Genomic DNA, 1,081,826 nt, shown 5'->3' on the forward strand with positions numbered 1-1,081,826 from the left:
AAGCAAGCAGGTAGTTCTCGAAGATGCGGAACCATTCCGGCCACGCAACAGCAGGTCGACCAGGCACAGGCAGGAACGGGGGCGGCGGCGCGAGTCCACAAATGCTCATGGCGCCGGAAAGCAAGCGGCGAAAGTTACGCCCCCCGAAATGGTCCCATCTTCGTCGCCAATGTTGTAGCGGCGCGTGCCGCCCAAGTACACGAACTGCTAGCAACCAAACAATCCCCGGTTTATTGCCACATACAGTCATATATATACACATAGCGACACTGGTGCCTCTGGCGGCAGGTGATCCCCAAACCGGAACCGAAACCACATATACAACAGTTTTCATGCGGATTTACACGATTAATCAGCGTACACGCGTAGTTTGGACAGAGCGAACGTAAGAGAAAAAAGGTAAGGCTATAGCCCATTAAAATGTTGGCCCAGCCAGGTCCTATCATTCTTCTTGAAAGTGATGGTTCGGCGCATACATCACTTGCGATGGACGTTTTGAAACGGATTTACACGATTAATCAACGGACACGCGCAGTTTGGACAACGCGAAAGTAAGACAAGAAAGGTAAGGATAAAGCACATTAAAATGTTCGCCCAGCCAGGTCCCATCATTCTTCTCGAAAGTGATGGTTCCACGCATACATCACTTGCAAAGGACGTTTTGATGCGGATTTACACAATTATCGAACGGACACGCGGGGTTTGGACAACGCAAAAGTAAGACAAAAAAGGTAAGGATATAGCCCATTAAAATGTTCGCCCAGCCAGGTCCCATCATTCTTCTCGAAAGTAATGGTTCTGCGCATACATCACTTGAAATGGACGTTTTGATGCGGATTTCCACGATTAATCAACGGCCACGCGCAGTTTGGACAGCGCAAAAGTAGGACAAGAAAAAGAAGGCTATTATAGCCCACTAAAATGTTGGCCCAACCAGGTCCAATCATTCTTCTCTAAAAGCGATGATTCGGCGCATACATCACTTGCAATGGACGTTTGGATGCGGATTTACACAATTAATGAACGGACACGCGCAGTTTGGACAGCGCTAAAGTATGAAAAAAAAAGGTAAGGCTATAGCCCATTAAAATGTTGGCCCAGCTAGGTCCTATCATTCGTATCATTCGTGATGGTTCGGCGCATACATCACTTGCAATGGACGTTCTGATGCGGATTTACACGATTAATCAACGGACACGCGCAGATTGGACACCGCGAAGGTAAGACAAAAAAGGTAAGGCTAGGTCCTATCATTCTTCTCGAAAGTGATGGTTCAGCGCATACATCACTTGCAATGGACGTTTTGATGCGGATTTACACGATTAATCAACGGACACGCGCAGATTGGACACCGCGAAGGTAAGACAAAAAAGGTAAGGCTATAACCCATTAAAATGTTGGCCCAGCCAGGTCCTATCATTCTTCTCGAAAGTGATGGTTCGGCACAAACATCACTTGCAGTGCAGCTTTTGATGCGGATTTACGCGATTAATCAACGGACACGCGCAGTTTGACAGCGCAAGAGTAAGACAAAAAAGGTAAGCATATAGCCAATTAAAATGTTGGCCCAGCCATGTCACATTATTCTTTTCGAAAGTGATGGTTCCGAGGATACATCACTTGCAATTGACGTTTTGATGCAGATTTACACAATTAATGAACGGACACGCGCAGTTTGGACAGCGCGAAAGTAAGACAAAAAAGTTAAGGCTATAGCCCATTAAAATGTTGGCCCAGCCAGGTCCTATCATTCTTCTCGAAAGTGACGGTTCGGCGCATACATCACTTGCAATGGACGTTTTGATGCTGATTTACACGATTAATCAACGGACACGCGCAGTTTGGACACCGCGAAGGTAAGACAAAAAAGGTAAGGCTATAGTCCAATAAAATGTTGGCCCAGCCAGGTCCTCTCATACTTCTCGAAAGTGATGGTTCGGCACATACATCACTTGCAATGCAGCTTTTGATGTGGATTTAAGCGATTAATCAACGGACACGCGCAGTTTGTACAGCGGAAAAGTAAGACAATAAAGGTAAAGCTATTATAGCCCATTAAAGTGCTGACCCAGTCAGGTCCAATCATTCTTCTCGCAAGTGATGGTACGGCGCATACATCACTTGCAATGGACGTTTTGATGCGGATCTACACGATTAATCAACGTACACGCGCAGTTTGGACAGCGCGAAAGTAAGACAAAAAAGGTAAGACTATAGCCCATGAACATGTTGGCCCAGCAAGGTCCTATTATTCTTCTGGAAAGTGGCGGCTCCGCGCATACATCACTTGTAATGGACGTTTTGAAGAGGATTTACACGATTAATGAACGGACACGCGCAGTTTGGACAGCGCGAAAGTAAGACAAAAAAGGTAAGGCTATAGCCCATTAAAATGTTGGCCCAGCCAGGTCCTATCATTCCTCTCGAAAGTGATTGTTCGGCGCATACATCACTTGCAATGGACGTTTTGATGCGGCTTTACACGATTAATCATCGTCCACGCGTAGTTTGGACAGCGCGAAAGTAAGACAAAAAAGTTAAGGCTATTTAAGCTCATTAAAGTGCTGGCCCAGCTAGGTCGAATCATGCTTCTCGAAAGTGATAGTAGGGCGCATACATCACTTGGAATGGCCGTTTTGATGCGGATTTACACGATTAATGAACGGACACACGCAGTTGGGACAGCGCGAAAGTAAGACAAAAAAGGTAAGGCTATATAGCCCATTAAAATGTTGGCCCAGCCATGTCACATTATTCTTTTCGAAAGTGATGGTTCCGAGGATACATCACTTGCAATTGACGTTTTGATGCAGATTTACAGAATTAATGAACGGACACGCGCAGTTTGGACACCGCGAAGTTAAGAAAAAAAAGGTAAGGCTATAGTCCGATAAAATGTTGGCCCAGCGAGGTCCTCTCATTCTTCTCGAAAGTGCTGGTTCGGCACATACATCACTTGCAATGCAGCTTTTGATGTGGATTTACGCGATTAATCAACGGACACGCGCAGTTTGTACAGCGAAAAAGTAAGACAACAAAGGCAAAGCTATTATAGCCCATTAAAGTGCTGACCCAGCCAGGTCCAATCATTCTTCTCGCAAGTGATGGTACGGCGCATACATCACTTGCAATGGACGTTTTGATGCGGATTTACACGATTAATCAACGTACACGCGCAGTTTGGACAGCGCGAAAGTAAGACAAAAAAGGTAAGGCTATAGCCCATGAACATGTTGGCCCAGCAAGGTCCTATCATGCTTCTCGAAAGTGATGGTTCGGCACACACATCACTTGCAATGGATGTTTTGATGCGGATCTACACGATTAATCAACGGACACGCGCAGTTTGGACACCGCGAAAGTAATACAATAAGGTACGGCTATAGCCCATTAAAATGTTGGCCCAGCCAGGTCCTATTATTCTTCTGGAAAGTGACGGCTCCGCGCATATATCACTTGTAATGGACGTTTTGAAGAGGATATACACGATTAATGAACGGACACGCGCAGTTTGGACAGCGCGAAAGTAAGACAAAAAAGTTAAGGGTACTTAAGCTCATTAAAGTGCTGGCCCAGCCAGGTCCTATCATTCTTCTCGAAAGTGATGGTTCGGTGCATACATCACTTGCAATGGACGTTTTGATGCGGCTTTACACGATTAATCATCGTCCACGCGTAGTTTGGCCAGCGCGAAAGTAAGACAAAAAAGTAAAGGGTATTTAAGCTCATTAAAGTGCTGGCCCAGCTAGGTCCAATCATGCTTCTCGAAAGTGATAGTACGGCGCATACATCACTTGGAATGGCCGTTTTGATGCGGATTTACACGATTAATCAACGTACACGCGTAGTTTGGACCGCGCAAAAGTAAGACAAATAAAGGTAAGGCTATAGCCCATTAACATGTTGCCGCAATCAGGACCAATCATTCTTCTCGAAAAGCGATGGCTCGGCACATACATCACTTGCAATGCAGCTTTAGATGCGGATTTACGCGATTAATCAACGGACACTCGCAGTTTGGACCGCGCAAAAGACAAAAAAAAGGTAAGGCTATAGCCCATTGAAATCTTGGCCCAGCCAGGTCCTATCATTCCTCTCGAAAGTGATTGTTCGGCGCATACATCACTTGCAATGGACGTTTTGATGCGGCTTTACACGATTAATCATCGACCACGCGTAGTTTGGACAGCGCGAAAGTAAGACAAAAAAGTTAAGGCTATTTAAGCTCATTAAAGTGCTGGCCCAGCTAGGTCGAATCATGCTTCTCGAAAGTGATAGTAGGGCGCATACATCACTTGGAATGGCCGTTTTGATGCGGATTTACACGATTAATGAACGGACACACGCAGTTGGGACAGCGCGAAAGTAAGACAAAAAAGGTAAGGCTATATAGCCCATTAAAATGTTGGCCCAGCCATGTCACATTATTCTTTTCGAAAGTGATGGTTCCGAGGATACATCACTTGCAATTGACGTTTTGATGCAGATTTACAGAATTAATGAACGGACACGCGCAGTTTGGACAGCGCGAAAGTAAGACAAAAAAGTTAAGGCTATAGCCCATTAAAATGTTGGCCCAGCCAGGTCCTATCATTGTTCTCGAAAGTGACGGTTCGGCGCATACATCACTTGCAATGGACGTTTTGATGCTGATTTACACGATTAATCAACGAACACGCGCAGTTTGGACACCGCGAAGGTAAGACAAAAAAGGTAAGGCTATAGTCCAATAAAATGTTGGCCCAGCCAGGTCCTCTCATTCTTCTCGAAAGTGATGGTTCGGCACATACATCACTTGCAATGCAGCTTTTGATGTGGATTTAAGCGATTAATCAACGGACACGCGCAGTTTGTACAGCGGAAAAGTAAGACAATAAAGGTAAAGCTATTATAGCCCATTAAAGTGCTGACCCAGCCAGGTCCAATCATTCTTCTCGCAAGTGATGGTACGGCGCATACATCACTTGCAATGGACGTTTTGATGCGGATCTACACGATTAATCAACGTACACGCGCAGTTTGGACAGCGCGAAAGTAAGACAAAAAAGGTAAGGCTATAGCCCATGAACATGTTGGCCCAGCAAGGTCCTATTATTCTTCTGGAAAGTGGCGGCTCCGCGAATACATCACTTGTAATGGACGTTTTGAAGAGGATTTACACGATTAATGAACGGACACGCGCAGTTTGGACAGCGCGAAAGTAAGACAAAAAAGGTAAGGCTATAGCCCATTAAAATATTGGCCCAGCCAGGTCCTATCATTCTTCTCGAAAGTGATGGTTCAGCGCATACATCACTTGCAATGGACGTTTTGATGCGGCTTTACACGATTAATCATCGTCCACGCCTAGTTTGGACAGCGCGAAAGTAAGACAAAAAAGTTAAGGGTATTTAAGCTCATTAAAGCGCTGGCCCAGCTAGGTCCAATCATGCTTCTCGAAAGTGATAGTACGGCGCATACATCACTTGGAATGGCCGTTTTGATGCGGATTTACACGATTAATCAACGTGCACGCGTAGTTTGGACCGCGCAAAAATAAGAAAAATAAAGGTAAGGCTATAGCCCATTAAAATGTTGGCCCAGCCAGGTCCTATCATTCTTCTCGAAAGTGACGGTTCGGCGCATACATCACTTGCAATGGACGTTTTGATGCTGATTTACACGATTAATCAACGGACACGCGCAGTTTGGACACCGCGAAGGTAAGACAAAAAAGGTAAGGCTATAGTCCAATAAAATGTTGGCCCAGCCAGGTCCTCTCATTCTTCTCGAAAGTGCTGGTTCGGCACATACATCACTTGCAATGCAGCTTTTGATGTGGATTTACGCGATTAATCAACGGACACGCGCAGTTTGTACAGCGAAAAAGTAAGACAACAAAGGCAAAGCTATTATAGCCCATTAAAGTGCTGACCCAGCCAGGTCCAATCATTCTTCTCGCAAGTGATGGTACGGCGCATACATCACTTGCAATGGACGTTTTGATGCGGATTTACACGATTAATCAACGTACACGCGCAGTTTGGACAGCGCGAAAGTAAGACAAAAAAGGTAAGGCTATAGCCCATGAACATGTTGGCCCAGCAAGGTCCTATCATGCTTCTCGAAAAGCGATGGCTCGGCACATACATCACTTGCAATGCAGCTTTTGATGCGGATTTGCGCGATTAATCAACGGACACTCGCAGTTTGGACCGCGCAAAAGACAAAAAAAAGGTAAGGCTATAGCCCATTAAAATCTTGGCCCAGCCAGGTCCTATCATTCCTCTCGAAAGTGATTGTTCGGCGCATACATCACTTGCAATGGACGTTTTGATGCGGCTTTACACGATTAATCATCGTCCACGCGTAGTTTGGACAGCGCGAAAGTAAGAAAAAAAAGTTAAGGCTATTTAAGCTCATTAAAGTGCTGGCCCAGCTAGGTCGAATCATGCTTCTCGAAAGTGATAGTAGGGCGCATACATCACTTGGAATGGCCGTTTTGATGCGGATTTACACGATTAATGAATGGACACACGCAGTTGGGACAGCGCGAAAGTAAGACAAAAAAGGTAAGGCTATATAGCCCATTAAAATGTTGGCCCAGCCATGTCACATTATTCTTTTCGAAAGTGATGGTTCCGAGGATACATCACTTGCAATGGACGTTTTGATGCTGATTTACACGATTAATCAACGGACACGCGCAGTTTGGACACCGCGAAGGTAAGACAAAAAAGGTAAGGCTATAGTCCAATAAAATGTTGGCCCAGCCAGGTCCTCTCATTCTTCTCGAAAGTGATGGTTCGGCACATACATCACTTGCAATGCAGCTTTTGATGTGGATTTACGCGATTAATCAACGGACACGCGCAGTTTGTACAGCGAAAAAGTAAGACAATAAAGGTAAAGCTATTATAGCCCATTAAAGTGCTGACCCAGCCAGGTCCTATTATTCTTCTGGAAAGTGACGGCTCCGCGCATACATCACTTGCAATGGACGTTTTGATGCGGATTTACACGATTAATCAACGTACACGCGCAGTTTGGACAGCGCGAAAGTAAGACAAAAAAGGTAAGGCAATAATAGCCCATGAACATGTTGGCCCAGCCAGGTCCTATCATGCTTCTCGAAAGTGATGGTTCGGCACACACATCACTTGCAATGGATGTTTTGATGCGGATCTACACTATTAATCAACGGACACGCGCAGTTTGGACACCGCGAAAGTAATACAAAAAGGTACGGCTATAGCCCATTAAAATGTTGGCCCAGCCAGGTCCTATTATTCTTCTGGAAAGTGACGGCTCCGCGCATACATCACTTGTAATGGACGTTTTGAAGAGGATTTACACGATTAATGAACGGATACGCGCAGTTCGGACAGCGCGAAAGTAAGACAAAAAAGCTAAGGCTATAGCCCATTAAAATATTGGCCCAGCCACGTCCTATCATTCTTCTCGAAAGCGATGGTTCGGCGCATACATCACTTGCAGTGGACGTTTTGATGCGGCTTTACACGATTAATCATCGTCCACGCGTAGTTTGGACAGCGCGAAAGTAAGACAAAAAAGTTAAGGGTATTTAAGCTCATTAAAGTGCTGGCCCAGCTAGGTCCAATCATGCTTCTCGAAAGTGATAGTACGGCGCATACATCACTTGGAATGGCCGTTTTGATGCGGATTTACACGATTAGTCAACGTACACGCGTAGTTTGGACCGCGCAAAAGTAAGACAAATAAAGGTAAGGCAATAGCCCATTAAAATATTGGCCCAACCAGGTCCAATCATTCTTCTGGAAAAGCGATGGTTCGGCACATACATCACTTGCAATGCAGCTTTTGATGCGGATTTACGCGATTAATCAACGGACACTCCCAGTTTGGACCGCGCAAAAGACAAAAAAAAAGGTAAGGCTATAGCCCATTAAAATGTTGGCCCAGTCACGTCCTATCATTCTACTCGAAAGTGACGGCTCCGCGCATACATCACTTGCAATGGACGTTTTGATGCTGATTTACACGATTAATGAACGGGCACGCCCTGTTTGGACAGCGCGAAACTAAGACAAAAAAGGTAACGCTATGTCGCATTAAAATGTTGGCTCAGCCAGGTCCTATCATTCTTCTCGAAAGTGATAGTTCGGCGCATACATCACTTGCAGTGGACGTTTTGATGCGGATTTACACGATTAATCAACGGACACGCGCAGTTTCGGCACCGCGAAAGTAAGAGAAAAAAGGTTAGGCTATAGCACATTAAAATGTTGGCCCAGTCAGGTCCTATCATTTTTCTCGAAAGTGACGGCTCCGCGCATACATCACTTGCAATGGACGGTTTTATGCGGATTTACGCGAATAATTAACGGACACGCGCAGTTTCGACAGCGCTAAAGTAAGACAAAAAAGGTAAGGCTATAGCCCATTAAAATATTGGCCCAACCAGGTCCAATCATTCTCGAAAGTGATGGTTCCGCGCGTACATCACTTGAAATGGACGTTTTGATGCGGATTTACACGATTAATCAACGGACACGCGCAGTTTGGACAGTGCGAAAGTAAGAGAAAATGTGAGGCTATAGCCCATTAAAATGCTGGCCCAGCCAGGTCTTATCATTCTTCTCGAAAGGAATGGTTCGGCACAAACATCACTTGCAATGCAGCTTTTGATGCGGAATTACGCGACTAATCAATTGACACGCGTAGTATGGACAGCGGAAAAGTAAGATAAAAAAGGTAAGGCATTAAAATGTTGGCCCAGACAGGTCCGATCATTCTTCTCGAAAAGCGATGGTTCGGCACACACATAACTCGCAATGAGCGTTTTGATGCGGATTTACACGAATAATCAATGGACACGCGCAGTTTGGACAGCGCGAAAGTAAGACAAAGCAGGTAAGGCTATAGCCCATTAAAATGTTGGCCCAGCCAGGACCTATCATTCTTCTCGAAAGTGATGGTTCGGCACATACATCACTTGCAATGCAGCTTTTGATACGGATATACACGGCTAATCAATGGACACGCGCAGTTTGGAGAGCGCAAAAGTAAGACAAAAAAGGTAAGGCTATAGCCCATTAAAATGTTGGCCCATCCAGGTCCTATCATTCTTCTCGAAAAGCGATGGTTCGTCACATACATCGCTTGCAATGCAGCTTTTGATGCGGATTTACGCGATTAATCGACGGACACGCGCCGTTTGGACAGCGCGAAAGTAAGAAAAAAAGGTATGGCTATATAGCCCATTAAAATATTGGCCCAACCAGGTCCAATCATTCTTCTCGAAAAGCGATGGTTCGGCATGTACATGACTTGCAATGCAGCTTTTGATGCGGATTTACGCGATTAATCAACAGACACTCGCAGTTTGGACCGCGCAAAAGACAAAAAAAAAGATAAGGCTATAGCCCATTAAAATGTTGGCTCAGTCAGGTCCAATCATTCTTCTCGAAAGTGATAGTTCGGCGCATACATCACTTGCAATGGACGTTTCGATGCGGATTTACACGATTAATCAACGGACACGCGCAGTTTGGACAGCGCAAAAGTAGGACAAGAAAAAGAAGGCTATTATAGCCCACTAAAATGTTGCCCCAGCCAGGTCCTATCATTCTTCTCGAAAAGCGATGGTTCGGCACATACATCACTTGCAATGCAGCTTTTGATGCGGATTTACGCGATTAATCAACGGACACGCGCAGTTTGGACTGCGCAAAAGTAAGGCCAAAAGGTAGGGCTATTATAACCCCTTAAAGTGTTGGCCAAGCCAGGTCCAATCATTCTTCTCGAAAGTGATGGTTCCGCGCATACATCACTTGAAATGGACGTTTTGATGCGGATTTACACGGTTAATCAACGGACACGCGCAGTTTGGACCGCGCGAAGGTAAGACAGAAACGGAAAGGCTATAGCCCGTTAAAATGTTGGCCCTGCCAGGTCCAATCATTCTTCTCGAAAAGCGATAGTGCGGCACATACATCACTTGCACTGCAGCTTTTGATGCGGGTTTACACGACTAAGCAATGGACACGCGCAGTTTGGACTGTGCAAAAGTAAGACAAAAAAAGTTAAGGGTATAGCCCATTAAAATGTTGCCCTAGTCAGGTCCAATCATTCTTCTCGAAAAGCGATGGCTCGGCACATACATCACTTGCAATGCAGCGTTTGATGCGGATTTACGCGATTAATCAACGGACACGCGCAGTTTGGAGAGCGCAAAAGTAAGAAAGAAAGGTAAGGCTATAGCCCATTAAAATATTGGCCCAACCAGGTCCAATCATTCTTCTGGAAAGTGATGGTTCCGCTCATACATCACTTGAAATGGACGTTTTGATGCGGATTTACACGATTAATCAACGGACACGAGCAGTATGGACCGCGCAAAAGTAAGACAAAAAAGGTAAGGTATTATAGCCCATTAAAGTGCTGGCCCAGCCAGGTCCAAGCATTCTTCTCGAAAGTGATGGTACGGCGCATGCATCACTTGCAATAGACGTTTTGATGCGGATTTACACGATTAATCAACGGAAACGCGCAGTTTGGACAGCGCAAAAGTAAGACAAAAAAGTTAAGGGTATAGCCCATTAAAATGTTGCCCCAGTCAGGTCCAATCATTCTTCTCGAAAAGCGATGGCTCGGCACATACATCACTTGCAATGCAGCTTTTGATGCTGATTTACGCGATTAATCAACGGACACGCGCAGTTTGGACAGCGCAAAAGTAGGACAAGAAAAATAAGGCTATTATAGCCCATTAAAATGTTGGCCCAGCAAGGTCCAAGCATTCTTCTCGAAAAGCGATGGTTCGGAGCATACATCACTTGCAATGGACGTTTTGATGTGGATTTACACGATTAATCAACGGACACGAGCAGTTTGGACGGCGCAAAAGTAAGACAAAAAAGGTAAGGTATAAAAGCCCATTAAAGTGCTGGCCCAGCCAGGTCCAACCATTCTTCTCGAAAGTGATGGTACGGCGCATGCATCACTTGGAATAGACGTTTTGATGCGGATTTACACGATTAATCAACGGACACGCGCAGTTTGGACAGCGCAAAAGTAAGACAAAAAAGCGAAGGCTATAGCCCATTAAAATGTTGGCCCAGCCAGGTCCTATCATTCTTCTCGAAAAGCGATGGTTCGGCGCATACATCACTTGCAATGGACGTTTTGATGCGGATATAAGCGATTAATGAACGGACACGAGCAGTTTGGACCGCGCAAAAGTAAGAGAAAGAAGGTAAGGTATTATAGCCCATTAATGTGCTGGCCCAGCCAGGTCCAACCATTCTTCTCGAAAGTGATGGTACGGCGCAGACATCACTTGCAATAGACGTTTTGATGCGGATTTACACGATTAATCAACGGACACGCGCAGTTTGGACAGCGCAAAAGTAAGACAAAAAAGGTAAGTCTATAGCCCGTTAAAATGTTGGCCCAGCCAGGTCCAATCATTCTTCTTTAAAAGCGATGGTTCGGCACATACATCACTTGCAATGCAGCTTTTGATGCGGTTTTATGCGATTAATCAACGGACACGCGCAGTTTGGACAGCGCAAAAGTGGAAGAAGAAAAATAAGGCTATTATAGCCCATTAAAACCTTGGCCCAGTCAGGTCCAATCATTCTTCTCGAAATTGATGGTTCCGTGCATAAATCACTTGCAATGCACCTTTTGATGCGGATTGACGTGAATAATCAACGGACACGCGCAATTTGGACAGCGCGAAAGTAAGACAAAAAAGGTAAGCCATTAATATGTTGGCCCAGCCAGGTCCAATCATTCTCGAAAGCCATGGTTTGATGCATACATCTCTCGCAATACACGTTTAGATGCGGATTTTCACGATTAATCAACGGGCACGCGCAGTTTGGACAGCGCGAAATTAAGACAGAAAAGGTAAGGCTATAGCCAATTCAATTGTTGGCCCAGCCAGGTCCAGTCATTCTCCTCGAAAGCGACGGTTTGGTGCTTACATCATTTGCAATGGATGTTTTCAGGCGGATTTACGCGATTAATAAACGGACACGCGCAGTTTGGACAATACGAAAATAAGACAAAAAAGGTAACCCCATTAATATTGACACGTGTGCTTGTTTGTCTTTATGGCGTGACATGTTTCAGTGCCTAATAAATGTTATGGCACCGCGCAGGACGCGCCTGCATGTATCGGAAGTTTCTGGAATGTTATCGATGCTTCCATCCGCTGTCTGTGACCAAACCTTGTGTGATCTGATTGCATGTGTGCGCGATGACAATAAAGTAGAACTTTGTGGAAGGCACGCGGGTCCCAGCGATTACTCTGGAACATTTGACGACTGATGCATAAAAGCCGACGCGCTTGACCCACTGATCAGATTTTTGACGATCGCCGACCGTGTTAGCCGCTATCGCTGTGTTATAAGTGTAGCCTGTTTTGTAGGCACAGGTTCGCCCAATAAAGGTTAGTCTTGTCTTTGACAGTATTGCTATTGTGTTCTTCAACGTCACCACCGCGTGACATCTGGTGGAGGTGCTTTGCGTTCATGTACCGGACGCCCCCACAAAGCCGTGGCCCAAGCCCGCACGCGGAAGAGAGCACCAACGTCGCCAAGAACCAGCGAGGTAGCCGCAGGCTGCAAGGACTGCCCCGGGAGCACGGACTTTTGCCTGAGACGACCAGCAAGATCGTCGCCAAGTCAACCAAAATGGCAGCCCCAGCGTCCCCCATCGTGCTGCAACAGCAGCCTATCGAGCCTCTGACGTTCCGCGGTTCAACATTCGAGGACCCGGAAACCTGGCTTGAGACCTACGAGAGGGTTGCTGCTTTTAACAGCTGGAACAGCGACGACAAACTTCGACATGTCTTTTTCTCATTAGAGGACGCCGCCAGGACATTGTTCGAGAATCGGTAAGCCACCTTGACGACGTGGGACCTGTTCCGAGGCGGCTTCCGGCAAACATTTACAAGCGTCGTGCAAAAAGAGCAAGCCCAAGCTCTACTGGAGACCAGAGCGCAGCTGCCGAATGAGACGATCGTGATCTTAGCAGAGAAAATGAGCCGTCTGTTCCGCTACGTCGACCCCCAAATGTCCGAGGGGAAGAAAGTCTGCCTACTGATGCGTGGTATAATGAAGGAAATTTTCGCCGGAATGGTAAGAAGCCCACCGAAGACCGTTGACGAGTTTCTTCGTGAGGCGACGAGTACTGGAAATGCGTAACCGGCAATTCGACCGCCGCACCAAGTCAATAAACTAAGCCGGAGTTCAATTACTGGCCACTGACGACCTGCGCGAGACTATAAGCGCAGTCGTACGAGAGGAGCTTCAGAAGATCTTCCCTTCATCGCAACCTCAAGTGGCCTCAATCGCCGAAATTGTCAAAGAAGAAGTCCAGCGACCGCTTGGAGTTCCCGAGGTCCAGCCACAATCATCGCAGCCCCAGCCAGAAGCGATGACCTACGCCGCCGTCACCCGCCTTCAAGGTCCCCTTCCACGACCGCGCCAGGGCCCTGTAACGCCGCAGTTCCGTCGACCACCGCCTCCGCCGCCAGCACGCCCACCCGTCGCCCAGCACAGCTACCCGAGGAAGACAGACGTTTGGCGCGCTCCTCACGCCAAGACATAACTGTAACGCAAGACAAATAACCACCGACCTCGACGTGCTTCTCGACGGCCACGCAGTCACCGCCTTAGTCGACACAGGAGCCGATTACTCCGTCATGAGTGGACACATCGCCGCCCAGTTGAAGAAGGTTAAGACTGCATGGGAGGGCCCTCAAATTGGGACCGCTGGCGGACACCTCATTACGCCGACTGGAATCTGCACGGCAAGAATTACCGTTCATGACCGGACTTACCCTGCCACCTTCGTTATCCTCCAACAGTGTTCACGAGATGTCATTCTCGGCATGGACTTCCTGAACCAACACGGCGCAATCATCGACCTGAAGTCGAAGTCGATAACGCTGTCGGAAGATCGAGCGATACCGCCGGAGAGCTCTCGTAGTCACCATGCCTTAAGCGTGCTCGAATGCCAAGTCAGCATCCCGCCTCGCTCCAGCATTGTCATTTCCGTAGGCACCAAAACACCTGCCGACGTAGAAGGCGTCATCGAGGCTGACCAACGTCTACTGCTAGACCGTGAAATTTGCGTCGCAAGAGGGATCGCTTGACTGCACGAAGGAAAAACTAAAGTGTTGCTGACAAATTTCAGCCAGGACTTCAGACACATCAACAAGGGCTCTACAATCACGTACATCGAGGAAATTCTGCAAACCAGTAATGCGTTTGTTTTCTCCGGTTCTGCCGCATCTACCCCGATGACCATAGTTCCCGAACCAGACTCCGACGTAAATCCAAGTCTCCCCATGAGCAAGCAGCAACAGCTCAGAAGTCTTCTCCGACGATACGAGGTCTGCTTTTCGACGTCATCGAGGATTCGACAAACACAAGTTGCAAAGCATCGCATAATAACCGAAGAGTGCGCTCAACCACTCCGCCAGAGCCCTTACCGAGTTTCGACGCGAGAACGTGAAGCTATTAGGCAACAAGTCGACGAAATGCTCCGCGACGACATCATCCAGCCGTCGAAAAGCCCGTAGGCATCTCCTGTTGTCCTGGTGAAGAAAGAGGACGGAACCCTACGTTCCTGCGTCGATTATCGTCGACTGAACAAGATCACGAAGAAAGCCTATACCCCCTTCCACGGATTGACGACACATTGGATCGGCTCTGCAACGCTAAATACTTCTCGTCGATGGACCTCAAGTCTGGCTACTGGCAAATAGAAGTCGACGAGGGAGATCGCGAAAAGACTGCCTTCATCACGCCAGACGGCCTCTAAGAGTTCAAGGTCATGCCATTCGGACTGTGCTCGGCGCCTGCAACGTTCCAGCGCGTCATGGACACGGTGTTAGCTGGATTGAAGTGGCTGACCTGTCTTGTTTACTTGGATGACGTCGTGGTCTTCACCGGAAATTTAGTACTAGAGGCCATCAAATCATCCGGGCTCACTCTGAAGCCAGGAAAGTGCCGCTTCGCTTACTATGAGCTTCTGTTCCTAGGCCACGTCATCAGCAAATCCGGAGTACGCCCCGACCCGCAGAAAACAGCTGCCATCGCAAAGTTCCCGCAGCCCATCGACAAGAAGGCAGTGCGTAGATTCCTTGGTATGTGTGCCTACTACAGGCGCTTTGTCAAGTACTTTTCTCGCATCGCTGAGCCGCTAACGCATCTAACCAAATCTGACGTTGAGTTCAAGTTGCAAACTCCGCAGTCCGACGCATTTCAAGAACTAAAACGACGCATGCAGTCACCGCCGGTACTTGCACATTTCGACGAAGACGCCGATACCGAAATCCACACTGACGCCAGTAGCCTAGGCCTCGGTGCCGTCCTAGTCCAGAAGCAAGACGGACATGAACGTGTGATATCTTATGTTAGCCGGTCGCTGTCAAAAGCGGAAGGCAATTATTTAACGACTGAAAAGGAATGTCTCGCCATCATTTGGGCTACAGCAAAATTCCGCCCATACCTATATGGCAGGCCATGCAAAGTCGTCAGCGACCATCACGCGTTGTAATAACAATAATAATATTTGGGGTTTTACGTGCCAAAACCACTTTCTGATTATGAGGCACGCCGTAGTGGAGGACTCCGGAAATTTTGACCACCTGGGGTTCTTTAACGTGCACCTAAATCTAAGCACACGGGTGTTTTCGCATTTCGCCCCCATCGAAATGCGGCCGCCGTGGCCGGGATTCGATCCCGCGACCTCGTGCTCAGCAGCCCAACACCATAGCCACTGAGCAACCACGGCGGGTGCCATCACGCGTTGTGTTGGCTACCTAACTTAAAGGACCCTTCAGGACGGCTGGCGAGCTGGAGCCTTAGACTGCAAGAATATGACGTCACGGTAATCTACAAGTCCGGACGAAAACACTCAGACGCCGACTGCCTATCACGCGCCCCCATCGATCCCCCGCCGGAAGACGACGAGGATCACGACGCCTTCCTCGGGATAATAATCGCAGGAGACTTCACTAAATAGCAACGTGCAGACCCGGAGCTAAAAGGCCTCGTCGAGTATTTGGAAGGGAACACCGACGTAGTACCCAAGGCATTTAAGCGCGGATTATTTTCGTTCATATTACAAAACAACCTGCTCGTAAAGAAGAACTTCTCACAAGTCCGCGCCAGCTACCTTCTTGTTGTTCCGTCAGCGCTGAGTCCAGAAGTACTGTACGCCCTACATGACGATCCAACCACTGGGTACCTTGGATTCGCCGGAATGCTGCCGAGGATACAGGAAAGGTATTACTGGCCGCGTCTGACCGCCGACGTCGCCCGTTATGTCGAGACATGCCGAGACTGTCAGCGACGCAAGACACCGACAAGACCAGCAGGATTACTTCAGCCAATCAAACCTCCTTGCTGACCATTTCAGTAGATCGGTTTGGATTTGTTGGGACCGTTTCCGGCATCAACATCCGGAAATAAGTGGATCGTCGTGGCGACGGACTATCTCACCCGCTTCGCTGAAACTAGAGCTCTACCGAAAGGCAGCGCAGCCGAAGTGGCGAAATTTTTCGTCAAGAACATTATGCTGCGAGATGGTGCCCAAGAAGTCCTCATCACCGACAGAGGAACAGCGTTTACAGCAGAGCTCACCCAAGCCATTCTGCAGTACAGCCATACAAGCCACAGGAGGACAACTGCCTACAACCCGCAGGCGAATGGTCTCACGGATCGCCTGAACAAGACCCTCGCCGACAGGCTAGCAATGTGCAGTCGCGATCAATATGAAGGTGATCGCGCGAGCATCGACCGGTGGGCCTTTCCAGCTGCATAGCGGCCGATATCGGAACTGCGACGATAAGGATTGCGTTGCCTTCTTTCACTCGTAGGCTCTTCCGGGCTACAACCGTCACTCCTATCACTACCTCGCCACCTTTTTCCTGTGTTTGTTCTCTGGGCTTCGGTTTATCTGCATTGCTTATCATTTCTTTTTCATTGTTGCCGATATAGCAGGGGCGGGTCTTTCTGCCGTCACAGGTTTTGATAACACTGTCACTGTTTCTACGGCCCACATGCGCCGGACTGGTAATGCATAGAAAAGAAAGTCACCGGGCGTCCTCAGTGTGCAGCTTCCGAAGAGCATTTCAGACTTATCAGAGCCTCTTCGTGACACATAAATGTCGTTTCTTTTGTTCCCGCCTTCAGTCGCTCTCAATATGCCACGGCGGTTAACTGCGGAGGAAAGGAGCAAAATAATCGGTCTAGAAAAGGCAGGCTTCTCTCAGAGAAAAATTGCTTCCATAGTAGGGCGTCTACAGACAAATTTAAACCGTACCCTCAATGCCTATTTGAGAGAGAACCGTGTAGCGGATGCCCCTCATCGTCGCAGGCCCAGGAAAATGACTGAAGATGAAGACCACCTCATCGTAGCTGCAGCCGTCCAAGACCCCTTCACAACAGCAAAACAACATTGCCGAGCAGCTCGACGTTGATGTTAGTCTGCCCACTATTCGAAGGCGACTTCATGAGGCAGGACTGAAGAGTCACGTAGCCGCAAGGAAGCCCGTCCTTACAGCAACTCACCTTCAGAAACGGTTAGAAATTGCCAACCGTCACAGAAACTGGACGTCGCACCAATGGCAACAATTCAGCGACGAGTTCACATTCTCCACTTGCTGCAATCAGCGCCTCCGCGTCTGGAGGGTCTCCAGGTCCAGGTAAAATAGTAAGATAGGAATGCGCATGCTTTTTGAGCATTTCAAAATTCACTTTTTTTCTTTCTCTTTTCCTGAAGGTACGATGAGGACAACGTCCTGAACTTTGCTGCCAGCGGACCTGTCTTTGTGAACGTGTGGGGTGCCATCAGCTATGCAGGTCTTGGCCCGCTGTACCGCATTCCGGGGAAGCTGACAGCTGAAACTTACATAGAAATTTGTAACAGCATTCTTCTCCCATATGCTAGTAATGGACCCTTCCCGGATGGCTGCTTTTATTTTCAACATGACGGGTGCCCTGTACACACTGCATCTGTAGTGCAGGAGTACCTGAAGAGCAGTGGTATCGCACAGCTGGAGTGGCCACCGCGGAGTCCGGACCTCAACATAATTGACAACATTTGGGGGATTATAAAAGCTAACCTCGCTCGCATGCATCCGGACACAAGGAGTCCAGAAACATTGTGGCAGGCGGTAGAAGATGAATGGAATCGCATTCGAGGAGACTCGGCCATAGCAGAGTCACTGTATGCATCTTTGCGCAGGAGAATTGAAGAACTCCAAAGGAATGGAGGGCGCCCTATCAAGTATTGATAGAAAGTCAATGCATGTCTGAAGCGGGCATTATTGACAGAATTTATGTTGCATGTTATGGATGAGTGCAGCGTGCTCAAATTATCCCGTTTTTGCAGTGAATAAAATATTGATCAATGTTATGCCTTAATTCGTTTTGACTCTTTAATAGCAACTTTTGCGGCTGCAGGCAAAGAATAGAAACGAATGGCAGTGTTAAACACCGAAATAGTTGATAGCATTATAATACTGTAGTATTGTAGTTACAGGAAAATGAAGGCGCAGTAGATGTCACCCCTGGTACAGAAGGGAGTGAAGAAAAGGACGGAGAAATTGCGTAGTAGAGGGCACCGGAACGATACGGGGGCACTTGAGACTATTTTTGTGCTCTTAATGTGAAAGTGCAGATTCGAGATGTCATAGATCAGTATCTGATCTTTATTCGGTTGACTTAAGTAATCCCAATCGTAAGTCATGAGTATTCAATTATCACCCCCCCCCCCAAGAATGACATAGATCATGCCTTCACTTTCTTGATTTTCCTCCATTCACTCTATTGCTAACCGAAATTCAGGTGTGCAGTTAACCCTTATAGCGAAGTATCGGAGCCCACGTAAGCAATGGGCTAGAGAAAGCACCTTTCCATTCCTATGACCGACTACCTTGGGCGGTTTTCGGTGTCATTTTTTTTCTGGACGCTGCCACGTCCGCTGCTTTCTCCTGCCGATTACTCATGTATCACTTTTGCGTTACTAAATTCGATCAGCTGGGAGCTTCAAAACATGCTGCCCTCGCAGAGCTAATAGATGCGGCAGTGTGCAGTGCAAATGAGGAATTAAAAAAGTGAAACCTGACACTATCGTTACTGAGAAGACTGCCCGCTCTTTGTGGAAGAGCCTGAGCAATGGAAGCTAGCGTAACTTTATTCCTGAAAGATAAAAAAATGCCGCGCAAGGCGGCTTTTTCTAGCATAGGTTGACGCTCGCACGATTAACTTCCAATTGATTGCGTCCGGTCTAGCAGTATGCACAAGATAACGACACGTGCGTATCTGCCTGCTGACGCGTAAAAAACAACGAAATTTGGGACTTGCTAGAAGGGAGTGACAGCAGTTAAAGGAACAGCGAAAAGAGAGAGGGAAGCTACTCTGATGTTCCCCTCGCCACGGAGGGTGATGACGTAACGTGGCGCTGCTCCTTTCCTCGGTCGCCGCTCGAACGATCACCTTCATATTGATCGCCACTGTACGTCGACGTCGAGCACAAGACGTGGGACGCGGTCCGGCCGTACGTAACCTTTGCTTAAAACATGGCGGTGCAAGAAACAACACAGATTACGCCGTTTAAGCTGGTTTACGGCAGGAACCCGACCACGACGCTCAACGCCATGCTGCCGCACGTCACCGACGAAGACAATCTTGACGTCGCGACCTATCTCCAGCGCGCCGAAGCCCGACAGCTAGCCCGCCTACGGATCAAGAACCAGCAGCGTACGGACAGCCGACACTACAACCTCCGACGACGCTTCGTCGAGTACCAGCCCGGTGACCGTGTTTGGGTTTGGACCCTTATAGAGAACGCCAGGTAGCGTCGAGGTGTGAGGACGTGTTTACGCCGGCTCCGCGAACAACCAAGGATTCTGGTGGTTTTTCTCGCAAAATGATCTGCGATAGTGCTAAAATCGATTTCCGGAAGTGACAAGGACCCTGTGGACAGAATTGTTTGTGCCTGTGAGTCAATTTTTAGTGATTTTACGGCTAAGGGAGAGATAGAAATAACGTTTATTTGCACCCGCAAAAAGAGCCCCGAGGAGTCAAGAGTCTTCCTGGCTCTTCGGCTTGCTCCTCCCCTTTCAGCTGGCTGGTGCTCCTTGGAGCTCAGCGGTGTCCAGGGCCATGCGGATGACTTCTCTTTGGTCATCTTCCTTTGAGCTGGTCATTAAAGTCTCCCAGGATTGTCTATCCCTATGTGGTTTATTGTATCTAGGACATGTCCATATTATGTGGATCATGTCCGCCTTTGCCCCGCAGTGTTTGCAATTCATGTTCTCAATGCTATCGTGCTATCGCTTCAGAATGTAGGGGTTGCAGATCACCCCCGCTTGGAGTTGCCTGCATGTTATCTCTTCTTGCTTACTTAGTTTCTTATGCGCCTCTGGCAGTGTTTTCCTTCCCATTCTATAATAATCGAGAATTTCGCTGTAAGTGTTTATGCCTTCTTCTTTTTGCAGGGGCTTCCTGGCTGTAGAGGCTGCATTTGTGTACCGGTAAATAAGCTCTCGGGCCAATGCGTGCGCTTTCTCGTTGCCAGGCAAGCCTTCGTGGGCAGGAGTCCATATAAGGTTTACTAATTCTTCTGGAATTGATCCTTTCTCAAATATGTTGAGCGCCTCTTTGGAGATTCTCCCTGCGGTATAATTCCTGATAGCTGTTTTGGAATCTGACACTATGATTTTGACCCCTTTTTGAGTCAAAGCTAGGGCTATGGCCACCTCCTCTGCAGCCCCCACTCTGTTTTGCGGGGTACTGCAGCTCTTTGAGTTCTCACCGTTAGCCTGTGTCGTCACTGAGACAAAACCTGGTCTCCTTTCATATTCTGCTGCATCCGTGTAGAACACCCCTTGCTTTTCATCTAGTGATATTTGTAACGCTTTAACCCTGTCTTTCCTCCTGTCATTGTGGTGACTGGGATGCATATATTCTCTTGACTCCTCGGGGCTCTTTTTGCGGGTGCAAATAAACGTTATTTCTCTCTCTCTAGACCCCCATACGCCGACGAGCACTGAGCGAGAAGCTTTTGCGTCGCTATTTCGGATCGTACGAGATCATACTATGTATTGGTGCACTGGACTATGAGGTCGTGCCCGTTGGCATTTCGCTATCACAGCGGCGCCGCTCACGACCTGAAATAGTCCACGTTGTGCGACTCAAGCCGTACTACCAGCGTTAATGAACTTTGGGACTTCGCGTAACTGACCTTTGGACTTTGTTTCTTTTCGTTGTTTTGTCGCTTTTGTTTAATAAGTGTGCTTTTGTGTTTCGCTCTCTTATATTTGTAGCATCGGGACGATGCTTTTTAAGAGGGGGTAATGACACGTGTACTTCTTTATCTTTATCGGGCGACCACTTCTCACCACCTAACAAATGTTATCGCTCAGCGCAGGACGCGTCTGCATGTAAAAGAAATTTCTGGAATGTTATAGATGGTTGCATCCGATGTCTTTCCCCGCAACTTGTGTAATCTGATTGCATGTATGCGCGACGTGAATAGTGTCGAACTTAGTGGAAGACACGTGGGTCCCAGCGGTTACTCTGGAACGTTCGACGACTGATCTATAAAAGCCGACGCGCTTGACCCGCTGATCAGATTTTCGACGATCGCCGACTGTGTTCGCCGCTATCGTTGTGCTTTAAGTGTAGCCTGTCTTTGTAGCCACAGGTTCGCCCAAGAAAAGCTAGTTTTGTCTTTCACAGTATTCCTACTGTGTTCTTTAACATCACTACCACGTGACAATATATATACATATATATATATATATATATATATATATATATATATATATGTGTGTGTGTGTGTGTGTGTGTGTGTGTGTCACCTAACACCTAGTTTCTTCATATATACGTTGCGTTCCACTGTTACGTAGCTCTCGGATAGCCGTTTGAGCATATTGAAGTTCTGTGACATCTTTTTTCCAGTAAACATAGAATTTCCAAAACGTCAAGAGAAATTTAATACTAAGGCTATGAAAATTCTTTCTTTTTGCTTTGAAGTACAAGAATAGTGTACTTAAATTCGTTTTATTTCCTGAAGAGTCTATCCACGCACAACAAAAGGCCGGGACCGCACTTTCTTTAATGCATATGAAACGCAGAAACACGTTGAACAACAGCTGAACCAATTTGTGTGAATGAAGCATTCGAGGAAGATAGTTATATTCTAGCTACTTGTAGGTAGAATAAAACTATATTCCGGAAATTGGCAATGCAACAAGCTCACCACTCTTGAATTCCGCACCAAAACAGCCATCGCATTTATGTAAACTGCCCATGTTTGAAAGTCTGAAACGGAGAAATATAACGCAATTATTGTGAAGTCTTAGGTTCGTTGATGTGAGCTGTGTAATAGTTTTGTTGGCACTATGCTAGCGGTATATTTCACACCAGTGTTTGAATGAATGATTAATAACTTTATTTTGGTGAAGGCTGCAGCTGGGGATTAGGTGGGAAAGTACATAAACTTTGCCCGCTTCTTCACGTCTTATTTGATGGAGCTCGCGGTATTGTGGAATTTGTTTTGTTCTAAACGTGATGCTTCTGATTTTGTTGCTCGATATTCCGTTTTTCGTGCGAAAATGAAGCACCTAGAAAGTATCACGCCTTTTAACATTTGCGAGAATTCGATATATAGAGCCAGTGAAAGAAAAACACGTCAATAAAATCGCTTCTGCAGTGATCAAACGAGAACAGTTTGATATTTGCCGCATATTGGTACACGAAAGCTCCAAGCTAGTGGTAACCCTTAAAGTTGGGGAGTTACGAAGTGCAGTGCGTATACGTTGCCAGGGCCCATGATGCGGCCCGAGCTCGAGGCATTCTGCAATGAGGACGCCTCTCCAAATCTTCATTCGTGTAATAAACATGTTTATTCTCTCTCTCCAGATGCAAGTGCAGAATACACGTTGGTGGGTTACGCGGCCAATTATTTCATAATTATTGCTGTTTACGCATTTCTATAATTGTTGCTTGTGGGCAAGCGTGCGCTGATGTTAGGTTACTGGGAAATCTCACCGCGTTCACAACCGAAATCTCACCGAAATCTCGCAACAGGATAGACGGAAGCCTGAAGCACATACTTGCCATGCTGTTCGCTACACCGCGTTTCAGTGGTGTACGCAACGAGTCACTATAGTAACAGACGACACTTTCCTGGTAACATGTACTTTTATTCAGATCAGCAATAAATAAATAGGTGAAGTGTAGAACATCTCTTATATTATTTGTTATGTACATATATCTCACACGGAGAGACACATTTAATTATCGCGAGAAGATATAACAGGGTTCCAATAAATAATGAACAAATAAGAAATAATAATAATAATGTGTCTTTAAACAACGCTCCAGGTAGGGAACAATGGGAGATAACAATTAGACGTAAAATCCCGCTGTGGCTTCTGGCGCTGCGAAAGTGTTACAGGAAAAAGAAGCTGCATGCGGAGAAGAGACAAATGCTGCTGACTACCGCAGCTCCGCTTCACAGAGTCGCCGGAACAGCGGTTATTTCTTACTACAAGAACAGCCTCGCTCGCCCCCACGACAGCGAGCGCGCACAGGACCAAGAAGATACGTTGCGCTGACGCATACTTTGGTCCAAATACACTTCTCCGAGTTTAAGTACACACACTACAGGCTTAATACAGTGTCCAGTAACTATTAGGGAAGGAGAGGGGAGACGAATCTAGAGGCTTGGCGCGACGCGGAAATCTGGTGTAAATTCCACAAGCTTGACAATGCGACAAGTATCGGAACAATAAGTCTCCCACGTATAGGAAGAAAGGTAGAATGACTTGTGAAAAAGCATGCCGGAATAGATTATAGCTCAGAGAGGCCCTGACGAATCATTTTTCTTCTTACTTGGACTAAGAAAATGAAGGAGTACGCCACCGGAATGGTGCGTGCTTGCCTCTCTTCTTTATTATAGGTGTGTAAAGTGGATCTTCGTCTCCTTAGACAACGCCGGCTACTATTCCTTTCTGATCGGTTACAAAATGAACAGAGTTACAAAGAAAGGTTGTAATGAAGAAGAGGAGAAAATTCCGCAATGCAAACGATTCCGGGGATGGTGCATCCTCTCAGTGTTGCGCAGTCGCTACATTCCAGAAAAAAAGAAAGAAGAGCATAGTCCTTGTAGCGCCACTGAGGCATTAACCCGAGAATGAAAATAAGTTGAAATGCAGTTTTGGGATGTGTTTCAGAATTCCCTGAAAGTAGTGATAATGAAAGCCCCAGCAGAAGCACAAAACGCGGCCGCGTGGCCCAGATAACGTGTTCCCAAGGTTGGCATCCTCTTTCCGCTTGCTGGTACATAGAGACAACAGTAGCGTTGACATGGCGGTTCTCCTACAGGCGAATACGGAAAAAGACGTCACAGAAAGCCGTTTGCCAGGAAGACGGCGTTTCTAAATACACTGAAGGCCAACGGTTAACTACAGGGTCTCATGCGCGCTATACGAAGGCAGACAAACGACAAACTTTTGCAAGTGACAGGAAAGTCATACACAGTACTGTGTACAGAATACCACTACGGCAGGTATGATCAAAGTAGCGCAACTTGTTTTTTGTCATCTTCGATATACATTGTAGATATATATATACATATATGGGTGTACCACTGTAACTTTCGGAACGACATAAATCGATATTATATTTGTATGTATGAAGTCGTGGGAGCGTACACATCCATGCACGCAATGTTGAAGTGCATTGCTTGCCTATGTATACGTATGTACATAACATTACGTACGTACACAGAGCTATATAAAAAAGTAAAACTGTTGAGATAGCTGCGACTGTTCAGAAACTCTACCACTACAGCGATAACTGGTAATTCTCACACCTGTCCAGGGAACACCTGTGCCATTTCTCAGGATATCGTCCCGCCAACGAGATTTCATTAATTGCGCATTATACGGAAAGCCTCTGCGAAGCCTAGCATTGCTTTTCCAGTTCTCAGCTCCTTCGTATCTGACTAAATAAACTGTTACTGCTTTCTTCACGCTGTCGCAGCGGTTAAAGTTGTCCTAGACATGCAAAAACATAATGGCTTTGCACGTTTGCAGAGTTAGACGTAATGTGATAAACTTCACAAGAGATACTACGCATCCGAGAACATGTATGCTATTCGCACAAGCGCTGATTTCTTCAGAAGGCTATCAATGCGAAATAAAAACCTAAACCTGTTAGATTTTCGTCAGGATACGCGAAGCAGAAAAGAGAGATTCACATGCACTGCAAAAGCGCTCTCGATTGCGTACACTTTGCCCTATAGCTACGTAGAAATGGTCTCTCTACAACAAAGAACCGTTGGAACGCGAGGATGGGGTCCTTCAGCTTTCCGCGTCATGGCCTATGCTTTGCGATAGGGAATCCTGCGCTTCACCGACGGCCTATGACTTCATAAGCAGGGCTTGTTAAGTTGTTCAAAAATTGGTGCTGAGTAAAGGGAAAACGACGTGAACAGAAGGCTTTTGTACCAATTAATGTGGATGTCACACGCGAATGAAATACACGGCGAATGAGATACAGGGCGAATGAAACACACGTGTGAATGAATTAAATTGCATTCTTTTTTCTGATCGATACTTCATAATACACATGGTAAATGGCTTTCTGTGCTCCATACATTTACAATAAACGATACAGGGTACCTCTGAACTAGAAGTACGGGCTTTTTACGATTGCCGTTTGAAAGAGATCCTAGGGAACCCATGTATTAAGACCTAGCCTGGCCCTCTATCAACAATGGGATCATACATTCACAGGGTTCGCAGTGTGACTACATAACGACATTTAAGTTAGCAGTTGACCGTATTTACCTTGCTGGAGATAATAGTGCAGCACGGGGTTCATTGCATTAACATAACAGTAAAAACTGAAATAAGAAGACAGAAAAAGGTTGCGCGTTGTTGCAGCTCGGAGACATATATACCACACTCCTTGACACAACGTGAAAATGACGGACTTATGCAAAACTATATGTATTTATATTTTTTCTACGTACATGATATGATTAATTATTTATCATCGCTGTTTAAGCTTTCATCGTGCGGTCTGTTCTCACTAGCGCTTGAATCAAGATAAATATATTTTACACGATAGAAATGCTATGTATATATATAAACATATTTTTTTTCTCCGCAAACATGCACATGAACAGCACTTCGTATGTAAATAAGTTAACAACGCAGTCATTAAAAACACGCCACGCCCTCACTCACCAGCAAGTGCGCACCTCAGCTGGCTCCCTTGTGGAGCAATGGCTACACAAGACAGCAAGTACTAAGGGTGCGGTGCCTTCGTACATCAGCAAAGACTTCACTTGCCGCTACAGGTCGTGGGACATCGCATAGGCGGCTTTGTGGCCACGCCTCTTTGTGGGTACCTTTCTAAACCTGTGTTCGTACTAAACTACTTGCAGTTGAGAGTATAACTAGAACCAGCGCATGCGTTAGGATTTCAGTTTTCATGTGTTCTTTTTCTTATTTGCTGCCTCACAACTTGTGCACCCTGGCAAGGAAACAACCACCGTGCCATTGATGTCGAAACTAGGACAAACCGGCCGTAGTAGCTCGGTGACTACGGCATTGCGCTGGTGAACTCGAGGTCACGGGTTCAATCTCGGTAACAGCGGCTGCATTTCGATAGAAGCGAAATGCAAAAGTGCTCGTTTACTTAAATTTAGGTACAGACTAAAGAGCAACAGCTGCTCAAAATTAAACCGGAATCTTCCACTACGGCTTGCCTCATATAGCTGTTCTGCTACGTAAGACCCCAGAACTGAATCTCATGTAAATAAATAACTAGAGCGGGACAAAAAGCCTCAACTGTTCGCGGAATTCCTGTCACGATCTCGTGGGTTAAGGTATGGCACAAGCGAGCAAGTTTTCGCCATTTAATATGGACCACTTGGGGCATTAGAAATACCGCAAGAACCTCTCTCCCCGATGCCGCAAAACATGTGCTATGACCAGCCTGTTGCCGCGGATAAATGATATGCAGGTGGTACCACTCTTATTGCAATACAAACAGCGAAGCTGACAGAAACCAAAGTGCAGCAGGTGATACGAAAGCCTGTGCGAGATAAACTTTGCCGTGGGTGCACATAATTACGGTGCCAGTATTTTACCTGCATCAGGCAGTACTTTGCCTTTTCCGAGTTTGCACTATCACTTCCCTGCTCTGCTTTCATTCGACCATTACGCTTCATTCAAATGTGAAAGCGCGCTGAAGTACAGGTAAGCGATCATATACTGCGATGTCCCGCGTTCCTGGGTCCTAAGCATGTGTATTTTCAACAGTAGTGCAAAGCAGGCGAAAAAAGAAAACACACGCACACACACAGCAAAACGCTGCGCAGCAAGTAAGAAACGTATCAGGCTGGTCGTTGGAGACCACGGTGGAGCTTTCGAGGCTACTTAGCCTTCGCTACCGAGCAAAATGTGGTCATTACATTATGCACTTAGTGTGGCTTGAAGAGCCTATAGAATATACACGTGTCTCTCACGTGAGAAATGTTCCTTGGTGTATGTACAGTAACGGGTGCAAACCATGTGGACGTGCAAAGCTGCAGCTAAAGAGACGCCGCGCAAAATCGCCGTTCATATATTGCGGACTTCACTCGCATCTACAACGCCACCCCGCAGAGCAGTACTTTGTGAATGTCAGCTTTCTATTCCGTCTCCCTATTTTCGACGAGTGAAAGCAATCGTCTGCAAGATAAGACGCTGCTTTTATCCGAGATTAAGTCTACCAATAGCATGCTACTCCCGTGCAAGGCAAAATAAAGGCCATTCAGAAGAGATGAGTATCTCGTGAATGTCAACAGACTGCGTCCCGCAATCTGTTTCCCAATCCTTAGATACCTAGGACGGCTTCTAGTGTCAGCAACAGGCTAGAACTCAGCACCAACAATATTGTACTTGCCCGCTAAGTTAAGACCACGGAGAACGTTTACAAAAGGAATAAAATAAAGGACGTCGCAACCACGTCTAAAGATCAATCACTTTAAGAGCTAACAGGAAGCAAATTATTCTGAGATATGAACGTTCACATGAGAACGTAGGGCTTAGCAACACAAACAAAGAGACGTTTAAAAAGTTTTGTACACGCTTTCACTAAGGCACGATATATAAAGAAGCCAGCTTTAGAAAGCCTTCCATTTCAAACATCCAAGGTAGTGTGTACATCAAGGTGGACATACTATGCATAATGAAGCTTTACCGGCGACCGAATCACACGAATGAAAATTAAAAAAAAAAAACATTTTTTTTCCTGTTGAGGGGCTCGTGAGAGCGTCTCTACGTTTATTTTCACCACACTAGTTTTCTTAGAGATACGTGGAGTCATCATTTTCAAAGTTATCGAAAGTACCTAGATTCTTAGTCTTCTCCCATTTTTCTTCCATTAGATGCGATGGAAAAATTTTAAGAATGATAAAGTGGGTAGGGTCATAGATGTTGGTCGGTGGCGTCCAGAAGGTGACCATACACAACGGTGGAGGATGCAAAAGCTGAGATTCACAAACTGGTCCGCTAAGGACACGATCGTAGCACACTGAAGAAAGCACAATCATTCGCGAGGAAAATCGGATATGCTACAACAGACAGAAACATTCTTTCAGTTGGTGGTGCCCAAAATGAACCGAAGATAACCAAACATGGCGCCACAGCCGGTTCATGGGAACCTTCTGGCGCGTGTACATTTTTCTCTGTGGGCCATGACCAAGGCCAAGGGGCGTTTCGGAGTACGCTTTCGACTGCTCGCGCATTAGACAACAAAAAAGCTTGCCCACAGCAAAGAACTGGGCTTCGGGATGCGCTTCACCTAGCGGCTCGAGGAAAGAGATATTAGACTCGTCTGCCCAGAAGCCGTGGCTACCACTGTATATGCCGAGATCACTGGGCGATGCACACCGCGTCGTAATGACAACGACATAAGGCGCGATTTCGGATGTCACATAGCTCAAACTGTTGCACCTGCAGAGTCACCTCACTGTTATGAAGTTGCAGAGCGCTTAAAAGGCGAATATATGCACGACACTTCCTAGTTTGTTTTAATACTAAGGCCAATCTAAATCATAACGTGTATACTTATCGACAATTACTTTTCCACCTTTAGCTTCTCAGCGCAGTTTGGGCGCCACTTACATCACGCATAAGATTGCAACGAGAAAAAATATTTCGCTAGTTTGCTTACGTTAAAGAAAGCCCATATTGTATATACGCAGTTTACGGAGCAATCGTACGGGAACATTTTTGTGCGTACTAAAGAGAATATAAGCGGTAACGTTAAACTGTGTAAGAGTTCATTATGCAAAAAAGTGAAGTGTGCAGACAGGACACAAGAGACGAGAAGTAGACAACACATGTTTTCCACTTCTCTTGTGCCCTATCTGCACGCCTCACCTTTTTGCACAATGAATCCTTACCAACCAGCCAAGCTTTCTGTAGTTCTAAGGTGTAAGGGTTAATAATAAGTCATATACATGTATAGAATACAAAATAAATATCATAGAACGCGCGCGAAGCAACTCGAATGTTTTATATTCACATTTCTGAGACTTCAATGGATTAAATAATGAACAGGCGTTGCTATCAAGTGGCTCATGGTGCAGTAAAATGAAACGAAGCGTGGCGCTTGATTCCACGAAAAGTAAGCTTTCGAGATTTGCTCTGTAACGTTTACCAGTCTGTACACATCTCGTTTTCCGTTCAGGCGCAGTCATAACAAAACTCAACAAACGTTTTGTCACTCAAATAGCGCAGCGGAACTCGACAAACGCGCGCACAGTTCCACATCGCTATTGAGAGCAAATCGTTTTAACACGCATAAAAGCACGTGCCCGCACGTTCACAGGCAAACACGCATCAAGCAGCAGCCAGCGAGTGCACATGGAACGCCGCTAGGACCCTGGTCAAGAAGGTAAAGCGCCGACGAATGGGCAATGTCTATACAGATGTATGTACAAGGTATAAATAAGTTAACAGGATAACGCGTCAACTAAATGCAGTCTCTGTAACCGACAACGGCTCGGGAGCCGATGTAGGTGCACAAGAGTGGCACGACACGTAACGCGCGAACCTCTGCTCCAGTCACGAGCAGCAACAACGACGCCAATGAGCAGCTGCCGAGAGCGAAAGCAGTGGAGGAAAGCGGCGGAAGATGGCGCTCCCGTCTCCGGGCGAGAATCACGACTTCCTGAAGGAGAAGAAGGGGAACCTGGACTTGCTTGTCGGGGCTGGCGCCATGAGCATGGGCATCTGGTTCTTGTGGGTTATCTGTATCTGCGAAAAGCAAACACACAAGAGTGCGGAGCACTCTGAAGGAATACTGTCGCATATATTTTAGAAGCTTCAGAAACTCTACCACACAATTTTCAGCACGTAAAAAAGAAGATACTTATATATGAAGGTATTGGAATATAAATACGCGGGCATTCTTGCACTTCGTGCCCATCAAAATGAAGCCCGGGCGGCCGGTATCGAAGCCGCGACCTCAGCAGCGCAACACCATAGCCGCTGCGCAACCGCGCCTTGTGTATCGTAATGTCATAACGCGTGCATCTCCAGTGTACCGAATCCAAAACTGGTCCGTAGACACGAGTGAAATTATTTTGGGCGGTCTGACGCCTGCCAGTACACTTCCCTTAAAGGCGTAGGACCTTCTTTCGAAACCAAGAATAGGACGCCAAAAAAGCAATACAAGGACCACTTTAAGGTTATCTAGCGGTAATCCACAACCTCAGTTAAATTAATATGATTAAAGATCCTTTAAGCAGTGAACGCACGCACTCCGCTAGTGGCACACACGCACACAGACACACGCAAACACACGCATGCATGCAGCGCGCACATTCCTGATATCATTACCCAGGGTATATCGTCTAGTTGTCTCAAAGTGGCAAAATATGCAAGCCTTTAAACGTCGAAAGATAGGCAGTTTCACAACACTGCTCTAAAGGTCAGGTACTTACAGCGCCTAAAAAGGAATTCGAAGAATAATTAATACATGCTAATACTTTCATTAAGCAGAACACAAATACGCTCTGAATGTTGCTATAGTCTAATAGCACCTTTAGCTCCATCCGCATAGGAGGATTTGATTTTTTCTTAGTTTTCTACAAGCTAGCTGTGTCACCTTGTATAATAGCTCCCCCCCCCCCCCCCTCCGTGCGGTGTAGTAAACCAGACTTATTTCTTGTTAACCACCCTGCCTTTCATTTACCCTTTCTTCTTTCTTTTTCACTCAAGATATCGAAAAACGAAAAAATTAAGTCATGCCAGGCAATCTCGACTTGCCCATTTGTTTTCGTGATCTCGTTTTGTCTATTCTTACCGTGCAAGGTGGCTGTACCCAAGGCTCACCGTCAATTTGCATCGGAAACCTTTTCCTTGTCCTGCAAGTTTAAAATGAAAGTCATGTGTCACAGTGACCGCTGAAGAGTCAATAAAAGCAACACATTCATGGACAAAAATAACCGAAAATAAAGAAAAGAGCATGAAAAGCTAAACTTCATATTCCGTGCGTTAGATAAGACGCTTAAGAACAAACTATTCCATTTTCATATACAGCATGGCAATCATGCTTTGCTGCTACCGGTTGATGATTGGCGAGCCAAACAATGTGCTAGCGCTACAAAGAATAAACAAACGAAGTCAACGAGATTTGGAACTGAGTTCTGAGCAAATCCTCTACGTATACCAGGAAGCTTTAGCAAAAATATAAGTTGAAATCCACCTGACAGCATGTCGAAATTACTAAAGAAGTGTATTATATGATTAGATGAGAAAAACAAGAACCCAAGGGGTGCATACACATGTCGTGGTTTGTTTCACAAGTTTGCACACAAGACGTGGTACAGTTCTATACCAACACACATACAGGGTGCTTCAGAGAACGCTTTCAAAATTCTTAAATGTTGCCTGTGGCAGATAGCACAATTCTAGTTCATGACCTGGTCTACTGGAATAGGCGGACATTACTTGCACAAAAAATTGAAATGCATATTCGACTAATTGAAAAATTAACAAATTACCTTCCAAACGAATTACCCATATTGCAGTTTACAAATTCTAGCCGTGTAGTGCAGCAAGGCCGATCCACTTGGAACGAATTCTCAGGTTGACACCAGTTTCGATATAGGAATTCCCGAACTTTAGGGAGAAATGCATTGGTGTTGCCGTCACTTTTGTGCTTGAATGCATAAAACGACGTTTTGTTAAGAAAGTAACTGGAACGCCAATGCATTTCTCCACAAAGTACGGGAATTAATATCTCGAAACTGGTGTCATCCTGAGAATGCATTCCCAGTGCATGCGCCTTGCGAACTCTACCTATGTAAATTGTAATATGGGCCGTAAGGTAATTAGTGAGGAAGTTAATTAGGGAAGTTTTGTTAATTAGTTCAATATGCATTTCAATTGTTTGTGCAAGTAATGTCCGCCTCTTCGAGTAGACCAGCTCAAGAACTAGAATTGTGCTATCTGGGAGACAGGGAACCTTTAAAATATTTCGAGAGTGTTCACTCAAACAGCCGGTGTACCGATATAATAAACAGGTCCGCTTAGCCCCATAAACGCAAGAAATCAACTTTTGATGTAGCGTGACCTGCTCCACTACTACCTAAAGTTCACATAGAATATTATGTTTTATAGATGCCAAGAACAATAGCACTAGCTGATTAAGATAAAACGCTGGCAATGAGGTAATGTTTGCCTTTTTGTGCCTGCAACGTATAATTGACAACGGTATAAAGTGAAAGGGTTTTGAGCTGGGCAAATCAGTTCACTTTCAACATGGCGAACAGGGCAGATGTCAGGACACGTGAATCTTGTCGACGGGACACGACGGAGCAGCGCCTCTGTCGCTCACTTGCTCCGTGGTCTGCGCTGCTAGGCACGTAGAACGTAAACAAATTGCGGCGGAGTTCTCGAAGGCCAGAGGAAGCTGCTCACCGTATGACCACCGAAGAGCACTGCGCCAGTCTGCGACCCGAAGCTCGGAGACCAGCCTTGACTTGACCCATGTGCATGCTGCTCTCCAGGCCGATCACTTCAATCAGCCGGTCGCCGATGTCTGCGCAGAAAAACGCCATCAGTCGCAAAAAGGGAAAGCACACAGAATCACAGCACATGGCATCGGTGATACGATGGACAGTGCACGCTAGTTATCTAGGCTGCTTTCAAAATTTAGATAACAAAACAGCGAGAGAGAGAGAGAGAGAGAGAGAGAGAGAGAGAGAGAGAGAGAGAGGCTGTGACAGTTTGTCGCTATTTAAAAGCCAAGCGACAGCTCTAGATCGACTGTTAAGCTGAAGCACGCAAAATAGGCTGTCGAAAAGAGCAGACTCGAGCGCGCCCAAATAGGTGAGTAAATTAGCCACCCGATAACGCCACACTGCTGATAAACCTTAGATGATGAAAGCATGCGAATTCTGAGACACAGTTTTCCGCCGCACGCTGATGAACCGGAGTAACGCGGCGGATAAAATAGAGAGGACAGGGAGCGAAGCATGGATACAGAAGAATGAGTCGCATTCTCGGTCGCTCACTCTGGCGAACACTTTTGCTTATGCGTGATGTGGAAACTGACCCAATGGAAACTGACCCTTGCAACGTTTAACACCCGAACCCTCTCGAGTGCGGCTAGCTTAGCAGGACTCTACGAAGAACCATCAGACATTTTTTGGGATATTATCGGCCTTAGTGAGATTAGGCGAACTGGTGAGGCTTACACATTGCTGAATAACGGCCATGTCCTCTGCTATAGAGTTCTCCTGGATCAGAAGCAATAGGGGTAGGATTCTTAATCCATAAGGACATAGCGGGAAACGTTCACGAATTCTACAGCATCAACGAGAGAGTAGTAGTAGTCGTAATGAAACTGAATAAGGGGTATAGATTAAAGGTAGTAAACCTACGCTCCGACGTCCAGTCTCGACGATGAGGAAGTAGATCAGTTTTATGAAGATGTTGAATTAGCGATGAGAAAAGTGCAAACACGGTATACAGTAGTAATGGGTGACTTCAATGCAAAAGTGGGGAAAAGGCAGGCGGGTGAACAGGCAACTGGCAACTACGGTGTCGATTCTAGAAACGCTAAAGGAGAGATGCTGGTCGAATTAGCAGAAAGGAATAAGCTGAGAATAATGAACACCTTTTTCAGGAAACGTAGTAACAGAAAATGGACCTGGAAAAGTCCTAATGGTGAAAGAAGAAATGAAATAAATTTCATACTTTCTGCCGATCCCAGCATAGTGGAGGATGTAGAAGTCATAAGTAGGGTAAAGTGAAGTGATCATAGGTTAGTGAGGGCCAGGATTCACCCCAATTTGAACAGAGAAAGAGTAAAATTGGTCAAGACAAAACAGGTCAACTTAGAGGCAGTAAGGATAAAAGCAGTCAAATTTAGGGTGGTACTTGCAAACAAATATGCAGCCTTAGAACAGAGAGAGGATGATGATCACATAGGGGTAATGAATGAAACCGTAACGAGGCTAGCTTCATAGGCAGCAATTGAAGTGGGAGGCAAGGCACCAAAGCAACCAGTAGACAAGCTCTCCCAAGTAACAAAGGACCTAATAAAGAAACGACAAAGAATGAAAGTGTCCAACTCAAGAGATAAGATAGAATTCGCGGAACTGTTAAAACTGATCAACAAAGCGAAAATAAGGGATATTAGAAATTATAACGTAAGACTGAAGAAGCTATAAATAATGGACACAGCCTGAAATCAATGAGAAGGAAATTTGGCATAGGACAAACCAAGATGTATGCACTGAAAGATAAGCAGGGTAATATCATCAGCAATCTCAAATGTATAATAAAAGCAGAGGAAGAATTACATACTGACCTGTACAGTATCTAGAGGACTCAGGAGTACTCTATTCGAAACAATAATGAACAGTATACAAAAACTCCTATAACTACAGATGAGGTCAGAAGGGCCTCAAGCCATGAAACGGGAAAAAAGCGGCGGGAGAGGATGGAATAACAGTCGATTTAATCAAAGATGGAGGAGACTTAATGCTAGGAAAACTGGCGGCTCTCTATACGAAGTGTCTATCGACTGCAAGGGTCCCAGAAAACTGGAAGAATGCGAACATTATACTAATCCACAAAAAGGGCGACGTTAAAGAACTGAATACTTATAGGCCCATTAGCTTACTCCCAGTATTATATAAAATATTTACCAAAATAATCTCCAATAGAATAAGGGCAACATTGGACTTTAGTCAACCGAGGGAGCAGGATGGATTCAGGAAAGGGTGGATCACATTATGAGAACAAAGGATCACATCCATGTCATTAATCAGGTTATCGAGAAATTCGCACAGTACAATGATCCTCTCTATATGGCTGTCATAGATTACGAAAAAAAACATTTGATAAAGTAGAGATACCAGCAGTCATAGAGGCATTGCGTAATCAAGGAGTACAGAGCGCTTACGTAAATACCCTGGAAAATATCTACAGAGATTCCACAGCCACTTTAATTCTACACAAGAAAAGTAGGAAGATACCTACGAAGAAAGGGGTCAGACAAGGAGACACAATCTCGCCAATGCTATTCACTGCGTGCTTGGAAGAAGCATTCAAGCTATGAAACTGGGAAGGTTTAGGAGTAATGATCGACGGCGAATACCTCAGAAACCTTCCGTTTGCCGATGACATTGTTCGATTCAGCAACACTGCGGACAAGTTACAACAGATGATTGAGGACCTTAACAGGGAGTGTGTAAGACTGGGTTTGAATGTTAATATGCAGAAGACAAATATAATGATAAACAAATGGGCAAGGGAACAAGAGTTCAAGATCGCAAGTCAGTCTCTAGAGCCTGTGAAGAAGTACGTTTACCTAGGTCAACTAATCACAGGGAACCCTCACCATGAGAAGGCAATTCAGAGAAGAATAAAAATGGGTTCGATCGCAAACGGCAGACATCGTGAGCTCCTGACTGGGAGCTTACCGTTATAATTGAAAAGGAAAGTATACAATCGGTGCACTTTACTGGTGCAGACATATGGCGCAGAGACTTGGAGACTGACAAAGAAGCTTGAGCACAAGTTAAGGACCGTGCAAAGAGCGATGGAACGAAAAATGCTAGGCATAACTTTAAGAGACAAAAAGAGAGCGGTTTGGATCAGAGAGCAAACGGGTATAGATGATATTATAATAGACATTAAGAGAAAAAAAATGGCGCTGGGCAGGTCCTGTAATGCGCAGATTAGATAACCGTTGGACCATTAGGGTGACAGAATAGGTACCAAGAGAAGGGAAGCGTAGTAGAGGACGGCAGAAGATTAGGTGGTGCGACGAAATGAGGAAATTTGCGGGTGCTAGTTGGAATCGGTGGCACAGGACAGCGGTAATTAGAGATCGCAAGGAGAGGCCTTCGTCCTGTAGTGGACATAAAACAGGCTGCTGCTGCTGCTGCTGCTGCTGCTGCTGCTGCTGCTGCTGATGATGATGATGATGATGACGACGACGACGACGACGACGACGACGACGACGTACTTTCAAGCGTGACACCTCACTAGAGAGACCGTGTCTTGTCGATATGCCATCGGGCACTACACGACATGTAAAATTACGCTCATGGCGTCCCCTTCTTCAAATTCACTTCTGTTGCATAAGACAGTTACAGAACAATGTCCTCGAAGTGATCGATCATCGATCGACGTACGACTTCCACTTGTTTGTTACGAAGTACAAATAAATGGAGCACAAACTGTCTACACGTTAGCATCCCGCGGTCAATTTCAAGTAAAATGCAGGCGATACCTTGTACGGCACTGCTAAGGTCGATCGAGTTGAAGCTGTTGGTGGAGATGTCCCGGTCGTGTTTCTTGCGTCGCTTAGAACGTGAGCGCCGCCGTGACGAGGCGTTGTCTCCCCACAAGTTGGAGCCGCCGTAGATGCTGGGGATGTTGAGCACTGCGATGCCCTGCAGCGACGGACCGCTGGACAGTTCCAGCGAGACGCCATCGCACTGCGTGTGCAGAGAGAACAGTGCACCCCCTTCCCTTGGAGCAATCGAGGCTATAGAGAGCGGCGCTTACAGGGACACCGTGGCGGAGTGCTGCGTTTTAATTTTGACCGCTTGTGGTATACGTGCCTTAACGATCACAGACACATCGGTACATACTAAACGGGAGTTGGTACATTTCGCCAACTTTTGAATGCGGCCGCAGCATAGCCTGTTCTCGATGACGCTACCATTTCTTGGCTATTTTTTACCCCACGCGTGCGCTGCTAGACTCTTTTACTGCTTTTTTGTTTTACGATGCAGCTCGGCTTCACGACAAACCCTTAAGAAGAAGCAGAAAAATTAGCACTATAGCATGGAAAATATGGAGCTGACTACGGGGCAAGGCGGACACTATTGTTAATTACTTTTTGTATACGAACTAGAGCTGCCCAATTGCTCGACAATATTAGCGCGTCAGCGTCTTGCGGAGTGGCAGACGTGGTGGAAGTGAACGGAACAGCCTCGCAGACGATGTGGCTCACGTGCTGCCACACCTGCCTCCTAGCAAGGCGCTAACGCGTGGGTATTATTAAAGGCGCTTATGTAATAAAATAACTGAGCGGCTGTAAGTGTCAAGACAAGCGTTTCGGTATGATGATGTGTGTGCCTGAAAAGAAGCCTACGGCAGCCCGCTGCCATAGTCGATTGTGCAGTTGACGAGCAGTGAATGAAGCGACGCGAAGGTGCGAACGCAAATGACAGCTGCCGCCTGTATGAACAGGCCCCAAGGACGGTTGCGCGTGATTAAGCTAACTGGGAAGCACCGCACGTGCACTTCATGCACTCGGCTTCTGAAACAGTTCGCGTACAATGTGCCGGCACAGCGCTTGCATTTTATTGATGAAATTGGGGAAGGAACTGACGCATCAAGGCGCACTGCTCCTTCCTGGAACCCGCCGCTCAACGAGTCATGCAGCGAAAAACACTCTTCCCTAATCATACGAGATGAGGGGATGGCGTTTCACTTGTGTACAAACTAGCTCGATCTGGGTGGGCTGAAGCATTATTTCGGATGCGAAGAAACAGCGCTAGAAAAGAAGAAACTCAAAGGGGACAAAATGCGCCACTAACTGCGATGCAGAAGCCCCTCTACCCCCCTCCCCCCGAGAATAAATAAATAAAGAAAACGGGCGTCTCGTCAGTCTTGTATGTTTATCCCACACTTCAACTGTTTCGTCGTGACCGAAGAATATCCTCCAAGCTTTGATTACAGTGACTCCTGCAATCACCATTTAGACAGCCAAAACTAAATAAATATTACATTGTGATGACAAGCAAAGGTTTCGCTAGGAATCGTATCAGTCAATAGAACGGCCGAGAGATTCGGCATTGATATGCACAGACGCGAAGATTAAAAACTGCATTATGGGGTTTTACGTGCCAAAACTACGATCTGATTATGAGGCATGCCGTAGTGGGGGACTCCGGAAATGTGGACCATCTGGGGTTCTTTAACATGCCCCTAAATCTAAGTAGATGGGAGTTTTCGCATTTCGCCCCCATCGAAATGTGGCCGCCGTGGTGAGATTCGATCCCGCGACCTCGTGTTTAGTAGCCTTAGCTGCTAAGCACGGGTAACCTTAGCCGCTGAGCAAGCGCGGTGGGTACGCGAAGTTTCCTTCGTCACTTTGTGCGTTTGAAATGAGAAAGTCTTACCATGGTCACGATCGCCAAACCACTAACTTCCCTTAATTTGTGCATAACAATTTAATCATGGGACTTCAGACCCCCCTCCCCCTCAAAACACGCAGGCACACGCGCGCACACAGACACAAGGAAAAGGAACAATAATAAGATCTTGCTCTTATGTTGCAGCGCAATAATGGCGCTTGTAACCTATTTACGTTAGGAATACTCAACAGTCATGGCGTTTCAGCAATAGTTATTGTTCCTTGCACTGAATCTTAAGTAGACTCACCATGATGTCAACGTCGTCGTGGAGGTTTTTACATGTTGCGAAGAACGTCTCAGACGTGGCGAATTCGAAATACCACATTTTGTTCTTCATCCTGTCAGTAACAAAAGAGAGAGCGAGGTCGTTACCCAACTTACAAAAATAACGGCCACAGTACGCTTAATTTTCAATTTATTGTAGCCTTCTTCTTGCTTCATAAGCAAGAGATTTATTTATTTATTTATTTGTTTATTTATTTATTTATTTATTGTAGTTATCAGTGCTTAGCCATCACAACCATGTGTGCGTGAGTTGGTGGCAGTAATGTCAAGGCTACCGTAATATAAGACAGTTCAGGAAACATACCTGCTGTTGAACTTTTCAGGATGCTTTTCCCTTTCCAAATGAAACTTGATCGCTATGGATGCGTCCTGCACAAAAGAAAATCGGGGCGAAAGAAAATAGAATTAAATGGTTGCTTAATTTCGTTGCGTTAAACTCTATGAGAACGCGTGGACTTTCTGTAATTGTATTGTGTAGGTGTTCGGTGAATGTACGATTCAGTGAAATACTAGTATGTAATAAGAGAGAGGCTACATTCTAAGAAAAAAAGTAACAGTTTCACCCGAAAGGCGAAGTATCGATTGCGATATCAAATTAGCAGAGAGCCATACGAATAAGGACAGTACTAGTATCGGCCGTATCAACTTGCAACCCTTCGCTTACTAAGTAAATCGAAAGGCATGGTGTCAGCGTGCACAGCAAACATTAATACGCCACACACAATGACCGCGGTCAAAACGCTGGCGTGAGGAAACGGATCAACACCAGCGAGCGAAGTGACCTTCGCGCTGTCTATTGCTTCAACGCAAACTAAGCTCGCAGAACACACCGCACGCACAAAGCTACGAGCCGCCGACGCACCTAGACTCTGCCCCGAACGCAGATCGCTCTCCAGATACAGCTATAAGGCTGCGCTACCGCGCGCAGCCGCCACATGCGCAGTTGCAGCCGGAGTATAAATCCAGCGCCCCTCCCTACCCTTCCCCCGGTGTCTCACAGGGTTGGGTGCCTCGCGCGTGACTGAAGACAGCGCGCTTCCTCCCTGCTTTCCTCCCTTTCGCGCAGGCGAGTCTGAGCCGCGATCGTCGGCTCCGTCGCATGTTTTCACTCGCAAATACAGCGCAGGGCGCGCGGCGACGGTGTTATCACCATTGGACTTTCTGCGGAACATCACGGCGGCGGTAGAAATGCGTCTGGAGTGTCCACACGATTGCTATCGCAATAAAGTCACGGGCCTGCGCGGCGCACGAAACACACAGCATAAGCTGGAGGAGCGGCTTCATAGCAGCTCCATTTTCGGCATCACGCACAGCAGGGTCTTCGCGGCGAATTCTTCCGGTCGTTTTCTCGAGAACGACCTGAACCAATGTATGAACTGTTCGCCCGGCGTCGACGGCGAGCTGGGACTTGTGCTGCTTTCTGCACAGCGATCTGCTGAGCCCGACGTTGGCTGGTTGCAGCCGCGCGCGTAGCTCTACGATTCGCTTCTTCAGCAGCAGTTGGTATCTCGTGAGAAGGCGCAATAACGAGTACCGAAGAGTAAACACAGGTACCCAGACTACGTGGTGTACATGTCATATTCCTTTACCCGCGGCATGATACGGCGGTGTTGTTGTTGATGATGATGATGGTTTATTGACATCTCCTTCGAAACGGGGTTTTGACAATTAGTCACCTAGCCTGCTTGAGTTAACCAGGTCAAGCTACTTGCATAATGCAACTGTTACATGCAACTGCTACATGTCAGGACACCTGGCGGAATATAACGCAACTGCAATGTAAAGTTTGAACGTATATCGCGCTTGCACGCGTTCATAGGGCATTTTACCGCTGCAAGCTAGCAAGCGCTGGCGTGGCTCAGTGGTAGAGAAGCTGACAGGCAGTAATTTGGTCTTTTTTTATCATTCGCGGCGATAGCTGCGACAGACACCGGACATTGGTGGCGGCGGACACCATCGCCAACCGAAACGGCTATTGGAATGAGCCCATAACAGCTTAATTACGCCATAAGAGAAACAGCAACATGTTCGTAAGTGTTGAAGTCTGCTAAGGATGTGCAATCAGGAAGCTGACGAAGTAGCACTGGTGTTCTTATTTACTTTAACTGTGCACCATGGATAGCCACAGAACTTTAGCGTCCGCTGTACGGTAATGAAGACGATGGAAAAGGATTATGCGGATCATTTGCACACTGTGGCAAACACGTGCTGTAAATGTATAAGATACATAAACGAGATTCAATATTTATTTCATACTTCGTTTACATGAAGTGAGGTTTTTTTTCATGCTATTCAGTAAAATTGCACTTGCGCTTAGGCATTAGTCCACATGTTTCCACTAGCACGTGCGTGACAAGTAAGACGGCATGAAGACGACGACCATTGCACTTTGTTTTCACTGCGGCTCGTTAGCCAACGCATTGAGAAGTCAAATGTAGCTGGATCGAGAAAACTTACGAGCCGTAACTGGCCGTGCTTTCTATGTCCCACCTCCGGCACTGCTTCACTTAGTTTGCCACCTGCCCCCCGAGTATTTTTGAAGAACACCGCCGAGAAAGCGAACTGCCGATTCGGCACCACACAGCAGGCATATCGGGAAAGCTTGGTGTCGGGAGAGGTCAAAGCGGTACAAAACACCATCCATACATAACTTGTGGGACAGCGCGACCTCAAGGGTAAAAGCGGGACGTGGCCCGCCTGAGTCGGGACGTATGGTCACCTTACCATGGCACGACTTGAATTTTTGTCTTCAACGCAGTAAGAGTGTTAAAACACAGTAAATACTCGATGAATACATGAGGCAGACCGAGAAGAAGAATACGTTTGGGCTGCTTAATAACAAATACTGGTTCGTAAAACAGCACTATCGTCAGCCTAACAAAGTTTTACGAAATGCCTACGTGTAATAGCGCACTACCTAAGTGCTTCAAGCGCTGTGTGCACTCCCGGAAGGAAAACATGTATAGTCGAATTATTTCCAATAAAAGAAAAAAAACATCTTTAGTTTTCCAGTGTGGCCTGCAAACAAAAATTACAAAAATAGATGAATATATATATACGCATTTCCGACTCTTGCCTTGCAAGAAGGCCTAACAAAGTGGGTGACTCACCACGCCTATGGAAAAGTAGTTGTTGAAGATGTTGCAGGGAATAGGGTCGCCACGCTCGTCGGAATTTGCCGTGTTACTGATGTCGATCTTCCAGCGGTCCATCATGACCGTCGTGGATTTCTCAACTTTCTGCAGTATCTTCTCTAGGCTCTCGTTTTCGTAACCTGAAGAGGGGAATAGAGAATAAAATATATGCAAGAGCGAGAGACACAGAAGACAGTAAAAGCAAAGAGGCTAACCCAGACCGGTTTGCTACCCTTTGCTGGGGAATATAGGGAATCTCCTTTTAAACATAGTAATGACCGTTGGCAGTGTACGCGTAACAGGCCCACGAAGATTTCCAAATGAAACGTCTAGCTGACTTTGGAGCCTTCGGAAAGATCACTTAAGTGCGCAGAAGTTTACACCCAGAGTATTAGAAACTCCCAGGAGGCCTTTCTTCCGTTGCTGGGGCGCCCAACCGAAGTACAAGGTCTATTTCAACTTCCGCAATTAATTACGAGCTTTAGAATTTCGACATTAAAGTTCTTTGTCCGTCTGTCTGTTTAGAATTTCGAAACTCAATATTCATGGTATTATGTCATATTTACCCAAGCTCTACTCGTTTCCTGCCTTTCGACCTCGGTATGTCGCCTCGTCTTCCTGTGGCGATCATTTGAGCCCGCAGTATTTCCCCAACGAACCTGCATGCGCTCCTAGGGGCTGATGCTACCACAGTCCCTTGTCACGTCACAGGTATGTACAGGTGAGTAGGCACATCGGACGGGGGAGCGGCGAGAAAGAGAGAATAAACTTTTATTTTGAGCAAGCGCAGTCTGCGCCCTAGGTGGGCGGCCTCCTTATTCTGGGTAGCCGCGGGCCACAGCCATCTCCCGTGCCCGTTCGATAAGGCTGCGCTGTCTCTCCGGGTCCGGGTCCAACAGCTTGGCCTCCCACTGCTCTTCGGTTAGTATTTGGGTCTCTACGGTGCCATTTTTCCCGACACATCCCCAAATTATATGGCGTTGGTTGTGGGGGGCATTACAGTATGTGCAGAAGTATTAAATGCTGAGTAGGTGAGATTCAGTGAAATAGGATACCGTGGACGTAGCTGCTGGTTTGTAATTTCCTGAGCGTTACTGCCTCTTCTCTAGTTGTACTCTTTCTGGACTTCATCCAGTCTGCTTGGCGCGTCCTGTCAGAAAGCCTGGTCAACGTGAGCTCGGGCGGAGGAATCGGCTGCCTCATTCCCAGCAGGGATTCGTGCCCAAGTGATGTATATTTCTGGTAGCTTCCTCTTTGCTGTTTCCGTGAGGATTTGTAGGGCTTACCTGGAGATTCTCCCTTTCTGAATATTGCTGCAAGCTGCTTGTGAATCTGTGAGTATTATTGCTCTTTTCTCAACAGGTTGAGATGGTGAAGCTAGTGCTGTTTCTTCTGCCGTATCTATTTCTCTCGTTAAGATGCTAGCTGCCTTTGCTAGCTGTCGACAACACTCATCGCATGGGCCGGAGTTCCTGTATATTTCGATTTCATAGAACACGTATTTTATGACGGTCCTTCAACGTTTTCCATTATTTTGCCCGTTGTCAATAGCTTGCACAAATTATGCCTCGCCACCGCTATTTCCGGGATCGGCGATAGTGGCAGGAGAGAGAGGACATTTATTATTCAAGGACTGTTACAGTAGTCCTTGCTGTCGAAGTGAAGCCGGTTTCAAACGACCGGGGGTGTAACATCATCGGTCATTTGGGAAACAAGAAGTAATGGCAAGGAAAAAAACCCACTTCATATAAAAGAATCACTGAATTAACTGTGTTTGCAGACCCAGCAACTGTGATATGGACCACTTCCTCAAGCCACTTCGTACGGCAATTTCTCCATGCTTTTATTTAAATGAACAACTACGCTTCACGAAAGAAAAATTCAGCAGACTGCCTCTTTCAAATGGAGTGGCTTCAACAACAGAAATCTGTGTTCTCTCAAGCAGTGGCTCCATTGCTGTTGACCGAGAAGTTCTAAATGTATAGTGCATTGGGTCTTCGGAGTCATACAGACCTTAAATCAAATTCATGTGCTTGAGTTATCAGCAGAAGAGATATTTCGATTTCTTTGGCACACTTTCAAAATGTATACATGCTATGGCGATTTTGCATGGAATGCGTATACCGAGGCCTTACCTGGCCCCCACCGAAGACACCGCGCCAAGTCGTTCCCTGTTCCAAGAGGGAGGATTCCTACTGGAGGAAGCTGGGCGTAGTTTAGCTTGTCTGTTGAGGAAATTGACAAGGACGTCTGTTACTACACATGGAACCAAACAATCGCGACAACAGAGAACAGTACGCTCACCATCACACCTTTCAACCAAATCAAAGGCCCGGAGAAGGCTAACCACGTCTACAATTATCCTTAGGTGGATACTGTGTCATTCTAACCGAGCACGCATGCATGCTCAGCATGGATTCTGTCCAGCTTTGAGAAGTTATAAACGAAGCATGTTCATTTGAAAATATTCTCCTATGTCTCCGTGTTTTCAGACAGCCACATGTGGCTTCAAAAAGCAAGGTAGGGCCCCTTGAAATATAATAAAAATTTCATAGTATGCTCACACCTTTGGCTGATCTATATAGTTCCATGGCTGGCTTCCTTACCATGGCGCCTGCCCAATACACTGTTTCTGCATTTCTGATTTTACGTCTCACACGATTTCCTGCCCTGTTGTTTGCATTAGCGTTTTGTTTATTGTTCAGTTGCTGGTTATTTCTTCTCCCGCTTGAATAAACGTTTCTTCTGCACAGATAAATACTCGTCTCTACGGGAGCGCGACAGCCTTGCGCTTGCTGTGCCAGTGTGTCTATAAAACTGTAGATACAAAACGTTAACTTAAAATGCTAGAAAGCGAGAAATTTTTAAGTTCTAACAATACAATAAATACTGCACATATACGCGTATTGAACTATTAGTTCAGAGAATATATTTAAATAAATAGTATAGAATCCGTAGGCTCACAAGTTCCGGCCTCGTATACGAATTTTTTTCTGCCTGGTAACATAGCAATAGTAAATCTTCCCGTTTTACGCCCGAGAAACTCTCGCTCATCAGCGCACAACCAGAAAAAATACCCTCCCCATGACTCGCAACTCAGTGGAGAGGACCGGGGTATTCCACCATCTTAAATCACAAAATGCCATGTTCTTCATTCGCTACATGACTGACTGCCCGTGGTGCGGCGGCATACCAACATTACAACACATTACACGGGATTGTGAATCACACCCGTTTGATAAAACACGCCACACAATGGAGTAATGGGAGGCGCAGCTAACCAGCTCAGACCTTGAGGGACAACAGTCCTTCATACGACAGGTCAAGCGGGCGGCCGAGGCCAGTAGGGCCCTGGACTAAAGCGGCTCCGACCATTCCGCCAAACTTCTTTTCAACAATAAAAATTTTCTCTCTGTCTCCCGTTTTAGAGCTACGAGTTCAAAAAATATATAACCGCTCCTCAAAACAAGGGTCAATGTATCGTTCAATCCTGGTGATTTGCGTGAGGTTAGAAGAACAGGCGGCCTACAACAAAATTCTTTACTGACGTGTCGAGTTGGTCAGTCCAGACACGTGTGAGCCGATATCCGTCCCTTCGATGGACGGCGCTATTTGAAATCGCAAGAAATCCGGCTGCAAGGAATGGTCCGTTAATCCGGAAAAAAGAAGCATCGTGCGCGACAAAAATGCTAAGTTGCATTAGTGACTCGCGCATGTTCAATGGCGACGCCATATACATTTCTTCTGGGCCCGTATTCTGAAACTCCCAAACGAACCAAATGTAGTATTCAGGGCCCGCATCACGAGAAGCTCTGACGCTTGCAGGCTCGTGAGAGAAAAAGAATTGCAAGCAATCCTGATGCTGGACATATTATCAGCGAAGTTGGCCAACCAATGGCAGAGGGCGCTTACGAATGAAAAGCGTTGTGAATACGGCCCCAAAAAGGAGTGAATAACTTTAGTTCAAGAAAACGGCGATTCCTCGGCGAGAAATCATTATGATGACTTACCTATGGTGTCTAGTACCCAGCCCACTGTACCGTCACCTCCGCAACACAAGACGCGGTAATTCGAGATGTCCTTAAAAAACTGAAGCCTGAAAATAGTAGGAAAATATGCGACACGTAAGCAATGCCCTTCAAATATTTAGTGTTGTATCTTCAACAACGTAGCAATAGCACGTGTGGCGACAGCAAACGCGGTTTTATGGTGAAAGGGCCCAGTGAAGGTCAAAGGCCGCAAAGAAACGGTATCATATAGTCGAGGGTGTGTTCAATGAAAAAGGACATTACAAAAGGTGCAGAAATAAAAAAAACAAATTAAAGTGCGCAGCATCAATGCCCTTAAACGCAGTTTCTTCAACACACATGCAGCGCTTCTCGCGACACCTTGGTGGACGCACTTGTGTTTCGTACAAATTTCGCTAAGTTAATGACAAGCCTACAAGATTCATAGATGGCAATACATGAATGTAACGTAAGTGGCCACCGATATGCTTTCAGTTTCAGTTGATTGTTAATTAAAGATGCATAGTTGGTTGTTAGTAGTACACAGGCGAGGGTTTCAAAGTCGGACGACAGCAGCGGGACCCTCGGTTAACAAGAATATTGGTACGAAATGATTATTTGATACAGCAGTGTAAAATTATGCAATCTACAAGTAAATAAAAAGTGAGCCAAGTAGTAAAAAGGAATACATTCGACACTTATACAAGCAGTCATGTAAAATAAAAAAACGCACATTATCAATCTGAATTGTATAAACCTATTTAACAAGTACACACTTTATATACAAAGTAAATTAATCAGGGCAACTAGTTATACAAAATGAAATCTTTAAGTTAACATCTGAATGCATGCAAAGTTGTTGATGATTTAAGGGCATGGAGTAAGTCATTCCACAATTTAATCGCCGAGAAGGAGGAAGTAGTTTTGCAATAGTTCGTGCTGCATTCAGGTAACAGGAAGTTCTGATTATGGGCAAACCTAGTGTTATTGGTATTTGTGAGCCAACTAGAGTCTATTATTTGACACGCGAGCTATTCGTTAAGTAATTTAAGTACAGTGATAAGTAAATGAAATTTAAACAAGCCAGATATAGGAAGAATGAAGTTAGCCTGAAGGTGCGGAGAATCATTAGAATAAAAAGAACTGTCGGTAATAATGCGAATGGCCTGGTTCTGAATGTTCTGTATGGACAAAAGGTGACAGTTATATATATATTTCCCCGCGAAGTAATGCCATATGTGGTGTAACTATGTACGAAGGCAAAGTATAAAGACAATAAGGCGAGAACAGAAAGAAAATGGACGAGATTTATTGGGAGCTCTTATACGAAAAGCAGTTTTTTGTTCAACATAAGCAACAGGATTATTAGGCTTCAAAGTAGGGTCTAATTTTATGCTAATGAAAGTTACATAGTCAGCCGCTGGGATTAAATGATGGCCTATGGATACTTGCAGTAGATAAGGGAGAACTTTTTGAGATGATCTAAAAATCATGAACTGGGTTTTAAGTGGCTTCAAAATTAGGTTGTTTAAAGAACATCATTGATTGACTGGTTAATTTATTGTTCAACTTAATAATTAGCGTTGCTAACGATTTATGTGACATGGAAATGGTGGTGTCATCAGCGTAAAGGACAACTTTAGGAAGATTAATGCACTAAGGTAAATCGTTAATGTAGATACAAAACAATAAAGGTAAAAGTATTGAGCCCTCTGGTACCCATTGGTTAATGACCTTAACATTTGAATAAACGCCACCTATACAGCCTGATTGTTCGGGATCAACTAGTATCTTTTTTTAAAGTTATATGTGGACCAGTTATACCCAATGATTCTAGTTTAGTAAATAAAATATTCTTATTAACGGTGTCAAAGGCTTTAGTAAAATGAAGAAATACAGAACCGACGAAATCGCCGTTGTTGATGGAAGATTTTAAGAACTCGGTTAATGATAGTAAAGCGAAATTGGTTGAACTACCTGCACAGAAACCGGATAGGGACGGTTTTAGCAACTTAAATTTGCCAAGGTACATGTTAATACCTTTCAGAAATAATTTTTCCATAATTTTGCTAAGTGATGACAGAATAAAGATAGGGTTGTAGTTTAGGACCTCTGTAACATCACCTTTTTTATGCACCGAGATTAACTTTGCCTTCTTAAGTGAGCTCGGAAAGGTACCACATATAAAAATGAGATTAGTTGTATCGATTAGTACTTCCGCAATTTGTATGAAGCAGCGATCTTTAAGTGATCAGCATAAATATGATCTAGCCCGACAATATGGATTTTTTAGATTTAGGATTGTAGAACACACTTCATCAGGGGTGACAGGTGTTGTGCCATATCACGTGCCTGTCATCGAGGCGACGGGAGCTGCCATACTACGTGCACCACGTGCATAATCAGCGAGGCGACGGGAGCTCCCACTTCTCCGCGACGAATCAAGAATTCGACACAGGAGGCGACTTCAAGAAGCGCCGAGCCATTTCCTCGACGAATCAAGAATTCGACGCAGGCTATGTCATCACCCCACCCCACCTGGTTCCTGCCGACGAGGTGTTGCCGAAGGGATTTAAGAGAGAACCGGCCCATTGTGAGAAGAGAGAGTCCCTTCCAGCCGCCCAGTCAGTCTGATGCGCTCCTACTGCTACCTGTACGCTATCATCCACTATCTGTAAATATTGTATAAAGTTTTCCGTTTCGTCTTCGTCTGCGGAAAGAGACCCTCTCTCGTCCTCCACTCCGAAGTCACAAAAGTGGATGGCAAGCTGTAGGATTCGAAGACAGATAACGCCCGCTACACCGCTCAACGGCAGCCACGAGGACCACCGGCGTCACCTAATTTGGAGGGGTGAGTGCCTGAAGTTTGCCTTTCGCATCGCCAGACGTTTGTAGCAGACGTAAATGCTAAGGACCATTGATCAAGTATTCTGAAAGGGTTGTAGTGGTTTTGTCTTAGTTCGCTTCAGGCCTTGCATAGATTTCTGCCTTCGGAAGCAAAGCTGAGTTAGAGGCAAAACCGGAGACGAGCCGTCAGATCGCGATGGAGCAGCTCAGGATACAGGATTTTCTCGATGTTTGTCAGGAGATGGGCATTTCGGTTGCCGCGGCAAGGCGAAAGAAAGTCATTATGGACGTTATGAGGGCACAAGAGGTAACTGAGGAGGAAGTCGAAGACGCTTGGGGAGAAATTCTTAAGAGAAGAAGCGAGAAGAAAAGGCCAGAGGAGGCAGAGGTGAAAGAAAGGCGCGAAAAGCGAGATCATGCTCTTAAAGTGAGAGAACTGGAAATAGAGGAAATTCGAACCGGCTTGGCGCGCTCAAGTCTTCTTTCCGGTGGAGACGATACGCCTAAACTGAGAAATACGTTTCTGATGCTACCGAACAGGATAGGCGGTGATATTGCACTTTTTCTCGTGTATTTCGAACGTACGTGAGAAAAGACAGAACTGGACGAAAGCCTTTGGTCTCAAAAACTTCTTTCGGTTGTTCCAGAAGAGGCCGCGGAAGTTCTCGCACGCTTGTCTAAAGAAGACTAAGAGAACTATGGAAAGGTAAAAGCCGCACTCCTTCGCAAATACCGCCTCTCTGCCAAGGCATTTCGACAGCGGTTTAGACAGGCAAAAAGGGGCAGCGAGTCACACACTGAGTTCGCGTACGAGTTAAAGTCTAGCTTGAAAGAGTGGCTGAAAAGTGCAGAATTGTATGGCAACCACGACAAGGTGCTTGAATGCATAGCACTAGAGCAGTTTCACCGAATTCTTCCAGAAGTTAGACTCTGGTTGCAGGACAGGCTCCCAGAGGTACACACCTAGAGAAGGCAGCGCAGCTCGCGGAGGAATATTACACGCGCCGAAACTTCCAAGGAAAACCGATTCAGGAAGATAGGCTAGAAACAAAGGACTATTCTGTAAAGCGGTTTTCCCCTCGCAACCCAGTTTCGCCGAATAAGAAATCATCCACGAGCCACGACTTCAGCAAGGGAGTATATACGAAGGCTGAGGTGGCGAGGGAAGGGTTAGCAGAGCGACCCCAGTCAGCTGGGGTCGCTAAATCTAAGGCAGACGTAGAGCGCGCGTTCGAGGCCCGGATACTAATTATCTGCTTCTGTTGCAACAAGGAAAGCCATATTTCCTCAAATTGCAAGGAACAAATCGCGTCCGCCAGCATTACCCATTCAGACGAAAATTGGAGGCTGCTGGAGCCATATATGCAGGATATCGTGGTAAACGGGAAAATGTGTAGGGCACTTCGCGATTCCGCCGCCACCATTGATGTCAGTCATTCGTCCTGTGTTTCTCCCGGCGACTATACAGGGGAAAGCGCCTGGATCAGACAAGTCGCAGAAAAGCACAGCGCGTGCTTTCCAGTTGCCAGGGTAACTCTCGAGGGCGCTTTTGGAACGTTGCAAACGCAAGCAGCCGTGAGTCCAAGTTTACCCGAACACTTTTCATATCTTTTTTTCTCCAACAAATCGGAGCAGCTTTAAGAAAAGGAGGGTCGGTCGTTCTCTACCAGTCTCGCTTGCATGGCATTAACGCGATCGCGGTAACGCGCCGTCTCAAAGAAACGTGAAAGCTCAGCTTCAAACGAAGAAACTGACAATGTAACGTCCTCACAGCGGCAGTCTAGGCCGGGAGGTAGGGCTGATGAAGAGAAGAGGACTCAGAGTTGTGACGGATCATATTGCCGGATCAGTGACAGTTGGTGAGGAGCCTTTCGATATTCGGGAAAACGGGGCGCCTAGGGCTGAAGTGAAAGGTTCACTGCTTAGTCCCGCATCCTTTTGCTGGGAGCAGCTTAGTAGGGTTGAACGAGCGGCGCTTATCGCGGCACAGAAAAGTGACCCTTCGCTGACTGTGCTGCAGGCTAATGTAAATGAAGGAGTGACCCGAAAGAGCTCCCTGACTCCCTGAGAGGCCTGACTTACTGCTCCGAAAGAGCAGTAAGTCAGGCCTCAAGTACCGGGAATATCAGGATTCCAAGGGTCGGACATACAACCAACTACTCGTGCCAGAAGTATCGACCACAGCCTTTAGAGTTAGCGCAGGGGAATGCTTGGGCGGGTCACTTCGGTGTCAAGAAGACAAAGCCTAGGCTAGCGCAAGATTTCTATTGACCATGATGCTGGAAAGAGGTTGAAACACTTGTTAGGTCATGCGATGCATGTCAGCAAGTTGGCAAGTCCAATGACAAGTGACAGAATTTCGCTTGGAGCGAGACAGGGCAAAATATAAACTTTGTTCGATCGCCTGAGATGTGTCTTGCCTGCCCGAATGACTGTTAGGAATTGCTTTGCAATCTATTCTATAGCTGTTTATTCTCTTTGAATGTGTCTTCTTTGAGAGCACTATTTGTGGAAGTCTGTATCCCGGGCTCTGTATCAGGTGCGTGTTCCGCGCTGAGTACAATAACCATGATGGCGCTTTTGAGAGTTTGTTGTCATGTAGTTTGGTCTGGCGTTGTGGAGAGCATTGGGAGGGTGCTCACTTTTACCGAAGTGGCCGGCGTTGATATTCGTCATTCCGTGAGCTTTCTCAGATCCAAGCAAAGGAAAGACCAGCGGATGAAAGGGCGGCAAAGCCATTTCCTTAACCCCATCAAGGACGTCACTCAATCAGTACATCGCATACGTCGAGCCGCGTCGAACAGCTCGACTTCTGGATGTATTATCTGGCGGTGGGGGTTCTGTTGTGCCATACCGCGTGCCTGTCATCGAGGCGACGGGTGCTGCCATACTACGTGCACGCCGTGCATATCAGCGAGGCGACGGGAGCTCCCACTTCTCCACGACGAATCAAGAATTCGACACGGGAAGCAACTTCAAGAAGCGCCCAGCCATCTCCACGACGAATCAAGAATGCGACGCGGGCGACGTCATCACCCTGACCCGCCTGGTTCCTGCCGACGAGGTGTCGCCGAAGGGATTTAAGGGAGAACCCGCCCATTGTGAGAAGAGAGAGTCGCTTCCAGCCGCCAAGTCGGTCTGATGCGACGTTACCGCTACCTGTGCGCTATCATCCACTGTCTGTAAATATTGTATAAAGTTTTTCGTTTCTTCTTCGTCTACGAAAAGAGTCCGTCTCTCGTCCTTCACCCCTAAGTCCCAACACAGGAAAGAGAAAAAAAATGCATGGTTATAACGTGTACGGTGAAGCTACAGGCCTATTATTGTGCATCTCATAGAAGTAATCACTAAACGAGTTAGCAATGCCAGATGCCTCAGTGTAGGTGTGTTCTTTATAAATTCATTGATAAATTATTCCACTAACCTCCGGTCTATTCAGCAAGTAATTCAAGAGTTTCCATTTTTTTCTTGTGGTTATTTTTTGTCTTACAGAATTATTTTTCATAATGAAGTCGTTTTGATTTTTTTAGAAGGTTATTCAACAAATTACTTTATCTTTATAACTAAGTGTTAGACTCACAATGAATGGCTGTTTTCTAGTTTTCCTATATAGATCATCTTTGTTTCGCAAGCTAGTTAACAAACATTTTGTTTACCAGGGACTACAGGGGAATTTAAATATTTTCTTGCATTTGACAGTTCTGGTGTTTGCATACACTGCTTTGGGAAATAAGGAGCAGAATTTCTCTAGTGCTCTTTCAGGATCACGCAAGTTGCCAATGGAAGTCCAGTCAGTGCCAAGTATTGTTTTGATAAAGTTGTCCTGATTTAGGTCAGAGGTAAAATGGCACGTGTTATAGCGAGGTAGTTTTGCGGCGAAAGTTACAAGTTTCAGTTATCCTAATAACTGTACTTAAACTCTCACAAAGGTTATTCTTAAGCGCGCGATTGCAGCATTATTACACGCAATTCATCGCAAGATCATGCATAGCAATATTATTTCAGGAAGTTCAAGTGGCATACGCACCCTTGAATTGGTCCCCCTTTGGCAACATTGTACACTTGTCGAGGATTCAGCAAGTACTGAAATTTTCTTAATATTCTGCAAATAGAAATGCACATGATGGCTACAAAGTATTGGAAGGGACGTGACACTTTGATCAGGGTTGAAATGCAATATGTCACACAGCGGTTTCTGCCATTTTTCGCAGCACGCAATTAAGCATATGCGACACTGCTCTGCTAATAAGCAGTTGGCCTAAGCATGAATGAAGTCAAAGGTAGACGGTATGACTTGTACACGTTTGGCGATGACTACAGCTAGCTACATATTAATGTAGGTAGAACTCAGTTTGATCCCAGTTTCACGAACCGCAAACTTACCCGCTTTTCAACAGACTTGCATCGTTAACGAAACGTCGAAAAACAAAGTTTTTATACCAGTTATGCGAACGACAAACGCAACAGGTTTTTTTTTATTGCCTGTTATAGCTATACCACTAGCGGACTAATTTGTTTTCTCGTTTTTTACTAGTACAGTCTCCTAGCAACTAAACATTTTTTATCAATTAAGCTTTATGAATAGTTTAATATTATCACAGTGTCACTATTGAGCATGCCAATTTTCCTTCTACCATGTATGCAAGCGTACTCGCTTGTGCTATCCCCGCAAGAAGAAGCCATGTACTTACAATGCCAGCGCACTATGCGAGTCATTTACGATTCACCTCTGCTGTGTAGTCGAACCATTCTATGGCACCGTCATAATTTCTGCCTAGTATTTATATCCCGGCGTGTCGGCGTCGTGTATTTGTGTCTTTTTGTTAGCATTTTTAGTAATGCAGTTCTACAATTGCTTTTCTATATAATACACTGCCCCAGTTCATGTTCGAAATATGTCGAATTATCAAATAAATTTTGCTTTCTGAAAGAAGTTCTATAAAAGAAGTATTAGGTGTCCCACTAAAGTAGATGTCCGGTTGGGAAGACCAAATAGACTGCACTGACCTCATGCCCTGCCGACCTCCACTCTTGGGGTTGATGAGCACTAGAAGAGGATGGGTTCCAGAGACGGGTGTGACTTGGAATGACATGGCAGAAACCTGGGTGGCAAGAACGGCGATGCTCGCACTGCGCCCTCCAGGACAAAAATGCTGAGCAGCTGAGCTCTCACAGTGCAAATGTCATCTACTCACATTGCCTTGGCCGCTGTCGGAAACTTTGTTGGAATCTGACCTAGACAGCTGTTTCTTCTGGCCACTGCCGACACTTCGTTGCCTCTCCTGGAAGCCGAAAGCGCTTTCAGCTTGCTGCCATCACGAAAGCCGCAAGACGGAAGACTGAATGAAACATTTAATTTTGCCTCACAACAAGCATTAGGCACGCTTAAAAACGTTCGCACATAGTGCACGTCTACGTAGCACTACAGAATTAACCTCTGCTCTTCGACGTTTCAACGCACTCAGTGGTGCCTTTCACAGGGGCAGTTTCAAAATAACCCTATACGAAGAATATGAACAGCATCTGCAATCGCAGCATTGAGCGCTGGCATTCCGCGGAATGATTCAATGTGCGAGACCTGCCGTGACATTTCATTGTAGCTGCGAGATTTCTCTGAAAGGACTAGTATTTGGAAAGGGAACATAGATATAGTTGTGCGGAAACACCACTTTTGTAAAATAATGGACCCGTGGCAACGCTATCATTCATCACTGGAACTCGCCTGTGGAATTTCTGAGAGGGAACCTAGATTCTCATTAAAGAACGGCTTGTGCTGCAACAAAGTTGCTCAACGTCGTGCTTACCAAAACAGCGGGGCATATAGACGTTGGCGGCAAGATGTGGTCTCGGTGTGGTCCAAGGCCGCAGTCGGGTTTCACTTGTGGAGCGCAATGGTTGTGAAGCTGCAACACGAATGTAAGGCGAAAAATGTACACCACGAATAACGAACACGCGGAGCAATAATTCCGTTGATCGTACACGGAGGCACACGTGCCTGTCACTCTGGTCTTGCAACGCTTGCGAAGGGAAGCTATTTTGAGCACGTTGGCGCTTATTTTGACACCCTCTGCGAGTTTGGCGAGTTCCCGTGTATCCTCTGAAGCAATAAGTGTGCATTGTGAAGCAATAATTCCGCTTAACGTGCACGGATGTACCTGTCGCTCTGGTTAAGCTCTTTTAAGCCCGTTGGCGCTCATTCTGATGCTCTCCGCGTGTTTGGCGAGTTCCTGTATATCGTCTAACACGATAAATCAACTTAGTTGTTACATGACTATAATAAAAATGATTAATATCGTGTTGTCATATATTAATAGGCCTGCGTGCCATGCAATCACCTAAAACATGAATATGTAATAAAAGGGTCCTATGTGACTTATTGTTGGAGCATGCAGGACAGAGATGCGCTCCCTGGCACTACTGTGTGGGTCAGAATTCCACATTACTGAAACTTGCATTTCCTGCGCGAGCACTTTGCTCGCTAGTGTGTTGGATTCTTTGTGCTCTGTGCATGCTCTGTGCATTTCGCGGTTGCAAAGAGCACCTGCTCGAAGTCTTCGAACGGGGCACGCGCTGGCCTTGCGTGAGGAACGATGCCGTTAAATTCTGCGCGCGGGGTCGAACTGGTCAAGAACAAAACACATGCGGTTGAATTCACGTGCGTTTTCTCATGGTGTCGGTTATTAAAGGACTAGTGCTAACTAGTTCGGATAATTCCATGTCACAGGATGCCACGAGTGCGGAGCGAAGTCCTCTTGATTATGAAATACAGTTCTGATGAGTTCACATGGCTTTTCGCTCCACTAAAGCGACAGGGGCCGGGAGCTTTATGAGAACTACTGAATAACAATTATTCATGACGACGCTTGAGTGGAGTGACTGTTGTAACGATTTTCTTAGCGCTTCTGTGGCTGCATTTTACAGTGTTTTGCTGACCAAGGGAAAATGAACGCGGAAACTATGCGAGCTGACGCTCTGGTGTTTCTACAAGAGAAAGACAATGTACACATTAGCCACGTTTGACGCTCTGTGCGAAAGCTGAACATAGCAGACTGCAGGTGCTGTCTGCGTAGCAGACAGCAATTGCATTATTGTAGACATGTTTACCGAATAAAAAATTGTGGACCATTATAAAATTACCGTCATAAAACATTTGCAACAAATGAATCTTATTTGTAAATTACAGTCATTTGAGGAACATAAACTTATCATACTGTGTCCTTGAATCCCACATAACCAAAACCAAACTACTATGGCATTACTATAGCGGTTTCGACTGACTTCTATGCCATGTACTTCTATACTTTGAATCATGCAAAAGGAAAAGCAAGCTACTATGACATTGTTAAAGTGGTTCTAACTCATTTCTATGCCATGTACTTCTATGCTGTGAATCATGCATAATCAAAAGCAAACTAGTATGGAATTGCTATAGTAGTTTTGACTGACTTCTATGCCATGTACTGACATAGCAGCACAATGGTTACGCGCTTCATTTCATTTCATTTTTATTTCCTTAAAGGCTCCGTAGTGGGGATATTACATAAGGGGAAATAATAGGAGCCGTCTCTACGTGCTTCGCTGCATATGGGGCGTCAGTGCCCACTGCTTCACCTGTTTCGGCGCGCCGGCAGCCAGCCTGCGAGCGTAAACAAACTCGACCCCACTCCCGAATACCGGCACGCCTAAGGACAAACGCATACAACACGAGCAAAGCTTTTCCTCCGTGATGCCAAGGCAGAGTCAGATTTTCAAGGAGCAAAAGCCCCCACATTTTCGCTCTCACACCCGCTCTTACTCACGCATGCACACAAACGACCGGCACCTCCTGAAATGCGACGCCCCGCTGTACTTACTAACAATTGTAAAGCCGCTACCCGGTTTTCCAGAACCTTTCTACGCTGTACACACCGCCTAGACGCCTAAAATAGAGTGGTCAATTCGCTGCAATGGCACCTGACCACGCCGAGTCCTGAACAAAAATTGCACAACAGATGCATTGAAGTGTGCCTCTGAAGCAAGCTCTCGTTATCGCAAAGCCCGAGAAATGGTGGTGTTTATTTCTAATAGGAAGTAGCTCGCAAGGCTTATCGATGGGACGGAGCGATTAAAGCAGTGCGGCTGAGCTGGCAGCGTGTATGGAGGAGAAGTTTTATTGAACCGTTCTGTCTTTTTCTGTCGAGAGGCGCGGCGCTGAGCTACAATCGTAAAATAAAATAAAAAAAGCTTCACATCTAGGCCCGTTTGCGAATACCAGTCCCAAATGCAATTTTTTGTTTCTATGTAATTAACTGGAGATCGCTGTGGAGGTCCTATTGCAGCAGGCATAATGATTATGATGGTGGCGATGTAATTGGTGAGGTTTAATGCCTGAAAGCTGCGTAATTGGCTTCCGCACAGGGTTAATTTGGAATAGTTTTGAAACCAGGGTTGTAAACTGGAAGAGACATGAAATACAAATATTATTTTCTTTTTTTTTAACAGGAACCTAAAACTATCTTTTTACTACTCTTATGTATCTACGCGTGTCCATTACCATATAAAATTTGGTATTCCATCGGGCCGGACAAAGAAGTACTCTGACTCGTTTAACCCAAAGACTAGTCAACACGGGAATAACCTTCCCACTACGAACGTTTCCATTATGGACCAAGATGTTTCGGAGTCCGCAATTACCGCTCATTTCTTGCAATGCGTATTTTATGAAAGTACATGTATTTTCTCGACTCCTCTCTGTAAATGCTCAGCGACCCTGAGAGAAACTAAATGTATAAATAAGAAATAAGTAAAGCCGTAATAAAGATCATACAAGCCAGCGTCACAACGAACGTACAGTTTGGTATGAGAAAGAACACGTAAATAAACAAAGACAATTGCCTTTGTTTGGCGACACCTTATCAAAATTTGGTATATCTCGGCATTGTCTGGTCAAGGCTAGCTGATTCATTATGAAAAACAACAATTTTCAGTGCATCTTAACAATAAAACAAGCTCCGCTCAGCTTGGCAACTTTGCATCTTAGCTTCAATGAACTACGCGGACATACAGGCCACAAATGCGTTTACGTAGTGCAAAAAACGTGCTTACGAAATTGCTAATCCTATAAAGACGGAAATGACGTTCAAGGTGCCTCAGTATTTCTTCAATGAAAAACGAAGGCCGAAAGAACACCTCTGCGCTCGTACATTTCTCTGGGCGATTCTTCATCTCAGCAGCTCTCTTTCTACAACTTCTATTTGCTTTTTCAATGCGCACATGTTCAAAATGTAAGAGGACTTGTGCTGCCTATGAACTAATGGCAGTTGCTGACTTTTATAAGCATCAATAAGAATCTAAGACAGAAATAAACTAAAATGAGAATCTTCTTAATAAAATGTTTATTTTTATTTTTTTTTATTTTGCTGCATCGTTGATAGTGGGAAGGCTCCTAGTGAAATTTTTCAATCTAGTGAAGAATAAAAAGAATGCGTACGCTTAGGGAAACAGCTTTTTTGAATCTTTCTTTCTTCTTGTCTACAACATCAAGGCGCGTAGCGTGACATATAAGAGACTTAGTGATCTTAGCCACGTATTTTTATGTGAGCACGAAGACATCGTGTGTTTTCCGAGCATGATTGTCTTACTGAGCGTGAAAGAAGCCGGCAAATGCACGCAAAGTTGGCCCACGACTGGCCGCTCCAGGCACTTTGCGTGTATTCGCGGGCTTGTTTCACGCTCGGAAAAACTCTTTAATATAGCACGTATCGAGAAACAGAAAGCTGTTTTGTAGAGTTTTTCATCTTGCTCCACAATTTTCTCATTGACACTTTTCATCTGATTATAATATATGAGAATTTGATTAATTAAATGAGGATACATAATTAGGCGCAATTAAAAAAATACTTTGAGTACCTCCAAGCGACTGCAAGAAACACTACCGTGGTTTTGCCCAGCTACGCGGTATTTGCATATTTGTAATGTTTGGCTGAAGTTACATGGGAGACCCTGTAACGTGCCTGCACCACGCCGAAATGACGTTATCGGACATAGTAACTGGGCAAATATGCTAAGTGAACCTCATGAGAAGCTGGCTGAAAATGAACAGTAACGTTGTGGCATTGTCTGCAGTGCGTGCACAGCGACTTGACCCACGCACTTACCATCCCTTACCGCCTCGAGCACGTTTGAAGGTGCGCCCGCGCCTGCGTGTACGTTCGTGCGCGTCGGACCGTTCCTTAAGTTGGTGCAGGTCGTCGGGGAGTTAAAGCAGCAGAGGCCCAGAGAAGCAAATCCGACGGTTCTTGGGCGATTTCTTCGCATGAGGCATTGGCGCTGATCACACTCGTGGCCAGTAACACAGTCGCGTGAACACCGATTTCCGCAGCGTAAAAATCGAGCGTAAGCCTGTCGGCGACGCTGTAGTATCACGTTCACTACCGAGGCTCCAAGTGCAAGGAAAACAACGCGCTTAGAGGAGAGAGCAGCAAGAACTCGCGCAGAACATAGCGCAGCCGGAGGGGCGGCTGCCTCCGTCATTCATCACGGGGCAATGTATCAACGTCATCGCTCGCGTGGGTGGCGGCAACCTTATCCCCGGAGTCGGTGCGAAGGCGAGCTCTGCGAACCCGCGGCCTTCCTCGGCGCAGATTGTCGACGAGGAGAGAGCGAGTGCCATGCGCCGTTGTTAATTGAGTCGATTATGTGAGAAGGCGTGCGGTCGCGCTTGAACGGCGCCACAGACAGACGTGTCAGGATGTGCACTATATAAATGGAATTGATGACGATGATGATGATGATGATGATGACGAAGCCTCAATTAATGGCACAAACCCACTGTGGATGACAGACCAAGAACCGGGCGGTAAAATGATTGGAAAATGAAATGAATTAGTTAATAAATAAATAAGTAATAAAATATGAAAACAAGTTAATAATCGAAGACGAGAAACAACCTGATAATAAATGAAAAATAGTAGTGTATAATACGGTAGTCAGCCTTGCCTAAATAGGAATAGTAACACGAAATTATTAATAAAATACATAAATCAGAGAATAGACGTAAAAATGAGCGAGCTAAATTTTGAATATAATATTAATAATATTGTAACTGTGAATTTGTATTTTGACTTACTAAATTTTCTAAATCTATATATTTCTTGAAAGAGAAATAAATAAATCCTGGAAAATGCGAAATATTGTTACGTGTGGAAAAATACAGATGAAAGAGGCTATACACAGGGTATTTACACTGGAGCCAGACCACCAGGCAGACACTCGCCCGCGCCAAGGGCACACACCCACTTCGTCGTCGTTCTCGCGGCGGCTCGTCCCTTGAGCGTCGCTCGGTGATATCGTAATAACATTACTAAAGGAGTCTTTCGGTGTCACAGAGAAAATTACAAATGACTAGGGAAACGTTCCTGTGGCTGTATCCTACCGTTGCTCCAAGTGAGAGCTTAACAGTAGTGCATAAAAGCAGTCCTAGATTTGGAAGCGGAATTTCTAAACATCGTTTTCGATGAGTAGAAGGCCGCCGACACGGTAATAAAAAAGTGATCGATGAACTCCGGCGCACTGCAGAGGGGGCACCGCCAGACCGCGTTTGTGCAAGTAAATAAATTACCTGGTGGCATACGGCAACGCAGCTTTGTAAATGATACCTCGAATTGCCGATTAGGACGCCATTGTCGGCTCCAAGAATAATTTAGATGCATGAAGTCTGAAGATATCACAGGACATCTTAAAGAAGCTCGTGCTAAAAAATCGACTATTTCATTAAGATGAATGTCTCGAGGGCCTGGCACCCATGCTAAATGAACTAAACTTAAGTGCGGCGGAGCTCATGTATAAAACGTCTTCAAAGCCATCTAATTTGTCGACACGTTAAGAGCACGCTGCGTACAGAAAGAGGATCTGTGACAATAGCTTTTGTAGCATGAACGGATAACTTTCGCAAAGCAAGAACTATTGCCAGAAGTACGGCCTGAAAAACTGATATGTAATCTGGTGGGCAATGTTAACAAGACCAATAGAGGGATCGTTAGTCGATACCCACGCCTGCCTACTCTTCACACGAAGAAGCACCAGTCCCTATTACATCTATATAGAGAAATAGGCCAAATAGTCTTCCAAAAGGGTACTTAAATATGTTGGGGGCAGCAATTTTGCGTTATTGGGAAAATGTCTGCAAATTCAATTTTGAGCGACAACGTGGACCTATCAAACGGAATGATTTACCTAAGGCGAACATTAAACTCTTTCCCACCCATGGGTAAAATAGGTGTTTCTCGCAGCTTACGCCAGATATTTTTTTCTGAAGGAACTGCTGTACTGAATATTTTGTGTAATACATAACCAAAAAGCAGAGTGAATGCACTTTTCAGGCATAAATGTTTTGTTAACGAGATGTGTGTCATAAAAGATATAAATTACCAGAATCAAGATTGTGGGATAAAATTGAACAAAGTTATTGTTGCGGGACATAGGAAGTGATGATGTTTTTCATACTACTCGTCTTTGGCATTCGATAGTGTTCTCTTAAATGTAGCAGCTGCGAACTTATAATTACTCCGGTTACTCGGACATTGATTGTAAACTAACATTTTACAAGCGGCTTTTCGTCGTCTATAATCCCACGTACACTCCGAATTCCACCAAGGAGACATTTTAACACAGAGCAAAGCATCATGGCTTTGATATCATCCGGTAGCGTTATCTGGAAGTTGAGGACCATTCTCAAGACTTTCTGAAATTTCTGGTAACTGACAAAAGTGCGCGCCGGAGACTCTGAAGAAATAAGAGCGCATAAAATATCAAACCTAACAGGTAGATGATCACTTTTTCAGGAAGAGTCGACAGTAGACCTGGAAGTGACGGAAATCCGTGAACTGGCAAATGTTAGATACAATGCTGATTTAGAAAGACCTTGAATATAAGTAACTACTTTCGTGTTTAAGCAACACAAAATTTGATTACTTGCCCAGTCCGACAATCGCTTTCCACATGAGTTCGTTTTAAAACCCCAAAACAGATGATGCGAATTAAAGTCTCCGGCTATCAAATTTATTTTTTTGACAACTGTATCAAGGTAACGTATGTCCTCAACACCTGTGGGAAAATACTTATTAACTAAGGAAAATGGGTAACAAGCAGGAATTGTTACATCTATTGCTAATATCTCGCACTCCGTAAACATGTACTGATAGGATATTTGGGCTTTGTGGCAAATTCTAGTTGTTATCAAGAAACCAAGTCCTCCGCCTGGACGGTCCAATCGAAATAAACGATAATTTCTTATGTGAAAATATTTGACATATGAAAGCCAAGTCTCCTGCAAAAGAATAATGTCGGAAGAAAATTGTGAACAAAAATATATTAAATCTGCCGCTGCAGAAATAATGAAAGGGCAGTTCCACTGTAATACCTTTGAGTAACCTATGATGAATTATTGCCTACATTAGAAACCACATGCTCTAAAATACTTTCTTTTAAAAGATCTGTCTTCGAAGGACTGTCTTTACCGTACTTTGTGGGTTTTGATTGAGAGACAAAGCTGGAAGAATTATGATTAGCACCTGTCTTGGAAAGACTATCTTCAACAAACTTTTTGGTTTTTGAGGGCGGGACAGAGATTGATGAATTATCATTAGGTGATTTTTCGCGTTTAAGCATCAGAAAAACCATTTCTACACCCTGGTTGTTTTCCGACACTGATTTGGAGAAGCACCCGATGTTGGTCTGCTGTGTCGAAGCTGATGGCCTCGCAATTTCAGCGTTTTCTACAACAGCTGGCAAAGGATCGATCAGCCGCTCAGGTTCTATGTAAGAGGATGAGTAGGAATCTGCGATCTAGCATTATAACTCGCTACATAACTGAAATTATGAATAATATAGTATGAGGTAGCGTCTCCGACAAGCTTGATGTTAGTCGTTCCGCACCTTTTGACAACACATCGCGTTGGAATTCCTTGCGTGACCGGTAAGCACATGCCTTTTTCTTTTTTTCTCTCTCTCTCTGTCTTTATTTGCCTTACTCGCATATACATGGCCGTTCGCTCTGGACCCACGAGGTGCGGATATTAGCTTCCATTTTGACGGCATAGCATTGAGGGGCCAGATTTCGCAATGAACTGATAGTGCCATTTGCAGGGAGGAAAACAAACATGGAAACAACAACAACAACAACGACAAATAGACAAATGAATAAATAAGCGGACATCAACAACAACAAAAGAAAGCAAATAAGGCAAATAAAGCTAACCGTCATTTGGCACCAGCGGCAATGCAGTCCGGTGATGCCATTGTAGCTTTTGATAGCCTTTTTGCATTTGCTGCATTTTCCCGTGCAGTTACCTTCCGTCCAGTGATGAACTAGAGCCTGAAAAAAAAAAGGACAAATAAATTCAAGGTGCGCGAAATTTAAAAGATTGTACTCCGAAAAAAAAGGCAAGTGCAGAGAAAAGATGCATTTTCTTGACACTAGCCGCTCGGCTTTATAATAGGCGCAGGCAGAACATAGAAACGACAACGTTTCCCTGAGTGCTACCACAGCGTGCCCTTCCCGAGCAATGGACAGCGTTGAAATCACATTCTATTGTCATCATCGGCACCCTTAAAAATCAGATTGCTTCCAATACGCTCGATATCGGACTCGCTCTTTCAGAGCACCTTGAGGCTTGTCTCTACAGTACAGCTCGGACGCGCCGTCAACAAGTGGAGCCTCTTTGATATCCGTGTTTCTCGAACCATTATCCCCGTTTACTAGAACCAGCCATAATTGTCAGCGTTTTGCATGCGACGCCTACAGGGAGCCCTGTGCCGACAGGCATTAACAACTGACATAGACACCCGGTATCCTCATTAGGCGATCGATCAAGCGCCTCTTTGAGAATTCAGAAGACCGACGTTGGATACCTGTTGATGTGCCGTCATCCGTTGTTGCTACGGAAAGTGCTACAGGGTACGCGTTCACATCTATATTTACTAACCACGGCCATATTCCAAACAAATAGCGTTTTTTATATTAATTTTCTTCATAGCGGCCTTGTTATGTGGAAATGCCAACCTTGAGCAACAGTCTTTGGTGTCATGCCAACAAATTCATGCATGCGCTGCAAGTACTCGAGGCCTGTCACTACTGACGTCTGCAGAAAACAACGCATGTATAACAAGCCGCGCTTTTATGCTAGGTCATAACACGTCAGAAACTATGATGGCTAGTGGCACACAAGTTCTCGTTCTTGTATACCGCTACGGTATGACTCACGTGGAGACCAAACAATAGCGCAACAAGCTTTTTCTTTTATGATGCTGATGATAATATATGAAGTTTTATGGAACAGTTTCCGTTTTAAGAGCAGAAGCAATGCGCCCGAAAGACACAATACGCGTTACACTAGTAAGCGTAAACTTGTACTAAATAAGTATCTCAGTTATATTTAGTTACTCAGCATTAAGGAATTGCATACTGAGTGAGAAAATGAGCGTCTGTCAAGAATATTTCGCGGATATTTATTCATTGAGTGAAAGCACAATCTGTACTTAAAAGGGGCAAATCAAATGTGACACTACCGGTGACATCCTAGTTAGTTGCTAACTAGGCCTCGGAAATGCGCTACCTGTCACGAGGAATTTCGGATCATTTGTGGAAGTAAATTCCGAACGTGCACAGCTAGAATTCATCAGTAGCAAACTTTGAAAACGAAGCGATCATATATATATATATATGAATAGCGCAACACATCATATAAGTGATGCCTTTTTTCCTTTTATTTTCTCATGCAAATTTGTCTTAAATCTCAAAAAGAGAAAAGTGCTGGGTACTTATATTGTTAGAAAGTCGCGCGTTCGTTATGCATTTGCTTTTGATGCATTTACAGTTGTTCTTGTTTTCCTTTGTTTAGTTGCTCTATTAGCCAGGCAAATTTTTAGTAACCAGTGTGGACCATTTCTTGTACCATATTTTCCTTGACTTTTGCTTGCTACAGAAGGCTAAATATATTGCCCTAATTCGTTCTGATACCGGAAGCTGTAGCAGTTTAGTTTCGTATACTGTTGGAGCTAATTAGCGAAAGATAACAAGTTCAACTTCGTCACAACCAAAGTGAGCCCAACCCTGATCATGGCTCTGAATGTAACATGAACGATCTTTGCTTGGCGCTCCACGAGCGTTGTCGGGAGTGCGGCGTGAAGAACACATATGCGTTATACGGCGACGTAAACTTAAAATTAAGAGAATAGTCAATCAACATAACAAACGGTGTGTGCCAACCGCAGCTGGCTTCCTTCGAGAAAGCGTGCTTTCTATCCAACCGCGGCAACCATGCGATGGTGCGCGTTGCACATGGTCCCATTATCCACATCTTTGGTCGCAAAAAATATGGCTGCAGCATGCCTATGGTAAAGTAGTGCTTGCAAATTATTTAAATGCGTCACGTTCTTCGACCATGACCTAGATCCAGACAGTGAGTCAGTTATAGGTATTCGAGCACCCTAACAGGCCGCCATGCATGTCTCATCGGGTGGCGGTGGCCATCAATAAAACAACAACGCCGAAAAAAGTACACAACATTCGAGCAACGAGAGCCAATCTCAGAACTCGTAATTACTGCGATAATTCACTGGCACCGTGCTGTACCGGAACCGGCTGGCATCGCGAAATTATCAAAGCGAGAGGGAAAGGGGACCAAATTCCGGAAACGAGAAGAGAACCGACCATGAAGGGAGCGAGGGGAGCACAAGAAGCCACAGGCGGGAACAGGAAAAGAGACTGGAGTACGGCATGAAACCGCGGCAAGTGCACGAGAGGATAGTGCGCTCGCCAGCTGCCTGCCGTAGCGATGATGAAATGCTAATGGGTTTCCGAAGCACTCGCACGTGCCACCATTATATCCTCTACTTAACATAAATTTCAGGTTTTATTTTTCGTGGGGTTCGCCTTCTGCCCTGTTACAACCTTCTTGGGCAAAGAGCAGGTATCTGTTTTCCGCTGTAAGGAGTCACGGCGGAAGATTAACGTAAGTCCGCGGCTTTAAACGGGAGTCAAGAGAGCTTAAGATGTTGAACTGACGGGCGTGGAGCGATCGCTCCAAACAACGCGCGTTCTCTTGAGCTATGGAGTTTCACGCCCCGAACCAACACGGGTGCTATACGGGAAACACTGTCGTGGAGTGCTCCGCATTAATTTTGACCACCTAGTATTCAACGCGTACGCAAAGCTTGGTACACGAGAGTTTCGGCACAAAGCTTTCCCCGGAACCTGGCCACCAAAGCAAGGAACTGGATCCGCTACCATGACTACTACATGACAATATACAAATATGGAGGAGAGGCGGACACTGTACTAACGTTTCAGTTCACCGAGTTTGCGTTTCCGGTTGCGCAAATGATCAAACACTGGCACGCTGCTACGTTCGTGATTAAATTAATTATTTCTGACGAGCAAACCTGAAGGAAAGGAAAGTATACATAACTTCTCACGTAAAGCACTTTAATGCTCTCGTTACGCGATCCTTTAAGCTGAAGTTTAAAAAAAAAGAACACGCTATATTCCAGTGTTGCTGACCTATTGAAGTCGAGAACTGTCCAGATAAGTTCCTCGAAATTTTGCAATGTTCTTCAACGGTCTGTAACATTTTACATGGCCTAAATCGAAATTGTCTGGCCATTACTTTACTGGAACCCGACTTTTCTGCATCGAAAGTGTTTTCATCCTAATTCAGTGAATGCCTGAAGAGTATTGGTGCGTTTCATATATATATGAACGGTGATACCGAACTTACTCATGACATGACTTTCCACGGAGAGCCGTCAACCTTAAACCACAACAACAAAGTGGCGATGTTTAGCGCATGTGTTCAAGGACATTGTACAGAGACAACGACACAACATTTGAGGGCCATTCTGAACTACCGCTATCTCGACAGACAATCTAATTTTAAAAAAGTGCGAGTGCCAAGTGCGCAAATTGTCGGTTTCACACGTACATCCTCATACTTAACTCGTACAACCTTATCCTTCACACGTACATACTCATCGCCTCTGATCTTTGTTTTCACGTCCGGTCGCTCGCACGTTTTCCAGATGAAGCATTCGGTCGCCATCCGTCTTTCTGAAGAGGTGGAAATGCTCCTCGATTCCGACGTCCTCCTAGTTTGGATCTTCTTAGAGCTACGTTCTGGCCGCTTTTAAGCCCATACGTCAACCGCTTGAGAAACCGAGACCAACGTAACGCCTTACTTGAAGAACAAGTGAACGCCTGAACGCTATGAAGAAGACCAAGGGCGATTATGATAACGGCTAACTACGTGTGCAAGCGATGATGAAACAATCAGCAATGTACCTGCGAGCTCTTCTTGGACTTGACGTAAGTGTTAATGCACGATGCAGGGGCCCTCTGCACGCAGCGTTCATGGACAGTATACCTGCAGACTGAAAAAAAAAGCGACAAGCACTGTGATCGTGTCTTGGAGCTTAGCGTGTTCTGTCGCGGTTGTAGACATCTAAGCGCACTAGCAGGTAAAGAAACTTCTGGGGTCTAATTCTGGAGATTGTTGTATTCAGTCATATTGTAGAATTCCGCCATCTTGTCTACCCTTCTTAGCCCACGGGGCTGCTACGGCCTATCTGAACGGGTCAGAATACTGCCATTTCAGAATTGCACAATATGGTAGAAATTGTCTAAGTCCGGAATAGCACCCATAAGTCCGCGTACAGACACCACCTTGAACACGTAGACCACACGTGGGGCCAAATATAAAAAAGGTATAATGTGTCAGGTAACAGCGCTATAAAAATTCAAAGCCCCTTTCTTAAAGAAAAATGGTTGAACGCGAAGCCTTCCCCCAATGCAAACTGAATCAGTCAAAGTCCGAAGCCAACGACCACGCAACGAACCGAAGAAATGCTGAGCGACCCGATGCTATGCATATGTGATTTGATTGCTTGTTTAGGGTTCTATTTTTTTAACGAAGACACATTTAGTTAAGTTGCAAAGCCTTTATTTTAGATCACGTAGCCGCATTCACACTTTCACGGACGACTCTACACTTGCACAGTATTGCCTTGTGATCGCTGTGGTAGATGGTCAGAGACTCTGCCATCGTAACGTTACACAGCCTGCTAGCAAACGTGAGATCAATGCAGGAACAGTGTTGCGCCGTGGGTCTCTGTAGCGTCTTGGCCGAGCCAGACAGAGCACTGCCGGGCCGTCCTACGCAAGATAGGATGGCAAGTTGAAGAGCAACCGACAACGGAGCCACTCCCCACAACGCGGAGAGACATTATTAAGAGGAAGCTTTAGCTCGGGCCCAATTCCGACGCGGCCTATTCAAATACATGTAAAACGCAAAAACGTTTTTATGAGATAACCCCTGGACCGATTTTGATGAAATTTCTTGCATTGGAAAGATAAAGTTAAATTCTAGTGACTGTTGGAAGCGGAATTTCGATTTAGGGCTTGAATTTTCTTAAAACGATTTTCAAATATTTGACCGTTTGAAAAAAATAGAAGCACGAAGTTTGCAAATTCATAGCTCTGCATCAAAAACTGATATCGTGGTTATGTAAACGGCATCCATTAGATCATTCAAAGCGGACAAATTCAATATGTCATTTTATATTTTACATGAATTTGTTAGGTTGGTTACAACGGTTTTACAAAAGTTATATTTCCCTATGATTAAATTTTTTTTATATTCATGTGTAACATATCAATTTTGTCCGCTATAGATGTACTTTTAGATGCTATTCATAGAATTGTATTATCATTCTTAGTGGTTGAGTTACAGAGTTGTAAACTTGATAGCTTCGTTTTTTGAAAATTTTTGATTTTCGCCAATTTTTAATAAAAGATTGACGACCTAACTCGAAAATTCGAAACCAACAATCACTAGATTTTAAGTTTTTCTTATAAATGCAACAAACCTCGTCAAATTTGGTGCAGTGGTTGCCGAGAAAAACGAATTCTCCTTTTACATGTATTTAGATAGGAGCACCCGAGCTAAAGCTTCCTCTTAAGACCAAGCCCCTCCCCCGGAACATGCAGCCGGGGAGGAACGACGAGAGACGCTCTGCGCAGGCCAAGGCACTGGCTCGAAAGCTGGAAGAGGACCCCGAAGTACTCTACGCAGACACCTCCCTTCCCAAACACGACACCAGAACGACGGCGGTCGTCACCACCATCGATAAACTGGTCACAGGCGCGTCGCGTCGATACAGACGACGAATACAGCCGAAGTAGAAGAAATGGCCGTGGCCCTCGCACTTGCACAACCGGGAGTGAAGACCGTGGTAACAGACTCCAAGACCGCCTACGCAAGTTACCGCAAGGGTAACATCTCTCCCGCGGCACTAGCGATCCTCACAAAACGCAAATCACCGGGACGGGCTGTTGAGCTCCTGTGGGTCCCGGCTCGCTCGCAAGTGGAAGGCAACGCACGCGCCGACCACTATGCCCGAGAACTGTAAATCCGGGCCGAGGACGAGCCAGAGCAACCGCACCCCGTGACAAATTACAAAGACACCACCCAAATGTACAGAGGCTGCAGATGTAGGCTTCCCCGTCCGCATCCTCAACTCAGCCGAAGGCAGCAAACAATCGTGCGACGCGCGCAAGCGGGGTCGCTAGCGCATCCCAGGCTCTTGCACAAGATGTTTCCAGCAGAGCATGACACGTCATGCCCGTTTTGCAGACGATCGGAAGGCACTCTATAGCACACATCCTCGCAGAGTGCCCTAAGCTCAAGAACCTACCCAACCCTACCTTACCCTATCCCTACCCCCCACCCTCCCCAGCCCCAACACCGCCGAGCGATGGGAGACCTTGTTGTCCAGCCCCGACCTGCCGACCCAGCTCGTGCTGGCGGCTAGGGGCCAGGAACTGCTGGACACATATGGGACCTGAGAAGAAGGTTCCACGCCATCTGGTGCCAGCGCGCACCAACCTTTACTAAGGTCTCAGTAAAAGTTGATTCAGTTTCAACGAGTACCGATCTAGCGTGAAACTCTCGATCCATTTACTGTGCTCTTTCGCCACATCGATACTAAAGTAACCGCACGCAAGGATCGGCGTACTATGTGGCTTTAACATCTTCATCGTTTCTGTCAGAAACATTTCCGCGTCACAACGACACGTGTTTGGTCTGATGTACACGCTGACGATCCCAAGACCAGTAGGCATCTCCCCTGCACGAGCGTCTCCCACATGGCTTTTGAATGAAGTTGCCAACACACCGGATCGGCTTTATGGGCACGATCGCACTCGCGCTTACGCTCGCGTACGGCAGCCTCTTCTGCCGTGCGCTGCAGCCGCGGCCTACCCATGGTGACGGCCGGCAATGCATTACGTGACGTGTGTAATGCGATGCAGATATATACAGTTCCTCTGGGTAGTGTGGCGTTCAACCATCTTTCTTTAAGAAAGGGGGCTTTGATTTTTTTTTTCCAGATCTTAATACGAGCCCGCGTTCACGCGCACTTGCTGTCTCCGATAAGCAGGGAAGCTCAGTTAATCGCGACAGGGGTGGTGTAAATGCCTAGCAGACACAACTTGCGCTTCCAGTGAACTTGTGCGCATGCACTACTCTTGCTGAGCTCGTCGCTTTGGGCCGTTATTAGGCCCTGACCGGCTGGCCAGTCGACGCTGGCGTGGTACTGCGAATGTAAACTGTAACGTTCTACGCAGATGTGAAAGTTGGCTTTCCTGCAGTGGGATTTTTCGGCGCTCACGGATGAATTAGAGAGGCACAGAAAGCTTCGCTTTAATAAAAGGTTATCAGTCAGGAGAAACGCTGTAACTCACAGACGCAGCAGAGTCCCTTCTTTCCGAGCCCGACAAGCATGTTCAGGCAGAGATTGCAGTAAGCAGGGCGGTTGAAGTGCTTAAGGCGCCAGACGTGGTTGCCGTCATCTTTGACGTTCTGCAGAGAGGGAAGAAGAGGCAAGATGGTTACTACGAACAAAGCAACTGGCAGCCCGCTGTTCACTGCGCATTTAGTACGAAATTTACAGGGAAGAATAACGCAACGCAAGAAGTATACACAAGAGGAACGCTACACTCACAATTCAAGTTTATCACGAAAAGAAGGATCTGAACAAGCGTGGAAAGCAGCAAACATGGACAAAAGCAAACGTAGCAACTCTTAGAGATTTATTTCTGTCCTTCCTTGTCATGTCGCATGTATTATATACATGTCCGCTATAGTTGTGAATATATACGAGTGCCCAGCGCTCCGTTTTCTTTCATCGCGTAACGTGCTACTTTCGCCACACAACAGCTGCGAAACTGGTGTTACCTTCTGCGATGTGACTTAACGTGCTCTTTTGAAGCGGACAATGCAACATTACGCAAACGCTGCACCCCCCCCCCCCAATTCTCAGAAAAAATTTAAGCTTGTGAGTATTTTCACTACTCGTTGTTCAAACGTATGTATGTATGTATGTATGTATGTATGTATGTATGTATGTATGTATGTATGTATGTATGTATGTATGTATGTATGTATGTATGTATGTATGTATGTTATGTATGTATGTATGTATGTATGTATGTATGTATGTATGTATGTATGTATGTATGTATGTATGTATGTATGTATGTATGTATGTATGTATGTATGTATGTATGTATGTATGTATGTATGCTGAAACGATTACTCGCGTGGTTGGGTGTTGCTCATTCATCGACGCGAAAGCTGATCACATGGTCGAAGTGCGATACAAATAATTCTGAAGCATAACTGCGAGTCGGCCTAGTTGGAACAGATTCATCTTAAAACTTTTTGTGCGCAAACAAACAGGGACACAGAATAGAAGAAACACAAGGATGAGCGCTCGTTCGTCCTTGTGTTTCTTCTATTCTGTGTCCCTGTTTGTTTGCGCACAAAAAGTTTTAAAATAATACTGCACTCGCATTGCGATACAGCTGCTGCCTACACGTTGATAACGTTGCTGAAATACGGCAAAATGGCCTTTCGCAAGATGGTGTTGGTGGCTCGTGGAGTTGCACCTCTTGCAAGGTCTCAAGGCTTTGTTACCACGTGTACGTCGACGGGAAAGACAAGCAGAATGCGCGACGTCTCACGTATAATCACTCTAACCTCCGAAAAGCAGTAGTTGTCGCATGGAGACCGGTCATGCGTGAAATGTCAAGCTTCAGGGGCGGAAAACGTTTTTGCACAGTATATCGAGCAATGTTTTCTTACTATGTGCACTTGTTGAGAAGCCACTTGAAACCTGACTCGCAAACTACTACGCAATATGGACAAAAACAATAAGCTAGGACTCGGAATAGGTTTTCAATCATGCATAAATCAAAATTTACGCTATATTTGCAAGCAATAAAGCAGAAGTAGACACCATGTACGCACTGTTGGCGCATGTTAGTGTTAGTGAGGGTATCTCCATAGATGACGAATCAACTGAGGCACAATGTGCGCTATATTAGTTGTAACCCAGCGTCAGCGTATATAGTTTCGAGAAAGAGACCACTCACAGCGTCCAGCCCGAGCAACACAAGCAGCGGGATGGTGGTCATGCCGCCACGTTTCCATTCTTCTAGTGACACAGTGCCGTCGGCGTCGTAGTCGATCTCCACCATCATCTCTTGAAGGATCTGCGTAGAGAATTGTGAATCTTGAGAGACAGACATATAGGTCACCCATATACGCACCCATCCACACCCATGCCAAAGAGTTCATGGTTCATGGCTTTTATTCTGCAACGCTCCCGCTTAGCCTAGGTGGAGCACGTGCAAGTGAATCATATCGGATGCATCTACAGCTGGCGTTACAGTAGAATTTACTTTCCCTTATCAGTTCACTTTAGCGCAGTGCATATCACGCATGTCAAGCGTGCGAAACGTTTGTAGAAGCATACTGTGAATTTCTCCGCGTCTGTCACAGACAGAAGTTTTCTAGTTTCGCCGTATTTCTCGCGCCACTGAATATCAGCAGCATCAGAATGAATGCAAATGAAAGCAACCATTCAACGGCGCACTTACTTGATGCGACGCCTCTTCTTTCGTCTGCGCTGCGTAGCCAACAAGACGTCTACCTGGATAACGTCGTGCGCATAGGAGAAAGAACTCCACCGCAAATGTACGCGGCCATGCAGGTTTAAGGACTTCCAGGTATTTTAGCAGTGATCCGCGACCGCTGATGCGTGCATCTAATGCTCTTTCTCTTCCTTCTCTCTGTCTCGTTTCACCCTTTCGATTTCCTCCATTAGCGCAGCGTATAGCAAACTGAGCGACCGACCAGTCCCCACCAGGTTGGTTTCGCGCACGTGCGAATTGTTGGCTCGAGAAATTTCCCCACCGTTAGTCTGCACACCTTCACAGACTACTCACGTTTCTGAATCAAACGTGCAACACGGCAGCGGCCATTTGTTTTCCGAAATTCAGCCTTTTAACAACCTTCCTTGTGGAGCACGCAGTACCTATTTCCGTATTGATAGTCGCAACTTCTCTTCTTTTTCGAAAAACATTTTCAAGATCCATAGTCAGTCATTTATAAAGGTACGTATTGAAAACGTTTTGAAAGAGGGTTAGTTCACGTGAAACACCCCTTATGTTAAACTGAAGAACATGAATGATGCCATGTTATGGTGGTTTTGTTTAATAGATTATTCAAGAAGAAGAATTACTGAATAGACTTCGCGTTCGTGCAACGCAAATTTAGATACGAAGAACTACGACTTGTGCTGTCTCTGCAAATTATGCTATTCTTTTTTCATTTAGAAAGAAGCTCATATTACAACCATAGCTATAATGAATTTCTTATCTTTCTTTTTTTTTCTCTTAATGAAATGCAAATGCTATCAGTCGTCAACCTATGCGAAACCGTTGGATCCATAAGCATTTTGATGCACCTGAGCTCGGTCTCTACTGCTTGCAACAAACTTCATTGGCATACATCAGCGGCGCACGCATAGTTTTGGGTCGAGGGAATGCCCCTAGCCGCTGGTGCGAATCAAGCGGGCACGTTGCGTACGGAGAGAAATGCTGGGCATAATGGCTGGACTTCAGTGTGAACAAACATATAAGCGAAACGTGGGCACAGGCAAGAAAACAGGACAGCGCACTGCACACAACAGCCGACTGCGTGGACTCGCGAGAAACAATGTTCGCTTGATTGCACTTACCGGCTTCAGTTCTGACACGTCCCAGCCAAGGTACTCGGCGACGCTCATCATTTGATTCACTATGCATTCTGTCTCCTGGAAAGCAGGAAAAAATAACACAAACTCAGTCCACTTGTTATTTTTTTGCTAGCGACCGTTTTAGAGCAGGCACATTCTAAACTTTATTTGCTTCAATGTCTTAGTACAATAGCTTGCAAAGGAAGCAGGGAAACAAACGATAGTAAATTAAAGCTGCATGTAAGTGACATATAATGCAGCGCGAGCGTTCTACTTGCGCGCTTATTTTGTCGTCTATAAACAGCGCCGCTTCACTCAACACCTAGAACCAAAGAGTGGATGCGAAGAGAACTGATTATCATGCAGCTAATCAAGTCAGCGCCGCCGAGCTTCATGCTAATATGTGCCTCTCTTTTTGTAACTGTTGCACCGTATTGTATAGACTGTAAGCAAGCAAGACTTCTCAAATATTGGCATATGTCGCTGCGCCCCAGCGTCGAATTCCAATCGTGCGGCATGAACTCTAAGCGAATCGCAACCTCCACGCGTGCGATCTGTCACTTGACTGCTAACAAAAGGCTTTCTAGTTTAGTTTTCTTACATATTTACTGAAACTCACTGTTGTCGTTGTTCAGGAGGACAGAAAAAAGCGAGAACAAAGAACTGACAATGACTGATTCTTTTCTCCCGTTTGTCGCAATAGTCATCATGCCAGAATAAAACCAGCTCACAAGAAAGTCATAAGCTAAAAAGAATACAAACATCGCTGTAAATGCAATTGCAAACTCCATACGTGAAAGAAAGCAAAGTGTAATTTCTGTAACAAAGAACAAGCGGATCTGGGGCTGAATTCACACACTTTCGTTCTTAATTGTTTGCCACTGGACGGCCGCCTTTGCTGTTGACATGTCAAATAAAACTTGTTATTAATAGCAGTTGCAGGGTCGAGTGTTTCTGTGAACATGGCCCCTGCTCTGTTTTGGGGGACGCCATCGCTCGCAGACGTTCGATTCGAGTACGCCAGTACAGCTCCCATATATTCGCGTTGCAGGTCGCATTGCTGACAACTACGTCGCCGTCACTGCGCTCGCCGCAGGCTTATCGGTTTTAGATCGAGCTGAAATCCCGCTCGTTCAGCATTCTGCGCCGATAAAACCATGCGCGATTATGGAAGCTGCAGGTGACATAAACGAAAACGGAGAGCAAAGCTATAAGTGGGCGGCGTTGCTTCAGGTCATGCGCACAGAAGCTACGCTGTCTGCTCACTGGAACAAAAACATACGACGGCGAAGAAGCCCACCTTCAACGGGTGACAATCGTAAAGCCCAAAAAAGAGAAATTAAATGAAAACTAACGAGTACTTTGCCATTACAGAATTTATGTCCAAACGAGAATAACGCGACACTATCATTCGATGCACAGAAACCGCCTATACTGCTTTCACAACACACTACTGCTTTTTACAGGCTTCGTCTCTTCCCTCCCGCGTCTCTCTCTCTTCTGGCGCTCATCCATGCTCTCTAAAGATTTGCGGAAAGTAGCGCCTGTGCCTCTCCCCAATCACTTTCTCTCTTTTGCAGCAGGCGCAAAAGCCACTGCAAAACATCTGCAACAGCGTCCCCAATTATCGAGCTTCAGCCATCATGCGAGACCAAGAGGTACTGTTTTACGAAGATGCAGCAGCCTGCTTGAAGTGGACGTCAGACGATGTCAGAAACTAAGCGCCTTCATTAGAGGAGGACGACGAGCGTAGCATGAACAAAGCGCACCGGTGAGGTAGAAAATGTTTGGCGCTCAACAAAGATACAGATATTTCGGATGACAGACAAAAACGGTTTCACCAAGTTTAAAGATGACTTGGCAGCGGAGGAATACCTGACTTCAACTAGGCAACGCCTAGTTTTTAAGATCGCGCACAGATTTTAAAGTTGGGTTAAGAAAACCCGACGTCAGAACATGCTACACGTTCAGTAGCGTGTAAATCACCAAAACGACCACTTGGTAATAAATTTGGTCAGGATCTGATCACGAACACCTCCTTACGCTTTTCTAACAAAACAATACTTGTGGTTCAAGATTACACATTACCAGACGCAGCAAAGAAAATAGGAAAACCTGTATTGTCACAGAGTACTTACATTGTTGTCAAGGTAACCGTTTCCATCTGTGTCGTACAATCTGAACATGACTGGAACGAAAGAACGCGCGCAGAAATAGTATCAGCAAGCACCTCAACCAAGATCAAAAGAACACGCGTCTGTCATTTTGTCTTGTTGCCATTCAGAACAATCGGAACACATCTTTAATTGTTAGTCCGTTAGTCTCGAGCAACAGCAGAGAGATAAATGCATAACGTTAGTTTTACGCTTGCGTAAAGACAAGGGTAATAGGGGCAGCACGTATGCTCTATGACCGCCAGCAACAGCCCAGAAAGGCGAACAGTCTCGCAACTTCTTGCGAGAGTAAGCGCTCACCTCAGCAGGCTCGGTGGAACGGCATAAATGTGCACAACTCAACTGCTAAAGGCGCTTATACCACGCTTTTCTAGCAGCGGCATCCGACGTTCATAAAAAAACAAAAGACTTCCCCTAAGCGTACCATGCAAAGAATTGCTTAAACGAGTGATTCGCTGTGCCAAAAGCACAATCCTGGATAGTTCATGTCAAACTACGCAAACACGGCGCAAGTACGCGCTGACAAAGGGGACCAACACGGGATAGGCGAAAGCCCACTGGCGACTACATTCACTCAAAGAAAAAAGAAAGCGGAAAAGAACAAAGAAAACATGCACAAAAAGGCTTTGTTTGTATGTGGGAGATCCAACGAGCACGTCACTCGACAGGCATAACTTGTGGGGCTCCAGTAGAATATCTATACACAGCCCTATAAAGGCTTAAATTCAATTTAGTAAACCTTTTGGCATGGACGAGGGTCATTACATATCAGCGTCGTGTCGAAGTCTGTACCAAACAGAACTCCAGCCTTCATTTATATAACTTTTTTATGTTGGTGTCTTCTGGGGTGTCAAAGCATAGCTTACGCTTGCTTTGTAACACGCTCTGTATAGCTTTTGCACAAGTTAGCGTAGGTGTCTGCGCATACTTTTTTTTTTTTTGCGAACGAAATCATTTGCAAACTAGCGCGCGTCTCATCGTGTGTCACCGCGTGCGCTTGTGACACCTTTATGGAGAGACCCACGAGGCACGAACTCACATTCTAACTTGTCCTCGGGCCGCCCTGCTTCCATGAGCGAGAGGTAGCATATGATATCTTTCAGGGGGACGCGCACAGTGTGAACATCGATGTGGCTGCTCGTTTTCCGCAGAGGCTTCAAGTCCACTGTACCGCAAGAGAGAAAAGAGTTTGGCAGCTCGTCCAAATAAGAATTAATCTCACAAAATATTGAAGAACAGCTCCTCACTCTAGGAATCTTTAGAGATTTCAGTAAGGCATTCGACACCATAAATGTTAAGGCGCTTTTTCCTAAACACGAACGCTACGGTATCCGCGGTCATGCTCTTAATTTAATAATATCGCATCTCAGTTTCAGACAACAATATATAGTAATAAACCACTTCATTTCTGGCCCTTCGAAAATTTCTATTGTGGCGTTTCCCAGGGCATCATCTTAGAATCCCTCCTCATTATTATTATTATTTTTTTTTATTTGAACGTCAAGTGCCCCAGACGGGAATATTTACAATGTCAACGACAATGTAAATATTAGTAATCTGGCGAAAGTGAATATATACGCTCATGGTTGCACGATTCCGTTAACCTCCTCTGACTTAAACGAAATAGCTAATAAAGTAAACAATATATTACACGTACTATAACAATGGGCCGCAGCGCATTCTTCTCACTATAAACAAGAATAAAACTAAAGCGATGACTTTCAACCTAAAAGGTAAATGCATGAGCAGCGCGGGGTGACGACGCTAGCCAAGTGGTGGTTAACACTGATTTCTTCTCGCCACCCTCGGTTTCTTCTCCAAAACTGAAATAAAAGGATAAAATGAACTGATAACATGAACAGATAACATGAACTGATAACATGAACTGAACTGAATTTAGCATCAGACCCCATTTCAAGGTAAAATTTTCTGCATCTCTCCTTCAATACTACTAGCAACTGAAAGAAACCTTTGAATTAACCTTACCCGCTGGCATTTCCGTGCAATCTAGTTTAGTAGGTAAGTCGCAAGTGTGGCTGCGTGCGTCGCTGTACACACACAATGAACTCAAACACATGCTCAGAGATGCTCAACGCAATGAGGCAATCTCTGAAACTAACTACCACGCGTTTTCTACCACAGTGGAAGGAATCGTATTGCCTTTCTGCTGTGTTAACCTTGAATATTACGAAATCGACATCCGTAGAAACACAAATTCACTGGACTACACGGTGCCGCTTGTAATCGCTTTAGAGCGGCACTGTAAACAGAACTCAGAAGCTGGGTGCTGCAGTATTTGGCGGAAGACTAAAATGTAACGCTAAGAATGACCAAGTACGCCTGTTGAAGGGCATTTAAAGTATTAGCTCAAAGGAGACTGAGCTGTTTCCCTCACACCTTTGCTACAACACTCCACCCTTACCCCTCTCAGGCGCTCTTCCCTCCTCGCCGCATTCCTTCCTAGTAAACACATTAATACCATTCAATACTACGTCAGTACCGAACGCTACGTTGCGCTGTATTTTCGTTTGAAAACTTCACTTATCGTGATATGGTGCTCTGCACTTTTCAGCTGTACGCTGTTGTCGCCGCACGCGGAGCAAAAGAAAGGCTGCTCGAATCTAAATAAACTGATTGCGCACGACAGGAGCAAGCCGAGGAAGAACGGCTGTGCGACTGTGTGGCAAAGGCGTGCTAGCAGATAGATTGGAACTGGGGACGTATCCTCGGATGATCGCTTTCGGCGATGCTATCGCCTTTGCGTGACGCAGTGCGCAACCAGTCAATCAGCTAATCGGGTTTCAATCAACCCGTATCTAAGCGCGCACCGAAAGTGATATCGCCGAAAGCGATCGTCCGAGAATACGTCCACTTATGTCCCTCGTATACCTGGTGATGTTACCTGCATGACCCTGTTGGTGTCACAACCTTTGCAAAAAAGGAGCGTAAAGGGACCCGAAGAGGAGCACGCGATTGTATTTTGAATTATCAGAGTTGGTTTCGTCACCATCATCATAATCATTCTCATATACCGTGTGTCCCAAGTAACATTGTGGCCAAGCTGTTCAAAGAAATAAAAAAATATTTTAGAAAGACACGGTGCAAGATCTTATTTTAAAACCTAGGATATTTGGTTGTCAGGTCTCTGACGAGGGAACAGCGTATGTATCAAATACGAATCTTCCACCATGTTTTTTTTTAATTTTTTTTTCTTTGAACAGCTTGGGCAACTTTAGCTGGGGCCTCCTACATAGGTCCACTGCAGGACGAAGGCCTCTCCCAGCAAACCCTAATTGCCCTATCTTGCGCCAGCTGATTCCATCTTATGACTAATAAACTTCCTCATTTCGTCGCACCACCTAATTCTATGCCACCCTAGAGTGCGCTTTCCTTCCCTTTAGCTCTAATAGACAACCGGTTATCTTCATTAAAACTTCTTTCTGCGCGAGTTGGTGCATACTTGACATAAAGACACAGCGCTTGTGTCTCGTCTTTGGTACTTTGTGGTTGCATGTGTTTGCGCTGTTATAATTTTTATGTCAAAAAAACCGGTTATCTGCTGTATGCATTACATATCCTGCCCAAATCCATTTTTCCTCTTAATCTCAACTTGACTATCAGTTAACCCTGTTTCCTCTTTAATCCACACCGCTGTCTTCTTGTCTTTCAACATTAGCTTGACAGTTTTCGCCCCATAATTTTTTGAGCGGTCGTTAACTTGTTCTATTGCCAGGCTACTGAACATTACCTTTGTCTTCCACACATTGAACTTCAGCCCTATCTTACACTTTCTAGGTTAAGTTCCTAAACCATTTGTTGCAAGTTCTCATTTGCATTGCTGAACAGGAAAATGTCATCTGTAAACCGTAGCTTGCTGAAATATTCACCATCAACCCTCACTCTTAATCTTTTTCAGTGTAATAGCTTGCATGTCGAGTGTGCTCTCTCTCTCTCTCTCCATCCCTATATGCCCTTCCCCCATAGCAGGGAAGCAAACCGAACGTGTGTCTGGTTAAGCTCTCTGCCTTTACTCTCATGTTTCATCTCTCTCTCTCAGCACGAAGTAAAGAGCATTGAAGAGGTTGTGTCTTCAAGCATCACCCCTTTCTCGATCAGAACTTTTCCGCTTTCTTTGCGGAGAATTGAAGTAGCGATGGAGTCTTTACAGATATTTCCTAAGATATTCAGGTATGCTTCCTGCACTCCTTGGCAAGGCAATGCCTTCATTACCGCTGGTATCTCTATTGAGCCAAAAGCCTTCTCGTAATTTAATAAAGCAATATGAAGAAGTCGGTTAATTGTACTGCGCAGATTTGTCAATCACCTGACCGGTGACACGAATACATGACGACGGCGAGGTCGCACACTGAGCCAAGCAATGCTCCCGCATCGAAAAGGCGCCATAGCAAACACAAGGCAGGCTCACCGCTGTGCACGAGCAGTGAGCTGTTCGACTTTCTGGAAGAGTTCCGCGACACTTGGCTCTGGTTGGGTGAGGAGTCGGTCGAGTCGCCGTAGTTCTGCGTCACCGTCACCACCGGGTGGATAGAAGCACTCCCTGCGTTTCAAGGACAAACCATTCGTCACTGCACGTCGGCCGATCATAAAGACAGAAGCAGAGACATGAACAATACTGGGCTGTGCGAGAAAACGTTGTTTACACACTAGGACTAATACCCGCGCTTCGCAAGATGACGTCGTAAGAATAAATATTCATGCACATAGCAATTCGTCTTTGTCGACAAGGAACAGCTCATAAAATGTAGCACTATTATTTTATTAGGGAAGCAAATTCTACGTGAGAGAACACAGCTTAACTGCGAAACAAATCAGTGAAAGCTACAAATTGATAATGTATAGTAAAAGCGGGATCGTCGTTCTCAATGAAATGAAGCTGTTAAGACAAAACTGTTGGTGATAGTAGCATTAAAGTGTCAAATCACTGCTTGCCATCCCAGTTCACAAGCTAGCTCGCTGGTTATATCAAAGCAGCGGGTGTCATATTTTTACAGAAATAGATATGCCTTTGCTAATAATGCAGCACGCCTTTTGTTTCCCTGATGTCCAGGGGCGTTTCATACTAACAATTTTTGTACCGTGTGCGTTCAGTTACAAGAAATCAAGCAATCATTGGGAAGTCACAAGTTATAACACACTGAAATACGCTGGAGTTAAGGTCGTCACAGCTAAATATTTTGTAATTATGCAGCTTAAAGAAACAGTGACTACTTTCAGTTATTGACTTCGCACGCAAAACTGCCGCGCGACTGGCCCCTAAAGGAAGTTTGCTTGTATTCGGGGGCTTCTTTCACGCTCGGAAAAACACTTTTATGTAGCACGTACTGAGCAACAGAAAGCTGCATCGGGAGTTTTTCATGTTGCCCTACAATTTTCTCATTGACACTTTTCGTCTAATTATAATATTTGAGAAGCGGGCAGGACTAATTATGTAATTAGGTAGAATAAAAAAAAATAATCTGAGTATCTCCAAGCGACGGCAAACAACATTATCGTGGTCCAGCTACGTGGCATTCGAATATTTTTAAAGTCTGGCTAAATTTAGCTGCACTGTAAAAAATTTCCGTAATTTTACGGGGGATTTCTGTCATTATACGGAGAACTACAGATAAAAATACGGAAAGTATGTCATATTTCAAAAATACGGCAAAATCTGCCGTTAATATACGGAAAGTGCTCTCCGTATTCAGCTTTACGGACATTTTCACTGTAATCATATAACGGCTATACACTGTTTTGGACGAAACAGAGAGAATTCCGTATTTTTGTTATCTGAACATCCGTATATTGTGAGAAAATTTAAGCTGTCTGAATGAGCGCTCGTACTCATAAAGTTTCAGCTAACAATACTTTATTGAACACGCAAACTGTACGCATTATGAAGTTGCGTACAAATGTGAGAGCTAGCCTTCTACCAAAAGCTGCAATAACAGATCGTATAAATATATATACGCATCTTCTATTCCGGTCGCAGTTTGCCGCGCATACGGGCTTTGTAACGCTGATCATATGCGCAAATATATGCGTGTTCTCGCAATGTTCTCAAATTAAGCGCTTTTATAGTTAATAACACAGCATATATGTTTAAGTGAATGAAGAGCCGGGGACATACGTGCATACGTAAACAAGCTTGCGGCACTCAGGTGCTGGTGCATTTACGCCAGCATTTACGCCATATACGCCAAAAATTGTGCGCACTCTAAATCAGTACCGAAACGCAGGGAGTGGTATAATGACCGTAACTGCGTTTACATTTGGCAATAAATGGTCTCGAAGGGGACTGGCGGCCTATAGATCCAAGTACAACGGTCGGAGGAAATTTTCGAATGCGGCAAGCAATTAAACCAAATGTCAAAGGGCACTGCTGAACTGCAATGTAGTTGGTTGAACTCATTCCCATGATATTTACCAAATATCTCGTCTCTGACAATAACTGCCCATTCATTGAGACAAATCGATTACGCATAATCTTCACTGTTCATGTGTTAATTCTTGCGAAAAGAAGTAATCGCAAACATTTGGCGCTTCATCTTGAAACAAGACCGGTAAGCGCGCTCGTTCTTGTACGGTAGAATAAAAAGAACGCGAACATGCACCGACATGTGTGAACTACTGGAAGGTGACTGAAGATGAAGGACCTATTACCGTGCTAGTACTGTGTATACTGTCAAAAAGAAGAAAAAAATAATACGGAAAGACAGAATGCCCAGTGTCGAGATGTAACGATTCAAGCTTTATTTCTTTTTGACCTAGAATGCAACACCATTAGTTCCATGTGCTTTATGCATGGGTAATGTTATGACACAACTCATTATTTACCCGTTCATTACATGCACCAACCAGCCCAAATTATCACTGTACTAGAGCTTATGGACGCATCGCAGTGCAGTGCTTTGCACTTTATTGTAGCACAGGGGTTTGCTATCGCCAGTAGCGAATGCTTTGGTTGACCTCCCTGCCTTTCAGCTTTTTGAATTCTCTCTCCCTTTGTATAAAACGCACTAACTTGTGGGAGAGAAAGCGTTCTCCTCTTTTAGAATTCAATTAATTGTCAAGCAATTATATTGCAGTTCGAGTAACTAGAGCACAAATGCGAAAACGAAACCGATTCTGTTCGGTTCTCCGCGCTCAGAGTGCGGCACCAGGGGGCAGCACGCGCTGCGCGTCCGTTGGAGTGGCGGACGGAGCTGCACATGTGTAGTCAGCCGGCATTTTTCGAGTCGTGTTGTAAGTGTTGTTAATTCGCCGTAAATATCTCTTGATTTGTACTCAAGAGTGGAGCAAGACCCCAAGGAAGAGAGATTGACGCATCGGGAGCGAAGAACAGAAACGATGGATGGTTACGCTGCTTGGGTCTCGGCACGTTCGAATTGGCAAAGTTCCGAATTTGTCGCTGTGTCGTGTACGCTTGTGCGCTCGTCATTTGCCGTCATCGCGCGGAGATATTTGCGCTGGATGTCTTTCACTTCGTGTACAAAACTCTGCACGCTGCGGCATCGAAGAAGTTGTCCTGTGTTTGGGTGCACGTATGCGCTTGGACACGGATAGCCTGCTTGCTCTCAACGGGTGTTCAACAGTCTACGCGCGCTCGTAACTTGCTCATGAGGTAAGCCCATTTTAATCTTATTTGGTTTGCATAACGTAGGTGTTAAAATGATGTGTGGTAAGCCGGTGTCGCGAACAGAAATATTGTTTCAAAAGACCACTATGCAACGTCTTAGGGCAAAAATGACGCATGAATGGGGAAAGGGATCACCCTATCTTTTCAGATCGATTCCAGTCGTAGCGCGATTGGCTCGATCGCAATTTCCGTGAGGTGCTTCTAACCTTTTGTTCACTCGCGTTAAAAGCGTAAAATAAAACTGCGTTCAGTTGAGCTCTTGTATTGACGCTTGTATTGGCTTGAGAGCATACTGTATCCGATACAAGAACTTCTGTTAAAATACGGAAATAAATGTTCGAGGCAATAGCAGTCGCTCACTACCTGTGATCGTTACTTTCTTGCTTGGGTGCACGTTTTAATTGTGACCAGAAAAAAAAGTTCTTTGCTCTGCTGTGTTTCCTTGGTGCAACTTTTTGCGGTGCAGCAAGACGTGTTCCTTCGAATGATGTCTGGGCAGTTAAGGCATTCGTGTCAGTAAGCAAGCAGTAAACGGGGTATCAGTGCGAAAAAATTTGGACCTACAAGAGAAGCGAATGGTATCATCATAGACTCTTTTATTTGACGAATAATTCAGTTGTGTTACTAAAGCGGAGAGTGGATATGCATGAAAGTCAGATTGTATTGATACTCAGCAAAAACAAGGTAACTTATCATTACTAATCAATCCTTTTCTTTTACTGAAAGGCAAGTTGCTGTTGTGCTGGAGCTGAGAAGAGGTCTGCTGCCTGCAATGGGTCCATCTCTCTCAAGTTATTGCAGTATAGTAGCTCTCAAGGTGAGTGGATTTTTTTTCTCTTAGCTATTTGCCACCTGAATCATGACCGTTTACTTAGCTGTGTAGGTGATCACTGTTAGTGACATTGGAGTGCTGGTGGACCAGCACTCCTTTATGATTGCAACGCATATGACAGAGTGCAGCTATGGCAGTATGCAAAGGTGTTAATCTATAAGCCAAATTAGGTTCTTTGAGGTAATATGTTAATATATTGATGACATTGGATTGTGGTCTAGCAGGCAAAAATGCTAAACAAGAAGAAATTTTAATTTGCACTTGGTAAGATGTGCAAGCAATTCAGGCTGTCATACATGAAATGGGACATTTGTAGATGTCTTCTACAGTGCTGCAGTCCTGAATTGCTTCAGAGTTGAGTGATACCACTATAATTTCTCTGTAGAGCATGCAGCACAGTTTAGCATTGGGGGAGGCTGGCATCAACAGGCGTCTACTTACTGTGAAGTTCAAGTGAGGTGTTACTGTTAGGGTGAATATATATAATTTATGGTTTAATTCTAATCTTGTGTCAGGCAGACATAGTTTACCCACTTGGTTAAACAATAGAGATGTAATATCTATGTATACAAGTATTACCCATTCATTTATGCCATTTAGACAATGGCATAAATGCGTGGGTAATACTTGTGTACATAGACAATACATCACTATTGTTTAACCAAGCGGTGCCCCTGCATGCTAAATTTTACAGGGCTATTATTAAGTAATGTCAGCTTTTGTTGTAACATTAAGGCACCTTTTATATTATTACAGATTACCACCATTGTGCACTATCATAGTGTGATATTTACACTAAATGTATTTGACTTTGCTATAAAACCCTGCACAGCAGTGCATCATGAAATTTTTTTTTTATAGTTTCTGGCCTCAGAATGCACTTCACGTTATATTCTTGTTTGCAACAAGACTATAATGCAGGTTTCTCTCCTTATGTTTTGTGGCACTTCAAACTGCGGCGAGCTAAACCACTGGGCAGCAATACTGGATACGCTACTGCGTGTGGAGCTGTCTTCAAACACACACAAGGAATACATCATTGCTTTTTTAGCTCAAAACAACGGACACAAGAAAGACGACAGAACAAGGTGCTACTCTCAACTGACATCACTTTATTGCGTCCCTCCTTTGTAGACAGCAGAATCTAGAAGAACATGCGCTGTGAACACCCATGTGCAGCAACCACCAACATCTGATCAAAAAAGCACACTCATGCGACAGAATCCAAAAAAAAACATATTGAGCACTGTACGAGGTTAAAGAAAGCACACTAATGCACTGTGACCCCAATGACTGTATGAAGAAAACTTCCGATAACTCTCTGGCGGAGGTATCACGGCTCTTTTTCAAAATCATAGCATCACGAAACATTGCGAACCTAAGCGATCCATACCAACAGGCACAGGTTCCCATTTGGCTCAACATTGTAAAATATGGAAGTGCAAAGCCATGTTTCGTGATACTTCGATTTTGAAAAAGTGCTGTGATACCACCGCCCGAGAGTTATCGGAAGCTTTCTTCATACAGTCATTGGGGTCACAGTGCATTAGTGTGCCTTCTTTAACCTTGTGCAGTGCTCAATATGGTTTTGTGGATCCCGTCGCATGAGTACACTCTTGTGATTGGTTGTTGGTGGTCTCTGCACATGGTGCTCACTGCGCATGTTCTTCTAGATTCTACTATTTATAAAGGAGCGACGCAATAAAGTGATGTCAGTTGAGTGTACCGCCTTGTGCTGGTCGTCTTTCTTGTGTCCATTGTTTTGCGCTTAACAAAGTATTTATGGATTCACACCAACTAGCCCGCCAACACATTGTGTTGCGGGCACTTCTGAAGTACTGTCTGTCCAATAACTTTGGTGGCATGGAAGCGCCGTCCACTTCTATGCGTTGCTTTCTGTTTCATTGTGGCATCACATCACATTATAATCATAATGTGTATGTACTTTTTCCAAGAGACCCATATTCCTATCCTTGTGTTACATTTGCTGTCGCATTATTTATGTGCAAATGACTGACCAGTGCTCCAAGCTCCATTTTATCGCAAAGTAAACTACTAGTACCTAAACAGTTCTGTATATCAGAAAACCAAAGCTGAACTGCCGAACAGTACCAAGCGGCAGCCTTAGTGCAGTGTCAAGTAGTCAGATTTTATTGGTCATGCAGAGGTGCACAGGATAGCTCTTTATTACTTGCTGAATAATTAAGCTGTGTGAAAACTGAGTATTTACGTAGCTTCAACCACATGCTATTGGCCATTGCTCCTGCCCTCATCAAATGTGGAAGATTATCACGGAATTTCCTATTCTCTTTTTCCTTATTACAGTGGGATTACTGCATGCGTAAGTAGGAAACGGATCACATAGGCAATCAAAAGCCAACAATGTGTAAACATGGAACATTGATTGTACAGTTTGATGACCCAGAATAAGTAGAAATACACCATAAATGATTGACAATTAACTTTTACTTGACACAGGGCTAGAGCATACAGTAAGCATACTGTATGCTCATACGGTGTCACATCAATTTAAATTTTAGTGTAGCTTTCCAGTGTACGCTTCTATTGTTGCTTTCTGTCAGAGGAATGGTAATGTTTCGCGTGTATAGCAACTAGACTGTCTATATACAGTAGTAAAAATGTGTGAACTGTATTTTTTAATGATTTGATAGAATGTGTAGCACAATAAAGCCAGACAATCAACGCACAGTGATGTGACTTTCTCTGCACATGTTGCAGGTTCAAAAAAAGTATGGTGGAAGCTGTTGCCAAGGTTCCGACCAGAAAAGACAGCCAGTATAAAAGGGTACACGCCACTGATCTCTACTACAGGGGATGAACAGCACATCGAGCGCCCTCGACTGAAGCTGGCCTTGTCCCGGAAGTTGGTGCTTCACAACTTTGCGGCAGCACTTTGTTGCACGGGTGTGTGGCATTTCTTCCCCTAACATGCCTGCCTGATGTGCCATAACCTACCCAAGCAGTGTTTCGAGGTGTCCAGAATTTTTCCATTGTAGTGTCTACAGTGTCGCTAACATAAGTGGCTTGCAATGGAAACACTGGTAAATCAGAAAAAACTTGATGTAAGAGAACACTATCGTATACGGGTTCAGATTGTCATAAAAGTGCTTACCAGACATGTAGAGACCTCCTAAAATGTGAAAAACCACAAAGAAAAGTTTTTCGGCAGCAATATTATCTGATCGCACGCACTAGTTAGTCCACCATATGCCTTGCTTCCAGGACAAGCGACTGCATGACATCGCATTTCCACTGGCTTCACCTGCATCCGGTGCGGTGTGCTGCATCCAGCGAAACATGTTAGAAATCAGTGGTGCACAGTGTTTTCTGTCCCTTTTCTAGACGCCTACTGAACACATGTTAAACTGTTTCCAAAGCAGACAAACAGAGGGAAAGGGCTCTGAACACATTGCATTTTAAAGTGGCTGGTACTGGCTAACGCAAGTACTGTGGCATAGTAGATTTGCACCAGGCAACCTGGGCGCCCAAAAAGGCTGCTGTTTACTTGCAAATGGCCAACATATTGTGAGCATGTTGAAGTACATTTTTTATTCTCATCGCTTATTTAGCTAATGGAGACAGCTTTCACAACTGAAGAAGCCTTGGAAGCATGAAACACTTCACAAAACCAGCTTCAATATATCGTGTCTGCATCACAATTTCATGGCTGCATGAGTGAACCCTCTGGTTAACATGTAAGAGAGTTCATGATGTTTGCCATGCATTATCCACTTTATTTAGAGGTCAACCCTATCTTGAGATTTAAGCTGATGTTGCGTTTAGAGAAATTATGGCCGAGAGCCAGCTTTTGAGAATACAGATTGAGCTTGACAGATTAAATGCCAGAACAAGTCGTTGAGGATTTCAGATCAAGAATCTTCAAAGGCCAGTTCATTTAGTGGTGTTAATATTCTGCTCGAAGTTGTTGATTGTTACATTCATATGGTGCCCAAGCATTGCGGTAACAACTTCACTTGGAGTACATAGCAAGGGTGTATTCGTTGTAAGCTTCTGGCTTTTTTTCTGTGTTTTCAAAAACTGGTTTCTTGTTCAGTTTAAATTTTCAAATTTTGCATTGTTGATTAGGTGTTGTGTCCTGTTTCCTTTTCCTGCAGCTTCTTAGTTAAACATCTGAATAGTGAACACAAGTTGACCTTTTGCTTGATTGTCTAGATTACATGCCCTCGATGCAAAACAATTTCACTTCAAAACTGCTTGTACCATACTGAAAGAATAACTTTGAAGCAGCCATAGCCACCAATAACACGCAAGAGATGATTATGAAAATTTTAATATTGTTTTTGAGGGTGTCTTAGCTATCATGCACCAAGATTTAGAAATATGTAAATGCGATGTAACTAGACAAAATGAAGGTGATGTTTGCCATCGCTTGGAGATACTCTGATTATATTGTGCATTCTGCCTAATTACATAATTCTTAATTAGTTATTAAATATCTCAAATAATTAAATGAAATGTGTCAACGAAAAGTTGTAGAGCAATATGAAAGCCTCCTGATACACTTTTTTGTTACTCTTACTGATTGTGTGCTACATAAAAGTGTTTTTCCAAGGAATAAGCCTGCGAATACACATAAAGTGTCTTGAGTGGCCAGTCATGTGTCAGTTTTGTGGTGCAAAGCCACGAATACAACTTAAATGGGTTCTTTTAAGAAAAAGACTTAGCTCAGCAAATTATCTTTCTATGTGCAGCCTGTGGAGACAAGGTTTCTTAGACATGGCCATGGCCCTCAAGGAAGATGCCGAGGCCACAGGCAGTTCCTCCAGTGACCGTGAAAAGGTCCCCTGGGGCACAAGTCTGGTTTGGCACCCCCACCTTTCTCCTGCAGCTTTTCTGTCTACTTAGCTAACCAGGTGGGTCAATGATGGCAAAGGGAAAAAAGAATCAACAGCATCAAACGCAGAACTTGCTCAAGCTCAATGCATTTTTGGTGTGAAGTGTTTCCCTTATCATTTATCAAAAAACGGGTAATAAGTATATGATATGGTCTTCACACGGACACCTCTTTCCCACAGAGCTGTAAAAAAAAGCAGCTTATGAAGGCTTGAATATTAGCGAAGATGATGTGGCATAGATAGGATAATGATTATGAATGTTTCTAATGAAGGTAGTGGTAGTAGAGTGAATAATCAGAGTTTATATATAGATTAAAAGACATTTCATTCCAATGCCAGAATTTTAAATCATCCCAAATAATTCTTGCATTTTATAGTCTTCATTTTATAGTTCTTGACGCTTGCTTCTTGCTGACATCATTCTTATGCTGCATAATTCACCTGTTATAAATTCCCTATTTCTCCCGTTCAAGCAACTTTACATTCATCATAAGAAACCTCGTAGATGAGTTCCAGAAACTTGCTGATGAGATTAGGGGGCGGCGTGTACCCCAGGCTTAGATATGCATTCAAGAGCCTCATATCTTGCAAATGTTAGAAATACTCCTGCTAAGCAAGTTCTTGGTGTCATACAAGGTTATTTGCGAATACGAATTTGCCTAAATTTAGGAAACAGTCAATATAAAACATGTCAAGCGATATCGCTGACGATACACACACATTCCAACTGAACTAAATACAAATAAATATAGCACCAAATGCAGAATCATTGGCATGATGCCATTCTTTCAGTGGAATAAAATCTGTCCTGCATTGTAAATCTGGAATCCTTTATAATCCAGACTACTAAATACTTATGAGGGCTGTGACGTAAAATATGCATGTATTTATTCCTCGTTTTTTTACTTTAGGACCCGATAATGCTTAAACAGCAGTGAAAGAACTGGGATCACAGTACCTAATACTTTATATTGCTCCAGAAATCCGTTTCTCTGCCGATCGCAGCATTCGACACTAACAAGAAGGCACATAACACTTAGGGTGGTGCTATTCACTTTGATTGTTTGGGAACGAAACCCATAATGTACATGTTATGGCCCTGCGTGTCATTACGTTTGAACAACAAAAAGGTAGGGGGTTTGCGTTTTGCAAAACTGCATGGAGGTTTTCACTGTGTGCAATTAAAATTAGGAACCTTCCCAGCTCATACTAAATGCATTCTCCAAAGCTTTAGGTTATACAGGTGCACTACTTTACACAGAACACACTCTTTTCCCTCGTCACGGCTCACACTCTTAGGCAGAGTTACACCCTTTGAAGTGCCCCTTCTTCCACACAACGATAATTGTCATCTGCCTTTATGCATTTCCTTTCTTTAACGCTGCGAGCCCTGTGCTTTCCAGTAACGAACGGCATGCGCGTTATCAGCATGATAGCATTCCCGACAGCAAAGTAGCGGGCGTGGCGTTTTCAAGAAAGGAAACGCATCAAGGCAGATAACGATTATTGTTGTGTGGCAGAAGGGGCACTCCAAAGGGTGTAACTTTGCCTAAGAGTGCAGGTGGTGATTCAGATTCTTCAAAGGTGTTTCATTGTATGGGTGGCACATCGCGCTTCACTTATTTGCAGAATATTGCATTCCAATTGTGTCATATGAGATAAATCCATTAGAGAGCTTTAGCTTGCCCTAAATTTATTACAGCTGTGTACTGGTAAACTGGCCGCAGCTTGCAGTGCTTGTGGAAAAACAATTGTAACTGCCATATTATATGTAACTGTTAGTGCACAGGCATCGGCAGCAGCAATGGTTAGGGTACACTTGTTTCTTCTATTCTGCGGTATGCATCCTCCACCAGAAAGTAGTTTTTTTCGTCTTCCTCTTCTACCATATTGGAATGTGAAATGGGGTGTAATTTGTAGGATATACTCTTGCATAAACTTCATGAGCATTTATTCTTGTCTGTGCCACAGATTATTGTTGCTACCACTGTAAAAGCAGGGTGCCTGTTTACAGCACCCGTAGGGAACAATCTGTGAATCTTTAACGAACAGTAAGGATAATGAATAATCGAATAATTTTTAGTAATTTTCAACAAATTTAGCACTCTTTGCTTTCCACTATGGTGTTTTTAAAACTCTAATCTTGGCACAAGGTTTGAGTGCAGGATGTCATTTTGTGTGAAAGAGTACACTTGTGCGCATAACACCTCATCGTCAACATTCTGCTGCACAGAATGTCATTAGCTTTCGTATGCATTGGTCACTATCTCACAAACCGGTTGCTCCTTTGTTAGTTGGAATGTAGCATTTATGTAAAGCACATTTGATGTTCTAACAAAAAGCATTGTGCCCTCTTATCCCCTAATTCTCCTCATTTGATGCCTAGTGTTGTAATAGCATGGTTGACACCATAAGAGTCAGTGTGGTGAATAATTGTGTCTGGTGGAGTAGGGGGTGTACGTTAACTTAAGCAACTTTTCCAGATGACTTGAATCAGTATTGTGGAATGCTGTTTTTTTTGTTCAATCACTGTTACCAAGTTTCACTTTGGTTGTGGCAACAAGTATAATGTAGTTCGCTAGCACTCCTGTCAACACATATAATGTGCAGGCATCTGTGTTGAAAAAAAGACCAGCTAATGGTTTGCCAGGAGCTAAGGTCCATTTAGACCATTAAATTTTGAACTTGCACTGGTGGAAATAACTGGTGAATGAAAGCACACCCAGGAGAGCTGACCATAATATTCTCTTTCATTATAACACTGCTGAAGCTTTGAACCGCATTTGAACTGGCTTGTTTAAAAAATGACCCATTTCCTTGTTCAAGTAAGACAAAGGTTCCACAGGAAGACAGAAACTTGAAGCCGTTACAGCAGCATGAATATAAACAGCGTTCGACGTTTTGCAATCTTGCACCTGGTTATATTATCCATCCCATTTTTTTCCACAGGCTATTCTTTACTGTTTTATGGTCATACCCAGTTTAATTTTAATGTCCCTATTTTTTAATATTTGGTTAATATATCTTTTCTTCATTGGCTTTCAACAAAATATATATTCATAATGTGGCTTCATTTACCATTTGCAGTGATCTTAACCAGATGCATCTTGATACAAAATTTATTTTCCTTAATTCTTCGTTTTCCTTTTCCAAAAGTGCAAGCTGTTTATCTTGATACCTATTTTGTCTTCTGGGAAGATTGGGTCTACTGGATTAATGACTGCTTACATGTGTACATCGTTTTCTGTTTTGGTCACCCCTACTCTTGGCAAGTACTGACAGCGTTGCTCATACCCGCTCCATCACAATCACCACTGCTAAGCACACCCTTCCTTCCTTTATTTTAACACTTTGGCTTCTCTTGACCTATTATATGCACCAGTTACTTCTCCCCCAATGAGGCTAGGGGCCAGTGAGATATGCACAATCAAAAACAACACAGCCAAGGAAAACATTTGCTACCCTAATGACAAGCACCTATGTCGAAATGTTGGCTACAGCAACATCCCTTGTTCCAACAATGTTGATCTACTTACATGTTTTTCTAACACAGAAGTTACTGCTTTGTCGTGTTCTGTGATTATACTTTTTTGCCGCTTTCTTTAGGATGGATATTCACGAATACTATTTGTTTCTCCTAACAGCAGCAAGTTTATCCTTGCAAGCATTTGGAGTCAAGAACAACTTTCACCAGGAAGAAGTGCAAGACGAGTGATTGAAGAAAATAAAGTTGCTTCTGTGATCTAAGAACTTGAGGACTGAAATGTTGCACCTTTTTGTATATATGCTATGCAGTGCATTCATATCACAAAGTGCAAAGTGTTTTATCTCTGCAGCCATGTCAGTGTGTTGGCAAGACAATTTTCTCAATGGTGACCTGCTGCTTTGACTATGAGCTGCCTTCATGACATTTGCATTAAAGGAGATGTACTATCGTGGACAAAAGTACCCTGGAAGTGCGAGCGTTGACCAAATTGCATTTCTGCTCAAGACTGCTGAAAACAGTGGGTCACGTATGCACATTCCGAACGCAGATGGTGGCACGGCTGATCCCAGCAAATAGCACACCAATAAAATTCGGTCAACTCTCGCACGTCCTGGGCAATTTTGTCCCCGATGGCACATTCTTCGAATAATGGATATGCTCTGCAAGATGAAATACGGGAAGCACCTGTACTTTAACGGATATAGTACAGATTTAGCATACGGAGTCTTTCGTTTTCTGAATACGGCAAGCACCTGTTTTTTAACGGTTATAGTACAGATTCAGCTTACAGTGTGTTCCGTTTTCTGAATACGAGAAGCACCGTACTTTAACGGTTATAGTACAGATTCAGAATACAGAGTCTTCCGTTTTCTAGATACAGAAGCACTCGTATCTTGTATTACGGTCTCTTTTTTACAGTTGTCCGTTCTACGGAAATGACCGTTCTTAATTTACGGAAGAGTGTTCGGTCACAAATTACCAGCAAATTTTCTGTAAAGTAAGGAAAATTTTTTTTACAGTGTGGGCCACCGTGTTTAAAAAAAAGGAATCTGCAGTTTGGGCGCTGTCGGAGCAATGAAGAGGCAACTAGAGTGCACTAGGACATTTTGCCATGTTAGAGCGGCCATAATTCAGATGGTGCTACCCCTGTTGCCTTCGAACTGGTAAATGCTAGGCCCGACTTGTTGTGCCCTAAGTATCACAGGTTTTCAATAAAGGCATTTCTATCAAATACACCTGGCAATCTTAAGAAGCGAAAGTTGATTCTTTTATGACGCTAATTAAGTTATATTTAAGGAAGTTCAGGTTTTTTCTGTATGTGAAATCGAGTAGCCTTTTCTGACCTCTCCCGTTGGACTCCATTCAACCTTGTCAACGTGCCTGCAGAACTGAAAGGTCTCTGGCCTCAGTGAAGAAAATGGCGGACCAGCTAGCCTAGAGCGATAAAACATATTGTAGCGGCTTCGCGAAGCGAGGTTTACTGACATAACGGGCGGGATGGCTACATGACAGGAAGAGTGCTACAAATCACCTTTGTCGCCGACCAGGAAGGACAATGGGGCAAGGGTGCATAACAGACGTCGTGGTGGATGGAAGTGACGAACTTTCGCGGCGAGAAGTCTGTTTCCCATGTGCATTTCGCTTGTCCGTTTCTTGCGTTTTGAGATTGATTTAAGTCGGTGATGTCTGTGATAAATGATAAGTGAACTACTGCATGAAATGCGTGGAGTATGATTCACCGATTCGTTTAATATATAGAATGACGGCACTGTGGCTTCAGTGCTATCATTCTTTCTAATAAAAGGAACCAATAAATTGATCACTCGTATCCCGCATGTTCCATGCAATACTGTACTTAACATTAATTAGTTTTAAACTTGTTTCATTGCGTAGCCCACCACGGTTTCATATCAGCCCGAGGTCGGGTGGCCTGTCTACCGGTTGGTGAACTGTCTCGCCTGCGATACTTGTAGCCTATACTGGCCTATACAGTACCTAGGACACTGCTTGATTATCAACAAAGTTGAGCCAGTGAGCGCAGCTGTGTTCTGCGTAAACGAGTAATAAATCACGACATAAAATCTGCAAGTTTAATGCCAGCTCATAGGTATATCTCCGAAGCCGACATATCTTTTAATGAAATGGCGCATTATTTCCAACGGCCTTTCGTTATTTCAATACACTTCTTATTCTCGGGCCACTGGGTACGGTGCCACTGGGTATGCGCCCATTCTCGGCACACGGTACACTTCAGCGTGGAAAATTTCGTCAGCGCAGCACTGCAGTACGCCGTCAGCAAATAGACACACGGTTTTTACAGCTTTGCCATCCTGAATAATAAGGTGTTCTTCCTCTCTCCAAAATCGGCACACGCCATCGTGACACAAAGAATGTGGAAGCCTTAAATTTGTTTACACGTGTGTGTCATACTTCTCTCTGCGTGTACCTCTCTCATCACCATTCCACTCTCGACAAACGTCCAATATCGCCTTCGTCCTGGTGACGTCATTGCGTCCAGTCCCACATTGTACATCCGAACCAGTTGCTGTTTCAATTTAGGCATATCTATCACGCCTATCTCGTGAAAGGTGTAGTGCGCAAACATAAAAGTTGCATGGCATTAAAGTTGTAACCAGTGTTCGGCGCAGATACATAAACACTGCACGAGGTTACACGTTGCATAGGATGAAATTAGACACAGTTGCACGCACCGCATTTAGCTTTAGAGACTTTAATTAAACGCACTACAAAAACTTCGCTTCAGATTGATTACAACATGTCTATTGCATTAGCATATTCCTTTTGTCTTGTTTGCTAAGCGTCTGTAGCGCTTTCAGACGTACACCTTAAAAAAAAACAAGAAAAACTGCCATTTGTTTCTTTCTTCGTGAGTGCTGCTATTTGGCGAGTGCTGTAGTGCAATATTACACATGTCAGATTACTAATGAGTGACAAAACGACCAACAAGGGTATGAAAAGCATCCTTAAAGTAGGTTAGCACATAATAGCAACCCTCCCCCCCCCCTCAATGCACCTTCCGCTACAGCAATCTCCAGCGTTGGCGCGCCAAGTGCGCATGCGTACATACACGGTGTGGCGCATTATTATACCGCAACGTGTATCGGAAATGGCAACGTGTTTGCGGTTACTCACGTATATCTACAGGAAAAAATCGACAAAGAAAATTTATTTCTGACATATTTATGTAAGTGCACCTCATAGTAAGATTGGCACCATCAAAAGGTTATCAAAGCACTCTAGTACTATAGTAAACATATCTAGTATGTGTCGCCGTTCTATTCTTGTCTCAGTTTTATCCACGCGCCCTCCGCAATCTTGAATTTCATCAAGGCGAAAGCTTTAAACGCCTGATCAAACGGTGGCCCTGAAAATGCGGCGTGCGGTACAGAAAGTCGTGTGAGCTCGCCTGACGCAGACACGCGCTTTCACCGTCGTCTTCTCCCACAGCTGGCTCGGAGCTGGCTGGCTTTTTTGGCCTCATCATGCCAAAAAAATAAAAATGGCCAAGTTAATAAAGATAGAGTTAATTCGGGCACTCGAACATACGACCTTCGGTAAGAGTCGAACCAACGACCTTTGGTGTTAGGGCGAAGATAATAAGACACATCTAATTAAAATAGAGTTAAGGCACTGGGACCCACAACATATGGTGTTAATTAAGACGAAGCTAATTACAATACAGTTAATTAAGATACTGTCCATTAAGGCACTCTAACCCCCGACCTCTGGTGGGAGAGAACAAGTAATAAGAAGTAACAACGCATTCGAATGAGAATATCAAGTTCTATAATTAATGTCACTTGAGCACGCAGGCTTTGGCATTCACCCTATTTGTCGTATGCTAAAAGTGACTATCAATTTTTTTTTAAATTTCTGTTTGACAACACCCTCCCACAAGCACCTTACTGGCTATATATAGTTAGTTGATGTTCATAAAGCCTTATAGATGATTATAACTAAGCTCGTTATCGCTTCGCACAGCTGTTTTTTTTTCGCAAGCGAGAGCTATCATCACCACTATCGTACTTTCGTTCCCTAGCATTTGCTACTCACAAGCTGAGCCCTTTAGTCGCGAGGCTGTTATAACTCCAGCAGCGCATGGCTCGTTCCGCAATAGGGGTCGTGTATAAGTGCGACGTCAGAGCTACCCACATAGTGACTCACCTTCGCTCGCAGCGCTATACGTCGTGACTGCTCTTTCAAGCTTCTTCTAATCCAACCACAGAGGCAGTATCTCGATATGGAGACCATTAGTTCAACCAGCTGCAAGAATCTGCCGGCTCAGTGCGCGCGCCGATTACACACAGCTGCACTGCTACATCGCTCCTCCGCACGAGCAAAAAGAAAGAAAAAGGACTCCGCGCTGTAACAACGCCGAGCATTTGTCCGCTTCACATTAGTGCAGCAAAGGAATAAATACAGCGCTAACGCAGCGCGACGCTATGAATCGGACGAGCAGCCACTTGTGCGACAAGTGGTGGGCGGCATACGGCACGCCGTCGACGGTGCTCACCGCGCCTGACACATCGGCGGCCGCGACTGCGCAGCCTCGGTCGAGCTCCGCCTGCAAGCAAACACACGGAGGCAGAGCGGCGCGACTTCCTTCGCGCTGGAAAGGCCTGTGGTCGACTCTCAATGAACAGCGCACACGCCGGCGCTTGGGTGAAGAAATATCATTCTTTACGTCGTGAACAATGCTCGCGGAACTACGCCGAGCGCTCGTTGTTTTCATCGCTATTGTATAGTGAAACACAGCTGCAGTGTGCATCTCGGTATCGTGCACGTAGCGCGCGAGCGGTTCATTTCTCTCCCTCAACAACCCATGCATTTTAACTTCGCCTATCCTTAGTTTGCTGTGGCTCACAGACCCCTTATAAGGAGTAATTTATTTCTGTTCAACACACCGCCATGATCTAACGCACCTGGAAAGTAAGTACACACTGTAATAGTAAACGCGACAGGCGGTATGTTCGGTCAACGGTCCGGCACAAAGGCGAACTGCGCAAGCGGAATATCTGCTTCAGTTGTATCCCGCGTCAGCGATAAACAACTTGTAAAATTGAGCCCTTGAGCTGTCCGAGCTCTATTCGCGCCTTTGCAGCAGAGGAAGAAGCACGTCATTGTTCACATGCATAGGTACTGACTAATAGCTGGCATTTCTCGCTGGAAGAGCTTCGTGGGCGTTAAAGCCCCCTATTCCCGTCTAAGTGTTTCTTCACCGCGAGTAGCTCTACAGGATTAGGGTTGTCAATTTCCTTCTAGCTGTCGTATACCTAATGGCACTTGCAGGCGTATAGAAGGTTAGAGAGCCATCAACTAAAGCGGAGTCAACTGCATTGGCAAGTACCGGTGTTAAAATAAATGAGAACAAGAAAAAATTGTGTCTTCAAGTCAAAATGCGTGTAATCTGAATACAGACTATCACCTCCTTGGCCTGCGGTGTACGACACTCGACGAATGTTTGTACCCCAGTGGTTGTGCGTCTAAACGTGACCAGGCTCATCGCGCTCTACTTACTTTTCTAGAGTTAACTAACTTAGGTTCACGTTTGTAGCGTCGAAACTCTTCTATTCAACGTTCTGTAGTAGCGTGACCTTCAGTGATCGGCCCTACTGTGTGTGATCTGTACTGTGTTCTACTTTATTCTTTCGATTTGTCCTGTTGCTCTTCTTTTCCTCTTTCCTCGCCTCCTTCCTATCTTCCATTTCTGTGTTACTGTCACCTCCATTCTGAAGAGTAGCAGGCGTTGTGTCCCTTCCGGTGGCAGTTGCCAGCCTGCTCCTCGCTTTCCCTTTCCTGTTAATTGTATATATGCGTTCAAAACAAATAATAATAATAATTTCAGTAGAACATTGTGCGGTGGTATCGCGTGCGGAGTCCTCCATATCTGAAGGAGTTGTGGCCAAAACACCATTCCTCGGCGAGATTTGCAGTTTTCGTTACTGTCGCCAGAAAGTAGGAATTTGATTTCAAAAGCGAAAGTGGAACCAAAATGTTGGCCTTGGAGATTTGAGAGCGCAAATAGAATCACTATTACCACGCGTGCCGTCCGGCTTAACTCAGCGTGTAACCGTCAACAGGCGCAGACCTGTGTTTTAAAAAAAAGAACGAAGAAGCACGAGTGCGTCTTCGCGAACGCTATCGAAGGACGAGGACACCTTAAAGGGACACTAAAGCGAAACAATAAATCAGTTTGGACTAATGAAGCATTGTTTGAGAACCCTGCAGGCAGTCATTAAAAAAAATTGTTTGATTATTAGATGAGAGAATGATGGTCCAAGTATCAGTATTTGAATTTCGCGCCGAAACCCCAGCGCCGGTACGTCAGCGTGACGTCAGGGATTCCAAAGTATGTTTTCGCATTTGGGCCACGTTGGCTGAATAAAGGTTCCCGAAACTTGCCGTATTTAACACTTGGTTCCTTTAGAACACAATGTAGTCAATTTGTACCGCTATATATAATCGGTAGGCCCTAGAAAATGCCATCAAAATCCAAGACGTCACAGCCCCCAGGTGCGGGAACTAAGTAGGCGTCGCCACCCGTATTTCGTTCTTACGCTTTTTCTGGCTTACCAAACGTCTTATTGTTGTAAGAGTGGTGTTTTTGGTGTTGCAGAACGGTAATTTGCTGATGCACAAGAAATCATTTTTCACTTTAGTGCCCCTTTAACAACCGCCGATAAGAACGCACGTTGTTTTTATTCATGCTGCAGGGTTCGGCAGTAGCCTAGCATTCGGTATCGACGTCGGCACAAAAATGAAGTGGATAGAATCTTCTTGCCACTATCGACACTTCCGTATTTGTTGTGCTCGTCTTGTAAACGTTTTTTAACGTTGCGACCTTATCTCCTTCTTCAGAGGCTCTAAGCTCCGTCAAGATTCAGTGTCTACCTCCTTTTTTTGAGCAAGAGGTCGCGGGTGCGATTTCAGTGCGCGGAGGCCTCATGTTTATGGGAACGGAATGCAAGGACGATTTGGGAGAGCCTGCCTTTGCGGCATCTTAGTCCTGTAGACAGCGTTGTTTGATCAGAATGTCGTTACTTTCAGACGTTAAACCCTCTCACTCACACAATTTCGCGGCCGCGAAACGATGTTAACATGACGAGACATGCATCCTGAATGCATCTTGCATTGGTGTTGGAATTTCAAAATGGCGGATGGACAAGGACCACGGGACAGCACTTAAACATTTCAGTTTTCGCGTATAGATATATTCCTTGTTACGCGACGAAATTTTCGTTATGATTCAATACGCAATAATGAGCTCAGCGCCCGTACTGTGAAGCTGTCGTGTCTGCGACATCCTTCAGAATACCTGGAGCATAGCTTAGAGAACACAGACCGCTCCCTCATTCCTGTGGCATATACCAAGAACGTAGTCGGAAAGAACAATGCTGATGGCGACGCCAATGGCTCTGCCTCTAACCAAAATATGCAGAAGTGTCATTACAATGAACAAATATGAGCAAATGTGTTTTAAAAATCTGCTAGTGTAATGGCAGCGTTCATGAGTGTATATATGACTTCCTAAGTTCTGCTTTTCTGCAAGGAGAATAGTACAAGACATTAAATCGGAATAGAGACCCACAACACGTCGCCACAAGCGCCGCTATTCTCGTAAGTATCCCTTGTATCTGGTAATCATTCAGTAAGGGCACCACATGCATCTCGGATTGAATGTATGCAATGACTAAATTATGAACACCCAGTGACTAATATCTTTGCCCTGCGGCCCGGGTGGCATTGTGACCGCCATTATCAAAGTACGGCAGTATCTTTGTACCTGTCCTGACACCAATCTTTAATAACTGTTGGAATAATTCCATATTTCCGCATGCTTACAAAACCGCTCGCGTTTTCCCGGCTTCTCGCGTTTTCCCGGAATATCAATCAGCCGATTTCTGTGCTCTGTGCAATTTCCACGTTTTTTTCGAAGGACCTATTCACAGTGTATAGTTGTATAGCGAAAAAAAGTTCTTGCTAAATGTCAGCCCGGATTTCGTCCTGGCCGCTCAATGACCACCAGCCGCGTCAGCTTTACGATGCAGGTTTCCACGCCCGTACGTAACGCAAAGGGGGCAAGTTGTTGCTGTGTACTGAGACTTCAACAAGGCCTTTGATGCAGTCAATCATTCCCTACTGCTAGAGAAGCTTGCGCACGACGGTGTTGAAGCTGCTATTGTAGCTGTACACTGCAGCTATCTCCTCGATGCGTCCTGCTTTGTGATCGTCAATGATCAATAATTGAAAACTGTTTCTTTTGTTTGTACGGTATCTAGCGTGTGCTCCAAGGTTCCGTGTTAGTTACGGTTCTCTTTCTAATTTTGATCAATGACGTTTCCTCAGCAATCCAGAAGTCTTCATTTCTTCTTTGCACTGACGACATCAAAATATTTAAGGAGGTACACAGTATAGAGGACTGCCACGCTCTGCAGTCCGACCTATCCTCATTCTCTGAATGGTGCCAGCAAAACGGGCTCGCTTTAAATTAATCAAGACCGGAATTTCCTCACGTTCGCGTAAAACCCATAATATAATCTTCCTTTCAATTCCTTTCACATCATCTTGCCTTCCCTTCACATAGACAACTAGAGTTGTCTAAGTATGTGTAAGCATTGTGCCATTTGCTCATCTACATGCAGCCCGGTGTCATTATCAATCTTATCAAACTTGATACAACCAGCATAAACATTTATCAACCCTTATCGGTCGTTATCAATCTTCTCGGACTAGATCTGAACATTATCAACCATTGTCGGTTGTTATCAACCTTATCGGACACGATCTGACCATAATCAACCATTATAGGTCGCTATCAGCCTTATATGACATAATACGACCATTATCAACTACTATCGGTTGTTATCAACCTTACCGGACTCGATCTGATCCTTATCAACTCTTATCGGTCCTCATCAACCTTATCAGAATTGTCCCGATCACTCTACAGATAGAGAGAGATAAACGGGGTCGGAAAGGCAGGGAGGTTAACCGGAGAAGATTCTGGTTTGCTACCCTGCACTGGGGGTCGGTAATACCGTATTGCTCTTTAGCACCTGATCCATCCGCCTCGAACTGTTATTAACCGTGATGAGACCTATATAACCTCTCTTCACTCCTTATCATCCTTATCAACTCAATGACTGCTTATCTGTCTATGTTGCACTACGTTAAGCACATGAGCCTTCAGAGATCGGTGGCATGTTGGTCGGTCAATAAACGCCCCAACGGAAAACGCATCCCGGAAGGCGATCACCGAAACGCATCGGGGATGTGGCGTGCTTGTCATTGAATTTTTGCAAAATAGGAATTTTTCTAGTGCTCCAAGCCCGTTCTATGTGTGGCCCTAGAGATGAATTTTATTCCACCATCACCAACTCTTTCAAGAAGGCCTTCATAGAAGCTGTTCTCCTTCGAAATTTGTTTTTTTACCATTGGTACAACACATTTATGTGGTTTAGATAGATTCGACTTCTGCAAGTGTGGATGTTTAGCCCAGGAAACAATGGTTCTATGTTCTCCCTTATCGTGCGCCTTATTTGGAATGTCCTTACCTAGATGTGCTTGAGCGTGAGTGAGTGAGTGAGTGAGTGAGTGAGTGAGTGAGTGAGTGAGTGAGTGAGTGAGTGAGTGAGTGAGTGAGTGAGTGAGTGAGTGAGTGAGTGAGTGAGTGAGTTTGTGAGACAAATTTATTCGTTCCAGAGAAGACACAGGAAGACCCCGCGCCACCCGACTAGTCCCCCGGAGGGACCGCCAAGCCGAGCTTGACCAGAATGCCCGATCGCGGGCATTCTGGACGGCCAGGGCTTGGTCGTTGAGCTGCCCGTCGAATGGTCCGTCCTCCAGGGATCAAAACGTTTTTCTTTAAATTACACTCGGTAACCCTTCTTGTCAAAACCTGGTTAGAAAAAAAGGGCTGCTTCGTGCCGTGGTCGACAAACTTCTGCTTGCGTCCACATGCTGAAACAATTGATCACTGTTTTGTAGATTGTAGGCATGCCATGTCCTTCTGGAACATTCTTGAAAGAACACTTAAAGAGGATTTAGATGCCACGCCATACACAATTCGTTTCCTACCTTTTAAAGATCCCTGCGACCGACCATGTGACATTTTCATAGTACTTGGCGCAGTAGAATGTGTGACAGGCGCGCTGAACCAGCGCGAAGCACTCGGTCGTTTTTCAAGAATCTGTTGCCTACGTTCGCAGTGTGCACGGTGCACAAGGAAGTGCGTCGGACTGGATGTCGTTATGGGACGCTTGTGCGAATGTGATTTCAGTCCCCTGAAATATCTGTAGCGCTTTGTTTTTCTTATTTTGCTGAAGATTCTGCTCCCACGTAATAAAGAAAAAAAAGTGGGTGCTTAGCCTTGTGGGTAAGACACTCGATTTCTATGCGTGGGTCGTATTCTCGAAACTTACCACTTCCAACGTTATTCCTTTCGAACTTGTTTTCCTTATGAATATATAGCGGTTTGTCTTACGTGACGGACGGACGGGTTTCCTCTTTGGGTAGGCATATAAATGCTTATGCATTCAGTACCGTTTTATGACCTCACACGCCAACAACTTTTCAAGTATGAGTGATCACACTACACTCCAATCACGTAGTTGCAGAGGCAGTCGGACTGTCTTCTTTCTTTTATATACAAAATAATTCATGTAATTATAAGGTGTTCGGATCTACTAGCTTCTGTTTCACTGTGGTTTCCGTAGAAGCCTACCAGGGGAACATCGGCCCTTCCACGTTCCCGCGTCTCTCAACAGACACGTCCTACTCCATGCAGAGAATGCAAAATGCTCACAACGGCCATTTTTTTCATCTTCTTGATATCTTTCAGGGCGTGCTTTCTTCTTTATGTTCCGAGCTTCGCACTTTCTCCTCAACCAACCGTAGTGGCGGAGTGGCTTTGGCGCTGCGCTGGGAAGCCCGAGGACGCGGGATCAAACCCGGGCCGCGGCGGCCGTATTTCTATGGGAGGCGAAATGCGAGAACGCTCGTGTAACGTACGCTGGGTGCACGCTAAAAAATAAAGAAAACCCTCGTGGTAAAAATTAATCCGCACTCTCCCTGTGCGGCGTGCCTCATAATCATGTCGTGATTTTGGCACGTAAAACCCCAGATTATTTTACTTTTTTTTAGCCTTCTTTCTTGCTGCGCCCCTCTCCTGTCTTCTCATAGTTCCTCTCTCCTTCCGTACTTGTTCTCCGTCTTTAAGTTGTGTGTTATTGCTGTATCGCTCTTCATTATGCAACTGCTTGTCCAGTTCTTTATTCTACAAATATGCTATAACATTTCGTTGTAGTTTTACATTCTCACTTATTTGTTTTTACATTTTTAGCCAGACCTTAATGTTGTTCCTGAGCACATTAAATAATTGACCGACTCAACGATTGATCGATCAATCGATTGATTGTTTGATTGATTGATTGATTGATTGATTGATTTTGTTACTGCACCCATGAACCAGTAGTCAAATTATAGGGTTCTTCCTGGAAACGAAAAGTAAACAGTTGATTAATAAATTGATTGATTACGATTATTATTATTGCCTGTACCCCGTGCTCCAACCTCTCCTGCAAGGAGCCATGCAAAGTTGTCTGCCACAATTCTATCAGCGCGCAGAAGGCACTAGCTTGCAGGCTAGCAGCGAATGTGGCCGGCGTTTATTTGGATCAATTAAGTTGCCAGACGCAACGATGCGTGTTCGAGGCCATAAACAGTTGCTTCTACATCCACCTTGCTCAAGAATACGATGGTAAATGACGAGAGGAACGTTAAATCGCTCATACGCGTATGTGGGAAAAACGCAGGTGTGCATATTGACATGCTGAAAACTACAAAGGCTCACAAAAACAAATGGCTCAAGGGGACGGCAATTTCGTGCACTTCGTTGTGAGAACAACAATGATGATTGAAAATTATAGACGTTGTAAGTGAAGCTCACTGAAGGAGCCAGTTCTTTTGGTTCCGTGGGGATAAGACTCAAGGGTCAGTGGTGAAGACTGAACGGAAATAGAAATGCGGCGAAAGCACGTAGGAATTCCCAGCTAAGGTTTGTTATGGCTCCGTACTTAAGAAAAACAAAGAAAGAATAAAAAGAAAAGGAAAAAGGAAAATAAAAAAGAAACAATTAATAATGAAGGATAAAGGCAAATAAAAAGAAAGAATATAAGTTCTCACGATAGAACTGCTCCTAAGAGCAAGTTCCAGCCAATTGTGACGGTAGACATGTTATTAGCAAAGGGGGCCACCAACTGAATACTTCTTACGAATGATCAGCCTTGTGAGTTCCACCCGTGATTTTAGGCCACAGCAGGTGACGCACTATAAACAATGCCGCAGTTACGCCCTAAAGGCTAAGCATCCATGGCGATGGATAGTAGTAAGGATAGTAGTTTACAGGCCATGTAATTCTCAACATTCGCTTACTAATTAACAGCCATGGCGTCACGCGCACACAGGCAAACACGAATACCGCTCGCTCGAAGACCGCGAACACTTGCTGTCAATAAGCTGGCGTGAGGAAGAGCGGCAGCAGAGGCGAGGGAATTGACCTGTCGCTTCAACGCGAACTAAGCGGAGAGAACACAGCGCACACGAAGCTAACAGCCCTCGGTGCGCGTAGACTCGGCATCCATCGCAGATGACTTTCTAGACAGGGCCCACGCAGCCGCGCTTCGCCACGCCATACGCAGCCACCGCCGAAGCAAAACGCTTCTCCCCACCACCCCCTCTCCGCCAGTTGCCTTGCGCGCGATGGAACACGGCACGCCTTCTCCTTGGGGCGCACGAGAGCGAGGCCCCATCCTTAGCCTCACATCCATAGCATACGGCTCGCGGCCACGATCTTATCTTTATGCGGAACATCACGGAGACGCCGACGGCGGTGGCCTAAATGCGCCGGAATTTTCCATATAGTTGAATAAAACAAAAATTTCCAAGGCCATTGTAAATGCGTTTCACTGCGGCAGCAGCGTGGTAGGTACAAGACCGTGGAAGGGGATGACACCCACAAAGCAGGAGGAGTACCTGTGCGCCCCCTGGTATCAGAGCCCTCTCCTCGCAGGTGGCTGTGCAGCTTCTCTGTGAGGCCGTGCAGCCGCTCGGCGAAGCCCAGGTGCAGGTGCGGTCGCTCCTCGGTGCGGCGGGGCGCCTGCTGCGGCTGCTCCTGGCCGGCACCGTGCGCTGTCGCCTGCGCGATGCCGGCCTGCGCGCCCTGTGCGGCCTGCTTGGCCAGCTCCGGAAGGGAGCCGCTGTGCGCCGCCGTGTGCGAGGTGATGGGCGCGCACGCAGTCGTCGACGTCACCGCCGCCATCTGCGCGCATCAAGCCAACAAGTGAGAACGGCGTCACGCGTCACTCTCAGAGACGTTTGCTTCCCGTGCCATCCACACATTCCACGTGGCACTGTTCGAAGATTGAATTGCGAGTGCTGTCGCTAGGCTAAGATGGAGGAGGTTCTTCTGAAGCTACCTTTAGTTTTTTTTTATGTATATACGATCGTATTGTATGCCAGGTTCCCAAGAGAAAATCTGTCCCGTATATACGTGCACGGAAGAGTTCTGACGGCTTAAAGTAATCATGTGAACAGATAAAAATTCTGTAAAACACATTACTTTGTAGTTGTTGACAAGTCGGAGAACTGCAAGTTAACGAAAGACAAACAACGACTAAGAAACGTTCCATCAGCGCAGCAAGGACTTGACTCCATCCTTTTCACAACTCCCCAACAAATATCTGGACAAACGCTGCAAAAGGAGCTTTAGTGGCTGCCAACGTGGTGGTGTTGTGCAGCTCGCTGTGTTCCTCCTGCTTGGAAGTGCCTCGTACACACGACCTTGAAATCTCAGGCGCTGTACCAGTGTTATCATAAATTACTGATGCCGACAGTGCCGCCGCGACCTTCGACAAAGCCTGCAACGAGTCTGCAGTGTATCCATTTGCAGCGTCTTGGAGGCAAGAAGCTACATATGATGATGACTTTACAAAACCCTATATTGCTTATTAGACCGGCACGAAATATCTCTATTAAAGTGTAACCCGTAACGAAGACTTTGTTATTATAACCAACCTAAACGAGCGACATTATTTTTTCACCTGGTCGTTGGAATAATCCATGCGGTCTTTGCATTTATTATTTGGAGCTCCACCGGTATTTAGCTCCCCCCACTTTACGCGTCAAAAGGTTCTTCTTTTTTAATGCATTTCTAACATTAAAAAATACACAACATACACGTGTATGGTAAAGGTCCGTCTATATTTTCCATTACAACTATTGAAAGACGCTGGTATGACCTACGAATGCACATGTTTCTCTGAGTTCCGATTGCCAGCTAAATGTGACATATATAAAAAAAAAAACAAGACCAGAAATTTCAGAATAATGCGGAAACCGGCGGAAAATCTGTCGATCAAATTTTACCATGTTTAGTTAAGCAACGCCTTACCAAGCATTCGCTGCAAGTTAAATAACTTGAGACCACCTGGATTCACGAGTATTTGAATGAGACGGTTCATGTTAAGATGTTTAGGGAATCTTATATCATAGCGGCGTTTCAGCGTAACAAAGCCGTGACTTACATCCTGAAAAAAACTCACTATTGCTTGCCCAGAGTTGCAGGCAGAAAGAAAACAAGCGATAGGCCAATATGAACTCGCAGTAGCAAATAAAATGGTATGACCGACTGCCCAAAATTATGATTCCAGAGAAATAGTGTACTGTTTGAACTGCTTAGCACCGGAGGGAAAATTCATCGTCGTATGAAAGATAAATGCGCACTCTACCTATAAGCAAGAGAAGAGAGACAAATAATTTTGGCTGAAATAATTATTGCGGCCTCGGTAGATGATAATTAAAAATCACAGCATGGTGTTGCAGCCGCCTGAGAGTCAGGCGCCGCATCTTAAAACCCGACGTATAGCGTCAACTATAAACAAGCTCAGGATACACCAATCTGGAGACGCCAAAGAGGCGTCCATTAGAGATACAGCTATGTTCGAACATTCCGCATCAATTACTCTTGCGGCCACCTTACCACCCTATGCTTTTTTGTAGCATGAGGTTGTGACCCCCGTTAATGTATACTGGTCCTGGCAGGATAATGGAAGACCTGGGCGTGGCCGACGCCTGCTCATACGCAGAGGTCCAATACAAATTGATTTTTATAGAGCCCCGCAGATGCACGTACAGGCATTTTTTAACAAGAGGGTCATTCGCTTTAATATGTATCGTGGACAGCTTTGGAAAAAAATTTAACGGGGAACACGCTTGTGTGCTTCAATCAAAAACACCGCTAGAGAGCCCTAGTCGGTACTTATTTCTTAGATGCTGTTCATCAAGACGGAGTAACAAAATCTAAACCAGGAGTGACATCCCGTAAGGAAAAGCATTATAAAAGAGACCTCGTTTGCATAATGACAAAATCAATTTCGGATCGAACGGCGTAGTGGCCAACCCTTAAGCATCGGTTGCACATATCCAAAACTGGGAGCATTGTTTGCGTAAGCCAACGTCCTTCCATCTAAGGGTAAATGCAATGAGCCCGTTGTCCTTGACCCCCCACTGAAGCAAGAGTGCACTTGAAGTTAAGATTGCTGCATCGAGCACGTGTGATGTAATCAACCACGACATAATGAGGACGTTTTGCAAATGAATGCCGAAGCGCTCTCACAGGCTACATTTAATAGTCGGCGTAGCGTCAGATGTATGTACGTATCAGGTCACGTGTGTAAGCATTAGAAGGTAGCTCCAGATCGAAGCCAACTCCGGTCTCGATATTCGCATAAATGCAACACAAAGAAATGCTTTCGTAAGTTCTCACCAGGTAACAGGCTTCAATGAAGTTTACTTATGCAAAAGAATGAATGAATGAATGAACTTTATTTCCTTTTTAAAAGAAAAATAAGTTAAGCCGACCGCTTGCAGCAAGTTCAGCGTTTTATCAGTAAATGCTCTATCAAAATTACAAAAGTTGCGAGATCAAAAAAAAAAAGAAGAAGCCCACCTCCACGTTTACAAACTTCTAACCGTGCGCCTAAAACAGAGATCACAATTCCCTATACATACTGCGTTCATTAGAGCACCTTAAGCGGACAAAAGCAGCCCATTATTGCAGAGACTACTTGAAATCATTATTTCATATGATGCTCGAGAGTTACAAAAGTCTAGTTTGGAAATTATTGGCAGGTTAACGACACATGTGTCATCAACGACAGCCGCTAACTGGTAGCCCTGCGTGCGGTTTTTCATTTCCTTCAGGAGGAACCACCCCATGCATGGTCAATCTTCTGTGATTCCAAGGCACCCCTACAGAGTGTACTCTCAGCACTGCGCCATGTATCACATGAGCAGCTCATCGCAGAGATCAGGGAAGTCCGCAGTCTCATAGTTTTCAATCTCAATCTAAATCTCATAGTGACGAAGGACTCGATATAGTATATCAGTGGTTGCCTAGTCCCTGAGGCATACATGGAAATAATCGAGCGGACGCAGCTGCACGATCTGCCCATGACGGCGTCAACTGCGTTGCCATTCCTCTTTCGAGAGCCGAAACAGCGAAAAAACTTTCCGCACCTGGGGCGCTATAACGTAAAACTATTCCAAACTTTTCTATTCCAATTCTGCTATCAGCCCTCCACGATTGGTCAAAAACTTTTTTTGACCACCCCCACTTCACCTGTCTGTCACGCGACGTCACGAAAAGTGCGACACCTCCCCATCTGATATGATGTGTACACACTGATTATGCATCGTTTGCCAGAAAAAAGAAAAAACAGTTATTTCTGATTCGACCCCTTTTCGCCATTAGCCCTCGGCTATTGGTAAAAAGTTTTCGGGCTGCACCCACTTCACCTGCCTGTAACGCGACGTCACAAAACCGCAAGAACTCACCGCGTCAAAGTGACGTGCACGCGATAAAGATGCATTAATATGCCGAACAAAACTGAATTTTCTTCGGAATAGCCGCAGGCTGCCCCGTTCCGAAAGGAATAGAAGATCGCTGCCGCCGATCGCTCAGACGCTGGCTGCTCGCACCTGCCGGAGAGCATGGGTGTATTTGCGTATAATAAAACTTCTTGCGTGGCCGTGTAACGTTTTCGAGCACTTTCGGCACGTTTACCCCGTCATTCTGCCAACTCTTCTTTGCTGAGGGTCCGTTTTAGCAACATTCTTGAGCTTCCGTTGCATGCCGCCGCGATTTTCGTCCAGCCACCGCAAGCTAAGTAAGGGAAAGCCGACCAATCGTAAAGGCCGGCACCACCCTCTTCATCCGGTTATCGACTTTCAGTGCAGTGGCTCGGCCCCATCGAATCCCTCTCCACTTGAGCGTTCTCCTCGCCTCTTGTCAGCCAATTAAATACGACAAGCCGCTCAGTGTAGGCAATGTTATTCGTTTTTCAAGCAAACAAAAGTGACATCTTATGAACGAGGAGAGCGTTTGATTGGTCTGTTCAGACGACCCCGCGGGTGACCGCCCGGTGCTTGCGTTGGTGGTTACGCAAATTTGACGTCAGGAGATTGGAATAGAAACATATTGGAATAGTTTTACGTTATAGGGCCCCTGCATGCTAATTAACATTGGCTCAATGGAATTCATCCGAATTCACAAGTTCATGCCTTCATACCCTGAACCCCAATTTACAGCTCTGTATTCCGCCCGAGCTTCCACGACGTAACTGCACCTTTCTAGTCCTTCTATGGCTTGGAGTACCATTTTCAAATGCGTGCTCCTTTCTTATCGGAATGGCCAACAGCCAACTTTGTGACTCCTGCGGATTCAACTAAACAATCGCACACTTTCTTTCTGAGTGCCCTTGTTTGAACCCGCAAAGAGCGGCCCTCTCAGCCACCGTAGACCAACTGGACAAGCGTCCAATAACGGAAAACGTCTTTGGAAATTGGTCTAAGCGAACATCACCATGATCTGCTATGAAGGCCCTGCTGCGTTATTTAAAAGACACGGGACTTTGTGGCAAATTGTGACTGCACACTGTGTGACGTAGGATTGGACGGCGACAATTCGTAACACTAGGAACGCCTTCGCAGACTGCGTCACAGTGCGCGGGCGCGGGCACGTGTGTGTGTTGTGTGTGCGTGCGTGCATGTGTGTGCGTGTGTGTGTGTTTTCTCTTTTAGTTCTGTTTCTCCCCTCTCACCTATCGCATCACTTTGCCCCTCCCCCGATACAGGGTAGCCAACCGCAGATAATTTCTGGTTAACCTGCCTGTCTTTCCTTTGCCTCTCTCTCTCTCTCTCTCTCTCTCTGTCTGCATTGACCGTGTGGCTCTTTCATTGACGGAGTTTTCGAAATTATGATGCTTAAATTTATTGCGATGTTGCATGGTGGTTCTAATTTTTCAGGTTCAATTCCTATAGAAACGTAGTGCAAATTGGGAGTTTTAGAAAAAACTTCCTTATAAAAAAAATATTCTGGAAGCAGTCGATGGAGTTAATCCTTGCTTTCGAACGTAACAGCTTTAACTAAAATCGGTTAAGCATTTGCCAAGTACTTCAGCACCTAACAGGCATATGAAAGGAAAGAGTAAAAGCTACACCTTTGTCCTAAAAGAACAAAAGCCGCAGTGCGCTAATGCTACCGAAGGACACATTTCCACAATTGTTCGTTTCTAGTATAAGAAACGAATTCCTTATCTACAGTCTAAACGAGTATATCAACGTCATCACTACACTTACGTTTCCATTTCTTATATGTACAAAATTAACTAATACGAGCCTCCCCCCTCCCCCCCCCTCCATCTTAAGCCTCCACCTCCGCCATAGTTCTCTAATTTACCGTCTATTTTTGCACATAATAAGCTTCACTGCTTGAGAGGCTTTTGGACGGAAGTACAATTAAAGAAGACAGAGCGAAGCTGTTACTTCATCGAGGAGTGTTGCATGTTACTGGATGAACGAAATGAACAAAGTTCAACACTAGGGGATTGAAAAACTTGGAGTCCAGTAAAAATAATCGCAATAAATAAAAACTAAGAAAAGTTATTCTGGCTTGCAGTCTTGCTTGATTTCTGGGTAAATATGAAAGACGCTAAATTACTCATTAATTTCTTTTCGGCCTCTTGCATGCGTAATCGTCGAGACTCATTCTGCACAATTCTTGCTTTATTTACTTGGGCACTTCCCTGCTTAAGCGTGTTGCTGATTCCTGGTTCCCTTCTGCGTGGTGTTGTCTCAAACAAGCGTGAACCGGGTGACATGCCGAAACTTTTCTTAATGAAAGTGCAAAAAACACAACTTCATACTGCAATGAATAATTGCTACGCAGTTTCGTGCAGAAAGAAATTCTATTGGAAGCTGTACCAGCTCTCATCAATATTACCACCACGCATGGTTCACGTATGAAAGAACACGTACGTAAAAAAAAAAAAGAGCACTGGCGTTCGGGATATGCACTATGCACAAGCATAGGGAACTTGAACGAACAAACGGAAACGATGCAGAAGGCGCCCGGACACCGCCCGAACTGCAGCAACGACAGGCGCGAGTCCGTGCCCCGACGTCACGCGAGTGGCGCTCGCAGCGCCCCTGTAGGTCTCTTCTCGGGGCTAATAGGCTTTCGCTGAAATGCAGACTCAACCTTTCTCTCTTTGTTTCTCTCTCTCTTAAATCGCAAGGCTTTCGCTCTTATCCTTGCTTTAACGAAAAGGGTATGTGAAAGCAAACGGCCCTACTGCGGCTTCACCTCCCTTCCCCCCACTGCTATCCCCACACGTTTATGCCATCTTAGTACTAAGAGCATTAGTATATACCATAATGTGACTGGAAACTATATGCAAGCTCGCTCAATGCACAACCGCAATAGTTCAACCTAAGGTAAACGCGGTTCTGCATTACAAAATTAGGCTGGTCAACGTGACTAGGCTTACATGTGTGCCATTGAGCATTCGAACGCTCCCACTTCAGATTAGGAAAGAGACAACACACAAGGAAAGGGGAAGAGACTGCCAATCGCTTTTCCAAGCGCGTTTGAGAAAGGCGACGCGCCGCCGTTTACATGTAGCACATTAACTCGCCTGAGAACGTAGCGCCACATGCGTGAGTGGAGCCACGCCCATAAGTCTACCCTCGCCTGGCGAATCAATGCGAAGCGCCTTCTTAGCGCACTACCGCTGTTTACAGGAATGCGATGCGCTAGAAATTCGATGCGATGCGAAACTCGCATTTATGTAAACGAGGCTATTGGGGCTCTTCCATCTATTTCTTGATTGCCTTCGTGTGTGCTTGAAGGCCAGTTCCCGCAGTCCATATTAAATTGAGACGGAGTTCGCTTTTTCCTTCCTTTTTTGTGATGCTTACAATAGTAAGACCATTAGCATTATCTCGAAAGATTAAAACAGAAAAACATATTAAGAGAGGGACTGCTCTGAAGACTGTTGTATGTAGTCTTCAAGGAAATCAAGAATGGATGTAATACAGCACACACAGAGAGATAGAGAAAGAGAGAAACACTAAAACGTGAGGCGTACACAAAGCAGGCAAAATTCACGAACAAGAAGAATGATGGAAAGACACAAACACACGATACAGTGGGAAATCTAATGTACACGAGATGGTTCCTAAACGGGTTAGAGGAGCTTCTCGGCAGCAGTGGTCAGCGATTGCCAACACGTACGAAACCTTCCCTTCGGATCGGCCGTTGTTCCGACGCTTTCCAACGCGGCGGTATTGAGATTCGACAAAAGGTATGCCCGCAATCGGCACGAGCCAGCGCAATAAAGACACCGGCGGCAAGCGCGGGCACCTGCCTCTACGCGCTCTGGCAGCTACCGAGGAAGCGGCAGTGCGCGTTGCTAGACACCAGGCGTTACTTGGCCGTCCGTCCACAGCCTAGAAGTACCCGTGTTGAATGGTTGATACTTTCAAGTCGCGCGGTAGGGTCAACATTTTGTTTGCGCATCAGTAAGTTTATCATAATCATATATGGCGAGCCACGGTGTACCCGAGGGCTCAATTCCTGAGCCTATTTTTTAAAATTTGTTCATGAATTATCGCGTTCCTTGCATCCCAAATGTCAGACTGATACAGTATGCTGACGATATAGCACTGTTCTCTCCTGTTAAAGACAGCAGGTACCATCTTGCTTTACAAATTTATTTATTTATTTATTTATTTATTTATTTATTTATTTATTTATTTATTTATTTATTTATTTATTTATTTATTTATGCATACTGCAGCCCCTGGTGGGGCTATAGCAGGAGTGGATAATACACTATAATACAATAAAAAAATACAATAGGCAACAAAAAAGAAAGTTCAAGTGCAATGTTGAGGGAGCACAGACAAGAATTCATTTAATGGGAGAGAACGGTTGATTTCTGGTAGCGAATTCTATATTTCAATTGTTCTAGGGAAAAAGCTATACTTAAAAGTATTAGTGCGTGTAAAAAAATGGTGTAATGTTAAGCGGGTGATGTCCCCTACTAGAAGAGATTTTTGCAAAGGTGATATATTCATTACTGAAGAGGCGACAAGATAAATGAATAATGCCATGAAAAAATTTTAAAGAATTAACGTGTCGCTGTTCGGCGAGAGATGTTAGGTTGAGTGAGGACATTACTGATGATGGTGAGAACTGGTGGTCATAACGTCGGTAGACAAATCTAATGGCATTCCTTTGGATGGCCTCAACTCTATTTCGTACTGCTAGTAGGGATTCCAAACGATACTACCATACTCAAGTATAGGGCGAACAATAGTTTTATATAAATGTAATTTAGTGTCGCGCGGAGAATTAGAGTACGACGTAAATAACCGAGTTTCTGTAGAGCTTTAGTCGTAATGGAATCAATGTGCTTTGACCAGGACAGGTTAGTGGTGAACGTGAGACCAAGATATTTATATTAAGAAACGCGTTGAATTAAATTATCATTAAATTCGTAGCTGAAAAAGAACGGGCTAGCTATATTAGAGAAGGACATAACGACAGTCTTACGGAAGTTAACATTCATTTGCCATATATGTTAATTCAGTGGCGAAGTGCTGCGGCTCTAATAGCTTACTTACAAATGCAGAAAAAGACAACGTCTTTAACTTCTGCTACTAGAAAAAGCTGCCCTCTCCATTTTGCGTACACTTTGGATCACACACTGTTGAACAAAATGTATGTAACTAAACATCTAAGTTTCTATTTTGATAGTAACCTAACATTTGCTGAACATGTTAACCACATCGTAAGCGGGTGTATCTTTTAGCGTTCTTGGGTTTGTATCCCAAAGAACTTGTGGTTTTAGTGGTTCTTCATTTATTATTATATTGTTTCAAGCTTTGGTTGTTAGTAAATTTGAATATTGTTGAGCCGTAAAGAATAGCATTGTCGTTGTTCTTCATAAACAAAAATTGAAGAAGTGTAACACAGATCTATTAGTATATGTTTTGAAAGGTTCATGGGCCGTTCATATTATTACAGCTACATGAGATTTCTTCATAGGTGTACCTTGAAAACATTGAATCGGTGATGAAAAATTAGGGGTACAGTTCGAAATCTTTGCAGAGGTGCATTCATGGGTATACTTAATGTGCATTTTTGATTCAATCTATTTGTTTTTCTTTCCCGGAAAGGCGATCTAGGCGGAAACATTTGCTTAGAGCAAATAAAGTAAGTAACCCGAGTCCCATAATGCATTTGCGATATTTATTTACCTGTGTGAAAAACAATGACAATGCGGACATTTACATAAATAATACCTATACTATTAAAGTACTATTGAATCATGCTTCCATCTTATATGTATTTTGGGCATGCTGTATGTATTTTGTGATATGTATTGCAGCAAAGCTGTATACCGCTACCCCCTAATGCATTTGTCGTGTCCGTGTGCAAGAACTCAACCAATCACAGTGAGAGGCGTGCGCTACTGGGTTTCTAGCACCACCACCAGATGGCGCTAGCCTCCACGCATCCGCGGCAGCGTCGTCGTCGTCCGTGCGGGCGAAAGAAGGAAAGAACAGAAAGCTCGCCTTCGTGTGCAGCGTTCGCTGCAAGCGTTTCCCGGTAAAGACTATGGTTGCGTAAGCTGCAGTTACCGGGAAGCGGCAAGTGTAGCATACGAACTAAGGAGTGACGTAACTAGACTTTCGTATGTAAAAGAACCCGCCTAGCAACTAATTTCATCTGTGTTCTGATAGCGCTATGGAAAGACCACGCATAGTTAGGACTCCCGAAGAGCAGCATGAACACGATGAGCGGCGACGGCAACAGCAACGTCGATATACAAAACGGCGTCGTGCCCAGGCTAGGTAGGCGGCAGCGGTTCTTGCCCAAAGCAAACCACGTACGGTTAGGACGCCTGAAGAGCAGCGCGAATACGATGAGTGATGAAAGAAACAGCAACGTCAATATGCACAACGGCTCAAGCTCGGCATGACCTAGTTCAAGGCAACGTCGCACTTGCCCATCGGATCAGGGGATAGTACAGTTTCGCTGGCCAAACACCTTCACAAAGTGGATAGGAGCCTCCGAGTGGCGAATGAAAACAGGTCACCTATTAAGCTATGGCTAATTTCAATTTATTTGCATCAAACACCAATAATCATGCGCGTTAGTTCCGTTTGAAATGTTTCTTTAGCGTTGACTTTCACACCTAGTGAGGGCTGCAAAGCATTACGGAGAATAGAACGGTTGGTGTGAGCAGTATTCACTGCGAGTGGCCTGACTTTTTGCAGTTGGCGATAAAATGATGCGAACGGCTTCACGGAGTAGAGACTCATGAATTTGACATTTTCTCTGCCCAAATGAAGCGGGAAGTGTTGAAAGGTCAACTCCTCAGCAACTAAAATAATTGCATAAACGCGGCCACTTTTACGCCTACCTCTGAGTGGTCATTGCTATAGCTTTCGTTTAAGAACAGGTGTGATTCTGATGACATTGACATTTAGACAATTTATCACCGCTCTAAAGGTCAGTGGTCACAGAAGTGATAATATGAGGCCAGTCTCTTTCAGACGCGTAAGATACCTCTGCACGTAATGATTTGTGCTTTACTTACCTATGCAAGAATTTCCACAAGAATTCCTAAAGAAATATTCACAATTTGTTCGCAGTTCACAGCAATACACGAATACGCATGATTACAACAAGGCGTGTGGAAGTGCTTGCAGGTTCACTATGGAACGCGGGTGCACTCAATGCATCATTGGGTGTGAAAACAGTACGATACTTATGACACACACGTTTTCACACGCAACACGTAATCTTGTGGCGGTCAAAAACGTTGTAGTTGCGGTAAGAAACGAGCGCTCGCAGCGGCACGAGGGCGGATGCAAGACAGTTTCCGAGAGTGAACATTGTTGGCTTTGCCGGACGGGACACCAGGAGGGTTCAACGTCGACGAACCAAGCAACACAACGGACGAATGCAGCAAAGAGGCTGTGCACGCAAACAGTGGCTGAGGATCAAAACAGACGACGTGTCAACAAGCACGGGGATAACGTATGCCACGTCCAGGGTCGCCACTGGCGGGCACAGTGCGCGAGCAGCAGCGCGCCATTCGGTACACACAACACCACTGTCCGATGACAGCAAACGCACGCGGGGCCGGTGTAGACGCGCAGTGTTCGGCAGACGGGCCACAGAAAGAGACAGAGGGTGATTGTGAAGAGGCGCTACTTTCTGCAACCCTTTAAGGAGAACGACTCAGCGCCTTGGGGAAGGGGATATAAATAAGAAAGAAGAGAGAGAAGGTCGAGGCTGCCGCAGTGCCCTTTGCTGTCAGCGATAGCTAAGCAGTGCATTCACAAGTTACGCGACAGCCCCACGTCCTCGAGGAACGACAGAAGGTGCCTCAATGGTAGGCCATACGAAGAAAAAAGAGGACGCCGCGAAGGAGAGAGGAAGGCACGAAGTAGGGAGAAGAAGAGGAGGCCTTACCTTGGCGCTTTTGTCAAGGGAACCGCCGGTTAGCGTCCTATGCAACACGGCCGTCGTCTTCCTATCATCTAGCGCTTCGTCCTTCTGAAATTTGCCCGCCACCAGATGACGGAACTGAATGAGGAGGAGGAGGAAGGCGAGGAAGAAGGAAGGAAGGGCAAGGGGGAGAGGCAGAATACACGTCAGTCACCGGTGGCCCACACACGCGCACACACGCACGCACAGAACGACTTCCTGCGATTCGAGCACAAGCGGTATCACTGGCCCAGGCAGCAGCGGCGCCAGCAGCAGAAGCAGCAGCAGCAGCAGCGACGGCGACAGTGGAGGACGCGGTGTCCCCCTGCCTCGGCTACAACAATGGCGTTCTGATGCGTAGGCTTCGGCAAAACGCTTCCGGAGACTATACCTGGAGGCGCGCAACTACCGAGCGGGGCCACCTATTATAACGCGGGCTAGGCGAGAGCAGCAAGCATCCAGACACAACCACGAGCAGCGTTCACGAAGTGCAACGCCATCAGATTACAACATGCAACGGAGTGTTTCATACGCACTCGAAGCTTGCACAAAACGGGAGACAAGCAGTAACCCTGCAAAATGTTAGCATACGTCCGCGTTAGAGTTCAGGTTAGTGCTCGTTCTGGGACCTTTATTTTGTAAAATGATCTTGTTGGTTGCTACCGAGGCTAGCGCACCCAACTGTATAATTTACCCCTTGCCTTTTACTGCATTGTAACTTTTGTGCATTCTAGTGTACTATACCTGTTGCATAGCGTGAAAGTTTTTGGCCTTCATTTTGTCACTCGTCGTTTTCATTTCACGCAAGTAAACTACTTTGGTGCTGTAAATTCGCCCACATCTTGAAGTTCGTGTTTTCCTTTGTTCTGTGACTTCATTCCACGTCATCTCTTTGTAACAATTAAACAAGCATGAGTGTTAGTAAATGTTGCTCCTCTGCCTCAGCTCTTTTGTTTCGTTTGCCAGCTGATAACTTCTATTCACTGAAGGAGGTCGAAACCGAGTCCGCCTACGATTGGCGTCTCTCAGTTCTGCCAACTAGGTCACATTCCCTTCTGATATCACTGCTTCCGACGGGTTTGGTCCACTACGCTCTACCACTCGTCCGCTCCTGCTGTAGGGCTCGAGGCATTGAGATTTTTCGCAACAGCCTAATGCAACATTATCTTATGCCGCCGTCGCCTCCTTTCGCCACCGGAATCGAACCGATACTGACTTTCTTTGTTACTCACACGAATAAATACCACTTCTTACTCCGGTTGTTGGTATTTAATTTAAAGAAGTACAGCGCGGTAGCGATGAACCTGGAAGCAAGAACACGACCGAACTCTATTCCATCTGTTTTCTTATAGTTGTGTTTTCTACTTCCGCGCTATGATCTTCTTCAGAAAGCTTTTTCCAAGGGGGATCTAAATTTTTTTTTTTATTACTATGTAGTCGAAGAATCTTTTGAACGTGCCTTCCCGTGTATAAAACATTTCTGGGAGCATTAAGTATAGATAAACAGCATGTTGATTCCTGTTGCGACCAGCTGTTTCTCGCTAGGTGCCCACAATTTATCTACCGAAAACAACGAGCATTCGACATTTCGTCTTACTACAGCCAAGTTCATGGTACTCTTGCACTCATTATACGTCCTGACATGGAATCGCTCTTCGGCCTACAATCAAAAGAAATGTTATGAATACGCGTACAATAGTTGAAGTCCCATGCCATCGAAAACCTAGAGAACAACTGGCGTAGAAGCTATTGGCGGTTGGCACACGCCATTCTTGCACGAAAGACTGAGATATGAAAGAGAAAGTACAGATGAGGTTCGTATGTTTATTTTTTTGGTTTTAGTTCTGATTGAGGCTTGTGCGAAAGAACTAAAAGAAAATGGCATGTAGTAGCTATGGCACGAAATATGAAGTTATAAAGGGCTGCCGGAGAGTAACAGGTACCGTTGTAATCTGAAGCCCACTGGCCCTAACCATCGTGCGCTCTATTCGAGGCTGGTCAAGCTGCCACGAGCAGCTTTGTGCCCCACTCTCCCGCGGCAATACTGTGTTTTGTTTTGTGGAAAATAGAACTTATATATATATATATATATATATATATATATATATATATATATATATATATATATATATATATATATATATATATATATATATATATATTGTTACGTGCGGAAAGAGCTCGGTGTAGAGACCGCTGCGGAGCTCTGTGGCGAGATCGGGGATCGCAAACCTCCATAAATATGTTACGTGCGGAGAGACACAGAAAAAAAAAAAAGTCTATTTACACTGCATTTACTAGAGCAACGCAGCCAGAGACTAAGATGGTGACCAGCACGTGCTAAGCCGAGATGACCGTATTCGTCTTCCTTTGGCAATATATATATATATATATATATATATTGTAACGTGGTAGTGACGGTGAAGAAAGTAGCAATACGGTTAAATACAAAACTAACTTTTATTAGGCGAACCTGTGCCCACAAAAACAGGCTACACTTATAGCACAACGACAGCGGCGAACACGGTCGGCGATCGTCGGAAATCTGATCAGCGGGTCAAGCGCGTCGGCTTTTATACAGCAGTCGTCGAATGTTCCAGACTAATCGCTGGGACCCGCGTGTGTTCCACAAAGTGCTACACCATTCGCGTGACGCGATGAAATCAGATACCACAAGTTTCGGCGCTAACAGACAGCGGATAGAAGCATCGATAACATTCCAGAAACTTCCTATACATGCAGGCGCGTCCTGCGCTGTGCGATAGCATTTGTTAAGCGGTGAAACATGGTCACCCGGGAAAGATCAACATGTACACGTGTCAATATATATATATATATATATATATATATATATATATATATATATATATATATATATATATATATATATATATATATATATATATATATATATATATATATATATAATGTGTTAACGAACAAAAGCGTAACTGAAAGCTAAAAGAGTTACACTGCAGAAAATAGATACCTAGTTGATATGAATGTCCATTAGAGTGCTGTAGTGTCTGCACATGAGGGTTATGATATCCTATGTTTCCTAACCATGTTGCGAGTAAAACAAATGGGAACACAATTACCGTTTTTAATATGAAAACGCCTCGTTGGTCTTTTCTGTTACAGGCATGTTTCCTTAGAGAAGAATTGAGGTAACGAGTGCCTAGGATACTCCTTCTCTGTGTTTTCATAACAACAGCACCGCGAAGTGATGTTAGGGTAGTTAAACTCTAGCGCTGCAATCACTTTCTCGCTTCATGACTTCTTGCGCACTTAACTGCGAACTCTACTATTACAGTACACTGTGAAAACCAGCCGCCAACTTAACGTTCATGTTTTTATCAGATACACGTTTCTCTATCGCCGTGAACAAAAGGGGTGACTGTTACCGTGAACAAAGTGGGACGAATACCACCAGGAAAAGAAAGAAACGATTGGCTCGTGATAATAGCGCGATTTAATTGGCTGCCATTTGCAGTACATTTTGGTACAGGCCTTACAAGATGACGGCCTGTTGTCCATTTAACGCTCAAATGATTGGAAATCGAGCTGCCGCCATATTTCCTGTCATTTACAGCATTTTTTCTTACAGCGCGTGGTTGGAGGCTAAGTGCTCGCGTTTTCACAGTTCACGCATTGGTTCACATGACATGTAATATTTATACTTTTGTAAACCGCACTATTTACTTATTAGGCAGTTATATTTGTACCTTACAGCTCTGTTCTTAGTATGCAGTTTCGCTAGGGAGGCTTCTTTTTCTTTCTTTTTTTACTTGCTTCGGCTTGAAAGGTTTTCGTAATTTCCTTATTTCCATATTGTTTTCTTGTTGAGAGCTTTGTTTACATCTACAATGTCGCGACAGCGGGAACTTAGCCAAATTTCCCATTTTGCCGCAGCTAATAAACAACGACAAGTTTCACTTAGACATCTGTTCATACGCACAGAATCACTCTATTCGATAAATAAAGAAGCCCAAAACGCCAACGCCTTGCGTCGATGCCTGAAAGCTGCCCTCACCACAGAGCAGACACGGTACGAACTCGTCTGCACCGCCATTACGTACGCAGCAACGTGCATACCTTTTACGCGGCAAAGAATTATTTGCGGGAAGCTTCGCCCTTGACCCTTCTTCACACCCTTTCCCTATGCAGTGTAACATGCCAGAGGTCATATGCTCGCCGCCAAAAATCTCTGGTTTTGAATAAAAACATTCTCTCTCGTCTGTTCTAGTGCTCGCAAATCTTGGGCGTAACCATCACCCTGAGTATACGATTGAGTATAACCACAGATAAGTGCCATGGGAATTTATAAAATGTCTCTGCGTCCTACTGACGCGAGAAACTTCCGCCGCTGACAAAGAACAACAAAAACCACAGCAACATGCCGTGTCCTCTTTTCTCAATCATGATGCACAAGCGTACAATGGCAAATCCATCTTGCGGTAAGCTCAGCTGTTATGGATGCACTTTATCGTCAACCACTCTATAAGCCATTTGTCAACACGAAAGTTCAGTTGCCCCAGATATTTCTTTAGAGATTCCTGTGCTGTGCTTTCGTGGAGCTTTGGGATTTCGTGCTGTGAGACCGGGATTCAAAATTCTCCATCGGAATTTTTTTTCATAGAGCGGCTGTTTGCGTCATAAGCCATCGAAGCGAGAAACTGACCACCCATTGAGCTACATGTCATCATCTATTGTATAAGAAGGAGGAGAGGCCATGTGACAAACGGGCGAAACACCCGCCCGCAATATAAAGGGCTGCGGCACGAAGGCTTTTTACTCCGACGACTAAAAAAAATAAATTTCCACATATTTCCACGTATTTCGTATTGGGTACATGCCTTTGTACTCAATTTCTCGATATTATACGTGTGATCAGTACGCTAACATGCGTAACACAGGGGCAACTGTAACTTAAGGAAACTGTCCCTGTCAGTTCTCGTTTTCCCAATAAATGAATATCTCCGAGATAGAAGACCCCAACACAACTCCTTTTTCATCGCCAGTGTACAACTGTGCTACCTTCTGTACAAGCACAAGAACAAGCTGGATGGTCTCTTCTGAATCTTTTCAAGTTTGTTTTTCTTTAATTTTTCAAGGGCATCCGAAATGGTACAAGCACTTTTAAAATGTGCCAAGCGCATGTAAGGTAGGCAGAATTTGACTCAACGTAACAGGTTGGGCGTCACAATTGAATACACTTCTAAAGTTCTCGCGTTCCACGCCGTTGCTCTTTAGGTCACTGAGCCATGCTTGTGATTAAAGCTCATTGTCTCTCATTTCCAAGCACCTGCGCGTATTGGGCTCAAGCCTTACTCAGACTGAAGTTTCGTGCAATATTTCGTATTTATGCGAACTTTTAATCTCAACGACGTTGGTGCCGCGTATTTGTAACAAAAAAGAATAGGTTTCTCGCCTGTGGCAAAGTCTAACGGCAACACTCAATAATTGTGGGCAATGCAAAGCATCTCGTGTACTTCGCTTATTTCGGAATCAGAAAGGAAATTTCCGCAATACTCGAAACGAGCCATAACTTACAGTCAAGTGCGAAATAGGCGCAATGTTTCATACCATACTCCGAAAATGACTCGGGCAGGGACTACACAACAATTACGCGGAACGCGGTCTGTTTTCTTTCTCTTCTACCAGAAGGGTAGCCTACAAGATAAAGCAGAAGAAGACAGGCAAATGAACGGCGCGGAATTACACGAGGCTTCGCCAAAAGTAAGAAATTTTTCAATACATCAGTTTTCATAGCCGCGATGCCTTTCCACCGAAGCCGCCCACGAAACAGTCATTAAAGAAGGAGTGAAGCAGAAGTTTCCTGCTGCGAGAAATCTTACCTCGGCGCAAGGAACTCGGCAAATACAAGTGCGCTGCTCTAATCGCTACAATCGGCAGGCGGTTATCACAAAGGGCGCCGTGAAGGGGGACAAACTTGTCAGGCTTCTTTCGTTGCGAAGCCGCGTCATTGTTCGGAGCAGCTGTGATGAAGGAGTGCGAAATGAAAGAAAATAAACTGAAATTGATTGGGGCACACAGAAGTGGTCCTAACGTAAGCCAGTGGCTACTGCGCCCCCATAAATCCGTCGGAAACTGCAATTCAGCGCAATGCCAATAAGAGCATCCAGCATGAAATCATTCCATCCTTTGCTCCGCCGCGGGCCGCGCCATTTGTCAAACGTAATCCCACTCCTGGCGTATTCCCTTCATTTTTCCCACAAAAGTACGCGCATCGGCTTTTATTTTGCCGTTTACTTTTTTCTAAATCGCGGCGCTCATTTTGTTCCGTGACACGCGCGCCTCGGGCCACGGTTCCGCCCATGCACTGCGCTCGTGGCGCAGTTTTTGCGATGAGCCTCTTTCGCAGCTCAAACCTGAGGCACTTGTGGTCACCTGTTTTTGACATTAAGCTAAATACGCGAATTCGAATAGCGCGCTCATGCGACAATCTCCTTCACAGCACTAGGGGATGGCTCGGTCGAAACGTCTATATTCAACATCAGGTTGCTAGGTGACAGCGCGTGGGAGAGCTGCCACTGAAGGGGGCCAGTTTATAGGTGCAGTTTCGACTGCGTTAACACCGATGTCGGACATCGTAAAGAAGCACGCACGCACTGCCTGCTCATTAGCTCTCGCGTGAACTTGTTGTCCCGCGCTGATTGGCTCGTCTGCCCCATGGCCACATTGCGTTCTTGTAACTGACAGTGGTCGCTTCCTTGCGGACGCGTTCAGACTACGTATCTGGCAGAAGCTGCCGCTTAGATTATGCGGAAATGAGAGCCTAATTGTGTATAATATTAGTGAGGGAGTAATTTCTCTTAGCGGGGAGCTTTTACAGTTGCTAGTCGGCAGATGTGGCGTTTCCTAAGTACACCACTGATTAACTCGTTCTATTGGGAAGCCTCCTTTGCCTATACACTTCACCAGCCCTTGGCGCGATTCGTCGGTTTCTCGCCTGATAGGCGCGTGAGCCAGGCTGATGTATACAGTACTGACTGTCGACCGACGAATTAGCGCCAGCAAGCGCTCCTCTGTTCTCAGTAATCAAGCAATAAATAAGGCCATAAAATGTGTTCATATAATGACACATCATAGGTATCTGCAATGCACACATTATATTCAACGGATTCCTCGATTTTCATAAATTTCTTACACTTATAGGCTACATAATTTTGGGAAAACTGGGTGTATGCTACCATCCATAAAACAACTCCTCTCAAACTTTCACGTTACAAATGAACACGAGGGTTGCAATGTGGCCTTGTTGGTAATGCATCTTCAAGGGGAGTACGGTAGCGCGATTAAAAGACGAGACAAAAGAAGACACACAGGAACACACACAGCGCTAACTTAAAGAAAATTGCCCGCCGAGGTAACACTGATATGGTTTTTTCTGCACCTAACAAACTAATCAGCCTGTGCAGGAAAATAAGGCCAGAAAAGAAAGAAAGTGCTCCTAGCTTCCAAGTTAAACACAGGAAGAAGTTTAGAGATTGTAAGACATTAATTATATATCGATACCCTTATCGTGTGAGAAGTATTACGTCGGACAGTCGGGAAGATGCATTCATGATAGACTGCGCCAACACAAAAATAAAGTCGACAAACTTGTTTCAGATGGGTTTCTCTCCCTTCATTGTAAGCAACATACGTGCTCCCCTCTCTTCGAATCAACAATCATTACCGGTAGAAATAAGTGCGAACTCACTAGACTTATAACAGAAGCCGAGCAGATTGATGCCCTAGGAGATTCATGTATCAGCAAACCGTCATTGGCTCTCTCTGAAAAAGAGCTGAAATTTTTGCGCATAGCTTAACATATCACAAAAATGTGTCACTCTGATTTTTAATCTGTTCACGTGGCTGTGACTCATGTTGGCTGAGTGTATAAGTACGACCTGCTTTTCGATAATAAACATTGTTGGAAGTTAGCGCTGTGTGTGTTCCTGTGTGTCTTAGTTTGTCCCGTCTTTTAATCGCGCTACCGTACACCCCTTGAAGTTACCAATGACGCCATTTAGTTTTCACATTTTATTCCCGTGCCCTGCAATAGTGCCTACTGCCTCGAATTCCATTTCACCACTATCACCAGCAGCGGCAGTTCAAGACAGCTTTTCATTCGCGTAACAGTAATTCCATCATTTAAAACCACGGGCTTTGTTCCCTGAGTCTAGGCCCATTTTGCAACTCTCCTCAGTTTTCTTTTTCTTTTTTTTGGCTGCTTATCAAGCTTTGTGAATCCAACTAGCCGCTCATTGCTATTATTGAAACGTTTTGTGTTTCCGCCGCTACCAGGACACTATACGTTAAATCAAAGCATTTAGTCATTGCAAGAGCAATGATACATTTCATAATTTCATCTCTTGTCAATACCTTTTGCGTTCAGGTATAGCATTTGTGATTTGTATCTGCAAGTACATACCAGCATCTTCGCCCACAAAACAACAAATAACGAAACGAACAGCTGTTGACTTCTTCATCAGCTTCTGTCAACAGACAATAGCGCTCGAGCATGAAACACTGGCTGCGCTTCCGGGCGTGTTGGGTTCGCGTGCTTGTTGCGGTCTTGCGAAACGGATGCCTGCCGCTCATAAAGCCACGTTGCCCTCAATGCAGCTCCCCCATTAGCCAACGGGGCTGCCGCATCCAATGACTCCACACGAGAATGAATGCTCAAGCGGGCGTCCGCTGCATCGCGCACACAAACAAAAAACGACCTTGCTGCAACGGTACATCCGGTTTTCGAGTCGGACTAAACCGACTTAGTGTGCAGTTCATGTTTCCATGACTCGCGCGAGCAGCGCGCAGGTGTCCCAGCGGCCGCTGTTTAATGCGAAAATATTGCAACGGCAGAGAGCGAACAAATTCTGTATGCCGTATAAGTCAGCATTTAGGCTGCTTTAGTTATACGCATGCCGGAGCTCCATCTGCGAAAGTCGGGCCATTACGTAGGAAATTACGTCGCTTTCCTGTGTTCGCTTACTTCCGCGAATAATGTCTTCTGTAGCCTGCGTTCGATATTCGCTAAGCCTTGAGCTCACAACGATCTGTGATATTAGTGCGCCTGTCGGATAAGCACAACACTTTCCACAGGCCATTCAAGTGTTCGCCGAGGAAGCGAGAAAGTATTGAATGTAGGAAGGACAGCTGGAACCGTACCCTGTTTTCTACCCTACATTGAGCGAGGGGGCACATTCCTGCCTCGAATCCAACGTTAGGTTTGTCTCTATTTCCGGCCTGAATGCAGATCCTTCCTGACAGCACCACGTTCAATTAATAAGCGGACGTATGCAGAAGTTCAACTGAATACAGCTTCTGGCGCAAAGCGGAGGGCCAAATACATTTCAGGGAGACGAAAGAATGTCTTTGGGGGGACGAGATTGCGACGCAGCACCGTGCCGTCGAACGGGAGAAAGAAAAAGAGAAAAAAAAAAACTCTCCAGTAGCGGTCTCCAGCGTATTGAAAAGGAAAGTGGTGACGCGTGCGATAATCGATGCGAAGAAAAATAAATAAATAAAACAAAAATCACTCTCGCCAAGTGCTCGTCACAAGGGTCTCTTCTCCAGCGCCCAGCAAGAAACAGCAGCTGCGCTGACACAGTCTCGACGATTCTATGAAATTGAAAGAGCTGACGCCGCATCGAGGCATCTCATTATTTTTAACGAAGCCCAGCAGGCAAACGTTATTCAGCGAGATGCCTGCGAGCTCTCTGCATTGTTACGCCGTTTCCTTGCTTCTTTCAGTTTTATTTTATTTTTTCATTTATCTGCACGCTTCGTAATTGCCGTCTTCACACCCTTTCGCTTTTTTCTATTTATTTTCAAGTGTGCTACATGAAAAAGGCGATGAAATTTCAACCACTTTCGTCAAGATTCATTCGCAGTTCTCAGAAGGATTGATCGTTACCACAATAAACGCATCGCGCATATAAGCCGTTAACTACAAACAAGATTCGGAATGTCGAGTGATGAACACGACTTTATTGAAGAGCAGTGAAGATTCCTGCACTGCTCTCAACGCGTTCTACTTAGACAGGAAAGGCCGGGATTCCCGACTTGATGCCACATAACGAGGTTGGAACAAATTATTAACTTTTTTCGAATCCCAAAGTTGTACTAAAAGTCAGGGCACTACTGTCAAATTACAAGCTTCTGCATGTCGACGAGCGAAAGTTCATTTAGTTTTTCTACACAGGACCGCTGAAGGCGTAGGTTTCGTAATGGTTTCTCGAGAAGAAATGCGACGGCGAATACCAATTCTGAAGTTTTCAGTTATCGCCCACTCTTGACCCATTCCCTAGCTACGCCTCCGCTCATTCACTGTCAGCTCCTCAGTAAAAATTACGGCGATCGGCGAGCGAATAGCGCTCAAAAGCCTCACTGACTCCCTAAAACCATGCTGCATTGCGAAAGCTGTGGTCGATATCAGTCACTCCGGTAGGCTTGCCCATACATATGCACATAATTCATTCAGTGTCTATAAGATGTAGCGCACGTGGCGCGCTCTTTGCAGTTGAGAGGGCTGTGCCGGCTGCGAACTCCGGGCTCAAGGTCAAAATATGTCGCGCACGACAGAAAAAGCAGCACATCCGAAACGCACTTCGGTGACACACTATCACACTATTCTTGCTTACCGTGAAAGAGGGAAAGCATCTTACACGACCCCATCCATAACACCTAACTGCTTTCACAGTGTAACACGGTTGTATTGCTAGATATATCTATAATTTATGGATCAGCAGCGCCATGAAAACGCTGTAGGGTTCTACAATGTCTACAGGCCTCAACAAAACTGTGTGAAAAGCTTTACAGCGCATGTGTGTGTCTGTGGGCATGTGTGTTGTACCATATTTACCACCCGGATACTGAAATGGCATGCCAGGCTAGCCCACCCAGCTTCTCATTAAAGTCAGCATCTCTGCAAACAGATGTTCGGGAACGATTTAAGGCCCCATTAAGGCCTGTAAAAGTCTAATGCCCGAGAAACAAATGATTAGCCTCGTTTTTCGAACTCGCCGACTTTACAGCGCTGCGCCTTGCAATTACAGAGGTTCAAACGTTCGAAATCACTTTGTTTGCATCTGCCCCCTTGCCTTCGTTCAGTTCCGCTATGCGAATACCTCGTTATCGAATTCATAGATCACATCCATTCTTGGCAAACACGACACGTACACGCATGACCGTATTTCACGGCCTGCACCAGAAGCGATGCCGTAAGCTTTCGTGTTTTATACGGCTGTCTCGTTAGAGCGCTGAGCGTGTCTTCGGTGAAGCTAAACGCGCCAGATAACGGCGTTCTTCTGGGACTCGCAAACGCACACAAACGACCGCAAGAGAACGCCGTACTGAGCGCTTGTTGGAAAAGCGCATTAACGCGATACATGGATATCGCGAACGCGTCAAACATGCCGGCATCACACAATGGCGATTTGTTTTGTTCGTAGTGGGTGGCGCTTTAGCGCCGCTAAAGGCATTTGTGGATGTTCACGAGATGGCGGGCTATGGGCGCCGACGAGGAAGCGGGGGCGCCCTATTCACGCCAACGACGTCGGTATGTAAACAAGACGCGCCCGTACCATGTTTCACAACAACCGTGGATGCAGTGTCACCAAAGGCATGGCTGGTGTTATAAGCTGAATACCTAACACTAACGATAGGTGATAGGTCGGCGTCTGTAAGCAAGCCAGTCAGCAGCCAGCGTTTGCTGTATAGTAAACATACAAGTCAAACAGAACGAGCCGTTTAAAACGTTGATTCCTGTGAATGCGGCCACTGATTGGTCGATGTGTCCTGAGATCGTTATATCACTTTGCATTATGCGTTTTTCTGGGTGTCACTGGGTGTAGTTCTCACTCACTTTCGTAAACATAGTCACGCTAAAGGGTAAGCTTAGAAGCGGGCGCTTTCCTTGGAAGCGGAAAGGAAGTACCGAAGAAGATACCATAAGCTTTGTCATCAGATTTGTGACGATGCATACAACTATAAGATACTGAGGAATGGAGTACACATGAGGCAGCTTAACAATCTTTTCGCACTACGTCTCTCATTAAGTTTTACCCGCGAAGACAAATCTATACTGTGCCTACGAGGAAGTCGTGAAATTACAAACGCGTAAATAAGGAGAATGCACGCAGACAGATAGACAGGCACTATTCTTTACATTTCCCTGCGTCATCGCCCACCCGCACACCACATACGTAAATGTGCGTGTTTTTTGTCCTTCTCTGTGAGCTTCTTGTGTTCATGCTTCCTCACAAGCATTGTTTATGCTTTACACAATGTAAGGATTTCTCGAGTAATGAAAACACAGGCAAGCGAACCTTTCTTGCACTTTAAGTAATGTATGTCTTGTAGGTTGGTTGTGCGGTACAGCGAAACTTCAAGAAAACAGTTGGATGTCAAATGAGAAGGCTAGGAACACGTAGGATGTAACACAAACGGCGGAATAGCGGGGCTCTCATTCTTAGCATATTCAATATTCCAGACAACAAGGTCGCAATACGTGTCAAACGGAAAGGCTACAGGAACATCGCGTACGACCACCGCGCCGCACGACTACAGTAAGTGGGCAAATTCTCTGAGATGCACAGGACGTTCACGCACTCCAAATTGATACGTCAAACGTGAGTGCGTTGCTATGAGCGCAGAGGCCGTAAAGTGAGAGTAAGAAAAGTATAAAGGTGAGGATGATTTCACCAAGACGCTAGTTCAAGTGAAAGTCATAGCTGTAGTATGTGATTTTGTTTAATTGCTGTTGTTCGTCGCAGAACAAAGCTTGGTGCTTAATAAGCAGACAGGCGATACACCTGAGACGTCGAAACGATAACAACGGCAACATTTTTGTGTTCGAGCTCATTGACACTCTGGAATCGGTGGCTCCAACGACCATTGATTGAAACATTGTCGGAAAATCGTTCTTTTCAAAGTTCTAAGGAAATGAGATAGAAGACAAGCATACTAACTACATTCTACGAAGTTTTGTCCACAAGCAAAAGAACAAAAATGAACCCAGGAAAAAGAAACAATGCACTACTCACGTCGCTAAAACAGCTTGAAATGAATGCAAGCTAGGAAGCATGGCCTAAAAGGAATCAATCAAGGCACTGCGAATGCTACTCTACCGCTAAGACTGTAGGCATCCTCGAGCAGCGCGGACGGTCAGCAGGCGATGCAAGCTCGAGCATTCGTCACGGGATCAAGCTGAGTCGGCCGCATCAACACTGTCACAAGGCCGGCGCATAATCACACCGCAGCTTGAAGCATCCTTTTCAGCGAGTCAGCCGTGCTACAAGGCTTCATCCAAAGATCCAGTCGTTTGCCGCTATGAGACTTCACGCAGAGATTGTTGCAGCCGTGTTATGCTTATTAGCACAAGAACCACACGCACGCGTCTTCAGCGCGCATCATCACTCCGCAAATGTACGAGTATGTGTGTACGACTATCTTCGCGCAGTGCAGACGCGAACAACCGTGCCCCATTACTAAATCGTTGTTGCATCGTTTTCTTCCTAAGAGCTTAGATAGTTTGCTAGTCTGACCATATGACAGAACTGTGCGATATATATATATACCAGAGAAGAAAGGGATAATTTATTTATTTACAAATGCTGGGACTGATTGTTTTATTAGTCACAATCATAAGCCAAAAAACTTATGCTTATAATTGTGACTATATACCTGTACATACGTCTGCTCACCAGGCCCAGCAGGCTGATGCATATATATGAAGTCGCATGCTGTTGTGAGATGCTGACGCGTGCGTGTGGTAACCTCTTAAACTTGCATTTCCTTAAAAGTAGAAACACAAAAATTTCAACTTTTAATTCTTGTAAGACTGGCATAACAAACGTTTAGTTCCTTGGCACCACAAGTCCGCTTGATGGGCAGTGGCACTCAAACACTCCGAACCGTGTTTGTTGTTCATCATCACGGTGATTGGAAGCCCCGCAGGTGAAGTGAATCGAATCAATAAGGACAAAACGGTGAGTTATTTGTATACATTTTCGCTTCACTTATAAACACACAGTATACAAACACTGATCGCACAATCCATTCTTGAAACTGCGGCTGTGCAGCAGCAAGCAATTCATCAATTAATGCCAAGCATACAAAGAAGCGCTGCGCCTTTTGAATACGTGCCACCATCGTTCCAGAGAAATTCCCGAATACAAAATTTGCTTTCCTTGTTGCCAGATTTCCGAGCCGTTCACCTTTGCGTTTCGTTCCAAGTTATTCAGTTTGCCAACACATTGTTCGCTGTTAAGATTAGTGAAATTTTATTTCGCTTACGGGTGGGTGTATACAGGGTAGAGTACGCTATGTAGAACTGTAATGCGATCTCATCATTAGCGCTGCCAGTAATGGTGCATGCCACAAGGCTCCAGATAACAAGTGTAGCATTTCCGTGCATATCTTGAAGTGAGTGTTTTAAAATGCATTTACGATCCCGTTCTGATGGAGGTGAGATGCGAAGGCACTCGAGTACTTAGATTTGCGTGCTGACTAAACAACCCGGGTTGGCCAAAATAAATGCGGAGCACTTCACTACGGCGTCTATGATAGCCTTTGTATAGGTTTGCGATGCTGTACTACATTTTAGGTTAACTTAATTTACTTGAGTTACACACCAGCAGCGACTTTTACCAAAAAAGCACTCGACTTAAATTAACGTTTAACAACACATGCTCTAGCCGCACAGTGAACGCTCTCATCAAACGATGACGCCAAATCGCGCACTCCTCAGCTATTTAGGCCACAGTTGCCGCCCTGTGCTCACGGCCGAGCAGCCACCACTTCTTTGCATAATTTAATGGTTCGTACGTTCAGCAAATGATACCGCCATGGCGCTGTAGCTAGCGACAACCCCCTCCTTTTCTTGAAAAGTTGCTTAAATGAGCTATGTTGAACGAGATAGCCTGCCTAAAGTAGCTTGCGTCGTGTAGTAATTTATTACGGGGTAAATACCACACCACATCATGAGGAACTTACTTTCCAGATTTTAGGAACTAACTCAATATTTGCAACGCAAGACTGCCTCCGTTAGCTCCACAGCAATTTTGCTTCAGCCAACGATTAAAAAAAATAATTTTGTATACTTGAGAGGCAAAACAACGCATAATGTCCCTGCAGACCAAGTACGATTTGATTGCAGTTGTGACTCCTGCAGTTTGAGTTCATGAGCGACAAAGCGGGCAGAGCCGGGCGCATACCTTGAGCAGCCGTCCGTCGGCGATCTGTGGCCGCGGCGGAGCCGGCTTTCGGACGAACGAGAGGAACAGGTGTTTGACGAGGTCCCGGGGAGTGTCCATCTCCAGGTAGGTGTCCATGAACGCCTGGAAACCCTCCAGGTCGATGTCCTGCGGGAAGGGGCGGGAGTAGGCTTCTGAGCTTGGGAGCGAGGCCATGGTTTGGAACGCGAGCTAAATAGTCGCTGGTGCCTCGTGCATTAGCACCCGCCACGGTGACTCAGTGCTCAGCGACTGCTACTGAGCACGAGCTCATGGGCTCGACTGCCAGCCGCGGCGACCCCTTTCAGACGGGAGTGGAATGCAAAAACGCTCGTGCACGGTGCTTTGGTTACACGTTAAACAAGCCCAGGTCAAGCTGCTCGGCAGCCCTCCACTACTGCGCCACACATAGGCCCCTGGTTACATGGGGACATTAAAATCAATCAATCAATCAATCAATCAATCAATCAATCAATCAATCAATCAATCAATCAATCAATCAATCAATTTAAGCATAAAAACAGCTTGAGCGAAGGATGATGGGGAGTGACAGAAGTTTCTGCACGGCAAGGGCACGAGAAAGAGATTTTATTGATAGGAAAGATAGAAGCCTAGTGTGCTATAGTCTGCTACTCTGCAGTGGGGAAGAGGGAAGGGTAGTGAAAGCACTGTGATGGATGAAAATGATAACAGAAGTGGTGAGTGCTTATGTACGCCCGGGAGTAAAAGTACACGCATCACAGGGTCGCCGGAAAAACTCTATTTCTTTGTAATTAACACGTACAAACGGAAAATGACGAGTGCACTAGAAAGTTCGTAATGACAAGTTTGCACTGCAGCCTTTAATTTCAGATTGCATTCACAGACAGAAGAGAAAATTATATTTATGGCGCCATCCCTTGTCCACATATTTTGCTCACGATTGTACATTAGACAGTGGCGCCACTAGAGTGAACGTAAAGTCCAATGTTATTAATATACGAATTACAGCTCCTTAACACCAGATACTTTCTCGATACCACGCACCGAAGCATCGGGAGCGAACCATATGAGTTGAGTAGAAGTAGCCTTCTAGCAGTGTGCGGTCAGCCAACATGGCCACTTCTCTTTGCCGGCAACCTTGAACACTGTTATTGCCCGAGTTTCACCAGAAATGAGGAGCTCCAAATACGATGCCAGCTGTGAGGAGAAAAAATTATTTTTTTTTCATGAGTATTTAAACAATAGTTTAAACGCTTTGGAGTGTTGACTGGTGTTGACTGGTAACGCCGTTGAGAAACTCGAATTCCAGCCGTCCAGTGAGCCCCTTCAGAATGAGTGTTCATAAAGGCTGCAGTGACAATTCTACGTTACCTCTACGCCTGTGAAGCGACGGACGCAGTTATGAGACTAGCAATAATTCACATGGACGTAAGAGAGCAGCAACATCATCAGACTTGCAAAATGAAGACGTCCTCGCAGGTTCTGTAATCGACGACTTCGTGGTACAGGAACCATGCGCGACGCGGCGTATTTCAAAAATCTTGACTCGATACTTTCTGCCTCCTCGGTTACTACGAAGCTCAGGTGAAAACAAAATTATGTGCGAGAGCACGCGCAACACAAAGCAGGCAACCAGTGGGGTCGGCCTACAAATCGGGATTCCGTGATACTGGCGAAAATTATCTCGCGAACTTGAAATCGTTCAGGAAGTATAATCACGATGAAAAAGATTTATAGGAATGTCATTCTGCCACGTGCAACAACGTGGCCACGTTCTGGTTCAACAGCGTTTTTTGCTGTTATCTAAATTTTCGACACACGACCTGATGTTGAACTTTGGCCTTGCAATGAACATTATGAAGAACCAGAGAAACTGACCTTTCGTTCTACACCCGGAAGCACGTAAACAAGTAAAAAACTATTTTCTTGCTCCTTATTCAAGCATCAACTGTACTTTAATGCTTCATCCAACTTCTGACTACCTGCAGAAACTTTTTTTGTACGTTCGTTAAAGCAAGACGTGAATTAACGAGCCTTGTCAAGCTCAATGCAACGCGCACACGTAAATCAATGCACAGCTTCAATCTTCCCGGGCAGGTCCGCACGACTGTCGATGAGTGGTTCGTCTATGCCCTCTATATATTATGGTGGACCCGTACCAGCGCGAAGGTATACCTAGATGTTTAGGACAGTCCCGACTGCCGACTCGTAAGGATTCGGGAGGTTTTATTCAGCCCATTATAAGTTCTTCAGCATATCACAGTGGTCCATTTGGAATTAATTTAGTGCGACCGCGGCTACATTTTACACTAGTCATCGCCATTTAAGCTAGCAGAGAAGCGGTGGCTGCTGTGTGCCGAAAGAAAGTGATGAACTCATCCAGCGTGGGTCTGGCGACAAGCCATAAGGTAAAAGACTCGCCTAAAGATTCGCGTAAGTATACGACCACCTCGGTTGAGAAGGACTAGACTACCTCGATAAGTGTGTTTTGTCGAGACATCAAAACCAGTGCAGTTGCTCGACGCTAATTCTATCCAAGAGCTCGCTACAGACGCCGGGCACTCCAGAGCCTCCTGCGCGCAGATAGCGATGAAGAAGCACTGCACCAAGCTCGGCTTCATTTGGTAGTCTATTCGCCTCGCTTAAACCCCGGCCGCTTGGGTGCTGCGTCGGAAACAGCGGCTCTGGCGCCGATGCGATAAATCGGAGCGCCAGCAGCCAGCCTACGTCGGTGCTTGATGAAAGGCAGGTCCCACGGGCCGTTCTCGTAGACTGAAACGGCGGCTCATTACATCAACATAGCAGCATAGAGTATACAGCTGGACATAGAAGCCTGCGACCGTGTCTGCGCGAAAAATTAGGACGTGCCCAAAAAAAGTATGCAGGAGGTGTGATAATAAAGCTCTTCAATGCAGTTATAGAAAACTGGACCTCAAGAGCAGGTTTTTGTTTTTCCTGATCCGGCGCACTCATGAGACAGTCCAGGAAAATTCTGCAGTGGCCTAGTTAGTAGTTGGACAGTGCAGTATAGTAGCGATATGGTTGCTGTGTGCTGGTTGTCATCTCTGCAATAAACCCCGTTGTAAAGTTTGTACATATATGACCACATCAAAGACTGCTAGAAGCACAGCATCCAATTTTTCTGTTAAAATCAACGGCGACTTCACTTGCGAAAGTACTAACATCATCTATCTGCTTGAACGTTCAGTGTGCCATATGTACTATATCCTTTAGACCGAAACATCTTTTCATATCAGATTCAACAACAACAAAGCAGACGTTAACAGCTTACTGCACCTTCCATTATCTAAACATGTTCGACTGCCAGGTCATACCTTTAAGAGCATCAATACGAGCGGCAAGAGCAGCAATACAATCAGGTTTCAAATCGCACCATGATCGAGAAGTACGAGAATCCTTTCTCATCCATAAATTTAACACTGCGTCATCCGGTATCAACGAGAGCGTAGGAAAAATGTCGTGCCTTTCTGCTATATCTTGATGTGTATGTTCTTGTACAGAATTGACAATCAATTTGTTCCCAGTTTTGCCATGTCGCAATTCATATTATTCTGTAACTTCATGTTCAATCACCGTGACACCATAATGATATTTCCTACATATCATTTATCGTGCTTAAGTTATACTTGCTGCTGCACTTTTTTTCTTTTATTATATGCATGCAAGTGTACACGTGCACGTACTGCTGATTATGCCCGCGTGCGCATGCTCATAAAAGTGGCTGCGCGCTTGTATCTGTGTTTATTCTGACGAAGGCCGTGCCACGGCCGAAACGGTAAAACATTAAAAATGCAATTTTCGTAAGTGTGCGCTTTCGTTTCTTCATCGATCTATCTATCTATCTATCTATCTATCTATCTATCTATCTATCTATCTATCTATCTATCTATCTATCTATCTATCTATCTATCTATCTATCTATCTATCTATCTATCTATCTATCTATCTATCTATCTATCTATCTATCTATCTATCTATCTATCTATCTATCTATCTATCTATCTATCTATCTATCTATCTATCTATCTATCTATCTATCTATCTATCTATCTATCTATCTATCTATCTATCTATCTATCTATCTATCTATCTATCTATCTATCTATCTATCTATCTATCTATCTATCTATCTATCTATCTATCTATCTATCTATCTATCTATCTATCTATCTATCTATCTATCTATCTATCTATCTATCTATCTATCTATCTATCTATCTATCTATCTATCTATCTATCTATCTATCTATCTATCTATCTATCTATCTATCTATCTATCTATGCGAGTATTTTTCGAATACCTTTTCAATATTTCAGACTATCAACTGCGCGCACATAAACATACGATTGCAGCAAAAGTACGGCACATTTCCGCCCCCGCGGGCATAAAATAGACACATAAAACAGGAGAACTCGTGTAGTGCAGCAGGCTACGTCATTTAAGTAGCCCTACTTTACATGCTATTTGCACTCTCTAGAGCCCTGTGGACGCGAAGGAACTACTTGCTTCCTCTTAATGCTCAATTTTTTTTTCAACAAATAACACTTTGTAACGTACTATGTAATAACAGAAAGTTGCTAACATGAGGAATACTGGAATGTACACATCGTTTTATATCAATTGTAATAAAGCTGTCCACTATTCGGAAACCATTCGAAAGGTGTTCGATATTCTATTCGATTCGCTCATGGCACTACTCCATTCGTATTCGATTCGGTCTAAAATATCACTATTCGCACACGCCTACAAATTCGTGAGTGCCACTTTTTCAATACCCTGGCAAGCATTGTAACAATTTCACGTAAGATATAACTTGATACACCGAATTGCTCGTTTTAGATGCTCTAATAGACGTAGTGTACAGAATTGTGATATCCGTTATTGGTGAAGAGCTACCGATTTGTAAACTTCGTGCTTATATATTATATTTTCTTAGCTAATCAAATTTGTTCATCTTCTTTTTTACGTAATTTACAGTCCCTATATCAATATTCTGTGTAAAGAGGAAAAGAACCGCAACTTCACACGGGACGTGACGAAGGAGTGGACAGGACGAACCAGGACCCGCGTTGAGGGCGAGGGTTCACACACTCACTCCCGCACCTTTGTTCCCTGAACACGCCGAAACGAGGGGGGGGGGGGCTTCGTAGACAGGGCTTGTCATGCTTGACTCAAGCTGGCACGTCTTGGTTCCTGGGGTGACCCAGCAGTCAGCTGGGGCGGCTGTCAAGCGACCGTGGCGGTTACCGGAGTCCGTGAGGAAATGCCTTAGCATACCCTTTTCCAGGAGTTTCTTCCTCCCATTGGTCCGTGAAGGCGACAGTGAACAAACAAGAAATACTCGGTCCGCCAAGCGTGTCTCGCCTCACTTACGTCACACGCCTGTCCAAAGGGGACGCTTTGTTGGCTTCACGAAACGATTGATCGTTGCGGGGCAGGAGAGGCTAGAAGGTCACTAGCCCCGCTGGCCGATCGTAACACTGCATTGACGGCCCGAACTGCAAAACCTCTGTTGACCTTTGCTCACATACAGAACCTAACTGAAGCTTTTGTTGACGGTGTGCCTGTTAGAGCTTCATTGATACCGGAGCTCATGTGTCAGCAATGCACTCAGATCTTCGTAGTCGTCTCCGGAAAGTTCTGACACTTGCCGACTCGCCTGCCGTGAGAGTAGCCAACGCCAGCACCACAGCCGTGTTGGGAATGTGTACAGCCTGCTAAACCACTGTAGGTCACCCAACATCCGTTCTTTTCTTTGTGCTCACCGAGTGCTCTCACGAACTGATTCTTCGAATGGTCTTCTTGACCGTCCACTCTGCGCTAATTGATTGTTCAACCAACGTTCTCCGCCTCGAACTGCCCGAATACTCTTCCGACACTGCCGCAGGCGAATCCCGACTTTGGTGCGTTGAATTCGTCCGGCTGCAACTTGATGCTGTGACCTACGTCCCCAAGTCTCCTTTTCCACGTCTTCGCGACGGTCACTTGTACCTGTGTAGCTTCTTTTGCTGCTGCTGGCGATTGGTACCACCCTGTATGTTTTGAAGCGTTGTTTTCTCCATCTCTATCTGTCACTCTCTCCCCCCCTCCATCTTTCGTTGTGATGCCATGGGGCGCTGTAGGTATGACGCAAATGCATAAATGAACAAATACAGCTTATTCTCAGAGACCGAATTCACAAAGCTTTTCTTTCGTAAGTATTCTTTGCCATTGGCTGGTCGCCTTCGCTACTGATATGTGCAGTATCAGCATCGGCTGGAATTTGCTCTTACAAACAATTCTAGCATAAGAGTTTTTCTTCTCTGAAATATTGGGCCCAGATTTTTTTTATGTCCCAGAAAACGCAGTCAGGTGTTAAGGCCGCACGCAAAAGCACGACAAGCTTTGCCAGTTCAGGCATATAATATCGGTCGGCTGTTGCACGGCTTTGATGACACCGAGGGTCGGCTCCGCTAAACTTGTCGCTCCTAGGTGCTGCTACGAGATTAGCGATCGGTCCTAATGAGCAGCTCTGCGAGCGAGCGCCCTTCGGCTATGTTTAGACGCTTAGAGGCGGCGCAGATATACGAGTAACGCCAGTAACAGCGCACAGTCAATACCACGCGCTATTATATCCCAGGACGCGACGGGATTTGTGTTGTGTTGTCAGGACGTCAAAAAAAAATAATATCGAATTCTGGAAAAGCTAGACATTATGCCCCTATGTTCTTTTTTTTTCATTTCTATAACAATAACGGGAATGTGTAAGGCCAACCGATAACGGTGGTGTTAGCCCCTATAAAACCGGGGATGCGAGAGAGACGAAGAGCTTGCGGGATGAGGAATATTAATGGCTAACACACTGGGCCCAGTATACGAGTCGATTATAGTTTTACACTGGAATGAGCTTGGCGAAAGTTTAGTAAGACGATCTGAAGCGTTGTTAAAGCTCTGGCAATGGGACAAAATTATTTTGTTCCCACGCATGTATCTCAGTACACATTCGCGGAAAATATTGTGTCTTGCCACAAAACGCACTCAGCAACAATAAAATGAGTCAATGAATGAATGAATGAATGAATGAATGAATGAATGAATGAATGAATGAATGAATGAATGAATGAATGAATGAATGAATGAACGATATTTTTCGGTTGTAAAGAAAGGTTCTGAATATGCTCTATGAAAATGTATAACTCCGAAATTTCACGACTTCTTGTTTTTGTCATGGCTCTGGACTCATAAGAAAAGAGCTCAACACTCATAGCATGGACGACTGTCAACGGCATGATGACTGCTGCGCAAGGAATGACAGAAAAGCAACACCTATCGGTTAAAAGGAGCATTTCATAAGACTCTATTCCAAATCTCAGGTCTTTAAGGGGAAGCTTTATCACGGAACCAAATCCAATTCTCTCATCGAAATACATACATGAAACACAGAAGTGATCTTACCAGATTACTGCTGAATCGATATGAAGGTTATTCATTCAAGTTGAGAGAGAAAGCTAGCTTTACTGACTTATAGAAGTATAATTTTAATTTAAGGTCTGGAATGCTTCCCAAGATCACCGAAAATACGTACATTTAAAGAAAATTCAACTACGAAGCTACAGCTCTGTGCCAAATACAACTATTGCAATCTTGTAAATACATCTGTTAGAGCGTCTGCAGCGGGAAAATATGAAGTAAGCAATGTAAAGCACAACTTGGATAAAATCGTTAAGTTGTTTCACGGAGCTTTTCGCCAAAGTAATATTCTAAGATTACTGATATATTTCAAAGCTTTTAAGGTGTCAGGGCCAGTATAATGTGGCGATTCCTCTCGCTCGATTGTATCTTTCCCTATCAAGCACTATTCAGGACTCTGAGGTTATGGTGACAATGTCGGCTGAGAGCCCCTGATACACTGACAAGAGAAAATGAAAAAGAAAAATTGGAATATAACCGTTATATTATCCCGGCTTGGCTTTTCTCCCGCTTTATATTTGCCAATAAATGAAGTTCAGGGGTTTCTGATACTTGTCTTTTATTGCTGACTCGCAAGCTTAAAGGGACACTAAAGGTTACTATTAAGTCAACGTGGACTGTTGAAATACCATCACAGAAACCTCGAAACGCTTGTTTCGTGCCAAGGAGAGACTTATTTTAAGAGAAAATGCGTTCTGAAGCGTCCGCGTACCTCTAGCGCAGTTCAAATCGCCCGCCCTCCGATCGAGGAGTACTGACATCATGGTCTCATAGTGACGTTGCGCCATCGGTGAGTAGAACGGCGTCCGCAGACGGCGCTACGGCTTTTCTGCGCAAAACGCGAACGCGCGGCCAGAAACAGAGCCAAGACAGAGCCGACAGCAGAGCGAAAGCGGGAGTATGGTGGCTAGTGGAAGGAGAAACGAATTACGTCCCACATTACGTCCCACGGCACACGGAGAGTCCGTTTGCGTTAAACTATAGGCTGCGGCGAGCTCGCAGCGTGGTCGGCGTGGTCTATGAGAAGCGACGAGCCTTTTCGCACTCGCAACAGGGCATTAAAATGTGCGAATCGACGCAAAACTCGGCCTAGAAACGTGCTTCGCCACAGCCAGGGCTTAATACGACCCAAGCTGGCACGACCCAGATGTCGTTTCCCGCACCGCCACCAGGCGCCGCTACTATACCTCAAACTCCAGCGCAAGACGCCCATAAGCTGGTACTTCATTTTATGACGCTAACTTCGACGCTCGTCGCAATGGACCCTGACACCGACAGATTGGCTCGCGATGGTGGGCTCAACTTCAGCGATTTGAGCACCGACGAGCGCGACCTGCTGCTGAGGGCTCGCACTGCCGGCGTCGTTGCGTACTACGACGGTGGCCTCGACACCGGCTCTCCGGAGCGGGAAAGCAACGAGGGCTTCCCACGACATCACATGGACGTGGCATTCTCGCTGCTTGTTCCAAATGAAAGTTTCGCGAGCCAGCAGAACCCTCACAGCACGACGCGATAACGAAACTACTGAAACTCCAAAGCGTGCGCGGCGCAGAGTCGAGCGAAAACGAAACCTTTTGAACACCCATATTACTGAAGGGTAACGTCAAAATGTTATTTTTTCTTAGAATCGAATAGACGTAGACAAGTAGCATTTTTTTCCGTCTTATAATCGAATGAAATGATATTTTTAATACGAGTAGTTGAGTATTAGTAACACAAATTATGAGGAGTCCTTTCGTCATCGGGCTAGTACCGGAATGTCGCTGGGGGGTCTCAAATCGTGTCATGCATTTACCTCAATTTCTCGGTTACTAAAGCTCTGTTCGCGATTATATTGACGCCTTAGACGTTCTAGAACATTGCTCTACCACTTTAACTTGAGTTTCTGGTAACCTTTAGTGTCCCTTTAATCCTTCAGGGACCGAATTCGTCGAGCCTTTCGTTCGCGAGTGCCACCCTTTAATTGGTTGTCGGCCACCTTCGCTAGCGATACGCCCAGCAACACGCTCGGCTATTCTTATAAGTGATTCTAATGTAAGAACTATTTTGTCAATGCGCACCTAGCTCTTGAAATTCTTAAAATTTTCAACAATTTTCCTTAAATGATTACCTAAATAAATATCAGAGCCCGTAGTTGCAACAGCACGTTCTTACTCTAAAATTGTTCGTAAGAGTAAACAAATGCCATCCGATTCCAGGCCCGTATTCGCACAATTCTCTTGCGCTATGATTATTCGTAATAGCAAATTCCAGTCAATGCTGGTGCTGGGCACATCATCAGTGATGGCCGTCCGGCAATAGCAAAGAGCACTCACGAACGAAAAGATTTAAGAATTCGGCCCTTAATCCCGAGCAACCGGTGTATTTTGCTCTTTCTCTTTTAAGAGCCGCTACCCTAATCAAGTACTGCGATGCAATGGCGGCAGATCAAAGCTATTACTCCGTTCTCATGCATTTAGATAGGAGCCCTCGCGGGGAAGCTTCCTCTGTACTCGTGTTCGTGCCGTGTGCCGAAACAAAACTAATCGCGCATTCGACTGTTCGCCTCGCTCCTCCGGATCAGGGTCCGCACGTCTCTTGCTCTGAATCCAATCTAGTGGGCTATTATGCAAGCGTACTGTGCGCCGCAGTGTCAGGAGGAGGAGGAGGAGGAGACAAAGGAGAGGAAAGACAGGGAGGTTAGCCAGTGTAAGTACCGGCTGGCTACCCTGTGCTGGGGAAAGGGGTAAAGGGAATAAAAGGAGAAAGAAGAAGAAGAGGAAAAAAAGGAAACCACAAAAATTCCTTTTTTTCCCGCAGTGTCAGTGTAGCCAGATGAGTAAAGCAGAATTGCGAAATACTTCCCATCTTGTGCCGGAGCCGCTCAGAAGACAATGCAAGCGTTTCGCACAGGCCGACAATAGACTAAGGACGTAGTAAAGCATGACGAACATTGGCGCTATTCCCAAGTATCGAATATTTAATGAAGAAAGAAAAGTGCATAAGTTGGGCGAAGGGCACAACCGCGTATGCACCGATGCTACACCATTTTAATAAAATATAAGGTAAAACACAAGTGAAAGGAAAAAAAAGGAAATTCGTAACCACTCACATAAAGTACATTTGAAGAAATTTACCTCATTAGAAGCCAACGAGGCAAAAGTGCGGCTGACGAATTGACCATCCTTCGTAAGGATACTGTAAGCTACGATTACTTCTCGTGTGGCTCCCTGCTTTCCCCTTGTCTGTTCGAGCTTTGTTTTGAAGACGAGCGTATGCCAACTTTTCCAGGCTCTTTTACAATGTCTAGGCACCGGGCCGAGCAGACTGTTGACAGCGCAGAAGCAGGGGCTATAACCGGAGTTCAGCAAAGCCGGCACACATTAGAGTGAACTCAAGTAGTGATGTCAAAGACGCGAGTTCACAAGATAGCCGCAAAAGCAATAAGGCATTTAGAACGGTAGGGCTTGGTCACTTGATTTTCACTCGAATCCCGCCAACCCCTCCAAAGGTCAGAGTGCCCTGTGACAAAGGCTTGCGCTAAAAAATCACCTGTCCATTAAATTACGAGCGTCACGCTTCTGGCAGTCAAGGAGCAATTGTCTGGCGAGAGTTCTCAAGTGCGATCGAAAACGAAAAGTCAGATAATGTATAATTGACGCTGTTGCAGACCACTTGAGGGAGGCGAAATTAACTTGAAGATGACTTGTTTGACTGGGTAGATGCTTTCGGTCAGAAACCTCGTAAGTATGCGAGCTCCCCAGACGACTCTATTCAATCTCATTAGATTCTATTCAATTTATCAAATATAGCGATACCTCAAACATCGACTCAGTAGAAAGGAGACTTCAGTTACTGCTTCTAAAATTCAATTCTCAAACATGAGAACAATGGAAATAATTGTTGTAGGGAGCCTATCTCCCCCTCAGATCTCACCCGACCTCCACGAGTATTCTTGCCTCTTCGAGGATTACCAAAAAGCACCTGTGCTGGTCAGAATCTCGGAATTCCATCTCACCTCGCTTAGAAGAAACCACATAAATGCACGAAGGGGCCCCGGATGAAGATTACAAAATCAAGCAAAAGTTACTAGGCTGATCAATGTCATTTTCACTGGAAGTTCGCCATACATCACGATACGAGCCATCATGAAATGTCTTCTTGCAGTTGCGAAGAAAGATTTTATTGAAAACCCGCCATAGACAAATTTATTCACACCAATACAAGAGTGCAAATGTGGACTTACCCCTTCGGCGTTGTACTTGGACAGGGCTCCATTCTCCTTGAATTCCTCAAGAACATCTGGAAGCTTCTTTGATGAATCTGTGTACAGGATAAAAAAAGACCGCAAATGAAGATCAGATATGCATGCATCGTTCGATTACGTAAGCACGGAAGCTCGCGTATGGACGAACACTATAAACGACTCGTCTGTTCTCAGCGAACGTCAGTCAACCAAAAGCTGCAGTATAAACATTATTAACATGCGCGACTGTCGGCTCTAAACATCGCCTGCGGCTGATGGCGCCGTTCCGCCTCTCTATAGGTGGATTAGCTGGGGCGGCAATAACTACAGCAGTCAGGTGTCAGTGGCGACAACCGCTCAGCAGTACTGTAGATGGTCCGGACTGCGCCGCCCCGACCGAGAGAACAGCAGTTTTACTGACTGTAACAAAAAAATGGAAGACAAAAGCTTCGCCTTCAAGAGCAGAACGCGATAGCGTTATCGCACCCCGTTCGCACGGCCCACTCATTCGCTCGGCATGCTCTTGACGAGACGAAGGGGAGAAGCGGGCGAGTGGCGCGCCACCTGTCGGGGCAGCGCCATGCATGGCGAGGAGGGGGTCTTCTGTGTTTGCCGCAAGATAGCGCTGCGTCTGCGTGTGCGTGAAACAGTGATGCATGCAATTAAGAATATCCATGAAGATAGTGGGGACAAACTAGGAGAGCAGTGAGAAAGTTTTATGTAACAGATAAAAATTAAAGCGATAGAAAGATCCAACATTTTATTCTTTGAAGCCAAAAAGAAAGAGAAAGGGCTCAAGATGATTTTTGAAAAGCTAACAGCGCTTGAATGCCAAACGCCAGGTGTGTATGCCGAAGATCTGCGTAGTATCAAACAGAAACTGGAGCATTATGATGAGAACCGTTATCGCGGAGCGCAAGTGAGAACAAGGGCAGACGCGATGGCTATAGATGAACGTCCAACAAAATGCGCCCTTGGACTCGAAAAAAGTCGCGCCCGGCGGAACCATATAGATGTTATTGAAGATAATGGGATAGTAATGACAGACAAGGACAGCATAGGACGTGCGTTTGCTCGACATTACGAAGCGCTTTTTGCTTCTAGACCTGTGAATGCAGAGAGGTTTAAAGAAGAATTTCTTGAGAGAATGCCACGGCTGCAAGATGACACCAGAACGGAGTTGGAATCGCCCGTATCACAAACAGAATTAGAAAAGGCTACAGATAACCTGAATCTCGGCAAGTCGCCAGGGCCTGACGGTCTGAGCGCTTCGTTTTACACGATATTTAAAAAAAGAATTGTCTCATCTGCTTACAGTTATTTTTAATGAGGCTTACGAACTAGATGTCCTGCCCCGGTAATTTGGGGAAGCATATACTGTACTAATACCAAAGACAGAAGAGACAGAGAAGTTAAAATTGGTTTTCTCATACAGGCCTATATCACTAACTAATTGTGATTATAAAATCTTGATGAAAGTGGTAGCAAGGTGGCTACAGAAAGTAATTAAGGAATTGGTTGGTCCTCACCAAACATGTGGAATTATGGGGTGTTCGATTGTGACTAATATACAAAAGATGCGTTGCGTGTTGCACTGCTGCGACATTATGCAAGCAGGGGTAGCAATTCTGCAGGTCGATCTTGAGAAAGCATTTGATTGTGTACCTCATGGTATGTTGCTTGCCATCCTAGACCATATTAATGTCGGATCCATCATTAGAAATGGGGTAGCTTTGGCGTACCGAAACTGCACTACGCGTTTAATTGTTAACAAGTCAGTGCTCATTGGTCAGTCAGTGGTCAGCAGTATTCACGGGCCCCCATTAACCTAAAGCGTTCTGTACGCCAAGGCTGCCCCCTGAGTCCCCTTCTGTTCTGTATATATATATAGAAACAATGTGCCTAGCGATAATTGAAAACAGCAGTATTCACGGCTTCAGACTAAATTTTAAATGCATCGGAAGTTAAAATTCTGGCGTATGCGGACGACGTCGCAGTTTGTTGTACAGATAAAGAGAGTGTAGCTGCAGCTATCGCTGTAGTGATGGGTTTCGGCAAGATAACTGGAAGCATGGTAAACTGGGGAAAGTGCCTTGGCTTCTGGCCCGGAGAATGGGCTTCTGGCCCGGAGAATGTCCTTCCACCCCGGTCACTTTCCCCAACGTCAAGTGGCTGACGACACCCGTTAAATACCTAGGCGTCCGGCTGGAATATTACAAAAATAACGATGAATATTGGCAAGATCAAACAAGAGAAACACAGATGAAAGCGCACAAGTGGAAAGGTGGACATCTGTCAATGTTTGTAAGAGCGACAGTTTGCAATCTACTTTTTGTCGCAAAACTCTGGTATGCAATGCAGGTATTGCATTGTTCAAGGGTAAATATACAGAAGTTACACCGAGTCTTCGCAGTATTTGTGTGGGCTTCGAATTGGGAACGATGAAGTCGAACGAATTTGTTCAGGCGAGTTAAAGACGGAGGTTTGGGAATGATGCACCTTTTTATACGACAAGTCACAAACCGGTTTTTATTTTTCCACGACTTAAGCGATCCTTTCTTGCGCACGGTGTTTCAAGTGAGGCTAAGGAGCGCGTTACCTGGCTGTGTAGTCTGTACAGAGAATATGAGCGGTCCTGTTTATGGATTTCTTAAAGAAGTTATTTTAAGTGCACGGTTCTTGTCCGTTAGAGTTTCAAATGAGCACCTTTTTTTCAGTGAAACATAAAACTCTGTACAATGATGTATGCGATGTAGTTCTCCCTGTGTCAATGTACAGGGCCATATTCAGTGAAGGCCAGGGGCAAGACGTGCTTAAGCGGGTGAAAAGAATGCAAGTAACGCCAGGGACCAAGTCTTTCGTTTCTTAAGCTTCACACGGGTACGTTGACTGTCAGAACCTTTTTAGAAGATCGTGTCTTTTTTTTTACCATGGGGCTCGCATTGCTTGATTTGTAAAAAACCAGAAACTATAGATCATGTATTTCTAGATTGCTGGGCGGGTGTTTTCTTCTGGGATGTACTTCAGAGAACTATCAGAAAAGACTTTCCTTTATATCCACGGGGTATTAGATATTTACCTATAGAAAATGATGATGGACTGCCGTTTGACCTTATTATGCTGATTGGCCTTCAGTCTACGGCGCACCCGTATGGCGGGGTATCACTGCGATCCAGATGCTCGGCCAGCACGAATGCTTTTTCGAGAATGCATGTCGAGATTTGTGGAAATTCAGAAAGCACAAGATTGTGTACCTGCGTGGCTTTCAAGGGTGGAACCATTGACCACGCTCAAAAAATTCTAAAATATTCAGCCCTGGAAGGCTGACACTCGGTGCTGAAAACTTGCTAATTTATCTTGTTTTCTCAAATGTCATTTGTTGTTTTATATAGTTGTACGAAATTGGCAATAAATAAAAATAAACTCATGACTGAGTGGTAGAGTCTCCGTCTCACATTCCGGAGACCCTGGTTCGATTCCAGCCCACCTTGCAAGTTGTTTTTATTTATGAATTGCCTTCCAGAATTTTTTGGTCACGGCCAACGCCGCCCACAACACCGCCTTTTCTGCGACATGAGCTCCTTAACGCTGTCACATTAAAACCGCCCCACAAGCAGAAAAAGGAAGTGCGCAGTAAGCACCGACGATGATTGCCAACGTAAACAAATAGCCGAACGCTATTCCCTGTATTAAATGAACGATGCGTTTGCAGGCGATTATTCGTTGCTTAACGTTGCAGTAAGAAAATTTCTATAGCCTGCTCACGGCGGTCGCATTTCGATATCTGCGAAATGCAAACGCGCCTGTGTACCGTGCATTGAGTGTACGTTAATGGCCCCAAGTGGTCAACAATAATCGGATGTCCCTCACTGAGGCGTACTTCATGGTCAAATCGTGGTTTGGAACGTAAAACCCCAGAAATAAAAAAGGCTAATAAGAAAAATAAAGAGAACATTCAGAGCCCCTCCACTATGTGAATATGGAAGACAAGCGAAGCTGTATTGCTCAATAGCTATATCAAGTTCTATATGCTGGTTATGCTATATCAGTTGAATAAAGGCACAAGCGCATAACTTCGTTGTTTCGTCTTTTTTTCGTCTTTCGTCCCAGGTGACCGAGAGTATTGAAGAAAGGTCCGAACATACTTAATGTCCTAATCTGTGGTCATCGTCGCGATATAGGTACGCACATGCATTCGCGTATCAGCTCTTGTTACGATAGGCCTGCAAGGGTACCGACCTGCGAACCTTTCCCAGCCCGCTGCAGCTGTTTCGATCGACCTGCGGGGGTAGTGACCTTCGAACCTTTCCCAGCCCGCTGCGACGAGTCGCTTTGGAAAGCCAACAATACGCCTCCTTCGGACAGCCAGCGACGCCAACAAGGAAAGCCAAGTTCGGCGGACCGAATATTGTTAGTTGGTTCGTTGTCGCCTTCATGGTCTACTTGCAGCAAGAGAACTCCTGGAAAAGGTTTTTTGCGATGCGTTTTCGCTGGCCCTAGAATTCGTCACAGTCTGCTGACAGTCGTGGCGGCTACCTGAGGAGTCAACTCTGGTATCAAGAGGCACCAGCAGGGGTCAAGCGTGACAACCTATGTCTACGGGGGCCCGCTCCACTGGGTGTGTTCTGTGAATCCAAAGTGCAGATGTGAGTGCGTAAACCCATCAAGGGCGGGTCGACTATGCCTCCAACCACTGTGGACGGTCCGATTGGACGAATGTTGGACGGCAGTTTATCCTCACCTAGGGGTCTAGGAAGGACAGAGGGTTTTTAAGTAGCAGTTTTCGTGCTTCGCGCTGGGTGCTTCGTCTTTCGTGCTCCATTTGGCAGTCATGCTAGACTGTTGATATGTATCTCCTGTCTTAATGTAAATATTGTAAATAAATCGCGTACTCATAGTTCTCGATGAGAGCGAGTTCCTCCCTACAACCACGTCCCAAGCATGGGTGAGTTGGACGACGGCATGGGCCAGCTACCACTTATTTCGTGTCCGACCACAAGCCGTACAACTGGATGCCAGCGGCGCCATTGCCCTCCAACTCTTACACTCTGTTATTAAATATGTTATTAAATATTAAATGTCCGTCGCGTCGTGTAAGACAATGAATGCCTCATACGCCCTTAAGCAATGGTTCATGCCCCCGTAAACGGGGCCTCCACATTACGACGACAGAAGTGAAATTCTACGTTGGAATGATGAGCGGCAACGGACCCAGCTGTGGAAGACGACGACGCTCGAGCCACTGCTGATGATGATCGTTTTTTGCACTACGGAGCCAGCTGTGGAACAAGACGACGACGAACGCGCGAACAGTGGCACTAGCAAGTTTGCGCGGTCGGCGCTGAATATGTTTTAGGAGTCGTTGTTTTGAAAAAAAGTTGTACAAAGCATTTTTTTTTTCAAATATATCTCTTCTTACCCTTGTGTCTGGAACCTCTTTAAGTCCCACATGTGACAAGGGTAGTTAAAGGGCGTGTAACAGGTCCGCGAGCCCACAGGGTTACGTGCCATTGATCTTGGACCATTTCTGCACTACCACCAGGATCGGTCCACATGATGATTTGTTTTTGTCAACATCTCAGGCACAACTTTTTTTACAGATCCTAGTCATAGACAGCTTGGCTATAAAAATGTCGCAGTATCGCTCGAAAACCGAAGCATTGATTGCGACAGCAAATTAGCAGACAGCCGTACGAAGTAAAGACATTACTTTATCAGCCGTATAAACTTGTAAATATTCGATTGCTAACTAAATTAACAAGCATGGTGTCAGCGCGCAGCAAGCATGAACACATCACGCTCGATGATCGTGAACAGTCGCTATCAAAGCGCTAGCGCGAGAAAACGCGGCAGCAGCAGCGAGCGAAGTGATCTTCGGCCAGTCTATGGCTTCCATGCAAAGTGAGCGCCGAGGACACATAGCACACAGAAAGCTACAAGCCACCGACGCTCCTAGACACTGCCCCCAACGCAGATCGCTCTCAAGATACGGCCGCGCGACCGCGCGCAGCCGCTACATGCGCAGTACAAGCCGGAGTAGAAGTCTCCCCCTCCCTCTCTCCCCTTAACCCGGCCCCTCGCAATGTCGGGTGCCTCGGACGCGACGGAATACGGCGCGCGTTCTTTTCGCTTTAGTGCCTTTGGCGCGGCAAAGACTGAGCCGTGATGGTCGGCTCCCCTTGCACGGTTTCACCCTCACATACAGCGTAGGGTGCGCGGCCACGGTGTTATCACCCTTGAACTTTATACAGAACCTCACGGCGACGGGGGCCGATGCCAACGCAGAAATGCGTTTGGAGTGTCCATATAATTGCTATCGCAATAAAACACATATATACGTGTTGTCTCCGACGTCGCGAGCACCGGCGTTGGAAGCCGACTTACATGGCCCTTGCAACCACCACAGGGGGAGAGGGCGGAGGGAAAAGAGTGGGACCGACGTGACCAGCTTCAGACGCCCCAAAGGCCTCGTGCGACAGCACATGCGTCTCAAGCAGCTATGCGAATTGGCGTTTGGCAACGAAGGTGCTCTGCAATTTCATTGCGCGAGAGCACTGTCCGAGAACATCGGTGGTGAAAGTGCGACCACAAAGAACTTCGAAAACGGGCGGGAAATTTAAGGCAAAGGAAGAAGCCATTCTATTTAAGAAAAAGAATTTGCGGGATTACCCAGCACTGGTACATTAGAGGCCTGCCTCTGACGGTCTGTTTCTGTTCTGAAGGCCTGTCTCAGTTTTCCAGACTACGAAGCATGTAAGGACTGGTTGACCTCAGACAGGCAGCACATATATTGAGGCCTCTATGCTATTACGAGTAATCTACGGTATTAACGCTCTTATACTGTGGACTCTGAATCCCTTCCTTATTATGCATTTCTTCTTCAACTTTGCCTCCTAGGCCTGGCGGAGTCGAGCCTATGACAACAAGGTCGTGCCGAGAAATATCTATAGCCGCGATTACATAAATTACACAGTGTCGCATCGCATTTCTAGCACATCGCATTCATGTAAACAGCGGTAAGGCGCTAGCAAGGCGCATCGCATTAATGCGCCAGGCGAGGGTAGATTTACCGGCGCGAGTCGACTCTCGCGGAGCATGTAAACGCAGGATCGTCACACTAAGAATTATGGGAAGGAATTAGCTGCGGGACTGCCGCGCTGGTGAAGCTGCGAGACAGCAACGTCCGAATCTGTAGCAAAATGGCCTCCCCCACGGCAACTTCGCTCGCCGCTGCGTGCTCTACGCGACCCTATTTCTCTGCAGAGGAAACCACTGATTTCCTTGCCATCATATCTGAATTAAATATTTAAAATTGCATGGCAACCAAATCGTTGACGGCAGAGCATGTCGCCAACCTTCTCGCGTGCAAAAGTCCTTTCATGTAGGCGGACCGTATCCGAAGACGTCGCTGCTGATGCTGCATGCAGGCAACAGCGTACAAAATGACGTGAAAGTTAGTCCATGCCGACAAAAGTAGCATAAAGTGGAGACGGAACGCTGCATTCCCAAGCGTTTTGCACAAGCGTCAGGCTCTCGGTAGTCTGTACAGTCGGCACTCAGCCACCAACGTGCACTCGGCCCACTACCGGAAACCCGTTACACCGGAAGTCGGCTGCACTTCACTTATACGACACCATGTGGCACTACGTTCTCGCGAGGGTTAATGCACTACATGTAAACGGCGGTGCATCGCCTTTCCCAAATGCGCTTGGAAATGCGATGCGCCACTGTCGCATGCATGTAAACGGGGCTTATCGCTGCACTTACATCAACCAAACACGAGCGGGTCGAATCAGGAATCGTGCTCACCGACGTGTTCTCGCTTACATGAACTCGCTTCTGACAGGTTTGGACAAAGGAGGCACACAAAGTCGAGCCGAGACATCAACGCATTGGAACTGGGTTTCCCGTTCCCGCTGCCATCTGCAACAGCTCCATTTTATAGGCTTTATCGCTACCATGAAGTTGCTTGTCTTGGACTTGTCCTGATACTATTCCCGCTGCCGGCGCATAAATCGCGACGCCATAATGGTCCCGTGCAAGTATCGGTTCTATCGAACCCGAACCGTCTAAGTTTACATGCACGCTGCAAACGGGTCGCGCTGGGTCAAGCTACCCCATGCAGTCGGGCTGAGTCAGCCCGACTGGACGTTCGTTCAGCTCAACCGGCAAGCGTTTCCATGCACTCGACAGGCATATTCCAGCCCGACGAGCCGACTCGACCTGCTTCTGTCTGGTTCATGTAAACGCCCTGAATATTGAAGCCTGGTCCACACAACCAAAATTACAGCCGTAGCCACAGCCGCAAACACTGCCACAGCCACTCCTGCAGCCACTGCCTCAGATACAGCCGATGCCTCAGTCGATGCCACAGACGGAGCCACAGCCACTTGAACTGATACAGCGCACCACCATTGAGTCCACAGCGCTGACTCCTGTTGCGTACTCCAGGTTAGCGTACCGTACTGCTGCCGAGAAGTAGCAGCGCCTGCCTATCGAAGCTCTACCGACATTACTTATTGGGTAGCGTGGCTGCAGGCATCCGGTAGATCATGGCGACCAAGCAGGGGCGAGACGATTTGCTAGTGCGAAACTTGCACGGTTTATTCAAAGGTAGTTGAAAGAAAATGAGAAAAGCATGAAGTATGAAGTATGAAGTATATCACAAGTACATTTCGGAGCCCCTTAAATAGGCTCTCTACAAGTGTGGGCGGGATCTTGCTTCCGTCGATGACACGGGACAGGCACAGAGAGAGGGCCCCTCCTCCTGCATTACCGAGCACGGGCAGGAGAAGTCGATCCTCTTTTCGACGAATCCGGGAAGAAGGTCGGGTGAATGACCTCTTCGGCGCCGTGGGGTCCGGCCAAATAGAAGGTAGGGGGATGACGTATCGCCCGTGGTGTCCGACCAAGTAGAGGGTAGGGGGATGACGTATCGCCCTTGGCGTCCGACCAAGTAGAAGGTAGGGGGATGACGTATCGCCCTTGGCGTCCGGCCATACCTAACACTCCCGATAAATTGACCGAAGACCACCAAATGGCTGTGATGCTTCGGTCCCTCATGAATAGCTTTCGGTTACTCTGGAGCGAATTGGATACTCCGTGAACGCGAAGTCCAGCGCAAGTGCTGGATGATCTTAATCCGGTGCTTGCAAATCTCGAGTAAGCCCCGTGGCTCACCCGCGGCCTTCCATTCGCTCTGAAGTAAAAAAAATGCTTGCGATTTACTGTTAATGGAATACTACCACGTGCTGCGAGCGACTACTCCCCCTTGGGTTATACCAGTTGATTTCAACACACGTAACCAGCTGTTGGACTTCACTTTGGTGTCACCACGCATCGGTGCACACAGTGCAGCGTGCGCACACAGTGTTCACTCTCTCCCTCTTTCCTCTTTCTATTTCCTTTTCCCCTTAACCACAGTACAGCGTAGCAAAACGGATGCTCGCCCGGCTCAATTCCTCGCCTTTCTGCTCCTTGATTTCTCGCGCTCTCTCCCTTCAACTTTATTTTTTATCGGAATAAATAATTGTAATTACGCAATCATGTCGATTACTTCAAAGTGCATATTCAATTTCCAGGAAGAAGTGTAATGTATAAATAGCTGATGAACGAAGTTGCAATGAACATTTTTATTGTATTACATTAAAGGGGTCCTGAACCACCCTTCGAGATTGGTGGGGAAGAAACCAGTTCATGGATAGCATACGCTGCTGTGAACATCTCGGCCAGGTTTCGCAGTCCTGCGGGAAAGCGGCGGAGTGCGAAGTCTCCTTTCTCTCAAAAGCTCTCTATTCAACAGAAGCCTGCTGCTCCCTCTTCTCTGGACATTTATAGCAGATTCCCATGCACGGCGGCTGCTACTGGCCAATAGCTGACATAAACCAAGAAATGTGTTTGGACCAGTGCGCCTCTTCTTACTGTTCCCTTGTGTATTCATTGACGTAATTTAATAGAGAGGCTGAAGTAAGCGAAAATCTGCTTTAGAATTTCGATAATAATTACGCCCTTCCGGAAGAAGCTGTCTATCGCGTCTGCTCACGTATGGCCGCGGCCGCCCTCGTAGGCATTAAACTTTGGCCACTCCAATTATCGGTGTCGTAGCCGTCGGGTCTCGCTAATTTCGACTAGTTTTGAACACTTAACTAGCTTGTAACCACGTGAAACTTAAGGGCAGACCAGACGCACGCTTGCCAGCGCGCACTCACTCCTAGCTGCTCCTGGTTAGACGCCTGGCAGATTTTGCTACGCATTGATAGTGCTTCAAAATGCGCAAGTTGGAAGTGGCTACTATCCGTCAAGGTGGTGCAGACCAAAGCCAGTCCGTACCATGTAGCACGGCCAGACTGGAGCACATGAGCGCGAGCATATTCAAGCCCTTTCGTGCACAAAACAAACGCTGCGCACAACACTGCAGTTCCGTGTAGCTGCGGTCTGCTACGTAGCGTAGATACCGTGACCGCTGCGAAGTGCCGCGATGTGTCCGCTGGCTGAACGCGCAGCGGCTCGCTGAAGACAACCGCGTTTGGTTACGTTTGGCGCTTCGGAAATAGTGGTGTCTCCGTGCGCATCCAAAATCAAATGCTAACTGCGCGCCACGGTGACGTTCAGTAGGCGTAGCGTTGTTGCCACGCCCCGCTCCGCCGCAGCCTTCGCAGTGGAAGGCATTGAAGAAGGAACGGAAGCACCGCTAACCCGATGTTTGACTGGCAATAACTCCGATTCTGTTGAACGCATTGAAATATTTTTCGTGGTAAATTATTTCTCAAATAGTAAATTTAACTAAAAATGCATTTCTCGGCTTCGATAAAAAGTGGCTCATGGCACCTTTACGGCTCATTTTGCATTCGCGGAGCTGAGACCAAGCAAAAATAAGCTCAACTGCTTTCAGCAGATATCATGGAACTATAGCGCCACTAGTTAATCACTAGACAGCGACTGCATTTTTTTTTTGCGTATACCCTCGCCAAATTTACCACCCAGTTATAGTAGGCCCAAATTTCGCAGTAGAGATGCCTAATTACGCCCTATGCACTAAATGACGAGAAAGTGTACAACGAAAGCGCACAAGAACATCAAGTCGTCTCGAGTTCCAACACTGAGTTTAAACAGTATTCGGGCCGACACCACATACGCAGTTACTTTGTCATTTGGGCGACTGAGCGAGACACACGCGTTACTCTCCGTCTTTACTCTCTGGCGAAGTTGTTCCCGCTTGCAGGCGCCTATATACCATTCTTTGCCACATATCGCAAGCAAAGGTCTTTGTGAGCAGGACGTCACATTATTCTCATTGAAGCGAGCGACCAGACGCGCGATGAGCTTGCAGCGTTCTCTCTCAGTTGAAACAGTCGCCGAGATTCACGGCGGCTAACATCGAGTTTTCATGGCGCTGCAGCGAAAGTTTATATACACCCGTTGAACGCAGCCGCAGGAACTGGCCGCGGTGTACTACGCACTCGAACAGAGGAAAGGGGGCCCCGGGGACCCATTACTGCGGCGCGAACCACCACGTTCCACAGTATCGTTGGCGGCGCGGAGAGTGCGCTGAAAAGAGTATTGCAGTGGCGCCCGAGGGAGGCGGCAACAGCGCTGGCGTGAACACAACGGCTGGCCACGCGAACAGCCCACTCAGAGCGGCCGTCTACATAACGCGCGCGAGCGAGCTATGCATGCACATCAAACGAGATGCTCCGAGTCTCGTTTCCGTTCTTTGCTGGCGTCCTTCCTCTGTCCATTTCCGGACACAATCGATCTCCGCCACCGTACACGTGGACTCCTCCCTGGGCGCGAACGCCGTGCTCTTTGCGCACTTCAACTGCCTTCCGGCTCGCTCTGTATCCGGCTGAACGAGTACGCACCTCAGCGTCGAAAGAGAGCAGCCCCTCGAGGGGCGGGCCTCATTGGACGGCTCTCCTGTACACGAGCCTCATTGTAGGGACGCCGCGAACCGAAGTGGAGAGCGGGGCAAACGTTTCCGAAGTTCAGTCGTGCGCCTTTTCAGTTGGCGGAGTTTGGCTATACACTGAGAGGAGGGAAATTTCGCTTCAGTCTCATTAGCTAGTACCACAAATTGGAGGGCCGATTGCGAGACTTGGCGTCTAAAAATAAAGGTCGCGTTCCGCGTAATGAGGCGTTGAGAACAACATTTTCAGGTGAGGTGCCAAGCGTTTGTTAAGAGTCAAGTTTAATGTAGCGATAGTTGCTATGGTAAATGACTTTGTTCGAGCCACGGGAGAATACTTGTCGGGCAGTGGCAGATTGAGAGCTAGCTCGACGAAACAGGCTCGTGAGCATGAGCAACTATGGTACAGTGAGAGACAAAACCTCGATTGCTTGTAGTTACTTCGGTGCAGAGGACTTGGAATTAATTTTCTATGAACAGAGTTTTTTAGTGTGTGCGGCGGTCAGATCTGTAACGCTGCAGAGGGTGCTAAGAATACCTGGCTCCGGACAGGCCGCCATTGGAATCTGAACCTGGCAACGTTTAACGTTAGAACGCTATCTAGTGAGGCGAGTCTAGCAGTATTATTGGAGGAATTAGAGGGTAGTAAATGGGATATAATAGGGCTCAGTGAGGTTAGGAGGACAAAAGAAGCATATACAGTGCTAAAAAGCGGGCATGTACTGTGTTACCGGGGCTTAGCGGAGAGGCGAGAACTAGGAGTCGGATTCCTGATTAATAAGGAAATAGCTGGTAACATACAGGAATTCTATAGCATTAACGAGAGGGTGGCAGGTCTTGTTGTGAAACTTAATAAGAGGTACAAATTGAAGGTGGTACAAGTCTATGCCCCTACATGCAGTCATGATGACCAGGAAGTCGAAAGCTTTTATGAAGACGTGGAATCGGCGATGGGTAAAGTCAAAACAAAATACACTGTACTGATGGGCGACTTCAATGCCAGGGTAGGCAAGAAGCAGGCTGGAGACAAGTCAGTGGGGGAATATGGCATAGGCTCTAGGAATAGCAGAGGAGAATTATTAGTAGAGTTTGCAGAACAGAATAATATGCGGATAATGAACACCTTTTTCCGCAAGCGGGTTAGTCGAAAGTGGACGTGGAGGAGCCCGAATGGTGAGACTAGAAATGAAATCGACTTCATACTCTGCGCGAACCCTGGCATCATACAAGATGTAGACGTACTCGGCAAGGTACGCTGCAGTGACCATAGGATGGTAAGAACTCGAATTAGCCTAGACTTGAGGAGGGAACGGAAGAAACTGGTACACAAGAAGCCAATCAATGAATTAGCGGTAAGAGGGAAACTAGGGGAATTCCGGATCAAGCTACAGAACAGGTATTCGGCTTTAACTCAGGAAGAGGACCTTAGTGTTGAAGCAATGAACGACTATCTCATGGGAACCATTAAGGAGTGCGCAATAGAAGTCGGTGGTAACTCCGTTAGACAGGAAACCAGTAAGCTATCGCAGGAGACGAAAGATCTGATCAAGAAACGCCAATGTATGAAAGCCTCTAACCCTACAGCTAGAATAGAACTGGCAGAACTTTCTAAGTTAATCAACAAGCGTAAGACAGCGGACATCAGGAACTATAATATGGATAGAATTGAACAGGCTCTCAGGAACGGAGGAAGCCTAAAAACAGTGAAGAAGAAACTAGGAATAGGCAAGAATCAGATGTGTGCGTTAAGAGACAAAGCCGGCAATATCGTTACTAATATGGATGAGATAGTTCAAGTGGCTGAGGAGTTCTATAGAGATTTATACAGTACCAGTGGCACCCACGACGATAGTGGAAGAGAGAATAGCCTAGAGGAATTCGAAATCCCACAGGTAACGCCAGAAGAAGTAAAGAAAGCCTTAGAAGCTATGCAAAGGGGGAAGGCAGCCGGGGAGGATCAGGTAACAGCAGATTTGTTGAAGGATGGTGGTCAGATTGTTCTAGGGAAACTGGCCACCCTGTATACGCAATGCCTCATAACCTCGAGCGTACCGGAATCTTGGAAGAACGCTAACATAATCCTCATCCATAAGAAAGGGGACGCCAAAGACTTGAAAAATTATAGACCGATCAGCTTACTGTCCGTTGCCTACAAAGTATTTACTAAGGCAATCGCAAATAGAATCAGGAACACCTTAGACTTCTGTCAACCAAAGGACCAGGCAGGATTCCGTAAAGGCTACTCAACAATAGACCATATTCACACTATCAATCAAGTGATAGAGAAATGTGCAGAATATAACCAACCCTTATATATAGCTTTCATTGATTACGAGAAAGCGTTTGATTCAGTCGAAACCTCAGCAGTCATGGAGGCATTACGGAATCAGGGTGTAGATGAGCCATATGTAAAGATACTGGAAGATATCTATAGCGGCTCCACAGCCACCGTAGTCCTCCACAAAGAAAGCAACAAAATCCCTATAAAGAAAGGCGTCAGACAGGGAGATACGATATCTCCAATGCTATTCACAGCATGTTTACAGGAGGTATTCAGAGGCCTGGAGTGGGAAGAATTGGGGATAAAAGTTGATGGAGAATACCTTAGCAACTTGCGATTCGCTGATGATATTGCCTTGCTTAGTAACTCAGGAGACCAATTGCAATGCATGCTCACTGACCTGGAGAGGCAAAGCAGAAGGGTGGGTCTGAAAATTAATCTGCAGAAAACTAAAGTAATGCTTAACAGGCTCGGAAGAGAACAGCAGTTTACGATAGGTAGCGAAGCACTGGAAGGAGTAAGGGACTACATCTACTTAGGGCAGGTAGTGACCACGGACCCGGATCATGAGACTGAAATAACCAGAAGAATAAGAATGGGCTGGGGTGCGTTTGGGAGGCATTCTCAAATCATGAACAGCAGGTTGCCACTATCCCTCAAAAGGAAAGTGTATAACAGCTGTGTGTTACCAGTACTCACATATGGGGCAGAAACCTGGAGACTTACGAAAAGGGTTCTGCTGAAATTGAGGACGACGCAACGAGCTATGGAAAGAAGAATGATGGGTGTGACGTTAAGGGATAAGAAAAGAGCAGATTGGGTGAGGCAACAAACGCGGGTAAACGACATCTTAGTTGAAATCAAGAAAAAGAAATGGGCCTGGGCCGGACATGTAATGAGGAGGGAAGATAACCGATGGTCACTAAGGGTTACGGACTGGATTCCAAGGGAAGGGATGCGTAGCAGGGGGCGGCAGAAAGTTAGGTGGGCGGATGACATTAAGACGTTTGCAGGGACAACATGGCCACAATTAGTACATGACCGGGGTAGTTGGAGAAGTATGGGAGAGGCCTTTGCCCTGCAGTGGGCGTAACTAGGCTGATGATGATGATGATGATGATGAAAATATCCGTACGCGAGCGTCGAGGCCACTGCGGAAGTTCGACGCTCGGCTTTGGGCTACAATGACATACCGGGAGCATCTTTTAGAAGGTGCAAAATTAATAAAAAATTACCTGTGGCACATAGCACAATTCTAACCCTTGATCTGAATGACCCGATGAGGCGGCCATTAGTTCTACGACAAATCAATGAGCTTAATTGAATAAACAACATAATTATGCAAATTAACCTTAAAGTAATTACATTAAGGCACATATCTAAATCTCATAATTATAGCCGGCGAGTTCGCAAGGCGTGTCCACTTGGAATGAATTATTTGGACTGCATTAGTTTCGAAATATTAATTTTAATAACGTCCGACGAAATGCACTGGCGTTGCAAGTACTTCTTTTAAGAGAACGTTGTTTTATGCTTAAATGATATTGCGCGACATAAAAACGACACGGACGCGAAAGAAGACGACACACCAAGCGCAAGGTTTGCGCTTGGTGTGTCGTCTTCTTTCACGTCCGTGTCGTTCTTATGTCGCGCAATATCATTTAAGCAATGGATTACCAACTTGCCCGGAATGCCGCTCTCATTAAGTTGTTTTATGCATTGAAGCAAAAAAATTCTGGAACTTAAGAACCTTCAAAAAGAACACCCGTTATAAACACTGAGGCGCATCGGCTACCTCACGTTCTTACAAAGCGCGAATCAAGCAGAGAAGATTGAACGAAGCAGCACTTTCTACCGGATGACAAACGAACGACCGAATAAGAAGCAGAAAGACAATGGACGACGTTCTTCTGTTGTTCTGGCTTGTTTACGTGCTCAGCTTTTACCTGAGGGCCCGTACCAACTAGCCCAGCACTCAGTTTAGCTGAGCACGGAACAATAGGTTGAGGAAACAAGACGCAGCGCGTGCACAAATCGTTTTCATTTTGTTACTTTTTGTTGCCAGTTGTTATCCTTCCTGTTCCCTGCCACTTTTCTTGCATATCGGTGGGCAGATAGAAAGTGATCGCTGTAATAGGTTGTTATTCGGGAGTAAAGAAAAAGAAAACCAGCGCTTTGCACTGTATCCTTAAGCTGTTCGTGCGTATAGTCAGGCTCGTAAACATAGCCGCAAGGCACTATACAAACGTCACAGATCGTGAGTGCTCTTCAATAGGAAGCTATCTCACCTGTTGTCTCTGTGACATGACGAAAACTTTGTGGCCGCTGCAACTTCATCGCATCGTATGTGCGCTACAAGATAACTTTTAGAACTTATAGCAGAACATCTCCTAGGAAGTAGCTGGTTGGTAATAAGACACCGAATTATTTACTTGTGCGTTTTCAGTTGGGAAGAGCACTGTTCTCATTCGTCGGCTACCATTTTTGTGTAAGTGTCTAGCCCTTTATTGCAAAACTAGCAGAACTCTCTATGGTGACGGATATCAGATCAGCATCACTTCTGAGGCTGTCCTTTTTTGCCAATTTCTGAAGGCCCTTAGATTACGCTGAATCTCGACCTCATGTGCTCTATTTTCTTTCTACCAAGTATCCAATTTTCGGCGCTACTTTTGATTTGTTGGATCACGTCAAAAACTCATATTCCATAATAGCATCTTTTTACCCAATATCGTGGCTAATGAGATTCCCCATCTGATGTGATTTCCAGTCTGATGTACTCCGGCATCGGCTGCGTATGGCGCGGCTGAGCACGACCGCGCGCGCCCTATCTCGAAAGCAATCTGCGGTGGGTACAGAGCCAAGGCACACCAAGGGCTCATGGCTTCGTGTGCGCTGTGTTCTCACTGCTCAGTTCGTGATGAAGCGAGAGGCAGCACGAAAGTCATTTCGCGCATATTCTTTGTCTGTAGCGCGAAGTGACACACACAGACTAGAAGAAGACAGGACGAGCGCTAACTCTCAACAGTGAGTGAGTGAGTGAAGAAACTTTGTTATGAATGGTTGCAGAACGGTTAGCCTTCCAGGGAGCCGTCACCGTGACGCCGCCATGACATCTTCGCAGCGTGTGGTGCCTCTACTTCGGCCGTGGCCGCACTACTCCCTTTGGTTGACCGCGCCTGCCCCTCTTTTGGGGTGGCAGCCTAGCTCCCTTCGGTTTCGCTCGGTCGTTGCCCTTCGAAGGCCGCCGGGATCTGCTAGACGGCCTGGGCTTGGAGATCTTGATCACAGCACCACGTTGCGGCCTCGAGCCGCGGCGGCATCCTTGTTATCGTTGCAGCTTCGCGCGGATTCTTAGCACAGTCCCAAAGGATGTGAGCTGCAGTGGCTCTTTCCTTTTGGCACACACAACACAGGTCACTTAAACACTTGGACACACGTGCCTCATACGCACCGGGGTGAATGACGACCCCGCTTGAAGTTGTCGATATAGAACCCCTTCCTTACGGGTCAAGCCGGGATGAGGTGGCGGTATAGACCTTCGCTCTAGTCTGTACCGCTTCACAATTTCGTTGTAGGAAGTCATTTTGTCCTTGGTTTCCCATCACCACGACGGGTCGACCGCAGTACCAGCGGCACGGTTGATTATTCCTCGCGCCGCCGCGTTCGCCGTCTCGTTGTGATTTGCGTTGCCGCGATCCGACACAGAACTGCCCATGTGGGCCGGAAACCACTTTATCACGACACACCGGCTTTCACTCGCGAGATTGACCGCACGCAACATACGCGCGGCTTCACCACACACCCTTACGCTGGCGTAATTTCTCACTGTCGTCCTAGAATCACAGAGCACAGTCGTGCGCTCGGGGTCTGCGATGGCCAGGGCAATGGCCACCTCCTCGGCTGAATGCGCCCCTCGAGTCCGCACACTCGCCGCTGTTCTCGTTGCACCGGTCGATGCCCCAACTACTAAAGCGTCGAATGCCTTTCTGTCATGTGAATACTCCGCCGCGTCCATAAACACAGCATGGAGATCGATGAGTGCCTTGGCCCTCGCCGCCCGCCGCTCTTTGTGGTACTCGGGGTTCATGTTTCTTGGCACCGGACATACCCGTAGCCGTCTGCTAATTGCGTACGGTACAGGCACTTCTGTATTTTCGGGTCCTCTTTCCATTGGCCCCAGGCCTAGGTCACGCAGCACATCTGCCCGTTCTTGTTTCCGATAGCTGCGCGAGCTGAGCGGTCCTCTGCGCCTCCGCGATTTCCCCCAAGGTGCTATGCACTCCCAGGACCAGGAACTTGTCGGTGCTTGTGCAGTCGAGAAGTCCGAGTGCAGCCTTGTACGCTTTGCGTATGAGCGCATTGATCTTATTTCGCTCGCACTGCCTCCAGTTGTGGAAAGCAGCAAAGTATGTAATGTGGCTTATAGCGAAAGATTCCACTAGCCGGTTCAGGCTTTTTTCCTTCATGCCTGCTGTTCCGTGTGACACCCTCTTGATGAGGCGGATGGCCGTGGTGGCTTTGGCCGCGAGACGGTTGACCTTCTCGCCATTGACTCGTTTGCGCTCAGTCAGCATCCCCAGCACACGGATCTTCTCGACAACCGGGTAGTGTGACCGCCGCTCGTCTTGATCTCTATTGTTTCTTGCTCTCTCGCAGGTTCGTTGCGTTTCGTCTTCCTAGCTGCTCTTTTCGGAGGAATCACCAACAGTTCAGACTTTTTGGGGGAGCAGACGAGCCCAGACCCGTCCAGCTGCTCGTCGATAACGTCAACCGCCTCTTGCAACGTACTCTCGATGTGTCCGTCGCTTCCTCCTGGGACCCAGAGCGTTATGTCGTCGGCATAGATGGTGTGTCGGACCCGCGCGAGTTGGGAGAGGCGCTCGGACACCCCTATCATTACAAGGTTGAAAAGTAATGGCGAGATGACCGAGCCCTGGGGGGTTCCGACACTGCCGACCTTCTTCTTTTGGAGCCGCAGGTCACCGGCGATGATTTCGGTAGTCCGCGCCGTCAAAAAATCATTGATGTGCCCATATGTTGTCTTGCCCATGTTTAGCCGTGACACCTGGGCCACGATCGCGGAGTGTCTTACTTTGTCAAAAGCGCTGTGCAGGTCCAAACCCAAGATGGCTCACTTGTCTTTCGTGTTCGTAGTGTCATCGAGGATTTCATTTTTCAGTTGTATCATGGCGTCCTGAGTTCCGAGCTTGTTTCGGAACCCGATGACGGTGTTTGGGTAGAGCCCCGAATTTTCGAGGTACCTCTGCCACCTGTTCATGAGTACATGCTCCAACGCTTTGCCCACACAGGGCGTAAGCGAGATCGGCCGGAGGTTCTCAATGTTGGGTGGCATGCCCGGCTTGGGAATCAAGAGGGCCTCGGCTGCTTTCCACTGCCGGGGTAGTGACCCGGCTCGCCAGCAAGTGTTAAAATATGCCGTGAGGTTCTCGATGGCCGCTTCGTTAAGATTTTTTAGCGCTGTATTCGTAACGCGGTCGGGACCAGCGGCGGAGTTGGTGTTGAGATCGTGCAGGGCAACCCTTACTTCCCATACTTCAATGTCTCGATCTAGCCACTCGTTTGTTTCGCCTAGGTAGTCCAGGTGTGTTTCTGTGGGAGTGACCGGCAGGTACTTCTCGTCGAGGCGCTTCTTCCCTTCGTCTTCCCCTTGCTCGGTAGGCGCCCTGTGGATGATCTTGGCCAGGTTGTGGTGCTGCTGAGACTTGGTCGTGGTCGCATCCAAAAGATGCCTCAGCATACTCCACGTCTTGGCGCAGTGCATCTAGCCGTCCGCTGCGTTACAAATCTCATTCCATTGCTCAGTGCATAGCACTCTGCTGTGGGACTCGATCTCGCGGTTGAGTTCGGCGACCTTCTTGCGTAGCTTTCTGTTTGTCCGCTGCGTCTTCCACCTTGACAGGATGGACTGCTTGGCTGCGATGAGATGGGCCAGGCGGCTGTCGGCCCTGTGGACATGCTCATCCGTCTCGACTTCCTTGGTGGCTTTTTCTACCTTGTTTACAATCTCGGTGGACCACTCCTCAATGTCTGTAATTTCGGTCTGCTCCTCGGGTAACAATCCTCGAAACGCGTCCCAATCAGTAAATCTATGTTTCCGAAAGCTTCTGCCGACTTCGTCGTTACCGCCGAGCGGGACAGCGACCTCCTCAATGTAATGGTCACTACCCAATTCGTGGGCCGTGTTTCGCCATTCAAAGTCCGCCATACCGCCGCCGTTACCCCTGACGAAAGTGAGATCGGGCGTTGTCTCTCGGGTGATCGAGTTGCCGATTCTTGTAGGGTACGCTGGGTCGGTGATTAGATTTAGTCCCAAGTCGGTAGCATCTTGCATTAAGTCCCTGCCCTTTACCAATGTTTTGGGGTAACCCCAGGCTTGATTCGACGCGTTAAGGTCCCCGCAGATTATCAGCCTGTTGTCGGGCCCCGCGACATTGCACGCTTTGTGTAACAGTGCTTTGAATTTCTGCTTTGCGTATGACGAGCTACTGTACACGTTTATTGGAAAAGCGCTTACCGGGAAAAAGCAGAAGGAAAACAGTGAGTGAAATAACTTTAATAGGTCCAGAGAAGACGCAGGGGAGACCCTGCGCCACCCGGCTAATCCCATGTAGTGACCGCCAAGCCGAGCCTGACGGCCCGACCGCGGGCACTCTAGACGGCCAGGGTTTGGTCGTTGAGTTCGGGGCTGCCCAACAGCGCAGCCCACCTATCCTCGCTGGAGAAGCCGATGGCTTCGCATTCCCACAACACATGGTCCGATGTTGCCGTTAGTCCACAGGCAGCGCAGTCCGCACTGGGTTACCTTTCAGGGTATATTGCGTGAAGAACCGCAAGGTTACGATACGGACGCGCCTGTAAAAGTCGACGGGTCACCGCCCGCGCCCTGCAAAAGGCGGGGTGCGGGAGGAAGAATGCCCGTCTTGACAGATAGTAGTGCGTGGTAACCTCATGGAACGTGAGCAAGGGTTCCCCGCGGGGAACGGCGACTGCGGAGGCGGCGCGATCAGTGAGTCCTCGCGCGGCCTCGTGCGCGCCCTCGTTAGGGTTAGAAGGAGAGCCCTGAGTCGAACCCCAGTGAGCGGCAAACCAAGCGATAGAATGCGGAGAGATACTTTTGGCGCTTTGGAGAATGCGGAGGGCCTGAGGAGAAAACATCCCGGTTTGTTAAGCCTTAATGGTTGCTTTGAAATCGCTATATATTGCTTCTCTGCGACCATCGAGCACAGCCAGCGCGATTGCAACCTCTTCGGCTACCACGGGCCTCGAAGTGCATATTGTAGCGTAGCAAGTGAGCCTGGAATTGGAGTTGACGATGGAGACGGCGAATGCTTCTTGATGGACATATGCCGCGGCATCCATGAGGCTTGCCTCAACGCGGTTGTTGCGGGCATGCTCGAGTAGAGCTGTACCCATGGCCCGACGTCTGCCGACGTTGTTTGCTGGGTGCATATTGCGGGGAATGGGCGCGATGTGCAGTTGAAACCTGATGTCGCTAGGAATCCGCATGGTGTCGGGGCACTGGTCGACAGGGTTGAGGCCCATCTCGTCGAGTATCTTGCGGCCCGCCGGGATTCTGGATAGCCTGAGCAGCTGTGAGCGCTCTTGTGCCTCAATTATTTCTTCGAGCGTGCTGTGCACTCCGAGCTTGAGCAGGTTTTCGGTGTGGGTGCTGACAGGTAAGCCGAGGGCATGCTTAAAGACCTTTCTGATGAGGAATATTGAGCTTGCTCCTCTCTGCAACATGCCAATTATGCATGGCCTCCGAGTATGAAAGGTGGCAGAGAACAGAAGCATGTATAGTGCGGATCAGATTGTCTTCCTTTATTCCCCGGTGTCTGTTGGCGATCCTCCTGACGAGGCCAAGAGCATTCTCCGTCTTGGCGGTGATCTTTCTGAGTGCAGTACCATTGGCTCCGTTAGACTCGATATACATCCCCAATATTCGGAGCGAGTCCACTCTGGGCACCGGGCACCCGTCACCAGTGAAAAGCCGTATTTCGCTTTCGGACGCTGGTTTCCAATCACGCTGGCCGCCGCCTCTGGGCCTTTTCTTGTAGAGAAGTAGCTCAGATCTGGACGAAGAATATCTGAGCCCAGTGGGGCGGAGGAAGCGCTCGGTCGAATCGATGGCGCTCCGCATGGCGGCCTCAACTTGGCTGTCGCTCCCACTGACGCACCAGATGGTGATGTCCTCTGCGTAGATGGTATGGTTGATTCCATGAATCCTCGCTAGCTCCCTGGAAAGCCTGATCATTGCGATGTTGAATAATGTTGGCGAGATGACCGAGCCATGAGGCGTGCCGCGTTAACCGAGGTTGGTCTCTTGCGAGAGGTATCCTTCGATCTTGGGCTTGGCAGTTCTTTGGCTAAGGAAGGGTCGGAAGAAGTCGTAGGCCCCCTTCCCGAGGCCGGTAATAGACTGGAGAATGAATTCGTGTGAGATATTGTAGAAGGCCTTCTGCAGGTCTAATCCAAGGATGGCTCTGGTATCTCCCATGCTCCGGTCGATAATCTGATGCTTTATCAGCTTCATGGCGTCCTGTGTCGAGAGGCCGGCTCTGAAACCAATCATATTGTAGGTGTACATCTCATTTGTCTCGACATGCACCTTAAGCCGGTTGAGCAAGGCATGCTCTGCGACCTTACCCTCACAACACGTTAGGGAAATTGGTCTTAGATTGTCGATTCCTGGTGCTTTACCAGGTTCGGGGATGAGTACCGTGCAGGCCGTCTTCCATTGTGTGGGGACCTGTCCTCTGAGCAGGACTTCATTAATCATATCAGTGAGGAAGTCGATCGACTCATCATCGAGATTCCTGAGCATCCTGTTAGTGACGCCATCCGGGCCATGGGCAGATTTGACGTTCAGGGAGAAGAGGACATCTCGGATCTCGGCCGCAATAAAGTCCTGGTCCAACTCCGGTACCGCACACCATGTGTAGTCCGGAAAATGGGTAGGGGCAGAGCTATCCGCGACTCGCAGGTACTTGTCTATGAGCCTGTCGACAATCAACTCGTCCTGAGTAGAGCCCGTAGCGAGGTGGATGGCTCGCGCGAGGGATCGTCTCTGGCTGGATCTGGTGCTGCCCTTATCGACAAGGTGTTTGAGCAGACCCCAGCTCTTGCCTGATTTGAGTTGACCCTCGACGGACTCGCAGAGCTCCTCCTCTTGTTGTTTACACAGGTTCTTGCAGTGCTGTTCGATCTCCCTGTCAACGTCGCGAACCTTCTTGCGTAGTCTCCTGTTATGCTTCTGCCCTTTCCATCTCGTGAGGAGGGCTTGCTTGGCTTCCAGAAGGTGTGCCAACTTGCTATCCATCTTTTCAACGTCAAGGTCAGTGACGACCTCCTTAGTTGCCGCCGCGGCGTGATCGCCGATCCCTTTACACAAACGTTCAAAATCTGTCTCGGCCGTCGGTGAGCGCTCGGCTCCGATCTTGCGGAAAACGTCCCAGTCGGTCAACTTCAATTTCCTCGTCCTATAGGAGGCAATCGCGAGGGAGACTTCGATGACACAGTGGTCACTTCCGAGATCTAGAGCCATGCTGACCCACATGACCTCCCCTACGTTCTTGACAAAAGAGAGGTCTGGGGTAGTGTCCCGGCATGCGGAGTTGCCTCTCCTAGTGGGGAAATCCTTATCGGTGATAAGGGTCAAGTCCACTTCCATCGAAGTCTGCCGCAGCTCGCGTCCCTTGGGCGTGTCATGGGTGTACCCCCACACCCTATGTGGGGCGTTGAAATCCCCGACGATGACACGGGGGTGCCCATCGGCCAGGCTCACGGCCATCTTGAGGAGAGAGGAGAGAGAGAATCCACGACGACGCACAATGTATGGGTTCATGAACCTTTCAGCACAGTACTTATTAGCCGTGAGATGCTGGCCACCACAGAGTTTACACTTGGGGGTACACTTATCCGGCTCATCGGGACTATGGGCACCACAGCCACGGCAACTATCGTCCCCGGGACTGGGACACACGTCGGCGCTATGACCGAGGCGGCCGCACGTATAGCACACGTCGATTTGCTTGCGGTAGAGCGAGCACTGCATGAGTAACGCTCCAAACCTGAAAAGGTTCGGTACACGACGCCCGTCGAACGCGACAATCACCCTGCCGGTTTGGGCTATTCTCTTCGCTGCTAAGGCGAGTGGATTATTGGCGTTGACAGTCTTGGCATCGAGGACGTCAGGGCCGTCTTGAAGGGGGATGTTGCGGATCACCCCCTTGCACGTGAAATGCGGGGCCGTCTCGTAGGCACTGAGCTCATATACCTTGCCCGAGATGAGTATCTGCCTCATCCGGACGTAGCGGCTCGCATTCTCGCGCTTGGGAGTACTGCGACCATAATATTCTGCTGCACATTCGGGCATAGAGTATCTTGGCATGGATTTTCCTGACTGATGCCAGCGGCAGCGAGTATTGCGTCAGCCACCGTAACAGCGCCATTCTTGGAGATATTGAGTCCACCTCGCGGCCTGATCACAACCTTGATATCATCTCGAGGAAGTGAGTGCACCCTTCGCGCTCGTAGTACCTTGGATTTTAGCGCAGCACCGCCTGATTTGCCGCGACGCGCTGCCGGCTGCGGCGATGGCGCATAAGTGTCAGCCGTGCGCATTTTGGCGCCAACACTTCTGGCCCCAGCGGACTGCCAACCTTGATCTTGAGTATCTTCTTCCGGAGACATCTATATCCTCCCCCTTCACTTGATACTCCATCTTGAGGAAGAAATTAAGCGTATCTCGACTTCAAGGGGCCAGTACGCGGCGGGCAGGTGTTCACGAGGCGAAAAGCTCAGCCTCAAAGCTCGGGCACGAGCAGGAGGCTCGTGGCCTCGGGGAGCAAAGCTTGGCAATCCTCCGTAGGCTTAGCTGGGCGGCCACCGCCTTGCTGTTGTCAAAGTTAGTAAATCTGTGAAAACTGAACTCACGGCGCTGCCGATGGTCTGTCTGAATGCCGCTTCTCTAGCTGCGTCGAATGATGCAGACGTTGATGCAGTGCGCCCTGTATTTCACCATCTGAGCCACTGAATGCCCAGATGGTGATGTCATCAGCATAAAGTGCATGCCTAATTCCGGATGTAGCATCCAGTAGTGGAGGTAGTCTGCTCAAAGCTATGTAAAATAGCACGGGGGAAAGCACTGACCTTTGCGGCATGCTTTTTCCCGCGATAGGGATGGAGTCCAAACTCCATCCTATACCTACACCTAGTCCTATACCTATAGTTGCAGTGCGATCTTTGAGAAACGCCCGGACGTAATTGCATATACGTCAGCCACATTTGGTTGCCACTGGATTGGAGAGTATGAGGTCATGAGCTACGTTGTTAAACGTGCTTTTGAGGTCTAATGCAAAGATGTATTTGGTTTGTTGGGTGCTGATATGGTCAGCTATCTCTTCCTTAATTTGGAGTACTGCGTCTTGAGTAGATATCCCCGGTCGGAAACCGAAAATTGTGTGCAGCAATAAGGCTTGCATTTCTAGGTTCGGCTGAAGCCTAGCCAGGACGACGCCTTCGAATAACCTTCCTATGTATGATGTTAGCGAGATGTGTCTCAGTTAGTTTAGAGACGGCTGCTTGCCTGGTTTTGGCATCATTGTAATATCGGCGTACCATCGAGTTTTTAAAAGCCCATACTGTAATTCGTCTGCTCCCGCGGCGGTGTTCCGTGCATTGCCGCTCTAACTTCATGTTGTGTGATGTCTTTGCCTAATTCCGAAGGCTCCGCATATGGATAATCTATGTAAGCTGGTGCGGGACCTGTACCTATGTAAGAGTCCTTTAGCTGTTCTATTATGGCCGCATCATCCCCAGGTGTCTGTCTCAAGATATTTTGAAGGGTTTTGCTGCTCCTTGCTTGGTTTGATTGGGGTCGATGAGATTTCTAAGCAGTACTCACGTTATGGCGGTAGCCAAGGTACCCTACAGTTGATTGCATAGGTTCGTCCAATTGTTTCGCGTTAGTTCAGTTGCGTAACTTCTCGCCTGGGCTGTTAAGGCGGCTATCCGTTGCCTGAGAGTGCGATTGTGTTTCTGCTTTTTCCACGTTTGTTGCAGGCAATGGTGAGCTTCCCAAAGGCGTAATAGGTGTCTGTGGACATCGGGATATCCTGGTGACGTGTCGATGATTTTCGTTGTCGCACGGAAGTCTGTCTGAATTTGTCGGATGCATTCCTGCAGATTCTCTGGTGTTGCTTGCGCCGCTTTCGGAACTTGTCCCTATCATCCATCTGTGTTTTACGTTCTTTGATTTTTGCTCGGGCTGTTATAAGATGCGTTTCTATTATGTTGTGGTGCTTACGGAGGGTCTCATCAAGGTTGTGCCAGCTCTGCCACCTGATGTTTTCGATCAGCGTAAGGTTCGGGCAAGTAGCGATTATAAATCGCACAATTCTAACGTCACCGTAGCTAAATCATTCCCTCTATAATTTGTGATGTAAAGCTTCTTGGTCAGCACTTTACGACTTCGTGTGCATAACTGATATTTCCGACTGGGCCTATACAAGGGCTCCCTTTAACCAAAAAAACTTACTGCTTCATATCTGCAACTATTTCCACCTCTGAGACAGAAATCAAAGGAAGACGGAGACGAAGGGAAAAGTAACGGTCAAACAGTTGGCCGATCCTCCGTAGTGCGTATGATTCAGTGTTTGGACACAACAATAAGAAGCCAAATCCCTTTGTCGAAACGTTGGTTCCTACTACAACAATTGTTTACCACCCCTGTTGATTATTTCTATCTTTATGATACGTTAACTAGGCATTTGAATATTCCTGTTTATTGGTAGTGTTACGTGTTGTTAAATGCAGAGGTTTTCTGTGTAATCTTTGAAACACTGCTACGGGGAATGTCTCGTAGCCACCCCAGAACAATGCCAAGATAAAGGGTTTCTTGAGGTGAGGTGTGAAAAGAGAAACCCCATGCTGCCCTCCATATAATTTGTTTCGTACTGCCTGTTCTTCGCGGAGCGGCGAAAGTGTGCAATGAAGGGCCAACTCACATTGCGCCCGCGTGGTGAGATTCTTACGAGTAACAAATAATAGGGGCCAGAAATGTAGCGCCGGGATTTGTGCAATACGGCCAGGCGACTTTCTCCAGCACATATGGAAAGTGAACAATCGCATATCCATTATCCGACTTACCTCCCATTTACTAATTCACGAATGACGCTTTTGGCCAACGGATATATTCATTTATTCTTTCCGAATGGCGCGAGAAAAGTGTGACTTTCCCTATTACTCAACAGGAAAGCAAAGAAGCCACCTTTGCAGGAGTTGAGTGCACGTACGTTGCAGCGTTCTTCAAGGGGAAGTAAATTTGGCGCGATGCAAAGATAGTCGGAACTGGCTTCTGATATGCGATACATTGAGTGGTAGAGACTCACATCTTTAATACATCTGTTGTAGAACAAATGGAAGTTGCTGCTTTAATAAATATACGTGTGCCTAATGTTCAACTGAACCTCAGTAATTAATGAGCTTCAGATGAGCACTGTCCAAAGTCCGCGTCTGCCACACTTTTCCAATAACTGTAAACTTAAGCATTTTTGCTTAAGTTCATCCAAGTCACTTACGCACGGGGCGCACGCTGAGTAAAGCTGTAGGAAAAACAGTGAGCGAGGCAGATTATATTAGATTAAATTATGGGGTTTTATGTGCCAAAACCACTTTCTGATTATGAGGCACGCCGTAGTGGAGGACTCCGGAAGTGAACGAGGCAGTAGGCGATGCTAATGTGCATGACTGTACCCATTTAAACACACGTGAGCCGTATGGTAATATTTGCTACAGTAAGGCGAAGGGTGGCTTGCGCAACAGGTAGTTTGAGTCCCAAGTTTACGAAGCCCTTTAAAGCCACCTGTGAATTCTGTCGTAAAAGATTGCATATGCCAGAGACAGGAAGTTTCGCATGAACAGAGTGGAGACATGAAAAAAAAAGTTAAAAGGAAGTGACCTCTAGGAACATAAAAGGAAAGCACACGAGCGTGCCCACCCATAAAGACTCGTTTTTTCTAGGAAAAGCAAAGCAGATGAGCGTGCCGCCCATAAAGACCGTCGTTTTAGAGCTACCATCTCCGTTGCACGAGATAAACTGAGCACTAAATCCCACGGGAAGAGAACCCCATCAATACACACGAGGTTCCGCTGCTTAGGTACCTACAAGGCAGGCCAGCTGCCCCAGAAATGCGAGGGTTTCGCAAAACAGTCCTTTTTGTTGAAGCCATTCGGTGCGCGCCAAGCAAAGAATAGGCTCTCAGCTGTATAGCGATCAAATTCCTTCTTCTTAAACAGCAGCACTGAACATCCCGGTTGACCTGGATAGTTGTAGACATACTAAGTGCGCACTGTGGTTAAATTAGGCAAGGAATGGCCAGGTTATGCAATCGAGTATCTGATGGACTTGGTCGAAGTTCAAAGTAGTTAACAGACACAACCTCAACTAAAGTAAAATACTGTTACGCTAAAGTTACTGGAAGAAGGGGGAAGAGGAGAACGAAGTGCGCTTGTCATTGCAGCGGCTCGGTTTCGGCGCGGCCCCTTTTGACCAATTCATCTTTAAATAAACGCACCTCATCGTAACAGGTTTGGTGGACGGTGTGGGGTAAAAGAACGGCGCCCCGAAGAACGACGACGAACCGCCCGCCGAAACTCAATCCGTAGAGCTTTGCCGAAGTCGCCAAATTGCCGGTCTGCCACCACACATGGCTTCCGACGGCGACAACCCGCCACCTTCTTCCAGCTACCTAAGGCAGCCCTACATCGAAACACGAACCTTCGCCGGAAAAGCCGGGGAAGACGTGGGTGGATGCCTCAGCTTTTACCAACGCGCAAGTCGGTTCAATGATTGGAATGGCACCGCCCAGCTTAATACCGTTGCCTTCTTCCTCAAAAGAACCACGTCCGTGTGACTTGAAAACCACGAAAGAAGCATGACGACGTGGGAAAGGTTCGTAGACGAAATCAGGAAGTTTTTCGGAGATCCGGCAGCTAAAAAGAAGCGTGCAGAGCAAACCCTAATGCAGCAAGCCTAGGTTCCTGTCGGAACCTGTACGATGTACATCGAGGAAATGCCGAAGTTGTGCAGGGCCTCGGCCTTCAGATGACAGAAGAGGACAAAGTTGGTCATCTTTTAAAAAGGATCGCCGAGTATGTGTACCAGTTCCTCATCGGAAAAGACAGTCTGGACGCCTTAAGTGACGTGATTCATCACTGCCGTACATTTGAAGCCTTGAAAGCTCGACGTATCACACCGAAGTTCGGCCGCCTGGCCAAGCTAACTAACGTCGCCAGTGTTGACGTGGTCCCAGCTCCATCCGACTTTGCGTCAGTTATTCGGCAAGTGGTGCGCGAAGAGCTTGACCGACGTGAGGCGGCTTCCCTCTCGACTCCGCGGGCTCGAGAGCCCTATTCTCACTGCGACTTCCGTGAGACTTCCATCAACGCTGCCTCCGTAGACGCCAACAAGTTCGCTCCTCGTTCAAGAGCACCAAACGCTACTATGAACGCGCATCCCAGTTATCAGTTCCACGACCGTTACTAACCCAGACTACCTGCAATTTCTCAAGAGTGGGACGGCCGTGTGAGTTATCTTGGTACTGACAATTTCGGTGCGTTCCGTGAGCGCCCCATCTGCTTCCAATGCGGTATTCGCAGTCATGTCGCCAGATTTTGTCCTCATCGCCGTCGCATGTCGCCACCGTCCCATGAACAACAGCACACTCTTTATAGGCGTAGCAATTAGCACGGTGATGGGATACGCTGGCCTTCTGAGTCCTATAACAGAACAAACAACTGGGCGAATTACCGTAGCGACTCACCAAGCTTCTATGCGGAGCTTGACGCCACCGCCTTCACGCCAGTGCAGGTCTCCATCTCCACGACAACGTCTCACGTCACCGCCGCCGGGAAACTAGGCGGCGCGACCAATGGAGGTGAGGTCGCCAGTCATCATCAACTACAGGCCCCTATGCCTCCGCCCGTCCCCATGTGTCATAATAAGATTCGTGTTTTAGTGGACAATGTTGCTACGTTGGCCTTAGTGGATACAGGAGCGAGCGTCTCCGTTACCAGCCTGGCTTTAAAAACCCGACTAGGCCGTAAAGTGACGTTTTGCTGGGATAACGCTAATGCATTTCGTGCTGTGAGTGAAGAGTTGCTCCGACCTATTGGAGTGTGCACCGCGAACGTTTATTTCTCCGATAACGTGTATCAAGCCGAATTTGCTGTGCTTGATCAATCCACTCACAACGTAATTCTTTGCCTCGATTTCCTACAACAGTGCGGTGCCACTGTTGACTGCGGTACTGGCGAGCTTTTCCTATCTCCTCTTACCGACCTACCTACTACCTGTTCACGCGCTCTCGCCGTCATTGAATATGCTGTCTTACCGGCAAGTTCCTTATCCAGAGTTCGAGTTGCTGCTTGCGGTGTCGATGCCGATACATTTGATGCAATTGTTGAGCCTATGCCTTCGATGGTTGTGAAGAAAAGTGTGCTCGTACCTCGATGCGTCCTCTCTGTGGCCTGCGGAACAACTACACTGTGGGTGTCAAATTTAGCCTGCCATTCTGTTGTGCTACCCAGCGGTATGCGACTTGCCTCTCTTGAAGTGGATACCAGTCTCAGCAGAAGCGCTTTAACTGATGACACGTCATATGAATACCGAAAGCACGGGGCTGACCACAGTGTCCCTGAAGACTCGTCGCCTTTTTTAAAAATGATCAACAAGTCACTGTCTTCAGAGAAGCCTCAAGCCCTGGTCAGCGTCCTTAGCAAGATGCGTCATTATCTGATTTCGCGCAGAACGCTAACAAAGTTCCCGTTCTAACTAAGCGGGTTCGCCACAGGATCGACACGGGGTTTGCGCATCCCATGATCCCCTCATGCCTTACCGCGTGTCCGCGTCAGAGCGCAGGATCATCGCTCAATAGGTCAACGACATGCTAGTCAAGGGCGTCATCCAAGATTGATCTAGCACTTGGGCAGCGCCGGTCATCCTCATCAAAAATAAAGATGGGCCTTGGAGGTTTTGTGTCTACTACCGGCGTCTCAATCCTGTGATGAAAAGGGATGTGTATCGACTTCCCAGGATCAATGACGTTATTGACTGCCTTCACTCTGCATCTTACTTTTCATCTGTAGACCTCCGATCGGCCTACTGACAGATACCCATGCATTCAGCTGACAAAGAGAAAGCCGCTTTTGCGACCCCAGACGGCTTGTTTGAATTCAACGTCATGCCATTTGGCTTGTGCAACGCGCCTGCAACATTTGAAAGGTTTATGGACCCGGTACTGCGCGGCCTGAAATGGGAGGTTTCTTTGTGCTTTCTAGAGGACGTCGTCATTTTTGGCCGCACTTTTGCAGAGCACAACTATTGACTGGACGTTCTTTTGACGTGCCTTGAAGAAGCTGCCCTTACCCTCAACTCCGAGAAATTTCACTTCGGCCAACGAGAGGCGCTAGTACTTGGACATCTAGTGGGCAAGCAGGGGGTGCGCTGCTGTTAGCGGCTTTGAACAACCACAGTAACAACACAAGCTGAGGCACTTCTTGGGCCTTTGCTCGTACTTCCGACATCTTGAACCCAATTTTACCGATAGTGCTTACCCTCTGACTTCATTGCTGCGCAAGAATAACCCTTTCACCTGGATAGCAGATTGCGATTCATCGTTTCGTCAACTAAAGTTCCTGCTCTCTTCCGAACCAATACTTCGCCATTTTGACCCCTCTGCCACAATAGAATTGCACACCGACGCGAGTAGAATCGGCGTCGGTGCCGTTCTCGTCCAGCGTTTTGGTGACGCCGAGCATGCCATTGCCTATGCCAGCTGTTCGTTGAAAAAGGCCGAACAGAATTACACCGGGACTCAGCTAGAGTGTCTCGCTGTCGTATTTGCAGTCCAGAAGTTCCGCCCATCTCTTTACGGGCGCCGCTTCACAATCGTTACTGATCACCATTCACTATGTTGGTTGGTTGGTCTCCGCGACTCGTCTGGCCGCCTTGCTCGATGGGCGCTATGTTTGCAGGAATCAGACTTTGCAGTCCGTTACAAGAGTGGCCGACATCATGTGGACGCCGACTGTGTTTCGAGGCTCCCTCTACCAAGAAGTGTATGTGACGCCGACAATTTCGATGGGTTTCTGGCCACCGTCGACGACTTTTTTTTTCCCGACCTGGCCACTTTCCGGGAAGAACAGCGTGACGACCTAAGCCTGGATGCCCCCTTCGCCTCAGCTGCTCAACCAACAGGTAAAAATGGCTTTGTCATCCAAGATGGCCTACTCTACAAGAAGAATTATGCGGCTGATGGCACCCGCCTCCTTTTAGTGGTCCCTAAGAATTTGAGAACCCACGTGCTCCGTGCTATGCACGACGACTCGAACGCAAGGCACCTAGGTTTCACCAGAACATACCACCGCATTCAGGGCCGATTCTACTGGACTAGTATGCAACGGGATATAGAACAGTATGTGGCCAGATGTAACAAGTGCCAGCTGTTCAAACGCCCTAATACTGCTCCGGTTGGACTCCTTTACCATGTGGCGTCACCATCATCTGGTTGAAGTGGACCTTCTCGGCCCATTCCCGCGCTCAACAAACGACAACCGTTGAATTATAGCCTGCGTCGACCATCTGATGCGTTATGCTGAAACCGCAGCGATGCCAACGGCCACGGCTATTGATGTTTCGAGCTTCCTCCTGTCCTCCGTTATACTGCGTCATGGACCCCCTCATGTTATTGTGAGCGATCGTGGTCGCCAGTTCATGGCCGACGTAGTCGAAGAACTGTTGCGTCTCTGTGCTTGCTAGTTTCACCACGCGACCCCGTATCACCAGCAGACAAATGGTCTCGTCGAGCGCACTGACAGAACTTTGACCAACATGCTTTCGATGTACGTCGATTCTAGGCACAAAAATTGGGATATCTTGCCTTTTATCACATACGCTTTCAGCACTGCAAAGCACGAAACTACCGGGCTACAGTTCTTCCCATCTTCTTTACGTCAGACCGCCCCGCAGCTTCCTTGACACCATTCTACCTTATACGCCTCATGCGGGCTCTTCTATTGTCCAGACTCTCTGCTGCGCTGAGGAAACACGCTGCATAGCTTAGCTCCGTACGCTGGCATACCAGGACCGCTCCAAGATCAGCTAGTATTCATGCTATAATAATGTTTCGTACGACAAAGGGGACATAGTATGGCTTTGGTCACCACTTCAAAAGCGCGGCATGTGCCAGAAGTTTCTGGCTCGTTACACCGGGCCTTTCGTCATCACCAATCGCCTAAGTGGTGTGACCTATTCGATTGCTCGTCTCGTTTTTAATGGCTACCGGTCTAAGAGGCAGCTTGTTCACGCCGCCCGCCTGAAACGCTGTCAACCCCGTGACTCCAAGTGGACGTAACAGTTACTCGCCCAGCGGGCTTCGTCTGTGAAGGCAAGAGTGTTACGCTAAAGCTACAGGAAGAATTGAGGAAGAGGAGGACGAAGTGCGCTTGTCTTTGCAGCGTCTCGGTGTCGGCGCGGCTTTTTTTCATCAATTCACCTTTAAATAAACACACCCCATCGTAACAATATGTTGAAAGACACTGTCTTCCTCACGGGAGCTTTGGTCAACAAATGTTACCTTGGTTTATTAGCTATGTCTATCAACTATGAAGACGTCAAGTTAACTTCAATGAAATAAGCATTTTCGGATTTAACAAAGAGCCTCACATGTTAAAGAAAATTGAAGGATGAAGCCTCGCCTTTAAGAGCGGAACGCAAGAGCATTCAAAGATGCCCGACGCTTCCCGACAACTACAGCTCATGTAACCGTAACGTTCTCCTGGAAACGCTGGCGGCGAACGCTATACACGAAGGCGAGTTTTGTGGTAGAAACGCGGCTTTTTATTTATTTATTTATTTATTTATTTATTTATTTATTTCAGCATCAGACGAAAAGAGAGCCTGATGCAGGGACGGAAGCTAAACGCTGATGGAGCCTGGCGAGGCCTCTGACCCTAAACAGTCTACAGCGGTTACAGATACAACACAAATCTTAGAAACAAAGGAAATAAAGTAAAATAATAAAGTAAATAGAGTAAAGTAAAATAAAGTAAAATAAAGGCCGATCCCGGATGTCGTGCAAAGCCGCGTCAAAAAAATTACATCATTTTCAGGTTTATGTTATCGTTTGCCACTTTTAATATTTAAGCCTGAGAAGATTTATCATAACAGCCGTGCGCTGTTGGTGTTTTGTTTCATGAGATCTGTTTATGGGCTGATCGAGAAGAAAGGGAACAGAGGGGTCAGATTTCTATTATTCCTATCATAAGAAGCCAACAGGCAAGGACACCAAAGATCACATAGGCGAAATTTCTGGAGCAATTACTTACTGACTTCAAGAAGTGATAAATTAATGGTAATGAAAAAGGATGAAAAAACAACTGGCCGCCGGTTGGGAACGATCACACTTTTTCTCATTATGCGTGTCATAGAGTTTCTCACAATATTACCTAGAGGGAAATCTGGCGCTGCTGCGCTGTGGTGTGCATGGGAATGCCGGTATATTGTGACTTCGTATTGGCACCGTTCTCGGAGAGCCTGGCAAGCACCGTTTCGTCTGTCCCAATAATTCATATTCTACTAAAACTGCACGTAAAAAGCTGCTTTAGCTTTATTATTACGCAGAAACATGTATTGTTTAACTATAAGGACTTGTTATTGCATGTGCGATTATATGAAACGTAAAAGGTATCAGCGGGCCGCTAAAGTTGGAGGTCAGACAACAAGATTCGTGCTCGCTTTGAAACAGTTTATCGTCTGTTCTTACTTTTCTTGGCTTGGTCCTGCATTGTAGGTGAGTAACGATGTAATGTGCGTGAATGGAAGCATTTTCTGCAGATTTTACTTTGAGAACACGTTATTTGTGTAGCCATATCCGTTTTTAGACGAAGCCTCTCAACACACCAGCCAACGCAAGCCTCGCAGACAGATATACCGTGATTCCCATGACGGCACGGCGCCCCTTAAGAAACTCGCATAGACGGTGGCGCCAGATTTCCCTCTAAGTGTTATAGTGAGGAACTCTATGATGCGTGCAATGCTCTTACCAATTGAGCTGCCGCGGCGCCACATTTCCATCCACTTTCTGGGGTATTTATTTTATTTACAGAATACTGCAGGCCCGAAAGAGTGCCCAAGCAGGAGGGGTAAAAGTACATAAAGATATATCGAAGCTACGCGTACAAATATTATTTATTTATTTACTGAAAATACCTTACAAGCCCCTTGACAGGGCATTGAGTAAGCGAGGTAATAAAAGTGCAAAGTAACTTGACAGAGTACAAGTACACAGCTCAAATTCGCAATTTAACACAAAGAAATGGAGGAATCTATGATGAAGTGGTGTTACGGCAAGATAAGGTTGGGTAGGAAAGAGGATAACACGGAAAAAATATATGTATATTGGCTGACATTATACATATGGCAAAACTGCACATAAGAACTATAAAGCACACCAATCACAATGACGACAGTAAAAAGAAAAGTAGCATATAACAAGATCATATACCTAGCAGCAAAGAAGAGTAATAATTGTAAAAGCAGAAAAATGAAAACAAAAAGGCAAGAACGATACAAATATTAGCATTAGTAAAAGTATTAGTATTTATCTTTTACTACTAGAACTACCACTGGGAGTGTTACTGCGGGATTATCGGCAATGAACGGGCGGATCACGCTGCCGCTCAGCCCGTACTGAGGAGCGCCACGTCCCAACTCCTCTTTCTAGAACTGACGCAGCACGGAAGCTCCGCCTACTTGCTCGGCAACGCACCGCGTCGCAGTGGAATGAGCCACATTTAAGAAACACGCGACTGTACTCACTTGATCCCACACTAAGTCTTCGGGCGCCATCACAGCTTCGCCGTAGAGACACCAAGCTTTTATATCGACTTTGGTTGGGCGTTGCCTTTACCAAAGCCTATGCATTCCCCATAGGGATGACCGGCAGCCCAACCTGTGACAACTGCGGCCATGAATGATCAATTGGCCATATTGTGTGCGCCTGCCCGCAGTACAGTCCACAGAGGGCATGCCTTCATCACGAACTTGACCAACTGGACGACCAACCGCTATCCGAAAAAAGAATTCTACAACATCGAAAGGACCTACCGTCACAGAAGAAGGCCGTGCTTGCAAGCGCTATTGCGGTTTTTGCGATCTATCGGCCTGTGTGAACGACTTTAACTGGAACGCCTTTTATGTGTGTGTCTGCATGTGTGCCTGTTTCTTTTTCTTTTTTGCGTTTTCCTCTCTGTCATCTTTCTAACCCCTATCCCCCATCTCCAGTGTAGGGTAGCAAACCGGAGACTCATATCTGGTTAACCTCCCTGCCTTTCCTTTTCATTCTCTCTCTCTCTCTCTCTCTTAAGCCAGGGTTAGTTCTAGCAGTTTCCAGTCATCTACATATCTAGCATATTGTCACGTGGTAGTGACGTCGAAGAACACAGTAGCAATACTGTGAAAGACAAAACTAGCTTTTATTGGGCGAACCTGTGCCCACAAAGACAGGCTACACTTAAAGCACAACGATAGCGGCGAACACAGTCGGCGATCGTCGAAAATCTGATCAGCGGGTCAAGCGCGTCGGCTTTTATAGATCAGTCGTCGAATGTTCTAGAGCAACAGCTGGGACCAGCGTGTCTTCCACAAAGTTCTACACTATTCGTGTCGCGCGTACATGCAATCAGGGGCCCTATAATGCAAGACTATTCCAGTATTTTTTATTCCAATCTCCTGACGTCAAATTTGCGTAACCACCGACGCAAGCACCGGGCGGTCACCCGCAGGGTTGTCTCAACAGGCCAATCAAACGCTCTCCTCGTTCATAGATCACTTTTGTTTCCTTGAAAAACGAATAACATTGCCTACACTAAGCGGCTTGTCGTATCTAGTTGGCCGTCAAGAGGCGAGGAGAACGCTCAAGTGGAAAGGGACTCGATGGGGCAGAGCCAGTGCACTGAAAATCGATAACCGGATGAAGATGGTGGTGCCGGTCTCTGCGATTGGCCCGCTTTCACTAACTTAGCTTGCGGTGGCTGGTCAAAAATCGCGGCGGCATGCAACGGAAGCTTAAAAATCACGCTAAAACCGATCCTTAGCAAAGAAGAGTTGGCCGAATGAGGTCGTAAACGTGCCGAAAGGGCTCGAAAACGTTACACGACCACGCAAGAATCCTTATTATACGCAAATAAACCCATCCTTTCTGGCAGGTGCGAGTAGCCAGCGCCTGAGCGATCGGCGGCAGCCATCTTTTATTCCTTTCGGAACGGGGCAGCCTGCGGATATTCAGAAAAAAATTCAGTTTTGTTCGGCATATTAATGCATCTCTAATGCGTACACGTCTCTTTGACGCGGTGAGTTTTCGCGGTTTTGTGACGTCGCGTGACAGGCAGGTGAAGTGGGTGCGGCCCGAAAACTTTTGACCAATAGCCGCACGCTAATGGTGAAAAGGCGTCAAATTAGAAATAACTGTATTTTTCTTTTTTCGGTCACATCATGCATAATCAGTGTGAACACATCATATCAGATAGGATCATTGCGGTTTTCATGACGTCGCGTGACAGACAGGTGAAGTGGGGGTGGTCAAACAAGTTTTTGACCAATCGCGGAAGGCTGATAGCAGAAATGGAATAGAAAAGTTTGGAATAGTTTTACGTTATAGCGCCCCAGATTACACAAGTTACGGCGAAAGACAGCGGATGAAACCACCGATAACATTCCAGAAAGTTCTTTTACATGCAGGCGCGTCCTGCGCTGTGCGATAACATTTCTTGGGTGGTGAGAAGTGGTCGCCCGATAAAGAAGTACACGTGTCATTACCCCCCTTTTAAAAAGCATCTTCCCGATGCTACAAATATAAGAGAGCGAAACACAAAACGACACTCATTAAACAAAAGGGACAAAACAACGAAAAGAAACAAAAGTCCAAAGGTCAGTTACGCGAAGTCCCCAAGTTCATTAACGCTGGTAGTAGGGCTTGAGTCGCACAACGTGAACTATTTCAGTTCGTGAGCGGCGCCGCAGTGATAGCGAAATGCCGTCTGGCACGACCTGACCAGATCATCCGACGCCAATGCGTCGGATATCATGTACGCTCCGAAATAGCGACGCAAAAGTTTCTCACTCAGTCCTCGTCGGCGTATAGGGATCCAAACCCAAACACGATCACCGGGCTGGTACTTCACGAAGCGTCGTGGGAGGTTGTAGTGTCGGCTGTCGGTACGCTGCTGGTTCTTGATCCGTAGGCGGGCGAGCTGTCGGGCTTCTTCGGCGCGCTGGAGATAGGTCGCGACGTCAAGATTCTCTTCGTCGGTGACGTGCGGCAGCATGGCGTCGAGCGTCGTCGTCGGGTTTCTGCCGTAAACCAGCTTAAACGGCGTGATCTGTGTTGTTTCTTGTACCGCCGTGTTTTAAGCAAAGGTTACGTACGGCAGGACTGCGTCCCACGTTTTGTGCTCGACGTCGACGTACATTGCTAGCAATTCGACGAGGGTCTTATCCAGGCGCTCCGTGAGACCATTCGTCTGGGGGTGGTAGGCAGTTGCCCGCCTGTGGCTTGTATGGCTGTACTGCAGAATGGCTTGGGTGAGCTCTGCAAACGCTGTTCCTCTGTCGGTGATGAGGACTTATGGTGCACCATGTCGCAGCAGAATGTTCTCAACGAAAAATTTCGCCACTTCGGTTGCGCCGCCTTTCGGTAGAGCTTTAGTTTCAGCGAAGCGGGTGACATAGTCCGTCGCCACGACGATCCGCTTATTTCCGGATGTTGACGCCGGAAACGGTCCCAACAAATCCATCCCGATTTGCTGAAATGGTCGGCAAGGAGGTTTGATCGGCTGTAGTAATCCTGCTGGCCTTGTCGGTGGTGTCTTGCGTCGCTGACAGTCTCGGCATGTCTTGACGTAACGGGCGACGTCGGCGGTCAGACGCGGCCAGTAATACCTTTCCTGTATCCTCGACAGCGTTAGGGAGAATCCGAGGTGCCCAGCGGTTGGATCGACATGTAGGGCGTACAGTACTTCTGGACGCAGCGCAGAGGGAACAACAAGGAGGTAGCTGGCGCGGACTGGTGAGAAGTTTTTCTTTACGAGCAGGTTGTTTTGTAATGTGAACGAAGACAATCCGCGTTTAAATGCCCTAGGTACTACGTCGGTGTTCCCTTCCAAATACTCGACGAGGCCTTTTAGCTCCGGGTCTGCCCATTGCTGCTTAGTGAAGTCTTCTGCGCTTATTATTCCGAGGAAGGCGTCGTCATCCTCGTCGTCTTCCGGCGGGGGATCGATGGGGGCGCGTGATAGGCAGTCGGCGTCTGAGTGTTTTCGTCCGGACTTGTAGATTACCGTGACATCATATTCCTGCAGTCTGAGGCTCCACCTCGCCAGCCGTCCTGAAGGGTCCCTTAAGTTAGCTGTCCAAAACAACGCGTGATGGTCGCTGACGACATTAAATGCCCTGCCATATAGGTAAGGGCGGAATTTTGCTGTAGCCCAAATGATGGCGAGGCATTCCTTTTCAGTCGTAGAATAATTGCATGCCGTTTTTGACAGCGATCGGCTAGCATAAGATACCACGCGTTCATGTCCGTCTTTCTTCTGGACTAGGACGGCACCGTGGCCTAGGCTACTGACATCAGTGTGGATTTCGGTATCGGCGTCTTCGTCGAAATGTGCAAGTACCGGCGGTGACAGCATGCGTCGTTTTAGTTCTTGAAATGCGTCGGCCTGCGGCTTTTGCCACTTGAACTCGACATCAGATATGGTTAGATGCGTTAGCGGCTCAGCGATGCGTGAAAAGTCCTTGACAAAGCGCCTGTAGTAGGCACACATGCCAAGGAATCTACGCACTGCCCTCTTGTCCATGTGCTGCGGTAACTTTGCGATGGTAGCTGTTTTCTGCGGGTCGGGGCGTACTCCGGATTTTCTGATGACGTGGCCTAGGAACAGAAGCTCATCGTAAGCGAAGCGGCACTTTTCTGGCTTCAGAGTGAGCCCTGATGATTTGATGGCCTCTAGTACTGTCGCTAGCCGCCTAAGGTGACCGTCGAAATTTTCGGCGAAGACGACGGCGTCATCCAAGTAAACAAGACAGGTCTGCCATTTCAATCCAGCTAACACTGTGTTCATGACGCGTTGGAATGTTCCAGGCGCCGAGCACAGTCCGAATGGCATGACCTTGAACTCGTAGAGGCCGTCTCGGGTGATGAAGGCAGTCTTTTCGCGATCCCTCTCGTCGACTTCTTTTTGCCAGTAGCCAGACTTGAGGTCCATCGACGAGAAGTATTTAGCGTTTCAGAGCCTATCCAATGCGTCGTCTATCCGTGGAAGGGGGGTATAAGTCCTTCATGATCTTGTTCAGTCGACGATAATCGACGTAGAAACGTAGGGTTCCATCCTTTTTCTTCACCAGGACCACAGGAGATGCTCACGGGCTTTTCGACGGCTGGTTGATGTCGTCGCGGAGCAATTCGTCGACTTGTTGCCTAATATCTTCACGTTCTCGCGTAGAAACTCGGTAAGGGCTCTGGCGGAGTGGTTGAGCGCACTCTTCAGTTATTATGAGATGCTTTGCAACTGGTGTTTGTCGAATCATCGATGACGTCGAAAAGCAGTCCTTGTATCGTCGGAGAAGACTTCTGAGCTGTTGCTGCTTGCTCATGAGGAGACTTCGATTTACGTCGAAGTCTGGTTCGGGAACTATGGTTGTCGGGGTAGATGCGGCAGAACCGGAGAGCACAAAAGCATTACTGGTTTCCAGAATTTCATCGACGCACGCGATCGTAGTGCCCTTGTTGATGTGTTTGAACTCCTGGCTGAAATTTGTCAGCAACACTTTAGTTTTTCTTCGTGCAGTCAAGCGATCCCTCTTGCGACGCAAATTTCGCGGTCTAGCAGTAGACATTGGTCACCCTCAATGACTCCTTCTAAGTGTTTAGGTGCCGAAGGAAATGACAATGCTGGAGCGAGGCGGGATGCTGACTTGACTTGACGCTTAAGGCATGGTGACTACGAGAGCTCTCCGGCGGTATCGCTCGATCTTCCGACAGCGTTATCGACATCGACTTCAGGTCGATGATTTCGCCATGTTGGTTCAGGAAGTCCATGCCGAGAATGACGCCTCGTGAACACTGTTGGAAGATAACGAAGATGGCAGGTTAAGTCCGGTTATGAACGGTAATTCTTGCCGTGCAGATTCCAGTCGGCGTAATGAGGTGTCCTCCAGCGGTGCGAATTTTAGGGCCCCCCCCCCATGCAGTATTAACCTTCTTCAAGTGGGCGGCGATGTGTCCACTCATGACGGAGTAATCGGCTCCTGTGTCTACTAAGGCGGTGACTGTATGGCCGTCGAGAAGCACGTCGAGGTCGGTGGTTCTTTGTCTTGCGTTACACTTAGGTCTTGGCGTCGGATCACGGCTACGTCTCGTTGACCTGTGGCTGGTACGTGGCTTCGTCAGGTCGTGTTTCGTCGGCGTATTCTTTGCTTCCAGGCGTCGTCCGGACGGCGGCGTGTCGTTATGTTGTCGAGGTAGTTTCTTTGGCGTCTGCGTCGGCGGCGGATCATCTTCGTCAGTTCGACGAGCAGCAACCGCACCTCCATCGGTTTCTGCTTTTAGTTCTCCGAATATGGGCTCGCTTACCAGCCCGGGCTGGGCTATGCACGGCGCTGGGGCAACAGGTAGCGGCCTGGTGACGGCGAACGGGACGGTCGTCGAGGGCTCCACTGAGTAGCGGCGAGGTAGTCGGCGATGTCACGAGGGCGTTCACCTTCCCTCGGGCGCTGTGCGTTGACGGCGAAACCTCGCCATCCCAGGTTGCGGTATGGGCATCGGCGGTACACATGGCCGGCTTCGCCGCAGTGGTAGCAGAGTGGGCGGTGGTCGGGGGCGCGCCAAATGTCCGTCTTCCTCGCGTAGGTGCGCTGGGCGATAGGTGGCCGTGCTGGGGGCGGCGGCGGCGGACGACGGAATTGCGGCGGCGTTAACGGGCCCTGGCGCGGTCGCGGAGGGGGACTTTGACGGCGTGCGACGGCGGCGTAGGTCATCGCTTCTGGCTGGGGATGCGGTAATTGAGGTTGCACCTCAGGAACTGCCAGCGTTCGCTGGACCTCATCTTTCACGATGCCAGCGATCGAAGCTACTTGAGGCTGCGACGAAAGCAAGACGTTGCGCAGTTGTTTGCGCACAATAGCCCTGATGGTCTCTTGGAGAAAAACGCAGTCCAGCGCTTAGATGGCGTACTGAGGCGTGAGCACTTGGCGGTTATATTGCCTAGTGCGCATTTCTAAAGTTTTCTAAATGTCGTAGCCTCTGTCAGGAACTCAGCTACGGTCTTCGGTGGGTTTCGGATTAGTCCGGCGAAAAGTTCTTGCTTTACGCCTCACATCAAGAAACGTACTTTTTTTCTCTTCGGACATTTCCGGGTCGGCGTGCCGGAAAAGACGGGTCATCTCTTCTCTGAAGATGGCGATGGTCTCATTGGGTAGTTGGCCTCGGGTTTCCACAACTTCGGCCCTTTCTTTTCGGACAACGCTCGTGAACGTCCTCAGGAAGTTACTGCGGAACAGGACCCATGTTGCAAGGGTGGACTCCCGGTTCTCGAACCAAGTCCTCACGGCATCTTCCAAGGAGAAGTACACATGTGGTAGCTTATCCTCAGATGTCCAGTTGTTAAAGGTCGAGATCCTTCGAACGTTTCGAGCCAGGTTTACGGATCCTCCGACGTAGCTCCACGGAAGGTAGGGGGCTCTCTGTGTTGTTGAAGTACGACGGGTGACACTGGGGCTGCCATTGTGATTGTCTTGGCCACAATCTTTTTGGTCTTCTCAGGCAGAACCGGGCAGCTCTTGTAGACGACTGCTTGCTCGATGGTCCGGGACTACGTTGGTGCTCTCTTTGCGGTCCGGGCTTGGATCACGGCTTGTCGGGGGCGTCCGGTAGATGGACGAAAAGCACCTCCACCAGATGTCACGTGGAAGTGACGTTAAAGAGCACAGTAGCAATACTGTGAAAGACAAAACTAGCTTTTATTGGGCGAACCTGTGCCCACAAAGACAGGCTACACTCAAAGTACAACGATAGCGGCGAACACAGTCGGCGATCATCTAAAATCTGATCAGCGAGTCAAGCGCGTCGGCTTTTATAGATCAGTCGACGAACGTTCCAGAGAAACTGCTTGGACCCGCGTGTCTTCCACAAAGTTCTACACTATTCGCGTCGCGTATGCATACAATCAGATTACACAAGTTGCGGGGAAAGACAGCGGATGAAACCATCGATAACATTCCAGATACTTCTTTTACATGCAGGCGCGTCCTGCGCTATGGGATAACATTCGTTAGGTGGTGAGAAGTGGTCGCCCGATAAAGAAGTACACATGTCAATATCTAGCATAACATATGTTGTTCTAGCAGGCGCGGCACACACACACATACACACACAAATACACACACACACACACACACACACACACACACACACATATATATATATATATATATATATATATATATATATATATATATATATATATATATATATATATATATATATATATATATATATATATATATTTATTTATATATATACGGCAATTTTATTTTATATATATACGGCAGCGGCGGCGCCGCTGCCGACGCCGACACCGGATTTTCTGTGACACGTACGGGTCCCTTAAACGCTGTCGCGTTATAACCATAGGCTTAGGCTTCATGAAGAGAGCTATACCGCAAAGTACAGCGGTCTCCCAACAAGTACGTGTCCTATCTCCTATACTGCTATAGGTATATATAACAGAATTGCTTGGTCTGCTGAAAATCATAAACGGTGATGCTCTACGGCGGCCACCGGCAGGATGGTTCGCTGTTAATTTAGCTATATTAGTAATATGCAGTGGTCAGTCGCTAGAAAAGAAGAGTGGGCCTACTGCAACTGCTGACGTGCCACCTAATTCGCTTTTCGGCCATTTAGGAGGCTGCTATTTAGCACAGGCTTATGAACGTTGCTAAAGCACAGCCCCTTTATATGTTTACCAGGACCCCGGCTAATAAACGTGACAGTGGGCACGCATCGCTGCTTAACATTTATGCAATAGAACGCTCAACGGCGGAACAACGAACGAAGGGCGGAAAGGCGGCTCCGATGTCGGGAGAGGCTGTTACACCAAAAGTGTGCTGAAAACGCACCATATGTATATGTCGCTGCAGATTTGTAATTGCCCTCGTTTTGAACATTAACAATATATTGCAAATTATTTAAACGGAACTGTTGCAGGGGAGTGCCTTGAGCTCCTTGCGTTTTCTTGAGCAATTCACAGGTCGTATGTGGTTGTTTGTGGACATCGCGATAAGGGCAGGACATCTAGATTTCGGAAAAAAATGGGGGTCTCCTTAAATGTTCGTTCCGTGTTTCTCGCATTTACGACCCCGCTTTAACTTCTTGAAAACATCATCATCATGTTATTCTTCTTCTACACTGCACATACGCTTCATGCAAGCAAAGCTAATGTCCTGAATGCGAAACGAATCCCGAAATAGGCGTACAACGTAAAGCCGGAAAACAAAGCAACCAAAAGACATTCCAAACATCAAGTGCGCGATTAGAGAAATCAAAAACGTGGAAGCATGAATTATAGGCAAACAAAACATTCACACCGCCAGCATACGTGCAAACCACAGCGTAGTTTCGGATAGCAAAGGCAGTATAATTTATTCAACTTATATGTAAACCGGAAGCGAAGCTTCCATAGAAGCCCGTATATCAGAAGTTGGCGGCGTGTTGCACCCGTCGGTAACCGTCGCCACCTTTGTGTCGAGGAGACCGCCTCTTCGAGCAAAAAATAAAGCAATAAGTGTGACGTCACGCCCGGAAATGGAAGTTGCGTCGTGATCTTATGCTCTTTGGCGCGAATGTTTATATTCCTTCAAGGCTCCCCATTTCGACCACTACGCGAAGTGCTATTTTTCTTCGCTCAGCTTGCAGCTCACCTTAGCTCATGCAAGACGTGTTCTTGAACTTCCTCCTTCGCTATCCTTAAAGATGCGAGTAAATAGGGTGGGGAATGATTGAGAGTGCCAGAGAGTGCCGGTTAATGTTTACTCGCCTAGAATTATACGCCCAATATGTCTGACATAGCCAAGTAATTATGTTTCAATCGATGAAATGTAGTTTGGCCAACCCACTGTCACAAGATAGCAATGTAGGCGAAAGTTATTCAATGAAACAGCCAAGCACTTTCTGTGCAGTCAAGCACCATTCTGTGCAACATCACGTAATCCTATTCGCAGTTATTAGAAAGGACAGCATTGTACCGTATCATTTAAAAAGCATTTTAAACTACCAGTTTTGCTGCCTATGTTGTTTTCACAACCTGTATTACAGAAAGGAAGCAAACACCTCACGGCGTTTTTTCGCATGGCGCTGCGTTTTCATCGTCACGGTGGGGCACAGCGCGCACAATGCCGCAGCGTCAAGACGCACGATACAGTCTTCAGTCACACCTTCGCTTTCAGATAAAGACCTTGTGCTAGCCGAAGCGAAATTTGAGGTGATGCCGGTGAAGCATACGCCATTGCTCGAACAAACATGCAAAGAAATGAGACAGATACCGGCCAAACCACCTCGCTCCTGTGGACAACGTCACTATGCCTGACATGATCTATAGCTGTGTGCATATATGCTTGCACAGGCCCGCTATTTCTTGTGGCACAAACACTGGTGGTCAGAACAGTGTGGTCAAGAACAAACTATTTTAACATAACGAAAGGGCACATTTTGGTATTTAAGACACTAAAATTACCTAAAGTTGATTGTTACTTTATACTGCAATATATCGAATAGTCCTTCTCAAACACTTTTTAACACATTTCTTTATTTCATTGTTTGTCGCAACTGGAAAGAAATATCCCAGTATCAGCATAGCTTTCAGGAACTCAATGATAGTAAGCTAATGCGAATTTAGCTACGCAGGAGCAGAAAGAACGCACAAGCCATGCTTCAGTTTTCCTCCATGTCTCTAGGCGCAATTCATACGAGTGTTACCATACTGGAGCAACATTTAGCCCATACGGTACATAAATGATCTTTTTATTACTTTTTCTTTCATAAATCACGACATCTGAAGCGCCAGGGTTCTGTTTATGTCAACCACACCATGAACGGAAGAAAGAGAAAGATGAACTGGCATGTGTCTGCAACAAAACCAAACCAGGCTTCACAGGCCACAACAACAACAACAACAAACCAATGCTTGAGAGAGCCGGTATCGAGAACCGGTGCACAAAGAGGACCGACTATTTGATGCTATCGCAGAGAGCACATACGATGACAATTGGATCCAACTGGCAAGCAACGTCGTGGAAAAAACACTATTAGCCATAAGATAACGAAGGCAGGTGCCTTCCGAGCTCGAGCGGGGTGTGCAAGGCAGCGGCGTTCTCGATACACGATCGCGCCGCGACTTCGGCCGCTGGCCAAAGTCGTTTGTTTGCTCTGGGGACGAGAGCTCCTCCGGAGCACCATCGCTGTCAACATATCCCCTATTACTCCGGTAGGATCCATGTCCTCCGGCCTGACTCGTCAACAAGGATTAGTGAGCAGTAGACAGCGAGCTACTAGGACACCGCCCGATGGCGGCAAACTCTCCTGCTTCGTAAACCCGTCCTTCTGATAAAGCAGACACAACACGCACACGCGAGAACGCACACACATACACACAGCACACGCACACGTGCATATGCACATAGATACAGACGCGCACGAAAGGACCTTTCCCTCGGGTACAGAAAAAAAGCCGCAGTTTCGCCCAAAAGGCGAAGCATCGATTGCGATAGCACATTAGTAGACAACTATACGAAGTAAGGATAGTAGTTTTATCGGCCATATCGGCTTGTAAATATTCGCTTACTAGCTCAATTAACAAGCCCGGTGTCACGCGCGCAGAGGTAAACATGAACACATCTCGCTCAATGACCACGAAAACTCGTTGTCAAAACGCTGAAGTAAGGAATCGCAGCGGCAGCAGCGAGCAAATTGACCTTCGTGCTGAATCTTGCTTTACCGCGATAGAAGCGTCAAAAGCACAGCGCATACCAAGTTACCAGCACTAGGCACACTAGGCTCGCAGATCGCTTTGACGATGTGGCCCACGCGGGCACGCACTTTGTCCACGTTGCAGATCGCTTTCAAGATATGGCGCGCGTGGCCGCGCCGTAAGCAGCAGCCGCTAAGCAGCCGCCGGCGTAGAACGCCCCCTCCCTTCCTCGCCTCACCCGTGTGCCCCGCGTGCGACAGGAGAGGGCGCATTTCCGCCCCGCCTATCTGCTTCGCGCGCGCGAGATTGAGCCACGATTGTCGGCTGACACTCGCAAGCTTTCACTCGCACATACGGCGTACGGCGCGCTGTGACGATGTTATCGTGTTTGGACTTTACACTGAACATCACGGCGACTAATAATAATAATAATAATAATATTTGAGGTTGTACGTGCCAAAACCACTTTCTGATTATGAGGCACGCCGTACTGGAGGACTCCGGAAATTTTGACCACCTGGGATTCTTTAACGTGCACCTAAATCTAAGCACACGGGTGTTTTCGCATTTCGCCCCCATCGAAATGCGGCCGCCGTGGCCGGGATTCGATATCACGGCGACGGCGACGGCAAAAACGGGCTAGTAGTGTCCCTATAGTTGAGATAAAATATACACGTTGGCGAAATAAGATAAATGCATTTCCCAGCTTCAACGGCAGAAAAAGCAAGGGGAGGAGTTAACGCATGCATACTCACTTATACTTGAACGCGGGCGCAAGCACACACGCAAAAAATAAACTCCGTACACGCGCAATCCCGTGCAGAGCATTCCTTATAAGGGAGTGTTTAGGATTCTAAGATGCTATATTAGTATGCCCCAGAGTTCCCGCAGCGGTGCGCTGTGCGCGGAAGCGAGAGTCCTAATGAAAGACTTTGCTATCTCGTGCTGCAGTCTCAGACCGTGCACACTTAGCGACCTGGCCGCGTGATTACGCTCGGTGATATGGCGAACATGCGTTCGGTTTCGCGCTTGCTTCTTAAAAGAGCTGCCCTTCGATTTTCCGTGACAAAAGGTGCGAGTCAGCTCAGTCGACGGTGTCGCTGGTGCTGCCGACGCTAGAGCCTTTAGCCATGAGTAGGGAAAACAAATCTCGACTCACACATGCACAAACGTTGTAGATCTGACCCTTCTTTCACTGCAATAAAGGAGACGGTTATATTTTAGCGAGATTTCGTGATGTTCTCACGATTTGATTTGACTGGGCATGGCGGCACTGCGGTTCGCTGAGAATCCGTTTTCTTTCATCGCGCAGTTCTTTGTCGGCTTGTTGCTTCATGCCTCGGCTGGGAATGCAGGACAGAACAACGCAACCCGTACGGCACGAGGGATCATCGACAAAGGTTTCCATGTGCCGCATCATCGACTTCCACCAGAAGGACAGGCATATCACCTGGCCCGCTCATCGGAGACAAGCTGCGCAGTAACAACTGCGCCTCAGGCAACGAGAAAGCCACCATTTAGAGCACTGGCGAGCGCTCAACTGGCACTGGGCACGGCGGCACCGCAGGGATGCGGTTCACTCAGAATCCGTTTTGTTTCATCGTGCAGGTGAGGAAACAGTACGGACAATGTTTTCGTTCAAGTGACCCATGTTTGATAGTGCTGCCGTGCCCCCGGATTGTGAGCTATATGTTTTGCGTGACGTCCTGTTTGAGAACGCTATTGCTGCTGGGAGTTGATATTGAAACGAACCCGGGACCTAATATAGCTCAAACAGCCAAGCAACTCAAGGAAATAGCCTCAGGTATTAAGCATATCAAGGAGAATAAGTTGAACGATATTGAGAAAAGCTCGACGCGCTAACACGACTCGAAGAGTCTGTTGCTTCTTTCCGTAAGCAGTTAGCTGACATGGATCGTGTGATCGACAAGCCAGAAAAAACGATAGATGATCTTGACAACCGCAGTAGACGGTCCAACCTGATCATATACGGCTTACCTGAACAGGACGGTGAAACAAGCGACTGCCTTGAAAGCACTGTCAATAAAGAAATAATACAAGATACCCTAAAATTAGACCCGGATGCTATTGAGCGAATTCACCGTTTAGGTATACGGCAAGCAGATCAAACGCGGCCTGTCATATTTAACTTTCCGGATACGATAGAGAAAACAGTGATACAAAAAATAACTGTTTCAAGATAAAGGAAACGGACTACTCGATTGGCGAAGATATTTCACCACAAATACGGGGATTGCGGAAGAAGTTGTGGAGAGAGAGAGAGAGAGCAAATGATAAATGAACGGTAGGGAGGTTAACCAGGACTGAGCCCGGTTGGCTACCCTACACTGGGGAAAGAGAAAAGGGGACGGAAAGTTTAAAAGAAGAAGAGAAAGTCCACTGGGGATATCGTTCAGTCACTCAGTCCGGATCACAGACGCTGACTCAATCCTGTAGCTTTCAAATATCGCAGCAGTGCTTTTGTGCCCTTTTGTAGCTCCTATATGCGAGGCCATGGTCCCAAGATCTTGTTCAAGGTGAACGGTTTTCTATCTAACTGGTTGAGAGCTGTGCAGAGATCTTGTCTTTCATTTTCAAAAGATGCGCAGAAGCAAACTAGATATTCTACAGTTTCCTCGACACAGCAGGCATTGCACTCGGCGCTATCAGCCATTCCAATCAAAACGTATATGCATTCGTGAATGCGACGCCCAAGCGTAAGCGGCACAGCATTGTTTCCGCATTACGCGGAAGCCCTGGTAACAGCCGCAGTTGCATAGATGGATCGAGGGAATGCAATCGATGTTGAATTAAATCAGGTGTGTGCCACTTCTCCAATGTCAGACAGTGCGCTAGCGTGCCTAAGTGTTGGGCTGCGGCTGCATCAGTCCGCGATAAAGGTATAGAAACAATGGTCGCTCCTTCGTGTGTCTTCCTAGCAGTTTCGTCAGCGAGGTCGTTGCCGGAGATACCGCAATGGGCCGGGCAGCCACTGATACACGACGTCGTGTCCTTTCGCTATCATACGATGGTGCATTTTTCGTATCTCCGACACGAGTTGTTCACAGGACCCACGACGAAGAGATGATCGACAGAAGACATTGTAAGGCCGCCTTCGAATCGCAGAATACTGCCCCCCGATTAGCCGGTTGGCTGTTAATATAATCAACGGCACCTCGGAGGGCCACAAGCTCCAAACCGGTCGATGTTGTCAAGTGAGAAATCCTGTATCTGATGCTTAGTGATCGTGATGGTATAACCACTGCCCCGGTGGAGCTGGTCTGGGTGGAAGAGCCATCCGTATATATGTGGACTCGGTCAGAGTAGAAAGTTTGCAAACAATCCAGAGCTGCTTGCTTCAAGGCCAAGGTAGGCAGGTCGGTCTTCTTTCTTATCCCTGGAACCGTAAGACGCACTTGAGGTTGTTTTAAACACCACAAAGCTGAGGTTGAACGTGCTGAGGGTGTGAAGCTGGATGGTAGACAGGCACGATGGATGTTGACCTCCTTGGAGAAGGACGCCTGTGGTCGTCGTTCTGGCAGGCAGGCAATAGAGCTTGACTGCATCCGTGAAACACGACGAACATGGGCCCTAAGCGTGTCGGTGCTGATGTAAGTCGTGATTGGATGGTCTTGAGCCATTATAATGGTCCCTGCTGCTGAGGCGCTCCGCGGAAGGCCTAGGCAAACACGTAGTGCTTGTGCTTGCGCGCTCTGAAGTTCTCGAAGATTTCACTTGCATGTTTTAGCAAGCGCGGGAGAGCTATAGCGTAGCAATCCGATGAAAATTGCTCGATATATCTGTAGCATGGAGCCCACTGACGATGCTTATATTTTCCCGGCGATGAACTTGAAGACGTGAACAATAGATGTGAGCCTCTTCTTCAAGTGGGCAACTTGAGGGCTCCAAGAGAGGTCCCGGTCAACAATGACACCCAAAAACCGATGATTTTTCTTGTAGCAGATAGGCTGGCCATTGATGCATACTGGATAACCAGACATCGCTTTTCACGTAAAAGCGACTAACGCACATTTTTCTGTTGAGATGGTAAGGGCTTGCGTGTGAAGATAGTCAGATGCCTGTGTTGCTGCTTTCTGTAGTCTTGCGCGAACCTGCAGGCGAGTGACCGCTGATGCCCAGATGCAGATGTCGTCGGCGTAGATTGAAACACTCACTGTTTCCGGTAGTGATTCGGCGAGCTCAAGAAGTGCAAGGTTGAAGGAGTTAAAGGAGGTGAAGAAGTTGTGGGAAAAATCAAAGCCACACCGAGATAGGCGTGGCTTTGATGTAGAGTTTATAAAATCACTACGATTTGATAAATTCTACATCTGCACACGCATATTTGTGTCGCACGACGAAGTAAATGACATAGTGCCATTAGAAAAAAACGACGACCTACGCAAGCCCCCGTCGCAGAGCAACCGACGCAAGGCACGATGAAAAGTATAGCCATATTCAACACAAATTCTCGAAGTATCATTACCAAAGTTGATCAGCTTGAGAAGTTACTACTAGAACATGAACCCGACGTAGTAGGCATCACCGAAACGTGGCTGTGGACAGACACGTCATCCTTCCAGATATAGAAGGGGCTGAGGCCACATTTTGTAAACTAAGAACCAATGATGCTCACATTTTCTTAGGTTGTGTGTACAGGAGCCCTTCTACAGGACACGAGTGCACAACTATTGTTGAAGAGTATATGCAGCGCCACATTCACAGCCGTAATTCTCGACTGATACTTGTGGGTGATTTTAATCTGCCTGAAATGGATTGGACTAACATGCACCTCTCATCCCCCGCAACTTATCGAATCGTCGATTTGATGTTGAACTTCGACGTCCGTCAAACAGTATCATGTCCAACACGCATTCAGGATACGTCGCAAAATATACTTGACCTTATATTCCTTCGTGATAATTTTCCGTTGTACCAGGCACAGACTGAAATCACCGAAGGGATATCTGATCATGACATTCCCATTTGTGTACTACCCTTGAAATTACCATTACGCCTCAAGCCGTTTTAACAACCGCACGTAAGTTTGACATAGTTGATGATGCAAGCATACTCCCCTATCTCGGACATGAATTTCTCTCTTTTGCCGCAGTTTTGTCAAATGCAGGTACAGATATCAGTCTTCTTTGGCTTACTTTCAAGAACATTCTTTGTCACTGCATATATCATTTTGTACCCCTTTTATCAAAGCGCCCTCTAACAAAAAAAATCCTTAGATTACCCATGACATATTTCAAGCAAAACGACGCCTTAAACGACTTACACAGAATATTAAATCCAGATGTGTAACCGTACTTAAAACAGCGAGACTAGCACAGGCTAGTTCAGAGCTCAAGCATAAAGCAAAACAGGTTAAGGTTACACTTCCTAATTTCCTTAAGAATAACCCACAACGGTTCTGGAAATATTTTAGCACCGACAAAAACGATGCCTCCCATCTTCCAACTGAAGAAAAAATTAGGAAAGCGAACGCACATAATAATTTCTTTCGTTCGGTTCTTACTGTAGATAACTGTGTCATACCCGAAATAGAACTATGCAATGCTCCAGAAATTGATCCCCTGATAATTTTAGACGCTGACATTTTTATCTCCTACTCGGTCAGGACAATAAGAAAGCGATTGGCCCCGATGAAATTCCACATGTATTTTTAAAACGATATGCCAAACCTTGCAGTAAATACCTAGGTCTACTCTATCGTAAATCTCTTAGCACCTCCAGACAACCAGATGATTGGAAAATGGCCAAGGTGTTACCTATTCATAAATTAGGCAACGCTTCTTTAGTTTCAAATTTCAGATCGATATGACTCACTAGCCCCACATGTAAAATACTGGAACATATAACTTCAAAGCACCTAACTGAGTTTTTAGAGCGCAATAACTTATCACCCCACCAGCATGGATTTCACCGCGGTTTATCAACAGTAACCCAATTAACCGATATTGTGCATGACCTAGCTCTAAGTATTGATAACGACAGCCAAACTGACACCATATTACTCGACTTCTCTAAAGCCTTCGACTCCATGTGCCATTCCAAACTAATCGCAAAACTTCGGGGTTTCACTGGTAATGAAGAAATTTTGGCTTGGGTAAAATATTTCTTAACGCAACGTTCACAATTCGTTTTATATCACCACGTCCAATCTAAAGCTGTGCCAGTCACGTTCGGCGTTCCTCAGGGCTCTGTTTTTGGGCCCTCGTTGTTCCTCATCTTCATTGATGACATTACCAGAGATATCAACTGTAACATAAAATATTTGCTGACAATTGTATAATTTACAGAGAAATCAGGAGCCATCAAGACCATGCCACACTTAACATATTATTAGATAAAATTGCTTCTTGGTGTAATAACTGGCCGATGCCGAATAACACAAACTAATCTGTAGCAATTTCAGTAATCAGAAAACAGAACAAAGATCACTATTTGTGTACACAATCAATAGGATACCACTGCCGTTCGTTAGTAAACATAAATGCCTAAGTGTTACATTAACAAATGACCTTAGATGGGGCGAACACATGGGTAACATCCCTCCAACTGTATTGCGGAAATTGTTTTTTCTTAAAAGGTGTCTTCGCCTTGCCCCAGCACAAACTAGACTTTTGGCTCATAAAACGTTCATTAGACCTGTACTAGAATACGCTAACATAGTTTGGTTTCCTCAATTTGTAATTAACCTTTCGCGACTTGGACGTATACAGCGTAAAGCACTCAGGTTCATTGACAATAAGTATAAACAAGCTGACTCTCCAACTGAAGTAGCAGCAATCTCCGGGCTTGAAACACTATAAACAAAAGCAAAGCGCGCGCGACTGAAATTACTCTATCAGCTGCTTCATAAGGCATTTAAGATCGACTCATTAAAGTATGTTTCACTGGCACACAAACGTGCATTAAGCAACAAGCACGCTTACGCACTGAGTATTCATGTCACAGGGACACCTTTAAACACTCTTCCGGCTAGTAACACCAGAATGAAACTGCCTGGACGCACCCATTACTAACGCTGGCTGATTTCCAATTTTTTGTTCCCTACTAGACGACACGTTTTAAACACTAGTGATGTGGTCATTCTGTCGGCTCTAAACAGTAGACGTTATATTGTCACCATGTTTTTCATTTGAACCTGTATGTGCTTTTGGAAACTTGTCTGTACTAATTTGTTGTTTTTCACCTTTTACTACTGTAGGATTGTTCTGGTAATTAATATCTGTGCAGGGCTGCTGTGAATATTTATACAATAGCTGTCAAAACCTGGCGAACGCTCACCTGCTCAGATCTCAACCAGAGGCTGGCAGTATTCCAAATAAACAATAAAAATTTAGGAAGTTCAGCGCAAGGTTTCATAAAGACGCAGAGGAAGGTGTCTCTGTCCCTTTCCGTCATGAGCACGATGCTGCGACCTCGCGAAGACACCAAAGGTACAGCCTGGAGAAACACTGCATAAGTACTGTTGTAATCGCGCCGCTGGCGCGAGTTGTTGGGAACTCGGCGCTGACGCCCGTTGTTGCACCTGGGTCGCAAGCCCCAAGGGTAGCGTTGGCCTGGCGGCCTGGGGTACAACTGGAAGCATCCGAAGGTCCCGGCAAAGCATGAGTCGACTGGTAACAACAAAACAACTTGTTTATTCTAACATCGCAAAGAGTTGGCGGTCAGGTTGACCGAAGTAGAGAGACGGGAGTGCACTTTACTCAACAGAAGAAATTGGAGCCCTCCTTTGGCGTCCGGGGGCAGCTGCTTTTATACTCTCGCAGTTGAGGGCAAGAAGGAACCCCTCTATAGACGAGCACGTGACGGTGCCGCTCGGTCACAATGGGATAAGGTGGCGCAGCCGTCGTGCCGGCGCCGTTCGGGCACAATGGGGAGGAGAAGGTGGCTCACACGTCGTGTCGGCGCCTGTCGGGCACAATGGGGAGGAGAAGGTGGCTCACACGTCGTGTCGGCGCCTGTCAGACCCCCTCGCTTCACAGTTGTTGGGAGCTCCTCTCCCCGGCTGCCGCGCTTCGACAAGCGTGGGCACCAATATGCACATACACTCACACACGCACATGAAGACACGTGGCATCGGAACATGCCTGGACGCGCTTGGCGGGGAGGCGTAGCGGCGGCGCCGAACGGGCCAAAATGTCTGCCGCTTTGAACGAAGCCCTGGCGTCCGTTGCATCCGCGCCGGCTAAACCGCGCGTCGTAGGCGAAACGTAACAGTACCCTAAGGAGGAGTAATTCCTCTGGCAGCTTCACGTAAAGTTCACGCGTATCTGACAGCTCGTTAATTGGCAGTTTGGTGGATCAAAATGATGACCCCAATCTGAATAAGCAGCGCGATGAAGAACCAAGTGCGAATGTACTAGAATAGGGCACAAATATAAATTGAAGCTTTTGTTCTTACTATGACAACTGTTTAAAACTGGAAATTTCGGTTGTTGTGCCCGTACGCGGTGTGGCGTTGTCAACGATGGTCGTCGTCATCAAGGCGTTGCCCTTACCGTGCCGCTGTCGTCAGGCCATTGGTGAGGCCGCTGGTATAGATTTTGTAATTAACACAGTGCATTAATAAAACTGGGCAAGGACTGCACATCTCTAAGAATGTAGAGAAAACAAAAAAGGCCGGTAAGAAGGCAGTGCATTGCTATCCCATAACGTCAAGCTATTCCAAACTTTTCTATTACAATTCCGCAATCAGGCCTCCGCGATTGGTCAAAAACTTTTTTGAACCACCTCTACTTCGCCTGTCTGTCACACGACATAATGAGAACCGCGATAGCTCCCCATCTCATATGACGTGTGCACACTGATTATGCATGATTGCACTGAACAAAATAAAAATAGTTATTTCCGATTCGACGCTTTTTCCCATTAGACCTCAGCTATTGGTCAAAAGTTTTAAAGCTGCACGCACTTCACCTGACTGTCACGTGACGTCATAAAACCGCCAAAACTCACCCCGCCAAGTGACGTGTACGCGTTAAAGATCTACTAATATGCCGAACAAAACATAATTTATTTCTGAAGAGTCGCAGGCTCCCCCTTCCAAACGGAATAAAAGATGGCTGCCGCCGATCCTTCAGGCACTGGCTACTCACAGCTGCCAGAGAGCATGGGTTTATTTGCATACACTAAAACTTCTTGCGTCACCATGTAACTTTTTCGAGCACTTTTGACACGTTTATGACCTCGCTCTGCCAACGCTTTTTTACTGAAGATCCGTTTAAGAGCATTCTTAACCTTCCGTTGCATGCCGCTGCGATTTACGACCAGCCACCGCAAGCTAAGTAAGGGAAAGCGGACCAATCGCAGACGCTCGAACCACTCTCTTCATCCGGTTAACGATTTTCAGTGCATTGGCTCGGCCCCATCGAATCCCTCTCCACTAGAGCGTGCTCCTCGCCTCTTGTCAATCAATTAGATAAGATACGTCGGTCAGTGTAGGCAATGTTATTCATTTTTAAAGCAAACAAAAGTGACCTGCTATAAATGAGGAGAGCGTTTGATTGGTCTTTTCAGACAACCCTGCAGGTCACCGCCCGATGCTTGGGTCTGTAGTTAAGCAAATTTGACGTCAGGAGATTGGAATAAAAGCATATTGGAATAGTTTTACGTTATAGGACTTCTGGAGCCGAATTAACGAAGTTTTTCACTCGTAAAGGATCTTCGCCATTGCCAGGCGGCCTTCTCTAACTATATGTCCTGCTTAAGCATTGACTGGAATTTTTCCGTACGGTTAACTATAGCGTAAAATATTTTTAGGAATACGAGCTCTGATTTCTTATACATATTCTCGCAGTCATTATTGGGCTGTTTTTAAATAGAAGTTCACAAAACTCACAACATTGTCAGCACGTGAAAGTTGTACAATGATTGCCAATGTCACAGCACTGGCCAGTCGCGATCGTTTCAAATTTGATTGTCAAACTGTACCAGCGAATCCCAATCCCATCTCTGGCGTGTATGAAACAGCGTCGAGGCATCATATTCCCCGACCAGGTGGCGCGCGGTCGACAGCTCCCACAGCGCTAGTAATGGAAACCCCTCTAGCAATGGAAAGTTGCGGGTTGTTTTCACGAGCAAACGTGATCGCTTCTAGCAGCAGATTCCAGTAAGAAACATCAGCCATTGCGGACAGGTGGAAAAGTGGAAGAATCGATAATGTGGCGGCATGCCTGTTTGAGTGCAGGGACGGCTGCTGCTCACGAATATAGGTGTATATTCAGTTTGTTTCATTATTCGGAAGGGAGATAAAGGCAACACTAGACCATACTGCTCCGGCAGGAAACATTTCTTTGCCGATTTCTTCATTTCAGAGCGGGCAGGGAAGAGCGGCTATCATGCGGACGTCGCTCAAAAAGCCATTTCTTTACTTCATGTAGTTTGTCACACTATTGGTCAGATGGCGTTCTTTGCGTTCCGGTACGTCCTTGACTCCTGTCCTGTCGCCAACGTTGAGCTCGACGCAGCCGCATTTGCAGCCACAACTGTCAATGGAGATGCTGGCAGGCCAAGCTTATCGGTGGAATTAATCCAATGGACTGACCATAATCGCTTCGCCACCCCGTGTCCTGAAGCCAAGTTCAATTATGTCATCCACGCGAGCATGTACAAGAGGCAACCATCGCCTGACTGCCTTTAGTGGGCACGGAAGAGCGGCTACCATGCGGGCGTCGCTGAAAAACCTATTTCTGTACTTCATGCAAGTTGGTGATTTACCATCACTTTATTCGAAACGTACTAGCGATATTCGCCTGATGTTTTTCCGTGCCCAATGGTATTGTGTGTCGCATTTTGTGAGTGTATTCTCGTCGGGAAGCTTCTTACACTTTGTGGCGATGTTGAACAAAACCCTGGCCTTGAGAAACATGCTGAATTGTTTATCACCATGGCTAACCTTTCCTTGAAAATCGACACGCGTCACGCGGAACTAATGTCTTCATTTGCTGAGCTTAACAAACGCAAGAAATATCTGCTCAGACAACAGCCGATTTGAGCTCTAGACTGACTGCTGTAGAAAGCATTGCTGAAAATTTTGACGGCATGCCTACAGCTGCGGATATATCTAGGGCGGTCAACGAGGCTGTAAGCAATCGGAGCACCAAACTGCTGTCACGCTTTGATAACCTATAACACAAATCTCGGGGAGACAATTCGATTTTCTACGTCATTGGTGACAGTACACCCGATACATGAGCGTAATCAGAAGGCCTCGTGAGCGACCTCCTAACTGCCAGCTCGAACTTCAAGCACACGAAAACATCACTTCAAGACCTCACCGACTTGGTTCATTCACGCCCACAAAGACGCGGCCCATTATTATAAGATTTTCATGTTCTAAAACGAAACGAGGTACTTTTTCCGAGAAATCAAAGCAGAAGGCCGCGGGAGTGTCAGTCACTGAAGACTTCTGTAAAGCAACGAGGTAAACAAGGAAAAAGTTGATTGAGTATCCGCCAGGGAAACATTCACTTTGCGTTTCAATAAGCTTTTCTTCAATAAAAACATGGCATCTGCGCCGCTTATCTGCGCGGGAATGTTCCCTGTGCACCATCTTCTCTTAAACTCTCTCTTTATAGAAAACTTGTTAGACCGAAACTCGAATACGCCTCTACTATTTGGGACCCCTGTCAGCTCACTCTTATTAACACAGTCGAATGTATTCAGAATAGAGCTGCTCGTTTCGTTCTTTCCAATTATTTCCGTCATGCCAGCGTCACGTCGATGAAGATCAATTTAAACCTCCCAGATGTTTCAGTACTTCTTAAGTGTTCCCGTCTCTGCCTCTTCCATATAGTTTACCATTATAACCCTGTTTTGAAAGAAGCTATCTCTTCTCTACCCACCAACACTTTATCCATGCTGGATCACAAGTATAAAGCTGAAGTTTCTGTCTCCCATACGGATATGTTTAGCGATTCTTTCATCCCCAGGACAAGGTGCAACTGGAACCATCTTCCTGCCACCATTGTTCTTATCCCAGACTCTGGCATACTGAAATCTGCTGTTTATAGTGCTTTTTCTTGAACCAATTGCATATGTATTTTTTTCTGTCCCACTCCTCTCTGTAGCGCCATGTGGCCTTGAGAATATTTGAAAAAAATAAAAAACAAGTATACCCGGACAGCCACCCTAACTCTCCCTCAGAGCGCGCGGTGAAACCTTGCGGTTTTCGCGACAAGAAAGAGAGAGCAAAAGAAAATTATTGCGGTACGAGAGGAATGATAATGTGGGCTGGGTGCGCGCTGCACGCAGAAAGCGTGGAAGCCAAACATTTTCCCAGCGTTCGTGCAAGCATACCCGCTGTGCGAGCGAAGAGGCATCGCACATTGCACCTGAACTGGTCATGTCTCCGCGCGTTTGCCATCACAAGCGACGCAGAACTAAAACTTGATTACGTGGGCAGTAATTTGTGAAAGCACGCTTTATTCGCCATCGTTTCCGCCCTTAGTCATTGGCTAGAACTTCGTCGCGCCGTCGTTTTCACGTTTTCGGTCACTCAGCGCGAGGAAAGATAAGTACATTAGGAAATGGAATTAATTGTGATAAAATACAGTGCCTGCATTTTTGGCATTACGTTTTCGAGACGGTGCAAACGCCTGAGACTGGAGCTTCCTGGTGTAAAACTTATCAATAGCTAACCCCAATACACACCGTGTTTTCCTTGTACACACACAGCTCTCATGTTGCAGTTTATAACGCGACGACATTCGCAAAGCGCTTCGGGCGGTAGAGCTTATCCTCATGTTTTCTTTTTTCTTTTTGTACGTAATGGTTTCTTCATTTTTTATTTTTTGTCGTCAGACGTGGATGCCGGGAGAACAAACAGGCATCTTAAAGAGACCTCTGTTTGTTCTCTGTCTTAGCTGTGTAAACAAGATACCAGCTACACGGGAACGTTATACATGCTTTTTCATTCTTGTAGCGTTTTCCTTTTTGCCCACAGTCGCATCGGCGGAGTTGCGGTTATGATGAACAGCAGCACGTGGGACAGTTTGCACTTCCTCGAAACGCTATCACTTGGGAAAATATATTCTTCAAACAATGTTCGGACAGCCATACAACAACGTTGTTGTCGTCAGGTCTTTATTGTTTGCTCCCTCGTCTTGAAATTATACAACTTAAAGGAAACACATCGCTGTCTCTGCGAAAACACATACACCGCCAATCCGCGTCCTGAAGGAAGACCGAAGCTCTGAGCATACCGGGAAAGACATTTCCGGACCTTTCAGTTATCTTACTTTTTAAGAATTATTATTATTATTATTATTATTATTATTATTATTATTATTATTATTATTATTATTATTATTATTATTATTATTATGTCCCGCAGCATGGCACCCAGCAAAGGTGCATGTGTGCTCAACTCGTGCCCTTTTTTCGGTAAGCAGCAGTTTTGTCGGTGTTTAAGCTGTCAAAAACATGTGCACGCAAATTGGGTAACTGGGCTGGACGAAGAACTACAGTTACTGATGTCCGGATTGCACTCATTTTGTTCGAACATGTGCGATGTGTCCAAGCAAAGTGGTAGGCAACCGCGTTTCCTGTCTAAAGTGCCATCTTCTTTTGCTTCAGGCAAGCCGATCTGAACAAGAAACGCCAATGTATGAAAGCCTCTAACCCTACAGCTCGAATAGAACTGTCAGAACTTTCGAAATTAATCAACAAGCGTAAGACAGCTGGCATAAGGAAGTATAATATGGATAGAATTGAACATTCTCTTAGGAACGGAGGATGCCTAAAAGCAGTGAAGAAGAAACTAGGAATTGGCAAGAATCAAATGTATGCGTTAAGAGACAAAGCCGGCAATATCATTACTAATATGGATGAGAAAGATCAAGTGGCTGAGGAGTTCTATAGAGATTTATACAGTACCGGTGGCACCCACGATGATAATGGAAGAGAAAAAAGTCTAGAGGAATTCGAAGTCCCACAGGTAACACCGGAAGAAGTAAAGAAAGCCTTGGGAGATATACAAAGTGGAAAGGCAGCTGGGGAGGATCAGGCAACAGCAGATTTGTTGAAGGATAGTGGGCAGATTGTTCTAGAGAAACTGGCCACACTGTATACGCAATGCCTCATGACCTCGAGCATACCGGAATCTTGGAAGAACGCTAACAATCCTAATCCATAAGAAAGGGGACCCCAAAGACTTGAAAAATTATAGACCGATCAGCTTACTGTCAGTTGCCTACAAACTATTTACTAAGGTAATCGCAAATAGAATCAGGAAGACCTTAGACTTCTGTCAAGCAAAGGACCAGGCAGGATTCCGCAAAGGCTATTCAACAATAGACCATATTCACACTATCAATCAGGTGATAGAGAAATGTGCGGAATATAACCAACCCTTATATATAGCTTTCACTGATTACGAGAAAGCTTTTGATTCTGTCGAAACCTCAGCAGTCATGGAGGCACTACGGAATCAGAGTGTAGACGAGCCATATGTAAAAATACTGAAAAATATCTATAGCGGCTCCACAGCCACCGTAGTCTTCCATAAAGAAAGCCACAAAATCCCAATAAAGAAAGGCGTCAGGCAGGGAGATACGATCTCTCCAATGCTATTCACAGCGTGTTTACAGGAGGTATTCAGACACCTGGCTTGGGAAGAATTGGGGATAAGAGTTAATGGAAAATACCTTAGTAACTTGCCATTCGCTGATGATATTGCCTTGCTTAGTAACTCAAGGGACCAATTGCAATCAGGGGCGTAGCCAGGGGGGGGGGCTTATGGGGCTTCAGCCCCCCCCCCCCACGAAATTTTTTCGAGCTGCCATGCACCGCCGACCCAAGCAACCGCCGGCGCCGAAATTAATTCTGGATTTTGTGTAAAATGTCTTTTTCACGCTCGAAAAAACATTTCACCGCGAACATTGCGAACTCGGGCTCGATTTCGCGGCAACGCCCATGCACCGGGAGTTACATAACGCAAGCAGCCCCATCCGAGCACAAAGTTTCAAGGGCGTTTTGATGACGAACGGGGTCGCCGCGGCCTCTCGCGGAGTCCGCGGAACCTACGGAGCGCATGGATGTCAATTCCGAAACTTTATGAGTATAAAGTTCTCAGAAACTTTTGATGTGAAAGGTGCATCGTCATTTCCAAAGTTGTGCTTTCGATTTTCAGTTGCGGAACTTTGGGAATTTAATGTTGTTATAAACATTTGACGCCAAAGGCACATTGAATTTTCTAAAGTCGTACATAGGAACATACAACGAGACAAGCCAAATCAACACACTATCAGACAAGTTGCCAAAGCACGCAGTGAGGTCTGACGAGACGAAGTGTTACGGTGGTTCATTTGTGCCGTCATGTCACACAAAAAAATATCAGCATTCCTTTTTACCTATGCCAAAGTATCCGTGTCAAGACACTAAAACCAGCAAATGTAGCTATGTTCTTATTTATTTTTTCTACTTTGACTTTTCTTCGCGAGGGCATATTGAGCCTCTTCAATTTTCTTGTTCTCGCTACCCTACCCGCGGGCTGCCAGAGCCAACCAGAGCGCATGCGCTTTTCTCGGTTGCCCCGACCATCTCGCGGCGCACCTTGGTGCGCCTTCGGTTTTCTCTGGCCGAGTGGATTTTCGCGGACGCTTTCTGGCTAGCAGACAAGAAAAAGAAACAATGGTCGCTCGCCGCCATCACTGTGGGGACTCAACGGATTGCAGCGCGTTCGCTTGAGCACAACCTCCCCGTTCCCCCTCCCCCTGTGCAGAGTAGCAGGCTAGAGCCACCACCTCCTAGACAAGAAGGCCTGAGTGCTCGGCGAGTGACGTCACGGAGAAGAGGCCATCGGCACGCTCGGGGATACGGGTTGAATGAAGGGATCACGGCTTGGTTCACCTAGCAGCCGTATGCTTTTATTGACCACTCCACATTTTTTCTTCAGTCTAAACTGCGGAATGAGCAGCAGGCACCTTACAAAGCATTTATTTAGAGGCACAGATACAAAAGAGCTTTGTAAAACATGTGCAGATATTGGTTCCAGCAGCTTTCTATAGCGTCGCGCTTTGTCGTCTTTGTAATGTACGTTGTTCGTGCATTATAATAATTATTATTATTTATTATACCCCACACTTCATACCTATTACTTCAAATAAATTGAATCCATAAAAACTTTTCCTTCCGTATTTTTGTACCTATGGTTTTTATGGCGCGGCAATGATGAATGTAACGCACTCTATTAGCTTCACAATTGCGTATGAACAATTTTATTGGGGACGCATGTACTTATTGCAATCTAGATTATGCTTAAATGAATAATTTCGCTGTCGACGCACTAATTACCACAGTGCGCTAATTTACAACACCTCAAATAAGTATAGAAACGGAATATAAAACATTCGTGCAGCTATTTACAAGTAAACAGATGCCTTATTGCGCAGAGTTTCAGCTTTTCTCTTCCTTGCCTTAGCATTGGCGTCCAATATTTTGTCATTCATCTTGCAGCAGTAGTTCGTCAATAAAATATTCGTGCTACACCACAAAAGGTGCCTTAACACAAATTGACATTTGTGTCCATCCTCGCAAGCGTCGAACTCTGAGGAATCATCACTGACGAGCAGTTCAAGCGTGAGGTCAGTGAATAAACGACGTTGGTTTGGCAGATTAGTAAATTCCTCTTCCTGAACGTAGACTTTTTGCTTGTTATAAATTGCATCAGGTCTTCTAGGTTTAGAATTTTATCCGCTTCCTTCTCCTTGCGGAATGCTTCAGCAGACGCTTCACACTTTCTTCAAAGAAGCAGATTCAAGACGCATGCGCTTGGAATCAGAATACTCCCTCGAGGTGCTTGGCTTCGAAAGATAAGGTGGACATTCAGGAAACTGATGGGACTGCGCCTGGGCGAAGACGCAGGCGTGAGAGTGGTGCAGTGACGGTGTGCCTTGTAAGGTCGTCGAGGTGAGAGAACTCCCGCACGATGTCGGCCTCAATGAAGTGAAGTTCATAAACCTAGAAGGAAGTTAGAAGTTGTTCTAAATTTTATTCTAACATTCCTGATTTAAAGGAACTTTCTGTAATTGAGCAATTAACCTTCCCGTATTTTTCAAAAGTAATTATTTAAAGAAGTGCTGAACATCTTACTCTGGAGTGCGGTGATACAATGAAATCTGCACGTGGTATCGCCCTAATCCAGGCACTCTGGGCTTCTTCATCTTGCGGAAACTTAAAGACGTGATTTTTCTCCCCCGATTTGTAATTGCTCTGGCAATTGGGCACGCAGCACTTATTAGGCATATCTTGGCATGGCACTCCACATTCCGGGGCAATGAAGACTCGCAGTACACACAATCGCAAGCACAGCACAAGTGTTGAGACTGCATGCACTGGTCACGTCTAGAAAAAAATGTGCGTTCGGAAGCACGCGGCAGCATGGCCGAGCATGCCGGGAGTTGTTTAACCGCGAAGCTATTCGAGGAGCGGCACGGCTCCTGGAACTAATCGAATTGTTGTCGCCGCCGTCGTCGCCTCGGTCTTCTCCGAATCATCATCATCATCATCATCATCATCATCATCATCATCATCATCATCATCAGCCTGGTTGCGCCCACTGCAGGGCAAAGGCCTCTCCCATGCTTCTCCAACAACCCCGGTCATGTACTAATTGTGGCCATGCCGTCCCTGCAAACTTCTTAATCTCATCCGCCCACCTAACTTTCTGCCGCCCCCTGCTACGCTTCCCTTCACTTGGGATCCAGTCCGTAACCCTTAATGACCATCGGTTATCTTCCCTCCTCATTACATGTCCTGCCCATGCCCATTTCCTTTTCTTGATTTCAACTAAGATGTCATTAACTCGCGTTTGTTCCCTCACCCAATCTGCTCTTTTCTTATCCCTTAACGTTACACCTATCATTCTTCTTTCCATAGCTTCTCCGAATAGCCGGGGTTAACTGTTGTATATCTTCAGCGCTTCATTTTCAACACAGGTACGCCGCTAGTAGCTTCGCAATGCGCTGCACGGTACTTCTATGTTGGCCTCTTCTGCGTGACGTAGCTCAAGGGGAGAGGGTCAGCCAGAAAGCCTTAAGTTCTCTAGAGGGCGTTGCTAGAGCGCCTTAGCTCAGGCCGACCTCTCTACCTTCTTTCAATTAAATTATCTCTATCTCTATCTCTCTCCGGAAAGTCTTGCATCGCCAGTGCAGGATAACGAGCAGTATGCGTAAGGTTTTCAGTGGACCAAGCGTCTCACGTTTTCTTCGATATGTCCACGGAATTATCATGCACTGGATGCACCCCACCAAATTCTCATACCTATACCGATATTGTGATGTACCAGACATCCTCCAACAAATGGTGTTGATGTGCCCAAACCGCGAGAAAAACAGTCAAGATGACGCACCGGAACCGCTACAAGCCATCGAAGAAACGTGGGAGGCAATGTTAAAGGCACAGAGCCTGGAAGATCAGCGAAGTCTGGTAGACCGGGCCCGGGGCTGCGGCATTAGTCAACGGCTTTCTGGACTAAGAGAGCCGCCCACCTAGGGTGGAGAAAGAACACTTTCTCGCTGTTTCTCACAATAAACGTTCATTCCTCCTCCTTTCTCCTTCGGTAGCCACATTAGGTGCCCAAAGTAGGCATTCGAGTGTGGCCAAGACACTTTCCTTTGCGTTTTTTTTTTATTTCGGTGCCCCCGCCCCACAAAAGGAAAAAAGAAGACATTGTTGCGGCGCAGCGAATTGTCGCATGGTGAAAGTTAGATTGTGGTACTTCTTTTGCGGAGAGTAATGGGCCACGGGACACTTCAGTTGCCGGACACTTTTATTATATTATTGCGATAGCAATTAATATGGACATTCCAGGTGCATTCCTGTCGTCGCCCTCATGTTCTGTATAAAGTCCAAGGGCGATAACATCGTGACCGCACGCCGCATACTGTATGTGCGAGTGCAAGCGTGGGGGGGGGGGGGGGGGGGGGGGGGAGCATGATTGAGTCGACCACGGTGGCTCAGTCTTGTGCGCGCAAAGGAGAAAAGCGGGGAGGAAGCGCGCCACCTTCCGTCGCACGCAATACATCGGGGGGAGTAAATGGAATGGGGGTGGGATCTAGGATTATGCGAATCTGTGATTGCGCAACATGTTTATTTGCCTTGTTTGACGCATTATATACAGTGACTTTTTCTTAGATACGCAGATTAGGTTTTCTGTATACGTGCAGTGAACCTTCTTTCCAGTGACACATTTTTGCCCTTATCAAGCTGTATCTTCGTATTTGTATAATCTACTGTATCTTCGCATTTCTAATGTGCGAGGGCGAGTCAAATGAAAGTGAGCCTACCTACCCCGCGCCATAATGGTTCGATTCATTATCTGTGAGGCATGCGTGTAGCACACATGCACGTCTCATTTACGAATGTGACACGCAGGTGTGAGGATAGGCGTTCTACTCTGGGTTGAACATGATTGCGTGACGTAATGCACGCTCCAGAAGTTGAGCAGCGTGGTGCGGTGACGTTTTTGATAGCTGAAGGTGTTTCGTAAAAAGAAATTAGTCGCCGTATGGCTGCCGTGTATGCTGAACATTGCCTTTCATTGGCCACTGTGAAGCGTTGGAGCAAACGGTTCAAAGCCGGACGTGAAAGGTGCAAAGATGATCCGAGACCGGTTCAAAGCCACCATGCAATCAGTCCCAACAATATTGCAAAGGTTGATGAGCTGATCAGACAAGAACGCAGGATAAGCATCGATGAACTGGCAGAGCGTGTGAACATCAGTCACGGTTGGGTTCACGCCATAATTTATGAACATCTCGGTTATCGGCTCTCGTGTGCGCAATGGATGCCCAAGATTTTGAACCACCGCGAGAAGACGGAGAAGCTCGGCGCGGCCTTGACTCATTTGATCCGGTATGAGAATGAGGGCGACGATTTCTTGTCTGCAATTGTGATCGGAGACGAAATATGGTGCCACTTCTACGAGCGTGAAACACGACGGCAAAGCTTACAGTGGAAACATTCGATTTCACCGCCCCCCCTCCTCCCAATAAAGCAAAGGCCGTCATTTCCGCCGGAAAGGTGTTGACATTCTTTTTTTCTATCGTCAGGGGCCATTACTGATAGAATTTGCTAAATCTTGAGAGACTATCAATTGTTTTCGATACTGTGAAACGTCGGATCGGCTGCGTGTCTCAATCAAGAACAAACGACGTGGAAAATTGATGAACGGCGTCATCTTGTTCCACGATAATGCCCGTCCGCGTGTCGCTGATGTGGTTATTACAAAACTGGCAAAGTTTAAGTGGGAAGCGCTGCAACATCCGCCATACACCTCAGACATGTCGCCTTGCGACTTCCACATTTTGGGGTACCTGAAGAAACAGCTCAAGGGAACCAGATTTGTGTCGGACAATGACGTGGAACAGTCGGTTGCAGACTTTCTGAAGCAGCAACCCAAGGAGATTTATGAGACGGAATTCGCGCGACTCGTTAGTCAATGGGACAACTATCCACATGCTCATGGAGACTACTTTAAATAAAGTACCCCGTTTGTCATATATTCGCATTGGTTCCCTTTCATTTGACTCGCCCTCGTATATTATGCAGAACTCCTGCTTTTTATACGTGCTCTGTGTTGCGACTATAATTTCGGTGCAATTACTCACGATACAGGACTGGTGACAGCTGCTTCTGCGTAATACATTGGACTGGCCGTTGCAAGTGTACAAGAATCTAAACAAGGTTCTTCAATGACAAAGTTTCATTAACGTATTTGTCCTCAGCTTGTTCATTTCATGGCCTTTACATTTTTTGCATCAGCGGCATGCACTGCTTAGCTGGTTTCGAACTGATATAGTTCTAAAGTTCGTGTGATATTTTCTTTACTTATTGAATAGACGAAAACGTGGAAGCATTGATATCAGTTATTTTGGGCACAATTTTTGTCACACACGGGTATATTCCTTTATGAAAAAAACACATTTTACTTGTTTTGACAGTGCGTAGAATTCAACAATTCGTTTGCAGCATCTTTGGCAATGGTAATGCAGTTATTTATGTATTTGATCCCTCGACAAAATGTTTAAGAGGAAGCTTTAGCTCGGGACCAACTCCGACGCGGCCTATTCAAATACATTTAAAACGCAGAAACGCTTTTCTGAGATAACCTCTGGATTGCCTTTAATAAAGTCTGTTGCATTTGTGAGAGAAAATTTAATTATATTCTGTGTTGATAGCGGAATTTCTATTAAGGGCCTGAATTTTGTTTAAAATATTTTGAAAATTCGAAAGTTCGAAAATAATGGAAACACGACGTTTACAAACTATAATAGCTCTGCATCAAGAACACATATCGCGCTTCTGTAAACACTATCCTCTATAACAGTCAAAGCGGACAAATTTGGTGCGTCAATTTGTATCCTACGTGAATTGGTTACGTTGTGTGCAAGGGTTTTCCAAAAGTCATATTTCCATAATACTAAATTTTTTGTCATTCATGTGTAACATATCAATTTTTTCCGCTGTAGATGCACTATTATATGCAATTCACATAATTGTGATATCATTTTTCATTGTTGAGTTACAGAGTGTTAAACTTGATAGTTTCTTTTACTGAAAATTGGCGATTTTTACCAATTTTTATTCAAGAACTGACAACCTAAATGAAAAATTCAGAACAAACAGTCACTAGAATTTAAGCTTTTTATAAATGCAACAAACTTCGTCAAATTTGGTGCTGTGGTTGCCGAGAAAAACGAATTCTTCTACATGTATTTAGACAGGAGCACCCGAGCTGAAGCTTCTCCTTAAGGAGGAGGCCGAGCTGCAATGTGAGTGCAATGCAAATTTCTTGCTACGCCACTGATTGCAATGCATGCTCACTGACCTGGAGAGGCAAAGGAGAAGAGTGGGACTAAAAATTAATCTGCAGAAAACTAATGTTTAACAGTCTCGGAAGAGAACAGCAACTTACAATAGGTAGCGAGGCACTGGAAGTGGTAAGGGAATACATCTACTTAGGGCTGGTAGTGACGGCGGATCCGGATCATGAGGAGGAGGAGGAGGAAAAAACTTTATTCTTGTCCTGTACAAGGTGTTGCCACCTGCCTGGCTAGTCCCATGTTGGGACCGGGAGGTCAAGCCTCCTAGCCCTATCACGGGCGTACTGGACAGCCAGGACTTGAGGGATATCATCTGGAGATCTGATCATTCCTAAAAACCGATTCCGGGAAATGCCAGGGCCGAGTGACTTACACTCCCAGAGCATATGTTCAAGCGTGCATATCTCCTTTTTGCATGCTTTGCATATAATATTCATGTCTGCAATGTCATACCATTCCTTTATATGTGCAGGTGAATAATAATGACGGAAATAATCAGAAGAATAAGAATGGGCTGGGGTGCGTTTGGCAGGCATTCTCAGATCATGAACAGCAGGTTGCCATTATCCCTCAAGAGAAAAGTGTATAATAGCTGTGTCTTACCAGTACTCACCTACGGGGCAGAAACCTGGAGGCTTACGAAAAGGGTTCTACTCAAATTGAGGACCACGCAACGAGCTATGGAAAGAAGAATGATGGGTGTAACGCTAAGGGATAAGCAAAGAGCAGATTGGGCGAGGGAACAAACGCGAGCTAAGGACATCTTAGTTGAAATCAGGAAAAAGAAACGGGGGGGGGGGGGGGGCATGGGCAGGACATGTAATGAGGAGAGAAGATAACCAATGGTCATTAAGGGCTACGGACTGGATTCCAAGGGAAGGGAAGCGTAGCAGGGGGCGGCAGAAAGTTAGGTGGGCGGATGAGATTAAGAAGTTTGCAGGGACGACATGGCCACAATAAGTACATGAGCGGGGTGCGTATTTCCAACTGCTCGTAGGTACAGCGGGGCGTCAAACTTGCGGAGACGACGGGCGTTTGCGCGCATGCACGAGTGAGAGCGGGTGCGAGAGAGGAAATGTGGGGAGTTTTGCTCCTTGAAAATACGACTCTGCCTAGGTACTACGGAGGAGTTTCTTGGCGCGTGGTGTATGCGCTTGTCCCTAGGCGTGCCGGCAGAAGTCGCGGGGCGCGGTTGTGCTGAACTTAGCATCGCAAGTTGGCATCTCGACGCAATCATATTTAATCGATCATGTTTTCACTAATGAAAACAACGTGTCATTATTTCGCATTATTGGCGGCGCCTCCAGGACACCAACGCGGCAGCGGCGATATCAAAGGTAGAACCCGGACTGGTCCGTGGGTTGGGGCTCGCAGAGGCCTGCGCGTGCCAGGGGAGTATAAGATCGGCTGTCCGCTATCGCGGACAGCCAATGTTTTATGCGAACACCCCCAGGCACGCTTCGGCCTCTGCGGCCCCAACCCGCGGGCCGCCCGGCTTCCAGCTTTGATCTCCCCGCTACCGCTTGGGTGCCCCGGAGATCCTGCACCGCTGCTTTAATATAAGCTAAGGTGCTCTCCTGAGGCCTCCGTTTGCCGGTTACATGTGCCCTCCTGGAGCAGTGTTCGTAAAAAATCCGATCTATCGTCGCGACGAAAAAAGCGACCCGCGACTTATAAAACACCAGTCAGAACATTGTCCCTTCAGACACAGCGATCACCAAGCGACGTCCGCGCCCACTGCCTCACCGCGCGGGCAGCACGCGGCGGAGCGTACCGAACTCCGCAATGCCGGCATGTCTGGGGGACAAAGAATACAACGCGCTCTAAGAAACCTCCTCCGTAGTGCCTAGGCTGAGTCATATATTCAGGGAGCAAAAGCCCCCAGATTTTCTCTCTCGCGCCCGCTCTTATTCGCGCCTGCGCAGAAACGTCGAGCTCCGTCAAAAGTGGCACGCCCCGCTGTATCTACGAGCAATTCTAAATACGCGACCGGGGTTGTTGGAGAAGTATGGGAGAGGCCTTTGCCCTGCAGTGGGCGTAACCAGGCTGATGATGATGATGATGATGATGATGATGATGATGATGATGATGATGATGATGAAGAAGCCGTCATCTAGAGACCATCAGCAAGCAGATGAACAACTTGGTGCGGGTTTTCCGCATGCCCTCGTTTCCTCGGCTGGCAAATCCACTGAGACGAATGAGTGCTAAAAAAAGAGAGAGCGAGCGAGAGAGAGAGAGAGATCCGGTATCAACTGGAGCCCTGACGAAGTCGACTTTATCTAAGCGATCGCAGCGACCAGAGGCTACCTTCGTCTCCAAGCCGACACCAGCCTCTTTTGCCGGCAGCTTAAGATGAAATGCGACTCCTATTCGTCTCTAAAAACTTCTTGTACGCGCTGTGGTGTGCTTGCTACCTCAACGTACCGTAGTAGAAATACGGATACTGGACTCCTGAAATTTCACGCTCAACTCAGTTCAAGACTAAAAAAAATTCGCAGTTCCACCCAAAAGACGAAGCACGGATTGCGATAGCAAATTAGTAGATAGCTGTACGAAGTAAGGATAGTAGTTTTATCGGCTGTATGAACTTTGTAAACTAAATTAACAATGACAGAATGCGTAAGCGTGACTGAACGAGGACGTATAAAGAAGGACACAGAGGCAGCGCTGTTTCTGTGTGTCTGCTCCTTTATACGTCCTCGTTCAGTTGCGCTTACACATTCTATCATGAATAGAAACGAACTAGCCTGGTAACGTGTTTTAACTAAAGTAAACAGCACGGTGCCAAGCATGCTCAGGTAAACATGAACACATCTCGCTCGGTGAGCGCGGAAACTCACTGTCAAAATTCTGGAGAGCAGAATCGCTGCAGTAGCTTGCGAATTCAACTTCATGCGTCCCTCGTATCAACACGAACGAAACATCGAAAGCATAACGCATACGAAGCTAGCGGCACTACGTGCACTCTGCAAACATCGCAGGTCGCTTGAAGGTGAGGCCCGCGCGGGTCACGCCGCAGATCACATTGGCCACGCCGCAGATCACTTTCAAGACACACGAGCACCGGCAACGCGTCCCTACGGCGTCCGCCAAAGGCGTTTACTACGGCGTCCGCGATTCGCGTGGTCAACGCCGCAGTAGACGCCGCGGTTGTCCCCACTCTGTACGGAGTGGCGGGCGAGGAGGACATCGAGGAACCCAAGCAGCTGCCGGAGAAGAACACTTCTTCCCACTTCGCATGACCTCCCCCCTCCCCAACCTCGCGGGACAGGAGAGGGCACGCATCTGGGCCGCGTTCCTCATTCACGCACGCGAGATTTAACCGCGTTCGCCGGCTCACCCTCGCAGGCTTTCAATCACACGAAACCTGACGGCGACGGCAGAAATGCGCCTGGGGTGTTCATATAATTGCTATCACAATAGAAGAGGCAAACAGGAAACAATCTCAGTCACTCCTTTTTACTTGAACAAGAATAACGAGTTCAAAATTCAATATGAACACGATCTTTATTTAACTATTAGAACGAGACACATTGTTGGGATTACCACGCATGGGTCTTAAAAAAGGCTCAATTTTCTCACCTATAAAAAAAAATTCAACGTGTTCTTTTTTTTTTTTTGCAGTGCTACAGTTAACAGTCTTTGGTACCAGGTATTCAATAAAATTTTCATGAAGATCGGCGATGATTATTTTTGAAATGTTTCTAAAATTTTCCAACTTTGTTTATTTCTGCAATATTGGCATTTTTTGAATTTTATAACTAAATAAATACTTGGTGTAGTTGCATACTTCATTATTAGGTTTGCGAAATACCTTTTAAAGAACTTTCAGAAATACTTTTCGCTTCATCGCCTTAGCTAAAAGGTTGCAAAAAAACCTTGATTTCGGGATCAGTCAGAGGGAGTTGCGCAAAAACCAAAGTTGTAAAATTTTTCAAGAAAACATACTATGAGTGGCACAAATTTAACTTCTCGAGGGTCAATAGTACTAGTGGTGTAGATTTACCGAAAGAAGTATAACAGGGTACCCTTCTTTAATTTTATAGCGACTGGCCTTCGAATTTGCAAAATCTGGAAATCGTTAAAACTCGGTTATCTAGCTTTAGTGAAAAAAGAATTTCCTTAAAGAAATCCGTGCTAACTTTCGCAAAACAAAGGTTGTTCCTTTCTAAAGAGACGTTTTCCCACCTCATTTGAAAATGTCGCTGAAAAATAAAAATAGTCGGGATCCCCCAGGAATACATTTTTTGGGCTAGTTGGTTCGCTGCATCAATTGAAATCATAGCGCTCGATTGACACGGTCAAGAAAGACGACAGGGCGTGCGGTCCTCCTCCTCTAAACACACCGACCTACCCCTCCAGGTCCGTCTTTGGAAGTTTAAATAAATAAATAAATAAATAAATAAATGTTAGAGAGCATGCCTTTGGTACATATATGCGGACGCTTAAACCTGCAAAAAGCAATCAATGTATATATTATATATTCCAAAGATTTAACACTCCTTGTACTAGGCTGCCGTTTTAGATAGGAGGCGGGCTAAGTCAACAACGCTCACAAAGGGAAAGCAGCCATCACTGTAAGGCAACGAATGCTCTACCTTGTGGCCCACTTCACGGGGGATGCGCTGCAACCAGAGTCAAAGAAGCGACACGCAGTAAAGAGAACGAAAGAGCGTGAAACCGAGAAAACCATAAGGGGCGCACGTATGCACTGATTCCATCGAGCCTCTGCAGTGAGCAGATAAACCACGGGGTTTTACGAGAGAGCGAGTAGCCGGGAAGGATGCCGATTCGCAGCGTAAATATCGGCCGGAGCTCAAGCACCACGCTGCACGAGGTGTGCGAGCAAACAAACGAAGAAACGCGCCCTCGCCGACCAAAAAAGCCACAGCCAATGGTAGCAGCCGCCGCGGAAGGAAATGGCGGACGCATCTCAAAGCCGAGAAGATGAAGACGAGAGCGAGGATAGATAGCGCGCTCATCCAAAGTTTCGCGCGTTTCGCGGGTGTCGAAAAGAAGAGAAAAAAAGCGCAGAAAGCAGAATGAAGCAAGTTGAAGAGACAAGTATAGGAAAGAAAAGGTGCACGCCGGTAGCGCAGCCTCCGAGAGCGGGAATCGATAGTTTTTCTTCCTTAATTCCCCCTGTCGCCTTCTAGGACGGCGACGCTTTTTTCCCGGCTTCGCCACACGTCGCCCTACGGCTGTTCGTCTCCACTATGAGGCGCCTTTTGACCTTTATTTTTGCTGGCTTTCTACTCGACGGTGGCTGCAAACCTTGTCACAGCCGGCGTGCTATTTTCCTCGCGTTCTTCCTCTTGAGCGCTCCCGCAGACTTCGTCGCACCACATAATTTCCGTCGCCAATTCCTCTGACAGCTTCGTTACAGTTCAGCCACGGTGTGTGTGTATATATATATATATATATATATATATATATATATATATATATATATATATATATATACTCGATTTTGTGGAACCCCCTCTCAATGTACGGTTTCACGAGAGGTTCAGCTAGAAATGCCGCGTCGCTGTTTCGTGGCCGCCCAAGACTGCTATTCGGTGATAAGGATAGCAGTGCGGCACGCCAGCTCTTTTCTACTAAGCTCGTGTCGCGTCCTTACCCTCCATCTGCTTTTATTGGACAGCTGACGTCTTGTTTCGCCGATGTCGCGAATTCGTGGTTCGGCGACGTGAGGGATCTGCGGCTCATCGTGAGTGCGTCCGAGCCCTTCTTTTGTGTTTTTTACCCATGCACCAATTCCACCAGTCAACGCTCTCTGGTCAGAATGCTGGAGTGAGATTACACCCATTTGACGGCACACGACCTCATTTACCCACATGTAATCTCCGGTAAAAACCAAGAAGCCAATACGGCGGACTAAATGTAGTTAGGCTTAAAAAAATAAGTAGTAGTGGTGTGGAGAACAGCGCTGGAATTCACAAGCACTGCGCCTATTTGATAGGACAATTTCCGGAAGCTCGAACTCGTGACATCTGGCCAGTTCTCTAACTGCTAGTGCAATCAAAAGGAACGAGCCAACAGGTAGGCGGCGACACTTGTCATGCTAATCTTCTCGTAGGAGAAAAACAGAACAAAGGACAAAACAAAACAAAGGTACCCAGTACTTTGCTTGCCGTCATGGCCGTTCTCGTCAGCCATCTAGAAAGGAACTGCTATGACGCAGTAGTTGACAACTCTTCCATTGTAGAAAAGTAAAAATAGAGAAAAGACGGGGAATGCGGGAGATGGCAATTCAAGACGATGAGCAAAACGTGAACAAGGTGAATGCAGGAGCCAACGTTTCGACAAGTGGACTTGTCTTCTTCAAGGCGACATATGCTTTCCTCGCCACAGTATATATAGGTGGGGTTCTTCTAAAGGGGAGGGGGTGTGAGGCGAGAGCGCGTGGAAACGAGGGAAAGTGTGTTAGCGTGTCGAATTAGTAAAGGAACGCTGTGTACAAGGTCTAAGCCAGGACCCCCCCTCCCCTCACCCCAGTCTGTCAACCCACGCGCGTTAGCCGGCGTGTCAAGGGCGTCTGACACGCCAGCTGACAAAAAAAAAAAAAAAAGAAGAAAAAGGAAAAGGGGGGGGATACGCCAAGAAATCAAACTAAGTGTTGTTGCCTATAGCTTGAGGTTTAGCATAGCGAATAGATTCTAAAGCTCCCTTTGAAACGTTTATGCCTATTGGTTGCAATGTCTTGAACTTATGGATAAGGTATGATTCTCTGTATTTTCTTTCTCGTTCAGAACGGAAATTCGACTGTAAGATGTAGAGTTTAAGTTCATCAAAGTTATGACCTGGTTGGTTGAAATGCTCGGCGACGGCTTTGGGAAGCTTTTTAGGTGTGTCCGCCCGATGTCCGTTTAATCTGACGTTCATTGATTGTCCTGTTTCACCGATATATTGTTTCTTACAGAAGGAACATTCAAGCATATAAATCACATCCGAACTTGTGCAAGTGAAGCTAGATTTGACTTCATGTGTATAATTATTTGCGGTGCGTTTAATTTTAATGTCACTTTGAAGGTGCCTGCAGGTTTTACTTAGTTAGTTTGATTTCCTAGTTTGATTTCTTGGCGTATCCCCCCCCTTTTCCTTTTTCTTCCCTTCTTTTTCTTCTTTTTTTTTTTGTCAGCTGGCGTGTCAGACGCCCTCGACACGCCGGCTAACGCGCGTGTTGACAGACTGGGGTGAGGGGAGGGGGGGTCCTGGCTTTGACCTTCTACACAGCGTTCCTTTACTAATTCGACATGCTAACACACTTTCCCTCGTTTCCACGCGCTCTCGCCTCACACCCCCTCCCCTTTAGAAGAACCCCACCTATATATACTGTGGCGAGGAAAGCATATGTCGCCTTGAAGAAGACAAGTCCACTTGTCGAAACGTTGGCTCCTGCATTCACCTTGTTCACGTTTTGCTCATCGTCAAAAGTAAAAATAGATAGATAGATAGATAGATAGATAGATAGATAGATAGATAGATAGATAGATAGATAGATAGATAGATAGATAGATAGATAGATAGATAGATAGATAGATAAAAAAGTGACACAGTCCCGATAGACAGGTAAGATAATGAAGCAGTCAATCACACAATACTACTGTTCATCGGTCCCGTGTGCCACTTAATCGACGTCACCTCCGGCGTGATGGCATCACGGCAGCGTCTGAATAGGCGGTAACAACCGAAGAATTACAAAGAAGCTCCACCGTAAAAAACGTAGTTCATCTGCTCTTCACCTCTGAAAGAGAGCTGAACCAGCTGGAGTTCGCTCGCAGTTTATTTACTTTGGTCGGCTAATGTAAATGCTAGGCTAATTAGAAAAAAAAAGGCTAGTTGTTTCAAGTTAAAAATACTTTCCACTGAGTTGGGACATTAGGATGCCCTATAAAATATATCTAATATTAGGATGCCCAATAAAAAAATTGGAGGACGCTTAAGCTTCGCCTTCAAGAGTGAAACGCGACAGCGTTCCCGTCGACCCGCCAAGGGGTGTAAGACAATGGGCTACGGCCACGGAGCAAGAAATATTTAGGAGTGGAAACTCTGCTGTTTGCGGCGACCAGTAAAGGTCACAAGCCCGCGTATATATTTTCATGCTGGCGGCACCTGGCGGCATGGGAAGAAATTACCGCCGTTTCGGTTGCCAGGGCAACCAGTTGAGCGTGTTGCTCCCGTTCGGCCGCGCGCGCCTGACTTCTACCACGGAGTGGCCGGAGCTGCCGGAGCCGCCGAGCCGCCTGCCGGGCGCTGCTTTATTTTTTTTTTCCGCTGCGGCTTCTACGACGCGCCGCATGGTGCCGCCACTGCATACGGTAGCGTCGGCACATGAAACAATCGTGACTTTATCTGGTCGCCCGCGCTCGCTCGCGCTGACGGGAGTTTGACCTCCTATATGTCTTACTCCGTGGTACGGCGCAGCGATAACTTACGAGGCGCCCGGCATCGGACGCGGTGAGCGTCGAGCAACGCAGCGTTCGGCGCGGCAGCGAAACTTGCGCCGAGCAAGCGGAACGAACCAAAGAACTCGGTGTCTCGGAGGGGGAAACGATGCACGCCAGCCAAACGTCGTGATCGGCACGGGCAGAGAGATAGGCAGATAGGGATCTAAAGAAAGGAAGGACGCTTGATTCTGCAACCCGTGATTTATCGCTCACGGCCAACGCCGCTAGCGCCGACGACACCGGCTTTTCTGGGACACGAGCTCCTTAACGCTGTCGCGTTAAAATGCAAGAAAATGCCACGAAACACCACTAACATGAACATTGTCTGCGATTCGGAGACATGCCAACGATGGCGCCTTACAGCACTTCTGCTGCCCGTAAGGGTTGCTTCTCCTCTGCTCCCCGCTACGAGGCTGAGGCCGCATTGACGGAACGATGCTCGGCGCAGACGCATCGCGTTCCCGTCCCTGTGCAAGCCTCCGCAACCTTGGTATCGTAGGAATAAGCTAGCTTCAGGCTAACCTATGTGAAGAAAATTAAAAATTAAATTATGGGGCTTTACGTGCCAAAGCCATGATCTGATAATGAGGCACGCCGTAGCGAGGGAGGTCTTTGGATTAGCTGGGGTTCTTTAATGTGCACCTAAATCTATCTACGCTGGTGTTTTTTCGCATTTAGCCCCCATCGACATGCGGCCGTCCTGGCCGGGATTCGATCCCGCGTCCTTGTTCGTAGCAGCCCAACACCATGGCCACTAAGCAACCACGGCGGCTGTGAAGAACATGAGGAGCGCCCGTTTCGCATTGGCTGCTATTATACTCCTATGCCATTTCATTGCGACAGCAATTATATGGACATTCCACGCACATTTCTGCCATCGCCGTGCGGTTCCGTATGAGTGAACGCGCGTGAGGGTGAGCCGGCCAACGCGGTTCAACCTCGTATGCGCGAGCGAGGAACGCCGCCCAGATGCGTGCCCTCTCCCGAAAGCCTATCCTGTGGCGCGCGAGGCAGTGGGGTCAGGCGAAGGAGGAGGGGCGTTCTTTCGTACAGAGCGGAGACAACTACGGCTTCTACTACGGCGTTGGCCACGCGAATCGCGGACGCTGTAGTAGACGCCTTTGTCAGACGCCGTAAGGGCGCGTTGCCGGCGCTCGTGTGTTTGAAAGCGGTCTGCGACGTGGCTAAAGTGCGCACCCAAGAGGGAATCATCTTCAAAGCGATCTGCGATGTTTGCAGAGTGCGCATAGTGCCGGTAGCTTCGTATGCGCTGTGCTTTCGACGTTTAGTTCGCGTTGAAACGTCAGGTGCACGGAGGTCAATTGGCTCGCGGCTGCTGCCGCGATTCCTAACTCCAGCATTTTCAGAGACTGTTTCCTCTGTCATAGAGCGATATGCGTTCATGTCTACCTGTGCGCGCGTGACACCATGCTGGTTAATTTAGTTGAAACTCGTTGACGGGTTAGTTGGTTTGAATCCATAATAAAATGTGCAAGCGAGACTTAAGAAGAGCGTAGAAAGAAGCAGGCACACGAAGACAGCGCTGTCTCTGTGTGTCTGTTTCTATCTACGTCCTCATTGATTCACACTTACACATTCTATCAGTGTTAATTTAGTTAATAAGAGAATGTTTACAAGTTTTCACAGTCGATAAAACTACTATCCTCACTGCGTACAGCTATCTACTAATTTGCTATTGTAGTCGGTGCTTCGCCTTTCAGGCGGAACTGCGATTTTTTTACTTCGCTGCGTTCTGCCTGTTGCAACGATGTAGGAAGCCGATTCAGTGCGCAACTTATTTGTGGTAAGCCATCTGCCTTAGCCTACTTTTGTACGCATCTAATCCACCGTGTATTTGCGCATATTGACACTTAACGCACGAGGATTTCCTAGCAGAGATAAGCAGAGAGGAATAATAAATTTTTGCCGCGAGAAAAAACTAGGCCTCCCCTTTCTTCAGTAGCGGAACAAGAACCAAGCAGGAAATTAAAAGGTTTTGTGATGAATTTTCTGTAAAAGCATAATTTTCATATATAGCCCCGGTCGATGTCGTCGTGTAGAAGTTGTTTTTCGTAGGGTGCTTCCGCAAAGAAGTCACCGCCTATTTGATTCGGAAGGTCATGTAATAGCTTTTGATTTTTCCTGGGGCGAGAGGAAAGTTCTGGCATTGAATGCCTATGGGCCGCCGTACATTCAAACCGCAGTCGCTTCTTTGCAAGACTCTCCCCATTTTTGTTATACAACCACCTATTCTACATGGTTGGCGATACTAGCTGTGTACTCGACCCCATAAGTGACTTGCGAGGGGCAAGGCAAAATGCGTCCAATGCGCATGCAGCTGAATTATCTCGCATTGTGAAAGAATACAATTTATCAGATGCCTAGGTATATATGCACGGTGGAAGTTTTGGGGCTACATGGCAGCAACGGCAATCGCAACGTCGTTTAGCTCAAATGTATTTCCCCCCTGAATTAACATCGCAATTTGTCCAGTGCAGCATCCTCGGTCTCCCCGCAGACACGGGACACATTATGCATGCGGGACATTATACATCTAGATTATTTTTGGAACCGACAATGGTGTCTTAGCCGACAAATCGAAGTATTATTTACAAAGCTGCGCCGCCATATTCAGCCACTTAACTTTTACTTGTGCAGACGTGGTCTGGCGGTATCCCTGTTACGCCAACTCTGCGATGAGACGAAATCAATCACTTTTTACTATCGTGTCGCCGGTTTTTTTACTAATAGAAAACGATCTTTAGAAATGCCGCATCGGAATTTAAGACTGCCTTTATGCAGTACTGTTCAACTCTCATTAGGTGCAATGGTATTAGGATACAGTCACAAGAAGGATTGCCAAGCCATGTATAATTACCTCTGTTAGGCAAAAATATTGCCTTATTAAAATTTAAGATTTCCATGACCGATTTAGTTCTCCTTCAATAAATTATTAGTTTAGAAAATTCAAATAGTTAAAACCCAAATTCACAGTAATGTTATTATGAACATTATTATTTAAAATGTAACTTACTCATTCTTTTCGTCTATCCTTTACGTATATTTAATATTCAGTTCATGTTACTATTCCAGCCTATGCAAGGCTCCCTATCTTACTATACAATATTTTATTTCATTTATTATCACTTTATTTCTTATCTTCGACTTTTCATTATTTTTTATTGTTTTTTTATTATATTACCACCCGGTTCGTGGCCTTTACCCCTCAGTGGGTTCGCGCCATTAAATAAATAATAATCATCATCAATTACGGTTGCCTTGCCGTAATCCCCCATAGCGGTCACGTGCATCTACACCTGGCTGTAAGACTAGAATCTCTGAGCGAGGACCATGAACCATACAGACCCGACACCCCATCCGGAACCTGCTCCGGAAACGATACCCGAGATCGTGCTGCTGCCTAAGCAGGATTCCGCTGCCATCCTCGCCAGTGGTGGAGTTCCACCCAAGAAGGAGCATCAAGGCGTCGGTCAGGCGCTCCAGGTCAGACCGAGTGCCGCAAGGGAGATGGTGCAATTGGAATGGTGATTTTCAAGGCGTTCTTACCGCGTTCTTCTGCCCAGCGCGGAAGCACATAGGCCTTTGTTGCAAGCGCTCCTCCAAAGAGTAGTCGCGTCGTACTTTTATTTCTTTACTTAACCGTAAAGCGAACATTTCTTTTCAAAGCATCTCGGCCTTTTGTCATTGCGGCTGGTTTCTGCTGTCTTGCGGAATAGCTCGCACGCAGAACTGCACATCCATCTTTACTACAGTTACAGGTGCCCTGGTTGCTACAAGATAACTCAGTGATAAAGCAAATGACACCTAAATATCCCCACTGCAACAAATATACATCATCATGAGCACAATTCCTTTAATGAAGCAAACCTTTCTTTGCCTATTTTGCTACAATCTGGCACTAGGCGCACCTGCTTGCTCAGCCTTCCGCCGAGTAAATTGCACTTTGCAATTGCGTGTTCGACCTGAAAGATGGGGCCGCTTTAGTTGGTGTGCCGACGATACATGTAGTCTCAGAGCAAAGGGGGTCATTCCAGAAGACAGTGAAATGCATGGTCACGTAGGTCACGTGGCGGGTAACCCCGTCTTGCAGTCTTCACTATCAGGCAGATAATCACTAAGGCGCAAAACGGTGTGCAGAAAAAACGACAGCCACTTAAGTATCCTTACGTGATTTGAATGCGAAAGCATAATGATTTCTCTTAGTTATCACTTAACACTAAAGCTCTACCTAATTTGTAGCAACCTTAGTCCACCTTAACCCAAATTCAATTTTACCCACCTTCATTTAATTTTGCGAGTGGTCCAGGTCGGTTTTTGGGGTGTGGACCACGGCGTGGGACGCACGCTATGGGATTTCGCAGTGCGAGCCACAGCAGGTCTAACGCCGGGAGCATCACGCCATCACTTGATCACGTGGCTTTCGGTACCATCGGGGAACGCCAGAGGGGGCCAGACGGAGCGGACGTGCCTCAGATCTGCTCCACCGAAACCCGATTTACGCCCGTTCTAATGACCGTAGGACGACAGCCAAGATATCGACTGGACTATACTCGACGAGATCTACACCCGGACATCATTTTCAAACCGGTAGGCGAATTTTTTACCTCAATATCGAAGTTTGAAGATCCGAAGCGGGCGCAGCTGCGTCGGGTAACAAACGCGGCAAGAACGCTCACAGAAACGCACGGCGTTCGCTACGCCTAGGCGTGGTCTATGAGAACGCTGCCGCCTCAACGATAATGTCTTCGACGGCCTCTCAAGAGCCAACGACGGCTACCGGCAAACACCGGCACCAATGTGCTCCACCTCAGGGCACTCACTGAACGACTACAACGAACAATCTTCATCCACCGAGAGGGAACACGAGTTCGACAAGGATCTCATCGAAACCGACCCGACAAAGGCCGACCGCACTGGCGGTAGTTGGCACATTGTTGAATCACAAAGAACTAAGAAACAACGTAAGAAGAACGAAAAAGGCAAGGAAGCCCAATCTCCGAAGCGGCTTACCTAGTCAGGCAAACTTCCCGAGAGGTGAACGCGACGACCATCCATATGGTGTGGCTGACAACCAAGGAAATCGCTTCCACCATCCGAAGCGCAAACCTCTGCCAGCACTACCAAAGGATGATGTAAAAATCATCATGCGTCCCACAAAGGGATTAACAATCAATCACGGAAGTGGCCAACGTACTCCGCCGCATCACGCAACTCGAATTGAACGGGCGTGTGCACCAATTCAACACATACGTCGCTGACCCCGACAACTGCTATCGAGGTGTGGTTCACGGCATTCCAGCGGACACACCCATGGAATATTTAGTAGCCAACATACGAGTACGGACACACGGAGTTCAAATTGAACGAGCTCGGATGCTAGGCAAGTCATCCACGGCGCTCATCACGTTCACCGGTGGCTCCCTTCCCAAATGTATTTATTACATGGGAGGAGAGATGCGACTCCATCCATACAAGCCCACTGTTCAAATATGCACGGAATGTTTCCAAGCGGGACACCGACCGGATGTGTGCCCCCCACCCGATCAACATCTGCAAAAGAATGCGGCTTGAAGGATCCCCCCGCACTTGGACACGAGTGTGTGATCAAATGCGCCGTGTGCGGGGCGGCAGGCCACGAGACTTGCAGCTACCAATGTCCACAGAAGCTAAAGAACATTCGTTCCAAGAACACCAATCGTCAGTCCCGCTCACGAGAGCGAGTTGGCCAGAAGAAACTGCGATGGTTCAGCTCAGAGGACGAGGAAGAGTGTCATCGCCACAAATCCACATCTCCTAATGGCAAAAGAAGTAGGAGCCCAACTAGGGAGCCATCCAGGGCCGCACAAGCGCCAGTGCCCGCGCAGTACCAGAAGTCACAAAAGCCTCAGGTGAGCTGGGCGACGGTTGTATCTCCCAATGCTCCGCAACACATACTAAACACACAGCGAGATCCCGGTTATGAAATACTTAAACAGGAAAACGCGCAGCTACGCGCACAACTTCGATACGAGGAACGCAAACGACAGCGATCCGACGAGAAAATTAAGGAGCTAGAGGAACGCCTCACATGAAAAATACAACAGCTAGATCAGATCATAGACAATCGGCCACAGAACCGGCACAAATCACCTCAAATACGAACAGTCTCACACGTAGTGAACCAAAATCACCAACACCAACACCACAAACACCAAATACCGAAGCGCCACCCGCAATGGCCCAAATCCAACTATTATTGGCAGAAACCTCTAAATCACTAATGCACGAGATGATAACCCTCGTGAATCAGAAACTCCTTGATTTCCAATCACAAGTGCTGGTAGAATTCGAGAAGCACAAACAACAAGTGACGGAGCAGCTAAAGACCGCAGCCAAAACCACAACGACTAAGAAACGCGCCATAGCAGTCGGCGCCGGATCGGCCAAGACCAAGATGGCCCACCGCATAATTGATACGGCCGGCTCGGACACCGAGATGTCAAAAGCATAAATAACGAGTGGCAACCATGGCTACTACACTTAAAGAGAAAACAAAAGCAAACAACCCGGAACAATTAGAGATCTGGCAATGGAACTGCCGATCCTTCGCTAGAAAAGTGGCAGCCCTCCAGCAATTTATTAAAAGCTCTCAGGTAGCTCCGGACATAATTTGCCTTCAGGAGGTTGGGCCCAAACCGGCCCGACTACAAGGCTATTATGTTCTGAGCGACCCCCAAAATCCTAAAGTTGCCACGCTGGTGAACAAGACAATCACGGCACAAATGATATTCCTCCCCCAACGTAACGGGGAAACCAATTCCGTAACGATCAGCGTGCTACCGCGGAACAGAGGCAAAGCACACAGCATCATAACAAACATTTACAGCCCTCCGAAAAGCAAAGGTCTAGGCCTACCCCAAATTTTATCGGACACTAAGACCATAGCGGGCACCAAAGACCGGATAGTGATATTGGGCGATTTCAACCCGCCACATACAATGTGGGGCTACGCGTCCACATCCCCTAAAGGAGCCCTACTTGAGCAATCGGTTGAGAACCTCGGCATGCGGACAGCAAACCACATAGGCACGCCCACACACACAGGTAACAGCGTGAGCAGGAACACAACACCCGGACAAAACACGCTAAACATCAAAGACGCACAGTGGGCATCGCTAAACGAAAACTTGGGGAGTGATCATGATCTGATTCGTATTTCACTCTCGACCCCCAAATTACGTAGAACGATTGGCACAACGAAATTAACCGACTGGTCAAAATACAGGGAGCTCCAATGGAACCTCGACACAGCAAAGACTCCCGACAACATACAAGAATGGACAAAACTCATCCAGTCAACACACAAGGACACTACCAAAACCATAGAGCGCACGTCGGATCCCCCGTGGTAGATTCCCACCTAGTAAACTTGTGGGGCGAAAGACACAGATTAGTTAAGCGTTTGAAAAAGCAACACCTCAACAAACAGCTACGTGCCCGCATAACACTTCTGGCGGAGGAAGCGCAACGACACGCTGACGAATTAGCGAAAAATGAGTGGGCTACGTTCTGCGGGTCCCTTTCGGGAACCTTGGGAACGGCTGGCACGTGGCGCATCCTGCGTGGAATGCTTGACCCGGATAGCATACGCACGGAAAACAAGAAACGACTCCAAATAATCTCGGACAGTTTCCCAGGCACAGACGCGGAACTACTACACAAACTGGAAGAACGATACATAGGACCACGAATAAACACAGACGCCCCAAATGAGACGCGACCATACCTTGGAAAGGCGAATTCCAAATTAGATGAACCTTTCACCTATGCAGAAGTCTTTGAGTAGGCTCAAGCAGCCGCCAAAAACTCGGCTCCTGGCTCTGATGCCATCACGAACGCGATGCTTCGGAACCTGGACGCTAGAGTCCTGACTAAAATCACAGAACTGTTCAATGGCGAGAGCTGGCTCAAAGCCCAATTGCCCCTGAAATGGAAACATGCTAAAATTATTATGATCCCCAAACCTAAAAGGACCCCCTCAATAGACGCTCTGAGGCCCATTTCTCTCACGTCCTGCCTGGGTAAACTGTACGAACGAGTAGTACAAATAAGACTGCAGCGGTACCTTGAAGAAATAAGATGGTTTCCAAACACCATGATAGGGTTCCGTACGGGGCTATCCTGTCAAGACGCATTCTTACTGATCAGAGAAGAAGTTATAGCTAACATCGCCCGCGGAGAGGAAAGACTAGTGCTCGCACTAGACCTCAAGGGAGCATTTGATAATGTTTCGCACAAAACAATATTGGAGGAACTCGAATTGACGGGATGCGGAGAACGAACGTACAACTACGCGCGGGCTTTTCTCACCAACCGCACCGCCACAATAGGAATCGGTCAGATCACTTCCCAAAAGTTCAATATGTCCAGTAGAGGAACACCCCAAGGGGCAATAATATCACCTTTGCTGTTCAATATAGCGATGTGTCGTCTGGCGCGACAGCAGGACCAAATCCCCGATTTGTGTTACACACTGTACGCGGACGACATAACGCTGTGGGCAGCAAGGGGCTCTCTCGGACACAAAGAACAAGTACTAAAACAAGCAGCCGAGGAAGTAGACAAATTCTCGAGGAGCAGTGGCCTCAACTGTGCCCCCGAAAAACCGCAGAACATTCGGGTACACTAGAGAGGTTACATATCCAACGGACCTGTCAACATCGTTGTGGAAGGACACACGGTCCAAGAAGTTAAGGTGATGCGGATCATGGCTTCTGGCTCCAAAGTAGCAGGAACGCATCCCACACCATCATAACATTGAAAACTACCGCAAATAACATTGCGCAAATGATCCGTCGCGTAACTTATAGGAAAGTGGGCATGCAAGAACACGACACGCTGAGGCTCGTCCAAGCACTAGTGATAAGCCGAGTCACGTACGGCCTGCCCTACCACTTCCTTAGTCGCGAGGAGGAAAGGCAGGTCGACATCATAATAAGATCAGCATACAAAGCGGCACTAGGTCTACCCAAGGGGACGTCCACAGATCGCCTGCTAGCCTTAGGAGCACACAACACACTCGAAGAACTAAAACAAGCCACACTAATCTCCCAGAGGGAACACATGAGCTACACTCAGGCAGGACAGGCCCTACTGACAAGAGTACGTATTTCCCCACACCCACAATTTATTAGCGAACACGTATTACCCCTACCAACCTCAACACGAGCTCGAATAACAGTGGCCCCCATACCCAAAAACATGCACCCTGAATACAATAAAGCAAGGCGAAAAGCACGCGCACAACATATTAGAACAATGTATGAAAATAATCCCACGTCCAACACAATATACACGGACGCAGCAGCGTATTCGAAAGTACACTCGAACGCCAGTGATGCCCAAAAGAACATCAGGAGGTACGCAGTGGCAGTCGTCGACACGAAAGCACAGCAACAATTTACCGCATCCGTCAAGGCAGGTACTCCGGCGGCTGCCGAAACTTTCGCCGTGGCAATGGCCCTCGCTCACGCGGAACGCACGCAAAAGAGCGTCAACAGACTCTCAAGAAGCATGTCGCCTTTTTCTCAGGGGCCACGTGACCAAAACATGCCACTCAATAATACCGACGAAATTCGCCAATCATCACCGGATCCTATGGTGTCCAGGTCATACAGGCCTTGAGGGGAACGAACTGGCCGATTCGCTAGCCCTAGGTATTATTAACCGGGCCGACTCGACTGGGACGGTCCCAGGTAGTCACTGTAATGACCCCAATCCAACGAATGCCCAGGAGATTCTCGCTCATCAGCATGGAACCAGAAAAAAAATACTCTCCCCCTCACCCACAACTCAGTAGAAAGGAAGCCGCCAGCTGGCGCAACATTCAGACTGGGGTATACCCCCACCTTAAATTACAGAATGCCATGTTCCCCACTGGCTACAGGCCCGATTGCCCGTGGTGCGGAGGCATACCAACACTACAACACATTACTTGGGATTGTGAATCACACCCGTTTGATGAAACACACCACACAATGGAGCAATGGGAGGCACAGCTAACCAGCTCAGACCTGGCGGGACAACAGTCCTTCATACGACAGGTCAAGCGGGCGGCCGAGGCCAGCGGGACCTTGGACTAAAGAGTCTCCGGCCACTGCACGTAAATCGTTTGTCAATAAAAGTTTCTCTCTCTCTCTCTCGGTACCAGCGGATGTTAAGGCCGGACGGACGCCCGGTTTTAATGCGATAGCGTTAAGGGCGCCGTGTCGAGGAAAATCCGGCGTCAGCGTCCGGCGTCGTTTCGGCAAAAAGATTTCGGAATTACCCATACCAACGCCCTCCATGTGGCGCGAGGATTTACTGAAATAATTGAATTTCTCAAGCTAAAATACGTGAAATAATGATAAACTACGACTTGCACACAATCTACAGAGATGATAGTGTCAGAGAGCAATTTAACTATACAAGAAAACATAATTATATCAGGCAGAAACTCAATGAAACACATTTTTTAACGTTTCTACCATTCATAGACCGCGTCCGCCAGGTGCGCGCGCCGACGTGCGGATATCTTGGAGGCCACGGAGCGGTGCGCCCGATTCTTTGCAATACCTCCAGCTGGCGCTCGCCTCCACCGCATTGCGGCCCACGCAAAAGTCTGTGTTTCTACCAGAAAGCCCGCCTTGGTGCATAGCGTTCGTGGTTAGCGATTCCTGGTAAACATTACGGTTACATGCGCTCCAGTTGCCGGGAAGCCTGAGAAGCAGTCAGGGATAAAAAGAATGAAATTATGTGCTTTTACGTGCCAAAACCACTTTCTGATTATGAGGCACGCCGTAGCGGGAGACTCCGCAAATTTCGACCGCCTGGGGTTCTTTAACGTGCACCTAAATCTAAGTACACGGGTGTTTTCGCATGTCGCCCCCATCGAAATGAGGCCGCCGTGGCCGGGATTCCATCCCGCGACCTCGTGCTCAGCAGCCCAACACCATAGCCAAGCAGTCAGGTATCTTTAAATGCTATCGCGTTACACTCTTAAAGGCGAAGCTTAAGAGCCCTCCACATTTATTTCGCTTCGTGGGCCATACAAGGCTTTCGCTTTAACATAATCAATTACATGGCATTAAAATTCACGAAAGCTTTGCTTTTCAGATTCCAACATGTGGATTGGATCTGCATAATTTTTTCAGCGTAGAATCACAGAAATTTTGTTGCTCAAGAGGAAACGCAACGCAGATTTTAGGAAACCGTTCTAATACCTATATTTACCAATTCATTAACAACTGTGCGCACAAAACAAAATTAATACTGGTTGTTAACCTACCGCTAGTGATTCTGTGACCTTGCTAAACTAAATGTTCCAGACTTATGTGTGCAAGATATGAGCACGTATTTTTGTTACTGTCGTCTGGTGTTTTTAATTGTGAGTGCGCAAGCCTTTTGCATTCATTATAATAAACCCCTGGTTTTGCAGCCTTTCTCTATTCTGTGGTTTTGAGTTAAGCTGGCACAAACCAGGCGCTGAATGCGCCGTTGTCATATTTAAAAAACAAAGCATGCGCGGAGAGCGAAGGCGACCCTAGTGTCGATGACGCGCGCTCTTAAAGAGGACAGGTAGACATATTTCTGGCTGCTCTCACTAAGCCATTGCCAAAGTAAACAGATCTAAATATTAGTGTGATTTCCACCGATCTGTTGTTCAGCATACGAAGACCTACAGAGAATCTTCTGAATTGCCCCAGTGCCTCGATGCAACTGTTGTGGCGAGTGCGAACGATTCTTTAGCAAAAGCGAAAAGAGTGAGAGGATAAGCTATGCTTGTACTAGTAAAAAAACTAGCGCCGCATTTATGAGAGGGGGATTACTGCAATTTACCAGCGCCTATCCTCGTATATATTTTTTTTAAATTATGGGGTATTAAGTGCCAAAGCCACTATCTGATTATGGGGTACGCCGTAGCTGGGGGCTCCGGAAATTTGGACCACCTGGGCTTAAATGTGCACCTAAATCTACGTACACGGGTGTTTTCGCATTTAGACCCCATCGAAATGTGGCCGCCGTGACCGTGATTCGATGCCGTGACCTAGTGCTTAGCAGCTCGAGACCCTAACCACTGAGCAACCACGGCGAGTTCCTCGTGTTTTCTGAGCTTCCTGGCTTGGTCTAGAAGTGCACCTCACAATGCAAGCGAGCGCTCGGAAGAAACAAGTTAACTGTGGTTTAAAGCCACCTTTGAAAACCTCGCAATATTAACAGCTTGAAAGTTCCGGGAACTGAATGATACCAATGCTTCTGCGAGTAAGTTAGTGCTAATAATGCATAGTTCTCTTTATATTACTAATTGTTTCGCTCCAAATTAAATTCATGTGATGCGGTGAGTGCTGCAGATCTATATACGAGCGACTTTATCATCATCAAAAAGATGTTATGAAGTCATTTCCAGTTTTCTTCACTGAAATGTAAACAAACTGGCTATTCGACACTGTATGGTTGTGAGGGTGACTCTTTGCTTACTCGCGAACTAAAATGTGATACAAGATAGTCTCCTTCACATGAAGCGTACATATGCTTACCTAAGACGCAGGGCCCGCTACCAGAACTGAAAATTGTGACCTGCTAGCCTATTACACTGCACTCTAAGAAAAGTTTGCACCCTTTGAGTCGTACCTTGCCACACAGCAATAAATGTCATTTGTCTTGTACCCCTTTCCTTATTTTAACGCCGCGACTCCGGTACTTGAGTAACGAACGGCATACGCGTTATCAGCATGACAAGCATTCCTGACAGGAAGTAGCGGGCGCGGCGTTTTCAAAAAAGGAAGCGCAAGCAAGGCAGATTATGATTATCGTTGTGTGGCAGATATACACCCCAAAGGGATGTACCTTTGTCCGAGAGTGTATGTTTTTTCCTACATCTATAACACACGGAGACAAATTGCTCTTGCCTTAGTTTCAATATATGCCAACACTGACTAACTTGCTCCTGTTTTGTGGCGTCACGTTGTTATGTATTCCAATAGATTCTACGCTTGATTTTTCTGACATCTTATCGCACTTCGCCTCCTACAGTGCAGACAAGAACGGGTTCTGGACTTAACCACAATAATCAACCGGTCTGAAAGTAGTGGACATTTCCACGAGCATACTCGTTCGCTGTAGAAGAGAGTTCTCGTTAAACCATGACCAATGAACTACCTGCCAAGGGGCTGTTACGGGGGAGGGGGAGTGAAGTCGACAGTAGGAGCTGTGCGGATACCTGCTAAGTGACGGCGAAACTATCAAAAGTTCTTATAGTCAGCACTTGTAGGCAACGTACAGGAAAGACTGCGGCACCGCAGCAGGTGTTTGTGTCACGTTCAGTTGTTCCACGCAGAGCGTACGCCTAACCAATTCTGCGGCAGAACAGGGGCCCTTCTCGGATAGTCCCCCTCCCAAGAAACTACCCGTCCCAACGCTTTTAGCTTCGTTGACCGGCGTAACTGGGGAACCGGCGTATTCAGAGTGGAATGGCTAGTGACTACTCAATATTCTAGCTAGAAAAACAAAGAAACCTGAATGTGAGTAATTCTGCTGAGAATGCTGACATGTCTAGTGAGTTTTGGGTGAAATTGTATCAGTGTCTTATAATACAAAGAAAAGCGCTTTCCGAAGTCTTCGACAGTGAAATGGTCTCGTAAGGAGCCACCTCTGTTCGGTATTTATCATCCACGCCGGCCTAATGTCATCGCGGCTCCACAAAGGGTCGACTTGGAATGTTGTTCATCCATTTTTTGCATACAGTGTTGGCACCGTCCAATTCACGCTGTACATTTCCCAACTCGCAACAGCAGCTTGATTGCGTTGCTTGAAATTGTCACTCATGGCGCAGACAGCATGAAACGAGTTCGCAACCATTACTACAACGACATCATCACATGGTGTCAGCTAGAAACACAAACCCTGGCGACAAAAATATGAATGCTGTTGCTGCTTTAGGTTATCTGTAGACGTGTTCAAAATGGGTTCTCGTCATAGCATATTTGACATGATTTTTTTTTCAATTCATCGTAAAGTCAAGAGGAGGCAGTGCCTAACGGACCATAGTTTGACAGAGGGCACTGCCCGTTAGGCAGCTTTGTATCCGCATGAATCATACAACATCTCGTTTAGCAGTCATTATTACAAATCTAAATAAAAATGCTGTTTTAAAAAATTGCATTTACAGCATATATGTAGCATGCAAGGATCACTTTCGCATGCCAAGAAACTTTCGCTGAAATCGCAGTATTGTCGGTGAGTGCTCTCTACTGACGCTTTCCCATTGTGTGCAGAGCTCCGCTCTGCAGACGACCCCGGTGGCCGGCGACCTGCCGCCGCGCCGCTTCCTCTCACTGGCGGGAGCCACGGCGGCCATGCTGGCGTTCACCTTCCTGGTCGTGGTGGTGTACGCCTTCACGCGACCATCGCCGCTGCACCAGAATGCCGACTGCGACACGGACGACTGCATGCAGCACGCATTCCTGCTGTCGGCCACGCTGAACCGCAGTCTCGACCCGTGCGAGGACTTCGGCGCGTTCGTCTGCAGCGCCTGGCTCGCTAGCTCGACGCACTCACGGAGCCTCCAGGAGGACCTCTGGTACAGGTCCGTGCGCCAACTCCATCCATCGTGACGCAAAGCAGCTATGCATGTTGACTAATTGAACTTAGCGCCTCGAAACTATATCCGGCAATGATAATCGAACCCGCGACTTCGTGTTCAGCAGCAGGCCACGGCTAATCATGTGTGTGTGTATGTGTGTACGTGTGTGCGCGCGTGGCGTGTAGCCATGCACAAATGGAACGCTAACAAGAAATCGCAAACTAGAAGATCGTTCGTAAATATAATAACCGAGAGCGTGGACTCGCAGCGCTAATTGTATACTGTCGCCGAAGATAGCATGGACCTCACATTATTGTTTTCTATATTTTTTTTTATTTTCCAAACTCCATTCCTGTAATATAGTCCTACCAAAGGGCAGACAGTATAAATGAATAAATAAATAAATAAATTTTAGCGTACGAGTCGAAGTGATGACCACCCGCAGAGGTGACTTAATGGCTATGGTGTCGTGCTGCTAATCACGAGGTCGCGGGATCAAATGCCGGCCGCGGCGGCCGCGTTTCGCCGGGGGCGAGATGCAAAAACGCCCGTGCTCCGTGCACTGGGTGCACGCAAAGAACGCCAGGTGGTCAAAATTTTCTCGGAGTCCCCCACCATGGCGTGCCTCATGGTCAAATCATGGCTCTGGCACGTAAAACCCCAAAATTCTATTCAATTCGAAGTGATGTCGATATTGGACATGCTGGCGGAAGCAGAAACGAAAGACCGCGTTCTAATTAGCCCTAGCTTGTTCGTATTTCAATTGTCCACAAGAGTACGTGCGCAAGCACATCAAGGCGTGGGCCTGTGCGTCTAATCTAATCACGTATTTTCGCAAATGTCTTGGCACACCAGGCGCGCTCAGTCGCAAAGTGTTCATGCCTCGCTTGTTCTCAAAAAGTCAATGTTCCTAGCCTTTGAACTGCCTTTTGAGTACAGACCCAGTGTTCGTGTTCATAGAGCATTTCTTACGCTGTTTGCAGGCAATGTTGGCCAACATGTTGCCCCGTGTGATGACGCTCTTGGTGAACGTCTCCTATGAAATACCTGTCGTCTCATTGTGCTTTTTTCTGCTTACCTAAATCTCATTACTCGGTGGGCTCTGCATTTCACCCTTACATAAGTGCAAATGGGTAACAACAAATCTGCGCAGTTGTGCGCAGCAGCAAAACGGCACAGCCGTTGCCACACACTGTATGATCATCTACTGTTCCCATAGCACCGGCCTCACGACCACGACCTTCATCTGCACGTGCAGGTGGACGAAGCAAACGGCGCTGGAGCTGCAGAGGCTACGGCTCTACCCGGATGCACGGCCGATCGTCATGGCAGCCGGCCTGCTGCAGCGATGTCTCGACATGGATGCGGATGCAAGCCACGAGAACACGTTATTCTTGCGCCACTTCTTCAGACAGAGGAATCTGAGCGCCGTACCTGGTGAAGTGCCCAACGAAGGGGTGCACGCCCTGGACGTGCTCCTGGACCTGGCCATCAACTGGCGCATGCCCTTGTGGTTCTCCGTAGCTGTACTCAAAGCAGGCGGAAACGGCTCGCTGGGCGTGCTTCTAGACTACGGCCGATACGACGCCTACTGGGTCAATCGAGAGCCGACGCAGGTCGACGACAACAGCGAAGACGCCAACATGGACAACTTTGTACTAAAGGTCAGCGCCTCAACCGAACTCATGTACAGTGTAGGGCAAAGGGCGCACACACGGCGACAGAAAAGGCGGGTACACGACACTGCTTTAACCACTGCCTCCCTGCCCGGTTATGATGCGCAGCGTGGTGCACTCGAAGAAAGAGGGGTGCACAATGCCCTCTTGACGCCGTATAACTATAGGCATGACCCCCACACAAACGCAGTACAGGCGCTGCCGCGCTTGTCCCCGCACTCACCCGCAATAGCAACGACAGCAGTGGGAGGAGACAGGGAAAATGTTAACGAGAGAATGGAGAGATAGAGAGAGGGGGGGGAGGTAGATGCAGTTTTGTCAGCTACAAAGCTACAACTCAGAATGGCGCCGAAGCATGCACTTAGTGCCGAGAAGACGAAGGCTCGCATAAAGCGTCCAGCAGAGCAGGCAAGGTAACATTTCACATCACGTCACGACTGTCGCATGCCGTCAATATATCACCGCCATATAACGTCAATGAATGCTATCAGCAAAGAAAGTTTCGCTTACATTGATTCCCACAGTGCGTGGGATCTGCATATTTATTGTTGTACGCGTCAACGGGTATTGCCGTGCACTGAGCGTAGTCGTCTACCCATTTCTCTCGTCACTGTTGCAGACTCTCCGGGATTTGTCGGACATCCGGCTGCAGTTTAAGCCGAAGGCGATCCAGATCATGAACATAACTAGGCTGACGCCGAACTGGAGCAGCGACCTTTGGTTAAAGTTCCTCAATAAACACCTGGCGCCAGCCTTTACGGTGGTCATGCAAGACCACATACTGCTCACTGACAGCAACCTGCTCGAAATAATCGGTGGGATAAGCGTGCAATATGACAACGCCGCAGTGCTGCAACACATTGCTCGAGTCTTGAACAAAATCTTCTCGAACCTTCTCAGCAACAGCACGCCGCACTTCTACGATCCAGACGAGGCCTACCCCGTCTTGCCGGAGAGCTCTACACTTGTTTGCCAACTCCAAGTAGAAGACTTGTTCAAACCTGTCCTCGCCGTGAACTACGTTGTCGCGAAGAAGCTCGTCGTTCACCGTGCAACGGTGGACACAATATTGCAGAGCGTTATCCAGACTACCATAGACATGTTAGCAGAGACTAAGTGGATAGGAGAAAAGACCAAGAAAAGCATGCTACAACAGATGAAGGCATTAACAATTAATGTGCTGCCCGAACAACAGTTCATGATTGACAAGACGCTGTCAGACCTCTATCGTAACTTTCCGGGTTCTCGAGACATTTACGCTCGCGACATGATCGAGTCACTAACCGTGATTCGCCGACACCTAGGCACAGACTTATACACCGACCTCACGTCAACTCCGCACGGTGGTCGCGACCCGTACCTGTTGTACAACGTGTTCAACAACTCTTTCATGGTCGCAGTTGGCGCGCTGTCGGCGCCGCTCTTTTACCCGGAAGGAACGACTGCCATGAACTACGGTGGACTCGGCGCAGCGTTCGCTAGCGCTCTGCTCAGAGCCATCGACGGCGGTCACGCCGTTGTGGGCCCAAACGGGTGGACACTGAATAAGGCGGAATCGATGTACGTAACGGCCCCCTGCGTGGACATGAGCTTTGAGGGCTTTTATCCCAGTCTTCCATCTTTAGAGGTAACGCACAGATCGTACCTCGACGCTCTCAAGAAGACGGGCCGATCCGCGGACGAGAAGCTCACATCACTCGGCGAGTTTACCGCGGAGCAAGTGTTCTTTCTAACCTTCTGCCAGCGCACGTGCAGGCAGTTCGACGGCGTGAAGACCTCGGCCGAGTGCAACGTTGCCGTGCGAAATTTCGCGCCCTTTATCAAGGCCTTCAGCTGTCGGCGTGGCTCGAACATGAACCCTAATGCCAAGTGCGCTTTTTTCACGTGACGCGCCGAAGTCGAGCCGTTCGCTCAATTTATTTATTTATTTATTTACTTATTTAATGACTATTGGAAGACACTTGCGAAATGTATCTGTGTTCAACTTGTAAGAGAAGCGCGGAAGCAGAAATGAAATGCACTATTTTACGGATTAAAAGCTGTCTCCAAAATTTTCTCAACTTACGTTCGTATATTTGTCTGCGATGAGCCGTAAGCGAAGTAGCCATTTCGAAGCGTACAGCTTCGCACTCACATTGAACGTAGTCCTGCAGCTGCTGGAACTCCGCCGGAGAGAGCTTCTCCCACTTGACGGCCATGGCGTCTTGCCGGGCCGAGCTGCCGCGCTGGTCATCTGCATCCGGGGTCGCACGGCTCGGGACGCTCGCCGCTTCCAGGCGCGCCCCGGAGCACCATGCTCTGCGGACAGAACCACGCGACATTGTGAGCATAACAGGGCACCCTCTCGCACATGCAGGGCCCGCAAAAATCTTCACAATTTTGATCACACGGGGTTCTTTAACGTGCACCCAATGCACGGTATTTTGAATTCGACCCCCATCGGAATACGGCCGCCGCGGCCGCGTTCGGGCCCGCGACCTCGTGCTCAGCAGCGCAGCGCCATGTAGCCACTGGGCCAACGCGGCGAGGTGTTCGTTCATTTGCTCCGCTTGTATAATTTTGTAAGCTAGGAAGCTCTTGAAAGCCGATTTTGTGCGTTAGTGGTGAGAAATTGGCAGCGTCAACACTGAGGGTTTTGATAGCCACGCGCTCGCTGGCCTTCATTATAATATTCAATGAAAATTCCAGCGAAGGAAACGCCAATATAAACCAAATACACTACTGTGCCATTCAGATAATTTTGCAAATTACACTGTGACTCATGACTGGTTGTTTTGACGCTGGAACAAAAAAATAGCCGCGACGCAAAATCTTCCGTACAATGGCGATTGCATCGGGCCGTACGAAATGACTATTCCTAGACAATAAAGAAGAAACACAAGCAGGCTGCAGCGGTGAACAACAAACACAACATTAAGAAATGATGCACCATTTACGGTCTAATAAATAGCTTCAGTGAACCTTCCCGTGTCATGGATTGAAACCTACAGGAAAAAAAATTATGGGGTTTTACGTGCCAAAACCACTTTCTGGTTATGAGGCACGCCGTAGACCATGGAGGACTCCGGAGATTTGGACCACCTGGGGTTCTTTAACGTGCACCTAAATCTAAGTACACGGGTGTTTTCGCATTTCGCCCCCACCGAAATGCGGCCGCCTTGGCCGGGATTTGATCCCGCGACCTCGTGCTCAGCAGCCCAACACCATAGCCCCTGAGCAACCACGGCGGGTACTATACAGGAAAAGAAACAGATATATATATATATGGTTGTGAAATCTATCATTGACGATTTCTCGCGCTTTGGTCAGAAGTGCTGACAATTTTTCTTTTCATAATCGCCATGCGTGCCTGTCATTATCAAATGACTAGCCTTCTCATCCAACAATTCCACGTCACTTTCATCGGGGCACAGAATGCGCACAGAGAGAGAAAAGGCGGAAGTCAGCAGAGATTTGCTATGCTGCACTCCAGCAGGAGAAAATGGGAACGAAAGAGTTGGTTACACCATGTCATTCTTAAAACACTGAGTTTAGTCCCGTGCGGTGCTACATTTGTAGCCTAGCACATGTTGTCACGAGTGTACATAATGCTTGCGACACATCTGGTGCGGGAACATATATGTCAGATGAAGTCGTCCGAGAATGAGCGGGCGTTTGCCAGGGAAGTCGCTGAAGTCCACCGCTCCTGAGTGCATATGCTGCGCAGGGGCAAAATATGAGTGCCGGCGTCTCTAGTAGACGGCACCGGTCACAAGCTGGACTGCTCTCATGGCCGACGTGACGTGAAACCTGACCCAGGGTATGCGAGTCGTGTCCTGTGCGCCAAACTTGCGTCACCAGTTCAATTCAAATAGCGCACGCAGAATAGACAGGAGAACTGTTACATTGCAAACATGCACATTGCCTCGAATATAAACAATATTCTTCCCCGTCATGGCACACTTAACGGCACGGCACGGGGGCTCGTACTACCGAATCTGCGCGAAACGGAAGCGCCAGCTGCATTTCCCTTCAAGCAGAGGCTTGTCACGGGCCAAGCGAAAATGGACTTGCGATGTTATTGGCAAGAAGAGCGAAAATGTGAAACGCCGTGGTAGGAGGCCGCGGTTGTGCCGCCACACGCGCTGTTCTCCACCCCGGCTCGCACTGCGACAGCGCTGGCCAGATCGCTTAACGTTCTACCTGTAGCTGATCTTCGTCGTCAGTGGCGCGACCACAAGCTGCAGCGCCGCTACGAAGAAAAAAAGAAACAGAAAAGCCTTCATTTACAGTGCACAGTTTGAGAACCAAGATTTGAAATTTTAAGCATTCCCGGACGGTCAAAATAATGCTGCCCCAAATCAGTATAGGCAAGCTAAATATGGATGCACGATTTTGTTTTCCAGCTTGTAAAGGAGCGCGTTGGTGCTATACAGCAACGGACGTTTATATTCTGCTAGTACAATCCATAATGACGAGTTCACTTCTCCTACAACGGGCCACAGTGAAACAAGCGTGCAAACACGGGGCGCCAACTGCGACAACTGGTGGCTGCACAGTGAAGCAAGGGGCAAGTCGCCGCGGCAACGCGCCTTTGTTCGCAAGCTTCAACGAGGTCGATAGGCGCGTAAACGCGAACGCCGTCGGACTAGAATTCTTCCTTTTGCTCGGGCAATTTTTGTGACAAAGACGTACCCCGCACCGTGCTCGGTTCAGTTCCCTGGTCCTGCTGCTTCGTGGTTCTGCACCAGTGCGCACCACACTTGGACGCCTATTCTGGAAGCCATGCATATTTAACTGCGCGCCGCCGTCTACAAACCTTTTGTGACGCAAGTTCGCCGCAGCACTTGTGAACCTTTGCTCCCGCTTACTTTTGTTATTTCTTTCGGGGTTCAGCGAGGGGGGCGGGGCGGCATGGGCAGAATTCAGGCTGCGAAGGTCCACTTTGGCTGATGCTATGCGCAATGGCTCTCATTTTTATATTATCCTTCCCTATAGCTATCTATATTCTTCGCAGTGTCGCTTCGCCGCCGTGACAAATAGGCGATGAGGACAAGAAAGATTAAAAAAAAGATAGACGCAGGGACCTTTAGCACGAAGGAGCAATAAAAGGAGGCATAACCGGAACGTGAAAGGATTATTCGCGCTCGCAGCGCAACGAGAGAGGCAAGTTGCGAAAGCGCGAGCCGGCGCGTAGCAGCGGAAAAGGAACAGAATGGAATAAGGTAGAATGGATCAAAATAGAACGAATCAGTATACAATGGACTAGAAGGAAACGGAACGCGTAGAAGAAGTCACGTCCGTACAATGTCGATATATGGATTTCCACAGAACCAAGTAAAAAAAATCTAATTGCTGTAGCCAGAGCTCTTTACACGCGCCGGCGCCTGAAATAATGGCGATAATCCGGGACATCGTCAAGGCAAAGTAACAGTAGCCTTGCGAAGCTAAAGCCTCACCAAGTAAATTTCTGAGCACTTCCAAATGCTCGAACATCGTTAAGTTCGGCGTGTTGCTACGGGTGCTGAAGTATAATAAGGTTATGTTGGGAGCAGAACTGTTCCCCTTCGAAGCCCACATGGTTATCATGGACGCATGAGCTTTTTTTTTTTTTTTTTAAGGGAAAGCCTAGCATGGTTAACAAAGTCAGTTGGGCTAGTTGGCGCATTTTCGAAGGCTAAGACAAACGCAATAAAATACGTCGGACGTGAAGAAACAGAAAGACAAGTCTGACCGCTAACTTCACCTGACGTTTAGTGATCACAAAGCACAAGGTTCATACACGGAAGACTTCACCAATGCGCAACCTTCGTCGCATGTATCTTAAGGAATGTGTCTCGGCGACAAAGGTTGTTTGCCAAGAAGCGTAGGAATTAGAGAACAAGAAAATATCTCCAGTAAGCGTTGCTGTTGCGTACATGCGACGGGCTCGCAGTGGCGGTAGCAGTGGCGGTGGTCAAAGACTCGATTCGCTTTTACTTAGTTCGGAAAATGACAGAAACATGTCAAATATCGGAATTTGAAGGCAAAGTTCACAAAATCAGTTGAAGAGGTTCGGCCTCTAGCTCTGTATGCCGTGTATTTGTCGCGAAAGCGTTGGTCATGTGGTTTGCACAGCCACAGTAAAAATTATGCGATAGAGAGAAGTTGAGTAAGTTGGTTCGTTGACTGCGTACCAGCAACTGTATATCACATTTTTTATGCTGCGTGCAGTGACTAACGACACATAGTTACTCACTGTTGGTGTACGATACGTACATTGCAGAAAGTACGAATTTCAATGTCTCAGTGCTCCGCACGGTGGCGAAACAGGCACATTGAACAAGATGTCTGATTTTTTTTTTTTTTTGAGTGTTCATGCAGACAAGCGAAATCTACAGCGCCGGAAAGCAGACACTTCCTCACTGAACTCTCTTGACCGCAACCAACGCGGCGGCGGGACATACACAGCGGTGCCTTTGGCGGTATACGGCTGCAATGCGTCAGCTGTTCGCAGCAGGTTCCAATCCCGGCTGCTGAAGTTCAGCGCCCACTCAACCGATTGTTTTATTTCTTTATCTTTTCTTCTATTAAACATAGAGAAGCTGTTCAGGGAGCTTCTACAACCGTTTTCATGCCGCGCCGTTTTCTTCGTCAAAGTAAAAGAACAGCCAACAATGCAACCTGCATTCAAGTCCCGAATTTTTGCTTCTAAACGTAATAATCAGTGATCGTAAAGTAAATGTTTCCTTGGGTACGTGTGCCTCACTTGAACTGAGAACTTCCTCGCGCGCACTCTGTTTTAAAGTCAGTAGTGATCCGTCATTCTCACTTCTGCCGTCGCGTCTTACCGGCTCAGCGTTGGAGGTCAGCAGCGGCGGGGAACGCTGACGGCGTGGTCCAGCAACGCAGCCTGACGAAGAGGCGGCGTGACCGGGAAGTAGGAGAGGACGCACGCGAGGCGTCTCGTATATATAAGCGCTATAGAAAAACCAGCAAACATACCCCTAAATACGTTCTACGTAGGGTGTGACAACTTGTTTTTCGAAATTGTATTTGATGCATCAGTTGCTCTGAATGACATACATCTGCAAATGTTTTTCTTTTAATATGCAAATTCGTGGCAACGTTTGTAAAAACGTCAGATGCTGAAGGAAAATAGTGTTTCCAATAGCCGTTAGAAATGTGAGCTTCCTCTTAAGTGCGGCTAGTTTCCTTCAAATCGGTTCAGTAGTCATCTGATGCAAGAATGTTCGCGCTTTACAAGTATTTGAATTGACACGTTCCACTCAGCCTACAGCTAGAGCTTCATCTTAAGTTGAGCAGTTCTAATATTATGTTGGATACCTCTCGATGCGGCCATGGAGATCTACAAAGCCACAGGAAGAAAAATTAGTGACATCACAAGGGAGAAGGCAATTCTTAATGAATAAGCGAAAACGTCCATTGGCCATTTTTCCTGTACGCACTCACTGTGTCTGTTTATTTGAACATTTTTCACCTCTCTCACTCATTAGCTTCTGAAACTAAGGGCATATGATATTAACGGAAGCTTGCGAGGATTACTCGACTCTAAAGGGATGAAACGTTGGAAGCTCCGCCACTCTTATATATAAACACTGTGTGCTGGAGTTTGGAATACCTCGTTCGTTCGGCACGCTTTCAGTGGAAACACTTTATTAATGAATCTCAAAGTATGGAAGATGTTGCAATTTTATAAGCTCTTAGCCGCGAGCCTGAACAACGCTTGTGTGTGGGAATCGGGGCAGGCACGCACTGCTCGCAGTTTCTTTCGTGCGAGCTTGCGCAAAAGCACGTCGTCATTTTTGCGAGAGGATAACAAAGAGCGATCAGCCTTCCAGTAACTTTCGGACAGAATTTCAGTAAATTAATGCCTGCTAATGACTTCCTTCGTGCTCTTATAGCGTTGATACAAACAGCAAGGACAGGCAAACGAAATGGTTGTTTGCCGGGCTTGTTGGTATGACGACATAATACGGCGAACAGCTAAATAATTGGACAAAAGGTTAAGGGAACGCACGACGCAGGCGCTGGCTTCCAACTTGTACTCATGTGCAAGCGTGAGTCTGTCGAACGTACTGGCGCTCTCTGCTTTCTCAACTTGAAAGCTGAGAAAGCCTGTTTACAGAGCCATAGACAAGCGGCTGAACGTAAACAGACGCAAAGTATGAATAATGAGAGCACCAAAGCGATACTCTCATGGTTGGCACGCATTACAGTGTCGAGAGCTTGACATGACTTCGTCAGTTTGTGAAAAAAAAAACATAGCTTAAAGTAATTAATGTTTTCCTAATTCAGTGCGAGAAGATAAATGTGGTAAACATACGAAGGGCCTTTTTTTTGCAGTGCCCAGGTAAACTATTCTTTTTTTGTTAATTCCGTGCGACAAGTAAGTGTAGTTTATGTGAAGGACCGTTTCCTTTACCGTATTACAGTGAAGAAGATATTTCCCTTTCTTTCCTTTTTTTTTCATGAGACTTTCAAACAAGTGTTTATTTATACTCACTGAACTATATCGCTGGTAGCATGCTGACATATCGCACGTATGCGCACTCACGCAAGCAGAAGTGCGATCGCACGTGCACGTGCTACGTGCGGACAAGAATCGCCGCCATACAATTTTAGATCTGGGAGGTCATGCACGTGCAGGAAGAGCAGAAAAGCAGGAGAAGGTTCGCGGGATTGGCTGCCTATTCGTGCGGGCACTTAAGGAAGGACCAGGCACAGGGGCGAAGTAGTTTCAGGCAAGTGCAAAGAGACGGCGGCAGGAAAATACCACTAGTGAGATCGCTTTCGACGGCAGCCACGTACAGAAGGGGTTTCGCAGTGACAGCTACGAAGCTGCCGCGCATATACATATGCGCACGAACACGCACATGCCACGCAGACAAAAACACACAAGCGTGTAAACGGACAAAGCAGGCCTCCTTTCCCTTTTATTCTCTTTGTTTTTTTGACACCGCATGTCTCGCAAGAAGGGAATGCCGACCTTCGGCACGGCACGAGGTCGGCCGAGTCGCGTTGTTTCCGCGCGCGGCGGCCCCAATTAGGCGCCAAGAAAGCGCGCTCCGCTACGTCGGAGCAGTAGTTCGGCGCTGCCGCGTGTACTGCACTGCGTGTGAATGAGTCGCAAATGAAGACGAATCGAAGCCGCCGGCGCCGCAAACGGTGCGCTAGCTCGCTTGGCCGCCAGGGCCGGAGTTGCAGAAGGAAGAAACCGGGAGCGGAAATTTGCCCCAGGAACCAGATTGCGAAGTGTGGCTCAGAAGGACGATAGTCCAGGCGACGCCGTTGTTAGCAGACAGATATCCGAGTCGGGGGCGAGGGCGCCCAAGCATGGAGCAGCTACGTAATGGGCGTGCTCCCGCGGAAGCGAAGGGCACTTGGCGCGCCGGGTGCGAGCAGTGTATTGGTACATACGAGTTAGGAGACCCAGGATTACAGCCGAGCGGAGATGTTCGTCCGCCGCGGTTACAGCCCGCCGATCCTGGCTCGTGCCGCGGCAGCTGGCCGGCTTTCCGAGCCCATTCGGGCGGCGGCGATTGCAGGCGCCGCATTTACAGGACTCCCGCCTACTGCGAGCTTAACGAAGTACGCGCACTGTCTTAACAAAACTGTGCAGCACCATGAATGCCAGTGCGGGCGTCAGCTAGTTCATTCGCAGGGTTCGCAGATAAAACGTGTACGAACTTTACGACTGGCCGGGCACAAGTGTTGGGCCGTCCACAATGGGTAAAAACAGGAAAGCACCAGGCTAATACTTCTTACGCGCAAACAGCTTTGCAAATTTAGCCACTTTAATTCAATTATGGGGTACTATGTGCCGAAACCACGATATGATTATGAGGCACGCCACAGTGGGGGACTCTGGATTAATTTTGACCAGCGTACACCTTAAGTACAGGAGCGTTTTCGCATTTCGCCCCCATCGAATCCGCGACCTCGTGCTTAGCAGTGCAATGCCATAGCCGCGAAACTCACCGGCGATTTTCGCACACATAGCCACCCATCTGATGATGGCAGCTGCCAAAGCGCTGCACGGTTTTAAGAGGAAGCGTTAGCTCGGGTGCTCCTATCTAAATAAATGTAAAAAGAGAATGAGTTTTTCTCGGCAACCACTGCACCAAACCTGACGGGGTTTGTTGCATTTAAAAGAAAAATTTAAAATATAGTTACTGTTGGTTTCGAATTTTCGATCTAGGTCATCAACATTTTACTAAAATTGGCGACAATGGCAAATTTTCAGAAAACGAAACTACCAAGTTTACAACTCCGTTAATTCAACAATGAAAAATTATGTCCAAATTATGTGAATTCCGCCTAATAGCACATCTAAAGTGGACAAAATTGATATGTTACACATGAATCTCAAAAATTTAGCAATGTGTAAACACAGCTTTTGCAGAACCCTTGTACACAACGTAACAAATTTACGTAATATATAAATTGACATACCGAATTTGTCCGCTTTGAATGATCTAGTGGATGCCGTTAACACAACCGCGATATCTTTTGTTGATGCAGAGCTATAAGTTTGTAAACTTCCTCCTTGTATATTTTTCGAACTTTTGAATTTTTTATAATTGTTTCAATAAAATACAGGCCCTAAATCAAAATTCCAATTCAAACAGTCACTATAATTTTACTTTCTCTCTCAAATGAAACAAATTTCATTAATATCAGTGCAGGGGCTAGTTTAAAAAAGTGTTTTTGCGTTTTACGTGTATTTGAATAGGCCGCGTCAGAGTTCGGCCGGTCAGAGTTTATTAAAGCGAAGCTTGCAGTGTCTTACTGATTGACACTGCAAGCTTCGCTTTAATAAATATTCCGGCACGAGGTCGCGGGATCGAATCCCGGCCACGGCGGCCACATTTCTATGGGGACGAAATGGGAAAACACCCGTGTACTTAGATTTAGGTGCACGTTAAAGAACCCCAAGTGGTCCAAATTTCCGAAGTCCCCCGCTACGGCGTGCCTCATAATCAGAAAGTGGTTTTGGCATGTAAAACCCCATAATTTTTACTGATTGACCCGTGAGCGCCGAAAACGCACTGCAAGAAAGCCAACTTACACATCTACGTAGAACACTACCGTTTACATTCGCAGTACCACGCCAGCGTCGACTGACCGGTCAGTCAGTGCCTGATAACGGCGCGAAGCGACGAGCTCAGCAAGAGTAGCGCATGCGCACATAGTTCACTGAAAGAGCAAGGCAAGTCGCATCTGCTATGCATGACACCACCCCTGTCGCGATTAACTGAGCTTCCCTGCCTATCGGAGACAGCAAGTGCGCGTGAACATGGGCTCGTCTTAGAATCTGGGGAAAAAAAATCAAAGTCCCCTTTCTTAAAGAAAGATGGTCGAACGCCACGCTACCCAGATGAACTGTATATATCTGCATTGCATTACGCACGTCATGCAATGCATTCCCGGCCGTCACCATGGGTAGGCCGCGGCTGCAGCGCACGGCAGAAGAACGTAAGCGCGAGCGCGATCGTGCCCGTCAGGCCGATCCCCTGTATCGGCAACGGCATGCAGAAGCCATGTGGGAGACGCTTGTGCCGTGGAGGTGCCTACTGGTCTTGTGGTCGTCAGCGTGTACACCAGACAAGATACGTCTCGTCGTGACGCGGAAACATTCCTGGCAGAAACCATGAAGACCTTAAAACCACATGGTACGCAGATCCTTGCGTGTGGTGACCTTAACATAGATGTGGCGAAAGAGCTCAACACATGGATCGAGAGTTTTATGCTAGATTGCTACTCGTTGAAACTGAAGGCGTTATAGAGACCCACGACGCAACACCGTTCCTGCATTGAGCTCACGTTTGCAAGCAGGCTGTGTCACGTTGCGATGGAAGAGCCTCTGACCGTCTACCGCAGCGATCACAAGGCAATACTGTGTAAGTGTAGAGACGTCCGTGAAAGTGTGTGTGCGTGTAATCAACGGCTACATGATCTAAAATTAAAGGCTATGCAAATTTACAAATGTGTCTTCATTAAACTTCAACGTTCAAAAAATACAATCATAAGCAAGCAATCAAATTACATATGCATGGTTCACTCAGCATTCCTTGGGTTCGTTGCGTCGTCGTTGGCTTTAGACGTCGACTTTGAATCAGTTTGCATTGGGTGAAAGCTGCGCGTTCAACCATCTTTCTTAAGAAAGGGGCTTTGATTTTTCTGAATAATTTAGTAGGATTCTGTACGGCACTACAGCAAAGTCCTTGCGACGACAGCAAAGCACAATTTTCCCTCACATTTACCATCATGATCTAGCCTGGCTAACACTGTTATCAAAACAAAAAGATATTTCGCGCTTTATTAAACCACAGCGTGGCGGTCACGTGCAGCTATTGAATAGTCATTTCGTTTCAATTTGGTATTCTTCATACGCATTCCCTGAAGCACGAAAACGCTTCTCATTTTCATTATAGAACTGCTAGATACATTAAATCAAGGCATTCCACAACCTGGAGGCGAACAAGGATGCGTTACGAATAGCAAGTTAAAATGAGAAACGTTGTTCTTCATAACTTAATCGATCCCCGTGAGCCGCGCTGGTGCAGAGGATGGTTTTGACCATGACCTGCTGAACTCCAGACCTGCACAGATGTTCTTTGCCCAGCACACCTAGTCTAGTTCAACTGTTTTGCCGCTAAGGACAGAACGTACGGACAGAGTGGCGCTAGTTAAAACCTGTTCGCTGTGGTCTGCTTCTGCAGTCTGTTCCAATGCTCGTGCTGCCATTTCGGCAGGCACAAAGAACTTGTATTAGTGGTGAATGAATAAATAAACAAATATAAAAGGAAAATGAAACTTGTGAATGTTTTGTGTTTGAATAGTGATATTACAGGAGGAGGAGGAGGAGAAGGAGGAGCGGTGCAAGAAAGGTAAGTGGCAGCGCACGTGGCAGCTGCAATGCTAGATGGCATAACCTTCCCTTTCCTAGCCTCCGTAAAAGACTGAAAAAATTTTTTTGAGAGAATTCATAGGATAAAATAGTTTTCTTGAGTTGATTACAGATAGTCTAATGTCAGAAATGACATCAGAATCTACTGCTGTGTGCCTTAATGAAAAGCAGAGGATCTGCAGGGTAAAGGTTTTCACAAGTGATTCCTGCGCCCGATGTACGTATGCAAGAAACTGCTCGAGTCTGTTTCAAGGAAAGGTGAGCATAGATATTCTTTTTTTAATATTGCTTGATGTCTAGGTGAGTTGAAAGCTTGCAAAAGGGATCCCAGTGCTTTAAAGGTGCTGCACTGCAGGCCTTGTGTCACGGAACTATTTCCAAACTGCAAAGCTAGCTTTTCTGCGTGGTACGGCGGCAGCATAACGGTGGCGAGACAGATACGTGGGCAGTGAATTCGAAGTTGTATGCGTAATTCTCTTTTTGTACTCGCGAAAAACTCACGGGCAACATTTAAGAGTCAAAATGAGTGGTTATCGTTCTGTCGTCGAACCTTAGGGTGGTTTCCAGTTTCTAAAAAGTGTGGAAGCGAACTGTACAATGTAAACAATAAAACTGCTATGAACTTTACGAACTGTATAAACAATGTGACTTAATGTGCAAGAGCTGTGTGATTTGTTACTGCGTGAAATATAGGCAATGTGAGCGGCTATTTGACGCTATTTTAGAGAGCAGCGGACTACACGCACCGACATTTTTCAGGTTTCGGCAATCAGCTCTTGGAGCTAAGTGACCGATCAAAGCCTTGTGACATCACTGTCGCTGTGTTCGCAAAAATCATCAACCATCCGAGCAGTTCGTTGCAACAGCAGCCGCCGATCTAACTGCAACGCCGCGCCAGTCAACCGTACAGTAGCAGACGAACAGATATCATAAAAGCGGCACCAACTGCCACCGGTGAACGAGGGTGGGCGTAGGCGACTCCCGTAGAAGTCGGAGTTGCAGTAGGTCGTGGTTTTGACATTGCAAGCGCAAGAAAGTCAAAGAGCCACGCATGTGCGTTAATGCGTAGCTCCGTTCCTGCCTCCCTTTTTTTCTTTTGTTTTCTGCTATGTTTCATCTTCCTGTTCACTTTCTGCGTGCCTACCTCACTGGCCATCGACAGCCAGTTCTGCGACAAGAGACGCGAGGCGGCAAGATGACTAGTCGAGCACGCATGCAAATGAGCGGATCCATCATCGACGTAGAAAAGTGTTCCGTTCACTGCATGACATCGGTTTTGACGACCGTGACTTCGTGAGCACCAGCCAGGGTCGCTTATAACGCATATGTGCGTTCTGCTGAGTCCAGTGCCGATACTTATATATTCAGACGGCCTGGGGACTCGTCAGGGCTAGACACCATGTGTTACCATAATCGCGTGGCTCGACATCGCCTATGCGGGGGACGACGCGCATACATACACGGCACCATTGCGAAAATGCTGGATATATACATCGGCGGACAGCCCGACTCTCTCTCGTTTCAATTTCGACAAGACTGCGGAGTATGGCGATGTGAATTACTTTTCATGCCCATGCAAAAGCGATCCAATCAATCAGGGCCACTCGCGATCCCACTCTTATTCCAAGCGCGCGAAGGTTATACCAAACGACTCTTTACAAGTGTCTCCGCTGAAGCTCATGCTTGACTTTAAAAAGCTGGGTGTTCAAGCAGCGCAAAACTAACTGATAATGATTCTACTTACTAGCTGAGTGCACCTTGAAGAGCCGCAAGTTCTGCTGCTGTCGACGTGGTATTATAAGAGTACAGCCTTGGTTAACCTCCCTATCCTTTCCATCTTCGTTTCTCTCTCTTTCTCTTTATTAACTTTGATGCACATCACTGCCTACTGCGCCTCTGTAGTGAGATTGCAGCGTACACCGAATAATGCCACGAGGTTATTTAATTAATTAATTCGTGTGTTTTTACAAACCTCCCACTATGGTGTCGGTAATTTCCTATGCTCAGATTCGGGTTGCTAAAACCAACCAACCAATCGACCTTCTGCAATTAGCGTCAGAATTGAGGTAACGCTATTACAAAGGCTGAATTTGCCATTTTTGTACCGTACTTTGTTGGTTGAAGTCGTCACGTAGAGTGAGCTCCCAACGTCAGCTGCCGCTTTGTGATAATCGAATCTGGCGTTGTCATTTGCAAGCGGTTTAGCGTTTTGATAATGATGAGTTTCTGACTACGGGGATGCCTTGCTCTTCGCTGTTCTTGAAGGCCCGAATGGCACGCCACTCCAAACCGTGCCTAGTTCTGTCTGCTTCAACTAAGCACTAATGCCCTTCGACGGCTAGCTTTGTTTTAGGCTGTAAGACGGGCAATAGGCTTCTAAAACACGTTCGCGCAATTTCGCACCAGATGAGCCAACCTTTGTATCGAGTTCAGGTACAAGAAAAGAACGAGAGAGGATCGGAACTCTCGGCGAGCTCAAACGACACTGAAGCCTCGCTTCAGTCACCTTAGGAGCAGCCAAGCAATCAGCACAGTGACAAAAAACATTTCGCAAGATGCAGCTTAGCGAGTGTTTCAAAATGGAAATTAAAGAATTGAGCGAAAGCCATGCTCCTCAAGCAGCAGCAGAGCGATTGGTCGAATACCGTTTCAAACGGATCATCCGAGCAGCGGAGGAGAGCGGGGTCCCTTCTCGGCGTGATCCACACAGCTGGTCATCTGGGCGGAACAATAAAGCCGGCATGGTAAAGCAAGAAAGAAAAAGGGCTCCGCTACATTTGGCAAGCGCAGCCTCGCCGTCATGCACCGGCGTGGCCGCAGCAAAGGTCAAGAATGGGAAGAGCAAAATCTCGTGCTGATTTACCGCGTGTGGGAACTTGCGGAAGCTGCGCAACAGTACGCACCGTATATTGAATCAGCAGCGGCGTTGCCGCGTCGATGCACACCCGCTCACGTTTTTACTCAACTTTACAAATCTTTAAGCAGTATGTTTAGAGGAATTATTGCCTAAAAAAAAACGGTACAGCGTTCCCCTTCCACATCAACATTTAATTGTTTTAACAACCGTGTTTGAGTTTTCACGTTCGTGGCATGAAACACACGTTCTTTCTCGAAATTACTACACCAGATGTCACGGAAAAATGAGACAGCCTTACTTTTAGCCTAATACAAGTACCCCTATATCGTCGCAGTTTTCCTTCTCTGATGATGGTCAAGTCTGATGGTCAAGTGGCATCGTCGTGCTCGTATTGCGATCGTTACAGGAGACGTAGTTTCTATTTTCGTGTTCGTGTCCGGAATAATACAACCACTCTACTCCAATAATATTCATTTTCGCGCTTCATGAGTGGCCGAGCGGATCTCCGCTTACATCATTACTGGGATCGGCTGGTTACGAATGCCGGATGATAGAGGAATGGAATCGAGCGAAAGGAATTTCTACATTATACCAGCCCTTGTCTCTCACATATTTTAATAAGTTATGACAAGTCATGTAGTATCCCTAACTGGCCGAAATGTCAACCTTGGTATGTGTAGCACTGTTTAGCCCTTGGTGAAACCATGGCGCATCAGGCATTGCCGCAGTGCACTCGTGGAGCTGTCCTCCCCTACCCCATCATTCCTCCACATTCAGTCCAAGAAGAGTACACGCGCTCTTGACCAAAGTCCGTTTGTTGCCTGAGTCATCACCGCCCGGTCAGCGCCGTTCAACGTCACCCTCCCATTCCCTCTTCGCTCAACGCCCCTATTTCCTCCTATTTCCTCCTATTCAAATGCCTTCGGTCACTCCATGCGCGGAGGTGTCAAGCAGCAACCAAAAACAAACAACCAGATAGAAAACACCTTCATGGACTCCGGCATAGAAATCGCTGCGACAAACGAGCGAGCACTGACGCAATGTGCAGCGCGCGCAGCTTGTGGAAATTAACGCAAACAAAAGCCGTGCCCCAGAACCTGCAGATAGATTCAATTGTTTACAATTTCGCTGAAATTAGCATGCAAGAAGCAAAACAACAATGACGGAAGAATTAAGACACCGCCCCACAATACGGCTCAAATAATGGATAATGCAGCCAAGAAATCGTAAAACACCATTGCAGATTCTCAACTATTCCATTGATTTACTGCTCTGATTGCTTGCCTGTTTCACGTGCGGTGAAATGTGTGTGAAATAAACACTCTTGAAATGTCTAGGTCTGAGTTCTTTTCTCCAGTTCTTTATTTTCTTATTTCTGAATTTTTTTATGTGAATGCCTAATGAAGAACCTGTTGCCTACAGTAAATAACATTTAGCGTTCTTTCTTTGAAATGTCATAAATTTTATTCGATTCGATTCACCTGTTGTGTAAGGAAGTCTTTCTGTGTTTCACTAGTCTTAAGAAGAACGACTGCACGTAAGTTTCTTAAGAACGCAGCATTCTACCAAGCTTCACCCAATGTCATGCCTCGCTTAATGTCAAGCTCGACAAGAAAAACAATTGCGTTGACAAAAATTGCGTTGCGAATCTCTCGAAACAGAAAAGGAGGCGACTTCGAAAGTCATTTCCAGCAGGAGATAGGAGATAAAGAAGTAGCGGTAGAAGGCAAGAAAGAATGTCACAAAGTAACTGCCATCAACCTCAAAGCCGAAATGACGGTCACAAACAGACCACGGTGTCTGCAATGACGCAGCACAGCAGAATAGCAGATAATGAGGTTGTGCAGCCGTGGCTGGAGAAAATGAGCGAGCTTGGTCTTCTAAACACGTCCGCGCGCACTTTGAAGCCAGCAGAGCTCGCTTACTGACGAGCAGCTAGCGGTTCCTTTATTCGTAGCAGACAAAAAAAAAAAAAACGACAACGTACCCTCCAGTCGAGGCGACACCGCTGCAGGGAGCGACCGTGCGAAGGGACACAGAGAAGCTGTGCTGATAACCGACTCCAACCAGAGAAACAAGAAGAGATAGACACACTCCCTCCCCTTTATCCCATTTTCTTTCTTTCCTTCTTTCTGAGCTCTTGAAACAACGAACGCCGCAGGAATCGGGAAGGAAAAAATAAACTGCTGAAATAAGCGCCACACGCTACGAAGTCGACATCTTTGTCCGGTACGTGCCCTCGCTGCCCCGTTAGTACGACGCGTTGGCCGTGCGCAAGAACATGCGCATACAAGCCTTCCACGTTGATGAGGTGAATTTCTGTTTTGCGTTCCTCCTCGCTGTCTCTCGACCCTTCATGTGAAGCAAAAATGCATGGCAGAATAACTTTAGGAAACGAAGAACTTCGCTCCAGGCTTTCAAAATTGCGAAAGAATAGCCGGATAATGAAAAAAAAAACGACGACGGAACCTTTGTTATTCGATGTTGCTGACAGTGGGATGCAAGAGGGCCGTCGTCGCCAGATGCAGTTGCAGAGAGAGAGTTTGGCGCAGATTGTTTAATATTTGTATTGGGCGCACGTGGGAAATACGGCTACTTCCAGACGTTCTCGCTTCAGAGAAGAACGCTGCTAGCGCACGTTCCACGAGAGTTCCAGGGTGGGGGGAGGGGCTAGCTTGCATATTTTTCAGTCCGTTTGCATCGATTCTCTTCCCAAGTAATTCTCGAGCGTTTTTCAGTCAGCAGCTCAGTCTTTCTCTTTTTTCCTTTACAGCGCCTCGTCCAGTGGTTCGTGAGTGGTGAGTTTTAGCAGTGCCCTAGAAATCAGAGTTTTTGTAAACATCCGAATTCTCGCGGTGCTCAGACAGCGCAGACATCTCTACTTCTTCATTTTTAAAATAATCCTTACTTAGTTTTAGCTAGCGTTCATACGCACGTAAGCACAACTTGTTTTCAAACAGAAACTACCAATAGCCTGGAGCTGATTTTCCGTTCTGCTGACAGATCCTTCGGTCGCAAGCTCCGACACATAAGATAAATAAATAAATAAATAAATAAATAAATAAATAAATAAATAAATAAATAAAGGAAGAAAGAAAGGAAGAAAGGAAGAACGTTGGAAGGAAGTTGTTTTTTCGTCCACTTTCATTTCCGTTAAATTATAGTTTTTTTATTTCATTTATTAAGCACAAGTAATTTCCCTTATGTTGTACTTGGTTTCAGTGTTTGTTGGCTTCTTATGATACGTTCAAATGGCTGACACACATAAAAGGCTGGAAAATAAACTCCGGGCACTAATGACAAAATTTGAAATACACTGGGCACTTTTGACCAGAAAAAAGAAAGACGAAAAAAAAAACAGAATGTGAACTTGATTGGCGGCTCTGCCGTGAATCTCCAGTTCTCATCTACAGGCCGGACTAGAAATCGGGATCCCGTTCGGCGCCGCCAGAGATCCCTGCACCTGTTGTCAGTCTGAACAGCAAACAGGACAGAAAGCTCACAGCTGGCGGCAAAGCGGAACATGCACATAGTCTAGTGCTGCACGCATGCGGTCGGGAAACGTGGCACTCGGGCGGCTCGTGTAGCACCATTTGACCTCGGCTTCATAGCATGCGCACACTTGCGGCGGCGAAATAGTGGAGATGGCAAGAAAATGGTCGTGGACTGTCGGTTGTTGCGTGCTCTGCATCTGCCTAAGTATGTGGCCCTGCGAAGCCCTCGAAATATGTGAGTAATATGTGTGCTTTTCAAGCTCGAGGAGCATAAGGGCCTCATTGGACAGACGCAATATGGTCCGCAGGTGGGATACGATGGTTTGGATAAAGGGATTGATAGGCAAGCGCGCACAACTGCGTCGCCGGTGCGAAGCGCACACTTGCAGCATATGCCGAGTAGGAAGCGCTAAGCAGCATTAACCGCTAGATTTTCCTGAAATCGTAGAACCCCATAAATCACGTCGTTTTTAGTGGCGCATGTCGGACACACAGACGTTGCTCTAAATCCATCAAAGCACGGTTTTCATGGTGGCTAATAGACGCCACACTACCACGTTCCGTATTTGGCTGTGCAGACAAGGATGACAATAGCTCGGATAAGCGCAGCGACTGCAAGTGTGCCCACAGGTCTCACAGCTAGACTAGCCGTCCTTGCTCACAGACACCGTGGAAGTGCAAGCCTCAAGGCAGGCAGGTCGTCGAAGCGTTGCCGCCAAGATTTACTTATTCTCCGCACTCGAAGATCACCGAGCACACACGTCTCAGCATTCCCGCCTCTTCAAGTGCTGCGTGAATAAAACTCAAGCCGAAAGAGTGATTCATCTGCGGGAGTCGTCAATCGGGGTCATTTTCGGGAAGTGAATCCGGCAATGTGAGTGTCACTCGCGCTCTAGTTGGCGCAAACTGATCGCGCATCCTAGATGGCACTCTATTACGGGCGGCGTGCTTGCACGAATTTTAGTGACTCTATGCGGCGCCTGACGTTACCAAAGTGGTTTTCGTGAGCATTCAATGTTGCCACAGAAAAGCTGAACGTTGGAAGGCTACGAAGCTCCTTGGGACGTGTAACCGAAAAAGTGTCGATTTCTTCACTACAGCGGAGGGTCGCCGTAAAAATACCGAATAAATGTCAAAGAGAAACCGTACACAGCGCTTTCTAGGCCAGTGCACCGCCAAAGTGAAAAGAATTCCACGGCATATTGCTAAGGTGTCGCAACAGTACAGTATTTTGCATTAGCTTGTTCCGCTATGGTTTACGCGCGAGCAGCGTGTCACAATGATCCGCTGTTGTAGCGTGCACCAGACGGATCCATTTAACACCGCTTTAATATGAATAGACAAGCGCTACCCCATGAAATTATAAAATTTAAGTACACGAAGACGGCTGGTCAGAAATGGGTGTGAAAAATTTTGGCTTAACTATTGTTGAGTACCGCACCACACAGCTGCAAAGGAATCACAAGCTATAAAGAAGTGTGGGTGTACTGTGAAGACGTTACAAAAAAAAGTGTATTTGTGTCTGTAAATAGCGCCTAATATTTGTCTGCTAGCCGACTGCTTATCTTGAGAACACTTTGCGCAAACTGCTGAACTTTGTCTTACACAACCTACAATTTTTTCAAACAGAACTAGAGGTGACATCTAAAAAAAATTCATTGCAAACAATATCAGCCACTTTTGTTACCCTTAGCCAACATTCGCGAAATATTCGCGCGCAATATTGAATCGCCAGAATTTACGTCAATTCTTACAAGAATTCCCTTTTGCCTGTCTATAGAACGCCTACGAAGCCAACAGATTGAATGTTATCACGCGTACTCTATCTTTATTTTTGCCGATGACTGTTTTTTATCAAATTATTGCTGTTATTAAGTTATCATTCGACGCAAAACTTACCTATTGTAAAACGTGACAATATAAGGAGGGATCACTTTTAGCTTTTACGGAATTTTTAGATACCGCCTGTTGCAGTTAGCATAATTCTTGTATTCTTGTTCTTGAGCTGCATTATTCAAAGAGGCAGACATTACTAACGTGAGACATCGAAACACATGTTCAACTAAAGAACAAAAAATAACTAATTAACTTCTTAATTAGTTGCTTTAGAGCAAATATCGCAATTTACCAATGGTAGCCAGTGACCTTGCAAGATGTTTCCACTTGAAATAAGCTTCCAGGATGACAACAATTAAGAGATATTTCCCAAGATGTGGGATGAAATGCATGAGTGTTCCAGTTACCTTTGTGCGTAAATGCATAGAAGGCGTTTTCCTAAAAAAGGAAGTGGAACAAAATTGCATATTTTACGGCGAGTTTGATGGGCGCTTATTTCCAAACTGGTGTCATTCTGGAAATCTACTCCAAGTGGATACAATTCGTAAATTGCAACATGTTTCGTATATTAATTCATTAGGAAGTTAAGGATCTTTTGTTAATTAGTTGAATATGTGTATCATTTCACGTGCAAATATGTCGTTCTCTCTAAATAATCCTGTTCAAGGACTAGAATTATGTTATCACCAACAGCTGATTTTTAAAAAATTTCTTAATACCTAACCATGATCACCCTGCAGGTAGTTATTCGGGGCAGTTTAGAATATAAAGCGAGAACATTCAGTCTGTGATTTTTGATCTCTCCGTCTATTCAAGAGTGACATCGCTTCTCTGGTCATATCTTCAGGGCATTTTCAATGAACCTTTATTGTGCCTATTATAAGTCGTCTATATATTAAATTGGGCAAAACGAAAACATAGTAAAAAAATGACTGTGCCTATAGCCTACATAGAGAGAGATTACAAATCAAGAGAGAGAGAGAGAAATGGGTGCATAGAAAGGCAGGGAGGTTAACTAGAGGCAGTTCCGGTTGGCTACCCTGCACGGGGGGAAGGGTGAAGGGGGGATAAAAAGAGAAAGAGAGCGGAAGGGGGAGATAGAAAGAAATAGAGACGACCACGACCAAACCGCGTACACTACAGAGCAGTAGGGGGCGGTGTTCTTATAGTCTATCGTGAAGCCCCGCAGACCGCAGGAACCTTAATAACGCGAGTAAGGCCTTTAGCGGGATGTTCTGTGGGAGTACTGACCTAAAGGTTTCAGTTCTGATAGTGATCGATTGTCCAACTGGTCCAGTACTCTGAACAGGACTTCTCTCTGAGCACTATATCGCGGGCAGACACAGATCAAATATATATATATATATATATATATATATATATATATATATATATATATATATATATATATATATAATTTTATAATACAGACAGTGGGCGACGACCACGCAGACGATAACAAGGGCGTCAACCAATTCAAAAGCTTTGCCAAGAGCGAACACTGTCCGAATTCAAGCTTTGTTCATTGCTATATTTAAATATAGGCGTACGACTACTTTAACTGATCACTGTTTGCAAGATGTGATTGAGAAAACCACAGCACTTACATGCGCTCCCTTCACAAATCGTTTCGGTGCTCTACACGCCAGCTTCAAGCCTAGCACACAGAGAACGAGATCTGCCCGTCGTAGCGCTAATTCTAACTGCCTTAAAAAGTGCATAATAAATAAAATGTTGAATGATGTCAAAAAACAGACGTGTACGACGTGCTTGCAGACTGTGGGTGACGCGGGTAGTGCGTCACTGTGCCCCGGAATAAAGAAAACATAACCCGGCGTAGCAGCCACACGGACGAGCAGATCGAATGAACAAAGCCAACGTAGAAAGAACAAGCAAGAAAGCAGCAAAGTTACAGGGATTTGCCGCTTGTTTGCCGGAAACGCTACAGGGTGCTTACCAACTTTTACCACAGCGTTCAAAGAACAATTTCCCACTTACAATAGCCGAAAATCAAAGGTAATCCATTTACAAACGTACCAAATAATAGGTCGGCTCATCTTACACAGTCATATTCATAATTATGGCCAAGATAGTGCATCTGGAACGGCGTTTCGCCGCTGTCATTTACGAAGAATGCATGGGACATGCTATTACAAAGTGAATAGTGTAAGCAAGAACAAACATAGTGCGCGGGTCAGTGCAAAAGGATTGATTGATTGATTGATTGAGTAACTTTTATTTTACAGTCCTGCAAAACGCGTATTAGCACGTCGCGGGCCGCTCCCACGTCGGGACCGACAGGCCTAGCCTGCCAGCCGCATCGTGGGCCTGCTGGACAGCCCAACGTTGCTCAGCCTGGAGTGGGTTGCGGAGGGCCGCCTCCCACCTAGCTGAGCTGAGGTCAGGGCTTGCTATAGAGATACATCCCCAGAGCATGTGCGAAAGTGTTGATCTATCCCCGCAAGCAGGGCACGCGTCATCAGTGTAAATCTCCGGATATATCGCATGTAACGTGAACAGGTTGGGATAGGTTTCTGTCTGCAACAGTCTGAATGTCAGTGCCTAGTGAGCTTGGAGTGAGGAGGAGGGTATTGTCGCCGCGAGAGATAGAAGTGTTGAAGAAGTTCATTATAAGTGGCAGGCGCGTCCCTACCATGCGTAACTCTCTCTTCGGCCGTTACAGCGCCAGCGCGGTCAGTCAGTGCGCGCGCGGCAGCGTGGGCCGTCTCATTGAGGTTCGGGGGGACACCCGCCATGTGCCCAACGTGGGCTGGGAACCAAGTAAGCAAGTGATACTTGATTCTATCCGGACCTGCCTTACGAAGCAGCCCAAAAGCCTGTTCTGAGATCACTCCACACTGAAATGCCCTAATGGCCAACCGTGAGTCACTGTAGATGACGTCGCTGCTGTCATCAAGCATCGCCAAGGCAATGGCCACCTGCTCGGCTATCGCCGGATCTCCGGTTCGTACAGATGCACAGTTCGTGAGTCGCTGTTTGGAATCCACCACTACTGCAGAAAAGGAGCACCCCTTCCGATATGCGGCCGCGTCAACAAAGCAGGCTCTACGCCCCTCTGTCTGGATCTGTTTGAGTATGGTTGAAGCTCTTGCTTTCCTTCTGCCCTTGTTATATTCAGGGTGTACATTTCTTGGTATCGGCGATACGGAGATCAAATCTCGTATGTCCCGTGGTACCTGGCATTTTCTTGGTGCTTCTGCAGATGGTGGGTAGCCGAGCTCTTGTAATATCCTCCTACCGGCGGCGGTCGTGGAGAGTCTGGCAAGTTGCGCTCTTTCCTGAGCCTCTGCAATCTCCTCCAGAGAGTTATGCACACCTAGCAGGAGGAGGCGATTGGTGTTGGTGAAGATCGGTATACCCAGGGCTCGCTTAGTTATTTTCATGAGCAACGTGTTGAGTTTGTTCCTCTCTGCTCTTTGCCATCTGTGCATAGCCGCCACGTAGGCAAAGTGGCAAAGCACAAAGGCGTTAATCAACCGTAACAGATTGTCTTCTTTAAGGCCATGATGGCGGTTAGCCACCCTTCGGATGAGACGTACTGCGTTGTCCGTCTTGGTCGTGAGCTTGATTATCGTTTGCGAGTTAGAGCCAGTAGATTCGACTACCATGCCGAGTATTCTTATTGCGTCGACCCTAGGAATCTTGTCTCCCTTGCCCGTGCGAAGACAAATGGTGCTGTCAGACAGTGGTCTCCAGCCCATGGGCTTACGACCTCTTCTTAAGGGGTGGTAGAGTAAAAGCTCTGACTTCTTAGCCGAACAGTTTAATCCCGTGGGTCGAAGATAGCCCTCCGTGACCTCGATGGCCATTCCCGAACGCTGCCTTTATGCTTAGCTTTATTGCATTGTCGAAAGACGCCACTAAAATTAATTCACGCATGTCTCATGCACATCGTCTGGCATCTTCGGTCATGTGAAATGAATAATTCATAATTAATAGAATTTCGCCACTAAAAGGCTTTTGCCCCAAAGGCTCCATCACGTAGACTGGCTTGTAGAAAAGCAAAAGAGAGATACTTGAAAACAGTAACATGAGTCATTTCAGGCATCTGCACAAGTTAAGTCAAAGTTGATCGTTTACATGTGTTAAATGAGATGGTATATAGATACTGCCCATGATAAGAGTCCAGTGCACACTCAAACAGAAATAAAAAATATATTTAAAATATGGGTCTAGGCCTATTTGAGGAAGCAGCTAGGGGGAAGGGAGCTAAATGGGAGCTTGACTATGGAAGCTTGACATGCGAAGCTCTACACATCATGAGCTAAGCGCCCTCAAACGACGTAACCTCCTTGATCAGTACGTTTCCGCGGAAAACACACACACACACACACACACACGTCTTCTGAGACATTTTGCTCCTATTTGGCGGATCAAGAAAATATTGGCAGCTTCAAGATTTCAACTAATCACCATGTGATTGTGCATGCTCCGCTCCTGGGTTCTGACACATGTGAATGTTCGTGTTGCCTATGCCCTTGACCTGTTGCAGACAGTGCGCCGGTTTCGCACTACTCGGCATGCGCCGACTGGATAAAACCAAGAAGGCGGGACGTCAAATCGTGGGCGGGGACACTCGTCGTCAGTATAGCGCTCACGTGGCGCCATATTGAACGTCTAGACATTATGGGCTACTATTCAGCACAGTCGGCAGATTCATTCAGAAGTACGCCTTGTAAAAGTAAAGCTGAAAGCACTATTCAAGCCTACAGACAGTGCTTTCAAGCCTACAGACAGTACTTAGGACAGTTTTTAGTGGCACCGGGCAGAACCACTTCTCCATTACGAGCGTTCTCCCTTCTTTACTTAGATGGTATCAGAATTATTTTTTTAAGTATGCCTGAAGTGGGGGGGGGGGGAGTAGGGCGGGAGTGTTTGACCTAACCAATGAACTGTTTAATGCGGTCGGTATACCGATACTCGTTTATGTTAGCTTACCCCAGTAATTGTTGCCTTGCAGAGAAACGGTGGTTTATAGCAGTTTCGCTAAGTGCATTGCGAATTCCAGAAATCAGAATGTACGCCTGAAATGGCATCGGCATGCTGAATTTGATCACGATCTGGGAGCTTCGTTTGCCGTGTCTCTCGCCTTCATTGCCGAGCCTTACGCATGGCTGCGAGGCCGCGGTATGCTAACCAAATTCAATAAAGACTATGAATCCGACGAAACGCTACCTTTCCGTAGCAGATTTCGGTACCGTTGATTTCTGATTCAACATACAGCTGCATTATTACTTTCGTGCTCCTTGTTGTTCATATACAGCAATCCATTTTAGTATAGAGTAAGAGTGATTCAAGCGTCTTTCTCTTTATATTAACTGTTTTGTTCATTCTGCGCTTCCGTTGTATGACATGAACGGTATAATGGCAAATACGAAATAAAACTTGATAGACATGATCGAAAATATGCGCAAATAAATTGCAGAATAAAAAGTGAACGAAGAGAAGGACAATCAAAAATGTAATAATTGAGAAACACTTATTAAATTCTGTCTCGCATTTCTCATTAATAGAGTTTCAGTCACTGGACTTCCTTTTAATGTAGTTTTTATTTCAGCTTTCTAATGAAAATCCACTGAAAGAAAAAGTAAATATAAAATGAATCAGCCTGTGTGTTTATTTCTTTTGTTTTTACGAAAGAAAGAGAGTTTTTACGAATGGCGAGAGAGAAAAATGAGATGCGAGAAACTGGGAAGTTAATAGGAAGATAAACACCAAGTTTGACACAGTAATGAATCAAGTTTTAAATGCGTAAGCATTTCTATGCCTACCCAACGAGAAAAAAAACGTCCGTTCGTCCATCACGTGAGACAAGGTAGATCGCTTTCAAGATAAGGTCCACACCAGCGAGCGAATTGACCTTTGTGCTGCCTCTCGCTTCAACGTGAACTAAGCGCTGACAACACAGCGCACACGAATCTATCAGCACTCGGTGAACTATACTCCCATCGTAGATCGCTTTGAAGATAGAGCTTGCGCGGCCACGCCATGCGTAGCCGTTGCTGGAGTACGGTCGAGCACGGTTGATAATAGTTCGTATCGAGAAGAGGCAGCGTCATCGACCACGTCTAAGTACGAGATCTAACGAACGTGACACTGTTCAATTGCGTCTCGCTCTACAGCACGCATCGGCCAGTGCTCATCTTCCATGAAGCAGCGGCATCATTCAAACGCATCCTCATTTAACATCAGTGAACCTTGCTACAACTCGCCTCTTCTTCACCGTCTCATGCCGGGGTCTCAGTTAACGTCACCGAACCCTTGGCTATGGGCCCAAGAATACTGGCTAGTATGCCGTCCGCGCGCCGCGCCGTATGGAGAGGGTGGGACGCTTTTTGAATGAAAGCGCAGAGGGCGCTGCGAGCAGTCCTATTGCTACGCTCTTCGCTCGACCGGACAGTGTGCGCTGTTTCCGGCTAGTGCGGCTGGCAGATAGTCCTCGCTTCTCAGCCTAAGCGATCGTCAAACAATGTCGTTTTGCCACGAGATCAGTCACGTGTGCGGTCGCAATTACCAGTGGGAACGTGCCTTTACGTTGTGTGTATGCTTAGGTGGTCAGCTTGACAAAACGTTATATCCGCAGGCAAACGTGAAAAGCGCGACAGCTCGTCATTTGCACTTCTTGTCAGATTTTACCCATATAGTCAAAAACGCTAGAAACCCATTTGTGGCTGCCGGCTTCAACACAGGCGAAGGCCGTGCGCATGTAGGGCCCATTCAAGAAGCTTGGAAAAAGGATAACAACAATATTTCACTAAAAGTGATGCCAATGATTACCAGCAGTCACATTCATCCCAATTCGTTGGTAAACATGAGGGTTGCCTCAGCTTTCCAAATATCTCGCGAAAAAATAATCAAGGGGCTCTTCCTTTTCCCTGTTCCCAAGGTGAAACCAGAAAATCAGATTGCAATAATGGACGGACTGATCGATGCAAGAAAGTTTGGTGATGGCGAAAGTGCACTGGAATATCATACTTTGCGCAGACGCATTTTGTCAGACCACATTGTTCTTGTGAGTGCAAGAAGCCATGCCAAGCTCATATATTATGTAGCAGGGCATACGGCAAGGAAGGAGTTTATGTTTGCCTCGATTTTGGTGAGGTAAACTTGAAGGTGTTGTGGATGTTGCGAAGTCACACTACATTAGGGAAGGCTGTCACGCTGATTGCAAGGGGTTAACTGTTTAATAAGATAGAACAGGCAAGCGATAGAATGGAAACGATTTACACAGACATAAGACTACGAGTCAAGAGTTACAATGATGACACCGTTTTGGTCTTCTTTCTCTTAACCGAATCTCCACCGAATCCCCCTCCAACGGCCCTGCACGTACCGAAAAGCATCCCTAACATCTCGCTCGCCCGTCGTTCGTCCAATCACACTGCGGTGCGCGCAGTGTACACACAACGGTGCCCTTAAGGTTGACACTATCCAGAGTTCCAATGTGCAATGAGTCTCTTGTCTCACAACCTCACAGTTCGCAGTGCAACGGGTCTCTTGTCTCACAACCTCGCAAGACACACCTCCCCAATGAAACCACTTCCCCACCAAGTGGGGCATCCGGTCCGTTCGCGGAATGTGTCGGCGGGGTGCGGTTCAGCGGCTGATTTGCGGTTGACGTCAAATCCATAGCACTGCTTCTGCGAACCGACTGCCGGTAGCCCCGACTCACAAAGAACTCGCTTACCCGCTCTCCGTAAACCGCGGCTCTTCCACCCCTGATGGCTATAACTCTCCGCAGCCGTCTTGGTGTCGAACCACGCGTCCCTTTCGACCACCCTGCGTGAACCTTACATGCAGCCCCTGCACAAACAAGGCTGAACTCCACCCCTCCCCGCCAAGAATATCACAGGGATACTTGTCAGCGTGAGATTTCACACACACCACCCGCAAATACCACACACTACACACCACGAAGTGCGCTTGCAATTCATGAAGCAGGGCACAAATTTGCTGTGAGGTCCCCCAAGCATTCGCGGTAAAAACAACAAAAATAACTTCGCTGTCGGCCTTGAGGCCTGTCGACCGCCGCACCCGCGAACACTGGAAATGAGCACGTGCGCACTAACCCACACGCACACATGCACACAGGCATATACACACAAAAGCTCAGCAGAGCCATATTGGCCGCGCGCTTCCCGCATCAGGTGTTACTCACCCTAACCGTTGTGAAATTCGTAAATTTGCAGCGCATATGACTAGCGCAGAAATTTCGTGTCGGTAGATCCAGAGCTCTCCTGAAATGCTTGCAGAGTGTGGACCGTGGCCACCTTTATTCTCGCTCGAAATAGCCAGGTGCGAAGACTCCCTAGCGTAATCACGGCCGCAAACACCTCTCTCTATCTTTATGATTAACCGCTCTGCCTGTGCTACCATCAACCTTTTACTGAGGAATGCAACCGGTGTTTGTTCTACATATACAAGCTGCGATAGGCAGGTCCCTATCGGTAGCTCGGAGGCATCGGTTGTCAACAGAAAATCGAGACCGTGTCCTGCGGCAGTGATGCTAACGCATTCTTTATTGCATAAAATAAGTTTCCTGTTTCTACATTATGAGGGAGGGTTAGGGTATCTCACGGTCGGACAAGTCAGAGAGAGGGCACACCCCTCTGGAATATTCAGGAGCATGATCGCGGTAATAGGTTACAAGGCCGAGCCCAGTTTTCAAATCCGTCTTTGTTTCTGGGGTTTGAAACCTTAACACTGGGCTCCTAAGCATTTGCTTCGTTTCTTCCTCAGACAAGTATTCCCCACTCGGTCAGTCGAGCACGAGTTCTAAATTTTCTGTCGTTTTGGATTTGATCAACAGCAATTGCTTCTGAATTTGGCCATTAACTTTTTCATGAAAAAGCAATCTATCCTGGACGTTCCTTCCGTGCGTACCCTCAACTGCTTGCATACAAACTTCACGCAGGGAATCGTCCTCTTACTGTTCTGCCCTGAAACTAGCCAAAGGAGTTACACAATCTGAACCCACAGCTTCATTTCCAGCTAGGCCCACAGAAGCAACTATCATATCCTCCTCCGTCTTCTCATCGAGCTCTGGACCTCCTGCCGGCCAGTCTGCGACCTCAGTATCTTTAGTGATAAACACTTGCTCGAGAGTGGTTCTATCCTTCGCTTCTTCATCCACCAGAAGTTCATGTGCCTCTGGTGTTAACAATGCGCCTATCCCCTGTGACAACAACTCGGTCACTGCACACAGAGTCAGCACCTGTTGGTGACAGCGTCCATCCTTTCCGGCTAGAGACAGTGGTACATAAAGCAAGTCAGCATTAACAACCTGACCAAACGCGCCTTTTAATTTAATTTTACCTGAACTCTTGCCATTACAAACCTCGTCTACCGTCTTTATCCTTAATCTGCACCTGAGTCGAGACAAGCCCTGACGGAATTCTCCCCAACTTTCAAAGCGACTCACTTTAACACCGCCGACGCCGCTTGCTGGTTTCCCTTATCACACTGCTCCAACTGAAGCCGAAAACTGACCGATAGAATTATATCCGCCCTTGCTACGAATTTGCTCCTCTCCTCCTGGGGCTGCACCTCATCGAACCCTTGCCGCGGGTCTGGACAATCGTTGGCATAGTGTCCAAATTTCTTGCATGGGAAGCATCCGATAGCTCCCGTTTGAGGTTTCTTGCCTGCATTTCTTGGCCACTCGTCTTCCCCACGCGTCTGTCTCCTTCACGGAGTGGCTTATCCAAACGCTCTCGGGTCCCGCCCATGCGTCTGCTTTCCTCACATGTCTCGGCTATCTCCGCAGTTTCGCTAGCGACAAGCCAGTCCTTGGCTTCATTCTGTATTACGTATGTCCTTACTTCTTGTGATGATATATTTTTAAACCTATCGGCGATAACCAAATCTCTTACATTCCTCAAGGTTGTGACATCCCTAGTCTTTAGGTAGTATGAGAACAGTCTCTAATCTGGTAGCCACCTGATGCCACGGATCATCCTGTTCTTTCTTTACAAACACGAATGACTGCCGAATATTTGTTGTCTTTATTTTGTTATTACAGCCAACAAAGAACATGAAGTGGCAAGATTATACATATAGACGCTTTCTTTTTTTTTAGACAATGCAGGTTTCTCATAAAGAAGTATAGAGCGCAGCGAACGTGGGATTATTGCAGACGACCTCCTAGTCGAGGCGGACATAATTTGCTGCAAGTAACGTGAACTTCAGAAGACTAATTAAGAAAACTGCATTAATGAACTGTTCTTATTAGTGCCTTGGGGGCGTTTGTCTAAAAGGCAAATTTGGAGGCAGTGACATTTTCATGCGGACAAATCTTTTTAAAATCTTGAAAATCACACCTATTTCAATATATTCATCATTATATTCCAAAGCTCAATCGAGGCAATACCGAGAATACTAGAATACCCCTTCGCTAACGCGAGGGAGACTCGACTGGGACTGTCCACCACCGTAATAACACCAATCCAACGAATGCCCGATAGATTCTCGCTCATCAGCGTAGAACCAGAAAAAATACCCTCCTTCTCACACACAACCCAGTCAAGAGGAAGCCGCCAGCTGGCTCAAAATTCAGACCGGTGTATTGCCCCCCAGCTTGAACGAGAAAATGTCATGTTCCCTACTTGCTACAGGCCCCGACTTCCCGTTGTGCGTAGGCATATCAACACTACAACATATTACATGAGATTGCGAATCGCATCTCGCAAGAAAGTATAGGGTGACGATTGAATGATAGCACGCCGCGGCAAATTCACTGCGTATTTACCGTTGAAATTTGATGATAAACATCTCGAATTTGGTGCGACTTTGAAGATTGAGAAAAATGATTGTGCATTAAAATGTGACTGCGTTCCAATTCGCCATTTAGACAACTGCCCCTAAGGCACTAATACAAAAATTAATTTTTGTTGGGTAGTCTTAATTGTTAATTGTACCTTGACTGCAATAACGCCCTGCTCGCTGTGCTTATTGCCGTTTTATACAAAGATCTGCATGGTCTAAAAAACAACCTATATATATATATATATATATATATATATATATATATATATATATATATATATATATATATATATATATATATATATATATATATAGTCATATCATAAGAAGCCAACAAACATTGACACCAAGGACAACATAGGGGAAATTACTTGTGCTTAACAAATGAAATAAAGAAACGATAAATTAATGGAAACTAAAGTGGATGACAAAACAACTTGGCGCAGGTGGGAAACGAACCCACAACCTTCGCATGACTAATATATGACTAATAAAAATCGGGCCCCTCTGTTAACCCCCTTTCTTCTCGTTATATATATATATATATATATATATATATATATATATATATATATATATATATATATATATATATATATATATATATATATATATATCGGCCGCAGACATTGAGTCTTTGGGTGTATGTGGCACCGGCTACTCGTCTTCTCTGACATGAAAGCTGAAATCATAATGGTGATAACATAAACTACAATACTAAAGTACAGACGCACAGGGACACCATTCCTAAAGTTCGCATGCACGAAATATAAATTTTCGGCCGAAGTGGTACACATCACATCTCAGTTTCAAGACAGCAGATTGGGTTGGTTCGGCCGCATGATATGAAATCAGAACTGCGATGGTCAAACTACAGTGAGGAATAACGTTTAGGATAAGTGGAAATGAAGTCGCGAAAAGCAGAAACAATGAAGAGACACCACCACGGGAGCTCAGTTCCGTATCAGGACTACGGAGAAGGAATGCGTGACGGAAAGAGTTAAAGTGGGAGAAGACAGTGACGTCCCACAGCAATGAGTCATGCGTCAATAATCGATACTTCACTGCGCAGTGCGGCGTATACAAAACATATAAAAATTCATAAGTTTGTGGGTGGTTTCTTGCCTCGTTTAATAAACATCCGTGTGCTTTTTTTTTTTTTTGCGTAGTGAGATATAAATGCATGTTGACGAAATAAAGGAACTGGGGGAGCGTAGCGTTTAGGATTGATGCGATTGTGCCAATTTTTTTAAATTCACTTTGAATAGCACCATCTCTTTGGATGAAACCGCACCAATATTTTATTTAATTAACATATCTGTATTTCTTCTTCCAGTCGAAAGCGTCATTAGCGCCCGCAGATTGGAGCTGATTAAGATGAAGGCTTGGCAGTGGGACCCATTCCTGCGTCGCCTCAACGCCAGCGTGCACAGAAGAGATAACGTGAGCACCGAGTGCCGGGCCCACATGCAGAGATTCATCGACGCCATGATACTCCGTCAAGTACCCGGTCTTAAGCGTAAGTTTGTAAATATTGCCAGGAGATTTTACGAGTGGGGAAAGGAAAAATGCCATACAGACGTCACAGATCTAGAGTCAGAACGTTGGCTATAAAAGTGAAGTTAGCACGGGTATGGGATGGCAGAGAGACCAGAGGACATTCACTTAGATGTTCAGGTTGGAAGCGATGCAGCTGATTCGCTGCTCTGGTTTCCTCAGTGTGGAGTAGCAGGCTAGACGAACTTCGCTCAGCCCAACTTCTCCATCTTCGCGCCATTAAATTTGTATCTCTCTCTCGCTGCGCTGGCCAGCTGTCTGCTGAGTTTTCAGCACACGTGCGCAGTTCCGTTTTCAATTAGAGGTCGAGAGAGTGAACAAAAAGAGGTCACAAGGGATGGTAGGCAACTTAACAGGGATGGCTTTAATCAGACATAAATAAAATCAGATAACCTTGTTGAAATGGTTACTAGTAAGGCAGTTATTGCGCATAAGTACAGACTCATGCGTTAAACAGACGATCATGGGCGGCCCGATTGACTGCAGAAACGGGGACAGCCCTGCTGTGCCTACGAATCCCCGATGCACGTGGTAGTGGTGGCTAAGTGACGACACAAACACGGTGGGTGCGGTTCCGAGCGGAGGAAATCGCAAACCATCGGCAGGTCTAGAAACTAGACATGGAAGCAAGCGCAGATGGTTGACCAGATAACGCCGCTCAAACAATATCGAAGAAAAAAAGTTTGAAGGCGATACAAGCACTAGTTGACGTCGATCAAAAACAATGTCTCACAGTGTCTTCCTGAGCGATTTGGCGGCGAGAGTGAGGCGCAGTCACCACGCATGGCACACTATCGCGTTAAACTTCAAGCGAGGGGACTAGGAGGAGCAGCGGACTGCCTAAATTTTTAGACTGCACAATGGTCAGGATCGGCCCACGTTTTTAGACTGCACATCTCCACGGTATTATCCCACAGCTTCAGACTATACATACCCAGGTGAACAGGCCACGGGACCTACGGGACCGGCTCAAATTTTCAGATGGCACGCTATTCGGGATCGGCCCACATTTTAAAACCCACTGTCCACGAACTAGCGCACGAAAGAGGCTAGAAGCACATATGTCCAATACAAAACAGTGTGTGTGTGGTGGTGGTGGTGGGGGGGGGGGGGGCGGGGGCAATGGTTACACCGTACTGAAGATTACAGCGGAGCAAAAATTTGAGGCTGAGAATTTTCGGCCACCAATTTTGATGCCCAAGCATAAAGTGGCCCATTGAGCGAAAAAGAAGGCGTCTTTAGCAGCAAAACGGCACTCAAATTCCCATTGGCTGCGACGTCACTTCACGTGCGCGCCTCGACGGAGCAGAGCGGGCGGAAGGCGCACTCTGCTCGCCCTGCACGGCGCGACAGGTGTGAAATGAAGGGAGAGGGCATCACCGCGACGCCACATCACCCTCGCTCTCGTCCTCGGAAGCCTATGTTAAGCGCGGGTTTCTTTCTTCATAGCCTCGGTAATCGCTGTGAAGAAATGAATGGATAAAAAATTGAATAAATTCCAAGAGAAAAATGTTCGCGGTAAGGAGCATCGAGGCCGAGTGTCTTACCCACTGGGCTAAACCTGCGCCTTTTAGATAGCAGGCCTGTGCACTCTGCTTTATGACGTCATGCTGCTTGGACCGAAATTTACATTGCCAAGCCAGCGTGACGAAAGCGGTGACGTCAAAATTACCGTGACTTACTCAGGAGCTTCCCCATTAGATTCTATGGTAGTCGGGCGAGGTAGCACGACGTCACGGAGCGAAGCGCATCGGCTTTGTGCTATCTATATGAGGCGTTGGCCAAGCGTCTCAGCACGCTCGCTTGCCCACGAGGAGCTCGTAACTCTTAGGACCGCTCAGCGCCGTTTAATTGGACATTAATGTTCTCGCATTCACAACACATAAGTTCCTAGGTGTACTCGGGTTTCTTAAACAGTTTAATCGCGCCGGAAATAAATTTAGGACCTTCGTCAAACCTAACTTCGTTCCATGAATGCAGTTTAGAGCGCAAATTTTAGAGCGCAGCTCTGAGGCGCCCGTTGCTACGGCGAACGTCGGCGTCGCTTGTAACCGAGCGAAGGAGCACAGCGAAATATGAGAGCGAACGCGGCGCACAGCGAAGCACGACAAAAGCGGCGAGAGCGAAGAGAAACGCGGGAGGAGGGTGCAGCGGAACCAAGAGGCGGAAAGCGGAGGAGTGTATGGCGAACGGGTGAGCAGGAAAGCGGAGTACCGACGGCGACGAGGCATGCGGCAAGCGCGGAAACAAAATGCTGGTGTGGACATCGGGCCCAGTGCGCATGCGATACTTTGGCCGCGGTGGCGCCGCCGCTAGAGAATGCGCTCCGCGCGAGCCACGCGTTTGCGTGTTCACGCTTTCTTTCTGAATGATGAGCGACGCAACCACTGGAAATGCTCCGTCTGCCGCTACTGCTAAGTGAGCTGCCCGAGCAGAGGCTCAGCGCCGCCACCGTGAACACCCTGTCGTTAAGATTGAAATTCTTTGCCACAATATATCGCGAATTCAAAACACCCACACAGCTAAGCTCAATATTCGCAAAAGGGAGTATCGTAATTGTCGGTGAGATTATTTTACAGCGAAACTCTATATGGTTAGCTGATTCGCCCGCCTATGCGTCTGTCCGTCTGTCTGTCGCCTGTACGCCAAAAACTCCTCCGGCGCAAGCCCGTACGCATGTGCGAAAGAAATAATGAGAAAGGGAGACCTCAGTAATGCTCCGCCAGTACTGACGGCGTTGCTCTCTGTCGCAGCCGAGCGCTCGCGCAACAGTTTCTCTCCTCCTCCGAAATGGGTAGGCAACGAGTCATACGTACTTCCCAGGAGCAGGCAGCTTTCGATCAGCAACGCCGCGAGCGAAACCGGGAACGAGCTCTTCTACGCCGTGCCGATGCTGCAGGCCGAGAACAAGAACAGGCTCATGCAGCGGAACGCAAGAAGCAACTGCGTACCGAGGATCCAACAGCCTACCAAGCCGTCATTTAATGAACCGACGGGATTAATCCACTGACAACCACCGGGGCCACAGGTTTCAGCTTCGCTGGTTAACCATCTATGTGTACAGAGTGCTTGGGCGGTTATTTTTTTAGCAATACCATTGAGAGCAAAAGAGTATCCCGGCTATAATACGACGTCAAAATGCATGAGAAATTGCTACTGAAAGCCGACAATTTAGCAAGTGGTGACCGAACCATGTGCTAGAACACTCGCCTACATGTTCATGGAACAACGACGCACGAGTGTATGAGCAATGGTCCCGAAGCACGCGAGATTGACCACTCGCATTCGTCGAGAAACTGGGCAACCTTTTACCTCCGTTACTGGTTTCCGATACTGAAGCAGGATATAACCGGGCAAAAAGGCTGCAGAAGCGGTCTAACTGGCGTTGCTTCCATTTCTGAACGCCCCCGTTCAGAAATGGCAAGGAAAACCGCCAAAGACAGCAAGAGAACATGAAGAGAAGGTGGGGATTAAGCCAGTTAAGCATCCGGTTGAGTTAGGTTTACTGCGCTGTTTCGTTCACAGAAAGGCGAAAATAGTATACTCAACGAAACTATGCCATACTAGCTAGTCCCAGTCGAAGCCTATTCATCAGGCTGACTACGACATAACGCTATAAGGGGGAAAACGAATAGAAAAATGAGAGAGCAAGCGAGAGAGAGAGAGAGAAAGAGAGGAGAAAGTTCTGTGAACACACGCGCGAAGAAGCAAGACATCACGTGATCAAAAGCAATCACAGAGGACAGCGAATCTTTAAAAAAATAACGTAAGAGCGCCTGTAGACCAGCATGGTGCCAAAATGGCTGCAAAACTGGGCAAGGTGTTCTTGCCAAATTTCACCACAATCCACAACCTGATGCAGTAAATAGATTTATGAATGCCTAATTCTGTTCTATTCATCTGCCAGGTCTAACCTTGCAGGTTCGTTGAGTCTAGACAACAAACCTGGCGTCACATTGTTGGAATAACAATTTTTAACGAATTTATTCATTTACTATCACCGAGTGCAGTAACATATCGATCTCAGCTACAACGCTATTGTGCGGTCACGCGAGATCATGACAAAGGGCTAAAGGAATTAAAACGAAAAGAATCGTAAGATTTGAGGCTGTGGAAAACGTTGACCTCGGCAGTCGACTCTGTCGTTGAACACGCAGTTATTTACACATGCTGTCTCACTCAGTGAAAACTGAAGACGGCCAAACTTTTCAACACTGCACACACCCTGGAGTTCCGCAGGGTGTTGTCTCAAGCCCCACACTCTTGAACGTGTGCTCATTGGTCTCGTAGAATGCCTACCAAATACGCTGAAGTTGTCTATTTATGCCGGTGACATCAGCGTCTGGGCATCTGGCGGGACACGTCCTCAAGTGCCGTGCAAGGCTCAAAAAAATCTGTCACGTTGACAACAACGCGCCTTAGCGAACAAGGCCTCAATATTTTCCCAGAAAAAAATGTGCATTGGTCGCCTTCAGCTGGAAACGAATGACTTCATGCGTATATATTTACGCACCGATGGACAAAATATCGCTCATATCAGGACGCCCAGGTTCTTAGGGGTAATCATCGACCATGACATCTATTGGAGTCTCCATGTAGCCTTCCCTAAAAAAGCGCCTGACTGCCATCTCTCAACTTTTCATGTTTCTTGGAGGAAACACCTGGGGTACTTCAGTACACGCGATGGGGCAACTTTACAGGACGCTGTTTCTCGGGTATCTGAGGTAAAGCTTGGCAGTGCTGGCCAATAGCTACAGAACATCCACACAATCGAAAGTGATCAGGCCCAGGCGCTCAGGGGCTGTCTAGGCTTTCTACAATGTACATCAACACCAGAAACAATTCCAATTGCGCATGACTACCCAGCCAATATTCACATTGTTATGGAAGCGCTCAGAGTACACGTCAAGCACACTGCTCGCGCCCCATTCTTTTCCCTATCTAGCCGCACTGCCTGTGACGAGTGGAGACGAGTCTGCTGGACGAACAGAGACACAAAGAAATGAAGAGGGAAAGGTAAGCAGTTTAACCAAGGACGTGCTCGGTTGGCTGCCCTACAATTGGGGTGGCATGAAAGGGAAGAATAGATAAGAATTTAGATCGCATAAACGTTATTAAAGGTCCTGCAGGATGCACTTCAGCACGCAGTGGGCGTCTCCCACGCAGGGACCGACAGGGATTACCTGGCGCCCGCTGCGTGGTCCTGCTGGGCGTACCATTGCTGGTATGGAGTAGCGGGCTTCCTAGGGTCTTCTACCACTTTAGAGTCAGGCAGAGCGTTTCTACACGCCCAAAGCACGTGTGCGAGTGTCGCCATGTCGCCGCACGAGAGGCAGGCATCGTCGGGGTAGACGTCCGGGTAGATGATGTGTAACGTGGCGGGGTTGGGATAGGCATGCGTCTGTAACAAGCGTAGTGTTATCTCCTGCGGCCTGTTTAGTTTTGGTTGCGGGGCAGAAAGAGACGTCGTCCCAAGTAAAAGTGTTTAGTTATTTCGTTGTGCGTTACTGGAACGTGCCTGTTCGCCTCCAACTCGTCGAGGGGGGTGACGGCGCGGTCGGCAAGCGCACGCGCAGCGTCGTGGGCTGTGTCGTTGAGGTTGGGCGGGGCGCCCGGGATCCCACCTAGGTGGCGGGAAACCAAATGAGGTGTGGTGCTTGAAGGTGCTCGGATCAGCGACACGGAGGACGCGTAACGCCTGGTCGGAGACGACTCCTCTCTCGAACGCTTTGATGGCCAGTCTCAAGTCGCTGAATATTACCTCTCGCTTGTCGTCGAGCATTGCCAGGGTTATGGCCAATTGCTCCGCCACTTCGGGGTCGCGTATGAGTACCGTGGCGGCGTTTAGGGTCCGCTGTGAGGACGCGACCGCGACTGAGAAGAAGGCTCGATTGCGTCGGTAGACGGCGGCATCTACGAAAGCGACCTCGTCCGCTTTCTTGTCTATGCGTTTGTGGAATGCGGTCGCCCGGTCTAGGCACCTGCCTCGATTGTGTTCCGGATGTAATTTTTGCGGAATGAGTGCGATCGTGATCATGTCGCGGAGCTCACGGGGAACCGGTGTAAACTCCGGTAGATCCTGTGTGTTCGGTGAGAACTAGCCGAGCTCGCGCAAGATGTGGCGGTCCGTCCTCGTTGTCGTCAGTCGTATTACCTGCGCTCTCTCCTGAGCCTCAGCGATCTCTTCGAGCGTACTGTGCACAGCGAGTTCGAGGAGTCGATACATCGGCGTGGTGATGGGCAGCCTCGAGGGCCCGCTTCATTACCTTCCGAATGAGTGCATTGAGCTTGTCACGCTCCGACTGTTTCCACTTGTGCATTGCTGCGACGTAGGTAAAGTGACGTAGGACGATCGCATGTACGAGACGTAGCAGATTGTATTCTTTGAGACCACGGTAACGGTTAGCCACTCTGCGTACGAGTCGTATCGCGTTGTCCGTCTTTGTCATCAGCTTGTGTACCGTTTGAGTGTTTGATTCGCCTCCTCGATTAACATTCCCAGTACTCGGATGAAGTCGACCCTGGGGATGGGGCGACCGTCTCTGGTGCGGACGGTGATGTTGCGCTCGGTTGGGTCTTTCCACCCCTTGGGCCTTTTGTCTTGTCTTTTTGGAAAGTACGGCAGCAGCTCCGATTTGGCTGAAGAGCACTTGAGGCCCATGTGGTCGAGGTAGGACTCGGCGAACAGAGTGGACGAAGAGGAAGTGTGCGTGATGGATTGCAGTGGCGTGGTGCGCGAGGAGAGTGCGCGCTGTGCTTCGCATTCGGACGGGTCTGCAGAACGAGCACGGGCCAGCGACGAGCTGGCGAGACTTAATTTAGAGGCGATCGAGACGGCTGCCAGTGCGCCTTGGCGCCTGTTTTGAAACAGAGCTGGGCGAGCCCACGCATAAGCGGCTAACGGTCCGCTAGGGCAACCGTCCGAGGCTCGAGACCACGGAACGACCCCGGTGACTCCCCGTGAAAGCCGTTGCCGAAACGGACCCAACGCGGCAGTTCGCGTGCCCGTCAGCAGTGCTGCCGGCCCTGTTACGCAGGCAGGAGCCAGAGGAGCTCGCCGACAGCGGGCCTGTAACGTTCCTCGAGCCCAGAGCGATGAGCGTCTACATCGCCCTCTCCGCCGGTGCCGGGGCGCGGCAGTTCCACCAAACGTCACGGCCGCGGTCATTCGGAGTACCGTGAAGACATAGCCGGGGCCGTGGTTAGTCACCAGTCTTGTGAAATCGGGCCCTTCAACACAGTGAACTTGACCGCATAGCCGCGGACGACTAGAACAGAACCGCGAAGCCTGCTCTAGACTTGTTTAAGTGTCGTATGTATTCTTCTATTTGTGTATATGTAAATGCCGTACGCACACTGACCTACAAGTGATAAGGGCAATGTAAGTTTTCCATATCTTCTCACTGTGTGCTGAGCACCTGGGCCCACGAACATTTATCACACTGTCACAAGACCGACTACGGGCCTCTTTTTGTCACACAATACTGTCTTGTCGTGTATACACCGAGACTACATAGCTGTAGCGAGAATTCTGTTTCCGCCTTGGAGCTTGGCTTTGCTTCAAGTTCGACTGATAGTACCAGGAATTCGAATGAAAGCACAACTCTCATCACGAGCTCTCAAACAGCTTTTGGTGATCTTGCTGTACGAAAAATACAACGATCATACTGGTGGTTCAGCCACCGTACACGATTCTACAGGATCAGTGATCATTCCTGCGAAAGTCCCCCACTTGAAGTTCAAGGCATCACACTAAACGACATCGACAGCCGAGGAGCTTGCTGCTGTAATTCGTAGCGCATTTCGCATAATTCGAGAGGAACCACTTTAAAATTGGAGTGTTTTCAGCTACTCGAACACAGCTGTACATTACTTGCTTTCCGCCTTACGCCGTGGAGACTACTAACAAGTCGAGCAAGGACACGACGTCACATTTCTTTTTACGATTTCTGTACCAACTATTGGACGAGCAAAAAAAAAAGCGACCAAATGAAATAGTTACACTACACTCATGTAGTCCTTGGGTTAGCTTTCTTTATATGAGCTTATTATTCATATGAGTTAACGATGGGTTGTTTGTCAAGCCGAAACTGATAATTGTCTGAAAATCGTTTTTTTTATTATGAATATCCTGCGCCGCTTGATTCTGTTTGTGTTTTTTTTCGTGCTGTTCCATCTTTTTTACGAACTTGCTTGCCACATGGCTCAGCTGCCGCGAATAAGCACCTAACGGCGTTATATAATCTTTTCTTTTGTCGGAAGCTTTGCGAGTCACACCAGAGTTGCTTTCAGCCTCAGGTGTGCTAGCTATGAAATGTTATATCGGGCCATCGCTTTTGTTTATTTATTTATCTTTTTTTTCTGCACAGAGCGAGACACTCTGGAGATGGCAGAACTCAAAGTGAAATCCGGTTTTACCACAGCAAATTCGTCTCAGTCCCTGCCGGTAGCAAACGGACAACATTGTAGTTTTGCGGCATTACGTTTCGTTCTGGTTTCTGAAAACATGATCCAAATGCGCAACTTATGGTCCTTCAGCGCGTGCGGATGACATGTCATCGCTGCCGGGGGCCTTTCGAAGATCACGAAAGCACATGTATATAAAGACGCACGCGAAGTCTTGGTTCCCCACTCTATTTATTTCGTCTTCCTTTCTTTCTTTTTTTTGCGCCCTCTATAAAAATAGACGGTGCCCAGATAACCACGGCTTTAAAAAGCACAAGAAACGGGCAAATGACAAAGATTTTCACTGTTTTCGCAATGCGACCAAACTCGAGCAGGTGCTTTTAATGTCCCGTTGACTTAAGCTATGTCTTACGACGCCTTTCTATGGGCCAGACTTTGGCAGACGTGAATGAAAAACAACCGCCTGTTCTCGAAGTGCGCTTAACAGTAGAGAACGGCAATTGGAAATGGCAGATGTTGAGGAGACAGGTTGCTAAATTACAGCTGCCTGGAGAAGGTTATTCAACCATTCCGCCCACGACCGGTGCATTATTTCAACTTTCTGCTATCTTCATTGCGATGGAATCAGTGTGGTGGGTGCGTGATACGTGCACCGACGCCTGACTGTCGGTACATATTGTAATTTGTGAAGTACGTGGGGGCTCTTCGAAGGCTTCGTGCAGTGCGTCACTCACAGCCAGCACATCGACGGTGATTGAGTACGCCTGGTGGCTCTTGCTTACCAAATACATACTCTAGGGCGCACGTGGTTCCAGCGTCGAGGCGGTGTATTCCAACTGCGGCTCGCGTGCCGCCGGGCGTCGTGCGGAAGGCAGCGTTCACGCAAAGGGGAGTGGAAAGCAGCTGGCTAGGCTCTCCATGCGAAGATTTGCGCAGCACTTTCTGCCCTCTGGGTGGCGGCGCGGGTCCATGCGCCCTGGCAGAGGTCGTGACTCGACCAGTTCCGTATGTGTCTCCCAAGATGGCGTCAGTGGTTCGGGCTCCAACTCCAAATGCTGGGTTTTACCAAGAGCGCGTAGGAGAGCGCGGCCCGGGTAAGTCGGGTGGCGTCGGAGCTGATCTACATAGGGCCGATGTTCGATAATGTGTTGAGAATTGCGCACAGCGTCGCAGATCATCTAGCCATGGGTGGCGCAGCAGCCCGCTGACAACGCGCAGTGCCTCGTTGTACAGCACCTCCAGCTGCTAGACGTGTTGTTTCGTCAGTCTGTACACAAGGGCTCCATGTGTTGCACGGGACACCAGCGTAGCCAGAACAGAGGGGCAGGCTGTCTTGGCCAAGTAGCCACGAATATCGTGGCCAAGGAGCCACGATAGCCACGGTATAAAATGAAGGATCCGGCGCCAAGTTGGAGGTAATTGCCGGATCCATATGTCGGGCTGACCGTCTGCTGTTATTGGCACACGAAAAATGTTAACGTAGCATTCGGTCACTGGGTGGATGGTCCTGCCCACGAAGTGTAAAGGCATTTTGTGGCGGTGTTCTTCGTGGCCACTAATGATGATGTATGAGGCCTTTCAGGGGAGGAACTCATCCTCGTGTTTTCCAGGAATGCTGTGTTCATGTCCAGGATTGTGTTCAGTGCGGCCACTTGATCGGTGATTCCTTCCTCGCAAGACGTCCACAGCGTAATGTCGCCCGTGTAGACTGTAAAATGCAGCTCATCCACTTCCTCGAGCTGCCATGCCAGGTGGGCCATTGATATGTTGAAGAGCCTCGAGAAAAGGAAGGCTCCTTGCGGCACGCCTACTGCATTACTGTAGCGCCGTGTCGCCATGCCCTGCATGCGTACTTCAAAGGTGCGTCCCTCCAAGAAACTCTTCATGAAGTTAAGTGGGCGGCCAGTTAGCCCTGCTGCGCGAGCAGCGTCTATCACCGCTTCATTCGTTACAGTGTCAAATACTTTCTTTAAGTCAACTGCCACCAAGATATGGGGTTCTACATCCTGATTGCGACGAGGTAGGTGCGTAGTCTTGCGCGGAAGGTACGAACTGCCATGCGTGCACAGGCCTTGGCGGAATCCGATCTGAAGCGGATGAAACCATCGTGTTGTCTCCAGGTCGTAGGTGATGCGAGCCAAAACCATGCGCTCCGACAGCTTGCACAAGAAGAATTTGAGTGAGATAGGACACAGGTGCGTCAAACGGTCAGGTGTCTTTCCAGACTTAGGAATAGGCACCACCACTAGATGCTTCTAGTTGTCGGGCAGTACATCTGTGGTCCAGACGTCGTCGGTAAACACAGGAAGGTCATCCAGATCATTCTCGTCTAGATTCAAAACTGCCGACCATGTTAGGCCGTCTCGATCTGGTGTACTCTGCGCGTTAGCAGCATTTAGGGCGGCAAACAATTCTATCTTGCTAAAAGGGGGAATTTATGCCCTCTTCGAAGAGTACTCGGTCATGTTCGTACAAAACGGGCACTGGGAGTTCTGCCGGTTGTGGAAAAAAGAGTATGTGCAGCCTCATCTTGGAACTCGAGTGGTTTTAACCCGGTGGCTAGCAGGATGACTTTTGTGTTCTGTGGAGCTCGCCTCCGCCTCCGCTGCCATTGATGACACGAAAGGTGGACCACATCTTTGAGAAACCCGTGTGTTCGTTCAAAGAAGCACAGTGCTCTTCACAACGGTCCAGATGGAGTTGGCGACCATAGCTTCATGCGGTATTAGTGAGCTGGCTAGCTTCGACCAAGTCTTAGCAGCAACGACCGTTGGCGCAGTAGCTGGTTTGAAGCTGGGTCCTGTGGTCTCACAAGTTGAGTAGATGGGCGTCCGGTGAAGGAACGTCGATGTTGCCTTCAAGATCCCGTGCAGCTGTGCGGCTGGCCCACTGCAAGCGTACCATGCACCAAAAGCAACGATCGCTCGTAGTTGTCTATCTTTTCCCCGAAGGCTGCCCAATTAATGGTGCGAATTTGACGCCTGAGTCTTCGGTTGGCGGCTTTATAAAAGTAGATCCAACTAGGTTAGTGGTCGCTACCATAGTGTCTGGGTGACATTACCATTCCGGCACAAGTCCTTGTGGCGCCCACGTCAGGTCAGGCGTCGTGTTGCAGTGCTGCGGGTGTAGTGCATGACGAGTTGGGTAGTAAGATTGTTCTGCAGAAGTAACCCGGCTCGCTCCGCTGCACCTACCAATGCGGTGCCTCGAACGGAGTCCTTTTCGTAGCCCGCCTCCGTATGGAGTGCGTTGAAGTCTCCCCCGATCAGCATTCTCCATTAACCTTAATAGGCCGATGAGCCATGCCTCTTTAATAAAGCTGTATCATACCATTTTAACTTTCAACTTTATTCCGCATTTTCTCGCCTTTCCACAAAGAAAAAAAAAGATAAGAAAGTGCAAGGGCAAAAACAAAAAGCTGCACAGCAGCTATAACAACCAGTTACAGCGAATACAAAATCGAAAAATGGATTACAGAAGTGCCAAACATATCCGCATCTGTACATTTATAAATATACATATATAAAAAACATCTTTACCCGCACATACTGTATAGTAGGTGCTCTTCATGCACAATCCATAAACAAATGTAGATACATGCGTGAAGATTTACGCTACACAGGTAGTTATAGTGAAATATCGGGATTATCCAGTGGTAAATAAAAAAAGCGCAACTAAAGGGACAACATAAAGAGGTTCGAGATATGGTAACCAGAATTGCGAATTGTATTTCTATAAACGTTTAGCTTTATTTATTAAATTTGTTTTCAACGTCTTTCTTGTAATAGTCTTCCGCTCAGTATGAGAAGCATTCATAGTTACATTGCGCTCAGTTTTACACAGAAGATATGAAGTGAAGGACAGGACGGACGTAGCGCAAGTTCACCAACTAGCCCCCTTCATTGCTTTACTAAATGTTATTTCGAGTACATCGGGCTTCTACATCCAAAAAATTGCGCTACATCCGTCCACGTCCTGTCCTTCACTTAATGTCGTCTGTGTAAAACTGAGCGCAATATAACCACGAACGTTCACCAACTAGCCCCCTCCATTGCTTTACTAAATGAGAAGCATATAACAAGTTTAATATTCTCACCACTTGGTTCTGCAATACCTTCAAACCATATTTAGTTTTCAGAAAGGCAACATACACTGATTTCGGTTTCTAAATTCGCACGACCCTTCCGTTCATTCATTTAAGTTGAACAACTTTCTGAAAACTGTATTGATAGACCAAAAATACTTTTTACTACTCAAGACAAAATTATATTAATAAAAGTTTTCATTAGGGAACACATTAAGAACACGGAATATTTCGAGTGTATGTTCGTCAAATGCAGCACTACTAATATGCCGGACTGCTTTCTTTTGCAGTGTTTTAAACAAACAAATGTTTGTTTGCGATGTCGTACCTCACAACAGGTTATAATGATCAACATGTGGAAGGAAGTTACTGTTATATAATGCTATCTTATATTGCTCTAATTTCGCAAATAGGGTTTCGTAGTTAACAGACTCAAAAGCTTTGGAAAATTCTGTGAAAATGCCTAGTGTTAACATTTTGCTCTCGAAATTTTTTAGGAATAATTCATTTAACGTTTATTATTGCCTTAATTTCTGGCTTGTCTGTTTTCTAACTATGCTTGCAAATCACCAGAAGGAGTTGTCAAGCAAAACAAGAACGAACACTATCGTATCTGCCCCTGGCGTTCATGGCTAATTCAGATTTTCTTGTAATCCACTCTCTCTCTCTCTCTCTCTCTCTCTCTCTCTCTCTCTCTCTCTCTCTCTCTCTCTCTCTCTCTCTCTCTCTCTCTCCCTCTCTCTCTGTCTCTCTCGGTCTTAATAAACGGCGTTCAGTAACAAGCCCTAGTCACAAGTTGTACAGGAGTAACAAGTAGTAACAAGTTGCTCCGTAGCACGTTAGGTCACAGTGAGAGGAGTCATGACTTGCTGTTTTTTTTCTTTGCATGCGCGCCATAGCCTTTCTAAAAAACGAAGCTATCTTGAAGCTACGTCACAGAATAGCTCTACGAAGGCTGCAAAACGGCGAGAAAAGCTTTTCCCATGCGTGAAAATGGAAGCACCTAATAACGTTGTTTTTTTATGATGCTGCATCGGCGTTCGCAATATAAGTGGTTGTGCTCTTTCTGAACTCCTGGCTTACACTCCCCTTACGAAGCTGCTATAGAGCTTTACCATTGGCCGAGGAAGCAGACATAGTCGAGGAATGCCAGAAGAACTGGCGTCAGTTCGCCTCAAGCTCACAGCCCTTGTCCACAGGAGCACTCGCAGCCACACGCCATCGTTGTAAACCAGGAAGCACGGAGTCACGCATGCTTCGACAAATGCGCAGTTTTCAAGAAAGTTTACCACTTTTCGGCACCACCCTTATTTGAAATTTGTGCACAACAGGCGGCTGCGAGAAAGCGAGATAGAGTGGGAAGGTTCTGCGGAAAAGAGCAGTTGTTTTGATACACTACACTGATGATGTCGGTAAGGGGAGGTAGATGGAAAGAGAAGCGGATGAATTAAAGCACATGTGGGAAAGCAATCATGCTGTATTGCCGGAGCATACGCGTAAGTAAAAGTGTTGGGAGCGTATGAGTAGGTAAAGTGCTTTCTTAGCACTTTACAACTTAGCATCAGCAGAGATTCCTGGTGATGCTAAGTTGGTGCGGAAATATTTGTCCGCCAACGCGAAAGAAGTGTTTCGAAATTTAAATTTTAGCTGAGCCTAGCTGTGTCTATGGGCGGCATTATCTACTGTCACCGAGATAGGCCCTCTGTTTATGTCGACAGTTCCTCTGCCGCTACATTGATAATCTCCTACATTGTGTATTGGAAGGAAGTGTCGGGTTCATGGTGACTTGGTTGCACGTGTAACATAGAACGAACTTGCTCACTGCTCCTCAAGAAGGACACAGTGACGCTGCCTTCAGATTGCCGAGTATGTCAAAACATAAATTGGTCCATTGTGGCGCTTCTAGAAGCTCTGGAGAGCGGCAGCCATGGCCACCGATTGCGTCAGCAATACCTTACTGTCAGACGTTTCTTTTTCTTACAAATTGTTGACAGAGATGGCCTGATACTAATACCGTCGAGCATGTGGTAGCACTTAACAAATCTGGCACTCATGAATAACCATGTGGGTGCTGAATCGCGTCTTTAGGCACGACTGCATTCATTAAGAATGAAATTTCGTCTTGTTTCATTAGACTTGTCTCGCTTCTCTCAATCGTGACTTTGCTACGTATCGAGCACCTCCATTAACGGATACTCAATGGTATTACAGGCACGTTCTCAGTACTTGGGAATTGGCCATCTGTTTCGACCATTCTCCATCTACCGATGAGTAGCCGAATGCCGCCACGAAAGCGCATTACACGTAAAAGCATATGCCTCTCCTGCCTCTGCTTAAAACGCAGTTTTCCCTGCACATCTTAAGTCATCTCGCGACAAGAACTATCGTTTGCGACCGTCATCCTTCTTTACAAGCTTACGCAGTTTTCTTCGGCATGAGCGCTTAAACGAGGAGACAAGGGTGCGAGGTAAAAGCCGTGCACTCAGGATTATGCGTCTGGCCGCGGCGGCTGGCGAGCGCTTGGCCAAGTAGGGAACGTAATTGCTTGCTAAGCAGCTTATGCTGATCGAAGGCACGCAAAAGAACGCGCGCGTGCCTAAGGGCTGACAACCTTCCTTCGTGCAGGCTTTGAATAACGGCTCAAAATACGCTGCTCCCCGCTCCACCTTTTCTGTCTTCCTGTCCTCACTCTCTTGCTCTTTTCTCTGAACACTGCCCACGCGTTGGCACAGTTCGGTCTCGCTTTTGTGACAGATCTGCATTTTAATTTTATGAATAGTTTGACAAGAGAAAAAAAAAAAACACTACATATCGATTTGCCAAGCTTTCGTGTGTGTCTGTTCATGTGTGTGTTTGTGTCAACACGGATTTTACCAAGCAGGAAATGAAACCACAACCTCCCGTGCTTTGTCATTGTCTCGCTGTTTCCGTTCACGCATAAGAACTAAATAAGCCGGTTAAATTGCTCAAACGGCTTAAAGTCGCGCCCCTGACAGTAAGATCAGTCCCTAAATAATACTAATAGTACCTTGAAAGATATTCATCGAAAAAACAAATGCACTTTTATTGTTTAATTAAGAAAGGCCAAAGCCAAAATGCCAATACTATTGCCAAAACCCAGGGGCTGCTGCATAACGGACTTCCGGTATTGCAGTTATTATTTTCCCGTTGTAATGTCCAGATATGTCCTTAAAATTGTTTTAAATGTCCGCTATTCAAACCTTTCCATGTTACATTCGATTTGTAACAGTGGCTGACAGAGCAATCGGCTAAGGCAACCAACTGCTCCTTACTCAGAAGACATCCACCAATTTTAGGATTGAATTACAGGATCCATTAACATTTCTCACAGTTAGAGTTACGCCACAGACAATATGCAAGAAAGCGCCTGCCGACATCGCAACAAGCATTTTATCTCGGCTTTTGTGGTTCCGCTCGCGTCCCGCTGCGTTCACAAACGCACTATGGTGATTTGTGTGTCGGACGACCTAAAATACGCCGTCATAAAGAACAATAAATTATGAACTCACGTACTAAGTTACAGATCAATAGCGCAATATATATCTCCGTCGTGGCACATTTGGCTCATGTTTACAACCTTTCAGGGAAGAACGCGCCAGAATTACCCCACTGACACACACATGCCGACGGGTATTTCATGCTTACACCTGGACGGAAAAGGTTGTGGTTGACCTTATGCGAAAATGGGAGCGCTAAATTTGTACGGAGAGGAAGCAGAGAACTTGAGCAGGGATGACACTCGTTGCACAATATTGCACATAAGCTATTCCACCAATCAATCAATCTGAAGTAACGGTTTACACGTTGTCGTTATTGTTGCTTAATTAGTACACAGAGATGGGAAGGTAGGCTACCTTAGAGCCGTCTATACACACTTGAGAAGTACAGTAAAACAGTACAAAATAACATCGTCTTTACCCAGCGCCATGACTCGGTGTATAATTGGGCTTTCCCGCTGAGGAGGAAGTCGTTGGTTCGATTTCTGACCTCGGCTGTATTATAATGTAGGCGCAACGCACTAACGCTCGATTGAGAAAAATTATTCACGAAGCATCTCTCACAGAGCACTGTGCACTTTTGGGCCGTATAACCTATATCAATAAATAAATTAATAAATAGATAAATCGGCGCTTGAATAAATTTTTGTGGTTATTCTTCCATGGCTTCTCTGCTCAGTGCTGGACTCGCATGGCTCCTTCCCGACGGGAGTTCTCCACGGTTCATTGGCCGAGATCGGTTCGCACAAGGAGTGCTTCGCTGCGGGAATCGTTGACGAGAGAGGCGACGTCGTTGCGAGGAAATTTTGCTCGCTCTATGTCTTCAACGCCGATCCGCTGCCCCCTTTTCCGGAGATCAGCCAGAAAGAGGTAAGCGAGGCCACGTTATTCCGCTGACGTTTTACACTACTACGGAATATATCGGTATGAAACGACTGGGGGCCCTTTTCACGCGACCAGTTGCCGCTAGGATTGCCGTGGCGCTAATACTCCAGTTGCTTACCTTCCAAGCAAGAGCAGCGACGTCAAATGCACGGCGCCGCTAACAGAGCCGAGTTATATTGAAAATTTCCTGCCAACTTGGCGCTTTCACTGCAAACGGTGAGAGCGAACACAACCGTGTTTCACTATGCGCAACATTCGGCACCCTTACTGGTGGTCATCCAACACCTTGACCATTTGAAAGGCTTATCGACATGCTATACGTGAATTACAAATCCGTGCGTCTTTTAGTCTGTGCATGGACATGGTACCGACAGCTTTGCTCAAACCCTTCCCATTTGGCTTATGCCGTCGTCACACGGACACTTTCGACCGCGACCGAGCCCTATTCGGATCATAATTTTCAACCAAGATTGGCTCTTTTGCGCAAGCTGCGGGAGGGAGAAAATCACGGTGGGGAATTTTGATTCGAATCCGACTCAATTGCGATCGAAATTGGCCGTGTGACAACGCCATTATACAACTGCGTAGCTGCAGTATTTCTGGAAAGCTTCAGAAGTTGTCTTGCACAGCAAATTAGTTCAACGTAAAGCAAATTGCATTTGGATGTGTAGCTTTTCTAACGAGAAATTTATTCGTATAGTGGTGTGCCAGTTTGTGCTATAACCAACTCTTGTTTCCTTCACTTTGCAGCAAAAAAATGCTAAGCTGTTCGCCTTCCAGCAGTCGGCGTTGAAGATAGGCGCCTGCATCCCATCATCGTGCAACGACGACGATTTCACGACCATATTGAACGAAGGTGGCTGACTGCTCAATATTTCTCCCAAAAACGGACTCCCGGAGGCCGCCTTATTGAAAAGATTTTCGCGCGAACAGGCACTACTGTCAGGTCAAACCTTATATTTGACTCTTAGATGTGCACTGCAAATGACTCGCAGACGAACACAAAAACTATGTCTGTTATTTCTTAAAACTCGAGATCTTCGGAAATGTCCATGACGCACGTGGCATTAAAAATATAATAAAAGCTGTTTGCTCAAATACCGCCTTACATTTGGAACTCCTGGTTTATTGATATATAATTCATGAGATCAAAATTTTTGGAACTTTTCACTTGCCGGATTTTTAACACCTTTGATTATTAAATAAACAGACGGGCGAAAATGACACACGCACACACATGCATGCCCACACACACAGGCACAATACGAGCATTTAATGTCGATGCACTTGTATCGATTACAAATGAAGTGCACTCGTTAGGACACTTGGTACAAAGGGCCCATAGATGTATACAGCTGAAGAAGACAAAGAATTTGAATAGGATGGCGGAATATAAAAACAAGAATCAAACAGTAATGTAGAAATGCGTTAAACGCTTGTCCAGTGAAGGCAAAAATGGATAACTGAGGACAAGCCGTACATGTTGGAAATACGTATAGAACCAAAAATAAAGTATCAAATTAGCAGGCAAACCACAACCAGGACATCTAAAAAAAGAAATAAATAAGATATAGGTGTACATAATAACACAAATTGCCACTGTTACTTTAAAAACATATTATAGCAACTGTTGCAATGGCGGGAAATGCTCCAGAGATGTGCTGTCACTGTGTTCACGTATGTGTTCCTTAAGGCATCATCCTGTCTGCCATATACAAACATGACCATAAGTGTTCTGGCGTTTGTTTTCAATTCGTACTTGTCATTGAGTCATTTTCAGTGCATACATAAGCAGCCAGCCCCTGACCATCGTTCCACCGAATTTCAAGGATGGCCGTTTTATTAACAGGGAAAAGTGCGGAACGAAATATAGTGAATCTTGTAGGCAGGCGCTAAGACGTTACAAATATTTTATTAAAATACACATCATCGTACACTCTTAAAACTGCTGGCACAAATTTGGTATGGCGCTAAGCACGAGTATTCAAAAAGCGGCACAGCTACACAAATAATTGGGCGTAATATTAACTAAATAACACATTGCGGCGGTATAACAACTACAGAGATGTCAAACAAAAGGAAGAGAAACAGTGGCTGCGGTATTCAGAAGATGAGTAAGCAATCGGAGAACTATTTAGCAAAGAACACTAATCACGCCGTTCAGCAGTGCTAAGGACGATGTGTTCACGCATTGCAACCTTTTCCTGAACGGCATACGCCGCGTAGATTTTTCTGGTGAGCCCCCTGCATGTTCTTCCTTTTTCGCTTCTTTAATTTAATTCGATATCATGAAACAAGAAGTGCACATCCGCACATGTTGCGTACAGCGTGATGCCTTCGTGCCACGGCCTGTGTTTCAAATTTAAACAATAATACGGATGTCACGTTTTTTTTTTAGACTAACAAGAATTTTTTAATAATTAACTGTGGCAGAAAGCACAATTATAATCGTTTAAGTGAATTCCTCAGGCACGCATTACTTTCACAAAAATTCGAATAGCCAACTGACTGATCAACAAAATTGTTCTAATTAATATTTTAACTAATTACATTATGGTGCACCTTTCAATTTACGAATTGTAGCCGGTGAGTTTGGAAGGCATATCCGTTTGGAACAAAACCCAAATGATGACACCAGTTTCGACAAATGCGCCTTCATACTTGCGTTAAAAATGCGCTTGTTCCCTTTACTTTTGTTTAGGAAACATTGCGATACGTGAATTGCAATGAGCGCCGCGAAGTAATTAGTTCAAACTCGGTGAAATTTTCTTGCTTCTCGATAATGAATTTTGGGTCCTTGCGGAAGGAATGTCCACCTCTTCTTCGAGATTTCTAGGTCAAGAAATAGAATTGTGGTATGTGCCAAACACCGCCTTTCTATATAAAGAAATATATATATATATATATACATATATATATATATATATATATATATATATATATATATATATATATATATATATATATATATATATATATATATATATATATATATATATATATATATATATATATATATATATATATATATATATATATATATATCAGTATAGCCAAGCCACACGAATTGGTTTTTTCTTCAAAGCTACAAACTTATCCGCCGAATAGCCGTTTACCTATAGCTCTATTACCGGAAATTTCTTTCAGGTGTCCGTGTCAGTTGCAATTATTCAGATCCCAGCTCAAAGAAACCCAGTGAATTCGAGGAGCATGCTGCCACAATAAAAAGAAAATCGAGAATGAATTTCCAAAAAACAAACGATAGTGTTGTAGAAATCCACCAGAAACACGCATAAACCTATGTGGTGTCTAGGGATTACCGTTGCTTGTAGCACTCCTCTAATTTTCTAGTTTTCTTGGAAGAAAAATGGAAAGAAAAATGCAAGAGAAGGAGAGCTTGGAAGGCGAGAGAATATCAAAGCAATCGCATTTATTATTTCTATTTTTCTGAAACTTTCTTTCCAATCTTGCTCCGCTGTCCCAATAAATATGAGGCAAGCGCGAACAAGGCCGCGGCAAAGCGAGATGACATTTCTTGGTGCGCTTCAGCTGAGCAACTTTCCTCTGCGACGTTCGCAGCCCTGTCGGAGTGGAAGCTGTCCAGCTTCGTTTCCGCCTGCGACTACAATGTTCCGCCCGACGAGCCGTCCATCTTTGTCATGTAAGTGACTCGCCTCGACGCCCGCTCGCCATGCACACGAAAAGCGAACGCATCCATTGAGACGCCTGCTCTGTCATCCTGCAGTGCAGCAGACCCGGGGGGAAAACAGCAAGGGCTCGCATTCGTCCCCGCGGGACGTGTCCTCCGGGATAAACACATTTGAGACGATATTTGCTGGTTGACGTTACGTTTGGTCAAGTGGCACATAAAACAAGAAAGAAAGAAAACGTGATCTGCGCGAAAATGTGATCGAGATTAAAAGCGCATAAGACTAGGAAGCGTTGCTAACAACATTCATACGAAAGACAATACAGATCGGCATAAAATTTTATGCTGACGCGCGCGACAAATACGCGTACAAAAAAAGAAGAAAACAGGGGCGTTAGCGATAGTCTACGCCTGCGCATTGTTAGGGTAAGTTATATCAGCGTCTTCTGCTAACGTCCACGAAAAATGTCTGATTCACAAAAAAATCTGCCACTTGTTTGAGCAAGACCTTTAAGTACTTCTCAAACATTGTGCAATAGAGATTGCTGCTTCGCCGGCATGCGGACATCAGGAGCTTACAATAGTTCCTCATATTGACTGAATTGGCTTCAAATTATTGACTTTGCCGTATATGTTTGAAATTGTCGTGACGAAGCCGGTAAGCGTGCAGGGAGTGTCTGTTTAGCAACAGTGCAGAGATTAGCGTCAGTTTCAAGTTTTTTTGTTCCTGAAATCTGTCACGACAGAAGAGTGCGAAAATGCAGCAGAAAGGCAGATAGATTAACCTGAAGAACAGTCCGTTGGATACGCCGCACTGTGGGAAAAAGAAAGGGTATAGAATCAATAAAAATCTGTGTTCTACATGGCAAAAAAGAGAACCTAGAGACAAAATTTGTTCAATTACAAAAGAGAGATCTCAGCCAATGTCAGTATCAATTTATTATCTAATTGAAGTTAATTAAGAAAACATAGTGGAAAATTTCAGCAAAGTCCTCGCTGCCACTGTATCGAATAATGCGTCATTGCTGAAATAACGTCTTAATTAAAACTTATACTACCTTTTCTAAAAGCATTGCTTAATTTTTCTCTGAAGTACTTGGTGTAGAAGCTTGATAATGCAAGTGAAATAACATTTACTCAACGTGTTTAACCACACTCATTATCTTTATGGCTATTAGTAGTATTGTATATTTTGTACCTTTCAGGATGTTCGCGGGTTAGCTTGCGGCCTCACCGCGACCTCTTGTTCAGCATCACAAGGACCACCGAGCCAGCAAAAAATGTGCCCTAGAGGTGTGCAAACCTAATAAACATAAGACCGTAGAGAATCGAGAGAGAGAGAGAGAGAGCAAATGATAAAGGAAAGGTAGGGAGCTTAACCAGGACTGAGCCCGGTTGGCTACCCTACACTGGGGAAAGGGAAAAGGGGACGGAAAGATTAAAAGAAGAGAAAGAACTGCAAAGAGTAATAAGCTACTGGGAATGTACACGGAAACTTAGTACTGATACCATAAGAATTACTGGTATTTTGCGTGTGAGCATAAATGAAAGCTCAACTGAACTTCTGCTCTGGTGCGGTAGCTGTGTGAGGGCTCTGTTCGTGAGCGTGATTATTTTTGATCTGTTTGAACCAAGTGGCGTTTCAACTAGGGCAAATCAGAAAGTCTTTGGCCCCATTTTTTTTAGCCAAATTGCAGGTGTAAATGCGAAGTAAACATATCCGTTCCTAGCGGTAGTCCTTTCTTGGGGCGGCCCGGTCTTATCTGTGGATAGCTCCGCGGCACGGCGCTGCTGTAAATTGTTGAAGATCGCGGTTGTGAGTTGAGTTGAGTTGAGTTGAGTTGTTGTAGGCTACTGGTGGGATTAGCCTTGCAGTTGCTGCCGGCAATTGCTCCACCGTAGCGACACTTAAAATAAATAAATCACATAATCAGACACAGACGTCCCAATCACAAATGGTCACTCCTCAGTTCACCATGTGGAAGCCAAATCCGTGTCCTCTAGGTAATTTAACAGAAGGCGAGAGACCTCCTTCCTACACAATGGGTTCCCGCGCGGGAAAACAATGTCCTGAAGAGAGCTGTGAGGAAGTCCTGTGTTCTTGAGGGACCCGAATAACACCCTCCTTTCCGCGTTATACACAATACAGCACATTAGGTAATGTTCTATGTCACCGCACACACCACACGTTGAACATAATGGTGATAACGCCAGGCCAGTCTTATACTTCCACGCAGGGGTACGAGCAGAGCCCGTGCGAATGCGGAGCAGTAAGGTGGCTTGGTTTCTTTTGAGACCCTTGATCACACATGGCTTGTGAGGTGGGCTCCACAAAGAACTGAAATGGCACGACACCGCTTCTCTGAAGAGTCTCTTGTCTTCTTGAGGCACTTTTCTCAAAGGATTCCCAGACAGCGCTCTATGGGCGAGGCTGTCCGCCATCTCGTTGCCTATGATACCTATGTGTGATGGCACCCATTGGAATCGTATGGAGAAGCCCTTGACACGGAGATTTTGCACCGAACGTAGGGAGCTTAGAGATAAGGCATCAGTAGGGAACCCGTGCTCTAACCTTTGAATGGCGGATTTCGAATCTGTAAGAATGACAACAGGTTGAGGCGTACAAAACCGTAGCTTTTTGAGAGCTGCCTCAATGGCAACGCTTTCTGCCGTTGTGGAGGACACGACTGCAGTAAAGCGAACGGACCAATCATACTTCAAAGAGGGAATGTGAAAAGCAGCTGCACTAGATCCTCTGACCTTGTCCACAGAGCCATCAGTAAAAATTTGAAGATGACGTGCATATTCAGTTTCAAGATGTTCCAGTACGAGCGAACGCGTTGCCGCCAAAGGAGAACTCCGCTTAGCACGAACGTGAGGAACTGCCAACGAACAATCGAGGCTCGCAAAAGACCAAGGTGGTTTCAACCTCTTAGTTCGACCTCTAGCGTCAAGACCAAGGCAACCAAGAGTATTAAGGGCCAAGTACGCTCGGGACTCGGATCTCTTTCGAAGGCGCTGTAGAAGGGTTCGGCCGGGTGCCGTCTGTTTGAGGAGGCCAATTCGCAACAATAACCTTTGTGAAGCGCTTCACACGTCCACGGCGCAAGAGCAGGGAAGCATGTTCCGTTTTCTATGAAGCAAGGGACGGACACTAATCGAAATTCACAGAAAGGAAGGAAGGAAGGAAGGAAAAAGTGGACAAGGAATCGCAGGGATGTTAACAAGTTTGACTCAACCGGTTTGCTACCCTACACATGGGAGCGGGATGAGGGGGGGGGGCGAAAGATGGGGAGGAACAGAGAGAGAGAGAGAGCACATAGCACAGCACACACATCGTCAGTTACAGTCCGTCACTATTGCGTGGTACGTGACATCACTGTCACAGCCGCTTGTCCAAGCCCGTCTCTTTCAGAAACCGAAGTAGTCCCTTCGTCGCCTTCAGCTGCGAAGTCTCCTGTCGGCGACATGTGACAATCGTTTCAATTGATAATGGTCTATTGTAACGATGCGCTAGAACGGACGCCAGGGACTGTCTCTGAACATTATCTTCAGGACAGTCGCACAGAATGTGTTCTAGCGTTCCTCGCAGAGACAGGCATTGCAGAGAGCATTGTCGGCCATTCCAATGCGAAACGAGTAATATTTCATGATTGCCACCCCTACCCATAAGCGATAAAGCAGAGTGGCCTCTCTTTGGCGGAGTCCAGTTGGCACACAGAGATGCATCAAAGAGGGCAGGTGGTATTGATGAGTGCTCAGGTTGGTCTGGCTGCTTGGTGTGCACCATAGAGAGAGCGTGATCTCCTGTGCAAGCACTCGAAGTCTGCTGGTTGCGTCGGAAATTCACAGGGATATGCATCCAACGTATGGGAAAAGGTGTCTCGCTTTGAGAAGTGTGAGGTGGTGGTGTTGTGAGTCCGCAAAAGGCCGTGAAGACTTGCGTGACAATGAGCGTTGGGGGGAGGCCGCGTGCGTCGCTGACTGACAACAAAATTTCCCGCGAGGATGAACTGGTAAAAGCGGGTCGGCGTTAATGCCGACAGTTATTGTTCCACACTGTCACGTCTGCCGGCTGTCACCAGGCGAAAACGCCGAGGGAATCTCGATGTGGACAACACGGTTATCCTCCACGACAATGCAAGGCGACATGTGGCAATCAGAACCGCCGACAAGCTCCGGTCATTTCACTGGGAGAATCTGGACCACCCACAATACAGTCCGGACCTCGTCCCTAGTGATTTGGACGTTTTAGGTCCGCTGAAGAAGTTCCTGGCAGGACAGCGATGCACGTGTAACGATGAAGCCAAGACAGCAGTCCGACAGTGCTTCCACAGTCAGCCGGACGAACTCAGATTTAGCGCTGCGATGGGACAAATGTCCGAACCGGTGTGAGGAATATGTGGAAAAATAGTGTAATGTACGCAGAATAGTACGTTATATTTGCAACTACCTGTATGCACCTTATTTTGGTTAACAAAATTATAGAGGCAAGGACCTTCTGATTTGCCCTCGTATATCGCTATAATGGTCTATTCTGTGCTGAATGTCTTTCTATTAATGACACATCCAAGCGAACGAGTTACCTGTGCGTGTAAGACGCACTGTAATTTTTGGGGTCGGGCATGAAATAGATGGTAGCTGACCCATGCCGTCGTCCAACTTATCCACGCTGAGGACGTTGTTGAAGGGAGAGAATTGTTTTCATCGAGAACGAGGAATATGGGTTTATTTACAGTATTTACATGAGAACGTTACAGTTCATCAGGCTAACATGACTGAAAGAGAAATGCACCCTAAGGAGCCGCCAATGGCTCCTTAAATGTTGTATGTCCTCCCTAGATCCCTAGGTGAGGGAAAACGGCCGTTCAACCTGCTACCAATTCGGAGCCTTGAAAGTCATCGTAGCCGCCTTGCCTTTGTACACACTCACTTCCGCACAGGTTTCACTGACCACACCAAGTTGAGGGGGTTTTCGCGGACACGGGTCTTGCCCCGAGCAGGCGCCTCTTCATCCCAGTGTTGACTCCGCAGACAATGACCGCCATGTCTGACCATGACTTCTAAGCCCTTTGAGACGGCCGCACGACATCTTCTCCCAGGATTTCCCCCACTTCTAACAAGCCGTGACGGTGACGGCGAATCCACTAACAATACTTGGTCCGCCGACCGCGTTTAGTCATAGCGGCGCCGAAGGGGTGCTGACGCGGCACATCATCGCCCCTGGAATACGAGTCGCCGCCGCAAGTGGGGAAGGGTTTCACGGTCGCTTCTCGAAAGCTCGCCAGCTCCGCAGCTGGCTGGGAAATTTTTGTAGGCCGGTGCCCTTGCAGGCGGTTCGTAACAGCACCTACACCTCCCTAAATGTTTTCGGCGCTTGTTACATAGTATAACAAAGAAAGCACGACCCACCCACCTCACACACACACACACACACACACACACACACACACACACACACACACACACACACACACACACACACACACACACACACACACACACACACACACACACACACACATGCGAAGAAGAAATAGGAGTAGCGTCGGCGGAATTATGCATAACATCCTGCAACAAAGTTTTGCAATATTTTGACAAGTTGCAATCAAGACACAGGATGAACCACTTATTCGTTAACATGCTGGCGCAATTCAAGGGGGCGGAAAGAAAACGAAAGAGCCGTGCACCGTACTTTAGTTGCACGTTCTTTCTGACTTTATAATAGTTTCTAATTCTAAATTTCCAACTAATCGTCAGCAATTGACCGTTTTGAACAATTTTACATCCCTCCTCACTTACGTAACTGCCGGCGTACCGCAGGGCAGCGTATTATGACCTTTGATTTTTCTAATTTACATCAACGAGCTACCAAACAACATCTCCTCTTGCAAGCGAATTTTTGTCGATAACTGTATAATACACCAACGAATTACCAGCTTTGAGGACCACCTTATTCTTCAAGGTGGCCTTCGTTGCATTAACGACAGGTGCAACACCTGGCAAATGACACTTAATTCATCTAAATGCAAAGTAATGACTTTCAAACGCAGACACCTTAAATCGAGTTTTTCTTAATATATAATTACGGATCCAGCTTAGGAAGCTTCACTGTACAAATATCTAGGCGTGAATCTCGCATCAGATCTTTCTTGGGCCTCTCATATAACAACCATATGCGCTAATGCTTCAAGACGACTAGGGTAAATTCTTCGCAACCTACGTAAATTCCCGTCTAACATCCGGAAATTAGCCTTCCTGACTTTCGTCCGTCCGCAGCTCGAGTTCGCATCACCGATATGATCTCCTTATCATGAATATTTAATCTGCATGTCAGAAGCCATACAAAACCGAGCTAATCAATTCCATTTCGCGCAATAACGATAGGCAGTCAAACGTAACTCGAATCAAACTTGATCTTTCACTTCCTGCACTAAGTAGTCGTCGTGACGTGGCATTGCTGTCCTTGTTCCACAAGTATGTTCATCAATTGAAGTCATCGTCCTTGCTTCTGGAACGTACAAGTTGTATATCACGATGACTGAATAACGAGTTAAGTTTAAATCGCATCTACGGAAGCACGGATGCATTTAATCTGTTAGCTTTGCCACGAGCCATCCGTTTACGGTATTCTATTCTCGATAGAACTGTCACGCAAACGGACAGAGATAAATTTAGGCAACTCCTGAACATGCAGTTTCTGTCCTAAAAATGTGTCATACTCTGTATACTGGGTGTAGCGACAAGCAGATATTTTTCCTCTTTCATGTTTTAAACTACACATTTTTATTATGTGCGCGAGCAATGTGTTTGGTAAAGTTTATGAGACGTTTTGTACGTTATCCCAAAATGTAATTTCTGTTTATCCGAGTATTGTTAGTATTGATTTTGTATCTCCTTTTGATGCTTTAAACTACGCTTGTTTTACCCGATGTATGATTATGTGTGCGAGCAATGTGCGTTATCAAATTTATCCAATGTTTGTTTACTACCGTAGTTATGCATTTGTGACCCTGTCTTGCAGTGATTATTTCCCCTCATCTTGGCGGTATTCTCGTGTGCAACTTTCATGCAGCAATGCCCCCCTTACTCAATGCTCCTCGTGGGGCCTGTAAAATATCGCGAAAAAAGTACATAGATAAAGAACCCTGCATTGTGCAAATTACTCATTTGCCCTTCGCCATGGCACCTCTGGTATCAGCTGCTATGGGTCATCAAACCCAATAATTTATTTATCTTTACTGTTTTACGCGCTCAACACTGCTAAGACGCAAATTGATGGATTCACTGGACATATCAACCCGTCAACGAACAAGGTGCATCAGGTATGCACATTTTACTTCTTGCATCAGTTTTATCCTGGCAGCGTTCGTGACCGCGGTGGTGCTGGCGACTGCTCTGGATGTGATCAATCGACAAGATCTCATCCTCGTCGACCAAGCGCAAGCAGACGCAAATGCTGGTAAGGGCAATCCACAACAAGTTCCGCGCAGGCAAAATACCAGCACTTAAAATGACGGGCCTCGCCCAGAAGCGAACATATTTAAAACGAGGCCAAAGAAACGTTCCTGTCGAGTTCCCTGACCTTCAGCTTAAGAGGCGTCTACCATATTCATTCTTTGGCACGGGCCACAAAATGTGTTTTCTTGTTCTTGTTTATGCTTGTCATTCTCCTTCTTCTATTCGCCTTTATTTATAGCTAAAAGTTCATGTCTCTTTGCTAACGACGTGTTCTAAGCAGATCTAAGACGCTACCCTTTCCTTTCATTCTTGCGTGTCAAGGACCGTGTCATCTTGTAGAGTTCTTTCTCTTTCTTTTAACTAGCAATCAGAAGTCGAAGGCACCCCGCAGTGCTATCTTACCTCACAGTGTTACGCAAAGTAGGTCTGAGCAAATTTAAACATTGTGGCAGGCAGAACAGTGTCGCTCGTACATTTATCAAGCCGAAAAGTTGCAAAACTTTGTCACTGGGCTGACTGATTCGCTTCTCCATCCCTTTTTCTAACCCCCCCCCCCCCCCCCACCCCGCGCACACGTAAAAAAACACACGACGCGGTCTTCCATGCTTTGGCAGCAGGGAGCCGCATTCTGGCGCGATTCCAGACACTGTCCTTGCTTCGGACAGCGCGTTCCACGTTCCGCATGGAAGGCGGCGCTGGCGGCAAAGGGGAAAGACTCGACATCTTCAACGGTCTACGCGTCATCGGCCTGGTCTGGGTGATCACCATTCACACGCACATCTACATGGACGAAGCGCTCATGGGTGAGACAAGAAACAAATGCGCTTTCGTTGGTACCGCGCATAATGTCGAGTGCACCAAAATATTTTCTAAAAATAAATGAACAGTAGACATCATCCACAACAAATTCTTTCTTTGAAAACATGTTGAGGCTGGACGATTTAGGCTGCAGGCATATAGAAATGTGGTGGAACGAAGCTGATCAAAGGAAGGTCAATGTCATATGAAGAGGTACACTTCGCAAGATTGTCCTGGCTAGTTAGTTTAGTTATTTAGTTAGGTGAAGTAAAGTGACTTTCATCACATTTCATGATGCTGCAAGCATGAAAGCGGGCTCAAAGATTGAGCAACGACATGTCATTATCTAACTGACACCACTGCTGTAAGAGTCTGAGGAGGACAAGGCCACCTTTCCGAGCTGTATTCGACATTGCTATAGTTTCAGAATTCTTTGCAGCGTAGGGCGCATCAAGCGAATAAAACTGCACAACAATCGGCCATTTGGTAAAAAGGGACTCATATAGAACTCAGAGAGAGTCATCTTTCATAACGAACAACATGCATCATTCCTACTTGGTATGATAGTGAGCCGGTTGCTAGAAGGCATGGACAACATTACGGAGGGCAGTAGACGCTTTTGCGAATTATATCTTTATTACATGACTACAAATATATCGAACCTTGAAGTGGCGCCCACTATTTTACGCGCACACAAATACATAAAACATTACAGGTAAGCATGATGTGACCAACACGAACACTGGGTGAGGGCACAGAGACATACAGTAAGAGACACGTCGCTCCAACGTATTTCCGTCATTGTCACATCTATTTGCATAGTAAAAACACGACCAGCTTATCTGGCCCTACAGTTGCTAACCATTTCTAACCTAACCTTATGTTATGCCCTTCACAATATGCAACTCTCCCAGGAACTAATTGAACTTCGCACATATCTCTTCAACTACAGAAAATTTATTTGCGCAAAGGCAGACGGAAAGCAGACAGGCTTGCTTGGGGAAAGTTGCTCTGACCTGCAAGGCCGCGCTAAGTGATTGCCGAATGATGGCAAGAAATGACGACCATGAAGGGAAGGAAGTTCGTCCATAAATGCACCCAGCCGTGCGGAATTCTTAAAGCTGACTGTTTAACAACAGAAGTCAGATACGTGTAACATAATTAACATACACATAAGATACGTGTAATGGAAATGATAGTGTAACAATAATTTTCAGCTGTGTTGTCACTTTTAACAGTTAAAATAGCGATAACAGCAGACTGTGAAACAAAGAGAAGACATCCTGATTAGTGATTCACGTCCCTGTATTAAAGCGAACATTTCTTGGCGCACACCTGGCCTCCCCTCCGCCCCCCCAACTCCCGGACAGTGGCTTCTGCTGCTGTCTTGCACAATAGCTCACACTCTAAAAAAATAATAATCACGTGCCCGATGGTGGGCTCGAACCTGGTCCCCCAGCACAGCAGCCCTAACTGTTAAGCCACAATCGCACGTATACTTCCGTCATCCAACGCCAAAATACTCTTTGATATTATCAAAGTGTGTGTCAGATTGCGTAGCGGGTGTACAAGAGCACAAGCGTGCGCCAGTTTCCTCTACGTCAAAGACGCAGCAATGAAGTGGTGGAGCTGGAACAGTCTTTATTTTAAAAATCGCATACTGGCCTCTGGACCTATAGGTCGGTCTCACTTCTCCGATATCAGGGAACCCAGAAAAGAATCCATGATGAGGAGAGGAGTTAATGGGCAAACTTATAAAGCGCTTCACGAGTGCTTTGCTTCACGTAGATTCCTAGATCTGCGTTGGATCTGCATAACTTTTCCCTTTGTTTATTGCAGACAATAACGACGAAGTATACGAAATGTCAAGAACATTGGCGCGGCAATTCATTGTTAACGCTACTATGAGCGTTGCAATTTTCACGACAATCAGGTAAGTCAAAGCAAATGGTATACTTTTTTCTGTTGAAACTTCGTCTTACCTTCGTCTAGCAGACGATCATTCATCATCATCGTTTTCCTCCGCACGAGCTCCGCTCACTCGAGGACATGAGGCCATTTTTTATTTCGCTGTTCCATTAAAAAAAAAAAAGAACATGCGCAGCTTGCTCAAGTGGTGCAGGACTGGAGTCAACAGCGGAGATCGTGATCACCAAGCGTTTACGTGGTTTACCTAAGTTGTTTGTAGATTTTGCGAGGTTACGCTAGGTTTTACTAAGTTGTTCGTAGGCCTGGATAAGTCGTTTCTAGGTTTTGCGCGGTTATGGTAGGATAGGAGGGGGGGGGGGAGGCTAAGTTGTTTCTAGGTTTCGCGAGGTCATGCTAGGTTTTGCTAAGTTGACCCGGCAGGCTTGACGCTGGAAGTTTTCAAGTTAATTAAGACAACATGGTAGCCAGCGGACCATGAGGTCCACCACATTTACTTTTAACTTTTTTTCTCACTTTGAACTCCGTCTTAGCGGCAAGGCTTGATCAGACTATGTTGTCTAGAAGAAGCCGGCAAAAGTGTAGTTTGTGTTCTGGGTGAGAGTTCGTATAGTTGGGTGTTTGAAACGTTAGAACTTTAGTACACTGAACTCACTGTCTTTGACAAGGATGTTGAAGCTAATAAGACCTAACAATAATGGTTACATGCTGTTTCCGGCACTTTTTCTCCAGTTTAACTTACATTTGCTTGCAGAAATCATCTGATGTGTGCCTATTTCTTTATCACTTATGAATTTATAGTTATTTAGTCCACAAAATTAACTTTTAATTCCGCGTATTTGAGAAATCTTGCAGTTGTTGAGGAACGGTGATGCGCTTTTCACAATCGCCCTTCCCTCTGTCGTATACGTTGACTTTGTCCTGTATTTTGCATAGTCTAATAAAAGGCTTATGTGAGAGCTAATGCCAAGGTTTCATTTCAGTGAAAGTAAAAACATTTCACATGTACATATGTTGCCCCTCATGCTCATATCCAACTTTCTTCACAAATTTTGAGAACGACCAATATATATTTTTGGGTATTTACAGTGGATTCATGCAGTGGATGACAGTTTCAAAGCGATCAGACGAAGAGCATGGCAAGGCTAGTTGCTTCGCGATGGTAATGCACAGGTACCTCAGGTAAGCTGACACCTTTCTGAGGAGAAAACTGGCGATGTTCAGACTTAAGCGGAGTTAAAACTGCACCTGCGTGATGGCTTGTTCCTCCCTTCAGAGTGAGACCAAGGAAGGAACTAGCGGGGGTGTCCACTAAAAACACTGAGTTGCCATCATGTATACGAACTACTTAGAAGGAATACGATAGAAGAAGCTGTCGTCAGCGAGGTGGTTGAACTTCGCGTTGTTTTTCTTCTTGTGTATGTGTCTATCGTTTAGAGATTAGATCGCTGTCTTAAAAAGACATACAATGAGCGTTACATATTTGCAGTAAACGTGACTTAGATTATTGACAGCTAAGAATAAAGATGTTTATGGGAAGATGGAGACCTGAAATTATCAACAATGGTTGAGTAGACGGGGCGTCGCATTAGCGAACGTTTCGGCGAGCCGACTTGCATAGGGCTCTGTCGAAAAGAACTCCACTTGTTGTAGCGTTGGCTGAAATGGCAACCTTTATTTGACCACTATCCATCGCTTAGATCATTTATAAATCACAACGCATTCAACTTCAGCAGGTGCACGCCTTCATACCCTGGACCCTAATTTACAGCTTCGCATTCCGCCCGACCTTCCACGACGTAAATGCTCCCTTCTAGTCCATCTATGACTTGGAGTAGCCTTTTCAAATGCGTACTCCTTTCTTATCGGAGTGGCTAACAGCCCACTTTGTGAGTTCTGCGGTTGCAACGAAACAATCACACACTTCTGTGAGTGGCTTCGTTTCAACCCGCAAACAGCAGCCCTCTTACCCACCCCAGAACAACTGGACAAGCGGCCACTAACAGAAAACAACATCTTTGGAAATTAGCCTACGCGAACATCAGCGCGATCCGCTATGAAGGCGCTGCCACGTTACTTAAGAGACAAATTGGCGACAAATTGTGACTGTGTGTGACGTAGGATGGGATGGTGAAACTGCGTAACACTAGGAACGCCTTCGCAAACTGCGTGACAGTGCCCACAGAAACAGTTCTGTATCGTGTGTGTGTATGTGTGTGTATGTCATCTTTTTATTTTTCTCTCTCTCACCTATCGCAACCCTTTACCCCTCCCCCGGTACAGGGTAGCCAACCGGACATAATATCTGGTTAACCGCCCTGTCTTTCCTTTGCCTTTCTTTCTCTCTATCTTCGACTGCAGCTTTAGGACACTGTGAAAAGGTGAATGTCGCAATATCTCGCAACGAATATTTTGATAGAACGCTGCAAAACTAAGCAATGCGCCCGATGCCCGAAGCTAGATAGCAGATTACTGTTATCCTTATTTCTGTGACATTTGTCGCTCTTGATGTGCTACATTCAAACACGAACTTGTGACAGAAGCGTGCTTGGTTTTTTGTTTCTTTTTTTTGTTTCTTTTTTTTGGTGGTGTAATACCCGCCGTGGTTGCTCAGTGGCTATGGTGTTGGGCTGCTGAGCACGAGGTTGCGGGATCGAATCCCGGCCGCGGCGGCAACATTTCGATGGGGGCGAGATGCAAGAACACTCGTGTATATAGATTTAGGTGCACGTTAAAGAACCCCAGGTGGTCAAAATTTCCGGAGTCCACTACGGCGTGCCTCATAATCAGAAAGTGGTTTTGGCACGTTAAACCCCATAATTTAATTTTTTTAAGGTGGTGTAATGCCTCACGGGGCTTGCGCTGTTCTATTCTTTCGTCTGACATTATTTCTTGATACTCTGTTTACAATGCTGTACCAACCAACCCAGTGTTCTACTCTGCTGAGCTGTATTTCAGTCCTATGCCTGCCCTCGTACCCTAGAACCATGATATGTTCGGTACATTAATTAATTAGGGCGACTTTACGAATATACGTGGTAAATTCTTGAAAGCATGATTTACCTTCTGCTCGTGTCTGCCGTCCACGGCTCTCAGTTTGGGGGCGAATAATTAACCCGCAGGTTGTTCCCGCTTGTGTGTCTGACGGCGTGCTTCCACCACTTAGTGCCAGTTTCGGGGTATGGTCCCCTCTGGGCCACCTTCGGAGAACTGCGCAAACGGGCCTTTCCTGACCACTGGCCATATTACATCACGGGAATGCTCAACCTGCTCGATTTTGAAAACATAGTGAGTAGCCCTGATGATGATTGATGATGATGACGATTTATTGGCATCCCCTTTGAAGCGGGGCGGTGACAAATAGTCACTTAGCTTGCTTGATTTAATCAGGTACATTGCACACGTATTTCATTCTAGCACTTTTGTATACATCTTCATAAGCATTTTTTTTATAACGCTACACTCTTCTCCGGTCAACCGATAAGTCGGGCCCCCAGTTTGAAAATGATTAAGCTATATAAAGCAAGCCCGATTCACAGGCATTATGGCCATGCGGACATTCCTTCAAGCAGCACTATTGCTTGAGAGCCAAAAGAATACGCTGCTGATAAAGCTGGACTTGCTGCCTGCATTACAACATGTAATTTAATATTTGCCGCACGTAACACTTACGTTCTCACGATGAGGCATCCATCCCATAATGCTAAATCATTCGTTTTACAACAAATAAAGGCAGCAGTAAACGTATGATTAAGAACTACCCTTTGTTGTCGGCTAAAACAGGCTTTAAATAAGGAAGAAGAATCGTGCAAAGATTCCTGGTTCTGCAGGGGCATTATTTGGGCGAAGGTTTGATTGCCGCTGTAGGTATTTATTCAAAGCACCTGACATTCTTGGAGTACGCTTACTTAGAAATAAAAAAAACAGAAAGACGTTATGTGTCGGTTGTAGACAAGACGCAGTGAGAGGAATGGTCTAATTACATGAATATTCCATCGCATCGCCTGGCTAAACTTACAGTGCAAGCAGCACACATCTTTCTTCTGCTGTAACGACGTCATTGAAACATCGATCTTTCAAACTCGCCAGAATTCTTGCTTCGTAAATCTAAAGGAAATGCACGCTGATTACCGGTTAGCCGGGAAACATTAGCGGAAGCATCTTTCGTCAATTCGTACTTACAAATAGCTCGAGCAGGACTTCATATTACTTTACATGCTGGGCACTTTCCCTCCCTCTTACATATTCATACATGGTAGTCCTATTTATATCGCATAAAAAAATTATTATCCTTCGTTCTTAACTCCCGGCTTGAACCCTTGCAAGATGAAGGAGGGAACCCACCCAGATTGAAGGCAGCCATAAGAAATTCATAAGAAAGCACGGGTAATTCCGAGCGCTATATCTGTCATCGAGTAAGCAGCGACAACATGTGCGACCAGAGGACACCAGGCATACTGGGTCGGTAATGAAGAAACATACTGACCGCTGGTCTTCCGCCTACAAACTTGCCTCGGTGCGACAGATAGCAGGTGCCGTCTTGAATCTTTTACAGCGGTCGGATGAGCCAAAGCAACCTCTGTTCGATAGCAGACCGTTAGCTGGACACACAAATCCTGTCCTCCTCTGTCTCGCCGTTCTCTCACGCTTTTCTTTCCGTCGTCCAGGCCTTGCGTTTTATTAATGGCGCGCTATGGCATCCTCGCGGCAAAACGACGGACGGTTACCATTAATACGGATCATTCTTGCTGGGCCTGCAAGCCAAAGCCGCAGCGCATCCTCTGAGTCACAACAATCGCACAGCCCTGCGCCGGCCTTCTGATGATTGCACGCAGAAGCTTACGTGGCAACGTCGGACAACTGACGCGGTCATTTTTCTTGGAGAGAGAAAGCGTCTTGCGCCAGCGAGTCTGCAATACGTTTCAGAAATAACCGGAATGTCGCCTCTAGGGAATGAGATAACTAGAACAGCTGTTTTCCGCCTAATGGTAGATTTCAATAACAGAAGAAAGCGCTGTGGGTTATCAGTAATCTGAAAACTTTGTGGAACAAGGTAAATAGTCAGGGAACTTGAATATGCTTTGTCTCGGGAAGGGAAAGGCGCGGTCCCAGAAAAGACAAATCTTCTTTGGGTGTTAGAGTTTTGTGACTAAGCATGCGGGATCATGCGTAGCCTATTACATCGACATCCCCACCTCTGCGTATGTATTGCAATAGAAGCTTTGAGAAAGGGTGCGCAATTTCATAAGGAGAGAGAAGTTCAAACATAGCGGGAACCACTTGAAATTTGCATAAAGCCACGCTATACCACGTAATCACGCTACCGATAACATCGTCACGGCGTTCCTTGTTCCCGTATTTCAGTGCAGTCCTCAGCACTGGTATACAGCACTGGACTTTCAAGTTTTCATGCTCATGCTCTACTTCACACGGAGATTAAAAAGGCAAGCACTTTCTATTTCTTTCTTTCTTTCAAATACCAAAATAAAAACTATGCTCAGGCAATTGCTCTCACAAAGTAATGTCGGCTGCCTTTTAAGCGATATCTCATAGCAACAGAACAGGATAATATGTTCTAATACAGAATACATAGAGTCAAAATTATCGAGAATTCGTTGTTCCACCTTCGCCAGTGTTCGTTGCATTGAATTGATTCACGCTTGATTCAAGGTCTAAACGCCTACAGCTTGTTCAAGGACAGGTTAAACGAACGAACTAGTGCGGCTACAGTATCACAGCACTGCTGCCATGCGTAGAAACTCTCCTTGTTCACTATACAGGATGTTTCAGCGAACACTTTCAATTTTGTTTTTGTTTTTTGATTGCCTGTGACAGTCAGCACAATTCTAGTCAATGAGCTGCTCTACTCGAAGAGGCGGACATTCATGCACAAAATTTTGAAATGCATAATCGGCGCATTAACAAACATTTACTAATTAAATTTTTAACTAAGTACCTATTGGTAAATATTGCACTTTACAAATTCTAGCGGGTGAGACTGCCAATGCATATCCACTTGAAAATAATTGTGTGGATGACATCATTTACGAGATATGCGCCGTCAAACTGCGGGAAAAATGCACTGTCGTTCCACTTACTTTCTTAACAAAACGCTGTTTTAGGAATTGAAACACAAAAGTAACTAGAAAGCCAATGCATTTCTCCGCAATGTTCGGGACTGGTGTCATCCTGAGAATTCATTCCCAGTGGATTCGCCTGGCGAACTGCCCGGCTGGAATTTATAAATTACAATAAGTGACACAAGGTAATAAGCAAAAAACTTATTTATTGAATTTTTGTTGATTTGTCGATTATGCATTTCAATTTTTTCGTGCAAATATTGTCCACCTCTTCGAGAAGACCAGGTCACGGAATAGAATTGTGCTATCTGCCACAAGCAATCTAAAAAAAAAGAAGTGTTCGCTGAAACAGCCGGTATTCCACTGTCCTCGTTGTATTTGAAGCCATGGCAGTACGTGCAGTAGCATGCACCTGCACACGAAATTACGAGATTATTCCGTCTGGCTTCTCTATTTAGACACAAATTAAGCGCATGAGATATTATCATGTTTTCGATTTCATGCTCCTATACAAGGAATGTAACTAAATTACGCCCTTTCTTGCGTAATATCGCCTATACTGTGCAGGATTGCAAAACATCCGTTGCTACGTTGGTTATCCGCGCAATGAAGCGGATCGTTCCTGTTAAAATTGAAGTCGAATCGCAGAAACCATATACCCAAAAATCAATCCCGAAAAGTTCAGACACAGTTTAATTGTCTGTGATTAAGTACGCTGAGAGAATAATCAATGATAGCTGAAGCATTGGAGAAAAGGCCGTAAAAAGGCTATACGTAATCTGGGAGGAGCAATTCGAAAAAAAAAAAAACGTGCTCGGTCGTTCTCGAAGCCGCTATCCCACTCTACTAACAACGAAATACTGAACGAAATGAATCTAATAAACAGGAAAAGAAAGTGAAGGCAAACTATAAAGGACGAGTTTAGATGTCGTGTGCTAACGAAGAAACGATGATGCGCGTAAAGTCTACAACATTCCCGGCAAAAATGTCGAAAGCCACAGTAGTCGCTGCTCGGATGGGGAACAGGAGCAGAGTTTTATATCGATGCCGAAAGAGCTTGATCTGTAATATTGGGATCTTGTAAGCACCAGATATCTGCTTATATGTTTCCTTTAACGTTACATTTATTCCTTCGTGCGAGATGATTCGTTGTATTTGTTAACGAGCAAGGAACGCCGAGTCATCTCGCGAAATGTATTTCACAGGAGCAGTGAATAGTGACCGCGAATAATGGACTAAATGTCTACATTCATCACTTTTGCTTCCCTTCAGGACTGGCAGCAAACGGCCGCTTCTTATTATCATGGCGCTATCGATGTTGTTCACCTACGTCCAGAACCACATGCTGGAACTTACTCCAGGACTTCTGTACTACACTCCTCTGGGAAGGTGACAGTGAACTGAATAAGGTCTTATGAATTATTTTGTGTGACACGTTAACCATGATGTCGAAAGCTGCACGTTACTGGCCACTCGAGGCACTTTGTGTTATTCGCGGGCTTTTTTCACGCTCGGAAAAACTCTCTTATGTAGCAAGTATCGAGCAACAGAAAGTTGTATCGGGAGCTTTTCATGTTACCCTATAATTTTTCCATTGACACTTTTCATCTAATTATAACATTAGAGAAATTGAATAATTAATATCTAATTAGGCGGAATGTAATAAATAATCTGAGTATAGCATTAACTTGGTTCTGTCCGGCTATATGGCTTTGCATGTTTGCAGTGTTTGGCTCAAGTTACGTGGGACAATCTCTCTCTCTCTCTCTCTCTCTCTCTCAATATATATATATATATATATATATATATATATATATATATATATATAAGCAAGCAACGAGTTCACGCGAAATTGCATACGAGCTCGAAAAATCACACAGACGGGCCCGGTCAAACATTTCTTCTTGTCTTCTGCAGGCACAGGTATGCCGGTTTCGTGTATTACATGCCATACACCCACATTCCGAGCTACTGCATTGGAATTCTTGCCGGCTACTACTACACGAAACATTCGTCACGAAGGCTGTCCAAGGTAAGCATAGAGATACATACTTGGCTATCTCTTTTTCTTCCATTCTGCTTTCTTTCCTGAAGAGATGTAACAGCGGTTATAGTCTCTAGCTACTTCTTGCCAGGCAAGCTTCTTCCTCCCACTGAATGTCTTATGGCCGGGCTACTTGGTGCTCAGCAATTAATAAAACGACTGCAGGGGAAGCTTAACAGCTAAGGCGCATTCACGAAAGGAAACTCATAATTGGACCCCAGAAATGAAGCTTCGCGGCTGAGAAAAGATTCATCCTTTTCAGCGAACCAAGGCAGTCTCCAGCCGATGCCTCTGAGTAGCTCTCTCTATCTCTGTCCTCTTTCAAACACCTAAGTCCTCCACCCCAGTGCAGGGTAGCAAACCGGAAATTAGTCCCTGGTTAAACCACCCTGCCTTTCCTCCCTCGCTCTCTCTCTCACCAGTACAGGCAGGCAACAAAAGACACCGCTGTGAAGCGAACATGTGGAAGTCGAAAAAAGAAAAGAAAACAAGGAAAGATTTCGAAGAGCAACGCATTTGGTTTAGTTTTTCCCAGTTTCTTTAGCAAGTTATCAGAAAAACATAATAGAAACATTACTGGCGCAATTTTTCAGCGTTTAGAACAGGTGGTGCCCAAGTTTACCATTCAGAGCAATGACTTCCCCCTCAGTAATGCAAGTTGCTGAACGGTAGGATATAAACAAGGAAAAAAATATTGGCGGGGCTCTTCCTCACGAAGTGAATTCTTAATGGTATTAAAGTAGATCACGAACCTATATGAAAGCATTCTGTTTTTACTTACTGCTATTTGCGATTTACTTCGCCCTTCGAATTTTTCTTTGCTTCACTGTCACCATCCTTACTATTTTGGAACATTGAGACTAAAGTGCGCAGCTTACGTGAAACTTTTACTCCGTCTACAGAAGTAAGTTTTATTCCAGCCGGCGTCCAAGTAACATGCTTTTTATTGATTTTCCAGTGTTTTCGTCTGCAACGTTGTGAAACTATTAGTTGGTTTGTTCAGTACACAAGATACTGAACACCCTCTCTCGTTTTCGTAATAACATATTTAGGTTCCCACGTTCGCACATTAAAAAACTAGAGAATGGTGATTTAAACCTTTGCAACAGTAGTAACTGTGTAAGGATTTTTCTGCTGCATTAATCTCGAATTTTGTGACAATTAAAATAAAGGTAACCAGAAACTTGGGGCTTGCTTGTAAACGTTTTTATTTCTGTTATCAAGCGCGACAACCAATTTCTTCGCGATCTTTGAAAATTTCTTGCTTTTGATAGTAATGTCTATTGTTAAACGAATATTTGTTGTTTTCCCAGAAATGTTTATTTTTCATTAGGCCTGTGGCTGGTCTAGTGTGACTTTCTTGCAATGGGCCAAATACTAGCCGGAAAGGCTATTGGTCCAAATATTTCTGCGTGCATGTTTTGGACATTGTACAGTATAGCTATGATTGATAGGATTATCGATTGAATCCTGCGCAGCGGAAAGTGGCCTTGATGTGGGCGGCAGCGGCAGCCGCCATCGGGATTTCCCTGTTCGGCACCGTCCTGTGGACGGGACACCAGCTGCCGTCCACGGCCGCCACGGCCCTCTATGCCGCCACCACCCGGACCCTCTACTGCGGGGGCCTTGCTTGGATCATGTACGCTTGCCTCACAGACAGAGGCGGTGAGCAACATGCCATTTCATGTATGCACGCGCCACCAAAGAAGCTCCACAGCAGCCTGTTATAGGCAACAGAGGTTGCGAAAGAGAAAACTTTATTGCCTCTTTCAAGCTGTGATTAACTAAACTTCCTGTCCCTCGGATACTCTTCTCGCTCACTGAATAGCGATGGCTTCGAATTTGGCAGCCTTGATGCTATGAGGCATACAATGTACGAGGGTTTATTGCAGAGCTATCTGCTCCTAAGCTCACGTTCTACGTAGCACCTGCTGTTAAATCTTAAAAGAGTGTTCCGTGGGTGGCTCTGGCTGATACTTTCGAGGCTAATATTGAACACAAATAAAAAAAAAGTGGTTGGGAGGATAGCCGCCGAGCTTGCCCAATTGGTAAAGCACCGCACGCGTAATGCGGAGGTTGTGGATTCGGATTTCACCGAGGGAATGTTTGTCTTTTGGCAAACTTTCAATTTCCTTTACATTAATTGTTCGTTTATTCGAATGGTTGTGACTACAAGAAAATTGTGCCTCTCATGCTTCCTTATTAATAGTTCTCGCTCAAAAAGAAAAGCGAACGTGCTCCTGTTAGTAATCTCAAAGATTGGGCTAGTTGGTTCGGCACGATTTAAAATGTAACAGCGCGACTTTGGACGATCACGACGAAACCGAAGAGCAGACAATTTGGTGCTAGCCCTTGTGTAAACACAGGTTTACGACTGCCAAAAGTCGCGCTCTTACCTTTTGAATCCGGAAAGTGTTAATCAGAATTTGGTTTCAATTCCATTTCATTAATCTCATACAAACAGCAAGATTCTATAGCTCCGTCTGGTGCTGTTTTAGGCGAGTTGGTAACTGTAATCGATATGGGCGCGTCTTTGCGCACAAACAGAGGAAGAAAACACAGGTGTAACCTCGTTCGCCTGCATCATTTGTGGGATGTATTCTGCGACGATCACTTCGGCGATACTGCCGTATTCGCGTGGCGTAGTGCTCAACCAGCCAATCAGCTCATCCGATTTTGTTCAACCAGCCACCCAGCGCGCGTCTAACGGAGATACTATCGCCGAGGCGACACTATTGGCGAAAGTAATATGTCCCCATATTTGCGCGAAAAGCCACAGATATGAATGAGCAAGGTTCATAGCGCATGAGTAATTATACAACTAAGAAAAGCTAACAGTTTGAGTTACCCAGTTGAGGTTCAAAAATGTAAGTGACAATTTTATAGGGAAAGAATACTTCGCAATCGTGAGGAAGGACGCTTCGTTATAAAGAACGCTCATCCCCAGCTTACATTTCTCCCACCCTAAGTGCGGTGCACTGAGTAAAGAACCTCGAGCACGAACGCTTTCCGAGAACTATTTGGAAAGCTCGATAGCGTCGCGGCTCTCCGTAGCGAGAGCACGAGTATTGTTTCCATTCGAAAGCCTCACCTCGACTACCAACGAACCGACCCAGACCTCTCCTCATTCCTGGATTTTGGCGGTGGTAAAGGAGAGGAATGGCAACAATTACCTCCTTTTGATGTGGAGAACATGCGCGGGCAAACTGTACGACTGCATGAAATTTTCGGAATAATCGATAGTTCCTGTAAGGCCCTCGCTGTCGCTCTTTTGCCCCTGAGGATCTCGTTTACAGGGGACATGGAGTCTGCGGACGGAAACAGCCTGTAGTCTGTCGAAGTCTGCGGAAGGCAGCCTTGTAGGCCAGCCTACTTACAGTGTTTCGCAAACTGTTCACTAGAAAACTAGGAAGCGATTGCATATCCTTGTTCTTATTTTCACTGCACTGCTTGGAATTTCAGAGCAATGTGCACAACGAAATACGTCTGCCCTGGCTTTTCCTATGCGTGGTTATTTAGTAGACAAAAAGCTAAGAAAAGTTGTTGTTTTTTGGGCGTTGTCGTCGCTTATTTGCGCATGCTTCCTTTTATTAACATCAAATGCCGCTTACACTGAGGCACGATGAGAACTCCAAAGGCTGCTTGCTCTGAGTTGTGTTAAAAAATTGCCTGGTTTGACATCCCGGAACTGCACAGCAGGTTATAGGTGTCGCCGTAGTGAGGGGCTAAAGGCTAATTTTGGCCGCCATGGGGTTCACTGGCGCGCTCCGAAATCCAAGATGTCGTCTTTCCCGCCCCCATCGAATTGCGGCCATCGCTGCCGGGAATCGAGCCCGCGCGACCTCGTGCTCTGAAGCAGAGCCCCACAGCCGCCGGGCTACGCGGCGAGTTTGAACTCTGTTCCCTGCATTTTTAGGCGAGTTTTCATTTTCTTTAAACAAAAAAGAAATCCTGGCTGGTTAAATTGTCATGTCTAGACATGTCCACTTTCGAGGTTTCACGAAGCTTGACAGCCGTTCTACTGCCATGAATTATTCTTAAATATGCATTGTGTTGCTAGCGGAATCATGTGTCAAGTGTAATGTAACAAGCAATGTTTGCCGACATTAACTTGTGGTCTCCTCGCTACGCTCACGGCGCGCGCGCTCCGATATCGCGCGCGCCGGACGACCACCGCGGGTTCGAGCACTCCGAGCCGCGACTCGTGCAGGGCACCGCGTCTGCGCCTGCTCCGGCCCGCTCCGTGTGCCGACGAGCAGCTGCGCGCGTACGCGCCCCGCCGGCCCCAGCCTAGGGGAAGGCGAGACCGCGCGCGCAGCAAGGGAGACCCTAGGCGAAGCTCTCTAGAAGCCACAGATAACATTTATTACGGTGGGACTCAATACAAACATACGTTTTAACATCACGACCGAATCTGAAGCTAATTAGGACACAAAACATGGCCAAATGGTCGCCGGTGGCCGCTAACGGCGCACCGCGACAGAGAGAGAACAAAGAATTCCAGCAGTAAGAAGCTGCCTATCCTTCGGTCAGCAGCTGCCATCGCGCGCCCCACAGCAGAGAAAAGGGAAATAGAAAGAAACGACAGAGGAACAGACGAGGGCACGATCGGAAGACGCTGCCTCAGGACATCGATCGAGACGACGGAATAATGCGCGCGCTCGCCGAGGCCGGGACCCCGCCGAGCCGAAGTAACCATCGGCCGGCGGCGGACAAAGGGTGCCGCCGCCGGCAGAGAGGAACACGTATGCACCTTCCGACGCCCCGATGTGGCCTCCCCGGGCCCGTCTGCGCGCGCTTACCCGGAGTGCACGCAAGCAGGGCCCGAATCCCGCCAAAATATCAGCCAATGCGGAAAGCCTGTTGACCTTCGCGTGGGCGGGATGACAGCAAAGCGACAGTGTTTTATGACCCGCTGCAAGCCCGTCAACGCAAGGAGGAGAGGGACACGGAGCATCCCCCGGCAACACAACTCTATGGCCCTCACACAACACTGCGAGAGCCAGAAACTCCACAAACTACACTAGGCATGTTCGCGAACCGGCAACTATTTAAATGATTGAAAGGTGCCACCCACCGTGGTTGCTTAGTGGCTTTGAATTTGCGCTGCAAAGCTAGACGTGGCGGGGTCGAATACCGGCCACGGCGGCCGTATTTCTACGGGGTCAAAATGAAAGAACGCCCGTTTACCGTGCATCGGGTGCAGGTTAAAGAATCCCAGGTGGTCAAAATGAATCCGGAGTCCCCACTACGGCGTGCCTCATATTCAGATCGTGGTTGTGGCACGTAAAAGCCATGATTTTTTTTTAAATGTTAGCCATTATTATGTTTGTTTCTCGTTTATGTAAAGACCGCCCGTGATGTTCGATGCGCAGGATTCGTTACCAGTGTCCTGGCGTGGCCCGGATGGGCTCCAATCAGTAGACTTTCTTTCTGCATTTATATCATTCATGACTTCATGCTCTACTACCAGTGGGTCAGTTTCCCGGGCAGAGTTCACGGCGGTTACTATTTCATGGTAAGCACGCTCAACCTTTTCTATTCCAGTTCGCGAATGAAACAGTAGCGTTCTGCATCCTCTTTCTAGAGCGCAGCGCGCCAATGTGAAGCGGGATATTGCGTACGGGCGGAGCGTCAAATTATTGTGACAGGAAAGGGGCAGAGAAGCAGCAGAGTTGACCGAATTAGTATAGACGGCTGCCGCAGAACAGGAAGGGCTCACATGAGGAAAAACGACACATCGAGGTCGCCACATAAATTGCTTAAAAAAAAAAAAAAAACTCTTGCGCTGCGATCGTCTAGTTACCATGGGAATTATGGATAGTACATGGATTTATCGGATATTCGCCTCTGTGGCTCCATACGTTCTTGTGGCATTTCATCACGCTTAGTCTTTCCAAATTTCCCAAGAAATCATAATTTCTAAACACCTGATCGCAATAAGTTTCCGTGCCTATGCCTAATCATTGGTAATCGTTGCATTTACTACGACATCTATTCTTCAAGGTAATCAACGTATCTATGTCGTTTCAAGCCCGAACGGCCCAGTTCACGACAATACATGTAGTATAGCCCATTATAACCATGCTCGCTGAACGGCTCATACTTGATGTAATAGTTGTGCAGGTGGAGAGAAACAATTAAGAAAAATTGAGTGGATGTCTCATTTTCCCTTACTTAACGGCTATACTTGTAGCTCCCGTAGACATTAACGTCAGAGTTCATTATTTATATAAATCAATCAATATATATATATATATATATATATATATATATATATATATATATATATATATATATATATATATATATATATATATATATATATATATATATAAATATATATATACATAAAGCTCGTGCTCCACCTAAGTATTTTAATGATTGGAAAATGTAGAGAAGTCCGCCGGATATTGGAGTATCTGGCATGCTACTCTACGTAAGGGAAGGGGGAGAGGGGAAGAAAAAGGGTCACAATGGGGGATGATAATGGGAGGAACGAAGCGAAGGACACATTACACAACTGGTATCACAGGCGTGAGTCCAGGCCCGTGTTACCTAGGAAACGTGAAAATGCACGCATTGTCTCTGTCGTCTGCCAACTCTGTGGCCATGCGCCTAGGAAGAGGTCCTCCGACAGTGGTCCATTTTGTAAATGTCTCAATGTATCTGCCATTGTCAGTCTTTCGCGCGCATACTCAGGGCACACCACGAGCACATGTTCTATAGTCTCTACAGTACCACACACTGAACAGTACGAGGAGTCTGTCCGTCCAATAATGTGCAAATATTTGCGCGTGAAGGCGACGCCTAATCGCAGTCTGTGTATCAGGCATGCATGAGGGCGCGGAATTCCACGCAGAATAGGAAATTTCATATCGGGATCCAGCCTTTTAAGGCGGACGTGACGAGCGTTTGGCTGGGCCCAGTATCTTCTCGTCGCACTCCACCCAAACTTGAGGGCGCCTAGTGACATTTCGCCGTAGTTCACCATCCATTCAAAATGTTCCGGGTGTGATGTTTCGGGCATGCATGCAGACATGGCCATGGTCACGCGAGGCTTCATAATCAGCATGTATCCGGTGGTTCTCATAAATCAAGCCTTTAAACCTAAGTTACCAATCCTGACGTTGTCGTTCGCCATCTCGCTATAGATTAGTTCGTCCCTGATTAAGCAGGCCGTGCATGCTTATATAACGGCCGGCTGAGGCGGTAGCTCTATGTTCTACGGCTATGGATATGGATACAGCTACAGCCATGGATATTGAGTGCCCAATTATTTTCTGTATCCCTACGTTCAGAAATTTCTTCCTCGACTTCATCGAGGGGTTCACAACATTGTCCCTCGACTGAACCACATATCACTCATGAAGAACCTTCCTCGCAGATTCCAGCGACCAGACGTTGCTTGAGAAGCGCGCCTTCAGCCGTGTGCATTCAACAGTAGGCGTAGAGCGTGAGTGGCGCCAGAATTTTCGTCCGGAAATCTCCGAAAAGCGGCGCTGCACCACACTTTCTTGAGGAGGAGTGCCGAGTAGAGGTATACGTTCGCGATTAAGGGCTCCACCAGGGTTCCACAAGTGCACCCAGATCAAGCACTCATAAACCAAAATATATGCATACAAAATCATGTTAACACTTTTAAAAAATCGGCTTGCCGCTTGGAAGCCGCCTTGGCTCGTTCCTCACCGAGCTAAGCTGCGGTACTGACAATAATCTCCCAGCATTATGAAAGTTATATAGCCGTAGTCAGAGAATCAGCAGTCCAAGTTGCAAAACTGTTCACATCTTTAGTACATTCGTCATCACCGGATGAGTCGCTGTGGGAGTTCATAAAAGCACGGATGACCCTTAGTTTCGAACATCGTTTTCGAATTTGGTCCTTGATCAGGCAAAGAAATTTCTAGCTTACGCAGAACTGAATCGTTCTACAGCGACAGATTCTACACTCAAAGCCCTTCGCAATTTTAGCGAAATGACGCTCAGTGTATTTTTCCGGCACGACTGACGTTCGTGCAAGCAGTGGAGCCATTGGCGATGCGAAAGCGCCCCAATCTCATCCCGTCGAGAAGTCCCCCTTGAGCGCACTCCATATGAGAACTTCCGATGCGTTTGGGTACTTCTACCTCCAGTGATGGCTGCTCCCAGCTTTTAATAAAGTTCGCTTTCACGGCAACGGTTATAGGCGCTCCACAACGTCGACGGTAGGATAGATCACGTGGAGCAGATGTACAAGAAACGAGAAACAAAAAGCACGAAAGGCTGAAGGGGAGAGCGGACGAAGTTATTAGCTGCAGCTATATGCCAGCATACGAATAGCTGTCTCGGTAAAAGCGCAAGGAAGCGGCACGGCTTTCCGAGGGCCTTGAAATTTGTGAATCAAGTCAATCAGCTTAATCAAAGACATACTTGTGATTCTCAATAAAATCCATTTGATTTGAAATGAGCAAGCGTTTCCCTCACACCAATTATTTCCAACAATTACGTCGGTGTCAAACATTTTGACACCCGCATTGTAATATGGCTGAATCAGTCAGGATGTCTGATCGAAGTTGGTCGAAACTTCCACAAAAATAAGATAAACAAAAAAAACAAGCCATCTTATATACAAAAAAAAAGGAGACCCAACAGTTCTTGTTTTATTGCAAGTCTATGGACACTCCTAGCGCATTTCTGTCATCGGCGTCCCCGTGATGTCGTATAAATGCCAAGTGATAACATCGTCGCCGCGCGCCGTATGCTGTACGTGCAAGTGAAAGTGTGCGACGCTGCGCGCAGGAAGAAAGCGTGCCGTGGGGAGATGGTCATGAAGGTCAATTTGCTCGCTGCTGCTGCCGCGTTTCCTCACTGCATGCAGCGTTTTGACAGCGAGTGTGAACGGTGTTCGAGTGAGCCGTGGTGTTCCGTATCAAGTTCAAATGCGATAACATCGCGGCCGCGCGCTGTATGCAGTAGGTGCGAGCGAAAGCTTACAAGGGTGAGCGGAGAGGCGTCGTGGCTCGACCTCGCGCGCGCAAGGGTGGAAGCGTGCCCTCTTCAATTGCGCGCAAGACAGCAGGGAGTGGGGGGCGTTCTACTCCGGCTGCGGGTGTTTATGGCGCAAAGCGGTGTGCGGTCGGCGCAGAGTATACGCGCGCCGAGGGATGGTGGCTTCGTGGGCGCTGCGATTTCGCCGTTCGCGTTGAAGCGAATCATAGCACGAAGGTCAATTCGCTCTCGCTGCTGCTGACGCTTTTTCTCCTCGCGCTAGCGTTCTGACAGCGAGTGTCCGTGGTCATCGAGTGAGATGCTTTCATGTTTCCCTGTGCGCGCGTGACAACGTGCTTGCTAATTTAGTTAGCGAATGTTTAAAGCATTATACCTTACTTCGCATAGCTGTCTAATAATTTGCTATTGCAATCAGTGGTTCGCCTTTTGGGAGAGTCTGGACTTTGTATGAAGCGGCTGCCTTAATTCCTCCATTCCGTAGGCTCCAAAAAAAAAAAAGAAAAAGAAACACTGGATTTTCAAGATTTAGAAACAAACAAACAAAAGGGAGCTGGCTCAATATGTTCATACAAGATGAAACTGTCTCAAACGGTAACGACACCGGAGTCACCGGAGCAGAGGAAGAGCTCAGGCGAAGCGCAGTTTTGCTCTCGAAAGCCGTTCTCTTTCAGATGACCGTGGTGGCTGGGAACTGCGTCGGCTCATTCGTCATGGCCTTCGCTCTGCACGCATTCTTCGAGAGGCCTCTCATCCTGATGGCCACCGTGCTGGAAGAACGCTGCCTGCCGTTGCGGAGGTCCACCGCCTCCGACGGGCGGGCCGCCTCTGCGCAGGAGGACGGCGTCGCCACCCCACGCAGGGTCACCACCGTCAGGGGTCGAAACGACCGCACTAAGCGCCTCTGAAGAAACGCATCCCAAAGGGTGTTGCGCCGTAGCAACCTTATGTACAGTCATGCGCCTGTCGAACTGCACAGGAAGCAAATGGATGCAGCGCCGCTATCGTCACTCCATTGTTCACTAACCAGGGCGCCACTGTTTAGGGAATTGTCGGAAGTGTAACATATTTACGTAAGCCTCTGTACACCCGAAAAAGAAGACGTGACGCTGGCCCAACAGGTATTTAAAATAAAACAAACTGAAGGACCGGGCAGGACTGGAAAACTTCATTGTGGTGCTGCCGGACGCGCTTTGTGCGTAGCGGGCGTCTCCCACGTAGGGACCGACAGGGAGTATAGCTGGCGGCCGCTTCGCGGGCCTGCTGGACGGCCCATTGCAGGTAGGCGAGTAGTGAGCTTCTGAGGGATCCGCGCTTAAAATATATATTATGTAACACACCGAGGCTGAGAGCCACGCTGTGTCGTCGCTTGAACTTCCTTGTCCTCTTTGTCTGTCTCCTGCCAACAGAATTGAAGTGGTCTTTTATTTATGTGTAAAGAAAGATATGATTTGAACGGGTGGGGCTAAAACCCTGGTTTAGGTGTCGTCACCAGACCCAGGCATAAAATATTAAAAGACAAGAATATGAAAATAGTGGCTGCATCTGGTTTACAACAATTCCTTTGGCGTCTTTTTTTTTTTCAACTGCTCACTTCAATACGCTTTGTTCTCCATTAAAAAAAAAAAACCGCCCATAAGCTTTCCATGGCTTACATCACTTACTTTTTATTTGTATTTCACTTCCTTCTTCAGTTTAATAATTTACCTTCTATGTACTATAACTGCTTTTTGTTGTCATTTTCTGTCTCCGTGCGTATTAAGGCTTCGATGTACGAGTGATTAATCCGCTCTTTCTTGAACCACATTTTGTCTTGCAATACCCTGTACGCTATAAAGTAAACAAGTAAAGTTGAAAAAAAACGAGCTTTCCCCTTAACAGTTAAAATAACTTCTTACCCACTTTATCCACCTTGAAATGTTTTCAAGGTTTTCTTCCTCATGTAAGAAAAAAAAAACAGACTGTCCCTTTATGTGAAAACTATTTTACTTCTTCTTGTGGCAGAGGCTCGTTCTCTGCAAAAAGATAGACAACGACGATAGTGCACCAAAAGCGCAGGTGAAGTTTTTGCTATGTTCTACGGGACATATTTACGTATGCAACCAGATGACTGGTTAAGCACACTCACTCTAACTTATTCTCCACGCATTTTTAGAAAGTTTCTTTATTGCTGCAGTGCGTTCGCTCACTTTACCTCATCATTATTGATTTATTGAAGAATAGAAAGTTTGTGCAAAGCCAGCTACAACTTTCAAACCTATACAGCTTTGTAAATAAATAAATAAATAAATAAATAAATAAATAAATAGCTAAGGGGATGCAGCGCGAGAGAATTCGTTGGCAGCGATTGCATGCTTTTTTGTGCTTTCGAATATTTGTTTTTTATTTGATTAAGTTCAACTACAATGTTTTAATAATCCCTTTCGGCGCTAATGATCCCGTGCTATGTTTTTACAAATAGCGCCGGAGTTTTCTCCCAGCGCCCAGTCGTATCTTGAGAGCAATGAGAACTTCATTAGTGATGAAATAACATCATCTTTATGGGATCGGGAAACTAAACTCGTGGCGGGATTTCTAGTATTATTTATCTGACGTGCACGTCGGTATGTTTGAAGCGTCAGTCCATCACAAATTCACAATTGCCCCATCACAAGTGCCCCATCGGCACGCAGCACGGACAAAAGAACAGAAGACCATAGTCTTCAAAACAAGAAAAATTTTATTACGCACTCGAACTTCAGGTTTAAACGCATAAAATTCAACAAGACGTATGTACAATTGTACATGCGTACAATACGATGTACGTATGTATAACGTGGGCAGGAAGCATGGTCAGCAACTTTTTTCTTTTTCAAATGGTCGAGCGGGGCCCCTGAAAATTAGGGACCCGGGGCTGCAGCCCACATAGCTCTCACCTTAATCCGGCACGGGCCTCGTGGACAACAGACGCAGAAACACACGGTAGCGATCACTTCCCAATCTTTTTTACCACATCCACGATTAAAATGTACTGCGAAATGAAGATACATGGATATAACAAACTACCAGATCTTTCGTCAACCCTTTTTCAATCGATTCAATTGTGAAGCTTGACAAAGATTGACAAAGCTTGACAAAGGTTGCCAAATTGTAAAGCTGGACCGCGATTCCTTAACGATGCCTTTTACGATGCTAATGCCTTTCGGCGCTTTTCACGCTCGTGAGTGGTCAAGAGACGTCGAACGCGGCAACTCACGAACGCGAAAAGCGCCAAGAGGTATTAACATCGGGAAGATGCACTGCTACAAAATTGCGGCCCAGATGTCGAGATACTCATATCAGTAATACAAGAAACAACGGAGAGAGAGAGAGAGAGAGAGAGACAGGAGGGAGGGAGAGAGAACAAGGACAGGAAACGCACGGGGATCAACCGGACGAAGAAACAATGAAAATGTGTACGAAACAAGTGCCCATTCCTGATGAGTACACATCTGTTGATGGAGAATATGAACACTTACAAGCTGCAAGAAGAAGAGCAGAATGAGTTTATCGCCGGAGCGGAGATATAAAAGCGTGAACGAATTCGCAGCAAATCCATTCAGCCATGCGAACACGACTACAAAAATTAAGGGAAAAAGATGACGTGAATTTTGCGATACCTTTTTTTCCCCTAACGCCAGTTCCTCGAGTATGGATGACTATTCGTGCATTAAGCGGCCATGTTGTTCAAACAAAGCAATTTCGTGGTCTCGCAATAGCCAAGGATACTTCATAATTAATGTTTGCGGAGGAATTCTGTAACGTTATAACTAGAACAAGCGTACCTATTACTTGTGCTGAGTGTCAATGTTCAGTTGAAATGGCAAAAGAAAAAGAGCTCTTGAGTGTTTTCAATGTACAATTAGACAACGAATTTTCTATGATTGGGCTAAAATGTGCGCTTGCGTCTTCAATGACAATGACTGCTGCTGGGCCAGATTTCGTTACATACAGTATGTTGCAAAACATGAAACCTAATAGTAGATTGGTGCTTTTGAAGTTACGTAATGACTTATGAAAAAAGTAGTGTGTCCCTGACTCTTGCAAAACAGAACGCGTGATATCTGTATGCTTGCTTGCTTGCTCGCCTCCGAAAGTGACTCACACCCACTATGCGGGATTGGCCAAGAATCAAGTGATTTAAGAAAAAGATTAACCGAGTCTGAAAAGAATCACTATTGGGAAATTTTGAATGGATAATGGAATGAAGTGGGATACATTTCAAGAATTTAATAAGGAAATCGTCAAGGTTTAATTATAGACCCCAGAACAGCTGCACCAACATCCCTATGTCCTGGAGAACCCAAAGATGGAATATCAGGAATCGTTATATAGAATCCAGCACTAGGAAATTTTTCTTGTTTTCTTACTGTGAAAAAACGGCGGCATGACAAGAAGTGTTCTATTGTTTCAACTTCACCACAGCGTGAGCATAAGGAAGCGGAGGCCAGATCGATGCAGATAATAGTTTAATGCAAGTATTAGAAATCGGGATTTCGTCAACAGGACTCCCACTTTTCTATTACAGCAGAAGTTTCTGTTCCAGGTTAATGGGAACTGTCGGTAATCAGTTAAATTTGTTAATGATAGGTTCCAAAAATCTTGCAGGATTGCCCGTCTCCCGAACCAAGCAGCAGTTATGAAAGCAGATACAGGAAGGATCGGGAGAATTGAACCACTAATGGCAGCTCTTGCCAAGCTGTCTACTAATTCAATGATAAATAATACTCTATGACCAGGCACTCACACGAATCTAATTAGTGTTAAGTGAGAGGGTATTAAACGATGAAAGGTACGTGAAATATGTGAGCCACTGTTTGCAGAGAGAGCTGAATATAAGGAATCCGTTATTATTACAACTACCGAGATTAATACGTTGACTTTTTGTAGAGACAACGGAACCCCCAGAAACTGAGCTATAAATATTGGTATGTAGTCAGGAAGTCTTAAAGAGAAGGACCAGTCAAAATGGGAAGAAAAAATTCCAATTCTGGATTTTTATTCTGTTTACGATGCATCTGTCGCTACGACAGCGTTTATTTTTAGCTCCAATAAGCGATATTGTAATAGCCGATTTAATATTCAAGCCTGGTAAAACTTCTCTTTCTCTTCAGTCGTTTCGTCCTGTGAGTCTGACCAGCTGTTTATGCAAGGTCATGGATAAAATGACTGACACTATGCTGCAATGGTGGTGTGAGCAAGCAGAAGCACTTCCGGGTCACATGATGACAGGATTTCGAAGGTGGCGATGCACCGTGGATGCAATTTTGAATATAGTTACCGATTTTGAACATGAACGAGTCAGGGGGAATGTCGCAATAGCGGTCTTTTTAGACAATAAACGTGTTTTCGACACACTCTACCATGCTCATATATTGTGCGGAATACTAGAAATGGGAGTCTCTGGAAGGGTGCTACGGTGGATATCCAACTTCTTGAATGGCACATCAATATTTATTCAAACAAGCGAAGGAAGAAGTTCCTCCCATAATCATATTCAAGCATTCCCACAATGTGGTGTCTAAAGTCTGTTTCTCTTTAAGTGTGCGATGGGAGATTCAACGCGGGGACTTTCACCTGCACTACACTACTCTATACGTGCGGATGATGTTTGTATTGGACCTCTGGCTCATGTGCCCGCCTTGTTCAACCAATCTTTCAGGAAGGCCTCAACATTGTGGAAAAATTCTTAAAGGATAAAGGAATCTAACTGTTTTACACGGTGTTGCTGCCTTAAAGCAGAGGATATCTCAAGGACTTTCAGCTTTGCCTTGAGGGACAAACTTTACACATAGTAAAACAACAAAAATTTCGGGGGGTTATACTACACAGGAAAATTTCTTGGGATTCTCCCAATAAAGCCCTCGAAGTACGAATAAACTAAATAATAAATGTTCTTCGCCACGCAGCAGTTTCATCCTTACTGAAGGTACATGATGCACATATAAAGCAAAAGATAGCATATTCTTCACTATTTGGATCGCGACACTGGAGCGATCGGATGGGAACTCGGCGCTGACGCCCGTGGTTGTACCTGGGTCGCAAGCCCCAAGGGTAGCGTTGGCCTGGCGGCCTGGGGTACAACTGCAAGTATCCGAAGGTCCCGGCAAAGCATGAGTCGACTGGTAACAACGAAACAACTTGTTTATTTTAACATCGCAAAGAGTTGGCGGTCAGGTTTGACCGAAGTAGAGAGACGGGAGAGCACTTCACTCAACGGAAGAAATCGGAGCCCTCCTCTGGCGTCCGGGGGCAGCTGTTTTTATACTCTCGCAGTTGAGGGCAAGAAGGAACCCCTCAAAAGACGAGCACGTGAATGTACAATGGGCTAATGGTGACGCACACTGTCGTAGCGATGCCGTAGCACCATGTCGTGGCGCTGCGCACGATCTCGTAGCACCTGGTCGTGGCGCTGCGCAGCACACTGTCGTGGCGCTGCCGGTCGGACACAAAGACTGTAACGAGAAGATGGTCCCTGCTTTGGCATCGCCTGTTTCGGGCACAATGACTGGAACGAGATCCCTGCTTTGGCATCGCCTGTTTCGGGCCCAATAACTGGAAGGAGATCCCTGCTTTGGCATCGCCTGTTTCGGGCACAATGACTGGAACGAAATCCCTAGGCGGTCGCATCGCCGCAGACGCGCCTGGAAACACCTGGCGATGAGTGTTGCGGTGACGACGATCGGGCCAAAATGTCCGCCGCCCCGCCGCCGTCGCGCCGGCAAAACCACGTGTCGCAGGCGAAACGCAACAGACCGCCCCGCCGGGGAAAGGAGATCCCGATGGACAGGGGACTGCATCCGCTGTCCGGAGGGATGTCGCTCGATGATGCTCATAACCGAAGTCGGGCGTCCCTTGACGTTTCTTGAGCGCAGCGCACAGAGAAGGCCTCGTTCTCTCGTTCAGGTTCGCACGGGACACTGCAAAGTGACTTCGGGAGAGTTCACATTTTTGTTCTCGTTCCCGGCAAGCGTTAGAACTACGCTGAAAACTCAACCGCTCAGTCAGCAAGCACGGCACAACCCTCACTAAGCCCTGCCAGGCTCTTTCCCCTTTTTATACCACTGCCTAGTTCCTTACAGTAGTCTAGCATCACTCAGAACGCGTCCACAAATTGAAAAATTGCACTAGAAAGCATATCATCACTTTGAAACACTAAACAAAAGCAATATGTTAAAAAAAAATCCTGCCTCAGGAAGAAAAACATCAGTAACAAACAATTTTGAGGCTGATTCCTACGTTAGGGGCTTCGACTTAAGCCATCGGCGTTACCGTTGAGACTCCCCTTTTTGTAACGCACCTCAAAGGAATATTGTTGTAAAGCGAGGCTCCAGCGCAGGAGGCGGCCATTTTTGGGAGAGATGGTCTGCAGCCATTGGAGAGGGCAGTGATCCGTCTCAATGATAAACCTCGAGCCGGCTAGATAGCATGACAATTTCTGAACGGCCCACACGAGACATGCACACTCTTTCTCGGTGGCGCTATACGCCTGCTCACGACTGGTCAGCTTACGACTAGCATACAGGACGGGGTGTTCTACTTCTCCATTTTCCCGTTGGCACAGTACAACGCCCATGCCTCGCTCACTAGCATCGCACTGAACAATGAACCCTTTTGTATAGTCTGGCGATCGTAGCACAGGCTGGCTTGTTAGGGCACTCTTTAGGGCGCTAAAAGCTCTTTCCTTTGTCTCGTCCCAGACGACTGTTTGAGGCTCTGTCTTTCTTAGAGCATCCGTCAGGGGAGCCGCGATATCAGAGTACCTAGGGATGTACCTCTGATAGTAGCCGGCGACACCTAAGAACGACCGAATATCGGTCTTTGTGCGCGGTTGCGGAAAGTCTCGCACAGCGGCCACTTTTATTTCAGAGGGGCGGCGACGACCCTGACCAATCACGTGACCGAGGTAGACAACCTCGGCCTGTGCTAACTGGCACTTAGGAGCCTTTACTGTCAAGCCTGCTTCGCGCAGGCGGGTTAGCACTGCCCGCAAGTGTGTCATATGCTCAGACCAGGATGCGGAGAATATCGCTACGTCGTCTAGATACGGTAAAGCGAATTCTTGCTGTCCCCGCAACACTTTATCCATGAGACTTGAAAAACAGTATGGCGCGTTCTTCAAACCAAAACTCAACACTTTAGGACGGAATGTTCCCATTGGTGAAATGAACGCCGCATACCTACTAGCCTCTTCTGTAAGTGGAACCTGCCAATAACCCCTGACAAGATCTAGGGTGGAAATAAACTGAGCGCTACTAACTTTCTCAAGGCGCTCCTCGATGTTAGGGATCGGATAAATTTGATCCTTAGTGATGGAATTAAGCCTGCGGTAGTCGACGCAAGGACGAGGTTCCTTGCCCGGTACCTCAACTAAAATCAAAGGGGAGGTATAATCACTCTCACCTGCCTCAATAACACCGAGCTGTAGCATTTTCTTTACCTCAGCCTCCATAATATCGCTCTGGCGGGGTGACACCCGATACGCCTTGGATCGTACTGGCTCTGTGGAGGTAAGTTCTATATCATGAGTAAGTACAGAAGTCCTACCAGGCCTCTCAGAGAACAGACCTTGAAACTCTTGTAATAGCTGGTGTAGTTCGGTTTTCTGCTCAGGCGACAGCGGTGCTTTACTGATAAGGTCACTAATGACTTGACCGGTGTCTTCCCTGTTCGTCACTGAGCCTAGTCCCGGAAGCTCGACCGGAAGCTCTTCAGGAACGTTTACCATCATGCACACCACTGCTTCCCTTTGTCTATAAGGTTTGAGCAGATTACAGTGGTAAACTTGCTGTGCTTTCCGCTTTCCTGGCAGACTTACCACGTAGTTAACGTCCGACAGTTTCTGAACAATTCGCGCTGGGCCCTCCCACTGCACGTCTAGTTTGTTGTTTAGCGATGTGCGCAATATCATGACCTCATCGCCAACCTCAAAACGACGGGCCCTGGCTGTCCGATCATAATAAACCTTGGCCCTCTGCTGGGCCTTTGTCATTGCTTCACCTGACAACTCCTGTGCCCTTCTTAAGCGTTCGAGGAGCTTAAGCACGTACTCCACCACGACTGGGTCGTCGCCCCTACCTTCCCATGATTCTCGAAGCATGCGAAGCGGAGATCGAAGCGAGCGACCGTACACCAGTTCAGCTGGCGAAAACCCCGTAGCCGCATGCGGCGCGGTCCTTAAAGCAAACATCACCCCAGGCAGACACAGCTCCCAGTCAGTTCGATGTTCAAAACACAACGCTCTCAACACGCGCTTCATGACGGAGTGGAGCTTCTCAACGGAATTCGACTGTGGGTGGTACACTGAGCTGTGTAGCAGCTTTACCCCACACCTTTCGAGAAAAGTTGTCGTCAAAGCGCTAGTAAACACTGTGCCCTGATCTGATTGAATTTCTGCAGGAAAACCAACTCGCGCAAATATGGACAGTAGTGCATTAACTATCTCAACTGAGCTGAGTTCTTTAAGCGGCACTGCTTCAGGGAACTTTGTCGCTGGGCAGATCACAGTCAAAATGTGTCTGTACCCCGTGGCTGTTACCGGCAGAGGTCCCACTGTATCAATAACGAGCCGTCTAAAAGGCTCCGTAATGATAGGTACCAATGTCAACGGCGCCCTCGATTTGTCCCCTGGTTTGCCCACCCGCTGACAAGTGTCACATGTCCTCACGAAATGGTCTGCGTCCCGAAAACACCCTGGCCAATAGTACTCTTGCAAGAGACGGTCCTTAGTTTTCTTAACTCCTAGGTGTCCGGACCACGAACCCCCATGTGACAAGCGCAACAGATCCTGACGATAGCATTGAGGCACGACCAGCTGATCGAACTCCACTCCTCTGCGGTCTAGATACTTCCGGTACAGGACTCCCCCTCTTTCCACAAAACGCGCAGTTTTCCTGGCGATACCTTCTTTGACATTGCAGCGCACGTTTTCCAGGCTGCCATCCTTTTTTTGCTCGGCTATCAAAGCCGTCCGGCTGACTTTTAGCAACCTATCAAGTCCGTCTGACGTAGGCGCGATGAGCAAATCAGTAGATAGCTCTTCTAACTTTCCCGCGTCGGGATTTTCCTCTCCAGTATCTGGCGCCTTCAACGCTACAGACTCAATTTTATTCTGTTCGGGCGTGCTCTGAATATCAGCTTGCTGCGCCTCTGACCCTTTTTCGTTGTTTGATAACGTCGGCCCCGCAACTACCGCCTTTGCAGCGAGCTCCCGAACCTTCGATCTGGTTAAGGCCTGAACACTAGCTTCACCAAACAAAAGCCCCTTCTCGCGCAGGAGGTGATCGGACCTGTTTGAAAATAGGTACGGGTACTGGGGTGGCAGCATAGATGACACTGCCGCCTCCGTCTCAAGCGCTCCGAAAGGTCCTTCGATAAGCACCTTTGCTACCGGCAGACACACGCTATGAGCTTCCACGGCTTGCTTGATCCATGCGCACTCGCCCGTGAACATATGGGGTTCTACGTAAGACGGGTGAACTACATCCATCGTAGCTGCGGAATCGCGAAGCACTCGGCACTCTTTCCCGTTCACGAGGAGGTCTCGCATGTAAGGCTCGAGAAGCTTCATGTTCTCGTCAGTGCTGCTTATTGAAAAAAACACAACTTTTGGTGTTGTTTCCGGACACTGCGCCGAAAAGTGACCCGGTTTCTGGCACGTATAACACAAGCGCGCTCGCCTCATCTCGAACCGCTTTCTGCGTTTGGCTGCCGCCGTCTCTTTACGTTTGGTCGGACTGCTTTCACTCGCATCCTCACTACGCGTGTCCCCCTTAAATCTCATGGGCGTGAACCTTGGCCTCTCAGACTTGGAGCCAAATTCACCCTTTTGACCGTCCTTAGCTCCGCGAGCCCGACGCGTCACAAACTCCTCGGCTAGCTCAGCGGCTTTAGCCACCGTACAAACGTCTGGCCTATCCAAGACCCAGTATCGCACGTTCTCCGGTAACCGACTATAAAACTGTTCTAGCCCGAAGCACTGCAGAACTTTATCGTGGTCACCAAACGCTTTCTCTTCTTTGAGCCACTCCTGCATGTTCGACATAAGCCTATACGCAAACTCTGTATATGACTCACTTCTGCCTTTCTCATTTTCCCGAAACTTCCGACGGAACGCCTCCGCAGACAGCCGGTACTTTTTTAGCAGACTCGATTTTACTTTGTCGAAATCCTCTGCCTCCTCTCTATCCAAGCGAGCGACTACGTCGGCCGCCTCGCCGGGTAACAAAGTGAGCAAGCGCTGTGGCCACGTTTCCCGAGAGAACCCCTGCTTCTCGCACGTTCGCTCAAAGTTAACCAGGAACAAACCAATGTCCTCTCCAAGCTTAAACGGCCGCATCAGGTCCGTCATTTTGAACAATACGCGTTCTCCTGCACCGTGTGCCTGACTTCCATTACGAGCGCGTTCCATCTCTACCTCGAGACGCTTCATTTCCAAAGCGTGTTCGCGCTCTTCTTTTTTCTCTTGTTGCTCTTGCTTTTTCTGTTCTTTACGTTCACGCTCTTCTTTTTCTGTCTCCCTCTCTTCAATAGTCTCAAGGCATTCCGACAGCTCGTCATCCTCAGCCTCTAACTCAAGAATAGCCTTTAGCAGTTCAGGTTTTCTTAGTTTGTCTGAGACATCCAGACCCAACTCTCTTGCAAGCTCCAACAATTTCGGTTTGCGCAACGACTTCAAATCCATGGCTGCTCTGAATGCTGCTTTCTCTACTGCTTACTATTGTCTTGCCGCAAACTAACCCGGCAGCAACGACAACCACAATTACCAGCTCTGTTTCTGACACTAACAAAAGCCTGGCAAAGCTCAGAAGAAGAAAGTCCCGCACTCACCAAACCTCGCAGGCAGGAATTCCGCGCAGTCGTTCCGCTGCAGGCAACCAGTCGTCACACAGGGCTCGTTGCACTGCTCCCGGATCGTCGTTGAGCTGCTCAGCATACTGTCAACTGCATCTCTTTGCTGCTGGCCTCCGTTGTCGCGATCTCGCCGCTGGCAGACTGTTGTTTGAAGTCGTAGGCGATCTCACCGCTGCCAACCAGATGTTTTGGTCGCAGCGATGGTACGACCGTGGTTGTACCTGGGTCGCAAGCCCCAAGGGTAGCGTTGGCCTGGCGGCCTGGGGTACAACTGCAAGCATCCGAAGGTCCCGGCAAAGCATGAGTCGACTGGTAACAACGAAACAACTTGTTTATTTTAACATCGCAAAGAGTTGGCGGTCAGGTTTGACCGAAGTAGAGAGACGGGAGAGCACTTCACTCAACGGAAGAAATCGGAGCCCTCCTCTGGCGTCCGAGGGCAGCTGTTTTTATACTCTCGCAGTTGAGGGCAAGAAGGAACCCCTCAAAAGACGAGCACGTGAATGTACAATGGGCTAATGGTGACGCACACTGTCGTAGCGATGCCGTAGCACCATGTCGTGGCGCTGCGCACGATCTCGTAGCACCTGGTCGTGGCGCTGCGCAGCACACTGTCGTGGCGCTGCCGGTCGGACACAAAGACTGTAACGAGAAGATGGTCCCTGCTTTGGCATAGCCTGTTTCGGGCACAATGACTGGAACGAGATCCCTGCTTTGGCATCGCCTGTTTCGGGCCCAATAACTGGAAGGAGATCCCTGCTTTGGCATCGCCTGTTTCGGGCACAATGACTGGAACGAAATCCCTAGGCGGTCGCATCGCCGCAGACGCGCCTGGAAACACCTGGCGATGAGTGTTGCGGTGACGACGATCGGGCCAAAATGTCCGCCGCCCCGCCGCCGTCGCGCCGGCAAAACCACGTGTCGCAGGCGAAACGCAACATCACCTGTTCTGCATGGAATCTCCCGTCCATCTGAAGGGAGACCCCAACGATGAATAGCTAGGAGCCTTAGAGTACGCTTAGGCGCTCCTCGAGCAACCTCAAGTTCCTTAGTAATTGAAGAGGCACGTCATCCTCCGTTTCCTATTACGAGGACGGTTGAAACCTTCCGACACTACTTTCGCGTTTCAGTGCAGCACAAAAGGCACCCACTAACAATTGCATTTATAGAGAGAGACAGAGCGAGCATCAATATAGTGATTCAGGAGCACAACAATCTACTACCATATCGCGGATTTTGGAACTTAGTAATCTCCTGCCCACTATGGCTACTCGTCGCCCCGAAAACAGAACTTTCCATTGAAGGAATTATTCGCTAACGAGACATGTTTATGCTAGCAGCAAAACAACTAGCGTTATACCAGATATACTATCGATGCCCGGGTTATACTCAAGCGTACACAGATGGTTTTTGTCCAAATAATTATTATACAGCCGCCTTCCTCATTAAAGAATGGAACTGCATACAGGCGTTTAGACTGTCTCACATAACATCATAAACTACATCTGAGCTTTTTGCAATGTGGTCTTTGTTACTATACATAAATTAACTGCGAAAAAAAAATTCAGAGCCATTGAACTCTGTGAAGGTGAATAACCAGCGAAGCTGTATAAATGGTGATAAATATGTAGAAAATAAATATGTTGATTGAAAATAAAAGACACATACCACAATGAATTTCATTACCGCGATATTTTTTGGTGGTGTTTTATTAAATTACACACTCAATGTTGTTTTTTTTATTTTTAACCTTCAATTTTTTGCTTTACTGGATTTATTATTTGGTCACCAAGGTGACTATATATCGCTTTATGATTGCTATGATATACGGTCAATGGCTCTGTGGCGACACTGGAAACATTCTTGGCCAATGTGAAGTCTTTATGCCACCGATGACGTGTCTTGGCACACTGATGTTGTGTAACATTGAATGCCGAGCCTTTCCAAGAGAAACACACGAACCACTTTCCGTCTGGCCGAGACACGTCTATGTTGAAATCATCCACAATAACTATAGGAGCGGAGTCGGTGGAGTGATCCAGCCAAAGGTGCATACGCTTGGCGTTTGCGGCGCGATCCTCGTCCGTATTACGTGCCAGCCGCAGTCGCCGCGCACATTCTCGCTTCTGTTCGCGACGGTGTTCTTTCTTAGGCGCGCTGTTTTTCCGCAGTCCACACCGCACGTGGCCTACCATTGCACGGGTGGAAGGGAATTGAGATAAGGTTGCGTGGTTTGCCTACAGAGCCCGTGACGTCAAACCGGAATTCATACTAAACAGTCTCTATTCTGGTTTTACTTTTTTATTACTATATTTTTATCACTATACGTTTTGACACTTCTCGCGATTAAACGCAGCTGAGGCACATCCGGCGATGGCTTTTGCTTTATGCTTTAGTTCTTTTAGATCTGGGGTGGCCGCCATCTTTTTTGCCTGCGCACACAAACCACCTTAACCTCGCGTATAACAGCTAAGCTGTAAAAGGGAAACAATGCGTCATCCTTTGTGACTCGCAGGTATACCTTTGTCGCCACTTTGTGGTGACATCACCAATTGGCAAAACATGGTGTTAGTTTACAAGACACTTAAGGAACACACAAAAGCAAGGGAACAATATGGCACAATAATGTTTATATGGATACCTGTTCACTGCAAAAATCCCTGGGAATATTGCAGCATACAAGGCAGCTGGACAAGCGCATGCTAATAACGCCACATATCGTCTCGCTGATAACGAGGCGAATTGCGGTACATACTAAGACAGATCTCACTCAACCCGTGGTTGCAAAGCAACACAGTTTAATCCCAATTCAAAATCTTCAGATTTATTTCACATTGCCCCTTCGCTTCAATTTAATATCGCGTCCACATTGCGTACAAACAGAGCCTTCGAAACGCTCGTTCACCGACTGCGGTTTGGTACCGCGTACACAGAACACCTTCTACAAGAAAATTCGAGCTGATATTCCGGAATGCACGTGTGGTCACGCGGACGAGGATGTACCGCATCTTCTGCTAGAATGTCGGCGACACGACACACGGAGAAAATATGGTTTAGCGGCATTACACAGCAGGCCCTTCAGCCTCGGGAAAATCTCAGGTACTCGGCCAACATACTCGTTGCACAGACGAGTATTACTGGCCCGCCAATGATTTCTAGAAGCGAGCAATATTCTCGGCAACTACTGAGTAGAGTGCTCGTCTGTGATAAGCTCACTCTTTGGGATCTTTTTTACCCGACTCAATTCAGTGCCTCGATTCATGTGCCTGCCTTTGAATCTACTCTGTGCTTTCTTATGTGTCCTGATTTTAGCGTAGTTATGTGACCGGACTTATTGTTTACCTTAGTGCGCCTGTGACTAGACTTTGTGTTATTGTGATTTCGAGTTGCATTTTAGTTTATCTCTTTCCATTCCTTGTAATGCTTCCACTTATGAACATATATATTGTATAATGCCCCCCCCCCCCCCCCCACTCACACAGGTTCCTGCTGGAGCCTGTGAGAATTTTGAATAGATAGATAGATAGATAGATAGATAGATAGATAGATAGATAGATAGATAGATAGATAGATAGATAGATAGATAGATAGATAGATAGATAGATAGATAGATAGATAGATAGATAGATAGATAGATAGATAGATAGATAGATAGATAGATAGATAGATAGATAGATAGATAGATAGATAGATAGATAGATAGATAGATAGATAGATAGATAGATAGATAGATAGATAGATAGATAGATAGATAGATAGATAGATAGATAGATAGATAGATAGATAGATAGATAGATAGATAGATAGATAGATAGATAGATAGATAGATAGATAGATAGATAGATAGATAGATAGATAGATAGATAGATAGATAGATAGATAGATAGATAGATAGATAGATAGATAGATAGATAGATAGATAGATAGATAGATAGATAGATAGATAGATAGATAGATAGATAGATAGATAGATAGATAGATAGATAGATAGATAGATAGATAGATAGATAGATAGATAGATAGATAGATAGATAGATAGATAGATAGATAGATAGATAGATAGATAGATAGATAGATAATGCGCTTCAGCTCATTCTTTTTTATTTTTCATATCTTTATGTGAACAGGGGTAGCCGGCGCCAATGGAAGGCGACATCTCCTAAGTACTATATATTAACAAAGGAAAAAAAATATATGACGCCCACTTTGCCCGCTGAGAAATGTATCCCGGATTCGGGATTTGTGCCGAGGCATGGACAGAAGTCGGACGTTGATCTGACGCTCCTTTAGGTGTTGTGATTCTCCGCAGCAGAACTGATAGTTGGGCGAGTTGGTACGAATTTTATAGTAAAATATTTTTGCGCGCACAATCGACAAGGACACAGTGAAGGGGGGACACACGAGCGCTTTCACTTTCCCCCCTTCACTGCGTCCTTGTCAATTGTGCGCGCAAAAATATTTTACTATGAGTTGTGATTCTCGTTTGTAGTTATCATGCTTATCTATTATTTATTTATTTATTTATTTATTTATTTATTTATTTACCGCAGTTGTTCTCTCTTTAATATGTGTTAGCCGAGCATGCGGGAATTTTCGGCATATGAGATGCGAAAGGCGGCGCTGCATCTTCTACATGCGTGGTGCGTCGGCAACAATTTCACGAGCACCAGACACTTCAGCACCTGCCAAATATTCCCTTTAAGAAATGACGCACCAGTACACTCTGTTTGAACAGCTCCACAGCAACGCATTTTGTACCAGAAGGACGCAAGCTTGTTGAGCAAGATACATCGGCGCTTTGCAAAACGTACGCTCTGCAGTCCACACACAGGAACAGCTGAAGCGAGAAAAAATGCGGAGGACAAGTGCAAGGAAATAATTACACCTGCGCAATGAAATATTGCTACATACCGGTGCTTAATATATCGCACTAAGTAGTGTGCGATATCTCATGCGATAGCTATGATTGTGGAGCTACCACATTTCCCTCCCAACTCTGACTCGAATAACATATATCTGTTCGAACGCCCTAGAGGAGCCAGCCCATTGCAAGGCTACCGGCGCCAAGGATAACTTAGCAGCCCGAGAAGGCTATTCGATACCAATCAGCAGAATACATAAGCCATTCTGGCCACAACACACGTTCATCGAAATATCGCTCGCCTTTCTGGAAGAGCATGTGTAAATTATGGCCATACAAATATTAAGCATCATTTCTCAAATGCGAGCTCGGTAGTACACACCGGTTTCATCACTAATTTAATGTAACTAGTATTTGCAGCATGTGTGGCCCATGCTGACGGTCGGCTGCGATTTTTCATTAGCAAAAAAATTATGCGGGGCTGTCTGCGACAAGTTTCTTTCAAAAGAAAATAGAGATGAATTTCTCGTTGTGATAAACCGTACATAAATTATGCGCTCTTTCATATCTTCAATCTCAGGCTTAGAAGCTCGATCCCAGCCGTGCAAGGTAATAAAAGGTTCCGTGTTGTTTTCGTAAAAGCGGACCTGATTTAAATTTTCCGGCCATTAAACAACGGCACGAAGGAAGCACGACAGCCTTTAACAATAAGCTTGAGCACATTGAAGTAACAGTGCGCCAGGAGATTAAACATGCCCAATTTTGCTGTCGTTCGACATGCTTCCCTGCTTCACGAAGATATGAAACAAACTAAACAACTGTAATTGATCAACAACAACAACAAAACATAACTCAACGTGTGCACGGGCTTACATGCAATTTTATTTCAATGGAAATTCCCCTTAATTAAACTCGCCTCGTTGAAGAGAGTACGCCCTCGAATATTAGTTGACGTCGCGTCGATAGCCCGGTTAATTTTGTTTACACGGCAATAGCAATGAAACACCTCACAGCGGCGGCAGCCCCAGTTTTTCACGCTCGAGTAACTTTAAGCCGCACCGAAAGAGGTGCTGGAAGCGGGGACGCGATGTAGTTGCGAGGCTTGTTGACAACATCGACCCGATATTCAGAACAATAGTTAGCGTGCTATGTACGTAGGCGGTAACCGAAGCCCAGCTTATGTCCCCAGCGCGGATTTGTCAATCGAAAAGACACAATTGATTAAATATAGAGGAAATCTCTTGAAATTAACCTAAAAAAAATTGAACCATACTTTCCACGTTCTTAGCAAATTACGATGGCCACGGGAAGAGATTTAACGAACATTTCGTATGCCCTGGAATTACCTTACTGAGAATGAGAGCTGAATTCCCGTCTTATTGTTCCGTGAATTGTGCATATATTAACGCGTTCAGCGTTTTTGTTTTTGTTTACTTCTATTTTTCCCCTTAATTATGCTTTGTTAGCGGTTTTGTCTGTGTAGCTTTTTCTGCAGTAGTGGTAGTCGGATTTCCTCAATGTTGCGCAGCTAATGAGAAAAAGAAAGTTCGTGGATTGACTTCCTTTTAATTATCCAGAGTTTTAAGCAATTAAAGCAGCGACAAAGAAACAACATTGCCCCAAAAAAGTAGCGCTTCTAGTTCCCTTCAAACAGAAAGTTGAACAATAAATAAAGAAAAGCGAACTGAAGGGCTTTCTGACGCTTCGCTGCAAGCAAAGCGCAGGCCCACCTTCCTCGGCTATACCGACGGGTGCCAACAATATACGCCCATTTGCATGTCATACTCATCAGTGGCGCTTCCCAGTAACCGCAGAAACTCGTGGAAAAAGGAAGGCAGCAGGACGCGAGGGCTGTTCGTTGAATAAATTACGGGAGTGTCCGGTTTATTTGCATTCTGATCCGACGATGCGCTTCTTCCGTTGTCACAAGAGCCGAGGGAAAAGCGTCCCCAGAAGACGCTGCTCCCGAGCCGCTATAGCGTCGTCTCCCCTATGCGATCGCGAGAGAGACTAGCGGCGGTCCTCCTTGCGATGCAACGACGAGACTTCCGGCGCAAATGCTTTTCGAGGGAAACCCATCCTCGGGCTCGACAAATATTTCCGTCCCCAGATTACACGTGCGCGACCCGGAAACGGTCTCATTAGAAACAAACGTGACCGAGGGCTCGAACAGAATTCAATACATTTCAATAATCGCGCTTTACGTTAGAACTGCATCGCGAGCAGGACTTCAATTCGTGAAACATCGTTTTCTTCTTAAAGGACAATCGCGAAAAGTAGAGACATTTAACGATTGTGAAACAGTGCGTTTACCTCTAGAAAGTTATAGGACTACCTTCCCAATTTACTACACCTACGATTTAAAAAGAAAGCATCTAATTTGGTTAATAAATTACTATAAAAACTTAACGAGATGCGGCTCTTAGAGTGATAGAAAAAAGTAACAACATTCAATCTTAAATTTGATTGTACGGAGGTAGCTAATAGAAAGACTTAGAAATGACAGCTTAACACAAACGGTGCAATCAGCGCATAGCCGCGGGCGCAGAAACGCGAACTGAACGCTTAAAACAGTAACCGACAGAAACATATAAAATAATAAAACACCTATCGGTTTTGCTTACGGATGTCAGAAAAAAGTGCCTTTAACTTTCTTTTCAATGAGTCGATGTGCTGACCAAACTGTACAGGTGTTTGCCATTGTATTGTTTAACGTTTCTTCTTTTCTTTCTTTCTTTCTTTCTTTTTTTAGCTCATATACGATTTAAGAGTAGATGAGTAGCCGTCGCGTCTAACACGCACATATATCCCCTTGCATACAGTTCATAATACATACAAACTCAAAACCTTCTAGCATACCCCTTTGATGACGATGTTATCGATTGCTCCTTGCTTTCTTTTTTTTCACTCGGACATTATTTTCCTATGATTACGTCAATTTTACAGACAATTAATCTTCACATGACAAATAGTCCCATAATAGTAATTATGAATACATGTACGGTCGATATGAAAAAAGTGATAAGACAGCTCATGTGCTTACTCCTCTAATACACACGTCAGTTTTCATCGTTCAGTTTTGTCGTGTATCGGAACACGATAGTTCATTATTTCCTGAAATCTTCCGCTCTGCTACATTCTTTAATGAAACAGAAACAATTACCACTTTCGTTTGATGACCCAACAGAGTGGACATTGCCTTCTATTAGCGAATGTCAATCCAAATTAGGCACCGGTTGCGAAGCCTCATCATGGCTGCGCTCACCACCTGTTTGGACTGGAAAGAATGGCAGTGCGGCCGCCGTTAATGCACCTGTTTAGTCCCTCACAACTCCGAACACGTGGGACACGATGATGAATGCAAACGTCGGCTTCAACATCGTCAACTCTTTACTCTTTCTATCCAAAGCTGGATAAACACAGCTAGTTGACCTTCGATTCAGCGTAAGAACACTGAATGTACTAATGCACCTTGCGAAATTTCAGTCAAGCCGTCTTGTCCATTTGTTCACTTATATTGCGAGAAACGAAAGAACCGCGCGATGAGTCAAGCCAGCTCATCCCTTAAATCGTTCGATCAAATACAGCAGTACCCCCGCACTTGGGCTAAAAACGACCTACAATCCACCCCTCACCTTTTTCTTTCTTAAGCTTATACTGGGGGAGGGGGGGGGGGCATGTACCCCTATTTCAATATCCTAGTCCATATCCTTCGTACCCAATATCAGTAACCATCCACCATCATTTCCTAACGTTATTGCTCAATCGCGTTATATCCATTAGGCGTGCAGTTCATCGCGCCACAAATGAAACGCATTCAATCTATAAACATTTTTCCGCTCGCCCTAACGGAGCGCGCTTGTGCCGCGTGCGCGTTGCGACGTTGACGTATGCTGCAGGGTCACAGCCGTACACCACGGTGCCGTCATCGCCAATCTACTTTATCTCCGTCTATATCTTGCAATCGAAGACGCAACTAGTCTGTGTCGTTTGTATATGGTGCATGTAGGCGTATAGTAGACGGGCAACCTCCTTTTGGCGACCAGAGACACTCACCCTATCGTTCCGGTTCACGGGCAGCACCTGCGAAGGAACAGGAAGAAAAAAGTAGCGCCAACTATGAGAAGCTGAAAAGCAGCGGCCGAAATGCTGGCAGTTGCATCACTCGCCAAAGGTTGCACATGCAGAGCGGTGCGCACACACACACCAACTGCGCCGCTGGTTTGGCGTAAACACCATTATTCTCATACCAGAGCCCCCAGTGCCGAAGAACCTAACGAGAAGGCGTGCGTTTTCTTTCCATGTGGCCAAATACGTCAGCTTCGTTGTAGATGTCTGTTGCGCATGATATCAACAAATACATGAATTATTCTTTTCTTGTTGCTTGCCAAATAGTGCTATTTTTCTTTGTTAATGAAGTCCAGTGGCGCAGTAATGAGGCCGCGTTTCCTCTTTATTCCTTCTTTCTTCCTTTATTTTTCTGTTTTAATCTGCGTGAGACGTAGAACCAGTTAAGGTAGTGAGACAAAAAACAAACAAACAAATAAATGAATAAATAAGTAAAAGAAACGTGCCATTGCACTACGCAACACTAAGCACCCTTGAATGAGGTGGCAGATTGCGCTTTGAGGTTAACCATTCCTAATGAGTCTTTCGTTTATATGCTGGAACTCTGCCTCTGTGCTTTTGTACCCATTGCAACAGAAAGGTTTAACGATGCCCAGTGGCAAAGGCAAATTGGTCACATGTCGAGAGCTTGTTGAAAACGGTTAATTTTGGCGCGGGGCATTCTCTGACGGCGGAGTAAAATTAACACACTACTGGACTTATAACGCATATTATGCATATACTTATTACTGCTGGCAATTAACCATAGTGTTCTGCGTGTACAGATATTACTTAAAACAGGTTTTGCCAAAGGAGCGAAAGCTGCATAATAGATTCCGTGCATTGCAGCTATGTTCCTACCCATCCCGCCCTCCTTCAATTTAGTCTAAGCCTTACGTAAATGTATGCGTAAATTTCAGTTATGCCAAGCCAACTAGCCCACTGCCAAGCTTCCAGAGCTCTCTATGGAAGTAATGCACTTGGTTCTGGAACATAAATGACGAGTATCTCCACCTTCAGCAGCCTTGTGCGACACTCGTGATCGCGGAGCCTCATCAAATATTTACTCATCCTACAGGTGGCGGGGGCTACATATTAGCCCCTAAGCGTGGGGATGGGGAGAAAGGATACGGCAGCACTGCAAAATTTCGAGCAAAAGACGAAAAAAAAAAAGAAGGTTACAAATGGCAATGTAGGTATGCGTGCGTGCGTGCGTGTGTGTGTGTGTGTGTGTGTGTGTGTGTGTGTGTGTGTGCGCGTGTGCGTACTGCCCATGAAAGCACATTAGAAAAGATGGCGGCGCGCAAAGCGTCGCCTTCAGCATATTGCCAATAGCACAAAGTGTTTAGTGTGTCTTCACAGGAGGCTAGGCCGATGGGTCAAGTGCCGCTACCAAAGAAAACTGTACGAATGTTTGTTTGCCTTATGCCTCAACAGTTATGTGTTTCTGATAGAAACAGTGGAGGCTGAAGCATGGCTGAGACAGCGTTGAGGTCACACAGTGTGCAGACACTTTCATCAAGGCCTGTACCAGAGTTCAGTCTTCCAGATCTGCCTGCAAACTTAACTGACCTTTACTGTACGCCGACCTCGAAGTGATACGTAGAAATAATCTTTGCTATGTTATGCAGCGTCAATTCAACAGCGTGAGTATAATATTGCAAGACGGAACAAGAAGTATGGTACACGACGAGGCTATAGCTTCTCTCTCTTGACAATTTATCAGAAATGTCATGCTATCATTGCCGTGTAACGTATGGCGTGGCGAACAATGGCATTTCATTGCATACTGCAGATGCATCCCTCTATGAAACGTTGTTTCCGTTTGGCAACGTTGTCTGTTTGCCGGATGCTCTGGGCTAAACGACATCTTTTTCTCGAGGGCAGGCACTGCCTCATCGCTTATGCCCATTTTTGTTTCCTTCCAACGAAGCGCGCCATTGTTTTATCGAGATGAAATGAAGGGCACGGAAAGAAAAAATGCGTGCACGTCTGTTTGAATATCGTGGAAGCGCGAGAACGGCACAGCTCGCTTGCTGGCATCCATAATGAAGCATTCTCTTTCTTTCCTTCTTCCCTTCTTTCTTTCTTTCTATCTATCTATCTATCTATCTATCTATCTATCTATCTATCTATCTATCTATCTATCTATCTATCTATCTATCTATCTATCAATCTATCAATCTATCTATCTATCTATCTATCTATCTATCTATCTATCTATCTATCTATCTATCTATCTATTCTGTACTAAGGGATGATAATAAATTATTCCCAATGCTTGTAGCGAAACGCAGGATTACAACTCGCAAGTGGTTCTCCCGTGACGTCATCAGCGAGACAGAACTCCCGAGAAAGTGATTATACAGGACGAAAAGAAAATGGAAGTTGTACATAAACGAGATGGGAACGAAGCACTCACGAGTGTTGGGTACAAGCTGTCATCTACGAAGCGACATCGCCTTACTTAAATCTCGAAGAAAAAATCGAGCAAAAAATGAGAAATGTTCGAGCTGATCCCAAATACTTGATAGCAAGAGAAGCAGACATGCGGCGCGAAAATGATAACTGCGCCCGGCACAAGTTGTGATCAGCGAAGCGGCTCGCTCTTTATATACACTTCTTATATGCCTTCATACATAAAGAAAGAGAAAGAAACAAAATAGCAAAGGAAGTCCATCTTGCCATTTCTGTGAAGTTCAGACGCAGATAATGAAAGGGAACTGCTAGAATCGCTCTCAAGGCGTAACGTGGTTATGGAAAATGAAAAACAACACATGGTGCTAACGAGCCGAAAATACTTTAACGACCCAAGGGGAAAAGAAAAGAAGAGGGAACAGAACGCACTGCCGCGCCTCCGTTTTCTTAATTTCCCGAGCGACTCATTTTCTTAACTCGCAGCTGATTGCACACAGACAGTAAGGCGCAGCCATTTAAGGCAAACACATTGCCCAGCACCCTTTGAAAGAAAGCAAGAAAGAAAGAAAGAAAGAAAGAGAGAAAGAAAGACAGAAAGAAAGATTTATCGACGTTTCCGGGTGCTTTTATCTGCACCGTCTGGGCTGGCTATTAGAAAAACTTAAAGCGCGATATATAGCAGTGCTCTCTGGTGTAGCTCCATCATTCTGGCCTATGCGGAGCGACTTTGACTGCTACGTTATTTTGATTTCCTGCATGTAGCATTTGCCTCCTCGAATTCAGACTTAATAGGCACCGTGATAAGATAATGAATTTATATAAAAGCACAAGACTCGGTGGTTTATTCTCTGTATATACAAAGAAATGCTTGTTGACTTTCAAAAGCAGCACAGAACATTAAATCAGCCGAGTTTTAGTGAGCCTGAACACAGCTGAGATGAGGTTTCTTGCAGGCTGTGCTTTCTTACTATGCACTATGGCTTAAGTTACGTACAGTCATCCTATAGCTGGCTATAGCGGAATGCAGAAGGCCACTTCAGACTAAACTTTATCTGCTGCATGCCATCATCACTGTCGTTAGAAGTGTAGGAAAGAGGGAACATCATAAAACCAGCAAACTAATAGCAACAACACAAATGCTTCAGGATAACAAGAAAGCAGTTTCGACAACTACCTTGTCAAACACAAACTTCCCATACACCACATAACTTTAGAGCAAGGAAAACGTGCTTTCAGCAGCACGAGTACCTAAATTGGAGCAACTTTTATAAGTGTGCCGCCGGCCAATCTTGCCAGTTTTTATTAAAGAGCCTCTCTCACTCTCGCAAAAATGGCTAACACCGTCCGCATTCCGTGATAGGCTGACATCACCCGTGCATTGGCTGCCGGCGCGCATATCAGTGGCACTCGCGTTCCTTCGAGCATATTTAGCAGCACAAGACTCGTGATCTCAGGCTGTTTTTGTTTCTTGGCTTTATTAACCAACTCGACAACTCGGGCCTTGTTTGTAATTTTGCACATTCGTTCTTTTATATATATTTCCCCTCCACCCCGACTTTCCCATTCCCTAAGTGTAGAGTTGCCAAATGGGCATGGCTTTGGTTCGATTCAATTCCCTTTATTTAAAAGAAAATATCCTGGCTGGACTCCGGGGCTAAAAGCTCCAAGAAAACAGCTTGACGGGGCCCAGGAGACCATACATACATGACAACATGTGACAGTTAAACCGATAACAGATGTTTAAAAGCGTCATACACGAAAGTTATTTACACAGGTAGTAGAATATAATTATACATTAATTAAGAGCGCGCACTCTTACTCGAAAAAAGAACAATGCCTTTGTGTTGCAATGCACAACAAACATAAAGTGAAGCAACTAACAAAGCACAATTCTACCACATTACTTAACACTAACTTTACTTACAGAATGAAATGGCAACATCACTAATACAAAAACTCCTAGCCTTTGCATTTTGCTCATCTCTCACTCTGCTAATCTTCATTGTTAAAGCGCTAGCTTCCTTTAGCTATTTGGATTACGTTGGATAGACGCCAGCCGATCTCGCGCAATAAAAACCGGAAGGACAGCCAACGTGGGCCACTGGTTAAGTGCTGACTGTTGTCTTGTCGACCACACAACAGGGGCCGCTGGCTGCGGACACAAGCAGACAAATTCGGCATTGGATCAGTGTCATTGGTGTGTTCTTGGCCAATAAATGTGCCAAGATGACACAGATGATTGACACAAGCCAACACGATTGTGCTGTGATTACAAGCTATACTCTGCCGTGCTATCGTTCGGCATTGCGCTTCGCAGAAAGAGAAAGAGAGAGAGAAAGCAAGGAGAGGACAGGCAGGGAGGTCAACCACACGGGGGGAACAGAAAGACGACAAGAGTGAGCACTGAGCGCACGTGGGAGGACGCACTAGACCGCCACTTCGAGCGCATGCTGACTTTCCCCCGCATGGTTCCGTGATTCACGAATAGCGCGGGGATACGCAGCAGGTCTCACAAGAAAACTGACGCAGGGTTCGACAATTACGTTCGATGGTTGCTGCCACATTTATTATTATTATTATTATTATTATTATTATTATTATTATTATTATTATTATTATTATTATTATTATTATTTCACAATGCTTTGCCTGCCACATTTTCCTTCTGTCTACATTTTGCCTTGCGTATTACTTTTAAGTGCATCCGTACGAAGGCTCCGTAGCTGTTCCTAGATAATATAATAAACATCTGAATGACTGATTGATTGATTGATTGATTGATTGATTGATTGACTGATTGATTGATTGACTGATATTAATTACACAATCAGTATACCGATGAGCGGGTGAGACAAGACGGCCTAAACCACGAAGGTTGGTTCTTGAAATAGGCGCATTTTTGCTTCACCGTCTGTGACCGAATTGTGCCTTTATTCTAGAACATTTCACAGTATACCACGAGCAAATGCCGACCTGTGCAACATTTTTGGAGTGTCCCAGACTTACGAAAACCATCTTCAATGTAAATTTTGTAGTTCGCCTTGCCGTTCGTCATTCACATGGGCCCAACCGCACCGCCGTTATCGACGTGATAGGCCACTCGTGCAACGGATGACAACGAAAGAATAGAAATTGAAAAACATGACGGCGCCGTATCGACATCTTGAGTCCTCTCGTAATTTTTTTTTTCTGCGAAATGAACGTGACGCTGATTGAACATCTTTTCGGCCGTCGCCGAGGTCGTCGTCTTCGTTGTTGTTGCGGTGGTCGTTGTTTAGCTGATGCGTGCCAAGAAAGATATTCCATAGAAACGCCCATTATCACACAAATGTGATGAAGCACGTTGGCGTTTACAAGTTCAATTCCTCATCCCTGCTTTCTTTTACTCAGCCTTTCAAATTATTACTATAACGTCCCCACAACGTCGCCAACACTACCACTAAGTCACCATTACGGTGACGTAGTGGTAGTGGATTTGGCTTTGCGCGGCTAAGCCCGAGGGCGCGGTATCAGATCCCGGCCACGGCGGCCGCATATTGATAGGGGAAAAATCTGGAGGAAGCTTAAGCTTCGCCTTTAAATTATGAGGTTTTACGTGCCAAAACCACTTTCTGATTATGAGGCACGCCGTAGTGGAGGACTCCGGAAATTTAGACCACCTGGGGTTCTTTAACGTGCACCTAAATCTAAGTACACGGGTGTTTTCGCATTTCGCCCCCATCGAAATGCGGCCGCCGTGGCCGGGATTCGATCCCGCGACCTCGTGCTCAGCAGCCTAACACCATAGCCACTGAGCAACCACGGCGGGTCAAGCTTCGCCTTTAAGAGTGGAACGCGATAGCTTTCAAAGACGCTTACTGCTTTTCATGCTTCCCGGCAAATGCAGCTTATGTAACCATAGCGTTTACCGGGAAACGCGGCTGCGAACGCTATGCGCGAAGGCGAGCTTTCTGGTAGAAACACGGCCTCATCCGTGGGTCGATCTCCTGTTATTGTTTCGCACTTTTAATATTTCAGTCTGAGAATAGCTAACATAAAGGACACATAATGTCGGTGTTTTCCCACTGCATTTGTTTGTGGGCTGCCGTTTTTGAAATTCCGAGGAATAACTTTGTGAAGAATGAAAGACAAGGTATGGGCAACTTCGGCGTTAGAGAAGCGGGTGGGTATGCGCATTCGGAATTATTCTTTTCGTAATAGATTCGCTGGACGCCAGACGCGGGACGCCGGATTTTCTGCTGCACGGGCTCCTTCAGTGCTATCGCGTTAAAATGCAAGAACGCCAGTGCACCGAGCATTGCGCGCGCGTTACAGAACCTCAAGTGGTCGAAATTAATCTGTAGTGCCCCACAGCGGCGTGCCTAATTATCATATCGTGGTTGAATTTTGCGGCCCGAAAAATCACAGATATTTGTGATAATATGAATTTTGATATTCTATTTCATATTGCTTTTCTTCGCCTCAGAGGCTCACTTGCGCCCACCGATTAACGCCCTTTCGTACCTAATATGTCAATATACAGGGTCGATTATGAAAGTAATCCGCATTTTCTGGTAAAAAGAGATTTGTTGACCAGACCTGTACAAATGGTTAAAATTCTTCAAAATACTCTCCCCCTGCATCAGTACATTCGCGTACACGTGCTTGCTGCCCTGAAAGTCCTCGACGGGAATGTCTCTCAGGAACGCTCATATCATAAGATGCCAACACTGACACCAAGGACAACATAGGCGAAATTACTTGTGTTTAACAAATCAAATAAAGAAACGATAAATTAACGGAAATGAAAGTGGATGAAAAAAGAACTTGCCGCAGGTGGGGAACGATCCCACAACCTCCGCATTTTGCGTGCGATGCTCTACCAATTGAGCTACCGCGACGCCGTTTCTCCATCCACTTTCTTAGGTGTATTATGTTTCCTAGTAAAACCCTTGGAGTGTTAGCCAGCGCCACCACTCACAGACCTTGGCGGCGGATGTGGAACATCCTTACTGCCGCCGACGTCAGGAGAATGTGATCTTTTTGGGTGAAGGCAACCAGTCAATAAACCCACACATGCTACCTGAAGGCATCAATGTTGCCGGATTCGTGACCCTCGTTGTGTAATAAACGAGAAGAAAGGGATTAATCGAGGGGCCCGATCTTTATTAGTCATATCATAAGAAGCCAACAAACACTGACACCAAGGACAACATAGGGGAAATTACTTGTGCTTAATAAATCAAATAAAGAAACGCTGTGACATGCTTTTGGATGTTTTCCACGGTCTCCCAATGCTTTCCTTTCAGTGCTCGCTTCAGTCGGGGAAACAAAAAAAAGTCACACGGAGCCAAGTCGGGACTGTAAGGGGGATGGGGGATCACCGGGGCGTTGCTCCGGGCCCGGAAGTTGGTAACGATGAGGGACATGTGGCTGGGGGCATTGTCATGGTGGAGTTTGACCGTGTCTTTTGATGCCAGCCCTCACACGCGCGACCCGGCGTTTCAATCTTTTGAGTACCTCTAGGTAAAAGGCTGAATTCACAGTTTCTCCCTGCGGTACAAACTGACAATGGACAATTCCTCGGGCGTCGAAGAAGACAATGAGCATCGTTTTGATGTGCGACTTGCCCATTCGCGCTTACTTGGGGCGGGGGGATGATCTTGTGCGCCGCTTGCTGCACTGCCTTTTCGATTCTGGGTCGCACTCGAACATCCAGGATTCGTCTCCGCTTACGACAGAAGTCCGGCTCATTTTGAATCATACAACAATTCTTGACAGCGCAAAACTCTAAGTTCTTGCTGATGTTTCGTCAACACTTTTGGTACAAGCGTCGTGCAGACCTTGCGCATTTGCAGATTTGTTAACCACTCACACTGCTCAGAGTAAAGTGGCGACTAGCTTCCTTGGCAGGACAGAACCCTCGGCACATTTCCCGATCGGTTTTGCCGCGCTGCCCTGTATAGTCGCGTCATAATAAAATCATGTGCATTAGTTTCATAATGGACCCTGTAAAAATGCACTCACGACAAATACATTTTCTGTCTCACCAGTAGCCGAGAAGACGTTATTTTATTTAGTTTTCTCAGCGTAATGACGACGTCCGTAATCTCTTGTTCTCGCAGCACCGTCAAGCGGCATCAGCTCCTCTTTCCGCTTTCCTTAGCGCGTTCCAAACGCTCACCTCCAACTTCGCGCTCCCTCTCGGCGGCCCGGATTCAGCTGGTGCCGCTGCGTAAACGACCGAGACGCTCCACTAAGCAGCAGCGAACGAGCCAAGCACAACGCTCCATGCCCGAGAAGGAGGTAACGCAGCGTTTCGAGTCAGGCAGCTGGGCCTTTCAGAATGAATCATACACGGTTTCCTGGCCACCACTCAATTGTATCCGGCAGGCAAGCTTGATCTTCCTCTTTCTCGTGAGGGACGGCAGCACCCTCGCGAATAAGCATTCGATTAGCAGCAACGGAGAGAAATGAGCGCGACAAAAGAAAAGAATGGCCTCCAGTAGCAACTGCTACTCATGCTACTCATTTTAGAGGCAAAAAAGTGTCAAGAATTGCAACGCCACGGTCGTTCAGCAATGCCACGGTGGGGGATTGCTATTTAGATAACGATTATTTCGTCTTCGTTTCCAAAAGTGCTCTCTGCATCAGTGGGCGTACACCGAACAGTGAGCGGGCGTCGCTCCGTTCTAGCGTACATTCCATTTCCTATACTACCCGGGGTGAGCACGGCGACTCTAGATTCGCGTCCCACAATTTCTGCCCCGCACGTTACGTAATCGGCCACTGCCACTCATTACGTCTTTATTTTGGCAATAACGAGAGAGAGAGAGAGAGAGAGAGAGAGAGAGAGAGTAAAGAAAATGTAAACACTGAGACCTGTGGCGTGCGGAAATCAGTGCTCTTTGGACAGGACATCCTGCGCATTTAGACTGCAGCGCCAGAGTCGCAGCTTGCCTTGTATATGCTCCTCCTCTACAGTACAGTGCAGGGTTTGTGGAAGCTGTTCACAGCTCGCAATTTCATTGGAATTCAGGAACAGCCGTGATTGGTCGGAAGCTTGAATATTTATCCTTCGTTTATGTGGTTGGTAACAGCACAGCTGTCACCAATGGCATGTGTTCCATGTTCTAACGACACTCTAAATTCAGCCCCTGATTCGTCGACGAAGTTTTCAATTCAAACACCGCTGGAGCAATTTCGCTGCACTTCAGAAAAAGGTGTCAACGAGTGTGATTAACGTAAAATGGGAAAGCGAAGTTGCTTTGAGTGGATTTCTGTCTGAGCCAAACAAGGCCACTCTAAACGATTTCAGCATTCCTGCAGTAAAAGTGAAGAGCTTTGCCGCCAACCCAGCCAGCGTCACTAGGTAAAAGCATTTGCTATATAGATCAACATTAAACGTTAGGTATCTGCTTACCGTAAGAGTGCTTTCTTCGTAAGGATGCATAACTTTGGATTTCAACCGGCCTTAACGGTAGAGGCGGCCCACCTTCATTTAAAGTTCTTTTTCCTGTTATAACTAAACGCTGAACGACTCGTTTCTTTTTTTTTTTTCAAGGATGGCGATCAGCCGTCTAATGTCAGGTTTGTTCAATATGCATCCTTAAAAGCGTCTCTCATGACCGTTTAATGAAATTGAGAATTCGTATGCTGCTAACCCTGGACCAACGGAACATGAGGTGCACTCAATTCCTTCTGGTTTACGAATATGAAATAACTGACAATGAAAGCAATGAAAAACGATGCAAATTATTTTCCAGTACTCTTCAGCTCTGCATAAATAAGTAAGTAATAGTGCCTAATCCAACTGGGAGCTCCGTTGAGCAAGTTTGTCCAAAACGTTATGCAGGAAAACGGACACAGGCGAAGAAATTCGCACGTGTATAAACTCATTGGAATCGGCCTGTACATATCAGCTGTCTCTAATCTTTAATAAGCATTTTGATACTGGAGCTGTTAACAAAGAAGGAGTGACAATACGAAGTAAATCATACAAAAATATACAAGTGATAACCGCAGTACACTTTCAAAATACACGACACACATTAAAGTAGGTTTGAGGGAGCGCATTCAATGGCATTCAAAAACACCTTAAAGGGTATAAATCGCGTATAGTATAAAGTATATATTTCGATTATCAATATTTTTTAGGGAACACTACTTAAATGGGTTAGTGCGAGTGTGAAATACAGGTAAATTAAGCTCATGACTGTTCCCTGTCATGCAGGCGACAGGTTCGAGGAAGTGTAGCGGGGGGAATAAAACAGGAAATGCAGCAGCCTGAGAGAGTAGGAGCACAAAATAAAGAAGAATGCAAAAGTAGAAACGGGTAGACGTTACAAACGCTCGTCAGCTTTTATCTTCTCTGCGTTTTCTTATTTATGCCTTCATCTTCATTTTGAGCTCCGTAATCTTTCCTTTAGATATGAACCAACTAGCACAGCAAAAAGCAATCTAAGTTTTAGAGACCCAACGTGGTGGGCGCCAGCAAGGTAATTAAATTAGACCAGAGACGTCTGGATGAGACAAGAGTGAATTTTTTTCTGTCTTAACAGTGATAGATGAAATTAATAGCCTTTTCTCTGAAGAGGCGGTATCTTGTTAATACTGGACATTATGTAAGCGCTCCAGATTTGCTTTCATATCAAGAACTACCATGATTCGCCGGAACCATATTCAGGACTGCGAGAACCCAGAAAGGATCAAGCGTATGTCAGAGTGCTTGAAGATTTCATAAATGATTCTGTACAAATATCCACGACATGAAATAAGCCCGCGATACTGACAGTTTGTATTTTGGTCCAAAGAGGGTACTACATATTTCATTTCTAGCCTGTGTTTTTTTCCCTGACTTCCCTCTCTTCTATTTCTCTCTTTCTCTCTCTATGAGGCAAATCGAGGAGAAGCATGCAGAATCAGTTTACGTTGACTTCAAACACTTCGAAAAGAATAAAAAATCGGAAGTCAGAACCATAGCGGTAACTATTGAGAAGTTTTAGACAAGATAGCCCAAATATACTTTGATTAATGAAATGTACTACCTGGCAGCAAAGATGGCGGTTCGCTGCTGCCGTGTCGAAGTGAGGAATTAGTAAACGGTATGGAAGCTGCATCAAAGGTCATTACGTCGTCGGCCTATATGAAGCGCGAAGTTTATCCAGAGGAAGGTTTTAAAGTGGTAAAAATGGGGAAAGTGAGTAAATGATAAGAGGGTGGGGAAAAAGCTCATTAATCACACCTACCTAATATAGGAACAGCACAGAAAGGCACAATCTAGCCTGCTCTTGTAGCGAGTGTCCGTGCCTTTCTTTTAAGTTTCTGCATCGAACCCCGGCCAACATTTTCATGCGGGCCCACGGCACTGGTGCTGTGCACACAAAAGCAACAAGGACACCCTATAACCAGTGCTACCCTCTTTGGGCACAAGCGAGAAATTATTGTTGAAGGAGCTGTTACGGAAGGCAGTTACGCGCTGCCGATTACCAATCTCAGGCAAGCCAGCGACCCGCCGTGGTTGCTTAGTGGCTTCGTCATAGCGCTGCTAGGCAAGAGGTCACGGAATCGCATCCCGGCCGCGGCGGCCGCATGTCGATGGGGGCGAAATGCAAAAACGCCCGTGTACCGCGTATTGGTTGCGCGTTAAAGAACCCCAAGAGGCCAAAATTATTCCGGAGTCTCCTACTACGTCATGCCTCATAATCACATCGTAGTTTTGGCGCGTAAAACTACAGAATGTAATTTAATCTTATGGACGCCAGCTCTATTATCACTGTAGCGTGTATCAGCCGCAGCAAGCAAGCCATGCATAAACATAGACATTGTTATCGCCTCAGGCCAGCGCGACGTTGGCAGCTGTAGAACTGTGTTATGCCCCCCTCCTTTTTTTGCCAGGTATGCAGTCGTTGTTCCCGCCTGGGACCAGGTTTTGCCTCTATTCTTTTCATTTTCGAGCCTTATTGTAAACCGTCGCGCCGCGTTGCCGATATCATCGACAAAGGTGGGGCGTCGTCGTCTCTGATTGGAGGAAAGATTGTAAAGTGAAATATAACTGTCGCAAACGTTTGCGTCCGTTTTGCTATAGCTTACTTTTCTTTCTTAGGCCGACACATATATTATCTGTACTCTGCTTCGTATCAAAACTGATTCGATCATAAACATGCATGCCTTACAGAGTGCCTCACGGCATGTTTGGATCAACTCCCGCTGTTTTTTCAAGTCACGCTTTCGCGCTATAGCTGCAAGTTGCTGTGCCAATGTCCGTATGCTATAATTGTTTGGCTAATACACGCATTTTTGTGTATCCTACATTTCTGGCATCAAGCCCCATACGTCGTGAATTGAGCCACACTCTCGGTAACAGAGGAGATGTGCTTTGCGATGGCTCTAAATGCATCCACAGGCGCAGGACAGATGGGTGCGGCACATCAAGTAACCTTTGTGTAAAACGTGGACAACGTTGAGAAAGCATATGGTCCTGACAACATTAGCACAATGTGAATACGTCTCCCCTTTTGTCATTCGTTGAGGTGCACTGTGAATTTGAGTCCAAAAAGCTCAGAGAACTTGCTTCGTCAAGCGCCGACACCTTTCGCCCGGTACCTTCCCTGGCCATGAAATAAGATAGTTATGCCATTTCTTATGGAAAAAATTCGGCGGAGACACTTAAGATTGCTTACGTGTGGGAATGAAATATCATTATAGCTTCGTTGGCGAAGTGTTTTCGAGCGATGTTTTCTACGTGCATTAAAGTTCTTTCTGCTGATTCGGAGCGTGTGTTTGCGTATGTATTGACAGTAGAGCGGATTATCTTATACACTTGTAGCAGTGTCGACGTCGAGGAGGAGAACGGCCGCTGGCTAGGGACAGGCCATTCCCTATAGGAAGCGAAGAGGGCGCGTGACTCGGATCACGAGCGGCCGTCGCGAGGTGGCCGAGAGATTTATCCGCCGAGGAATGACGGTTAGCTAGGGCCTTCTGCTCAGTAAAAATATACCCCTGTTTATTATGGCTCATCGTCATCAGTGATTTTGCACGCCACACACTCATGACGTGAGGTCAAGAGTCCATCGCCGTAGACACAGCGCCGATGAAATCCGGACAGCAAGTGAAGCGCGGGAGGCAGCGCGCTCATTTTATACACTCAGGACGTGGCGCTACCCCCCTTCCCGTTGCCTGCGCCGTCACATGTGTAATGACGCATACACTGGGCACACCCTTAGGCAGCCAGAACCCTGAAGCCATCGTGGCGTCAGGGAAGTGTGCTCGTCTCGCGCCCCGGAGGCCCGGCTACGACCCACCCAGAACGAAATGTACCAAATTTTCTTTTCCAAATCATTAATTTACTTTGTTTACAGGAACCGCCCTGATAAATGTGTCATCAACCCGATCATTTTCGAGGTGTACTTACTCCTTCCACCTTCGGCCATTTTTGGTACCATCGATCGGTCACGCCGCTGACGGGGGCGGATTTTCAGGATTTTCAGCCATATAACAATTTCGCATAAAAATTCTTGAGAAGAAAAGATGTCCCGCGGCTTTCTGCGCGCAGAGAGAGAAACGCAATGCTTTCTGATAACTGTAGAGTTTAGTCTGGCTCTGGCAATCTTATCTCGCATCGTACCGCATGTTCTTCGTGCACGCTACAATCGAAAGTGTCTGTGAATAGCGTCCGAGATCTTTCCTGCGATGTGCACGAGCTGTGGGTTTCCTGATTACGTAGCGTTAGACCACCGTGGCGACGCTTCTTCCAAACGAATATAAAGACGTGGGCGAATATGAGTACAAACAGTTATGCGTCGACTCCGCCTCCCGCAATTGAATCCCAGAATGCGAATCAAGCGTATACCAGTAGCTCAGGGCTACCGGATGAAAGTCTTTATGTTTAGTCTGAAGCTATCACTCTCACATAACCGGTTAAGCTAAAATATGTTAACCCGGGCATCGGACAGGGGCATTCACACGTGTAGGAGCCTTACCGCGCGAAAAGAAACGCAGGCTGCTGCGCATTTATGTGCAATTGACAAGCGACACGTCTCAGTCGGGATCGCACTTTCCATAACAGCGGCTTCTTTGAGGTCATAAGTTCCTGGGCACGTTGGTGTTATCACGCAAATTACATTCCTCAATCAAGGCATCCGCCGAGTCGTGCTGTGATGAGAAGGCAGTCGGCAAGCACCCAAGCCGAGCCCACGAGCAAACACTCTCGGAGCCGACGAAGCGATAATGAACGCGGCAGGCGCCGCCTCTAATTGCGTCGCAGATCCCTCGGGCTCGGGAAAGAAAGGCATACAGAAGGAGGACACCGGCCGCTATCAACGTCGCTACTCGTGGTTCGATTATTCTGCTTTGCGATGGTCCACGCAGGTGCGTAACATGGAGAGTGGGTTCAGGCATTAGCATATCTGAAAGCAATCTAAACAAGCAGAACTCCTCTCAGACAACTATAAATAGCGCTGCAGGCTACTTATCAAGCAACACGCCACTGTAACAGGCCATTCAAGGACGAGGAGTTTACAGATGAAACGAGACAGCGATAATTTTTGCTGAAGTAACTACCGAGATCACATCTAGGATAATTTGGAATATAAATGGAGAAAACCTCAGACAACGCCTCCAGGCTGTCTTGTTGAAACTCTTTTAAAACGCTTTGTGCCCTGCTTTGAAAAATGTTCGAACGCTTGTTCGAAAGAAGATTCAACTAGTCCGCAGTTTTTGGCAGTGGACGACTTTGTCTATAAGCGCTATCATTAGAGCGTTTACGGCTTTGGTAAGAAAAGCTTGCAATATCTTCACCGAACAAGAGAGAGAGAGAGAAAGGCGAAGGAAAGACAGGGAGGTTAACCAGAGATTTTCTCCGGTTGGCTACCCTGTACCAGGCGAGGGGCAAAGGGATGGCATAGGTGAAAGAGATAAAAATAGTTAAAAATGACACAGACATACACACACACACACAGAGAGAGAGAGAGAGAGAGAGAGAGAGAGAGAGAGAGAGAGAGGTACACATGAACTGTTTCTGTGGGCACTGTCACGCAGTCTGCGAAGGCGTTCCTAGTGTTATGCAGTGTCACCGTCCAATCCTACGTCACACAATGTACTGTCACAATTTCTGTCCCGTGTATTTTAAGTACCCCAGTAGCGCCTTCATAATGGATCACGCTGATGTTCGCGTAGGCCATTTTCCAAGGATGTTGTGTTCCGTTATTGGGCGCTTGTCCAGATCGTCTAGGCTGGCTGAAAGGGCTACTATTTGCGGGTTGAAACGCGGACACTCACAAAGAAGGTGTGCGATTGTTTCGTTGCACCCGCAGAAGTCACAAAGTGGGCTGTTCGCCATTCCGATCAGAAAGGAGTACGCATTTGAAGAAGTTGCTCCAAGCCATAGACGGACTAAAAGGGTGCAGTTACGTCGTGGAAGATCAGGCGGAATACGAAGCTGTAAAGTAGGGTCCAGGGTATGAAGGCGTGCGCTTGTGAGCTCAGATGAATTGCATTGAGCTAATGTTAGGTCACGCGCAAGTGCGGAAAGTTTTTTCGCTGCGTAGGCTCTCGAAAGAGGAATGCCAACGCAATAGACGCCGTCATGGGTAGACCGGACAGCTGCGTCCGCTCGGTCATAGCTATATATGCCACAGTGACTGGGCAACCACTGATATATCGTGTCCTTCGTCAACTATGCGATGGTGGACTTCTCTGATCTCTGCGACGAGCTGCTCATGTGATCCATTGCGCAGTACTGAGAGTACACTCTGTAGAACAGCCTTGGAATCAAAGGACGATTGACCATGCATGGGGTGGCTCCTCCTGAATGAAATGAAGAACAGCACGCAAGGCTACCAGTTAGCGGCTGTCGTTGATGATACATGTTACATGTTTTGCTGTATTTTGCATATCTTGTTGGTATCACTACAGCGGCTGTTGAACTTGTAGGTGTGGCTGAGCCATCGATGTAAACATGTACGTGGCCACTGTGCACCTCATGTAAAAGTCCTAATGTGGCCTGCTTCAGGGCAAACGACGGAATGTTAGCTTTCTTCGTGATTTCTGGGATGGAGAGGTGTATTTCAGGTTTTTGCAAGCACCATAAAAGTGAGAATGGTCTTGCTGCAGACATCTATAGTTCGATGACAACGAGGTACGATTGGCAACTATTATACGACTGAAAGTAGTGTGTAGCCTTTCTGCGGGCAAAACAGCAAGATGGTGAGGAGGTAGTCGGGCAACGTGCCGAGTATGGGCCTGAGAGTGTCGGTTGCCAAATACGTTGATGTTGGGTGATCTCGACCCATGACAAGCGTTGCCGCTGTAGACGCACACTTCGGAAGACCGAGACAGGTCCTTAGGGCGTGAGCTTGTAGTCCCTCGAGTACACGCAGGTTTGTTTTGCATGTGTTACTAAGCACAGGGAGGTTGTATCTTGCGAAACCGAGGAACAAGGCGTTACAAAGCTGCAGCATTGACCGCACCGATGTGCCCCCTGACTTTTCACCGAGAAATTTGATATGTAATATTGTCACTAACCTCCTCTTCAGGTATGAAACGTGCGGGCTCCATGATAGGTCGCGGTCGATAATTACCCCTAAATCGGGTGTTTCTATGCGTTTGCAATTGATTTCCCACTGACAATTACAAAGTAAGGCTTCATTGCCTTCTGAGCGAATGTAACAAGGCAGCATTTCTCTGAAGACAGCGCTAAGTTCAGTTTTCGCAAGTACAGTGATGTTAACGTAGCTGCCTTTTGTATCCTTGCTCGTACATGCTGTCGTGTTACAACAGACGCCAAAATGCAGCTGTCGTCAGTATAGATCGATACTTGAACTGTGTTGGGCAAGCACCTGACTAGGCCAACGAGCACTAGGTTGAACAGCGTCGGGGTCCCCCGAACACCTCGCCTTGCGGTACTCCACGGAATGTTTGGTTTTAAGTCGTGGTGCCGTCCTCGGTCATCGCAAAGAAATGCTCGTCGGTCAAATAACTGCACAGCCACTGAAAAGTGCAGCCACCGATTCCGGCTTCAATCAAAGCCTCTATAATGGCACAGTGTGCTACATTATCATAGGCGCCTTTTATGTCAACGAATAATGCCGCAGTGAGTCATTTTAGACGTTTTTGATGTTGAAGAAACGTCGGAATCGATGACATAATCTATGGATGAGCGTCCACGGCGGAGGCCAGCGATAACATCAGGGTACACGCTGTAGTTTTCCATGTACCATTCCAGGCGCGTCAAAATCATTCCTTCCATTATTTTCCCTATGCAACTGGCCAGAGCGATGGGGACGTACGATAACAAATCTAACGGCGATTTACCGGATTTCGGGAGGAGGAGGAGGAGGAGGAGGAGGAGGAGGAGGAGGAGGAGGAACTTTATTATTGCAGAAACCGTTGCGCGGTTTATTCCTGGGTGGTTCCCTGTGACAAATCTCCACTGGCGATCGCGGCTCGCCGGGCCAGGTCGAAGGTCGCCAGTTGGCTTCCCAGGTCCAGTTCGGAGAGTCTGGCCTCCTAAGACCACGTAGTGAGTGTGTGTGTTGTGACTAGTGGCGAAAATGTGTCGCCCGGACGGTCGGTACATTCGTGTGCTATGTGCGCGAGTGTCGCTGTGTGGTTGCTACACCAGGGGCATGTCCGGGACGTATAAATGTCTGGGGAGATTGCGTGTAGACAAGACAAGTGTGGGTATGTGTTAGTTTGCAGGTGGCACCAGTCCCTTGCCTGGAGTTTACTGAGAGCTTTGTGTGGGGGTGCGAATTGCGTTCTTCCTAGACGTTGGTCCTGTAGTATTTGTTGACTTGTCGTTAATAACTTTTGGGTCGCTTGTCGGTCTGTCGGGGGCTGAAGAACGGTGAGGTCTGCTCCTCGGCTAGTGAGACCTCGAGCTGCACAGTCAGGCCCTTCGTTGCCCCGCAGGCCTTCGTACCCGGGGCACCAGACGATACCGTAGGTCCATTCTAGTGAGCGACCCAGGATTCGAATGGCTTGTATAGGGAGTGTTCCATTCATGTATAAACGGCACGCCGCTTGTGAGTCCGTAAAGACGCGGGCAGACCTTCTCTTGCTCTTGGCGTCGCGAAGTGCGAGAGTTATCGCTGCTGCTTCTGCTGCTACGCTGCATGTGGCGCGGACGGAAGCAGAGGCTATCAGGTTCCCCTGATTGACAACGGCGAGTGTGTATTTGGGCCCGCAACGTGGCGACGATGGATACGGGCTAGCATCCGTGTAGTATGTATCTGGGTCTCTGAAACAGCGTTTGTGCAACATGCAGGCACGCGCTGCTCTTCTCTCTTGATTGTGGGTGGGGTGCATGTTTGAAAAGTAGAACCAAGCGGCTGCATTTCCATTCACGTGAGACTAAACCACTGCGCCAAGACTGGTAATGGTTTAGCAGCATCAGTCGTGCTTTCTGCCCAAGACTGCTGAGCACCGCATAGGTAACGCCGTCCGGCCCAGGTGACGAAGAACGCCTGAAAGTCGCCAGTGCCGCTTCAAGCTCCTCCACCGAAAACATTACATCCATAGGGGTATCCCGAGGCACAGGTGTGGCACATGGTGTAAGAAGGAAGGAAGGAAAAAGTGGAGAAGGAAAGGCAGGGAGGTTAACCAGTTTAGCTTAACCGGTTTGCTACCCTACACATGGGAGAGGGATGGGGGCGATGAAAGATGGGGAAGGGAGAGAGAGAGAAAGAGAGAGAGAGAGCACATAGCACAGCACACACACATCGTCCGTTAGAGCCCATCAATCTGGCGTGGTACGTGATATCACTGTCACAGCCGCTTGTCCAATCCCGTCTCTATCAAAAACCGAAGTAGTCCCTTCGTCGCCTTCACCTGCGATGTCTTCTGTCGGCGGCATGTGAAAATCGTGTCGAGGGACAATGGTTCAGTGTCAAGGTGCGCTACAACGGATGCCAGTGATTGTCGCTGAACATTATATTCAGGACAGTCGCACAGAATGTGTTCCAGCGTCTCCTCGCAAAGACAGGCATTGCAGAGAGCGTTTTCGGCCATTCCAATGCGAAATGAGTAAGATTCCGTGAAAGCCACCCTTAGCCATGAGCGATAAAGCAGAGTCGCCTCTCCTCGGTGGAGTCCAGTTGGCATATAGATATGCGTCAAAAAGGGCAGGTGGTATTGACGGTTGCTCCGGCTGGTCTGGCTGTTTGGTGTGCACCATAGAGAGAGCGTGATCTCCTGTGCAAGCACTCGAAGTCTGCTAGCTGGATCGGATCGTGAAAGCGGTATGACCTCTTCTTGTGCGTCTTCAAGAGCTGCCCGAGCGGCATTATCGGCGTCTTCGTTTCCAATGACACGGCAGTGACTTGGCAGCCACTGAAACGTCACGTGGTGTCCTTTCTCTTGTGATGTATGGAGTAGGCATCTAATATAGAATACGAGCTGTTCGAATGGCCCGCGACGCAGAGCTGATAGTACAGATTGTAGGGCTGCCTTTGAGTCGCTGAAGATTGACCATTGTCGAGCTGGCTCCCGATTGACGAAACAAAGTGCAGTGCGAAGAGCAGCTAGTTCAGCAGACGTCGATGTTGCTGAATGGTCAGTCCTAAAGCCGATGGTAATAGCTTTTGCTGGGACATGTAACCACAGCACCGGACGAACACTGGATGTTTGTGGAACCATCAGTATAAATGTGTTCACTGTCCGCGTACCTCTCGTGCAGAAGAAGCAGAGATAGTTGTTTCAGCACAGGCGACGACAGTTCAGATTTTTCCCGATTCCTGATACAGTGAGATGGACTGTGGGGCTGATAAGACAGCAAGTGGGTATCGATGGTTTAGATGCACCAGTGAAGCCCGAGGGAACTTTATCGTTGTACTTGATGATAATTTTAGAGAATGATGCTTGGTGCCTGTCTGAAGGTAGTGTTGCAAGGTGGTGATAGAGGGCACGTGCAAAATGTCTGATGTGCGTTCTCAGGGCTTCCACCGTAATGTGAGTTAGCATTGGATGGTCCCGAGCAATCGCAAGAGTTGCCTCTGTTCACGTGCACGTGGGCAAACCAAGGCAGACTCTGAGTGCTTGAGCTTGTGCTGCCTGCAGAACACGAATATTTGTCTTACAGGTGTTGTTCAGTACAGGTAGACTATATATTAAAAAAACGAGAAAGAGAGCTCTGTAGAGTTTAAGCATTGCTCTCAGCCCGACGCTATTCAACCTCGCTCTTGTTGGACTTGCTGAATACTTGCCGACTACCATCAAAATTTCAATATACGTTGACGACATCTGTGTCCGGACTTCAGCAGTCACACGTCCTCAGAGACGTGCGCGGCTTCAAAGAGCGACGACTTTCACAGCGAACTACTTGTGTAAACAGGGTCTCACCATATCACCAGAATCCGATGACGCCTTATGCGATCTCAATCAATGGGCGGATCATTTCCTATGTCCGAACCCACAGATTTCTTGGCGTAATTATTGACCGAGACCTCCGTTGGAGCCCGCACGTGGCCTACTTGAAACGGCGCCTGACAGAAACTTCCCAGTTGTTTAAATACTTGACAGGAAAGACGTGGGGGATGTCAGTAGGCACATGGTGTAAGTGCGCGTTGGGGCTGCGAGCTGGCAAGTCATGAGCAAAATTTTTCAGCAATGTCAATTTCTCAGCAACGATGGTACAAAGCGAGAGATTTGAAACCACCGAACAAGAAAGTAAATAATTATGCGTTTATCTAGAATTTTATTCAATACACGCGCCTGCCAGTGCACTGGCGGGAGCTTGATCAAACCACATTAGTTCAATTATTATTTTATTCAGCGTCAATCCTGAAAATCCTTGAAATACCATAGTCGATCAGGGTACCCAAACTGCTTTCAAGCGTCTCTATGCAAGCCACAATACTTGAAAGCAGTGTTCATCAAAAGTAATAGCGTTTGAGACCACGAGCTTTAAGAAGAGTTTACTTATTAATTTCTCCACTGCCCGCAGTCGCCAGTGTACAAAGTGCACATAAAATAAATGTGCACATAAGAACTAATGATTAATTTTCCCAGACTCATTGACACCGCATGTTAATGCCATTTCTTCTCAACTAACAGAAAAACATGTCAACTTTAAGCCGCTTCATTAGACCGTCTCTCTAACAGCAGATACCATCACATCGCCGTTATTTATGAATCTTGCTTTTAGTCGGCGCCATTTTCTCTCAGAAAGACCAGCATCCATGGAAATTATGTACTTACGAATATTAGAACAGCTGCAGAAGATTGACTCATGCAAGTTGTAGAAAAGCGAAAACTCTGCAGCAATCGCATTGGTTTGAAGATGAAATACGGCATTCTCATAAGAAATAATGTGCTGTCTCTTAGGTATCTCGAGCTGCCGAAGGCTCAGCAGCAAATAAGCCACACACCCCGTTGCCTTACATGCGTCCTCTGTAGCTCATTTTACCTGCTGCTGCAAAGCCAACATCAACGTTTTCCACGCTGGCGCTGAAGAATACTGAAACTTATTCCACACTGTCGTCGTTCCGAACAAAATGTAAAAAAAAAGCCCCGGCTATCGCTAGTGCCGGAAACGAGGTTGAGTCCGTGTTCTCTTTCACAAAACAGCGCAGCGCTACGCATGCTACAACCGACGTTGGCCCGAAGCAACTAAAGTGAGTAATAAGCAAACGCATAGCTGCTGACACCGGTGTGGTCGCGTAAAGTTGAGCCGGAACCGCATCGAACTTGTCAAAAGGAGAGCGCGTCAAAGACCCAAGTTTACGCGAAAGAACCCCTCGTTTCCAGTCCTCAGGAGCAAAAAAAAAAAAGATACAAAAGGCGAGCGAGTGTACCTGAAAATTATTGTGCTATGCTTATGCTGCAACTTAGAGGCAGAATATTGCTGAGCATGAGTGGCAAGTCGCCACCTCCTTCCTCCCTACTAAATGCACGTCTACATACCATAATAAGTACCTTAAACGAGGCCTTCATTTCAAACAGCAAAACAAAACAAAAAACCCGGAAAATGACGCAGTACCAATTCCTAAAAATTATGATAGCCGAATAAAAAGGAGTGCCTCAATGGTGTCGCTCCTGAAAACTCCAATAAGCCGTAATGAACCACCTGTGAAAAAGCCATGCGGTGACGGAGTGGAAAAAGAAAGCGGGACTAGAGATCACAAATGTAGAAAAGTATGTTTTTCTAAGACAAAAAAAAAAGAAAAACATGCACGCGGCCTATAGCTACACGACGGTGGAAGCACACGAGGGGCCTCCTAAAGGAGAAAGCTGAATGTCCCCAGATAGCTAAAAGCATAATGAAACGATTCCGTATTTCAGAATACCGGGGCGGTAGGTCCCATGGGAGAGGACATTGAATGAGGGCTCGACAGCCCCTCGACACCTTCGCCCGTCGATAGGCGAAAGCTTAGACATTTCATCTGCGGTCATGGCATTAAGGACGCCTTTTCCCCAAATCCCGGTCTCTTCTTCCCTCTAGCGAAGAAAAGCCGTGCGTTCAGTGGCCCGAGCGCCCGAGTAAGGCAAGGGGCTGCAGCGTTGCTAGGAGGATCGTAAAACAGCAAAGAGCGCGTGCGTGTGTGTGCGTGCGTGTAAGCCTAGCCCTTCAGCCCCGCTGCACCCTGCTGCCAAGCCACGCACGCAGCTTCTCGGCACTTCTCGCGAAAACCCCAGCCACTTTTATACAAAGTCCCAACAGAACGGCGGCTCTTGGAGCACGGCGAACGCATTACCCTGCGCGCATATGATATGCAATTTTCTCATCTTTCTTGGCGGCACTGCGGGCACAGCGATGCGCTGGAGCGAAGCGCTATGCAAAGGGTGGCCGCGGCGCGAGGGCTTCGCTGAATGCCGAGCTGCACTCCGAGATGAGCGCGGGCTTCGTATTCTCGACGCACCCCGCGCGCCTTCGTGGCTTCGCGACGCCGCGACGGGATAGGCCGTGCCGGGACGGCTTTCGCTACAGCGCACAGTGTATGCAGGCATAACACCCACGGGGAAAAACGGTTTGCTCTCTCCGTCTCCTTTCTTTCTTTTGCTTTACATTTAACGAGCCACGCTGCATACGCTACAGGCGCGTTACGATCGGGGGCTGTGCTCTTGCTCCTCCAATTTATACGCGTGGCCTATGCGGAAGGCACGCTATTCAAGAGGCGAGCGAAGTCTAAAGTTTTGAGAGACTCGACTATAAGAGGCAAAGTGCACCGTAGGAGGGTCGCGTAAACGGCCTTGGTGTAGGGGAAGAAGTTGTGCGTCACCGAGAATGACTCTTGAACCTAACGTTGGCCCTGGATGGGTCTCATATAAATAATCGCTACGAACGACTTCCTGACAAGTAACGCTCTCAGGCTCCAACTAGACTACAGGAGAAATCTGCAGCAATCTCAATGCTATTTCCGGGTTCTTAGAGCTTGTAACACAAACGCTTCTGCATTCACTTTTCTTGGGAGGGAGCGGGAAGGAAGAGAAAACGGTCGCATATTTCTTGAATAGCGAACAGCTAAATAGGACTCTTCTCTTGCTTTGTGCAGATTAACGTCCTCTAGTACTTACCTAGAGAAGTGTAACTTGAAGTAAGATGTAGGCACCGGAATGCCTTGAAGAGTACTTAATTTACACCTTAGTATTATGCAAACGAGACCCAATGGGGTACCGGAAAGCTTTACGGACTTTTGCCCTTTACGTCCAAGATTGCTGTTAAATAGACGCAGCGCAAATACTTCGGAGGTTTTCATTTTGGAGGCTTTCAGTACCTGCAACAAGCCATCGCTTTTCTTTAGAACAACTAAGTCTAGGCCGTCTTAAAACACAGCGCTCAATTATAGTATAGAAATGTGCTGACTTTAATAAGAAGTTGGAGACGTTAGCCTGCCTGATGGCCAGGCATATTACTCCAGCTGCTGGCTTAGAAGTCGGGGCGAAGAAGTACGCAACGCACAGAAACTACCATTCAGTGTTAAACATGTCGCCATGCTCCAAGCAACCTCGAACCAACGACATGACGGTAAAGAAGTAGCATTCAGGGTAACGAGAAGCTTTAAAACTAAGAGCCAGTATTGTTCCACAGTGGCAAAATCTGTAAGTGACCTGCCTTCATGGTCCCTTTGTGCTTTTGAAGAACAATGACGAATGGCTACCGTCCTTCCTCGTCGGAAAGTTCGGCAGTCACGAATGTGAAGCTTGTGAGTACAGAGATACGATTGTACAGCTACTCTTCGAGTGATTTCTCTTTGGTGCGTGAAGGGAAACTGCGCTATCCAAGCCATCCAGTCATGGAGAAAAAAAATTCCTTGGACTTTCGTTGCAGGTGATCGTAGCCCGAGTGATTATAAATGCACCGCGGCCTTGTTTGAATATATTCAATCACTGACTGCGTCAAAGATTCCAATCGTTCCCAAGTGCCTCATCCGGTGCGCGCGGTCAGTTCTCTTTACTTTTCTCTTTCTCCTTATATCTTCCACCATTGCTGCTCCCCTTTAGAGCGGAGCTACCGAACGTTCGGTTATACTCTGATTAAACTATCTGTGCTCAAGCTTCGATTTTCCATTTTTTTCTTTTTCTCCAGAAAACATATTTGGGCGCTAAAATCTTCTACGATATATCTACGCTACTTAGTAAGAACTAAAACACTTTATTTTAACATCAGACATCCAACCTGCATCACACTATAAGCAGTATCTGTATTCTATAAGCGTCCTTCTTAAATAGTGGCTTAAGTTTCACGGACCCCCCACCACCCTCTTACACTTCTAAATTGGCGTATTCACGGAGACAATGTAGTCTGTATATATAATGCATATGCTGGCTTCGACTGGAGGTAGGAAAGAATTCTACCTAAAAAGAAAGAGAGCACACCAAATTTTCTTAGAGAATTGGTTGAGCGTTCCATGGTCATTCTTATTTGGTTAGTTGTTTGCTGCCTTCATTGTTCAACTAGCTCAAGTGAACAAATCGGTCGAGTTTGCGGCTCAGCAGATTTGCCTGTGCTATATATTGTCAATCTTTCCCACAGAACGCTTGGGCAAACTTGATGCAAAGAGATTTCTTTGTTCAATCTCTAGAAATCAGCGTCCGAACCCAGAGATTCCCCACTGATCTACTACCTGTAATGTCGTATCTAAGTATAAATAGCAGGGCTGTGCGAAGGGTAACTTTCGACACCGAATCGAATACAATTTGAATAGTGCCGGAAGCAAATTGAATATCGAATATTATTTGAAAAGTTAGCGAACCATGAAGAAGATGAGGAGGAGGAGGGGGGTGGGGAGGAAAACATTATTCTTGTCCTGTACAAAGTGTTGCCACCTGCCTGGCTAGTCCCATGTTGGGACCAGGGGGAGCCATTTCTACCATTAAAATAAAACGTCCTAGTATATTCTCAACTTGCAAGTTCCAGTCGTTATATTTCACTCTATACAGCGTAGTTTATTAAAATCCCGAATGGAGCTTTATGAGCAATGAATTGTTTATTCACATACTCAAAACTTAATGGTGAGTGCCAATGGTATAGTTTAGCCGGAATAACTGGCTCCCTGAGCGATCTATAGCGTACTCCACTATGAAACTTCTCGTGTTTTAATAAATGTTTACTATTGCCACCGGGATTCAATCTATCGCTCTTTGACTGCAATTTTATGACTGATCGCGCACAGTTGACAATCTGAAATATTCGAGAACTGTCCGATAAATATTCGTATTTGCAAACAGCGACTAATCTCGGACAGGGCAGTATTCGATTCGTTATTCGAAAACTTCGAATATTTGCACACTCCAAAAAAAAAGAAAGGAAAGCAGCGCCCCTTTCGCCAACAAAAGTCGTTTCTCTTTCATATTCCTGTTATTTTTCCTGCGCAACGACGTACAAGACTAGACAAGATATATCATTCCTAAAAAAAGTGGGTTATCATCGTACAATGCCTCATAAAGGACGACACAAACTTGCTGAAGCCTGCATGATGACCCGGTTCTCCAAGTTCGCTCGTCTATTTTTCCTTCTCCTTCAGCCGCCATATTCTTGTCAATTACAGCAGAGACTGCGGAACAGCGCTGTCGGCGCGGTCACGAAGATAAAAGAAAGAAAACGAAAGGAACTTTCTGCTTGTGAGCGCAAGTTGATGCCTGTTTACTTCGGCGCTGCATGTAGCATTCGCAAGTGCAGACGACCGTTTTTTCATAGTCACAGAGCCAGCACACCAATTTCAGACGCCTGTTTGTACATAGAACCATTGCATACGCTTGCAATAACTCCAGTTTTATAAATCTCTTCCCTGCTTTTTCTCACCAATAATCTTAACGTCTCTTATTTTGACTGCTGACCAGCTTATCCTTCCATCTTCTTTTATTCCCAACGCACATTCCCTGTGGATCTTGGCATTTCATTACGATGTGCTGAGTCGATTTCTGGCTTTTATTCGTTTTTCTTCTTTTTTTCTTTTTACAGCGCACAGATGACTCATCCTGTGGCGCATATTTTCTCTCCAGATTGCGAATTTTTTGTTCACAGGGAGCCAGCGTGCGCCTCAAATAGCAAGACACTGTCCTTTGCGTTACCATACAAATGTTCCCTCCTGATTTCTTTCTTGCTGTGTTTGTAAACCTCCATGGCCTTTTTACTTCCATTCCTTGCATCCAACTTACCACCTCGGCTTCTCTCACTTTCTTTTTACATGACACCTGGTTGTCTATTTCCCTGTGGATACGTTGCACCACCTAGCGGTGCCGGCGCATATTCCGCGCGTGGTGCGTGTGGGAACATACATTCAGACAAAACTACGCGAATATATATGACATGGGTTCGATTCAGCCCAGTGCAATAGAAGTGTTAAATGACCTTTTTTGTCATTGAAGGGCGGCACATGTCACTTACCCAGGGACCAAAGTTGGCCCGACGGCAGGTTTCAAACCCTGTTTCCTCAGCACGGCACCCCTATGCTGCACCCATTGGCCTTTTATTGACAGCAGATACAAATACCCGTGAGAAATCTTTGTTTTCTATCTAAATGTGTAAAATTCATTGAGGCTAAGCATATTCTGCAAATAGAAAAACATATGCCGATCCCACGGACTGTGAAATCGACGTAAGTGAAGCTTTGTGTGTTCTTTGCTTTGATTGACGGTAATTAGCGGTGTTTTTGACGGCGAATTTTTCATTTCTTCAGCGTTCAGTGCAATACCAGGGTGCTGAGTTCATGGTAAATGTTGCTTTGCGTGCACCACTGCTGTTTTTCTGCGCAATACACACAACACACAGCGAGACGTGTTTGCTTGAGGCGTTGTTGTGCGCCATTGTTCATAACCTCCGAGAAAGTTAGTATTGTCATTCTTTCACACAGCACATCGCACCGTGGAAGAAGTGTTAATATTTAAATGAATTGTGGGGCTGTGCGTGCCAAAACCACAATCAGATTATGATGCACGCCGTGAGTGCCAAAACCACAATCAGGGGCCGTATTCTGCAGCGGTTCGTTTTGGAACCGGTTCCTTTTGGCTGTTACGTCAGGATTACGTCACTCGGAGAAAGAGTGGAACGGGGCGGCGTGAGGGGAACCAATCAACGAGCGGCGGTCTGCCGGAAGATCACGTCATCATTTTTGTTTGTACTTGGGGGACGGTATAGCAATTGAAGGATGTTGCTGGTTTGATAAAAAAACATTGGTTTGTATAGAACACTTGCAAATATATTTTAAGTAATAAATGTGAGCTTGCGGCGCAGACGGCTACTGGGAGTTGTAATTTTATTTGTGTTGTTATATTATTTAGTCGCTAGGTGGTGTGCCATACGTTATGCAAACAACTTGCCTCGCTTTGTTTACGTTTTGGACTTGTTCGCGCACTGAAACCGAAACGATGTCGTCGCACAAGGACAGGCGGCTGGGTCCTCATGTTTCAGCGAGGCAGCGCGAAATACTCGTTTCATTTGTGGAGGAGCACCCCTACCTAGCAAAGGCGCCGTGTGTGTTGGGCCAGCAGCTGACGGCGGCTTTCTGTTGCGCCGTGAATGGGAATCTAACCCATCCTTTTTCTTTGCCCACAACCGTAATGGCCTTGGTGACGGCTGTAATGATCCGGTTGACCGAAGGCTGCGACAGTGCAATCGCTTCTTGATTCCCGACGCACTGTTGAAAGCTCCCGGTGGCAAAAAAAAACGCAGCGCGCACAGTACTTTCATCGTAGTGTCGACACCACGAAATCTTTGAGGTCCGAGATGTTCTTCCAGCTCATCGCAAAGACGTTGCACTATGTCTTTGGAGAGCCTAAAATGCCTTCGAAACTCTTCTTCGGCCATGCCGAACGCGTCGCGTCGTTGCCTCTCGTCGCGTCGTTGTCTTTCGGCGCTCGCCAGCAGCACAACCTAGCACAACCAAAGGAGCCGCCATTGCCGTCTCTGTCTCGTCTCGTTTAGGTGCCGGCTCGTCAGCTGGCGCGAGACTAGCCGGCAGCCACGGTTGCCCTAGCAACCCTCGACATCATGCTCGCCACCGCGCGCGACCCTCGAGCGAACCACTTCTGCGCGGTTCCTCCCGTAGCAGGGAACCGGTTCCTTTCCAGATGACTGGCAACCTATGTGACGTCATCAAAATTTGTCGTCCCGCCCACCAGCGATGACGACAACGAAGCGCCGACCAATGGCAACAACCAAAAGGAACCGGTTCCAAAACGAACCGCTACAGAATACGGGGTCAGATTATGATGCACGCCGTAGTGGCAAACTACGGATTAATCTTGACCTCCTGGTTTTTTTTTAACAAGCACTTAAACCTAAGTACACGATCGTTTTCCTATTTCACCGCCGTCTAAATATGGCTGCCGCAGTCGGGATCGAACCCGCGACCTCGAACAATGCCATAAACGCAAAGCTACCACGGCGGGTACAGAAGAGCTGTATTGAAGTGCGACGCCTAGACTCTACAGCGCTACGATGTCGCCTCGACGCTACGGTGCCCTAATGCGGCTTTGAGTCTGCATGCCGTGCGTCAGTTGTCCACTTGACAAATTTGCAGGATGTTTATTTTTTGCAAATAGCAGAAACGTACCGCACCGTGCCTTGAACTTAAATTTATCCAGTTTATCTGCAACCGCCTTTGGTGTCTAGTAGTAGCTAGGGTACCTCGGGGGAGCGCGCATCAAGGCACCAGAGTATATAGCATTTCCTCGCCTTCTCATGTCCTCTTTTCCCTCTCCCAGCCTGTTCCCATGTACGCGAGTTGCAAGCGAAGAACTCGATGATTTTTATTCATTTGTTTCGTGGCTGTAGATTTTACGCTTTCTCTGTCACCTCTACCATTCTATATGCCTAGTATTCCCCTATGTACGGTTGCACGTTAGTAGAAAAGTAAGCGCTGCAGTGTCTGTAATAAATTTGCGGGGAGTCACGGGTAATTACAGCCGTCAAGAGGGTATTCTGGTGACGTCCAGGGAGCTCCGGAGGGCATTGTGCACAATCGACGTAGTACCAAGGTCCAAACGAGTTTCTCGCGTCGCCTTTACTCTCTGCCACGCTCCTGCCATGCACACGTATATACACGCTCTGAACCACCTGCGAGCGTGGCGTGCAAGGCAGTAGCAGTAGCAACAGCAGCAGCAGCAGCAGTGGAAAACTGGAATACCAGGCAAAAAAACTGGAAGTGTCATTCACCGCAAGCCACTTAAGGTATTGTTTAGAAATTGTATAGACAGCGCTCATCAAATGTAAACCACCAGTGTACATTTGATTTGCTTTACATCACCTATGTGACACCACAGAAGCTGGATATCTTGCATCGGTCCGTCTCCACTTACCATTCTTTCAAAAGAAAACGAGTCGTGTGTCAAACTTCTTCCTCGCCCAGTGTTCCTGCTCTATACCAACAAATGACCCTTTCTGCCTGCCTGTCATTCGAGATTGGCCGAAGACATTTAGCCTGTAATTTCCTACTCACTACCAGAATTCAGGAAGGAAAAAGTCGTAGTTTCATCCGAAATGCGAAGCATCGATTGCGACAGCAAATTAGTAGACAGCTTTACGAAGTAAAGATAGTATTTACCGGCCGTGTAAACTTGGAAACATTCGCTTATTAACTAAATTAAGAAACATGGCGTCAGCGCGCACAGGTAAATATGAACACATCACACTCGATGACCGCAGAGAGTCGCTGTCGAAACGCTGACGTGAAGAAGCGCGGCAGCAGCAGCGAGCGAAGTCACATTCATGCTGTCTATCACTTCAACGCAAACTGAGCGGCGAGAACACAGATATGAGCCTCTGCATATAGCGCCCTGCAGCGCTTTCGCGCGGCCGCGCAATGTACGCAGTTGCTGCCGGAGTAGAATGCCGCCCTGCCTCCCCGCTTTCCTCCCCTGCGTGCGCGAGATTGAGCCGGGATCGTCTGTTCCCCTTGCGCGCGGTCGCGAAATACGCAGTTGCTTCCGTAGAACAATGCAGCCCCCCTCCCTCTCCCATCCCCCCCTGGCCTTTCGCGCGACAGAAGACAGGGTGTTTCCTCTCAGCTGTCCTCCCTTGCGCGCGCTAGACCGAGCCACGATCCTCGGCTCCCCTCATGCGCTTTCACTCGCACATATAATCTATGGCGCGCGACGACGCTGTTATCGCCCTTGGTCTTTATACAGAACATCACAACGATGCCGAAAGACGGCAAAGATGCGATTGCAGCGCCATATAATTGAAATCGCAATAAAAAATTTGGAATGTTGCCTAAACGGTTAGACCATGAACCACCCAATAAATCAAGTTGGCATTGGTCGGAGAAAACGCTTAGACACACACACACACACTCACACACACACACACGCACACACATGCAAGGAAGCATAATGTATGCATGCATGCATACATACATAGTGATCACTTTTAAGCTTCATGGAATTTTGAAAAATAGACTTTTGCAGACAACATAATTCTAGTCATTGATGTAGAGAGGCGGACATACTTGCACGAGAAATCGAAACGCATACTTCCCGAATTAACAAAAGTCCACCAATTATCTCCTAAATTAATTACTTTACGTGCGATATTGCAATTTACGAATTGTAGCCAGTGAGCTTGCAAGGCGTATTCATTTCGAATGAATTTCCAGAATGACGTCATATATATATAAAGAGAGAGAGAGAGAGTTTTGAGAGCTAAAACAAGGTTCTCCATGAAAGGAGCGAATTTAACGCGTACATGATTCGAGGGCGGCACAGAGAGGCTAATATGCCCTTCTCACCTCCCGATTTCATGAGCCACGCTCTGTATTTTGGCGCAGGCTGCACGGAATTAGTATTCCTCTCCTAACAGCTGCGTAGGCTGCGGCGCTCCGCCGGGTAAACACACCGCGCGGGCTCGCCGCGAACCTGGGGGCTCCTCTGTTTATTTACCGAAGGAGTGCCGGGGAGGCGAAGACAACAAGGGCAGAAAGGTTTACGACCGCGCAGGGGCGAATTTAAACTCGTAAAAAGGGCGGACGTGGCTGCGGTAATAAAGCACGAGGTCGTCGTTGAGTCATCGCTTGGGAGGAAAGAAAATTGGGCGAACCCACGCTCAAATCAGAACACGCGGAACAGAGACAAAAAAAGAAAAGAAAGAGGAACCGTTATAGTAGTGGCTATAAAGATGTTGCGGTGTATGAAGCAATTGGCCCTGGCATATGTCGCTCGCGCATACCAGTACCAGTAGCACACAAATAACATACGATCAGCATAAATATTTTTAGTGTTTACAGTCATCTACAGTGCATGCTCTGTAAGCTACCTGATGACGACACGTCTGCCGTTTACAAAAGTTCTGACCTAAGTAGTAATAATTCTCGCGTAATATCTAGCACACACGAAGTACGAACTCTTGCATGGAAAACACGTTGGTTGCATGAACTAACTGGCGGACCTTGGAGCATTTGTTGGTAATAGTCCCGCAATTTTTCTTGCTGAAGATTTCTACTCAAGTTATACATATTCATCGACATACTGTCATCAGCTGTCAGTTAATATAATTGACCAGGGATGAACAACACACGGCAAGCGGGCCTCGTGCTGATTCTTTACCGGCCCTTGTACTTATACTTACACGTACTTCATAGGCGTTACACTCAAGTGATTAGGCTAGATCGATCCATAAACGCATACCTGTTCTGTGTTTGACTCTAAGGGTGTGATGACAGACAATAAGAAATTAAGTCATACCTGCCGAATTTACGAATCGAGCGGCACATACATGAGAAATGTAGCATGTTCTCTTCAACTTCAATACAGCAGCAAACGCGTCTTCCATTAAGGGAGAGACAGAGAGAGAGCAAGGACAGGAAAGGCAGTTAGGTCAACCAGACGAGCACCCGGTTTGTTACCCTGCACTGAGGATGGGGGAAAGGGGTATAGAAAGAGGAAAAGATGGGCAGAGGGAGCACTGATTGCGTATGGGAGGATGCACGGGGACACTATAAACGGTCTCCTAAGCCGATGTATTTCAAGTGGTGTACTAGTGCACGAATCACTTTTCGTACCAGTGACGGGTGTGGCCATGGTCCGAGTATCTTTGACGCGAAGAACCGTCTTGAGTCCAACATCTTTAAAGTTGTCCTCAGAGACAGGCATTGTACGTCGTAGCGAAGGCAGGTACACAATAGGCGCTCGATGGTTTCCTCCCACCTGCAGGAGTCGTACATCGGGCTCTCGGCCATTCTGATACAGTAGCGTTAACGCGACTCCCAGCCACAAGCGGCATAGCAAGGTTGTTTCGCAGTTGTAGCCTTACCATGAGGTCTAGTTTATGCACTCGGCTATGTAAGGCACTTTAACTCCAGAAATCTTGCCATAGCCTCAATAACCTTGGCCACGAGTTATTTATTCCCATGCTCATCACGAAGAAGGTGATATACACGTGGAACTAGTAGAGCTGGTATGTAAGCGACTCAACTGCTGTGGGCACTTAACAAGCATAAACAGAGGTGATAGTTATGCTAAACTCTCGCAATCATCTCGCAGAGAATCTCAAAAAGCGAAACTGGACAGAGAGAGAGAGAGAAAACAAGGATAGGAAAGGCATGGAGGTCAACCAGAACAGCATCCGGTTTCCTACCCTACACTGGGTGTGGGGGAAAGGGGAATAGAGAGAGGAAGAAAGGCACAGAGTAAGCACTGAGTACGTGTGGGAGGGACACCATACACAAGGACACTATAAACGGTCTCTTAAGCCGGTGTACTTCAACTACTGCACTAGTGCACGAATCGCTTTTCGAGCCAGTGATGAGTGTGGCCACGGTCCGAGTATCTTTGACTCGGTGAACGGTTTCGAGTCTAGTCGGCGTAAAGTTGCCCGCAGAGAGAGGCGTTGGACATCGTAGCGAGGGCATGGACACAATAGGAGCTCGATGGTCTCCTCGCCCCCACAGGAGTCGCACATCGGGCTCTCGCCCATTCCCATACGGTAGGAGTATGCGTTCGTGAACGCCATTCCCAGCCACAAGCGGCACAGCAAGGTTGTTTCGCCGCGAGAAAGGCTAGATGGCAGTTGTAGCCGTAGCATGGGGTCCAGTTTACGTATCTGCAATTGAAAGCACTTGAAATCCAGAGATCTCGTGACTTCTTGCGTGCCAGTAGGCGAAGTTCTCTGGCAGCGTCCGACCTCGCTATAGCTGTTGGACGCGTCTTGGTATCTTCGCGGGCACACCGGACAGCCTTGTCAGCTGGGTTGTTGCCGACGATGCCACAGTGAGCAGGGATCCATTGAAATATAATGTGGTGTCCTCGTTCCAGAGCATGGTGGTGCACTTCCCTGATGTCAGATGTCATCTGCTCGTAAGTTCTGTGACGTAATGCACACTTGATGCTGTGAAGGGCTGCCTTAGAGTCACAAAATTCGACCCATTTCTCTGTTGGCTCTTCGGTGATGTACATCATAGCGGCATGGAGAGCTGCAAGTTCTGCCGATGTAGATGTAGTCTTGCGCGACAATTTGAATTTAACTGTAACGTCCTTAGCTGGAACGACGAACGCGGCAGTTGAGCTGGTAGGTGAGGTCGGACCATCGTTATATATATGAATGTGGTCATGATACGTCTGGTGCAGTAATAGGAGCGTAAGTTGCTTCAGAGCCGGCGCTGGATGATTGGACTTTCTTGTAATTCCAGGAATAGCAAAATTCCCTCGAGGCTGTCGCAGGCACCACAGGGGAGAGGAAGGCTTCGCCGCCGGTGTAAAAGATCCCGGTATGCACTCTTGATGAGCGCTAACCACTCGTGAAAAGCTCGCTTGAGGTCTCTCGACTGGTAGGGACGCCAAATGATGGTCGGGGATCCTTGACAGATGGCGAATGTGCGCTCTGAGAGAGTCGACAGCTACATGTGTCTGAATTAAATGATCTCCCGCGATGGCGATTGTTGCTGCTGTTGAGGTGCACCGAGGCAGCCCTAAACACGTGCGTAGGGCTTGACCTTGTATGCTCTCCAAGGCTCGAAAGTTCGTCTTGCATGCATTTCACAACACTGGTAGGCTGTAACGTAGGAGTACGAGAAACAAAACCCTCTACAGCTGCAAAGTAAAATGGACTGGTGTACCCCAGTTTTTCCCGCAGAGAAATTTGAAGACCTGAGCAATGGCGACTAACTTCTTCTTCAGATAGACACAGTGAGGGCTTCACGAGAGGCTGCGGTCAATGATGACGCCCAGAAAGCGATGCGTCGTAACATAGGATACAGCTTCACCACTGATGGATCCAGGATACAATAACATTTGTTTATGCGTAAAACCAAGTAATGTGCACTTTTCAGTCTGCACACTGAGGCCTTGTTCTCGGAGATAAGACGCCGTCATGGTTGCCGCCCGCTGAAGCCTGGCTCTTAGCTGAGGGCGAGTCACAGCAGAGGCCCAGATGCAAATGTCATCGGCGTATTTTGAGACATGAACTGACTGCAGTAGGTAATCCGCTAGCCCTACCAGGACGAGGTTTAACAAAATAGGGCTCAACACTCCACCCTGCGGCACACCACGGCAGATGTAATGGTCTGAAGTTGGGCCGTCTTCGGTCTGTAAAAAAAAACGCCTCGCAGTCAAATAGTCCCGAATCCATTTATATATCCGGCCACCAACTCCAACAGCCTCAAGTGAGCTCAGTATGGCCTCATAGGCGACGTTGTCGTATGCTCCTTTTATAACCAGAAAAAGTGCGAAGATAGGCGCTTGATGCTTTCTGATGTTGGACCCATGTTACGATGTCAATGACGCACGACGAAAGCCTGTCATGGCGTCCGGATAGATGTTGAATCGTTCTAGGTACCATTCCAAGCAAGCAAGAATCATTCTTTCCATAACTTTGCCGAGGCAGCTCGAAAGCGCAATCGGACGATATGGTGAGAGCTCAAGCGGACACTTTCCAGGTTTCAGAATGGGGATCAAGCGGCTCGATTTCCATTGTTTGTTTAGGATCATTGTTTGGGAAGCCAAGACTCATTGTAGTAGTTGAGCAGCTCATCACGTGAGTCATGTCCAAGGTGACATAGGGCAGCATACGTGATGCCATCAGGTCCTGGTGACGAAGAACGCCTGCAGGTCGCCAACGCAGCATCGAGCTCTTCGAGTGAAAATAGCACGTTCCTTTCTGGTACGCGGGCCTCAGGGATGTCATTCAATGCTGCGTCCGTAATGATGGCCACGGACCCAGCAACCCGTGCACAGAACTCTTCAGCCACTTGAAGTTCCGAGCGGAGTTGGTAGAGGGCCAGAGGTGCGAAGGGCTTCCTTTGATGCGGAGATGAGCGAAGACCCCAAACCGATCTCCATATGTGCGAGAGCGATTTTTGGGGATCAAGCGACTGACAGAAACTTTTCCATCATTATGTTCTAATTTATCCATGCAACGCTGGAATTTCTTTTGTAGGCGTCGTGAAGCGCTCAGATCCAAGACGGACTTCGCGCGCCGATACCTCCTCTCCGTCTGTCGGCGTGCCGCAAACATTCTCTCCAGTTCCACGTCCAAGTCTTTTCGCATTGCTGACGTTGTAAGCGAGCAGATGGATGTTTTCAATGCCTCTGCGATTGCTTCTTCGATAGTGTGTGAAAGGCCTTCCCGACATGTGTCATCCATATCCATCTTAAACTTTGACCAATCAACTGTACGCAAGACAGTAGAGGAGCGTTGCTCAACTCCTCTAATCTTTATGTATGTTGGAATATGGTCACTTGCATGTGTTTCTATGTACGTAAACTATTGGACGCTCGAGGCAAAGCGCCGTGACACCAAAGTTAAGTCCAAGCAGCTACTATAGATCGTGCCTCGTAGAAATGTAGGGCTGCCGTCACTCACACAGCACAAATCATGGTCGCAGCAGCCTTTGGAGTCAATTTTAGTGCTTCCCCATAGCTGGTGATGCGCGTTGAAGTCACCTGTGATAACCCAGGGGCCACTGTTCACTAGTAATATTTTCTTAAGTCGTTCGCCGTCAAAGTGATCCGCTGGGGATATGTAGGCTCCAATTAGTGTAAATGACACATTCTTTTGGACATTTAGGCAGACGTATTGGTTGTCGTCATGAGGCTCTACCACGTTGCGACATATGTTAAGTCCGTGCGGATGTAGATGATCACTTTCGTACTCGCACCGCATGTGGACGAGACGAAAATTCATAACGCACAGTCTGAGTGGAGTTGATGTATTTGGTTCGCAAATGACTAGTATGGGGAAGCGATTTGTAAAAATGAATTGGCGAAAGTCTGATGTACGGGTCCTTAGAGCCCTGGCATTCCACTGAAAGATAGACGCACTTTTAAGTTCAGTGCGGAAGGGGACTATTGGTCGAGCCATGATGCTTAAACGATGCTAGCAAGCACTGGATTTAGTGCATCCAGTATTTGCAGAGCGCTTCGAGCTGCTGGTGTTTCCAGCTTGTTCAGTATAATGCGCATTGTATTAATTAGCGATTGCAGCATATCAGCCACCTGCCTGTCTTGGTCGCGCAAATCGCCGACAGTAGACGTCGGGGGTTGTTCAGCGAAAGTTTGCTGTGATTCTGTTGGTGAATGTCGTCGTTTCGGCAGAGCCGGCCAAGATTCGGCGGATGTGGTCTTCTCAGCGGACTTGCTCTTCGCGGTCCTTTCCACATTGTCTGACCTGGGCGGTGGAGGAGGAGGTGGTGTTGTAGGAAGTGGCATGCGCCTTCCTTGAGGAGCCCTCCTTGAGGAGCGCCGGCGACGTGAACGTCGCGTCCTGATTTTCTCGGCGGCGTCGCGATGAGATGAATGATCTCTCGCCATTTCTTTCAAGATGACCATTTCCTTCTTAATATGTGGGCATTTCTTTGATGAAGCTTCATGTTATCCTCCGCAGTTTGAACATTTCATTACAGTCGCGCCACATTTATCTGCAGCGTGGGGCTCTCCGCAGCGGGGGCATGCTGCCCGATTTTCGCAGACGCTGCTCACGTGTCCCAGTTTCATGCATTTGCGGCACTGAAGAGGTTTTGCATTGAAAGGCCGCACTGCATGTCTGAAGTGTCCCACCTTAACATGCGAGGGTATATATTTACCCTTGAATGCTATTTTCACGCAGCGTGAACTGCCTAGCCACTTAACATCAACGATGACCTCATCATTGGCTGGCTTGATAAGAATCAGCAAATCGTTATTAAGAATGGCGACGTCTACGTCTTATATAACGCCGGTGACTGCGTCAGATCCCAGAGAGATGTAAGAGCGCACTTGAATGCTGTCGAGGTCCGTTACGCTGCGTAGAGTGGTCAAAGCAGCCGCATGCTGGACATCAACCGCCAGTAGATTTTTTCGGGTGTTCACTCGAACGTCCGATATTTCATTTGGCACCAGGGCTTCCAGTGACATCAACACAGATTGCCTGTTAATTAGCTTCATGTTGACGGTGGGAAGCAGGGGCACAAATATGATGGTATTGGCGTCCGGCCTCTGCGTCTCTCTCACTGTTTGCGTGCTTGACGATGAGGACGTCCTGGTGTTCCTTCTCTTCGCCCTGCGGCACTGCACAAGTCGTCATCGGAAGTGTCGTAACTGCTGAGAGAGTAGGCATGGGTGTCCTCGCTGTCGGTGTCGCTCTGCTGACCGATCCGCTTCCTGGAGGCGGCCGCCGCTGACGCCGCCGTCGCCGGCAGACGTGCAGGGTCGTCCACTTCCATCACGACCGGGCAGGGAGCGAGGACCAGCGGATGAACTTAGGTTTTACCAGAAATAAACCGGAGCTAGAAAAAATAGCGCTGTATCCGCGAAACCGGAGGCGCGTTAAAGTCACAATGGTGATGGTACCAGGTGATGTTGCAGCAGGCGGGGTTAGCCTGGCCTACATAGCCGGCGCTCGTTCCACCTGAGCCTCATATAAGAATTGAGATCAGGGGTGTATCAACAGGTGTCGACGAGCCTCATGTCTCGCAGGAAAGCCATCAGGAGTCGTTGCACTCTCTTCCTGATTGCCGCGGGCCCTCCGGGGAAAACCAAGCCTTGAAAGGTACTGGGCGTAAGAGCACTATTTTGCAAGCTGTCGACCACCGCTTTTCTGTCTGTGTGGAACTGCGGGCTTAGCCAAATGAAATGTTCAATGCCGCCGATATCACCACAGAAGGCAGACAGCGTGGAAGCGCAACGTCCGGTCTTGAATAACGCGGTGTCAGTTCTGACGCGGCGCAACAGCGTCGCTTCCTCGCGAGTAAGTCCATGGATCGCACAGGCCTGATGTGGAGTCCTGTGGGTCGCCCTAAAGTGATTGCGGATTGAATCCTTAGAGTTGTGAAAAAATGTTTGGCGCTCTCACTTTTGCGACACATGTCATCACTATTGGCGGCGAGGAGTTACGGAGTCGCCATCTATCGGAAGTGCCTCGCTGGCGTAGTATGAGGGATCACGCGGCGCGCTCCTCATAGGTTTCGCTGTCAGCGCTCACTGAAAACACCCCGCGCGACCTCTCCAGGACATTTCTGTAAGTACTTTCGAAACGACATAAGTTTTTTACTGTCTAAATAATTATATTGGGTAAACTGAAAGCACACAAACGTTTACAGACGCTATCTCTTTACCGAAAACGTACAGTCAATACCACTGCGCGCGGTCGCCGCGATGGAGTTTCCCGAACCGGCTTCTTGCGTGAAAGGTAGGTAAACGCTGAAAGCAAACTATGTGAAATATGTTCTTATAGTGTTTGTATAACTAAATGGAGCGTAATAGAACGAAGCCTCAATGCAGCGATCGCACAGATTCGCAGCGACCGACTGCGCGTCTGCATGCTTGTCCGCGCACTGTTTCGCTTTCGCCGCGTGCGCGTATTCGCACCGTGCCATGAGCTTTAGGCCGCAGAATATGAGCATTTGACAGTATACAAGCAACCATTGTTGCGTGGGCGCTGTCAGAGCTGTTCAAAAATAATTTCATTTTAGAGACTTCGACGCCTACGGGGACTGGGATGTGCCGTCGCGACGATTCAATCTTTTTTTTCTTCTAAATCCTTTGACCTTTCAAATATTATTTATCGAGTTGCGTCGCACTGTATGTTTATCGGTGTTCTCAGCGTGCGATTTCCCGCTGCTCCTTTTTTGTAATTCAGGGCAATAATTTATAACACAAACATGACCATATGCCATGCTTTATTTAAATGTGCTTCTTACCGCTCCCTTTCCACACCAGTGAACTTGCCAGTATCTATAGCATCGACAAGTTCATAGACCAAACCGTCATGATATTAGTCGGGCAGCGGATTCGGGCGAGCGTCTCAGTGCGCGTTTTCTGAACATCGCAAACCCGGCACCGTAGCAGAAATCTTCCTCGCGTCTGTGCTTGCTGCATACCCGAGTTGTAGCCGATGACTGTTTGCCGGTTTTATGTTTCGCTAGCCAAGCTTCACGCAGCTTCTTGTCCAGCGGCTACGTGTGAATAAGGCTGACACCGGGCTCCATTGCGTACGTCCGGCCCTGCGGCACCGAGCAGTAGCCTACCATGTTGCGCGCCTTCAAAGGCAGCCACTACCTATTGTAGTGCTTTCAAGCGTTGTAAAGGAGACACTCTAAGCGGGGAAATTTCGCCACTAAATGAGGACCGCAGCGTACGAGGGAATTGAAACTCGTTTTCAGCTCGCTTCGGCGCTCCCGAAGCAGCCGACACGGCCGCTATGTCCACGTGATCCCTCCTAGCACGTCACGCCGACGGTGGCGCCAGCTTTTCCAGTGGTGGAGCTCGAGGCCAATAGGCCTGCAGGAGCGTCAGCTTTTTGCTTCCGTCAATTCCTACGTCGCATGGGACCCATTGGAATTTTAGGCTAAATTTCTCGATCATGAGATTTTTAATCAGCCCCAGAGATTGCCTCGCAAACTTCTGTCGAGGTAGGCCAAGATGTGCTCGTTGTAACCCTAACTTTGAGTCTCTCAACACTGGGACATTTCGTCAAGAATAGGGCCGTAGTTATCGCAAAGCCGCAGTAGTTGTGGCGCTTTATACTGTTGTAGAAGAAACTACACGATCCCGACGGCCAGACCAAGTCACATCAAGGGAGGGTATGCAGAATGTCGCTGTGCAGCACCGACCCGTCTGTGTACACTGGTAAGTGGCTTTGATACATTGTGCTGATGCGGTCCCGTACAAGAAATTTTGCTTTGGCAGTTGGAATGGTGCATTTTACTGGCAGTTGGGGTACACTAAGGCTGCAGGTAACGTTCGAACAGGAACATATGGCAGCTCAAGACGGCTCCGTTTCAGACATTCCAATCCTAAAATGGGAAGGTGTTCAGCGCCGAATGGAAATGGAAGCGAGTTTGTGCGCTTAACCACCGGAGAAGCGCCGTGCCTGCGGGTGACTTACCCAGCATTAATAGCAGCGTCAACAAGGCCTGAGGTGACAAAAAGTGCAGTGAGCAATACTGTTTAATTAGTATTAATCAGTAACCTTCTAGTTTGAAACTACCCGAGTAAATCCCATCGCCAAGCGAAGTATACTTTCTATGTACAGCATCTAAGCGCTCGAATTTACTCGCCGATAGTGATATCAGCGGCAGCTGACGGAGAATACAGCTTGTTATCAGTGCAGCGTTCCGTTTAAACATGGACATAGGATTGTTTCCCCAACGTACACCTGCCATGCGACAAAGTGCATTAACTCTGCACTGGTGCAATCACAACTTTCGACCGCGTGTCGCCACAGTAGCTTGCTGTCGATGATGACGCCCAGGAAACGAACACTATAGTTGCACGACAAATGGAATGGCCTCTGATATTCAGCGTCAGGCACGATGACTACCATCTCACTCCCGAGAAAAGCATGAAGGCAGATTTTTCCGCTGATAAACATAGCTTAAACGTCGATAAGTGGCGTTCAATTATGGAGATTGCGCCCTGGGCTAACCGGGTTAAACGTTTGTGCTGGTACCCTGAGATCGGAATACAGATCTGCGCAGATGGACACTTTTTATACCGCCCAACCTACTTTCAGTGCGTCTAGAACGCTGGTCATGGCGACGTTAAAAGGCAAAGGTGATAGAACACTTCCTTGTAGAACGCAGAGGGAAATGCGTCGCTTTTCGCTCACTATATTTCAGAGCTGAACCGGAACACATAGAACTCTGAGAAATTCATGTACGAATCGAAGGCCATTGCCCGGGACATCTACGGCTTGTAGTCCATTGATGATGTCTGTAAAGAACACACAGTAGTATGCGTTGACAACGTCTTTAAAGATTTTAGATGACTCAGAGAACTGCTGAGATAGTTGGCGATCCAACATAATCTAGTTTTGCCCCAAGACCACACACACAAGAAAGGAGACAACACGGGCGACTGTTTAACTGCGACTGTTTAATGAGCGTAAAAGCATCCTTCAAATATAGCAGTCATAGATCCGAGCGCATGCGCACGCGTACAAGGCACCAAGTAGATTCGGGTAAAAAACATGTTATCTGAGTAAGCGTGAAATAAATTCCTGCTCTGCCTCATATAGAAAAACAGATGTGTCACTTACGCCATTCAGACCAGATTTTCAAATGTAGAAAGCTTCCAAATTTTCACGTGCCATTTGTTGTTTGCATCTCCCCAAAATACCCACATCTCGGAGGCGTGGAGTACTATCGGTGCAACATCTGCAGTGTTCTACTAGCCTGTTAACAATCGCTATTTTCTATATCTTTTGCATGTTCCCTAAGTCAGTCATTCACGCAACGCCCCGTCTGTCCAACACAAGTTTTTCCGCAGGGCAGGGGAATTTCATAAACGACGTTTGCGGCACGCTTTATGAGAGGCTGGGCATGCCTTTTCTGAGAGCTATCCTTTTCGTCTTCGCAAGTTATGCGTCGGCTCAGCTGAGCTAGCTCTTTGGGAGCTGATAACACTACCGGCAAGTTGTAAAGCTAGGTTAGCCATTTTTTCGGGCAGTGCAAAACCCTGTGGATGTAGGGAACCACTACAGGCCACTCCTTGCTGACCAATTCCTTTCTGCTGGCGCCAGCTTTTATCTTCAGAAGCGTTGCTGCCACAGGGACCAAGACCGACTCAGGAAAACCAGCTGCAAACAGCCTGCCTAGTTGGTTGTCAAAGCTACCTTGTATCTCATGCACACGCGACTTCCGGAGTGACAACTCCAGTGAAAGGTTTGCGATACCTCTTTTTACTACTTTCGACTGGCCGGAATTATACGGCAGGAATCCTTTTGAGTACGACGGGTAAAAGCTCAGCAAATATGCCCATCTATAAATTTCAACCGTCTATCTAAAAATTATAGCCTGCCATTAACCGGCAGTTCATGCGTAAACAATAACCCTTTTACGAGTTTTATAATCTCATCTAAAACACTGTTTACCATTGCCTCATTAAAAACAGCCTTTTAACATTTGACCAGCAGTTTTTTTCTGCAGAAAGCCGGCATTTGTATAGGATCCTGTGTGGCGCCAGTATTGTGTAATATTTTTCTCTCACAAATGGATCAAGTTTTACATCCGGTTTTACCGGCTAGGCACGTTGTTGAAGTTTTTAGATACGTGGTTGACTTTTTTTATATTTTTTAGTAAGGACGGAAGTTTGAACTTCGAAGAGAATGTGCATGATATTTTATCCATATTCCGACAACATGGAAATGACTTGCAATTCACCATTGAAGTGCCTGAGGGGAACCACCTACAGTTTCTAGATATAAATATTGAGTTTTGTGCGGATCGTGTTTGTTGGGCATATGCACCTCGTGCAAAGAAAGGGCTTCTGCCATACGACTCCGCCCATTCGAAATTAATAAAACAGGGGATAGCTTCACTTTTACTGCAATCCGCCCTCGCAAAATCGTGCCCTCACAAGATGCAGCTTAGCTTCCAGACCCAATTGACCAGGCTGTCTTCACCTGGATTCCCTGACTCGACTATGGTGGCAGTCGCTGAAAGCCTGCTACAAAAAAAAATAAAGAAGAGTGCGGCTGTGAGAGCTGGGGAAGATCCCCGTCGAGATAAGGTGGCGAGGCCTGTGGTGGTGCCCTATGTACACAAGATGGTCCACAATTTAAAGAAGGTTGCTAGCAGGCATGGGGTGCCGCTTGTGTTTTCAGCCCCCCGAAAGCTAGGAAGCCTTTGTTTTCGTATCGAAAAAATACGAGACGATAAAAATGGATGCGGCACCAAGCATGCGCGACCGTTTATGAAGTGCACCGAAGGCGTCGTGTACGAAATCTCCCTCTCATGCGGCCGCTCCTACATAGGGCAAACTGGGCGCTGCGTTAACGACCGAATTAGGGAACTTGAGAGAAATGTACAGCAAGATAAAGAAGGGCCAAACATTCCGAAGCACATTAAGTCCTGCCCGTCACGCTCTTGTGAGCCATGCTTTGCAGCGGCGCGAATTCTGGCAAAAAGTAAAGATCAAAAAGCTCGGGAAGTAATTGAAGCTTTTTTTATCGGTAAGAAAGGAAGCATGTGCGTCAGCGACCCGTCAATATCTTTATATATGGCTGAAAAGAAATATTTAACCAGTTCGCTTCCATATCAATCTTGATGTGATTGTGGTCCTTGCGTCTAAGACGGGTATATAAGTGTGTGGTGTGCCTCCGAATAAAAGCAGTTGTAAGTGGCGCTCTGTCCCGTCTCCTTCCTTGTGTCGCGTGTGTTTTCGCGCCTAGTACCCGAGATGAATTGTGACCAACTCGCCCAACAAGACGTCCTTCTAAAAAAACTGCCTTTGCCTGTTTAAAGTAACTAAGAAGTCGTCCATGTAAATAAACATTTTAAGGACTTTGTCACTATTAAAATGATTAAAACGATCCTGTAAAGAGCGATCGATGAATGATAAAAAGACATTGCAAAGTATAGGGGCTATGCAAGAGCCGATGCAAATGCCTTTCTTTTGCAAGTAAGCTTGCTCGTCAAATATCATAAAAGTGTTGAGAAGATGAAATTCTAAAAGGGCTAAAAAGTTATCTGCAGTGATACCAGCTGTGTTCCGGAAAAATAAAGGGCCGCTTTCGTCTATGCAAACATTTAGAGCCAAATAGCTCAGAATGCGGCACTGAATAGAATAGCTCCTCCACATCAACAGAAAAAGCATATCTTATGTCACTATTCTCTGCGAAAAAAAGGGCTACATCCCCCGAAGTTCTTGCAAGGAAAGGATCCGTCGTTTTCAGGTCCTTCAAACTTCTCTGCAGGAACCTACTGACGCAGTGCTACCAGGTCCCACTTTCATTTACAATCGTACGAAATGGAGCTTCAGGTTTGTACGTTTCAACACTATAATTACGCCCACTCGAATGTAGTAGAGAGAAGCATTGCAAACCTCTGCCTAGAGTCGTCACTCCGGAGGTCGTGTGTGCATGAGATGCAAGCTAGCTTTGTCAACCAACTAGGCAGGCTGTTTGCAGCTGGTTTCCATGAGTCGGCCTTAGTCCCTGTGGCAGAAATGCTTCTGAAAAAGATAAAAGCTGGCGCCAGCAGAAAGGAATTGGCGAGCAAGCAGTGGCCTGCAGTAGTTCCCTACATCCACAGGGTTTCGCACTGCCTGAAAAAAGTGGCTAACCTATACAACGTGCCGGTAGTGTTTTCTGCTCCCAAAGAGCTAGCTCAACTGAGCCGACGCATAACTTGCGATGACTAAAAGGATGGCTCTCAGAAAAGGCACGCCCAGCCTTTCATAAAGCGTGCCACAAGTGTCTTTTATAAAATTCCCCTGCCGTGCAAAAAACCCTATAATGGACAGAGGGGGCGTTGTTTGAATGACCGACTTAGGGAACATGCAAAAGATATAGAACATAGCGATGGTTAACAGGCTAGTAGAACACTGCAGGGCTTGCACTGATAGTACTCTACGCTTCCGAGATGTGAGGATTTTGGGTAGATGAGGACAACAAACGGCACGTGAAACTTTGGAAGCTTTTTTACATTAGAAAACCGGGTCTGAATTGCGTCAGTGACACATGTGTTTTTCTATAAGGCCGAGCAGGAATTTCTTTCACGCTTACTCAGATAACGTGTTCTTTAATCTACTTGATGCCTTGTGCGCATGCGCTCGGATCTGGGACTGCTATATATGCAGGATGCTTTTACGCTTATTAAACAGTTGAAGTAAGCGCCCGTGTTGTCTCCTTTCTTGTGCGTGTGGTCTTGTCGCAAAACTCGTTTATTAGGTCCCTAAAGGTGACGAGTGTCGAGTAGCCGTCGACGCGATGGTCTTGAATCACTGTCTCTATTAGTCAGTATTAGCAATAGTACGTTTATAAATCTATTCAGAATGGGAAAAATGCGTTTACAAAGCAATTGTCTATACCTGTGTGGAATTGATAACAATAATTGTTGTCCTTGTTAAAATGTTACAATCAAAACGACGCAACTGAGTGTACGTCTACGTCATAGGCGCCCTGTAAATCTGCTAACGCCACAAATTGGCGAACCGCGCTAAATGGACCTTGTAAGCGAGGTCGGTAGCTGGCGTTATTGATAAACTGGCCAGCGAGCAGATCTCCCTGCCAGCAGAGTCAGATAAAAAATATAAATAAAGAAAGTGAGAGCGGCCAGGTTCCTGGGCGGGTGCTGGTGTTCCGGTGAGACGCCGCTGCGTATAAACAGGCGGCAAACCAGACACAGTCCATGCACCACTCCTACCATTATGCAGACGCCAGCCGCCTTCCAAAGGAAAAGGTAACAAACGACTTCGCGCGCACACGCGAATATTGCGTGGGAGGGTGGGCTCGGGGCAACTCGCACACTGCCGCGAAAGGGCCCAGAGTGCGAGCATTGTCGAAAACACTCGGCGGTCCAAGCGTGTAAGTAAAGAGCACGGCACAGAACTCGCACCCCACTTCCCTGGGCGGCGAGTTGTTCAATTAGGGAAACTAGAATTCCATTCTATTTTCTTTTTCCTGAACCGCTGGGCATCAGTGATTCCCAGACGGCGATACGAAACTTCGCCAACGGTCGAATCTCCCGACATACACTACAACTCCTAAAATTGGCTAATAACCCCGACGAAAGTGTCCATCTTATCTGGACACCCACTGACACACTACAAGACGGTAGCCATGAGGCGGCGCACGGCATGGCTCGAGAGCTTACAAAGCGAGCCTCGGTTAGCCCCACCTCACCGACTACTGACGAGTGGGAGTGGGAAACTTGAATGACCAGATTTCACGAAATTACGCAACACGACAGATTGTAGAGGCGCACATTCTCGCCGCCGCATCCAAAATTAAGCAAAAATAAGTCTGTCGATTGGCGGCAGTTACAGAATAAAGTGGAAGCTTGGGCGAGCTGGTGATTCGATATCGACACGTTTGCACAGCGCAAAAGACGAGGACTGAAGGAAGAACACAACACAGGCGCCGACATCAAGTGATATTTATTTGCGAAATCACCAGAACTATATACATGAACAAAAGTAATCAAAAAACAACTTGTGCATTTGTTCATGTGTGCATTATTTCACACATGAACCCCTATTCTATCACAGCCAGATACTTGATTTCGTTTTTAGTGAGGGCAATAGATGGCATGCTTATGCAAAGGTCACCCAGCTGCTCTATCTTGTCAGCCTCTGTGATTTCACGTGTAAGCTGTACTCGGTGTTTGAAAATTACGACGCAGTTTTCAAATTCAGGGTCACAATGGCAGTCTCTGCAGGGAATGCCAAGATGACCTTGTACGGCGGTATAAACATTGTAAAAACGCTCTCTCAATCGCCAATTTAAACATCTGCATGTTCGGCCAACGTATTTCTTTCCGCAAGTTAAGGGAATCATGTAAACCACACCCAGGGCGCAGGCTCCAAACCGATTCCTATGGTCAGCAGTGCCAATATGTCGTCGTGTGGCATGCGCATTCACACGCCTACAGAGCAGTGATAATTTTTCCGGGGCAGAAAAAAACAACTTTAACATCTACTTCACTGCCTAACTTCCTCAAGCTGTGCGATATCTTGTGTAAGTAAGGGAGCACTGCGACTGGCTTATAGTCTCTGGCAGCGCTTTGAGCTGGTGCTTTGTCTCTCAGCTCGATTTTCTTTAATATCCTTTCTGCGACTGAAACTAACAAAAGCTCGGGTTACACAGTATATGTTAGGCGAGAGGCTTGCGCTTGGAAACGGCGCGTTAAAGAGTGGAAGCTAGAGTGGAAGCTTACCATGACCGAGTTCTTGCCAGCCGCCGTGGTAACACAGTGGTTGTAAAAATTTTCCGTTTTTGGTGGATGACTTCTAGTTACTTTCTGCGTGGGAAGGTGAAGGTTTTTAGCCTGCTGTTTCAGGTGTACTTAGCAAATTCAACGAGTGTTTGTCGCCACGTGTCCTGACGCATGAACTACCGGTAGATGACTCGTTAAGGTTTTCAGATATGCGACTTAGTGTCTCTAGAGATCACTTGTGCTGGATGTACGAGCCCAGAGGAAACAAGCCACAAGCTGGTTAAACGGGGCATTGTAAATCTTTGCTTCACAAGTGCCCTAAGCAAGTCTTGCTTCCACTCTTTGACGCGCAGCCTCTAAACGCAAGCCTCCCGCCAAACATATTCTGGGTACCCAGAGTTTTTGTTAGTTTCAGTCGCAGAAAAGATATTAAAGAAAATCAAGCTGAGAGACAACGCACCAGCTCACAGCGCTGCCAAAGACAATAAAGCAGTCGCGGTGCTCCTTTACTTGCACAAGATTTCGCACAGCTTGAAGAAGATAGGCAGTAAAGTAGATGTTAAAGTTGTTTTTTCTGCCCCGCAAAAATTATCATTGCTCTGTAGGCATGCGAATGCTCATGCCACACGACGAAATATTGGCCCCTACTAACCATAGAAATCGGTTTGGACCATGCGCCCTGGGTGTGGTTTCCATGATTCCCTTGACTTGTAAAAATAAATACGTTCGTCAAACAGGCTGACTCTTAAATGAGCGATTGAGAGATTTTCACAATGTTTATACCGCCATTCCGCCATTCACTGCAGAAACTGCCATTGTGACCCTGAATTTAAGAACTTCATCGTAATTTGCAAACACCGAGAACAGCTCACACGTGGAATCATAAAGGCTGACAAAATACAGCGGCTGGGTGACCTATGCATCAGCTGTTGCCCCCACCAAAAACGAAATCAAGTATCTGGCTGTGATGGAATAGGGGTTCATAATGCAAAAGTTGCTTTTCGATTACTTTTGCTAATGTATAAGTTCCGGCGATTGCGGAAATAAAGATCCGTTGAAGTCAGGGCCTGCGTTGTGTTCTTCCTTCAGACCTCGTCTTTTGCGCTTTGCAAACATGGCAATTAAAGACAATATTCTATCAGAATCCAGCTATCATGCCCCTAATACACCTAGATTTTTATACGACTGACAAGTGCAGACATTGCGACTCTAGAGCCACCCTGCAGCATATTCGATGAGGTTGTATGGCTATAATACACAACAACGGTGATGCAGCCTCAAAAAGCGATAGCCTCCACGTGCGCTGGGACTCTGCGTTGCTCAGCTCGGACCTGCAGCACCAACTCTGGGCGGTCCAGCGAGCCGAGGAAGCCGCCAAGGGCCAACAACCCGTGGCTGAAAGGTAGGCGGGGTCCAGCCCCCCCCCCCCCTTTCAAATCGCAGGGCACTCAATAAAGGTATTTGAATGAATGAACTGCTTCACATTGCTCCACTCATAAAACTTCATCCTGAGCAAGTTACTGCAAGCAGGGCCGTGAGGGTGCTTTGAATCATATCAACGAGAAATCACTGAACTGGTGCCGGACGTCCGGTGGTCCCATTGCCCCTTCTGCACTTGCGCATGCGCACGCACACGCACAATGAGGTGCGCACCTACAAGACGCTGGCATGAGTGAGTATTAGCGCGGTGTTTGCCACATTGTACAGTGAAGTCTACCGGTGAGGCAAACGCCAGGCATATTTAGCGCCGGTGGTAAGCTTAATTACATCCGCGAGACCATTCCCTCCATTCATACCGCAGCACGAGCTCGTCAGGCAAAATGATTTGATTTTTGCCGATATCAAAGAGTGTCCATCACTCTTTGTGTGTACATCACCAGGATACACGTCTGTATACAGTATACACCACGTTCCCTATCGCATATGATGCATGTTCATAGGCATATGCCATATGAACATGTGACAATATGAAACTATGAATATATACGAAATAATGCACACGTGAACGTATAGGTAAACATGAGGCGCAGGATAATTTTTTTGTAGCAGTGCTTATCAGAAACTGGCGCACATGAATGTTAATGGCAACGTGAATGTCTTTCCAGATCTCCACCTCCCGCTGTGTTGATGCATTCTTTCCCGCCCAAGCGTGAAGACATTTCGTCGCTTGATTAGTTTCCACAGTACACTTCATATCGCGGTAGACTTCAACGACATGAATTGCCGCCACAACGTCAGCACAACGAGAAAGGCGATGGGGGACCGCGTTTCCTCTGCAGCTGTCGCCTGAGATATGCAGCCTCTAAATATCCTTGGGCAACAGCTGCTTAGACGCATTCCAATAATCCAATAATGGGTATTTAGCCGAATGCAAATCGCAGCAAGCAGAAGCATTCACGGAGCAGCGTCTTCTCCTCTCTTTTTGTTTTCTTTTTTTTTCATTTTCTGTTTTTTTTTTTCAGGCAAGCTAACTGTGGGCTACCCTCCCGAAAAATCGTGGCGGCGAACAGAAAACGCCTTGCGGCAAAGGGACCTTTGTCGCCAATGCTCTGTAGCTCCAACCTTATAAAAATGAGTTTAGACTGTCTATAGAAAGTCTAGACGACCTTGCCTTTCTGTACATTTGGCCTTTGGTGATACAAAGTCTATAGACTGTCTATAGACGAGAGTCAATAAAGTTTATTTCTTTTTGTCTACTTCCCTCTATAGACTACCTAAGAAGAAAGTCGATACGGTCTCTATTTACTTTTATTCTCTTTTATTTACTTGTAGTTATATATATATATATATATATATATATATATATATATATATATATATATATATATATATATATATATATATATATATATATATATATATATATATATATATATTGCTGCTCGACTGGCCGCTCGAGGCACATTGCGTGTAATCGCGGGCTTTTCACGCTCGAAAAAACACTTTTATGGAGCCCGTGTTGAGCAACAGAAAGCTGCATCGGGAGTTTCTCATGTTGCTCTACAATTTTATCATTGAGACTTTTCATCTAATTATAAGAATTGGGGAGTTCATTAATTAATACTAATTATCTAATCAGCGGGAATGAAAAAAATAAGCTCAGTATCTCCAAGCGACGGCAAACAACATTACCTTGGTTCTCTCCAGCTACGCAGCATTTGCATATTTTAAAATCCGGCTCAAATTAAATTAAACACCCCGTATACTTTGCAATTCGAGTTATTCTCCATGGTTTCCTATATCACCGTCGACGAAGGCCATGGGTGGGATGTCACCAAAGGCCATGTAACTTGCGCGAACCGCCCGTATACAATTGTGGTAAGGCGTGAGATGAACTAGAAAACAGCAGACACTGTAAAAGTCTTATTGCTAAGGCTTCCATGCCATCTATAAACTGACTATAGACAAAAGTCGTTAATGCCCCCCCCCTCCCCGACCCAACACGTGTACGCTGTAACCAAGCGCAGGTACCAGTGGATAATAGGGAGCTACGTTTGATATAAGCCACTGAAGTCATATACTGCTGAGATTGCTGTAGAGGCTATTTGTAGACATTAGTATACACATAGTGTATACCTCCACATTTGTTGCCCACATCATATGATCTACGTAGTCGCTCTTGACAATCTCAAGACAGTCTTCACAGTTCTCACAGCATGACTTTTGAGGCAGTAGAATAAAGGCAAAAGAACGCCGATCCAATCATGATGATAGATGTTATGAACGCCAACTTTAGCTACAAGTGGATTCCAAACAGACATCAACCTAACAGCACAGAGACTCGTAATGTTTGTAGCTGACAACACAGGCTTTGTGAGTGTGCGATGAACCGATGTCGTTCATGTGGTGTGCCCATTGTGGGTCGTCTGATCCACAGATTCTTTTAACATTGTCTTCATATCTCGGCTGCATCACAAACATCGAGTTTTGTTGACTGATATCCTGCACTATAAACTCATCGAAGATTCTCATTCACTTAAAATATGTGCCAGTTCTTCTGAGCCCACACAGTCCTTCGCAGGCGGTATGCCTGCGCAGCCGAGTATATGCGTACGTTGTTACTGTACTGATTGCTTTGACCTGTCATCATAACAGACAGCTTCATTGAATTTATGTTAGCTCGAATACCCTGCACCTACAATAATCGACAGACAGTGTAAGGCTAAAGTCTATGGATTAGCTATAGACTGATCTGCAGCAATCTTCTGCAGACATTCTATGGACTTATGGCTTTACACTTTTTGTAGACTAGACTGTAAGGTGTCTGGGTCTATAGACACCCTATAAACTGTCTATATATATATATATATATATATATATATATGTCTATAGAGGAAATGTATATGAATAACAGCTTTTCTTTTGTACACGGAAGTCTGTGGAATGTCTATAGATAGTCTATAGACATTTGTTTATAGACATTTTATAGACTTCAGTCTGCAAAAGTAAAACTGTATGTAGTTCTATTTATGTAGACTTGCTTCAAGCTTGCTTGCTCCTAAAAGAAGGTGCAAACTGTGTCAGCGCTCCGTCGATTTCTCTGAGCAGAAAGGAAATGGCCTATCTGAAGAATGCTGGGTTGCGCGTGCGATGATTTCCACTCGTTTGAGCCGGCATAAATACCATTATTTTCTGCAATACAATTCTGTTGATAGTTAGCGCACGTCCTCTTGTCTTTATTGTCCGTGTCAATCCAGCACTATGACTTGAATTTACTTATTCGGCGCTGTTTGCGCCCTAAGATAAAGTATTATAATATATGCGTAAAATGGACAGTGGACACCTACTTCTAATTTCCAAATGCAAATTCATCACGGTGGAATATGGAAGACTGTGGACTTAGGTAGACAGAAATAAATAAATTAATCAATCAAGGACGATTGCATCAATGAGACACACTTTGTTCTTATTTTACCATGTGGCCATCTGTTTTCTTTTTAATCGATAACTAGAACGCTGATTGCCAATAAGGTGACCTTCAGACTTCATACGACAAAGGCCTCCCCGCAGGGACCATCCCGGCGCAAGTCTGGTATAATTAATGTTTTTGTTCTTTCTATCCTTGACGTCAAAAGGCTTAGGAATCCATAGCATACTTTAGTTGCCCGAATTCAGAGCTCGCAATTCTTAACAGGGAATCAATCGACCGGAGGGGAACGCCATGACCAGGCTCTCTCGTTGCAACCGATCTCAAGCAAAAATGGCTGCACAATATACACAAGACCTTTACCAGACAAGCGTAGCTGAAAGAAAAGGCAGGAAGTGGGGCACGGTCAAAAAGCATAATTGGCGGCGAGGAGTTACGGAGTCGCCATCTATCGGTCGCGCCTCGCTGGCGTAGTATGAGGGATCACGCGGCGCGCTCCTCATAGGTTTTGCTGTTGGCGCTCACTGAAAACACCACGCGCGAGCTCTTCCGGACATTTCTGTAAGTACTTTCCAAACGAGAGAAGTTCTTTACTATCTAAACAATAATCTTGGGCAAACTGAAAGCACAGAATCGATTACAGAGGCTATCTGTTTACCGAATACGTACAGTGACCGCCACTGCGCGCGGTCGCCGCGATGGAGCCTCCTGAACCGGCTTCTTGCGTGAAAGGAAGGCAAACGCTGAAAGTTAAATATGTTCTTATAGTGGGGCTGTCTGTATAACCAAATGGAGCATAACAAAATGAAGCCTCAATGCAGCGATCGCACAGATTCGCAGCGGCCGACTGCGCGTCTGCATGCTTGTCCGCGCACTCTTTCGCTTTCGCCGCGTGCGCGTTCTCGCACCGTGCCATGAGCTTTAGGCCTCAGAATATGAGCATTTGACAGTATACAAGAAACCATTGTTGCGTGGGCGCTATCAGAGCTGTCCAAAAATAATTTCATTGTAGAAACTTCGACGCCTACGGGGACTGTGATGTACCGTCGCGACGATTCAATCTTTTTTTTTCTTCTAAATTCTTGGACGTTTCAATATTATTTCTCGAGTTGCGTCGAACTGTATGTTTATCGGTGTTCTCAGCGTGCGATTTCCCGCTGCTTCTTTTTTGTAATCCAGTGCATTAATTCATAACACACACATGACCATATGTCATGCTTATTTATAATGTGCTCCTTACCGCTCCCTTTCCACTCCAGTGAACTTGCCAGTATCTATAGCATCGACAAGCTCATAGACCAAACCGTCATGACATTAGCCGGGCAGCGGACTCGGGCGAGCGTCTCAGTGCGCGTTTTCTGAACATCGCAAACCCGGCACCGTAGCAGAAATCTTCCTCGCGTCTGTGCTTGCTGCATACCCGAGTTGTAGGCGATGACTGTTTGCCGGTTTTCTGTATTGCGAGCCAAGCTTCACGCAGCTTGTCTTGCAGCTACGTGTGAATAAGGCTGACACCGGGCTCCGTTGCGTACGTCCGGCATTGCGGCACCGAGCAGTAGCCTACCATGTTGCGCGCCTTTTAAGGCAGCCACTACCTATTGTAGTGCTTTCAAGAGTCGTAAAGGAGGCACTCGAAGCCAGAAAATCTCGCCACCAAATGAGGACCGCAGCGTACGAGGGAATTTAAACTCTCGTTTTCAGCACGCTTCGGCGCTCCCGAAGCAGCCGACGCTGCCGCTATGTGCACGTGATCCCTAATAGCAGGTCACGCCGACGGTGGCGCCAGTTTTCCAGTGGTGGAGCTCGAGGCCAATAGAAGTTTCGATCAAATAGCATACTGTCGACACTGCTAGCGACCCACCCAAGGTCAACAAAGCAAGAGCTCGGGCTTCACTGCCGTCCGCGGAACAACGCGGCAAACAAAGGGAGGGGAAAAGGCGGTCGCACCGACTGGAGTCACTTGGGTGGTAACGTCTTCCGGCGCCAGATGCTGCAACCTCCACTACGGCGCGTGCTCCTGCCAGCGGCGACGGGAAAACAGGGAGTCCGCAAGGAAAGAGATAAATTCAGCAAGTGGTTCAGCTGAATAGATGGCGCAGCAGCTGCTACTTGGAGCACGAAGGGAATTTCGAGAGTGGAGCAAGAGGGCTTTACTAAATAAATGAGAACAATAAAGTGGGGAAAGGGAAGCTGGCTAGTAGGGCGAAGGAAGAAAGAGGACAAAGCTCTCTCTCAACAGCGATGCAGACGAAGAAGCGAGCACAAAAATGCAAAAAAGAGGTAGCTGGGACGGTGGAGACACCCCCGTTTGAATACGATCGAGACAACATAGAGACAATCAGACGGATTTAGGGAAGATAGAAAGAGCAGAGAACGAGGAGCTGAGCAATATCTCTCACCAGCGCCGTGTACGAAGGAGGATCCCCGAATAAGGGAGGAACAGCAATTGGGAAAGCGGTGAGAGGTGCCTCGTTGGGCGAGAAGGGGAGAAGGGACAGAGCAAAGGGAAGTCAGTCTGGAGAGAGGGCTATGGCCTCTCCCGCTCATCTCGCCGGGGCAGATCGAAGGCGGATGCAGGGACGAGAAGAACACCCTTTCTTTCTCGCCCACCTCCGCGTTGCTGTGGGAGACCGTTGCTGGGCAACAACCCACATCATTACGCACGCGACTTGTCCATTTCCTGGTCGACAGGATAAACGCTTGCCAGCCCATTGGTTAGACTGGATTTACTTTTTCTGTCTTCGGCACAAACGGCCCGTTGATAGTTTTTTCTTTGTATCTTCCTCTGCCCAGAGGCGAAGCAGGACGGCCTAACGGCGCATCCCAGCCCAGAGGTGCGGCAAGCTCGTCAGCAGGCCTTGCACGCCACGGGAGCCCAGTCCAGCCAGCGCGCTAACAGGGAAACGGGCGCGCGATTTCCCTGGGGCAGGTGTCGGCGCTCGTTGGGCTTCGGCCCAAGGCAAACGCAGACATTATTGCTTGTTTGTCGCCGCCTCGGGGAAGGCAAGCGTCCGTTCCGCTCACGCAGGCCGTGCAGCGCCTATCTGTGCGCCGCGTCCCTGGCATTTGTTCCAGATTGATTTATAAACTGCCAACACCTGTATCACACAGCGTGTAAGCACGTATGACCGGGTGCTTGCACCCCGCTGATAATTGCGTCTGCCTGAGTACGCAGACGTTTCTCTTCTGTGCGCTTAATATGCGCGAAAGGTCAATGTTCTTTTCTTTTTTGTTGCCATGACTCTTCATGTTTGACTGTACTTGTACTACTGAGTGACTTGTACTTCCCCTGTACTGTAAATCATATAGCAGAAGAGCTCAATTAACAATTATCTCATTGAATTGTATGCTAATTCTCACACATACACGTAATTTCGTACTGCATAGTGAGAATAGGGTTGTTCAGCTCTTTTCGTGTATATTTGCTTCTTCATATTCAAATCAGTACGTTCAGTACTCTTAAACCCCACTTTTTCTTAGCAGTAATAAATAAATAAATAAATAAATGCAAAGGGAGCGGTGACCGCTCTTACACTGCGTAGGATTATACACGTCTGCGCGTATAAGCGGTCGCTCCTGCTCCCTTCGGCCCTTTGTGCTGCAGTGCGCCTAATTAGCTAGGATCGTCACTGGTAGAGGAACGAAAGAGCTGACTGGAACAAAGTCTCGATAAGCTTCATGGCCAATATTGGACGCCCAGACTTCCACCTGCGAATCTTATTAATTTGCGCGTTTGCTGGTGAGACGAACTCATGGCTTCGCTGCCGAAGCACTTCTCCTTCAGTGTTCAAACTTTCCGAGCTGTGCGCAGCAACAATAAGCGCATTGACATACTTGACGACAATTTTTCTTGAAAGTACGGCCAAAGCTATAAAGTTAAAGCACTACGTTGGCTTCGCACGCGGTTCAACATAGCGACGCATAAACGTCTGTGCGCGTGAGAAGCAATTAGTTAAAAACTAAGATTCAAGTAATTCCCTATGATAATATGGTATAGCACACAGTGCGCGCAAATTGCAAAGCCTGAAAGTGACATTTTCTTGCTTCACCTTTTGGAGGTTTGCGTCCGTCGAAAACAAGTGCGCCGCGAATGAGAGGTGGCGACCGGGTTCCGATATGCGGCGCCCCGTCAACTCTCGCGGCGAAAGAGTGCCCGTGGCTCTGTGTTGCTGTCGAAAAGGCGTCGTAACTTCCTTTATCGAAGACAACGAGTGATTTTACAACCGCTAGCCTTCGCACACGAGCCTGTCTGGGTGAGCGCTCAGGTGTGTTTGTGCCACCACTCTAAACTTATAACCTGCGAGCTCGTCAGACTGCCGGGTCGGCGCGGAGGAATGGCGAACTGACCTCGACACTCGCGCCTGAGCGACAAGTGCGCGTTTTTGCCTCGACCGCAACGGGATTGCGAAGCAGGTGTGCTTAGCGGACAGTCCAGCAACGAGGATCAGTTCACGAAGGTTTGCCGAAACCAAGAAATGGAAGTGCCATTGGTTTGTGTCTAAACTGCATCGACAGGAACCGCCATTCATGCGGTGGAATCTAAAGACAACTCAGCACATTGTAATGGAATGCAAAAATATTGACCGAGCAGCGCCGTACGGAACGTCCGCCTTTCATAAGCGCTGGGGTTCAAAACTGATAGAAGCGCTAACTGGCCAGCGGTCGAGATAAGCAGAAGACGTTTAGTGTGCTTAAAGTGTTGATGGATCAAAATCAGAGATGAGACAGAGTCGTTACAGGTATAGCTAAAGTTACGAGACAAAATAGAGACGCAAAAATGCTTGATTGCAATATCTATAGTAAAACCTGATTAGCTCACGCAGGCTAGGAGCCTAGTTTTCACCAACCCTTTATCAAAGGAGGTGCCATTAGAAATCATCATCATCAATGCCAAGCACGCATGCTCTAGCGGGAAGTTTTCGTGGCAGTTTAGGTATAACAATTTCGGCTTCAATTTTGTGTATAGCGCGTTAAATTTAATGTGCTTTTTTGAGGATATGATTCGAAGACCGAAGAGCCTAACCATTTATTTAGCAGTCCCACACACGACATTCATCGCACTCATTCGCGAGTCGTTCTGCGGCTGTCGGTCACTTGTATCGCTGGTGATTTCAATTGCCTTGTACGATAATTACCGGGTAAACAATTTCTTTTCATATATTTGAGTTGTGGCGCGTGTGTGTTCATCCTCAAAGTGACGCAACGGAAATGCGAGTTGCGTGCTGCCTATCAAATGCTTCTAAATCGCAACGCAAGAATAGCTTAAGAAAAGCATAAAGATGAGGACTAGCAATGCACTATTTTCAAAACAAGGTCTCTATATAGTTTATCTTCTTTAAGTAAATCACTTTCTCTTTCATCTGTGTTGCCCCGACCAAAACACAGACCGACAATGAAGCCACAGTCCCGAACGAAGTCGCACAGCTCGAACTACTTTGCGGAGAACTTCGCATAGCGTGGAAGCTGTGCCTCAATTGCATTTCCTCCATTGCGAAGAAAAGTTATCGTCGGGTGCAGTAAACACGTGATGACGCGGAATTACCTCAGGGTTAAACATGGACATTCCGCACGCGACTCCTCGCTCACCAACCCACCTACCAATCTGTTTAAGCACTCGACTTCAGCAGCTTTAACTTCCTGCCCAGGCTTCTCCCCTTAATCATGTTACCAAATGGGCTTTTGTACTTATTTTGCATTTATTATGTCTTTGTCACCTTAAACCAGTTGGAAAAACTACTGAGCGCACAGAGCAAACCTAGCACTATCTTCTGACCAACGACTGCGTAAGCGGGATGTAGATAGCCGCTTTCTCATATTTTTTTCATACTTTTTCTTCATCGTTCACTGACCCTTTAATCTTGTTTGGATTATATCAGTCACACATACGCTGCTGTAGCTAAAGCAGACAAATGCAACCTCGCCCAAATCTGATGGTTCCACGCCTCAAATGTTGTTTGAAGCCAAAACTGAACCATCGAAAACCAGGACGGAGGCCGAGAAGGAGGCACACACACACACAGTCGCCGTGCCTCCTTTTAGTCATACATCTTGGTTTTCGCTGGTTCATTTTTCGCTTAAAACACGAACTATAGCCAAACAATTCAGGCTTCCAAAATGTTGTGCGGTGAATTAATACAAAGGGCACCACTAAACAGTCCCTGAACAGGCAAATCATTTCTTGAATTAAGCGGACACAGAGCCTTCTATTGTTTGTATAAGGGGCTGTTGCTGTGTCCGACACCCGTATTACGACAACTTGCCTGATAAACGTGCCGATCATGACGCATATGGATGCCAACCTGTTAATGAAAATTTTCAGCAGGCCTTGAGTGCCATAGTTACCGCGTGTTACGTCTCAACACCACCAACGGTGTTAATTGAACGTTTGCCACGTGTCAAACAATCGCACCTCCTAACCAGAGCGCGGCGTGGACAACGACTAAAAGCGCTCACCCCACCATTACCTGGATACTGGAGAAAAGGATGAACGGGAGAGAACCAGGACAACGAATTGATAGGCGCAGTTAGTTAGACGAGTCAAATAACCACTCATCCTTCGGCACTTATCCAGCCGTAAAGACAGCGTGTAAACCGGTTGTTGCAGGGTTCCACGAAAGGCCTTCAGCCCACCCTTCACCTGGCAGACTGAGCGAAGAACGGGGTGGGCAGCGACGAACGCACCAGGTGTCGCCGGATGGTTTCTTTCCACAGATTCCAAACCAGTTTCTTTAGGCGGAGTTACTGCTGGTTATGGATAGCACGGGCGTGGTATCGCATCAGAGTCGACGATGGCGATTTCCTGCTCGACAGTCTTCAGATTCCCTAGTCTACTCGCCCAGGAAAGACGACCGGATTAAAAGGAGAGACTTTTCGAAAGTGAGGACAGATGGTCCTCATGTGAACTGAGACGTTTAACTTGCTCCTGCATGGAGTGGAATGCCGTAGTGCAGCCGTGTAACTAAGCTACATAAACCCTTTTTCCTTCATTTTCTACACGCCTGATGTTGTAGTCAATGGGCTTGGCGGATTCTGTGCCCCGAACGCCACCCTAGCTGCAACAAGTGCTGGCAGCGGTGGGATCAAGACGGCACTCTTCACGATCTAGGATCGGCGAACCTATGTACGTGGCTCCGGAAAACACGAACTTCGCAAGATCGAGGGAAACTAGGGACGGAAGAGCGACTTCTGCGGATGCGGCATCAGCAGACCTCCTCTTCGTGGCTCAGGGAGGCACAAACGTCGCAGTAACGGCGTGGAGTCGTGGACGGCTCGAGGAATCTGGAAGGAAGAGCAGCACAAGGCAGTTCCACCATCTGGGATCGGCGGACCTGGGAACGCGGCTCCGGGAGACACGACTTTCGCAAGCTCCAGTTTGGGTGAATGCTTGAGCGACTACGTCTTGTCGGACGATAAGGACAGGCTTCTATCGGGCAATTAGCTGTAATTAATAGCCGCCGGGTGTGGGCACAATACAGGCGAAGTTGTAGTCAGGGGCCGTATTCTGCAGCGGTTCGCTTTGGAACCGGTTCGGTCTGGCTGTTACGTCTGGATTACGTCACTCGGAGAAAGAGTGGAACGGGGCGGCGTGAGGGGAACCAATCAACGAGCGGCGGTCTGCCGGAAGGACACGTCATCATTTTTGCTTGCACTTGGGGGACGGTATAGCAATTGAAGGATGTTGCTGGTTTGATAAAAAAACATTGGTTTGTATAGGACACTTGGAAATATAATTTGCAGTAATAAATGTGTGCTTGCGGCGCAGACGGCTACTGGGAGTTGTAATATTGTTTGTGTTGTTTTCTTATTTAGTCGCTAGGTGATGTGCCATACGTTACGCAAACAACTTGCCTCGCTTTGTTTACGTTTTGGACTTGTTCGCGCGCCGAAACCGAAACGATATCGTCGCACAAGGACAGGCGGCTGGGTCCTCAGGTTTCAGCGAGGCAACGCGAAATACTCGTTTCATTTGTGGAGGAGCACCCCTACCTAGCAAAGGCGCCGTGTGTGTTGGACCAGCAGCTGACGGCGGCTTTCTGTTGCGCCGTGAATGGGAATCTAACCCATCCTTTTTCTTTGCCCACAACCGTAATGGCCTTGGTGACGGCTGTAATGATCCGGCTGACCGAAGGCTGCGACAGTGCATTCGCTTCTTCATTCCCGACGCACTGCTTGGAGATCCCGGTGCCAAAAAACCGCAGCGCGCACAGCACTTTCATCGTAGTGTCGACACCACGAAATCTTTGAGGTCCGAGATGTTCTTCAAGCTCATCGCAAAGACGTCGCACTATGTCTTTGGAGAGCCTAAAATGCCTTCGAAACTCTTCTTCGGCCATGCAGAACGCGTCGCGTCGTTGCCTCTCGTCGCGTTGTTGTCTTTCGGCGCTCGCCAGCAGCACAACCAAAGGAGCCGCCATTGCCGTCTCTGTCTCGTCTCGTCTAGGTGCCGGCTCGTCAGCTGGCGCAAGACTAGCCGGCAGCCACGGTTGTCCTAGCAACCCTCGACATCATGTTCGCCACCGCGCGCGACCCTCAAGCGAACCACTTCTCCACGGTTCCTCTCGTAGCAGGGAACCGGTTCCTTTCCAGATGATCGACAACCTGTGTGACGTCAACAAAATTTGTCGTCCCGCCGAACAGGGATGACGACAACGAAGCGCCGACCAATGGCAACAGCCAGACCGAACCGGTTCCAAAGCGAACCGCTACAGAATACGGCCCCAGCTCTCGAAAAGCATGGATATTACAGCGTTAATAAAAGAGCAACTGCTGCTCTTGGCAGCAGAGCTCGGCATGGAAATTAACCATAGGTTGAGGAAGCCCGAAATTCGTAACGGGATGACAAAGTGGGTTTCCACGAGGACGAGCTCACAAAGGCCTGGGAAAAGATACGTCGCAAGAGGGAAAAAAAAGGAACGGAAGAGAGGCAGCATGAAATTGAGCTCACGGAAATACACAAAGCGTGAAAACGACGAATTTGCTGCAGTCGTACAAAACAGGCGATGACATCGGTATATACCTGATTGATTTCGAACGGATTTGTGAGAAGCGATCATATCACCAGGGCACATGGCCGGAGCTGTTGTTTGAGTTGATGCCGGCAGAAGTCGCGCAAGTCGTAGTCCGTCTAAGCGAGGCCGAGGCAGGCAAGTGCAGTTTAGTGAAGGCGGGTTCGCTCGCTAAATTCAAGCTCTCCACAGAATAATGTCGGGAGGAACCGACTTCCTCGACCGAAATTTCGGAAGAAGGTCTGGCGAGCTGTTACGTAGTCAAACACAGCACAAAGAAAGAGGATGAAATGGTTAGCCAGGGAGGCGTAATTAAGCTGGAGGAGGAAATCCTTCAGATTTCCTTGACAGAAAATCAGAACGAGGAGCAGGCGCTGTGTTGCGACGCGGAACAGACTGCAGAGAAGTAGGTTGAAGTAGCTAGCTCGGGAGACGTAATTCAGCCGGAGGAGATAATGTTGCCGATTTTCCCTCTCTAAATTCAGGAAGAAAGTTAGGCGCTGAACTACGATGAAGAACTCCGTGCGAAGAAGGAAGATGAAACAGCTAGCTCGGGAGGCGTACTTAATAGCCCTGTCACACGGGCACCCGCAAGCTCCACTGAACTCCTTCGTCTTTACGCCAATGGAGTTGCGCTCCGTGTCACACGGTCTCCCTTGCGCCAAGGAAGTTAAATCGGGGTTTTGGGTGAAGGGAGTTCGGCAATGACCATTACGGTTGGATGGAGTACTCTCGTTCCCGGGTAGCTACAGTTCCGCAGCAAACCACGCTAGTAAAATCGTCGTAACTGATCCATTTACAAATTTTAGCATTCTTATTTTTTTGTCTTGGAATATATGCGACATAATGGAAGTTTTAATTTGTTTTTAAGGGCATCAGCGCCTGTACCCTCTACACCAATACATCGCCACGCCGCACCGGGAAACGTCGTTCCGCCATTTAGTTTGTTTTTATACGCACGCGAGCCGCACGTGTCGTTCAAGCCGAGTTTCGTCACTCATCTAGAAGCAGTTCAGCTCACCGCGAACACATAGACAAGCACGATTACACAGCTGAACCACAACTCGAAGCGCACCGGCCCAACAACGTGACCCGTGCTGCCCACGCACGAAAGCAAGAGCGCCGTGTGGCCAGCATCGCTTGCAACTTCGCTATGCTTGGAAAACAAAAGTCTTGCGGTAACATACCGCAAAGTTTCTCGCTGTGATTTTATATTATTACATACTGCGTTAAAAACATACACATAGATTACTTTAACGGTGACCGTATATGTGAACAGTTGCACGCGGAAGTAAGCGCAGCAGCGCCGTTTCTATCCCGTGCGGCGCCCGTCGAAAGCTCGCACTGTGCCGTGTAGCACGGCCGCAACTGCATTGCGGTCAATCTCCGTTAGGGAGTTTCATGCTCAACGGAGTTCGCGGGTGCCCGTGTGACGGGGGTATAAGCCGGAGGAGGAAATCCTTCCGATTTCCTCGATAGAAACTCAGAAAGAGGATCAGACACTGTGTTGTGACGCTGAACACCTTACAGAGAAGGAGGATGAAGTAGGTAGCTCGGAAAATGTAGTTCAGCCGGAGGTGGAAATCTTTCCGATTTCCCCTTCCGAAAGTCGGGAAGATAGTCAGGCGCTTAACTACAATGAAGAACTCAGTGAGAAGAAGGAAGATGAAACAGCTAGCTCTGGAGGCATAGTTAAGTCGGAGGAGGTCATCTTTCTGATTTCCCCGACCAAAATTCAAGAAGCTGGTCAGGACAAGGAGCCGTCAACTGAAAGAAAAGAGGGCATTCGGAACGGCGCACCAGAATCAGTGACAATAAAGAGAGGCGTCACAAATTCAGAATTGCGGTAGAGAAGAAAACGCGGTCGGGTAAATCTAAAGCCACTAAACCCTGTGGGGAGCGCAGAGAAAGATTTAAAAAGGTGCGTCTGTCGGTTGGAATGTTTCCAGCCAGAGCGCGTCCGAATTGTCAAACGAGCTTGATAAGAAAGCGACGTTCGACGCGGAGGAGGACAAAAGCCAGGGAGCAATTATGTTCACCCCTTTAGTTAGCTCTTTTCGAAGTGTAGCCCGTCTGACAGGGGAGAACGCGGCGGTCAGACGACGCGACATGGTCATAAAAAGCAGTGCATTCCGAGGGCCATATCAAAAACGCAGGTGGATAGTACGAAAGGTATCGGGGTTTTGCAGCGAGAGGAATGACATACGTGCCTTTTGTATTCCCAGGTCGACAAGTTTGACAGGAGCGTTCAGACAGCGCCCACCTTGAGTACGGTTTAAGGAGGCGGTATTCTCGCTTGTAAAGTTTGGGAACTTTGTTTTTTCGATATGTAGTTTTTGGTTTTGCACATAGGATTCGTTTTTTGTAGGTACGCTTGCACCGCCAGGTCTAGGTTACTTGTTGGAAACGTGTATAGGCGCGCTTACGTATCAGTTCGTTTTTCATAAGTGTTCCCGAGATTTTCTTTTTTTGGAACAAAGACGCGTTAGATTAGCGGAGCTTATTCAAAAATGTGTATCGCTGGAGAATGAAGCTTTGTCTTCACGGCCTGTACTTGTCTCGCCAGACTTCTGCAGAGAATGCATTCTCTGGTGTGACGCCACCAACCATGGTCATGGTGTCGTCCTTGCCCAAATTAATGAAAGCGGTGAAGCACATCCTGCGCTGTACCTCAGTCGAAAACTGAAACCTCGAGAAAAGGCTTTTAGCGCCTCGGACAAAGAGTTTTTGCACGCTAAGGGTAACTCAAAAGCTAAGATACGATATTCAAGGTGCAAAATTCTCGGTCGAGAGGGACCATGGCCCTCTTGCATGGCTGAACCAAATGTCGGAGAGAAACGGGAAGCCAACGAGATGGTCACATCTGGTCAGAATTAGAATGCAGATGAACTGGGCCGGAACCACGAGCTCAGTTTTTTTTTGTTAGAACCGCGTTTTCTCTGTATTGATAGTGATGCTATAAAGTTAGGCAACCTATTTCTATCTTGTAGAGAGCTGACCGGAACTAGAAAAGAGAAAGACAGAGAGATGGACAAACATTGTAAAGCGATGCGAGAATCATAGCGTCCGGTAGGCGTGTCGCTCGGGCACGCCGACGAGTGTGTGTGTGTGCCTGTGTATCCCCAAGAAGGTGGACACAAAGAAGCGAGGGCTGGGATCTCGGGCTGCCGTGTGACATCAGCCATCAAACCAAGAACGAACCCTCAGGCCGCGACCGAACATCGACGCTTCGGGCAACCTGACATTTGGCCACCCTCAAGTCGGATCTCTTGGCGGCTGAGGTGCTTGTTACGTCTCAACACCACCAAGGGTATTAATTGAACGTTTGCCACGTGTCAAACCACCGCACCTCCTCACCAGCCATCAGCACGGAGTGGACAACGACTGAAAGCGCTCACCCCACAATTACCTGAAAACCGGAGAAAAGGTTGAACCGGAGGGAACCACGACAACAAATTGATAGGCGCAGTTAATTAGACGAGTGAAATCACCACCCATCCCTCGGCACTTATCCCGCCGTCAAGACAGCGTGTGAACCGGCTTTTGCAGGGTTCCACGAAAGGCCCTCAGCCCGCCCTTTACCTGGTAGATTGAGAGAAGAACGGGGTGGGCAGCGACGAACGAACCAGGTGCTGCCGGATGATTTCTTTCCACAGATTCCAAATCAATTTCTTCAAGGCGGAGTTACTACGGGCTATGGATAGCATGGGCGTGGTATCGCATCAGTGTCTACGGTGGTGATTTCCTGCCGGATAGTCTTCAGATTCCTTAGTCGACTCGCCAGGAAAGACGACCGGATTAAAAGGAGAGACTTTTCGAAAGTGAGGACAGATGGTCCTCATGCGAACTGAGACATTTCACTTGCCCCTGCATGTAGTGGGCTTCCGTAGTAGAACCGTGTAACTAAGCTAAATAAACCATTTTTCCTTCATTTTCTACACGGCTGACGTAGTAGTCGATGGGCTCGGCGGATTCCTTGCCCCGAACGCTACCCTAGCCGCAACAGGTGTTTACGGCAGAAAATTTCTCGCACCCGCTCACACCACAGGCCCCATCTGCTGATCACAAAACTCACAATTTACCAGCGATGACTTGTGCACAACCAAATACTACAATCGAATTGTTGTTATCGTGTTTGTGTGGACAGATTCTTTTCATATGTTGTCTTCTTCTCACATTTCTTATATACATTCCCCTTACCCCCAAGTGCCGAGCAGCCAACCGGACAGCTACTCTAGTTAGACGCTTTGCGTTTCATGTCTTATTTTTTTATATTTCTTTTTCATTATTCTAAGCTCACAGCGCCTGTCTGCCTGCTGATCACTACTAAAAGGTTGACGGTACGCTGCAGTCCAAAGGAACAGACCACTAAGAATCGCAATGGCCGAAGTCTTCTTCAGACGCACATTAAGATACTACTTTAGCCTAGCATTTTCTCTTTTTTCGACGGAAATGCATAAACTCACAAACGGCTACCTGAATGAAATTTATTGCAAGCTGACACACGGGCTGTTCAAGCTAGCTCTTACAAAAGGCGAGACAAACTTGTCACGACACGTGCCCTGAGACCCCAACACCTCATGAAACATTGATGTTGAAATGAGCGTACGCGGAGCACGGCCCACGATCATTTTATTGTTCGCGATATAAGCCTTGTAGCACGGCGGTAATTACGCTTGAATAATAAAAAGGATTATATACTGAGGGAGAATATCTGGTGACACAGAGAGAAAAGAAAGAACTGAGGCGCAGCAGCAGAAAGTGTATGTGTGCGCGCGGGTGAAAGGACAAAAGATGGTGGGTGCGGGGTTATGCTATAGCTTCAAGCACTAATCCCTTTCGTAAACAATTAAACCTCCTACAAAGAAGTGCACGTAAAAGCAGTAGGCCCTCAGCCACTCAGTAAGGGCCGAACTCAGGGCAACGTTCTGCTATACGATGTTTTTTTTAATGTCATTCTAAGCGCGACGGAGACCACAGTCATATGCAAGTGCCCTAGTTAAGACTAATTGCACATCATACGTACACGAATAGAAGAGCTACTTAATTAAAGTTCACGTACGGTTATAAATATAAAATTGTAACTTATAACTATAAAAACTTGTTTGGCGGGGTGATGATATGTGGCGTTTAATGGCGCAAGGGCCAGGTCTGGCCAAAGAGCACCGTGCAAGCAAGTGATTATGAGTTGTCAACTCAGCAATGAAGTGCAACGCATAGGTGGAACTCGGCTGTATATGGGCCTAAAAATGGAGTCGCTGTAGAGTGTATAATATGTAAACGTGTTAAAATTATGACAACGACTGTAAAGTATCCTGTGAACGTAAAACGTGTGCTTTGAAAGGATGGTATACTAAGATGTGTAAGCGCCCGTAGCACTACTGCCTCATCAGAAACATTGGATGCAAGGTCTTGGATGCACGTGCCATAGAAATGCTACCAACGCAGCAGTAGCCTCTGCTGAGAGGTCATGCTACGAATTTATTGGACTCATAACTTGCAATGAACCAACATCATGTAAATAGTTTAAAATTGATTTAGTACTCAAGAATTAGTCCACATGAAGGAACATTTCCGGATCGAGAGGAATATTTTGTCTTTAAGTTAGAGGAAAGTGCTTTTATTTTCTTTCAGCCTTTGATTCACGGCACTCCACCAGGATACGAAGGATGGTCAGCGCCTCGCCATATTTAGCGCAGAGGAGAAATTCACCAGACAGCAAGTAAGAGTTGGTGCCGCAGGTATGGCCTATCTTAAGTCAGCACAGAATTACTTTACTTCGCCGTATTTTTGTGGTTGGTCGCCAATTATCCAATTAAGGCTTAATTAAATGGAGCTTATTCGATATTTCTTTGTCCACATTCACTGTCAGTACGTCCTAACTTTCCTGCGCTGACAAGCCTTCAAATCTGCCACACGGACAGATATGAAAGTGTTGCTCGTTTTCGCTGCAACAGATGTGGCCATACGGTCTCACACCATGTTCCCTTGGACGTCTCTTTAGCCGGGCACCCAGCAGATCCCAACACGCTGGTTAGATATGTACGCAGTGCACAGAAGTGAATAAAGCTAATTTACTACAGGATTTTTATATTTGCCGAATGACATTAAAGTCTTTACTACAATGAAATAATAAGTGAATGTCATGGTCTTTGGTAGGCTGCATAGTTGTCCATTTAACAGCTGACATGACTGCGTATGCGTCTGGGGAAAAGAAACTCGTGTCTGGATGTAAAACATCGCATCGTAAAAATGATAGATTGACCGCTGCATAAGACACGCCAGGATGGGTTCTTGAAGCGTCACTGAAAAATTCCGCGCGTGAGTATTTTAACTGAAGTTCTAGGCAGTCCATTCGGATCAGAGCCTCTTGAGCGTGGGTTTCAAACATGTACAAACGACGTGTCACATTTAATGAGCTGCCATTGCCACGGCGGTAAGAGGTTTGCTGGGGCCTTCAGACGGGGTTTTAAAGTAGGACACCCATTCCACCACTAAGCTTCCTCACACGCAGTGAGAAGGGCTAGCTCCTTTGTTGTGGGTCGGCTATGAAGCAGTGTGGTACAGGTCATATATTTTACACTAGCACGGATGTTCACTAGAACACGGATGTTTTGCGTTCGAATGTACTTTGAGCGAATATGTAAAGCTAGGATATGACATTTTCACGTTAGGTGACCACTCATTCGATTCTGTGTACAGGATTTGTATAGGACTTGTCTTTAAAAGGAAGCTTTAGCTCGGGCCCAACTCCGACGCGGCCTATTGAAATACATGTAAAACGCAAAAACGTTTTTCTGAGATAGCCCCCTGACCTATTTTAATGAAATTTGTTGCATTTGGGAGAGAAAATTCAATTATGGCGACTCTTGTAAGCGGAATTTCGATTTAGGGCTTACATACTGTTACAAGAATTTTCAAGAATTCTAAAGTTTGAAAAAATAGAAGGAGGAAGTTTACAAATCAATAGCTCTGCATCAAAACAGATATCGCGGTTCTGTAAACGGCCTCCATTAGATCATTGAAAGCGGACAAATTTGGTATGTCATTCTACATCTTACGTGAATTTGTTACGTTGTGTACAAGGGTTCTGCAAAAGCTGCATTTCCACATTACTAATTTTTTTTTAGGTTCATGTGTAACATACCAATTTTGTTCGCTTTAGATGTACTATTAGATGCAATTCACAGAATTGTGGTATCATTTTTCATTGCTGAGTTAGAGTTGTAAACATGATTGTTTCGTTTTCTGAATTTTTTTGTCGCTTCTTAATGAAAAATTGACGGCCTCAATCAAAAATTTGAAATGAAAAGCCACTAAATTTTAAGTTTTTGTTTTAAATGCAACAAAACCTCGCCACGACAAATTTGGTGCAGTGGTTGCTGAGAAAAACGAATTCTCCTTTTACATGTATTTAGATAGGAGCACCCTAGCTAAAGAGAGAGAGAGAGAAAACTTTATTGTCGCTTAGTGGATTACCGAGCAGGTGGCCTCAGTCAAGGCCGCCTCTGTCAACGTTCTTGATGGCGGTTGAGACGTACGCTGCCAGGTATTCCTGTTCCTCATATGTAGTGGCTGTAGTCAGCCACCTGGGGTTTGGTGGTAAGGATAAAGAGGTGGGATAAGGAAGTCTAGGGGACGGGTAGCATATCCACAATATATGATTGGTGTTAGGCCGGTCGCCTAACACCAGCAGGGAGGGGGATTTTCTGTGAGACCGTGGATAAGGTGAAGCCGGGATAGGGTTGGAAGGGTGTCTGTGCTTTGCGGGTGACGGTGCCTTGACGTGTGATGTGGGGATGCAGGGCAGAGAATAAGCGGAGCGAATGCTTGTGTGGCTCGAGGAAAGGTTAGGCTGTGGTGCTCGTCTGGGTAGATCCAGGGATGACGGGACCCCGGAAAAGAGTTTCTCGGGCGAGCAGGTTAGCTCATTCATTACCCGGCATACACTGGTGACCTGGGATTAAGATGAGTTCGACATGTGAGGGTAGGTCGCGTTGTATATGTTGAGCGATGCCGTGTAGGAACGAGTTATGTATCAGCCGCCAGCAAGCTGCCATGGACTCCGTGAATATGATGGGCCCCGAGGCAGTGGAAGCTGAAGGGGCGTGGGTGACAGCTGCTGCCATGGCGTGCGGCAATGGCGTGCGATTTCGCCGTGCATGGATCCATGGGAGGAAGAATGGCTGTGTGGATGGCATGTGAATGTTGATCTGTAACACCTATGGCCGTTGTGTCCCAGACCTGCTGTCATCTGTGTAAATGTAAGATCGGTGTGGATTGCGGGCAGTGTCGCGGATGTAGTATGCAGTGCGTTTGGATGCGTCGGGCTGAATTTAGTAGTGGATGCATGTGCCGAAGCCGTGTTGATATGTGAAGTTATGAGCGAGTAGCATTGGCGAGAGTAGCTTTGCTTAGGGGAGGGGGGGAGAGGGAAACGTGGTGGCTAAGTTGCGTCAGAATGTGCCGACCCTGTCGCGTGAGAAGAAGGCGGATTTCCTGACGGCGTCTGTGGATGACCACAAGTTCCTCAACCATGCTGTGGCAGCCCATTTCGAGCAGGCGCTGGTTGCTGGCATTAAGGGGAAGCCGCATATACAATTGGTTCCTTTACGTACCAAGGCCTCCAACTTGGTTTTCTGCTGCTGTGTAATTGAGTGTACGGAAGATGGTAGCGGAGGCGGGATATTAATAGGGCCGTCGCAGAGTCTGAACATATCCATCTCTTTCAGCCCACGAGAGGAATTGGAAATACGACGGAGCATGCCGAGAACTTGCTGCGCTGTTTTAGGAGGTGATTGACAGTGAAGAAAGCCACCACCATCTTGCTGCTTTAGTTTTAGGCTGTTATGTTCGAGTTTTATGCGTGGCAGTTGCCATCGGTGGTTATGGACTAGTAGTAGTTCCGCTTTGGTGGAGGAGCATCTCAAGCCGATGTGGGTAGCAGCATGATGTATGCTGTTTATAGCATGTTGCAGGGCGCCTTGTATGTGTGCTGCCAAACCACGACTCATGCAAAGGGTGATATCATCGGCGTATATAGTGTATTGTAAGTCTGGGATGGTGACCAGCGCTCGATGTATGTGGCACATGGCGAGGTTGAAAAGAGTGGGCGACAGTACGGAGTCCTGTGGAATGCCAGGAGGTGGCGAATGATCGTAGTTTGGGGATGTGACGCCGCCTAAGCTGAGACAGTATGTGCGGCTGCGAAAAAAGCAACGGGCGTAGTTATATAGCCTGACTCCACAGTTCGTTGCTTGGAGCTCCTTTAGCATTCTGTCATGATGGGCGTTATGGAAAACCTTTTGGAGGTCGACTGCAAGAATTGCCTTCAGTTCAGCGGTGCTGGGGGTGGCGAATATTGCTTTATGGAGTTGGAGAAACGCATCCTGGGTTGAAATGTGTTGTCTGTACCCAATAAGGGAGTGGGGGCGGGAAGTTTGTAGTGTCCAGGTGTGCGTAAAGTCGGCGGAGAATTACTCGCTCCATAAGCTTTCCCGCACAAGAAGTGAAGGAAAATAAATGAGGGAAATGGGTCGAATATTATCAATGATATGCGGTTTGCCAGGATTGTGGATGAAGGTGACTATGGCCGTCTTCCATTCTCTAGGTAGTGTAGCGGAATGCCAAGAACTATTGAACAGTTCATGTAGGTTATCGTAATCTTGGTTGGCTAGGTTGCGAAGTTGGTGTATAGTGAGACTGTCGGGGCCCGACGCCGTGTTTACACGAGTTTCTGGCACATGCTGTTTGAGTTAGGCTAAGATGATGTCCGCAGCCAGGGCGGTGTCGTTAGGCTCGTGTCCAGTGTAGTCTTTGTACGCGGGTTGCGTGGGAGTGGCGATACATTTTGCCCGTAGGGCACGGTAAAGGTGGTCGGGAGATGCGTATTCGTCCAGAATTTCGCTTAGGGTCGTGGGTGCGGCGGTTTTAGTTTGAGAAGGATTAAGAAGTTTACAGACTAGACGCCACGCCGACGTAAGGTGCAGGGTGTCACTGAGTTTATCGCAAATGATGTGCCACTGCGCTCGTGTAAGAGAGTCCGAATAAGTGACAATTTCGTCATTGAGGAGGGAGATGCGTTTGTACAGGAGGCGGTTACACTTGTTTCGTCTCCACCTGCCTATAAGGTCTTGGCGGGCCTCCCAAATGTGGAGAAGATAGGCGTCCGCCGCCGGCGCATCCTCTGATTGCTTTAAGGCGTGGGTATTAAGCTGAGTACGATGATGAATTTGTTGCATCCAAGTGTCATAGTCGGTAGGGGTGGAAAGATTGTCTGAGTTGGTGTCCTTACGAAACTTATTCCAGTCAGTAAGTGAATGAAGGCGGACAGATCGTCTATAGTTGGGAGCCTGGAGTATGATCGCACTATTTTTGTTGTATCCCCATGCTGTGTGAGGTGCATTGAAGTCTCCGGCGATTACGTGAGAAGATTCGTGAGGATCGGGGACGTGCCGTTGGTTCGAGGAATTGAAGGGACTCTTTTGGTGGGCTGTACACGCTTGTTACGCAGACTCGATGAGCTGAATTCTTCGCAAAATGGCGCGAGGGAGGTAGTTCAACAATGTGGCTGTGCGGCGTGTGTTGGACAGGGTTGAGGGCTAGACCTTTTCGTATGACAGTATGGAGAGTGTGCTCAGATTCTGGTGTAGTCTGCGTATTACATCCGGGGACAGAGATCGGTGAGCGGGGTTCTTGCATTAGAATGACGTCTGGTTTGTCCGGCTGAGTGGCAATGTACTGCGTCAAGAGGCCACGCTTGCGAGCGAGACCTCTGCAGCTCCACTGCCAAACGTGCAGTGTATCACTCATGATGGTCAACTGACGGCATTGCAGGTAGGGGATAGGGGGCTGAGCGAGTGCTTCTCCAGATGACTTGCGGACGCCTGTGAGCTACGCTTCTTCCATTCTAGTTAAGCGGAGGGAGGGGGATTTAACCTCCGCTACGAGAGATGTCACGTTAGAACTCAAGGTGACAGCGACTTGATCGAGTGCGCGGGCCAGTTTTGTCTCAAGCACTGTTTCGAATTTGGAAGTGAGTGAGGTTATGGTAGCTTCAAGCTTGGCATCAAAAGCTCAAGTAATAGTTGCGAGCTTGCTATCGAAGCGGGTTTCCATTGCGGCGATAGCAGCTTGGATATGCGCGTCCATAGCATCGGGATTATTGGCACGGGGATCGAAGGTACATGTCAGGAAGGGGAAGAAGAGCTATCGTCAAGGCGGGGTTGCTTGCGAGGAGGAGGACTGGACTCGTCCGTGTTTTTCGTTGCTGGCGGTGAGGCTACAGGGGCTGGGTCGATAGTAAGTGTACGGGATGCATTCGGGGGATAGCGTACAATAGTTTTATCAGGGCCTGGCGATAATCTTGTGCGTGCTGTTTGGCTAGGGTACGGAGAGAGGTAGTTGGAAGAGGGTAGGGAGGGATGGCTGACTTACCGGTGAGTTGTTGAAGGCTAGGAGAGGAGTTGGGAAGTCTGCTGCGGCTGCGTTTAGGTCCTGTTGCTTTAGAAGGGTTACGTCCACGAGGGAGTTCCGCTTGTTTCTTCTTCTTGGACGGTGCGGTTGATTACTGAAGGGGCTGTTGAGAATGGAGAGTGGAGTTGATGTTGTCAGAGGAGCGGACGGTAGAGTGGTATTCGTGCAGGGCTGGGTGGTTTGAGGTAGACGGCCTTGCGGACGCCAAGGTCAGCCTTTTGACGTACCTCGCACCCGGTGTCACCGGCAGCGTGATCTTTACCGTAATTTGGACAGGCAGGCTTGCACTCGTGCGGTATTTCAGTATCTGGGACGTCAGTGCCACACATTTCGCAGCGGGGTAAATCATGGCGTGGACAAACGTCTTGTCGGTGACCGATGGCCAGGCATGCGTGACAGAATTGCGCCTTATGATGGTGAGGTGCGCATCACTGCGCCCCTTTCTTGTAGTACACCGTGTATGGGACATGGGATCCGCGAAATGTAATGAGGACTGTGCTGGTCTTACCGATCATACGAGCAGACAATACGCCGCAGGTGTCAGCCTTCAGGTGCTAGAGGAGGTCCGTCGATGAAGTGTGGGGCTCAACTTGATGCGTGACGCCATTGCAGGAGTCATGGGAAGGCAGCTCGTATATCTTAAAAGGGAAGAATTGGTTGGAAATGTTCCCTGATTCGATGACAAACAGCTTGGGGAGGATGTTTAAGTCCATGACACGGAGGTTGGCAAGGCGCTTTGATGCGTGAATTGTAGTAGTAACTGATAGGGCTTCAGTGTCCGTGAGGCGGGCTGCGCGACTCATGGAAAAGTGGAGCACATGAGGCCATAGTGTGGCAAGTTGCAGAGCGAGAGAGGGACGCAAAATTAGGAAAGTCTCCGTTGGCTTACACCTTGGTCATCGAGGAGCCGGCGTAGACCAGCCTTGGTTGTCTGTCACGTAGCGTGTTGGCATGGTGAACAGGTAAGAAGCCAGCGACTGCGCCTTGGTACGCCCCGTCATTGTCAGCGGCTCGGGGCCGTGGTAGGTTTAGCGGTCGGCAGCGGTGCAAACGGATGGGATTCGTGCGTAATTCGTGGTGATTGAGACACACAGCGCACGGCTCCTCGGGAGGCCCGGGCAGGGGGCGACGGGCAAAGCTCACGCCTGATCGTTTCGGACTGCGCGCCGACGGCACGTCCGTTTACTTCGGGTGGCTGTGGTGTTCTTCCCGAGCTAAACCTTCCTCTTAAAGCACACGTGGCCAAGCGGGTGTGTAAATGATGAACAGAATCCAACCTCTTCAGCGCGCTAGGAGCGGCACAGTGTTAAACCACGGCCAAATAGTATAAACGTGTACGTATAAGGCTTTTGTACAGGCCCACGAGGCACTTGTCGCTACCCCATGCGGTGTGCGAACGAAGTTTTAGGAGTTTTAACTTTTTCATGAATTTCCACTTGCGATATTTAATGCGCGGGACAAACGTTAGTTTTGAGTCCAGAATAATACCTCAAATTTTATGTTCACTGCTGACAGTGAGTTCCTCTCCACATCCAAAAATACTAGGGGTTGGCGCTACACCTCTCGTCTTGGAGAAGAACGTGAAAGTACTTTTAGACATGTTCAGTTTAAGCCCGTTTCCATGCGCCCATCTAGACTATTTTAACCAAGTTGGGCCTGGCGTTAGCAGATAGCAATATTGCAGGATTTAAAAGCTATCTGCACCTCGTCAACGTATGAGGAATAAAACATGGTGAATAGAATTACGGTATGAACTCATATTTACGACAAAGAGTGTGCAACTAAGCACGCCTCCTTGTGGAACACCGGCCTCTTGAGGGAATGTTCTAAGCAAGCTATCACATGAATTTAATTGCGACTAGAGAGATAGCTTTCGATGGTGTTCACCACATTGCCACGAACACCCGCAGCGGAAAGGTGCCGAAGAATACCGAAATGCCATGACGTATCGTATGGCTGTTCTAGGTCGAGAAATACTGAAAGAAAAAACTGTTTATGAATAAAGGAATCCCTATTGTTGGCCTCAATGCGAACGGAATGGTCTGTTAATGACCTACCTTTTTTAATACCGCATTCAAAGGGGTCTAGTACTTTGTTCGTTTCTAAAAAATTAATGAGGCATCGGCTTACTATTTTTTCGGACAGCTTCCACAGACAGCTTCTTAAAGCTATTGGCCTGGATGGCTAGAGACGGGTCCTTTGCTTGTTTAAGTATGGGTACAATAATAGCTTCTTTCTAAGCGGATGGAATGTACCCAGCTGCCCACATAGCACTGAAGAGAGATCTTAAAATTTATGACGGTAAGTACTTGATCATTTCATAAAGGACGCGATGGCTACCTGGCGCCGAGCTTTCGCAACAATTCAGAGATGCCTGAAGTTCAGCTGAAGTGAACGGGTGATTGTAGGCCTCACCTTTTGCCCACTTGCGGTGAACATGTTGTAGCTCTCTTTGTCCCTTGAACTGCAGGAAAGTGTGCGTGTCGCGCGATGCGCTAGAGATTTGTTCAAAGTCTTCACCTGGAAAGTCTACCTTATTTTCCAGGCTAGCGCTTTGGGTATTTACTAAGGGTAGAAAGTGAGACTATCGGCCTTTTAATTTATTCATCCTGTTCCACACCTCTCTTTAGACAGTGAATGAAGTAATACTGGGTGTATACTTTCTCTTAGTACGTCGACGTGTTCTTCTACCCTGCAACTTTGCTTGTTTAAAAACAATTAGCTTTTCGGGCGTTGGAGAGTTATGAAGTAAACTCCAAGCTTTCTGTTATTTTTCCTTAATTGCCTTTTGACAATCATCATTCCAGCACCGGGATGCGGTGTTTATCAGTCAGTTTATTAGTTTGTTGCTTGTATTTTGTGGCACCGTCTATGATGAATCCTGTTAAGTAAGCCAGATCATCGTCTATATTAAAACCAGCAATGACATGCCTGTCTAAACATGTAAGTTCTCGGAACAGTTTCCAGTTGGCCGAGTCAGGCTTCAATCGCGAAAGATGTGGGGAGCACTCATCCTGCATTGTAAAATTTAGAGCTATGGGGAAGTGGTCACATGCGTATGGGTGCTTAAGAACGCTCCAGTCGAGGTACGGTATGAAAGTACTGGATACTATGCTTAAATCAATTGAGTAGTAGGTTTTGTGTGCACCATTGCAGTACGTCGGCTCCGTCTTATTGAGTAAGCATGCACCAGAGGAAAAGAGGAATTTTTTTACTAAACAGCCCTCTCCTGTCACGACGGGAGTCTCCCAACAAAGTGTCATACGCGTTTAAATTTCCGACGACTATGCCAGTTCACCAATGTAGTTTTGAAATTTGGTTTTATGAAGTTGATAATTGGGAGGGATGTGTATAAAGCGGATAGGAACTAGCTTATTAAACAAGACCGCCTGGACAAAAGCTGCCTATAGGGGCGTACGGAGTTTCAATTCGCGGCAGGCTACACCTACATCGACTACAATAGCCACACCACCAGATGACGCCACCGCATCATCGCGGTCTTTACGAAAAGTGGCGTATTGCTGAACAAAGTTTGTTTTCGTGTGTTTGAGGTGTTTCCTGAAAACACAGCATCATGGCATTAAGTTTCCGGGGGAATGCTTTAATTTCATCAAGATTATGAAGACCCCTGAGGTCCTATTGAACTATTTGCGTTCCCGTATTGAAAAGGACTTGTTTGCTCTGTGTTTGGAGAACAAATATTAGATTACAGAGAAGATTTCGTGCCCCGTAATGCACGGCTCCTCTTCTTTTTTTTTTTTTTTTTTTGAGTGGTCGAGAGATTCTCGCCTCTCAGTAGGCGCTGGATGCGCCGCTTGGCTAAAGTTGTGTCCATCGCCTCTTCCGGGGCGCTGGGCACCCGCTCTTTGCTAGCGGTATGTTCGCCCTGAGGCCCTAGCCTGAAGAGACGAGACCATGGAGGCCACCAGCCCGAAGGTCGATGGCCCCTTCTGAGACGGTGGCACAGCGCTGGCTGCAGCCACCCAGGAGGCGGACCGCCGCCGACAGCCGTTGTGACGCTGCCCCCTGACGCGCCACTTCGGCAAAGCTGCTCTTTGGCAGCTACGACACTCGCCTGCGTGCTACCTTGAAGGATAGGTTCTCGTTTGCCTGAAATGTCCCAATTTTTTTATTTTCCAGGATGGGTAGGGCCGTAAATATGCGTCACGCTCCCTATCGCAGTTAAAGTAGTGTGGAGCGTATTCGAAAGAATTAGCTGGATGTTCATGTACACTGCATTTAGCACAAGTCAGTCGGCCTCCGCAGTTCTGTGAACTGTGGCCGACTGTTGCCATTTGAAGGAAAGGAGATGGCTAAGAATGTACGGCCTTAATCGTACTTTAGCGTAACCGCCTCGATGATTTCTGGCAGTACACTGGAACCAAACGTGACAATTAGGTGCCTAGTGTCGATTTCTTTCCCGTCGCGCCTCATTTTGATTCATTTCACGTTGATAACATTTTGTTCTTTCCATTATTCCAGAAGTTCAGCCTCCGTCAGCTCTATGAAATCATAATCGGAAATGAAGCGCGGATGGTGGTCATGGGGTCACTGAAACTGGTATGTTCCCGAAAGACACTAAGTTACGTAGTTTCTCATATTACTTCTTGTCATGACGTTCCAAGAGGGGTTACCATTTGCCAGTTTCGATGCCTTAAACCTGAAGAGTTTGAGCTACACCTTTGAAAACGAGGAAAGGCGAAATCATACCCCTTGTGTTTCCTGGTTTCTCAGATTGAGTTACTTGATAGCGGGGGAAGTTTTCAGTCTTTCGACCAAAAAAAAATTTAAATACTTCTTCAATGCCCCCTCGTTTCTGAGTGCGGAGTGGGTGGAAAGAATTTACTATAAGTGAGATGAGTTCTTCGGCAACAACGCCAGCCAGCCAACGAGGGGACGCTGCAGGACATGGAAAAGGCAGGTCCTGTAAACGCCAGCTGTACGCCACTACTATAACTAAATATGGAATACCCAAAGTTGGCTACATACACAAGATTAACGCTTACTGCCGGGGAACTTGGAAGTCGAAGAAATGAAGAGAGGACAGGAAAGATTAAAATTGAGAGAAACAGACGTAAGATTAGATAGGAGTGCAGAAAAGGGAACTACCAATTTCCCTCAGGCAGGTCAATTCGTGAGTGCTGTCTGCGTGAAGCTGAGGTCAAAGGGATAGTTGCCTCCACTAAGGGGCCAAAAAGGTCCAAACACTCGGCAAAGGTTCAACTCTCAGTGTTCTCATTTCCCCGGACACGACTAAGCCAGGCACGGTTACGCGCGGGAGGGTCCAACTCCCATTTCCTCGGGTACATAGTGTTTTCTTTTCGTTAATAAGCCCAACTTCGCTGTAAGAGTACGGTAACTACGTTCGTAGAAACACTTATTGTTGCTCTGCGAGATGCTATAGTTCGCAAGCGTCAAGTTAATTTACTGCGCCTTCAAACAACGGAGAAGCCAACACTTCATAGTTAAAGTACATGTATTACTTCATCTGAATGTTCGCCCTAGCTTCTGTACTTGACAAAAAAAAAAGAACAACGTTAGACTATTTACGCCAGTGACCCTTGACCATTGATTCATGTATCGGCATGGTCACCATGCTGAAAAAGAAAAGAGCGCGAACAAATGTCGGCATGAGTGGCAAACACCTTTCACGCAAGTAATCTCTCTACGCAAGCGCTCACTGGAGAAATACTCGGGCTGGGCCTGCAAGGTCAGCATCTCACTTTCAGAGCCTTCGCAATGTCACGAGGCCGTGTGACGCTAAGAGACACTGATAAGCGTGCAACACAGCCCAAACGAACAGGAACAAAAGGCGCAAAATACGAGGACACGGCGCTGACGTATATTATTATATTTATTATTAATTATATTATTATGAAATTTTAAAACATATATACACTTGACAGGAAAGGAAGAAGTGGCGGAAAAAGGAACGGAAGAACAAGATGACAAATGTCGAAGAATAAAGCAGAACACGCACAGTACAGGTCACGCACGGTATAGTCACGCTTCCAAAGAATGTTAAAATAGTGTGTGAGGTCTTGTCATTTGAAAACATGAATAAGGTACAAATGTGAACCTAGGTTAGTTACTTCTATAAAAGTAAGGAGAGCACGTTGAGCCTGATCACGTCGAAACGCGCAACCAATGGGGTACAAACATTCAATGAGTGTCGTACACCACAGGCCTAGGAGCTGATAGTCCCTCACTAGCGAGATGCGCTGCGCAGTGAAAGCGGGACACTCCAATATCACGTGCTGAAGTGTCTCGCACAAACCGCAAGATGTACATGCATTATGGACTGTCCACATGTCCTTTTCAGCATAAACGTTCGCCCATTTTCACAAAGGCAACCCCCAGCTTCAGTATAATTGTGCTCTCGCGCGACGAGTCAAACCCCGACCGCGAACACGGGGTGGGAACGTTATATTTGCGACGCGCTGCTCTGGATGCTGCTTGAGTAGGTGGCGACGAATCAGCACACGAGCGTCATCAAGCTTGTACAAAATTTCTTGGTAGACACAGTCGTTACAAGCGACTTTTGAAGCCAGCCGATCGGCTTATTCATTTCCGGCGATACCTACGTGTGAAGGTATTCACTGGAAAACGAGAGATGACCAAGGTATTTCATTAGGAAAACATCACGCACATATAAAGGAACGAAATGTCTAACAAAAACCAAAAGCAAAACGCAGGACACGCGCAGGACGCAGGGCTAGCTGCAATGATGTAATGAAAAGTAAAACTATCAAGATTGATGCAAGTAAGTAAAGTTCTTTCGCGTGACTGCACACTTATGGATGTGCCATTCCTAATTCATCCGTTGTAGTTCTTCCGCCATCTCTTTGCGAAATGGCTTGCATGCTTGTACATTATAGCTGTTTCTTTCAAAAAGGGTACACACCATATGATGTGCAATGCACCGCAACATGCAGTGCCGCGAAGCCCTTCAGAGATAGTTCATGCCCTCTAAGTCTAACATTAACACTGCGCTTCGTTTGTCTAGTGCATTCATTACCAAACGACAATGGAATTACGTACACAAGCCCTTCTACTCACGCGATATATTTGGTGACATTAGTGACGCTACACCTGCCTTTATTTGCTTGCTTATCCGCCAGCAAACCTGTGCCCATGTCTTAAGAAACAGCTGTAATCTACGGGCATGCAAGCCAGTTCGCAAGAGCGATAGCGGAAGCCAACAAGATCTATGCTGTGTCATGTTTGGTTAATTACGTATGGAAGCAACTTGTGTACCCACCCCTGCAATGCCTCACAATGAGACTGCAGTATATGTAAATGAAGTATAGGGATGGTGAATGCATATGTGGACCATCGGTGATACTTCATGAGGAGGAATTTCACTACTAGCATCAATATTGAGTTTTACTTTCATCATATCATTGCGGCATGCCCTGCGTCCTGCGCATGTCTGTTTTTTTTTTGCATTTTGTTTTTGTTGGACCTATGGTTCCTTTATGTGACTAATGCATTCTTTTTTTATCAGTTGAGAGTGAGTGCCGTGTCGTCGTTATTTCTGCTTGTTGTCCTTATTCGCTTGGGGCTGCGTTACGCGTTCAAAATGAAGCAACCAAGGGCCTCGATAGTGTTAAAGCTTAAGTACAGTGTGCCGCTGTATGTGAATTTGAGAGTGTTCCACGCCTGTAGCCAAAAAATTTCGAATATCAACGTCGTCGGCGACACAACAACCCTAATGAAGCGCTAAATGAAGCGGTCTAATGAAACAGTAGAATTGACTAACAAAAGTGTGGCAGGCTGTCACCCTTGTTTGGTGAAGGAAAATCTTACGTACGTGACTGTGGGTGACTGTGAAACGTCACAGTCGATTCTAAGTATCATGCAGCAATACCTGATCTGAAAAGCAGAAGGCAAGCATTTTTAAGCATGAAATACTTCTAGCTCCCGTTGTCGGAGACCTTCAAGTGACCTTGAGCTAAAAGCCTGAACCTTTATCCAGGCAAGCTGCGAGAACAAAACCAGATAATCCGGGCAACCAGTCAAAACATAAAAAAATACGGTCTCTGGCCCCCAGCCGTTTGTACAAGACCGCATTGCATATGCTAGTTACTGCCCAAACAAGTTACAAAAATAACTGATTCCGAGTTCTTCCTAATGTTTGTTCACAATATCACTCAAGCTGTAACTTCTAGCACGCTGAAGTTTTATTTGTCACTTCCAATAGGGGGGGGGGCGCAGGGGGGCGACGTTGAAAAGGCAAGTACCGGGCACCACACCCGTTATTGTCATCTTTTGGCGCTGAACGCCAGCGGTCCGTGAGTTCCGCGGCGCAGGTATTGCGTTGCCTCGAGAGATGGCACCACATTGCGTGGTGCCTACTTCAGGCAGTTACATTCGCAGCGGCAGCTTAGCGGTTATGGCGTTCCGCTGCTAACTACGAGGATGCTGGATCAAACCTCTGCCGCGGCGGCCGCATTTCCATGGAGGCGAGATGCGAAGAAGCCCATTTCCCGTGCATTGGGGGCACGTTAAAAATACCCTGCTGGTCAAAATTAATCCGGAGTCCTCCGCTACGGCGTTCTTCATAATAAAATCGTGCTTTTGGCACATAAAATCCCAGAATACAGTTCATTCTTCTAGCTGGGCAGTGCGCTCTCTCTCCATGGCGTCTTTCGGTGCCTGTTATGCGGCCTTCAGTCGCTTTTCTTCTAGCTGTACCGCGTCCATATGAACCAGTGCACAGTATGGACCGTGGTGTAGTGTGGTGGTGTGAGTGTGCCGTTGCGATCATGCACTACACCCATGTTAAGATTCCGGCTAGTATGATCTCCAACGAATCTGTTTTGCCGATTGCCATTTCATGCTAACGTCTACTCTAGATTAGGGCAGAGCCAGCAATCTTTTTTAAAGAGGCTAGTCGGCAAGTTCCGAACTCTTTGCTGAACAAAACTCGCGCGACAAATCGGTCTTTGGGTGGAAGCGGCGAGGCAGAAGTGTGTGCAATTTCGCTTGTATACCGGCAACAGAGCAAGCTCACCGCAAATTTCAATGCGGCCTCACGTAGTGCTCACGCAAAATACTGCGCGCAATAACTGAGGCATGCGCAAATGTATCTTGTAACCGAAAGCAAGTTCCTTTGCTGCACGAAGGCCAGCGCTAACAAATAGATAAACAAAGACGATAAGGATTTCTCGAATTTCATTTTCTATCATTTCCCCCGCGTTGAAGAGCCAACTCTATGCTGTCGCAATTTTAGTTTCCAAAACATCGACCAAGGCTTTGTGAAATGTGGCATTCGCGCAGTGTGACGAAAAGCTTACACAGCACTAAGCAATAAAGCGAGAAGCAGATAATTAGCCTGGTTTCTCAAACATTTTATCATATTGAGTCCAGAGCTAAGCCTTGTTTTGCGAGCTGGCTTAAAACTTTGCGATCGCGCAAACAAACATACACATCTGGTCCCCACTGCTGAGCACTGCCTGAATTCTTATCACGCAGCGGAGGACAGCGGCACGTAAAAGAGCGCGAGGAAGCTTCGCGCCTGGGATGGATTACAGGCAGACTTCTTCGTTCGATCCTTCCAGTTCGCCATCCCGGCGGCAGACTCCCAGCAGAGCTATAATTAGGTCGCTGTAGTTCGGGAAAAGTGGCACGATAAACGGTGTTAATCCTTAGTAGCTCGGGCGGATGAGATGCGAGAACGCTGTCGCGGCGCGCGAAGGTTAACGACCATCTTCGCATCTGTAGAACGGGTGTGACCGCTGTCGAGGCTGTTACGGAGTCTCAATAATGAAGTGCAGCGCTGTGGCAGATAGAGCAAGATACGGCTTATTGCGGGAAGAATGCATTAAACTATTCCCTTTAAATGACTGGTTTGAGGGCAGCCGGTGTATGCGTTAGCTAGTTACAATGGTGAAAGAAGCGCCAGCAATAATTTGGGCTATATACATGCACACAGAAAATCTCTGCTGCCTTCATTGTTGACCTCCAAATTCCAGCTTCGTACATAGCGGTTGTCGCGATCTACACCAATATGCGCCGACAGCACAAAGACAGCGCTTTCGCCTTTCACCCTATTGCACGGTTTTAGTTTGTTGATTGGAAGCGAAGGATACTTTTCTGTCCGCTCTATAATCCCCTGGGAAGGCTGCTAAGGTCAGCTTATACCAGAAAGAAAAAAAATCGTTTTTTTTTTCCATATGACACACCTGTGCCAACGGACTCTAACCCGTTACAGCGGCCACGCTGTCCCGGACAATGAGGGGACCGTCGCCTTCAAAGAAAGCTCAATATCGCGAAATTTCTGAAGAAAAGCGATCGAAACGAATACCGAGACTCCGTCTCTCCACATTTAGTGGGTCAAGTGCTCCTAGTTGCCGACAAGACTGTGGAAAGAAAGAGTACAGAAAAAGATACGCACGCAGACACGAAGTAGCTGGGCTCATCCTTCCACTGGAAGCATGAAGATTGATTAAAAGACGAGAATTTCTTTTTTTACTTATACTCCATTTTCGTTTAATTTGAGCGCGTAGCGCTACAATGTGTCGGCCACGCGGGACTCGCTCACGGATGGTTGACAAAACGTTTCGCCTTCGTCGTTCGGCCCGCGCTCCTTTTGTTCGTGCTTGCGAACAATGGATGAGACCGGGAAAATAAGCTGCCCTGCCACCGGCCATTGCAGCAACGCCTGCCTACACGGTCCCTTCCTTTTTGATCCCCTGCTGGGAGCAGCAAGAAAACGGGCACGCAAGAACAACAGGCGTGGTGAGGAAAGAAGAGAACTTGTTCTAAACTAGCAAAGCACACAAATAAGCAATGCACAACGGCCAGCACACACCATCGTGACACAACACATGCGAGGATGCGGCATTCGTTCTGATCGTCTCTTTTAGTGACAGTGAAGAAGAGGCGCACTACCACTGGCGAAGCGTACATGGAAGAATACAAAACAAAAGAAAATGATAAACATACGTACTTTTACAGTGAATATTCACAATAACCCTTATCCGGGAAGAATAAATGCTCATTTCTGCGATACGAGAAGAGGTTTCAAATACTCAACGTAGAACTTCTTTTTGCCGTTAATATTCGTTAAACAGAAAGAAATAAAGACTGATCGTTCTTTCACCACAAACCATTACAAAGGACGGATGAAAAACGCGATATTTCATTTCTGTGAATGTAGACAAAAAGAGGAAACGAAATATTTCGTTCTTCTTATTTTTTCTGAGGACAGAACAACACAAGAAAAATGACAATTCTTTGTATATTCTCGGACAGATGTGCAGTTAAAGCTTTCAGTCTGTGCCAGTTTCACAGCACTGTTTTATTGCATGTCACTGTGAGCATTGATGCGTCGTTGATAGCAATGAACATGACCATGGCACATGAAAAAAGAAACCTGGAAGCGATCAGCACTATCCGCGCTCATCGGCTTAAGTGAGCCCTGTATATAGAGAAAGGCTCATGCACGAAATAATTAATGGGAACACAATAAAATCATGAAATAAGAATAAAGACAGACTATAAGAATGGAGCGAAATGTTGAAGAGTTGACAGGAATTACGTCGATGAAATGATAATTAAAAACGACAGTGGCAAGCGCGATAGAACGTCTGCTCATACTTTGATTTCAAATCTCTCTTCGATGCACGAGAAGTGCAGGGTGGACACCCTGTATGTGTGTCTGTGTCGACGAAAAGGAATTTGTATTTAGTTCATAAGGAGTAATCAAAGTGAAACGCGACGAGACTAACTAAAGATAGACATGCAATTGGGAAAATCTTGATAGAGCTCTACATAATAAAAAGCCGCTTGGCTAAAGACCCAGACACTACAGAGATCAGGCCCAGAAACACATTTGACTCTGCAAAGAGCACTGCGACGTTCACAAGATTCCTTTCTTCTAGTGCGCTCAAGAAAAGGAGAAAGCATTAAGAGCGCTCCATAAGCACCCGAAGGTCCAGAAGCAATCCGCATTTTCCTCCACGGCCTCGACACATTACTGATTTTCAAGGACTCGTGCCTGGTTGCCCGGACAACGGGTACACATTCGGAAGAAAATCCGTGTCACACTGGATAGCGGAAGAAGAGCTTCCGAGTGGACGGACGCTCGAATAAGCGTCAGCAGGGAAGGAACGCCGCTTCTGTTGGGCTCAAAGAATTCCGTTGATCCTAAGAATCCCGGTAGGATTGATTCGATTTAAATTGGAAAGAGCTGGTCGAAGGCTGGACACGTGTCAGTGGACACGCATGGTCATATGGCACCGAAAACGCCGATTGGCTGTCGACAAGAGGTCGTGATTTCAGATCCGTAGAAGGAATTGGATATACAAGTGGAAAAGAGGCGGGTGCATAATGGGCACAGTGGTGATTAACGCTCATTATTTGCTTGTTTCAAAGTTTTGTTATTCAGGAGTCGCTTATAGAGTGGCTCAGTCGCATGTGGCGGCTTTAAAGCCTTTTCCCACTTTTGCTATAAATTGTTATAAATTGTACTTTGTTGTAGCTCTGGCGTTCTTGGGTCTTTAGGCTTGGCAGGTTACTCAGGTGTTCCAGTAAAACGCGTTCACTTTGAAATGAAACTTTTATAGGAAGCTAGAAAAACAGCCCAGAAAGTCTAAAGCCCTGCCTAGATAAAGATGGCATTGTTATTAGTGATGACGACCAGTTCTCGACCATTATTGAACTACAGGTCATTAAATTACAAACATGAATGCTCGACATCACAAATCATGTGTTCCATTAAAACGAGTATCATTTCTATAAATGATGGTTAATTATAAACGCCCTCGACAAAGAAACCACCGAAATAAACACTAATAAAGAAAAGGGCTGATTTGGGGTGGTTAGTACGCCATGACGTAGAGGGAAAAAAAGTGCAAGGTCGATACAAACGATGTGCACAATCGAAATACTATCCGCCTTCACTTAGAGAGAGAGACAAAAGGGAAGGAAAGACAGGGAGGTTAGCCAGTGTAAATACCGGCTGGCTACCCTGTGCTGGGGAAAGGGGTAAAGGGAATAAACGGAGAAGGAAGAGAGCAAAAAGAAACAAGAAAAATGGACACAGTAACGCGATGTTACGCGCAACAATAGTCAAAGGCGTTCGCACAATTCACATGTCCTTAAGAACTTGAGCAAAGCCCTTAAGGCCTTGAGTGGCGAAACCCGTCTGGACCAGAACTTTCTCTTCTGTGAAGGGGCGATTGTCCAGTTTTTCGAGCACGATCACGTGCACTTTTCTTTGCACATTGTAACGTGGACAGTCACAGAGGAGGTGCGCGATCGTCTCTTCGCAGCCGCAGGTGTCGCAAGCAGGGCTGTCGGCCATTCCGATGCGGAAGGAATAGGAGTTCGTGAATGCCACACTGAGCCATAGGCGGCACAGAAGTGTTGCTTCCGCTCGTGGCAACCCTGGTGGAAGACGGAGTTGCCAACTTGGGTCCAATCTGTGAAGACGTGTGTTCGTGAATTCACTGGTGTTGCACAAAGTTAGCGTAAGCTCGTGTGCGAGGGAGCGAAGACTTGTGGCTGCATCTGTTCTTGACAGCGGTATGGTTACAATTTGGGCACCATCATGGGCCGACCGGGCAGCGTCATCCGCACTGTCATTTCCCGAAATTCCGCAGTGACTCGGTATCCACTGGTAGATGATATTGTGTCCCTTGTCGATTGCGTAATGGTGGAGTAGTCGGATGTCTGCGACTAATTGTACATTGGGCCCGTGGTTGAAAGGGGACAGCAGACACTGGAGAGCTGCCTTTGAATCACAAAAGATGGACCATGAATGTGGTGATTTGGGACCTATAAACTCCAGAGCAGCACGGATAGCTGCGAGTTCTGCAGCCGTCGACGATGTAACGTGAGACGTCTTGAATTTGATAGTGACAGATTGAGCGGGAAGTACCACTGCTCCACCTGAACCTTTAGAGGAGACAAAACCGTCCGTGTAAACGTGGGTGCGTTCGTTGTGTTTTTCATGTAAGAATGAAAGGACCGTTTGTTTGAGGGCGATAGATGACATCTCCGTTTTCTTTTTGATGCCGGGAATAACAAGAAGGGCCTGGAGTGGATGCAGGCACCACAGCGGTAGAGATGGTCGTGCTGCAGGTGTAAATTTTGACGGTAAACTTCCGTGGTTGGCAGCAATAATTCTGCTAAACGCTGAACGAGGTCGAGCAGCAGGAAGGGAGGCGAGATGACGCGATGGAAGTCGGGCGAAGTGCCTGATCTGCACCCTTAAGGAGTCGACATGAATATACGTATTGATAGGGTGGTCATGCGCGATAGCTATTGTTGCTGCCGTTGATGCACACCTAGGAAGGCCAAGACAAATTCGCAGAGCTTGACCTTGTACAGATTGAAGGGCTCGGAGGTTGGTCTTACTGGTCCCACCTAGTACCGGTAAGCTGCAGCGTAGGAGATCCAAGAACAGCGCGTTATAGAGTCGGAGCGTTGCACTCACAGACGGACCCCATGACTTTCCTGCAAGAAATCTGAGCATGTCTGTTATCATCACTAGTTTCCTCTTTAGGTAAGAGACGCGAGGACTCCAGGAAAGGTCGCGATCTATTATTGCTCTTAGAAAACGGTGCGTCTTTTCGTAGCTAATAGGCTGTCCATTAATTCTAACAACGTATTGTCTCATTGCTTCGCGCGTGAAAGCGACCATAGAGCACTTCTGGGAGGACACCTCCAAACCTCGTGCTCGAAGATAGCTGGATGTTAGTGTGGCCGCTTTTTGCAGTCTGGCGCGCACCTGTGGACGCATCACTCCTGATGACCAAATGCATATACCGTCTGCATAGATCGACACATGGACGGATTGTGGAAGGGTGTGAATCAGGTCGATGAGCACGAGGTTAAATAGAGTGGGGCTCAAGACTCCGCCTTGTGGTACTCCGCGGTAGGTGTTGTGTTCTGAGGATGCACCATTCTCTGTTTTACCTGTCTGTCAAGTAGCTGAATATCCATCGAAACACAAGTCCCCCTGGGCCGACATCGCCCAAGGCGTCCAGGATGGCTCGACGTGTTACGTTGTCACAAGCGCCTTTAACGTCCAGGAACATCGCCGCTGACAGTCTCCTTAGGCTTTTTTTGTGTTGAACAGACGAGACAAGATCTATGACGTTGTCTACTGAAGAGCGTCCGCGTCGGAAGCCTGCCATAGCGTCAGAGTATATCTTGTAGTGTTCTAGATACCACTCTAGACGTGTCAGCCCCCATCCTCTCCCTCACTTTTTCTAGACAACTGGTGAGAGCTATGGGACGGTAAGACGCCACATCTAGGGGTGATTTACCTGGTTTGAGCAGAGGCACAAGGCGGCTGGACTTCCATGCAGCTGGAATCACTCCTCCCCGCCATGAATTGTTGTACACCTCTAGAAGAGCATGCCGGGCTGTTTGACCGAGGTTGCCAAGAGCTGCGTAAGTCACCCTGTCAGGCCCAGGCGATGAGGAACGTCTACACGCTGCCAACGCCGCTTGTAACTCTTCGATGGAAAACAGTTTGTCCATACGAGAATCCCGCGAAATCGGAACGCCAAGCGGGTCATGTAGGGGAAACGAGGATGGTAGACCCGCTACCCTTAAACAGAAATCCTCCGCTACGCCGATCTCTCGGCGACCTTGACTGAGAGCCAGGCATTTGAAGGGGTGGCGTTGTTGTGGTGATGTTCGAAGACCGCGCACCGTTCTCCATATATGTGATAGGGGTTTATGTGAATCAAGGGAATCACAAAAAGTCTTCCATCTTAGAGACTGCAGGCAGTTGATCCGACGTTGGATCTTCTTCTGTATGCGTCTCGCCTCCCTTAGGTCGTAGATGGACTTGGTGCGCCTGTACCTTCGTTCCGCGCGACGGCGAATTGCTCGAAGCCGCTCCAATTCTGCTTCGAAGTCAGGAAATTTAGTAATAGGCCTAAAAACTTTGTGGCTTCTCCAGCAGCGTCGTTAATGAGCTCCTCAATGTTGCCAGGTGGACATTGTTGGATCTTTTCGCAATTTTTCTCCGTGAGCAACATGTATTTAGGCCAGTCGATGCGTTGAAGAACAGTGGTAGAGTGTGACTTGCGTATGCCATCGATCTTAACGTACGTTGGAACGTGGTCACTACCATGTGTTTCGTTGTCCGGAAATCATTTCACACTGGCACTGAGGCATCTTGAAACAAAAGTTAAGTCCAGGCAGCTACTGTATGTCGATCCCCGCAGAAAAGTGGGACCGCCATCATTTAGGCAGCAGAGTTCATGGTCCGGCGCGAAGGATAGTACATGTCTTCCTCGACAATCCATCTTCAAGATTCCCCATAGCGGGTGACGCGCATTGAAATCGTCGGTAAGAATCCATGGTCCAGGTGTCGCTGTTAAAATTGTACTTAGCCTTGCGTTGTCAAATCGGCTCGAAGGTGAAATGTAGGCACCTACCAGCGTGAGCGAAACGTTCTTGCATTTTATAGGCAAACATACGTACTGATTGTCGTCATCAGGTGCCACTGGGTGTAAAAGATAAGTGAAATCGCATCTGACGTAGACGATGACATTGCTGCGGTCGGTATAGGTGGCAGACATGAAAGCTACATATCCTGATAGGCGGAAGGCGCTCTCAATGTTTGGCTCACAAATGACAATGACTGGAAATTTGTGCTTGAAAGCAAACGGACGAAAGTCCGAAATGCAGGATTTAAGGCCTTCACTTAGTATGCACAATGCAACATATAGGATCCAGAAGGGAACGGGAACAAAACTGAAGAGGAAAAGAAAAAGAAGGAAAAGGGAGGCGCGTGTTGTACCTATATGTGGTTGTTGTTCCTATTAGTCCTCTTTCTCTTCTGTACGTCGTACACTGTACTGTGCACAATAAATAAACGTTGATGACCCTTCGGCTGTCGAAATTGTTCGTATTGAGCTTGCACCGTTTTCTCACTTTCGCAACTAGTTGCAAAGTTCTTCTCACACAGTTCTGGACCACATACCCAAGAATGGTACCCGGGCTGTCCTGGGCCTTGATATTACAAAGGCTTTTGACAACGTAGCGCATCAGGCTATACTAGAGAATCTGCAGTGCCTAGGTGTGGGCCAGAGGACTTACAAATTTCCTCAACCACCTCACAGCGGAACTAAGAATAGGAGAACTACAATCGGACAAGATCCCTCTTGGAAGTCGTGGCACACCGCAGCGATCAGTCTTATCCCTCTTCCTCTTTAATTTAGCGATGATCCGATTACCGGAACAACTTAATCAGATTCCAGATCTACACCACATTCTGCATGCCGACGACATCACCCTGTGGGTGGTTGAAGGTAGCGATCAAGATATAGAAACCACGCTGCAACAAGCTGTAGACACGATTGAAAAGTACGTTACCGACAAGGGCCTCGCCTGCTCCCCGCAAAAATCAGAACTCTTCCTACTCAGAGCCCCTACAAACCGCAAATCCGACACTGCGCCATTCCCAGAAATCACTGTGCGAGCCGGAGGAGGCGCGATCCCGGTGGTGACCACCATCCGTGTACTATAGGCCTCTTCATGCAAGCTCACGGGCGCAACGGCAATACAATTCATAAACTGGAAGCATGCGTTCAGCAGACGATGCGACTCATTTCAAGAATTGCCAACCGACACTCTGGCATGAAAGAAGCCAACCTCATAAGGTTGGTACAGGCCTCCGTTCTCAGCCGCATCACCTACATCACCCCGTACCTCTGCCTCAAAGCGGCTGAGAGAGAGAAAATAGAGGGAATTATCCGGAGGGCCTATAAACAGGCTCTTGGGCTGCCTATAAGAACGGCCAACGCTAAATTACTAGCCCTAGGTGTGCACAACACCCTCGATGAACTTGTAGAAGCGCACCTTATATCTCAATACGAAAGGCTAGCTCAGAGTGCCGCCGGCGAAACATCCTCCAGAATCTCGGCATCAACTACGAGTCGGTGCAAAGCATTAAATTATACGTTCCTCACGACCAGAGGCGCCATCTCAAAATTAATCCACTCCCTAAAAACATGCACCCCCAATTCCACAAGGAAAGGACGGCCGAGCGGTCCAAAGCCCTACATCAGAAATTCCACGCCTTCAAAGACGTAGTCTATGTCGACGCAGCAGAATACATAGAACGCAACTGTATGTTCCTTGCAGTGGTGGACTCCTCAGGTCAAATACGCGCTGGTAGTTCAATTCGCACCAGAAGCTCCGAAACAGCGGAAGAGGCGGCTATCGCTCTGGCAATGGCCTCCACACGTTGCCATTACATTATTAGCGATTCCAAAGCAGCAGTACGCAATTTTGCGAAAGGTCGGGTCGCGGCTCCCGTAAAACACGTGGTAGACGCCAACCAACACCCACGACCAATCCAGATTATTTGAGCACCAGTACACTCCTCCCTACCCGGCAACGATGCCGCCCACACCGCCGCTCGAGGACTCGCCAACCGAGCACCCGGAAGGCTCACGCTAGGATCAGAGAGGGATCGCATTGTCAGTTACCTGGAAATAACTCAGCACTACAGGTTAGCCAGGGCAGTGTACCCGCCAGCACATAAATCGCTTAACAAGCGAGAAGAAGTAGCTTGCAGACGACTTCAAACGAACACCTACCCCAACCCCGTAGCCTATCACTACTATTCCCCGACCAATACCCTGATACATGCAAGCATTGTAAGCAAAAAGCGGATCTATTCCATATTATGTGGTCGTGCCCAGCCGAAAATCACACAAATCACGAAATAAGTAATACTGAGCAGTGGGAGGCCATGTTGCTCAGCTCAGACCCTGACCTGCAGGCCAAGGTCATCGAGAGAGCTGAAGAAGCCACCCGGGCCCAGGGGGTCGTGGCTGCCTAACAACAAGGTCTTCCGTCAATACCTTGTTTTCAAATAAAGTCTTTACTCACTCACTCACTCACACTGTATACAGCTGGCACCCCGTACAGTGGGCTAAATAGGGCGAAACCTAGCGATGCTCACAATGTAAAGTAACTGCGTCAAAGTGTCTGTCTATCATTCCCAATCAGAGATGACATGAATTAATTTTCCCAAAGTACAACGCTGTAGTAAGGTAACTTCCACTGAACACCGTATGTTTGTGTCTCCAGTAAGTTATGCAAATGACATGACGCCCATTTAGAGATAACGACCATAGTGTTAGATACGGTACTCATTATCGCTTATTTTGGTATTGACTTTATTATTTTATGCAATAAGGTTTTGTTATTATTTGCAGCTGCAGTTGCCTGATATATCTAACCTGCTCGGGGGTAATTACGACTTGTATTACGCGCGGCGTCGCCCGTTGTCGTCGCGTCCACATCGCGCCTTACGATCACGACGTAATCACGGAGGAAAGGCGTAGAGTACAGTGGAGAATCATCGGATGGTCATTACAACGCTGCCATCACGCAAAGTAAAATTGAATCGCTTGCGCCACCTGAAGCAATTCCTAAAACACGACGTAAAAACGTTTCACGCGGTTGTCCACCATTTGAATGTAGCTGATCATAATACTGGTTTTCACGCTCCATACATATATCAAGTTCTTCATCTTATGAACAATAAAGTGCGTTTGAATGTGCAAAAAAAAGGAGGCTGAAGACAAAAAGTATTTCAGCAGAACTTGGTTATATCCTTTCCTGTGTACTGACAACACCTTTCCTTAGCAATCCTTAGCAAGGTATGTTTAGGCCCTACGAAATTCCTACCATTTTATCTTCGCTCCACTTTTATGCACGTGAAGTAGTCTAGGCTATCCGTGTTCTTTCCTAGAACATGTGTGATGGTCTTCGTTGTGTCCTATTTCACCCCTCTTTATTGTTCCAGGCTTTCAACACTCTCACGCTCCAGCAACTTCACCATTTCTTCGCTCACAAGGTTATGACTACCATCAAAGGTGGAAGAAATACCTGCGTCGGTAAATATTCAATCATACAGAATAAGACTTGGAATTCGTCATAATTCCCCCAATTTAAAGCGCTGAAACGCCGTTTCGTCTTGCCGTACAGGGTTGCCACGTGAGGCTTCAATTGCGCGGAGTATATATTGCCGGGCTAAGCTGGACATGCAAGATGGCTCAAAACATCGCGGATCCCTAGAACAATCTGCCGAATTCTGCCAAGCAACTCTTCCTTTTGTCCATTTGTGCAGTTCGACGGCATTTACGGAAAGGAACAAACGCACGTCACGTTGTTGCTGAAAAAGCTCACTGCCCAGGAGAGCATCACTGGGTCCCCGTAACTGTCAGTGCTCGGGGTCCTTAGCTGAGCACACCGAGGACCGCGATTCGCTTGACGACCGCAGTTTAGAGGCTTCGGGACGCTGTTTAAAAAATGCCCACACTTACGAATATTGGTACTGGTGTAGAACGAGGCGACCTTTATTTCAAGCTCAGTATGACTTAACATTGCACAGTGGAATTATGGATATGCGCGAGGCGTTGATAAACATTCGTTTGCATTCGATTTTATGATGCCAGGGATGCCCGCCGTAGCGACCATAACGACGTGCTCGGGACATAGGATCTGGAAGCCACGTTGTACAAAACGCAGTGAAATTGCTTCAATTATTCAAAATTTATTGAGCGTCACACTGAGCATTACTTGAGCTGCCTTAAGCGACAGGCACAGATAACGATGACATTTGTTATTTTTGTAAAATAAAAAGAAACAACTAATAGTTATAGCTGCTATGGGTGAATAAGTATTGTTTACAATGCTCAGTTAATGAGCCGGCACTTAATCATAATAGTATTGAGCCCGAAAAGGCTACCATGCAAACGTGAAAGACAAACGCGCGCAAGAAAGTGGATGCCCTGAAGCAATCGGCCGAAGGCACATTTAAATAACGGCAAGTATCGAACATCTCGTATGAACTACAGACCTTCTTATTTGGGATCCAAAGTCCGGATTCAGTTTGTACGTGCAGACATTTCGTCAGAAAACACGCCGACCAATTTTGGCAGTGGCTAGCGATGGCCTGTCGACTAATGACAAACTAATAATTGAAAAACTTTGTGAAGTCGGCTGCTGGTTATTTGCTGCATGAAAATATATTTCCTAAAATTAGGAGCAACTTGAAAACAACCCTCTAAATACGAAACGGCGTGAACATTACGTTGTCTAGGCAGTGCTGTGCGCGAAGTGGTCTTTCGCAAATCACGAATAGCTTTGTGACTTCTAATTTGATGAGCCCAGCTATAGCGTGCACAGCGCTGGCCAATTTTTGTGAAACAGGGCGCCGAAGACAGCGCGAGGTGCTTCGAAGCACTCGGCCTCACGGTTTCTTGATACAGCCCCACTTGTCTGCAAAAAGCTATGCTGCAGGTATCGCCCAACGACGTTACTTCTTTCAGAAGAGAAAGCTTGACAGAAAGCGATGCTTGACCAAAACGAAGTTACATTCTTTTTTTTTATCTGTTTTCAAAAGAACGACTCTCGGTTCACTACACGTAACCCGTCGCTCAAGGAAACCGTCTGGACAGTGCTTTGGGGCATGCTCTCGTATATATTGTTGCGTGCATTCAGCTTTGAAGTTAACGCTTTTAGAACTTTGAAACTTTCCAGAAGACGGCACTGACAACGGTATTACAGTTTCCAAATGTGACGTGAATTTGCCGCCGCGCTTCGACAGATCGTGCACGGTGAATATCTGTTCAGCAGTTGCATAACGTGCGGACTATAACTGCATAATGTTGTTGTTGTTGTTGTTGTTGTTGTTGTTGTTGTTGTTGTTGTTGTTGTTGTTGTTGTTGTTGTTGTTGTTGTTGTTGTTGTTGTTGTTGTTGTTGTTGTTGTTGTTGTTGTTGTAGATATGCGGAAAAAATAAAGTTACTCACGGTCAGGTTGTTCCCAGCGCAGACGATAAACTGCACGAAAGAAAATAAAGAATCAAGTGAGAATTGCGTGCGAGACTTTTCTTTTTATGCTGAAGAACGCATATATTCATAAATGAACATGATGGTTGAATGCCCACTTAGGAAGAACCACACAACGTCTGTCACGTAAAGGTAGGCGTGAGTCTCGATAATAATACTTACGGCATTCGTTGTTCCGGCAAGTATTGAGCTTGCTGCATATATAATTCACTCTTTTTTTATTAAGCTTTATTTCTCCTGCCTACGTCACCATTTCTGCTTGTCTTCTTAGGAGTACAGTGTTTATCATATTGAGAGGGAACTACAAGCTGATTGCAGCGTCTACTTTCAGAGAGAGAGAGAGAGAGAGAAAACAAGGATAGGAAAGGCAGGGAGATCAACCATAACAGCATCCGGTTTGCTACTCTACACTGAGGATGGGGGAAAGGGGACTAGAAAGAGGAACAAACGGAGAGAGTAAGCACTGAGTACAGTGGGAGGGACACCATACACAAGGACACTATAAACGGTCTCTTAAGCCGGTGCACTTCAAGTACTGCACTAGTGCACGAATCGCTTATCGAGCCAGTGGCCGGTGTGGCCACGGTCCGAGTATCTTTGACTCGGTGAACGGTTTCGAGTCTAGTCGGCGTAAAGTTGCCCGCAGAGAGAGGCGTTGGACATCGTAGCGAGGGCATGTACACAATAGGTGCTCGATGATCTCCTCGCACCCACAGGAGTCGCACATCGGGCTCTCGGCCATTCCCATACGGTAGGAGTATGCGTTCATGAACGCCACTCCCAGCCACAAGCGACACAACAAGGTTATTTCGCCGCGGGAAGGCTAAATGGCAGTTGTATACGTAGCGTGGGGTCCAGTTTACGTAATCTGCAATTGAAGGAACTTGAAATCCAGAGATCTTGTGACTTCTTGCGTGCAAGTAGGCGAAGTTCTCTGGCAGCGTCCGACCTCGCTAAAGGTGTTGGACGCGTCTTGGTATCTTCGTGGGCAAACCGGACAGCCTTGTCAGCTGGGTTGTTGCCGACAATTCCACAGTGAGCAGGAATCCATTGTAATATAACGTGCATGGTGGTGCAGTTCCCTGATGTCAGATATCATCTGCTCGTAAGTTCTGTGACGTAATGCACACTTGATGCTGTGAAGGGCTGCCTTAGAGTCACAAAATACGACCCATTTCTCTATTGGCTCTTTGGTGATGTACATCATAGCGGCATGGAGAGCTGCAAGTTCTGCCGACGTAGATGTAGTCGTGTGTGCCAATTTGAATTTAATTGTAACGTTCTTGGCTGGAACGACGAATGCTGCAGTTGGGCTGGTAGGTGAGTTCGAACCATCAATATATATATGAATGTGGTCATGATACGTCTGGTGCAGTAATAGGAGCGTAAGTTGCTTCAGAGCCAGCGCTGGATGATTGGACTTTCTTGTAATTCCAGGAATAGCAAAATTCCCTCGAGGCTGTCGCAGGCACCACAGGGGAGAGCAAGGCTTCGCCGCCGGTGTAAAAGATGCCGGTATGCACTCTTGATGAGCGTTAATCACTCGTGAAAAGGTCGCTTGAGGTCTCTCGGCTGGTAGGGACGCCAAATGATGGTCGGGGATCCTCGACAGATGGCGAATGTGCGCTCTGAGAGAGTCGACAGCTAGATGTGTCTGGATTATATGGTCTCCCGCGATGGCCATTGTTGCTGTTGTTGAGGTGCGCCGAGGCAGCCCTAAATACGTGCGTAGGGTTTTACCTTGTATGCTCTCCAAAGCGTGAAAGTTCGTCTTGCATGCATTTGTCAACACTGGTAGGCTGTAACGTAGGAGTCAGAGAAACAAACCCTGTACAGCTGCAACATAGAATGGACTGGTGTACCCCAGTTTTTCCCGCAGAGAAATTTTAAGACCTGAGCAATGGCGACTAACTTCTCTTAAGATAGACACAGTGAGGGCTCCACGAGAGGTTGCGGTCAATGATGACGCCCAGAAAGCGATGCGTCGTAACATAGGATACAGCTTCACCACTGATGGATCCAGGATACAATAACATTTGTTTATGCGTAAAACCAAGTAATGTGCACTTTTCAGTATGCACACTGAGGCCTTGTTCTCGGAGATAAGACGCCGTTATGGTTGCCGCCCGCTGAAGCCTGGCTCTTAGCTGAGGGCGAGTCACAGCAGAGGCCCAGATGCAAATGTCATCGGCGTATATTGAGACATGAACTGACTGCGGTAGGTAATCCGCTAGCCCTACCAGGACGAGGTTTAACAAAATAGGGCTCAACACTCCACCCTGCGGCACACCACGGCAGATGTAATGGTCTGAAGTTGGGCCGTCTTCGGTCTGTAAGAAAAAACGCCTCTCAGTCAAATAGTCCCGAATCCATTTATATATCCGGACACCGACTACAACAGCCTCAAGTTAGTTCAGTATGGCCTCATGGGCGACGTTGTCGTATGCTCCTTTTATAGGCTTTTTTGATTTTGGACCCATGTTACGATGTCAATGACGTTGTCGATGGACGTGCGACCTCGACGAAAGCCTGTCATGGCGTCCGGATAGATGTTGAATCGTTCTAGGTACCATCAAGAATCATTGTTTCCATCACTTTGCCGACGTAGCTCGAAAGCGCAATCGGACGATATGATGAGATCTCAAGCGGAGACTTTCCAGGTTTCAGAATGGGGATCAAGCGGCTCCATTTCCGTTGCTTAGGAACGGCGCCGTTCTGCCAAGACTCATTGTAGTAGTTGAGCAGCTGATCACGTGCGTCATGTCCAAGGTGGCATAGGGCAGCATAGTGATGCCATCAGGTCCTGGTGACCAAGAATGCCTGCAGGTCGCCAACGCGTATCCTGGCCACGGCGGCCGCATTTCGATGGGGTCGAAATGCGAAAACACCCGTGTGCTTAGATTTAGGTGCACGTTAAAGAACCCCAGGTGGTCGAAATTTCCGGAGTCCTCCACTACGGCGTGCCTCATAATCAGAAAGTGGTTTTGGCACGTAAAACCCCAAATATTATTATTATTATTATTATTAGGTCGCCAACGCAGCATCGAGCTCTTCGAGTGAAAGTAGCCCGTTCCTTTCTGGTACACGTGCCTCAGGGATGTCATTCAATGCTGCGTCAGTAATGATGGCCACGGACCCAGCAACCCGTGCACAGAACTCTTCAGTCACTTGAAGTTCCAAGCGGAGTTGGTAGAGGGCCAGTGCAGCGAAGGGCTTCCTTTGATGCGGAGATGAGCGAAGACCCCTAACCGTTCTCCAAATGTAGGAGAGCGATTTTCGGGGATCAAGTAACTGACAGAAAGTTTTCCATCGCTTATGTTTCAATTTATCCATGCTACGCTCGACTTTTTTTTGTATGCGTCGTGAAGCGCTCAGATCCAAGACGGACTTCGTGCGCCGATATCTCCTCTCCACCTGTCGGCGTGCCGCACGCAGCCTCTCCAGTTGCATGTCCAAGTCTGTTCACCTTGCTGACCTTGTAAGCGAGCAGATGGATGTTTTCAATGCCTCTGCGATTGCTTCTTCGGTAGTGTGTGAAAGGCCTTCCCGACATGTGTCATCCATATCCTTCTTAAGCTTCGACCAATCAACTGTACGCAAGACAGTAGAGGAGCGTTGCTCAACACCTCTAATCTTTATGTATGTTGGAATATGGTCGCATCGTCGCTTCCATGTGTTTCTATGTCCGTAAACCATTGGACGCTCGAGGCAAAGTGCCGTGACACCAAAGTTAAGTCCAAGCAGCTCCTATAGGTCGTGCCTCGCAGAAACGTAGGGCTGCCGCCATTCACACAGCACAAATCATGGTCGGCAGCAAAGGAGGCAAGAATCCTGCCTTTAGAGTCAGCTTTAGTGCTTCCCCATAGCTGGTGATGCGCGTTGAAGTCACCTGTGATAACCCAGGGGCCAATTGTTCATCAGTAATATTTTCTTAAGTCGTTCGCCGACAAAGTGACCCGCTGGAGATATGTAGGCTCCAATTAGTGTAAATGACACATTCTTCTTTTGGACATTTAGACAGACATATTGGTTGTTGTCATGAGGCTCTACCGCGTTAGCGACATATGTTAAGTCCGTGTTGATGTAGATGATCACCTTCGTGCTCGCACCGCATGTGGACGAGACGAAAGATTCATAACCGGACAGTCTGAGTGGAGTTGATGTATTTGGTTCGCAAATGACCATCATGGGGAAGCGATTTGTAAAAATGAATTGGCGAAAGTCTGATATACGGGTGCTTAGACCCCTGGAATTCCACTGATAGATCGACGCACTTTTAAGTTCACTGTGGAAGGGGACGATTGGTCGAGCCATGATGCTTAAACGATGCTAGCAAGCACTGGATTTAGTGCATCCAGTATTTGCAGAGCGCTTCGAGTTGCTGGTGTTTGCAGCTTGTTCAGTATAATGCGCATTGTATTGTACTTTCAGCGCACAAAATAAACCAATCAGCCGGCATTTCACTCGTCTACAGACGAGAATACGTTCTGTTTTGCCGAGCATCCTCTTTTTGTGTTTGTTGTACAAGCAGCATTATGATTCCTTAACACGAGATCTATGCCATTCGTATCTGAGTTTCCTAGAGAAGCATGCTTTTTAAGCTTTCCTTAGCTGTACCCAGTAAAAAGGACGAATAGTATATATATAGACACATTCACTATTTGATTACACTTTCATGTTCTTACATTTATTCCTCGTAGCGGTCACTTATTTTTTTAAACTTCTACCCTCGGGTGCCTTTTAAAGCTAACATGTCCTTTTGCTGCACAGTCTACGTGCCCGTTCTCCCATTCCCTTGGCAAAGCCCCTATCTGCTTCCCCATCTTGCCCGTGCTATTGCAAAGAAAGAATAGGAACGAATAACACTATCGATACAGTTACTTTTCAAACCCAGAAATTCATGTTCCCGACTAGAAGTCTCGCCTGTGTAAATATGTTTTCTGGAATGTGAAGGCCATTAGATAAGAGAACACGACATATCGAAGGCTATCTGTGCTGGACTCGCTATATGCAAAAGGGAATGGAGCATGTTTGCCGTAATACCATTTGCAAATTGCCTACGATATGTTCGAGGACGCGCACGTTCCTTCGAATGGAGAAGAGGGGGGGGGGGGGGGAGGGGGGCTCCATGCCGAATGAAATGCGAGCTCGACTTCCGGAGTACGTGCGTGCCGGCGCTCTCAAGAGATCATGTGCCAACTCATAAACAAAGGAGGGACAGGCTCGTTTAAAGCTATGAAAATGAGCGACAAAAGAAATTCACCTTACAACTACCCTGTATATACTTCAGTCTGCGCACTTAGTTTTTATAAAGTATACACATTGTCTTTACTAAATGTCCACACGGCTTAAAAACGTATTCGATATATCTAGGCAGATGGCACCAACTGAGTGAAGCTTCCAACATTCTGCATTCTAGTTGTAAATGTCTGTGAACATGCGCCGAAATATTTACTAAATCTAACCTAACGCAGAAATAGACTCAGGGAAGCGAAATTTGGCACTCTAGTGGGTATGATAATGTGCTTTCATTATAACAAGGCAAGTGTGTAATTTACGGCGAAATAACTGAGCTGTTAGAAAGTTTTCATGGAGAGCTAACAGTAACCATAAGAAGATAAATATTTAAGGTTTTTGGTAAATCCCCTGACCTAAGAAGGTAGGACCTTTTAACTATAGAGAACGCTGTGTGGCTCTTATTTCTTTCCTAAATAGCATGAACTGGATTTAGAGAGCACGATATTCATTTCCAAGGCTTGTACTTTTGCATCATAAACAAAATATCGTTAATATCACTAGATCTGTGTGTTTCCACGCTCACTCAACTCTAAATGACAAATCGATCTATACGATAATAATTGAATTAATTGTTAAGCGCTTTCAGCTTATAAAAAACCTAGTCGCATTGAAGTAAATGTCGGCACAGAAAAGTGGAAGCATTGACACTAGTGGTTCCCCTTGCAGATGCTTCAGCTACTCTTTGAAGCATCTGTACGCTTATTTAAATATGTGACAGCTCGCCGATCCAAGTTAGAAAATTATCTATGAGGGACGTAAATTGCAAACGCTTTTTTCTTGCCTCGCGATATTTATGTTGACTAGCTACTTTTAACAGCTGGGATTAAACTAAGTGAGTAGACTGAAAACCATACAGAAAGTTAAAAAAGAAAGCAATTGGCTCGGGTAAAACCAAAAACCCCAAGAAGCTTACAGGGTGCGGAACTTACCACAGTGCCAAGTCCTTCGAAGATGTAGAGCTCAAAGAGAATGTCCACCTTCACCGTACACTACTTTCTGGGATCAGGAATGTCATATTTGCAGCGCCACTACACGGCGAGGCATAGCAGCAGTCAACAAGAGCACGAGTGCTTTCGTAACTCTTGAATGAAAAGAACTGCACTTGCTATAGCGCTATGACGAACAGAGCTGCCTTCATTATAACGAAGTCCCAAACCGAAGGAATGCTCAGGTACTCCAAGGTACTCTTGCTCTAGTTGGCACATGCTATTTACAACTTAAACAACGTCTACGTGTCTGGTTACTTGGGGCCGTTTTAGTTACGTATATAGGCTATAAACAAATAGCCCTTGTTTACAGCGCTTTTTTATGCGGCTAACATAGTTCCTTTTTTTTAATTTCCCAGTAGCGCAACCATTCGCGTTCCTGTGTGCTGCACTTGTCTCTTCAGCGTTAAAGGGCATTACGCTTGCCCCACGACTCGAAGGCACAAGTGCAAGAAACGCCAAGGGGGCCGCGTTGGCGCAAAGCTGTTGAGCACGCGGCTTTAAGAGAGCCGCCATGTCACGTATTTTTCTATGTACGCATTTTTTTTAATTTCTTCTCCATGATCACCGCCCTTTACCACCATCGTCTTCACCACTCTTCAACCAACAGTGGCAAGCAAGAATGCTGCAGCTTAGGCGGTACTTTGCATTTCCTGTAAACAAAACCTCTCTGTTTTGTCTTCGAAAACGGCGACAACCTGCACTCTCTATAACGGACTTTGTCGTGAAGCAGTTTTTTATTGATATGGTATAAGGAGATGTTGATGCAAAATTTAAGGCGCAGGCTACTCCTTAGCTCTTGAATGGGTCTAGCCTGCAACATACAGGGTTCAAGATTACATATCGAATGAGCTTTTCATACAAGCACCAGAAATTGCCAAGCAACGTTTTCCCAGGAGCACTATGACGTAAGAAATACTTGGTACATACAATATATAAGTTAAATGACTGCACAGTTCAGCAGAAGAAAGTGTCAAAAATGCAAATGATACTATTGCCTAATTATGCATTCTCCAGTCAGCGGGTGGTACATACATTGTGTAAATATATTATCACACATAGTCACAATAGAACGGTCAACATAACATAATCCACAAGCACATACATATATACAGCGATGTTGAAATGAAAGGAACATTAAAACCGTTAATAAAGGCCAACAATTCCGCTGTCTTCGAGAAATGTTTTAATGCTCTTAAAGCGCTCCTCTGCAACGCCGTTGTCGGCCAATGACCCAAAAGTTCCTTTGAACTGAAAGGTCTGTGGTCTAATGTATGGTATGGTATGAAGAACTTTATTGAGGTCCTGAGGGATCAGTCTGGGACTGATGCGGGCCGCTCCCACGTCGGTACAGAGAGGCCGAGCCCCTCTGCCATCACACGGGCCCTCTGGACAGCCCTGAGTTGGTCCGCTAGCACTTCACTGTGCAGCATTCGCTGCCACCACTGTTCACCTCGAGAACCATCACCGGCCAACGCCAAGCAGCGCCACAGCATGTGTTGTAAATCGAGCAAACCCCCACACTTACTACAATAGACTGAAACCCCGCAGTCCGGATTAATTTTATTCATGATGACCGGGTTAGGGTACGTCCGTGTCTGCAGAAGCCTTAATGTAACCGCCTGCGGCCTACTTAATTTAGGATGTGGCAACGGGAATGCCCTGCGCCCTAAGTAATAGTGCTTGGTGATTTCGTTGTAGGTTAACAGTTGGTCCCTGTACTCAGGAGCGGGAGATCCAGCCCCTTCAGGGAGTACACGGCACACTAATCCTCGTGCCTCCCTGTGCGCCACCTCGTTGAGGTTACGCGGGGCTCCCTCCACTGTCCCCATGTGCGCCGGGAACCAAGTAACGGTATGCGAAGTGATATCCCTACCCTGCAGCAGTCTGTTAGCCGGTTCCGCAACAAGTCCTCTCGAGAAGGCTGTAATCGCAGATCGCGAGTCGCTAAACACCAAAACTCTTCTAGAATCAAGTAGTGCTAGAGCAATAGCCACCTGTTGTTAGGGTTGATTTAAGTCAGCGACTTGGTATGTTGTGATGTGGGCAATTTAGCAGGTGGTGATGTATATCTTCATCTACAAATCCACAATCGCATTCGGGGGTTTCCGCACGGCCAATTCTATGGAAGAGATGTTTTGTGTAGGCGGTGCGTAGCCTTAATTGATGAATAAGGGTTCCCATATTTTTGTCTAATGACAATGAAAATTTGAATTCAATGAACGGATCAATATGATAATAATTCGTGCTCTTGTGATTCTGGTCAAGCCACGTATTTCTACATATTATGAAAGACGTTGTCCTTATAATGCAGCGTAATTCATTCTTTGGTATTGGGAGCGGAAGCACATCAACTTTGAGGTGCGCTTGTCGTCCTGCTTCATCGGCTACTGTGTTGCCAGGAATGTTACAATGCCCTGGTATCCACTGGAATGCTATTTCATGTTTCGCTTCACTTGCCTTTGTGAGGTCTTTAAGTGTTTCGCATATTATATCACTGATTGTTTTTCCTTTAGTGCTGCAGATTGATGTTAGAGCCGCCTGTGAATCGCTGAAAATTACCCATTTTTGCGCATCTCTTACTGACAATATAAATTTTATCGCACATAGGATTGCGAACAGTTCAGCCGCTGTGGACGAAGCCGCACGAGACAACTTAAATTATTCTTGTTTGTTGAGGTGCGGTATAATGAATGATGAAGTTGAAGAGGTTGCTGTACTGGAGCCGTCTGTATAGACGTGTGTGTATCCTGGATACCGCATATATATCTGGTATAGTGCTAGTTGTTGAGCAGCTTGAATGAACATGTCTCTTTTTCTGAACATCCCGTCTACTGACAATTTGATTTTTGGAAGTGTAAGCAGCCATGGAGGATATTCGAGGTCTGAGTTCCAAAATTCATTTTTCTGCAATATATGAAAATTTTCTCGAATTTCTTTATGAAAATAACTTCTATCTCGTTTCATTATGTGTAGAGTCAATGGGTGGCTTTCATGCTGTGTTTGAAGACGGAAATAATGTCGGCATGTTTCTGTAGTTCTTATAACTGGAAACGGGGATTGCCGAGCTTCAGCTTTTATAAGACAGCTAGAAGTCGCTCGTGGAACTCCTAGACATATGCGTAGTCCTCTAGCAAAAGTCTTTGAAGTCGCTTTTCTGACGTGTGGGAATATCCATGTAAGATAGGCGCGGAATACGCAATTCTTTGTCGTATTAATGCGTCGTAAACAGTCAGCATGAACGATGCTGATCCACTCCACAATGTGCCTGCAAGTCTGCGAAGTACAGTCACTATTGCGTTGACCTTGCTTTCGAGTTTTTTTATGTGGGGTGCCCAGGATAGCTGCCTATCAAGTATTACGCCAAGAAATCGATGCTACTGACATTAGAGGGTGTCCTTCCAGATTAAGACTGATTTTTTTTTAACTGGCTCCGAGGGAAGGGCAATACAGCTGTCTTTGCGTGTGATAGAACCGCGCCTCTCTCTCTCCCTGTCTCAAAAATTGGTTAATATTTATACCGTCCTGGAATGCTATCTGAAGTAATTGAAAATTATACCCAGATGTCAAAATACTCACAGGATCTGCATGAAGTGAAAGTCTTAGCTGTGATGGCAGTCATCTTCTTAAATCAGCCATGACACAGTTGAGTGGAAAAGGACTGAGTACGCTTCCCAGTGGTACTCCTTGTTTGACACCATGCTCAGCACGCTTTCCTTCACCCATCTGAATAAATACTTTGCGACCTTATAAAAAATTCAGAAATGCATCGCAAGGACCTCCCAGACATTTCAAGTTCTAACATACTTAGCAGAACATGAACCTTACTAACAGTGTTAAATGCCCTCTTAATGTCTAGGAATACTGCTATCGTCACGTTTGCACGTGCACGTTCATGTCGCACACAGGTTACTATCTCTAATATTGCATCCATCGCGTTTCTCTGTTTTCTAAAACCTGCTAAGTAGTTGGACAACACATCCGTTTTATTGCACCACCATTGAAGTCGCGCGTCAATCATCTTCTCCATTATTTTGCGTAAACAATTTGTCAAACTAATTGGGCGGAAGAATTCAAGGCACAAGGGCGTCTTACCCGGTTTTACAATTAGGATGATTCGACCGAATTTCCAAGAGTAAGGTACAGTTTCTTCTATCCATAGACTATTATAGATGTCTAAGAGAGCATTTGTAACTGTCGGCCCGAGGTTTCTTAGCATATTGTACGTTATGGCGTCCGGCCCAGCAACAGACTTTTGGCGAAATGTTGCAATTGCACATTGAAGCTCGCTTAATGTGAAAGCATGATCTAATTGAGGATGTTGTGCCCAATAGCGAGCAGTAATCTTCTGCTTAGCTAACACTACTGAATTATCAAATTCTGCACATTGTGATGAAAGAGCAGGTCTGGAAATAAGCTCGCACGAAATGGTAAGCTCTGTGTTACAGACTCACTTAAAGGACGAACTGCCAGAAAAATTTGTGGGACGGACGTGTGAGGATACAGCGTGCCGCAGAAATTGCGCCAGCGTCGTTTGCCTAATTCTTTAATGCGTCTGCGCATTACATTGTGAATCTTCTGAGCGTTGTTGTATGGTTCTAAACTTCAGTTCCCTCGGTAGACTCTTTCGGATCGGCGTATGATGGCTCTTAGGTGTTCATACTTTCCGTCAACTGCAGCATAATCTTTTGGAATTGACACCTTTCTTGTGCATATATGTTCCCATTATCCTGCAAAAATTCAGTAAATCTTTCAACCGTTTCATGTTGATTAATTTGATCCGTTAGGCGGTACCAAAAAGCTTTCCAGTTGGTTAGTCAGCTGTAACGCCTGATATGAATGTGCATGCTAGGGCGATTTACAAGGATGGGAAAATGATCGCTTCCGCGCGTTTTCACATCCGTTGTCCATTCCACACCATTCCCTAGATCCAGTTACTTGTGTTCCAAGGCGTTCCAGTTACCTGTGTGCTTCAGTGCGTGAAACGACGTTTTGTTAGCAAATTAACTGGAACGCCTATGCATTTCTCCGCAAAGAGCGGGAATTTATATCTCGAAACTGGTGTCATCTTGAAAATTCGTCCCAAGTGGATCCACCTTGCGAAGTCTACTGCTAGAAATTGTAAATGGCAATATGGGTCATAATGTAAATAGTTACAAACTTAATTAGTGCATTGTTATTAATTAGTCGATTTTGTGTCTCACTTTCTTGTGCAAGTATTGTTCGTCGCTTCGAGTAGACCAGCTCATAAACTAAAATTGTGTTATCTGCCACACGCAACATTTAAAGATGTTTGAAAGTGTTCGCTGAAACACCCTGTATACATTATGCATTATACCCTGTATACACCCTGTATACATTATAATGAGCTATTTTGGAAATATCCACTATTTCTTTTACTGAAATACGGTTTGAAGGTTGTAGATATAGATTAATCATTATTATGCACAGCTTACCAAAGGATCAGAACAGTCAGTTTTGGAATGCCGACGTGAACTGTCGTCGCAGCAAAAGTCGGTCAAGCCTTTGTTGACTTTTCTACGTGACAGTGGCCTATTAGAAAGACTATAATGACCCCATTTCGTCCTTTTACATATTTTTTTTCTCACGCTTTTATTTTTGTCCCGCTCTTCTGTCCGTCTTTACTTCCCCTTTCCCTAGTGCAGGGTACCAAACCGGAGGTTTTAAGTCTGGTTAACCTCCCTGCCTTTCTCTCATTTGCATCTCTCTTACCAAAGGATACTTTACGTGCGATGAATTCTGGAAAGTCCGGAACACTGGACTGAATTTGATAAGATGGTAAGCCCTTTCTGACGCACAGGAACACTCTGGTAACAGCACCGAGACGTCTTGTATATCACATAGCTCGATAGGCGAAAGTCGTCACTGATTCCCGCCTCTTGAATGCAAAGTATTGGAAGGTTGCATTGTACAAGCAGTTTACGAAAGTCAGCACGCTTCCTTCGAAGACTTGATATTCCACTGAAATTTGGATACATTTTTGTAGCGGCTATTCATATACTGCTTGCCGCAGTTTTAGCCAGGATTGTTGACAAAATAGTGCTTCCAGAAGCAACGAGGCTTTCACTTATGGTAGGTTGTTTGCTTCCGGCAGAGCAGATAGGATTGCCTTAAGAGCTGCGAAAAGCATTGGCAAAATCAGTTGCGTCCCCGGTGCGGTGGTATGGTCGCTATTAACTGGCGTTACCTCTGCAGTAGGGGCGTAAAATTGAAGAGAAGTAGTCATTCAATGAAGTTATGTGTGTCGGCTTTCATAGCTCTCTTTCTATCTTGTTCTCACTCTCTTAATGAAAATTGGTCTACGTGGCACCAAACACGAGAAACGCTACTCTTATAAAACAAAGTCTGTTTACTAATGACCACTTCCAAGTGTAAGAAAAGGAAAATGCGTGTGAATCGAAGTCATGAACAAATCACTAAAAAGAGAGGAGCAGCCGTGTATTATGGCCGAATTCATCTGTACGGCTTGCCAAAAAAGACAGCCGGCAATAGGGGGAGCGCGCGTGGCAGACCGTAAAACTTGGTGCTGGTAGCACTTCAACCACACGCGATCCGTATAAACTTCTGCTACGCTATCTGCTGCGCATGCTTTTTTCTACACGAAAAGCGATGCAAAAACAAAGCGGTAGGGCGTCGCCCTTGCTGAAGCAGCAAGCTGTCTCGCTGCCGTTTTCTGACTGGCTCTTCTTTTCGGACGCGCTCGAACAGCCACATATAGCTGGAATGAGTAGGAAAAAAAACATTTTGCAGGGTGCTCGGTGAAATCGGCGATACAAAATCACAGCAGCTATTGAGAGTGAGCAGCTGAAGGGTAAACACAGGGCGGAAAGCATATAGCAGCAAAAGAAAATGGGAAATAAAGAAAACATCGGATCAAGGATCCGTGCCTCAAAGCGCACGCGGCCAATCAGCGGATGCATAGCATGCGCGATCTACTTTTCTTTTTCTTTCTTCGCTAGGAAGCATTACTTATTCTCGCACGCACGTGCCTGCGCGCCCAAAAACCTAGAAGAAGCTTATTCCAGCAGGAAACAAGAAGGAAGTCGGTGGCTGACTAAAATAAAGGCTGTACCCATTATGCGCGAAAATACGTGTAACATTGTTCCGGACGTCGCCAGAGCACCAATGGAGTGGAAAAACGATCGTGCCATCAAACCGAACCGCTTCAGGCGCCGTCTATTCAATCGCGGGCGCATCGCTGAATCGGGAGCCTTAATTTGGCTCGAAAGTGAGAAGGCAAGCAAGCCACGTTGCACGCAGCTTCCATGGATGTTCCGGTTATTTTGATCTGGCATCCGCAGTATTCTCTGTTCGCAATAATTTTCGCGTTGCCTCTCTAGGTCCATTGAATTCCTGGCGATTTAATAAGCCCGCGCAATAGTCGTAATGTGCACACCAGTTGCACTCTGTGATAGCGCGGAGAGGCGCTGTACACGAGCAAAAGAACGCTTGTAGTGGCTGAACATAGCAACAGAGCTTAGCTGGCCTCGACGAGGGTGCAAGCCGCGATACCTTGTTTGCGCAGGCAGAGATATTGACGGGAGTGCGCCGTCAGTTTGCGCAAGAGGTGCGTTTGTGCTGTTGTAAAAGTCGAACTACGGTCGCGACGTTTCAATTCGGTAGCTTGTTCTTTCGCATTTGAAGAGACCGGCGGGTGATTTCCTTTGTCGTTTTCTTTTTGTTCTTTTCTTTTCTTTCTTTTTTTTTTACGGGCACAGTATCGTTGTCAGAACATTCAATGCACGCTTCGTTTCCTACAGTACACGATACTCGAGATCAGTTGCCAACACGGGAACTGAAATCCTGGTGCCAGCTTTACGTTCCTGTGTGTTGGGATATCTGCTGTGAGGTATTTTTAGTAATTTACGTCAGTCTTTTTTTGGCATTTCGTTTCTAGTATACGCCTTCATTTTACGTCAAAATGAGTAGCCGGCACCGCTTAATAGCGCCAAAATCTCCTAAATGTCGTGGCATAAGAAAAGCGGAGATTACGTGCCCCAATTTACACGACGTTTCTTTAATGTTCCTTCCTTAACGTCTTCTTCAAAGCGTGGACGGTTCACTAGGTCTTTATTTACAATTTCATTTCCTTTTCGCGCGGTCGTTCGGCAAGAATGGCTGCGCGATGCCTTTGCCAAGCGGCCACTCGGCGAGGCAGATGTAGGATACAAATCAATTGAAAAGAAAAAGCTGTTCGCATTATAGCAGACCTTTGCATTCGATAATGAACATGACGCCTTGTGCCACGCCACTACCAACCCCCAGGGCTCTCATTGGGGCGTGCGTGTACTTTAGAGACAAATGTGAAAAGCTACTGGGAACATGGCAATTTGAACATTTAAATTATTTTGCTAGTACATGCAAACTGTAAACATTCGTCTCTGCTAACTATGAATCGCTAGCGCGACACCATCATCAGTCTACACATAGGTCCACTAAGAACAAAGACCTTTTCCAGAGACCTTCAATGGCTCCTGTTCTGCGTAATCCGACTGAATGCTAGTCTTGCGAAATTATTAATCAAACACATACATATACCAGGTGCTTCTTGCTTTGCCTGAACAATGTTGTTTTTAATTTTCTGTGGCAGGCAGCGCAATTCTAATACTTGAGCTGGATTTCTCGAAGAGCCGCACGTTAGTTGCGCAATAAATCCGAATACACAATTTGCTAAATAATAAGTTAATTTATATTGTGTTTTACACTAATTATTTTACTGCACGTATTTCAATTTACGAACGATAGGCGGGGAGCTTGCAAGGCATATGCAATTGGAATAAATTCTGAGGCTGCCAGCAGCTCCAAAATAAACGCTGTTAAACTTGCGAGAAAAATGCGCTGTTTATTGCACTAACTTTTTTTTTTTTTGAGAGAGAGCTCATTTTTTGCGGATGCCACGACAAAAATAAATAGAACGGCTATCTGTTTCGTAGCACACTTCTAGCATTAACTTATCCCGAAACTGGTTTCTTCCTCAGAATTCGTTGCAAGTGGATACGCCTTGCGAAGTCGCCGGCTACAATTAGTGAATTACAAAATGTACAGTAAATAAATTAGTCACTTAATTAGTGTTTTTAATGATTTTATTATTTCTTTCGATTATCGAGGGCAGTCGAAGCCAGAGGGTTCCTGGACTAAGAAGCCTTCCCACCTTAGGGAAATACCGGGCCTCACTCGGGACACTGTTTTGTATAGTAAACGTTTCTTTCTATACTTCTCTCTCTCTTTCCATTTCCCGTGCTATACTGTGCGCATCGGCCCAAGGAGTAGAATTGCGGCATCTGCAGCAGGCAAACTTGAAAAATTTTGTTCTAAATAAGAAGATGATATAGCCGGGAGTATTTGCAAGTATAATTGCGTTTGGCCCTGGTGAACTCTGTTTCCATGCATGCAGTCTTTCTACGCCAGATACACCCACTGCTCTGCAGCAGCGCCATTTTATTCATCTCAGTGGCGGCGACGCTAAAGGAAGAAAATAACAATGATAAAGGGTGGTTCCGGAACGAGGTCATGGTGGGACAGAACGCGTGCACTTACAGAATGACGATGCATAAAATAAGACCTAAGCGGAAAGCGACACAGAACACGCGTACTCCGGCCTTTCCCAAGAAAGCGTTCTCTCCAATACCACCTCACCGCCATCTTTATTCGAGAAGAGACAGCACACGAAGGCGAAGAGCTGACCCGCTTATTTGAGATGTGGATGAGGTTGGCGGCTAACCTAATGAGAAAGGAAATCGAAACGCGCGCATATAAGCCACCCGCCCCAGCGTCGTCGCGAAACCATCCTCGCGTGTGCCGCCCTCCTCATTACTCCCGCGCAAACCCGGCAGCAGAGAGACCCGAGGCTTACTAATCAAATCGAGCGCGCTCGGTCCCCTCGCCAGCCGCGACGACGTGGACTAAGCTCGCACTGTGTCGGGCGGCGAACATATTCGACGAAGGCTCTGCCTTACGCCATGCGGGCGTCGCAGCGAGCCTTCGCTTCGCTATTAACGACGTGTGCGTTCACCACTCCCCGCCCCACCTCTTTCGGGTGCTTATGCTTCAGGCCAAAACTCGCCCTCACTCTACACTTGTCACTGTAACTTTTTTTTACATCTCATAGAAATACGCGTGGCGTCAGAAGCACAATGCAACTCGTTTCCTCGTGAACTCTTTGCCCGCTTCGTTTGCGAGCCGTGGAGAACGCGCACGCGTTGTGTCTCTACACAGTATGTGCGCCTTGCGTTTTGACAGCGTACTTCTCCGCGCATGCGCCTACACGCTTTCGTCATTCGCTCTCTTATATGACTTCGATGACGGCCGCATCCCGCCCTATTTTGCTACTCGCTGGAACATGAGCGCCTAATAAACGGGGGGCCAAGTTCCCTCCTGCTAAATGAATTAGGCGCGCAGCCAGGCCATCACTATGAGTGACGCGCGTGGAAACGAGAGTATTGCCTTGATACACGCTGGTTTTCTTTCCGCGCATCATTCATACGCTGCCTGTTTTTTTTTTTTCGCTCTCACTGACTTTGTGGCCTTCGCAGCCCATGTCATAATCCAGAATTTTTTCGTTACTTTATTCCTACAACGCAGCGCAAGCTCAGAATAAAGGCAGGCAGTTAGGAAGGCCCGTCAATGTGTATTTTCTGTTTACTTTGCTACGATTCACTAAAACGACCGGTTCTACAATGCAGTCAAGAACATCACCGGGCCCTCTTGAAAGAAAAACAGAAGAAAAATACGGGGTACCATGCAAAGAAACTTAATGCAAAGTCCGATAATTTACGCCTTCTAGATTCCTGAATTTCTGAAAATTATTCAAAAACAAACTATTTGAAACACCGCAAAAAAAAGTAAACTGGAACGTGAGTTATATCCTTCAACGTGAAATCGAGTTTTCAGGATTATACGCATTGTTGTTGTTTGCTATACTGCACAGTGCACACAGATGAGAACGTAGGCTGGAATAAGTCCGGTTACACCGACACACCTGCTCCGATACTAGGTCTCAATAGCTGGACATAATATATTACAAATCGCTTGAAACTGCAATTGATCCCGAAGAACAGAGGACGACTTTGATTGCACCCATTCACGAAAATGGCCCTAAGTCTGTAGTAGCCAATCATAGGCCGATTTGCTCGTGCTGTATATCTTGCAAGATGCTTGAACATATTGTATACAGTAATGGGATGAAACACTTGGAAGCCATTTTTTTTTCTTCCAGAACCGACAAGGGTTTTGCGCTGGTGTTTTATGTACCACCAAATTAATGTACCACCAAATAATGTAACACCATTAATAAATAATGTACCACCAAATTAATAGATGACCGGGTTTGTTGGAGAAGTATGGGAGAGGCCATTGCCCTGCAGTGGGCGTAACCAGGCTGATGGTGATGATGATGAAATTAACAGATCTTTCCCGTGACCGTGCCGATGCGGCTGACAACAGATTGCGGATTGATGCAATATTCATAGACTTTAGAAAAGCATTCGATTCTGTTTCGCATGAATTATTAAAGCACAAACTGTCTGCCTTCAGCACTAATCAAAATATCTTGAAATGGATTGGAGAATCGGGAAAGGAACTTCGGGTGTGACACAAGGCTCGGTATTGGGGCCAATATTCGTCCTCATTTTCATCAATGACATCGCGCCTAATATTTCTTTCACTGCCAGATTATATGCCGATGACTGATTAATATGCAAGGCAGTCAGTACAGATAATGACATGCAATCACTTCAACAAGGTCTTGATTATATCACCTTATGGTGTAACACGCGAAAAATAGGTCTAAACGCAGACAAAAGCTACCACTTAACAGGGAGCAAGGGGAAGCGCATACCGAACACAAGGTACACAGTCGGTAACAAAGTACCCCGAAAATTCTCCGAATTCAAATATCTAGGCGCCCTTCTTTCAGAATATATTTCAGTTAACCAGCCTATTAATAACACTGTAAAAAAAGAGGCCACCATATTTAGCCTCATTATTCGGAATCTTCGTGGCCCTCCTCGAATGCTGAAAATAGCGACATCCGATCCCTAGTATAAGATCGCCCTTGGAATACGCGTCCAGCTTGTGGGACCCCCATCATAAATGCATCATTGATAAAATTGAAGGTATACAGAGCCGTGCGGTGAAGTTTGTATCGAAACAATATCCTCGGGGAGCTAGTGTCACAAGAAATGAAGGGAAGCATATGAATCATACCCGTTGAAAGAAGGCGGAAGGAAAACCAGGTGAAGCTATTGCATTTAATCGATAACTTCACTCGTACGGGCATATTTAAGTATATCAAGTCTCCCCGCTACCTCTCAGGCAGAGGGATCAAAGCTGTAAAATTATAGAAATTAAATGTCGTACAAATTACATGAAATTCTCTTTCTTCGCAAAAACAATATGTAGATGTAGATCCTTGTGATCTACTGACACGTACATACTCTGCTCTATTGGCAAAGATTCTGGCAGGTTCTGAATGGAGCAATTTAGCAGTGGAGGAGGTGGTCACAGCTGATGGAGTCCACTTTGCTCAACTGATGAATAATTTGTAATTAATCGAGTTATTCTTGCACTGTGCTGTTCTCATGGGTTGTATAGCATATTCTGAAATTGCGAATGTCTCGTTCTATAGTAAGCATCTCTTTATCTGCGTGTCTGTTTGCTTATCTGTATCGTTTTTATTTTTTGTGCCATTAATCTTGTTGTAATGCTTCGTCGCTGTAGGCTATGTTGTAAAATACACATTTGAGAAATTGAATTGTGACTGCCCATTTACTCTATAATATGCACACGCGTATCACAGACACTCATACCCAAACATAATAAGCATATATAAAGTAATGTAAAAAAAGACAAACAATCACAAGTAGAAGCGATAAAAATTATTTTGAATGTTTATAGGTTGTACAAGGCTGCTCGGCAAATCAGGGAGGAAGCGTGTAGAAAGATTGTTTGTAGGAGGATTGCATACAACTGTTCGCAGAAATTGAGTTAACTCGATCGAAGAGTCACTGGAGTCTAATACTTGTTTCCGTCTTACATTTTGTCACCCGTCGATCGACACTAGACCGCCGACCTTGCGTGCTGCGGAACACGCGTCGCGCATTTCCCCGGGAGCAGTAGCTACTGCGGCTATGGTAAGTGCGCAGTCAAGAGCTCAGCCAGGGCGCAGAGAGGTTACGAATGCGAGTCCCGGTTGCGACGACGAAGGAGTTTCGTCGCGCCTACTTCCGTTGTTGAATGACCAGGTTTGACGAGGAGCTTTGCGACGTCAGTGAAATCGGCCATAATCCACATAACCATTGAAACACCAACACTGCGCGACTGAAACCTCGTTCCCGCCGCGCGTGTAAGAATTTCACATATCCGACAGCGATTCTTCACCAGCCTGCTGAAAAATCTTGGAATTCTATACAGCTCTTGCAAGAAAGATCTGCGTGTGTGAATCTTGCTTGGCGTGAAGAGCAATCCACCCATGCAAGAGAATCCGCGCTCAAAGATAACGGCCGCCATGTGAAATACAGCACCGTTACGCAGACGAGTTGACGAGTTTAAGACGACTGAAATTTGGGCAAGTCGGTAGGGATTCGCGTTATTTAAAGGCAGGCATGCCAGCACCAAGTGGAAACGAGACACAGATGCCGGCATTCGCGCTGTTCTTTTCGTTCCTGCTTGTTTTGTTACTAAAGTGTTGTCCTTTTCGTTATTATAAATTGTGGCCGTATTTGCACACATGCCTTTCGATGCCACGGGTTCAAGCGACTGAAGTGAAACTAAAGAAACTCGAGCTGCATAATGCGCCGAGTGAAGGGCTTCCTTACCAGCGTTCATCCCTTCTGCGCGGTCGGGGAGAATTTAACAATTATACGCAGAAATATTATCGAAAGATACCCTGGAGGCCCGCGTAGCCACGCAAGTGCAAAAAGAGGGCGATGTCATCGACAAGGAGGCGGCGCCGCGTTCCGAGGCCACTAATGTCGATGTACGCCCTCGCCGTAAATAAACGATGACGAGGGGAATAAAGGCAACTTTTGGCGCAGAAGAAGGAAAAGAGAAACAGGGCCCCTGCGGACGGACGGAAGTGCCAAAGACCCCAGCTCACTCGCCATTACGACCGTGATGACGCTACCCGTGCAGTGCGGGTCCACGCAACGCCCAAAGAGCAAGAGAGGGGGAAAGCATCGTAAAAACTTTATCGCTGGCTACTGTCATCAGCCAGTGCAGCGGTCATTCGGGGCACGACATGAGAGTTGCCTCGAAATCCTCTTTGGTGGCAATGCGACGCGTCCAAGAGTGAACGAAGAAGAGGAAAATGATTGCTACGCCATAGGACTAACGGGGGCACAACAAGATTAGGAGTGAAACGAATGAAAAAAAAAAAAAAAAGCTCCGCGGAAACAGGGACGAATTGAAATCTGTGAACCTCTTTTTGTCGGCTGATGCTATCACCCTGGCACATCGCCTCGTTTCTGAATATCTGTGCCACTGCTTGCTAACTGGTCGTAAATACACGCCAAGTTCGCGATTAGGACGATTGCTTCGGGATTGTCCCCGTGCACTGCAGAGTGCCGGTTATGTTCCACGAGGTCTTTCTCCGATCCTGTTGGCAAACCCAACCTTTCTTTCCCTTGTTGCCACGTGCCACACATTACCGCCACGCGCCTCACTAGTGTCTGCCAGACAGGTGCCTGTATTTGCGTCCCCACTAAGAACGAAAGACATTGGAATCGGGAAGAGCCCCCCCCCCCCCCCCCGCCAAAGAAAGAACAGTGAAAACCAAAGGTGAAATTAACATGCCGTAGAACCGACATAAAACTGGTTGGCAACTGAGCTCCGTGTGACCGGCACTATTTGCACTACCAAATACGTAGCTTAGTCTTAATTTGTTCGCACTTTTTGCAACGTGCGTCTTACTACTTACGTTGAGACCAAACATCTGGCATTGCTTCTGAGCGCTGGGGACGAAAGGTCTTCATCGAAAGGCTCGGAAAAACCTACGTTGGAGACTAGTCACGCCACGTATCCGCACTTAATCCCCATGTAAGCGCGCTACCATGTAGGAAGATCACGCCTAACTTTTTCGCGGGTAGCCCCGTTGGCTACCCCGTACTAGACAACGGGCCAAAGGGCACTTGAAGTTGAGAAAAACAGAAGTTCACAGTATGCTCGGACACACACGCAATGAAGCGATCATCGTTTAGTTCATCACAGGCTGACATAAGGGCTGCTGCATCTCAAGAAATGCAGCAGCGCGTTCTCGACTTTTCACATCGCAGACGCCCGAGGCAAAAATTGCCCCAGAACTTCTCTTGCGTAAAACAACTGTCATCTAATTGAAGCAAACGCTTGAGCAAGGAGCCGAAAGCCCCACTCTTTGGGACTTTCAGTTTTAATGCCAAAATTAACTGCACACGCATGATTGAAACAAGACACTTACCAAGTACAGTAGCGCGTAATATTTTCGTGCTTTGTTTCGCTGAAAATCTTGCTTCTAGTATACTCAACTTCCAATTTCTGGATGATGACAGTATTATACGCTGTGTTAAATATGGCTATGGGTAAGTTCTTAGGGCTATTCATTGTACGTTCTTTTTTTGTTTTTTTAGTTTAGACGAGTAAAGAGAGAAGGAACAAACCCACCATGGTGTCTCAGTAGATATATGGCGTTAGGCTGCTGAGCAGGAAGTCACGGTTTGGATTCCTGGTCACGACGGCCGCATTCCGATAGGGGCGGAATACAAAAACGCTCGCGTACCATACCTTGGGCGTATCCTAAGGAAACCTAGGCGGTAAACATTTTTATAGGCGTTCTTCCCTACGGCATTCTTCATAACACACTATAGACTTTCGGAGCGTCAGACACCAACAATTTCAGAAAAGGAAGAATATTATAAAAACTTCTTTAATGCACTGTAGCCTGCTCCATTAGTGATGTTCTCTAAGCCGGCACACATTACGAATAACTTTCGAGTAACACTGCCACTTGCCACGAGTATCAGTGTCTGCAAATCTAGAGACAGAACAGCGTATGAGGGAAACGCGGGAAACCCAACGTGATGCGTGACGTGATGTCACTGCTCGTGCTCTATGTTCTCACAATGAACGTTGTTTAAGCTTCCCTGAAAAAAAAAGGAGACTCAGTGTCATCCATCGCATATCATTCCTCGCTTGTCATTTTAGCAGACGAGAGGCAAAATGAGATCAGAATGCCTGGGCCTAATTCGATACAAGGAGGCGACGGCTCCACCATAGTGATTCGATTGGCTTCGCTGCCGACAGCGTCGCCCAGTTCCCGCACGCAGAAGCACGGTCCTTGCTGGTCTGTAAAGCTACATTGTAAGCGATGTCACAATAGTTTTTCTCCGAGAAAACGTGGCACAAGGATGACGTAAATGCGTAAGCTCTTGCCCTTTCTTATCAGAACAGTATAGCATCCTGGGAGCTCTACACATGAGGCCTACTAGCAAAAAGATTATTGGCTCCTTCGAGCGATCCTTTCACAGTGTTCCGCGAAATGCCACAAAGGTCTTCTAACAAAGCAGCCTAACACTCTCCTGATAGCATAACAACAAAGGGTTTACCTACTGGGTAAATTTTGTATGTTGTGACCGACAATGTGCAGATTTCAACTTTCTGTTAACTATGCTTCAGCGCATTGCAATCTTTATTTGCATTTTATTTTATTATTGAAATTAATTTCTTTGTGCGTTTGTTGGAGCCGGCCTATCTTTGCTAGGTACTATTTGCTTAAGAGAGAAGTAGTAGCGGGCATCAGTTATGATGCCAACTTCTCCTACATGCCCATCTCAATAAAAAAGAGAAAGCCTGATTATCACCGTTAGGACTAGCGTACGTTCCCAATACAGCTTGAGTGCTCTGCTGCACGACCTTAGTATCACTTCTGGAGATGTCTAAAACAATCTGTCGACACTGTCATAATAATATTACATGTTCTCACACAATGCCACCATCTATCAGACTGGTTCTCTGCAGCGCTTCTTTTTTATTTATTTTCCTCTCTCTTTGCCAAGAGATGCCAGCATTGGTTGGTCCCAGTAGAACAAACGAATCCGGAGCACCTTATATGGAATACGTTACAGTCTGTCCAAGCTCAAGCTCTGCAAATATGCCTTGGTCTTCGCAGGTGTGCACCCACGGCAGCTACAATAGCTATCGCGCATGACCACTCCATCAATAAGTACACTCAAGTCGACACTTTAAGGATGCACACCAGGCACTTCGCCCAATTTGAATCTCATCATCTCACCTCCCTTCCTGCCACTCGACCATTCAGCGTTTAGCAGGACTATCGCTGCCAACCATGGAACTTTACCGTCAAACTTCGTGCCTGCAGCGCGACCACGTCTACCGCTGCGGTGCCTGCCTTCACTCACAAGCCCTTCTTGATATTTCCAGCATCGAAACGAAAACAGAGATTTTCGCCCTCAACCAAACCGTACTTTTATTCCTGTGTGGGAAGCACAGAGAACGCATCCATGTTTACACATACGGTTCTGTCTTCTCCAAAAGTCTAGATGGAGCCGTGATAATCCCAGCGAAATCCATCATCATCCAGTTCAATACGTCTCACATTACATCATCAACTGCTGCAGAACTCGCAGCTATCCGTGATGCTCTGGAGTTTATTGGTCACGAATAATCACTCTCACGGTCCACCTTTTGTGGCTCGAAGGCTTCAGTGTCTGCTGCCCCTTTTCAACCACGGACCTAACGTGCAATTAGTCGCAGACATCCGACGACTTCAATATTACGTAATCGACAAGGGTCGCAACATCATCAACCAGGGGATAACGGGTCATTTCGGAATTTCTGGAAATCACAGTACGGATGACGCTGCACGATCGGCCCGTGACGGTGTCCATATTATAGCAATACCACTGTCGAGAACAGATGCATCCACAAGGCTTCGCCCCCTCGCACGCGAGCTTACACAGACTCTGTGGAACACCTATAAATTCACCAAAGCACGTCTCCGCTAATTGGATTCGCGTCTTTAACTTCGTTTTCACCACACATACCGGGAGCGAAAGGAACACTTCGGTGCCACCTATGGCTTGACGTGGCATTGACGAACGCCTATTCCAACGACAGCCATTCCGCATTGGAATGGCTGTCGACAGCATGCAACAACTGTGGTCGCGAGGAGACACTCAAGCACCTCCCCTTTGATTGCCCCCGTTACAATGTGGCAAGAAAAGTGCTCGTGATCTCGCTCGAAAAACCGGACGATTACCCCTTGACAGAGGACACTGGTCCAGATGGGTTTCGGCACTCGAGGACTTAAGTGCTTCTAATGATTCAGTGGAAAGCGTCTGCTGAATGTTGAAAAACGCGGTGACAAAACACTGCGGTACAGCGGCAGCTCCAAATACCCTCGAGTGGCTGACAAAGAAGAAGATCTTGGCGGGCGGTGGCACGAGCTGTCGGCCGAGGGAGGAAGAACATCGCCCATCCAGGGGGCGCCACGAAGCCAGTGGGACGGCGAACCAGGAGAGAGGAGGAGGAGAGGCTGGAACGCGGGGAGAAGAGATCGCTCGGGAACGGGGCTCGAAGACCGCTGGCGTCGAAGTCGGTGTCGTCGAGGTCCAGGCCCGAACTTGAGAGCCTCGACAGAACGAGGACGACCGCGGCTGTTCATTATGCAAAAAAGGTAAGGCGTGGAGACAGGACACAAGCAAAGAAAAGTGGACAACACGAACACGTTCGTGTTCGTGTTGCCAACTTCTCTTTGTGTCCTGTTTGCACGACTCACCTTTTTTGCATAATAAATCTTTACCAACTAGCTCAGCTTTCTGTCGTTCTAAGCGACCGCAGCTGTTCCTGGAGAAAACCGCCGAGCATAGCGCTCGACTGCTCCGGCTGCACCTGCTGCTATTGGTGCTGATCCTGATCCTGGTCCTGATCCTGAGCCGCCGTGCGGAGAGCGGCGGTTGCTGGAGGCGACCAGAGGACTGGGACGACGTTGGCGAGAGGCGCCCGGGAAGAAGCACGAGCCAAGGAACCCGTACGGGCGCCCTTATAGTCACCCATATATGGCCTTGGACTCCGACAGCCTTGCACTCAGTCGTCCGGCGTGTGCACTATCGTGCGTCCGAGCCCTCGTTTGCCATTGTCCGCCACGCCGCTACCACCATCAACCCAAAGGCAATTGCTGTTAACGCATCGCCATACGAGTAAACAAGACTTCCGATGTCCGTTCTTCTTTTTTTCTTATTTTGGACCATGACGGATTTAAACTAATTGCATGGACTAACGAGGCAAACTGTACTTTTGTTATTCTGTACTTTTTGTGTGCACCTTGTTATTCTCTTGAAGAAAGGGGGTTAACCGAGGGGCCCTATTTTTATTAGTCATATCATGAGAAGCCAACAAACACTGACACCAAGGACAACATAGGGGAAATTACTCGTGCTGAATAAATGATATAAAGAAACGATAAATTAATGGACATTAAAGTGGATGAAAAAACAACTTGCCGCAGGTGGGAACCGAACCCACAACCTTGGCATTTCGCATATTTCGCGTAAGGTTGTGGGTAATGTTCCCACCTGCAGCAAGTTGTTTTTTCATCCACTTTAATTTCCATTAATTTATCGTTTCTTTATTTCATTTATTAAGCACAAGTAATTTCCCCTATGTTGTCCTTGGTGTCAGTGTTTGTTGGCTTCTCGTGATATTGTTATCTCTTGTCGTTTTGAATGAATATTAAGTTTTGTTTTTAGAAAAAAGATGGTTTCGACTTTCCTGGACTGAGGCTCTGCCTCAGTTGAGTAGCGCGTACTCGAGCAACACGGCGTCACAGTTCTTAAGGGCTTGTGAATTGTGCGACCGACTTCGAAAATTGCAGCGCGTAGCAATGCCTTATTGTGTGAATTTTCTTCACTTTATTTTTTTATTTGTTTCTTCTATAACCTTTTATTCTCTTTCCCCTTTACCCTGCACAGGGTAGCCATCCGGCACTTACACTGGCTATCCTCCTTGTCTTTCCTTCCCTTTTTCTCTCTCTCTCAAGTGAAGCTTCAAATGCCAGGCCATGGCGTAGTTATTTCCACTTGTACTGACGATTCTCTTCCACACATTCTTGCGCCTTTCTGAACTAATATATTTATGAACCAACTTAGGCGTTTGACATGAGGTATGAGTGTGTTTTTACGTGATTTTCAATACATGTGCCCTTCACTGGATGTATTTCTAAGCTCAAAAGAGTAGCTGGCGCCTTAGAGGCGTGAGCATCTCCGAAGCATCATATTGTTAGGGTTAAGGTTTAGCATTGTTTATTTACAGAACGAGATTGATAGTCAGGTAAAAAATAACCTCAATAGGCTGCGCCAGCTAACGTCTGCTTCCTCTTCTCGTTGCCCGACTCATGCCGTAGCAATATATTTTAAAAAAAGATTTGAATGCGTTGCACGATGAAAGCGTATACAGGGTGTTTAAGCTAACTTTAGTGAGAGTTATAAAATATGCCGATGCACTCTAATACCCTAGTTACAGGGGCAGCTTAACCGTGGTTAAACTTAACCGTGGTTAACTCGCTCAACCGTGGTTAACGCGAACCGTAGTCTGCCAGAGTTACAGGGGCTATACCGATTTCGGTTAATGGTCTGATGACGCGACACATGATCACTTGCGTACGGTCTTCATGTTGAATAATTTTTCTTCTACATTTGTTTACAGTGGTATAAAGATGGTATTTTTCAGCAAAACAATTGTCGCACTCGAGAACTGTAACGTGTAACACTGTGGTTTGCACGTGTAAGTTATTTATTTTCGATACTCCTGCTCTCAGTTGTGAGCATGCCTGGTGAGCATACAATTATATAGAAAGTCAAAATTAATGGTCACAAATGCGTAAATATGAAATAAAATTAAGTCCACTGAACGAAAGGTAAAAAAGCTTCTTAATGAGCAAATGAATATTTCAACCAACAAAGACTGGTTACATAATTAAAGGGAGTACAACTTTACACGAGTGCACTTTGGAACTATACGCTTGCTTTTACAAAAAAAAAGAAGAAAGAAGGAATAAAAGGCAGTGCTTTCTGGTGTTAATGTATGTACACTCCGACTTCACATGGCACAAATTATCACAAAAAAGTACATGTTAAAATACCGAAGTTATAAGTTTAAAACAGCGCCATCAAACTCGACAAGAGTGAGACGTACACAAACACACAGCTTTTGTGTGTTTCTCACTTGGCCAGTTTGATTGCGCTGTTCTTAAATTTTGAAATTTCTGCGTAGCCGTCATCTCTGTGTAGAGGCGTGCATTTCGACCACTTGAGCACAGAGCGGCCAGATTATCTTCCCAAATGCGTATCAGTGCCTCAGTTGTCGCGTCAGGCCAAATGATTCATACGGAACCTCACGGCGTCGCCGTCGCCGTGAGCAAATGAGTTCTGTAGATAGAACGACAGCACCACTCTATTCACCCTGGCGCAGGAATCGAGCACACAGGACCATTTACCGGTCAACGAGAATAGTGAATCATTTGCCAATATGCTTTTAGAGAAGAACGAGCAAGCGCGAAAAGCCACCTATATGCCCTCTACTGTAGTGTTGTGTCAGGTCGCGTTCAATTTTTCATTGAGCGCGACAACGCGCTGTGCACTGAACTTGCAACAAAGCTCTAGTTTTTCAAGCTCACAGTTATCGGTACATCTTTGTTTCTGTGCAACCTTTCGAAATTTGATGTCGTAAGGTTTATTATTTATTTAAAAAGTGTTCTCAATTCTCAATACACGAACTTAAGGCAGGATTAGCTTTGTGTGGCCGTGCATCAGCGCCAGGACCTGATGGAATTTCCTACCGAACTCTGTGTCACTTGGGTGAGCGAGTGAGAGGTGCTCTCCTTGAGTTGTACAATGAATCTTGGAGAGATGGTGCGCTACCAACAAGCTGGAAGACAAGTCGCCTTGTTCCACTGCTGAAGCGCGGCAAGTCGCCGTTGGAACTCTCGTCATATCGACCGATCGCTTTGGCAAGCTGTGTGGGCAAAGTAACGGAGACGATAGTCCTGGTACGCCTGGAATGGTACTTGGAGTACCACAACACCTACCCGGATGCCATGGCGGGCTTTCTACGTGATCGATTATCGATCGATAACGTCGTCGACCTGGTCACCTACATTCAGCATGAGAAATGCCGTAAGGGTCTCTGCGCTTCTTTGTTCCTCGACGTCAAAGGGGCATATGAAAACGTTACGCATGAAGCCATCCTCTCTGCTCTCGCAGACGTAGGAGTGGGTTTCAATGGATACGGATTTATCTCTACATGCGATCCTTTTTTGTAAGCACCGAGGAAGGTCATACTTCTCTACATTATAGCTGCCGCGGCGTCTGCCAGGGCGGTGTACTTAGCCCTGTGCTATTTAATCTAACTCTAATTGCTCTCCTTGAGCACGTGCCAAGCACAGTCAGGTTATCAATGTACGCGGATGACATCTGCATATGGACGTCTGCAGTAACACGCCTACAGTTGCGAGCGAGAATTCAGAGAGCCGCCACCCAACCTGCTATCTACCTCCGTAATCGAGGCCTGAAAATTTCCTCCGAGAAATACGCACTAGTGCCATTTACGCGCAAACCCACGACAAAGAACAGCGTAATGATAAATGACCAACTAATACCACATGTTCGATCGCACAAGTTTCTAGGCGTCATAATCGACAGGGGCTTGTCGTGGAGCCCTCACATATCTGTGAAAAAACGGTTCATAGGCATCCGCTACCTGTTCAAGTTTTATTGCGAAAGCAATACTGCTCGCACTTTCGGCCCATCGGTGGTCGTGGCGCCTCCTTACACCGCTGCGCGTCACGTGACCGTGTGACGTCATGCCAGACCGAGAGACGGGGCCCCAGCTCCCGGCATCGATGGTGGAGGCGAAGCCTTGCGCGCCGCTGCTGCGGCGCTACCGAGAGAGGGCGCTCGCTGGTGTGACGTCACGCTAGGAGGATAAATGGGGCTACAGCTCGGCTCCTCGCAGTGGTCGGCGCGCTGCCTTGCGCTATGTCGGATGATGTATAGCCATAAGTTTAACAAAGGGCAACCATGCCCACACCATCAGCCGAACCAAGGCGCAGCCAAGGGTATTGCTTTCGAAATCTTCCAGGCTTAACCAAGCTAAGCCTTCAGCCAATTTTTCACTTGCAAGACTTGGGGAATGTCGACAAGTGTCATGTTACAACTGTACAGGGTGCTTTTTATAGGCTTTCTTCGATACAGCTTGCCAGCAATAACCAACACAGGTAAAACTAATCTACGCGCAATACAAAGTGTTCAGGCTCAAGCACTCCGGATCTGTCTAGGCCTGCCTCGGAGTGCATCAACAGTGGCTACGATAGCAATCGCTAGACCTTCTCAAGACCCACATTGAAATTGAAGCGCTCAGGACCCATATAGGGCATCTAACCAGGACTCCTCGTCACCACTTAGCCTCTCTACCAGCGGACAGACCTCGAACGACTTTCATCCATACGATTACCGCACATGATGGATCACTGCCATCAAGTTTCACTCCGGCTGCGAGACCTTCGATTCCTCCATGGTGCCTCACTCAGCCAAAAATTAATCTCACAATACCTGGCATCACGAAAAAAGCAGATCTATCATCACCAGCCCTTAAACAGCTCACGCTACTATTTCTGTACGAGAACTACCGTGATTCTACACATATCTACACTGATGGATCTGTTTTGCCAAACAGCTCCGCGGCAGCAATCGTGATACCAGCGACAGCCACAACAATCAAATTTAAGACAATTCACGCGACAACGTCAACGACAGCAGAGCTCGCAGCGCTCTTTACTGCCCTTCATTACATTGGTAATTAACACCCACACAAGTGGACGCTATTCTGCGATTCGAAGGCGGCACTGCAGTCTCTACTGTCACCTTTACGACGCGGACCTTATGAACAAATAATATTTCATATTACAGAGACGTTAGACCATATAAGTGATGCAGACCATGAAATGACCCTCCAGTGGCTTCGAAGTCACTGCTGGATTATCGGCAATGAACGGGCGGATCAAGCTGCCCGCTCAGCCCATACTGAGGAGCACCAAGTCCCAATTCCACTTTCTAGAACTGACGCAGCACGGAAGCTCCGCCTACTTGCTCGGCAGTGCACCGCATCGCAATGCGATGAGCCACATTTAAGAAATACGTTACTGTACTCACTTGATCCCACATTAAGTCTTCGAGCGCCATCACAGCTTCGCCGTGGAGACGCCACGGTCTTGTATCAACTGTGGTTGGGCGTTGCCTTCACCAAAGCATATGCATACCGCGTAGGGATGACCGACACCGCAACCTGTGACCACTGCGGCCATGACGAATCAATTGACCATATTTTGTGCGCTTGCCCGCACTACAGTTCACAGAGGGAATGCCTTCGCCACGAACTTGACCAACTGGATGACCAACCGCTATCGAAAAAAAGACTTATACACCACCGAAGGGACCTAACGTCACAGAAGAAGGCCGTGGAAGCGCTATTGCGCTTTCTGCGATCTACCGGTCTTTGCGAACGTCTTGGCGCCTTTTGTGTGTGTGTGTGTCTCCATGTGTGCGTGTTTTTTTTTTTTTTAGCGTTTCCCTCTCTGTCATCTTTCTAACCCCTATCTCGTATCTCCAGTGTAGGGTAGCAAACCGGATACTGATATCTGGTTAATCTCCCTACCTTTTTTCTTTATCTCTTTCTCCCTCTCTTTTAAAAGTATTCATTGCTCATGTTCTTGTAACTATTTATGTGCGCAGAGCTCGACGTCGGCGTTCTGAACCTTATAGGTGACAGAGTGGCTTTATTCCAAGTTTTGCTCACGATGACTGGGCACCTGATCTGCTGAACACGAGGTAGCGGGTTCGATTCCGGCCCCATCCTGAAGAGTGTGCAATGCAAAAAACACTCGTGCATAGTGCATCATGTGCACGTTAAAAGAGCCCCATGTGATCCAAATGATTTTTGGAGCCCTACACCATACAGTGTCCCTTATAATACGTGGTACTAGTTTCGGAATAATAAAGCCCCCAATTTAATTTTAGTTTTAGCTAGGCATGTGAAAACGCGCGTTCCGTGGAATCACCGGATCAAGCCGCTGATTACTACGGCACAGACGTGAGCCTAATATTTAAAAGCATTACCAAGGAAGGACGTCATTTTCGTGTTGGGATTTGCAAACTGTGCGGCCTATCGCGCTACGCAAGTCTCGTCTCCACCGAGCCCTGGGCCGCTATCTTGTACACGTTTGAAAAGCTGACATTCGATTTCGTCTCAAGCGATAGGACGAGACTGGCCTAGGCCACGATATCGGTGCTGCCTGGACAATCGCGCGATGCGAAATCGAACGTCGGCTTTTCGAACGTGTACAAGATAGCGGTCCAGGTGGTCGACAAATATAAGCTGAACATAAATCATGCCACCTCCCAACGTGGGGCGCGAAAGCGAAGGCTAAAAGCAATGTCAAGATTTAAAAAAAACGTGCTCGACAATTACGATGCTCCCTTCGCAGAGGGAGGGGCATTGGGAACGCTGGTATGATCAGAGGCGTCGGAACCGGCAAGTTCCAAAACATAGCATTACGAAAACTGCTGTTTCAGCTAGTACTACATGCGAAGAAGCGAAGACGTCGGTAAGGAAAGGCATTTCGTTATCTCAAACAAGGACCACGCTGAAAGCCACGAACACACACAGCAAAGCGTCAAGACAACATAAAATGAAGATGATAATTAAACTTACAACTTCAAACAATCGAGGGACTGGGACGCCAACAGAGCATAACATGAGCCATCTTTCTCTCGCACCAAAAGCTGTGCAGAAGCTTTAAGTAGAGCTCACATCAGCCCTCGGACACGCCCGTCTTTACAAGTGCTGTCGACGAAATGTCCAGTACCATCCCGGTGACTACGTGTGTATGTGCACACGTGTCCGCCACTGTGGGCTATCGCAGATATTGCTGCGACAATACTTCGGTCCCGTGCAAGGTTCTGCGTCACCTTAGCTATGTGAATTGCGAGGCCCTGCGCCAAAATGTTGATCCTCGGTTCAGCCGACGACGTCCCCGTCTCGATGTTGCGCACGTAGTACGGACGAATCCGTACTGCGCCAGCGAGTGAAGTGCGCCATTCACACCCTTCACCGTCCTGCGCAGTGTTGTGGTTATTGTTTGCTTTCTGTGACCACACTTGCCATTAGAGCAGTCCTATCACTCTATGCACTTTATTTTAACCAGCCGCCCGGGACGGCCAGTCGCTTTTGATATGGGAGAAAAGACGCGAGGAAGGCTGGCACCTGCGGCCGCCGGCCACTTGAACGAGAACGACGAAGTGCGGAGTGGTACGCGCGTACTCCGAGTGTCAGCCATTACTAAAAGCACACCGTTTTGCAAAGCTTCGCTTGTTAACTTCGCGACAATATTGTAAACACCGAAAAGCCGGCTTCTCCACATTCGCTTTCTAGTCACATGGCTTCAAATTAGTTTGTAAAGAAACGAAGGAGAGGAAAAACGTAATAACCATATTGTTATATGTTCTGCAGGGAGGTCCAATGCCTCAAAAGAAAGAAAAATCAATAAAAGGCTACACATAAACGCGGCACAGCTGGGCGTCCCTTTCAAAGTGCAAGGACGGCAGCCTCGCGCTTTGAAAAGCGCCGATGCTTTTTAAAACTGCCCGGCCTGTCTTTCATCTTGCGCTTCCTAAGCAATGGCCAGCGGCTTTTCACTACTGCGGACAGGGAGGGGCACTCAGCGCCATGAGCCTGCAGGAGCAGCAGATCATCCATCTTGGACGCAGCACCGCACGGAGTGGACGTACGCTCCATTTCACGTGTGTCGCAGCAGCAATGAAAAAATAAAAAGGAATCCGGAAGCACTCGGACTATAGCCCGTTAACTTGGAAACCCTAATGCAGACTTTAACATATTCTGAGATAAATCATTCTGTTTAATGTCCCAAAGCAACTCGCAGGATATCAAGAGGCCGTGGTGGAAGACTCTGGATTAATTACGAACATCTAGAGGGGTGCGAAAGCTTCCATATTTGACGCCCGTTGAAGTCCCGTCGAACCTGTTAGCCAATAAAGTGCAACGGTAGGTCTGAAGATTAATATGGGCAAGACTAAGGTAATGTTAATCGGCCTAGCAAGAAAACGAGAATTCGCGATTGGCAGTCAGCTTCTAAAGATTGGTCAAAGAGTGCACCCGTCAGCCCCGTAACGGACCAGAGTTCAACCGAAATAAACTGAATTTCTTCTCAATCAACATGCATAAACTGAAACTGACGAGTACACTGGAAAGTTCGCTATGTAAAGTTTGTACTGCAGTCCTCAATTTCAAGCTACATTCACAGGCAGAGGATAAAATCAGTTTTATCGCGAAATCGTATGATTTTGATCACATATTTATAGTCCACTAAGTCACAGCTGGCCCGAATCATCACAAGGACATTTACAGAAGAATAAAAATGGTTTCGAGCGCATGCGGCAGTAATCGCCACGTCATGGTCAACAGCTTACCGCTATCCTCGAAAAGAAAAGTGTATAATCCTTACATTCCGTCGGTGCCAAAATATGGGGCATGCAGAAACTTGGAGGTTGACAAAGAAACGTGAGAAGAAAGTAAGCACCGCAAAACGAGAGATAAAATGAGAAATGCCAGGTGTAACGGTAAATGCCAAGTTGTACTCCAGCGTTTTCAGCTCACCTAACTACGCTGACCAAAGATAGCTGCGTAGCGTCGGAGGCGCCGAGCTCGACGAAAATTAAGACGCTCTGCATAACAACCGGCCGGAACTGAACCGACGGCACGCGTTGCCACAGCAACCGTCGCCCACGTGCAGCGATCCACCTCCGCAGGCACGCCCACCGGCGAAGGTAGGGTGCGGCTCCCAACGTTACTAGAACTAAATGTTTACACACAGAGTCCCCCTCCGCCAGAAAAAAATAAGAAAAAAATGTAATTTCTGGTTTCGTCTCAGCAGCAGCTAGCGTAATTTAGAAAGAAACAAACAAAATAGGAAATTACGAAAGCCTACAACTACGTCGGACCAACCGTCTGGCACTCACTTCGGTACGCAGTTAAAATGTTGTTTCACAAGTTTACTGCTAAACAAAGCGGCACACATATTCCGGAAGTGGGTGGCGCGTATCGCGTATCTGAACATTTCACTAACGCACGAACACACTGACCGCCTATAGTGTGCCAAGGCACAAAATGCTTTGTTTTTCGCGTCAAATTTAGCTGCCAGGACCACGGAAGCGGAAGTTTTCTGGGGGTCACAAACAACACGCTGCTGATACCGCGCGGACAAGCGTTGACAAGCGCCCGCGATCTCAGCACTTCCGCTCAGTGGAAGCGAATCCCACCGCAGTGCCGGGCGCAGAAGCGTCCCTGGGGAGAGTGCGCTCGTTTCTTTGCGACCGCTGCGTCTCGCACGGCTCAGTCTTTGACGACGAGCAAGAAAAGCAGGCAGCGCCACCGGCTGAATATGACGGCCATCAACCCATCCCACACGCACTTTGCACATAACTCTTTCGGGCTACCTTTTCGCGCCTCAAACCTCCCTTCCACTAAGCGCGCCACCCATGCCAAGGGCAGGACGAAGTTTGAAATGTCAAAGTACCGTCGTGACACAATCTTCGAAGAAACACATAAAAGCTCTATACTGCAAGAGTTTCGCAAACCTCGCCCATTTCTCACAAACACATGCGGGTTTCCCTTCTTCGTCGCATCTGATGTTATAGTAGCACTGCACCTGTACTGACCCATTTGCTAGACTACTATATTTGAGTCTTGTATATGTACTGCCTCCACGTTTTTTAATAATAACGCGCAAGCATCAACCACACACAAAAACACGGATCCAGGTTTATTGTTTAAAGAAGGGGGTCTGAGTTGAAGATGATAAGTGATAATAATGATGTTGATGGAGCATTTTGCATGCTGCCGGGTTCTCTGTGTTAATAATTAAACCTTTATTTTCTCTCAAGAGCAAAAGAACAGTAACAGCTGGGAAGTAGAACTTCATGAGTGTGTCACCTGGTGTATGCTTCGCTGCACGTGCAAATTTTAAGGGGGTGGGAGGGGAGGGGCGGAGGGGTGTCAGTGGTCAGGGCATCTGGACACCCCCAGGATCAGCGCATGACCACACAGCATGTCAGCGCCTTTTGACGGCGAGAAGCTGTGAGATTGTTCACAGTATGCGCACGGGCCCAAATCTCTGCAATCCGAGCACGTGCGTCAGCTACGCTGTTCCCTGCAGAAGGACAGACACTCTTGCCAGTGTTATCTACGTTGTCATGAAAACCGGTGTGAGAACACGTGAGAACATGGGTGATCTCGATGCGCGTTCTTTTACTTTGTGTCACTAGATAACTAAGATAATAAAAAAGAAAATAAATTGTTAAGCACATGCGAAGTACCGTCATAAAGAAAGAAAGGTTTAGAGATTCTTGAAAACACATTTTGCTGCCATGGCGCACGATGGAACCTCAAGAACAGTAAATGCCGGGCGCCACGCTGCCACGCTGGTGGTTGACGGCCGCATTACTGGAAATTCCAGAAGCTGTACTGGCTGTACAAAGCGCTGTACAGAACGACGCCTTGTCTGACCCCCATGCAACGAGCGTAGCAGAAAGTCGAGCCGACGGTCCTTGCGGTCGCGGCGGCCGCGGATGTTAAAACGGCGATGAAACACTATTCTCGATGTTCAAAGAATGAATGTAGAAATGAACCATTAAAAAATCCTACATAAGTATAATGTCGCGTTTCACGTTCTTATGCATTTAAACCCAAGAGAAAGAGCGCCATGAAGGGCGCATGTGTTTCAATGTCCCATTCTTGTTTCTTCTACCAGCATCGAGTAATAGAAAACTTGTCGTCTCACTCCAGATTTCCAAATTAGTAGTTCAGTGTTACGTAACAACCACCACTGCGCAGTCACCAGTTCTATCTATATTGTGCGCATGTCCACAGCAATCACTGAACTGGTACGAAGCAGCCGTGAATAAAAGCAAAACTAGGTGACGTGCCAATACAGTTGTTGCGCGGGAGGCCTCAGCTGTTTCACTGCTGTTAACAGTGAACACAGATAAGACACAGTATAGTCGAGCGTTCCGTGCTCTCTTTATTTTGATCGTTATACTGATTTAATTCGCACTGTCCAAGATATCTTCGAGGGCGCACTGCTTGAGAAGATTACTTGCCTCCGTAACGGCAGCATCGAAGTGCGTAAAGAAGACCTATAAGAACGAACAGACTTCACAGGGCATCCGTGGTAGCATCAAGTGGTCCGCAGTTCGTTATAACACGAACATTTTCAACAGACATGCAGCCATTGAAGCGTCGTCGTAAACAACGTTATTGTTTTCGAGGTCAACTCTAAACAATAGCAGAGGCCGAAGTGGCTCGTCGACTAGAGCTAAATATAGTAGGGTCTTTCATTTCAGACCACCCGTGGCAGCAACTTCAGTCAGGAAGGAAAAATGAACGGCAGCTTTAACAGAAGGAAGAAAAGTACATCGGGTCTGAACCGCTGGTCGTCATCGTGGTTCTCAAGCGAACGCCCCTACCCGCTCAGTGCGTCAGCTTCATCACGCTGCGTTGACAAAAAGAAAAAAAGAAGGCCCCAGTCTCTCCCAGCGGTGGCTATTCTGCAGTCTCTTGACGGCTGTTCGCCATACGTCATGAAGCTTTCAGGGTGTTCCTCCTTTTTGGAACATCGATCCTAAACAGCGACGCATAGCCTTTTTCTTGATCTTGAGTAGTCTTAAGTCCTGGATATATTTTTATTGGGCACCTCCTGAGTTCGGCCTTGGCCGTTGGTTCCACTGCGTTGAGCCTCAATGCGGCATTTTCTATTTTACTCTGTTTTGTCTGCGCCTTTCCTTAACAGTGCGGTCCCACGCTTATGTATTACGTCGTTTTGTGCACGAGCTTCACAACAACGATTCAAATAAAAATAAAATGAAAGAAATACGTATTTTTGGCTCACTCACACTCGGAGAATTAAGCAAGGCAGACCTTCGGTTCTTTCTTTCTTTATTACAGAAACGCGGCACTCTGTTTACAGCGCCTAAGTTTCCGCTCTTGTTTGCCCTTCAGCGTCCGAGAATATGCCTGCAGCGTCACCATAATTTTTACTTCAGGTGCTAATTTTCCACGCTTTCCGATAGCAGCACTTATGGACCGTCGAACTTCGCTCTATGACTCATTGCTATCAATGCATGTGCGCGTATATGGCATATTCCGGCCGTAACTCTATGATCTTACAATGAGGCGAACCATCTTGAGCAGGTAGAGCTCTGAAATTTACAAAAAAAAAAAAAACAAGCACGGTGTCTTCTTCTTCTACCACAGTACATTATTATACAGCATCTAATAGTGTCGAAGGACTCACCTCGCCTGGAGGTGACCGGCGTGAACATTTTCCTCAGTGCTTCCCTTGTAATTAGCTGACAAATTGAAGCATTCTGGTCTGTAAACGACAGCGCTCATCGTGACGCCTACTGTGTGAGTCAAGCGCACATCGTCAGCAGGAAGCTTTCAGAAAGTGAAACTTACTTAATGTTTCCCAGTAACCCCCCCCTCCCCCCGTTAGCCTCCGTTATTTTTTAAGTCGATAGTCGAGCCATATCGTCATCTTCACTACGCTTGCGTGCCTCATTCACATCTGCTGCTTCCACCAACGACTACGTTATAATCTCCGTTCAAAGATACAAACAATTCTCATAACCCCAGACATACGGCAAAAGAATGCCATTTGTCAGTCTCGTGACTTACTTTGCAGAAGTCACAAAGTCTCTCCAAGACGGTCACTTTCTTTATTTCTATCTGCTTTCTGCACTCGAAGGTCAGCTCAGCTGAAAAAAAAAACGATTCCTTTCACAGAAGATGTCTCCAGCAAGTCCCTATTCATGTTCCAGCGTATTCTGGCAATAAAAGCGAAATGAAAAAAGAACCAAGAACGTCTGAAATGTCCTGCTCCGACAAGCCAACACACCCTCTTTTGATTCTTTACCGGCAGACGCAACTGCGTCGGTGTCCGCAGACAGACGGAGAAAACGCACTGGCGGACGTTCGGAGCACATAGTTTCAAAAAAGAAAACAACCAACCAAGTAGACTCTGGAGGGTAGGCGAGCATAGAGGCAAAGTGCAAACAACCCAACAATGATCAGTTGTCCCGTTGTCGCGGCACACACACACACACACACACACACACACACACACACACACACACACACACACACACATATACATATATATATATATATATATATATATATATATATATATATATATATATATATATATATATATATATATATATAGCATGGGAGAAGGCGAGGGTTGTGTACAGGATAGGCGGTGGTGTCGCTGTTCGTTGTTTGTTCGTTCGCCCCAGTTTTCGCTCCGTCCTTGAACGAGCGCTCGCGAGGAGCAAGAGACGCGATCGTGTTTCGGCTGCTCCGGAAGCTCTCTCATCGCAGAAGCGTAAAAAGGGAGCAAGGATGGCGAAAACTTCCACAAGCCGCATCGCCGCTGCTTGCTTCGGCATGCAAAGTTCACGGATAGATAGGAAGTGCGCTTCTCGGGCGAAAGTAAACGCGGCGACATAAGATTGACGTCATATGCAGTATGGATGGCGCAAAATGCACACCTACGCACTCAGAAAATCTTCCTGACTAACGGTAGGGATAAATGCGCTATACCCTCTTCATCGTAAGCTCAATTGAAACGCCTACACCGAAGAGATAAGAAAATAATATTTTCAAGCTCTAATGCACTAACGGCTATTTTTCGGGAGTTTAAACTCCTACAAATTTATCCATGTCGATAATGCTTACGAATTATGTAAAAGTCCCTTATATTTGTCTTATCCGGCATAACCGCTTCAGTCTGTATAAAGGCAGTTCCTTAAGACAGTGCAGGACAGAAGAAAATGCGATCTCTGGCGATAAGCAGCGCGAAACTGACGACTACGTGAGACAGGCGACGCCATACGAGCATCTCATCATTTTTTACGTGGAAACGTGGCTGTATAGCACTGGCGTGCTTCAGTTTATCAACGTCAGTGCACGCATAGCGTGATTCATTAGGATATGCAGGCATTTAGATAAGAAATCTGAGTATTGGCATCGGTCTTTAAATTTCCGACAGACGCTGTCGCGAAAACATTGTTGCCAAAGAAGTCATATTTTACGCTTGCCACGCTGGCTTTATGGTCGCACCTCCTCGGAAACACGCGGTTACGTCAGTTGCACGTAACCGGCCTGTGGAAGTAGGAGGACTTCGACATGTGGCCAACCTGCATCAATGACGTGAACACGAGTTGTGCTCTTGCTCTCACAAGCTTTGGGGCTGCATAGAAGGAAATTAGAGTAGGCGCACGCCGAAAACACCTTCTCAGACATGCATCTGAATGAATAAAGCAGATTGCCCGCTGTGGTGGCGTAGCGGCTATGGTGTTGCGCTACTAAGCCCGAGGACGAGGGATGGAATCGCGGCGGCGCCATTTCGTTGGGAGTGAAATGCAAAAGCGCCCGTGAACCGTGCATTGGGTTCGCGTCAAAGACCCGCAGGTGGTCAAAGTTAATCCGGAGTCCCCCGCCACAGCGTGCCTCATAATCATATCGTGGGTATGGCACGTAAGCTCCCACAATTTTAATTTAGTACAACAGGCTACTTTGCATCACTTTGCGGCGCACAAAGCATCGCAACAATAAAGCTTGTGAAACTCTTCGGATTCGTTGGCGCAAGTATTACTTCGAAACCTACGATAGGCTGGAGAAGTGTATCGTATACCATACAAAAAAGACTGTCGTATAAAAGTTCGACTGCAACCGAGCCAGTATGTACGCTGCGTCTGCAATAAGCCTCAGAAAATCCTCTGAATGAATACCCCGTCTTGTATATACTATTTATCTCAAAAGCATGTCCAATTGTGAGGTCCACATTCAATGCTTGGATAATTGCTGAATAAAGACGTACGACAAGTCTGCAACGACACATCCATGAACCATTTAACAGCCGACATCGACGTATATTGTTAAATGAATAGCTGACAGAAGACACGACGTAAAACCGGCCAATTAGCTGAATTCTCGTAACGAGCCTTCCTAAGCAATGTCTGCTGGCTAGATGGCCCATGAATGTCCCTAATTGCGTATAATGAAAGCGCAAGCGTCTTTAATGACACATTTCTAGATTAATAGACAAACAGATACGGCACGTTTATATTTTATTTTTATTATTTTCGTCCTGTAGACCTGTTCGTGAGTTGTTGTGTGCTTCGAAGTGTTCTCACAGCACATGAATGACCATTATTAGCACGTAAACATTTTCTCACTGCTAACTGCGTTGTCAGTTGTCAGGAAGGATACAGTGATTTTGTTAGTGGCCAGGCATGTTATCGCTTTACTTGCCTGTCTCCTTTAGTGGCTATGGCAAATAACAGGGCCGCTATGTTGCCATGCACAACGTAAACTTGTGCTATCACGGTGTAAGACGGCTCAGTTCATCAGCACCCATCCTCGCAGCTGGAGCTCCGTCCTTACCTACGTAGAGTCGAATCGACACTCGTACGTCGTTCGTCGTTTGGTGTGACGTTCAGGCCGCAACCATATTTCCTTTAGCATTGGTGACCCCTTTCTGTGGTTCCCATAGAACAATAGAGAATTTTTTTCGCAACAGCACCTTCTGCAGTGTGCCAAAAACAGCGCTCAGCAATTGAAATTGACAGGTCAGGGTGGAAAAAAAGGAACTCCGGGCACTGTACCGACCGGCAATTGAACAGACAACACGTGTTGCGCAATTCGAGGGCGTTTGAATAGCATTGTAGGTCACAACAGCTGTTGAACGGTCCTTCGGACTATGCACGCGTGTTCTTTTCATTTGTTATTTTAAATCATGGGGGGGGACAATTTAATATTTTTGAATTATTCCAACATTTATTTAAAATTGTTATTTTGTTCTACTCCCATCTGTCAAACATTTTATTCCCTTCATTCATTAACAGCGTAGGAAACTGGAAACTGCTATTGTTGACGAATCTGTCGTTCACTGTGCATATTCCCTACTTTTCTTGTTCCTATATAGCACAAGTATAATAATCGGTTTTACAGCGGTAACTAAACCTCTTAACTATATAGGTTTAAGGAGTACAGTATAACCACGCAGACGCACGTGGTTGGCAGACCACTGGCATAATAGATTATTTTTCAAAAAATGAAAAATTGTAAACAGAAAACTAGCAGCAGAAATGCAAAGAGAAATAAGAAAATGAGAGTGATACTAGCTGTCACGATGTGTCAGGCAGAAACATGTTGCGCCATAGCAGCGTTCGCAGCAGACATGCAGTCGGCTGCGATCGCATTTCTACCCACAGTATCGTGCTAACATCGCTTTCAGTAACATCTCGGTTACCGTATGGAGACACACAGCGCAACACACACAAAAAAACGAAAAAAAAAACTGAATGAAGGAAACAAATCTACCCCAGATTTCCTAGCAGATGGAACGCTCTTAACGGTCTTGCATGAACCTCCCTGGCGCTCCCGCCACCGGAAAACAGCTAGGGTGCAGTGCTTCTAATTAAAAATGATATTTACTTAATTCCTCGGTCTCATTCCAAGGTTTGCAAATTAAGTCTGTCCCCGCTTCGTTCGTTACAATGAGAAAGGTGGGCCAAGATAAACTCCGGCTGGAAAATTCCATCTGCGAAGATTACGTCTTTTGTTCGTATTTGTGATTACATTAAGAAAATATTCACAGTTTTCACCGCTCCCTGTGATTTAGCTTCACCTGGGTATGCGCGACGTGATATTAATACATTTGCTTTTGAAGAAGCTCCTCTGTCGTTCACTCCGTCGTCTGCTTCGTCATCTGCTTCGTCGTCCACGAATAAGCAGAGAACAGCCTAGGTACTTCCCTTTAAGAAGAGCGCCAGGACGAGTGTATCTATTTGCTAATAGCATTCACCTCACACAAAAACATCCTCTTCGTTATGTGATTGCAAAAAAATGGCAATGAACTCCGCTATGGAGCCTATGTTAATATTCTGTCAACCGAAACTACCTCTGGTTAACCTCCCTGCCTTTCTCTGCATTATTTTCTCTCTCTCTCTCTCTGTCAAATTCACTGATGTCGAGTTTCATAAAGAGTTACAAAGTTCTATAAAGCTCTATGAGGGAGTACCACAACGGTTTTCATGAGACGACGGCAGCGGCGGTGGCAACGTTTCGCCATGCAGCCATTGTCGAGGAGGCACATGCGCATTACGCAGAGCGGTGCAGTAGAGGCGACGCCGGATGCAAGAACAATGGTTCATACATGGCAGAGAGTTTTAAAGCACTAAGACCAGATATAGTGAAGCACTTGAATATACTTCAGTACTTGCACCGGACATATTGTAACGCCTGCAGAGTTTTGGGTCGAAAATAAAGAACAAGTTTTGTTAGGCAACTAATTAAGAATGTCAATTAAGTGTCAACCACAAAGCAATCTTTTTAACGCTACCTGCTTATAAATTTAGAACGAAAGTATTTTATTACATCCGCGAAGAACATTTCCACGGCGACTTCTGTGCGCAAAGTAATATGATTGAATAATGGACAACAGAAGAAGAAAACACTTTGAAAAGTGATGTCGCAGGCAGGCTGTAAGCTACCGCAAATCGCAAAACAAGCGCCAAAAGAATCACCATACAGCATGTAAGCTGCCACAAAAAAAATGGATCGGTAGTTTTTGAATCCCTTCTAATAAGGCAATGAAACGCTCTTGGCGCTAAAGTGAATATTAACAATGTTGCATAATTCGTCTTAGTTAATTAACCATATAAGTGGAATATATAAAAATACTTCATGGAGCGCCACGTAGCATCAACGAGGAGGAATGAGGACAGTGGCAACACTGCATGCCAACAATGGTATGATGCAGGATTGAGAACATCGACACGACAACTGAAGGATGAAAGGGGAATCGAAACAGTGGCACGACGGCGAGTGTATACCAAGAATGGCTTGACGACCAGATGTCGACGATGGAATAATGCAGGAATAAAAACAGCGGCACGATGTCGACTGTGTGCCAACGATCGAATGACGAAGGAATAATTACTGCAATGGCTCGATGACTCATCATCATCATCATCATCATCAGCCTGGTTACGCCCACTGCAGGGCAAAGGCCTCTCCCATACTTTTCCAACAACCCCGGTCATGTACTAATTGTGGCCATGCCGTCCCTGCAAACTTCTTAATCTCATCCGCCCACCTAACTTTCTGCCGCCCCCTGCTACGCTTCCCTTCCCTTGGGATCCAGTCCGTAACCCTTAATGACCATCGGTTATCTTCCCTCCTCATTACATGTCCTGCCCATGCCCATTTCTTTTTCTTGATTTCAACTAAGATGTCATTAACTCGCGTTTGTTCCCTCACCCAATCTGCTCTTTTCTTATCCCTTAACGTTACACCTATCATTCTTCTTTCCATAGCTCGTTGGGTCGTCCTCAATTTGAGTAGAACCCTTTTAGTAAGCCTCCAGGTTTCTGCCCCATAGGTGAGTACTGGTAAGACACAGCTATTATATACTTTTCTCTTGAGGGATAATGGCAACCTGCTGTTCATGATCTGAGAATGCCTTCCAAACGCACCCCAGCCCATTCTTATTCTTCTGATTATTTCCGTCTCATGATCCGGATCCGCCGTCACTACCTGCCCTAAGTAGATGTATTCCCTTACGACTTCCAGTGCCTCGCTCGATGACTGTGTGTCAACAAATACATGAGGGATAAGAAGGACGGCGGCACGACGACGACTGTATTCAAGCGGTGACATGGCGAAAGAGGAATTATGCGAGTGGCACGACGACCGATTGCGACGATGGATTCATAAAGTAGGACAGCGACACGACGACTTTGTGTCGGTGACAGAATGACGGCTGCGAAACGACGGCCATCGTTTGCGCAGCCATTGTTCTGCTTTCCGCTCTTGGGATTATCGTTGGGCTCAGGCGCACCAGCATCGCCGCTCAGTGGCTATGTGCCAATCATAGGAACACACTGAACAGACTGTAAGTAAAGGCTGAGTTAAAGAAAGTCGCAGTTTCGCCCAAAAGGTGAAGCATCGATTGAGATAGCAAATTAGTAGACAGCAATACGAAATAAGGATAGCAGTTTTTTAGGCCATATGAACTTGGAAATATTCGCTTAATGACTGAATTAACAAGCGTTGTGTCAGCGTGCACAAGTAACATGAACACATCACACTCTATGAGCGCGGACACTGGCTGTAGAAACGCTGGTGTGAGCAAGCGCGGCAGGAGGAGCGAGCGAAGTGACCTTCGTGCAGTCTGTCGCTTCAACGCAAGTGCGGCGAGAACACAGCCCGCACAAAAGTATGAACCACCTGCAGATCCCTTCAAGAACCGGCGCGCACGACCGCACGCAGCCGTGCAATGTACGCACTTGGTGGAGCCGAAGCTGCCCCCCCCCCCCTCCCTCCCGCGTTGCCTCCCCGCGTTCCTCCATACATGGCGCGCGAGAATGAGCCGCGATCATTAGTTTCCCATGCGTTCGGCCACGAAATGCGCAGTCGCTGCTGAAGCACAACGCTGCCCCCGCTCCCTCCAATTTCTCTACGGCCTCTCGCGCGACAGAACACGGCGCGTTTGCTCTCCGCTTTCTTTCGCACGCACCAGATTGAGCCGCGATCGCAGGCTCACCCTCGAACGTTTTCACTCGCGCATACAGCATACGGGGCGCGGCGACAATTTTATCGCCCTTGGACTTTATACGGAACCTCACGGCAACGGCGGCGCCGACGGCAGGAGTGCTATCGCAATAAAATATCGATCAAATCAATCAGTTTGGTAAAGGATACTTCACCTTAAGCAATACAGGCAGAAGGCAAAGCTCTACGAGCAGTATCAATTTTTGTTTTTAATGGGCAAAAGTTCGCGTGCATTTAAGCGCTCTAAGGTGTCGCCAATAGTGAACAAAGCATAGGCCGATCGTTAGTAAGCAGGCTTCCTCAACCTAAGTTTACTGACGTCTCTTGCTCTTCTGACCCCTGCCTACTGGATAAGCGCGTTGTCAAGATAATTCGTTTAATAGATCGTACACCATAATTAACACTACGCTAATTACACACGAGAAAGCTTGGCGCCGCATTTCGCACTGCTTTTCCCCTTTTAACATCAAAATTGATCTAGTGCTTCAGTTGGCAGATATACATTATGTTCTTTCGGGCTCTTGGCACTGCGTTGGCGGGCGTAACTATAACATCCTGCGTTGAACACGCGATAATCGCGGACTGAAAACGCTGATTAGTGTGACGGCCGCATCAGGCAGGATGTTAGAAGAACAACAGATAGCCGTCATTTCGACGCTGTCATCTGACGACATAATATGGACGCGTTCATGCAATAACGCCGAAAAGACGACCGAAATAGTAGCTACCACGCCTGTGCCACTTTAAAGTACCCGTGCCTCAACAATGCAACTTCATTTATGAACAAATCTTTGTCAACATCCTCTTGTCACAACTGTCTGCTCAAAAAACAGGTAATGTGAGAGATAAAATGCGGTACATGTTTTTTTATTATTATTATTGCGTAGATCCTGTTCCAACTTCATTTTGAGTCAATAGCGATAAAATCAGAGCCCTAACAGAAGTGCAACGACAGAAGGCATCGGCTCTATTATTCTGACTTTCGCTGTGACCAAATCATCTGTGTAGGTGGCCTTTTTTGCTCGGAAAGTTGCCGTTATACTGCGGCGTCTGAAGCTTCCCGTAAAGATTCCTCTTCTTTCGTCATGGCTAGTGGTGTCTCTTTCGTGATGTGGAAAATGTTGTTTTAATGTGCCATAAGCTTAAAGCGTGCTATGAAGTCACCTAATGCAAGAACTATCATATACATTTAGATATGCCTTAAACCACTTCAGAAAATCGAGGTCATTCCGCGCTGCGAAGGTGGATGACTAGCGAATCTGCAAACGTCGTACTAAGAAAACTTGTGCTAAAGAGTTTATTCCATCACTCACTGTCACTTCATAACGACGGTCACAATGGCTTTGTGGTCGCTATGATATACACTCGGCATACTCTAAACTGCAGACACATTCCTTGGGAATGTCAAATCGATACACGGACGCTGCTGGGTAGTCGGTTGGCATCGCAAGCGAAATATATCCAACACGAAACGCGTAAACCAATCCCTATTCGTTCTCGACACATCCGCCTTGAAATCACCGACAACGACCACAAGGACAGTGTCATGGCAACTAACCCACGCAAAGTGAACAGCCATGAACCTTACGAGGCTATGAGCCATTGTTTACGGGGGTATGAGCAATTCATCACGAAAGTTTTCGACATGCTGTTCTGCAAGTTGTTTGCGTGATTAGAAAGAATCTAAACACTGTTCGCTTCACTTTGCTGAGTACTTGTAGCCTCTGCCTTACGGGGCTACAAGCCATCGCATTTTTGCTTGCTTACGGGTGATGAGCCATTGATGACGATAGTTTGTGTGCGGACACAAAAATTCTATGTTATTCTAGCCATATACAGCTCCGCTAGAAAAGCTAACACGGATCGGCTCGTTACTAATGCTCACGTCTTACAACACAATTTTATTCCTACATCAAACGCTGGTTATTGCAACCTCGAATTGTTTTCAGCGATGCTAGCGATTATCTTCAGGTGACAGTAGTTTGTATTGCAATCGAGGGATACTAGACAAAGAATAAAAACCGAAGAACTGATAATTACGACACGGCCATAACAGATGACGAGAGACACGCACGTCAAAGAAAGCAAAACGAAAGGAGGAAATCCAGTGATTTGGATTAGTACGGCTAAAGTTAGCCGCTGGTGCGGATAAAAATACAGCTTCGAGCGCGCGCTCGGGACCTTTTCTGCGACGCGCAACAACACGGGTTTCAAGCGGCGGGAAAGGCGGCCGCGTATTTTTGGGAGCACGCGACTGGGCCCATCCCGTTCCTCTCTCTCTGCACTCCTTCCCCCTCTGCACCACTCGAGAAGAAACAGTCTTGTTTCGGCTGCCCACACGCTCTTCGCGCTCCGGCCTACGCGACCTTCCCCAGAGGCTTTCTCCTGCTTCGCCGCCCGTGCTTCCGTAGCCACCGAGCTCCCTCCGCCTCTGCCGTACCTGCCTCCTCTCGGCTCCGCAGACAGTTGTACCTGGCTCTTCTCAGCTCGAGTGATGCAGGCCCCTCGAAAAAGAAAGACCGGGCAAATGTCAAGTTCGCCGACGACAGGCAGGAGCGCTCGGCCTGTCGTTCTTCAACCGCCGAGCACGCATGGCAGCGAAGCGCGCACAGCCAAGTTTGCGATGAAGAATCGACGCAATCGAAGGTCACCGGAAATGTCTCCGAAGGAGTCGAGGCATCGAGGTTTTTGACCAGGTTATCTCCTTTCGAATTCATTTAAATTGTAACACCTACAAATACCCACCTCTCCACCTCCTGGCCGAAAGTTCGTAAAAATAATATGGCATGCGGTGAGCGTGGCTGATATCAACGACAGCGAGTGGTTGACCATATAAGGCAGTATCGACAGCGTGAACGGTACACGCGTTTGCTTTGAGGGGGCAACGCGCATTCTGACCATGATTACACGGACAGAATCCGTTAGTGCGCAGGAATTCTATTTAATCGCACCGCTTGCTCATCACCAGCTTTCCGCTTGTGGAGTTGTCGAACGTGGAGTGATTAGCGCATCACGAAGTCATAACGTCTGTGCACAAACGTTGCGAAGCTTTCTGTAGAGTGACTTTTGTGAGGCTCTTGAAGCGAAAAAACAAAATATAATAGGCAGATCCTATGTACTGCGGGAATCGATGTAAGCGAAGCTTTCTGGGGCGTTTACTTTGATTGACGATAATTAGCGGTGATGTTGACGGCGAATGTTTAATTTCTTCAACGTTTTGTCCAACGCGAGAGTGGTGAGTTGATGTTAAACGTTACCTCGCGTGCACCACTGCTCTTTGTCTGCGTAGTACACAAAACACACAGCAGGAGGCGTTTGCTTGAGGCGTTGTTGTGCGCCATACTTCATAACCTTTGAAAGGGTTCAGCATATTCATTGCCTGACATGGCACATCGCCCCGTGGCAGAAATATTAAACATTAATTGAATTTTGGGGCTGTACGTGCCAAAAGCGCAATCTGATTATGAGTCACGCCGTAGTGGCGGACTCCAGATTAATTTTGACGCCGTGGTGTTCGTCGTGGTGAGGGACGCCGTGGTGCGCGTCCCTAAATCTAAGTGCAGGAGCGTTTTCTTTATTATTTCACCCCCATCGAAATGTGGCTGCCGCGGTCGGGCTCAAACTCACGACCTCGAGCAATGCCGTAGCTGCAATGCTACTGCGGTGGGCACAAAAGTGTTGTTTCGCGTGTGACAGTTTCCGTAGTGTCGCCTAGATGCTGTACGGTGTGCTGTAATGCGGCTCTGCGTCTGCACGCCCTGCGTAAGTTGTGCGCTTGACAGATTTGCATGGTGTTTATTTTTCAGAAATAGCAGAAAAAGCGTACCGTCCTTACCTTGAACTAAAATTTTATCGCGTTTGCCCGCAACCACTGTCTTGTCCACAATGGTAGCGTTTCCTTGCCTTCTCACGTCACTTTTACCCAATGCCCCAACCTCTTTGTATGGGAACTGCGATTGATATTATTATTATTATTATTATTATTATTATTATTATTATTATTATTATTATTATTATTATTATTATAGAAACTCGGCCCATTCTAACCAATTCGTTCTCTCTTTCTTTTTTCTTCTTTTCTTGTAATGAAGCAGCTACACAATTAGACGGGAAACGTATTCCGCAATGAAGACACCGACAGGAAGAAGAGCGCAGACAGCTATCGCCGCCTAACGGGCCCCGTCCAGACCAGCGAGAAACTTCGAACGAACACAGCCCGCTCAATCTGGGCAGCCCCGGCCTCAACATCAGCTGCTCGTGTATTGCGCAAGCACATGGAAGCCGCGCTCCGCGTGCCCGGCGACAGGGAGGGCGGCGTGTTGCGCTGATGCAATTTACGCGGCGATTCCACACCGATTCCGCAGCAAGTCGACTGTGCACGAGCTTTAATGAAGCGTGGAAAGCGCGCTCGCGGCGGTCCGAAAGCGATGGGCCGGAAAGCGTCGGGAAAGTCTACCGAAAATCAGCGTCGTGGTCAACCGACGAGAGAGGGGGAGACTTGCGCTCTTGGGCGGAGTGTGGCACTCGCAAAGGATCGGGGAGAACGGGCGGCGTACTACCCCGCACGGACCCGGGGGGGGGGGGGGGGAGGCGGGGGGAGGGGTCGCCGCCATTAACTTGCACGCTTCGGCCGATGCCGGCAACCAAGGCTGCGGCAAGGAAAACCAGGGCGCAGATTCAAATTACGTTACACGGTTCTTTTACCAACGATTTCGCTCTCCGCTGCAGAGCGGTAACTTTTTTTTTTTTTTTGGCGCTCACGTGAGCGCACGCAGGAAGCAGTGCTTTTTCTTTTTTTTCTTTTTGTATTTGTGTGTCGGCAGCGAAAGACCAATTGGTTGGCAACTGATCCCCAAGGCGCCGTCAGATTTAGAGAAGCTTTTGGTTACGAAAGAGAAACCCCCTCCCCCCTCACACACACAGAGAGAGAGAGAGAGAGAAAGATAACTGATTCTCTAAAAAACGTCCAATCGGACTGAAGTTCTAACTGGCTCGTGAAAATAAGCTGACCTTCCTAAGTATCGCGGCGTTTGGTATTACAGAGAGCCTATAAACTCAAGAGAAACGACCATGTGCCCTCAATGGCGTCAGAAACAAATCCAACTTAGCCGATCAAGCTGACGTCAGCTGCATTTTCATGGCGTATCCATCCCCCACGCTCTGAATGCTCCACCACTACCACAAGTATCACCTATATATTTACAATGTGCTGTTCTGCCATTTCTGTCACTGATATAAGCAAGACAACACACGCAGGCCTTTATGTAAACTACAAGCGCAAGCCAGAAAAACACAGTGAACATCGAAACACGTCCATTGTCCTTTATTTTTTATTTATTTTTGTCAATAGAGAACCCAACTAGTGAATAATAGCAGCTGTACAAAGCAACTATTACTACAATAACACTAAACAGAAGGAGGTAGAAAAAGAGGAAAGGCAGGTAGATTAGAGTTTCCAGTTTGCTATCCTGTGGTGACGTGGCGAAATACGGGTTGCAAAAACAGTACGAAATCCACCACGGTAGTCCAGCGGCTTCGGCGTTGCGCCGCTGAGCTCGAGGTCGCGGGATCAAATCCCGGCGGCGGTGGCCGCATCGCGATCGGGGCGCAATGCAAAAACGGTCGTGCACCGCGCATTGGGCGCGCGTTGAAGAACTCCGGGTGGCCGAAATTAATCCGGAGCCCCCCCCCCCCCCCCCCCTACGGCGTGCCTCACGATGGTTTCTGCCACGTAGAACACCAGAAGTTAATTTTTCAGGGTGGTAGGAAGAAACAGTTATTAAACAAAACAAGTAGAAAGCTTCAACCATAGGTACAAACCAGTGGATCGCACAAAGCGTAGTAATGCTTCCATGGGATTCTGAGGTGATGCTGAGTAATGAACTTTTGTTTGGGCCAGTTGCTTCATAGGTGAAAGCCTTGACGAGTAGCGCAAGAAACATGGACCAAGAAAGATGCCCGTTCTGTGTACTTGTATCTTTTTTTGCCCCATGTTTTTTGCGCTACTCGTCAAGGTTTTCAGTGATGGTGAGTCCCGTCGATTCTGTGGTATTCTCTCTTCCGACAGAGGCCTGTCGTCCAAGAGGATGAACACGACGGAAAGTGATTCTCTCTCTACACTCTACTGCGGGTACTGGCACAGAATGTGACATATTGTTTCCTTGTCACCATTATGGCGGTCGACCTGCGGTGTCAGCCAACTCTATTCGGAACTACCAGGCCTCGATGAACGCCAGACCAAACTTAGCATACACAAAAGGGTCGTGTCTCATCGGGAATATCCGTGGGAATATCTCAAGTGCAGTTCTTCCTACTCAGATACTTGCAGACCTTCTTCCCTTTTTCTTGTCTTTATTCCCCTTTCCCTCCCCCCCACTGTGTAAGGTAGCCAACCCGTCCAGACTTTGGTTAACATCACTCTCATTTCTTCTCATATATATATATATATATATATATTCATTGGCTCTTGCTAACCTTGACACTCGCTACTTTGCACTGTCTACGTCAAGGACAAACCTTAAAAATGTAAAAGATGGAAAGAGTTAGAATAAAGAAGCAACAAATGACAAGAGTAAAATATATCCTTTATTTATTCATTGCCATCTTTAAAGCCGCGAATTACAGAAATATATGTCCCATGCATGAGTGCGCAGAAGTGTCGCTTCGCGTGTCAGTGAGTACGCGACACTTAAGTCAGCGCGTAAGTGGCAGAGTAAGTGGAGACGTACCACCAGACCCCTTCTCCGCATCCCCATGCCTGCACTTAAATTGATGTCAGTGCCAGAAGAGCGACAATGAAGGCCCGAATGAGCGAACAGTCCTACTCATGTTCGCTCGAGCCGCTTCCGACAGCCGTGACATCCCTTCCGGCTACAGTCGAGGCTACAGGGAGTCAGTGAACGCGCGAACGTTCATTCTGGTCACATAAAACTGTGCAGTGGTGCGACAGCCCGATGCTGGCATAAACTATAATCAAGGCTCGAATTCCCACACCCGTTCTAAGGCAAGAACAATCTATGGTTGGCTGACGCTTTCGCTGCTGTGCAGTGAGTGATTGGAATTGGCTGGCGAATCGTCTTAACGCATGAATAGCTTTGTGAACTTAGCTGCTGGTTAGTTCAGGTTAACTGTAGCTTCTGCGACGCTGCATGCTATTCATGGCACTAGATTTGAGCATTTCTTCCCACTGGGCCGGAGCCAACAAGAGCACAGAGCGTAGCGGCAATGCCAGACAAGCATTACTAGACAGTGGCGTCGTGCCGACAGCACAGTGGACCGCCTGCTTTTTTCAATTGTAACGATTTCCTGCTTTCCCTCGAAACATCAGAGCTTAGGTAAAGACAGTGAGTATGGTTTGTGTCTTTTCGTGTAGACTTTTGCTGCTGCTCTTTTAATTTTTTAACTTCCAAACGCGTATGCGTGCGGGCGTGCGAATATGGCCCAGCCCAGGGAGCAGAATAAAAGCAACTAAGTGTTGCTTGCTAGTATTGATCAATTGAAGGACAATCCAGATATAATGGGACTCTGGGAAAAACCACGGCGTTGCGAAGTGTTCATTACATTATTATATAAGAACACGAGTACTGCAGATCACGCTTTTAGACATACTGGGGTATTCATGGCCCGCTAAAGAGAGTAAAGCCCTCGTAAAGTGGCGACATATTGTTACGCATGCGAGATGGAGCCTATCGAAGAACCGATGTCACACTGTGTGTTAGGGATAAAAAGCAAAGCGTGACGCAAAAGCCATCCCCATTATCCCCGAGCAGCGACACCAGCAGGCGCCGTGTGCAAATGCGCCACGATCACCGCTCTTGCGCAACCGCGCTAACGGCGGGTGTGCCTCGTACACGGCAGCGCCGAAGTACAGCGAGCGTGTAAGGCAAGGAGGAGCAGCACCGCTTCGAAGGGAGCCCTTGCGCTCTAAAGCCTCGCTCTTTTTCCCACGCCCGCACTAACAGAGGGACGCACGTTGCGGGCAGGGGCACGTCGGTGCCCGTATAATTAATTCTCAACTATTTTAATACGCGCCTGCGGTGTACCTCCCCCGCTGCATGGCTTCCGGCTGCCTCCGCCAGTGGTCCTATCGAACCGCCAAGCTCGGCTCGAAAGAACCACACGTGGCCTAAACCGCGCTGGCGTATACGTTTCCATGCCCGCCTTCTATACTTGGTCTCTTTCTTCTAATTCCTTGCCTCATATTTCTTTTTCTTAGTTCACCAAGCTCATTTCTCCCTTTTCCTTCTCCCCTTCTTTCTAACCTTGGGTTTGTTCCTCATTTCTTGTCTCTCTTAATGCGAAGCATTCCTTCCCTCATTCCAGGAACATTGCAGTAAATGTCGGTAGGTATTTCCTGTCTCAGCACGCATCGGACCTCTGTAATAAAACAAATGCGTGACACGACGGTGGAATCGAACATTAATATAAGAATGCCCAGTGCAGCACACGTTCGCACCATGGCAGCAGCAGTCGTGCCCGTCGCTACTTCTGCAAACGTGGCTCCTTTGGCTGTTTTGGATGTCACTCAACGAAGTGCCGTTGTCATGCCGCCGCCACCATCATCCTCATTATTGTTGTTGTCATCCTAATTGTTGTAACACACATTTGAAAGTCTTTCCAGGGTATTTCAAGAGCTTACGCGAAGTTAAGCGATTTGAACGCAGTCGTAGGAGTAACTGCGCTCTTAGCAAATAAATTCAGGGGCAGCTGATGAATCAAGTCTAATCTTTCTGGCGCGGTGACTACAAAGTGGATTTCAGGGTCGCAAACTTGTCAGAACTCCTTTTAGTGCATCTTCCGAAAGTTTATAAGTTGCCCCTATGTAAACTTTTCCACATCAATTTCCGAATATTTCTCAGCAAACGCTTCCTGGCTATTTCTCGCAAGTCTTTCCACCATGGGATATTAATTTACGTGCGACAAGTGTTACACAGCGAGATATAATCATCAATAATTCACACTTTGCCGTTGGATCACACGCATGAATTCTGCTAAATAAGTTGTTGGGTCCATGGTCAACCCTTACGTTTAAAGAATACGTACTCGTGAAGTTTAAATAGCTTTTTGCAAGCGAATCATAATTTCGGGCACTATTAATATAAAAATTGATAAACGTAAAGCTTCTGAGTGGTTAGAATGCGATTATACGCTGTGTATTTCCGGCCCTTTTTAGAAGCAGTGATGACATTTTTTTTTAAATCCTCAGTGGCGCTGTAGGCAAAGCTTTCTTTTTCTTTGCGCACAGCGTCGTCTTCGCCACATGATGAGGATTGAGAGGCTGAGGAGGTGACCTGCTGACGATAACACGATGACCACGTCGAAGACAGCGCGACGGAAATGATACATGAACGAACGGATTCAAAAAACCAAGTTTCGGAGCTCCTAACTGCTGTCGTTAGTGCATAAAAGAAGTTGTTAGTGCAATATATTCGACAAGACAATTGCCAGGAATTACACTCAGAAGATTCCAGTTATCTCCACTGACGAACTAAACCGCCTGCATACACAGAATAATGTACAAACTAGATATACGGAATACCCTAGAAGCCACATCAGAGTCTCCGTACCAAGGTGGTGCTCGTTGCATAAGAGTCGTTTCTGAGCTGCCCATTGAGAATCGCACGTCTGGCTGTTTCTTAATAACGCGCTGCTAACCGCGAACGCGCCGGAGCGAGCGAAGCCGTCAACGCGCGCCTACACACGCGTGCGATCCACGCATGGGAGGACAGCCGGCGCAACAAGTCGCGTGGGAGGCCTCTGAGCGAGAGCGCGGCGAACCCCTATCTTGCCAAACTTCGACTACGTACTAAATCGTACACTCGCTATGGAAACGTGGAAACGAGGAGTAGGCGGGCGTCACGTGATCCCAACCCAGCGGATGCAGCAGGCGTGGGCCCTGTGCTGTACTTCGAGGCACTGACGACGGCGACGACGCCCCGAACACCACGTGACTGTGACTACACGAGCCCCCTAAACATCACCGGCGCTGTCGTCAGTAAACATGAGGCACGTGTTCGGCGGCCAGATAACTAGCGTCGGGGCGCGTTGTCGCCTCTTTCGTATGCGTGGGTGCGAGTGAACGAGCATTTACAGAAACGGACGCGTTCACTATCCTTGCCGGCACGCGAGCAGCGTTTCTCGAAGCCGCCACCGTGACGCCAGAGAAGCGGAGCGTTCTAGAAATAGGCACGACGCCGGCCCACGCGAATCGCGCCGCTGCCGCGCTATGGCACGCGTACGGCGATACCGCATGTATCCCATGAGCACTTCCACCAGTGTCATTGTGCAGGAACTAAAGACCTTCGAGTTTCCCACAATTACTAGGCGGAACTCTGGCGCTGCGATCGTTCAGCCAGCACGCACGGAAATGACGGGCCGCGCATTTATTTGTCTGATCTTCGTGCTTAGGGCTTCAGGCGTCCGTGTGTCTATTGCGCTTCATCTGAGCCACTGTCAGCGTGCCATATAAAAGGGGCATTGCTGCCTGACGGAAGTTTTATTCGAAGTAAATTATGTTCTTTTCATTCGTACAACATGCCCATTCAAAAGACGCAAGTAAAGATCATCACCTGAGTTTATTACGCGGAAGTATAAAACGGACCCAGATAAACTACAAGTCTATAAAGCGTATACCTGGAATGATTCTGATGGCCCTCTTGAGTGCTTTACGGATTCGTTATTTCAGTCTAAACAGCAGGGTGGACAAATAAGTTGGAAACGACTGGACGCAATTAGGAGTCAACTGAAAAGAAGGAAAATGACGTGACCGGCATGACACCGAACACACGAAATCATTCGAATATATCAAATACGTTATTAGCGTACAAACATAGCGACAACAAAGCGAATTACCGCGTCCTCCTAAACGCTTTTTCCTAAGCTTTCTTTTTTTTTTCTGCCACAGTTGGCACCCCTTTCTCCACGCCGATATAATGACGACACGTGGAACAATACTTCTGTCAACATTCGTACGCTATAACTGCATGCAGCGAGGTGCCTTGAATACACTTAAACATCGCGCTGCTGCGGCTTGCAGCCGTTTCGGTCCTGAAGCCAAATTATGCTGTTACGCTTTTGATCTTCCACTGGATCCACGAAATCTAATTTTTTTTTCATTTTCGGCACTTTGATTACATTCCTCACGACAAAACACCTGCGACACATCCGGAACAACTTGCGGTGCAGTATGCCAAGAGCGTAGGCAGGGGGGGGGGGGGGGAGGGGGGTGGCTTATGGGGCTTCAACCCCCCCCCCCCCCCCCGAATTATTTTCGTGCTGTCCATGCACCGCCGACCAAAGCAACCTCCGCCGACAGAAATAATTCTGTATTTTGTCTAGAGTGGTCTTTTTTCTCGCTCGAAAAGACATTTCACGGCGAGCATTGCGAACTTAGGCTGGATTTCGCGGCAACGCCCACGAACCGGGAGTCACATAACGAAAGCAGCCCCATCCGAGCACAAAGTTTCAATGGCGTTTTGATGGCGAGCGGGATCGCCGCGGCATCTCGCGGAGGCCGCGAAATCTACGGCGCGCATGGATGTCAATCCCGAAACTTTATGGGTACAAGTCTCATAAAGTTTTGATGTGATAGCAGGTGCATTGACGTTTCCAAAGTTGTGCTTTAGATGTTCAATTGCTGAACTTCGTGGGTTTAATGCTGTTATAAACATTCGACGCCAAAGGTGCATTGACTTTTCTTGTGAGTCAGTTGCAGACGTCTTGAAGCAGCGACCCAAAGAGTTTTATGAGACGGGAATCATGCGAATCGTTAGTCAATGGGACAAAAGTCTAAATTCTCGAGGAGACTACTTTTAAATAAAGTACCCCGTTTGTCATATATTCGCATTAGCTCACTTTCATTTGACTCGCCCTCGCATATATTGCAGAACTCCTGCTTTTTATACGTGCTCTCTGTTGCGACTATAATTTCGGTGCAATAACTCACGATACATGACCGGTGACAGCTGCTCCTGCGTCATACATTGGAACAAATGACAGCGTCATTGAGATTTTTCACTGGCCATTCCATATGTACAAGAATGTAAACACGGGTCTTGAATGACAAAGTTTCATTAACATATTTGTCCTCAACTTGTTCATATCATGGCCTTTACATTTTTCATATCAGCGGCATGCACTGCTTTGCTGGTTTCGAACTCATATAGTTCTAAAATTCGTGTGATATTTCTTTACTTACTATATAGACATAGAACATGGAAGCATTCATTCACTTTTGGCACATACGAGTACGAAAAAATACGCACTTTACTTGTTTTGAAAGCGCGTAGCGTTTAAGAATTCGTTTGCAGCATCTTTGGCAATGGCAATGCAATTATTATTCATGTATTTGATCCCGCCACAAATTCTTTAAGAGGAAGCTTTAGCTCGAACCCAACTCCGACGCGGCCTACTCAAATACATGTAAAACGCGGAAACGCTTTTCTGAGATAACGCCTGGATAGCTTTTCATGAAATTTGTTGCATTTGAGAGGGAAAGTTAAATTCTAGTGTCGGTTGGAAGCGGAATTTTGATTTAGGGCCTGAATGTTGTTTTAAATATTTCGAAAAATTCGAAATTTCGGAAAATATAGAAGCTTGAACGAAATATAGAAGCTAGAAATATAGAATGACGTTTACAATCTAATATATCTGCATCAAGAACAGATATCGTGGTTTTGTAAACGGCATCTATTGTAACAGTCAAAGCGAACTAATTTGGTATGTCAATTTGTATCATATGTGAGTTGGTTACGTTGTGTATAAGGGTTCTGCAAAAGCCGTATTTACATAATGTTGACTTTATTTTAGATTCATGTGTAACATATCAATTTTGTCCACTGTAGAGGTTCTATTAGATTCAATTTACAGAATTGTGACATCATTCTTTATTGTTGAGTTACAGTTTCGAACTTGACAGTTTTGTCTGCCGAAACATTGCGATTTTTGCAAATTTTAATAAAGAATTGACAACCTAAATGAAAAACTCGAAACCAGCGGTCACTATAATTTAAGTTCTTCATTTGAATTCAAGAAAGCTAGTCAAATTTGGTGCATCAGTTGCCAAGAAAAACGAATTCCCCTTCTACATGTATTTAGATAGGAGCATCCGAGCTAAAGCTTCCTCTTAAAGAGGAGGCCGATTTGCAACGTGAGCCCCCCCCCCCCGAACGAAGTTTCTGGCTACGCCCCTGAAATGTGCTTATATATATATATATATATATATATATATATATATATATATATATATATATATATATATATATATATATATAAGAGCAGAACTAACCAACACTAGACGAAAGAATACACCGGTGGGCTCTGGTGACATTGAACTGATGCATTATGGTATATGGTGAAAGCGAGGGCCTTTGCGATGCGCTGCGGCTGCATTCGGCCTCCCAGCGCTCACCGATGGCGGCGAAAAAGCGACGAGCGCCGTGCGGTTCGACCATAGCGTTTGAATCGCCGAGCACTGTATGTGACTCACTGAAACAGTAATGGCATTGTGAGCAGATAGGTGCACGAAGCGCATTTTAGATCTAATACGTCGGTACACCCATAAGTTAAGGAAAGGAAATTGGTTGATCCCGCTTTCACAGGAATTGGTCATGACACGGAAGTGATACCTGCATCCGTGAGGCAGTGGCAGCTCTGTTGCCCATTCGCAAATACAAGTCAATAAATGTGCACCCTTCCATTAGTTGCAGACGATCGGAACCATGTGGTACACTCGGCTGGTCCCTGCCGCGCTCTGACTCGGATTGCAACGATGCGGTAACCGCTCTTCGTAGGAGCTAGAGAAAGCCTGAGCCAGCCGAACATGCTGCCGCTCGCCAGAGCAATCGGAAGCCGGAAGAGGAAACACGTCAACACTTCTGTTGTAACCAAACAAGGTGCACAGGCGCGGTAACTTACCGCCACGGCTGACGTCACGTCAACAACGAAAGCTGTAAGTGCCACGTGACCAGAACTCTACCAAATTTTGGTCGCGTTCACAAATCGAAGACGAGAGCGCCTCCGAGTGCAATAAACTGGAGCACGGCGCTTTGAAAGAACCAGCCGAATGTGTTCGCAGCGCTCGAGTTTGACCAACCGAGTGCACGTGTAGTTTGTCGCTATGGCGCCAAATTTATTGTAAATTGTCATTATGCACGTCATTAAACATCGCCCTGAAGGTTATTCTGGCCAGTCGTTTGGTTTTGCTTTTAGATATTTCATGTATTGTTGATCACTAGGTAAGAACAAAAATGATTAAACACTACGTTTGCGGTATACAAACATCTTATTAATGTTGTTTCCAATGCTAGTGCAGAAAATACACAAAAGGCCACAGTTAGAATTATTGGTCGGGCGCTGCAGCTGCAACAGGAATGCCAGGAAATTTGCTCGATGATGATTGCGTGACGTAGAGTCAACCACAAAATTTTACTGAACCTGAGATCTGAGAAAAAGCTTAATGTCTGCGCAACCTCACAACGCAGCCTAGCATTCGCATTTACAGCCTCTGTCAGTATACGTGAACAACCTTGTGATGCTCGGTTTTACTTACTACTGTTACAGGCTGCTCGGAAATTGAACCTTTTCTGAGATCCCGTGGTCCGCAGATATTTGTGGTTGACTGTACGTTCGTACATGAGGCATACTTTCTATCGACCTCGGCAGAGGATGCTTTCTTGTTAAAAAAGCACTGAAGCGATAAGCGTACAAAGAACACATATCTACGCACAATACGCTTTGCACGCTTTATGGTGACCACAAAACCACAGCGCACACAGCGAGCTGAAGCTAACGCCATTTTGTGAGTCGGTGGTTTCTTCAACACAGCGGGAAGTAAGAGGAAACATGTTTACGAGCAGCGCTCAGCACTCTCCTCGAGTGAAGTGGTTCGCTTCATACATGCGGCTCCTTTCTGTTTTACGGGAATGCTCAAAGACACGCGTCTCGCCTCGACGTCCGAGCAAAGGCGTCTTCGAAAGGTCACACAGCGAGACAGGTTCCTCCCGGTGGCGCTTAAAAATATCCTCCTCCCGCTTTAACAGACTTCATTCAGCAAAGAAGGTGCTTTAAAAAGAGGACTTTATTAAAGGACGCAGACTGCGGGAGTGGCGCCTAGTGGTTTGTTCCTGCCATCATTCCTCTTAAAAGCTTCATTTAGCCTGTAACTAAATCTCCTCCTTGCCTGTTTGTCTGGCAGGAAGCCTTTCTTCACGGTAGTGATCTAATTGATGACAACAAATACTGTGCAAGGTACGAATTAAACAGCTTATATTGGTGCCGCCCACAAGTATAGTAATAGCAATCTCGATGTTTACCGCTGCCGGCGACTGCTGATCAACTAGGCCAGAAACCTTCAAATGATTGAACGCTTTCTATACCGCTTTCACTTCCCTCGTTTTATGCTTTTATGATCTGCAACACGCATTATTTGTCCCCAAATGTACGCGTAATGTAATCCCATATCTTTTATATAGGCGTTTTACTTAAAGGCTGGCGTCTTATTCAAAGAAGCCATTGCACATTCTTTCAACATCGACATGTACCCTATATTTAGAGCAGAAACAATTTTTCTTAATGATGCCGCATTCACACCGAACAATATCTGTACCTCCGTCAGCTGTGGTATAAGCTGTCTTCCTCAGTGATATCAAGCAACTACCGTTAAATGTATGAGCGAACGATGTGAAAGTCTTATCATCGCGGCGTCAAACACGGTATACATAAGCTGTGCTACTTTTCTTTTTTACGATGATGAACGGTTATGATTTATCGAGCAACTTCGTCGAGTTATTGCACGCTTTTATTTTATTTTTACACATTTACGCGAGTTCTAACAATCTGAAGCATCACTTCAAGCTTTGTGATGCAGATATTGGTGTGTCATGTTTCATTCTGCGCCCGGCTGCACAAAGTGAACAAACTACGTTCTCTTGAAATTAAGATTCCGCGTCCAGTTTCACATTATTGTTTGTTACAGTGCGCTCGCCACTTCATGAGGCTCCTTCATACTTTATGCTTGTATATTGAGAGAGAAAGCTTTTCATCGAATAAGCATTTTCTAGCCAGGTATTTTTCACCTACGCGCTACACTGTAGGGAATGGAATATGCTTATATAGCACTATATATAAACATATATAAAATTTTTATGCTTGTTTAAAAATTGTATATGAAGCCTTTAGGTCTTGAATAGAGGTCTTACGGAGAGCTGTGTGGTGAGATGAAATTATCCTATTCGCAGGCATAAGATGAGGTCAGCTTGCGCAAGGCAGGGTAATTGGAGATCGCTTGGAGATGCCTACATCTTGCAGTGGACATAAATTCCTGGATATAAATTGGCTGACCATGACGTTCTGAATATAAATTTTGGCTGTGTGATTAAGCGAGAATCTGCCGGCAATACTCAAAGTGGAATTGTGGAGCATCGTCAAGACTTATAAGTCTATTGCCGCTTTTGCAATTCAGTATCCGATATCAGTGAAACGTCGTGAGGAGGACCACTGTGAAGGTAAAATAATGGATAGTTTTGAAACTCAATCGCAACTGAATCCTCAAACCCTATCCTGGCTACCACTTTGTTAGACCAATTCATAACCTTTTCTTGGGTAAATCAGTCATGCCGAATCTCGCTAGGTGGAAGAAGTGTCGCTAAAGGGGAAATTGTCATCCACCTGAATGTAGCACGAAGCTACAGAGTAAATCCATGATGAAGAAATTGCGGCCACTGACCAAGTCCAGGTGAAAAAACACACAGAGATGCTTCAGGACACGCACGGGTTCCTTGATCTCACTAATCACACATTTTTTTAGTGTGATCAAGGAAACCGTACGGGTCCCGAAACGTGACTTGGTCAGTGGCCGCAATTTCTTCATCATCATGTTACCTGACCAGACGAACTTTCGTCGAACTCTTGACTACAGAGTAAATCCATACGGGCTTCCCAGAAAGAAAGCCTCGCACTTTAGCAAGAGCTAGGCCTGGTGAAGCCTGACAGTTGAGAAAAAATTGTCCTGCTCCCGTCCCAGACCAAGACGAATTTCTTTCTGAACTGCGAGAAAGAAAGCCGCATGGGCTTCTTTTGTAGGTGACATTCGGGTGAATGGCAATTCCTTCCGAACCGGGAGTACTTACGTGTAGACAGATTTCCAACACATTATTGTTAAGCGAAATTAGGTTTATCCTCTAATCAGCTGAACTCAAGGCACACGGGACACGGCGCTGTGTCCTGTGTGCCTCCTCTCGTGTCGTGCGCTTCCTTGCACTAAAAATATCAACACGCAATACCAACTAGCGCACCAGTCGGTTTTGTCCATCGCGCATGTTAGAATCTACGTGACGCAGTTAATTAAATCCTGTACAACTTACGGCGATGCGTACAATTCGTTTGCTTTCACCCTATGCAGCATTCAACCTCATGCAACGCTTGCCTTTGTCCACCATAATGTTCATAACTTTTGTACAACGCAATTTTAACGCGATAGCGTTAAGGAGCTCGTGTCGCAGAAAAGCCGGTGTCGTCGGTGTCGGTGTCGGCGTCCGCGGCGTTGGCCGTGAGCGATAAATCACGGCAGGCACTTCATAAATAAAAAGCAACTTCCAAGATGGGCTGGGTGGGAATCGAACCAGGGTCTCCGGAGTGTGAGACGGAGACGTTACCACTGAGCCACGAGCTTTTTTTTTTTTTCTTTATTACCTTGATTTCAACACCACTCAAACGCGTACAAAGTAGGTCATTTGGTGCAGAAAAATAATATTACATCGCTTCGAGAGACTGTACATATTTAAAAGGCACTCAAAGAGGATATCACAGACGCCAAAGTGTCAAGCTCCTCAAACCACTCTGGAGGTTCAATCATGTGCTTGAGGGCATCACGTGTGTACCTAAGACTTTCACTTAGGTGTTCCCTCGCAGACCTTTCATCTACGCGGGCATTCCTGATATCCATGCGCGTTTTCCACACGCTGCTCATACACAAAAGCATTACCAAGTCAGCCGGCACTCCCCCTGTGTCTGCACACGGTAAGAACCGAATACCGAAAGGACTTAACGGCAGTTCTTTCTTCAGAGTTCGTTTTAGAACATCCCACAAGAAAACTGAGTCATGACAATCCAAAAAGATGTGCTCAATAGTTTCAGGTTTCTTACATATGATGCAGTTAACAGACCATGGAACAAAGAAGCCCTTGCTTTGCAGCCATGGCTTCACAAGGAGAGTGCCCGAATGCAATTGAAAAAAGAAGGTTTTCGCTGAAGATCTAACCGGCATTTTTCTAACGCGTTTTAGCACATTGCGTTCAGGTCCTAAGTTATACATCATGCGGTAAACAGGATGCGGCAAGAAAACATCAACCAGATCACTATAAAGTTTCTTACGCGTCACTGAAGTCAAAAATTCATTCGAAAAATGCGCTTTCAGTAAAGAAAAGGACATAACAACTTCCCTCAGAAAGCCAATTGGTGTTCGAGTACGTTCATTTGCTGATGAGACAACCCACTCAGGCAAGGAAGAACTCAATCTCACCTGAATAACAGTACGCAGAAATATATCACTTTGGTCCCTTAAGAAAAAGAACCTACTAACAATCTGTTTCAAAAACAAATGTGTTAATCCTAGTCCTCCATTTTTCACCGAATGAAACAAGTTACACCGGCTAGTTCTCTCCCAAGTGGATCCCCATATATATACCGCAAACACTCTGTGAAGTTTCTGCACCGAAATCCTTGCCATGCATAACACTTGTAGTACATAATACACCTTTGTAACTAAAAACAAATTGCAAACACTAGCTCTTGAAAACATCGAAAAATTATGCCGGCCCCACTTTTCTGTCTGATCTTTAACTCTTTTTACTTCTTCGATCCAATGCGCGGCACTGTCACGATAATGTTGTAATGGCACCCCAAGATATTTTCCAGGGGTAACGCTCCAGTTCATATTGCAAAAAAAACTCGGGTACCTGTGGCCAGCTGCCGTGCCATAAACCTAGGCACTTAGCCCAGCTGACAACACTTCCAGTTGCGGCGCAAAAGGAAACAACCTCTTTCATAGTGTTATTCACGCTTTCTGTATCACGGCAAAAAATTGCCACGTCATCTGCATAAGCCAGAACTCTAGTCTCAATTCCTGCGTAGATAAACCCACGAATAGATTGGCTCTTAATTATTTTCAAACAGAAAGGCTCTAAATACAAGGCAAATAAAAGAGGCGACAAACAGCATCCTTGTTTTACTGATGATTCCACTTTTATACTGGCGCCTAATTTTCTATTAATTACTAACTGCGCAGTGCAATTTTTGTATACCATTCTTACTCCATCTGTTATCACTGCACCTGCTTTAACATGTTCTAAGATCAAAAATATGACATCATGGACGACACTGTCAAAAGCCTTTTCAAGGTCAATTTGTATCATAGCGACTCTGTCCTCTCTCTCATCGCAGCATTCCAGTATGGTCCTTGCAGTATGAATATTCGAAAAGATCGATCTGCCTTTGATACCGCATGTCTGATGGGGGCCCACAAGTTCTTTTATAACGGTCTGCAATCGTCGCACCAGTACTTTAGTATAAACTTTATAGTCCGTATTTGTCAAGCTTATTGGTCTGTAGGCTTCAACCGCCAAAAGTCGCGTACGATCTTTTACTTTAGGAATTAAAATAACGTGCGATGTCCGAAAAGAAGGAGGTGCTTCCTTATTCTCGTACATCTCCCTTATCACGTGATGTAGTGCTACAGCTATTCCACTTTTAAAGCTCTTATAGAAAGCCCCTCCCAGACCATCAGGCCCCGGCGACTTGCCGGGAGTAAGTTCGTCAATCGCATCCTCAACTTCTGAAAGGCTTATTGGTCTGTCGAGCGTTTCACAGACCTCGTCTGATAATGTTGGCATTAATGGCAAGAAGTCAGTTCTAAACCTTTCGATATCACATGTCTTTTTCCCCATCAAACTTTCATAATAAGACTCAAATGCGTGCTCAATCATTCCAACATCACTAGTGACTTCCCCTTGATAACTTATTTCTGTTATTTCTTTGGAAACCGCGTGTTTCTTCTCGTCACTTATTGCTCGCTTGGTAGGCGTCTCCCCCATCCATAATCTCTCCGCCCTTGCCCTTAATACCGCACCCCTGTACTTTTCTTCATCGATGACTTCAAGTTCAGACTTAACTTCTTTAATTTCTTTCGAAAATAAGCCAGGCGAAGAGCTTTCTGCGCTGAGCATATATTTTAGCCTAAGGTGTAATTCCTTCTCACGCTCTTTTTCTTTGTGACAAACTACGCATGCTCTTTCTATCGCGGTGAATTTAACGTCTCTTTTGAAGAGTTCCCATTCTGCTATGAAGAACGCTGACGTAGTTATGCTGAGTAAATTTTCGAGCTTTTCTTGAACTGCCTTTTGAAAAACGTCGTCTTGCAAAAGCTTATCATTTAGCTTCCATAAGTCCCAGCTGAATTTAGATGGTTTTTGTTTCTTTCCTATGGTTGACATAACGAGGCAATGATCGCTAAAACTAACATGTAACACTTGATAACTTGAAAATAATGGTACAAAGGTTAACGGAGCATAAATTCTGTCTAGCCTGCCATGACACTGACCTTGATAGTGCGTATACATGGTTTTGTTTTCACTTGACAACACGTAACCAATGTCTTCAAGCTCTTGTTGCCCTACAATAGAACTTAAAAGCAACGCACTTTTATCACAAACACTAGTCAACTTAGATTTATCTTCTGGAAAGCAAACACAATTAAAATCACCAAGTAATATGACATGTCTTTCACAATTCAAGTACTGCTGAATATCACCAAAAAAGACTTCCCGCTCCCGTGCCACGTTCGGAGCATAAACACATATAGCCCTCCAAGGCATCTCTGAAAAAGTAAAATCGCAGAGGACCATTCTGCCATCCTCGGATGATGTGACGGCTTCAACTACAGCAATACTGCTACGCAAAAGAATAAGGCAGCCCCCAGACCTACCCGCCGCATGACATACACTTACGGTATATCTAGGACGGAAAACGTTAACCATTTGCTCCGTGCATTCATCAGTTGCAATTTTTGTTTCTTGAATGGCCAATAAGTCAATATTATTTTCAATAAGAATGCGGTTAACTTGGCATTGCCTTCTACGCCCGCTAAGTCCACGCACGTTCAACGTCGCGACACAAAGACCAGTCGAAAAATTAGCTGCCATTTAACGGGAGGAGAATCCAAACCAATTACCGCACATCGTCCGTCTCACATCTGCTACGATGACTCGACGGTCTAGGGAGGCGGACCATGGTTTTCTAGACATCAAAGCCCAATGACGACGGCCGACGCACATCCTGCCCACAAACCCCAGTCCCCACACCCCAACAACAATTTTTCCTAACCCAGGAACGCCTCCGCTAACGCGGAGGCGTCTGGGTTGTAGAACGGCGTTTGGCAGGAACGCCAAGCTTGGGCTTGAACGCCGATCGGCGTCCCGGGGTAGCTTTCGGAGGAGGCTCGTCATTCCCAGTCTCTTGATCCTTTTCCTCTTGCTCATCCGCCTCTTCGTGAAGCCTCTTAGCAGGTGCACTACTTGACGTTGGCATCACGGTGTCGTCAGTTTCGTGCTTTTCACCGGTCGTCACTTCTGCTGATGTGCACGTTTCTTTGGCCTCTTTTACCTCGACCTCTATTGAGTTAGTTGGTTCCACCGTGTCATCCCATGGGTCTTTCCAGCCGTCCGATGACTTTTCTTCATTAACAGTGATTGCCTTCTTCAGGGGCGTTAACACCGAGGGCTGGGTCTCTTTCCCTTCGCCTGCGGCTTCCACTGCGTCGACCACGTCCATCAAGTGATCTGTGACATCTTCCTTCAATGCCGGGCCTGTCACTGTGGCATAGGTTCGGACGCACTGGCTCTCGTCGTGGCCGAAGCGACGACAAAGCCCACAGCGTGGTACACGGCACTCGCGTCGGATGTGCCCGATGCCGCGGCATCGGAGGCAGAGGGGAGCTCTGCCAGGGACGTGCACGAGCGCAACATCTTCCGCCACTCGCAGCTGGTGGGGCAAGTCTTCAGCGGTGACGCCTACCTTCAGCTTGATAGTGACAGTACGGGTGGTTGACCCTTTGTCAACGCATCCTTGTACCCGCCACCTGTCCCTGGTGATCTCAGTCACCTTTCCAAAAGGCGACAAGGCAGTGCGAACGTCGTCGTCAGGTACACCGTGAAGGAGCCAGTAGAGCTTGATACGGACGCCTCTGTCACACGGGTCGACGACCACACAGCGGTGGTCTTTGACATCAAACGCGTCTGCAGCGATAATCCTCTTTTTCCCTTCTTCGTCCTTGAAAGTCACCGCCCACAGATGGTTCATTTGATATGCACCCAGTGCAACCACTTCCGGCATGAGAGACAGCCGTGTAAGAGCGTCTCGAAAATGTTCCACTCTGTAAGGCCTCGCCTTAACGTCACCATGTAAAAAAACCGTATGAAGAACGGACGCACCTGTTGGCAGCGTTGGCAAAATCATTTGGTAGTCCTGACCTGGTTTTTCAGTTGACCTGATACCGCGGCCCAAAAGGGTCGCTGAAGCCGCTCGTGAAGAGCCCGACATTCCGCGTCCGCTCACCTCGGTGGCTGAAGAGGAAGTGACTGAGCCACGAGTTCGATGCTTCAAAGCGGTACAAAAGCGCCTCTAGTGAACGCGGTGTTGCCTTAGAAACGAGCTGTTTCTAAGGCTCAGGCGTGCGTCGCTTGCTCAGGAGCACATTTCGTTGTCGCGCCGAACGCTCCGTTGCTCGACGCTCACCGCGTCCGATGCGGGGCGCGTAGTCGCTGCGCCGTAGCCCATTGTCTTACACCCCTTGGCGGGTCGACGGGAACGCTGTCGCGTTCCACTCTTGAAGGCGAAGCTTAAGCGTCCTCCAATTTTTTATGTCTATGCCCTACGCCGCTCACATGTGATCCCGAAATGAAAACATCAAATCAGGCGGATGCGCTGCAGTGCGAGGCGTCTACGCGGGGCGAGGTCGCGACGATGAAGTGCGATGAGTGTGACGCTTGTCGAAGGAAGACTGGCGATGACAGGTCACACGCACAGAGAAGTGCAACAGATGCATAAATACGTTTCAAAATTTTACCGCTATTGCATCACAGTGGTTGATATTCATTCTGGAGGCCAGGAAAAGGCATACATTTAGTGGGGCATGCCGAATCGTGAAGTCGATGTCGTGTCGTGTGTGGGCGTTAGAAAAAAATAGGCGACATACTAACGTCTTAAAAAATCGCCACTTCTAACCCGACCGGTTGCAGCCGCTGCAATAAACTACGTTGCAAAGTCTGCGCTCATGTAACACCTACATTGACTGCCACCAGCACAGCCAGCCAATTCATGTTCACAAGTAATGACAGTTTCAACTGTGATGCATGTAACGTAGTGTACTTGCTCGAGTGCGGCACTTGCCGCATGCAATACATAGGCTAGACTGAAACGCCTTTCAGGATCTGTTTTAACAAACAAGGGTCGCATGCCAAATCCCAGCCAAACCTACCACTCTCGAAACATGTAAGCATGTCGGACCACTCCTTTAACAATCTCAAAGTAACAATACTTGAATCTGGATTCCGCACCAGCCATGACCGCGAGCTTCGCGAACCTTACCTGATTCATAAATTTAACACTGTCTCGTCCGAAATAAACGAAAACAAAGGAAAACTAACCTGTCTAACTTTAGATATATACATATATACACTTCCCACACAGTGTACATGTATGATTTCAACCCTTTTCTTTTACATGTGGCCTTTTTGACGTATGTGGCTTGAAGTTGTACGCTTAACCCCTCAGTTTTTAAATAATTCGAGGTTGCACTTAGAGATGCTATGAGCTAAACATCACGCATTTGTATCTGCATGTGTACATCATTTTGTTTTCACTACACATAATCATGGTAACCGCTGGCACTTACCTGAGAGTCATGTTTGTATATATTGTATCCTGAACACGTCTGCATTTCAATTTTTGTATTCCAAAATGCGTGTCATTGAAAATCATTTATAATGCGCAATGATAATGATTTATGATGCATAGTGTAAGGTCTAGTCAGCGCACATAGTGCGCCCTCTGCTCTTTATACGGTGCTTTTAAAACTGTGTATATGTTGTTCATGCGCTACTGCACTCTGACGAAGGCTGGTCCACCAGCCGAAAACGTTTGGTAAATCAGTTTTCCAAAAAGTTCGTCTCCTTCCTGCAGACAGACAGACAGACAGACAGACAGACAGACAGACAGACAGACAGACAGACAGACAGACAGACGGACGGACGTACGGACGGACGGACAGACAGACAGACAGACAGACAGACAGACAGACAGACAGACAGACAGACAGACAGACAGACAGACAGACAGACAGACAGACAGACAGACAGACAGACAGACAGACAGACAGACAGACAGACAGACAGACAGACAGACAGACAGACAGACGGACGGACGGACGGACGGACGGACGGACGGACGGACGGACGGACGGACGGACAGACAGACAGACAGACAGACAGACAGACAGACAGACAGACAGACAGATAGATAGATAGATAGATAGATAGATAGATAGATAGATAGATAGATAGATAGATAGATAGATAGATAGATAGATAGATAGATAGATAGATAGATAGATAGATAGATAGACAGACAGACAGATAGATAGATAGACAGACAGACAGACAGACAGACAGACAGATAGATAGATAGATAGATAGATAGATAGATAGATAGATAGATAGATAGATAGATAGATAGATAGATAGATAGATAGATAGATAGATAGATAGATAGATAGATAGATAGGAAAATTGAAAACTAGAATGACAGCTGTCTTAATAATGCGTACCCCAATTACACATCTACATGGTTTCAATGGTCGTCAAACCTGGTACGCGCTGTTTGTATATCGACCTCAAATTAAGCCGTGTCTTCCCATATGCATTAAGCACACACACACAGTTCGTTACACATCTAACTATTCGTGTCAGACACGTCATGGCGGCCGCTTCGGCATGACTAGCGTGGCCACGCCCCTTACGTAAGCACATAAGCGCGACAGCGCGCGAAGGAGGCCGCCAACTTGACGCATGCACGGTGTGTCTGTCGCGTTCCCGCTAGAGACGCGGCCACGTGATCGCACGCTCAAGTGCGCGCGAGTGTCTCGCGGCGTCAGTCAACCTCGACGCATCCCACGCTAACGAGTGTCCGGACTGATTGTCTTCAAACTGGCGCGCAGGCCGAGGCAGTGCTTGCCGCTACGTCATCGCAAAACGCTGGCGTAGCACGCCAAGAGCTGTCAAGGGGCTGCATAATACAAGTGATTTAGTGCAACAGCATATCATCATAGAAAATGACAAAATATCCAAGTGTACATGCAATGTGGCGGACTCTGTATTTCGAAGGTAGCTTCAGGGAAGCAGTGGACGACACACTGCGAGGGTTATTTCAGCGTACTTGAGAAGTGTCCGCGCTTGTTGTTCCATGTCTGCAACTTCGTCTTCCACCAGGGTTACCACGAGCGGAAGCAACACTTCTGTGCCGCTTGTGGCTCGGCGTGGCATTCACGAACTCGTATTCCTTCAGCATTGGAATGTCCGACAGCCCTACTTGCGACACCGGTGGCTGCGAGGAGACGATCGGGCACCTCTTCTGTGGCTGTCGCCGTGAGAATGTGCCAAGAAAAGTGCTGGTGACCGCGCTCGAAAAACTGAACAATCGGCCATTCACAGAAGAACAAGTCCTAGGACACTTGGTCCAGACGGGCTTCGGCACTCAAGGCCCAAAGGGCTTTGTGAAGTTTTTAAGGACATGCGAATTGTGCGGTCGTCTTTGAATGTTGTAGCGCGTAACATTGCGTTACTGTGTGAATATTTCTGTTTGTTCTTTCTTTTTCTTCTTTCTCCTTTTATTCCCTTTACCCCTTTCCCCAGCACATGGTAGCCAGCCCTGGCTAACTGGCCTACGCTGGCTAACTTCCCTGTCTTTCCTCACCTTTAGTCTTTCTCTCTCTCGTTATTCCAGTGTCAAAGACCCTGTGATGCACTTGCAGCCACGCACCTCTCTCTACATAGGACCGCGAGCTCGGGGTGTTTGGGCCGCCACTAGTTTTTGTGAACGATGTTATACGCAGTTCTTTGCTTGCCTTGCCTTGATGCAGGCGCTGCGGTTTTCGTTCACCCAGGAATTGTGCAACTGAACACCGACGTCCGTGAAGCCTGACAACGCCAGTGTGTCTTCATCGCAAGGTCAGCGAAAAACGATGCCCATAGCGTTTTGCAATAAATAAAAATAAAAAAATATTCAAGGCCCGAACACCACGAACTCTGTTCTAAGCAGAGACGTGGTGTTGCCGGCTGCAGCACACAGCATTCTGCTACGCCACATTCCTTACATTGAAACGTGTATGACCCTTATTATTTCTTTACTTTCGCTGCATAATAGGGAAAGAAGGTTTCTGTCACAACAGTATTCAGAAAGCGCACTACAATTGATGAATGCAGAGAGAAAACAAACATTAAAAGGTGCCGCTACTTGTGCTATAAACACTGCGGCACTGATCCTTTCCGAATGGGCATGGTTTTTAGCAAAAATGTAGCTGTCACCAGTTTACAAAGTATGCATGCTGATCACGGTTCTCGGGAAGTGCCTAGAGAACGTGCGATACTAAGAACGTGACCTCAACAGGGCGTGGAAATAAATCGACACATTTCATGTTCTATTTACGTTGCAATGCAGAGCACGTACGAAAGCGCAGGATGTTAAGAACGGCCTGCTGAGGTGCAAATTTTGCCAGGCTGAGGTGCAAATTTTGCCAGCCAGTTGCGACAGCGGCGTCAAACTTTTCCTGGAAGGCCGCCGCAAACCTCTAGCCAGGCGTCACTAAGTCGACTGTGTGCGGATAACAATACGCGCGTTCTCGACTCTCCATCGCTGAAGCCAAGATGACTTCGACGAAGCAGGCTTTGTGCCTGAACACGACACCGCCTACCCGGTCTGCCGCGAGCGGGGAAGTCCCCGAGGGAACGTAGTTCGAGGTCCCTTCCTACGCGCCGTTCATGACGCAAGACAATGGGCAACCGGCCGCGTTGCGGGGGTCAGCTCGGGGAATAAAAGGCACCTTTCCTGACGTAAGCCCCGAGTTCTACGAAGCCCGTCTGGCCTCGGTTGAGGACCGTGAGCCTGTGTGGAAGTGTGTGTGCGTGTGTGTGTGTGTAATCCTTGAACGAAAAAACCAGTGAAAAACACAAAGGACAAGTGGAGAGGTTCACACCACAAAAATAATTTGAATTTCTAGGTCGGTCACGATAGAAGCGTTTCTTGTCTTTTCATGCTAAGTGATTAGCGATGATGCAGTTGCGCATGCTGTGCTGGCCTTGCTGGAACTACACCGATTCTTGTCCTTTGTGTTTTTGACTTGTTTTTTCGTTCAAGTATGTACCAACTGGTCCAGATTTCAACGCTTCTGTGTAATCCCTCGCGCAGAGAGGCGACTTCCTTACGACGCATGGTCGAACGTTTCCCTCACCTTGGGATCGAGGGAGGACCGAGTGTTTAGAAACCACTGTTGTGCAGCCGCTCAGTGTACTTTCTCTCGCAGTCATGCCAGACTGATCAACTGCAACGTCCTTATGTAGATACTGTAAATAAACCCATATTCCTCGTTCTCCATGAGAAGCAGTCCTTCCCTTCAACAGCGTCCGCAGCGTCGATAAGTTGGACGACGGCATGGGCCAGCTACCATCTAATTCATGCCCGACTCCAATCTTGACAACTGGTTACGAATGGTGGAATTGACCTCCCAAACCTCACAAGGGTAGACACTTCAGGTGTACAGCGTACACACCCTCTACAAGAGAGAGAGAGAGAGAGAGAGTAGATGTTCACAGTATTTAGCTGATTAATTTTAGTGAATAAAAGTTGTTCGTGATGTAAGTATCACTTTGTGTGTATTTCACGTGCAATTGTGACATAAAAATACATATCTTTTTTCAGATGCCGAAAGACTAACTCAGAGTATACATGACTGTACTTTAACACAACATGAGGAGACTCGAAAAACGCGTCGTCATAAAAAAATCTGCCCCATAAGGGTTCCTCTGTGGAGCGAATCCGCGAGGATCTGATGCGTATAGGTTGTGGGAAGAAATTGTGCTGCGGCAAATAGTGTACAGCGGATCTCAAACTTAAACGCTGCCGCACCAGCTGTACAGGCGCAGTTTGCTCAGGAAAACCGATGGCGCTGATAGCCGACCACGAGTAGTCACCCTTCGCGACGACCTCAAGCTAGTGTGCGCCACCTGGTTCTCGAAGATCGCCGGCAGGACGGTATTGCTCGGACCATTGCAAGTAATCAAGAAATAATTCTAGAAGAAGCGCGTAACGCATTATCTAGAATGCATTGTCCATGTTAAAATAGAACAACTACAAAGGACAGGTTGTAGAAACGCGTTATTTTACATTTTTGAAGATGCCCCATCACACATATCGCTGTTCGCTCCTCAGCGCTCAGACTCTGGGAGCACGAACTTGGAATTCTTGCAGCGTACACCATGTACTACTCACTGGATTCAGCGCCATCCAAATTCTACTTAATTTTTTTTTCTAAGAAACTGCGGCACAACTTGTGCGATACACAGTTTTTCAAATTATGCAGTTGCGAACGCTGTTTTCGAGACATCCAAGGACCAGGTCGAATCTGTTACCCAGGCGCTATATAATGCGGACTCTAGACACAGTTCGAAACCTGTGTTGGGGAATTATCTAAATAACACCGAAGTTCACTTTAAAATAATATTACGCTGATTCAAGGCACATAACGGCACCCTACGTGAAGTGAAGCTGACGTGAAACCGTTAATTAAATTCTGTACAAGTGTTCGTGTTCTGAACAGCATTTTGCAGCATAGCGATTGCGTGCCCCCCTGACAACACGGCCGTATGCCAGGACACCACGGATTGCAACGGTTCCGCGGAATCAGCCGACCTTGAAATGACGCAGTCGCCAGGGTCGGCCCACGTGACTGGACGAGAAACCGACCGCGCAGACGCGCCGCACCGCGAGAAAGGAGGCTCGAAAGGCTTCACTTTAATGAAGGAGTTAGGCGATTGAAGGCGTACATTTGTTGCCCGTAGGTGTTTACTTTCCGCTCGTTGTTTCACTGCGAAATTACTATACAGAACGGGGACGGCCACCGGCACATCTGTAAAGTGGAGCTAGATAGAAGTCGGTATGCATTAAAAGAGCGCTGCCCTGTGTGGGAGCTATTGGGCAAGACAGCAGCAGCAGTAGTCACGATCGTCAAAGTCCGAGACGGTTTGCTAAGAAAGCATCGCTTAAAGATATATAAAGTAGCTCCGTTCATATTCGGCACGGCGACCATCACATACCTGAATAACGAAAATTTCATAAGCGTTGCTCGAGCTATCCGCAACAAATTTCTCCATAACCCGGTCAGATTCGCTCCTCTTAGCCGCCTTAATTGCGTTATCCACAAACCGCGTCTCATCAATGGGCAGAGGCGTCGCCCCGTATAGCCTGCCGGATCTGTCTGAGGCAATGGGGTCGATATGTCGTAGAATCTGAGTGGGCTGCCCCAGCTTCGCATGTGGCCTGCGCAAGAGGCCGTCTATGCACTCAGCCGGAAAAGCGATACTGCAGCGACCTCAGATGGGCCAGTCAACTTGCGCTACCGGCTTTCGCTCTGACGGCCGGCAGTTTTTGCGCAACGTCTGCCGAAATTCGGCGAATGCTCTTCCTGCAATCTCCACGTGCGCGCCGGTCGGCGATTTTGCATAACCCCTATATGCAAGGCGTCTTATCTCTCGGTGGTAGTTGAATGGCTAATTTTCTTCGTTTTTTTTTCGTTTCGCCTTAACACCAAGACATATTTTATTAGGTTGTGTCTTATTCTTTTGTGTTTATAACTTTCTTAAGCGGCGTTATTAGATCCGTTGTCTCTCTGCTTAGCATGCGTAGATAATAAGAAATTAGCCTTGCGTGTGCGAACGCCACTGGCTGCTCCTTATATGTCGAAATAATTGCATCTTCTCAAAGTGCCTTATATCTAGCATAACTCCTTTGTAAATGGAAAATGTGCTACCAGCGCAATTATTGATTAGCACTTTGACAAGCTACAGCAGTGGCAGTATTGTGCTCGCCATTTATTTTTTTAGAATTTCTTCTAATCAGAAAACATCAAGAACTCCATTATTAGCCGCTTCTAATCGCGTATACGCAGGCCGTTATCTAAAGATATAAAAATAAAGTTAGTTCAGTGGTAATGCATAATAAAACATGTTGTGCGGCTACACAATGTAGCACATCCGAAATTGCCGCTAGCGTATCAGTCCGCTCTCAGCTCTCCTTTCAGTAGCTTAAGGTCATACTTCGTAAATCGGAGTCTGAGTTGACAAATGGACCTTCATAAGTTTTATAAGGTAAAGATCGTTATGGAAAGTGTGAGAAGTGGCGGATCGTGCCATGTGGGTTGTGTACGATTCAACGCTGTCGCGCGATTCGTCCCATATTGGATTGAGTGGAAGGTGCAAGAATTTGAGGGTTATCGAACTCGAGAAATCCGCAACTAGTGGCAACCATTCTCCTTTTTTTTTTTTTTTCGCAGGGCGGCACGTGACAAAAGTCTCGGCTGGGCTCCCCATTTCAAAAATACAAGCAGTGCCAGCCGAGAGTGCCCGCAGTGTCATTCTTAGCGCATTGCCTGGCACATAGAGAGTGACATTACATTGATTTGGTTGAGTTGGTTCATCTTGACGGTTCTCATAAAGAACGCGCTAAAGAGGAAGACGAAGTCGAAGGAACACATACGACAGGACTGGCGCCAGTCCTGTCGTATGTGTTCCTTCGACTACGTCTTCGTTTTTAGTGCTTTCCTTATGAAAACCGCTGAGAGAGTGAATTGCAAGTGATATTGTCTAGAAGCCTCTAACACAAGGAAAATAAGTGACGATTACTTTAGCTACTATATTAGGGTTCGCTTGGCGATACAATAATTATGCATACCTAAAGAATGATTAATTCCTATTCGTTTTCCCTGTTCACATGGGGCGTGGTGGCTTTCTGTTGCGCCTTTTAAGCGACTGTGTAATAAAGCTTTAGTTGAGAGCCAAAGCTTGTCGTTTATCGTAGACAAAGTTTCGTGCTCGCTGTTCCAGCATGAATTGCACAGCGGACGCGTGTGCGTTGTCTCCCGTGGCTAGTGATGTCCTACATCGGAGTCCGCTTTTTTTCCGCACAGTTCCCGCAGCGCTGCAGCGACGATTTCGTCGTGTCGTTTTTTTTCATGGGCGCTTCGCTTAGAAGAGAACCGACGTAATAAATGAGCCTTAATTACTTTTTAGGGAGAACAAAGCGCTGCGTTTCGCAAGCAGGTTTCCACAATTACACTTTCGTCTGGACTTCCAAATAGGCTCAGTCGAATAACTAATCGCGCATCTCTAATCAACCTAACGCGCGGCTCCTCAACTTCTATTCGACTGTTGCTTCTCTGCGAGCTTTCGCAACCACGGGCAAGAGGTTAAAATAATGATTAATCAAGGCTGACGAGTGGGGCAACGTCGAAGATTTTAAGACTGCACGGGTAGCTTTGCCGTAAGCATGAAATGCAAGAAAAAAGTTAGATTTAAAGCAGGTTTTGAAAACATGTGCCCGAATACTTGTCGTCGAACATATGGTTTGTTTCGGAGAGCTTGTGTTGCTCACTGACGCTTTTTGCCGCCTGTGTGCATCTAATTGATTACTCACTCCCTTCGTCGCTTGCGCCTCATTTGAGAGCGATGCGACGCTGCTAATATCCTGTCATTGCTTTTTTGTTGTCTTTAATGGCAATAGCCATTATGCAGATCCCAAACGAGTCTTCATCGATGATGTGTGTCATTCCCTCTATCACACCAAAAATGCTGCCGAACAGAAAACAAGTCCGCCTCCCATGTTCGAGCACAGGAATTACGGTCGTAAGCCAGGTGTTATAACCACAGCACCATGGCAGTTCGCTTTAATGTGAAACACTTTTACCCTCACACCAGGTACTTTGCGGTAACTTCCTGTCTCACTTCGTTTCTTTACCGCATCAATAAAAAATATTCTTGAGCCATTCCACTCTGTGAAGGTGGGTGACCAGAGAAGCTGTTTAGCGCACGACACAGAGGTGACCCAGAATACTGAACGAAAGTACGAACGTATTTATTGTCCTAATCTGTGGTCATCGTCGCGATGTAGGTACTCGCACACATTCTCTTATCACCTTTCTTATTAAATGTGCCCGTTACGTAGACAATGAATGGCTCGTGCCTCCTTAAGCAATGGTTCATGCCCCCGTAAACGCGGCCTCCCCATTACGAAGACAGAAGAGAAGTGAAATTCTGCATTGGAACGACGAGCGGCAACGGACCCACCTGTGGAAAACGACGACGCTCGAGCCATTGCTGATGATGATAGCTTTTTTGCGCAACGTAGCCAGCTGCGGAAGACGACGACGACGACGACGAACGCGCGAGCAGTGGCACTAGCGCGTTTGCGCGGTTGGCGCCGAGGATATCTAACAGTCCTTTTTGAAAAAAAGTTGTGCGAATCATAATTCTCAAAAACACCTGTTCTTACCCTTGTGCGTGGGACCTCTTTGGGTCCCACGTGTGACAAGGGTAGTTCAAGGGCGAATTACAGGACCCCGAGCGCACAGAGGCATGACCCATTGAGCTTGGGCCCTTTCTGTACTATCACCAGGATCGGCCTACATGATGACTTGTTTTTGTCAACTCAACGTCTCGGACATATTTTTTTTCCAGATCCTATCCACAGACAGCTTCGCTGTAAAGAAAGAGGTGCCCCCCTACCCTGTGGCCGGTCCCTAGAACAAAAACCTGATCTACCTAGTAGGCAAAATATATGCATGTTTCGCTTGCAGTTACTGACGCGTGCGTCACGCCACATAGATACAACATGCTTCTAAAAACGAGAGCATATGCGCGCGCATCACTTTCCAACAGGCCACGTGCGCAGCAAAGGCACACGCGAACAACCGACCAACTCTACCGCCATCCCTCTCGTGCGTCACGTCGCCCAGCGACAATCTGCTCATAAAAGCAAGACCGCATCCGTTTCCTCCCTATTCTACCGCCTTCGGGATCAGCCCAGATCGCAACGGAACAGATTGTAACGTTTCTTCGCCAGATCACAATAAATAAGTTGTCACTCCATCACCGTCACCGTTATACTATCATGATGGCTATTTAATCGAGCATCAACGGGCATTACAGAGTAATTGCTAGTGCTAGCATACGTTCGAGAACGTACTTCAGTCGCGTACGCAATCCGACGAAACTATATATGTTGGTATGGAATCACTTTTCGCGTGTTTCGTGTAAAACAAGTCTGTCGTTGCGAGCATTGGAATGCTATTAGCAACGATAAGAAGAAAGATGTCTTTCTGTCTGCAGCAACGCGTCCGGACGCAGACGACCCGGGCGCAGTGCAGGTGCGAGCAATCGAACTTCGACGCGTGCCAAAGAAACCCAGCAGGCGTTCTCGAGCGGTCTTTCCCTAAAAAGGACATCAAATGAACAGATAGCACGCATTCCAACAAGGCTGCAATACGCATGCATGAATCAATGCGCAGGATTGTTTAAAACGTAACATTTTGCGATGGAGAAATGGAAACTATTTGCAAAGGGGTATACGACTTCGTGCCAGCGAAATTTTCAGACTCTCTAAATAAACCTTAAAATATTAAAATGTGTGCGCGACGTACAGGCGGGCTCCTTACGAAACTCATCACATGCGGGTTTACACAAAGTCTGCATCGCAGACGCTGCAAAACGCACGATGTAGTATGCACGATGTAGGACGCACACAACGGTACTGATTCAATTTAGCGGCAGCTGTTGCGGCGGCATGTCCTCCTTCTAAGAAAATTCTTCTTGCCAACAGGTTGGTTTATTACTTCTGTACACTATCTAAAGATTAATTCTGCCGCAACTGCTGCCCAAACTTCTTGTTTCACTGTTCGTAGTGTATATACTTCACTATGCCTACCACAGCGGAACTGGCGAAAAAAATTGCATCTCTTGAAGCAGTGCTGAACGAGAAGTAAGACACACTGATCGATGATTTAGTGTCACGAATTAACATCAAGCTACAGAATGTAGGGCTAGGTGAGCACGCTTCCCTCTGTGAAAGTGTTCAGTTTATGAGCAAGGAACTAGACACGATAAAACTAATACAGGAAGAACTCGTAACCTCAAACAAGGCGCTCTTGTCGCGTAACGAAGCACTCGAAAGAAAAGTGGCTGATTTAGAGCAATACTCGAGAATGAATAATGTGGAAATTAAGGGAATCCCTACATCGCAGGGTGAAGACTGCGGAGTCATCCTGAAGCGAATTGGCGATGCTATCGAGTACCCTCTCTTACCCGCTGATATCGACACGGCTCACCGTGTGGCCTCTAAGTCAAATGAGAAGAGCATCATTGCTCGCTTTTGCTCACGCGATAAGAAAAACGAGTTCATCAGGAAGGCAAGAAGAGCTAGGCTTCGCACTGACCACATTGGTTTCACAGGTGGCACTAGCTCGCCTGTCTGTGTAAATGACCACTTGACCATTGATAACAAGAAGATGTTCTCGAAGGCGCTGGCACTCAAAAAAGAAAATAAGCGGAAATACTTATGGACAGAAAACTGCCATATAAAAGCCCGCAAAACTGAGGATAGCAGGGTCTATCGCATTTTCACTGAGTCCGACCTTCGAATCTTCACGTAATTCACTGTAAATATTTTTTTCCCTTTTTTCCATGGCCTTGCTCTACCCTGTTGACGTAAAATCTTGTCTTACCGCAAAAAAACGATCACTCATTCACTTCAATGCTCGTAGCCTTCGTAAGAACATAGATGGAATTAATAACTTCATTGCCTAACTTCACCATGTCTTCACTTTTATCTGCATATCGGAGACTTGGCTTTCTGATTCCGACAACAACATGAGCGGTTTTCCATCTTAACAACCGGAGTATTGTCATCGTCAATCTAACAGTCATGGTGGCGCCGCCATTTTTGTTTCACAAGCTGTCACCTACGCTCGCAGATTCGATCTGGCAGTTAACGTGAATCATTGTGAGTCAGTGTGGATAGAAGTCTATCGGTCATTCCTTAATAACAATAAGAACTTGATCCTTGGTTGCATTTATCTCTCACCGTCATCTTCGCTTAACGATTTCTTGCTTTCTCTTGATGCAGTATTGTCCAAGTTAGCTTTGGAAAATAAGGATGTGGTGGTTGTAGGTGATATTAATATTAACTTACTTGACACTGAAGCTACCTCGTACACAACTTACACAGATTGTTTTGCTGGATTCGGTTTTGAATCACTCATTGACTGCCCAACTAGGGTAGCCTCTCGTGGGAGCAGTACGCTTATTGATCACGTGTTATCTAACATATCACCACCGCCTTGTTCCGGGGTTATTAATACTGACATAACCGATCATTTTCCTGTTTTTCTTACATTTAACAATGAAATACATGAGAACGATAATAGCTACTTTACTTCCGTATTTAGTGCAGATACCTTTATTGAAGCCATCAGTGAAACTGATTGGTCGCCAATTAATTCTATGGCTGATCCCGAAGAAGCACTAAATAAATTCTGCACTTAATTTTTATTGGCCGTTTCAACTAACACACGCACTGTTAAATGTGGGAAAAAGTATAAATATCCGTGCAACCCATGGATGACGGACGGTCTCCTAGAAAGATTAAGAAAGAAGGAAAACATGTACAAGAAAACTAAACGTCAGCCCTTTAATACTAGACTAGCTAGACGCTATAGTAGGTATTGTAAATTACTGAATGTTTTACTTAAACAGGCAAAAAAAAGTACTATGAAAATAAATTTGATCAGAATAAGGACAACCCCAAAAAGCAATGGCAGTTATTGAACTCTTTTCTAAACAAATCGTCTGTTGACGCCTCTATAACCAAATTAAATTACAATGGTCTCACTCTTTCTGAGCCCAACGAAATTGCTAATGCTTTTTCGGACTACTTCTCTTCTGTTTACACTAATAACAACATACATGCGCAGTTTCATAATACTTTGAGCCGTACGACACAATCATTCTTCTTGTTACCAGATACACCAAATGAAGTGTGCTCCACGATTGCTAACCTTAAAAATACAGGGCCTGGCTTAGACAATATTTGTGTCAGGCATTTAAAACTGGTTGCGCATTTAGTTTGCGACACGCTCTGTAATATTATCAACCTTATATTCAAAGGAGGTGCATTCCCTTCATTTTTAAAAAATGCCAAGATTATTCCTGATTTTAAAAAAGGCGACAAACACACAGTTAATAATTACCGACCAATTGCAATTCTTTCCTGCCTTAGTAAACTCATTGAGAAATTATTTGTTAAACGTCTTAATAACTACTTTACAAAGTTTAAATTGCTAAAGAACAATCAATTTTGGTTTCCGCCCAGGAAGTTCCACGAATCTAGCTGTTCTATCTCTAACTGACTACATAAAAAATGTATTCACTCGGGAAACTTAGTCGGATCTGTATTTTTAGACTTCAGTAAAGCTTATGACACGGTTAACCATCAAGCCCTGTTTAATAAACTTGACTCTTATGGTATAACCGGTCCTGCGCTAACCTTCCTAAAAAATTATTTACTTGACCGGCCATACACAGTACATGCAGCAAATACTTTCTCAGTAACAAAATGTATTAACCAAGGTGTACCACAGGGATCAGTTCTGGGCCCTTTGCTTTTCCTTTTATATATTAATGATCTTCCGGATTCTCTTAACTACACCAACTACGTTCATTGCATTTTATACGCAGATGACACAACCATATCTTCATCTGACAAATCTGTTACTACTCTTACTTCTAAGTTAAATATTGCTTTAAGTAACATTATAAAATGGTGTAGCAACAATTACTTAGTTCTTAATCCTTTAAAAACTAAATTTATGTTATTCAAAAGTGCTTAAAGGGCCTTAACTTCTATTCCTGAAGTAAAGCTTGGAATTCATTCAATTCCCGTTAGCACCGATGTCACTTTTCTTGGCATACATCTTGACCCTAACCTTACATTTCGCTCTCACTTCCAACATCTCAAGCACAAGACTGCGTTTGGTATACGTGCATTAATTAACGCTCGCCCTTTTTTTTCTCGTGAGGCTCTGCTAGCGTTGTATTATGCGTTCATTCATAGTGACATTAATTACGGCATTGTTTCATGGGGCAACACGTACGCTTGTCACTTATCATCAATTAAACATATCCAAAATCAGTCAATACGCATTATCACTTCTAGCTCCAAGCAATCCAATGCCTCTTTGTTACTTCGCGCGTATAATATCTTGCCTATCAATAATTTGTTCCAGTTTAACATACTCGTCTTACTCCACAAGTTGCTTCATAATAACCTTACGTTTCCGTTCATTGCAACTGACCTTTTGCAGAATAAAAATAGGACCAGATTTGCGGCTAACAATTTCTTGTTACCCATGGTTCATACCAATTACGGCAAAAAAACATCTTCCTTCGCTGCAATTTCTCTTTGGAATAAATTACCATCAACCATAAAATCCTGTACTTTTCTTGCAATTTTTAAAAATCACCTTAAGCATCATTTCCTGCGATAACTTGACTACGATCTGGCGGTGTACCTCTGACATTTATCTCACATGTCATTTGTTGTATTTCATCCATGCTTTTTTCCGACTTTCTGTTATAACGTGCTTTTTCGTGTTTGATTGTAAATGACATGTCTAATGATGTATTTGATCTGTAGATGTTGTTTATAATACGCTAATTTGCTAACTATTGATATCGCCATCAATGTTGTTATTATTAACCGAGGGTCCCACTACAGTTTTTTCACTTTGGGACCCTCGTCTGTATATTTGTCATGTAATTACTTCTTTTTTTTGGAACGAATAAATCTGAATCTGAATCTGAATCTGAATCTGAATCTGTACAGCGATCTCACTGTCAACAGAACATGAGCTGCGTAGGAAGTTATTTGCACTCCTGGCGGAATTCCATCTCCGGCACAGAGGGATGCGGGCGGTGTCGTGCGCAAGAGCCGATGAAGCCAAGCGCATGCAGGGCCCGTCTCCCCAAGTTTCCGTGCAGTGTTGACACGAGTGCGAGTCGCACAAACCGACGATGTAAAGAAACGGACGCGCACAGGCAGTGCGAAGAGCGTACGGGGAGCGAACCTGAAGTTCTGAACACACATTCAAAGGCTGGAAGCGTTCGTGGTATAGAAAAGCACTGCCGAATGTAGCACTGCGCAGCACGTGGTATGGAGAGAGAGACACAATGAGAATCGCTAGCAAAGAAAGGATTTCCTTCTGTCTAAAGTACCAGTGCAAGTCGCGCGTTGATAGGACCGTTGGCGATCCTCGGGTAAGTGATACTTTTGGATTTTGCACCTGCTTTCGTTTTGCTTTTTTTTAACTATGCTTGAATGTCCATTCGTACGTATATTATATTGACACACGTAAATTATTTATCTTTTTTTCCGTTGACCGCTCTTGCACCATCTAACTGCTACTGATGAGATATCGCTCGGCGCAAGACGAGCCCATGTGTATTCGAACTGTCCCGAACGTTCTCGCTGATTCCATTGCGGAAGAATCTTCGCTAATCAGATTACGTGCGCGACACGGTCCGCATAGCGGTGCGCATTTTGAACCCTACGCATACACCGGTCGGTCACGTGGTTGTTCGTCTGCCTACCTTTTCAATTGAAGCAACGTGAAAATTTGGCGGGAAAAGGAGCCAAACAGTGATTTCTCTGTTCTCTCATTTTTTTTTTCACAAATTTCTATCTCTGCTTCAACTGTCTGTCTGTCTGTCCGTCTGTCAGTCCGTCCGTCGGTCCGTCTCTGTGTCTGCTTGCTTGCTAGTTCGTTTGTTTGTTTGTTTGTTTGTTTGTTTGTTTGATTGATTGATTGATTGATTGATTGATTGATTGATTGATTGATTGATTGATTGTTTGTTTACTCGCAAGACTGGGATGTCTGATTTGTAAAACGTTTTCGATGTGCATTGTTGTACCAGAAGAGCATGTTCGTTTATCTTCTGAGTGATGTAGACTTTGAGCGCTTGCTGACGCTTCCCTAAACTGATTAAAATTAAATAATGGGGTTTTACGTGCCGAAACCACGACCTGATTATGAGGCAGGCCTTAAGGGGAACTCCTGAAATTTCGACTACCTAGGGTTCTTTAACGTGCACCAAATACACGGGTGTTCTCGCATCTCCCCTCGATCGAAATGCGGCCGCCGTGGCATGGATTCCATCCCGCGACCTCCTGCTTAGCAGCCCAACACCATATCCACTAAGCAACCGCGGTGGGTGCTTCCCTAACTTGTACGAAAACGATTGGTCGGTGTGACTTTGCGGGTCCGTGACCGAGAAATACGCAGGACTACTAAACTCTGCTCTGTAGCTCGAATTTGACCTCGTTTGCTTTCGTCTGTAGCAGTAGAAACTATAGACTCGTGTGTTAGCCTTCAGCTTGTGCATTCGGAGGACGGTGGTCCAGGGGAGAGGAGGGCGACCTTGCAAAGGCTATGAGTGCGTACTGCAACGACGTCACTTCCACATCTTAACTCCCGTCACCGTTTTTATTCGGATTGCTCTAGCATGGTTCACAGGTTCCAGCCAGTCCAGGCCGAGCATAACGTTTTTCCACTTTTCTGCCTTGCAACACCCCCTCTAACTTTGGCTGGACTGTACGGTTTTGGAGGGACGGAGTGAAGATATCTGTTTGCGTCCGCGCCATGATACAATGTGCGCCATGCCTGTGCATATAACATATGCCTACCGGCACGTGACACAGTCGCCTGGCCAATCTATGCACGCATCGCTGCACAAGATAATTGCTGCGGGTCGTCCAAACTCAAGGGTAATATGAAAAAACGTAAAATATAAGAAATGGCATAGCATGACATTGATTCGTCGGCCGTGTTCCGTTAATCTTATTATATAGACCACGTCTGGCTACAACTCTAAATTTGTCATATTTATCTTTAAGGCGTGGTCATCGGCAACGCTGACTGGAAATTGACGCCGCGTAGACGCAACGCAATCTTTTTCTTGCTTGCGATTCATGCTTGCCATCTTCATCATTACATTGATTGTGCTGCGAAGCTGAACACAGTTTCGAACCAACAAAACAGGAAACCCGGTTATAAAACTTGATCACGAGAAATCATCGACTATACAAGAATGAAACCAGTCATTCTCCTGCACTGGAAAAGTAAAAGCAGATGCATGTTAGTTTAAAGCTCTCGAAAGTGCAAAAGTCTTCGACGCTTGCAGCAGGCGGAAAATGTATAATGAAGCTAGCATTGCCGCATTCTTTGCGAAATATTCTTTGAGCTTTAGCATACCGCTCTACCGTTATCGCTGCTGTCTCTACTACACACCAGCATTGCTCGTGGCTCGCAAAGCTGTGCGGCGCAAGCACCCGGCTCGGCTTAGCTTGCTGCTCCGTGCTTAGTAAATTGCGATGCTCGTGCGGCGGATACAGTTAGCGGTCTCGCTAAAACCATGCCTTATGGTACGCAGTCACACTTCCTGAACTCGTTGAGGAGGTGCCGAACATGCATGCTGTTCATTTCCCCAGTGCAATGTGGCGTCGCCTATATGTCGCCATTAATTTCACTCGGCGAACAGACTAAGCGCAGAATCAGTTCGCAGCATATCCTATTGACTGCAAATAAGACGGGGACACAGGGAGAGAACACATAAACAGCACGGGCAGTAACTTTCAACTGTTTTATTCACAGCAGCCCGTGGGCGTATATAGGCAAATAGAACATGCGCAGATCGCAGCAAACAAGAATACACATCAGCTTAGCGTGGCAACCAATTACCAAAAAGATCTGTTTCCGATTGCAACAACCTAATGGAGGTATCGCTAACACAGTCTTGGCCTTTCTTTTTTATGTGATAAGCCTCCATCAGTTCACGTGCAGTCTGGTCATGGCTTCTCCCCAGAATCTTTATCTCCTCAAAAAGAGGTACACAGCGACAGGCATTGCAGTGCGCAGGTAAGTGCGCCAATTCATCTTTCGTTAACTTTTGTTCATCTTCCCTGGCTCGATCATTTAGGCACCGTCCAGTCTGTCCTATGTAGGACTTGCCACATGCCAGGGGGATTTCGTACACAACTCCTACATTGCATTTTGCATACGGCTTGGTGTGGTTCTTGCCACAACCTTGCCTTCCTTTAGGATTACGGGAGGTGCGTGGGCAGAGCCGCGCCAGCTTAATAGGGGCTGAAAAGACAAGGGGGACTCCAAACATGCCTGCCACCTTCCTTAGGTTGTTAGCGACCCTATGAATATACGGCACCACTTCAGGTCTTACGGCCATAGTAGTCGTCTTCACCCTTGCTTTGCACCTAGATCCTTTTGCCTTCTGCAGGAGGGTTTCCACCACTGGGGTTACCATCGAGTCAGGGAACCCTGCCGTCTTAAGACGGGAAATGTGATTATCAAAGGCAAGCCGCATCTTGTGCACACACGATTTGCGGAGAGCCGATTCTAGGCCGCCATTGGAATCTGAACCTGGCAACGTTTAACGTTAGAACGCTATCTAGTGAGGCGAGTCTAGCAGTGTTATTGGAGGAATTATAGGGTAGTAAATGGGATATAATAGGGCTCAGTGAGGTTAGGAGGACAAAAGAAGCATATACAGTGCTAAAAAGCGGGCATGTACTGTGTTACCGGGGCTTAGCGGAGAGACGAGAACTAGGAGTCGGATTCCTGATTAATAAGGAAATAGCTGGTAACATACAGGAATTCTATAGCATTAACGAGAGGGTGGCAGGTCTTGTTGTGAAACTTAATAAGAGGTACAAATTGAAGGTGGTACAAGTCTATACCCCTACATGCAGTCATGATGACCAGGAAGTCGAAAGCTTTTATGAAGACGTGGAATCGGCGATGGGTAAAGTCAAAACAAAATACGCTATACTGATGGGCGACTTCAATGCCAGGGTAGGCAAGAAGCAGGCTGGGGACAAGTCAGTGGGGGAATATGGCATAGGCTCTAGGAATAGCAGAGGAGAATTATTAGTAGAGTTTGCAGAACAGAATAATATGCGGATAATGAACACCTTTTTCCGCAAGCGGGTTAGCCGAAAGTGGACGTGGAGGAGCCCGAATGGTGAGACTAGAAATGAAATCGACTTCATACTCTGCGCGAACCCTGGCATCATACAAGATGTAGACGTACTCGGCAAGGTACGCTGCAGTGACCATAGGATGGTAAGAACTCGAATTAGCCTAGACTTGAGGAGGGAACGGAAGAAACTGGTACAGAGGAAGCCAATCAATGAGTTAGCGGTAAGAGGGAAACTAGAGGAGTTCCGGATCAAGCTACAGAACAGGTATTCGGCTTTAACTCAGGAAGAGGACCTTAGAGTTGAAGCAATGAACGACTATCTCATGGGAACCATTAAGGAGTGCGCAATAGAAGTCGGTGGTAACTCCGTTAGACAGGAAACCAGTAAGCTATCGCAGGAGACGAAAGATCTGATCAAGAAACGCCAATGTATGAAAGCCTCTAACCCTACAGCTAGAATAGAACTGGCAGAACTTTCTAAGTTAATCAACAAGCGTAAGACAGCGGACATCAGGAACTATAATATGGATAGAATTGAACAGGCTCTCAGGAACGGAGGAAGCCTAAAAACAGTGAAGAAGAAACTAGGAACAGGTAAGAATCAGATGTGTGCGTTAAGAGACAAAGCCGGCAATATCGTTACTAATATGGATGAGATAGTTCAAGTGGCTGAGGAGTTCTATAGAGATTTATACAGTACCAGTGGTACCCACGACGATAGTGGAAGAGAGAATAGCCTAGAGGAATTCGAAATCCCACAGGTAACGCCAGAAGAAGTAAAGAAAGCCTTCGGAGCTATGCAAAGGGGGAAGGCAGCTGGGGAGGATCAGGTAACAGCAGATTTGTTGAAGGATGGTGGTCAGATTGTTCTAGAGAAACTGGCCACCCTGTATACGCAATGCCTCATAACCTCGAGCGTACCGGAATCTTGGAAGAACGCTAACATAATCCTAATCCATAAGAAAGGGGACGCCAAAGACTTGAAAAATTATAGACCGATAAGCTTACTGTCCGTTGCCTACAAAGTATTTACTAAGGTAATCGCAAATAGAATCAGGAACACCTTAGACTTCTGTCAACCAAAGGACCAGGCAGGATTCCGTAAAGGCTACTCAACAATAGACCATATTCACACTATCAATCAAGTGATAGAGAAATGTGCAGAATATAACCAACCGTTATATATAGCTTTCATTGATTACGAGAAAGCGTTTGATTCAGTCGAAACCTCAGCAGTCATGGAGGCGTTACGGAATAAGGGTGTAGATGAGCCATATGTAAAGATACTGGAAGATATCTATAGCGGCTCCACAGCCACCGTAGTCCTCCACAAAGAAAGCAACAAAATCCCTATAAAGAAAGGCGTCAGACAGGGAGATACGATATCTCCAATGCTATTCACAGCATGTTTACAGGAGGTATTCAGAGGACTGGAGTGGGAAGAATTTGGGATAAAAGTTGATGGAGAATACCTTAGCAACTTGCGATTCGCTGATGATATTGCCTTGCTTAGTAACTCAGGAGACCAATTGCAATGCATGCTCACTGACCTGGAGAGGCAAAGCAGAAGGGTGGGTCTGAAAATTAATCTGCAGAAAACTAAAGTAATGTTTAACAGGCTCGGAAGAGAACAGCAGTTTACGATAGGTAGCGAAGCACTGGAAGGGGTAAGGGACTACATCTACTTAGGGCAGGTAGTGACCACGGATCCGGATCATGAGACTGAAATAACCAGAAGAATAAGAATGGGCTGGGGTGCGTTTGGCAGGCATTCTCAAATCATGAACAACAGGATGCCACTATCCCTCAAAAGGAAAGTGTATAACAGCTGTGTGTTACCAGTACTCACATATGGGGCACAAACCTGGAGACTTACGAAAAGGGTACTGCTGATATTGAGGACGACGCAACGAGCTATGGAAAGAAGAATGATGGGTGTAACGTTAAGGGATAAGAAAAGAGCAGATTGGGTGAGGCAACAAACGCGGGTAAACGACATCTTAGTTGAAATCAAGAAAAAGAAATGGGCATGGGCCGGACATGTAATGAGGAGGGAAGATAACCGATGGTCACTAAGGGTTACGGACTGGATTCCAAGGGAAGGGATGCGTAGCAGGGGGCGGCAGAAAGTTAGGTGGGCGGATGACATTAAGACGTTTGCAGGGACAACATGGCCACAATTAGTACATGACCGGGGTAGTTGGAGAAGTATGGGAGAGGCCTTTGCCCTGCAGTGGGCGTAACTAGGCTGATGATGATGATGATGATGATGATGATTCTAGGCAGAGCATCGCTACTCCTCGTTTAACAATCTTTGACTGGGAGGAATCATATGGCACCAAGCCTTTCTGTGCCCGAGGGAAGTACTGCCAGCACGCGTGGCCTTTAGCAAAGGAAATGCGTAGGTCTAAAAAACGCAGGGAATTGTCGCGTGGAAGTTCGTGACTAAAAGAAAGCCCTTTACCATGTTGTTTAAAAACGGCTAAAATGCTGTCACAAGATCAAGCCAGGGAACATGAACAAAAGTTAACGAAAGATGAATTGGCGCACTTACCTGCGCACTGCAATGCCTGTCGCTGTGTACCTCTTTTTGAGGACATAAAGATTCTGGGGAGAAGCCATGACCAGACTGCACGTGAACTGATGGACGCTTATCACATAAAAAAGAAAGGCCAAGACTGTGTTAGCGATACCTCCGTTAGGTTGTTTCAATCGGAAATAGATTTTTTGGATAATTGGTTGCCACGCTAAGCTGATGTGTATTCTTGTTTGCTGCGATCTGCGCATGTTCTATTTGCCTATATATGCCCACGGGCTGCTGTGAATAAAACAGTTGAGTTACCGCCCGTGCTGTTTATGTGTTCTCTCCCTCTGTCCCCGTCTTATTTGCGGTCAATATGATATGCAGTAGATACCAACTAGGCCAAAGTGAAGTTCTTCTGAAGTTCGCAGCATTCGCTGCACTTCCAGGAGAGCCTGCGGGGCGGCAGCCAACACAGAACTCGCACTGAAGCGCAGCGATAACAGTTCCCGGTGAACCGAATGAACCACCCGCCCTGGTGGCGTACAGGATTTGGCGTTGCGCTGCTAATCCCCAAGGCGCGGGGTCAAATCCCGGCCGCGGCAGCCCGGTTTCGATGGGCGCGAAAACGCCCGTGTCCCGTGCATTGAGCGAACGCTAGACGTCCCCTGGCGGCCACAATTAATCCGAAGTCCCTCACAACGGCGGGCCTCGTAATCGTATCCTGGTTCTGGCAGGCAAAACTCCACAAGTATATCTTTAATTTAAATCGGATGAAGCCTTCTTAAAAGCGCAGTCGAGTGCAAACCACCATACCGAAAATGAGCTTTCAATTTTTCTTTTACAGCCAAGCTGTATATAGCTACCCTATGTCCATCCGTCTACGCGTCGCGTCGACACGAAACACTTTTCATCTCCAGTTTCTCGCGAATGATCTGAAGCTCTCAATCTAATATAGGTATCATGGAAAAAAATTACACTGCATTTGGCCGCTAAGACGACTCTATAATTAATTAATTCCCAGTGAAATTGTAAATGTTGTGGAATTCCCGTCTGCTGTCAATAGATGGGCTTCTACGGGAGGGAGATGGGAGGGAAACAGCTTCGCTGCTCATCCTTATTCAGAGAGCAGAAGGGCTGATGCATTTTTTTTATACCGATGCTTTCTTTCTCAAGTAGGACGAGTTTGGGTGCTGTTGTGAGTCGTTGGGAGTGAGTTACGGCGAAGGTCACCTCTCTGCGTTACTGGTGACGTCGTGGAGGTGACATTCAAAACGACGCTTTCTTTGTGGCGTCTGTCGGGTTTAGATGCTGTAGTCGGCGGTGGTAGTATTAGCTTGACCTGTTGGACTTAGTAGAAGACGGCTCAGTTGGCGAGATGAGGTAAAAGGGGTGGTGCTGGTGGGATGCAAGCGATGACGCCATATAGTGAGGAGAGAGCGTGGCGCCGATTGGTTCGCTAAAGCGATGACGTCATCAGGACGTGGCGGTGGAGTAGAGACAGCGCGATTGCCGGGTGCAGCACGATGCGTCGGCGCTCGGTCGGCAGGGGCCACAAAAGCATCGCTTGCACCAATTCACGCAGTGCGTAGGATCTGCATTATTTTTTTCTATCTTTAATACATTACGCCTTTGAGCCTCCTCAACAGCCACGTCGCCGGATTCCTCATTTGCTCGAGAAAGCTTAATCTGGCTGTTAAAAGTAAAGAAAAATAGAGAAACAGCCAAACACTAGAATAAAAATTAACTCAAATGCTTACACATTATTTCAGTTTGCTTCAAACCGAAGGTCAAGGGCGGCGAATTAGGTACGATTGCTTTACTCAAGAAACAAAATACATTATGCCCATCGAACGCACATTTTGGAATCTATCTGAAGCGAAGCATTCGTGAAGTGGTTAATTAGGCGCTATAAATCTCTCCATTCCATTCCTTCGTCTTGGGCGTAAAGGAAGCCGGCGCATGTGCTGTCGCGCACTTGTGCCACATACGCGCAGTGTGACAGCCCCTACATACATATAGCCTTGCATTTCTTCGTGCCATCTCATGCATATTTAAATATAGTACCGCCCACTTCTTGGCCAATCCCCTGTTGCGGGCTGTGCCGTAGTGCGAAAATCATCTCTGCATCTCGTGATTACAGGGCAACCTCGTGGTTCAACCTCCAGTGGCACTGAATAGAAATTATACATGCAAAATAACGATTTCAAGCTGGTCATAAGATTGTATACTAACAACTTGCAAGTTATTCGATTTCCCAGCATCCCTGCCTTCGCCGGCGGTATACACTGGCACGACACCATTCCGCCCAGAGCAAGCATATTCGTTCGTGCCGAGGTGTATACAGGTAGCATGTGTGCTTCGTGTGTTTTAGAAGTCGCTTCCATCCCCCATGTCTAGAATTCTTTGAGTTTATTTGTGAGGCACTTGCATTACAGGCGACATGCGCCGGCGGACATCGGCAAAACCCTTATCTTATTGCGCTAGGAATGTCCTAGATTTGTAAACGCGCTCAGCTTCCGTTTCTCCGCCGAGAGCACCACCATGTGGCACGCCGTGCAAGCTGAGAATTCGTACTAGCACACGCGCGCTGTTTCTATAAAATGCAAAGCGCCTCGTTTCGCATTCCCAGCCAGAATCTGGCGCGTCAGTCATTTCGCGTGAACCGCGCACGTATCGAGGCAACATCCCCTAGGAACGGTGTTCGTCACAGCGCGGTACGTCAGGTGAGGATGTAAAAAAAAAAAAAGAAAATATGAATAAAGGAGGCACCAATAACTTAAAGAAAGAAAGAAACAATTGTGCTAATCTGATCCGTCGAGATAACTCAAACACGCAATCGCGCGCATGCCAAGGTCCCAGGCTTTATCTTTATACGGAGTAGCAACATGTGTAAAATGCGTGGCGCGCCTATGCTGCCGGCGCACCGCCGGCGTACCCACCTCGCGTGCGTGTTGCGAAAGAGTTTTAAAACGAAAGTGACGCAGGGGCGAATCACGGTGAGGTGGCGCTCGTAAACAAATGGCACCCAGGTCGCGCTATGCCAAGCTGATGTCGCGCCGCGGACAGCGCGATTGCGCACTGCCTCGCGCTCCCCGCGCACAGCCGTAGATTTCGTTCATCCTGCGTGAAAAGCAAAAAAAAAAAGATGAAGAAAAGGGCAACGCTGGGCAACGGACGCGAAAGCAAAGTCACAGAGCGAACTGAGGCCGAACCCTTTGGGCAAGAGCGACGCTGCGCCGCCATTTCGCGCGAGCACTGTATTGCTTTTTTTGCCGTGCGAAGCAATATGTGACTCGGGGCGCAAAAAGCGATCCCGGAGCTCTCCACTTGGACTTTGACCCTATTCCGAGAGCGTCCATGAGGGTGCAAGAGAAAAAAAAAATGTCGCAATAACATTCGGTTCAGAAGAGGAAGAAAAAGTTAGGAAAAACTTTTTATCACTTTTCTTTTCTCTCGGGATGGAGAAATACAGAGAAAGCTGAAAAAACATACGGGTAGGAAGAGCAAGTGAAGGAGCGAAGGCAGCCTGCCCCCCCCCCCCCCCATCTGTCCTTGAGAAGACGACGAATGACGCGCGTTTCCAAGCTAAAGAGAAGAGCGGGGGAAGGTCAAAACGTATTGTTGGGCTAGTTGGTCGTTGCAGTCAGGAAAGACGGCAGTGCTTCAGAGAGGATAGAGGAAAGAAGGAGGGCACAGCTGCCAAAATGCGGAGACACGGACGAGTAAAACGAATTCGTCGCACTTTGTCCTCGACATTACACGCAGAAGACAAAAGGGAAAAATATTGAACGAACCGTACTAGTTCTTTGAGGAGCGGCATGGATTCCCCTACATTATGTGGACGTCCGTTAGAGTCCCTTCCTATCCACCTCTTTGAAGTACTAGAAGACGCAAAGAATCAGCGTAAAACTAATCGTAATGCACTGGAACAGCACTGCGGAATACAATAGCCAAAATGTAGTAATGCAAGCGCCATCGTTAATGTTAGTCTTGTTCGCTTATCTTTCGCTGATGTGCTGATATCCCTGACATCGATGTGTTGGCAATCTTCAGACATAACGTTAAACGGTGGAGTTTAAGTACTTGTCCTGAGTATAGCAAACGCTAATGAGCAAAATCGCAAAAAAAAGTAAAGATGCCATGCTCGAACACTTCTTTCAAATATATCAGTAGCAGCTGGAACTCTACGGGACATATTAAAGAACACTGAGTGAAAATCTTGTTCGACGTTTCCATTCCATGTTCCGCTAAACTATACAACGCCCTTAATTACACCCTAAATGAAACTCCGCCGGCCAACAGATGAACTCTTTTTCTAACTCCAGTATTCTTTCTCTGAGACGCGCAGAATGAATTAATCACGGTCTCTAATGGTGTCTTATTCTAACGAAGGATCAACGCCCACTGAGAGGGGAAAGTCAGGTACAACATGTAAATGAGGGTGGTCATTTGAGAGGAAGAAAACTACATCACCAATAGTCTTTACGTTTCGTCTTGCGAAGGTTAGGACAAAGTACCAGTTTGTATAAGGAATGCATTGCTACGTATAAAAGGGGGAAAAACATATTTTCTTTCTGGCTGATTTTTGTTACGTAGACACAGCTTTAATAGAGAAAGTCCAACGATGGGCTAGTAAAAGTAAACTGGAGATTTTATCGCTTTTGTAACACTGCTGAGAAATGAAGTAGGAAAAGAATAGAAAAGGAGGAAGAAAACTCAGTGATTTTTTCAAATGAATACTAGGCTTTATTGGCACACTACAGGGGAACCAGGATACGGTATCCTTCCCCACATAAATCACTCACTAGGGCGGATGCCGCTGATTGGAGACAGCTCCAGACAGGAGATTTCCCCATCTTAAACCTACTCGGTAAAATGTATCCCACCAGATACGCAGCTAAATGCCCGGGGAGCGGTCAAAAGTCCACCTTGTATCACACCGCATGGGAATTCCAACTTATAACAGCAATCTCCAAAGTCATCCAAGTGCGGAGCAATGGGGGGCACTGCTGGCCAGCGACCGCTGCGAAGACCAAGTTGGCCTCGTGCAGAGAGCACGCAGGGTAGCTGAGGCCGTTGGAGCCCTGGACAAAGGGCCCCACCCGTGCTCAACCCAGTCAAGAGCGTCCAAGAAGACTCTGACTGACTACAACAAAACATATTGCAGAGACCAATAAATGTTTTTGATGATGATGATGATGATGATGATGATGATGATGATGATGGTGGTGGTGGTGGTGGTGGTGGTGGTGGTGGTGGTGGTGGTGGTGGTGGTGGTGGTGGTGATGATGATGATGATGATGATGATGATGACGACGGCGACGACGACGACTTTGCGGAGGCATGGCGGTTTCATGAATGTGCTCTTTAGCAAAAATGAATATTCTCAAAATTAAGACTGACAAAAAGAGGATACTACGAGACAATATTTTGCACAATCTTAAATACGTCAGTGCAAGGAAACAAAGCGCATAAATCAGCTATCCAAAATTGAACGCTTCATAATTACGTATAGCTTTTAACTAAAGAAGTGAACATGTTATTATTTAGGCATTTATTCTTAAAAAACGCGGCTTTAGCCTGTGGATTGCCTCGTTCTACAACTGTTGGTTACTTCAAGTCATCACCTTCCTCTGAATTTCTGTTGTGTGGATGCCCACAGCTGTTTATTGCCACCTAATGTAGCTGCGCCAACGTCGCACACCTTGTTCGCGGCCAGACAGCAATGTCGCAATAGTCTGCGCTAGGAATCGTTCTAGAGCAATGACAGCGTGATCATTTCACGAAAAATGTCAAATATATGAACAGTGTATTTACAAAGCATTAATTGGCATACAAGATGAAAGCCAGTCCGCGCGACATCGGCAGAGTGTGTGTGTGTGTGTGTGTGTGTGTGTGTGTGTGTGTGTGTGTGTGTGTGTGTGTGTGTGTGTGTGTGTGTGTGTGTGTGTGTGTGTGTGTGTGTGTGTGTGTGTGTGTGTGTGTGTGTGTGTGTGTGTGTGTGTGTGTGTTTTATCTATAACTGACCGTGTTTTTTATCTATAATCGTTTTAACATTTGCACAACTATGAAACGAGGGAGCATGATTCGTAGCTGCCATCTCCAACGGTAAACATCTCCTTGAACATATACAGTTATAAAAAAAAACGGTTCGGAATTAAGTATAAAAAGAAAAAGAAAAGAAGAAAAACATCGAACTTCACCTACTAAGCCGAATGTTCAAACTTACAAAGCGCTTCGGTTCTTCCCTCCATTGGTCGGGTAAATATTGAATCAGGCTCTCAACAAGACCACAGATACAGAACACCGATCGATGCGACGTGGACGAGGTAAGATGACATCGCCATATTAAATCTGTAGCGAGACTGTTTTAACGAGGATTAGTGGTCTGGAAATCCAATCAGAGCCAGTCCGTACAGTAGGCGTTCAGTGTATGCCATACGGCTCGCTCGCGCGGAGGCCATTCACCCTTCTATATAGCGTAGTCCAATCCGGTTGATGCGTCGACGTGCCGCGGTGACGTCGTCTGGAGCAGCACACTGGTGCACCCACGAGTGGCACGCCGCGCACGTACGACCTCTGAAGTCCGGGAGCAAAGAAAGAAGGAGCCCCGCAGCAGAAAGCCATATGCTAGATTCTTCGTAAAGCTTGGCGTCCAGCTCGGGAACGGGAGGGTCCTGAGGAACCTTTAATGTAACGCCCACTGGCTGCGTTCTTTTTTCTTTAACAGTTTTTGTTTCTTTCTCTTTTTTTTTCCTGGCCCAAGACACTTTTACCTCAAGGGTCTGCGGCGCTGGATAGATGTAATCTCAGTGAGAGCCGTCTACCCCAGAATGATCTAATTGTCGCTACTCTCAGGGATGTTCTCCCTTCTTTTTCTTCTCCCATTTTTCTGTTGTTCTTCAGACGCGACTTGGGCCGCTGCTGTATTTCACATTCCTCTCGTTTCGTGCTCCACGGGAGAGAACAGGCAGCCCAACAATTTCGTCTTTTTCAGGCGCAGGTCAGAAGCTCTTTTATCTTTATTGACCCTAGCTATAACCACTGGCGTGATATCTCTACCGCTCAACTAACGCGTATATCTCTCATACAAAGGAAAACTGCACTATTCCTTCTTTCCATGCATATTATTAGATATAAACACCATCTTCCACCATCTATATTGATACGTGTACTTGTCTATCGGGTGACAGTGTTTCACCGTCTAACAAATGTTATCGCTCAGCGCAGGACGCGCCTGCATGTATCGAAAGTTTCTCGAATCTTATCGATGGTTCTATCGCTGTCCGTTATCACCGAGCCTTGTGTAATCTGATTGTATGCGCGACGCGAATTGTGTAGTACCTTCTGGAAGACACGCGGGCATACATCAGCGATCACCATGAAACATTCGGTGACTCATGTATAAAAGCCGACGCACTTGACCCACTGATCAGACTTTCGACGATCTCCGACTGTGTTCGCCGCTATCGTTGTGATTTAAGTGAAGCCTCTTTTTTGTGGGCACAGGTTCACCCAGTGCAAGTTTCGCCATTCACAGTATTGCTACTGTGTTCTTTACTGTCATTATACTAGGTGACATCTGGTGGAGGTGCGAGGTACCGATCTCTGTACCTCTCGGGGCCTCTGTTCAGTGATTTGACTACTTAAGCCGGTACGTTGTGGGATGACACCGCTGTATCCCGGCTACCTGGAGTAGGCTCCAGGCTTGGGAAATCAGTATCCCTCTTTGAGGTTCCTGTGATGCTGTCTGACACTCTGCGACTCTCCGTCTTTTTCTTCGTATTATTCTTCTTATCCTTTCCGTTTGGTCCCACAATAAACATTTTCTTTCGCTTTATTGGCACTGCCAGAGTAGAACACCTGCTGTAACTAGCTGGGTCGTCACCGCCACAATTTGCACAAAGTTCTCGCTGCACGCGCACGTTTCGAAGTCGTGCGGCCCTCCGCATCTCTTACTCACCACGGCAGCACTTGACCACTTGCTCATATATATAGCGCTGATACTTGAAGCATCGAGGTGATGTCTCAACGTAGTCAATGGTCTCGTGTCTTGTGAAGCCCAAGTTGTCTTCTCTGGACGATCCGTGTTTAGAGCGAACATTAAAACCACGATGTTGGTTCGCCTAGACTCCCATTCAGATTCAGTAGTTTGAACGCGTCGCGTAACTCTCTTTGCATGATAAACTCCTAGTGGTTTTATGTAGTCCAACAGGTCCTTGTTAGTGTACCACTTCGGCACTCCTAATAATAGAACTGTTTTGCAGGTAACCATTGGGCACTCGTGCTGAGATTGCAATCCCTGAGACTAACTAAGAAGGGCGCTTACGTGCTTTATTGTATGGACGCCTAAAAGCAGTGCCCCTTGAGCTGTGGATCGACTCCCAACTAGCGATGCGCAAAAAATTCTTTAGTCTGCGTAGACAGGGCAATGGGATTTACTTTTTCGGGTCAGATCCTTCTGTGACAGGTGTAAATATTACTGGAATTCCGACAGTCCTCTCTTTGTGGTGGCTCACAAGCATGAAGCCTTCATCGTCCAGATCTGTGATGTCAGCTATATCACAATCATCAATAAGCGCAGACTCGTCGTCTGCTTCCGTACCCTTATATAGCTTACATTGACGGTTGCTCTCAGAGTCAGTCGGCTGCCTATGGCCCGGTGTCAGGTCAGCTCTAGTCATGACGGAGCTTTCGCTGCTGTACCAGATCGGGCTCATCTGCAGGCTGCGATCGAAGCGGCGGGAGGCGAATACGCGGAAAACTTCCAAGCGACTGGCCTATCGAGGCATTTTGCGTGCACCTGTGGGCTGCTTTTACGCTCGGAAAAACACTTTTATGTAGCACGTATTGAGGAACAGAAAGCTGTATCGGGAGTTTTCATCTTTTCACACCTTTCATCTAAATATAATATTTGACAAGTTGATTAATTAATGAAGACTAATTATGTCATTAGGCGGAATGAAAAAAAAAATTTTTGAGTATCTTCAAGCGACGGCAAACAACATTGCCTTTGTTCTGCCCAGCTACGTGGCAGCTGCATATGTTTAAACTCTGGCTAAAGTAAGCTGGGACATCCTTTATATGCAATGAAGAGACTCCATGCTACGTGTTGTCTCGACGTTTATTCATTTGTTCTTCCTTTGCAGAAGTTCTTTATAGGCGAGGAGGAAAAATACCGTGGGAACGATCGTCTACTTTCACGCCGATTGCTTTGGACAGTTAAATGGACGGTAGCTTAGGCTCACGATCAGATCGATGTCGCATGTGTGACTGTCACGTGTACGATAGCTAACCATAAAAAGTTGGTTCCCACTACTGCTAAGCCTGATGCAGATGTGTGCGCTACAATGGCAAAATATTGCGCCAGGAGCTGCTGCTAGAGAATAATATCTCGCGTGGACAGATACCAGGCGTGTACGCCATGTCGCGTTTGTAGGACATCGCGTTGCAAGGCCGTACCTTGTGGCACAAGGTAGCCGAAAGGGAGCAGTTTTTGCGAGAGCAGTCGTTTTAAGACAGGTAGCTTCTGCTCGACAGCAGCACCTACTGCGGTCAGAGGCATATATTCCAACGAGAGATAAAGGTATTAAAAAAGTGAAAACTGTGTAAGAAGCAGTTGTGCCTGTATTTATCTACCCAAATTTTGCTTAGTATTCATCGAAAAATTTTTTTCTTTCTTCTCCATAGCTTCAGCTCATTCTTCGCCAACTCTACACAGAGGCTTTCGTTCTTCACTGCTACTTTATTTTTGGTCAGTTATGCGCTTTGTCTCAGCCCATTTGCTTTCCAATTTGTGTAACGGATCTGATATCACAGCTGTGACACATCTGTATCGCCGCGGTGTTTAATTTCACACACCCGAATCACCCCGTGATGTCCTGAAAAGGTCAATCACTCAAATTACATATTCGCTTACTGTAGCCCTGAAACTAAGAATTTTTAAAGCATATACCGTTCTTAGTTTGTTTGTAAACTGGCATGAAGTTTTGCATCTGCAGTCGCTCATAACGCACTCTTACCTGTGAAACCTCGCGAGAGAGAACATCCCAGTGACTATTAAAGGTGCGCCCAGAGCCCACCGTAGGACTTAGCGTTACAGAGCCCCGCTGCACGTCGTCCAACCGGAAACTGCGCCCAACAATTTGATCAAACTCTATTTCACTTTCCCCTTGACCTCTGCAAGTAGGAGGGAATTAACAATTACCGGTGAGATTCACTGATAATGTTCTTAACACGTGAATAAAGCCGAGTCGTCTAATGTGACGTGGTCCCGAGCAGCTCGTCGTCCTCGGCGGCGCAGAGCGTTTCCGATTACGATTCGTAGCTCGTAAAGGCGCGCTCTCAGTCGGTGGAAGTCCTCTGCTGGCTCGATTTGCTGCGTAGCGACAGGCCGAACACTCTGCCAACTCCTCGACTGCAGGGTCCTCCACGTGGCACAAACATGAAAGTCGCAGTCTCATCACGGCAATGGTTTCCATAGAAGTGCCACGACGCGCGATTAAGCGTGCGCACTTAGCACAATTGCGCGAAATAGGTTCTCTGCCCCGCCAGACCTGCCTCTCTGCCAAACAAAGCAGAGCCTCTGAGGACGGCACAGTTTCGCGTACTGTTCAGCGCAGAACGGAAGTGTACATTGCTCAGCAGACGGGCGCTATTATTACTCGGCATTCACGCCGGAAGCCAACTAGCGGTCAGCTCGCGCGACTGCACCAACACAAGTGCTCTCAAGTCAACACGACCACGCACCACGTTGAAGCTCTTAGCTGCAGCCGTTATACACGGAAGGATTACAGCGGCGTATGCTTGAAGCTCGAATAAAGGTTACTGTGCCAAAGCGTTACCCCCTCACACACCACGGCAGCTAACTTCATTAGCGCAGCTCATTGGCGACACGTACCTACGCATTTCGTTGACGGAAGCTCTGTTAAAAGCAGTAGAAAGAAAGAAAAACCTTAAAGTATAGACGAATCCCAGACAGTTGGTGACAAAGTAGAATGAGCTTAATTTATAAAGGTAAGGACGGAAAATATATAATTCACTCATATAGACCGCTCGCGCGCCATTACATCGGTAATATACAGGTTAGCAGTGCAGGCGATTAAATTAAAGGTGCAAGCATGGGAAGAGAATAATGACATATTGGGAGAACTTCAGAATGGCTTCAGAATCAGTAGGCGTCTGGATGATAACGTATTTGTCCTTACTTAGTGTATTGATGTAATCAAAGAAAGGAGACCGTTATATATGGCTTTTTACCGAAGCGTATGGCAACGTAAACCGCAACGCATTGTGAGATATTCTGGAAGGGGAATGCACAGGCGACGACTGTGTACAGGTTTTGAGAGAGGTTTAACCTAGAAGATATCGTTTGCGTCGAATGGGAAGGGATGAGGAGCGAAGAGAAATTAACATCGACGATATCAACAAAGAACTGAGAAAATGGTGCCCTCTATCCTCGCTGCTGTTTATGATGTACATGGTAAGATTGGAAACGGTGCTAGAGGGAATCAAAACCGGGTTTCATCTCTCATAGATACAGGCGGGTACAGTACTAAAGCAGCAGCTTCCAAGTTTGTTTTATGCGAACGACATCGTATTGCTAGCTAACACACAAAGTAATATTGAACGTCTGGCCAATTTCTGTGGACAGGAAGGCGAGAATTTAGGTCTGAAATTTAGCGTTAAGAAATCAGCTGTTATGGAATTCAATGAAAACAGCCAAAAGACAGTGATAATACAGGGCTAGGAAATACCTGGGGTAAAAGAATATAAATACCTTGTTGTATAGATAGACGAAGGCAGTAGATATACGGAAAAACAGTAAAAACAATTACAACAAAGTGGATGAGAAATGCGGCCATACTGAAACACAGAGGGGATAAAATAAGTACGACGGGCTGCGAGGCATGTCGAAAGGTGTAATGGTTCCAGGACTACACATTTGGAAATGCGGTTGTTTCCTTTAAGTCAGGGGTACAATCGGGACTCGATGGCAACCAAAGGTAAGTGGGACGCCTCGCATTGGGCGCTCACGGGAAGACTACAAATGGAGCTGTGCACGGTGGTATGGGTTGGACAATTTTTGAAGTGAGGGAAGCTCAGAGCAAAATTGATTATAAAGAACGACTGAGGAATATTGAAGAACGTAAATGGGCTGTGAGAGTGCGCCAGATATTTCTACAGGAGAAACATTTATTCACACTGGAGGAAAACAACTAGGCAGCTTACCAGCAAGTAAGCGACCGGTATGGTGAGCAACATGGCAACAAAGAACGTCAAGCGGAAAGCAAGAGAGACAGATGATCTTATGGGTGGCGGCAATGGAAAAGAAACCTGCTATGAGTAACTACTTAAGAAGAAAAAACGAAATCAGGAAAGAAACAATTTATGATAATTCGAAGGGAAGCTCATTACTTTTCGAAACGCGATTGGATGCCTTAGGACACGCACTTATAAAGCGAGACACAACAAGGAAGAAGAAGCATGTACTTGCTGCGGTAAAACTAGGGAAACGATGGAACATGTTTTAATAGAACGTGAAGATATCTGCCCAGCAGTCGATTTAGGCACGTCTGACCTCCTTGAAGCCCTCGTGCTCAGCGAGAGCAAGGAGAAAGATATGTCCGCTAGAGAGATTAGTAAAAGGCGATCGTAAGATTGGTGGAAGGAAAGTATGGAAACGACAAACAACGGATGCGTACAAAAACAAAGTTCATAATAGGGGTTTCCAAAGTTTTTATGATGGGAAGTCTTCGTGGGATGGTTTTTTTATTTTCTGCCTTTCTTCTTCTTTTTTTTAACAAAGGTGTGACATTATGCGATAAAATAACAATAGCTTGGTGACGAAACCTAGCGCCCCATTCCAAAGGGGAAGCTCATAGCATCCATCCATCCTCGACGATGCACGAGATGATGGCGACGGGAAACCGTCGGCATCAGTCATCGCCCAGTGAAATATTAGATTCGTAAAGAGCATTGGCACCGATGCCAGTGAAGTTACAAAGTTTGAGCCCTAATATTATTTTGCCATATTTATTGATTTAGGATAAAATGCATCTGCTGTGAATATATTGTTGAAGAGCGTTCTTTGAGCGGAGCAGAAACGAGCAAAACTTGGTTGAATAAATCAGTCAAGACCATGAAGCCTGGCGAGAACCTTGGCGTTTCGTTAACATAGTGTCTACCTAGCATGCCGAAGCAGAAATGCGGATCGGGATAATTTTGACTACCCGGGGTTGCTTGAAGTGCACCCATACAGGAGCTTTTTTTTTGCATTACGGCCGCGCTCGAACCCGTGACCTCAAGCTGCGCAGCTCCATAGCCGCTGGACTGGCGCGGCGGTTGGGTCGGTGGTGCGAGCCTGCAGAGACGCGCCCGGGTGCAATGCGCAATCGCTGCTGCGCATCGACTTTGAGCCGACCTCTGGTAAGCCCCAGCCAGAGCCATTTCAGCATAAAACTCGTACCACACGCTCAATTGGCTACCGTAATGCGCGATCAGTAAGGACCACGTGCTTCCTGATCGAAGAGCGAAGAGCGCGCACATCTTAAAACGGGTTCACTTAACTGAGCTAAAGCGTTCCGGTTCCATTATAGTAAAGGCGCCTGCGTAGCGTTCGCATACGTTGGAAGTCTGAGAGTGAGTAACAAAAATAATTACGTTTCAACAGTTTTAACTGCCGCATGGGCCTCGCCTCGAGAGCGCAGCTACATGCAACACAAGATGCGCGGCGCGCCTTATTACAGACTCGTATCTTGTGAGGAATGACACTGGCGTTCGCGTCCCGAAGGCGCGTGATGCAATTTGTCTCCATTCCTCGGGTGACAGCCGCTGATATACGGGGCCATAGCGGAACACCCTGCATATTTCTGCCTGCGCTAATGGAAAATACGGGATAAATTACTCATGCCCCTCCGGCTGCATGGCTGCACCAATGTAGTCTTCTAAGGGATGTAGGGTTGGGTGCTGAGGGGCTCCTCAGGCGCGAAGAGAGCGATGGGGTGCCCTGTCTACTACGACCTCGGCGACCATGTTGTCTGGTGTCTCTCCTACGCGTGACCGCAATGCGACTAGCGCTCAACATTTCCCCCGTTCAACGCCATTTCGCACACTTGTATTGCTTCGTAACCGTAGTATAATTTTAGAATATGCTGTTTAGAGTTTGGCGCGGCGCTTGCGCTAATCTATGAGATTCACTACTGTCTATAGGTTGATCTTTTATCTCCATGTACAAACCGGTAATCATTAAAAACCAAAAAATAGTCACCAGCTATGGCAACTTTGCACTCGTTGCGCGCCGGTATATATTTTATGGAGAGATTGCTAAGAGAAATTACCGACGACCAATCCATAATTTGTCGTCAGCCATTTCCAGAAAGCACACAACAAATGTTCCCATTCATTCATTCATTCATTCATATGGTTGTTCATTTGTTATTGTTATTAGGTGATCAATCAGTCTGATTGACTGATTAATTGATTATCCTGGGGCAACACACATTGCATGCAGCAAATGCGTGAATATAGATGCGCAAAGCACCGCCTAGTGATAACCACTGGCGATGCCGCTAGCGCTGCGCGCCTGAGCTACCGCCAGACTGGGCTCCCGCATCGTAAGTGTTTGCAAATGTCCGTGCTCATTTTCGGGCTGCGCCGCTTTGCTGCCAGTCTTGGTTACCACATTCGTGTGCACGCGTTATTATTCCACTAGGAATTATAGGAACCTCCGAGCAAATTTAGCCGTCGTCGCCGTTGTGAAGTTCCACATATTTAGGCGTATGCAGGCTATATTTCATTCAATAGGCGTACGGATGGACCTCCAGGTGTACGCGGCTCGGGGCTTCTCGGTAAGCGCTGAAAGCTTTTTAATTTTTCTTGCTTTTCTTTGTCACACACGTTTTTAAGTGCTGTTCAAATTTGTCGAAAATATATCGTGTACCTAGGCACGTTCATACCCGCCTGCGTGCGTGAGATTCAGGAAACGTGATTTTAGGACCATTGACAATTGACACTATACTTTATACAACCCATGGCGATCAGCAAAACGCGCCGATGGCGGATAAATCAAGGGATCTCTTAGGCATTTACGAAAAGATCTACGAGAAGGGCTTAGACATACACTACTGGCATACCTTGTGCATAATTTCTAGCGACAGCATCCGAAAATATAACGCGGACGAATTCTTAATATCTGTATATTCCACGATGACGTTGCAAACAAAATAGACAAGCTTTTCTCTTTGTACGTCTACATTCAAATAAATCTGCTCATACAGACCTCGCAAATGTATTCGGGGAACCTGATGCGCGAATAATACATGCTAACACTGTACACTCGATACCACTGCAAATGCTCAAGAATTTATCCATAGCAACTTACGGGTTGCGCTGCCGAAACGGGCTCTCTTTGACGACGGATAAATCGAGGGTTTTCTTATGCACGCACAGCCCTGTGGGCTGGACTTCTTAAGGTAGCCTGGCCACCCACAGGGATTACCTGACTGAGTTATGTCGGATGCTCGGTTACCATTGTCGGAAATTCGAACCCTCGTATGAAAAAAAGCTTTTTTTTTAGATCTGAGGATGGTGACCTCGAATTTCACCTTCTCCAGTGCACTACATTTCCAGGCTTGGAGTTGTGGATGACACCGGAGAAAATGCCGAGAGCTAGTGGGGTTATACTAATCCAGGCACAACCAAATTCGGAAGTCCCACTATAAGCTTATACAAAGACACCCCCTCACGAGAACATGAATTGGCCTCCCTGGTGCAGTATACGGCCACTACCTGCCAAATGACTCATTCGATCAACCAAAGGTCCTCAGTCCGCAGCAGCTGCGGAGCATCTGACCAAGGCAGCGGTCACACATGTAACACAGCAGAGGGTGCTAAGAATATCTGGACCCGGACAGGCCGCCAATGCAAACTGACCCTGTCAACCTTTAACACCCGAACTGTGTCGAGGGATGGTAGCTTAGCAGGACTCTTTGCGGAACTATCAGACTTTGTCTGAGATATCATCGGTTTTAGTAAGATTAGAAGAACTGGTGAGGCTTGTACAGTGCTGACTAACCGCCATGTCCTCTGCTATAGAGGTATCCTGGATAAGAAGCAATTCGGGGTAGGATTCCTAATCCATAAGGACATAGCAGGTAACATTGACGAATTCAAAAGCATTAATGAGAGGGTAGCAGTAGTCGTAATCAAACTTAATAAGAGCTATAGATTAAAGGTAGTACAAGCCTACGCTCAAACATCCAGTCACGATACTTATGTAGTAGATCAGTCTTATGAAGATGCTAAATTAGCAATGTGAAAAGTGCAAACTCAGTATGTTGTAGTCATGGGTGACTTCAATGCAAAAGGGGGGGGGGGGGGGGGGGGGGAAGCAGGCTAGTGAACAAGCTGTTGGCAATTACGGCCTCGATTCTAGGAACGCTACAGTAGAGATGCCGGTAGAATTCGCAGAAATAAGCTGCGAATAATGAACACCTTCTTCAGGAAGCGTAGCATAAGAAAGTGGACCTGGAAAAGTCCTAATGGAGACACAAGAAATGAAATTTATTTCATAATTTCTGCCGATACCAGCATAGTGCAGGATGTACAAATGTTAGGTAGGGTAAATCGCAGTGATCATAGGTTAGTGAGGGCTAGGATTCATCTCAATTTGAAGAGAGAAAGAGTAAAATTGATCAAGAAGAAACAGTAAGACCTAGGTGCGGTAAAGGTAAAAGCAGACAAATTCAGGCTGGTACTTGCAAACAAGTATGCAGCCTTAGAACAGAGAGATGAAGATGACATAGAGGTAATGAATGAAACCGTAACTAGGCTGGCTTCAGAAGCAGCAATTGAAGTGGGAGGTAAGGCACCAAGGCAACCAGTAGGCAAGTTATCCCAAGTAACAAAGGAGCTAATAAAGAAACGACAAAAAATGAAAGAGTCCAACTCAAGAGTTAGGATAGAATTCGCAGAACTGTCAAAACTGATCAACAGGGCGAAAGTAAGGGATATTCGAAATTATAACGTGAGGAAGACTGAGGAAGCCGTGAAAGATGGACGCAGCTTGAAATCAGTGAGAAGGAAACTTGGCATAGGACAAACCAAGATGTATGCAGTGAAAGATAAGCAGGGTAATATTATCAGCAATCGCGAAGGTATAGTAAAAGCAGTAAAAGAATTCTATACTGAGTTGTACAGTACCCAGAGGAGCCACGATACCTCCATTCGAAGCAGTAATGAACAGGTTGCAGAGAATGCTCCTGTAACTAGCGATGAGGTCAGAAGAGCCTTGCAAGACGTGAAACGGGGAAGAGCGCCAGGAGAAGATGGACTACCAGTCGATTTAATCAAAGATGGTGGAGACGTAATGCTTGAAAAACTAGCGGCCCTTTATACAAACTGTCTATCGACTTCAAGGGTCCCAGAGAACTGGAGGAATGCCAACATTATACTAATCTACAAAAAGGGAGACGTTAAAGAATTGAAAAATTATAGGCCCATTAGCTTACCTCCAGTATTATATAATATATTAACCAAGATAATCTACGAAAGAATAAGGGCAACACTGAACTGTAGTCAACCAAGGGAACAGGTAGGTTTCAGGAAGGGATACTCTACAATAGATCAAATCCATATCATCAATCAGGTAATCGAGAAATCTGCAGAGTACAATCAGCCTCTCAATATGGCTTTCATGGATTACGAAAAGACATTTCATTCAGTCGAGATACCAGTAGTCATAGAGGCATCATGTAAGCAAGGAGTGCAGGACACTTACGTAAATATCTTGGAAAATATGTATAGAGATTCCACAGCTACCTTAATTCTCCACAGGAAAAGTAGGAAGATACCTAAAACGAAAGGGGTACTTGGAGGAAGTATTCAAGCTATTAAACTGGGAAGGCTTAGGAGTAAGGATCAATGGCGAATATCTCAGCAACCTTCGATTTGCAGATGACATTGTCCTTCCTGTTCAGCAACACTGGGAACGAGTTACAAGAAATGATTGAGGGGCGTGGCAGAGAGAGTATAATAGTGGAGTTGAAGATTAATCTGCAGAAGACAAAGATAATGATCAGTAGCTGGGCAAGGGAACAAGAGATCAGGATCGCCAGTCAGCCTCTAGTCGGCGAAGGAGCACGTTCACCTTGGTCAATTACTCACAGGGGACCCCGATCATGAGAAGGAAATTTACAGAAGAAAAAAGATGGGTTGGAGCGCATTCAGCAGACATCGTCAGATCCTGACTGGAAGCTTTCCATTATCATTAAAAAGAAAGGTGTACAATCAATGCATTCTATGGGTGCTGACATATGCGGCAGAAACTTGGAGACTGACAAACACGCTCGAAAACAAGTTAAGGACCGCGCAAAGAGCGATGGAACGAAGAGTGTTAGGCATAACGTTAAGCGACAGGAAGAGAGCGGTGTGGATCATATAGAGCAATCAGGGATGACCGATATTCTAATTGACATTAAGAGAAGGAAATAGAGCTGCGAAGGTCATGTAATGCGTAGGTGAGATAACCGGTGAACCATTAGGGTCACATAATGGGTGCCAAGAGAAGGGAAGCGCAATCGAAGACGGCAGAAGACCAGGTGGGGTGATGAAATTAGGAAATTCGCGGGCGCTAGCTGGAATCGGTTGGCGAACGACATGGGTAATTGGAGATCGCAGGGAGAGGCCTTCGTCCTGCAGCGGACATCAAATAAGATGATGATGATTATGATGATTATGATGACTATGATGTCATGTCATGTTACATGCCATGCGGTATATGTGGGCTACATTGCCACACCATTCTGTCACTAAAGTTGCCCACACCAGGTCTTACAATCTTGACAAAACTCCTCAGAATTTCGATAATCGCAGCGCATAAACAAATTTCATGAAGCAAACACCGACGGCGCATGCCTTTCACCTTAAGTTTTCTCAGAATGAAATATCAAAAGCGCGAAACAATAACAAAGCTGAAACCTGCAAATTATGCAACTTTATTGGCGCTGCTGCCCACTACCTCCGGGATAGGCCCAGAGAAGAGGTTTTGAACATACCCGACACGAAGAAGTGGTGGTAAAGTAGCTAAGAAAGACGTTGGCTTTAATTATTACACATACATTAAATTGCCCGATGGCAGGATTCAGACAGAGGACCGCTAGCACAACAGCTCGTTTTTACTTAGCTTACGTTTACTTCAATTCATGCTGCCACTACCGCTACGAATCGTATGCTTCGTCTAATATTCTAACATGTTGCTATCGCATTCATTGCTTCCACCTTATGGCTAAACTGCGATTTTTTTTTACTTGTGACATACTCACAATAACTAAACAGATGGGCGCAGTATATGCGTATAACTATACGCTTTATACAGTAGCTCTGCAACGAGATATCACCGAGAAAATTGTTGTGTAGAATCCTGTGATTAGCAAATGTATTACGCAACCTGAGACAGGCCAGCCAGTCCAGTTATTAGCACGAAAGCGCATATACAGTGTGGCTGATCAACTGCAGTTTTGACAGCGTTTAATTTCTCGCCGTTTGCTCATTATTTCAGCTGTTTTTATTTAGAAGTAACAAGTACTGCGAACATTGTGACCAAGATGACGCTTCCCCGCGCTCTTTCGTACAGCAGCTGTGCGGCGGTGCCTTCGCGCGACAACGCGCGATACGCGTTAACTCACGCCTGCCCTCTCAGCATTGCCCTGGGGTTCTGGTCGCCCATTTACAGGCGGTCTGAACTCTCACCTTCATTGCGAGTGCGCGGCGCAGTGCACATCATGCGTCTAAGTTTGCTCTGATATTACGCAGTTCACGAAGGATCCGATATGCGCCAGTAAAATTGCCTAGCAGTTGTTGCCGCGACCGTAACGAAGCTGTATTATTATTTGTTTTTTGGACACAACAATCACGGTAATACGCGTGGTGCGTAGTTGCACAGCGACTGTCGACAACAATAAAAACCAACAAACAGGGCAAGTCCATTCTACCTTCCTGACGGTAGCGTCTTACAAAGCATTATAACTGCTACTTCGGCGGAAATATTATTGGCACAAGGAAATACAACAGGAAAACAAAAAGATAAATCAAATACAATAAGAAGCAAGTGCACGAGCTGATAATAAAAAGAAATAAAGATACGTCTATACGTATACACAGGGCGCCGTGGTCTACAAAATTCGACCACAGCAGAGGAAATGAACGATAGCGCAGCGTTATGTAATAACTTAATTCAAAACTTACGAATTGCACCCTTAGACAACGCTCTATCGCTATAGAGTTGGCTCTAAAGCGATATACCGAACAATATTTCGTGCAGTGTTCGAGGTGGAACAGTTGCAGGTGCACTGCGGCGCGAGACATCAAGCGCTGCCTACATGTACCGTGCCGCACCCGCTGCACGACGCAGTGCAGCTGCGATTTGCGTCGCGCTCGCTGTGGCGAATGTCCGGCGTTGAAACACGAGACCGTCTGACCGCTTAATGAGTAGAGCTACGTCGGCAAGAGCATTGCGGACGTTGAAGCTCCGTGGATGAAAGGAGAATTAATTAATTATTCATTCAACGAATCAATCGACGAAAGCTTGTCCACCGTGTGGAGGGTGTACAGTTAAGAAGCACGAAAGTTAGTTGCCTCTTTTTGCAAATGCTATAGCTCGCGAAGCTCGGGAGAATGCTAATGCGAATCGAATAGTCGGCGTAAGCAGAGGTCGCGACACGCCGTCGAGGATTGTCTGAATGCCTAAGCGTTGCCGACTAAACGATGGAGAGAAAAAGGGAACAGTCCCACAGGTAACGGCACCACCCACCGTGAAAAGGAATAAGCAGCTGACTAAAAAAATAAAAAGCCAAGAATCGCAGTGTAAAAACAAAGCACATAAAAACAGAAACGTAGGAAAGATAAAGAAAAAGAAAAATTGATGGAGCAGTAAAAATCACGAAAAAAATGTCTACGAGTGTATTCGCCATCGCCCAAAGAAATTCGTCCTGCTTGCTTGTGTTCACGCTGCAAACAAAGCAATGCAGCTTTTGCAGTTGCTTTAGTGAAGGGCTACGCCCCTTGTATTGCAGCAATGTCTTACATCAGGCTTTTCTTGTCCGCGAACGCTAGCGCCTGTATGTGCAGAGTACAAAACGTTCGGACAAAGCGTCGGCAATGTTAGGGAGAGTATGAACAAAAAAAGCATTGAATAGCTTAAAAAGACGTTAAAGCAATTCCATCGAGACGTAAGGACATCCGGTCTTCTTCGGGGCTTATCGGAGTTACTCATCACTTCAATGGGAAGTCGGCTTTTCTAAGTTGTCATAAGGAGAAAAAAAAGCAGCATTCTCGCATGCGAAAAGTATGTATTGTAAAGTTAAAAAATAGTCTGGCGCAAGAATCGAATCGAAACGCAGGAAATTATTACTTTTTTTTTAATGATGAAGCAGTGGGGGAGAAGGGAAGCACAAGTGAGGTAAGCGACGCCTTTTAAAGAGTCTTCTGTCAGAGGATTTTATTTAGATACGTCGCTCGGCTGACATTACGTGTGCCAAAGTAATTTTTACTTTAGTTAAATTCCACAGTTGCAGTAGAATAACACCGCTGCATACAAACCTGACGCATCAAGAGATCCTTGCAAGCCCGGCCATATTCGCTAGCGCCGAGAAGCTGAATGTGGCTTCATCGGTAATGAAGTGCACCACTCATGCCTAAGAAGACAACCATTTGCTACGGTCGGTTTACGGGCGAACCGTCACGCACATCAGAAACAGATCAATGCGCCACCCGTTCTTATATTTTTGTCAACCTGCGGAAGCATCGCATGGAAAACAGTGAAGGCAAGTGAAGCAATAACTAAGCACGAGAATTCATCACTCAGAAAAATTGCAACGTACCATCCATTACAGGCGCAACTATTATTATTATTATTATTATTATTATTATTATTATTATTATTATTATTATTATTATTATTATTATTATTATTATTATTATCGTAAATAAACACCATACAGAAAGAAAAAGAATTGGGCTAGCAATTGCCTCCTGAGAAGGACACCACGCCCATTCGCTCCAAGGAGAAAAATGAGAAAAAGAAGGCACACTGCTGCCCATTAAATGCACAATATACAATGGAAAAAAATGCTTGAAACGATGCGGACTCCAAGGACACAACTGTCTTCATAAGCGTGTTATCTTCTGTCGCCTGTTCAATTTACATACACATTACCGATCTCACCAATAAAACCGCATAAATGCTCGCACGATTCTTTTATTTCTCTCACAAGGCTGGACTTGTACTTGCACTGCTCAGGATGTTTCTCTAATCACATCGGAGCCACCGGCCAAATCCAATACTCCCCTATGCCCACTGGCATACACAGCGCGAGGTGCAGCCTCATTTGTGTTATAGTATGTGTGGAGACAGGAAAGGCAACGCTAGCGAGTACGCTGACCGCCACGACTTGAGGCGCAACGTATGCGCCGGGCATGTGACAAGCGGCTGCAAGCCTCTGCACATTGATGGCACGGCTGACGTGTCAGCACGACGGGGATGCCAACACATCAGCTTCCATCAGAGACCGCGTTGAAAACGAGCCAACAGTGCGAACAGCGGGGGAGATGGCGCGCAGCCGTTCGCGAATTCCACAAACGGCGTTCTAGACAGAAGCAAGGAGTCTGTAATGAATAACATCAGTTTCTCAACCTGGAAAGAACAAGAGAGAAATGTACGACATAGAGCTAAACAAAGAAAACAACGGTAACAGCTTCGCGCATTCCTCTGCTTGCGAAAAGAAGCGTGTTATCCAGACAACGCCGCAACGGAACAGGCAATGCCCGATAACGCGGCCAACTGGGACGCTCGTTAAGTCTTTCAGGACGCACAAGAAATGCTAAACAATTGTTCGACAGCGATACGAAAATTACCGGGCTATCTCATTACATAGGCTACAGAGCGCAAGCACGATATGCTTCCTTGCCCACGCATGCTTGCACGCAGTGCATAGTGGTTGCGCCTTTCTGGTGCCAGATGGCGCAAGCGCAACTGGAGGTTGCTTTTCAATTTTTTGGCAGTCCTTCAGATGCGAAGTCGCTTGACGAGCGCCGCTTCACTCATGTATCCTGGAGTAGACACCTAAGCAGGACGTATTGTTCTTCGGCCGCTGCGGAGTGTTGCCAACGAGCGCAATGAAAACTCCAGATAAGAGGCGGCGCTGCCCTGCTCTGAAGAGCGCAGTGTCCATGAAACGATAAACGCGGACGCACTTAACCTAAGGCATTGCATTTCAATGACAGTGCAGGAAACGTAAGTGTACCTACAGTGGAAAATAGCAAGACACGGCGGTAAGACTGATGGCACACAAGGCAGGAGCGCGCGATATTTTTCTTTCTAACTTTGAATACTTCAACTTAGCGCACAAAAGCACCCCAAAAGTAAAACCCCCTAAAGAGATATAAACGAAGAGAATTCGTGGCACCGCTATGTTTAAAAACCGAGGACGTTCCCGTTGTAGAAATGGTGAAGGACCAAGCACTGCCAGAAGCGTGAATTATACCTATTTAAAGGGCGAATATGTTCACAGGAAGACCAGCAACACTGAAATAACAACTACAGAGGAGAACGGGTCACATAGAACTTGTAGTTGGAGTAGTTAATGTATTATTGCTTGCAATAAGCTTAGCGCGAAGACAACGAGCACGAATGAAAAAGACACACAATGACTATGCGTCTTCGCAAACTATTAATCTAGTTCCACATAAGTTCCACTGAGTAGGTGAAACAGTTTTGCAAAAATGTTCCACTTAGCGGAGCTAACATGGGACGAAATTAAGAGTTTTCTATTAGCAGTAGCAAGAAACTCCGCCGGTGGAATGGCCGACGCTCAAGGACCTTCCCTCCAAGTAGATTCCACTCAGAAAGTAGAATATCTTTTTTTTAGTGGACTTTCTCTTCCTTTAATCTTTCCGTCCCCCTTTCCCTTTCCCCAGTGTATGGTAGCTAACCGGACTCAGTCCTGGTTAACCTCCCTACCTTTCATTTATCATTTGCTCTCTTTCTCTTTTTTACAGAAATCTCTCACTTACTTAATGGAACTTATTGGAACAAGATTAAGAGCGTACAAATATACACGGTCTGTTTGTGTCTTTTTGTGATCGCTTGCTTCGTGCTAAACCTATTGTGAACGAATATGGGTCAAGTTTGTCTGCTATTCTTACGTGTCTCACCGTACATTCCAGTGTAATCGCTGATGCTCGCGCACATTCGAGAATTGACAACACCATTCGCATCGCGCGCGTAATCTCATCAGGCCAGTCTCTTTCGCTGTAGAATCGGCGACAACATTAAAGAAATTTCGGGCCCGTCTTGAGCCGCGGGATAACAATGATAGCCCAGCGTAAAACGGTCACGAGCAAAAAAAAAAAAAAACAATGTACGTGTGACAATATCGCCACCACCTCCATCATCATCATCATCACGACGTCGAGGCGGTGGGCCGAGTAGACGAACAGTTAACGATACGATTGAGTGATTTTATATTTTCTCGCATGATGAAACAAAAGAGTGCATGATCATATTGAGGGCAAGGACGAAGTGTCCCTCGAATACTGAAAATAAAGTCGAGAAAAAGGCCTTTGTTATGTCTTTCAACGATGAAAGAAATGAGAAGCGTTAAGCACTGAATATTCGAAATAATTTCCTCATTACTGCTGACCAATCCCGTTAATTTCACCTACTTTAATGTCTATCTGAATAAGAATGATAAATTACGAATAATTGTGCGTGAAGTACTATCACATAAAAAGCGTATTTAACGCTCAAACGCTTGTACTTGAGTCCCTTAATACGCCGAAAGAGAGGGAGAGAGAAACATTTAGTGATAAGAAAGGTGGAAAGGTTAGCCGCAGAAGCTTGTCTCTAGCCTGCTACTCTTCAACTGGAACGAAGGGTGAGGCAAAGACAGTAAAAGAAATAGGGGGAAATGAGGTGACGATGCAATACTAGTAGTCAGTACAATGTACGGTACGCACATCGTATACAGCTATTACAGATACACGACACATGCTCTCTTCAGCCTATTGCAGACTAATACAAGGTGTTATGACGTCCGCAAGCCCATACGTGATGGTGCCTACACATGACCACATTAGAGGTGTATAATTGCTACTGCGAAGCAGCACTGCACCAAACACAGGCGCGAGAGCTTCAAACATTTAAACCGTTATCGTGCTACTGGTGTTTTGACGCCACCGAGCCAGATTCGCAAGACACTAATCAACTTCATGTATATAACCTTGATTTGCTCATCTGATGATGAAGATTCAGTGTGGTGGTGCAGCGGCTGCGCTTCTCCACATTAGTAATATCCTGTGACGGCGTGGAACGCATACACAGCGCAGAATCTCCGTCGGCCAATCTTGAATTAGCTGAAGGTGGCTCCCGTGACGGCAAAGAAGCCATGCAAGTTTACTTACCAGTCGGCTCTACTTGATGACGCAGTTGCTTTCAGTGCAAGCCGAACACAACCTGAAAGAAGTGAAACACGCTATTACAAAAACATTCGCAACAACTTACGCAATGCAACTATTAAAAAAAGAAGTGAACTTCAAGATAATTTGACGCTGCTGATGCAGGGATGCAACGGAGCCCGGGTTACCAGAAATACGAGCAGAAAAAGCCGCTCGTTTTCATAATCAGAGTTCCTCCACGTGATAACTTGATCACAGATTATTTACTCTTATGTATTTTTCGCGCCAAGTAAATTAGGTTCGCCATACCAGATGAAAGGAAATCAGGAAAGATGCAACAGCGCCGTCGTTGCGCAACACCTGAACGCTGCCAGTTTCGCAAGGCTTCGCTTCGGCAGAAATGAAATACCGCAGTACACTCCGTCATCGATTATAGAGCCTTCATAAAACTTACACAAACCAGACAGCACCTATCTATAACTGACTGCAAGCTAAGCTGCAAAGCACTGGCGTCCGCAGAGCTCGAGCCTCCTGAAGAACGCTGACTATAATCCGCAGCGTCCAAAGCCTTACAATACAAGCAGATTTTCCAAAACTATCGCCAATTCATCTATCTTCCTCATATTCACGTGTACAATGAACTATGTTGTTTTTCAAGATTGTTCTTCCTTTTACGGCCTTCATATTTTCAGGAAAATTATATACATCTGATCACAAAATGGGGTAAACTATTTTCCTGTACTATTTAATGGGCATCTTCGGCCAAATAAAAACGTCATGACATATTAGCTTTTAACAGGACACAAGACAAGGATGCAGACACAAGTGAACACACCTATGTCTGCATCCTTGTTTTTTTTAACAAAAAATAAAATACATTAAATTTGTTTCTTGAAGGAGAATGAATAAAGTTTTTTCAGAGGCAAATGGGCCGGTGGATCAAAGGCTCTGACTTTACACTCCACTGAGGGCGGACAGGGAGAGAAAGAATGGGAGACGAGAAGTGGTAACAGCGTTACACACACACTGCACGATTCAATATGTGCGCACCGTCTCCAGTAATACTGAGCCAAACAAAAAGTACACATGTGAACCCTGCACACCGTGTGCGCAAAGCCTGGCAAGGCACGCGCACACGAACTGTCGCAGGCGCGATCGCAGCCCACGCTGCGGGGACAGGCACGACAACGCGCTCTCGGCTAAGGGCACAGAGAGAGGGAGAGAGAGATACAAGGAAGGCAGGGATGCTAACCCACTCGAGAGTCCGGTTGGCTACCTTACGCTGGTGGAAGGGAGAAGGGGAACAGAGAGAAGGTATATAGGGACGTGCAGGGACAGTACTTGAGTCAAAGCCGCTCGCACAAACCAGACGATCTCAGAAAGCACAAAAGTGCATTCAGTGTACAAATGCGGCTGAAATCGGGGGTAGGGTGCCCCAGCTTTTAATGCGAAGAATTCTCGGAGTCTAGCCATTTTCTGGTTGGCGAGACTATCTGGCGGTTTTCTTAGCCGAACCCAGTGATTATGCAGTCTAAAATTATGTGCCACTGTGGCGACAGGGTATGTTCCACTGCGTATGTATCCCTGGGCCGGCCACTGGGTATGTACCATTAGATTTAGGTTTACTTTCAATCTTTTATTATTATTATTATTATTATTATTATTATTATTATTATTATTATTATTATTAAGAGATGCTGTCACCTTTGTTCGGCGCCAGTTACTCCTTTTCACAAAGGAATTTGAAAAAGAATTATAATAACGAAATAACAACACAAACATCATTCACATAAGTACACTAACGCCATACTAAAACTGAAAGACAACTAATGTACACAGCAACACAAAGTCCAGTCACATATGTGCACTAATGTAAAAACAAAGTACGGCCACTTAGCTAGACTAAAATCAGAGCACGTAAGAAATCACGGATTAAATTCATATGGAGGTACATATTGTCATTACAAACATACCGTGGTCATCATTACTGGCGCAGCACTGAATGACATCCCTGAGGCACGTGTACGAGAAATGAACGTACTATTTTCACTCGAAGAGCTCGACACTACGCTGGCGACCTGCCGGCGTTCTTCATCACCGGGACCAGAGGGCACCATGTACGCTGCCCTATGCCACCTTGGACATGACGCACGTGGTGAGCTGCTCAACTACTACAATGAGTCGGCAGAACGGCGCCGTTCCTAAGCAATGGAAATCGAGCTGCTTGATCGCCATTCTGAAACCTGGAAACTCTCCGCTTCATCTATCATCATATCTTCCTATTGCACTTTCGAGCTGTGTCGTCAAAGTGATGGAAACAATCATTCTTGCTCGTTTGGAATGGTACCTAAAGCGATTCAACATCTATGCAGACGCCATGGCGGGCTTTCGTCGAGGTGGCTCGTCCATCGACAACGTCATTGACATGGTAACCTGGGTCCAAGAACAAAAAAGCCTCAAGCGCCTATCAGTGGAACTTTTTCTAGATATCAAAGGAGCATACGACAACGTCGCCCCATGAGGCCATACTGAACTGACTTGACGCTGTGGGCGGTGGTGGCCGGATGCATCAATTGATTCGGGGCTATTTGACTGAAAATTGCATTTTATTACAGATCGAAGACGGCCCAACTGCGGAACATTACATCTGCCGTGGTGTGCCGCAGGGTGGAGTGTTGAGCCCCATATTGTTCAACCTCGTCCTGGTAGGACTAGCGAAGTATCGGAATGTCCGAGAGCCCATGTGCGACTCCTGTAGGTGCGAGGAAACCATCAAGCCTCTATTGTGTACTTGCCCTCGCTACGACGTACAACGCTCCTCTATGAGGACGGCTTTCAACAGATTGGACTCAAGACCGTTCTCCGAGTCAAAGATGCCCCGGCCGTGGCCACATCCGTCCTGACAGGAAAAGCGATTCGTGCACTATAGTACACTACTTGAAGTGTACCGGCTGAAGAGACCGTTTATAGTGTCCCTGTGCATCCTCCCACACGCACTCAGTGCTCACTCTCTCCCTCTTTTCCTCTTTATATTCCCCTTTCCCCCACCCCCAGTGCAGGGTAGCAAACCAGGTACCCGTCTGGTTGCCCTCTCTGCCTTTCCTGTGCTTGCTCTCTCTCAACTCTCTCTCTCCCTCTCTGTCTCTGTCTTGCCTACTAGAAGTATGAACACTACGGGCTATAACCTATACGTAATCGTTCATTGCACATCAGTTGCATTTTTATACGATCATCCTCTAGAAATCATGAGCATTTCGTATTACGGAAACATCAACTACAGTTAAGACGGCGATTTTCTTTCTGCGAGATCCACGTAACCATGCGATCACGGGTATGAATAGAACTTGGACAATAATTTGTGATGCCACACAGCGAGATGCTCCTGGCCGAGCATTCAAAACGTCAGCAGACCAAAGAAAACCTTCCCGCCAAGCATGGCACGGGACAGCGTTAAAAGAAAGAAAACAAAAGTTGGGAGCCGCGCAAGGCGACGGCGTCGCTAGTTTACAAACGACTCTCGTTCTGCCTCTTTCGAAATGCGAGGCGACACAAAATAAAAGAGCAATTCACGGACAATTGCTCCTTTCCTTTTCGTGTTCGTTCTGCAACAAGCGAGAAGAGAAAACCATCTAGGCGCACTTGTATCGACGGGCCCAAAAATATAAGCGAGCAAGCACATCGATCGCGCGCTACGGCACCCCTCCTTCAACGTGTGGGCCGCGTAGCAGGAATCGATGACCCAACAAATATCGCGGCCACGTAACAACCTGCCTCACAAAGGCGCTCGGGACATTGCCGTCGCGCGACGACCGCGGTCGACGCTGCCATGCCGCCGGTCACGGTATTCTGCCTTGAGAATCAAAGCATGTCAAAGCCTCGTTTCTTCCATTCATTCGCGTCCGCCGCGTGTGTGGAAGCGCGAATGTGCCGTCGCCCATAAAGGGAACACCCCCCTCCCTTTCCCCGCGTGCACGCCTTTTTTTCTCCACGCAAATGGGGCGTCTGTAATTGAATATTTTCTCGCTAGAACCGCATACAGCCCGAACTACAAGACAGAACCACGGGCAGCAGCGATCGTTGAGCGAACTCTAAAAGAGAGTTTTACGAATATAACAGCTCTTAATGGGCAAGGGTCTCGGCTGTCACGTAAGTCGATGTCGTGACCCACGTGTGCACCGCCAAATCCCGAAGCCGTCCTCATTTTGCGTATGAGAGAGAGAGAGAGAGAGAGAGAGAAAAGGGGAGGAACGACAGGGAGGTCAGCTAGTGTAAGTACCGGCTGCTGGGGAAAGTGGTAAAGGGAACAAAAGGAGAATGAAGAAGAAAAAAACAAAAATTCACGCAGAACGCGATGCTACGCGCTACAACATTCAAAGTCGGTCGCACAATTCGCATGCCCTTAAAAACTCCAGCAAAGCCCTTAAGGCCTTGAGTGCTGAAATCCGTCTGGACAGGTGTCCTAGAACTTTTTCTTCTGTGAAGGGGCGATTATCCAGCGTTTTTGAGCGCGATCGCGAGCACTTTTCTTGGCAAATTGTAACGGTAACAGCCACAGAGGAGGTACGCGATCGTCTCCTCGCAGCCGCAGGTGTCGCAAGTAGGGCTATCGGCCATTCCAATGTGGAAGGAATAGGAGTTCGTGAGTGCCACGACGAGCCACAGGCGGCACAGAAGTGTTGCTTCCACTCGTGGTAACCCTGGTGGAATACGGTGTTGCAGACGTGGATCCAATCTGTGGCGACGTGCGTTCATGAATTCACCGGTGTTCCACAGATTCTGCGTAAACTCGCGTGCGAGGGAGCGAAGACTTGTGGCTGCATCTATTCTTGACAGTAGTATTGGTGTAATACGGGCACCATTGTGGGCCGACCGGGCAGCGTCATCCGCACTGTTGTTTCCCGAAATTCCGCAGTGACCCGGTATCCAGTGGCACCATAGCGCGAATTCCCCAGGCGACGGACTTGCAATATGGCAATTCCCTCTGTTGCCGGCTTGATGAGTATATGCAGTTCAGCATCGCTTACGGAATTATCTACGTCATACACAACACCGGCCGCACAGTCTTGATCGTTCTGTTTATAGCAGCGTACGTTGATGCTATGCAGCACCTGAACATTGCTCAGAACGTCTAGCGCTCTGCGGTTTGTGACATCAATAGCGAGAATGTTCTTACGGGCGCTGATTCTTACATCTTTCATCTGACCCGGAGCAGGGGCCTAGAGCGACACAGATGTAGCTTGAAGGTTGAGCCGGTTAAGATTGTCGCTATAGCAGCCACAGGCACAAATAAAATTGTGTGGTCCGATGACTTTCGCGTCGGGATCACAGTTGTCTTACTTGTGGAAGGAAATGTCCTGACGAGGCTTCTCTTTGCTTTGTGCTTAGCTACGGGCACGAAGTCACTGTTATCAGAGGTTTCATCCCTGGTCGCTGAGTATATCACAATTTCCTCGCTGTCGGTGTCACTCGGGCGACTAGACCGCTTCGTCGGAGCGGCCGCTGTTGACGTGGAAGGACCTGGTACCCCCCCCCCCCCCCCCAGGTGACTCCGCGTCCATCACCTTCGTTAAGGGAGCGGCGTATCCCACAAGATAGCTTGAAATTCGCAGAGACAAAAAAAACCAGCGTTCCACACAGCACACACTTCGTCGTCGTCTCCATTTTGCGTATAAAGTTTTCTGAAAACATTACGAGAGGTAACTCTGGCGCACCGATCATTCAGCTACCATCGGAACGATGGGCGACGCGTAGATTTGTCGAATCTTCTGTCCTCGCTCATTAAGGTAATGTAACTATGGTTTGCCTTGTTGAAATATTGCCCAAGACAATTCACCTATCAATGTACGCTGACGATACTTGTCTTCGGTCTTGTGCAGTGACTCGTCTTCAAGTGCGCGGCAAAAATTCAGCGGGCAGCCACCCTAACTTGTTCGTATCTCCGCAAATAAGGCCTTACTTAGTGTGTCTACCGATAAATACGCGTTAATCGCGTTTACTAACAAACTCATGCCACCGTACCCTGTTTCTCTCAATGGCCAGACTATCAAATACCAGAAGTCTCACCGCTTCATAGGTGTGATTATTGACAGGGGCTTTTCATGGAGCCGCCACTGCATCTACCTGAAGTGGAAACTAATTCGATTGTAAATATAATGAGGTTCCTGTGCGGAAAAACCTAGGGCGCGTCGGTAAGGTCTATGCTGCAGCTTTACAGAGCATTGCTTCTGGGCTCTTTGCGGTACAGCTTGACGGTTTTGGCAAACACGTAAAACAAACATTCGTACCCTCGAAAGTTTGCAAGGCCAGGCTCTACGGACACGTCTTGGACCACCACAATGCGGCTCGACTCACGCAACAATCATGATTGCCAGAGACTACTTGGTTCCGACATATATAACCATTGACAACCTTCGAGCACACATTCGACAGCTGTGGAGCGTACCCAGTCACTATATATTGCTGCTTTGCTAGCATAAATACATCAAGCCACATTTTGCAAACTTGTTGCTACAAATCAAGGCTACCTTCCGTCGGGCTTTACACCAGCAGCAAGACCACTGTAACCCCTGTCGTGCCTACGACAGCCGCAAGTACCCCTCACGATTCTGGGAACTACGAAGAAGACCTGTCATTCAGCTGTGCCTCTACGTGAGTTCACACTGTCATTACTGAACGAGGCATATGAACAAATAACGCAGGTTTACACCGATGGATATGTCTCAGCCACCAGCTCCACAGGCGCTGTTATCATCCCGGCTTCACAAGTTACAGTTACTTTCAAAGTGTCCCATATAACGACCTCTATACGGCAATGGAACTTGCCGCTCTACGTGCAGCTGTTAATTACATCGCACAAGCCAAGCCTCGAAAGTGGGTCGTTTTTTGTGACTCCAAGGCAGCCCTTCAGAGTTTACAGTCAGCCTACGATGCAAGAAGCATGAACAAGTGGTGTCTGAGACCAAAGAGGTTCTTCATCAAGCCCTCATAAACGGACATGAAATCATCTTCCAATGGCTTCCGGGTCACTGTGGAATCGTCGAAAATGGCCTTGCTGGTGATGCCGCCCAGTCAGCCCATAAAGAAACCCTGACACTTCCTATATCATTATCAGAGGCAGACGCTGCGAGGCGTCTTAATTTACTTGCTCAAACCAAGACTGAAACTTTGTGGAACACCCCGATTTTCTCCGACTGCCGTCTCCACCGGCTGGATCCCACATTGAAGCTGCAGATTCCATCGAACTTCTCCCGCCGTGATGCAACTTTACTGTGCCGCCTCTGGTTAGGGGTGGCTGTTACGAAAGCATACTCATTCCTTATTGGAATGTCCGACACACCGATCTGTGACTCATGCAAATGTGAAGAGACGTTCGAGCACGTGTTGTGTTTTTGTAATCTCAATGAGATCGAGTGCGACGTACTTCGGAGGGTGTTAAACTGATTAAATAGCAGACCATTTTCAGAGACTAAGATTCTCGGACCATATGGCCCCACGCGTCCCGTGCTTACAAAGCGACGCGGGCACTGCTACGTTTAATGAAATCGACTGGTCTCAGTGAGCGATTATAGGCGTGACTTCATTGAACACCGCACGTGTTCACACTTTTAGTACCCTCTTCGCTCCCTCGTCTTTATTTTCTTCCCTTAAACCCCTTCCCCTGTGTACGGTAGCAGACCAGACGAGCGCCTTTTTGACATCCCTACCTTTTGTTCCTCCTCCTCCTCCTCCTGGATTCGCAGGCTCTTGCCGAATTTACACTTTGACTTTGACTTTATTGAAATTTAGACAATATACAGTTGTCCGGGTGAAGAGGGCTAAAGGTGACACACGTGGTCACCTGACTAGGCCCTAGACACCCTGAATTCACGCAGGCACAGTTTCGACATGGTAAGTTGCGAAGTACAATTTTTTTTTACCGGAAGATTATAACAATTCACATACAGCAATATACATACACTGTACATTCAAATCAATCTAATTAATTATGTATAATACCTACAAACATGTTCACTTGACCAAGAAAAGAAAAAACAAAGCAAGGAATCCTAACTGCATCTCCCATACGACAGAAAAAAATGTTCGCATGACAAATATGTTCACTTGACAAAAAAGAACAAAGGAAACAAATTTCTAACTGGTTTATACACGATTTAAGAAAAATCTCTTTACCTGGCTTCGGAAAGCAGGCAAAGAGGAACAGTTTTCCATAAAGTCTATCAGAGCAGGATAAAGGTTTAACACATTAGGAATTTGCCAATTTAACAGTTGTGTCCCGTAATTCGTCCTGCATTTAAACTTGGTGAAGTTGGTTCTCCTAAGCTCGTAGTGGGATTCACGTTTGGTATACCTCAAAGAGAAAAGTTGTGGATCAATTTTGAAATCTGAATATGCAAGCTCTGATAGTCGTAGTTTGTATAGTGATTCAATGTCCAGGATGCGATTCTGCGAAAAATATACAGATGTTGATTCACGTTGTGGTAGATTTTCAATAAAGCGCACACTTTTTTTCTGTAATCGATGGAGGCTTTCCATGTTAGACCTAGTAGTGGTGCCCCATACAAGCAGGCAGTAATGCAGTCGCGAATGAACGGTATTAAAATACAGTTGACGTCGAATATAACGAGGCAACAATAAGCGAAACTTATTAAGCATACCAATACAGTGTGCAATATTACGCTTAATATAGTGAATATGGCAAGACCAACGAAGGTTTTCATGAAACTGAACACCTAAAAATTTAATTTGTGCTACCTTCTTTAGCAGTCGCGACTCGAATGCCACATCATTATTAATATAAACAGGTCTGTTAATAGGGGTAAAAACAATGTACTTAGTTTTGTCAACATTTAATGAGAGTTCATTTGTAACAAGCCAGTCAGATAGATTCTTAAGCCATAAGTTTACACGCGGGATTAAGGAACCTAGATTTTCACCAGAAAAAAATACACTTTTGTCGTCAGCGTAAAGGATAATAGAAGGGGTTTGTGGGATAGATACCATGTCATTGATGTATAAAAGAAACAGAGTAGGTCCTAGGATTGACCCCTGAGGAACCCCAAATTTTATTAGCTCAGAATTAGACGTAGCATTATTAATAACAACATACTGGGAACGACCGGAAAGGTAGTTTTGCAATAATTTAAGTGAAGTGCCTCGTATTCCATAATACGGTAGTTTGCTAAGAAGTATATTATGTTTAATAGAATCAAACGCCTTGCTGAAATCTAGAAAAACACCTAATGTGTACAATTGATTTTCTATGTTGTTAATAAGTTTATCCTTAATACTGAGCAATGCAGATTCAGTTGATTTCTTTCTCTGAAATCCGTACTGGCTGGGAGAGATTAACTTGTGTCTGTTAAGATAGGTAGTAATCCGTGTATTAATCACTTTTTCTACTATTTTGGAAAACAAAGGTAGAACTGATATAGGTCTATAATTACCAATTATATTGGCAGCACCGCCTTTAAACAAAACAGCAATTATTACGCTTTACTTAAAGGGAATTAAATGAAAAGGCGTATACTGTCATCAAACTACACAGTGGAGTATGAGAGGTGCCATAGTGGAGGACTTGGAAAAAATTTCGACTATCTGAAATTATTTAACGCGAATGCAAAAAAGCGCGATACACTAGCATTCTTGAATTTTGCCCCGCTCTCACTGCGGTCGGGAGTCGAACGCGCCACCTCGTCCTGGGCACCTCAACGCCACAGCCACTCAGGCTCCACGGCGAGATTTATTTTTTTAAATTGCCATGAAATCCCAATTTTATAAACGTGCGAATGTACTTTTACGCACGCATGACTAATACTTGCAATTTGTTGCTTTTATATCGCAACATATTGTCGAGTACGATCCACTTTCAAAATCGGAACGTTGTTTGACGCCACAAGACCGAAGTTGAGGCCGACCCATGTACTGTGCAGATTGCCACGCTGACCGAAGCGCCAGACTTGCAGCTCCCGTAGACACTATCGCCCAATTTACCTCCAGCAATTTTCATAGAAAATTGCGATTTTCAAAGAGCTTTGTGAAACTTCTTCAATCCAAAGTTTTGTTAGCAAACAGCCTTGCGAATTCTGACTATAGCTGACATCTACTCCGGCTCGCAGAACGGTGCACGGTTCCAGTGAAACAGAATGCGAAGAAAAATGGCCTTTGTGGCTGCTTTCCTGTGCGCCTTCTCTTTCATTCCTTATTTTTGCTGGCTAAATATTTGCGAAAAAAATTTCGTAACTACGCTCTACGTACCAGGCGTTTCGCTCAGTCATTTCAGTTAAGATAACATCTACAATAAATGCATAAAAGGAAACAATATCATTCTAGTACTCGTGTATTTCTTTTTTTTTTCAATCATACAGATTCGTTATTGTCAATTCGTCACCTTTCATGCGTGCCTTCGGGTCACCTATGCGATAAAACTTTAGCGTCCTCTTGGTTTTCTCTTTCATTTTACACCGGGTAAGCTTTTGTAACTTTTTTTTCATCTCCTCTTGGGTATAGTCCGCAAATCTCGCTGAAACTGCGCCTTGCTGCGACGGCGAGTGAATGCGCACAGCTGGGCACTTAGCGCTATTTCGTTACCGCCGCGCGAAGAACGTGAAGTAAACAACACGATTACCAACCACGTAAAGGCGTATACCGCTTTCACGGCGCTGCACAGCGCCGCATTTCAATGTAGCCCCCACCGCACTGCGGTGCAACGCTAAATCCACGTCGTGAGTTCTTAAATTAAATATCAAATTATGGGATTTTACATGCCAGAACACGATCTGATTATGAGGCACGCCGTAGTGGGGGACTTCGGAAATTTGGACCGCCTGGAGTTCTTCAACGTGCACCTAAATCTAAGTACACGAATGTTTTCGCATTTCGCCCCAATCGAAATGCGGCGGCCGTGGCCGGAATTCGATCCCGCGACCTCGTGCTTAGCAGCCGAACACCATAGCCGCTAAGCAACCACGGCTCGTGTCGCGAGTTCTCGAAAAGCGCAGAAGGCTATTTCAATGCAACGGCACGGAAAACTCGCTGGCGCTACGCACGGCGCACGCGAGCCAGTAGCCAAATACTGCGTGCGCATTGCATCACCACCGCGTGTCTCTAACACGCAAGCGAGCCGGTTAGCTCGCAAGCCGCTTGGTGTCCCTACGGAACTATTATTACTGCATATGAAAACGCACACGCAACGCACATAGAGGAAAACCGGGAAGGAGCAGACGGGCAACGGCTGCCGAGAGGGGTGCATATCGATCGCCATGCCTACTCTTTAGGAAGGAAGGTATAGACAAGACGTTGAGGCTAAGAAGGGATTATTATTATTATTATTATTATTATTATTATTATTATTATTATTATTATTATTATTATTATTATTATTATTATTATTATTTGTTTTGAAAACTTGACAGGAAAGGGAAAGCGAGGAGCACGCTGCCACCCGAAGGGGCACCACGCCTGCCTACTCTTCAGAAAGGAGGAGACAAAAACATGGAAATGGAAGATAGGAAGAAAGGCAAGGAAGAGGAAAGAAAGAGCGGGGTCGATCACTGCCGGTCATGCAACGAAAGAATGTTAACATAGAAGAAATAGTGTCTGAGGTCTTGTTGTTTGAGAACAATAATAAGCTACAATCGTGAACTTAAGTTAGCTACTTCTAGAAAAGTAAGGCGAGCGCGATGATCTTGATTGCGCCTAGACGCACAACCACTGGGGTACAAACACAGGAAAGCATGACAAACGAAATAAACGCCGAGGTATGTATATACATAATGGAACCCGTCGTACGTGTACGGCGGAGCCGTAATACAGACAATTACGCATGATGAACGTGCGCCTCGTGCATATATCGTGCGGTACATGACGCTATAGTGTACGACACGCAAGGCCATTCGATAACATATGGGACCTACAGTGCAAGTTCTAAATGGTCATAGATGCAGCGTATAGGCAGCGTAGCAGGCGTTCTTGTGTATGTGGCCCGCAGCGGGCATTGATATGGCACACGCATGGACCTCGTGTTTGCCTATACATGAATACTACACCTCACGATATAGAGCGCAACACAAAGGCGCTGTAGGAGAACGGCTATTCGGGGCAGGTTGATAATCACGGAAATGTCGACGACAGCGCCGTTGTAGTCGCTAACACAGTCGGGTTCCACTGAGGGCAATGCTGAAGCCACGTAGTGAGTGCTTGAGTAGTGCAAAAGATAATTTCGACAAAGCGCAACGCCACGGAACACGGCGTGCAGAGTGCAAGCAAGCTGAACGTTCAGTGGAGAAAGGCAGCGATAGGCGCTTGCAGCCCACCGGCAGAAAGTCATGCGAAAAATTCCGTCACGACCTGGCACCTAGACGGCCGCTTAATTGGCTTTCAAGTGAGCCGCGGTGAAATGAGCGACCATCTGATGCCTAGTTACGAAGGTGCGAGTAAAATAGATGTTTCTGGTCTGGCAAGCGCGCACGTACGTTTCGTGCTATAAGTAGAAACACGTCGTACACGGCAATTTGTTACGCTTCATCCGTATACCAAGATGTCATTCCCGCATTCTCGCACATCATACGTTTGCGATAGAAATGAGATTTGAAAGAGCCATTAAACAGCTAATTACATCGCAAAACTTCAAGGCATCTTCATGCAAATATTCACGAGTGAGGTTTTTACACTACGGCGACAATCATCAATTTGTTTTTATCTAGGTTGTGAAGAAACGAGAAAGGCAACAGAGGTAAGGAAAATTATGAGTGAGATAAGGTAACGTAAGATTGGGATGAAACAAATAGAAGGAAAAAAACTGTTCGTCCGCCACGCTAGCATGTGCTTGCTGTATCGCAGAATATCTGTTTGCATCGGTAGTCGCATTCGGTAAGTGGGGTTTGTAAAAGAGAAGGTGTACTTCGGCGCATCGTACTCGATACTCTCACTTTCGCGGAACTTGAAATGCGAACATGCTCGACCAAGTAAGAAGAGAAAAAGAGACAATGCCGTTTGAAGCGCTGAAGGCCTTTAACCGGTAAGCCAATTTCACAACAAATTTCGTTTCGTAGAATCACCTAATGCGGTCTGAAGTTCGTTTCCTCATTCACTGAGCAACTTTCGAATAGACCATGCATGAAGCATTCTTGTCATGCCTTTCCTGTGCTTCGATCTGCGGGAATATTTTCACCACGGTGTCGCGTTCGGGTGCATTCTGTTCCGAGGTCAAGCATTTAAAAAAGTGAATACGGATAACGAAATAGGCTGGAGGAGGTCCCAGAGCACATTTTACTGCAGGTCAGAAAATCAAGTTCGTCAGTGGCCAGTTTCTTCATGCGGAATAATTAATCCCTTCCCTCTTTCTTTTTTTAAAGCATCAGCCAACATAAGAAAAAGAAGCAACAACAAAGCAAGAAAGAAAAAAAGAAAAAAAATGCGCGACGTGTGCACGACTGGTCGTAAGCATTGCACAACATGCGTCAATCCCACCTCCATCAAGTTCATATAGCATGCCTCCAGGGAAGATAAAATAATAGGAAAAGTTCCACAGAATAACAAATGGCACACCGACTAACTACAAAATACTTGCACACAATTCGCCTTCGTATAGACATCGTAAAAACACAAAATTGGTTCATACAGCGATAAAATCAACACTGTACACAGATAACCAACAGATTGTGTGTTTCGAAAGAAGGGAGCGACAGAGAGGTAGCGTAAAATATCTGTGCAAAAAATCTGTGGAGATCCTAATTTCAATTTAGCTCTGTATCTAATACACTGGTTCTTCCAACGAAAGTTCCGTTCACGCGCTTTACACAAATCGCTCCGGCAGGGCCTTTGGATCCATCATCCCAGTGAATGTTCCGCCGCCCACTGCCGGCTCGAAAGAGATTCGCGGAGCCACTGCGTCGACGAGGAGCTGCAGCCGAGTGGCCGCGTCACACGGCAGCTTAGGCGAGCGAGCAAGACGAAGCCTGGCGTGCATGCGGATGGGTATTGATTATGAAAAGCGGAGATCGGGTCGGGCATTAGCGCACGACGTACATCCCTTCTATTCGCGTCCAGTCCTGGCCGAGATATTGCGCGGCCGCGGTCAATATCTCCGACTCCTTCCGGCCGGCCATGTTATCCTCTACTTCCACTCTGTACCATTATTCGCTCAGTGCCAATCTACTACGACCGACGGCAAGCAGCTCTCAGTTTAGCATAGAGAGAGACAATATAATAGACATAATATGAAAAAGAAAGATGAGCACAAAGTAGCTCTTGAGCCCTCGGGCAACGAATATGCTCTTCAAAGACGCGCGCTTGTTGCTCTAAAACTGTTTTTGGAGGTCAGTGATGTCGCCGACTATTATTAGGATAGGAAGTTGATGTAATGCGTTTGCTTGGCCAGAATGAAAATGTGTGTTGTATTTCCTATTCTTTTTGAAGCACTGATATACGCGATCTCTTTTCTCTGCCTTGTGACGTTCCATGCTATTAGTATTTGTGTTTATGTTATTTTATGATGCGTTTCTTTCGCCTTTGAGTATCTGAATATGAAATATTCCTAGATTTGTGTTACAAGGGCTCGCCGGCACATATTTTTGTGTCAATATCTCCATATAGTGACGTCTCAATAAGCAAACAAATAAATAAATAAGGAAGTCACAGTTTCGACTGAAAGGCGAAGCATCGATAGCGATAGCGAATTGGTGGACAGTTATATTAAGCAAGGATAGTAGTTTTATCGGCCGTATAATGTTCTAAACATAGGCATACTAATTAAGTTAACAAGCACGGTGTCAGGCGCGCACAAGCAAACATGAACACATCTCACTCGATGACCGCAGAATCTTGCTGTCAGAACGCTGGAGTGCGTAAGCGGGGCAGCAGCAGCGAGCGAATTGACCTTTGGCTCCCGCTCGCATCGACGCGAACTAAGCGAAAACACAGCGCGCGGCAGACTCTGCACACGTCGCAAGTGGCTTTCGAGACACTAGAGACATTTAGCGTGTCCGGTATTCGGGCAAGCGCGGGCGGTTTTCCGGTTTAGCGGGGGCGTCAACGTGAGCGGCAAGATTGGTGGCGCCAACTGGTGGCGCAAAGTTCAACCACACAAACACAGAGCTAATTACTATATTCTGCTTAGCTGCTGGCGTAAATTTTCGACAGTGGAGTAATCGTGTTCACAATTACGCCGCTGCCAAAAATTTGCACGAGTGGCGAAGCAGGATATGGTGAGTTACTGCAGTTTTAGCTATGCGTTTGTCTGGTTGAGCTCTACAACACCAGGCGGCTTCACCGCTCCGGCCGCTCACGTTTACGCCCCGACCATCCGGTAATCCGCCCAAACCGCTCCCGTTTACCGGAATAGCGTACAAGCTAAAAGTCTCTACTGCGACACGGGCGGGCGCGCCGCCCCGAGGAGAACGCCCCACCCTCATCCCTGCCCACGGCGGACGTCGTCCCCGTCGCAGATCGCTTTGAAGATGCAACGGCGCGGGCGGGCGCGGGCGGAGGAGAAGAGAAGCTTTCTTTTTTCGAGAAACTTGTGATCAGTGTTAAACGAGAAAAAAAATGTTCTTAATAGGCTATGTAAAATGAGAACCAGGAGAACTGTTCTATCAACACAAAAAAAAAAAATGATGAAGAGGCGGATTGATGTATTGGAGAACATTTTCAAATCTAACAAACAAACAGTGAACGCAAGCTGTACCTGCTTTGAGCGATAGAGCACGAAGAATTGAAACATGGGAAAACCCGAACACGAGCGTAGAGACAAATTGCAAGGCATAGCGTCATAGAATTGCGTTGCCTTCAGGTGCAGTTTTTAAAACTTGATCAGCGCGCCTTATTTCCACATATGAGGAAAATACTTGGAAGCAGGTTTCCAAAATATATTTTGTACGAAGCGGTCGATACCGAAGAAAAATGCGTGCCTTGTGCCTTTTTTCATATACGCTATATGCGTAGTTAAGCCCCTGTATCTAGAAACAAGTAGCTTGTCTGTTCTACCCTTACCCGTCCTTTGGGAAAATAGGCCGTATAAGCGACCGCAGCTATGACTTTATCATTTGTTCACACTCTTTAGTGATAATTGCTGAGTACCGGGCAACAACTTATCCAGCGTGACATCTGACAATGTGGCATAGTAAATTAGTTGTCAGCCAGCGTCATCCATTCTTTTGATCAATATTTCCTTAACGTAACATAGGTGTTTACAGCGTAATAAGACTGCTCATGACCGCTTACAGAGTGCCCCGTAGACTGAGGAGGGAGAGAAAACAAAAGGTGAAAGGCAGGGAGGTTGACCAGATTAAGTGTCCGGTTTTGGTTACTCTGCACAGGGGGATGGGGTAAGGGCGGAAAAGATAAGAAAACAAGGCATGATAAAAGAAAAGGAACGTATCAGTTCGCACATTCAATGAGCGCCGTTTCTTTCAAAAAAGCACGTGTAGACTGAGACTATTTATACCGACCACTGCGATCACAGCAGAGTTTTTCGGCGAAGCGTTTCATGTTGACAGGAATTCCAAGAAACGTCTGCACATTAGAGAACCCTCTAATCATGTATATATATATATATATATATATATATATATATATATATATATATATATATATATATATATATATATGTGTGTGTGTGTGTGTGTGTGTGTGTGTGTGTGTGTGTGTGTGTGTGTGTGTGTGTGTGTGTGTGTGTGTGTGTGTGTGTAAAGCGATAGTATGCCGGGCTTCTGTAGTTGCCTCGAGCGGTCAGCCGTGCGGCAATATTGCGTGTATTCGCGGGCTTCTTTGACGCTCGGAAAAACACTTTTATGTGGCACTTATGAGCAACAGAAAGCTATATCGGGAGTCTCTCATATCGCTCTACAATTTATTCATTGACACTTTTCACCTAATTGTAATATTTGAGAACATGACTAATTAATTAGGACTAATCTAATTAAACGAAATGAAGATATAGTTTGAGTATCTCCAAGCGACGGCAAACAACATTGTTTTGTCCAGCTACGTGGCATTTGCATATTTCTTAAACTCTGGCTAAAGTTAGTTGGGACACCCTGTATATACTTGTGAGCATAGCTGGGCAGTCGACTTATTTGTGCCTTACTGATGCGCTACACAGAAGAATAGCATCGTAATACGACGCAACTGAAATTTATGCAATGCTTAACAGTATACTGACAAACGTCATGAAAAGCTAGAATGGCAGTAAACAACGGCTGACAACAAAGAACCCTGTAAACAAGCGAAAAAGACGTCAGTGACAAGGCAAGAAGAGCAATAGCCATGGATAGTGCATTAGTACTGTGCGCATTAAAACATGTGTACGAGGACATGCGTTCCATACGTTGTCTAAAACACATGACCTTGAACCGTTTTATTTCCAAAGTCTACTTGACATTTCAAGGCGTTCGCCGATAAACGCCGACGCGCGTAAAGCACGCAAGACTGCACGAGAGTGACGAAATTCACATCACAAATGTGCGGTCCAGCTCGCCGTGCATGCGCAGACGTCGCACAATGATGTACCTCTCCGATGTACCGCGTCGTACACCACGTGTCCGCTGCTTGATGGTTCAGCGATACCAACACTGCGCGCTATTTTTTTCTGGCCGGCTGAAAAGACAGCATATTCCGAGAAAAAAGAAAAAAGAAATAGCTTCGGGGATCCTTTCACTCGAGCCCGAAGTATTCGAAATGCAATTACCGCTCGGTAATTCGATTTCGACGTAGCCTCGATGTCAGCCCTCGCAATGCAGCCCGAGCGTCCCTTATCGGACGCGACGTCGGAAAGCCCTTGCCGCGGGGGGCTGGACTGAGTTTTACAAAGCCGTTAAATATCCGTGCAACACTTCGGCCGCTTCCAGAAATACTGAATTAAAAACCTTTGATCATCTGCCTGAGCACAGCCAGCCGCTCGATTCTGTTTGCTCTTGTTCTCCCGTTCAGCGCCGTAGCACGCATATAGGCTACACTGAAACTTAAAGCTTCTCTTGCTTGGGCCAGTCACGTAAACACGTCCTATCACCGCTTTTTGTTTTAGCTTTTCATAAAAATGTGCGCATCTGTATGCTCAAGGGTGCCAGCTTGAGCTATTTCTCCTCCTCCTTGTATTTCTGCTTATTATTGTTCTTATTCTGACTTTTGTTTCTGAATTGACCTTTTCTTGTTTCCTTGTTTGTTTAACTAATTTCTGGTGTTCTAATCGGTTTTAAATGCCTAAGATTCTCGCTAAAGCGGCTTCTTACTTTTTATGACGGTAATAATGAGAAAATATTACTAGTATAGACGCAAGGTCGTTCGAGCACAACGACGTTCCGTGCTCCTGTCCTATGACTGTGCTCAGCTGCCGGAATTATTATTTTTTAGCCACCCTAAAGGCCTGTTAAGGCATCATATACACAAGTGCTGGGGAGGGAGCAACATAACGTTTTCGCTCCCTTGCGTTTAAATAGCTTATACAACAATATTTGCACAAGGAAAACTTCGCGAGGTTTATTGTCATGCGATGCTGACTGCAGCGTAGCCGCAAGATATCGCGTGACCCGCTTCCATATGCGTAATAAAACAAACTGTAAGAGCACCAACGCGGCTGTCTAATCAGAATGGCAATCTCTTAACCATGGAGAAAATATTGGCTTTTTCCTTTCTGGTTCTAAGAGGACGCCACCGCGCCCGATCATTCAACGAGTACATAAGAAACACGTCTGAGGCATAAAAATTGGCAGCAACATTACTTCAAATCGCACGATTATTGTACTCAAGATACTTGATGTAAGAATGATGAATAAAAACTAAGCGGTTTCATTTTTATCGGACCGGGTGAAAATATCCTACCTAAACAGCAAAATAAAAGAGGAGGCAGCAGAAGCTTAGAGCGGCGAGCAAGAAGCTGAAGATGAAGCAAAGGGCATAGCGATGACGCTTCGGAACATGTTAACGTCGTATCTCGGGGTATGAAATGAAAAATGGGTGAAGAAATCAGAATAAAACAAAAACGACGGTTCTCTAGAGTTGCACCAGTTATGGGTGTGAGTGCTTCTCATTTTTGACAAAGCTGTTCCGTCATTTTTTTTCTGCTTGTGTGACTGAACGTGACGTTGCTTTAGGCTATAACTACGCGCCTCGTCTAACATCCCCTGTTTACGCCATATATGCAAATTTAGCGGGCCAAAAGAGACGAGCCAAGGCGTAGAATGGGCGCTACAGGTGCTGCCGCATGCAAAACGCAGATTCGAGCTGTTGCTATTGACAATGCCAGCATTCCCAGGAGCCCTGATCGATCGACAGACAGGATCCATTATCTGTACATCCGTTTCGAGTCGCGTTTTTCGCACCTGTGTGACGGCGTACTTTAGAATGCCTTTTCCTTCTTTTGGTCTAGTGAACAAATGTTTCCGTCTTTGAGCACTTAAGCGTTCCCAGCGACGTCTCGGAACTTTTCGAACATTAGAAGAAACGTAATGGGAGAAACGTGGAAAGCGCACTAAATATGAAACAACAACAACGAAAAGAAGGTACCTTAAAATGCGGATCGTCTTGGCAACCCCCCCCCCAAACCCCCATTATATCCAAATAACTAAAAATAATTTCCGGCTTCCGGCCTCGGCAACTGTCAACAAAGGCAGAAAATGGCTATACAGGGGTCAAAGCGGCTTCGTGGGCGTCAACACTGACGTCGAAAAAAGAAAAGCGCACCTGCTAACAGCACTAAACCGTAGAAGTAGCACGAAATAAAGAAAGATGCGCACAATGCGCTGACGTTCCCGTTCCATGCCCCAGCTACAGCGTTGGAATAATTTAAACCAGTAATGCGCCAACCGTCAAAAGAAGCACGGCAAGCGTGAATTGTGCCCATGTCTGCGCACAGCATGCGCGCGCATTCTTGGATTGTTTGCCTGGCGGCTGCACGTTCAGTTCAACCTTTTCAACGCTTACGTCGCTGCCGCATCGCATTGCGTCCATCTGAGCTCCTGGGCACGTCCACAGTATGCGCGTCCGGTTCGCGCGCGCGCCGTCGCAGCGACCTTTACGTGGAGCACGCCTTAGGCCCCGCCAGAACGTGCGATGCCTGGTAACGAGTCTGACGCTGCAGTGGGCAACGCAACACTAGTTTGCTCTTTCCTGAGATGGCTATGGCCCAACTGCCGCGTTTTGCATCCAGAAAACCGAATCAGCCTTTGCGAGCTCTTGTGCGACCCACGTATAGCACGGCATTCTCTCGGACGTGCTTCACAATCACGTGCATGCAGCCACGCGCGCGCGCGCACACACACACACACACACACACACACACACACACACACACACACACACACACACACACACACACACACATATATATATATATATATAAATATATATATATATATATATATATATATATATATATATATATATATATATATATATATATATATATATATATATATATATATCGTGGGGGAGGCGCAGTGGCACCACTTCGAGAAAGCCGCCTGTGAGCAGCCACGCATTTCAGCAAATGCCGAGAGTAGTTTCGTCAGGCGGAGCCGAATCACAGCGCAAGAAGGTCGCGTTGCTTTATGTCATCCCATCATAAGACCTCAAGGAAGCAATGCTATGCCACCCAAAGGGAGTCCAGCAAAGAAAGACGGGAAGATTTGCTTGGCCTGGCTCTACTTGGCTATCCTAGGCTGAAGGAAGCCGACAGAATTTTTCAAAGATGAACAGCCATGAATAAAAGAAATAGCAGAACAAACCTCTGGATGGAAAACGTTATGTATATGGTGATTTCAGTGATCATACACACAAAGTCGATAGGAGAAGACAGAGATTACAGCCGAATCAGAATCACAATCAGTTTATTCATGACAAAAATGTGGATAATTACATGATAAGCATATACAGAAGAATACATGGCTTGTACCATGTGTAAAAACAATATTTATTTTCTTGACAGCGTAAAACAGCAATGCTTATACACGCTTCTGCTTCTAATACCGATATAGCAGAATCAACGGTTGCTTGATAAGCTCGTGTTGCCTTTCTGTCCATGACACAATTCTGTAGTGCGTTAAATATAAGATCCAGTGTCCTTGTGGAGACACTGTCTTAACACGACTGCATGGAACCGAGTGGCCTGAATAATGGGCGGTGATAGCGCCTCGCCTTTTACATGAACGCACACTTTGTGCATTGAGGCTCGAAGTTTGCAAACATACAGTTTTTTATACAAGTCTACGTGAGTGAGTTCATTGATAAAATAAAAATGTAAAGACGTTTATACCTCAACACAGTTAACACAATATTGTTACCGCTAGTGGTGGCGGTAGGTACAAGGCAGCGTCAAAACTGAGAGTCCCGAATCTAACTGTTTGCTGGGCGAACGTGTGCCCAGAAAAACAAGTGGCACTCAAAGAACAACTGTAGCATTAGGCGCAATAGTTGGCCGTCTGCACCTGATTTGTGCGTCAAGCGCGTCGGCTATTTGTGAGCGGCTCGTTGTGCATCCCGGCGTAATGGCCGGTACTCGCGCTTGCGTTCCAGAATGCGCACCACGATTCAACACGCGCAAGCAGATTCTACATCGCTCTCTAATCGACAACAGCATTCATGGAAAGTTCGGATGCATGTAGCGTGTCTTGCAACAAGCGATAGCTTTGTGACTGTGGGCAGTTGGTGAAAACCCGTCACCACAAAAAATATAACCAATTCGCGCACGTCAATAAAAAAATTAAATTATGGGGTTCACTAGGGTGGAGGATTGAGCGAGTTGGTATTGTATTCTAGAACTGGTACAGCGCAACATACCAAAGGAAGAAACAAACTGAGCCGGCGTAACGTCTTGCGTAACGTCTGTCACAGATTAAAAAAGATTGGCCGCAAGGGTAACGTGGCAGTAGCGTTTTCAGCGCCGGTTACGCTACGCAGGCTCTGTGCTGTCGTAAATGCGTTCCATCCGCGCAAATACTGTCTGTTCGACTATGCACACGAAGCGCTTTTTCAGTCTTGCGTTGTTGGAGTTGCTTATTCAATTCCGCTATCATGCGGCAAGAGATATATAGGTCAAACTGGTCGCTGCCTTAATGAAAGGCTAAAAGAACATGATTACAATGTGGACCGGGCTATACAGGGACACTTAGCAATCCACTGTCGCGACTGTGGATGTAACCCGAATTTTTATCGGCGTGAAGTGCTAAAAAAGCACCGATCGCCACTTTCGCGGGAGATCATTGAAGCTGATCTCATAGCAAGGGCTGGCAGCTCGTGGGTTAGCGCGCCATCTTTGTGCCTATCTCCACAGGAATCAAGATTTCTTGATCAGTTTAACATTCTATGACAGAATTGCGCATTCTGTGACTCATGATGGTGTATAGCCTTCTATCGGTGTGACTTTTTGTGAAGTATTGTGACGACTTGTCGGGATGCTTTCTTGTACGTATAAATTATGGGGTTTTACGTGCCAAAACCACGATCTGATTATCAGGCACGCTGTAGTGGGAGACTCCGGAAATTTGGACCACCTGGGGTTCTTCAACGTGCACCTTAATCTAAGTACACGGGTGTTTCCGCATTTCGCCCCCATCGAAATGCGACCGCCGTGGTTGGGATTCGATCCCGCGACCTCGTGCTCAGCAGTCCAAAACCATAGCCACTAATCAACCACGGCGGGTGCATGTCAATATCTCTTACTCAATCACTAATTACCTCAAATAAAGGCAATGTATCAGGTGTGTACGTGGAGATATATGAAATTTCTATATGGAGATAAGTTTAAAGCAGCATGTTCCTGGCTACACCATTTCACTATTGCTGAAGAAAGAAAGCAATACGTTGAAACAAATAGCCACAACAGAGATCACATGCTATTGCAAGCCAATATTGACACATGTAGTAGCAAATAAAACTTAAGAACAGGGGATAAACAAATACGCCTATATGATGGTATCACACGCGAAATAGCCGCTGTTATGCACCTAAATAAAGTCAACTGTGAGAACATGTGCTGTTTATATGAAACCAAACTTTTATAACACATAGAGAAGAAAAAGCGTGGATGTGCGGTAAAGACACTTCTGGCCACTGGTTCTAGATGCTCTGGTTGCGTAAGAAATATGCAAACACTATCGTACATCTCTCCTACAGTGAATCAAGCACCGAATTTATTGGAACCGTGAAGGTAGAAAGTCATGTCAGCTCCTTTTTTTTGTGCGAATTTAGATATATATAGCCCGCTTGCTCAACCACAGCCTCAGAAGGCAAGAACAGCATGATTCCGTCTTCTCTTTTTTCACTTCTGTTCTGTTTACGTGGACTGCTGTAGAGATATTGAAGTACAAAGGCCCTCGACTACTTCATTCCTCTCTGTATTTTACAGCAAAAAATAACATTAAAATACATACGAAGTGAAAAACATGCACTGAAGCTAATAAAGATTACAACACGACAACGGAGATTTCACTTGACGTCTCTTCTCTGCTTATGTGCGTGAGCAACTGTGGTGCGCTAGAGCCGATCACTCTTTTATTTCCTTTTCTACAAAGAAGTTATTTGTAACACAGACACAACCTGAAAAGATCGAAAGAAGAACAAGAACAGGAAAGATGAGCAAAAGCAAATCAATTTTTTCGAACTCGACCGATGCTTAGAGGAACCGCATGCGTATGCACGAACATATTCTGCTGCGCTCTCTTACAAAACAAGCGTTCGCTGTACGACAGCACTGTGTGGATTATGAAGAGTACGCACCGCGCAAAGAGACGAAAAAAACAAGAGTCACGTGTGTGGATGTGGTCCAACAGTTCTCTTGCGTAAGTGCAGTTCGTTCTATTGTATTCACAGCCTGCACTCGCTTGCGTCACATTTCCAACAGCTATCTCGCAGAAGTCTTCGTAAGCCGCCGGACTGACATGAGAGGAAGATGAAAAAAAAAATGACCTCGAAAGAAGAAGTCAGATTGGCACACCAAGAAGAACGGAAGCAGCAACGCATCGGCTGGAAGGGTCCAGCGAATCCGAAGCATCCGACCGCTGTAGAGAGAAGACGAGCATGCGGCAACCTCAGTTCCGATCGCGACACCCCCGTCGGCATTGATGTCAGCGCACGGAACCCCCTCCCCGCGGATGAGAGGGGCCTCTGGGTGCCCGTCGACTCAGGAAATGGAACGTCATTCAAAGTCCTTCGAGCCAGAACGGCGCGGCGCCGGCGGCTCTCAAAAAAATGGGCTCGGCGAGAAGTCGGCGAGGCTGACTAGACAGACGGGGCTCCGGTAGCCCGACGTCTCCAAATTGAGCGGCACTCGCTGCGCTACGTAGCGCCGATTCGACCACACGAACCTGCACTGTTTTCCGACTGCTGCCTAGTGCTCAAGGCTGCGCCTTGCGCCTGCGGAAGGTATGCGTCGGAGGTTATGTACGTCAATGTTAATTCCAATAAAGTGCTGTCGAAAGTCCAGCGTCCGTCCGTGTGTAATGCCTTTTCCTTGTGTGCGCGTTCTTTGTGTTTCGCTGGTAGCCCCTTCTTCAAGTTGATCCCGCGGATGAGCTAATTATTCAGCTACGCTGTTCCTTGAGAAGCACTAGCATATGCAGTCACTTAGGTAACGACTGCGTATGCAACTGACTTCGGTATGCCGTTCATTCTTATAGGCACGTGGTGCTATGTGCGACGTGACGATACTGTAAACGTGCCGATATTTCAAGAACTCCACCACTGACTACTTCGCCGGTCTGGAAGTCATTTGAAGTCACGCAGGAACTGGTATTTGTCCACTTGAATATGAAATCATGTTTTTTTTTTTTTTTTTGGGGGGGGGGGAGCATTTGTTTCTATATGCTTAGCGTAGAACGGCAAATTACGCAATCATTGATATTTTGAATATTATTTCTCATTGACTATACAGGCAATTTAAAAAAAAAAAGCAGGACGCTTGATTATATTACAAGAAATTCCGAAATGCAGGCAGAGAATTTCAGACATTGGCACTGATTTCAACGCAATTTGAAAGAGAAATAACCTCCGCTAAAAGACATCACATGACTATGACCTCATGTTGGCAAGGTACGGATGTTCTTGGCGTTTAGAAGACGTAAAAGGAAACCGGAACGCAAATTAGCAAGCGTTCTTTTTTCTTTCATATGCGTCCGTCTATTCAACCAGATCTCTACGTAATGAATTCGCACCGTAATATTTTAGCATATAATTATTACGCCATTATTGAAGCTGTCAACCACCTCCCCAGTACAATAAGAAAAGTAAGTTGAACGTCACATCACGCTGCCAGATCCGAAATTCCTACGAAAACTTATTTCCCCCACTTATAGAAAGTCTATAGACAGGTCTGTTTGAGGTCTACAAATTCCGTATAGGCAATTCATATAGGCATTTATAGCCTGTCACGGCATATAGGCGGTGATTATGCGTGCTTCGCGCTTTTGATAGACAACTCTTGAGATGTTGCTAGATAGTGGACACGCAGAGGAAAGAGAAAGTATAAATAGGCGGCATAGTTTGTGCACAAGCCTTTAGACAACATAAATAAATATTGCATTAGTTCTATTACCATCGGAGACTGCAAGCATATAAAGGAACATCACACTATACGGCGCATACAGAATGCGTTCTACTTTCGCGTTGCTCAAGCTTGGAGCAAGATTCAATTCGACGCCTAGTGCCCCCGTCGTGCGCGTGCACTAATCAAATGGCGAAGACGCAACTTGGATCTTTTTGGCTAACAGCTTGCAAGATGTCAAACGGCACCTTCCAACGTCCAATTCAGAGCAACATTTACTTCTGATTAACGCAAAAGCAAGAATCTCTTAAAACGAACACAGAACACGTGCTGCGCGCTGGTAGTGACGCGTCACCTGGCTGTCGCGGAAGAACAAGGAAACGCGAAAGCGTCAACGTGTGTTTGTCACACAATAACATTTCATTGCGTAAGTTTGTTGCTCCCAAATATAAAACACGTCATGGGCCCTCCGCAGCTGCAGTTAATGGCCTATTCGCATACGACCGAGAAACTAAATGTAATGACATGTAATGAGGAGGGAAGATAACCGATGGTCATTAAGGGTTACTGACTGGATTCCAAGGGAAGGGAAGCGTAGCAGGGGGCGGCAGAAAGTTAGGTGGGCGGATGACATTAAGACGTTTGCAGGGACAACATGGCCACAATTAATACATGACCGGGGTAGTTGGAGAAGTATGGGCGAGGCTTTTGCCCTACAGTGGGCGTAACCAGGCTGATTATTATTATTATTATTATTATTATTATTATTATTATTATTATTATTATTATTATTATTATTATTATTATTATTATTATTATGTCATTGCCTGGACAGTCTTTCAGACGGAACCTGCGATTCCCTGGCTGCGACTATCCAGTCACTGACTGTCCTGGTGTGTCATTATTCGATTCGGCGAAGCACCGATCAACGGGCGCCGAAAGCTCGTAGGAATAGGAACCGACGAGCAAGACTGTTATTGCCGGCCACTCGGGCAAGCGGCCGGAAAATGTCGAAAGCAGGTTTAGAGTTCTTTTTCCCTTTTTTTAGCGCGACCGTGACGCCCCGACGGCTTTTTGTAGGAACCCCAGCGTATTCTCTGCCTCGCGCGTGCATTGAGAAGCTTGCTAAGAAGGCAGGGGTGCGAATACTCTGAAATATGTGGTGTCTCTGTGCAATCATGTGTCCACGAATTGCTGAGAGTGTATGTGTGCCGACAGTGCCGTATGTGTTGGTGAACGGACAATAGAGGCCAGTCACGGACTCCAAGGTGTGCGTGTGTGGTGCGATACAAGCGCGCGACCTCTGACAGAAGGGGGGAATCACCCGTTCCCTCGCCCCTTATTAAAAGGGGCGTGGCCAAGACGTTGGAAGGAGCCGGGATACATGTGGGTGAACTTGATTGGATCGTCATCAATATTAAAAGGGGCGTGGCCAAGACGTTGGAAGGAGCCGGGATACATGTGGGTGAACTTGATTGGATCGTCATCAATATCTGCCGTTCCCCAGCGCAGGGAACTAAGGAAAGGAGCAGTTGTTTAAACGCAGGTTTTAGACCGAGCTAAGCAGTCTAGAAGCTGAGTCTACAACCTGCTGAGAAGCGTCAAGGAGCTAGTGCCACCCAATATCGCCTGGGCTGCCTAGCCGCGTCTGAACTGCGAGTTACTAGTTGACGTAAGAGGCGACAAACCAACGTCTGCAGCGAAGCTCACGGTAGTTCCCCTCAAGTTAGCTCAACCTGCTCTAGGGAAGACGTCAGACCTAGACTCCCGGGAAATGCAGCCCAGCAATCGCATCCACCGCAGCGAGATCGGCTTGCCAGCGTTCTTTGGGAAAGCTCTGCCGTCGACTCCACGCTTTATGGACTTGCTGCTGCTGCCTGGCCATGCGTATGCCATCATTTGTTTTCTTTTGAACTGTGTTTAGTTGTCCACCGTTAAGCGTGTTTTGTGTAGTGTTAATTTCTATATCCACTGTTAACTGTTCGTTGTATTTCTGCCGTCGACTCCACGCTTTATGGTCTTACTGCTGCTGCCCAGCCATGCGTATGCCATCATTTATTTTCTTTTGAACTCTGTTTAGTTGACCACCGTTAAGCGTGTTTTGTGTAGTGTTAATTTCTATATCCACTGTTAACTGTTCGTTGTATTTCTGTTGTCTTCACCACTGATCTATATTAAGTGTCTTAAGTTTGTCTATCGTCGTCAGTCGATAATTTTTTTTCCTGTCTTTCTCCCGACTCTGACTCCTTCGCTGTGTTCGCTTGTGTACGGAACGACCAACTGGCTTGTATACCCCGTCGGCGACTTCGTGCCGACGGCGAACGGTTGACAAGCCGTGACACTGACATTTGAAGAACTGCTCAGACAGATTTGGATTTTGCATACATGAAGGTGACGAGCGCCCAGCGAATAATCACTAGTCATAAAGAACTAAAAGGCGTTAATCAACCAGTCAGTCACTTCGTGAGCCGATAAAACTGAACCTGAACTAGTGCGTTCCTACTGAAATGTTGGCTGATACCCTTAGAGAGGGAGAGAGAGAAAGGCAAAGAAGACACAGGGAGGTTAACCAGATATTATCTCCGGTTGGCTCCCCTGTACTGGGGCAGGGTCAAGGGGATGCGATAGGTGAGAAAGAGAAGGATTAAAGAAAGAAGTAAAATACCTACACACGCACGTACACGCACGTACACATGAAATGTTTCTGTGGGCACTGTCACGCAGCCCGCAAAGACGTTCCTTGTCTACACAGTGTACCCGTACAATCCTACGTCACACAGTGTACAGTCACAATCTGTCAGAAAGCCCCGTGTCTTTCAAGTACCGCAGCAGCGCTTTCATCCGGATCGCGCTGATGTTCGCGTAGGCCAGTTTTCAAGGATCTTGTTCTCTGTCATTGGGTGCTTGTCCAGTTTGTCTAGGGTGGCTGAGAGGACTGCTCTTTGCGGGTTGAAACGAGAGCACTGACAAAGGAGGTGCTCGATTGTTTCATTGCACCGGCAGAAGACACAAAGTGGGCTGTTGGCCATTCCGATAAGAAAAGAATACGCATTTGAATATGATACTCCTAGCCATAGACGGACTAGAAGGGTGCAGTCACGTCGTGGAAGCTCGGGCGGAATACGGAGCTGTAAATTAGGGTCCAGGGTACGAAGGCGTGCATTTATGAATTCAGATGAAGTCCACTGAGCTAATGTTAGGTCACGCGCAAGTGCGGAAAGTTTTTTCGCTGCATCAGCTCTCGAAAGAGGAATGGCAATGCAGTTGACGCTGTCATGGGCAGATCGGGCAGCTGGGTCTGCTCGATCATTGCCATGCATTCCACGGTGACTAGGCAAGCACTGATATATTATAAAGTGTCCTTCGTCAACTATGCGATGGTGGACGTCTCTGATCTCTTCGACGAGCTGCTCATGTGATCCATAGCGCAGTGCTGTAGGGCTGCCTCGGAATCACAGAAGACTGACCATGCGTGGGGTGTTGCTCCTGAATGAAGTGAAGAGCCGCACTCAGGGCTACCAGTTCAGCAGCTGTCGTGGATGATACATGTGACGTTTTTAGCTGTATATTGACGGATCTTGTTGGTATCACCACAGCGGCAGCTGAACTTGCAGATTTGACTGAGCCATCGATGTAAACGTGTACGCGGCCACTGTGGACCTCATGTAAAAGTTCTAATGTGGCTTGCTTCAGGGCAAACGACGGCATGTTGGCTTTCTTCATAATTCCTGAGATGGTGAGACGTATTTCAGGTATGTGCAGGCACCATGAAGGTGAGGATGATCTTGCTGCAGGCACGTAGTTCGATGGCAGTGAGGCATGATTGGCGACATTTATACGACTGAAAGTTGGGTGTGGCCTTTCTGCCGGTAGAGCGGCAAGATGGTGAGAAAGTAGTCGGGCAACGTGCCGAATATGCCGAATAGGCGCCCTGAGAGCGTCGGTTGCCAAGTACGTTGATATTGGGTGATCTTGAACTAGGACAATCGTTGCCGCTGTAGACACACTGATACCCTTAGGTGACACAAGATAGTGTGCGCTAACTCAAGGCGCTTAACATGTCAAACAAAACCACCACATTTCCTTTTAATGCGATCGTAGGTAACTAGAATTCAATGATAAAGAGCACAAGTGACTACTTCAATGTCTTGGAATGATTTATATTTAGATAAAAATAATTGCAATCCGACGCGTGCTCGTTGGTCTCACTGCATACAGCACATCCATCTTAACACAACAAAGCTACAAGTTAGTCAGAGCATCAAACACAAACTCTTCTACATAACTAAATTTGAAGGACTTCATTGCGAACGCGACATTCCTCATTATCATACAAGACAACAAGACACACACGCTCCGCGTGTTTCACACTTCTTTGGACCGCCTGTCAATAACGTCTCCAGCGACTGTTACACCGGCCGCGTAGCCCAGAGTGGGAAAACAAAGGACAAGGTAGTTGCTGCGGTGACGTTATGGCGAGACACAAAACGCTATTCTTGCCTTCTACTTTTCATTTTTCCTAAACCAATATTTCTCTCCGGCTAATGAAAAAAAGGAAGTGTCTTGTTTTCACTTTTGCCTTCATTCTCTACGCCCCATCAAACCGGCACGAAGCCACTCGGACAACACAAACGGCTCGCACCCAAAAATAGCGAGAGATTTCATATGTGAGACGGCAGCACTTCTTCCGTTTCCCTCAATATTTGCTCTGTCCCCGCGGCGGCGACTCTGCGGCGTGTGTTTACGCAGTGCCTGCGTAATGGGCTTCTCCTTCGGCGGGGACCCACTCAACCTAATTAGTTTCCGCACATGGACGTGCATGTGAGTGAGGACACGAGCACTTGCCATTCACAAGGGAGCGTCCTTCGAGCGGTATTAGTGGGCGGATCGGTAAGCACCTCGGCGTGCTGCCAACGCCGTCGCCCGCCCGTTGTTTTCTTTGCATGGGCGCTGCTCGCACAAGACCCTCTTTTCTTCGGACGGCGTTACACGTACAGCGTGTGATCAGAATTCTCGCCCGTGTTGCTTCTGAACAGAGAGGAAGCATGCGAAATTAGCGATGTGGCCACGAACGTGGCCACTGGCACAGCACAGTGCTTGCCTTCTTAATGAAGAAACTAAAAGGGCGAAGACAAAAAGGAAAAAAAGCAAAGGATGCAGAACCAACAACATTAAAAAGTCACTGAATGCTGGCGACCAGCCCGCCTCGAGATAGAGACAGAGGGAGAAAGAATAAGAAAGGCAGGGAAGTTACCATTGCAAATCGTGGCCTAGTGGGTGCCGGCCATATTTTTAAAAAATGAAATTTGGGTGCTTTACGGGCCAACACCACGACGTGATTATGAGGCATGCCGTAGTGGGGGACTCCGGAAATTTTGACCACCTGGGGTTCTTTAACGTGCACCGAAATCTAAGTACAAGGGTGTTTTTCGCATTTCGCCCCCATCTAAATGCGGCCACCGTGGCCGGGATTCGATCCCGGACCTCGTGCTTAGCAGCCCAACACCATATCCACTAAGCAACTGCGGCGGGTTGCCATATTTTAAATATCACAACAACAACCGTCTCCGGCTCAATACTACGTACACAAAACACATTCTACCTCAAATTTCAAGAGATGATAGTACGGAATGCATTTGTGGCCACGCTGATGAAGATGTACAGCATCTTCTGCTAGAATGTCGATGACACGGCACACACAGACAACGCTTAGCACTTGATTTAGTGGCTTTAGATCGCAGGCCCTTCAGCCTCAGAGAGATCTTAGGTCTTTGGCCAACATACTCATTGCAAGGACGAGCGTTACTGGCCCTTCAAAGATTTCTAGAAGCGAGCAATATTCTCGAAAAGCATTGAGTAGAGCGGTTAAATGTGAAAGCGCATTCTATGTTTTTTGTTTACCCGACTTTGGCCAATCCAATGCCTGTTTATTTTGTAACTTCATAAGAAATTAACCCGTGATTTCTTATGTGCCTTTACTTTAGTCTAGCTAAGTGACTGGGCTTCTGTTTACTTCAGTGCACATCTGTTACTGGAATTTGTGTTGTGGTGTTCCTCAGTTGACCTTCAGTTTTAGTGTGGCATTAGTCTATTTACGTGACTCGACTTTGTGTTTTTATGATTTGGAGTTGTCTTTCAGTTATAGTGTGACATTAGTGTACTAATGTTACCGGAATTTGTGTTGTTATGATTTCACTTTTTTGTTATGATTTATTCTTCTTCTTTAAATCTTTATGTGAAAAGGAGTTTGCCAATTAAAGGTGACATCATCGCCTGAATAGCATACAATATAACAACAACAACCACCTTACACCTGGCCTTCTACAAGGTGGAGAACGTGAAGAGGGTGACAGCAAAGGGGTGAGGGTGAAATAAGGAGGGAGGAAAGCGCTGCGCTCCCGACAAGAGTACTGACAGAAAGTGGCTGGTGTTTAAATTATTGCTTGCTTCTTTCTTAGTTTTTCACCTCGCATGCATGCCATGTTTAGCCAAGGATCAAAGACGTTGCAGAAGCACCCAACATCCGAACCATGATGATCGCGAGCAATAAACGATTAGCGTAGAGGACAGAGAATGCGAGACTCATTCAAATCTGAATTAACTTACCTTTCGAAATTATGTCGTAAACAACCCCTAATCATTCATACGCCTCAAGGTTATTTGCAAACGTAGAAAGAAAAATTTCCGATGATCGCGTCAGCCTAAGTTGGAGAGAAGCAGGGCAGAAAGAGTACTGAAACATTACCCCATCAACTGGATTTCTGGTGCGAAGAAGCTCTTCCACTGTTGTTGACCGGCCGCCTTTACGCTCCACGCGCACGGAACTGGTGGAGATCGAAGACAGCGCTTTGCTGGGCATGGTCAGGGAAGGAGCCCGGCGCTGACCCGGCTCGTGTTGTTGTTGTTGTTCGTAGATGCGTCATCCCGCACTTCTTCATTCACAAAACACCAAGGGAGCACTGTCCTTTCAAATATTGTCCTCGCCTTCTCACGTACAGGAGTAACGCTTTGACACTCACAGGATAATTAAATAATGGCCAAAATATATGTTACCCATATTTTTTCTCTAATTAGCCTTGTAACTAATATAACTTTGCCACGCAGTGAGCACAAAAGGTGATGTTGCGAAATGATACGTGGAACACTGGAGATTTCATGCCACTTTTTGGAGAAATACTTCGAAATTTCTTCCTTGTGAATGAACGCCTCGTTAGTTCCCATCAGCTTCACATCCACAGTTAGAATATTTCAACTAAAGTTGGTAATTATAAATTATTCATAAATTGAAGTCAATTACAAAGCATACTAGTTATTATTCCACTATTTCCTAAACCTTGTGCCGCAAAAACGTATATTGCCGAAGAAATGACGTCTTTATCGCTACTGCAAAAACATTCCAAATTACTCAAAGCATCTAGCAAAAATTCTAGTATACTGAACGCTCAACGAGTTCAACAAGGAAGCTCTTGAGCCAACGCGCACAAGGCAGTAATCGATCCAACTTCGCCCTATAGTTTTTCGTCACGCATTCACATAAATTGCCTGACTTGCGTCAAAGTCTGAGATACACAGCCATATAGGGTTTGTATATAGGTCTCCAGGGTGTCTGCATTAACGCTCGAGGGCACAGAAAGACGAAAAAAGTAAAGTATAAACGCAGGGAGGTTAACCAGAACAGAAAATCCTGTTTGCAACTATACAATGAAGTGAGGTAAGGGAGGGATGGGGGGGGGGGGGGAGCCTAAAGATAGGATGGAGTCAGTGTTGTTAAACCCTTTATTCCCGCCTTATTCCCCGCGATATAACGCACCCTACACACGTGCACCCGAGGCTCATTTGCGAAAATGCCTTCCGATTGCGACGAAAAGTCAGGAGAACCTAGGGACTTCTCTGTTCAGCTTCAAGCCGAACGGATCTTGACGGACTCCTCAGTGCGCTCTACCACATAGAGTCTCTTCTCTTCCAAACTTATTCGCATTTCGTTCGCAGGCATGTTTTTTTTTTTTTTCGCACAAGCGCGCTGTTACCAAGAAAAGGTCCGAGTGACCAATTCTCCTTCTTGCCGAAATCTGGGCCCAGCGATCGAGGCGAGAAGGGAGAGCGCAGAAAAGGAAGAACGCCACGAACAGGCCCGGCGGCCGAGCTCAGTCTGACCGGCCGCCTTTACGCTCCACGCGCACGGAACTGGTGGAGATCGAAGACAGCGCTTTGCTGGGCATGGTCAGGGAAGGAGCCCGGCGCTGACCCGGCCTATAGGCAACAAGGTCCGAAGTAGGCAGTTTCGTAGCACTCAATGGGCCAACCGCTGTTGGAACTGCGCGCTTTCCTACTTTCATTCTAGATTGCGCTCGTGCGTTGGCGCTTTGGGCTGCAACTACCGCAAAGCAGCCGCAGTGCCACCTGCAAGCGGTGAGGGACTCAGCAATTCACGACGGCAGCTGTGCGACAGCACGTGAGCGAGGCCGTTATGTTCCCTGCACTTTGCCACATCTGTGACGGTAAAGCGTTAGATGTGCTGGGCGAGGGTAATAAGAAGAGAAATGTTACTGACAACGATGCGTGGCTAACAATCGCAATTTCATTACAAGATAGAATTTGAAGTATAAAATGAGTGGTTCTCAAAGGGGGGGGGGGGGGGGGTCAAGGCCACCGTACGGCCTTAGGATTGCTACACAACGCGGAGGTCCGCTCGCCCGCAACAGGCCGTAGCGAATGCACGCAGCAGAGGTGTCAACAGCAAATGCAGCCGGCCAATGATAAAATGATGTAAAACTTTCGCGACGAGAACAATCCGTACTCGACCAGACCGAAGTTATCTGATAGGGGTTCTACTACGACGGACAATCCCACTCGCCTTGTTTTCCTTTCTTCAGAAAAATGAAAGCGTTACGAAGGTTGCATCGTGCCAGGCCGTGGAATAACCACACTTGATTGGCGAACCATCTTTATATACACACAGATATGAGTTCAGTGAATGCATGCGTTCTTTTCGCGTTGCGTAAAGTATTAATGGTGCCAGAGGATACGCAACCCGACGGCTGTTGCAGTTCGGAAATGGCTCTCCCATCCAGTGGTGACGTTACTACGCACCACCGAGGACTTAAGGCGGGGCAAATGTCGCAGCTATACAACAAGATTACCGCTATGCTGAAGAAACGAATGCGGTGGGCCGAAATTAAACAGTCTTTTACTTGAGCCAAAAGCGCAATTTCCGTGGGTGAAGTAAGAAATTAAAAAAGAAAAGATAAAGCTAAATGCTGCGAACATGTACGCCACCCATCCACACAGCATTTTCATTCCGAAAACAGGCTTCTCAGTGCATATATATATATATATAAAAAGCAGCAAATGCGACAAAAATGCATTCATATTACATCGCACCCCTTTGAAGTCGCGGATCTATGGTTTAAACAGCGTTCACAGTATTCCAAAGCGTTGTTCAGGAGCTCACTAGACACACGTCCTGGACGGTGGTCGGTAGCAGACTACCATCACTTCCACCATATTTATTTATATATATATATATATATATATATATATATATATATATATATATATATATATATATATATATATATATATATATATATATATATATATATATATATATATATATAGTTTAAGGAAGAAACGTAAGTAGGAAAAATAACAGGACTTCACCCAGCCTTCATCTAGGTATATATACGTACATATACATCGGCAGCTAGGAAAGCATCGGGGAAATTAACCGTGCTTGAAATTGAAATTTAGAAAATGAGAACAGGGAAATGGAAAATGGGCGACAAGGTAACTTGCCGCTGGTAGGAGCCAAACCCACAACCTCCGCATTACGCGCGAGACGCACTACCAATTGCGCGGCGGCGATGGTGATCAATCCGTCCGTAAATTTGGGTATTTATGTTTACTAGATCTAGCCCTGGGAGTGTTATCGAGAGCCACTCAAAGCCATGGGCTAAATAGCCCTCGTGTGTGCGGATATATATATATATATATATATATATATATATATATATATATATATATATATATATATATATATATATATATATATCCGCACACACGCGGATTATTATATATTATATTATTATTCTGTTATTATATTATATATTGTTATTATATATTATATATATATATAACATGTATAATTCAGGCACGCACACAGGGGGGGGGAGCCCGGAGGGGCTCTCGCCCCCCCCTTCCGAAATCAAGTGGCATACCCACCCACGCCACCACTCCTCACACATTCCTAAAGCGCCGCCAGATCAATGTTCAGACTTCGCAGCTGTTCATCGGTCAGCATTATGCTGCCTTTTTCACTCCTTTTAGATGGTGGTAGTTATCGGCATCTCCTGTAATGTGAAGGACAGTTTTCTCCTAGATTCCGCACCCGCGCGATTAACTCGAGATACGTTCAGTTGTCACCATCTATTCAACCGTCAGGCGCATAGCTGTTGCTTTTGTTAGTTCAACCTTCTTTGTTTAAGCTGATACTGGGACCAGGAGAGGGATGCGGCTGTTACTCAGCTGGTCTGTACTCTCATGGAACGAGTTGCGGCCGGAGAAAACGCCAATTGCGTTTAACTTATCCCTTTGCTTCATTGTTTCCTTGAGTTACGGCTCGCCGCGACGCTGGCAGATGCCTGGAACCATATACACGTGATATGAGTTAGATAAGGTGGGAAATAAAATAATGTGAAAGAGCGTCCATCATGAAACCCCGCAATAACCCTTAAACCCATAAGCAAGATGACTGTCGCCCGTTACCACGTCTGTTTTCCCTAACTGTATAGCACTTTTCGTTCAAAACTGGCAACTGGAAACAAGAATAGCAAGGAGTTGAGAAATTAAGCGATCTACTAAGGGAGAGAGCCAAAGCAACAACCATACTGCAAGCAAAAGCGAATAATAAAGAAGTTAACCGTTGTTTTTGAGAATATTTATGGATCAACGTCTTTTTATTTAAAAAGGAAGTAGAGAAAACGCCGCCGGAAGTGGAGAACAATTACTTGTTTTGAATGACGCTTCTACAGTTATCGGTCGAACCGCCTCACGTAGCCACTTCTCTGCTGTGCTTATGTGGGTGTTTTTCTAACCTTTCGCAGTGAGCGCAGTACGTCTAGAATCGCAGAGTCCTGCGCTCTACGCGGTTGTATGGGATTGGCGGCCGCACAGCATTATGCAATTCGCGGAACTGTCAAAACTGATCAACAAGCCGAAAATAACTGATATTCGAAAGTATAACATGAGAAAGACTGAAGAAGCCGAAAAAAATGAACGCAGCCTGAAATCAGTAAAAAAGAAACCTGGCATAGGACAAACCATGACGTATGCACTAAAAGATAAGAAGGATAATATCATCAGCAATCTCGAAGATATAGTAAAAGCAGCGGAAGAATTCTAAGCTGACCTGTATACAATACCCAGAGGAGTCACGATAGTTCACTTAGAAACAGTAATGAACAGTACACAGAAACTCTCCTATAACTAGCGATGAGGTCAGAAGGGCCCAGCAAGACATGAAACGATGAAGAGCGGGAGGATAACGTGGAATAACAGTCGATTTAATCAAAGATGGAGGAGACATAATGCTTGGAAAACTGGCGGCTCTTTATACGAAGTGTCTATCGACTGCAAGGGTCCCAGAAAACTGGAAGAATGCAGACATTATACTAATCCACAAAAAGAAGGAGACGTTAAAGAATTGAACAATTATGGGACCATTAGCTTACTCCCAGTATTATATAAAATATTTGCCAAAATAATATCCAATAGAATAAGTTTAACACTGGATTTTGTCAACCAAGGGAACAGGCTGGCTTCAGGAAGAGATACTTTACAATGGATCACATCCATGTCATCAATCAGGCTATCGCGAAATCTGCAGAGTACAATAAGCCTGTCTATGTGGCTTATATAGATTACGAAAAGGCATTTGATTCAGTAGAGATACCAGCAATCGTAGAGGCACTACGTAATCAAGGAGTAAAGAATGCTTACGTAGAAAGCTTGGAAAATATTGCTACATGCGTGAGGTATTTGTTTGTTTCAACGAGGCGCGTAGGCGCCATCACTCCAGAAAAGAGGAGGAAGAACGAACTGGGCTCGCGCTGTGAATCTAACCGGTCAGCGCTGCAACCGTTGTTGTAAATATAATCTGTAAATAGTTTCTCGTCTTACTGACTCGTCTTTCGGGTTAGAATATCTACAGAGGTTCTACAGCTACCTTAATTCTACACAAGAAAAGCAGGGAGAGACCTATAGAGAAAGGGGTCAGACAGGGAGACACAATTTCTCCAAAGCTATTTTCTGCATGCTTAGAAGAATTCAAGCTATTAAACTGGGAAGCTTAGGAGTAAAGATCGACGGCAAATATCTCGGCAACCTTCGGTTTGCCGATGACATTGTTCTATTAATAATATTTGGGGTTTTACGTGCCAAAACCACTTTCTGATTATGAGGCACGCCGTAGTGGAAGACTCCGGAAATTTTGACCACCTGGGGTTCTTTAACGTGCGCCTAAATCTAAGCACACGGGTGTTTTCGCATTTCGCCCCCATCGAAATGCGGCCGCCGTGGCCGGGATGCGATCCCGCGACCTCGTGCTCAGCAGCCCAACACCATAGCCACTGAGCAACCAGGGCGGGTACGTTGTTCTATTCAACAACAATGCAGACGAGTTACAACAAATTATTGGAGACCTTAACAGAGAGAGTGTAAGAGTGTGGTTGAATATTATTATGCAGAAGATGAAGATAATGATAAATAGCCGGGCAAAGGAACAAGAGATCAGGATGGCCAGTCGGCCACTAGAGACTGTGAAGGAGTACGTTTACCTAGGTCGGTTAATCAGAGGGAACCCTGATCATGAGAAGGAAATTCACAGAAGACTAAAAATAGGTTGGATCGCATACGGCAGACATTGCCAGCTCCTGACTGGAAGCTTACCATTATTATTGAAAAGTAAAGTGTGCAATCAGTGCATCTTGCCAGTGCAATATGTCCAGTGCCAATGCATTTGCCAGTGCATTTCCCAGTGCATTATGCCAGTGCATATGGGGCAGAGACTTGAGAGCAAGTTAAGGACCACGCAAACAGCGATCGAACGAAGATTGCTAGGCATAACGTTAAGAGAGAAAGAGAGTGGTTTGGATCCGAGAGCGAACGGGTATACACGATATTCTAATTGACATCAAGAGGAAAGAATGTAGCTGGGCAGGTCATGTAATGCGCCGGTTAGATAACCGTTGGACCATTAGGGTTACAGAATGGGTACCAAGAGAAGGGAAACGCAATCGAGGACGACAAAACACTAGGTGGAGCGATGAAATGAGGAAATTCGCGGGCGCTAGTTGGAATCGGTTGGCGCAGGACAGGGGTAATTGGAGATCGCAGGGAGAGGCCTTCGTCCTGCATTGGACATAAGACATGATGATGATGATGATGATGATGGAGGTGGTTGGCCCCCCCCCCCCGAAAAAAAAATCTTGGGTACGTGCCTGATGTGTATATATATATATATATATATATACGCGTGTGTGTGTGTGTGTGTGTGTGTGTGTGTGTGTGTGTGTGTGTGTGTGTGTGTGTGTGTGTGTGTGTGTGTGTGTGTGTGTGTGTGTGTGTGTGTGTGTGTGTGTGTGTGTGTGTGTGTGTGTGTGTGTGTGTGTGTGTGTGTGTGTGTGTGTGTGTGTGTGTGTGTGTGTGTGTGTGTGTGTGTGTGTGTGTGTGTGTGTGTGTGTGTGTGTGTGTGTGTGTGTGTGTGTGTGTGTGTGTGTGTGTGTGTGTGTGTGTGTGTGTGTGTGTGTGTGTGTGTGTGTGTGTGTGTGTGTGTGTGTGTGTGTGTGTGTGTGTGTGTGTGTGTGTGTGTGTGTGTGTGTGTGTGTGTGTGTGTGTGTGTGGTTGCCGGAGAATGCACGCAAGATTGCCGCGCGACTCGCTGCTCGGGGCACTTTGTGTGTCTTCGCGGTCTTCTTTCACGCTCGGAAAAGCACTTTTATGTAGCACATATTGAGCAACAGCAAGCAGTATCCAGAGTTTTTCATATTGCTCTACAATTTTCTCATTGACAATTTTAATCTAGTTATTTTAATTGAGAAGTTGAGTAATTAATTAAGACTAATCGTCTAATTAGGCGGAATGAAACAAACAGAGTACCTCCAAGCGACGGCAAACAACATTACCTTGGTTCTGTCCAGTTATCTAGCATGTGCATATTTTTAAGGATCGGCTCGAGTTACCTGGGACACCCTGCATAGAGTGTCCTTTTCGCTGCTTTGTGCTATCAGCGGGCGCTGTTTAGCGAGAGCTCGCGTAATTCTGCGAATTTAGTTTAAGGCTAGCTTGCAACGTCTATAAACATCACGTCAGTAAAATGCGAACGGCAGACGCCGAGAGCTGTCAACTGCTTTGTCTGAACCACGGCGTGCGCGACCGATTGCAAGAAATCGGGCGACGCAAGAAGCGCAGCCGGCCGCGATCACCGAGAGGCCAGCGAACGCGGAAAAGGACAAGTGCCGTGTGCACAACACGCGACGCAGAGAATCTTCCCAAATGCAGAGGGAAAAGAGGAGGAGGAGGAGGCACCGACAAGGAAGCACTCGGTCGTGGCATTCGAGAGCAGCGCTGCAATTAAACCATCCACGCTGTCCAAATGTTGCACAGAAACCATCGATCCACAAGGAAGAGACAGTTCCGTGAAAAACAATAAAAACGAACGCTTCATGAGCACTTCCGACAACATTCGTTATGCCAGATACGATACGTCGGTGGAAAAGGACAGCCGATGTAAGTTAGATTAAGCTGACATCGTATGGATATGACAAAAAGCTTTCCGAAGAATTCCGTAAACTTTTTAACCTTTCAAGTCATAACTTCGAAAAGCTTAAATTATAAATTCTACCGTCAAACCTTTGTTCTTTCAGAGACAGAAAATACAGAGAGTCATATCTCATCCGTAAGTTATACGAACTGACACAAACGGGAGTTAATGTGTCAAAGGAAGCACTGGAATCACCGTCGTAGCCGCTATGATACTAGTGATAAGAATATAAAGAATAGCACTTAAATTTCGAAGTGTCAAATTAGGTTAGAATGGAGCTAGCACATAGATCCCCCTCTTTGCCTATTCTTTATTCTAGTTTTTCTTTTCTTACAAATGTTTTTTAATCATAACTGAACATTTTGAATTAATGTTAGCCTAACTTTGATTATTAGTGTATTTCTCTGGAATTAATAGGTGCGTAATATTTATATAATCTCTTTATTCTTTCTCAGCTTTTGACAAGAAATGTATTTGCACCCATTTCTCTCATTTCTTCAATTTCACATCAACACATCTTACTCTTGACTGGACCCTTCTTGAAAGCATTCAGCTTTGTAGGTGTTCTTTGAAACCTCACTTTTCCATTCACCAAACCTGCCTCTATTTTCTTCCTGTTTGCTGGCAAAACTAAATGCGCGCTTATACGTTTAGGTATTTTACTTTTTTCTTCTCTTTTGCCTGCGACTCCGACTAAACAAGCACCTGAAGCCCCCGACCCTCTTGTCGTTATCACATTTTGAACATTTTCGCCTTCCTTACCCAGCTCTCATTTTACTATTCTTACAGGCTTAGGCCCTTCACCCTCGAGGAAAGGATAATCATATAAACGCTGCCAAGGAAAATTCTGGGGTTTCACGTGCCAAAACCACAATTTTATTATGAGACACGCCGGCTTTCTTTTTTTTTAACGTGCACGTAGAACGTGCGCACGCGAACGTCTTTACGTCCAAGCCAGAATGCGGCCACCGCGGCGAGGATCGAACCCGCGACCTCGACCTCAACAGTACAAAGCCTGCTGAGCCACTGTGCTATACCGCGGCGGGCAACATGCATGCAAATGGCGCCAAGGAAAGGTAATAATTGAGCGCTCACCCTGTGCACTTCCCTAGTGCTCATTTTTCAAATAAAGCTCTACCAGCTTACACGATGGTTTACAAGTGCCCCTGTGGAAACGACGGACCCAGACTGAAGTTTCTGCTCTTGTTTGCTCATTGTTGACCAATATTGCAGATCGTTTTATGGTACTGCTCTACATGATACGTGACGGCGTGAGGTGAGTGAGAAATGTGAAGGAAGGCAGGTAGGTTAGCTATATTAAAGCCTGGCTGAGTATCCTGACGTGATGCCGTAAAAGGATAAATTCATTGAAAGTTAAGATGATATTGCAAAAACAATAATACTACAAATAGCTTGCGGGCGTAAATGCGATGATGCGCGCGACCACTCGTAAAGCCTGTGAGCCATTCCGCGTGTCTTTGTTAAACTGAGCAACACCTTTAACGCGCTCAATGCAAACAACTGCACGAGTGTCCCACGATTTTCTGCTCAGATGAGGGGCGATGGTTTAGTTTGTCTGGCGCAGTCAACATCCCCTCGCGCAATGCAACGAGGACCGTCACAAAGAGGATGCCGCCACGATTGTTCAGCCAGGGTAGCCGAGTAGCACGGAAGCGTGAAATTTTCATTTTAAGGAGACCTCAAAAGAAATCGCTTATAGGAACTACATAGTCAAGAGCCCTGTACGTGAAACGACCATCTCAGCGCTCCCACGTCGCTTTCGCAACGCTTGCGGTCTCCGGTCTCGGCGAGCGAGCGCAGCACCATCCGAGTCCTCCGAGCGCCTCTCCGGCGGCCCGCCGTGGGTCGCGCAAAGGGCGAAGGTTGGCCGCCGCCGAAGGCCCGCCTGCGCGTCGCAGTGGGGCGCGGTCGATTCAGTGCGCGCTGCCTTTTATATATCCTGGTCGATCTTCATCTCACGCCAGGAAGGAAGCGGCCGCACTGGACGCCGATAAAAGCGGAGGATACGCTCCCTCCCATCTTGACCGCGCTTGCACCTCTTTTCACTTCTTCTGCCAATCCTTGTGTACAGCGCTTTTTCGAAGCGTTTTCTCGACGGCTCTGATTTTAGGAGGAGACGTCAGCAGCGGAGCCTGTCTCGCTATTTTGCTCCAATGTTGATTAGAAAGTGGAACATCTTGCTGGAATAAGCTCCATTTCGTCCTCGCGGTTGTAAACGTGGACGCACATCATCGAACTTGAAGGCACATCACAGTTGTTGTCGTAATAATAATAATAATAATAATAATAATAATAATAATAATAATAATAATAATAATAATAACTCTCGTAGAAAGTTAGACATGTGACGATTTTCTTGCCCTTTTAGTAAAGATTAGCATGGCGTTACGCTAATATTTAAGAGTTGATTATTTCTACACACATTACATCCTTGCGAAATCGTGCTTAACGATCACTTCGGCTTTGCGACTCGCAGCATCTTTGAACTGCATTGTAGTAACCATGGTGACCTCATGGTAGCATGAATAATTTCCGCGTAATATGTGGGTTACGAGAACTTGGCTATTTCAGGTATCACCGCGACAACGTCGCAGAGAGGGAGTAAAATATTCAGTAGAGAAGCACATGGATGAAGGCACTTTCAATTATGACATATACACACACAAACAGAGAGGGAGAGAGAGAGAAAGAGAGTAGGCAGAGATATTAACCAGAAAAGTGTCTGGTTGGCCACTTCGTACTAGGGGAAGGGAAATGGGGAGCATAAAGAAGGGAAAAAGATAAAATAATGCGGTGAATGTGTGCACGTGCGCGGACAGCACCACGCAGTCAAAGGCGCTATAATGATGCAACTGTAACATGGAGGTGCTTCCGATATACCTGATGCCACACCAATCGTTACTTTGGTCTTAGTGCAGTGTTCGTAAGCTTGCTCTTTAAAGTGCATGGGCTTCCTTGAGTTGGTAATGGTAGGCTTTCCTTCGGGCGAAACCAACTTTGCAGCCCGGTGGCCAGATCAGTAAATGAACGAGTGGAATTTATATGATCTGCTATGTGTTCAGTAATAATATCAACGCCGACGAGAACATTAGCTGCAAGCATAAATATGTTATATTCCGCCTTTTCTTTCTTTTTTGTCTTAACAAGTTGCCGTAAGGTGAAGTGTTGTATACCCACTGCGGGTGACTGCGGGTGCAAGAGAAAAAGGGAATGAAATACAGGAATGTTAACTGGACTATCTCTATGCAGTTTACTGCCCTACGCATGAAGAGGAGGAGTGAGAATGAAGGAAAGAGATAGAGAGAGAAGACTTAATTTATTTAAACCACGCTGCAGGTGCAGAGTGAGTGAGCGTCCAGGGGTGGTGAATAACACCGGGCGCCTCTCTCTCTCTCAACGTGACCAGGATTATATTATGTTTGTTAGGCAGAGTGCGAAGTAGGGGGGGGGGGAGGGGGTGTAATTGAGTTTTGAGGAAAAGTATATGGCTCGTGCACGGAAGATGGTTCCACGGTGTGTGTTCTCGGGAAATTTAAATATGGGCATCTCACGGCAATTCAGCTTTACGTGGCACCGGCCTGACTGTGGCCAAGCATTACGAGGCTTCACCTTGAGGTCATTGCCCCTGGCTAGAGTTAGCACCATTTGCTTTATTTATGTACAACTGCAACGACGCACCCATTCAATTTATTTCCAGCAGCTCACAATGAGAAGAGCTGGCGAAACAACGGGCGGAGAAAACGTTCCCCGTCAGTAGGGTGCACCTAGTTCTCATACTGCCATATTAAATTACTAATTGCTGAGGTGTCCAATATGCGACGCAATGTTTTCGCTGCGCCTGCGAGGCACTATCAACCAAAGGAATGGGACAAAAGCTTGACGGTAACTAAGTCTTCTAAAGAACTGCAGTCCCCGCCAAAGACAGTGGCAAACGCACAATCATTATGCTACACCAAACGTAACCAAACGCATCCATGCAGTGCAGGACAGCCGCGGTAATCGCCTTCAGCGAGTTCGGTGAGTACCAAATGTGCACGCGTTTGCACGCTTTGTCCACATCTTCAATACTACGCTTTGAGTAGTCGTACCTGAAGTGTTATGTGCGGACGAAAATGCTTCAAAATTGTAATTAATGACTATTGTATTTGTTTTAAGAGGAAAAAGATATTCTGAAGAATAAGTCGACGGATTATAACCGCACTACAGTTTAGCTGTAAGCGGCTAAATATGGCTCCGGCTCTTGTACAGAGGCATCTCCTCACCTCCCAAGCCGTTCGATACAAGAACTTTCAACTGTGCTATGTACGATAAAATAAAATCACTTGCAGACTACTCACACATGGCCGTATGCAAATCATTAATTCGGCCCAATAGCCGCGTAGCTCTTCCATTATATATAGTTCTGTTTTCTTTCTTGTCCATATCTGGCGACAGAATAAGCTGCGGGCACTCGCTCAATATTGCACGCTGCATTCATTCATGATCGAGCAGGAGAGTATTTTATCCTTCCTTAGGGCTGCCTAGAGTAGGCAAAGCTAGCTGTTCACGCGATCGCCGCATGGCAGCGGCTGAGACCCCGTTCAATATCCTGGAGACTGAAAGTAACGTACGAACATTACACGTGAACAGCTGCAAGGTCTCGCCAGCTACAGACAATTAAAGAGAGAAAAGGTCACCGAGAACCTATCCTAAACGCCAAGGCAAGCATGTACGAGCCTGCCACACGCAAACAACGCACTGTGTATAGGCATACAGGCAGGTAAGACAGCGTACATGCTCGAAGCATTCGCGATCAATGCGTCCCGCTGCCCCTCCGAAATCGCTCAAGAGTCAGAGTATCGCGAAGAAGGGGGGGAGCCGACTAACACCGTTTGCACGCGGAAACTGCGCGACCGGACGGCCAAGCATGTACTAGAGCGCGTCGGAGAAGGCCAATCGAAAAAGCCAGATAACCTTTTCACGTCGCTCGATCGCACCGCCCCATTCCTGCTCGGTCTTCGCCCTGCCCAAATCAATCTGGATTCTTTTCTTTCTTTTCTTTTCCCTCTTTTTCGCTCTTTTTGCCGGCTTCTCTCTACCGGTTTGTTTTTTGCATGCGTGCCCCTGCGTTCTCGTCACCGATGCAGACCGAACAAATGGGAGGTTCGTGTGTACAGGGGGGCCACCCGAGCTATGACGATACGAGCGTTCCGGCAAGTGGGGCTCTTTGATTAGACCCGACGGCCCGAATCCGCTGACCAGCTGCCGGTATTTGACGGTCCAGCGGCAGGCATTGGATTTCTTCGAGCAATCAGTGGCTGTAAAAGGACGCCGTAGCTAGTGTGTGTGGAACCTGTTCTCATCGTGCAGAAGGCGCCGCGATAAAACAAACGTGCGGTCTATTTCGGCGTCCTCACAAATTTTTCGGTTACCTGTCATCATGCGTCGAATTAGACCAAAGTGAATTCACGGCTAATGGAGCTAAACGGACGCACTCGGCTGTCAGCTCCTTTGTTTCATGCTTCTACACTAGATTGTCTTACAAAATTTTGTCCCCTGGCATGCGACACTTTGTACACAGACGACAAACTGACGCGCAAGAGATGGTTCTAGGACATTCTTGTTGAGGTGTGTGCGAATAGTGATTTTTGAGACCAAATCAAACACGAATCTAATAGTGCCAGAAACGAATCAAATCGGATCGAATATGGAATAGTTTCCGAATAGTTTTCGAATAATGAACAGCCGTTATGAGAATTAACACAAAACGATGTTCACATCCCAGTGTTCTTAAGTTAGCAAGCTTCTGTCATTACATAGTATGTTATGAAGCGCTGTTTATTAAAAATACAAATGAAACATTGGGAGCAAACAAGCAGTTTGTGGGCACGCACAGGGCTCTTTAGAAAGCGCGAATGATCGCTTTATATATAGCCTGTAAAGTATGGCTGCCTATAAGCGACGTCGCCTACATAACTACACATGACATGACATGACATGACATGACAAGAACTTTATTTGAGTCCTGAGGGACTGAGACCTCGGGGAGCCAAACCGAAGGCTCCCGAAGATCAAGTCGGTGGCTCCGCCCCCGATGGAACCAGGAGATCAAGTCCCGCGGCAATGTCGTGGGCCCTCTGGACAGCCTGGAGTTGAATGTTGAGATTGCTGCTCTTGAGAGAGTCCTGCCATTGTTCTTTCGTGATGGGTGGAGAGGCGTTAAGGGCTGGGCACAGCCAGAGCATGTGGTCAAAGGAGCATGAGTCATGACCACATTTGGGGCAAGACTGTGAATGCTCAGGATCTATCCTGTGAGGAGACCGAGGAGTGGGATATGTACGGGTTTGCAGGAGTCTCAGTGTGGTAGCCTGGGGTTTGTTCAATTTGGGGTGAGGGAGTGGAAATGTCCTCCTGCCTAGTCGATAATGGGAAACAATTTCGTGGAATGTACTTAATGGATCTTTGTGGATGTTGACCTCGTTCAAAGCCTGGCTACCCGCGACAGCGCGGTGCGTGAAATCGCGCGCTCTCCGGCGGGCCTACTCGTTAGGATTACATCCAAGCGGGTTAATTGAGCTATCTAGATGGGCTGGGAACCACGAGATTTGGTATCCTCCTTCGGTACTCTCCCTAGTCCTTTGAAGTGCTTTGATCACAATACTGTACGCCTGTTCAGATATGAGGGCGGACGAGAAGGATCTAACCGCTGTGCGCGAGTCCGAGAAGACGATAGCGGGAACTTTTGAGCCGTGAAAAGCCAGAGCTATCGCTGCTTCCTCCGCCACATGGGCAAACTTAGTATAAACAGAGGCTGCATTGACCAGGTTGCCTAACGCGTCCAGCACCGAGACAGCGAACTTATCCCCACTGTCATATCTGGCAGCATCAACAAAGAGGGCATCTAGCTTCTGCTGATTGATCTTTTTAAGGATGGACTTGGCTCTCGCGAATCTTCTTCCCTGGTTATGCACTGGGTGGATGTTTCGCGGGACGGGGTCAACCATGATGCGAGCTCTGGTTTCCCGGGTCAAGCTAACTTTGGTCGCCGGTTCATGTCTGGGTTTGATTCCTGCTTCTTCTAAAATCTTAATCCCTGGCTTAGTGGATGAAAGTCTCATTATCTGAGCCGCTGTGTGAGCTTCTATTAGCTCATCGATGGTGTTATGGGGTCCTAGCTCCAGCAGCTTCTCAGTGCTTGGGGACTGCGGAAGGCCGAGCACGCGCTTGAGGCCGGTTCTGATTAGGGAGTCGAGCTTGGCCTTTTCCGTTTTACCCCAATTAAGGTACGGCGCGATGTAGGTGACATGACTCAGGAAGAATGCCTGATAAGCTCTGAGCAAATTGTCCTCTTTAAGACCGCCTCTTCGATTTGAGACGCGGGCTACAAGTCTTAGGACATTATTACTAGCCTGTCCAGTGAGCCTTTTGAGGGCCGTCGAGTTACAGCCCTTGGCATCAATGACGAGACCTAGTATCTTGACCAAGTCCTTCCTCGGTATGGGATGCCCATTTTTAGCTCGAATTTCTACCGGCAGAGTTTCCAGAGGCGCAAGATTTCTGACCCCCTACTACACAAGTTCTCATATTTTATGCCTATGTTATGCGCGCGGGGGTGAGAACTTACCGTACTTTCGCTCCCACTTTATATTTATTTGGGCGCATTTGACGTTTTGATATATTCGAAAGGTATTTGAGAAATATTCCCATTTACGAATTATGACTATTTGATTCGAAGACCGAATCGAAAAGGACACAGTTCAATTCGTTATTCAAATGTTTCGAATATTCGCACAACCTCATGAACCTAGTTTCTTCTGTCTATTCTCCACAAAAGCATTTGTAAATGAGGTAATAAAACACTGACCTAAAAGATGACCCTAGAGACGCACTGACCCTAAGGACTCTATAAAGTGTTCCCAATTTTTTTTTATCTGTGTGATCATTTTAATCATGTGACCTCTTTCTTGCGTGTGGAAGTGTTCAACGAACCTTCTCTTTCTATTTCTTGCCTTTCTTTGCAGTTATGGTGATGGATTGAAGCAACAGGCGAGTTTAGCTTGGCGATCGTGACCGCCATTTGTTCCGCCTGGGCATCCTCTTATTCTCTTCTCCTCCTAGGATAGCCAACCGGGCGCTTTTCCGGCTAACCCCTTACCTTCCTGACCGCTCCTCTTCGTTCGCATTTTCTCTCTTTCTTTCTTTCTACTACAATCCATCTTAGTTACATCGTGAACTGTATTATATCACAATGATTTATGGTGTGACTGGCCAGTGTTCCTGTGTAGGAAACCATCGCACCGCTATGCGTAAGTGGCTGAGAATAGCAGGCGTTGCACTTGGTGCAGCATTGATAACAAGGCGACAAGGAAAGCGACAGCGAGAAACAAATAAAATCTAGTGAGGTGTGTTTGACCGGCAGCTTCTTCGGCGCCTTAGTCAACATGAAGACGATCACGTACGAAATGAAATACACAGAGTAGTCGCTCAGGACCACGCAGGAAGAAAAAAAAGCGAGGAGTTGGTATTGCGTAACAAAATTTAAACCAAGAAAAATTGACCCAACAGCTCATTATGTCGCGGCGTGTTCTCCACCACCGTGCCGGGCTCGCTCGCAGTGCACGCTCTTCCAAAAAGACAACGAGTGCAGCTGGCGCATTCGCACGCTGCGGCGAAGTCGCTAAATGCACAAGCCGCAATAAGCGATCAAAGCAGCACAAGTTTGGCGGGAGAAAACGTGCACCGAGCGGTCGGCCAAGCATCCCCACAAGTGCGTGTCAATCAAAACCTACCAGGACCCAAGCACACTGGCCCGAGTCCACCGAGCATGGTCGCGTGTTGGACTTGAGGTGAAGCGGAAGAGAGCACATAGGACAAGAGAAGAGGACGAAAACATAGCGCTACTAACAACTGAATCTTTACTGTTCATGGTTAACACGTACAACAGGAAGAAAAAAGCCACCGTCGCAACATAGGTTACTTTTCGGCATAATCATCCACAACAGGCCGCTACCGCGATAGGAACAGGGTTTGGTTTTTCGACAGAGAAACAGATGGGCAGTTTACAGAATTATTGCTTCTAATCATTTCGAACGCCTCGATAATCTGTTGATAATCACGCGTTGGGCCGACTTTTTAAGAGAGAAAAGGCAAAGGGTGTGGCTTCGCGGAGAGTTAGCTCATGAAGTCTGGCTGCTTGACGTAAAACTTTCTCCTACTTTATTTCCATCCTCCATGCCCAGGACACAGGGAGAGAGAGAGAGAGAGAGAGAATGAAGAGCAAAGGCAGGGAGGTTAACCAAATATGAGTCTCCGGTTTGCTACCCTACACTGGGGATGGGGGATAGGGGTTAGAAAGATGACAGAGAGGAAAACGCTAAAAAAAAAAGAAAAGAAACACGCACACATGGAGACGCACACACACAAAAGGCGTTCCAGTTAAAGGCGTTCGCAAAGGCCGGTAGATCGCAGAAAGCACAATGGCGCTTGCACGGCCTTCTGTGACGTCAGCTCCCGTCGATGTTGTAGAATTCTTTTTTCGGATAGCGGTTGGTCGTCCAGTTGGTCAAGTTATTCCCTCTGTGGACCGTACTGTGGGCAGGCGCACAAAATATGGACAATTCATTCTTCAAGGCCGCAGTGGTCACAGGTTGGGGTGTCCGTCATCCCTACGCGGAACGCATAGGCTTTGGTGAAGGCAACGCCCAACCACAGTCGATGCAAAAGCGTGGCGTTCTCACGGCGAAGCTGTGATGGCGCTCGAAGACTTAATGTTGGATCAAGTGAGTAGAGTCGCGTATTTCTTAAAAGGGAGTTATTCCATTGTGACATGGTGTACTGTCGAGCAAGCAGGCGGAGCTTCCGTGCTGCGTCAGTTCTGGAAAATGGAATTGGTACGTGGTGCCACTCAGTATGGGCTGAATGGGCAGCTTTATCGGCCCGTTCATTGCCGATAATGCCGCAGTGACTTGGACGCTATTGGAAAGTTATCTTATGGCCTGCATCACTTATATGGTGTAACGTCTCTGTAATGTGAAATATTAGCTGTTCGTGCGGTCCGCGTCGTAAAGGTGACAGTAGAGACTGCAGTACCGCCTTAGAATTACAGAATATCGTCCACTTGTGTGGCTGTTCATTACCAATGTAGTGAAGGGCACTAAAGATCGCTGCGAGCTCTGCTGCCGTCGACGTTGTCGCGTGAGTCGCCTTAAATCTGATTGTTATGACTGTCGCTGGTATCACGATTGCCGCAGCGGAGCTGTTTGGCAAGACAGATCCATCAGTGTTGACACATAGACGCACATTCCTAAAGGGGCAAATTCGGTCGAGCGTGTACGGATTAAGGGCTCGGGGGATCAGCCATCTCACCACTGCTCTTCAATATAGTCACGAATGGTCTTTCAGACAGGCTGGGCGGCCTCCGCGGCATTGGTCACGCACTCTACGCAGATGACATCACGACCTGGTGCCCGGGGGGCTCCCTAGCGGAAATGGAGCAAGCTCTACAAGCAGCTTTGGACGAGACGGTTTATTACCTCGCGGACAGGTGTCTTAAGCTGTCTCCGAGTAAGTCGGAGCTGTTACTTTACAGACCCGCAAGATAAGGGGTTAGGGGCCTGACACTTCTCAACCAGCTACCAGTGGTATCATACGCGAATAATGGGCAGAAAGTTCCTAGAGTCGACTCAGTTAAGATTCTAGGCATGCTCAGAGACGCGAGGCCAGAACAATTACCCACGTTACAGGACGGAGAATATGCTGAGGTTAATCGCAAGGGTGTCCAACCTAAAGAAGGGTTAGGCGAGGTTAGTAGGCTAGGTTAGGTTAGTAAAGAAGGTTAGGCGAGGACAGCCTCCTTCGGATGTACCACTCGTTTCTCATGAGCCTTATTAACTATGTGGTGTGAGCTCTAGTATGGACGAAAAAGGAGAAGGCCAAGTTAAACACACTCATGCACAAGAGCATCCCGAGAGTGCTAATCACGAGAGTGCTAGGCTTTCCGACTGCCACGAGCACCAACAGGTTAGGTCAACTCGGGATGCACAATAACATAGACGAGATCATATCGGCGCAGGTCACCGCCCAGCTGGTTAGGCTATCGTCGACCAAGGCTGGCAGGCGAATCCTTGACTAGGTTGGCATGGCTCCTAGAATAAAGGAGGACCGGCGTATAATGCTGACACGGGAAACGAGGGCGACCTACCTGGTGAGGCCCTTCCCGCGAAACGAACATCCACAGCATAGCGAAGGTAGATGTAACGCCCGCGTACGAGCCATCTTGAAGAAAGTTAGGGATGACATTGACCCCGAGGTCTTTGCCGATGTGGCGCAGTAGGGGAGCAGGAGAATGTTCGCGTTGTCGGTTAGAGATTAGCGAGAGGGTGCTTCGTTCCTTCGCCTTGGTAAGGGTACAGCAGAGCAAATCGCGGTTGCGCTGGCCTTGTGTGACCCAGAGCGTTTCACATTTACACTGACTCGAGAGACGCAATCAGAGCTTTCGAATCGGGTAACCTCGCTCGAGAAGTGGCCTCTATTCAAGAGAAGAGGGCTTGCCCCGGTTCTCATTATGTCACGTGGTACCCCGCACACGTGGGGACGAACGTTGTCGGGGGATTGCCAAACCTCAGCGAGCTGGCCCGCGACCGTGCGCGAGAACTCACGCGCCGCGACGGTCTGGAAGCTCCGGAGGGGCAGGAAGGAACTCAGCAGAAGGATCCACTTCACATTTAATGAAATTACTAAACATTACGAACTTGGCAGGAGAGCTGATCCTCTGCCTCACCCAAAGCTCAGTAAAGGTCAGTCAGCTACTCTTAGAATGTTGCAGACAGGATCTTTCCGTCGCAGGGCTTTTTCACTAGGATATATTCGGATGTGGACCCTGATTGTCCCGACTGCATTGAGACCTTTTGCTCTATGGCTCACATGCTCTGGCGATGTCCCGCGCTGCCTAACGACCTTCTCTACAGCTAAGCGAAAGGGAGGAGGCCATCAGAAATATGGTACTCCGAAAGCAAGCCTAGGCTATCCCGAGGGCCCAGGAAAGGGCGGAGCGTCACGCCGTTCTGTCCTCTACGTGGGGGCGGCCAGCGGCTACAAAGGCCTCCAGTTAGGAGTCCTGACACTAGCATCTCAGGATCGAATAAAATTCGCCGTCCGTCCGTCCGTCCGTCCGTCCGTCCGTCCGTCCGTCCGTCCGTCCGTCCGTCCGTCCGTCCGTCCGTCCGTCCGTCCGTCCGTCCGTCCGTCCGTCCGTCCGTCCGTCCGTCCGTCCGTCCGTCCGTCCGTCCGTCCGTCCGTCCGTCCGTCCGTCCGTCCGTCCGTCCGTCCGTCCGTCCGTCCGTCCGTCCGTCCGTCCGTCCGTCCGTCCGTCCGTCCGTCCGTCCGTCCGTCCGTCCGTCCGTCCGTCCGTCCGTCCGTCCGTCCGTCCGTCCGTCTGTCTGTCTGTCTGTCTGTCTGTCTGTCTGTCTGTCTGTCTGTCTGTCTGTCTGTCTGTCTGTCTGTCTGTCTGTCTGTCTGTCTGTCTGTCTGTCTGTCTGTCTGTCTGTCTGTCTGTCTGTCTGTCTGTCTGTCTGTCTGTCTGTCTGTCTGTCTGTCTGTCTGTCTGTCTGTCTGTCTGTCTGTCTGTCTGTCTGTCTGTCTGTCTGTCTGTCTGTCTGTCTGTCTGTCTGTCTGTCTGTCTGTCTGTCTGTCTGTCTGTCTGTCTGTCTGTCTGTCTGTCTGTCTGTCTGTCTGTCTGTCTGTCTGTCTGTCTGTCTGTCTGTCTGTCTGTCTGTCTGTCTGTCTGTCTGTCACCCAGAGGGTATCAAAGCTCTTCGTCTGTTAACACAGATAGCAGCAGCGTGGAGAAGCGACTCGTATGCGTTTCGACACAAAAAGCAACCAAGACGATAAGCTTCAATAAACTCTGGCACTACAGGAAAAGAAAAGATACCAAAGAATGTCCGGGTACGCGGACTTGTTGTCTCGGGAGTAAAAAGCAACTTGCGCACGCTGCTCCAATAAGAGCACGCATTTTTGTGAACAAGCTATTTAATAAACATTTTAAGAGTAAAAGCTACCACACTAAAAATCGTCGAGCTATTAATAAAACCACTACAACTTCTATATTTCCTTTACAGCAATAATCGATATGACTCTTTAGGCAAATACCTGACGAAAATAGATTAGTCTGCAGGTGTTTAAGCTGAATTCGACGTTGTATCACAGTTGGATTAATACGAACGATGTGTTTCTCTTAACGAAAGTGCCCGCGAAAATAAACGAGGCCCGCCATTTGTGACAACCAGCAGCGCGAGAACGAAATAAATAACGTCCCAATAGTAATCAATCGTATACAGAACTTGCAAGAAATGTCACACCTCTTATGGCGGCATTTGGGAATACTGGCCATATTCAGTCTGTAGTTTGCGCCCATTTGCTTTGTCGTCCTTAAATACTTATGCAGAAGCTCTTCTCAGAAGGTAGGTGAACGGTCACGTTCTTTGCAGTATGGAAGCCACCGCAGAGGAGTATGTCAGCTGCCCTTGCAGCTCAATGACAACGAACGAAATTCATATTGCGTTTTACGTCATGACAGTGTTGTACTGTGCAGATTCAGAACACAGAAGGCCACAGGAAGACCAAGCTGTCCATAGTGATAAAAAAAAAGAACCCCTCGTCGAAGCCGACAACCTATCTATGCAAGGCCATGATCGCACATACCAGTAAGCTTCCAAGCACCATTCTACAAAACGTCTTGCTAGTGTAGACAACCAGCTGCTCCGACCGAGCGATCGACAACACTCGCCTTTGAGCCAGCCTCGTTAGCTCGCGAACCTGCAACAGAGGCTTTAGAGGCAGCTCCTGTAAAGAGGAGAATTCGGCACCTCGTACGTGCCCGGACGTTTACACTCCCGGCACTTCAAGCCTCGGACAACCGGGCTTGGCCCTTTTAACGGGGCACGCCGTTTCCGAAACGCCGGACCCCGTTTCCTGCCCTCTCTTCCCTCTGATGGCGCAAGTCGCATTCTGAAACGGCAGCGTGCCGGAACACGAGGCGAAGTGCGCACTACTCGGGGCGCAGGCGCGCGCGATTAAAAGTTCATTACCGAAGAGCGAGCCGCGACGCTTCGTGGCACTCCCTGGCTCAACAGCGACTGCGCCTGCGAAGTCGCACATTATCCGGCACTCTGAGGCACCCACGCGCTCCACCTTCGCGAGTGACGGCTGCACACTGAGCGGGGAATGAAAGGGCGAGAGTAAGGGAGAGATGAAAACGGGGAGAAAGACGGGGAGGTTAGCCAGTGTAAGTACTGGCTGCCTACCCTGTGTTGCGGAAAGCGTTAAAGGGAATAAAAGGTGATAGACAAAACAAATAAAAAAATGAGAAAGTGAGAAAAATTAACACAATAACGCGATGCGACGCGCTACAACTTTCAAAGTCGTGAGTTGTAGCGCGTAGTTGGAGTAACAATAAACTAAGTTGCAGGCAAACTGTAGAATGAAACAAAAAAAGGGAGAAAGTATGAGTGGAGCAACTCAGCGATTCAGGTATATAGAGAACCGAAGTGGGTGAAATCAGTAGTAAATTAATTAATAAATGAATTATTGAAAACAAAAATGCGGGGACAGGATTGTGTCATAAGTAAGAATAGAAAGAAAGGACGTATAAACAAATCACGGAATTATTTAATTCCGGACTTTTCGTGCCAAAACCATGGTTTCATTATGAGGCATGCCGTAGTGAGGGACACCGTAATAATATGGCCACCTGGGGTTCTTTAATGCCGTGCACCCAATGCACAGTACACGGGCGTTCTTGCATTTCACCCCCATCGAAATGCGGCCGGAGCGGCGGGGATTACATCGTGCGCCTTCGGGCTTAGCCGCGCAACGCCTTGGCCACTACGCCCCCAACGGCGGGTCGAATCACGGATTCAGAAATACAGATATAAATGTATACAGGAACAGTGGCAGAAATTAACCGAGAAACAACAAAATCAAATATAAAAAGCAGCAGTTTCGCCAGAAAGGCGAAGCATCGATTGCGATAGCAAATTAGCAGCCAGCCATATGAAGTAAGGATATCCCTTTTATCGGCCGTATAAAGCTTTATACCTAAATTAACATGCATAGTGTCAGTGCGCACAGCAAACATGAACACACCACACTCGACGACCACGTACTCTCGCTGTCTAAACGCTAGCGTGAGCAAACACGGCAGCTGCAGCGAGCGAAGTGGCCTTCGTGCTGTGTATCGCTTTAACGCAAACTCCGCGCCGAGAACACAGCACGCACAAAGCCACGAGCCTTCGACGCAGGTAGACTCTGCCCCCAACGCTAATCGCTCTCGAGATACGGCCACGCGGATGCGCGTATGCGCCACCTACGCAGTTGAAACCGGAGGAAAACTACGCCCCTCCCTCCCGTCCCCCCGATGCTGGTAACATTGGCTGCCTCGCGCGCGGCGGAAGACGGCGCGCTTCCTCCCCGCTCCCCTCCCTTTCACGCGGAAGCGATTGAGCCGCCCGATCGTCTGTTCCACTCTCACGCTTTCACTCGCACATACAGCGTAGGACGCGGGGCGACGGAGTTATCGCCCTTGGACGTTATACGAAACATCGCGGCGACGGCATAAATGCGCCTGGTGTGTCCATATAATCGCTATCGCAATACAAAGCATCACCAGTCGAACCATTTTCTTATAGCAATGTAACACCACTGTCCTACTCACGCTTTCAAAGAGCGTTCGAACCGAAGAGAATTGAAATCTGAGGGCCCCACTGGATCCCTCTGTGTGCTTGCGCAGAGGAGCCAATAAGGCTCGCAGATTTTGTCTTGGGATTGAACCGTCTTTGATAGAGCACATGTGACAGGAGTATAAGTGTGTCACACGCAACATGACCTGGAACGTTCCAGCCAACGTAAGCGATAGCGGTTGCGGCAGTAGGAGGTTTTCTGTAGACTTATGGATTTATTATTTAAGTACCATTACTTGTCTCTCTTTCTCTCTCCTCTCCCCTTACGTTTTCTCTCTCTTCCTAGATCGCCGACTTCTAGATCAACGACTTCCAAGATCGCCGCCGACAGCGGGGGACGTCCGCGTCCCCTGTGAACGGGGAACCTGGAGGCGTCTCGAGGAACATTTCTCATGAATATACGATATAGTGCAGTTGTCGGTTAAAAGGCCTCTGAAAACTTCACCGCCTCGTCCCGGAATATTTGGGTCGCATCTTCTTTCTATATAAAACGGTTCACGAAAGCGCTCAGCAGTCTCGCATGCAGGCATAGGCCGCTGGGAGAGATGAGATGACAAAAGGCCCACACAAGCGTTGCACCGTGGCGCGTGCTTGCGTCAATGTGTTTCGTCGACTATAATACGAAATGTTATACTAAACGTCGCGTCCGAGTATTTGACCTTCGTAGTTCACAGTAAATACAAGGCTCAGCAACTGATCGTGTACCTAAAGTCAAGGGCGTGCTGTGACTAGATCATTTGACGTTGTAGATAGCAACAAACACGAATACACTGTCGACGATGCACACGGTATGCCGATGATAGCAATAATTAATAATTTACAGCCAGGGCACTTGCACTTGCCTGACATTCCAGCGTTTAATGATGTAAGTGAATGTGAAAATCGAGGAGGTTGAAGCGCTGAGCTATAACTTCGAGTTGAGTTACGCAATGCATCCATTCCTCATATACCGAGAGGCATCTACATCACCTACGTCCAAACAAAAATATTTCCAAAAACAAAAATATAGTCCAAAAGAAATAGAACCAACGTCTGCACAGGCCACTACATAACTTTAATAACACTGCAGTGTTATTAAAATTATGTAGTGGACATGTGAGATTATGTCACCACGTCGACAAATGCCCTGTACAACGCGGTCACTTGTCTAAGTATCAGCTCTACATATTCGGTGAAATTCTGGAGCTGTCGGTAGAGTGCCAGCGATTTTTTGTCTGCGTTTGCCTTCCTGCCAGGTTATATCAGGCTTGGCGCTTACATCTCGAAAAACGCACACGCCCCAAGCATGCGTATAATTTTGGTAGCTGGCCAGCGTTGCTCTGCAGTGCTGTCCTCTCGCTGCGGAGTAGCGGGCAGTGTATATGCAGACCACGCTGCTGGTTCAGCACACAAATCTAGAGTAGTCCGCGATACATTTTGCTAGGACTGGCAGATCAGCTCGTGTGTCTCGCTTTGAGTTTCAAGAGCGCCGTGCTATCTGGACTGACTGTAGCAGCAGTACGGGCCTAATCGTATCGCACTTAGGATCCAATAAGCGAGTATCGCATGCCTTGTGGCCATAACAGGCACGATTGGGCAGGTCTACACCATATTCGGCTTGATGTCGCAAGCTTCCTATTTAAAGTTAAACAAATTAGATCACCAATGTGGTCTGCTTGCAACGTATGCGACGACATAGCCCACCTAATCTGCGCATGCAGGCTTATCTACTTCAGAAAGGACAGCCCCAGTGTTCGCACTCAAAATTCATCGATGACTGTCACCCCCAGAGCTGAAACGTTTGTACGCACCTGGCATATGGACAAACGCTACCAGTGCATCTCGCATAACGACGGCACCTTAAACCTTACTTAGACACAATGGTCTCGGGTAGTTTAGTTTCTCGAGGTTTTCTTTCGAGAGCTTTTCGGAGCTGTTTCGTGTATGCTGAGTATCTGGGAAGTGCACTTGTGCATATCATTTCATGTTTCATCGTATCCATCGCACCCATTATAGGCCTGCCATCTGGCAAACCTCTCCAGGATACTTTAATCTATCTATCTATCTATCTATCTATCTATCTATCTATCTATCTATCTATCTATCTATCTATCTATCTATCTATCTATCTATCTATCTATCTATCTATCTATCTATCTATCTATCTATCTGTCTATCTATCTATCTGTCTATCTCTTTTTCTCTGAAGTTTAGAAAGCCCAGAAAGATCTGCGATTCACTGTTAATGAAGGTTGGCACTACTGCACTAATGACCTAAATTTAAAAAAAAAATTTTGAATTGTTTACTTGTCTGCTTTATGTTATCAGGGCTGGGCAACACTCCGGAATGTCAGGAACGTTCACCGTGACGCATCCATCATGAATATTAACGCGTTATTAGAGTGGTGCTCTCACAGACATTTTGCCAATGGCACAATTCAATTATAGCCGTAAGTACGTTATCCGGGATGGTTCTCTGCCTCCGTAGCTTTTTTTACTTTTGTTTTTAAGTTTCTTACCTTTTGATAAGCGCCTTTCAAACATAATTTGATCTTGCAAGTTTAAGCTTAAAGGGACCGACAACTGGCCAGAATGTGTTGTGTGACGTTGATTGAAATGAAATAAGCATGATTTATAGCAATATAATCCAGCACTCTGTTCGAGCTTTAAGTAGAAATTATAACTTTACATTGGCAAAGAAATTCTCAAAAACCAGTAAGTGGCGAGACCTAGCGGTGAAATCTTGGTTCTCAGTATGTAGTCTATGAAGTTGCTGTACGTAATTTGGCTGTTATTAAGTAAAACATAAAAATTGCTTACAAATGCAGTTGCTGTATTATTAGACACTTGTGGTTTATTCTATGCTCCTGAAATTAAAAGCCCACGCATGGCTACCGCAACACGGTGTACTGCGTGTCACTTGCAAAAGTGTCGTTACGTTTTCAATCCGATTGATTTCGTTTTGACTGGTTAAATACCAAACAGTTGCACAAGAAACCACGAAAACACGTAGCTAATATCGCTGAAATAATTTAACACTTCGGAAAACATGAATTGCAGGAACAACGGCTTGATAAACAAAACAGTACTTCCTCACAGTTACAGCCACACTTGTCGTCTGCCTCCCACTAATGACGGCGCATAATCGCTATCGCGCTCACCTATCTCCGTTATCAGCATGCTTCCAGTGAAGGACTACATCCTCACTGCAGATTGGAAAATTATTATCAAAATGTCCCACGGCGTTTTCCGAGTTACCGTTTCATTATCAGACACTATGACTGGCAAGCTTTCCATTGTATTAAAAAATAAGTACCACTAAAATTGGTTGTCAGTTCCTTTCAGAATCTTTGACCTGCCCTCTTTCTACACAGCTGTCCCGATTGCGCAGTCGCGGATAGATTAAAATGAACCACGGCGAAAGCTGCGGGGCCGCGCTGCTATCGCGCTTCGCCCGCTCACGACGAGAGTACCCCGAGTGACGTCAAATTTCTCCTCCGCCGCCTCGCTCTCGCGCTGGTACTTGTCATACTCGATAAATTTCTAGTGCAGCATTCGGCTGCTCTGCTGCTGCTGACGGTCGGGACGAAGGGGCGCGTGAATTGCAAATACTTCAGCAGTAGCGCACGACTGAAGGCCATCAAACCGCCGCAGTGTGAATGAACCAGAATACGTTGTTGTTATTGTCGTTTTTCTTTTTGTCGACGATTTGCAGACGCAGACACGATAAAATGAAACGTGGCTTCGGTTAAAAAACGCGGACCGTTGCCAACTGGTGAAAAAGGCGCCTGGTCGAGACGACTGCTCTTGCATGCGCGTCCCTTCTAGCTCTGCAGCCTCTCCAAACCTTTAGCATCGGCTTCAATTGCGCTATTTAATCGTAGGTAGCAGTGCGAGATGACGCCGCTATAGCCGCAACGTCTGATGCGCTGCCGAAATGGGTTGTCAGGGGTGCGGTTGCTCTCAGCGCCCAGCTCACGCTGCGGCTCCCGGCTGCCATCTTAAAGCCTCAGGCACTATACATTTTTATTTTTTTTTTCTGTCGCGTGAATACGATACCGCGTAGGCAAAGAATCACTGCGGCGTCTCATCTGCTGGACTCAGTATCCGTGCACGACAGGTCGTTCGAATGACGGTGCGCGACCGATGCTTTATATTTGCCCACGCTATCTCGCACTGCTGGGTTTATTCGCAGTAGATGTAGCGGCTTCGGTAGGCGTTTTCCTATAATGACTGCTATCATCGAATATTGTTTTTCTTTTTCTGGAACGTGGAGCGCTTGAAGCCGTGCAAAATCGTGCGGCTTGATGCTCTACCCCTCTACCGCCGGCGGCTCGCTATTAGCAGACTGCTTGGCCGGTGTCGTGAGCCTGCTGGCGGGTAGTTTTGCTCCAGCACGTAAGAGGTGACAGTTGCACTGAAGGGGCCTTGTAGGGTGGCGACCATGTTGAATGGAATTACCTCCGTTTCTGGCGCATGGCATTAAAATCTGTTCGTCCAAGATTCAACGATGGCAATTCTTATCAGAGAAAGCCTACCGAAGCCGCTTCATCTACTGCGAATAAACCAAACCCAGCAGTGCGAGACAGCATGGGCAAATATAAATAGTGGGACGCGCACGGATAATTCCGAGTCTAGCAGATGAGACGCCGCAGCGATCCTTTGCCTACGCGGTATCGTGGTCACGCGACAGAAAAAAATAAAAATAAAAATGTATAGGGCCTAAGGCTTTAAGGTGGCAGCCGTGAGCTGGGCCCTGAGAACAATCGCACCCCTGACAACCCATTTCGGCAGCGCATCAGACGTTGCGGCTATAGCGGCGTCATCTCGCACTGCTCCCTACGATTAAATAGCGCTAAGCCGATGCTAAATGTTTGGAGAGGCTGCGAGCTAAAAGGGACGCGTATGCAAGAGCAGACGTCTCGACCAGGCGCCTTTTTCACTAGTTGGCAACGGTCCGCGTTTTTTAACCGAAGCCACGCTTCATTTTATTGTGTCCGCGACTGAAAATCGCCGACAAAAAAAAAAAAAAAAAAAAAACGTATGCTGGTTCCTTCACGCGCCCCTTCGTCCCGGCCGTCAGCAGCAGCAGAGCAGCCGAACGCTGCACTAGAAATTTATCAAGCGTGGCAAGCACCAGCGCGAGAGCGAGGGTGCGGAGGAGAAGTTTGACGTCACTCGGGGTACTCTCGTCGTGAGCGGGCGAAGCGCGATAGCAGCGCTGGCCCCGCAGCCGCTGCGGCCGCCTTCGCCGTGGTGTCCATTTTAATCTGTCCGCGACTGTACCTGGACAACTCACTGACTCAGCAGCTCGTGATCAATAATTAACGCAGAATGCTAGCACATTCGTGCCTAAACGTTTTATGCACCATTACCATGTTACAGATGTAAAGCAGCTGTATAAGGTGAAAAGCTGGGTAACTTGGAATTTACGCATTCTTTGAACGAGCGCGGAAAACGCCAGCAACACAAAAAAGGACACAGGACGAACACTAACAACTAAAGGCTTTTTTTTTTTTTTATGCAAGAAAGGGAAGATACCATCTGCGTGTGCCTGGCATTAGGTCGCACGGAGTAGATTATCAAGCATTTGCATCTCACAATCTAACAAAGAGATCAACTGCCTCGATACGCAATCATCGCGCATCTTTTGTTTCTGAAAGGCTTCTGCAAATTCACGAGCTTTATTTTCTTTGTGCTTGACAATGACTTTAGTGCCGTGGAAGAAAGGCTTACAACGGTATGCTTTGCAGTGTCTTCAGAGATGGCCAGTCGTAGTATAAGCATTTGCAGCAAGCACATACGTCGGCGTCGTGCTATACTCTATTAACAGCTTACACCCTTTGGAGTGCCCCTTCTGCCACACAACCATAATCGTCATCTGCCTTGATGCGTTTCCTTTCTTTAACGCTGCGAGCCCGGTACTTTTAAGTATCGTACGGCACTCGCGTTATCAGAAGGGGCACTCCAAGGAGGAGAAGGAGAAAAAGGAGAGGAAAGACAGGGAGGTTAGCCAGTGGAAGTACCGGCTGGCTACCCTGTGCTGGGGAAAGGGGGAAAGGGAATAAAAGGAGAAAGAAGAAGAGGGAAAAAAGGAAAAAAAAGAAAATTCACACAGTAACGCGAAACTACGCGCTACAACGTTCAAAGGCGGTCGCACAATTCGCACGTCCTTAAAAACTTCAACAAAGCCCTTAAGGCCTTGAGTGCCGAAGCCCGTCTGGACCAATGTCCTAGAGCTTTTTCCTCTCTAAAAGGGCGATTGTCCAGTTTTCCGAGAGCGGTCACGAGCACTTTTCTTGGCACTGCGTAACGGGGACAGTCACATAGGAGGTGTTGAATCGTCTCCTCGCAGCCGCAGGTGTCACAAGTAGGGCTGTCGGCCATTCCAATGCGGAATGAATAGGAGTTCGTGAATGCCACGCCGAGCCACAGTCCAAAGGGTGTAAACTGTTCTATGTTGATAACGGGAGTGCCGTTCGTTACTGGAAAGTTCCGGGCTCGCAGCGTTAAAGAAAGGAAACGCATCAAGGCAGATGACGATTATCGTTGTGTGGCAGAAGGGGCACGCCAAAGGGTGTAAACTGTTCTTAGAGTGTATACGCTACACGGCCTAAACCCAGCCTGTGTGGACGATTAATCGCCACAGAGTTGGAAACTGCGTCGCTCGTGTATCTGTAAACTGCAGACGAGCCGAACTTGGGTAAGCAATTGGAAATGGCTAGAAACATGGCTCATCTTCCCCAAAATGCGATTAATTACTTAGATGTTAATTAGTGTTTGTTTATTTATTTATTTATTTATTTATTTATTTATTTATTTATTTGCAGAGCATTCGCCGCTGCAGAAGGTTTCTCTCATTAGCAAGGCATTTTCCCTTCATAACGCATTTTGCGTATTGTCTTTCTGATCCGTCTGTATTATATACGACCATCAACGGCTTTTGACACTTTATTTTGTGATGAAATAATCGGAAAATCTACTACAGCAAAGCCGGCTCATTAATTTGACGTATCGCATGATAAACCAACAGCGCATACAAGTGAATAGAAAAATGAAAGAAAAATCTGTAAGACATCGTTGTCACATTCGAGCGGCATGCAATATGCAGCGTCAGATCAACCGCTGGCATTGAGCATCAGCTTCTCGGCTTACTGCGCGTAGCTTCCGAGGACACAGTAACCGAAGACGACGCCTGCCGAATGTGTCCTCTCCCAAGATGCCGGCCGCGTTTTGACGCAGGCGTGCAATAGGGTCGTATTGGGTTGCGTCAGCAGGAGAACATGCTCCGCCTCACCAGCAGCGTTCGTGAATTGCTTCGCAAGCCATAGCTTATGCCCGCCCGACTCGGGCCTGAAACGCGAACTGCTTCGACCGCTGGATATGGATGTGTCTCCGAGTGGCTGTTGCTTAGCCAGCTGGTAAATGTGGCGCGCTCTTTGAGCGCGCATTGCAGAATTCGTCGAACAACCTGAATTGGCGTATAAATGTCGTTCTGTTATGCTCTTCAGTTCCGCGTATCCAATACCAGTGCTCATATCTGCTGACATTTGCTACGTAACATCCGGCCAGTGTGCAAGTCTAATGTTCGCCTGTTGGAGAGCTTACAGGACCAGCAATGCGAGCGCGTTTAGGACTTCCTGGATGCGCTAGAATTTGAACTGTGAATATATAACTGCCCTAAGGCATCAAGATCGCACTCACCGAAAATCTAGAAGTCATTTTCCTAATGAGCGGAGAGAAAAATTCAGACTTTTCGGGATCTCTGCAAACACCTTTACAACCGGAATCACGACTCATATATTGCTTCTTGGAAAACAGCGCCTCCGACCGGCCGGCGGAATTTTGGAAAGATATCCGCAAGTGTCCTAGTGCACGTGGAGAGTGTTTTCGCCTATTTGCCTCTGGAGGAGTAGGAGTCCAAGCAGTTTGCGGAATGTTCTGCTGCCCATTTCTCATACTTATATAAAGTTTCAGGTTTCAACGCTGGTGTCACTCAGTAGCACACGACGATTCCTACATTTAGCTCTGTGTTGTTTGATGAAAAGCTCATTCACGAATGCCTTAAGCGCTGGAACCCTTCCCAGTCCTGCAGCCCTGATGGCATCCCTTACACAATACTAGAAGCTTACGGCAGTATATTTGCTCCAGTAGTGACATTTATATTTCATAACTTTTCGAATTCTTCCCCTTTCCCTCACATGTGTTGACTGCTCGTGTTTGTTCCTATATTTAAGTCTGGCTCTAAAACCAATTTCTACATTATCACCCGATTTCTCTTTTCCGTGCCACGTCTATGGTTTTTGAGCTAGCTCTTCACAACATATTTTACTGCGACGACGTCATCGATTCCGAATCAGCGTGGGTTCCTCACCGGCCGTTCCACAATCACAAATCTGGCAAGTATCATGCCTCCAGATATCCTTGGTGGTACTTGAAAAGGGGCAAGTTGACACCGTGTACTGTGGCTTCAGCAAAGCTTTTGGTGTAGTCAGCCATTCACTGCTTCTGATCAAGGTTACGGACTTTGGTGCTGGCGCGTCAGTTGTAAATCTCTTGTGCTGCATTTATCTTCTTGACCGATCATGTTAGGTTAACGTCAATGACCAAACGTCTTTCTACATGGCGAGTAGCGGCGTCCCTCAAGTATCACTACTAGGACCCCCCCTATTTGTTGTAATTCCTATAATGAAGTTCTTTTCCCTATTCGGAATTATTCCATCTTTCTACATGCCGATGACATCAAGATTTTTAAAAAAGTTTCACACTGTTGATGACTGTTTCAACCTGCGGTCGAACCTGCCTTCTTTTTCTAAATGGTGCAACGATAATAACCTCAGCTTGAATGCTGCTGTGACCAAACTCTTAACGTTCACACGCAAAAACAGCAAGCATTTCTTTTTCTTATTCTGTAGATCCTGTGCCATTGTGCAAGGCCGGTGAAATCAATGACCTTGGCGAACTCTTTTCATGCAACCTTATACACTTTTCTGCTCACACTAAACAACTTGCTACGCGAGGTATGCGCTATCTTGGCTCTGTTTGCAGACTACGGAGAGAATTCAGTTCTCCTGCACTGTTCCGCAAATTGTACACAACAATCTGCCTTCCTCGACTGGAATAGGCGTCGGTCGTTTGGAATGGCGTTTCTAGATTCAATACTGACATTATTGAATGGGCCCAGAAAAAGTTTCTAAGCATATATCATCATCGCTTTGCTAACACGGACATTAGAATTCCAATACTGTTGGATTACTGTCATTGCCCTTACTTCCCTGCAAACGTAATTGCGCTGACCTTCTGTTTATTTCTTTATTTTATTTTATTTTTCAAACTGCTTCACGGTATCCTTACCTGTCCTAAACTACTCAGTTGTATCATGTTTCGTATTCCGCGCAAGGTCTCCAGAGAACATAGACCTTTACAGGTTCCTGCCTGTCATCACGAAGACACAACCATCCACAAAATACTGAGTCTTTATAACACTTAATTTCGTTTTCTCGATATTTTTCATACCTCGCTGTCATTGCTCTTTTCCTAGCTTTGCATTCTTGCGTCATAGTTTCACACATTGCTCAACTTCGCTTCTTTTTTTTTGTGTGTGTGTGTGTGTTCACCTTGCGCCTTGTTGTATGTACGCTGTTCTTGTTACTTACTGGGCGTTTTTTTACGTATATTCCCCTCCAGTTTGTTCTTGGTGTTGTTGTTCTTTAAGTGTATGCGCGCGCAAGCACTAAGACCTTATGATTGTTCCTTGAAGCGGTTAATATATGATTAGGTGATTGACTGATTATTATTATTATTATTATTATTATTATTATTATTATTATTATTATTATTATTATTATTATTATTATTATTAATCTTCACAGTCGTTTTCTTGGACCCTACCGTATTGTTGAGCGAATTCCACCTATTAATTACCGCATCTCGCCTCTTTATACTACCTCCGATGGTCGTCGCAAAACCGAGATTGTGCACGTGTCTCGTTTGAAGCTTTATGGACGGCACGTTTCATAGCACACTTCTTCGGCCAAGCTGGCCGCTTCCGCCCAGAGGGGTAAATTAGTCTAAGCACAATATTAGCACCTCATCATCCTCATCTGTACATGTAATCATCACCACAAGCCGCGACTTGTTTGTCATTGTGGTTCGGAATCTCTGAGAATAAAGAAGTTCCTCAGGTTATTATTAGTTTTTTTTAGATTATACAGTCTTTGTTTTCCTTTTCGTATACGTATTTCCTGTCCTATAACGACGCTTCTGGGCCTGGGCGTTCAATACTTTTTCTCCCGACTTTCGGGCCTCAGCTGTTCGTAACACCCCGCTCACGGAGCGGCGTTCCACAAACGGGCAATTTTTTGATGAACAAGCTCCAGTGCAAATATAAACCACAACGGGAGAAGGTCGCGCCAGCGGTCACATGGACGTTGGAAAATGCAAACCAGCGGCGCATCCGTCAGTAGTTTTTTAACATAACTGGAGTCAAAGATGTAATTTGAAAGCAGTGTGTGTGTACTCATGTGTGTGTGTGTGGGGGGGGGGGGGGGTCGTAGGAGGAAGGGACGAGCTGCGCCAGGAAGGAGGGTTGCGAGGCAGTTGGAAGTTGCAGAGAAGTGCAACGTCACCGGGCTCGGAATTTGACACAGATCCGTGGGACGTCAAAGGCGGCACGCATCGCTGATCTGCGACCCTCGCGAAGCGTGCTGGGTTCTGCTGCTCTGGAAAAGAACAGAGGAGGTGAAGAATACGAAGCGCAGCGGAGGGAAAGGAGGAAGTCGAAGAAAAATGCACGAAGGCACCAAGAAGATCAAGCAGTCAAGCCCGAAAAACGAGAATGGGTGCCAATCAATGCACGAAAGGGTGAAGTGGCTGCGTTGCCGCCAGTTCTTTTCTCACTTGCTCGGTCCCTTCATTCTTCTCACATTTACATCGACTTCTTGTTGCATTCATAAACGAGCACCGCGCGCAATCAGTGCTGCCCCAAAGGCTGTCGTGACATGCAAGTCCATGGACATCCCCTTGACGCCTGGCCGTTTCTTCCCTGCGCGGCCACACTTACGAAGGAACATCGAGTTACTCTAGCGAGGACGAGCGCGAACGAAGGGACAAGAAGCTATCGGCGATCATCCGTACCCGTGTTCTGGGGGATACGCGCCACCGATCTCCGTTCACAGACTGGCATCCATGAGCGCAACGTGCGTTTCGAGGTGGACGCGCGAAGCACGAACCCCTTCTCCAGACTGCAATACCTTTGGCGACATTCCTTCGTGGCTGTAACGGCAATTGGCGTTTCTGCGGCGAATCATCTGCACAAATATCAGTGCAGATAGATAAGATAACGCGGGCGCAATGACCCATCTCCGAAGCAGTAAATACAAAACAAATTCTTATAGAGAGAGAGAGATGAGGAAAGGCCGGGAATTCGACAATGTTGCGCCCAGTATGCTATCCTATACACTGGGGAAGGGACAAGCGGGTAGAAAAGAGAAAAGGGGAAACGGAAAGGAATAAAAATAAAGCGATGTGCGCGCACACAGAACAGCGTTCGCTGTGCATTGAAAAGCGGTCACGTAAGTGCTATATACTTCGATCGGCCGGCTGATGATGCCGTTCAACAAAAGATCACACTGAGTGCTTCTCACGCTTCATGGCAACTGCAGCTTATGTAACCGTAATGTTGACCGGGAAACGCAGGCGGCGAACGCTATGCACAAAAGCAAGCTTTGTGGTTTTTTTTTTTTTTTTGGATGGCGTGCATGGAATCGAGGGGGCCGCGCCGCTCCTACTAAGACAGACCTCAAACGGCAGCTGGGAAACGCTATCGCGTTAAAAGGAGTTCTGTTAGAGTTTCGCGCAAGAGAATTATGTTTTCTGGTATAATCAAGTTACACTCCCACGTTATCATGTCTGTAGGTTGCAAGTCATACCTTACAATTTTTCTGCACATTTTACGTTGATAAATTCAATTACTCAAGTAATTTTCTTGCACCGCATGGAGTGCCTGCGTAGTTAAGCATGTGCGGTTCGAAATTCTTTTTACCAAAGCTACGTCCGAAGCGGGACGCCGACACCAGGTTCTCTGCGACGCGGGGCCCTTAACGCTATCGCATTAAAACACGGTTTGACTTCGCAGCCTGACAGCAGTTCGAACATGCGTTTGATAGTGCATTCCTGTACAGCACAAGCCGAAAGCGAGAATGGCCGTCTACAAACTCTTCTGGTTATGTCAAACAAAGCTTGCGCCAACCCTGAGGTAACAGCCTATTCACATGGCGTTAGGACAGCTGAGCGCTTTCCTGCACGTTTTCGCCAGAAAGGCCGAAGTCGTCGCTGCAAGTATGCGGCTCGTCTCGACGCTGACTTCATCTCGACAACATTTTACAGCAGTGACTGCGAATAACGTGATCATGATATTCATCTGCAGAAAAGAAATTGCCTCGTAATGTGTTTCTCTCTGTGTTGTCACCAACACTCTATTACATTCGACAATGAAAGCAAAAAGGCAAATGCATTTGGCAAACAGAGACAGAGCAGGAAAGGAAAGGCACGGGTTTAGCCAATGGTCGCTCACGGTTGGCCACCCTTCACGTGGGGAAGGAAGCAAAGAAAGTTGAGAAGGAAAAAGGAGAGTCAGTTCGCGCCTACCCACAGATGACCTCTTGCTCACGAACGAGCGTTCGTGCAGTGCAGCTTCCTCCGAGAAGGGCATTAGCGATTTTGTGGCCTTCTGCATATGCATACACAGTGCTTTGGAAGTTGTCACAGGACCTTTACTACCCGAGAAAAGCCTGTCGTCTAAGCGCCCGAGGCAAGTACGCAAAGCACATCCTTGAGTGTCGAAGGGTGGAAATTTTCACAGAAGGTGCTTCATAGTTTCGTCATATCCGAAAGAAGGGAATACGGCTGCGTTGGCCATTGCGATTAGCAGTGCACAAGAGCTCACAAACGAGACACTTGAGTTATCTTGAGAACCTTGAGTTATCCCGTGGCGGGATACTCCGGGTGGAAGGCAAAGTCGCCAGTCAAGGTCCACTGAACACAAGTGACAGCGTTAGCAGTGAATGCACGCTCCAACCTACATTTTAAAACACTTGATGCAATTCGAAAGTAAGAGAGCTCAGAAAAATTGCGGAACGCATATTTCCCCAGCAACAGACAGGCTACATGTTTGTACACGAACAGGTTTAGAGGACACAGAAAGAGCAGGGGTCGCATTCACAAAGCTTGGTCGCCAGTGCTTTTTACCATTGGTTGGCCACTTTCGCCAACAATATACCCAGCATCAGCAATGGCTAGAATTTTCTCTTAGGAACATTTCTTAGCGTAAGAGCTTTTTTTTTGTGTGTGAATACTGGTCCAGACGACTACGTCGACACGTTTTCGTCGCTGTTCACTGTTTCGAACAACAATCTATACCAGGTTAACATTTGAAAAAAACGGCCCCATCTACTTTCTTTGCTTTTCGAGAAAGCAGTCGAGTCTCGAAACCTCTTCTCTCACCTGCACAGAATGCGGCGGCATGCCGTCACATCTTGACGACATGCTCACGAACTTGTGTATAGCCTCGTTCGTCTGCTGACACACGTATAATAAGAAGACATAGTCTTCGTGTATAAATTATCGCGCTCGGCTGGCGTCGCATAAATAGGACGCACACATTGTTTGTTGACAGGCATCCAAAGAAAGTTGGTTTGCTGTTCTTGGGAATACCCCACTTACAGAAACAAACTCTTTCTTGTGCAACTTAAAATTATGTTCCTACTATCAAGCAGGTTCGAGAGAGCAGCACGGAATAGCTGCGTTGATTCACACATGGAATTTGTCCGACAGTTCATCGCATTGCTGCTATCAGAAATAAGCACTCGGCACCCTTATCCTCGTAATTTGTGTGTAAATGTTTGTGCAGCGCGTAATTTTTTTCATATTATGATGTGCGAACCACACTCGAGAAAACGAAACAGCACAGACTACATGAAAGGGAAAAGTTTGCGCCTACCTAGACTGTAGCATGAAGCTACATGGGAAACACAATGTGGGTCTCTTTGTCTAGGTAGATACGAATTTCGGCTGTCATGAAACTTCCTCCATCTTGCGGACTTCCACCGAAAAAGATTGCCCTACTATAAAATTCGTACTTCATAGCTTTACGTACGATATGACACGTCATCACAGCAACGTAAAATTGCGCAATGTATTTGTCGAACCCATTATCTGTAGTTAGGTGTTCAGAAAATCAGCGCAGGAGTGTGAACTCGGCATTATGAAAGAAATAATTCACCTTAACAATAACGCCGTCGACTTACCACCACAGAAAATAACAGACCGCCGGTTGTTAAGAACGGCCCAGCTGAGGTGCAAGTGTTGGCAGCCAGTTGCGACGACGGCGGCGTCAACTTTCAAGGAACGCCACCGTTAAGCTCTAGCCTCGTCGCCGTTGTCACGAATGAGTTCGACGAAGCAGGCTTCGTGCGCAACACGACACCGCCTACTCGGGTCGGCCGTGAGCGGGGGAGTGTGCCCGCGGGAACATCTACTGATGCTCCTTCCCACGCGTCAACCAAGACGCAAGACAATGGCTACCCGGTCGCGCTGCGAGGGTCAGCTCCGAGTTCTACGAAATTCGTGTGACGTCGGTTCCGGACCGCACCGTGAACCTGTGTGTGTGTGCGAGTGTGTGTAAGCCGTCCCGGAGAGAGGCGGCGTGTTTACAATGACTGGACGAACGTTACCGTCCCCTTGGAATCAAGGGGGGACCGAGTGTTTATAAACCGCTGTTGTGCGGATGCTCGACACACTTTCTTAAGCACTCATGTTAGACTGAGACACTCCCTCAAGCAGTCGTGTTAGACTGACGTACTTTCTTTCGCAGTCATGCTAGACTGATTAACTACATGTAAATACTGTAAATAAACCCATATTCCTCTTTCTCGATGAGAAGTAGTCCTTCCCTTCATCAACGTCCTCAGCGTGGATAAGTTGGACGACGGCATGGGCCAGCTACCTTCGAATTCATGCCGGACTCCAATCGTGACAACGCATCACGAGCGATGGGATTGAGCCCCCAATCCTGACAAGGTCAAACAGGGTAATTCTGTGCTAGCCGAACATCCACATGAATTACGGGCCTCAAGCGCTACTAAGCTCACTGCTGTATAACTTAACCATTGCAAAGACTCCATACTAAAACTGTTATCAACCTTTCTTTTTAACAATGTAGGCGTGCTGACTGCATTTCAACTGAGCTGTATGGGTAGCGAAATGTCTTTGTTAAGAAATTAATAACCTAGTCTGCACCATATTCTTAGAGTACGCTACTGATATGGCCGAATACCTCTTATTGTGCGTCCGAAGCAGCTGCAGAACTGAACTTAGTCAATAAGACATCCAGAAGAACGGAATAGTTATTTCGAATACCTACTGCGAATACCAGTTATACCTGCTTTATCTAATTTAGTTCAAATATATATATATATATATATATATATAGTACGCACTAACTATTACAGGGTCAAAGACTTCATTAAGACCTGACTCTCTACTGTTCTAAAATAAGAATTGTATTCACTGACTATATATATATGCCCACACACACAAGACGAAGGGTTTCGCGCCAGACCCGAAGGTATAACATTTTTTAAAAAGACGAACGTTATAGCTTATGTTATTACTAACGTTTCGGCTGAAGGGCCGGCCATCGTCGAAGTGAATACTCTCACCTGCATTTCTCCGGAAAGTTCAGGAATTCATATATTCAAACTGGCGTCCTCCTGAGAATTCATTTCAAGTGGATCCGCCTTGCGAACTCCACGGCTCGCATTTGTAAGTTGCAGTATGGGCCATAAGGTAATTACTTAGAAACATAATTCGTGAATTTTCGTTAATCAGTCCAATTATGCATGTCAATTTTTTGTGTAAGTAATGTCTGCATGTTCGAGTAGATCAGCTCATGCACTAGAATTATGTTGTCTGCCAGAGGTAAGCTTTCAATATGTTGAAAGTGTTCGCTGAAACACCCTATATATATATATATATATATATATATATATATATATATATATATATATATATATATATATATATATATATATATATATATATATATATATATATATATATATATATATAATTCTTATTTCAGAATAATAGGGAGTCAGGACCTAGCAAAGTCTTTGACCACCTAGGCTATATTTTGTCGTTCCCCTTTCTTATTTTCTTTTGTTTCATTTTTATTCTCTATTCATTTTGATAGACCATTTCGATCACCTCCACCTAAGACAACCAGCCCGGGCGCTTCAGATTCCTCTCCCCCCGCCATTTCTCGGAGCTGGCGTCACAGCAACCGTCACTGTAATTAGTCTTTGATTTCTCTTTGTGGAACAGAGAGATAGATAGAAAGAGAGAGAGAGAGAGAGTAGTCAATGTGTACACTGCATCTCAAATACCCTCCTTAACAGCCTTCTATAAAATGCAGAAGAACGTGACCCCGAAGCCTGTGCCTCTAAGTAGGTGAGAGCTTCTTGAAACGGGCCGTTCGAGTACTATCGGCGAAGATCAATGTTGCACCGCGCGCCGTGACAAACAGGCGGCTGCGCCGGGACGTCTCCGACCAATCTACGCTGCGCGGCTGCTGCGGCGTTTTTCTCTCGGCGACCCGAGACCGTTGGCAGTGACAAATCGATGTCATCGAGCGGTGCGCGTACGGGAGGAAACAATCCTTTTATGGGCCGGAATATCGCTGAGGGGAACGTGTCCCCCCAGCTTCCAGCGCTGTTTGTGTGGCTTCGTACACGAGCGCCTGTGCGCGTCTCTCGGCGAGAGGAGCTCGAAGGGTCGCCTCTAAGGGCCCTTGATTTCACAAATATAGCACCCAGCCTCCTTTTGAGACGGTGCCACAACGAGGGAGAGAGCTCTGAAACCGAAGAAAAATGGTCCTGGCTTAGACCTTGAGATGTGCGTTTTACAGCGGGAAGAGAAAGGTCAAAGCGAGAACCGAAGGAAACGTTTCCGCAACAGTATACTATTTGATTGATTGATTGATTGATTGATTGATTGATTGATTGATTGATTGATTGATTGATTGAGTGAGTGAGTGAGTGAGTGAGTGAGTGAGTGAGTGAGTGAGTGAGTGAGTGAGTGAGTGAGTGAGTGAGTGAGTGAGTGAGCGAGTGAGTGAGTGAGTGAGTGAGTGAGTGAGTGAGTGAGTGAGTTTGATAGACTACCGTTTATGGGAAAATGTACTAATCAGACGCACGTCATTACCACGTTGCTAGAAGCCAGAGAAACCCACGTAATTCTAGCAGCCCGTTTCGTTTGTTTCAAGTGTCCCCGTCCACGGATTGTACGTCACGCAGCATTTTGCAGATGACTTACGTAATCTAGGGGATGACGGACGCCCACAAGCCAGGGACCTCGTTTGCCTTGAGCAACAGCCACATCTATGGCCGCAGCGTGCGTGCATTTTTGATAGGCTTCAAATTGCAATAAATAAGAGCCTGTACAGTCGTTTCCTGTTACATTCTTCTCAGTGATGCACTCTTCAACAACTGCAGCGTAAAGGTAGGCAACAAGAATCAGCAGTCATGTTCGAATGAAGCAGTGAACGGCACGGAAAGGCAGTGCAGGCGCTAACTTTCACCCAAGCGGTAACTCGCAGCTGCATTGTCTGCATATGCAGATTTTTTTGTGAGTGCAACTTAGGACACTGCGTTTGTTCAATTCACAATAGTGCAGCAGTAATGGAGGCAATCTGTACAAGACCTATTCTTGAAACACCCAGCGGCAGCACATAAACAGCAAAAACGAAACGGGCCAAGCCGACCGCACGAAGCGCATGTGCAGACACAGCTTTTGCGTATTTGCTGTGGGAAACCTCTCTGCTCCAAGAAATTCATTTTTCTGTGGTGTCAAAGACGCAGTTTCTTAAAAGTTACATGGTGAAACTGCTCCTCGCGTTATACTCTAGAGATTCGTTATACTTCGGAAGGGTCACTCACTCAGAAAACTTAAGCCTTTCCGCATCCCCCACGAGGGCATAACCAGCACGGAAAGGAGTCGTACCAGGATGTTCCCAATACAGACACCTTATTCCGCATTTAAGACCACTCACGCGACAACATCGACGGCAGCAGAGCTCGCAGCGGTCTTCACCACCCTTCACTACATCGGTGATGAACCGCCACACAAGTGGACGATCTTCTGCGATTCAGAGGCGGCACTATACAGTCTCTACTGTCACCTTTACGACGCGGACCGCACGAACGGCTAGTATTTCAGATTACAGAGATCATGCACTATATAAGTTTTGCAGGCCATCAATTAACTTTCCGGTGGCTTCTAAGCCACTGCGGGATTATCGGCAATGAACGGGCCGATCAAGCTGCCCGTTCAGCCAATATTGAGGACCACCACGTATCCATACCACTTTCTAGAACAGACGCAGCACGGAAGCTCCACCTGCTTGCTCGCCAGTGCACTACGTCGCAATGGAATGAGCCACATTTCAGGAATTCCCGACTATGCTCCCTTTATTTCATATTAAGCCTTCGAGTCCCATCAAAGCTTCGCCGTGGAGACGCCACGCTTTTGTATCGACTGTGGTTGGGCATTGCTTTTACCAAAGCCTATGTGTTCCGCACAGGGATGGCCGCCACCGCAACCTGTGACCGCTGCAGCCATGAAGAATCGATTGGCCATATTTTGTGCGACTGCCTGCAGTACGGTCTACAAAAGAAACCCTTCGCTACGAACTCGACCAGTTGGACGAGCGACCACTATCGGAATAAGGAATTCTGCACCAACGACAGGGCCTAACATCACAGAAGAAGGTCGCGCAAGCGCTACTGCCCTTCTTGCGATCTACCGGTCTTTGTGAACGTCTCTAACTGGAACGCCCTTCGTGTGTGTGTCTCTGTGTGTACATTTTTCTTCCTTTCTTTTTACCCTTACCTATCTGTCCTCTTTCCAACCCTTATCTCCCAACCCCAGTGTAGGGTAGCAAGCCGGAGACTAATATATGGTTAACCCCCCCGCCTTTCCTCTTCATCTCTCTCTCTCTCTCTCTCTCTCTCTCTCTCTCTCTCTCTCTCTCTCTCTCTCTCTCTCTCTCTCTCTCTCTCTCTCTCTGTCTTACTCCGCATTTTTCAGCTCTCGAACTGTGCGTCACTTACACGCCATCGTGTTTGCGCCGCTGTGCAGACCAAAGAAATAAGTTTGGCTGGTACCGCTGCTGCCGTATAAATGAATGAACTATGCGAACCTACTTGCTACCAACAGAATTGCGGCAAAAATATTTTAAACTCGTGAATCCAAAGTTTTAAACTTGCGACGTAAGTATGTGCGCCCTTTCACACGCTCGATAATACATCTGTCTAACGAGTTCAGCTCCATCATTACGCACACCTCCAAGGCTTTTGTGTATCTCTGTCTTGCCGTTCTCCTTGCTAATCACCTACTCATCGGCATCTGCTTTGACAGCGCCTTTGCAACCGGCAGAGTTCGGCACATACTAGCAGGCTCCGAAGGCGTGACGTGTGTTTCTTTTAGTTCGCGAAACGACCACCAGCGGCGGCTTCCTGCGACACGCGATCAGACGAACGAGCATCTCACATACACTGCATAAGGCTTAAACAACATCCGACGCCTAGCCCCTCACCCCTCTTCACGCGAACATTGTCCCCATGGACAGCGACGCACAGAGCCTGCGTTTACCGGTCATAACAGAAAGCGGAAAGAAATACCGGGAAAACCCTCGAACAAAGGCGTCATCAATGTACCCTTTTATACTAAAGGTTAAGATCTCCAAGCCGTTCTGCCGTATCTGGCCAACGCTTTACGTGTCGGCCACCGAGGAGGAGGAGGAATACGTTGCGCGTTTTCCAAACCAAGACGACCTACACGACTCACCATTCACTTCCCAAACCTGTATGGAGGAATTTTATGATATTCTGCTTCTATTCGTTTTGTGTCTAGTCGTTGTCCATTCGTTGTCCAGTCGTTGTCCATTTGATTCGACCCTCATTTCATTTCTTTGTTATTTGACGCATATTCTATTTCGATGCGTATATGAAATAATTTTTCTAGCAGTATCCGTCTCGGGCCTACCAATTAACCAAGGCTACGTTCCTCTCCTGTCCCACAAACAATACAGAACGCGCCTAATATATATATATATAATCTGAGGCAGTGCCACTAGATATGTAATCATTAGAGACGGTAAAGAGTATTAAATTGCAGTTTCGCCCGAAAGGCGAAGCATCGATTACGATATCAAATTAGTGCACAGCTATACGAAGTAAGAATAGTAGCTTTGTCGGTCGTACAAACTTGTAAACATAGTCACACTAACTAAAAGCGCAAGTAAACATGAACACATCCCAATCGATGACAGCGGAAACTCGATGTCAAAACGTTGCAGTGAGGTTGACCTTCGTGCTGCCGCTCGCATCAACGCGAACTAAGCCGCGAAAGCACAGCGCAGCGCGGACTCTGTACCAGTCGCAGATGGCTTTTGAGATATAGCGGCCCGGCCGGGCGCGCGCGGCCGCCGGGCCGACCGGAGTAGAACGCGCTCCCCTCCCCCTCATCCCCCCCTCCCGAAGCCTTGCGCGCGACGGAAGGCGGCGCGCTTCCTCCTCGCTTTCCTCAGTTGCGTGCGCGAGATTGAGCCGTGCGTGCCGGCTCACCCTCGAGCGCTTTCACTCGCACACACAACACACGGCGCACGGCGGCAATTTTAACGCCCTTGGACTTTATATGGAACCTCACGGCGACGCCGACAGCATAAATGCGCCTGGAGTGTCCATATAATTGATATCGCCGTAAAATCAACACAGCAAATAAAATCCCCAGTTCTAGTGGAATGAGAGGCGGCAAGGAACTAGGAAGGAAACCAACGCGCAGGTACTCCAGCTAAACGCCTATTTCCATCCCGGCGGAGACGACTGGCGCACAACACGGCCTGATCGGTTGAATCGGCGGAAGCGGATGAGACCTAACGACCGAGCTATTGTCTCCTCAGAGATAAGAATCAGAATGCAGCGCTGCGTCTTTCTCTGTGATGCATTCATGCTGATAAGTCCACTCCCCGTGAATTCTAACTCTTGCTGCAGCCAAATGCCTATTGCTCAATATGAAACAATTGGTTACGTTCTCATGGCTTAATGCGACAAGATTGCTTTGTAGACGAGCAAGGCGAGAACGTGGCGGTCAATAAACAGGACAATTTGGAGGGCTTTTTTGGACACTTACGCTGGTCAGACGCCGTCGTCTGACTACTAGAGCTTGCGGACTCGTGACACCCCCCCAGCCCCTAACCCTCTAGTTATAGTCGGTGGCACCACGACGGTGCCAGGCTCGTGGTCCGGCAATCAACGGGTGACACACAATAAGTTTGCACATAAATTGGATGAATCCCCGCAGGTCCAACACGATGCCAAGTTTAAAATTTTTATTTACTTTTCTTCTATTCCCCTTATGCTTTGCAATAAATCCCCCCGAAAAAAAAGAAAGGACTGGTTTTGGCAACCACTTGTGTGATACACAGCTGACAGTATTGAAGCCGAGTTACGCAGTAGTTGACGTTACATCACTTTTCGCAGTTATGTGCGAACAAGAAAACGATAGAGGGAGATACGAAGCAAATCAGAAAGTCGGTGAATTCAGAAAACAGAAAATTCTGTGTGCTATTTTATAGATGGGACGAGGTACAGAGAAGGATAAAAAGAAAAGATGAGAAACGACGCGCAGGATCAGAACCGTCGACACAAGCAAATACCAGTCCAGGCTATATGGTACTTGCACAAGCCTCTTGTTCACGCGAATTGTATCAATGGATTTGTCGCCCTACTCGGACGACAGGCTGAATCGGCACTCCGGAACAGTAGCGAGCGATCTCATCAGCACGCTATATAGATGACTGTCACAATGAATTTGTTTATGGCCTCCTCGACACCACAGTCGTCAAACAAAGAGTGGCCGGCCGTTGCTATAAGGAAGACAAAATACTTACGCTATACAGGGTGTCCCAACTATCATGCACCAAGATTTAAATATATGCAAATGCCACGTAGCTGGCCTATTGTTTGCTTTCGCTCGGAGATACTCAAAGTACTTTTTGCATTCCGCCTAAGTGCATAAGTAGTCTTAATTAATCAACTTCTTGAATTTTATAATTAGATTAGAAGTGTCAATGATAAAATTGTACAGCAACATGACACCTCCCGATACAGCTTTCTGTTGTTCAAGATGTGCTACATAAAAGTGTTTTTCCGAACGTAAAAGAAGCCCGAGAATACGCGCAAAATTGTCGCGCGCGGCAATTTTTGAAGTTTATCTTCGTTTTCAATCCTATCGTTCAATTGTGCAATCCTATCTTTGCTTCATACTGACAAGTTTGGTGTTTTGACCCAAAGCAGTACATGTCCCCACTTACAACGAGACTAGCATGCCACCGCTAAGTCGCATTCTCTAACACTGTACTTCATAAGAAACGATATGTATAATAACTTTTTTTCTGAAAACTATAATAGAACGGAACAGATAAAAATTTTCGGTGCATACCTTTTCACGATCTTTCGTACGCCCGGCGTCTTGCGTCTGCTAGCTTTGGGAGCGCAATAATTAAACATTCCTAGAGGCTCAATACTTACGGCGCCTTTCTCTCTTCCTCCTATACTTGTCTCAGATTAATGTGAAGAACTGAATGTGGGAGATGAAGTGTGTGGGGTGGGAGAAGGGGAGGGGGGTAAGTGAGGGGGCGCACAACAAAGAGGGAGAACTGGGCGGGAGTAGTACGGCGCCCCATTGTTTGTTTGGCGCAGCCCGCAGAGGACGCGTCGCTGTTGAACCTAAGCTGGTGCCGCCACGGGCGAAGGCCTCTGTTCGGCCGACAGAGCAAGAAGCGATCGCCTTCTAGCTTCCGTACATCCGCCATCTATACCAGCCTCTGCTGCCGGACGGCCGGTCCGTTAGTCGAGCGCGCAGCCTGCCGTTAAAGCGGTGCAGTGTTGCGGAAGATACAGAACACGCCAGCAGATCACTGGGCCAGTTCACTTGGTTGCTTGCATTCCTTATGCGTTTGTGAAGCGCGAATGTCTTTTCTATTGGAACGTTAACTATTCATATTTGTCAGCAGATACTTTTTTTTCTTTTTGGTCGCGCCTGTTTTGCTACGCAGCATAGTGTGGGAATAAAATTATATGTTAGCATGGATATCCGTTTCACGCAGGTATACTGTAAGATCGACTTATGAAAGCTATTGTTCATAGTCGTTCTGTTGAGCTCAGAAAATCGCCGGCCAATCATATACGGTTCTTAATTGCGAATTCGGCTTGCGATTGGCTGACGGCAGCTCTGTAGCTTCCAGAGCGCTGCAGCGTTTAAGCAAGTCGATGAGGTATAACGTGCTGGCCAGGCGAGAAAACCTGCTTTCACGTCGAGAGGGGTCGGTTGAGGAACAGGAAACGGTGCTCGGCCGAACGCGGGGAAGATTTAGACATCGTTTACCGCCGACGTTCTGCCGAGCGTTGCAGCCAGCGGCGTCAGAGCTTTCTTGTAAATATTAGGGAATCGCCCGTGCTTTGCTTCTATTTCATGCGCAGTGTGTGTAAGCGCGCTATAAACAGGCGCGCTGCAACCGGAGGGGAACGAAAAACTGAGACGAAAATGGGGCGCTCCTGTGCGGGCACTTGTAAAAGAGGCGCCGACGTAAACAGGACGCCGCTACCAGTGAACGTGGGGCGTTGTGCTCAGAAAAGCGGGCGCTTTTCTTAAAGGTCGCACTCACAAGTTGACGATTAGAGTGTTCGAACGCGCCAAAAGTGGCGAGCGGCGATATTTGATTCTTTCTGAGAGGCAACGTAAGGCCCGGCGCGTCTTTGCTATCGCAAAGGCGGCCGCCAGGGGCTAAATTTCGCACTTCAGCACAATTTTCCGCGCTCTCTCGTGGTGACATGCTATATTAAATGCGTGCGTATTTCTAGGCCTACCCATCGAGTAAACCCGTCCGTCCGTCTGTCCATCACGTAAGACGATCGCTTTCAAGATAGGGCCCGCAGCAGCGAGCGAATTCACCTTCGTGCTGCCTCTCGCTTCAACGCGTGCTAAGCGGCGAGAATACAGCGCACACGAAGCTATCAGCACTCGGCGCACTCTGCACCATCGCAAATCGCTTTCAAGATAGCACCCGCGCGACCACACCTTACGCAGCTGCTGCCGGAGTACGGTTGATCACGGTTAGTAAAGATTCGACGCGGATGGATAAGACGTCTGAGAGCGATAACGGCTTATTATGATAGGAACGTCATCAGCGCACATGGCATCGCCACCAGCAGTAGTTTGCTTGCGTCATCAATACGCCTTGCGCCGCCATCCGCAGCAGTACGTGTCGCCGCAGCGCTGTCGTTTATACAGGTCGGGTCAAGTTTCATAACACTGATAATGACACCCGCTTGAGTGAGCAGTTCTTTAGAGCAGTTTATCCCGGAGCGCCTTCTGCGTGAATTCTTTATTTTTTGTACTGTAAATCAGATAAAAACACCACGCCTCCAGGCGGTTGTATCGATAGGCAACCGCAATGCGCACAATCCAAAGCGCAGGAAATCACCATGGGTGGCATGCCAATGAACCATAGTAACGCGCCCCGGCCCTATCTAAAGCCACTCCTCGGAAAGAGGCCCACATAAATGCGTGGACGGCTCTACATTCATGCGTTCTGTTTGAAAACCACTACCTCAAGGCGAGTAGAGATAATGCAAGGCTATTGAAGGAAACTGCTTATAGGCATTCCTTTCTCTAACTAATGCCATATTCCATCGTCTTTCATCGCGTTTGCGTGGTTTCAAATACGAACCAACTCGCTCAATTGACCACTTTGCCGCATAGAAATTCGGTCAGCAGAAGTTTACTATTAAGTTAACCAGGTAATTAAAGCTCTCTTGCATCGCGAGCCAAATATGGCATGCATGAACTGCGCGTCTCTTCGTGAGCAAGAAAGCGGGAGCAACGACGCTGAAAGGCACCTAATGAGAATGGGTCCGGAAATAAGAGCTAATGGCAAAAAGGAATCTGGCATTGTTTCGTTTCGTTCGCGATGTATCCTCCCAGTTTCCTCTACTCAGTCGTTCCTTATTCTTGGCAGAGGGCTCGCGTGTGAGCACACCAGCCATGGCGCTCGCTTCTACCTTGGCGCATGCACGTCGAAGACACACGTGGCTCGGACAGCGACCGGATTCTGTTCCACCGACGAGCTCCAACGATAGCAGAGAGAGAGTAAAAAGGAAAGACTAGGGACACGACCGCGGAAACAACGCGTCCGAGGAAAAGAAATAGGATGCTCTAGGGGCGGTGAGGGAGAAGACAGCAATGTCTAACAGCAACGCCCACGCTCGCTCCCCTGTCGGGGGAAATTAATTCTGCCACGACAATCAATGGGGTGGCGCAAGAGGCAAAGGCGCTCGTCCTCTGCACAGGCAAAGGAAGCCCGCTTGGATGTCTCCCCTCTTCCAACCATCCCGCCCATTCCCCGTCTGACCTTGAGCCACGCGCGGTAATCGTCGGCGGCAATTCGTGGCGATGCCATCCCAGCCAGAGGACAACGACGAAAACAGCGTGTGTGCTGCTGCAGTCTCACGAAAAGAAAAGCGAGGCACCGTGTCTCGGGGCCTTCGGCCAGTTACGAGACAAGCTTTCAAGAGCGACGCCAACGTCCCGTCTCAAAAGAACGCGCACGCAGCGTATAGCTCCACAAGAACGCCTGGCACGCGGCCAGTGGTTCGAAAAGCGATCGTTTTTCGCGTTTCTTTTCTGATCCTCCACTTTACAGATCCTTTATTGCGATAACAGTTATACGGACACTCGAGGCGAATTTCCGCTGTCGTCCTCGGCGCCGCCGTGTGGTTCCGTATTAAGTCGAAATGCGACAAAGTCGCGACCGCGCACCGTACGCTGTAGGTGCGAGGGAAAGCATGCGAGGGTGAACCGAGAAGTACGGTGGGCTTGGCGCGGTGGCCTGGTCATCCTCTTCACATGTAGCACTGTTGGTTTTTCTTATCCTGTACAGGAAGCTTTTAGTGTAGGCAGTGCTTAGTTGAAGCCTATGAACTGTTGTTTCAACAGATCGACTAATTTTAAACGGAACATTGAATTCTATTCCAGGATCTATATTATACGAGTATAATTGTGTTCCGCGCATCATTTATTAACAAAGCTTCCTTGGGCAATCTACCCTATAGTTTGTTCAACAGACATCGCGCATCACTAGCCGCTAGAGGAAGTAGTGAGATTTCATTCTCTCGATGTGCTGCACGTGCCATGTGATCAGCTGTTACATTTCCCATGACTTCACAGTAACTTGATATACAGTGCATGGAAAGTCATGTCGTGTCGTAGACCTTTCGCTATTGTGTATGTCTTCTGTATTTCGTATGTGCATGTGCTGTTTGAGTTTCTTAAGCTGATTTCTTTTAAGCACAGCAATGAGGCTCGTGTGTCACTCAGAATTACCCAACGAAGTGGTTCTGACTGCTGACATATGTAACGTAAAGCAGAAAGTATTGCGTAAAGTTGTGCAGTTGTGGACGTTGTAAAGTGGAAAAGCTTATAAGCTCCTTTCTCTTGGTGTGCCGGCATATAAAACGCACATGTAGAGCTTTGTTGCCAGCATGATCTATCGGTACACACGTGAATGCGATCTACGTACTTAGTGTAAAGATGTGATAAAGCTAGTAGCTTTATCGCAACTACGGGCATATCACATTTGCGACCTACTCCAGGAATTGGTGACTACATCTGGAATTGCTAGTCACCATGGGAGGTGAGTTGCGCAAGTAGGCCAATATTCGTAAGCAGGCAGTAAGTTTTTGCACTGCCATATTTCTTCATCTATGCGTGCAGCGGTTCTATATCCTGAAGGTCTTGGCATAGTGGAAAATTAGGGTGTTGTGTAGCCAAACGAAAAAAAGTGACGACAAGTTTCCGCAAATCTTAGTGCATGAAAAGTTGGTTGGCGAGACTCAGCAATTACCAAAGCACTTGTAGATGCACGCGTAACACCAAGGCATATGCGAAGGCTTCTGTCCAGCAATCTTTGAATTGTTTCCTCTAGATTAAAGGATATTCCATGTAGCACAGGAGCAGAGCATGCTATCCTTTGTCTAATGATTGCCGAGTGAATACGCAATAAGGAAGAGGTTGAACTGCCCCATATCAGTCCAACAAATCGACGGAGAATGTTGATTAGGGAATTGACTTTCTCCTCTAATGCTTTTATTTGGGGAGCCCATGATAGCCGTCTGTCTATGATAATACCCAAGAACTTGTGTAGTCGCACAAGTTGCAGACGCTGAGAGTTTAGCACAAGCTGGAATCTCTTGAGGCGTTTCCTTATAAAAGGAACTACAACAGTTTTCTCATGTGAAATAATTATACCTCTGCTTTTCAACAGATAATTAATTAGTGTTAAGCCAGCTCGTAACTTTTGTTGAAAGGCTTGAGCACTCGAGTCAGATGCCCATGTGCACAAGTCGTCTGCACATAGTGAATAATTCAAGGTAGCAGGCAGGATATGGGGCAATTAAGCCATAACCCAGTTAAATAGAAATGGACTGATTACACTACCCTGCGGAACGCCTTGATTCACATTATGCTTTTGCCATCAATAGTTTCAATAAAGATTTTCCTGTCTCTTAAGAAATCCTCAATCCATCTCAGTGTTTGGCCAACTATGCCCAAATGAATTAACTCTTGGAGTACGTGAGTGCGGCTGGCTGCGTCAAATGCGCGCTTTGTGCCTAGAAACACTGCAACAGTGATTCTTCCACAGCTCCTCTTATGATCTACGTATGTAACAAGGTCTAAAACAGCATCCATCGTACAACGGCGCCTGCGGAAGCCCGCCATATTTTCGGGTAGTGCGTCGGTGCATTCTGTGCACCCCTGCATCATAGCGTCTATCATTTTTTCCATAAGTTTACATAGGCAGCTTGTCAGACTGACAGGGCGGAATGAATCCAGCGATAAGGGAGTTTTACCCGGTTTTAGTATCGGAACCACTCGTGCAATTTCCCAGGAAGGAGGAAGACATTCCGATATCCACGCATCGTTCAGTAATTTTAACAAAGTTTTTGTGGCCACAGGACCCAGGTTTTTCAGTGCAGCCTATGTGACCCCGTAAGGTCCAGCCGCTGTCCTCTGGAGGCACGATAAAAGTGCGTTCTCTAATTCTTCTAATGAAAACGGCTGATCCAGGTCATGATGATGGCTATTGACAGAAAAATTTATTGATGCTCTGACATCTTCGACAGAGTTACTGTATTCAGGTGTTTACTGCTGCACTTGGGCGTATATAATCTGACAGAACTCGTTTGCAACGGTCGTTTCCGTTACTTTCTGAACTAATGCTAGAGCTCTGAATGGTTGCTGATGTCTTACTGGCCCATTAAAAGAGCGCAGCTAGAACATTCCATAATCTTGATTCAGGTGTAAGGGGAGTAAGTGAAGTGCATAATTCTTGCCAGCACTTTGTGCCTAGGCGCTCCAGCTGCCGACCCATACGATTATACATCTTTTGACATTCTCGGTAATCTTCAATAAGGCCTGTACGTCGGTATTTTCTTTCAGCTTTGCGGCGTATAGGCCCTGAGCCTTTCGTATTCAGAGTCTACACCAGCGTAACCTTCAGGAACTTTGACCAAAGGTTTAATTTCTCTTCTATAATCGATAATAGACTGTCTGTATCACTGACCACATCAGCTTGATTTGTAATGTGATATCGAAATGCCTGCCCATGTCCATGTCCTTACTCGTCCGTGTCTTTTTTTAGCGCAATTCCCTTCTTTAAGTATGTACGACCGACTCGCCCAACAACGTGCTCTCCTGCCTGCCAATTTGTTGTGCTTGTCCGTGAACAGCAATGTGTGATCAGCCACTAGTCCGCCTGACAATAGTGTGGGTTCCATTATCGTAGAAAAATCTTATGTGGCATAGCATAGCTTTTTTTATGCGAAAGCTGCGTAAGAGTTGCATACGTGGAAAACGCATGACCTATTCAGGGAGAGAGGTGTTCACTGCCGGCTTGCCGATGGATTCATCGTCACGTCAAAAGATAGCCAGCTGTCTTTCCTCGTGTATCGTATATAATATAGCTAAATTGAGAACGCGAACTACTAGGACATAGGCTAAAGCACAAGAAAAGCCTTTGTCCGTGTACGTGCTCTGAATTTAGCCTCGTTTTCATACCAGCTGGCCTATTTTTCCCTTTTTATCGTATATAGTAAATGCTCACGTTGGTGACTGGACTTGAAATGTTCCTCCTACGAGTAGTCTTTGTTCGTCTGTCTAAAGAAACCTAATAATTTTCGTCCCTGTTTCTAGAAAATTTTGAGTGTTCCAATGCTTCCATCAATGTTCCGCTTACCAATGCCGCCGACACCTGCGCGACAGTACACGGTAAAAATAAAACAGCAAAATGTTGCGGTAACACAGAAAGTGGTCACTTAACTAGAGCACATCAATAATTAGTTAACTAATTAATTAACTAATTAATTAACTAATTATTACTTAATTGATTAATTGATTGATTGATTGATTTGAAATGTCAGTGAGTACAGTATGCCACCTGCTTTTCCAGAATGGTAAATCGTTAAACGTATGAGGGATGCTGATTTGTGAAGTGAAGCATTTCAGCTACTCAGCAGTCCGCATCTACTTGCATTGCAGTCACTTGCTATTCGAAATAGGATCAAATAAGGATAAAACATATCACATTCTGCTGCCCTAAACAAACGCCCGTAACTTTCAAAAAAAAAAGAAAAAAAAAGTTTCCCCTAACCTCTAAGGCTGCTTTACGTTTATATGAGCTTTTATGGGGAACATTGCTTTACATTAATATCCTCTAGTAAAGCCGCTGTCTAATGTACATCAGCATTCACTTCTCCTTATTGCTATGCATCCCTGCGCTCTCGCTCATTTTTCTTCTTCCCCAGTGCAGAGTATCGGATCGGATCGGAAAACATTTATTGGGCTCTAGAAAAGATATCTTCGCGGCTTCAGACGGCCTCTTCCATCTTCTGATGGTTTCTTCTGTCTGCAATCACAGGGTTGGTGCCCTAGTCCAAGGCTCCACTGAGTATGGCCAACCCGCGAGCGAGCTCTACTAGGCGCTTTTGGCCGTTCAAGTTTACGCTAGAAAGCATACTCTCCCACTGTTCCGCACTCGGGTTTTTAATTTGATAGATAGTTGGGGACTCAATATTTTGACAGGCCCATGATATGTGGTACAGATCTGGTTTCTCTCCGCACCATGGGCACTTAGCCTCATATTGTGTAGGGAAAACCTGATTCTATGGCGGGATTTCGACGAGGCCGTTCATCGATTGACAGTGTCATCGACTTAGTGTCATCTGTAGAACAGCAAAAATCTTGGAAACGATTATCAGTAGCGCTCTTTCTGGACGTGAAAGGCGCTTACGACAACGTTTCCCATCAACCCATTCTAGACGCACTTTTGACACTTGAACTAGGAGGGCGAGTATATCGATGGATCAGAAACTACTTGACACAAAGGTGCTTGTTCGTACGTACGGAAGATGGTCCGACTACCGACCACTACATATGCCGAGGAGTTCCCCAAGGTGGGGTTCTAAGCCCTATTCTTTTCAACCTCGCGCTTCTTGGGCTGGCCGAATCCCTACCGGAAACAGTAAGTGTCTCAATCTAAGCCGACGATATTTGCATCTGGTCATCAGCGGTCACTCGTCTGCAGGTTCGCGCAAGGCTGCAGAAAGCAGCAACACAGGCATCTCACTATCTTCACACACAAGGCCTTACCATCTCAACAGAAAAATGTGCGTTAGTCGCTTTTACACGAAAACCAATGTCTCGTTATCCAGTATGCATTAATGGCCAGCCTATCTCCTACAAGAGAAATCATCGGTTTTTGGGTGTCATTGTGGACCGGGACCTCTCTTGGAGCCCTCATGTTGCCCACTTGAAGAAGAAGCTCACATCTATTGTTCATGTCTTCAGGTTTATCGCCGGAAAAACATGGGGATCGTCAGTGGGCTCCATGCTACAGTTATATCGAGCACTTTTTATCGGATTGCTACGTTATAGTTCTCCCGTGCTTGCTAAAACATGCAGGTCAAATCTTCGAGAACTACAGAGCGTGCAAGCACAGGCACTACGTGTTTGCCTAGGACTTCCGCGGAGCGCCTCAACAGCAGGAACCATTATAATGGCTCGAGACCATCCGATCACGACTTACATTAGCATCGACACGCTTCGGGCCCATGTTCGTCATGTTTCACGCATGCAGTCAAGCTCTCTTGCCTGCCTGCCAGAACGACGACCACAGGCGTCCTTCTCCAACGAGGTCAGCATCCATCGTGCCTGTCTACCATCGGGCTTCACACCCTCAGCACGTTCAACCTCAGCTTTGTGGTGTTTAGAACAACCTCGAGTGCGTCTCACGGTTCCAGGTATAAGAAAGAAGACCGACCTGCCTACCTTTGCCCTGAAGCAAGCAGCTCTGGATTGTTTGAACACTTTCTACTTTGACCGAGTCCACATATATACGGATGGCTCTTCCACTCAGACCAGCTCCACCGGCGCAGTGGTTATACCATCACGATCAATTAGCGTCCAATACAAGATTTCTCACATGACAACATCGACCGGATCGGAGCTTGTTGCCCTCCGAGGTGCCGTTGATTACATTAACAACCAACCCGCTAATCGGTGGGCAATATTCTGCGACTCGAAGGCGGCCTTACAATGTCTTCTGTCATCTCTTCGTCGCGGGTCGTGTGAACAACTAGTGTCGGAGATACGAGAAGTGCACCATCATATGATAGCGAAAGGACACGACGTCGTGTTTCAGTGGCTGCCTAGCCATTGCGGTATCTCCGGCAACGACCTCGCTGACGAAGCTGCCAGGAAAGCGCACGAAGGAGCAACCCTTGTTTCTGTACCTTTATCGCGGACCGACGCAGCCCAACACCTAAGCAAGGTAGCGTACCGTATGACATTACAGAAGTGGCACACACCTGAATTCACCCAAGAACGATTGCATTCCCTCGACCCCTCTATGCAACTGCGGCTGTTACCAGGACTTCTGCGAAATGAAGAAACAATGCTGTGCCGCTTACGCTTGGGCGTCGCATTCACCAATGCATATACGTTTTTGATTGGAATGACTGATAGCGCCGACTGCAATGCCTGCGGTGCCGAGGAAACTATAGAACATCTACTGTGCTACTGCCCATCTTTTCAAAACGAAAGACATGATCTCTGCACAGCTCTCAATCAGCTCGATAGAACACCGTTCACCTGGAAGAAGATCTTGGGACCATGGCCTCGCATATCGCAGCTACAAAAGGCCACGAAAGCTCTGCTGCGATATTTGAAGGCTACTGGATTGAGTCAGCGACTATGATCCGGACTGAGTGACTGAACGATATCCCCGGTGGACTTTCTCTTCTTCTTTTAATCTTTCCGTCCCCTTTTCCCTTTCCCCAGTGTAGGGTAGCCAACCGGGCTCAGTCCTAGTTAACCTCCCTACCTTTCCTTATCATTTGCCCTCTCTCTCTCTCTTTTTATTCAGAAGGTTTAGATTCGGGAAAGTACCCGTCTGCAGTTGTCGCCATGCAACAGCATCCTCTCTGCTTAGATCCTTATCCGGGGGTGGGTACTACAGTCTGACCCCTTTATAACTTTATAATAATTTAGCATATCTGAGTAGCCCATGGGTACTGACTCGGGTTCCTCAAGGCTGGATGTGTCGGACGCCCGGTTGGTATGCCCTCGAGCTATCCTATCCGCCTCTTGGTTCCCTGTTATGCCAGTGTGCCCTGGTACCCAGATTATGGTATGCTGAACTTTGTTTCCTGGGTCGCATGAGCAGAGTATGTGGCGTGCTCTGCGCCCAATTCTGCCGTTTGTATAATTACGGCATGCTGCTTGAGAGTCTTGCCAGATCGATAGCCCTCCAGTGCTGCCAGAGCCACAGCTGCCTCTTCGGCCTCGACTACCGTGCAGTCCTGTAGTGATGCGCTGGTGATCTCCTTGAGGTCCGAATTAACCACCGACGCCACTGCTCTGCTGTTGTGTCTTCTGTCTTTGACGAACGTTACGGCGTCCGTATACCTTGTGTTGTCCTTGTTCGCCATGGTTCTCTGCACGTACTCCGCTCTTGCTTCTCTACGCGCCTTGTGCAGGTTCCGGCCCATATTCTTGGGTATCGGTGCGACTCGCAGTGTACTGCGACTAAACAGTGCGAAATTTTACCGCTCTCCCCCGTTGTACTCAGTGAGCGGCTGCATTATCTTGTGCTCTAACATTCTTTTTAATTATTCACACTTGTGCATGTGTATTGTTACGTGTTCTATCTGACCCCCCTGCTTGTACTTCCGATAACAATGTATTGAGGTAAGTATAATCAATTAAACAAAATTAATTAATTAATGTATTCGTAGTGACTGCATCAGCTTTGAAAAAGAGTGGCGAAGCGCTGCCCCTATATACACTGTTAACAAAAAGCCGAGTGAGACAAACTATTTTACGGTGACAACTGCGAAAGTGAAGTGTAGAGGACAGCGCGCAGGCACGAAGAACGACAGCAAAGGCAAGCGACGTCGAAGCAGCGTCGTCATGGCGATGACGTCGTGCGCCTAATGCACTGTCACTCTCGGTTCTAATTAGCGAACTCTCTCTGCAGGCACGGCGCGGCGGTAGCAGCGCAACTTCATTAAGGTCGCTCGAATCGGTCCCTTCTGCGAAGAGACGCCAGGGTGCGGAGAGGTTCCACACAGGTTCGCTGCGGAGCTGAGTCTGTCGGCAGGGCGCCGAAACCGCTTGACGCCGCCTCTGCGGATGCAACCATGACACACGGCGGCGGCGGCAGGCTGTAGCCTATGTAGACATGCGGCTGCGATTTCGCAGTGCGCGCCCGAACGGAACACGCGTTAGCAGTGCGCTTGAAAAGAACCGAGAGGGAAACTGGAAAGGCAGAGAGGCAGACCGAAAAACAGGTTCAGTCTGCGACCCTGCACGGTATAGAACTGGAAAATATATTTGACGAAATAGGAACGAAAAAGACGAGTAGCGAAACGAAATAAAAATGGCGGAAAGGACATGGCATAAACAACTTTGCATTGACACTGCTGGGCATGGGCATTGGCGACACTTCTGCAGTACCAGCCATGCTCGTGGCATTCTATTTTAAGTCACTAACGACTAAGCAGAGGATAACTAAAGACCCCAAGATAACATCAAACTTCCGCATACTCTGTACCCGTCCGCCCGAACCAAACCAACGGAAAATATTTGTTATAGCTTGCTACCTCATTACAAAAGCTGCGCAAGGTTTGAGTGCCACGTTTACAAAGACTGAACATGTTGCTCGCTTTAGTGCTGCCGGAACAAGTGAGGGCGACCGGGACGCCGTCTGCTGAAGGACAACAATGCGTAATCCTGCAGCCCTAGTCTGGATCGATCACTCAAAGACTATCGGAAGCAACGGACACAGCAATGACATTTCTGTCCCCGGCGTGCCACTGTCCAGTATAGTTAAGGCGTCACGGAAAGGAGGAATGCTTTGGAATCAAGGAATGTCGTTCGCTGTAGGCTTCGAGCTGAACCCCACTTCATGCGTGAGTGAAAGAGCTAGTCAGGGTAACGTTGAATTCCAATACTAAAGAGGGAATATAAAATAAAATAATGTTGGCTAGTGTAAATGCATTGCAGTGGTGGAAATCAGGATTTCTGCGATACTCGATGATACGCTCTTCCATTAAAAAGGCATCACTAACTAACCTTCTTATAAAGAAATTTCAGGTCAAATCTTGCAATTACGAAGTGAGGCCAGTGACTTCTCAAGACACGTCCCACTGAGAAAGAATTTTCCCAATACCGCCATTTTATAGGTAGTCGCCCCCAAAGTCATGCGAAAGAACGCATTGCGTTCCATGAGGAATCGTCCCATATTCCCCGAAGTAGGCACTGTGGAGAAATTTTGTCGCCATTTTGGTGAACGTGATGTCAAAGTTTGTGCTAGACTTAGCATTCCTACTTCACGAATCTAGCTCAAGCGCTTAAAGGTTCCAATTTCGCAATTGTAATAATATGTGCGCTAACTTTTTTCATAAAGAGCTGGAGAAAATGAAACTCAATTTTAATGGTGGTACTCACACTGATTTTGATGTCTCATCATATGAGACATCAATGATCATATGATCATTGGGAAGCAATAACAATTTTCTCTCGAATCCCCTGCTCTTATACACATGGGAACAGCTGTCGCTGAAACAACCGGCGCAGGAGCCATCGTTCTCAATACGGTCTTTAAGGTTACTGAATTATGTGACAACAGTTAAATCGTGCTACGTTAAAGTGCATGTAGGATACCAGGACCTTGACGCGTGCGAGAGGTGAAGCAAGTGTATTACTACCCAGTACAGTAATGTTCGAGCATAAGCGCGACAACTTTTCCGCACTTGAGGCCCACAGCCTGCGTAGCCTTGCGCAGTATGCTCCCGGCGCTGAGGCTAGAGGAGAAAGAAAACTCAATGCTCAAATGTCGGGAAGAACCCTCTTCTCCAGGTTTTTCGAGTCGGCGCATCCTCACAAGCAAAAATCTGCAACGGCATCCCAGCCCACGGCACGAACAGTAGGGTGCAACCATAGGTCGCGCACAGCAACAGCAGCGGGGTCATGACTTCGACTACTCACTTAGCCACCTTCCTGCTTCGTTACACACTGTCGGGCTCCTCCTTTCTTTCGCTGTATGACGACCCGCGCGGACAAGCGCCGGGAAGGTGGCAACGGAAGCGCAGACGGACCCCGCAAGCCCGCGGCAGCCAGCGACGCGCTCGCATACCCAGTTCGGCCCTAACGAGCTGTCAGTGTACGGCCAGTTTCCTTCGCTGACAGGTTCGAAGTGCAGTGACAGCAGCCACATTCTGCAAGTCATACAGGAGAGAGGGCGTGAGAGAGAAGGTGCAAACAGAGAAAAGAAAGCGAGCGACAAAACAGGCAAAGAATCAGTGGCGGCTGACAGCTTTGACGGAGCAATTCGACAGGAACGGATTCTGCACCGCCGACTGCCGCCCTCTCGCCTTCTGTGCTTCGAGAATCCACTCAGAACCGCCAGAGAACCGCCTCCTCCGAACGAACGAACGCATAGCACGGAGTCGTCAAAGAAACCACAGCTCACTCGGCCGCCCTTGTTATCTCACGGGCTGCCGCGAAAACCTTTGGACGTCACAGAGTCGCGGGCATTTTAGGTGCCCCTCGCATTTGGCAAGACTGGAACTCGAGTCGTGATACTGCTAACATGAAGGAATGAAAGTGATGGATGCCTTCGTCTCTCAGCACAACTCATGGGTGTAAAGTGGGGCAGAGACGTCTTCCTGCTCGTATATTGGCTGCAGTCTGCGAGGTAAGCACTCGCCTTGGCAGCGTGCACGGTATCATGTTCAGCGCAGTGCTCTCTGCACAAATCAAGAACTCATTAGCAGATTCACAGTTCGAAACGAAACGCTTATATTCTAACACACTTCCACGCCCACATTCATTTTTTTTGTGTTCACTTATTTATTTATTCCGGAGAGACCAGTACAATTTCAAGAGCGACACATAACAGCAACAGCTGTCAGGCGATAGGTTGCAGTGAGGACCTATTTGTGATTGCATCATAGAAATCGAAACATAAGAATTGCGCGCCTGGACGCTTCTTACATTCATAAAAGGCCCTGATTTGCTGGACACGGGGTAAATAGCCCAGTGACACTGCAAGAGAGGATCAGGCGGCTCAACTGCAGGCCGCCTCCATCGCCAGGTTAAACCCGCCTGTAGCTATACGACACTCCTTGCACACCAACGCCACTATCTATCATCGCGCGATGCTGCAGACATTTATAGTTCCTCGGGCCCACGCTTCACTGCACTTCGCTGCACTTCTTCCCGAGTAGACAGATAGAGAGAGAGAGCGATAAATCGGATGGGAAAGACAAGGAGGTTAACCGGAAGAAGGTACGTCCCACTAAATCCAAGTGTCCACATCACCTCCTTCGAATAGCACGTAGTATGGCCCCCGGTGGCAGAAGCGCCGGTCTGGCGCCCACAACCTTCAGCCTTCCCCTTCCTCCAGTGCACGGCTTTTCTACCCTGCCCTGGGGTAAGTGGAAACGAGACAGGAAAAATATTGGAGAGATAAAGCAAATTATTCGCTCTTGGTCATAGTTGCAGCGAATAATGACCATTTCTTAGGTTTGCTGACTCTTCCTGCACGCCTACAGGGTCGAGCTCACTGCAGGTAAGTACATTTAATTTTCAGAAATCGTGGTCCCTGTGGCGGTTCAGAACGTTCGCGTAAGAGCGCTCCCAATCTGCACCTGCATTTCCTTCTCTGCCCTGCGCCTCTTCCTTTCTTGCGTTATTCGCGTCCTTCCTAATGACGCGAATTCCCCAGACCAAATGCAGTATACATGCAGTACACGACAGTGTTCCGTGCATTCCACGGGCTTCCGAGTCATTATCTCCATCTTACCATATACTGTAGCCTAACTTGGAGGTTCACAAATCCGAAAGCCGTACTCGAGTTCGCCACGCGCCCGACGACGAGCCCACGCACGCACGGCAGCGGGAGCCTACGAATACGCGCCAACGCGAAGCGCAAGAATAAACGGACGCCGAGAAACCCCGTGCACCGCTTACGCTAACGAACCGAAAGTTGACGCATCTGTTCGCGAGGAACCCGCCAGCTTTCCGGTTCCAGCTTTATTTCCGGCAAGTTGCAACGAACTTTGCAGCGAGCTTCATTTAAGGGGCTTCCGAACTCGCGCTCCGCTGTCCACCGGCGCGATTCGCGGCGCGGTCCGGATTTTCGGGAGCGAGAGGCGCTCGCTTTGTTACGGCGGTCGCGCGCACGGTCGGTTTTTCGCTCGAGCGTTCGCTTTCGTTAGCATAATTTTGGGGAGCTCGTGAGCTAGCGTCCTCTTTCGGAGAAAAAAGTCGAGGAAAGAGCAAGAAAAAATATCAAGGAACTAACGATATCCCTAAGAGATGAAAAAAGAAACCGAATGCATATTAAGCTGGGAACAACCAGGAGAAATCGCGTCCTTCTGGGGCACGCGGCGGCAGCAGCCGCACAGCGCTAGGGAGCGGGGCGCTTCGCAGCAGCAGCGCGCTATGAAGATGAACAGGAAAGCCTCTCTTGGGCGCAGGAAATGAGTTGGGCGCAGCGTCATTTCCGAGAGGCAGTGAGCATAACGGCAAACTAGCGCTCACCTCTCCCTTCCCTCTGCAGGCCTCACAGCAAGAACAACTAAAAGCACAAAAGTGTAATCCGAGTATTTTTTTTATTTTTTTTATCGTTTCTCTTTCTGTCACACTTTTCAGAAAAGCGCTCTCGCAAATGCAGCTTCCTCGCTCGGCATTTCAAACCTGGAGAGCAGGACAGACTCGTTCTCCGGAATGTATATGTAAGCTGGCACAACTTTTGTTGTGAAGACGACGAAATGAGAGCGTCGGTTTCCGAATACGCCGGCCGGAATGTCTGACTGCTTGTCGGCTTCTCTCGTTGTTTTGCCTCTAACTCTTAAGCAAGCTTGGCGCGTGCCGAACACCCCATATTTTTGCAGAGTAGAACGCACTCTGTTGGTGTAGCCACACGCGCGCCATGGTTCCCCTAAAGCCAGCACGAATTCAGTTATTTCAGCGTTGCACTCAGGCGGCAACCGCGTAGATCCGCTGAGAAGGAGTGTATCATGTCCAAATAAAGAGCCCCAATGATTTCCAGAAATACCGTTTGGCGTGAATCTTTCGAAATTTCGGATCCGCTTGCTCAACGAGATTTTTCTTTTTTTGCTATATTTGAAAAAAAATTGCTTTGCTCGTAGCAACAATATCATCATCCTGCGATTCATTCGAATCGTGACCGAAGCCTAATATTCTTCATCGGTGAGTTATTAAATTACTGCCTCGTGTAAGCAGTTTAACATTTCAAAAGGTTGCTTTGTGAGTGCATATGCAGCGTGCAAATACATGGCACAGAGAAAACGCTGAACCTTGAAAAGTTATTCCAACTAATATAGTACACACACTTGACAGAGCTTCACAAAGCACTTGCTACTTCACGTGTGAAGAGCACCACGGGACACCAGCTTCGCGAATAATAAATGTGCCGGGTGCGAGAAGCAAAGCAGCCGATTACGCCGACAAACAGCGTTTCTGAAGTAAGCCAATGCACAGCGTGAGCACGCCCCTAGAATAGAAACCGTATGCGCTCATAGCGTACACGCTCGACACGAATGGACAAAACGCTTGGAAGCGAACGTCACGTACACTCGCTCCGAAGTATGAGCGCCACAACCGTGGTTCGCCAAAGGGCATCGCTACGTCAGCACAAACGCTGTTCACGTAGCTCACAGTTGCAGGTAAAGTACTTATCTTTCGCACAAGTAAAATGCTTATGAGTAGGTAATACCACACTTAATTTGACGAATGCCCTCAAATAGCGGGACATTCAATATTATTTAATGGCGAACATACCGTGCGCTCATGAAAAATATCCGGTATCACTACGGTACGTTGCAGGGAGCCTCTAACGCAACATTCCAGTCTCTTGACGTCAGATTTAAGTAACCAGCAACGCAAGCATCGGGCGGTGACCCACAGCTTAGTCCGAACAGCCCAATCAAACATTATCCTCATTTATAGCAGGTCACTATCGTTTGCGTTTAAAACGAATAGCATTGGCAACCTTGACAGGTTCTTCATATCTAATTGGCTGACAAGAGGCGAAGAACACTCACAAATGGAGAGTGTTTCGGTAGGATCTAGCAAGCGCAGTTAAAGTATAGATAACCGGATGAGAAGAATGGTGCCGGCGTCTGCGATTGGCCCGCTTCGCCTTACTTAGTTTGCGGTGGCTGGTCTAAAATCGCAGCGACGAGCAACGGACGGGTTAAATACGCCGCCAAAACGGATCCTCAGTGAAGAGTTCGGCAGGGCGATGTCGTATATGTGTGTCGAAAGGGCCCGGCAGCGTTATATCACCACGCAAAATGCGTTGTTTTACGCAAATAAATAAATTCTCCCCCGGCAGCTAGGAGTAGCCAGTGCCAGAGTGATCAGCAGGCAGTGATCTTATATTCCTTTCAGAACAGGGAAATCTTTGGCCATTGCGAAAAATGTTCAGTTTTGTTCGACATATTAAATGCATCTTTAATGCGTATGCGTAACTCTGACGCGGAGAGTTTTCGTGGTTTTGTGATGTCGCGGTGAGAGATAGGCGAAGTGAGCGCAGCCCGAAATCTTTTGACCAATAGTGGAGCGCTAACGGCGAGAAAGGCGTATAATCAAAAGTAATTATATTTCGTTTGTTCAGTCTAATCATGCATAATCAGCCTGTACATGTCATAACAGATGCGGAGTTCTCGCGCTTTTCGTGACGTTGCGTGACAGACAGGCAAAGTGAAGGGGACCCGAATTTTCTTCTTCTTTTTTTTCCTTTTTTACGACTCGTGGAGGGCTGATTGCAGAAATGGAACAGAATCAGTTTGAATAGATTTACGTTACAGTGGCCGAGGCTGAGACAAACAGGCAAAGCCAGCACTCCAGCGGACTGCACAGATTCGACTTTCACCGGTGAAGGCTTCTGGCTTAAAAATGTTAATATGGGCCCTTTACACAAAAGCCGACTCATCATTACCCTATACACCACAGGGGGTGCGGTGAGTGTGCAAATTTGAAGCATTTACGCAATTTCATAGCGTATAGCTACGTACAACGAGCAAGAGGTACAAGCTAACGCAACACACTCTTAGCGTATACGTGAGAACGCAAGCGCTGCACAAGCGTGTGTACTACATGCGATTATGTCACGTCAATGCTTAGTGCAGGGGCGATAAACTCACGATAATGGCAGTGCAAACTACTCCTCTACGCTGGTGAAGCAAAGACAAGTGACGAAGCTCAGATACATAAAAAATTACATTATTTATATATCATTCGCTTAAATCACACGTATCAATATTCCAACGCCTATTATAGCCGCGATGCTCACTGCTGGACACGAGAATCTTGTTTTGCATTTGCCTGAAGCCAGAAACGGCGAGGGAACGGAGGCGGCAAAGCTTAATGATAGGATCTTCGACACGCGCAATTTAAACGACACGGAAAAATAAATACCAGCTACGTACCAAAACAAACGAGGTTTTCTCGCGCCCCGGGAGGTTATTAACCTGGCTGTTGGCTGCTGCTTTTCTTTCTTCGGGTCCCTAGTTGACAAATTCCTCGATCTCCTTATAGAGGGCGTTGTTCGGTACCTGCCAGCCTTAAGCGAATGCTTTAGAGAAGCGCCTATGCTCTACTTAATGACTTGTGCGATGTACGGGCACCGACCGATATTGCTTAGACACACGGCATTCCACGAACACGGGGGACACCGGCGCCGCCTACCCTTTGCAGGAGGTCAAAATGAGGGTCGCTGCTTATTTTGCGCCGACACGGGCGCTAAAGTACGCCTTGCGACGTCATAGATGGGCGATTTCAGAAAGTGCACGTGCTCCGCTATATACCAGAGAGACTCGACGGATGCTTGATTGCAGTTAACGCGACCATATGCGAGCCAGGTTTAGAGATCCTTTAAGCTGGATAGATGGTCGGGCTAAATAAAGCAGTAATTGCGCCCGCGCTGGTCATGGTTTATTTGATTTCTTTATTATGGTATTGGAAATGTTGGCAACAAACATGTCGCCAGTTTCTCCACAACGTTAAACTGTTGTGTAAATGAAATGATGATGCGAGGCAAATTCTAACAACTGTTGCGTAATTTGCTATATGCCGCACACCAGGGATACGAAAAGAAAGGAAAGAAAAGGAAACATAAAAGGAAACCAACAGTAAAAGAAAATTATAGCACTTACTGCATAGTTTTTCAACAAGAACAGAAGGAGGGAAGAAAACTGATCCTGCGCAGCTTTGCAATACCATACATGAAGCATTAAAGACTTCATAAAAGCCAAACACACACATAAACGCAGTCGCACTTCTAATTGCGCAAAAACAACAATCCGCCACCTACAAAGACGAAGGGCACTGACCAATAAACGCTAAGTAAAAGCTCGCGTCTGCGCTGGAAAGGTCGGAATAAATTCAGAAGGAAGATGGGTGGGTGTTATTTAAATACCTAATTCATATTCCACATTTATCCCGGATAGCGATATTGTAATATTATTGAAGTAACATTAGTCACTGCGTACTTGTACTGCACAACAGAATGCAGGCTCTCCTATATCTTTATCGTTCTGATTGCGGATGCCTCATCTTGCAGGGATTTTGCTTTTCTCTTATTGCGATAGCAATTATATGGACACTCCAGGCGCACTTCTGCTGCCGCCGTGATGCTCTGAACAAAGTCCAACGGCGATAATATCGTTGCTGCGCGCGGTATGCTGTATATCTGAGTGAAAGCGTGTGAGCGTGAGCCCACGTTGGCGGCTCAATCTCGCGCGCGCTATGGAGCAAAGCGGGGAGGAAGCACGCCGTCTTCAGCCGTGTGCAAGGCACCGTTGGGAGGGGAAGGGAGGGCGTTGTGCTTCGGCGGCTGCTGTGCATTGCGCGGCCCTTATCTTGAAGGGCCACTGCGTCCCTATCTGCGATCGGGACATAGTACGCCGACTGCCAATGCTTCATGCTCGCTTTGTGTCAAGCTCTTAGTTCGCGTCGAAGCGAGAGGCAGCACGAAGGTGAATTAATTCACTGCTACTGCCGCGCTTCCTCACTCCAGCGTTTTGACAGCAAGTTCCCGGGGTCATCGAATGAGATGTGTTCCTGTTTGTTTGTGCGCTTAGGACCATGCTTGTTAATTTAGTTAGCAAGCTAATGTTTGTAAGCTTATATAGCCGATACAACTACTAGCCTTACTTCGTACAGCTGTCTACTAATTTGCTATCACAATCGATGCTTCGCCTTTCGGGCGAAACTACGAATTCCTTTTTTTTTTTTTTGACAGAGTTACCGTTGAAAGAATGGCTCATTAAGATCGCTCTCTATCGGCACTTCTAACGGCACCTGCTGTGATTGCTTAGTGGCTATGGTATTGGGCTGCTATACACGAAGTCGCGGGATTAAGCCCAGGCCACGGCAGCCGCATGTCGATGTGGGCGAAGTACGAAAACACTGTGTACATAGATTTATAGGTGCAAGGTAAAGAAGCCCAGGTGGTCCACATTCCCGGAGTCCGCCACTACGGCGTGCCTAATAATTGGATAGTAGTTTTGGCACGTAAAGCCCCATCATTTTAAGAAAAGGCCACAACGACCAGCGACACTAAGGAGAGAATACGGGTCTTTTGAACTTTTCTCAGTGAACTGATAATCCGGAACAGCCGGCACTTTTGTAGAGCCGCAGCCTAGGCGACGTCAGAACATAGGTTACAATATATACACTGCACAAGTGGATCGCAACGAACGTCGGTTCGATAGTGTTTAACTGTTGTCACATCCCTTAGCGACATCCGTCAGAGACGTTGTGCTGTATGTAACCGCTAGTAGCAACCTGGCATTATCTCAATGCCAATGCTGCACAACGGCAGCACGTAACGACGCAGTCTCTGGTACCATAACTCAATATACATATGGTCTTCGCCTACATATTCAGCTGAATGAGTTGAAATATGGTGCGTGTGCATTGAATGCAAAGGTTCGCGGTTTTTCACGTCGTTTGGGTGATTATGCGGAGATAACAAATCAGAAAGTAACTTCTAGTCACCAATGAGGACATAGTGTACGTCAAAGAGCAGCATGATACCCGCGTCCATTAGAAGCAGCTCGCCAGCACGCATACTATGAGTGCGGCGAGAGATGTAAGACGCTCCTGATATCATCGACGGGGCCGTAAGATTAAAAAACCTAGGCCAACGTTTCTCGCCGCCCCTTCCCTCCTTGTCCAGCATACGGAAGCGCGAGCAGCCGCGATAAAGAAGAGCACGACACGCTGGGAAGAAATGAGGAGCTGAGACGCAAGCCAGCAAATAAGATGGGATGGATAATAAAAAGAAGCACAAGAGAAAACTCAAACAGACCCGCGGGGTTGCGCGATGCCGGGTGTTCCGCGGCGGCGTTTGTCGGCTCTGCAGCGGTGTATTGCGTACGTCGCCTCGAAGGGCATTAATAGCCCGTGAAAAATGTGGAATGCCTGTCGCGACACGCTGACAGTGCGCGCATGCCAGCGCCGAGCACGACGAAGGGCGAACAGCGCGAGCTTTTGTTCGAACTCCCCCCCCCCCCCCTCCGCCCCTCGGCGCTGGCGGGCGTGTCGGCTAAGGGGGAGGGGGTTGCGTCGAGCGCGTGGTGCCTTTAATGAGTTACACGCGTCGCGCCACCACGCACCATACGCCTCCATGAGTGATCACACGGATGCAGGAAGCGGAAAAAAGAAGTAAACAAAACGCAGCCAAGGGTGCAAAGGGTCGTCGCCACAGTGAATGGACTCAGTGTCAAAAGGAGGAGCCGATACTCAGCTGAAGGGAATCAATAGGCTGGAACTCGCCTGGCCTCACAGAGGGAAAGGGTCAAGTGGAAGGTCGCACGTGTAGTGCCTCTCTCGCTGGAGCGCTCCCGCCGCTTATGCGCCATCGACTGGAAAGCACTCGCGCAATACGCAATCGCGAGCCCGTCACTCCTTTCCGACGAGTTCCCATTTTTCGCTCCTGGCGGCCGGACGTAAATCAAAGCGTGAAGGTGGCGAAAGGGGAGGGCGAAACCCGAGCCACTGAGTGGCAACACTGGTAGGAGCTCCTCCTCTTCGCGCTGTGCGGTGCCGGCGAACGAGCCACTCGGAGCGCGCGAGCGCAGCAAAGTTATTTCTGGGCCTGAGCCCGAACATTTAATCTTCAAGGACTTGGGCAGGACAAAGAATGAAAACAGACTTACAAGAAACGAGTGAAGGCAGAAAGTCGTGGGCAAGGTGAAGACGTGATACTCAGATACAGACTTTCCGCTAAAAGGCTTGAGCAGAGAAGCCCTCAATCCCCCGACGTACCTCTTTTTCCACAAGTGCCATGTGTGCCTACACAATTTCACTGCGCTGGAAAGGGTGCCAACCGAAGTGCGTTGGTGCTATAGCGGAATAGAATAGGTCATATAACTTTCGCCATACCGGAGCTCGACATGTTCGTCGCAGCTTGCTTTTGAAGCTCGCTCTGCCAGACCGAAAGCCCGTCGCCACTACTCGCGAGCGCTTCCTTGATGGCGAAAACTCCCTGAACGGGGGAGCCGTAGTGGGGTGACCTTTTCATTGCAAAGCACGCAAGGATGAAACCGTGAACCCGATAGCCGTAGCCGCTGGATTGGCGCTGCTCCTTGAATGTGCAGGATAGGTCTGATGAGCGTGATGTCACCGCTTAGAGCTTCCGAATCTTGGGTACGTTAGAAGGGCTATTCTTGCGGTGCTTTCCTGAATTTCTTTTTCCGTAGACTACTCAATGTCATAGATCGGATATTGCACATTGTATCTAAATTATATGCAGCTGGTTCCCACCGCTGTGGATGACAGGTAGCAAGCTGAAATTAGGCACGTCTCCTTTAACAGCTTGACTCCTGCTAAGGTTTCCTCGACTGCTGAGCAGAGCCAGCTGCATGACTCGTAGAACACTGAGAAGGGCGACCAGTGGCGCCTCGCATAGCATTTAGCGCTAGCTCGGAGATACCTGTCTTGAAACAATTGCTTCACAGAAACGCAGCCATGACTACACAGACGCCAGAGTGGAGAAAATACCAAAATCAAAATGCTGTTTTTCCCCCTTTGATTAAGCCATTGCTACTGCAACACCGCAAGTACGGTTTCGTTCTCAGGATGCAGTGCAAAGAGCTCTGCACCGTCGTAATGCACCCCGTGAATCATTTCTCTGGACCTCGGCTTCCATCTGAATCTCGCTATACGAGGTGACCCGGTCCCGTCAACCGATGCTGAGAGTGACCTTGATGAATGCTTGATCTTTATGCATTAGAGAGGCCTACAGTTCTCCGTGTGATGTCTGAGCACGCGATGGGACCATCGAAAACCTCCTCTTCGTCACCATATACAATGGCCGCACATGACGGAGCCTCTGCCGTCAGGCAGGAAGTTTCGACAAGTAGTCTCACTCTGTCTGGAATATGCTAAATAACCGAACTCCAGAGTCTCGTGCACAAGAGGTACACTCATGAAATAAACGTGTTTGCTTTTCGGCTGCTGTATTCACAATGGGCCGACGGAAAGCTCATTGGTTCTTTCATATATTTAAAACAATAATTCCGCTTACGGGAAACTTGCCTTCGCCTAACTAAGCGTTCAAGTTAACTATATTTCTCAACAACATCAATACCTGCAAAATTCACCATGGTTTTCAAGAAACACAAGCACCATGATGATTTTTCGGCTTGATTACTTCTTTGCGCATGCGTGAGGTACACAGTATACAGTATGCTCTTCTTACACAACGCCGCTTCCCGGAAATATTGTGCAGTATCAGATATCCGCAGCGTGGCATACCGCGAAGTCTCGCTATCACTTCGTGCACATCTGCGATCAGAGTCCATTAATAACTTCTCTACAATGTAGTCCTTCAGCACCGTAAGCGTTTCAACACTATTTGTTTAGAAGCCCGCTTTCAAGATTTATGCCATTTTGTGACAGCAGACTTCCTGAGAATTATTCGAAGAGGCGTTCCGCAATGTTTATTTCTTTCACTTTATCATCGTTAGTTCCTTTATTATCAGATGTATGCTCGGTATACGTATCGTTCGCCTAAACAGAAAGTAGTAGCCGGCATTTAATTTCAAATAATTAGGCATCCGATCCGTTAATTGAAATGCCGAGAAAGATATTGGTATCTACAATCGCAAGCACTGCCCTTAACATTCTGTTTATTTTCATCTGATTTGCCGCACGGAGGGCGCTATAAATTAAAACTATTCCAAGCTTTTCTATTCCAATTTTGCAATCTACCCTGCGCCATTGGTCAAAAACTTTTTTGGGCCACCCCCACTTCACCCGTCTGTCACGCGACGTCACGGAAACCGCGATAGCTCCCCATCTCATATGACGCGTACACACTAATTATGCATGAATGGACCGAACAAAAGAAACATAGTTATTTCTGATTCGATGGCTTTTCGCTATTAGCCATCGGCTATTGGTCAAAAGTTTCGGGTTGCACCCACTTCACCTGCCTGCCACGCGATGTCACAAAAGCGCGAAAACTCACCGCGTAAAAGTGACGTGTACGCGAATTTTCTTCTGAATAGCCGCAGACTGTCCCATTACGAAAGGAATAAAAGATGGCTGCCGCCGATCGCTCAGGCACTGGCTACTTGCACCTGCCGGAGAGCTTGAGTTTATTTGCGCACAATAAGCCTTTTTGCGTGGCCGTGTAACGTTTTCGAACACTTTCGGCACGTCTACGACCTCGCTCTGACAACTCTTCTTTGCTGAGGATCCGCTTTCGCGGCATTCTTCCCCTTCCGTTGCATGCCGCCAAGGTTTTCGACCAGCCACCGCAAGCTAAGTAAGGGAAAGCGGACCAATCGCAGACGCCGGCACCGCCCTCTTCATCCGGTTATCTATTTTCAGTGCACTGGCTCGGCCCCATCGAATCCTTCTCAGCAGCCAGTTAGATAAGACAAGCCGCTCAGTGTAGGCAATGTTATTCGTTTTTAAGGCAAAGTCTTCTATAAACGAGGAGAGCATTAGATTGGTCCGTTCAGACAACCGTGCGGGTCCCCGCCCGATGCTTGCGTTGGCAGTTACGCAAATTTGACGTCATGAGATTGTAATAAAAACATATTGGAAAAGTTTTACGTTATATATAGTGCCCGGAAATTAGCCTTTTTTTATTTCCTTCACGTGAGCGTTTCGCGCGTTTCTGCTCAGCGCGTCATTCATGGTCAACGAGGACTGTCAACAAGACGATGACGCACACGCGTGTGCGTCATCTATTGCGTTCAGAAACGATCCCTCCAAATAAGCTTTAATGCACCCTGGCGCTGGAAGTTCCCGAATACATATGCTTGATAGGAAACTTAGGGACGAAGGAATTGGGAGGGAGAGGCATGGCGCTTACAAACGAGCGGCATTAGTTGTGTAATTGCTAGCCACGCTTCGTCGTGCCGTGCACGTTTATCGTAAATAGGTACCATCAAGCGCGACGTGTCGTAGAACTTTATAAACATTCCGAACGTAGGCGTGTTTTTCGAACAAAGCAGGCGCATCCGTTGGACCGTAAAGGCGCCTAATCATTTCCTGTTCTATCTGATATCAATAATAGGGACACAATTCGCATTCAGCACACTTCGCAGTCTACTTAGTACGATTCGTGAACCGATTGCCGCAACTGCTAACGTCGAGTTGCAAAACCTTATTCCTCTTTATTAACGTATGCAAAATACCAATCAGTCACGACTTACTGTGCGACGTGGTAGTGACATTTTATTTACTTACTTGCTAACTAAGCTATTGTTATATTTACGAAAGCTAAAGACATGCTAGATGGTGGCGAGGAGTGCGGGCAACGTGCCTTACGAGCACTCTTCGTGCTTCAACTGCGATGTGGGTCTTGATGAGGTAGTCTCTGGCGATTGCAGAGAGACCACGTACCTCATTCTGCCGAACGGTATCCGCACAACTTGAGGCTACGCCATCTTGCTTCGCCGTGACACCTTCGACTCCTCCTTGGTGCCTCATTCAGACAAATATCAACCTGACAATACCTGGCATCCGGTAAAAGTCAGATATGTCATCACCGGTTATTACATTATATTACATTACATTACAAAAGCTTACATTACTCCTATTAAATTAGAAGTACCGGAATTACACCCGCATATACACACTGTAAACGAAAATAAACCCACCTGGGAGTTTTTAACAGGTGATGTGCCCTAAAACCTCCCCTCCTCAAATATTTACTCCGATGTATGGGAGCAAAGCAGCGCCATTCCCTCGTTTCACTCCGCTGGCTAGCTGCGGGAGTATTAGGGCGACATGACGCGATTTTACTCCGCTTAAAAATCTTGTTCTGCCGTGAAACTATTGTGAACACCATATACACCGACGGCTCCGTCCTGCTGAACAGCTCTACTGCAGCTGACGTCATTACAGTAAAAGCCACACCATCAAGTTGAGAACGTCTTACTTCACACCGTCGACGGCAGCAGAACTCGCAGCGCTTTGAGCCGCACGACACTTTATTAATGACGAATCAACACACAAACGGTCGATTTTCTGCGACTCGAAGCCGGCGCTACAGTGTTTACTGTCAGCCTTATGGCGCGATCCCCGTGAATAGATGGCATTCGAAATTACAGATGCCATACACCACCTGACTTAGAAATGGCCGCAAAAATTTTTTAGTGGCTACGACGTCACTGTGGTATCATCGGCAATGAACGTGCTGAGTTGAGCTCATGAAGAAGACAACCGGGTATCGATCTCGCTGTCTAGGACAGGTGCTGTAAGGATGCTCCGCCTACTTACACGCCAATTCACTACATCAGAGTGAAAAAAATTATGGAGCTTTAAGTGCCAAAACCACTTTCTGATTATGAGGCATGCCGTCGTGGAGGACTCCGGAAATTTCGACCACCTGGGGTTCCTTAATGTGGACCTAAATCTAAGTACCACGGATGTTTTCGCATTTCGCCCCCATCTAAACGCGGCCGCCGTAGCCGGGATTCGATCCCGCGACCTCGTGCTCAGCAGCCCAACACCATAGCCACTGAGCAAACACGGCGGGTGCCACACCAGAGTGAAAGGAACCACATTTTATGCAGACCCGTTTATACACCCTGGATCCAACATTAAGTCTTCGACTTCCACGAAGACTTCCCCGAAGAGACTACTTTATGTTTCATCTTGTAGGACACCTCTTGTGCGTCATACGTCTAATCAAATAAAGAAAGCAAAGGGGGATTGGAAACACGTAAATTTGTCGACATACCTTACCGCAAACGCGTAGGTTTCACCAAGGTCCGCATTTTATTCTTGCTAGAGCAAGTACGTCAACGAGCATCTGAAGCAGCGGCTGATAAGCTAGAGCACGTCATCGGAACTGCGTGCCAAAGACCTGAAATTCCTATCGAGTGTACTTTCAGTAGCAGTGTTACATGAAGAGCCTTTCTTTTTTTCTTTTTTTCTTTTTTACAGCCATATTTTTTTATTGGCTCACTCTCCTGGTCATGTTGACATCCGCTGGTACCACAGGTATGAGTCGTAGGAATCACAGTGCTTAGAATTTAAAAAACGCCATGACCGCCAATTATTTGGAACCTTGGGCACACAGATCGCCAGGCGCAGATTCTGCCTCTCAGCCACTCGGGCGATGCTGCAGCAAAGAATGCTATACGCTTCTGGACAATATTGAATGCCTGCTAAAATGATATGCTGCAGGTAACACGCTCTGCAGATTATCCACAAACAAGTACCCATGGAAAGGTACACAAGCGAAGCAAATAGAAAGAAGCGATAGGTTGGATATATAGGAACGAGGATGAAGAGATAGCCGTCTCTCGACTCCTCCCCCACGGGGGAGTGCCACCTAGACAAACGAAGACGACCGGTTCTTGAAGGATCCCTGACTAAAGCTTTCTTCTCGAAAGGACAGTGCCTGCACGTATCTGCCAAAGTATAATCCAACAGATACCGCACAATACAGTGCAAGATCGACTTACTACTTACTGCGCGTAATATCCCGGCAGGTATGGCTTCACTGCTTTGCAATAAGAGCAAAACCGCACAGGTATTCTATGACAAGTAAACGCCACCGTTGTCAATGGCATCTTGGTGCTCTGCAAAAGGCACACTCACGAAAGAGGTGACGTGGAAGTGCATGGTGTATGCCGACTGTGTATGCCACCGGCTTTCAAGTTACAGAAGAAAGTCAGTTTCGCCCGGAAGGCGTAGTAGCATCGATTGCGATAGCAAATTAGTGGACTATACGAAGTAAGGATAGTAGTTTTATCGGCTGTATAAACTTGTAAAAATTCGCTTGCTAACTAAATTAACAAGCATGGTGTCACCCGCGCCCAAATAAGCATGAGCACATCTCACTCGATGACCGCGTAAACTTGCTGTCAAAACGCTGGAGGGAGGAAGCGCAGCAGCAAGAGCGAGCTAATTGACCTTCGTGCTGCCTTTCGATTCAACGGAAACTAAACGGCGAGAACTCAGCACACATGAAGCTATCCGCCCTCAGTGCACCTAGATGCCTAGATTCTGTCCCTATCAGATATCGCTTTCAAGATAGGGCCCACGCGGCTGCGCGCAGCCGCGCCATACGCAGCCGTCGCTGGAGTAGATCCCCCCTCCCTCCTTCCCCGGTGCCTTGCGTGCGACCAAAGACGGGGCGCTTAAAGCCCCTTAAACTTCGTAAAATACTGCCACACTTTGAAGAATGCCGCCGCCTCCTCGCGCGCTTTGGCCGAGGCCGACGCCGCGTCGCTATTGGCCTAATAGCATCACGTGGGCCCTCGCACCATGCATCAGCGCCATTTTTGCTCGAGACGCGTCTACGGAGTGGCGAGGAGTGCATGTTGGCGCCGTTGCTATGCTCGAGCAGTGTAGGCGGCGCCACGGCCGAGAAGGGAGCGTGAAAGAGAGGAGAAGCGCGGAGGAGTGAAGGCGGAGGAGGAGAGTTACTACTTTACGAAGTTTAAGGGGCTTTAGGGGCGCTACCTCCCCGCTTTCCTGCCTTGCGCGCGCGAGATTGAGCCGTGATCGTCGGCTCACCCTCACACATTTACACTCGCACATACAGCACACGGCGCGCGGACGATGTTGTCCCCCTTGGACTTTATACGGTACATCGCGGCGATGGCGGCGGCGACGGTAGAAATGCGGCTGAAATGTCCATATAATTGCTATCCATAAAACGCTTCCAGAAGTTTCGCTTCAATAGATTGGAATACGTTCAACTGCTCTCATTGTTTTACATTATCTTGGAATATCAGCGAGAGGCTTTAGCTTACAGGGATGTTTGTAGTGATAAATTTCGTTTTTTACGTGAAACAGAAAGTTCAGCGTGATAATTCCTTTTTTTTTTATTTCTGACAACATATCCCATTATTTTTGTCCTTACAGGTCCCTTTAAAATACTTGCTCTTCTTACGCTTCCTCCTGCCTCTCGATTCATGCTTTTTTTTATGTAAATGGAAATTAAAGAAAGAGATGTAGCCGCCTTATAATGGTGACGGCTACTCTTTATCGCATAGCAGAAACAACAAATTCTGTAGTAAGAAAATGAAAAGAAACAACGTCCTAAGGCCGGAAATCGACCGCACACAGCCCTCCCGCGAACATATAAACATAAAGGCAGAGGCGATTCTTGGCCTATCTGCAGTAGTCGGTGCACACTATAGTTGAAGACTGTAACCATTATATTCATCGTCGTTGTCCCCTGTATACATACAACATTGTCCCCTATATACATACGTAGTATTTTGCATATAATGGGGGCGAGTTCCACACTGGAAAAGCTGGCGCTGCCGTCGGCGTGGCGTGGTATAAGGGATCAAGTGGACACAGCGGCCGCGTGGGCTGCTTGGGAAGCTCCGAAGCAAGCTGAAAACTAAAGTTTAATGGCGCACCTGCGCTGCGGTTCTGGTGAAGTGGGGAGGTTTTCCCGTTCTGTGTGTCTGCTTGACAACACTTGAAATCACTATAATAGGTAGTGGCTGCCTTTGAAGACGTCCAACATTGTAATCTACTGCTCGGTGCCGCAGCGCTGGACGCACGCAACGGAGCCCGGTGCTTGCCTTCACATGTACCCGCAGGACAGGAAGCTGCGTGAAGCTTGGATCGCAAAACTTTGAACCAACAAGCAGCCATCGGTTAGAACCAGGGTGTGCAAAAAGCACTTACGCGAGAAAGATTCTTGCTACGGCGTCGGGGCTGCATGCAATGTTCGGCGAGAAACAGAAAGTGCGCTCTAAGACGCTCGTCCGCTCGCTGTCCGGCTGATGTCATGAAGCTTTGGTCTATGAGCTTGCTGATGCTACATACTGGCAAGTTCACTGGAACGGAAAGGTAACGGTGAGAAGCGCATTAAAAAAAAAGGCATGGCATATACTCATGTTTGTGTTAGCGCGTACCAAACAATGAATGTACTTGATTAAGAATAAGCAGCGGGAAATTGCTCGCTGAGAAGACTGATAAAGATACAGTGCGACGAAACTTGAAAAATTAGGATATTGAAACGTTCAAGGATTTATAAGAAAATAAAAATAGAAGATCAAGCCATCGCGACGGCGAACCGTGCGATCCCGTACCAACTTATGAACCCCTACGATCGCTGCATTGAGGCTTCATTCTCTTATGCTCCCTTTGGTTATACAGAGAGCCCACTATAGGAATATATTTCCCGTAGTTCGCTCTCGGCGATTGCCTACACTTCATGCAAGAAACCAGTTCGGGTGACTCCATCGCGGCGACCGCGTGCAGTGGGCGTTCACTGTACCATATGAGATATGAGATAGAATGAGATAGCGTCTGTAAACCATTCTGTGCTTTCTGTTTGCCCAACATTATTAATTTAAAGAAAAAAACTTCCTTCGTTTTGAGAGTAGTTACAGAAATGGCTAGGAGGCCCCCCGCGTAATGTTTTTATCGAGCGCCAACAACCAAACCTATGAGGAGCGCGCCGCGTTATCCTTCATACTACGCAAGCGAGGCGCTTCCGGCAGATGGCGACTCCGTAAGTCCTCGCCGCCAATACTTGTTCTGCTCCTGCCCGTAAAAACTCCGTCTTAATGAGAAGAATCAGGTGCTAATCAGTGCATTCTCTCGTACTTGAAGGTGGCGCGCGGAAAAAAAACGTGCTCAACATGCGTGTCCCCTCTCCGTGCTGAGCGTGCCGCAAAACTTCGGCCGCATCGACGCTGGCACTTGCACGCAGCCAACTGCCGAGGCCATTTGCCCTGTGCGTACATCAGGTCTGGTTTACACAGTCTTGCAAATTGAATATTGCGTGCTACAGAACGAAAGCAAGTCGAACTGAATGTCCAACGTCCATTCGACACCCAACGGAGGTCTGAATATTTAACGAAAGAGCCCTGGCCGTGGACACTTAAATAATAACGAGTTCTTTAATTCGTGCGTGCCTTAATTATTTCTCTAATTGCCATTGCTGTTGTTCTTATTGTTTATCTTATACTCGCCCAGGCCGGCAATTGATGGCACAGCAAAACCCACAATGCTGGGCGCGTTACGAAAATTGCCAGCTATAGCTCCACAGGTAAGTAGGAAGTCCGGTGGAACTCTAAATGTATAGCACGATGCACAGCGATTTATTTCCTTCGTTATTATCCTATGTTCTATATTAAGCCCACTCACTGGAAGTGCTTCGTCTTAACCATACGCAAACAGCCTATAGGCGTTTAATGTCTGTCAGCGGAAATAATCTATATTTTAACCACACATAGATTGTGAACGTGAATGGTATTAACAAGAGATGTAATAATCGTTATTTCTCTTGATGTTCACTCTTTGTCTTGAAGCGTTCTACGACGCAGCTCTTGGTAAATTAGAATAAAAATCGTAGTGCGTAACCCTTTCGATGGGGCAATGCTTTGTGGCATACGTTAGCCATATTGTGAATAAAAGTCTATGCTCTCATAGCTCTCAAATAGGAACTTCCTTAGACGTGAAGCTGAATCTAGCAAAACACATTACATTATTGTTTGGTTCGGCACGTTGCAATGCAGCTCTTCAAGACACACGAGCGTTCAAGCAGAATATGTGCTTTTGCTGGAGGATAAACCTTCTCGTTTGAATGAACACAGTGCCAATAACGGTTACAAAACACTAAGATATGGATTACTCCATGGCGCCAATTTGAAAAGAGACCAGATCTTTCAAATGTAACAAATGGGGACAATATAAGTAAATGGAGTGACAGGAACGACACTGACGTGTCTAAACGCAGACAGTCGCTTAGCAACGTACGATCTTGGTCTATAGTTGGTGCATAGCTGAAGATGTTTGTGGCGCAAAAGATTATGAGAGGAATGAAGAAACGGACCGAAAGAGCGCTCTTTCTGTCTGTTTCTTCTTTCCTTCTATAGCCTATTGCGCCATCACGTCGTCAGCAGACAGTCGCATCTGCAAAGGACGCATTGTTTTTATACCCGAGTGGCAACAATTGAGAGTAATGCTAAGGAAAAACAGGCATGTTAGTGAAAGCGGATTTCTGTTATATTTTCTGCAATGCTGGGTGCATGAACGAAGCGTGCGTGCGTGCGTGCGTGCGTGCGTGCGTGCGTGCGTGCGTTCGTTCGTTCGTTCGTTCGCTCGTTCGCTCGTTCGTTCGCTCGCTCGCTCGTTCGTTCGTTCGTTCGTTCGTTCGTTCGTTCGTTCGTTCGTTCGTTCGTTCGTTCGTTCGTTCGTTCGTTCGTTTACTCAGCGCAATTCCACTTGTTGAATTACTGAAAGAGCTGGTCGTTGATATATGAATAATCGCAATGTCCAATTAGCTTATTAACAGAGGTTTACCGACGCCCTTGAAATTGAAAATGTATAATCTTTACATTCTACAAGTACTAGCCTATGAACCATTGAATGACTCTTTACGAATTTATTTCTAATTTAACTTTGAGTTTTATCGTTTTACAGTGCTTGGACGTGAAGAAAACCCGCAGTGTTTTCGTTATTAGTAATTGCGGTAAATGTTATTTTCTGTATTTGGTAAAAACTTTAATTTCTGTTATACACCAGCCTTTTGCACTGAATTAGGATCGATAAGAGAGTGGAAGGCACGTGAACCTATTGAAATAGACAGCCATGATTGCAGCAGCGGTAGTTCTCCAAGTGTCGTCGGCGCTCACGCAACCCTATTGCTTAAAATTACAACATTTCCCGCTGTCTTTCTGCCGCCATCACAAGAAAATGACATACACGATGCAAGAAACTCAGCCTTGGTCGCACTGCCTGCTGGGTTCTTTCCTCAAATAGCAACGCATGTCATTCCATAGCAAAATTTGCGTAACATACGCGGAGGTAACACGCTCTGATATACCTGCTCGCCACTTTCGTAACATTACGCTAGAGAAAATTACTGCACATAACTGCTCGCGCAAGCCATCCAATAACTATCGGCATTTTGCTCGGGTTCTACGTTTTTTATATGATAGGAGAACAATGCAGGCCTGCTCAGTGTCGAAATGAACCGTCCTCTTCAAGTCGCCAAACACAATTAGAGAAAAAAATGAAAGAAAAAAAGCCATGGATATCAAATAAATAAGACACAGCAAACAGGATTGCTGACTATACTTTGTGTCTCAAACCTACCGGTAAGATCCGCTGACAGGCTACAAATTAAATGACCAAAATAGATTCTGATTCGTGGAATACCGTTGCTTAGAAGTGCTCATCATTAATTCCGCGCTGTCAGATTGACCGGACTGCGAAAGGTCAAGCCGGTATTCTCATTGTGCCAGCTTGCCCACGTCTGCTTTTTCGTCCAAGTTTCGTGTCACAAGTCGCCAAGCGATCATTACTCAGATATGCTTGGCGGCGGTAACATATTTGCGACGGTCACTAAAAAAGGTCACTAAAAAACAGCGCCTTGTCTGTCGTACATGTTGTTCTTTCGTCCTTGTCTTCGTAGCGCTCTCTTTTTTCATTAAGTATGCTCAACCAACTCGCCCACATCATGCTTCTGCTGCTTCAGATTTCTTCTACATTGGGCTCTTTCCTGTCTTCACAAGTTCAACCATGTCCCATCGCCACGTGCATCAACCTCATCGCAATCAAATAGCGCCTTGTCTGTCGTACATGTTGTTCTTTCGTCCTTGTCTTCGTAGCGCTCTCTTTTTTCGTTAAGTATGCTCAACCAACTCGCCCACATCAAGCTTCTGCTGCTTCAGATTTCTTCTACATTGGGCTCTTTCCTGTCTTCACAAGTTCAACCATGTCCCATCGCCACGTGCATCAACCTCATCGCAATCAAAAAGCGCCTTGTCTGTCGTACATGTTGTTCTTTCGTCCTTGTCTTCGTAGCGCTCTCTTTTTTCGTTAAGTATGCTCAACCAACTCGCCCACATCAAGCTTCTGCTGCTTCAGATTTCTTCTACATTGGGCTCTTTCCTGTCTTCACAAGTTCAACCATGTCCCATCGCCACGTGCATCAACCTCATCGCAATCAAAAAGCGCCTTGTCTGTCGTACATGTTGTTCTTTCGTCCTTGTCTTCGTAGCGCTCTCTTTTTTCATTAAGTCACTATTAAAACATTATTTTTAACCCAGGACATCAAAAACCTTTAAAGAATGTTAAAATAAATTTTTTAAAGGCATGTAAGCTTTCTAGCCCGCGCAAACTGCCAGAATTTCTTACACGGTGCGACTGAAAACAACCACGTGCCGTTATGTCAAACTGTGTGGTTCCAAACGAATGTACGGACTACGCCGTAATGAAGGGCTCCGGTTTAATTTTGACCATGTGGGGTTCTTTAATCTGCACCCAAATAGCATTTTTTTTTTTTGCACTCTGCTCCAATAGGGAACATGACTCCCGCGGTTGGGAAAGAAACCCTCGACTTCGTGCTGAGCCGCAGAACGCCATATATGGCGCTTAGCTTCGCTGAGTCACCAGGGCGAGAGACGGCTGTATCTGACGCGAACGGTCTCGTCTTAACGCGCGTACCACCTACGACAGCGAGTTGAGCTGATGTTGTGTGCAGTGACGGCCAATGTCAGTAGTTGTAGTCGGCTTAGAACGACAGAAAGCTGAGCTAGTTGGTAAGGATTCATTATGCAAAATAGAAGTGAGGCGTGCAGACAGGACACAATAGTAGAGAAGTGGACAGCACGAACGGCGTTCGTGTTGTCCACTTCTCTACTCTTGTGCCCTGTCTGCACGCCTCACTTCTATTTTCCATAATGAGTTGTAGTCGGCTACACTGCAGCGAAGGAGTCACCTTCACGAAAAGGTGGGAGATTGAAAAGAGCAACCACGCGACATTCACAAAGTGGTGCGCTCAACGACATGCGCTCGAGGATGTGAGAGGGTAGCGCTCTTCAAAGCATGCAGCACGCAAGCTTCGGCGACACTTAGCTGCGCGAAGACTCAGCACGTGGACTGCAATTCAGAGCTGAGTTGCGTGAACTGCGCGAACCACACACTGCAAAAACATTTTCAAAGCTGCGCGGTGGAAAAGCGAACCTTTGGCTCGGAGCCAATTCCGATTCTTTTATTTCAAATGCACGTGAAAGCAGACTGCACTCATTAGTCACAGCTGTGCCGATGTGAACGTAATTTGTTGAATCTATTAAAGTTAGATTTAAAGGACCGCTGGTAACAAAATATTGATTTGCAATTGCAAAAAAGAAAAAAAAGATGGTCAGGAGGAGGAGGAAAGAAAAGGAGGAAGGGAAAGATGAGAGAGAGAAATATATGTATATATATATATATATATATATATATATATATATATATATATATATATATATATATATATATATATATATATATATATATAGAGAGAGAGAGAGAGAGAGAGAGAGAGAGACAGAGAGAGAGAGAGAGAGAGAGTGAGTGAGTGAGTGATGAAAGGCGATGACATCGCGCACGTGCGCAGACGGTACCACTAAGTCAAAGGCGTACACACATGCCACTGGCACTGCGTAAAAGGGTAGATTTTAAAACATTCAAGTACCAAGTTTACAACTCCATCAATAGGAACTAAAAACAGGTGTTGCAGAGAAAGAGAGAGGGGGAGAGGGGCGAACGAGAAATGAGAGAGGAAAAGCAGTAAGCAGAGGCTTCTGGTTTGCTAACCTACACTTTGAGAACGGTAAGGAGGGAAATAAAGATGGAAAGAAGAGATGAAAAAAAAAGCGAAAGCGCGGGGAGTAGGACCAAAGGGGGAGGACGCGGGAGTATCGGTGTCAGACTAATAAGTTAGTCGGTGAAGAAATTGTTTGAGCTACTTACTACAGCGTCTACGGCGGATAAGTATTCTGGATTAGTTTAAACTTTACATGAAGTCGTTACACTGTCTGCATGATTTCCGCAAAAGCCATATTCATGAATTAGTAGAGTAATTAGCGAATGATTCATGATACACCAATTTTATCCGATTTAGACATACTAGTTGATTCATCCCACCGTACATTCTCACTGGGGAGTTGATCAGTTGGAAACTTGATGCTCAATTCCTTTTCTACTTGCCTGCAAATTGGCTCATTGAAGGTTCAAGTAAAACGTTCTCCAGCACTCGGTGGCTTTTAAATATCTCTCCAAATTAAAACAAACCTTATCATACGCGCTTCTCGTCTTGCGTTTGTCCAGGCAAGAGATTCGGAGGTGCAGCGCGCTTCTTTCAAACGCCAGCTTTCCGAGCACCGAGGTGTTGTGGATAACGCTGAACGGAGTCATGGAGGTGTCACTACGCTAGTGAAGCGAACCGCTCAAACCGCTTTTCTAATAAATAACTCTAATACAAATATCTTATTTCCTGAAATCTTATCAAGCATCATGCGGACATTCAGTATGCCGCTATTTCAAAATTTTCGTAGATATGGGTCAGTTTCTCATTTTCCGCTAGCAATGGTTATAATCGTTACATCTAGCGATTTTCCACCCGGATTGATAGCACTGACTATGAAATGAGTAAATCGCCGTCAGCCAAGAAGTCATGAGACGCTTTCGACCCCTTTCCGTTGTGCCACTTTTGGTGGCTGCATAGGGCCTAGCATGAATATTAAAGACCCATGCAAGTCCATCACGCGGTTTCAAAGTCGCGTGACTCTTGTTTAAAGCTTGTGGGTTTTACCGTGTTCTTCCACTTAGATATTCCAAGTTCAACAGCTCTACGCCGGTGCAGGTGTTCTACAAGAGCGGGCACAGGAGCGGCACTACTGAGATCCTGTTAAAGATATATTTCTTTTAAACTTAAATTCGCTGCCTTTCATCTCTCACGCTCTCTCTGTTTTAAACTTAACCCTCACTGTCGTTAATTTCTCGAGAATTGCCTCTTCCAAGCATTATTTCCTTCAAAATCCAGTCAAGTCAACGGAAACACAAATTTCCAAGTTATTAATCACTCCTCTTCGCAAGCACACACGAATTTTCCATGTCGGCACGGGAGCAACAATATATACCGGGACAACGTAAAGCAATCCGCCCAGCTTTCATTATTTCAAATGTCAATATCCGACCCGTTCGGCCCGGTAATTAATGCCACCAGTGAGCGGCCGCGCCCGACGTAATCAAACGATGCGTTCGCGACGTGGCGCCGTGCGTCGAAGCCCATGCGGCGCAAGCTCGCAACGGCGGCGCGTTAATTCCGCGTTGCGGATTACCGAACGAGAACCTCCGCTCTGAGAACGGAACGGCTTAATAAGTGCCAGGAATAAGCGGCTGCGCCCCGTCGTTCCTCTCCAAATCACGACGCCCGCAGCTCCATCGTGTCGCGTCCAAACTGCCAGAACTGCGCGTGTTCCAAGGAAGCTATGACGTCCGTGGAGCGCGCGCAATGCACCCTGCGAAGCTTATGAATACGCAGCTTGGCAAGATGAGGTGGCATTACCTCACCAATACTTTAATGCGAAAGCATTATATGGCTCACCAAGCGCCTGGAGGCATGGCCGGAGATGATGCAAACAGTCACGCGGTCACAGAGGCGCGATCGTGCCACAGCTCCGATGCCGCTCGTCAATTCCCATACTGCCCCTACCTCTGCGAAGGCGCTGACGGCACTGGCCCACTGCCAGTCGGTGCGGTGATTTCAGTGAGTTCTGTCGTATACGCTCCAAAAGACGAACTTTCGACTTATCAGTCAATAGCTGCGCCCAGCTCCTTTGGACGTCCAAGCAAGTACGTGAACGAGGCACGTGGTGCGATAAATAATGTAAGGCAATGGGAAAACAATATAGTGCACTAACAACTGCACAAACGTAGGTTTAAGTTACTGTATTGACTTTCGGTTGGTTGTTTGACGTCACGGCTGAGAGCACATATAGGTCTTCTGTTACCTATAGTCGGTCATGGCTGCACAGGCACGCAACTACAGCTGGAACAGCTGGAACAGAAGACCTATATGTGCTATGGGCCGTGACGTCAGACAACAAACTGACAGCCAATGCAGTAACTTAAACCTACGTTAGTGCAGTTGTGTGATGCTCTGGCTCGACGTCCCCACGGCCTTGTATGCATAGCTGGACCTTCAGCCCGTGCAACATTCTCACGGACGCTTGAATATGGGAGAAAATGCATTACCTCCTCACCATGCTCGACGCTATGTAGGGTGTCCCAGATAACGCTAGCGAAGCTGTTCAACGAAAAAAAATTATTGAGAAACACGATGCGAGATGCGATTTTAAGGCCGACGGTGTTCGGTTGTCGGAACACTGCCTACCGAGCCCCGTAAGTCTTATACTTGTATCTTGCACAGTGCTATTCAAATCTTCTTTTTTTTTTCGTTGAACAGGTTGGCTAACCTGAGCCGGGTCACGCTTATAGTGCGGTCTTGGAGACTTCTGAATGATTCAGCGGGACTTTGGAAACCCGCGTGTATCGGAGGGGGAGCCCTCGGAGTATAATAGTCTGGTGGCATCGCCAACTACACGTATATATATATATATATATATATACCTTTAGGCATCGTAAGCGATGCTTTTCATACTGCAGGCGCCTTCATGGAGCTTTGCTTGCAGAGCAGATAGTGATGTGGAGCAGTTGCTCACGTGCGCTCGCAACAGTCGTTGAATATCTCGATCTACGGGCAAAACTGAGCAACATATAATGTTATATAACGTAGGACATGGTACTGTATCATTCTGCGCCTGAACGCGCCTCTTCCCTCTTAAGCTGCAATGTATGGGCTTTAATAAACGAGGAATATACAGGCGTCGTAGAATAGACGCGTCGTCGAAGTGCTGTTGAGAGTCACTCAGGAGAGGAGTGCGCGCTGTCCGATGTGGGCCCGGACTCGAAGGTCGAGCAAGCTGACGCAGTTCGTTGCTTCAGCAATGAGCGACCATTTGGACTTCGTCCGGACGAAGCCCGAGATTTGATATCCACCTTCCTCCGCATCCTCGCTACAATGAACGGCGCGCAAAGTAATCCGCGCGCCTGGAAATGGGGGGCTATATAACTGGCTGTATCACTCTGGTCGCATGCCGAATACACGTATAACGTCGGACGAGCTATATATACACGTACGCATACACGTCCGCGTGTACACGTTGGACGCCCGACAACTGCGCCTCTTCCTTCCGCGCGCCGAGCATCTTTCGCAAGGGCAGGCCCGAAATGAAAGCGTGCCCGGCCCTCGGACGACGAGTGTCCGGGGGAAGCTTCTCTCGATTGAGCCATCGTTGTGCCTCGTATGCTCTCGCGCGCAGCTGCGGCTATCTTATTGACGCAGGCTGATCGCACGGCTCGCTCTATTCCTGTCGTGGCGCACAGCACGCCTGCTGCCGACACACACACACACACACACACACACACACACACACACACACACACACACACACACACACACACACATATATATATATATATAGATATATATATATATATATATATATATATATATATATATATATATATATATATATATATATATATATATATATATATATATATATATATATATATGTAAGCGACGAGCATAGAAGCAGCGGAAAGGCCGTTCTGCGGGAAATTCTCGGAAAAAGAAATGCACTGCGTCGTATATACAGCGTGCAGTATTAAAGCCGCCAGAGCGTCGTCGGACAGCAGCTGGGACGAGAGCTGGGCGCCGCCCGCTGGCGATATTGAAGCGCGGGAGACGACGGCGAAAGTTGACTCGGTCGTGCAACTCATCTCAGACGTCGCTCCAAGCCCTTCGCTTATTCGTGCACGTTGGAGTTTGCGCGTGGCTGCTGCCGTCTTTCGAGCCGCCAGTGCCGGGAGGCAGTCTCGTATAGCACTGTAAGAATTCGACTAAAGCGAGCGCGTAAGGAGATCGCGTCGCCGTTTAATTCGAACACACTCGTAATAACATTAGCAAGCAAAACATCCGGTTATAGCGACAACCTAAGGTTCTACTTCAGAATATTGGCTAGCCAGGCCTTTTGGTACGAACACATTCTTTAGCAAATAGCACGAATAACGGGAGACGGAAAAGAGGCACACGAGACGTACAGGCGCTGACTTCGAACAAGTATGCTTATTGCGCGAGCGCTGAATATATAGGCAGGGAAGTAATAGTAAAAACATAAATGGCGTGGAAACATGAGAAGAATGACTTGAGATTGGAGGTGGGCGGAGATCGGTTAAATTTGCAGATACGTGATTTCCTTGTCTAATAACTGGATGCATGGTGAACTTGTGCATGAAGGACCATGTTGGATGGTGGCAAATGCTTCGATAATTTCACGCGTGCGCTGGTCAGCGTGCTTTTGGATGACAGTGACTTTTCTAAAATATGGGTAGATTTACATGACCTGCAATGCAGAGCAAGATTGCTGCTGCGTTTTTGTTTTATGTTGTTGGTGTACTTCCGGAGGCGATCATTGAGCCAGCGTCCCGTTTGTCCTACGCAGGAGCGTCCCCTCTTCAAGTATTTCATAAACGGCTCCTGTCGTTTACTATTACTTCTCTGCCTATATATTCTGCGCTCGCTCAATAAACATACATGTTGGAAGTCAGCACCTGTGTCGTGTGTCTCTTTTCTGTCTCGTTATTAGCGCTGTTTGCTAAATAATGTTCTACAGGTGCGTGTCGATAATAGCAGTGAAGACCACGATACAGACGCCTAAGGCGAACACAATACAGCGGGCATACAAACAAAGCATATTGACGACAGTCAGCGCACTATGCATTATTGCAATCGTTTTCCGCGCGCAGTGAAGTGGAAGAGGAAAAGCAGCACGCCGGCAGCGCGGGGTTTTTCTTTTTCTAGGCTTCACTCTCAATTTATTGAAAATATGAGATCTTTGGTGCGAGAACTGTTTACATGTGTTCAGTAACTTCGTGCAGCCTATTGCGTTTCGTTTTGTGCTACACGATCATAACCCTATAATGATTACCGTTAGCAACTCAATCTCAGGTAGCTAAAGATGATGGATATACATATCACTGACAAACATACACACAGTCAGCAAGACAGAAAAGTAGCAAGTACGGTAGTTGTTAGTATGGTAGGTAGTTGTTCAAGCCATTGTGAGATTAAAATGTAATCTACCCATCGCAGCCACATACATAAATGCATCTTTAAAAAAAGTCGCAAAGGGTACTACCCTTTATATGATGCATTTATCAAGTGATTCGAAGAGAAAGGATGCTTTTGTCGTTATATGCGTGTCGAGTAGACACAATCAATAGTTCATTTCTAAACTATCTTGCCTCGTTTTAGAATGCCAACCTGCGTAATGACCCTCTTTTCCTTCTTTCTTTTTTTTTCTGTCTGTCATCAGTGAAGCAAATCTAGATGTACAAATTTTGTGACGGTTCCAAGCTTGACAAGTCACGAATTGAAAGTGACAGTAAGATATGTCACCTACGAGCAGAAATGTTTTCAGGTATGTTTAGTGATACATCCCAACTGTCATTGGAAATCGCAAATTCAGAACGAGGCCCTTATTCGCCCGCACTCACGGCCGTCTCTTTTCACCTCAGTTTGCATTCTCCTTGTGAGCCTCTCGAAGTAACAAGAAGGCTCGCAGAAACAAATCGGGCTAATGTTCTGCGAATAGTTAAAAAGATAAGTCAGGTGGACATTTGAGCTAGTTGGAAATTATTCAACTTTGCCTTTACGGCAGCGGTGAGTCGCCTTGCTTCTGTCCCTCCTTTGAGGTGCTCGAGTCAAATACGAAAATTGGTAAGGACGTTCTCTACGCATGCAGTAAGTGCCTAGCCTCGGGACATCCTGCCCGCACAAGGCGTGAGCAAAAAGTTCGACTGTATAACTGCGTCGAGAATTGAGCGCTGAAGCAACAAAAGTTGGCTACTGTCGAAGATAATCACAATAGGCACAACGATGCCGCAGCGGATAGTTCACTGGACATCTAAAGTCTGTCTGGACCGCTATCGCAATGCTACGCAAATCTTCATTGTCAATTTTTTGCTTTTATTTACTTAATTTTATTATCAACTTATTTGGCTTTTCTTATTCTTTATTTACTTGTGTCTAACATAGAGAAATGGAGTAGCCAAGGCTCTCTTCACACCAATCGACCGAGAACAGTACTGTCGGAAATTATTATAAAAATTCGTAATTAAGGCAGCGTTGACTGAACAACGTTAAAGCCAGCACATTTATGACCCTTGCTGCCCTCTTCATTACTCCACGCGGACTGCCACCGCCTCGTCCGTTACTGCAGGTGGAGTGAGCTTCGCAATTAAGTTGGGCAGATAGGGGCCAAGAAACTTAAAGCGCCAACGTAGTAGAGGTAATGCCACGCGATAGCTTCACAACGTACGACGCGCAGGCAAGAATCAATCGATTGAAGTGCGAAAAACTCCAGCGCCTTGCTTTATTTGTGCTGGCGACTACTGCACACTGCAGGACAAGCAGTATCCTAAGAATACCGGCACGCGAACGGACCAATGAAATCGCGCACTCGCCTCCCTGTTGTTCCATCTACGCAACCATTAGTGTTAACTGCTAGGTTGGCGGATGACCGGGGCGGGTACCGAGTCTACCGCGCCTATAGTGCACCTTCACGAGAGGCGGTCCGTTACACGCGTCCATGTGTGGCCAGCGGAATCGACCACACATTCCGAGAGAGTATTCAGTACCAGAGATTGTTCAGTTAGAACCGGGCGGCGCGCTCCGTGCTGCAACATCTAGGCAATTTTGAAAAGTGCGGTGCGCGTGGATACGAATCCGGTGAAGGGAGCGAAGGAAGGCTCGCGTTTTGGGGCGAACACAACTTGCGTAATGGGAGCAGAGGATCTGCATTATACGCTGTCCCTCAGAAGCCCAACTCCGAATGTTGTACATCGCCGCTGCTAACACGCGTGTGACCTGAATTCGCAAAGCGCTGTATAGTTGTAACCAGACCCTTGGTCCACTGCAGTTGTACGATCGCACAAAGCTGCGTCGTGGGCACCAAACGTGTACGAGGGAAACATAAAGCCATGAACATGCTTACGAGTGTCGCGTGCGTTTAAAGCACTGAAATATGTTTTATTGCGATAAGAACTTTACGGTCACTCCAGGCACATTTTTGCCGTCACCCCCCCATGATGTTCCGTATAAAAACTAAGGGCGATAACATCACCTCCACGCGCCGTATGCTGTATGCACGGGTGAAAGCCTGCGAGGGAGAGCCGACGATGATGGCTGAATCTCTCACGAGCAAGGGAGGAAAGCGGGGAGGAACGCGCCGTCTTCTGGCGCGAGCAAGGCACCGGGGTGAGGGGAGGGAGGAAGGGGGGGGTTACTCCGGCGGCTGCTGCGCATGACGTGGCCGCGTGCGGCCGCGCAGACCCTATTTTGAAGGCGATCTGCGATGAGGAGTGCTGATAGCTTCGTGTGCGCTATGTTTTCGCTGCTTAATTCGCGTTGAAGCAAGGGGCAGCATGAAGGTCAATTCGCTCGCTGCAGCTGCCGCGTTTCCTCGCTCCAGCGTTTTGACAGTGAGCTTCCGGGGGAATCGAGGGAGATGTGTTCACATTGACTTGGCGCACGTGACACCATGCTTGTTCATTTAGTTAGTAAGCTAATGTTTACAAGTTTATACGACAGGTAAAACTGCTATCCTTACTTCGTATAGCTGTCAACTAATTTGCTATCGCAATCGATGGTTCACCTTCCAGGCGAAACTGCGACTTTTTTGCGCGCCTGCTTATGTGATCGCTTTTGCGCATATGGTCAGCAGTTCTGAAGACTCCTATGGCTACTGTTACCGCAACGGTGGCATCCCAGTGCTAGTACCTCGACATTTACCCTAATTCGACCATTAAGTACCTCTGAATAATTGATGATGCGCTGTATGGACAAGTGCTGTCTATTTGTGCCACGTGACGCCAGTTTCTAGCACGCTCGACTTTAGGTCGACAGCGGATTGCGCTATTGCGCTGGTCAAGAGCTTTGTGGCAATCGCAAAATGCTCAGAATGGTCCATCTAGACAGCGTTACAGAAAGACTAGACATGCCAGCTAAGTAAGGACGGGATAATTATGTTGACTGCGCTTTAAGTGCATATGCGCCCCGCGAAGGGCACAGTACTGAGCTATACATGCATTCACTAACATACATACATACATACATACATACATACATACATACATACATACATACATACATACATACATACATACATACATACATACATACATACATACATACATACATACATACATACATACATACATACATACATTCATTCATTCATTCATCCATCTATCCGTGTCTTTTCTTTATCTTTATTTTGAGGGATACGTATTGCACGCCTTACCGTCTGAAGAAAAAAGATTCAGTAATGATAACCCACCCACAAGGCCGACAATTTGCATCTTTGATTAAGTATAACGTCTCTATTTTCTCGTTCTCTCTTAATGCTCTTAATTGAGTAAATTTTAATTGTGTCGTATACGCCTAAAAGAAATCTTGTCACCTTCTGTGGTGATTGATACCAGTTCTCCTTGATTACGTAACTTATTGCAACACGGACACATAAATTGTTAAGAACACCTTCCTAAAGTAACCGATATAAATTACCTCGAGTGCGCCCTGAGGGGGCATTATGTAGCAAGAGCTCAATTTATATTTTCATAGAGTTGACATTGTGCAATGAATTTACAATAGTATACATATCTTAAAACTCGACTCTTAGCTATGTAGATCAAAACGTGTAGGTGACGTTTGAAACATGCTCCGTCGGTCAAAAACAAACCGTACCTGACATGCTGTAATATTCACAGCGACACCCATAGTGTATGTGCCACCAAGTGCATTAACTAGAGCATTAACATGCTATTTGGCTAAACGACTAGCACGATGCTGCATCCACTTAAGGTCCTAATGCAACAGCAAATCAACTTATTTCAATTCAATTCAGTTTATTCATATCGTGGAAGTATGGAGCGACCTGTGAAAAACGCGAAACATTTCGGTTTTGCCGGCGCCAAATCAAGCTACTCAGACTATTGACGGTCGTGAAATCGCGCGGTCAATGCGACTAGTCGTAAGCTTTTACTGCGCTTTGTGATTCACTTCTGAAGGACTGTATAAAGTTCCGAGAGTGCTAATGCCGAGCATCCACGTTAATCTCTACGCTATCCTATACTTTGACCTCTACGCTAATTCGTACGCTATTCACATCACCTAGAGCGATGTGAAAACCTTTAAACATTAAAGAGCAGCCACGTGCACTGTCGGCCAAGAGGCTTCATGTTCAAAACAGTAATGTGTGTGTAAAAGGAGGCTATGGCACCTTAAGACAAAGGACCACGAGATCAATCGTAATCGTCACGAAAAAAGCAACTATTCCTATACTGTGCTGTTAAGTATCTCATTTGCACTTCAAACAAAATGCTAATTCAGTAAAAACCTTTCATGAGAGTGAAATAAAGGCAGTCGGGAACGGTTAGTTTGTCAGTGAAAGGCTCAGTGTTTTGACGTATGTGCAAGTATTTCAATAACAAAGTGGCTTGTCGTAAATAGTCATGCGGGTCCATCAACAGCTGACTAAACAGTTGGACTGAAAAAAGAAACGATGGGCTCTGTTTCCAATTCCCCGAATCACAGGTGGTCCGTAAAGTCGGTGCACACTTTAAGTTGACACATAAGTTCCGAAGTTACATTCGTTTGAGAAAAAAAAAACTTCGTTACTAAGAAGAGGAGGCGAAATTCTTTCTTATATGCAAACTCGTACAGACAAATCAGCTTTGTTGTAGTAGGGACGTTTTTATTTTTTCTTCTTCAAACTTAATTTCTCCTTTCTTTCTTCTTTTTCTATGCAACAGCGAAATCGAGTAGCCGAGGTATTTTATTTTTTTACCACAATCTCTCCACAACAGCCCCTTTATAACAACCGCAGATGGTGGCGTCATTTAGGACAGTCCACAGATGCCTAAAATTGCGGAAGGAGCTTTCGTGCGTTAACGCACTTGTGTGGCCTCCAGACTCGAAGAGCCCTGATTTGACATTACGCGTCCTCTTCCTGCGGTGCCGATTGGAAGAACAGGTTTATCGAACCAGTAAGCCGACTCCGGATTACCTCGATGCACGCATTCAAGGAGTCCTCAAGAACTGTCCATTGCCATATCTGCAGACGTTCATGGATGGTATAGCGGAACGGCTTTGCGCAAGCCAGTGGTCAAAGCTGGCGCTGAATTGTTAATCTGCGCTGCACAAAATAACATTTGTTTCCTGGAACTATACATGGTCAACAGATACCGAAAAAGCGGTTTACAAGCGTCAAGGTTAAAGTATATTACGGTGAGACAGGGGATGTACTTTCCGCAAATCAGTCAATTTTGGATGTGGACACGTCCACCAGTATGACTGATATTTATCGTCGTGCATTAGTGTCAACAGCTGCTCAGGTACGATTCGATCTGTCCAGTGTACAGGTATAAAATTATGGGTTTTGACGTGCCAAAACCACTTTATGATTATGAGACACGCCGTAGTGGAGGACTCCGGAAATTTCTACCACCTTGGTTTCTTTAACGTGCACCTAAATCTAAGCACACGGGTGTTTTCGCATTTCGCCCCCATCGAAATGCGGCCGCCGCGGCCAGGATTCGATCCCGCGACCTCGTGCTCCGCAGCCCAACACCATAGCCACTGAGCTATGTACACTGGACCCGTGTACAGTTATAGTGCACCCGAAATGCAAGTTTCCGTACATCTGGTTCACTTTGCGCGCTCCGCACGTCACAGTGCGCAGTGAACAGCGAAATTTCCGCCACGACACAAACGGTAGATCGCGTGCGACCGAGCAGTGAACCGAACAGAAAAGCATTTTTAAAAACTTGTACAAAAGAAATTACCCGCAGATAGCGTTGGCCCCCAGGCACTGAGACATATAGTCTTCAATACCACACCACGCAAAGGTATCGCTCGACGGTATTACTTCAGACACACACACATGAACAGGACATGGCCCTGCGCCTGCCTCCACCCGGCACGTGGAAACAACCGCATTTCCACCCCACCACCCGCAGCAAACAATCAGCTCTCCTCCACTTGGCAGATTAAGTGAACTCACCACTTCCCGTAGTATATGCTCCCATAATTAAAGCCCGCTTACCAGGAGCCAGCCGCATATAACCGCCAGGCGTGCAGACACGAAAGCTTGTCCCCGCGGTTCCTTGCTCTTCACACGTAAGGATTTGTTTTTCTGTTATGCAGCATAAGACAAATATTAGTTCATCTAGGAATGGCCATATATAAAGGTCAGTAGTTAGCGCTTGTTTGTCTGCGTCCTTTCACGTCCTCCACGTTGCAGTTGCTTTACGGTGTGGCCCTGCTTTGCACCCGACTTTGGGAGCGCAGGGTTCACTGTCTCCCCCTTTTCCTCGTTCTATTAGATCTTCCTTTCTCCCCAGTGTAGGGTAGCAAATCGGGCGCTCGTGTGGTTGACCTCCCTGCCTTTCCTCTCCTTGCTTTCTCTCTCTCTCTCTCTCTTAAAGTAGCATCGGATGTACATAGTCACTCTTCCTGATCAGGCATTCAGTGTTCTTGCCGCCCATTTGGTTTCTGCAAATGAGGACTAAATAGTAAAGTTGACTGCTTGACTGTGCTATTGTTTAATGCTTTCACAATTAATTACTTTGTCTCTTTAATATTTTCGTAAATCTAAGTTTTGTAACCCGAAGACACATGCTCACACCGCAAACAACAGTCATAATGATATTATTTGTTAATGTACTATCAGCACTCATTAATCCTATAGATTCAGCTCTCCAGACAGTTCGAGTTTCTAATGCGGCCACATGGGAAAAATTACCCACGTCTATTCCGGAAAAAAAGCTTCAGCCATGACTACATAAACGCATAGACGCAGATAACATTCGTAGATTTTTTGTAGGTTGTTTGATTAAGCGGCAATGATCACCAAGATTATGGAGAACGCTTTGATGTGCGAACACAACGCTACAAACAGTAAATAATAATCACATTTGATAAACATAAACGCTGTCAATGCAGTGTTTATAATTTATGCCCCTTTGGTTATATCTACCCGCACGGAACATTACAGACAAAATTACGTCATTATATATATAATGTGTAACTTAACGCTTGTTTAAAGTAGTAACTGTCATTTACCGTAACAGTATGTGCGAGAAAATGGGATCCTTTTCGTAAAGCGCGAGAACATATTGAGCAGTAAACAAAGCACACAAAATTTAATACAGTCTTCGCATGAAAGGACTCAATGCGACTTTGCACTCTTAAAAAAGTTCGCGCCCTTTGGGGCTTATCTTGTCCCACAACCGTAATCATCATCTGCTTTGCTTGCGTTTCCTTTTTTGAAAAGCTCTGCGCTCGCTACTTTGCCGTCGAGAATGCTATGTCACGCTGATAACGCACACGCCGTTCGTGACCTGGAAGTACCGTGCTCGAAGCGTTGAAAAACGGAAACGCAGGCAAGATAGATGACGATTATCGTTTTGGGACAAGATAAGCCCCAAAGGGTTAAATCTTAAGAGCATATGTTCTTACATGCATATACGATGCACTGCACAATAAAGCGGCTGAGAAACCCATTTTATCTCGATATGCGGGATGTTTGTACTGCTGCTGCGTGAATTATAAACAGATTGTACAGAGACATCGGAGTATATTTTAATAAAAGTTAAGTTCGAAGTAATCGTTAGAAAGGTGAGAATAGAAAGAGGGAAACAGAAACACTTCGTTTCGACGAATCTCTTATGCTGAGCCTCGACTAGCTTCGAAGACGCCAAGAAATCGAGAAAAAGTGACGAGGTTATCGCCACATCGCAAGGGAGATGTTAAGGAGCGGCCATATCCAGGGATAGCGAAAGGCAGCGATGTCCTCTTGCGAAACACGGTGCGCTCGCTCGTTTCATCCATCCCTCATCGCTTCACGCCAGTGCCCAGTGGATAGCAAAGCCACTCACCGCGCGCGCAGCTTATCGCAGGCTCACGTCCTCACCTCGACTCCGTCTACGCCAGTCTCGCCGGAGCTATAATTAGAGCTCCTTATCTCCGGTCCATCTAGCTCATCCCGCTCTTTTGATCAGCGATAAACACGAGGGTTGGCACTTGCTCGAGTGAGCAACGACGCAGTGGCTCGATGTCGCCACTGCATCCGACGGCTATGGCGCGATGCTTTATAGAAAGCACGGATGCTTAACGGTAAACAAACAATCCGGATGTGCCTTCATCGGCAACGTATGGCGAGTAAGAAGCTGTCCTCACAACGGTCGCGTGTCTTCTTCAGAGCCATATGCCAAGATTTTTGTGTAGCACATTTGCTCCGGTGGAAACAGGTTGTCCCGGAGAGTATATTCGTTTCAAAGCGTTATGTACTTCGTGAAGCACAGGCTTGATTTCCAGCTACTTAACAGGGCCACAGGTGTGGCGCTTGCTTCACGCCAATATAGTTTAATAAAGCAGGCACCGGCAGCGGTGATAATCGGGACATGGAGCTGGTCCCTGCTTTATGATCTCGTTTGGTTTCATTGTATCAACGTGCCGCGCCATCACAACCAAGAACGAGAACAGCGGTCGCGCCGGCAGAACGAGAAGCTAAAGAAAGGAATAACCATGCCGCCGACGACGACAAACGGGAGTCGGGAGGCAGAAGAAGAAGCGGCAACCCACCTCGGCAAGGCAGGGCCGTCGAAAGGCGTGGTCTCGTCACGACGGGACCTCCTCGGCAAAGGGGACTGTGGCGCGAAGCTGTTTTTACGCAACCGCCCGCCGCCGGTTGTCCGCTGCAGACGACGCAGCACCGCCGCCGCTTGACGTCGTCTGCTCTCCGACGACGAGGACGACGACAGCAACTCTCTCCGGGGCCTCTTCGCTACCGTCGCCGGTGGCGCCGAATCCAAAGGCCGGCTGCACCGCGTTCTTCGCCGTTGAAGGGAGGAACACGGCAGCGACAGCGCCGGGCAGTCTCACCGGCGGCCGGATTCACCGAGGAACGGCGGGCGACGGGCTCAACACGGTGTGCCACAGACGGTGGATGGTGTAGTAGCAGGTGTGCCGAGAGTTACGTGTGAGTGGTTTCGGTAGGAAGTAGGGAGGAAAAGCCCGCCTCCTGTCTCTCTCTCTCGACAGCCCGAGCGGCCCACCCGAGGCAGCGCTATGCGCGGTGCAGGACCTGTGGCGAAAGCAGCACTATGCGGCGGCGGTTATAGGCAGCAGCGCGCCGCCGCGACGAGACGCCGAGCGCCGGCGCTGAGTGGCGCTCGCGAAGTCGCCGCCGAAGCGCGCGCGCGCTAGGCGCTGGCGCGCCGGCGGCGACGCGCGCTTTTTGAGCGTCACCGCCGACGTCAAAGCAACGCAGTTCTGTTTGTACGGCCAGCGTATTAATAGGTAACAGCGGGGGTGGGGCATTTGCGGAGGCGCCAGACGTTTGCGCGCATGCGCGAGTAAGAGCGGTTGCGAGAAAGGAAATGTAGGGACTTTAGGCTCCTTGAATATATGACTGCCTAGGCACCACGGAGGAGTTTCTTAGCGCGTGTTGTATGCCTTTTTCCCTAGGCGTGCCGGCAGAAGTCGTAGGGCGCGGTAGCATTTTTATAATTGCTAGTAGATACAGCGGGGCGTGGCGTTTCTCGAGACGCTCGACGTTTCTGCGCAGGAACGAGTAAGAGCTGGTGCGAGAGAGAAAACATGGGGGGCCTTTGCTCCTTGAATATCTGACTCTGCCTTAGGCACTACGGTGGAGAACTTTATTATTAAAGTATGGGGTTTTACGTGCCAAAACCATTCTCTGATTATGAGGCACGCCGTAGTGGAGAACTCCGGAAATTTCGACCACCTGGGGTTCTGTAACGTGCGCCTAAATCTAAGCACATGTGTGTTTTCGCATTTCGCCTCCCATCGAAATGCGGCCGCCGTGGCCGGGATTCGATCTCGCGATCTCGTGCTCAGCAGCCCAGCATCATAGCCACTGAGCAAGCGCGGCTGGTGGTGAAGTTTCTTTACGAGTGTTATAGGCGTTTGTCCCTATAGGCGTGCCGGCATTGCGGAGTGGGGTAGAGTTTGTTATAGTTTTTACGCTCGGACGCTGGCAGCCGGCTCGGTGAAACAGGTGAACCAGCGCGAACTGACTGATTGCTGTGTCTTTATAAAGGTGCATCGGACAGACTTTCTCGTGCGTGCGGTGCTGGTGCTGAGTCAGTCGTGCCGGATTATAACTTCGTCGCGCCTTACGGCAGTTTACCTTGGAAGAAAAAAGAGAAGAATAAAAAGCTTATTTTCCCGAGGGAGCAATATTCGTTTAGTAGAGGCCGGGTCTGCTCTCCTAGACTTTTCAGGAGCATTTCTGAGTCGTCCCCTTTGAGTGAAATAAACGCAGAGCGTCTTAGCGACCACGGTTGAACGCGATTTCCTGACGCCACGCCGTGTGGATTATTGGCTTTGCGTCTCGTCTACGTTAGGTTACGTTAGCTTAGGTTTAGGTTAGGTTTACGTTACCTCACGTTAACGTTAGGTTAGCGTAAAAGGCGTAGGGTGGCGCGGCATATTCTCACAACCGTTACGTCGTGAGCATTATTGTCATTTTGTCTCGGCCTCGTTAAGTTAGGTTAATGTTAGGTTAGGTTAGCGTAAAACGCATTAGGGGGGAGAAGCGTATTCTCATAGTAGTTGCAGGGGTGTAGAGCATCACCGGCGCCCTTTCAGCCACTCGCGTTCAACCGCGCTTGCTAAGGCGCTCCAGATTTTCCAGATTCCAGATTTTCAATATAGGCGGACCGGCCTCTTCCACAGTCGCTACTGCTCCCACTTAAACATCTGCGATATTCTCACCTGTTTCACCGCGCCGGCAGCCAGCGTCGGAGCATAAACATACTCGACCCCACTCCGCAATGCCGGCACGCCTAGGGAAAAACCCATAGACCACGCGCTAAGGAACTCCTCCGTGGTGCCTAGGCGGAGTCGTATATTCAAGGAGCAAAAGCCACCCGCCCCCAATTTTCTCTCTCGCACCCGCTCTTACCCGCGCATGCGCGCAAATGCACGGCGCCTCAGCAAGTGCCACCCCCCGTTGCTAGTAATTGTAAAGTCGCCACCGGGAGTCGCATAACGCAAGGAGCCCATCTGAGCACAAAGTTTCACGGGTGTTATGATGGCGAGCAGGCTCGTCGCGGGATCTCGCGGTGGCCGCGGAATCTAAGGAGCGCATGGATTTCAATTCCGAAACTTTATGGGTATAACGTTCACATAAACTTTTGAGGCGAAAGGTGCATTGACAGTTGCAAAGTCGTGCCCCTTTCTCACCACAAACTCTCACCACACAATTCACAAAGTGAATAGTAAACTTCGGAACTTTCTGGGCTTAATGTTGTTATAAACATTTGACGCCAAAAGTGCACTGAATTTTCTAAATTCGCACATCTGCACACACAACGACACAAGCCAAATCAACACACTACTAATCAAGCTGACAAAGCTTGCAGCGAGATCCCATGAGACGAAGTTTTGTGGTGGTTCATTTGTGCATTCATGTCACAGAAAAAAATATGAACATTTTTTTCTCCTGTGCCTAAGCACCCAAGTCAAGACACTAAAGCCAGCAAAGGTAACTACATTTTCATTTATTTTTCTACTTTGACTTTTATTCCTGAGAACACATTGAGCCTCTTCAATTTTCTTGTTCTCGCTACCGGCGGGCTGCCAGAGTCAGCCATAGCGCATGCGTTTTTCTCGTGTAGCCCCGACCACCGTGATGTGCACTTCGGTGCGCGTTCGCTTTTCTCTGGCCGAGTGGATTTTGGCCTGGCCGTTATGGACGCTTTCTGGCTAGCAGATGACAAAAAGAAACAATGGCCGCTTGCCGCCATCACAGTCGGAACTCTACGGATTGCAACGTGTTCGCTTGAGGGCATCACCTTCACTTCGATGCTATCGCAACCTCTCCGGAAAGTCTTTTGTCTCGCCTTTGTAGGATACCGAGCAGTATGCGTATGGTTCTCTGTGGACCAAGCATCTCACATTTTCTACGGTATTCCTTCGCTGGCCACATCAGGCGCCCAAAGTAGGCATTTAATTGTGGCCAACGTGCTTTCCTTCGCATTTTTTTTTTATTTCGGTGCTCCGCTGAACAAAAGAAAAAGAAAGACACTGTTGCGGTGCAGCGAATTGTCGTATGGTGAAAGTTTGATTTTGTTACTTCTTGTTGTTTTGCGGAAAGTAATGGGCCGCGGGACTCCTCAGTTGCCGGCTGCTCTTATATTATCGCGATAGCAATTATATGGACACTCCAGGCGCATTCCTGCCGTCGCCGTCGCCCTCATATTCCGTATAAAGTCCAAGGGCGATAACATAGTGACCGCGCGCCGCATGTTGTATGCGCGAATGAAAGCGTAGGGGGCGGGCGCGGGTGCATGGGTGAGTCGACGATGGTGACTCAGCCTTGTGTGAGCAAAGGAGAAAAGCGGTGAGGAAGCGCGCCGCCTTCCATCGCGCGCGATACATCGGGGGGAGTGGAGGGAGAGTGGGCGGGCCTTAGCATGCTGCAATATGTAAATAAGTGACTGCGTAACATGTTTATGTGCGTTGTTTGATGCATTATATGCAGCGACTTTTTCTTAGATACGCCGATTTATTGTAGATTTATACGTATATTTAAATATCTTTTTGCGAGGTTTTGTGTACACGTGTAGTGAACTTTGTTTCCAGTGGCACTTTCTTGCCCTTTATCAAGCCGTAGGTTTGCATTTGTATAACCCATTGTATCTTCGCATTTCTGATGTACGAGGGCGAGTCGGATGAAAGTGAGCCAACCAACCCTGCGCAATAAATGTTCTGTTCATTATCTGCGAGGCATGCGCGTAGCACACCGGTAACTCTCGTTTACAAAAGTGACACGCAGCTGCGAGGATAAATGCTCTTTAATGCTCTCGTGCACTGGGTTGAAAATGGTTGCGTAACGTAATGCACGCTTCAAATGTTGAATAGCGTGGTGTTGTGGGGTTTTTGACAGCTGAAGGTGTTTCCCAAAAAGAAATTAGTCGCTGTGTGGCTGCCGCACGTGTACGTTGAATATTGCATCTTATTGGTCACTGTGAAGCGTTGGCGCAAACAGTTCGAAGGACGACGTGAAAGTTGCAAAGACGACCCAAGACCAGGCTAAAGCCACCGTGCAATCACCCCCACCCCAATTGCAAAGGTTAATGAGCTGATTAGACAAGAACGGAGGATAAGCATCGATGAACTGGTAGAACGTGTGAACATCAGTCATGGTTCGGTTCACACCATAATTCATGAACATCTCGGTTATCGGCTCTTGTGTGCGCAATGGCTGCCCAAGATTTTGAACCACTGCCAGAAGACGAAGTTCGGCGCTGCCTTCACTCATATGATCCGGTGTCACATAAGGGTGACGACTTCTTGTCGGCAATTGTGACCGGGGACGAATCATGGTGCCACTAGTACGAGCTTGAAAGTCGACGGCAAAGCTTACAGTGGAAACATTCGAATTCACAACCCCTGTTGCGTTTCGCCTGCGACACGTGGTTTTGCCGGCGCGACTGCGGCGGGGCGGCAGACATTTTGGCCCGATCGTCGTCGCCGCAACACTCATCGCCAGGTGTTTCCAGGCGCGACTGCGGCGATGCGACCGCCTAGGGATCATCCTCGCATTCCAGTCATTGTGCCCGAAACAGGCGATGCCAAAGCAGGGATCTCATTCCAGTCATTGTGCCCGAAACAGGCGATGCCAAAGCAGGGATCTCGTTCCAGTCATTGTGCCCGAAACAGGCGATGCCAAAGCAGGGACCATCCTCTCATTACAGTCATTGTGTCCGACCGGCAGCGCCACGACAGGGTGCTACGAGATCGTGCTCGACATGGTGCTACGGCATCGCTACGACAGTGTGCGTCACCATTAGCCCATTGTACATTCACGTGCTCGTCTTTTGAGGGGTTCCTTCTTGCCCTCAACTGCGAGAGTATAAAAACAGCTGCCCCCGGACGCCAAAGGGAGGGCTCCGATTTCTTCTGTTGAGTGAAGTGCTCTCCCGTCTCTCTACTACGGTCAAACCTGACCGCCAACTCTTTGCGATGTTAAAATAAACAAGTTGTTTCGTTGTTACCAGTCGACTCATGCTTTGCCGGGACCTTCGGATGCTTCCAGTTGTACCCCAGGCCGCCAGGCCAACGCTACCCTTGGGGCTTGCGACCCAGGTACAACCACGGGCGTCAGCGCCGAGTTCCCAACAGATCGTACCAGCGGTCAGATCCAAAACATCTGGTTGCCAGCGGTGAGATCGCCTCCGACTTCAAACAACTGTCTGCCAGCGGTGAGATCGCGACAACGGAGGCCAGCAGCAAAGAGATGCAGTTGACTGTATGCTGAGCAGCTCAACGACGATCCGGGAGCAGTGCAACGAGCCCTGTGTGATGACTGGTTGCCTGCAGCGGAACGACTGCGCTGGACTCTTGGCTGCGAGGTTTGGTGAGTGCGGGACTTTCTTCTTCTGAGCTTTGCCAGGCTTTTTGTTAGTGTCAGAAACAGAGCTGGTAATTGTGGTTGTCGTTGCTGCCGGGTTAGTTTGCGGCAAGACAATAGTAAGCAGTAGAGAAAGCAGCATTCAGAGCAGCCATGGATTTGAAGTCGTTGCGCAAACCGAAATTGTTGGAGCTTGCAAGAGAGTTGGGTCTGGATGTCTCGGACAAACTCAGAAAACCAGAACTGATAAAGGCTATTCTTGAGTTAGAGGCTGAGGATGACGAGCTGTCGGAATGCCTTGAGACCATTGAAGAGAGGGAGACTGCAAAAAGACAGGAGCGCGAACTTAAAGAGCAAAAAGAAAAAGAAGAGCGCGAACTTAAAGAACAGAAAGAAAAAGAAGAGCGTGAACGTAAAGAACAGAAAGAGCGAGAGCAACAAGAGCGTGACCGTCAACACGCTTTGGAAATGAAGCGTCTTGAGGTAGAGATGGAACGCGCTCGTAATGGAAGTCAGGCACACGGAGCAGGAGAACGCGTATTGTTCAAAATGACTGACCTGATGCGGCCGTTTAAGCTTGGAGAGGACATTGGTTTGTTCCTGGTTAACTTTGAGCGAACGTGCGAGAAGCAGGGGTTCTCTCGGGAAACGTGGCCACAGCGCTTGCTCACTTTGTTACCCGGCGAGGCGGCCGACGTAGTCGCTCGCTTGGATAGAGAGGAGGCAGAGGATTTCGACACAGTGAAATCGAGTCTTCTAAAAAAGTACCGGCTGTCTGCGGAGGCGTTCCGTCGGAAGTTTCGGGAAAATGAGAAAGGCAGAAGTGAGTCATATACAGAGTTTGCGTATAGGCTTATGTCGAACATGCAGGAGTGGCTCAAAGAAGAGAAAGCGTTTGGTGACCACGATAAAGTTCTGCAGTGTTTCGGGCTAGAACAGTTTTATAGTCGGTTACCGGAGAACGTGCGATACTGGGTCTTGGATAGGCCAGACGTGAGTACGGTGGCTAGAGCCGCTGAGCTAGCCGAGGAGTTTGTGACGCGTCGAGCTCGCGGAGCTAAGGACGGTCAAAAGGGTGAATTTGGCTCGAAGTTTGAGAGGCCGAAGTTCACACCCATGAGAGCAAAGGGGAACACGCGTAGTGCGGATGCGAGTGGAAGCAGTGCGACCGAACCTAAGGAGACGGCGGCAGCCGAAGCCGAACGCAGAAAGCGGTTCGAGATGAGGCGAGCGGGCGTTTGTTATACGTGCCAGAAGCCGGGTCACTTTTCGGCGCAGTGTCCGGAAACAACACCAAAAGTTGTGTTTTTTTCAATAGGCAGCACTGACGAGAACATGAAGCTTCTCGAGCCTTACATGCGAGACCTCCTCGTAAACGGGAAAGAGTGCCGAGTGCTTCGCGATTCCGCAGCTACGATGGATGTAGTTCACCCGTCTTACGTAGAACCCCATATGTTCACGGGCGAGTGCGCATGGATCAAGCAAGCCGTGGAAGCTCATAGCGTGTGTCTGTCGGTAGCAAAAGTGCTTATTGAAGGACCTTTCGGAGCGCTTGAGACAGAGGCGGCAGTGTCATCTATGCTGCCACCCCAGTACCCGTACCTATTTTCAAACAGGTCCGATCACCTCCTGCGCGAGAAGGGGCTTTTGTTTGGTGAAGCTAGTGTTCAGGCCTTAACCAGATCGAAGGTTCGGGAGCTCGCTGCAAAGGCGGTAGTTGCGGGGCCGACGTTATCAAACAACGAAAAAGGGTCAGAGGCGCAGCAAGCTGATATTCAGAGCACGCCCGAACTGAATAAAATTGAGTCTGTAGCGTTGAAGGCGCCAGATACTGGAGAGGAAAATCCCGATTCGGGAAAGTTAGAAGAGCTATCTACTGATTTGCTCATCGCGCCTACGTCAGACGGACTTGATAGGTTGCTAAAAGTCAGCCGGTCGGCTTTGATAGCCGAGCAAAAAAAGGATGGCAGCCTGGAAAACGTGCGCTGCAATGTCAAAGAAGGTATCGCCAGGAAAACTGCGCGTTTTGTGGAAAGAGGTGGAGTCCTGTACCGGAAGTATCTAGACCGAAGAGGAGTGGAGTTCGATCAGCTGCTCGTGCCTCAATGCTATCGTCAGGATCTGTTGCGCTTGTCACATGGGGGTTCGTGGTCCGGACACCTAGGAGTTAAGAAAACTAAGGACCGTCTCTTGCAAGAGTACTATTGGCCAGGGTGTTTTCGGGACGCAGACCATTTCGTGAGGACATGTGACACTTGTCAGCGGGTGGGCAAACCAGGGGACAAATCAAGGGCGCCGTTGAAATTGGTACCTATCATAACGGAGCCTTTTAGACGGCTCGTTATTGATACAGCGGGACCTCTGCCGGTAACAGCCACGGGGTACAGACACATTTTGACTGTGATCTGCCCAGCGACAAAGTTCCCTGAAGCAGTGCCGCTTAAAGAACTCAGCTCAGTTGAGATAGTCAATGCACTACTGTCCATATTTGCGCGAGTTGGTTTCCCTGCGGAAATCCAATCAGATCAGGGCACAGTGTTTACTAGCGCTTTGACGACAACTTTTCTCGAAAGGTGTGGGGTAAAGCTGTTACACAGCTCAGTGTACCACCCACAGTCGAATTCCGTTGAGAAGCTCCACTCCGTCATGAAGCGCGTGTTGAGAGCCTTGTGTTTTGAACATCAAACTGACTGGGAGCTGTGTCTGCCTGGGGTGATGTTTGCTTTAAGGACCGCGCCGCATGCGGCTACGGGGTTTTCGCCAGCTGAACTGGTGTACGGTCGCTCGCTTCGATCTCCGCTTCGCATGCTTCGAGAATCATGGGAAGGTAGGGGCGACGACCCAGTCGTGGTGGAGTACGTACTTAAGCTCCTCGAACGCTTAAGAAGGGCACAGGAGTTGTCAGGTGAAGCAATGACAAAGGCCCAGCAGAGGGCCAAGGTTTATTATGATCGGACAGCCAGGGCCCGTCGTTTTGAGGTTGGCGATGAGGTCATGATATTGCGCACATCGCTAAACAACAAACTAGACGTGCAGTGGGAGGGCCCAGCACGAATTGTTCAGAAACTGTCGGACGTTAACTACGTGGTAAGTCTGCCAGGAAAGCGGAAAGCACAGCAAGTTTACCACTGTAATCTGCTCAAACCTTATAGACAAAGGGAAGCAGTGGTGTGCATGATGGTAAACGTTCCTGAAGAGCTTCCGGTCGAGCTTCCAGGACTAGGCTCAGTGACGAACAGGGAAGACACCGGTCAAGTCATTAGTGACCTTATCAGTAAAGCACCGCTGTCGCCCGAGCAGAAAACCGAACTACACCAGCTATTACAAGAGTTTCAAGGTCTGTTCTCTGAGAGGCCTGGTAGGACTTCTGTACTTACTCATGATATAGAAGTTACCTCCACAGAGCCAGTACGATCCAAGGCGTATCGGGTGTCACCCCGCCAGAGCGATATTATGGAGGCTGAGGTAAAGAAAATGCTACAGCTCGGTGTTATTGAGGCAGGTGAGAGTGATTATACCTCCCCTTTGATTTTAGTTGAGGTACCGGGCAAGGAACCTCGTCCTTGCGTCGACTACCGCAGGCTTAATTCCTTCACTAAGGATCAAATTTATCCGATCCCTAACATCGAGGAGCGCCTTGAGAAAGTTAGTAGCGCTCAGTTTATTTCCACCCTAGATCTTGTCAGGGGTTATTGGCAGGTTCCACTTACAGAAGAGGCTAGTAGGTATGCGGCGTTCATTTCACCAATGGGAACATTCCGTCCTAAAGTGTTGAGTTTTGGTTTGAAGAACGCGCCATACTGTTTTTCAAGTCTCATGGATAAAGTGTTGCGGGGACAGCAAGAATTCGCTTTACCGTATCTAGACGACGTAGCGATATTCTCCGCATCCTGGTCTGAGCATATGGCACACTTGCGGGCAGTGCTAACCCGCCTGCGCGAAGCGGGCTTGACAGTCAAGGCTCCTAAGTGCCAGATAGCACAGGCCGAGGTTGTCTACCTCGGTCACGTGATTGGTCAGGGTCGTCGCCGCCCCTCTGAAATAAAAGTGGCCGCTGTGCGAGACTTTCCGCAACCGCGCACCAAGACCGATATTCGGTCGTTCTTGGGTGTCGCCGGCTACTATCAGAGGTACATCCCTAGGTACTCTGATATCGCGGCTCCCCTGACGGATGCTCTAAGAAAGACAGAGCCTCAAACAGTCGTCTGGGACGAGACAAAGGAAAGAGCTTTTAGCGCCCTAAAGAGTGCCCTAACAAACCAGCCTGTGCTACGATCGCCAGACTATACAAAAGGGTTCATTGTTCAGTGCGATGCTAGTGAGCGAGGCATGGGCGTTGTACTGTGCCAACGGGAAAATGGAGAAGTAGAACACCCCGTCCTGTATGCTAGTCGTAAGCTGACCAGTCGTGAGCAGGCGTATAGCGCCACCGAGAAAGAGTGTGCATGTCTCGTGTGGGCCGTTCAGAAATTGTCATGCTATCTAGCCGGCTCGAGGTTTATCATTGAGACGGATCACTGCCCTCTCCAATGGCTGCAGACCATCTCTCCCAAAAATGGCCGCCTCCTGCGCTGGAGCCTCGCTTTACAACAATATTCCTTTGAGGTGCGTTACAAAAAGGGGAGTCTCAACGGTAACGCCGATGGCTTAAGTCGAAGCCCCTAACGTAGGAATCAGCCTCAAAATTGTTTGTTACTGATGTTTTTCTTCCTGAGGCAGGATTTTTTTTTAACATATTGCTTTTGTTTAGTGTTTCAAAGTGATGATATGCTTTCTAGTGCAATTTTTCAATTTGTGGACGCGTTCTGAGTGATGTTAGACTACTGTAAGGAACTAGGCAGTGGTATAACAAGGGGAAAGAGCCTGGCAGGGCTTAGTGAGGGTTGTGCCGTGCTTGCTGACTGAGCGGTTGAGTTTCAGCGTAGTTCTAACGCTTGCCGGGAACGAGAACAAAAATGTGAACTCTCCCGAAGTCACTTTGCAGTGTCCCGTGCGAACCTGAACAAGAGAACGAGGCCTTCTCTGTGCGCTGCGCTCAAGAAACGTCGAGGGACGCCCGACTTCGGTTATGAGCATCATCGAGCGACATCCCTCCGGACAGCGGATGCAGTCCCCTGTCCATCGGGATCTCCTTCCCCCGGCGGGGCGGTCTGTTGCGTTTCGCCTGCGACACGTGGTTTTGCCGGCGCGACTGCGGCGGGGCGGCAGACATTTTGGCCCGATCGTCGTCGCCGCAACACTCATCGCCAGGTGTTTCCAGGCGCGACTGCGGCGATGCGACCGCCTAGGGATCATCCTCGCATTCCAGTCATTGTGCCCGAAACAGGCGATGCCAAAGCAGGGATCTCATTCCAGTCATTGTGCCCGAAACAGGCGATGCCAAAGCAGGGATCTCGTTCCAGTCATTGTGCCCGAAACAGGCGATGCCAAAGCAGGGACCATCCTCTCATTACAGTCATTGTGTCCGACCGGCAGCGCCACGACAGGGTGCTACGAGATCGTGCTCGACATGGTGCTACGGCATCGCTACGACAGTGTGCGTCACCATTAGCCCATTGTACATTCACGTGCTCGTCTTTTGAGGGGTTCCTTCTTGCCCTCAACTGCGAGAGTATAAAAACAGCTGCCCCCGGACGCCAAAGGGAGGGCTCCGATTTCTTCTGTTGAGTGAAGTGCTCTCCCGTCTCTCTACTACGGTCAAACCTGACCGCCAACTCTTTGCGATGTTAAAATAAACAAGTTGTTTCGTTGTTACCAGTCGACTCATGCTTTGCCGGGACCTTCGGATGCTTCCAGTTGTACCCCAGGCCGCTAGGCCAACGCTACCCTTGGGGCTTGCGACCCAGGTACAACCACGGGCGTCAGCGCCGAGTTCCCAACAGATCGTACCAGCGGTCCGATCCAAACACCCCCAAAGAAAGCAAAGGCCATCATTTCCGCCAGAAAGATGTTGCTGACTTTTTTTTTCAGTCGTCAGGGGCCATTACAGACAGACAGACAGACAGACAGACAGACAGACAGACAGACAGACAGACAGACAGACAGACAGACAGACAGACAGACAGACAGACAGACAGACAGACAGACAAAGACAATCAAGAACAAACGACGTGGAAATTTGACGACTGTTGCCATCATCATCCACGAGAATGCCCGTCTCCACGTCGTTGATGTGGTTAACACAAAATTGGCAAAGTTCAAGTGGGAAACGCTTCAACCTCCGCCATACAGCCCAGACCTGTCGCCTTGCGATTTCCACTTTTTGGGGCAACTGCAAAAACAGCTCAAGGGAACCAGATTCGTGTCGAACGATGAGGTGAAAGAGTCAGTTACAGACTTTGTGAAGCAACAACCCAAGGAGTTTTATGAGACAAATGTCTAAATGCTCATGGAGACTACCTTTAAATAAAATACCCCGTTTGTCATATATTCGCATTGGCTCACTTTCATTTGACTCGCCTTCATATATTTTGCAGAACACCTCCTTGTGATATGTGATCTCTGTTGCGACTGTAATTTCGGTGCAATTACTCACAATACACGACTGCTGACAACTGCTCCTGCGCAATACATCGGAACAAATGACAGTGTCATTGAGATTTTTCCCTGGCCGTTGCATATGTAGAAAAATGCAAACAAGGTTCTTGAACGACAGTTTTATTAACATATTTGTCCTCAACGTGTTCATTTCATGGCCTTTACATTCTTCATATCAGCGGCATGCACTGCTTTGCGGGTTTCGAACTCATATAGTTCAAAAGTTCGCGTGATATTTTCTTTACCTATTAAATAGACAAAAAGCATGGAATCATTGATATTTTTACGGAAAGGAAGAAGCGTGCGTCTATTTACAGACGGTTTTTAATGGCTGGGCCAACAAACGTAGAGCAGTGATAAAGAAACTAGCCTCTTCCTCGTCGTCTCTCAGACCACCATCATAGTCCTCTTCTTCACACATTACCGACTGTGACATTACCCGCGTCGCAAAAAGCACCTTATTGGTGCGGCTCATCTGTCCGAGAAAGGTAAGGTTCGAGGCGGCTGACGTGGATGATGTCAGAGAGAGGTGAAGGCACCGTGGCATCCAGCGGAGACACTTCATACGTGACAGGGGTCACCTGGCGAAGGATGCGGTAAGGGCCATAGTATCGCGAGAGGGATTTCTCCGAAAGACCAACACGCCGCGTTGGATACCAGACTAGCACAAGAGCACCTCGTTCGTAAGGCACGTCGTGATGGCGCTGGTCGTAACGGCACTTCTGGCCTGTCTGTGAAGCAGAAAGGCGAATGCGGGCAATCTGGCGTGCTTGGGTCGCTGTGGCTATGACATCCCGAGTGTACTCTGTCGGCGAGTCGAGCGTGGTCGAGAGGAGTGTCTCGAAAGGCAAAGTTGGCTCACGGCCGAAGAGGAGATAGAAGGGGGAATAGCCTGTTGTGTCGTGGCGCGAGGAATTGTAGGCGAACGTGACAAACGGTAGAGCAATGTCCCAGTCGCGATGATCGGAGGAAACATGCATTGCTAGCATGTCAGTTAATGTGCGGTTCAGGCGTTCGGTAAGACCGTTAGTTTGAGGATGGTAAGCGGTAGTAGGTTTGCGTTTAGTAGCAGATGATCGAAGTAGGTCGTCTATGACTTTGGAAAGAAAGTATCTGCCGCGATCGGTGAGAAGTTGACGAGGTGCAAAGATAACGTCGTGAAGCAAGAAATCAGCGACGTCTGTAGCGCAGCTGGTCGGTAGGGCTCTAGTAATGGCATAGCGAGTTGTATAGTCCGTAGCGACGGCAATCCACCTATTTCCGTCATTCGATATAGGGAATGGTCCGAGAAGATCAACGCCAACGCGAAAGAAAGGGTCAGCCGGTATATCCAAAGGCTGCAGCAGTCCGGTAGGAGGCACAGCTAGTCTTTTCCGGCGCTGACACGACTCACACGCGGCAACATAGCGCGGAACGGTGCGGTTGAGACGGGGCCAGAAAAACCGTCGCCGATTTCGGTCATAGGTCCACGTAACGCCAAGGTGTCCAGCAGTTGGAACGTCGTGCAGTTGCTGCAGTACAGTCTGTCGCAGATGAGACGGAATGGCGGTTAGGAGCTCGGACCCGTCGGGGTGCATGTTGCGGCGATACAGGATGCCATTTTGTAGTACGAACATGTGAAGGGATGGGTCAGACGGATCAGAGAGGAGGCGTTCGATAATGGGGCGTAACGACTCATCGCGTCGTTGTTCAGCGCCAATGTCTTGCAAGGCAGAGAGCGAAAGAACGCAGATCGGTGCGACATCCACTAAGCCGTCCGGTACATCGACGGGATGACGAGACAGGCAGTCGGCGTCCTGATGTAGACGATCCGACTTGTAGACCACAGTGTATGTGTATTCCTGCAGCCGTAGGGCCCAGCGACCGAGGCGTCCGGTGGGATCCTTAAGGGAGGAAAGCCAACAAAGGGCGTGGTGGTCGGTTGTAACTGTAAATGGCCGACCATATATATAGGGTCTGAACTTGCCCACTGCCCAAATGAGGGCGAGACACTCGCGCTCACTAATCGAGTAATTTCGCTCTGCGGGAGAGAGGAGGCGGCTGGCGTAGGCGATAACGCGGTCGTGCCCACATTGGCGTTGAGCTAAAACTGCGCCGATGCCGTAGCCACTAGCGTCAGTGCGGATTTCTGTCGGAGCGGAGGCGTCAAAATGGGCGAGAACAGGAGGTGTGGTGAGCAGCGTGGTGAGCTGCGAGAAAGCAGACGCTTGTTCAGAGCCCCAACAGAAAGGGACGTCTTTCTTCAGGAGGTCAGTCAGGGGACGGGCAACATGGGCGAAATTTTCCACAAACCTGCGGAAGTACGAGCAAAGGCCAATAAAGCTACGAACATCTTTGGCACAAGTTGGTACGGGGAAATTCTGCACAGAATGAACTTTAGGGGGGGTCGGGGCGAATTAATGCCTGACGAATCGACGAGGTGTCCGAGGATGGTTATTTGGCGGTGACCGAAGTGGCACTAGGACGAGTTGAGCTGCAAGCCAGCGGTGCGAAAAACAGAAAGAACAGATGAAAGTCTTTCGAGATGAGTCGCAAAAGTTGAAGAGAATACGATGACGTCATCCAAGTAGCACAAACAGATGGACCATTTCAAACCACGCAAGAGCATGTCCATCATCCGTTCAAAGGTCGCCGGCCCGGGGCATTGCACAAGCCAAAAGGAATTACCCGGAACTGATATAGGCCGTCTGGTGTGATGAATGCGGTCTTTTCACGGTCCATTTCATCCACGGCAATTTGCCAATATCCAGAGCGAAGGTCTATAGATGAAAAATAAGTGGCACCGTGGAGACAATCCAGAGCATCGTCAATGCGGGGAAGTGGATATACATCTTTCTTGGTGATCGTGTTTAGATGAGATTCAACGCAGAATCGCCAGCTGCTATCTTTTTTTTTTTTTTGACGAGAACAACAGGGGTCACCCACGGGCTGGAAGAGTGTTCAATAATTCTTTTGGCAAGCATCCTGTCAACCTCGCTCTGGATAACTTGTCGCTCAGAGGGCGACACCCGGTATGGGCGTCGGCGAACAGGTGCTGCATCGCTGGTGTTTATACGATGCTTCACGACCGTAGTTTGACACAAAGGGCGATCGTTCAGGGCGAAAATGTCGGAGTAGGACTTGTTACGTTTCGCCTACGACGCGCGGTAAAGCCGGCGCGGATGCAACGGACGCCGGGGCTTCGTTCAAAGCGGCAGACATTTTGGCCCGTTCGGCGCCGCCGCTACGCCTCCCCGCCAAGCGCGTCCAGGCATGTTCCAATGCCACGTGTCTTCGTGTGCGTGTGTGTGTGTATGTGCATGTTGGTGCCCACGCTTGTCGAAGCGCGGCAGCCGGGGAGAGGAGCTCCCCCAACTGTGAAGCGAGGAGGTCTGAACGGCGCCGGCCCGGCGGATGCGTCACCTACTCATCCCAACGTGCCCGAGCGGCGCCGGCCCGGCGGCTGCGCCACCTTCTCATCCCAACGTGCCCGAGCGGCGCCGGCCCGACGGCTGCGCCACCTTCTCATCCCAACGTTCCCGAGCGGCGCCGGCCCGGCGGCTGCGCCACCTTCTCATCCCAACGTGCCCGAGCGGCACAGTCACGTGCGCGTCTTTAGGGGCGTTCCTTCTTGCCCTCAACTGCGAGAGTATAAAAGCAGCTGCCCCCGGACGCCAAGAGAGGCTCCGATTTCTTCGGTTGAGTAACGTGCACTCCCGTCTCTCTACTTCGGTCGACCTGACCGCCCACTCTTTGCGATGCTTGAGTAAACAAGTTGTTCTGTTACCAGTCGACTCATGCTTTGCCGGGACCTTCGGATGCTTCCAGTTGTGCCCAGGCCGCCAGGCCAACGCTACCCTTGGGGCTTGCGACCCAGGTGCAACAACGGGCGTCAGCGCCGAGTTCCCAACAACTGTCTGCCAGCGGTGAGATCGCGACAACGGAGGCCAGCAGCGAAGATATGCAGTTGACTGTATGCTGAGCAGCTCAACGACCATCCGGGAGCAGTGCAACGAGCCCTGTGTGATGACTGGTTGCCTGCAGCGGAACGACTGCGCTGAATTCTTGGCTGCGAGGTTTGGTGAGTGCGGGACTTTCTTCTTCTGAGCTTTGCCAGGCTTTTGTTAGTGTCAGAAACAGAGCTGGTAATTGTGGTTGTCGTTGCTGCCGGGTTAGTTTGCGGCAAGACAATAGTAGGCAGTCAAGAAAGCAGCATTCAGAGCAGCCATGGATTTGAAGTCGTTGCGCAAACCGAAATTGCTGGAGCTTGCAAGAGAGTTGGGTCTGGATGTCTCGGACAAACTCAGAAAACCAGAACTGCTAAGGGCTATTCTTGAGTTAGAAGCTGAGGATGACGAGCTGTCGGAATGCCTTGAGACCATTGAGGAAAGGGAGACTGCAAAAAGACAGGAGCGCGAACTTAAAGAACAAAAAGAGAAAGAAAAAGAAGAGCGCGAACACGCTTTGGAAATGAAGCGTCTCGAGGTAGAGATGGAACGCGCTCGTAATGGAAGTCAGGCACACGGTGCAGGAGAACGCGTATTGTTCAAAATGACTGACCTGATGCGGCCGTTTAAGCTTGGAGAGGACATTGGTTTGTTCCTGGTTAACTTCGAGCGAACGTGCGAGAAGCAGGGGTTCTCTCGGGAAACGTGGCCACAGCGCTTGCTCACTTTGTTACCCGGCGAGGCGGCCGACGTAGTCGCTCGCTTGAATAGAGAGGAGGCAGAGGATTTCGACAAAGTGAAATCGAGTCTGCTAAAGAAGTACAGGCTGTCAGCGGAGGCGTTCCGTCGGAAGTTTCGGGAAAAGGAGAAAGGCAGAAGTGAGTCATACACAGAGTTTGCGTACAGGCTTATGTCAAACATGCAGGAGTGGCTCAAAGAAGAGAAAGCGTTTGGTGACCACGAGAAAGTTCTGCAGTGTTTCGGGCTAGAACAGTTTTATAGTCGGTTGCCTGAGAACGTGCGGTACTGGGTCTTGGATAGGCCAGGCGTTTGTACGGTGGCTAAAGCCGCTGAGCTAGCCGAGGAGTTTGTGACGCGTCGGGCTCGCGGAGCTAAGGACGGTCAAAAGGGTGAATTTGGCTCCAAGTTTGAGAGGCCGAAGTTCACACCCATGAGAGCAAAGGGGAACACACGTAGTGCGGATGCGAGTGAAAGCAGTGCGACCGAACCTAAGGAGACGGCGGCAGCCGAAGCCGAACGCAGAAAGCGGTTCGAGACGAGGCAAGCGCGCGTTTGTTATACGTGCCAGAAGCCGGGTCACTTTTCGGCGCAGTGTCCGGAAACAAAACCAAAAGTTGTGTTTTTGTCATTATGCAGCACTTACGAGAACATGAAGCTTCTCGAGCCTTACATGCGAGACCTCCTCGTGAACGGGAAAGAGTGCCGAGTGCTTCGCGATTCCGCAGCTACGATGGATGTAGTTCACCCCTCCTACGTAGAACCCGATATGTTCACAGGCGAGTGCGCATGGATCAAGCAAGCCGTGGAAGCTCATAGCGTGTGTCTGCCCGTAGCAAAAGTGCTTATTGAAGGACCTTTCGGAGCACTTGAGACGGAGGCGGCAGTGTCATCTATGCTGCCCCCCCAGTACCCGTACCTATTTTCGAACAGGTCCGATCACCTCCTGCGCGAGAAGGGGCTTTTGTTTGGTGAGGCTAGCGTTCAGGCCTTAACCAGATCGAAGGTTCGGGAGCTCGCTGCAAAGGCGGTAGTTGCGGGGCCGCCGTTGTCGAACAATGAGAAAGGGTCAGAGGCGCAGCAAGCTGATATTCAGAGCACGCCCGAACTGAATAAAATTGAGTCTGTAGCGTTAAAGGCACCAGATACTGGAGAGGAAATTCCCGATGCGGGAAAGTTAGAAGAGCTATCAGCAGATTTGCTCATCGCGCCTACGTCAGACGGACTAAATAGGTTGCTAAAAGTCAGCCGGTCGGCTTTGATAGCCGAGCAAAAAAAGGATGGCAGCCTAGAAAACATACGCTGCATTGTCAAGGAAGGTATCGCCAAGAAAAATGCTCGCTTTGTGGAAAGAGGTGGGGTCCTGTACCGGAAGTATCTAGACCGCAGGGGAGTGGAGTTCGATCAGCTGATCGTTCCTCAGTGCTACCGTCAGGATCTGTTGCGCTTGTCGCACGGGGGTTCATGGTCCGGACACCTAGGAGTTAAGAAAACTAAGGACCGTCTCTTGCAAGAGTACTATTGGCCAGGGTGTTTTCGGGACGCAGACCATTTCGTGAGGACATGTGACACCTGTCAGCGGGTGGGCAAACCAGGGGACAAATCAAGGGCGCCGTTGAGATTGGTACCTATCATTACGGAGCCTTTTAGACGGCTCGTTATTGATACAGTGGGACCTCTGCCGGTAACAGCCACAGGGTACAGACACATTTTGACTGTGATCTGCCCAGCGACAAAGTTCCCTGAAGCAGTGCCGCTTAAAGAACTCAGCTCAGTTGAGATAGTCAATGCACTACTGTCCATATTTGCGCGAGTTGGTTTTCCTGCGGAAATCCAATCAGATCAGGGCACAGTGTTTACTAGCGCTTTGACGACAACTTTTCTCGAAAGGTGTGGGGTAAAGCTGTTACACCGCTCAGTGTACCACCCACAGTCGAATTCCGTTGAAAAGCTCCACTCCGTCATGAAGCGCGTTTTTCGAGCATTGTGCTTTGAACATCAAACTCACTGGGAGCTGTGTCTGCCTGGGGTGATGTTTGTATTACGGACCGCGCCGCATGCGGCTACGGGGTTTTCGCCAGCTGAGCTGGTGTACGGTCGCTCGCTTCGATCTCCGCTTCGCATGCTTCGAGAATCGTGGGAAGGCAGGGGCGACGACCCAGTCGTGGTGGAGTACGTGCTTAAGCTCCTCGAACGCTTAAGAAGGGCACAGGAGTTGTCAGGTGAAGCAATGGCAAAGGCCCAGCAGAGGGCCAAGGTTTATTATGATCGGACAGCCAGGGCCCGTCGTTTTGAGGTGGGCGATGAGGTCATGATATTGCGCACATCGCTAAAAAACAAACTCGACGTGCAGTGGGAGGGCCCAGCACGGATTGTTCAAAAACTGTCGGACGTCAACTACGTGGTGAGTCTGCCAGGAAAGCGGAAAGCACAGCAAGTTTACCACTGTAATCTGCTCAAACCCTATAAACAACGGGAAGCAGTGGTGTGCATGATGGTAAACGTTCCTGAAGAGCTTCCGGTCGAGCTTCCGGGACTAGGCTCAGTGACGAACAGGGAAGACACCGATCAAGTCATTAGTGACTTAGTCAGTGGAGCATCGCTGTCGCCTGAGCAGAAAACCGAACTACACCAGCTTTACAAGAGTTTCAAGGTCTGTTCTCTGAGAGGCCTGGTAGGACTTCTGTCCTTACTCATGATATAGAACCTACCTCCCCAGAGCCAGTACGATCCAAGGCGTATCGGGTGTCACCCCGCCGGCACGATATTATGGAGGCTGAGGTAAAGAAAATGCTACAGCTCGGTGTTATTGAGGCTTGTGAAAGTGATTATACCTCCCCTTTGATTTTAGTTGAGGTACCGGGCAAGGAACCTCGTCCTTGCGTCGACTACCGCAGGCTTAATTCCATCACTAAGGATCAAATTTATCGGATCCCTAACATCGAGGAGCGCCTTGAGAAAGTTAGTAACGCTCAGTTTATTTCCACCCTAGATCTTGTCAGGGGTTATTGGCAGGTTCCACTTACAGAAGAGGCTAGTAGGTATGCAGCGTTCATTTCACCAATGGGAATATTCCGTCCTAAAGTGTTGAGTTTTGGTTTGAAGAACGCGCCATACTGTTTTTCAAGCCTCATGGATAAAGTGTTGCGGGGACAGCAAGAATTCGCTTTACCGTATTTAGACGACGTAGCGATATTCTCCGCATCCTGGTCTGAGCATATGGCCCACTTGCGGGCAGTGCTAACCCGCCTGCGCGATGCGGGCTTGACAGTCAAGGCTCCCAAGTGCCAGTTAGCACAGGCCGAGGTTGTCTACCTCGGTCACGTGATTGGTCAGGGTCGTCGCCGCCCCTCTGAAATAAAGGTGGCCGCTGTGCGAGACTTCCCGCAACCGCGCACGAAGACCGATATTCGGTCGTTCTTAGGTGTCGCCGGCTACTATCAGAGGTACATCCCCAGGTACTCTGATATCGCGGCTCCCCTGACGGATGCTCTAAGCAAAAATTACCGACGATTACGTTACTTCCTAATGCGAAATTTGAGCGCAGCAAATAAGCTGTTTCACCTTTTCGATAGATTGAGGCAAAGAAATCGAGCAACACATGTATGCGCTATCACAGAATTTTTTTTTTATATTTCCCGTACTCCTGGATCATCTCGACGGCGGCGACGGTAAGCTTCTGCTTCGGCGGCACGCACCTCTGGATTCTGACGGCGACGGCGCTGTGCCTCTGCTCTGGCAGCTCGTTTAGCAGCAGCAGCAGCAGCAGCAGACGGAGGACTTCCATCGGTCGTCTCGCTCATGGCTCAGAAAGAACTGGCAGATAATTTCGCAGTGGCGAACGGCAGCGGCAATTTCGGCTCGGGCGGTGCACATATACAGATCCGCCGCCACCGATCTGGCTCTCTGATTGCCACCGCACAGGGCGAACGGCAGCGGCAATTTCGGCTCGGGCGGTGCACATATACAGATCCACCGCCACCGATCTGGCTCTCTGATTGCCACCGCACAGGGGTTGCATTGGAGGAGGAGCGAAGAAAGGAATTAAGTTCGAGCCGGCGCTTTGACAACCGGAGACTCGCAGGAAGAGGGGGGAGGGGGGCGGCGTGTACACCCAGCGGCAAACGATGGGGGCAGAAGCGCGCGCAGCAAGCGCACAACACGATAAAGGGAGGAGGGAAGAGATAGCAGCGACTGACTGATGCCGCTGACGCCGATAGTGAGTCAACCCCAGCTGCGGAGTTGGTTTCAGGGACAACGCCGCCGATGCCGACACAAACAATATGATACCCTCGCTTCCGCAGCGCTAAGAACCAGGTCTAGCCGTGGGAAGGTGGTCACGTATTCGTCGACGTGCCGGGGCCTACGTGAAATAACCGGCGCGTCGGCAACTGAAGAGCACCCTATCCGCCACACAAGAACAGGGGGGGGGGGACCCTTTCCTCCTCTTTCTGCATGGCGGCGACGGTGTTCTATGCAGTCACGTTATCTTGACTCTCTAGCGGCGGCAGCGGCATCCAGCGGTATCAGTCGGTCGCTGCTAGCGCTGGGGGGATGAAAGGGGGGCGGAGCTGGTTACGAGGCCGACGACAACGCCGACGACGACGCGAAACCCAGGAACGGACGCCAAAGAGCTGCGCTCTAAAACAGAGCCCCAAACAGTCGTCTGGGACGAGACAAAGGAAAGAGCTTTTAGCGCCCTAAAGAGTGCCCTAACAAGCCAGCCGGTGCTACGATCGCCAGACTATACAAAAGGGTTCGTTGTTCAGTGCGATGCTAGTGAGCGAGGCATGGGCGTTGTACTGTGCCAACGGGAAAATGGAGAAGTGGAACACCCCGTCCTGTATGCTAGTCGTAAGCTGACCAGTCGTGAGCAGGCGTACAGCGCCACCGAGAAAGAGTGTGCGTGTCTCGTGTGGGCCGTTCAGAAATTGTCATGCTATCTAGCCGGCTCGAGGTTTATCATTGAGATGGATCACTGCCCTCTCCAATGGCTGCAGACCATCTCTCCCAAAAATGGCCGCCTCCTGCGCTGGAGCCTCGCTTTGCAACAATATTCCTTTGAGGTGCGTTACAAAAAGGGGAGTCTCAACGGTAACGCCGATGGCTTAAGTCGAAGCCCCTAACGTAGGAATCAGCCTCAAAATTGTTTGTTACTGATGTTTTTCTTCCTGAGGCAGGATTTTTAACATATTGCTTTTGTGTAGTGTTTCAAAGTGATGATGTGCTTTCTAGTGCAATTTTCCAATTTGTGGACGCGTTCTGAGTGCTGCTAGACTACTGTAAGGAACTAGGCAGTGGTATAAAAGGGGAAAGAGCCTGGCAGGGCTTAGTGAGGGTTGTGCCGTGCTTGCTGACTGAGCGGTTGAGTTTCGGCGTAGTTCTAACGCTTGCCGGGAACGAGAACAAAAATGTGAACTCTCCCGAAGTCACTTTGCAGTGTCCTGTGCGAACCTGAACGAGAGAACGAGGCCTTCTCTGTGCGCTGCGCTCAAGAAACGTCGAGGGACGCCCGACTTCGGTTAGGAGCATCATCGAGCGACATCCCTCCGGACAGCGGATGCAGTCCCCTGACCATCGGGATCTCCTTCCCCCGGCGGGGCGGTCTGTTACGTTTCGCCTACGACGCGCAGTAAAGCCGGCGCGGATGCAACGGACGCCGGGGCTTCGTTCAAAGCGGCAGACATTTTGGCCCGTTCGGCGCCGCCGCTACGCCTCCCCGCCAAGCGCGTCCAGGCATGTTCCAATGCCACGTGTCTTCGTGTGCGTGTGTGTGTGTATGTGCATGTTGGTGCCCACGCTTGTCGAAGCGCGGCAGCCGGGGAGAGGAGCTCCCCCAACTGTGAAGCGAGGAGGTCTGAGCGGCGCCGGCCCGGCGGATGCGTCACCTACTCATCCCAACGTTCCCGAGCGGCGCCGGCCCGGCGGCTGCGCCACCTTCTCATCCCAACGTGCCCGAGTGGCGCCGGCCCGACGGCTGCGCCACCTTCTCATCCCAACGTTCCCGAGCGGCGCCGGCCCGGCGGCTGCGCCACCTTCTCATCCCAACGTGCCCGAGCGGCACAGTCACGTGCGCGTCTTTAGGGGCGTTCCTTCTTGCCCTCAACTGCGAGAGTATAAAAGCAGCTGCCCCCGGACGCCAAGAGAGGCTCCGATTTCTTCGGTTGCGTAACGTGCACTCCCGTCTCTCTACTTCGGTCGACCTGACCGCCCACTCTTTGCGATGCTTGAATAAACAAGTTGTTCTGTTACCAGTCGACTCATGCTTTGCCGGGACCTTCGGATGCTTCCAGTTGTGCCCAGGCCGCCAGGCCAACGCTACCCTTGGGGCTTGCGACCCAGGTGCAACAACGGGCGTCAGCGCCGAGTTCCCAACAGACTCGAGGAGGCAACGGAGCTCAGCGGCTTATTGGGTCGAGAGGTCCGGTGCAATCATCTTCGTAAAGTCGTCGGTCGGGGCTGATGTACACGGCGGAGAATGAGCATTGGTCGAAGACGGCGCAACAGAGCGGAAATGTGGCACTCGTGCGTCGGTGACAACGTGGCAAGAGACATGCCTCGAGGAACTACTTGTGGGCACTGTCCGAAATTTAGGATGGGAAGACATGTCTGATTGTCCGCAACAGAAACGATGGTGTGTGGGAAGGAGACATTGTGAGAAAGCAGGACTGAAGTCGCGGGAGTAAGGACGTAGTCTCCGTCAGGTACAGGTGGGCAGACTAAGACAGGGATGCAGGTTGCTGCAAGAGATGGCAGGCGTATAAAATCCGCGGAAGAAAGCTGAGTTGGAGCTTGAGCAGGAAGGTCAACGGGAAAAGGTAGGGGTAGGTCAAGTTGTACAACGCCGGCGGAACAGTCGATCAGAGCAGAACGGGCGGCCAGAAAGTCGAGTCCGAGGATCACATTGTGAGGGCAACGTTCGAGCACACTATACAAAACGGACGTATGGCGACCGGCGACACTGACACGAGCAGTACACATTCCAAGCACAACCGGAGTTCCACCGTCGGCGACAGTTGTTTCGTTATCGCATCGTGCTGCGTTGGTTCTGCTGGCTCGCGAAACTTGCATTTGGAACAAGTAGCGAGAATGCCACGTCCATGTGATGTCGTGGGATGCGCGGACGGCCCGCGGAACTTGGCCAAGGGCAGTTGCAGCGGCGAATCAAACGTTACTTATCACTGCGTGCCAACGAGTGAACCTATCCGTCCGAAGTGGTAAAGTGCCGTACCTCTGCCACAGAGCGTTGGCGAAGAGCCGAAAAATCGCATAGTGTGCTCGCCGCACTTTCGTCCAGAGGATTACGAGTTCAACGCCGACTTACTGAAGTCGCGTGGAGTGCCTTTCAAAGCAATCGTTTCCCGTAGCGCTGTTCCGTCGGTCTTGCCTGCATTTTCCGAAGCGCAAGAACAACTGCAGGTCGAAGACGGGGCGGTGAGTGCAGCATTTGGTTTTCACGAAGGAAAAGCTACAAATGTGCGAATATGTACAGCCATGACATAAAGTTGCCGTCGTAGCAGTACGCAACGACGCCGGCAGCGCGAGCCCCCAGCAGCAGGTCTCGTTCATCAGTGCACAAATCGCTGAAGTCGAGCCCACCATCGCGAGCCAATGTGTCGTTGTCAGGGTCGTCCATTTCAACGGGTGTTGAAGTTGGCGTCATAAAACAAAGAACCAGCTTATTGTCGCGCGCTTTCCCTTCCGCTAGCCACTATAGTTTCGCTTTCGCGCTGCTGTCGGCTCTGTCTTGGCTCTGTTTCTGGCCGCGCGTTTGCGTTTTGCGCAGAAGAGCCGTAGCACTGTCTGCGGGCGCTGTTTTACTCACCGTCGGCGCTACGTCACTATGAGACCATGACGTCAACACTCCTCAATCGAAGGGCGGGCGATCTGAACTGCGCTAGAGGAACGCGGGCGCTTCATAACGCATTTTCTCTTAAAGTAAGTATTTTCTTCTCATGAAACAAGCGTTTCGAGGTTTCTGGGATGGCATTTCAACAGTCCACGTTGACTTAATATCAACCTTTGGTGTCCCTTTAAAGAAGGTCCTCACCCCAGCAGCTGCCCGAGTGCTTCGTGTGGCCGACGGCGGCGTGCTGGTTGTTCTTGGAATGTGTAGTGCACGTTTAAGTATAGCCGGCCGCCCTTCTTCAGTTCTGTTTGCTGTGATCGACAACTGCCCTCATGACGCTATCATTGGATTGGACTTTTTATACACTCATTCAGCTCTCATCGACTGCGCGACCGGCGTTCTTCACTTAGAACTGCCTCAACTCGCCGATGCGCCGAGCACCGCCCCACCGCACTTGTGCTCGCTTCACGATGTGCGTCTGGCACCCGAGGCAGTTACTTACGCCACTTTGACCGCGCAGCCACAGGTTCCTGACGGTGAATATGTGCTAGTGAACGTGTCTAGCAGCTGGGTGCAGAAGGCATCCCACGTGGTCAAATTCCTTCCCCGGTTCACAAACCACGTCCGCGCACTTTCTTAAAGCGCAAAATAGACATTAGACAGCTTTTGCTGGGAGCCCCAGTCATTATACCTGGCGACACGCTCGAATTGGTCAAGCCAATCTTGAACATCTTTAAAAGCGTCGCCATGGAAACTTTCTGGTATCTTAGGATTCTGCAGCGTCACCTGCGATGGAGTTGCAGTAGCCATGGCGGAAGTAGATTGACGCGTTCCAGCAGGGTCCTGCAAAGGGTTGAACTCGGGCGTGTTAGGGTTGGCGTCTGACACCACGTGACGACAGGTCATTCACCCTAACTCCTGAGCCGGAGCCCACGTGCACCGGAGGAGCCATTCACCCTACCTTCTCTGAACCGGAGCCCACGTGCACCCGAGGGGTCATTCACCCGACCTTCTCCCCGGATTCGTCGATGAGAGGATCGACCTCTCCTTCCCGTTGGTGGTATTGCAGGAGGAGGGACCCTCTCTCCGTGCCTGTCACGTGTCATCGATGGAAGCAAGATCCCACCCACACTTGTAGAGAGCTATTTAAGGGGCTCCGAAATGTACTTTGAGATACTTCTTACTTGAGACTTTACTTCATGCTTTTCTTATTTTCTTTCAACTACCTTTGAATAAACAGTGCAAGTTTCGAACTAGCAAATCGTCTCGCCCCTGCTTGGTCGCCATGATCTACCGGATGCCTGCAGCCCGCCGACAACGCCACGCTACCCAATAAGTAATGTCGGTCGAGCTTCGATAGGCAGGCGCCGCTACTTCTCGGCAGCAGTACGGTACGCTACCCTGGAGTACGCAACAGGCGTCAGGCCTAGCAGGCGGCGACTGTACTGGTGAACAGGAGTTTCGACGAACGAAGGTGATTTCGCTTTCGAGGTATGGCCCCGCGAAGGAGTGCCGAGCATGAAGCAATCCTACCCCGCACCTCCACCAGTGTCGCAGCCTAGTAGGAGACGGGAAAGCCGGCGTAGAGGACGTGTAAAAGCCTTTTATGAGAGCAGTCAACGCGACGTCGTTGTCGTCTCTGTTTTTCCACTCGCGCGCTACTTCAGCGTCGTTCTCATCGCCTGGCACATACCCGCGGCGACCATATAGGATGTGGCAATATGTATTCTTCTTTTTAGAGCGCAGCTCTTTGGCGTCCGTTCCTGGGTTTCGCGTCGTCGTCGGCCTCGTAACCAGCTCCGCCCCCCTTTCATCCCCCACGCGCTAGCAGCGACCGACTGATACCGCTGGATGCCGCTGACGCCGCTAGAGAGTCAAGATAACGTGACTGCATAGAACACCGTCGCCGCCATGCAGAAAGAGGAGGAAAGGGTCCCCCCCCCCCTGTATCGGCGTCAGCGGCATCAGTCAGTCGCTGCTATCTCTTCCCTCCTCCCTTTATCGTGTTGTGCGCTTGCTGCGCGCGCTTCTGCCCCCATCGTTTGCCGCTGGGTGTACACGCCGCCCCCCTCCCCCCTCTTCCTGCGAGTCTCCGGTTGTCAAAGCGCCGGCTCGAACTTAATTCCTTTCTTCGCTCCTCCTCCAATGCAACCCCTGTGCGGTGGCAATCAGAGAGCCAGATCGGTGGCGGCGGATCTGTATATGTGCACCGCCCGAGCCGAAATTGCCGCTGCCGTTCGCCCTGTGCGGTGGCAATCAGAGAGCCAGATCGGTGGCGGCGGATCTGTATATGTGCACCGCCCGAGCCGAAATTGCCGCTGCCGTTCGCCACTGCGAAATTATCTGCCAGTTCTTTCTGAGCCATGAGCGAGACGACCGATGGAAGTCCTCCGTCTGCTGCTGCTGCTGCTGCTGCTAAACGAGCTGCCAGAGCAGAGGCCCAGCGCCGTCGCCGTCAGAATCCAGAGGTGCGTGCCGCCGAAGCAGAAGCTTACCGTCGCCGCCGTCGAGATGATCCAGGAGTACGGGAAATATAAAAAAAAAATTCTGTGATAGCGCATACATGTGTTGCTCGATTTCTTTGCCTCAATCTATCGAAAAGGTGAAACAGCTTATTTGCTGCGCTCAAATTTCGCACTAGGAAGTAACGTAATCGTCGGTAATTTTTTTACGTGCTATCGGAGTAGCAAAGTCGACGATGGTGGGAGCAGCCCGTTAACGGGCCTATTCGTTCTTGCTCAATGGGCAGCCATAGGAGCCGGTTCTCGCACGCCGCGGCGGCATACTGTTCGGTCTAGGAGAGCGGTAACGGGCCGCTGGAGAGGAACATCGGCTAGTAGGAACGATTGGGCTTCCGGGGCGTTCTCTATGACCCAGCATGTGGCGCACTCCAATCCACACTGGCTGATTGATGGCCGGTGCCACTTGCTGCTTCAACCATCGTATAATGTTTAAAGCAGTACTTTAAGAAGTGCGCTTAAACTTGATAAAGCAATCTAATGTTACTGCAATGAATGAAGCTCAACGCCGCAATTACAAGCTGCACATATTGTAGAATTAAATTAAATTATTGGGTTTTACGTGCCAAAACCACGATCTGATCATGAAGCCCGCAGTAGTGGAGGACTCCGGAAAGTTTGACCACCTGGAGTTCTTTAAGCTGCACCTAAATCTAAGTACCCCCCACGGGTGTTTTCGCATTTCGCCCCCACAGAAATGCGGCCGCCGTGGTCGGGATTCGATCCCGAGACCTTGTGCTCAGCAGCCTAACACCATAGCCACTGAGCAACCACGGCGGGTGCTATTCGCCTTGAAAGGAAACAAAAGCGACCTATAAAACGAGGAGAGTGTTTGATTGGGCTGGTCAAACAAGGCTGCGGGTCACCGCCCGATGCCTACGTCGGCGGTTACGTAAATTTGACATCATGAGATTGGAATAAAAACAGATTAAAATTGTTTTACGTTATATGGACTCTGCTTGGAACCACACAATGGCGGCATTTGAATTTAATAAATCCGTACGGCCACTGTATAAAAAATATACATGATGACACACAAATTGAAAAACAACCTTAATACCTGTTCCTTAAAAAGTTGTTGCGGGAAAGCCACTGTGCAACGCTAGTCAACGCCTGTGAGACTGAAGATTCACCACCGCGTCTGTTTGGCGTTTGTAAACAACACAGCTTGAACGACGACGCCAGAAGAGTTCAGCCTCGACTAAAGAAATAGGCAGAAAAGGCAGCGTAAGGTAGTGCGTTAAAAATAAGAAAGTGGAGAATCAATTCAATATATGACGTGGGTTTGCGCAGACGCAAAACGCAGGATGTGGAGATTTGATTGATTGATTGATTGATTGATTGATTGATTGATTGATTGATTGATTGATTGATTGATTGATTGATTGATTGATTGATTGATTGATTGATTGATTGATTGATTGATTGATTGATTGATTCAACGACCCACTTTACTGCCAGGCCGCGAAATGCGCCGTATAGTTGTGGACTCTGGCCTGATTCCATCCTTACCTTGACCCGACGACTCGGCACGGGACCCCGTTCAGGCATTCCGTGCTCTTCGTAATACGGCCGGCGCACGACCAGGAAACGAGCGTGCGCTCTCGTGCTCGACAGCGGAACCGTCGAGCCCTGAGCGCAGTAGTACGTATAGAAATGGAGGACAGAGCGAATGAGGCGTATAAGGCGCACGAGCGTCAAGGGTGCAAGAGCAATCGCGCTCCCCATAAACAATGATTGCACGTGGAAGAGCAAAAGTTGCCTCGTTGTGCGCTCGGCCCCCAATAACGTTTTAACAACCTTTATGTATACGCATAGAAACACACGAAAGAGCACGCGGTGTCCGTCCACCCCTCTTCCGTACAGAATGCGCACCTGCATAACCCATTTTGGCTATTCCAAAAAGTCAGTTTTCTTTTTCTTTCTTTCTTTTTCGGCACTGTGCGTAGCTGATTCACTGGAAAGGCAAAATTCGTAGAAAGTGTCTCGGTACGGGGGCTTTTCGCTGAGCAGCCGGACTATACTAAAGACTGAGCAGTGCACAAGCAGAAAGTGCGTGTGCAGCATCGGCAAGTTATGCAACGGTCATGCGCTGTATATTTAGAGGTTGAGCTCAAACAGCGCGTATTTGGCAGTTTACAGTTCAGTGAAGTTCACACAGCCCCCAGCATTGTACTTTAGATGTGCTCTAAGCGCATGAACAAAATTCACTTCGCAACGAGACGCCAAAGCTTTTCTGCAGCCCGAAGCACGCAGTCTCCCGCTGACGCCGGCTTTGAACATCGAGTTATTCACACGCCCACGCAATCTGTGCGTGGCTCAACGCGGGCGACCGTTTCCCGATGAGCGCCAGGCAGGCAGTCGACCTTGGACGCCTCGCAACAGGCCGGCAATGTATGACAGAGACCGGAAACCCGAAACTACCGCGCTGCCACGAAAACAGGCTTCCCGGATGTGAACGAGAAAGGAAAGAAATAAGTGAGCCCACGGGACTCGATTTCAGCATACTCCACGCGCGCACGTCTCAGTGCTTGCGTCGCCGTAACCGAGACTCGAGCTGCGGAACTACACAAATAAATAAATAGATATTTGCTGGAAGACAGTAGTGCCTTCTTTTCATAAGTTAATTATAGCACGTGGAATCTTCTTAACGAGGTTGACCGCTTATCACGTTTGGATGCAGCGCGTTGCAGTTTGGGCATCTGTGCGCGCAGGCGTGCGGTATGTTCAAAAACTCGGCTTGAATAGCTAGGCGCCACGTTAACAGGAAACGGGGATCTTTCGTGTATAGATGCATGAAGGCGGAGAAACCGTTTTTCTCTGTATCCACTAACTCGACATTGATTAGGGCCATCGCATTTAATAGAACAAATACCTTTTTTGTCGACTGTTGTGAGCACATTCATAATTATATCATCAATAAATCACCAATTTCTTTACAAAGGTTTCCGGAAATTGAAAAGTTACGTAAGTCAGGGATCAAGTTCACAACTTGAAAAGTCAGTAATACAGTACGATATTACAATTCTGTAAATGCTTCTATTAGGTCATCTACTGCGCTTTAGCGACGACTGTCTCAGGTGATTAACAACAAGGGATTAGATGCATATGGTAGCTCTTACTGACTAAGCTTCATAGCAGCGGCTAACAACAAAGAAAATTTTACAATGACTATTTCCATACAGGCAATGATGGGAGAGGGAGAGAAACTAACAAAGAATGGCGAGACCTACAAGGAGCCAAGAAAGAAACGCGACACAAGTGCACAACCAATTAACTACTGTGGTTTATCGTGTGAAACACGAATATACGTAATACATAGCACACACGCACGTGTCCAAAAAAAAAAGGGGGGGGCGGAGAAAAGCAGCTTAAATAAGCAGTCAAGTAATGCAGTTATAACTTGCGCAGCCTCACACATGACATCGCAACACACATGTAACGGCACTAATGAATAAAGAAAGCTGCGGCAATCTTCCGTGCAACCTTATCTTTGTGCCTCGACAACACCTCCGCCCCTGACAGCAACTGCTTTTGTTTGCGCTCTTTACAAGGTAGAAATAAATTAGAAGACTGTTGCACTGTCAATAAAGGCCTGTGATCTATCGAACTATTATTTACTCGCTTAGTCTGGCCGATGTACCACTTTCTGCAGAAAAAGAGACTGTGATGCACCACACCCTTCCCACATGGAGCCAAGTAGTCGATATATGCTTAACTGTGAATTCGTGCCCTCGTTGCGTGGAGCCCTTCAGCCCTTCCCACTACTGTTGCGCAGATACTACCCATTTTTCTTGCTGAAAAGACAACATTAACGCCGTATCGGATTCCCACCTTATTCCCGCAGCATGAGATGGCGTGATAGTGAGTGTTACTAGCGTTTGGTTTTTCGTTAGCGTTGACCCCCATTGTAACGGCACCATTCGCTTCCCATTTTAACTTTCCTAATATTCTCTCACTGAAGAAACTCAATCTTCTCTTTCAATAATTTGACTAGATCTGTTGAATTGTATTGAAAAGGCTTCAGTGATTCAGAACGAGCATGACTTTCGCAACCCGGATTCCAAATAAAACATGGCAATCCCGTTTTTTTACTAACCTATACTGATCTGAGTGGTTTTAGTAAATGAAAACGGGCCCTATAGTGAGCCGCTCTGATCGCTCTAAGCGGCCATTGCAAGAAGCCAACCGAAGAATTGGCCTTGCTTTTGCTGCCAGGCCCACCATTGAAAGTGGTCCCGACTTTTGATTATTTATCGACACACCTGCCTCATCAGCCTCAGGAACCCTGTCCCAAACAGAACGTACCACGGCCAAGAGACCTGTAGGTCTAAGTACAGCCTCGAAGAAGAACTTAGGGCGCAACCTTAAGGTCTTCAATTGAGCGTCTTCCAGAGCTCCGCCAAGTTATTAATTGTTTACGAAACTGATTTGACGCGTCCGAGCGTTGATGCACGAGGGGAGCATATATGCTAGTGCATGCTGCACGCATGAATCAACGTCAATCCAAGGCACTGGTCAGTGCATGCCGTCCACGACTCAAAATATACTGATTTCTCAGCAACAGAACTGTGACGCCACCTTCGGCCGCGCGGGGTCTTTTGCCGTGTTTCGATCGCGCCACCGCTCTGTTGCAGTGACATCAGGAGCTGCCTGTGTGTGAGCGTTAAAATTAAATTATGGGGTTCGTGTCAAAACCACGATATTATGAGGCACGTCGTAGTGAGGAACCATAGATTATTTTTGAAAACCTGATGTTCGTCAACGTGCATCCAAATCTATTTACAGGAGCTTTTCTGCATTTCGCTCCCACCGAAATGCGGCCACCACAGCCCGGTTCGAATCCGAGACTTCGAGCTCGTACTCAGTAGTGAAACGCCAAGAGCTACCACAGAGCCCCAGGAATATAATCGCCGTCCCGATGGCTACTGTCACAAATGCTTTTACTCTTGTTCTGAGAAGCACAAAGGCGACGGTGAGAAACTTGGCGTGTTTCTTGGGCTCGAGCAATGACATCGCTTGTATACTGAGACACGGACTCTTGAGGGGCAGGCAGTATTGTATTAAAAAGCAATACTGGATCTCGGCCGCTCAACAAATAAAATGGTGAGTAACGTGTAGTGTCGTGGAGTGATGAATTGTACGCGAATATGACAAACGGGAGAGCAGTATCCCAGTCACGATGGTCATCAGAAACGTATATCAAGAGCACGTCTGTAATTATTCGATTAAGCCGCTCCGTAAGAGCGTTCGTCTCCGGATGGCATGCATTAGTAAAATTGTGCTTGGTGGAATAAGGACGGATGAAGTCTCCCACAACTTTAAATAGGAAGGAGCGACCCCTGTCGCTAAGAAGTTGACGAGGAGCGCCGTGGCGAACAATGACCATGTGCAACAGGAAGTAGGCTACGTCTGTTGGAAGGGCTCTGGTGAACGCGAACCAAGTTGTATAATCTGTTGCGACTGCAATACACTTGTTGCATCAGTCAGATTTGGGGAAAGGTGCCAAGAGATCTACACCAACGCGATAGAAGGGTTCGGTAGGAACGCCAAGAGGTGGGAGTAAACCAACAATGAGCTCAGATGGCTTCTTCTGGCATTGACATAACTCACTAGAAGCGACGTAGCGGCGGTCAGATCGGTACATACCAGGACGAAAGAATCGTCGCCGGAGACGGTCGTACGTACTGATTCCCCGAGGTAACCAAAAGTTGGTGGATCGTGCGGCTTGGACAGAATAGTGGTGCGAACATGCCGGGCAATAACCAGCACCATCTTAGATCCACTAGGGTACATGCTACGCCGATATAAAGTGCCGTCTTTGAGTTAGAACATACCAAGAGAAGGATCACACCACCTAGATGTGAACTTTTCCATGATACCACGTATGCTTGGATCTCGGCCCTGTTTGGTAGCGAGGTCCGCTAAGCAGATAGAGAAAATACAGAGCAGACGCATAGGTTGCAGGAACATCGTCTGGGTGGCGGTACAAGCAGTCGGCATCTTGGTATAAACGGTCAGACTTGTAAGCAACTGTGTACGAGTATTCCTGTAGGCGTAGCGCCCAGTGACCTAGACGACCGGTAGGGTATTTGAGGGACGAAAGCCAGCAGAGCGCACGGTGGTCTGTGGTGAATGTAAAGGGCCGACCGCATAGGTAAGGGCGAGATTTCGCCACTGCCTAGAGAAATGCAAGGCACTCACGTTCAGTAATGAAATAATTCCGCTCAGCTGGAGAAAGCAGACGGCTGGCGTAGGCAATGATGCGGTCGTGGCGTCGTTGACGTTGGCAAAAAATGGCACCGATTCTATGACCACTGGCATCAGTGCGGACTACTCTTGGAGCAGTGTGGTCGAAGTGCGCAAGAAGAAATGGAGATGTAAGGAGAGAAATAAGCTTCGAGAAGGCAGTTGCTTGTTCAGGTCCCCAAGAAAATGAAGCATCTGCCTTCAGAAGAGCAGAGGACGGGCGACCTCCGAAAAATAGTGCATGAAGAGGCGGAAGTACGAGAACAGGCCCACGAAGCTCCGGACATATTTAGCACATATTGGCACGGGAAACTTCTGTATGGCACGAGCTTGTCCCGGTTCTGGGCGCACACCAGATTAATGAACAAGATGACCGAGGATAGTACTTTAGCGGCGTCCGAAGTGACATTCAGACGAATTAAGTTTAAGGCCAGCATTAGGGAAAGCAGAAAGAACGAGCGAGACGCACTCCGGGTGCGTGGCAAATGCAGGAGCAAAAATGACGGAGTCATCTAAGTAACAAATACAGATGAACCACTTGAGGTTATGAAGGAGTGTGTCCATCATGCATTCAAAAGTAGATGGAGCATTACATCAGCCGAATGATATAAATTTGAACTTGTATAGGCCGTCGGGTGTTATAAAGGCGGTTTTCTCTCTGTCCATGTCGTCGACGCAGTCTGCCAGTAACCGGAACCAAGGTCGATAGAAGAAAAGTACTTCACACCATGGAGGAAGCCGAGGGCATGATCAACGCTTGATAGGGGATAAACGTCTTCATTGGTGATGTTGTTGATGTGCCGGTAATTCACCAACCGGCGTCCTTTTTAACTAGAACGACAGGGGACGCCCAAAGACTGGATGATGATTCAACGATTCATCGAGAGAGAACTTTCTCGACCTCCGTTTGAATGACTCGTCGTTCGGGCAAGGGCCGACGGTATGGTCGCCTGTGAATATGGTGTGCGTCCCTCATGACAGTATGGTGTGTCGTGAGTGAGGTCCGGCCTAAAGGGCGGCCCAGGTCAGAAATGTCGCTGAACGCGGAGAGCGGCTAGTTGGCGTGGTGAGGCGGAAGTTCGGGAGCAATAACGTTCGTGAGCTGAGGAAGAACAGCCGGCAAAGAAGAAGAGTCAACGGGAGACGACGTAATATAAGCAGCCGAGGCTGAAAATAGGCAAACTTAGGAGGAGGACAGCGTACCTAAGGCTATGCCTTGTGGTAGGACGTGGTCACCGATTCCGAAGTTGATGAGCTGAAGGCTGGTAGAGTTGTTGCTGACACTGACGACGGTTTGCTGAAGAGCAACGTGACGAACAAGAAGGACTTCCGCGAGAGGAGAAACAACACAGTCCCCATAAGGCACAGGTGTAGCTGTATAAAGCAGGACGCTGATCATGGCTTGTGGGGCGAGTCGAATGTGCTCAGCGAAGCAGAGCCTGCTGGGAACTTCCTCAGGAGGGTCAGGAGAGGTAGCTAGGCGGAGCTAAACTATCCTACGCCAAGTAAAAAATGGCGACTTCCTGCACTAACTACACTATTGTAGCCAGTGTAGATAAAAACATAGCCCTAATGGCTTCAACGAGCACAAAATTTAAACCGTAAGATGATTTATTAGAGCTGGCGTTGGAACTGTAATTACACAGCAAGTGTGATTAACTCTGCATGCAGTAGCGTCTTGAGAGGCAGCAGGGAAAGAGAGGGAGTGTATATGCGTGTGCACGTCTTGAGTGTTGTTACGTTTCGCCTACGACGCGCGGTATAGCCGGCGCGGATGCAACGGACGCCGGGGCTTCGTTCAAAGCGGCAGACATTTTGGCCCGTTCGGCGCCGCCGCTACGCCTCCCCGCCAAGCGCCTCCAGGCATGTTCCAATGCCACGTCTCTTCGTGTGTGTGCGTATGTGCATATTGGTGCCCACGCTTGTCGAAGCGCGGCAGCCGGGGAGAGGAGCTCCCCCCAACTGTGAAGCGAGGGGGTCTGACAGGCGCCGACACGACGTATGAGCCACCTTCTCTTCCCATTGTGCCCGAGTGGCGCCGACACGACGGCTGCGCCACCTTATCCCATTGTGCCCGAGCGGCACAGTCACGTGCTCGTCTATAGAGGGGTTCCTTCTTGCCCTCAACTGCGAGAGTATAAAAGCGGCTGCCCCCGGACGCCAAAGAGGCTCCGATTTCTTCTGTTGAGTAAAGTGCACTCCCGTCTCTCTACTTCGGTCGACCTGACCGCCAACTCTTTGCGATGTTAGAATAAACAAGTTGTTTTGTTGTTACCAGTCGACTCATGCTTTGCCGGGACCTTCGGATGCTTCCAGTTGTGCCCCAGGCCGCCAGGCCAACGCTACCCTTGGGGCTTGCGACCCAGGTGCAACAACGGGCGTCAGCGCCGAGTTCCCAACAACTCGGGCCAGCGGTGCGATTACAACAACTGTCTGCCAGCGGTGAGATCGCGACAACGGAGGCCAGCAGCGAAGATATGCGGTTGACTGTATGCTGAGCAGCTCAACGACGATCCGGGAGCAGTGCAACGAGCCCTGTGTGATGACTGGTTGCCTGCAGCGGAACGACTGCGCTGAATTCTTGGCTGCGAGGTTTGGTGAGTGCGGGACTTTCTTCTTCTGAGCTTTGCCAGGCTTTTGTTAGTGTCAGAAACAGAGCTGGTAATTGTGGTTGTCGTTGCTGCCGGGTTAGATTGCGGCAAGACAATAGTAGGCAGTAGAGAAAGCAGCATTCAGAGCAGCCATGGATTTGAAGTCGTTGCGCAAACCGAAATTGTTGGAGCTTGCAAGAGAGTTGGGTCTGGATGTCTCAGACAAACTCAGAAAACCAGAACTGCTAAAGGCTATTCTTGAGTTAGAGGCTGAGGATGACGAGCTGTCGGAATGCCTTGAGACTATTGAGGAGAGGTCAAAAAGACAGGAGCGCGAAATTAAAGAACAGAAAGAGAAAGATGAGCGTGAACGAAAAGAACAGAAAGAAAACGAAGAGCGTGAACGTAAAGAACAGAAAGAGCGTGAGCAACAAGAGCGCGACCGTCAACACGCTTTGGAAATGAAGCGTCTCGAGATAGAGATCGAACGCGCTCGTAATGGAAGTCAGGCACACGGTGCAGGAGAACGCGAATTGTTCAAAATGACTGACCTGATGCGGCCGTTTAAGCTTGGAGAGGACATTGGTTTGTTCCTGGTTAACTTTGAGCGAACGTGCGAGAAGCAGGGGTTCTCTCGGGAAACGTGGCCACAGCGCTTGCTCACTTTGTTACCCGGCGAGGCGGCCGACGTAGTCGCTCGCTTGGATAGAGAGGAGGCAGAGGATTTCGACAAAGTGAAATCGAGTCTGCTAAAAAAGTACAGGCTGTCAGCGGAGGCGTTCCGTCGGAAGTTTCGGGAAAATGAGAAAGGCAAAAGTGAGTCATATACCGAGTTTGCGTACAGGCTTATGTCAAACATGCAGGAGTGGCTCAAAGAAGAGAAAGCGTTTGGTGACCACGATAAAGTTCTGCAGTGTTTCGGGCTGGAACAGTTTTATAGTCGGTTACCTGAGAACGTGCGGTACTGGGTCTTGGATAGGCCAGACGTTTGTACGGTGGCTAAAGCCGCTGAGCTAGCCGAGGAGTTTGTGACGCGTCGGGCTCGCGGAGCTAAGGACGGTCAAAAGGGTGAATTTGGCTCGAAGTTTGAGAGGCCGAAGTTCACACCCATGAGAGCAAAGGGGAACACACGTAGTGCGGATGCGAGTGAAAGCAGTGCGACCGAACGTAAGGAGACGGCGGCAGCCGAAGCCGAACGCAGAAAGCGGTTCGAGATGAGGCAAGCGCGCGTGTGTTATACGTGCCAGAAGCCGGGTCACTTTTCGGCGCAGTGTCCGGAAACAAAACCAAAAGTTGTGTTTTTCTCATTATGCAGCACTGACGAGAACATGAAGCTTCTCGAGCCTTACATGCGAGACCTCCTCGTGAACGGGAAAGAGTGCCGAGTGCTTCGCGATTCCGCAGCTACGATGGATGTAGTTCACCCCTCTTACGTAGAACCTCATATGTTCACGGGCGAGTGCGCATGGATCAAGCAAGCCGTGGAAGCTCATAGCGTGTGTCTGCCCGTAGCAAAAGTGCTTATTGAAGGACCATTCGGAGCGCTTGAGACGGAGGCCGCAGTATCATCTATGCTGCCCCCTCAGTACCCGTACCTATTTTCGAACAGGTCCGATCACCTCCTGCGCGAGAAGGGGCTTTTGTTTGGTGAGGCTAGCGTTCAGGCCTTAACCAGATCGAAGGTTCGGGAGCTCGCTGCAAAGGCGGTAGTTGCGGGGCCGACGTTATCGAACAATGAGAAAGGGTCAGAGGCGCAGCAAGCTGATATTCAGAGCACGCCCGAACTGAATAAACTTGAGTATGTAACGTTAAAGGCACCAGATACTGGAGAGGAAATTCCCGATGCGGGAAAGTTAGAAGAGCTATCTGCAGATTTGCTCATCGCGCCTACGTCAGATGGACTTAATAGGTTGCTAAAAGTCAGCCGGTCGGCTTTGATAGCCGAGCAAAAAAAGGATGGCAGCCTAGAAAACATACGCTGCATTGTCAAGGAAGGTATCGCCAGGAAAAATGCGCGTTTTGTGGAAAGAGGTGGAGTCCTGTACCGGAAGTATCTAGACCGCAGAGGAGTGGAGTTCGATCAGCTGATCGTGCCTCAATGCTATCGTCAGGATCTGTTGCGCTTGTCGCACGGGGGTTCGTGGTCCGGACACCTAGGAGTTAAGAAAACTAAGGACCGTCTCTTGCAAGAGTACTATTGGCCAGGGTGTTTTCGGGACGCAGACCATTTCGTGAGGACATGTGACACCTGTCAGCGGGTGGGCAAACCAGGGGACAAATCGAGGGCGCCGTTGAGATTGGTACCTATCATTACGGAGCCTTTTAGACGGCTCGTTATTGATACAGTGGGACCTCTGCCGGTAACAGCCACGGGGTACAGACACATTTTGACTGTGATCTGCCCAGCGACAAAGTTCCCTGAAGCAGTGCCGCTTAAAGAACTCAGCTCAGTTGAGATAGTCAATGCACTACGTCCATATTTGCGCGAGTTGGTTTTCCTGCGGAAATCCAATCAGATCAGGGCACAGTGTTTACTAGCGCTTTGACGACAACTTTTCTCGAAAGGTGTGGGGTAAAGCTGTATAACAGCTCAGTGTACCACCCACAGTCGAATTCCGTTGAGAAGCTCCACTCCGTCATGAAGCGCGTGTTGAGAGCCTTGTGTTTTGAACATCAAACTGACTGGGAGCTGTGTCTGCCTGGGGTGATGTTTGCATTACGGACCGCGCCGCATGCGGCTACGGGGTTTTCGCCAGCTGAGCTGGTGTACGGTCGCTCGCTTCGATCTCCGCTTCGCATGCTTCGAGAATCGTGGGAAGGCAGGGGCGACGACCCAGTCGTGGTGGAGTACGTGCTTAAGCGCCTCGAGCGCTTAAGAAGGGCACAGGAGTTGTCAGGTGAAGCAATGGCAAAGGCCCAGCAGAGGGCCAAGGTTTATTATGATCGGACAGCCAGGGCCCGTCGTTTTGAGGTGGGCGATGAGGTCATGATATTGCGCACATCGCAAAAAAACAAACTAGACGTGCAGTGGGAGGGCCCAGCACGAATTGTTCAGAAACTGTCGGACGTTAACTACGTGGTGAGTCTGCCAGGAAAGCGGAAAGCACAGCAAGTTTACCACTGTAATCTGCTCAAACCTTATAGACAAAGGGAAGCAGTAGTGTGCATGATGGTAAACGTTCCTGAAGAGCTTCCGGTCGAGCTTCCGGGACTAGGCTCAGTGACGAACAGGAAAGACACCGATCAGGTCATTAGTGACTTAGTCAGTGGAGCACCGCTGTCGCCTGAGCAGAAAACCGAACTACACCAGCTCTTACAAGAGTTTCAAGGTCTGTTCTCTGAGAGGCCTGGTAGGACTTCTGTACTTACTCATGATATAGAACTTACCTCCCCAGAGCCAGTACGATCCAAGGCGTATCGGGTGTCACCCCGCCAGAGCGATATTATGGAGGCTGAGGTAAAGAAAATGCTACAGCTCGGTGTTATTGAGGCAGGTGAGAGTGATTATACCTCCCCTTTGATTTTAGTTGAGGTACCGGGCAAGGAACCTCGTCCTTGCGTCGACTACCGCAGGCTTAATTCCATCACTAAGGATCAAATTTATCCGATCCCTAACATCGAGGAGCGCCTTGAGAAAGTTAGTAGCGCTCAGTTTATTTCCACCCTAGATCTTGTCAGAGGTTATTGGCAGGTTCCACTTACAGAAGAGGCTAGTAGGTATGCGGCGTTCATTTCACCAATGGGAACATTCCGTCCTAAAGTGTTGAGTTTTGGTTTGAAGAACGCGCCATACTGCTTTTCAAGCCTCATGGATAAAGTGTTGCGTGGACAGCAAGAATTCGCTTTACCGTATCTAGACGACGTAGCGATATTCTCCGCATCCTGCTCTGAGCATATGGCACACTTGCGGGCAGTGCTAACCCGCCTGCGCGAAGCGGGCTTGACAATCAAGGCTCCCAAGTGCCAGTTAGCACAGGCCGAGGTTGTCTACCTCGGTCACGTGATTGGTCAGGGTCGTCGCCGCCCCTCTGAAATAAAGGTGGCCGCTGTGCGAGACTTCCCGCAACCGCGCACGAAGACCGATATTCGGTCATTCTTAGGTGTCGCCGGCTACTATCAGAGGTACATCCCCAGGTACTCTGATATCGCGGCTCCCCTGACGGATGCTCTAAGAAAGACAGAGCCGCAAACAGTCGTCTGGGACGAGACAAAGGAAAGAGCTTTTAGCGCCCTAAAGAGTGCCCTAACAAGCCAGCCTGTGCTACGATCGCCAGACTATACAAAAGGGTTCGTTGTTCAGTGCGATGCTAGTGAGCGAGGCATGGGCGTTGTACTGTGCCAACGGGAAAATGGAGAAGTAGAACACCCCGTCCTGTATGCTAGTCGTAAACTGACCAGTCGTGAGCAGGCGTATAGCGCCACCGAGAAAGAGTGTGCATGTCTCGTGTGGGCCGTTCAGAAATTGTCATGCTATCTAGCCGGCTCAGGGTTTATCATTGAGACGGATCACTGCCCTCTCCAATGGCTGCAGACCATCTCTCCCAAAAATGGCCGCCTCCTGCGCTGGAGCCTCGCTTTGCAACAATATTCCTTTGAGGTGCGTTACAAAAAGGGGAGTCTCAACGATAACGCCGATGGCTTAAGTCGAAGCCCCTAACGTAGGAATCAGCCTCAAAATTGTTTGTTACTGATGTTTTTCTTCCTGAGGCAGGATTTTTAACATATTGCTTTTGTTTAGTGTTTCAAAGTGATGATATGCTTTCTAGTGCAATTTTCCAATTTGTGGACGCGTTCTGAGTGCTGCTAGACTACTGTAAGGAACTAGGCAGTGGTATAAAAGGGGAAAGAGCCTGGCAGGGCTTAGTGAGGGTTGTGCCGTGCTTGCTGACTGAGCGGTTGAGTTTCAGCGTAGTTCTAACGCTTGCCGGGAACGAGAACAAAAATGTGAACTCTCCCGAAGTCACTTTGCAGTGTCCTGTGCGAACCTGAACGAGAGAACGAGGCCTTCTCTGTGCGCTGCGCTCAAGAAACGTCGAGGGACGCCCGACTTCGGTTATGAGCATCATCGAGCGACATCCCTCCGGACAGCGGATGCAGTCCCCTGACCATCGGGATCTCCTTCCCCCGGCGGGGCGGTCTGTTACGTTTCGCCTACGACGCGCGGTATAGCCGGCGCGGATGCAACGGACGCCGGGGCTTCGTTCAAAGCGGCAGACATTTTGGCCCGTTCGGCGCCGCCGCTACGCCTCCCCGCCAAGCGCGTCCAGGCATGTTCCAATGCCACGTGTCTTCGTGTGTGTGTGTATGTGCATATTGGTGCCCACGCTTGTCGAAGCGCGGCAGCCGGGGAGAGGAGCTCCCCCCAACTGTGAAGCGAGGGGGTCTGACAGGCGCCGACACGACATATGAGCCACCTTCTCTTCCCATTGTGCCCGAGTGGCGCCGACACGACGGCTGCGCCACCTTATCCCATTGTGCCCGAGCGGCACAGTCACGTGCTCGTCTATAGAGGGGTTCCTTCTTGCCCTCAACTGCGAGAGTATAAAAGCAGCTGCCCCCGGACGCCAAGAGAGAGGCTCCGATTTCTTCTGTTGAGTAACGTGCACTCCCGTCTCTCTACTTCGGTCGACCTGACCACCCACTCTTATGCGATGCTAGAATAAACAAGTTGTTCTGTTACCAGTCGACTCATGCTTTGCCGGGACCTTCGGATGCTTCCAGTTGTGCCCCAGGCCGCCAGGCCAACGCTACCCTTGGGGCTTGCGACCCAGGTGCAACAACGGGCGTCAGCGCCGAGTTCCCAACAACTCGGGCCAGCGGTGCGATTACAACAGTGTGCATGCGCGTGTACTTGAGTTTGCCTGTTCGCCCGTGCGTGTGTCTCCGTATTTAAACCTGCGTGCGCACGATCGCGTTTATGCGTCTGCGAGCATACGCGCATTTGTGTATGCGTGCATTTCAGTGTGCGTGCGTGCGCACATTTTTCTGTGTGTGTGTACACGCGTGGGCGCGTGTAAATGTGCGTGGAGGCGAAGATGCCAGTTATCTGTACGTCTGTATGCTTGGCTGAGCACGAGGTCGCGGGATCGAATCCCGGCCACGGAGGCCGCATTTCGGTGGGGGCGAAATGCGAAAAAACACCCGTGTGCTTAGATTTAGGTGCACGTTAAAGAACCCCAGGTGGTCAAAATTTCCGGAGTCCTCCACTACGGCGTGCCTCATAATCAGAAAGCGGTTTTGGCACGTAAAACCTCAAATATTATTATTATTATTATCTGTATGCTTGAGAGAGAGAGAGAGGGCCATGAAAATCTGTTTGTGTGTATAGGTGTGTGTGTGTGAGAAGCTAGCATTTCCTTACTTGCAACTATTCTCAGATGCAAATGAAATATCGACGTTAAAATTATGGGCTTTTTACGTGTCAAACTCACAATCTAATTATGAGGCACACTGTACTGGGAGACTCTGGAATAATTTCGACCACTTGGGGCTCTTTAATTTGCACCTAAACCTAAGTACACGGGTGTTTTTGCATTCCGCCCCCATCGAAATGCTGCCGCCGTGGCCGGGATTTGATCCCGCGACCTCGTGCTTAGCAGCCCAACACCAGACACTATGCAAGCACTGCGCGGATATAGAGTTTACTTGAATCTTATTTATATCCACAGAGACAAGAACGTATGGCACTGCCTTTATACCATTATCACTTTCTGAAAGCGAAACCGACGAAAAAAGAAATATGTATATATATTAGGAGCCATTCCACTCTGTGAAAATGATGACCAGCTAAGCTGTAGCACATCAAACAACATTAGACAAGGGGTCATGTATTTTTTTTTCACCATTTGGTAATGGTAGTGACGATAGCCTTGTGATTACTGTGATATATACGGGTTGGCTTGGTTCCAACCTTAGACAGAATCTTGGCCAAAGTAGAATGTATGCACGACCGTTGTTACTTGAGTTACTTCAATTGGTCAAGCACTTCAAACCAAATTCTTCTTGCACAAGCTCAGTGAACCATTTCTTTTCTGGTTTTGAAATGCCCACATTGAAGTCTCCAATGGTGATCACAAGGGTAGTGTCATCGCGGCTAACCAATGCAAAGTGCGTGGTTATGAACTTTTTAATACCGCAGTTGGGTGTGCCTGAACATATATAGACAGTGGATATAATAATTCTGTCTTTCGTTTGTACGGCACACACAACCCCACAGTCGATGCCCCTCTCCTCTTACGAGTCAAGGTTGTATGGTAGAAAACATACATTTCCTCCTCTGCATCTACGGCAATGCCTTCTGCGCGTGAGGCCATGTGCGGTTCACAAACCATTCCAGCATACCCATCGACGGGAAACAATGCATATTATTATTATTATTATTATTATTATTATTATTATTATTATTATTATTATTATTATTATTATTATTATTATTATTATTATGCGCGGTGCCGCGAGGTGCTGCTAGCGGTTCGCGTTCGTTATCGTCCTTGCCTCTTGACGGCGATGACGGGCTAAATCTGCACCATCATTTTGTCGTACATCGAATCTTCGATCAAGCAAGCTTTCAGCGGCACACGTTCGCTGTTGCATTGACATTACAGCTTTAAACTGCTTGATTTCGAAAAAACAAAAACAAATGTACTACATCGAAAGCAGACTGGCCGCAAGGAACGTACTAACGGAGCGATGCCATTGATCACATTATCACAAAAGACTGGGCTCGGCCAGGTCGCCCTTAAAAACGTTCTTTCTTAGCGTCAGTTATGCTTTCAGAGTTTATCTGCAAAACATTTGTGCAAAACAGAAGCACGTTTAATAATTATTCGCTCAGCTAGATAATCTCGAGGACAGGCTCCAAGCTACTCATGTCCGTTAGCTGCCTAAGATCAATTATTGACAATTTAATTATCGCACCTTCGTTTATTACGCAAACAACTGCTCAACTTAGTCCGTATCTAGAGGCTAGCAATTTCAACACTCGAATGATAAAAATAATGTCAGAAAGATTTACATTGTTGTGTTAAAGTTTGGCGCCGTTGAAAAATAACTTCCTGGATATTCATGGTGCAGTACGATTCTTAAAAAGCAGGTGCGATTGCTTCGACGGGTTTTCTTGGCGCAATTCAGTTTCATCAACTTAAGCACATGTGCCCAACAGTACACTTCTGCTTTTACGACGGACTCTCCTACGTTATACAAGAAGCACTTCAGCGCTACGGTATATCACACAGGGTGTGCGAGAACACTGTGAGCGCTCCCGATTACTATAGGAGCGTTGGTGGCATCAGGGTCGGTTTCCTGGCGTCATTAAGAATAAAAACAGCTGCCGGGCGGAAAGCAATGAATAATTTTTAGTACATTGCATCAAATAGAGTAGCGCGCACGTGTGTGTTAGGACAAAAAGTACTGAAGTATTGGGATGAGTGCTTCAGGAATATATTTTAACTGTCTATTGTTAACACATAAAGAAAAAAATACCGGATTTTTTTTAAGAATTAGTGCTGATGTACGTATCCAGTCAAGGGAAACATAAGTTCTGACCTAGTGCCCGTGGTGGAAGCAGCCCCAAACTGCACAGCTACATTGGCACACGAAATATTAGTTTATTAAGGCGAAGGGCTCAAGTGGCTCGTAGCTATGGCCCATACCTGAAGAAAGCAAGCGGTGCCTAGTCCAGTGATACAAAGTAGAAGAGTGATACAAGAAAAGTAGCTGAATGGTACAAAAAATATCAGCAGCAATGGCTTCTTCCCGAAAAAAGAACGACATAATCGGCAATGGCTCATACCCTCGTAAGCAAGCAAATGTGCAATGGCTGAATATGAATGAAGAAACAAAAGGAAAAAGGAACGAAGGAAAGAAAGAAGGAACAAAAGAATGAAAGAGAGAACAATGAATGAAAGAAACGAAGAATGAAAGACAGAGAGAAAGTAAAAAAAAAAAACTCATGAGCCATTCCATTCTGTGATGGTGGTTGACCAGCGAAGCTGTTTAGCACACGACTAGGAGGTGACACATAATTTTGAACAAAAGGCACAAACTCATTTATTGTCTTGATGGTCGTCATTATTTCACTCGCAACTGCAATCACATTCTTCGAGAATGCCAAATCGGTGCACGTAAGCCGCTGGGTGGTCGGTTGGGCCGGATCAGTGTGGCATCGCAAGGGATATGTCTGCAATGCGGAACGCGTAAACCGCTCCCTTTTCGGTACCCACACATACACATTGAAATCACCGACAACGACAGCAGAGGTAGAGTCATCGCAGCTAATTCACGCAAAGTGAGTAGCCTTGAAACTTACGGGACTATGAGTCATTGCAATTTTTGCTTGCTTACTGGGGTATGAGCCATTGCTCACGGGGGTATGAGCCATGGATGATGACATTTTTCGACATGCTGTTTTGTATGTTGTATGCGTGATTAGAAAGAATTTAAGCACTGTTCGCTTCACTTTGCTGGGTGCTTGTAGCCTCTGTCCTATGAGGCATTGCATTTTTTGTTTGATTGGGAGTTTTCATGTTGCTATACAATTTTCTCATTGACACTTTTCACCGAATTATATTATTTGAAAAGTTGATTAATTAATTAAGGATAATTGTTTAATTACGCCGAATGAAAAAAATTATTTGAGTATCTCCAAGCAATGGCAAACAACATTACCTTGAGTCTGTTCAGCTACGTTGTATTTGCATATATTTAATGTTTGGCTCAAGTTACGTGGGGTACCCTGTATATACGCATACGTGTATACATTGTTTGACTATGCGTATGACTTGCTGTTCAATTGACACTACGTAATTATTCGTCCTTTCATTAAAGATCATAAGACCCGATTTGTCTGTGTTAAACTTAAGGCCTAGGTTTGTCGCTGCGTTGCCACAAATATTCTAATATTGTGTCTAAATCACATTCATTGTCCACTAGTGGCAGAATGTCGTCATCATACATCAGTCCGGGGACCTTCTGTTACGTGATTTGTCGATTACTCATGCAAGATAAATCAGGCCCTAATTCACTGTTTCCGATCGCACCCCCCCCCCCCCCCGCCCCCCGACGACAGTGCCACTTTGAAGTGATCGCGCAGCGCGACAAGCTTGAAGAGGCCGGTTTTCACGCCTCCCAGTGAAAAGCCACCTAAAAGCAGTGACTTGCCACCCTAAAGCAGTGACTTTGGCGTTGCGCCGCTAAGCCCGAGGGTGTGGGTTGGAATGCCAGCCGAGGCGGCCGCATTTCCACGGCGACGAAATGCAAGAAGTGTAGCGTACCGTGCATTGTGTGGAAGTTGAAAGAACGCCCAGGTGGTCAAAATTAATCGGGAGCCCGCCACTACGACGAGCCTCATAATTATATCGTCGTTTTTGCTCGTAAAACCGAAAGATTTATTATAATTCACCTTAGACAATCAATCTATTTCCAGCAAAGCACTCATCCTAAAATTCCGATATTTTCCGTCCCAACCCAGATCTAATCGGGTCCGCACTGCCCCATCTGTTATGAATTACGGAAAAAAATTATCCAATGCTTTCCCCCAGACAGTTCTTATTAAGGTAAATAGCATTATTTGCCTATACTTCAGCCATTTCGAAATTATCTATCTATCTATCTATCTATCTATCTATCTATCTATCTATCTATCTATCTATCTATCTATCTATCTATCTATCTATCTTTCTTTCTTTCTTTCTTTCTTTCTTTCTTTCTTTCTTTCTTTCTTTCTTTCTTTCTATCTATTTCTCTGTCTGTCTGTCTGTCTGTAATCTTACGCCGACCCAGTGGCGGAAGTAGTCTACCTGCTTGGGCCCCTAGGTATGTGCTCCTTTCATTCCTGATGACGCCAGGAAACCAAGTCTGATGCCACGAACGCTCAGAAATCTATTAGGGAGAGCAAATAATGCTCCCGCACACCCTTTTTGATGTACCGTGGCGCTGAGGCGTTTCTTGTACAATGTAGGAGAATACATTGTAAAGACAGAGGTGCACGGTTGGGTGCATGTGTTCCAAGTTCATCAACTCGAATTGCGTCAAGAAAACCTGCCCGAGTATTCGCACCTGCTTTATTAGGTGCCTTACTGCACCGTCAATATACAGGCGGTCTTTTTTTAACGGCACCAAATTTTAAGAAATAGATCAATGTAAATCTTTCTGACATTATTGTTATCCTTCGAGTGTTCAGATGGTAACCTCCGGATACGGAGCAAGTTGAGCAATTGTGTTCGTAATTTACGAAGGTATGTCAATTATCTTTTAAATAATTGATTTTGGGTTGCTAAAGCAAATGAGTAGTTTGGAGCCTGTCTTCGACATTGTGTAGTTGAGCGAAAGTATGCTCATTAATGAGAGCACGTTGTTGGGCGAGTCAGTCGTACATACTTAAAGAAGGGAATTGCGCTAAAGAAGACACGGACGAGTAAGGGCATGGACGGGCGCCCGTCCATGTCCTTACTTGTCCGTGTCTTCTTTAGCGCAATTCCCTTCTTTAAGTATGCTCATTAATTATGCTTCTGTAAGAGCTAATAACAAATATTTTGCAATTAAGCGTTCTCTGAAAGCCTAACTGACGCGGAAAAAGATGGGTAACATCGACCTGGGGGGGGGGGGGGGGGGGGCCGACCGCTTCCGGCCTTTCAAGATATTGTCATGAATGACACGGCTCCGTGAGCATGTACCTTGCGTTCAGACGACTGTCGATATTTATTCGCACCGTTTTTCCGAAGGCAAGCCGTTTAAAGTTGAAATTTCAGTGTAGCAACGAACGTGCGCTGCCGGAAGCTTGCTTGGTCACAGAAACGATGCACGATTGAATGATAGTGCAGATTTAGCGCATCATTGCCCTCAGGACATTGCGCTGCCACCGACGGAGGCAAGATAACGAAGTTGAACTGCTTGACAGCTTATTACGGGGTCGTGCCAGCCAAGGGCGGCAATACTGACGTCACAGGCACGTTATTTTTTTGTCGGTTTCGCTTTAAGAAAGAGATAATTCTACAAATGCAGTGTCATTCGTTCTTGTCTCGAGGATTTAAACACGGGTTTTAATGGTCTCCACATAGCGTTTGTTTCCAAGAGTAGGTGTAAGCAGCAAAATATTCCCTCACACCCGAAAACACACAAATACCCTCGCACACATACACACAGACGCGCTCTCTCTCTGCCTCGCACGAGCACACTCTCTTCCTCACAAGCACTCACACGCTCTCTCCATCGCACGCACAGTTATCCATGTGCTTTTGTCCGCAGACATGCATGCTGAAATATGAACATGCAACGTCGCACACGTGCACATTCACGCGCCGACATGCATGCGCCGCAAGCACGAAAGCGCACACACACATGCGCTAACACGCAGATGCAGGCATGCACACACGCCGCGAACGCTCATACACGCATACACGCACTCGCTTGCAAGCATATGCGAATACGGATGCAGTAGCACGCGCACACACTCTCCCCTCGCACGCACACACACGCACAGTTTTTCTCTCCCTCGCGCATACACACGCTCTCTCTCCCTCGCACACACACACGCTCTCTGTCTCCCCCGCACACAAGCGCACTCCCCCTCACACGCACGTACTCTCTATCCATCCGTCATAGGCACGCACGGGCTCGCACCCACACGCACACGCACACGCACACACACTCACACACACATGCATCCATGCGCACACAAACGCGCCACATTCGTTCGCAATCGTGCATGCTGAAATTCGAAAATACATTGGCACGCGTACACGTTCACACGCGCCCGCGCATGCACCGCAAGCGCGCGCACACGCGCACGTACGCGCAGGCACGCACACACACACTCGCGCGCAGGCAAACGCAAATACGGAGGCACACGCCCGCACACTCATGCGTGCACAGAGCTCTCAGGCGCGTGGTTGCCTGCGCTCACGCGCAGACAACCATACCCAGGCACGCTCAAGACATGTACACGCATAACAACTCTGTACCATCTCGGCTGCTTCTCAAAAACATGCACGTGCTAACAGGCTGCATAACATTCCCTCTACCATTACCTTCTGAATGCCAACTGTAATAAACCGTTTAATGCTTTAAATTTGGCACTTCTTCAAGTGAATGTGCCCTCTGGCGGGAAGGTGCAAAACGATTTCCTCCTGTAGTGGGACTTCACCGCCCCTGTATGACCTGCTTTAACTGCTTTAACGCACCAGCAATGCTCTGACTAAGTGCCAAAATACATATGTTGTTAGAAGGGCCTAACCTCTTGTTGTAGTCAGTTGAAACTTCTTGACCCTCAGTCGATATTCTGAAACGTAATTTTGAAAAAAAAGAGAAAATTCCCATTGAGTTACACTTGTGCGTTGCTGTGAAGTTCCGAAGGAGAATGCTCAGAATTCCTGGACATGCATGCATCCCGAGTACAAAACGGAAAGGCGCAAAGCACGCGTACAACATATTCAATCGATGTACTCTAATAATCCTAAGTACTATACGTACTACGCGGACGCAGATGCGTATGCAGAGGCGACCGAGCAGCGCTACCAAAGGAGGTACATACACCCTGGAAGTCGCGCACACGATCTGCAAGCAGCAAATAACCGCGTCGGCCACGACGGGATGCCCCACCTCTGCCGAAATATTAGCAGTGGCGATCGCTCTCGCTCACGCAGGACGTTCGCAAAGGGACTCGGTCGTGGTCACAGACTCCCGGGAGACATGTCGCATGTTTCTCAAGGGGCACGTGACTGCGGCTAGCTTCGCGATAATTCCCAAATCTTTCAACCACCTTCATCGCCTACTCAGGTGCCCGGGAGACGCGGGGGTACAAGGGAACGAACAGGCTAACGCGTTAACTCGAATGTGTACCAACCGAGCAACGGCGTCCTCTTCTAACCCCAACCACTCGCGCTATCTCTCTCAAAATCCCATCAATGCCAAAGACATCCTTGCTCATCAGCGCGGAGTCCGCAAAAAATACCCGCCGCCTCAGCCATAACTTAGCGGGGAAGAGGCTGCCGACTGGCGCAAAATACAGACTGGGGTATACCCCCATCTAGGAGGAGGAGGAGGAGGAGTAGATTTTAATGAAGAAAAAGGAGGAGAGGTCGGCCTGGAGAGCGTGTCTCTAGCCTGCTACTCCTCACTGGGGAAAGGGGAAATGGGAAATACAGGGAAAGGTAGGTGGCGGGTGATTATGTTATGGTACAATGAGCTACTATATACACGTTGTCCAATATGCGGATGCGCACTGTAGACGCAATGCCCGCAAGAGTAATCTTGTCCACACAAAAAGTTATTGCGCAAACACATTTCGCACTGACTGCACGTCTCACAGGTTCTAGGGGCGATCGTCTAAACCAGTCTCACTTAGAAAGTTCAAAAGTGATTTTATGGCACGTTGGGCACAGTCAACACTCCTCGACGCGCCCAAAAGTTTTTCTTCCGAAAAGGGGCGGGAGTCCAAGCAGTCAACAGTAGACTTGAGTGTTCTTCGTTCGGCCGCGTATTGAGGGCACACGCAAAGTACGTGAGCTATTGTCTCGGGAGTGGGACAGACGCTACAGTCAGGGTCCCGCGCTTGTCCAATCTTGTGAAGGTATCGGTGCGTGTATGCCACAACCAGCCGTAATCGGTGATTGAGTGTTTCCTGGCCTCTCCGCAAGCGAAGTCGAAGCCGGAATCGTAAACCAGCGTCAAGTCTATGGAGGCGCTCTTGCCGATGTTCGGGGTTGTTCCAATGTCGTGCCGAAGAAGTTTTGATGGAGTTATGGAGCAAGGCGTTAATGTTATACCGGGAAAAATGAATTTTATGATGTTTCCGTCAGTGTGCGCCTTTCTTGCTTCCCCGTCAGCCTGTTCATTTCCAGCTATTCCACAATGGCTAGGAATCCACTGCAGCACGATGGTATGCCCGGAATGAGACGCCTCAGCAAGCAGAGACATGATATCATAAACCAGAGGACTATATGCGGTTCCGTCATTCATATAATTACTGATGAGTTGCAGTGCTGGTTTTGAGTCACAGAACACTGTCCACTTCTCGAGGCTTTGTTGCAGTATGCAGCGAATTGCTTCTGGAACTCCGGTCAACTCAGCTGCTGTAGACGACGTCCTGTGTCCTATCTTGAACAATTGTGCGATCCTCATTCCAAGTACCGTGTAAGCCACCGCGGGAGAGGTCTGTGTCACAGAACCATCTGTAAAAACATGTTCGGACTATCTATACATGAAAGCAATGTATGATAACGCGAAATGCTTAAGCCCAGCAAGCGGAATTTTCAACTGCTTTGTTATTCCAGAGATTGAGAGTCTCACCGTTGGCTTTTCCAAGAGTGGATCTTCGGGTATGTCATATGGTTCGAAGTCCGACGGCAATAAGTCTTGCTGCGACAACACGGCTTCTGGGTAGGCGGCGACAGGCCGTATGCTTGTGGCGTTCGTGAGTGGATTATTCCTGTGTTTAGTCAGTAGACTTAGATTTACTCGCAATGGCTCATGTTGCAGATAAACTCGAGCTGGGCACGCACACATGCCCCTGCAATAGTGCCCCAAATATACGCACATTGTGGTAGTCCTAGGCTAATTCTCAGTGCGCGAGCCTGATCACTTTCAAGTGTGCCTGCAGCAGTTGTAGTAACCCGAGAAACTACAGGCGCACTGCCAACGGAAGAAGCCAACAAAAAGTGCCTGGTAGAGCTGCAGAAGAGATGGCCCCCATGATTTTCCAGACATATGTCGAATGATCTGAGTAAAGCTGTCCAGCTTTTTTTCTTAATCCAGAGATGTGCTTCGACCAAGATCAGTCACGGTGGATGACGACTCCGAGAAACTTATAGTGGGATACCGAACGTATACTCTTCCCATCAATCATAACGGAGTAGAAGGCCATTGACTTCCGTGTAAATGGCATGGTTACACTTTTTGTCGGTGAGAGCTGCAGCACGCGACTGTTAAGGTATGTCCACGTTATTGACGCCGCGCTCTGGAACTTCGTTTGCTCTTGCAAGCGCGTTAAGCTCGTGGTCCATATACATATGTCATCTGCGTACACAGAGACAGAGACTGTGCCTGCGTGTTCTTTGACCAGTCCAATGAGAGCAACATTAAAAAAGTTGGGCTCAATACACCTCCTTGAGGCACCCCACGATACACGGGGTGGTTCCTTGTTTCACCGTATGGAGTTGTCATGAATACCGTTCTCTCTTGAAGTTTGCTGGCTATCCACTGATGCGTACACCCACCGATGCCACATTCTTCTAGGGCATTTAAAATTGCATCCTGTAGAACGTTGTCAAAAGCATCCTTGATATCAAGAAAGACAGCAGCCGTTAATCGACGGCGAGTTTCTGGTGTTCAACAGTTGTTACTAGGTCAATGACGCTGTCGATTGACGACCTACCCTTTCGGAAACCAGTCATTGCGTCTGGATATAGGTTACGCTTCTCCAAAAACCACTCCAGGCGCGCCAAAACCATGCGCTCCATGGTTTGACCTATGCAACTGGCAAGCGCCATAGGTCTGTAGGAAAGCATAACATGGGATGTCTTGCTTGGTTTCAATAATGCCACGATTTTGCTTGTCTTCCAGTGTGCAGGCACAGTTCCCGAGGACCAAGAGAGATTGTATGAAGCCAGATGCTCATCGGTCGCTCGAGGGACTAGACGGCGTAAGGTAGAACAGGTAATGAATGCCATCAGGCCCAGGCGCACTTGAGTGTCGTGAAGAGGAAATCGCTGCACGTAGCTCTCGCAGCGTGAATGGGAGCTCGAGGCGATCGTCCATTGTTGGAGGAGCACACCTGAGCACTGAAGCTACCGATGTTGTAGATCTGGAGAGGTGCATGCAGAAATCTTCCGCGATTTCCTTCTCACTGCGCGTCTGGATTATAGCCAAAGCTCGGAAGGGACGTAGTTGTTGTGGAGAAGATGGTAGTGCTCGTACAACATGCCATATTGATGACAACGGTTTTCTTGAGTCCAGGCCGGTGCAAAAGGACCTCCAACGTTCTCTGTCGAGGCTGTTTAAGTATCTTTTAATTTTCTTTTGCACACAGCGTGACGTCCTCAAGTCTGATATAAATTTAGTTCGCCTGTATTTCCTCTCGGCGCGACGTCGGACTACCCGCAGCTCTTCATATATAACGTCAATGGATGTTTATGAAGTTGATGTTTGGATGATGCGTGTTGTTGCGTGCATTGCTGGTGTAGTGCGCTCTTCAATCTCTTTCGTTGAAATTATACAGTTGCAGAATTCTTCCAGCTTTTTTCTGAAAAGCATCCCAGTCAATGCGTCACGTATGAGAACTTGGGAGTCTTGTAAACCATCTCAGTTGTACATAAGTAGGTAGGTGATCACTGCCGTACGTTTCAGCATCTGTGCAAAGGCAGCAGAAGACGAAAGGCATCGTGAAACGATAGCTAAATCGAGACAGCTGCTGTACGTTGTGCCACGAAAAAATATTGGTGAACCGTCGTTCAGGATGCCAAGACCATTGCTGCTTGTGAAGTTAAGAAGTGGTCTTCCTCGAATACTTGTGATCCCACTACACCAAAGATGGTGGTGCGCGTTGAAGTCACCTACAATATTATGAGGTCCTTGGCAGGAGTCTTGAACAAGTTTCAGGTGTCCAGAGTCAAATCTTCCCCTGGGAGAAATATAGCCGCCGATGATCGAGATTGTCCAGCGCTTTAGCTTCAGTGTTATAGAGACGTACTCGTTGCTGTTACGCACCGGAACTTGGTTTAGCGAATACGTGAGGTCACAACGCACACATAGTAAAACTTTGCTAAGATTTCCACTTGTCTCAGACGCGAATTGTTCGTATCCATAGAGTCTAAATGGCGATGTCATATTCGGCTCGCACATCACGATAACTGGAAATCGATGCTTGAGCACTCTGTTTAAAATCTCCCAGGAGACCCCGTAGACCTCGTGCGTTCTACTGAAATATTACGGAACCGCTTATCCTTTCCTGTAGTGACAGCCTTGAAGTTGATGACGCCATGGCGTTTGCTAGCTTTTATACAGCAGCAACACTGGTTCTAGTGCGCTCAAAATTTTCCCCGCTGCCTTGGCAACGGGCGTCTTAACTCCTATGAGCAGCATTCGAAAGGAACGAATCAACTGTGCAAGCATTGCCTTGATTTGCCCATCCGACGATGAATGTTCATGTTCACTTTGGCGTTCCGGCTGCACTTCTGTACTCCGAGATGGCAGGGAAGACCATATAGTAGTGTCCTTGGTGTTCAGAGGAGTAGACGTGGTAAAGGTGCCTCTGGCGTTTGAGGAATAGCAGGAGCGCGCGACGACTTTTCAGGGAGCACAGGTTGTCCTGTTGTCGATGCTGATCTCCTTCTGCGATTACGTGAGCGCCTCTGGCGACGGTGTACCTTGGTAGCCGCTTCTTTGTGTGAAGATCGATCTCGTACCATTTTCCTTAAAACGCACATTTCAGTCTTTAATTTGGACTGTCCTTCGACGTTGCCTCGTGCGGCCTATCGCAGTTAGGGCACTTCAAGTCATAGCCAGCACACGTCAACTCATCGTGATCACCACCACGGCGGGGACATGTCATCTAGTTCATGCACACAGCACTTACATGCCCGATTTTCTGGCATTTACGGCACTGCAAGGGTCTAGGGATGTATGGACGGGCAGGATGCCTCACATAACCCACTTTTACATGTGTTGACAAGGTCTCTCCCTCAAAAATGAGCGTTATGCACCTCGACCGTCCAAAAGGGTGTATGTCTGTGATATGGACAGTTGACGAGATTAGCGTTGGTAGATCGCCATTATCAGTATCTGTATCCGCATCGTAGATAACACCGGCGGTGGTGCTGCCTCCATGTACGATGAATGAGCGGACAAGTATATTTCCTAGCAGAGTTAAAGCTTTCAAAGTTTCGAGGATGGTTCGTGTAGTCACATCAACAGCAAGTATGTTTCTTCTGGGATTATTTCGGACCTCTCTGATTTGCCCTGGAGCCAGCCTCTCGATATAGGCAGTGAGAGTTTGCCTATTCAGGGAATTGAGGTTGCCTGTATATATATATATATATATATATATATATATATATATATATATATATATATATATATATATCGGTGCAGCGGTGGCGTGTACAGCTAGAGTATCCGCCTCGCGTGAAAGAGGACCGTGGTTCGAGAGCGGGTGCCGCACAATTTTCCACAGGTAAAAAAAAAACAAAAAATCCGCCTGTAGATAAAATTGCATAAACAAGCCTGGAGTCCGGCCTAATCCCGGTGACCAGAACCGGCAACGCACTCCCTCACCAGAGCATGATTGGCCACCCTGGTGCAGTACTTGGCCACAACCTCCCATATGAATACAACAATCAAGCCCCGGCCCTCAGTCCCCAGCAGCTGCGAAGCAACTGACCACGGCGACGGTCAGACCTGTGACGCAGCAGAGGGTGCTAAGAATCTCTGAGTCTGGACAGGCCGCCATCAGAATCTGAACCTCACAACGTTTAACGCTAGAACGTTATCTAGTGAGACTAGTCTAGCAGTGCTATATACGGAATTAGCGGGCAGTAAACAGGATATCATAGGGCTCAGTGAGGTTAGGAGGACAAAAGCATATACAGTGCTAAAGAGCGGGCACGTCCTGTGCTACCGGGGCTGAGCAGAGAGACGAGAACTAGGAGTCGGATTCCTGATCAATAAGGATATTGCTGGTAACATACAGGAACTCTGTAGCATTAACGAGAGGGTGGCATGTCTTGTTGTGAAACTTAATAAGAGGTACAAAGTGGAGGTCGTACAGGTCTACGCCCCTACATCCAGTCATGATGACCAGGAAGTCGAAAGCTTCTATGAAGACGTGGAATCGGCGATGGGTAAAGTCGCAACCAAATACACTATACGGATGGGCGACCTCAATGCCAGGGTAGGCAGAAGCAGGCTGGAGACAAGTCAGTGGGGGAATATTCTAGCAATATTCTAGGAATAGCAGGGGAGAGTTATTAGTAGAGTTTGCAGAACGGAATAATATGCGGATAATGAATAACTTCTTCCGCAAGCGGGATAGCCGAAAGTTGACGTAGAGGAGCCCGAATGGCGAGACTAGAGATGAAGTAGACCTCATACTCTGCGCTAACCCTAGCATCATACAAGATGTGGACGTGCTCGACAAGGTGCGCTGCAGTGACCATAAAATGGTAAGAACACGAATTAGCCTAGACTTGAGAAGGGAACAGAAGAAACTGGTGCATAAGAAGCCGATCAGTGAGTTAGCGGTAAGAGGGAAAATAGAGGAATTCCGGATCAAGCTACAGAACAGGTATTCGGCTTTAACTCAGTAAGAGGACCTTAGTGTTGAAGCAACGAACGAAAATATTATGGGCATCATTAGGCAGTGTGCAATAGAAGTCGGTGGTAACTTCGTTAGACAGAATACCAGTAAGCTATCGCAGCAGACGGAAGATCTGATTAAGAAACGCCAATGTATGAAAGCCTCTAACCCTACAGCTAGAATAGAACTGGCAGAACTTTCGAAGTTAATCAACAAGCCTAAAACAGCCGACATAAGGAAGTATAGTATGGATAGAATTGAACATGCTCTCAGTAAGGGAGGCAGCCTAAAAACAGTGAAGAAGAAAATAGGAATAGGCAAGAATCAGATGTATGCGTTAAGAGACAAAGCCGCCAATATCATTATAAATATGGATGAGATAGTTCAAGTGGCTGAGCAGTTCTATAGAGAGTACCGGTGGCACCCACGACGATAATAAAAGAGGGAATAGTCTAGAGGAATTTGACATCCCACAAGTAACGCCGGAAGAAGTAAAGAAAGCCTTGGGAGCTATGCAAAGGGGGAAGGCAGCTGGGGAAGATCAGGTAACAGCAGATTTGTTGAATGATGGCGGGCCGATTGTTCTAGAAAAACTGTTCACCCTGTATACGCAATGCCTCATGACCTCGAGCGTACCGGAATCTTGTAAGAACGCCAACATAATCTTAATCCATAAGAAAGGAGACGCCAAGGACTTGAAAAATTATAGACCGATCAGCTTACTGTCCTTCGCCTGCAAAGTATTTACGAAGGTAATCGCAAATAGAATCAAGAACACCTTAGACTTCTGTCAACCAAAGGACCAGGCAGGATTCCGTAAAGGCTACTCAACAATAGACCATATTCACACTACGAATCATATGATATAGAAATTTGCGGAATATAACCAACCCTTATTTATAGCTCTCATTGATTACGAGAAAGCGTTTGATTCAATAGAAACCTCAGCAGTCATGCAGGCATTGCGGAATCAGGGTGTAGACGAGCCGTGTGTAAAGATACTGAAAGATATCTATAGCGGCTCCACAGCCACCGTAGTCCTCCATAAAGAAAGCAACAAAATCCCAATAAAGAAGGGCGTCAGGCAGGGAGATACGATCTCTCCAATGCTATTCACAGCGTGTTTACAGGATGTATTCAGAGACCTGGATTGAGAGAATTGTGGATAAGAGTTAATGGAGAATACCTTAGTAGCTTGCGATTTGCTGATGATATTGCTTTGCTTAGTAACTCATGGGACCAATTGCAATGCATGCTCAGTGACCTGGAGAGACAAAGCAGAAGGGTGGGTCTAAAAATTCATCTGCAGAAAACTAAAGTAATGTTTAACAGTCTCGGAAGAGAACAGCGGGTCACGATAGGAAGCGAGGCACTGTAAGTGGTAAGGGAATGCATCTACTTAGGGCCGGTAGTGACCGCGGATCTTGATCATGAGACTGAAATAATCAGAAGAATAAGAATGGGCTGGGGTGCGTTTGGCAAGCATTCTGAGATCATGAACAGCAGGTTGCCATTATTCCTCAAAAGAAAAGTGTATAACAGCTGTGTCTTACCAGTACTCACCTACGGGGCAGAAACCTTGAGGCTTACGGAAAGGGATGTACTTAAATTGAGGACGACGCAACGAGCTATGGAAAGACGAATGATGGGTGCAACGTTAAGGGATAAGAAAAGAGCAGATTGGGTGAGGGAACAAGCGCGAGTAAACGACATCTTAGTTGAAATCAAGAAAAAGAAATGGACATGGGAAGGACATGTAATGAGGAGGGAAGATAACCGATGGTCATTAAGGGTTACGGACTGGATTCCAAGAGAGGGGAAGCGTAGCTGGGGGCGGCAGAAAGTTAGGTGGGCGGATGAGATTAAGAAGTTTGCAGGGACAACATGGCCACAATTAGCACATGCCCGGGGTAGTTGGAGAAGTATGGGAGAGGCCTTAGCCCTGCAGTGGGCGTAGCCAGACGAATTGTATATATATATATATATATATACGATTTTTCGATGCAGAAAGTAGCAATCTCCGTGATGCTCGGGTGTGACAAAATCGGCATCGTAGCCGCTTTCCAAATTTTTTGGGTACTAATAAAGCCATGATTTCTCCCTCTCTCTCACACACACACACCCCTAAGCAAATTTTCACCGCTGCCTTTGCACCAGGAGACGTCCGAAGTAAATGGCTATATGGTAAAAACAGTTCCCAACTTGGTCGTGTAGTCTCTATGCTTGAAAATGATCGCTGAACAAGAATAGCGCTCTTCGCAAACGCCAATGAAAGCTTCGCTCAAACCGACTTCCACATCGGCATAGGATCCTCAAAATTTTCTTTGAGTAGTCCTCTACAAGTTCACTCAACTATTTGTTTTGTAGTTAGGAACCATTATCAAATATCAGCTATTCGGTAAAGTTGATTTTTTCTTCCTTCTTTATTTCTTTTTTAGCCACGGGCCAGTTGGGAATGGGCAGCTGTTCAGTAGCCAATCTTCTCATATTCTCATGCGATAAACAACAGCGTCGAAGGCAATCTCCTCGCGGGCGACGATCAGAGGCACGCGAGGCACGCACGAACCGCTCAGCGTCGCGAGAGTGGGAAAGAAGAGGGAGGGCGCTGACACTCCGACAGCGCGTCGCCGCTTCTTCGTCCCGCCGGGCCGCACCGCAGGACAGCGCCTGCAAGAGGATCGGCGACGCATCCCGGTACACCCCGAAACACGCACATCGGAAAACCGCAGGCGTCGAAACCTCGCCCACAAGGGCCGGCGCCACTGCGACTGCGAAGGGGCAGCGCATTTCCATAAACGTTGCGATACTTTCATCACGCAATAGACGACGATAAAACTACCGAGCAGCACGCGGTTCGACGTGTGTCGTTCGCCCTCGGTCGGCCCGGAATTTGCTGATCGGATCATTGCCCCACGGATCATCGCCATTGGCGCGTGTCATTATTGCTCGTCTTTCTAGCATGTAAGCGATCGCATTACCGCCGCAGCGGCTCGGCGTTCTTGTTGGTGAGAGACCGCCAGTTCGAATTCCGGCCCCGTCGACCGAGTTCCAATATATAGAGACGGAACGCAAAAACGCCCGTGTACTTAGATTTAGGTACACGCCGAAGAAGTCCAGTTTTCCGTAATCAAGCACCGTGGACATCTGCAGGGTTATACGACCATTCTCGTGTTGCCCAAGTGTTGCTCTGTGAAGTCGAACTCTCAAGCGCTTTTTTGTTTCCTCTTACAGGTATATATGCTGCGCGATGTGCGCCTTCCCCTACGTTAAGGAGGCCAGTGTGCGTGCTTATATATCGTTTGATAAAGTGTTAGGGGCTTCGAGGACTTGCAAAGATTAAGATTTCACTTACTTCATTTTCCGTAAGTCTAAAGAAAATCGACGTAGCAATAGGCAACTTCAGAAATGGTGCACGCAAGCATCTTTGAGTGCCCTACGCCCTGCTCGCGCTTCTTTTTGCACATTTCTCGTGTTATTTTGTACGCCCGGTAATTTGTGTCGTCCCTCCTCCCCTCCCTAACTCAGGTGCACAAAACCTAAAAGTCCTCTAATATTTTGTCATGCTTTATATATGCCCCAGAGAGAGAGAGAGAGAGAGAGAGAATAAACATTTATTTCATAAAGCGAGTAGAAAATTTCCTCGATGAGTGGGGCCCTCAGTCCAGGGCTCCAGTGCCATGCGCGACTTCGCGAGCCCGCTGGATCAGCCGTTGCTGTTCCTGCTGGCTTGTGCTGAGCAGCACAGACTCCCAAGAGGAAAGGGTAGGGTTGGGTATAGGAGGAACACCTGAAGGGTTAGGGCATTCCCATATGGAGTGATACACCGTGGGTTTGGCCCCACAGTGGGGACAATAGGAAGGGTACAGGGTGGGATGAAAGATATGTAGCATGTGGAGACAAGGAAATGAATTGGTCTGCAGTTGCCGCCAGACCGCGGCATCTGCTCTATTAAGCGAAGGATGAGGAGGGGGATAGTTATGGCGACTTTGTCGGTAGTACTCGAGCGTCTCAGTGTACTGTAGGGGCTCTGGCGGTGCGTCGTCTGGGTTGGACAGCTCTTCCGATGGTGCCCGGCCAGTCAGACCTCGGGCTACCGCATGAACGCGTTCATTACCATGGCGTGTCCAGGAGTCCAGACGATGCGCACCCTGTGTAACGTGGGAGGGGGGACAGAGGAGAGAATTCGATGTGTGTGTGCAGTCACGAGTCCTTGCGCGAAGGCCCGGCAGGCAGCCTGCGAGTCTGTCACTATGGTGATGGGGGTGTCCTGTGCGGAGAGGGTCGAGGCATGGACAATGGCCAGGGCTATTGCCCCTTCCTCTGCTGAGCAGCTGTGCGTTGTTAGAACTGTGGCACACACCCTAAGCGCGTCTGTATTGTCAGTTACAGCTAAACACATGGCCCGCCTCTCTGGGTAGCGGGCCGCGTCCGTGTACAAAACCGGTGTAATTGTGGTGCGGTCTCCAAAAATGCGTGCCAGGGCCTGAGTTCGGGCGCGTCTACGGCCAGCGTGTCGCTCGGGATGCATATTGCGGGGAATTGGAGCTACTTGTATGCTAGCGCGTAGAGCAGGAGCGAGGCGATATTGTGGGACGTGTGTGGGTGTCTCAGGGACAGGGTAGCCAAGGCGAGAAAGTATAGCGCAGCCCTGACGACTGCGTCTGAGACGTTGGAGCTGACCATTGCTATGAGCCTCCAAAAGCTCGCCTACGGTGTTGTGGATACCGAGCTGAAGAAGCCGTTTTGTGGAAGCATGTGGAGGCAGCCCAAGAGCCGCTTTCACTGCCTTCCGCAGAAGGGCGTCCATCTTCTGAGTTTGAGTGAGGGTGAGGTTGTGATAGGGGAGGTGATATGTGAGCCGGCTGATTATCAGAGCCTGGACTATGTGGAGGACGTCTTTCTCGCGAAGGCCTCTTCTACGATTAGTAATGCGGTTTATCATATGTGTGACTTGTGCTATCTGCTGACCCAAAAGGTGCGTAGTGTGCGAGGCTTTGCCATCCGACTGAATGTGGAGGCCCAAGATGCGGAGTCTAGCTACCTGAGGGATGGGGCTGCCGTGCAACATCAGGGAGATATTAGGGGATTCGTCGGTTCTGCGGCGCTGCCTGTGCACGAGGAGCAATTCGGACTTTTCGGCTGCACAGGAAAGGCCTCCCGTGGCTGCATAGTTCTGCACAACACGTACAGCTTCCTGGAGAGCATCCTGGATGGCCCCGTCGGATCCCTGGGTCGCCCAGATCGTAACGTCGTCGGCATAGAGAGCGTGCCGGATGGTGGGTATCTGGTCTAGTAAGGGGGGCAGCTTAGCCATAGCCACGTTGAAGAGGGTGGGCGATAAGATCGAGCCCTGTGGTGTTCCTCTACCTGTGAGTGCGATGACGTCCGACCGGAGCTCTCCTATGCCAATAGTGGCTGTGCGGTCCGACAGGAAAGCTCTGACATAGTTATAGGTACGTGTGCCGCATTGGGAAGAAGCCAGATTGTCGAGAATTAGATCGTGGGAGACGTTGTCGAAAGCCCCTTTGAGGTCCAGGGCCAGAATAGCTCTGGTTTGTGCCGTAGTGGGGCCATCCACAACGTCCTCCTTAAGCTGCAGCAAAATGTCTTGCGCAGTGAGGTTAGGGCGGTAGCCGAAGAGTGTATCCGGAAAGAATTGGCTGTCTTCGAGGAAGGGTTGTAGCCGCGAAAGTACAACGCGCTCGAAGAGTTTACCTACACATGAAGTTAAGGATATAGGTCGGAGATTCTGGAGGGACAGTGGCTTGCCTTGCTTAGGAATTAGCATGATGTCCGCATGGCGCCATTCCTGTGGAAGCGTGCCATTCCTCCAGTGGTCATTGTAGAATGCAGTTAAGTCTTTAATGGCCCCATCATCTAGGTTGCGTAGGAGTGTGTATTGAATCCCATCAGCCCCGGGTGATGTGTTGCGCCTAATACCCTGTAAGGCCGCCCTAACCTCGGCTTCTGTAATATCGGCGTCTAGGGAGGTGGCATCTATGTGTGGGTAGTATTTGGATCCCACCGATGGCATCGGTTGTTGGGAACTCGGCGCTGACGCCCGTGGTTGTACCTGGGTCGCAAGCCCCAAGGGTAGCGTTGGCCTGGCGGCCTGGGGTACAACTGGAAGCATCCGAAGGTCCCGGCAAAGCATGAGTCGACTGGTAACAACAAAACAACTTGTTTATTTTAACATCGCAAAGAGTTGGCGGTCAGGTTGACCGAAGTAGAGAGACGGGAGAGCACTTTACTCAACAGAAGAAATCGGAGCCCTCTCTTTTTGGCGTCCGGGGGCAGCTGTTTTTATATTCTCGCAGTTGAGGGCAAGAAGGAACCCCTCAATAGACGAGCACGTGATTGTACAATGGGCTAATGGTGACGCACACTGTCGTAGCGCCGCCGGTCGGGCACAAAGACTGGGAGGAGAGGGTGACCCCCTGCTGTCGCATCGCCGCCGTTCGGGCACAATGGCACATACACTCACACACGCACATGAAGACACGTGGCATCGGAACATGCCTGGAAACGCCTGGAAACGCCTGGCGGGGAGCGTTGCGGCGACGCCGAACGGGCCAAAATGTCTGCCGCCCCGCCGCAGTCGCGCCTGGAAACGCCTGGAAACGCCTGGCAGGGAGCGTTGCGGCGACGCCGAACGGGCCAAAATGTCTGCCGCCCCGCCGCAGTCGCGCCTGGAAACGCCTGGAAACGCCTGGCGGGGAGCGTTGCGGCGACGCCGAACGGGCCAAAATGTCTGCCGCCCCGCCGCAGTCGCGCCGGCAAAACCGCGTGTCGCAGGCGAAACGCAACAGTAGTCTCTGTAGGTGGGGCGGGTGCCTGTAGCAATGTAGCGTTGCTGTAGAGTGTGAAGTAGAGTAGTGTCATCGAGGCCTGATTTGTGGAGGATGGTGCGGACTCTGTTGCTAGTGTGTATTTTGGTTTGCGTAGGGTTTAATAATGCGCGGAGTAGCGACCAGGTCCGAGGTGTGCTTAGCGTGCCGCTGAGGCGATCGCAAAGGCTATGCCAATTGTTATTAGTGAGGGTGTTCGCGTAGTCATCTGCCTCCGTAGTTAGGCGGGCAATACGCAGACGAAGTTTCCGATTATGTTTTTGCCGGCGCCACCGCCGGGTCAGGCCTCTACGGGCCTCCCAGAGATGGAGCAAATGGAGATCCACATCGGGTGTCTCTGTTGTCGCAGTGATGTATTGAGTTGCCCTTTTTAGATCAGTTTGGAGTTGTTTGATCCATTCCTGAAGGGAGAGGGTGTCCTGAGGAGCTAGGGAGGACCGATTACGCCTAAATTTATCCCAATTGATTAGCTTAACAGTACGTTCAGGAGTGCGTGTTGGTTGTACCTGCAGTTCAGTAGCTAGAATGTAATGGTCGCTGCCCAAGTTCTCCACGAGATTGCGCCAAGAGTGTTGGCCTACCCCTCTGACCATGGTGAGATCAGGGCACGTGTCTCTGCTTACGCTGTTGCCTAATCGTGTTGGCTGATCTGGTTCTGTCAGCAGAGTCATGCGATGTAACGCAAGAACTTGAGCAAGCCGGCGTCCTTTCGGTGTTTCTATTTGGTAACCCCAGGCCGGGTGCGGGGCATTGAAGTCGCCTACAATGACCATCTGTTTAGCCACCTTGCATAGATGTGCAAAAAGATGTCCGAACTCATGCTTCCTCGCATTAGGTGCGCTGTAGATATTAAGCACAAACAGGCTGCTATGGGAGCGAGAGCACGGGACCAATTCGAGAAGTACATGCGGTATGGGTGAACTTTGGAGGGTGTGTTCGATAACGGTCAAATGTTTGGACACTAAAGTGGCTGTGAGGTGTGGTGTGTTGCTACTTATTGTGTCTGTGTGTGTGTTGTAGCCGGGAAGTGTAGGAGTACAATGCACTTCCTGCAACGCTATTACATCGGGGGGATGGGGCTGTGTGGCAATGAATTGCGTAAGGGATCCGCGTTTCCGGCGGTAGCCCCTGCAATTCCATTGCCACACGCTTAGGGGTTGGGGGGTAGCGCGTGTCCCTTTACGGTTGCTGGCCATGATCAAGTATTATTTGTTTGTGTTTTGTACCCGGAGACTGTCCGAGTGGCGGCTCATCGGCTTGGGAGGTGCCGGGAAGTGAGTGTTCCGGGCCCAGTGAGGCGGGTTTTCGGTCCGGTGACGGTAATCGGGCAGGACGAAGGTAAGGACGTGATCTTTGTGTTTCACGTGAAGGGGACAGGGAGCGTTTGGATGAAGGCGGAGGGATCGAAAGTTGGCCTAGTGAAGCCGCTATTTGTTGTTTAATATCGGCCACTATCTGCTGGACAGCAGGTTGCAGGGCCTGTTGTATTAGCTGTTGAAGTGGCGCTGTGACTTCAGCCATAATGAGCTCCTTCATTTTTTGCATTTCTGCCTGCATTATGGCAACCAATTCTGTCTTTAGAGAGACGGCCATTTCGTTCAGTGCTTGTTGTGTACAGTAGTTGGTGCGAGAGGCTTGTGCAGAGTCATTAAGATGCGGCTCATTGTCGGTCACCATGGGTTGCGGCGTGGGTTTAGGTTTAACGTGTTGTGTGACTGAAGGGGTGTGGAGATGTGGAGAGGGAGACAGAGGTGGGAACTGCGCTGCCCAGCTTACCGCTTGCTCCTTCTTGGCAGATCCATCTCCTTTATGGCCGCGGTCCCTCGAACGGCTGGTACTGGGAGTCCGGCCCTTGGAGTGGCCCTTGGAACGACTCCTGTCAGTCTGGCGGTGATCCCCGGGTGATCCGCGACTGCGGCTGCGTCCTCTAGTCCAGGGGTTCTCCGCCGAGTTCCCCGGTGTCGGTGCTACTTGGGTCATAGTTTCCAGAGCGCTCTGCTGAGTCGTCGTCCCAGGCTGGCCTTGCGCTGATCCGGGCGGGGGGCGCTCGTCCTTATGTTTGTTTTTTTTCACGAAGTACGCGCGATTTGTTGCGTTGCGGCAGTTGGCGCGATGGACAGCGAGGGTCAGTAGATGGATGAGCGCCGTTGCAGTGAATACATTTAGGTGTGCACTCATGTTCCTTCGGTGGGTTTGAGATGCCACACGCCGGGCAACGGGGTTTGTCGGGCGTGGGACAGACGTCCGCCCGATGGCCCATCGACAAGCACAAGCTACACACCTGTTGGCGCGGTCGGTATACGTGACAGCGGAGTTCTGCTCCGTACATACGGACGTAGCGGGGTACGTGGGTGCCGGAGAATGTGATGAGGGCCGTTTTCGTAGGTCCCATCATGCGAGCGTGTAAGACAGGGGCTTCTGAGCAGCGGAGGTTTTCTAGCAGCGTCGTCGTAGTGGTGTTGGGCTCAAGGCCTGAGACTACACCCTTGCAGGAGTTGTCTGGGGCGGCTACGTACGCTTGGACGGCGTGTTGAGTGACGCCCATGGAGATGAATCGAACTTTCTGCAGCCGTGCCGCGAGGTTCTCGGCCGGTGTGCTGAGCACCGCAAGGTTTTGTTCAGTGCGGATACGAATGATGAGCTCGTTGAGCACGGCGCTGTCCAGCCCCGCTGCTATGCCGATGGCTCGGGCAACAGAAGTATGAGGCCACGCACCGAGGTTCAGGCCGTCTCTCGGGCGGAACACAATCTTGTAGTCGTCGACAGGCAGTGGCGGGAGTCGCGCGTTCCTCTTGCGCGGTGCTTCGGGTGTCGGAGGAGGTGGCAAGTTCGCAGTAGCTTCTGCTAAGCGTTTCTTTTTCCGAGCGACGAGAAACCAGTTGGTGTCGTCCTCGGCCTGACCGGACGAAGCGTCGGCGTCCATCGTGTCAGGGGAGCGGGTGTCGTCGGTCTCCATCTGAGCGGAGTAAATGGGCGTTGGAGAGGACGCGCGCCCGCGTCTAGGCTGGCGAAGTGAACGCAGGTAAGGCCCAGCGCGGCGGCGTCGGTGGTGCAGAACTTCCAAAGCCAATAAAATGTGAGGATCTCACCAGATCTTGGAGAAATTGGGCTCGATCGATGCCGCTCGGCGAGCTGCGTCGTTTGATGGTATTTTCAGTGGTGAGAAGGCAGGGGAACCGCTCGTTGATGGTTCGAAATGCGGAGCCCATACAAAGTGCGGCCAGTCACTAGGAGAAAGAGCCCCCAGAGAGAGAGAGAGAGAGAGAGAGAGCTCATAAGGGAAACGCAGGGAGGTTAACCAGACTGAACCCGGTAGGCTACCTTGCACTGGGGAAGAGGGAAAGGGTAATGGAATACGAGGAAGAGAGAAGTTCACACTTTGCACAGTTACACAGACAAGCGTTCATCGCTGAGTTAGTCACAGACAGTCATACAGGCTGGTGCATTTGAAAAAGCGCAGCAGTACCTTTGTACCCTTGCACATAGCAGACGCACGAGGCCACGGACCCATCATCTTCTGCTCTTTAGAGGGCCTGTCATCTAAGTGCCCTGAAGCTGTCCGAAGGGCACTCCTCTCATATTCGTATGTGGGGCAGTCACATAAGAGATGTGAATAAGTAAGACAGGTGGATTAGATTAGACGCATAGGAGATGGAAAAAAGATGTGGTCAATTAGGAATGAGCATGCGTTTTTAAATGTGTTTAACTTTACTAACCGCGTTGAGCCGAGTTTCGCCATCGCCAGTAATGTGACCTTCCTTTGACCGCAGCTGTGCCGTAGCCTTTGCAACGCGCCGAGCTCCGCCGGCTTGGCGCATGCGCTGTCCGCCGCTTGGTCGCCACCTGACCACGCGACTCGCCGCGTGCCAGGCTCGCACTGACTAGGCGAGCGCGGTGCTCCATGAGAGCGAGGTCGGGGCCTCTTGTCTGAGCGTTGCGCGGGAGCGGGAGGCTTTCAGCCGTCGTCGCCAAGCGGCGTCTGACCCCCACCCCGGTTATATCGCCGGCAAGCTGCTTCACTGGAGAGGGTCCCGAATGAAACACTCGTAGCCCCGTCGAGATCTAAGTAGCTACCACTTTCGCGCCCTGTCCGTTTGTGCTTCGACGCTGCGCATGTTCGTGGCGTCTCTTTGCATGTCTAGCAATTGCGCTTTCCCTGCGGCACAACAGACGTCGCACCGTCAAACGATGTGTGTCTACCCAAGCCCAATCACAGTCATGTCTAGCCACCGAGCTAGGCACAGCTGTCATACTTGGCTTTAAGATGACTGTATACCTAGGTATAATAATTACAGCTAAATAAAAAATTAACACAGTAAAACCAAGACTTAACCAGGCTAAACCAAGCTTTCGTTTTGCATATCCAGGGTTACCTGAGCTAAGCCGCAGCCAATTCTTTTTTTCCCCATTGGTCAAACCGAGTAAAAGTTGTAAATTTATATGGTGGTCCATGCAATATGGGTGCCAGTAGGGAAACTTCGGTGTATTCCATTTTCTTAGAGTTATAATATGGGCAAACCGTTAAGGCGCCGCGCTGTATCCGTTCTCCACAATCGTATCGAGGTTCTTTCAGATTCTTCATGTGTCTCACGGGCGGCTTAGTCGACACATTCATTGCCAGTGATGTTGCAGCGCCCAGGTGGCCACTGAAATACAATGTCGTGGCCTCTGTCCACCACTTGATGGTAGCGTAATTGTATCTCTGCTACTAATGGTTCCTGTGGGCTGCGGTGCAGAGCTGATAAGAGTGACTGAAGGGCTGTCTTTGAGTCACAGAATATAGGCTATTGATTTGGTGACTGTTCGCGCGCATAAAGCACTGCGCCACGGAGGGCGACAAGTTCAAACCCTGTCGATGTTGTGACGTGGCTGATCTTGAACTTAATGCAGAATGATGTCAACCGAATAACTACCGCATCAGTAGAGCTGGTTAGATTCGAAGAGCCATCTCTATAAATGCGAATTCGATTGGAGTAGGAACCATGCAGTATATGTAGAGCGGCTTGATTCAGGGCACATGGTAAATCGGACTTGTTTGCAACTCCTGGAATGGAAAGCCGCACTTGTGGCTGCCGGAGACAACACAAAGGACAAGGTGTTCTTGCTGCAGGAGTGAAATCGGCTGGAAGAGAGGACAGGTGCGTGGTGTTAGATTTGGCGGACGATCTCGCCGCTGCCACCATATGTAAGATTTGGAGTCGGGCTTGTAGGACGATCGGAGGAACTTGGGGCGACAGGACTAGGCGAGCAGAATTTATTTAAAGGATTTACATTTTAAACATGGGATACATTTACACAGTCTATGCGTGACTCCCAAATGGAGCCCGCAAGACAAAGCGTACAGCAAACGAGCACACAGCTCACGAGTACATTTCGAGCACAGAGCACGACGACGAGCATACTCTAGCCACCGACAACAGCCGCTTATAACCACTCCGTTCGACGTCATCGTTCGACGTTATTGTTCGACGTCACCGCAGACCAGCCGCCTCTCCGTGGGACGGTTTACACACACACACACACGCACACACAAGTTTCAGTGCACCCTCCGAAGGCAGATGACCTTTGCAGCGCGGCCGTCGTGTTATCCATTGTCCTGCGTAAGAGATGTAAGAGGCATCTTAGGCTTAGACTTGGAGAAGGCCTTTGACAATGTATCCCATGCTCACATTCTCCACTCCATCTCGGAGCTCAATTTGGGAGACACCTTACACACATATATAAGCTCGTTTCTACGGGATCGCAAGGCCACGCTCAAAATCGGTGACTTCAAGTCCGACAATTTCAGTTTGGGCCCAAGAGGCACACCACAAGGAGCGGTAGTCTCACCACTGCTTTTTAACATCGCCATGAAGAAACTATCGCAAAGGCTCTCCAACATAGAAGGGATCAATCATACGCTTCACGCTGATGATATCACAATCTGGTGCACCGGAGGAAGCGAAGTAGCTGTTGAATTAGGCTTACAGGAGGCTGTAGATCAAACAGAGATGTACCTGGAAAATACGGGGCTTAGATGCTCTCCGAGCAAGTCTGAGCTCCTCCTCTACAGGCCAGTCAGGAGATGTCCCAAGCCTAGAGGCTGGAAACCGTTGACAGAAATAAACATCAAACTTCACACTAAAAGCGGCTGTACCATCCCCAGAGTAGACACCATTCGGGTGCTTGACATGTTCATCGAACCCAATGGCAGTAACAATACGACGCTCAACAAGCTCACAGCCAAGACTGAGAACATGATCAGATTTATCAACAGAGTCTCGAATAGGCGTGGAGGCTTAAAGGAAGACAACCTCCTCAGGTTGTTCCACGCCTTCCTCATGAGTCATACAGTTTATGTGGCAGCCATGCACAACTGGTATAACTCCGAGAAGAAACGATTAAACACGCTCATCAGAAAAAGTATAAAAAAAGTACTAGGCATTCCGTTACGGGCGAGTACGGATCTCCTTATGCAAGTAGGAGTGCACAACACATTGGACGAGATAATCGAGGCCCAGAAGTCAGCCCAACTGGCCCGTCTATCCTGTACCCCGGCTGGAAAGAAGATCCTAGCGGTTCTTGGGGTCAACCCTATCCTCATGGAAGAGCGGAAATATGAAATTTCAGAAGATCAAAGGAACAACATACGAGTTGCACCGTTTCCCCGTAATGTTAATCCTCAACACAACGTAGGCAGACGCAGAGCAAGAGCCCTCGCCCTCCTCAAGCGTACCAAGTACGATCCATACTCGGCATGTTTTGTCGACGCCGCCCAATATGGACAGTCGTCTAACTTCGCCATTGCCCTCGTTGATCACAACGGACAGATAGTGAATGCGGCTTCCCTGAAGTGCTCAACACCAACCAGAGCGGAGCAGGTCGCAGTTGCTATAGCACTCCTAGACAACAGCAGATCACAAATCTTCACTGATTCGAGATCGGCGGTCAGGGCTTTCGCTTCAGGATCCATCGCTGAGGAGGCTCACAAGATTCTCAAGAACAAGATCATCTCTCCGCACACCATCACGTGGTTTCCGGCTCACCTCGAACCCCAGCTTGACTCGTTTCCCAATCTGAATGACATCGCCCACTCCCAAGCGCGCGCACTAGCCCACCGCGCGGGAGCAGGATCGAGTTCAGACTCCGGGGTTCTAGAGTTTAGGGACACTCTCACTACTTTCAGCGAAATTACTACGCACTATCACCTGGGTAGGAGAACTTATCCTCCCCCTCACAGCAAACTGGCTAGACCTCTGGCGTCCACTTTACGCATGCTTCAGACTAAGTGCTATCCAAACCTGGCCCTTTTCCACACGATCACTCCAGAGGCTTTTAGCTCTACTTGCCCCGACTGTGGGGCTGTTCGCAATCTCGCACACATGCTCTGGCGATGCCCCTCGTTACAGGGACCCAATCGCATCACAGAAGAAGAATGGAGCTCTGCCATCCAGAGCTCAGAACTTTCACGTCAAACCTGGGCTGTCCAGAGAGCCCAAGATGCGGCGGTTAGGCTCTGCCTACCCGTCCCCACGTGGGAGCGGCCCGCAGTTCTGCCCTAAGGCAAAGCTTCTCAGGACCTTGTAATTAAAGTTCTCTCTGTCTGTCTGTCTGTCTGTCTGTCTGTCTGTCTGTCTGTCTGTCTGTCTGTCTGTCTGTCTGCGGCCCCGTAGTCAGGTGGTCACGCCTGAACCGATCCGGTGCCTCTACATTCCAGAGCTGCCTTTCTCCTGTTCTCCGAACGAGGCGCTTGGTGGATGAACGCCGCCGTAGTTAAGTTCTTCAAAGGAAGTTCACGGTTGATTAGCGCTGTCCTCGCTGGTTCTCTGAAGGGCGCCACCACCCCGGATGGGTCGACGCACCTGCAGCGGACGCACCTGCAGCAGTACCCCTGCAGGCCGATCTTAACAGTGGCTACAATGCCCTAAAAAGTTGCCTCTCGTCTACTTTCCGAGATAGATGCAAGGCGTTGAGACTGTAGTCGGGAAAGGTCTCAAAGATTATTGACGCGATAGCGTTAAGAAGCCCATGTCACAGAAAATACGGCGTCCCGCGTCCGGCGTTGGACGTCGCCTCGGCAAACATAATTTCGGGACCAATTCCGGACCACGCATATCCACCCACTTATCTACCACCAAAGTTGCTCAGACCTTGTCTTTCATTCTTTACAAAGTTATTACCCGGAATTTTGAGAACGGCACCCCACAAACAAATGTAACGAAAAAAAAACACCTACAGCGCATGACCTTTATGTTAGCTCTTCTCAGACTGAAATATGAAAAGTGCGAAACAATAACAGGAAATCGACCCACACAAGAGGCCGCGTTTGTATCAGAAAGCCTGCCTTCGCGCATAGCGTTCGCAGCCAGCGTTTCCCGCTAAACGTTACGGTTGCATAAGCTGCGGTTGCCGGGAAGCAAAAAAAGCTTAAGGGTCTTATTTATTTATTTATTTCAGTATACTGCCGGCCGACAGTTATGGTACATGCAGGAGGAGCTATACGAGGCATATAAATACACTGACATAAAAAGAAAAAAAAAGGAACGGCAGTTTAAGAGATTGCTGCTAATAAACAAGCAGAAAAATATGTATACACACACACACATATACATATTTATACATATATACACGTATACGCCCATATACAACACTCATTCCCTCAAACAAAAGCTCTTCTACAGCTTTAACAAAATTAGGGGACTGGAAAATGGCCCCCGAAAGACAGTTCCAGTCGGAAACGGTTCTCGGGAAAAATGTGTTTGAAGGTTTCAGTTCTTGCAAAAATTAGTTCCAGTAAATGAGTTCCTGTGTGGTGTGTTCGTCTAGACGATAGCTGTTTAAGTACTGTGGGATGCCAAATGTTTAGTTTATGTGCTAAAAGGTTGCATGAACAACAAACGGGACATTTTCCTACGTACTTGAAGTAGTTGGATGTTATTTGTTTTCATTAGTGTCGTAGGTGAATCAAGCTTTCTGCATTTGTTATAAATAAAACTAATCACTTCCCTTAGCACTATCTCAAGCTGGTAAATGTCCTTCTTTATGAACGGGCCCCATAAGACCGACGCGTGCTCTAATTTTGATCTAATAAATGTTATGTATGCAAGACGTTTAAGCTTACTTTGAGCGCCTCTAAGCTTCCACCTCAGAAAGCACAGCTTGGAAAATTATGAAGAACAAATGTCTTCAATATGCGCAGACCAGTTTAAATTGTTTGTTATTGTAACCCCTAAGTATTTATAACGCGTGGCCTCCATAATAGAATGATTTAGAAGGCTGTAAGGGAAAGGACAAACCTGCTTTTTGCGCTAAATTCGCAAGATGACAGTTTTATCTAGGTTAAGTTGCATATTGTCACGTAGTGGTGACGTTGAAGAACACAGTAGCAATACTGTGAACGACAAAACTAACTTTTATTGGGCGAACCTGTGCCCACAAAACAGGCTACACATATAGCACAACGATAGCGGCGAACACGGTCGGCGATCGTCGAAAATCTGATCAGCGGGTCAAGCGCGTCGGCTTTTATAGATCGCTCGTCGAATGTTCCAGATTAACTGCTGGGACCCGCGTGTCTTCCACAAAGTTCTACACCATTCGCGTCGCGCATAGATGCAATCAGATTACATAAGTTGCAGTGAAAGACAGTGGACGGAACCATCGATAACATTCCAGAAACTTCTTTTACATGCAGGCGCGATCTGCGCTGTGAGATAACATTTGTTAGGCGGCGAAACGTGGTCGCCCGATAAAGTTAAGTACACGTGTCATTACCCCCCTCTTAAAAAGCATCGACCCGATGCTGCAAACAAACGAGAGTAATAAACAAAAGCACTCGTAGCAAAGAAAACAACAAAAATAACCACGTGGACAACTTCAGATCGTGTGCGGCGCCGCTGTGAATGCGAAATTCCGTCTGGCACGACCTCATAGTCCAGAGCGCCAATACGTTGGATGACCTTGTAGGGTCCGAAATAGCGTCGGAGTAGTTTCTCACTGAGTCCTCGTCGGCGTATCGGCGTCCATAGCCAAACACGGTCGCCGGGCTGGTATTCGACGAAGCGTCGTCGGAGGTTGTAGTGTCGGCTGTAGGTCTTCTGCTGGTTCTTGATCCGCACGCGGGCGAGCTGTCGGGCTTCTTCGGCGCGCTGGAGATAGGCAGCGACGTCAAGATTTCCCTCGTCAGTTACGTGCGGCAGCATGGCGTCGATCGTCGTCGTCGGGTTCCTGCCGTAAACCAGCTTGAATAGCGTGATCTGTGTTGTTTCTTGCATCGCCGTGTTGTAAGCGAATGTTACGTACGGCAGGACCGCATCCCACGTCTTGTGCTCGATATCGACGTACATTGCAAGCATGTCGGCGAGGGTCTTGTTCAGGCGCTCCGTGAGACCATTCGTCTGCGGATGGTAGGCGGTTGTCCTCCTGTGACTTGTCTGGCTGTATTGCAGAATGGCTTGCTTGAGCTCTGCTGTAAAAGCCGTTCCTCTGTCGGTGATGAGGACTTCTGGAGCACCATGTCGCAGCAGGATGTTCTGGACGAAAAATTTCGCCATTTCGGCTGCGCTGCCTTTCGGTAGAGCTTTAATTTCAGCGAAGCGGGTGAGATAGTCCGTCGCCACGACGATCCACTTATTTCCGGAAGTTGATGTCGGAAACGGTCCCAACAAGTCCATCCCGATCTGCTGAAAAGGTAGGTAAGGAGGCTCTATTGGCTTCTTTACCTTCCGATTGGCTCGGAAGGGTTCCAGAGTTAGCACCGTGCGGGTTTTTGTTACAGTCCCAGAGCATGCGAGTTAAAGTGGCTACATCAATGTGGCAGCCCTTGCATATATTTGTTGGGTATGTACCAGGGTAGAGCCTGTGGTATTGCGCCGGGTTCGGGTACGTGAGCTTCTGCAGTTGTCTGAGGGCCACCACCCGCGCCTTGTCTAGCTTGTCGCTGGGCGGAGGGAAGGTTCGACGGTCTAGGCAGAGGGCCTTGGTAATTTCGTTGTAGCTCGTCAAGCAGTCTTTGGTGCTGTTCCATGGACGACGGTCGCCAGCGCAGTTCGCGAGCTCGCGCGCCTTGGCGTATGCCGTCTCGTTTCGGTAGCCTTATGTCTCCGATACTTCTCCCATGTGCGCCGGGAACCAGTGGATTCTGGTTTCAAAATCTACCTCCCGCTGGACTTGTCGATTGCTCAGGACTCGGGCCGCTCTCCGTGAGATCCATCCTTTCGCGAAGTTTCTGATCGCTTGTCGCAAGTCGCAGAGAACCGTGGTGCACGTCGGATCCGTGAGGGCGAGTTCCACCGCCGCTTCCCCCGCTTCTTCTGCGCGCTCGCACGCTACACTTGCCGTTACGCGCGCTTTTCACTCGAATCGACGACCGCAACCGCGGGTCGCCAGCGTTCTGCGTATTCCGCGGCGTCAACGAACCGTGTCCTTGTTTCGTCTCCATGGGTGTGTAGGAGAGTTGTGGCCCTGGCCACTCTTCTTCGCTGGTTGTGTTCCGGGTGGACGTTCTGTGGAATCGGGTCGACTTAGCGTTTGTCTGATCGCGTCCGGAACGGCGACTTTCTGGCCTTGTTGTGCGTGGTAACGGATGCCGAGACTTTCTATTATCTGGCGTCCCACTCTCGTACCCGCTAATCTTTCTAGTTGTGAAGTGCGCTGCGCCTCGGCGATTTCGCTAAGCGTGTTGTGAAGCCCAAGCTGGAGCAAGTGGTGCGTGCTGGTGAACACGGGTAGACCCAGTGCTATCTTGTACACCCTGCGGATGAGGACGACGTTGATCTAGGCTTCTTCTCCTTTGTACCGTTGTGGAATGCTGCGACGTACGCAATATGGCACATCACGAAATAGTGTACGAGTCGTTTGAGTCTCGCCTCCCTCATTCCGTTTCTTCTGCTAGTGACCCTATTGAGGATTCTCATGGCGTTAGCCGTCTTGTGCTTTAATTTAGTAATAGTTTCGCCATTGACGCCGTTGGCCTCGATTATCATGCCAAGGACCCTAATTCTCTGCACTATCGGGACGGTTGCTCTGTTTCTCGTGGGTAGTCTGATCTCTTCGTATTCTCGCCTGGTCCTCGCTGCAATCTGACCACACCCGGGTGGTCTGCCCCTCTGCGTGGGGCGGTAGTGTAGGAGTTACGACGTTATCAGCGAACATCGTAACCCCGTACCCACAAGGTGTTCCTCTGTTGTCTCGATTGCTAGTTGCAGTGCCGTTTCGATGTGACCGTCGCTGCCTTCGATAACATAATGTGACCGTCGCTGCCTTCGACGACATAACCCGGAGGGTTATGTCGTCGAAGGCAGCGACAGCGACGGATGGAAGACCACGAAGGCAGCGACAGCGACGGATGGAAGACCACGCTCCGGCGGTCTTCCATCCGGCTTATTCGGTAATTTAGTCGGTGGAAATGTCTTCCCCCATCACTTGCACGTTCATTCTTGAGTCACGTTCGTCGACTTGTGCCGCTTCGTTGTATACGTCCGTATACGTGGCACCGCATCCGTCGGCGGCGCGCAGCTGTTGCGCCGGCTAGGCCTACTGCCGGACGTCGTACACGCCTAGACCGAGGCTACGGCGTGGTCGGAGCACAGAAAGTTCAACATTTCTGCGAAGAATGGTGGCCCACCTGAAAATTGGGTATCCGTCGATGCCTCTCGACTTCACGGATCCGTTTGTGAAAGATTGGCGGTGAAATACGATTTAAATCGCTGCGAAATCATTTCTAGATGACATAGCCGACGTGAACACGTCCGCTCACCTCGACGACCGCAGCGCCCTCCCCGCGAAGCTTACACGTCCTCCATATTTTTCTAAAGGTGTCTGTGGCGACATGCGTCCTAATGGGATGTTCCCTGATGGGATGTTCCCTGGTGATGGCAACTCTGCTGAAGCGCATCGCGGTAGTCCAAGACTGGTTCTAAGCGCTTAAGCTTGCATGCTCTCAGGCAATCTGAGGTTTTTCCTCCGCGTGCTTGACAGCGCCGGAGTGCTGTAGCGCAAGAAATCCATGAAGAGCGCTTTGTACAGTGCAAGCATATTTGCACGCTGCTTATGCAAGTGAGTTGCAACGTGAGCTTTAACGTGAGCTCAAGCATGAGCGTTTTATACTACCCCGTCGGCAGCAAGGCGGAAGGCGTTATGCGAATCGAACAAATTGTGTGCCGCTGCCAATTGAGTATAGTAAAGAGGACGTTATTTTCATTTCGTAGCTTGATTAATTATCTGTTTATCAACAATATTAAACGAAAATGCTGTTACGGGGTGAAAGCAGCGGATATAGTTAAACTCTCGAGCAATGCACAACACTGCTGCCGTGAGTAGGATCAGAGCGTCGCATGATCCCGTGCTGTCCGACGGTATGTAAGCGGTGCGGTCTTTGTGATTGGTGGCTCTAAATCCACTTACAGTAAACAACAACAGTATGGAGCATAAGAGCGACGCTCTTGTTGTTAACCCGCCGTGGTTGCTCAGTGGCTATGGTGTTGGGCTGCTGAGCACGAGGTCGCGGGATCGAATCCCGGCCACGGCGGCCGCATTTCGATGGGGGCGAAATGCGAAAACACCCGTGTGCTTAGATTTAGGTGCACGTTAAAGAACCCCAGGTGGTCAAAATTTCCGGAGTCCTCCACTACGGCGTGCCTCATAATCAGAAAGTGGTTTTGGCACGTAAAACCCCAAATATTATTATTATTATTCTTGTTGTTAAGCTGTCGCTTCGTTCAGCAACGGTACTCACCGGGGCTGCGCGTATGCTCGCGGAAACGCTCCCCAGAATCGCGGCACGTACGCGCATCAAGAAAAGAGCGCCTTTTCCGACAGAACTGCGGGACCGACAGGCGACCACGTCAGCCGAGCGTCTGCGAAATATCGACCAACCATTGTACCGTACGGCTCGTCGCTCCCTCCAACGTCGTGCGGGCGTCGTTCCCCGTGGCTGAAAAGCCGCTGCGCGCCGCGTGCGAACGGGCCCGCCGATTCCGAGGAGCCTGCACGGCGCATTCCATTTCTCTGGGCGAAGGCAGAACACGACGACCGCGACACACGCAGCGTTTCGGCGTGCCGCTGGCCCCGACAGCCGGCGCCGACAGTCCTCGCCCCCGACTTCGCGAGGACTCGTCTCTTTGTCTCGGCGACAACACCTCGCGCACTCCTCTTCCAGAACGCTTTGTGCCCGTATGAGAAAGAACTGTGCGATTAGGTCACCCCTAGGAGCGAAGCGCAAGATGTACAGAATGCGGAGCTCGAGCTCTTCGGTACGGGTTATTCTCGCTGCATGCAACCTCGTAATAAAGAGGCACTCGAATGTGCTGCCGCTGCTTGCCTCGGTGGCGATGGCAGTTCATGACAGATCCGGATAAAAATGTTTGCGCAGGGCACAACATTGCGAGCTTAAAAGAACACTAGAGATGCATAATAAAATTAAGCCGCATCATATAAGTCATGCTTATTCTGACATGCCGAAACGATTATTTCTTTGTTTTTCTTTATTTTAATTATCCTGCGTAACGAATCTAGGATGTTGGGATAGCCAGCTGTGGCACAGCTTATCTTTCCGTGCTTCTACGGCTAAAAGAAGAAGCGAAAATATTAGCCTTACTGTGAGTGGTGACTCGGGAAGCCAGAAAAGAAGCAAACACGAAAGACGGCTGTCATGCTGAAGATGCGGCGACAGCTTGCCGTGACGTCATGGATTTTAACAGCGTCTACTTGGGCATAAGTAATTCTTTATTGTAAAGGACGACCACATCGCATTCTGAGAGAGCGAAAGACAACTTGGCAATTCGAGCAGCTTTCCTCAGCCGGAGCCAGCCGGAATGCGAGAAAAAAACATTAAGATCCGCGACGCCCCACGGATGTACCAGCGTTGAGCCTTTGGCGCAAAAGGAAATGATAGGCATGTCCTCGAACTTTTTCTGTAATAATCAATTAACAAATTATTCAACCTACTACTAGGCAAATGAAAACAAATTTTCTAAAGGAAATTTTACCCGTTTAAACACGATTAGTACACCACGACGGACGCCCTATAGTGAAAAGCTCAGGAATAATTTTGACCACTTGGTGTAGTTTAACGTGCGCCGAGAGCACAGTACATAACCGTTCTTGCATTACCGCCCCATCGGAACGGCCGCCGCCGGGGATCGAACCCGGAATCGGGCTAACGAGTACGCCACAAATATCTAAGAGTGAGGTCGACAGCTGAACAGCGCGGTCAGCAGAAAAAAAAAAGAGAAAAAGACAAGGGGGAAAGAGGAGTGGATGCCCAGAATATTTACGAACATAACTCGATCTAACGCAGAAATTTCCATTCCCCGGCAAGTACCCATAAGTTTCAATGTTGTCATCAACACGAATTAAAGAAACTAGCTTACATTAAACTCGATTTAACGAAGTTTTTCCAGAAATAAATGAGTAAAAAAAAAACGCTGTGATTTCTTTCTCATTTTGACGCCCCCGCGTTTTTCTTCGAGCATGCGCTCTAACGCTATCGCGTTAAAACATCCAGGCACCCTATAGTCAGGGCCCTATAGCTTTATTTTGACGAGGCTGCACGCCGCGTCCATGCACGGAACAACGGACTCGGCAGCCCCTAGCGTTCTTACGTACATACGGCGCTAGGGGCGGCGGGAGTTGGACCGCCCTCGAGGACTTCTTACAAGCCCAGGCGTGGGTTAGCGGCAAATACAATGCCGCGGTACCTTTTGGGTGTCGCTACGTTACAATTTTAGATGTCGAAGGACCGAAAAATCCCTTACTAAATTTTCCGAACTTCCTCATTTAATGAAATAATTCGAGCGTGGTCATCACTTCCTTAAATCGAATTGATGACTATATACAAATTGCTTAGTGTCTGAAACCTAATTTTCTTGCCTAACGAGAAGGAACGCAGTTCGTCAGCTGTGATCTGCGCGCAGTCAGAAAAACAGGCTTTTGGTGAGTCCTAACTGGTCCAAAATGGAATTACGGTACGTCGAATAACTACTGCCGATCAAAAGTCACTCGCAATTTCAATTGTACACGAGTAATTAACTTCGTTGAATAGACACCAAAACGCATCTGCATTCGTGGGGCCCTTCACTACTTTTTTTTTCTTTTTTTCTTGGCGATATTTAGTCCAGATAACTTGCATAGGTAAATGTAATTTAACAAACTCAGCTCATGAAGGACGCACTTACACTCTAAAAAACATTTACGCCCCTTAGGTTGTAATTTGTCCCCAAACAATAATCGTCATCTGTCTTCCCCAAATTTCGTTTATTTAACGCTGCGAGCCTGGTACTTCCTAGTGACGAACGGCTTGCGCGTTATCAGCTTGACACAACATTCTCGACAGGAATGTATACCGAGCGCCGAGTTTTCAATAGAGGAAACGCATGCAAGGCAGATTGCGATTGTTGTTTGGGGACAAGATAAGCCCCAAAGGGTGTAAAGTTTTTTAGAGTGTTAACCAAAGCATCTCTCACGGCCCTCTCAGTACAGCGCTCGTGGCAACGTTTCTCGGACAACGCTTTCTTCTAGGCGCCGTGAGGGAGCGCCAGCCGAATACCGAGCCAGCGGCTCGGGACCGACGAGGAATACAATATAATACCCCAGGGGCGCGACACAAGGGGTTGAATCTCTTACAACCACCGTCCAACCTTCGCGCGCTAAGCCTTGGGCGCTTCCCAATAGAATCGTTGCTTCCCCAATACTCCCCTATTCTGTTCTTGTATACTGTATAAGTTGTGGTCCGACAGGGGCAGCTGGCCCATGCCGTTGTCCGACTCATCCACGCTTAGGACTTTGGTGAAGGGAGGAACTTGTTCTCATCGAGAATGAGGAGTAGCGGGTTTATTTACAATATCTACATCAAGAGTGGAGAACATTACTTATCATCAGTCTAGCATGACTGAAGTGAAGCACTGCTAGGAGCCGAAAAAGTTGGCTTAAACCCCCTCGGTCCTTCCTAAATCCCTAGGCCAGGGAAACTGCCGTCCAACCTTCGTCCAACCGTAGCGTCCAAAGTCGTTGAAGGATCCGTGTCGAGGGCGAGGGTTCACACGATCACTGCCGCAGCTTTTCTCACTGAGCACACAGAAAGAAAGGGGTGCTCCGCCGACGGGCATTGCCACTCGTCACACAAGCTGGCGCGTCTTGGTTCCAGGGATGACCCCGCAGTTAGCTGGAGCGTCTGTCAAACGACCGTGGTGGTTAGGAGTCCGCGAGGGAAACGCCTTGGAACACCCTTTCCCGGGAGTTTTCTTGATCCCATTGGTCCGTGAAGGCGACAGTGAGCCAACAAACAATACTCGGTCCGTCAAGCCTGTCCCGCCATGCGGGCGCCGAAGGTCTGTCCGAGGGTGACGCATTGTTAGCTTCACGAAGCGATTCGTAGCAGTGGGGCTAGAAGGCCACTATCCGCGCTGGCCGATCGTCACAATACATGTTCCCGCGCTTTGCACCCCTACATCTATAGTTATACCATGAGCCTATATGGACTGGACTCGTTGTTCACGGGATGTTGGATTTCTTTACATCCATTTTTTTATCTTCCATTTTCCTATAGTCCTGAATATCCTCCCGAACCTCCACGATCTCTACGTCATCTCTGCCGTTTGCCACTATCGCATCGATTATCTCCTTTCAAGCCCGTTCTGCGCAACTTCCTCCAGTCCATGGCTACCTCTCCTTTGCTGACAAGTTTCTCAATGAACCCTTGTTGCCTTTAAGAATCTCCATACATTAAGTCCGGCAACTCTCAAGGAGAAGAAAAGGTCCTGCACTCACAACGCTGAAGTCGAATTGCTGAGCAAACTGCACCTACTGCCGATTCGCGCAACCAACCGCCTATAACTACAGTGAGCGTTTAAAAGCATTAGAGGACTCGCCATATAATAAGTGACATCGCATTTAAGAAAAACTGGTCATAGCGAGACAGGCAAACTGTGACAGACAAACTGATCTCGAGACAAACTAGCGTATTCATAAGCAGCAAAGCAATGTTATTTGCGACAACAGACAGCAAGCGAGCATGAAACATGCCAGCCGATATCCACCTACCTTTTCCGGTGCTGGTCTTGACGAACGGTGAACGTTCATCGATCGCTCGTGGTCAGCAGTAATATCTGCTTAGAAATAAATGCGCATGAACGCTATTCCTATGCACGTGGTGACAAACACAAAACGAATATGTGGAGAAATTTACGCGTCAAGAGCTGGGCCGACTCGAAGATAACGTCCGTGAGATATATTCCGAATTCATGATGTATGACCCGTCCTCGGCACGCTGTTGTCACACCCAACTTGCCTGTTGCTGCTTTGGGGCGCCTAGAAACAAATATACAGCTACGAACGCACATTTACAGTATTGAGAAAAGCCACGTCTTGAGAAGGATTTGCTGCTCAAACATCCGATGAGGATAGATAGTTGGGAGGCGATCCATGTATACACTTTGTGGCCGCTTGGGTTGAACTGCGCTCTACAAATTTTATTGTGCGCGGATGGTTACTTAAGCGCTAACTGCCCTCTTCGTCCTTGCCGGTTTATCCGCCGCCACCCAGAACTTCTTCGGTTTCTTTTTCTTTGAGAAATAATGAAACGGAACGTGGCCACTGCTCCTGTAGGCTAAACCATGTGCGATAGGAAGACGCTGCCACTAAATTACATTATTCATGCGAATCGGGGTCGAGTCTTTCACGTAGAATAGCTGCAAATTAGGTTTGGCTAAACGGCGCATACCGAACCAGCAGCGGCGTAGCCAGAAATTTCGTTAGGGGGGGGGGGGGAGGGGGGCTCACGTTGCAGCTTGGCCTCCTCCTCAAGAGGAAGCTTTATCTCGGATGCTCCTATCTAAATACATGTAGAAGGTCAATTAGTTTTTCTCGGCAACCACTGCACAAAATTTGAGGAAGGTTTGTTGCATTTACACGAAAAACTTAAATTTTTTTCTAAAAATTGGCACAAATCTCAAATTTTCTGAAAACGAAACTATCACGTTTAAAACTCTGTAACTCAACAATGAAAAATAGTATCACAATTCTGTGAATCGCATCTAATAGTACATCTACAGCGGACAAAATTGATATGTTACAAATGAATCTCAAACAATTAAGCATTATCGAAATACGGCTTTTGCAGAACCATTGTGCACCACGTAACTAATTCACGTAAGATACGAATTGACATACCGAATTTGTCCGCTTTGACTCTTAGAATAGATGCCGTTTGAAGAACCACGATATCTGTTTTTGATGAAGAGCTTTTAGTTTGTAAACGTCGTGCTTCTATTTTTTTCGCACTTTCAAATTTTTCAAGATATTTTAAACAAAATTCAGACCATAAATCGAACTCCCGCTTCCAACAGATACTAGAAGTTAACTTTCTCAAATTCAACAAATTCCATTAAAAGTGGTCCAGGGGTTATCTCAGAAAAGCGTTTCTGCATTTTACATTTATTTGAATATGCCGCGTCGGAGTTGGGCCCGAGCTAAAGCTTCCTCTTAAACAATTTGTCTAGAGATCAAATACATGAATAATAACTGCATTGCCACTGCCAAAGATGCTGCAAACGAATTTTGAACGCTACGCGCTGTCAAAACAAGTAATATATGTATTTTTTAATAAAAAGATATACTCGTATGTGCCAGAAATTGTGCTCAAAATAACAGATATCAATGCTTCCATGTTTTGTCTATTTAATAGGTAAGGAAAATATCGCACGATCCTTAGAACTATATCAGTTCGAAACCACCAAAACATTGCATGCCCCTGATATGGAAAATGTAAACGCTATGAAATGAACAAGTTGAGGACAAATATATTAATGAAACTTTGTCATTCAACAACCTTGTTTACATTTTTGTGCATATGGAACGGCCAGTGAAAAATCTTGATGACGCTGTCATTTATTCCAATGTATTACGCAGGAGCAGCTGTCACCGGTCCTGTATCATGAGTAATTGCACCGAAATTATTGTCCCAACAGAGAACACCTATATAAAGCTTTTCTGCAATATATACGAGGGCAAGTCAAATGAAAGTGAGCCAATGCAAATATATGACAAACGGGGTACTTAATTTAAAAGTAGTCTCCATGAGCATTTAGACATGTATCCCATTGACTAACGAGTCGGGTGATTCCCGTCTCATAAAACTCCTTAGATTGCTGCTTCAAGAGATCTGCAACTGACTTTTTCACGTCATCGTCCGACACGAATCTGTTTCCCTTAAGCTGTTTTTTCCTTTGCCCCAAAATGTGGAAGACGCAAGGCGACAGGTCTTAGCTGTATGACGGATGTTGCAGCATTTCCCACTTGAACTTTACAGTTTTGTAAGAACCACATCAGCGACGTGGGGACGGGCATTATGGAAAAATTAAATTATGGGGTTTTACGTGTCAAAACAACTTTCTGATTATGAGGCACGCCGTAGTGGAGGACTCTGGAAATTTCGACCACCTGGGGTTCTTTAACGTGCACCTAAATCTAAGTACACGGGTGTTTTCGCACTTCGCCCCCATCGAAATGCAGCCGCCGTGGCCGGGATTCGATCCCGCGACCTCGTGCTCAGCAGCCCAACACCATAGCCACTGAGCAACCACGGCGGGTTTCTACGGGAACAAAGGAAAAGGTCACCCATCGTATCTGCGAAAAACCATTTGTGATGAATTTATCGAGCATATGGCAAAGGCTGTCAAGGAACGTCTCGTTGACGAAATGAAACGAGCAAAATAATTCTCTTTAATTCTTGATTCGACTCCAGACCTTACTCACATTGATCAGCTGTCAGTTGTTTTACGATACTATTTAAATGGGAAAGTGCACGAACGCTTTCTTGGATTTGTTCCAATTGAATTGCATTCCGGCTTGTATCTTTTCGATACCGTGATGTCCCTCTTGACGACCAATCGCATCTCAATCGATGATTGTAGGGGCCAAGCTTAAGATAATGCGAGTAATATGTCAGGAAAATACAAAGGACTGCAATCTCAAATCAAACACCTGGACGAATTGGCATTCTACGTCCCGTGTGCTGGTCATTCACTGAACTCAGTTGGCGCGTGTAGCGTTGACAGTTGCCTTGAGGCAGTCAAATTTTTCACTGTAATTCAGAGACTGTATGTGTTCTTTGCTACCTCACATAAGCGATAGAGGTATCTTTTGGACAGCACGGGCGGAACTGGCCAGCATCTTGTTTTGAAAAGTCTCTCCGAGACCAAGTGGTCAAGACACGCTGAATCATGTAAGGCCATTCTGAAAAAGTTCAATGCAGTCTTGTTTTGCCTTGAAGCTATATCAAAGAACGAGGAAGAAAACGGCGACACTAGGAACGAAGCGCACTCTCACTTCAAGAAAATGACAAAACTACAGAATGCATTCATGGCGATATTCTGGAGTGAAACCTTGGAGCGCTTTGACAAAACGAGCGTAGCACTTCAGAAACCAGGCCTAGATATTTCAACTGTTGTAGACCTGCTGAGCTCTCTAGAAGGCTTTGTTAATTCTTTGCGACCTCTCTTTGATATCTTCGAAGAGAGAGCACGCACGCTAAATACCAATCAATGTTATCACGATGAGGGTAAACGGATCGTTTTGAGTAAGCACCCGGACGGAAAAAGCGATGGTTCACCACAAGGTTGAAAAAAGTTTATCGCAGAGACCTACAATGTTGTACTTGACAGACTAGACTCTGCTTTACGAGTGCGAAAGGCTGCCTACACTGAACTCTGCGAAAGGTTCGGATTCTTAATATTCCTGATAGAAGTTGGGAGCAAGGCCTCCCTGGCACAGCAGGCTGAGAAGTTGGCGAAAACCTATAAAAATGATTTGTAGCCAGCATTTTCCGCTGAAGTTGTTCAGTTTGCGAACTTTCTGCACAATTCTGTGTGCCGGGACACGAGCCCCCTAGGAATAATGAAGTTGCTGCACGAAAGAAAGCCTATTGATGTGTTTCCGAACCTTTCTATTGCTTTGCGAATGTACTTAAGCATACCCGTGGCAAACTGTGAGACCGAAAGATCGTTTTCCAAGTTGTCGCTGATAAAAATCGCCTTCGTTCGAGCCTCCTTCACGACAAGGTGAACTCGCTTGCTATCATGTCCATTGAAAGCGACCTCCCCCGCGATCTATCCTACGAACAGACTATATCGGATTTCGCCAAAGCGAAGGCGCGAAAGGTGCCATTTTAAAGGAGGACTGTTTGCGCTATACATGAATAGTTCCAATAAGTTCGTTGTGTCGCCTCCCAGCCTCCATGTTGCCAATGAAACCCTGAGCAGTGTAAGTCAAGATATGAAAATCTTCGTTGTTCGTCTCTTGTTTGTTCTTGTGATATTTAGCTTGCTTATAAAGAACTGTATTTTTGTTGGTTTTAATAGTGCCACGTTCATTTGGTGTCGTCCTTGCTTGCCTTACCATTAACGAAAACATGTTCAAATAATGTTTTGTAATTACACTTGGTAATTTTCATCTGTATTCTAGTGCATTTTTATGGTGTTTGTATTGCCTTAAGTATTGTGTATATCTATTTCATATCTATATAGTAACGTGTACAAGGATTACTGCAGTCTAATGCTTGAATTTTAATAAAGAATGTTTTGGATACGACCATGCGTCTCCTCACGGGATTAAACTTAGTGATGCAAACGAAGCCTAGCTTCAGAAGGATCGACATCTGAGCTGTGTTGTCTTTTCTACGTTCTTGTTCGTCTTGAGTGCACTAAACTTTTTCTTAAAGCCTAGCTTTTGCTAAAAACAGAATGCAGATTAATCACAAAATGAACCTATGTGTTGGTGTTTACAACAGCACGCGCTTCAAGCAAGTTTTGTTGTTTTCCTTATAATAATAACATTAATAATAATCCCGTTGATCGCACCTCGTTCTTTTTAATTTGGTGCAATTATAATGAAACATGGCCTATTTCCAGTAGCGTAGCAGGCGACAGGGTGGGTGGGGGGTTTCAGTTCAGGGAAAGGTGGCCTGCGGGCGCATTACCCAGGGCCCCCATTTTTCCTAATTCGGCCCTTCCTACTGGTTGACTTGGTGCCTTATCTCCCACTTCACTTGCTGCTTCTGAAGCCAGCCTAGTTAAGTGTTCATTCATTGCCTCTATGTCATCTTCATCGCTCTGTTCTAAGGCTACATATTTCTTTGCAAGTGTCAACCTGAATTTGTCTGCCTTTACTCTTACTGCGTCTAGGTTGGCCTGTTTCTTTCTGACCAATTTTACTCTATCTCTCTTCAAATTGAGGTGAATCCTAGCCCTCACTACCCTATGATGACTGGACTTTGCCCTACCGAACACTTCTACATCCTGCAATATATGCTGGGTTCGGCAGAAAGGATGAAATCAAGTTAATTTCTTGTTTCACAATTAGGGCTTTTTCAGGTTCACTTTTCGTTTCAACGTTTCCTGGAGAAGGTGTTCATTCTTCGCAGCTTATTCCTTTCCCCGAATTCTACCAACACCTCTCCTCGAGTTCTCCTAGAATCCAGGCCGTAGTTACCAACTGCTTGTTCAGCAGCCTGCTCTTTCCCCACTTTTGCATTGAAGTCGCCCATGACTACAGTATGCTGAGTTTGCACTTTTAGAATCGCTAATTCAACATCTTCACAAAACTTCTATTTCTTCATCATCGTGACTGGAGGTTAGAGCGTAGGTTTGTACTACCTTTATTCTATACCTCCTATTCAGCTTTATTACGACTACTGCTATCCTCTAATTAATGCTGTAGAATTCGTCAATGTTGCCCGCTATGTCCTTATGGATTAGGAATCCTACTCCGAACTGCTTCTTATCTGGTATTCCTCTATAACATAGGACATGGCCATTTATCAGCACTGCGTAAGCCTCACCAGTCCTTCTAAGCTCACTAAGGCCAATGATATCCCAAACAATGTCTGATAGTTCCTCAAAGAGTCCTGCTAGGCTATCTTCACTCGAGAGAGTTCGGGTGTTAAACGTTACAAGGGTCAGTTTCCATTGGCCGCCTGTCCGGGTCCAGAGATTCTTAGCACCCTCTGCTGCATTACAGGTCTGACCGCCGCCTTGGTCAGGTGCTTCGCAGCTGCTGGTGACTGAGGGCCATTGGTTAACCGAATGAGTAATTTGGGAGGGAGTGGCCGAATACTGCATCGGGGAGGTCAATTCCTGTTCTGGTGAGGGAGTGTCTTGTTGAAGCTTAGTAGGTCTTCCTAATTTGGTTGTACCTGGATTAGTATAGCGCCTCTTGCTCTCGGCGTTTTTGCCGGTGTCAGGTGCCACTCCTAGCGTGGAGATGTAGTGTACTGGGGGACGTGTATTCGAGTTTGGCACCCTCAGGGAAAAAAAAGAACGCGCGAGGATTCGAACTTTTGACTGCGGCAACCAAGCATCCAAGCTATAATGAGGATGAAATTGGTAGGATATGAGCGCCAAAAAAAAAATCAACACGACCTCTGTGCCTTCGTTTTCTATTCGCGGTAAATAACCCAACAATGTGCAGGAAGGAACGAAGGAAAAAGTGGAAAAGGAATCGCATGGAGGTTAACTTGTTTAGCTCAACCGGTTTGCTACCCTACACATGGGAGCGGGATAAGGGGGGCGAAAGATGGGGAGGAAGAGAGAGAGAGAGCACATAGCACAGCACACACATCGTCAGTTACAGTCCGTCAGTCTTGCACGGTACGTGACATCACTGTCACAGCCGCTTGTCCAACCAAGCCCCGTCTCTTTCAAAAACCGAAGTAGTGCCTTCGTCGCCTTCAGCTGCGATGTCCTGTGTCGGCTATATGTGAAAATAGTTGCAACTGACAATTGTCTATTGTCAAGGTGCGCTAGAACGGATGCCAGGGACTGTCTCTGAACATTATATTCAGGACAGTCGCACAGAATGTGCTCTAGCGTCTCCTCACAAAGACAGGCATTGCAAAGAGCGTTGTCGGCCATTCCAATGCGAAACGAGTAAGATTTCGTGAAGGCCACCCCTAGCCATAAGCGATAAAGTAGAATTGCCTCTCTTCGGCGGAGTACAGTTGGCATACAGAGATGCATCAAAGAGGGCAGGTCGTATTGACGATTGCTCCGGTTGGTCTGGCTGCTTGGTGTGCACCATAGAGAGAGCGTGATCTCCTGTGCAAGCACTCGAAGTCTGCTGGCTGCGTCGGACCGTGAAAGTGGTATGGCTTCTTCATGTGTATCTTCAAGAGCTGCCCGAGCGGCATTACCGGCGTCTTCGTTTCCTATGACGCCGCAGTGACTTGGCAGCCACTGAAACGTCACGTGGTGTCCTTTCTCATGTGATGTATGGACTAGGCATCTAATGTCGAATACGAGCTGTTCGAATGGCCCACGACGCAGAGTTCATAACACAGATTGTAGGGCTGCCTTTGAGTCACTGAAGATTGACCATTGTCGAGGTGATTCCCGACTGACGAAACAAAGTGCAACGCGAAGAGAAGCTAGTTCCGCAGACGTCGATGTCGTTAGGTGGTCAGTCCTAAAGCTGATGGTAATAGCTTTTGCTGGGGACAACTACAGCACCGGACGAACACTGGATGTTTGTGGAACCATCAGTATAAATATGTGCACTGTCCGCGTACCTCTCATGCAGAAGAAGCAGAGAGAGTTGTTTCTGCACAGGCGACGACAGCTCAGACTTTTTCCCGATTCCTGGTACATTGAGATGGACTGTGGGGCTGATAAGACACCAAGGGGATATCGATGGTTTAGATGCAGCAGTGAAGCCCGAGGGAAGTTTTTCGTTTTGCTTGGCGATAGTCTTAGAGAATGATGCTTGGTGCCTGTCTGAAGGTAGTGTTGCAAGGTGGTGATAGGGGGCACGTGCAAAATGTCTGATGTGCCTTCTCAGGGCTTCCAACGTAATGTGAGTTCACATTGGATGGTCCCGAGCAATCGCAATAGTTGCCTCTGTTGACGTGCACCTGGGCAAACCAAGGCAAACTCTGAGTGCTTGAGCTTGTGCTGCCTGCAGAACGCGAATATTTGTCTTGCAGGTGTTGTTCAGTACAGGTAGATTATAGCTTAAAAAACCGAGAAAGAGAGCTCTGTAGAGCTTCAGCATTGCGTCTACTGACATCCCCCACGTCTTTCCTGTCAAGTATTTAAACAACTGGGAAGTTGCTGTCAGGAGCCGTTTCATGTAGGCCACGTGCGGGCTCCAACAGAGATCTCGGTCAACAATTACGCCAAGAAATCTATGGGTTCTGACATAATAAATGGTCCGCCCATTGATTGAGATGACATAAGGCGTCATTGATTTACGAGTAAATGCCACTAGTGTGCATTTTTCTGGTGATATGCTGAGACTTTGTTTACACAAGTAGCTCTCTGTCAAAGCTGCCGCTCTTTGAAGCCGCGCACGTATCTGAGGACGTGTAACTGCCGAAGTCCAGACACACATGTCGTCTGCGTATATTGAAATTTTGATGGTAGTTGACAGGTATTCAGCAAGTCCAACAAGAGCGAGGTTAAATAGCGTCGGGCTGAGAACACCGCCTTGAGGAACGCCCCTGCTGGTATAGCGTCGCGTAGTTAGGCCATCGTCAGTTAACACATAGAATGATCTTGCAGATAGGTAACTTGCGATCCACAAGAGAACTACCACCTAGGCCAAACGTCACAAGAGCGTCGAGAATGGCCTCATGTAATACGTTATCGCATGCGCCTTTCACATCTAAGAATAAAGCTGCAGATAAAGGCTGACGGGACCTTTCGTGCTGGACATATGAAACGAGATCAACTACATTGTCGATGTAAGAGCGGTCACGTCGGAAACCAGCCATGGAATTCGGATAAATCTTGTAGTTTTAAATGTACAATTCCAGGCAGCCAAGTATCACCCGTTCCATTATCTTCCCTACACAGCTGGACTGCTGTATTGGGCGGTAAGAGGTGAGCTGTAGTGAGGATTCGCTATGCTTCAAGAGTGGCACCAGGCGGCTTACTTTCCATTCGTCAGGAACATTTCCCTCCTGCCATGAGGAGTTGTAAAGACTCAACAATTCTATCCGTGCGGATTCTCCGAGGTAGCACAAGGCTCGGTATGATGTACCATCTGGACCCAGAGATGCTGAGCGCCTGCAGAGAGCTAGTGCCACCTCGAGCTCCTTCATTGTAAAAGGAAGGTCCATGCGGCAATCACGGGAATGGGGGGCGTCATCTCGGGCTGGAGGATCTGGACGAGTCGCTTGGTCTGCGATCCGCGCACGAAAATCTTCTGCGACATCGATATCTTAACAATATGCAGTACTAAACAACGACTGGCTAGGATAGCAAAGAGGAGCTAGCGACAGGCCTCGCGTTTTTCCAAATGCCGCTTCTTCGCCACCGTCGTGAATATGTCGAAATGCGCCTCGCTGACCAAATCTTCAAATGACGAACAGTAAGTGTTTTAAGTGCTGCCACACTATATTAGCTTGTGGTGTAGGTGAAATATGCAGCTCTTCAACCAATCCTATTTCCAACCGCTAAAGAACACCAGCGTGTGTGACATAGAGGGCTTTCAGATATCTCCGATCAAGCATGTAATCCATATTATATAGCTCCTGTGCTCACTCACATTCATAGCCTGTCTTTATCGACAGGCTGTTTTCGAAAATAAATGCAAGAGTCTGTTGTCACTATTCTATATAAAAAAGAAGACAAAAATGACCTTACGAAATACCGATCATTTTCTATATTACCGATATCTTCAAAAGGCTTTGAAAAAAATTATTTTTAGAAGTCATACATTTTTGAACCAAATTTCGCATATATAACAAAATCGCAATACGGTTTCATGAAGGGCAGGACGACTGAGACTGCTTTACTAGCCCAAAAAGAAATATTTCTAAAATCTTTTGAAGATAAGAAACTCTGGATTGGAATCTTCGTAGATTTTGCCAGGGACTTTGATCCTCTCTGTCATTACACTTTAATTGAAAAACTAGAAATGTATGGTATTCGTGGCATCCCACTTTCACTCTTGAAATCATACCTTAAGTGCCGATCGCAATGTGTAAAAATTAACAATTACTTCTCTTCAGCCGATAATCACTGGGATACCACAAGGTAGCATTTTAGGGCCGCTGCTTTTTAACTTAAACATCACCGATATTGTAAAAATTAGTGATAAACCTAAATATATAATCTATGCCGATTACATTAGCATTTTCTCCACTGGTAACGATATGGGTGCATTGACTACACTTATCAACACTACATTAGAGAGCCTAAATGCATGGAGTGAGCGAAATTCATTAGTCATTAACGCATCATAAACAAAAGCTGTAATTTTTCACTCGCGGATGCAGATTACTTCTCTGGGCGATGCCTTACGCTTAGGTAGTGCGACGATTGAAATAGTAGAGACGGTTAAACTTTAGGAGTGTTTTTTAATTGTATGATGTCATGCGAACCACAAGTAAATTAATAACTAATGTTTCCAAATGGGTAGGTATATTTGCACGACTGCGTTCCTTGCTTCCAGTTTCCGTTAAGATAACACTTTATAACAGCTTGTTTTTTATCGCATGTCAGTTATTGTTTTTGGTATGGGGAAGTACAACAGCAACGAACATTATTAGACTATACAAACTACAGGAAAAAGCGATTAGGCATATTGCTTATGTGGACTATTATGCACATACGGGTGAATTACTTAAGCGGTTTAACATTATCTGAATTCATCAGCTTTGCGAGTATTACCGAGCAATAATATATAAAAAATCCCTGCTCAATAGCGATCGCGCTTTTTTGGAGATTCTTGAACTAGAACCACACATTATCCCGTACCCTACTCGTCACCAACAACACCGGATCATTCCATTGTGCAGAACACACTTTGGCGGACAAATTCTTCGCTTCACTGTTCCTGTTTTATTAAATAAAGTAATTCAAAAAAGGATAATAATTGAAGAATGTGGCGCACGTGTTATTAGGGAAGCACTTTTATAATGAAATCAACGCAATATTATTTATCACTAACTAAACTTTCAGTGTATATTGTAATTTGTCTTCGTGTATTGTTCTGTGTAATTTAACCGTAAAGGAATCTGTGCATCTATATTTTCAGTTCATGACCAATCTATCTGTGTTACGACTTGCAGAATATTAACCCTTCTTGCTATGAAGGAATTTTGTTCGTCTGTCCTCAATGATTTCCATGTATCAGGGAGGCTCGGGTTTCCCTCCAGTGACAAATGTCACTTTTATCCCGAGCCTGCCCTCATCCTTGAGATGAAAATAAACTGATTTGATTAAATTTGATATTCTTGTGACTGGCGAAAGCATAAATTTGCTTAAAAGGACGTTATACAATAATAAGTTATAGTTCAGAATCGCGAAGCGTTTCTTCGAGACCCGATTTCAGTTTATTTCAGTGAAAGCTTGGTTATTGAGCAAAATTTCGATAATTTCCTTTTCCGAAATGTGTGCCCTGATTATTTACAGCGCTGATTCCTCAGTATGACATCACAGACTTGGCAGTATTATCAAATGCTTGGGCCGACTATGTTCTAGAGTTTATTATTTATTTATTTAGTAATACTGCCGATCTCACAAGAGGTGAAGGCAGGAAACGGTACCAAGTACATCTAAAGAATAAATTACAAGTATATGTTAGCAACGTTATAGATAGAATACTGGTTTGAAGAATGTTTTCAAAAGTCCGTCGGTTATGTTCTTTGGTTGCGTTAGAATTTAACGTAATACTTGTTCATCGACAAACTTTTAATTATAGTCCTAATGACGACACAAACAGCTACACCACCGGAACTTCGTTCCCACCAGTCGTCTTTAGCGTCTTTTCTGGCCTGCGAAGGCTCTGCTCTCGGTTAAGAACGATGCTTCTGGTGGTTCAGGCGTGTACTTTGCTCGTCCAGTGAGACATTTCATTTTAACTATTACTCGAAAGGCCTGCCATCCGCCATAAAACGAGTCAAGTGTCTTACATGTACGCATAGTGTTCGTTTTTTTCCAATGAGGTCCACCTAGGATATACGGCGTGGAACACGGATCCACGAAGGGTGTCCAAATGGGTGGCTTCGATGCAGACTGATATCATTGAGTGTGTGGAGCCTTGGCGAGCGCAGTTCCGGACAACTCCGCAAGAGATGCTGTACGTCTGCCAGAACAGCAGAGCGAGGCGTAACATTCCTCAATTGCGTCCCTTTATTGGCGCACTCATATGGAGAGCGTACGCGAGAACGGAGCGAGATGCTGGGGAGCATCGTGCAACGCAGGTGAGCATCGCAATCGTCGACTGAGCGGAGGCAACGTGGGAGCGAGGCCGCACAGTCTGATATATCAGCGTGCAGCTGTAGCCGAGATCGTCGTTGGCTGCTCAGTGCGTCGAAAGGACTCTTTCACCCGAGACTTCTTTCCTATTCTGACCATAGAGGTAATCCATTCACTTTTGTTTTACACCGAAGCTATTAAGGGGAGTTCCGCAGTGGTTTTCGAGTGGCGGGTGGTGGTATTAAATGTCAGTCATAGAGCAGCCAGGAAGGCTATTTGGGAAGGCTCACGTATAGCGAAGAAATGGCGCCAGATATAGTGAAGCGTCTGCAGTCTAGTGTAAATTTCGGGAAGCGATAAAACAGACAGACGTATATGATTTTCGAAAGGTGTTTGAAAATTTCTTTATATATATATAGCTTCGCTGTCCTTTACATTATGACTTGATTGTATTGCAGGTCAGCTGCGAAGGTTTTAAAGCGCATAGCTTTCTTTGACTCTTTCGGCTGTTTTCGATGTAGGTCCGAGATATGCGACGGTGCTCGGACTTGGGCGAGGGAAAACGATCAAGCGTGCCGACAGAAAGGGCGCGTGCTCTTGGGCAAACGGGTGGCGAAGAGAGGCGGGAAGAAGCGGGGGAGGGGCGCACTGTCGCCTCGTTAGCTCGCATGCTCGTTCGCAGCGGGAAGTGGGCGGGGGGGGGGGGGGGGGGGGCTCTGTCACCACGCTCGCTCGTTCTTTCGGGCTATTCACTTGCACTGACAATCACTGTCGATGCTTTCGGCATAATCATTTATGTTCCTTTCTTTGTTTTTGTCTAGGCAACATCTGAGGACATCGCGCAAGAACTAAGCTTGTCCTCGGTAATTACGTGCGTTTTCTCGAGAGAAGACAAAAAGACACGGATGCGCAAAAAGCACGCGCGCATCTGGAGTCGGGCTGCCGCAGGCGCTCTCGTCGCGCTCCTGCTTCGCACCCGCGTACTCTTTCCTCCTCGCCGCGAGCATAACACGCGAGAAAACTTTTCTGACATGCTGACTGCTGGCGCGTCCGCTGCGTCTGGAACGCGCGGATGTTCGCGTTCCGCCTGCGGAAATAATTGGCTTTGTCTTTCCGTCCGTTCCGGCGCGAAGCCGCGGAGGCTGCGGAGAAGGAAGAGTGGGGTAACAATCGCGTTAACGCCGGGAAATATGGGTGGAAAAAAAAATGAAAGCAGGGGGAGGGAGAATCTAAGACCCGGAGAACAGCGACCTTGTGTGCGTGCGCCGGAGTGCGAACTCGGCGCCCCGCTTACTTGTTTTTCTTCCATCTCGCGCTGCTGTTGTGTCGGGCGCAAGCAGCAGCAGTCACACCCGCTTCGCTGCGCTCGGATCGCGGCTTTTGTGCCCACAACTGCGGAATACCCGTCCGTCCGTTGCTTTTCGCCGCATCACGCACTCGACGCCTATATACGAGCTGTTTTCTGTTCTCAGTCCGCTGGTGCAGCGGGTTTCGTTCCCGCATTCGCGAGGCGATGTCAAACATTCTTCGCGAGTCGTTGCTGACTCCCGCAATATGCTTCCGTCGCTGTACAGGTGAAATGCGCTGCAGGAGATGAAAATGCGTTCTAGAAGTTTGCACAAGAAACTCTATTAAAGAGCGAAAGTGTGTGTGTGTGTGTTCTATTCTTGAAGGGAGTCGGCCAACCTCGTAACCTCATTCCATATGTAGGTTTTACTAAGGGGAATATAGAATATATAATAATATTCCCCTAACCATACGGCACATATGTGCAACGAGAGTGTATAACCTTGTAGCGAGTGGTGTGGTTGGCTCTGTTAGCTATATTTTCCAGCTATTTGTGTGCTGCTTGTAAATTACATGTAAATACTTGCATATAAAGTTTTTCTTCTTCACCGAATACCAGGCTCCATCTTTCTGTCCAGCTACATTAGCGGCAATGTTCAACTATATGGTGCGTCCCGCCGGGCAGCTCTACGGACTTCACAGCAATAGTTGCAGATAAGGATCCCGAGCACCAAAAAATAAGCGTCGGTGCGCAGCTGTGAGATATCTCTTGCAATGTCGCAACAATGATAGGATTCGAGGCACAAAAGTTCACAGCAGCGGTGATCAGACTGTGCAACGGGCAGTTAAATGAAAACGGCCAGCTCCAAACCGGCATGGTAATGCGTTTTCTGTAGCAGTGTACGGGCACTGCCCCCAGCCACGGCGCCGACGAAGAATAAAACAGCCAAGCGAACGGCAATCAGAAGCGAACTCCACGTTGAAAGCAATAAGTCTATATAAATGATTAAACATTATTTTTCATAATAAATTGGGATAATCCACCCACTTCCTGCCCGATCTCCCATAGTAGGTAGGAGCCACAGGCTGGATAGGAAACAACGCAGCAACAATAACGTGCGACCACTGCCTGGGCCGGATCCAGCCGCTGCCGCTACGCGCATCTTACCATCTGAGCTCTTTAATAAATGTGTCCGCGGTCGCCTTTACGACGGCCTCCACAGCACTACGCTTCAATAACTTTGAAGCCTTCTGAACACAGCGTGTATCCTGACCTATTTCTTTAACCATATCTTTCCGCGAAACATCGTTAAATCAGTCGAGACGTTGAGTTCACTTCGAATTGCTCCGGTGTTTCCAGTGCATTATAGGCTCTATGAATATGTGTCGTGGAACCAAAAGTACTTTGTTAAACAGAAATTTTCATAAAATTCAATATTAAGGAAGCGACGTTCTTGGTTGATCACGGCGCGTCTGAGCGGAGAGTCGATCCACGGCCGCACCGTGGGCAAGATATGAACGGGGTAAGAGATTTAATCTTACGCGAACGTATGCAAAGCCACTGCAGCCTTATTTTATCCTCCCCAATGTGCGAATGTCCGAAGTTATTTTCGCTGAATATTCGAATCCTTCAGCATTTCATGTAGATTGAAAATTTGAGGCTAGTGAAACAGGTTAGAAATGATGCAAAATGAAGGCCTCAGAACGAGCTCCACGCCTTTTTTTCATCCCTTGCCATCTGAATCTTTTCTCTCCATCTATAGATTAATCATTTCTTTTTTCATCATTTGCCATCTGAATCCTTTCTATCTAGCTATAGATTCATCATTTATCTTGTGCCGGGATAACTTTGCGCGCATGTTAATGCAAAGCATTGTTGGGATTATTCGTACGGTGTACTTGGTAGTATGGTTGAACTGTGACCTACAATGGCAAGCGAGCGCACCTCAGTTCTGCGCAATAAAACAAAAAGTCCCACGGCATAAAGATCTCTAAATATAATGTGGTCTCACAGCCATATTTAGATCACACAGACCTCTTTCTAAATGGAATGGGTGAACAGAGCTGAAAGTGAAGGACAATACGCAGGAACCGAGCTCAGGGCAGCGCGTCATCATTCGCGGCTTATTCCGCAACAGACGTGTGCTACGCGCCGTCGGGAGCATCACTTCGTTTCACTTTCTATAGGCGCCTGTTCTACTGCAAGTGTCAAAATCGAGGCGTTTATCTTCTAACGGCGCATCAGGGAGCTTTAGGTCAAAATAGTGGCATATAAAATTGCTTTCATGAGGCCTAAACAAGCACCGACAGCGAAAAATATTTAATTGCGTAAACATATTGCGCAAACGTCGAGCTGATACCTAACGCCATCACATCGCTTTGAGAAGTGAACGAGACTTACAAGTGCGACGATAAAGAAAGCGTGCTCTAGCTCTCTGCTTTCAGAACATCAACATTTTGAACCGATCAAACAAATGGGTTCCGGCGTTAATGAAGACGGCACTGGGACTGGGCCTCGTAAATTCGCACACGATACCAACAGCACGCACAGGAGGGGGGGGGGGGGGTCACTTGTCATGTGACTGCAATAGCTACGTATCCTCCTTCAGTCTTCATAGGCCGCTATTCACCTTTAACGCTCAAAGCGCCATCCAGCATATTTCACCATTGAACGGTGTATCTTAGCATAAACGTGCTAAACCCGTAGCATAAACACATCAACACGTTAATAAAGGACGTTTCAATGCAGCTAGTGTGGGGTACTTCAGGTGTTACCTATTTAAACAAATGCGTGTTAACTACATCAATGCCTGTCATTCTCCAGAATCTTACGCAGATACCACATTACTTTCTCTCTATACGTAATAAACCTTCAATAAATTTTTATTCACATCTGCTGTGTGGACAAATGTTTCGCTTTAACATGGACTCCTACATTACGTGGGATCCACAAACTTTTAAATTGCCAAAGGAGCATCTTCTTTCTATGCCTGTTTCTTTCCACACACCATGGTGAGCCCCAAACATTTCCTTTCTGATGCATGAGGAGAAGCATGTCTCGTACGTCTAAAACGAAAAAAAAATATAGAACACCCGCACCAGAGGATCAAAATTATTTTTGAGTCTTCACCTATCATGTCCCTCAAAGCTCCCGTGCAGTTTCAACAAGTGGCCTGGCTGTAACGGATGCATTGGAACACGTCGACCGACTCGTTCGCTCCTTCTTGCTGACGTAATTGCATTCTCGCGCTGCATTTCGATTTTTCTATATATCGAACTTGCGTTACATGAAGATGGTCATTAGCCGTAGTTCCGTTTAATGAGCCGGCTTGTTTAGTTTCAGTTTTGTTTCGGTGGTGCGACCACAGCTTGTGCAATAATAATCAAGCAGCGAGCTTGATCAAACAAGTTGAGCAATCACGCTGCTTGCTTTGTCATGGCAGCACGTCATACATATAATAACTTCTGATAACCGTGCAATTCTGCAAGTTACTCGCATTCTTTTGCCTAGCTGTCCTCTTTCTTTTCTCTTGGATCTCTTGAATGCGAAATCAAGGTCATTTTAATAACCCCAAGAAACTGACTCCGATATGTTTTCTTTACTTAAAAAGCATTAGACATTGGTGGCAGCAGCTCTGCTGGGCACACATCGTGCTTAGTGCATGCGTGTAATGCAGTGATAAAGCGCTAGCTTCCTTGCCGCATTCGCGAATTTCTCGCAGGAGCGCCTTTCACTGTAGCAAGCGCCAGAGTTTCTGAATAAGTTCACTCTTAATGAGGAAAGACGACGCGCTCGCAGAGGCGACACTGATGCGCTGCCTATACTATAAGAAAACCCTTCAGCCGACGCTCTCAGTTTTCGAAACGACCGCAAGAAACCCACGATATGACTGGCATGACGAAGGACGTTCCCAGGAACGAAACGCGCTCAAGAATGCAAAACAGAAAGAAAGAAAATTCCAAAGTTTCACAGTGCTCCAGTTGAACGGAGTAGTCAAATGAAGCAAGAAAGACGCCGGAGACTCGGCCTTGAAAAAAATGCCTGAGGGCAGAACGCCAGCGAAGAGCTGATTTACAAGGCAAATCGAGTCCGGACCGTTCCAAACACCACACACAACGTTCTCGGGAGGCGAAGTGCTCGAGATCAATGGCACGAGGCCTTGTTGCGAGAAAACTCCGCGCCCCCTCCCCGCACTTCCCTCGAGCAAGAGCGCATGCCCAGTCCTCTGCATTCGCCATAGCGCAAGCAAGCAGCTTACTTTCTCCCGTTCCTTCTTTTTCCCTCTCCATGCGATTTTTTAGCCACGACGAGGTGCAGCACAGACGAGGCCCTGCGGTTACAAGGACCCAGAAAACAATGTAGCCCTTTCTCGATAGAAAAGGACTCGAGAAAGTTTAGGGAAAGGCTGGAGCCGACTGGGGGGCGGGGGCTTTGTTTAAGAATGCATGGTCCCTAGATCGCTGGCTTCTGTGACTGCGTGCGACGTTCTGGCTCCCTGGCCTTCACTCGGCGACTGCAATCTCCGCCGGATTCGCATACGCACGCAGCTCGCGAGACGAATTCGGTCGCAGTCCTTGATCGAGGGCCCGTGTATTATAAAGCGCCGCGTTCGCCTCGGGCGCATAGAGCGCGTGCAACGAATGGGCGCGGTGAACCAACCGGTTGATTGCCTTGTTGGTCAGCTCGTGCATGCACGCATACATGCAGAGTGCGCACGGACAAAGGCGGTCCCGAGAGAAGCTCATTAGCGAGCTCTGACTGACTTCGATTTCGAGCGAACTTGCCTGGCCCTGTTCTGCCTTTCCCGAAACAGTGTCCACATAATCTGTACATGAGCACTGATAATTCGGAACAAGCCCGTCAATGTGGACGCCAAGCGGATGTCGAAATGAACAACTTCGACTCGCCGCGTGGTTGGGTATGCAATGACAGCCTCATCAATTTAAATCGCGAAACATGGCCTCAGAGCGGAGCATGATTCAAGCTGATCTCCAAGCATGATCTCAGAGCTACCCCTTAGGGTAAGCGAGTACCACAAACGCGGGAGTGAGTGAGAGAGAGGAGAGGAAAGACAGGTTTGCTACCTTGAACCGGGCGATGCGAGGATGACGCAAACGATGTCTTGCTGAAGGCCATGTAGCTTATATACCAAACATATTTTTATATTCTAGAGATTAATTAGTGTCGTCGACGACAGCCAGGTGCGGGCAGGGCACACTCTCGAGCCGTCTCCTAAAATTTCGAACACTCGTTGGTTGCCGCGGAACAAAGGGCGGTACGTGTGAAAAATGGGCAGGAATCGCTCGCCGGGAGGCTTCATGGGTGGCGGCAATGGAAAAAAAAACAACCCGCCACGAGTAACTACATATGAGGGAAAAAACGAAATCAGGAAAGAAACAATTTATGATAAATCAAAGGGAAGCTCATTGCTTTTCGAGGCGAGATCGGGATGCCTTACAACACACACCTATAAAGCGAGATATAAGAAGGAAGAAGAAGCATGTGCTTGTGGTGGTAAAGGTAGAAAAACTATGGAGCATATTGACACGTGTACTTGTCTTTATCGGGCGACACGTTTTGCCGCCTAACAAATGTTATCGCACAGCGCGGGACGCGCCTGCATGTATCCGAAGTTTCTGGAAAGTTATCGATGCTTCTATCCGCTGTCTGTTGTCGCCGAACCTTGTGTTATCTGATTTCATCGCTTGACACGAATGGTGTAGAACTTTGTAGAAGGCATGCGGGTCCCAACGGTTAATCTGGAACATTCGATGACTGATCTATAAAAGCCGACGCTCTTGACCCGCTGATCAGATTTTCGAAGATCGCCGAGCGTGTTCGCCGCTATCGTTGTGCTATAAGTGTAGCCTGTTTTGTGGGCACAGGTTCGCCCAATAAAAGTTAGTTTTGTCGTTCACAGTATTGCTACTGTGTTATTCAACGTCACCACCACGTGACAACATATTATTAGAATGTGAAGATACCTGCCAAGCGGTCGATTTAGGCCCCACTGGCCTCCTCGAAGCCCTAGGATTCAGCGAGAGCAGGGGAAAAGTAAACATGTCCGCAATAAAGATTAGTAAGAGGCGATTGGAAGATTGGTGGAAGAAAAGTAGGGAGACGACAAAAAACGGAGACGCACAAAAACAAAGTTCGCTATAGGGGATCAGAAAATTTGGTTGTGGGAGTTCACAGCGTTTTTTTTTTCTTTCTTCTTTGACCAAGGTAGGACATTAAGCACTATAATAGCAAAAGTTTGGTAGCGCAGTCAACCGCCCCGTTCCAAAGAGGACGCTCATAACATCCATCCATTCATCCATCCATCTGAAAGGAGTGTGTCTTGAACGGCATTGTTAACATTTGTAGCCAGATGTGAATAAATTACCGGACGAAGAAATTTAACTGCGCTTGTATAAATTATCAAAATTCTTAAGAATGTTTTACGTGAGTGAAATGGACTGACACGGTCCAGGAATTTCGGACATTGCCCCTTCGTCTCTCTGTCAAACTCCACCGCAGTATACCTGCGCAACTCAATGGACATTTAGTGGGGAAAATATCGGAAGGCGGCTGGAATTTCTACAACTTCCAGTTAACAACGTCCAGAGGGCAGTACCTTTTGTTAACATGCGTAGTTATGGTACTTCATCGTAAAGTCTTTGTTGCGTCGTGTTTTGGTCAGGTTAAAACACTACTTTAATGCCGCAGCAAAGGTATTCAAAACTGCTCCGGCGTACGCAAGCTTTGAGCGGACTAGTGACTTGTATAGCATTAATTTTAGGGAAGAAGGTGTTTTAATGAAATTGTGTTTTAGGTATCCCAGCATGCGGTTAGCGTTTTTAATTACGTAAGAAGCGTGCATGGACCACGAAAGGTTTCTAGTAATATGGATACCAAGATATTTGTAGGATGAAACAGAGTCTAAGGGGAGATTATTAACGCAGTAAGAAGGAAGCTGGTTAGAAGTTCTGGACACGCGCATAAATTTACATTTATTTATATTTAATTCCATTGACCATGATTGGCACCAAGTAGAAATAGCGTTAAGGTCGGATTGAAGAGAAGATATATCAGTGTCGCATATTATTTCCCTGAAGCTTACGCAATCATCGGCGAATAAATGAATGTGAGAGGAAACACAAGAGGGTAGATCATTTATGTAAATTTAAAAAAAGGAGGTGACCAAGTACCGACCCTTGAGGTACGCCGGATTGTACTCTGCTTGGTTGTGAGTTTGAGTCATTAGCGAAGACAAACTGTGAACGGTTAGAAAGAAAGCACTCAAGCCATGCAAGCAGTCTGGGATCAATATTAATTCGTTGCAGCTTAAACATTAGAAGGTTATGGCACACTTTGTCAAATGCCTTCGAAAAATCCAAGAATATACATTCGGCAGTTGAAGAGCGGTCAAAAACGATGTTTAGCTTACGCGTAAATAAAACTAGTTGTGTTTCCCATGAATATGTCTTGCGGAAGCCATGTTGCGATGGTGAAAAGAATGAATTAGTTTCACGAAAGCTAGCAAGATTAGAGGCAAGTATATGTTCTAACATCTTACATGGAATGGAAGTGAGCGAGATAGGGCAGTAGTTACATGGAGAATGCTTGTCACCCGACTTATGGAGTGGGATCAACTTCCCTATCTTCCATTCAGCAGGCAAAGAACCCATATCTAGCGACTGTTGGAATACCATTGCTAGAAAAATTGAAGAGTAACAGCTAGTGCTTTTCAAAAATTTCGCGTTTATTAAATCGTGTCCTGGAGCCGAAGACAGTTTTAAAGATGAGATAATTGGTACGATGCCTGCTGGTTCAATGATTATGGGAAACATTGCTTGGTAATCGTAGTCGTGCATGGATGGAAGAGCAATGTGTGTAGTTGATGAAAAGTTGTGCATGAAAACATCACTGAGTGCGGACGCACATTCATTAGTTGGAATAACATTTCCAGAGCTGTCGATTAAGGTTATCATGTCATCCGCCTTGGGGTTAATGACGCGCCAGAATTTCTTGGTGTCGGTTTTAAGCATTGATGGCAAGGTATTGCCAAGAAAGTTATCCTTGGCTTGTTTAAGTGCGGCTACATACTCATCTGCCACCAGTTTGTAATAGGTCCAGCGGTTTACGCTAGGTGAACGTTTGGCTAATTTGTGCAGGCATTTCTTTTTATTAGACAGGCACTTGAGACGGATGTTATACCATGGGGCGTTTAGATTACATGCAAGGGAGCGCAGTGGGATGTATTTGTTTGTTAGTTCAGCAATTTTTGCAGCAAGCATATTCCAGTTGGTCTAAACTCTACGGCTGTCGAAGTTGTTTAAAAATACGTCTAGAAAAGCAGATAATTCGACGTTGATGGCTTCAAAATTTCCTTTCGCGTAGTCTCGAAAAGATTTGAATTTTTTACCGATTTTCGGACGCAAAATATTTATGTCAAACGAAAGTGCCGAATGGTCCCTCAAGCCGGGTAAATAGGTGATGTCGGAAACTAGGTCAGGCCGCCATGTTAATACAAGGTTAAGTGTGTTCTCAACGGATTCGGTAGTTCGTGTGGTTTGAGTAACAAGTAGGGAAAGTGAAAAGACAGAGCACATGTCTAAGAACTCATTGGCTAATGAAGAAAAAGGGTGTAAAGTTGGAGGTTCAGTGTTCCATATTATGTTCGATATGTTAAAATCGCCAAGCAAAAATAAAGGCAATGTAGGATAACGAGATGTAACAATGTTAATGATATCATCCATCTCATTTACGAAATTAGATGAATTAGTGGGGGGGGGGGGGGGTAACAAACACCAATGATTATCTTCTGGCAATTTATTTCAATGATGGCCCAAACCGTTTCGAGGTCAGTACTGACATGAATGCACTGAGATGGGAAATCTTTAGAAATGGCTGAGAGCATGCCGCCTCCCTGACGCATTGTACGGTCACAACGATTCAGTGAAAATGGTGTGCAGTTTGAAGGATTTCGTTATCTTGAATATGTGAATGTAGCCACGTTTCGGTAAGCACAAAAATGTCGGAATTGCAAGTCTCCAAGCCAGATGCTAAGGAAGTGCGCTTATTCATGATGATTCGAATATTAGTAAAGAACACAGATACGATGCATGATTCTCGTCCACATCCCCTCACATTTTCCTAACTGGGCGCGTGCTGGGAATTTACATGCCGGCCGTTATGTCGTGGTTCATATGGCGCATGCTCGTTGACGGTGTCTTTTGCCGGGTCATAGACGAACTGTTTTTTATTCATTATTAGTTTGGCGTACCTTAACTGGAAAGGGCATGGTTGAGGCTGGCTTTTAGCGTACTCAATTAGTTTTTTACGGACGTGACGGGTGGCGGGCGAAAAATCTTCGGAGAAGGAAACATCCTTTTCTTTCAGCTGTGCGCGCATGGAAAGTACTTTGTCTTTTATTTTCGTGCTGGTGAATTTAACTACAATTGGGCGAGACTTACTAGGGGTGTAGTGACTAATGCGATGAGCACGTTCGATTGCCGTGTCAGGCAGGCTGTCGATTACGTCGGTTAGTGCTTCTCCTTGCGTGATTCGGACTGTTCCCACGATTCGCGAGAGTCACGGATGCCATGAAATATGAGGTTACTGCGTCGCGATCTGTCCTTACGTTCGTCAACGCGCAGTAGTAAAGAGTCAAGCCGAGTTGTCCGACGCCTGAATGCCAGTCATTTCATCATCGAGATAGTCTAAAACATTTATTTTTTCTTCAAGGTTGTCTAATCTTTTCTCGACACATTCCATTTTGATCTCGATGTTCTTTTGACCGACCTTAATAGCCTTGACGTCGTTAACCAACTCGGCCTGACCCTTAGCAGATTGTACAGAACGAGCCTGAAGGTCTTTTAACAGCCCGAAAAGAACTTCCGTCTGCTCAGAAGGATTTGAGGGCAAATTCTGCAGCTCGAGTAATGCCTCAGTACGCGTAGTAGGACCCGGATTAGTTTCCACGTCACCTGAGCGTATTAGTAGCAACGCCATAGAGAAACAATCTCCGACAATTTCACAGAGCCCTTGTTGGCACGGAAGCAATAGCAAAAATGGGTCGTCGCTTTTCTTAGCATAAAGCGGAAAGTTTTTACAGACCTGCGAAGTGGAAAGGTGCGCTGTATGAGCCATGGTGCTCCAAATGCTGCTTCCATACCAACTAAACGGACTGACGCTCGGACAGCCGCTTAAGTTGCCACTGCGATGTGACGATACAGTTGACGACGACGGTGCGCAGAAGGCTGGTCGCAGTAGTTGCAGTGGGTCGATGTGGAGATAGTTGCCGGTCTGCTGGTAGATTGTGGCCTTCCTTGATAGTAGTAGTGGTTGCGAAGGGTCATACTCCGAATACGCTGTACACGGACACAGCAGCAGCAGCAAGAACGCGAAGATCGCCTGCGAAGTGGAAAGGTGCGCTGTATGAGCCGTCCCGTACTACCGCGTAAGGCGCAGGACACTGCGATTCTAGACGTACTATGCCCTCTGCGGAAGGTTACAAAGACACCTACACAAGCACAGCAGAGAAGTGGCTACGTCAGGCGGCTCGAATGATAACTGTAGAAGCCTCATTCAAAGCACACGGAATTGTTCTCCACTTCATTTTTTTGTTCTACTTCCTTTTTAAATAAAAAAATGTTGATCAATAAATATTTTCATAAACAACGGTTAAATTTGATAGTTTTCGCTTTTCCTTCCTGTTTGGTTGTTGCCTTGGCTCTCTCCCTTAGTAGATCACCTAATTTCTCAACTCCTTGCGACTCTTGTTTCCAGTTGGCAATTTTGCATGAGAAGAGCTCTACAATTAGGGAAAGACCAGACGAGTTAAGGGGTGACAGTCATATTGCCTGTGAGCTTAAGGGTTATTGCAGGGTTTGATGATGGACGCTGTCTCGCATTATATTATTTTCCAACTTTTCTAACCCATATCACGGGTAATGGTTACACTCGAGGAAATAATGAAGCAAAAGGAAAATTTAAACGCAATTGGCGTTTTCTCTGGCCGCAACTCGTACCACGTGCATAAAGACCAGCTGACCACGAACCGAATCTATTTCCTGGTCCCTGGGTCAGTCTAAACAAACAAGGTTAAACTAACGAAGCAACAGCTATGCGCTTGACCGTCGAAAAGACGGTGACAACTGAATGCATCTCGAGTTAATCACGCGGACACCCAACCTACGAGAAAACTGGCCTTCACACCCCAGGAGATGCCGATATAACTACCGCCATCTAAAAGGAGTGAAAAAGGGCAGCTAAATGTTGACCGCCGAATAGCTGTCAAGTTTCAACATTGATTTGGCAGTGCTTTAGGAATGTGCGTGAGAAGTGGTGGCGTGGGCGGGAAGTGGGGTGGGGGGGGGGGGGGGAGGTATGCGTCTTAAATTCGGGGAGGGGGGGGGGCCGGGCCCCCCCGGGCCCTCCCTTGGGTACATGCCTGTATGTATGTATGTATTATTGCGTACAGAGTGAGCTACAACGTTCGACCGCTTTGCCACGTGTTTTTACGTTGTAGCTCATACCGAGCGCGAAAGTACGTATGTGTGATAATTTTTGGGCACACGGGACCAGATTGTAACAACGGTAGCAGCAGCGGAGCGGGCATTTTTGAGATAGGCCGTATTGTATGTGTCGCTGGGATCATTCGATGCGGGAGGCATTGTCGTCGTGGTCGCAGCTTCACGATTTATTTGGAATTGCTTGCAAGCGTGACGCATCGAGAGCCTGGAGGTTGGCTGAACGCGCTCCGCGTTCGACGTGCGGTTTCTATTTTGATTGGAACAAAAGCCGGAATAATTCTTCTCATGTTTCCTAGCAATACCGCGACGTACTGCGACGAAGAGAAGGCTTGAATGGATTTGTGGAGGACTCTATAAATCAGCATGCAATGAATTATCATCTATTGTCTCTTGCACAAACTTTCTGCGATAGCGATATGAGTGGTTCCCCAGTACACAGGGGCATAGCCATGGGGGGGGGGGGGGGGTTCTTATGGGGCTTCAGCCACCCCCCCCCCTAAATTTTTGCGTGTTTTCATGCGCCGCCGACCAAAACAACTCCCAGTGGCGGAAATCATGCTCTATTTTGTCTAGAATGTCCTTTTCATGCTCGAAAAGACATTTTAGCGCGAACATAGAAAAATCGGGCTGGATTTCGCGGCCACGCCCGTGCACCGGGAGTCACATATCGTAACGCCAAGGAGCTCCATCCGAGCACGAAGTTTCAAAGGCCTTTGGATGACGAGTGGGCTCGTCGGGGTATCTCGCGGAGGCCGAGGAATCAAGGGAGCGCTTGGATTTCAATTCTGAAACTTTATGGGTATAAAGTTTTCATAAACTGTTGATGCGAAAGGTGCACTGACATTTCCGAATTCGTGCTTTAGATTTTCAATGCCGAAACTACGTGGGCTTAATGTTGTTATAAACATTTGAAGCCAAAGGTGCATTGACTTTTATAAAGTCGCACATCGCGTCATACAATGAGAGAAGCCACATCAACACACTATCAGACAAGTTGACAAAGCACTCATCGAGGTCCGACGACACGAAGCGCTGTGGTGGTTCATTTGTGCCGTCATGTCACAGAAAAGAATATCAACATCTTTTTTATCCTGCGCCAAAGCGTCCATGTCAAGGCACTAAAGCCAGCAAAGATAACTACGTTCTTATTTATTTTTCTATTTGGACTTCTATTCGCGAGGACACATTGAGCTTCTTTTTCTTTTTTGCTCTCGCTACCCGCGGGCTGCCGAACCAGCCAGAGCGCATGCGTTTTTCCCGGGCTGCATCGACCATCGCGCGGCGCACTTCGATGCGCGTTCGTTTTTCTCTGGCCGAGTGGATTTTCGCCTGGCAGAGTTTTGGACGCCTTCTGGCTAGCAGACAAGAAAAATAAAAAATGCATGATCGCTCGCCGCCATCACTACGAGGACTCAGCGGATTGCAACGCGTTCACTTGAGCACAACCTCTCCGGAAAATTTTGTCTCGCCGGTGTAGGATAACGAGCAGTATGCTCAGGGTTCCCTGTGGACCATGCAGCTCACGTTTTCTTCGATATTCCTTCGGTAGCCACATTAGATGCCCAAAGTAGGCATTCGTTTGTAGCCAAGATGATTTCCTTTGCGTTATTTCATTTCGGCGCCCCCCGCTCTCCATTCGATCATTTCGGCGCTATCTCTCCATGCGATCCTTTTTTGCAAGCACTGAGGTATGGCCATACTTGTCTACATTATAGCTACCGCGGCGTCCCCCAGAGCGGTGTACTTATCCCTGTGTTATTTAACCTAACACTAATTGTTATCCTTGAGCACGTGCCAACCACAGTCAGGCTATCAATGTACGCGGATGACATCTGCATATGGACGTCTGCAGTAACACGCCTACAGTTGCAAGCGAGAATTCAGAGAGCCGCCACCCAAACTACTCCGTAATAGAGGCCTGGAAATTTCCTCAGAGAAATGCGCACTAGTGCCATTTACGCGCAAACCCATGGCAAACTACACTGTAATGATAAATGGCCATATAATACGACGGGTCCGATCGTGCAAGTTTCTAGGTGTCATAATCGACAGGGACTTGTCATGGAGCCCTCACGTATCATATGTGAAAGAACGGTCGACAGGCATCTGCCACCTGTTCAAGTTTTTCGCTGGAAAGACCTGGGGAATGTCGACAAGTGCCATGTTACAACTGTACAGGATGCTTTTTCTAGGATATCTGCGATACAGCTTGCCAGCAATAACGAGCGCAAGTAAAACGAATCTACGCACAATACAAAGTGTTCAGGATCAAGCGCTCCGGATCTGTCTAGGCCTGCCTCAGAGTGCTTCAACAGTGGCTACGATAGAAATCGCTAGAGACCACCTTGTCAAGACCCACATTGAAATTGAAGTACTCAGGACCTATATAAGGCATCTAGCCAGAACTCCTCGGCAGCACTTAGCCTCTCTACCAGCGCACAGACCCCACAGTCTTTCAGCCAAACGTTAACCGCATATGATGAATCATTGCCAGCTTGTTTCACTCCGGCTGCGAGACCTTCGATTCCTCCATGCTGCCTCGCTCAGCCAAAATTCAACCTCACAATACCTGGCATATCGAAAAAAGCTGATATATCATCACCAGCCCTTAAACAGCTTACGCTACTATATTTGTATGAGAAGTACCGTGACTCTACGCATATTTACACTGATCGATCTGTCCTTCCAAACAGCTCCGCGGCGGCAATCGTCATACCAGCGAAAGTTGCAACAATCAAATTTCAGACGACCCACGCGACAACATCGACGGCAGCAGAGCTCGCCGCGCTCTTTATTGCCCTTCATCACATTGGTGATGAACCGCCACACAAGTGGACGATATTCTGCGATTCGAAGGCGGCACTGCAGTCTCTACTGTCACCTTTACGACGCGGACCTTACGAACAAATAATATTTCATATTACAGAGACGTTAGACCATATAAGTGATGCAGGCCATGAAATGACCTTCCAGTGGCTTCCAAGTCACTGCTGGATTATCGGCAATGAACGGGCGGATCAAGCTGCCCGCTCAGCCCATACTGAGGAGCACCAAGTCCCAATTCCACTTTCTAGAACTGACGCAGCACGGAAGCTCCGCCTACTTGCTCGGCAGTGCACCGCATCGCAATGCGATGAGCCACATTTAAGAAATACGTTACTGTACTCACTTGATCCCACATTAAGTCTTCGAGCGCCATCACAGCTTTGCCACCGAGACGCCACGCTTTTATATTGACTGTGGTTGGGCGTTGCCTTTACCAAAGCCTATGCATTCCGCATAGGAATGACCGACACCGCAACCTGTCACCACTGCGGCCATGAAGAATCGATTGACCATATTTTGTGCACCTGCCCGCAGTACAGTCCCCAGAGGGAATGCCTTCGCCACGAACTTCACCAGCTGGATGACCAACCGCTATCGGAAAAGAGAATTTTACGCCATCGAAAGGACCTACCGTCACAGAAGAAGGCCGTGCAAGCACTATTGGGCTTTTTGCGATCTACCGGCCTTTGTGAACGTCTTTAACTGGAACGCTTCTTGTGCGTGTGTGTGCCTCCGTGTGTGCGTGTTCCTTTTTTAACGTTTTCCTCTCTGTCCTCTTTCTAACCCCTACCTCCCATCCCCAGTGCAGGGTAGCAAACCGGAGACTGATATCTGGTTAACCTCCCTGCCTTTCCTCTTTATCTCTCTCTCTCCCTGGAGCGGTAACATCGTGACCGCGCGCTGCATGCTGTATGTGTGAGTGAAAGCGTAAGCGGGGGGGGGGGGGGAGGAGGCATGAGTCAGCCGACGATGATGGCTCAGTCTTGTGTGCGCAAGGGAGAAAAGCGGGGAGGAATCGTGCCGCATTCCATCGCGCACCATACATCGGGGGAGTGGAGGGAGTGGGGGCGCTGTGATCTGTGAATCTGTGGTTGCGCAACATGTTTATTTGCCTTGTTTGACGCATCATATATAGTAACTTTTCCCGAGATACGTCCGATTTATTGCTTATACCTATACTTAGATATCTTGTTCCGATGTTTTGTGTATATGTGCAGTGAACTTTGTTTCCAGTGACACTTTTTTGCCCTTTATAAAGCTGTATCTTCGCATTTCTATATTCCATTGTAGCTTCGAATTTCTATTGTACGAAGGGAAATCAAATGAAAATGAGCCAACCTACCATGCGCAAAAATGGTTCGGTTCATTATCTGCGAGGCACGCACGCGGCACAGAGGCCTCTCTTAATTACAAAAGTGACACGCAGATGCGAGGATCAAGGTTCTTTAATGCTCGCATATATTGGGTTGAACATGGGTGTGTGACATAATGGACACACCAAAAGTGGAACAGCGTGGTGTCGTGAGGTTTTTGACAGATGAAGATGTTTCCCAAAAAGAAATTAGTCGCCGTATGGCTGCCGTGTACGTTTAATATTGCATTTCATTGGTCCCTGTGAAGCGTTGGACCAAACGGTTCAAAGAAGGACGTGAAAGTTGCAAAGACGATCCAAGACCGGGCCAAACCCACCTTGCAATCACCCCCAATACAATTGCAAAGGCTGGTTAGACAAGAACGGAGGATAAGCATCGATGAATATGTAGGGCGTGTGAACATCGGTCACGGTTCGGGTCACACCATAATTCATGAACATATCGGTTTTCAGCTCTTGTGTGCGCAATGGATGCCCAAGATTTTGAACCGCCGCCAGAAGACGGAGAGGTTCGGTGCTGCCTTGACTCATCTAATCCGGTATCACGATCAGGGTGACGAATTTTGGTCTGCACTTGTGACTGGGGACGAATCATGGTGCCACTACTACGAGCCTGAAACACGATGGCAAAGCTTACAGTGGAAACATTTGAATTGACCACCCCCCAAGAAAAGCAAAGGCCGTCATTTCTGCTGGAAAGATGTTGTTGACTTCTTTTTCGATCGTCAGGAGCCATTATTGATCGAATTTGCTAAACCTGGAGAGACTATCAATCGTTTCCGATATTGTGAAACGTCGGATCGGCTGCGTGTCGCAATCAAGTACAAACGACGTGGAAAATTGAGGAATGGGGTCATCTTGTTCCACGACAATGCCCATCCCCGCGTCGCTGATGTGGTTAATACAAAACTGGCAAAGTTCAAGTGCGAAACGCTGCAACATCCGCCATACAGCCGAGACCTGTCGCCTTGCGACTTCCACATTTTGGAGCATTTGAAGAAACAGCAACCCAAGGAGTTCTACGAGACGGGGGTCCCGCGACTCGTTAGTCAGTGGGACGAATGTCTAAATGCGCATAGAGTTTAAATAAAGTGGCCCGTTTGTCATATACTCGCACTGGCTCACTTTCGTTTCATTCTCCCTCGTATATTTTGCAGACATCCTCTTTTTTCAATGTGCTCTCTGTTTCGACTATAATTTCGGAGCAATTCAGTACGCGGCCGGTGACAGCAGCTCCTGCGCAATACATTCTAACAAAGGACAGCGTCATTGAGATTTTTCCCTGGTCGTTGCATATGTACAAAAATGTAAACAAGGTTCTTGAATGACAGAGAGAGAGAGAGAGAGAGAGAGAGAGAGAGGGAGAGCTGCAAATGAGATAAAGGCAGGGATGCTAACAAAGTTTTATTAAAATATTTGTCCTCGAGTTGTTCATTTCATGGCGTTTACATTTTTCATAGCAGCGGCATGCACTGCTTTGCTGGTTTGAAAGTGATATAGTGCTCAAGTTCATGTGATATTTGCTTTACTTGTTAAATATACAGAAAACAGAATAATTGGTATCAGTTATTTTGGACACAGTTTGTGAGAAATACGAGTATATTCTTTTATGAAAAAATGCACGTTTTACTTGTATTGACAGTGCGTAGCGTTCAAGAATTCGTTTATAGCATCTTTGGCAATTGCAACGCATTTATTATTAATGTTTAATGTATTTGATCTCTCGCCAATTTCTATAAGGAGGAGGCCGAGCTGCAAAGTTACCCCCCCCCCCTCCCCCGAACGAAATTTCTGGCTACGCCACTGCCTGTACATATTGTATATATATGTACAATATACCCTGTATACTGATGACCTTTCTTGTGTTAACAACTCTGAAGATTTGGTCCGATTCCTTGCAATAGAGACGCCCCGAACTATGTGGGGGCCCAGCACTGACACTGAAGATTTGTTCTACTCTTTACCGCGCTGAGGCTTGATGACGTGCGTAAGGGATTGTATTCAGGACGACAACGATGAGCGGAAGTTTGCGAAATGTTGTGACGTCTCAGTGAGTGCCTTTTAGGAGCTATTGTTTGGTTATTTATCTTCCACTGTTATTGAACGGAGGGGTGTTTACACACAGAAGTCAGGATTGTGTATAGGTTCAAGAGTGCCACCGATTCTTAGTGACTTTTTTTTTTTTTAGTAAGGTGGATCGCCTGCTTGAGCCCGTTTTGGAGGATGTGGCGGGAAAAAAACATTTAGGTATGTCGATGATTTTCTTATACTGGCGGACGCAAGTAGGCCTGCTACAGCGCGGGCCGATGCACTTGAGCTTTTCAAGGAGAAGGGGGCGGGGCTCAATTTCACGTGCGAAGTGCCGGAGAATGGCGTAATCCAATTTTCGGACTTGAATATCAGGTTTTGGGGACCACACACCTGCTGAATGTATTCTCCCCGGTCTGTTGAACTAGTTCTTGATTTTAGCTCAGGGCACTCAAAAGCTATGTAGAATGTTATAGCTTGCTCCTGCTTGACTGCGGCCTTGAAGAAATCTTCCCCACATTTGATGGAGGAAGGCTTTATTAGGCAGTTGGGTAGAATAGGTAAGGCGGGATACCTTGTACGTTTTCGGCCTTCTTGCGTGAAATGATTCTGGAGAAATCAAAACGCGAAATTAGTGGGAGAACGCGAGCGAGGGGTTTTAATGACGGTCATGTGGTAAGCGTTTCTTATATACATAGCCTTTCGCACTGTCTGAAGAAGGTTGGAGTACGGTAAGCTATCAATGCCATTTTTTTCAGCGAAGGACAAGCTATGCAGGATTTGTGCTGCCGTGCATAATATGGCAGAGGGGGCCGATCAGGAACAACGAGTGCGCGGCATTGAGCAACGAAAAAACATGTTCAATGCAATGCATGTCCAATTTTACCTGTTCAATGCAAGAAAGGAGTGGTGCATGGAATTATCGTCTCGTGCGATGCGCGGTATATTGGGCAGACGGAAAGATGCGTCAATTTACGCCTTAGGGAACATATGACTACCTTGAGGGAGCCGCCGTCTTCGAATCTTTCCTTGCACTGCTAGAAATACTTGAGCGGTTGTGCTCCAGTGCCTTAAAGAACCAAAATACTATCGAGACACGGGGATAAATCGGCCCGAAAGATAGTGGAAGCTTACTTCATCGATAAAGCAGGAGACGCGTCAGTTGCGCGTCCATGCTGTTTCGCTCCATGAGTCAGACATAGATTACCTTGATAACTTTTTTTAGGGATTTGTTGATATAGTCATTTGATGTCAAGTGCTCCTTTACTGCGTCATTTTCGGTTGTTGTCACGTGCATCATCAATTATTTATATGTGTGCTTTCAATAAAGTTGTCTGTTGATAGTCAGCGCTTGTCCGTGTATCTTTAATGTGTAGTTCGGGCCGCTTAGCGCTGTCAGTAGTTTCACTATGGAATACCAACGTGCCCAATATACCGTCCTTTTGTTCTCCTGTCCCGTCCTTGTTAAAGGATGTACCGTATATGAGGTTTTCAGAATCGTCCTTTTCATGTTATGCTGTCATGTTATGTCATGTCATGCTGGACCCTGGCAAGGTCATCGGCGTCCGGCTTGCGCTGCATTCCCTCCTCATCCCCCTACTCCATGGCGCAGCCTTCCCGTTCTCTCATTTCTTCTGCAGTCATCGCCGCCGTCCGGCACACATGCACTCTATTCGCTCACCTTTTCTTCTTCTCTTTTCTTTCCGCTCCCTCTTCTCCCGGAACCGAGGTTGAAGTGTCCAACATCGAGTTAGACATTTACTGCGGTTTACCTCTTCTTCATTTACCGCATCTTCCTCCTCATTTTACCGCATCTTTTTAATGGCTGACGAGCAAGAGCTTGTTCACGCGCGAAGAGAAGCGTCTATGCACTCGTCGTCGACGGCGGTGTCGCAGTGATGCGCGCTTCAAAGGCCGGTCATCTGACTGCCGTCTCGAACGCGAAACTTCTGTCATACGTCAAAAACTGCGTGTATTTCTAAACAAAAAGCTGCAGCGGAAGGTGAAGCTACATCCAGCACTACGGCCATAAAAATAAATAATTTATTCTGCTATTTTATAGTCAATAGTTATTGGTAAAAATGCCATTCACGTGCTTTATCGGTTACCGAGCGTCTCGTGCGCGCGACAGCCGCTTACGTAACTGTAAGCGGAAGGAACGTACTACAGACAGCCGCCGATTGGTGAAACAACGTACTCACGATGTGCTTGAAATTGTTCTTATCTCATTTTCTGTCAAATGCGAAGTTTTAAAGCGAAAGCTTTACCGGCCGCGAACTTGCGATTTCGCTGTGGCCAAGCTCCGAGGAGGCACATGACGTCGCATCGCGTTCCTCGTAGTTGCGTTCGCCTCCGCTCGCTTCGCCAGCTGCGTCGCATGTTTCTCTCTCTCTCGCTCCCTAGTCACTACTGCGCATGCGCCACTAGTAGCACTGAGCCACAAGTCTTCCGCCGCTGCGCAGCGCCGCGCCTTTCCGCAGTCGCCGTTTGGTATGATGTCACACCGCGTTCCTCTTCGTTGCGCTCGCCTCCGCTCGCTTCGCCAGCTGCGTCGCATGCCTGATAACATGTCGGAGGATTGAAAAGGAGAGGTCGCGTGCGCCGCAACCACTGTTGAGGCGGCAGTATGGACGGTGACAATTCTGATAAGCAGGAGGAGGCCTGGAATCGACATCGGAACGAGATGAAGAGGAAACGAAACGCCCAGGAAACACACGAACAGCGCGCCGAACGACAGGCTAAACGCCGCAACATAGCTAGACAACCAGACTAACCTGAATCTGCAACCAAGATTAACCAAGGCTAACCATGCTATGCCTTAGCTTTCGCTACGTATAGCTTTCGCTACGCTACGTGCCAATTTTTATTGCGAGAGCAAATACATGGACACCCCAGGCACATTACCATCGCCGGTGTCCGCGTCGCCATGATGTTCCGTATAAAGTTCAAGTGCGATAATGTTGCAACCGCGTGCTGTATGCTGTAGGTGCGAGTGAAAGCGTGCAAGTGTGAGCCGTGGATGGTGGCTCGATCTCGCGTGCGCAAAGGAGGGAGGCGGTGAGGAAGGGCGCTGCTTCCATCGCGTGCAAGGCAGCAGGGAGAGAGGGGGTTGTTCTACTTAAAATCCCTTGATAATTTGAAAGTAGCGACACTCTCCTCCTCGCGGCGCTTTCCTCCTCCATTCTCCTCGCCCGCCGGCTGCGCACGGCACGCTTTTTCTGCTGGGCTCCCGCGGACGGGCCGCAGCATTCTACGGAGGCATGTTATTTTGGGCCAGTTGCGCGCCCCAGTGGTGTTGAAAATTTTGAGAAATGCTGACAACAGCATCGATAACGCTGAACGCAACGTTTACGAGGAGGTTGCTTTTTTTCTTAAAGCCGTATGAGCGGGTTATACTGGTGTAAAAGAAGCTTTGAGGTGAATTATATACTCCAGACAATTTTTCTGCCACATGATGAGAGGCTTTACTTTGTGCGTTTAGTCTAGTATTGCTAGTGGCACATCCATTTGTGTGTGGCTTATTAAGCGAAACCCTTAGATCTCTGTTTCAAGGTTGCTTTGTGAGCTACAGAGAATATCACGTGACCGAAGGAAGGCCGGAAGCGAACCAAAGCATGTGCAGTCGTGTATAAGAGAGGATTACTGAATAGCAAAGTAATGATTGATTAGTCATTGGATTAAGGTGAATTAAAAGGATTAAGGTGTATTAAGGAGAATTAAGGTGTATTAAAGTCGATGAAGGTGGATTAGGGTGAATTAGGTGGAGTAAGGTGCATTAGGGAGGATTATGGTGGATTAAAGTGAATAAATAAGGATTACATTAGATTAAGGAGGATTAAGGTGCGTTAAGGTGGATTAATGCGGATTAAGGTGCATAAAGGAGGGTTATCGTGGATTAGGGTGGATTAAAGCGAATGAAGAAGGATTGGGTGGATTAACGTGCAATAAGGAGGATTAAAGCCGATTAAGGTGGCTGAAGCATTAGTATGAACTATGGTTTGTTACAGTAGGCTTTAACACCTTAATCCTCCTTCATACACCTTAATCCACCCTAATCCTCATTAGTCCTTGTTCATGCACCTTAATCCTTCTTAATCAACCCTAATCGGTCTTAACACACTTTATCAAGCCCAATTCACCTTAATCACCCTTAATGCTCTTCATCTACCTTAAACCTCTTTCGATCATATTGACACGTGTACTTATATTTATCGGGCGACCACGTTTCGCCGCCCAGTTGAAGAAGGTTAAGACTGCATGGGAGGGCCCCCAAATTCGGACCGCTGGAGGACACCTCATTACGCCGACTGGAATCTGCACGGCAAGAATTACCGTTCATGACCGGACTTACCCAGCACCTCCACCAGATGTCACGTGGTCGTGACGTCAAAGAACACAGTAGCAATACTGTGAAAGGCAAAAACTAGCTTTTATTGGGCGAACCTGTGCCCACAAAACAGGCTACACTTAAAGCACAACGAGGGCGGCGAACACAGTCGGCGATCGTCGTAAATCTGATCAGCGGGTCAAGCGCGTCGGCTTTTATACAGAATCGTCGAATGTTCCAGACTAATCGTTGGGACCCGCGTGCCTTCCACAAAGTTCTACACCATTCGCGTCAGGCGAATAAATTTCGTAGACGCGAGCGTCTACGAAACTCTCATGCGACGCCGATGCTGCTGCCGCTACAGAGGGCTGGCGAAAATGCTTGATAGCCAGGTAAACGGCGAGTAATTCACTGCGGAACACGCTGTAGCGCGACTGCGCAGGCTTCAGTTTCTTGTAGAAAAAAGCGATTGGATGCCAGGCATTGTCGATGAATTGCTGCAGAACGGCACCAACGGTGGCGTTTGAAGCGTCGGTCATGATGGCAGTGGGTTTCTAAGCAGCGTGGCGCCGGCGAGGGCAGACTTTTGTGAAAGCGTCGGTGGCCTCTTCAGTCCACTGAAGCACTTGTTTGCGTTTGTTTACGAGCAGAGCGTCTAGCGGAGCCATAAGTCGTGCGCAATTGGGAGTGAATCGGTGGTAGAAATTGGCGAATCCGAGAAATTGGCGAAGCTTGGTGAGTGTGGTCGTTCGGGGAAGGTTTTAGATGACGCGAATCTTGGACGGCAGTGGTCGAATGCCATTAGCGTCGACGGTATGACCGAGGAACTCGAGTTCGGGTTGACCGAATTCACTCTTGGCGGCGTTGATGACAATTCCTTAACTGGCAAGGCCTGAAAACAACCGTAAGTGGTGAAAATGTTATTCTGCCTAAGAGCTTGCGACGAGAAGGTCGTCAATATATGCAAAAACGAAAGGCAAACCTCGGGTGATGGAATCGATGAAACGCTCAAAGGATTGACCCGCGTTCCGTAAACCGAAAGGCATGCGAATAAATTCGAGAAGACCGAAGGGTGTGGTGATGGCGGTCTTGGGAATGTCTTCTTCAGCGACCGGTAGTTGATGATAGGCGCGAACGAGATCGATATTAGAAAAGATCGTCGCACCGTTCAACGCTACCGTGAAGTCCTGAATGTTCGGTAGAGGGTAGCGATCAGGAACTGTGACGTTGTTTAGTGCCCGGTAATCGCCGCATGGGCGCCAGTCTCTCGTTTTCTTAGGCACCATGTGAAGTGGTGATGCCCAGGTACTGGAGGAAGGGCGGATGATGCCAAGTTGCAGCATGTGTTCGAACTCCAGGCGAGCGATCTTGAGTTTCTCCGGGGACAAACGCCGGGGTCTGAAATAGACTGGTGGGCCGGAGGTGACGATGTGATGGCACACGTCATGTTGCACCGGTTGCGTCCAGTTCAGCAGGCGCGTCAAAGTGGGAAACTCGCTTAGGAGCGCGGCGAAAGGTTCGTCCAACATGTCAGAAATAGGCGCGATCGGCGATGTGCCTCATGATGGGACGCTGGAAACGGATAGCTGGGTCACGGAGTAGATGAAACGGCGTCAAGGAGTCCGTAGTGTGCAAGAAGTCTGCTCCAATGACTGCACGACGGACGTCTGCAACCAGGAAAATCCAGCGGAACGCTTGTCGAAGGCCAAGGTTTAGCATGACGGAGGGTGACGAGAAAACTGGAATCCTGGTGCCGTTGACAGCTTGCAAAAACGACACAGGTGTCGCTTTTCGGTCGGACTGGTGGGCGGGGAGAATGCTGACGTCAGCTCCTGTGTCGACTAAGAATCGTTGTCCCGTAACTCTGTCCATCACGTAGAAAATGCGACTTGTGTGTTGGGCCGGACCACACGCCGCCGTTAGAGGTCGGCCGGCCTGTTTCCCTGCCAAGTGCAGGGACGCCGACAGTGACGAGCGTCGTTTCCAAAACGGCGGTGTTAGTAACAAACGCCAGACGTTGTAGTTGATGTTACGTTGCGGGTGCCCGTGCGCCTTGATTTGCTGGAACTACGGCTGCGTGGGCGACGAAATGACGTACGGCCATGTTCTGCTCCACAGATGATGCGTTCCAGGCGCTCACACAAGGAGTCGAGCGTAGATTGCGCTGCTGAAGAGCAGGGAAGGATTCGCAGGGTGGTTGTATTGTCACCCGGAGACGATGCCGTAGCTGCGATGTTTGGGGTGGCTATTTCCATGACTTTGTCGGCCAAAGCGGCAAGTCCGGTAAAGTCCGTGGTGGAGGCTGTCGCCAGGACCACCTGCCCGTTAGCGGGGAGTCATTGCAAACACAATTCGCGCAACAGCGCGTCGTCGATGGATCCCGTGTTGTTTCCGAGCAGCTGCCTCATACGGCGAAGAAGTTGACTAGGGCGTCGGTCGCCGAGTTCTTCAGCGGACAGAAGCTGCTGGATGCGAGAACGCTGTGAAGCTGCTGTGCGCTGTAGCAGGGCTGTCTTGAGATCGTCATAGGCGGCGGTAGACAATGGGGAGTTTAACAAATCTGCTACTTCGTCAATGGCGGCGGGCAAAAGCGCTGCGACGGCGTAATGAAACTTTGAGGCTTGAGAGCGGATACCAGCGACTTGAAATTGTGATTCTGCCTGAAGAAACCACGCCGAAGGATGCTGGTCCCAGTACTGTGGGAGGCGGACAGCGATGGCCGAACAGGAGGGCTCACCGCGTTCCTTGGAAGGGTTCTGGGCTTGAGCTCTTGTAGCGTTGGTCTGGCCCATGGTCGTCTCTACCACAGGAGCGTATGGCAATATCACCTCCGCGGTCAACAAACTGTGGCGACGAGCGCCCACGTAGGCCGGTAAAGTCTCGGGCTCTCGCAGGGGAGGAAAAACCGACACTCGATCTCTTAGCGTAGCATTCGTTTTTTTTAATACCCTTTTGGAACGCTAGCCCATGTCAGAGCGTGCGAGCCTCTCATACCTCGTGTAGACGCGAGCGTAGCGGGTACTCCAACATTTACGCCCAGGCTGGTAGCGATTGTTGCGTACTTTCCGCTCAATGCAGCAGTAGTGTGAACAAAGTAGTTGCGCTTATTGCGTTTACGCTTACGTTCCGTGCGAACGATCCGTACGTAGCGCACGTAGTGTGAACATAGCATAACTCTCATACGACGCCGATACTGCTGCCGCTACAAGACAAGTAGAAGAATGTAGCACCAAACATGTCTTTGTTGTATTTGTTCACATGGTTATTAATTAATGATGGCTGCATGCCATCGAGGATTCGCATAGATGAATTCGTTACATGATTGGCGAGCAGCTCTTTTTTTCATTACACATTCTTGTGAGTGGCTTCGGTTGTTTAAATAGAATTTACGGTTGTGCCCAATACATTGAAGATTATTGCTTGTGTTAACCGTTTGTGAAAGTTACCACAAAAATTCCAAACTTCGGGCTCGTACAACTCACCCAGTTTTCCGTCTTTCTACGCGCTATAGAACTCGCAGCCCGTGAATAGGCTCTGCTGCTTCACTCGCTTCGATCACTCGGAAAGCGCTGCCTTGGAATTCTTTCCGTAAAATATACTGTCTGTAGGCATCACGAACTCGTTAGGTTAAACAGGACCCCTAACTTGTTCTTCAATGGCATGCAAGAGGCCTGCGGCAGAACTTATATTTGGTAAAGTGGTAAAACTGTATCAGAAAACTTCAGCAATTCATCTTTATCCAGCACCTCGTAATTACGCTGTTGATGTTTGCCGGCGGCAATAAAGCGCAGGCAGGAAACCCACGCTTTGTTTTTCGAAGTACTCTGCATTGAGAGTAATTACGGCGTTTTACTCGCTCTTAACCCCTTCGCGCCCCCGTGCCATAGTACGTTAGGTAAAAAAATAATAAATTTAAAATAAAAGCTCGCAGGGATGCGAGCGCTCATTAGTAGTCAGAGCCAAGTCTCCGAGCGAGCTTAATGAAGCCCCTTACGTCCCAAGTTCATCCGCGCGCAACACCACACGTGCGTCGAGAAGGCAGACAAATGCGGTGTAGCTGCATCCGTGGTATAGCGCATGCAGTGCGCTGCGTTGTTTGTTGCCTCATGCTGTGACACACTGCACCATCTCCCAATAGATCCCTGCATGTAAGTCGCTCGCAGATGTTCTGCCTACGGGCTAGGGGCGCGTAGGGTACAAATTGTTTTGCATACTTAACAGTATGCTAATTTCAGCATACTGTTTCGAGAAGAAGATGAAGTGCCTTTCAGGCAGAACGCCGAGTCTTCCAGCTCTACTTATTTTGTGGATTTCTTAGACTTTGCCAGTGAACTGCTGTTTCCTCCTTAACTGCGATCGAGATGGAGTCTCACGCGCGTCCGCCGGACTCGGCAGTGCCCGTGGCGGCTGCCTCCAGGAAGCGCAACGGCACCAAAAGCGACATTGACAGCGACGACACCATGCAGTACCATGTCAGCAGTGAAGATTCTTGTGACGACACCTTCGAGCTGGTGCGGAGGCGTAAAGCAAAGCGAAGGTTTCTCAGCGCATCCTCGAATTCAAGTGAGTCCACCGTGAGATCTTGGCGGAACACCGAGGAACTCACCATCCTGTTCGCGCCAGTTCTCGTTACTGACAACCTGAGACGCCTCAACATACAAGCCGTGTCTTCACCTCTATATGCACTGGTTCCGAATGAAATCAAAGACATCAGAGTGAACACCCGTAAGAACGTCCTAGCGACTGACGTAGAACACGCGGCTGCGTTGGATTCTTTGCGCAGTGTCACGGAACTTGATGGGATGAAAGTCCGCCCTTATATTCCGCTGGGCAAACAAGTCAGTACTGGCGTAATTTACGATGTTGACGAGACCATTGTCGACTCCGATCTGTCGATCTGTCGAAGCCCCCAGCTGCAGAAAACATCATCATCAGAAACGCATTTCGTCTCGGCACGTCACGGTGTGTCAAAATCACATTTAAAGGCGAATCCCTACCATCGCATGTAAAAGTGGGCCACTTTCGACACGCAGTTCGCCCCTTCATACGAGAATCGCTGCAGTGCTGGAAGTGCATGAAGTTTGGGCATGTGAGTAGCGTGTGCAAGAACACTACCGTCTGTTCTCGTTGCACTGGGCCCCACACCACTAACACGTGCGAGGCTAGTGTGCTGAAGTGCAAAAACTGCAGCGGCCGGCCCTCACGATGCATCCTCGAAGAAATGCCCTTTAATTCGGAAGGAAATGGCAATATTGAAGAAAATAGTTAGGACCACTCGTCTCACCTAGAAGCAGCAACATCTATTAGGCGACGAAGAACACGTCACCGACGTCGATCACGGACCTCCAAAACCTCTACAGAGCGCCAGCCACGTACATTACCACCCACTCTTCCGCCCAGGCCAAACGCAGTCAGCTCAAAGGACAAAGGTGCAACGAACAGCCCGGCTGCTGACGCTTGGCCTGCACTCCCGAGGCTACATGCTCCTACTGAGCGAAATCAGACTTCCACAGCAAGGGACACTTCGACTGTTCCTGATAAACTGACGGACCAAGATCAACAAATTGTTGTCATGATCAGCTCTCTTGTGAGTGCTATTCGTGTTCTTCTGGACAAGCTACAGACACTAACAGCTCGAAGTGCGTTGCAAGTGCTGGATGCCATCAATCCGGTTCTAGCGAGCCTTCAGAAGTCCAGTGCTTGAGAACTTCTACAGCAGAACCATGGCTCATCGACAGCAACAGCGATCGTTCCGGGATGATGTCATAAGTGCCTCCATATTCCAATGGAATGCGAGAGGCCTGAGGTCACGTATTTCGGATTTCCGACAGTTCGTGTTTGACTACCACTTTCCTATACTGGTGATCTGTGAACCGAACTTATCAGCCTCCATAAGACTATCAGGATATGAACCTTTTGTTTCAACCACGTGTGTCCATAGTACTAAGGTTCTGGTTTACATTCGCAAGGACCTAACGTATTTTTCGCAACCCGTAGCGCCACACGACGGTAACAAATACGTCTGTGTTAGCGTGAAAAAGAAGAAGCTGTCTTTTACTATTATTGGCGTCTACCTATCCCCAAGAAGTCAGTTTGACAGCAAAAGACTAGAAGATATTATGGCTGCTACTCCCGTTCATTGGATAATAACAGGGGACTTTAACGCTCACCGCCATATGTGGGGAAGCTCCAGGATAAATTCGAGGGGCAGGTCACTAATACCCTTTGCATCAGGCCACAACTTGTGTCTTCTAAATGATGGAAGTCCGACATTTCTGCGAGGAACAACGTACAGCAGCTGCCTTGACTTTGGTGTCACGTTGCCTGACTTCGAGCGTGCAGTGGTTCACTGATATTGAAACTCATGGAAGTGATCATATTCCGACCTATGTGAGAATCGATGGACTAGACGCCGCATTACCGGATGTATCACGCCAAATCGACTGGTAAGTCCTTCAAGATCGTGTAGAAGACACATGCAAGACACATATCGCACGCAGATTAGAAGGCATAATTGCAGACGCTATGCAAGATTGTACACGCTCCTTCACACATTCATCAAAGCGTACAGAGAATGACATTGAATTGGAAAGGCTTCGTGCACTACGTCGCCGAGCTGAAAGGCGGTACAGGCGCACGAAGTCAATTCTTGACCTCAGTGAAGCTCGGCGCATGCAAAAGAAGATCAAACGCCGACTAGATAAGCTAGCGGATCAAAGATGGAAATGCTTTTGCGAGTCACTGGACTTTCGCAAGCCATTGTCCCGTGTGTGGCGTACCCTACGGGGTCTTTGCTCAAGACCCCAGCAACGACACCCTTTTAACGCCCTTGCTCGCTATCAAAACCGCCGTGAGATAGACGTTGCAGAGGAATTTCGCGCGAAAATCGCCGGTGGCACAGTTTTAGTCCCTGACATGGGTTTAAGCGACAACCCCAGTCCACGAGATACAAGTATGGAGGCTCCATCCTCTATGGAAGAGTTAGAAGCTGCTATGGCGCTCTGTAGGTGTTCGTCTTCACCAGGGCCTGATGACATAACATATACTGATTTGCACCACCTAGGCCGAGAAGCACGAAGAGAACTCCTCAGCCTTTTTAATAGTTCATGGCAAGATGGTGTCGTCCCACAGGAATGGAAACGCAGCCGCCTGGTACCGCTACTAAAAGCAGGAGAGTCGCCGCTCGAACTGGCATCGTATCGGCCTATAGCACTTGCTAGCTGCGTCGGGAAGCTCATGGAACGTATGATCCTCATGCGTCTCGAATGGCACCTTGAACACCACAAAATTTACCCTGATTCTATGGCGGGATTTCGACGAGGCCGTTCATCGATTCACAGTGTCATCGATCTAGTGTTATCTGTAGAACAGCAAAAATTTTGGAAACGATTATCAGTAGCGCTCTTTCTGGACGTGAAAGGCGCTTACGACAACGTTTCCCATCAACCCATTCTAGACGCACTTTTGACAACTGAACTAGGCGGGCGAGTATATCGATGGATCAGAAACCACTTGACACAAAGGCCCTTGTTCGTACGTACGGAAGATGGTCCGACTACCAACCACTACATATGCCGAGGAGTTCCCCAAGGTGGTGTTCTAAGCCCTATTCTTTTCAACGTCGCGCTTCTTGGGCTGGCCGAATCCTTACCGGAAACAGTGAGTGTCTCAATCTACGCCGACGACATCTGCATCTGGTCATCAGCGGTCACTCGCCTGCAAGTTCGCGCAAGGCTACAGGAAGCAGCAACACAGGCATCTTACTATCTTCACACACAAGGCATTACCATCTCAACAGAAAAATATGCGTTAGTCGCTTTTGCACGAAAAGGGATGTCTCGTTATCCAGTATGCATCAATGGCCAGCCTATCTCCTACGAGAGAAATCATCGGTTTTTGGGTGTCATTGTGGACCGCAACCTCTCTTGGAGCCCTCATGTTGCCCACTTCAAGAAGAAGCTCACATCTATTGTCCGTGTCTTCAAGTTCATCGGCGGGAAAACATGGGGATCGTCAGTGGGCTCCATGCTACAGTTATATCGAGCACTTTTTTATCGGATTGCTACGTTATAGTTCTCCCGTGCTTGCTAAAACATGCAAATCAAATCTTCGAGAACTTCAGAACGTGCAAGCACCGGCACTACGTGCTTGACTAGGCCTTCCGCGGAGCGCCTCAACAGCAGGAACCATTATAATGGCTCAAGAACAACCGATCACGACTTACATTAGCACCGACACGCTTAGGGCCCATGTTCGTCATGTTTCACGGATGCAGTCAAGCTCTATTGCCTGCCTGCCAGAACGACGACCACAGGCGTCCTTCTCCAAGGAGGTCAACATCCATCGTGCCTGTCTTCCATCTGGCTTCACACCCTCAGCACGTTCAACCTCAGCTTTGTGGTGTTTAAAACAACCTCAAGTGCGTCTTACGGTTCCAGGGATAAGAAAGAAGACCGACCTGCCTGCCTTGGCCCTGAAGCAAGCAGCTCTCGATTACTTGAACACTTTCTACTTTGACCGAGTTCACATGTATACGGATGGCGCTTCCACTCAGACCAGCTCCACCGGCGCAGTGGTTATACCATCACCATCAATTAGCATCCGATACAATATTTCTCACTTGACAACATCGACCGGGTCGGAGCTTGTTGCCCTCCGAGGTGTCGTAGATTACATTAACAACCAACCCGCTAATCGGTGGGCAATATTCTGCGATTCGAAGGCGGCCTTACAATGTCTTCTGTCATCTCTTCGTCGCGGGACCTGTGAACAATTAACTAGTGTCGGAGATACGAGAAATGCACCATCGTATGATAGCGAAAGGACACGACGTCGTGTTTCAGTGGCTGCCCGGCCATTGCGGTATCTCCGGCAACGACCACGCTGTCGAAGCTGCTAGGATAGCACATCATCATCATCACCCTCAGCCTGGTTACGCCCACTGCATGGCAAAGCCTCTCCCATACTTCTCTAATTACCCGGGTCATGTACTAATTGTGGCCATATTGTCCCTGCAAACTTCTTAATCTCATCCGCCCACCTAACTTTCTGCCGCCCCCTGCTACGCTTCCCCTTTGCAATCCAGTCCGTAACCCGTAATGACTATCGGTTACCTTCCCACCTAATTACATGTCCTGCCCATGCCCATTTCTTTTTCTTGACTTCAACTAAGATGTCATTAACTCGCGTTAGTTCCCTCACCCCAATCTGCTCTTTTCTTATCCCTTAACGTTACGCCCATAATTCTTCTTTCCATAGCTCGTTGCGTCGTCCTCAATTTAAATAGAACCCTTTTCGTAAGCCTCCAGGTTTCTGCCCCGTAGGTGAGTACTGGTAAGACACAGCTATTATACACTTTTCTCTTGAAGGATAATGGCAACCTGCTGTTCATGATCTGAGAATGCCTACTGTTAGGAATGGCCGGACGGGGTGGCAACGTGCCAGCTATTTCAGCCCACTGCACGTGTTCCAATCCAACCGGACGGGGCGCACTTCAGAGAACTGCGGATAACCGGCAGCCACGTGGCGCGGGGTCAGCTCAGGGGAGTTCTCGAGGGGAGGTAATTGGCGGAACCTCCCCATGAGCTTTTCGAGACACCAGACAATGTGGTACCCGGCCGCGCCACCCGGGACGGAGCAGAGTTCTACGAAGCCCCTCTGACGTCGGCTCTGGACCTTTACACCAGTGTGTATGTGCGGCACATGTATGTGAGTCATCATCCTCCTCCAACAGCCCTCATCCTCCTCCAAAAGGGCTTGTCTACGGTGACGTCGAACGGTGACGTCGAACGATGACTGGACGAACGTTTCCGTCCATTTGGAATCAAGGTGGGGACCAAGAGCATATAAGCAGCGATTGCCGGCTGCTAGTCAGTGCTCGTTGGGTGCTCGTCGTAGTGAGCTGAGTGCTCGTTGTCAGGCTCGAAATGTACTCGTGAGCTGTGTGCTCGTAAGCTGTTTGCTGTAGGTTAGTCTTGCGGGCTCCATATGGGAGTCATGCTAGACTGTCGATGTATGTCTTGCTAGAGATGTAAATAATGTAAATAAACCTTGCTCTCCTAAGTCCCGACGAAGAGTCAAGCTCCTTCCTACAGCTTCGACTGCCAAATCTGACACTACCAAACGCACCCCAGCCCATTCTTATTCTTCGGATTATTTCAGTCTCATGATCCGGATCCGCGGTCACTACCTTTCCTAAGTAGATGTATTCCCTTACCACTTCGAGTGCCTCGCTACCTATCGTAAACTGCTGTTCTCTTCCGAGACTGTTAAACATTACTTTAGTTTTCTTCAGATTAATTTTTGCCTGCTTTGCCTCTCCAGGTCAGTGAGCATGCATTGCAATTGGTCCCCTGAGTTACTAAACAAGGCAATATCATCAGCGAATCGCAAGTTACTAACGTATTCTCCATTAACTCTTATCCCCAATTCTTCCCAATCCAGGTCTCTGAATACCTCCTGTAAACACGCTGTGAATAGCATTGGAGAGATCGCATCTCCCTGTCTGACGCCTTTCTTTATTGGGATTTTGTTGCTTGCTTTATGGAGTACTACGGTGGCTGTGGAGCCGCTATAGATATCTTTCAGTATTTTTACATACGGTTCGTCTACACCCTGATTGCGCAATGCCTCTATGACTGCTGAAGTTTCAACTGAATCAAACGCTTTATCGTAATCAATGAAAGCTATATATAAAGGTTGGTTTTATTCCGCACATTTTTTTATCACCTGATTGATAGTGTGAATATGGTCTATTGTTGAGTAGCCTTTACGGAATCCTGCCTGGTCCTTTGGTTGACAGAAGTCTAAGGTGTTCCTGATTCTATTTGCGATTACCTTAGTAAATACTTAGTAGGCAACGGACAGTTAGCTGATCGGTCTACAATTTTTCAAGTCTTTCGCGTCCCCTTTCTTGTGGATTAGGATTATGTTAGCGTTTTTCCAAGATTCGGGTACGCTTGAGGTCATGAGGCATTGCGTATACAGGGTGGCCAGTTTTTTTAGAACAATCTGCCCATCATCCTTCAGCAAATCTACTATTACCTGATCCTCCCCAACTGCCTTTGCATAGCTCCCAAGGGTTTCTTTACTTCTTCCGGCGTTACTTGTGGGATTTCAAATTCCTCTAAACTATTATCCCTTCCATTATCGTCGTGGGTGCCACTGGTACCATATAAATCTCTATAGAACACCTCAGCCACTTGAACTATGTCATCCATATTAGTAATTATATTGCCGGCTTTGTATCTCAACGCATACATCTGATTCTTGCCTATTCCTAGTTTCTTCTTCACTGTTTTTAGGCGTCCTCCCTTCCTGAGAGCATGTTCAATTCTATCCATATTATACTTCCTTATGTCAGCTGTCTTACGCTTGTTGAGTAACTGCGAAAGTTCTGCCAGTCCTATTCTCGCTGTAGGGTCAGAGGCTTTCATACATTGGCGTTTCTTGATCAGATCTTTCGTCTCCTGCCATAGCTTACTGGCATCCTGTCTAACGGAGTTACCGCCGACTTGTATTGCACACTCCTTAATGATGCCCGTAAGATTATCGTTCATATCTTCAACACTAAGGTCCTCTTCCTGAGGTAAAGCCGAATACCTGTTCTACAGCTTGAACCGGAATTGCTCTATTTTCCCTCTTACCGCCAATTCATTGATCGGCTTCTCATGTACCAGTTTCTTCCGTTCCCTCCTCAAGTCTAGGCTAATTCGAGTTCTTACCATCCTATGGTCACTGCAGCCCACCTTGCCGAGCACGTCCACATCTTGTATGATGCCAGGGTTAGCGCAGAGTATAAAGTCTATTTTATTTCTAGTCTCGCCACTCGGGCTCCTCCATGTCCACTTTCGGCTATCCCGCTTGCGGAAGAAGGTATTCATTATCCTCATATTATTCTGTTCTGCAGTCTCTATTAATAACTCCCCCTGCTATTTTTTGAGCTTATGCCATATTCTCCCACTGACTTGTCTCCTGCCTGCTTCTTGCCTACCCTGCCATTGAAGTCGTCCATCAGTACGGTGTATTTTGTCTTGACTTTACCCATCGCCGATTCCACGTCTTCATAGAAGCTTTAGACTTCCTGGTCATCATGACTGGATGTACGGGCGTAGACTTGTACGACCTTCAATTCGTACCTCTTATTTTCACAACAAGACTTGCCACCCTCTCGTTAATGCTATAGAATTCCTGTATGTTACCAGCTATATCCTTATTAATCAGGAATCCGACTCCTAGTTCTGGTCTCTCCGCTAAGCCCCGGTAGCACATGACGTGCCCGCTTTTCAGCACTGTATATGCTTCTTTTGTCCTTCTAACTTCACTGAGCCCTATTATATCCCATTTACTGCCCTCCAATTCCTCCAATAGCACTGCTAGACTCACCTCACTAGATAACGTTCTAGCGTTAAACGTTGCCAGGTTCAGATTCCAATGGCGGCCTGTCCAGATAGCACACGAAGGAGCAACCCTTGTTTCTGTACCTTTATCGCGGACCGACGCAGCCCAACAGCGAAGCAAGCTAGCACACCGTATGACATAGAGAAGTGGCACACACCTGAATTCACCCAAGAGCGACTACATTCCCTCGAGCCCTCTATGCAACTGCAGCTGTCACCAGGGCTTCCGCGAAATGAGGAAACAATAGTGCCACTTACGCTTGGGCGTCGCATTCACCAATGCATATACGTTTTTGATTGGAATGGCTGATAGCGCCGACTGCAATGCATGCGCCGGTGTCGAGGAAACTATCGAACATCTACTGTGCTACTGCGCATGATCTTTTGAAAACGAAAGACATGACCTCTGCACAGCTCTCAATCAGCTAGATAGAACACCGTTCACCTTGAACAAGATCTTGGGACCATTGCCTCGCATATCGCAGCTACAAAAGGCCACAAAAGCGCTGCTGCTATATTTGAAAGCTACTGGATTGAGTCAGCGTCTGTGATCCGGACTGAGTGACCGAACGATATACCTGGTAGACTTTCTCTTCTTCCTTCAATCCTTCTGTCCCCTTTTCCCTTTCGCCAGTGTAGGGTAGCCAACCGGGCTCACTCCTGGTTAACCTCCCTACCTTTCCTTTATTATTTGCTCTCTCTCTCTCTCAGCACAGTTCCGTGTCTGAGAATTAACTGCAAAAATGTTCAGAGATGTTCACTGTCTGAAGATTAGACGAAAATGGGCCTATTCGACGAAAGATAAAAGACGAGAGGTTAGATTAAAAATGGCACTTCATGAGGGGAGTGCTCGCGGTAAACGAGTAACATTTTTTCACGTGTGTCTCTGGTGGGCATCACACTACTCGCCTTTAATTCGTAAGCGGAAGCTTACTGTAACTTTCAACGTTGCCCGTAAAAGTACGACCGCTACTTCGTGCTATATGCTCACACTTTGTTATGGCGGCTGCTTCGCCCTCCAAGCCGTAACTGCGACTTTTTAAATTTTATCTCCTTTTTGTTGCTGCGTGACTGATCTGTAGAGGCGGTTTTGCGCGCTAGACGTTTCGCAGGAATCCGCGAATTTGCTCTACTGCTCGCTGTTCATGCGTTGCGTGTGACCCGCACAGCGTCACACGCGTATAGGCTTCACGCGTATGACGTCGTCATCTTTGCCGGCGCGAAGAGTGGATCTTCCGAAAAGGGAGCGCGGGCTTTCTGAATTGTCGGATCTTTTCTCGCAGTATATCGGTGTAGTACTTCGCAGAGAAGACTCGCCCCACGTGGTCTAAGCACCACGCTTCTCTTTCTGCGCGCTGCAAGATTTCACAGAAACCGAAAACCTCTTTGCCGGGAAAAGCCGGGCGCACTCGAACTATCCTTTGTGGAATTTAGATTGTAGTTCTGCAAGGTCGCATAGCTCTGTCCGTTAGTCCCTATTATTTAGCCGTCCTATAGACGTCAACTAGCTGTTTATATTGCATTCTACTTGTCCGCTAAGTCCTCTTTGAAGTTTACTTTCTCTTACAACGTAAACTGAATATTTGGTGCTCCACTTTGCCATCTGTGTTTATTTGCAAGCTACCGTATTTTTTACCCAATGTCCAGAATATAAGGGCTGACTTTCCGCCTTTTTGGTACTACATTCCTCTTGGTTGCTCCGCCTCTATTTCACGACTGCTTCGTTGCGCGCAGGCATAAAGACAAAATGACGAGATTAATAATTGAATCCACGACAACAGATAAGCTTGGCCAAGAGTATTAGTACTCCTTCGCTATCCTTATCAAGAAAGGAACTGTCATTCTTCAGTAGCTCAAAGTTTACTCATGCTTGATTTATTTGTCTTGCGCATACAAACCCGCGCGTAGCGGGTTTGTAAAGTAGTGCTTTTGTGTGTATTGTCTTCTGTCCGTCTCGTCTCAAGTTTCTGCGCTAAGCACAGGACAAGATGCGATCGAATTAAAGTTTATACTGGGGGCTTTACACACACACACACACACACGCACACACACACACACACACACGCACGCACACACACACGCACACACACACACACACGCACGCACGCACGCACGCGCGCGCGCGCGCACACACACACACACACACACACACACACACACACATGTTCCACTTACTTTTTAAGGAAACGATGTTTTATGCATTGAAGCACAAAAGGAACCGAGACGCCTAGATAGATAGATAGATAGATAGATAGATAGATAGATAGATAGATAGATAGATAGATAGATAGATAGACAGACAGACAGACAGATAGATTAGATAGATAGATAGATAGATAGATAGACAGACAGACAGACAGACAGACAGACAGACAGATAGATAGATAGATAGATAGATAGATAGATAGATAGACAGACAGACAGACAGACAGACAGACAGACAGACAGACAGACAGACAGACAGACAGATAGATAGATAGATAGATAGATAGATAGATAGATAGATAGATAGATAGATAGATAGATAGATAGATAGATAGATAGATAACCGCTAATGGTCGGGGCCCCTAGTCCAGGGCTCCGCTGGCTCTTTCTATCTTCTCAACTCTCTGGACCAGCTTGAGCTGGTAGTCAAGGTACGAGCTTTACAGCTGTACCTCCCATTGCTACCTTGTGGTGTTCGTCTCGTGGTGTTCTATGGTGTGTAGTGTGCACTCCCATGTAATGCGGTATAAGGTTGGTGTGGCCCCGCACCATGGGCATTCGTCCCTGTAGGCTGTGGGGTGTATGCAATGCAATACGTGTAGGTTCGTTTAAGTGCCTGTCTGGAGCCTACGCCAAAGAGCGGCATCTTCTGGCATTAGATTACAATGAACCTTGGCGCAACGGTTTAGTTCCACATGAATGGAAATGCATCCGTTTGGTTACATTTCTCAAACCTGGTAAATCATTGTTAGATTTCTCATCGTATCGCGCCCCATTGCTCTGGCCAGTTGCATCGGGAAAATAATGGAAAGAATGGTTTTGATGCACCTGGAATGGTACCTGGAAAATTACGTGTACCCGGATGCTATGGCTGGCTTCTTGCGTGGGTGCTCATCCATAGATAACGTCAACGATTTGGTCATACTTGTTCAACATCAAAAACGTGTGAAACGACTTTCCGTGGCATTATTCTTTGGCATAAAAGGCTCCTACAATAATATGATAATATAGCCCATTATGCAATTATAGATGCTCTGATTGAAGCCGGAATCGGTGGCTGCACTTTTCAGTGGCTATGCAGTTCTTTGACCAACAGGCATTTCTTCGTGTTGACTGAGGATGGCGCCACGACCCACCACCAAACATTCTGTGGAGTACCGCAGGGCAGGGGTGTTGAGCCCGACACTATTCAACCCATTGCTCGTTGGCCTAGTCATATGCTTGCCCAACACAATTCAAGTATCCATTTATGCTGACGGCATCTGCATCTGCACGCCCGCTGTAACATGACTGCAGGTACGAGCAAGCCTACAAAAGGCAGCGGCGTTATCACTGCACTTGCGAAAACAAAACTTAGAGCTGTCTTCAGAGAAATGCTGCCTTGTTACATTCACTCGGAAGGCAATGAAGCCTTACTCTGTAAGGCTTCATGGGCAAGCAATTGCAAACGCACGGAAACGCCGCTTTTTAGGGGTAATTATCAACCGCGACCTATCATGGAGCCCGCACGTTTCAAACCTAAAGAGGAGGTTAGTGACAATAATACATACCCTCAAATTTCTCAGTGGAAAGTCATGGGGCACCTTGGGGAGGCCAATGCTGCAGTTTTATAATGCCTTGTTCCTCGGTTTCGCAAAATACAGCCTCCCTGTTCTTGGTAATACCTGCAAAACAAACATGCGTGTACTCCAGCGACTACAAGCTCAAGCCCCTAGGACGTGTCTCGGTCTTCCGAAGTGCGGGTCTACAGCGGCGATTGTCATAGCTCCAGATCACTCAATATCAATGTACTTGGCAACCGATGTGCTCAGGGCGCATTTTCGGCACGTTTCCAAATTACCTTTTCACCATCTTGCTGCTTCACCCACAGAAAGTCCACACACAACTTTCTGTCACATAATTGTTGCCAGTCGTACCTCGCTGCCATCGAACTACATTCCTGCAGCAAGACCATCCTCACCTTTATGGTGCCTGCACAAACCTGAAATACGCTTCACCACCTCAGTAATCGCGACGAAAGCTAACATGCGGCCGTTTGCCCTGAAATGTGCCACATTAGGACTTTTATATGAGGTGCACAGTGGCCGCTTACATGTTTACATCGATGATTCACTCATACCTACAAGTTCAGCTACCGCTGTGGTGATACCAGCAAGATCCGTCATAATACAGCTAAAAACGTCACATGTATCAACGACAGCCCCTAACTGGTAGCCCTGCGTGCAGCTCTTCATTTCATTCAGGAGGAACCACTCCATGCATGGTCAATCTTCTGTGATTCTAAGGCAGCCCTACAGATTGTACTCTCAGCAATAGGCCATGGATCCCATGAGCAGCTCGTCAAAGAGATAAGAAATGTCCACCATCATATAGTTGACGAAGGACACGATATATCAGTGGTTGCCTAGTCACTGTGGCAATGATTGAGCGAACGCTACTGCCGATATGCCCATGACTGCGTTGACTGCGTTGTCATTCCTCTTTTGAGAGCCAACGCAGCGAAAACATTTTCCGCGCTTGCGCATGACCTAACATTAGCTCAATGGAATTTAACCGACTTCATAAGTTGATGCCTTCATACCCTATACCCTAATTATCGGTATTCCGCCTGACCTTCTACAACATGACTGCACCCTTCCAGGCCGTCTATGGCTTGGAGTAGCATATTCAAATGCGTACTCCTTTCTTATTGGAACGGCCAACAACCCACTTTGTGACTTGTGCAGTTGAAATGAAACAATCGCGCAGTTTCTTTGTAACCGTCCTCGCTTCAACCCACGAAGAGCAGCCCTCTCAGCCATCCTAGAGCAACTGCGCAAGCGCCCAATAGGGTAAAACAACATGCTTGGAAACTGGCCTATGCGAATATCAGCGCGAGCCGCTATAAAGGAACCTGTCCTGTCTAGCCTTTGTGGATCATCCCTTGCACGCCATGCTTCCAGTGTAACTATGTTTTACCAACCAGCCCAAGCCTATACTCTACTGTAAAGGCACTGCTGCATTATTTAAGGGGCACCAGACTGTGACAAATTGTGAATGTACACTGTGTGGCGTGGGATGGGATGATGACACTGTGTAACACTAGCAATGACTTCGCAGACTGCGTTTCTGTGTTGTGTGTGTGCTGTATTTTTCGTTTCCTTTCATCTCTCACCTATCGAATCACTTACGACTGTATATTGTGTGACACAGGAAGGGACTGTGACACTGTGTAACACTAAGAACGCCTTCTCAGACTGCGTGACAGTGTCCACAGAAACATTTCTGTATTGCTGTGTGTGGTTTTCTTTATTCTTTCTTTTTTCATTCCCTCGTTTATCGCATCACTTATGACTGTATATTGTGTGACATAGGAAGGGACTGTGACATTGTGTAACACTAGGAACGGCTTCGCCGACTGCGTGACAGTGCCCACAGGAACAGTTCTGTATTGTTGTGCGTGGGGTTCTTTTTTTGGTTTCTTTCTTTTTTCATTTTTCTCTCTCTCACCTATCTCATCACTTCCGACTGTACACTGTGTGACGCAGCATGGGACGGTGACACTGTGTAACACTAGGAATGCCTTCGAAGACTGCGTGACAGTGCCCACAGAAACAGTTCTGTATTGCCGTGTGTGGGGGGTTTTTATTCTTTTTTAATTCCCTCGTCTATCGCGTCACTTGTGACTGTGAACTGTGTGACGTGGGATGGGAGGGCGACACTGTGTAACACTAGGAATGGCTTCGCAGACTGTGTGACAGTGCCCACAAAAACAGTTCTGTATTGTTGCGTGTGTGAGGGGGGAGGGGGGTGTTCTTGTTGTTTTATTCTTTTTCTCTCTCTCACCTATCGAATCACTTTGCCCCTCCCCCGGTACAGCGTAGCCAACCGGAGATAATCTCTGGTTAATCTCTGTCTTTCCTTTGCCTTTCTCTCTCTCTCTCTCTACTCCGGCCATCTCTCACACTGGGAGAGCATAACTTCAGTGGCGGACGTGGCCGGCACCTTCTCCGCACTGCAGCGCTCACACCTGAAGGCTTTTCAGTCCTTAGAAGACGCACTTACAAAGCGAGATGTAAGAAGCAAGAAGAAGCATGTGCTTGCTGCGGCAAAGCTAGGGAAACAATGGAGCATGTTTGATTAGAATGTGAAGATATCTGCCCAGCGGTCGATTTAGGCACCACTGGTCTTCTTGACGCCTTTGGGCTCAGCGAGAGCAGGGGGAAAGCAAACATGTCCGCAATAGAGATTAGTAAGAGGCAATTGGAAGATTGGTGGAAGAAAAGTAGGGAAACGACAAACAACGGAGATGTACAAAAATAATGTTCACAATAGGGGGTCAGAAAATTTAGTTATGGGAATTCATTGTGGTTTTTCCTTTTTTCTTTTTTAACCTAGGTAGGACATAAGGGAGTATAATAACAAGAGCTTGGTGGTGCAATTCACCACCCCGTTACAAAGGGTACGCTCATAACATCCATCCATCTATTTTAAAGGCTTTTCATGCGTAGAGGAGGCTTTCGCGTGCTCCAGTAATATTGCTGCGGCTTGGAGGAGGCGAGAAAAACATGATTTTGTGCTGATATATGATCCCTTACTGATTAGGAAATTATGGGTAAGGTGTATGAATGCCAGGGCACGTGCTGGCGGCTACGTATGCTTAAGTGAGTTATTGATTTTTTTTTATGTGCACACATGTACTCCCTTAAGCATTCACATGGGCATGTTTGTGCAAAAGTTTTTCATAAGACGGGTAGAAACTATCAACAGCTACCAACTAGCCCCTTTCATCTGCCTCTTGAACTACGTATCTAGTGTTAGCTTTGTTAGCGAATGAACCCAACTCGCAGGAATGAGTGTGCAAGTTCAAATGCAAATATTCAAAGTAAGGTGCTACTGCAAGTGCAAAACACACAATGACTGTTTTATCTAAGGCACAGCAAGCTTTAAGAAAGGTTTTGCTGCGGAATAAAGAAAATCCGTGTTCTCGTATACAACACGGCGACTGTCATGTCAGTTGATGGATCACCGCAATGAAAAGTGCAACAAAAGAAAGCAAAGTAAAGCAAGGCACCAATAATTAAGCTCTGCCATCTACACTAAGCTACAAGCTCAGAGATAATAAATTCTGTGTGCACCCACACGTGATATGTTTATAAAAATAAGTTATTAAACATAAGTACTACAAAATCAATGGATAAGGTTATAGAAAAGCACTGGATATAATAAAGGCTCTAGCGAACTAGATGGTTAAAATGTTCGAGGCAGAGCTGAAAAATCGCCTGTGATATATCCTATGAAAATGTTACGAAACACGTGTAAAAAGAGACAATGTACAAGTTGAGATCTCGCGAGGTCCGCCTTCTACGGCTGTCTCCGCATGCGCTGGAGCCCTCGGCTAACTGCGCCATCTAGGGCTGGCCGGGCGTGCGCGCCGCATTACATTTTTAATTTTTTTTTCAGGGGAGCGCATCGAATAGGATGGCCGCAGCGAAACCTGTGAGCACTGTATGCCAGATGTATGCTTGGCGTCAGTTTCTGAGGGTTCTTTTCGTGCTCGTGCAGCCTGTTTAGTATGACGTGTGGTGTCTTCAACGGGGAGACGGTTCTGTGAGATGCAGTGAAGTAATATAACTCGGCATGGTGGGATTTTACGCTGGCGTTGAGGAGGACGGAGCACCTAGCGCGTTATATGCGCGCGTGCTTGAGCCTACAATCAGCTTCCAAGATCGGTTGTGTATTTCTTAAAATTCGTTTCTCGGATGTGACTTTACTGTAACGTTCCGACTACAATTCTAAGCAATGAGTAGCTAACATGCGACTATCGTAACAGCGTGAGTACCGTTCTGCTACAGAATGCATTCTGCTGTTTACTTCAACAGGTGTTCAAATTGTTATCTGTAGATACACTGCGCGACCACTTCGTTTACGACGACACGAATAGTTTTATTGCGATAGCAATTATATGGAAACTCCAGGCGCATTTCTGCCATCGCTGTTGGCGACGCCGTGAGAGAGGGAGAGAAAGCAAGGACAGGAAAGGCAGGGAGGTCAACCAGAAGAGCACCCGGTTTGCTACCCTGCACTGGGCTGGGGGAAAGGGGATTGCAAAGAGAAAAAGGGAGAGAGTAAGCACTGAGTGCATGTGGGTGGGACACTATACACAGGAAGACTATAAACGGTCTCTTAAGCCGGTGCACGTAAGCTGGAACCTCACAACGCCGTGAGGTTCCGTATGAGTGAAGGGTGTGAGGGTGAGTCAGCAAACGTGGTTCAATATCGTGTGCGCGAGCGAGGAACGCGGCCCGGATGCGTGCCCTCTCCTGTGGCGCGCTAGGCAGGGAGGTGTTGCGACTTGGGGTTCGAAGACGTGAGATCCTCTTTCCTCGTGGAGGGGTAAGTGAACATGAGGCTGTGTCCGATATTCAGGACGTTAGACAAACACGTATATATTTACGTATGTACAAGAAAATGCAAAGTAATACAGAAAAGTTGATGAGGAAGTGGTAGTCGCCGATCACTCCCCCCGTCCGTAGCTTCTTTTATGCCTTGTGTGATCATTGTTTAGTCACTTTCCCCAATCCGGTGTCAGGAAGCCGATGACATCAGGTCCCACCAATTCGTAGGTAGGTTGCCCTTTCCGCTGACTTTGATCGTATTCTGACAGGTGATGGCCGGATCATTGCACTGACCGCGTCTTTGGCTTGGTCACGCCAGTTTGTGCTGCTGACAGGTGATAGCCGTATCATTGCTAATTGCTCAAACCTCTCCTGAATGAGGTATTGCCGCGCTGGTCCGGCAATACCTCATTCATCCATTCATCCATGTCGAGAATCATTTTGACGAGGCCGTCGGCCCGTTCCCCATAATCGTGCAAGCCGTGACCGAAGGGTGTGATGGGCCAGCGGCTAATCACAACAGGGGTGACGTGAGGGAAGAGGGGCGTTCTTCTCCGGCGGCTGCTACGGTGCCTCGATGTCCTCCTCACCCTCCACTTCGTAGAGTGGAGAAAGCTGAAGCTAAGTGCACAGGCAGCCAACGAGACTGCAGCAATCCTCCATATAAATGTGCCCATACTGCCATTTCTCACACAATTTTGGACTGAAGCAGCTGGCATTATTGGCTAAAGCTGTATTATTATATGTGCAGATAGCTACATCTTGTGCCAAACAAAGTGCTTAAATAGTTTAGCTTGCTAAGTGTTGTTGCTTGTTGTGGTGAAAGCCAAACTAGAACTTAACCAAACCCTTTGACAAGCTGGAGCAGCGGCATAATATAAGCTGCATGTAGACGTTATTCAGAGTCTGCACTCACATGCCTGGCCTGTGCATTTCTAAGTGTGAGGGAGACACGGCACATCAAGCTCGGTAGAGGGGCCTTTGTGAGGCCAGTTGCATCTGCCTTTAAACCGTACATTAATTGCATAAAAAAAAGCTAATATTTTAATATATATGAACTACAGTCAAACATGGATACAACAAACAGAAATATAACAAATTATTGGATTAAAAAAAGTCATCTTAAACGTTTCTCGCTAAAATTGGCATGTTACGAATATTTTTGTGCCAGATGCGCTTTCTTTATTTGAACTGTATATTGATCAAAGGTGTTAAAACATCACCACTGGAACCTTCAAGGTATCACAAAAAATTTTTAAAAATAAACACAAGGGAACCACATGTTTGCTATAAAAACAATGAGTTCATTGCAATGCGCAGTATGTACAGGCAATCAGGGGGAAAAAAAAGTGTTCCCTCGTCCCCAAGAAGCCCTGGTGAGATGACGATGGCCACACGATTCTCTGTCCTCCTCTTGCTCTCATCTCTCAGCTACTGGACTTCATCTGCTCCAGCTGCTTCTTGTACTGCTCAGCTTCGTGCGACTTCTGCTGAAGCTGGGCCTTGTACTGCTCTGCCTGCTTACGAAGGGCCTCCAGTTCCCGCTGGAGCTTGTCCTTCTCCTGATCCACTGGGGATTTGGCCTGTGCAGGAACAGACCACAACATCACACCACTGGTCAACAAACAGGTTCATTAGGGTGGCAGTTTGGGCACGTTGGTATTCCATGAGGATGACTAAAGCCGAGCGAAGGATGACTAAAGGCACATACGTACACACAAAGACACTACTTCGAACAGCCTATTACTGTGTGACCCTTTTGCTACTTCACGCCACACATATGTGAATGTAAGCCGAGCATGTCAGTGCACAGTATCAGAAAACCAGAAAGAATTGACAACCTATCAATTCTACGTAGCCCATGCTGGCACTCCAAGAAAATCAAGCTGTTTTGCTATATAGAAGGCATGCTTTATAATAATAATAATATTTGGGGTTTTACGTGCCAAAACCACTTTCTGATTATGAGGCACGCCGTAGTGGAGGACTCCGGAAATTTTGACCACCTGGGGTTCTTTAACGTGCACCTAAATCTAAGCACACGGGTGTTTTCGCATTTCGCCCCCATCGAAATGCGGCCGCCGTGGCCGGGATTCGATCCCGCGACCTCGTGCTCAGCAGCCCAACACCATAGCCACTGAGCAACCACGGCGGGTAAGGCATGCTTTATACACATTTCATAAAGCATTTTTATCGTTTTTGCTTCAACAATCTCTCTAAAAAGCCGATTCTTGCTTCTGTGTACATATCATATTTATTCAAGTCTAGGCCAATAGCTTTTTTTTCACGTAATCATATGCCAAACACTAGGGTTGGTTTAGATTCGAGGATTTAAAAAAAAAAAAAATGCGCCAATTTGTAACTGAAAATAATAAAGTGTCGTGCATAGCTACTGCCATTATTAGCAGTGCCAGTAGCCAACTGAAGTACACGAGCAATGTCACCATTTTGACCTGTGTAGTATCGGTGTGCAGTGCAGCGTTACCGTAATTGCACCAAACAGGTGACACCACTGCAGCCGCTTTCAGTCGAAAAGTTGTGCCAGCCACAGAGGCATCATCAAACGTTCAAGCCGGGTGGGACTTCAGCATCGATGAGAAAAACGTCCACAATGGAGGGGGCAACGGGAGACGCTTCTTGCATTTGCCGCAACGAGAAGATGACAGCAATAAGGAAGATAAGTGCGTGATAACAGAGAGGAGTTCTCCACAGAGATTGTGCCGCGTTTTGACGCGTACGAGCCGTGCAGCACTGTCTGCGCAGGCGCGAGCTTGTGCGCCTCCGCAAGCGTACGAGGCTAGCAACGATGATGATGTAGAGTGAGCTAGGCATGTTCATACAGTAAAACCTCGTTAATTCGGCCTCCGTTAACTCGGAAATTCGGTTAATTCGGACGCGCCGTCTGGTCCTGTCAAACATGTACATAACCCATAACCCTATGTTATGAAACTCCCGTTAATTCGGACATATTTGGTCCTACCGTTAATTCGGACATATTTGGTCCTACTTTGGTTAATTCGGACAGTTCGCGGAGCCCAGAGGCCCGTGAGGCATATAGGATCAGGTGGCACTAGGGGGTGTTCAATTCACACTTCCAGCGATGGTGTCTTCGATTAGCGTGCGCCAATCTCAAAGGCCATGCTTGCGTGTGCTGGGAGTGCCGAAAGGCCAAAAATACGTCAAGGCCGCCATGTTTATTTTATTGCTACTTAATAGACAAACCTATGACGTACCTTCTGGCTTTGCAGTCTCTTTTGGTGCTTGGCACTACCTTCGCATTGCTATGGTTATCGGCACAGTAGTTATCGGTCTATGCTAGCAACCCTAATCTATACATAGATGTTTTTTCCTTTGTATTGCTGTCCACCATTTCCGACGTTGTCTTTTGTTTGTGCAGTTGCGTGGTTGCGGAGTTGTGCAGTTCTTTTTTTCGTTGTCGTTTTTATCGTGTTTATCGGTTTGTGTCAGGTGCGTGTGCGAGGATGGCGGAACTTTTTTTTTGTGTCTGTGTGTTAGATTTTGTTTGCGTTTGTCTTTTTTCAGTTTATACTTTGTTTTTTCTTGCCATCGTGAGTGTACCCATCGCTTCGTTGCCCAACTAGCCGCGCCACCATGTGCTCTCATGCCTCACCAAAGCGGGCGAAGTATGAGGCGAAGGATTTGGCAGCGAAAGTAGAAATATTGAAAGCTGTGAAGCCAGGGGTGCCTCGGCAGGTCATAATGTATAAATTCAACGTGAAGAGAAGGACGCTCAGCACGTACGTGAAAAATGAAGTGGAGATTCTTCAGGAATACGACAGCGACAAGTTCGCTGACAACAGGAAGAGACTGCAAACGGCAGCGCACCCGAAACTTGAAGCGATATGGATTGCCGATTCGCACAATGCACAGCTTGCCTTTGAGTGGCCCCTTTATCTGTGCGCAGGGTGACAAGTATGCGCTGAAGCTCAGCATCGAAGACTTCAAGGCATTGGAAGGCTGGACCAACCAATTCAAGGAAAGACACAGCCTGGTTTTCCGAAGCGTGTGTGGCGAGAGAGGGGCTATGAATGAAGGCGTTGTCGAAGATTGGAGGGCCGGATATCCTGCACGCTTAGCCTATTATGATGCCTGCAACATTTTTAAACGCAGACGAGACAGCCTTCTTCTACAAAGCCCTGCCGGATAAAAACATCACATTTAAGGGGGACCCTTGCGTTGGCGGTAAACGAAGCAAGGACAGAATAAATGTTTTGCTGGCTGCCAACACGACTGGCGCGGAGTGGCTACTGCTATTGATAATCGGCAAAGCAGAAAAGCCGAGATGCTTCAAAAGCATAACGAAACTTCCCGCAGACTACCACTCGAATCGAAAGGCGTGGATGACCTCAGCGATATTTCAGGCCTGGCTGCGTGAAGTGGACCGCTGCTTTTGTGCAAAATCGCGCAAAAAGCTTATTTGTTCTAGATAACTGTAGTGCGCACAATAATGTGTTGGGGCTGACAAACATACAGCTGCTTTTTCTGCCGCCTAACACAACAGCTTCCCTGCAGCCTCTGGGTCAGGGAATTATTCAGTATGTGAAAGGCCGATACAGAAGGAAGGAAGCAAGGAATAACTTCATTGAAAGGGGTTGGGATGAAAGGTTATGAGCTCGATGGGTGGGGCCCCATACAGAAGACAAGTGCTTGAGTGCGTGTTGCTCTCTATGGAGGCAAAGAAAAAATGTGATGTAACTCTGCTCAGTGCAGTGCACATGGTGGCGCATGTGTGGAGCAACACGCCGCCCGCAGTAGTTGTGAACTCCTTCCGGCACAGCGGCTTTGTCCGCGACAGTGATTCTGTGGAAGCCGGGGATGCGGACGTTAACCAAAATGCCGAAGGAAGATGACAGTCGCTTCGACAGACTTACGCCTCCGGATGTCCCGCTGGATGAATACATCCACATCGATAGTGACGCTGCCGTTGCCGGTCGCCTCAACGACGACGAAATACTGGATGTACTAGGCGACGAAGAGCCCAACTCTGATAGCGAAAATGCGCCCGTAATAAATGCGTGTGAAGTGCCGCGCCACACTGCTAAAGAGGCCAATGACACCTTAAAGCTTTAGAGGACATCTGTGTCCTTTCACCCAACAGTCTGCGTGGACTGCACCACCTACAAGAACTCCGAAAACTTGCGCTTTCCGTGCAAATTTCTCATGCGCAACAAGCAACAATAACCAGTTATTTCATGAAGTAATGGTATGTTGATGTTTTAGGCATTTTTTGAGTTATTATTGTGAAAACCTCGTTAATTCGACATCCGGTTAATTCAAACATTTTCTGCAGTCCCGTAAAATACGAATTAACGAGGTTTTACTGTATTAAATAAATGCTGTTTTCATTTTGTGAATGCTGCCCTCACAATTTTGGTTTGGCCTACATTCAAGATAAATTTTTAAAGTTTTTTCTGGCTTCGGACATTTGGGTGGCAGCCTAGATTCTTCAAATTCAAATTGTTTATTAATCCTTGAAAACACAATAGGAATGTGATGTTCACCCTTCTTTAGTCGTCCTTAAAGGACAACTGCAACAACATTTAGGACCGGGTAAAAAGCCTAGTTTAAGGTAACATAGATACAGTCGACAACTGATAATTTGGATTCCGCGGGGAACATAAGTCCGAACTATCGAATGCAAAAAAAAAACGAATCCATCAAAAAAAAAAAAGGATAATTTTATCTACATTTTAAGGCCCCTGTGCAAAAAATAAGTGGTCGATTCGTTGCTGCACATACTTGCGCTCGCATGCAAGCAGTAAGCCTGTATTTCTGCCAGTTTTGTGCCGTCGCTGTATGCCATTGCAAAGACTACAAAGGCTTGAGTTTGCATGAGAAGGCTCCGGAGCACACGGTACAGTCGAACCCGGCTATATCGAACTCGCAAAAAAACGCCTATCAGTTCGATATAGAGCATAATTCGATATAAGCCTGCTGAATAATTGGATGTCATAAAAGCACATACCAACTATAAAATCACTTTATTGATTAAACTAGCTTAGTTTCATACGAAATAGTCCTGCATTTTCTTCTGCTTTGGCAATTTCGCTGCCTGCGACGCACGCACTTTTCCACATTAATGAGTCGGAGCAGCTGAGGCCGCAACTTTCCGCATTCGCGCAGAAGCACCGGTCTAGTGCGAGCGCACCAATCACTTCGGAGGGTGTGGGCCAAGGACCGTCGTTGCTTTCCTCATTGTGCCCACTTTCACTTGTGCTCGGTATGATGTTGGCAATGTAGTCTTCGTTTTCAGGCTCTCCTGTGGTCGCGACACATCATTTGCGCTCACAAACTCATCCACCGTTGATTCGTCAACAGCTTCCGGAAATTCTGACAGTTCACTCCAAACTTCGGCAACACTGGCAACAGCTCCATCGCATTCATCAGAATTTACGATCATCACCGAGCACGCGGAAGTCGGCACGGCTGAAGCAATTTCAGATTAACTACTCGTACACGGCCGTGCGTACGGGTCAGGCACCACGGGCACCGGGTCGCGAGTTTGGACGCTTTAGCCCTAATCTCTCCCCCTTATTCTTCAAGATCGTGCCGAGAGTGCTCCTCGGAATCTTGTGCTCTGCAGGGACATCTGACTTCTCACCGCGTTCGACACGATTTATGATTGCGAGCTTCACGACGAAAGGCAAATTCTTTCGCTTCATCATGGCAACACTGCGAGAGAAGGCCTACAAGGCGCACGCAAAAACAGCGAGACAAGTCGCACTTCCGCCATCTTGCACGACGAGGGCACAAGAGCATCTGATTGGCTGTCTGAGCAAGCGCTGTGCGCGGGCCAGGATCATTTTTTGCAGGGGGGGTGCCGACGGCTCGTCCGAGGCAGCGCGGTCGGGCGCGGTCACAGTAGGGAGAGCGGTTGGATGGAGCCGCGCAGCCGGGTTTTCTCCGCCACCGCGAGGGAAAGCCAACTTCCGGGGGCACTTTCCGCCGCTTGACGTTCGATATACTGGGTGTCGCTGCTATTTTTGTTCGATGTAAGCGTAATTTTTGCGATATATACTCATTGTAACTATGTCGTGTCCAGAAATTGTTCTATATATAGAATAATTCGATGTAAACGAGTTCGATATAGTTGGGTTCGACTGTACACGGCACACCACCACCACCACCACCACCACCACCACCACCACCACCACCATCATCATCCGATTTTGAGTCGCTGTGTGATGGTGGGAGAACTTGCTCAATTATTTTGTCATCGGTCAGTTCGGCATACGACATCGCGCTGTCGACGTCTGCAAAGCCTTCAAATCCAACGGCGGCAGAAATTGGCACACCACAGCCTAGCGGGTCATCAGTGACGTCCACATTTGAGCACGTTGTGGTAGACGGCAGGTTTACGCTCTTCAGTTGTGGAGTCATTCAGACTGCGACTCGAGACTCATTCAGAGTCAGACTGCGAGGGTACCATAGGTGCCATTTGAAGTGGCCTGTCAATAAGTTCACAAGAAAGACTTCTTAGAGCCAGTAGAGCACTATCTGGCACGCAAACTAAACAAACAAGCACAGAATAGTGGAACGGTGTCCGAAAGACAAACTCAACAAACAGAATGGCGAGGGCAGGCCATGTGCGGGGTTGCCAGAATAGGATATGATGATCACAATGTTGATGTGACCTATAATTCTGGCAAAGTCTCCAAGATCGGCATTTGGAGTTAAATCTCTGAGGTGTAGTGCTGCGACCAAGGCAACGCCTCAGGGATTACCATCCAACATGTAATCTCCGAGGCCATACGTGATGTCGAGGTTGCCAGAGGAGATAATGTCGGCGGAGTTGGCATACACTACAGCCACGGATCGAATGTAGAGCTGGTGGCTGTCCGAAATATTGGTCGTCCTTATACATGAAGTCTATGGGGCGAATGGCGGTGCCGCGAATCTGTCCGTATTATCGAGCATGTCCCGATTATCGGTGTCTGTTTTATCAGTTGGCAACTGTACTATAGAAGAGCCTCTGTGAAAAATTCGGCATTTGAAATACGAGCAAGAACAACACAAAAAGTTTCTAAAAATAACAGCTTTTGACTTAAAGAAACACCATTACCACTCGCTGGAAGTAATGCATAACCTAACAAATTAGTGTGCTATTACTGATTACAGCTCAGTTCTAGTAATGAAGGTCTGAAAAATATAATTTTATCAATAGAATGTCTGCTGAACAAAATCGAAGTGCTTTTTTCCCTCTGAAGCTAAAGAATTAGTGACGTTATGTTGTATTGGATACCAATAAGGTTCTCGATTTAATATTGGACCTATATTTTGTGGCAATGTTTTATTTCATAGAAAGGTGGTTTTCCAGTTGTTCTCCAAAATACAGGAGGGCTTTCCCATCTTTACGGCAGGTGGGTTATTACAAGGAGAATCTGCGTGATACACGGAAATGGGACTGTACATCACGTGACTGAATCACCGTTCCCTGCACAGCCATTGTCTGTGCTGTGCAGGTTGATCACGGCCGCACCAACAGCAAAAAGCGGGTGAAGCAGCACCGAGGACTAACAGGTTAGACCTAGATGAGTTAGAGCTAGACATGTTTTTATCACTTGTCCCTTCACGCATGGTATTCAGCATGCTGAATAAGAATGTTCGCTGCCCACGACAAGGTACATTAGTCTGACTATTTGGCTAGCCTTGGTGTGTTGCTTTCTGTTTGCTCATGGGCCCAAACTTACCTGAGATTCTGTCATGACAATTGGTGTAGCTGTCGACTTCCCATTGACCTTGTCGGGGACAGACACCTTCCTGATGCGCTTCATGGGTGGCTCTATGGGGCTCTTGACGATCATGTGTGAGGCACTGCCATCTGCACAAAAGTAGAAACAGTTCTGATCAAAGAAAGTGACCATACATAACTGCCTCTGTTGATAAGCCTTTGCTGCATGCTTTCATTCATAGCTATACTGGAATGTATAGTCTCACCCTCATTAATGAGTGAATACAGTTAAACTAGGATATAACAAAGTATTTAACTTTTTATGACTTGCTGTCTATAGAACAACAGGTGTTTACAATCTCAATATAACACTGTGTCTTATACACCATTTCAATATAACAAAATTTTACTACTACCGCGAAGGAATACAGAGACAATAAATGGAAACTTCCGTGGATGCAGATGGTCAAATGGTTGATTTATAAGTGGCTGCTTGTGAACGCACGTCTCAAATCATGCAACCAAGAGGGACCGCAGAGCAGAGTGATGTTCCATATGAAGTCTAAGTGTGATAAGATCCTATAGCACCCTGCACGCAGTAGGCTTTGGATGAGAGTGAAAGTATGCAAGAATGAGCCAAGAAGGATGGTGGGCAGATCAGTGCAGTCTTTCTGGGAGTGCAAGAAAAAAAAAGAGGGCGGGGTGAGGGAGGGGAGCAAGTTGATGGAAGCGGGAGAGGGGATTGGGGAGGGGGTCAGGTTCGAGTGCATCTATCCATTTACTAGCAGTGACTGAGTGCACATGTAGCCCATACACACTCTTTTACAGGTGCTCTGCTATGTGTGCAAAAAGTGGGAGTGCCAAGATGGCTTGGTATCATGTGCTGGCTTCCCGCACATTCAGTACTGGAGGTTGAGTAATCGTTTCGTAGGTGTGATGAAGCGAGGGACAGACGAAGCACCTGCTCCCCAGGCACTCCTTTCATAATAGCATCGTTCGACTGTGGGCGGCACTACCAGCATGCCGCAGAGAAAAATTCGACAAGAGCGGACACTTTGCGAAAACTGGCAACAGGGAACACGCCGCGCCTAGTGTTCGCATCAGCCATTAGCTGACGCGAGCATACTAAATAAAGAATGGGAAATGAATAGACAATATTTTTTTTTTCCTGCCAAAACTAAAAAGTTTTGCGCATAAATGAAATTCCATGCGACTTATCTTTATTTAAGTCGCATATTATGAGTATGAAACTGTGCAGGTTTCCTGCAGTTTGCTTGTGATGATGCATGCCAAGATATGCCGCAACGGTATCACCATATTTAACTGCATTTTCGCTAAATAGTAGTATGTTTTAGTTTTGTATTCAGTACCTGAAAAACCTACAAGTGGCACGCGTGCTGTGTTAGTGAAGATGAAAGTATGGTTCTTGTGAATTATTTCAATGTAGTGTTGATTTTATCTCAACACCGAAATAACAGATGTGTGTTGATACCAAGTACAAATGCATTTGGTACTTAGTTCAAAATCTGAGCGAACTTACTGCTCTAAATTCATGCAAAGCTCTCAAGGCTCACTAGTGTGATGCCTGCCATTATAGAATGATAGTTATAAAGATGGGTCAGTTAATAATTCATGTCGGATTGTTATGCGAAGTGGCAAATATTCTTCCTCACTTACTTTCACTTTCTTTGTGCTGTTGTGTGCTGTGTATGTAGTAAATGCGATGTGATGCGAGCTAGAGCAGTAGACGACATGGTACAAGAAGCCTTAAATGGCAAAAGTTAATTTTTTTTTTACCAGGAAGTTGGCCTCGCAAAATGTAGATGGCAGTGCTGTGCTTCCAAAAGCTGCCATTGCAGGATGTATGGGCTTCTACGGGAGCTTCGCTACCATGCATACATATACAGGGTGTCTACCAAATTAACATTTCCAAATTCCCTGAGTTTCCCAGGTTTTCCCCGAGTGCCCTTACAAAACTCCCTGAGTGATGCAAAACTATGTTTTAGGTCAAGATGGGCTGAAACCATATCACCCGATGCTGTCACTCTCTAGTAAGCATATGAAAAAAAAAAAAAAAAAACGACGACTTAGTCCAATTTGAATACTAAGGAGTAGTGCTCATGTTATTCAAAAAGAGAATAGAAGGGAGGGGTTAGTAAAATGCACAGCAAATAAAATGTCTTCAAAAAAATTGCAAATCGAGTCGGACATTCTCAAATACAAATAAAAAGGAGATGCATAGAGAAGAAATATTTTCGAATAAGAGCTACTTCTGTCAACTGATAGCAAGCTCAGTGGTATGAGGCCCGAACTTTGTCACAATTGAGATTCTCTCTCAACAGCTCGTAAGTCAACGTCAACTGTCCTGACATACTCTCAGCCTGTGCACAACGCCTCAGTGTTGTGCTTCACTGTTTTAAAGAGTTTATTTTGGTTTGGATGAGGGACACCTGCATCTCGGTATCAGCCAACACTTTGTTTTTTGAGCTCAAGCTGCGTCAAAACGGTGGCAGCATGCTTCCTTTCCTGTTTATTCCTCAATGCGTAGGTCCTTTCTGTTCTTGTCCTTCTTCCGCCACTTGTTTGTCCCACAGACCCATTTGAAGCATCTTCTTGATCAGTTGCACAGTTGAAGTCCAATTTTTTGAACTCCCTAGGAGCCGCGAAAACGTCCGAAAAATCGGCCAGTTGGAAAAAAGAAATGTATGACATTTACTGCCCTTAAGGGCTCAAACTGCCACAGGCACATTCAAAAACTCTAAAGGCCTGTCGGGACACGTATTAGGCATATCGGTGCTCATACTGTGACAGGAGATACCGGGTGCACGCATGTATAATTAAGGAATACGTACTGTGTCCCGTGGCAATAACCCCTTCCTACGCTTGTTATGCTTCACTGCTATACTTTTGCGTATGCTTCACCAGGTAACATTACTGTACAAAGGCAAAGCTGAATTTCGGGAACCGGTATTATGCAACACACCGTGCTTTCCAAGCTTCTAAGCCAATCACGAGGACCACAAAGGTGGAGTCGGTGCCATTGCTGACAACAGTGAATTCTTGCAATGAAAAATATGGCACCCAATGGCAAGAAGCTTAATGACGAACATCAAAGCAGCTAGGTCTAGCGTTGCCGCAGTGGTGGCTACAGCTGCTGCAAATCTGCGTGCGAGAGCGCTGGTTCGAGGCGGCGACGTAATCAAAATGGCAGCGGTGGTGGTTTTTATTAATGCTGTTTTGGACCTGCAGTCATGGCAAAAAGTCAGGAAAATCGGACAGCGAAGGATTCTGGCGTCCGAAATTTCAGACGTTCTGATACATTTACTTTATTGGGTACGTTGTGGTGCCGCGAAGCCGTCCAAATCATTGGGCATCCGGAAAGTCGGTCGTTGACTGTACACTGGCAACTCCTCCAGCCGATGACAGGGCGTCGAAGATGATTCATTACGATTCCTGTCTGTAACTCAAGCCAGCATTACCGCGACTTTCGACCCTTTCAATAACATTGCAGCTAATTTTCCCTGATAGAGGCACAAATTCCCTGAGTTTTCCCTGAGTTTTCCAGACTGCTCAAAATCCCTGAGATTTCCCGGTTTTCCTGGTTTTTCCAGTTGGTAGACACTCTGCATATACCTTGCGCCAGTATGCACGCGCCAGACATGCCACCGAAGCATGCGAGGTCGGCTGTGCAAGTGTGTTCGACTGTTCGGCGTCCGATTTGTCTTTTTTTTTTTTTAAGTAGTTCAGGTCTGTTGGGCTCTCGGCGCATATTTGCATTCCTGCTGCACTTCGACATGGCACTCCTGCGCTATTGGACCATGGCAAGGTGAGAAATTGTTTGACAGTCTACGCTGAATTTCAAGCGATTTAGGCTTACGGCACGCTAGCAGCACCGGGCATTATGACGCAGTTAACGAAAAACAGCTTGGCTGTTGTGGCACAGTTGCTTTGGCGTGTACTGAATTTCACTAGGACATATTTACGATGCTTTCTATGGGCCCCAAACGCTATTTTAACTTATTTCGGTATTTGTTACGCAAGCAGGCTGCACCAGGCAGTGTCACGCAGTTAGTTTAACATTGGTTCGTTTCGTGTTGACTGAATCTTAAAAGATTAAGTTTGCGACGCATATTATGGGTAAAAAATTCAAGATAATTCTATGAAACGAATTTTCTCCTTAGTGAAGTTTGCTTTTTACAATTGCCCAATAACTTGGAAAATTTTGCAGAGGAGGAAACACTGAGGCATGTGGACAGACTTCAGAATGATTCTGCTCCAGGAGAACTGTGCGCAAACACACAAGTTCGTGAGCGAAGGCATGGAGCAAATCATTTATACACAATAGTTTCCAGTTGTTAAGCATGCTTCTCTCGCCTTAGGCAGCCTACGAATTTTCTCTCCAGATTTAGGCAAATTAGTACTTATCTTTTTTGAAATCTTACCAGAGTCAGATCCCTTTAACACAATGTGCGGTGCCGCATGGTAATGCGCTTGGCTCCTTCATTGAGCACTACAGTTCTACGTGCATCTGTTGAAGTGCTTTTTGCATAATACCCCTGTAACAGGGGCAAAATAAAGTGCACTTGGAGCAAGTGCACTTCAGCACATCGAATGTCATTTTGGCGGCGCACTGCTGCACAAGAGAGAGGAGTGTTCTTTCAAGTTAGTGGTGATGGCAATCGGGAGTCGGAAGCCAAAGCATATATTTGTAAGCAGCCAAAGCGAGAGTAATCTTCTGCTGTCTCTTTTCTTTTTTTTTTTTTTTTTGCAGTGTGGCACACTTTATTACCCTGTAACATTAGCAATATAAAAAAAATATTAAAAATTACTCCCGACTGCTTTCAATGATACTTTACTTACTTTTTACTCATTGCTAACGAGGCCACATACTTCGCCACCGCGAAATGTGTTCATCGAACACACTCACTGACATGTGTACTCTGCAGTGTCACTAAGCATGCCCATGTGGCCGCCTGTGAATGACACTGGCGGCGAAGTGCGCTCGCTCAAAGTGCACTTGAGTTTGCCTGCGTGACAGGGGTACTACTGTCATTGTCATAGTGCACCAGATACAGTCGCATTTCCTTAATTTGCAATTCAAAGCATTTCAAATGAGCTCAAGTATAGTTGATAGTGGCGTTAAATATATCAAATGACGCAACTAAACCTTTTGTTGCCAAGCAGACTGCACAGGTATTTTTATATTTTACTGTGTTTAGAAGTGATAAAATTGCCATTATTCGAAGCTTGTATATTTTAATATTCGATTAGAAGATTTTGCTATTCTCACACTGTTATTACACTTCCAATCACCAACAGTGGCAAAGGCACCAAATTTGCTGCACAAGCTGGAACCATGCTGACATCACAAAGAGTGGCAACTGCAGACGTGAAAGACACATTATAGTTAGCCCAATTTATTTGTGCTTAATTTGTTGGTGATGATACACTGCGAGTTATGATTCATGCAGGCTGCCAGTCTTGTTATTCTACGAAGTTCTGTGAACTGGTGTTCTTTTAGTTTGCAAGAGACCAAGTACATAGCTGATTGACTAACTTGCAGATTACAGAAAGAATGCAATGAGACCCATTTCAAGAATTGACAGTCACTTTAGCATTCACTAAAGGTGGTGAAGGCAAAAGCCTGCATCATTCATTCAATCCTGCATCCTTCAGAATCATTCATTAAATTACTTGAAATTTTCATTCAGATGCGTTGTCACTTACCATGACTTTTCTTTCACCAAAGGTTGTTGGTTAGAGTGCCTTAATTGATGCTACCTTAATTAACACCAAAGGTGGTGGGTTCAATACCCACCAGACGAGGGTTCGAGTGCTTTAATGAACTCTATATAAACTATGCCATAATTAACTTCACCCAACACCAAAGGTCGTGGGTTCGGCTTCCAGATAAGCTGGAGGGTTGGGCTCCTACTGAACGCCATGGGTTCGAGGGCCTGAATTAACTCTAACTTAATTAACTTTGCCTTTTTTTTTGGCATGATGAGCAGCACTGGAGCGTCGTGAAAGATGACGTTGAGTGTGAGAAAAGTGGCATGAGTGTGAGGGGCAGCATGGGAATGCTGGCATGACAAGGGGCATCGGAGCCAGCTGAAGAAGATGACGAACACGCAAGCAATAGCATGAGCGCGAGGCAAGCTCGCATGACTTTTTGCACCGCACACCACACTTCTCAGACGACAGTCGAACCCGACTATATCGAACCTGTTTACATTGAATTATTCTATATATCGAACAATTTCTGGTTGCGGTATAGTTAGTGAGTATATATAGCAAAAATTACGCTTACATCGAACAAAAACAGAAGTGAATCCCGATATATTGAACGTCAAGCGGCGGAACAGTGCCCCCAGAAGTTGGCTTTCCCACACGGTAGCGGGGAAATCCGGCGGTGGCGCTCCATCCAACCGCTCTCCCTACCGTGACCGCACTGGCTCGGGCGAGCTGTCGACCCGCCCCTGCAAAAAAATGATCCTGGCCCGCCCGCAGCGCTTGCTCAGACAGCCAGTCAGAGGCTCTTGTGCCCTCGTCGTGCAAGATGGCGAAAGTGCGAGTTGTCTCGCTGCTTTTCTGGTTCGTTGTCTGTGGGCCTTCTCCCGCAGTGTTGCCGTGATGAAGCGGCAGAATTCGCCTTTCATCATGAAATTGAAATCATAAATCGGGTCGAACGTGGTGACAACTCAGATGTCCTCGCAGCGTGCAAGATTCCGAGAAGCACTCTCAGCACGATTGGGGCTAAAGCGGCCAAACTCGCGACCTGGTGCCCATGGCGCCCGATGCGCACGCATGGTTATGTACAAGTGGTTCTTTACTTGTGCCGGTTTCCGCGTGCTTGGTTATGACTACATGGTGATGAATGCGACGAAGCTGTTGCTGTTGAAGTTTGGAGCGAGCTGTCAGAATTTCCGGAAGCTGTTGATGAATCAACGGTGGAGGATTTGTGAGTGCAAATGATGGTGTCGAGACCACGGGAGAGCTCGAAAACGAAGACTACATCGCCGAGATCGTACCGAGCACAAATGAATGTGGGCAAAATGAGGAAAGCAAGGACGGTCCTTTGCTCATGTCCTCCGAAGTGGTTGGTGCGCTCGCACTAGTCCGGTGCTTCTGCGTGAATGCGGAAGGTTGCGGCCTGAGCTGCTCTGACTCCTTTTGACAATGTGGGAAAGTGCGTGCATCGCAAGCAGCGAAATTGCCCAAGTAGAAGAAAATGCAGGACTAATTTATGCGCAAGTAAGCTAGTTTCATCGATAAAGTGATTTTATAAATGGTATGGGCTTTTATGACATCCAATTATTTAGCAGGCTTATATCGAATTATGCTCTATATCGAACTGATAGGCATTTTTTTGCGAGTTCGATATAACCGGGTTCGACTGTATCGGGGGTATGAGCCACTTAAGACTTTTGCCTTAATAGACAGATGCAGAACATTTAAGCAGTCTGCATTTCCCTTTACAGGGCTTCTACACCAACTTGAGAGAAAATTTATAGATCCTACACTAGCCTCTCTCAAGCATCATCTCAAGGTCAATTTGCCACAAAAACATTTCATAAAAGTAAATTAACAGCACAGTTGCTGCTAAGTAGCACTACAAAACTCAACCGTGACTTCATCAGCACAAATTAAATTGTTCCAAGCACATTCCTACACTTTCAAATGGTGGATCTTGATCAAATTGTGCAGCCCAAAAGTATGCAAAACAACTTTTCTGGCTTGACAACTCAGAGGCATGCCAGGAGGAAAGGCCAATCAGTGACAAAACACACAATGTAAATATAAAACACTGTTCCACTCTTACCTGCTGCCTTAAAATTGGCACCAGAAACGACGACAAATGGTGACTGGCCAGCACCCGCACTGACTAGGGACGAGATTTGTGACTGGTCGGTCACTATGGCGATCACTTTCTGCAAAAAATTGTTCTCGTTACAAGTTGCATTCGAAGGCACTGTATGTTTATTTATCTTCAGTTTTGTGGTGACATTTGTTCTCAAACCTGAGCAACCACAAGAATGTTTCTTGCCTTGTTGTTTGTTTGTAATTCTGATTTTGATATTACTCGGTTGTAAAAGACAACTGGCTCATTTTGCCGATTGTTGCTCCTCGTAAGTAATGCTGCCTGGGATCATTACATGCAAGGTCATCAGGTAATCAATTAGGTCGAAATGAACATCCTCCTCTCAATGAACATAGCAAGATGAGTTCACTTGGATATCATATTTCAATGGTGCAAGACATCTATATGGCCTCACTTATTCCAGGTGCCTTCAGAGAAGAGCACTTTAAATAAATAGCTAAAGGGCCCAGAAAAGCCATTGTCTTTAAAGGTAGTAGATGTACATGTCAGAAGTACAACACGATGAAATGAAATAAACCATGCCACAAGAAATGAAAAAAGTTAATTTTGTCTCAATAACCTTGCTAACATTGGCAATGTTTTCAGACCTAAAAACTTGAGCTTTAGTTGCAACAAATTTGCAAGGGCAACATATTAAGTTCACAAGAGTAGATGCTTAGGCTTGGTGGTATGCATTGCTCAAACCAAGAGCACGAAAAACACAGACAGGGAAGGACACTCAGACAGAGCACTACATTGTTAATCTTTGTCTCGGTGGCTGTGGTTTGGACAACATACTGTAAGCAAGCTTTTCCATGAGCTTGAATTTTGCACACACCTACATCACACGTTAAAATGTTGAAACAATTTCCACACCCTAAAGATGTCAGATGGCCACTCCAAAGACGAAACATAGCTACACAAACAGCTTATGGGTCCATGCTATCAAAAATTGTAGGCTGAATTTTAAGTAGTCAGCTGGACTCTTGATATTTCATGACCACACTACTAAAAAGTGAGCTCTATTAAATTCTATGTACACTTTATTTAGAACACCTTAATTCATAAACCAGCAGCACAATTCTAAAGGAACCTGCTTGCTGCAGCAACAATAATGCTATGCAGGCTTAACAGTACAGTCGAACCCACTCCCAATGACACTGGTTTTAACAATATATCGATTATAACAATGAGAAACTGCTGCCCCATCAACTTGTGCATCTTTTTTATGGTGAAATAAACCACTTCCTGCAATGCCCCTATGCCGCATTATCTGTTATAACGATAAAACCTGGATGCTGGGTATCCGTGCCGAAAGGTAATGAAATGCGAAATCCTTTAAAAGAGAAAATAAAAAGAGAAATTTGAGCTGCTACACAGCTGCCCGCCACCCCAATGGCCGACGCATGCTTATTTTCCAGCCTCCTTCGCATCACATAGCCTCACACGCCTCTTTGCCGTCACCCTTCCACCCCGCTGAACATGAACTGGCTGCGCCCACAGCTCTGCGCCACACTACCCTCCGTAACAAAAATGGACCACACCAACGGTGCTGACAGCGCTGCGCTGCTCCCAGAATGCTCGCTAGCGCCTCATTCTATGCAGTTCTGCCAACAGATTAAGTTGCTTATGCTTGTCTTTGTTGGCTGTGTCAGAGCTGTCCCTGGCCACATGGTCTCAAAAAAAAAAAAAAAAAAAAGAAAGAAGTGGGGTTTTACAGTTGCCGACTGATTTTCCGGACTCCGAAAATTCGGACATGGTCGATTATTCGGTCTGCTTCGCGGCACCGCCATTCTCCCCATAGACCATAATGTATAACAACTGCCGAAAGTTCGGACACCTTGCAACCTCTCATCTGATTTTTCAGATACTCCTTGAGCCAACTCGATCGAGAGCACCATGCACCGACTCGACCGGTGCATGGTTCGACTTGCTGAATGCCATTTTTGTTTTGAATGGAGCCTCCTTGCTTCCTCACGAAGTGGCGCTACTGCGAATCTCCACTCATCATCATCGTTTCTGCCTGGTTTGATAGAGTGGTTCTACAGTAGTTCCGGTTTCAGTTTAGTAAGCCATGTCAAGACAATCCAGCAGCTGATTTGTTTCTTCGCGCACGGCTCTGCAAGTACGCCACATTTTTCATTTGTGCGACTGGTGTCGGCATGGTGGTGTTTGCTTTGTGAGCTGTGTCTACGTTCCGGTGACATACCAGAACGTGGCATACGGAAACATCGCATCAAGTGTCTAATGGTGCCGACAGTGCCCGCGCAGACTGCGCTGGGGAATGCCGGCAAGCGGGTGCCGGGAGGCCTAAGATTTGTCGCCTTCCGATGTGCTCCTTACTGATGCGGCAAATGTTCTGCTGAGACGTGCGCAGTGGTTGCATCGCGATTCCGGACACCGTCTAATTTGACAGTTTCACAGGTGCTGACACTGCTGTACCGACATGCGCAGAACTCAACGACGGCGAGATCATTCGTCAGGTTTCTGCTGCACCGCCAGACAATGACCAAGCCGGAAGATGATGCACCATGTGCTACGCTGCCGTCGCATGCGGAGCGTGTACAAGCAGTGACTGTGCTTTCAGCCGCCTATAGTGACCATACGACCCTCTCCGAGATCCAGGCTTACCTGATTGTGCGTAAATGGAACAGCGTGCAACGGCGCATTCATGATTTATTCAAGCTTACTGCCGAACCCGAATAAGTGCGTGAAAACAAAGGATTTCATTTTTTTCCCCTTAATCTGCTTTTTCAGACACCTGTTTATTCGGACACCTGTTTATTCGGACATTTTCGCAGTCCCCGTGAAGTCCGAATAAACGGTCGGCGACTGTATGTGCCAATACTACAATTTGATTATGAGGCATGCCGTAGTGGGGGGGGGGGGGGGGGGTTCCAGAATAATTAGGCTACTTGCGGTTCTTTGACGTGCACCTATATCTAAGTAAACAGGTGTTTCCGCATTTCATCCCCATCGAAATGCGGTCGTCGTGACCAGGATTCAATCCTGCGACCTCGTGCTTAGCAGCTCAACACCATGGCCACTAAACAACCATGGCACGTTGTGGATACGTTGTTTCTCGCCTGAGTTGACTCGCCACTGAAGCGGAAGATGGCTGATCCACCCGTTGATAATCGGCAATGCATAATGTTGCCAGTGAAAAGAAAGTGCACTGCTATAGATTTGGTGCTACAATGACGGCAGAGATGATACGGTAGGGCAGGCTGCCTCAACGTTGTCTTTGCAAGAGGCCCTGCAGATGATTCAGTCCCTCCGCAGCTTTGTTTTTGCAAGAAACCTTCTAATGCACTGCGTGGAGCACCTGGATGCCTTGTAGAAGGGTGTCAGCAAGCTTCGTGTAAAGAAAGCAAGGCTGACAGACGTGGGATTTTCTTGTGCAAGACAGTGAGAAGTATGTGGCAAGATGCTTGTGGCAATCTCGCCCCAGTGCTGCTTCTGGATTTCTCAACAGACTGGGTGCCATGACAACCTTCTCACATTTTTTAAAAGGTCCCTTTTGGGGCCACCAAAATGATGCCTCGGCAGTGCTTGCATGTCGCTTGCCGCCTGTAAACACTCTTTGCAGTTGTTATAGCAGCGTCATTCTTGAACACCGACAGCCATGGCTTGTTAGACGCTATCAGAGCGTGCAGGAAACTGAGTTAAACAATTAAACGAGTCAACACCATCAGCAGCCAAATGGAGGAAGATGGTGGGGAGGGGCACTCGCCTCCCTGCCATTATAGTTTTCTCACAAGAGCTATGTCATCCCCCTATTCTGATTTTTTTTTCATGCAACCCGGTTACAACAATTATCGATTATAACTAGGGGACCTCGAATATCCGAAAAGTTCGGATATTTGTATTATTCATATTCAATTCGAAAATGTTCGAATATTTGGTTTACGAATATTCGAATCAAATCGAATATACTGCTCGCCCTATGGGTGAAAACACGGTTCGCAACATTTGTTTCAATCTGATCTAAGAATATTGGAGCAATTTTGCGCTGAATTTTGCGATGATTTGGCAATGTTAGCGAAATTTTTCCTGTAAATCACACTTAGCCACTAAACGCCTAAACTTTGAGGGAAAGCCAAACTTTCAATAGCAAGGGGGCATGGCTTTGATGACAAGGTTGCACTTATTTTTCCCCGCAGTACCACCCCCAATTCTGAGCTTATTGCTTGACAGCAAGAGCGACGAGTGACGACTGGTGCAGGGTCAAATGCCTCCAATTTCACGGGCATTTGATGCAGTATAGTAAGGCACTGGCTGGTGAGGACAGCTAGTGGAACTACTTTTTCCAAGTTAACATGAGCCAAATACATAATGCTCAGTTTATTAGTCTAGTTTTTAATGTTGTCAATGTAATTGCAATGTTTCAAAATGACAAATTAGTCCAACTTGCTAATACAGGCATGTGCATATAATTATTTGATAATTGAAGCTAAGTATTTATATTCTATTTGTATTCAAAAATTTTGATATTCGCACACCCATAGTTAAAACAATGTAATTTTCGTGGCACTTGATGTTGTTATGAGTGGGTTCATTGCTCATTGCCAAAACCATTTACCCCCACAACTAGCACAAGAAAATTGCATGGAAACATTCTAATTCAGATATTATTTCATTGTGCACCTCCACTCGCTTCCCTGAACCTGGCTTGCTACTTGGACAAGAAGCAACACCTACATAAGTTACGTAGTAAGACCTTTGTCGAAATAATTCTCCAAAGCAGTGAAGTGTCTCACTGACTTCCTGAACAATTTCTTAAAGAAGAAAATGCCTAGCTAGGAACTCACCTGGTTTCCAGCACTAGCAACATTAGAGAGAGAGACTTCAGTGGTAGTTCCATCGGCAGCAACAGTGTGCTGATCCTTCACCCAGTTCAGAGCCAGTTTACCAGCATCTGGGGATATGAAGATAGAAAGATACAGTTACACCTCAATATGACGAAGTACTTAGCTTTCTTAACCTCTTGTCCATAGAACACCGTGTATTTAGAACCTGAATATAACAAAATGTGCTTGTATGCGATTTTAATATAATGATGTTTCACTGCTGCCGCAAACTAATACTGAGACAATAACGGAAACTTGAGTTATTATAATGGAAACTCTCTTGAGTTGGACACTTTGTCTTTCTCGTTTCTTTATTACGACCTTTGTTACTTGGGAGAGCTTACCTACTGGTTGCCTTGGTGCCTTAACTTCCACTTCAACTGCTGCTTCTGAAGCCAGCCTAGCTACAGTTTCATTCATTACCTCTATGTCATCTTCATCTCTCTGTTCTAAGGCTGCATATTTGTTTGCAAGTACCAGCCTGAATTCATCTGCTTTTACCTTTACTGCATCTAGGTTGGCCTGCTTCTTCCAGACCAATTTTACTCTCTTCAAATTGAAGAGAGTCCTAGACCTCACTAGCCTATGACCACCTAACACTTCTACATCCTGCACTAAGTATCAAACCAATTTCATTTCTTGTTTTACCATTAGGGCTCTTCCATGTCCACTTTTTGTTCCTACACTACCTGAAGAAGGTGTTCATTATTTGCAGCTTATTCCTTTCCGCGAATTCTACTAACATCTCTCCCAGAGTGTTCCTAGAATCGACGCCGCAGTTGCCAACGGCTTGTTCACCAGCCTGCCTTTTCCCCACTTTTGCATTGAAGTAGCCCTTTACTACAGTTTACTGAGTTTGCACTTTTCTCAGCGCTAATTCCACATCTTCATAAAACTGGTCTGTTTCATCATCATCATCATTGCTGGAGGTTGAAGCACAGGCTTTTACTACTGTTAATCTATGCCTCTTAAGTTTTACTACGACTGCTGCTACCCTCTCATTAATACTGTAAAATTGGTCAATGTTGCCCACTATGTCCTTACTCGGTGACAAACTCGCTAGCAAAGCTTCCTGTGACGTAGAGTGATGCTGCTCCGCATAACATGCACGTTATGTGGCGCAGTGTCACCCGACATCACACAAATCGCATCCAACACTTTTATTCGGCAACTTCAATAGAGCGCGTCAGTTTTTGCTGAACTTTCTTTTTTTTCAATGTCCGTAAACAAGTTCCTTTGGAAGTTAAAAAAAGAAGTCGCTGTTTCCTCACTCAACTGAGCATTTGCGATGAAGCCCCGAAGAGTGTCTAATGCTGCGAGTGTGTTGCCGCAGCTATCACCACCTCTTTCGGTGCTGTCACGTTCAATAATCGCCTCTGCAATAATGTCTTCCACACTGCGCAACTCGCATGTCACTAAATGGTCATTTGCACACACAAACTCTTCCGAGGAATTGTCCACATTCAAGTGATCCCAGTTCAGGACCTCAAGCATGTCGTCTTCCTGGTCGCTCGGTGTGTTGCACGCACCATAATATCCACATTTTTAAAGCAGTTAGAGATGCTTTCTGAGTTGACATGATTCCACCAAATTGCCAAAAAGTTAATGGCGTCGAGAAGGTCAATCTTCAAGTTGCTGTCCTTCCGCTGGATCTTGGCCAAAGCCGCTGCACCAGCAAGCTTTGAAAATGAAATTTACATTTCTAATAATGCCTGTATCGAAGGACTGCAAATGGGCTGTGGTGTTAGGTGGTAAATCGAGTTTCTCTTACAAAGTCAGAGCCTTGTGTTTCCTTCACACAGCCACGGAGGTCATGGCACCATGAGGCCAAGAACTTCGAGATGAATGTGGCGGTACGAGAGCGAGAAAAAACAAAGGTACACTGAAGAGCAACGTGACATAACGAGCACCACCACTGTCGGATGAAGGCAGGCATTTCATTCAGTCACATGACTACATGAAAATCTCGCCTGAAAAGTCAACCAGAAGAAGCGCAACCGAAAGCTGATGTGAGCAGACGATAGTAGACGCGAGTACAAAGATAGTGGTTGGGTAGGTCCAGACAACACCAGTTTCCTGCACTTATGTCACTGAAGGGGCAGCTCTCATTGGTCTCCTTCCCTCGCAGCTCGTTTTGCAGCCGCAGCATGCCACAATTTAAATCAGTCCAGGACTGGTCCCTCCCACAGCACGACAAACCTGCTTTGTGGCAGCTTTCGTGGCGCTCATTGCCACTGGCACGCAGCGTGCATTTTTCCGCTAGTGTGGCGATTCCTTAACATTGTTTGTGGGTCGCTGGAATGTAATTAAATCTGGTACACTTGAGTATAAAGCTGCGAGTTTCAGAAATACCAGTTTGCAGTTGTATTATCCAATTTCAGGTGAAAATGCGATCGTATCAACGGTACGAAAATACATTGCTCTTATGAGGTGTTGGCCGGGAAAAAAAAAAAAGTATTATTCTGAAAAATGCATTAAGCAGAACCACATCAACGATATTCAACGGTAGATAGTCCATCATAATTGACCCCTGAATGTGATATAATGGTGCAGTAAAACCTTGTTAAACCGTACCCGCTTAAACACTAGTTTCGTTTTAAAAGTAGTAAAGTCAAATCCCTGACTCAGTGGCCAATGAACATAATGCGTTTTGTATCCGCCTAAACCCTACCAGCTTATTGCATACGTATCGATTAACACGTAGTGTTTCCACTTTTTGTCGCGCAACCAGTGGTGCGTCCTCCCCATCGGGCAGCCGGCAGAACAAGCCTCAGAGATTAGAACAACGGTCTCCAAACTACCTGTACGACGCCACATAAACATAAACATCATTTCAGCACCGTGCCAGAGAGCGTTGTGGCGTCGTGCAAGCTAGGACTCGCATCATGCTGAAGCTTGGATAAAAACGGCAGGTGCCCAGCCTAAAAGGAAAATTGGACGTCAATCATGCTATCGAATGTGACACGAAGTCGGCGCTGGCACGCGACAGGGATCTACCGTTGACTACTGTGTGTGGCATTTGGAATGCGAAGAAGTGGCTCAGCAGCGCTGCTGCGACCGCGAAGAGATGTCTGCTACGAGTTTAGACTTTTTGCCATCGCTGCCTCTGTTGTTGTCGAAGTGTTACGTAACGAAAGTGATGAAGATGACATGGAAAGCTACAGCACAGGTGATTCAGGCCAGACAGTGGCAGAAGCTGCGCATTATGTCAGCCTCATGAATGCAATCGTCTTGACAAGAACAGCACCCTGCAATGAAAAAGGCGCCCCGCGACTTCTGCAGCGCACCATGCCCGTGCACGGAGAATATGACACGCTAACATGGGATCTGCCATGCTGCGAGAGTTTGCAGAGAAGAGGGGGCTGGCTGAAAAGCTGACTCGCAGCTTCCGCAAGTTGGAAGCCGCTGTCGTCGCTGCTAGACTGCCGCGGCACCAAACGAAAGTAATAGACTTTTGTCGAACAAAGTGAATAAGTACTGCATGTTTTTGCCCTTTCATTGCAGTCTCTCAGAGTTCCGTTTTTGACAGGTAAGTGGGCAATCTCATGCTATTTTGGTTAAGCAGTACTACCGTTTCATATGTACTTTTTCTGAGTTTTGGCCAACGACGGTTTAACGAGGTTTCACTGTAACAGCCTTGTGGGTTTTGATGCTTTGGCTGCAATTCAACATGTATGGAAGTAACACCGATCAATGCAAGAGCTACACAATGGCACCACAGAAACCAATAAATTGTTACCGTAAATGTAAAACATAGCCAGGGCATGTAAAAAGATAACTGTTACTTTTAGTTAAGTCGCAGCATGGCTGCTGCCTTTCAGTGTGAAAACGTGCGCCTTTGCAAAGACCACCATGATAAGAGCCTACGGAAGATATACAAGCCGGGCAGCCCTGCATAGTGGCATCTACAAAGATCACCTGTGAGCGATATCGTCTGGCCACCTTCCAACGCTGAAGCCACAATGGTGGAGTTGTCAGCAGGTAGCATTGTAATGCCATGTGTCTCGAGCCACTGAACTGCCTCGTTTGAAGACAATGTTGCTGGCAAAAAAAAAAGGGGGGGGGGGGGAGATGGCAAGAGTGCACATTGAACATGAAACACGAAAAGCACGCAACAAGCACTTCAACGTGCATATAAAGTCACTCACATCATTATTTTCATTTAATGGAGCTCACAAGGCTTTTTTGCTTAAGGAGCCCCACATCAGCTTTGGGCATTGCAAACAGACAAGTGTGGCAGACAGATCAGAGTGCACAGAGCAGCGAAAAGAGAAAGGGAAGTAAGAAAAAAAGAGGAGGGGCTCGCGACGTAAACATGACATGGTTTTTGAGCTTCAGACTAAGAGAAGGCAGGGAAGAAAAAGCATTTAAATGCTAGTCAAGGCGGAAGGAGAGAGTGCCAAAGTTGGCAGTGCAGCTTGCCTCTTGGCAGTATGGCAACATGACATCTCAATTTCTCCCATCTCCTTGCCCGCCCTGGGACCATATTTTACCTGCTAAGTTCTGCATCGCCACATGTTTCTCGTATTATTCCAAGGTGAATGAAAAAAGAATTATGAAAATTTACATGGGCAAGCAAAAGTTCTTTACCCTACAAATTCAAAATAAGAGCAGACGGAAAGAAAAAGAGGCATACCCTTTCACATTTCACTCATCAATCAAGGACTTACTCTGTTTCCAATGAAATCTGACTTTCTTTCAGCAGTAATGGAAGCTGTCTTCCTAGTGTGGTTTTCCCACAACAACCCCTAGCCACGTATCCTGATGGTCGTCATCACGTTAACGGAATGCAGGTAGCGACATCTTTCAATGATTTCTTCTACCACACAACTGATAACACTTGCGTTGTGCCGCTGTTGCCATAGAAGAACAAAAAAGAAATAAAAACTAGTTCACGCTAATGACTGTTGCCGCCAATGCCTTCTCACTAGCAGAGAGGTAAAACTTGGCCGTTGCAATATTATCTCCATGTGCTGTAGTTGAAGTCGACATGGCGACATGCCGGCACCAGTGCTGTTGAGTAAGCTTGCCTTTGTTGCAATGGTGAACAGCTGTAATAAACTTACAAGGAAGTTAGAATCAGGGTGTCTACCAAGCTGACATTTCCAAATTCCCCGAGTTTTCCAGGTTTTCCCTGAGCACCTTTGAAAAATTCCCTGAATGAGCCAGAACTTTGTTTTATGTCTAGACAGGCTGACACCATGTTGCCCAATGCTGTCCCTCTCTAGTAAGCATGTTAAAACAAAAAAATGTCTTAATCCAGTTTGAATAGTAAGGAGTAATATCTATTTTATTTAAAAAGAAAACAGAAGGAAGGTGTTAGTAAAATGCACAGTGAAAAAAATGGTAAAACCCCTTCGAAATTGAGTCGAACATTTTCAAATGCGAATGAAAAGGAGACGCATACATAAGTAAATGTTTATGAATATGAGCTATTTCTATCAACTGATAGCAAGCTCATCGGTATGAGGCCACAACTTTGTCACAACTAAGAGTCTCTCTCAGCAGCTGGGAAGTTAATTTAAACTGTCCTGACATACTCTCAGCCTGTACGCAACATCTCACTGTTGGGTTTCGCTGCTTTAAAGAGCTTATTTTGGTTTGGATGAGGGACACCTGCATCTCGGCATCAGCCAACACCTTCTTTTTGAGCTCAAGCTCCTTGGAAGAGGCGGCAGCACGCTTCCTTTCTAGTTAATTCCTCAGTGCGTCTGTCCTTTCTGTTCTCATCCTCCTTCTGCCAGACTTTCACCCCATGGGTCATTTGAAGCATCTTCTTGGTCAGCTGTACAGTCAACGTTTGAGTTTTTGGAGTCCCCAGGGGCCGCAAAAACATCCGAAAAAAATGAATGCATCCCTTTAACTGCCCTTCTGGGCTAAGATTGCCACAGGCACGTCCGAAAATGCTCTTAAGGCCTGCCAGTACACTTACTAGGCATATCAGTGCTTGTACTGAGACAGGAGACCGGGGTGCACGTGTGCATAATTAAGGAATACATACTGTGTCCCATGACAATTGCCCCTTCCCACGCTTGTTACGCTTCACCGCGTAACATTGTTGTATTGAGGCGAAGCTAACTTTCAGAAACTGGCATTACACAACCTACTGTGCTCTGCAAGCTTTGAAGCCAATCGTGAGGATTAAAAAGGCGGAGTCGGTGCCATTGCTGACAGCGGCGAATTCTTTCAATGAAAAACACGGCACCGCACGGCAAAAAGCTTAATAGCGAACGTAGAAGCAGCTAGGCCTAATGTTGCCGCTGTGGTGGCTACGGCTGCCAGCGGCTCCGCGTGCGAGTGCCGTTTCGAGGCGCCAAAATAATCATAATGGCGGCGGTGGTGGCTTTGATTAATGCCATTTCAGACCTGCAGTCAGGGCAATATACGTTGACTATGTGGAGTACGTGGTGGTGCCGCAAAGCCCGTGCGAATAATCTGGCATGTCCAAAAAATCGGGCGTCTGGAAAATCAGTCGTTAACTAATCTGGCAATACATCGTGCCGATGACACGGCCTCAATGACGAGACGACTCATTGTGATTCCTCTGTTACTGGAGCCTTCATTACCACGACTTTCGTTCCCTTTCAATAAAGTTACAGCTAATTTTCTCTGATAGAAGCACAAATTCCTTGAGTTTTTCCCTGAGCATCGTCAGGGTCTATAGCAAGCAAAAGGGGAATAAAAACAACATGCGTAATCTGGGATGCAGAACCAATCTGAAATATTCTTGCAGTAAGACACTTTCTGGATGGCACCCTACATTGCCCAGTGTAAGTAAAATTTGCAGTTAAGCCTGGTGAGGGATGGCTCAATACATAATCTAACGGGTGAGTCCACATATTGTCACGTCGTCGTGATGATGAACAAATACACGGAATGCGAAGAGCATTAGCTAAGAATCTAACTTTTCGCTGGGCGAACATGTGCCCAGCAAAGCAAGCAACACTATTCACATGCGACGAGCACCATTGTCAGTTGTCAAATGTCATCTAATGGATCAACTTCATCTACTATTCATACATAACTCATTGTACATTCCATAGTAATCACTATTGCTCACGTACATTAGGGAAAGTACAACATTATCCGCTACGCATGCAAAATCCTATCGGATATACCAAGTGACTTGATAACAGTAATCAGCAAACGAAAAACAAAAAGCAAAATAAAACATGGCATTGCAATGTAACGAATTACTGATACAACAACCCCTTTTTGCAGAACAATCATGTTCATTGTAAACAGATTCGGTTGCATAACAACTGTGATTTGTAGACATACTGCATTTATTAAAAGTGGGTTCAACTCTATAAGCAGCAGTTATAAATGGCAGTTCAAGATAACTAGCATCTGAACTCCTAAGCTGATTCTTAGCTATGAGATGCTATGACATAGAGCTTTGGATCGATTTTCCCAACAGCCATATTTCCTAGAGGTGCATCATAACATTGGCTAACAGGCATTTTCACACACTGTCCTCTACTGCACACAGCCACTATGGACATAAAGCGAAATAGTGAACTTGTTCAAAGAAACAGAAAGCACAGAGACATCACAACAGGTGCAACTGAAAATGAGTTTTTACGACGCCCCATTCCAGTTAAAGCTGGATGAGCTAAGCTGCATTTAACAAGCGTAATAATCATCATCAATAAATGCCTGCAAATTTCATACCTTCATCACACAGTCTAATCCTCTCCCAGTGTGAAAAGGTTTATTGGACTCATCAAGCGTTAGCCAGAAACACTGCGGCAGCAACAATCTCTCAGCTAGATCGCCGAACTGTCCGTGCAAAATGCGGTGGAGACAGCACATTCTAGTGTGCCGATCTTCTTCAGGCTCCGAGACAAGCGATCGCAACGGGACTTTTCAGTGCCATTCTTTTCCTTACAATCACACCATGGCTGAAAAATTAGCCATCCTGGTGGCCTACAGCAACGACGAAATGGTGGGCTCATAATAAGGCGCGAGCCTGTCTACATGAACAATGTGAATTTCCATTGGAGCATTCTGATCAAGTGACGTAAAATTAGTGGCGAAGTAAATAGACGACTTAAGGTGGTAAATGCGGTGTCAAACTCTTCAGACCAGGTGGAAAGCTAACTGGTGCCAGCAAGTAACTGTGTCAGGGGTGCAATGATGGTGGCGAAATTTCGCAGAGAACGGCAAAAATATGAGCATGGGCCTATGAAGCTATCCAGTGCAGTGCCATAAGTGTTGTTGGCTTAGGAAATTTGGCCACGGTGGGAGGGGGGGGGGGGGGGGGGGTGCTCAGTGGAATCAAGAAGTACGCCATGTTTGGAAACAACATGGCCCAATATTGTTAACTTTTTTGCACCAAAAAAGCACTTTAAGTTAATGCAGGCCAGTTTGTGGCAGGCAGATCAAAACTTGTTCCAAGCGTTGAAGATTTGTCTGGAAGCCTGAAGCAAACACCACAACAATGTCTAAATAACAGAGGCATGTTTGCCACTTCAGGCAATGCAAAATAGTGTCCATCTTCCGTTCAACATGTGGCCGGCACATTACAAAGGCTGAAACCACATGACATTAAATTCATACAAGCCATCAGGGGTGACAAATGCAGTTTTGCAGTGATCAGCCTCGGCCATGGGCACCTTGCAGCATCCAGAGTGAAGATCTAAGGAAAAAAAAAAAAAAATTTTTTTGGCTCCTTGAAAGCAGTCAAGTGCGTTGTCTATGCACAGATAGACATTCTTTCGTGTGATCTTACTCAAACGACGATAATCGACGTAAAATCGGATGGTGCCATCTTTATTTTTAACACGAACGATTGGGGATGCCCATGGACTGCTTGATGGCTCAGTAACGCCTCAAGTGAGCATGTCAGTCACCTGTTCGCCAATAACTCGCCTCTCAGTGGCTGATACCTGGTAAGGTCGCTGCGGCCGAGGAGTATGAGAGCCAGGGTTGATGGTGTGGAAGACAGGAGTCGCTCGACCCAAAAATAGTGTTGCAACCAAATGAAGAGTTGAATTGATGAAGATGGAAAAGCTCATCGTGCTGTCTCAGAGTACGGTTACGGTCGATTGATGCGCTAAAGGGTTGTGGTGAAGAACTCAAAGGCACAGGGTCTACAGCGGCGATGCAAGCGGCAGGTAGGTAGGTCTCCATGCGTGTTGAAAAGTAGGTGCACTGGCTCAACACAACCGAGGCATTCGCAGCATAACAAATGAGAGCAACGTTGGGCTAGAAACACACATGAATGTAGCGCTAGCACAGAAATCAAGTACAACGATTGGTAGAGGAACCATTCGGTGACGAGTGAAGAGGTCAGACGGCATAAAAAGCACACTACCGTCACACAGGGAGTTGCACAACAAGTGGGTGATCACAGATGACCACGGAGGCATGCCGGCGTCTTCTGTGACAAGTTTGGTGGGAGGCTGCTCCTCAAATGGAGTGTCGCAAAGCGGAGGGAATGCAACCTCGACGGAGGCGCAGTCAATGACGGCATGATGGCTTGAAAAAAATCCCATCCCCAGATGTCATCGTGAGAACAAGAGGCGAGAACAAAAAAAATCCAATAATGTAAAGGTCATCTTCAATGATGGCTCGGGCTGTGCTGACTTGTAATGGCTCAATGTGTTGCAAAAAACCTGAAAGCGAGATGTTCACTTTCCGAATTCTGTGGCAGAGGCGGGAATTCATTGCCGAAATGACGGCTTCTATGTCTACAAGTGCTAATGTCTGTACTCCTTCCATGATCACATCAATCCTGTTACGAGGGGAAATTGGAGGCCTTAAGATTTCGCAGGGCATGCAGTTCTTGCCTCTGGAACTGCAGTGACTAGTTTTCCTGTGGACGAGGAGTAGGCCAATGTCTCATGGGCAAAATGGTGCTGCAGCGCTGAGAAGGCGGTCTACGAATGGCAAAAGCAGATTCGTCCGATGGACTCCTAGAATAAAAAAGGCGGATCCGGTGAAGCACAGCATTGAAATTACCTTGGCAAGTAGGTGAAAGCCCGTTGCCAGAAGCGAGAAGTAGGTGGCATCCAGCGCTGGCAGAAATGCACAACGTGGCCGGCAATTTCGCAGGAGTAATGAACTGGCAGGTTGTCTGGTGTGTGCCATGGGTTTTGCATGCGGGGGTATTGTGGCACTAACCGGGCGAGAGACGGTGAGCGGCTATCCACGGGTCCTTTTGCTGCTCTGAAGCCAAGTTGGTGATGTCCAAAGGTAACAAAGCTGTTAAGCTGTGTTGGTGCATGAAATGAGGCACGGGGAGGTGTTTGAGCATTGTGGTGACCTGCACATAACTGAGTGACGCGGCAACAGGAGTGTTGAGAAAGGCAGGGGTAAGGCACTCAATGACTTGATCCTGGATGATGTGCTGCAGCGTGGGAAGTCAATGAAGAAGAGTGCATCTACGTTTCTTGTGTCAGAGGCACCAATGAAAGTTCGCAGGCCAACTCTTTGCAAACAGAATGTTTAATCTGCAGCATCAGTGAAGAGTCATAGGCGGCAGCCGTCAGGTCAGAGAAAGAGCCTACTAGCGAATGGTGATTGGCGAGCCACTGCTTGTGCAACTCATCATAGCTCTGGCAGAGCGCCACTATTTCAGACACAGCGCTGGGGTCTTTTGCCAACAGCATTTGAAAGGCATCGTTGTCAACCCCCTTTAAAATATACCAGATATTGTTGTTTTCTGCCATGGTCGCATCAACACGCTTGCAGAAATCCATGACATCCTCGATATAACTACTGAATGTCTCATCGCTCTGCTGCGCTCGTTCTCGGAAACGTTGCTCGGCGCGAAGCTTGCGGACTGCAGGCCATCCAAACTCCATACAAGTCCATAGGTGGGGTGTGTGGTTGCAGTAGAACCACAAGTTTGCAATGTCAGATAGAATATGACCTTGTTCACCTTCGTCGCGTCGCCCCACTTCTTGTGGTTGTTCATCCTTTCATAGGAGGCAAGCCAGTCCTCCACGTCATGGTCTCTGATCCTGTTGAAAATGGCAAGGTCACGCTGGCGCAGTGCACCTGAGCAGGCCACGGCAGGCATTGTGGCCATTGGACGCAGCAACGGGTCTTCCATCACCACAGGAATGGATGGCAGAGTCCTGCTTCGTCATTGCACATTCCAAGGCGTACCCAGCCCCTCCAACAAAGGTTTATTGAACTCATCAAGCAACAGCCAGAAAATAAGCGACAGCAACATTTGCTCAGCTAGATCGGTGAACTGGCCGCTCGACAAGCAATGACGACAGCACTTTCTAGTGTGCCGATCTCCTTTCGGCTCCGAGACACGCGATGGCGATGGGACTTTCCAGTGCCATTCTTCTTTCGTACACCAGATTTGAGTGTGCCTCTCTTCCTTAAGCACTCATAATGCCACTGCAATTGACCGTCGGTTAACTGCTCTACGCATTGTTTGCACTGTGTAACTTTCAATCTTCCCAACTTCCCTTCTACACATTTTGTCCTGTATACCTCTGTGTCTGTCTGTTATTCATATGGTGCTTTTAAGTTCGCACGTTTTCATCATTCCCTTCTTTATCTTGACCTCTACTAGGCTGCTGTCCAGTATCTACTCAGGCTTGCTTAATTCCATGCCGCTGCTTTTCTGTCTCTTTATACTTAATAATGCTTTAGCATTATATCACGGGACAGCAAATGTGCTTGCTTCATGCAGAACATGCATTCACTAAACAAAGCAGCATCAGATAGACAGAAGGCAGAAGAGCAAAAGGGAAAAGAGAGAAAGCGGGCTCACTTGCATTGGGGGCAGTGGCCTCTGCAAGTGCTGCAAGAGTGGCCAGGACAGAAGGGCTTCCCTGGTCACCGCTCACTGAGGCCACAGGCAGAGAGAGACCCAGCACCAGGCACCCGTTAGTCACAAGCAGCACCTCTCGCAAAGAGAGTACATTTGCAGTCTATGTCTGCACTACTCTACAATGGTTCAAGGGACAGCTCAGTAGTCATGTGTATGCCAAACTGACACCATGCATTAAGGTGCGAGCAAGCAGATGCACTTTTACTAAAACCAAACGTTTGTTACTTTTCACGTGTTGCAAAACCTTGACCTTGAAGATCTTATGAAACAAGCAATACTAGTAATACTTTGTTGAAGGCGCGTAATGTCTTTTAACCTCAAATGCCAGCCAGGACTCTCAAAATTACAAAACCAGCCTGGTGCCTGGCTATTGCACAAATATGTGAACATAGGTATCTTTTTTTTTTTTTTTGCTGTTCACACCTTAAAGGCTACTTATGTAGATTTTAATCCAGAATAGCGATCCAGCATGAGAATAAATTGCATTTGATTTGACCTTCAAAGAGGTATGACAGTTTGCAAAGATGAAGGTACCTTCTTTGAACATGAAGGCACTTCATTCCAGGTTTAAATAAAAACCATATTAACTGCATATGACCAAATGGATCATTTTTGTTACACGCAATCTGAAGCTTACAAACTCTAATATAAGTGCAGGAAAGGTAATACAAAGCCCTTAGATGTGTTTTTTATATGCTGGAGCATTAGCAGTTGTGGGTAGTTCAGAAAATCAGTTTGTCGACTAATCATATGCTAAAAAACATTTCACTGCTTTTTGTATGTATTTTCCATGGACAAAAGTAAAGGTGAAGAGCTATTTTAATTTTCCTTTATGCAGCATGATTGCTGACTAATTAATTACTGTACTAATTATATGCTAAAGAACATTGCATTACTTTCTGTATGAATGTATTTTTATGGGCAAAAGTAAAAGCGAAGAGCTGTTTTAATTTTCCTTTATGCAGCATGATAGTTGGGCTTTCTGAGGAATAAAAAGAAAAAAAGGAGCTAAAAGGCTAGCCCCTGTATATGTTTTAAAAACATATCAAATCCAAATGCTTAATTAATTATCTGGCAGCACTGACCAAGGATACAAAATAGCTTTTTTTGGCACCACAGCTAATGCGCCGGTGTAAGAACATGGCTTAACATAAAAACTGGTACTCTGTTCTTCACTATATTCCTTCACATAAAGTAACCAGTGACTATCTTGCATTCTTTCAACAGTGGCATCCAATCGACACCCCTTTGCTCCACAGCCGCTGTTTTGACAATTCATGGTTCCTCACCCAAGTTTGCCACTGCCTGTTTGCTCATTGAAAAAAACCTCTATTAATCAGTGACAGCAGTCGACGCATCAAGTTTGGTTCAACCACATAACATGAAATTCAGATGTATTAAAACAGTCACTGCCCACGCTGTGGTCAATACTGAGAACATTTATAAAGTACTGCTTTACTGTGACTCCCCATGAATTTAAAGCTTTTATGTGGATGCTACTAAGCTGTGTAGGATCGGCCGATGCACAAATACTGTACAGGCCCTAGCTACTGGGAAACTGCTAACTTTGACAGCCAATAAGGCTGCACACTGCAAAGTGAAATTGGAAGGCAACACACATGCAAAAAAGCTAATAAACTAGGCACGTTGACACAGCAAAGCTTTTAAAGCTAGTGCTGTAATAATCCAATCATGTTACCTGACAGGTTAAAAATATTATTTCGCATGGACTATTACTAAAGGTGCACAGATGCACGCTACTGCAGCCAACTTGTCCACAGCTCAGATCTGTCAACAGCAATTGCATGACCGACAGTAGCATCTGAGCTGTCAACTGATAACCATCGGCACAGACATGTGCTGAGGAAAACAATTTGCGACATCCTTCTAAGAAAGGGCATGATTCAAGGCTTTCACATGTGATGGTGTTAATGATACAGCTTTTAGTGTAATACAGTCGAAACCCACAATAATGAAATCCTGCAACAATGAAATTCTTGTGACAGCGAAACATTTCAGTATCCCCGGCGAACGCCCATAGGATTCAATGCATTTCGTACCTCTCGGCAACGAAATGTCGCTGTAGTGCAATCCTGCATCACCGAAATTTGCTGGAACGTAACTCCGCGTATTACCTACTCGCATAAAGCTAGCAGGCTCCAAAATGTGCTAAAATGCGATTGTTTTGCACTAAAATTGCGTAAAATACCACCGCACTACACTTGTGTGGACGCTGCCATTTTTGTTCACAAAAACAACCAAGCACTGGAAGCGGTCAGTGCACTGGAAACACGTCATGGCCGCCATCTTGTTTGTTGATCGCTCGTTTGAAGCGGCACGCATGTTGCTACCGACATGCGACACCAGTTTTTGCCCGCCTACTATAGGAGAGATCGTAGATCGTTGTTCGAAATGCGCGTTTGGTTTGCATTCTCCGCGGCTGACGATTTGGCAAGGCCTAAGCCAATTGTGTAAGGTGAAACTTAACGCAAACTGAACGCACATTTCGAAGAACAATCACCAATCGCAGCAGTGCACTACGTAATGTGCGCCTCGGTGAAAAAATGCAGCAAGAACAAGGAAATCCACGTCCCACCAACATGCAATTGTTTATGGCGCTTGAGATGGCGGTCACAGCATATGGAGTGTCACTCATCGGGCCATGATTGGGCGATCGTCCGGGAGTACGCATCCCTTGCTTCAAGAACGCTGGTTTTGGTGCCACCTGACAGGCATAGCATGCGCATTCAGCGCCGGCCGTAGAATTGCATGAAAAGGCCATTATCTCGATCGTTTGCCTTTGGGTACACGAGATACAATCACGTTTGCGCTCGGCATTGGACGCGTTGGTGCCTACGAGCAACAGCATGTGCTGGAGAAATGCTGCTACATGCACTGTTGCTCTGCGTCCGGTGCTGAGTTATGCAAAATCCGGCAAAAGTGATCACATCTACAAAAGCAATTGACCAAGACCAAGAATACTGTGCTAGGCACTGCTGCCACTGCTGGCTGACGCACGCAGCACACTTTGTACTGTTGGCAATGCGGTTCTATATCTTCAAGCAAAGCTTGCAAAGTAGGCTAACGAATTTTGACAGCTAAATTTTGTTCTACGATGCATTACCTATCTGTGCTGTTTCTTTGTGCAACAACGAAATTCTCACGAAAGCGAATTTTTTTGCATTCCTTGCCGATTCCGTTATGCGAGGTACAACTGTAACCAAACCAAATGTGATGTCAACTTCAAGTGGGAAACGCCACAGGCCGACGCATTTCAAGAACTCAAACGACGCATGCAGTCGCCACCCGTACTTGCACATTTCAACGAAGGCGCCGATACCAAAATCCACACTGACGCCAGTAGCCTAGGCCTTGGTGCCGTCCTAGTCCAGAGGAAAGACTGACTTGAACGGGTGATATCTTATGCTAGCCGGTCGCTGTCAAAAGTGGAAGGCAATTATTCTACGACTGAAAGGGAATGCCTCGCCATCATTTGGGCTACAGAAAAATTCCGCCCTTACCTATATGGCAGGCCATTCAATGTCGTCAGCGACCATCATGCGTTGTGTTGGCTAGCTAACTTAAAGGGACACTAAAGGTTACCATTAAGTGAACATGGACTGTTGAAATACCATCCCAGAAACCTCGAAACGCTTTTTTCGGGCCAAGGAGAGACTTATTTTAAGAGAAAATGCGTTCTGAAGCGTCCGCGTACCTCTAGCGCAGTTCAAATCGCCCGCCCTCCGATCGAGGAGTACTGACATCATGGTCTCATAGTGACGTTGCGCCATTGGTGAGTAGAACGGCGTCTGCAGACGGCGCTACGGCTTTTCTGCGCAAAACGCAAACGCGCGGCCAGAAACAGAGCCAAGACAGAGCCGACAGCAGAGCGAAAGCGGGAGTATGGTGACTAGCGGAAGGAGAAACGCGCGACCATAAGCTGGTACTTTATTCTATGACGGAAACTTCGACGCTCGTCACAATGGACCCTGACAACGACAGATTGGCTCGCAATGCTGGGCTCAACTTCAGCAATTTGAGCACTGACGAGCGCGACCTGCTGCTAAGGGCTCGCGCTGCCGGCGTCGTTGCGTACTACGACGGCGGCCTCGACACCGGCTCTTCGGAGCGGGAAAGCAACGAGGGCTTCCCACGACATCACAAGGACGTGGCATTCTCACTGCTTGTTCGAAATGAAAGTTTCGCGAGCCAGCAGAACCCGCACAGCACGACGCGATTCGAAACTACTGAAACTCCAAAGCGTGCGCGGCGCAGAGTCGAGCGCGCAGAGTCGAGCGAAAACGAAACCTTTCGACCACACATACTACTGAAGGGTAACGTCAAAATATTATTTTTTTTTAGAATAGAATAGACGTAGACAAGTAGCATTTTCTTCCGTCTTATAATCGAATGAAATATTTTTAATACGAGTAGTTGAGTATTGGTAACACAAATTATGAGGAGTGCTTTCGTCATCGGGCTAGTACCGGAATGTCGCTGGGGGGTCTCAAATCGTGTCATGCATTTACCTCAATTTCTTGGTTACTAAGCTCTGTTCGCCAATAGATTGACGCCTTAGACGTTCAAGAACATTGCTCTACCACTTTAACTTGACTTCATAGTAACCTTTAGTGTCCCTTTAAAGGGCCTTTCAGGACGCTGGTGCGATGGAGCCTCAGACTGCAAGAATATGACGGCACAGTAATCTAAAAGTCCGGACGAAAACACTCTGACGCCGACTGCCTATCACGTGCCCCCATTGATCCCCCACTGCAAGACGACGAGGACGACGACGCCTTCCTCGGAATAATAAGCGCGGAAGCCTTCACTAAACAGCAACGAGCAGACCCGGAGCTAAAAGGCCTCGTTGAGTATTTGGAAGGGAACATCGACGTTGTCCCTAGGACATTTAAGCGCGGATTGTCTTCGTTCACACTACAAAACAACCTGCTCATGGAGAACTTCTCACCAGTCCGTGCCAGCTACCTTCTTGTTCCGTCAGTGCTGTGTCTACAAGTACTCCACGCCCTACATGACGATCCAACCGCTGGGCACTTCGGATTCTCCCGGACGCTGTCGAGGATACAGGAAAGGTATTACTGGCCGCGTCTGACCGCCGACATCGCCTGTTACGTCAAGACATGCCGAGACTGTCAGTGATGCAAGACACCACCGACAAGGCCAGCAGGATTACTACAGCCAGTCGAACCTCCTTGCCAACCATTTTAGCAGATTGGGGTGGCTTTGTTGGGACCGTTTCCGACGTCAACATCCAGAAATAAGTGGATCGTCATGGTGACAGACTATCTCACCCGCTTCGCTGAAACTAAAGCTCTACCGAAAGGCAGCACAGTCGAAGTGGCGAAATTTTTTGTTGAGAACATCCTGCTGTGACATGGTGCCCCAGAAGTCCTCATCACCGACACAGTAACGGCCTTTACAGCAGAGCTCACCCAAGCCATTCAGCAATACAGCCAGACAAGCCACAGGAGGATGACTGCCTACCACCCGCAGACGAATGGTCTCACGGAGCACCTGAACAAGACCCTCGCCGACATGCTAGCAATGTACGCAGACGTCGAACACAAGACCTGGCATGCCGTCCTGCCGTACATAACCTTCGCTTACAACACGGTGGTGCAAGAAACAACACAGATCACGCCATTTAAGCTGGTTTACGGCAGGAACCCGATGACGACGCTCAACGCCATGCTACCACATGTCATTGATGAAGAGAATCTTGACGTCCCTACCTGTCTCCAGCGCACCGAAGAAGCCCGACAGCTCGCCCACCTACGGATCAGGAACCTGCAGTGTACCGACAGCCGACACTACAACCTCCAACGACGCTTTGTAGATTACCAGCCTGGCGACCGTGTTTGGGTTTGGACTCCGATACGGCGATGAGGACTGAGTGAGAAACTATTATGGCGCTATTTCGGACCCTACAAGGTCATTCGACGTATTGGCGCACTGAACTATGAGGTCGTGCCAGATGGCATTTTTCATTCACAGCGACGCTGCGCACGATCTGAAGTGGTCCACGTGGTGGTCTTAAACCCTTTTACGTATGCTTACGAACTTCCTTATTTTGTTAGTCTCTTTGTTACAGGTGTTTTTTTTTTATTGCTTTTGTTTGTTTGCAGCATCAGGTCAATGCTTTATAAGAGAGGGGCACTGACACATGTACTTGTTTGCCTTTATCAAGCGACACGTTTCACCGCCTAACAAATGTTATCGCCCAGCGCAGGACGCGTCTACATGTATCGGAAGTTTCTAGAATGTTACCTATGCTTCTATCCGCTGTCTGTTGTCACCGAGCGTTGTGTAATGTGATTGCATGCATGCGCGAAGCGAATGGCGTAGAACTTTGTGAGATGCACGCAGATCCCAGCGATTACTTTGAAACATTCAACGACTGATCTATAAAAGCCAATGCGCTTGACTTGCTGATCAGATTTTCGCCGATCGCCGACTGTGTTCGCCGTTTTCGTTGAGCATTGATTGTAGCCTGTTTTTCTGGGCACAGGGTCACCTAATAAAGTTAGCTTCGTCATTCACAGTTTTCTTGCTGTGTCCAACCATCACTACCACGTGAGAATATCAAGAGATGCCTGAGAACTAGGGTGGTTGCTTGGGCTAGTTGGTAATTCACGATTAAAAATCACGTACAGCGCGAAGGACAAGGACAGCGACAGACGACATACACAGCGCTGTGTATGTCGTCTGTCGCTGTCCTTGTCCTTCACGCTGTACGTTATTTTTGATCATGAATTACCAACCAGCGCTGTGTATGTCGTCTGTCGCTGTCCTTGTCCTTCGCGCTGTACGTTATATTTAGATACCTGAGAGTCGAGCATACCCACACAGTAGTAGCTGCTGCTGCTTCCAGCAGACCAAGCCTTCCAGTCAGCTGTGAATGTGACTAGTGTGCCCGAAACGCAGCCTGGAGTGTTTACGGCATGGCTGTCGCACTGTTTTAGTCACCACTGGCAGCATCCTACTGGCTGTTGCATCCCGCGGCGATACAGCTATCCTACCATCGAGACCAGAAGCACGGACTGACTACTTGTGCCATAAGGCCACCTCTCGCAGCATCGTCACAGGGATACCAACAATGCGACTTTGGGCAATTTACCTGTCGTAACTGAGGAGAGGTCAGCTAGCTTGCGATTGCCCCGCAGGATGATGTAATAGCCCGCGCTGCTGCTATGTATGCAAATGAATTATAGGAACTTCATCCTACAATTCTCACTGACAGCGCATCCACTCACGAACTTTTTGATGAAGAATGAACCATGGGACTGGGCAGAGCATCAAGAGCAGGCTTTCGCTGCGCTCAACCAATCCTTAGCTCAGGATGCAGTTGTGGGCCTTCCAGATCTAAACCGGCCTTTTGAGGTTGAAACAGATGAAAGTGGTATCGTTATTGCAGTGGTGCTACTAAAGGTTGGCCCTGATGAACCGTAGTCCATTTCTTTTATTAGCAGGGTTCTTACAGAGGCCGAAGGCCATTATACTGTTCAGAAGTGCAAGTGCCTTAGAGTAGTGTGGGCAGTAGACAAATTGAGGGCCTATGTTGAATTTACGGAGTTTGAGATTCACTTTGACCACTCATCCTTGTTAAGGATTTTTAGCGCCAACCAAGCTTCGCTCAGGGTCAAGTATTGGGTCCTGTGACTGCAGGGCTTCAATTGTCAGATCAAGCACACATGGGGACTGGCAAATATACCCATAGATGCCCTGAGCAGAGCCCCTCTCCATTGTGAACATCCCCCAAGTGACAGTCTGCATGATACACTGTTCCCCATTGCTGCTCCAGAACATGAAGCGAAAATTACATTTAAGCAAGTAGCAGTAGCCTTGGAAGAGGATACCACAATGTTAGGTGACACAGGATGGCTAATCGAAGCACAGGCTCATGACAGCCATCCCTCAAAACTGAAGACTGTGGTCCAAGGGACTAGGCTCCCAAGCCCTGACCCTGATAACCGCCTTCTTCATGATCTGGCAGAGACAACAGAACTGGAGCCAAGAGGACTGCTGGTTCAGCAAAGAGGCAACAAGAAGGTATCATGGCTACCTGATCATCTCCAACACGTGGCACTGAAGATGGCACATGACCACCCCGCTGGAGGATTTTTCAAAACCATGAGACTTATCTCAGCACGGTTAGTCTGGCTGGGCATGCAGGCTGACTTATCAATGTACATCATCATCATCATCATCATCATCATCATCATAATCAGCCTGTTTTATGTCCACTGCAGGATGAAGACCTCTCCCTGCGATCTCCAATTACCTCTGTCCTGCATCAACCGATTCCAACTAGCGTCCGCGAATTTCCTAATTTCCCCACTCCACCTAGTCTTCTGCCATCCTTGACAGCATTTCCCTTCTCTTGGTACCCATTCTGTAACCCTAATGGTCAAACGGTTATCTAACTGGCACATTACATGACCTGCCTAGCTCCATTATTTTTATCTTGATGTCAATTAGAATATTGTCTATACCAGTTTGCTCTCTGATCCAAACCGCTCTCTTTCGGTCTCTTAACGTTATGCCTAGCAATCTTTATCCCATCGCTCTTTGCGTGGTCCTCAACTTGTTCTCAAGCTTTTTTGTCAGTCTCCAAGTGTCTGCCCCATGTGTCAGCACTGGTAAAATGCACTAATTGCACACCTTCCTTTTCAATGATAATGGTAAGCTTCCAGTCAGGAGCTGACAATGTCTACCCTATGCGATGCAACCCATTTTTTTTATTCTATGAATTTCCTTCTCATGATCAGGGTTCCCTGTGATTATTTGACCTAGGTAAACATACTCCTTCAGACTCTAGAGGCTGACTGGCGATCCTGAAATCTTGTTCCTTTGCCCGGCTATTCATCATTATCTTTGTCTTCTGCATATTAATCTTCAACCCCACTCTTACACTCTCTCTGTTAAGGTCCTTAATGATTTGTTTAACTCGTCTGCATTGTTACTGAATAGAACAATGTCATCGGCAAACCGAAGGTTGCCGAGATATTCGCCGTCGATGCTTGCTCCTAAGCCTTCCCAGTTTAATAGCTTGAATAGTTCTTCCAAGCACACAGTGGAGAGATTGGAGAGATTGTGTCACTCTAGGGGTCTGACCTCTTTCTTTATAGGTATCTTCCTGCCTTTCTCCTGTAGAATTAAGGTAGCTGTAGAACCTCTGTAGATATTTTCCAAGGTACAGTGCAGTCCACTTATAACGATATCGAGAAAGACGAAAAATATGATCGTTATAACCGATGATCGCTATATCTGGACTGCAGTTATTAAAAAACAAAACGCAGATCATACCTTTGCAGCTTCGAATTCGCTACTTGCTCTAAAGAATAGATGATGTAGAAAGTAGGCCGTGAAAAAAAAAACGATTTCTTGCGTCAATGACCGTGTCAAGGGTCAGGCGCGCCGAAATAGTCCGAAATCTACATTTGCTTTTGCGGCAGCTTCAGCTTCACAAGTGCGGTGTGCATGGATTCCAGCTGCTGCGCAAACACTGGCGGCCATCCTTTAGCATGCATAAAATCAATTAAGGAGTCAATCGACGACAGTGCACTTTGCGTGGACATCGAGGTCGGGGTCAAGGAGCCACTGTCAATCTTTTTGTCATTGTCGCTGCTGCCATCGCCACTGTCGCACAACTTTGCCGTCTGTCGAGACAGCACATCTTCAGCGATCGCCTCATCAGTGACCTCATCGCAGAATGAGGCAGCACTGTCTGCAGTCAAAAACTCCTCCTTCGACACACCACCTGTGTCACCAGTAGGAATGAGCTCCCACAGCTCGGTTATGTCAGCAGCTTCCACTGTGTTGATCTCAGTGGGTTGGGGAAGTTCGTCCTTGCGCACAAAGCCCGACTTTTTGAAGCAATTGTTGATGAGCCACTGGTAAAGCGCCTCTTCAACATCGGCATAAAAAGGGTCTCTAACCCTTTTCCACTGATTGGCATGGCCGCTGATAGCCCCTGCCTTCACTATCGCGGTGCTCCTGGTTTTCAAGATGGTTGATATCGTCAACTGGGCGAGCTCATACTTCTTCATGAGGGCGCTCACCTTGAAGCCGCATCAAGAGTCCTGCAAAATATCCATCTTCGTGTCAAGCGACACAGCCTTGCGCTTTGTCGGTGCCATCTTCAAACTGGGTTGTACCGTTGGTTGCACTCTGTTTCGGTGGCGTCAGCCTGCTATCGCAAGAGAGAGAGAGATGTGGGACGGGCGCCACCGCGCCGCTTTGCTTGACGCTTTTTTCTTGTTTTCTCTCTCTTTCAGAGCAACTGTGGCTGACATGCATGAAGCAGCTAGCACCATCTTGTGGCGCGCTGCGCCTACTCAGGTACTCTCCGGTGCGCGGGCGGGGCGAGACGCGCTGCGCGGTAATGGCGGCAGATACAAATTTACGGAGGTAAACATCGCCTCGTCTCGACATCGTTCATTTCAGGGAACTAAGCAATGCAAATGTGACGATTATTTGGCACGGAAAACGCCGTCCAGATGGCAGAATTTTAATTGTTATATCCGATATGCGGTGAATAACCTATCGTTATAAATGGTTTTTATGCGAAGCATATTACTAGAGCTCAACCCAGCTCCTCAGGCGCGGCGGTGTCGCCTTCAATACCACGTGACACTGTGACGTCACGCCAGAGGAGAAACGGGGCTCCAACTCGCGCCGTCGCTCGCGGCGTCGCCTTCAAGGCTGACCACGTGACACCGTGACGTCACGACAGAGGAGAAACTGGGCTCCAACTCGCGCCGTCGCTCGCGGCGTCGTGGCCGTATATAAGCAGCTGCGCTTGTTTCTAGGTGGCTTTGGCTCAACTCTTGCAAGATGAGCTGGGTGGGAATCGAACCAGGGTCTCCGGAGTGTGAGACGGAGACGCTACCACTGAGCCACGAGTACGATGCTTCAAAGCGGTACAAAAACGCCTCTAGTGAATGCGGTGTTGCCTGAGAAACGAGCTGTTTCTAAGGCTCAGGCGTGCGTCGCTTGCTCAGGCGCACATTTCGTTGCCGCGCCGAACGCTGCGTTGCTCGACGCTCACCGCGTCCAATGCGGGGCGCGTAGTCGCTGCGCCGTAGCCCATTGTCTTACACCCCATGGCGTGTCGACGGGAACGCTGTCGCGTTCCACTCTTGAAGGCGAAGCAGAGTAACGCATGAGTTGTTTCTTCGTCTAGCCGAACCAAATATAGCCAAGCAACAGCAGTTCACCAGGCTAAACAGTGGTTCAACAACTAAAATAAAGGCTAGTATGCTTCGCATCCTGGGCTTAACCTTAGCTAAGCCACAGCCATTTTTTTTCCCCATATACCTAATGCATAAAATGACACTCTCAGGTCGACCCATCGTTATAAACGATATATTGTTATATGTGATATCATTATAAGTGAACTGCACTGTATTTACGTAAGCGCTCTGTACTCCTTGATTATGTATTGCCACTATGACTGGTGGTGTCTCTACTGAATCAAATGCCTTTTTGTAACCTATGAAAGCCATATAGAGAGGCTTATTGTACTCTGCAGATGTCTTGATAACCTGATTAATGACATGGATGTGATCCATTGTAGGGTATCCCTTCCTGAAGCCAGCCTGTTCCCTTGGTGGACTAAAGTCCAGTGTTTCCCTTATTATACTGGAGATTATTTTGGTAAATATTTTATATAATACTAGGAGTAAGCAACTGGGCCTATAATTTTTCAACTCTTTAAAGTCTCCCTTTTTGTGGCTTAGTATAATGTTTGCATTCTTCCAGTTTTCTGGGACCCTTGCAGTCTATAAACATTTCGTATAAAGAGCTGCCAGTTTTCCAAGCATTATGTTTCCTCTACCTTTAATTAAATCAACTGTTATTCATCTCCTCCTGCCGCTCTTCCTTCTTTTATGTCTTGCAAGGCCCTTCTGACTTCATCGCTAGTTATAGCAGGAGTTTCCGTATCCTGTTCATTACTGTTTCTAATTGAAGTATCCCGACTCCTTTGGGTACTGTACAGGTAAGTATAGAATTCTTCCACTGCTTTTGCTATATCGTTGAGATTGATAATGATACTACCCTGCTTATCTTCCAGTGCATACATCTTGGTTTGTCCTATGCCAAGTTTCCTTCTCACTGAGTTCAGGCTACGTCCATCTTCTACGGCTTCTTCAGTCTTTCTCACATTATAGTTTCGAATATCACTTATTTTCATCTTGTTGATCAGTTTTGACAGTTCCGCGAATCATATCTTATCTCTTGAGTTGGACACTTTCAGTCTTCGTCGTTTCTTTATTAGGCCCTTTGTTACTTGGGAGAGCTAGCCTACTGGTTCCCTTGCCTCCCACTTCAATTGCTGCCTCAGAAGCCAGCCTAGTTATGGTTTCATTCATTAGCTCTATGTCATCATCATCATCTCTCTGTTCTAATGCTGCATATTTGTTTGAAAGTACCAGCCTGAATTTGTCTTCTTTTACCCTTACTGCCTATAGATTGACCTGTCTTTTCTTGACCAATTTTGCTTTTTCTCTCTTCAAATTGAGGTGAATCCTAACCCTCACTAACCTATGATCACTGCATTTTACGCTACCTATCACTTCTACCTCCTGCACTATGCTAGGATCAGCAGAAAGTATGAAATCAATTTTATTTCTTGTTTCACCATTATGGCTTTTCCAGGTCCACTTCCTGTTGCTACGCTTCCTGAAAAAGGTGTTTATTATTTGAAGCTTATTCCTTTTTGAGACTTCTACCAACATCCCTCCTCTAGCGTTCCTAGAATCGACGCCGTAGTTGCCAATTGCTTGTTCACCAGCCTGTTTTTTTCCCCACTTTTGCATTGAAGTCGCCCATTACTACAGTATACTGAGTTCGCACTTTTCTCATAGCTAATTCAACATCTTCATAAAACTGTTCTACTTCCTCATCATCACGACTGGATGTTGGAGCGTAGGCTTGTACTAATTCTAATCTATACCTCTTATTAAGTTTGATTACGGCTACAGCTACCCTCTCATTAATGCTGTAGACTTCATCAATGTTGTCCGCTATGTCCTTACAGATTAGGAATCCTACCCTATATTGCTTCTTATCTAGGAGACCTCTACAGCAGAAGACATGTCCGTTATTCAGCAATGTATAAGTTTCACCAGTTCTTCTAATCTCACTAAGGCCGGTGATATCCCAAAGAATGCCTGGTAGTTCCTCAAAGAATCCTGCTAAGCTAGCATCACTCGAGAGGGTTCGGGTGTTAAACGTTGCAAGGGTCAGTTTCCATTGGCGGCCTGTCCGGACCCAGAGATTCTTAGCACCACCTGCTGCGTTACAGGTCTGACTGCCGCCTTGGTCAGGTGCTCTGCAGCTGCTGGAGACAGAGGGCCATTGCGTAAGTATGTACAGTATGTAAAGTATGTACAGTGCTGTGCTTAATAAAGGGAAAATAAGACATCTACCCAATTGTAGCAATTGTTACAAAAGAAACCCATATAGGCTCCTCGAAAGAAAAGCCTCACAGTTAAAGAAAAATTCATCCTAGTCTGGGACTTGAACCCAGAACCACCGCCTTTTTGGGGCAGCCGCTCTGCCATCTAAGCTAACCAGGTGGCTAGCAGATGGCAGGGCGAAGTCAAACTTATCAACAACTCGAAGCAAAGGCAGGAGTTTCCCATAATAGTTCTGCGGAAACATGCAAGGTGGGGAGAAGCAATTAATAAAAGGAAAATGAGACATCCACCGAATTGTAGCAATTGCTAGTACCATAATTGGCATTCTTGCAACAGCTCAAACCATGTGTGCAATGAGAAAGCACGCTGAGAGACACAGACATCAACTACATCAACTTGCGTACGCTGAGCGAGCGACGCGCCTCGGCGCCTAAGCATAACTGAGAGATCAACAGTCGTGTACGGTTCTCCAACTTACGCTAATTCCACATCGCTACCGCTTACCGCCAGGTGCATGAGTTGTCTGTTTGGGCACTATTGAAAGGCTGGTTAGAAAATTAGACAATTACCAGCCCCACGGCTTTGCCAAGATTACATTGATAGTATACGCTAAGCAGTTAAAGGCAATTTAGCTCAAGTGAAATTTTGTGGCAGCTGGTCTTTAAGCCAATAGTACAGTGACTGTGCCTGATGCTCACTTTCTTCGGTAGTGACAGTCGTGGTGGGTGTGGCTGCAGCAGTCGTTGCAGTGACTGCGATGCCAGCAGCAGCGGAAACAGAGGTGGCAGGCACTACTTTGGTGACCGTGGCTCTTTTGACAGCGGCGGTGTGTGGTGCCTTGGCAGCTACAAACACAGTGCGTGCGGCCGTTGTCGCCACCCCGGTCGCCTTGGCCTGGATTATGGTGGGACTGGCAGCAGTCACGAGTCCAGTCGTGACAGCAGGAATGGCCTTGACAACCTTGTGAGCAGTGCCTATGGCACCAGCTGGGACCTATGGCAAGGATAAACTCTGCAACATGTAGCTTGGCACACGTTAGGCTGTCCTTGGCTGCAATAGGTGGTGTCTAAAACACGGCGCTGACGATATGTTTCTGGGTCAGCAATCACTTCCAGCACATGCAGTTAGCAAAAGCACGGCCTTCAGGATTAGCATCTGTTACCCAGAGCAAACTGTCCCTGGTGCATGGATTTGGACACCACCTGTTGAGCCACTGAGCTGTAATACAGGAATAGCAAAAACGGCAATGAGAAAAACACAAGAGCATTTGCATCAACATAGCGCATGACAAAAATATAGAAAGCAGCCCTATTTATGGAAGCATACTACAGTAGACTAGCATTAAAATAAATTCAATTGAGCCGAACTGTAGATTATGAAAAACAATGTGTGAACTTTGGTTTAATATTGACAAAATTTCCCTCAAGAGAAAAGTGTATAACAGCTGTGCCTTACCAGTACTCACCTACGGGACAGAAACCTGGAGGCTTACGAAAAGGGTTCTACTTAAAATTGAGGATGATGCAACGAGCTATGGAAAGATGAATGGTGGGTGTAACATTAAGGGATAAGAAGAAAGCAGATTGGGTAAGGGAACAAACGCGAGTTAATGACATCTTAGTTGAAATCAAGAAAAAGAAATGGGCATGGGCAGGACATGTAATGAGAAGGGAAGATAATCGATGGTCATTAAGGGTTGCAGACTGGATTCCAAGAGAAGGGAAGCGTAGCGGGGGGCGGCAGAAAGTTAGGTGGACGGATGAGATTAAGAAGTTTGCAGGGACAACATGGCCACAATCGGCACATGACCGGGGTAGTTGGAGAGGTATGGGAGAGGCCTTTGCCTTGCAGTGGGCGTAGCCAGGCTGATGATGATGGTGACTACAGTAGACTACCATTAAGACAAATTAAAATGAGCTGAACTGTAGATCATGAAAAATAATGTGTGAACTTTGCTTTGAAATTGACAAAATCTTAACCCTTAAAGTGTTTTGGACGAGCTCAGGTTATCAATGCGATCCTATTGAATCTTAATTTGGACGAGCTGAGTTCCCGGCAATAATTCTATGTTCAAATCGATTTGGATGAACTCGACACTTCCATTTAACTGTTTCTTCCACCACATAAACGGCTGCAGTGCACCCCTCCTCCCCCCCCCCCCCCCCACTGCTTGAATTCCGCAGTTCTTTCAATATTTTCTTTTTTACTAGATAGACATCAGCCCTTCTTTAGCCGCTTGTAGGCCGTTTGATTCAGTCTTCATGTTCTACAACATAGATGGCTGCCATTTTGTCAGCATCAGAATGATGTGTTTATAGTAGTCTTTGTTCTATGCTACATAAATTGCAGCCCTTTGTCAGTGCTCAATGATTGTCTTTTCAAAATTGCGCAGTTTTTGTGCCTTTAGCAGTTTTGTAAACGTAGTGCCTGCCACTGACAGCTCGAACATGAGTTTCATGTGCAAAGGAAATCCACTGCTCGACTCTGAAAGTGAAAGTGAAAGTGATGCGCCAGAATTTTGTTCTTAGAGCGAAGAGGATGTGATAGTGTTCTCATTGCTTCTTCTACCAAAAGTGATGATTCACAAAGTGAAGATGACATTAACTTGGCCCGACAGCAGCGCAGAATGGATGCCAACAGCCCCGTCTGTGTCCGCAGGGGGACTATTATTTTTGGTTGCAAAAATATAACAGGGGCTGCCTTGTGAATATCGGTCAAGAGTGTTACTCTGCCTTAAGACATTTCATGTTTTGTTTAATAGCAACCTGAACTCAAAATGTAAGTTTCTCAAGTACTTGTGGCGCTTGTATGAAATAAAAAGAAAATACCGGGATACCAATAATTTGCGGACGAGTTCATCGAAGCACATGCTACACACATTGCTTCAGTGCTCCCACCCGAGCCGCTCATGGAAAGAAGGTGCGGACTGCGGAACGTGCCTCTCCACTGGTGGATGTGATATGTGATAGTTGCGGTTTCCTCCAATGTGCCACGGTAGTGCTGAACATCGGCAAAGACCGAAGAAAGGAACCGGCTAGCACTCCCAGCCAGCCGGCCTAGGCGCATTGAGTGCACTTTTTGGAAGTGCCGGTCACCTCGCCTTGTGTCGACATTGTGGCTGTTTATGTGCAAGGACACATTAAAACATACCAGAGTTGTTGTCTTGTATGTTATAGCTATTACAGGCAAGCACGTTTTCTTCTGAAGACGGCAGACTGAGTAAATGTGCTACAATGCAAGCATGTGGCACAGCAGTTAGCATAGTTGTACTCTTCTTCCACCAAAACAAAAATCTGCTAACCCCTGTATTTTTTTTTTTTTTTGGTTAGGCTGAGTCACTTAAATGCTCTATTTGTATGTGCTTACACCGATGATTTCATCAACGCGGTGACAGGCTGATCGTACTTCAAATTTCTTTTGAAGAAATAGCCGAGTGGAATTACATACGCTGTAGAGAGTCCACGCAAAACGAAGCAAGGGAGTCTGTTGGCTACAACAGTGGTAGCCAACAGTGCAGCATCAACATTTCATCCACGATGAGGCTGTAGTATGGCCCTTTTTATGAGTAAACTATGCCTTTCCACTTGACAATGTTCGTGGATTTGGCTGGTTGCTCTGGTTTCTCCTGTAGATGACCCATCAAATTTCTGGAGCATAGATGGGCAAGGTAGCCTGAGAAGCTTCCTCACTGTCACATGTTCATACCCTTTATGGGACGTCGCGTTCCACAGCGCACATTCTCGCACTGTACTCTCTTGCCATGTCGGTAAGGCTTTATTAAAATTATCAACTTGTTCCAGAACAAACTCAGCAGTTTTGTCAACTTCCGCTGCTGCTTTCCACTGCCTAATCCTTTTCGTATTGCTTTAGTTTTTTCTGAACATTGTCATATCTTTTTTACAGCTTTTGCAATCGCTCGTTGAGTCTACTGGCTTCCATTTGCAGGCGGTGCGCGTTCCTCTTTGTACCTGCCATGAAGCTCGTTAAATTAAACGTCTGGCATTCTTGTGCTTCCACGTGGTTTTGCAAGCTGCATCGCGTGTCCAGGCAGTCTTACTGAGAAGAGACCCTGTCTGCATGTGGCAGCATTGCGCAAAGCTTGAAGTCGCCTTCATTTTCAGCAAAGTATGCATCGGAGCAGTGGGACACTGTTTTGTGAGCCTACACAAAGCTCTTGCTGGAAGAGTCGCCTGCTTATGGCAGTGGGAGGCGGGACACGAACTAGTGATCTGCGTTTCTTCAACGTTGCGGGCAGCATGTACACAGGCTACGACGGCCACAGCACCTTGCATTTCAGTCCGACCATGTAGTCATTCTCCTTGAAATGAAGCGAATCAATGGCGGCCCTGGAGTTCAGCACCCACTGGCTGCCTTGGTCGTTGCCTTGTTGTGAAACGTTTCATCGGCAGGCATCCCGGAGTTCCCTTGCGGGCAGCTCGTGATAGGAAAAGTCAGAGTTCCTTGCAGCATTTGATTCACATCACGGCACAAAACAGTTCTTTGGCATTGCGTTTACCGTGATGCATCTATCATTCAACATTATAAATGTATAATGAAAAAGCTAGATGGTAAAATGAAAATGCACGTAAAACAGTAACCGTGCTTTTTCGCTACGCTTGCTACCCAGCGCAATATCGCACTATTCTATCTGGCACACCAGCGTTCACCAATGCGCAGCGCTCCCACCCAAAGTAGCGGCCGCATCTGAAAACGCCGCTTGTCACTCGCTCGCTCATTGATGGTGCGTGATGCGGCAGGCCACACCTTAGTTTCACTAAGCAGCCGTACTCACACACATACTTCAGTGACATCAAAGGTCAGCAGGGCACCTTCATCAAATGTAGATAACCTAAGTTTATACGGTGTTCAATAATGCAATACAAAACTTTTAGATTGCTGACCAGTTTCCATGCTACTCAGATTTTAGAAAGCCCTAAATAAAGCAATTTTCACTTGAATAATTAACTCCAGAAAGCTCTAAATAAATATATACAGCTACGTTTTAAAAATGTTAGTTCTAGGCACGCAGTGAAGCCATTCATAGCAATTACACACACAACAATGTACTGGTTATAATGAGCACATTTCAATTGTATTTCAGATTCAAGCTGCACTGAAATGATGTCCAGCTATAACAAGAATTTTTTAAGTACGGTAATGATACCATAAGTCTTACTTGCTAAAAAATATGACAAGAAAAATATCATGCAAGAAAAAGAGAGAAAAGAAAGCAGAAAGAACTTCCGTGGTTCACAGTCATTTGCCGAACAGTTTCGCCTGAAAGGTGAAGCAAATTGTTATAGCAAATTGTGATAGATGATTGTGATAAAAATTAGTAAACAGCTATACGAAGTAAGTAGCTTTATCGGCCGTATAGACTTGCAAGCATTCGCTTACAAATTAACAAGCATGGTGTCACACGCACACAAGCAAACATGAACACATCTCACTCAAGACCGCGCACACTTGCTGTGAAAATGCTATAATGAGGAAGTGCGGCATCAGCAGAGAGCAAAGTTACCTTCATGCTGCCTCTCGTTTAAATTTGAACTAAGTGGCAAGGACACAGCACACACGAAGCTGTCAGCACTCGATGCCCTCTGTCCGCAACGCAGGTGGCTTTCAAGATAGGGTCCACGCGGCTGCATCATACGCAGCCGCCAGAATAGAATGTGCCCCCTTCCTTTCCTCCCTCCCTCCTTCCCTCCCGGTGCCTTGCGCGAGATTGAGCCACCATCGTCAGCTCACCCTCACATGCTTTCACTTGCACATACAGCATACAGCGCGCGGCAACAGTGTTATTGCCCTTGGACTTCATACGAAACATCACAACGACGGCAACACCGACAGCAGAAATGTGCCTGGAGTCTCTACAGAGTTGCTATCGCAATATAGAAAGTGAAAATACTGTGCACACAGCTGTGCAAAATTAGGTAGTGATCAATCAATAAATAAAAAATCTGCCAGAGGCAATCTCATGATAAATATAGATATTAATGCGATCAGCATCGAAGCAATATGACGACACTGTATTGCTACTGGCAAAATGTGTCATGCATGAGGAGTGTATGCAGCTGGGCTCCTGTCTCACACTTCCGAGTGGACACGCTGTGTCATCTAACACCGCCACCAGAAGTATGTGTAGCATGTGCATAAATATTTATTCACACCAAACTGTCTCAATATGTACATCTACAATGCAGGTTAAATTTCGCAGCACTGGATGGATTTTAAAGGATTTTTGTTATCATTGAAGAGCGGCACATGCCCAGTGGCATGCAACCTGTTGGCATGAAATGGGTTCACTGAAGAGCGGCACACACCCCGGAGCACATACTCACTGACTCAGTGAGTGCACACACACGTGCAGCCACACACGTGTGTGCACGTGTGACAACAGACAGACAGATAGCCAGCCCACGGAAAGTGTGTGAACCTGAGAATGACACTTACATTAAAAAAATACTAAAAAACAGGCATGATAGACTAATGTACCTTGGTCATTTGTGCGACAGGCAGTATGAAAGTTTGTTCCACAGTCTCTTTGGTGCGGGTTGGATTGCAGACATGTTCCTGAAATATGACCATTGAGCTTCATCAGAGATGCAACTGCACACTCTTCTTCGCATTTAATCTGTGATGGCCACTAGTTACCAGATGCCAAGAATATTTTCATGAGTAATGTATAAACACAAAGAGATTACTAGTAAATTCTGCATTACATTACAGATTGCTCTTGCTAATTGCTTTGTGGTATATAGTACAGAGCACACACATTTAATAAAAACAATGTTGAATTTTCACAAATGAAAATGACGTACTTCTAGTACCTAAAAACGAAATTTAATGATGCAGCTACAAACAATTGCAGTGAAAAACGTTGCAAGTTTTCTTTTTTTTTTTTACTTCACTCCTAAGGAGGACTACAAGTTTCTTGATTTAGCAAAGCAATCTTTTATTGCAGCTTTCATTTGTTGAAGCCGTTGCATGATTCATAAGCATAACTGCAGTGTCCGTGAGAAGTGAAAAGAAAAGCAATATTAAGGGGGACAAGTTGTGTTTTGTACCCTGGTTACACAGGCATTTCTATCCCGATAAACCCTGGTGAGGATCAAATTTCTCAACTGCAAATGACCCCCTTTTGCAACCTGCACAATAAAGTCATTCACAGTTGTGAAATTTGATACCAATGGGGCTCAATTGTGATTGAAAATGCCTCAGTGACACCACTGTTACCTGCTTGCTGTAACCATGAATGAATGCATGCACATTTACCTGCAGCAATATTTTGCAAATGCCACATGCCCTATTAGGCAAGTGTAGTTGGCCACAAGGTTTGATGAAATACCTGTATTCCCATGAACCCAGGAAACATAGCCTCAAATTCAAACTTTCCAATCTCCTATAGTTCTTATGACCTACACAGTGACCCATTAAATCAGAAGTCCCTTAAACATTTGAGGGTCAATGACGTAAATACACGGCGCAGCGAACAAGTTCAAAAATGGTCGATGCCATATATTTTTGGCGCCGTCTGTACGTTTAAAAAGCACACCAATCTCATAACTTTTTCTTTTCTGTCATGTGCTGCCCCTATGTGGGAATACAGGGAATTTTTTTCGCGTGCCTCCCTCTCTCGGTTTTCGTTGCATGGTTTGTTTTAGCACTATTTTGCTTCCGCGCGTCTATATACTACTGCTCGCGCATTGGCGCGTACGGGCGAGCGGCGCTTTGGGTTTTGCGCCGTGGGCGATTTCGACTTCTTGCACTTGCAAAACTGATGGCTATCTCGTTACTAATTGCTCAAAGGGCGATCGCTTGTTTCTTGCTCGTTTAGTGCTCACAGGGGTGCCCATAAGAAGGATGCCGCCATGCATGCATTTCAGTTTCTTTTCTCTCTCTTTTTTTTTTTGAGACTCGTGAAAACTAATTGCCCTAGCTGGTTGGCGATAAGATTACATTAGCGGAAGTTTGTCACACATTTTGCTTTTCTGACGGGCACACAACCAAACAGTTTTCTTGAGTATGCACACCTATGCAGTTCGATTACGCTATGGACTATGGACTATTAGTGTAAGAGAAGGAATATTTGAGACTTGTGAAATATTCTCGTGTGCGGATTTTCAAAGCCTTGAACTACGTGTATAACAATACATTGAAGTTTTAATTCTTATAAATTTATTTCCTTTCTTATTGTTGTTATTCATGAATGAAGAATACATATATACCAACGCAAAAATTTTTTTTTGTTCACTTTACGGTCACCCTAGAAAAATTACGGTAAATTTTTTTCGAAATAAGTCCCCCAAAAGAATTGGAATCAGCAATAAAAAATATCAACCCTGGGCGGTTGCATATGGCGAAAAAAATCGACCCTCAAAAGGTTAATGGACCAGAGCAATACCCATGTCCCATAAACTTTTGTAGCTTACTGTACTAGCACTCCAAAAGGAAGTATTGGCCATGAGATCGAATCGACGCATGGCTGCATTGGTAACGGATAGCGTAGTTTCTGTTGCTTGTCCGCTGGGCCTCACGTATCTCCATGTGCATGTACACCATGCATGTCTGTCAAGGGGTCCTTACGGGGTCCTTCAAGGAGTCCTTTCAAGGGGTCCTTTTTTCACCACCCCTCAGGTCTGGTGAAAAAACACAGCCCGCAAATAGCATATGCTTCTGTGAACACCTCAGCCAAATTTTGCAGTGGTACGCGGCATGTGGAGCTCACAAGTGGAGGGCGAAGTCACATTTCTCTTAAATGCTCTCTTTTCAACAGAAGCCTGCTCCTCACTCTTTCATGGACGGTTTATTTTGCAATATAGCAGATTCTCATATGCGGCTGCTTTTGGCCAATAGCTGATGTCAATCAAGAAGGGTGTGTGCATCAGTACACTTCTTCTTACTGTTACTGTGTATATTTATTGACGACATTTCATAAACAGGCTGAAGTAAGCGAAAATCTGTTTTTAAATTTTGATAATAATTATATACTTCCAGAAGAAGCTGACTATCGTCTGTTCATGCTCGGTCTTGGCCGCTCACATAGAAACTGTGGCCACTCTGCTCACCGGTGTGGTAGCCGTTGGGTCTCACTAATTTCAACTAGTTTTCATTGAACACTGCAAGCTTTCCAGTGCTTGCTCACTCCTGGCCGCTCTTGGTTAGATGCCTCAAGGGACTTCGCTTCATATCAAGCTACAGTACTTCAACATGGGCAAGTTGAATGTGGCTACAATCCATTGATCAAGCTGGTGCAGGACCAAAGCTGGTTTGCACCACGTAACGCAACCAGATTAGAGCATATGAGCGTGAGCAAGCACTCTAGCCCTGTCATGCACAAAGTAAACGCTGCGCGTATGCACTATAGTTGCATGCAGCTGCGGTCTGCTACGTAGCATAGATACCGCAGCCACCACAGGGTGCCATGACGAGTCTGCTGGCTGAGCACATAGTGGCTCACTAGGGACAACCGCATTTGGTTATGTTTGGCACATCGTAGGTGCTAAATCGTAAGCAGTGGTGTCTACGTGAACATCCAAAATCAAATTTGAACTGCACACCACGGTGATGTTTAGGAGGCGGAGCATTGTGGGCACATCCCGCTCTGCCGTAGCCTTCACAATGCAAAGGATTGAAGAAGGAACGGGAGCACGGCAAACAGGTTCATACGCGACTTTTGAATGCTAATAACTCAGCTTCTTCTGAACCCATTGAATGCTTTTTGTGGCAAAGTATTTCTGGCATAGACAATTTTAACTTTAAATACATGATCAACTCACTGCAGTCAGCATGTTTCATTTCCATAAAATCAGGCCAAATTGTTTGAAGAGAGGACCACCGTGTATATTTCATTGTGTGCCGCCAACCCCCTATCCACACTTAAGGCCATGGTGCTGCCTCCTGTAGCTCGATCTCACAGCAAGTTTGCTGCACAATATACACCTAATATCGCTTCTAACACTGGTGGTTATCAAGGAATAGTAAATCAGCAAGTGCAAGAATCAGTGCGCTCTCAAGATGCCACTACACTCTAGGCTTGATTAACGAACACAGATGTAAGGGATTATTGCATGTACCGAAGTAAATCTAAAACATTTTCACCGATATTAGCATGTAATGAATAAAAGCTTATCAGGAATGCCAGATATGAAGAAGATATTTCTGCCAGATATAGGTTTGTTTTCAGAAGGTTTGACTGCAGCAGTTGTGAGGTTTTACTTCCACAACATACTGCCTATTCTTGCACAAATTGAATGTTGCGTCACAGAAGAATACAGGTATAAATATCTCTTCTAGCTGAACTGCAAGCTCACAACCTCAAATTTCACAGACATGCAGTTCATTGTGCATTGGGGCAAAGTGCATTTCCCAGTCTACATCCTAATGCCATTTTTGGGTACAAGCACTTGTCTATTTCATTCAGGATGAATTGGAAGTATGCATTGCCTGTGTTAAAACTACATTTTTCTAAATGTAAGCAACAATGGCACCATCTGTCCAAGAAAGGTAAATTGCCCATGGCAGGGTCAACAAAACACATAGTTTTACTGCTCCCAACAGATCGGCACAACCATGGGCACCTGCAAAAATATACCTGGTTCAGTGTGGCACTGCTATACACTGTCCCGGTTCATTCAGAACACAATAGGCAACTACTACAGTAAAATGCAATTTTAAACAAAAGATGCCATCATACCTGTCAACCTGTGAAGCTTAAGATTTGTAAAAATCCTACAGGTATGATGGGGGGAAAAGGGAAGGGGGGGAGTAAATAGCACACATTTTAACACTTGCCCTGAGCACATTACATGCACACTTCATTAAAAATGATTTACCTTTTGACACAGCAAACAAGCAGCAGCAAACTAGGAACAGTAATGACTGACAAATTTTTCTACAATCGGAAGATGCTGATTTCACCTGCTTCAGGAACTTGTCTGTATGTACTTGCACTCAAAGCAAGCATACCCCCCTAGCGTCTTTTCACTATCAGAAGACTTCCAACAGAAGGTTCAGAGACCAATGAGCATAACTGCTTTGCCAACAAAATTTATATTTTGTAGAGCTTGATGCAACACCCGTAAAATCATAAAACAAGCCCATATTTGTAAACATTACGGTAAATTCCGAACAGTTGACAAGTATGCATTGCTAAATGCTAGCTTCATGCAAAATCTAAACATGGTGAAGCAAAGTCTAGCCAGAAAAAACATTTATAATTGGCCTGCCAAGTAGTGTAACATTCAATATGTATTCATATGGCTACCTAGATAACTGTTTTGAGGGGAAGTTGGCACGAAATCCCTTTTCTGCCTATGCCACTACTTGGACAATTATTATGATTTTTTTTTTGGTAAGAAAAGTTTATCATTTATGAAAGCCACAATTATGTGCAAATTACAATCAGAAGCATTCTGCAACTTTCTGTTTTCATTTTATTACTATAGTGGGGAGTGCACATGAAACTGTGGCTGGCTTTGCTTAATTCGTACCGCCAATGTAGATAATATTGTCGATGTATGCGGCATAAAACTGTATCATTCGTTGCAGGCTCCCAAATTTAGCAAAAGGAAATGTTTTCTGAATTTCCCAACAATTCGTATAATTCCGTGGCCCCTGTCTGTGTAAAAGAATTGTTCGACGTGAGTACTTATTTGCATAAAAGGTCAAATTTCAATATGACAAAATTTCTATATAATGAAGGAAATTGCCGATTTTACCGACAAATTTATCGAGATTTAACTGTATAAATGCTTTATCATGGTAGCAGCATATGTGTGGGTGCATTATACGAAGTTTATGAAGGTGGTGAGAGGACAGCACCTACCTGAAGCACTCTGACCACTTCAACATAATCGTTGTCCAGGGCAATGTCAAGCGGTGTCTTTTCAAACTTGCTGCATGCACCTACATCTGCACCCCACCGTAAGAGGCATTTGATCACGTCCAGATGTCCTCTCTCCACTGCCCAGTGAAGGGGCGTCATGCGCAGCTGTTGAAACACAAAGACATCAAATGTTCAGCCACTCAGCTGCTGCACAGAAATTTCTGTTGGCCCACAGTTACATACAGTGCAGAAAAGTCTTTACATGCACAGCCTGTGAAGACAGTTCATAAAATCACTGCCTACAAACTGCAAGTGCAAGCAGTGTGTTGAGGCATGCATGTATTTAATGGGGAGAGAGAGAGAGAGAAAGATAAAAAAAGGAGGCTAACCAGGACAGAGCCTGGTTGGCTACCCTGCACTTGGGAAACGGGAAAGGAGAGGGTAAGATCAATATAAGGAGAGAAAGTGTTGATGTCGCAGACGTAATAAATTTCTCAGCACTGTACCACAGACGATCGATCAGTCCAGTTGGTTCAGAAAATGCACAAGCGCCTTTGTGGCCTTCTGCAGCTGTGATATGAGGGACCATGGTCAGGGTGTCTACCAAATTGACATTTCCAAATTCCCCAAGTTTTCCAGGCTTTCCCCGAGTGACAGAACTTTTTTTAAACGCTAATACCATGCCGCCCTATGCTGTCACTCTCTAGTAAGCATTTTAATAAGAAAAAAGAAAAAAAATGATTCCATCAAGTTTCAACAGTAAGGAGTAGTGTTTATTTTATTCAATAATAAAACAGAAGAAAGGGGTTAGTGAAATGCACAGCAAATAAAATACCTTCGAAAGAAGTGGTAAAGCCCATTGCAAATTGAGTTGAACACTCTCAAATACGAATAAAAAGGAGATGCATACAAAAGCAAATAGTTTTGAATATGAGCTATTTCTATCAATTTATAGCAAGCTCATTCGTATGAGGCCCGAACTTTTGTCACAAGTGATATTCTCTCTCTGAACAGCTGTCAAGTCAACCTCAACTCTCCTGACATATGCTCAGCCCGCACACGACTCAGTCTTGCATTTCGCTGCTTTAAAGGGTTTATTTTGGTTTGGATGAGGGACACCTGCATCTCGTAGTCAACCAACACCTTTTTTTGTGAGCTCAAGCTCCTTCAAAGAAGCAGCAGCTCGCTTCCTTTCCCATTTATTCAACGCGTAGGTCCTTTCTGTTCACGTCCTCCTTCAGCTGCACGTTCGCCACACGGACCATTTGAAGCATCCTCTTGGTCAGTTGTACAGTCAACGTCCGAAAAATCGGGCAGTTCGAAAAAATTAATGCATGTCTTGTGCGGCCCGTAAGGGCTCAAATCGCCATAGGCACATCCGAAAAAGCTCTGAAGGGCTGCCAGTACACTTATTAGGCGTATCGGTGCTCGTACTGTGACAAGAGATGACGGGAGCACGCGTGTATAATTAAGGAATACGTACTGTGTCCTGTGACAATTGTCCCTTCCCATGCTTGTTATGCTTCGCCGCGTAACATTTCTGTAATGAGGCAAAGCTGACTTTCGGGACCCGGCATTATGCAACACGCCGTGCTTTCCGACTTCTGAAGCCAATCGCAAGTACCAGAAAGGTGGAGTCGGTGCCATTGCTGACAGCGGTGAATCCTTTCAATAAAGAACACGGCACCAAACGGCAAGAAACTTAATAGCGAACGTCGAAGCAGCTACGCCTGGCATTTCTGTGGTGATGGCTACGGCTGCCAGCGGATCTGCGCGAGAGTGCCGGTTCGAGGCGGCGAGAAACTCAAAATCGAAGGTGGTGGCTTTGACTAATGCCATTTTGGACTTGCGGTCACGGCAAAAAGTCCAGAAAATTAGACAGCGAAAGGTTCTTGCGTCCGAAATTTCAGACGTTCTTATACGTTGACCCTATGGTCAACGTATAAGAACGAAGCCGTCGGATGTCCGGAAGTCGGCCGTTGACCGTACAATGGCAACTCCTCCAGCCGTCGACACGGCGTAAACGACGATTCATTACGATTCCTCTCTGTTTTACTCAAGCCAGCTAGCATTATCGCAACCTTCGTTCCCTTTCTATAAAGTTACAGAAAATTTTCCCTGATAGACGCAAAAATTCCCTGAGATTTCCCTGAGTATTTCCAGACTATCCAAAATCCCTGATAATTCCCAGTTTTCCCAGTTGGTAGACACCCTCGTGAAGGTAGTCGAGAGTGTCATCAATTTGCGGGAGAGGGTACACATTCTTTTTCCCGACCTGGTGCAGTTGACAGTAGTCAACACAAAATCGCCCGCTGCCATTCTTCTTTTTGAGCAAGACAACTGGCAATGCTTAAGGACTCGAAGAGGACACAATCACAATTTTGGTTAGCATCTTGTCTACTTCAGCTTGGATAATGTGGCATTCTGCGTGAGACATGCGATAAGGTCGTCGACGGATAGGTCTAGCATCACCGGTGTCAATCTTATGTGTCACAACGGAAGTCTGTCCCACAGGGGGATCTTCAGTCAAAGACATCACGATAAGACACGAGGATGAGACAAAGATCCGCAGCCTGTTCAAGCAGCAGGTCTTGAGCGATCATCTTCGATAAGAATTACGGGGTCTCTTAAGATCTCTCTTAAGAGGTGAATGGCAAAAGCCTACTCTTCCTTCTCTTATCATTCACCTCTTTCTCTTTGCCTCTTCTCTTTCTCTTCTTTTAGTCATTACTGCTCACTACTAAGCATGTTTAGTCATTTGTAATCAATTGTGATCACTACAAGCAGTCGTTAGACATGTTGGTCATAGCATAGTCACTACAAGTCGTTACTGGTCATTACTAAGAATTTTTAGTCATTTCTAATGAATTGTAGTCGCTACAAGTTGTCGTTAGACATATTGGTCATTTCGTAGTCACTACAAGTCATTTCAGTCATTATTAGTCATTACTGCTCACTAAGCATCTTTAGTCATTTGTAAACAATTGTGGTCATTACAAGCAATCATTAGACATGTTGGTCGTATAGTTATTTCAGTCATTATCAGTCATTACTGATCATTACTAAGCATTTTTAGTCAATTCTAATCAATTGTAGTTCTTACGATTTGCCAGACATATCGGTCATTTCAATCATTACTGTTCATTAATAAGCATTTTCAGTCCTTTCCAATCAACTGTAGTCATCACAAGTTCTCATTAGATATATTGGTCATTTCATAGTCATTACAAGTCATTTCAGTCATTATTAGTAATTACTGCTCACTAGTAAGCATATTTAGTCATTTGTAATCAATTGTGGTCATCGCAAGCCGTCGTTAGACATATTGGCTATTTTGTAGTCATTAGTACTCATTTCTAGACATTTCTAGTAATTTCTAATCAATTGTGGTTATTACAAGCCATCATTAGACATACTGTTCATTTCGGAGTCATTAGTAGTTATTACAAGTCATTAGTAGTGATTATTAGTCATTATTAACCTCTACCAATCTCTATTACAATATTATCATGTACTAACTGTCACTATCAATCATTTTTCATTCTTTAATCTGTCTTCATATGGCGTGATGACGCTTCGGAGGACACTCCGACGGTTAGGTATGCCGACACAAACTTCACCATGAACCTATAAAGGCTTTCACCTTAGAATGCTGAGATCGGATGTTGCGAAACTGATTGGACAGCAGGTGGCTGCAGATGAGCACGGAACATCTAATACAGAGATGGCGGAATCTCTGCCGAGCGACATGCCTTTTGGAATAACTTGCGTACTTAAACCAAAATTTAAAACAGGAAGAAATACACTGTTATCGGCAATGGTCACAATGGTATGAGGAATGGCAAGTGTGCATAGCTAAAGAACATTGACATTAGGAGTCAGCACATAGTCACCGTCGATAACAGATGGGAACGTCAAAGGCATATACATGGAGGCTTGAAGCAGCAACTGTACAAAGTCTACAGAACATAAACGAGGCTCAGCTGATTTTGGAGCACAGCAGTAAATAGGCAGCTAGAGTTGGAGGAGGCCAGCAGTGCAGCCAATCAGTGCTGAATGGTCCAATAAAAAGTAGAGGCCGAAGATCAAGTCAGGGGAACACCATTCCAGAACAGCAAGAAAATGGCAGTGTTGAAGCCAGCAAGTTATTCAGGCAGTGCGTATGCCAAGAATAATGGGCACTGCTCCATCGACGATCCGGATAGCACGAGATGCAGCAGGTGTAACGACTTGCTTCAGGCAGCAATGAAGGCGGTTGCTCATCACCGAGATATCAGCTCCAGTATCGACAAGTGCTGGGACAACTACACCATCAACTTCTACATCGACTACATTGCGTCTGGTCGGCAGGGTGAGAGGCTTTGGTGGAGATGTCGACAATGCAGCGTCACTTCCAGGCGCTGCATCTTTTATTTTTCCGAAGGTACGCGCCCAGGTCGGAACGACGGGTGACAACTTTGCAGCTAACGGGACTAGTGACTGCTCAGAGACTGTGATTGACGACGCTATGTGGTCGCACTGTCAGTGGCGTGCAGGTTAGGCTCGGCTTGCAGCTGGATATGGTGAAAACCGCTGTCTCGACGAGGGCTGTTCAAGAATGGCATCGAGGACCAGCGGTTGCGACAGTACCGGCGACGTGACCAACGCGGCGGCAACTGAAGCAAATAGGTCGCTCATCCGGTGTTCGGCCCTCTGCCACGTTGCGAGAACCTCAAGGTATCTACTGATTTTGAGTAGGCATGAGCAATGGACGTTCAGTTGGCTGGAAAGTGGCCACGGTGCAAACTGACTGCAAGCCGACATTGGCGAGTTATTGGCGTACAATACTGTAGCCTGAACAAGGGGAACCACAGGAGCGCATCTATCACTGACAGGTGGGTAGAAGGTTGCAGGACACGTGGGTGCCAGTTCACGGCACACAATCTTCGTCAGCTGCTCTGAAGGCTGCTGCCGCCATGAAGAATAGTCTTGTCTGTCTTCACAAGACGATGTTGCAGCTGTATTAGGAAGCTCTGCAAATGACTGACAGATACGACAGCTTTTCACCTGCTCAAAACACTTCCACTTTGTGATAACCAAAGCACAGGTTTTACAAGTGAGTAAATTGAAGGCATCATCGGCAATACCTTTTAAGACATACCCAACTTTTTGAGACTCTGGCATTACAGCGTCGGCCTTGCGGCAGAGTGCCAGCACGTCTTGTGCATAAGCGACATAGCCTTCTGTAGACGTCTGAACTCGTGATGCCAACTCTTTCTTGGCAATGACTTTCTGGCCCAGTGGTTTTCCAAAGAGAACTCGCAGCTTCTGCTTGCAGGTATCCCAGACACACAGTTCTTCTTCATGGTTTTGAAACCACACTCACGCAGTTCCTGCCAAGTAAAATATGTTCATCAGCATCACTGTGGGATCCCATTTGTTGTGCCGGTACACCCGCTCATACATCTCCAGCCAGTCATTGACATCGGTGCCATCAGTGCCGCAGAAGGTTCCTGTATCCCATGGATGCGTGACTATGACAGTTGACGCAGTCATTGCCGAACTAGGTACCATCTCCTGCAACATCGGTGAAGAACCGAAGCGGTGGCCACTGCGAAGCTCCGTGCTAAGTCATTACCCAGCGCCTCCACCAAATGTTACGAAGAGGAAGCCCAATGCACAAATGTATGTACAACTATTTACATGGGGAAAGTTAGTGGTAACTGCGCAGGCTGGTGCAAATGTCACAGCTCCAGGAAACAGTCTACCACATCCTCTGTGTCTCCGTCTCGCACGCACGATCCTGTCCAAATGCACCATAGCAATATCTATCATAGAAACAAATTATTGCACTATTGAAATCAGCTGGTAAAAATACATTAACTGTGCAAATTTCATTCAAATTGTTAAAAAAATAAGAAAGCTTTTTGAAGTGCCTCATCCCTGCATAGGGGCTCTGAACCATTTTTTATCAAAGTCGAAAAATCTATTTGAAATTAAAGAAATGACACTGTGTCCGCGTCGTTCCTTTTATTCCTGTGTTCTTTCTTGTGCGCTAAAAAAGTTGTTACTATGGGTTACCAACATGCACCAGCATATGCTCTTCAACGATTCTGGATGTTCACGTAGACGCCACTGCTTCAGATTTTGGCACCAACTAGTCGCAAAATGTAGCCAAATGCAGTTGTCCTCAGCGAGCCGCAGTGCACTCAGCCAGCGGACTCATCGCAGCACCCTGCAGAGGCCACAATATCTATGCTACATAGCAGACTGCAGCAAAATGCAACTGCAGTGCGTGTGTGCAGCATTGGCTTTGTGCATGACAGAGCTTGAGCGCATGCTCACACTCATATGCTCCAGTGTGGCCATGCTACATGGTGCGGGCTGGCTTTGTTCTGCTCCAGCTTGACCAACGGATAGTAGCCACATCCAACTTGCGCATTTTGAAGCGAAGTCTGCCAAGGCGTCTAACCAGGAGTGGGCGCACGCTGGCAGGCATGCATGTGATCTATTCTTAAGTTTCACATGGTCTGAGACTAGCTCAAAAAGAGTCCAAATTAGTGAGACCCGACCCTTATGACACTGATAAGCAGGGTGGCCAAACTTTAATTCCTACGCGGACAGCCGAGGCCAAGTGTAAGCAGGCAATAGTTGGCGTCATACGTAAGTACGTAATTATTATTGAAATTTGAAAGCAGACTTTCGCTTACTTCAGCCTGTCTATTAAACATTGTCAATAAATGTGCACAGTAACAGTAGGAAGAAGCACACTGATGCAGACACCCTTCTTGATTGATGTCAGCTATTGGCCAATAGCAGCCCATATAAGGAAATCTGCTATATTACACAATAAGGCATCCAGAAAAGAATGAGGAGCAGGCGGCTTCTGTTGAAAAGAGAGCGTTTCAATTAAAGGTGACATTTCGCCCTGCTTGTGAGCTCCGCACGCTGCATACGACTGCAAAATTTGGCCCAGATGTTCAGAGCAGCGTATGCTATCCATGGACCGTCCTTCACCAAGCCCGAGGAGTGGTTCAGTACCCCTTTAAGTGGAGAGAAATTCTGTAGATGCGCCGCCAAGTTGATCATACCATGGGGAGCACATCTACAGATGCACAACTCTCTCACCATGATGAAGAGAGTGATTCAAAGGAAATGTATTTTTATTCAAGCAGAATATGTGCTACTATGTCTCAGAAGAAGTAGTAAGTAGTAGGGGTATGTTTGTTTTCGAGATGGCATCACTTTGCTTTTGCAGACAGCAAAGAGGGTAGCGAGTCTACAAACATGCAATTTTCTCAGTGCAGGAACTACTGATTTTGACGCGAATCATGCCAAAAGTCGAAAAGCTTTGATGAGGTGAAGATACCAAATGCTTTGACAGACAGCGAAATTGCAGCATTGCTGCAACAGAGTGATGATTCTGACATGTATACGTTTTGGAGCTTGACAGTGAATCCAACCACAAAGGTATAGCGAAATAGAAGAAGAGAATGACATAGACGAGACAGTTACAACATCTGTGAATCACAAATATTGGCAAGGCAGTGGAGCCGAAAGAACTGTTTGCTTTTCAAGGAAGTCCTGGGATGGACTGTGATGTTGGCGTGGGGAGGTGCTGCATCGTGCTTCAATAGTTTTCACATGAGAATGAGCTTTTGAAGTGAAAAGGACGGTAGGGTAACATTAACTAATTGCTTGTTGCATATCAAGGTTTCGTAAAAAAAGCATTTTTCTTGCCTAAAACAAAATTTTGAGAGAAACTCCCCATGGCGTAGCGGTTCTTGAGTAAAACATTCGCCAATGAAGAGATTAATGCTTGTACACTGTGAGCCACCTCGACGCCCTTCTTCGGAATGCAGCTGCAAGAGCCCTTCTTGGCACTCACCATGTCCTTAGCTTCAATGTCGGCCGAGTGCTTGAGCAAGAGCTCCACCACATCCAGGTGGCCCTCTTGAGCTGCCACATGCAGCGGGGTGCGGTCTACCTTGGTGCGTGCGTCTCGGCTGATGCCAGCTCGCAGCAGCACTTCAGCTGTCGCCACATGCCCGTTCTGAGCAGCCATGTGCAGGGGAGATGTGCCCAGCTGCACCACAAGACCGGAGAATGCTTTTTTTTTTTCTTCCCCTTTCTACTCGTGAAAGGTAGAAATGTACATGCTCACAAATCAAAACAGGGTAAAGGCAGCCAATGTGACACAAAGTGACCAGAATCCCCTGCTGCAGCATCAATTTGTATGGCGCTATAAAAAAATGGGCTTAACAGTGGACTACACTGTACATACGTCCTGCAACATTTTGGTGGCACGTGCATGGCTGTGAAAGGTGGAAATATGCTGTTGGAAGTTAGCACTGCGTGTTGTCCCAAGTGCATTCTATGTGTGTTGTGCCTAGCTACAACAAATTCAAGGCATTCTCAAGCCATGAACAGCAGCTTACTGGTATCCTTGTAAAGAAAAGCATACAAGTACATTTTGCCACTACTGACCTGTGGGGCCTAAAGTTAGAAAATGACAAACTTGAGAATGAGAAGCTAAGCATTGTGCAGAGAGCAATGAGATGGAACATTATAGGCATTGTGTTAAAGGCTAACTACAATCAAATTCACCTGGGCTAAATTGGTTATAAATTAGTAGTACTGTGTTCTACTGAAGCAATAAAAAAAACTGCAGGGTGGGTAAGTGTCGAACTTTCTTATGAACACCCATTAAATAGCACCTAATCAGAAAACACATGCACTTTAACACATGCAACTGGTATTTGTTGGCAAATATGAAACAAATTCCAGAACATTGCCGCCAAGATTTTCAGCTAGCTGCGGTGCTGCCCCATCTCAGAGGTCATGCCAAGCAACCATGCTGCTTCTCAATGTCCTAGATTCTGCATCGTTTCCGGCACGTAGTAATGGTGGTGTTCTTTTTCAGTTTTTGTATCAAAAACCTATTTTTGCTACTTTTCATGATGCACCCACTCGTGCTTTAAACCTAAATTTTGTGTGAAGATGGCTCTATATGCACATTATCTGAAACTCTGCTTTTTACCTATATAGTCCATGATTTCGTTTAAGTTTTCTTTTAAAGGACTGGAAGATATGGCTGTACGAACTAGCAAATGGTAAATGGATACTTGCATGCAACATGACACTCCTAAACTGAGCTAAAGCAGAAACGTGATGGTTCAAGCAGAAAAGACTGAAGTATGCACCAGAAAAAGTGTTGTGCTGTCTAATTCAATACAATGTTATAAGTTTTGTAACAGCAATAAACATGCAGAGTTCTCTCTACTCAGGAGGCAACACCAAATAGGGCCCTGAAAATTGATTACGAAGGCAAATACAGTGTAAATCCCACCAAACTGCTTTCAGTAAAACTCGGTGGCGTAGCCAGCAGGTGGCACACAGGGCCACCCGCGAATATATTAAAGATATTCTATTGCTGGTTGCGTTGCATATATCCACAGAAGAATGCTTCCAGAAATGCTTATTATTTCTTTCAGTGTTCCAGTGCTTCAACTGAAGTGCTTTTTGACCTTACCCAGTCAGTAGTGAAAGGAGCACCACTGGTCATGAGTTGACGAACTTCTTCAGTCTCGCCATTGCGCGCAGACTCCAGAAGCTGTTTTCCAAGGTCCACGAGGGACAGGGAAGGCTGTGGCACAAGTTGCAGTGGCAACGAAATCTAGATATCGGAAGAGATTATGTCATTGCATAAAAAATCTGAAATTAGACAGACCCCCGTATTCTAGAATTCTAGAAAGCTTAAGAGCCAAGGATTGTTTAAGAATACGGGGAAAAGTCATGCTTCCACTCGACAATTTCTTTATTCTGCACCACGAAGTGATTACCAAACTTAATCAGAGCAGCATTCCGGGCAAGTTGGTAATCCATTGCTTAAATGATATTGCGCGACATAAAAAACGACACGGACGTGAAAGAAGACGACACACCAAGCGCTTGGTGTGTCGTCTTCTTTCACGTCCGTGTCGTTTTTTATGTCGCGCAATATCATTTAAGCAATGGATTACCAAACAGGACAACAGTCAATGAAGCTTGATGGATGATAATCTTTCTTCAAAAGACACACACTGGCCTCAATTTCTAATGCTATCAGGATAGTGCGCCCAGGCATTTCTGTGTGCCCAAAGTCCTCCTTGTATTCTTTTTGTACAACTGACAGTTTGTGTCCCCCAACTATAAATATGGAAAGCCTAAAACTTCATATTGTGTGGCATCATGATGTGGACATGCCATGAACAAGGAAACTTCCTTGCAAGTTACCAGTACACTGCAAATAAGCATAAAAAATGCAAGAAGAAAAGCATGTCAGCACATTTGTGATGAAACAGTGCATACATACAGATTGAAGGTGAGGAAATGCCTCACACACACACACACAAAGACTGTACAATTGTGCTATGCATGCTCTAACACTCAGAACAGACACACAATGGTTGAGTGACCTTCCATTATATCTTATCTGTCTGTGCTGTTTCTTCATGAATTTCAACTGACTTGCCCAGCTATTTATTTTGCTGTGTATCAATTTGACCAGCAAAACCAGTGTCGCGACATTTAGGTGCCACTCCAAACACATCCCGTGCTGCGCTTCCAAATATGCTGCTGTGTTATTGACATTTTGTTACAGAAAGGCCAAACATTCTGCTCCTGTTGAACAGATCATGAAGTGCACCAGAACACAGCCAAAATTTTACAGGAAAGAAGACAGGACAGTGCTTCACTAACAACTGTTGTGAGTTAAGCACTGTCTTGCCTACTTTTCTGCAAATTTTTGTATGTGTTCCGGTGCGCTTCAAAATATGTTCAACATGAACTTTAATAAACCAGCCCGACAACTGCCACCTCGATGCATTATAGTCTGCTCCTGTATGAAAGAAAACGGGCCGGCCCGCCCGCTTTTCCGAACCTTGATATAACCATATTCAGATTTTCTCCGCAAGTGCAACTGTGGGTGCGCGTAAACAGATGCATGTGCAGAGTACCGCGTGCACACAACACGGCATAAAATTTGAGCAGGAAACACACAGCAGTCAATAGATAGCCAAGTTCGCAAAATTTACGATCAATCATGTGCGATCGTGCCTGAGCTACGGGCTTACCTCCATTGTGTCATCAACGGGTTCCTCTTGGAAAACATCCAGCACTCCTGCACAAGAAGACCGATACGTGAGTTTGCTATGTATGATTCGGGTAAGAACAGTAGACACGAAACACGTACGTTGGCGCCTCACCTCACAAGCGCGACGCGAAAGGGAGTATTCACGCACGTTATCAACACATACCGGCATACTACACATCACGCTGAAATAAACTGGCGAACTGAACGAGTGCTACAGCAGCGAATGTATACTAACACGACACAAGCTACGTACTACAGAGGCTACCAGCGAGGGATTCGTCGGACTCGGAAAGACACTGGGGCCATGCACTCGCGTTCGCCTGTGGTAGCAGGGGGCCAGGGCTAAAGCTGGCATCAAGATGGAGAACGGCATTAGGCCAGACCATTGCAAAGCGGCACCAAATCGAAGACGGGACACATCCGAACGTGCTGTCACGCGCATCTCCGCGCTGTATTTGATCATTCGCGCGAGGCAGACGCCATTGAAAACAGGAAAACGGAAGGGGATCTCGAAACGGAAGCAGGCTCAGATGATCCGGCTGAAGACGCGTTTCCAGAGGCGGGGACGCGCTGCGCCCAATGCGCGCCCAACAAGCTCGCTTAGGTCGCAGTTGACCCAGCACCGCGTGAGAGGTCGCATATAAAAGATGACTATCTCACCTGCAGCCTTTGATGCTGCGCCAATTTAAAGACAGGCACTCAAAGCTTGACTTTCATCAAAAAAGTCCGTGAAAAGGCCCAAATTTCCGGAAGTAAGACATTTTTCCGGAAATACACCTACGTTGTCTCCGTTTCCTCCGAGCTACATTCCATAGTCATTGCGCAATGTATTACTGCGCTATTGAACAAATGCTCGTATTACGTTGCGAAAGGTCTAATAGAAGTTTTCTTAGCTTTAGTCGTAGTTGATTTTGTGGATATCATCCAGTAGGTTGTCAAATAATTCTCACAGACGCGCAAATTGCCGCAGTGTGACAACTTCTGAGCACTAACATGTGCCGATTATCGAGAACTATGTTTTCCGGAATGACCTTGGGATACGTCACGATCGTTACGGTGATTGTAGCAACGGTACCGGTAATTAAGTTAAAGTGCAAAAAGCTCCGAAGCAACTAAATATTTATTATAAAATTTTTGACATTGTATGCACGTGTAAAATGAATCATTTGTGTCAAACGCTTTTTTTTATTATTGTTATCCGCATCTGTGCAACTGCTCGTAACTATGGGTAACTTGAGTAACACATTTATGGTTTTTAATTTCGGTTCAGAATAAAACTGATAAAACCGCATTTGATGCGCCGTCTACTCCAGATCAGCAAAGCATGGACACCATACGATTTTCTTTGAACTTTTATTGTTAATAAAACGTGCCGCGTGGCTTCTGCTGACGCGCAAAGTTGGCGCTGTCGTCGTCTGAAGCCAACTGTTCCTCTCCTGTGGCATACGCTGGTTGGTTAGCATTCCCCCTAACAACGTGTCGGTGTTTACCGACATGGCGGGGACCGGCAAGAAGTCGGATGGCCTGTTTCGGCAAAGTATCGGTTGGCAAACTCTACTTCGTTTCACAATCTTGGCCCTAGCATGGCTCGTCGGCTTCAGCTCCCGGCTTTTTGCCGTTATACGCTTCGAGAGCATCATCCACGAGTTCGACCCATGGTAAGACCCGGTGCCCGCAAGTTTACCCCTCCTTTGACTGAAGGACTCGTAGATGCAAAAATGTTCCCACCTATGCGACGATCTCGAGGGACAGAAGGTAGCTACGTGGAATACTCGTCCTAGCGGTTTACCTGCGTTCCGCGCAGGCGCAACGCAAAGGTGGAACGCGCGAAACACGGAAGCGCACGCACGGTGCTGTGCGCCGTGTAGCAGGTGCGAATGGAACACTGCTGCGTCTTCGTTAACCCCAGCTTTACATAACCTTTAACTTAACCATCAACCTTAAAACTAGTGAAAACTTTTAAATAGCCGAAGTTCTCAAAATTTTAAGCCTATGGTTGCTTTTGCATGGTTACTTTCTATCGAGGCCAGCGCACGAGCAGAACTCCTGGTCGAGATCGTAAATGGTAACAGCGGATCGATTTTCATTACATATAAAAATAATTCAACCTAAGTACTATTACGTATCACAGAGGCATTCATTTTCTCTTTACATTGCGAGCGTTTGCCATTTTGTTCATGAATGCGCACAACCCGCTCGGTACTCATTCCATGCATACGTGTCGCCCGAACGCATGCTTAGAATACCCCGCTTTTTCATGACGCACCGTACGCAAGGGCGCATTGGAAACACGGTACGTTTACGTGTATTCTTAAACGTTTGATATGGACAACGAAAGGGGGCCTTTGGATTCGCTCTGCCAGCATTCGGCAACTGTGCACGAAGCAGCTGGCCAGGCTCAGCGGGGCGCAGTTCCACGCCGCGCAAGCTTTGACCTCTTCGGAATCGCACGAGTTGCATTGTAATGCTGAAAACAGTGCTAGTCGCCTTACACTAAAAGGGTTATGTTTGTGCTCACGCAGGTTCAACTACCGGTCGACACACTACATGGTCAAGCATGGGTTTTACAATTTCCTAAACTGGTTCGATGAAAGAGCCTGGTACCCACTTGGAAGGATAGTGGGTGGAACGGTGGGTAATCCGGTTTATCCAGATGCACTCTTACAGTAAGAACCGCAACAATAGGGATGTGCATACCACATTACTAAGCTGCTGTTCGATTCTCCCCAGTTTAGACACCACATTTTTTTTTTAATGGTCTACAGACTGTATAACATACAATTCTTTGTACAGCACTAATGATCACATTCAGTTACCTAACTTCAACTTCAGCGTCAAGGAAGATTTTGAACAAATTTCATCCCTCAAGATAGACTAGTACAGCATTGCAGCTGCAAGTAACATTTATATTTCTGAAATAATATTTACAAAGTTTGTACTTGGTAAAAAACATTTTTAAAAAAGCATGCCATAATTTATATGCATGCACCTAGTCCAGTTCTCTACAGTAACTTAAACGCAGCTGTATGTGCAACTGAGGGTTGCTGTGTTAAACGTTTGCTTTCTTGCTATTTTTGTAGACAGGTAGCAGCCTTAAAAACAGCTGTGCAGGATGCATATGAAAACACCAATCATCTGCACTGATGTGCAGCTTGTGCGAAACTTGTTAACCTTCGTTTATTTAACAGTACCTTTGTCGCAGCAACAACGCAAAATGCAATGCAATGTTTAATGAATCTGACTGTGATTGGTAGCACCTCTTAAATCTTGTGCGCGGCTTAGTAGAGCGTCTGACATATATGATGAACAAGCAGCGCGAGATCCAAACACTGGCATGGGCCCGTCAGCATAGCAAGTAATCATATTTTCTTTTCTCTCGTTTATTTCACTTGTTCATGTTAGAAGCCTTGTTTTAATGTAAAAATATCATCTAGCAGTGTTCTGGCATGTGATGAGAACAGGTGTGTTCATTGTGTGCCATTATAACCTTCTTATATTGCTTTCTTTTTTAAACCTAATTTATCCAGGTGTATCCAGGGCTTATGATAACTTCTGGGGCTATCCACTATGTCCTAAGCCTTCTCCACATAACTGTACACATACGAGATGTATGTGTCTTCTTAGCACCTGTGTTTAGGTAAGTCTCATCTTGTGTCTAATGGCAATATTCCTTAGCATATTTGCAGAGTTTCATAAGTTCATGTAAGGCACAACGTACAGACAACTTATAAATTTATTTATTGAGCTTCTTGCTATATCGTATAAAAGGTCACGTATACTTGCATTGGCCTAAAAAGCCCTTTACACTCTCTCTAAAGGAAACGCTGTTCTGTGAAAAGTTGTGGCTTTAACCACATACATGGGATTGCACTTTATTTTCACTGTAACTGATAGCAGCACTCACGCTTAAACAAGTGTTGCTCAAAGTTGTTGGCTGTATACCATGCAAAAAAGGTTTACTAGAACAAATTTCAAGAAAGCAGGCAGGCTACAGTACTCTATGCAGCAAAGCAATTCACTTTAGCTTGCATTTGTGAAACTGCCACTTATGCAACAGTGCAGATTGACTGTATAACATTGATTCAAATCTTCTAGTTGTGAATTGCTTCTGTGATGCATCGTCACGCCTTAACTTTTGTTATTGCTTGACTATTCTGCTTTTCATTCTTAAGGCCAAGCGCATATAAACATGGCTGGGTTAGCAATAAATATTTTTACCACAAGCTCTTTTTTTTACGACAAACTACATTGAACTGCTTAGCAATGCCTCAGAAAGAAAAATAAACTTGTTTAGCTAGGTATGGTAACCCAAGTACAGTAAACAAAGTGGCTGCCTTCCCGTATCTTGCTTTTAAGTTGAATTACCACCTTTATGTGAGAATCAGTTTTGATAGTGACTTGAATTTGACAAGTTTACAGGGTATAAAGTGCCTGTATTCTTTTTTACATTAGACTAGCTTTGAAACAATAGAGCTGGTTTTTCTTTTTTTGCACTCTTGCTTAATCGTTACTTCTGTATTGTCATTTCAGTGGGTTGACTGCACTTGCGACATACTTTTTAACAAAAGAACTTTGGAATGATGCAGCAGGTCTTTTTGCAGCCTGTTTCATTGCTATTGGCAAGTATTCATGCTTTTTTCCACATCTGGACTGCTCTGAAATTTGGAGTGTTTTTTCTAATGACAAATTGATAATGAAAAAGGAAATTTATATTGGCACACCAGACTAGTAATTATGTGATTGAAGTATGTGGCATATTACCATAGTTGGCCTGAACTTCATCATGTGATACTGTTTCTTTTGCGGTAAAACCAGTGAAAAATTCGAAATCTATCAGCAAAACTCTAGTTTTTATCTGAATTGTTCTGTTTATGTTTTATTTGTCAATTACTAACATGGCTTAGAAAATAAAATTTTGAATTATGCTTACCTGTGAAAATGATGTATTTGTTGCTCATAAAAAAAAGTCACAGTTTCGTGCGAAAGGCAAAGCATCGATTGTGATAGCAAATTAGTAGATAGCCATACAAAGTGGGGATAGTAGTTTTGTTGGTCATATAAACTTGTAAACATTTGCTTACTAACTAAATTAACAAGCACTGTGTCACACACACACAGGTAAACATGAACACATCTCGCTCGATGACTGCGGAAACTCTCTGTCAAAATGCTTGAGTAAGGAATTGTGGCAGCAGCAGCGATCGAAGTGACCTTCGTGCTGACTCTTGCTTCAACACGAATGAAACGTCAAGAGCACAGCATATACAGTGCTCCCGGCACTACGTGCACTCGCAAACATTGCAGATCGCTTTTAAGATGAGGCTCGCACGGGCGCGCACCTTGGACATATCGCAGATTGCTTTCAAGATATGGCGTTTGTACCGCACTGCAGCAGCCAGTAGAAAAGACCCCCCCCCCTCTCCCCCTACATCGCCTCAGCCCCGGGCCTCGCTCGCGCACACAAGATTGAGCCACATATGCCGGCTCACCCTTGCATGCTTTCACTGGTACATACAGCAAACGGCATGGCGACAATTTTATCGTCCTTGGGACTTTATACAGAACCTCACAGTGATGCCAATGGCAGAAATATGCCTGGAGTGTCCATATAATTGCTATCGCAATAAAACACATTTTTTGTTAGGCATTAGGAAAAAAAATTACAAAAAGTGGCACCAAAGCATACACACACACCCAGTGCAAACTTCCAACTGTTTATTTTTCAAGAAACCACATTGCATGCAAATTTGTCGTGGGTTCGGTAAGCTCAGAAACATGTTGTTGTGCATGTGTTGTGGCCACCAGTATATAGCAGGTTTCTTGAAAATTAAATAGTTGATGGTTGCAACTGCTGTCTTGCATTTGTGCACGCTTTGGTGCGATTTCTTTTTTCAAAATTTTTGCACAGAACCTTACTGCCTATGCTACTTAAGAGTTCATTTTCTTGTCACTGAGACAAAGAAGATGAGAAGGCATTTTCTCACAGTGAAACGTAGCATTTCTTGAACACAAGGAATGGCAGGCATTTACATTTTCCTCAGATTTACACTTGTCGGAATACAATAACTAACTCGTTTTCACTTGCACAGTGCCTGGATACATCAGCCGTTCGGTGGCAGGAAGCTATGACAACGAAGGCATTGCCATCTTCGCACTCATGTTTACATATTTCTTGTGGGTCAAGGCAGTCAAAACTGGTGCCATCTTCTGGGCAGTTCTCACTGCACTTTCCTACTTCTACATGGTGAGTGGTGAACAGCTCGTCTGGCAACGTGAATGATTTTATTGTAAAATGCTAATTTTTAGAGCTTCTTTATGATTGTGATAATGAGAATGATTATTTTACAATTTTTGATATGAAGGGCAATATCTATCTAAATGTGTACAAATAGTTGCTGGCCAAATTCACAGAGCCTGGCTTTTCAGACCCGCTAGATCATTCAGACCTGCCCGCAGCACCTCCGCCCACACCATAAAGCCAATGTATAATGGTGATTAAAATTTCTGTCTCCGTAGCATGAGTGTCATAACTAAATTTCATGAGTAATTTTTTCTGCATAGTTTTAGATAATCGTTATGTCCCTACAGAATAGTCTGCAAATTTATTAATAAAGTCACCATGTTGAATAATAAAGCAGTTTCTTGCTATTTCTCGCCAAATTTTAGCATTTCTTGTGTTTGACTGCTATATTTTTTATATTCTGAGATTGGAGGGAAATTATGGAAAGAGAAAGCAATGTTTGTTTACTTACAAGAAGGCGTGGGTGTATTTGCTATAACCCATTTGTTAGCCATTATGCCTATGTTTGAGATGCTTTAACATTATACCCCATATAAATATTTTTACTGTTACAATCTTCATTTGCAGTATATAAGCATTCATTACAGGTGGCTGTTACGAGTTGGCTAGACTGTAAACAGTGTGTATATACATTTTTGTTCTTTCTTCCTTTGACAGGTCTCCGCATGGGGCGGCTATGTCTTCATTATTAACCTCATTCCACTGCATGTATTTGTGCTGCTGCTGATGAACCGGTTCTCAAATCGAATCTACATAGGTGAGTGTTGTACAGCTATCAAAAAAAGGCAATTGGAAAAAAAGAACTGCATGGTAATTTCCTTGGTGCACTGTGTGAGTGTCTATTATATTTTGCATAAACATGCAAGATATATTGCAGGTGTGCATAAATGCTTGTGTACGTCTTGGAAAGCATGGCCATGCAGAATTTTATTACAATGGAATGCACGAGAACTTAATTTAACTATATAGCTACATTACAGAAAAAATTCATTTCAGTGCTCAAGCATGTCTAGGTATGTTTGCAAGACTTTGCTTCTGTTGAATTTTGTGCTGTAGTGTAGTGCTCATGAGAGAATACAGAGGGAGTACGCTCATGAGGGAATGCTCGGTCTGAGAGAATACAACCATCTCTGAGACTCCAAATGGATTAGTGGCATGGCCAGTGGTACTGTATACAAGTGCTACAGCACAACCCACATGTTTGCATTATATTTTTGCTCATGGAAATTTTGTTCTTGGCAGCAGTGGTATGGTTAATATATTAGAATGCTAATATATCGATTTATGTTGACTTTCTTTTTGCCTTTGCATCCTTTAAAACATGGTGGTTTTAATAAATATTGTGCCGCATCTCTGAGATGAAGATGAGCTGGCACTTTCTCACAGCTAAACATATGCTTTTGATGAGCGTGTGGTCATGCATGTCACGTTTCTTTCCAGCCTACAACACATTCTTCATCCTAGGCCTGCTCATGTCCATGCAAATCCCATTTGTTGGCTTCCAGCCAGTGCGCACTAGTGAGCACATGGCTTCAGCAGGTGAGCCATCTCCCAAATCTCCAAAGTGTCAGCACTGCACATGGTGTCCAGAGCTGGAATAAGACAACAGTTGTGCTCTCTTGCTATTGTGGTATACACATATTCTTTGTGCCCACTGCCATTGGCTTGACACATTCACTGTGGTGTGTCATGGTGGTTATTGCAACTGTGAAAATACAGGCCTTTCCTGGTAGTGCGGAAGCAATATCTTTGCAGAAAATCAGTGTGGGTGAAAAATCCTCTTCTCCAAAGCACAGGGGCACCATCTCTTCGATGCTTGAGAAAGATGAAAAAAAAAAAAAAAAACATGACTCACTGGTGGGTCACATGCATTGGGATGTTGAAATGTGCTGAAGCTATGCTTATGCTATATCAAGTCTGCACACACTGTGCATCATATGACCTTTTTACAATGGAATTGTTTAAGAAGAATCATGCGGACAGTTATCTAGTAGCCATGTCTCCAACTTGGAACAGCCCCTCCCCTCAACTTAACAAATATATCACATTGGTATAAGCCGCACCTCTAGCACCCTTAACCCTTTTGCGGTAGTTTTCGTGAGTTCGAGACATACCGAATAAATGCAGCCTATGCCCTGGGAATATGTTTTCTGGCTAAAGTGCTGATTGTCACGCATTCACAACGTTTTTCCACGTTGACATGCTGTGCCATCTTGTAGCAGTGGCGGGAGACTGACAACCATTGTTTAGAGTCGCATTCAGCGAAAACAATGCCCCCTTGCTGACATGTGCAATGTAAACTATTTTCTACAGGCTTTGATTGAGGACATAAAGTCGGTACATGCTTCCAACATTTTTTTTTTGTATTGTTTAGATCTCTGATTATGTTGGGTATGTAGTCAGCTTGGGAATGCAGGTAACTTTTTGTGTTTTTTTACTACGGTACGTCACAAATTCGCGACATTTGGCGTATATGGCACTTAATAATGGCACTGCATGAAGGCTTGTCTTGCGCAACTTATTTATATAATTACCTTTTCTCTCTGTCCAGGTGTATTTGTGCTGCTCAATGCCTATGCCCTACTCAAGTACCTGCAAACCTTTTTCTCCCGGTCCGAGATGAAGACTTTATTCTTTGGCGCTGTAGCTGCAGTAGCTGGACTCGTGTTTCTGTCTGTGGTCATTCTTACCTATGCAGGTGAGCTATGCTGTGTTGAGTTTGTTCTGTAGGCTGTATATAAAGTAGCAACAGAACGTCTTTTTTGGTTTCCTTTTTTTTTTTTTTTTTCATTGTTCTGTCGTATCACTGCACACTCTGAGCTCTAAAAGAAGATGTGGAAAATTTACAATAAGCCTCCATTGGCCTACATTGGTTTAACCCTTTCACATTTTTAAACTACCCGAGTGAAGCTCCAGTCTCTCGTATCATTCCAGATTGCAAGTTTTGTAACTTTTCTTAATATTGACCAGTTATGACCAACCCAGTTTTAATAGTAGCCTTAGTGTAAAACCTGTTCTCATAAGATTGCTCGGAAGAGTGGTATTCCAACCAATCTTTGCTTTTTCTCTTGCGCCTACTTGTATACCGAAGATTGATTCACATGCCTCTGGTATCGGCGCCCAGCCATTGAAGCTTTGAATATTAATGGTTTATTATGCCCTTGGAATGTCATTCTGGTACCAAAAAGTTTGTCAACTGCAAATCACTGAGGGTCATCCTCACCCTGTTGCTTTATGGCTCTCCTCACTTGCAGGCTACATTGCTCCGTGGAGTGGCCGCTTCTACTCCCTTTGGGACACAGGCTATGCCAAGATCCACATTCCCATCATCGCCTCAGTATCTGAACACCAGCCAACCACGTGGTTCTCCTTCTTCTTTGACCTGCACGCCTTGGTAGCTACATTTCCAGTTGGCCTCTGGTACTGCGTCAAGAACATCAATGACGAGCGGGTGTTCAGTGAGTGTTTCTTTGAGCACTCCTTCTCACGTTGGCTGCTGGGGCTGAATAATGCTAAGCAGATAACATGCTCTAGCATTGTTTTGTTTGGGCACTCTGTGCCGTACGTATGCTTGGTGGCTGCGGTGTTAAGACATTGGACATAATGTCATGGGCTCAAGGTCATGGACGGACTGTGGCAGCTGCACTGCAGTGGTGGTAGAATTCAGATCAGTGTTTGACAAATTCCAGAATCAAAAAGTAAAGTGCAGGTGCTGTCTACTTGGTTTGTATTTTCAGGTAACAGGAAGTAAATTGAGTGGAGCGAATTTAATAGTTGAAATTAATTAGATGTATCCCAAAAGTTTGATATATATGTTTTTAACTGGAAGTTACTGGAAGAACTAGCCAAGTAATGCTTCTGTTTTTAAAGCGAACAGGTACTGAGGTTTGGTTATGGCGAAGGAACCTTATGTGGCCATAAGTATGTGTGAGGCTTTCACTAAATTGACCTTTGTACACTTGCAGTGCATTTTTCATTGCAGATGTCACCCTGCGAAAATTTTTCTTTAATTTGGTACACGTGTTAATACTTTGCATGTCCGTGTAATTTTCTGTGTAAGAACTAGTATGCCAAACAAGTACTGATACGCTATGTTTGCATTGCTTCTGTGTTCCTCTGCACACAGTTGTGCTGTATGCCGTGACATCGGTGTACTTTGCTGGAGTGATGGTTCGGCTGATGCTGACGCTGACGCCTGTAGTGTGCGTGCTGAGTGCCATTGCCTTCTCGAGTACCCTGAAGCTGTACCTGCAAGAGGAGGAGCCCAAGGCTGGACAGCAGGCCAGCAGCAACCACCAGGGCGGCCAGGCCAGCAGCAGCAGCCAGGGCGACAGTGATGACAGTGATGATGGCCGTGAGAAGAAGAAGCTCTACGACAAGGTGAGGGCGTGCCAGTGTCCTTTTTTATACAGTAATGGTATTTGTCTTACCTTCTATGTTTTTCTGCCAGATTTGTGCATTGCTAACAGACAAGCATGGTGCATATATCATGTACTGAAAATTGTGCCTGTATTACGCTGATGTATGCTGTGAAAACAGCTGAAACTTCAAACAGCAGCCCACACACTTTTACTTTTGATGAAGCCGCACTTCTTGGCAGAGAAACGTCACACCACAGGCAGGTCTATGTCCCACCGAATGCCTGCAACATCATCAATCATGGCTCATAACTATGGCAAATCATCCACTGCAGAGCGTGCAAAACCACCACTGGACAGACAAAGAACTTTAATAAGGTCCTGAGAAGCGCCGCCCTTAGAGCAGCACCGCAGACCTCTCCAACGTGGGGACGGGGAGGTCTAGCCTCACTGCTGCATCGTGGGCTCTGTGGATAGTCTGGAGTTGTGGGAGATGCTCAGAACTCTTGATGTCACAGCTCCGGTGACTTGATTGGGCCCCCGTAACAAGGGGCACCGCCATAGCATGCAATCTAAGCTGCTAACTGAGCCGCAGTCCAGGCAGGTAGACTTGAAGGTGTCTGGAGCGATAATGCTGAGGAAAGCCAAACTGGGATATGACCTAGTCTGCAACATTCTGAGTGTGATCGCGTGAGACCTGGAGAGTTTACCGTGCAGGGGCAGAAAAGCCTGCCTGCCCATATGATAGTGCTTGGTGGCTTCATTGAAGGTGAATAAAATGTCTTCAAATTCCCTTCAGACCTACATCCTCCCGGGTGCAGAGGCGCACGCCCAAGGAGTGGGCAGTATCATTGAGGTTAGTGAGGGAACCTAGCTGAGAATCAAGATGTGCCAGAAACCAAGTAGTGGTGTGCGGGGATATAGTCTTACTGCCGAGAATTTTAGAGGGTTTGACAGAAATGGAGCCAGAAACAAAGGCCCTAGCCGCCGATTTAGACACTGTGTAGATTTGTGATTTACTATCATCCAGGAGGGCGAGAGCTATGGCTGCTTGCTCGGCACTCAAGGGAGTAGAATCTTTAAAAGGTGCGGAATTGAGGATGAAACCCTTGTGGTCGATGACAATGGCAGCAAACCTGGTTGAGCGGCTATACTGGGCGGCATCTACGGAGCAAGCTGAGCGAGGTTCGTTTCTAACGTGTCTGAGAAGCGCGACAGCCCTGGTGTTGTGCCTGCCAACGTTGTGCTGTGGATGAACGTTACGAGGGAAAGGAGAGGCCTAGTACGGCCAAAATCTTCCGGCCTGCGAAGACGACAGCCGAGCTACCTGGGCAGATTCCTGTGCATCAATGATCTCTTCCAGGGCGTTGTGAACCCCTAGCTGCACAAGTCACTCAGTTCTGGCTTGCATGGTAATGCCCAGCACCCTCTTTATGCTCTTTCGAATGAGCGTGTTCAGCTTCTTCTTGTGGGCTTGCCAGCAGTGCATGGCGCCCACGTACGTGATGTGGCTCATGAAAAAGGTGTGAAAGAGCCTCAGAAGGTTGTCTCCTCTGAGACCTCCCCGCCTGTTGGAAACTCTGTTGGTTAGTCTGATCATGTTCTCCGTCTTCATGGTGATTTTGTTGATCGTTCGACTGTTACAGCTGTTTGACTCTATCAGCATGCCGAGAACTCTAAGGACGTCCACCCTAGGAATGGGATTACCGTTACTCATGTGGAGGTTTATGTCAACTGCCGACAGCGGCATTCAGCCCTTGGGTTTGGGCATCTTCCTGGTGGGCCTATATAGGAGGAGCTCCAACTTGCTCGAAGAGCGCAAGAGAATAAGAAGAATAAAAAACATGGGGCTCGTGACGTAAATGTGACTCAGTCCCACTGCTTTGATATAAAAGGCAGAAGGCAGAGAAGAAATGTCACTTGACACTAGTCAAGGCTTACGGATTGTGCGTCTATCTTTGCAGTGACATGGCATGGCAACACATTACAATTTATCCCATCTCCTCTGTTAATTAATCAATTCGAAAAATTATTGCATTGGAACGCTCCTTAGACGTCATTTACAACTTCCTGTGTGTAGCCAAAGTTTCTGATTGGGCATGGTGAGGGGCCTTTTAAACACATCTGTGGGGTTTTACTGCATAATCACGCTTTTATGTTCAAGCAAAATGAGAAAGTTGACAGCACTTGTGTGTTCTACAGGCAGGCAAGCTTCGCAAGATCAAGTCTGACCAAGGTCGTGAGAATGTGGGCCTAGGCACCAACGTGCGGAGCATAGTGGTTGTTGTGCTGATGATGATTCTCATGATGTTTGCCGTCCACTGCACTTGGGTTACCAGCAACGCATATTCCAGTCCCAGCATTGTGCTTGCTTCCTACAGCTCGGATGGGTAAGTAATCTTCGGCAAACTTCAACTCTGACAACTTAAATGTTGAGACAACTGAAGTCTTATTCAAAGATAGACCAGAAGAACTTCAACATGATCACCCGTCAGAGTAGACAACAAAGTGTTCCATACTAGCATTGTAGCATACAAAGGGGCTTGTTTGCCTAGAGAGATGCAAATTATCTTGTTGAAACACCGACGCTAGACTCATGCTGCTACCTAGTTCTCTAGTTCTTAGGTTATTCTTAGCGTAGCAACGAGGGAAGCTCAATGTGACAGATTCTTCAAATAACATGAAAAAGAAAATTTCTTTGTCAATGTGTGCCACCTGGAATTAAAAAGATAAGCACAGTGTCTGCTTCTCAATTTATGGCTGCATGTGGAGGCTGCTAGTAAACTAAGATTTTTTATGTTTCCATGTTCCAAAATATTGTAGCAAACGGATGTACCTTCATGCAATCATTATTTTAGCTTGTGCTCAAGGAAAACATGGTTTACCAAAGAAATCGATCTAACCAAAAATGTTTATGGAAAGCAGCCAATGGAGCAACAGCCCTTTCCTCCTTGCTTCCAGTTTCATCCTCAGTTTGACGTTGACACTGGATGCCATTAGCTGCATGCTCCCTGTCATGACACTGATGCTGGCACACCTAGTCCTTGCATTGATGTTGGCACCATCTTCCCTTTAGGTCAAGGGCCATCTTGGACGACTTCCGGGAGGCTTACTACTGGCTTTCTCAAAACACACATGAAAATGCACGTGTGATGTCATGGTGGGACTACGGGTATCAGATAGCAGGCATGGCCAACCGTACAACTCTGGTAGACAACAATACATGGAATAATAGTCACATTGCACTGGTCAGTACCTTGCATTTTTTGTACATTTTGACGGTGCTTGATCTTGCAGTGCTTATGCATCATAAGATGTGTAAAAGTGCTGTGACTTGAATTTGCTGTTTGTGCTAAGGTTTTTTATGATTTACAGGTAGGAAAGGCCATGTCATCAAATGAAACTGCAGCATATGAGATTATGAAAGCACTGGATGTGGACTATGTACTTGTCATCTTTGGTGGTGTGATTGGCTACTCTGGTGATGACATAAACAAGTTCCTTTGGATGGTGAGAATTGCAGAAGGTGAACACCCCAAGGATATAAAGGTAAACCATGACTGTATGTTAGTGCAGCCAGAGCTTTTGTGTCCCTGGGTGACTCTACTGTGTAGAATTAATGACCTTGTTTCTTTTAATCTTGGCAGGAAACTGATTACTTCAATGACAAGGGAGAGTTCAGAGTAGACGAGTATGGATCCCAAACACTGCTGAACTGCCTCATGTACAAGATGAGCTATTACCGCTTTGGTGAAGTTCAGGTGAGATGGCCTTTTTTATGCACATGTACACTGTACAGTGATGAATGAAATTTTTACTGTACTGAAATTAAATTACTGTACTGAAAGGCAAATCTGTGTACTATACCCATCATTAATTACCATGCTGGTTGAACTGTCGTGCTTGCAGCTCCCGTAGACGCTAGTGCCAGATTTTCCTCAAGTAATTTTTGCAACAACTCTATGCCCCATAGTATAAAAGTGTAATGCTTACAGCCCTATAACACTAAATGCCTCTGCCTTTCAGCTCGACTACCGGTCGCCACCAGGCTTTGACCGCACGCGCAACATGGAGATAGGCAACAAGCACTTCACCCTCGAGCACCTCGAGGAGGCATACACAACCGAGCACTGGCTGGTGCGCATCTTCAAGGTGAAGAAGGAGGCCAACCGTCCACGTATCCCCTATGTTCAGCGCCAGATCAAGGCCCGGAGCACCTTTGTCTCCAAAAAGGTAAAGCCACAGGCAGGGGCCTCTTCCCCATCCTACAACAGTGGCAGCGGGCAGAGCAGGCCGCCTTAGGTGAGGACGGCTCCAAGCTTTCACACACACACACACGGCACGTGCCCTGCCCGTCTCTGCCTGCTGCATCCATCAGACTGCCTGCGTGTCTGGCCACAGTGTGTGCGTTAAAGTTGCACTGCAATTGTGTCCCTGTGTGTGGTGTGGCTTGCTTCAGTAGAGAGTGCTGCAGCTTGTGTGATGAGCCCTGTCTGCAAGTTTGGATGAAATTGGAAACCACTTCAGAGAAAGATGACAGTACAGTGCAGTCTTAATACAGCAATATGACAAGCACAGCTATAACATAGAAAACAGAATATGTTTGCTGCCAATGTCAGCATGTAATGAATATAATATGCGCTTATGAGAAATATGGCATAGAAAGGGGTGTGCTTGTGCCAGATGGGACTTTGTTATAAACAAGGTTTGACTGTATCTTCAGAAAGACACCAGAGCAGGGCATTCAAAGAACACCAAGGGTAAACATTGAACCTACCTAGATCATACTGGATTGCCCCTCTAGGCACCTCGCAACATCTGTTTTATGCAAGGAGATTACTTAGTTGTGTACAGATTTGTGACTGAAGGGGCCACACTTTTTTTCGTCAATTCAAATCGCCCATGACAAGCAGGGCCTCTTAGGTGGAACTGCCAGCGGTTTATGGAGGGTTATGCCTTGATGGGTCACTGTTGATCAAGCCCTCACTCAGTGCTAACGTCAACTAACCCTGTCAGAAAACCTTGTGAAATTGACCGACTGTATTTTCCTTCATGATGAAATGAAGTCCAATACTTCTTTAATTACAATATCATCAGTGGCAGACTACAACTTGCTACATTATTTAGTGGGAAGCTGGTACATACTGTAATTTCACATTGCTAAAATCAAGGCTTTTGGATACTTTGAAGCACTAATCTCACTTTAGCTTGATGCAACATTTATCAGCCTTTAGTGTCCCTTTAGGCCAAGTTGAACTGATAGAGTAATGTTAGCATAGCTAAGGCTACTACATGTTAGATATACAGTTGAACCCCCTTATAATGATGCAGGTTTTACTACTATATTGGATATAACAACAGGCAGCCAATGCACAGTCAACTTTCACATTTTTTTTATGGTGAATTAGACTGCTTACTATAATGCTCCCATGTCGCGTTGTCGGTTAAATAAATGTTGATCTGTGTAACTATAATTTAGTCTGAAATGGAAAAGTAAAAAAGGATGAGCAAGCTAAAATCTTTCTGTAATGAATCTTGCAAATCTTTTCATCACTGAAACATATCATGAAGAAACCAGGTTTGTCTCGGTTTATCAACACAAGAAATTAACTCATCTTTCTTGCCTTTAGCATTCCTATTAGTGCATGTGCAACAGGAATAAAATCTTTACAGTTTAAACAGCATTAGCATTGAAACTGAGGATACACTCGGTGCATGTTAGGCAAGTTTGTTGCTGGGACTGCCTGAAAAAATGAAGACTTGTCACTCTTGAAAAGGCACTAGTGGCTGAACGTTTGATCTGTGTCGGCTATAATGGGTCATATATATATATATATATCTTCCGCAGCAAGTTATGATTGTTGTGATGGAATCTACAACTTTTACTGTCAGCATCTTTTGATGAAACTGCTAACTGCAAGGTACTCTTCTGGCTGCAAAGAGTTATGTTGTAGTCGAGCACCTAACATTGCCACACTGCTTGCCTGACCAACTACTAACCAACCTTTACACACTTGCATAAATAATCTACTGAAACAATTGTATGGAATGGTCATTACTGTTGCCTCAGTTGGAAACTGCTAAGGGGCATGTGACTGATTGCGATCTGTCATGAGGCTTGAGGATTTAGGTCTTGCTGAGTAAGTATGAGTTGGGGCTAGTTAGAATGCCCTGGTTACAAGTAACGGCATGAGTAGACCAGCACAGCCGCTACTTTGTTTTTCATTTATTTTTTTTTTTAATTCAGCAGCTCTGCTCTGCAGCATAACATAGAGTGAAGCACCTTTATGTACATGTACAGCTTGTTCTATATTCCAGCTGGGATCTGTGGTATGGGCCATGTTTCCACTGCTGACTTTCAGTTGGTTAGTCCTCTTAGTATGATAGCGTTTGCATCGTTTATGAACGACAAACATAAAAGAAAGTGAAAATATGTACAGAATCTGCATTATCAAAAAGCAAAGTGAAAGATGCTATGCCTCTGCTAAAATCTCACAATAAACATATGCCATTTTCAGAAAGTTCAGTTCCTTGTTAGACAGATGGATTGAGTGTGCGGATGCTGAAGCATTTGGTGCTGCACTGGATCATTTCAGCAATGCTGATTATTTATCTTGTGGTTTTATTACTGCAAAATTGAGTTCATGTGAGCACTTATGCCATAGTCGCATAACCAATTGTTGATTGCAGTGTCGTCTCTCTTTCTGGATTATACACAAGTGCCTTTTGGACTCGACACCCAAGGCATTAAGATCTCGCTTTTATGTAGAAAGGTGCCACATTGGCTATCACTGGTAGTTTGTCATTTGCAGATGGAATGCGGAAAGCTCTTGTTTTGTTAGCAGTATGACCGCCTTTACAAAAAAGAATTTAACTTGTGAATAGGTTCGATAGCCCATGTAAAAGCAACTGCTAAAGTGCAGTACTCCGGTGCACTCAATGCAAGCATCGGTAAAAAAAGCGCAAGGTGTATATAATGAGGCGCAATAGTGTTGTAGTACTAGTGGATACTGTATACATGTTCTCAAAGTCTAATAACTGCACCTTTCTTGAAATGCCATAACAACCCCGGGTGAACGGTGTGCTTACAATAACTGTTGCTGTATCGTGCTCATTCTTGTCTTGTTTTCCAGAGCTCCCGCAAGAGGAAGGGATTTATCAGAAACAGGCCCAATGTAGTCAAAGGAAAGAGGTCAGCGAGAAACGTGTAGGACTATCAAATCAAATTTCTTTGCAAGGAAAAGAAGCTGTAAATGCTGTTCCCAATGCACGTGGACCTGCGCATAGTCATCATATGAAGACGAAGATTTTTCTTTTTTTTTTCTTTGTTCTTTTTCACTTGCTGCGGACAACCGTGGGTGCCTCCATCCAGTGTGTTGTGTGTGTGCGCATCGGAGTGCAAGTTCAGCTTTTGTTCATCTGCTACGGGTGCAAACAGGGGCAAGCACCTGCTCTCTCCATTTTTTTTCCTGTGGCATTCACTGCTGTTTGTGCAGCTGACAAAGAAGATTCCATTGCCCAGAGAAAGCTGTTTTTATTTACCACTGTTTTTTGTTGGCTATTTTTGAACTCTTATTGCGGGACATGAATGAGCAAGCACTTCTGTGGTGGTTTTGTTTTTTTCTCATTACCGTGTGGATGACTCATTATTGGAGAAAGTGTCTGGGGTTGTTGATATAATGAATTTTCTTTGGTAAATAAATACATTAAGGAAGAGCTCCCTTATCCTGTGTCTCAATGAAGCATGGGTAGAGCATTTGCAATGTTTTAGCCCACATTATTAACATTGTTCCAGTTAGCATTACTCACTACCACAAACATTACATTTGAACATACGCTCCTCACACATGTTAGCACCAAAACTCGGCCTTCTGCAATGAAATGAGTGAGAAGGGGGGGATCCAACGGGCTGAGTGTTTTGTTACAACCATTTGAGGAAAATTGCCATTCAAATCAAAAGATAATTATGTTCAATTGAACAAAAAGAAAATCTTGCAACAAATCAGATCTGAATGGTTAGCATTTTTCACTGCAGTCGAATCTCGTTAATTTGATCTGACATTACAGTCCCGTCAAAGTTAGGTGTATTCCAATGGCGAAAGCGCGCAAGCATTTGCGATGGTTAATTCGAATATACTGCGCTCCGACAATGCTCTCGGCGGCGGTGCATCCAACCAGCAGATCTGCTGGCAGCTGTAGCCACACCGCGGCAACTTCGACGTTCGTTACTAGCTACTTCGATGTTCATTACCAAGCTTCTTGCTGTTCGGTGCCGTGTTTTTCGTTGAAACAATTCGCCACTGTTAGCAGTGGCGCCGACTCAGTCTTTTAATCCTCGCCAATGGCTTCGGAGCGCGGAAAGCATAACGCGTTGCATAACACCGGTTCCCGAAAGCCAGCTTCGCCACAATACAGCAGCGTTATGCGGTGAAGTACACCAAAAGTTGGAAGGGGACAATTGCCCCGGGACATGGTATGTTTCCTTTAATTATACACACGTGCATCCGCAGTCTCCTGTCGCAGTACGAGCACCGATACGCCTAATAAGTGTATTAACAGGCCTGTACAGCTATTTCTGACGTGTCTGTGACGATTTGCGCCCTTGCGGGTAGTAAGAGGCATGCACTCAATATTTCGGACGTTTTTCGCGGCTGCTAAGGAGTCCGAAAAATCGGACGTTGACTGTAATTTATAAATACGTGTGAATAAATCTTGTGTAACTTCCCACTCGTGTGTTAGCTCAGTGCACATGCGCCGCTTCAGGTAAGTCCTCTATTCAATTAGCTTCCTTTAATTCAAACAAATTTTTGGACCCCTTCGTGTTCGAATTATCGAGATTCGACTGCACAATTAAAGGGCATATTTAACAGGGATAGGCGGGCCAGTTGGTGGTCGTTATTGGAATGCATCATGTAACCGCGCAAATAACAAAGGACAAAAAAGAAAACACACAGGACAGGCGCGGATCCGCGCCTGTCCAAGAGAATTCCAAGATTCCAAGAGAAGGGAAGCGTAGTAGGGGGCAGCAGAAAGTTAGGTGGGCGGATGAGATTAAGAAGTTTGTAGGAACAACATGGCCACAATTAGCACATGACCGAGGTAGTTGGAGAAGTATGGGAGAGGCCTTTTCCCTGCAGTGGGTGTAGCCAGGCTGATGACGATGATGACCCGCTGTCATGGCATAGTGGCTTTTGTGTTGAAAATCCTGGCAGCTACATTTTGATGGGGGCAGAATGCAAAAACATCTGTGTACAGTGCATTGGGTGCACATTAAAGAACCCCAGGTGGTCAAAATTAACCTGGAGTCCCCCACAACGGCGTGCCTCATAATCATGTCATGGTTTCGGCACTTAGAACCCCAGAATTTAATTTTTTTTTCAATGACTTGTTCACGATTACGCCTTTGCCGAAAATTTACATCGGCAGAAAAGTAGAATACACTTGGTTACTGCTATATAAGCTCTGCATTTGTCTGGTTGAGCTCTGCGCCACCCGGTCGCTGCACCCTACAGGTCACATGTTTGCACGTCCACCCATCCAACAAAATGCCCATTCTGCTTGTGTTTACCGGAACACCACATACACTAAAACTCTATTGTGGTGGTAATCCTCCAGCGTGAAGTAACAGCTGCAAATGCGTAGATCCTGGCGCCGATCGGATACCGACAGCCCTATGCACTGCAGCCACTCTGCTCGCCTGTTGCTTTGCAGAGAGGCACAATGTCGCAGCTTAATGTGTTACCTATTGCTAGATTTGCAGCCAACAACGTAACAAGAGCACTTCATGATCCTCACGAAAAGAAACCTCGGGACTAACAATGGCTGCAGAGCTCGCAGTAAGATGGAGCACGTTGTAACACAAGCAGACGACACTTGCTGTGTGCCGGAATTGCTTGAGTGTAGTGATCAATTGACGTTGTGTATTCTCTTTCTGTTACTGTGTTCTATAGAAACAAATTAATGAACATTACAACTATTGCAAACAACCTTTGTTCACCACAAAAGAGAGAGAGAGAGAGGAAAGGGGAAAGGCAGGGAGGTTAACCAGAGAAAAAGATCCGGTTGGCTACCCTACACTGGGGAGAGAGGGGAGGGGGAGGTAAAGTGGTAACAAAGTAGAGATAAGGAAAGGAAGGAGCCTAGACACACAGTCACCATCGGTCACTGGCACCGAATACTGTCATTGCACAGCACAGTGACACTTGCCACACTATCAACATTTGTTCAGGCTACAGCCGCCTGTCCAATCCTGTCGCCCTCAAAAACCGCAACAGTGCCCTCGTCGCCCTCTGCTGCGATGGCTTGTGATGGCGGTATTGTAAAATAAGTTCCTCTGTGAGAGGTCTTTGGTCAAAGCGCGCTATCGCGGTTGCGAGTGATTGTCTCTGTAAATTATATCGAGGACAGTCACAAAGAAGGTGTTGAAAAGTCTCCTCGTTACCACAGTCCTCACACGTGGCGTCGTCGGCCCATCCAATTCGGTAAGCGAAAGACTTGGTGAAAGCCACCCCTAGCCATAGTCGACAAAGCAGGGTAGCTTCGCGACGGCAGAGTCCAGCTGGAATACAAAGGCGTAGAGAGTAGTCAAGATTGTGGAGTCGGTAGTCGTGAAAACTTCCAGCGTTCCACAAGGAGAACGTGATGTCACGGCTGATCATTCGAAGTTTTCGAGCGGCATCTGTCCTTGATAACGGTATCGGCTCCTCTTCGTCCCCTTGAAGAGCCGACCGAGCAGCGTTGTCAGCGTGTTCATTCCCTATGACTCCGCAGTGACTTGGAAGCCACTGAAATGTCACGTGGTGTCCTTTCTCAGTTAAGGTATGAATGAGTCCTCTAAGCTCAAATACCAGTTGTTCGTGTGGTCCGCGCCGCAGGGCCGATAGCAAAGATCGCAGTGCAGCCTTCGAGTCACTGAATATTGACCACCTTCGAGGTTGCTCTTGGCTGACGAGACGAAGTGCAGCGCGAAGGGCTGCAAGTTCCGCGGCCATCGGTGTCGTTGGGTGACATGTCTTGAAACTGATGGTGGTGGCTTTCGCTGGGAAGACCACGGCTCCAGAGGAACACTGGAGAGTTGTCGATCCATCAGTATAAATATGTACGTGTTCGGCGTACTTCTCGTGCAAAAGGAGCAGAGTTAGTTGTTTAAGAGCAGGTGATGACAGCTCAGATTTTTTCCTGATTCCTGGTACGGTGAGGTGCACTGCGGGTCGAGCCAAACACCATGGAGGAATCGATGGCTTAGTTGCGGGGGTGAAGCCTGACGGGAGGCAGGTGGAATACTCCGAAATCGTAGTACAAAATGCTGCCTGCGGCCTTTCTGACGGTAGTGTTGCCAGATGGTGGGAACAGGCACGGGCAACGTGCCTAATGTGCACTCTCAACACTTCTACCGCAACGTGTGTTTGTATAGGTTGGTCCCGAGCAATCGCAATAGTCGCTGCTATCGATGTGCATTTTGGCAAACCAAGACAAACCCTGAGAGCCCGAGCTTGAATAGCCTGTAGAGCACGGAGATTTGTCTGGCAGGTGTTGGTCAGTACGGGCAAACTGTATCTCAAGAAGCCCAGAAAAAGAGCCCTGTACAATTCCAACATTGCATGCACTGACATTCCCCAAGTCTTTCCTCCCAGAAACTTGAAAAGTTGGGAGATTGCTGTCAGACGCTTCTTCAAGTAGGTCACGTGGGGGCTCCATGAGAGATCTCTATCAATGATTATGCCAAGAAATTTGTGAGTCTTCTCATAAGAAATTAACTGGCCATTTATTGATATGGCGTAGGGTGTCATTGGTTTGCGAGTGAACGCCATCAGTGCACATTTGTCTGACGAGATTTCAAGACCTTGGTTGCGGAGGTATATAGCTATTAGAGTAGCAGCTTTTTGAAGTCTTGCACGTATCTGAGGACGTGTCACACCTGAGGTCCATATACATATGTCGTCGGCGTACATTGATATCTTGATCGCTGCTGGCAGATGATCAACGAGACCAATGAGTGTGAGGTTGAATAGGGTAGGGCTTAGTACACCGCCTTGAGGAACACCTCGGTACGTGTAGTGTAGTGCGGTTTTACCATCACCGGTACAGACAAAGAAAGATCTCATAAAAAGGTAATGAGAGATCCATTGGAAAACTCGACCACCTAGACGAACCATCTCAAGAGCATCGAGCAGCCATGCCTGCTACGTAGATGGTAAGGGGGTGGCTGAAAACTCAGGAGAGTGGCACCACTGCGATTGGTAGTGATGTACGTTTTTAAAACCTTATGACAGATTACATGCTTTACACAGAGCACTTAAATGCGTCACTCAATCATCAGAAGGACCTACCCTAATGACTCGGCATGTTTGTATAGTATTGTCAAAATCATTTCAGGATGCCTTCAAGCTACTACGGATGCCATCCTTTCATCCACTTATAAATGTGTGAACAATGCATTCTTCAAATAAACATTTTCAAGCAGATAAGCAGAGACCAGAGTGCGCAGTCAAAATAGATTTCAATGATAGCTATATGCACTGGAAAAAATGGCAAACGGCTTCAGCCAAAATAATGTTTTACATATTGAAAGGTGTACAGACAGCAAATGATGGCAGGCCGTGATACCGTGATGACTCCTGTCAAATGTCTCATGCAAGTGTGCTGATGCCAAGTGGTACCGTATATACTCGCATAATGATTGCACTTCTTTGATGAAAAAGATTGATGCAAATTCAGGGGTGCGATCATTACGCAGGTTAGATTTCCCACGAAAAGAAACATTTTCTTTTTTCCAACCACATTTGCTCCAGGATGACAAGCAGGCGGCTGCCACTGTCAGTGCGGGACACCAAAATAAAAATGGCGGCCAGCGGAGCAAGCCGAACACGCTGAACGCAATTATTTTTCTTTTCGTGAGTACATTAAGCGCATCGAAACAGTTTATTCCATATGAGTAATAAATAATACCATTAATATCGGCAAGTTTGCGACAATAACATAGCCAGGTCCACTTTGAGGGGACAGAAACAGAGATGGGCGCGCTTAGCTGCCAGTGACATAGAAACACATGGCGGGCATGCTGCGGAAACTGCGGCATATGTCTTCACTGCTATCCTCATACGGCACGTTTCCGCTAAGGGTGGGCGAATATCTTAGCTGCGTTAGAAGCGTCGGCGTATGAATAGGGTACACCTCTAACATATCAGTGTAAACTTGGCCACTATCGTTGCCGCTCATGATTTGTTGCATGCCCACGTGTGCAGACGAGGAATCGAAAGGCGCCCTTTATGTTGTTGTTGTTGACCAAAACCACTATGAAGCCTACGAATAACAAAGCCGAGGCAAGTTTGGTTGTAGCTTGTTTTTTCATGTAAGTGCGGAAAGTGATAAAAGGAATGAAATGGGGGATCTGCTTAAGATAAATGTTGGGTGCGTGCAGACCGCTTGATATGTTTTTGGTATATCTCTGGTATGTCTTTGGTATGTCACTTGGTATTTCTAGGATCGTTTGCATAGCATTCGACAGATGGTAAGCGCGATCATCATTAGCTAGACTTGGCACATGACATATCGCTGAGGCAAGTTCAGGGTGCGATCCCCCCCATTACACAGAAAAGAAAAAACATCAAATTTTGACGACAAAATTCAGGGGTGCGATCATTATGCGGGTGCGATCATTATGCGAGTAAATACAGTACTTATTATTTTATTTTCATATACTGTTGGCCGTCTTGGCCGTAACAGGGTGGGTACAGCAAGTTTCCACATAGCGTAAATGTAAACACCTTACAAAAGTAAATAGGACATAAAGCCATGAACGTTGGAAATACAATGCATTAACCACCAAAACAAATAACCAAATACAAATACAATATTTTGATCAAAAATAACGTACAGCGCGAAAGACAAGGACTGCAAAGACGACATAAGAGCGCTGTGTATGTCGTCTTCACAGTCGTCTTTCACGCTGTACGTTATTTTTGATCATGAATTACCAACTAGCTCAAGCAACCACCCTAGTACAATATTTTGGCTAAGAAATGCATGTTTGTAACATTGTGACAGTGGTATCGGAAGCAGCATAAAAGAAAGACTATAGTATGTATTCTAGAACAGTGTGACAACGTTTGCACGACACCACTAAGATTCAATTTCATAAAAGGTTTTTAACGCATTCCTCAAAGCCTTTAATGCTACTCAACTGCAAAACAGACGCTGGCAACCTGTTCCATTCCTTAATCGTTAGCAGAAAAAATGAATAAGCGGATATGTCCAGATATGCTTTTGGAATTGAGAACATGCAATGATTGCTTGACCTGATGTTTCTAGCCTGCCTGGGAGCAAGATAAGGTGTGGTTTCAATATTGAAGTGGCCTTTTGATAACAAAAAAAGAAATGTAAGTCTAGCCAACTTCAGCCCTTGAGCCAGTGGAAGCAAATCAAGCAACCGAAGCATTTCAGAAACAGAGTCAGTACGATAATGCCGGGAAAGAATTAACCTTGCCGATTTTCTCTGTATCTTCTCAATGCAGTTTATTAATCCTGATTGAAACAAATCCCAAATGACACTGGCATACTCTATCATCGGTCTAATGTAAGTTAAATATGCAAGTAGCTTTATGAGTGTGGTTGCTAGCTTTAATTTTCGGCGAAGGAACCATAACTTTTTTCTGCAGCTCCACAAATTCTGTCTACGTGTGATGGAAATCAAGTCTTTCAAAATTGTTAAACCTAGGTATTTTATCATTTCAGCTTCAGTTAGAATTGTTGAATTCATCTCATAATTACACTCAATAACATGCTTTGTCTTATTTGTAACTCTGAGCATGACTGATTTAGATTCAATAATTTTCATTTTACATTTTGCGACCCCGACTTCTACAGCTTTAAGGGCTTGACTAAGTGATGCTGATCGTTTTGGTTTTTGATTTCACGATACAATAAACAGTCATCTGCAAATAACCGGATGGTTATGTCATTACTTATGTGATGAGCAATATCATTTGTGTAAACTAAAAAGAAGTAGTGGTCCTAAAACGAATCCCTGTGGTTATTTATATTTATATTAACGAATCCCTGTGGTTATATTTAGCCTGAGGTTATATTTAATTGGTAAGATTTGTTACCATCTATTTCAACGTATCGAGTCCAATCAGTAAGGTATGGGCATATCCACATAACAAGATCATAATTTATATTCATTTCCATCAGTTTATTCATTCGTTATGTTCAACCAGATAGAAAGCCTTTGAATAATCTAAAAATATAGCATTGACCTGCTTTCTATTGTTCAAGGAAGCTGAAAAATCATTGATCATTTCTATCAATTGTGTGACAGTCGAAAGGTGCTGTCGAAATCCGTGCTGGTTGGGAGAAAAGCTTTCTTGTCTTCAAGGTAGGTGTAGATCTTCTGGTGTAGAACTTCTGCTTTGTATATAGGCCCAGCAGAAACTGGTCCTTGGTGCGGAAATTTTCATGGCACTGCTCAGCAGTGGTTGCATGTGGCACGTCTGTTTGGCTCTAAAATTCCTCCCTCCAACTTGTCCCTCCAACGGCACTTTCACATTAGTTGAGCTGGTCTGCTTCGCGCTCCTTATCATTCATGTGGCACCTTGCAGACCATTATTTCACTAATTGCTTGTTTTTCCTTGTTCGCAGCAGCAAACCGTAGGCTACAGGAAGGCTGGACAATTCCAGGAGCAGCTCTTCTAACTTATGTTGTTGCTTGCAGTCAAGTTCTTTCTGTGCTTCCTCTAGCACACTACGTTTTGTCCTTCAGTCCCTTTATCATGTCCAATCCCACCACTGTTACCAAAATAAATACTATGAGAGCACACCATGGTGTAAACACTATATTTTGCGCTAAACTTTGCATCATAGAGTCAACTTCACTTCGTCCTTCTCTTTTACTGTACCTCGTCTTCTTCATTCTTGGCCCATAACAGTACACACTAGAATAAACAAGTCTTTAAGCTGGCATCCTTGTCCATATAAAACCAACACTACCTCTAACACCGGTGTCTTATATGCTACTTATGTCAGGAGTGATTTCGCTCAAAGAAAGAGCTGTGCGCCGAGTACTTCAGGCATTTTCTTGTCCATCTTTTACGTTATCGTGTAAGCACATGTCATGAAGCCTAGCCACACTGTAGCTTCTATGAAGTGTACTGCAATAAATATCACTAGCACCTCCTTTGCGATTGGCTTGTAGCATTATGCAGGAGGTACAAACACTTTTCAACCTGTGCTATTTGAGAAATTTCTGTATAAGTGAACACAAACACTGCTAAATATAGCGTGGGCAGTCTAAATTCAATATTTTGTGAGGAAATAACCTAAATACAAAAATTTCCTTTGGTATCCCTTTAACCATCATTTGGACATTGGTTGGAATGTTTTCAATGAGCCCCTTTACACCTAATTGTACCTAAGTGTCACTGTTTGTAGAGCAACAGCAAGCATGGAAAGGCAGGCGCAAAGTCACTTGGAAATATGCTCAGTCACTCAATCCGAGTATGGCAGGCAGTTTAGCGGTACAGGCAGTTTAGCAGGCAGTTTAGTGGTATGTCTGCCAGAAAATACTATATCCAAGAGCATTGCGACACACTTCAAGACAAACAGGCTTCACATTGTTTTGGTGCCAAAGCCAGTCGCATGTCTTACAGACTGTGAAATCTGTCCAGGAATTCGCACAGGTGATTTCTGATGCTCGCACTCCAAGCCAAGATGCTCCTGATGCTCACAGGGATGCACTATACTCATTTGTGTTTAGTGGCTTCTGCTGCATCACCCTTAGTGCTATCCTGCTGTAGACTAAGGTCAGCTTCTCATGCTTTTGTGGGCCTGTTATCAAAATTCTGCTTTTGCTTACTTTGCCTTTCTTGCTCCAGCTAACCCAACATAGCCCTTCTTCTCTGTCATGATTCACCCGTCGCTGTATCATTTATTCTTCTGTGCCATTTCCTTGGTCATCCCGTTCAGTATTATGAATGCAGACTTTCCCAGGTGCCATTATCTGATTGTGACTGGAGCGAGTTGTGCACTGTGCAAAGGGTTACACAGGGAATCATGCAGACAGTCCATTGCTGTTGCAGGGTATACAAGCGGCAGGACAGTAGAGCTTGAAGGGGCCCTGCAACACCTTTGCTTCAAACCCAAAAGCACACTTGAATAGCTGCGATGCCTTTCAATGAATAGATTCCCCTAATAAATTTTTGAATAGGAGTTAAAAAGAACGGCAATATCCTGTCAGTGGGTGGCATCAATAACAAAGCCCTGCTTATATTCATGCGTCAGCATTGTTGGGGTACTTAAAGAACTGCCCGGGAGCTATGTATCTAGCTGGTCTAAGTATGTTTGTACCTAACCGATTTCCTGCCAGCCTGGCTAACTGTGTAGTCCACGGCTGAATAGTTAAAGCACCGGGCTGCTGTGCTGAGAGAACAAGGTTCGAAAGCAACCATCAGACCAACTTGAGTCACCGAGTATGTGCTAGTGTGTACATATGTACCCCTCTTCAACGAACCTCTTTCACGCTGGCATGGGCCACTGCAAGTGCAGGACTGGGTAGGCACTGCTGTTCGAAGGAAGTCTGTGATGCCGACTGGCAGCATTCGGTCTGTGCTGGTCTTCAATGAACCATTGTGATGCCAACTAGGGTAACTTGGCCTGTGCCACTGGGGATGTACTTCTCTACAATGACAAAAAAGATCCCTTAAATTTCTCCAATGCTGAGTGAAATCGAATCCACATCACGAGGGTTCCTCAAGGGCAGCAACCCGATGCATGCAATAGGTATGTGCCGCATTCAATGAACGGCTTTCAAGCCAATGCTTTAGTGAGTCGCGCCATGAATTCACTTGGGTATGCGCCAATCTTCAATGAACCTCTTGCCAACTTGAGTCACTGAGTATGCGCCAGTGGCAAGCGAGGGAACAAATCTCAGTGCATGGAGGCCACATACAAACTTCTCAGCAGTGCCACTAGATAGTGTAGCATGTCCAGAAAAAAGTGCATTAGAAAAGTCTGGTTGCCACATGACGTGCTTCTCAACATTTGCATACACTGTTGTTCCATGCATTACGGAGGCCACGCATAGGCTTCGCGGTGGCAGCACTAGATGGCGCCAAGTGTTCTTTGGGAAGCGCGAAAGAGGAGTCCCACTGCAGTACATGTCTCATGCGTAACTCGTTTCGGTGGTGGCAATATGTTGTGTCGCTATATTGATTCAATGCTAATGCATTGCCATTAACAGTCATCATGAGATGGGTTTTGCTGATCTTTTCTTATTTATTCATTTCAATTACTCTCAAAGCTCAGGGAAGGTACAGTGCAAGTAAAACAAATCAAATGCAAAAATATATTAGTACCGTCGTTTGATTATGAGTCCATTAACAGCATTCCTGCTTATACAATGCTAGCTAGTGCATCATGGAAATGTTCATTGTTACAATATTGGTGGTAAAGCAGTTCTGCTCTTGCAAAGTGTGAGGCACGAATGACTGAAAATATTACTTAGTAATAAATGTGTCAATGCTTAACTTATCAACATGATCAACATGTAGTGAAATGCAGTGCGGTGAAGAAATGAAATTGCTCCTTTCTCACTTTTTCTTGAACGAAAAAACCAGTCAAAAACACAAAGGACAAGAGGAGAGGTTCACACCACAACGACTGTGGTCGTTGTGGTGTGAACCTCTCCTCTTGTCCTTTGTGTTTTTGACTGGTTTTTTCGTTCAAGTATGTACCAACTGGCCCAGATTTCAACCCTTCTGCAAATCACTTTTTCTTTCCGCAATGCACTTAGGCACCCCGAGAATGACAATGGGATGGTGACAGGGTAGGCAAGCGTTTGAAAGCTGTCATTTTTTTTTTTTTTTACTAAACTTTATAAAAGTTGGCAGGCTTGTTTAGTTTCTTCTTTGATTATAAAAATACGATGATTTTTTTCTGTGGCTTCATTATTTCATGGGTAACTTTTAAAATCTTCCCTTTTGTTTTGAGTACAGCTGACAAATAACCACTGTACAAAGACATACAAATGGCACATGGATAAATACTAGAAAGCGTAAGGCACACAATGACGGAAGCAATTCTATGATTGGGTCATTTCTTATTTTACAGCACAATGAAGCCTGCTGTTTTGAGCATGGGCCTGCAGTGGCCACACAAAAGATAAACATTAAAAACTGTAAGACAAAAAGTTTGGAAAGTATGCTCCTTAGATTGTCTGCTTTGAACATCTAGCTTCATGCTGCAAAGAGTATTCGTCTATTCGTAATAGGCAGAGTCAACTCCCATTAATTTGACCTCAGTAAATTCGACTTTTCACTTCATTGGAATGCACTGAAAAATCTTGGCGAGAAACCATACATTCTGTGGAAGGAAAGCTTGTTTAAGCAGAACTCAAAAGCATGCCCCTTCATTTACTTCGATCCACACCAACCCACACCGGTGCCCTCTCAGGTGCGCAGTAGTTACTACAAGCTTGAAAACACAAGACATTTAGCAGACGACACTGCTGCTTCCCTAGGCATGAAGCTGCTTTATATACATTTATTTTAATCTTTTTGTAGCCAGCACTCCTTTCAATGGCAAGCAATTTGCCGCTTGTTTTGTGTCGCCTCACATTGAGTCAGTGTTTAAATGTGTTGGCATTGTTACCCTCAGGCTGGTTTAGTCAGGCTTCAAGAGCAAGAAACAAAATGACAATAAAAACTATTTAAAGCAATTAAAAAGAATTATTCACATTCATTCATTTTGCTGCTATTTGTTAATTTTACCTTTCAGATACCTGATAAAGTACTGCAGTGCCACAAGGGTCAAATTAACAGAAGCTGCATGTACTGAGATATCACAGTAACAGATTTCCTAGGCGTGCAAAATTAGTATTTTGGGAAAGTGAAGAAAACAAAGAAATGTCGCATATAATCAACAACAGTCAGAAATATGTACATGTACACACACAAAAGATTTTAGTACGCTTCAGGAGCACAGATCAAAATGGCGGCACACGAGGCCATGAAACGCAAGTGCAGTGTCATTACATGTGTGTCGTTTTATCAACACAGGCAAAAAATCACTTGCCTTATTTGTCTTAAAATTGATATTGCAACTGAAATAGCCACATACAAGATAAGGAGCTTTGCAGATAAATAAATAGAATAAATGTACAAACCGAAAATGTCATTTCCCAAAAATCAATATTTGATAATTTTTCGGCCTAAGGACCCCTGTCCCCCTGACCCTTGAGGGCAATGACATTAAGTAGTTACCTGAAAGACCACAATTTCTTATACAAAACATGCACATCTCATACTTTGTTACTTATGTGCACTTGGATGTCCACAGAGCACCTGGCCAGTACTCTGCAATGCCAAGCTTTGATCGCTGGCTCACAGCCCCGTGCTTTCTCTTAGGATATAGTTTTACAATTTATAAAAGTGTGATTGGAGCTATTAAAGAACACTACATAAAGCAAACTACACCTTCCTTATCCCCTAATTTTAGTGTAAATGATTAGCTAATTGCAAGCATGTCTCCTCGCCTAAAGATTACTGCCAAAATAAATGTAGACACTATGTTCAACTAAGTCGAACCTTGATATAACGAAGTTATACTTGCAGCGAAAAACTTAGTTTTTCGTCAATTCGTGGTTTTAAAGTTTCAGCATTAAAAACAACTTCACAAATTCCCAGAGCATTCCGGTTGGACAATATCTTGTTAGTAAGCACTTATAAACTAATTGCAAGAAGGTCGGGCCATAGTTATGAGTGCCAGCGGGTACAGTTCTGATTGCACTGGCAGCAGCACATCGACGTGGCTCACGGCATCCGAGATTTGTGTGTGTTGCGTCGTGCGGCACCGTAAATGTTGGAGGCCATAGCTGACCGCGCTTAGTGCCCGTAGCCGGCGCCCGCAAATAAAAAAAAAAAAGTGCAGAAAGATACAGGTATTGCTCCTGAGCCAAAAAGAAAAACAAAAGAAGTCAGTTTTGCCAGAAAGGTGGAGCATTGATGGCGTTAGCAAAGAGACTACACAAAGTAAGGTTCGTACTTTTATCAGGGTCACACATGCTCAGGCAAACATTAACATATCTCACTCGATACCGCGAACTCACAGCCGTGCACAGCACGAGCGAGTGCTGCGTACCAAGCCTTGGAAACATGAGATTACACAATTGCCAACAATAGACGTGCAGGAACAACAAAATGCGAGTGAAGGCACCATCCATTTCGATCGGCTTGCCGCGGAGAGATTACCTCCAGCGCACGGACAAACGCGAGGAGAAGGCAGATAGGCGCGCATTCCTGCACACACCCTCCCCCCACAGCACGTGCTTGATCACGTTACTGCATGTTCTCTCTCTCCCCATCCCTTCCCCGCAGAAGGAATTGTCAGCTCTTGTGCTTATCTGAGTTACTTACCAACATGACAAATGGTGCAGCGGTTTTACCTGCCTACTGTATCCTGGTGCACGCGGTTTGACAGCGGTTTTGTAGCTCAAACTTTTCATGCAAAACAACGCTTGCAATAATTTTTGCCTTGGCCGACATAGTTTTTTGCTAGATTTACTAACCATAGACGCTTCAAGTATGTGACTGAAATGGCCAAAAATTTCGTTAGATCTAAACTGTGCCACGAAATTACTTCATTAAATTGTGGAAAATAAATACACGGTTTTCAATGCGACTAAGATTGGAAAATGAAAATAGTTCGTTACATCGCAAATTTAGTTAAATCAAGGTTCGTTATATCGAGGTTTGGCTATACGCTGTCATCTGAACAAAGAATGTACCTGTAGACCAAATGCCTCCAAAGGCAGCACGCTGTTACTTGGAATGATAATCAGTCAGGATATGCAATTCTCCATCTTGTAGGCTGAGTGCATGACTTTTGTCCATTTCCACAAAGCCTATTGAATGTTGTGTCAGGATGAAAATTCATTATCTCTCTTTCCTCTTGAATGCGAAAAGAAAATGTTGACTCATAGCTGCCCACAAAGCACCTGAAAAAAATTAATATGCCTGGTGAACACCAAAGAAGATGGTAATTTTGCGTAACTCAGTGCTCCCTAATACACAGCTTGCAGCTCTAGTCCAATCTCAAGACATTTGTATGTACATCGGTAACTTCAACATTTTTTTTTTTGTAGACCCTTTCTTCTCTGTATCAATTTGAGTTCAGCACAAAATAACTAATGCAATGATGAAGTCAGACTTATGTTATCCGTACCAAGGATAATGACAGATAAGGCTGCACGGAAAGCTGTTTACCAAGAGACAGTGTTGTGTGTCCATGCAAAAGCCTGAAGGAAGAACGGCAAGAAAAGCGATAATTCATTGTGGCTAATCAGTGCTAACAAAGATAACAAAAATAAAGGATAACAAGAGAGGTAATCTGAACAGTACTTACAAATACCTTAGAAAACATTGGATGACATTTAACAATTTCTTTTGTATTGGCAGAATCTGGCATGGCGTATGAAGTTAGAGGAAAACTTCTACTTGAAGGTGCACATTAACATAGTGCGCATTCAGCACTTGCACATTACAGTGAACAATATAGTCAGTTCCACTTGTTTAACCTTGTTACTGCAACAGCCAATCCATGAGCTATCGCTGATTTTAGCACTCACTATTCACTAATGTTGTGACACAGCTGGCTTTAACATCAATTTTCAAAGGAGTAGGTACCAGGTTCGATACTGGTTGCAGTTTTCTATATTCATCATACTTGTACATTTTGCATATCATAAGAAGCCAACACTGACAACAAGGACAACATAGGGGAAATTACTTGTGCTCAATAAATGAAATAAATAAACGATAAATTAATGGAAATGAAAGCAGATGAAAAAACAACTTGCCGCAAGTGGGGAACGATCCCACAACCTTCGCATTGTGTGAAGGTTGTATAAATTAATGGAAATGAAAGTGGGTGAAAAAACAACTTTCCGCAGGCGGGGAATGATCCCACAACCTTCGCACTGTGCAAAGGTTGTATAAATTAATGGAAATGAAAGTGGGTGAAAAAACAACTTTCCGCAGGTGGGGAACGATCCCACAATGTTCGCATTGTGCGAAGGTTGTGGGATTGTTCCCCACCTGTGGCAAGTTGCTTTTTCATCCACTTTCATATCCATTAATTTATCACTTCTTTATTGCATTTATTAAGCACAAATAATTTCCCCCATGTTGTCCTTGGTGTCAGAGAGAGAGAAAGCAAGGGTAGGAAAGGTAGTGAGGTCAACCAGAACAGCATCCGGTTTGCTATCCTACACTGGGGGTGGGGGAAAGGGGAATAGAAAGAGGAAGAAAGGGTGAGAGTAAGTACTGAGTACGTGTAAGAGGGACAGCGTACACAATGACACTATAAGCGGTCTCTTAAGCCCGTGCACTTCAAGTACCACACTAGTGCACGAATCGCTTTTCGAGCCAGTGACGGTTGTGGCCAAGGTCCGAGTATCTTTGACTCGGTGAACGGTCTCGAGTGTTTGTTGGCTTCTTATGGTATGACTAATAAAAATCAGGCCCCTTGGTTAACCGCCTTTACTCTCGTTTTTTACATTCTGCGTGTCACTATAACATAATGATGACCATTTCTCGTTGCAGCAGTACATGGCTGGACAGCTTTGGCATAAAGTGCTGCCTAAAGGCTGTCCATACACTAGCTTCTTCAACATTGTCATGACACCATGGTAATTTTTTGTTGGTTGTGCAAGAAACACAGCCGCACAGCTTTGGCATGTCATTTAAGAGCTTAAGATGCAACTTGTGATCTAGACTTGCAACCTGCACTGGCTTACATGACCAACACAACTGTGCATTGTTTTGCGGATTTCAAGCACAAACTGAGCAAGAATTCTGCTGTTTTGCAGATCAAATGTTCCATAAACATTTGAGATTGGCTGTAAAAAGCAATGATTAAGACAAGCAGTGCAGGGTGGTCCAACAGCACTGCAAGCAGTGATACTCCTCCCGTGCATCGATGAGGTACATTAATATTTAGCATGCAAGCATGCAAACCCTGAACCACTTTTTATCGAAGTTGAGATATGCATTTGAAGTCAAATTAGACTGTTTCACAAATACCTTGGCATAAAATAAAATTCAATCTCTTTAGCAGAGGTGAAGTTTTTGGCAATCAAACAGCCCCATCGCGATGCTTCCGCTCCTTCAATGAGTTGTATTGCGAAGGCTACGGGAGCAGGGTGTGCTCACAACACTCTGCTTACTGAATGTCACCGTGGTGCACAGTTCGAATTTGATCTTGGATGTTCACAAAGTGCCACTATTTCCGATTTTGGTGCTTATGATGCATCAAACATAGTTAAATGCGGTTGTCCTGTGTGTTCAGCCAACAGACGCATCACGGCTCCACGCGGCAGCCACGTAGCTATGTAGCAGACTGCAGCTACAAGTAACTGCAGTGCGTATGCGCACTGCTGGCTTTGTGCATGACAGGGCTAGATTGCGAGGTCGCGCTTATATGCTCCTGTCTGGCTGTGCTATGTGGTGTGGACTGGCATTGTTCTGCACCAACTTGACCAACAGATAGTAGCAACATCCAACTTGCACATTCTAAAGCACTATCAACAGCTCAATATGAAGTGGAATCTGCCAAGGCGTCTCAGCGGCCAGGAGTGAGCACACACCGGTAAGCGTGCATGTGACCTGACCTCAAGTTTCGTATCGTTCGAGGCTAGGTGATCCTTCAAAACTAGTCGAAAGTAGCGAGACCAATGGCTACGACACAGATAAGCAGGGTGGCCAAAGTTTAATCCCTACGTGGGTGTCCACAGTCAAGTGTGAGCAGACAATAGCCAGCTTCTTCCAGAAGTGCATAATTATTATCAAAATTCAAAAGCAGATTTTCGCTTACTTCTGCCTGTTTATTAAGCTGCATCAATAAATATTCACAATAACACTATCAATAAATATTCACAATAACACTGATCCAAACACCCTCTTCATTGACATCTGCTATTGGCCAATAGCAGCCATGTATGGGAAACTGCTATATATTACGAAATAAAGCATCCAGAAAAGAGTGAGGAGCAGGCTTCTCTTGAATAAAGTTTGAGAGAAAGCTGACTTCGTGCTCTGATTGCGAGCTCCACATGCCGTGTACGACAGCAAAACATGGCTGAGATGTTCACAGCAGTGTCCGTTATCTGCAGACTATGTTTTTTCACCAAGCTTAAGAGGTGGTTCAGGACCTTTTTAAGCTGCATGACATAGTTTTTATTTCTGCTGCAGGGGTCACCAAAGGCTATGCTTTTGAATGTTGCAGTCCTGTCCAAAGAAGCTGTACTGTGATATGCATTTCATACAAGCACGTAAAATACTTACAGTTGCACTTCTTTTCTTAAATTACCATCAAAAGTGGTCGTAAAACCCCCAATTTCTGCTTTGTTTTTTTAACCCTTTGACGGTCAATGACATAAATATACGGCGCCGCAAACAAGTCCGAAAATGGTCGATGCTGTATATTTACGGCGCCGTCTGTACGTTTAAAAAGCGCGCCAATTTAGTAACCTTTTCTTTTCTGTCATGTGCTGCCACTATGTGGGGATGCAGAAAATTTCTTTCGCGCGCCTCCCTCTCTCGGTTTTCGTTGCATGGTTTGTTTTAGCGCTAGTTTGCTCCCGCGCGTCTATATACTACCAGTCGCACATTGGCGTGCGTGCAGGCGGGCGGCCGTTTGGATTTTGTCTCGTGGGCGGTTTCGGCTTTTTGTGCTTGCGAAACTGATGGCTACCTCGTTTCTAGTTGCTCAAAGGGCAACCGCCTGTTTCTTGCTCGTTTAGTGCTCACAGGGGTGCGCATAGAAAGGATGCCGCCGTGCATGCGTTTCCGCTTCTTTTCTTCTTTTTTTAAGACTTGCGAAAACTAATTGCCCTAGCTGGTTGGTGATAAAATGAAGATTAGCGGAAGTTTGTCACACGTGTTGCTTTCTTGTGATGGGCACACAACCAAACAGTTTTCTTGAGTGCACGCACCTACGCAGTTCGATTACGCTGTAGACGTACATATTAGTGTAAAAGCAGGAACATTTGAGGCTTGCGAAATATTCTCGTGTATGAATTTTCAAAGCCTTGAACTATGTGCATAAAAATGCATCAATTTTTTAATTCTGATAAGCTTATGTCCTTTTTATTGTTGTTATTCATGAATGAAGAGTGCATATATACCAACACAAAATATTTTTTGCTCACTTTACGGTCACCCTAGAAAAATTACGGTAATTTTTTTTCGAAATAAGTCACTAAGAAAAATCGGGATCTGCAATAAAAGAAATCGACCCTGGGCGGTCGCATATGGCGAAAAAAATCGACCCTCATAGGGTTAAAAAAGAACATTTGCTATTTTTTTCCACACTGCGTTAAGATTATATTAAATTTAGTTTGCATTAAGTCAATGTGAGGGGTGGTATAGATGTGGAGTAAAAGGGTGAACATTTAAAAAGCTCTATACTACGTGTTTTTAAAGTTTGTTCTCTATACCATGCGTTTCTCCATAGAACTCTATACCACGTGTTCTCTATACCACACGTTTACCATGCATGTTGTTCTCCATAAAACGCGTTTTAACGCGACAGCGTTAAGGAGCTCGTGTCGCAGAAAAGCCGGTGTCGTCGGCGTCGGTGTTGGCGTCAGTGGCGTTGGCCGTAATAAATCCCAGAAGGCACTTCATAAATAAAGAACATCTTGCAAGATGGGCTGGTGGGAATCGAACCAGGGTCTCCGGAGTGTGAGACGGAGATGCTACCACTCAGCCACGAGTTCGATTGTTCAAAGCGAGACAAAATCGCCTCTAGTGAATGCGGTGTTGCCTTAGAAACGTGCCATAGAAAGTTATACTGCGGTGTATATCGGTAATTATGACCATAATAATAATAATAATATTTGGGGTTTTACGTGCCAAAACCACTTTCTGATTATGAGGCACGCCGTAGTGGAGGACTCAGGAAATTTTGACCACCTGGGGTTCTTTAACGTGCACCTAAATCTAAGCACATGGGTGTTTTCGCATTTCACCCCATCGAAATGCGGCCGCCGTGGCCGGGATTCGATCCCGCGACCTCGTGCTCAGCAGCCCAACACCATAGCCACTGAGCAACCACGGCGGGTAATTATGACCATGTAAATTACAGAAGTCATGGTTTCACGAGTAGCGAAGTACGTTTCCGCTACATTTCTTCTGCGCTCTGCGCACACGCAGAGCCATCTTGCGGCAAACACAGAAGACTTCCTCCTCGCAATGTACGGCGCTGCCCCGACAAGTGGCGGGCCACTCGCCCCATGATCGCGTCCGCCTTCATGGCGCGTCGCGGCCCAGCTGTTCGTGCGAATCACGTTTGGCTCGCGTAGATCGTTAGAGTAGGCGGTGCGAACGGGGCGCGATAACGCTATCACATTCCACTCTTGAAGGCGAAGCTTAAGCATCCTCCAGTTTTTTCAAGTTTGCAACGTTTTCAGACTCAATAACGAAATTATCGCACCTTGTCTCAGTTCTCTTGTGCGCGAAAAAAAAAAAATTATGTTGGAAAAGTAATTGCAGTTCCGCAGTGTGGAAGGTTTTTTTAAGCCTAATATAAAAATTTAAATAAAATGAAACTATGGGGTATTACATGGAAAAACCATAATCTGATTATGAGGCACACCATAGTGAGGGACTCGATTAATTTCGGGCATCCGGGGTTTAACATGCACCTAACTCCAAGTACGTGGGTGCACATTCTTATATTTCGCTCCCATCAAAATGCAGCTGCCGTGGCCAGGATTTGATCCCGCGGCCTTGTGCTCAGCAGCACAACACTAAAGCTGCTAAGCAATCACGGCGGGTATATATCATTATCATTATCAGCCAATTCTATGTCCACTGCAGGACAAAGGCCTCTCTCTGCGATCTCGAATTACTCCTGTCCTGTGCCAACCGATTCCAACTAGCACCTGCGAATTCTCTAATTTCGTCGCCCCACCTTCCTCGACTGCGCTTCGCTTCTCTTGGTACCCATTTTGTAACCCTAATGGTCCAACGGTTATCTAACCTGTGCATTATATGACCTGCCCAGCTCCATTTTTTTCTCTTAATGTCAATTAGAATATTGGCTTTACCCGTTTGCGCTCTGATCCAAGCTGCTCTCTTTCTGTCTCTGAATGCTATGCCTAGCATTCTTCGTTCCATCGCTCTTTGTGTGGTCCTTAACTTGTTCTCATATATATATATATATATATATAAGTTAAGTGAAAATGAAAGATATTTGGGACCCATTTTGCAACTGTCCTCATCGGAACACACCCAGCTGGCTCATCCATAGTAGTGGCATCATCGCGCTTTCCCACTAAGCTGGTGCATTGTTTATGTACACAGGGAGCATTTCAGGCAGCAGACGTAACTAGAGATCAATGCAAGAAATAGGTTCCTCCAACTAGTCTATTTAAAGAAGTTGCTGTATGCGCTTTCGCGTGCTTGCTACTTCAATGTATTGTAGTAGAAATACGAATGCAGAAATCCTGAAAACTAAAGCTCAACTCATTTCAAGGTTAAAAGAGGTTAAAATGATGAAATCTGAGCCACCCTTCGTTATTACAACAAAAAGAATGAGTTCAGAATTCAATATGAGTGCGATTTTTATTTTATTATTAGTATGAGGCTCATCGTTGACCATAGATGGGTTTTAAGATAGGCTAAATTTTCTCACTTACAATAAGATAATACAACATGTTATTGCAGTACTAGATTTACGAGTCCTTTATGGCTATTCTATGAAATTTTTGTAAATATCAATGGTGATTACTTTTTTCAAAAGGTCTCTAAAATGTTCAAATTTTCGTTACTTTTGCAATTTTAGCGTTTTTCAATTTTAAAACAAAATAAATATGTGGGGTAGCTGCATACTTTTTCTTTAGTTTGCTAGAAACCTTTTGAAGAATTGTCAGAAATATTTTCAGCTTCATCACCTTAGCTAACGTCGCTTAAAAAACATCCGATTTCGGGGTCAGTCAGACACAGCTGCTCAAAAAACAATGTTTGGCAATTTTTCAAAAACTTACAATGGGTGACATAAATTTAACTTCCCGTGGGCCAATAGTACTAGCGGTGTAGATTTACCAAAAAGAACTTGGCATGGTACAATGCGTTAATTTTAGAGTGATAGGCCTTCAGATTTGTAATATCTGCAAGTCATTAAAACGCTCTTTTCCACCTTTAGTGAATCACTAATTTTTTTCAAGAAATCTGTGCCAAGTTTCAAAAAACGAAGGCTGATTCCTTTCTACTGAGACAATTTACCATCTCACAAATATTTGGCTGAAAACTGTTGCGATCTGGTTTTGGGGCTCGTGGTTAGAACTTGGGCGTCAATGAAAGGGTCGCTTGCCTACTCCACAGGGGCACCTAAAACATGGTAGCTAGCCTGCGCTATGCCAGGGCGGCGTACTAAGCTGGCTAAGCGGAACCACGTCATTGTTCGCATCTATCACCAAGAGTTGCTTGCTGATGAGATTAGTTCGAGAGATTGAAGGAAACGAGAAAGAGGTTTAATTTACACATACAACTGGCTCCAGATGCGGGAGACACCCCATGTAGGAGCAGTTTAAATGTGTGAGCTACCTACCTGTCTGAGCACACACGTCAGAACACACTCACTGCACCAAAGGTACCCGCTTTTAAAACAGTCGTTTTCCCCAGATAACTGTACGAGGAAATCTGATGACTGTTGCCTCAGTCAATCATAATGGTCGAACTGGTTGCAAAATCTCATCCATGATCACATCACTTTGCTGGACTCTGCCTCTGATTTCCAACCTTCAAAGCATGGATGAGGCAATCGGGAGACAGGGGTCCACGATCCTCCCACGAAAGTCGTCGACACTGGATCCTTGCTTTCCGTGACGGTCAGCTTGTCAGGGTCATGACTGGCCTTCACGGTCGTTACCGCTTTCACGGAGGGCAGCGATTCTGGTCGCCTTGAAGCGAGCTTCTTCATTTGTGCCTTACAGTTGGTGTTTGGCCCCTTTGCCATCCAGGCAAGCACTGGTAAAGGGGCTGCCTTGCAGGAAATGCCCAAAGAATGCACATAGCCGTTTTGGGACGCAGCAGAACTAAATATAGTCAGGACTCCCTCCGTCTGTCTTTGAACACACCCCTCAAACACTGAACTGAAAAAATAAAGCATTCGCCTTATACGAGGCATCACTCAGTGTAACTTCTTAGCTACAACTGACTCCCATCATTGCACATTCAACATGAGAGCTGCACAATAAAGACAAATGTAAAGGACTGTTGGAAAGTTGAAAAGGCAAGCTCCCTTTCCAAAGGGAACAAAGTAAAAAATAATACTCCCACTTACCTTTCCTTCTCTGCCCATGCAAAAATCAATTTTTATAAATGGCAAGCATTTATGCTAGCGTATCTGTACTTCAGTACCATCCAGTTGGTGCAGCACAGTCAATGCGACTTCAGTGCAAGGTTTTGTCATAACAGAATGGGTTTATACCAAAATAATCCTCTGTCCTTCAGCTTCACAAAAGAAAATTTCAGTTACAATAAGTAGTGCATAAAATGTATGCATCTGGCCTAGTCTGAAGGCTAGTGAATCACAGGCTTACCTTGCATGCGCTGCTATCCACTGATCAACAATTGCAAGCCCACCATCTTTGAGTTCTTTCCGAAGTTCCTTGCTGGGCTCAAACCGTACAGCTTCAGGGAGGTATGTCTTCAGTGCTTGGAATTCTGAAAAAAAAAAAAAAAAAAAAAAAGAAAGGAAGAAGGATAAACTGTGGCAGCAGCACTACTGAAATGGTCTAAGTACAGTAATATCACATGCAACATCATATGTACATTACATAAAACCAGCCTTGACAAAAAAAAAATTTCCAGCAGGAAACATCTAAGGGTGAATAATAACGTTAATGCAATAAGCAGTGGAGCAATATAGCAACTATTGACGTAGCCAGGGGGTGGGGTCAACCCCCCCCCCCTTACCCCTTTCCCACAAAATAGAAAGTTTCATGAGGTGGGCTCTGAAAGAGCGACATGGATGAAAGGGGTTCGAAGCTTGAATGTGAAAGCAAGGCAAGGGATAGCGGCAATCCAGAGGGGCGGAAGGTTGTCATGGGGTTTATCCCCTTGCCTATGCACAAAACACTGCAGCCCCACTCACAGCACACCTCTACTTAATGCCTCTACTTAACGTTGAAGGTGAATTCCAGATCGTGTTAACCCTAACTGCTGAGGGGGGATCAACGCTAAAAATTCCACACACAGATAAAGATGGGACGAGCGCATGCATAAAACTTGGAGGCATTGTTGCTTGGAAACACATTCTTTTTTACTGTCAAACGTTTCGGCTGGTGGGCCAGCCTTCGTCAGTGACTGCTCCCCACCAGGCTTTCGTGTTGTCGAAGAGCCAGTCATTTCTGGCATTTGACCGAATCGTCAACCACGCTGTGAGGAAGAAAAGCATTCCGAAAATATTGTAACTTACTTGTCTAGGAAACACATAATAAACACCCTCCCCCCCCCTTTTTTTTTCTTTTTCTTTCCCTTGTCTCTGGCTTCCATTATGTTAATAAACTTGAGAAAAGTGTGATCTTAGGCTTAGTTAGTACAAGCTATTAAGAATGAAAATATGGCAAAAAAATAACAGGACAAGAAAGAAAGACCTACAGAATGCTGATTTGCACATGGCAAAATATATCAAGTATGGGGGTGCTGGGCTAGGGAAGCTAAGAAACTGCCACAAGAAACAGGTGGGAGGGCAGGTAAGTGAATGGCCTCGATGTTCACGGAGAAACAGAAATACATAAATGTTAGGGGCCACCACACTGTTCAACAACCCGGTGAATGTTGAAGAGTGCAACAGTAAGTAACGAAAAATAATTTTAAGAAGGGGACTGGGGTGATGGATACGAGGAGGGGGGGGGGGGGAACACCAATGAAAGGCGTCAAGAATGAAGTTGGCGGATAATTATGGACATAGGGAGTGCGTCTCGTTACTGCCCGATCACTCAAAATCAGACGGCTATGGCCAGTTGCCTAGTTGAGGCTCACCGTTACCTCACCGTAAGTGCTGCTTGCTGTGGGGAGCCCATCCTAACTAAGCATCTTGGCAATTTTCAGAATAGAAGGGTGTCAGGAGACACAACACTTTCAAATCTCTTGGAGCTACTCGCCCTTATTTTACTGTGAACTACGAATGCCATAATTTTCATGAAAGCTTCTAAGCAAGAAGCAGCCCTGCTTCGGACTGTCTGCCTCATCACTTCCCAAGTGTGATCAAATAACAATATGCGTTGCGTGATGACTAGAATACCATGATCACGAGTGACTTCCAAACATCTCTTCCAACAAGTCGGATAGCAGGTCACTGAAAGTGGGTGAAACTTGGATCAGATGATACTGTCGAAGTTCTAGTGCAAAACTCCGTTTCTGTATTTTTAAATCTAGAATAATATAGCATTCCCACAACGCTCAAAGCACAATTGAGTGATAGGTGACTTGCAAAATAGTGCCCTCCCTCTTCTATACGTAGCTGCGGCCACACTACTCACTAGAAGATCTGGTCAGAAAACGGTTACTATCTCCACTGTTACTGGGGCAGCAACAAGTGTGGCCTGCAAACAAGACACACAATAGTGCACCGTCTTGATTTTGTTTGGCCCTGTTTTTAGTGCTGTTCATTTTTCATCACGTACCAGCTAGGGCATCGACATACATTATATAAATGTATCAATTCATAAATGAAATTTTAGTTCTTTTAATACTGTTATGAGCCACCTGGTACTGCAGACGAAATAGACGTTGCATAATAGACGAGAAAGAGGACCGCCACCTTTGTTGTTGTGGTGCCACTTTCTTCCACTGTGCGCATATTATGCAGAAACCCTTTTTGATACCTCCCCGTAACATCTTTGGTGGAGGCATGGGGTATATCTGAAGGACACCATGGAGCTTCGCAGTGGTCATATTTTGGGTCATACGACCATGTCGACTGAGCGGCCCGCTGGCTCCAGCCTCGGCTACCACAACATCGGTTGTCCTGGCCAAACTTCGAGACCCTGGTAACTTCTGTACTGACTCCATGGACATTGAAGACTGGTTAACTGAATATGAGCGAGCTAGCAAGAACAACCGGTGGGACGCAATCATCATGCTGGCTAACATTATCTGCTACCTCAAAGGAACAGTCCGTGTTTGGTTCGAAACACACGTTGAGGAACTTACTAGTTGGGACACAAGTGCAAGCAGAAACTATGGGAGCTCTTCCGGAAGGCAGCTGGGTGCCAGCAAGCCACTAAGAAGGAACTTTCGTGCCAGGCCCAAACATTAACTGAATCATATGCCATGTACAGGCGCCGAAAAAAGTGGTATACTCCACGCAGATTGCTACTGCAGTGGCGTCGCTCGGCATTTTGGCGAGCCGAAGCACGAAACATTGACACAAGTCAAGCGACATGCTTGCAGATAATAAAGGGCACCCATTGGCTGTCTCGATCCCCAGATGCTGCCTGTAGATGGCGTTGCGATGCAGTTTGCCGTTGCTCCGGCTCCCGCTGCGTGGAGTATAACACTTTTGTCGGCGCCTGTACATTCAGGACATGTTAGCTCTGTGTTGGCGTGTTGACAACAAAATGGCTGAAGCTGATAAAGTCAGCCACATACTTTGTCAGCTTAAAAGCATCGCCGATGACGCCTTTATTTTACTATATATAAGGACTACTCAACCGTCGACGACATCCTAAAGGAGTGCTGTTGCTTTGAGGAAGTGAAGAGCCGTCATGTCACGCAACAACTCGTGTGGCTCCCTAACACCACTGTTACTTCAACGTGTGAGGACGTCCAGCCGCCTGGTGCCGAACACTTGCTGTGCCTTGTGCGGAGCGAGATTGAGGCCGCGTCTCCATCTGTTCCTCAGGCCCGTTTTTATCACTAGCCGTCATGCACGAAAAGCTGGCAAATGCAGGCATTCATCCCATCTGTACTATAAGTTGCCCCGAGGTCAACAATCTCTTTCGGCCTCCCCACCCACAATCGACCTAACCCAGATATCACGATCCAAACCAGTGGCACATGCGTGACAACAGGCCAATATACTTCATCTGCAATGGGATAGGCTATATTTACCGCCATTGTCACTATCGCCCGCCGTCGTCACCTCATCCCGTGTACACTTACCGCCCAGAAGACAGTCGGTCCTCTTCATTTCGTGCTCGCAATGACCCACCATACCCTGATGTTCCTGCCCCAACTCTGTGCTATGACCGATCGCCATCCCCACAGAACCGGCGTTGTTGCTCTCCACTGCCCTGTCGCTCACTGTTGCCATACCCTCGCTGTCCATCTTTGGAAAACAGACCAGTGCAGCTCCCCGAAGTGATGCTGCATTGGCCAACTGACCCTGAAATCCTCTGCTGACTCTGGCTACCTGACAAAATCTTTTGGACGTAGAAGTGGACAGCGCACCTGTTTTGGCACTCACAGACACTGGGGTGCAACTATCTGTCATGAGCACTCGCCTTTCTCTTCATCTCTGCAAGGTACTTACACCCGCCACGTCACTTGTCGTTCGTGTTGCCAATGACGGTACACCTTCCGTCATTGGCACATGCACTGCGTGTGTGAGCTTTGCTGGCCACCAGACCTCAGTTCTCTTCGCCATTCTACAGCAGTGTCCCCATGACATCAACCTCGGCCATGACTTCCTGAGCACCCATTCTGCCCTCACTGACCGCTCATCTGGCCTTCTATAGTTTCAACTTCCTTCTGTACCCAACTGCAACACCAAGTCGCCACTGCATTTATGTGTCATCGAGTTTGTTCATCTGCGACCAGCTATTGCAACATATGTCACATTGACCTCAGAGCTACCTGTTTCTGACTGTGACTATGTGATCTCCCCTTCTCTCAATGCTCTTTCGGTGCAGTATGTTGCGCTCCCTCACTCTGCTGCGACTGTTGCACAGAACAGGGTGTGTTTTCCTATTCTCAACTTTGGATGCACCCCACAATTTCTTGCCAAAGGCATCACATTGGGCAGTATGTCACCTTTAGACAGACGTGACACTCTGGCCCCGACTATTGATGCTCCACAGTCGTCACCTGCAAACCTGGACATGAGTACTACGCTTAACGACCCTGTTGATGGTATGATTGCCCCTGACCTGAGCCCTTCTCAGTCCGAAGACCTTTGCAGCTTGTTAGCATCTTACCGTGATGTTTTTGATTTTTCTTCGCCCCATCTTGGCCAGACCTATCCTATCGCATCGCATCGCATCCTATCGCATCGATACTGGGGATGCTAGACCCATCCATAGCTGCCCTTAGCCCTTACCAAGTGTCTGCATCCAAACGCCATGTCACTCAAACAGAAGTTGAGCAAATGGCGACTAAGGATATCATTGAACCACCTGCGAGTCCTTGGGCATCCCGTCCTCTGTGGTGCTTGTCACAAAAAAAAAGACACCTGGCAGTTTTGCATGAACTATCAGCACCTGAAGAAGATTACAAAAAAGGATGTCTACCCTTTGCTGCAAATAGATGGTACACTCGACTCTCTGCATGGCGCAAGGTACTTTTCTTCTATAGATCTTCAGTCTGGCTATTGGCAAATTGCCGTTGATGATCAGCATCGCAACAAGACTGCCACCGATATCCCTGATGGGCTCTACCAGTTTAAAGTCATGCCTTTTGGGTTGTGTAATGCCCCAGCGACATTTGAACAAATGATGGACTCCCTCCTTCATGGGTTCAAGTGGTCTACTTGCTTATGTTACCTTGATGACATTGTCGTATTTTTTGCCTACATTCCCCAGTCATCTACAGTGACTATCAGCTATTTTACAGCTATTTTGCAATGCCTGGCTTCAACTAAACTCCTCGAAATGCGGTTTCAGACGGTGAGATCATTGTACTTGGCCATCTTGTTGATGCGCTGGTGTCCGACCTGGCCCTACCAAAGTATGCACTGTTACCAACTTTCCGAAGTCCCGTTCTTTGCAAGACGTCCGCTCATTTGTATGGCCTCTGTTCTTACTTTCGTCGCTTTGTGAAAGACTATACAGAGATAGCACAGCCTCTTACATGCCTGCTCAAGAAAAATGTCCCCTTTATCTGGGGTCTTGCCCAAGCGTCTGCCCTTTTGCAGCTCATCACACTGCTCACTACGGCACCTGTGCTGGCTCACTTTGACGATTCTGCTCCCCACGGAAGTGCGTACAGATGCCAGTGAGTGACCATGACACTGGCATCAGCACTGCTCAGGCTCAATGTCGATGTAGTCAGGACTGTATCACTATGCATGCCAGCTGCTTCTTTTCCACCGCTAAGTGGAATTATTCAATTACAGAGAGAGAGCGCCTGGCTCTTGTTTGGGCCATCACAAAATTTTGCTCTTATCTGTATTGCAGGCTATTTATCGTGATCACTGACCATCATGCTCTCTGGCGGCTATCTTCGCTCAAAGATACCACGGGTTGCTTTGAACGGTGGGCATTATGGTTTTAAGAGTACTCAATCCACAAGTTGTTTGCATCAGGATGCCAAATGCGTTTCCCAGTACCCCGTCTGCTAACTGGAACCTGCACCGAGCGACTACAGTCCTTGTGTGCTTGCCATCTCCGAACTCTTCAACACTGCTGCCGAAGAACACCGCGACCCGGTCCTATGCAAGATTATCCACCATCTCAACTCCCAGGCTTCTGATGCCTCTCTCCACAATGACACTTTACATCGTTGCAGTTTGCTTTCTGATGGTCTTGACCTCTTACTTGAAATTCCGGCACACCTCCGCTCAACTGTTCTGAACCAGCTTCATGATGCACCAACAGCGGGGCACCTCAGCATTTTGCACATATACAATCGTGCATGCTGTCGGTTCTACTGGCCAAGCATGTCCCACTCGGTGCGTCATTACTTGGTCTCTTGCGACTTTTGTCAGTGCCGGAAAAAGCTGCTACTCCTGCTTGCTGGCCATCTTCAGCCTCTTGACATTCCATATGAGTCGTTTTATCTCGTCGGCCTCGTATTACTTGGCCCGTTTCCTCTGCCTGTCTCGGGAAACAGATGGGTTGCCATTGCTACAGACTATTGGGGGTAAGGACTTATAGAGTCACCATCTGTCGGAAGCGCCTTCCTTGCGTAGTATGAGGGATCACGCGGCGTGCTCCTCATAGGTTTGGCTGTTGGCGCTCAACAAAAACACCACGCGGGGGCCCTCCTGGACATTTTTGCAAGTACTCTCAAAACGACGGAAGTTTTCTACTGTCACGATAATCTTCAGCAAACAGAAAGCACAGAATAGTTTATGAACTCTACCTTTTTACCGAATACGTACAGTTAACACCACTGTGTGCAGTTGCCGCGATGGAGTCTCCCAAACCGGTTTCTTGCGTGAAAGGTAGGCAAATGCTGACAGCAGACGATGTAAAATATGTTCTTATAGTGGGCTGTTTGTATAATGAAATGGAGCATAACAGAATGAAGCCTCAATGCAGCAATTGCACGGGTTCGCAGCGACCGACTGCGCGCCTGCATGCCTGTCCTGCGCAGAATATATCACTTTCGCTACAAGCGCGTTTTTGCACTGTGCTGCGAGCTTTATTTAGGCCGCAGAATTTGAGTATTTGACAGTACACAAACAATCATTATTGTGTGGATGCTGTCAGGGCTGTTCAAAAATAATTTCGCTATAGAGACTTCGACGCCTACAGCGACTGTGATGTGCCGTCGTGGCGATTCAATGTTTTTTTTTCTTCTAAATTCTGGGACGTTGCAATATTATTTCCCAAGCTGTGTTGTACTGTATGTTTATCAGACTTCTAAGTGTGCAATTTCTCGCTGCTTCTTTTTCGTAATCCAGTGCATTAATTCATAACACCATCATGACCACATGCCATGCCTTTTTTGATGTGCTCCTTAAAACAAAGGATAGACAGTTCAGTGCTTGGAAGTAAGGCGAGGACGCGTTTACGTAAACGAGAATCTCACGCAAGCTAATAAGGCGCTGCTTTCAGCGGCAATCCAAAAAAAGAAAGCTGCAAACTGGAAGTTCGTCTGGACAAACGGCGGGAAAATTCTGGCAAGAAGAGATGAAGGCTCGCCTGTAATCTGTGTCGCCACACAAGCAGATCTGAATAAGATATGTGCTGATACGGCTGCGCATTCATAGTGGCTTACTTTCAAGCGTAGCGTCGTCTGAACATTTTTGGCCCTCATTTTGTCATGGCCGTGCTAGAAGATGAGATAAATTATTACACGATTGATGCCTTTAATTCTAAATTCTCTCTCTCCAAAAATAATTTTTGCTTTCTGCATATCAATAGCAGGAGCATCAGCAATAAAGTTGATGACATTACCCACTTTCTAGGCTCCTGTACTATATCATTTGAAGTGATAATGTTCTCAGAGACTTGGATTCACGGAAATGAAGTACCGTGTCTACCTGGGTATCATTCTGAGCATTTGTGCCGTAACGTAAGGAAGGGAGGGGGCCTTGCTATATATTTTAAGGACACACTTACACGTGAGAAGCTGCCTCACCTATCCGTCATGAATGACGATATGGAATGTTTAGCCTTACTCGTTGGCAAGGTACTAACAGTAGTTGTCTATAGGCCATCGCTAGGAAAAAAAGTAAATTTTCATTTCTTTGAGACGCTGTTATGTGACAATGCTTTCAATAGGGATACATTTGTCATTATGGGCGACATAAATATTGACCTGAAATCCTCAGACCCGTACTCTAGAGAATTTACGACCCTGTTGTCAACGTATGCCTGTCAAAATTATATAGATATACCCACTAGAATCACCACACACAGTGCTACGTTATTGGATGTCTGCATAACAAACGTCAGCGCAGATTATATAAAACCGGGTGTTTTTTTCTTCCGATATTAGCGACCATCTGCCACTCTTTCTACTAACTACTTGATATAAAAATGAGGCTGATGAGCACGTATCATTTCTACGAAACTTCAATGATAGCTCACGCGAGGCATTCGTTAACTTAGTTCAAGGGCATGACTGGAGCGTTATATTAGAGCAGAGCGATGTCGACATTGCACATGATATGTTTTTTCGCATGGTCTATAGCTGTTTTGACAAAGCATTTCCCTTCAAGAGAATCGTGGTGCGTAGAAATAAAAAATACAGAAAACTTTGGATAAACAAAAATCTATATCAACGTATAAAGGAAGGATAATAAATTATACCACGAATTCCTTAGCTGCCGGGATCCTGAAGTGTTTTGTAGATACAAAAAAATCCGAAATTCTCTGAACAATGATTTAAGAAAAGCTAAAAATAATTACTACACAGCAAAATTTGAGAACATTTATGACAACCCTAAGAAGGTGTGGGAAATGGTAAATGCATTAACAAATAGAAAAAAACAGTTTGGTGATATAAAGGAAATGACTATAAATGGTAGAACTACTTGTGGTGAGGATCTGGCTAACTCAATGAATGCCCATTTCATAAATGCAGGATGTTATGAAGAGCCTAATGCCACTGATTGTGAGACTAATCTTACAGCTATACCCATGTTAGAACAAGCAATATTCATGCAACCAACATCTCCTACCGAAGTGGAAGCGTCCATAAGGCTGCTGAAAAGTAACGTCGCCCCTGGAATTGCCGAAATTGGCTCTAAAGAATTAAAACAAATCTCACTTTGTTTCGGGGACAATTGCTCACATTATTAATCTCATGCTAACAACCGGTGTTTTCCCACAAAAACTTAAGATAGCACGAGTAGGAGCTATATTTAAAGGAGGCGATAGAAATAATTTATCAAATTGCAGACCGGTATCGGTACCGCCTATTTTGTCCAAAACCTTTGAAAGTGTGATTAACCAAAGGCTGATTTCTTTTTTTGACAAACACAAAATCTTGTCCAGTAGCCAATATTGATTTCAAAAAAATAGATCAATTGAAGAAGCGTTGTGCTATATCAAAGATAGCATACTTACAAACATTGACAGTAAAAAGTTAACACTTGGTTTATTTCTCGACTTAAAGAAAGCATTTGACTCAATAAAATACAATATCCTACTGCACAAACTGTCTAGATATGGTGTGCAGGGAGTTGTACTAGAGCTCGTTAAAAACTACTTAACTGACCACTATCAAATCGTGCAAATAAAAGACACCACATCATCACAGCTAAAGTTAACACAAGGAGTTCCACAGGGGTCAATATTAGGACCGTTTTTATTTCTTGTTTACATTAATGACATTGTAACTATACCCAACTCTCCTGAACTTATTATGTATGACGATGATACTAATATCTTTTTTAATTCCACAGATCTAACAGATTTAGATAGAAGGGCCAACACCTGCCTTGCGTCCCTCGCGGCCTGGCTCCGGGAAAATTGACTGAAGCTTAACACAGCGAAAACAAAGTACATAATATTTCGTGCACTTAACAAACCACTAAGTAGAGAAATAGTTTTAACTTTTGAAGGGCAACAGATAACCAGGGTTAAGGAGCAAAAGTTTCTTGGTGTTTGGTTCCAAGAGCACCTTTCATGGAATGTATACATTAATAATTTAGCTACCAAACTCTCCCGATCAGTTGGATGCTTGTATAAAATTGCACACTTAATACCTATTTGGCTGAAACAAAACTTATATACTTCACTGTTCTACTCGATTATTGTACGGCATATTGGTATGGGGTACCACAACAAAAACTAACTACAACAGGCTCATTATTCTACAAAAGAAAATATTGCGCATTTATGAAAACTATCAGGGACCATGTCATGAACTAAGCACATTACTATTATTTTTTAAATACCGAATGCTTAAAGCTAACGACGTTTATGATTTTAAACTACTGCAGTATATATAAAAAAATGCACTATATATACACGAAATCATTATTGAAGCTCCTTACGATATGAGACTAAAAAGAAAACGGACCCTAAACATGAGGACCAAGTATGGTACACAAACAACCAGGTACCAAGTACTAACAATCTTAAATAAGCTAGAAGGTAACATTGATTTCAGTATGACTAGAAACGCCTTCAAAAACCATGTGAAGGAATTGTTACTAACACAGTGTTCGAGAGAGTGATTGTTGCAACATAAATATATTATAACCCGCTTTTTTCCTTTTTTTCTGTTTCACGTGGATACATACATGTTCATGGTTATATGCTGCACTTCAGTGTACTAAGGTAATTTACCTGTATAACCTGTACTTTATTGCCTGTGGACCGGGAAAGGAGAAGAGGGGGGAAAGGGGAACATTTCTTTTTTTCTTATTTCACCATCTATATTAGTAAACAAACTGTAACCCAATAATTTTGTCAATTCTGTTCTCGGTTTGTGTAAACTCGTGTACAATGTGTTAAAATATGTAACGTTATGTGTGTCAGCTCACTGCCAATGAACTACCACTAAATAATGTATAATAAAAGCATATATTGCGGGTACAGGGGCCCCTGTCAGGCGCTGTGCACCTTTTGCCCCTGCACCTTTCTTGAAAGTGTACTCAAGATGAAATAAACATTCATTCATTCATTCATTCATTCATTCATTCATTCATTCATTCATTCATTCAAAAACACTTAGACCCTTTCCATTCCAGTGAACTTGCCGCTGTCTAGCATCAACAAGTTATAGACCAAACCATCATCACACCAGCCGCGCAGCGGGCCCGGGCGAGCATCTCAATGCAGATTTTCTGCTACTCACCGAATGTCCCAACGCTGTAGCAGAAATCTTCCTCTCGTCTGTGCTTGCTGCGCACCCGAGTTGTCGCCGATGGCTGTTTGCCTGTTCTAAATTTCGCGAGCCAAGCTTCATGCAGCTTCTTGTTCTGCGGCTAAGTGTGAATAAGGCTGATACCGGGCTCTGCTGTGTATGTCCAGCACTGCGGCACCGAGCAGTAGACTTCCATGTTGCATGCCTCCAAAGGCAGCCACAACCTATTATAGTACTTTCAAGTGTTGTCAAGCAGACACCCAAGGCGGCAAGGCCTCACCACTTAATCAGAACCGAAGTACAAGTGGGACTTCAAACTTTTGTTTTCAGCTTGCTTCAGTGCTTCTGAAGCAGCCGGCGCAGCCGCTGTGTCCACGTGATCCCTCATGCCACGTCACGCCGACAGTGGCACCAGCTTTACCAGTGGTGGAACTTGCCCCAATACTTGCGGACTTCTTACTCCATGACGTCATTTTCCAGCATGGGGCACCTCGGCAACTCCTAACTGACCAGGGCAGACAGTTTCTTTCGAAGGTGATCGAGAGTGTTCTACAGTCCTGCTCGACGCAACACTATCTGATCACAGCCTACCATCCAGACGAATGGTTTGACGGAATAACTGAACCGAACAATTACCGATATGCTGGCAGTGTGCGTGTCTGCTGACCACCAGGATTGGGACACTGCACTGCCTTCTGTGGCATTCACGTATAACATGTCAAAACATGCGACCGCTGGTTATTCGCCTTTCTTTCTCTTATTTGGCCGAAATCCTACGATGCCCATGGACACACTGGTGCCTTTTTCCACGTGCCCCCCTACCATGTTTACTCAAGAGGCTATTGCCTGTGCTGATCATGCACATCAAGTTGCCTGCGCTCGATTCAGCAAGTCGCAGATCCAACAGCAAAAGCGATACAATGGCCATCACATGACTACCTACTTTGATTCTGGTCACGTGTCCTCCTCTGGTCCCCAGCAGGCTTTGTCGGGCTTTCTGAAGAAGTGCTGTTCCCGTACACCGGCCCATATCAAGTGTGCCGCCAAGTGACTGATTTAAGCTACGAAATCGCTCTGTTGTTTTCGTTCCCATTGGCTCAACGTTGCACTGACATTGTGCATGTCATCTGCCTGAAGCCATGTCTCAGACACTGATCAACCCTGTGTGTGCGGTGAACCTTTCCTTGCCGCCGTATTTCTACTGCACCGAGTTGGTGCTTTTGTCGCCGAAGGGTAATGCTATGAGCTACCTGTCCTGCAGACGAGAAAGACATTGCATAGCAGATGAGAAAGAGGACGAGCTGTGCTCCAGCCCGTCACCTTTGTTGTGGTGGCACTCGCTGCCACTTTTTAAATGTTGTACATAAACCCTTTTTGGCATCTCCCTGAAACAACATCATCATTTCTAAATATAGCATAAGAATAATAGCATAATTTGATGCGGAGTGGCTGCACCTTAGCAATTAAAAACTTTGGTCAGAAGTTAAGCAAAGTGTTGTTTTGGTAATGCAAAAACGTGCATCCTCGATGTTAAAGAATTCTTGTTTGAGGTGTGCTAGGAGTTTGTTTCTGCATGGTGTACAGTACGGTCCACTGTTAAAGGGAACCTCGCACAGCTTGGCCGCCGCGCTCCACGAAGCACCCTTTTTGAGAAGCGGCGAGAATCGGCGACACCAGGCACATGCGCAGTAACCTTGGAAGGTGGAGCCAGCCCCGCGTCGTCTGCTACGGCGCTCATCTGGTGCTTGGCTTGCTGAGGCAGAAACTCTAGAACGTGACGGGAGAACTAAACATAAAAACCTGATTTTCCTCGCAGCTACATAATGGGCGTGCGTTTCTGCAATATGTTTAATTTCCGATTCTAGTGGGGCACTTTTTACGCGACGCAATAGTGCTGCAAGAGAGACATTTTTAGTTCTCATCCACTTTCTGTTCTGAACCCACGCAAACCACCTCCTCTAGCTGCGGCTGGACTATTAGTGCATTTGGTGCGTCGCCCAACATCAATGGCGAACACAGTTGCGGTATTCATACTCCAGAACGACAAACGGTGCAGCTGTTGTCAACGAGACAGGTTAATGACGCAGAAATACCCACAATTTAATGCAAAAAATGTTTCCGGTTCATTCTGCTGGTAGCAATGGGGGTACAAATTCTCGAAATTGGGAATGGCTCGTAATGCAAGGTCCGAGTCCACAATCAGCGGCACAAGGCACACGGGCATTAAGCATGGAAGGAGCAGACAGCCGCATGTGGTGTGCAACAGCACAGCGCAGTCCCGCCGCCAGACGCCAAGGATGCCGTTCTTGGAACTACTTTCACGCCAAAGGCTAAAATAAAGGCAGAACATACAAACTGAGCTGGAGATAACCAGAAAGCTGTTGATTTCGAAAGCAGCCAGGTAGCAAAAGGGTTGATGCAGCATTTCGTGTTTCCCAGGTACCGGGCGGCGGTGATAAGACGCTGTTGGGTTCCCAACGGCTTCACTTCTCTGGCAGCAGTCAGTTCGAGATGGCTAGAGCACCAGAGAGCGAGAGATGGAATATCGTGCAGCTATGCCTGCGAGGATACTTGCAACGTGTGATTTCACAGTTGTCACAAAGGCCACTCAAAACTGTGAACCGGATCATACAAGCCTACAAGAAGGAAAACCGAATCGAGGATGCACCTCACAAGCCGCGGTCTCGAGCAACAAGTCACGAAGAAGACCTTCATATCATCGCTGTCGCAGCCGCGAATCCACGTTCATCCGTCCAAGAAATACGGGAACCGGTTGGTCTTCACGCTTCCAAAACAACAATCAAGTGGCGCCTTCGTGACGCAGGCCTGAGAAGCAGACGTGCAGTTCAAAAAAACATTGCTGCATGTGTGCAACAAAACGAAGCGCTTGGCGTGTTTGCCCAACAGCACAAGTCCTGGACTGCTCACGATTGGAAAAAAGTCGTTTTTACAGATGAGTGCAGTTTCACAACCAAATGGGACCAAAAGGCTTGTGTTTGGCGACCCATAAATACCTGGTGAGTTTTCCAACTCTAATGGACTTCGTGAAGAATCTCTCATTTTGTGCCATTTGCCAAATATCTTTTCTTTGTTTTTTGACTTGGAGTTTCTTTTCTATTGCTAGAAGAACTAGGTTTGGTGTGTTTGCGGACAAGACCACTGCCTGATATGATGACATGTTCTCTCTCGCATATAAAGAACGTGAACAATATTTTAAACGTCATAACTTAGTTTTACTACGCATAGTAAGGGATCTGCGTAATGGGCACGACCAACCCCTTCTTGGTACGAAAGCCTAAACTGAAATAAGTGAGCAAAAAAACTTTTATTGAGCAAAAGAGAAGGCTTCCCCCTGCCTCAGTGCCAAGGCCAACATGTAATCTTTTTGCGGAGCATCTATCAGAGCGATGTTGACAACACAATTTTTTTTTTCTAAGTTCCGACGCCAGTTCGTGCAAAGCGTTGCGGCCAGTGGCCGGACCGTCGTTAGCGTGTGGGGCGTAGTTACAAAGGAAGGCCTCAGCCCCCTCGTACGGATTCAAGGAAAATTCAGGGCTGAGAGGTACTTGCAACTTTGAAAGACGTAGCTTTGCCCTATCTCGCACATGGCCCGTTTCCAGATGAAGACTACGTCTTTCAGCATGACCGCTCGCCTGTGCATACTGCCAAGAAAGTGGAAGCGCTACTACAGCAACACGTTGTGGCTGTCCTCCCCTGGCCACCTCAGTCACCCAAACTTAACGTGATTGAAAACATTCGGGGGATGATGAAGGTTGCTCTGGCACGCCAGTGTCTACACGGACTGTCTGCAGACGGCTTGTGGACTGCAGTGGAGTCCGAATAGGAGCGGCTGAAGCGAGACACAACATTAACCGAGGCGTTGTACTGATCATTGCCCGCACGTATGAGTGCAGTCATCGAATCTGAAGGCGACGTTACACGCTACTAAGTGGATGAAGAGCTCGTTAAGTCGCCTTATTTGTTGTGAATAAATTAGAGGAAAGTCCCTCACAACCACGATTTGCGAAGTAGTGTTATCTTATACTTAAAACGCATTGCAATATTCTTGATACATGCACTTCACTTTCGAAATTACTACCCCTGTTTAAGGCGGGAAAATAGAAAAATATTTCTTGCACACAGTAGTGATTAAAGTAAAATCTCGTTAATTCGAAATGTAAGGGAGTGGCAAAAAACGTCCGAATTATCCGAATGTAGGATTATCGAAAGGCTCTGAAAAATTGCCGGAAACTGTTCGCGTGAAAGATAAATTTCTTTCGTGAAAAACTGCGCAATGGCCATTTTCTCTGAGGACAAAAACTGCGCGACAATGACACTTTTTTGCAATTTCTTCGAATTCTTCAATTTGTGCGCACTATCCACAGTATCCGAAGCAGAACTGATCCATCGTGGTAAAAGTTTCTGTGGCTACTTTCAGTATATGGTAGGTGCTCCAGCAGAAGCTTTTTTGCAAGTGGTTTCGCACTGGAGGCAGCTTTACCGCTCAAACGGCGAAGAGCACATAGAAAGCCTGGAGTTTCGACTCGTCGGAACTGAAATGCAATGCTGACCGAAGGAAGGGAAGCGCGCATTGGCTGTGAAGGGACAAGACGCCTTCGAAAAACTTGAAGAAGAAGGATCAGCGACCAGGCAATAATTGTTCTAAACGGCTTGCAGCTACACGCTTCGCTTGGTGTCTGATATGTGCGGGCGGTAGTTGCCGCCGCCGCGTGCTGCATGACAGCGATGCTCCGAAAACGAAATTGTGCGGCTGAATTCTTTCTCGGCCTATCAACGGTGGTCTGAAAATTTGCCAACACACCTGCAACTGCGCGAAGTGATAGGGACGCAGGAAATGATGCATCATGCAGTTCAGAGCAGAGAACGAATATTTGAGCCCACCAGGTTAATACCTCGGCACGTACCACATCGGGAGTCCGTCTAATAAAGAGAATCCAGCAGCGGCACCTCCGAATAAACGAGTTTTCGATGCCGTAGACTTGCATAGGCATTTGGCGGGACCTCGAAGGCAGTCGGAATTATCCGAATAAACGGTGGTCGAATTAGCAAGGTTTTCGTGTATTTCTGCATCATTAACCTGTCTCGTTGCCTGCAGCTGCACCGTTTGTCGTTATGGAGTATGAATACCATAACCATGTCGGCCGTTGCTGTTGGGCGACAGATCAAATGCAGTAATAGCCCCGCTGCGCAGCTAGAGGTGGCTTGCGTGGGTTCAGAACAGAAAGCGGACGAGAACTAGAGATGTCTCTCTTGCAGAACTATTGCATCGCAGAAAAAGTGGCTCACAAGAATCAGAAATTTAAAAAATATATTGCAGAAACGCACGCCCATTATGCAGCTGCGAGGAAAATCTGGTTTTTATGTTTAGTTCTCCAGTCACGTTCCAGAGTTTCTGCCTGAGCAAGCCAAGCGCCGGGAGAGCGCCGTAGCAAACGACGTGGGGCTGGCTCCACCTTCCGCGGTTACTGCGCAAGCGCCTCGTGTCGCCGATTAGCGCGGCTTCTCAAAAGGGGCGCTTTGCGGAGCGCGGCGGCCACGCTGCGCGAGGTTCCCTTTAACAGTGGACCGTACTGTACAACGTCCACGTGTGCTAACACACACACACACACATGCAGTCGAAACCATTTATAACAATATTCAAGCGCCACGAAAATTCCATTGTTATAACCGATATTTGTTATAACTGGGTAGCATAAAGAAACATCAAAATGGGGGATAGCACAGCTGTTCAGAGAAAATTATAATGGCGGGCAGGTCACTTCTCCTCCCCACCCCCTCCCACCATCTGGCTTCTGATTGTGTGGATTCATTAAACTGTTTAATCCTCCTTCCTGAGCACTCCAATCATGTGTCGTTAACAAGCCGTGGCTGTCGGCATTCAAGAATGGCATTGCTATAACAACTGCAAAGAGAGGTTACTGGCGGCAAGTGGCATACGAGCTCCACCGAGGCATTGCTTTGGTGGCCCCAAAAAGGCATCTTTTAAAGAATGTGGGAATGTTGCTGCAGCGGCATCTCAGTGTGAGAAATCCAGAAGAAAGGCTGGGACGAAATTGCCACAAGCGTTTCACCATGTACTTCCCACAGGATTGCACGAGAGAACCCCATGTCCGTCAGCCTTGTTTGCTTTACACAAAGCTTGACGACATCCTTCTCCAAGACATCCAGGTGCTCCATGTAGTGAAGCGGAAGGTCCCTCGCGAAAAGAATCTCATGAGGGCTGAATCACCTACAGGGCCTCCCACGGGAACAATGTTGAGGCAGCCTGCCTTACCACGTAAGTGCTGCCGTCGTGGTCATCACTGTTACTATCCGATGCAAGCATGTTTGTGATGATTGCCTCATCAGTTAAAAGCACTTCATTTTGAAATCTATAGCAGTGTGTTTTCTTTTCACCAGCAACATAGAATGCACCAGCTGGTGCGTTCTAATTTCCAGGAGACTGAAGAGCCTCTACTGATGCTCATACAAACAAGCCAAAAGTGAGTGAACAGGACTCACGACTTTATTGACAGAAGACAAACAGTGCATCTTCTCATACAAAACCACATATAAAATTTGCGTATCAAGATACGCTGAAACAATTTATGCGAGCTCGTAAACTGCTCACTTTTGGCGTTGCATATGACGGCCATCATGCAGAGCAATTGCGAAGAAATCGAGTGACTCGCGCATCTGCTGCCACGTCCAATACAGCGACATGGACTACCCTGCATTTTAATGTTACCTCCTTTTCAACCTGCACGTTTATTTTTGTTCTTTCGGGGGCCGCTAATGAGTCGCTCACACTTGGTGCCCCACTTTCACTGAATATGGACATAGTCGATTTACTTCGTAGGCATCACCTTCGGCAGCCACTTTTGCGGGCCTTTCCACCCACGTGACTATCAACTTCATACACTTCGGACCATGTAATCATGTATGTTGGTCTCCGTTCACGCCACATCATAGCCAATGAAGGACCACAAGCATAATTTTCCCATGGCTGCAGCAGGAAAGGACGAACGGGGAGCGCCAATTATGGTGCGTGTAAATTAAGAGTCTTTGTCGCTGTGTGGACTGCAGGCGCAGATGCTTACCTCGAGAGAGTCTTGCCCAATGCAGCAGACCAGGCCGCCACATCCGAGAAACATAACATAGCGACCAGGATAAAGTGAGACTCAGCATTCAATCACTGCATAAGGTACATACAATACACTGTACATTGGCTAAAATCCACAGGACAGCAGTGAGCATTCACGCACCACGGGTCGTTTAAGGCACACTCAGCCATCCAACTTTGGGCACAAGGCTTGCCTTTCTCGCACATGGTGGTCTGGTAACGAGCGACCACCAGCAGCACAAGCAGATTGGACAAGCAGATCCCACCTGTTTACACCGACAGTCGCTGTTGAAGATGAGCAACTAGCATTGTGAAGCAATTGGGTGACTAAAGCAGCTGCTGCTGCAGCCAACACATCAACATGAGCTACCTGGCCTTTTAGTGTTACCTCCTTTCCAACCTGCAAGTTTCTTTTTGTTCTTTTGGTGGCTGCTAATGTGTCGCTCACACTTGCTACCCCACCTGCTCTTAATGCGGACATGGTCGGTTTTGTGGGAATCAGCACTTTGCAGCCACTTCTGCAGACCTTTCCACCTATGTGGCTATCAACTTCATACACTTCGGACAATGTGAACATGTATAATAAGTCTCCGTTCACGCCAAATCGCAGCCAAAGAAGACAACAAGCACACTTTGCCCACGGCTGCAGCAGGAAAGGACAAACACGGAGCACCAATCATGGTGCGTGTAAACAGGGAGTCTATGTTACTGTGCGGACTGCAGGAGCAGGTGCTTACCTCGAGAGACTGTTTCCCAATGCAACTGACCAGGCTGTCACATCTGAGAAATGTAACACAGCAACCATGGCCAGGTGGGACAGCATTGAAATGAGACTCTGCAATCAAATCACTTCAGCAGCATACCTCTAACATAACGTTCAGACTATGCCCAATACATTGGCCAAGATCCACATGACAACAGTGAGCATACACGCACACAGATCGCTTACGGCACATTCAGCTGTCTGACTGCAGGCATAGTGCTTGCCTTCATCCCATATGGTGGTCTAGTAACAAGCGACAATTAGCAGCACAAGCAGATTGGATGGTGTCCCATCTCTCTCCACCGACAGTTGCCATTGAAGATGAGCAACTTGCATTGCGAAGCAATCAGGTGACGCAAGCATCTGCTGCCGCAGCCAACACAGCGACATGGACTACCCACCATTTTAGCGTTACCTCCTTTCCAACCTGCACGTTTCTTCTTATATTGTGTGCCGTAATATGTGACTCACACTTGGCATGGTTGGCATATTGGCACGGTCGGTTTTGTGGCCATCACCATTTGCAGCCCCTTTTGCAGGCCCTTCAACCCACGTGGCTATCAGCTGCATACACTTCGGCCCATGTAACCACGTATGCTAATCTCCGTTCACGCCAAATCATGGCCGAGGAAGGCTGCAAGCAAAATTTGCACACGGTTGCAGCAGGAAAGCACGGAACGGGGAGCACCGATCACGGTACGTGTAAATTCGGAGTGTATGCCGCTGTGCGGCCTGCAGGAGCAGGTGCTTACCTCGAGAGACTGTTTCCCAATGCAACTGACCAGGCTCCCATACACGAGAAACATAACACGGCGACCAGGACTAATTGAGATGGCAGTTAAACCAGATTCTGCAATCAATCACTTCAATGTAGCTTGCGCAATAACCCAGGCTATCGAGCAAGAATAACAATCCTGAATGAGGCTAGGAATTACATACAGGAATGAGAAAGCTTGCATTCAAGAAAGAGGCCACTCTACCCTGCAAGCACTGAAGTCCAAAAACATTAAGAAAAGTCAAGTGCTACATAGCACACGGTGCAAAGGTTAATGCAAGACACACGCTAATGCCGCATCAGCTATTTCAGGACAGGAATTGCACATGGCAATGTACACTAGAAAATACAGTTGAACCTCGCAATAACAAAATCGGCGGGGAATGCGAAAAAATTCGCTTTAGAGAGAATTTCGTTGTTGCAAAAAGAGACAGCACAGATAGGCAATGCATCACAGAACAAAACTTTACTGTCATGATTCTGTTAGCCTACCTTGGCAAGCTTTGCACGAGGATATATAACTGCATTGCCGACAGTACAAAGTGCGCCGCATGCGTCGACCAGCAGTGGCAGCATTGCCATGGCACAGTATTCTCAGTCAATTGCTTTCGGAGATGCGATCCCTTTTGCGAGATTTTGCATAACTCGGCACCTGACGCAGAGCAACAGCGCATGCAGCAGCATTTCTGCAGCACACGCTGTTGCCCGCAGGCGCCGACACGTCCGGTGCCGAGCGCAAAAGTGATAGTATCTCGTGTACGCAAAGGCAAACGATTGAGATAACGGCCCTTTCGCTCAAATCTACGTCCGGCGCCGAATCCGCACACAATGCCTGTCGGGTGGCACCAGAACCAGCGTTCTTGAAGCAAGGGATGCGTATTCCCGGACGATAATAATAATAATAATAATAATAATAATAATAATAATAATAATAATAATAATAATAATAATAATAATGTTTATTTCCCATCAAGAAAGATGGAGGAGGCTGCAGGTAAAAGGTGCACGAACAAACGGCAGCTTGACAGGGGCCCGCAGCCCCCTCTACAAGGCGGCAGTAAAAAGGTTACAGGAAAGAACATCGAAAACGTACCTACATAAGCACCAAAATGGACACTGGGAATGAACACAAAAATCATCCAATGAGAAAGACTAGATACCTTATACATAGTGTTGCCGTATTGCAGCATTAGTTATTTTTAAAATATCAGTGGTAGTTTTGTTATAATTATTCAGGAGAGTGGGGCAGGGTGAAGGACAGTTTTTCTGTAGAGTAGTTAGCCCGAGGGGTTATAACATTCCACTTTTCTTTGTGCCGGGCAATGTGTATGGAAATGTTCTCTTTTAGTGATGATAAGTCGCGTAGAAACGTTCTATTTTCAAATACTTCGCGTTTGAAGGCTAGTGTTAGCTTATAGTCATAAAGATTTTTTACTGGTATAATGTTTGTTTTTTGAAAAAAACTGTGCATATGGCTGTTATATGGTAAGTCATAAAGCAGTCTGACTATTTTTTTCTGGAGGACAAAAAGGTTCTGTAAGTTAGCTTGAGTAGTTGTGCCCCAAACCAGTAAACAGTAATTTAGATGAGAGTAAAAAAGGGAATTATAGAGAGAAAGTTTGGCTTTGAATAGTAGGTATGTTCTTAGGCGAGATAAGACGCCAACTACAAGAGTTAACTTTGTCAAAACAGTGTCAATGTGGTTATCCCAAAGCACATTATTGGAAACAGTTACGCCAAGGATTTTAATGTGAACAGTTATTTGTAGTGGTTCCCCCCATACGTTAAGTTTGCTGGAGTGTTGAACTGTTTCGATTTCGGCCTAAATATAACAGCTTTTGTTTTATTAACATTGATTTTCAGCTGGTTTGCTATTGACCATTTTTTCAGGTTTATAAGGAGGGAGTTTGCTGCACTTACCAGTTGATTACAATCGGGAGCTGTTATAAAAATACTGGCATCAACTGCATATAAAATATATTTTGATTTTGTACAGATATTTGTAAGGTCGTTGATGTAAATATTAAAGAGCAGTAGACCCAGAATGCTTCCTTGGGGAACACCTCTAATAATAGATTTTAAGTCAGATTGACATGATTCAATTTTTACAAACTGTTCCCGGTGACTAAGGTATGACTGAATTAGTTGCAGGAAATGTCCGCGGACTCCATATATTTCAAGTTTTTTAAGTAGTGTACAGTGATGAATAAAGTCAAAGGCTTTAGAGAAATCCACATAAATACCCAGTACTAACATTTGTTTTTCAAAATGTGATAAAATAAATTCTTTCTGTTCAAGTAACGCCATTTCTGTACATTTGTTTTTGCTGAATCCAAACTGTGCAGGTGAGATTAAATTGTGTTTATCAAGGAAGCTGGACATTCGAATACGGATAACTTTCTCCACTCCCTTAGAGAATATGGGTAGTACAGAAATTGGTCGATAATTACCCATGTCATTCGCATCACCCTTTTTGAACAGTACAGTCACTTTTGCAATTTGCATTTTTTTTCGGAAATAAGGCGCTCGACAAGCAGATGTTAAAAATGCAAGTTATATGGGACACAGAATGTCAAGAACATATTTAATTGGACAAATTTGCATAAGTTCTGCGTCACAGCTTGGACTATTTTTAAGAGAGGAAAAAACTGACATCACCTCGGATCCGGTTACTGGACTGAGAAAAGCGCAACATTGGTTGTGAGCAGGCATGAAGTCGATGAACTCATTGAATACTCCCCAATCAGAATACTGAAGGAAGTGATCATTAAAGGAATTGGCAAGTGCGTTGCCATTTACTTCTCTGCCATCCAATGACAATTTCCAGATACCTGGTGTCGATTTTCTAGGCCTTATAAAGGGATTTAGTTTTTTCCACAGCTGATCACTTCTGTATAGACAACTCACGAATGCAGAGTAAAGGTAAAGAGATCTGCTCGTTCTAATCTCTTTGTTTAGCTTATTTCAATGTTTTATATTTCTTGAAAAGATTAGGATCTTTTGTTTTAACAAAACTATGGTAAAGCGAGTTATTGTAGTTAATTTTGCTGCGCAGTGCGGGTGTAATCCAGGGCTTACGAATATTTTTACCCAGGGTAAACATTTTTAGCGGGAAATGTTTCTTATAAATCGTCGTTATTTCATTAATAAATCTGTTGTATACGTCATCAGCATTTTCTATTTCCAGAAGCCATTCAAAGTCAGACTGCAGTGATTCGTTTCTAAAACTGTCTAGACCAGCCTTCGTAATCAGTTGACAAACAACGCGCTGTCGGATTTTACGGGCTTCCATATTGTGTTTCTGTATCATGAGAATTATCAGGAGGTGATCACTATGATCAGATGATACAACTGCTGTCGTGATGTTCGTTTTGTCAATGTTTGTTATGAAAAGGTCAAGTAATGTTTCACAGTCTTTTGTTACTCTTGTGGGTAATGTAATTGTATTCTCACACCCATTTGAGATAATGAGCATTTCCATTGCTTTTTCCAGATTAGTATTTGACAGCATAGCAATATTAAAATCACCGCCCGAAATCACATAGTAACCATTGTTAGAAATGAAATCCAGGAATCGCTCATAAAAGTGAAAGAAATTCGGAACATTTCCATCAGGAGGCCGATAGCAAACAGAAAATACGTGTTTGTTCACACATGCTGAGAGTATTTCAAAGTCATTGCAAACAACGCAAAACAAATCAAGCAGTTCACAATTGACACCCGGCTTTATCAGCAACGTAACACCACCACCACGATGCTTGGATCAATTTAACGAAAATGACTGATAAGAGAAGAATGTGTAGTTATTTTGGCCGTCTTTACACCAGGTTTCCGTCAACATGACAACATCAAACAAAAAAGAGAAGCTAAAGATAAAAGCGTCAACTTCGGTTTCCTTGTTACACAGTGAACGGGTGTTTAAGTGAAGACATTTGAGGGAAGTTCTGTTATAACTTGCTACAACTGTGCTTACCTCATCAGGAAGAAAGTAACTGCGATTACCCATGGCAAACATCAAAAATAACTTTCATACACATGGCTATGACGTAATAAGAAGAATTATGTAGGAAGATCATGTGCACTGCGCACTACAATCACTGAATCACCATTGGCTTTCTGCACCAAAATTTTACCATTTCGTGCCAGACGTACTGGTGCGCATTTTGCTTCGCCGTGTTTTGTTTGTTGTAGCAATTGACGGTTACGGTTTGTCAAGTTTTCTAGAATGGAAGCGGTACATTTGCTCTCCTTCAGTTTATGCCTTTTTTCAAACCACAGATCCCTCACTGCTTGCCTTGCGTATCTGACGATAATTCCGGGAATTTTATCAAGTTTGGACGGCAATCTTTGAATAGCATCAATGTCTGTATCTTCAAGCCTGGACATACCGATCACGTCGGCCACAGAATTCACTTTGTTTAACAGACCTTCATCAGTGGATGCCTGAATTCCGTCAAATTCAAGGTTTAGCCTTCTGCCTCACCACTCAAGGTCGTTAATTTCACTTCGTAGTTTTTCATTTTCGGCTTCTGTTCTTTGTGCTTTTAGTTGAAGGGCCTCCAGTTTCTTGCGCATTTCTTTTGCGTCCTTTTCTTGAGTGGCGAGTCTCTCTAGAACTTCGTCATATTTTTCTGACATCAGCTGAACTGATCTTTCTATGTTTGGCACAGTCTCTTTTAGTGGCATCAATTCATCAAGTTTTTCGTTTATGCTAACTAGGATTGACCTTATGTCAGCTGCCTCCTCATTAGCTATCTTTTCATCCAGGTTCTCTCCTTTACGCTTCATAGTTTTGTACGTTGTGCAACCCCATTTCTGTTTTGCTGACTTTTTGTATTGTTTCTTTGTTAGCGCAACACACGTTCCAAAATGGTATGGGTGGTTACAGTCATCACATAATACAAAACTTTCACCTGACGCGAACGTATCCTTACAGGAAAAGAAGACATCTGTGGTCATCGCACACTTTGATTGCACGAATAAATTACTTAAAGCACACACACAGGAGGAATATACTATGTTTACAAGAACAAAGTACTTAAAAAGAGCACACACAGCAGGAATATCAGGGTGGTAGCAGCGGCAGCAAACACGTTTAAAAACCAGCGCAAGAGGGAACACCAACCTGCGGCAACAAGAAAGACATTTCAGGCGTGCTCTTCGCTGCCCCTGCTGCTGCCAATCATGGCCTGATGCGTGACACTCCATATGCCACGACCGCCATCTCAAGCGCCATAAACAATTCCATGTAGGTGGGACGTGAATTTCTTTGTTTTTGCTTCATTTTTCTCACCGAGGCGCCCGTTAGGCAGTGCACTGCCGCGATCTGGGATTGTTGTTCAAAACGCGCGTCCAGTTTGCGTTCAGTTTCGCCTCACACGATTGGCGTAGGCTTCGCCGAGACGTCAGCAGCGGGGAACGCAAACTAAATGTGCGTTTCGAACAACGATGTATGATCTCGCCTAGTAGGTGTGCAAACACCATTGTCACATGTCGGTAGCAACGTGCGTGACGCTCATGGTGCCGCTTCAAGGCGATCAACAAACAAGATAGCGGCCATGACGCGTTTCCAGCGCACTGATCGCTTGCGGTGCTTGGTTGTTTTTGTGAACAAAAATGGCGGCGCCCACAAAAGTGTAATGTGGTGGTATTTTACGCAATTTTAGTGCATAACGATCGCATGTGAGTACATTTTGGAGCCTGCTAGCCTTACGCAATATGCAGAGTTACATTCCAGCAAATTTCGTTGATGAGGGATTGCAGTACAGCGACATTTCATTGCGGAGAGGTACAAAATGCTTTGAATCCTATGGGCGCTTGCAAGGGATACGAAAATGTTTCGTTGTTGTGAAAATTTTGTTGTTGCGGTATTTCGTTATTGCGGGTTCCGACTGTACCGCTACAGATATGTTATGATACTAAACAGTGACTGGAATTAAGTATGAGCAAAGAATCAGTTCACCTTTATGTTTTGATGAGGAAGAGGAATGAGATCTAACAAGAATAGAGAATGAAAAAGCTTGCATTCATTGAAAAAAAATTGTAATACTTGGCACAAATGGAATTTGACAAGGCCAGGAAACTGATCAAGAAAGGGCAGAAGCTGATTAAGAAAGGGCAAGCTGGCGGAATTTTTTTGGCCAGAATCGTTCGTCTTGTTTAGGGGTTGCAGCTGCATCTGAAAACACAGATTTTTCTATTGTTGAGGTACCTGGATGACTCAACCAATATCCGTGCTGGTGGAATGATGGCCGAGGCTCTTTTAACTTTTGACACAGTTCTCCGTAGACTCGATATCTCATCTTAATACTTCTGGATCGTCTTTGTTCATTGCGTAAAAGCCCTGCGGATTCGGCTCCAGCTCCTTCCTGTTGGTGTAGATGGGGGCTCCTATGACAAGGACCAAGATGTGCTTGGTGCAGACTCTGTTGGGGCAGAACAGTAACACATAAGATACAGCACTCATTAGCCAAACTTATGCAGTGTTTTCTTTTATGTTTGAACCAATTATATGCTGAAACACAAATATGAACAAACATTCATATCATCTGCTACAAATAAATGACATGTATCTCAAGACTAGCAAGCCAATACGGCATATATCAAGCATATTTATTTCTGAACCTGGTGCTGTTTACCTTGTAGGAGCAGCAAAAGTCCACACAATAGCCTTGTTGTAGCAGGCAGTAGCTTCTCTTTAGTGTGTGAAGTGTGTTGTTTTAGACTGGTGCCGTCCTCCTTACTACATGACTGGAAAAGAAATTTTGACTGCATCAGAAATTGAAAAAACAAATACCCAATTTTGCAATATGAAATGTAAAAAGGGGTGACATATATGTAATGGTGTGACTGTAATGGTCTGTGACTGCAGAACACATGCAAATGTACACTGTTTGTTCTAGGGTGCTTAAACAAGTTAAATAAGTATTGCTACTGTCCACAAAATTGATGTCTGACTGACTACAATTCGTGTCAATAGCTTCAGTATTATTAGGATCACAAATGAGAACGTTTTTGCACTCATTTATGCACTAGAAGAGATCACACTACTGGTTTCGCAAGCAAATGCATGAAAGACATGAAGCTATTAGAAATGATGCATTCTTTTTCTACACAAACGTGATGCACCGCTTCACTATTGCAAAAATAATTGCTCTGAGGTAAACCAAACTGAACAGCAAGAGCACTTGGAACCAACAGGTACGAAATAGGAGTGAATTATCATGTGTGCAACTGTTTAATACATTAAATTCTGTACTTTCACTTCAAGTTACCAAAGGGTTATTTGGTTTCGTGGGCGAAAGAAGGTGTAAGCGGACTTGAAAAAAGAAATATATATATATATATATATATATATATATATATATATATATATTGATAAGGCTACTTCACCCATGGCTACGGCTACAAAGAGGTGAAAAATGTGCCGCGCATTCCGATATCGCTCTCTCTTTCTTTCGCGATTGTGTGTGTATAAAGACAGCCTCGCAACTAAAGGTTTATTTAGGAAACGGCAATGGAGGGTCCTGACGGCCCATACATAATGCAGGATCTAGTTCGTTAACTTGTCTCCACCTGTGAGTTAATGAGACAAGTACTACATAACAATTCAAACAGCGATGTTAAACAACTCACCATTATTGCCGTCGTCAGTCGCAGCAGAATCCGGCTCCTGTTTAGATGCAGATGCGTCACGCATGGCTCACGAGCGAAACCTAGCCTTCGGGCTTACATCTCCCCTCGCAAACACATCACTGCACCTTAAGTTAAACAATGCATGTTATCAAAGTGCAATAAACAGGTTTTAGCACAAAATGAGCAACTAGCTTAAGTGCACCAACCAATGAATACGTGTCTGCCGTACACGCGAACATACCGGTAAAATTTTTAATCCAGGCCAGAGGTTCTGTGGGTGGTCAATGATGCTGAACATTATTTTGCGCTTACAATGGCTAAAAAAAAAAAGCAGAGTAAGTGCTTAAGAGTACAGTGTATCATTAGGAATATTTCTGTACTCTTTGTCATGTAATAAAATTGCTTCAATTAGCATGGGAGAAAGTTTGTAGGCTAAAACTGTGCTTACTACGGCACCTCTAGCGGAAGATATTGCGCTCATGGGGGAACCTTTTTAATTGTTGTATTATGCCTGTTTTTTAACAGCACCGCACGGTCAATTTTTTTCCCTCTGTGGCCATTTGTTGAACTTGAGAGTGTTCGGGGTCTAACGCAGTTGGCACAGTCCATTCGTGTTTTGGAGGGTGGTGCAGCGCAGAGCTATGGGCCAGCCCATTCATGTTCGGAGGGGTGGAAGCACGCAGCAGCAGTTGTGGTGGCGGGCGATTGTGCCGAGGCTCATTTCACTTTTTCTTTTCAAGGCTTTCCCAATCTATTATATTTTGGTATGGACACCCAGCAGCCAGACTTCATCATTAGGACCGATAATGCGGCGTGAAGGCATTGTAGTAAGCGGGTTATTTCTCCACAGAAAAGATACAAAAGTCGAGGGTGCAGCAGCTTTTTATTGTTATAACTGATATATTGTTGAAACCAGTACATGTATCATAATAAGTGGGTCCGAATGCGTGTGTGTGTGTAATATATATATATATATATATATATATATATATATATAAATATATATATATATATATATATAGAGAGAGAGAGAGAGAGAGATGTGAAGGAGGGTGAGGAGTGGTAGTTGTCGGCAGAGAACCTCCTTTACCCGAAATATATTTCTGGCTAAGCCACTGATGGCAGTACACTGTATTCATACTGCCAAAAGACATCATGTATGAGGCATGTATTGCAGCCAGGCTCCTCTCTCTCACTTCCCTCTGGACACACTGTGCCAGTTAGCGGTCCCACCATGAAGGAAATGCATAGCGCATGTCCGAATATATATGAAGTGGATTCAATTCTGCCCAGCACCGAATAAACTTTAAAGGATTTTTTTGTTGTTGTTGTTGTTGTTGAAGAGCAACAGATACCCAGCGACAAGTTGGCATCAAAGAGGCCTGTTGAGAGGCACACAGCCGATGGTACACACCCAGTGACCCAGGTTGGCATGAAAGAAGCTAATTGAAGAGTGACACATGCCCTGTGGCACACACCTGGTGACCCAGGTTGGGGTGAAAGAGGTTCATTGAAGAGCGGCACATACCCTGTTGCAAGTACCAATACACCCAGTGACCAAAGTTGGTGAGAGAGACGTGCATTGAAGAGCTGCACATGCCCAGTGATACGTGCCTAGTAACCCAAGATAAGGTGAATGAGATTCACTGAAGAGCAGCACATACCCAATGTCACTTATTCGTGATTCCAGTTCGCTGAATGGTCGGGAAATTTGGACCACCTAGGGTTCTTTAACGTGCACCTAAATCTAAGTACACAGTTGTTTTCGCATTTTGCCCCCATCGAAATGCGGCCACCGTGGCCAGGATTCAACCTCATGCTTAGCAGCCGAACAGCACAGCCGCTAGGCGACCATGGCAGGTGAGGAAGCTTTGCCTACTGTGTCTTATAGAGTCGTGGCTACGGTAAAAAACAGAATAAACCTATTCTGTCAGTATTAACCTGGGAAAGTGAAACTTGCAATCTAAAAAAAACAGGCTGAAGCAAAAAGGCAGCCCTATGGCCAACAAAAACAAAAATTATATATATAACATTATGAGAGAATGAGTGCAGCACGGATTCGAGAATAAGTGCAAACTAATGATATCCTTGCTGGAATTAGGGAAGGACACATTATATATTTAAGAGAGGTATCCAATGACATAAAAACAGGTAGACACAAGGAGATATCAGTGTTAACGAGAACTGGCGACAGAGTATCAAGTGGTGTGATTCCAATAGGAAATTGACATGTGTACCTATGTATAGAGAGCATCTACAGTCTTACCTTCATCGCCTGCGTCAGTTGCAACAAACACCTTCTTCAGGCCTTGCTTCTCAAGCAGCAATTGGATCTGTTCTGCTGCCCACTTGAGGTCAGGGACATCTTTGGGACGGCTTCTCACATAGTCCTGGCGCCTGAGATGAACTGCGAGATATGGGCCACCCAGGGCATGCTTTGTACGGTTGGCAACAACTTTCCAGTCTTCCTCAAGCACTGTGCCATCCCTTTCCTCATCCGAGTTCAGGATGTCTCGGCGAAACTTGTCTGCCACATCACGAAGTCTCTTTGAGAAGCGCATGCTTCGCCTTATCTGCACACACACGAACAAACAAAGAAAATGCCCATAAGCTTAAGAACCAAATGTATCCACATGTCAAAACGGTTTCCTCTAACTTAAACAGCAGCATTATCAACATAAGAATTTCAATATAAGCCAACACCTAACGGCATGCAAGCAATAAGGTCGAAATTTAAGGCTTCTAATATAATGATGCATTCAGTGCCTTCAATACACATGCATGTGGCTTCCATACAACTTGCTACCATTAACGAGCACATAGGGCCTTTGTTGCATTAAGCAAGGCCTTAACAGGTTGCAGCTTCAGAATTTGCCACTCGCAGTAGAAGGGCACCTTCATCATTCTTTTTTGTTTTCTTAAACCAAATTTAGAAATTGGGTGACTAAATATGAACATGGCTGCTGGCATTTACAACAGGAAGTTCACTCTGAAGAACAGAGGTTCACCTACCTTCCAAAACTTCAGTTTAAGAACTAAATTGAAGAACCGAATGTTCCAAAACTGCACAGAAGCCTAGTGGGAAAACTTCAGATTAACTTTGACCACATAGGGTTCTTTAACATGCACCTAAATCTATGTAATTACAGAAGCACTTTTCATTTTGCCCCCATCTGTGGCCAGGAATTGAATCTTTGTTTTAGTGACGAGCAACAGAACATGATTGACACAGAGTCACCATTAGTTTCACAAAACTGTATTTCGAACTTCGCATGCTTGTCCCTTTTGCCGAATGCATAAATGTACCAGATTTATAAAACTATACACAAGTGAAGCTAATAATAATAGTAGTAGTAGTAGTAATAATAGTAATTATTATTATTATTATTATTATTATTAATTTATTTTTGGGGTTTAACGTGCCAAAACTATGATATGATTATGAAGCACACTGTAGTGGGGGGGGAGGGGGGCTCCAGAGTAATTTTGACCACTGGGGTTCTAACATGCATTCACTGTACAGTACACAGGCGTTTTTGCATTTTGCCCCCATCGAAACATGGCCACCGCAACCAGGATTTGATCCCGCACCTTCGGTATGTGAAGATAAAGATGAAGGTATACAAATAAAATAATAGCACAGGGCAGTTTATTACAGTATAACTGAGAGTTGGGCGAGTTGGTAGTGATTCATTGTTGAACTGCAGTGCGCAAAAAGACAAAGAACACAGGCAGAGTTACCAACAAGCGTTGAACTTGCAACTCGGTTTATTTTGGGAAAAGGATGGTACATATATATACCAGCTGACTTTTTTACGCCCTACAATTCAACAATGAGGCTGTTTATTAATTAATAATGGTGCCCATTTCTTAATGTGGCCATGAATAACACTTGCACCTGTCTTATAACAGGCAAAGAGCACCACCACAGGAAATAAAATGCTGTACTCATCAAGAAGTCGCATAGAAAAAAGGCAGCCGCTACAAAGAACACTCCAGGCTAAAGAGCCTGTGCAGTTTCCCATGCAGAGGCAAAAAGCCACAAGCAGATGCTAACCTCCCAGTAAACTGGGTCCCCGAAATTATCATGGAGGATAACTTCAGCACGATCTAGCATGATGGCGCTGCAAGAGAGAGGAAAAAATAAGAGGGAAAGGCACAATGTAATGAAGCCAGTGCCACCATTTCGAAGCACAGGGAGAAAAAAAAAAAGATTTCTGTGCCCCGTGTCCTATTCATAACCACTCCTAGAAGGACTGACATAGAGAAGTGGATCTAAGGTACCAAAATTAACAGGACCAACTGCCTAACCAGCAATACAGAGAATATAATATGAAGTTACATCAGTGAGTGACTACAAAAGTGGATTTGATTATGTGAAGTAGTTTACCTACCCAAACGTAATTTTGTTATTCTCACATGCGCAATAACATTGGACTGTTTTGTTTTGAGTGCATGTGTAAAAATACATATTTATTTCTTGTAGAAACTATAATTTGCTTCCTCCACTTCGGTCATGCCAGGTATTAAACCTTTTAATTGCTGTGTACAGAATTGTGTATGTCAAGACAGTGCATGAGCAGCACAGGCATTGATGAAAGTAATAGTTAAAATGTGTCGCATATATCTCGAAACAATTCTGATTGGAATTGTGTTGCAATTTTTAATAATGTGTGCAAAATGTTTTAGTAAAATGCGTTGGAAGGTAGAGAGCTGTGTGTTTTTGCTTTGTGCCATTGTATGTAGTGAACACACTTCTTTTAATTGTATTTCACATTGTGTGGCATAAGGCACAACTTTCAAGTACCTAGAAAGGTGATTTTCAAGCTTGCTAGATATGAAATCATTGATGTTGTCATATCTGATGCTCCTGTTGTGAGTTTCTACATGAAGTCTACATTCTGTAATCTTGACAAAACACACAAAAAATACGAAATTCTCAACCTATTCTGAAGCTGTACACATTTTATGATTCTGAAGATGGAACAAATGTAGTGAAAGTAAGTTTTCAATCGATAGACTTGATTGGCACCTGAAGTGGTCAAGAAAAAATAAAGGGCTTGAGAAAATATGATATATCTCTTCCTTGGTTTGCTGCATTTGTGAGAGAACATTTGCTAATAAGAGAGCGCTGTGACATCACATACGTGTAGTTTGAGTGCTCTTGAAGCAGTGGTTTCAATGTGGAGCCAGACCCTTGGACATAAAGGCAAGCAACTTCCTTGCTTGTGACATCGTAATAGCCCCAAAACCAGCCACTGAATTCTCCATCGCTCTCTTCATAGTAGCCAGTTTCCTCAAGGCATGGACTTTCTTCGTATTTTTCAACCCATGTGGACGAGGTAAATGTGCTTGGATAGTGTTGAAGGAAGAATACTTTGTCAATAAGTCTTCCTACGCCTGCAAAGGAAAGACAGCACCGTATAGGTGAGGCAAGTGTAGGCATCAAATGCAATGGGCTTTTAACGCTGAGGACTGTATTATTAAAGAGAGAATACATGTGAACTGAGTACTGACGCGAAAATTTTGTGCTGCACTTTTCTTTGATTTTTAGGTAGCTGTCATCTCCATGATTGCGGCACAAAGCTTCACTTTCTTGAGAGCACCACAAATAATTACAGCTCCTGTTATGCAATCCATTCAAAATGTGCACCAAGGCCAAGTACAGTGGAGCTTTGGACATGAAAGAGGAGACTATTCAGGTCACCAAAATTGGAGGTGGCAGTCTTGTCGTTTCACAAACAACTCAAGAGCACGCTAGTCAGTCCGGTGCAGTGATTAAAGACCATACAGTAACTCGTGTTGCCAAAAGCTGCCAACTGTGCCTTTCATTTTGTGTGTTTTGTTTCACCTCATGGGAAACAAAACCAAAACCCGGGGGGGATACAGTAAGTGCCTACCTAGTAGACATGTACATTTCGTCTGCTGCTAAAGTTCTGATTGGCTGGACTGAGGAACATGTCAGAAGGAGACAGGCACCCTCGGCCAATTGGCACTTCAGCAGCAGACGAAGTGGACATGTCCACTAGGTGAACATTACAGAATACCCCCCTTCCCCCCCATAGTTCACAGAAAAGTTGCTATGGCAAATTCTTCAGGGTGCTCTGAGACTAGCCATTATGTTTTTGTATGGTTTCAAGGCATAGAATTTCTATTTAATAAAAAAAAATGGAAATTCATAAATCTTGCGTCAGTCCCCTTCAGTACTCCTTCAAATAAGTGAATATACAGCTATACTCACTGTGGATGTAATCTTCAAATTCCATGACAGGCACATAGCCAGCTAAGCTGTTTATATCAAAAAATTCTTCCCATCTGATCTTGCTTTGTGAACCTATATCTTTGCTGTGCCAATGGTATAATGGACCCCACGGCGGCAAAACCAGCGTCCATTTTTCATTTTGAGAATCTGCATTAAGTGCTGCTACAAGCCTTGCAACTCTCATGTAGACATCTCTTCTCAAGTTGAAACCCTCACCAGGGTTGACATCATGTAGCAGGTACTTCCTGCAACAACAAAGTTGAATGGAACTTAAATGACTGATCCCAATAAACTGTATTGCAATCGCTTTACAGTGTACTAAGCATTGAGCTTACATGGCATTAACGTAGAAGCAACATTAAGCTCTATATGTGGCTGAACTAGTTTAAAGGACTGGATTGGAATAGAAAACTAGGCTAGTTGGTGAACATTTATGGTTGTGTGGCTACACAGACGTAAACAAAAGGCAATAAGAAATACGACGTGCACTGTCCTGTTTCTCAGAACTGATAACATTTTTGTTTCTGGAGAACACGTCAAGTGAGAGCAGAGAGAGTTTGTCTTTGTACCACTACCATACCACCATAGCATAAGGAATGGATAGATTTGAATGTCATGATTAATCCACTGGGCTTATTTAACGTTCTGATGCTGACCAGCATGGTTCTGGGCTCTAAATTAAACCCCCTTGGGGTCCTTTAAATTGCACCCATGAGGACATTTGCACTCTGGCCTCAGCATAATGTGACTCTAAATGCCACGTCAGGGAGCTGTACTCATGACTGCTTGTTCAGTGGCAGAACAAACACCACAGCTACTGAACCTGCCTGGCAGAAGACGACAGTTATCAGGAACTCAGAATAGCACATACAGTTGTAAACCAATGCCTGCAAAAGACAGTTCAGCATGTTGCATGACAGAGTATGCCTGTGCATGGAAAATTATATGCTTGGACTAGTGGCACAACGCATCTAGAATTCTAGATCAGTTACCAACATGCTAGTGTTATGGCATAGAAGTACAAATACAAACGAAACAGGATCACAAGAAGATGGAGACCGGCAATCATCAATAGTAGTTGAACAAGCGATGTCACTGGAAGCTTACCGGGAAACTTGCCAACGTTTCAACTACAGGTTAAAACATTGGCAAGTTCCATAGCTGAAATATTGGCTCCAGTGACATCCCTTGTTCGGCCACTGCTGATCCTTAGGAGTACAAATAGTACTACAGTAAACTCTCAGTTGTACGAACGTCGGTTTATCGAATATTTCAGAATAACGAACTTTTTAAAAATCCCCGGCAGTTTTCCTATAGATTCTGTGCAAAAATGTTTTACTTAAACGAATTTCGGAACAGTCAATATTTCAGTTTAACGAACTCGCTCAGAGGACCAAGGCTTATTTTTACGACCCACGTGGTCTGTTTTTCATCGGCTCCATTCAGCCTTCCAGTTTTAAGTAACAACAGCCAATTCGCGTGTCCACTTTCGAGACGAGTGCGACGAAATGGAAGCGGTTGTCTCTCTCAGACAACCTGAAAATCCTTCAGCGCCTGGACAACGGTCAAAGGCAAGTGGACGTTGCAAAAAAATATGGAATTGCACCGTCAACGTTGTCAACGATTGTGAAACAAAAATCGAAGCTTGCAGGAGAAATTTCGATGAATCCCGCCAGGAAACGACTCTGCACGGGATACTTCAAAGAAGTGGACGATGCCATTGCGGTATGGCTACGCGACTTACGATCTCAAAACATTCCATTGTCCGGCCCGATGATACAGGGCAAAGCGAAGGAATTTGCTCTTCTTCTGGACGTTCGTGGCTTCGAAGCAAGCAGTGGATGGCTTACACGATTTTGTAATAGACATGGGATCGCGTGGACAAAGATTTGCGGCGAAAGCAAGGATGCTGACCAAGAGGCAGCGAGAACTTGGAGGGATGAGGTTGTAGCTGAGGTTGTAGGGTACATTGGAAAGTTGAGAGACTTTGTGTCTCAACAGCAAGCTGTGCCAGAAGAAGTGTACAATAACATTGACTCTTTGGACAGTTTTGTTACTTCCTGTGCTTTAAAAGTGCAACTGCAGAAGAAGATTACAGATTTTTTTTCTAAGTGAGAAAGGCAGCATTATCACTGTTATAAACCTTGTACTTGTTGATATGTACAAATTCCATTTCACACATTTCTAACACTATGAATGCCATGTCTTTTGCTCCAGGAATTGCACTTCAAACTTTTGACTCTATGCCATGTGTTATGTTGGTCTAGTGAATATTCAGTTTAGTGAACTTTCAGTTAAGTGAACTTTCAGTTAAGTGAACTATTTCCTTCAGCCCCTTGAAGTTCACTCAAGTGAGAGTTCGCTGTATAGCCTGTAGTTTGCATCTTCATGGAAGTTGATCGTCATTGAGATGTTCAAATAATGCCTGCATCAAGACTCGCCTACACAATCCAACAATATAAAGAGCACCCTCATAGGTGTTGATCCCAATAGGGAATACCAGACACTGCTACATGCAGACAAGACAGAAAACTCTTAATAGATAAATAAGCCTTTGATACAGTAAAAACAATGTATAAGGAATTCAAACAAGATAGAGGCATCCAGGAAGATGGAGACAATGTTATAAACAGTGGCTGAACAAGGGATGTGTCTGGAGGTCCTGGCAAAGACAAGTCTCCTTGTTGAAACACTGGCTCTAGTTTGACAGTTTGACCACTCCTGATCACTTCAAGTCTCCATCTTGCTGTCAACTTCTGTTTTCTATGGATTCCTTGTGCATGGATATCTCTAGAGACAACAGGTCTGTTCACTTGGCCTGCACCACCAAAACCAGTTTATGAGGTGCTAAAAAATTTACATTCTGGGGTCTTACATGCAAAAACCACAATTTGATTAGGAAGCATGACGTAGTGGGGGACTCTAGGTTAAGTTTGACCACCTGTGGTTCCTTAACATGCAGTCACAGTACACAGGCATTTCTGCATTTCACCCCCATCGAAATGCGGTGCCATGGTCAGGATTCGATTCCATACTGTCAGGCTTAGTACGATGCCATAGCCACTTTGTCACCACGGTAGGTCACGAGCCGCTGCACCTTGACATTTCTTTCAGCGGTGCAGCAAATGCACCTTCTTAGGCACACCATTTGTTTCAAAAGATACAAGAAAGATACAGGGCTGGTTCACAATTTTTCTGCACCCTTCCTACCAACAGTGCCAACTTGGTGCAGACATGCAGGTGAGAAGCAGCAGTGCAGCAGACGATGCAGCACATAGGCGTAAGCGCTGTTGAAACCCCACTTACACGCGTCTGCTGTGTCTATGTAATGCAAGGTGTACTTAATGCCCCTGAAGCTGATCATACCTGTGGCGCAGGGCCTCTCAAGCTTATGCAGCACATTGGCAGGGAAAAAAGTAATACCTGCCGCCTTGACATTTGTTTCGAGCGTCACATTGTGCCTGCACCACTGAAATCAAACGGCACAATAACTGAACCTCTCGTGCCCCACCGTGAACTGGTTCAGCCGAAGGGACCTAACATTTCAACAAGGAGAGTTGTTTTCATCACAACCTCCAAAGACATCACTTGTTCAACCATTGTTCAATATATAAGAAAGTTCTGGTGCATTCATTCATAAGCGATAATTAGTTACACTACCGTGGATTATGACTTGGTATTCCATCTTACTCGCTCTTTATTTGGGGGGGGGGAGGGGGGTGTACTTCTGGTCAATTTTTGGTATTGCTTTGTGAAGTTCACAGAGCTCAGGCATGCGAGCATTTGCCTTCTCTTGCATTCCTGAATACCAATTGTGATTGACTTAGCGCTGTGTCAAAGATGCTTGAAGATATACTGTAACAGTGGAGTGGTTCTGTAGCATACCCACTACGGTTGCTTAGTGGCTGTGGTGTTGGGCTGCTAAGCACGAGGTCGCAGGATCAAATCCCGGCCACGGTGGCCGCATTTCGATAAGGGCGAAATGCAAAAACATCCGTGTACTTAGATTTAGGTGCACATTAAAGAACCTCAGGTGATCCAAATTTCCGGAGTGCCCTACTATGGCATGCCTCATAATCAGATCACAATTTTGGCATTTAAAACCCTATGTTTCTTTCTTGTTTGCTCTGTAGCAGATTTCGGGTTCGACTACCAGCAGCATTTCTATAAAACGCTCGTCTACTGCACTTTGAGTGCGCTTTAATTTACCCCAAATGTAAAAACTATAGGGGTGTGAGAATATTCAACACTTTCGAATAACGATTAGAATAGTGTTCTATTTGATTTGGTCTTCGAATCAAATAGTCACTGTTTGTAAATAGAAATAGTTTTTGAATAGTTTTCAAATATTATAAAGGGAGGGGGGGAAATATTTTAAAATGTCAACTGTGCGCAATGAAAAATAAAATTCGGGCAGAAGTACGAAAATTTTCAACCCCGTGGGCATAACATACATATAATACTTGACAACCTATTAGTGCAACAGGTTATGTAGTGCAAGAGGCCCCGCGTGCAGCAAATGCGCCAATTTGGAGACACTCAAGCACCTGCTACTTCACTGCCCTGCTTTCGGTGTGGAGCGCACGGACTTGTGTACAGCCTGTCAGCGACTGGGACTGCCTTTCGATACGACAACCGCGCTGCTATTTCCTGCAGCCCACTCATCCATCATAAAGCAAGCTCTCTCGGCACTACTCGAGTTCTGCAATGCGACGCACTTGAGAGCATGGCTCTGAGCCTCGCACTCGCTCCTTTTTTTTTTTTGCCCTTGTCACCTTCTTCCTGTTTTTCTCTCCATCCTTTTCTCCCCATTCCCCTTGCAATGCTGTTGAGGTGTCCTCCTGTGAGAGACAGTTACAGCGCCGCACTTATCTCTTCCGTCTCCCTTCAAAATCACTTTGCACACAGTGCAACAGGCTATGCTACAGGGATCATTCTCACTTTCCGAAAGTCCTGTATATGTGAACAATCTGCTTATTTCTAATGCTCCGTTCATGCAATAAATAAACAAAAATACTCGATAATGAGCAATGTTATGACAGAAAAATGCTAAGCTTATAACTATTAGGATATAAATACTGTTTTACATCAACAGTGAAAATAGCCGTTTATTATTCAAAACTAATAAAATATTAGATTTGCTTCTGGCGCTATTCAATTCATATTCGATTGGTTCTCAAAAATTGCTGTTCGCACACCCCTGCAAACTTATTTCAATGAGCCGCAGTACAGCGTCTTTCATGACCACCGTGTTATCTAGAAACATTAACTCCAGCACCCAGCCTCTTCCTTCTAGCGCTGCGGAAAAACCACGCTAGCGTAAACAAAGCGGGATCAAAGTCTGCGCATGGTCTGCGCTCTTGAAATTACGGGCAGCAGCTTCTGACGTTTATCGAGTACGAACTCGAGCATGTTCGACAACGCCGTGCAAGAGGCGCAGAAACTAAAATGCATTTCTTGTGCCCGTTTTGTATAACAGCTAGTGTTTCGCGTATGTAAAATGATGCCCTGAGATACGCATTTGTCCAAGTTCTTTGAGCTTTCAGTTGCGAGCTTGCACATGTATCCCCTTCCACGTGTAATCTTTTCGAGCACTTGGCAGTTTCAAGTCCAGAACAAACTTGTCCGACAGCACATCTTTTTAATTGAAAGTAATGCCAGACATACCGTGGCAGCATTTTTTCGAGCGCAGAGACTGAACTGGCAGAACACGGTTGCGATGGGTTTGCACCAGGACATGAAGGATACGGATCCACAGCAGAAACAATTAATGACAATACATCAATGAAAATGCAGAAGACTACCACTATTAATCTTAGAGCCGGCATTAGTTAAGGATGGCGTAGACCAGTGTAAAGGGGTATTACGTATTGGCATGCGTACTGGGATTGGCACCGTGTTTTTGAACCCACCCGCACTCAGCCAAAACAAGAAAGTGTCTGCGTTCACCCGGTCGACGGAACGCAGGCGTTAGGTTCACCCAAACGTCACGTCCGGGATGTCGCATTCATTCTTTGTTTTTCCGCGTCCGTGATGTCACATCCGTCTTTGGTTTTTGGCGGCATAATGGCAAGCTCAAAGGTGAGCTACGCTCAAACAACTGGACAAAGATGTGGATAGTTTATTTTTGGGGGCTTGTGCTAGCGTAAGCTATCGTAAGTACTTCACTTTTCCATTCGATGTGCCTCTACTATGCAAACCTACGCTTTCGGCTGCCTGATACTTCATTTCCAGGTTCCTTACCAGCTTATTTTCCTTGTGATGCATCCCGCGGACCGCCGCACCGATCAGCCAGTGCTACAGTGTACTGGTAAGAGCCTTTTTCACAATCACTTAAACGTAACATTACCTGGTTACAGTGCTGCTACACGGCAGAATGTGTAAATGGCAGATGACCCAAGTGCGGCATGTGCGCGCACTTGCTTAGAGAAAATAAAGAGTATTCATCATTTATCTCGCAATGTAAACGCACATTCCTGACACATGGTTCAGCTCTGCCGTCCGCCGACTAAGGGCGGTAGTGAATGAAGTCGCTAAATGAGTGCTTTGCGGCGTCATTGCACGCGCGGGAAACAGCGTTCGTTTACATAGTAATATGAGCCTTTACATAGCAATATCGCTGCGCTGTCAACAGCCATTATCTGGTAACCTTTCTCCGCAGCGTAACGCTCGAGTGCTCTGTGCAGATGTGACAAAGGTTTTGTATGCGGTCGGTATTTGTGATTTTCTAGAAAGAAGCTTCATTACAAAGTACATGATCGGGCTGCGTGGTCGTCCATTCTACTAGAGCGGGACAATCAATAAACGATACAAGCATGGACATACACATGCTGTTGCCAAATAACCCTTATGGTGGGTCAATTTAATACTGGTGATTTAATCGTGGATGAAGACTGGGATGTTCTCTTTATGTGCTTGCTTCAAAGTAGGATAAATCGAAACGTGGCCAACAAATTTTACTAGTGTTATAAGGTTTTGTGAGAAAGGGTGTTGTGTATTGCTTTGTAACGAGTGAATTTTAAGAGTGTGACATTGTCTCCCATCGCACGTGTATATCCCGGCTGGAAGTTCATGTGCTCAACAGTGCTTCAGGAACCCTCTGAGCGCTTACACGTTGATATTATAGCCACTTGTGAATTCTGGTCCTAATGTAAGCATTAAGGGGTTTTAGCACTCCTCTTAGTGATAACCTTAGACGTCAATTCTATAGTGTATATTGTTAACTGACAAGCTGGGTCTGGTAAGTTTTACATCTTGACACTAAGAACCTGTGGCATGATGAGTTTGCGCAAAAGAACAGTGTAGGTGCCATCATATATACATTCATTGTCATTCACGCACACTATTGGAGGGACTCCAATCTACATTAAGTACAGCGCAATCGGCGCCAGTACCAGTGGTTGCTCAATGTGTGGTTTGGAATTTACGCCAGTGCAATAATCAGTACCATCTTCAATCACGCACTGACTGGACAGCGTTATGTGAACGATATCCTTGAAGGAGTGGTTGATGAGTTTCTCAGCAAAGTCCCGTTGTCACATCTTCCACTTCTGCTGTATCAGCAAGATGGGCCACCTGCATGCAGCAGCAGCCGAGCACGAAACTGGTTGGGTGCTACTTTTCAAATAGATTGGAAGGCATGAGCCTGTAAATAGGCCGGCTAGGTCACCTGACCTCTCTCCGTTAAGTTTCTTTCTTTGGGGTTATGTGAAAGATTGTGCCGGACGTCAGATTAGACGGATGTCAGATTAGTTCAAGGTAAGGATAATGGATGTCTGCCATAGAATTCCGGCATCGGTCATCAAGAAAGCCACTAAAGGTGTGATAAAATAGACAGTACTGCGTAGCTGCAAAAGGAGACCTATTTGAACACGTCCTCTAGGCTGATGTTCAACGGGGCTTACGAATTAATAGATAGTAAGAGCACACAGTTTTTTTTTTTGTCTGTGTGTGTGTGTGCCGACATTCTGATTGCCAGTTCGGCTCATAGAAGCGGTATATTTAATTTTGTGAACGCATTGGTTTTGCCTTTTCTCTACAAGTTGGTCGCTTTCCAGTGTGGTTATTTCGCTTTTATTTGTTGACACGAACCTGTTTTTGCAGCACGTATACACTTTCATGAAAAATAAGACGCTCACTTTATATTGGCTTTGGTCCGAAGCAAGTTTCTGGTGTGAAATATAATTCTGGTGTGAAATATAACTTCGCCCGCACTCTTTCGATGCGGTGCGAGCAAAGTCTGGATTTTGAAACATTCTGTGCCTATTACATTGCTCTTCACATTTCGTGTGTGGTCAGAGCTGCACTTTGGCTGCGTTATAAAGGTGCTTTTGTTATCATTTGTCAGTCGGCCTTGAGAGAGAGATAATAAGTGTGACGTAGAGAGAAAGGAGTAGCTGCGAAGCTGCGAAACCTGCTGTTGGGGCTCCTTCCGTACCATTATCAAGGTGGTGCGCTGTCTCTTCGGGTTTGCGATAGGCAATGCAGTTACTTTCAGTCAGCTTATTTGAGGGCACTGCTTTATGATGTGGGTGAGAGTTCACTCACATGGTGTTTTTCATAGTTCGTGAGGTTATTTTCCCATCGGTAAAATTGTACGCAATTAGTATGTGGCTGAAAACACTGCAGTTAGATGTCATTTTGGGATGCCAACAAATGCCTCATTGACACTTTGAAAATTATGAGAGTACTTCTCGAGTTAGATAATTGTAATTACCAAATTAAATCTCAGTAACGAAAGAATTACTGGCTACTACTCCACTTTACTGGAAACAATATGCACTAGGTTTTCTTCGAGTAATGGAACTGTTTCTTTTTTGAATCTTAGTGCATGATAGCTGTGGAACACTCTCTCTCTTCATCCCTATACCCCTTTCCCCAGTGCAGGGTAGAAAAACGGACATGCGTCTGGTTAACCTCTCTGCCTTTCCTCTCTTCTATTTCTCTCTCTATATAATTCACTCAGTAACCGTAATGAGGCCAAGCCAGATTCACTCGAAATCAGAATCAACAGCAGTCATGTGCGACAGCACTTATGCTCGGACTAGCAGAAAAATAAGAGAGGCTGCAGTTTTGCAGAAAGGCGAAGCAGTGTTAGTGATAGCCAAGTATGCGACAATTACACGAAGGAAGATTACACCAGCAAGGGGACTCAGGCTGTGAAATTGAACTGTCTCCTACTACGAGGTCTTGTATATACTTAGCGCCATCACTTCAGTGCTCAAGTCTTCGAGGTCAAGCGAAGTTTCTTGAAGTGCAAGAAATATATATATATATATGTATCGTAAGGAACTGCTTTATTCCAGCCAAGCTCGGACTACTACCTCGAGGATTAAACTGTGCTGCTGGTGATGATATATGCAGATGGAAAAGATGTGCAGATGATGAAGTTGAAAGTCAGGCATGTGTTGTGCCCATGCTAATTCTCTCTCGCTGTGGAAGCGGCCGCCTGGCAGCGCGTAAGTACTATAAAATGCGTCAAGTATTTGGTTTTAAGCAGGAGACATGCACTATCTCTGTGCCACAGCAACGGGAATCGGGTGGCGTTCTAACAAGCGAGACATGGTAATTGACAGGTGATGTCTGCTGAATGACCGTGGAAAGTCGAATAAAACACGAGAAATTTTTTGCATAAGCCAGGAATGCACACAGGAGTCCAAAGAACTTCGTCACCAGGAGAAAAAGTCACAGCACAGTGGGTCCAGTCGTAACGAAACTTGCGAGCGTCCTGGGAGACGCCGGTGTTAAGCGGGGCGAGGCGTCTGCACTCTGCGAGGCGAGACACAAACTGTTCCAAGAAAGGAACTGATGGGGGTACAGGAGTCGAAAGGAATGATACATCAAGAATGAAACTTGGTGAACAGCCATAGATGAAGAAAAAATGTTAAAAGCCAGTAGTACGTTGCGTAGCCATGTTATAGGCGAATGTCATGAACGGCAAGATTGCGTCCCCGTTCGTGTGGCCAGGGTGGATGTACGTACATCACAATCATGTCAGAGAGGGTATGGTGAAAACACTCCGTCAACCTTTTTGGTCTGCGGATGGTAACTGGAAGTCGTCTTGCAAATTGTGTTAGAGGCGCACAGAACTTCGGTAAGGATAGAAAAGAGGAAGACTGCTGCGGTCACTGAGGAGAATGCGCGGAGCGCTGCAGTGTAAGATAATGTTGTGTAGAAAGAAATCGGCGATTTCAGCAGCAGTCCCGGATGGTAGAGATGCTGTCTCCGCATAGCGTGTTGGTCTGTGGCCGTTGCAATCTAACAATTTCCATGTAAGGTCATGGGAAGAGGACCGTACAAGTCTATTCCAACTACTTCAAAAGGCGAAGCGGGACAAGGCAGAGGTTGTAAAGAGCCAGAAGGAGCTGTTGGGTTTGCTTTGACAATGAACGCAGGGTGCAACATACTTCGCAACGGCTGAAGATGGGCCAGGCCAGGAGCAGCGACTTCATATTCTGTTGTAAGTCTTGTGGTAGCCTAGATGACCAGTCGTCGCATGATCGTGAAAGGCTTCAAGCACCTCACATTGCACAGAACATGGTATGACCGGGACCCATTTGTTGCCATCGATCTGATAAATGTTGCGATGTAAAACCCCATTGTGCAGCTTGAATTGATTAAGTTGTCGACGAAGTCTGGCATTTGGAGGCGACGAAGAATCTTCCATGCGTTGGAGAATAGTTCAGCAGTATGGGTCGACGCGTTAGTGGGACACAAGGACAGATGGGCTGTCGTGTCTTAGCCATTTGAGGGTTACAATGGGTAAAGCCGATGAAGAGGACTCGGGACCTACACAATCACGGAGAGGTTATGGTGAATCGTCATGATTCGGCAGAGGGTAGCAAGAGAGAGCATTGGTGTCTTGATGCTTCTTTGCAGCCCTGTAGGTGACATTGAAATCGTACTCCTGTAGGTGAAGCACACAGCAACCCAGGTGACCTGATAAATTCTTTAGCGATGAAAGCCAGCACAGTGTGTTATGGTCGGTAACGACTGTGAAATGGCGGCCATGAAGACATGGGTGAAATTTTTGCACTGCCCAACAGCAAGGCACTCCTGCTTGGTTATGGTGTAGTAATTTTCTGCACTGGTTAGTGCACGACTAGCATAAGCAATTACTCGTTCGCGGAATGTGTTGTCACATTGCAGTAGAATGGCACCGAGACTGACTGCTAGCATCGGTGTGAAAGATGGTGGGCGCGGTCGGATCAAAGTGGCACAGTACTGGGTCTGACGTCAGGGCATGTTGCAAAAGCAGGAAAGCATGTTCACATTCGTCGGACGAAACAAAGGGTGCATTACTGGCGAGGAGTTGATGGAGCGGGGACGTAAACCTAGCGAAGTTGCATATGAAGTGCCGGAAGAAGCAAGTCCAGGAAAACTGTGCATGTCTTTTTGACGCAGTGGACACAAAATTCGAGGATGGCAGTAAGCTTCTCGGGGTCCGGTCGAATACCTTCTTTGCTGACTATGTGCCCCAGAACTTTGATGGCCTTGCTGGCCAAACTGCATTTGTGTGTGTGTGTGCGTGTGTGTGTGTGCATGTGCTGAGCTGCAAACCAGCATTTGCAAGACAGGCAAGGACTTCATCAAGATGTTGCAAATGTTGTGAGAACATGGTTGAAAACACAATGTCGTCGAGATAGCACAGACAGGTTTTCCATTTCAAGCCACACAAGACTTATCGATCATGCGTTCGAATGTGGCAGGCACATTGCAGAGTCCAGAAGGCATCGCACTGAACTCGTAGAGCCCATCAGGGGTAGCAAATGTCGTTTTTGCTTTGTCGGATTTGGACGTCGGTATTTGCCAGTAGCTTGGTCTAAAGTCAAGGCTAGAAATATATTCAGCACCGTGGAGTGAATCTAGTGCATCATCCATCCGTGACACGGGGTAAACATCTTTGCGCACGATTTTGTTCAGCGCACAGTAATATACGCAAGAACACACTGAGCTGTCTTCGTGACAATTGCAACGACATGAGTGTCAACAGCTCAAGTGACAGTTGATCCACGAGGCAACAGTTGGAGTTCGATTTGGTTCATTGCAGTAAGCAATGCAGACCCCTCAGAGAAGCGAATAAGGCCAGGGGTAATCAGAATTGCTCGAGATAGGGTATGGTCATAGGGTAGAATGAATATGCCGCCATCCACAATGTTACAGGAGTTGACACCTATAATCTCTTCTCTAGGTGGCCAAAGAACGTAATCGGAAGAGGTGACGAGACAAATGCGTTCTTCGAGGTTAGGAAGAGAACTGCCAGTGGCATCCAGTTGTGTGAGGCGCTGACGACAAGAGATAGAAGCGAACGCCAAAGATAAGAAGTCCCACCCCAAGATGAGTTCATGGGTCACTCACGAAATACCGCAAAAGCAATGTGGTGAAGAATTTAGTCTATGGACACGTGAACAGTACACGGTGCGATTGGACGAATAATAACGTTGGCCGCTGCACAAAGAGAAAGGCCGGAGTAAGGCAATTCTTGTGTTTTATAGAGTCCCGAACAGTCACATGGCAATAATCGCCAAGCGTCTTGTAACAGGGAGCCACCTCAGAATTGCACCAAACAAAGATGATGGATGCAGCCAGTCTTGCCAGATAACTACATTTTGACTATTCTGTATTGTTTGCATTTTTTGTGCAAAAGGAATTCTCGCAGAGAGTTTTATCTTCAGTGGCCTTCAGTTGACGTCATCTGCTACAACTAGCACATAAGTTAACTCCATAGCACCACTAGGATGGAGACATTGTGTCGTGGGATGCTTCCTTAAAAGTGGACAAGAAGATTCTAAAGGAAAAGTGTGAGATGGTCACAGTAATAACCAAGGCATTTGGCATGGGAATGACCCAGCTATGAAGGTATTATCAGATGTGGACAAGCATATAATACTAAATGGCGCCTTGCACGAGCCCCAAGTGTCAAATGTAATGAGTATTGTGCATTGAAAGGGCCAAAAATGTTTTGTACATGCAAGGGAACACTATGGGCATTTGATAGCAGTTGCTTAGATGTACTACATTAACAGGAACCAAACGAACTCCCTTAGACATAAGCATGCAGCAAATTCAAGGACTAGATGAAGCTTCAAATAAGTAACTGCATTTCATGTAGGATAGGTGTGAATGACCTTTGTGCATGAGATCAGTGACAAAAACACTAAATGAATGCAGTACAGTGTCTACCAAACTAGCCTGGAGTTTCAGCGTTCCTTGTCAGTTCATTTAAATAGGCACTACATTGTTCAAGGTGCAATATTGTTCTACAAAACATAATATGCAAGATGTAGCATGCTAACCCTCATGGCTCAACAACTACTGAACCGAAACCTCAATGAGCAGTGAAGCTTCCTTGTAATTTTCATCGTAACCATACTTTTGCTCTTGAAAGTGAACCTCTTTAGTGAATTTGCTTGTGTATTAATTTTTCTTTAGGCAAGTATTTTTTATACATGTTAATGTCTCAATCCTGCTTTCTCTTTCCGGAGCTAAACAAAATGCCTCTTATTTCAATTTGATCTTTTGACCTAGGAAGCCATCATCTGGTGCTGTGTACAGCAAGCACATGCTTCGGGCAAGGAGGGAGCCAGCACCATATCTACATCAGCAAGAACCTCGGTGCTCAAAATAAACATTTTCTGTGCAAATAACTGTCTTTTTATACTTCCAGCATGAATTAATAAGTTTCTTTTGCCTTCACATGCAGGAACGTTTATAGGAATAAATAGTGACTGTTGAATGCCCAGGAAAAGCCTTGAAGCCATTTTACTTGTACAGTGATAAAGTACATGTGTACTTGAACTTGATAGTACAGAAACGAAAGGCAAAGTAACAGGCAAAATGCTTGGCGCAGCAGTCGTATAAATGGTAGATGAACACAGCTAATTGTGCTGTCCAGTTTCATTCAGTTTGACCAAGTGTTGCAAGAATTGCCTTCAATATGAATCATTCAGTTTAGCCAGCTAAAGTCGAACTCGTACAAACTTTGGAATGTCTGCTGAGAATTTTAGCATAAATGGTATGTGTGCATCCTTCAGCAGCACTACAAGCCCAATAAGGTTTTTGCGTTACTGTCCCCCCTCCCTTGGGGTTATGGCAGTGTCTACTTCAAGTGCTTGAGGGTATAATGGAGAATGACTCCAATTTGCTATAAATATGTGCAGTGTTGATGCAGAAATGAGAAGGCTATATATATATAAATATGCAGGACAAGAGCTGGTAGGCCTGGTTATAAGCATGAATTAGAAATTTATAGACCAAAGGCAATATGAATACAATATGTTCAATTACATCCATATGTGGGAACTGCCCACATGAAAGGAAAGAAAATGCAATACTTGCAACCTACCAACAGAAACATCAGTCTAGGGAAGGATTCTGTAAGGATCCACTAAGTGGACTATTTCAGCACACACTTAAGTTGGTAGAGCAAGCAGCAGTCGTCACCGTGGGCTCCTGTGCTCTATTCATTCAGCATGTACTGGAATGGACAGTCCACTTAGTCAACACTTACAGACTAGCCCCCTAGGGCTGTGGAAGCACGCAGTATATTAAGCTTAAGTCTGGAGTGCTACCTCCTACTTATGTGGCAAGTCCTCCTGTTTACCTGTTCCTTTCAACTGAGAGCTGAGCACCGCCTAGGTTAAGTCAGAAAAAGCAACCAGCGTCCATACAATTCAAACAATTACTATTTGCCCTATAAAAGGGGACAGTGGAGCCTAAAAAGACACTTGACTTGGGCCATATTTTTCGCGATATGCCCGAGAATATTGGGATTTCCCATCAATTTCACCCTTCCTACATCACATAGCGAACAACCTGAAAACTTAACACTGTTGCGCAGAGCGATGAAGGGTCAGGATTTGAGCGAGAAAACAACACACGACACCTGAGCGCAAACTATTAACTGGTTTTTTTTTTCTGCAAGTGAAGCGTACATAAAGCCTACACGCATGCACAGGAGTCCTCTTCCCGGTCTACCTACACCCTCTATTGTCAGTGATTATGCTAATCTCTTTATTGCTGAGTGAAATAGACGGCGGGCTGACACATGAGCCCTGTGGGTCCACCTTGAGGTTTTATGCTTCCACGACTTCTCTTTTCCTTTGGTTCCTACTTTTCAGCAGAATCATTGTCTTGTGATAATCACCAGTTGATAGTTTGTGCTCAGGTGTCGTGTGTTGTTTTCTCGCTCAAGTCCTGTCCCTTCGTCACTCCGCACAACAGTGTTAAGTATGTCGAACCAACTAGCCCACTGCACAATTTTCCTGAACTTGAAAACAATTGTAAACTAAAGTCCGTGAGAAACAAAGTGTTCTGCCATGACATACAGATTTATGCATGATCACTTTGCTATATAAAAATACAATTTTAGCCAATGTTAACAAAGAGCTTCACTTTTGGAGTTCACTTAAGTAATGTCTGTGATGCATTGTGACAGTACGAGGTCCTGGAGATGCTACTGTGGAGATATGTCAACATTGAGCCTATTCCTGTTTAATCTATGGACAGATGCCGTCACGAAGAGTTGGAGAAACTGCACAATACAATGTTTTATATCACATGTAATAATTATGCTGTGATAAAGTGTACACGCTGAGCTTAATGTTTTAGAAAAGCTCAAGAAAAGGCTCCAGAATAGGTATGATGGATAGGCAACCTTTTATTTGGCTCTCTTCATAGTGAAGTCTGGACGCATCACCTCAGCCACACTTAGTAATATTTGTGGGCTCATACTGCCCATGCCTATACTGCACAAGTTGCCTTGGTGCTCCCAGTCTTGACCGGTAACACTTAAGCACCCTCTCATGCACATGTTTGTTTCAAAGCTACAGTTGCTAACTAAAGTAACTCCCACATGCGATTCTGTAACTCTAGACCTAACTGCAAAAATGCATGCAGTACTACGAGTTTGGCATGGAGTTCACATGACATGTGCACAACTTCAAATTTCGTATAGGCAACAGATAACTGGTAACCTGTTAGAGTAACAAAATGGATGCCAAGGAAAATTCACCCAAAGCCTTAGGCAGGAAAATGAGGTGTTGTGATGAGATAAATAGCAATCACATTTGATCGACTGACTAAAAGCTGGCAGGGGTATTGCATTTGACATGATTGAAATGAGCTGCAGCATGGCATGGTAACTGTGGCAGCCTTTACAATGCCGCACTCTCTGAATTACACTTGTGTGCACCCATATGCTGCAGCGACCAACTGTTTTTATTCAAGAAAGCCAGGTTTGTGGTTCAGCACACATCATACGCTGGCAAACTCACTGATGAGTCAACTCCCTCAGATCATCCCATGAGTCTGAGTGAGCCCAGCTGAGCAGTATTTTGGCGAGTTTGAGCCCAAGTGAGCTCGGCTGAGTAGTATATTCTTATGAGTTCAAGTGAGCAGCTAAGTATAATTTTGGCGAGTCTAGATAGGGAGTTCCGATTATTTTGCCAACATATATATGGTCCGTGTACTTTCGAAATTCAGGTACGACACTTGCGCATAGGTTGGAAATTAAGCTTCTCGCCAAGTGACTACTGCAGAAATGATCATAGAGCTAGAGAAGAACGATACGCCTTAATGATGCAGCGTGCCGCGCGGGATCCATGTGTGCAGCGTTCCAGTGGATGGGTGCGTGTTTGGGAAATTAAGGGGTTTCGGCCCATCCACAGATAATTTCCATAATACCTTTCTCCATAGTGTATTATTGCGATAGCAATTTTTGGACACCCCAAGCGAATTTTCGCCATCGCCCTGATGTTTGGTTTAAAGTCTAAGTGTGACAAAAATTATAGTGCCCCGTTGCATCCCACATGCTGGGGGTAATTGCGAATGAAAGGGTGCGAGGGTGAGCCGAGAACGATGGCAGCTTTATGCGCGCTGTCCACGTCCCGTGATCAAGCGCGCGCTAGGGTAGGAGAGCGCGCGACGTCTCTTGCCCGGCCGTGCCCGTGCATATATGGCTGTCCGCGCGCAGCAGAGTGCATATACACGGCCCGCGCGTGCCACATTTTTTAAAGTAATTTGCGGCCGGTGTAAAGGCGGGAAGCCGACATGGCTGCTGGTTTCACGAGTGTTGGAAGTAGCGTTATCTAAGTTTCTGACGAAACTTAGAGAACAGTGACTTAAAACAGTGACTTCCTTAGAGGGGCCAAAATTTTGGGGCGTATGACCGGCACGTATAGTAGAATGCAGTGTTCCATTGTAAAAAAAATTTTGATGTAACAAAGTAGAGTGCTGAGTGTTAGGTCTTTGTTACATCAAGGTTCAACAAAAATTAAGCGCTGGAAATCAGCGCTGGACGCATATGCAACTCCTTACCCCACACTGAAAACATTTGAGAAAACATTTGAGAAAACATTTTTAAAAATACTTTGTACATTTGTATAAATCCCTACCTGCAGATATTCCTCTGGGTTAGCCTAATTATGTGTTGCCTACTTACTGACGCAGCATACGTATCACTGCGAAATTTATAATTTTTTGCTTTTAGAAAAAGCATCGAGTTATTTAATTTTGCGAACAGAAAAAAAATTGCAACTTCCAATATAGCGCGCTTCCTAGGCTATTAAATAGCTACAATGTTCAAGGAACGCACTGTTTCCATGAGTGGTTTACTCATGCAGTAAGATGTACTGCTCCTACACCTTGTAATAAAAAGCATATGCATCGACACATAGCAGCTGATATTCTTGCTTATTTTCTCATCACAGAGGTAGATGGGACACATGAACCTATATGCTCACACAAATCAACGTGACCAACTACTGCGGAGACATGGCAACGAATTCTTTGTTTACGTTGTACACCACAAGTGCGAGGTTTGCGCATTAATTTGACTTCATGAAACCCTATTTATACTACAGGCTTTACGGCAATGCTTGCATGCAGTGCGGTGAAGCGCTCGACAAAACTGCACATATTATATGGTTTGTTTGATATTAACTCGAGATGCAAACGTTTGTGCAGGCAGGCAAGCAATGTTTCCATTCACGCAGCGCACCAAAAGAGCGTGGTATATGCATTGATCTGGTTTCATGACATCGTACTTTTGCCACTAGCTTTACGGCAGTGCTTGTGTATAGTGCTGCGAAGCACGACGGAACTGCACATTATTATACGGTGTGCTCGAAATCCACTCGAGATGCAAACGTTTGTGCAGGCAGGAAACGAATGATTTAATTCACGTAGCACAACACGAGAGCGCGCTCTATGCAGTCCTTTGATTTAATAAAACTCTATTTCTGCCACAGGCTTCACAGCAATACTTGTGTAGAGGGCTGTGAAGCTCGACGCAGCTGTAACAACATCCCACGGTACACCTGATTTTTACCGAGTTTGTTTTAAAGGGCCCCTCACAGGCTACATAACAAATTTTGGTTATACGCTGAAAGTTGTTACGTGCCCTCTAAGAAGTGTTCTACCGCAAGCATTTTTCAAATTGGTTCATTAACAGCAGAGAGAGAATGATTGAAGTGCCGCGAACACATGATTTCAGGAGGCGAACGTCGCCGCCTATATAAACACTATCTCGACTTTCCCCGTTTCACCTGTGTAAGCAATTTTCCTTCACTGCGTTCTCCCATACCGGAGCCGAGGGGTCGCGCGGCGGGTATACCCTGCCGTCTTCTTTTTTTCACCGTCACCGGCACACTTCCGGTGACGGTGTCGCGCGAGCTCTTGCGCTTGTCTCGTTTCCTGTAGCGGACGATAATGCGCACTCTACACGAGAACACGTGATTAGCGGTATAAGTCAGTGCCCCAGCACTGAGGCAAACGCGAGAGGATGAAAGAGCATGATCACCCGCTGTGGTTGCTCAGTGGCTATGGTGTTGGGCTGCTGAGCACGAGGTCGCGGGATCGAATCCCGGCAACGGCGGCCGCATTTCGATGGGGGCGAAATGCGAAAACACCCGTGTGCTTAGATTTAGGTGCACGTTAAAGAACCCTAGGTGGTCAAAATTTCCGGAGTCCTCCACTACGGCGTGCCTCATAATCAGAAAGTGGTTTTGGCACGTAAAACCCCAAATATTATTATTAAAGAGCATGATCGCAATGCTGGAACACAGTAGACAATGACGTATAGTTTCGTTCTCTGCGCGCGTGGAAACGTCGGAAAAAGGAGACGAAACGGAAATTCATCTCTCTTGCTACAGTGCGAAGTAAAACAAAAGCACCCAGACAATCGGGTTGTATTTTTCATTATTTCTCTAAACTTTAATTAGTCCACTGAAGCAACAGATTCAACAAACAACTGATGCTGCCTTGAATCTAAGTCACGTGTTACTCTGAGTGCCATCACAGCACAGCCTGTGCTCCTATGCAGCAGCAAAGTTACGGGCATTCATCTGCTTGCTGCTGCGATAACATTATGACAATTGAACTCAGAGGTACGATTTTTGTTGTGTGAGGTTATAGATAGCCAGTAGGCTACTTGTCTGATGTTAAATGCTATGACCCACTGGCAATCCACGATGCACTCAATGAAAACGTTTTTATGCTGTGTGCGGCGCGTGACTCACCAGTGACCCACACGCAAGAATTCTCGCTCTTGTGTTGCCATCTGAGGTTTGAAATTGCAACTAATATATCTTTTTACTGCACTGGACATGGGGTGGCATGTTTGTTTCGGAGGGTGGAGTGGCGGCACATTTCTCAGTTGGGTTTCTTGCAAACTTTTCGCCGCAGTTCTTGAAATACGTGCCGTTGGAATAAGTACCTGCATTTTTCTTGCTACTCCCAAACTTTTCAGCGTGTCTCATAGATAGATCCTCATGCCCCTTATGGATGCAAAAAAAAAAGCACAATGCAGAGGAAACAAATAAACTTCGTTTTGGGCCAGAAGAATGCACCAGCAACTTCGCGATCACCAACGGATAAGTCAAGTGCTTCAGTGTCAGATGTTCAGCAGTGGACAGACAGTGAAATCAGTGAGAAAGATAGTGTTTACGAACCATCACAGACCTCAGCCAGCATGTCGAATGGAGAGCCAGACCTGACTGATGATTCTGAGGTGAATGATTCAGGATACGATGCTCTCATTTCTCTCAGCCCATCTCTAGAGAAATGGACACCGGCAACAACCACTTCGCCTAGTGTGACACCACACTCTAGGCCGCCCACTATCATTCAGTTGCCATCTAGCCGTTATGCCCCATCTTTATGTTCACTGTTTATTACGGATGACATTTGGCAAATGATGGTCAATGAAACAAACAGGTTCACACAACAAGTGTTGAAGTCAACTACTCCTAAATCTAAATCACGGTTGAAAAATTGGACGGAAACCAATGCCAAAGAAATGAAAGCATTTATTCGAATACTGATTTGTATTGGTCTCCTCTGTCTTCCTACTCCCAAATCTAAATCAGAGTTGAAAAATTGGATGGAAACCAATCTCCAACAAACGAAAGGATTTGTTGGAATACCAATTTGTATTAATCTCGTCCATCTTCCTATCTGAGTCACTACTGGGCAAAAAGCAACCTGTATGGTGTTGAACTCATTCGTCAAAATATGAGCCGTGACCGCCTTTTCCCTACTTTTGAGGTTCCGGCATTTTGCGGACAATTAACTGGTTGCAGAGTTGCAGGATCATGTCTTTAAGATTCATCCTCTGGTAGAGAAATTGAACCAAAATATTTGCCACTGTGCTTGAGCCGGGAAAGGAGGTTGTGATAGATGAAACAATAGTGCCATGGCGTGGCAGACTTTCGTTCTTACAGAGTCAGGCTGTTCAAGGCATGTACCAAAGACGGTTACAGGCTAAAGGTTGATGTATATGCCGGAAAGTGTGACTGAACAGTTGGCATCGGACATGCCGAAGATGTATGCTTGAAACTCCTGCAAAATTACAAGGAAGTCGCGTGCCCGCTGTATGTAGACAACTTCTACATGAGCTTGCCGCTCACTCTTCGCCTTCTAAAGGAAGACACTTTCATTCGTGGCACAGTTCGCTCAGTGAGGAAAGGGCTGCCAAAAGATCTCACTCAAGTAAAGGTTGCAAATGGCAGTGTTACCGGACTTCAGTCCAAAAATGGAGTGAAGGCACTGAAGTGGATGGACAAGAGGCCTGTTCTGATACTCACACCTGTCGCCAAATATGAAGCAACTTTGGTGGACAGTGGGAAGAAAACAAGGGACGGCGCACCAATCATGAAACATCAGGCCGGTCTCGATTACAATGCAGCAAAAAAGGACGTCGACTATAGTGACCAAATGACGTTATACCACAACTGCTTTAGAAAAGGACTCAAGTGGTACAGAAAGGTAGCTGTTGAGTTGCTTGTTGGAAGTGCCATTTAATGCGTGGAACATTCGTGGCATGCTTGAAGGAAGCTCTACGCCAATTATAAAATTTCAAGATGAACTGGCTCATTCACTGTTCGGCCCTCGTCAAGACAACATCGAAGAAACTCGTGGGAGAAGTGTCCACATGCTAAGAAAAACTGGCACATCGGCACACGACACTCAGTGGCACTGCACTGGCTGCTATGCGGCCAACAGTACCAGCAATAGCCCAAACACTACGGTGAGAGTGAGAAAAGTGACCACTTTCTGTGAATAACGCTTCGGCAAGCCATTCATCTGTTTGTTGTGCTTTAATTCTAAGCACAAGTAACCTGAGAAGCAAGCTAGCTTCAACTGTAAAATGAGTAGGATGAAAACTTCAAGACATGGCTAATGTTCATACTAAATTTTAGCCTTTCTCTAACTAATAAATATTTCTAACACAGGAACTGACTTCTTGTCTTTTCTAATGGCAAGCACTTTGTAGTTCAACATAGGTTTCTAGCATCTTAAATCCATTGAGGGGCTACAGAATGTATTAAAGAAAGATAAAAATGCATAATGTTGTGCTGAATGTGATCAAGACACATGTACATGAAACTATAGTTATTAGTTCGATGAGGACAGTAATGTGCTTTAGCAAGTTAGAAATTTGTTACCAACTTGCCCACATTCACATCTTAACAGATTTAACAATGTTTCCACTATGTGGAGAACCTTGATCTACAGTGCTTTTATCACCCTGAAGAAGGTTGGTGTTCCTATTATAACACGTGTACTTAAGAAGCTCAATCTCTCAGGATTTCATGTTGTTTTACTTGACATAAGCTTACGAGGCTTACAGATTACGTGCTCGTATCTCAACGTAAACACTAACTTCCTTTTCAATGATTTTCATTTCTGTAAAAGCACAGTAAATTTCGTCAGACGAGAAGTGCAAATGCGTTTTTTATTCTTTCATACTTGGTGCTTGCTATTATGCAACTTACTTATATTACAACTCGCTTGTTTAGAAAACTCATAAAAAACACTCCCCCCACCTTTTTCTTTTTCTTCTTTTACTTTCAATTGACTCTGACTTTCATTATGTTAATAAACTTCAGAAGAGCTTGCTCTCAGGCTAGTTTGTACACACTGCTAAGAATGAAAAAATGGAGAGAAATTGGGACAAGAAAGAAAGGCCTACAGAATGCTGATTTGCGCGCAGCAATTTATATCAAGGATGGGGTGCTGGACCAGGGAAGCTAAGAAGCTGCCACAACAAACTAGGGGAGCTAGGTAAATGGCTTCGATGTCCACACAGAAACATAAATATAGGCATGTTAGAGAATGCTGTGTCATTCAACAACCCTGTGAATGTTGAAAAGTGGGACAGTGATTAGCTGAAAAGAGTTTCATTCAAAGAGCTCCAGGGAGTGGGGAGATGGATACGGTAAGGGGGCTAGGCTGGTGACGCGCATTAAGGGCATCAAGAATGAAGTGAAAAATTATGGAACATAGGGGGATTGTCTCATCACTGCTCGATCGCTCTACACCAGATAGCCGTGGCCAGTTGCCTTAGCCGAGATTCACCAACCCTGCCATAGCATGTGCTGTGCTTGCTGCTCTGCAGTCTTTAAAATAGGCGGGTGTCAGGGAAGCATGCCCATAATGCCTGCAATTAAGTAATAGGCGACTTGCAAAATAGTGCCCGCTCTCTTCCATACACAGCCATGGCTGAACCACTCACTAGCAAATCTGGTAAGAAAATAACGCTGACCTCCACTGTTACTTGGGCTGCAACAAGTCTGGGCTGCAAACAAGAAGACACAAGACAGAGCACTGTCATGTTTTTAGCACAGCTCGCTTTCCTAAGTAATGTACCAACAAGGTCATAATATACATTATATAAATACATCAATTTGTAAACAAAATGTTATTTTTAATATAGTCATTTTTAAAAACAGCACAAGGATGATAGCATAATTTTAGGCGTAGTGGCTGCATGCCTTAGCAATGAAAAACTTTTGTCAGAAGTTAAGCAAAGTTGTTTTGGCAACGTAAAAATGTGCATCCTCATTGCTAAAGCATTCCTGTCCGAGGAGCGCTAGGAGTTTGTCTTGGTGTGATGTAAAACCCTCCACACATTTATATAGTGCGAGAGAGAGAGGTGATGGGGGAGTGGTAGTGGCCAGTGGAGAATCCTTCCCTGAAATAAATTTCTGGCTACGTCACTGAATGTCTGCAATGCCTTGTAATAGCAATAGGTCTTGGATGGAAACACTATAGATGATACCAGCGAACCTATTGAGCCTATTCCTGTTTAGTGAGATGATGGATGTTTTCCCAAAGAACTATATAAACTGTACAATGGAATGTTTTGTACCACCTGTAATAACCATGCTGTAAGAAAAAACAGAAAGGCTGAGCTTAAATGTTGTAGGAAATCTCTTAAGAGGCTCGAGGATAGGTATAGATGACTAACTCCCGTATTCTCCACTCAACACTCCACCTGGATTCAAATGCACAGCAGCCCCGCTCCTTGACAGAGGCGGTTGCTTAGCTTTAATTAAACTTCATGTCAATTACTGTGAAACACAGCGTCGTCTTCAGTCTAGGGGTGGCACTGCGCTCAGCTCAGTGGAATGAAGCTTCCAGTCATAGATGGTTTCAGAATACAGGGTAAGTGACCTCACATTTTACTCTCTTCGTCGTGAAGTCTAGACACCAAAGCCTCGGTTTGAACAAGTAATGCTTTAAGCGCTCTCTCATGCATATGTTTGCTTTAAGGCAGAGTCAGCTTACTATTTCCTGCTTCTCCCACATGCAAATGACACAAAAATATCTCAATAGAATGATTGTGATTTAAGTGGTACACACTCTCTGCAATGTGATTAAATGTTTGTAATAAAAGAAGCACTACTCATGTGCTGGTCAGCATCTGCAGCAATATGTTCACCAAGATATATTTTTTTGTCTCAATATATTCGATATTGTTGCAAATTTAAGAGGTTTTGCAGCTAACATGTAGCTGTTTACTTGTGTCGCGAGAACATACAGCTTTAGGTGAGAGGAGCGCTATATTGCATGAGACAAAGGAACATTTTTAGACTGCTTGTTTTATTTTTGTGCGAAAAACAATTGTGAAGGTTTTAATTGAAAAGTAATACAGTAGGTGTTGGCAACGCGAACAAGCCATGCAAAGTGTAAGCATTAGAAATGAACTATCCAGATGAGGACCCCCCACCCACTGATATATGTCAATGCTATAATATCAAATGCTGTGACATTTAACACATATGGTAACTAAAAAAAAGGATAACTAAAACAAGAGCAGCATTAATAAAACAATATTAACTGCAAAATTTATAATTTTTCTCAAAAATTTTATCTTAACATAAACTGTGGCCTCACACACAGTGGGCACCTTTGCTAACAACCTTCACATTTCACTAGTGCTAATTCTAGCTTCCCTCTAGCTTCTAGCTTGATTCTAGCTTCTAGCTCAACTGCAATGTTTTGAACGTCAGGGCATGTGCAAGTGAAAATTAGTTTGTGATGGCCATGTGGATCTGTTTCTCTGCCTGAATAATAGGGAGAGGAGGGCAATATAATTGCCTTGAGAACTATTAAGCAGAAGTAGCATGGTGGATGAGGAGCAGTGGCTGGGATAAAACATTTCAGGAGTTCAATGTAGTAAGGATACAGGAGTAATATGATTAACTTCGCAAGAATATGAGGCCATTATAACACTAAGGGAAACAGACTGGCCCATCACAATGAATTTTCAAATATTGTAACTGATCTAGAACACCTTGCACGGCTGCTGTAATTAGGAAAAAAAATGTAGCATTGTCTTAAAAAGACAGTTTTTTTGTTTGTTTACTCTGCTATGCCACTGTACACATTATTACTATTACTTTTTTTTCTTTTGGAACAGAAAATCACCATATGCCTGGAGGTTTTAGATCACCTTCTTGGTGTGCTCCCGATATATGAACAGTTCGAAAACATTAACATTGCTGCTTGGTTTATTGCCCAAGTAGACTGGCACGGAACGACTGACTAAGGAAGCAGGCATGTGAATATGCACACCCTGTATCCAATCAACCCCTATATCAATCAATTTTGTACAATTAGACCTCCATATATTGAACTTTAATGTAACAAACCGTTTTACTTTGCAGAACTTATTTGGTGTGCATATAGAAATCTTCAATTTATTGTATTCTGTTTATCTGCAATTTCAATTTACTGAAATTATAAATTCTTCTAAAACTTAATGAGGATATGTGTTGCATTTGAACTGTAAATTCTATGGACGTACAAGCGCTTTTCGGGAGTAAAGCTTCACGATTTCCTTCTCAAGTTTATTCGACTTAAGGACAAAATTCTGCAGCAAAGTTATAAAACGACCACAGGTGACAAGCAGCTGAATGCGAGGTATCTGGTACAGACCGACGGGGGAAAACTTACAAATCACAATAGCACACATTCAGGCGAGTTGTAAACAGGCGAACTAAGCAGGGAACAAAAACAACACAGCACTGCTTTCATAGGTCCCGAATGATCAGAGTTTCGTCAGTGTTGGTGCAAGCACGCATCCGCAGATAAAACGGCTCCCACCGTGCATTGCCCAATACTTCGAGAGCTGACGCCTACACAACCACCGGGGTAGGTTATAGCACTTGTTTCTGCTCTGATCGTATAGTGTTCGAATGATGTCGCGACAACGCAAGTACTTGCAATAGGGGCGACGACCTTCCACAACTCCAGAACATCACAAAAGACCGTTTGCACAAGTACTAACCAGCCAAACAAACTAACCACGGCAGCGAATACCACTTAAATCGAAAATACAACGCAGAAACACCTCGAAAAGGTTTCACCATAGAGAAAGGTTACGCCCTGTTTCACAGACGCTCACAAGAAATTCAAGAAATGTCACGGAGAAATGTCCAAAGCGCACTACCGCCGCCTTTTAAAAATCCAACGGGAGTCAAGCCAAATCAGTAACAAGTTGGCTATTTGGGTGAACGCAACGCACCCGTTCGAACCACCGGGTACGCGCAACGCCGGCCCCAAAACAACCAGTCGAGGAGATTACCTGATCCCATAACTTTTAACCAGCTACAAACCACTCAGCCAAATATTTCTGAACACTTAGTTTTATGGACAAACGCAATAATTTATGTAAAAATCTAAAATAAAGCATTAAAGTTTTGTTCTCGTTTCGGGTAGTTTCGATTTCAAAAGAAGTTAGAAGGTTGGATGGCGTTACTCGAAGCCAACACAAGCCACCAACTGTCACATTTATAGTAAGAAGCTCGGTGGTTGCAAGTAGGCAGCGTGCTGTGTTCGTCTTTGATACGGCAACTGCCCACGCGTAAAGGATGGCTGGCGACAAACAAAACGTGCTTTCTATCTCCATGCTTGACATCGGGGCCCTTGCACAGCTGAAGCAGCATATTGAACAGGTGATGCGGTAATTAAGTCGTAGCAGTACACTGTGCAGGCAAAGTAACTGAAGAGGTGTGGTGGTTTCATTGAGAACATTGTAAATAGAGATTACGCCTTAAACTATTGGGAATCGCCCCTGTTAAACGCATATTGGTTCTGCACGAAAAGTGTTCGCCTTGGGTGACATTAACGGTGCAAAAAGCGAACATCTGGCACAACGTTGACTGGACGGACGTCTGCCAACAGTTACGTTTATGTCCGATTTCTGTGCTGTAAGTCACGCTAGTCAAGTAATCAGTTAGTTCAGCCTTCACTGAACAGTGCTCACCTACCTTTCCACGCGCAGCGCGTACTTAGCAGTGCAGGGTATCGTGAATAGACGAAAGAGCGTCTGTTTTGGTGATGCCGTTCTCTTTTCGCCTCCAGTAACTCGAAAAGCTTTAGTGTGGGCAAATAGCACACTTTTATTCAGTTCTGCCTTGTTAAACACTGTTCACCTGTGCAAATGTGTGTACTTACTGCCCACAGGAACTCGATTTCTTCAGTACCTCGCTGCAGCAGCTCAAATCTGCACAGACAAAGTTCCAGGAATCTGAAGTTTGCCTGGATATGCTGAAACCTTCTTGCGAAGGAAAAGACATCCTCGTGCCTTTGACAAGCTCGGTATCCTTGACGTCACGTGAACGCGTGTGGTACAGCAAATAGTAGACGCGTTGAAGGAATATCTACAATGATATTAGCAGTAGTTGAACAGAGAATGTCCCTAAGCCAACATTCTGACAAGGGGACTTTTCTTCGTCAGAGCAGCAACAGTTGCCGATCAGCAACTACTGCTCATCACTTCAAGCCTCCATCTTCCTGTAGACTTCTGTCTTGTTGGTATTACAGTAACTATGTGCAATGCAACAGACTGCCATTTGTAGGAATTATGGTAAAGGTTATTGCTTGACCACTGTGTCGGCATCATCATCTACAGAATTGTTTTATTTCTTGTATGTACACCTGCATGTGTCATTTTATTTTCATATGGAGCAGCAATGCATTTATTATTTTTCAGATCCAAAATCAAAGTTTGCAGCCATCTATGTGGGCAGATCCGCATATCAATTAGTATTTTGTTCCCCCCCCCCAGATTCAGTATCATCATCAGTCTGTTTTATGTCCACTGCAGGACAAAGGCGTCTCCCTGCGATCTCCAATTACCCTTGTCCTGTGCCAACCGATTCCAACTAGCGACCACAAATTTCCTAATTTCATCGCTACACCTAGTTTTTTGTCGTCCTCGATTGCGTTTTCCTTCTCTTGGTACCCATTCTGTAACCCTAATGGGCCAACGGTTATCTAACCGGTGCATTACACGACCTGCCCAGCTCCATTTTTTCCTCTTGATGTCAATTAGGATATAGTTTATACCCATTTGCTCTCTGATCCAAACCGCTCTCTTTCTGTCTCTTAACGTTATGCCTAGCAATCTTCCTTCCATCGCTCTTTGCACAGTCCTTAACTTGTTCTCAAGCTTCTTTGTCAGTCCCCAAGTCTCTGCCCCATATGTCAGCACTGGTAAAATGTACTGCTTGCACACCTTCCTTTTCAATGATAATGGCAAGCTTCCAGTCAGGAGCTGAAAATGTCTGCCGTATGCGATCCGACCCATTTTTATTCTTCTATGAATTTCCTTCTCATGATCAGGGTTCCCTGTGATTATTTGACCAAGGTAAACATACTCCTTCACAGACTCTTGAGGCTGACTGGTGATCCCGAACTTTTCTTCCCTTGCCCAGCTATTCATCAATACCTTTGTCTTCTGTGTATTAATCTTCCAACCCCACTCTTACACTCTCTCTGTTAAGGTCGTCAATCATTTGTTGTAACTCGTCTGCATTGTTGCTGAATAGAACGTCATCGGAAAACCAAAGGTTGCCGAGATATTCGCCGTCGATCTTTACTCCTAAGCCTTCCCAGTTTAATAGCTTGAATACTTCTTCTAAGTACGCAGTGAATAGCATTGGAAAGATTGTGTCTCCCTGTCTGACCCTTTTCTTTATAGATATTTTCCTGCTTTTCTTATGTAGAATTAAGGTAGCTGTAGAACCTCTGTAGATATTTTCCAAGGTATTTACGTAAACGTTTCGTACTCCTTGATTATGTAATGCCTCTATGACTGGGTATCTCTACTGAATCAAATGCCTTTTCGTAATCTATGAAAGCCATATAGAGAGGCTTATTGTACTCTGTGGATTTCTCGATAACCTGATTGATGACATGGATGTGGTCCATTGTAGAGTATCCCTTCCTGAAGCCAGCCTGTTCCCTTTGTTGACTAAAGTCCACTGTTGCCCTTATTCTATTGGAGATTATCTTGGTAAATATTTTATATAATACTGGGAGTAAGCTAATGGGCCTATAATTTTTCAATTCTTTAACGTCTCCCTTTTTGTGGATTAGTATAATGATTAGTATAAGATTCCGTATACATGGTGTTATACGACTATGGCGTTGTAAATAATTGGGCTTAAATATGTTTTGCAAGCATGCACAATTTTTTTCCCAATTTATATGTTGTTTTAATGCCATAGCAGAGAAGCACTACAAAAGACTGCTGTGTGGAAACACCACATACCTTCTGGAAAAGAGAAATAATAATTGAAAAACTAGAAAAAGTGCCAAACTCTACATTAGTGTTGTCCAAGAAAGTTCCAAAGGCACTGCCCATGTGACCACAGCTTTTGGTTAGCTGAACACTGGAACTGCTGTTTAAAATTGAGGTGCTCCAAAACCCTGGATATTCATAATCTACACATTTTATTGCCCCAAGGTATCCAGTGTACAGTATGTTACAGGTGCTCCAACACGCATCATTCGGGTAGAAAATAATTTAATTGTAAGAGATATCAGCACAATGTTATCATAAACTTATTGCAGAAGTAGAATACTCTATAAAGGCTATTTGCAAAATGTGCAGGATGTACAACAAAGGAAGCGGACCACATACATTGGATAATTTTGTAACTGTTATTTATTCATCTTAGAGACATGAAATGCTAAGAATTTGTAAAAAAGGCGAAAGACGTGTCCTGTTAATGCATCCTAGATGGAAAGATTGTCACATATAATAACCTACTGCGCCATAATTAAATGAAGCAAAAATAGTCGTGAAACTTTATGTTGTAAAACAGCTAAGAGGGTGCCTGCATAATAAGTAATCTCACAAGCGCAAGTAAGTTGGTGGATTTGGTAGCATAAAACGAGTGACCCACTTAAAAACAAAAAAAAAAGTTTAATAACCAAGAAAAGTAACTGGCAGCAACCGTGAGGTGGCCAAAGATGAGACTGGGATTCACACCTACACGGAAGTAATAACGATTACTGGTTAGATACTTAACTGGAAGCCTATTCATGCTACCTACGACTTTTCTGCAGTGTAGTTAACTCTCACAAATGGCAAACTATGGAATGATGCCATACCTGCCAACTTAAGACATTGTAAAAATTTTCGCAGACACAGCACTGAAGAGGGGTTGCAGGTCATAGTATGTTTTTTTTTTTTTTAAAGTTTGCCCACACTTTTTGTGGGATACATACACACACATTATTAATAACTTACCTTCAGACACAGCACACAGTCTGCAGCAAACTTGGAACAGCAGAGTGACAAGCAACAGCTAGATCACAGCGACTTTTTCCATTGACTTTGCTCTTGGCAGTTTTGCCTGCTCCAGGAACATGTCTGAATATTTTTGCTCAAAACAGGGACTCCTCTGGTGTCCTTTAACCATTGGAAGATTCCCTAGGGTATGGTCAGGGACCAATGAGCAAAACTTCTTCACTAATAGAATTTATTTTCTGTGAAACTTGATGAAACATTTGTCATTTCGTAGAATGAGCACTAATTTGTAAATTTCACGAAAAATTTAGGGGCGTTGGCATGTATGCAATATCAATACATCCTGTGCCAAGGCACAGCTTTCCTTGACTTTTAATTGTGCAGATGTATGTTCCTGGTAGGCTCGTGGATGTCAACAAAGTCACTGTGGACATTGGAACTGGCTACTATGTGGAAAAGGCAAGTTCTGAATGCTATATATCTGGCTCTGTAAAGTGCTGCTGCAAACTACTCTACATAGCAATTTAAGGTTGTGTAGAGCAGTTTCAACATCAGCGTCTCTACCAGACATTATCACCATTTTTCTGCGAGACTTGCAGCAAAATCACCCTCACTGCTACTCCTGTAATCCTTTGCATTCCTTGCCACTTCATCATTATGCCTAGGTGCAGAGGTTAGCCACAGTTAAATAAAAGTTTGGTACGGTTGTTATGGATCAGTTCTGGGGGTTTATTTGTGTTGTGATGCACAATTGTGCAAAAGATAGCGACTCAGTGCATGGACAAGTGAGACCCTTATTGCAGTTTAGTAGTTTATCCAGTGACAGACTCAGTGGTACTTTCTTGACTATGTGCTTATATCAATGACCTTTTGCTCCCAGTTGCTCATCTTTCAAGAAAATATATATTGTGCTCTAAACCAGTCGCCAATAATTAGTACTCCGAGAGTACATACTAAGCTACCAACAGTCTTGCACGATTGGCATGTTGTGTCGACTTGCTGCTGCAGCATTTGTTGTTCAGAAGGTTTACCAGTATGTTTTATTAAAGGTGCAACATTTACACATACCCATTTTTGGACCATTACCTACAGAAGTAGTGGTAGGTCCACTACAACATAACTTGCAAGAAACAGCGAAGGAGTATATTAACAAGCCTGTCATAATTGAAGACCCTAACCTAAACAATTTATCAATTGTACATATGTAAAAAAAGTTTTTCTTTAATTGCCAACAGCTAACCAACATTTGTTACAGTTTCGAGATTTCTTGTAGACCTTGTAATCCTGCATATATACTGCATAGTGTATTGAGCAGAACATCACAAAGGCAGTAATTTGGGCTAGTTTGTCCTATGTACGGAGAAACTGAGTAATGCTTAAAGGACAGACATGGAGTGCATTGTACTTCTTGACCATCGTTTTTTTTAGTGTTTCTCAGTTTCCCAGTAATGGGGGGGGGGGGGAGTAGAACCCTGCTGGTACAACAGTGCTCACTGGACAAGCTAATGTTGCAGTTTGGATTCACTTCTCCATTGTATAGTTCCTATTCACTGTACATCCATTTTGAAACTTTTGGTCCCTTGTGTTTGCTTTGTTGTAAAATTTCGCTGCTTCATCTGATGCAACTGCTTTTTTTTCAGGATGTCAGTGCATCGAAGGACTATTTTAAACGACGAGTGAAGTATATCACAGACCAAATGGAGAAGATACAAAAAGTTGCTCAAGAGAAGGTAGCACTTCGAGAGGGTATGTGAAAATACAGCATGTGTTTCGACTAGTGTACTGTAGTGTAGCTTTTACCAGTGAAAAACAAGCTCGCCTAATTGTGGGTCTCCGCATTCAACAGGTTTGATGTGAATAGGTAAAGTTTAGCATTAAGTGCAAATTAATTGAATGCTGTGTGTGCTCAATCCTAGCGACAATACATACTGTGGTACCACCACTGTCAAATCTGTCTGAGTGCCCAAAGCTTGAAGCTTTTCCTTTGCTGCTCATTTTTTACAGTAAACTTCATAATGTTATACATTGTTGAAAAACTGCTTCAGTACAACTCTGCAGGTTGTGTGATGCAGTTTAGCTGCGTAAGGTGTTGCAAGTATGAGCTTGTTCATTGCAGAATGCTGGGCAATACAAAAATAAGAAAGATGATTTTATGACTATCACTCTGTCCTCTGTATTTTACAGCCATTGTTGAAACCATGGACAAGAAGATCCAGGCAACCTTTGCTGCTCAAGCTGCTGCAGCTGCACCCAAAAGTTGAGACATGCTGTCACAAGACATGTTATATTTATGCCGATATACACATTCTTCTACAGATCAAAATAAAAACCTAAGAAAATTTACTCTGAACTTTGTGTACACCGACAGCTATGGTGGCGCTCTCCCACTCATAAGAATGAGCTTTACTACAAGGCAGCAATTCTTTCCCCAAGCTACTGAGCCTGAAAACGGTGTCGCAGCTGCGAGCTCCTTTAGACCAAATACAGATGTGCCATTCAATCTCCCGAGAAGGCACCAATCTTCTTGCATACTCAATGTTTAGCGTATCCTTTGATGGAAGTTACCATGCATTGCATCATAAACTTTCGCAAGGCTGGATCTTTGTGTGGGGCAAGCGAGGCTGATACTGGGGAGTTTGGGAGCAATGACAACACACCTGCCAATTTCTGCCTGTGCATCGTTTTAGAGCAGTTGAGTGCTGCCGAAATCAGTTTGGGTGACTTCGTGGATGAAGCTCATGTTGCAGTCATTGTCTGTGATGTGCAAGGCTTTGTAATTAATCTGATGAAGAAAGCGAGACTGGAACCGATACCACCACCTGTAAGCACATCACGTTGCTGAAACAGCTCATCTGCACGAAAGCTTTCGGTGATGATCACTTGTCTGCTTGGAATGATATGGAAACCGTAATTGCCGGGTTGTTTTTTAAGAAGCAAAGCAAGTTTACTGTTACTTTGTAAAACATGAAATGTTTTTGTCATTTTGTTGGCTTTACTGAATGCATCCTGCGTGACCGTGATGTTCGTTACAAGTGGCTTTACCTACTATTAGGAATCATGCCACAAATACTTTTGCTTGATGCACTAGGCTAAGCAAAAGTTTGTTACACTGTAGGAACAAAAGTAACCGAAAGGAGAGTTGTCAAATATATGAGAGCAAAGTACAGGTAGCCTCAAGCAGCACCTTCATTTCGGAAGAAAAATAAAAAAAGCTCAAACACATTTGCTATTGTAAACATTAGAAGTATAAGTGAATCTGTGCCAAGGGAAGGGAAACATGGTCGATGGCAGTACTGGAAAGGACTAGGAAACCTGGAGACAGAATGATCTAGGGCTAACAATGGGCACCTATCACTGGAGGGACAGATCTTCGTCCTGCAGAAGACTTAGACTCATGATAAAGAAGGGAGAGCTGATCTCCAAGACTTCCAAATGTTTGTCCTGCTACAAATGCGACATCATTAGATACAACCCTCACAAGGATATAGATGGGCAGCAGTAGAGTCCATGCAGTAAGAGTGCAAACAACAGGCAGGAAAAAAAAAGAAAAAACACAAGCATCTTCCATTTGCACTGCTACATCATAAACATTACCCAGCTCGCCAAGTTTTCTATTCTTGGGCAGTGAAAAACCTGCAGAAAAAAGTTGTCACAAGTACTACTCAGAGTGCATTGCAAAATTAACAGTACACTGCACCCACAATACGAGATGCAGTTCAGGCTTCTTTAAGATAATATAAAAGTTTAATCACTTCGGGATATGTGATCTTGTAAAAAAAATTAACGCTGTTCGTGGGATGTGATGACTGCTTTAGATGTTCTCAGGGGATATTCCAAGGCTGTTGAGATGAGCTTTGAGTGCATCGGCATACTCGAACATGCTCTTGGCCATTGCTTTGTCTATCATGTACTGCGGGAGCCAGCCCTACAAAGAAAAATGTGTCATAATACACGAAAAGGAAATGAGTACTGACATAGTCACAACTAGGTAATCTGCATGTCTAACGGGTGAGCATGAAACTTTATGAAGCAGAAGAATTTGCGAAGATTAATTTTTGCATAGGTTGGGTTTATGTAAAAAGTTCAGCACAGAGTTGACCATAAGCTAAATGTTGCATACGTAAAAAAGCCGAGTATATGTGGCTTTTCCAGCTAAACACAACTGGCTCCTTTGTGCTCCAATTTCGCACAGACAAGGAATACACAATGCATGCAGTTCAGCCCATTCAGTCAAGGGTTTTCGTCTCGGATATTATAAAACAACACAATAGTTTATTTTTGGTTGTGCAGAAATGAAAAAGTGGCATGGATAATGGCAAGTGCTCTCCTGGTGTGCCCCTAACATTCCTATCTGACAAAACGAACATGGCAGGACAGAAACGCTGAAATGTACCATTACGTCAGTGATGCTGATAGGAATAATAACATGTTAGGGTACACTGTTTGCCCCTATGTCTAAAACACATTGAATGTATGGGATGTTTTTAGTGATGCCACACACACAAAAATCGGGTAGGCCGTGTTGGGGACACAACCGCAGTGGGGTACATGAAACATCTTGTGGGTGCTGCTGAGGTCATACGGGCTAGAGAACTGCATGGGCCTGATTTTTTGGCCCGGGCCCACTTTATGAAACCCGGGCCTATGGTACCAAGCCTAAGCCTGGCCCGGGCATACATGACCGAGCCCAGCCTGGGCCCATTTGTTCATTAATACGATTAGCCAGAGCCCGTGTTTGCATGACCCGGCCTGGCCCGAGCACGCTGGAGGAAATTGATGATGATGAACATTATTGATGACTTGCCCTTTGTAGCAGACAATCGGACAGAAAACCTGGTGTGTAATTGAAATGTTGCTTTAGCCGCAGTGGTAGCTTAATGGTTAAGCTGTTTCACTGCTAAGCTCTAGGACGCAGGTTCAATTCCCAGCCACAGTGGCCACATTTCGACGGGGGCAAAATGCAAAAACACCCATGGCACTTAGGTTTAAGTGCATCTTGAAGAACTCCAGGCAATATGAATTAATCTGGTCCTTACTACGGCATGTTTCGTAATCATATTGCGGTTTTGGCACATAATGCACCAGAATATAAATGAAATGTTGCTTATACCGTACATGAAAAGTCATTACAATAAATGGATAGCAACAGTAAAGCATAGTAAAATGTTCTTTAAAACAAATGTATAAGTAACATGAAAAAGCAGACAGGAGCAAACCGAGGGCATTCTTCTTAATGCTCTTGTCTACACTTCACATTGGAAACAACAATTACAAATTCTTAAAGCAAGCTTTTGATTAATAATTTGTTGCAGAAGATAAAGCTTAAGGTAATGTATGGTGAACAGCAAGCAAAAGCAGATGAAATGTAAATTGTTCATATTCTGACTTCACGACATATAATATAAATTGTAGATCAAACTGTCACACACTATGCCCCAGGCTATCCCACAGACAAGGTTCATTCCTTCTTTATGAAATAAAGATAGAAAATACGCTTAAGTAACACTCAGCAACACAAAAGGACTGAACCCGAAACATATATGTATATACACAAACAGTCGAATTTACAAGCATACAGCATAAATAAATGCACGAGTAGAAAGAGTCGCCCTTGTGTTAGCACTAAAATTCATAATACCGTAGTATCGACATTGGTAATAGTGCAGTCACAAAAGCGGTAACAGAGAAATGGTGTGAAGAGCGGTTTTTTGGTAAGTTATTCTTCCTTAAGCAGAAACAATCTTCTTGTGGGAAAAAAATGAGAACTTCATATGTTTTTCTATTTTTTTTGCTAACATATACTAAGAGCCAGCTTTTACACATGTCACTTCAGCCTGGCACAGATTGCCTTAGACTATGCAATCCATAACGTTCGTGTGTGCTCAAAGGCCTGACTTCAGCCAGGGCGTGTGGCTTCAAGCCCGAGTCCGGCCCGGGCCTGCGGCTTCATGCCCGGCTCAAACTTGCCGAAAAAAAGCTTTGGACAGCCTGACCAGGGCCGCCATCTGTGGTATGTCTTCGAAAAGCTGACGTTTGGTTGTCCAGGCTGCGCCCATATCGCGGCCTAGGTCAATCTAGGTTAATCACGTGAGGCAAAACCAAACGTTGGCTTTTCGAACGCACACAAAATAGCGGCCCAGGCAGGGCACGAGCTTTCAGGTTGACCCAAGCCCGTGCAGCGCTTTGGTATGGGCACTAAAGTAAAAAGAATGACATGATCAAAATGGCGTCCCTCTGTCTTGTTGCTCAAGCCTCTTTAGGCGATTTCTGGGCCCTACATGTCAAACACAGGGGCGCCATAACCAAGCAACTATCAAATTTGTGCAACAAGCTGCACACTTGCAAGCTCCGTAACTCCTGATGAGCACAGGTTTGAGTTTGGTGGATTATACTTCCTTGACAGAGTGAGCCCTCTCAAACTCAACCACTCCTGCTCGGATCGACAAACATACTGCTGAGCTATATCCCTGTGAAAGCCAAGCAACAGGTTAATTTTAGCTCAGATTCCATCAAGTGTGGAGTGACAATGGCATTATCTGTGTCAAAACAGCAAGTTGGGCCAGTTGGTTGGGATTCATAGTGGTTCGTTACAGCGCAATACAAGACAAGCACACAAGAAGGTATAAAAATGATGACACGGCGCTGAATCATCTGTGCACGCGATACATGCATGATCGAATAATGGCTCCTTTCCTTTACACAACAATACCAAATTAAGGTTTGCGGGCAGTATGATTGCAAAGGTACAAGTCATAATACTATAACATGTTTTCGTTACATGTGGTTTTAGCAAGCGACCTGCTACGCTGACCGAACTGAAAGACATTTCACATCAATAACATAAATTTTGCTTTAACATAACGGTCACACCATATGTCATTGATATGGAAAAACACTGAGTGTCATTTATTGCTGTTACAGTGATGGCACCACTACTCTGTTCCAGCAAAATCTACAGCATTTGTCTGGTATTGCTACAGGTGTTGCATATTTGTGATTTATTCTGGACGAAACAGACAAGTAATGCACCCAAACATGGCATTAAACTGCATGCACTAAGAAATGGCACCTCTGTGCAAAATTTTAGCACAAGTGATCCAGTGGTGTAAGCTGGAAAAGCGATGCACACCTGTTACTCTTACTTATGCAACATGCAGCACACTGGTCGAAATGACAATTCCAAATAAAGACTTGGTTTTTTTTTTTTTTTTTTTTTGCAGATGCAGCACCCTGTAGTCTTTTGGCATTAATATTACATAAATTATTTCCTTAGCCAGGTGGACACCACAACGTTTTTAATATCCTGAATACTGTCTAGAATTCTTGAGTCTCGTGCAGGAATTCTTCATTAAGTGAGTCAATGCCATGTATGTTAGTATTTTTTAAGGCATGAATTAGAATTTCATTTATTTAGATCGAGCCAAACTCCAATTTGCCTATTCAGATGAACGGTAAATATTTTGATTGGGAAACCACAGAACAGGTATGATAAAAATTCCTCATTAAAGAGAACATCAAATGCTAGTGACCAATGGAAGTAGAATACTGATTTAGTTCAATTATTTTATAATATTCATTGAACATCAGAAATTTTCAAGAAATTGACACAGCATGTTTACATCTCCTTAGCTCCAATAGATTACAATTCCGTAAATAGCAACTGATATAGCATAAAGTCACATGTATCTTGTGAATTTAAGTTTCCCAACATTTGCATAGATTTATGGAATGGATGTAAACTCCCGACTGGCCACACTCATTTTGTGTAATTTAAGACCATCAACCGGATGCAGCATATAGACTTAAAGTGGTATTTGTTTTTGCTACTCTGTATTGGAGTTGTAGCATCTTCACATTTTAAAACATAAAGGCTGCAATTTTCATCCAATTTTTTGACATATTTGATGACATTAACCAAAATTCCGCTCCCACCAGTTACCAGAATTTAACTTCCATATTTAAATGCTGCATACTCGGCACTTTCACTGCAGCAGTAATTCTTCAGGCCTTAATTCCTGAGGGACATGACCCACAGGCAAATTGTGCATCATATTCCTCAGGTGCATTGCAACATGCCACTGATGAATTGTGTACCTCTGAATCTTTCCCGTGCTCCTAAGATATAGCACCACTGTGCTTGCAAAGGGAAGCAGCAGAGGTTTTACGTGCACTGATATTACATGCTGCAGCACAGACCTACATAATCATAGTCACGCAAGGGGTTGAACTGCTGTGACCCACCAGTGACTAATGCCAGAGTGAAAATATTAATTTAACTAAAATTCAGTGGTTGCCTGTAAGCAGTAAATGCATATTGTAGTGCAGTCACCTTGAGATTGACGTTGAGCAGCCACTGGAATTTGCTTCGATTCACTTCCGTATCTGATGGAGCCAGCATGTACAACAGAGGTCCCTGTTCACCTCTGCAAGCAGTAGAAGAATGCTTGTGCTTATGCTACAAAAACCGCTCAAACCAATAGAATGGTTCCAGACATGTTTTTATTCTTATAAAAGATCTGCAGACTTCAGCAATTCTTCTAGCTCTCAACTATTTTACTGCAGCTCTGACCACCTACAAAGCCCCCAATATTATGCTAAACTCCTCTAACCCTGTGAAAACTCCCCTAACTGTGACATTGACATGACGTCTGCTCCTGAATAATGGATAGACAATTGAAAATGCTGTCTCGAGCTATTACCTGCTGTCAAATGTTGCATATGGTGCCCATACCACTTATTAGCTAAACAATACATTCATCACTGCACAATAATGCACTCCACAGCATGATAGATAGATGGCAAGAGCAAGTGTTGTTTCGAACTCTAAACTACCATCACTTTAACATCAAAAACACAATGCACTCACAGCCACTCACACATGGGGCCATAGCTTTCTACTGAAGAACTTGCAGGTGCCAAAGTCTGCACATCGAAGTAGGTTTTAGCCATTATGCTTAGGGGTTCTGTCACCAATGAGCCTTCATTTTCTCACAATGCTGCTTCACTGTTCATGAGCAGAGGTAGATAGAATCCTTCTGTCCAAACTTGTGCAGGTGGCTACATTGCATGAGTGCACTGTGTTATGCGCTGCAAGGACAAGGTAAGATGTTGGATTTTGCTGCCACTATTTTTCATTCAATGCAGACGCCTGCAGCAGTTCAAACCATTCAAGTAAATTTGGTTCTGTTTCAAAACTGACAAACAGTGGGCACTTGGAGGAAAAAAACTTCACTAAGCCTGTAACAGTTAAGCTGTGTGAAATAGATCATCGCAGCTATGAGTTCTCACGAAGAACCTCTATGCTCAATGGCGTTCATGAGAGCAATTGTAGAGCTTATATGCAACTACACATGTGGAACAGTTTACATGCAACAAACAGCATCCATGCTTGAAGCAGCCAAAGGTTGCAACCCAACAGTTCTTCATTGGCAATAAAAAAAAAAAAAGAGCTGAATGCCACACCATCTACACAATGTACACATAGTGCATTAATGTCTCAATAAATATGGACACTTTCAATACTTGCATTAGTTAAAAAAAAATGTGGGCAACCAAAGCACTGTTGAAGTTCCTGCAGGACACCAAGCTAGACGAGCGGCTCTAGCAGGGCAACTGTCTCATATATTCAAGCACTCGCCACTTATCACCACCCATCCCAGTACTTTCACTCCCCTTCCCTCTTCCCCAGTGCAGAGTAGCAGACTAGAGCGCACTAGCTCAGGTCGACCTCTTTGTCTTTCTATCTTCTATCTATTCTATCTCAGTCATTCAGTTAAAAAAAAAAAGAAAACCTTAGAAATAACACTAGCTAATCCGTTAACCATTTTGGACGAGCCCTGAATTTTAGATGCTCGTCCCCAGCTTAATTGATGTTTCAGTTGACAGATGGCAGCACGTGCTTCGTAATTTTGTTGTTCTAGATCTGGAGCATGTTTTTCTTGTGGTAACTGGTATTTTCAAGATGGTGGTGTCTGACGGAGGCAATGCGTGTATCGCTGGCACATCTTCTGGAAAAAGAGACATTTCTTCATCGTCTTCTTCCGATCTTCTGAATATGGTTCAGACACAAAGGTGTACATCGTTTCAGGAAGCAAAGACAAACTTTATTAGGACTGAGGCTAGCAAATCCTCAGACAAAGAAGATAGAGAGGAAAGCTCAGAGGATAACATTGCAAGTGCATGTCTGTGGACTAAAATTGACATGAACAACTTGGCGTCAAAGCCTCTACCACTTCCTTTTTTTCTGTGCCCTGGAAGCAGTTTGCTGTAAGGCTGCCAGCTGAACTGTTTTAATATATTTAGTGTTCGCTACATGATGAGTTGGTTTTAATGATAGTCAATGAAACCACTCAGAAAGCGACTGTGCATCATACCTTGCTTTGAGCTGTACCACACGCTGCCAAAGTTTTCAGTCAAATAACACACTGTTAGCATGCACAGGTAATGTGACACACACAATGAATTTCTGTATATATTCCATAATTTTCACTGATTACTAGCAGGTAGTTGGTGCCTTTCTATTATAGCATACAATAAACTTCAGTAACCTACTTTTATTTATTTATGAGGCAAGTAATATTTTCTGCCTCAAAAAGCTGCATTATATAACAAAGACATTCACAATCAGCAATAAGAAATTTCCTGAAGAAACAAAACAGCTAAAGAGTTGATGTATTTTTGCATGAGGTGTTCGGCAATGCCCTGCTGCCTGAATGGTGTCATGGTGGTCATCCTTGCCTTGAACATTAGCTTTGCTAGGCGCTGAACGCAGTTTAGTTAAAAAAATAGGTTACTTAGAGAGCCTTGTATACAGAGGGTTTTATTTTTGATACACTATTAAGTTCGTAAGAGACTTCTGTGCTGTCCACACAGACAAATGGAAATGCCTGTCGGCTGCAGATTTCATTGCAGCAAAGCATAGGTACCCGAAGAAAAGATTTCATATAATTTTTCAAGGTTGTTGCACATTCAAAATACAGGGTGCACTGTGCTTGAGCAGTGCAGAAAAGTTCCATTCATACTGATGTCATTCACATTAACAAGGCTGATGGAGTACATGAACACAAGTCTTCTTTGTTCATTTTTGCCCAGTAGATTGTCTGGAAAGTGAGTTCCCATATTAAGGAGGCATACGTTCACTGGAATAAGTTTGGTACCATAAGGCTTGTACATTCAATAGGTGAAGCGCCAATAATGACAACACACAAGAAGAAATACAGACCAGGACGAGGCACTACTTGCAACTTTTTATTGAAATCACAGGTGGCTGATTATATAGCCATGAGGAGAGGGGAACGAAAAAAGAGGGACACTGAATATGTGAATGCGCATGTGCGAGAACACTGAAGATAAAGGGAATCACGCTTTTTCTAAATCTGAAACTTATCTAAAAACATGCTTTCATTCGTGTATATATTCAAAGACGGGGTACTGACACAGTTGTCCCCTCTTTTCTTAATCTCGTTGGCCTCCAACAATTCACGCGCAACAGAATCTTTACATTTATACATGATTGTCGTATCATGAAGCCTTGCTTTACATACTTGTTCATCCTCATTCCCGCAGGCCTTGCAATGAAGCGGCAAGTTTGAACAATATCCATTTTTTAATGAAAGCTTATGCTTCCGCAGGTGTTCATTAATACATCGGCCAGTTTGGCCGATATACTCTTTTCCACACTTCAGTGGTATGTGGTATACTACCCCTTCTTCACACTTAAGAAAAGGATTGGTATGTTTAATAGAACACCCTACTTTTTTAGAGTCATCCGGACCAATCAGGCGGCACAAAGTAGCAAGTTTTCGCGGCGCGGAAAAAACCACAGGAATTTTGTATTTCACGGCGACGTGTTTTAGATTATGCGCCACTTTATGAGAATATGGTATCACCACCGCTTTAGCTTTCTTTTCGACTGTTTGACCTTCTTCACTTCTTTGTCTTTCTTTTTTCAGTTTTTTCAATAACACCTCCGAAACTGCGCTTCACTGCAAGGCCTGCGGGAATGAGGATGAACAAGTATGTAAAGCAAGGCTTCATGATACGACAATCATGTATAAAAGTAAAGATTCTGTTGCGAGTGAATTGTTGGAGGCCAACGAGATTAAGAAAAGAGGGGACAACTGTGTCAGTACCCCGTCTTTGAATATATACACGAATGAAAGCATGTTTTTAGATAAGTTTCAGATTTAGAAAAAGCGTGATTCCCTTTATCTTCAGTGTTCTCGCACATGCGCATTCACATATTCAGTGTCCCTCTTTTTTCGTTCCCCTCTCCTCAGGGCTATATAATCAGCCACCTGTGATTTTAATAAAAAGTTGCAAGTAGTGCCTCGTCCTGGTCTGTATTTCTTCTTGTGTGCCGTCACTATTGGCGCTTCACCTATTGAAAGCTATGCACCAACTAGCCCCACAACGTGTTTTACTGCTTGTCCATTATTTGAAATTTTTATGATACTGAGGGTCAGAATAAGAAGGCATAGCTATAGTACCATCCCTATCACTAATAAAGTAGGAGGAGAGTGGTGCTGTTACCAGTGCCACAGAGGTAGAGGAAATGACATCAACTCTGACACCTTAAACTTTAATGCCATTTGTGCAGTGTCACAGACATACATACTCAATGAGATTAAAACGACCACTCATAGCCTAGTGAATTTTGCTTTTGAATGCATGCTTTTGCTCTCAGCTTTGCAGATATGGCTAGACATGAAAACGCATTTGCAAAGTAACTAAACGAGTACATAAAATATGTTTATTAATGATTCTAGTGGTGGCATTGCTTAAACTTTTGCCTGTTAAAGAAATTATAACCTTATGGATGAAAACAAACAGACTGCAGCCACTGCAGCTATCATCATTGCAGTATTTAATGTTATTAAATATGCGCATGTAGCATAAACTTCAGATAAAATGACAATAAGAAACTTAAGCTGCTAGACAAGAGCATTAAGCTTGCCAATGTGGCTTGGGTATCAGCTAGAGGCAGATCTAGCTTTACAACAATATGTTGGCAACTGCGCTTCCCGAACATTTGCTTTTAACCTCTGGGTTAGGTAAACATGTCTCAAGGTTAAACGTAGGGGCATTAAAAAGGACCCAGCCTAAATATATGACGAGCAGTGCTACTACACCTGAGGCAAGAAAAGACACTGACCTCACGACAGTTTTCTTGGGTGGCTGCTTGGCGTGCTCGGCACTGATGGCACACAGTAAGTAGGACTCACCACGCTTCTGCCACATCCTCAGGTTCACAAAATCTCTAGGAAGCGACAGAGGATGGAACATAATGCAATCTCACAAGTGCGAAGTTGTACGTAATGGCACACTGCTGCATAAATGACAAAGCTAACTATGCACTTGGTCAACTCAAACCAGTGATTTTGGCTCATTGAAGTTTATTTCCATGGCAGAAGAACGTGGCCAGAAGTGGCCGATTACAGGATATTCACGAGGCACAAGTAGTCAAGATGTGTCTATTCGTTTGGTCGGAACACACTGAGTGTTGACTGGCATTTTACAAAATATAAAAAAACTGCACCACCAACCCAGTTTCTCAGTTGCAAACGGGATGTAGGCATGTACATGATTTCCTAAACATGTTTCAGTGGAACATGATCAGCCATTTATATCTTGACCAATACAATACAGTGATTCCATTTGCTTGATTCTATCCCTTTGTTATCACCAACCACTTACAACCAGACGACTTGGGTGATAATGCAGGCAGAACACCATTTAGACCACTTATGCAGCACAAAAAGAAAATGAGAACTGTTACATTATCCCGGCCCTGATCATGTAAAATACTGTAATGTTCTTTTTAGTCATACTTGTAAAACTTCAGAGATTAAAAAGAAAAAGAATCTGGGGGTCTCTCACTCTGTGGGAATCGGTTTAAGCGAAGCTTTCATTAGTGTCTGCGAGGAATGGTGTTCCTGCTCAGCGGTCATTTGCATAGAGACCACATGAACCAGTTGGACACATTTTCACTGGGAATAACATGTTTCCGTTTTGTCAATAACGCAGGCACAAGAAAAAAAATGTGGGGACTGCGCCTAGGTACTACGAATGCAGACATGCTTTCATCCGTTTGTCGCTAGCTGAGCTGCACTACGCGACTGTTGATAAATACTCCAGAATGACAACAATATGATGACAATGCTATAACGATTACAATGGCATGAAAACTGTATGACACCACCACCATAAAGACAATGGGAATCACTACGACAAAATGATGACAATGGCATTACGACGACAGAACGAAGCCGATGGCATAATGATGCTGAAGTGACTACAACATTGTGCAGTTGATAGAATGATGCCAATGGTACGACGATGACGGCATGACGGTGGAAGGATCACAATGGCATGTTGATGTTGGCGCTCTTGCCCATGCTTGGGTGCATCAACTGCCGCTGCAGGTTGCCTCAATTTGCACTTCAGTCTATGAACGATTTTACAGACATGCCTTATTAATTCGTACACTTTCACGGCTTCGCCATGTGCCCCATAGAGCCAATGTATAAGGATGTCTGAAATTTCAGACAATGAAACCCTTTGCTGCCCAATTTTATGGACTATTTACAGAGTGACCGCAGGTCCGAAACAACAACCAAAGCAGCCACCACCGCCATTTTCATTATCTCGCAGCATTGAGCCAGTGCTCTTACATGCTGAAACCCTTTGTTGTTTGACTTTCCAGACTTTGCAGTGACTGCAGCTCCAAAATGGCAATAATCGCAGCATCGAACTAGCACTCTTCCACGACAATCCGCTAGTAGCCGTTACCACCATGGCAATGCTAGGCCTAGCCGCTTCAACGTTCACTGCAAAGCTTCCTGCTATTCGGTTCAGTGTTTTCCATTGAAAGAATTCGCCACTGCAAGCAATGACACCGACTCCATCTTTGTCATTCTCACCGACGGCCTCAAATCACAGAAAGTAAAGAGGATAGTACCGGCATTGCATATCCCAAAAAATCAGCCTTGTCGCAGCCAAGCATAAGAAATGCATTGCAGAGAAATATACCAAGAATGCAAAGGAACCACTGTTATGGGACAACATATGTGTTCAATTATACATGCCTGCATTCATCTCCTGTCACAATACGAGCATCGATGCGCATAATTAAGAGTACCAGCAGGCCTTCATAGCTGTCTTGGATGTGCCTGTGGTGATTTGAGCCCTCAATGGCATGCATTAATATTTTCGGACAGCCCGATTTTTCAAATGTTTTTCCGGCCCCTAGATTATACGAAAAATTGGATGTTGACTGTATATCCAGTGTTTCATTGCACTATGTCCAGTAATGGCCAATCGTCCAAGACTGTAGCTATGTGACAGCAAGAATGACAATGGTACGACGAGGACTGCGTGATGACAACATCTTGTGAAAACTGTGAGAAACAGCGTTTCGCTGCTGCTTCAAAAAGCAACTTTTTTTTTTAAATCGCATTTCTGCGAAAACATCAATCCCGTGATTTTTTTCGGAATCGTGAAAAGCTAGCGGCATTAGCTATAAATATGCACTAAAAAACTACAGCTGTTCTGTTCAGACCAAAAAATCTTATTGTCACTACAGACTTAACATTACAACTCAATAATTCGATTATACCCATTATCCCTACTGTTAAATGCCTCGGGGTTGTATTCGAGCAATGTGTTGTGGAACACACAAGTGGATTTAGTCGCTGCTAAAATATCCCGTGTGAGTGGAATTTTGCGCAGGTTGAGATTTTTTTTCCCCTGAAAGTATCAAGCTTCTCCTATACAAGTCGTTACTTCTCAGTCAAGTTAACTATTGCTTAGAACGACAGAAAGCTGAGCTAGTTGGTAAGGATTCATTATGCAAAATAGAAGTGAGGCGTGCAGACAAGACACAAGAGTAGAGAAGTGGACAACACGAACGCCGACTATCAACTGAAGGGGGCACTGAGGTGAAAAAAGAAAGAAGGCACAAAATTCCTCTGCGCATGCTCAGGACTGGTAACACCACGTGTCAATCGGGTAAACGTGCCGGCCTACGTGAGAGATAACTGTTAAGGTACTTAATCTCTTCCTTATGTAAAGAAATCGAAGGCTGACTCACGCACGCACTTCCACCATTATAGATATGCCATGCCTCTACCATAAGACGCGTATCTTCATTCTTATGCCTGTACAATATCGCGCATTCATCTAACTCTGGCGTGTAGTTACAATCTCGGCAATGAAGCGAAAGATTAGAAGGCGATCCACCGTCCCGTTTGCCCTACGTAGAACTGGCCACAGCTAAGGGGAATTTTATAAACCACACCCATGCGACAGTCAGTAAAACAGTTGTTCTTATTGTGCTTCACTGGACAAATATCTGTTCATTTTTTGCCTTTTACCCGCTCCTTTTTATTCTGTACGGCAGCGCATATCTTACCTAGCTTATTGGGAGCAGTGAAAGCAACATTAACATCATATCTACTAGCAACTTTCTTAAGCCTGTGCGACACTGAATGAATATACGAGATAGCCACTACTCTTTTTTTGCTATTACTGCTTTCTGTAATCACGTCCGTCCCTCTCGAAACCGACTTCTTTAGGCGCTCAGCCACAGTGGCCACCACTACACTAGGATACCCTGCTTCTAATAGGCGCCGGACCTGCACATTAAAACTGGCGCTCATTTTGTGCATGCACAATCTGGTGAGGGAAGACTTAAGGCACGACATGGCAATTCCGTTTTTTACTAATTTAGAATGCTTGGATTGAAAGTTTAGCAACGGCTTTGAAGATCTTGGGGAGTACTGCCAACAAACATGATTTTGTTCGAAGATCAAGGTAATGTCAAGAAACTGAATTACGCGTCGCTGAGGAAATTCCTTGGTAAACTTTAATCCTCCCCCATAAAGTTTAAATTGCTCACTTACTGAGGTAGCAGCGGAATCGAATTCTTCCCTATTACAGAAAATCAGGTAATCATCAACGTAACGAAATATCTTGATAACACTATCACCCAAGGCTTTCTCTAAGCAGTTGTCAACGTTACTCAGGTAAATGTTGCTAAGAATAGGGGCAACCTTTGAGCCAATACAAATGCCTGATTTCTGCAAGGGTTCTTCTATGGTTATCACTCACGATGGCATCTCCAAGAACCAGTACCTTATTTGACGGTGAATTATTAGAAAGGTGTTTCCTCTTACTTTGTTGAAGCTCCGGACCATAGAAGAACCCTTGCTTTAGGTCCTAAGCACTGTTTTAAGCCTAACGTAAAACCCGTTGACGTTTTAAGCATACCGCGCTGCATAACCAGGCTCGTCCCGGAAGAAGAACGCTCACGCTGTATTTCGGATTGCATTGCTAGCATTAAACAATCAGATTCTCATTTTAAGACGCCTGACCCTGTCCGACCGTTAGTTGATTACCTTGTGGAGCATAAACTTAGACCAGTAATATCTGACAAGGAAGGTTATTTCGTAATTATGCCAGATGACATGTTCTCAGAAAAAGCGATTTCAGCCATAGAAAAGAATTTGCAGCCACTAAAACTCAAGCCTTCAGTAGTTAAGCAACGTGCGGTTGACCTCTTGTCAAGACATAATCTTGATAGGCTTGTCTGTAATGTCAAGAAAGCTAAATCCCTCACTTTAGAACTGTTTTTCTCGGCCAAGACCCATAAACAAGAAATTCCTTTTCATGCTATAGTGTCAGAGAAAGGGACGTGGCAGGTCTGTGTCGCTAGTTACCTTCAGAACTGCCTAGCTTCTCTAGTTTTTTCAGACCCCTTTTGCCTGCGTAATTCTCAGGCACTAGTTCAGTATTTGAGAGAGGAAAATCCTGGTGATTGTACAGCGTTTAGTATGGATATCGAAGACCTGTATTATTCCTTGCCGCATGACGGGTTGCTAAATTCCGTAAATGAGTGCATTAAAGAACAAGTGCAAGAGTCAGCTTTTATTGACAGATGCGGTGTTTCCACGGGAGCTTTTCTAGAAATTCTTTCAATGTACTTGAAGTCGACGCTCATTGGGTGGAGAGATGGTGTTTTTCTGCAGAAATCAGGCATTTGTATTGGCTCAAAGGTTGCCCCTATTATTAGCAACATTTACCTGAGTAAGGTTGACAACTGCTTAGAGAAAGCCTTAGGTGATAGTGTTATCAAGATATTTCATTACGTTGATGATTACCTGATTTTCTGTAATAGGGAAGAATTCGATTCCGCTGCTACCTCAGTAAGTGAGCAATTTAAACTTTATGGGGGAGGATTAAATTTTACCAAGGAATTTCCTCAGCGACGCGTAATTCAGTTTCTTGACATTTCCTTGATCTTCGAACAAAATCATGTTTGTTGGCAGTACTCCCCAAGATCTTCGAAGCCGTTGCTAAAATTTCAATTCTAAATTAGTAAAAAACGGAATTGCCATGTCGTGCCTTAAGTCTTCCCTCACCAGATCGTGCATGCACAAAATGAGCGCCAGTTTTAATGCGCAGGTCCGGCGCCTATTAGAAGCAGGGTATCCTAGTGTAGCGGTGGCCACTGTGGCTGAGCGCCTAAAGAAGTCGGTTTCAAGAGGGACGGACGTGATTACAGAAAGCAGTAATAGCAAAGAAGAGTAGTGGCTATTCCGTATATTCATTCAGTGTCGCACAGGCTTAAAAAAGTTGCTAGTAGATATGATGTTAATGTTGCTTTCACTGCTCCCAATAAGCTAGGTAAGATATGCACTGCCGTACAGAATAAAAAGGAGCGGGTAAAAGGCAAAAAACGAACAGATATTTGTCCAGTGAAGCACAATAAGAACAACTGTTTTATACTGACTGTCGTATGGGTGTGGTTTATAAGATTCCCCTTAGCTGTGGCCAGTTCTACGTAGGACAAACAGGACAGTGTATCAATCAGAGGCTAATGGAACATAAAAGGTCATTAACTGGTGGATCGCCTTCTAATCTTTCGCTTCATTGCCGAGATTGTAACTGCACGCCAGAGTTAGATGAATGCGCGATATTGTACAGGCATAAGAATGAAGATACGCGTCTTATGGTAGAGGCATGGCATATCTATAATGGTGGAAGTGCGTGCGTGAGTCAGCCTTCGATTACTTTACATAAGGAAGAGATTAAGTACCTTAACAGTTATCTCTCACGTAGGCCGGCACGTTTACCCGACTGACACGTGGTGTTACCAGTCCTGAGCATGCGCAGATGAGTTTTGTGCCTTCTTTCTTTTTTCGCCTCAGTGCCCCCTTCAGTGGATAGTCGGCGTTCGTGTTGTCCACTTCTCTACTCTTGTGTCCTGTCTGCACGCCTCACTTCTATTTTGCATAATTAACTATTGCCATCTTGTTTGCAGTACTGCTATTCTTACTAATATCACCACGCTACACAGAATACAAAAAAAGGCTGCCCGTAGTATTCTGGATGTTCCCCACGACACCCATACGCATCCACTTTTTAAAAAACTGAATTTACTTCCTATGCCTGATATTTATGAGCAAACACTAATTAACTGGTATAAGACAGGTATTCACAGAAATAACACGTTAACTACTATCTCGAACTTAAAACATAGAGATAGGAAGCTGAATACGCGCAGTTGCAAACTCTGGGAGATGCCACGGGCAAGGGCTAACTACACCCACCCAATGTTGCGCTTTAGATTACCGTCCTGCCTAAACAAAATGTACATCGTCTAAACATTCATTATTGTGATTTTTTATTTCTTTTCTTTGTTTCCGCAAAAAGAAAGAAAAAAAAAGATGACAGCATTTTTTGTTAGAGTGTATTTGCCGAATTGTGCATTGCATTATTTATCGCCTTACGTATTTGTTAATTTCATGTATGTATAACGTGCATGCGTAATTAGCGTTCTCTTCTTTTTTCTGTTTCAATTGTATCGTTACATACATACATATGTGCATTATGTTTGTCAGTCATCTTACTGGGACTCAGTTGACTCTTATTGAATATGTAATACTTCACCTTATGCTCTGTCACTGCCTGTTAAAGAGGGCTGCGGACCATGTCAAGCCATAGAAAGGCTTTTCGTTCACAGTCCTCAACATTTTGGTATTGAAATAAAGTGCACTGAATTGAAATAGTCGTGAATCTGTGCAACTAGACTTGCCAATCTGAGAGGCTTGTCAACTGCCATTTCACCATGAATGCAAATTTGTGAAGTATGGTCGTTAACAGATTGCAGTGACAAAAACCAATTTTAAGAGAACTGTCAACACAGGCATGTATTGCAACAGTCTTCCAAACAGTTGCACTTGCCAGTAGCCAACATACCGAGAAGAAATGACTCCTTTTGCGCCATCTGAAAGTATGTACACAATGTCGGTCTGACTGTCTATGCTCTCTATTACCTGCAAAAATAAAAGAAGGGATGGGGGAAGGGTTGTAATGAAGAAGCAAAGACACACTGCTGTTATAAAGACATGAACCGAATTCTGCCAAATGGCTATATTTTTAACACTTTCAGCATTATACTCGCGTACAACTTTTTTGTGGCTGTGAAGGAAAAGCTACGGGAGTGGAGCTTCTGCACATGTGTTACCGCGCCAAGTAGTCCACCAGCATTTGACAGTGCTTTTGGCTGCTCGGAACAGATGCTGAATCAATGCAGCTTCCGAGTGCCCTGGTTCCACGTTTGCCCAGAGGTGGAAGGGAAAAGCTGCGAAATAAGTTAAATTTTACATTCAGTGGTGTGTTTTGCCTTATTTGACTATTGCTAATAAGGTGTTCATGTTTTCTCTGCCCCAGCTTAAACTAATGTGGATGAAAACACAGCACTCTTTTCAGAAGCACTCTCACTTGTGCACGCTTTGCCTCCGTAGTTTTCCTTCATAGCCAGAGAAAGTTGTTCGAGAGTTTAGTGATGGTACCAATATGTTGCTGCGTTTCTATCCTGCCCTGATGTATGTCACTGATGTACCCATACATTCTCCACCCTTTCCAGTAAGATGTGTGCAGCAAGATGAAGTCAGCACGGTTCGAGGTAGTTCTGGCATCTGCTGAATATATTTCTAGAAGCATATTATCTAACCTCTCTGGGACTGCTCAACCTGGGTTTTTGCTAGTGCACTGCGAAATACGCCTCTTCGTGGGCGTGGTTGCGTTGAAGAGCATTCAGAGGTGAGAGATGTGGCTCTTGGATTTTGTGTACCACTACCGCGGCTATTCCCCATTCAAATATTTGTGCTGCAGTGCAAGGCCACCACTCTTGCATGCCTCTGCCATCTGCCGTACATTTACAGGAAGTACTTTTTTTTTAAATTCTGACACAGCAGCGCTATCGCGGAAGTGTGCTTGTCAGAACGAAGCTAGGCAGGAGATACAAAATGAAGATAAGAATGTGTCGACCATGCCAAGAGTGCATTGGCCATTATTCGCATCATTTTTTCCCTTCTACATAACCAAAAATATACTCTTGTTTTCATTTTAAAACATCTGAGAAAAAACTTCGACGCCAGGGGTGTATCACCTCCAAAAGAACAACACTAAAAGGGTTAATAGAACTGTATTAAAAGAATTATGTCAATGTAATAACCTAGTGTTCTGATAGTACAACATTTATGGGGCCAGACAAAAACTAAATGTAGAAGTTGTTGTATAATATGTATATTTTAAATAATTGGCTATAGAGCTTAGCCTCATGCAACATATGTGTACAGAAATATACTCATGCACACATATCTACAAATATTTAAAGCGTGGTGTTAACACTTGTTTGTTCTTCTGTAATTTTCTGGCACACGAGAGATTGTTTCTGCTAAACATAGTGCACTTTGCAGCAATACCCACAGGATGCTGCCATGAGGAGTGGTGCATATGGCCACTGCAGTGATAAAATATGACCTAGTATTAGCAGAAACTTCCTAGCTTTAGATATGTGTGTGAAAACAAAATGCAACAAAATGCTGTAAAGTATGTACATTTGTACATTATGCAATTTTGTACAGTATTTACAGAAATCATCCAATAATGTTTCTAGAGATGCTAGCAACCTCCACAGCAACACAAGTGAACATGTTCAATTATTGCACAAACTGAGCAAGAACATGCAATTTTATTATTCATTTATAACTAAGTGATGAAAAATGGGTAGGTAGTCCTCTCCAGGGCACATGCGATTTCAGTCATGTCTTCACAGTAAAGCACTGTAATTAGATATTGATATTGTATTCTTGACAGCGCTTAACTAGTACAGAAAGGGAAAGGAGGTATTTTCCCCCAGAAAGTATAGTTTTCACTGAATTACTTCAGCCATTTGAATGCATGAAGGCACAGCAAGCAGAATAAATGAATGAATTCTGGGGTTTTACGTGGCAAAACCACGATTTGATTAGGAGGCATGCTGTAGTGGGAGACCTCTGGATTAATTTTGACCGCCAGGGTATCTTTAACATGCCCCCAATGCATGGGACACGAGCGTTTTTGCATTTTACCCTCATCGAAATGCAGCTGCTGCGGCCAGGATTTGATCCTGCAACCTCATGCTTAGCAGTGCAACACCATAGCCACTAAGCCATCGCAGCAAGTTTGCAGTAATTAGTAGCACTACATTGACACATAGTGATGCACATGAACATGCATGAATCCAGAAGCACGATGCCATGCGCCCATCTTATAACATCATTTTAGCGTACACTTCTACCTAATGCTAGCTGCTGCAATAATTTACTAGCAGAAGGCACTAGCTATAAGCAACAGATGTACAGTACGATCCGCTGTTAAAGAGAACACTAAATTCATGCTTCGGGACTGATTACAGCTCAGTTTTGATACAGAGGCCTCAGCAGTAACTTGTTTCCATTAGAGGTCTAGGCAACACGTGACATAGCAATCTTTTTCTTCCGAGTTTATATCTTCAAGTTATGTTGGTTTGAATAATAATTAGCTGTTCCCTTTAACAGCAGCCCTTACTCTACATCCTGTGTAGTCAAAATTAATCAAAGTCCCCATTCCACAGTACAGTCTCTCAGCTCATCTGTGGATTTGTGGCATGAAAACCTGTCAAACAGTACTCATCACACATGGCACTGTTTCTACCGTAGAACACAAACAGCATACCCTGGCTTCTTTCACTGAAGGGTTCCACAGAACTTGCTCCTCCAATCGGTTGAATAAAATGTCCAAAATAGTTTCTGGAGGTGCTGGCAGTGTACCCTGAAGTGTAGATGAAGCATTTCGTTGAGTATGTGCATTACACACAGCAAACATTTGAAGCTACAAACTCGTACGGAAAGAGCACACAATTAGGCACCTTTTTACAAATATTCCCTTTAACTCTGATATTGAAAACACCTTGTACACTAGAAGTGCAAACAAGGTCTTGAATATAAAGGTAATCTTATCAAGGCACCTAAAACTGCCGAGTTTCAGCAGGACCTTGAATATTGTTGAGTTCAACATTCAAAATTAAGAAACCCATTTGCTAACGAATAATTTATGACATTCCTCATTAGTCACAGGGAAGTTGTGTTGTTCTCTTGTTTTGAGTGAATAAAAAACTAATTTAATTATTGCGTTTGAATGGAAACATTGAAACCACTTTACATAGATATTCACAACAATCTATCATTTTGCACTGCTGCTACTGCTGCCAACTGAGAAGTCCAAAAAAGCAGAACATAGAAGCTACTAAATGCCCAATTCTTGGGCTTAGTGTGTCTGATGGTTCATGTAATGGATATGGAACAGTCGTGAATATGCATGGTGACTGTGTAAGACAGTAAAAGCCTGTGAAGTGCAAAATTCAATGCTGTTAGATTAGTATTTGTAGATTTGGACAATGTCTTCCATTTGACAGCCTAATAGTCTAACAGATAGCGGAGTAACTGTAAGATTTGCTGCTTCCACTAACAAAATGTGTGTGTGTATATACACAATACCATGACTTATTATGTGCAAACACTGGGGAGATTAGTTTCAATATTGCCACATGGTTATTGGCATAAGTTGGCAAAATAAACAAAACTCACTCGGACTCGTTCACAAAATAAGTTTTTTTTTTTTTTTTTTTTGCTTAGATATCACTCAGACTCGGACTCGCAAAATTCTACTCAGCTTGGCCCGCTCCGACTCAGACTCATCAATATTCCACTCAGCCAAGCTCACTCAGACTCACCAAAATTCTACTTAGCTGGACTCACTCATGACTGTGCCAACTTATGGTTAGCGGCAGTTTCAGTGAAATCATTAAGAGTTGAAATAAAGTCCTTTCTTTTTTAAATGAAAGTGTATATGTGTTAGCTAATGAACAGAAAATTCTGTTGGCACATGTTTGGGTAGATATTTTGGCCTATGCAATAAGAGTTATACTTGAAATGTTGAAGTATGGTGCTTCATTTGTAGAATTAACGTGCTCAACATTGTCGTTAATGTATGTGGACTGGGTTTTCAAGCTTGATTTTTGTGTTCACATCCAGCATGAACCGCACCCAAAATCCTAAGTTTTGAATCAGCTCATACTGCATTACCCGCAATACTGTCTACAAGTGCACCTTTCCAGGAGAAGCAAGTTGGGAAGCCCTGTCTATCACTGGGCAACACAGAATGCCACAGACACACTCGTTTTACTTTAGGTAGCACTTGAGCAGAACAAGAAGAGAGGATGAGAATGCATGATTGCACAGACTTCACGATGTTAGAAACACATACTGCTCCAAATATAGAGTAAGCAGTGCCTCCCCTAAACAGGAAGCCAAAAGGAAGCAATCCAAGAAACATACCGCATATTTGTAGACTTTGCCAAACTTGGAATGGTGGCAGGTCTGAATGGCACTGTTGTGGTCCATCTTTTCAGTTTTCCAATTGCTCTCATGGAAGATCTTCAAGGCTGTATCCAAGGCCTCCTCAGCTTTGCGCTTGTATGAACGCTCCTGTTGATCCCCATGTGCGTAACAAGCATAAATTTACCACTCCCACACGCGCTAGCCATTCAAAAATGCATGGATTCAAAGGCGGAATTCTCAAGTGGTCATTTCTGATGTTACTATGCATCACTTTTGTGAGCTTTTGCATGACTCAGCACCAAATGCATCAGCATTTGTGACCAACAGCATTTTTGGCACTGTGCAAAGCTTGCTATCAGAGCCAGGAACGTTGTCAGCCGTAGATGCCGGCATTGGACATGCCAAAGTATACAGATGACAGTGTTCCTGACACTATGCACCGATAGCAAGCTTGGCAGAGTGTCAGAAACGCTGCTGGCCATATGTGCTGATGTGTTCGGTCTAACGTCGCATGCACTCTTGAGAAAGTGGTACCGTACTTGCACGATTCTACCGCGCCCCTGATTGCAACGCACAGTTACATTACCACCCAAGCATCCAAACAAGAATTTGGTAACGATTCTACCATGCACATAAAGTAACGAAGCTTGAGTCCACACGTAACATATTGCAACAACTTTATGGAACATACAAAGACACACAGACTCGCACACAGCTGAACCTTAGCGGCTAGTTGCTGTCAGATTTTTCTTAAACGGAAAGGGGCCATGGAATCTTCCGAATTATATGGAAATAGAAAAAAAAACAAATTTCGATGAGAAAGCAATTAATTTTGATGAATTTGGAAGCCAGCAACGAATGATGCAGTTTCAAGCCACGCTGAATATTTCCTCATACGCAGTACAAATTAAGTGAAGCCAGCAACGCTTTCGGCTGCACTCTGACCTTGTGGCTGATAGCATCGCCTGCACTGGGACGACGCTATCATGAAAAAGCGCCAGCAGCGGGGAGCAAATACTTCGTCTGCCTCTCGCTCCAACGGGTCACTGGAACTCCAGATTACGCAACCTTCAATACTAAATGCACGGGAAGACAGTTTACATGATGCCACGCTGTCTCAGCACACCACTCTTCGCACACGCGGCAGATTACCTCTAAAGCATGGTGCGCGTCTGTGTACGTGCTCAGCCGCATTTACAGCCATGCGCAGCCACAGCTGAGATGCGCACCAGTAATCGCGACGCTCGCCAACTTACCCTCCCCCCACTCCACCCTTTGTGCGCGCTTGATCGTGTTACCCTGAGCTCACTCACCTCCCCCTCCTTCCCGTTGCTCGTGCGGGGAGGCGGCACATGTGCGTAAGCCACCGTCTTTCTTACACACCATCGTACCCTTTCATTTGCACCTAATGCACAAAGTGCGTGGGGCGCGATAGGATCTTATCGCACTTGGAATTTATACAGAGCTTGATGCGGCTTCACTTCAGCGGTCACTCTTGTCATGCCGCGCGTGATCTGAGAGGTGCATTTGTAAGCAGCTACTTGTAATTCAATCAGTTCTGCATCTGCGGAAGTGTCCATTTATTGTCTCGGCATTCCTTAGCTATGGAAGCGAAATTTCGTTATAGTGAAATCTCATACAAACACACTTTGTTACATTGGGGTCCTAATTACATGGTGTTCTTTAATAATAATAATATTTGGGGTTTTACGTGCCAAAACCACTTTCTGATTATGAGGCACGCCGTAGTGGAGGACTCCGGAAATTTTGACCACCTGGGGTTCTTTAACGTGCACCTAAATCTAAGCACACGGGTGTTTTCGCATTTCGCCCCCATCGAAATGCGGCCGCCGTGGCCGGGATTCGATCCCGCGACCTCGTGCTCAGATGGTGTTCTTTGGACAAGAGGTTATGAAAACTGATAAATCGAGAATTTCATTATGTTAAAGTTCATTATATCGAGGTTTAACTGTATTACCAAATTCAAACGTATCCCTGTAGGCACACCCAAAATCTAACACACAACCAATTTAACAACAAGGGAAATGTAGCATACCTCCAATTCTGGCAATCAGGAGAAGGCAAAATTTGCAGTGTTTACCATGACAGAACAAAAATTTACACTTAATGTCGATCATCACTCTCAGACAGCTCTTTATTGCCATGTATAACAACAAGCAGTCCTTTATGTGGTCCAACCTGTTTTATATCCAGTTTTATATTCTGCATTTCTTTTAATGACTCGTAAACCTCTGTGAACAGGGTAGTGGCCCACGCCTAGACTAACCATTTCGTTAGTGTCACAGGACGCAAGACTGCGACATGCCAAAATATGCGACAAAGCTCCATTGTTGCTAGCTTAGTTCTCTTTTGAATGCACTTTTGTCACAAAAGCAGCACGTTGTCATCACCAACCTACACAAAAAATTGTGCTGTTACCAGCTCATGATGACAATCACGATGACGCCAACACCACAAAGTAGTTTCAGTTTCATATCTAATTGTAACACACAAGCAATTACTGACCTATTTTCAAAAAAAATAAAGTGTGTTTTAGAATAGGGTAAATATGGTAACAATTCATTGCGTGCTCCCATTTTTACTTAAAACTTGGCTGAGGTGAGACAGAATCCCAAAGTGATTGCACCAAATATAAGTAGAACTCACCTCAGGACCCAGCAATTTTGGTGCACACTCTGGCTGCTCAAACCTGACACGCAGGTCATGAGGTAGCTGAATATCACTTCTAACATGGACATCATCTCCTGCTAAAGACTCATTTTCTGATCCTGCAACAAGATGTATACGCAGGGTATGAGTGTGCATGTTTGAAAAATGTTCTCTTTGGTTTTACAGCAAACACATCCCTCTAATATCGACACCTTTTAGAGCGCAGCTCTTAATAGCCCGTTCCTGCAATGAGCGGCGATGTAACTGAGTGAACAAGCGCCACGAAGAATGATTGCAAACGTGGAGTGCAGTGGCAGATAAAAGAAAGACCATAGCAAAAAGAGGAGGAAGAAAGCGCAGGAGGAGGGTGCAGTGGAACTAGAGCACTGCATGGGCTGACTCGAAAGCCCAGGCCGTCCGAAACATATTTTGGCAGGCCCAGGTCGGGCTCGGGCATGAGGCTGAGCCAGACCCATTAAAGGGCCTAATTTGGGCCTTCAAGCACCCGCTAATGTTATGCATTGTACGGTCCAAGGCATTCTGTGCCAAGCTGAAGTTACAAATGCAAAGAGCTGGCTCTTAGTATACCTCAGAAAAAAAAAAGGGGGGGGAAAGAAAAAGAAAAAAAAAACAAGAAAGGGAGTAACAACGAAGTTCTCTCTTTTTTTTTTCTTGTCAAGAATAAAGAACATTGTTTCCACGTAAGGGAAGATAGATTATGCAAAGAACTCCGCCTCAAGCCATCTCCCTGTTACCACTTTTGCGATTGCAGTATTACCACTTTTGGTACTATTATTTTAGCACTAACACAAGGGGTGCCTCTTTCTACTTGTGTGTGATCTTATGGTGTATGCTAGTGAATTTGCCTGTATATATATACTGTAAGCGCTATTAATGTACTTCATCGTTTTCATTTGTACATAGCCATCATCAACTTCCCTGTTCTTTGACTTCTTCGCGCATGAGCTAGGGCGTTGCCTTTTTCGGAATAAAGAGCGCTGGACAACTTGATCGGTCTCAGTATTATAAAGTGGTGGAGGTACGTCAAGGCCCTGACATCCTCTCATGTTCCCGTCCTCCCTGGAGCTCCGTTCCGGTCGCTACCCCTACAACGATGTGCACTTCCACTCCCGGCCCTTCCGGCGCCTCTAACCCTACCACACAGACGACCCCGCCTACGGCGCCCTCTTGGACTGTGACGAGCCCTCAGCGCGATCCCTGTCTTTGCGGGACTCCACGGTGATGACGTCGACAATTGGATCGACCACTACGACCACGTGAGTTCTTGCAACAAGTGGAACGACACCCAGAAATTGAGGCACGTCCCATTCTACTTGACCAGTGTTGCCAAGACATGGTATTTCAACCACAAATCCGACATCGCGGATTGGTCCACGTTTACATCCAAGCTGCGGTAAATCTTCGCTTCCTCGTCTGGCCGTGCAGAAGTTGCCAAACAGAAGCTGGGAACACGCCTCCAACTTCCACAAGAGTCTTACACCTCATACATAGAGGATGTCCTGGCTCTGTGCCGCCGTGCGAATCCTAGCATGACAGAAGCCGAACGCATTCGCCACATCTTAAAAGGCATTGGGTCTGTCGCATTCAATGCCTTAATCGTGCAAAATCCGGCTTCTGTCCAAGACATCACTTCCACGTGTAATGTCTAGATGAGCTGTAGTCTATTCGTCTTCCACATGACAGCAGCGATTCTCAGGTTCCCCATTCTCCAGATCTACGTGCTCTTATCTACGTGCTCTTATCTACCTACGCCGATGTTGCTTCGCTACCCACACCTACCGTGACCTCCGTGCCTACTGACGTCCGTGCCTATGACCATTTGGCTTCGATGGAACCAGAGCACTTGCTGCGCCATCCTACCCTCAGTGGCGTCCACCTCGTCCTGTTTGTTTTTACTGTGGTATACGCGGCCGGTACTGTGGTATACGCGGGACGGTAGAGTATCCGCCTCCCGTGCAAGAGGACCGCGATTCAAATCCCGGTGCCGCACAATTCTCCACCGGAAAATACAAAAAGAAAGAAACCTTGTGTTGAGAAAATTGCACAAACAGGCCTGGAGTGCAGCCTGATCCCGGTGACCAGAACCGGTAATGCACTCTCTCACCAGAGCAGGATTGGCCACCCTGGTGCAGTACTTGGCCACAATCTCCTATATGAATACAACAATCAAACCCCGGCCCTCAGTCTCCAGCAGCCGCGAAGCAACTGACCACGGCGGCGGTCAGATCTGTGACGCAGCAGAGGGTGCTAAGAATACCTGGCTCCGGACAGGCCGCCATTGGAATCTGAACCTGGCAACGTTTAACGCTAGAATGTTATCTAGTGAGGCGAGTCTAGCAGTGTTATTGGAGGAATTAGAGGGTAGTAAATGGGATATAATAGGGCTCAGTGAGGTTAGGAGGACAAAAGAAGCATATACATTGCTAAAAAGCGGGCATGTACTGTGCTACCGGGGCTTAGCGGAGAGACGAGAACTAGGAGTCGGATTCCTGATTAATAAGGAAATAGCTGGTAACATACAGGAATTCTATAGCATTAACGAGAGGCTGGCAGGTCTTGTTGTGAAACTTAAGAGGTACAAATTGAAGGTAGTAAAAGTCTACGCCCCTACATCCAGTCATGATGACCAGGAAGTGGAAAGCTTTTATGAAGATGTGGAATCGGCGATGGGTAAAGTCAAAACAAAATACACTTTACTGATGGGCGACTTCAATGCCAGGGTAGGCAAGAAACAGGATGGAGACAAGTCAGTGGGGGAATATGCCATAGGCTCTAGGAATAGCAGAGGAGAGTTATTAGTAGAGTTTGCAGAAGAGAATAATATGCGGATAATGAATACCTTTTTCTGCAAGTGGGTTAGCCGAAAGTGGACGTGGAAGAGCCCGAATGGCGAGACTAGAAATGAAATAGACCTCATACTCTGCGCTAACCCTAGCATCATGCAAGATGTGGACGTGCTCGACAAGGTGCGCTGCAATGACCATAAAATGGTAAGAACACGAATTAGCCTAGACTTGAGAAGGGAACAGAAGAAACTGGTGCATAAGAAGCCGATCAGTGAGTTAGCGGTAAGAGGGAAAATAGAGGAATTCCGGATCAAGCTACAGAACAGGTATTCGGCTTTAACTCAGTAAGAGGACCTTAGTGTTGAAGCAACGAACGACAATATTATGGGCATCATTAGGCAGTGTGCAATAGAAGTCGGTGGTAACTTCGTTAGACAGGATACCAGTAAGCTATCGCAGGAGATGAAAGATCTGATCAAGAAACGCCAATGTATGAAAGCCTCTAACCCTACAGCTAGAATATAACTGGCAGAACTTTCCAAGTTAATCAACAAGCGTAAGAATGCGGACATAAGGAACTATAATATGGATAGAATTGAACACGCTCTCAGGAACGGAGGAAGCCTAAAAGCAGTGAAGAAGAAACTAGGAATAGGCAAGAATCAGATGTGTGCATTAAGAGACAAAGCCGGCAATATCGTTACTAATATGAATGAGATAGTTCAAGTGGCTGAAGAGTTTTATAGAGATTTATACAGTACCAGTAACACCCACGACGATAAGGTGAGAGAGAATAGTCTAGAGGAACTTGAAATCCCACAAGTAACGCCGGAAGAGGTAAAGAACGCCTTGGGAGCTATGCAAAGGGGGAAGGCAGCTGGGGAGGATCAGGTAACAGCAGACTTGTTGAAGGATGGTGCGAACACTGTCCTAGAAAGATTGGCCGCACTATATACACAATGCCTCATGACCTCGAACGTACCGGAATCTTGGAAGAACGCTAACATAATCCTAATCCATAAGAAAGGGGACGCCAAAGACTTGAAAAATTATAGACCGATCAGCTTACTGTCCGCTGCCTACAAAGTATTTACTAAGGTAATCGCAAATAGAATCAGGAATACCTTAGACTTCTGTCAACCAAAGGACCAGGCAGGATTCCGTAAAGGCTACTCAACAATAGACCATATTCACACTATCAATCAGGTGATAGAGAAACGTGCGGAATATAACCAACCCTTATATATAGCCTTCATTGATTAAGAAAAAGCATTTGATTCAGTCGAAACATCTGCACTTTCGAAGGGGGACCAGGGTGCCAGAGGTGGGGAAGGCTACACTCGTCCACGGCGTCTGCTGCTCAGGTCAGTCCACGATGCCAGCGTGTGTGACGGGGATCACTGCTCTTGCAAGGGGCGATGGCGAGCGGCTATGAGCAAGGCTCAATGCGACGCTCCCTTGGGCGTTGTCGCCGCTGACACTGGTGGCACAACTTCCCCGCAATGAAGGGCCGCTCTTGTCATTCGTGGAATGAAAGCGTGAGAAGAAAAGCATAGTGCTGCACAAGACGGGTTGTGAGGTGACGATGGCTACGATATGGCACCGGAGTAGCGTGCGTCGTCTGTCTGGAAACAAAGAGCTACATGAGCGCAGGTCTGTCTGTGGCGGCTGCTTTGAATCACACCCACGCGTCACCCATGCACTGCCTCTCATGATATTCCAACTAGTGAGGCAGGCTCGCCACGCTTCGCTCCGTTTGGAACGTGCTGCACGAGACAGATTGTCTGTGCCAGCCAATATATCACAACATGAAAACATGTACGGACAGAGCTACGGTCAAATTTCGCATTGGGAAGTATTGTAATAGTCGGCGAATTCCCCTCCCCCCCCCCATATAGATTTGGAGTAAATATAGTAAGTGTGTGGATATTGTACAAATATTACAATTTTTTTTCCAAGCAGAGCTATGGTTGTGGCCACTGCAAGTTCATATTGCAGAGAGACCCTTTTCCTATCGTGAATATGCTAGGCTAACTCGCTTCTTTTAAAAACTGCCTGCCTCCCCACCAACTGCCCTTGGACATGCTAAGGTCATCTAGGTGAAGTGAAATTAGACGGGTATCATGTAAGGATCAAAAGATGGCTTGCACTGCGTATTCCTTCATTGCAAGTGCTGCCATGACTTGGGGAGTGAAAGGCAGTTTTGTGCAACTTTAGGAATGTTTTTGATTGGGTCGTAATCCTCATTTATTGACCCTTTTGGCCCCTTTCCATAGGATATATATAGAAGTGAGAGCATGTGCAGGAAGGGCAGGTCACTTTTTCACAATACTATCTTGCAGAAGGTAGTGTGAAAGCAACAAAAACAATTACGTAAAAACATGAAATATTAAAAGCAGACAAACACCAATATACATATTCCTGTACACTTAAATAAAGGTAACATAGGTGATGAAAAATTAACAGATCAAAAGGGTGCTAACTGCTTAAAAACTGACAGGTTGTGTTCATTGACCATGAATTCAGGCAGTTCATTTCATTCTCTGAAGGCAACAGGTAATAAAGGCTCGTTAAAAGTAATACTTCAGCCACTTAAGCAATGAATACTTAAGTGTTGAAAAGACGACACAATGTATGGGCTGGGGTTTGAAGAACAGTGTTACATAAGGTAGGGAAGGAAATAATACAGCTTACGAAAAAGACATATTCAAGCTATTTGGGATGCAGCGCCAATGGGGGAAAGGTCACATACGATTTTATGGCTGTGATGCTAAGCCAGGAATCGTATTCTGATGAGATAAACAGATCAACACAATTTAGATTTTTTCTGAAGAGTTAGATACCTTTTATGCAGAGACCAACTAGTCGTTGCATGTTGCTGTTTCATGTAGATTACTGTTTTGTAGGCTAACTTATGTTTCGTAAGCTAACAGCAGCTTTCATAGTTTCAGCTGCTACAATAACTGCAGCATATGCTAAATGAAGAAAGGTCTTACAATTTTTTTGTGTGTCCACAATTCTGTGGTCATCAACATGTACTATGGTCATCGATGCTGATAACCACAGCATAATAAACATATGTATCATGTAATCAGCCACTCAAGGGCTCAAGCGGCCATTATGCAAGAACAACACCATATTGAAAGTTCACTAACAACTGCACACCTTCAAAAATTGCCAAAGTTGTCCTTTAAAGGGGGCATGACACGGTAACCAAGCAATCTGTGGTTTCCCATGAGACATTGTAGCAGAGGGATTATTATGGCTGTACATGCATAAAAACTGGGCAGTAAAAGCACATTCCTGTCAAAAATATGAGCTGGAACTCGCTGGCTCAAAGCTCTGCCCTCCAACGCCCAACGCCATATTGCTAAGCCATGTGTGACGTCATGCACTGCGTGGAACCAAGCCATCTTCTGCTACAAAGTCAGCCACCGCGCCATGTTAGGTCGGGGCACAGCTGCCGTTTCTTGCCGTATTTGCTCCAGATGTCGCGTGCCATGTCTTCGACACTGCCAACTTTGCATGACAAAGCAAGCGAGGAATCTTTGAGCAGCATATGCAGCGATGGTGTAGTATACGCTGCGCATTTTCACTTCGACCTCATCCCCACCAGCTCGAGTGACGAAACACGGCCTCCGAGATTTGCACGTGCAGGCTGGCTTGTGCAAATCTCGATGGCCATGGACGAAGACCGCGTGGTAAACATGGTCAACATAGATGGCGACAATGGCGTTGCGTTATATGCTGCTGATGACTTTCCGCACTCTTGATATTTCATGTGTTCAGCACTGCTTAGCCATTCGTTCACAGTAGGCGAAGTCTGCTGATGCTGCTCCGTACAATGCAAATTGTTAGGCAGGTAGATTGTTTGCTGGCATGCATTTCTCAAGGATCCATACTCAACAAAACTATGATGTTGTTAAGCTGCCGCACATTCCCACCAGTACTTTTTTTTCCCACTGTAGTTGCGTGCACCATATGTAAACAAATGCCTGCACACATGTGTTCACAGCGCAAGGATTTGGCGCAATGTACGCTTTAGCTGAACCTTCCCTTGAACTTGCTTTATTGCCCTCGATATCGATAAAACAAATAGCAAGGCTAACATTTGGCCAGGACGCTGCCTACCGGATGGGCCAGTGCGTGAACATGGTCGGCATCACGTTGGCCGTAGCTTCAGCTTTTTCACGGGTATCCCAAACTCAATGAGCAGGCGCAAATCGTAGTTGTAGCTGTCTGGCATAAAGTGTTCCGAGAACAAAACAAAAGCGTCAGATGAACGCCAGTCCTTCCTGTCCACATTCATCTTCACAAGCCGTAATTACGCTTGACGGGCTCCTTGGGGAACCTGAAGAACGACATGGAACACTCCTTGCTCTGTTTGCTCTGGCAGCCCACAGCACCACATAGGCCCCACTGAGGCATTGTTTCAGCTGCTGCAACTTGAACGATTCCGATGTCAAGCTGAACAAAGCAGGAGTTTCCTGCATGCGCGTACAGCTGACACACCGATTCTTCGCCGGAATATACAATATACAGCCGCTGGCTCGGCAGGCATGCAGCCTGTGACGTCATGGCTCGGGAGCGTGCCAGTGTTGCCCCACTGTTATGCCGTTCGAGTGTAATACAGTCAAACCCACTTATAACAATACCGCTTTTAACAATATATCGGATATATCAATGGACAGCCGCGGCACCGTCACCTTTGCAGTGTGTTCTATGGTAAAATAAACCGCTTATAACAATGCTATCATACTAGATTGTCGGTTATAACAATTAAATGTAGTCATTTGGAGCCAACCCTCACAGAAAAAAAACGTGCAATCGCAGCGACCACGCCAGCCGAACTACTCCGCCAAAAGCGCGCGCGTGTATGCGGAGCCGCCCGCACAGGGGCGGCGAAAAGCTCACATGACGAAGCATGCGAGGAGAATGGGGTGAGCAGGAGAAGCAGGAGAAAAGACGGACACTTTCCTCTGAGCAGAGTAGGAGAGAGAAGGAAGGCATTTCTTTTGTTGCTTTTGTATCGGCGCGCGGGGAGCAGTCCATTCTGAGGGTGTGCCGCTCGTTGAAAACGCGTCACGGCAGTTGAGTGTGGGCTACCCCATCATTCCCATTCTCCTTGGTTCCTGCTTAACAGTTGCACGTGTTCCGAAGGCAGCGTACAGTGTCAAAGCACGTGCGTTGCCAGCGAGGTTTTCGTCATCTGCCATCACCAGCCTTGGTCCTACTGGTTCTGCAAGCCCATCGGATCCCCCCCAGAGTTCAACGATGGAGGATTCTCCTTCAGGAAGCGCGGCCAGCGTGGCTCAACTGGATCAACTGCCGCAGAAGAGATGCAGCACAAAGGCAGGAAGGTGGCGTTGGTCCTTGATAACTGTACTGCACACCAGACTGCCCAGAAGCTGTCGCATGTGAAAATTTTTTTCCTGCCGCCGAACACGACTGCAGGCTTGCAGCCCATGGACACAGGCGTGATTGCATGCTTCAAGGCATTATATCGCCAACGTGTGTTGAGCAGGCTTGCTCTTAACCTGGACATTGCTGTGCGTGAATGCCGACCCGCTCCAGACTTTAAGATTTCACTTCTGATGGCTGTCCAATTCATTTTTGGGGCATGGGCAGAAGTCAGCTCCTCCACAGTCATGAATTGCTTCCGAAAAGCGGACTTTGCCGGGGATATCAGTGATGCAGAGTATCGCGAAGCTACTGCCGATGGAGCCATTACAGAACTTTGGTCTACGGTGCGTGGTGATGACGGCGACGCGGAGGGGCTTCAAGAATTCTTGCACGCCAACGATGCAGTCACGACAAACGAAGAATTCACTGACGAGGCGATCGTTGCAGCAGTCACCGGCGCGGAAGACGATGACAGCAGCGACGACGAAGATGAACCGGAACCTGTACAAGTTGTGTCTCAACAGGAGGCCTCAAGAATGATCGATTCCCTACGGGACTTCATTTTTGCAAAAAACCTTTCGCTCGGGCATGTTTAACATTTGGATGCCCTCCAGAAAGACATCGGCAAGATTGCCGCGAAGCAGTCGAAACTCGCCGATTACGAGTTTGTTTCAGCAAAGAAGTGAGAAGTGCAAGCTATTTTGCCCTCATTAAATGCTCTTAGGTATTCATGTTTTCTTTGTTTGTTTGTTTTTTTTTGGGGGGGGGGCGCTAAGGGATATTCAAGCTGAGAGGCAGCCGCGGCAACCTTCTCGTATTTTTTACAAGGTTCCTTTCGGGACCACCAAAACGATGCCTCGGCGGAGCTGCATGTCACTTGCCGTCTGTGACCCCTCTTTGCAGCTATGCTTTTTTTCGTGCAACCCGTTTGTAACAATTATCGGTTATAACAATGAAATTTTCATGGCACTTGAACATTGTTATAAGTGGACTCGACTGTATTAAAAATTCAATTACAAATTAAGTGCTCGCTCAAATGCGCTAAAATATTGCCAACGTGTTCTTGAACGTACAAGGACTGTCTCACACAACACAGATTATGATCGAAAATTGGGTGACATGCCCCCTCTAAGCAGTTGAGGATCATTATGGTGTTCTGTAGCTATATTTTTATAATATGACACGTTCAGCATCTACTTGAAGGTGCAGGCATAATGGCATGCTTCTCAAGCAAATGGCCAAATCACCGGGGAGTGCTATTCAAGTGGAGTGACTACTTTACTCACAGCACAAGACTAAGCTACATTTCCAGAAGTCTTGATGCTTCAAGTAGAAAAATATCAGCCAAATAAGTTTAACAAAAATCCACGAGGTAAGCAAGCAGGCAGAAAATTCATGTAGTCGCAGCAAAAGGTTACGCAAGCTTTTTTATGCAGCTCATTTGGCTGATCCCAAAACTGCTTGCCTGGCAACAACACCACAAGCGAGAGGAAACAATGGCTTGTCTCACCGCTTTCGGGCGAATAAAAAGTGGTGCCGCCATCTTCGCTGCGCACATTCCCTCGGCCAACGGACGACGGAACAGGTGGGAAGGCATCGTTGACTATACGTGCAAGCAGCTGCGAGGCCCGGTTCTCGCTAGGCACCACACGAAAATCCAAAAACCAGGCCTGCCCCCAGGGCAGCACGAATGATGTCACGAGGAGCAGTACTCCGGCAAGGACACCAGAGTTCACTGCCAACTGGCCCTGCCAGTCATACAGAAAGGTCTTGCAGATGACAATGGCACCACTCAGTGTGGTCATGAGTGCGACAAGAAGCCAGTGTTTCGACCGAAACACAATGTATGCCAAAAGCAGCACCACAAAACGAAGGGCAGATAGCACCTGGAAAATGAGCAATGCAAGAAACAATATGACAAATCAGCCCTGCAGAAATCCACAATGTGCAAGACGCTTTACAAAAGAGAAAAATTGTTATACACCTGATAGTAGCACCAATCTAAAACGGAAGTGCAATACAGTTTACTGAGAAAGTTTCGTATTTGAAGAAAAATCTGGCTTGGTCCAAGAATCAAACCTGGGACCAAGACAAATTTAGAGATGCTTCCTTTCTCAGAAACTTTCACTGCATTTAATTTATAGCTTCTTGCCACTGTCACAAGAATTAAATTTTTCTTTTTTGTGAACAATATGCAATGCGTGTCTTGTAGCACACACCACCTGGAAACTTCATAAACTGTGCATGCTCAGGTATCAAAAGGGCCTATAAATTACACAACAAAGGAGAACTATATTTATGTCATTACTGAATGTTCCAATATTACCCTATGGTGTGGAGTGGCTTTTATTAACATTCCTCAGACTAGGTAACATGTAGGAGCACATGTTCAGCCAACTACCAATTCAGAAAAGAAAACTGTCAAGGTCAAAGGTGCCAATTTGGTGGGGGGTGCATGTGTTTGTGTAATGGGTACTCTGTCACTGCGATGCCCGAGGGCCTGTGTGCCTACCCAGGCTCCTCAGTCTATTTTATAGACTGAGGTGCAGAAGTGGTTGCCTCCCTACTGCCCTGCACCTTCAGGCACCACTGCTCATGGCTATTGCACACAAGCTGGAATCTATCAATGCACTGTAAGTGAATGTCTGTATTAACACACAGAAGTTAAAAACCTGTGACAGTCACCGATAAAAGTCAAAAACTGTCCATGTCAATTTTCAGTAGCATGCATAGACAGAATGAAAATTTTTATTACTTTTTAACACGAATGAACTGTATAAATACCAGAAATTTGTTTTCATTTTCTATTTAAATGTGCAAAACACATTGAGAATAAGGATTCAAAAAAAGATATATTTTGCGAAAACTTTTCCGGCAATCGGTAGGAAACACCAGGGAGAACATAATGATAACGCACTAAAGGCAAGCATTAATCATAAGTACAAAACAGGCACAATGTTCAGAACAAAATAAATGCCAATACAAATTGTCATGGAAGGAATGGTGATCAGATATGGAAACAATGTGCTCAGGAAGATCATTCCAATGCGATATGGCACGAGGTAATTCAGATGAAGTAAAGGCTTGAAGATATGCTTGAAACTGCAAGTAGGGTGTAGTCGCCTTGACATCCATGAAGTGGCATCTTGAGAAAACTGGAAGTGCATTTCACCACAAGCCACATATGTCTTGGTTTAAAATTTGTACAGATAGCTGTCATCACATATGAACCATAGGTCTACATTTCATTTGGTTTACATCACATGCATAACACTGCAGCCAAAGATGTTGGATCCATCTGTCTCCCCTGACCATGTTTTCAAAAGAATGTGAGGCGTGTGCCAAACTTCTGCCTCATCCTTTGTTCTTTTTCTAAACCAACATATAGCGCTTCCTGCCTGTCACTCAGTGTTCACTGATAACCGAAACTCAGCAAGAAAAAAATTTGTTTGTGGTATGTTGCCCATAGGCAACACATCTATAAAAGAGATGAGAGGTGCCATGCACATAGCATTACCATTATGCTATACCAATCTTCTTGTAGATATTGAGGCAGTTGTTGAAAGCACTTATTATCCAACATTTCAAGTGGAGTTTCCTTTCCATGCCCTTTTCTTGTTTTATTTGCTACTCATTGCCTCCATCAAGCTGAACAGGCTTGATGGAGCAGAACAGGCCACGGAAGTACTGAACCCACGACCAATGACCACCTAGTAACGGGTACCAAGCGAGTGCCGAGTGCTCCCAGCTGTTTACCGCAGAGCGAACGGAAGTTGTCAAATTCCATGGTGCAGTGTGTCCAAATTATTAGGTTGCAATCGTGTTGCCGGTGTCCCCCGTGATAGAATCTACACGAAAATAAAGTTTTCCTGGTGCTTTGCGATGCCGGAAAACTGTGGTCTCTTGGATGCCAAATAGTGGCTAAAAGACCGTGGGCAGACCTGCACCATAGCATTCCATGGGATGCACTCGATGAGCAAAGTTTTACCACTCTAAAGAGCACTTCTGGCGCTGAAACATGGCGAAAAGCACAAAAGAAGTGTCCCTCCGATTATAACTACCATGTTCAACGCGAGGAGCTACGTTAACAAATTGGGGAGACGACTTTGGGGAAGCTGGTCTAGAAATTTGCTTTGAGCTCGCCATAATCGGCCTGCATTGCAATAAAGCACCGCCCCTAGCTTTGTTGCACTTCTGACGGTGAAAATCGACCGATAACTAGCCAAAAACACAAAAAATCCGAGCGTCGCCAGCAGCAGGCCGTCAACATAGTGGGTCAACACAGGCAATGTTTTCCCGGAGATTTTCTCGAGCTGGTCATGCTCGATTGAGCATGACCATGATTGAGCATTGAGCTTTTGTAATTCCATTATTTTTTGGAATTTAGTATCACTAAAGAATCTCTCCCATAAGCTACATGGAATAATAAGAATCAAGATTTAGTGAAAGTTCAAAATGCATGCGAACTAAACTATGTATAGCTGCGTCTGAACTTAGCTGCAAAACATGCAATCCTATATGCAGAAACAGTTTCTATAAACATAAGCGCTACTTTTGTAGACATCAAAATATGTACTTACAGACATATCAAACAAGGAAGTTGAAATTCCATATCCAAGGATTTCTTTCTCATAGACTAGTCTGACTGACTTGTACTGCAGCTGAAATATAAGCACACAAACAATAGTTCACAATGGCACAGCCAGGAACTGGGCCCACAACTTCACTGCCAAGCAAGGTTGTCATTCAGCCGGAGTAATATGATTAAAATATACATTTAGGATATGTTACAACAAACCAAGTTAGTTTAACGAGCCTAAGAATAACACAGGCAAACTCATTAGAAGCAAGCAACCCTATGTAGAAATGGGACACAGTTTACCAGCATGAAGGTACAATAAAACCTTGTTGATACGTTCCTGTTGTATTTCCCCTGCTTTTATGCTCCGAAGCACCAGTACCTTTTAGCTTCGATAGGAGCATGCGCATTAGCTTCTCATTGGTTAGATTTCTATTCCCAGTTGCTGCCACCAAAAGCTACTGCAGTGCACCATCGTCCATCAGTGGCACCTATGTTGATCTCCACGTCTCACCACAAAAAATTGTCATTTCCAGCACCTGCCATGTGGCACAGAAGGATCGCAACTGCCGTGTGCATATCGTAACCAGTCACTGATCTCAACAGAGCCCACACGTCAAGAGGAGATGGACAAAGGCCGAAGGGTTAGCCCCACATCCACGTTGGTGCACAATGTCTTATAAACTTCCATGCCTCACCCAGTTATTTCAATCTACAACACAGCGAGGGAACTAAAGAAAAAGTATTCAAAAAGAGGCTGTTATTAAAGATTCAATCCAACCACTAGATGAAAATTACAAAGTTCATTTACTACGATTCTACGACCGTACTAAATAGTGTTTAATGCTCAACCTATCTGCCAGTTAATAACAACCTTTACTGAGAATGTTTTCAACAGTTTATTGGCTTCCTATTCAACTTCAAATAAGATGTTGTCGGAGAGTAGGTTTTTGGCTCATCAGTAATGCTACTGCAAGTGTCCTCTGGTGCTTTGTTTTCCTGGACAATACGTCTAACATGGCCCCCCCAAAAAGATCGATCAATGGAGTTCTGTTGTATTTCTAAACACAAAATGCCATTCTGCAATGAGTCCTCTAGTTATACCAAAATTTGTGAGGTTTTAAATGGATCATGCTTTCATCCATTAAATACAACTGACAAGTTTGTCAGATATGCCATTTGTTATCTGCCCGGCACGTGGTGTTTTTGAAGGTTTATATTAGATTTTCTTAAACTGCTGATGAGGGCCAGCGTACTGTCCTGGTGTTTCTGTTCTCCGTCTGCGTCCCTGGTGCTGTTTTATAATTGTGTTTTTTTTTCTTTCACAGGCACCACAAGATTATCAAACTTTCAGTAATTTGGCTTGTTCCATGAATGTCGAAACCTAACTGGTTAATACATTACAAGGCCACTGGTAGCTTGTGAATTAACAAAGGACAGTGCAAAACAACATGCTATATGCACTGCTAGTACATCAATGTATACAATCAACAAAAAGTGAAACATGCTTTGACTGCCCGACCTTGTATGTATTCTTGATTATGCATAGGAATCTTTTCACTTAGATAGCTCAAGGCAAAAGTTGTGAGGTGCATACCACACGAGGCCATTGGCCCCAGATACCCCGTACATGTCAGAATTGGTCAAAGCAGACCTGTGTCAATCTTCTTGCCTTGACCCATTCTTTAGCAGTGTTTCAACTCGGAGATGTGCATATTGCTTGGATATTTATTCCCGCAGCACGAACTTCACCCCAATATGGAACATAGTACAGAATCTGTGTTCTCTTCTTACTGTGTTTTGTTCATTTGTAACTGGCTGTGGCTGCCATCTCCTACCATGCCTTGCTCTAGAATTTCATCAGCATTTGCACTGCCACTGAGCTAGCAGGGCGATGCCCACTCCCTTGAGAGAACAAATTTTACAAGACATGGAGAGAGTGCCACTCACCATTGCACAGAGAATCCAGAGGAAGGAACAGAAGCAGACATCAAACGTTGCCAGCAAGGCAAAGAACCTCCGCACGGGAGAGATCTTTTTCCCCACAGAAGCCCCCACTTTGAGCGCCTCGGCTGGCACTTCATCCTCAAGGTTAATGGAGCCATAGTGAATCCAGTGAGGCTCCGGCCTTGGGCAGCCAGCATCATGGGACGAATTCCCTGCCCCCATTCAGACTTCTTGGTCCACAGCCGGTGCTTATCACCTGGCACCAGAGTCACTGGAAGATAGCGAGATCATTGCTGTATGACAGCTCTTGCTTGACTGGCTGGCAGTAAATGCACTACTTTTAAATGTATGTCGATACTGTGATTCCATTATGCTTGAGTACACTGGTATGTGGTATCAGGCACCTGGTCCTACAACAGGATCTTGACAAAATCCCTTTCTGGTGGACGCAGTGAACAAGGCTTCCGTAGGGAAGCCGAAACGTCTTTTAGATTTATTCCTTTTTTAGTACTTCTTTTTGTCGGTGTCTGTCGTTTTATAGCTTCCTGCTTCCTCCCGACTAGACGGGCTTCCGTCGAACCCTCGGCTTCAAATGACAGTTAACACTGACAAATACAAACTAATGACATTCAGCCAAAAGCAGTCAAACTCGACTTACACATACACTCTTAACAATAACTCTATATTGGTAACGCCCAACTACAGGTACCTTGGTATTAACTTCACTTCTAATCTTTCCTGGTCAACACACATTGAAAAAACTACTGCCACGGCACCATGCACACGATAGGGTACCTGAAACGTAATCTTCATGCAGCACCTTCCATAAAACGGAAACTAGCCTACCAGATTTGTTCGTCCACAACTCAAATATGCATCATCCATCTGATCACCTCACCAAGTTACCGTATATACACGATTGTAAGTCGACCACTTTTTTTCAATTTGAAAATCTGAAGTGGGGGGTCGACTTACAATCGAAACCAAAACATGGCACTGCCAAAAAAGCGAGACCAACTGGAGCTACAACGTAGTTACAATTTTATGTTTGCGCTATCCCGCGTGTTTGTTTGCTTTTCAGGAGGGTTTTTCAACATTTTTTAGAGTTCTACAGTGCACACAACACTCATGAGGGGGTGTCAATAGTTGATGGAAGCGCTGCTGTTCCATTCGCGGCGATACCCTCAGAACGGCGGCGCTTGCGGGGAGTATCGGTAGTTCATGGAAAAGCAGACACCACTCGTAAAGCCCTTAAACTTCGTAAAGTAGTGCCACGCTTTGAAGAATTCCGCCTCCTCCTAGCGCGCTCTGGCCGAGGTCGACGCTGCGTCGCTATTGGCCTAATAGCATCACGTGGGCCCTCGCATCGTGCATCAGCGCCGTTTTTGCTCAAGAAGCGTCTACGGAGTGGCGAGAAGCATAGAGTTTCCTACAAAAATTACTAGAGGGAACTATGGCGCTGCAGTCGTTCTACCATGGGAATGATGGGAAGTACATGGATTTGTCTGATCTTCGTGCTTGTGGATTCAGACGTTCTTGTAGTTTTGTATATTACGCTATATAAATCTTATTGTCATATATTTCAGCGCAATCTACATTCTTCGAAGTGCAGAAGACGTCGAGAACGCGTAAAATTGCTATTAATTGCAACGATTAAGCTTGTCCAGGTGGCCAAATCGAAACGCACCAAGCGTCTCAAGGCACTGGCATGCCCGCGATAAATTCATAAGGGCGTTTCATTCGCTTGTCGATACATGCGTCCGTGGCTTAATAGTTTCAATACCAGGCTTCTGTGCTAGCGTCCCTGTGTTCGAATCCTGCTGTCGGGCAATTTTAATGATGTTTATTTAATTATTTATTACGCAATACACTGGTGAAAATGACAAGTTTACAAAGTCACAAAGACGTTTGAAGCCAAAAGGATGAGGTTTAGGCAAATCCATGTACTTCCCATAATTCCCAACCACTCCCATTGCAGCTCCCGCAGACACTAGCGCCAGAGTTCCCTCTAGTAATTTTTGTAGGAAACTCTATGGCGAGGAGCACATGTTGGCGCCGTTGCTACGCTCGAGCAGTGTAGGCGGCACCAAGGTCGAGGAGGGAGCATAAAAGAGAGGAGAAACAAGGAGGGTGAAGGCGGAGGAGGAGAGTGTCACTACTTTACGAAGTTTAAGGGGCTTTAACTGCTCGCGGGTTTCTCTTAGCCTGTTGCGCTTAGCTTTCTGACGAAAACCATTGGTTTGACGCGTTCCACTTGACTACCGGCTACATGCTACTTCTATTCTTCCTCAGTCGTCATGAGTGCTCCAGCCTCACTAATCATTCGGCACTCGTTCACAGCAACGTTTAAGAGGGCTGCCATCCTTTCGCCGAAGAAACAAATCACTGCGCAGCAGGCCGCAAGTTCGATGTTTTTGAATGGGTGGTGCGTAAGTGGCAACTACAGCGAAGCGAAATTTTCACCTGTGACGGCAAGTGAGGAATTTTCCACGTGCCGAAGTCTGGACGCTTTTCCGGAGCTGTAGGCTAAGCTTGCGGCGTACATCGCTGAAATGTGCGATCGGTCCCTGCCAGTGAAGTGCGACATAGTCATGATACAAGCCCAGATCTTCGCCTTTTAAGGACCTGCTCCGTTGTGAGTACAAGTGGCTGGCGGAAGAAGACCGCGAAATTAAGCCAACCGGACCTGTCAAGAGAGCCTCCCTGACGGCTGCGTGTGGTTGGGTGCATTCGGCGTGGGCTGCTGTTCCACAAGATGTCGTGGTGTGGTCGTTTGCCAAATGTGAAATTTCTTGGGACGACGACGCGCTGTGGGACCGTAGCAACGATGACAATGGCAGCACGAGTGACGACGAGTAGTCCAGTGACCATGTCATAAATCAGTGACCATGTCAGGGACCATGTAATAAATTTTCGTTATCGAATGCACCATTGGGTATGCTCTTGTTCTTTTTTTTTTCCTGTTACGCGATATGGGGGGGTCTACTTACATTTGAGTCAACTTACAATTGTGTAAACACGGTATCTAATCAACTTACTGGAATCTGCAAAACTGGACTGCACATTTCATTGCTCGAGACTACAACCGACACTCCAGTGTGACTAACATTAACACTTCATTATCACCATCATCCTTGGAATCACGTAGGAAGATAACCACTCTCTATTTATGGCATAAAATAGTCTACAGCATGCAATCAAATACCTTGCCACTATCAAAACCATGTTACATATCTCGCAGGCTTCATAATCAACACAGTTTTATTCGTCTTTTCGGCTGAACCGAAGCCTTTAACATATCAACGCTTCCACGTGCAATGGAATGACCTCCCTGATGTCGTCTGTATTCATGACCATGTGGCATTTAGAAATAATGTACTAACCATCTATGACTGTTTTTGCTAACCATATGATCACTTTAAATCATGTTCATAGATTTTACAGGGATATCATGTAGGCCCACTCAATTTTCCATAAAACCTACTAAGTGTTTTATTATTACAATGTTACACCATATCTACTACATTTTACCATTGTATAATACCTGGTTCTTGAATTTCTTTTGTTTGTTTTCGTGTTCTTGTTAAAAATTATCGTATAGTCCCCCTCACATAATACTCCTACACAGAGCCTGTGAGGTGGCATTTGTAAATAAATAAGTAAAGCACACAACATCCTGATTTGCACAACTCAAAGTGCGCTCTTGTGTCTACATAAAATTTTTGCATACTAAGCTTTCACACAAGCATGCTGATGTCTTTGCCTTCGAAACAGGGATGGTAATTCCTGTGTGCTTATGGTTTTCTAGTACACATGCATTGTGATAGGAACGAATAGAAATAAGTGTGTGTGTGTGTGTGTGTGTGTGTGTGTGTGTGTGAGAGAGAGAGAGAGAGAGAGAGAGAGAGAGAGAGAGAGAGAGAGAGAGAGAGAGAGAGAGAGAGAGAGAGAGAGTGTGAGTGTGAGTGTGAGTGTGAGTGTGAGTGTGTGTGTGTGTGTGTGTGTGTGTGTGTGTGTGTGTGTGTGTGTGTGTCTTGTTTTTCATGCCACTTTTTAAAAATTAAACACCCCTTAGCTCATATAACTTTCCATAATGCTAGTGGCTAGGCTAACTTATCCCGCGCATCCGCTGGCATTATAGTGTACCGAGGCAAACCCGCAAGTAAAGAACAAGCTATGTTCAGCAGGCACAAAGGCATCAGAGTCAAGCGGAAGAAAAATTAACATGGGGACAATCACACAACATATTATTTACGAAGTGAGCTCCACAATATTTGAAGTCAATGGAAGCAGCCATGTGGAAATAACTTTACAGTAATATCCCATGTCATTGCCCATTCCCCATCATTAAGAGGTATAACTGTGAAAAAAAGATTATGGGCATTGTATTGGTGTACAAGCAGGATAGGTATATAAAGTGGAGCATGAAGAATTACCAAATGTGAGTGATAAAAGGCACACTTTGTAAATGTCTGCCAATGGCATACAATGAGTCCTTAGGATTTAGCTATCCCTATCTAATCTGCCACATGTAGCTGACAGCGCCCTATCTCACATGCATGTGTGAACCTGCAAATAAATATGCACCCTACATGTTTAGATGTTTTTGTAAACACAGGCAAAAAGAAAATACAAAGTGCCACCACTAGGACCATTGCTTATAATGTGCAGATGTAACTGTGCCAGTGCATCCATGAGGCGCATGAGGCTTCCAATAGCTCATTTCTCCGGGTAGTCTGTCGAAATGAAATTTTGCGAAAAAGGGAAGCAGGTGATGCCTTGGAAGAGGTCAATGACCTAGGATATTACGTTATGCACAGTGTCAGTGCAATCTGTTGGCACTTTTAGCAGACTGTGAGAGACGTCTGAAAAATCAGGTAAAGTCATGATACCAGACTTGCAGTAAGCGATGTATAAGGGTGGCTAAATGATATGAATGCTCACTGCTGCACACATAGCATTTTTGTTCATTATTTTTCTTGTATGGTATATACATGCAACAGCCAATTATATTTATATACCATATATTATTATTATTATTATTATTATTATTATCATTATTATTATTATTATAATTATATTTATATTTACCATGTAATCACCAAGTGATTACATGGTAAAATATAAAAGCAACATTTTGGCTCCTATCAACAAGGTTTCTATGTGAGAGACAAAATGTTTGGTTAATCTGTCTGTGGTCAACATTGTCACTTCTATCGGCCACTGTGCTTTATTGCAACCAAATAGGCTTACATCAAACCTTGAACTTCCAAGTCATTAATTCTGCACATTGCCTAGCAAGAGGCTTACCAGGAAAAGCCTGACACTGAAAGTGTTCACACTGTGGGATCAGGTATTCAAATAATCAAATAAAATAAGAAAGGTTGATTCAACATGCAAGGCCCTGTCTTGAATATTGCATCTTACTTTGCTTTAATATTACAGCTTACCGAAATACAACCCATTAAACAATACAGCCGGCGAAACAAACTGGGAAACTTTCTTTTCACTAAAAATGACAGACATGCAAAAAAACAATAAGCACGAGATTTATTGACGGCAGCTCAGGGTTGTTGAATGGCAGAGGGCAGTATCGTGCATAAGATCTTGTTCAGTTCTGCAGCTTAATGTGCATCCGCTCATGGAATAAAAGCTACAATTTCGTTGTGATAGATTAACATCAAAGCTCCATCCATTTACTCCGCCTGCTGATAAGGTCATTACAGGAAAAGGAAGTCATACCTTTGCATTGTGAAACTAGAATCTTGGTCCCTGCATTCTCTCACCTGTGGATAACAAAAGTTATCAGTAAGAGCAAGCTACATACGCCAAAAATAAGACTGATAAGGTGCTTTTGAATGCACACAACCTTTTCTGTATCAATGTGCTTTCATTTAAAGGATGCAATCACACGTACATTATCATTCGCGATGAAGATTACTACAGCGGCACATCCTACAGGTAATGAAAGTAGGGGTGAACAGGAAGGCGGATAACTATATTATTGAATATAAAATGTTGATAACTTTTCCAATAATTTGGGAAATTTTAGGCTATGACTATGCGGCTGTTCCTTCCTTTTCTGTCTTTTGCAAAAATCTCCATCATTGTTTTACCATTACTGGATATTTGGGTATATTTAATGACAACTTGACATGCCAGTTGCTCATGGTTGAACAACTCTAAACGTGGATGAGTGGAGAAAGGTAGGAAGAAAGACAAGAAAGTAGTTCTAGACATGACTTGCATTTTCTTCGTTCCTGTGACATCACCATAAAATACGACCGACAGCGTCAGCATGTCATCCATGTGAGCGAATCTATACGATGAAAGACTACATGAGGTTTTGGCAATCTTGATCCACGATAAACGGACACCACATTTAACCTGGAATAGCAGCTTGGGCTTGTTGGTTTTCCATCCTGGTGTTAACAGCGCAAAACGTAGACGGGACACGAGACGAGAAAACACCACAAGCGCTGTCAGCGCTTGTAGTGTCGTCTTTTCGTCTCATGTCCTGTCTACGTTTTGCGCTGTAAACACCAGGCACATTTAACCTGACACCGCCCACAGATACGTATTCCCTCATGCACTCTGAAAACACCGTACAAGATTATCAAATGATACTGAATAAGAAGACAAAGCGGCAGCTTGTGAAAGTAGTATAATCACATGCTTGTGGCTCTGACAAAGCATGTTGCTGAAGGTGCCGGTTTCTGACAAGGCATGGTTAAAAAGAAAACAAGTCACAAGCGCTTAATGGAATGTCATAAGTCTATTCTAGCTTTTCCAGGCATTTTGAGAATGACAAACATGCATTCTGCTGAGTCTACTTTTAAACATAGGGCAGAGACAAATAAAAGCAAGCTTAAAGTTGCATGCTGAGCCATTCGAATGTGCTGCACTTCGCGCGGAGCACACAGACGTTGGCATGACAAACTTACGTTCTTCAATAGTAAATTTCGCACAGGCGTCGTCCGTTCCAGCACTTAAGGCAAACTCACGCTTATTTTCAGTACCATAGCGGCTCCGAATTTTGTGATAAGCTGACAAGCAGTCATTCCGCCTGTTTACATTTCTGCGCCGTCTGGCGGACCGACCGACAGACGCAAGGCGGGTATGGCGATACAGCTGACGCGGCTGTCTGCTTTCGCGAGCTGCAAATCACTGCAAAATTCGTCTTTTTGTCAATAGTAACCAAAATGAAAATAAGTACGGCCACAAAAGAACACTTACGCTAAACATAAAGCTCTCAAACTATGCTTATAAAGTCTCTTTCAATCAGGTTCACACAAATCGAATACCAAGCTTTGAACTTTCGGTTTCGAGTCAATAGACTCGAAACCGAAAGCCATAGCTGGGCGCGTTTTTCGAAAGATTTTTATACCGGTGTCCCACGGCTACTTTCGGTCGCGATCATGCGCGATCCGGATCAAAATTATAGAGCGTGATTTGCTTCCTCGCGCAGCTTGCGCAAAGGAACCAATCGTGATCGAGAAATTTGATCCGGATAGGGCTTGATCGCGATCCAAAGTGCGCCGTGTGGCACCCGATTGACACTTATATATTTTCTTTAATATAAATAACATGGAAAACAAGCTTTGACGAACGAAGTATGTTCGCAAAGCCAATGCTGCGAAAATATGACTGAATGTATTGCTGGGTACGCTCGTACGTGTTAATTCCTACAAACTCAGGCTCTACTAATGTGAGCGTCGTGTTCATTCTCCAGTTCTTCGAAGTCCCGGAATAAAAAGCCCCGGTGCTGACGACACAACAAGAATGCAGGCACGCAGAGGCAAGGATTGGGAGTGCACCACAGCATGTCTGAACCATGAGCGACTGCTTCAACCACGTGCTCTGTAACGTTACATAATTTTGGAGCAAGGCAATTTGTCATCAGCAGTCGTTGTCACGTACGGCACTAATATGCAACGCATATCTGCAAGGTTGTGTCTTCCTTGGTCAGGTGCTCCGCAGCTGCTGGGGACTGAGGATCAACCAATGGCCCTCAGTCCCCAGCTACTGCGGAGCACCTGACCAAAGGGGTCAGACCTGTAACGCAGCAGAGGGTGCTAAGAATCTCTGGACCCGCACAGGCCGCCATTGGAAACTGACCCAGGTAACCTTTAAGAACCAAACCCTGTCGAATGAAGCTAGCTTAGCAGGACTCTTTGAGGAACTATCAGAAATTGTTTGGGTTATTATTGGCCTTAGTGAGATTAGAAGAACTGGTGAGGCTTATACAGTACTGACTAACGGCCATGTCCTCTGCTATAGAAGATTCTCCAAGATAAGAAGCAATACGGGGTAGAATTCCTAATCCATAAGGACATAGCGCGCAATATTGACGAATTCTACAGTGTTAATGAGAGGGTAGCAGTAGTCGTAATCAAACTTAATAAGAGGTATAGATTAAAGGTAGTGCAAGCCTACGCTCCAACATCTACTAATGATGATGATGAAGTAGATCAGTTTTATGAAGATGTTGAATTAGCGATGAGAAAAGTGCAAATGTGACTTCAACGCAAAAGTGGGGAAAAGGCAGGCTGCTGAACAAGCAGTTGGCAACTACGGCTTCGATTCTAGGAACGCTACAGGAGAGATGCTGGTAGAATTCGCAGAAAGAAATAAGCTTCGAAAAATGAACACTTTCTTCAGGAAGCGTAGCATCATAAAGTGGACCTGGAAATGCTCTAATGGTGAAACAAGAAATGGAATTGATTTTATACTTTCTAGCATAGTGCAGGATGGAGAAGTGTTAGGTAGGGTAAAGTGCAGTGATCATAGGTTAGTGAGGGCTAGGATACAACTCAATTTGAAGAGAGAAAGTGTAAAATTGGTCAAGAAGAAACAGGCAAACATAGATGTAGTAGGGGTAAAAGCAGACTAATTCAGGCTGGTACTTGCAAACAAATATGCAGCCTTAGAACAGAGAGATGAATATGACATAGATGTAATGAATGAAAGCGTAACTATAGGCTGGCTTCAGAGGCAGCAATTGATGTGGGAGGTAAGGCACCAAGTCAACCAGTAGGTAAGCTCTCCCAAGTAGCAAAGGACCTAATAAATAAACGACAAAAAATGAAAGTGTCCAACTCAAGAGATAAGATAGAATTCACGGAACTGTCAAAACTGATCAACAAGGCGAAACTAAGGGATATTCGAAATTATAACGTGAGCAAGGCTGAGCAAGCCGTGAAAGATGGACGCAGCATGAAATCAGTGAGTAGGAAACTTGGCATAGGACAAACCAAGAGGTATGCGCTGAAAGGTAAGCAGGGTAATATCATCAGCACTCTCGAAGGTATAGTAAAAACAGCTGAACAATTCTACACTGACCTGTACAGTACCCAGAGGAGTCAGGATACACAATTAAAAACAGTAATGAAAAGGTTGCAGAGACTCCTCCTATAACTAGCGATGAGGTCAGAAGGGCCTTGCAAGACGTGAAACGGGGAAGAGCGGCAGGGGAAGATGGAATAACAGTCAATTTAATCAAAGATGGAGGAGACATAATGTTTGAAAAACTGCTAGCTCTCTATATAGGAAGTGTGTATCGACTGCAAAAGTCTCAGAAAACTGGAAGAATAAAAATATTATACTAATCCACAAAAAGGGAGACGTTAAAAAATTGAAAAATTATACGCCCATTAACTTTCAATTCTGTTCAATTTCACAACCTGATTGTCTATCACTAATACTGCTTCGCCTTTCCGGCGAAACTGCAGTCTCTCTCTCTCTCTCTCTCTTTTTTTTTTTCTTTTTTTTTCTGAGTCCGAGTATAAGTGCACGCTGCTGCGCAGGACTGTTGTTGATTCTGATTTCAAGTGAATCCGGCTTGGCCTAATTTCGGTTACCGAGTGAATCATACAGTGTTCCCCAACTATCATGCACCAAGACTTAAAGAAAGGGCAGTTGCGTTACTCGAAGAAAACCTAGTACATATTGTTTCCTGTACAGTGGAGTAGCCGCCAGTAGTTCTTTCGTTACTGAGATTTAATTCGGTAATTGCAATTCGAGAAGTACTGTACTAATTTTCAAAGTGTCAATGAGGCATTTGTAGGCACCCCAAAATGATCTCTAACTGCGGTGTTTTCAGTAATGTACTAATTGCTTACAGTTTTTTTCCGACTGGCAAAGAAACCTCACGAAGTGTGAGAAATACCGCATGAGTGCGCTCCCACCCACATCATAAGGCAGCGCCCTCAAACAAGCTGATTGAAAGCAACTGCCTTGCATGTCGCAAACCCGAAGAGACAGCGCATCACCTTGATAATGGTACGAAAGGAGCACCAACAACAAGTTTCGCGGCTTCGCAGCTATTCCCTCCTCTCATTTCTACGTCACATTCATTATCCGTGTCTCAAGGCCGACTGATCACATTGATAAGAAAAGCCCATTGATAACGCGGTCGAAGCACCGCTCTGACCGCGCACGAAATGTGAAAAGCAATTGAATAGGCATAGAATGTTTTAAAATCCCGGCTCTGCTCGCACTGCATCGAAAGAATGCGCACGTAGCTATATTTCGCGCTATAAACTAGATTCGGACCAAAGCCAAATTAAAGTGATCGTTTTATTTTTACGAAAATGTATACGTGCTGCAAAAACAGGTTCATGTCAAAAAATAAAAGCGAAATAAACAGAAGCGACCAACGAGTAGAGAAAAGGCAAAATCGATGCGTTCAAGAAAGCAAATATACCGCTTCTAAATGAGCCGAATTGGCAATCAGCATGTCTGCACACACACACACACACAAAAAAAAAAAACAGATTTTAGTGTGCCCTTATTATCTATGAATTCGTAAGCGTCGTTGAACACCAACTGCTTCCTAGAGGACGTGTCCGGATAGGATTCCTTTGGCAGCTACGCAAGTACTGAGTCCGCTTTATCACATCTTCAGTGACTTTCTTGACGGACCCTCGAATTCTACGGCAGACATCTGTTATCCTTGTCTTGAGCTAATCTGACGTCCATCTCGATCATGTAAGCGCGACCTTCCACATAACCACAAAGAGAGAATTAAATCGAGTGGAGAGAGGTCAGGTGACCTAGCCGGCCAAACTACAGGCCCGTGCCTTCCAATCTATTGCGCAAGAAAAGTCGCATCTAGACACTTTCGTGCTCGGCTGCTGCTGGGTGCGGGTACCCCATCTCGCTGATACCACAGAAGTGGAAGACGTGGCAGCGGGACTTTGCTGAGAAACTCATCCACCACTCCTTCAAGGATTTCGTTCACCTAACGCTGTCCAGTCAGTGTGTGATCGAAGAAGATGGTACCGATTATGGCACTAGCGTAAATTCCGAACCACACAGTGAGCGACCACTGGTGCCGATTGCACGCTTTACCCAGTGTGGAATGTAGTTACTCCAATAGTGTGCATTATGCAAATTTACCCGGGCCTTTCTGCGAAAATTGGCTTTATTTATTTATTTATTTATTTATTCACATTACCCCTAATGGCCCTCACGCGAAGGTACTACAAAGGGGGGGGGGGGTTAGTTGATGTTAAGACGGTGTTAATATGGTAATGCCAAATTAAGTCAGACTTAAGATGAAGGCCAAGACACTTGTAAGTTGGCGCAAGTTCTACTCTAGCATTATTGAGAAAGTAGGTGGTAGGAAGTCGAGTGGAATGGTTGGTAAATGACATTAGCTTGGTTTTAGACGTATTTAAACCACGAGGAGCACCAAGCGGTCACCGCATAAAGATCAGTTTGTAAGGAAAGTCGGTCAGCGTCATTACTAATATTACGTTATATAACACAATCATCTGCCAATAATCGAATTCGAAATGAGACACATTTGGGTAGATCATTAATAAAAATTAAGAAAAATAGGGGACCGAGTACGCTGCCCTGGGGGACTCCAGATGTTAAAGGAACAGAAGAGTTACAGCCATTAGCACAGGTGAATTGTTGTCTGTTGGAGAGGAAATCTTTAATCCATGCAAGAACATTTGGGTGCATATTTAAGTGTGTTAATTTGATTAGCAGCCTGTGATGAGGAACGCGATCAAAAGCTTTAGAGAATTCAAGAAGCACTGCGTCAGCTTGGAATTCTTCGTTAAATGCGGAAAATATATCGTTTGTAAATCCGGCGAGCTGAGTGTCGCATGAATAATCCCTGCGAAAACCGTGCTAGTACTGGAAAATGATATCATTTTCTTCTAGGTAGTTGATGACTTGCGTATGTATGACGTGCTCGAGAAGTTTACATATGTTGCTAGTTAATGTGATAGGGCGATAGTTAAGTGGGACAGAGCGATCGCCCGATTTAAATGTTGGTATTACTTTGGCTATTCGCCAGTCATTAGGAATAATGCCAGATGATAATGATTGTGAAAATAGGGCTGATAATACTTGAAAAATGTTTAAAGAAGCGTTTTTAAGTACCTTATTATTGAAACCCAGAGGATCAGAGCTAGTAGTAGTTTTGAGGTTGTTCAACAGGGCAAGAATACCGGATTCACTGATGACATTTTCTGGCATGGAAATGTTAGGCAATGGTTCTAATATTGGCGAAGAAGTTATATCTTCATTAGTGAACACTGATGAAAATGCATCGTTCAGAAGCTGCGAACACTCAGTTTCAGTGACTGGTTGTCCGTCAGCATTAACTAGTACTATATCAGGATAGGAACTCGGATTGATAATCTATGAGAATTATTGGTTAATATAGCAGACAGGTCGTGACTGAAGAAATTACGACGGGTTGTTCTAAGCAGGGACTGATACTCTATATGGCAATTCTTGTACTTGTTCCATGATGACAGGAGACGTGTGGTCGTTGCTTGGCGGTACAAACGTTTTTTCTTATTATTAAGACGACAAAGGCGATGTGTGAACCAAGGTGAATTTTTACGATGTCGGATGGTGATGGGATTGACGCATACTTATCAACAAGGTGAGACAAGGTGGTTTTGAACGACAGCCAGTTTAGTTCAATTGTGCGTGGTGAATACTGAGCCAGGAAGTTCTCAGAGAAGGTGTGTAGTTCCGAGTTAATCATCTCAAAATTCGCGCGATTGTAGCAATGAATTCGCTTAATGGTAGTTTTCTTTTCAGTAAATGGATGCGTGATGCACCCGGTGATAATGTCGTGATCGGATAAACCATTTAAATGCAGTATATCAGAAGGAACGTCCGGGTTATTTGTTAGGACAAGATCAAGGATATTTGCCGTAGTAGCGGAGCGACGGGTAGGACTAATAATAAGTTGAGCAATAGAAAAATCTCAGCAGGAATGAAGAAAGGTGTGGGCTTCTTTATCACTCGAATTAACGCAGAGAGTGGGCCATTCAATGCTTGGAAAATTAAAATCGCCAAATACGAGGGAAATAGAGTCAGGAAAACGCACATGTAAGTCGCTGAGTATTCTATGGAATTCATCCGAGAATCCATCAGATATATCGGGCGGCCGGTAGAAAGCACCAATAATAACATCAGTAACTCCGAATTTACACCATACCAATACACATTCGAGGAAAGTATCAACAGCTAGGGGAACAGCATATAATTGTTTCTTTGTGGATATGAGGACACCTCCTCCTTTTCTATTTTTTCTGTCACACCAGAAAAAGTAAAATTCAGATTCACTCAGAAGAATGTAATCATCCGGAACGGTATCGTCCAGCCAAGTTTCAGTCAATACTAGAAGTGAAGCGCACATAGAATCTACGAGCGAAGAAAGGGCGATGCTTCGATAGAAGCCCTAACCCATTACTTCAATGAATGCTGGCATTCGGGTAAGCTCCCCCGACAGTGGAAAACGGCAAGAACGATCCTGATTCCGAAACCGGGCAAACCACTGGACATCGGCAACCTGCGTTCCATCTCGCTGACGTCCTGCGTGGGCAAGGTGCTGGAGCATGTGGTTGCCAACCGGTGGCAGGAATACCTAAAGAAGGAAGGCCTCTATCCTGACACGATGATCGGCTTCCGGCGCAGACTCAGCACACAAGATGCCATGTTACAACTCAAATAACAAATCATCGACAACAAGACACAAGACACGAAAGGTATTCTGGGTCTCGATTTACAAAGTGCATTCGACAAAGTCAAACACTCAGCCATATTAGCACAAGTATCAAGACTCAACATGGAGGTAACGAGCTACAATTATATTCGACTTCTTGACCAACCGCACGGTGGAACTGCACGCCGGAGACCTCAAGCTCCACGAACACAAGCTCGGCAGCACAGGTACTCCACAGCGTTCAGTCATCGCGCCGTTGCTCTTTAACCTCGTCATGATCGGGGTAGCGAGGGCAGTAGCAGGGACCGGCGTCCGGCATACGATCTATGCCGACGACATTACCCTGTGGGCGGCCGGCGGCACCGACGCCAGCATCGAGCAACAGCTGCAAGCAGCGGTTACCGCCATCGAGCAGCACCTTGACGGCACAGGCGTAATGTACTCGCGCGCCAAATCCGAGCTGTTCGTCCTCGCTGCTCTTCGACCGGAATGGAAGCGCGTTCCCCTTAGGGAGTGTGATCACATCAAGATTGTGACTGCATCAGGGCAACGCATCCCCGAAGTTCCCAAGATCAGGGACCTGGGCCTGCTGCTCAACAAGAGCGGCCGCAACTACGAGACCATCAACAAGCTTACCACCAAGGCAATGGACGCCATCCGGCTCATACACCGAGTCTCTACACGACGGGCGGGCATGCGTGAAGACAGTCTCGTGCGCCTTGTCCAGTCGTTCGTGATCAGTCACATCGCCTACGTTGCGGCCTACCTCAACTGGCACGTCACTGACAGGACCAAGATCGACACGCTGATCAGACGGGCTTATACAAGACGGCGCTGTGTTTAATGGAGACCACGAGTACGGCTCGGCTCTTGCAGCTCGGCGTCCATAACACCCTAGAAGAAACAGCCGAGGCGCAGCTCACCGCGCAATTCGAGCGCCTCTCTACCACCAAGACGGGCCGCAGTATACTGTCGTCCCTGGGTTACAACCCCCAAGCTCCCAGCCGGCAACCGTGTGAGATTCCAGATGAGGCGCGGGCCCACATTTACGTGGACCCCATCCCGAAAAACATGCATCCAGAGTACAACCAAGAACGGCGGCAAGCGCGGGCCAAGGCCCTCACCGAACAACACGCCCAAGACCCGCACGCCCAGTACGTGGACGCCGCGGAATACAAGCGGGAAGGCTTCGCGGCAGTGGTCGTTGCGGCGCCTACCGGCACCAGCGTGCGGTGCACGAACGCCACAGACGCTGAGGAGGTTGCCATCGTTCTGGCGATCACCGAGGCCGAGTGTCGCACCGTGCTCAGCGACTCGAGGAATGCCGTGCGCAACTTTGCCAAGGGGCGAATATGCGTGCCGGTGGCCGCCATCATCGGCAAGCTCCAACTTCAAGACCGCGGCAGCACCGTCCGTATCAAGTGGTTCCCGGCGCACGCCGGCGAGTGTGCATCCCCACCGAACCACAACGAGACGGCCCATTCGGCGAGCGCTTACTTTCCGCGCCCCCGAGAGTGACCGTTCCGTGTGGTGGTTCGAAACCAAGGACAGATTGGCTAGTTATGCCGAAGTAACCAAGTGTTACCGCTTAGCTCGACGGACAATGCCGCCTCCCCACCCGGCACTCAGTCGGGAGGATGCCGTAATCCTAAGACAAATACAGACCGCGTCACTCCTCGCCCCCGCAATTCTGCACGTGCTTCACCCAGAGCTCTATCCGAGTGGGCTGTGCAGTGTTTGTGCAGCGGGTCCGGCGGACCAATGGCACATCATGTGGGACTGTGCCAGGTTACCGACGGCAGCTACCTCCAGGACTTACCCGCCCGAACTTCAAAGTGCACTGCAGTCTGCAGACAAGGACTCACAACTATGGGCCGTCCAGCAGGCCCGGGGTGCGCTCGAAAAGCACAAGCCTCATGACCCACTACAGACGGGCCCAACTGGGCTAGTGAAGAGTAGGGTATAACCCCGGGTCGACGCTTGGCCAGCGTCACGACGCGTTAAACCGTCGTTTGCCGGCACTTTATTAAAGTTATCCCTATCCTATCATATAAAGGGTGGCAGTTTTGGAAAGAACACTTTGTGACTAGGAAATTGGCATTATCCTTTAAATTAGGACAAACATTAGGCAAAAATGACCTAGTCTCTGAAGATGACGTATCAGTCGGCACATGTCATACTGTGGTAGGATGACGAACTGGCACAGCACGGCTACCCGCGACATCCCACACATAGGTATCATTATTGATATGCAGCTTGTCGAACGTTAGGCGCACACGGTCACCTTGTTTTTTAATTGATCGAGAGAACTGCAGAAGTTTCCGGCGTTTATCACGAACGGCTTGGGAATAGTCGCGTCCTATGCTGAAACCTGTGTCCCTCCGCTTGCTGCCTTTACTTAAAATAGCCTCAAGTTCTTTATCGTTGAAGGACTTAGCTATAATGGGACGTTTTTTCACAGTCGAAAAACGGACCACACGGTGTGCCCTAGCAATGGAAGTTACAGTGACACCAAGCTTATCACGGCAGAACTCATGCGCAAGTCGCTCTGAACTTTCCCAGCTTTCGGATTCTATCGGTAACACCATAAAACAAAAGATTTGATCTACGTGACTGGTTTTCTAGGTTATCAATTTCATTAATGATGCTAGAAAAGCCACTATCGTGAGCTGTTGGGGCATGGACAGATGAAGCAGATTCTAATTTATTTTCCAGTTCCTGTACACGTTTGGTTAGGGTTTCTAGGCCTGCTTTGAGTTCTGTGTGCATATTTAGAACTTTCATTGTTGATTCGAAAAGACTTGCGTTGCTGGCTTCAAGATGCTTTACAGCCTCGGCCACACCATCTAACTTCTCTTTTTGAGCCTTTGTCATAGGTCCGGGGTTTTCGTCAACATCTCCACTCTAAAGCAACAGTCGCAAAACATAAACAAGGCTGTGCAAGACCGTTTGAAATGTGCACATAATGTTAATCAAAATGTCCGGTGCACTTATCGGCTTTCGTGAGGACCCAATTCGAGAAATCTAGACAATTCAACATGTCCCTATCTTCAAAGCATTGTTGCTGGTTAAGGTGGCACGGGTGAAAGGCCATCAATTAGAATCCTCCAAATTGATTACTTGGAAATTGGTACCTGGGCGGCCACGTCCCGCACGCTAGCACGAGGGCTTGAGGCCATAAATGCTAGAACACCCGTGCGTAGGCTAGGACTCAAAGATGACTCCTCCGCCGTTGTTTCTTGAAGCTGCCGGTTTGTCTCAGGTTTTCATAATTTCTGATGATACTCGATGCGTTCGGTCTACCGCCACATTTCCACAACTGATAGACATATTTGCGGCCTTCCTCTTGTTGCTATTTGGAGATCCCAAGGCAAGGATCACGTTTACCTTCTGCTCATTAGAGGAAGACATGGTGACTGGGGCGAAACAAAGCGCACATTTGAACCTTTGCAGTGACGTTGACCATTCTCTTTTGTGGCGATATGCTTTGCGGGAAAAAAAACAGCCCTGCACTTTATCTACGCTAAGACAACAAACAGCTATCACAGCTTGTCTCCAACTAACACCAAAGGCGACGTGTTACTTCTGCCGGGGTGCGGCAGCTAAGGCTCGATCAGGTTGTTTTTTTTCCTTTATTTACTTTATTTCGTTCTGGATAACTCAAAGGGAGCTTGTTCGAGGACGCTGCTTTATGATCCGGGTGGGAGCGCAGTCACGTGGTATTCCACGTATTTTGCGGGGTTAATATATCAGTCGGAAAAAAATTAGTACGCAATTAGTACGCCGCTGAAAATACCGCAGTTAGATGTTCCTTGGCTGTGTCTTCAAATGCCTCATTGGCGCTTTTATAACTAGTACGTCTCAAGTTAGATAATTAATTACACTTACTTAATGAAATCTCAGTAACTAAAAAATTACTGGCAGCTACTCCAGTCTGCTGTAAACAATATGCACTAGGTTTCCTTCGAGTAACGCATTACTCTTCTTTAAGTCTTGGTGCATGTTGGTGCAAGTCTTGGTGCAATTGGAACATCCTGTATACAGGTATATTTATGACCTTTGCCTGCAACTGACAATGTTTTCATCTCCAATAAATGTTGTCATCATCATCATCATCAGCCTGGTTACGCCCACTGCAGGGCAAAGGCCTCTCCCATACTTCTCCAACAACCCCGGTCATGTACTAATTCTGGCCATGTCGTCCCTGCAAACTTCTTAATCTCATCCGCCCACCTAACTTTCTGCCGCCCCCTGCTACGCTTCCCTTCCCTTGGGATCCAGTCCGTAACCCTTAATGACCATCGGTTATCTTCCCTCCTCATTACATGTCCTGCCCATGCCCATTTCTTTTTCTTGATTTCAACTAAGATGTCATTAACTCGCGTTTGTTCCCTCACCCAATCTGCTCTTTTCTTATCCCTTAACGTTACACCTATCATTCTTCTTTCCATAGCTCGTTGTGTCGTCCTCAATTTGAGTAGAACCCTTTTAGTAAGCCTCCAGGTTTCTGCCCCGTAGGTGAGTACTGGTAAGACACAGCTATTATATACTTTTCTCTTGAGGGATAATGGCAACCTGCTGTTCATGATTTGGGAATGCCTGCCAAACGCACCCCAGCCCATTCTTATTCTTCGGATTATTTCCGTCTCATGATCCGGATCCGCCGTCACTACCTGCCCTAAGTAGATGTATTCCCTTACGACTTCCAGTGCCTCGCTGCCTATTGTAAATTGCTGTTCTCTCCCGAGACTGTTAAGCATTACTTTAGTTTTCTGCAGATTAATTTTTAGACCCACTCTTCTGCTTTGCCTCTCCAGGTCAGTGAGCATGTATTGCAATTGGTCCCCTGAGTTACTAAGCAAGGCAATATCATCAGCGAATCGCAAGTTACTAAGGTATTCTCCATTAACTTTTATCCCCAATTCTTCCCAATCCAGGTCTCTGAATACCTCCTGTAAACACGCTGTGAATAGCATTGGAGATATCGTATCTCCCTGCCTGACGCCTTTCTTTATTGGGATTTTGTTGCTTGCTTTATGGAGGACTACGGTGGCTGTGGAGCCGCTATAGATATCTTCCAGTATTTTTACATATGGCTCATCTACACCCTGATTCCGTAATGCCTCCATGACTGCTGAGGTTTCGACTGAATCAAACGCTTTCTCGTAATCAATGAAAGCTATATATAAGGGTTGGTTATATTCTGCACATTTCTCTATCACTTGATTGATAGTGTGAATATGGTCTATTGTTGAGTAGCCTTTACGGAATCCTGCCTGGTCCTTTGGTTGACAGAAGTCTAAGGTGTTCCTGATTCTATTTGCAATTACCTTAGTAAATACTTTGTAGGCAACGGACAGTAAGCTGATCGGTCTATAATTTTCAAGTCTTTGGCGTCCCCTTTCTTATGGATTAGGATTATGTTAGCGTTCTTCCAAGATTCCGGTACGCTCGAGGTCATGAGGCATTGCGTATACAGGGTGGCCAGTTTCTCTAGAACAATCTGTCCACCATCCTTCAACAAATCTGCTGTTACCTGATCCTCCCCAGCTGCCTTCCCCCTTTGCATATCTCCTAAGGCTTTCTTTACTTCTTCCGGCGTTACCTTCGGGATTTCGAATTCCTCTAGACTATTTTCTCTTCCATTATCGTCGTGGATGCCACTGGTACTGTATAAATCTCTATAGAACTCCTCAGCCACTTGAACTATCTCATCCATATTAGTAATGATATTGCCGGCTTTGTCTCTTAACGCATACATCTGATTCTTGCCAATTCCTAGTTTCTTCTTCACTGTTTTTAGGCTTCCTCCGTTCCTGAGAGCATGTTCAATTCTATCCATATTATACTTCCTTATGTCAGCTGTCTTACGCTTGTTGATTAACTTCGAAAGTTCTGCAAGTTCTATTCTAGCTGTAGGGTTAGATGCTTTCATACATTGGCGTTTCTTGATCAGATCTTTCGTTTCCTGCGATAGTTTGCTGGTATCCTGCCTAACGGAGTTACCACCGACTTCCATTGCACACTCCTTAATGATGCCCACAAGATTGTCGTTTATTGCTTCAACACTAAGGTTCTCTTCCTGAGTTAAAGCTGAATACTTGTTCTGTAGCTTGATCTGGAATTCCTCTATTTTCCCTCTTACCGCTAACTCATTGATCGGCTTCTTATGTACCAGTTTCATCCGTTCCCTCCTCAGGTCTAGGCTAATTCGAGTTCTTACCATCCTGTGGTCACTGCAGCGCACCTTGCCGAGCACGTCCAAATCTTGTATGATGCCAGGGTTAGCGCAGAGTATGAAGTCTATTTCATTTCTAGTTTCGCCGTTCGGGCTCCTCCACGTCCACTTTCGACTATCCCGCTTGCGGAAGAAGGTATTCATTATCCTCATATTATTCTGTTCCGCAAACTCTACTAATAACTCTCCCCTGCTATTCCTAGTGCCTATGCCATATTCACCCACTGCCTTGTCTCCAGCCTGCTTTTTGCCTACCTTGGCATTAAAGTCGCCCATTAGTATAGTGTATGTAGTTTTCACTCTGCCCATCGCAGATTCCACGTCTTCATAGAAGCTTTCGACTTCCTGGTCATCATGACTGGATGTAGGGGCGTAGACCTGTACAATCTTCATTTTGTACCTCTTATTAAGTTTCACAACAAGACCTGCCACCCTCTCGTTAATGCTATAGAATTCCTGTATGTTACCAGCTATATTCTTATTAACCAGGAATCCGACTCCTAGTTCTCTTCTCTCCGCTAAGCCCCGGTAGCACAGGACGTGCCCGCTATTTAGCACTGTATATGCTTCTTTTGGCCTCCTAACTTCACTGAGCCCTATTATATCCCATTTACTGCCCTCTAATTCCTCCAATAGCACTGCTAGACTCGCCTCACTAGATAACGTTCTAGCGTTAAACGTTGCCAGGTTCATATTCCAATGGCGGCCTGTCCGGAGCCAGTGATTCTTAGCACCCTCTGCTGCGTCGCAGGTCTGACCGCCGCCGTGGTCAGTTGCTTCGCAGCTGCTGGGGACTGAGGGCCGGGGTTTGATTGTTGTGTTCATAGGAGGTTGTGGCCAAGTACTGCACCAGGGTGGCCAATCCTGCTCTGGTGAGGGAGTGCGTTACAGGTTCTGGTCACCGGGATCAGGCCACACTCCAGGCCTGTTTGTGCAATTTTATCAACACGCGGATTTTTTTTTTTTTAATCCGGTGGAAAATTGCCGGCGCCGGGATTCGAACCACGGACCTCTTGCACGCGAGGCGGGTGTTCTACCTCTACGCCACCGCTGCACTAGTTGTAAATGTTGTAATTAATAAATGTTGTAAATTATTAGTAATCTCCTTTTTATCTTGAGTCGTTAGCATTGCTTAGTGGAAAGAGAAGCAATACCTTGACACACAACATTTACGCGCATTTCACACGCTATTGATAAAAGACTCTCCTGAAGGGGTCACTGAAGTCTATAGGTTTTTTTTTTCATTGTAAAAGGAGTAGGCAAAGCAATTTGAAGCGTAGCGAACATACAGCAACACATTCATTCTCTACGCATACGCTATTCATATCTTTGGCAATAATTTTTAATTGGCTACCTCCATATCTTTCAAAAATATAATAAACGTTGTTCTGTGTGTATCATTAAATATATGGTATATGCGCATGGTGCTTAAAGTGGAAATTTAAAACAACGCTGAAGTGAGAAAATACACATGAGGCAGCCGCCATTAGTGCTCCTAATGCGCGTGTCCTCCTATGTCAGGATTTGCAGAAAGAAAGCGAAAGTGTGAATTAAAAGCCGTGCACGTCCGCACCAACAATGATGCAGTACGTAAGCTATTCACCCCAGTAAAATTTCAAGTGAAAAGGTCGAGGAAAGTCAAAAGAAACCTCAAATGATCTGGGTGACAAAGCTCTGGTAATGGCACTTTAAGTGTGTGTAGGGGGGGGAGGGGCCGATCCCCCCCGGAAAACTCCAGAGGGGGCTCGGGCCCCGGACCCCCCCCCCTCCCCCCCGCCCCCGTAGTCGACGCCTCTGGTCAAGTTATTGGGAAGGCTTAGGGGTAAGGATCAACGGTGAATATCTCTCGGCAACCTTCAGTTTACAGATGACATTGTCCTGTTCAGCAACACTGGAGATAAGTTACAACAATTTATCGAGCACCTTAACAGAGATAGTGTAAGAGTGGGGCTGGAAGATTAATATGCAGAAGACAAAGATAATGATCCAGGCAAGGGAACAAGAGTTCAGGATCACCAGTCAGCCTTGTTGCGTACTCCAGGGTAGCGTATCGTACTGCTGCCGAGTAGTAGCGGCGCCTGCCTATCGAAGCTCGACCGACGTTACTTATTGGGTAGCGTGTCGTTGTCGGTGGGCTGCAGGCATCCGGTAGACCATGGCGACCAAGCAAGGGCGAGACGATTTTTAGTGCGAAACTTGCACAGTTTATTCAAAGGTAGATGAAAGAAAATGAGAAGAGCATGAAGTGATTAAAAGTACATTTCGGAGCCCCTTAAATAGGCTCTCTACAATCGTGGGCGGGATCTTGCTTCCGTTGACGTCACGTGGCCGACACAGAAAGAGGGCCCCTCCTCCTCTGTTTATACTGAGCCTAAAAGGAAGAGGTCGTCCCGCCTCCTGGAATTGTAGACGCCTGTCCGCCTCTTCTGCGCGTTGCGGGTTCGTGGAAGTTCTCATCTAGGTCCAATTCGAGAAAAGGGTCTCTCTAAACTCGCACACCCACACACACACATACACAGACAAAAGAGGCCTGTACACTGCGGGGCTTCCGGCATACACTCGAAACGGTCATGGCGAATTAGAAAGTCACGCTTCATTTCGACGGGGCCTGGTGGAAGAAGGTCGGGTGGGAGAAAGTTCTTTCTGCACGTGGAGCGGGGCGCCAACAATAGCAGGCGAAGTCACGCCTCATTTCGACGAGGCAGGGTGAGATGGTCGGTTGAAATCCTTTTCAACACGTGGTGCCAGACGCCAACCCTAACAGCCTCTAGAGCTTGTGAAGGAGTGCGTGTAACTAGGTCAATTACTCACAGGGAACCCTGGTCATGAGAAGGAAATTCACAGAAGAATAAAAATGGGTGCAGCGCATACGGCAGACATTGCCAGCTTCTGACTGGACGCTTAGCGTTATCACTGAAAAGAAAGGTGTTCAATCAGTGCATTCTACCAGTGCTAGCATATGGGGAAGAAACTTGGAGACTGACAATGAAACTAGAGAACAAGTTAAGGACCGCGCAAAGAGCGATGGAACGAAGAATATTAGGCGTAACGTTAAGAGATAGGAACAGAACGGTGTGGATCACAGAGAAAACGGGGATAGCCGATATTCTAATCGACATTGAGAGAAAAAATGGAGCTGGACAGGCCATGTAATGCGTAGGACGGATAACCGGTGGACCATTGGAATTGCAGAATGGGTGCCAAGAGAAGGAAAATGCAGTCGAGGACGGTTGAAGACTAGGTGGGACGATGAAATTAGGAAATTCGCGGGCGCTAGTTGGAATAGGTTGGCGCAGGACAAGGGTCATTGGAGATCGCAGGGAGAGGCCTTAATCTGCAGTGGACGTGAAAGAAGAAGAAGATGACTACGACGACGACGACGACGACGACGACGACGACGACGACGACGATGATGATGATGATGATGATGATGATGATGAGTGGGATGGATGGATGGATCCTATGGGCGCCCCCTTTGGAACGGGGTCGTCGGTTGAGCCACCAAGCTCTTGTTATTATTTAGCCTAGTGTCCAAGCCTGATCCTACCTATGCTAAAAAAGAAAAGGAAAAGAAGCATGAAGAATTCCCCTAACCAAACTTTCTGAACCCCTACTGGGACCATTGTACGCCTCCGTTTGTCGTTTCCCTACTTTTCTTCCACCAATCTTCCAATTGCCTCTTACTAATCTCTATTGCGGACATGTTTACTTTCCTTTTGCTCGCGCTGAACTCAAGGGCTTCAAGGAGGCCAGAAGGGCCTAAATCGACCGCTGGGCTATCTTCACATTCTAATAAAACTTGCTCCATTGTTTCCCTAGCTTTGCCATAGCAAGCACATGTTTCTTCCTCCTTCTTATATCTCGCTTTTTAAGAACTTTTCAATCAACCCAGTGTGGCCAATCCGCTCTGTGGATACAACAACAACAACAACAACAACAACAACAACAACAACAACAACAACAACAACAACAACAACAACAACAACAACAACAACAACAACAACAACAACAACAACAACAACAACAACAACAACAACAACAACAACCCCGTTTTGCCAAGGCCTCGCTCGTTAACTTCGTGACATGACCACCCACTGCCCTGCGGAAGAGCTGCCTACGCTTGTGTGCTCTTTTCTATAAAGTCTCTTTCTCTCTCTCTTAGCTTCGTGACATTTTTGTGGTGGAGGTGCGGGATACGTAGAGGATGCGATCGCCGGAGCGTACCCCAGACGGAAGCCCAGCGAGTAGATCGACGTAGCTTGCCCCAGTACACGTACGTACCAGTCATCGCCTTCAGGGACTCCAGCCACAGCATGGTCTGCTACATGAGCATGCGAGGACGATGAATCCACCGCGCCCCTTCCACGGTTAGCACGCCAGCGCAGGGCATCATGAATTAACCCCGGACGCCAGATTCGTTTCATGGTGGCGTTTTGAAGACGCCGATGACTGGCTTGACCACTTCACGCGGGTCGCCAACTTTAACGATGGACCCAGGAGCGCAAGCTGTGCAAAGTATATTTCGCTCTCTAGAATTCCGCTAGGACGTGGTTTTGTAACCACGTCCTCGCGTCGTGGGACGAATTTCGTCGACAGTTTCTCAACGCTATGCCAGTGCGGACAGAGAGGAGAAAACAGTACCGGCGATCCAGGCAAGGGTTAAAAGCCCGAATGAGAGCGTTACCACTTGTGTGGAAGACATGGCTCGGCTATTCAGACGTGCGGACGCCTCTATGGCTTAAGGTAAAAAGTACGTCACATAATGCGAGGTGTCAAAGGAAGCTTTGCCGGCCTCATTCGCAACCTGCCGACGACACTTACGGACTTTCTCGCCGAAGCCACGACTAAGGAAAAAGCCCTTCAACAGCGTGCCAGACAGTAAAACCGCGACGTCATGGTTCCAAGTAAACTCGCTGCCACTGTCACTCTAGGTAACGACATCGCGTCTTACCAGAGCTGATCAAGGCTATCATCAGGGAGGAACTCCAGAGGATGCAGGCAGCCGAGCCGACCGTAAGGGATCTTTCCGTGGTTGAAATGGTACGCACCGAAATTAGGCAGGCTGTCCAAGTACCTGAACGGTACGAGGTGCCACAGCAGCGGCAGCTTGTTACTTATGCGGAAGCTGTGCAGCGTCCTCCACTGTGCCATACCTCTAGCTTCGCACACTCCGCTTAACAAATGGAAGTAGGCTTCAGGCCTCGCAACACGACGTACTTCGCTGAAACACGACCGAGGAAGAATGACGTCTGGCGAACCCAGATCACAGGCATCTTTGTTATCACCGTGGCGAAGCCGGACACATCTACAGAACGTGTACTACCGCCAAGTGGGTCTCCGTGGTTTCTCTCCAAATGCGCCTCGTCCGTGACCTGGTGAGCGAGACGTGGAGATCGAGAGCTTCCTCGCCAACCGTCGTAATTGATTCTAGGAACGACCGCATAAACTCCGTTCGTCTTTCACCTGCTTGTTAGCGGTAAAGCCCAGCCTTCTCTAGTGGCGCTCCTAGGCGCCGCTTGCCCAGTCCTGTGGATGTAGGGAAAACTGAGTCCAGCGACCGGCGAGGCCACTGCCATTAAGTGTACTGAAGATTCTCCATTACGTCGACGACAGCTAAGCGGCGTGCAGGCACAGTCAAGTACCGTAAGAAAAGTGGTAACGCCTCGCATTCCTGTAACCACACACGACGAAGAAATAACAGCTTTAATCGACACTGGAGCGGGCATCTCGGTTATGAGCATAGACTTTGCCTGCAAGTTAAAATATTTTCTACCCAGGGGACTGGTTCACAGATCCGTACCGCAGGGGCCACCCTCTTAAATCCCGTGGGCAGGTGTGTATCACGAGTGAATATTCGCAGCTTTACGTACGTCGAAGATTTCATTATCCCGCCGAGTTGTTCGAGGGACTTGATTCTTGGAATGGACTTCCTGCAGGCTAATGGAGCCAACATAAATTTGCAAGAGTCACGGATAGCGTTTTTGACGGCGCACGCCATAGCAAGCAGCAATTACGACAGTCGATCATGAAACGTCTTGCGTATCGTCGACGACAACGTCACGTTGCCGCCAAGGAGTAGCGCCAAGGAGTAGGAATAGCCCTTGTAACCTGCGACGCATTCGAGTGTATGAGGGCATGGCCGAGGAAGATATTCCGCTGCTGCTCGAACGGTATATCTGCATAGCTCGACGCCCTGTTCTGTTGCAGAGCTAACGTTCCCTAGTTCTGCCAACAAACTTCAGTAACGAGTTTCAGCACGTCCTTGAACGCACGGCTGTCGCCTTTCTCAACGAAATTATTCACTTCTCCGACGTCAGAACGTTAGAGGTGACTTCACCGGACGTGACAGATGCAACCAGCCTGAGCAGGCACCTTCACATGCTTGCTTGCCGGAACTACAGAACCAGCGAACATTATGCCTCGTGAGCGAATTCTCTAGCTGCCAATGGAAATAGAGGCCAGGTTAAAAAAATGCTGAATGATGGCGTGATTCAGCCTTCGACAAGTAAGGGGGCGTCTCCCGTCGTTCTGGTAAAAAATAAGGACAACCACTACGCTTCTGTGTCGATTACAGACGAATTAACAAAGTCACAGAACGCGATGTTTACCCCTTGCCAAGAATTGACGACACCTTGGACCGTCTACGCCATGCCCAGTTCTTTACCTCGTTAGATCTCAAGTCAGGGTACTGATAGATCGAAGTCGAGAGCGCAACCGCGAGAAAACTGCATTCGTGAGTCCATGACGGGCTATACGAATACAAAGTCCTCCTGTTCGACCTTTGTTCCGCTCCTGCCGCATTCCAGCAAATGATGGAAAGTGTACTCGCTGAAGTGAAGTGGCAGACGTGCGTAGTCTACCTGGATGGCGTCATTGTGTTTTCAAGCACTTTCAATGAACATCTAGCACGACTGAAGAGAGTTCTCAATGCTATGCTCAAGGCAAATCTCACCATCAAGCCTGAAAAATGTTACTTTGGTTTTCAGGAGCTCAAGTTTCTCGGACACGAGGTCAGCCATCAGGGCGTTCGGCCAGACCCCGAGAAGCTGGCTGCAGTCGCCGATTTCCCTCGTCCTAAAGACAAGGAGGCTGTTCAGCGGTTTTAGGGCGTTAAGGGGGCGGCGTTCTGTAACCTTCAACAGCGTCTGCTTTGGAGTTCGAACCAGGTTGACCATCGGAGAGTGTTCGGCAGGGAAGACGAGGCGATGTAAAAACAAACAACAGAAGTTTAATACTTCATTGCGGATAAACGGTACACTCCAAGACAAGAGATACAGAAACATTCAGCGTGCGTAAACATGCGCGCAAGCACAGAGATGCGACTCCACGTGGCGGCTCGCTGGCTTTCTTATACCCTCCACTACCTGAGTAACCTCATTTTTTGCGGCTCACTGGTAAAGGGCCTTGTCAGGACACGTCGGGTCAACCCACACTTAGGGTCATTGGAGGGAATCCACTCCTTGGCGTAGAGGGCCGGGTTGAACGTAGGACAGAGAGTAGTAAGATTTGCACAGCCGCACATAATTCCGTCGCACACACTGGACGGACAAGTCTTTTCATGTTGACGAGCGTGACGATAAGGCACGCCGTGTCTCAGGCATTTGGCATTCGTTCCATTCATTGCCGCACAAAGTGAACCGTAACAGGGGGCTCTGCACCTACTGCCGTCATTTCGCTGAAGCTTTTTTCAAAAATCGCGGAGCTTATGACGAGATTAACACGCCACGATGTGCCCTTCGTGTGTGGACGAAAGAGCAAGAACAGCCGCCGTGGTTGCTCAGTGAATATGGTGTTGCGCTGCTGAGCACGAGGTCGCGGGATCGAATCCCGGCCACGGCGGCCGCATTTCGATGGGGGCGAAATGCAAAAACACCTGTGTACTTAGATTTAGGTGCACGTTAAAGAACCCCAGGTGGCCGAAATTTCTGGACTCCTCCACTACGGCGTGCCTCATAATCAGAAAGTGGTTTTGGCACGTAAAACCCCATAATTTTTGTTAAAGAACAGGAGTTCCCAGGATACAAACTATTTCAAGTAGCCCCGGCGCTCGTGCATTTTGACGATGCTGCTGAAACTGAAATTCACACGGACGCCAGTAACGTTGGACTTGGAGCCATTCTTGTTCGATGGCAAGACGAACGTGCAATCGCTTACGCGAGCAGTAGCTTCCCAAAGGCAGAGACTCGACCACTGAAAAAGAGTGCTTAGCAGTTGTGTGGGCCATCAGTAGGCTTCGACTCAACCTGTATGGCCGGGTATTTCGAGCGGCCAGGGACCACCATTCGCTTTGTTGGCTTGCCAATCTGAGGGATCCATCAGGCTGTCTCGCTCGTTGGAGTCCCCGTTGGAATCCGGAGTCTCCTACTATACGACATGCCTCATAATCAACTGCCTCATGTCAACGCAGGCGCATGCGTCAGCCAGACTTCGATCTATATGCATGATTAAGAAACGGAGTTTTTGAACGGCTATATAGGCTGACACCCTATCACCACTTGTAAGCGTCCCTTCATCACATGATCCCATTTTATGTGTATTTAATCACTTGTTTGAAGAAATAAAACAGCTGTTAGTCTGCGCTCGTATCATGCACTTCATCTTGTGCTTCGTCCGGGTTGCGCTGCACACCCCTAGGAATATGTTCAGTGACCAACTCGCCCAGCATGCTGTGTTAACTCATAATCAAATCGTGGTTTGGTCACGTAAAACCTCAGGCTTCAATTCAGTCTTTCGCCCACTCAACTACATGGGCTGAACTCGGTAAGAGATTATCGAAGGTGGCGACTCTGTTGGTCAATCCTGATACCAGTGCACAAGGGGGGTAACGTGGTTTGCAACGCGCGCCGATCGTGGAGGCAGTGCTATGAACGGCCCGTGCGTGCCGATCCTGGTAGTGTAGCATTTAGAAAGTGTGTGCCGAAGTGTCGGTTGATTGCTGCATGTTCAAGGACTGCGCAAAGGTGTAGAGGACAGATAGCGCTGCGTCGGCCGTCTACAAGTGCTTTTGCGCTGTTCGGTTCCCTTCAACATGTGGATCTAGATTGTTTGCCTCTTCCTCCGGGTTTGGCGTCGGTGTCTCTACGAGCTGACGAAGTGGGCTCTCACACATCTAGCTGTCGCACTGGCGTCGGAGTGCCGTGGAGAGAGACAATTGCGTCGCGGTGTGGAGAGGCTAATTTGGAAGTAAGTGTGTCACGTCATTGCAAGAGGTGAAGGCACAATAAACGTCAAGCGTTACGTTTCGCGCGTGTCAGTACATACAGCCCTACTTGCAATTCTACCTGCACCGCGGCACCAACAGCGCCTTGGTTTTGAGTCAAGTGTGATGGAATCCGTCGCGGGTATGGTCTCGAATGCGAAGCAGTGACGATCATTGACCTCTTTATTCCTTGAATGAAGTAAACTTAATTCGCATTCGTTCTAGTGTATTACTTCAACGCAAGAAACCTAATCACATGCATGACATCAACATAGCGTGACGTAAACATGGCAACTTCCGCAACGTGACTTAGGAAATGTGGTATCTAAATAAAAGAAACTTGGAGTCTGACGATTCCCGCGCACTGTGGGATATATATATATATATATATATATATATATATATATATATATATATATATATATATATATATATATATATATATATTGTTACGAAGCACTTTGAGCAGTAAGCGTTCGCGACTAGAACGTTGGAGCAGCGAGAGGTAGTGTAGCCGACCGAGCACCGAAACAAGGTTGTTCTTTCTCGTCGTCGTTGTCTCTCTCCTAGCCACAGCCCCACTGCTCCCTATTTTACAGTACAGTTATCTCCCCCGCGGAAAAGGAAGCCGTCCCGGTGACCTACGGGTAGGACAGCACAGGCGGATCATAGTAGGGCTTGAGACGCTGGGCATGCACAATTTCGCGGCCACGACGGCGATGATCCAAAGGTAGCTCGAGGGGTTCCACAATATAGTTGACTGGAGACGTTTGTTTGATCACGTGGTATGGGCCTTGGTACTTCGACGCGAGTTTCGGTGACAGTCCAGTGGTAGAGGCTGGAACCCAAAGCCACACTAGCGAGTCAGGAGCATAGGATACAGGAGCATTGGAACTTTCTCGATGGTGCTTCTGGCGTTGCTGGTCTTCTGACGTAAATATACGGGAAAGCTTGCGACACTCTTCTGCGTGTGCAGCCGCTTCGGATAGGGTAGTTGTTTCCGTGGAGTCAGGGCGGTACGGAAAGATAGTGTCCATTGTGGAAAAAGGATCGCGTCCGTACAGGAGAAAGAAGGGCGAAAATCCCGTGGTAGTCTGCGTGGCGGTGTTGTAAGCGTAGGTCAGAAAAGGTAGAACATGGTCCCATTTGGTTTGGTCGGATGCAACGTACATGGCCAGCATGTCACCAAGAGTGCGATTAAAGCGCTCGGACATGCCATTAGTCTGCGGATGATACGCAGTAGTGGTGCGATGAATGATGCGGCATTCTTTGAGGAGAGCCTCGATGACGTCGGAGAGGAAGACGCGGCCTCTGTCACTGAGTAATTCCCTGGGAGCTCCGTGGCGAAGGATGATGTGGCGCAGGAGAAACCAGGCGACGTCACGTGCAGAAGCGCTGGACAAAGGGGAAGTTTCCGCATAGCGCGTAAGATGGTCGATGGCCACGATTACCCAGCGATTGCCATCTGATGTGGTTGGGAGAGGTCCATAAATGTCGATGCCGACTCGATCAAAAGCACGTGCTGGGCAAGGCAAAGGCTGCAATGGGGTGGTTGAACGACGAGGGGGATCTTTACGGCGTTGGCAAACCAAACAGGAGCGGACATAATGATGGATGAATCGATACATCCCCCGCCAGTAGTAACGAAGGCGTAGACGCGCGTATGTCTTCAGGACCCCTGCATGCGCGCATTGGGGATCGTCGTGGAACGCTGCGCAAATATCCGAACGCAGGTGTCGCGGGATGACAAGCAACCATTTGCGGCCGTCCGGGAGGTAGTTGCGACGGTACAGGAGCCCGTCGCGAATGGAGAAGTGATGTGCTTGACGACGTAATGCGCGTTTGTTAGTGGGTGTCGATGGGAGAAGAATGTCCGTGGCAGCAAGGGAAGACTCGGACAATGAGGCGTTCGGGAAGCTAGCCTCGTCTGTTAGTGGCGAACGAGACAAGGCATCTGCATCCGAATGTTTTCGGCCAGAACGATACAGTACGCGAATGTCATACTCCTGCAGTCGAAGGGCCCATCGAGCAAGACGACCGGACGGTTCTTTTAAGGATGACAGCCAGCACAGCGAATGGTGATCAGTTATGACATCAAACGGGCGGCCATAAAGATACGGACGGAATTTGGTTATGGCCCAAATTATAGCCAGGCACTCCTTTTCTGATATATATACAGCAGGGGCGTAGCCATGGGGAGGGGGCATATGGGGCTTCAGCCCCCCCCTCCCGAAATTTTTTCGTGCTATCATGCACCGCCGACCACAACAACCCCTGGCGCCGGAAATCATTCTGGATTTTGTCTAGAATGTATTTTTCATGCTCGAAAAGACATTTCGTCGCGAAGATTGTGAACTCGGGCTGGATTTCGTGGCAACGCCCATGCACCGGGAGTCATATGACTCAAGGAGCCCCATCCGAGCACAAAGTTTTAAGGGCGTTTTGATGGCGAGCGGGCTCGTAGCGGCATCTCGCGGAGGCCGCGGAATCTACGAAGCACATGGATTTAAATTCCGAAACTTTATGGGTTTAAAGATCACATAACCTTTCGATGCGAAAGATGCATTGACATCTCCAAAGTGTTGCTTTAGATTTTAAATTCCGGATCTTTGTGGGTTTAATGTTCTTATAAACATTTGACGCCAAAGGTGCATTGACTTTTCTAAAGTCGTACATCGGACCATACAACGATGCAAGCCAAATCAACACACTATCAGATAAGTTGACAAAGCACGCAGCAAGGACTTATGAGACAAAACGTTGTGACGGTTCATTTGTGCCGTCATGTCACAAAAAAGAATAACATTTTTTTTTCACCAGCGCCAAAGCATTCATGTCAAGACACTAAAGCCAGCAAAGGTAACTACGTTCTTATTTTTTCTAATTTGAATTTTAGTCGCGAGGACCACGTTGAGCCTCTTCAATTTTCTTGTTCTCGCTACCCGCGGGCTGCCAGAGGCAGCCAGAGGTGATACGTTTTTCACGTGTTGCCCTGACCACCGCGCAGCGTACTTCGGTGCGCGCTCGTTTTTGTCTGGCCGAGTGGAGCTGGGCCTCACAGAGGTTTGGACGCCTTCTGGTTAGCAGACGAGAAAACAATAATCAATGGTTGCTCACCGCCACCACTGTGGGGGCTCGACGGATTGCAATGTGATCGGTTGAAGGCATCACTTTCATTTTGATGTTATCGCAAGCTCTCGAAAAGTCTTTTGTCTCGCCAGTGTAGGATAACAAGCAACATTCATATGCATACCAAGCGTCTCGGTATTCATCGGTATTCCTTCGGTAGCCACATTAGGTGCGCAAAGTAGGCATTCGATTGTGGCCTGGCCAACATGCTTTCCTTTGCGTTTTCTCATTTGCGCTGCCCCGCCCCACAAAACAAAAATAAGAAATACATTGTTGCGGCGTAGCCAACTGTCGCATGGTGAAAGTTCGATTGTGTTACTTCTTTAATTGCGGAAAGTAATTGGTCACGGGACTCCAGTTGCCGGATACTCTTACTATATTGTTGCGATATCAATTATATGGACACTCAAGGCGCATTCCTGTCGTCGCCGTCATGTTCCGTGTGAAGTCCAAGGGCTTCACACGGAAAATGATCGTCACAGCTCACCGCATGCTGTATGTGCGAGTGAAAGCGTAGAGATGAGGGGGGGGGGGAGATGGGGTGAGCCGACGATGGTGGGTCAGTCTTGTGTGCGCAACGGAGAATAGCGAGAAGGAACCGCGCCGCCTTCCATCGCGCGCGATGCATCGGGGGGAGTAGAGGGAGGTGGAGAGGGGGGCTTCGTATTCTGTGATCTGCCAACCTGTGATTGCGCGACATGTTTATTTGCCTTGTTTGACGCATTATACAGAGTATTTCATTTCAGCTAACTTTAGCCAGAGTTTAAAAATATGCCGATGCACTTTAAGACGACGCGACCAAATGCATGTTGCTCACTTTTGTATGCAGTGTGTCACGCAATTTTTTTGCGTATTTTGTTTAATTCGATACGTAGTCAAAAGTAATTGACCAATTTCTGAAGCAACGAAGCTAGGAAAAATATCCAATGAGAAAGTTGCAGAGCGGTTTGCAAAACGTCTGAATAAACAGTTTCTACCCGCCGTGGTTGCTCAGTGGCTATGGTGTTGGGCTGCTGAGCACGAGGTCGCGGGATCGAATCCCGGCCACGGCGGCCGCATTTCGATGAGGGCGAAATGCGAAAACACCCGTGTACTTAGATTTAGGTGCACGTTAAAGATCCCCAGTTGGTCGAAATTTCCGAAGTCCTGCACTACGGCGTGCCTCATAATCAGAAAGTGGTTTTGGCACGTAAAACCCCATAATTAATTAATAAACAGTTTTTGTCTTTATATCTATTAAGTACTAGTGCTTTTCAGCTTACTGCGGATGCCCGCGAAATAAAAAAAAAAACACAACCTGACATGCCCGCTTGCGCGTCGTGAGTGCACTGCTTCCAAGCGTTCCGCGCACTAACAGTCGCACTGCCGCTTAATAAGCGACAAGGTAGCGACGCAAGCGTTGGCTGTGTGATTTAAGCTAGCAACCGTTATCGCTCGCGCTGCGTAAAGTGACTGACGGACGTGGTGGTAGTTCCAGAGAGCGATAAACAGACTATCGTGCATCGGCTGCCAAAGCGCAAGCAACTTCGTGCTGCCTTTTTCCACCGAGGAAGAAGCAGACGTGATCCTTACCCTAGGAGCTGCAGGCGGACAGAGACGGCAGGCTGCAAGAATATTTCGAAGCTGGCACCCGGGCACGCGACCAAGGCCGATGACAATATTCAACACCTACGAGTCGCTGAAGCAAACCCGCAGCATCAGAAGAAAGAGGCAGAGAGCTTCAGTCATAAATTATGAGGTTCGCTCCAACGTTTTGTCTTTTATGGCGGCTAATCCACACGCTGGCACTCGCAGCATGAGCGCACAGGTCTGCGTGCCCAGCTCAAGTTCCTGGAGGATTTTCAACCCAGCTGGAATGCACCCCTATCATCTGCAGTAGCATCAATGGCTAGAGTAAAGGGATCTCCAAAAGAGACTCGACTTTGTGAATTGGATTTTAATTCAGGAGGAGGAAGATTCTGACTTTCTCACCAAGTTACTGAGGCGAACTTTTCCCGAAATTACCAAGTAAATATCCACAAAGCACACTATTGGAGAAAGCAAAATCCCGACTGGCCAAGTAGATTCCGCCACCAGTATCAGTGGTCTTTTAACGTTTGGTGCGGAATATATGATGGCACAGTCATTGGCCCAGTGTTTTTAACAACACTCTGACCGGCAAGAGGTATGTCAGTTCCTCAGAGGACTGGTTGAAGACTTCTGCAACATGCCACTAGCCCGGCTTGACGCAATTTGGCGTGAACACAATAGGGCCCCAGCCCACGGCTGCAGTCAAGCACAAGCATGGCTTAATGTTATCTTCCCAGGGCAATGGATAGGGAGAAACGGTCCTGACCTGTGGCCAGCAAGGTCACCTGACTTCAACCCTCTTGACTTTTTCTTGTGGGGCTATATTAAGGATCACGTATACACGACGGAAATGACGACTCCAGAAGCCTTACAGGATAAGATAACTAAAGTCTGCCACAGCATTTCACCAATGCGTGCTCAAGGCAGCGACAGCAAGCCTTCTCAGAAGATCATAGTGTTATATCGCTGCAGAAGGTGATCTCTTCGAGCACTTGCTGTGAAAGCGCATGAAAAATAAACGTAAATTAAGTGAAAAATTGCGTCTGGCCATTTAGGAATACTCTTATTCTAAACACTTTCAGCCTCCTGAAAATTGAGTTTTTTTATTTAGGGATGTTCAATTTGCTTACATCTATCGCAAGATGACGGACCTGCTGCTTCCGGCGTCACAAGCGATAACCGCTGCCCGTTTGCTTATCGCTATAGTGAACTTGCGCGGGTGGAGAACATAGCTGATGTAAATGGCACAGACAACGCCTACGTCACTGCCCTGTCGCCTTTTAAGCGCCAGCGCGCCTATGGCTGCGTGTGCGCGGAACGTTTGCGAGGAGTGCAATCAAGACGCCAAGCGGACATGTCACGTGGCGTTTTGTATTTCGCGGGCATCATCACTAAGCTAAAATACACTCATACTTAATAGATAGAAAGACAGAAACTGTTTATTCGGACGTCTTGAAAATCGCTCTGCTACTGTCTGAATGGAATTTTTTTCCTAGCTTCGTTACTTCAAAAGTTGGTTCACTAATCTTGACTAAATATCTAATTAAGCAAAACACAAAAAATAACGTGGCAGACTACATACAAAAGTGAGCAATATGCATTTTGTCGCGTCGTCTTAGAGTGCATTGGCATATTTTCAAACTCTGACTGAAGTTAGCTGAAACACCCTGTATATAGCGACTTTTGCTTAGATACGTAAATTTATTGGAGACATACGTGTATTTAAATATCTTGTTGCGAGGTGTTGTGGATACATGCAGTACTTTTTTTTCGTTATCAAGCTTTATCTTCGCGTTTGTGTATTCAATTATATCTTCGCATTTCTAATGTATATTTTGCAGGACTCCTGCTTTTTATATGTGATCTCTGTTGAGACTATAATTTCGGCTCCTGCGCAATACATTGGAATGAAGGATAGCGTCATTGAGATTTTTTCCCTGGCCGTTGCATATGTACAAAAATGTAAACAAGGTTCTTGAATGACAAAGTTTCATTAAAATAGTTGTCCTCAACTTGCTCATTAGACGGCCTTTACATTTCTCATATCAGCGGCATACACTGCTTTGCTGGTTTCGAACTGATGTAGTTCTAAAGTTTGTGTGATATTTTCTCTACTTAATAAATAGACAAGTTAGTTTGTTAGTTAGATGACGACACAGTTAGTTTGTCTGGTCATCTTGGTACTTCATTCGTCATCATCATCGTCAGCCTGTCTTTATGAACACTGCAGGACGAAGGCCTCTCCCAGAGATCTCCAATTATCCCTGTCTTGCGCCAGCTGATTTCCTAATTTCATCATCCCTCCCCCTAATTATCTGCCGTCACGGCAATTCCCTCCCTTTGGCACCCATTCTGTAACTCTAATAGTCGATCGGTTATCCATCCTACGCATTACATGGCCTGCCCAGCTCCATCTTTAACGGGACAGTGTTAAGGACCCCGTGTCACAGAAAATCCGTCGTCGGACGTTGTTTCGGCAAAAAGATATTCGAACCACCAGTACCTAGGCCCTCCATGTGGCGGAAGGGAGATACCGAACTAATAGAATTTATCAAGCTACAATACGTGAGAAAATCGTAAAGCACAACTTACACACAACCTACAGACATGATAGCATCGGATTACAATTTTACTACACGAGAAAACATAATTTTGTTGCGCGAAAACTCAAAGAAACTCCTTTTACAACGTTTCTACCATTCTTAGCCCGGCCACGGCGTCCGCTATTTGCACGCTGGCGCGTGAGTGTCTCGGGGGCCACGTAGCGGTGTGCCGGGTTCCTTGCAATATCCAGATGGCGTTTGCCTCTGCCGCATCGCGGCCCAGGCAAGAGGCCGTGTCTCTACCAGAAAGCCCGCGTTCGTGCATAACATTCGTGGCCAGCGTTTCCTGGTAAAAATTGCTGTTACATACACTCCACTTGGCAGGAAGCGTGAGAAGCAGTCAGGGATCTTTGAATGTTATCACGTTCCACTCTTAAAGGCGAAGCTTAAGTGTCCTCCATCTTTTTTTTCTCCTAATGTCAACTAGAATATCGGCTATCCCCGTTTTCTCTCTGATTCATACCGCTCTCTTCCTTTCTGTTAACGTTACGCCTAACATTATTCGTTCCATCGCTCTTTGAGCGTTCCTTAACTTCTCGAGCTTCTTTGTGAACCTTAAAGTTTCCGCCCCATAGAAACTTGGAGGTTGTCAAAGATGCTCGAGAAGTTAAGGAACGCTCCAAGAGCGATGGAACGAATAATGTTAGGCGTAACGTTAAGCGATCACCCAAACAGCTTGGTCATTTTCTAAACCTCTTAACATAGTCACTCTGCAAACTGACGCGATAATATATGCCATACAAGAAGCCTCTCTACTCACTAAGCACCAGTCCAGTAAAATCAACCTTATACCGACTCCAGCAAAGCCATTCTCAATATACAACACCGACTATTAGAAACCCACCTACATGACATTCTAATAGAATCCTGTAACCGCAAACCGAACATTACAATCACCCTGCGTTAGATACCGGGCGCCCTCGATTCCCTGGGCAAATCCAACAACAGTGGAACACGCCGCCACGTACAAAGAGCAAATAGCTGAACACTACAAGAACGTCAGGGAAAACCGCACTATTTTACCCCAACCTCATCCTTCACTCAACACTGAACAAGCACATGTCCTTTGCAAAGTTTAAACGAACACTCTTCTCACCCCCCTAATGCTCTACAACTTCGGTTGGCGTACCACAGCTCACTGCCCCAACTGTCCGGAGATAAGGGCAGATATAGAACACATTCTGTACTCGTGTAACGCTGCCATTACTTCTCCTTATTTTCCTTCGCCTTTGCCTCCTTCCTGGAGGGTTTGGCTTCGCTCGGACTCGGCCGATCACCAGCGAGCCTTAGCGGAGCAAGCGCTCTTCTTTACTGGGCTTCAGTGTTTGCCTTAAATAAAGTTTTTTCTCCTTCTCCTCTGCCCCGTATGTTAGCACCGGTAGAATGCAATAATTGTGCACTTTTCTTTTAAACGAGAGGTAATATCCCAGTCGGGATTTGGTAATGCCTGCTGTGGGCACTGCAACCCATTTTTATCCTTCTGCACATTTCCTTCTCATGATCAGCGCTCCCTGTGAGTAATTTACCTAGGTAAACGTACTCCTGCACATACTCTAGAGGCTGACAGGCGATCATGAATTCTCGTTCCCTTGCCAGGCGTTCCCTTGCCAGGCGTTCCCTTGCCAGGCGTTCCCTTGCCAGGCGTTCCCTTGCCAAGCTTTTTCCGACATCTGTCAAAATTCTAATATATCACGCACTCTTCCAGGCACATATAAACTACTGCAGCCTAGTATGGTTAACAACTACTAAGACAAACAGGATGAAAATGCACATGTTACAAAAAAAACATAGTTCAATACATTGCAAACATTCCGTACTTATCACACACTGGCGTTGCATTTCAGATATATAAGATTATGGCCTCTCATCACATGTACAACTTTCATATTCTTCGCCCGTTCTATTTTTCAGCCAGCTCCTTTCACGATTTACTTACACCCAGAGTATCATTAAAACCCGCACTAAGTAACACACGCACGCGAAACACGGACTTGTGGTTTACACCGCGTTTACGCACGAACTACAAGTTACAAACCCTTGAACATAATTTACCTAGTATCCTAAACAGGTACAGACATACCATGGGCTTTACTTTGAAACAGCTTAAAGAATATTTTCGAAACATGAAGCCTCATAATACTGTTAACTACCAGGATGCAATGCAGACTGCACCAGGGGTTTTATTTTCGATCTCGACTAAACTTCGAACCTATATTTTTGTTGGAAATGGATATGTTATCAATTTTTACTGTTGGTATATATCTGTGAGCTGTTGAAGTCAAATCGGTTTATTTGTGTATTTACAATATGTGCGTGTGTTAGTATATATGTGGGTATATGTGAAAGAATATGTGCATGTCACCTGTGTGTGTTATTTATGGCTATGTTTTATCCTTAATCTGTTTCATCTCCTAAATGTAACCACTGCTAAAAGTTTCCAGGTTGCCTGGGCCCAGTCAGACTGTCAAAAAACAGCCTTTTACCCAGATATCCCTACGGGAAATGTATATTTTTTCTGAAGAATAAAACTGAAATGAAATGAACATTGCCTTTGTCTTCTGCATATTAATCTTCAACCCTACTGTTACAGTTTCTCGGTTAAGGTCCTCAATAATTTGTTGCAATTCATCCCCAATGTTTCTGAACAGGACAATGTCATCTGCCAACCGAAGGTTGTTTAGACATTCGCCGTTGATCCTCATTCCTAAACCTTCTCAGCTTGAATACTTCCAAGCATGCAGTGCATTTGAAAGATTGTCTTCTTGCCAGACCCCTTTCTTGATAGGTAACTTTCTACTCTTCTTGCGGAGAACCAAAGTAGCTGTGGAATCTTTGTAAATATTTCCCAAGATATTCACGTATGCCTCCTGTGCCGCTTGATTACGCAATGCCTCTATTACTGCTGGTATCTCTACTAAATGAAATGTCTTTTTAAGGCGAAAGCCTTGAGTGACTTAAGCCTTAAGCGGCGTCTAGGCCAGTGATGCAAACAATATCATCATCAGGATTGGCTTATACCGCCGTAAGCAACCAAAGATGCAGTGGCTAAATATGAATGAATAAACGAACAAAGAGAGAAAGACGGAAAGAAAGAGAGAACGAAAGAGAGAACGAAAGAACCTTTAGGTAGTGCATTAGGTGCTTGCATGTGTCGTTGAGGTGGTCGACCTACACCGCCATACGTTGAATTCGCACTGCGGCTCGTTATGTCTTACAAGAAGTGTAACCACTCCGATCGTATAATTTAATGCGTTACCATATGTGCAGCATGCCTTCGCCTTCACGTGTTACAGGAGTGTAACATGCTGCCGAATTTTTCATAATCTATGAAAACCATATAGAGAGGTTTATTGTACGCCGCAGATTTCTCAATTACCTGATTGATGACATGGATGTGATCCATTGTACCCGGCCTACTCTCTTGGTTGCTTGAAGTGTCGCGCTCTGATCCTATTGGAAGTCACCTTGGTGAATTTGTTATACAATACATGAACGTTAGTTAGTTAGTCTCCCGGCGCCCGCCTTGACCCCAGCAAGGACATTTCATGAAATTTTGTCTCTCTTACCTCCCACTTGAATTGCTGCTTCTGAAATTAGCCTAATTACGGCTTCATTCAATACCTGGATGTTATTTTCATCTTCCAGTTCTAAAGCTGCAGATTTGTTTGCGAGAGCCAGCCTGAATTCGTCTGCTTTTACCCTTACTGCGTCTAGGTTGGCCGGTTCTTGGCTAATTTAGCTCTTTCGTCTTCGAACTGAGAGCAATCATCGATCTGACTAACCTGTGGTCGTTGCCCTTTACCCTGAACTACGCTGGCACCGGCAGATAGTACGAAATCTATTTTATTTCTTCTTTCTACAGTAGTGCTTTTCCAGGTCCACTTCCTGTTACTGCGCTTCCTGAAGGAGGTGAGATTTGATCTCGAAGTTTAAAAATAAAGAGAAAAAACATACCTCGATCCACGTCCAGACTTTGTCCATGTCATCGTTTTGTCCTAAAAGCCTACAAAGCGAATGCAAGTACGAGTGACGCACTGTTGTTGCAGGGGATCAAGGCACCAAAGAGTTACATATCACTTTACCTGAAGACAGTGCAGCGACAGGCACAGTTCGATCCGTCTTCAAACAATTTATTTAAACAACAGCCAATAAACAACTCCCCGTAGAAGGGACAAATGAATCGCCATGATGCGAGAACCGAGTTCCGGAATCTCTGCCACACACACACACACACTGGTGCATTATTATCATCTGTGGAACGACAAGACATCCGCACGCATACAGCACGGATAAACGAGTCAATTTAAGGGTCGGAGTGTCAAGCTTAATGTATACATCAGTTGACAAGAAACTCGCTCACTTCTTGTGAACGAGAGTGTGCGACAAAGCTACACTAACACGGGCCTTCGTTTCCGACGCCAATGACAGCCCTTGTCAGGTCACTTACATCTCACTTGACACTTTAAAGCTACTGAGTGTGACTAAATTCACTCACTACATTCAAACGTGGCTAGGGAACGACAAACGACAAAAAGAAAATTAAATAGACTTCATAATACAAAGTGTAAGGGGGGATACTAACGGACGCAGAACGTATACGACATCAATTAGCGTTCGCTTGAGCCAGCAACATCGGCCATGACCTATCCTTCATGCGGTTTCATTATAAAGTTGTTCAAACCATGCGGCAGTCGCCGTGCCAGTCAATCGCCAACCTAACATATCTTGCTGTGGCAACGTTACAGTCTAAAATTCTGTCTGCGCACCGCAACGCATAATTGTTCCGCCTTCGAGAAACGAACGAATGACCAAAAATGAGAAAATCGTATGGAACTATCCGAACTATCCGTATGAACCTATCCGCAAACTCTTTCTGGAAAATAAGGTTAGGCGACACTCCGAATCGTGCGATTTACAGAGGTTATTTTTATCGCTTAGGCTGTCGAAAATAGAATTTCGCACATTTTTCATGCTTTATGAACCTGCAATTGCGAAACCCGACAGAAATATGCCGGTTGTCCCACGGAACTTCAGCCAGGACTTCAAGAATGAAATGCACTTCGGACGCGAATCGAACCGATTGTGTAGTGTTGGCAATAGCCTAGAGTAATTCAGGCTATTTTTATTTTCACAGTAACTAATTATTTCATTAGGTGTGCAATTGGTGAACGAGCAAGTGGTTACGGGAAGTCACAGGGCGCTATGCTGGCTGTAGGCATCTGGGCCACTAGCTCTTGACGCCAGCCTAACGGCGAAAATGCATGCTAATGGCGAGCGCGGCCGAAACGATAAAGCGGCAATAAAGCCACAGTCGGGCTGCTGCCGTGCTTGTTCATCCATCGCACGCTTGAGCTCAGCACAATAGCAGTGCGCTAGCGCCCCATCACGTTATTTTTTTTTTCGTAGTTCGTGTGCTTCTTTTTTTTTTTGACATGCGAAAAAATTTATACGTGAGAAATATCACGTAGAAAACAATTTATGAAGTGGTTTCTGAATGTGCTCTGCAACATTGCGTATCACGCTTGCGGTCTTAAGCCATTTATCAAATAGTTGGGTAATTAAACGTAATTTAATAATCAGTTATGGCGAAAATAAAAAAAAAACGTAGCCTGATATAATCTAGGCTGTTGCCAACTCTATACATTCGGTTCGTTTCGCATCCGAAGTGCATTTCATTTTTGAAGCCTTGGCTCAAGTTACGTGGGACAACCCGTATATAGGCAGCGAAAGGCAGACCAGTTCTCACAAGAACGAAGCGCTTATCTAGCTGGTGTGTCATTGTGGGCACGCCAGACAATGTGGTGTAATACATAAGTATTACACCACATTGTCTAGTTATGCAATGACAGCGTTTTTAACCAACCAGAGAGGCGGTTGCAGCTCTCTGGGTCGATCACATCTGACAAGATGGCCAATTTGACAACATCCAGACTACCGCCCAAGAGACTGTCCCGCAGGAGACGTATGCTGTTGGACTGACTTTGGTCGCACTGGTCCGGCAAATGTCCTCTTGAAGCGCGCCGGGGAACTTCTGAATGTGGAAGGGCAACAGCTGCATGTGCACAGATGGTTCCTAAAGCTGGCACGGATAGTCTCTTATGTCCCTGCATTTCATCCTGTCCACACATCTGCTTGGCTCTACCGTAACTGATCACATTTAGCCGTGATGACACCTTCCAACACGCTTTATGTTAAAAAGAAGGGTTACTCTGGGCGACCGCTCACACCACTGTGACGCGCTTTGTTGACGAACCTCTGTGGAGTTTTAAAATGCCGCGCGTGTTTAGTGGACGGTGGGAGGGGCAGGAACAATGGAATGATGAGAAGACTCAAAATTGGTAGCATCGACGTATTTGCATGGCCTGTTTCATAATCCTAAGCGCGTGGCCACTATGAGCGTCATCACGCTGGTGTTTTTGGCGCCGAGCAAACTGACTAGGTTGTGCAAAAGTATCACAGGAAAGAAGAAAGGTGTTAGTAGTAGCTGCGGAAAAAAGCACACCACTTATTTTTTTTTTTTCACAAGAAAGTGTGCATTATAGGTCGTGTACCTCTCTCATGCGGACTGTCCTACGTTGCCCAGACAGGCCGTTGCATCAATTATCGCATGCGTGAGCATCGCAATTTGCTTCCTACCGGCACAGGAAGGAACTTGCCCTTGCATTGCAAAACTTGCGAATGCCGACCACTTTTTTATAGTGTTTAGATTGTGGGGAGAGAGCGCAGTAGACTGGAAAGAGAAATAAGCGAATCGTTCCACATCAGAAAGTTGGGCGCGCATATATGTGCGAGTAAACCTTCGGTCCATCTCACTGAGAAGGAACTTCAATTTTTTAAGGTTACCACTCTAATCCAAGTGTTGTGGCCCTTATCGGGAAGGTCTTGTGGCTAGGTTTGTTTTTGTTGTTAATATTTGACTATAAACCTTGTTATTGTTGTTGGTTATTTATGCATGCGTGGCGAAGATTTCTGAAATGTGTTCTCAGCAAACTGCAATTGTAAGTCCAACGTTGTCCTGTGCGTTTCTTCTTCTTGTGCTTGCATCTGTACTTGCTGGAACACCCTATACTGTCGCCATGCACCAACTGGCCCAGCAAACGACACTATTAAATTTCGATCGTAGTTCATCCATTTCTCTGTGTCCCTTTTTTTGTTGCGTGTCCACAAACTTGCAGCTCTTTACATACACCAAACCCATCTCGGGGGCTTAGCGGTTATATGGTGTTGCGCTGCTAAGCACGAGGTCGGGGTATCAAATCCCGCACGCGGCGGCCGCACTTCGATTGGGGCAAAATGCAAAAGCGACCATGTCCTATGCATCGTGGGCATGTTAAAGGATCCTGTCATGGTCAAAATTCTCTCCCCCACTCCGGCGTGCCTCGCAATCGAATCTTGGTTTTGGCACGCGAAACATTGGAATTCTATTCACGCGTCAAACTAAAGCACTAAAGTACTTGCTTTCGATCGTCTGCGTTGCGGCGCCGTCATGTTACAGTTTGTGACTCACTGCTCGTCAGTGTACCTGAGACAAGAAATGAAAGGGACCAGGAGAATTATATTTTATTAAGCGCCGTAAACATCACAGGTTATCTGGCCTTGCACCGGTATCACTTACTGGCCTAAACGTACATATAACCTCAGGAATTTTCCGCAACCACGATTAAAACACCGGCGAAGAGCTCTTATAACGGTGAGGTCTATTTGACACGCTACTAAGGAGTGCGAATGTTTATTCGAACATTTTGCCATAGCAGTACAAAGCGCGCATGCGGCCAAGGCTCTGGAAGCGGCAGCAAAGAAATTGCAGAGAACAAAATTGAAAACAACGCGTGAACAATCTCGTTCTGTGACCGGATAATAGGGCAGCATATGTCCAACGTCAACAGCGCGCACCTGGTACAGATGACATTGAATCAAACAGGCGTGAATGAAGGACCAGCTTAGCTGTAGCAACATCAACCCACGAAACGCGTTTGTTTGTTTTAAAGTGCCACCTAAATATCGCTAACGCACATGTCGGGTAGACTACTTGCTGTCGTGGCCACTTCCAAGATTTAAATCAACTGTAGACTGTTGACAGTGGAAGCATGCTGCCTTGGTATCAGGTTACAAAACGAGATTGTGCCCCCGTTTTTTGCAAGTTTCTTTGCGTGCATTTTTTTTTGTAGCTGGCTTCAGAAAGCCTTGAGCGCATGCACGCTTTATCCTGCTGGTGCAAGAATTTCAATGCACATTCGCATTTGTTCAATTAAAATTAAATTCTGGGGTATCACGTGCCAGAACTCCGATCTCCAATTATGAGGCACGTCGTATCGGGGTACTCCAGGTTAGTTTGGACCATCTGAGGTTCTGTAAAGTGCAATGAATGCACTGCATGTGAGCGTTTTTGCATTCGTCCCCACCGGAATGCGGCCGCGGCGACCGGGATCGAACCCACGATCACGACATTTCCATTGTTGGCAGCACTTGTTCTGCCTGTTTCGTCCTCCTTGGGCACACATATTGCGCTTCATCGTTGTCAGATATATCTTCCAACGGTGTCCATGCTCCATATTCTTGAGGGCGAAACCGAACGACATTCAGTGTACCTCGCACCATACGTTTAGTTACGAGCCACGTTTCGTATGGTTCTATATAACTTGCGAGCAGCGAATTCTCTAAATGCATGTTTACTTCGTTGTAAAACAATGTTTCACTTAAGCTAACGTTCCGGCTAGCCAATGAGGAGCGTAATCATGCGAAAGAAAACGGCTAAATTGATTTGATTTTTATTTAGGAATGAGGTAATGCAACCATGTACCGCGCGTCGCTCCCGGTCAGAGCATCCTCTTCTCGGTCGTCTCGAATGGACAATTCAACGTGCTTCGTGACTTCTAACTATTCCAGTACAAGAGTACAGCGGCTCTAACTCTCTCTCTCCCCTCTCCCTATCGATCTACTCAGCCACTTTCCGCACACGTCTGCAGTGAGGAAAAATACTGTGGAACGGACTGCAATGCCATGCCAAGTTAAATCAGCATTAATTGGGTGGCTTTCAAAGATTAACGGTCGGCAAATATCTGGGTGGCTTGGGAGGATTCCCGATTGAATAGAAACTGAAAAAAAAAACTCCAACCAAATTATTTTAGATTTCCCACTTGGTCATCGTTCTCAAGCCTTTCCGGTCCGACTATTAAAAAATTAAATCATGAGGTTTTAAGTGCCAAAACCACGATCTCATTATGAGGCACGCAGTAGTGAGGGACTCCGGAAATTTGCACCACATGGGGTTCTTTAACGTGGACCTAAATCTATGTACACGGGTGTTTTGGCATTTCGCCCCCATCGAAATGCGGCCGCCGTGGCCAGGATTCGATTCCACGACATCGTGCTTAGCAGCCCAACACTATTGCCACTAAGCAACGACGGCGGGTTCTGATCCGACTATTCACGTTGTCGTGATACTTTACAAGAAATAATCCGACATTGAGCAAGAACTAATGAGAGACATAGAATGCGAGCCACCGCAATTATGCACATTTTTCCAGGTCATCGGTTCGTTTTGAAATTTCTCAAATATCTACACGTGAGAATATGCCTCAGTGCCGCAACCTTGAAACCTGCTTTTATTTAAAGCGTATTTTACTTGAGCCAAAGTTTAATAATATGCAAATGCCACGTAGCTGGACAGAACCAAGGTAATGTTTGCCGTCGCTTGGAGATGCTCAGATTATTTTTTCGCATTGAGCCTAGTTATATATTTAGTTTTAATTTATTAACCGACTTCTCAATTATTATAGTTATATGAAAAGTGTCAATGAGAAAATTGTAGAGTAACATGAAAAACTCCCGATACAGCTTCCTGTTGCTTAGTAGGGGCTACAGAAAAGTGCTTTTCCGAGCGTGAAAGAAGCCCGCGAATACACGTTAAGTGCCTCAAGCAGCCAGTCGTGTAGCAATTCTGCGTGTATTCGCGGGCTTCTTTCACGCTCGGAAAAACACTCCACATATTGGGCAACATAAAGCTATATGGGGAGTTTCTCATGTTGCTCTACAATTTTCTCATTGACACTTTTCGTCTAATTATAATAATTGAGAAGCTGGTTAATACATTAAGACTAATTATCTAATTATGCTGAATGCAAAAATGCTGAGTATCTCCAAGTACAGGCAAGCAACATTACCTTGGTTCGGTCCAGCTACGTGGCATTTGCGTATCTTTAAACTCTGGCTAAATTTAGCTGGGACACCTTGTGTATATATAGGCTCACCATGTAGTCCAAATAATTTGT

The 1,081,826-nt window shown here is 46.4% G+C and overlaps 9 protein-coding genes, 3 long non-coding RNA genes and 1 other non-coding gene across 33 annotated transcripts; 6 read left to right on the top strand and 7 right to left on the bottom strand.

Moving 5' to 3' along the window:
• Nucleotides 1-29,641: 29,641 nt before the first annotated feature.
• Dgk (diacyl glycerol kinase 1) lies at nt 29,642-680,548 on the bottom strand. 5 transcript variants are annotated; one of them, XM_075691751.1, is made up of 31 exons: nt 680,026-680,548; nt 551,267-551,318; nt 436,008-436,037; nt 340,907-340,933; nt 254,399-254,471; nt 240,996-241,159; nt 144,983-145,059; nt 133,287-133,433; nt 118,045-118,158; nt 106,188-106,473; nt 80,726-80,857; nt 77,339-77,464; nt 76,264-76,313; nt 74,129-74,203; nt 72,480-72,599; nt 70,788-70,905; nt 67,329-67,417; nt 63,249-63,365; nt 54,817-54,915; nt 54,208-54,294; nt 54,020-54,114; nt 53,040-53,114; nt 46,169-46,254; nt 44,294-44,383; nt 42,135-42,298; nt 39,329-39,393; nt 38,987-39,077; nt 36,822-37,029; nt 32,993-33,113; nt 31,374-31,434; nt 29,642-30,322 (listed from the first exon to the last, which is right to left on the bottom strand). In XM_075691751.1, exons 5-31 carry the CDS (start codon nt 254,413-254,415, stop codon nt 30,227-30,229), a joined length of 2,970 nt encoding a protein of 989 aa, XP_075547866.1. In that variant the 5' UTR covers nt 254,416-254,471; nt 340,907-340,933; nt 436,008-436,037; nt 551,267-551,318; nt 680,026-680,548; the 3' UTR covers nt 29,642-30,226. The 5 variants fall into 5 exon arrangements, with proteins under 5 accessions (XP_075547866.1, XP_075547867.1, XP_075547869.1 ...); XM_075691752.1 differs by lacking the exon at nt 436,008-436,037; XM_075691754.1 differs by lacking the exon at nt 254,399-254,471.
• On the top strand, nt 83,231-94,127 carry LOC142582268 (uncharacterized). 2 transcript variants are annotated; one of them, XR_012828401.1, is made up of 5 exons: nt 83,231-83,923; nt 84,665-84,755; nt 87,510-87,695; nt 89,504-89,665; nt 93,295-94,127. It is a non-coding gene; the product is annotated as an uncharacterized LOC142582268 (long non-coding RNA). The 2 variants fall into 2 exon arrangements; XR_012828400.1 differs by having other exon boundaries at nt 83,232-83,923; nt 93,292-94,127.
• Nucleotides 225,917-240,749, top strand: LOC142582078 (endothelin-converting enzyme 1-like). Its single transcript, XM_075691491.1, has 5 exons — nt 225,917-226,069; nt 228,160-228,474; nt 236,878-237,188; nt 238,444-238,849; nt 239,481-240,749. The coding sequence occupies exons 1-5, from the start codon at nt 225,917-225,919 to the stop codon at nt 240,747-240,749; spliced, it is 2,454 nt and encodes an 817-aa protein (XP_075547606.1).
• LOC142582265 (nose resistant to fluoxetine protein 6-like) lies at nt 258,102-321,864 on the top strand. Of its 2 annotated transcripts, none has more exons than XM_075691750.1 (16): nt 258,102-258,339; nt 272,062-272,244; nt 288,970-289,160; nt 289,926-290,031; nt 292,755-292,836; nt 300,177-300,286; nt 300,903-301,088; nt 302,923-303,016; nt 304,099-304,191; nt 306,132-306,297; nt 308,374-308,453; nt 310,362-310,478; nt 311,007-311,121; nt 312,612-312,798; nt 316,509-316,651; nt 320,793-321,864. In XM_075691750.1, exons 1-16 carry the CDS (start codon nt 258,255-258,257, stop codon nt 321,024-321,026), a joined length of 2,172 nt encoding a protein of 723 aa, XP_075547865.1. In that variant the 5' UTR covers nt 258,102-258,254; the 3' UTR covers nt 321,027-321,864. The 2 variants fall into 2 exon arrangements, with proteins under 2 accessions (XP_075547865.1, XP_075547864.1); XM_075691749.1 differs by having other exon boundaries at nt 258,103-258,339; nt 300,900-301,088; nt 320,793-321,863.
• On the bottom strand, nt 348,183-348,255 carry TRNAL-CAA (transfer RNA leucine (anticodon CAA)). Its single transcript has one exon. It is a non-coding gene; the product is annotated as a tRNA-Leu (tRNA).
• On the bottom strand, nt 502,481-503,835 carry LOC142582137 (uncharacterized). Its single transcript, XM_075691532.1, has one exon. The coding sequence runs from the start codon at nt 503,678-503,680 to the stop codon at nt 502,481-502,483; it is 1,200 nt and encodes a 399-aa protein (XP_075547647.1). The 5' UTR covers nt 503,681-503,835.
• A 138,617-nt stretch (nt 680,549-819,165) lies between the features above and the next one.
• LOC142582270 (uncharacterized) lies at nt 819,166-888,480 on the bottom strand. 7 transcript variants are annotated; one of them, XM_075691764.1, is made up of 13 exons: nt 888,252-888,480; nt 887,451-887,497; nt 885,869-886,012; nt 884,225-884,422; nt 876,358-876,522; nt 871,026-871,103; nt 865,229-865,523; nt 851,026-851,100; nt 843,204-843,326; nt 839,247-839,353; nt 834,397-834,505; nt 826,594-826,724; nt 819,166-819,465 (listed from the first exon to the last, which is right to left on the bottom strand). In XM_075691764.1, exons 2-13 carry the CDS (start codon nt 887,454-887,456, stop codon nt 819,310-819,312), a joined length of 1,587 nt encoding a protein of 528 aa, XP_075547879.1. In that variant the 5' UTR covers nt 887,457-887,497; nt 888,252-888,480; the 3' UTR covers nt 819,166-819,309. The 7 variants fall into 7 exon arrangements, with proteins under 7 accessions (XP_075547879.1, XP_075547877.1, XP_075547876.1 ...); XM_075691762.1 differs by having other exon boundaries at nt 888,131-888,480; XM_075691761.1 differs by lacking the exon at nt 888,252-888,480 and adding an exon at nt 887,854-887,977.
• A 407-nt stretch (nt 888,481-888,887) lies between these two features.
• On the top strand, nt 888,888-905,845 carry Stt3B (catalytic subunit 3B of the oligosaccharyltransferase complex). Its single transcript, XM_075691756.1, has 16 exons — nt 888,888-889,128; nt 889,993-890,101; nt 890,998-891,107; nt 892,001-892,089; nt 893,560-893,714; nt 894,429-894,528; nt 895,212-895,310; nt 896,323-896,469; nt 897,026-897,229; nt 897,898-898,151; nt 900,332-900,519; nt 901,206-901,377; nt 901,505-901,678; nt 901,777-901,890; nt 902,156-902,362; nt 905,263-905,845. Exons 1-16 carry the CDS (start codon nt 888,965-888,967, stop codon nt 905,338-905,340), a joined length of 2,364 nt encoding a protein of 787 aa, XP_075547871.1. The 5' UTR covers nt 888,888-888,964; the 3' UTR covers nt 905,341-905,845.
• Nucleotides 902,261-968,312, bottom strand: O-fut2 (O-fucosyltransferase 2). Of its 5 annotated transcripts, none has more exons than XR_012828403.1 (8): nt 968,063-968,308; nt 962,375-962,640; nt 961,281-961,533; nt 960,191-960,257; nt 958,400-958,706; nt 928,728-928,851; nt 919,908-920,117; nt 902,261-902,622 (listed from the first exon to the last, which is right to left on the bottom strand). XR_012828403.1 is itself a non-coding variant. In XM_075691766.1 (7 exons), the coding sequence occupies exons 1-7, from the start codon at nt 968,221-968,223 to the stop codon at nt 919,958-919,960; spliced, it is 1,338 nt and encodes a 445-aa protein (XP_075547881.1). In that variant the 5' UTR covers nt 968,224-968,307; the 3' UTR covers nt 917,677-919,957. The 5 variants fall into 5 exon arrangements, 3 of the variants coding, with proteins under 3 accessions (XP_075547881.1, XP_075547880.1, XP_075547883.1); XR_012828402.1 differs by lacking the exon at nt 902,261-902,622 and adding an exon at nt 917,677-919,070; XM_075691766.1 differs by lacking the exon at nt 902,261-902,622 and having other exon boundaries at nt 917,677-920,117; nt 968,063-968,307.
• On the bottom strand, nt 946,348-956,413 carry LOC142582272 (uncharacterized). The gene is made up of 3 exons (XR_012828404.1): nt 956,134-956,413; nt 955,137-955,248; nt 946,348-954,923 (listed from the first exon to the last, which is right to left on the bottom strand). It is a non-coding gene; the product is annotated as an uncharacterized LOC142582272 (long non-coding RNA).
• A 162-nt stretch (nt 968,313-968,474) lies between the features above and the next one.
• Nucleotides 968,475-976,076, top strand: LOC142582273 (uncharacterized). Of its 2 annotated transcripts, XR_012828405.1 has the most exons (4): nt 968,475-968,550; nt 968,630-968,705; nt 971,701-971,853; nt 975,923-976,076. It is a non-coding gene; the product is annotated as an uncharacterized LOC142582273 (long non-coding RNA). The 2 variants fall into 2 exon arrangements; XR_012828406.1 differs by lacking the exon at nt 968,630-968,705 and having other exon boundaries at nt 968,502-968,550.
• Nucleotides 976,077-988,966: 12,890 nt separating this feature from the next.
• On the top strand, nt 988,967-995,066 carry LOC142582275 (prefoldin subunit 5-like). Its single transcript, XM_075691773.1, has 5 exons — nt 988,967-989,136; nt 989,648-989,782; nt 993,108-993,182; nt 994,364-994,469; nt 994,908-995,066. Exons 1-5 carry the CDS (start codon nt 989,053-989,055, stop codon nt 994,982-994,984), a joined length of 477 nt encoding a protein of 158 aa, XP_075547888.1. The 5' UTR covers nt 988,967-989,052; the 3' UTR covers nt 994,985-995,066.
• Nucleotides 995,067-996,444: 1,378 nt separating this feature from the next.
• Nucleotides 996,445-1,041,942, bottom strand: Start1 (Steroidogenic acute regulatory protein-like). Of its 4 annotated transcripts, XM_075691770.1 has the most exons (13): nt 1,041,781-1,041,941; nt 1,041,084-1,041,155; nt 1,040,579-1,040,622; nt 1,034,840-1,035,107; nt 1,032,891-1,032,971; nt 1,029,821-1,030,196; nt 1,020,098-1,020,219; nt 1,017,428-1,017,577; nt 1,015,767-1,015,862; nt 1,012,983-1,013,059; nt 1,005,877-1,005,981; nt 1,001,053-1,001,146; nt 996,445-996,648 (listed from the first exon to the last, which is right to left on the bottom strand). In XM_075691770.1, exons 4-13 carry the CDS (start codon nt 1,035,056-1,035,058, stop codon nt 996,535-996,537), a joined length of 1,434 nt encoding a protein of 477 aa, XP_075547885.1. In that variant the 5' UTR covers nt 1,035,059-1,035,107; nt 1,040,579-1,040,622; nt 1,041,084-1,041,155; nt 1,041,781-1,041,941; the 3' UTR covers nt 996,445-996,534. The 4 variants fall into 4 exon arrangements, with proteins under 4 accessions (XP_075547885.1, XP_075547884.1, XP_075547886.1 ...); XM_075691769.1 differs by lacking the exon at nt 1,041,084-1,041,155; XM_075691771.1 differs by lacking the exons at nt 1,005,877-1,005,981; nt 1,041,084-1,041,155 and having other exon boundaries at nt 1,041,781-1,041,942.
• Nucleotides 1,041,943-1,081,826: the final 39,884 nt, after the last annotated feature.

The sequence above is a fragment of the Dermacentor variabilis genome, chromosome 5, assembly GCF_050947875.1.
Source record: "Dermacentor variabilis isolate Ectoservices chromosome 5, ASM5094787v1, whole genome shotgun sequence".
NCBI classification, from domain to species: Eukaryota; Metazoa; Arthropoda; class Arachnida; order Ixodida; family Ixodidae; genus Dermacentor; species Dermacentor variabilis.

Coding starts and splice junctions, on each gene's coding strand:
- LOC142582078 (XM_075691491.1), top strand. CDS start 225,917: ATGAACCATACAGACCCGACACCCCATCCGGAACCTGCTCCGGAAACG. Junction 237,189..238,443: donor CAGGAGGACCTCTGGTACAG/GTCCGTGCGCCA, acceptor CTGCACGTGCAG/GTGGACGAAGCAAACGGCGC. Junction 238,850..239,480: donor TGGACAACTTTGTACTAAAG/GTCAGCGCCTCA, acceptor TCACTGTTGCAG/ACTCTCCGGGATTTGTCGGA.
- Dgk (XM_075691752.1), bottom strand. Junction 42,299..44,293: donor GTGTCTTCGGTGGGGGCCAG/GTAAGGCCTCGG, acceptor TCCCCTCTTCAG/GTTACGAAAACGAGAGCCTA. Junction 39,078..39,328: donor CCTGAAAAGTTCAACAGCAG/GTATGTTTCCTG, acceptor TGTTACTGACAG/GATGAAGAACAAAATGTGGT.
- LOC142582265 (XM_075691749.1), top strand. CDS start 258,255: ATGGCAAGAAAATGGTCGTGGACTGTCGGTTGTTGCGTGCTCTGCATC. Junction 289,161..289,925: donor CGGAGATCAGCCAGAAAGAG/GTAAGCGAGGCC, acceptor TTCACTTTGCAG/CAAAAAAATGCTAAGCTGTT. Junction 300,287..300,899: donor GCAAGCAGACGCAAATGCTG/GTAAGGGCAATC, acceptor ATGCTTTGGCAG/CAGGGAGCCGCATTCTGGCG.
- LOC142582137 (XM_075691532.1), bottom strand. CDS start 503,680: ATGTCGGGCTCTTCACGAGCGGCTTCAGCGACCCTTTTGGGCCGCGGT.
- LOC142582270 (XM_075691758.1), bottom strand. CDS start 887,856: ATGGTCTGGCCTAATGCCGTTCTCCATCTTGATGCCAGCTTTAGCCCT. Junction 887,498..887,723: donor CCTCGCTGGTAGCCTCTGTA/GTACGTAGCTTG, acceptor CTTCTTGTGCAG/GAGTGCTGGATGTTTTCCAA. Junction 843,327..851,025: donor GGCCACTGCCCCCAATGCAA/GTGAGCCCGCTT, acceptor TTTTTTTGCCAG/CAACATTGTCTTCAAACGAG.
- Stt3B (XM_075691756.1), top strand. CDS start 888,965: ATGGCGGGGACCGGCAAGAAGTCGGATGGCCTGTTTCGGCAAAGTATC. Junction 890,102..890,997: donor GAAGGATAGTGGGTGGAACG/GTGGGTAATCCG, acceptor TAATTTATCCAG/GTGTATCCAGGGCTTATGAT. Junction 902,363..905,262: donor GCACCTTTGTCTCCAAAAAG/GTAAAGCCACAG, acceptor CTTGTTTTCCAG/AGCTCCCGCAAGAGGAAGGG.
- O-fut2 (XM_075691765.1), bottom strand. CDS start 968,223: ATGCCGGCTCTAAGATTAATAGTGGTAGTCTTCTGCATTTTCATTGAT. Junction 960,258..961,280: donor CAAGAGCACTCAAACTACAC/GTATGTGATGTC, acceptor TCTCTCTTGCAG/CGCCATCATGCTAGATCGTG. Junction 928,278..928,727: donor TGGATAGCAGCGCATGCAAG/GTAAGCCTGTGA, acceptor TTATTTTTTCAG/TTCAGTGTTTGAGGGGTGTG.
- LOC142582275 (XM_075691773.1), top strand. CDS start 989,053: ATGGCTGGCGACAAACAAAACGTGCTTTCTATCTCCATGCTTGACATC. Junction 989,137..989,647: donor TGAAGCAGCATATTGAACAG/GTGATGCGGTAA, acceptor TACTGCCCACAG/GAACTCGATTTCTTCAGTAC. Junction 994,470..994,907: donor GAAGGTAGCACTTCGAGAGG/GTATGTGAAAAT, acceptor TGTATTTTACAG/CCATTGTTGAAACCATGGAC.
- Start1 (XM_075691769.1), bottom strand. CDS start 1,035,058: ATGGGGGCAGGGAATTCGTCCCATGATGCTGGCTGCCCAAGGCCGGAG. Junction 1,015,863..1,017,427: donor GCAAAGTCTACAAATATGCG/GTATGTTTCTTG, acceptor TCTACACTTCAG/GGTACACTGCCAGCACCTCC. Junction 1,001,147..1,005,876: donor CCCAAGAAAACTGTCGTGAG/GTCAGTGTCTTT, acceptor TACTGCTTGCAG/AGGTGAACAGGGACCTCTGT.